This window comes from Schistocerca serialis, chromosome 3 (genome assembly GCF_023864345.2).
Source record: "Schistocerca serialis cubense isolate TAMUIC-IGC-003099 chromosome 3, iqSchSeri2.2, whole genome shotgun sequence".
Classification (NCBI taxonomy): Eukaryota; Metazoa; Arthropoda; class Insecta; order Orthoptera; family Acrididae; genus Schistocerca; species Schistocerca serialis.
Window position 1 is genome coordinate 431,572,050 of NC_064640.1, and position 1,085,112 is coordinate 432,657,161.

The window sequence follows — 1,085,112 nt, forward strand, 5'->3', positions numbered from 1 at the left end:
ATTCGTCGATTATATCAGTCATCTGTGTAAAATATAGTCGGTAATCATTTGTACTGAGAAGATAACCTCAAGCAAATTGTGTATTAGGATTGATTATAAAATTTTTCGGAAATTTAAGCCGAAGGAAGTTGAACAGTATACTGCATAGCTCTTCCTTCAAAGGACATTGAACTCTAAACGAATGGTTCATCACAAGTTTTTCATGAACACAAGTTGCTCATCACACGCAAATTTAACTCTCTTAGAGAGTCGTCGTATTCCGAGAAGTCAGACAGCTGAGTTATACACCTTGATACGAACATCAGTTGCAAATCATTAAAGTAAAAATCTGAGAAATTAGAAAGGTATGTGGAGATACATTTTCTGTATTTCGATAAGAATGAAATAACTACACGGCATATGTTGTTGTTGTTGTTGTCTTCAGTCCTGAGACTGGTTTGATGCAGCTCTCCATGCTACTCTATCCTGTGCAAGCTTCTTCTATCTCCCAGTACCTACTGCAACCTACATCCTTCTGAATTTGTTTAGTGTATTCATCTCTTGGTCTGCCTCTACGATTTTTACCCTCCACGCTGCCCTCCTATACTAAATTGGTGATCCCTTGATGCCTCAGAACATGTCCTACCAACCGATCCCTTCTTCTAGTCAAGTTGTGCCACAAACTTCTCTTCTCCCCAATCCTATTGAATACTTCCTCATTAGTTATGTGATCTACCCATCTAATCTTCAGCATTCTTCTGTAGCACCACATTTCGAAAGCTTCTATTCTCTTCTTGTCCAAACTATTTATCGTCCATGTTTCACTTCCATACATGGCTACACTCCATACAAATACTTTCAGAAATGACTTCCTGACACTTAAATCTATACTCGATGTTAACAAATTTCTCTTCTTCAGAAACGCTTTCCTTGCCATTGCCAGCCTACATTTTATATCCTCTCTACTTCGACCATCATCAGTTATTTTGCTCCCCAAATAGCAAAACTTCTTTACTACTTTAAGTGGCTCATTTCCTAATCTAATTCCCTCAGCATCACCCGACTTAATTCGACTACATTCTATTATCCTCGTTTTGCTTTTGTTGATGTTCATCTAATATCTTCCTTTCAAGACCCTATCCATTCCGTTCAACTGCTCTTCCAAGTCCTCTGCTGTCTCTGACAGAATTACAATGTCATCGGCGAACTTCAAAGTTTTTATTTATTCTCCATGGATTTTAATACCTACTCCGAATTTTTCTTTTGTTTCCTTCACTGCTTGCTCAATATGCAGATTGAATAACATCGGGGAGAGACTACAAACCTGTCTCACTCCCTTCCCAACCACTGCTTCCCTTTCATGTCCCTCGACTCTTATAACTGCCATCTGGTTTCTGTACAAATTGTAAATAGCCTTTCGCTCCCTGTATTTTACCCCTGCCACCTTCAGAATTTGAAAGAGAGTATTCCAGTCAACATTGTCTAAAGCTTTTCTAAGTCTAAAAATGCTAGAAATGTAGGTTTGCCCTTCCTTAATCTAGCTTCTAAGGTAAGTCGTAGGGTCAGTATTGCCTCACGTGTTCCAACATTTCTACGGAATCCAAACTGCTCTTCCTCGAGGTCGGCTCCTACTAATTTTTCCGTTCGTCTGTAAAGAATTCGCGTTAGTATTTTGCAGCTGTGACTTATTAAACTCATAGTTCGGTAATTTTCACATCTGTCAACACCTGCTTTCTTTGGGATTGGAATTATTATATTCTTCTTGAAGTCTGAGGGTATTTCGCCTGTTTCATACATCTTGCTCACCAGATGGTAGAGTTTTGTCAGGACTGGCTCTCCCAAGGCCGTCAGTAGTTCCAATGGAATGTTGTCTACTCCGGGGGCCTTGTTTCGACTCAGGTCTTCCAGTGCTCTGTCAAACTCTTCACGCAGTATCGTATCTCCCATTTCATCTTCATCTACATCCTCTTCCATTTCCATAATATTGTCCTCAAGTACATCGCCCTTGTATAGACCCTCTACATACTCCTTCCACCTTTCTGCTTTCCCTTCTTTGCTTAGAACTGGGTTTCCATCTGAGCTCTTGATGTTCATACAAGTGGTTCTCTTATTTCCAAAGGTCTCTTTAATTTTCCTGTAGGCAGTATCTATCTTACCCCTAGTGAGATAAGCCTCTACATCCTTACATTTGTCCTCTAGCCATCCCTGCTTAGCCATTTTGCACTTCCTGTCGATCTCATTTTTGAGACGTTTGTATTCCTTTTTGCCTGCTTCATTTACTGCATTTTTATATTTTCTCCTTTCATAAATTAAATTCCATATTTCTTGTGTTACCCAAGAATTTCTACTAGCCCTCGTCTTTTTACCTACTTGATCCTCTGCTGCCTTCACTACTTCATCCCTCAAAGCTACCCATTCTTCTTCTACTGTTTCTTTCCCCAATTCTTGTCAATTGTTCCCTTATGCTCTCCCTGAAACTCTGTACAACCTCTGGTTCTTTCAGTTTATCCAGGTGCCATCTCCTTAAATTCCCACCTTTTTGCAGTTTCTTCAGTTTTAACCAATAGATTGTGGTCAGAGTCCACATCTGCCCCTGGAAATGTCTTACAATTTAAAACCTGGTTCCTAAATCTCTGTCTTACCATAATATAATCTATCTGAAACCTGTCAGTATCTCCAGGGTTCTTCCATGTACACAACCTTCTTTCCTGATTCTTGAACCAAGTGTTAGCTATGATTAAGTTGTGCTCTGTGCAAAATTCTACCAGGCGGCTTGCTCTTTCATTTCTTAGCCCCAATCCATATTCACCTACTACGTTTCCTTCTCTTCTCCCTTTTCCTACTACCGAATTCCAGTCACCCATGACTATTAAATTTTCGTCACCCTTCACTATCTGAATAATTTCTTTTATTTCATCATACATTTCTTCAATTTCTTCGTCATCTGCAGAGCTAGTTGGCATATAAACTTGTACTACTGTAGTAGGTGTGGGCTTCGTATCTATCTTGGCCACAATAATGCGTTCACTATGCTGTTTGTAGTAGCTTACCCGCATTCCTATTTTCCTATTCATTATTAAACCTACTCCTGCATTACCCCTATTTGATTTTGTATATATAACCCTGTAGTCACCTGACCAGAAGTGTTGTTCCTCCTGCTACCGCACTTCACTAATTCCCACTATATCTAACTTTAACCTATCCATTTCCCTTTTTAAATTTTCTAACCTACCTGCCCGATTAAGGGGTCTGACATTCCACGCTCCGATCCGTAGAACACCCGTTTTCTTTCTCCTGATAACAACATCCTCTTGAGTAGTCCCCGCCCGGAGATCCGAATGGGGGACTATTTTACCTCCGGAATATTTTACCCAAGAGCCCAAGAGGATGCCATCATCATTTAATCATACAGTAAAGCTGCATGCCCTCGGGAAAAATTACGGCCGTAGTTTCCCCTTGCTTTCAGCCGTTCGCAGTACCAGCACAGCATGGCCGTTTTGGTTAGTGTTACAAGGCCAGATCAGTCAATCATTCAGACTGTTGGCCTTGCAACTACTGAAAAGGCTGCTGCCCCTCTTCAGGAACCACACGTTTGTCTGGCCTCTCAACAGATACCCCTCCGTTTTGGTTGCACCTACGGTACGGCTATCTGTATCGCTGAGGCACGCAAGCCTCCCCACCAACGGCAAGGTCCATGGTTCATGACACGGCATATAACACAGTTAAATATCAACTGCTAAGCACAGTACAGTGGCAGTCTTGTCAAAGAATCTTATTTTCATCCATGGGGTTTCCATTAATATTTGTGAAAAATTAACTATTAATACCACATATAAAAGCAAAATTAGAAAGATGGCAGCTGCTTTATGAATTCACAAAACTAGAAAAATAGTTCTGTTGCACTAACAAAACTCCACCAAGTAAACCTCAAAAACGAAATGCATTTTCTGTAATCTTTAAGACGTAAGTGATACACATTACAGTGAGCAACGATGTCCAAAACAGATGCACATGAAATATGTTAGGCCCAAAGGAGACAGTTATCGAAAGTATTTAAAAAGCACATGAGAGTAGACATGTCTGGACGACCGGAAGAAATTAATGCAGAGTTACGAAACAAAAGTTTCCCTGAGAGTCTTTCTGTTTTTGTGATACTAGTACACTAAATTAATAAACCATCGTTATCGACTATCCATGTACTAAGTTTACACACTCTTACTCAACTCTGTGTTCATCCAACATGAACACACAAGCATTATGGTCAAGTACAGCTCGTTGAATTAGGTTTATTTATGTAAATTCATAAATAAACTGCAGTCTGCCTTCAGCATACCAATAAAGCGGAACCTGTCACTTCAACTATGACAATCTAAACGATCGTGCGGTTTCGTATCACAGCAAATTTTTACTTCCAAGAATCTAAGTGAGGTGACGGATTCTAACTGAGCTAAGTTCTGCATCTGCACGTGAGAATTTAATGGATTGTAAAGTTTTAATCTTTTTTTTTCGAGAGAGTTGCGAGTTCGCACAATACTGAAATACTGTAAAAGTCCAATTGGACAGTTTTGCTGGGTCGAAAATAATACGTGTCATTCAAAAATTTTGACGTTACATCCGATATTATTTTACGTAGTTATTTGTATGCTGACGACTATCTTCCTCGTGAAAAATGTTTGCATTCTACCTGTGGAATCCCCAAACCAAGTCTACTCATACATATTGCGTGAAAGTAGTTTATTTTAATAGGTATGTGAACGGTAGTTTTCTGAATGTCAAATCAAACGCCTTTCAGTCGTCTAATTTGAAAGCTGTTATCTTATTGGGCTACAAGTTTCGGCGATGTATCAGGCCATCTTCAGGCTTCCTGACTGACGTGTAGGAAGATTTCAATCTAGATTCCGGTCAAAATAGGGGCCAGCATTCAAAGACTGATACCTGTAGATTTCTGCTTGATACAGCGATCACTTCAAACTTCTACCGACCAGAAATCTATAGATGTCAGTCTTTGAATGCTGGCCATTATTTTGAACGAAACCGAGTTTGGAATCTTCGTACATGTCGGTCAGGGGGCCTGAAGATGGAATAATATATCGTCGAAACTGGTAGTCCAATAAAATAACAGCTTTGAAACTAGACGGCTGAAAGTTGTTTGATTTGATGTTCTATACTGAACAGCCGAGTCCTGCTATAATCCCTGAAAAGATGGACATGCAGGGTAGTTTTCTGAAGTTGTTGCTGCTTCCCTTGACGCAGCAGCAGAGCAGCGCGCCATCAGTATTGCGCCCAACCATAACCCTGGAATACTGTGTGGCACCACGTCGTCTTTCCGTACCGGACCGTGTTCTGCGTACAGAATCACCGTGACCGTATCCGTGTTTCGGAGCTCTGAGGACGACGAACGTTGCCCGATTACATTCTTCATCCTTACACGGGTCTAGATTCTGACCAGGTGTAGGGATGGCAAGTGTACACACAGCGTAATCGTTCGCGTTACCGGTTTGGCAGCAGCTATTTCATGTCTGAAGTGTTGATACTGGGGACTCCATTTCGACTCCATCCCCAGAGGCGCTGGAGCCATTGTTGCTTCCAGAAGTGGCAGCTCTGTACTACCCTTCACATACCCCATACCTTTCAAAATCGGCTACAAATCTCTACATCCAACAACTGCATCTACATCCACACTTCGCAAGCCAGCTAGTGGTGTGTAGCGGAAGGTACTGTGTACCACTGTCACTTTCCCTTTCCTGTTCCAGACGCAAATCGTTCGTAAGAAGAATGATTGCCAGTAAGGTTCCGTGAGATATACTTACAAGCAAATGATAAATTTTTTGATTCTTCTAGTAAAGTATACTCGCTAAACCTTAACAGCAGACAACACCGTGAAGCAAAAAGTTTCTCTTACTGCGTCTGCCATTGGAGTTCGTTGATCGTCTCTGTGATGCTTTCGTGTTTACTAAATGAACCTGTAACGAAACGCTGCTCTTCTTAGGACCGTCTCTATTTCCTCAGTCTATCTGGTACGGATACCATACCGATGAGCAATATTAAAGAATGGTCGAACGAGTGTTTGTTGGTCTAAATTTCCTGAGGACTCTTTCAATGCATCTACCATCTGCCTTCCCGCAATTAATTTTGTGTGATCATTTCACTTCAAATCGCTCCGCATGCACACTACTAGATACGTTATGCAAGTAACTGCTTCCAGTACAATCGTGTAACACCTACATTAACGGGTCTTTATATTTATTCAGAGTACATCACACTCGTTTATTTTGGTCGATTGCCACTTCATGCACCATGCTCTGCAGTTCTTCCTGCATTTCGCTACAATTTTCTACTGTCGCGACTTCTCTGTATACAACAGCATCATCTGCGAAAAGCCTCGTAGAACTTCCGACGTTATCTACTTGGAAATTATTGCAATTTTCAAAGGTAATGATCCTATAAAGCTGCCCAGGCACACTTCCGAAGTTACTTTCGGTCTGGAGACTTTTCTCCATACAGAATTCTGCCTGCTAGAAACGCTTCGTTCCTATCACACAGGTGGTCATTCCTCCATCCTACTATTTTGGACACGAAGAGTAAGTTAATTTTACTAATTGCCATCCTTCATCGTGTTCTTTCATGCCAACAGTGTAAATAGGTCGGTTTGTGGCTAATACATATATGAAGTACCTTCCGACATGACCTGCGTTTGCACTAAAGTGTTTCGTAACTTTATACTCTCTATTTAGTGCACAATCTTCTCTGCTTGTTCAGGTACTCAGTTATAAGTAATCAGGCTATAATGAAACGAATAACTGCTCAGATAACTGAAACGAATGTGTTTCTGATAGGTCACGTACTTGTGTTACAATTTTGGTCGTCAAACTGATCACCGTTGTAATCGCGTCTTTATCATGTGTAGCTTCAAGAACGGTGTATGACAAGTGGCCGTGTTGAGAATTAAGAATTCAGTAGCAGAATTTGATCCCGTTTACAGAATATATTGATTAGATTGACAGCTGTAATAAATTCCAAGCTGTCTCTTTGGCATTAAATTTTAATTTCAAAAGCAGACTCAACTGGACGTTCTGATTGTTCATTCCTCTTGCGTGTGTATCCTGTCACAAGGCAGCGTGAAGTGCCTTCAAATAAGTTTCGGTGGATTTTCAATAGACTCTGAATTTCACAGCGGAACCGGTTTTCTTAGAATGGCTGTCATAATCGAGGAGCTCGTTAAATCGGCAAAAGGCAAAGGTTTCGAAATGACATATAGAACGGAGCAGGTAGCAAGACACCAACAGACCACAGTAATATATCAACAGTCTGTTAAGAAACACTAACCTCGCTGTTCAGGTACTCAGCTCTGTACTACCCTTCACATACCCCATACCTTTCAAAATCGGCTACAAATCTCTACATCCTACAACTGCATCTACATCCACACTTCGCAAGCCAGCTAGTGGTGTGTAGCGGAAGGTACTGTGTACCACTGTCACTTTCCCTTTCCTGTTCCAGACGCAAATCTTGAGTGAACCAGGCCCAGATATGAAACCCGATTCTAAGACACTTACCTGGCGATGTTGAATTCTCAACAGAGTTAATGCCACAAACAATACATAAATTTGTTCCCTAAAATCATTTTTCACCTTAAGCTGTTTGTAGCTCTCATGGAATATTTCATCGAACCCTATAGTTTTGAAACTAATAACCGTATGAAATGAATTTCCGCTGTTTCCTCATGATGTCCAAAACGAAAAGACTCACAAAATCTTTTTAATTATTTCCGCATTTGGAACAGCTTCAGAAAACTACAGTTCACATACCTACTAAAATAATATACTTTCACGCAATCTGTCTGGGTAGACTTGGTTTGGGGATTTCACAGGTAGAATGGAAACATTTTACGAGATCGGTGGTTGTCAGCATACAAATCACTACGTCAAATAATGTCAGAAGTAACGTCAAAATTTTAGAACGATAAGTGTTATCTTTGAGACAGTAAAACTATCCAGTTGGACGTTTACAAAATTTCAGTATTGTGTGAAGAAGCAGAACTCTCTCGGAAAAAGGGTTAAAACTTTACATTCCTGTAAACCCTCACTTACAAATGCAGAACTTAGCTCAGCTGAAATCCGTCACCTCAATCTGAATCCTGGAAGTAAAAATCACTGTGATACGAAAGCGCATGATCGTATAGTTGAAGTGAGTTACAGGTTTCGCTTCATTGGTGTGCTGAATGCAGACTGTAGTTTATTTATGAATTTTCATAAACAAACAATTCAACGAACTGTGCTTCAGCATAATGATTGTGTGTTCATGTCAGATGAACACAGTCGATTAAGAAGGTGAGAAATGAACATGTACATAGCCTGTACTGATGGTATCGGATTAATATGGTGTACTGTCACAAGAACTGCGAAAATTTCTCAGGAAAACTTCTGTTTCATAATGCTGCACTAATTTGTTCCGGTCATCCAGATATGTCTACTCCCACATATAAAAACTGGACAAAATTATTTCAACAATATATCTCCGTGATACAACACTGGAGCACTGTATATATCTAGAAGAAAGATTTAGTCGGAAAACATAATAATAAGTTCTGACACATCTTAATGTAGGATCTAGAGGAAAAGCAAACATACGTTTAAGACTTGGAAATTTTTGGTAAGGTATTATGGGACCAAACTGCTGTCATCGGTCCATAAGCTTACACACTCACGCCCGCGCGCATGAGGGAGGACTCGAACCTCCGACGAGGGGAGCAGCGCAAACCGCGGCAAGGCGCCCCAGACCGTGTGGCTACCCCGCGCAGCTAAGACTTGGATATCTAAGTTTATTTGCCTTGTTGCTTTTCTATTGTGACTGCAAGTACGTTTTTAGTCTCGTGGATGTTACTTCCAGTGGATTCCTCAGGCACAGAGGATTTCGAAACAGTAACTTCTCGAAGCATATGTACTTCTGACATTTAGTTACATGTTGCATATTCACTTTTCCGCAAAGGCGTATTCTCACAGTCTGCTACCACTTCTGCGCATCTGCAAATGTAACATATAACCAAATTTGTAACCGGTATTTCATTTTATTGTACCCGATTCCACAGAAGTTACGAGAAGACTATAACAAGAATTTTTATTCGGAGGAAGCACAATAAGAGACACTGACAGTGCTATATGACTTGGCTGTCGTATTTTCCAAAAATTCGTGCCCGTTACTGTAAGCCGACTGTATTGGCTGATGTGGTACACTGAGGTGACAAGTCATAGGACAGCAATATGCACATATACAGAAGGCGGCGGTATCGTGTACACAGAGTGTAGAAGGGCAGTGCATTGGCGGAGGTGTAATGAATGAATCCCTTAGGGCAGTGCGGCGAAATGTGGCGTTAATGGGCTACGGCAGCAGACGATCGACGCCAGCACTCTTGCTAACAGCACGACATCGCCTACAGCGCTTCTCCTGCGTTCGTCACCGTATCGGTTGGACCGTAGACAACTGGAAAACCGTGGCCTGGTCAGAGCAATCGCGGTTTCAGTTGGTAAGAGTTCATGATAGTGTTAGTATGGCGCAGACCCCACGAGGCTAATAACCCAAGCTGTCAACAATGCATCGTGCATACTGGTGGTGGCTCCATAATGATGTGGGCAGTGTTTATGTGGAAAGGACTGGTCCAACTGAACCGACTATTGATTGGAAATGGTGATGTTCGTCTACTTGGAGACCATTTGTACCCATTCATGGACATAAGGGACAGATGACCTCAGCAGTTTGGTCCCATAGGAGCTTACTACCTACCATGGACTTTATTCCCAAACCAATGGAATTTTTATGGATGACAATGACAGATGGCCCGACATGAATTCAATCGAACATTTCTAGGACACAAAACCCTGCACCGGCAAGGCTTCCGCAATTATAGGCTTCTGGAAAAGAAACATGGCTCAATATTTCTGCAGGGGACTCCCAGACTTCTTGGGTCCATGCCACGTCGAGTTGCTGCACTACGCCAGGCAAAAGGAAGACCATTATGATATTAGGAATCCCGTGACTTTTGTAATCTAACTGTAAGTGAATTTGATGACACGAACGTTTAGATGATACAACCAGAATAATCTGCACTATTTTTAAATTTAAGTGAAGGCCTCGGCTGATAATTACTATTTTGTTTTCGTGGATGTTGGGGCGCAGATAATTATGATTCGTGTACTTTTAAAAATTTTCTTAAACATTGTTCTAACATCCCTTGCGTAAGACGGTGAAATGATGTCAATTTATTGTCTTCGACGCTGTCATCGTTTGCAGGCTTTTAACAGTATAAAATATGAGCCAAAACTTTAACTACCTGCTTAATGGCATGTTGGTACAACTTTGGAACGCAATTCGGAAGCGATTATGCGTGGTACTGATTCGACTACGTCTTGGTAGGTTTAGAAAGGTATTTGGCACTAGATGACTACGCACAGGTCGTTCAACCCCTCGAACTACGGGCCGGTGGTTTGTGAGCGAAGAGCTGCCACCCGATAGCGTCCCAGAAATGTTCCAGCAGGTTCAGATCAAGCGAATTTGCAGGCCAGGACATCAACTATATTTTGCTAGCATCCTCATCAAACCACTCTAGCACTACGCTGGTCTTGTGGCACATATAGCTGTACTGCTGGAAGATGACATTGCAGTCGGGAAAAACGGCAAGCGTGAAGGGATGCACGTTATTCACAGTAATGGTAACTTAGTCTACAGTTGTCATGGAGCCTTCGATTGCTGTCCCATAGAGTCCAAGTGGATGTTCCCCATAGCATAATACTGCTTCTAGAACGTGGTGCGTGTTTCCAATAAGCTTTCGCCTGTATGACAACGTATCCAGGCACTACTATCGAGTTGGTAAGAGCTTGGGGAAAATTACCACCCCTCCTCCCCACGCGAGAAACAAAATGAAATTTTCTGAGCGGTAAAAACAAAAGGTATCAACTATGTTTCGGCCGCGAAACCTACTTTTTTTTTTTTTTTTTTTTTTTTTTTTTTTTTAAAAAGATAACTATTTCGTAAGACTGAAATGTCAATTATATAAGTTATAATTTCATTTTTATTTTAAATTATAGCAATAACACACACACACACACACACACACACACACACACACACACACACACACACACACACACACACACACACATACACATTGTATGACGCATCTGACAGTAAAATTAAGACATCTGTGTCGCAATTTTAACCATCTCATGAAAGTGCCTTCTCCGAGCTGCAGGTAATTTCTATAGTTTACCAGAAATTCGACACACGTTTCTCTTGAGGGGACATCCAAAACTTTTCACTATCATCATCAATGATAAAATCCGCTACAGTCGTGTTTTAAAACTGTAGTGTTTTATCATTGATGATGGCCGGAAACTGTCATTTATCAATTGACAACAATAAGCGAACTAATTGGCAGCACAACACAACGCTAACTATGTAACTGGTAATTACACTGGTCCATAAATTTTCACTTTTCTGTTTTTTACATAAATGAAAGTAGCCGTGCTTTGTAGATTTGGATGAGCTGAACGCGAATATCAAGGTTAAAATTTCCTCCTAGCTCAGGGTTACAAGTAAATAAGATGTATGTTTCACAGTTATGCGACATTATAATACTACATACAAAGGCATTGGTTCCTCTGCTGAGAGTGAGTGAGAGGTGGACGCTTCCAGAACAATTTTGCAACACTGTATTACACCATGGCTCATATGCGCACCATTCAATCACGTGAGAATTGTCGAATGTAGAAACCAGATGCGATATTAACTGTAGATTGTCACGGTTTCGTGCTGCCTGAGTTCACTTGTTACTGGAACGAATGTAGTGGCGGTTGACAGTGAATGTATGTGAGGTGAAGTGTTGAAATTGAAGAACTGTGTTGCTCTGAGCGTGTATTTTTACAAAAAATGCCTCACAGCTGCATTAGCAAAACTGATAACTTTTATCACATTTGCGCCGATATTATTTTTTGTTCAAGAAGGCGACCATTGACTAAAACTGCGAAACAAGCATATGTATTGTATTTCAGGTTCGAGTTGGAGATCAAGATAAATTGTGGGCTCCGTACGTGTGTTGCACCTCGTGTTCCTCTACCCTGAGTGTTTGGATGCAAATTAAAAACGTCTCCATGAAGTTTGGTGTATCTGTTGTTTGCCGTGAACCCACAAATCATGCATCAAATTGCTATTTTTGTATGGCACCTCCCTCGCGGAAAGTGGTCAATACCGAGAGGAAGAGGAATATTCGAAACTCTGACGTCCTATCTGTCATTTGCCAGTTCTTTTACTCCCAAACGGACCGCCATCGAGCAGTGGTAGCAATGATGCTGAACCGACACATGCAGCCAGAAAATGAAGTCATCTATTAGTGACAATGACCCCACATTTACATCAACATTGTCATTTGGAGAACCACACAAAATTAAACATTGCGAATTCAGTGATTTGATTAGGGGTCTATATCTTTCAAAGCGTAAAACCGAGCTCTTGGTCTCAGGACTGCGGCTGTGAAATTTCTTCGCTTACACACTATGTATGTCTATGTTTCGGAAGCTTGAGAAGAAACTTGTTATTTCAGTACTGAAGGCGACATTACATTCTGCAGTGATATTGACGGTTTGTTGGAAGACATGAACGTTAAGCAAAGTCCAGATGAGTGGAGACACTATATAGACAACTCGAAAAACACTCCTGAAGTCAACACTGTTACAGAATAGTGTTGAAAGACCATCCATCCCTCTCGCATATTCTGCCTTAGCTAAAGGAAGCTGTATGTTGAAATCCGTTGTAAACTGTATTAATTACAATAAGCATGAATGGCTGGTATTTGGAGATTTCAAAGTCGTTGCAACGCTGATGGGTTTGGAAGAGGGTTACGCTAAGTATTGCTGCTACCTGTGTGGGTGGGATACTCGTGGAAAAGAAAAATACTATCACGAGTGGAATGACCTCCACGAACAGCTCTGTTACTTAGATCAAAAAATATTTCCGAAGAACCTCTAGTAAATGCAAAAAAAAAAGTCATCCCACCATCGAACATTAAGTTAAGACTGAAGGCAGTATTTGTGGTAAGGCTGTGCAGAGGAACGAAGCAACATTTCAGTATTTGTGTAAGACGTTTCCATGTCTCGGCACACAGAAGATCACAAAGGGGATATTAGTAGGTACACAGATACGCCTTCTGTTGGGGCATGCACACTTTGAGTCCACTCTGACCCCTAATCAGCTGAATGTGTGGCAATGTTTTCGTGATGAGGCAATATTTTTCTTGGGAAACAAGAGATCCGAAAATTACATGGACCTTGTGGACGAACTCGTGCATGTTTATAAGATCACTGATGCAACATGACACTGAAGATACACTTCCTTTACTCCCTCCCCGATGTGTTCCCAGAGCACTGTGGAGCTTTAAGTGAGGACCACAGCGAGTGGTTCCACCAGGACATTTCTCTCATGGAAGAGCGGCACGCAGGACGATGGGCTACTGTAGTATTGACTGATTCTGCAAGATGCTACAGGGACATGCTCCAGACACCATCCACAAGAGATAGACAAAGAAATGGCGTGAATAAACTAGGTAAGTTCAATTAACACACACACACACACACACACACACACACACACACACACACACACACATATATATATATATATATATATATATATATATATATATATTATTGATTGTGGAAGCATTATACGTGAAATGTATAGCCCCAATTTACTTATACCCTGAGCTAGGGGAGAATTTTCATCATGATATTTGTGTTCAGCGCATTGGAATCTATGAAGAACGTCTACTTTGGTTTCTGCAAAAAGTCTGGTGTGGACTGGTGTTATTATTTATTGTTATTATTATTATTAGCAGCAGCAGTAGTCTGACAGAAAGCTTGACAGTCTGAAATATTCCAATTTCTGCCATTACAGAAGTAGTGTGACCAGCAATACAATGATTTGTAAAGAGTAAGTATACTGCATACAGTTAAATATGGTTGAATTTAAAGCAGGGTGCAGTGTGTGCGCGAAGCAAGCGCCACTAGGAAAAGCAGTGGTGCAGACAAAGCATGTTTTGTAACAAGTGTGTACCCTCGATGAGGATGGTTAGCTTTCTTTTCTGAGGAGGAGTTACAGGTAGCAGTTGTAATGCACAGAGAGTTGCTTTATCGTTCTATGAAAAAAGGTTTTTGGAAATGTGTAGTACAAATGATATTAGCTCATTAGTTCGTGGTTTAATAAAGCGCCTACAAATACTAAACATAATTTCTTTCGTCATTTTAAAAATACAAGTGTTCAAAGAAGATTTTTTTTGAGTCTAAAGTTTAGTTAGGGACTAATGTTCATGATGGTGGTGGTAGAGGAGATGAGTAGGATGGGGAGGGAGGGGGGAGGTTACTAGCTAATTTCGCATGCTGAGATAATGGTCTCGGAAAGGTTGGGAACCACTGATCTACGGTCAAATATCGATGATAGCATGGCTACTACAATCAAGACACATAAGAATTCATAAGAGTCGTCTGCTGTGGGGGCTAATGTTCAACAATTTGGGCTGAATGGTGTTTTTCTAAACACTTGCGCCTGTGTCAGCGTTGTACCCTTTCGCCAGACGTGCCACAGATCGCTACCTACCCTTTTTACAGAGGTGGCAAACTTCTGAACTCCATGTTATACGATGAAGAGTGAACATCCAACATGTATACTAACTATAGTATCACGCGAAGAGACGTTTCCCAGATGCTCGTGCCCAGTTGGAGGCAGATAACAGTGTGCCCTTTGTCAAAGACTCCCAAGCCAGTGGGTTTCCCCATCTGCGTTCCGTATCGTCGGTAGAATGATTCTCCGTTCTTTTTTTTCATTTATTGAGTTTCGATTCCCTCTAGAGGACGGGGAGGGGCGGGCTGGCAGCAGCTTAGTACGCCGCTATGAAGCCTACAGGATGTTTAAAAACATAAGAAGATAACAAACAATAAAACAGGAGATAAAAACGGCGCCTTTTTTAAATCTGTAAAATGGCGGAAAGTTGTGGAAGTTAAAACATAAAAACAAAGGGTTGGTGATGTTAATTAAGTCACACAGAAGGTAGACAAACAAGTAAAAAACATGATGACAGTCTGGTTTGTGTTTGCAAGAGATAAAAAAATCACATCTGGCGACAGTATGGTTTCTGTTCACCACAGAGGGTAGACACAAAGATGACACACCACAGCCTAAGCCAGATTGGGAGGGGGGGGGGAGGAGGAGGATCCAAACAGATGAAGGGGCAAAAGGGGGGAAGGAGAGGGAAAAGCAAAAAGTGGGGAGGACACAAAGTGGGGGCAGGGCGGATGCAAGGTGGAGTGGGGATAGGCAGAGAGGGGAATGCAGAAGGACTTTGGGTAGAGCAGGGAGTCAAAGAGAGGGTAGGCAGGGAAAAACAGAATGGAAGGGGGGGGGGAGAGGGTGCCTGGGAAAAGGACAGAGATAGTGATGGGGAGGTGAGGATCATAGTTGATAGGAGGGATAAATGGAGGGAGAGAGGGCATCATCGGGGAGGGGGAGTTGACGGAAGCCATCTTGGGGAATGAGATGGAGGGTGTAGAGGTAGAGGGTAGATGGGGCACAATGGTGAAGGTGTGGAAGTGGGTGGGGGTTGGAGAGGAGAGGAGCAATCAGGGGAGGGGGGAGGGGGGAACAAGTCTGTGGGAGGCGTAGAGGACTCAGATATGTTCGAGGAAAAGAAGCAGATGGGGGAAAGGAATCAGGTCATAGAGGATTTGGGTGGAGGACGGGAGGCATATACGGAAGGGGAGGCGAGGTGAGGCGAGGCGGAGTGCACAGTGCAAGAGATTCTTCACTCTTTTTTTTTCCTTCTTTATTGTGATTTCAGTCCCCTGCCCCATATGGGCAGAGGAGGGATATCAGCTGCATTATTCGCCGCTCTTCAGCCGTGTGACATGACAACTAATAGAAGAATAAAATGTTACATATAAGGCGATAAAAAAGTGGGACATAAAACAGTGTAAGGGGAGATAATGGAGGTTAAAATACACTGACATGGAGATGTTCATTCTCAACTCGTATCTGTTCTGCTTATATACTTTCCTTACTGCGTCACGTGCCTGTACCGCCGCCTCACAGCGTTCAGTAATGCAGTTGGCAGTGGTCATTGGTCATAATGTGTTTGGAAATTTGTGGTAAGGTCTTATGGGACCAAACTGCTGAGGTCACCGGTCACTAAGCCTACACACTACTTAATCTAACTTAAAGTAACTTACGCTATGGGCAACACAAATACCCATGCCCGAGGGAGGACTCGAATCTTCGACAGGGGGAGCCGCACAGACCGTGACAAGGCGCCTGAGACCGCGCGGCTAACGCGCGCGGCCATAATGTGTTGCCCCATCAGTATTTGTAACAGTTCTATGTTTAAAAAAATCTTACGTATGACAGAAGCAAACCATTAGACGCAGCAGAGTTTCTTAAGGGGTGGACAATGCTTTTGGAAGTATGGAAAGAAAAAGAAGTGGCGCATGTTTCGTAAACTGTTGAAGTAAACAGTTTCTGGTATTTGTAATCAAAGCCATTATTTTACATAGTTGTCAATTAAAGACGGATTTCATCTGGAATTAGCTTTATGTTCATGTTCGCCCGAAATTTACAGATACGTCTCACAGTAGAGAAGGAAGTGTTATTGGGAGTATGGGGGAGGGGCGGGGGGAAGGAGAGGTGTTCTTCTGACGCCTGTCACGTCTACATCTACATCCACATCTACATGATTACTCTGCAATTCACATTTAAGTGCTTGGCAGAGTGTTCATCGAACCACAATCATTCTCTCTCTCTACCATTCCACTCCCGAACAGCGCGCGGGAAAAACGAACACCTAAACCTTTCTGTTCGAGCTCTGATTTCTCTTATTTTATTTTGATGATCATTCCTACCTATGTAGGTTGGGCTCAACAAAATATTTTCGCATTCGGAAGAGAAAGTTGGTGACTGAAATTTCGTAAATAGATCTCGCTGCGACGAAAAACGTCTTTGCTTTAATGACTTCCATCCCAACTCGCGTATCATATCTGCCACACTCTCTCCCCTATTACGTGATAATACAAAACGAGCTGCCCTTTTTTGCACCCTTTCGATGTCCTCCGTTAATCCCACCTGGTAAGGATCCCACACCGCGCAGCAATATTCTAACAGAGGACGAACGAGTGTAGTGTAAGCTGTCTCTTTAGTGGACTTGTTGCATCTTCTAAGTGTCCTGCTAATGAAACGCAACCTTTGGTTCGCCTTCCCCACAATATTATCTATGTGGTCTTTCCAACTGAAGTTGTTCGTAATTTTAACACCCAGTTACTTAGTTGAATTGACAGCCTTGAGAATTGTACTATTTATCGAGTAATCGAATTCCAACGGATTTCTTCTGGAACTTATGTTTTACTTCCAAGAATGAATCTGTACTATGACAGTGACTTAAGAGCTTCAGTATTATAATGTTTAATAGCGATATATCAGGTAACAAGTTTAAGATATGGATAATAATTGGCCGGCCGGAGTGGCCGTGCGGTTCTAGACGCTACAGTCTGGAGCCACCAACTTCTGCTGTTTAAACATCACTGAACAATAGTGGATAGATGATTTAGTGGAGATATAGTTCAACCAGTATACTTCAAGGTTCTCAAGCAGCCGTTGGCTAATAGCTAGTCAATACAATAGTCTAAAAAAGACAGTATCCGATTTTATGAATTATCTGTCGAATTACTATCGTTTGAATAATATGCGTGCCTACACAATTGTCGGAAAACCGAGGATGCCACTATCACTATCTGACAAATCTTTTACGTTCACATAGAAAATTAGCCGTCCTATTACGATTCGGTGATCACATCAGATTTTGCTTTCGTTTCTGTTACGTATTCGCCGTCGACTATCTTCAGTCTCCATTATGAGACGACAGTGTCGTACATTCTCGAAAACTTTTTACAAAGGAAGTTAGATTGAACCTCTTCACCCATTGTCATTTCTCGAATATCGGATAGAATTAGCAGGACATGGAAGTATAAGTGCAATTATTGAAATAGCTTTAGGGGGAAAATGAATACTTTTTATCTCTAAAACATGTGAAAGGACCTCGTGCCATGTGCATAATGATGGTGAACGGTCTTTAAATGACGTTAAGCGTGAAAAGTACATCGTGTCGGAAAAAACGTGTGACATTTACAACACGAAGTTGTGCTGAACATTGTATCATCAACAGCTGAAGGTTGTAACGGAACCTATTAAAGGCTTTATTATAACGAAGTATGCGATACCCTCCTACTTCAACCACTTTAACTAGCAATTATAACAATAGAAAAGTAATTGTGTATGTTAGCAATGATTGCATAACATGTCTACACAAACAATCAACCCATTAAAATATAATTAATAACTGACCCACACAAAAGTTAGCATCACTTGAACACTGATACAGCAGATGTCATGTAAAAACACTATATTCAACTGAAATAATTAATATGAAATACGAATAATATTGGTCAACTTAACGTATTTTGGATCTCCTTAAATAAAAATTACCCAGTGAAACCTATTTATTCACTAAGACTGTTTTCACTCACTATTCACGCAAACACATCTATTTTAAACGAGAACCACTGTAAGTTTTAATAATCCACGTTATTTACTTGTGTATACAACTGAAAGAAGTCAATAGATGTACCTTTGAAAAACGGCCTTTTTACAACAAAGAATTGTTCTGACAAGTTGACAAATCTGTCTGTCATTTTAATGACCTGTTAAATTATGTCACTCGATGTAAATTAATAACTTTTTTGCACAAATTACGATAACAGATGGATGCCTGACTTACAAACCACATCTCTTCTTAGTAGTTCTTTGACGAGGTTATAAATACAAGCAGCAAGAAGCCGCGTCAGCTCAGTCTTGATAGAACTTTTGTAAAGTGTGTATGTTATTGTCTTATGTGGAAAAACAATGCGAAAATGTTGTAAAAGAAGTGTTACTCTGTACTGTGACAACGTCTTTGGGTGGTCAGCGGAGTTAAGATGGCTACCATGCCAATAAATAGTTGAAGTTCACTTATGCTGTCGTTCATTATTTATCAACAAGCACATCAACAACCCGGGACCTCATCTTTTTACCCCTTGACGAATACATGTAGAGCCAACATTAACATCAAGATACAGCAGTGAACCAGCCACCAGCAGCAACTATTACAATATAATTTAATGGCGCCAACCCAATTCTCTACATCAAGTGCTAACAAGCTTCGTATATTGGTGTGATATACTGCGAATATAGGAACATCAAAGATTGGGCGACCATTATAAGGTGTAGGTCCTCACTGAAGGAAAACGAACATGGTGATAAGACGACGTCGCGGGAAGTTGGCGCTTTCACTGTTCGAATTTCACCCTTCAGTGTAGATTGCCCCACCACATATTTTGCTTACGAACTGTAATAGATAAATACAAAATTGCAGTGGCTGTGTTGTGGAGAAGTACGATGCAATGTTCCATCGGACATGCATCACTGGCACTGCGATTTTGTATTTATCAGTCGATTCCGGGCCTGTGACTTACAAGAAAAATGTCTCCCCTTTGCGGAAATTACATTACTGGGATGTACGAGAACAGGCATAAAACATTGACGACGACATATGGCTGTTTGGGTCGGACCGCTCGCGTAAAGTGTGAAATCTGGGTTCGAGTCCCAGTCCGGCACAAATATCCATTGTCATTACACAGCTGGAGGTGGTTCATTTTCGCAACTGCGAATACATTTAATGACTATTACATATAAGGAATACGACAAGGCAGGTAGGGAAATAAATATGGGAAATAAAGACTACGATGTACTCCTAAATTGGTTGAATGTCGATAATTGGTGTAGGGTAACATTAAATTTAGTACAGACGAAGAGCTATTGACTGTAAACCAGGGACTAAAACAAGCGTATGGTCCTTACCAATCCTTTTCGATTTCTATAATCATCATAGTTCCAGAAGAATGGAATCCTAAAAATCCCAAGAAGACGGTGAATCTGGGAAGGAACAAATTTACGAATACTCTTTTATTTACAGACAGACGACCAAGTTCTCCTAGCAGACTGTGAAATCGCTTTACAAGAAAATGTGTTCAAATCGAATAACGTTCTCCAAACGTATAAAATAGTTATATCTGTAACTGAAACAAAAGTAATGCAATGGAAGGGAAATACGAGTACCAAAAACAGTGATCGTTAAAATAACATATAAATTCGTTCAATATCTCTGGACAGAAATATCAATACACAAAACTAATTCAAATGTGGTTAGAAATATACAGAAATATGCTATAAATGTTTGTGTAAGGAAGTATCTTGATAGATCTATAAGAAAAAGATAACACTGAGGTCACACACCGTGGTAGATAAGCCTATTCTCATTTATGGTAGTGAAAACTGGATTCTAAGAAAAGATTATCGAAGAACTGAAGCAGCTGACATGAGGTTTCTGACGTCACTTCTTCGACTAACGGTAAGAGACAAGTTGCGGAGTGGAGATGTAAGACAACTAGAAGTAAAAGCAACGACAGAAGACATTACACTAAAAAAATAGTATGACCACATGAGAAGGAAGCCACGTGAGCTCCTACCGTGGCAAGCATTACAGTCCAACCAAACTAAAAAAACGGGATATAGGACGGGCAGTGAAGAGATGGACAACAATTTTGCTCCTTTGGTTTGAGAAAAAGGCCAACATCCTCTCCTCGAACTGAAGTAGGCGTAGAAGAAGAAGTCATCATCGACTACGATTGCTTGGTGTGAGGACAAGACAGTGAAATTCCATACGAGAAAGCTGCAGATATAAAAAAAAAACATGCGGCGTGTTATGTAAGCCGTTCTGCTAGCTTATGCAACATTTCATGGGGTAGCTTAGGAATACCATACCAAAAGACATACAGCCGCACGTACTTTCAGCGAGAGAAGTACAATGTCCGACAATCAACTCATCTACAGACTACTGCTGATTATGGAAAAAAGAACGCATCCACTTCCTTTATCTTCTTCTGAATGGCACATTTGTAAACCTCTGGAACGGAGAGCCAGTTTTGTGAATGCACTCCCACGAAACATCCTAACTGATAATCGGTGCTAAAGAACTATTCAGACACATTTGTGTTTTTGGTTTTAAATGCACAAATATATTGTTAATGAAAAAGAATATGTACGCCCACATGCAGCTTTTTACACGCATTCTGAAACTATAGCCTGCGCATATGTATAAGAGCACAATGCTTTATTCCCCCACATATTTCAAATTGAAATATCCTGCTCTCACAAATTTCACTTTAGCTCTACAAATACAGTATATTTATGTTAATCCAGTAACTTTCACATTGACAGTCTGAGTATTTAGTAGTTTCTATTGTAATTAAAACGTATAAGGCTAGTCCAGAGAAATTCCGTGGATGAAGCACGGTTTGTCACGGGATGTGGTTTGCAGATAGCTATACTGGACACAGATTTCCCGTTTCGCAAGAAACATGAACCAGCAGTACACCGACTGACTCTGCGGAGCGACCGTAACGAATAAAAGTCCTATGAACATTTATGTGGTTTACTTGAAAACTTATGTAAGATATGACTCGGCATAACGCCTCTATCTGGCAGCTGGAATATCTTCACTTTAGTTATAAAATACCCTGAGTTTAAGTGCAGCTTGTGCGAAAACACTTTTTGGTTGCTCAGTTACGTTAAACAGCGACCAGAGCACTAACAAATAGTGATTCTAGCATAAATAAATTCCTCCTGAATCTAGAGCCAAAGTAACTGAATAGGGTATGGGACTGCAACGGTGAGGTGCTTACAGAAAAGTATAGTTCTTCCGTCTCCTAATAATAGAAATGGTTAACGCTATTGTGTTCTAATCGACAAATCATTCACGCTTTCGGAAGACGTGAGCGTGGCTCAAAAACAAAGCAATCGCTAATTACCACGTCAGATGAATCAAGGTGGTCAGTTGTTCAAGGTAGACGACAGGTGCGAAACTTTTATCGGAACTTTCGCACTGAAGGTTATCGGTAAGACTTCAAATACGGATACCTTTAGAAATCTGACAATTGGATCGTGAATCTGCAAATGGTACACTACTTATGTAAGTCAGGCTGAACCTGCTACATAGATTCAATGCATTTTTTAAAGAAAAGTCAAGGTTTCCTGAGATCTTAGTTTCCAATTGATATTCATAAATAAGGGTTTATTGTATAACTGAGATAATGCCGAGAAATAATTGCTACAGCTCCAACTCTCTTACAGTGCTACCGTACGGATTTCGAGGTCCATGAACAAGCAGAACATAGGTTTAACAAAAAATGGCTCTAAGCACTATGGGACTTAACATCTGAGGTCATCAGTCCCCTAGATTTATAACTACTTAAACCTAACTAACGTAAAGATATCACACACATCCATGCCCGAGGCAGGATTCGAACCTGCGACCGTTGCAGCAGCGCGGTTCCAGGCTGAAGTGCATTAAACAGGCACAACGCTTCCTGGGAACGCGGCAGTGAGGTGAACTGAAGCAGTCAGTTCACTGGACAACCCAACATCAGAAGATTTCAACGCAATCGAACAAGTAACGTCGTCCTGATCAACACGTACCATGTTAGGTAAGTAGCGCTCAAGAGTCGACATGGAAAAGCAGTAGAGTGGAATAAGCTACTAAAGTACTTAACCGTAGGTCGGTCTGACTCTGTCTTTTTCCCTCAAATACGACGTGGTGCTGAAAAGTAATGCGTCCGAAATTTAAAGCTCTCTAAATAAAATAAACATTATTAACATTCTACGCATTTGTTCTTCACGTCTACATATTTGCAGCCCTCTATCACTATAGGGATCCGAATTGTTGGTCGTATCATGGCAGTGTGTAACGTAACTATGTCGCTGGGTGCTGTAATCGAGTTTCGAATTCGAAGAGTTCGTCCACAAGTGGAGCACTCTCTCCTTCAGCATGATGATAAGAGACGGCTCATACACTATGTGTTCAAAATTATCCGGACACCGCCAAAAACATACGTTTTTCATGTTAGGTGAATTGTGCTGCCACCTACTGCCAGGTACTCCGTATCAGCGACCTCAGTAGTCATTAGACATCGTGAGAGAGCAGAATGGGGCGCTTCGCGGAACTCACGGATTTCGAACGTGGTCAGGTGATTGGGTGTCACTTGTGTCATGCGTCTGTACGCGAGATTCCCACACTCCTAAACGTCCCTAGGTCCACTGTTTCCGATGTGATAGTGAAGTGGAAACGTGAAGGGAAACGTGCAGCACAAAAGCGTACAGGTCGAGACCGCCGACAGTTGAAGAGGGTCGTAATGTTTAATAGGCAGACATCTATCTAGACCATCACACAGTTATTCCAAACTGCATCAGGATCCACTGCAAGTACTATGACAGGCGGGAGGTGAGGAAACTTGGGTATCATCGTCGAGCGGCTGCTTATAAGCCACACAAATCAAATGGCTCTGAGCACTATGGGACTTAACATCTGAGGTCATCAGTCCCCTAGAACTTAGAACTACTTAAACCTAACTAACCTAAGGAAATCACACACATCCAAGCCAGAGACAGGATTCGAACCTGCGACCGTAGCAGTCTCGCGGTTCCGGACTGAAGCGCCTAGAACCGCACGGCCAACGCGGCCGGCTTAAGCCACACATCACGCCGGTAAATGCCATATGACGCCTCGCTTGGTGTAAGGAGCGTAAACATTGGAAGATTGAACAGTGGAAAAACGTTGTGTGGAGTGACAAATCACGGTACACAATATGGCGATCCGATGGCAGGGTATGGGTATGGCGAATGAGCGGTGAACATCATCTGCCAGCGTGTGTAGTTCAAACAGTAAAATTCTAAGGTGGTGGTGTTATGCTGTGGTCGTGTTTTTCATGAAGGGGGCTTGCACCTCTTGTTGTTTTGCGTGGCGCTATCACAGCACAGGCCTACATTGATGTTTTAAGCACCCTCTTTCTTCCCACTGTTGAAGAGCATATTTCTGCACTATCGAGCACCTATTCATAACGCACGGCCTGTGGAGCAGTGGTTACACGACAATAACATCCCTGTACTGGACTGGCCTGCACACAGTCCTGACCTGAACCCTATGGAACACCCTTTGGGATGTTTTGGAGCGCCGACTTCGTGCCAGGCCTCACAGACTGACATCGATACCTCTCTTCAGTGCAGTACTCCGTGAGGAATGGGCTACCATTCCCCAAGGTTTCTTCCAGCACCTGAATGAACATATGCCTGCGCGAGTGGAAGCTGCATCAAGGCTAAGGGTGGGCCAACACCATATTGAATTCCAGGATTACCGATGGAGGGCGCCACGAATTTGTAGGACATTTTCAGCCAGGTGTCCGGATACTTTTGATCACATAGTGTAAATGCTGCGTCATCTGCAACAACGAGAAGCCTAGCGTTCTCTATCATCGATCATTCTCCGTACCGTCCCGAATTGGCCCGATCCGATTTTCATCTGTTCCAGACCTTAAAGAACACCTTCGAGGACTTCGCGTTGATAACGATAAAGCGGTACAAGCGGAGGTTAGATTGTGGCACGTTCAATAAAGTCAAACACTTTACAGCGACAGTATCAAAAATGGTTCAAATGGCTCTGAGCACTATGGGACTTAACATCTATGGTCATCAGTCCCCTAGAACTTAGAACTACTTAAACCTAACTAACCTAAGGACGTCACACAACACCCAGTCATCACGAGGCAGAGAAAATCCCTGACCCCGCCGGGAATCGAACCCGGGAACCCGGGCGTGGGAAGCGAGAACGCTACCGTACGACCACGAGATGCGGACAGCGACAGTATCAACAAACCTGTCTGTCGTCGGGGAAAAAGTGTTCGTCGCCAAAGTGACTATGTTGAGAAATAAATACTTGGACATGAAGAACAAAGTTGTAGAATTTTAATAAATGTTTAGGAATTTTCACAAAAAAATTCGGAGGCATTACTTTTCAGCACGCCTTCGTAAAATGTATTTATCATGAACCATTATCGACGGATCCTCGCATTTTCTGGAAAGTGTAAGAAATGAGATTAACTGTAGTTATAAATCAGTACGGTTGAATAAAGAAAGCTCTCAAAACGAAACATTTTGCCTGATGTGTCGATTCGCTGATAGCATAAAAAAAATTCCACGCTCTGATGGTTTGAGCAAGATTTAAAAATAACATACAATATGCTTTAAAATTCCTTTTAACTGTGTAATCAGATAAACTTTTGTGTCAGATTTCCGATTAACTCACTTTCAGGAGAACGCATCAAAGACGTCGAAGGTATTCGGAGACCTGCTGCTGGTATAGGCCATACCAAAGTGCAACAGAAATGCTGGATGAAGTTAAATGTGAATCCTTGGAAAAAAGACTACGTAGTTCTCACGAAACCCTGTTCAGTAAATTTTGAGAACCTGTATTCGAAAAAGACTGTGTTACTATTTAGCTGCCGCGATCTATGTCTAGCGTAGGGATCATGAGAATAAGATAAGAAAGATTAGGGCATGTACAAAAGTGTGTTAAAGAGTAATTTACTTTCGCTCAATAATCGAATGAAACAGGACAAACAATCGATAATATTGGTACGATGTATTCTCCACCGTACACTGTACATTGATTTGCAGAGTATACAGGGTTATTGTGCTAAATGGGTTCACACTGCAGCGAACGATCCCTGAGAGGATATGGAGCAAAAGAGGTCATACGGACATTTGAATGGAAATGCTTTCCAAGGGAGATACACCCACTTGAAGGTGGTGATAAAAGATCTTCGCCAGTGACCCAGGAATCAGAACCAGGCATGTGGCACGCCAGCATGATGTAAGCAAGGCCACTGAGCGAAACATTCTCTACGACTACCACTATTCGTACCGTTAGAAGGCGTGCAAGCTTTAATACGGGTTTGCTCCGCGTCGACGGTTTTATTGTCGGTTCGTTATACAAACCACCACGGTGCTGGGATTCCTGTCATCCAGACGAGGCTACCTTCACGACGGGCAGTATCACCAACCTTCACATAGCGCACTTGTGGACTACGGAGAATCACCATGGTAAGGTGACAGCGAATCATCAGCACCGGTACAGGTTCATTTTGTGGGCGAGGGTTTTTGGTGACCGCCTCGTAGCACTAGTCGTCCTTCCGCAACGCCTCACAGGCGAAGCATACCTGCATTTTCTATGGGTTAACCTGTCTCCCTTGCTGGAAGACGTTCATTTGGCGGTATGAAGCGCAATGTGGCTGCTACATGATGGTGTTTTAGCTCACTTCCCTCCTGAGTGTGGTGCTAAAACACAAGTTCAGACATTTGCTTGGTGTGTCATGTATTCCTTCGGTCAATGAAACCTACTCTGTCAAAGATCTCTTGTCTTCACCTTCAAGTGGGTGAACCTCCCTTGGAATGCATTTCTGGCTAAATGGCCATATGGACTTTTTTTGCTCCTTATCCTCTCAGGGATCGTTTAATGCAGCTCGTCCTCATTTAGCAAAATTATTCAGTACGTGCCGATATGCATTAAGTCACAAGCCGGCATTGGTGTTCTTTTCGGATTTCTAAACACGAACATAATTACAATTCGAAAGACACTGCATGGCCGAAACAACTTTGCAACATGTGGGCCCGCAAAATTTTCGCTGGGAAACCCTTACACGTCCTCCATTCTGTTCCGATCTCTCCCCAGACGATTTCCATACTTTTGAAGCCCTGAGAAACGACATTCGTGGCCGTCGATTTGCTTCGGACGAAGAGGTAGGTGCATGACTGGTTACAATCGTGGTTCTGTAACCAACTGCAAATATTTTTCCAGGACGGCAATGACCGTGTTGCCTCTCAGTGGGATAAATGTGTAAACAGTTATGTGGATTACTTTTGAAATAATAAAGAGTTTACTTACTTTTTTCCACCTGCCTTGTTTACATATGGTTGTCCGTTATGCTAACTGTATTTTGATCGTCACATCCTAGAGATGGGTAGCAGTTCTGCATAATACACATTCTACCAGAAAAATTCTCGCGCACTGTTTTCGAGAGAAACGATCGGTTCTGTACGTGTGCGACACCCCGTACACAGGGTGTTTAGGCAAAAGGGTCACATATTCCGTAGGAATATGCCGCCGTTGGATAAGCAGCTGCAGCAGCAAGTCGTATACTCCTAGCTCACTCATTTGTTACATAGTTTAATTCTTAATTTCTTTGCGTGTTTTTGGTACTTGCATTGTTTAATTCATAAATTTCGGGCGTATTATAGTATTTGAGAGTTGTAGCATCGCGTTTTAGTACCTGAATAGTGTAAATTCGCGTAGTCTCCTTCCGCCGCCGAGCAGTGTCAGCAGTGCGCAAGTAGCAGCATTACTGCATTTACTAGGAAATCTTGTATTTTAATAACCGCTTAAATTTTGTCGATTTGTTTGCGCTCTCTGTAGACTAGTTCAGACGTTCTTTGAAAAACAGTTTTTAGCATGGATAGGGACTGCAACTGCTGTGTTCGGATGCAGGCTGAGTTGGCATCCCTTCGCTCCCAGCTTCAGGCAGTGTTGGCTTCGGTCACACAGCTTGAGGCTGTTGCCAATGGGCATCACTGTGGGGGTCCGGATGGGGGTTTGTCGGGGACGGCCAGCTCGTCCCACGCATCCCCCGATCGGACTACGACTGTGGTTGCCCGGGAGACTGCCCACATTGAGGCTGATCCCTCCCTGTGATAGAGTGGGAGGTCGTCTCAAGGTGTGGCAGGGGGCGAAAGACATTCTGGAGGGCTGAACGGAAGGCCTCTCCAGTTTCTCTGACGAACCGGTTTCAGGCTCTGTCTCAGGCTGATACTGATCTTCGGCCTGACATGGCTACTTGTGCTGTTCCAGAGGTTGCCCCTCTGTCTGCAAGATCCGGGCGGTCGCAGAGGGTGGGCTTATTGGTAGTTGGGAGCTCCAACGTCAGGCGTGTAATGGGGCCCCTTAGGGAAATGGCAGCAAGAGAGGGGAAGAAAACCAATGTGCACTCCGTGTGCATACCGGGGGGAGTCATTCCAGATGTGGAAAGGGTCCTTCCGGATGCCATGAAGGGTACAGGGTGCACCCACCTGCAGGTGGTCGCTCATGTCGGCACCAATGATGTGTGTCGCTATGGATCCGAGGAAATCCTCTGTGGCTTCCGGCGGCTATCTGATTTGGTGAAGACTGCCAGTCTCGCTAGCGGGATGAAAGCAGAGCTCACCATCTGCAGCATCGTCGACAGGACTGATTGTGGACCTTTGGTATAGAGCCGAGTGGAGGGTCTGAATCAGAGGCTGAGACGGTTCTGCGACCGTGTGGGCTGCAGATTCCTCGACTTGCGCCATAGGGTGGTGGGGTTTCGGGTTCCGCTGGATAGGTCAGGAGTCCACTACACGTAACAAGCGGCTACACGGGTAGCAGGGGTTGTGTGGCGTGGGCTGGGCGGTTTTTTAGGTTAGATGGCCTCGGGCAAGTACAGAAAGGGCAACAGCCTCAACGGGTGCGGGGCAAAGTCAGGACATGCGGGGAGCAAGCAGCAATCGGTATTGTAATTGTCAACTGTCGAAGCTGCGTTGGTAAAGTACCAGAACTTCAAGCGCTGATAGAAAGCACCGAAGCTGAAATCGTTATAGGTACAGAAAGCTGGCTTAAGCCAGAGATAAATTCTGCCGAAATTTTTACAAAGGTACAGACGGTGTTTAGAAAGAATAGATTGCATGCAACCGGTGGTGGAGTGTTCGTCGCTGTTAGTAGTAGTTTATCCTGTAGTGAAGTAGAAGTGGATAGTTCCTATGAATTATTATTGTTGGAGGTTACACTCAACAACCGAGCTAGGTTAATAATTGGCTTCTTTTACCGACCTCCCGACTCAGCAGCATTAGTGGCAGAACAACTGAGAGAAAATTTGGAATACATTTCACATAAATTTTCTCAGCATGTTATAGTCTTAGGTGGAGATTTCAATTTACCAGATATAGACTGGGACACTCAGATGTTTAGGACGGGTGGTAGGGACAGAGCATCGAGTGACATTATACTGAGTGCACTATCCGAAAATTACCTCGAGCAATTAAACAGAGAACCGACTCGTGGAGATAACATCTTGGACCTACTGATAACAAACAGACCCGAACTTTTCGAATCTGTATGTACAGAACAGGGAATCAGTGATCATAAGGCCGTTGCAGCATCCCTGAATATGGAAGTTAACAGGAATATAAAAAAAGGGAGGAAGGTTTATCTGTTTAGCAAGAGTAATAGAAGGCAGATATCAGACTACCTAACAGATCAAAACGAAAATTTCTGTTCCGACACTGACAATGTTGAGTGTTTATAGAAAAAGTTCAAGGCAATCGTAAAATGCGTTTTAGACAGGTACGTGCCGAGTAAAACTGTGAGGGACGGGAAAAACCCACCGTGGTACAACAACAAAGTTAGGAAACTACTGCGAAAGCAAAGAGAGCTTCACTCCAAGTTTAAACGCAGCCAAAACCTCTCAGACAAACAGAAGCTCAACGATGTCAAAGTTAGCGTAAGGAGGGCTATGCGTGAAGCGTTCAGTGAATTCGAAAGTAAAATTCTATGTACCGACTTGACAGAAAATCCTAGGAAGTTCTGGTCTTACGTTAAATCAGTAAGTGGCTCGAAACAGCATATCCAGACACTCCGGGATGATGATGGCATTGAAACAGAGGATGACACGCGTAAAGCTGAAATACTAAACACCTTTTTCCAAAGCTGTTTCACAGAGGAAGACCGCACTGCAATTCCTTCTCTAAATCCGCGCACAAACGAAAAAATGGCTGACATCGAAATAAGTGTCCAAGGAATAGAAAAGCAACTGGAATCACTCAATAGAGGAAAGTCCATTGGACCTGACGGGATACCAATTCGATTCTACATAGAGTACGCGAAAGAACTTGCCCCCCTTCTAACAGCCGTGTACCGCAAGTCTCTAGAGGAACGGAGGGTTCCAAATGATTGGAAAAGAGCACAGGTAGTCCCAGTCTTCAAGAAGGGTCGTCGAGCAGATGCGCAAAACGATAGACCTATATCTCTGACGTCGATCTGTTGTAGAATTTTAGAACATGTTTTTTGCTCGAGTATCATGTCGTTTTTGGAAACCAAGAATCTACTATGTAGGAATCAACATGGATTCCGGAAACAGCGATCGTGTGAGACCCAACTCGCTTTATTTGTTCATGAGACCCAGAAAATATTAGATACAGGCTCCCAGGTAGATGCTATTTTTCTTGACTTCCGGAAGGCGTTCGATACAGTTCCGCACTGTCGCCTGATAAACAAAGTAAGAGCCTACGGAATATCAGACCAGCTGTGTGGCTGGATTGAAGAGTTTTTAGCAAACAGAACACAGCATGTTGTTATCAATGGAGAGACGTCTACAGACGTTAAAGTAACCTCTGGCGTGCCACAGGGGAGTGTTATGGGACCATTGCTTTTCACAATATATATAAATGACCTAGTAGATAGTGTCGGAAGTTCCATGCGGCTTTTCGCGGATGATGCTGTAGTATACAGAGAAGTTGCAGCATTAGAAAATTGTAGCGAAATGCAGGAAGATCTGCAGCGGATAGGCACTTGGTGCAGGGAGTGGCAACTGACCCTTAACATAGACAAATGTAATGTATTGCGAATACATAGAAAGAAGGATCATTTATTGTATGATTATATGATAGCGGAACAAACACTGGTAGCAGTTACTTCTGTAAAATACCTGGGAGTATGCGTGCGGAACGACTTGAAGTGGAATGATCATATAAGATTAATTGTTGGTAAGGCGGGTACCAGGTTGAGATTCCTTGGGAGAGTGCTTAGAAAATGTAGTCCATCAACAAAGGAGGTGGCTTACAAAACACTCGTTCGACCTATACTTGAGTATTGCTCATCAGTGTGGGATCCGTACCAGATCGGTTTGGCGGAGGAGATAGAGAAGATCCAAAGAAGAGCGGCGCGTTTTGTCACAGGGTTATTTGGTAACCGTGACAGCGTTACGGAGATGTTTAATAAACTCAAGTGGCAGACTCTGCAAGAGAGGCGCTCTGCATCGCGGTGTAGATTGCTCGCCAGGTTTCGAGAGGGTGCGTTTCTGGATGAGGTATCGAATATATTGCTTCCCCCTACTTATACCTCCCGAGGAGATCACGAATGTAAAATTAGAGAGATTAGAGCGCGCACGGAGGCTTTCAGACAGTCGTTCTTCCCGCGAACCATACGCGACTGGAACAGGAAAGGGAGGTAATGACAGTGGCACGTAAAGTGCCCTCCGCCACACACCGTTGGGTGGCTTGCGGAGTATAAATGTAGATGTAGATGTAGGAAGGTAATATTTGTCAATGCTAGAAGGAAAGTTCCTATAATCATACGTCCGAAAAGTAATACCTGTTGAAACATGGGCCAATCCGTCCTTTCATTCCCATCTGTCTGTTAAGTGGAAGTAGACACCATAGGCAGTGCTGCTGTATGCGCTTACTATTCATCCTTAGACGTTCTTTAGCACTCCTTCGCAGTGTATTATGCACTCTCACAGACACCTGACTCCACTGGGATGCATCACATACATTGGTCACAAGCTCCTGTAATGTCTGCACATTGTTCATTGGTTGGGCATATACTACTGCCTTTAAATGTTCTTATAGCCGGAAATGCAACGGATTTAGGTCCAGTAAACGGGCGGGTAATACTACCGAACCTCCTCGACCAGTCGATCGCGCATGAAACGTTCCGGCGAGGAATTGTCGCACGTTCCGTAGAAAATAAATATGGTGTCCCATCGTACATAAAGTCAAACTGGTTACCATGCTGTTGAGAACACTAAAGCCAACCTCATCGTCACGACGTAATTGATATTTTCTATTAAGTTTGAGATTGGAAAGTACGGATGTTGACGCTTCCTTTCTAAACACACAGCGAGAGAGAGAAAAGCTCCCAATTATAGTGAATAAACCAAAAAGCTCTCCCTGACACAGAAACTCTTTTAAGAAAGAGATATAGCCTTGACCTGTTTCAGGAAATAATATATTTCTTAAAAATGCTACGATGTATTAAAGTTTGTTCGGTCACAAATAGTAATCCTGATTATTAAAACTCTCTTGGTAAAAATTCAATATGTACAAGTAATTGAATAAGTGTATCTCTACTGAAACAGGAGGAAATGTTTTATTAACAAGCCATCTACTTTTTACATATATGTACAGTACTTTGCACGTACGTTAAATCGTTCGCGTTACAAAAATGTATTTAAGTAGAATTCCAGCTACTTGCCCTACTCAGCGACGTGAGCAACAGGCCTTGGGTAGTGACTGTTCAGTACTATTTGGTAATCTCCACCCTAACTAGTGATGATGACGTAGCATTTGATGTGAATGTAGCCTGATCGAATGCTGGTGCTGTAAAGGTTATTCATCATCGTAATTTGATTGGTAAGGCAAGAAAAGAAAGATGTATATTTACTTATGATCACATCATGCGTCAGCATCCTGAACTACATTAAAAACGTTTATGCAACTCTAGTCCGCAGCTCGTGGTCGTGCGGTAGCGTTCTCGCTTCCCGCGCCCGGGTTCCCGGGTTCGATTCCCGGCGGGGTCAGGGATTTTCTCTGCCTCGTGATGACTGGGTGTTGTGTGATGTCCTTAGGTTAGTTAGGTTTAAGTAGTTCTAAGTTCTAGGGGACTGATGACCATAGATGTTAAGTCCCATAGTGCTCAGAGCCATTTGAACCATTTTTTTTTTTTGCAACTCTATTTGGTGTAAGGTCATGAGAAGTTAGAAAGGACACAAGTGTGAAAGGCAGATTGACGCTGTCTGTATGCTTATGGTCTTGTATCAGTGTGATCAATCTCAGTTTTTAGAGGGACAGTTTTATTGTTAGCGTCTCTTCTTAGTTTCTTTTTCACAAAACTCCGACATTAGTGAGTGAATTAGAAATATTACAACTACTAACAGAGATTAAATCATTTAATCGTACATAAATTTATTTTCTAAATGCAACTGTTCTTGCACGCAGAGTAGTAGTTGCACATGCTTATCATACTAAATCAAAAGAACTTTATTTTATTTTTTTTCATTACGATGTCACTCAGTTAACAGTCTCTAAAACACAGACGTTTGTAAAATTGTAGCTTCACGAAAGATACATGTAGCTGAACATAACATTCTGCCACAGTTGAGATGATCAGATGATTTGATACAAAGAACTGGCTTGATCTCTGGCTATGACAATTCGATCCCACCATGGTGCAATGAGAACTCCTAAAATTTGTGATATTGAGCGAGTTATGGCCTGGATACGTTCTTTGGGGATAGAATATCACAAATTTGTGTGCAAGTCCACAAAAAAACGGTATTGTGGTTTTGGCACATGGGTATTGTGATTTGTGACCTGTCACGTTTCATCCCTTCATGTCAATTTTGATTCTAAAAGTTTATGAAAACACGCTGTCATTGTAGTTCAGTTAGTAAGGTAACTGATTCTTAAACAGAAGTTTATAAGGAAGAGAGTAGCCCCATCACTATCCACACCAAATGCCTAAGCTATAATGATTATGAATTTATATAATATTTTATCTGTTTAGAAAAAAAACACACAATATATTGAAAAATTATTTTACTTGTGAATTTTATCTGGAATGGATGCTGTTGAACTCTGAGACAAAACTGAGGGTGATTTATTTACGACATGACCAGTTTTGGTCTTGTGCCCATCATCAGAGGATTATACATTTATTTTATGTTTCCACATTCAATGTTGGAGTTCAATGGAGCTGGAGTATCCAGATTGTAATCACAGATTTGTCGCATTTTTTGCGAACACATTGTCGATTTTCACGCATTAACTCCATATTTGTCACCATATTAGTTATTTAAACTGCCATGTTACATCTTCAACACAGTAGTCACACTTTGGATGTTAATAACTGTAGATGAGACAAGAAATCACAAAAGCCAATGTGTTTACATTGAAATAAACATGTTAGGTGTTACGAATTCCAATGAGGTCATTCTCTCTCAGCTTTGTTTCAAACAGAAACTGAAGGATGGAGGTAAATAAAGAGGAGGAGGATATACCATTGGTTATTTCATTAATCGTTAAGAAAATACTGAGATAGATGGCACATTCAGAGTCAGAAGGGAACAACTGTATATGTTTGGAACACAACCTATATTTAAACAAGCATGCGACAGAGGCTGGGCATAGAGAATTTGAAAGAGCGTCGGGTTTAGTGAATCTAATACTCTTAAAAACTGGATACTTTGATAATTATGTAACAAAAGAGATAGAAATGTATGTTGAAATATTGTGTAACTCTAACATACATAGGAAAAACACCACTCAAAATGGGTGAAAAGAAAGCCGAAGTAGTATAAAATATAAAAATCATATTAAACCCAGATTAGCCGGTAGATGTAGCACCAGCACAGGTAGCGAACTTCAACATACAAAAATGAAACGATCTCTGCAATAAATATACTATGATGATGATCGCAATGAAATAATAGAATGGTTACAGCTGCTCACATCATCAGCAACTACTGGGAGTACAGCTAGTATGAATGAAAAATGGTTCAAATGGCTCTGAGCACTATGGGACTTACCTGCTGTGGTCATCAGTCCCCTAGAACTTAGAACTACTTAAGCCTAACTAACCTAAGGACATCACACACATCCACGCCCGAGGCAGGATTCGAACCTGCGACCGTAGCGGTAGCGCGGCTCTAGACTGTAGCGCCTAGAACCGCTCGGCCACCGCGGACGGCGAGTACTATGAATGAAATCATATCAATCATTTCAGAGTTTCGTGAAACATGCATTGCCAGTTAATTACAGAGACAGTAGTTCAAGAACTACACAAACTGACGTGCAAAACATTCCCATCTAGACGTGTTATAATATGAGATTTGGATGATTTACAGCAGGCAGATCCGGTAGATATGAAGCAGTATTCACTCTCAAATAAAAAATTCAAATATATTTTAATGGTCACAGGTGTTACTTAGAATTCACCAGGCCCATACCTGTGAAAACAAAAATGGGGAAGGAAGTTACATATGTTTATGAACAATTGCTGCAGATAGGGAGAAATCATTCTCCTGTAAGCCTTCAAACCAATCATAGTGACAAGTATAATAATACATATTTCAAGACGGTAATAAAGCTGTATGAAATATATTACTACTTAACATTCATGCACAGCAAAGCATGTATCACGAAACATTTGAACAGAATGACAAAAACCCACACATGGATGCATTTTAATCTTTGCATATATGCAGATAGATGGATGTTCCTGCACAAATAATTTGGTAGTATAATGGAACTGTACATCAAATAATGAAAATGAAACCAATTGGAGTTCGTAATAATGAGCTTCTGAATATAATGTACAATCATAATAAAATAATGTCTCCACGTAAACAGAAATCTGATGTTGGCAATTTAGTACGTATTTCAAAATACAAAACCTCTTTTAGAAAATTACACATACTGAAACAATCAGCTGAGGTATTTACAGCTTCCAAATCGCAACAAACAGACCCTAGAACTTACATCTTAGAGAATGGCATAAGTAGTGAAATAGCTGGTAGGTTTTACATGAAAGCATTTCAGATCAGTTTCTAATAGAGCATGGGGAAATAAGATCTTGGTTCACGACTTGGCTTTCCTTCAGCACACTACAGCTGTGTGGATAACAGAGGTGTGGTGTATAATAAGGCACGCAAACCCAAACCCACAAACATGCATAGCATAACATGTCCAGTTGGGTGCATACTGTACATGGCAGAATTACACATTCCTTTGTATAACTATTGTGGATCAGAAATGAAGCCAAAAAAGCAGCTAGCATGTGGTGATAAGGGAATTAATCTGTTGGATATACCTTCCAATGAACACATCATACATGCAACAAATAAAGGTTTTGCAGAACATCATGCTGGAGGTTTTAGATGATAAAGCCAAAAAATATCTGCAAGAAGGGACACTGTTATAGGGCAACTTAGTACAACATTTGCAGGTGACAAATCAGTGTGTGCCAAACTAAAGCATTTCACCATGACACCTCCAAATACAATGGATGTCGCAGTTCTGACATCCATAGCAGAGGAGTGAAAGGGTGAAATGTGGGTAAGAGGAGGCGTGACGACCTTCCAAACATGTGAAACTTCCACAATGGCGCTGGACAGATTTATGGTGAAATTTGGTGCTAATGTGACACAATTAACCCATCTTACAGCTCGCATGAATTTCTGTGCTGTGGCTTTTTTTCTTTTTTTTCGCACGTTCGACGCATTGCTGTTTGAAGTGTTGCCCAGTCTGAGGGTGACGTTGCACGAGCTATGCTTTTGCATCATTACAAAGGAAGGGTGTAGGCACCTTCGAACCAAATTTCAAATTTATGCTCCACAACGGGGACATCTACAGGGGTTCGCAAGAGTGACAACTTATTTTTGAGCAATGTATACAACACGTTCGTACCTCCAACACCCAAGCGAATAGTGTGAGTACGTCAGGGTTCTTATTTCACCCCGCAAGTGACGCGCCCGTTTTCAGTTGCGATTCAATATGCACCACATGGTTGCGTGATTGAATATTTACTTGGCGTATCATCTGCATCATCACACAGGAGTTTCAAGTAATCGTCAACCTCGACAGCCATTGAGGGCGCAGCTGCACACTCTTCATCCATCTGTGGTTGGCACCTGTCAGTGTATAGTATATGTACATTTTCGACCTAAGGCAAATAAATCCCTCGGCTGCAACACATTTGCCTTGTATTTTATTAGGCTGATAACCTTCTTGCTTGCAGGCTTTGTGACATAAGCTTTATTGGTCTCATATCCTGACGAGTTGAATGCCTCGGTGTTACACGTTATTACTTCATGTCGATCATAGCTCTTCACCCATTAGATGACGTTGCTCTTATTCATATAAAATAACTTGGAGTCTGCAGACTGAGTTTCGATAGGAGCAACATACACATCCCAACATAAACAGGTTTCACGAGCTCTACCGAGACCTTAGCCATTTTCTTCTTTGTTGAACATTGTAACACTTTTAAAGTTTAGGTTGGTGATCAGTTGTCTTTCACCACAGCTCCCTTTTCATAAATCGACTAAATACAAATCGCAATGGTTTATCACATTCTCCATTGTTTTCTGAAAACTTAATTGTTCATGAGTTTTTAAAAATCTTTTCCAAAATCACTCATTGTGCCAGCCCTCTTAGTGATGTAGATATATATATATTTCTTCAACCAGCGTGACTGGTCAAATTTAATTGTGCAAGGAGCTCTAATCAGTTCCATCCCCAAACTGACGCATTGACGAAAGTTTCTACAGCGCATCATATAACTTTTTTACTCCCAGAATTTGCAAAAGTTTGGAGAGGGAACTGTTTTACGGAAGTCAGTGCTCTGGACATGCGGCAAAACGCTGTGTGCATTACACAAACTATTAGGACATGAGAAGTCTGCATCCAAAACACATCCTACATCAGAATCCGCTGCCACATCTGAGAAATTAACTCATCTGAAGATTTCATCATAAGGCAGCCAATGAAATGCTCCAATATGCGGAGATTGTTGCATGGCATGTCTGTGTAAATTGTTTACAACCAAGTACAGGACGTAACTTGAATCGTCGGATGTTCACCCTTCACGTGTGTGTCGATGGACACACTGGCAAAATTACCCACGAATCCTATTTTAAAAACGGCAGCATGTTAACATTGGTTAATAGTATGCATGTAATGTCTGTGTGCATGTAATATCTTGCATAGCCCACCTAAATTAGGGCAGTTAAACTGCTGCCTAACACTCACCGGATGCCCACATTCCGCACTAATTATGACGTCGCCTGTAATATTACTGGAAAATGCAGATGTGTTGGGCAATGTGGTTTCTTGGCGTTTCTCCATCATATCTAGACATTTGTATGGGAACATCCCTTTCTTCGTCACGAGCTGAAACTTAGAATCACCATGATGTGCAGTTTGAGTGAGATTCATTTCCTCCTGATGCAAAGTTTCAGCAAGTTCCTGAAGTGGTGCATGAATTAGTGAGTCTAGGAAACATGGCATAACTTTCCTGGCGATTATCTTGCAAAACGACATAGGTTTTTCTGCAGTCTCAGCTAGCACAATAACACGATCTCTGAACAGAGTAAAATAGGCCAAGTGCTCAGCAAGGGAATGAACATCGTAACCGCTCAAATTACGAAAGAAAACCGTTATCTGTCACGGTAGTTTGTAATTCAGGGTGCATGCATTGCATGCTGCACTGCGGAACTTGCTAATTAGATAGCAATTATCCCTATATGGAGTTTTAGCTATATTAGCTACTGTAAGCCCACAATAAAGTTGTCACCTACATTCTTGTAGAAGCATCTATTTTCCTGAGATTTGGTTACAGGAAGGTTGCTGTGATAAATCACATCAACTTTTCTTGCAAGCTGTTCAAGCTCAGAGAGCAACCACCTTACAGGATGTTTTGACAATTCAAAATGTTCAAATGTGTGTGAATTCCTAAGGGACCAAACTGCTGAGGTCATCGGTCCCTAGTCCGCCCCAGTAGCTGAGTGGTCAGCGTGACGGATTGCCGTCCTCTGGGCCCGGGTTCGATTCCCGGCTGGGTCGGAGATTTTCTCCGCTCAGGGACTGGGTGTTGTGTTGTGTTCATCATCATTTCATCCCCATCCGGCGTGCAGGTCGCCGAATGTAATAAGACCTGCGATATGGCGGCCGGACCTGCCCCGCGAGGGGCCTCCCGGCCAATGACGCCAAACGCTCATCATCATCATCATCTAGACTTACACACTACTTAAACTAACCTAAACTAACTTATGCTAAGAACAACACCCACCCACCCATGCGCGAGGGAGGACTTGAACCTCCGGCGGGAGGGGCTGCGCAATCCGTGACATGGCGCCACAAACCGCACGGCCTTTTGACAATTTGGGGGGGGGGAGTTAGGCAGGACATTTTCTTGAGCCAACAGTTGTGTTTTCATCCCACTGAAAGACTAACAACATATCTTCATGTTTCTGGCGCTGACCAGCGAAATTGAAGTTTAATTGTCCTACAACTTAATACTCATCAGGCTTACTTCAGTGACATCCTACATGGATAATTCAGTACTAGCAGAGTTATAATACCCCCGTATATCAGACATTTCGTATTGAATCATAGGCTGCGCATTTGCCTTGTAATTTCTTTCGAAATCCAGAAGTGACTCTTTTGAGGCGTTCCGTGATATCACACCATTTTCACACCATTTTCACACCATATAAGTACAATGACTTTTTTCGACATCTCTGTGTAGTTTTGGTGGATGTGCGAGCTTGCAACAGACCTCTGAACTACACTTAGTGGCGGGATACCATATATCATTTATGGTTTCAAGTTTCTTTTCAAAAATGGACGGGCATATATTGAGGAAAAGGATTGGACCTCACTAACCAGCCATAGAGCTACTGATTCAGGCATATGATATCTTACCACTCAAACCACCTCTAATCACCGAGTACAGTAAAGCTGTGGCGCGACGTAGGTGGGTCACATCACTCATAAACAGCCCTTTTCAATCTATGCCAGGCATGTTCAATAGGGTTCATGGCGGGAGAACATGCTGGTCACTCTAGTCGAACGATGTCGTTACACTAATGGAACAGGGCAAAAAACTGCTGCTAGTCAACAGATTATTATTATAACTACCAGAGGTCGATGGTCTTGGCTGGAGTAACTGTGACAGTACTGTTGGGGTAATCATGACGTCGACGACCCCGACTGGAGTTCATGTGACATCAGTGGCCCAGCTTATGTGATCGTGATGAAGAGCCTACTCCTGATAATTCCCAAATTTCCATTAAAAAAAACGGTATATGAGTATTGGGTAGTAGGAATCATACAGAAGCGTAAATTATTTGTGCATGAACTAGTACATAATAGGAGCCAGCAGATGGACATTTTTCAAAAGCGCTTGGAAACAAAAAACAAAGACATCAGATAAACATTGTATGTGAGAATTAATTATTATTTTAGCATGTGTATATGGACTGGTACTTACAAACACAGCCATCACTGTTTAGCAGTGTTAATTCCATTGCTCCCATCGACCTTGCCCCCGCCCCCAACTACTAGAGCCTCTATCAGCTTCATTAACAAGGCTAGGATATCATCACCTGTAAGTGGGGATGGAATTGTGCATGAATCATTGTCATCTTTAAAATGAAAAAAAAGTCATTAGATCATGCCTGTACACAACCACACACGAACACACATAAATTGTTTTTGTTACTCACTTGAAATGTCAGCATCAAGATGAGAAAATTTGCTATCTTCATCACCCTCTTCGGAACTAGTGCCACTACATGAACGTTTCATGGTGAAAGATCAGATTAATACAGATGAGAATTTTGCTTTTGGAGTTGTTTCTTGTGTATAGTCGATGAGGGCAGAGTGGTGGGGGAGGGTGCTTCCAGCTGCCTGACAGATGGAGGCTTCACATCATGTGGCTATGTGCCTACCAGAAGTTCAGTAGTCAGCTAGGGTGAGAAGTCAGGATGGGGAGATGTGTGGGGGAGATAGTCAGTGTGAACGTATTTTGAGGTGGCAGGATAATTTTTAGTACCTGACATAATTTTTGTATTAAGAAACCGATTTTACTCATCATGTCGATGAATTTGATACCCACAAGCCATACTTCACATAGAATCACGTTATTTGCTTAGTACAGAGAGTAATTAGTTCATGCGTAGCTTGCATGAACTCGATACTCACAAAATCCACCTAATTTGCATGTTGATAGACACGTAGCGTTTCTGTAGCAGTGGAGTGAAGTGTTAGCGAGGCTTTCCAGCCGATCCAGGCACAACAAAAGGGAACTCAAATTAGGAAAGCCATAAACCAGTGAACTCTCACTGCAGGAGATCAATTAGGGACACAGCTAATGGACAGCACCTGACTTTTTCGTATTAGACAACTGCACAACAATGACTCACCATTGGGCGAGTCACCTGATGCAAACTTGCGCTGAAGTCGTTCTCGCTTCCCGCGCCCGGGTTCCCGGGTTCGATTCCCGGCGGGGTCAGGGATTTTCTCTGCCTCGTGATGACTTGATGTTATGTGATGTCCTTAGGTTAGTTAGATTTAAGTAGTTCTAAGTTCTAGGGGACTGATGACCATAGATGTTAAGTCCCATAGTGCTCAGAGCCATCTGAACCATTTTTTGCGCTGAAGTAAACATGTTAACGCAGCAATGGATCCATTTTGGGGTGGTTCAAATGGCTCTGAGTACTATGCGACTTAACTTCTGAGGTCATCAGTCACCTAGATGTTAAGTCCCATAGTGCTCAGAGCCATCTGAACCATTTTTTGCGCTGAAGTAAACATGTTAACGCAGCAATGGATCCATTTTGGGGTGGTTCAAATGGCTCTGAGTACTATGCGACTTAACTTCTGAGGTCATCAGTCACCTAGAACTTAGAACTAATTAAACCTAACTAACCTAAGGACATCACACACACCCATGCCCGAGGCAGGATTTGAACCTGCGACTGTAAGGTTTGGGGTGGTCTCAAAGGAGAACCCAGCAATTCCATTTATGTGGAAATGTAAGAACGTAGCTTAAAAGTAAACCAAATTCACGTGACACTTACATATGTAGGGTGCGAGACCCACATCTGTTCTGCAAAAGCTTTTTAACTTAAGAAAGCATTCAGAAACGTAGTGGGAGGCTATTTTTGAGATGGAGAAAGAAATAAAAAATTGCGAGTCGCCGGTATTTTTGGTAAACATTAGAAAATCATACGACATTGCAGTGTCTGTGTTATTGTGATTACAATGAAAAGTTCCTTTGGCACTGTGGCAACCACAGCTCTTACAGAACACATCAAATGAATTCGCGATTGAGAATCAGAACTACTATCAGCTGTAGAATGGAATGACAACAATGAAAATTTGTGTTGGACGGGGACTTCGGACTGGGACTCGAACCCGGATTTCCCGCTTACCACTCGCGCTCGCCTTACAATTTAGCTATCTGTGCACGACCCCTAGCCCGGTCCAAACTTCCATATGTCATCAACCATGTGTCTACGACCTGTATTCGTACATCCAGCATGTATATTCCCATATAGGTGAGATGTACTTGAAAGTCGGTTGCCAGGTATTGGCAGATAAATATGATACTGCAGTGTCTGTGTTATCCTGATTATGATGCAAAGTTCCTTTGTACATGCATATAATTTACATCTTTCCACTATTAATTTACAGTACATATTAACGACACATATTATTATCCTATCTTGAATATTTTTCATTGGAACATTAGCATTAAAAACTCAAAAATCATGATTTCACTAAACTGACTTTACGAACCATTTACCTTAGGTAGGACGATGGAAATGTATGAAGATGGAACTTTTTCGTTTAAACTACTTGCTAAACTGAAATATAGCCTCAACCAGTCTATATAACCTCATCCATTTTCAACTATGTTCATAATGAATCATCATCCTTAGATGATATATTAAAGCATGTCAAAAACACCAGTATCTCCATTTTTTTATATTATATCCATAAAACACACAAATCAGAAATACATAAATTACTTTAAGAAATACAAAATTTAAAATCACTCATGAATTAAAAATGCAGAAATTGACATATATGTATATATTGGACTACAATATATACAAATACACATGAGTGAGAAAAGTTTATGAGAAGGATATCTACATCTACATACCTATATATAGAACCACATAATATCAGACATGTATTAAAATACTGTATTGAAACATCTCTGTTTTTTTATGATACAGCATGACATAATATCTACATAGTGTTTTTTTTTTCCTGATACATTTGTCTCATCTTCTATCAACGTTACAGACAGCCAACCAAGTGAAGAAGACCTTGGGATAGAAGAAGAAGATAAAGTTGCAGATGATGACAAAGGAAATGCAATACTAATTAGTGACATTGGAGAATCTACGAAGGAGATGAAAAATCGAAAGGCAATGGGAATTGATGAGATTCCTGTGGAACTGTTAAAGGCATTGGAGAAAGAAGGGAAAATGGAGTTGATTTAATTGTGTACTCAAATATACATGACAGTAAAATGGCCAAAGGACTTTACAGAAAGTATATTAATACCTATTGAAAGGAAAAAGAACAGCAAAAAGTGTGAGGAACATAGAACAGTGAGGCTGATATCGCATGCAGCCAAAGTCTTGCTGAGGACGCTCGACAGAAGGCTATATGGAAAGCTGAATAGCATAATAGGAGATGAACAGTTTGGTTTCAGGCGAGGAGTGGGAACCAGAGATGCCACTGGGGTACTGAAAGTGATAGGGGAGAGGTACATGGAGAAGAAAAGGAAGGTGTATGTTGTGTTCACTGATCTTGAGAAGGCTTTTGACTATGTCAGATGGGACAAACTGATGGAAATCCTAAGGAAACATGGGATTGAAGGGATAGACAGCTAACTAGAAATTTATATTTGAACCAGAGACAAGAGAAAGAGTAGGAGGTGTGATGAAATTGAACTGGGAAGAGGTGTAAGACAAGGCTGTTGTTTATCACCAACACTTTTCAATATCTATCTGGAGGAAATTATTAATGAAAGCTTTGATGGAAACAGAGGAGTTTGTATAGGAGGTGAGATAGTGGAGTGTATTAGATTTGCTGACGACATGGTTGTGATGGCAGAGTGTGCAAGAGAGATGGAACAAATGTTAGATGATCTAAACACAAAATTAGAAGAATATGGAATGAAGATTAACAATAAGAAAACGAAAGGCATCGTAATTGGAGGAAAGGGGAGAAAATGCTGTATGAAAATAGGGGGAGAGGAAATAGAGCAAGTGAATTGCTTCAGTTACTTGGGAAGTGTAATAATGGATGATAAGTATTGCTCAACAGAAATTGGGAAAAGAATTTCAATGACAAAAGAACGATTCAAGAGGAAACAGAAATTATTTTGTGGCCCACTAAACGAAGATCTGAGAAAAAGACTTACCAAATGTTACATCTCGAGTGTTGCACTGTATGGTGCAGAGACATGGACAGTGAGGAAGAAGATGAAAGAAGATCGGGGGTACTAGAGTTGTGGATATGGAGGAGAATGGAAAAAGTGAAATGGGAAGACTGAGTAAGGAATGAAGAAGTATTAAGAAGAGCTGGAGAAGAAAGACATATGCTGAAAGTCATCACAAAAAGAAAACGGAACTGGATTGGACATTGTTTGAGGAGCGACTGTTTATTGAAGGAAGGAATATAAGGAATGTTGGAGAGAAGAAGTGGAAGAGGAAAAAGAAGATATCAAATGCTGGACAATATCAAAGGAGACAAATATTCAGAAATGAAAATACTGGCTATGGACAGATAAAAGTGGAAGAGGCTTAACCCATGACAAGTCCTGCCGTAAGGCAGAATACGATACTACTACTATCAGTATTGATGTTGCAGTCTTCTGAACTTGGTGCGTGATGCTGTGTACACAAAAGAATCAGGGAGTAAGCTCAGAGTGAGTATTACAAGAGTGTGGCATCTGAGCTCCATACACAGTCCCATGACTGTTAAATTTATTAGTAGATCAATGCCACAGAGCAGTCATGTACATTGTACATGACTCATTGATATACGGTAGTGCCAATCCATCATGTCTGCCCTCATTTCATGTCAATGTTATGTATTTTTGGACTCTGCTGCACTCATTTTCCATAGGGTAAGATGCGCTAAGGTGGGTTTGACGTCCAGCTAAGCGTTTCAGGGTGGTACATTAAACATGGTTTCCTAGTAATGGTTATAAGTAAGGATGGGTTGTGGGTAGCTATGTTCGTCCTTTTTCTAGCCCATCTTCTTTGTTCCATGTCTTCTACAACATCTCTTCTGTATTTGCCGCTTCTTCCTTTCTTCTTGCTTGTATTTTTTTTCCGGGCTTGGATATGGTAATTCGGATTCCTAGGGTTTATAACTGTTGTTTTCCAGGAATTCCTGATATTAATAGTGTGGTAAGGGATGATGTGATTAGTTTTTAACACATTCCCCTTCTATGCGTCTTCTAGCAGTACTTCTGGTACGTGCTACTGACCTTAACTACCGTGGTGTTTCTGGAGATGGAAGTCTTATAATAGCACTCCCTCATTATAGATATGCCTCTCATCGTGGTGACTTATCCTCATAGTGATGTTTTTATAGCTCCAGGCTGCCTTGTCAGGCAAGAATATTGCTGACCAACTCTTCTAAATTCCATTTTTCCGCTCCAGCGTCTGCCTGTCGCCTGGTTCTAACTTTGTAGATGAACATTTCGGATAATTTGCTCTGTACTATCTTCTAGAAATTATCTGCTATGTTGACATAGGACCACTGAACTCGAACGCCTCACCCCTCACTCTGTCCACCTTTCCCCTTCGCCGTTACTCTGCCATCTCATCTGATGCAGGATATTCACATTGACCCTTTGGATCATCGTCGACTTGTTACTTGGTGTTGCGGTACTCTATATCCACTCGTGTGCAAAAATGTTTTAACTTATGATAAACTAATTCCAATTTTTTTTCGTGACTGCCCTAAAATTTACTATGGGCCCGAAAGTTATCCCCTTATGCGACACCACAACGAAAGTTAACCTGTGGTGCTGACTATATGAAATGATTGAGAATGTACTAAAATTTACTAACAACATTTATTTTTTAAAAGAAAAAACAGACATAAATTGTAGTTACTGATTGAATACTGTAAACGAATAACGGTTGTGTCAGGAGAACAATGGAGAAGGATCCTGGGTGGCAGAAGTGAGTCGAGTACTCTGGCCCTAAACAATGTGGATAACGCAATCGGAATTGATTTGACACTGAGCAGATTTTGGTTGATAATCTATAGAAGTTTCTCAATATAGGTGCAGCTGAGAGCAAGTGGCGATTGAGATCTGTATGCTCTAACAAGGCTGGTGCAGCAGTCCATTACCCTGTTTGCTTCATGTGGTGATGTAAATTGCAGCTGGTTAGAAGTGTGCAGCGGTGGCAACATGTGGAGGCGGCACCTTTGAATGGACCGCGGCCACGAAAGAAATGCAAAAATCTCACGGTCAAGCGATCAGGCAGATGGATCGCAATTTACTCTCTACCAGACCCCTGAAATTACGGTAGATTTCAGTGTATGACACGCCCGTTTGTTGGTTATACCAAGGACCAATTTGGCTCACTTATACGACAGAGCACACAGGAGTACCAAATGTCGAGAATGGTTAACGAAAAACGAATAAGTGTGCCCTCGGCAAACGAGTAGTCCGAGACATTTGAAGTCACACTGTTGGTACAGTAAGAACTTCAGTATAACTACGTGCAAGTGGAGTCAGTCTCAGGACTGCACCAACCACACATGCCAGAGCTTCGACCAGAAGATGCTTCCAGACTGAAGTCCAGAACCCGAGTGCTTTGATCCTCTCTAGATAAAAAAATTCCGTTTTCCCGCAAAGTGCATGAACGACACCACCTTCACCCTGTCTTGAGTCAATCACAGGGCTTTAGAGACGCTAAATCTCCCCTCCTACAAGACTGCACAAACTCATGTCAAACCACCGCAAGAGTTAAGAAACCTGCATCTCTGAAAAAGAAAGAAACCGCAAATTACTGGCTTTTTTAAGTTTTTGCAGATGGAGAGGATGGTTTTCTCTAAAGTCGTGTCGCTTCCTGCGGCAACAAGCGAACAGATACACTCTTAAAGATCTCTATCTAATTCGCCTGTTCCTTGGAGAATGTTAGTCCTAGCTATGAGGTGTAATAAAGATTCTATCTCTAAGCGTTTCTCAGACACTGGAGTTTCTTATACAACAGAGGTGGCCAATGGAAGTGGGTCACAGGCCTATTTGCAGTATCGGCGAACACAAAAACTTGTGAATTTTTATTACGCGTGGCTCTGCACACAGTGTATGATTTACGACTTCACTGTGTAGACACGTCTCTTCAGTCTGTCACCCCCAGCCCAGCCTTCCACTGGCACCACGACAGATAGCTTGGCATTGTTCTGCTGGAGACCTGTCTCGACTAGGGGCTGCACTGTGTGCTCTGTACAGCTGTGGGCTGATGGGCTCGCCACCAATGGCTTTCAACTTCCAACATGCCGTTTCTGTGAGCTAAGAACCATAAAAATACCTCATGCCTTTAGCGCCCTACCAGGCTCCATCAACATCTGCTCAGTCTGTTAATTTTCTAGAGCCTCACTCAAGGTGCTTAAGGTTGTAACAAAATCTTTAATAATTTTCTGTATACGAGAAATAGGTTCTTAATCAAGTTCTATTTTACTTTACACAGATGCTATTTGTCCTTCATCTTAAGCAAGTTAAAAAAAAATAACAAAGAAAAGAAAAAAGGTTCAAATGGCTCTAAGCACTATGGGACTTAACATCTGAGGTCATCAGATCCCTATACTTAGAACTACTTAAACCTCACTAACCTAAGGACATCACACACATCCATGCCCAAGGCAGGATTCGAACCTGCGACCGTACCAGCAGCGAGGTTCTGGGCTGAAGCGTCTAGAACCGCTCGGCCACAGCGCCCAGCTTTAAGCAAGTTTCCTCAGCTTCTTAGGAAAGTAGTCAAAGTATAGAATAATAGTGATAAACGTTGAAAATGTTAGTTATTACATGCAGTTAGTTCTTATTTCTTGGATTCCAAACCTCGTTAGCTTTTTCATGCAGATAAAGGTAAAAATCGTATAAATACATGTTTTACTTTTTGTCGTCTTTCTTGTTTGCCCTATTTACTCTCTTTTCTGCTGTTGTCTCCAACAACATAAACCCTCGAACCGAAAATGTTCCCCTACTGATCAACTCATATATGTTCATCAAATTATCTCAACAATATACTACAAAATTATTTGAATACCTGTAATCTTACCATACCTGTAAGACATATTTCTGGTCTGATTTATCTTTGCTTTCTCATCACCTTTTCAGATGAAGAATTATGTCAGTATATAGCCCTTGATTTCCAATCGTCTTCCATTGATTCAAAGATTCCTTTTCTATTTGTACAACTGTAATTTGGGTTATAGGTGATCTGCAAATGATAACTCTTTTGATATATAAACTGGAACATTACTAATATGCCTCGGATCATTCAACTTTTTGACATCTGACAATCTATCCCTCATGTACTTTCAAATGGCTTACACGGTGCATCCCCTGTGACGTTCCTGTTATTTTCCTTCTATTTATGATTGATCCCATTTCTGTTATTATCATTATTGTTTCCATAAAATCGACTGTTGTATCATTTACTGTTTCGACCTGAATTCCAACTTCCTTGATATCTTCAGTTATACCGGCCTTAATTCTACCAATGACCCATTGCTAGTGTCATGGTTCCCATTTCCTGTCCTTGGCTTATCAGCGTTATTGTCTTGTTCGTTTCTTAGTTTTCGTGCATCATACTCGCTCAATATAAGGTCTAACTCAAAAAGGATTCCCTTGAAAGCCTGCACGTTATCTTCTGCTTCACCTGATAAAGACTGTTGGTCTGTTAATGGGAGTTTCATCGTACATAATTGGATTAGTTCTCCATAACTGTATTGGTTATCTAAGCACTGATTCTTCTTTACCATGTCCTCAAAGAATTTAACTGGACTCATTCCTTTCGAATTCTCATACAGTGTCTTCTGAAGCAATTCATATTTGATTCTACTTTTTATTTTAGGCGGCCAACATCGTGACAAAAATGACAATTTAAACTCTTCAGAGGATCAATAAGTTTGACCTATCCTTCTACATCTACATCTACATACATACTCCGCAATCCACCATACGGTGCGTGGCGTGGCTCGTACCACAACTAGCATCTTCTCTCCCTGTTCCACTCCCAAACAGAACGAGGGAAAAATGACTGCCTATATGCCTCTGTACGAGCCCTAATCTCTCTTATCTTATCTTTGTGGTCTTTCCACGAAATATAAGTTGGCAGCAGTAAAACTGTACTGCAGTCAGCCTCAAATGCTGGTTCTCTACATTTCCTCAGTAGCTATTCACGAAAAGAACGCCTCCTTTCCTCTAGAGACTCCCACCCGGGCTCCTGAAGCATTTCCGTAACACTCGCGTGATGATCAAACCTACCAGTAACAAATCTAGCAGCCCGCCTCTGAACTGCTTCTATGTCCTCCCTCAATCCGACCTGATAGGGACCCCAAACGCTCGAGCAGTAATCAAGAATAGGTCGTATTAGTGTCGTTTCTGCTAACGCATCATCCATGTGTGCATAAATGAAATCTAACTTGTATAATAATGGCCAATGTTCTGGTAAACCAATCTCAAAGTGATTGATAAAGCTCTTTGGATGCAAGGAATTTCCATTTTCTTTGTAATGCTGAAATTTCCGTACAGTGAGGAAGTGGTCATTGTCAAATTTGATGTTGGCACCATATGATGTTTGCTCCAAACCACCCCTCAACCTTCCAATCATACCTATATCATTCACGTCTGTGCGATGTACCGCCATTGGGTATTGCACGCTTGAGCTATCCTCTACAAGTGTATTAAACCGTTGTAACGGTACACACTTATTCGTCTCATGTTGACCCACACGTCCTATATTCTCTGTCATTGTTTCTGATGTTCGATATTGGCACATACTGTCCATGACAGGATCTATGTCCATTCTTGCCAGTGGCATCAGTCTCTGGTACGACCTGTACTGTTCCGTATATCAACTTCTTGTTACCTGATCTACTTGTTGATCTCGTGAACGATGGTCAGCGTACGTTACATTTTGCACTTGATGTATGGAATGATTTTGTTGTGCTTCACGCAATTCAATCTGTACATTGGCCATCGTCTGTCGCTGATCAATTGGTATGTTCGTTTGCAGCTTGCCAGTACCCATTGTATGCATCGGCAGAATCGCTTTTTCGCTTGTTTTGTCCCTTTGCACATTTGTGCACTCAGACACGCAGCTACATTCGCGTCTCTCCACATTTTTGCGATCTTGTTGCGTCTCGTTATCCCCTGCAGATGACTTTGTTACGAGCTTCACAGTGTCTCTACTTGAATTACAATTTATTCAGACGTCGTAATAGACACAGAAAACACGATGACGTTGTCACTTCGACGTTCTATGTTTCGCAATAATTCCGCTCTAGGTTTTTGGAATTGCTCCTTGTTCTGTGATTCGATTTTCAAAATCTGACTATCAAATCTTTTGAAAACTGTTATCGTGACCCATCTCCGAACTGTTGTCTCTTCAATGTCCTGTTGTGCCCTACGAGTCGTTTTCGTTGCAAAAATATCTACCTGTTGCTTGACCCCTTTGACGCTCTGTTGAGTCTCGTCACGCAACTTGATCGTATCTTTTTGCACCTCGTCAGTATCTGTTCGCATTTGTCTATGACCTACCATCATTGAGTGCATCATGACTCGTGATTCTTTCGCATCTTTCCCATTTTGATATAACTGACAATTGAGATCAGTCTGCCCTTGTTCTAAATTTCATATGCGTGTGTTCGCCTGGGCAGACCCTCTTTCAACACTTTGCATTTGACGTCCTTGCGTCAACAAACCCTCTTGCACACTTTTCATGGTTTTTACCAAATACTGTAACATTGCAAACATATTATCGGGTATGTTTCTATCTTTCCCGGTAGTCATTTGATGCGATATATCTCTCTTCTGTCTTTCCTGCACCGTCTCCTTAAGTTCTTAATAAAGTGCAGGTGCACTGACATTCATTATTTTGATCCTATCATGTGGCAATTTGTTCATTACAACGGCGCTCTGTTCGAGATACTCCAACCAGCTTCATCTGAAGTTATGTCTCTGTCACAGCCTGCCACTTCTCCGTTCTCACTATCAACCCCTTGATGTGAATGGCCTGAATTCGTCTCAGTTTCATGATGTGACATTGCAGTTACTAATTAGTGCTGTTCACGCAATTTTCCTTGCTGCAATACACGCTAGACCGCTTCTAGCTCGTCTATCACCTGTCTATGATCTGGCCTATGTCTTTCCATCATTTTCGATCTTTGTAGAGATCTCTGAGCTTCGCATAGTTTACGTGCCTCACTTCGCATTAACGTACCATCATATGACTTAACACGCTTTCAAAACAACATACATAGACCTGTATGAATTCTAGAATGCAACGCAAAATTTGTCTAAGTCAGATGCTGAAACGCTGTCAACGATGGTTGGAGCAGAATCCAACAGACACGAACAGCGATGTGATCATCACCTGTGCGCCAGCAAAACACAAGTAAAGGTTATTAAGTATACCAATCACTGAATTTAAAAATTTTGAATTAAAAAAAACGTTTGTTATGAAACCTAAACAAATTGAAAAGACAGTGACACATTTTTCTTTAATTTCACTTCCAGATCTACCAAAGGTGGGGATTACACTGATTTGCTGACTTCCAATAGGATAATGCACCACCTTGTAAGTACTGAAAATTCGCACTCTGTCAGTCAATTAATGATACTCTGTAACACGGAAATGTTAACAAAATTTTTCAAGTCACACTTCAACAGCGAAACACATCTGATCTACAAAACATCAACAGTATTAATTACTACTTGGCAGTCTACCTTCTAATCAGATACGCATCCTGGCAGTGTCACTTCTAACCAAAAACTGATCCTGCCAGCGTCGCCATTATCTAACGTACTCGCCCGGTTTGATATTACATGTCCTTACCACTTACCATGCACAGATAGCTATCACAAGTATAAAGTGCCTGTAAACCCAGGCCCTGCCAGGTAAGGAGATCACAGACACACTGACATTTAGACATCAAAATAATAGTTGTTATGCATGACCTAAAGTACAGCAATGAGGAAGGGGTAACCTATACTTTAGCTCAAACAAACGAACTAATAATACCTGTGTTAAATATCTTTATTTTAACAATCACCGTACACAGTGGGTTCAGATTGCGTATTGGCGATGAAACACTAGAAAAATCTTAGTGAACCTAACTTAAACAAGATAAACAAATGAAAATTTATTAAAACAATTCTTAGACTAGAGTAACCTTATGATAAACTTCAAGCACAATGAACATCAAAAATCTTACCCCAAAATATTACCCTGACAGCGTTATAAAATCGCACAATTGGTTGTACACTAACTACTCTACTGTAGCTGGAAAATATCGTCTATTTGCCGAATGCCTTCTTCGAATTTAAGCCGCAAGAACACAAACGCAATATACGGCTGATGCCTTTCTAAATCTAGCAAGCAACTCACTGCTTGCAACGGACAGGAAAATCTAGTGCTTAGACAGTGTAGTTTGCCTGCCTCTTGCAAATATCACACTAGGACAGTGAATTTTACTGTGCTGACATCAAGAGACAGTGATAACATTTTCCGTTTAGATGCCTTTGATTTGTTTGGCCTTAGCATCCACAACAATGTACTGTCAGTCTCTACATCTGCACCAAAAGACAGTGTCACTAGTGTGGTTAAGGAATTTCCTGAACTATTTTCAGAAGGCATGGGACAGGCTAATAACTTCGTAGCGCATGTTACATTGAAAGACAATGCACAACCTAAGTTTTTCCGGGCCCGCCCTGTTCCAAATGCTTTGCGAGTCAAAGTAGACAGTGAACTGAAAGAGTTGCAAGATAATGGTGTAATTGCTCCTATCAAGATAGCCAATGGGCAAGCCCTTTCGTTTTACAAAACTTTGTTGCTGAAGCCTTCTGGTCGCATTCCCATTTTTGTTGACTTCAAGTCTACAGTCAACCCACAGACAGTAGTTGATACTTATCTGTTACCTCGCCCTGAAGAACTCATGGACTGGCTTTTCTAAGATCGATTTGTGGGCTGCCTACTTGAAAATTCCATTGGATGAAGAACCACAGATAGTGCTAGTTGTAAATACACACTTAGGACTGTTCAAGTATTTGCATTTGCCCTTTGGCAGTGTTTCCACACCCACTATTTTTCAGTGTTAGTTGGAACAGCTGAGTGCAAAAGTGCCGTTTTGTTCAGACTACCTTGACGATATTAATGTCTCATGTCGTACACCAGGGGAACACATTGCCAATTTGTGTACTCTTTTCTGAGTGTTGTCTGAAGGAGCACTCAGGTGTCATCTGGAAAAGTGTGACTTTTTTCAAACTGAACTACAGTACTTAGGTCATGTGATAGACAGTCAGGGTGTGCGCACCCTCCAATGTCATTTGCTTCCAATCTGTGACCTGCCTGTTCTTCGCAGTGTGTCTGAACTGCTGTCAGTACTAAGCAAGGTGACATACTACATTCAGTTCATAGCGAATGGCGCTCAGATCGCGGTTCCATTGCATCGCTTACGTCGCAAAAATGTAACTTTTGTGTGGACTAAAGACTGTCAAGACGCAATTCAGAAACTGAAAAATGCTTTGCTTAGCGACAGATGTTTAGTGCAATTTGATCGTGCCAGGCCGACGGAATAGGCGCTCTGTTTTTGCACAGAATTGGTGCACAAGACAGGCCTATTGATTTTGCCTCAAAGTTGCTAACTCAAACTTAGTGCAATTATTCTGAAATTGAAAAATAGGCTCTTACTATTGTGTATGGTGTCACCGAATTCCATCACTATTTGTATGGTCGCAAGTTCTTTTTAGTGACAGATCACAAACCGTTGCAGTCCTTGTTTCATCCGCCAAAGCCGGTTCCTACATGCACTGCTCAAAAATTGCAATGCTGGGCTTTGTTGCTTTTGTAGTAACAGTAGGAAGGTGTGTACAGACCTACGACAAAGCATGGCAATGCTGAAGCCCTATCTCTCCTTCTGATTGGTCCAGACTCTGAATTTGATGCATCTGCCACATCTTGCTGCCAAATCGATGGGCAGGACTCTGAATTGCTGGAATCTTTTCCCATGCACTACAGAAAAATCGCACTGGCCACGGAAGCAGACCCATATCTCAAGATTTTGTTGCATTACATTCGCACATCTTGGTCTCGTTCACTGAACAGTATCCAGGCCTCAGTTGTACACCGATATTTTGCACATCAGCATAATCTTTTAGTTCAACATTGTATGATTCTAATTGAAAATAACAATAGACAATTGTATTTGCTTACTCCCAAAGTGTTGCAAAAGGATGTGTTGCGATTGCTCCACCAATATTGGGAAATTGTTCGCACTGAACAATTAGCGCGATGGCACTGTACTTGGCAGGGCATGGACACCAACATTGAACAGATGATGTCACAGTATCGCACATGCGCGAGGAACCAATTCTCAGTTTGGCCTAAAAATCAATCGTCGTGGCAACGATGGTGCATTGAATTTGCAGGACTATTTTGGAACACTCCTTGGCTCATTGTGGTAGACTTTTTTAGCAAGTTCAAATTTGCAGTGCCTAGGAACTCCACCACATCATGTAGTACCACCCAAGCATTGAAGGTTTGCCAGAAGTACCTGTGTCGGAAAACGAACTACAGTTCACTTCACTTGATTTTGAGCAGTTTTGTGAATGCAAGGGCATTCGTCTTCTAACAAGTGGTCAGTTTCACCCACAGTCCAATAGAGAAGCAGAACGCTTCGTACGCTATTTTAAGCAACAGATGGCCAAGCTTCACACCACCCACAGATGGGAACAGGCACTGCAACTCTTTCTCGCCTCCTATCGCTCCCAACCACGAGACGGACCATCACCAGCGGAACTCCTGCGTGGCTGCCGCCATCGGACGCTGCTCCACTTGCTACATCCACCACAGCGTCCAGCACCGCCAAGGGTCCACTGCATCTTACGAGTGCAGTGTGCCGCCAGCTCACGCCACAGACTCTTAACATACTCGTCAAGTACTAACGTAACTCTAAGCATACTGAACATCAAAACTTTTGCCCCAAAATATTACCCTGACAGTGTTATAAAATCACACGGTTGGCTGTACACTGACTATTCTATAGTATCTGGACAATATCGTCTATCTGCCGAATGCCTACCTCGAATTTAAGCCCCTAGAAGAGTCACACAATACGGACTGACATGGACATGAGAGAATGAGAAAAACTACGCAGATCAACTCCAATCTAAAGCAGATCTAAAGTGAACACACTTTAGTGACTCCCATACTTAGTGCCTGAGAAATGCGTCTTTACTTTGTGCAGACTTCGGCAATAAGGGTGGGCAATCTTCTTCTTTTCATGGTTTACGGAAATTGTGGTACTGGGAAAGAGGCATGATCTAGGAATGCATTGGATCTTCTATGTACTTCATTGCAGGTCCTGATGGTTTGCAGCGCCACCACCAGAATATGTCATTTGCCCCATGATTCTACTGCTTTTCTCCCCCCAGATTCACAGCCTCATGGGACGGTGCAGCCTTCACAGCCACGAATTGGTGCCACCAGGGCAGCCCAGGAACAGCAGATGGATGGGGCGCCCTCGCCCCTGCTGTCCATGCTCACCGACCCGATGGACCTGGACCTGCCATAATTGTCGCCGTCGTCGACATTGCCGCAGAACAGGCCTTCAGGCTGGGGTGTGTGCCCTGGCAGCAGTTTTCTGAAGGATGTTCCTGATGCCTCGCAAACCAGATGGCAGATTACAGTTGGGAGTATGCCCTCCTCCACAGTCATGACCCCTGGCTCATCTCTATGTCCAGCGTCCTGCCACTCTCCCTGTTGTCGTTAACAGCCTCCCTACATGACAGCGGTGCAGCATTTCAGGGTTGCAAGAACATCGATAATAGGCGCTGCATGAAGTGCGACTATCAGGTGAGAGGCCAAAGACAGACTCGCAAGCAACGTGCTGCCAACGCCCTCTCGACCACCAGTATTTAGATCACCACCACGGACCATAGCGGCAGTCTGTTGCAGTCACCCAGTCAGTCACAGACAGTCAGCCTAGTCGCAGAGAGAGTCAGTCACAAACAGAGTCACAGTCACTATTCTAATTGGCATCTGTCAGTTCTCATCGCTGGGTACTAGAGCGTGGTGTTTATAGTGGGACTTTTACTTCACCAGCAGTGTGGCTAGCGTGGACTATTATGAAAGAAATTGTACCACCACACATGGAGGCTTAAATATAAGTAGCTTCTTGTTCTTATGAATAAAGAACCCTGTTAATATATGTGTGCATTGTGTTATAGAAAGCCGGCCGAAGTGGCCGTGCGGTTAAAGGCGCTGCAGTCTGGAACCACAAGACCGCTACGGTCGCAGGTTCGAATCCTGCCTCGGGCATGGATGTTTGTTATGTCCTTAGGTTAGTTAGGTTTAACTAGTTCTAAGTTCTAGGGGACTAATGACCTCAGCAGTTGAGTCCCATAGTGCTCAGAGCCATTTGAACCATTTTTTTTTTTGTTATAGAAAGAGGATAGCAGCCACCAAACAACATCCTCTCCTTGCTTCCTATGGTGCAATACTCTACAGTGACAACGACAACACAAAATAGTCACCATGAGCGAGTCATCTGACGCATACTTACGCTGCAGTAAACATGTTAACACAGCAGTGGATCAATTTTGGGGTAGTCTCGAAGAAGAACACAGCCCTTCCATTCCTGCAGAAATGTAAGAACGCAGATAGTGCCTCATCAGCTTAAAACTAAAAAAAAATTCACGTGGCACGTACATACATAGGACGTGAGGCCCACACGTTCTCTGCGAAAGCCTTTTAACTTAAGAAAGCAATCAGGAACGCAGCGGGAGGCTATTTGTGAGATGCAGAAAGAAAGACAACATTGAAGATCACCAATATTTTTGGCAAACATTTAAAAATCATGTGATACTGGCGAGGACAATGTATGGTGTTCACGTGGACAACTACTGTTCGGGCGGAGATTATTGCTAAATGAAAGAAGGTTGAATGCTCATTGAACATGGTGAAACTAGCACACCCCACTTCGTTTATAAAACTCCACTGGGCAAAGGAACGACGAATACGACGAATGTTGCAGCAAAGCACTCACTGGCTGACGCTAGTTGTGGCAGGAGGCGAACCAACAATACGGCGGGGGAAGGCTGCAACAATATAGGCAATTACGAGTGAGTAATTAGGAGCATTCTCTTCCTAGAAGGACCATGTGCTGGACGGAGCGCATCCTGCTTTGACGTGGCTCCGGAAGACATTTTGTTGTGAACACCTGTGTATGTCTACGAGGCTCTAATATCCCGTATTACCTCAGGATTGGAGATTACGAACTACGATCTGTGCTACTTAAGTTCTGTGGAACATTTAAGGGCAACAGTGTACACATCACTCAGCCTTAGCGAGTGGACACAGCCGATTGATTTAGCCAGGAAAAGACATAGTTTTTCGCTTAGTGCAGATTACGACTGTATACCCAGTCAAAGCCAGAGTAGGACTACAGGTTCGCAAGGCGTCACGCTTCCGCCGCAGACACACGCCACAGCCGACCACGCCCGCCCTTATCGCCGCAGTCTGCACAAAGTAAAGACCGCGTTGCTCAGGCACTAAGTATGGGAGTCGCTAAAGTGTGTTCACCTTTGATCTGCTTTAGATTGAAGTTGATCTGCATAGTTTTTCTCATTCTCTCGTGTCTAGGTCAGCCCGTATTTTATAACTCTGTCAGGTTAATATTTTGGGGTTAAAGTTTCGATGTTCAGTGTGCTTGAAGTTACGTTAGTACCTGTGTTTCTCTTGAGATTACACTAGCGCAAGAACTGTTTTGGTAAATTATCATTTGTTTATCTTGCTTAAGTTAGGTTCACTGAGATTTTTCTTGTGTTTTCATCAACAAAAACACAACCTGAACCCACTGTGTTGGTGATTATTACAATAAAAATAATTAATACAGGTAGCAATTCGTTTTTTTCATCTAAAGTAGAGGTTACCCCTTCCTCATTGAGTTATTTTAGATAATGTACAACAGCTATTGTTCTGATGTCTAAACGTCACTGTGTGTGGGAACTTCTTACTCCTGGCAGGGCCTAGGTTCATAGGCACTTAAAACTTGTCCGAGCTATCCGTTCGTGGTAAGTGGTAAGGACAGCTTATACCAAACCGGACGAGTATGTTAGAGTCTGTGGCGTGAGCTGGCGGCACACTGCACTCGTAATATGCAGTGGACATATGGACCGCGATTCCTAGTGCTGGGAAAATGTTTATAATATAAATTCTGTTCCTTTTTCTCCTTGTGGTACAGTGCCACTGCATATAAACGCTGTGGTAATGAACGTTTATAAATGTTTAAGGAAATAGAGCATGCAATACGTAACTGTTTAAAACAAACTATCTTAATCTTTTAAACCTAGATTTTCATTAATTTCCCGCCGGTTTTACGTCGGAATATGTCCATTGACGTGTCGTAGTTACAGCCATATCGATGGACTTAAACGACAATCATGGAGGTAACCATCTTGGATTGTGCTGTCATTGAGACAGCCATCTTGACCTTGAGGGAACAGATAGGATCAGTGTTTGGTGGAGAGCTATGAGGAACAGTTTGCCAATCAGCCGTAGTTTGCCCATATTAAATCTGTGGCGAGTGAAGCCATATAATCCGTTGTATCAGTCGTTCTTCTAAAGCTTTTACATTTTGTGGTACGAGTGGAATTTTTTGGGGAATGAAAAATCCCTCTATGAAAATCGCCACAGAGTCCGTAAACAGAAGTCTTGCAAAACATAGCTCGTTCTGTTCGTCCATGAAGTCCAGAGTGTTGTAAACAAAGGCACTCAAGTTTATGCCCTCATCCTTGCTTTCCTGAAGGCTCTCGATACAGTTATGAATTGCCGTTTTGTGAACAAAATACGAGCTTACTCAGTATTCGAGCCGATTTGTGACTGGATTCAGGATTTTATAGCGGACAGAACTCGAGACGTGATTCTTAACGGGACGAAGTTGGCAAATGTAAGGGTATTTTGGGAGTACCCTAAGAGAGTGTTGAAGAGCCGTAACTGCTTACATTTTACATAAATTATGAACGAATACACACACGACACTGATGTAAATTATTGAGTGGATAATGTCGGAAGATCATGAGGCTGTTCGCCGACGATGCCATTGTCCTTAGAAAGGTTGCAACGCCAGAAAACAGTAGCGAAATGCAGGAGGACTTTCAGAGGATCGATGATTGTTACAGGGAGTCGTAGCTGACCTTGAACATAAATAAATGTAACGTCATGGGCGAAAATATCCATCACTGTTTGATTATGCTACTGGCGAAAAATCACTAAAAGCAGCAACAACCGCAAAATACCTAGGAGAAACAGTTCACAGTGACATAAAATGACAATACGAAACTAACTGTGGGAAAATCAGATGTCTGGCTTAGATACATTGTACGAGTGTTAACGAAATTTAATTCGTCCATGAAAGATGCTTTCAAAATTCTTGATTAATTATCATCCGTCTGAAAGTCTTTCCTGGTTAAATTAGTAGTAGAGATAGATGGAAATATTTTAGATCTTGTAGCTACAAATAGGCCGGATCTTATCGACAGTGTCGGTGCAGAAACGGGAATTAGCGGTCATAATGTCATTATAGGAACTATCGTTACGAAAATTTATAAATCAGTCAAGAAGGATAGGATAGTGGTTCTGCTAGATAGAGAAGATAAGCAGTGGTTAGCATCTCACTTAGAGCGTGAATCGAAGTCACTTAGTTCTAGTGAGACGAACGTAGAGGTATCATGGGTAAAGCTCAAGCTGACTAAATTGTGGTCTGGAGAGCTGTATGCCTAGTAAATGGATAAAGGATAGAAATAACCCACCATGGTTTAATAACGAAATTCGGATGATGCTGAGGAAGCATAGGCTGTTGCATTCTCGGTTCTAAAGAGACGAATGACGACAAGCGAAGGTTAGTAGAAATTCGTGCGTCTGTGAAAAGATCTGTGCGCGAAGCATGCTACAACTACCACCGTCATACCTTAGCAAAATATCTTGAAGAGAACCCTATGGAAAATCGCTAAGCGGGTGTAAGGCTTCTATTCAGTCACTTGTTGACCAGTCTGGTGTGGCAGTTGAAGATAGCAAAATGAAAGCCGAAGTTTGAAATTTCACGTTCAAGAAATCGTTCGCTCAGGATAATCGTATAGATATACCGTCATTTGACGAACGGACAGGCTCCAGTATGGACGACATAATAATAAGCATCCCTGGCGTAGAAAAACGAATGAAAAATTTGAAAGCAGGTAAGTCACTAGGTCGGGATGGAATTCCAGTTCGGTTTTACAAAGAGCACTCTGCAGCATTGGCTCCTTACCTAGCTTGCATTTATCTCGACTCTTCCACCCAGCACAAAGTCCTAAGCGACAGGAAGAAAGCGCAGGTGATTCCAGTGTACAATGGGAGGGGGGTTAAAAGAACGGACCAGCATCCCTAACTTTGCTGCAGAATCCTTGAACACATTCTCACTTCGAATGGAATAAATTTTCTTGAGACTGAGAAGCTTATGTCCACGAATCAGCATGGTTTTAGAAAGCATCGCTAGTGTGAAACTCAACTGGCCCTTTTCGCACATGGTATACTGGGAACTAAGGATGAAGGGCAACAGGCAGATTCCATATTTCTAGATTTCCAGAGAGCATTTGACACTGTGCCCCTTTGCAGGCTGTTATCGAATGTTCGAGCATATGGAATAAGTTCACAGATATGGGAGTGGCTCTGCGATGACTGTTCATCAGAGACAAGGGTATCGTCAGGAGTGCCCCAGGGAAGTGTGATAGGATTGCTGTTGTTCCCTATATGAATAAACGATTTGGCGGACAGTGCGGGCAGCAATCTGCTGTTATTTGCTGATGATGCTGTGGTGGACGGGTGAGGTGTCTACGCTGAGAGACTGTAGGAAAATACAAGATAACTTAGAAAAAATTCCCAGTTGGTGTGATGAATGGCAGCTAGCTCTAAATGTGGGAAAATGTAAGCTGATGCGGATGAGTAGGAAAAACAAACCTGTAATGTTCGGATATAGCTTTAGTAGCGTATTGCATGGCACAGTCACGAAATACCTGGGCGTAACGTTGCGAAGGGATATGACATGGAACGGACATGTGAGGCCTGTGGTAAGGAAGGTGAATGGTCGACTTCAGTTTATTGGGAGAATTTTAGGAAAGTGTGGTTCATTTGTAAAGGAGACCACATATAGGACGCTGGTGAGACCTGTTCTTGAATACTGTTCGAGTGTTTGGGAACCTTACCGGGTCGGATTGAAGGAGGACACAGAAGCAGTTCTGGAGGCGGGCTTCCAGATTTGCTACCCGTAGGTTCGAACAACACGTAAGTGTTACAGAGATGCTTCGAGAATTGAAATGGGAATCCCTGGAGGGAAGGCGACGTTCATTAAGATGAAAATTATTGAGAAAATTTGGAGAATCGGCATTTGAGTTGACTGAAGAATGATTCCACAGCCGCCAACATGTATTTTGCGTAAGGACCACGAAGATAAGATACGAGAAATGTGGGCTAATACGGAGGCATATAGACAATCGCCTTTCCCTCGCTCTGTTTGCGAGTGGAATAGGGAAGGTAATGACTAGTAATGATACAGAGTACCCTCCGCCAGCACCGAACCGTGGCTTACGCAGTATCTATGTAGATATAGATGTAGATAGAGAAGAGTGTCACCTGTCGTCACGCTATAGTTTACTAAGTACGAGCATGTTACGGAGATGTCAGACGCCACGAGAGAGGTGTTGTGCAAAAAAAAAAAAAAAAAAAAAAAAAAAAAAAAAAAAAAAAAAAATGGTTCAAATGGCTCTGAGCACTATGGGACTTAACATCTGAGGTCATCAGTCCCCTAGAACTTAGAACTACGTAAACCTAACTAACCTAAGGACATCACACACATCCACGCCCGAGGCAGGATTCGAACCTGCGACCGTAGCGGTCGCGCGGTTCCAGACTGAAGCGCCTAGAACCGCTCGGCCACACTGGCCGTCGAAACAGGAAGTGTTTAGCCACATGTGAAATCCGCACATCAGTAGCAGACAAATTGCGCGAGAATCGGGAATCTCAAAAACTTCAGTGTTGAGAATGCTACATCAACATCGATTGCACCCGTACCATATTTCTATGCACCAAGAATTGCATGGCGACGACTTTGAACGTCGTGTACAGTTCTGCCACTGGACACAAGAGAAATTACGGGACGATGACAGATTTTTTGCACGCGTTCTATTTAGCGACGAAGCGTCAGTCACCAACAGCGGTAACGTAAACCGGCATAAAATGCGCTATTGGGCAACGGAAAATCCACGATGGCTGCGACAATTGTAACATCAACGACCTTGGCGGGTTAATATATGGCATCATGGAAGGAAGGATAATTGGCCCCCATTTTATCGATGGCAATCTAAATGGTGCAATGTATGATGATTTCCTTCGTAATGTTCTACCGATGTTACTACAAGATGTTTCACTGCATGACAGAATGGCGATGTACTTCCAACATGATGGATGTCCGGCACATAGATCGCGTGCGGTTGAAGCGGTACTGAATAGCATACTTCATGACAGGTGGATTGGTCGTCGAAGTACCATACCATGGCCCGCATGTTCACCGGATCTGACGTCCTCGGATTTCTTTCTGTGAGGAAAGTTGAAGGATATTTGCTATCGTGACACGCCGACATCGCCTGACAACATGCGTCAGCGAATTGTCAATGCATGTGCGAACATTACGGAAGGCGAACTACTCGCTGTTGAGAGGAATGTCGTTACACGTATTGCCAAATGCATTGAGGTTGACGGACATCATTTTGAGCATGTATTGCATTAATGTGGTATTTACAGGTAATCACGCTGTAATAGCATGCGTTCTCAGAAATGATAAGTTCACAAAGGTACATGTAGCACATTGGAAAACCGAAATAAAATGTTCAAACGTAACTACGTTCTGTATTTTAATTTTAAAAACCTACTTGTTACCAACTGTTCGTCTAAAATGGTGAGCCATATGTTTGTGACTATTACAGCGCCATCGCCGGCCGCGGTGGTCTAGCGGTTCTAGGCGCGCAGTCCGGAACCGCGCGACTGCTACGGTCGCAGGTTCGAATCCTGCCTCGAGCATGGATGTGTGTGATGTCCTTAGGTTAGTTAGGTTTAAGTAGTTCTAAGTTCTAGGGGACTGATGACCACAGCTGTTGAGTCCCATAGTGCTCAGAGCCATTTGAACAGCGCCATCTATCACAAAGCGAAAGAAGTGGTCCAACTAAAACATTCATAATTCTTTACGTACTACACGAATATGTAATAAAAATGGGGGTTCCTATTTAAAAAAACGCAGTTGATATACGTTTAACCAATGGCAGCGCCATCTAGCGGGCCAACCATAGCGTCATCTGGTTTCCCCCTTCAAGCTAGACAAGTTTCGTTCTTTGTAGTTTTTTCGTTTGACGCTTACTTCGTGAGATATTTCGCCCTGTCACGATCAATGGACCACCCTGCATATTGCTTTTTATCACATGCCTTGTGAATTGACAGCGACAAGAAAACACAAGATATTGTGGACGATGCTAATGTTTATCGAGAGCCGTTCTTCCTACGTACCATTTGCGAATGGAACAGATAAGTGAGCAAAGACTGTGGAACGGAAGTACCCTGCGCCAAGCGTCGTTCAGTGGCTTGCGCGATATAGATGTAGGTGCAGACTAAATATGACTTGTGGAGTTGTCTTATAAAACTGTACTTCGGTTTCTTCTTTCAATCATCACACGGACATCGAAACGGCAGATGTGGAGGTAATCCACTGCGGACTAGATAAGCAACTACGATTGCCTTGTAGTGGAAAGGCATCAGGACCAGATGAGTTATCTGTAAGGTTCTTCAAAGATTATGCGAAAGAATTTACTCCCCTTCCAGTAGCATTTTATCGGAGATAGCAGGAGCAAGGAAGGGTACCTAACGACTGGATAAAAGCGCAGGTCATTCCCGTTTTCAAGAAGGGTTGCAGGAGGGATGCACATAATTATAGACCGATATCGTTGACGTTACACTTTTGCACTATTATAGAACGTGTTTCATGCTCAAGAAATATGACGTTTTTCGAGGACGACCATCTCCTCCATAAAAATCACCATGGATCCCGCAAACAGCGCTGTTGCAAACCTCATGGAGATCAGATTGATGCTGTTCTCCTTGATTTCTGGTAGGCATTTGACACCGTCGCGCACTGCCGTTTAGTGAAACAAATACGAAAGTACCGATTATAGGACCAGATTTGTGACTGGATTCAAGACTTCCGACATCTGCACGTCGCTCTCACACTGAGGTGACAAAAGTCAATGAGATGCACATGTACAGATGGCGATACTATCGCGTAAACACTGTATGAAAGCGTAGTGCATTGGCGGAGCTTTCATTTGTACTCAGGTGATTCACGTGAAAAGGTTTCCGACTTGATAATGGCCGCACTAGGGGAGTTAACAGACTTCGAACGCGGAATGGTAGGATGAACTAGGCGCATGGGACATTCCATTTCGGAAATCGTGAGAGAATTCAGTTTTCCGAAATCCACAGTGCCCAAAGTGTGCCGAGAATACCAAATTTCAGGCATTGCCTCTCACCACGGACAGCGAAGTGGCCGACGGCGTTCACTTAACGACCGAGAGCAGTGGCGTTTGCGTAGAGTTGTAAGTGCTAACACACAAGCAACACTACGTGAAATAGCAGTAGAAACCAATGTGTGACGCACGACGAACGTATCCGTTAGGACAGTACGGCGAAATTTAGCGTAATTGGCCTATGGAAGCAGACGATCAACACGAGTACCTCTGCTAACAGCACGACGTCGTCTGCAGCGCCTCCCCTGGGCTCGTGACCATATCGGTTGGACTCTAGACGACTGAAAAATCGTGACCTGGTCAGAAGAGACCTGATTTCAGTTGATAGAGCTGAAGGTGGGGTTCGAATGTGGCGCAGACCGCACGAAGCAATGGACCAAGTTGTGAACAAGACATTGTGCATGCCGGTGCTGGCTCCATAATGATGTGAGCTGTGCTTACATGGAACTGACTGGGTCCTTTGGTCCAACTGAACCGATAATTAACCGGATATGGTTATGTTAAGCTACTTGGAGACCATCTGCAGCCATTCATCGACTTTATGTTCCTAAACGAGTATGGAATATCTATGAATGATAATGCGCCGTGTTACTGGGCCACAGTTGTTCGCGATTGGTTTGAAGAACATTCTAGACGATTCGAGCGAATGATTAGGCCACTAACATAGGCCGACTTGAATCCCATCGAACATTTATGGAACATAATCGAGAGGTCAGTTCGTGCACCTAATCCTGCACCGGCAACACTTGCATAAGTATGGGCGGCTACAGAGGCAGCAAGGCTCAGTATTTTTTCAGGGGGTTTCCAACGACTTGTTGAGTCCATGCCATGTCGAGTTGCACATACGAAGTACAAGAAATGCACTACTGTACAACGACACTATTGATGAAAAACTGCGTAAAATATGTAGAAGTGAACTAAAGTTGAATAACCACCTAAAACAAAAATTAGGAAAAACAGATACCAGACAGATTCGATGGAAGAATGTGAAAGAAATGTAATTCATCCACGAAAGAAGTCGCTTACAAGGCCCTTGTTTGACTGATTACTGAGTATTGTTCACGTTCTGGGATCCTTACCAGGTAGGACTGATAGATGAGCTAGAGAAGATCCAACGAAGAGCGGCGCCTTTCGTCATTGGGTCGTTAAGTCGGCGTGAGAGCGTTACAGAAATGCTCAACAAACTCCAGTGGTAGACATTACATCAGAGGCGTTGTGCATCACGGAGAGATTTGCTGTGGGAATTTCGAGATAGCACTTTCCGGGAAGAGTCGGGCAACACATTACTTCCTCCCTCATACGGGAAACGACCATCACGAGAAAATTCGATATATTAGAGTTAATACAGGGGCTTACCGACAATAATTCTTCCCAGTCGCGATTTGTGTGTGGAACAGGGAAGGCTAGATTAGTTAGTGGCGCCAGGAGTACCCCCACCCACCCATCGTTAAGTGGCTTGCTGAGTATGATGTAGATCTAGACGTGTCCAAAATCCTCGAAATTTACCAGTTCTTTAACATTGCCCTCCATGCATAGACACTCAGAACCCTTGTATGGAATGGCTTTCCAAACCGTTACACATTGTGTTTTTCGCCTGTGCTGTTCACCTATGAACCGTAGGACAATTTTATACAGGACTCGCTCGAAAACACTAGAATTTCCATCTCACCTCAACAGCGACGGCGTTCACGTGTCCGTTTCAGTCTGAGGCATTCGTGCTTTGTTGTTAATGGAAATTCGCCATAGATAGTGTTGTTTCGTCAACTCAGATACGATCACACTAGGAATAGTATTCAACCATTGAAACAATACTATGGACGCATCTACCTAGACTACCATATTTATGCGGACAAGATGGTGATTATCTCGTGCAGTATGAGGCAGCAGTTTTCCGGAGGATATTGTTTCTGCCACTGACATTCACTTTGGTTCTGGCACATGTTGTCAATTTCCTGTCCAGGTAACACCCAAGTATTTGGTATGGAGTGGTATAGAGAAAGTTCTTCAACACCGTTTCTTTTCACGTGATCTGGACGCATCTACCTAGACTACCATATTCATGCGGACAAGATGGTGCTTGTTGCGGAAATGAAAGGCGCGAATGTGGATTTTTGTGAGGCTGTGCTTAATTTGGTTCTAGACATGGTCGCATAACCTCTCGACGCAGAATGCTTCTCATTCCTACCCACTGTAACCACACAGGCATCAGTATCGTAGCAGCGTGCCCTGTACGAGCCGAAATGAAACGATATGGCAAACATTTATAGCAAGACAGAGCATTTTTCCTCCTCATTTGGCAATAGAGAACGAAATGCGATCCGCTGTCTTGTTTTAAAAGTTTTGTAGCACAGCTGTCACTCTGCTTATATTCAGGTGTCTCAAGAAGCTCAGTGCCGCAATAATTACGTAACTTTACATGACTTTCACTTAATCACTTTCTACGGCCGAAATTTCTCTAAGTAGCACATCTCAGTTTGCTGTGAGAACAGTTTACTTACTTTTTTTGACTTTCAAAGAATCTGTTCAAATGCAAACTGCATTTTTTTAGGAATCCACAAGAAACCGTAGTTTTTCGGTAGCGAACGTGCTGATCTACCCTCTCCACGTCACTCGCCTCATAGACCAAACATCGGTAGAGTTTAACAGTTCTCTTGAAGGAATTGCAATGTGGCTAAAAGAACCCGCTCGTATAGATTGATGAGTAGCGTGCTGGCTTGAGAGGTAGAGAGCTGAGAAAGACCCGAACCACTCCTGAAGACCACGCGATTTCCAACTAATTTCCAGAAAATTTGTTATTCATTTCTTGCACAAAATCGCACCTAGAATGGCCTGGGGGACTATAGTGCTGCATCCGCTTAAGGCTGCTAATGTCTTGATTGACATTTTCAAGGTGAAGACCTAAACTGTCGATGATAAGCACTCTATAGGTGTCACCTGTTAGTGTACCCTGCGAAGTGGTGGGGATGGGTGATTTCATCTTTAAGGATACCACAACACGCATAAATGGAACGTCTCATTCGACGATGGACACCTCGTTTTTTTTTTTTTTTTTTGCCCAGTATTGCATACTCGACGGCTGACTACACCATAACTGTGGTGTCACCGCCAGACACCACACTTGCTAGGTGGTAGTTTTAAATCGGCCGCGGTCCATTAGTACATGTCGGACCCGTGTGTCGCCACTGTGTGATCGCAGACCGAGCGCCACCACAAGGCAGGTCTCGAGATAACGACTAGCACTCGCCCCAGTTGTACGGACGACTTTGCTGGCGACTACACGGACGAAGCATGGCTCATTAGCTGAGCCAATAGTTGGAGTGGCCTTCGGCTGGGTCAATGGCTGCGACCTGGCAGGGCGCCATTAGTAACATTGCATGTATCTAAAGAGTCTCACTTGTATCGCCACAATCTCCAGATGTACCAAAAGGATGGATTGAGGTTGGGTATTCCAGAGGCTGCGTACTTTTCTTTATGGCATTCATTGTGTGTCCTGTTTCAGACCTCACGCACCCTGCTTTGGCTTAGCGCGTGCCTTTCGGCTTCCTCTCATTGTGTCTAGGCTGTCTTGTCTAGACACAATTTTTGGCGACGAGTCAACAAAGGGTCTTGTTCTTTCTAATTGCTTACATTTACTTGTGTCATGGCTTCGCCAGATGTACTGTCCGAATTTTATCGCTTGCAGAATCAGCAGACGCAGGCGTTATTGGATGCCCTTGGACAGCTGTTCCAGGGTCAACGTGCGCTGCAAAACGATGCGGCAGCCGCCGCTCCAGCGCTACCGCAGCCACAACTCGCAGTTGCACCGCCTTTTAGGCCCTTTGACCCAGCTAAGGAAACATGGACGGAGTGATCACGCCAGTTTGGATTTCATCTCGCCGCCTACAGAATTCAAGGTAACGAGCGGCAGCCTCATTTATTGTCGTGTGTAGGGGTGCAAACGTACCGTGTGATAGTGAAATTATTTCCCCGACGCGACGTAGCAACTCTGTCCTACGAAGAAATTTGGTCGGCATTGGACGCCTATTTCAAAAAAACAGTTAATGTAGTTGCAAAAAGGTATACTTTCTTTCGTACAAAACGTACAGCCAGTCAAACTAATAGGGAGTGGGTTGCAACTTTGCAAGGCCTTACAAGGGATTGTGCTTTTGAGTGTGACTGTGGACTCCCTTATTCAGATACTATGGTACGTGATGCATTAGCACAGAACGTTTCTGATGTTCGCATACGGGAACAGATTTTGAAACTCGTCAATCCCTCCCTTCAACAAGTGATAGACATATTGGATAGACAAGACACGCTTGACTTTGCTCAGGAATCATTTGCAACTTCGCCAGCCGTGTGTAACATTCACTGGCCCGCCGGGCGCGCTGCACGGCCCGGTAAACTGCCCTCGCACACGTCCGCGCAGCTGCCGCCACGCTCTAAACCAGGTGTGCCGCGACAGCATACAAATGCAGTGAAACCATGCCCGCGGTGTGCTACTAGACCTTTGCGTCACACTTGCCTGTCACGCCAAGCTATTTGTTTTTACTGTAATAAGAAAGGACATGTTCAAAGTGTTTGCCAGAAAAAGCTCCGATCAGACAATCACAACCATTCCAGGCCCTTTGCTTCGCGCCGGAATCGAACCAAGGACACTCAGGCTCGTGAACCTTCGCCCATGGACATTCATGTAGTTAATTCCACTTCGTCCAGTGCCACTGTCTCTAACAGTGACTGTGTTCGTCCCACAAATACTGTGCGTCGACGTCGCCGGAAATCACGTCAATTAGCAAGTGATGCTGTACCTGTATCAGTTCAAATTGCACAAGACAGTCGCTCTTGTCGTCAGCAGGACAATAAACTTTTTGTAGATTTGGACTTTAATGGCAAGGTCATACCATTCCAGCTCGATACTGGAGCTGCAGTTTCATTGCTCAATCATGACACGTACAAACAGCTGGGCAAACCTCCGTTGCATGCCGCAAATGTTAAGTTAAATAGTTATTCAGCCCAGAATATCCCTGTGTTAGGACAGTGCACTCTTCTTGCAACATACAAGGGACAAACAAAACTTGTGTCATTTTACATTCTTCGTTCTTCTTCTGCAGTGAACTTGTTTGGTTTAGATTTATTTCAGTTGTTTAACATGTCTATAGTAAATCAGGTCCTATCAGTGAATCAGACTGTGCCTTCAGACAGTGTTTCTCGTCTGTGTGAAGAATTTGGAGACATTTTTGCACCGGGCTTAGGTTGCGCTCAGAACTATGAAGCACATTTGGAACTGAAAGTCAACGCGCAACCGAAATTTTTCAGAGTGTGCAATGTTCCTCACGCATTGCGTGATGAGATCGCAAGAACATTACATGATTTAGAATCACAAGGTGTAATTGAACGTGTGCAAGCTTCTCTCTGGGCCTCACCCTTAGTAATTTTGCCAAAACCTTCCGGAAAACTGCGACTTTGTGTGGACTTCAAGGCAACAGTGAATCCACAACTCGTGATTGCAACTTTTCCCTTACCCCGCCCGGAAGATCTTTTTGATAAACTGTGCCGGGTAAATACTTTTCGAAGTTGGACCTAGCAGATGCGTACTTGCAAATCCCAGTGGACGCCGAATCCCAGCGCGTCTTGGTGGTTAACACGCATCTTGGTTTGTACCGATTCAAAAGACTGCCATTCGGGTGTGCATCCGCCCCTGCATTGTTTCAGCAATGTTTACAAACTGTTTGTGCGTCGGTCCCTACTGCTGCGAACTATCTGGACGATATTGTGATCTCCGGAAAGACAGCAGACGAGCATTTAGCACACCTACGAACATTATTTCAGGTATTGCGACAAAATGGTCTTCGCTTGCGGAAGGACAAATGGTTCAAATGGCTCTGAGCACTATGGGACTTAACATCTGAGGTCATCTGTCCCCTAGAACTTAGAACTACTTAAACCTTATCAACCTAAGGACATCACACACATCCATGCCCGAGGCAGGATTCGAACCTGCGACCGTAGCGGTCGCGCGGTTCCAGACTGAAGCGTATAGAACCGCTCGGCCACACCGGCCGGCACGGAAGGACAAATGTGTGTTTTTTGCTCGTGACTTACCATACCTGGGACATGTAATCAATGCCCAAGGCATACATCCGAGTCCAGAGCACCTCCGTACCATACAAGACTTGCCTTCGCCACAGAATTTGAAGCAGCTACAGAGTGTGTTGGGTAAAATTAACTATTATCATCGCTTTATGCGCAATGCCTCTTCCATTTCAGCTCCGCTTCATAGCTTACGCCGTAAGGGTGTTCCGTTCGTCTGGACGACGGAATGCGAACGCACCTTTCGCCAGTTGCAATCGGTGTTGCTTTCCAATACTTGCCTTATGCCATTCGATCCCTGGAAGCCCCTTTTGTTGATGGTAGATGCATCGGATTTCGGGATCGGTGCTGTGCTTGCGCACAAAGATGGATCGCATGATCGCTCTATTGCCTTTGCGTCCAAATTGCTCTCGTCTGCGCAAAGAAATTATTCACAGATCGAGAAAGAAGCTTTGGCTCTCGTGTTTGGTGTTACTAAGTTCCATGATTTCTTGTATGGTCGTCACTTTACCGTCATCACAGACCACAAACCATTGACGTCGCTTTTTCATCCGAACAAGCCTGCACCTCCGCGTACAGCGGAGAAATTCATTCGCTGGTCTATTTTCCTCTCGCAGTACCGCTACGATATCTTGTATCGGTCCACTGCTAAGCACGGAAACGCCGATGCGTTGTCCCGTTTGCCTGTTGCTGAGGATAGAGCATTCGATTCTTCCGAACTTGCTTGCATGTTCATTGATTCGGAAACCGATGAAGTGGTCGAATCGTTTCCGATTGATTTTCGTCGTGTAGCTACAGCCACAGCTGCTGACCCGGTCCTTGCTACCGTTTTGCGTTTTGTTGCTACGCAATGGCCCTTGTCAAAGTCTCGGATCGAGGATCCGTTGGTTCGCCGATTTTTTGCTCACAAGGAGAGACTTTTTGTTCGACGTGGTGTTTTGTTGCTGCGTTCTGATAATGATCAGTCCAGAGTCGTGGTCCCACGTTCGTTACAGTCCTCTGTTTTACGGCTTCTTCACCAAGGACATTGGGGTATAGTGTGAACGAAACAACTTGCTCGTCAGCACTGTACTTGGTTCGGAATCGATGCTGCGATTACGAATATGTGTTCTTCTTGCATGGCGTGTGCTGAACAACAATCCGCACTGCCGCGGAAAGTCTTTGCATGGCCAAACGCCACTTCCCCTTGGCAACGCTTGCACATCGATTTTGCTGGTCCATTCTGGAATGCTCGACGGATGGTTGTGGTAGATGCCTTCACTAATTTTCCTTTTGTTGTCCGGATGTCTTCCACGACGTCATCTGCCACCATCCAAGCGTTGTCTGCTATCTTTTGCATTGAAGGTCTTCCGCAGACTATTGTTTCCGACAATGGCCCACAATTCATGTCCGCAGAATTTCAGTCATTCTGCCAGGCCAATAGTATTCAACATCTGACGTCCGCGCCGTTTTCGCCTCAGTCAAATGGTGCCGCTGAACGATTGGTCCGGACTTTCAAGTCACAGATGTTGAAGTTGAAAGAGTCGCATTCTCGGGAGGAAGCGTTGTTGCTCTTTTTGTCATCGTATCGCTCTCAGCCCCGTGATGGTCGCTCGCCGGCTGAGTTGCTCCACGGTCGTCCTCATCGAACCTTGATGTCTTTGTTGCACCCACCGCATCAGGTTCCTGTGCAGTGGCAGACTTCTGCTTTTGCTCCAGGCGACGTTGTATTCTATCGCAACTATCGAGGTTCACGGCGTTGGCTCGCAGGGCGCATTCTTCGCTGCCTCGGCTGCGCGATGTATTTGGTTTTGGGGGCCTCTGGTGAGGTGCGTCGGCATCTCAATCAGCTGCGTCTCTGTCGTCGCACGAGTTCTGCCGCTCCCCGTCTGCTTTCAGCGATGCTGCCATCCGGTCAGCGCCCTGGGGACCCATCTACTGGCTCGCCTCATCCCCAGGTGTTACCGACGATGCCTTCCATTTTGCCCCATGGCGACGCGCCTCCGCCGCCGCCGCCACCTGTCCTCCAGCCGGCGCCGCCCGCAGTGGACGCTTCGCTGCAGCCGCCAAGATCCAACCTGGGTCATGCGCCGCCGATCGCTTCCCGTGACCAGCTGTCCTCCGCCATGGAACTCTTGCCCCCTCCGGACCACATGACGTCTTCGCGCGTCGGATACCCCGACGCAATGGAGGTCGATCCTTCGGACCCTCCTGTCTCTTTACGGGCGCATACACCGCATGTTGACGTGTACCCTGCACTAGGTTTTCAGGCGTTTCCTAGCTCCCCTCGGACCGAATGGCCGGGTGCGGGTAGCACAGCCTCGCCTGTTGTTAGGCTCCCCACCTCATCGCATACGTCAACATGGGGTCCTCCCCACGGCGGGCGGAAGCCTTATAACACGACCGTTCGCCGATTTGCGGGGGAGGAATGTGGTGTCACCGCCAGACACCACACTTGCTAGGTGGTAGTTTTAAATCGACCGCGGTCCATTAGTACATGTCGGACCCGCGTGTCGCTACTGTGTGATCACAGACCGAGCGCCACCACAAGGCAGGTCACGAGATACGGACTAGCACTCGCCCCAGTTGTACGGACGACTTTGCTGGCGACTACACGGACGAAGCATAGCTCATTAACCGAGCCAATAGTTGGAGTGGCCTTCGGCTGGGTCAATGGCTGCGACCTGGCAGGGCGCCATTAGTAACATTGCATGTATCTAAAGAGTCTCACTTGTATCGCCACAATCTCCAGATGTACCAAAAGGATGGATTGAGGTTGGGTATTCCAGAGGCTGCGTACTTTTCATTATGGCATTCATTGCGTGTCCTGTTTCAGACCTCACGCACCCTGCTTTGGCTTAGCGCGTGCCTTTCGGCTTCCTCTCATTGTGTCTAGGCTGTCTTGTCTAGACACAACAATAACTATGAACGTGAATTCAACAGTTTGTAAGGCGGAAAGTTACCCTCCGATTAAAGCCATTCCCATACAGCTTCTGTGTCAGTGACAGATGGTACCGCCGAAACATGCTGCTGTTTCCTATTTGCCACACAGATGTAAGGCCGATATCAGTGAGTACAGCAACTTCTTGTAACCTGAAGATCGTGGTATATTGGAGATAAAATAAATACATTCATGACTTCATTCCTTCCTTGTCTTCGTTTACTACCGCCGCACCTTCTAAAACTATATGTTTCTCGAATTAGTTGTTCAGCACGTAAGAAGGTAAAGGCTGAAGGAGCTCTTCCAAGCGGAGGCCGCCAATTGTGAAATTCAGATTCGATTCATACTGCGCATAATAAAACCTCATGGCCAGAGGTGTAATGTGGCAAAGCACCAAGATGCACCTCTCAGCCGTTGTCGAGAAAATCGACAGTTAAAAGAAACCGTTGCGGTGAAATACTCTCTACGATTTATAATTTCCTACAGCGTCGTGGCGCAGCGGTAAGCGCTCGGGTTCGTAATCTGCAGGTCGCGGGATCGAATCTCGCGCCATGGAACTTTTTTTTAGTATTTGTTTTTTTGTAATTCATATATATATATATATATATATATATATATATATATATATATATATATATATATATATAATTCCCGGTAATCAGTTTGCAACAATTAACAATTATGCATATAATAAGTTGTTGAAAGTCGTTTGTCGTGAAAAAACTGGCGACTTCGAACATGATAATGTTTTTCGCAAACAAAGTTGTATTTCACAAATGTTATTAATTGTCTTCATAATGTTTACACGCGTACTTAAAGGAAGACGTAGAAACGATATTCCGATACCAATACGTTTAGTGTAAGTCAAACGTTCGAATTAGAATTACAAAAAACAAGTACTAAAAGAAAGTTGCATGGCGCGAGATTCGATCCGGCGACCTTCGGATTACGAACCCGAGCGCTTACCGCTGCGCCACGACGCTGTGGGGAACTGTAAATCGTAGAGAGTATTTCGCCACAACGGTTTCTTATAACTGCCGATTTTCTCGACAACGGTTGAGAAGTGCATCTTGGTGCTTTGCCACATTACACCTCTGGCCATGAGCTATTATTATGCGCAGTATGAATCGAATCTGAATTTCACAATTGGCGGCCTCCCCTTGTTAGACAGGAAGCTTCGCAGAATTAGCCATGGCTGCTTCATTTGCATCATGTCGCATTCGCCGAACACCGGCATGACAACGTAGTCGTTGGATGTTTATGTCATGTTTACTCTACTTTTGTATCCGTCGCAGACCGAACCTCGTTTGTTTGTGCATTCCAACCTGCGTTTTAAACGGCAGTCTGAGGATACATTCTACAGTGCAACCGGACATGACTTCAATCAGCCTATCGAAGAAGCTTGTCGCTCCGTAGTACTAGCAAATTTACACCGTCTCTGTAGGACATTCGGAAGGGGCATTGATTTGTGCATTCAGGGAAATGGACACTCATTTGAACAGCTCATTTAAATGAAATTTACGCCACCAGGACGTCTATCTGAACATAGCCAATTATGTACAGAAAGTTGCACCCACCCCAAAACCTTGAACTTTTCTAGCTCCATAACTAAAATTGATGGAAATTTGGTTCAAACATAATTGTACACAGCTGGTTTCAATACATCAGTTACAGGATGGATAAAAAATAGCTGCAAAGACTTTTCTTACGTTTACCTAGCTAAATAAATATACCTTTCAATTATTATTTTGTAAGATAAAGATTAAAAAAGCGTTTCTGAAACACGCTGTATCTCCGTTGTGCGGGTACTTAACGCGTGCAAGATCGCTACATGATTACATGTTTCGTGCCCAATGCAGTAGGAACATGAAATCTGTTCGATTCTAATGGCCGAGCGCAGTGGCCACGCGGTTCTAGGCGCTGCAGCCCGGAACCGCGCGACTGCTACGGTCGCAGGTTCGAATCCTGCCTCGGGCATGGATGTGTATGATGTCCTTAGGTTAGTTAGGTTTACGTAGTTCTAAGTTTTAGGGGACTGATGACCTCAGATGTTAAGTCCCATAGTGCTCAGGGCCATTTGAACCATTTTTTTGATTCTAATATAATAACACAGCTCCATTCAAGAAAGTTTTATCCTGTATAATCTTATTTATTAAATTCCGAATATTTCTTTCGTGACCAACGTGCGTCATAAAATCGTGGATGTGCTGTCGGAGAAATGGAGGTATTGGTACTCGTGTCCTCGACCTAGTCACATCTGTGTAAATAAATTAGTTCTTTGCTGCGAAACTGAGTATCACAAACGTACAGTGTGAGGAAGCTTGGACAGGCCATGCGAAATTATCTAGAAGCAGTAAATATTTCGAGATGCGGTTTTCGTTAAGTTGTACCGAATAATTTTCTGACGTACACAAGTAACCTTTTAAGTTTACAGACGCCAAACTATGACACCAGATTGTCTTCCTTACTCTGTACACTCTTTCTGTGCCGTTGGAAATAATTTTCGAAGAGGACTTCAAAAGCTTAACAGGTTTGGAACAAATACTATCAAGGAAACGGCGCCACAACCAACTGACACGCCGTCAGAGGAGAGTCTACAGGCGTTTGTCCTGCTGTACTAGATGTAAGCACATACAAAACTAGGGTACGGTTCCTGTGTTTACCTGTGCGCTTAAAGCCGGTAAAGCTGTGCTCTAATGTTGTTGCAGTCAAACAATTTGCTCGTCAAGCAATTCGGTCTTTCACACTTCATACAACAGGCTAAAAAAATTGTGGGGTGGCGCTCTGTCCTGCTGGAATTGCTCGAGTCCGTCGGAATGCACAAAGGACATTAATGGATGCAGCTGATCAGACAGGACGCTTACGTATCTAGACGTATCAGGGGTCCCATATCGCTCCAACTGCACACACCCCGCCCGCCGGAGTGGCCGTGCGGTTCTAGGCGCTACAGTCTGGAACCGCGTGACCGCTACGGTCGCAGGTTCGAATCCTGCCTCCGGCATGGATGTATGTGATGTCCTTAGGTTAGTTAGGTTTAAGTAGTTCTAAGTTCTAGGGGGCTGATGACCTCCAATGTTAAGTCCCATAGTGCTGAGAGCCATTTGAACCATTTTTGAAAAGCGTCCTTCCACGTTTACCGTTTTCTTAAGCGAAGTAAGTGGATCACACATAACTACGAAAAGTAACCCCCTACCGTAACACCAACTACACTCTACTTCGCTGCTGGCACAATGTTCTCCAGGTATTCGCCAAATCAAAATCCTTCCATCTGATTGCTACAGGGTATAGCGCGATTCAGCAGTCCAAATCAATCGTTTTCAGCAATACACTATCTAGCTGCATCTCTGTTTACACCACCTCTAGCACCGACTACAGAAATATGTGGTTTATAAGGAGATGCTCGACCATAGCGCCCCATTCTTTTATCCTCGGTTTATCTGTGGTTGTTTCTTCAAATGGTTCAAATGGCTCTGAGCACTATGCGACTTAACTTCTGAGGTCATCAGTCGCCTAGAACTCAGAACTAATTAAACCTAACTAACCTAAGGACATCACACACATCCATGCCCGAGGCAGGATTCGAACCTGTGACCGCAGCGGTCACGCGGTTCCAGACTGAAGCTCCTTTAACCGCACGGCCACACCGGCCGGCGGTTGTTTCTTCGCCTTTTCACTTAAAAGTTATATCACCAACACTCGACTTGGGCATTCTTAGAAGGCTGAGATGTCCCTGATGTATTGGTTACGCAAGTGACATTCGGTGGCGAGTCCACGATCGAAGTCGCCGAGCTCTCCTGAACGACCCATCGTGCTGTTGCTACTTCTTTACCGATACTCTCCGCCTCCTTAATTGTGGCGGATCTGCATCTCGTGAAATATAGTGCTCAATTCTGTATCACATCCGCATGTCCACCATATACTTTTGATCAGATAGTCATCTACACTGTGGCTATGGCATTTTTTCCAGTAGTGCTTGTGGCGCACGGTTAGGAGGACGACGTCTGTGAAGTCTGGAAGGCAGACGAGAGGTACTGGTGAGCGTATTACTGCGACACTGATCGTGAGTCTCGACTAAACAGCTAAATCGGCGAGACAGTTGTCTTGGAGAGCCAACGTTCCAGTTTCGAGTACCGGTCCGACAAATACTGTTAGTCCGCCAGGTAGTTACATAACAGTGCCCACCCAGCTCCTGAGTGAATGAGACTTAAGAACGTTAAAAATTATTTGCGTATGTCGAAAAATTTGCCACTTTTCCCGCTGCAACTTATAGAAAACCACACGATACATTTACCAGTTCTTGATATATCTGGTTTGACTCACCTGAGCTTCTTCGCCTTGTTTTTTTTTTTTTTTCACTGTGAAATAATGAGAAAATCCCTGTGAATGTACGTGCGGATGTGTGCGTGCGTGCGTATGTGTGTGTTTTAGTTCCCTCCTGAGGTTATGAGGCTTTGCGAATACAATGTCGTCCCTGTCAGTTGGGATAACGTCATTGCCCCCAAGTATGGTGGGCGGCTGTACACGCCTGCTGACGGTGTATTTTGGTATTTGCGCAACGGCGGTCTCGCTGGCGTGGGCGCAGAGTTGTTTACCTAAACAAGGCGCGTACCGATGATTGGTGTGTACAGCGATGGGCTGCACGTCCGGGAAGTGGCCTTCGCGCACATGCGGGCCTAGTCTCGCCAAACGTGAACTTGCGTCACGCACTGCCGCCTTCTGCAGTCTCACTCCTCCGAAGAGCACCGACGATATTATTGCCAGAGAGAATGCGTTTCACTCGTATCTGGTACGTATAACGAGCAGAATGAACGAAGTTGGAGAATAAGCTTCTAGAGGTAACAGTAGCAGAACTAATTGTAATGGTCCACTCCCTACTGAAGGTTCTAGTGTGCTTTTTGAGTTGATAGTACGTAACTAACAAGCGTATTGTCATTTTCAGCATCACTTTCACTCTCATAGCTGGTCATAAATACATCAAAAAGCGAACCCAACTCCAAATTGGATGCCTGTATCTGATCTTTCAATTCTTTACTAGTGTACTACAAATCTGAGATAGATCTTAACATTTTCCACAGCGAAACTGTGTCTGTATCTGGCATAAAATGCAAAGAGATTCTAGTTGTAAGTGAAGTAGAACAGCTGCAAAAAGCAATCAATTCGTTCACTGTGTGATTGCAGTCGTAACGTTACCAACGACAGTGCCATTAAAACTGAGTTACTGAACAAAATTTTCCGAAAGTTTTTCACCAAAGAAGCTGTGTTAACATTCCAGAACTCGAATAAGGGACATCAGGTAACATGAGTAATTGGTATGTAGATGCCTTTGGCGTGGTGAAGGAACGTAAGTCACGTAATAAAGGCAAGTCTGGGCATAACTTTCAAGTGTTTAAACTTTCTCTAACAATTGCGTAAAGCACACTTCTTGGCACTTATGATCGTTGGGGTGGTGAAAATACGGGTGAGAGCTTTAAAAGATGGGAGTTCGAAGGTGCATGATGAGGAACGAAGTGGGCGGCCATCAGCCATTACTGACGCTTTAGTACAGGAAGTCGATGAAAAAGTGAGAAAGGACAGACGCTTTACGCTTTAAATGTTGTGTGATGAATTTCCTTAAGTATCAAGAAGAGTAGTTTATGAAGTTGTAACAGGACATTTAGATTATCGAAAGTTATGTTCAAGCGGCAGATTTCTGCGAGAATGGTATTCAAAGCTGGTTGCGCGGAGCGTCAAGTGCCTTAATATTGGTGAGAATTGAGTAAAAAAGTAGATTAAAGTACAGGCTGTCGTGTAAAAATGAAATTCTTAAGAAAAGTCTCCGAGTATTATTTTTATTAAAAAAAAAGAAAACACGCCTCGTACAACAGTGAAGTAGCGGATAAGTTGGGAGCGGTCCATAATTCATCTAGGACCCCTCATAACAGAAGTTATAATATAAAAAAGAAACATGGACGTGTTACTTCAGAACTGAGCCAGATATTTCTCTACAAACTTGGTTTTATGACTCGGCCTCAAATGGAAGAAACATAAATTCTATTTTCGGATTGATAGTTTCTCGTGACACCATAATCACCTGATTTTAATTGGTGCAAACATACATTTATGGTTATCAGCAGACGGGGGATATTACACGTTGTATTTAAATGCATAAAGGTGACCTCTAAAGAGTCATTTGTTAAAAACAAATGCAATTAAAGGAAATCCCAACAGGGAAAAGGACATGCACAGGACGAAACTGAAATAAAACTGAGATCGACTGCGTCCTGGCAAGCAATAAACAAATCTTTTTTTATTTTTTATTTATTTTTTTGCAATATTCGTAACAGTTGCGATAATAGTCATCTATCTGTGGTCACTAGTTTCGGATCATCATGTCCATTTTCAAACCATAGCACTAAACATAAGTGTAATCGTAGAGTCCACCAATGTACGTATAAGTAACAAATGTTCATATTCATCGTTAGAAACCATTGTATGAATAAAAAATGTTAGACTTCATTCGAATACATAATATGGTTTCCTTCAAATACAACGCAGCGTTCACTTCGATGGAAACCACATTATTTATTCCTATGAAGCCTAACATTTTGTATTCATGTAATGATTTTCTAACGATGAATATGAACATTTGTTACTCATATGTACATTGATGTACTGTATGATTACATTTACGTTTTAGGCTATGGTTTGAAAATAGACGTGATGACCCGAAACTACTCACCAGAAAGTGATGACTATTGTCGCAACTGTGACGGATATTAGAAAAAAATAAAAATATTTCATACTCAAGTTGCTGGTCCTGTCAGCCATTATGTTGGAACTTCATAAACAAATCTTTTCTTTCTACTGGGACCTGCAGCATACATTATGTCACAGTAGGGCATTGTGAACAAATCGATTTCAAGCACGCACAGTTTAAAAAATAAATTAATAGAAAATTTATTTAGGGACAACGGATAACCAAAACTTCAGAGATTAAAAGCACGGAAATAACAGTTCCATACACACATGGCCCAAAACAACATAAATATCTTCGGGTAAACAACTAGCTTTCAAACTTGAATTTCTACGACTGTCAAAATAATAAAAAAAAACACATTGTAATACACGCGCAACATCATATCATTGAAAAACTTTACAACATTCCGAAAAAAAATATGTGCAACAACTATGGACAGCAGTATCAGTTTACTCAAAGTTGACATATGTCCATCTACAATATCAGGACGAGAGTACAATAGCCAATATAAAAACGTTTATAAATTGCATATTATGTAAAATATAAATAAATGCGAGTGTTTGCAGATATGCTGATGAAGTCCATAAAGATGAAATAAGCTTGTATACAAAAATAAAATATCAAGCAGCATACTATCGACTAATTCTCTCCATAATATACAAATTATTCAGGATATCTGAGTCTTAAACCATTTCAGGATATCTAGTGACCACAGGTTAGAAAGATGCCAAATAAAACAGAGCGTTGACTTTTAAAGAAATAAACTCCTTCAAAAACAATCCAGTTTCAGTGAGTCCAAAAAGCTAGGTTTAAAACAGGAATAGCTTCCATTAAAGTTAACCTTGTTTTATGGCTCTAGAGGGTGAATAAACTGCATAGTTAAATAGTGGGAATGATGCCTCAACAAATATTCCTCTGGAAACAGCTAGTGATGTTGCACAAGTGAAGCGGTACAAACAAAACAAAATTTCAGACGACACAAATAAGCTGATGAGTAAGAGAAAAGAAGTAAAGATAAATGATAGCAGAAGTCAGACAGAATTAACTGAACTGAACAAAACTGTTGAGAAACATTTATGAGAAGATTTCAGGAAGTATGATGAGAAGGCTATAAAGGAAACAATCGATAACAGTCGAACTACAAAGAAAACGAAACAGGATGGGTAACATATCACATCAGTCAGTCAGAATGTTAGTTGGCTCTGTTACGACGAACCGGGAAATCATGCTAAAGGTGTTTAAATAATTCTTCAAAAAACTATCTTGTGCCCATAACGGAGGGAAGGATGGGATACCAGTAGAAACAATAAAATCAGTGGGAGATGTGCAAACTGCAAAACTTTTCCAGATATTCACAGAATGAGGACGATAACTAATAGTTGGAACAATACCGTTAATTTCTATAATTATCAATAAAGGGAGCAGGGAAATGTGGTGTACTACAGTTAGTCTTTTGTCAGTGGTATACAAAGTTTTTACCAAATCCTTACAAATCATCCAGAAAAACAGTTTAGACTTTAGCCAAAAAGAAAGACCAAGCTAGCTGTAGAAGAAAATATAGCGCAATGAAACATCTACAGGTTGACAGCGAAGTTGTAATAGAATCAACGGATATCAATTGCCACTTTATATGGAGTTTACAGACTATAAGAAAGCATTTGACTCTGTGGTAATAAAATCTGCAGAACTTGAAAATCAAGGAATGTTATACACCTATATAACTTTATTGGAGAGATAGACAACAAGGCTACAGCTTCCATTCGGTTGCATGATGAGAGTGAAAACCTTAAAAATAAAAAAGGGGATAGGCAAGGGGACTCCGTTTCACCAATGCCAGCTTCTTTTACCATGGGGGAGACCTTCAAATTATTAATCTCAGAGGAAGAGAGAATATGAATAAATGAATCTTATCTGAACCATCTTCGATTTGAAGATGATGTTGCTTTATGTGTCTTGGGCTCAAAAGAAATTAAGCAAAAGATGGAGGAACCGAAGAAAGCAGATGCAACAGCAAGCTCGAAGTTTAGTTACAATGATTCCGAAACAATGTACAAACAATCTGCTCCCAGGAAAATACTAAAAATTAATATCGAATTTACAGAAACAGCTGACGGATTTAGATTCTTAGGATAACCAAAACCAACAAGCGGATAGACACAAATAAACAAACGTAGAGTAAAAATGGCTTGGAGTTCTCTGGGAAACGCTATACTGTATTCAGGAGTAAACTTCTGGCGTGCCTTAGCTGGAAAAGTCCATAAAAAGTGTTTACTGCCAATTCTGACTTATGGGACAGTTTAGAAATGGAGCGGTTGCCCAACGAGAAGTGGAAAGATTCATTTTGGGCCTAACAGGAAGGGACAGAAGACCGAACAAAAAGAGGTAAAACTGGAGATGAGGACGTGACAGTGTCTATTACGAAACTGAAATATGAAAGGGCTGTGCGTATAGCAAGACGAAAATGCGAGAGATGATCAAAGGAAATCCTTTGTTGGATTTATTGTGATAAGAAAAGACCTAGAGGACGACCTAATGAAAGACAGGCTGACAGCATTAATAAACAAGCAGAACACACTTTGAGGCGAAAAACTGAAGTTCACAATACGTGCAGAGCTGTGGAAAAGGCATATTTTCAACGGTGGATAATAAACGGTTGCTGATGCTAATAATGATGATAATTGTTTATTATCTATTTTAGCGTAGGTTTTTGCTCTTGAGATTAGTGTTTAACATGCCGTCAACAACGAGGTCATCAGAGACGGAGCACAAGCTCACATTATGGAAGGATGAGGAAGGAAATCGTCTGTGCCCTTTCAAAGGAACCATCCCAGCATTTAGCATTTGCCTGAAGCAATTTAGGGAAATCACGATAAACCTAAATCATGACGGCCGGACGTGGGTTTGAACCGTGGTCCTCTCGAATGTGATCCAGTGTGCTAACCGCTGCGTCACCTCTCTCGGTTTTTTGCTCTTTACACTTCTTCCGTATAGCCTCCCAACTTCTCAATGATACAGTTCCAACGTTTGAGAAGCTTTATTATTGTTTTTATTCTTACTGTTTTTCTATTGACGACTAGTCGTCTCTTCGCACGTAGGTTGTTTCAAATTTCTGAATACACTCAAGTCCATAAATTAATGGACCTTCGAGAACCATGAAAGGCCATGAGGCACGGTGATAATGTGCACATTAGAAGGTGGCCTAGCAAGACTGTGACACGTGGCACAGTAATACCTGTACAAGGTTACCAGAAATCTGGGAATGAGCTGTAGGGGGAATTATACTTGGAGTGCTGGCCGTCAGTGGAGTGCAGAACGTTAATATAGGGTTTGAGGCCCTCGCAACGCAATACAGGATACGCAAAGCCCCCACCCCTCACTTGGTCTTCCACCATGGCTTGAGGTCCGCTACATTTTCATGTATCCTTCGGAAGCCACTTTACAATGCGTGTCGTATGTTACTGTCACGTCGTCCCTTTACGTCTCCAGTCGCAAATTATGTTCGGAAAATAACGACTATTAGTATCTCTCCTTACAAGTTCTAATCCCCCAAATTTTGTTGTTTTGACGAGATGTATGACTAAGGACTACGTACGCTCTCAGAATTTAACCGTGTCATTGATGTCAAACGTCTTTTTTGTAACTTGTGCTATTGGAGTTCATTGAATCTCCGTGACGCTCCCGCTATCACTAAACAAACACCCGTAACATAACACGCAGTTTTCCTTTGCCGTATCTCCATCTCCACTATCAATTTTATCAGCAATAGTCCCAGACTGTGGAGCAATCCTCAAGTATAGATCTAACGAGCAATTTTTAAACTCTCTCTCCTTCCATACTGAACTACTCTTTCTGGGGATTCATCCAATCAGTTTCATTCTAGGGTTGCCTTTGCTACGGATACTTTTATGTGATCGTTCCACTATGAATCGCTCCGTATGGATAGTCCTAGGTAATGAATCTGCAAAAGCGTGCTGAAAAGTTATGCCTCCGGATCTTTATGTGAAAACTATTAAAGCTTTTTAAATAAAACAATAGTTACTAACATTCTACATCCTTACTCTTCATGTTTACATATTTTCAGTCCTCGATCACTAGAGGGCTCCGAATTGTGCAGTGTAATACGGCGGTGTGTAACGTAACTATGTCGCTGCGTGAGAAACAGCGTTCTGTAATCGAGTTTCGAACTCGAAGAGTTCGTCCACACGTGGAGCACCCTCTCCTTCAGCATAACAATGCCAGACCCCACGGGAGTGCTACGACATCTGCAACTATTCGACGCCTTGGGTTCGCTGTCATCGATCATCCTCCATACAGTCCCGACTTGTCGCCATCCAATTTTCATCTGTTGACAAAACTTAAAACATTATGTAGTGACGGTATCAACAAAATGGTCTTTAGTCGGGAGAAATTGTTCGTCACCAAGGTGACTATGTTGAGAAATAAGTATATAGACATAAAGAATAAAGATGTAAAATGTTGATAACGCTTGTTTTATTTAAAAAGGTTTAAGAGTTTCTACATCTGCATCTACATCCATACTCCGCAAGCTACCTGACGGTGTGTGGCGGAGGGTACTTTGAGTACCTCAATCGGTTCTCCCTTCTATTCCAGTCTCGTATTGTTCGTGGAAAGAAAGATTGTCGGTATGCCCTGTGTGGTCTCTAATCTCTCTGATTTTACCCTCATGGTCTCTTCGCGAGATATACGAATGAGGGAGCAATATATTGCTTGACTCCTCGGTGAAGGTATGTTCTCGAAACTTCAACAAAAGCAAGTACCGAGCTACTGAGCGTCTCTCCTGCAGAGTCTTCCACTGGAGTTTATCTATCATTTCCGTAACGCTTTCGCGATTACTAAATGATCCTGTAACGAAGCGCGGTGGTCTCCGTTGGATCTTCTCTACCTCTTCTATCAACCCTATCTGGTAAGGATCCCACACTGGTGAGCAATATTCAAGCAGTGGGCGAACAAGTGTACTGTAACCTACTTCCTTTGTTTTCGGATTGCATTTCCTTAGGATTCTTCCAATGAATCTCAGTCTGGCATCTGCTTTACCGACAATCAACTTTATATGATCATTCCATTTTAAATCACTCTTAATGCCTACTCCCAGATAATTTATGGAATTAACTGCTTCCAGTTGCTGAACTGCTGTATTGTAGCTAAATGATAAAGGATCTTTCTTTCTATGTATTCGCAGCACATTACACTTGTCTACATTGAGATTCAATTACCATTCCCTGCACCATGCGTCAATTCGTTGCAGATCCTCCTGCATTTCAGTACAATTTTCCATTGTTGCAACCTCTCTATATACCACAGCATCATCCGCAAAAAGCCTCAGTGAACTTCCAACGTTATCCACAAGGTCATTTTATGTATATTGTGAATAGCAACGGTCCTACGACACTCCCCTGCGGCACACCTGAAATCGCTCTTACTTCGGAAGACTTCTCTCCACTGAGAATGACATGCTGCGTTTGTTATCTAGGAACTCTTCAATCCAATCACACAATTGGTCTGATAGTCCATATGCTCTTACTTTGTTCGTTAGACAACTGTGGGGAACTGTATCGAACGCCTTGCGGAAGTCAAGAAACACGGCATCTACTTGGGAACCCGTGTCTATGGCCCTCTGAGTCTCGTGGACGAATAGCGCGAGCTGTGTTTCACACGATCGTCTTTTTCGAAAACCATGCTGATTCCTACAGAGTAGATTTCTAGTCTCCAGAAAAGTCATTGTACTCGAACATAATACGTGTTCCAATATTCTACAACTGACCGACGTTAGAGATATAGGTCTATAGTTCTGCACATCTGTTCGACGTCCCTTCTTGAATACGGGGATGACCTGTGCCCTTTTCCAATCCTTTGGAACGCTACGCTCTTCTAGAGACCTACGGTACACCGCAGCAAGAAGGGGGGCAAGTTCCTTCGCGAACTCTGTGTAAAATCGAACTGGTATCCCATCAGGTCCAGCGGCCTTTCCTCTTTTGAGCGATTTTAATTGTTTCTGTATCCCTCTGTCGTCTATTTCGATATCTACCATTTTCTCATATGTGCAACAGTCTAGAGAAGGAACTACAGTGCAGTCTTCCTCTGTGAAACAGCTTTGGAAAAAGACATTTAGTATTTTGGCCTTTAGTCTGTCATCCTCTGTTTCACATAAAACAAATCACAGGCATTACTTTTCAGCACGCTCTCGTGTATAACTATTTTCAGTGATAGTTTGGCAGTCGTGTAATCAAACAATAACGGATCTTGTCGTCTATCTATGAGCAGTACATTACATTTGTCTATGTTGAGGTACACCTGACAGTCCCTGCACCAAGTATCGATCCTGTGCTTGTCGCCCAGCACATGGCTACAATTTTCTAGTGCTGCAACATCTCTACACACAACGGCTTTATTGCAAGAGCAGACTCGTGGAGCTTCCTGCGTTATCCACTAGATCATTTGTAGGTACTGAGAGCGTTATTCGTAAGTACCTTACAGGGTATCAGATGGCGACTGAGCGAAAATACAAAACACACAGAAAAATTACACATATAAGTGGACACACCATCTTTCCAAGTTTAGATTCGTAATACAGGCCGTGGCGTAGTTATACTGTGAGACAGGCGTGTCAGAACATGTACACAAATCATCCACACCGTATTGTCGCATCGCATTAGAACGCGGTTACAGACAAGCAACCCAATAAGCAGATTTCTAAAGCGGGCTACGTTACACCTTCCTGCAGCAGCGACTTCAATGAAACGCACACACATATCGATGTTTGTCATATCCGCACTGAGCACATTTAATGTGAATTAAAAAGCCTAAGAGATGATCGGTCGAGTAGTTTTCGCATAATAGTCTTCCGAAACTCCAGATGTACTTACGAGCAACCCTGTACTGTGAAGAGTAACGATCCTAAAAAACACGTTTAGGGTCCCCCCGAGCTACTTGAACGAAGTGCTATATAACGGTGCTGTTTTTCACACTACTCCATTTTCTAAAGTCAAGGAACGTTCCTGTCTTGCTCTCAGGTAACTTTTTCCTCTCACTTTGCTCACGGTTTCTTCAGCAAAACATCGATTTCTTTTACTAATCTTGTCCAACTAAGAATGCGCCCTACATCTTATGTCGGCTAATACTTCAGACGTAACATAAAGATGAATGCAGTGCATCAGTATTAATCAAATGGAAAGTTTCGTATGACAGAGTACCGGTTTCACTGAATTTTTGATTTTAAATTATCTTATACCAGACATGAAGGGGAACGAGAGTAATCAGTAGAATTAGTACGAATTTATCACCTAACCGTTATTAAGATAAACTATAAGGCGTTCTGCATCAGCTTTGATGAAGGTAGAAAGAAGAATCCTGTTTCGTTACTTGAAATATACAAAGCAGTATTGAGGAGGGCATAGCAAACCAAAAGAAAGGAAACACCTATATAACATTGTTTTCAGCTCTAAATCTTCCTAAATATTTTACGTCGAGGCAACATCATCGCGACTGCAAAACGGGCCAAATTGTTCAGTGAATGCACGGGTGTTTAAAAGACAATACGTCCTACAGTTACGTGAATGCACCTACACATATGTAGAATAGCATTGCAGTGCATCAAACGTACTAATCTGAAGCAGATACGAGGGCTGTTGTCAGTCGTATGCGACAAGTATCACAGTGCGACGGTGCAATGTAAGAATTCATGTTTTGTTACAAACGGCTAAAAGGTCCTTAAGGTGTCGCTAAAGGTCTACGAGACAGAAGCTGTGACTGGAAGGAGTAACTAAGATTCTTGCAAACGTTTCCGGAACAAAAGCGAAGTTTTTTCTCGTGAGATACGTGCGGCTCGACGGTCAACTAACATAACGAGTAACGATGTTGCGTGAAAATGACATGTTTTGACAAAAAAATAGATGAAAAATTGTGAAAATTTGGGGGAAAGGGGGGGGGGGGAAGGAGTCCTTGGGACAAACTGCTCTTACCGCCTTCTGTCTCAAAAACTGGATTCAAAACGACTTGGGCAGAATTAATTTTTGATACGAGGGATGGTAGTTTGCTTTAAATGTGGATAAATGTAAGTTAACGAATATTCGTTGGGAAGATATTACCGTAATATTCGAATAAAGTGTTACGTAATTATCTGCTGCTTGACTCAGTCATGTCGATTAAATATCTGTGCATAAGACGTAGAATGTAACGAGCGTATAAGATCAGTTGTTGGGATAGTCATTGGTGAACTACAGATTATTGGGAAGATCCTGAGAAGTGTAGCACACTCATAAAGCAGATCACGTACGAGTCGCTTATGGAGACTATTCTAGAGCACTTTTCCAGTGTTTGTGATACCTACGAGTTTGGGTTGAAGGAAGACACGAAGAACTTACGAGGCTTGTTGCAAAATTTGTTGCCGATCGCGTCTACGCTTGTTATAAAAAGTAAGCTCGTATGTGGTATCAAGCGAAATTTATGACTAGATTAAGGATTTTTTTGCTAGGGATGAAGCAGCATGTTATCTGGGATAGAGAGTCATCAACAGATGTAGAACTAACTTCGGGTGTGCCCTAAGGAAGTGTGTTGGTTCAAAAATGGTGCAAATGGCTCTGAGCACTATGCGACTTAACTTCTGAGGTCATCAGTCGCCTAGAACTTAGAACTAATTAAACCTAACTAACCTAAGGACATCACATACATCCATGCCCGAGGCAGGATTCGAACCTGCGACCGTAGCGGTCGCTCGGCTCCAGACTGCAGCGCCTAGAACCGCACGGCCACTCCGACCGGCGTGTGTTCGTACCCTTGCTATTCATGTAGCATATTAATGACCTTTCAGACAATATTAATAGTAATTTCTGACTTTTCGCAGATGATGCAGTTATCTGTAATGAAGTACTGTCCGAAAAAGCTACACAAATATGTAATTAGATATTGATAAGATTTCAAAATGGTGCAAATATTCAGAAATGTAAAACTGTGCACATCACAAAACAAAAACGCATAGTATACTATGATTATAATGTCAGAGTCACAATTGGAATCGGTAAAGTCATACAAACACGTGGGTGTAACAGTTCGTAGGGACGTGAAATGGAACGATCAGATAGGCTCAGTCGTAGGTAAAGCTGGTGGAACACGCGGATCACTGGTAGAATCGTAGGGAAATACAGTCAAGTCTACAAAAGAGATTACTTAAAAATCACTTCTGCGACAGAATATTCCACAAGTGTGTGCAACTCACATCAAATAGAACAGAGGATATTGAAAGTACGGATGTATAGAGAATGGCATAACGAATGGTCCCTAGTTCGTTTGATTCGTGGCAGAGTCTCATAGAGATGCTGAAGAAACTGGCAGATACTTCAAGATAGACGCCAACTATCCAGAGAAAGTCTGCTCACAAAATTTCAAGAACCGGGTTTACGTGATGACTCCACGAATATACCATAACTCCCTATGTATAGCTCCAGTAGGAATCGTGACGACAATATTAGCTTAATGACGGTGCGGACAGAGGCACTTAAGCGGTCATTCTTCCGGCGCGCCGTGCAAGAACGGAACTAGGAAAAGTCCTAATAGCTGGTATAATTGGAAGTACTCTCTGCCACGCACTTCACATTGATTTGCACAGTATAGATTTAGAGATGAATGTAGATCGACTCGATCATTACGAAAGTGTTACCAAATGCTCCATAATCGTGGATGAGAATCCTTGGATGGAAGAAGGCTATCTTTTCGAGAAAAGCAATTGAAAGAAAAGTTTAGAGAACCAGCATTTATGACAGACTGTAGAACTGGTGTACTGCCTTCAACACTCGTCTTGCGTAAGGAAAAAATAAGATACAAAGGCATACAGGCAATCATTTTCACTCGCTCCATTTGCGAGTGGAATCGGGAAGGCGAATGACTAGCAACGGTACAAAGAACCCTCCTCTCTGCACTGTACAGTCGCTAGATGTAAATGGAAGTAAAGATGTAGACAGTTCTGGTAAATATTTTATTGATACACTGATCAAAAGTATTTGGACACCTCTATGCAATGCAGAATTGACCACTAGATTCACGAGAGACGGAGCCGCTAGTATAAGAGGAATCGTGGAGTTTCCTGCCGTCATTAGAGAAGCAGTAACAGCAAAACGAGTCGGCCAGTAGAGCTTCGAACGTGGATTAGTCATTAGACGCCACCTGAGTATCCATCAGAGGCATTTCAACCCTTCTAAAGCTGCCAAGAAGACTGATGGTGATGTGAAAAAGCCAACAGCAGCTAGACCAAGACCAGGTAACCTCATCTACTGACGGAGAGGAGCCGTCGAGTATTTGGGAGGGTGGCTGTAAAAAATTGCGTAAAATCAGTGGAAGGAATCACTAGTGAATTCCAGAGCAATTGTTGGTAGCACAGTGGCTGTACCTGGGGCGTTAAAAGAATGGGATATGATCGGTCAGTTCCCAATAAACCTCACATTTCTGTGTAATTGTCAATATCAATTACATTCTCCAACAGCCGTATAACTAAGACTTTATTTTATTTTATTTTGACCACAGCCAGTTTCGGCATTCCACTATGCCATCTTCAGGCCTCTTATGCACCTCTCAAAATAAACGATAATGCCATACAGTGCCATGTATCCCTGGATCTCGTGAATTCAAACCGTTTCACAAGCGCTTAATTTGAAGGCTTTGAAGCAACAGGTTGCTACTAAACCTTCGAATGAAGCACTTGTAAAACGGTGTGAATTCACGAAATCCAGGGATACATGGCACTGTATGGCATTATCGATTATTTTGAGAGGTGCATGTGGAGCCTGAAGATGGCATAGTGGAATGCCGAAACTGGTTGTAGTCAAAATAAAATGAAATAACATCTTAGTTACACGGCTGTTAGAGAATTTCATTGGCATTGCCAATTACTTAACCAGCTGATGTCCCCTGTCCATGATGGATCAACGGAGACACATTTCAGTAGTCAGTATTAAGATACATTAGAGGTGGTGCAAAGAGTGACGCCACTGGACAGTGGTCGACTGAAAATGAGTGATCTGGAGTGGTGACTCGCGCTATAGCCTGTGGCAATCTGATGGAAGGGTTTGGGTCTGGCGAATGCCTGGAGAACGTTACGTGACGACACGTCTAGTGCCAACATGAAGTACGGAGAAGGTAATGTTACAGTGTTGGGGTGTTTTTTTATATTATGGTATGTTCCCCTTATTTCGCTTAAAAAACGCTGAACGTTTAACGATGCGAACATATTTTACAGCTCTGTGTACTGCGTACAATAGAGGAACCGTTCGGAGATGATTTCTCTTACTTTTATCGTGATGATCATTTCTCCCTATGTAGGTGGGTGGCAATAGAATATTTTCGCAATCGGAGGAGAAAACTTGTGATTGAAATTTCATGAGAATATCCCGTCGTAAAGAAAAACGCCTTAGTTTTAATGATTGACACTCCAATTCACGTATCACCTGTCATAAAGCTGCACCTGTCAGGCAATGGTTTGCGGACAGCAACATTCCTGAAATAGGATGGCTTGCCCTGAGACCGGACTTGAAGCCAATGGAACACCTTTGGGATGAGTCAGAACGCTGACTTCGCTCCACAGCCAGCCTACATCACTACCTTCTCTGGTTTTGGCTTTTCTCCTGCATCTGTATTTCGCAAGCCACCTTGCTGTGTGTGGCCGAGGGAAGATTGAGCTGCCGTTCCTCCTCAGACATTCAGGCACTTCACTGAAACGTCCTCTATACATACATTTACAGGACTACTCTATAATTTACACTTTAAGGGCTTCACAGGTGATTCATCGAACCACCCTCAAGCTATTTCTATACCGTTCCACCCTCGAACAGCGCACAGGAAAAACGTACACTTAGATCTCCCCGTACGAGCTCTAATCGCTCGTTTTATTACAATGATCATTTTTCCCAAAGTCAACGAAAAGCGCCTTTGTTTTAATGACTGACACTCCAACTCACGTGTCATATCCGTGACACGCTTTCCCCTACTTCGGAATAACGAAAAACGAGATTCCCTACATCTACATCTACGTGGTTACTCTGCTATTCACAATAAAGTGCCTGGCAGAGGGTTCAATGAACCAACTTCAAGCTGTCTCTCTACCGTTCCACTCTCGAACGGCGCGCGAGAAAAACGAGCACTTACATTTTTCTGTGCGAGCCCAAATTTCTCTTATTTTTATCGTTATGATCATTTCTCCCTATGTAGGTGTGTGCCAATAGAATGTTTTCGCAATCGGAGGAGGAAACTGGTGATTGAAATTTCATGAGAAGATCCCGTCGCAACGAAAAACGCCTTAGTTTTAAAGATTGCCACTCAAATTCACGTATCATGTCTGTGGTACTAGCTCCCCTATTTCGCGATAGTACAAAATGAGCCAGCCGGCCGCTGTGACCGAGTGGTTCTAGGCGCTTCAGTCTGGAACCGCGCGACCACTACAGTCGCAGGTTCGAATCCTGCCTCTGGCATGGATGTGTGTGATGTCCTTAAGTTAGTTAGGTTTAAGTAGTTCCAGGTTCTAGGGGACTGATGACCTCAGATGTTAAGTCCCGTAATGCTCACAGCCGTTTGAACCATTTGCATACAAAACGAGCTGCCCTTGATTGAACTTTTTCGATGTCATCCGTCAGTCCTACCTGATGCGGATCCCACACAGCAATACTCCAGAAAAGGGCGGACAAGCCTGGTGTAAGAAGTCCCTTTAGTAGACCTGTTGCTCCTTCTAAGTGTTCTGCCAATGAATCGCAGTCTTTGGTTTGCTCTACCCACAACATTATCTATGTGATCGTTCCAGTTTAGGTTATTTGTAATTATAATCCCTAATTATTTAGTTAAATTTACAGCCTTCAGATTTGTGTGACTTCTTTGAACATTTACGATGTCCTCCGTCAATCCTATCTGATGGAGATCTCACACCGCGCAGCAATACTCCAGAAGAGGACGGACAAACGTAGTGTAGGCAGTTTTTAGCAGACCTATTATATCTTCCAAGTAGTCTGCCAATACATTGCAGTCTTTGGTTAGTTTTGCCATCAACATTGTCTGTGTGTTCGTTCCAGTTAGTCATCCGTAATTGTTTACAAAATTTCCCTCGAATTTAAAAAATGGTTCAAATGGCTCTGAGTACTATGCGACTTAACTTCTGAGGTCATCAGTCGCCTAGAACTTAGAACTATTTAAACCTAACTAACCTAAGGACATCACACACATCCATGCCCGAGGCAGGATTCGAAACTGCGACCGTAGCGGTCGCTCGGCTCCAGACTGTAGCACCTAGAACCGCACGGCCTTTCCGGTCGGCCCCTCGAATTTAGAAATTACTTTTAAAAAAGCAGTTTTAATACATCCATAACTATTAATATTCCTTATCCTCATAATCTACTGAACCAATCTCAGCCAAAGCTGGCATTATCTTTAGATCCATAGAAACAGTTATACGTAGGCAGTTTCGAACATCTTTGATAAGAAAGATTTATCCTTAAGTATTTAGGTTAAGTCTAATACTTTAGATTTGTGTGATTTGCCGCGTAACCAAAATATAGTGGATTCCTTTTAGTACTCATGAGAAGAACTTCATTCTTCTCGTCATTTAGAGTGAATTGCCACTTTTCGCATCATACGGGTATCTTGTCTAAATCATTTTGGAATTGATGACTTTAGGAGACAAGTATTTGACAGCATCATCTGGAAATTATCTCAGAGCACTACTCAGATTGTCCCCAAAATCATTTGTATAGAAGGAGATCAAACAGTTTCCGTTTGCGGGCGTTGCTGCATTGTATATGCAACCCGGCGCGACAACGGTGTGGGTATTCGAATTCTGGAACATTTACTTCGTCTTCTTTTGTGAAGGAATTTCGAAAAACCAAGTTTAATAACTGTGCTTTAGTGGCACGTCACCGGTAACATTACCATTGTTACCGTGCGGCGAAGGCATTTGTTGTGTCTTGGCCTGGAGTATTATAAATACGACCAGCATTTTTTGGATTTTCTAACAGATTTCGAGGCTGAATTTCACTGTGGAAACCTGGCGTATCTCGCACTGAAGTCCGAGCCAAGTTTCGAACTTCAGTAAAACATCATCAGTCTTGGAGATTTTGTGTTCTTTTAAATTTGGTACGCTTTCTTCGTTGCTTACCCAACAGTGTTCTGATCTGTTTTGTGTACCATTGGGGAACAGTACCACCTCTCATTAATTTATTTGGCCTATATTCCTCAATGCTGACAATACTATTTCTTTTAATTTGAGCCACATCTGATTTTCGCTTGCAAAAGCTGGTTGGAAGGAGTGGAGACTGTCACTCAGGAAAGCGTCAAGCGAATTTTTATCTGCTTTCTTAAATAGATAGATTTTGCGTTTACTTTTGGTGGATTTAGATGTTACGATATTCAGTCTTGTTACAACGACTTTGTGGTCACCAATCCCTGTATCCGTCATGATGCTCCTTTTGGCTCAGGATTATTTGTTGATAAGAGATACAGTATGTTTTCACAACCCTTTACACTTCGAATGGGCTCCTGAACAAATTGTTCAAAATAATTTTCGGAGAAAGCATTCAGTGCTATTTCGGACGACGTTTTATACCTACCAACGACTTAAAACATGCATTATCGCCAACATATGGAGAGCAGATTGACGTCACCACCAACTACAGTTGTATGAGTGGGGTTCCTATTTGAGATAAGACTCAAGTTTTCTTTGAACTGTTCAGCAACTGTATAATCTGTGTTGAGGGTTGGAAAAAGAACCAGCTATTAATTTATTTCTGTTGTCAAGAGGGGACTGATGACCTCAGATGTTAAGTCCCATAGTGCTCAGAGCCATTTGAACCGTTGTCAAGAAAAAACTTTAGCCAGATTAACTCACAAGAACTTTCTAATTCAATTTCACTACAAGTTAAACTACTTCTGACAGCAATAAACCCACTACCACTAATTGTATTTAACCTATCCTTTATGAATACGATTAGCCCTTTGTAAAAAATTTCAGCTTAAGTTATCTCATGCTTTAGCCAGCTTTCAGTAACTATAGCGACGATTTGAGCTTCAGTGCTTTCTATTAGCGCTTGGAGCTAATTTCTCTTTGGTAGTCCCGGAGGAGGATGACAAGGTATTGACAAGTTTTATAACGGAGAGAAAAATAATAAGATGCACATATATTGTTTGATAAACTTGTAACTTGAATAACAGCAAGTCTAGAGCAACATCCAATGAAAGCCCGTGAATTAGACCGATTCGAAATCAGCAGTAACATCAGATGCTGAGAGAAGAAACAGACAGGGCTGAACTGGCAGACAAACTAGATTAGAGGTCAGTGCGGCGTCCTTCAAGTCGTCTCCGTGGCAACAGCGGTTGTGCTAGCTGAGGAGGTGTCTCTCGCGCCGCCCGCAGATTGGCGGTGCAGTCACGTGAGTTTCTACCAACTTCTAAGTCAGGACAGACGCACTGTGGTATCGGAAGTCACGATACCACACCCTTTTAGACTGACGCACTTTCTATAATTTCGCATGACACTCTAACCTAAAAAACCTCTGCCTGCGTAGCCACACCCTGAGTGTAATGGCCGTTAAGTTATTAAGCAGAACCCGAAAAATCACCACCCTATAGCACAAGCCGTGGAATCTGCAGTCTACATGGTCTCAGAACCATCTAAGCCTCTGATTCACACCCTCCACTCGGCTTTGTACCAAGTGCCTTCAGTCGGTCCTGTCGAAGATGCAACAGATGATGAGTTCTGCTTTCATCTTACAAGACTGGCCGTCTTTACTACTTCAGATAATCTCCAGAAATCAGAGATAATCTCTTTTGATCCGAAGTAACACACAACATTACACCGAGGTGATGACTGGATTGGATTGTTTGGGGGAAGAGACCAAACAGCGAGGTCGTCGGTCTCATCGGATTAGGAAAGGACGGGGAAGGAATTCGGCCGTGCCCTTTCAAAGGAACCATCCCGGCATTTGCCTGGAACGATTTAGGGAAATCACGGAAAACCTAAATCACGATGGCCGGGCGCGGGATTGAACCGTCGTCCTCCCGAATGCGAGTCCAGTGTGCTAAACCGAGGTGATGAAAGGCATGGAATATATCTTAATATTGTGTCGGACCTTCTTTTGCCTCGCCCCGTGCAGCAACTCGACGTAGCATGGACTCAACAAGTCGTTGGTAGCTCCTGCAGAAATAGTGAGCCATTCTGCCTGTATAGCCGTCCATTATTGCGAAGGCCTTGTCAGTGCAGGATTTAGTACACGAACTGACCTCTCGATAATACCCCATAAATGTTCGATGTGATTCATGTCGGGCGATCTGGGTGATTCGAATAGTCCAGAATGCTCTTCAAACCAATTGCAAACAGTTGAGGCCCTGTGACATGGCGCATTGCCATCCGTAAAAATTCCATCGTTGACTGGGAACATGACGTCCATGAATGACTGCAAATGGTCTCCAGGTAGTCGAATATAACCATTTCCAGCCACTGATCGGTTCAGTTGGACCAGAGAACCCAGTTCATTCCATGTAAACACAGCCCACGCCGTTATGGCGCCACCACCAGCTAGCACAGTGCCTTGTTGACAACTTCGGTCCCTGGATTTGTGGGGTTTGCACCACACTTGAACCCTACATTCAACTCTTACCAGCTAAATTTGGACTCATTTGACCAGGCCACGGTTTTCCAGTAATCTAGGGTACAACCGAAATGGCCACGAGCCCAGGACAGACGTTGCAGGCGATGTAATGCTGTTAGCAACGGCACCCACGTCGGTCGTCTGCTGCCATAAACGAATAAGGCCAAATTTCGCCACACTGTCGTAATTGATATGTTCGTCATACGTCGCACACTGATTTCAGCTGTTATTTCACGCAGTTTTGCTTGTCTGTTAGCCGTCGGCCACTGCGATATCAATGGTGAGAGGTAATGCTTAAAATGTGACATTCTAGGCACACTCTTGACACTGCGGATCTCGTACTATTGAATTATCTAACGATTTTCGAGATGTAAAGTCCTACGTGTCGAGCTCCAATTATCATTCCGCGTTCAAAGTCTTTTAATTCCCGTCGTGCGGCCATAATCACCGCGGAAACCTTTTACATGAATCACCTGAATGCAAATGACAGCTCCACCAATGTACCTCCCTTTTATATCTTGTGTTCGCGATAACACCGCCATCTGTATATGTGCATATTACTATCTCATGACTTCTGTCACCTCAGTGTAGCACAGACGTTGGCTGCACCCTGTGTTCTTCATGGCATCCGGAAGGACCAGCTCCACACCACACCACACCACACCACACCACACCACACCACACCACACAGAATACACACTGGACTTCTTCCCCTCTTTGCCGGTTCCTTTTCCCAGTCCTCGATACAGATTATACAGTTGCTGAACAGTTCATAGAAAACTTGAGTCTTATCTCAAATAAGTACCCCACTCATACAACTGTAATTGGTGGTGACTTCCTATAAAGGCGAAGTGTGTGCACACTCCATATTAGTCTCGACAAATACGTGTCCGGATACTTTTGATCAGACAATGTATCTGCCAGCATCGCATTTCGGTCTAGCACATAGTTGTAATCTGCCAGGACATTACAGTATTTATCATTTACAGCTGCCGATACATGAGACCAACCGACTTTGTGCTTTTTATAGAACCACAGACTGGTTTCTCTGGTACGGGGAAGAGCCTTCGAAGAGACGTCAACGGCATAACATGTGTGCGCCTTAGTCAAATAGTAACAAGATAACGGCGCCCTAAATTACTGTCCCGCCGCCAGGAGAATAGGTCTCCAACATCTGCCCTACTGTACCAAATGTGAGTAGACATGTAACTCAGGTACGATCCGTGTGTTTAGTGTTGTGACTGTCATAGCCTCTCATGTGTTCCAAATGTCGCCCTTGAGCACTTGTAGAAACTATAAAGCGTTTCTGGACAGACAGTGTTGCTATATGAAGATGGTATCTGTTCTTTCGGACATGTCCGAAAGAACAGATACCATCTTCATACAGATAAGGCTTACCGGCCAATGAGCTTCTTCAGTTCGGATGCACTCACATTGCCCGAACTCTTACGGGAATTGGTAGATTGACTGCCGCGAGTAATGAGTATAGTGGGCAGAAGCACTACAAAATGTAGTGTGTGGACAGTAGGCTGGAAATGTGGGTCTCACGGGGAGCGTGTCAGAGATAAGTCCCTGCAGTCGCACAATAACTGTGTCCTCAATGGCTCAGACGGACAGAGCGTCTGCCATGTAAGCAAGAGATCCCGGGTTCGAGTCCCGGTCGGGGAACACATTCTCAACCGTCGCCGTTGATATTTATCATTGCCTGTAAGCAGCTAAAGATATGGCTTTCATTGTAATTTCATACACAGTATTACTCATTGAATTTCGTGTGGTCACAGATCCTTGTTACGCGGCATTTTATATCTTCGGGAAATGTCGGTATTATCTTTATATCTCTTGTTTTGATTTTCCCCGCAGACAAAAGCCCAGAGGTGTTAAGTCAAGTGAGTGCAGGCCATTCTGTATTTCCCAAACGATCAATCCAACAGTCTCCAATTGTTCTGTGTAGTATGTCTTTCTGCAAGAAACCATCAAGTGAGACATTCGCCTACTTCCCAAAATGACTCATATTCAGAAGTCCAGGATGAAAGGCCGAACGTAGATTCGTGCCCAAATGGAAAAATTTTATTCTCGTATTATACAGTTCAGACCTGAGATGAGATTTTCGGTGTCATTCAAAATTGTGATGGACTGGACAGAAATGTAACTGCAGGATAACGGCCATGTGCACGTACCATCACTGCTCGCATCTTCTTTGATGAGCGCCGCGCAATTACTTTCAATCAGCCACCGCACTTCTCTTCATCTGACGTCCACAGACTTCCTTTCGTTCCTTCGTCTGGAATGTATCCCGAAAGGCACATATTTTAAGACCCACACGACGTACATAGGCATAAAAAATTGATGCTTCGATCAACTACAAGGTATTTTCTGTGTATTGTATTTCTTGTTTTACGACAGCCTTTCACCCAACTTTATGAAGCACACTGTTGTACATTGCCATGCCAGGAGAGCGTCACGTGCAGCGCCAACTTTCTAACAATACATCTGTGTCTGTAATTTTGTCTATTTACTATTGCCAGTCTTCGTTTCCTGGTTTCCGCTAAAGTAATATACACTGAGTAATCCAGAATCCCTGTGGAGTAGTTCGTTTTACTCAATAACAAAGGTAGCTCTCCGATGGGGCTTTGCTGAAAAGATTACTTGCTACGAGTCAGTTGTGTACGTTACTGCTGCTACTGTATGCCCTTTATGAGCTTAAGGCAGTTTTATGATTCACCTTGCAAGAACCTTTTGTTGTATCAACTGCGTTGTTAGCTGTGATAGAAAATATGACGGTCATAACACCAGGCCCAAGAATTAACTGATGGCCCTTAAAAACTTTGATGAACTGAGCAGAACGTAGACGCATAAAATGAAACGTTCATAGGACGTCAACAGTACGGTGTCCATAGTTATTTTATTTCCATTCACCCGACATTATTCCGTATAAGGCTGAAAGTAAATGCCTATAACATCCACTGTGAAAACTGACGTGTACTAACGGTGCCGGAGCATAAAATACGTAATGTATGAAAGCTCGGTAGGATTATATTCTTACGTTGCATGCTGCATTGTCCGTTGTGTCGACTCATTACTCTCTGTTAATGAACATATTGACTAACTTCCAAGAAAAACTTAAATGTGTTCATTGGAAGCGTTTTGCAAGCTTAGTGTGTAAGGACGTTTCGTCGCTACTTACCCGGTGCCAGTTTCTTATTATTAAGCAAAAATGGAAGTTACATCTTTCGCAATCAAGAAGTTTTCCTAAAACTTGTCAGTAGGAAGTGGGCTGAAAGATAATGAAGCATAAAGTAATTCCGCTTCATTCATTTAGATCGCGAGCACAAACTGTCAAAAAAATGCCGCATCATGCAAGAAACAGCAGACCAAATGAACATTGTACAACGTGTGATAAAATGTAATACAAGTAAACCATTAAACTTTCAGAGAAATGGCTGATAATATAACTCAAAATAGCGTTTCTGACCTCACTAAACAACAATTTAGGATCGTAGACTGTTGAAGCTAATACGAGGCGTGTTTTTTATGTAAGTACCGTTTTGAAATTAAAAAAAGACGTTCTAAGATATGTCAATAATTTTATTTTTACATGAAAGATGTGATGCGACCTTTGGTCTGATTCGTCACATGCGGACGGGCATTGTCTTGCAGCAAAACGATGCCCTTGCTCAACTTCCATGGACTGTTGCTTCGATTCTGGTGTGACGTACGCCATCTATGTTTCATCGCCCGTAACAATTTGGCTTAAGAAACCATCATCGTCATTGTGGTACCGCTCAAGGAAAGTCAATGCACTGTCTAAACGTTTGGTTTTGTGCACATCCGTCAACATTTTCGGTACCCAATGTGCGCACAATTTTCGGTAATTCAAGTGATCGGTCACAATGCCATACAAAACACTACGAGAAACATTAGGAAAGTCATACCGCAAGGAGGAAATCGTAAAGCATCTGTTTTCTCTCACCTTATTGTCCACTTCCTGCACTAAACTTTCATTAACGACCGAAGGACGCCCACTCTGTTGTTCATCATGCACATTTGTGCGGCTATCTTTAAATGCTCTGACCCACTTTCTTACCATTCCATCACTCATAATGTTTTCTCCGTAAACTTAACAGATCTCAGGATAAATTTCTATCGCTTTTAGGCCTTTAGCACTAAGAAATCTTATAACAGTCCGTACTTCACAGTCGGCGAGACTCACGATTATCGGAGGCATCTTAAACACTCAGTACACAATGTAAACAAGGAAGAATGAGACGGTAATGGCGTCAGTGCGTAGATTAAGATACAGGCTTTCATATAAAAATAAAATTATGGAGATATCTTAGCACGTCTTTTTTTAATTTCAGAACGGTACTTACTTAAAAACACGCCTCGTACACTGCTGGCCACTAAAATTGCAAAGGTAACAGAATAGAAAATAACGAAATTTTACGTATCAAGCGTATGCAGTAGAGTATGAGGAAACAAGATGTAATTTGGAGGTGATTTGGGAGGTTTATATGGTGCGAACTTTACTACACAAAGCTGTTGCCTGTGGCAGCAGCTATGGCTCTTACCCAGCTAGGCATCACGTCCAGCTAAGCAGATATGGATACGTCATTCCATGCTAAATCCAGAGATCATCTTTTGCAATGACTGGCAAGTGCTGGCGTGCCAATCTTTCGGTAATCCATGACCAGTTGCTTTCAATGGGCGAGAGATCTGGAGAACGTGCTGACCAGGGCAACAGCTGAGCACCCTTGTTTCGAAGAAGACCAGGACACCAGAGGTTCGTACGGTCTTGCGATATCTTGTGGAAAGATAACGTCACCAAAACCTTGAAGATAGTGCACAGCCGAAGGCCGTTACACGTTCGAATTGTAACGAGTGCTGTCCAGACTAACTGCTTACGACAAACGTCAAGGGCTGAACCAGTATGACGATGACGGAATGTAATCCGACAACATTCGTTCTCCTCGATGCCTCTATACACGGATATGTCCGTCATGGTGCTTGACGCAGAACTGGGACACTGAAACCTCATCAATGGTTGCGGTTCTGACAGTCTGTGGTGCTTCAGACGTCGTAGCACTGTCCGCTTGGATACTTGTCTTGTTGCAAACAAGCACATTTCCGGATTCGAGGAATGTGATACGGCAGTACGGTTCTACACGGCCGAGCGAACAATAAGTGTTTCCTTTCGGGCGATAGTCGCGTGGCCCTAACGAGATCCTGCATTGCGTTGGGTGAACCCATCAATTCCATATTCACGTGGCAGTCGTAGGATCCCGACCAAAGCGAGCAGCAATATCACAGAATGATGAAATACAGCCTCGATTGCCCACGATTTTGCTGCTGTCGAATTTAGACACGTGCTGGTAGGCATTTCTCCTTTTTATGCGGGACATAACACGATTTTCTCACAAACAAGTAACATTCAAATGCTGCTTATAAATGAGAAACCTGCTGCGAAATCTTTCGTAATATACAGAATATAGATAGTTTACTCCTACCTATTCATAGCGGTTGCACTGAAATGCTAATCACATGCGTACCCAAGCTCGTACAGTAGTACTTTTCGTGATATTCTGAGGTTCGTTGAGTGCTGCCTTGATGGTGATGTAATTCTAACGGCCAGCAGTTTACTAATTTGGATACTTTCAGATGGCACTGGGTAACGTACAGAAATGGGCAACTGCTTGGCAGGTGTAGCCAGGCAGATCTGTATGGTTCGCCGAGTGAGAAATGGGCGTAGGGAACCTATTTTTGTGATCGAAGTGGTGGATTTAACTCGTGTCTATTACCACAGGCTTCTCTGCCCTCCGGGTTTATAGGCAGTGGCACTCAGGGTTGGGTCAAAGGACTCACGTGTGACCTCGGGCCGGACGATAATCTTGACAACTCGTGGCCGCAGACGTATATCTCGGCTTGTGGGTGAAAATAGCTTAATAAAAACGCAGTTGCTCCTGGAAGACATCGCTGGTTTTTCCTGATCAGTTTCCAGACTAACAATCTGTATAGAATAGCACCAGATGGACATTTAAATCAGTTTCTCACACGGAGGCTATGCCTAAATTCGTATCTGAAGTGCGACGTCACAGTGAACTACGAGATAACAGGGAGCAATGGGGAGATGCTAAGGTGTCATCTGTTAATATGAAACGCATCCCTGCTTATGTGAATTCATCGCAAACGGCATAAAGCCATTCATGAGGAATGCATGATGGATATGCAAATTAGAGGAGTCTGTGAGATTTTCTGGAGATGCTTTAATCGTTTGAAAATACGTCTTGTGGTTGAGATGACAGTTAATTTCGATCAGAATGCCTTTATCGGGCTGTTTGGCAACCACGCTTTGATATTTGCGGGTCATCTTAACGAATAACTCAGCTTTACCAGGTCTGCCAACAATTCTCGCAACATCGGATTAATTCTGTGATCGCTCGGAATGAGAGAGATTAAAAGGTAATTACACTTCGAGACTGGTCATCACAGTCCCCGGTTTCCATCAACTGTAAACTATAGAATGGCTAGTAACAACGCAGCAAACGTCATGGACGGCATCCAATAAATTTGTCTGAATTATACGAGTTGTTACAGCAAATGTTGTGATGTATAATATTTTCTATATACAGAACCTTTTCGAATCCATGACTCACGAATTTGCAGCTAATTTCAAGCTTTGTGGACATTAAACACGCACTTAACACAAAGATGACTAATTTATGGAGGATAACCTTATACGGAAAAAGCACGCGATGATTGTTCCAGGGCTGTTTGCTTCCACGCGGTTTCCAACATTCTGAACGGTTCGCGGGTGCTAACTGCTGCAGTTACTGATGCAGCAGCTAACTGTAGATGGCGTTACATCCAGGATCTGTGACACAGCAAGGGAGTCGTACAGTAGCTGTCATGGATACAAAGTAATAATTTGATTTCACTGTGTGAAGGGAATGGGGAAAGTTAACGATTATGACAAAGGATAGATTGTGGTGACTTGGCTGCTGGGAAAGAAAATCTCGGAGAGGTTGCATCTTATCAAATATTCACATGCTGCAGTCCTCATCAAGGTTCGAAAGTAGACTACTGATGCGGAGCTAAGAAGTAGATAAGTCAATGGACGTTCATCCACCACATAAGACGTTAGACGTTCATCCATTCTGTGTTAAAGGTCCTATGCTGTTGACGCATAAAAAACTTCAAAAAAATGGTTCAAATGGCTCTGGGCACTATGCGACTTAACTTCTGAGGTCATCAGTCGCCTAGAACTTAGAACTAATTAAATCTAACTAACCTAAGGACATTACACATATCCATGTCCGAGGCAGGATTCGAACCTGCGACTGTAGGGGTCGCCCGGTTCCAGACTGTAGCGCCTAGAACCGCACGGCCACTAAAAAACGTCATTTGATAGTCTAACGTACACTATCAAGTCACATTAATGTGACCATCCGTCAAAATCCTGAACAGCGATCTTTTGCAGCGTGGTTCGCTGCGAGAGGTGCAGGAAGAGTATCAGTTAGGTACTGGAGGGTGGAGCCACGCCGACCCAAGTGCCGTGACCAGCTACGCTATATTTATCAGTTGATGATCCATGGCGCGTACAGTTTCAATCAGGTGAGTTTTGTGGTCAGGGGAGTAGGGTAAACTCATCCTGCTGCTCTCCGAAGCACGCACGTATGCTGAGAGCTGTGTGTCTCGTTGCATTGTCCTGTTGGTAGATGCCACCGTTCTGGGAAAAATCAACTAGATGTAGGGATGGACATGCTCCCCAAGGGAAGATGCATACTGTGTTGATCCACTGCGCCTTCCAGAATGACGATATCACCCAAGGAAATCCATGAAAACATTTCCCAGAACATAGTGCTCCCTCCTCCGGTCTAGACACTTCCGACGATTTTTGCAAGGTGTTTGCTTTCAGACGTTACACACCGTACATACCAAAGGGTTCCTGTCTGAAGGAACATACGTGATTCATCTGAATTAGGCCCTGTCGCAAATCAGTGGGCGTCCAGTTGCGGTTGTGCTGTGCAAATTCCAGCCTTCGTTGCAGATGAAGAGCATTGGTGCATGAACCATGCCCCATCTGCGGAGGCCCGTACTCGACAACTTTAGCTGAGCGGTCGTTGAAGAGAAACTGTTGGTAGCCTCTTTGTACATCTGGGTGGTCAGTTACTCAACAGCTACACGTCTGTTCGCCCGCAACCATCCCCGCGGCCGTTGTTTACCCCTGTCATCTATGGCTCGCGGTGCACAAAAAATGTTCAAATGAGTGTGAAATCTTATGGGACTTAACTGCTAAGGTCATCAGTCCCTAAGCTTACACACTACTTAGCCTAAATTATCCTAAGGACAAACACACACACCCATGCCCGAGGGAGGACTCGAACCTCCGCCGGGACCAGCCGCACAGTCCAGGACAGCAGCACGCGAGACCGCTCGGCTAATTCCGCTAGGCACAGTGTAGTCGTTGTCATAATAAGATAACGGAACGATTTATCTCATGTGCAAAAGGGCATGATCAGTGGCTTTTGGTACAAGAGTGGAAGTATTTTCAAAATGGCTAAGTTTGTAAACTCTTCGTGTGTCGCAGTAGCTAAAGTACGCATATATAGCGCATCGTAAAATGCCACCATATAAAACGGGCGCCGACGGAACTGCGGTGCAACGCGAGAGCCGCGTGGGATTAGTCGAGCGGTCTGAGGCACTGCAGTCATGGACTGTGCGGCTAGTCCCAGCGGAGGTTCGAGTCCTCCCTCGGGCATGGGTGTGTGTGTTTGTCCTTAGGATAATTTAGGTTAAGTAGTGTGTAAGCTTAGGGACTGATGACCTTAGCAGTTAAGTCCCATAAGATTTCACACACATTTGAACATTTTTTGACTACACTGGTTCCGCGTCCCCCCGGCACGCTTTATGTACTCTTCACTGCTAATGCTACCTCCTGCCGTCTGTGAGTGGCTATTACGCGTTGACGTCGAACATAGGCGTGGTCACATTAATGTGAATGGACCGTGCGGTTAAAATAGGATCCACTGAATCGAATGCTTAATCTCAATTACTTTTTTAAAACGTAATTCAAGCCTACTGAAAAAGCTTGGGCGAAATAACATTATTTTGCCTGACTCCTGCTTTGGTCCTGGTTATTCTATCACTTGATAAAATCAAAACCAAGCTTCATTCTTATTACAGATGTTGCTTAATAAATTTTTGCATGTGGAACGGATTTCTCGTTTATCAGGTTAATTCAGTCTAAATTTTGTTGAAGCAGAATAAAAAACTGTGTAGAACTGAATAAATTCAGTACAGAGCGGCAACTTACATTCGTTACTTCCGCCTATAACCTCATTTACAACTTGCCAATGATCCATCGTGCTGGGCATATCTTTTAAACCTGCTGACTCCGCGTTTTGTTTGAAGAATAAATCTTTTTCCGGACGTAACAGTGAGAGATTTAACACGTACTATCTTTAGTCATTAGTGAAGACCAGTGGGCCTGTAGTTCTTTCTACTGTCTCTGTTCCCTTTCCTGTGTGTTAACATTGTTACGATGTTGTTATATATGTCTTACATTAACATTCTGTGAATAATCATGCAAATACGTTTGCATGATTTTCACTGTCGTTGTCCCTCCTTTGTGGCCCTTGAATATCATTTTCGTCCCTGTTCAACAAATCAGCATGAATTAGCCAATGGTAGCGTTACGATGCAATGTAATACGTTTCTTAGGTCTATTCCTCTAACAAATATTTATGAAACGAGGACACCAACATTTGTCCAGAATTTTTAAGCTTTCTTCGCAGCTCAATATATACAGCTTCTTGTCATATACTTGTTCTTTTGCCATACATATAGCTGAGTAAAGTTCTATAGGACTTACGTAATTGTTGGCTGGCCTGTCAGTGTACTGTGAAACGTCGCCTTAGAAAAATTGTACATGACTGTGCTTAAACTGACACACAATATTTTTTAGCGCAACGGAATCTGACTTTTAAAAATCCCTACAAAAGAATGGCCCAGACTAACATTAACCTATACCTTTCACAAATTACTTACATCACCAAAAATCTTCGTTACTCGAACTACTGCAATACAGCGAGCGCCACTACTGCCAGCTAAATAAAAGATTCAAACTACTGAAGGCACTAACTACTGATAGGCATAGTTAGCAAATGAAAGATTTTGATAGAGAACAAACAATGTATTTGTCTTAATAGTGTTCAAAAGTCATAAATATGTAGCAGTTCATGACATCCAGTCTTACAAATTTCAAAACTCCGCCATTTCTCTCCCCACATCCACCACTGCTGGCGGCTCACCCCCAACTGCGCAACGCTACACGCTGTTAACATCCAACTGCCCAACACTACAATAGCCAACAACAATACAAACCAGCCACAGACTGCACACAGCACAGCCAGTGATTTTCATACAGAGCGCTACGTGGCGTTACCAATATAAAAACCTAAACAGCCTACTTACATAGCCCCCATGCTCCCCACAAAAAATTTTACAAATTGTTTTGGGCAGTGGCCAATAATGATTTGATAAAATTTTTCATAATTACAATAACAAAAATATCAAATGCACGCACTTATTGATACAATGTTGGTCAAAAGCCAAAATGTTCTTACAGTCCATAAAGACAGTCCTGATCATTCATCACAGTAAAATTGCAGTTTTCTTTTCAAAGTCTGAGCAGTAAAAGAAAATGCACACGGGTGTAATGGATTTCCATGCAGTCTTGAAGAAGTAGTGTTGTTCTTCCAACAGAAAGATAATGCTGACTCTTGACATGCAGACAGGTAATGGGCCACAACAGAGCAAACCCACAGTAGAGTCATTCGAAGTTTTGAAGAATATTGGTAAGTAGGTCATCACAGAGCAGACCCAGTGTTGTCCTGGTAGAGATTACGGTATTGGTGGGCCACCAGAGGTGCAAACCCACTGCAATCCTTGTAGAAATAATGGTATTGGTGAGTCATCAAAGGTGTAGACCCACTGTAGTGCTTGTAGAGATGGCTAGCAGCCATCCGTTGCGACTGTGCAGGTGCACAATCACCATCAAAGAGTCTTGTGGACAATATAGCAAGCCCATGAACCACTACTTTGTGCCGGCCGAAGTGGCCGTGCAGTCTGGAACCGCAAGACCGCTACGGTCGCAGGTTCGAATCCTGCCTCGGGCATGGATGTTTGTGATGTCCTTAGGTTAGTTAGGCTTAACTAGTTCTAAGTTCTAGGGGACTAATGACCTCAGCAGTTGAGTCCCATAGTACTCAGAGCCATTTGACCACTACTTTGTGCATGCACAAATTTTTTTTTTGAAATGTCCTTAGAACCAGCACTGCTGTTATCCAGTCCCTTCACATATTGTCCATATACTATGACCCACAGAAACGTGTGCAGTGAAATGTAACTTACAAGTTACTTAATTTGATGAACTGGTGTCAATTACAATTTTATAACATAAGAATGCAATAACAAAGGTACAAAATATATCATTAAAGAACATAATAGTACAGATAACATTTGTAATAATACGGGCTTTACAAAAGAATAGAAATTAACATATATATCTGTGGTGTCACCGGCAGACACCACACTTGCTAGGTGGTAGCCTTTTAAATCGGCCGCGGTCCGCTAGTATACGACGGACCCGCGTGTCGCCACTATCAGTGATTGCTGACCGAGCGCCGCCACACGGCAGGTCTAGAGAGACTTACTAGCACTCGCCCCACTTGTACAGCCGACGTTGCTAGGAAAGGTTCACTGAGAATTACGCTCTCGTTTGCCGAGACGATAGTTAGCATAGCCTTCAGCTAAGTCAATTGCTACGACCTAGCAAGGCGCCATTTATCCTTTGCTATGTATCTAATGAAGCATGTACAGTAACAAGACCAATGTTCACCAATTGTGGATTAAAGTTAAGTATTCCAGCAGCTACGTACTTTTATTTATAGCATTCATTATGTATCCGGTTTCAGACCTCACACCAGCCTGCATGAGTTTAAGCACGTGCCTTTCGGTTACCCGTCACTGTGGATTGGCTGTCTTGCCAGTCCACAACATTTTTGGCGACGAGTAAAAACAGGGTCTTGTTCTTTATCCTTGCTTAGTTTACTTGTGTCATGGCTTCGCCACAATCTCCCGATGTACTGTCCGAATTTTATCGCTTGCAGAATCAGCAGACGCAGGCCTTGTTGGATGCCCTTGGATAGCTCGTCCAGGGTCGACGTGCAATGCAAAACGATGCGGCAGCCGCCGCTCCACCGCTACCGCACCCACAACATGCAGTTGCTCCACCGTTTCGACACTTCGATGCGGCGATGGAAACCTGGACGGAGTGGTCACGCCAATTTGGATTTCATCTCGCCGCCTACAGAATTCAAGGTAACGAGCGGCAGCCTCATTTATTGGCGTGTGTAGGGGTGCAGACGTACCGTGTGATAGTGAAATTATTTCCCCGACGCGACGTAGCAACTCTGTCCTACGAAGAAATTTTGTCTGCTTTAGATGCCTATTTCAAGGAATCAGCTAATGTAGTTGCAAAACAGTATACGTTCTTTCGTACAAAACGTACGGCCGCTCAAACTAATCGGGAGTGGGTTGCAACTTTGCAAGGCCTTACCAGGGATTGTGCATTTGAGTGTGAATGTGGACTCCCTTATTCAGATACTATGGTGCGTGATGCAATTGCACAGAACGTTTCTGATGTTCGTATACGGGAGCAGATTTTGAAACTGGTCAATCCCTCTCTTCCACAAGTGATAGACATCTTGGATAGGCAAGACACACTTGACTTTGCTCAGGAATCATTTGAAACTTCGCCAGCTGTGTGTCACATTAACCAGCACGCCGGGCGAGCTGCACGGAACTGTAAACAGCCCTCGCGCACGTCCGCGCAGCCACACGCAAGCACGCAAATGCAGTGAAATCATGCCCGCGGTGTGCTACTAGACATTCGCTTTAGAATTACCCATCACGCCAGGCTATTTGCTTTTTCTGTAATAAGAAAGGACATGTTCAAAGTGTTTGCCAGAAAAAGCTCAGATCAGACAATCACAACCATTCCAGGCCCTTTGCCTCGCGCCGGAATCGAACTAAGGACACTCAGGCTCGTGAACCTTCGCCCATGGACATTCATGTCGTTAATTCCACTCCGCCCAGTGCCACTTTCTCTAACAGTGACTGTGTTCGTCCCACCAATAGTGTGCGTCGACGTCGCCGGAAATCCCGTCAAGTCGCGAGTGCTTCTGTACCAGTATTAGTTCCAATTGCACGAGAAAGTCGCTCTTGTCGTCAGCAGGACAATAAACTTTTTGTAGACTTGGACTTTCATGGCCACGTGATACCATTCCAGCTCGATACCGGAGCTGCAGTTTCATTGTTCAATCACGACACGTACAAAAAACTGGGCAAACCTCCGTTGCGTGCCACAAATGTTACGTTACATAGTTATTCAGGTCAGAATATCCCTGTGTTAGGACAGTACAGCCTTCTTGCAACATACAAGGGACAAACAAAACTTGTGTCATTTTACGTTCTTCGTTCTTCTTCTGCAGTGAACTTGTTTGGTTTAGATTTATTTCAGTTATTTAACTTGTCTATAGCAAATCAGGTCCTACCAGTGAACCAGACTGTGCCTTCAGCCAGTGTTTCTCGTCTATGTGAAGAATTTGCAGACATTTTTGCACCAGGCCTTGGTTGCGCTAAGAACTATGAAGCACATTTGGAACTGAAAGTAAACGCGCAACCAAAAGTTTTCAGAGCGCGCAATGTTCCCCACGCATTGCGTGATGATTTCGCAAGAACATTACACGATTTGGAATCGCAAGGTGTAATTGAACATGTGCAGGCTTCTCTCTGGGCATCACCCTTAGTAATTTTGCCAAAACCTTCTGGAAAACTGCGACTTTGTGTGGACTTCAAGGCAACTGTGAATCCACAACTAGTGAATGCCACTTTTCCTTTACCCCGCCTGGAAGATCTTTTTGATAAACTGTGCCCGGGTAAATACTTTTCGAAATTGGACCTAGCAGATGCGTACTTGCAAATACCGGTGGACGCAGAATCCCAGCGCGTCTTGGTGGTTAACACGCATCATGGTTTGTATCGCTTCAAAAGACTGCCATTCGGGTGTGCATCCGCCCCTGCATTGTTCCAGCAATATTTACAAACTGTTTGTGCGTCGGTCCCTACTGCAGCGAACTATCTGGACGATATTGTGATCTCCGGAAAGACGGAAGAAGAACATTTAGCCAATCTTAGAACATTATTTCAGGTATTGCGACAAAATGGTCTTCGCTTGCGGAAGGACAAATGTGTGTTTTTTGCTCGTGACTTACCATATTTGGGACATGTAATCAATGCCCAAGGCATACATCCGAGTCCAGAGCACCTCCGTGCCATACAAGACTTGCCTTCGCCGCAGAATTTGAAGCAGCTACAGAGTGTGTTGGGAAAAATTAACTATTACACGCGGTATATCCCGCATGCCTCTTCCATTTCAGCACCGCTTCATCGCTTGCGCCGTAAAGGTGTTCCGTTCGTCTGAACGACGGAATGCGAACGCGCCTTTCGACAGTTGAAATCGGCGTTGCTTTCTAATACTTGCCTTACGCCATTCGATCCCCAGAAACCCCTTTTGTTGATGGTCAATGCATCAGATTTCGGGATCGGTGCTGTGCTTGCGCACAAAGATGGATCGCATGATCGCCCTATTGCCTTTGCGTCCAAATTGCTCTCGTCGGCGCAAAGAAATTGTTCACAGATCGAGAAAGAAGCTTTGGCTCTCGTCTTTGGTGTCACAAAGTTTCATGATTTCTTGTTTGGTCGTCACTTTACCATCATCACAGACCACAAACCTTTGACATCGCTTTTTCATCCGAACAAGCCTGTACCTCCACGTACAGCGCAGAAATTCATTCGCTGGTCTATTTTCCTCTCGCAGTACCGCTACGATATCTTGTATCGGTCCACTGCTAAGCATGGAAACGCTGATGCGTTATCCCGTTTGCCTGTTGCTGAGGATAGAGCATTCGATTCTTCCGAACTTGCTTGCATGTTCATTGATGCGGAAACCGATGACGTGGTCGAATCGTTTCCGATTGATTTTCGTCGTGTAGCTACAGCCACAGCTGCTGACCCTGTCCTTGCTACCGTTTTGCGTTTTGTTGCTACGCAATGGCCCTTGTCAAAGTCGCGAATCGAGGATCCGCTGGTTCGCCGATTTTTTGCTCACAAGGAGAGACTTTTTGTACGACGTGGTGCTTTGTTGTTGCGTTCTGATAATGATCAGTCCAGAGTCGTGGTCCCACGTTCGTTACAGTCCTCTGTCTTACAGCTTCTTCACCAAGGACATTGGGGTATAGTGCGAACGAAACAACTTGCTCGTCAGCACTGCACTTGGTTCGGAATTGATGCTGCGATTACGAATATGTGCTCTTCTTGCATGGCGTGTGCCGAACAACAATCCGCACCTCCGCGGAAATTCTTTGCATGGCCAAACGCCACTTCCCCTTGGCAACCCTTGCACATCGATTTTGCTGGTCCATTCTGGAATGCTCGATGGTTGGTTGTGGTAGATTCATTCAGTAATTTTCCTTTTGTTGTCCGGATGTCTTCCACGACGTCATCTGCCACCATCCAAGCGTTGTCTGCTATCTTTTGCATTAAAGGTCTTCCACAGACTATTGTTTCCGACAATGGCCCACAATTCATGTCCGCAGAAATTCAGTCTTTCTGCACGGCCAATGGTATTCAACATCTGACATCCGCGCCGTTTTCGCCTCAGTCAAACGGTGCCGCTGAACGTTTGGTCCGGACTTTCAAGTCACAGATGTTGAAGTTGAAAGAGTCGCATTCTCGGGAGGACGCGTTGTTGCTCTTTTTGTCTTCGTATCGCTCTCAGCCCCTAGATGGTCGCTCGCCGGCTGAGTTGCTCCACGGTCGTCCTCATCGAACCTTGATGTCTTTGCTGCATCCGCCGCATCAGGTTCCTGTGCAGCGGCAGACTCCTGTTTTTGCTCCAGGCGACGTTGTATTCTATCGCAACTATCGCGGTTCACGGCGTTGGCTCGCGGGGCGCATTCTTCGCTGCTTCGGCCGCGCTATGTATCTGGTTTCGGGGGCCTCTGGTGAGGTGCGTCGGCATCTCAATCAGCTGCGCCTCTGTTGTCGCACGGGTTCTGCCGCTCCTCGTCTGCTTTCAGCGACGGTGCCGTCCGGTCAGCGCCCTGGGGACCCATCTACTGGCTCGCCTCATCCCCACGTGTTACCGACGCTGCCTTCCATTTTGCCCCATGGCGTCGCGCCGCCGCCGCAGCCGCCGCCGACGCCGCCCGCAGTGGACGCTTCGCTGCAGCCGCCAAGCGCCTCCCTGGGTCACGCGCCGCCGATCGCTTCCCGTGAGCAGCTGTCCTCCGACATGGAACTCTTGCCCGCTCCGGACCAGATGTCGTCTTCGCCCGTCGGGTGTTCCGACTCGATGGAGGTCGACCCTTCGGCCCCTCCTGACTATCTACGGGCGCATAAACCGCATGTTGGCGTGCACCCTGGACTAGGTTTTCAGGCGTTTCCTAGCTCCCCTCGGACCGAATGGTCGGGTGCGGGTGGCACAGCCTCGCCTGTTGTTAGGCTCACCACCTCATCGCATACGCCAACATGGGGTCTTCCCCATGGCGGGCGGAAGCCTTATAACACGACCGTTCGCCGATTTGCGGGGGAGGAATGTGGTGTCACCGCCAGACACCACACTTGCTAGGTGGTAGCTTTAAATCGGCCGCAGTTCATTAGTACATGTCGGACCCGCGTGTCGCCACTGTCAGTGATCGCAGACCGAGCGCCACCACAAGGCAGGTCTAGAGAGACGTCCTGGCACTCGCCCCAGTTGTACAGCCGACGTTGCTAAGAAAGGTTCACTGAGAATTACGCTCTCATTTGCCGAGACGATAGTTAGCATAGCCTTCAGCTAAGTCAATTGCTACGACCTAGCAAGGCGCCATTTATCCTTTGCTATGTATCTAATGAAGCATGTACAGTAACAAGACCAATGTTCACCAATTGTGGATTAAAGTTAAGTATTCCAGAAGCTACGTACTTTTCTTTATAGCATTCATTACGTATCCTGTTTCAGACCTCACGCCATCCTGCGTGAGCTTATAGCGTGCATTTCGGCTTCCTCAAACAACACGGTGTTGGCACTTCTGCCGACACTTCAATATCAGTGTAACAAGAATTATGACATAAGCAAATACATAAAGATCAGAATGACTTTTGAAACATCAACTTCACACATGAGGATTAAAACAAAACAGAATAAATAATGTCTAAACATCTTCACAAAGTAAATAACATATTATGAGAAAAATTCTACAACGCAACTCTCATCAGATAAACACATAAAGACAGGAAGAACACAAATACCCAAGGGTACACAAACACATAGTGGGATAACACAAGGAAAGGACAGGGTTTGTTTTACTGCAGTATTTTGCAAGTTGCGTAACCGAATCGGTAGATGCAACTGAGTCAATTTTAGCCCACAAGGTCTCATGATTTTCATGAACAATGGTCTGCAGTTCTTTTATGGTTGCTTCGTGATTCTGTAATGCATTTTCATGCCGCGAAAAAACAGGTTGAAAATGCTCACAAATTTGAGTTTTTACGTCATTACAGACTTTTTGACATTTCGAGTCAATGTTATGTAACTCAGTAGTTAAATCTTCACGTGTTTGTTCAAGTGTGGTGTCTAACTTCCGAAGATTTTGTTCCATTGTGTCTAACTGTTGCTGTGTTTGTCTCTGGTGTTGTTCCATGGTGTCTAACTTTTGAAGCATTTGTCCCATTTGTTGCATTAATTGTAATAACAATGCACTGGTGTCTGAAACATGTTCCTCAGTGCTATTCGGCAATGCATTTGAACCGGCAATATTCTCATTTTGAAAAGCAGAAAATGTGTCTTGACTTATTTGAGAAAATGGCGAGGACGCAAAACCTGAATCTACAGTATTTGCAAGATTGAGCCCTGTCATTTCGGATTCCTGAGGCAAGCTGTTGCCAACCGATCGATCGATAATGCTTCCCTGTTCACTAATTGTTTCACTGCCTACACCAATATTTGCAGCCCGCTCCATTTCCCTATGCACAATTACCAAATTACTACTTTGAACATTAGTTAATTCATTACTCGGCGGCGCTAACACACTGCTTTCGTCTTCACTGTCATTTCTCAGTTTACTTTGGAGCCTAGTATTACGTTTTTCACACGCCATTATTGTCACAATATTTCACACGACAACACAGAAAAACACAATTTGAAGAGCAAAACAAGAAAACACATTAACATAACATTGAAAATAATATCTCGTTAATTGCAAGCGCAGCTGCGAAATACTTGGTGCAAATCTGCATGCATGCCACAGCTGTTTTACTGTACAAGAATGAAAAACTACAACTACAAAGGAAATTCTCTCTACAATTACACGCTAGCAATAAACAAAGATTCCACTAGTTGCACAAACTACAAGAAAAAGTCAGAAGATTCCAGTGAGGTATCCTGGCAAGGTCGCCATATGAAACGTCGCCTTAGAAAAATTGTTCATGACTGTGCTTAAACTGACACACAATATTTTTTAGCGCAACGGACTCTGACTTTTAAAAATCCCTACAAAAGAATGGCCCAGACTAACATTAACCTATACCTTTCACAAATCACTTACCTCACCAAAAATCTTCGTTACTCGAACTACTGCAATACAGCGAGCGCCACTACTGCCAGCTAAATAAAAGATTCAAACTACTGAAGGCACTAACTACTGATAGACATAGTTAGCAAATGAAAGATTTTGATAGAGAACAAACAATGTATTTACCTTAATAGTGTTCAAAAGTCATAAATATATAGCAGTTCATGACATCCAGTCTCACAAATTTCAAAACTCCGCCATTTCTTTCCCCACATCCACCACTGCTGGCGGCTCACTTCCAACTGCGCAACGCTACACACTGTTAACATCCAGCTGCCCAACACTACAATAGCCAACAACAATGCAAACCAGCCACAGACTGCACACAGCACAGCCAGTGATTTTCATGCAGAGCGCTACGTGGCGTTATCAATATAAAAACCTAAACAGCCTACTTACAACTGTAGCATGCAACACCAAAAATATTAAAATTCGCGGATAACATAGGCTGTGTCACTTACCGTAAGTTCTAGTGCCTTGAGGTGGAGTTGGTTTCCATTCTTCGTGAAGGTTAGTGAATAGCTTTTGGTTTAATTGATTTGGCACGTGGGTAGAATACTAGTTCATCCCAAAAATATTCAGTGGATTTCAGACCGGGAATTCAACCAGTGCAATTCGGTAAATTTATCTGCTATTCTTCCAAACACAGTGCAATGACCATTGCTTCTTCCACAAGAGGTCTGATTTGTGGCAACCACACTAGTATATAATACGTTTTCATAAGTTCCCGCAGTTATTTCTCGATACACAACTGCAGAGTGGAAATCAATAACCGGATATGTGCAAAAATACTGCTTTTTTTGTTTTGACAAAAATATTTTTGTGAAGAAGCATTAACAATATTTTTTATTTATTGTCTACAAAAAGAGCCACATAACTATTGCAAACCTTTTTTACATTCCCTTCGTTTTCTCAATGAAAATAAATATTTTATTCTGAAAAGCACGGAACGTACTACTCGTAAATGACACACAGGTATCGGTAAAAAAAGAGGCAAGTGCCAATGAGAGAAATCTCAAACATTTATCAGTTTTGTTATTAATAAACATTTTACAGATACATTATTCCGTGATTAAATTATGTTTATCCTCCTTTTAATATTGTAGAGCACAAAGCAATTTTAATTGATTAACTGTTAGAAATTCTTTGGAAATTTGTAGTGAGGTCTTACGGTACCAAACTGCTGAGGTCATCGGCCCTAAGCCTACTCACTAACTAAATTACGCTATGGACAACACACACACCCATGCCCGAGGGAGGACTCGAACCTCCGATGGGGGGAGCCGCACGGACCGTGACAAGGCGCCCTAGACCGCGCGGCTGTTCTAGTAGCTTCTTTCAAATACGGCAGTATCTGTTGCAGATCCTTCTTCTGTTCAGCTGGCAAATTGTTTTTACATTGCTGTGACGATAAAACAAAGTTCTTTATTATGTCAGTGGTAATCCCCTTCTTGAAAATCTTGTAGGTGCTCCAGTGTTCAAGTTTGTCTAACATTGTTCTCATCTTGACGACACCAGGTGCAAATTTTTTCATTTAAATTCAACTATATTTGGAAATATTTATTTCCGTTGCGTTCATACGTATATCGGCTGCTTTTCTAAAATACAGTGATCCTCAACCTGGAGCACTGTAATCACAAATTAATTGTTAGGTACCACATTCTCCGTAAGTTTTACTGAGTCCTTAGGTACTTGACACTCCTGCATTCTTCCAGCCTCTCACTTTTTGCAATTCGGGCAAAATTTCTGTCACACGCTGCAAACAATTACAAAGTTTTGTATCACTTAGCGCGCTTTAGCCTCACCAGTGGGTCGGCACATGTCGCTCATGCTACGTTTCGGACCTTATTTGCACTACTAGAAATGATCTTAGCGGTTAGCCCATTTTCCAGGTTGTCGGCAACGGCACTTAGCTTGGTTTTTCGGGACTAACTCAAAATAAAATTTTTGGCAATTAGCCCGTTATTGACTTCCATTCTACAAATGTTAATGCTCAGAGCTGAAAACAGAGGAAGATCTTCCGGAAAGCACATCACACAATTCCTCTGTTAACACAAATAACTTTCATACAAACGCCGTGCACCGAACATTCGTCACCTCCACACGCACCCTGCTGAGTACCACATCTTACACGGACCAGCCAGAACATTATTACCACCGACCTACTATCGATATAAACCCGTCCAGGTGATAACAGCGTCACCTGGCGAGGAATGACTGCTAGTCAGGCACATGCACGTTGCATGTAGTATTAGTGAGCGCGCTGTCCGTGCATAGAATGGGGAAGACGCGAGACCCATCTGAGTCTGACCCGAGGGCAGTCTGTGATGGCCAGGAGGCTCGGCACGAGCATTTCGGAAACTGCACGACTTACCTGGTGTGCGAGGAGTGCTGTGGTGTCTCCAACATGTGACGAAACCAAGGTGAAATCACGTCCAAACGTTGCAGGGTTGGGCGGCCACCCATCATTACAGATGCCAGACGTCGTAGGCTGGACAGACTGGTAAAACAGGACAGGCGGCGAACTGTGGCGGAACTAACATCAGACTTTAATACTGGGCAGAATACAAGTGTGTCTGAACGCACAGTGCACCGAACTTTCCTAACGATGGGCCTCCGCAGCCGACGACCCATGCATGTGTCAACACCACGACATCGGCAACTACAACTGAAATGGGCACGTGACCATCAGCATTGGACGTTGGCGCAGTGGCAGAGCATTGCATAGTATGATGAATGCCGGTACCTTCTTCATCACGCTGATAGCACTGAGCAAATTCATCGTCTTCGAGCGGAACAGTTCCTTAACACCTGTTCAAATGGTTCAAATGGCTCTGAGCACTATGGGACTTAACATCTGAGGACATCAGTCCCCTAGACTTAGAACTACTTAAACCTAACTAACCTAAGGACATCACACACATCCATGCCCGAGACAGGATTCGAACCTGCGAACGTAGCAGCAGCGGGGTTCCGGACTGAAGCGCCTAGAACCGCTCGGCCTCAACGGCCGGCTTAACACCTGTACTGCGGGACAGAGACAAGCTGGCGGCGGCTCCATTATGCTCTGGGGAACACTCAAGCGAGCATCCATGGGTCCAGTGGAGCTCGTGCAAGACAGCCTGACGGCAAAGGAGTATTGTTCACTGGTTGCAGACTACGTACACCCCTTCATGACGATCATGTTTCCCGACGGCAGTGGCATTTTTCAACAAGATAATGTGCCATGTAACAAGGCCAAGAGTGTGATGGAGTGGTTCTAGGAACACGGTGGCGAGTTCCAATTGATGTGCTGGTCTCCCAACTCATCAGATCTGAACCCGATCGAACACATGTGGGATGTAATGGAACGTGGCGTCTGAGCTCAGCGCCTCCCTCTCCGGAATTAACGGGAATTAGGTGACTTGTGTGTGCAAATGTGGCGCCAACTCCCTCCAGCGGCATACCAAGGGCTCATTGTGTCGATACCAAGATGCGTTGCCGCTGTCATCCGTGCCAAAGGTGGGCATACTGGCTATTAGGTAAGGTGTTCATAATGTTCTGGCTGATCAGTCCATACCGTTGCTGACCAAACGAGGTGGCGCAGTGGTTAGCGCACTGGACTAGTATTCAAGATGAGTGGGTTTCAAACACCCTTGCAGCCATTCTGATATAGGTTTTCCTTGTTTTCTCAACATTACTTAAGGCGGATGACGAGATGGTTCCTTTGGATAAGAAGCGACTAATTTTCTTACTCGTCCTTGTATGATCCGAGATTGTGCTCCGTCACCAATTACCTCATTATCGACGAGACGTTAACTCCCAAGCATTCTTAACTCATAGAATCATCACTCACCACACCACAACGCATTCTTCCAGTACTCTGCAGACCACTCCAAGCGCCTTCGCACTCGTGATCAGAGGCTTTCGGGCAGCAGCACAACCTTGAAAACAGAGCCTTTTCGTCTCTCGACAGATCTTTATGTAACTTCAATACTAGTCTTCTGTGGTGGTTCGCTAGGGAACCTGACGACTAAGTCACAGAGTTAACTCAATAGTGTGGCGTTGGATAGTTAGTCTTAGTGCCTTCCTCACGTGTCCAATCATTGATAACATCACTAAAAATGAAATGGTTCAAATGGCTCTGAGCACTATGGGACTTAACTTCTGAGGTCATCAGTCCCCTAGAACTTAGAACTACTTAAACCTAACTAACCTAAGGACATCACACACATCCATGCCCGAGGCAGGATTCGAACCTGCGACCGTAGCGGTCACGCGGTTCCAGACTGTAGCGCCTAGACCGCACGGCCACTCCGGCCGGCCACTAAAAATGAACTTGAGAAGATGTAACTGCTGTGGTATCTACCAGAGAGGATGCCTGAACTTGTGGGCCACTACAAACAAGCTCCACTTGCACGAGATGTATAATGAAAACAAAGGTAAAATATAATGTAAACATAAATGCCGAGATAATTTGCTTCTTGAGTCAATATTGAAGGAACATTGCACATTCTATTTTTACAACTGAGCTCATAACATTTCTTCTCAACGTCATCAACTCATAGAAACTGTACAAAATATTCTCAACTTGCTTCTACACGCGCATTTAATCACTAGGCCATGCGCGTTTTGAAAGAAAAGAGGAGGAAGATTAAGGTTAAACTACCTTTCGACGACGAAGTCATTAGAGATGGAGCACAGGGTCGGACTGGGGAAGATGAGGTAGGTGTCAATTCCGCCAGACAGACGCTACACATTTCTGTGAGAGAGTGATGGCTCCATGACATCTGCCTCAGTGCGGATACACTAATATCATCCGAATCCTTACGGGAATCAATAATTTGCTAGTATGGGGTTAATGGAATAAGGCGCTGCATTGGATATCTGGGTTGGTCAGGTACCGTGTCCGGATGGTCGAAGCAGTCGGCTTTCGGCCGTGGTCGCGTGCGGACCAGCTCTGCGTGCCGGACAGCACACCGCAGTTGTTTACTTCCGCGTCGCGGTATTTCGTGTTGTGTAGCGTCCATTACTACTGCACCTCATGGCGCACTGTTACCGCCGAGCGACACTTAAAGTAGCATTCCAAGCCGAACATAAAAACCACGCTCGTATAAAACTGAACAATTCGTTCGCGAAGAGCTACGCCTGTACCCCCAGGAAGTGATAGGTAATCACTTCTTTGTCACTGGCAGTATCGTCTATATTAAACTGACGACGGAGGAAGCATGTGCTGAGGTAGTTCGACAACATGCACACGGACTCCAGTTTAAGCATTCTGACGGGCATATTGGAGACGTAATGGTAGATCATGGTGGTTTCCGTCTTCGAACAATTAGGGTATTTGAGATCCCTTTCGAAGTGCCACAAGATGCGGTCGTCGAAGGTTTCCGACCCTACGGCAATGTTGTGATCCACATCGCGCAAAAACGGCAGATGTTCACTACGTACGAAGTGTTGAATGGTGTCCGCCAAATCAAGATCTAACTCTCCAAACATGTATCATCATATCTGCTGATAGGTGGCGTGCAAGCCATCGTTATGTACGATGGCCAGCCGCGTACGCTTTCCGGTTGCGGACAAGATGGCCATGTTCGTTCAGACTGTCTCCGTAGACGTTTGCTCCTGGTCCCGACCAGTGACTCAGCTCCCAAAGCGACGGTATCTTCTTTACCCAACTAAGTCACAGCCGTACGCAGTCCCGATGCGTCACTTCAGGAAGCGCCTGTTCTCCTCCGGCACTCCCCACTGGAAATGAAGGTCCTGCCGCGGCCTCACCGGCACCATCTCCTCCGACGGCTGCGAGGCCACCAACTCTCCAGAGCTCGATGACCAGCCCGCCCACTGCTTTTCTTCAGATAAGCGCGACCTCGGACATTGAACGTCCACATACTGACACAGAACAGCACCTCCGAAAGCAGCGGTAGCGCCGAAAACGGAAGAAGTCAAACGCCACCCGACGACACACTTCTTCATGTGGCATTACAAGCAGTGGAGCTGATACAAGACAGTGCTCTCCCTTCGAGCACCCTGACGACTGGAGTGGCCACTCCTGATGTCCCATCTGAGGAGTGATCCCACCCGACAATGATGGATGCCATGGAGGGAGATTCCCTAGATCCCACTACAGCAGCGTCACCACACCTCGTCCTCAATGAGTGCGACAGTCGCTTACCACCTGTTCCAGTCTCCTGGGCCGATGATTTCGGCGATGGAGCAGATCGAGATGGTGGCTCTCCCGTCAGGCAGTGCCCCTTGGAGGTGCGTGATCCACCTTCCACCCAGTGACTGCGGCTACAGTGACTGTGCCGGATGTTACACGTCAGCTGGACATCTCAGCTGGAACACCTATGCCAACGGTGTGAGCACGACCACAACGCTACCGCATCGTGACGATGAATCTGGCCACCACACTAACTGGCAATGTTCCGAGAGACCCTTTATGCTGCTGATGTCGACATTGCCCTCCTCCAAGAATTGATCGTAGCTGATTTCTACACCCTCACTGACTACACGGCACACATCTCCCATGCTCCTGACAATGGTAGTGGAGTCGCCATCCTCCTCCGTTCTGGACTCCCTGCTGAAGATGTAGTGTATCTTCCTAATGCTAGAAGTATGGCTCTCACGCTGTTCGGCGTCCGCATCCTCAATGTATATGCACGGTCCGGCTCCAGTCGACGTCGTTACCGACACACCTTCTTTCCTGACGAGGTAAAGCCGCTTTATGAGGGTCCCCTGGATGAAGTGGTCCACGATGGAGATTTCAACTCGACACAAGGGCCTGATGACCAACTTCCATGTCATTCCCCGTGTGCGGCCCTCTCCATCATCCTCGACAGACTTCAGCTTGTTCACATATGGGCAAAGGTTCAAGGCATCCACGCAGGTTTCACATACTATACGGTGCATTCGTCCAGTCACCTCGACCGTATATACCTCACACGTTCCTTTGCTGCCGACACTCGACATGCCGAAGTATGGGCTCTGGCTGTCTCTGACCACAACGAATACATCTGCGATGTCGTCCTCGCCCGCCAACAGGTGTGGCACAGTCGCGGCCTGTGGAAATGAAACGTTTCCCACCTGACTGTCCCTGACTGCCGACGTATCGTTGAGAATGTGTGGGCCCTCTGACGTCGATGTTGCCTCGCATACACTTCCACCTCATACTCGTGGCTATCCTGCGCGAAACCAGCTATACGCAGGGCACTGATGGGATATGACAACGAATTCAAGGCGTGGCAAGCGAGCATCATGGACTATTATTATGCGGTTCACTCATGCAACGAAGCTTGGAAGGGACCTTTGTCAGATCGTGCACCCGTGACCACATGCCTCACGAAACGTCATCGATGTACCAGCTCCTCACGGAACGCCGACGTCGTCGTCGAGCTCTCATCCAGGACCTCACCGATGCGGAAGGACGACGATACACTGCGCAACGCGCCATTGGTCACACATTCTATTCTCATTTTCGCCGGCTGCACGCTGCCGTCTCACATCCCCCGACCTTAATTGAGGAGATAGCAGCACTGACTGTCAGCACCGTGCCAGAGGATGTGGCTCAAGAACTTCAGGAGAAAGTTACCCCCAATGAAGTGCTAGATGTTATCAAGGCAGGAGCTGCGAACAAGTTCCCTAGACCTGACGGCCTCCCCCTCGAATTTTACAAGTGTTTTAGCTATCTTTTGGTACCTACTTGGTCGTCCATCTGATGTGAACTGATGTCACCCACAACGACGATTCCACCACCTCCCTTGATGGAGTCATCACCCTAGTCCCTAAGCCACATGGGCGATAACGGATCTGTGATTACCGACCCATCTCTCTTCTCAACAGTGACATGAAAATGTTTATCCGTTTGTTGGCCTCACGACTCAAGAAGGCTGCAAGATACGTCACCTCCCTTGATCAGACTTCGCTGGGAAATGACAAAAACATCCATACGGCCCTTTGCCGTTACAGGGACATGATCGAGCACGCGCGGTCGCAACATTTACCTCGCGCATTAGCATCGCTTGACTTCAGTCAGGCATTCGACCGTGTCAACCATACCTTTCTCAAATCGGTCCTCCAACACATGGGTTTTCCGGTTCGTATAGTAACAGTGGTAATGCGGCTCTTGAGCGGCGCGACTTCAAGAATACTCTGTAATGACCGCCTCACCGCGTCTCTAGCGATCGAGCGCTCTGTCCGACAGGGTTTCCCACTTTCCACAATACTGTATGCTTTGTCATTATAGCCACTACTGTAGGGGCTTCGCCAACGCCTGATGGGCCTGACATTGCATGGGCACCACTTCTGTTGTACAGCCTATGGTGACGATCTAGTTCTCTACCTCCGGAATGAAGACGATGTTTGGACGGCTCTGACTTGGGTGGCGACATATGGGGAGACATTGGGCAGTTCTCTTAACATTCCCAAATCAAAGGTTCTAGTCATTGGTGAGGGTCTACCTGAGAGATGTGTCGCTCCTCTAAGTGTGTCCACCAGCGTCCCCTGTTTGGGCATTGATTTTATGAATGACCTCCGTTGTTCAGCGGTAACAAACAGTACACGTCTCCTCCAAATGATCAGGGCTGGCCTTGTGCACCACCGGCTTAGATTCCTCAACATTGTACAGCGTGTGCAATACGTGAATTTTAACACGCATCAGCATCCACCATGTGGCACAAGTGTTCCCAGTTCCGATTACCCTCACGCGTCGTATGTTGATGGCGATGGGATCTTTTGTCTGTACCGGGATGTTATTTAAGCTTCAACACTCCTCCCTTGTCCTCCCACGGGAGCGTGGTGGAGTGGGCTTATTCCATGTGTTAAACAGAGTTACGGCTATTTTTGTTAGCTCCCAACTGAAAGTCTGGAGTCGCTGCCCGACGAGGCTGACCGGTCTGCTTTTGCATGAATATGTGCCAGTCTCCATGTTAGCCGAAGTCATGTTATCAGACATTCCAACCCCCTTTTATCACTTTAGGCACTTCTTTCTCGAATTAAGTTACATCCTCCACACCTTACCCCTTCTAGGTATACTCCAGACAAAGACTGTACACGACACATTACAAATGTGTCGAACCCCCAACCCCATCGAACACAAGTTTCCCCAGATCACATGGCACCGTGTGTAGAAAGCTATGCATGCAGGTTATCCCGACACCAGCATCCAGTCCACCTGTTATATCACCGTCAACCAGTTTCGTTTGCACCGCATCCGCCTCGCTGACACACCACTCTGTGTTCACTGTGGCGTAGATGACACAGACTCTCATCGATTCTCGTGTGGTCCGTCGTCTGACGTCTGGAGGCTCGCGCAGCGTATCTTGGCTTTCCTTATCCGACAGACACCTGCTCAGATCACTTTTGTGACGCTTTTATTCCCGGATGTGATTCATCACCCTGCAACAAAAACTACCGCTATGAATTGGATACATGGTCATACGGTCCGCAACCTTTTTGGCCCCGACGAGAAATCAGAACTAGATTATTGGACGTACCTTAACGATCGACACTGTGCACTTGTTCGCAACCCCAGATACACGCAGTTCTTTTCCAATTTTCTATGGAGCGCCTTAATGACCCGCCTTTCTGCTGGAACGTCCAGGTCATGAGATGCTGATTCTTTTTTGCCGACATGATGTTCTGAACGCACTACAAACGGAATCTCCATTAAGATTTCGAGAAGACACGTTTGGATGTACCGCCAATCGGAAGGCGGTAGGGACTCCTGGAATTCTGGTATATAAACTAATTTAATAAAAACTAAAAATAAAAATAAAATAAATAAATAAAAGAAAATACAAATATACAGAAAAGTGGTTAAGGCAACTGCTCATGAGAAGCGGCAAATCCGGATTCGAGTCCCTGTCCGGCACAAATTTTCAACTTTTGTTGCTGCATTTCCACAACGTCCTGTGCGGCTGGAAAGCACTAGTTCCTCACCCACCCTTTCCCTTTCCCTTTCCCTTCTCTTCCCATCCCTCTGTTTCAGCCGGCTGGAGTGGCCGAGCGGTTTTAGGCGATACAGTCTGGAGCTGCGCGACCGCTACGGTCGCAGGTTCGAATCCTGCTTCGGGCATGGATGTGTGTGATATCCTTAGGTTAGTTGGGTTTAAGTAGTTCTAAGTTCTAGGGGACTGATGACCTCAGAAGTTAAGTCCCATAGTGCTCAGAGCCATTTAAACCTCTATTTCATATACAACGTGTATTCAAATGGTTCAAATGGCTCTGAGCACTATGGGACTCAACTGCTGAGGTCATTAGTCCCCTAGAACTTAGAACTAGTTAGACCTAACTAACCTAAGAATATCACAAACATCCATGCCCGAGGCAGGATTCGAACCTGCGACCGTAGCGGTCTTGCGGTTCCAGACTGCAGCGCCTTTAACCGCACGGCCACTTCGGCCGGCAAAGTGTATTATTATTGCACCACTTCACTCGGTGCCTCGTTAACCACTCCTTCCCCTCCGGTAACAATGAGCAATGGCATTGTGGGCTTTTATGACGTATCGATAAAGCGTCTCTACATTTGGAAAAATCCGTTTCACAAACTAATTGTTCTGAGTATCCCTACGGATACATATTCAAAACAATGCGAAGGAGTGGAATCCAGATGAATTCATAGATAAACTAAGACTAAATATGCTGTCGACAGTGATAAAGATACAAATCATGTATAGACTTAAGTTCATCTGGCATTTCTCCTTGAGCTTGATGTAAGTATCGTATCTAAAGAGTTAATGCAATTATTTTCGATAACAAAGCTCGTAGTCTGGCTCGCGCTGCTTTTGAAGAATACATATATTATGACAGTAACACTCATGCATTGTTCTGAAATTTCAATCACTGGCTTAGCTTTTTTATTTATGTATTCATTTACTTATTTTTGAGCCATCAGTCTTCTGGCTGGTTTGAAGCGCCCCGCTACGAATTCCTCTCGTACGTCAAATTTTTCGTCTCACAGTAACCCTTGTCAATTACGTCCTCATTTATTTATTGAATGTATTCAAATCTCTGTCTTCCTCTTCAGCTTTTACCCTCTACGGCTTCCTATAGTACCATTGAAGTTATCCCCTGATGTCGTAAGAGATGTCCTATCATCCTGTCCCTTCTTCTCGTCAGTGTGTTCCATATATTCCTTTCCTCGCTGATTCTACTGAGAACCTCCTCATTCCTTACCCTATCGGTTCACGTAATTTTCAACATTCTTATGTAACACCACATCTCAAACGCTTCGGTTCTCTTCTGTTTCGGTTTCGCCACAATCCATGTTTCACTACCATTCAATGCTATGCTCCAAACGCAGATTCTCAGAAATTTCTTCTCAAACTAAGGTCTACGTCTGATACTAGTAGACTTCTGTTGGCCAGAAACATCGTGTCAAAATGAACTCTTCACTTTCTTGCTTTCTCCACATGTTGATATTAAATAATATCTCTTAATACAGATACTACTAGAAGCGATGTCTAGGAAAAGAGAAATGAATGGATCATTCGTCGAGTTTTAAATTTTGTTCCGTATATAGCTAACCAAGCAGTCAGTCAGATTCCTGGTTACCTAATACCGAATAGAACGTAATATTCCACAGATGATTAGTTTGCTTCTTTTTTTCTAGACAGTGCGTGTAGTAATATTTGTATAACGAGGTTTTAGTTAAAATCGACATGTGGGGCAAGGAGGAAAGTAAATGATTCTCTCTGACAAACTGTTTACGTTCTTCAGTAGCATGTGTGACATATGAACGACGCTAGTTGCAAAATTTTCCTCCGACTGTAGCTTAGGCGCGGCAGGAGTGTGTGGGGTTCTTACCAGAAGGGAGTTACCCAAAGCATTAAGGAGGACTAAAGAGCAACTGCGTAGGCCGCGACGCTGAATGCGTGGTTGTCACACAGACGCACAATGAAAGAGGATGGAAGGCGTCGTGCTTCAAGTGAAAAACTGCTCTTAATGCTCCGACAGACCGCCTTCAGTCTAATTGTCAGAACATACCCTTACCCCTACACAAACATCGGTCACAATAAGGAGATGTATATGCAGCCTTATTGTTTTCCCGCTCCCTCCATGAACTGATTAAAAAGCTTTCGTAATGATGTAGCGTACCCTCTTTTGTAATCTCAAAATGTACGAACATATGTAGTCTTTGAAATCTTGCATACACCTTTGAACTCTTATACGGATAGGAAAGTACATGTAAAATAAGATTTATATTTAGTAGGCCATGTGAGAAAAGGAAAAGCGGCTTCTAATCGTGGGTCCAGTAGCGAATGAAGTCCCCACGCAAGATTTTAGAACAGAACATCAGCATAAACAACGCTCAATAATGAAACAGAAATAGGGCAGAGGTACTTACTGCAAGATAGTAAGTCAGAAGTCAACACTGAAATCTTAGTCCTAGCTGCGTGACTAAGATAGTTGCAATAAATGTGTCATAGTAGTAATTAATTGTTCGACAGAAGCTGCTTGTCGCTATTATTTTATTTTACCGAACTAGTTTCGGGCGTTTCTCATCAAGATCTGTATCTGTATTACACAAAACACAAAAATTTCTTGTAATGCGTTATCTGTAATGTAATCTGACTTGCTATGCATGTAAGGTCGTCTAGCGTACGCCAATGATGTTCATTTTAACTGAACACATTGACATAGCTCGAAAACTCCATGACGGATCAAAAACGTTATAATTCCAATTTAGGTGCCTCGGAGGCGGACACCCAATGATACCACACTCGACCCGCTACCCCACGACTTGCGTGGGTGGCGGGGGACAACTTTGAAATCTTCAATGGAAACCCTCATTTTTTTTATTGCGGGTTACGAATCTTCGGAAAAATCTACATACGTTTGGTCTGTAGCATTTCCTTCGTTTTGCCACAGATGGCGCTATAATCGGAGGAGTAAAAATGGGTACACAATTGTAATTCGCGACATGCTACACAGTGGCCCTTGAATATCCAATGGCGTGTGGGACCTCACCTCCATGCTGTGAGGGTAGGACAGACGGATACTTCATAACTTATAACTGGAAACCCTATTCGCAATTATGTATTCCCCCGACATATCGAACAGTGGACTACTCGACGCGTCACTGTGACATTGGCTCGAGACGAACGCTACTCTACTTATCCAATTCGAGTAAGTGTTCAAACGCAGGACCGCCATAGTCAATACACTTAGTGATCTGCTTTTCAAATAACAGTACACAGGACAGAAGCATGTCAGTACAGGCGTTTCTGATGCGGTCGACCATGTCTTCACGGCCTGTTGGCACTTGCTGGACACCTTATCTTTTAAGTGTCCCCACAGAAAGAAATCCGACGACCTAGCGATCCAATTACTAGGGCCACCTCTGCCGATCCACCGACCAGTGTAAACACGGTCTAATACCTCCTGTGCTTAAACTGCGTGATGCGCTGGAAAACCGTCATGCTGAAACCACATACGTTTTCGAACGTCCAGCGCAACAGGCTGTGGTAGTACCGGTAGTTCCTGTTCCAAAAACGTTCGATACTTGAGTCCATTCAACGTGTCGTCGATAAAATACAGACCAGTGAGTTTGTTCCCAACGATGCCACACCATAGGCTACCCGACCAAGAACGTTGATGGTTAGGTTGCCGTAGCCAATGGTGATTGTCTACACTGCAATAACGCATGTTATCCCGGTCAACACTGTCATGGTTTGTGAATGTAGACTCAATGGAAAACAGTAAAAATGGTTCGAATGGCTCTAAGCACTATGGGACTTGAAATCTGAGGTCATCAGTCCCCTAGACTTAGAACTACTTAAACCTAACTAACCTAAGGACATCACACACAGCCATGCCCGAGGCAGGATTCGAACCTGCGACCGTAGCAGCAGCGCGGTTCCAGACTGAAGCGCCTAGAACCGCTCATCCACAGCGGCCGGCGGAAAATAGTGCCTCAGCAAAGAACAGAGGGGTCGTTTGCATTTGTTGACGTGCCCATTCACAAAACACTAATCGGTTATGGAAATCGGTGTCATGAAGTTCTTGATGCAGTGACATGTGGTATGGACGATATGTATGACGATGCAGTATTGTGGCAATACTACCTACGGACAGCCGGCCGGAGTGGCCGAGCGGTTCTAGGCGCTTCAGTCTGGCACCGCGCGACCGCTACGGTCGCAGGTTTGAATCCCGCCTCGGGCATGGATGTGTGTGATGTCCTTAGGTTAGTTAGGTTTAAGTAGTTCTAAGATCTATGGGACTGATGGCCTAGGATGTTAAGTCCCATAGTGCTCAGAGCCATTTGAAGCTACGGACATACTAGTGCCGGCCAGAGTGGCCGTGCGGTTCTAGGCGCTAAAGTCTGGAGCCGAGCGACCGCTACGGTCGCAGGTTCGAATCGTGCCTTGGGCATGGATGTGTGTGATGTCCTTAGGTTAGTTAGGTTTAATTAGTTCTAAGTTCTAGGCGACTGATGACCTCAGAAGTTAAGTCGCATAGTGCTCAGAGCCATTTGAACCATTTTTTGGACATACTAGTATCGCGGTGTAATTGCCGGGTCCTTATTCGTGGGTTGTTGTGCACTGCTACTAATACGGCTATTTCATTAACTACTCCGGTAACACGTTTGTTTCGTTTTCTTTCGACGGCCTGTTCGCTGCCATCAGACATAAAAGCGTTCATGACCTTGTGAAAGAACGAACGAGAGCGAGCTTTCTCTGGAAAACGCTCGGCATACAAGGCAACAGCAGCCTCAACATTTCTGCTACATTCTCCGTAAATAAGGATCATTTCATTTTTTTTTTCTTTCTGTGGCTGCGATATTCATCGTCAGCTTGCATGTCTGTTCTCCAAATGATAGATAGATGTGCAGGCAATAATTTAGAGCGGCTACCTGTTCTAAGTCTGCACGATACGTGAGCTCCGGTCATAGCGTACTGCCTGTTATGATACGTCGTATTTCGCTACACGGCCACGGTGGTACATCAGATAGTCACCTGTTAGATATGTCGGAGCAAGACAACATTGCGAATGGGATTTCCAAGTAGGAGGTATGAAATACTGGCCTGCCCTACCCTCGCAGAATGGAGGTGGGATCCCACGTGGCATTGGATATTCAGGGGCCATTGAGCAGCATGTCGTAAATTACCGTTGTGTACCAATTTCTATTCCTCCGACTACAGCGCCATCCACGGCGAAACGAAGAAAATGCTTCAGACAAAACGTATATTGATTTTGCCGTAGAATAGTAATCTGCAATAAAAAATGGGGGTTCCCATTGAAGATTTCAAAATTGCCTTCCGTCACCCACGCACGTGATGGGGTAACGCGTCGAGTGTGTTATAGCTGGATGGCCCCATCCGAGACAAACGAATTGGAATTATAACTTTTTTTGATCCAATGTGTAGTTGTCGAGATATATCAATCTCTTCAGTTAAAACCAACACTCTGTATAATGCTACTTCTAATTCGTATTACTTCTGTTAGCAGAATGAAGAAATGTGTTGTCTTTAAGGAATAAAACTGAAATTTTCGATGAATTTTTTTGTTTTATAGAGCGGTCTGTTCGTTTAAAATAATGTGAGGCATTTTCGTTATATATGTGAAAATATTTACAATTTCTACAAGCTGCAGAGCACCAAATTTACAAGACATAGTTACAATAACACACAACTATGCTCATAGTAGTATCATCACTTTATCGGGTTAGGTGGACATAAGGCTACATGAATTAATTCCATTTCATCGTGTAATATTCTGCATGGTTGCATTCGAAGTATTTGGACTTCAGTAACAACCCTGCATGCTAATACCAGGCATGTGGATTTTTAACATCGTGGGAATTTTAATGTGAATGTTTGCAGAGGTGGTGTCTGAACAAGCAAGTCATTATTTTACAATCTGGTGAAACGTTCTTTAAATATCAGTCATAAGTGGTCTAAGGCCTTGACCCAAGCAATGAGAAATGAAAAATCCAGTTGATGCTTCTGCTAAAACAGACTTTGGGTAGTGGTGGAAACAGCACCACTATAGTTCCTTGTGGTTCATAGTTAACGAATAATTCACCAGGTATAATAGCGAGGACCACCCTCAATGGCCGGCCGGTGTGGTCGAGCGGTCCTAGGCGCTTCAGTCCCCTAGAACTTAGAACTACTTAAACCTAACTAACCTAAGGACATCACACACATCCATGCCCGAGGCAGGATTCGAACCTGCGACAGTAGCGGTCTCGCGGTTCCAAACTGAAGCGCCTAGAACCGAACGGCCACACCGGCCGACTTTATTATAGAAATTTGTTTTTAATTTGTAATATGTCTTTATGTTATAGTATACCATAACCTCTTCTCTGTCTTCCTAAATTCCTATCGTATGTTCATCAATCTTTAATTTTAAGATTTTATTTTCTTAGTTACTTTTAAGTCTGTAAGTATTTAATGCTGCAATAATATTACTCCTTCTAAAAAATAAAATATAACAAATAAGTTACACATTCTGTACGTTTAAAATTTCGTATTGTGAAAGTGCGACCTGTATTAGTAAGAAGGTGGCATGTCATTGTAGATGGCAGAAAGTAAATAATAATATACTCCCTGGGTGAACTCGGCAATCTGTAAGGCACATTGGTTGAACTCAAGCACGCCTGTATCCTTGGGGACCATGCCCAAACCAACATGCAGTTTCTTTTTCCTCGGCACAACGCCATCTACCAGCTGGACAATGCAACGTGTCACATAGTTCGCGATGTACGTGCGTGCTTCGAAAAGCACCAGGATGAGTTTCAGGCACTCTCATGGCCACCAAACTCACCGGATTTAAACTCAATCGAGAATCTATGGAATAACATCGATGGGGCTGTTCTCGTCTTAGATCCTCAACCGATAAACATAGAAAAGATGGCCACTGAACTGGAGTCAGTATAGCTCCAAATCCCTGTCAGTATCTTCCAGATGCTCACTGACTCTCTTCTTGCACAGCTCGCAGTGGTCTGCCCTGTAAAAGGTGGATATTTTGGTTTCTGACAGGTTGTCACATTAATGTGACTGGACAGTGTAGAATGATATTCGTGAGAAATAAATTAAAGTCAATGCAAATACTCGGTAACGAACTATCGGAGACAAAGGAACACTTACACCAAAATATTCAAAAAAATATTCCTGAAAAACTTCCGAAATTATGTCATTGGAGTTCGCGTTCGTCCTGTGTAAACTGCTGGCCATTAAACTGCTACACCAGGAGAAAGTAATATCAAAATTTTACTTGTTGTGCATACACCGTGTAGCAGGAAGAGTACGTGATTATATCTGGAGGTAAAGCAAGCTCGTACGGCGTGACTGGCTGGGAGGCCGTGAAGAGAGATGCCCAGTCATCTGTTTCCAAGTTCTGTCCATTGGACGCCACGTCGGCGGCTTGCGCGCTCTTAAGCTACTCCAGGAATCCTACCTAGGAAAGGAGAACTAGAGTTTAACTTAGAATCAAGGGCCATGTTTCGTCCCTGGCATATATTCACATCACTGACAGGTGCAATCTAGCGAAAAAATAGACTGAAAATTTCCGCGGTCCGACTGGCATTTGATCCCAAGACGACTGGGTTTCCCGTCACACGCGTTTTCTCTAGACGACCATGCACAATACAGGGTGATTCAAAAGTAACTGTACACACTTCGTATGTATTACAATAAGAATAAAACGTCTTGAAGTTTTGTCTTAAATTGCTTCATTTCAGTGTTATGCAGCAGAGCAGGTATCACAAGTGCAACATAAAATTAATAAAATTCTTCTCAGAAAGCAACGACTTGAAGGGACCCGAAATTCAATTAACTACGTACTGTACGTTTACCTCAGGACATGTTCAAAATTATGTCCGTGTAGACGAAGACAATGACGCGCTCGACTTCTTACAGCCCTGGAAATTTGCAGGCTCCGTTCACCTCGTTCTGCACAGATGCACAGCTGTTATCGCTGCTGTAGTTGTGCTACATTCTCAATTGCAACACCATACACGAGATCCTTGAGACGGCACCAAAGGTAGAAGTTCAGGGGCTAAGATCTGGAGATCTGGTGGGCCAAGCAACTGGTCCTGCACACACTGTCCACTTATCGGTATAAGCAACTTTGAGATACTTATCTCCCGACTGAAGTGTGTAGGGGCACTGTCGACAAAACATCATGATGAGATATGTAGGTGAATAAGAGACGCCAAAAACCTGTACTGGCCCATCATGTAATGCCTGCTAGAACTGATTTTATGCATAACTCCGAAATAAAGCAGTTTCAGACAAAACTTCATTTAACATTTTAGTCTTATACTGATCCATAAATTACACCCACTACGAGTGTACAGTTAATTTTGAATCACCCTGTATTTGGATAGCACACAACAGCCACTTCCGGTATTTACAGTGACTCTTACCCAGGTGGGCATTGAGTGGAACTGAGCTTGGGTGACAAATATTGGTGCGTCATTCCATGCTGCTTCAACTCTGGGCCAGAGTTCATCATTCATTGTGACTGACGAGTGGTAATGTCTCAATCCCTGGGCAGTCCGTGCGTGGAAGGTCTGAAAAACGGGATGGCCATGGCAGCAATCAAACACACACCGTATCAAGATAGGTGAGCACCTGGTCTTGTGTTATCTAGTTGAAACTTAACGTTAGAGAGACCTCAGCGACAGAGCACTGTTATCAACGTAAACATGTCAGACATGTAGCGCCTGCTGTTCAAATTACCGTCTACGAGAACCAAGGTAAGCGTGTTGTGAATCCAATGGCTCCCCGCTTCATCACGCCAGGTCCTGGATCTACATGACCTTGACGAATGCGATCTGGAAACTTTCCTTGTTTTCGGTGCCTCAAAATACGTTGATCATGACGCTGTACCAAGAGTTGGCACTCATCTGAAAGAACAACGTGGTGCCAGTATGTGCCTGTTGTTGATGAGTGCACCGACATTGACGGGCCTGGGCCTCCCTCTGGTGCCGCGTCAAATGAAGCCGCAACAATGGTCGCCGTGCTGACAGTTCTTGGTGCGTCGTTACTGTTCACAATGTAAATGCTCACACGGGTAACGTCGGAATGTCTATGAGGGTGTTCACAGATTATGCTGCTGTATATAAGAAAGTTGCCTCCGAAAATTGTAGCGAAATGCGCCAAGACCTCCATAGGATCGACGCTTGGTGTAGGTGCCAACAGTTGATCCTCGGCGCAAACAAATGTAACGTATTGTGCTTCAATAGGCGGGAAGATCCATTACAGTTTCATTACGCGATTGGTGGTTAATCAATGGAACCTGTTACAATCTTGAAATGTTTAGTAATATGCGTCAAGAATGACTTCTATCGTAATGGCCGTATGGAGCTATTTGTAGGAAAGACAGCGTTGGAAGTATTCTAACGATATGTGATTCATCTGCGGATGTAGTAGCTTACAAAATGGGCATCCGACCGCTTCTTGGGTATTACTCGCCAATCTGGGACCCTTATTACGTAGGATTACTTCGAGGGCGGCCTGAAAAGTAATGCCTCCGATTTTTTTTTATGTGGGAGGTCTTTCGACTTTTTACGTAATGTAAACGTTATTAATATTCTGCATCTTTAGTATTCATGTCTACATGAATCCAAGGATTTTTCGAAGTGAGATCGAAAGGCTGGTGTCGTGTAACCAACACTGGCATAGTTGTGTTATCCAGCGTCAATCGTTCTCTGTGTGGTATTGCACATTGAGCAAAGCAATCTCAAGACAATACGACGGGACATTCAGCGTTCTGAGCGACAAGAATGGGAGAAGGAGAACAAAACTCCCAAGCAGAGCAATCAAGAGGTCATTCTTTTGCGCACAGAGTCATTCCATTCCCTTCCGTTATCATCCTGGCTCTGACTCTGATTCTGGGAAGCATGCTGTTCAGATTCTCATTCTGATACCGGAGGTCTCTCTGACTGCGTTCTGGGGCATGTCATTGTGCTTTCTACTTGGTTTTCAGACTTTGAATCTGATTCATCCAGATGACTATTGTAATTTGATGGTACTCTTAGTTTCCGTTCCACTTTATACGGTTTTCCTTTCAGTCCAATATTCGGCTTCTAGAACATTCGATTATGTTTCTGCTATCTGGCGTGCACATCCATATATAACTTGAACACCACCTCTGCAGTCTAATTACTGCAGACGAAAAGCGCTGCACGAGCATCGTGAGACAGCGAACGACCTCTGCGGCAGGACAATAGAGTGGCGCTGACTGCTGAGAGGCGTTTTTATCTGGAGACTGACTAAGGACGAAGCAGTGAACAGAGCGTGGGTTAAGCCGCCCTGAGCTTCGCCAGTGAAGCCATGGGTACACAGAAATGCAGAGATAAAAGTCGCTGCCTATCGATCAACTGATCCGCGAGACCATGCTAGCCCACCGGCAAATCAACACGTCGCGCCAGAACCACATCAGCTATCTACTCCCATCTGTGCTGTCAATACCGTCAAGTGGTGAGATAAAATGGTTAATCCTTCCCTACATGCTTAATTAGTGCGTCGTGTCTGTGTCGAGTGAAATCAGTCCTGAGAGATTTCTATTGACAATTTATATGCAAATGAATAAGTGTAATTATTTTTGCACCTTATCTCTGTTTCAGTTTAACAAACTTTTTTGTCTCCAATGTGAGGTCATTTAATTCCATCTTATTTGAACTGAGTACTTCATTTTTTCATCTATTTGACTCAAACGAATTGCGCAGTATTCAAATGGTTCAAATGGCTCTGAGCACTATGGGACTCAACTGCTGAGGTCATTAGTCCCCTAGAACTCAGAACTAGTTAAACCTAACTAACCTAAGGACATCACAAACATCCATGCCCGAGGCAGGATTCGAACCTGCGACCGTAGCGGCCTTTCGGTTCCAGACCGCAGCGCCTTTAACCGCACGGCCACTTCGGCCGGCGCGCAGTATTCACTATTCATTTTTTTACCCATTTCGTTAAACTCGGTAGGATGAACTAGTGATCACTTCTCTTTTGCTACAATTAACCAATGAAAAGAACGCTTTGAGAAATGCTGTGTGAAGTACTGATGTGGACTACGAGTTATAATCCTATCATCCAACCATTGCTTTTGTAGTTGCGATTTTGGTGTGAAGTGCTGGGCCCATGACTCACCTACAATCACAAAATGGCGCACAAAATCGGATAGATTCTTTTTAAAATGGTCCAAATATTATTGAGAAATTCGTTTTCACATTTAATTTTAGTTAAAATTCAACACATGCCACATCCGTTTTGCGTAATTCTTTCTCAAACCTTACAGTTCATGTTAAACTTGCCATATTCTTTGTTCCGATATACTTGCAGCGTTCGCGATTTCATATACTTTTTATCGTCCAGAATTATATGATGTACTCTGTCGAAGTTTTCATCTGTGACTGTACTCTGGGATATCGTTAATATCCTCGAGACAAATACGGCCACATTTAAATTCAATCATAAAATTCTTAATTACTGAAAATGAAACATCATACTCTCCGTTAGCCTTCACTATCTTTGGGTGAAGTTCCTCTGATGATAAACAACTCAGGATAAAGACTTACGACTGCGCCATTTTATCCATTCAAACGAAACACACAGCAGATAACTACTTTGGGAAATCGTATGAACAAAACTATACAGCAGATAAAGATGCCACGAGGCCCAGGGCGTATTGTCACGGTCCGTGCGGCTGCACCCGTCGGAGGTTCGAGTCTTCCCTCGGGCATGGGTGTGTGTGTTGTCCATGTTAGATTAAGTTGGATTAAGTAGTGTGTAGGCTTAGGGACCGATGACCTCAGCAGTTTGGTCCCATAAGACCTTACCAAAAATTTCTAATTTTTTTCTTTTTTTGCGTAATAAGTGCCGTTAAAAAAATGACATCAGCGCAATCTCTGTGCCAGACTGAGAACTTTTCCCTTGGACCCCATATATGGGTACCTAAAACTTCAAGGTAAACACTATACACGTAATGAAAGATCCTGAATTGAATGTCTTGTGATCAGGAAGCAATGGTTTGATAATGAATAATTTACGCAATACCGCAGTAGGAGATCTTATACAAGTAATGCGTGTGAGGTAATTATGTGTTTTTAAACAATTTAAGTTTCATTTCCAACAACCACCTACCGAACCGACGTTGGCGGCGCTGTTCTGACAAAATAAAAAACAGTTGTCTGTGATTTGCCAGTAGTGAGGTTTACCCTTTGTTAAAGGTTCATGACTGGGTGTCGAAGTAAGAGTGATATGCGTAACAAAAGCTTGTGGCCGTGCATGTAATGCTTGGTGCAGCGGGATGTACAAAGGAAAATTTCGCAACAGGTGTCATTCTGACTGGAAGTTAAGTTACAAGCATCTGGGTCGTTATAGCGAAGGTTAGCGGTAGAGTATTTTTTGTAAAACAGAATTTCAGATGGTGCTGGACCGTATTTCACATTATTAATAAGCACGCGTAACTAACCTGTGAAAAGCACGCTTCGAGAAGTGGAGAATACTGGCGTGCAGTGGGACCTATAACCCTATCATAAAAAACGTGCGCAAACAATGGGGCTAAATGATTCTAACCCCAGATTTCAGGACTATCGAGAGCATTCGAACATCCTATTTTTTGAATTTTTCTTTTAGTCTGATGGTGGTTTCAACTGCTATAATAGCCAGTTATGGACCGTATGAAATCCATATGCCACACTCGTCTCCGCTCACCACCAACGAAATGAAATGATCGTATGACATTATTGGCCGGCGACCTCGTCTGGGATTGTACTGGCTTGTGCAGACTTTTCGATTTGAGATCACTTCGGCGACTTGTGCGGCTTTGTGATGAAGATGAGATGAAATAATTAGGACAACAGGAACACTCAGTCCTCTAACGAAGAAATTCTCTGAGCCGGTCGGGAATTGCCGGCCGGAGTGGCCGAGCGGTTCTAGGCGCTACAGTCTGGAACCGAGCGATCGCTACGGTCGCAGGTTCGAATCCTGCCACGGGCATGGATGTGTGTGACGTCCTTAGGTTAGTTAGGTTTAAGAAGTTCTAAATTCTAGGGGACTGATGACTTGAGATGTTAAGTCCCATAGTGCTCAGAGCCATTTGAACCGGTCGGGAATCGAACCAGGGACACCGCGTTCGAGAGGCAATGACCCCCGTTCTAGATGCAGCGACGCTAACCACTACAGCCCGAGATGCAAACCACGATTCTCTGTCATCTTGTGGACTGAAACAGATCAAATAACAAGACTAAATTCCTTCCACTTGTTTTGACTGGTGCACGACACCTGCTGTTCATGTGATACGTGCTGCCACAGGTACTGTACACTGTAGCTGCTGTTGCGCGCTGCAGGATGTAATGTCAACAGCTCATCCAGCTTTGATATTTCTGTGTACTAACATCTGCATCTACATTTGCATGACTACTCTGCAAATCACAGTCAAATGCCTGGTAGAAGGTTCCTAGAACCACAAGCAAGCTATTTCGCTACCGTTCCACTTTAGAACAGAGCGCGGGAAAAAATGAACACTTAAATCGATCCGTGCGAGCTCTGATTTCTTTTATTTTGTTATGATGATCATTTCTCCCTATATAGGTGGGCGATAACAAAAGATTTTCGCACTCTGAGGAGAAAGTTGGTAAAGCGAATTTCATGAGAAGATCTTGCCGCAACGGAAAACGCCTTCTTTTTAATGATTGACACGCCAATTTGCATATCATATCCGTGGCACTCACTCCTACATTTCGCGATAATTCAAAACGAGCTGCCCTTCTTTGAACTTTTTTGATTTCATCCGTCAATCCTATCTGACGCGGATCCCGTACCACGCAACAGTGCTCCAGAAGAGGACGGACAAGCGTAATGTAGGCGTTTCTTTAGTAGACCTATTGCATTTGCAACGTGTTCTGCCAATAAATCGCAGTCTTTGGTTTGCTTTTCCTACAACATTATCTATGTGATCGTCCCATTTTAAGTTATTCGTAATTGTAATCTCTAAGTACTGGTGAGCCGGCCGGGGTGACCGAGCTGTTCTAGACGCTACAGTCTGGAACCGCGCGACCGCTACGGTCGCAGGTTCGAATCCTGCCTCGGGCATGGGTGTGTGTCATGTCCTTAGGTTAGTTAGGTTTAACTAGTTTTATGTTTTAGGGGACTGATGACCTCAGCAGTTAAGTCCCATAGTGCCCAGAGCCATTTGAACCATTTTTTTAAGTACTAGTAGGTGACCATCGATCTCCCTCATTATGGTGTTACGTGACGTCGTTGCTCGTTGAAAACGCAGCAAAAAATTGAAGGAAAACTGTTTCGTAGGGCATAGGGCATTTGAAAGAGAGCACCAAAATGTTATGCTCCATTGTAACGCATACTTTGAGACGAGCGCTCGTCACTTTGAACTGCTGCTATGAGCTTAAGTTGTTGCTATAAGGAGTAGAGCTATAGTGTGAGAAATGAGGAGATTCTTCGTAGAATCGGCGAGAAAACGAATATTTGGGGAACACTGACTAGAACGAAGGACAGAAGGCTTGCGCCTGTATTAAGACATTAGAGAATAATTTCAGTGGTACAAGAGAGAATCTTAGTGCGCAAAAACTGTAGGGAAAGACAGAGATTGAAATATATGCAACAAATAACTGAGAATGAGGATCCTGGGTTAAGTGATTTTCTGAGATGTCGAAACTGACTCAGGATATGAAACAGTGATAGGCTACACAAAAAGAGTCAGAAGATGGTTCAAATGGCTTTGAGCACTATAGGACTTAACTTCTGAGGTCATCAGTCCCCTAGAACTTAGAACTACTTAAACCTAACTAACGTAAGGACATCACACACACCCATGCCCGAGGCAGGGTTCCAACCTGCGACCGTAGCGGTCGCGCAGTTCCAGACTGTAGCGCCTAGAACCGCTAGGCCACCCCGGCCGGAGAGTCACAAGAAGAAAGATGAGAAAAAGTGAGTAATGGAATATTAGTTATTTACGCTAACAATAAACCAAATATTAATATCTGACCATTAGTTCCTAATTTCAAAGAACTTAAGGTATAACCATACAGCTTCTATATAGTTTTGTGCCTAAACGTTTGGAACACCCTATATAGACAGACACTCCTACGGAGAGAATTCTGGTGTGACCACCTAGCAAAAGATGCGTGTAGAGGTCGATTTGAAACGTTATCATTTTCCTTGTTTGAGTCTATTTTTTCGGTGCAGGGCGCTTAGTTTCCCGATAGGCCGAATTTACAAGTATCGGTGGCGGCAGTGGTTTGCTGCACCTGACAGCGAGGCCTGCGCTGCGCTCGCGTCGGGTTCCCTTTGCAACGACCTGTCCCAGCTGGCCGTTTAGCATGCTGGTGGGGCCTAGTCCCACATTCTGCCGACCTTCGTTGCCCCTGCCGCATATCGCTGTGCGCAAAGCATTACGAGCATCTGTTCTAGAGTAGTGGGGCTGGGGCAGTCGGTTTATGTGCGTACGTATGCTCTCTGTGGGGACAGTCTCACTTTCCTACTTGTCAGATGCAGCATTTAAGTAGTTATTAATTCCAATTTTGAAAATTGGAAGTGAATTACGGAGCGTACTGGACGTGCATGTACAAACAGCGGCCATCGGCTGTCAGTGTACCAAATATTTATTTATTTTATTTGGAATTTGACGCTCTTGTACAAACACAAGTACCGGCGCATTAACAATTAAAACTAGGAAATTATAAAATTCAGTTAAGTAAAGAAAAGGAAAAAATCAAAGATTAGTGTACGGGTTATCCAGCCACTCAGTAGCTTTAGAGAAGGGGTGCACAAACCACGGCCCGCGGGCCCCATGCGTCCTTCTATCGATCTGATGGTCGCCTGACCCTCGCCGTTCGTTCTTGTAATTTTTTTCTTTTGATACTCATCTTGCATTCCTTCCCGAAAAGAAGAGAGTGGGCCCTTTTAGAACTTATTTCTTTTGAGCTCAGTCTACTGGTAATGGGGCAGGGAGATCCCAAATTCAGAATAATAACATGTCACACGAGACGTTACTTTTTTAACTTGCGATCCTTACTTAGTCACAGTGAGGGTTTTGTGGCCCGCGGTAATAGCAAGTCTGTTCACCTCTGCTTTAGACCCACGGATTCAGCGAAAGCACGTGAAGGGCATTCATGGACGATACGTGGCACTGTTTACGCTACTTCGCTGCGGTTAGGTCTTGGAAAGTCTCACCTCCGCCAGCTGTAGAGAGTACCAGCTATTCGCTCTCTTTCACATCTCATTCGGTTCAGTTTATGGCGGGTGACACGAGGGACATTGAAGCCGGGAAGTTTGATATTTGGGGTGAAGATGACAATTTCGATTCCCAGGCAGTTACATGATTGAAAATGCTGGCTGACAGACTCTTGGCGGTTCTCCGGGCTGGTTGACAAGATTAGACTCGGATTATAGAACAATTCTGAGTGATATGTATGGGAAAATAATGATTCTTCTGTATTCTTTTCCATAACGGAGCCGACCGGGTTGGTCGAGCGGTTCTAGGCGCTACAGTCCGGAACCGCGCGACCGCTACGGTCGCAGGTTCGAATCCTGCCTCGGGCATGGATGCGTGTGATGTCCTTAGGTTAGTTAGGTTTAAGTAGTTCTAAGTTCTAGGGGACTGATGACCTCAGCAGTTAAGTCCCATAGTGCTCAGAGCCATTTGAACCATTTTTCCATTACGGAGAGAGAGGGTGCTGTCTTCTTACGTGAAGCGGAGTGATGTTCTTAGCGCTGGGAGCCACTGAGCAGGCGTAGGCATAAGCATATCAGATACTATGCTCATCACATATCGAAGCTGAAAATCCGCTATGTAGACCTGACAATCGCTGAGCTACACAACTGAACAGTAGTCAACTAAAGAATAAACTAAAACAAGTTCTGTTGTTTTCAGAGAGTTTCTGTCGGTTTCCATAGAATTATCACTTAGCTTTCACAACAAATTGTTGCGGTTCTTCACGTTTGCTGCTGTTTTTTGAAGATGGTGTCGATATGTAAGTGACTTATTAAAAGCGAAGTCCATGTAATCTGGACTGCAATTGCACTATAAGAAACTGTTTCCGAGCCTGTTGACAGTAGTTTGCACCGAAAGTTAATGAAAGTTTTAACGCTAGTGAAGTTCACAGACGCTGTCCGAACTGCCGCGCGATGAATATTGTTTTAGGGACGTTGCTGAAAATTTCCTGCACTTACATTAATGCATAACTGGGATCTACGTGGTAATAATTGTCTAACAGGCTCAAAACAATCAAGTGTTTCACGAAAAATGGCTGCAGCTTCATCCAAACGTACAATCAGCCCTTCTGGAGTGTCTGTCAGAGGCTCGCACACGAAAGGCTTCATCTACCTCCACAAAAAGAAATTCACAGGTGTGTCTCACGAAGTCGGCTATCAAGACTTTGAAAGGTGATATGATTCGGTAACGTCCCCCATGGAAATCGTTCTGCATACAGCCGCCTTGCTGTTCGAGTGTTGCATCGTGCCTGCTCATACATGAGATGCGTAACCAGCAATCAAAAAACTGTGAACATCAGTAGAAACTTTCACGTAAACAGAACATAACATAAGCAATAAAAACATAACAAGGGCGTGGTCGTTGTTAGCAGTAATGCAAACTTGTCCTTCCTACTCGTTGCAGTAAGATGTGCGTTGCAAATCAGATTTGCTGTATACGAAACAGTAAAAAAAGCTGTAAACGCTGGCCTAAGGGAAGTTTAGAGTGTATCTGTGACTTTTGTGGGATAAAAAAGTCTTTCATTTTATCTCCTCTATTCACCCTAATATTTTTTGAACATAGTTTTTTTACACCCTGTTTTTCTGGGAAGTCCTTTTTGAGACGCTTACAACAGTATTCAGCCAGCCGCGTGACGAAAACTCTGTTATTCATGTGCAATGTGATCCTCAAATAGTGATTCCTATTGATGTCTTTGGCAGAGGATAAGGCAGGCATTGGTAAACAGCTTCGCATCGTCCTTTTAACGTTTTCGCGAAGTTAGGCGACGAACACTTCTAGGTAAGTGCTGATCTGTTTCGTAAGGTATACTATTATGGTAAACGAAAATAACACGATACGCGATTGCAATCTTACAGAGACGGTGGTCACGTTATTTATGTTTTTTTTCCTTTTCTTGTTTTTAGGCATCAGCGCTCAATAAACAGACCGTCAGAAATGTTGTGATAGCTCAGTTGGACATAATGTGTAAACGATGTAGCTGTTGAACTACTGTGAAAACCACTCCATGAAACTCTGGACAACCCGCAAATTCCCATCCCCACCTGACCGCACACACTTAAAGCCAACCTGACTTATTATGACTTATTATTATAGACTTTGTGCTCTCGTCGTTAGAGGGTACCAGTAGTGCCTCTAAAAGTAACTGATTAGGGAAGTGAAAAATGTTCCTCTTAAGTACACCGCTATTGTCACATTCATTGCACCCCGTTGTTTACAAGACTGGTGTGGCACTTTGCGTCATGTGTCACAAAATACGATGTGATTGGAAGCAAGTTTTTGTAGTCAGTACATGATGAACTATGGCGTAACTGTTTGTGGGCCCCCCTGCTGCTTGCTCCCGGCCCTTAGTATGCGTTCAGCAAGTCGTTACTAGGTGTTCCCGGTGTAGTAACAGCACAGGTGAGCTGCAGTTGACAATATCTGAAAATGATCGGGCTCAGTGATCAAATAAGTTAGGTGAACTAAATTTTGTTTCTGTTAATACTAAAGAACATTCACAAACCTTCTTTGCAATGTTTTCTTTTATTTCATGTTCTACAGTTCCAGTCGACTCTTGATAAAAAGTTATGCAAATACTTATTAAAGATTGTTAGTTTTTGCGAATTTCAGTTTATGTAGATTTACTGATCAAATGTATCAGTATTAATTTTTATTACACTTCGCCACTTTCCTCACTCTTTCAATCGGTATTGTAATACGTCTTTTCCAAATTCTTAGGTCTCACATTTTCATAATAAAAATGCACTTTTTCACGAGCTCGACTTACCCGGAGGCAAAGGAGACGATGTAAAAGACTAATTTCACATAAAGAAGGACACACAACTCTCTACACGTGCTCTGTAATGCAGTGAGGCACTATTATTTGTGACTGAAAACCGTCTTTCTAAAATTCGCTTTGCATGTAATACGAATACAAATTTTAAAAAATTACTTGATGAGATCTTTCATAGCGATGAATATAGGACCACTCTTGCGTCCCACACATCGTTTCTGAAAAGTAAAAGCCGGCCGCGGTGGTCCAGCGGTTCTAGGCGCTCAGTCTGGAACCGCGCGACTGCTACGGTCGCAGGTTCGAATCCTGCCTCGGGCATGGCTGTGTGTGATGTCCTTAGGTTAGTTAGGTTTAAGTAGTTCTAAGTTCTAGGGGACTGATGACCACAGATGTTAAGTCCCATAGTGCTCAGAGCCATTTGAAAATTAAAACCTCCGAATTCTACGTGCAAACTCTTAAAGCTTGTTAAATAAGACAAACGTTATTAACATTCTAAATCTTGATTCTGCTTGTCTACACATTTATTTCTCAACATAGTCACACTGGTGACGAACACGTTTCTCTCAATGTGACACTAGTTTGTTGATACCTTCACTGCAAAATGTTTGCCTATGTTGATGGAAGCACTACCTAACCTCTGCTTACACCGCTTCATCACTATCAAAGCGAAGTCCTCGAAGGTGTTCTTTAAGTTCTGGAAAAACTTGCAAACCGGATGGGGCCAAGTCGGAACTGTATGGAGTGGTTCAAATGGCTCTGAGCACTATGGGACTTAACATCTATGGTCATCAGTCCCCTATAACTTAGAACTACTTAAACCTAACTAACCTAAGGACAGCACACAACACCCAGCCATCACGAGGCAGAGAAAATCCCTGACCCCGCCGGGAATCGAACCCGGGAACCCGGGCGTGGGAAGCGAGAACGCTACCGCACGACCACGAGATGCGGGCGAACTGTTTGGAGGATGATCGATGACAGTGGACCAAAGACGTCAGATTGTTGCAGCGGTCACAACGCTCGTTGCATATTTTTTTCATGCTGAAGGAGAGGATGATCCATGTGTGGACGGACTCCTTGAATTCGAATCTCGGTTACTCACTCTGTTCCTCACGCACCGACATACCTACGTTGCACACCACCATGTTGCACGTAACAGTTCGGAGCCATCTAGCGACAGAGGGCTACAAATATGTAAACACAAAGAATAAAGATGTAAAATGTTAATAATGTTTGTATTATTTAAGAAGCTTAAGAGTTTTCGCGTCAAGAAATCGGAGTCATTATTTTGCAGCACATCCTTGTGTTATAATAATTACACTGAAATGCAGTCGTTTACGCCACGTGTAACAATAAATTTCTGTTGTCATACAATCCAGGTTTAGAGTTACGCGACTTTTTATTTTTGTAAAAGTAAGAGTAAAAGGGTTATTACAACACTCTAGTGTGTGGGAGAGTGAAACGTCTACATGTTGTACTAACGCCACCCGCTCATGTTTGAAACATCGATACTTCGACTCCCTAGACTGCTGTAGTAACATATATGATCTTGTTATTATCTTAGGAAATGGGATCATAGGTGTAAAGAAGGTAGTGCACCAAAACAAATTTGTTGTGAAGCCAGGAGTGTATATGCATTCTTGTCAGACATTGCGGTAGAGGCACAGTTCTTGATAGATGAATGTGTATAAATTCATGAACATAGAGAGCGTCACATCTAACTTGACCACCGCATATAACTTTTTGTCCAGAAGCAACAACAAAAATTGTATAAAGGCATTGTTGCTCAGCTTCAAAAATGGTTCAATGGCTCTGAGCACTATGGGACATAACATCTGAGGTCATCAGTCCCCTAGAACTTAGAACTACTTAAACCTAACTAACCTAAGGACATCACACACATCCATGCCCGAGGCAGGATTTGAACCCGCGACCGTAGCGGTCACGCGGTTCCAGACTGAAGCGCCTAGAACCGCAAGGCCACACCGGCCGGCTGCTCAGCGTCCAGGGGTACATTAACCAGCATGACTGCCTTTCTTGTAATTTTGTTCCTTATGAAGATATAAATAGCAGTATGCCTTCTTTAAAAAGGACCCTACATTTTTCGTTCAGTAATCCACCTCCTCCCGTCCAAATCTGTTCAAAAACGTATCACAGTGTATAATTCCTGTAAAGAAGACGTTATGAAAAACGAAACACAAAATTAACTAAATATCCTGTTCCAGTACACAGTACAGTTACCTACGGTAAGGTAACTCATCCACTTGCTGGAGCTGACACTAAGTATATGGAAACACAAGGAAGATGCACATCGATCATTCAGTCAACCATCTTCAGTTGAAAAACCTGTGAAGAGAAGGTAGGATTGGTACGTATGGAGAACGTAAGACAGCAGAACTATGAAACGTCCCCTTGGAAAAATTTATCAATTACTGTACTGGTTAACCCCTTACGTTATTTGATTTTCAAACAGCTGAGCAAAACTGAACGTACTCAGACATTTCTCCCTTTACTTATTCTGATCATCACTAAACGGACACACAATATTTTTAGCACAACGCAATCTGACTTTCAATCATCCCTACAAAAGAATGGCCCTTACTAACAATAACCTATACCTTTCATGAACCACTTACTTCACAAAAATCTTCGTTACTCGAACTACTGCAATACATCGTGCGCCAATACTTCCAACTAAATAAAAGATTCTAACTACTGAAGGCACTAACTACTGATAGGCATAGTAAGCAAATGAAAGATTTTGATAGAGAACAAACAATGTATTTACCTTAACAATATTCAAAAGTCATCATATATATATATATATATATATATATATATATATATATATATATATATATCAGTTCATGATATACAGAATTACAATTTTACTCTTTCTGATGGACACACGTCCAGATCGTCCGCTCTCAAAATTCTGCCATCTCTCTCCCCACATCCACCACTGCTGGTGGCTCACCTCCAACTGCGCAACGCTACACGCTGTTCACATCCAACTGCCCAACACTACAATAGCGAATATTCCAACAATGCAAACCAGCCACAGACTCCACACAGCACAGCCAGTGATTTTCATACAGAATGCTACGTGGCGTTACCAACATAAAAACCTAAACAGCCTACTTACAACAGTAACTGCGAAAATGTTTTCCTGCTGAAGAACCACAATTTTGGGAAGAGATTGCAACAACATGCATTGAATGTTTGACTATCTGTTCTAATGGTATGCAATATTTTCTTACTAGGTATGTATTTCTTCCAGTCTTCTGTTAGTCCATCTCGTCCTTCCCCCTTTGTCCATCTCCTCCTCATCAAGCTCTACGTCCTCTCCTCCTGCCATTCTCCCTGTCCAACTGCCACTCCCACCTCTCTCCGTCCATCTGCTCCTCCCCCTCTCCCTGTCCATATCCTCCCTCTCTCTAAGTCAATCTCCTTCTCCCACCCCTCACCATCCAGCTCATCCTTTTCCCTTTCCCCGTCCCCTCTCTCTATACACCTCCCCCCCCCCCCCCAATCTGTGTCCATCTCATCCTCCTCACCTGCTCTCACCATCGCAAAGTAATCATCCCCACCATAATAGCAGGCAGGTGGTACTTATTCTGACAGTATTTCTTTCCAGATAGTAAGTAATATGCTTATCAAGTTCAGTTGAAATCGATCCATTGGTTTAGGATAAGCTTTTTACCCGTGGCTTTGCCAGAGTACACATATGTCGCATATATTTCTCATATTTTCCACACAGCTCAATCTGTATGACTTCATATCTCCTGAACTATGTGTAATACAACGATGTAATTTTTCAGGTACATTCAGTGGTATATGTAAATACTGTCTGTAAAGTGAATACAGTTAGTAGTGAAGAAGTAATAAATTAAAGCCTCATGCCTCATGCGGCAGTTTTATTGCATGAACAGCGAAAATTTAGTAAATGATAAACATTTTTAAACATTTTTCCATTCTTTTGGGGGCTGTCACAGAGAAGTTTCGTAAAGGTTTGGAAATGGAATTTTGTGGTAATGACTACGGGACCAAACTGCTGAGGTCATTGGCCTCTAGGCTTACGCAATACTTAATCTAACTTAATCTAAGTTAAACTAAGGACAACACACACACTCATGCCCGCGGGAGGACTCGAACCTCCGACGGGGGAAGCTGCGCGAACCGTGACAAGACGCCCTAGACCACACGGCTACCCCGCTCGGCGTAAAGGTTTGAAATTATGTGTAAAGTTTGTTGCAAGTCACTAAGTGCTCTTGTCAAGTACTGGATGAATAAGGTTTTGGAATTCGCACATCGTGAGCTATATTTCCTTTTCACCCCTACGCCCTCCCCATTGATAGGTAAGTGGTTCTTACTCCCTAAGCGATTCCTTCTAGACGTAAGTGATATGTGAAACAAGTTTGGTTGAAATCGATACAGTGGCTTAGGAGGAGACGAGGAACATACACTGGTATCCAAAATTAAAGCAACAAACGGAAATTTTGCAAAGTTTCGTTTATTTTGCCACAAAACAGTATAAACAAGTGATAGTAAAGTAGAAACAATGTAAAGAATACAGGACGTAAACAACTGCAACATACATAACGGTACACAAAAATGATCTTCGTTTTTTTTAACAGATTTTCACACACAGTCCGACAACTGATTAACGTACTCAGTATGCGGTGTGTTCACCTCTGACAGCAACACAGGCAACGACGGGGCATGCTGTGAATAATGTCATCAATCTCATGTGGAGGCAATAACGCCCATTCTTTTTGCAGAGCTGCTCGCAAGTCTTGAAGAGTGGTTACTGGATGCTGACGTGATGCGACTCGTCTCCCTAATGCAGCCCAGACATGTTCTACGGGACTCAAATCGGGAGAGCGAGCAGGCCACGCAATGCGTAAAATATCTTTCGTTTCCAAGAAAACATAAACCACGTACATCAATAAGCAGTCTGGGCCCACAGCACTTCACAACAGCCGCACGTGACGTCCTAGGACGATACCTGATAGCAGTTAAACCTTGCAACCCGTACAATTTCATGAAGAGGTATTCAAGTGGTCAACATAATCCCTGCCTAGACCATTCGGGATCCTACTCGGTACAGATCTCTTTCCACAATGTTTGGGTCCCGAAATCGTATTCCCTGTTTCCTCCAGATGCGAATCCGTCGCGGGACTCATATGTAAAAAGAACATTAGCTCACTGTTCGACCGTCCAGGTGGTATTTTGACGACTCCACTCTAGACGTTCCCTTCTGTGAAGACACGTCAGAGGTGCGCCTCCAGCAGGTCTCCGACAGTGGAGGCTATTCTGCTGAAGCCTTCTGTATACCGTTTGCCTCGATACAACACATGCATTCGTTGCTGCGAGGTCAGATCCCAGTTGCCGTGCAGTACAAAGGCGGTACCGTCGTGCACCGAAAGCCAGTCAAATAAAGGTACTCTGGTTCTGAGATCACACGTGGTCGACCTTTCCCTGGTCTTCGGGATACAGTTTCGGTCTCTGTAAACTATCGCCACATACGAGTAACAAGAGAACTATTCAAAGTCAGCCATCGGGCCACATCAGTTTGGGACCGTCCTGCTTCCATTTTTTCTATAGCCCTCCACCACAGAGAATCTGGTGGGTGTCTTTTCTGTGCCATGCTGCACTGTCTGTGACTGTGTACACCGCGATTGTGGATGTGGGACTATCCGGCAAACACTATCCCGTTTGATAGGTGCCCTGAAGGCATCGTAGGCGTAGTTGTCCGTTTACTGGAATGCTATGTTCCGTGCAGATCACGATCATACGGACACCTGTCGACAGTTTGATTATATCGTGAATGAGACACAGGATGGAGAAACAGAGGTTTTTGCTCTAATTTCGGACACCAGTGTACATACATGCGTGCACCTATTTTTATAATATGTGAGGGTTGTAACGTGGAACATATGTCACACGACAGTCTTCCGCTTTATCGATTTATTTTTGAATAAATACGGATATTATCTCATAAGTCTGGAACCACAGGCGAGTAAAAATACACTCCTGGAAATGGAAAAAAGAACACATTGACACCGGTGTGTCAGACCCACCATACTTGCTCCGGACACTGCGAGAGGGCTGTACAAGCAATGATCACACGCACGGCGCAGCATTTGTGCACCGCCGCCGTCAGTGTCAGCCAGTTTGCCGTGGCATACGGAGCTTCATCGCAGTCTTTAACACTGGTAGCATGCCGCGACAGCGTGGACGTGAACCGTATGTGCAGTTGACGGACTTTGAGCGAGGGCGTATAGTGGGCATGCGGGAGGCCGGGTGGACGTACCGCCGAATTGCTCAACACGTGGGGCGTGAGGTCTCCACAGTACATCGATGTTGTCGCCAGTGGTCGGCGGAAGGTGCACGTGCCCGTCGACCTGGGACCGGACCGCAGCGACGCACGGATGCACGCCAAGACCGTAGGATCCTACGCAGTGCCGTAGGGGACCGCACCGCCACTTCCCAGCAAATTAGGGACACTGTTGCTCCTGGGGTATCGGCGAGGACCATTCGCAACCGTCTCCATGAAGCTGGGCTACGGTCCCGCACACCGTTAGGCCGTCTTCCGCTCACGCCCCAACATCGTGCAGCCCGCCTCCAGTGGTGTCGCGACAGGCGTGAATGGAGGGACGAATGGAGACGTGTCGTCTTCAGCGATGAGAGTCGCTTCTGCCTTGGTGCCAATGATGGTCGTATGCGTGTTTGGCGCCGTGCAGGTGAGCGCCACAATCAGGACTGCATACGACCGAGGCACACAGGGCCAACACCCGGCATCATGGTGTGGGGAGCGATCTCCTACACTGGCCGTACACCACTGGTGATCGTCGAGGGGACACTGAATAGTGCACGGTACATCCAAACCGTCATCGAACCCATCGTTCTACCATTCCTAGACCGGCAAGGGAACTTGCTGTTCCAACAGGACAATGCACGTCCGCATGTATCCCGTGCCACCCAACGTGCTCTAGAAGGTGTAAGTCAACTACCCTGGCCAGCAGGATCTCCGGATCTGTCCCCCATTGAGCATGTTTGGGACTGGATGAAGCGTCGTCTCACGCGGTCTGCACGTCCAGCACGAACGCTGGTCCAACTGAGGCGCCAGGTGGAAATGGCATGGCAAGCCGTTCCACAGGACTACATCCAGCATCTGTACGATCGTCTCCATGGGAGAATAGCAGCCTGTATTGCTGCGAAAGGTGGATATACACTGTACTAGTGCCGACATTGTGCATGCTCTGTTGCCTGGGTCTATGTGCCTGTGGTTCTGTCAGTGTGATCATGTGATGTATCTGACCCCAGGAATGTGTCAATAAAGTTTCCCCTTCCTGGGACAATGAATTCGCGGTGTTCTTATTTCAATTTCCAGGAGTGTAGAATCATTAAAGATCCTACTGATCGTGACTGCTACTGCGTATGAAACATAGACATTTTATGAAACCTAGTGGCCAAATTTTTCTAGCAGACGTATGTAATCGCTTGTTCAATATGCAACAGGTTTTTCACAAACTTTGGCTTATAGATTCTCTCGCCAATAAAATTTAACGGAGTTGGGTCAAGGCTGATTTTAGAAGACCTCATTGATCGTCGTTTTCTGGAAACAGATCGTAAAGGTACGTCAGCACGTAGAGCGATGGGCAATGTGTTGGCAAAGAAAGCTAACATCAGCAGGCTCGCAAATGCATTCACTTGCAACTTATTCAGGTAGGCATCACTTGTTACCGTCCCACACAAAAGAAATGAAAAGGATTCAATGATTTTATCTTTACGCTTCCTGCACTACTACATGATACATTTGCTTCCCTTGTCTTGATTGAGCAAGGAAACAACAGGATATACCAGGGTTAACATCCTGTAAACGACACGCTCATTAGAGAGGGAGCAGAAGCTCATGTTGGACAAGGATCGGGTGGAAAATCGACTTGTCTTCTTCAAAAGAACCAACTCGGCATTCATGTTAAGCCATTTAGTGAAGTCATTGACAAGACTTAATTTAGATGGCTGGATAGGGATTTGACCGCGCTGCTGCCGCCTTATTAGTGTTTTATAGAGCTGAAATGAGATAAGCTCTATAGTTGTACAAATGCTGACCGAAGCTAATCATTATCAATACGTCATTCAACTTAATTATCCAAAATGGATAAAGAAATTCAAAATGGGACAATACCAATGAAGATTTTTTGTATCCACAAAATATTTTTTATAAATAATATAAATTAGCTTTAACGTATGTTTTACATAGTATTCTTTGTGCTACGTTGGTACATTATTTGAACTGGTTTTAGGTATAAATTAGAGTAATTAAACAACAGAAAAATCTGTTATCTTTAAACATACAATATAATGTTCAAATTTTTATGAGCTAAACTGTAAAATACTAAAATTAAGAGATAGAATACAATATATATTATTCTACTTGTCTTCTAAAGAGAATAGGCCAAAATTGAACAAAATAATACTCTCGCCTCCATAGCATTCATATTTTAGTATCAACACAGCCTGCGTTTTAAGTCTATTTTCTTTGCCATTTCACAAGACGATTTTCCAGTTGCCTTGTTCCACAAGGTGGTAGTGATACGGACTTGAATGAAAATTCCTCAGATTCACCTTCAGTTATCAATCTGTCTCGAAAGTCGAAACTCACACGCAGCCACAAGTGCAGTAGCGGTTCATACCTGGCTCGAAGCCGCAATGACAAAAATGCATTAAGTACCTGAATGGCAGTGCCGTTGAGAGATATGTCAAATCATCGACAAACCAAGCAAACGCAGTGTATTTAGCGTTCAGGAAAAATTTGCAATCCGGCAGTAAAACGTTGTCGACGCTTTCCAAACTTGTGACCAATTTTTATGAGAAATTTGATGACCACTGCATGTTTTGGAGTGCTTTTGGTTAAATATTGGTTGACTTGCCAAAGATTGTCGTAATTTGTCCTTTTCTACGTATAGCTCAAACGGTTCGATTAAGACAGTAGAGACTTTCTAATAATATATACTAGTTCATCTGTCTCTGTTAACCTGGCCAATTAGCCTCAGTAGCGAACAGTAAACTCGACTGCAGCATCTTATGTCATCTGAATGATATTAAAATCGTTGTTTCCTGTGATGTTCTCATAAAACTTTTGCACTGTCAAATGAAACCATTTGAGAGTAATTTCATACAACGTGTTTGCTTGTCAATCCGTCGTCTTATCGTTTTGGAAGGAAACGACATCCTGCAACCGGACAACGGAGGTCTGTGGCTTCTGACAACTGACGGGTCACAATAATCGTGTAACGCTGTGCTACCCTGCGCCTCTGCCGCTACCTCCCACCAGTGCAGCCAGAGCCATCGGACGGCCGCTTAATGTACTACTACAGGCCTAAGAGCGAGCGCCGCGCATTTGTTTGCGTTTTTTAAAGGAGTTTTGTATCATCAGCTATCGCTCTCATTTAGTTATACATTTAATTAATCTGATGATTTACTTAATCTGGTAATTTATATATATACTTAATCAGGGAAGGTGAATGCTTAATTAGCTACTCTTGAATAAACTACACCAGTTTAAAAAGTATGCATTGTTTCTCATTTGAAATCGCTCTGGCACACACCTCAATTAGTTTTAACGCTTCAATTTCCTACGATACCGGCAGGTTAACTGTAGGGCTCGGTTCAGTTCACCCAAATCGCAGAGAACTAATATTCCTGTTAAAGAATACCGAAGCAACGGTCCAAGCTTTGGTTCTGGGTGTCACACTTTCTTGTTGTTCCCCGCCCCCCTAATGTACCCATAACGTTCCGTTATCCCACTTTTAATCTGTCACAAATGCCTAACAATTTTATAAAAATAATAATAAAATACATCAAATATTTAAAATAATAGTAATAAGTTTTCACACCAGTGCTTACTTAGTACATCGCTTTAGCATAACTTGAAGTGCAATCCGGAGAAATAAAATTTGAGATGTACCGGTACCTATGACATGCAGTTTATTAAAAAATTTAACGGCAACAAACTTTCACAATTTTGACAACTCCATAAGTTATATATTCTAATACCGAGGTGTGTACCCGCGTTTCTCAGTATTTCACATGGCACTACGATTGTGAACACAGGTGTGCAGACTACAGTCCAGTCGGCAGGCACGATGAACCTTGCAAAAGGTCTGAATTTTATGAACTTCTAGTATGTTGTATGTGAGCGGTGTATAATCCAGAATCCAAATTTTCGACCTCGAGGACAGTGTGCTCACTTGGGGGAGCCGAAAATCGCGAAATTTACGTAATTATTTCAGATGTTTCTCTATAATTTTTCTGTTGCTTTCTACGATAAGAAGTACTTAGACCTTTCTTGTAGAGCGTAAAAATTTCTACAACTTGCACCGATAATGCGTATTTTTAAACTAGACAATTACGAAAACGCAGAGGTCAAAGGAACGGCAAAATTCTCAAATTATCAAACAACAGCAAAAACGACAGGTTCTAACATTATAATTTTAATTGTACTTCTAATTTGAATCGAAGATCTAACAGTCAACGTGCATCATCAAGAATTCCCGCTCCAAATCCTCTCCTCCCGCACACATACCATCAATTGCGTGCTCAGTTCTGCTAAGGCTGTACCAAAATGGCAAAAGCCGCAGGTTTTTCATGGTAAGTGCTTCTTTCTGTCAACTCTTAACAATCCCAAGAACACCCTACCTCCCTGTCTTCAATGAGACCTTTCCTTCATTCTGTACAGATATACACTACTGGCCATTAAAACTGCTACAGCAAGAAGAAATGCAGATGATAAACGGTATTCATTGGACAAATATATTATACTAGAACTGACATGTGATTGCATTTTCGTGCAATTTTGGTGCATAGATCCTAAGAAATCAAGTACCCAGAACAACCATCTCTGGCCGTAATAACGGCCTTTATACGCCTAGGCATGGAGTCAAACAGAGCTTGGATGGCGTGTACAGGTACAGCTGCCCATGCAGCTTCAACACGATATCACAGTTCATCAAAAGTTGTGACTGGCGTATTGTGACGAGCCAGTTGCTCGGCCACCATTGACCAGACATTTTCAATTGGTGAGAGATCTGGAGAATGTGTTGGCCAGGGCAGCAGTCGAACATTTTCTGTATCCAGAAAGGCACGTAGAGGACCTGCGACATGCGGTCGTGCATTATCCTGCTGAAATGTAGGGTTTCGCAGGGATCGAATGAAGGGTAAAGCCACGGGTCGTAACACATCTGAAATGTAACTTCCACTGTTCACAGTGCCGTCAATGCGAACAAGAGGTGACCGAGATGTGTAACCAATGGCACCTCATACCATCACGCCGGTTGATACGCCAGTATGGCGATGACGAATACACGCTTCCAATGTGCGTTCACCGCGATGTCGCCAAACAAGGATGCGACCATCATGATGCTGTAAACAGAACCTGGATTCATCAGAAAAAATGACGTTTTGCCATTCGTGCACCCAGGTTTGTCGTTGAGTACACCATCGCAGGCGCTCCTGTCTGTGATGCAGCGTCAAGGGTAACCGCAGCCATGGTCTCCGAGCTGATAGTCCATGCTGCTCTCATATCAGCACGTTGTAGGTGTCGCCACCAGCGTCAACCTTGTGTGAATGCTCTGAAAAGCTAATCATTTGCATATCACAGCATCTTCTTCCTGTCGGTTGAATTTCGCGTCTGTAGCACGTCATCTTCGTGGTGTAGCAATTTTAATGGCCAGTAGTGTACCTTCAGAAGTGACTTCCTAACATTTAAATTTATATTTTACGTTCAACAAAGTTTTTTATCAGAAATGTTTTTCTTTTTATTGCCAGTCTGTATTTTACGTTATTATCCCTGTTTCAGCCATCATATGTTATTTTGCTGCCCAAATAGAAAACTCATCGAATACGTTTAGTGTCTCATTTGCTAATCTAATTCTGTTAGCATCACCTGATTTTGCTTGTATACATTCCGTTACCATTCTTTTATTTTTTTAATATTTATTTTATTACCTCTTTTCAATAAGCTGTCCATTCCGTTCAACTGCTCTTCCAAGTCCTTTGCCATTTCTAACACAATTACAGTATTGTCGGCAATTTCTTCTAGGTTTCTTTTTCTTCTTCCTCACTGTAAAGATTGAATAACATCATGGATACACTAAAACCCTGTCTCATTCCCTTCTCAACAATTAATTCTCTTTCATGTCCTTCGACCCTTCTAACTGCAGTCTCATTTCTATACAAGTTGTATAATACCATTCAACTCCCTATATTTTATTCTTCCTACCTTCAGAATTTCAAGAAGTGTTTTACAGTGAACGTTCTCAAAAGCTTTTTCTGACTTTACAATAATTAGAAACGTAGGTTTGCTTTTTTTGACTTATCGTTTAAGAGAAGTTGTGGTGTTAGTACTGCCTCACGAGTTCTCACATTTTGCGGGGTACCAAACTGTTCTTCTCCAAGGTCGCCTTCTACCAGTTTTCTCATTCTTCTGTAAATAAGTCATGTCAGTGTTTTGTAATCATGACTTATGAAACTGGTAGTTCAGTAATATTCACACCCATTAGCACCTGTCTTCCCTGGAATTGGAATTATTACATTCTTCCTGAAGTCTAAGGGTATATCGCTTGTCATTTATATCTTGCACACCAGGTGAAACGGTTCTGCCATGGCTGACCCTTTCAAAAATCGTTCTAATTCTGAGGGAATGTCGTCAACTCCAGGGGCCTGATTTGAAGTTTTCTGTCTTTTAGCGCCCTCTCAAATTTTTCTCGCAACACCATGTCTTCCATTTCATTTTCATCTACTTCCACTTTCCTTTTTATAACATTCTTTAAGTTTATTTTCCTTTTGTAACCTTTCTATACAGGGTATAAGTGCAGATTTTTTTAAAAGTGATACCTTAATACGTACACGCATCAGTTTGTCGGTTGTTTTTTCTCTGCGTCAAACAATCTTTCCGCAAACACGTCACATATTTTATCACCTGATGTTTTTTTCACACGGTAGTAACTGCATCAGTAAGTGGACTATGCCTGCAGTATAGATTAACCGTTTTGCATCCAAGTGCTGACATTTCAATACCTGACCAGTAGGCCAGGGGAAAATTAGCATTTTTGGCTTGATCTTATCACATGTACTTACAGGTACTAACCAACCTAAGACATACTGCTCCTAATGGCTATAATTATTAGTCTGCAAATGAAAACAATACTGATTTAATATCGTTCAGTACACTTTTCAGTCACCAATGAAAATATATGTACTTATACCACTATACCCTTGTATATTCCTGCAACCCTTCGTTTTCCATTCCTCACCCAGTACCGGCTTACAGTCTGCGCTCTTGATATTCAAGCAGCTGGTTCTGTTTCCTTCAAAGGCCTCTTTAATTTTCCTATAGATGGCATCTATCTTTTTTCTTGTCACACATGCTTCTACAGCGTTGCATTTGGCTTCTAAACATTCCTGCTTAGATATTTCCAACTTACTGTCAATCTCATTTTTAGAAGTCTCTATTCCCTTTCGTTCCTCCATTTATGGTTTTTTTATATTTCTCTTATTGCCAGTTAAATTCAGAATCTCCTGTGTTATACAAGAATTCCCACTTTTCTTAGATTTTTTTCTCATTTGATCCTGTGCTGCTGTCACTGTTTCATCTGTCAAAACTTCCCATTCGTCTTCTGTTGTGTTCCTTTCCTCTGTTTCAGTTATTTGTTGCCTAATACGTATTTTGTATAGAGACTCCAAAATTAGTATGGAACTAACTAGGTTTTTATTTTTTATGCACATTACTGTATATTTGTTCACATTTACGGAGTGCTATCCGACAGATGATTTGTGAATAATATCCACGTCGGTCAGCATTTCCTAAGGAACTTCAAGTGACGCGATATGCTCCTGTAGACAGAAGAGTAGTCATCGATCAGTTTCACAGTCTTGCTGACTCTCTATGTTAAACTGTTTATGTGCACTCAGCATATTAATGGTTCTATGACGCTCACTTGAAGCACATTAAATTTATATTCTTTTTTTTCAGAATTCGCCATAATGAGTTATATTGGTAACAAAAAGAATTTGGACCAATAACATATTTGAATGATACTCTGCATAATAGTATCTTAGGTATCAATCGATAGTGTGACATTGAGTCAAAAGCTTTTCAGGGCCCAAAGGAGTTGGTACATACCTGTTTTATTGCATCAAATGACTCCAAAATATGGCGTGTTGAAACAGTGGGCTGCGTCTCAGAATCGGTACTGATTAATCATGAGACCCTTCATTTCCCTGAATATCATTGTTATCCTCTATGATCCTGCAACAAAGTATATTCGTCTGTAACTACATCTGTCCGTTATTTCATCTTTCTTATAAATGGGAGTGTTCGATGCTGTTTCCCAGTCATACGGGACCGTTCTCGATGTAGCATAAGTGAACTACCAAAGCTTAGTTACTTACGTACCCCGTGAGTCAGAGCACGATATATCGAAATTCGTATTTAACTAATGTGGCTGACATTTACTAATAAATTCAAGTAACAAGAAAAGTTTAATCTCAATCGTGGATGTATGGTTAGAAGCAATATTCAATGAGAAAGGAATTAAGTCGCAATGTGTTGGACTACCACGACCAGTACAAATTTCTTACCCTGGACCAACCAAATGGAACAAGCTGAATGAACTATCGTGTTATCGTCATGGTAACAAACGAGGAAGGTGGCGCAGTGGTTAGCACAGTGGAGTCGCATTCAGGAGGAAGAAGGTTCAAATTCCCGTCCGTCCATCCAGATTAGATTTTCCGCATTTTTCCTAAATCGCTCCAGGCAAACTTCGGGATGGTTCCTTCGAAACGAGCGTGATCGATTTCCTTCCCCTTCGTAATCCGAGCATGTGCTCCGCCTCTAATGACGTTAACTCTAATCTTCCTTCCCTCCTTTTACTATGATAACCTTCACGGAGCAGCGTGATGATGCTATAAGAACGCTCTCTCTGTTATGACTCTTAAGGATCTTTTCTTTCATTTATAGGAGTAACTTTGTATTCATTTATCTTTATTTATTCGTTTAACTTGAACCACTGTTGCAAACCATAATCAATACGAATGGACTAATAAACTTAACTGTACCACAATATCAAGAATTGCAGCAGTAGAGGTAATAAAAAACCGTATCATAATGAAGAACTAAGCGCAATAGGGATACTCAGATCATGAAGAGGTTATGACAAGAGTTAGAAAGAAAGAATTAAAGAAGCTATTTGTATTTGTATTTGTATTTGTATTGAATTTATCCACGACTGGATTTGAAATCGTGGCTGTAGTCAACTTGAAAACTAAAATATAGACACATCCACACACATGTGTGTATCTGAATTTACATTTTAGTTTTCTGGTGTTTACGTTGTAACAAAAAGCATTGAAATTTAGTTTACCAATCACAGGGTCGTAAACATAAACTGAGCTATATTTTTCATGATTTGGCACTTACGGTAAGTAACAGTAGAAGGGTACTGGTAGTATTCATATCAATACCAGGGACAGAAATACACTAGAGCCAGACTAAGCTGATGACGCAATCGGAGAAAAACAGATGAATATAAAAAAGAGGAGTCACCAAAGGAGAGGCTGTAGAAGAGGACAGGAGATACAAGAGCAATGTATGAACAGAAAAAAGATGTAGGGAAAAAGAGAGATATGAAAGGGAGAGTAAGGTTGAGGTTGCAACAAGCACGCTTTAAACTAGATTCTAGACTCGTGTTTGGGAGACGGCTGTTCAAATCCCCAGCCGGCCATCCGGAACTATATTTGCCGTCATTTCTCTAAACCAGAAAATTTCCAAGGCGGCTCCTTTCTTTCCCTATCCTTCCCCTACCCGAGCCTAAGCTCCGTCTCTTCAGACCTAATCCTCTACGGGACGTTAAAACCGTTCTTCACTTTTCCTTTTTGCATTTACTATCTGGATCAGGTGGAAGACATCCTGAATTTACTGAGAGTGGAACTAAACTAATGGCAACAAGACGTGCGTTGTTCCACTGTTGGTAGGGGCCATACGTACTAGTACTAGACAAACAGGATTGAAATGATGAAAGAATGGGAGGGTATTGTAATATAAAGTATATGAGCATATTACATTGTATATGTGCATTTTAAATTGTGTTTGAAAATCAAACATACACTATCTGATCAAAAGTATCCGGGCACCCCCAAAAACATACGTTTTCCGTATTAAGTGCATTGTGCTGCCACCTACTGCCAGGTACTCCATATCAGCGACCTCAGTAGTCATTAGACATGTTGAGAGAGCAGAATGGGTAACTCACGGACTTCTAACGTGATCAGGTGATTGGGTGTCACTTGTGTCAAACGTCTGTACGCGAGATTTACACACTGCTAAACATCCCTAGGTCCACTGTTTCCGATGCGATAGTGAAGTGGAAACGTGAAGGAACAAGTACATCACAAAAGCGTACAGGTCGACCTCGTCTGTTGGCTTACAGAGACCGCCGACAGTTGAAGAGGGTCGTAATGTGTAATAAGCAGACATCTATCCAGACCATCACACAGGAATTCCAAACTGCATCAGGATCCACTGCAAGTAATATGACAGTTAGGCGGGAGGTGAGAAAATTTGGATTTCATCGTAGAGCGGCTGCTCATAAACCACACATCACGCCGATAAATGCCAAACGACGCTTCGCTTGGTGTAAGGAGCGTAAACATTGGACGATTGAACAGTGGCAAAACGTTGGTCGAGTGACGAATCACGGTACACAATGTGGCGATCCGGTGGCAGCGTGTGGGTATGGCGAATGCCCAAAAAAAAAAAAAAAAAAAATCAAATGTGTGTGAAATCTTATGGGACTTAACTGCTAAGGTCATCAGTCCCTAAGCTTACACACTACTTAACCTAAATTATCCTAAGGACAAACACACACACCCATGCCCGAGGGAGGACACGAACCTCCGCCGGGACCAGCCGCACAGTCCATGACTGCAGCGCCTAAGACAGCTTTTTTTTTTTTAATCTCATTTTTTTCGGTTTCGTTCGTTGCATCTGCTCGGGGCGGACGTCGTAAGACATCCATTTAAGTTCGTTGTTGATCGATTAACTCAGTTTTTTTATTACGGAGGGCTGCTAACCCTCTGACCGAACACGCTGAGCTACCGTGCCGGCAAGACCGCTCGGCTAATCCCGCGCGGCGGCGAATGCCCAGTGAACGTCATCTGCCATCGCGTGTAGTGCCAATAGTAAAATTTGTAAAATTTGGAGGCGGTGGTGTTGTTATGGTGTGGTCGTGTTTTTCATGGAGGGGGCTTGCACCCCTTGTTGTTTTGAGTGGCACTATCACAGCACAGGCCTACATTGATGTTTTAAGCCGGCCGATGTGGCCGTGCGGTTCTAGGCGCTTCAGTCAGGAACCACGTGACCGTTACGGTCGCAGGTTCGAATCCTGCCTCGGGCATGGATGTGTGTGATTTCCTTAGGTTAGTTAGGTTTAGGTAGTTCTAAGTTCTAGGGGATTGATGACCACAGAAGTTAAGCCCCATAGTGCTCAGAGCGACTTTTTTTTATGTTTTAAGCACCGTCTTGCTTCCCACTGTTGAAGAGCAATTCGGGGATGGCGATTGTATGTTTCAACACGATCGAGCACCTGTTCATAATGGACGGCCTGTGGCGAAGTGCCTACACGGTAATAACATCCCTGTAATGGACTGGCCTACACAGAGTCCTGACCAGAATCCTATGGAACATCTTTGGGATGTTTTGGAACGCCGACTTTGTGCCAGGCCACACCGACCGACATCGATACCTCTCCTCAGTACAGCACTCCGTGAAGAATGGGCTGCCATTCCGCAAGAAACTTTCCAGCACCTGACTGAACGTATGCCTGCGACAGTGGAAGCTGTCATCAAGGCTAAAGGTGGGCCAACACCGTACTGAATTCCAGCATTACCGATGGAGGGCGCCACGAACTTTTAAGTAATTTTCAGGCAGGTGCCCGGATACGTTGGATCGCATAATGTGTATAATTCTCAGCATACCTAGGAGTATGCGTACGGAGTTTTTGAAATGGAACGATCACACAGAAGTAATCGACAGTAAGACAAATACCATCCTGCGATTGACTGGAAGGATCCTCAGGAAATGTAGTCCACCTGCAAAGAAAGCATCTTACAAAAGACTTGTTCGACCAGTTCCTGAAGATTGCTCGTCAGTATGGGATCCGTACCATGTAGGACTGATAGAGGAAATAGATAAGATCCAGAGAGGAGCAGCACATTTCGCTATAGGTTCATTTAGGAAGCGTTACGGAGATCCACAGCCAACTCCAGTGGCAGACGCTGGAAGATAGGCGTCCTGCATCACGTCATAATCTACTGTCGAAGTTCCGAGAGCATACATTCCTAGAAGAGTCAACCAAAATATTATCTCCTCCTACGCAAATCTCGCGGAAAGGCCATGAAGATAAAATTAGAGAGATTCGGGCGCATACGGAGGCTTGCCAGTAATCATTCTTCCTGCGAAACTTACGCGACTGGAACAAATGGTTCAAATGGCTCTGAGCACTATGGGACTTAACATCTGAGGTCATCAGTCCCCTAGACTTAGAATTACTTAAACCTAACTAACCTAAGGACATCACACACATCCATGTCCGAGGCAGGATTCGAACCTGAGACCGTAGCAGCAGCGCGGTTCCGGACTGATGCGCGTAGAACCGCTTGGCCACAACGGCCGGCGCGACTGGAACAGGTAAAGGGGAGTGACACTGGTAGATAAAGTATCTTCCGCCACACACCGTAAGGTGGTTTGCGGAGTATAGGTGCAGATGATGTAGAGGGTATGACACATTGCTTGAAGGCATCGACGCTTATCTGCTCCTTTAGATCGTAACAGAATTGATGAAACGACCGAGCGTCATGGCTGAATGGAATGATATGCAGTTTTCACTTTTTTCATGTTGAGCTATGACACAGTGCTCTGGTGTCCGAAAGTGAAGCACACTTATGAAGAGAATATTTTCTGAGTGGGGTGCAAGAAGAATTTGAAACATTCCCTTTGAAAAATTAATGAATTACTGTGCTGATGAACCTCTTACGTTATTTGTTTTTCAAACAGCTGAGCAGAACTGAACGTACTCAGACATTTCTCTTTTTACTTATTCTGATCAACACTAAACTGACACACAATATTTTTAGCGCAATGCAATCTGACTTTCAATAATTCCTACAAAAGAGTGGCCCTACAATAACCTATACCTTTCATGAATCACTTACTTCACAAAAATCTTCGTTACTCGAACTACTACAATACAGCGAGCGCCAATACTGCCAGCTAAATAAAAGATTCTAACTACGGAAGGCACTAACTACTGATAGGCATAGTTAGCAAATGAAAGATTTTGATAGAGAACAAACAATGTATTTACCTTAATAATGTTCAAAAGTCAACATATATATATATCAGTTCATGATATCCAATATTACAAATTTACTCTTTCTGATGGACACACGTCCGCTCTCAAAACTTTGCCATCTCTCTCCCCACATCCACCACTGCTGGCGGCTCACCTCCAACTGCGCAACGCTACGCGCTGTTCACATCCAACTGCTCAACACTACAATAGCGAATATTCGAACAATGCCAACCAGCCACAGACTGCACACAGCACAGCCAGTGATTTTCATACAGAGCGCTACGTGACGTTACCGACATAAAAACCTAAACAGCCTACTTACAGATATAGCACACGGTAAGCTATTCATAAGACACTTAACAAAATAACCAGACCAAAACTTGTAATTAGAAAAGCTATTATATCGAAAAATAAGAAAACCGGAAAAATCTTCTCTACAACAGACATCTAATAAGAGATATGATTACTTCCAGCTGCCACGAGTGTTCTATGACGACGTGGAGTGCTTTTTACAGCGTGCCGTATGTGCTCCAGTGGCAGTGAGCTGCAGAGGCAGTCCATTTCACTCCGGAGAAAGAGCTGGGCGTAGGTGTGCGAGCGCACTTTTTGATGGCTGCCACGCTGCAGTAGATCTCACCTATGGAGGTAAGAATATTCTTACCTCCATGATCTCACCAATGCGTCTCAGACAGGCTGTATGATATTCAGACGCGGAGAGCATCCTGGTGGATATTTATTCCTGCGAGAAATTCAAGCAAAAGAGCAGCTTGATGCGAACGAACATTACCGCTCACGAAAAGAAGTCTGTACCAGTTGCGACTCTGAAAATCTGTGTATCCGATTTCAGCAACTCATCTCTATACCACTTGATGTGAACAGAGTTTCATACACATGTACGGCAGAGACATAGTGGATTTAATGCACAAATCTTCGGTAACTTGCGCCTATTTGAAGTGCAGGTTGCTTCCTATAGGCTACAGATAGGAAAATTTCGATTTGTGGCGAGATCTTGACTGTCATCATTTTATAGAGATTTCTCTTTCTATTTTTCTCTTTATCTGTAAGGAACGATCAAAAAGCTTCCGTTTAAGGGCGTTACTGCAGCGTGATGTGCAACGTAGGGCGACTCCGATGCGAATATACACTCCTGGAAATGGAAAAAAGAACACATTGACACCGACGTGTCAGACCCACCATACTTGCTCCGGACACTGCGAGAGGGCTGTACAAGCAATGATCACACGCACGGCACAGCGGACACACCAGGAACCGCGGTGTTGGCCGTCGAATGGCGCTAGCTGCGCAGCATTTGTGCACCGCCGCCATCAGTGTCAGCCAGTTTGCCGTGGCATACGGAGCTCCATCGCAGTCTTTAACACTGGTAGCATGCCGCGACAGTGTCGACGTGAACCGTATGTGCAGTTGACGGACTTTGAGCGAGGGCGTATAGTGGGCATGCGGGAGGCCGGGTGGACGTACCGCCGAACTGCTCAACACGTGGGGCGTGAGGTCTCCACAGTACATCGATGTTGTCGCCAGTGGTCGGCGGAAGGTGCACGTGCCCGTCGACCTGGGACCGGACCGCAGCGACGCACGGATACACGCCAAGACCGTAGGATCCTACGCAGTGCCACTTCCCAGCAAATTAGGGACACTGTTGCTCCTGGGGTATCGGCGAGGACCATTCGCAACCGTCTCCATGAAGCTGGGCTACGGTCCCGCACACCGTTAGGCCGTCTTCCGCTCACGCCCCAACATCGTGCAGCCCGCCTCCAGTGGTGTCGCGACAGGCGTGAATGGAGGGACGAATGGAGACGTGTCGTCTTCAGCGATGAGAGTCGCTTCTGCCTTGGTGCCAATGATGGTCGTATGCGTGTTTGGCGCCGTGCAGCTGAGCGCCACAATCAGGACTGCATACGACCGAGGCACAAAGGGCCAACACCCGGCATCATGGTGTGGGGAGCGATCTCTTACACTGGCCGTACACCACTGGTGATCGTCGAGGGGACACTGAATAGTGCACGGTACATCCAAACCGTCATCGAACCCATCGTTCTACCATTCCTAGACCGGCAAGGGAACTTGCTGTTCCAACAGGACAATGCACGTCCGCATGTATCCCGTGCCACCCAATGTGCTCTAGAAGGTGTAAGTCAACTACCCTGGCCAGCAAGATCTCCGGATCTGTCCCCCATTGAGCATGTTTGGGACTGGATCAAGCGTCGTCTCACGCGGTCTGCACGTCCAGCACGAACGCTGGTCCAACTGAGGCGCCAGGTGGAAATGGCATGGCAAGCCGTTCCACAGGACTACATCCAGCATCTCTACGATCGTCTCCATGGGAGAATAGCAGCCTGCGTTGCTGCGAAAGGTGGATATACACTGTACTAGTGCCGACATTGTGCATGCTCTGTTGCCTGTGTCTATGTGCCTGTGGCTCTGTCAGTGTGATCATGTGATGTATCTGACCCCAGGAATGTGTCAATAAAGTTTCCCCTTCCTGGGACAATGAATTCACGGTGTTCTTATTTCAATTTCCAGGAGTGTATATGAACCGACATCTGAGGAAGGGGTTAGTGTAGCATTCGTATCTTTCCGGAGCTTGCGGGAAATGCGGGAACGTGGGCTATGGTGACATTATTACCAAATGCGTCCACACAGGCCCAACGTGCTGTTATTATTTTCTTGGCTTCTGAGAGACAAACACCGGTAGACACCCATCGGAGAATGAAGAATGTGCATGGAGCAGCATGCCTGTCGGAAGCCACTGTGGTGGAATGGTGCTTCTAGTTCCCTGCTGATGGCGATTGGACACAACACACCCACGTATCCCAAATGTCGTAACGCAGAAGTTACTCCAACTCAAGTTGGAGACAGTTGAGCACCGGCTCTATAGTTCCGATCATCCCCACGGTACTGTCACCCATTCGGACCCTTAAAAGATGCCCTGAAAGGTCGACGATTTCTGTCGGATGTGGATGCGCAGTTGGCAGTTACTGACTTCTTCAGCCAGCAGGACACACTGTTTAACCTAACGGGTATCTTCAACCTGGTGTGTAGGTGAGTTGATTGCCTCAATGCTCACGCCGATTTTATCTGATCAGCATACCTATTCTGGACCGTAAAGCCCTTCTATTATGCTAAACTCTGAGACACTAGTGTAGTAAAGATTCGATACAACTATTGACTCGGGTATTAAATGGCTCTGAGCACTATGGGACTTAATATCTGTGGTAATCAGTCCCCTAGAACTGCTTAAGCCTAACTAACCTAAGGACAGCACACACATCGATGCCCGAGGCAGGATTCGAACCTGCGGCCGTAGCGGTCACGCGGTTCCAGACTGAAGCTCCTAGAACGTACGGCCACACCGGCCGGCGACACGGGTATTATCTGTCTGCTTACGACGATATGTAAAAATTAACTCATTACTAAACGACATGTAATTCATTATCACAATTTATTTATTTACTTATCGATAGAAAGATCCTTCTTTCAGATGGTCCCGCAGAATGTGTTGTCGGTTGCGTAACATTTCTTAACAAAACAACTGAATGACTTTAATATCCCCGCGGAGACCCCTCGAGTTGATTCCAGGACATCAGCTCAGATTTATCTCTAATAGAAAGATCTGGAACTGAGTCCTTTTAGTCTCTTGAGGCCCAATGAGAAGCTGCTTGAGAGTAAAGGGCAGGCCATTCTCGTTATCAAGAAGAGTTGTAGACACATGCACATAATTATAGGCCTATATCGTTGACGTCAATCTGTTGGAGAATTATCTAACATGTTTTATGACTTTTAGGAGAACAAAAATCTTATCTATAAAAATCAACAGAGATTCCGCAGACAAAGATCTTGCGAAACCCAGTTCGCTCTGTTCCTCCATGAGATCCATAATGCTGTAGACAACGGCGCTCAGGCTGATGCCGCGTCCCTTGACTTCAGGAAGGCAGTTGAGACCGTCCCGCACTGCCATTTAGAGAAAAAAATACGAGTCTACCGAGTATCGGACCAGATTTGTGACTGGATGCAGGACTTCCTTGCAGATAGAACTCAACAAATCGCTCTTCACGGAACAAAATCTACAGATATAAAGGCGATTTCCAGAGCTCCCTAAGGAAGTGTGATAGAACCATTGCTGTTTTCTATGTACATAAACCATCTAGTAGAAAGCTTCTGAAGCTCTTTAAAACTGTTCGCAGATGATTCGGTTGTCTATAAGAAAGCAGCAACGCCAGAAGACAGTACAGATTTGCAGACGGCCTGCAGAGGATTGATGAATGGTGCAGGCTCTGGCAGTTGACACTGAACGTAAATAAATGTGACATTCTGTGAATACAATGGAAGAGAAATCCACTCCTGTATATGCTCCACTATTGATGACAAATTGTTGGAAATAGTAGCCGGCCAGGGTGGCCGAGCGGTTCTAGGCTCTACGGTCTGGAACCGCGTGACCGCTACGGTCGCAGGTTCGAATCCTGCCTCGAGCATGGATGTGTGTGATGTCCTTAGGTTAGTTAGGTTTAAGTAGTTCTAATTTCTAGGGGACTGATGACCGTAGAAGTTAAGTCCCATAGTGCTCAGAGCCATTTGAACCATTTTTGGAAATAGTATATACCGTAAAATACCTTGGAATACGGAGCAACCATAGACAGATTGACTATATAAACCAAAAAGCAGGAAAAGCACACGCCAGACTCTGATTCATAGGAAGAATCTTAAGGAAATATAACTCATCCACGAAAGAGGGCGCTTGTTCGACAGATTCTTGACTATTGTTCATCTATCTGAGACCCTTACCAGGTAGGACTGACAGAAGAGATAGAGAAGAACCAACGAAGAGAGACACATTTCGTCGCGGGGTCGTTTAGTTGGCGCGATAGCGTTACAGGGAAGTTCAACAAACTCCAATGGCTGACAATCCAAGAGAGGCGTTGTGCATTACGGAGAGGTTTGCTACTGAAATTTCGAGAGAGTAATTTCCGGGAAGAGTCTTCCTCCCACATACATTTCGGGAAAAGACCACAATGAAAAAATTCGAGAAATTAAAACTAATACAAAGGCTTACCGACTATCATTCTTCCCATGCGCCATTCGAGAGTGGAACACGGAAGGTGACAGTCAGTTGGTGGTAGAAGAAATACTCTCCGATACACACCGTCAGGTGGCTAGCGGAGTACTGAAGCAGAAGAAGAAGTAAATGGGCAGCGAACCTGACGCACAAGCCGCCGAAGTGGCGACAAACATTGTAGAAAGACTTGAAGCAGGCTGGTAGCCACACGGCAGGAATCAGTTGGAATTCACCTTGCGGAAGTCCGTGATACTTCGGTGTGTCGTTGCAGCCCGAAGGCACCCGTGCAAGACTAATAACAGTTTAGGACGGAGGAAAGGGTCACTCACTCACAATGGTGCTGTTCACACTTGGCTGCATCAGGTAGGGACGACAACCCATTCCTCCTTAAGTAATCCCGCTTCCGCGACAGGTGGCATTCACCTGACGCATATGTGACAGACGTCTTTCAGTACAGTTCATAATTTTCACGGTCCTATGTGCCCATTTTGGTAGTAACTACTGCAGCGAGAGCAGAAGTAATTAGAGTTCTTTTTAAGATTACAAGGTTGACAGGATAACCTCGGTTGTAAACAAAGCTAGAGTAGCAATGGAGCGTGATTTAGCCGTTAGAGTATACGAACGTTAAGAACGAATTTTAAGAAACCTTTCAGCAGATAATTTGGAGTAGGAAAAAAGATAAATTAATGAAATTGTGCAACGACTTTGTAGAATGAGAAATCTTTTCGTAATCCGTAGTGTAGAGGCCTACCCTGTGGCAAGGGTAGTCAAATCAGAATTGCGCATCAATTTAACGACAGTGTTTCTGGTACATGGACCAGCCTACGCGCTTTTTCAAGTATTTCGCCGCTCCAATCTAAACAAGTTACTCACTGAACATCAATATTCACCTCAGAAACGCAATACACAAAAACCTAAAGGGGGTAATATACGGATCAGAAATTCTAAGATTAGTAGATACAAAGCGTCTACCACCAGCTTAAGTTAAAATAACGGTATGACGACAGGACTGCTGTTTGATAAAAGAAATGACGATAATAACAATAATAAACGATCAAGAGTTCTCAAAATGAAAGTAACTTATCACTGAAGGAAATAATTAAGAATAATAGTAGGTTCTATTGAAAATGGAGAAGAAAACAGAAAATATCATGAACTGAACATTGGGCACATTCTGAAAAATTTACAGATAAAATCAGGAAGTGAAGAATTGATTTTTGTGCTCATTTTCAAAGAAGGGACCATAACAGATTCAAAATAAAATTACGTAATCATTTTACAGAATTGAGAATGACAAACTCAAGGATCAAAGAAACCGAAAAAGGCAAGGAGAGGTTCAAAATCACTCATTTAAAGAGAAATTACGAAATTGTGCAAGTCTTCGAGAAAAGACCAAAAAGAAGACTAGCACAAGCTGGACTGTACAAAGAAGAGAACAGCACGGTGAAATAATGAAGGACGTGTGGAGGAGAGGAAAAGCAAGAAACAATTGATATTTATACTGTACGTAGCGACTGATAAAATAATATAAGAATAACAACAGTAAACAAAGATGTGCGAGAACTCGCTACGTGCAGGCTGCAAAACCACGGCTGATGTCAATATAGAGACTATAGGCTATGAATTTTAAACAGTTACAGCAATTACCGGGTAAAATAAACGAGCACGTGATTTGGTAAATAATGTCGTGTGACGAGGGCCTCCCGTCGGGTAGACCGACGTGATTTGGTATCGATATTTAACAATGAAGTTGCCTGCTGATAGTACGTGAATAATCCTGCAAGTACCAATTTATTACAATTCGGTTTGTTTTCATTTTTTATTTAAATGGCATAACTCATTAATGAAAAGTATTACCTGCAATGGCGTATCACATTCTTCTTACAGTTTAGCATAAAAAAATATTTACCCCTGACTAAGACTTACATCACCCGACACGTAATTTATTTTATCTTATTTAGAGAATAGAACTGAATTCCCAGCACTTTATTATAGAATAAATATAGCGCAGTGGGGTTGTGTGTATTTTTTCACATTGCATACGTATAAGCAAATAACTATTAGAGACTACACTGAACTTCTGTTAGAAATTTTAATGCATTCACCCTGTAATAAATAAATGCAAGGAAGTAACGAAGATTAGAGTATAACATCCCGTTGACAGCGAGGTAATTAAAGGCGGAACACTAGTTTCGATTACGGAGAGATGGAGAAGGAACTCGACCGTGCCATTTTCAAAGGAAATATCACGATATTTCCCTGGAGCGATGTAGGGAAATAATGGAAAACCTAAATTTGGATGGCCGGATGGGCATTTGAACCGTCGTCTTCCCGAATGCGAGTCTAGTGTGCTGACCACTGCGTCACATCGGTCGGTATAAATAAATGACATCAATGTAGTATTTATCTGGTAGATGTACAGTAGAGCTTTGAGCTGTGTCCCAGTCTACAGAGGCACCACTTCTGTGAATAAGCGTTTCTATCGCAGCGACATTCCAGCGAGAACTGATTCTAATGTTGTGGTGGAAAAATTAACAGCAGAATTTCTTACAGAAAAAGGGGGGAGGGGGGCGGAGGAACTGGTGTACATTTCCCGATCATAAACTTTGCGCATTTGTCATTGTTTGAATCCAAAACATATCCACAGATTCTTATAGAAAACGGTCACGTAACAACGTTGATAACACGTCAGTCGGATGCGTATGTTAAGCTCAGCGAGACAACTGGTGCTAACACGTGTAAGTGAGAGGAGTAGAGTATGTGGCATCGAGAACTGTGGGCTTTACTGGTATTCATCATACTCATATACACAAGCAGGATGAAATAAAATAGAACACTCTTAACGAAGTAAAGGTGCCAATATGAGCGACGACCCCTGTCATACGATTTTATTTACTTAGTGTGGAGTCATTTCAACACAAGACTATGATACTAACGGATGTTCTGACGAGAACCAAATTAACTTTCTATTTAAGACATTAGCTTTATTTCCGCATGAAATCATAGACGAGATATATACTAAATGTCTGACAGAGATCAACATAGTCAGCTATGTCTCGACACAAAAAAATCAAATTCCAGATAAGTAAGCATTTCCAAAACTGATACCTTGAATAGCCACTGTAGTTAAAAGAGGTACACTGCTAGCAAATTCTCTAAAAGGAACACAGTACAAAATCATACCGTCCGTACAAATAGTTCCGAGAATGGTTTTATTCCTGGAATATAAGCCACGTCCACGCAATAACTACCGTGACTGCTTGAACTACTGTGAACAACAGATGTGCATTCGACCAATCAGCTGTGAGCAGGTAGTATTAAGTAATGGACGTGCTGTCTTTGTATGTCAACGTTGTTGTATCACAAGTCGTAATGGAACCACATATCTAAATCATGTGCTCAAGATATTCTCAAGAATATTTTGAAGATGAGTAATGTGTGTGTCGGTTCCCGGCCAGGTCGGAGATTTTCTCCGCTCCGGGACTCGGTGTTCTGTTGTTCTTACCTTCGTACCTTCATAACTAAAATCACCTACATAGCGTCACGTGACAAGTTTAAGCCTGTCTAATTTCGTACCAGATTGGCCCTAATGAATGCTCTGAATTCTCGAAACACACTGTCGTATCTTTCACTGTAGAGATGGCTCTATGGGCACTTCCTGGAAGCCAATTTAAACAAAAAAAGATAAAAAAGAAATACGTGTGCAACGTTTGTCCCGCACATTTTCACTCCAGACCATTAACGTGTGAGTGGCTACCACGACTTGTTTGAAATTCCAAACGAGAGCAATTCTTTTCTGAAGAAGATCAGCGCTGATGACGGAATTTTGTGTTATCAATAAGAAACTGCCACAAAACGACAAAGTGTAGAAATTCACATGAGGAGGCAACACTTTGATGATATAACCGACATTCAAGTCAGTGTTACGCACGAGCTGAACAATATCCCAAAGAAGGACTTCTATGAAAGTTCACATGACTTTATGAACGTTGTGTGCATTGTAATGAGATGGCGGAGTCCATATAGAATACCTGAAACATTAAAACCACTAATTTAACTTTTCTGTATTTTTTTTATTAATCCAGTCTCGAAACTTTTGGGATTGACGTAGTGCATGTATCTGAGGATCGTACAGCAAGCGCGAACCATTTCTAACTAACATATTTCTTTCCAACAGCCATATATACCGCACAAATTTCTAAAAAGGAACTAATTTTTTAACCTGCCTCTTTCTGAAAAATAGCCAGTCGCGGTGGCCGCGCGGTTCTAGGCGCTACAGTCCGGAACCGCGCGACCGCTACGGTCGCAGGTTCGAATCCTGCCTCGGGCATGGATGTGTGTGATGTCCTTAGGTTAGTTAGGTTTAAGTAGTTCTAAGTTCTAGGGGACTGATGACCTCAGATGTTAAGTTCCATAGTGCTCGGAGCCATCTGAACCATTTTTTTCTGAAAAATATTTTATTGCCATATAAGATGAAGTACATTTGTTTGTGAATTGAGTAATTTATTAAATTTGTAAACTTTTCGAGGGGAGGGGGGAAGAATGTAAAAACTTCCTAAAACTGCAATGAGTTAGGTACAGACCGTCAGGTGTCATCTTTCTTGCCATAGATTAATTTCATCACGTTGCAGAGTAAATAGATTTCCCAATAACGTATTTCTCAAATTCCATGATGTAATACTGCATGCATCGATGTAAAGATGTGAACTACGAGTCCTTCAATTTCCACCTCTGTTCCTGAGGTTGACTGGCTGAATGGTACAGATGTTAAAAATAATTTCGTGGAGCGGCTTGGTAGTCGCCAATGCAGGAAGTCGGCCAACAGGCCTGGCGGTCTGTAAGAGGAACGTCTTACGCCCACTGTGGTGGAGGTGGTGTTTCAAAGCATGTTTCTGCAGTCGGCAGTCAGTTGATCTTACTAATTTGCCAATTTATTTTTCAAATACGAAAAACCTGCAGGAATCCGAAAATTCATTCCCGTTCACAGGGGTGGAATTCTGATCGAGTCATTTCCAGTGTACTAGGCGAGTGTTGCTTCATCGCAAGCGTACGCATCTTCAGCAGACAAATGTCCCAAATTGTGTTGGGAAGCCAAGTAGCTAAATGGACTGTAGTGTTTACTGATTGAGATGGGCTTGATTACGTTTAATTGAAGCCAATAAATTCTATTTGTATTTGTGCACACTTGAAATGTGGTGTTTTTGTATGTTTTGATCAACTGGCTTTGACTGTATTCCTGTTTTTCTATCGAGGAGATATCGGCGGGAGGTGCAAGGAGCCTGCTGCAGGCGGTGTATGAACTGTCAGCGCTGTACTCTTTCCATTCCAGTGATCAGTTCTCAGAAGCTTTCTGAAAGTAGTGGGACTTCTCCAGGGCATTTATTAGTGCTATAGGAATAGTGACAGTTTTTACCCTGTCTCGCGGGTCAAATCGAGACTGGCGGAACTTATTTAAAGTGAATTAATAGAGTAATAATGCAGAGGAGTAATCCGAGTCTGTTAATAAACTTGTCCATGTAAATCTGCCGAGCAATAACTCTCATGAGTCGCGCGCCTCACGTCGCTAGGAAAGCACATAAACACATCAAAAAATGTTTTCCATCACCCCGGTTCCCAGAACTCCTGAAGATAAACGTTGACTGTGGGTATTGTATTGCAGACACAGTCCCTTTGACTGTTCAGAGATGTCACTAAACCTACCCAAAGATGTAAACAACCATACATGAGCTGCGCCTGTTAGACGGATGGGGTACGACAGCCGATCAGTTACAGTCATTCCACCGGGAAGGAGGTACACGGTTCGTGTTGTCCGTAGTTCAACCATGCCTAGAAGGTCAATACCGCGGTTCGATTGCGTCCGCATTGTTACTTCGTGCCAGGAAGTGCTCTAAACAAGGGAAATGTCCAGGCGTCTCTGAGTGAACCAAAGCGATATTGCTCGGACATGGAAGAGATACAGAGAGACAGGAACTGTCGATGACATGCCTCGCTCAGGCCGCCCAAGGGCTACTACTGCAGTGGATGATCGCTACCTCCGGATCATGGCTCGGAGGAACCCTGAAAGCAACGCCACCATGTTGGATAATGCTTTTCGTGCAGCCACTGGACTTCATGGTATGACTGAAACTGTGCACAATAGGCTGCATGGTGCACAACTTCACTCCTGATGTTCATGGCGAGGTCCACCTTTGCAACCACCAGACTATGCAGAGCGGTACAGATGGGCCCAACAACATGCCGAATGAACCGCTCAGGATTGGCATCACCCAAAACACATAAATACAAATCACCGTCAACATTACAGAGAAGCTACCGAAAAACAATTTCCTGGAGAAGATAAATGAATCTTCTGCTGGAGAATTACGTCGATAATGAACCCATCTCGCCCCTAACACACTCAACGGCGTTACAGGATAGCTGCATTAATACCATTAATACGATAGAATATATAGATGACATGACAATCGGTGGCTCCATCCACTACGAGGTGGCAAAGCAAGTTAAAAGACAATCACACCATTGGATAAACTTCCAAATAACATTAACGCAGAGGATACATGAGTTGGAAGATGAGCTACATATATTGTGCACAAGAAAATGTACAAACAAAACCGACATACTCCTTCGAAATTTCTCCCAACTGAAGTACATCACACCACACATACCCCGGATGAACACAAACCAGAATCATCATCACATGGAAAACCCTACAACACACGCAAATGTGAACAGTTCATCAAACCAGTCAAATTTGTCTCGGGAGGCACTCTTCACCCCGGAAAAAAGGAACAAGGAACAGACAGGCAGGTAGTCCCTGAATCAAAACACATCGAAACACTCAGGCCACAGACCAATACAAAACTCAGAACTACCGGACCCAGACTTATAAAAGTAGACGCATTAGATGAGGACAAATCTGAGGGAGAGACATGTGACATTTGCAACGATATCAACGTGCGTCTAGAAACAACCTCTACTCCAAACATAAACAAAGACAACACAACACATTCAGTCAGTCCCATACAAATCACCACCATCGCCGACACCACGCCAGCAAGCACTACCATCAGTGAAAAACATGTGAAAGCAAAAAGCATTGAAGAAGCGTGTGACAAAACGAAAAGTAACCGTGAGACATCCCAAAGAGGTCTTAAAATGTATCCCAATCAGCGGCCAACACCAAGCCACAATCCGTCCAGTACCACCTCAGAGACCGCAACAGAAACCAACACCAACAGCAAGCCAGCCATATGCAGACTACATCAGAGACCTAGTAATGTATGCCAGAGGCAAAAAATTAGTGATAAGTGCTGACATTAATTCCAGATCGATCCTCTAGAACTCAGACAGAACAGACGACAGAGGACGCATAATCACCGATCTAATACAAGAAACACAATTACATGTAATGAATACGGAAGGACCTATACCAACATATGCAGGGTTCGATGGTACGAGCAGTAATATCGACTTTACGCTAGCAAATAATGCAGCAATGGCATATGTAACAAACTGGACTGTACACGACAACATAACCAGTAGTAATCATAATGTCATAACATACACACTAACTCACACTCAGAACACAATGACTAAATCACACGCCAGACACTTGTTGTTGCACAACGCAAACTGGAACAAATTAACGGAAATTATCCAACGACACGATTTAGAAAACATCAATGGAAGTATCGATTATAGAGCACACAAGTTAACACAGGTAATACAACAAGCACAAAACACTTCAATACAGACAGCAAAGAACACAAAATGCTCACCAGTACCATGGACCAACGAACTCACGAGATTCAAACAAGATGCAAGACGCAAACGAAAATTATATCAAAGGGCGATAGCAGATAGGGACAGACGAATAAGACTTGAAGCATATAGGCATGCACAAGACTTATACAGACAGACCCTATACAACATGCGTAGACAACAATGGGAGTTATCTGTAACAACACAAACAGAGCAAAATATATGGGGGAACCATACAAAATACTGACAGAGAAGATAAAATCCCCACTAGTTCTGGGAACGCTAAGACTGGACGACGGCACGATGACGAGGGGATGGAGGAATACAGCGGAGTTTCTGCTGTATAAACTGCTCCCTGACGACGTTATCGATACAGACACACAATATCATGCAGCACTAAGAGAAAACCTACACACACCATACAACACTGCAATTGTCACCTGTCCTTTTGCGCAAGAAGAAGTTGCGCTAGCAATCTCAGAGCTCAAAAACAAGAAAGCACCTGGACTAGATGGCATCCACTCGGAAACACTGAAAAAACTAGCACCGCAGATCACCCCGTTTCTAACAACGTTACTGAACAATGGCTTACTGCTGGGCAGGGTACCCACAGTATGGAAAACCTCCAAAGCAGTCGTTATTAAGAAATCAGCGGATAGGGATCCTTCAGATCCAAAGACTTACAGGCCAATATGCCTATTAAACACCCTAGCAGAGATTCAGGAGAAGCTACTGTGTAAGCGCCTGCAAACACACAGAGCTCTCAGGGGTATGAGCCAACACCAGTTCGGCTTCAGAACTGGCAGATCTATAGATGATGCCATCAACCAGGCCCTGCACATAGTTAACACCACAAAACAGAAATATGCCATGGCAATAATGATTGACATTGCCGGAGCATTTGATAATCTCTGGTGGCCCGCACTGTTTCAGAGGCTAAGACATCTGGAGGTACCGCAGTCACTGTACAAAAGTTTTCTAGACTATTGTAAAGACGAGTAGTCGAATGGCAGATGGACAGCCGGAAAGTAATTAAAAGAATTACCGAAGGCTGTCCTCAAGGGTCGATCTGCGGTGCCAACTTCTGGGACATAACAATCGAACCCTTCCTACAACTCTTGGATGGGGATGACAGGTCAGACGGAACTGTCGCCTACGCAGATGACCTATTAGTTGTAGTCACTGCAAACAACAGAGCCCAGTTAGAAGAGAAAGCCAGTGGAATACTACAAACAATTACTCAGTGGTGTTAACAACTACAAATTCAGGATAGCCGAAAACAAAACAAAAACATACACTTTACTGAAAGGATCACTCCAAAAGAATCGTTCGGTCAAAATTGGGGATACAAACATCAAACGAGCACACGTTACGCGCTGTCTTGGGGTACACGTAGACGAAAAATTGAATTTGCACGAACACATAAGGCTAACAACAGACAAAGCAGAAAAAATAGTACACAAACTGGTGATGCTAAATTCAAAACAGCACAGACTACCTCTACCACTCATACGCACATACCACTGTGCGCTCTTCGAATCAGTACTCAGCTTCGCAGCTAGTACGTGGGCACATAGACTGAACGTGGTCACCAACGAAGTATCCGTCAGACGAGGGCAGAGAAGTGTCCTACTTAGGCTATCTGGAGCCTTCGGTACCACCTCAGCGGATGTACTGTGTGTGGTGCTCAGAATATGCCCCATAGATATCACGATCAAATACAGAGCTGCAAGGTACTGGTTAAAGGTGGGGAGACTAGATAAGGTATACACAATAACCGGTGTGCCGATAGAGACGATACGTCACCTTAAAAGTTGACGTTTGGATACATGGCAAGGTGAGTGGGAAGTAAGTGATAAGGGACGTAGACTGTACGACTTCCTCCCTGACATAAGGGAACGGTTGAGAATGAGACATATCGATCCCAGCCGCTGTAACCGGACACGGACACGGACCTTATCCCACGCACTTAAACCGCGTGAGTCTGAGGCAGACACCTACATGCACATGCGGGTAAGAAGGTTCCCCAGAACACACTGTCTTTTTCTGCGGGCAAGACGCGAACAATAGACATACACGACACATAGACTACACAGATACAGACATAGATATATACACAGCAATAAGAGACGAACAACAATGGGTACAATTAAACGCACTTACAAACAGTATTTCAAAAACAACACACGAAGCGTACATGCGGAAACGACATTACAGACATGCCTATGTGCAGCGTAACAACAATCTCCAGAGGGTGGACAGCGATACCCACAGTGACAGCGAAAATGATGACAATGAGGAGGAACAGGAGGAGTAAGCTGAGATGTGACAGTAAATAAGCATAAGGTGCTGGTGATCTAGCCAAGAAATCACCGAATGCTGTACGTGGATAGGCACCTAAAGTAGTTAATACATAGGATTAGTAATAAATAGGATAAGCAACATTATTTCTCTACTAATAACCATTTGTGCGTGTGTGTGTGTGCGTGAGTGCATGCGTGCGTGCGAGAGAGAGAGAGAGAGAGAGAGAGAGAGAGAGAGAGGGAAAGACTGGCGGTCAACGACTCGAAGAAACCATTCCGAGGTATTCACCGTCAATCACATTCGGTGATGGTACTAACAAATCTCTCCTCTATCCTATCTTCTTTTTATATTCTTCTTAAAAAAAAACAACAAAATTTTATTTATATTTCAACCTTAAATTACTCTTATTTTGAAAAGTATCATTCTTTGTAAATGTTGTAAATAATACAAAAGAAAACTGTAAAAAGATGAAAAACAAAAATTGTAAGATGTACGACCTGTTTTAAACACCAGGTAACAGGTCTATAATTTGGCAATAAATAAATAAATAAATCACGTTCTCTTCACCGATGAGTGTTTCATATGCCTTCAACCAGACAATCGTCGGAGATGTGTTTGGAGGTAACCCGATCAGGCTAAACGCCTTAGACACACTGTCCAGCGAGTGCAGCAGGGTGGAGGTTCCCTGCTGTTTTGGGGTGGCATTATGTGGGGCCGACGTATGCCGCTGGTGGTCATGGAAGGCGCCGTAACGGCTGTACGATACGTGAATGCCATCCTCCAACCGATAGTGCAACCATATCGGCAGCATATTGGCGAGGCTTTCGTCTTCAAGGACGACAATTCGGGCACCCATCGTGCACATCTTGTGAATGACTTCCTTCAAGATAACAACATCGCTCGCATGTTGTCCGGACATGAACCCTATCGATCATGCCTGGGATAGATTGAAAAGGGCTGTTTAAGGACGACATGACCCACCAACCACTCTGAGCGATCTACGCCCAATCGGCATTGAGGAGTGGGCAGTCTGGACCACCAGTACCTTGATGAACTTGTGAATAGTATGCCACGACGAATACAGGTATGCATCAATGCAAGAGGACGTGCTACTGGGAATTAGAGGTACTGGTGTGTACAGCAATCTGGACCACTACCTCTGAAGGTCTAGCTGTATGGTGGTACAACATGCAATATGTGTTTTTCATGAGCAATAAAAAGGGCGGAAATGATGTTTATGTTGATCTCTATTCCAATTTACCGTGCAGGTTCCGGAACTCTCGGAACCGAGGCGATGCAAAACGTTTCTTGATGTGTGTACATGTATTCTGAACCCAGTCGCGAGTGAGACCACACCCAGCGTCTCGTACCCTCAGAGAGCGGCGAAAGAAATGTTAAAAGTTCTCTGTCATATTTCTGTTATATGTGTGTTGGGAATTTGGGTTGGACGGGAAGCGTGCTATTGTAACTGAAGCAGTCAAGGCGCCGCTCGCGTAAAACGGGAAATAACGATTCGAGTACCGGTCCGGTATAAATTTTCACTTCTCGCCACTGAATTACTTTAGTGCCCTCATGCAGCTGACGTCTATATTTCTCTTTCATCATCTCTGCCATATGTTTTCTACCTGGAGTGTTAGTCCGGTAAGTGAAGGAGTGTGTATGTGAAGTCTGGAAAGCTGAAGGGAGTTAAGGTGGACTGAAACTGTTGGGTGAGCCACAAGACTTGCCTAGGTAGCTCTTTTGATAAGAGAATAGTCCGGTAAGTTATAGGACCGTGTTCGAGTTCCGATCAGGAACAGAACTATCACCTACCAGAAAGCAGGATGAATTTTATTCCTAACATTGAATCTCAGAATTACTTCCTAATTTTTTCTATATTTTTACTTGGATTTAATGCCATTCTCTAATTCTGCGTGTGAAGATGTCAATGTCTACTGTTGTTTCCACCGAGCGGGGTAGCGCAGTGGTTAGCACAATGGACTCGCATTCGGGAGCACGATGGTTCAAACCCGTGTCCGGCCTTCCTTATTTAGGTTTTCCATGATTTCACTAAATCGCCTTAGGCAAATGCGGGGATGGTTCCTTCTAAAGGGCACGGCCGCTTTCCTTCTCCATCCTTCCTAATCCGAGCTCGTGCTCCGTCTCTAATGACCTAGTTATTGACGGGACGTTAAACACTAATCTCCTCTTACTCGTACAATTGTTTTCTAGGAAGTTTCTTCCAAGGATGTCTGCACAAACTATGAACGAAAACCTTACGAACTTCTCCTCAGTCCTGGGATACTGGGCTATGATCTTCTGGCATGACTTTTCTTTTCGTACTTGAACACAACTATCTCCCAGTAGTGCTCTGACACTTTTTGCAGTTTACTTTATCAGCCTATAAGTCTTTCAGGGGATGCGCAGCACCGACGGAAAGCGTCGGTTTGTTTCCCGTTGCAAACAAAACTATTTTTAAAGCAGAATTTTACGAGCCTATCTGATATAGCAGTTCCAGATTCGTATAATGCGAAATTCATTTTATCGACATGTATCAACAGGGACAGTAAAGCTGGAAGAATAACCAGGACTCCAGCAGTGACGGAACTACCCTGGCCTGCACTGACTGGTTCAAATGGTTCAAATGGCTCTGAGCACTATGGGACTTAACATCTTAGGTCATCAGTCCCCCAGAACTTAGAACTACTTAAACCTAACTAACCTAAAGACATCACACACATCCATGCCCGAGGCAGGATTCGAACCTGCGACCGTAGCAGGCCCGCGGCTCCGGACTGCAGCGCCTAGAACCGCACGGCCACGGCGGCCGGCCACCGACTGGTAAGGCCAAGTATGCAGAGGTACAAAATCGTTGCCGTACTCATTTTTATTCTTCGTCATTTACTCTCCCTGTTGGTACATATCGATAAAATGAATATGGGACTAGAACAATTTGGGAGCGCTCTGTCAAATGGGCAAGCAAAACAGCGATTTAAAAATAATTTTGTTTGTAATGGGAAACAAACCGATACTTTCTGTTGACACTGGGCATCACATGAGAGACATGACAAGCAGGAATTGTTTTGGCTGACTCTGGCTTCACAATGAGAAAACTAAATGGTAAATATTTGCTGAAACTCCTTCGAAATGCGCCTGGCGACTATTAGGAGTGGCGGTCCAGTCATCCAGTATATGAAAATGAGGGTACATGGTGAGTTGCAACATACTTTACACGTAATTTCAAACCTTTAAAAAAAACCTCAAAATGGTGAAAGGAAATAAGTTTATCGATTACTACGTTTTCGTTGTTTATGCAGTAAAATTCCCCCTCGGAGCATAACGTTTTAATTTATTACTTCTTTACTACCAAATGTATTCACTATACATTTTGCAGACAGTATTCCCATATAGCACTGAATGTACGAGCAAAACTACATCATTCCACAACACATAGTTCAAGAGATATGACGTCATAAACACCGAGATACGCATTATGCAAGATGATTAAATTTGTTATTCCATTGTTACGAACTCTACTCCCGACTATTTTCGCACTCTCCATTGGACATATGCCGCTGAATGTACACACAAAAATATATCACTGTACGACACATAGTTCAGGAGCTATGGCATCAAATACTGAGATGCGTAAGACACTGCCACATCATGTTTGACATTTTAATTTATTACTTCTTAACTAGTATCTCTATTCACAACGCATTTTGCAAACAGTAGATATATATACCACTGGATGTATCTGCAAAACTGTATCACTGTACAGCATATACACTACTGGCCATTAAAATTGCTACACCAAGAAGAAATGCAGATGATAAACGGGTATTCATTGGACAAATATATTATACTAGAACTGACATGTGATTACATTTTCACGCAATTTGGGTGCATAGTTAGTTCTAAGTTCTAGGTGACTGATGACCTCAGAAGTTAAGTCGTATAGTGCTCAGAGCCATTTTTTTGTATGAGAAATCGGTTGGAAACTTTAATCATGCCAGCACGTTGTAGGTGTCGCCACCGGCCCCAGCATTGTGTGAACGCTCTGAAAAGCTAATCATTTGCATATCACAGCATCTTCTTCCCGTCGGTTAAATTTCACGTCTGTAACACGTCATCTTCGTGGTGTAGCAATTTTATGGCCAGTAGTGTAGTTCAACAGATACTACGTCATAAACATTGATTGCTTGAAAATGAAACTGCAGGGCGAAATTCGCTAGAGTGTTGGTGAAGTATGTGTACAAATACGTGCGAAGTATGTTAAGTATATGTGAAATATATTTAACGTGTGGGAACATGGGCAAAGACACAGGTAAAAAGCTCATCCTACTCGTCTGGAATGATTTCAAGCAAATTTGGTTCACATATTAGTTACGATCTGGCAAGAAACAGCCTCCTATTCGAGTGAGCGTGATAACGTGGAGAGAGAAAGGGGTAGGAGGGGATGGTCAGACAGTGAGGCGGAAGGAGGAGATGGATACAGACAGGGGGGGGGGGAGGAGATGGACAGAAAGGGGAAAAGAAGGAAATGGACAGATAAAGAAAAGAGGAGAGGATGGACAGTGGGAGGGGATAGGAGGAGATGGACAGAAGAAGGAAGAAGAGGAGATGAATAGGGAGAGGGGGTGACTGAGTTGACAAAGAGAGGGGGAAGGAGGATATGAACAAAGAAAATTGGGGACGAAATGGAATTAGAAATGGGAGTCGAAGAGTAGAACGACAAAGGGCGAAGGGGCAGAGGGACAGGGGGGAGCAGATGGAGAAATACAGTGGGAGGAGGAGATGGACAGAGAAAGGTGCAGGTAGAGATCGAAAGAGAGTGGGGGGGGGGGGGGGAGGGTGTAGAATGTTGACATAGGAGGGGCTGGAGGAAGTGGACAGAGAGGGGATGAAGGAGGAGTTGGACAGTGAGAGGAGGAAGGAGATAGATTAGTGGAAGACTGGAATAAATACAAACCTGGGCAATTATGGGTACTCAGCTAGATAAAATATAAAATAAACGTCAAGACTGAGATTTAGTGATGGAGATCAATATTTTTGTTCTATAATTATTTAGCAAACGTTTATCTTTGAGATACACGAATTTCGTCCTCTAAACAGCTATATCTGGGAACGTTGTTCATGTTTCCTTTTCCAAGATTGTTCGTAACATCATTAGTTTAAGACGGATTTCATATTTACTGTTCCGCAAAATAATTCCTTTGTGTCTTCAGTTTGAGAGCACCTGGAAATAGGCAAATTTTAAAACGTTCATATTCTCAACATGATCGCGAAGGAAAAGTCCGTGACCGCAGTCCACGTGTTTCATGCAGATTGCGGCGCTAGCAATTCCGCTCTGCGCCGTAATTACTCGGCAGTAGGTGACAGAAAAATTAATCGCTGCACTCGGATTAACTTTTTTCACTCCTGTAATTGTGTAACTGATGCTAGATAAGGTCTGTCAGTCTCGCTTAGACCCACTTAGACGTACTCCATTACTATGAGGCCTGTGGCAATCTGACTCCTACTCAGAAAACTCCTTAAATCCTACCGCTGGCTTGGAAGATAAGACACGGCGTGCTGTATCCACTGAACCACCAACGAGTGTCCCACTAAACCTCATCGGCTAGGTTTCCATAAAAATTAGTTAATATACAAAAGGGTAAAAAACTTCATATTGATTGAAACACTTTGGATTCCTCGTAACAGCTCAGCTTTATTTTAACCTTGGCAAGGGCTTTCTTCGCAATCGTTGCATCCTCCTGCTTGTTACTAAGATTATCTGCTTATACTGGCCTGTCGCTAGTAAGTCCCGTCCTAGTAAAATGAGCGGTAACGGTGTTACATACTTCTTCCGAACGCTTGGATCGTATTGTGAATGCGTGGTACCTACAGCCCATAACTATCAGTTACTAAAGCTCCAGAAACAACTATCACCTGTGCTCACCAAAGGAAAACCCACAATTTTACTATGTGGAAACCTGTGTTCGCTTCCCTCTGAACCTTTTGAACCCTACCGAATCCACGAAAATATTGAACATTTAGACTTTCAACCGACCAGCGCTGCAGATACGGTTTCCACGGCTTTTGCCACCGTCATAGGCGTTCCGATTTGATCTGTCCCCTCCTCAATAATGCCAACCTGCCGTCGGCTGCTCCCTCCTCTGAGGACCACAGGTGGTATTATCGATCTTTCCAATGCACGGAAAAGTTACAGTGATGCCATGGGGAAACAGAGCTCATTTGCTTAGGATATTCAGGTAATCTGGCAATTTCTTCAGGAAATCCAGCAGATATCCTTGCCTTATTAACGGAAAAAATCTACCACACACTGAGACTGTCTTCAGTGTCATCCTTGAATTATAATTGCTCCCACAGTTTCCTTAACCGTACCCAATGTACAAACAATCCTGTTGGCAGAATATCCGCAACTGAGCATCATAGCAGAGGTTGAAAATACAGCTTCAGTTGTAAATTACTTTATTTTCACACGACCGGTTTCGGACTGTTATAAGCCATCTTCAGGTGTCGTAGCTGTGCTGTGGTCCCCGAGCGCCGCATGTACCAGGTGCGGTGTGCTGCCTATGAGCGCAGAACAGGGAGTCCCCTTTGGCTGAAGAACAATGGACTGTGCCGCTGCCAACCCTCCCCTGCCCATATGGGGCAGGGGAATGAAATTACAATAAAGGAAAAAAAAAGCTTTCGCTCTACTGATGAAACTGTTTGTATTCATATAAAGTAACCTGCAGTCGGTGGGGTTTGGCATTGCAAAGTCTTAGTAAAAGCGGTCCATGTGGAGAGGTGCACAGCACACACTCTGGTATAGATAGGCTTCGTGAACCCCTGTGAAACTTTGGCTGTCTCCACAGCGACTAGTCCTTCATTGAAGGCATTCCGAATATAGCAACAAGTCGCTATGCCTGTAAAACAAATGTGTGGGGTATTCCACTTCTACCTCCAGGACATATCCCTCATCAGCATCCTCATCCATATCTACGATTTTTACTTCAAAGTGACTATTTCCTCCTCAGGCAGCCACAGGAACCCTCCAAATGGTAGCCACTATTACATGGTGTAGCTGTAGAAGTTGTTTACATCCAGGTAAAGGATGTAACTTAAATCATCAGATGACTTGTACTCTATTCATTCGTGGGTTGTTCACCTTGGGGTACCTGTGCATACACTGACAACGTTCCCCATGAACCCCTCATTCGAAGAAGAGCAGCATGCCAACATCGGTCAACAGTTCGATGCTGACACGCATCTTCCTTAACAATGCGTTCCACAGAAGTCCTGATTCAGCGAAATGGAAGGCAGGATCCAGACAGTACGTGCCAAGGTATACACTACGGAACTTCTTGAAGATGTCTGCGAGAAGGTGTACATCTGTGTTCATATATAATCTAGCATATTCTCCCAAATCAGGGATACCGAACTCCTGTCAAACATTCACTGTGTGCTCGTGCTTCACATCCGTTATGGCAGTATCTGTTAGTTTATTGGAGAATGCGATTATATCGGATAACATGGTTATGGATTCTCACCATCGAATCCAGGTATTCGTATGGAAAGACCCCCGTCTTCGTTACAAGCTGAAATATTGCATCATTTAGATATGCGGCCTTGCCCTGGCAAGTTTCTGAACAGACGCTTGCATGAAACAGCGTGAATCCAGGAAGCGGAGCGTTATTCTTGGTGTGATGCTCTTTGAAAACGAAAAGTACTTCTCAACGGTATCAGGGATGACACTGATCTTATCATCATAGAACCCGAAATCACTCAATATGTGGTACAAGGCGTGGTGGGTATGTGCCGTGGCAGTTGGTACATTATGTTGCACGGGTTGTGAGCTGTGCCATGGAAATTCATTCCCACTGCTATTACCCCTGTTCTTTCTTTCTTCACGCCTGGACCTTGTCAGCATTCTGTGTGCGCTACGAAGCTTCTTACTGCTGCTACTGACGACGACGATGGTGCCGCTAGTAAGCGTCCCAGATTGACCTCTGATGATAATTGTATAGGTATGTGGAAATGATTTCTGTTCACGCTGTTTTTTCTAAGTGTGCGTATTTCTTCTTTTAGCTGCAACCTGATGAATAATTTCTTCTCCTCCCTCTTCTTCTGTTGCAGATGGGAGCATACCATCAAACCTGTAGAGCGACAGCAGTCTCGAGTGTCTTGTTAAGTGGCTTGGTATTCCAGAGTATGGTGGCTGGATAAATCCCGAGTCATGTGAACTTAAGTACCCGATTCTCTCTCTCTCTCTCTCTCTCTCTCTCTCTCTCTCCCCTCCCCACCATGTGTGTGAATAATGCAGTTATCCAACGTGATGTCCTTTTTTTCAGTCTGTTGTAGAAGTCTTCAACAAAATAGCGGCCATGTGGATAGATTCGGTGCCACAGCCGACTCCTATAATTAAAAACTCAACAGCCGCAGTCGCCCATAGTGATTACCGACGATGACGCCGATGTGCAGAAGATCCGCGTATCAGAGCCAACACTGTTCTCTACAGTGAATTCTTGGGGGATGACACCAGCCGTCAAGGAGCGATAGTAGTCCTTTCTGTTCTTCTCCTTTACAATAAAATGATGTACCAAACAGAGTTGCATGCTTGCATTACTAAAGTGATGTGCTCTTGTCTTCTTGTAAGTGCCCTCGATGATGATGATGATGATGAATTCTTGGCGAATGTTCTCATGCAACCTATTCTGCTAGAGAAGCTCAAGTATTGTGGCATGAGTGGGACAGTGCACAAATGGTTTAATTCGTACCTAACTGGAAGAGTGCAGAAAGTTGAAATAAGTAGTTCTCGTAACATGCAAAGATCAGCACATTCCTCAAACTGGGGAACTATCAAGAATGGGGTTCACAAGGGTCAGTCTTGGGTCCTTTGTTGTTCTTATTATATATTAATGACTTGCCATTCTATATTCATGAAGAGGCAAAGTTAGTTCTCTTCGCTGATGATACAAGTATAGTAATCACACCTGAGAAACAAGAATTAACGGATGAAATTGTCAATACTGTCTTTCAGAAAATTACTAAGTGGTTCCTTGTAAACGGACTCTCACTGAATTTTGATAAGACACAGTACATACAGTTCTGTACAGTGAATGGTATGACGCCATTAATAAATATAGACCTTAATGAGAAGCATATAGCTAAGGTAGAATATTCCAAATTTTTAGGTATGTCCATTGATGAGAGATTAAATTGGAAGAAACACATTGATGATCTGCTGAAACGTTTGAGTTCAGCTACTTATGCAATAAGGGTCATTGCAAATTTTGGTGATAAACATGTTAGTAAATTAGCTTACTACGCCTATTTTCACTCATTGCTTTCATATGGCATCATATTTTGGGGTAATTCATCACTGAGGAATAAAGTATTTATTGCACAAAAGCGTGTAATCAGAATAATAGCTGGAGTCCACCCAAGATCATCCTGCAGACATTTATTTAAGGATCTAGGGATATTCACAGTAGCTTCTCAGTATATATACTCTCTTATGAAATTTGTTATTAACAACCAAACCCAATTCAAAAGTAATAGCAGTGTGCATAACTACAATACTAGGAGGAAGGACGATCTTCACTATTCAAGATTAAATCTAACTTTGGCACAGAAAGGGGTGAATTATACTGGCACTAAAGTCTTTGGTCACTTACCAAATAGTATCAAAAGTCTGACAGATAACCAACAAGTATTTAAGAAGAAATTAAAAGAATTTCTGAATGACAACTCCTTCTACTCCATAGAGGAATTTTTAGATATAAATTAAGAAAAAAAGAAAAAAAAACAAAAATATTAAAAAAAATTAAAAAAAATAAAAAAAAATAAAAAATAAAGAAAAACAAAGAAACACAAAAAAATAAAGTTGTTATATTAACTTAAGTATGTTGTTAAATTAACCTAATTATGTCATGTATTGGAAAATTCGACTCGTTCCACATCATTACGAAATATCGTATTCATGATCCATGGAACTAGTATTAATCTAATCTAATCTAATCTAATCTGACGCCATTCCCAAGCGTTGGTTCGTGGTAGATGACATCAGTCATCGAGTAGTAAATACGTGAGTGGTTGTTCTTTCTACTCTTCTTCCTCTACAATACTAACTCCCAACACACATTCTAGGTTCACGCGATGACGTCAGCCAGGGGAGTGTGGATTCATAGACAAATTTGGACCAAATAATGCTTGAGATAGCGGCCAACAGGATCCTGTGGACTCATTCAGCCGTGGGTAGAAAGACTATAGACGCCTAGACGTATCTGTTTATTTAATTATGCAAGTTACTTAATATTGTCCTCCTTTTTCTGTGCAGGTGGTATGGAGGATATTATGGGTGGTAGTCTTGTGCCTGCAGCAGCCGATCCGACGATGGTACACCTGCAGCTGAACATGTAGCAGCAGCTCGGCCCGTCATCTGTGATGATGTACCAGCAGCCCAGTCCATTGGTCATGATTATGCAGTCCAGTCCATTACCCTGATGCTGTACAAGCAGCCTGGTCGACCACTCGTGATGATGATTTACCCACAGACAACCATGCTGCAGCCCAGTCCATCATCATCTGTGATGATGTACACAGAACCAGAAGTGCAGGCAGCACCCTGCCCCGTCACCTGTGGTGCAGGTCAGGCCGTCGACACCACAGGCGAGTCTGGCATCATGACGGTCCATTTGCCGTGGTCTGGGCCACACTCTCCGTGGCCTGGCCCATTTCGTGGATGTCGCTACCATCAGAGATCACTGAGACACCGCGATGGGTCTAGCAGCAGCCGCAGCCTGTGTTGCTATCAATCACCAACTAAGTCCTGTAACTGCATTGGACCACTCAGTGATTGCTGGTGCTTTCCCGCACTGATAACTAAAATGTGAGCTACTGACTGCCTACCACTTTCCTTAATGCTTTTCAAGCAGTTGTGAAAAAGGGAATCACTGGATACATCAATGATCGAGAGAAACCCACCATCAAGTGCGAAGCAGTTCTGTACTGTGAACTACACACCTTCCGAAGGAAGAATGTGATTCTGATGTTGGCTGAGAAATGGAATGATATCGCGAGGCGGTCAATCGCAGAGTGGTTCGAAACCTTTACCAAGAGCGTCATACTGGGTCATTTCTTCCGAAATGCAGGAAGGAGAGTCCAGCAAGGCACTTGACAATATTCTCCATCTGGATATGGACTTGCCTGTCATTGATCCACTTATTGGGTGACCCAGTTTCATCCTTTTTCTGGAAGGTATATTGCTAAAACATGCAAGCATTAATGACCAGAATCTTAAGGATAATTATTACTTTGCATGGGCGCTTCTGGCTAGCGATAAAAATTGCCGTTAAAATGCACATGATCCGAGAACGTATAAAACACCTGATATCTGCCGGCATTACTATTTCCATAGCATCACATTCCCTGTAAAATTTCAGGACATTCCAAAATTCGAGAGGCAGAACCACGATTTTTCATTTACATGCTTTAACACGCTGGACGTCCATAAGCCAGATGACGAAGACGACCATGGGCACTCTGTACACAACAAATAAGTAAATCATAAATTAGATTGATCCTTCTACCTTTCAAAATTAGCCAGTCAGTGCCCCAGACACGTAGACCAGTTGTTAATCTCTGAGGGTAAGCAGCAACACTACGTGTGGATCAAAAACATGTCTCGCCTACTTTCCGCTCAAATGCCCAAATATAATGGAGCATGGAATTTTTACCTTAGATGACTGAACTCGCTTATCACGAGTGAGTATCGTGAAAGGCACCTCACTGACTACTCAAACCAGCAAGCAGTAGGTATGGGAATACCTACCCAGGATAAGGAATTCTTAAAGATTAAGAAGGCCGACCATCAGGAGGGATGCCACTTCGTCGTTTACTCTGACTTCGAGAGTCTCCTAGCCCCTGTGGTGCATTGTGAAGGTGACGCCTCTACCTCCCATTCTATCTTCACAGTATGCGGCAGTGTATCAAGCACTAGAGCGTCAATCCAGCCAGTCTACTCTGTAAGGAATTAATACTGGAACAGTTACTGAGAATCTCCAAAGAGAGCTTTGGTCAGTCTACTCACTAGTGGAAGGAACAGAAGTGACTTCCATCTGTGAACAGACCAGAACGACCGTTCACGCTGAAGTGCCCCTTTTGATAGGCGAAAGCCGAATATTGCAATCAATAGGAAACGAGAATGCTTATCGGTGCCGAGGCAGGTACAGGATGACAATTATTGAACTATATGAAATAAAATCGTCATAGCTTGTGAACCGTTTGTGTTAGGACGCTGAAACTGCACGGTTAGCTGCGGGACATGATGGGAGTTAGTATGCACATGCACACGTGCCTTGTTGTTGTCGGCCATCTGCACGTCAAAATGTCATGGTACAGCGTGCCTGAGCATATAGTGCTTGTGAAGGACTATTATGCGAGCAATAACAGCCCAACTGTGGCTCACAGGAAGTTTGTGACCGAGTTCAAGCCGAATACAACCGGTCCAAGTGTGCTAACAATCAAGAATTTGATACGCAAGTTTGAGAGAACGGGTAGTGTTCGTGATGACAGTGTTGGTATTGACGATCGTCCAAAAAGGATGAAAACGCCTGAAAACATCGAGAAGACACCGAAGTGTTTCAAACGAGACCCAGGAAATCGACCAGACAAGCTGCACAACGAGTGGGAATAGACCAGGAGGCACTGCGACAAATTGTTGTTGAAGACCTGCATCTCTTCCCACACAGAATTCAAACCCATCAACCATTAATCCAAGGACCATGGAACAGCGGATGTGTTTCGCCACCACTATTGTCAACAGAACTGTCGAACAGGACTTCGATGTGAATATGGTTTGGTTTAGCGACGAAGCTCACTTTCGTTTGAATTAGTTCGTCAGTAAGCATAATTGGCGCATTTGGGGGACTGAGAATACGCATTTCGCGATCGAAATGTCTCTTCACCCTCAACCTAGTGTACCCGGCAAATATTCTCCCGATGGTTGCAGAACTTTTCCCTCAATGGTAGAATCACTATCCATCTATTCACGTGCCGGAAACTGCAGACAGCCACCAGCCACTGCTATCTGAAAAGGCCTGCCCATGAGACTGCGATATTGCCAGCTACTTGTGCAGACACACCCTGCCTCTCTAGGAGGGTCGGCCCAGGCGCGAGCTCTGGCTTTGACAGTTCGTTGGTTGAATTGAGGGAGAGGACCAAACAGCAAGATCATCGGTCACAACGGATTAGGGAAGGAAGTCGGCCGTACCCTTTCAAAGGAACCATCCTGTCATTTCTCTTAAGCGATTTAGGGAAATCGCGTAAAACCTGAATCAGGATGGCCGGTCGGGGGTTGAACCGTCGGCCTCCCAATTGCGAGTCCAGCGTGCTAGCCACTGCGCCACCTCACTCTGTGGACTCTGATGCGCTGCGTTCACACGTGACAAACTCACACTGATGTCAAAGTACATGTGTACATTTTCCAGAAGAAGTTACACCTCAGTTTGCACATTAAACGACTGGCCACTTACCATGTACAGAGAGGTTCATGTGGGTCCTTAGATGCAGTCTGCTGTGGAGAGGTGGCACTTTCTGAAATGTATTCAGCAAGCTTCTACAATTTTAACTCCAGTACTCAGCGAGCCATACAGACAGCGTATAATGAATACTTATTTGAACACTGTAAGAGGAGGAGGAGGAGCAGGATGAGAAGAAATAAAAAATAGAGTTTGTTAAAAACAGACTACATCATTTATTGTTAATCCAGCTTCAATTTATTTGTAAATTTTCTGAGGAATAAAAGTAATCGCTTATGTAATCACCATCACACATTTCCCAGAGTCTCTGACTATCTGCACAGTTATAATCTTCAAAGTTCCTTACTGATGCACTTTTGAAAATGTCACAAAGCCACAAAACTTCTTAACGATCTTTGACATAGATTAGGAGCCATTTCACCATTTCTTCATACAGCAGTTCGTCTTCATCTCACCACTTTCCGTGATAATTGTGCTTTAACCAGGCTGCAGTCCGGCGCGTCTTCGCACTCTGTACAGTTCTAAATGGTTTAGGTGAAGCGACGATTGTTGAGAATGTTATCAATACAAACTCAGTGTTTTGGAATGCAAGAATGCAACATTCTGAAACACAAACTGTCCACACTCATCGTAAAACCTTTGCATGTCTGCGAGGATGTTCACACTTGAGGTACCAATGCGGAATGTCTCTGGCATGAAGCAGCACTGCCACATTTATACTAAGCCCTGCACAGTTCCTGTCAGATGTGAGTAATTAATCGTCCAACAATAACGCATCTGCCGCTGCGTTTGGAGGGAATTGTGTGATGAACCAGATTCAGTACAAATGTCTATAGCGCCTGTCTTGATATTTTCGTTTTGCTTTGAGCAATCACGACAACTGGTGCTGATTCCTTAAACTTCTGTGGGCTGAGCACACATCCAAATCCATCGCCCTCTTAGTAAGATGAGCGAAACCTTGAGTACATATTGCAGAGCTGACTGACGTCACTGTCCCAGTCAAATTGTCGATTATCTGATAGGTAATATACTGAATTTAGGAACACTTTGATATTATTTAGGTTTGCACCTGTTAAATACGCTGGAACCCTTAGTCACCTTCCCTCTCCTGTCTGTCTGCAGCCCCAGAATAATGAATAGAGGCGTTTCTAGCTGAACAGAAGTAGAGGGAAATAACCGACACGACCCCAATTTTGGGGCCAGTTGACACCTTCTTTCTTCTGCTTCTGAATCCCACCCATTTCTGAAAACGGGGACATTCAGCTCAGTTTATTAATTAAAATTTAACTGAATTATATCAATTAAAATTATTAATTTTACCCTAATACAAACAATTAAAAATCTCACACACGAAAAAAATTAAAATTTTTTTTTTTTTCATTTTTGTTATGTGTAGCCTTTTGTGCTCTTCTGAGCCTAGACCGCGACTGATATTGGAAAATTATCCAGGGCCAGACTCAAGGAGTTTAGCGATTGCTATTAAAATTAGCTTGTTTCATTTCTTTTCCTTTCGTATTTCCTGACCGATTGGTGGAGATCTGGCCCACAGCACAGCTCGTGTCTTTTCAATCAAATTCCACAAAGCTGCGTGTGGGGCAGCGAGACACGTCTGGAAATTTCGGGGAGGAATTTCCAGTAGCCGAATTTGCCATACAATTAAGGGGAACATGGAAAAGTGGGACACGAATTATACAGAATAAACAAGGGAAATCTCTAAAAGGCCTTATTCTGAACTGAGAAATGAATATATATATATATATATATATATATATATATATATATATATATATATATATATGTGTGTGTGTGTGTGTGTGTGTGTGTGTGTGTGTGTGTGTGTGTGAGAGAGAGAGAGAGAGAGAGAGAGAGAGAGAGAGAGAGAGAGAGAGAGAGCGAGAGCGAGAGAGAGAAAGAGAGAGTGCCAGTAGATGTGGTGATGGGAGGCAGAGTGCGTCCGAGAACGGCGATCTTGGCTTAATCATCTGGGCTGGGCGTTGATCAGTAGTCCATGCTTCCTGGTCACACCAACACTCCAAACGCAGCCGTTTGTGTTACGGTGTTCCCTGCAGCCTACACATGTTCCCTAGTTCTGCTGCTTGCTGGTCTCCGCCAATGGTGCGGGATAACACGCATTGTTTCTTCTCGAATTGCAAAGGCAAATTTGAAGGGGTTACATTGTGCTTGGTGGACAATATAGCTATCCGTCCTTGTGATGGTCAGACTTGGTCGCCCAGAACCTTGGTGGCGAGTATGCCAGACCTCACGTCCTCATGCAGTCCAATATCGGGCCACTGTCACATCCAAATGTCCCGCAAATATGGATATTGCACGATTCGACCAACTGTCCAAATGGAAACCAACAATGAGCCCCTTTTCAAACCCTATCAACTGCTGATAACGCTCTCTCACATGAGTATGCAGCATTTCAGTGTCCTTCACAGCACATCTGACGCTGTTCACACTCATTAATGTACTCTGGACGCCATTCTACCTTTAACAGGGAGCTGCAACTCTAATCATTTACATATCTGCCGATGGTGTGTACATATACGAAGTTACAATGACTTCCGGTCATGTCTTATGCACATTTTTCTTCTTCTTCTTCTTCTTCTTCAGGCATTCAATATTAAGAATAGAATTGGATACGGTACACTTCTCTGAGGTACTCCTATATTTATATGTTTCCTGCCCAACAATTTTTAATAAAGAATTATCAACACCTGTCATGTGAACTATCTCTATTTTCTGCACTTGTTTTCCAAGTAAGACTAGAACCACTCGTTTACTATTCTTCTTACACCTAGTGCTTCTAGTATGATTAGTACTATTTTATAGTAAACAGTCTCAAAACTCTTGGGCAAGTCTAAGTATATGCTTGTAACAGAGTCATACTTGTCAAGAGCTTCAAGTACCACTTTTGTGAACTCTCTTATAGCCGATATCGTACTTCTCCCACTTCGGAAATCAAACCGTGTTTCGGCATACAAAAAGTTTGTATTTATTCATGTAACTCATTAGTCTATCTTTCATGACTGATTCATTTATTTTTGAGGATGTAGACGTAAGTGAAACTGGTCACTAGTTGACAGTGGGTGCTTTAGGCACACAGGAAAAATGCTTGAGCTAAAGGACCCATTTATTATATTTGTTAATGGTCCCTGTGTGCTGTCTATGCAAGACTTCGGAACACCGACTGGAATCTCACCTATGCCTGCTGGCTTCTTATTTTTTTTAATTTCTGTATCGCCTTCCTGACCTCAGTGCTATTGTGGGAAACGACATCATTTGTGCTTGCTGTGTGATTGTGGGTGGTACAAGTGTTTTAGAAATATTTTGTTGCGATGTCTCTACAATTTCAGAGAAACTATCATTTGCAAAGTTTTCCAATGAAACTTTCCTGGCAGATTAAAACTGTGTGCCGGACCGAGACTCGAACTCGGGACCTTTGCCTTTCGCGGGCAACTGATCTTGGAAGGTAGGAGACGAGGTACTGGCAGAAGTAAAGCTGTGAGGAGGGGACGTGAGTCGTGCTTGGGTAGCTCAGTTGGTAGAGCACTAGCCCGCGAAAGGCAAAGGTCCCGAGTTCGAGTCTCGGTCCGGCACACAGATTTAATCTGCCAGGAAAGTTTCATATCAGCGCACACTCCGCTGCAGAGTAAAAATCTCATTCTGTAAAGTTTTCCAGTTCCTGTGGATTTTCTATTACACTTCTCACATCTTTCATTTGTATGATCTTATACATCTGCATGCCATTTCATGTTTTATGATATATCAAACTAATATAAATACGGGGAATTGCAACTAGTCACTTTTTAAAATACTTTTTTATTCCATAAACCGGCTTATGAACCCTTCCAGGCTAGTCTTCAGATGGTGCACAGGACTTTAAATGACTATTTCATAGCGCAATGTTCGGTGCTTGATTGCGAGAGCGCTCACCATTACACTGCGAAATAACATTGTAAAGTCCTCTGCACCATCTGAAGACGAGCCTGAAAAGGTTAGAAAAGCGGTTTATGGCGTAAACAAGTATTCAAAAAATGAATAATTACAGTTTTATATCTTTATATCGAATAAAGAGTCACGCATTCTTAAGCATCCATAATGGATAAGCTTAACCAAATTGTTTTGCTTTTATTTTCAGCATTGTGTATTAATTTTTCACTGAAAGTCTTTTTTTCAGTAAGCAGTAGCCTCTTCAATATTTTTGATACCTGTGATAGTAATCCTGGAACTGTGGATCAGTGTAGTGTTCTTTAAAAAACTGAAAATGTAATTGTGTGGGAGGAATTCCTAATACCCGCAATAAACCATCTATTTCCGTTATTTACTGCTGTTGTAGTAGCTACTTTCGGAAATGACTCCTCAAAAATTAATTTAAACCATGTGCAGAATTTAGAAAACTTAAAATCTACGTTGTTTTCCATGTACACCTCACCCCAGGTTTGAGTTGTCAGTGCCCTAGAAAATCCTTTTGTGGACCTGCAATTTTATGGGTTTTTACCAAGCCTGCCTTAGCTTTATTATCTGACAGCAATGCTCGGAGAGGCCAAGATCTTTCATAAATACTTTACAATTTTCCCTGCTGATATCTGCAAGTACAAGGGCGAGCTGAAAAGGAATGTGTCAGAAATTTTTATGCAAAAACTTCTAAAACTCTTTAAATAAAACAAATGTTATTAACATTCTACATATTTATTCTACATGTCTACATACGTATTTCGCAACATAGTCACCCTGGCGACTATCGCATGTCTCCCAACGAGAGACCAGTTGTTGATACCGTCAATAGAATATTTGACTTTCTTTACGGGCCACAAACTCGCCTCTACTTGCACCGCTTCATCACTATCAAAACAAAGTCATCGAAGGCGTTCTTTACGTCTTGGAAGAAGGTGAAGCTCGGATGGGGCCAAATCAGGACTATATGGAGGATGATCGATGACAGTGAACCCAAGGCGAAGGATTGTGGAAGCTGTCACAGCACTCGTGTGTGGTCTGGCATTGTTATGCCGATGGAGAGGGTGGTCCATGTGTGGACGAACTCTTCGAATTCAAAACTCGATTACAGCACGCTGTGTCCCACACACCGACATAGTTACGTTCCACACTGCCATGTTACTCGCTAAAATTCGGAGTCTTCTAGCGACAGAGGGTTGCAAATACGTAGAAATGAAGAATAAATATGTAGATATTTGCTTTATTTAAAAAGAAGTAAGAGTTTTCAAATAAAAATTCGGAGGAGCTATTTTTCAGGAGCCCCTCGTAGATAGTCTAAAGGCGCGTGTCCACTAGCAAGTAAACTTGCGCAAGTCGCTTGTAGAAGCTACTTCTGCAAGTTCTCTGCATGTGAAAACACCCGCAGCCAGTTGGCTTCCGCAAGTTTCGTCAATTTGGAGAAGTAGCTTCCGCAAGCTAGTGTAAACGGTACTCTGTAGCTTGCTGCAATTACTTGCTGGACTTGCCAGTTGCGAGAAGTTTTTTCGGAACTTGCAGAAGTGTATACAGTACGAAATGTCAGTCTTGAAGTTCGTGTGGACGTGCGAAAAAACACAATGGCTTATTCAGCGAGTGGAGTGTTTTCCCGTGTTGTGGGACACACAACACATGGACTTTAAAAATCGGTTTAAAAAACAAGACTCATTGGAAATTATTGCGTCAGAATTCGACACTACAGAACCATAAATACGGAAAAAAATCCACAATTTGCGCACGCAGTAAATCAAGAACTAAATAAATCGAAGAATATAAAAAGTGGACAAAGTTCAAACGACCTATATAAAAATAAATGGGAATTCTTTGATTCCATGAAATTTATGTTTCGTTCCTACAAACCAAAAGAAACCGAAGATAATATGGTAAGTGAATGAAATTTAATATTCTGCATATAGTATTTATTACTTTTATTACAGATGTATTTATGTTTACACACTCATCAAAAATCAATTGAAATTTAAAGACGTCTGTATTGCCAGGCTACTTCCCCTTCGGGTGAAACAAAGTAGTTTGTGAATTCATTTCTGACTTCCTTGGCCATCTGTGGTCAATTATGTATGTTTATTGATTCAAGCGGTATATTTATTTCTGTCCATATGTCTTTGCACCATTCTCCTTGCGTTTGTAAATCTTGAGAATCAAACGTGCCAGGTGGGGCATAAACGGAATTTCTACTTTCTTCTGTGAGTAAACAGCTGTGAAGAGCACAAATCGCTTTGACAATTTGCCTCGATTTCTCTGGGTTTAGAAGAATTTGCGTTCGTAATACTCGAAAACGTGTGCATATAAGCCCAAAAAAGTTTTCAGACACATTTCTTGCTCTAGAGAGCCGATAGTTAAACACACGATTTTGCTCTGGTTGGCCTCTAAAAGGGTAGGGCTTCATAATATAATTTTTTTGAGCAAATGCATCATCAGCAACAATGACGTAAGATATCTGCATAGTTCTACCAGGTAAATTTCGCGGAACTGGTACATTCAAAGAATTAGATTCAGGACATTCTGACAGTCTACAATTATTAAAAACTCCATCAGATATTCTACCATTACTGCTCACATCGAAGTATATAACTCTGTAGTCAGGTCCAATCAGTGCCAATAGCACAAAACGTTATAATTAAAGTACACACTGCCTTATTTCTTGGGAGCCTGTATGACTACATGTTTTCCATCCATAGCGCCAATACAGTTTGGAAAATCCCATCTATTCTCAAAACCAGTAGCGATTTGTAACCATTCTTCTTCTGTTGAAGGTACCTAAAATTATAGAAAACAAAATTATATCTGAAATTTATCCCTTTGAAGATAAATATTACATTACAATGTTTATTTTAGGGATCAGAAAACGTCAGGGAAGATGATGAGTGTGAGACAGATACAGTCCAGGAAAAAGCACAGGAAAGAAGACTATTGAAAAGAAAAAAATACCGAGGAAAATTCAGACACTATTCTAAACAAGGCAATAGAAGCGATGCACAAACCTGTTGATGAACATCAGGAGTTTGGAGACTATGTGGCATCGGAATTAAGGTTATTAATACAAATGTCAAGTCGAAAATTAAGGAGGATAATACAAAAGGCAATACTGGAAGTATCAGAGGAAGATGAAACTATAACTAATTCTTGGATGACAGGTGAAAGCAGTTTCATCTACACACCATAAGAGAAAGTAATTATTATTTCTGATACTGCCCAAGTTCATCATCCACAGGGTAACTTAAGCGAATTATTTGTGTGAGTTATGAAATATCAAAATACTAACTTTCAAATATTCTCTTTTCAAACATTCATATAGAGCCACACAGCAGTCCGTACTCGGAAAAGTTACTTCAGAGAGTGAAAACTATCGCCTACAAATTAAAAAAAGTAATTCAGTGAAATAAATATAAATGTACGACTATTGACGATAAATATTTATTTGACATTTACATATTTCATTCTCTTACCTGTCGCTAAAAATCGAAGAGTAATTAAAAGACGACCTCTTGCTGATATAGCTTGCCGCATATTTGTATCTTGTTTCCGAATATTTGATTCTACAATTGACAAGAGGTGACCAAAACTTGAGAAAGACATTCTCATAAAGTTTGTAATCTGAGCAAAGTCCTCTGATTTCAGTTCGTTCAGTAGTGTTTCTTGGTAACTTAAGCATGAACGCCTCTGTATCCATTTCTTTACCCAAACACTTCTCTTTTTCTTAACTTCTCGTTTTTCGTCACGCTTTTTCTTTAACAATAACAATACAACAATACTGGTGGCTGCTCTGGTTTATGCACACGACATTGTAATCTACAACTTGCCTGTCTCACAACACGAACTGTAGTGTATACACTTCCGCAAGTACTTGCAGCAAGTTCGTGAAATTAACTTGCCGAAGCGACTTGCAGAAGATAACTTGCGCCAGTTTTCGTACTAATGTAAACACCTCAGCAAGTACTTGCAGAAGTTACTTGCGGAAGTTACTAGCTAGTGGACACGCACCTTAAGACTATTGCTAAGCTTTCTGATATCCTAGTAGCAGCATTTATCATTTGTACCACGCCAAAAGTGTTCGAAATGTTTTAGAAGTTTATATCAATGTCACTCTCAACACCTGTATTAATATTCGTGTCTCCACATATTATAACGTCAGTTTTGGTGGCTGCGACTCTTTCTAGGACTTCAGTTAGTTTCTTGGAGAAAGAGTCCATATTACCACTAGGTGAACGGTACACGCTCATCTTAAGGGTGTCTAACTTTTTTAGTTCAACGGCTGCCAATTCAAAATGTTTATCAACACTAACTGTGATCATATCAATCTGCAAACATCCTCCAAGCTGTGGCTAAGCAGTATCTGCACACTATTCTTCCAGGGGTGCTAGTGTTGTAAGTTTCGCAGGAAAGCTTCTGTGAAGTTAGCAAGGTAGGAGATGAGGTACTGGCGGAAGTAGAGTTGAGAGAACGGGTCGTGAGTCGTGGTTGGGTAGCTCAGTCCGGTTTTAGCAGCCACCCGGAGAGGACGTGCCGTACTTCCGCCTGTGGGGCGTGTGCCCTCGTGATCGTTTACTTGCGACTTAGCCTACACGTGAGCTTCGCACACTGAGATCATGCAAATACGAGTAACTTCAGAAAATCGACATTACGATTCAACTGTTGTCCGGAATACGCACGACCGGAAGCCTTAGCTGTGGAACGTTTCCTCCGCGAGGAGGCGAAGATCCCGCCACCAGAACTTCTGGCTCTCGATCTCTCGATTCTCAGCGACACCGTTTTCGTTAAAATGATCCATGTTGCTGCGTTAGAGCGCGTTTTAAAAGCGACCAAACAGGGACTTCGTTTCCGTCAAGCTGACGGTAATATCGCCGTGGTCAAAGTCGAACATGAGGGATTAGGCATTAAAACTATTCGCGTGTTCGAACTGCCATTACCGGTGCCTGCAGAGGACGTCGTAGCGGCTTTCCGGCAATACGGTGCTGTACGTGATCATAAGGCAGAACGCTGGGCCCACTTCCGCTGATACCCTGTCCTTAGGAGTGCGTCAAATCACAATTGATCTGCGCAGCCATGTTCCGTCTTATCTAATCATCAGCGGGTGTCGGGTCGTAATCATGTCCGACCGACAGACGCGTACTTGTTCTGGGTGTGGAAAAGTGGGTCACACCAGGTCTGAATGTCTGCAGCGACGCATAACACAGCTACCGACTGGAGGAGTGGTACTTCCCCTGTTGTCTACGATACTTCCGATCACATATGCGACGGCACTTCAGGCGCTGCCGGTCAGCCGGCGGCTCTCGGAATCACATAAACAGCTGATGGGCAGTGTTCCGATATGTCATGGACCGGTTGTGGACAACGTGACTGACGATGTGACTTCAGCCTTGTCCTCAGTTCCTGTGGTTGCTCCGGCTGCGCCAGTGGCCGACGCCGATGTCTAACGTGACTCCTTGGTCGACTCTTTAGTTGTCGCGATGGCGGCCTTTCTGCCTGACCGGTGCGACTCCCTCCCGTCTTCGGACACGGAAGGACGACTGCGTAAACAACGCTCCCCTAAAAGACGCAAAAGCAGGCACCGTTCGATGTCGGAACGGGACACTTCTCCCTGTCCAATTGATACACTACCTGTTGAGAAAACCAACGTTCCAATGTCTGAGGCAGTGAACAACGGTGTCGTGAATGCGTCTGTGGAACGGCGGCCCTCAGTGGCTCTGGCAACGACGGAACGGAGTACTCCTGCTTCTGAAGTTCCTACCGAAGAAGGAACGACACCTGCCGCTCTGGAGTTGTCGGCGGGCGACGAAGTCACTGCTGGCGTGGAGCGAGGATTTTGAAGAAACAGCAGATCCCGTACAGGAGTCTTCGCCGCCGCGTCTTTACAGCAGCCACCCGTAGCCCTCCCCCCCCCCCCCTCCCCACCACACCTCCCCCACCCAACCCGGTGGCACACAGCTTCACGCATACCGTATCGTGACACTGAATGTCAATGGTGTCCATGTGTCAGTCAGTATCCATCTCCTGAAAGATATAATGTAGGCTTCCGAACTAGACATTGCACTGTTACAGGAGGTGCATTAGCAGCGCTACCGCGGATAGCAGGATACGACTTCTGTGCCTCTCGTAAGGTCGCCTTGGCCGTAGAGTGGCATCTTGATTGAGGACATCATGTATCTCCCGTCTTATGGCGTTTACGATTCTCTCCACGATTGTCATTAATTTTTATGCACCTTCTGGTGCCGGGCATCGGCATGAAAGTGCGCGACCTTGTGTGGAGGAGATTGCCCCACTGTTCTGATAGTGATTTCAACATCTCTTTCGAGGGGACTTTAGCTGCGTACTCAGCCGGAAAGGTCAATACCCGATTTTTATAGCGTGCCACAAGCTGAGTCTCATTGTTTGCGATCTAGCCCAGGGGATATCTGGAAGTTACGGTGCGCAGAGACCCGGGATTCGCGTTTCATACAAGCCACTCGGCAAGTCGGTTACACCGCATTTATGTCTCCCGTGGACTGTTTGATGTGGTGCTCGATGTAGAGCCCTGGCCTTTGGTGTTCTGACCACTGCACATATATCTGTACACTGCTTCTTTCCCACCAGCAGGTTTGGAGGGGTCGGCCACCATGGAAACTCACCACTCCGCATCTGGAGAACCATAATTGTTGCCAACATTATCACTGAGACGTGAACAAGGGGCGAACGGCGTCCTTGATCATAAGCGTCAGTGATTGATTGGTGGCTGGAATGTGCTAAACAGACGCTCCGTCACATGTTCCTCATTTACAGCAGGGCACAACCACACCACAGACTTCTACTCGTACGTCAACGGTCTCCACGACCTTAATGGCCAGCCACCTTCCCCGGAAGTGCAAACTGAAAGCAGCATGGTTAAGGGGAAGCTACAAACGATTGCTCACTGGAAAATGCAATGGAGCTGTGGTGCGTCCCCGCAATCCCGATGCGGTGTGGCGGGAGAATTCATCCACACATCATATTGTGCACGAGCCAGGCACTGCAGACAAAACTTAGAAACGTGCGCAACGGGTCACCTGCCAAGAGGACATAATCGATAGCTTTGTCGAACATTATTGTAGAGTGTACTGTGCCGATGATGGGGCCGTCCTGGACTTCGACCTGTCGCCGTGGACTTTCCATGCGCCCTCAGGGTTGAGGAGCGGATTACGTGACCTCCGAGGTAACTAACGCTATCTCCACGGGTGTCCTGTGCAAGTCGCAAGGCGTCGATGGTCTCTCAACTAAATTTTATCGTACGTTTTTTGTCTCATGTCTACACGATGGACGAAGATGTGTAATGATCTGCTAACGTCTGCTGCCGCGATTCCGCAAGTTTATGTTGGGGGTATTATTGTTACCGTTCATAAATCGACACCTGCAATTACGACGGCACAACATCACCATACCACCTCATTAAATATTGATTACAAGATTTTTGCACGATTACTGGCGGCATGCTGCAGATCCGTCTTATCACGAGTCCTCTCCACTGACCAAACGACACCAGGTGGCACAGTTAACGTCCAGACAGCCACTACAGATTGTCGTGACGTGATTACGCCGGTAGTGGCGTGTAGAATTCGTGCGGCGGTCGTAGCCGTAAATTTTAACAGCGTGTTTGACAGGGTGCGCCATGTGTTCCTACACTACTGGCCATTAAAATTGCTACACCACGAAGATGACGTGCTACAGACGCGAAATTTAACCGACAGGAAGAAGATGCTGTGATATGCAAATGACTAGCTTTTCAGAGCATTCACACAAGGTTGGCGCCGGTGGCGACACCTACAACGTGCTGACATGAGGAAAGTTTCCAACAGATTTCTCATACACTAACAGCCGTTGACATGCGTTGCATGGTGAAACGTTGTTGTGATGCGTCGTGTAAGGAGGAGAAATGCGGACCATCACGTTTCCAACCTTCATAAAGGACGGATTGTAGCCTATCGCGATTGCGGTTTATCGTATCGCGACATTGCTGCTCGCGTTGGTCGAGATCCAACGACTGTTAGCAGAATATGGAATCTGTGGGTTCAGGAGGGTAATACGGTACGCCGTGCTGGATCACAACGGCCTCGTATCACTAGCAGTCGAGATGACAGGCATCTTATCCGCATGGCTGTAACGGATCGTACAGCCACGTCTCGATCCCTGAGTCAACAGATGGGAACGTTTGCAAGACAACAACCATCAGCACGAACAGTTCGACGACGTTTGCAGCAGCGTGGACTATCAGCTCGAAGACCATGGCTGCGGTTACCCTTGGCGCTGCATCACAGACAGGAACGCCTGCGATGGTGTACTCAACGACGAACCTGGGTGCACAAATGGCAAAACGTCATTTTTTCGGGTGAATCCAGGTTCTGTTTACAGCATCATTATGATCGCATCCGTGTTTGGCGACATCGCGGTGAACGCACATTGGAAACGTGTATTCGTCATCGCCATACTGGCGTATCACCTGGCGTGATGGTATGGGGTTCCATTGGTTACACGTCTCTGTCACCTCTTGTTCGTATTGACGGCAATTTGAACAGTGGACGTTAAATTTCAGATGTGTTACGACCCGTGGCTCTTCCCTTCATTCGATCCCTGCGAAACCCTACATTTCAGCAGGATAATGCACGACCGCATGTTGCAGGTCCTGTACGGGCCTTTCTGGATACAGAAAATGTTCGACTGCTGCCCTGGCCAGCACATTCTCCAGATCTCTCACCAACTGAAAACGTTTGGTCAATGGTGGCCGAGAAACTGGCTCGTCACAATACGTCAGTCACTACTCTTGATGAACTGTGGTAACTTGTTGAAGCTGCATGGGCAGTTGTACCTGTACACGCCATCCAAGCTCTGTTTGTCTCAATATGCAGGCGTATCAAGGCCGTTGTTAGGGTCAGAGGTGGTTGTTCTCGGTACTGATTTCTCAGGATCTATACAGCCAAATTGCGTGAAAATGTAATCACATGTCAATTTTAGTATAATATATTTGTCCAATGAATACTCGTTTATCATCTGCATTTCTTCTTGGTGTAGCAATTTTAATGGCAAGTAGTGTACATTCTGTCTTAGAAAGCATCGGTTTCCGTGCCCGGTTCATCAGCGTCCTTCGGCGGCTCTTCAGCGGCGTGCATTAGTTGGTCCAGTTTAATGGGCGTGTGGCGGATCCGTTACCGATCCAACGGTCGGTCCACGAAGTCTGCCCCCTCTCCATGCAGCTTTATGCGGTGGCGCTGGAGCCACTCATAGGTCTGCTGACGGCCAGTTACCTGGACTCACCTTCCGCAGTTGCATCTTTCGATATCGAACATACGCAGATGGCCTCATGGTGCTGGTTCGTGCTCGGGAGGATGTCGTATATATCCTCGACAACATGTCGGCTCTTGGGAGGGTGGCTAAGAGTGTGATGAACTTACGCAAATCCAAGGTGCTGTCTGTTGGTCGCGAGCTACCCACGAAAGATCTGGCGCCCCTGCCCTGTGTCCAACGTCTCCGCTATCTATGGATCACCGTAACGTAGTCAACGTCCCACACAGCGGCGGTCAACTTCCGTCACGTTTTGGGAATTGCCCGTACGATGATCAGTCACAACTCGCTAAGCCGCTTCGATTTCTTGCAGCGTGTTGCCTACCTGAACGCCTGTATGGCATCCAGAACAGTTCATATTGCGCAGATTCTACCGATGCCGATTACGATAGGACATAGCATTCAAGCGACATTCGGATATTTTCTAACGGCTGGACCCATCTTCAAAGTCCGCTGTGGCACTTGCCCCCTCCCCCCTCCCCCCTTCCCACCCACGTGCAGGAGGGCTTGCTCTTACGAACGTACGCTATCGTGCGGCGGCACTTCATATGGCCACGATGTACAAACAATGGCGCGGTGTCGAGGCCTCCATTACGCACCATTTACTTGCTGTCCTTGTGCCAGTGTCCCTCTCCCCGCCGGTCCCGGTCGGTAGCATCCTGCCCGTGTTTGCACACACCGCGCATTCGTTGCGGAACTCAGTTATACTCGCACCGATTGCCCACGAACGCGCCGGCCGAGGGCAAAGGCTTTGTACGTCCGTTTCTTGCATAGTGTCGCCTCTAACGTCGTAGGACGCAAGTTCTAATTGTTGCGATGGACTGTGATTTGGCGGCACAGCTATCACAGTTTCTTTCCGACGCATATCAGGTCTATTTGGTATTTTGCGACTTGTGGGAGTATCCACCTGATCAGCGACTCCGTGGCATAGAACTGGCGGACTCTCTCCACTGCGCCGTCTGTCGTTCTGTCGACGGTGATCAACACCGTCTCAATTGTATAGCCGTTGCGGATGTTTGGTTATTTGGGCGACAACTGGTCGCGTGTTTTCTGCGAGTGCTGCTGCATGTTATTGACCCAGAGTCCTTTCCTGCCACAAGGTCTCGGGCAGTTCTCTAACAAAAAATAAGGCCGGACTTGGCATATCTACACTCCTGCAAATTGAAATAAGAACACCGTGAATTCATTGTCCCAGGAAGGGGAAACTTTATTGACACATTCCTGGGGTCAGATACATCACATGATCACACTGACAGAACCACAGGCACATAGACACAGGCAACAGAGCATGCACAATGTCGGCACTAGTACAGTGTATATCCACCTTTCGCAGCAATGCAGGCTGCTATTCTCCCATGGAGACGATCGTAGAGATGCTGGATGTAGTCCTGTGGAACGGCTTGCCATGCCATTTCCACCTGGCGCCTCAGTTGGACCAGCGTTCGTGCTGGACGTGCAGACCGCGTGAGACGACGCTTCATCCAGTCCCAAACATGCTCAATGGGGGACAGATCCGGAGATCCTGCTGGCCAGGGTAGTTGACTTACACCTTCTAGAGCACGTTGGGTGGCACGGGATACATGCGGACGTGCATTGTCCTGTTGGAACAGCAAGTTCCCTTGCCGGTCTAGGAATGGTAGAACGATGGGTTCGATGACGGTTTGGATGTACCGTGCACTATTCAGTGTCCCCTCGACGATCACCAGTGGTGTACGGCCAGTGTAGGAGATCGCTCCCCACACCATGATGCCGGGTGTTGGCCCTGTGTGCCTCGGTCGTATGCAGTCCTGATTGTGGCGCTCACCTGCACGGCGCCAAACACGCATACGACCATCATTGGCACCAAGGCAGAAGCGACTCTCATCGCTGAAGACGACACGTCTCCATTCGTCCCTCCATTCACGCCTGTCGCGACACCACTGGAGGCGGGCTGCACGATGTTGGGGCGTGAGCGGAAGACGGCCTAACGGTGTGCGGGACCGTAGCCCAGCTTCATGGAGACGGTTGCGAATGGTCCTCGCCGATACCCCAGGAGCAACAGTGTCCCTAATTTGCTGGGAAGTGGCGGTGCGGTCCCCTACGGCACTGCGTAGGATCCTACGGTCTTGGCGTGCATCCGTGCGTCGCTGCGGTCCGGTCCCAGGTCGACGGGCACGTGCACCTTCCGCCGACCACTGGCGACAACATCGATGTACTGCGGAGACCTCACGCCCCACGGGTTGAGCAATTCGGCGGTACGTCCACCCGGCCTCCCGCATGCCCACTATACGCCCTCGCTCAAAGTCCGTCAACTGCACATACGGTTCACGTCCACGCTGTCGCGGCATGCTACCAGTGTTAAAGACTGCGATGGAGCTCCGTATGCCACGGCAAACTGGCTGACACTGACGGCGGCGGTGCACAAATGCTGCGCAGCTAGCGCCATTCGACGGCCAACACCGCGGTTCCTGGTGTGTCCGCTGTGCCGTGCGTGTGATCATTGCTTGTACAGCCCTCTCGCAGTGTCCGGAGCAAGTATGGTGGGTCTGACACACCGGTATCAATGTGTTCTTTTTTCCATTTCCAGGAGTGTATATGGAGATGCTCACCACTCGTGCCTCGATTTTTGGTAGTTCGTGCAGACTGCTCATGCGGAGGCTGCGCGCGGTCGCCGTTATCGCTCCTGTTTTTACCAATTATCTTAACAGCTTTTTTACCACGTCCTCACTAAGCTGTCACGTCCCCGGCGTGGCAGTCGCCCGCCCGATTCGGAACGAAACATGGCACCCCTATCACTTGGACTCGGTCCACCTGTCATCCTCTATTGCGGCGTTTTCAGGGTTCTGGGTTGGTAGACTAGTTTTAATTTGTTTCTCCAATGTCGGTATGTGCAAAAAAAAAAAAAAAAAACAAAAAAAAATGCGGTATGAGGTGAGGGTGCAGCTCGGCAAATAGAGTGAGGAGGGACTGTGGTCAGGCCTCGGGATTCGACCCCTGCCCACCTTGTCTCCTCCAGCCTATAGCTGACTGTGACCTTAAGAAAATAAAATTAATTAATTATATAAAAAGATAGACGCTTTACTTGTTTCACAGCATTGAGAAATTGTAATTAGTGTGTCACTGTAAAAAAATGAAAAAGTTGTAGTTTCGAGTTCCTCTGGTGGAATTAATTTTTCTCTTTCATTTTCGTTATTTATGTTGCTTGCACTGAAAATTAAAGAAAAAAAACTCTCGCAGAAAAATGGTGGTAGAGTGGCTGCCTAGTGTGAACATCAATTCACTAAAAAAAAAAAAAAAAAAAGGGAGAGAGAGAAGAGTCGGAAGTCGGTAGAGTACTTGCCCGCGAAAGGCAAAGGTCCGGAGTTGGAGTCTCGGTTCGGCACGCGGTTTTAATTTGTCGTTAAGTTTCAGACATATCTAGCTGTAAAACGCGTGCCAACTCCGATATAAACAAATGATCTGCAACATTTTGAGATAGTCTTACAGTAGCAACCAGTATGATCACAGCAAGGGTCAAAAGATTATGGCCAGATACAATTTGTGTCAGTTGTTCTTACAGCATAGATAGTAGCGCACGAGGGTGTCCAGCGTTTGGCTCGGGTTCGATCCTTACTACCGTCCCACGTCTAATTTTTGTATCGCTCTCTTGTTCCGTTCAAGGACACCAGCAAACAACACGTTTGCCGATACCGTCTCTTGCGGGCCACTTGAATTTGCCCGCGCAACGGCCTGATTGGCTAACTTCAGTGCTGAATAGCTCGGAAACGGCGCGACATATCGAATTTTTTTTATCATCAATTACTTCTCAGCTCAAACTGCCCTGTAACACACTTGCAAGTTTTCAGACTGTTTCTGACCACCCTGTATACACTACCTGACAAAAAAAGAAAGCACTTAGAAGGGGAGAGAAAACGGTATGAGACTTCACGGGTTGAGAAGATGTATAATGTTAATGCAATGACTACAAAATCAAGTCACATTTACAAAGAAATTGGCAGTATGTGCCAACTTGATGTTGCAAACACTCTGGCCTGGATGCATCCAATGACTCGGTTGGGAAGGCCGCTGTATCCTCTCCTGAGGCAAGCTGGCCACAACTGTTTCTAGATACCGGTATCGGGAAGGAACAGGTGTCCTAGCTGGTCCCACACGTGTTCTGTCGGGATCTTGTTGACCGCGGGAGTACAACAACGCAGACAGTTAACAGAGACACGTGGCGTATGGGAACGAGCATGGTCCTGTTGAAAATGGCACCATGGTACTGTCGCATGGATGGTAACACATGAAGACGCAGATTGTCCGTGACTTGCCAGTGTGCCGTCTGAGTTCCTTCAAACACAACTAAATGTGAATGAAGTCATACACGATGGCTCCACACACAGTGACGTCAGAAGTAACACTCCGTGACTCTCAAAAGCACTGGAAGAATTGGACATCTTCTGGGTAGCCATCACAATAGCCGACGTTGGTCACCCGGGGTGGCAGAGAACCGCGGCTCATCGATGAACACAATGCGACACCATTTATCAGCCGTCCATGCTTCCCAGTCACGGCACCAGTCCGGACACAGCCGTTTGTGTTGTGTTGTTAACGGTAGCCTACGTTTGGTACGGTAATTCCGTATTCCGGCTGCTGTTAGTCTCCGACCAATGGTGCGCGATGATGCAAAATGTTGGAGGGAGGCCATTACTTGTTCTCTACTGGCAGGCGCACGTGTGAAGGGGTTACGGTGTATTTGGTGCCCAATACAGCGATTCCTCCTTGTAATGGTCAGACACGGTAGACTGGAGCCTTGGTGACGGTTATGCCTGTTCCACGTTCCCATGCAGTACAACTTCGGGCCACTGTCACATTCGAATGCCTTACAGATCTAGGTATTGCACGTTTCGATCAGCCGGCCAAATGGAGACCCACAACCAGCCACCTTTTCAAACTCTGTCAGGTACCGATAACGCTATCTCACACGAGTACGCAGCATCTTCGTGTTCTTCACAGTGATTACTCAACACTTGTTCTTCACGTCTGTGATATGCGCTACCAAGCCTGGTACCAAAACTAAAGACGAGAAACACTAATGCTCTGTGGTGGCCATTCTACTTGTCACAGAGAATTGCAACTCTAATCATTTGCATACCGCACGATGGTGTGCATGTGTACGAAGTTACATTACCACCCCGGCGACACCTTCTGGGTGCCTCACTTTTTCTTTCGGGAAGTATCGCATCAACATGGTGGGGTTCCGGCTCACTTTGTACTCGATATTAGGAAATACACTAGCATAAAGTTTTGGCAACAATGGATTGGTCGCGGTGGTTCTGTTCTATGGTCGGTTTGACATTCTTCTGGGGTCGTGTGAACAGCCTAGGACACGATATTTCGGTCGATACAGACATGGATCTGGCTGCTAGGATGTTCGCATATGCGTGAATTCTAGAGTAAGACAGTCGCTGTTAACTCTTCTGTGATCATGATGATCAACGTCTTGAATAACACCTGTAATGGACCAGTTCTTCCTTTGTTATACACTGTACCATATGCTGACAGAACACACTGTGATGAAAGTGCACGTTTCGTCTGAGGATTGTCGTATTACTCAATGTTCTGTGTTGCACGTTTCGTTGGCTATATATTGCATCCTATTTCACTGTTGTGAACGTATTTTCACAGAAATGAAGGCAACTGAGGAAACAAACTGAATGAATCATAATTACATTATTTATCTGCAGCTCACCATCGGAGATCACGGGTAGTTATACCACAATATTCACAAAATATCCCTGAACAACTTCTGAAAATTTGTCGATGGAGTTTAGATTCACAGCTGTCGTTTCCTTCTGCAGGATGTTCTAATACTATTCTTTACCCAAATAGTTGTTCATTAGCAGTGCGTTTCTATTTGCACTGATTATGGGACAAGAGATTTCAAGAAACTGATACAGGATTCTAGAAAATTACTACATTGTCATTCTCTTTGTCGGTATTGTATACTTCTTGCGAAGAGTGTACTTGGAGATTGGCTTTACATATCTACACTGCAAGATGACTCATTTATACGGTATTGTAGTACCTGTGTTGTTAAGGAGAAAGATACAATTTTCCTTCGTCCATTGCATTGCTCTTCTTAAGAACACAGGCACTGCAATATCGTATTTATCCGCCGATATCAGGTAACAATTATCAATAAAAATGTCCTCCCCTGTACGGAATTACATAATGTTTGTATGAGTAAAGATTGTAACGCGGGAACGACGATATATGAAAGTCTGGGTCTCGCTATGAGCCTTACACAGATAGCTAAAGCGTTTAAGGTGACCGTTCGCGTAAAGCGAGTCTCGATCCAGAACAAATTTTCATTACCATCATTCTCTTTTCACAGCTGGTGGTTTTTCGTATTCGCAACTGCGAATACATTTCATGACTCATTCATCTCAATATTTTTTCTTCCCTGAGATATAATTACGCATAAATTCCGTTTAGTTTTACTAATATATGTGCACTATGACCTGGCAGGACATTTCCAATTTTTCTCATATTAAGCCCCTTAACTTGAGAAAAATGTGCACAGTCCAGTCACACTGACGTCACCACCTGTCTGAAAAACCACCTTTTGCGCCTTGGACGTGCACGAAGACAGCCACTGACGTTCTGGAACCTACCGACAGGGATATGGATCCATACCGACTTCTGTGACGTGGACAGCTGCGCTGGATTTCTCGGTTACGGATTCAGGGCGTGGAAATCCCGATCAAGGTGGTGCCATATATTCTCGATTGGACTTTAATCCGTGGAATTTGGTGGCCAGGAGAGTAGTGTAAACTCATCTTGCTGCTCTTCGAACCACGTACGTACATTGCGAGCTGTGTAACACGTTGCATTGTCGTGCTGGTAGAGTGTGCCGAGGAAAAATCAAACTGTATGCAGAGGTGGAAATGTTCCCCAAAGATAGATGCACAATTTTGTTGATCCACTGTGCCTTCCAGAATGACGACAAAACCTAGGGAATGCTCCCTCCTCCAGTCGGGATCATTCGGACAACTGTTGCAGCGTCGTACAAGCCAATGTGATTCATCTGAAGAGGCCTCCTGTCGCCACGCAGTGGACGTCCAGTTCCGGTACTGGCGTGCAAATTCCAGCCTTCGTCGCCGATGAAAAGCAGTCAGCATCGGTGCGTGAACCAGGCGCCTACTGCGGAGGCCCACACGCAGCAACGTTCGCTGAACGGTCGTTGAGGAGAACCTGTAGGTATTCCCTTGATTCATCTGGACGATCAACAGTTGAACATCTATTCTCCCGTACTCATTTTCGTAGTCGTCGTTCACCTCTTCATCTATGGTCCGTGGTGCACCTGAGTGTCGGTTTTGATAGCGCCATTTTGCCAAATATGATATACACTCCTGGAAATTGAAATAAGAACACCGTGAATTCATTGTCCCAGGAAGGGGAAACTTTATTGACACATTCCTGGGGTCAGATACATCACATGATCACACTGACAGAACCACAAGCACATAGACACAGGCAACAGAGCATGCACAATGTCGGCACTAGTACAGTGTATATCCACCTTTCGCAGCAATGCAGGCTGCTATTCTCCCATGGAGACGATCGTAGAGATGCTGGATGTAGTCCTGTGGAACGGCTTGCCATGCCATTTCCACCTGGCGCCTCAGTTGGACCAGCGTTCGTGCTGGACGTGCAGACCGCGTGAGACGACGCTTCATCCAGTCCCAAACATGCTCAATGGGGGACAGATCCGGAGATCTTGCTGGCCAGGGTAGTTGACTTACACCTTCTAGAGCACGTTGGGTGGCACGGGATACATGCGGGCGTGCATTGTCCTGTTGGAACAGCAAGTTCCCTTGCCGGTCTAGGAATGGTAGAACGATGGGTTCGATGATGGTTTGGATGTACCGTGCACTATTCAGTGTCCCCTCGACGATCACCAGTGGTGTACGGCCAGTGTAGGAGATCGCTCCCCACACCATGATGCCGGGTGTTGGCCCTGTGTGCCTCGGTCGTATGCAGTCCTGATTGTGGCGCTCACCTGCACGGCGCCAAACACGCATACGACCATCATTGGCACCAAGGCAGAAGCGACTCTCATCGCTGAAGACGACATGTCTCCATTCGTCCCTCCATTCACGCCTGTCGTGACACCACTGGAGGCCGGCTGCACGATGTTGGGGCGTGAGCGGAAGACGGCCTAACGGTGTGCGGGACCGTAGCCCAGCTTCATGGAGACGGTTGCGAATGGTCCTCGCCGATACCCCAGGAGCAACAGTGTCCCTAATTTGCTGGGAAGTGGCGGTGCGGTCCCCTACGGCACTGCGTAGGATCCTACGGTCTTGGCGTGCATCCGTGCGTCGCTGCGGTCCGGTCCCAGGTCGACGGGCACGTGCACCTTCCGCCGACCACTGGCGACAACATCGATGTACTGTGGAGACCTCACGCCCCACGTGTTGAGCAATTCGGCGGTACGTCCACCCGGCCTCCCGCATGCCCACTATACGCCCTCGCTCAAAGTCCGTCAACTGCACATACGGTTCACGTCCACGCTGTCGCGGCATGCTACCAGTGTTAAAGACTGCGATGGAGCTCCGTATGCCACGGCAAACTGGCTGACACTGACGGCGGCGGTGCACAAATGCTGCGCAGCTAGCGTCATTCGACGGCCAACACCGCGGTTCCTGGTGTGTCCGCTGTGCCGTGCGTGTGATCATTGCTTGTACAGCCCTCTCGCAGTGTCCGGAGCAAGTATTGTGGGTCCGACACACCGGTGTCAATGTGTTCTTTTTTCCATTTCCAGGAGTGTATTTTAATCACAGTAGCGTGCAAACAGTTCACAAACTTATCCGTTTCGGAACAGTTTCCATTCCTGGACCGAAATCCAATGATCATGCCTTTCTAGACGTCAGATAAATCGCTCCGTTTCCGCATTACAGCAACGACTGCACTGTTTTCTGTGTCTCCCCGACACGCTTCATGGAACCCTCCCCCGCTGTTAGTGCTGCCACCTGGCGTCATTGGATGGTTATTGCAGGCTGACATCGAACATATGCGGTAGTCATATTAACGTGAGTGGACCGTGTACGAAGATCTTACTAATGTTACCCTGCGCACAACTCCTGACTCCATATCACTATATTTACCACTAGGTGATTGAGAGTGGCTGCAGTAATGAATAAGCACATCTGTGACATAAGCGACAACTTCAGTCTGGGAAAGTAATTCTTAGCGAGGAGCGTTTTGACGCTTACCGAGCTAAATGTTTACCATACCCACAGTAGTTTTACAAAGATATGGGTAGGCCTAGAGTCATACAACCAGTTGATAATCCTTCGCATTTACAGTTTAGAGCAATTTTAGAGATCGACGGCGCAGGGAGGGGAAAAAGCAGAAGAAATGAAATAAAATTTGAGTGATTTTGATAAACTAAACAGACTTTTCAAACGTGAAGGATCATTTGTTTAACAATCGTCAGTTGAATACCTATGCACCTCTTAACCCACTTTCCGCACAGACTGAAGGAAGGATCGAAATGGTGAACGTATTATTTATTTATTTATTTTGTTTATTCCAGGCCATTTGTTGGTTTCCTCTCAAGATGAGGCTAGGCTGAAAATTTCTAATTTTCAACTACTAATATTTAACAGTCGCTATAGAACACACGAATAGCTCAAGAAATACGGAAGATGAAGACTTTTGAAATGATTCATTTATGGTTACAACATTAAGCAATGCGAAAGCCCGTAATGACAATGCTGCTGATGGCCCTTCATGAGAAGAGAGTTCCTATTGCGAGTACTTACTTGTCGATCAGTTTCCGGCAGTACATCAGCGTTTGTTTCGCCAGCATTATTAGAACAGTGGATGACAGAAATCAATGATTTGTTGCAAGAAGACGTCGATTCCGCGCAGCCGTTCACTTCTGTGCTAAAGCCAAGACTGCTATTTACCTTCAGTTTGAGGAACATTGCAAATGTAGGAAAGGTATTAGCTACAGCAGAAAAGAGGCGGCATTGACACAAATGCGGCAGTAATATAATAAAAACATGAACTATTTGTATAGTAAAAAAAGAACATATTTGATTTAACGAAAAAACTAAGCACGGCCACATGAAAGTTTGTTTCCCTCGTATCTGTCGAACCATTTGTTCTTTGTACTAGTGCGTCACGTAGTAGCGAAGTCGGCTAACTACTTAATGTAGCGTGGGTCTTGTAATGTTCAATATCAGCAGCAGATGGCAGGACAGGTTGCATGCTTCGCGGCGCGACGGTAGATGGCTCTGCGCGCAGCCGAGCTCTTTCAGCGCAGCCGAGCTCATTGCCCACAAATAACAGTTATTTCATCGTAAACGTGCGGTTAGGTGCAGTCAGATGGTACATCGCCAAGCGTGAGGAACGTTAATCCGACCGCGGCGCGTGATGACGGGAGCGTCAGTCGAGCGACAGCAGTGACACTGCCCGGTACCTTTCTTCTGTAGTGCAAAAGACATTCAACTTGCCCGCAACAGCGCAGACGCTTTTCTTTCTTGCGCGCCGCATGGTCCAGCCACCAACAGCGGGCCAAAGTTTTGACAGTAGACGTCCGTGCGGTTAGAGCTGTGTCGCTGCAGAAGACGCGGAAGTCGAAGTAAATGGCAAGGTAACTTACTATTTTTTTCTAATTACGCTGCTGGACTTTGTTGCTTATTTTCGCGGAAAATTTTAGGCGCCTTCCAGTTAACAGGTGTTTCAATGATAGATCATATAAACTGACGTAACAGGTGTTTCCCGCTGCATCTGTTGTACCTTCGGGAATTTCTGTTCGTCGAAGTTTCGCCGTTACGCAGACTTTGCCGACTATGAACAACCTGTTGTCACCCGTCATAGTCAAATTTTTCGTTGTCTGTGAGTGCGCTCAGTTTTTATAACGAAAGGAGAATAATTTCCCTGAATGCTTGAGAAATCACTAAGACCATTTATGCAGGATTATTTGCTTGGGAGTGTGACATACGAAGGAAATAGTTGCTACTGTCGTCCAGTGGTCGTAGGAATTGAAGTCACTGTCGGAGCGCCCGTAGTGCCAGCGTGTGGCATTGTCAGTAGCTGTCAGAAACGCGCTTTCTCTTAATATTGTTTTTGATCCTATGAAGAAATTTATTGATCAGTACCGCATATTGAAGCCAGTTTGTTAGAACGCTGGAAATAAAATCGCTACGTGTGCTTTCAGCCAGCGCGAAATAACCCACTCGACTAAAAGGGCGCCACGTAGTTACCTCGTAGTGGTGCATTTTCTATTTAGAGTGTAATGTTATCGCAAAAAAATACGAAATCGATGTAGGTTCTGTGCATTTCGTGCCGTGCCTGTTAAGAGCTCCGAAGAAAACAGTCAAAGATTGTGTTGCTGTTACAAGCGAGTGCACGCAGCAACACTGCAACTGCTTAGCTACTACGGCAACAAAGCGCTCAAGCGAATGCATAGTTGTAATCTGCAAACGCATGCACCTTTTCCAGTTTTTTTTTGCTATATCGTGTGCAACGATAACGATAGGCCAGCGTGAGCACAAGGAATAATGAATGACAAACGTATGCGCGGGTTTAGTGACAGTTACAGAAAACAACAAAGAAGTAAAGTTGCAGCAAACATCACTTTATGGTTTAAGTTCGTCTTATAACGCGAACAGTATGTATATCTGTGTACTGGACATACTATCAGTACTAACTTCAAAAGTCTAATTATTCATATGTATAGCTAATATTACGCGGATACGTCATTTTATTGTAATTGTATACTCCGAATGAGGACTCTTAACAAATAGATATTATTGTTTTGGGAGAAACATTCCCTACATGTGATGTGTGTACACTTCCAGCATAAATAAGGAACTTTTATTGTTATCGAATTGCATTTTTCATCTGTATTATAAACAATTTTTTTTTCAAGAAAGAAAACTGAGAAAGTTTATAGACTATGACGTAATGGACTAACCTTCACACACAGGAAGCTCATTTCTGCCTTCCATTTAGGGAGCACGAACCACTTAATGCATTATTAACTAACCCACAACGAAGAAAAAACAGGACCAGTACATATTTCCACCACTTGCAGCTGGAAAGTGATGTCTTGCTTATTACTGAAGCTGTCAATTAAACGGATTGTGAACTCGAGACATTTGTTGCTTATAAAGATTTTTCTGTTTGGAATTCTGTATTTCTGGACCCAACAGAAAAATTTTTACTTATATTGGTTAAAAAGCGAACAATTCTTATTTCTTTAGTGCGTAGCATTAGTAGTTGGGAAACCAGCATGCAATCGATAGCGTCGTAAAGTCTCACAATAATGTGCTGTTAATTAGAAAAATAAAAGCTCTAGTACATTGTAAACTCTTTGCAAAAAGTCAAAATAATGTGTCAAACATGTATTCTTTGCGTCTGATGTTTCCTAGTCAACCAGCTGTACATTGGAAGTCGCCTACTACTACTATTACTGAAAAAGAACTGTTCAAGCATCAGCATTATACCTTGATTTAGTTAATGATTTTTTTTCAAGATGTTTGCGGCACTCATTTAGGATACGTAGCGTTCTGTTTTCCGTTGAAAGTATGTAGACAAAAAATGGCGTTACCTGCAAGAAAACTGCAAGGCCTTGCTGGGTAGCCTAGAGTAACGGTGCTGCCAGCCGCAGGCCGGTCTCAGGTTTTGCAGGGCTCGGCCCTGGCATTTAAGGAAACGTCCCGCGCTCTGCTGCTCCAGGGCAACAGCCCATCACAGTTTTATTATTTATTCAACAATAACTGTTCATCATTTGTGCCCATCCCACCTCCCTCTCCTATAACATGGCTTGTCTATTTTGGCTTACGTGTCCTAGTGGTTTCCGTAAAGCACTCAGGTCGAATCTAAGGAAGCTTCCTTATCTCAGTGTTACGGTCGATGATTTCTCCCACGCTGGAAAATCTATAAGTGAGCTCGTTATCGAAAGGAGAGTGGGTCATGATATAAAGGAATTTCGCAAAGGTGTGCTTCCAAAGTTATTTTTGATATTGACGAGACAATGCAGTATTCTGCATCATGTCTACACCTTCTGATCTATCATATAGATGTTTACGCATATTCTCAACGTTCGAAAAGCCTTTCTCTGTCAGGCTATGTTTAACCTCCTCCTGAAATTTCACAGTAAATTTCAGGCGGTAGCTGCCAGTCCGAGAAATGGAAATGCTGCTTCTCCGAGCAACATTTAAACATCGGTGATATTCAAAAACCAGTTATAATTTTTTAAAATGACAACATTGTCACCATTTTACTCTATGCTTTTTATTATTTCGTTATCATGATTTGGAATTTTTAGCAGTTATCAAGGACAACTGGGGAAGATCCCAATATATGTCACATGTCGATATGTCGGCGTAACGTTGTCGTCTAACATTACAATTCATATTTTTGACGATGACGTGTTAGGCAGACATGTCTGATATGTACTGGTACCTTTCCCAGTTGCCCATGATAATGGACCATAAGCCGAAATCACGTTCGTGCAAATAATAAAAACATACAGACTGCTGCGACAGTGTTACAGTGTAGAAACTTAATTATGTTTGGGGTCCCCAACAAAGGAAAAATTATCAGCTAGTTATAATTTCTCTTTGCTAAATGCACCGACGGTGCGATCATAACCTTCTAAATTAAAAGTATGTTGTAGTTGTAATGTCCAATTATATTTGCATGATATGGTACTGAGTATTCATGCAATCACACCGTGCAGTTCCCGTGCGGAATGATTCCGTGAGATATGGGCTTTGCAGAGGAATCACAACGGCATCCGCTTGAAATCACCTGAAACCTATATCTGTGTTTCTGAATGAATATTTGAACCACGTTCTTTCTGAATAGAAATCACCCGCTTTAACCGCTACGCTCAACAACACGATTCTCATGTATCAATGGTACATGTTTTAGGAAAATTTCAAATTTTCAATTGAATTTGTTAAATATACATTTCAAAAATCTGAACTAAACAAAACAAAAAACAAAGCGGAAACAGGTAGAAAACTAAAGGCTACCAGGGTAAAATTTGATAAGGTGGTCTTTCTATCAGACACTACTGCATGGAAACTTAAAGCCTCGACAGCCCTTATCATAAAGCCTACAGCTTTGATAGATTTATTCATTCTTTACGTTACTTCAGTTTCGCTGTTGAATCTACACCCACTAGTCAGTTTGGATCTTGTTTTCGTTTCTGGAATACCCTCATCTGTTAAAGTGTAATCTTAAGCTCAAAGGAGTGAATTCTGTCTGCGAATTGTGTAAACGGTATTCCGCGTATTTAAATACTTAAATTGTGTGCCCAGAATTGTTTTCAGTTGTTTGATGATGCACAGAAGAAAGTTATCTTCAACTGATTTTATTAGTGACTCTGTTTAAATGAAAAGAGATATTTAATGTAGATAACCATTTCTCCCCAATATCGATTGACGGCGACGATGATGGCCACCGGACGAAGTTTTCAGCAATAATATTTTGCCAACATCAGAAACGTGCTCGACTGTTTCAGGAAGCTTTTCGTAGGGATTATATGGATACAAGGAATTAATTTGAAGATTATTATACTGATAAGAACAATTATAATAATATTTTGTTAGTATTTTAATAAACAAACTTGGATTACACAATATTCCGTTTCAAACTCAATGATAAATCACACATTGTCACTAAAAGAAAGAGTCCCATGTTTTTGCCAAACTAAATTTGACCTGTCAGGGCCTGTTCAGTGTCCATACCTGGTGAATTTGAGCATCTTCTCAAATGGAAGCGTCTCACTTCCTAGAGAACGCGACCGCCGTAATTTTGTTGAAGTACCTCTCAGACTAGTCTGCAACATAAATTTAAGCAGCTCACTTCATCTTTAGCAAGTGTCATCAGTTTTACAGCGATGAGGCTCCACTGGTGTGGAAGGTAATTGTAATTTCATGGCAACGTCAGTTTTTCAGCGATGAGGCGCTACTGTTTTGGAAGGTCTTGTAATTTCGTGGCAATGGTTTCTCCAATAGCATCAAAATAATCTCCAGCATGATGCTTTTTTCAGATGTTATCTGGCCGTTACCAGAATTTTATTTCTCTATTTAAAATTTTCTGTCACAGTTGCGTATTTTATACTCATGACTAGTTTCGAACGTAGCTGTTTATTTTCAGACCAGTTCTGCACTGAAGTGCTTATCGACGCAAAACCTCGCGATATACTCGGATAACGTTGTTACCACAATATGTGTTGTAAGACGTGTTATATTATCAGAGTATGTCGGTGAGGTTTTGCGTCGATATGCCCTTAAGTACAGGTCTGGTTTGAAACTGAGTGGCTACGTTCGAAACTAGTCTAGAGTATAAAATACACGAACCTGTGAAAGAAATCTGAAATAAAGAATTATCAAATTTAAGTTGCTAGTCCTTTCCCAACAAAATGTTAGAACTGCGTAAAATCTCATTTGCCAGAGATGACATGCATGAATGTTTCCTTTGGATATTAGTGTCGACCTTCAGTTGTGTTAAGTCTTGTATTTCTTTTTACCTTTCGATATTATTTCCATCATTAAATTCTTTGCACATTGAAGACCAAAGACAGGACTCGCTGTCGTACATTTATATGAATGGGTCTGTGAATCCATTGGAAGTTACGACATTCAATGATTACAGATTCCTTGGCAGTAGAAAGATTTCCGGAGCTGAAGGTCGCCAGAGGCTTGGGCACACACAGCTTGTTTGAACTGCACAGCCCCGGGCTGTAGGCAGGCAGCAAAAAGCTTTCTGGTTCTGCCGTCTTCCGACGCAGAGACTTCCTTACAGACGTTGGGAAAATCCTCAAGATTTAAACTGCTTAGTCCAAACTGTGAGCACTGTCCGTATGTGTGTGACGTCTTTTATAAGCTCAGATGATTTTTTTCTGTTGACATCGTTATGCAAACTACGAAAATGCAAACAATAAAAAATGCATCTTTTCTCTCATTTTGTTCCTTAACTGTGCCTTTGCGCCTTCACGTTCATCAGATTAAAGCTCCCAACGTTGCCGTCATCGTTCGACCGCGGTGAGATCGTTAGGGTAAATTTGTTTTAAAATGAAACTTGTCACACAGGTGTCTTGTGTACTGTTAACGCTTTCCGTCCCATATCTAGCCACCACAGTATCATCTGCCAGAGCTGACTTCCCGTCGCAGATTTTGTGTTCACGTTTTTGAGGCCTTAGATAACCCCTAAATAGTTTCTTAACTGTAAAGGAAATGTCACCCTGTTGGCGTTCGTCTCTTGGAAAAATCGCTTTCTTTCGATGTATTGCATGTTTTTAGGGTCTTAGATAAAACGCGAAATACTCCCAGTAGGATGAAGAAGTCTTCCTTTGCAGCAATTCTACCGTTAACGTTGGAAAATTAGGTGCGCTTTTTTTCGTAAAGTTATTTTCATGGCCTCGGAGGTGTCATGCATCGGATGCCAATAACGAAGAACTGGTCACACTGTGTATAACCTTTACCAGATTACACACGTGCAGTCCTCTCGAAGCATGTTGAATCGCAACTTCCCGTAAAAGCTTAAAAAAATGTTGCTAAGGATGTAAACCTGTAAGCATTAGTGGTTCTTTTTTTTTTTTTTTTTTTTTTTTTTTTACACGATTGATGCACTTTGGCAGATTAATCTAGTATGGACCCCACTAGCCTACCCAGTATAAATAGAAACGTTTTATTATCGGCGTTATTTGTCGACTGCCTATAGCCTCTACGTAACGTCACATTCATGCTCTTGATTGCAGACGCCACAGGATGAAAAGATAAGAAGGTGCTTGTCTTAGATGACATAGTATATACGCTCCGAAATAACAAAATTTTTTGGTTTAACGCATGTTCTCCTGAGAGAAAACAGAGCTTTCATTACTCGTCAGTACTCTCAAATGCCGAGAGAACACCAGTATAAAAATTGGCAACAGTAATTCTTTCAATGTGCTATTGCTATTACTAAACGCAGTTGAAGAGTGTCTCCTGCTTAATTGAAGTGCGTATGCCGTCGTAGAAATGTTGGTCATGCTATACTGTATCTGTGAAACAAAACTGGCAAAACAGCTCAGCATTCACACAGGTGTGTGAAAAAGTACCTGAAATCGTCGCTTGGGATGGTCGGCACGTCGTATCCGGTCGGCTTCTAAGCGTGAATACGAACAGACGCAGAACAGCGGAGGCCAGGTCACTCTGGCGAATGCCTTGCAACGCGCATAGACCATTCAGTGTTGGGATATAGCACAGAGAAGCTACGAAACCGCACACTGGTGATAATTTCTACACTATGTGATCAAAAGTATCCGGACACCTGGCCGAAAATTACAAGTTCGTGGCGCCCCCATTGTTAATGCTAGAATTTAATACAGTGTTGGCCCACCCTTAGCCTTGATCACAGCTTCCACTCTCTCAGGCATACGTTCAATAAAGTGCTGGAAGGTTTCTTGGGGAATGGCAGCCCATTCTTCACGGAGTGCTGCATTGAGAAGAGAGATCGACGTCGGTCGGTGAGGCCTGGCAGGAAGTCGACGTTCCAAAACATCCCAAAGGTGTTCTATAGGATTCAGGTCAGGACTATGTGCAGTCCAGTCCATTACAAAAAATGGTTCAAATGGCTCTGAGCACTATGGGACTTAACTGCTGAGGCCATCAGTCCCCTAGAACTTAGAACTACTTAAACCTAACTAACCTAAGGACATCACACACATCCATGCCCGAGGCAGGATTCGAACCTACGACCGTAGCGGTCGCGCGGTTCCAGACTGAAGCGCCTAGAACCGCTCGGCCACACCGGCCGGCAGTCCATTACAGGGATATTATTGTCGCGTAACCACTCCGCCACGGGCCGTGCATTATGAACAGGTGCTCTATAGTGCAGAAAGATGCAGTCGCCATCCCCGAATTGCTCTTAAATAGTGGGAAGCAAGAAGGTGTTCAAAACATCATTATAGGCCTGTGCTGTGATAGTGCCATGCAAAGCAACAAGGGTGCAAGCCCCCTCCATGAAAAACACGACGACACCATAACACCACCACCTTCGAATTTTACTGTTGGCACTACACACGCTGACAGATGACGTCACTCCACACAACGTTTATCCACTCCCCGTCCAATGTTTACGCTTCTTACACCAAGCGAGGCGTCGTTTGGCATTTACCGGCGTGATGTTTGGCTTATGAGCAGCCTAACTTTCATAGTACTTGCAGTGGATCCTGATGCAGTTTGGAATTCCTGTGTGATGGTCTGAATAGATGTCTACCTATTATACATTACGACCCTCTTCAACTGTCGGTGGTCTCTGTCAGTCAACAGACGAGGTCGACCTGAACGCTTTTGTTCTGCACGTGTCCCTTCACGTTTCCACTTCACTATCACTTCGGAAACAGTGAACCTAGGGATGTTTCGGGGTGTGGAAATCTCTCGTACAGACGCATGACACAAGTGACACCCAATCATCTGACCACGTTCGAAGTTTGTTAGTTTCGCGGACCGCCCCATTCTTCTCTCTCACGTTGTCTAATGACTACTGAGGTCGCTGATACGGAGTACCTGGCAGTAGGTGGCAGAACAATGCACCTAATATGAAAAACATATTTTTTTGGGTGAGTACGGATACTTTTGGTCCCATAGTGTATGTGAGGTAAGAACTCAGGCTCTCGAAGAGGTTCAAAATGGTTCAAATGGCTCTGAGCACAATGGGACTTAACAGTGTGGTCATCAGTCCCCTAGAACTTAGATCTACCTAAACCTAACTAACCTAAGGACATCACACACATCCATGCCCGAGGCAAGATTCGAACCTGCGACCGTAGCAGTCGCGCGGTTTCGGACTGCGCGCCTAGAACCGCGAGACCACCGGGGCCGGCTCTCGAAGAGGCTTATGCCCGTAACGTGAGGAGTGTTATTCCTGCAGTCTAGTGAATACAATGACAAACCGCAGCGACATTAAATTTTGCCGTTAAAGTGAAACTGAAGCTATAATCTTGTTACAGAAAGTTATGCCTCCCTTTACTTAGTCAATGTCTGCCTTGACTTTGTCAAAAGACGGGAAACATTACTGTTCCAGTGAAAGATCAGAGAGAAAGAACTCAACAAAAATGAGAGAGATGTTGTAGCGTCAGAACGATATTGACGTATCGCCGTTATTGGAAAAGTTTCCGGTCACGGACAGGCATCCAGATATCAGTTTCGCTTTTGGTAAGGTTACATTTTCTCGTAGGTTGAATTAGGATCTCATTACTTTGACGTTATAGGAGGCAGCGAACGCTGGATACGACATTACCTTAGCTACAGTTACGTCAGTACGGCACGCGCTCTAATTTATTTCGTACGTGAAATTCTTGGTCCGTAACGCTCGACACCGAGAAGTGGAACCTTACTTTTTCGTAGTTCATCAGCTACTGTCGTATGACAGGAATTTATCATTTAAGAAGTAGAGGTCATCCAATAAGTTTTCTACGGACACCGGAGTGCTTTGATATGCATATAATTGTAATAACATAACATAAGAATTCAAAGACGTTATTTATTTTACAAAAAGTTGCGGGAAGTCCAATATGTAATGGTAAAACAATAGTTTAGTTTCCGGTATCAAAAAAATTGCTGATGGCAGTAACGACCTTTGATTACTTTATCTTGCTCACGGAGCGTTTCGGGAAATTTACATTTTAGGTGTGCTTCTTAATTTCATTTTGACAGTTTGAATGTGGTTTTTGCTGTGTGTACAATACTGCTGCGTGCTGAAAGCTTAACTATAATTCGAACACACAAGTATTTCTCGTTGCTGACAGTTGTTGTCCTATCGATATTGGTAAAATATGCAAACAGTTTCGTTTACGGAAATCAGAGTGTCCTCCTGTTATGTAGAAATTCACATATGACAATCATTACTTACACTGTCCACTTACGCAAGGAACACCGGAAAAATAAGCAAACTACACCCAGCATTTGGTGATGCATATCAACAACATAGGCGTTACGTTCTCATTATACGGACCATTTTTATTGAGGTGAAGGATATTACTCGTACTTGTTTATATAACAACTCCATGGCTAATTTTAATTCAAGCGTAGTTATAGTGATTCAGCTCCGTGGCTGTAGATTAAATTGCTTTAAGAAATACAGTAAGCAAGTAATTCTTATATGACTAAATAAAGTCATATAAAAAGCGGCTGAATGCTGTATGTGTTAAGGTGCTGGCTGAAAATTTCATTTGTCTGATTGTGTTAAACAAAATTACTTGCATCCAAAATACTCTAAAGAATCCCGTGAAAGAATATAAGTCCTTAGCAATTCCGCTCGAGGTTAATATATCCCTCCTGAATCTCTGTGAACAACGTGAAAATTGTAAAGTGGTGTGTATAGTTTTCTTCAATCACTAGAGACATTTCCTCGAAACATTGATCCAAAGTTCGTCCTCCAATTGTCGAACGAAGAGGTGATCGGTTAGGACACAGGACTTAAACTTGAGGGTAGCAAGACTCAAATCTCTGTCCGGCCATTCAGATGTAGTTCTTCGACGATCTTCCTATGTTGTTCAATGAGGATATCGGAATGGTTCCTTTAAAAGGACCATGGTTGATCCTTATCTAGCTGTGCCCATCCATAAAACAAAAACATCCGCCATCTCCTCTTTTGGTGCTGTCCGCCTCTGGAATAAAGTACCATGCACTCTGCGCGCAATTCAGTGCAGTGTTGCTTTTAAGAAGAAGTTTGTCACCCTCATAATGTTTCACCAAAAATTAACGTTTATGACCAGCCCCTTTGTCAAAGATAAGTACAGATGCTCCTGTTTTTTTCCCCAGTTACACTTAATCCTCTTTCCATTTCTCACTCAGTAACGTCTTTTCCTTTTACATCTACATACTCCGCAACGTACCGTACGGTACGTGGCGGAGGGTACCCTGTGCAGCTACTAGCCCTTTCCTGTTCCACTCGCGAACAGAGCGAGGGGAAAACGGCTGTCTATATGCCTTCTTGCGAGCCCCTAATTTCTCTTATCTTCGTGGTCCTCGCGTGAAACGTACGTTGGAGGCAGTAGAATCGTTCTGCAGTCAGCTTCAAATGCAAGTTCTCTAAATTTTTCAATAGTGTTCCTGGAAAAGAAAGTCGCGTGTTGTTCGAAACTACGGGTAACAAATGTAACAGCACACTTCTGAACTGTTACGATATCTTCCTTTTTCCTTTTCAGATTGACACTTTCCTAAAATTCTCCCAGTGAACCGAAGTCGGCCATTCGCCTTCTCTGCTACAACAGTCCTTACATACTCGTTCCATTTCATAACTCGTTGCAACGTTACGCCTAGATAGTTAATCGACCTGACTGTCTCAAGCCGCACACTTCCAATGCTGTATTCGAATATTGCGGGTTTGTTTTTCCTACTCATCTACATTAACTTAAATTTTTCTACATTTAGAGCTAGCTGCCATTCATCACATCATCTGGAAACTCATTTTATATCCTTCTACAGCCACTCAACGACGACACCCTGTAAACTACAGCATCAGCAGCAAACAATCGCAGATGGCTGCTCACAATATCTGTTATATCATTTATGTATACAGAAAATAATAGCACTCCAATCACTTTCCCGGAGCGCTTCTGACGGTACCCTTGTCTCTGGTGAACACTCGCCGTTGAGAACAACGTACTGGGTTCTATTACTCGAGAAGTCTTCGAACCACTCCCATATACGGGAATCTATCCCGTATGCTCATACCGTCGTTAACAGCCTGCAGTGGGGCTCCGTGTCAAATGCTTTTCGGCAATCTCTGAATATGTAATCTTCATTACTTGTATCTTGTCTTGTTGCCCCTCCTCTCGCTCTTCCAGCCTTTCCCTCATGCTTTCTGCTGCTAGACAGCGCTCGTTGTTTGAATGTACTTTCCTGTAATTTCCGTTGTTGTACTTCTTATTAACGAATATAAAGTATGTTCTTTTGTGGACTACAGTGAGCTCTATACGTTGTATTCCGTATTTGATATAATTTATTACATGCTTTTCGCAATATACGCTATATTATCAAAAGTATTCGAACACCTATCAACGGACGTTAATATGAGGTGTGTCCACCCTTCACCTTTATGACGGCTTGAACTCTGATGGGGTCATTTTCAGTGACGTCTCTGAATGTCGGTGTAGAAATGGCAGCACGTGTTTCAAGAGCCGAAACAGGAGAAGTTAACTACGTTGGACGTTGGACGCTGGGGTATGGAACTAAGTCGACGTTCTAATGGTTCAAATGGCTCCGAGCACTATGCGACTTAACTTCTGAGGTCATCAGTCGCCTAGAACTTAGAACTAATTAAACCTAACTAACTTAAGGACATCACACACATCCATGCCCGAGGCAGGATTCGAACCTGCGACCGTAGCGGTCGCTCGGTTCCAGACTGTAGCGCCTAGAACCGCACGGCCACTCCGGCCGGCGACGTTCTAACTCATCCCGAGCATGTGCCGTTGGATCCATATTGGGACTCGGGGCAGGCTCAATTTCTGAAATGTTATTGTCCACAAACTATTGTCTCATAGACGTTGATTTATGATAGGGTGCATTTTCGTGCTGATACAGTCACCGTCTCCGCTCTGCTCTGCTCCGTTCCTTTACTGTACGCAGTAAGCATGGCTTTAAAATTTATTAAGTGCAAAAAAGGGACCTCACACTAAGCACGAAAAATATACCCTTAGCATAACACCACCTGATCCTTACGTCACTGTTGGCACAACACATGAAGACAGGTAAAGTTCTCCAGTCCTTTCGCCGAACCCAAACCCTTCCATCGGATTGCCGCAGTTCTATAACGTGATTCATCACCCCAAACCACTCGTTTCCAGCCATCCACTGTACTGTGGCGCCGCTTTTTAGGCCACCTCAAACTTCGCTTAGGACTGACTACAAAAATGTGTGGCTTATGATGAGCTGTTCGAACTTGCACCCTATTACTTTAAACTTCCTGCGCACAATCGTTGTTCTAGATGGACTCATGGCAGCACTTCGGAAATGGCGCCTGATTTCATGCAATTTCTTCACAACCCACCTCCGTAACGCTCTACGGTCCCAGTCCGCCAATACATCAGATATTCCACTTCATAATCATAGTACTAACAATCGACTTGCGCAGCTTTAGAAGAGTAGAAATATTCTAAATTGATCTGTTCTCGGGTGACTTCCTGTGTGTAGTCCACGTTCGAAGTCTCTCAGATCTCCTGACCAACCGACTTCGGTGTTATTGGTTCTCTACTGGCGCGTAGTACTTCCCGCCTACTTTTATACGGTGGGTCCAACTCTCGTGACATCTAGGGGTCAGTTCCGCTTTACATATGGGTATCTATGTAATTTTGATCAGATATTGTATTCAGTGTAAAATATCTAAAATTCCTAGTTATATGTAAGAGAGGACGTGAGGAGTTTAATATTGCCAGCTTAAAGAAACCAGTAAATAAATAATTAAAATAAAAATTACCCAGTTTTAACTTATGCTGTGCCCATTCGTGAAATCGTCGTCGACAGATCGTTGAAGTATAATTTTCCTTCTCTTACCTGGGCTTAAGTTCAGTCTGTAATGAACTCAGTGTCGACGCCAAGTTCTAATTTTGCCTTCTCTGTGAGACATGTCTCACAAGCTTCTTCGCCACTTTTTTTCTGTGACAGGTGCGGTATAAATTTTAGAACTAACCGGAACGCATATGTTGTTGTTGTTGTGGTCTTCAGTCCTGAGACTGGTTTGATGCAGCTCTCCATGCTACTCTATCCTGTGCAAGCTTTTTCATCTCCCAGTACCTACTGCAACCTACATCCTTCTGAATCTGCTTAGTGTATTCATCTCTTGGTCTCCCTCTACGATTTTTACCCTCCACACTGCCCTCCAATACTAAATTGGTGATCCCTTGATGCCTCAGAACATGTCCTACCAACCGATCCCTTCTTCTGGTCAAGTTGTGCCACGAACTTCTCTTCTCCCCAATCCTATTCAATACTTCCTCATTAGTTATGTGATCTACCCATCTAATCTTCAGCATTTTTCTGTAGCACCACATTTCGAAAGCTTCTATTCTCTTCTTGTCCAAACTATTTATCGTCCATGTTTCACTTCCATACATGGCTACACTCCATACGAATACTTTCAGAAATGACTTCCTGACACTTAAATCAATACTGGATGTTAACAAATTTCTCTTCTTCAGAAACGCTTTCCTTGCCATTGCCAGCCTACATTTTATATCCTCTCTACTTCGACCATCATCAGTTATTTTGCTCCCCAAGTAGCAAAACTCCTTTACTACTTTAAGTGCCTCATTTCCTAATCTAATTCCCTCAGCATCACCCGACTTAATTAGACTACATTCCATTATCCTTGTTTTGCTTTTGTTGATGTTCATCTTATATCCTCCTTTCAAGACACTGTCCATTCCATTCAACTGCTCTTCCAAGTCCTTTGCTGTCTCTGACAGAATTACAATGTCATCGGCGAACCTCAAAGTTTTTATTTCTTCTCTATGAATTTTAATACCTACTCCGAATTTTTCTTTTGTTTCCTTTACTGCTTGCTCAATATACAGATTGAACAACATCGGGGAGAGGCTACAACCCTGTCGTACTCCCTTCCCAACCACTGCTTCCCTTTCATGCCCCTCGACTCTTATAACTGCCATCTGGTTTCTGTACAAATTGTAAATAGCCTTTCGCTCCCTGGGCTTAAGTTCAGTCTGTAATGAACTCACTGTCGACGCCAAGCATATATGGACCGTTATAAACAAGCATAGAAGCAGGTTGGGACCTTTCTGCTTGGAGCACGACACTGAAAAACGTTCATAGTAAGCTTTGCGTATGAAAAGAAATCTTTTTAGTATTACGCAATTTTTCAGTCTTTAAATATACATAAGATGTTACGGCGCTTTTGCGTTCGAGAGCCAGTGTTGTAGTGGGAATATAACAGAATTAGCATTTAACTAACGGTCTCTCGGCTTCCGTAGCGCAATCACATGCAAATATATACTCCAGTACTGTGTTGCACCATGTTCCGTCGTTTTCTTGTACACCACGGATAGAGCTTTTCCCTTATTCATACGAAAATTTGTCGATCCACTGCGTCCATAGTCTTAAGTCTTTCATAGGAACAATGGGGATTCATCGCTTCACAAATCTGTCCCATCGTAGCAGAAAATGAATTAGTTGTTTTCAAAATTCGTGTTTCCACTATCACGGAAAGCAATCTTTGTCAGCTATAGAACAGTCGTAAAAAGAATTAGGGGGAGCACTTTAAATTAAATACGTAGTTTAAATCTATTTTGCCACGCATTTCGAGAAATGTCTTGGAATCGGGAAGTAGAAGAAATTTTTATTTCTAAAATAGAGGGTTTTAAATAAGCATACAAAAATTTATCAAGTGATAATTTGAGTATAGTAAGCAAATATTCATCAAACGAAGTGCAGTAGCACTTGTTTCACTTCGGAACCATTTCCTTTGTTGTTAAGTACCTTAGAGAAAAACGGTCAATGGATCCCACATTTGAGCGTGAATTAACAATGCAGTCTTCTTAAGAATAATGCTCTCTCAGGTTGGTTGTGGATTTGTACACAGATGCTCGTACCTTGGAAATGATGCGACGTAGATAACGTATCTACGGAACCTTAGTTTCTTATTATGTGTTTGTTGTTTATTTCGACGGATTCTGGGCAGATAGCACCTCATAAAGAATTAATCGAATCTACATATGTCTATTTATTAACGTATGCAATAAGGTAAAAACTTAAATTAAATTACATAGAGTGAGTGGAACATTCAGAACTGAACAAGAAATTAGGTGATACCAGTGAGTCAAACAAAACTTTAATCGGAATGACGAAAACAAGACAAAATATTTGCGGAGATTAGCATTACCGTCTTCTGTCTGCTGAATCGACTGCTGGTGCTAACCTATTTAGAATGAGCTTGCTCTTGTTCGACCCTAGTAGGTCTCTTGATACAGGGTAGCAGAGTAGACGCCAACGTACATTTCTCACAAGGTTCCAGAAAAGAGGCGACAGTTAGGCCTACAGTTTTCAGAAGTTCTTTACAAAAATGTATCTCTAGAAGGTCACTGAGAAGGATCATATGACCCCGAAACCGATAGCGTCATGAATTGAATGGAACAATAAAGAATACAGTGAAATCACCAGAAGCTGATCTTCTCTTGTGTACAGTTTCCAAAATACAGAACACCGCACCTACTCATCAGCGATTCCGTCCAAATTTACAGGCAGAAATGAAAATGACAGAAGTGGAATTTCCAGACGTCTAATCGTGCATTTTTGTGAAGCAGTCGGGAGAGGCATGAGCCATTTATCTCTGTGTTATTTCTAGGAAGCGGTTGGCGCAGCGGAAAGAACCCAAACGGTAATCTGAGGATCGTGGGGTCGAGTCCTTATGCGGAAACTTTTTTATTTTCAACTTTTGCGGTATTTATATTACAAATAAAATGAAATAATGCTCAATATATTGTATTTATTACTATTTTCATACATATTAGAAGGAAATGCAAAGGAACATTTGAGATTACAAATAAGTTTCCAGGAAATTTTAAGGAGTATACGAGAATTTCGTACATGAAATTATTATTTTTTATTATTTTACAATTGTTTATTTACACGTGCTGCGGTGATACTCATCCTAAAAGCAAGCAAACCTATTGTTTCGTGCATCTGCCAGGGGCTGCCAGAAAGTCAAAACGAAACTGATGGATGTCCTGTACGCTTTAATCACAGTCCCTTCTTGGAAAGTTATTTGCAGTCCTTACGGATGCTGCTAGTACAATCCTTTCTTGCAAATTATTTTCAATCCCAGATTTTCTTTTGTGTCTCATTTTATGCCTTTTATGAAGATATAAATGAGCACAACATATTGAGCACTATTTCGGTTTATTTGCAATGCAAGTAACGTAAAATTTCAGAAGAAATAAAAAAGCTTCCCCCTAGAGACTCGATCCGACGACCTTCTAATTACTGGTCTGTGCTCTTTCCGCTGCATCAACCTCTTCCTACAAACTACGCTAACATAAAGGACTTATTTCTCGCACGACCCGCGCCAAAAATGCTTTCTTCTCTATTCGCTTGGCCATCTGGTGCTTCCACTTCCGTCACCTCGTTTCAGCCCAAGCCCTGCAGCCGGCCGCGGTGGTCTAGCTGTTCTAGGCGCTCAGTCCGGAGCCGTGCGAATGCTACGGTCGCAGGTTCGAATCCTGCCTCGGGCATGGATGTGTGTGATGTCCTTAGGTTAGTTAGGTTTAAGTAGTTCTAAGTTCTAGGGGACTGATGACCCCCGATGTTAAGTCCCATAGTGCTCAGAGCCATGTGAACCAAGCTCTGCATATAGCGTAAATCTGGACAAAACCGGTGAAGACGTGTAGACGTTGGCCCCATGTAAGTAGAACAATGCTGTCGTTAAGGTAGTTGACGAATTCATGCCCTTAGCTTAATTGAAAATGAAGAGCCGATGGAAATTCATCAAAATAAATGGTAAATAAACATGACTTCGACTTGAACGCTCTACTCAAACAGTGATTTCCAGCTTGCATGAAACGTAAAGTATAAAAGCAATGTCTGCTGCTAAGTCAGTCTTATGGCAGTGAGTTTAGTTCATAAATGCTTAAACCTAACAAAACTTGAGTTTTCCAACAGGAAATGGAATAGAGGCATGTTGGGAATAACGAACATGGACTGGAAGACGAACAAATTAACAAAAGTAGCAAAGAGCTGACGATGTCATAGTGACTTCTGTGCAGCAGAAAGGGAATGGTCAGGCTATCATCTAACACAGTCTCGAAAATGTCTTTATCCGCAATGTAAGGTGAGTGGTGGCTAATCAGTTCCCAGTTCATAATATTAGGGATACTGAGTTCCAAATATTCACTAATCTTGATGGCTACTTCCTTGCCTAGCATTGTTCGTGTTTATTATTCTAGATCATGGAAGATATTTGAAAGCTACTGCATGACACGTGATTGCGGACTTGGGATCGAATCCGTTTGTGGGTTTGCTGGCCGATATCGAACTGCCGAACTATCCAAGCAGATTTCGCGTCCCAATACGAAGACTCTCGAACTATCTTTTCCCTGCTACAATCCCCATATAAATACACTAATTGCCCATGCGTAAGTTACACAATACGTTGAAAATGTTCAGCATGGTGTAGCTTAGTCATGTTCGAAAGTTCATTTCTCAAAAGTACCATATTTAATGGTTAGGCGGCAGCCCCATTTTTAGTACACTACAATTCTTATTGTAAAGGTAACAGCAGTAGTTTCCTTGGATTGGTATGTGTCGCTTTCTGTCTTATGAAACGACTCTGAGCCAAGAGTGTCTCGTATAAAATACTGTTAAAACTTAAGTAATATGTTAGTGCGTAGAACAGAGTCTGCTGAACGCGCTCGATATACACAGCCTTGTGTGATGGCAGTGCAAAAAATGGTTCAAATGGCTCTGAGCACTATGGGACTCAACTGCTGAGGTCATTAGTCCCCTAGAACTTAGAACTAGTTAAACCTAACTAACCTAAGGACATCACAAACATCCATGCCCGAGGCAGGATTCGAACCTGCGACCGTAGCGGTCTTGCGGTTCCAGACTGCAGCGCCTTTAACCGCACGGCCACTTCGGCCGGCGATGGCAGTGCAATGCAAGCTAAATCCTAATTCAGACAGTTCAGAAATATAGGACGCTACCTCGCGTACACGTTGCACCTGCCAATATTAGCAAGGTATTTTGTTATTTTGTTTTAATTAGCCGTAACTCGTCAGATTAAAAGGCGGAAAAAAGCCACACATGCCAATTAAAGTGAGCATGTTGCTTGCAGCATAGGTTGCATATATTGAATAAATAACTCCAAAACTTTTTTAATAACACATCTCAGTGTACATGTAAACTTGTTAAAGGCTGACGACTTTTCCTTCCGTGTCACAATCTTCAACTGCAGTAGTGAGAGATTCATAATGGTCCGAATGTGTACGGGATCTCTCTTGCAATGCAACTACGCTACCATCAGTCATATGATGGTATAGCATTTTGAATGTACTAATTGGAATCTAGCTCACATTAGCTTGTTCAGTGGGCAGCCGAAATTTTTTTTAACATTCTAGCAACAGTTCTCTAGAACTCCATTTAATGAAGAAGCTTGGTGTTCTAGTGGTATGACCTGCAAATGTCATCTGAAAGTCGCCATTGTTTTCACCAAGTACCGAGCTATAAACTTTTATACTCCTATGGGCGCAGTAACTGAACTTCTGTCACAGCATTTGACTCGCTAGTGAAATGTATGGGCAAAGGGTTTTTAAATTACCGCTACCAGTCACAAATTTTGTTAACTATTGTATTACTTATTTATTTAGCAACATGTTTCGAGGTAATACCTCATCTTCAGGCTAAACGGCATTACAAAAACAATTTTACAATAAGGTCATACTGATGTCGCATAGTCTTTTCATAAATGCTGTCGTTATCCTGTGAAAGAAGAGGAAACTTAGAGGCGATTTCACTTTGGTAGCTGGACTGATGTTTGCATGAAAATGTTTTGTAACAAACAGTCGCTCACTTTGTTCTTCTGGCGCGGCAGTCTCTTTGTGATGAGCTGAGATGTTTCCATTTCCGTGGCTCTCTTGGTTTTCTTGATCACAGTTCACAAATTTTCGCTAACGTAACAGTAACTTGGAAACACGATCACAAGAACAAATCTGTAGTACGGTGGACAAGATGGCGGTCGAAATACAGCTGGTTTCGATTAGACTATCGATCTGTCGATCTATGTGATGTAATATGTTTACATGTCTTCTGCACGTCTTGTTATCGTATTACAGATGTAGGTTGACTAAATACATTACAAACTGAGCATCTGTTACAATATTATTGTACAAATCATGATATAAACTATGTATTTTACATATTTCTAAGCTATTACTGTGGCTAGAGTCAAACGACTGTCATGTTATGTATCTTTTATTCTAAGAGTACTGTAGTTAAACTGGAAAAGAAATGTGAATTTTTGAAGTCAGTCATTCCATTCAGGATCTCATTATTTCCTATGTGGTCATGACTGAATATTTCCATTTCTTCCAAGATGTACATTTTCCAGCTCTTTTTTAAATTATGTAGTACTTTGAGACCGTTGTCTATTGTAACACTGTGTCCTGTTTCATTTATATGTTTCTCTATAGCTGATTTATTCGGTATGCCAAGTCTTAAACAGTCAATGTGTTCTTTAAAGCAGGTTTTAAAATATCTTACCATTTGACCAATGTAATATTTGTTGCAATGACTGCATGTAATTTTATAAATTCCTGATTTGTTAAGTTTCTCTGTGGAACGTGAGATGTTACGTATCAGTTTCTTTTTTAAGTTGTTGTTGGTGGCAAAGGTGATCCTGATGTCTGGTTTTTAAACAGCTTGGCTATTTTGTCTGACATGGCACCCAAACATGGTAACGTTCTTTACTTGGGTTTTTGGATGTTGTGCAAGGAATTTATATCACATTGTTTGTTGGTATTTTTAGTTGTGCGTTGTGATAGTGTCTTTCATGTTGGTGATAGCCATTATTATGTGCAATTTATTTGATCGTTTTCATTTCTGTCTCATAGTCGGCAGCATTAAGTGGGAATATCTGTGCTCTGTTTAAGAAGGATCTGAATGCAGCTTGTTAATGTGAGTTGGGATGTGTGAAAGATTTATTCAAAAAATGTTCAAATGTGTGTGAAATCTTATGGGCCTTAACTGCTAAGGTAATCAGTCCCTAAGCTTACACACTACTTAACCCAAATTATCCTAAGGACAAACACACACACCCATGCCAGAGAGAGGATTCGAACCTCCTCCGGGACCAGCCGCACAGGCCATGACTGCAGCGCCTGAGACCGCTCGGCTAATCCCGCCCGGCGAAGATTTATTAATGACTGTGTCTGTGTATGGTAGTTTTCTATATACATTGATATTTAGGGTTTGGTCTGTGTTACTTATTGTCATGTGTAGAAAATTAATTTTGTTATTTTTCTCATGTTCTATGGTGAAATGTATGTGGATACAAACCTCCTGACAAATTAAAACTGTGTGTCAGGTCGTGACTCAAGCATTCGCTTTCGGAATCTGATATGATCTAGAAAGGTACTGTACCTACTATTGCTCAGGAGCAGATAATCGTAGCAGACCACATTATTTACTTAACCTGATCTGATTAGAGCCATCGGATCCTCTCTTACGTCGGACCACTGTTCCACACAAAAATCAAAGTTATCTAAGGAATAACAATGTTAATGTGACAATTAGTATTAAAATGATTTGAGTTTCTATAGTGACAATGCGAGTCAATAATACTGACAATGAACTAATAATTAGATTTACCGGTAAATTTTTAATTGATATTCATAAGTTTGAAACGAAATGTCGTTTATATTTATTTATTGTATTTATTTATTTTGAGAAATTCTATTCCAAATATTGGTGGCGGGATAAGTGAAATTCATCGGTTTTCCTACGGGAATCGCTGGCAGAGATAGTGCAGCGAATAACACACAGAATTAATATTCAGTGTGAAAGGAGGAGGGTTCATATAACAGTCTATGTACTATGTTTTAGGTTTGATTTTTCAACAGTTTTAAGATCTTCAGTCACAAACCAGAGAGCTTCCCTCCACTTCTCCTCCACTTCCCTCCACTTCTCCTCCACTTCCCTCCACTTCTCCTCCAACTTCGCCTCTACTGTCTGCCCAGCATTAAAAGCCTGTTACGTCACTACCACTATAAAATTGTTGTGTTAATCGCAAGTTTACAGTACATTAATGTTATTAAGCCTTGTTCGGTAGAGTTGGGAAGTATCTTTCGCAGGCAGTATGGGTGCGATAAAAGGTCAGTGTGGTTGGTACGTGTGAGGAAGGGCTGCTGACTTGCGAGAGTTATATGCGAAAATTATTACTTCTTACTTAAGGACCACGTGGGGATTTTTCAACTCTGGGTACGATTTATGAAATTAGTTTGAGAGATGAGAAAATTGCACGCGTAGGATTTTACAAAGAAGGTATCTGTGTATCGCTCGTCCGTTTCGCAAGTGCCACTTTCCGAGAATTATAAAGTATATCGTAGATCGGGAAAGAAAACCTGAGAGGTGATATTTTACCGAATTTTTTTCTAACTAATTTAGTTTCTTCATAATCGCACACAATAATTTTCTAAATTTCGGCAGATACTTGGGCGGCGCGAATCGGAAATGGTTGATAGCTTGGAGAAAGGGTGGAATGCCTCTGAGCACTATGGGACTCAACTTCTGAAGTCATTAGTCCCCTAGAACTTAGAACTAGTTACACCTAACTAACCTAAGGACATCACACACATCCATGCCCGAGGTCGGATTCGAACCTGCGACCGTAGCGGTCTCGCGGTTCCAGACTGCAGCGCCTAGAACCGCACGGCCACTTCGGCCGGCAGAAAGGCTCGACTTATCCCGAACACTGTGCCCTTTGCAGGTAAATGCTCTAAAGATGACATCGGTATCTACCAGTTGAGGAGTTTATGGAAGCTGCCAGAGTCATAATTTGTGAAAACTTAAACCGCCGAGATAGTTCATGCATGGTGTTTGTCTGTGACACAGTGCGTAGAGCTCCGTTGTTGGCAGAGAAACAGAACACAAGCAAAAGGTCCCAGATCCGTAGGTCATATTTAAGGACGTCATTTACAAGTAAAGTGCAACTAAAATTCATTACGCTGTGTAAATTCAGACGCTAGAATAGTCTGCAGACTGTGCTCCCGCAGCTAATGAACATTAATACAGAATCTTGTGGTGGGAGCGGCAACTACTGGTGAGAACAGGAAGTTCTGTTCCAGGAAATATGCATGGACTGTTGCTTCACAGTGTAAAATATAAACACCGGCAAGTCGCAACCATTGACAAGCACCGAACGATACCCATAAAAGCCTGCTTCTTGTACCCTCGTCTATCTACTTGTAATAAACTAACAAGGGGAGGCCGCCAATTGTGAAATTCAGATTCGATTCATACTGCGCATAATAAAAGTTCATGGCCAGAGGTGTAATGTGGCAAAGCACCAAGATGCACTTCTCAGCCGTTGTCGAGAAAATCGACAGTTAAAAGAAACCGTTGCCGTGAAATACTCTCTACGTTTAATATTTCTATACAGCGTCGTGGCGCAGCGGTAAGCGCTCGGGTTCGTAATCCGAAGGTCGCCGGATGGAGTCTCGCCCTATGCAACCTTTTTTTTTTTTTAGTATTTGTTTTTCATAATTCAAATATATATATATATATATATATATATATATATATATATATATATACATAGTTAACGGAAGACGTAGAAACGATATTCCGAAACGAATACGTATAGCGTAAGTCAAATAGAGACCCCACGAACACAAATTTGCTGTGGCAGGTATGAAATATAAACTCCGTTACTCGCTCGTTACACTTGAATGACAGATGTTGAATGGGCCGAAACGAGCCGCCGCATAACAGCGTAGTTGCCTGCTAACTTCGAAAGAAGGTAGATGCGGTCCCTAGCGCAACTTATAACTTTGTCGAAAATCAGTGCGGACGGGAGAGCTTTGGTACACCCTGTTAAAAAAAAAAACGGAAAAATGGAGGCGGTACAATTGGAGACCGATCCGCCTTCACCAACATGCATAAGCAATTCATTAATACTTTATATATATATATATATATATATATATATATATATATATATATATAATTTGAATTACAAAAAACTAATAATAAAAAAAATTGCATGGCGCGAGATTCGATCCGGCGACCTGCGGATTACGAACCCTTGAGCTTACCGCTGCGTCACGAGGCTGTAGAAAATTATTAATCGTCGAGAGTATTTCGCTGCAACGGTTTCTTTTAACTGTCGATTTTCTCGACAACGGCTGAGAAGTGCATCTTGGTGCTTTGCCACATTACACCTCTGGCCATGAGCTTTTATTATGCGCAGTATGAATCGAATCTGAATTTCACAATTGGCGGCCTCCCCTTGTAAGAGAAACAATTAAAACGCATTTGTGTCAGTTGATCCATATACTTAAGAATATCCTAGATTCAGCAGTGAATCTGGCAATAGCACTACTCCATATAATTTGTTAAATATTGAAAAATTCAAGTCATAACGAAAGTTAGAGTAATTGAGCCTTTGTTAGATTCCGTGTCAGGTCGGCAGTTAATCGATAATCAACCAGATACGGATCTGATCTTACTACGAGGGCGTGCTGAAAAGAAATGCCTCCGAATTTTTTATGTGAAAATGGTTAAGACTTTTTTAAATAAAACAGACGTTAACATACTAAGCCCTTACTCTTCACGTTCACATATTTGCAGCCTTCTGCCGCTAGAGGGCTCCGAATTGTAGCGTATAACATGGCGGTGTGTAACGTAAATAAGTCGGTGCGTGAGAAATCGTATGCGTAATAGAGATTCGAATTCGAAGAATTCGTCCACGAGAGGGGCACCCTCTCTTTTTGCGTGATAATGCCAGACCACTCAAGAGTGCTGCGACATCTACAACAATCCGATGCCTCGGGTTCACTGCCGTTTATCATACCTCACACAGTTCCTACTTACCCCCCATTCGATTTTCATGTAGTTCGGAAACTTAAAGAACACCTTCGGGGACTTCACTTTCATGGTGATGAAGTCTTGCAAGCAAAGGTGAGGTTGTGCCTCTGTCGCCGGCTAGTGGCAGAATCAACAAACTGGTCTCTAGTTTGGAGAAATGAGTTCATCGCCTGGGTGAATACACAGAGAAATAAATACATAAACAGAAAAAAATACAGAAGTAGAATATTAGTAAAGTTTGCTTTATTTAAAAAGTTTGAAGAGTTTTCATATAAAAAATCGGAGGCATTAATTTTCAGCTCGCCGTCATATGTCTGTTTACTTAATTATTTATACTTTGACACTTCGTGTGTTTGCGGGAACATGCTTCATATGGGAAACAGGAGTAGTGGATGAATGCCGATCCAGACCCACTTTTGGGTCCATCTACTTCACTGTAGTGTCTCTGACCCTCCCCCCCAAAGGCCACCCTCCCCTCCACCTTCGTCCTTAAGCACACCCCCTCCCCCACGATTCCCCCACCCTCTACCTTCCCTCGTTCCCTCGCCATTCCCCCTCGCCTTTCTGTGTGTGCCCACATGTTTCACTTAAAGAGTCTCTGGGTGCTGTGCACCCTATTAATTATTTATATACAATTTCTGAGAGCGCTGGAGCAGCATCCGCCCGCAAAACGTGCGGTGCGAGAGGTGGCTGTCGACTGCGGCCACGCACAGGGTGAGCAGAACTGCCTGCTGGGAGCCCTGGCTGCCTGGTTTGAACAAGCTTCATCCGCCTTGGTAGTTGCAAAGTCAGTGTGGCAGATTGCTAACCGAAGGGGCCTGGGTTTGATTCCTGGCCAGCTCAGAGTTTCTCTGCTCGGGGACTGGGTGTTGTTCTTACATTCATATTGTCATAACTGACGCGAAAGTCGCCTCCAACACGCTGTTGTATCGTCTTTCCACTATTGAGATAGCTACATGGACACGAACTGAAAGCCAATAAAATGAAACAAGAAAAACTTCCTGTGGGTTTAGATTTGTTCATTGCTACAACTACCACCATTCCTGCACTAGCTGGCTTGAACAAACTGCCAGCAAGATTCTACACATTCACCACCACCACCACCACCACCACCACCACCACCACCTGTAGTCGTTTACAGGTTGCAGCATATGCATCTGTAGGCATACAATATGATTCAGTTGCTCTATCAACGTCGTTTTATGCAACATGCAGTGTTATATGGCCTTCAGAAACCATGTGTCATCCTAAGAAATCAGTCACATATATATTTTATCCTTGTATTTACAACTACTTCCCCCCAATGAACCATGGACCTTGCCGTTGGTGGGGAGGCTTGCGTGCCTCAGCGATACAGATAGCCGTACCGTAGGTGCAACCACAACGGAGGGGTATCTGTTGAGAGGCCAGACAAACGTGTGGTTCCTGAAGAGGGGCAGCAGCCTTTTCAGTAGTTGCAAGGGCAACAGTCTGGATGATTGACTGATCTGGCCTTGTAACAATAACCAAAACGGCCTTGCTGTGCTGGTACTGCGAACGGCTGAAAGCAAGGGGAAACTACAGCCGTAATTTTTCCCGAGGGCATGCAGCTTTACTGTATGATTAAATGATGATGGCGTCCTCTTGGGTAAAATATTCCGGAGGTAAAATAGTCCCCCATTCGGATCTCCGGGCGGGGACTACTCAAGAGGATGTCGTTATCAGGAGAAAGAAAACTGGCGTTCTACGGATCGGAGCGTGGAATGTCAGATCCCTTAATCGGGCAGGTAGGTTAGAAAATTTAAAAAGGGAAATGGATAGGTTGAAGTTAGATATAGTGGGAATTAGTGAAGTTCGGTGGCAGGAGGAACAAGACTTCTGGTCAGGTGACTACAGGGTTATAAACACAAAATCAAATAGGGGTAATGCAGGAGTAGGTTTAATAATGAATAGGAAAATAGGAATGCGGGTAAGCTACTACAAACAGCATAGTGAACGCATTATTGTGGCCAAGATAGATACGAAGCCCACACCTACTACAGTAGTACAAGTTTATATGTCAACTAGCTCTGCAGATGACGAAGAAATTGAAGAAATGTATGATGAAATAAAAGAAATTATTCAGATTGTGAAGGGAGACGAAAATTTAATAGTCATGGGTGACTGGAATTCGAGTGTAGGAAAAGGGAGAGAAGGAAACATAGTAGGTGAATATGGATTGGGGGACAGAAATGAAAGAGGAAGCCGCCTTGTAGAATTTTGCACAGAGCACAACATAATCGTAGCTAACACTTGGTTTAAGAATCATGAAAGAAGGTTGTATACATGGAAGAACCCTGGAGATACTAAAAGGTATCAGATAGATTATATAATGGTAAGACAGAGATTTAGGAACCAGGTTTTAAATTGTAAGACATTTCCAGGGGCAGATGTGGACTCTGACCACAATCTATTGGTTTTGACCTGTAGATTAAAACTGAAGAAACTGCAAAAAGGTGGGAATTTAAGGAGATGGGACCTGGATAAACTAAAAGAACCAGAGGTTGTACAGAGATTGAGGGAGAGCATAAGGGAGCAATTGACAGGAATGGGGGAATTAAATACAGTAGAAGAAGAATGGGTAGCTTTGAGGGATGAAGTAGTGACAGCAGCAGAGGATCAAGTAGGTAAAAAGATGAGGGCTAGTAGAAATCGTTGGATAACAGAAGAAATATTGAATTTAATTGATGAAAGGAGAAAATATAAAAATGCAGTAAGTGAAACAGGCAAAAAGGAATACAAACGTCTCAAAAATGAGATCGACAGGAAGTGCAAAATGGCTAGGCAGGGATGGCTAGAGGACAAATGTAAGGATGTAGAGGCCTATCTCACTAGGGGTAAGATAGATACCGCCTACAGGAAAATTAAAGAGACCTTTGGAGATAAGAGAACGACTTGTATGAATATCAAGAGCTCAGATGGAAACCCAGTTCTAAGGAAAGAAGGGAAAGCAGAAAGGTGGAAGGAGTATATAGAGGGTCTATACAAGGGCGATGCACCTGAGGACAATATTATGGAAATGGAAGAGGATGTAGATGAAGATGAAATGGGAGATATGATACTGCGTGAAGAGTTTGACAGAGCACTGGAAGACCTGAGTCGAAACAAGGCCCCCGGAGTAGACAACATTCCATTGGAACTACTGACGGCCTTGGGAGAGCCAGTCCTGACAAAACTCTACCATCTGGTGAGCAAGTTGTATGAAACAGGCGAAATACCCTCAGACTTCAAGAAGAATATAATAATTCCAATCCCAAAGAAAGCAGGTGTTGACAGATGTGAAAATTACCGAACTATCAGCTTAATAAGTCACAGCTGCAAAATACTAACACGAATTCTTTACAGACGAATGGAAAAACTAGTAGAAGCCAACCTCGGGGAAGATCAGTTTGGATTCCGTAGAAACACTGGAACACGTGAGGCAATACTGACCTTACGACTTATCTTAGAAGAAAGATTAAGGAAAGGCAAACCTACGTTTCTAGCATTTGTAGACTTAGAGAAAGCTTTTGACAATGTTGACTGGAATACTCTCTTTCAAATTCTAAAGGTGGCAGGGGTAAAATACAGGGAGCGAAAGGCTATTTACAATTTGTACAGAAACCAGATGGCAGTTATAAGAGTCGAGGGGCATGAAAGGGAAGCAGTGGTTGGGAAGGGAGTAAGACAGGGTTGTAGCCTCTCCCCGATGTTGTTCAATCTGTATATTGAGCAAGCAGTAAAGGAAACAAAAGAAAAATTCGGAGTAGGTATTAAAATTCATGGAGAAGAAATAAAAACTTTGAGGTTCGCTGATGACATTGTAATTCTGTCAGAGACAGCAAAGGACTTGGAAGAGCAGTTGAATGGAATGGACAGTGTCTTGAAAGGAGGATATAAGATGAACATCAACAAAAGCAAAACAAGGATAATGGAATGTAGTCTAATTAAGTCGGGTGATGCTGATGGAATTAGATTAGGAAATGAGGCACTTAAATTAGTAAAGGAGTTTTGCTATTTGGGGAGCAAAATAACTGATGATGGTCGAAGTAGAGAGGATATAAAATGTAGACTGGCAATGGCAAGGAAGGCGTTTCTGAAGAAGAGAAATTTGTTAACATCCAGTATTGATTTAAGTGTCAGGAAGTCATTTCTGAAAGTATTCGTATGGAGTGTAGCCATGTATGGAAGTGAAACATGGACGATAAATAGTTTGGACAAGAAGAGAATAGAAGCTTTCGAAATGTGGTGCTACAGAAGAATGCTAAAGATTAGATGGGTAGATCACATAACTAATGAGGAAGTATTGAATAGGATTGGGGAGAAGAGAAGTTTGTGGCACAACTTGACCAGAAGAAGGGATCGGTTGGTAGGACATGTTCTGAGGCATCAAGGGATCACCAATTTAGTATTGGAGGGCAGCGTGGAGGGTAAAAATCGTAGAGGGAGACCAAGAGATGAATACACTAAGCAGATTCAGAAGGATGTAGGTTGCAGTAGGTACTCGGAGATGAAAAAGCTTGCACAGGATAGAGTAGCATGGAGAGCTGCATCAAACCAGTCTCAGGACTGAAGACCACAACAACAACAACATTTACAACTAAATGTTACGATCGCGGTCTCAGTTGAACGACATTCAACAATGAGTGAAGTGTTGGAAATACACCCTGTTGATGGCTGTGTCTCTGGAAATATAAATATCAGTATCGTTCTTATGACTTGACATACTCTTCCCTTTGCTGTCACAGTATTCCACGTCAAATCCATACCTTCCTTTGCACATGCCTGAACACAAACACACACTTTATAAGCCTGGTGCTCAAGGCGAACTTATCACATAACCCTACTACTAAGTATAATACTTTGTCAATAACTGATCGCTGGCAATACGAAATAATACTGACTGAAAATCAATGATGGGTCAACATGTCTCATAAGTTTTTCTTGCGAGTGTTACCACCGTGTCTTAAAAAGAGAGGTTTAACCGTCTTACAAACCACGAGATGCTAAAAAACCCAATCCCAACAACTACTGTGTTACTGTCACAAGCGGTCTTGGTTCTACATGTGCACCCAATTACCCATGTTAAAAGCTATACTGGCTTTATAACTTCACGTATGGCATTACCTACGAATCACGTGGTTTTCCAGACAAATACCGAGACAGTTATCGGTGCAGTGTACAGTATAAGACCAACACGTTGCCGACGGTGCAACCTCGTAATAAAATTACCGCATTTTGAAAGCCATTTGGCTAAGTAGTGTGATATGAAACCAGTATCTGCAATGCCCTCATGCCACTGCCGCTACATATTTCCCAGAATTTGTGAAGCATTCTGTCTTGATGCCATATCATATTTCTGGCACTCTCATATCTTGAAACGAGCCACCTTTCTTGAGCCTATCTGCTACAATAAAATACCAACATGGTTTTAGGTAGCCCCTATGTATCTTGCAACTACCTCTGACTCTGCGCTAACGCCTTTACAGCTTTGCACATGTGATTGTTCCAATGTAAGTCAGAAGTCAGAGATAGCTATATCTACCACCTTTGGAAAACCGTGTAGAAACGGGCGAAGCTGAGTTACTGTGACAGAACTGTGTTTGGACCATTCATTGGAAATGAAACCTGCTCCTGCAACACGAGGTAGTATAAAAGACGGTACAGGAAATGGGTGGAAGGACTTGGATTTTGCTACTGCGTTGTGGTGCTTCTCCAGACTACAAGCAGGTACTACAGATCAATGTCCCTCAAGGTCCATTCACGTCTATCACCCCAACATTCTATAATCGTTATTCTGTTCCATTCACCAGAGAATAATTACGAACTATAAAAGCTTCACTGACTTCATCTGATAGAGAACTCAATAAGATTTTTACTGCATCCTTCTCCTCCCATATATCAAAAGCAAATACCACATGCATGCTGGCTTTGAGCACATGTGACAATCCTATTAAATATACAGGTATTGATCCACTGCACAGACCAGTTTAAAGTTTCATCACCTATACTGTAGGAGGATGACCGTATCCCCCAGACTATGCTGTAAGTAGAAAGAGACGCTCTCTGTGACCCTGTGTCGTTTGAAACATTGTTTTTTTTCTGCTGTAGAATGGTTTGTACACTGTCAAACATTTTGTTTTTCCGCCACAACTTCGAGGTTGCATTGTCCTGATGGAATTTGAACTTCTCACCAGGGAGCATGGCAGGGGGAAGGCACTTTCCCACCAAAGAAGTTAATTAATTGATCAATTTAATTAAGTAGTCAATCAAATTGATGAGGGTGAGAGGGGGTCTATTCCAATAACTCAGACCAGAAAGTGTACCTGTAGCAGCAAGGGGGGAAGGGGATGGGGGAGGGGGTAGGGGGACAATAGGTTAAGTGCCTGTCAATCAAAAGGAAATGGGGGTGACATGGAAAGCACCTAACAGAACAATAGGTTAAGTACCTGTCAATCAAAGGAGAACAATCGGTTTGCTCCTGAGTGCATACCTGTCCCTGATGTAGGCAACCCGCACTAACAAAATGAGCTCACACTGGCCTAGCCCCATTACTGATGTTATCTTGCCACTTAATTCTGAGTCTTCCTCTTCCTCGCATTGCATCTATAGTGCTGTAGAATGCTATTTTAGGTAGTCTATTCTCCATTATTCTTGCTATATTAGATAAACTACGTGAGAACTTAAATGTGGGTTCCTGGACAGGGCTTTAAACCTGATTCCTCCCACATAAGAATCCATTGGCTTAGCCCCTTTGTAACCTCTCTCTTCTCCTCCTAACACATGTGGTGAAGCTAAGATTTGTTACATTAAAGGACCTAGACTCAAAACGTAACACATAAATTGGAAAATTTCCACCACCACTATTCCTTGAATCATCGTGCGACACAATGTTAAAGGTCTGCCTCATTGTGGTTTCCCGTGGTGAACATTAGCAGCTTACATCGCTCCCTACAAATTATGGTTCATGGGCACATGCCCCAAGGAGAATGCACCATAACTGCACTCCGTGTTTTTCAGGCAAGTGAGACGGTTGTGTCGACCTTGACAGTATACAACCATTTCCCCACAGTCAACTCGGCCTCTAGGAGTTCATTAAGAGCAACAGTATAAACCTTCCAGCACTGTGGTGTACTTAGAAGATGGCCAAGTGAATACCTGTAATGGAATCTCGATCAGTGGCGTCGGTTTCTCTTAGACGACGAATGCAAGACGCCTGATGAACTTCGTAGAAGAGGATGGAGGCGGTCACAACCAGATGCACGTCTTAGGTATGCAACTCCTTGGGTTCGGCAAGGAGCTGGGTCAGTCATGTTTAGGGCCAATACCATGTACGCATGTCGGACGCTTCTAATAGCTAACAAGGGTAATTCGAGGGCTGTGGAGCGTCAGACGTCCGCCTCCGTTGCTGAGTGGTCAGCGCAGCTGAAGACCTGGATTTGATTCCCAGTACTCCCAGGGATTTTTCCTTGGTGGCAGGACTGTAGTGGGGTGCACTCAGTTTCATGATGCCAGCTGAGAAGCTGTTTGACAGATCATGAAATCCGACAACGGCCGGGAGAGCTGTGCGCTTGATCTCACGCCCCTCCATATCGCATCCAATGGCGCCATTACAGGGGATGACACGGCGGTCGATCGTTACCGACGAGCCTGCCAGGGTTCTTGGACAGAGTTTACGTAGTATACTTTCACAGAGCATCAGACAGGATGCTCCAACGTGTTGTCCAGCCCTGCAGTCAACATTTCGGTGATACGGTGGTCACTGAAGACCAAAATGCACGAGCACGAGCATACCGCACCCAGTTCGTGAACAGCCTCCTTCGTAAGGCAGGAGTCAACCGAAAGAAGTGGCCTGTAGTATCTGATGACAGGAATCCGACTGTGGATGCTTGGGGTCGGTTGAAACTTGCAGTACCTACTAGTTGCGTGAAACTTCACACAGTTGGTGGCTTCAGGAGAGCTACCGTCCAGGAGTAGGCAGACTTGAACAGCAGCATTTGCTACAATCGTTTATTCGAATGCCAGATGGGTGCTCGGTCTCTGCCGCAAAAACATCAGACATGAACAGTCAAGCACGAAAGAAATGAGGGCAGAGTTAATTCTGTTCACGGAGTTCCGATGCCTGGAACGCATTGGACCAGAAATAGATGTACCAATCACACGACGAATAGAGGTATACCAGACACATACAATACGATGGAAACGTGATAATGCAGAAAACAAAATGATAAAGTGAATGCTTTTTATTTCCACAACTCTTAGAAGTTTGTCAGTAGGATATTGCTCACTTGTGGAGTTTAACAGCTTTGGTATTCAAATTTTGTGTAGCTGTTCTAATTTATTTTATTTCATTAGTCTCATCTGGTGTCATGATGTGTATTTTCATTCATGCATGCATACTACAGTATATCCTGTTCCTTGATAATCTATTTTACATATTCTGATCTTTGTCCGCCAGTACAGCTCTTCTCGTGTACAACTGCTTCTAGCGTAAAGTTAACTATTTCCGAATACCACAGCAATTCAAATTACAGGGCTTGATTATAGAAACAGGTGGTTAATTATTTATAAGAAAATACTCAAGACTTCTATTATGTTTATTGCTTGTTCCAACTTTTCTGCAGTATCAGTAACTTTCCATATCAAATGATAACGCTCTCTGCGACACGCTGTAACAAAAATACAAAATTAAATGCTGAGCTCAGGTAACCGAATGAATAAAACATAGGGAATGCGATCAGTCTTACAACAGCTTAGTTTTAACACCTCAGTGTTTCTATCCTTAGGTTACTGAGACCAACCCACTGATAAAGAAGGAGAGAGCATTAAGCGGATAAAATATATTTTCTTGTTGAGGAAGTTCAAAAATTACTCCTTTTGAGTTGTATTACTATTATCATAGGTGTTCCTCTTTTGCTGAGAGTGTGGTTTTTCACATGTGACCTCTTTGTTCTGCAAAATAATCTTCCAACACTGAAGTGAACTACCTGCGCTAAAGTAAAGGGTAAAAGTTTCGTAAAAGTTGAGGAGGCTTTGTCTCTCTGACGGCAGCGCTAGGACCGTAACTTCCTGAAGCACACTTCTTGGCCGCTGAGGATCAAAGTTTTTTATGGCGGCTTACCAGTTACCGAAGAAATTCCCACTTGACGCAGGTGGCAGTTTGAAACAAACTCAACTTTTCGCAGTGTGCGTATCGACATAGCTTAGATGCTATGGAAACTAGGAACTAGTTTTTTGTAGCCTTTCCCATGTCAAAAGCATTGTGAAGCATGAATCGAACGTAGAAATCTAATTCTAACGGATATATACTATAGTTTAGATGCTATTACGAAGACAGTTTTCACAGAGAGATGATTTATCTTTCAGTTTAACAATATTTAAAGCACTCCGAGTTAGCAGTGCTGAAAAAAAAAAAAAAGGAAATACAAAAGACAAGAAAGGGAAATTCAGTTAAAAAAGAGTTTCACAGATTAAATAGAACATGGATGCAACAGATATAGAACTGAAATCGTAATGAGCAATAACGTCTATTGCAGTATGGGAGAACCGCAGAAATGGTATTGTTTATGAAATACGGACGTTAACAGTAATCTCTCATTATAAAAAATATGTAAAAATACAGCGTTCCTTATGCAACACCCACTTTTAATTGGTGCTAAAATAATTTCTTAGTGAAGAAAACCAGAACACGAGCATACAGCCGCATACTGACAAACTGTGATCCTGAAGTAGTGTCAATTCGATCAGATTTCTTTGTGGGTATTTTTGTTCTTGTAGCATGCTAGGTATTAGGTTGGAAAAGTACTGACTGTAAAAGCGAGTGCTGTGGTATATCAACAGAATGAATTTCACGGCAGCTTTATGTACGTGGTAGTTCTTTTACGGCTGAACCTTTTTGACCCTGAAAGCTAAACAGTCGAGAGGCTGCAGGGAAAGGCAGTCCGTTAACGGTGAATCTGAGTGCATACTGTAGTCTTTTTACTACTTCCGGCACCAGTCTACGGTATTGGGTACCCATTACTTGCTTGTTGCAGCCATGAAAGACACCGATAACACTGTTTGGACTCTTATGTCGCGACGTTTTCCCAGAATACACAAGAGGAAAGCTAGAGTTGAAGTTTACCGAAATGGGAGAAAATAGTATGAGCAAGTGATAAATGTGAAGGCGCTGTAGAAGAAAAGGAACGGCTTGGAGGGCATTACGATTTCCGGACAATGCGACAGGAACGCAGGAATCGTTTTCTTCGCTCGACTGCGCAATATCTCTCTTATTTGAGAAATGGAATGCCGCGGTTCTGCCGTTAGGAAAGGAATGCGCCGTGGGCCTATAGTTAAGAGACCGATGGAATTGACTCACGCTTTTACCTTCTCGAGCACAACGAATAATAAATTAGAGGCAGTTGCGGCCACACCTTACACCTAAAATTTCCACTTCTTATTGGTCTGGTTTACTTATGCAGCCAGTAAATTTAATGAGCGAGACGGGAAATAAGTTTTCTTGAGGAAGGGCAGCACTTTGTCGGTTCTGAAATCGTACTACTCGAGTTCACTTGAGCGCATAGTTAGCGTTTTGCCGTCGATGTTATCTGTGCTCTTAGTAGTTGGAAGAGCAGGTTTGTGCCGCTCTCCGTTTTGCGTTTATTCTTCATGCTCTTAATGGCGAACATTCCTTCAATATTGCTTCCTTATTGTTACGAGCGAAGAAGTAGTCCTTTTACCATCCGCTCCCACGGTTCTGGATGACCAGTTCTTTAACTTCCCTCTTCTAAAGACAGTCATTTGTGAAAATGTGAAACGTTCTGCCATCGCTTTCGTTAGGCATTCTTGACGATGTAACGCCGACAACTTAAGAGACAGAGGGTGACGTAGTGCTATTTTCTCTTTAAAACATTGCTGTCCTTACAGCAAACAACCAAATATAAATAGATCACTCAACAGCAGTGAGACTATCGCTTTGTCAGTTACTTAGTAGCGAAGCTATTGGTATTTACATGTGTGAATTCGAAACAAGCGCTAATTGTGCCATAATTTCCGTAGAAAGATGTGGGAACTTTCAGAAAAAGACTAATTTATTCAACATTGTGCGCAACGCAGATAGCATTGACAATCTCCCCCGAAGGTTATGTTCATATCGTTCGTGGTAGAAGTAAACGTCGTGGATTGTGAAGACAAACGCGTGAAGAAAAATGTTAGTTGTTACCGGAATTTACAGCAGAAAAGTGCTCTTGGTAGACAGTAGCACAAAAATGTCAAGTTCAATTGTGAAACTTGAGCGCCGGTAATTCAGTGGAGAGAAACTTCTGTATATCCTGCTGTGCTGGTGCTACACTTTCCTGCAACGAGATACTGCTCCGATAACATTTCTTCAGGATTCCGAAGATCTAGAAACGCCTTACGGATGCCATTGACACTAATGTAGTTGGCGAACGCCCTTTCTCTCAAAACTATGAGAGTCAACCTTCTTAAAACATGATCTTCTCCTGGCGAGAAATCTACAAAGTGTAGTAAATGTAAACTCTGTCCATAATCCCTGACGGGCCCATCGGTTCCTACCGACCGCCATGTTATCCTATACCAATGGTATGACGGGGCGTGGGGTCGCCACACCGCACTCCCCGTCTCTGCAACTTTTTAGTGACATGGAGCTGCTACGATTAGGTGAGGTAGCTTCTCAATTGGCATCACGAGGCGGAGTGCATCCCGTTCCAAAATCTCTGGCAGTACCTGGAATCGATCCCTGATTTACAGCGTGGCAGACAGGCGCTCAGACCACTCAGCTACGAAGGTGGACTTCAGTGTAGTAAACGAAGAAATCTCGACGAGAGCTGCATAGTTTATTTACAGAGTTCTTCTTGCAAATGTGGCTTTATGAACGATTTACGTCGCTTGGTAAGTCTGCTGCATTTCGTTTAGTACAGTGCAATATTTGTCTAAATTGGTTGTGTAACGAGCTTTCGTGCCTTCCATCTTCTGGTGAGATATTAAAAAAGAAAGCTAGTGTAAAGTTAAGGTTACTTCTATATCGTATCATCATTAGAATATATCTGGTGCCTGTTTTTTCGGACATGCCGAATAAACAGACACCACATATATATAACTAGAGCGAGACAGCTGAATGATTCCTTCAGTCTGATGCACAAACACGCTCGAACTCTTAAGGCAATCACAGAATCGCTGCGAGTAAGTAGGATAATGGACAGGGAACTACCTCTGTAGTGTGTGGATAGTTCAGTCATTTGATTCGGTCAGGGGCCGTGCCCGGATGGCCGAGGCGGTCAAGGCGACAGTTGACGAGAAACGGAAAAATCCAGGTTAGTCCCGTTTCGGCACAAATTTCCAGCTGTCCCTATTGATGTATTTCAATGCGCACTGTGATCATTATTTCCTTTGGATCAGACTTAATTAGACACACATTTCTAGGTCATTTGCAGAGGGATGAGAGAAGGGATTATTTTTTCTGAACAAACCATCACATTATTCGAATGAAATGATGTTCGCGAAACAAATTTCGGCCATTCCCAATTAAGTCTTCAGTGTGTTTCAAAGCCTTCCTCCTCCGATTACGATGTTGTAATAAGCGCCTACCGCTGTGATGGAAATGAAGGAATTGTTACTTGGGTGTTGATAACTCCGTGGGTACGTTCCAATCTACAGGTATTTACTCGTAAAAACACTCTCACGAGGATCCCATCAATCATAGTGTTTTATTTCCTTGTTTGACCTAGCTGAGACCGTTCTCGTGTAGAGGAAGGTGAAGGCCTACCACGATAAGAGCCATGCCTAGTGAAGTGCCGCTGGAGTGAAACTGATAGTCTGATTTATAATTAATTAATTAATTAATTAATTTTTGACAGAGCTCAAGATTTAGCAGTGTCAGATGGGACGAAGCAACGTATGAAAAGCGTCACACTTCAAGAAATGTACATGCTGCACTGTGAGAGTTTTCCACATCCACCAACTTCATCAGGGTTTCACCAGTGGGTTACCACCGTTCTCCTGCGTTTGGGTGCTATTTTGGAAACAAAGCGAAGTTAGTCAAGCAGCTGAAAAAGTAAACTAGTTACCTTTTTTACCTTAACTGAAAATCCCGTTAATGGACTATTATTTATGTTACCAGAATAATATCGCATCGAATGTTAGCAATTGTGATCAATAAGAGCTAATTTTCGTTCAAATGGCTCTGAGCACTATGCGACTTAACTTCTGAGGTCATCAGTCGCCTAGAACTTAGAACTAATTAAACCTAACTAGCCTAAGGACATCACACACATCCATGCCCGAGGCAGGACTCGAACCTGCGACCGTAGCGGTCGCTCGGCTCCAGACTGTAGCGCCTAGAACCGTACGGCCACTCCGGCCGGCCTAATTTTCGTCTAGCTGCTGTTTAAAAATCTAGCTATGAAATTCGATATTTCAAATGATATAACATAATGCCGGTATCACTACTAAAAAGATACATAGATTCAGAGACTAAAGCGAGCCTTAGATTCTGTCGCCGGCCGGGGTGGCCGAGCGGTTCTAGGCGCTACAGTCTGGAGCCGCGCGACCGCTACGGTCGCAGGTTCGAATCCTGCCTCGGGCATGGATGTGTGTGATGTCCTTACGTTAGTTTGGTTTAAGTAGTTCTAAGTTGTAGGGGACTGATGACTTCAGAAGTTGAGTCCCATAGTGCTCAGAGCCATTTGAACCATTTTTAGATTCTGCCGGCGGTTCGATTATAGCCGCTTATTGATTCTTATAGCTTCTCATTTGGTTTCATGAGACTGAATGGGCATGAGATTTTTCCATCTCAGAGGACGCTGAGGTTCTCGCCAGGAGTCGAAACCGGGACTTCCACAACAGAATGGGAACGGGTGATAGTGACCATGTTGCCGATCTTCAATCTTATAGTAAAACACTCATAGTACACACCGGGTGGTTACAATTAAAGTGTGGCTACTCACATAGGTGCAGTGTGGGCTGTAATTATCGTATGGCAGCAAAACTTGGCAGATATTCTAATGCGTTAATGTGGAAAGGATTTACGTTAGCAAATAATTGCTTCCAATTCTGGCCACCAGGTGCAAACCCCATCTCGTCGACGTCTCCAGTGCCGATAATGAACAAATTGTGAAAGCAGTGGCTAATAATATCAACATTATTCCTTTCTCACTTGTTTGAGAATTTCTAACCGTGTCCCTTTCCTAACCTATTACATACGGGAACATTACTGCACATCTTTCCTGCATTCGGAGCGCCAGAATTGCACCTGGTGGCCAAAATTGGTACTAGCTTTTCTGGCGTAAATCGGTTCCGCTTTAGAATACCTACAAAGTTTCGGTGCTACAGGGCAGTTACTGCCCGCATTAGAATCTTAGTAGCTGAACTTCAGTTATAACCACACAGTACAAAAGCCATTCACAGGAATAAAATAACGATTATATTAAGCTTCATGAGGTGATGTATGTGTTCTTGAAATCATTACGGACGATGGTGGCGTGAGCTCCTGGTGAAGATATTTGGATGCAGCTAGGTCTGGAGAGGAGTAATATGAGAGGGTATGAGAAAGCCTTGGCAGATGGTAGAATGCGGATGATAATTTCATGTGGCTCAATGGCTGGGTGCGAGTCTTTCAACTGGCAGTCTCTTCGGTGAGTTGCGTCTCCCTAAAATCTATCGCAGTTATTCAGCCGGGTAAGGAGACCTACAGCTTAACGTGGAATCCGAACCATGTGTCGTTCGTGACGCTGAGAGGCGAAAGCTACATTAAAGTCAGGTAGGAAATTTCCGTTGTCCGAGCGGGATTCGATTCAGCGACCTCACTGTTTCCAAGCACACGATTTACCGCTACAACATCGGCAGCTGATAGGATTGCAACTATCCAGCGAATGGATAGGTTACAGCCTATTTGGTGAAATGGACAATGAAGCGTAGCTTACACTAAGGTGACAAATCATAGTATAGCGATAAGTATATATACGGATGGCGGTAGTATCGCGTACACAAGGTGCTAAAGGGCAGTCCATTGGCGGAGCTATCATTTGTACTCAGGTGATTCATGTGAAAAGGTTTCCGACGTTATTATGATCTCAAGATAGGAATTAACAGATTTTCAACACAGAGTGGCGTCCGGCCATCCTGATTTAGGTTTACCGTGATTTCCCTAAATCACTCCAGGCAAATGCTGGGATGGTTCCTTTGAAAGAGCACGACCGACTTCCTTCCCCTTCCTTCCATAATCCGATGAGACCGGTGACCTCGCTGTCTGGTCCCCTCCCCCTAAAAAGCAACCAACCAACCAACCAATCAACGCAGAGTGGTAGTTGGAGCTAAACACATGTGACATTCAGTTTCGGAAATCCTTAGGGAATTCTGTATTCCGAGATCCAGTGTGTCAAGAATGTGCCGAGAGTACCAAATGTCAGGCATTAAATCTCACTACGGACAACGCAGTGGCCGACGGCTCTCACTTAACGACTTAGAGCAGCGGTGTTTGTGTACACTTGTCAGTGCTAACAGACAAGCAACACTGCTTGAAATAACAGCTGAAATCTATGCGGGGCGTAAGACGAACGTATCCGTTAGGACAGTGCCGCAAAATTTGGCGTTAATGGGCTATGGCAGCGGCGACAGATAAGTCCTTTGCCAAGAGCGTGACATCTCTAGCACCTGTCCTGGGCCCGTGACCATATCGGTTGGACCCTAGATGGCTGGAAACTTGTAGCCTGATCAGGTGAGCAGGTGAGTCCCGATTTCAGTTGGTTAGAGCTGATGGTGGGGTTACAGTGTGGCGTAATACCCACGAAGCCATGGACTCAAGGCACTGATCAAGCCGGTGGTGGCTCCATAGTGGGTGGGCTGTATTTACATGGAATGCACTGGTTCCTCTGAATGTTCGGCTACGTAGACCATTTGCAGCCATTCATGGACGTCATGTTCCCGAACAACGATGGAATTTGTATGGATGGCAATGGGCCACGTCACTGGACCACAGTTATACGCGATTGCTTTGAAAAACATTGTGGACAATTCGAGCGAATAATTTGGCCACCCAGGTCGCCAGACGCGAACCACATGGAACATTTATGGAATATAATCGAGAGGTCAGTTCGTGCACAAAATCCTCCACCGGCAACCCTTTCGCAGTTATGGACGGCTGCAGAGGCAGCATGGTTCAACATTTTTGCAGGGGACTTCGAACGACTTGTTGAGTCCATGCCACGTCGAGTTGCCGCACTGCGCCGTGCAAAAGGTCTGACGCGATGTTAGGAGGTATCCCGTGACTTTTGTCACCTCAGTGTATAGTTGATACGATCAGAGACGTGTGCTGCATAGTAAGAAAGAAAACACTACTTCGATGCAGTGTTTCGAGCCATTGCTGCAGAATACAGCAAGTGCAGCGGCGCGTGCCCGCAGTGGCCAGCAGGCTGTTCGCTGGATATTGCGAGTGGAAGCTTTAGCGGCGGCCGGCCGCTGCCAGCTGCGCAGGTTAAGTGGATTGCCGGCCAACCTGGCGAAGCCCCACCACCGCTCGGCGCTCACGTGTCGCCCGCACATGCTCTGCTGCCAGGCCGCGTATAGCGTGCATGCTTCTCAAAAACGATGCGCCGTGAATCCGCAAGTAACCACACTGATAGCAATATACTTCGTTTCCATTGCTTACTTCAGAATAAATGACATTCTGCGTCAGTAAAACCGCTTTCAGTAAAATTTTGTTTCCGTTCTTCTGGTTCCCCAGTGTGATGAATTTCTTTATTGCGATAGGCCTTTTTTGGCTCTAATTGCCATTGTCAAGCTATCAGTGGAAAAATACATAGACTTCTTATTATTTACTTAAGGGTACTTACTGTTAAGGCTATATGTGTATATATGATACTTACGTCTATAGTCCGATTAAAATTACCTGACAGTTGACACTTCAGGCGTTGTAGCTGGTTTCCTCCAGTCGGAGCACTCATCAAACCCGAACTGTTTCCCGTTGCCAAATTGCGCTGTCGTTATTGGTGTATTTGGGTCCTTCGTATTTCATCACACATTGTAACCAGAACACACACACACACACACACACACACACAACCGCGCGCACTAGCATAATGCCTTCACCTCGATTTCTTTGCGGTCCCAAATTTTGATGTTGAGTTTATCGCTATTCTCATTTATGCGACTCCTCATTTTCGTCTTTCTGCGGTTTACTTTTAGTCCAGTGTGCTCATTAGAATGCACTTTCCATTCGACATGTCCTGTAGTGGCTCTGAGCACTATGGGACTTCGTAGCGGTCGCGCTGTTCCAGAATGAAGCGCCTAGAACGGATCGGCCACACCGGCCGGCAGTCCATTACAGGGATGTTACTTCGGAGTGCATTATGTCGGAGCTAGGTGAAGTCTAACGCGGGCAAGTTTTTGGGCCGGCCGAAATGACCGAGCGGTTCTAGGCGCTTCAGTCTGGAACCGCGAGACCGCTACGGTCGCAGATTCGAATCCTGCCTCTGGCATGGATGTGTGTGATGTCCTTAGGTTAGTTAGGTTTAAGTAGTTCTAAGTTCTAGGGGACTGATGACCTCAGATGTTAAGTGTCATAGTGCTCAGAGCCATTTGAAGCGCCTAGAACCGCTCAGCCACACCGACCGGCTGTACTGTAGTTCTTTCTTACTTTCACTGAGGATAGCAATGTCATCAGCGAACCTTATCACTTCCTCAGCCTCAGATTTAATTCCATTCCTTCACCTTCCCTTTATTTACGTTATTGCTTCTTCGACGTATACTGTGTGTCCCAGGAGCAATGGTTAACAGTCAGGGATATGACAGGAACGATCATTAGAAGCAAAAACAAGTCTAGTAAACATGGGCTCTAAAATACACACCTTAAGAACTATAAGTACTTCATCTTCGATACTGCGAAATAATGGGAAGAGATAGTGTGGACCAAAACAAGAAAAAGTTGTCTAGTAACCATGAACTCTGAAATGTGTACCTTAGATATGTGTTTCACAATTTTGAAGATGAAAAATTGCTCATATTTCTTAAGGTATGCATTTTGGAGCCCATGTTTACTTACGTTTTTTTCTTTGTAGGGTCGTGCCTTTCATATCGCTAAATATTGACCATTTCTCCTGGGGGCATCCTTAAATTGAACAGTAGCGGTGAAAGATTACATCCATGTCTTACACGCTTTCTAATCTGAACACTTCATTCTTGGTTTCGCATTCTTGTTTTTCCCCTCTTCGTTCTTATACGTAATGCATATTACACGTCTTCCCTATAGCTTTCACCCTTTTCCTGGTAATTTCGAACACCCTGCAACATTTTATTTCGGCGAACGTTTTTCCTAAGCCGACAAATTTGATGAACGTGCTTCACTTTTCTTAAGACGTGCTTTCATTATGCTTCTCTAGCGCATTTACCTTTCCTAAAGCAGAATTTATCGTCGTCTAGCGGGCCCTCAATTTCAGAACGTTGAAAGTGGCTCATGTTCAAGTCTAAGAGATTGGAGAAGTAAATTATGCCTAAAATTTTGATGCATCGCTATTACGATAAATAACATAAAACACATAGGCGACGGGAAATGTTCTCGGCTTGCCGATACAGTTGTTTATAGGTAAACAATACATTTGAAACATCGTCTCATCAATGCACTTTCTCCGACGTTTTACCGCGTAGTGGATTTAATATCTGATGCGTGATTCTGCTCCCATAAACTGTTCATTAGATCGAAAAATTTATTTCAACTTCCTTAGAAGTGCGAATTTGTGGAGCAGCAAGATCTTTTGAATAAACTGGGAAAATGTTAGATTTCGTACTTACACTACAGTTTATCAACTGCCAAAAATCCATGGTGAGGAAGTGTACTGTCCGTATAAGCGTTCTTTGCAATCCAGGCATCTGCAAAGTCACCAATTTCCAACCAAAGCTTTAGTAGAGATTCTTTCCTGTTGTGACTCAGTGGACTAAGTCTTATCCAGAATAATAATAAATTGTTGCACACCGCTGGTTGTATTGAGAACGGTCCAAACGTTGCTAAGAAACTAATTTTTCTTTGGCCAGCGCTCTTCAGAGACGGAAGTCACCTTGCACAAAGGTTGTTCAATACTTCATTCCTCAAGTATAATCTACTGCACTCTTTCTTTTTACACGTCTATGTTGACTGTTATTCCATGGTAGTTCTTCACGTTGATCTACAAAAGACTGTTACTTTGTCCGTTTCTTAACCTTTCAAGGAGTGGGCTCCTCATCAACCTTCACCACCTTAGGATGAATTTTCATTAAGGACAAAAAATTCCCAGAATATAAAATTTATGATGGTACGGGTGTTCCAATTGTTCCTTTCGACAAAAAGCACAAATACGATTAGTTAAAGTAACAGTATAAGCAAAAATAGTTCACAATTAAGCCATACATGGTTGGCAGTGCACCATCTTGTACCTTGAAACAGGTGGGTCTTTCACCATGGACCGTGTTATACTTTCTTTAATGCCTTAACCATTTTTTTCTGTTATGAAAATGGAAATTTGTTACAGTCCAGTAGTTTCTGTCTAAAAATGTATTTGCCTTGTAATTGGTTTTAAATAATATTGCTACTTAATTTGATTTCACTAACTGATTATTGGTACGCAGCAGAGTAATATTGTAAAAGATACACGATTAAATACAGTACTAACAAGACTGTTTCGCTTACAACGCATTTAAATTTCAGTGGACTTTTTCTTCCTCTGTACATTCCTATGTTGTACCTTGAAACATGTTTTCACACTTTGCAAACATTGGTGTTCCAGTGTAATTTTTGTAATTTCAGAAAAAGACTGCAACACATAAAAAGTTAATATTATCTTTTGAAAACAGAATTAGAAAATGTATTAAACATATATTACAAGGCTGACTAGAGGATAATCTGGAAACTATACCATGGTACAAAACTCTTCTCTACTCCATGTTGGTTATTGGGGATGAGTAGTCGTGAATTAGCATAACAGTGAAGCCATAATCTTTGATATGCGTGGTGAAACATAATTTTAAGTGTGAGTCAAGGACGTTTCATTGGCCCAAAACTTCAAGAAATATTACAGTTTACAAGAAAATTAGATGAACTGTAATTTCTGGTAAATACATACGAGAGCATTTCCTAATTAAAGTTACCGAAACAATATTTTTGATCAATTCAGGAGAAGCTGGTATGGTGGTTAATTGTTTAACCATTCCTCCACAATTCTCGCTGCTATTTAAAACAAGGTATATGACTGTGGGAGGTGATCTGCAGCGACAGCGCAGTTGAATATTCGGATAGTCCCTAGGAATCAAAAGATAAAGAACAAGAAAATCTTACATGTAGATCGATGAAGAAGACGACGGAGCTACGTCCGATACTGAAACTATTGGTGATCGCAAGAATGAGGATTCATGTTCAATCAGAGATGAGTCAGTGATAGCACGTACGCGGGTGTGGGCACGTACGGGATGGTACGCCTACGTCACACGGGGCAAATATCATCTCCAACGTCACGCTGGAGGTTAACGTCCAGCTGTACACGATGGCACAATTTCAACATATTCCGCAGTTCAGGCATTACATTGGCATGGTAACCATCCTGAAGAATAATATTCTATATGACTACGGCCCCTTAACGCTAAACCGCGTTTAGCTTGTGACGTTGACTTGTATTCTCGAGAGCAGGTTTTTGTCTGGCCATCGTGATTTCCATGGTTTTACCAAACCCTTTAGATGAATTTTTAATTAATTTCTTTGAAAAGAACATAACCTATTGCCTTCTCGATTCTAGTCTTTTTCGAGCTGGTGGCCCGTGTTTAGTAACTTCATAGTCTACGGTCGTTAAATAGTAGTCTCTCTTTCCGTCCCTTCCATTTTCATATGACAAGATCGTGATCAATTCCTTTCTCTTTTTCGTTCCACGTGCTTATTCGTAATGAAATGTCCATAACAGATTAAAATGGAACCTTCCTTAAAATCTGGGAGCAAAGGAAAGTAAGTTCAGATTTAACGTACCGTCGCCGTTGCTTAGCATGGATTACATATTCACGATCATCAGTCATAAAGCTTCATTAAAACTTCACTACGCATCACATTCTTAAGCCATACACATTCACGCTGCTTCTGTATATTTTATGATATTCTCTACCAACATTTCATTAGGTGCTCACCTCCATCTTCGCGTACCTCCCAAAATGCAACAGAGAATCTCGTTGGTGCTCCTACTATCAGTTCCTATGGAATGTCGGACCTATCTCCACTTCATTTTCGTGATTACATCACGCACTCACGTCTGCTCCTTGATCCAATTGCTTTTTTCCTGTATTTCCTCGTAGTTCCAACGTGTCTCTCTTCTTTGCTCACTGAGATACCATCACTTTGCAAAAATTGACATATTATCCTCGGAGATGGTTCATTACAACTTGTTGTAAAACACTTCCCCAAGGAAGTGTTATAGGCCCTCTTTTGTTCCTGGTCTATATTAACGAGATAGGAGATAATCAGAGTAGTCCTCTAAAATTATTTGCAAATGATGCTGTGATTTATCGTCTTGTAAAGTCATCAGATGACCAAAACGAATTGCAGAATGATTTAGATATCTGTATGGTGCGAAAAGTGGCAACTAACCCTGAATAAAGAAAAGTGTGGCTGGTCCCGGCGGAGGTTCGAGTCCTCCCTCGGGCATGGATGTGTGTGTTTGTCCTTAAGATAATTTAAGTAAAGTAATGTGTAAGCTTAGGGACTGATGACCTTAGCAGTTAAGTCCCAGAAGATTAAAAAAAAAAGTGTGAAGTTAATCACATGAGTACTAAAAGAAATCCGCTAAATTCCGATTACGCGATAAGTCACACAAATCTGAAGGCTGTAAATTCAACTAAGTACTTAGGGATTACAATTACAAATAACCTAAACTGGAACGATCACATAAATAATGTTGTGGGTAGAGCAAACCAAAGACTGCGAGTCATTGGCAGAACACTTAGAAAGTGAAACAGATCTACTAAAGAGACTGCTTACACTACACTTGTCCGCCGTATTATGGAGTATGCTGTGTGGTATGGGATCCGCATCAAGTGGGACTGACGGATGACATCGAAAAAGTTCAAAGAGGGGCGGCTCGTTTTGAATTTGTAAATTTGTGGTAAGACCTTATGGGATCAAACTGCTTAAGTCATCGTTCCCTAAGCTTATACACTACTTAATCTAACTTAAACTAACCTATGCTATGGACAACACACACAATCACACACACACCCATGGCCGAGGGAGGACTCGAACGTCCGAGGGGGGAGCCGCGCGGACCGTGACAAGACGCCTCAGTCCGCGCGGCTCATTTTGTATTATCGCGAAATAGGGGAGATAGCGCCACAGATATGATCAGTGAATTGGAATGGCAATCATTAAAACAAGGGTGCTTTTCGTTGCGACGGGATCTTCTCATGAAATTTCAATCACCAGTTTTCTCCTCCGACTGCGAGAACATTCTGTTGGCACCCACCTACATAGGAAGAAATGATCATCACTATAAAATAAAAGAAATCAGGGCTCGCCCAGAAAAATTTAAGTGCTCGTTTTTCCCGCGCGCCTTTCGAGAGTGGAACGGTAGAGAGACAGCTTGCAGGTGGTTCATTGAACCCCCTGCCAGGCACTTAATTGTAAATAGCAAAGTAATCACGTAGATGTAGATGAGAAAACACATTTTTTATTGTCCGTCTAGATTGCTTTAATTTTTCTAAATGATCGGATTCGATTAACATGAGCTATCCCTAGAGCTAATTGTATCTGTTAGAGGCATTTCACCGATTCCCGTAAGATTTGGAGCCTGGTGTGCCTCCTCACTGAAGAGATCATTGACCGTTCTCGTCTTAATGATATACAGGGTGAGTCACCTAACATTACCGCTGGATATATTTCGTAAACCACATCAAATACTGACGAACCGATTCCACAGACCGAACGTGAGGAGAGGGGCTAGTGTAATTGGTTAATACAAACCATAAAAAAAAAATGCACGGAAGTATGTTTTTTAACACAAACCTACGTTTTTTTTAAATAGAACCCCGTTAGTTTTGTTAGCACATCTGAACATATAAACAAATACGTAATCAGTGCCGTTTGTTGCATTGTAAGATGTTAATTACATCCGGAGATATTGTAACCTAAAGTTGACGCTTGAGTACCACTCCTCTGCTGTTCGATCGTGTGTATCGGAGAGCACCGAATTACGTAGGGATCCAAAGGGAACGGTGATGGACCTTAGGTACAGAAGAGACTGGAACAGCACATTACGTTCACATGCTAATACCTTTTATTGGTCTTTTTCACTGACGCACATGTACATTACCATGAGGTGTGAGGTACACGTACACACGTGGTTTCCGTTTTCAATTACGGAGTGGAATGGAAGGGAGTGTGTCCCGACATGTCAGGCCAATAGATGTTCAATGTGGTGGCCATCATTTGCTGCACACAATTGCAATCTCTGGCGTAATGAATGTCGTACACGCCACAGTACATCTGGTGTAATGTCGCCGCAGGCTGCCACAATACGTTGTTTCATATCCTCTGGGGTTGTAGGCACGTCACAGTACACATTCTCCTTTAACATACCCCACAGAAAGAAGTCCAGAGGTGTAAGATCAGGAGAACGGGCTGGCCAATTTATGCGTCCTCCACGTCCTATGAAACGCCCGTCGAACATCCTGTCAAGGGTCAGCCTAGTGTTAATTGCGGAATGTGCAGGTGCACCATCATGCTGATACCTCATATGTCGACGCGTTTCCAGTGGGACATTTTCGAGCAACGTTGGCAGATCATTCTGTAGAAACGCGATGTATGTTGCAGCTGTTTGGGCCCTGCAATGAAGTGAGGACCAATGAGGTGGTCGCCAATGATTCCGCACCATACATTTACAGTCCACGGTCGCTGTCGCTCTACCTGTCTGAGCCAGCGAGGATTGTCCACGGACCAGTAATGCATGTTCCGTAGATTCACTGCCCCGTGGTTTGTGAAACCCGCTTCATCGGTAAACAGGTAGAACTGCAACGCATTCTCTGTTAATGCCTATTGACAGAATTGCACTCGATGATTAAAGTCATCACCATGTAATTGCTGATGTAGCGACACATGAAACGGGTGAAAGCGGTGACGATGCAGTATGCGCATGACACTGCTTTGACTCAGTCCACCGGCTCTCTCAATGTCCCATGTACTCATGTGTGGGTTCATGGCAACAGCAGCTAACACACCAACTGCACCCGCTTCTCCTGTGACGGGCCTGTTACGGACCCGTTTGCGTGCTACGACCATACCTGTTTCATACAGTTGGCGGTAGATGTTTTGCAATGTGCGGCACGTTGGATGCTCTCTGTCCGGGTACCGTTCTGCATACACCCTGCAGGCTTCAGCTGCATTTCGTCGACACTCGCCATAGATGAGTATCATCTCCGCCTTTCCAGAGTTCAAATACACCATGGTCACAGTTCCTACAACACTACACTATCACAGACGTCTGGTAACACGGTGTACTACAGTTGGTCTGCGTGCGGAGACGAATGCAGAATAACAATAGCAGCAAGCGCTACATGCGGATACTGCGACAACTAGACCAAACCACAACAGTGCACTACAGCCACACTCGTAAACACGGTCATCGTGAACATGTCCCAGCAGATCCTGCTCGCCGACCGTGGCCCGTGTTTGTTACAACACGCAACTGAACGTCGGAGGTTTCAAGCGTCAACTTTAGGTTACAATATCTCCGGATGTAATTAACATTTTACAATGCAACAAACGGCACTGAATACGTATTTGTTTATATGTTCAGATGTGCTAACAAAACTAACGTGGTTCCATTAAAAAAAAACGTAGGTTTGTGTTAAAAAACATACTTCCGTGCATTTTTGTATGGTTTGTATTACAGTTACACTAGCCCCTCTCCTCACGTTCGGTCTGTGGAATCGGTTCGTCAGTATTTGATGTGGTTTACGAAATATATCCAGCGGTAACGTTAGGTGACTCACCCTGTATATGTGGTGTCTGTTTTCCGAAAGAACAGTGAGAGGTAAGATATAAATAACAATAAAATGACAAATTTAGGTAACGTGATTTCTGACATGGTTTTTAAATCTGACTAATGCGTCCTCCGCTGCCTTTTTAAGGTGTGTTTGCACCCTTGCACCATTAGTTTATTCAGCCACTTAATAGTTACAATACGTTCGCGAATCAAAACGTCTATGTAGTAATTACTTTGTCAATCTGATGATGTGCTAAGAAGGTTAAAAGCGTTATCAATAAATATTTCAGCAGATACTGTTTTTCATTTGGAATATGGAACCACTGTTACCGCACCAAGCCAAAGCAGAATGGTAAAACGTGTAACTAGAAGAAGAGACAAGATGAAATGGCTCTGAGCACTATGGGACTTTACATCTGAGGTCATCAGTCCCCTAGAACTTTGAACTACTTAAACCTAACTAACCTAAGGACATCACAAACATTCATGCCCCTGGCAGGATTCGAACCTGCGACCGTAGCAGTCGCGCGGTTCCGGACTGAAGCGCCTAGAACTGCTCGGCCACCGCGGCCGGCACAAGATGACAAGTCACTCATTACATCAGGGAACAACTTCCATAGTACTAAAGGAAGCCGTAGAGGGCAAAACCTGTAAGGCAAGATAGAGATTGGAATATATCCAGCAAATAATTGAGAACTGTCCGCCCCTGGTAACTGAGTGGTCAGCGCGACGGAATGTCATACCTAACGGTCCGGGTTCGATTCGCGGCTGTGTCGGAGATTTTCTCCGCTCAGCGACTGGGTGTTGTGTTGTACTTATCATAATCATTTCATCTCATCGACACGCAAGTGGCGTCAACTCTAAAGACTTGCACCAGTCGAACGGTCTACCCGACGGGAGGTCCTAGCCACACGGAATTTTATTGAGGATTGTTGAGCGTAACGATTATTCTGAGATGAAGGGGTTCGTATGGGACTAAAGGTCATGGCGTGCTGCAAAAACCAGTTACATGAAAAGAATGGATGTTGGAATATTAGTCGGATTAATTACGCATTTAATGGGGTCACGTTGTAGCACCTGGTAGTAAAATGCACACACCTGTAAGGTGCGGCATCAGACAGGCGATGTGTGCAGTTAACCTTGTAGGAGTGCCCAAACGATAAAATTCTGGACTATCAATCGAGAAACCGGTATAATGCCTGAGGTTTAATCAGATTAGTATTTATCAAGCCCGTGTTCTGTTGTGAAGAGTCAGGCTATCGACGGTTTTTCGGAACTCCTACAGTGCCAATATCATGCCTCATGGAGTCACTGTTAACTATGAAAAGCTAGTTACTGCTTCGTACCACGCTAATGCGAATTAAAATATCTTGGGCAGTTGTACATTATTTGGATAAGATGCTTTGTTCACTACCATGAGCCAGTTTCAACGTAATGGTCATTTTCAATATTGGACACAACGATTGCCCATTGTCAGTCGAGACGCACGTTTACAAGCTAACACAGTTTCGGTGTATAGTTCCTTTGGCAATAGATGTAAGGACAGTTATATTATGTTCTGCATTGATTTGTATTCTGTTTAATCGATGTTGTGTTTCCAATATGCCTCCGCATTTTCTCTGTTTTTTGACTACATGTGTGTTCTGCTAACAGTTTGTTTGATCGTTGTGAGAGTATACTTTAAATTTCCGTTACAAATTAGCCAACAGTGATGAACGAAACGCCGTGAGACTCTGTGGCTCAATAATGCGCAGTGGTGTCTATGGAAAGAAGTAGTGGAACATTGAAAATGAACTTTATTCCAATTTAAATAACGTGTCATACTCCCAAGGATATGTGATGGACGAACAGTTTTTTTCTAAAAAATATCGTGATTTGAATTGATATGCACATAATGAAGAGTTAAAAACCGTGTTGCGTGCTATTTTTGCTTACCTGCGGACAAATGCACCTTATGTCAACCTACAGTTAATTGTGGCCGTTTGCGTAATAAATCGCAAAATCTAAGAGTCTCAAAGAGAACAAATTTGTGCCTAAAATCATGTTTGGAAAAACAGAAAGTATCGCCTTCGCCATTGAATGAAGGAGAACAAAATTTTCGACATAAAAATATTAATGTATAGATCTGTGAGCTTTTCATGAGATTATAGTTGTTTCGGTTGTTAGCACGGAAGTTTAAAATAGGTGCATCGTTGAGCGACGAAATTAACTGTGAGGGTCAGCAGAACAACTAGATGTGGTTCTATGCTGTACGTAGAGCAGAATAAAACGTCATGATTATTAATAGCACAAGTACTTATACTAACTAGTCTTAACGCCGAACTTTCACCTCTCTTACGTGCAGGTGTGTTAATACTGAAAATGGCAGCTTGATTTGTCTCTTGGATTAAATGCATCCCGACTGTGGTAAAATGAAAACAATTGTATATGTTGTACTGAAGGCGAGGAACATACAGATTAATTTCAGCTTTGTTAAGTGGGCAAAATGAACGTTACTTCGAGGCAACAATTACTGAGATGCACGTCACCGGGGATGCCATATGAAGATTTGAGGAGAATTCGATGTGAACTCGCATATCGGTAATGTTTTAGCCGTGTGTAGTATAGCCTGTGATGGAGTTTTTGCTATCAGATTTATTGTATGGATATGAAATCGATAAAAATTGCGGTGTAGGTTCAAGTTGTATTATGTATACTCAAAGAAAAAGCTTGGTAAAGTATCAGACTACGGATCCGAAGGTTTCGGGTTCGACCTCGGTCCGTCGTAGGATTTTTATCTGTCACGTATCATTTCCTTCGCCTATGACAAGCCGGCCAGTGTGACCGAGCGGCTCTAGGCACTTCAGTCCGGAACCGCGCGACCGCTACGGTCGTAAGTTCGAATCCTGCCTCGGGCATGGATGTGTGTGATGTCCTTGGGTTAGTTAGGTTTAAGTAGTTCTAAGTTCTAGGGGACTGATATCGGTGTGCGGACATTTGCCACGGCGGACATTTGCCACGATTTTACCTGTTCCGAAGGTTTGGGTCCCTTGTCTCCCCCCTCCTCCTGCTCCTCCTCCTCCTCCTCCTCCTCCTCCTCCTCATTCGCCACCCGACCCGCAGTAAAAGTACTTACTGAGCCTTTCCGCTGCTTTTCTTAACATAGGACCAGAACCTCTATGGATTTTTCGCCACATTTCTAGAGAGAGTTTCGTTGTGGAAATTATTAAATGCATCTCGCATTGAAATCCGCAAAAATTTCGAGCCACAGTAAAACTTCGCCAGTCTTGGACATTTTGGCCTCGTCTAAATTATACGTGCCTTTTTCGGCGCTCCTGCAGCAGCTTTCTGTCGTGTTTTCTGTACCATGGGGGATCAGTTCCGTCTGATATTAATTTATTTGGTATGAATCTCTCGAGTGCTGTTGATACTATTTCTTTGAACTTAAGCCACATACGGTCTTCACTTACATAGTTTGGAAGGATTGGAGACTGTCTCTTAGAAAGACGTCAATCGAATTTTTAGTTGCTTTTATAAATGTATATATTTCGCATTTAGTTTTGGTGAATTTCTTTGTTACGGAATTGAGCCTCGCTACGGCTGTGTGTTCACTGATTCCTGTACCCGTCGTGATGCTCAGGATTATTTGTGGCTAAGAGTTCAAGTGTGTTTTCGTAACCATTTACAATTTGGATGGCCTCGTGAACTAATTGATAATTTTAGAAAAAGTATTTAGAACAATTGTGGAAGTTGTTTTCTATCTACAGTAGGGTCTGAAAATGTATATTGGCAACATACGGAAGGTAGATTGAAGTCACTGCCAACTATAATTGTATGAGTAGGGTACCTATTTGCGATGAGACTCGAGTTTTCTTTGAAATGTTCAGCAACTGTTTCATTTGAGACCGGGGGTCGGTAAAAGGAGCCAGTTATTAATTTATTCCAGTTGTCAAATATAACCTCTGTCCATACTAAGTCACAGGAACTACCTGCTTCAATGTCGCTTGTGAGCTGGAACACACATTACATTATTTTTCCTTAAGTTGTGCTTCTTGTTTCTGTTGTACTGGAGATCATTATAATTACGGCTTTTCCCTCCAAAACCTAGGATGCTTTTTCTGTGACCCTGTTAATACCAGAGCTAAACAATGTAGAACAACAACGTAAGTTACAAGCATAGCATTCTGTATTACTTCATTTCCTTATTTCTAACATTTTAAAATTGTACGTCGACTTTAGATGATATGTCAGTCATAAATGTTCTTATTTCTGTTTATGAACGTGCTTTCAATCATGATTTGAACATTGTCCCGCTACACTTTATTAACAAATTTTTCGCCGGAAGGGATATCGGATTTTAGAGAGTAAATTAATATGGAATATGTCGTTCTTCTTTTCAAACATTCACATACCCATTTCTTCTTTCCTTATATTCTTTTGGGCATGCAGTTGTAGTAATTAAAGTAGGCACAAGTGCAGTGATCAAAAAGAAATGATTAGCGTACATTCGCATTCTCTTTACAGCATTCCTTTCTTGTTGCTCCCATGGCGATGGATTGTTTCTATCGCAATCAGTAAGCGTGAAAGGAAGTTACTGTACAGACAGAGGGATCTATATTTATATTTGGCAGAACTAATTACATACTGACACAATCGTCGGAATTGCTTTCGTTTCCTAAAAGATATAAATATTTCGATTTCGGAAAAGAAGCTCTGTATTTCGCCAAGATGTCAAAGAAGAAGGTCCCTTACGTACTGGTTGTATCGAGTAAGATGTGGAGACGGCGGTTTGAAAGCGGACAGTAGTAGTACGAGTAATGGCGTACTTTACCTGAGGGATCGCTACCTGGCGAAGGGGCAAGTGTGGCAAATGTCCGGCGTGGCAAATGTCCGGAATTCCTGATATCCTCAGATGTTAAGTCCCATAGTGCTCAGAGCCACTAAAACCCATGACAATGTTGATATGAAAAGTGCCGAGTTGCCCCTTGGATTTCCGTATAACTGGCTGGATCAGCAATTTCAGCATAGCACCTCCAACAGGACGATGCCTAGTAAAGCACTGTTGTGTACAAACCAATCTACGGCTTGATGACGTCTTTAGCTCTCCATATGCACTACTGGCCATTAAAATTGCTACACCAAGAAGAAATGCAGGTGATAAACGGGTATTCATTGGACAAATATATTATACTAGAACTGACATGTGATTACATTTTCACGCAATTTGGGTGCATAGATCCTGAGAAATCAGTACCCAGAACAACCACCTCTGGTCGTAATAACGGCCTTGATACGCCTGGGCATTGAGTCAAACAGATCTTGGATGGCGTGTACAGGTACAGTCGCGCATGCAGCTTCAACACGATACCAAAGTTCATCAAGAGTAGTGACTGGCGTATTGTGCTCGGCCACCATTGACCACACGTTTTCAATTGGTGAGATATCTCGAGAATGTGCTGGCCAGGGCAGCAGTCGAACATTTTCTGTATCCAGAAAGGCCCGTACAGGAACTGGAACATGCGGTCGTGCATTATCCTGCTGAAATGTAGGGTTTCCCAGGGATCGAATGAAGGGTAGAGCCACGGGTCGTAACACATCTGAAATGTAACGTCCACTGTTCAAAGTGCCGTTAATACGAGCAAATGGTGACAGAGACGTGTAACCAATGGCAACCCATACCATCACGCCGGGTGATACGCCAGTATGGCGATGACGAATACACGTTTCCAATGTGCGTTCACCGCGATGTCGCCAAACATGGATGCGACCATCATGATGCTGTAAACAGAACCTGGATTCATCCGAAAAATGACGTTTTGCCATTCGTGCACCCAGGTTCGTCGTTGAGTACACCATCGCAGGCGCTCCTGTCTGTGATGCAGCGTCAAGGATAACCGCAGCCATGGTCTCCGAGCTGATAGTCCATGCTGCTGCAAACGTCGTCGAACTGTTCGTGCAGATGGTTGTTGTCTTGCAAACGTCCCCATCTGTTGACTCAGAGATCGAGACGTGGCTGCACTATCCGTTACAGCCGTGCGGATAAGATACCTGTCATCTCCACTGCTATTTAGTGAGTGATAAGAGGCCGTTGGGATCCAGTACGGCGTTCCGTATTACCCTCCTGAACCCACCGATTCCATATTCTGCTAACAGTCATTGGATCTCGACCAACGCGAGCAGCAATGTCGCGATACGATAAACCGCAATCGCGATAGGCTACAATCCGACCTTTATCAAAGGCGGAAACGTGATGGTATGCATTTTTTCCCCTTACACGAGTCATCACAACAACGTTTCACTAGGCAAAGCCGGTTAACTGCTGTTTGTGTATGAGAAGTCGGTTGGAAACTTTCCTCATGTCAGCACGTTGTAGGTGTCGCCACCGGCGCCAACCTTGTGTGAATGTTTCTGTAGCACGTCATCTTCGTGGTGTAGCAATTTTAATGGCCAGTAGTGTAATGTAAAGCGCAATCATGACTTGTTTTAATCGATGTTCGACGGCTGTGGAGCCGAACAGTGGGGAAAAGTACTTCCAGAAATTGACTGTGCACCTCGCTTCACCAACAGGCAGGATACAACGCTTCCAGCGAATCATCGTGCTAGTGGTGTTGAGAGTGCAGGCAGCACTCAGTACTGGGAATACATAATAATTTGCTTAATGCAAGCACCTCGGGGAGAAGAGGTTGGAGTGGAGAGCGGTTCCGTGCTTAGCGGAGCAGGAGAGCGTGAAGAGGAGATGGGCTAAGCGAGCAGCAGGAGGCGATGCGCTGTGCGTGTCCTTGGCCCGCTGAAGGGTTGGCCGGCGGCCGTCCGAACGTGCAGATGTGTTTACTCTGGCTGACGCGCGTGTGCCGCTGTGGCACCGGGCCCTGCGTCTTCTGCCTCACAACAGCCGCTTCCAAACAGTTGATCGTGCTATGTTCTGTCATGTGTAGCATTCACGGTTGCTTGCAATCGGCAAATAAAGTATAAAGAACACCATTCTGGTTAGTACCAGAAAACATCCGATTCTATAAAGAATCGAACTCGTGTGTATAAAACAGCTTCAAACGTCTGATTAATTTACAAATGAGTTAACTTGTGGACTATTTTACGTTAAGTAGGTAAGGGAGAAAAGTTTAGGAAAATAATTGAAAATACGCTTAAAGCTTCTTGGAAGCCGTTAAGTACTCCCATTTTCAGATACTGGTGTGCAGTCCGGGTATTTGTGCGCCCTTAGTTACGCTGTCGCAAGACAAACAAACAGTTTTCAACAGTAATACTTCCGAAACTTCCTGGCAAATTAAAACTGTGTGCCGGACCGAGACTCGATCTCGGGCCCTTGGCTTTCGCGGGCAAGTGCTCTACCAACCTTTTTTTTTTTTTTTTTTTTTTTTTAAAATATCATTTTGTTCGCTTTTGTTCGTTGCATCTGCTCGGGGTGGACGTCGTATGACATCCGTATAAGTTCGTTATTAATCGGTTAACTCAGTTTTTTTTATTATTACAGAGGACAGTTAAACCCTCTGACCGAACACGCTGAGCTACCGTGCCGGCTAAAAGTTTAGTATCATAACCACTATACCATAGTGCTACTCGCCAACTGAGCTACCCAAGCACGACTCACGCCCCTTCCTCACTGCTTTACAAGGAGCGTTTGAAAAGTCCGTGCAAAGTGCGGGAGGTGGCACCACCGGCGCGTATCGAGGTCATGTTTGGTTAGCAGCATATTTGAAAAGAACGCACACCAAGTTTCAGCCATATTGGTAGATTTCTTTGTGTCTGACAGTCGTGTGAATCAAGATAGTAGAGTGATTGTAAAAAAAAAAAAAAAAAGAAAGAAAGAAAAAGACGAAGAAGAACTTGGTGTGGTGATTAAGCATCACTTTATGAAAGGCAAAACGCATCAGGAGACTAAAGAGAAGCTTGATAAACATTACGGTGACTCTTCATCTCCGATTAGCACAGTTTATAGGTGGTTTCAAAACTTTCGGAGAGGGGCCATTGGGGCACAAGTAATGCTGAGCGTTCTGGACGCCCTGTGGAGATTAGGACTCTAGAAATCATTGATAAAATCCATGATATGGTGATGGATGACATAAGAGTTAAGGTGCGTGAGATTGCTAGTGCTGTGGGCATCTCGAATGAACGGGTACATAATATTTTGCATAAACATTTGGACATGAGAAAGCTATCCGCATGATGGGTTCCGCGATTGCTCACGCTTGACCAAAAACGGAATCGTGTGAAGTGTTGCAAGGATGGTTTGCAGCTGTTCAGGAATAATCTGCAGGACTTTAAGCGTCGTTTCGCCATTGTGGATGAAACATGGATACATTACTATACTCCTGAGACCAAACAACAGTGTAAACAATGGATTACCAAGGGAGAATCTGCACAAAAAAGGCGAAGACCAGTCCTTCGGCCGGGAAGGTCATGGCGACTGTCTTTTGGGATTCGCAAGGGATAATCCTTATCGACTCTCTGGAAAAGGGTAAAACTATTACAGGTGCATATTATTCATCGTTATTGGATCGTTTACCGAGCGAGGTGGCGCAGTGGTTAGCACACTGGACTCGCATTCGGGAGGACGACGGTTCCATCCCGTCTCCGGCCATCCTGATTTAGGTTTTCCGTGATTTCCCTAAATCGTTTCAGGCAAACGCCGGGATGGTTCCTTCCAAAGGGCACGGCCGCTTTCCTTCCCAATCCTTCCCCAACCCGAGCTTGCGCTCCGTCTTTAATGACCTCGTTGTCGACGGGACGTTAAACACTAACTACCACCACCACCTATTGGATCGTTTGAAAACCGAGCTGCAAGAAAAACGCCGGCGATTGGACCGCAAAAAGTCCTTTCCCATCACGACAGTGCACCAGCACACACCTAGCAGTTGTGGTCGCAAAATTAATGGAAATAGGATTCCAACTCGTTTATCATCCCCCCTATTCTCCAGACTTGGCTCCCTCGGACTACTGTTTGTTCCCCAATTTGAAGAAATGGCTGGCGGAACCAAGATTTTATTCAAACAAGGAGGTGATTGCAGCAACTAATAGCTATTTTACACACTTGGACAATTCCTATTATTCGGAAGTGATCAACAAAGTAGAACAGCGTTGGACGAAGTGTATAAGTCTAAAAGGAGACTATGTCGAAAAATAAAAAAGGCTTACCCCAAACACGTAAGTAGTTTTTATTTTTGCACGGACTTTTCAAACGCCCCTCGTACTTCTACCAGTACCTCGTCTCCTACCTTCCAAACTTCTCATTCTGGAAACATCCCCCCAGGCTGTGGCTAAGTCACGTCTCCGCAATATCCTTTCTTCCAGGAGTGCTAGTTCTGCAAGGTTCGCAGGAGAGCTTCTGTCAAGTTTGGAAGGTAGGAGACGAGGTACTGGCAGAAGTAAAGCTGTGAGGACGGGACGTGAGTCGTGCTTGGGTAGCTCAGTTGGTAGAGCACTTGCCCGCGAAAGGCAAAGGTCCCGATTTCGAGTCTCGGTCCAGCACATAGTTTTAATTTGCCAGGAGGTTTCATATCAGCGCACACTCCGTTGCAGAGTGGAAAATTCTCATTCAGTAATACTTACCTTTTTCTGTTAAAACTTTTAACATAAGTCGATATTGCAGCCCCTGTGTTGTTCTGATTACGATGCAAAGTTCCTTCGGAAATGCATGCATGTCCAAAGGAAGAGGCTCTGCGGCGACTACAGCCGTTATGAAATACATTAAATGTATTCGCAATTGCGAATAATGACACCCATCAGCTGTCGAATGGAATGACGACAGTGAAAATTTGTGCCGGACCGCTTATCGCGAGCGGTCGCCTTACCATTCTTGCTCGGTATTGTTCGTTGCGTTAGATTTGGGCGGACGTCACATGACATTCGTTCAAATTGATCGTTGATTCCTTTACTCTTTTTTTTTTCCTTACAGAGGGCAATCAGCCCTCTGACCGAACACACTGAGCTACCGTGCCGGAATACTATTTGACTATCCGTGCACAACTCACGGCCAGACCTAAACTTTTATATGTCGTCAACCATGTGTCTACGACCTGAACTTGTACATCCATTATGTATATTCCCGTACAGGTCAGACGTTATACTTGAAAGTCGCTTGCCCGGTATCGGCTGAGAAATACGATATGCTTTAACATAATACCACTTAATGAGTAGATTATGGCAGCATTTTAAATTTTTAAATTCAGACAGTAATTACGCAAAATATTGAACATAATTTTTTGTTGCCTCTGTTCGATAGGCAACCTGCAACTGATACCACGTTGCGGGATAGTCGCTTAGGCTGAGTTCACAGTGGCGCCGACAACGATTGTTAGACGCCATCTTCAGAGGTCGCCCGATAACATCGGCCGACAGCTTGGTCACGATGCGTCCTCTCTCTTTCGTCAGTTTTAGGCGCGGTCGAGGTGGTCAGGTTAGGTTAGGTTAGAATTTATTCTACGTATGAACTAAGTTACGTTTTAACCTCCAAGAGTGGGATGGATATCATAACACCTCTATGCCTGGAAACGGAAGCTATAATGCGGCATTTGCTATTAAAATGGTACGCAGCTCGTGGTCGTGCGGTAGCGTTCTCGCTTCTCGCGCCCGGGTCCCGGGTTCGATTCCCGGCGGGGTCAGGGATTTTCTCTGCCTCGTGATGACTGGGTGTTGTGTGATGTCCTTAGGTTAGTTAGGTTTAAGTAGTTCTAAGTTCTATGATGACCATAGATGTTAAGTCCCATAGTGCTCAGAGCCATTTGAACCATTTTTGCTATTAAAATGATGCCGAATGCATCTACATGAACAATATCTGTCTCGAAAAGAGCATGGATAGTACTGTACATTGTCTTCGGCTACTGGAATTACCAGACAAGTTTCACGAGGATATGAGATGAAGGGAGAAATGTTCTGTTACATACTCAAGATAGTTCTTGGTATCCTTGAAAAGCAAGTACAAACGCTCTGTTTTGCTGAATTTATTTGAATTTGTGGAGACATACGTCAAGTAACGTTGAGTAACTGACATTCAGCATACGTGTGGAAGATAAAGTTTAGAATAAGGTAATCTCAACACCTTAAACACTGAAAAGTGGAAACACATACAGTACATTTGCAAACCACATCATAGAACAGAATCACCAACCTACTGGCATCAAAACGCAGTAAACAGCAATAACAATTTGCAGACAGCTAACGTCCACCTGCCACAATGCAAGACGATCCACTACAGTAACTTTTAAGCATAAGATACACCATTCTTCTCATTCGAACAAATTATTTTTTTGATGTTATAATTTACGCCTAAAATTTTCGATGAAGATTTTGCCCACTTCCGGTTTCCAATAAACTGCGATTTCAGTCCATAAATTGCGAACTATATTCCGATTATGATCTTTTTCATCCTCAGGATACCACAGACTCCTTCTTTGAGTAAATGACCAGTTTCTCACTGTCCATTCTTCGTGCTGTGTTGCCCACTATGACCGAAGAAAAAGAAAAACTGATATGAATTTCACAGATTGTCGTCTGAAGTCCGTACGTTCGGGCGATGACATCGGTCGTCGTCATTATGACCGCACACACAGTGGCTTGCTGATTTGAAAAGATTGACCGTCTTTGACCGATGTCGGTCGTCAGCGGAATCCACCGATTTTGGTGCCACTGTGACCGCAGGCTTAGTAATATAGTTCACTATTCTCACTCTCACGCGCTATTTCGCAGGCAAAGATCCCGATTTCGAGTCTCGGTCCGGCAGACAGTTTTAATCTACCAGGAAGTTTTATATCAGCGCACAATTCACTGCAGAGTGGAAATCTCAATCTGGAAACATCCCCGAGGCTGTGGCTAAGCCATGTCTCCGCAATATCCTTTCTTCCAGGAGTGCTAGTTCTGCAAGGTTCGCAGGAGAGCTTCTGTAGAGTTTGGAAAGAAGGAGACGAGGTACTGGCAGAAGTAAAGCTGTGAGGACGGGGCGTGTCGTGCCGGGGTAGCTCTGATGGGCCGGCCAGTGTGGCCGAGCGGTTCTAGGCGCTTCAGTCTGGAACCGCGCGACTGCTACGGTCGCAGGTTCGAATCCTGCCTCGGGCATGGATGTGTGTGATGTCCTTAGGTTAGTTTGGTTTAAGTAGTTCTAAGTTCTAGGGGACTGATGACCTCAGATGTTAAGTCCCATAGTGCTCAGAGCCATTTGAACCAAGCTCAGATGGTAGAGCACTTTCCCGCTGAAATACAAAGCTCCCGAGTTCGAGTCTCGGTCCGGCACACAGTTTTAATCTACCAGGAAGTTTCAAGATCTCTTTTAGTCCTAAATGTTGTATTCGACGTCCTCACATGCACCTAAACTCCTTCATTCGATGTTACTTTTTCTCAAAGTTTCGAAGGCTGAGCATATTAGAGAAATGAGAGCTTGATGTAAGGGTTACAGAATGAGCCAAAAATAATCATAAGACCTTTAGTTTACTATAGTCTAAAAAACACGTGGTTAGAACAGTTTTGTAACCTTACTCATTTTTTTAAAAGTAACAAGATTGCAGTGTTGTTTCCTTTAACAGCAAAACAGTTTATTGCGGGATTGTTGCCCCCTAGCTACCACAAATGTTTGTAATCGACATAGAATTTCTAATCAACTCGCAAACGACTTACTATCAACAGTCGATTGCATTACTTAGCAAGAACTGCGCGGTGTCTGGCGGAGTCACGGTGACTCATGTAAGGTTGTTCTTGGTCTTTCCGATGCATACCGCTATTATCTATAAGATTTACATACCAAGATATCTGTAGACCTTCGTACCTCAAAGCAGCTCGACATGGGGAGGCCTGCCTCTGGGTTACGGGATCCCGGGTTCGATTCCGGCCGGGTCGGGGATTTTCTCCACCCGGGGACTGGGTCTTTGCCTTGTCCTCATAATTTAGTCATCGTTCGGGGAAGTGGAGAGACTCGACTGTGAAAAGATTGGGAATTTGTACGGGCGATGATAACCGTGCAGTTGAGTGCGTCACAAACCAAATATCATCATCGTCGTCATCGTGGGCGGAAATTATAGTCTATTAAGAGAAACTTGGGATGAACTCCGCCTATGAAGAGCTGTACATACGGTTTCAGTATCTCATCTCTCGATAAGTATTAACAGCGTTCCTCTGACCTCTAATGAAGATTTGAAGCTTCGTATGCTCATCAAAGATGGCCGCACGACTGCGATTCGTAATACACAAGTAAGGCATAAATTTTCTTCACATTCTATGAACTTCTGGTAAAATTTTACGAGCGAGCGCTGATGAAAACGAATAGTGCTGAAAATTTCGTGCTCTCAGTAGCCAAATGATGCTTTTATCGTCCACGTTTAAACTTTTAGGCGCACAGGAAGATCGATCTTGGCGTTCCCTCTTTTCAATACTAGTAATTTGTGCGTCAGCACCAAATTTCGTTCTTTACTTTTATTCGAGAGTCAGAAACAACGGGGATAAACTCAACATAACGAACATTTATCAGCCATCCACTAGATGTTGTTTTACTGCCTCATTTAAGAGGTTAGAGGAAGGTGGTGACGCCCTATTTCCACTAGGAACTTTCTCAGACCTTCTTTTCGGACTTCTCTAAACTGAACTGATGATGGGACTGACTTTGTGGTTGCAACTGGTGTTAAATGGAATTTGGTGGCTCACGGACGACAAAAAGAACCAAGAGGTACTACTGCGTGTCGTTGAAAGGCTTCGGAAAGTAAACAGTAAATTCACTCTTCATTGTCTAGAAGGGGCGCGACGAAGACTAAAAACAGACAGCAGAAGTTTCTCTTGAACGAGTAGTTAGTCTTTCTCCGTACTCTGCAGCATGGAATCCAACGTCAGGAAGGAATGCATCCCATTCTCAGAAATGTTCACAGGTCGGATGTAGTCTCCTTGCAGAAGCGGACTTCCGTGAGCAGCTGCTGGGTTGGTCTCAGGAAGCAGTTACTCAGAACGGTGTCTTTGCTTTGCGTATCAAGTGTTTGAGACCACCACTTCCTGCGGTTCTTGGGCTTCACCCAATCCCTTTGTCGCTGCACGACCTTTGTTACGGCGACGGCAGGTGGGTTGCGGGGCAGGCGGTTCAACGCCGGCTACAGCACACCGTTTAGCCAGTTCCGGGAGAAGCTGGTGATTCCTAATCTGGTACTGAATTGAGTTCCCTGTATTCTTAATCTGACCTACAGCAGTTTACTTAGAAGGGAAGGTCCGCGAACCAGTAACGTCGTGCGTGCGGTGTGTGTGTGTGTGTGTGTGTGTGTGTGTGTATGTGTATTTTTCGTTTTTTGTTTTCGGTCTGACTCTGCTCATTCTTAATTCGAATCCACGTAGAAATTTCTTAAGAATGATATATCTTTATCAGAAAATACGGATGTTACAACACTGTCTCACAATTCATGCTTGATGACAGGGTGTATTGTCAAGCTGATACAAGCATCGTCTAGCTCGCAATACAGTGAAATATGTTCATTATCTTCTGCATTCAACGTTTTCTTAAATGTAGTAAGGGGTCATACCCTAACCAGGAGAAACATTCTAACTCACCCCAAAGGTGTTTCATTGGGTTCATATTGTGACACCGAATGTCCAGTGAAACACCTTTGGGATGAGTTAGAACGTAGAGTTCGCTCCGGATCCCAGCATCCAACATCACTACCTTCTCTGGTTTTGGCTCTTCAGAAAGAATGTGCTGTCATTCTTCCACAGACATTCAGACACCTCATTCAAAGCGTCCTCAGCAAAGTTCAAGCCGACATAAAGGAGATCAATTGACACATCCTATCTTAATGTCCATTTATAGGCGTCCGGATACTTTCGTTCAGATACTGTACCTCACTAGTGTATTACACTTCATTGGAATTCCTCCACTAATTCTGACATTTGCGTGTAACTTCCCTATTGTAAGATTTATGTAGCTGCTCCACCTTAAAACTTTTTATTTCTTTTGCCTATGGTTTATCCCGTCCAGTACAGGGTCCACTTTCTTCGGGATTTGGTAATTTTTTGTTATTTAATTTTGTGGCCGGATGTCTTTCCTGACGCCACAGTCGTCTGAGTAACGTAAAGATAGGAAATCGTGCACGCGATTTATCCGCGAATCGCGTAAACTTTATTTTAACTCAATGCATAGTATTGTCTGAAGCGGATTGTGCGGACAGCCCCATCACTTGCTAAACGATCGTATGAAACAGCTTATACACCACACTCAGGTTGTCAGAAGTACCAACACACGGCCATTAATTTGGCGCGCTCCTTCTATCCGAGGCTGGCTCACCTCCATATTTCCGAACCTAGCGCATTACGCTATACGAGCACGTTAGATTTTCCACCTTAAAACACTACGGAAATATACAGGGGGTCATCTTTAACTTGACCACCTGAAATAACATTTTGTCCAAAAGCAAAATAAAAAATGCATCAAGCTAATGTTTAGTTACGAAGGGGACAAACCAGCGTCACTCTCTTCTTTGTAACTTTGTTCGTTACGTAACATGGCGTTATTAAAAAACGTAAGGCGAAATAAATATAAATGGAAAACAATGAAAACGCGCACCAGTCATTCAGCCAACCACAATAAAATAAAAGTAGTGATGGCTCTGAGCACTATGGGACTCAACTGCTGTGGTCATCAGTCCCCTAGAACTTAGAACTACTTAAACCTAACTAACCTAAGGACATCACACACATCCATGCCCGAGGCAGGATTCGAACCTGCGACCGTAGCAGTCGCACGGTTCCGGACTGCGCGCCTAGAACCGCGAGACCACCGCGGCCGGCAAAGTAGTGATGATTCAGTTCTTAATCAAGGACTGCCTTCAGTGTACACAACATATCGTTTTAAAGTGCTGGAGTACTGTATTTCCTGTACCCGTATTGTAAATAAAAACATTATTGCAGTTACTGTTCTATGCTGATAGTAAGCAAATTCGCCGCAGTTGTAAAATGCTTTTACTGACCGAAGGCTTATACATTACCACGGGTAGGGGTCTTATCCCCCTCGTCAGCTGTATTTGAAATCGAAAATAAAAAAAACTTGGAACCTACTCCTTTAAACAATTTAAAAAATTAAAAAATTCGGAAACTAAAAACTGAGACGAAATGATTAAAAAATAGCCTACCTAGCAGTTGCAAGAGGTCATGTCCATGCCCGAATAACTATAGTCTCAATAAAATTATTTGACGCTTCACGTGCTGGAGGTGCCTTCCTCCAATCAGAGTGCGCAACGTCACGCCCGAACTGACACCACAAACGGTCAGCTCGGTTGTAATGCCTTGTCTGGCTTTTTTTCTTTGTTGTGTTTGCATCCCTAATCCTGGGTCAGGCCCTTTTATTTCGCATTTCATCACACACCCAAAACAACATACACAAAACGATGGTAACGAAATAACACGCAATTCGTACACACCACTAGCCAAAGACTACTGGATTCTTTTGCACAAAACGCGATTCGGCTTCACATATTCAGTAACATCATCACACAGTTCGGCTTACGGTAGGTAAACTTCATATGAGATGGCATGAAAACAAACTTTTTGAAGGCAGAAAATGATCGTTGCAACCGGTTCTATTCACAATTGCTTGTGACAATGTAATCTGGAGGTCTTCTGTAGCGCAGTACTCAAGCTAAGGGCTGAGATGTAAACGTTTGTGGGTTCGAATGTCGTCGGTTGACATTTTTTATTTGATGATTCTCTTTACTATTAGTTAATTCGATTCGATGTATTTTTTAATTTTTAATCTTTTGTTGCATCATTATCATCATCGTTTTCAGTTTTTTATACGTTCTTATTTTTCTTTCTATTATTCTTTTTTCGTTTGGAATCTCCCAGTGTAGCCTATAACCTGCAAATGAGTTCCAACCACGACTGCTCATCGGTCTGTATCGTGTCAACTCGCAAAGCAACAGCGAGATTTTACAGTTCGCTTTTAGCACTGAAACCGAATTTTATGTCTTGTGTGTGCTCGTAAAGATTAGCTTTAATCGCCGTGAACAAAGTGATGGTCATTTTAGTTCTGCCGCAAACTAACTGCCGTTTTCTCGGATATGTTGCTCATTACTAGGTTGTGGTTAGCTTGGGATGCGAGTTCAAATTCAGGACTACAAAACGCGTCGTCTGTCATAGTTCAGTTATTGGTCACCTAAAATCAGCATTCGGCAGAGCATCTCGCTTTTCCGGTGGCCACTTCCACCGTTGCTCCGCGTTACACCTTAGCAACATTTGTGAAGCGACGCGGCGTGTGTGTCAGCTATAACCGAGCGGTAGCCGGCAGCCGATGTGGCAACACTGTAGCGCCAAGTGACAGACGTCAACTATCAAATAATTTTAATCGGACTATAATAAGCAAACATCTACAGTAAATGGACCGTCATAATACCGTCCCAAAATGTGGCTGCAAGGGATCCCAACTTTAAAGTGCGGCCTGGGAAAATGCCTCTTGTCTCAAAATTGCAACTGGGAATGCATGCAGTCTACAAAAATAATAAAGCCACCTTAGGACATCAGGTGGAAGTCACACACTGGGCCAAAATTAAAGTAAATAACTACCCTGCACTGCAAAAAGCAAATCAACTATAAACCTGACATGGCCTACCACTAGATTTGTTTACACTGAACAGTTGATATCCCACAAATAAAAACTGATGAATTACTGTTCTGCTAAATTACATTCTACATAGAACAGTACAATTTATACCTTATTTTCGTTGATGTGTATTGTACTCACGCAGACCTTCAGCTGAAGACGGTTGACAATGAGAAATTTCTATTTTCCTCGTATTTCTATTTGTTTACTATCAACTACAACAAGTGTATGAACTACATTGTCCCAGATAACTGCACTGTTTAGTACAGGTGTCATCTAATTTTGTTACATTTTTAATAACATCAGGCTTACGTGAATGGTAAACTGTGATAAGTTTTTAGTGGGTCTTGAGGAGAGGAAGTGGCTTACCAAGAAATAAAAAATATACAGGGTTCCATTTATCAAAGGCATACTGCTGTTCATATCTTTGTAACACACAAAGTTACAGGAAAAACAATCATAATATTTAAGCCTCCCTGGTAGATAAACAAAATTTACTTAATACATCTTTATTTTGCTTCTGGACTCAGGTACTTTGCGGATGTAGTAGATTCCAGTGAGGGATAGCAGACATTCATGTTGGGGTCAGGTGACAGCAATTCCACCGGGCAGCGATCGTCTGCAAAGGTTTCTAAATTTCGTAACATTTTCTCATGTGACCATCCTACATATAACTGCCTTTCCTGTGAACACTAAAAGACTACAAACGTTGTCTGCCAGATCATCTGCCTGTATAACGTGACAGGAACGATCCTATCACACTTCTGTGAGTTACGCGGGCCGCTAATAACGCTTCTGGCGATATCTCTACCCTTTAATAACGACTTACCGTGCTCTGTTTGCTGCGAGGTATTTAGTCCAACTTGCGGTAATCATGTATTTTGTTTACCGTGCGCAGCTTTCTGGATATCGTGACCGAGTAGTGTAAGCAGAGTTTCACAGTGATGGGTGCTAACTGAATCAGTGTTGATTCCTACAGATAAGTTGTTTGATCTAGAAAATGGCACTCTGCAAGCGCTGTCGCCTCTTGGTCATCATTAGGATATGTACCAGGCAGTCCACAGGAATGTCGAACGTCCAACGTGAGTTATCCTGAAATGCTGTATTACATCTACAGAGAGTTACTTGTAGGTAATTTTCGGAAAATCTATTTTGTCAGTGATTGTCCGAGCATAGACACGGTTCCAAATGTATCCACGACGAGCCGTGATGACGAAAGTGCCTTGTTTGTAGTTGGATTACTGCTGTTGTACAGGTTAATAGTGGAGGGAAGGAGTGGCACGCTTAGCTCGGAGGTTACAACTGGCGGGCACAATTACAGCGCTAGCCGTCACACTCGCAGCGTCGGAGCCACAGCCGCAACTGTTGCGCACGTAATCGTAAATTACGTTCCGCGCGCTGTTTACGAGTGCCGAAGACCTTATTACCGTTTCATGTCGCGTTAATGCACGTGCTAAGTGCTCTATCAACACGTGCGACACCGCTTAGTGCTCACACTTCTGCTGCAGCCGATTTCAGTTTCCAGCTCACGACGTCCTTCAGTTGCCACTGAGCTATGACTCAAATTCCGTTGCGTAAGATGGGCTCAATCTGTATACTGAGCGAGCAGTAAACGAAACAAAAGAAAAATTCGGAGTAGGAATTAAAATCCATGGAGAAGAAATAAAAACTTTGAGGTTCGCCGAAGACATTGTAATTCTGTCAGAGTCAGCACAGGATCTGGAAGAGGAGTTGAACGGAATGGACAGAATCTTGAAAGGAGGATATAAGATGAACATCAACAAAAGCAAAACGAGGATAATGGAATGTAGTCGAATTAAATCAGGTGATGCTGAGGGAATTAGATTAGGAAATGAGACACTTAAAGTAATAGATGAATTTTGCTATTTGGGGAGCAAAATAACTAATGATGGTCGAAGTAGAGAGAATATAAAATGTAGACTGGCGATGGCAAGGCAAGCATTTCTGAAGAAGAGAAATTTGTTAACATCGAGTATAGATTTAAATGTCAGGAAGTCGTTTGTGAAAGTATTTGTGTGGAGTGTATCCATGTATGGACGTGAAACGTGGACAATAAATAGTTTGGACAAAAAGAGAATAGAAGCTTTCGAAATGTGCTGCTACAGAAGAATGATGAAGATTAGATGGGTAGACCACATAACTAATAAGGAGGTACTGAATAGAATTGGGGAGAAAAGAAGTTCGTGGCACAACTTGACTAGAAGAAGGGATCGGTTGGTAGGACATGTTCTGAGGCATCAAGGGATCACCAGTTTAGTATTGGAGGGCAGCGTGGAGGGTAAAAATCTTAGAGGCAGACCAAGAGATGAATACATTAAGCAGATTCAGAAGGATGTAGGTTGGAGTAGGTACTGGGAGATGAAGAAGCTTGCACAAGATAGTGGCATGGAGAGCTGCATCAAACCAGTCTCTGGACTGAAGACGACAACAACAACAACAACAAGATGGGCTATCGCAGGGTGTTGCGACCGCCTTTTATAAACGCATAATTCGTTCTTCGTTGTTGTAGTGAACTCAGAACTCTGTTTAATAATCAGGACATGCTGTTTTCTTCTACACTGGCCAGTCACATTAAGGTGAACACCTGTCAAAAACCGGAAAAACCATCTTTTGCGGCGTGGACCACTGGGGGACGTGCAGGAAGAGTCAGTAGGTTCTTGAAGGTACCGACAGCGATGTGCAGCCATGGCGACTCCAGCGTTGAAGCCAACTGTACTAGGTTTCGCGGTTTAGGATCCATGTCGCGAATAGCCCGATTGTTGTGGTCCCACAGATTCTAGATTTCGTTTTGATTTGAGGAATCTGTAGGCCAGGGGAGAACGGTAAACTCATCCTGGTGCACTTTGAACCACGCAGGTGCACTGAAAACTTGTGTTGATCGATTGTGCCTCCCAGGATGACGATATCACGAAGTCAGTCTCCAGACCGTAGTTGTTGCAGAGTGTTTGCTTTCAGAGATTTCGCGCCGTACTTGCCAGCGGCCACCTGTCCAATGGAGCATAGAACGTTATTCATCTGAAAAGGCCACCCGTCACCACTCAGTCCAGTTGCAGTATTGGTGTGCAAATCCAGCCTTCGTCGCCGATGAACATCAGTCACCATGGGTCCATGAATCAGGCGCATGCTGAGGAAGTCCATAAGCAGCAACTTTTTCTGAACGATCGTTGAGGAGACATTGTTTGTAACCCCTGGATTGATCTACGGGGCCAGTTGCTGGACAGTTGCACGTCTATTCACCAGTATACATCTCCGCGACCGTCGTTGACATCTGTCATCTTTGTGCACCACAGTTGCTTCGGCTCCAGTTTTGCATAGCACCATTTTGTCCTGGGCAGTATATTTTAACCATGGCGGCACACGAATAGGTTACAAACTAGATCTTTTCCGAAATGCTTCCATTCTGGCAATAAAACCAATAATCATGCGCTTCTGGACGTCAGATAAATCGCGTCGTTTCCATATTACGGCAACGGTTGCAGTATTTGTGTCCGCGCTACAAGCTATATATCTCCTCCACTGCTAGTGCTGCCACCTGCCGTCTGTGAGTGGTTATTGCACTTTGATGTCGAACATAGGCGATGGCCACATTGTGACTGGACAATGTACCTTCCATAACACGGAGCCAAGATAGTTATTTATATGCTGAAAAGTAAGCTCACCAGAAAAAAAAAATTGTGACCCCTTGAAACGGAACACTGGTCGCCTTGGAGCGCTGTAGATGGTGTAGAACTAGTACCAGACGGTCATGTGACCCTCCATCCTGATGTGTCATCGCAGTGAAGTTGTGTGTACATGGCAGCCCGTTGTATGGAATCGCCACAGGAGAATGGATTGACGAGCAATGGGTATTTCAAGTCGGGTTTCTTGCGAATGAGCCGGCCAGAGTGGCCGTGCGGTTCTAGGCGCTACAGTCTGGAACCGCGAGACCTCTACGGTCGCAGGTTCGAATCCTGCCTCGGGCATGGATGTGTGTGATGTCCTTAGGTTAGTTAGGTTTAAGTAGTTCTAAGTTCTAGGGGACTGATGACCTCAGATGTTAAGTCCATAGTGCTCAGAGCCATTTTTCTTGCGAATGGGCATTGCCCACAGCGGCACACACAGCAAAATTTCGTCAGTGGGCGAAACAAAACGGAAACTAGACCCGTAGTTGATTGGAGGTGTGTAGTGTGGTCTAACGAATCGCAATTTAGCCTCTTTACAAATGACGCAAGGTGACGAATGCCCCTATGACGCAATGTGGCGTTTAACCGGCAGAATGTAGAAGTGGTAGTTCAGACCAGAGATGGTCTTGTGCTGTATTGGGGATGCTTTTGGATCGTTTCTTGTACCATGACTTGAGCCTACTGATTCAGGATACCAAGAATAAACAGGATGTTCATTCGTGTTGTACTTTCTTCTAAATCTTCATGCTGAATATGCTGTGAACAACCACGGTGTCCACATAAATTTATCTAATGGTGGGTAAGAGTCCAAAACTGCCATTTTTTTATATTTGTGTCTAGTCTGTAGCGTGTAGTCCAACAAACCATAGAGTTGCCATGAAATATACAAAGCTTATTGTATATTAAACGTTTGAAACTTATCCAGTCAACATTGGTTTCAATGTAAATTACTGTTATACTCTAAATTTAAAAATATTTCATTACTATATCCCAAGTAGGCATATATCATTTTATATTATTAATACGAATGTGGTTGTTGAAAACGTTCGAAAATAACCATCAAACTGACCGGTGGGCCAGCCTGTTAATAGCCTAGTACAGAACAAAAATTGGTCTCGTATCCCTCGTTTGGTACGTTATTGTGAGCTACAGTAGTGTGTTGCAGAAATCGTAAATCCATTGCGGAAAGGTGGCATTTTTCACATTCACTGTATTAATTTTGTTTTTTTACATTTAGTTTGTCTTCTAGGCCACTCTCAAGTGATCATGTTGTTCTGTACGAAAAGAATATAATATATTACCTCCAAGAATAGAATGTAACGATGCGAACGTAAACGTATTTTAAGTGCAATTTACGTTCAGTAAAAAAACTGTGCCTCACATACTGAAATTACAGCGCCCTTAAATCTGTGTTTTCTATAAACGAATAGAAAATAGTTCATAAATATTGTCGTGTTACTTTAACAGCTAGACATTTCCAAAGGCATTATATTGATAAAGAATAAAGCTAGGCATGGAATAAATGGAACAATAATTTCAGATGCTATGACTACATTTGTGTGTGTAGATGAAGAAAGTTAAAGATAGTAAGAAAGTAGTATGTAAAATAAAAATATTGAAATATATGGTGAGGTGAGATCAAATTTCAAATTTCATTTTATTGTATGGATGATCTCTGACTAGCCATTAGCAGAATCTTCCATACTGTTTTATATCTTACTGTTCTTTAATTTTCCTCAATTACAAAAAATATACAGTCACAGTATCTGAAATTATTTTTCCATTTATTCCATGCTTAGCTTTACTATTTGAGCAATGTAATATCTTTGTAAATGTCATGCCGTCAAACCAAGACAGCATTTGTGAACCAAAACGAATAGAAAAACAAATTAAAGACGCTGTCATTTCAGTATGTAACGCATAGTTTTCTGTTGCAGGTAAAAATGATTAAAATCTGTTTACACTCACATCATTACATTTCTTTTCGGGGGGGGGGGGGGGGGGGGTGTATATATATATTCTATTCTAAACAGAACTACAAAGTCACTCGAGAATACCTTAGACGGCTGAACGAATAAAATTAATAAAACTGAAGTGGAAAATGACACCTTGTTCTAATAAATTCACAGCTGTGGTACCCTCTATGTAGAAAATCTTAACTCTGACTGGATGTCGCACTAGGTTGCATCCCCATATAATTTGAGAGCCATGTAATTTGAGGTCCAAACGCATTCCGACCTTGATATTTTACCACTTTTTTCTTCTCTTCTTGAGCATAAATTCTTATTTTCTCTGCATTTGGATTCACATCTACAGAATACCTTAAACATGACATGAGCTGCTACAGTTGCTCTTTCGTGTAAAACTGAATGAAATCTCAGTAGGTCTCAACGGGTCAAATGTAAACCTGTTATTGAGATTGATGTGCAGAAAGCGAAAGAAGCTGTTCTTGTGGGAACTGAGGATCCGTGTTGGGTAGCTATGGTGCAGCCATTTTTTATTCTGTGCTAGGTGTTGGAGCTGTCCCTTTCCGTAGCTAGTTAGCGGCTGTACAAGGAATCGACTGAGAACAGATAGGGTATTCTATTTAGACAATGTTCTGCGAAGGTTTGCATCCCCAAAGATTGAAAAACCACACCGAAACCGCTGCCAGTTTCTTGTGAACAACCTGACAACAAAACAGTGTAGTATTTACTAAAGCCACAGTGTTTTCCCTCACATTCGGCAACGATAAATCTGCGACTGAGTAGAGCTAGTCATTTTTAGAAATACGTGAGAATTCTGAAATTGATAAGAAGTCTTCCCAGATTGCAGGAGGGGGCAGATACACCTCGGTTCACCAAATAAACCATCCGAATATGATTCCATCGAAAATGTCTTGCCATTACTTGATAGACAAATACATCCATCGTAGAGGCAGGCGACCATTCAGATTCGGCACAAGTTTTAAATATAGAAAAGTCTTGATTGCACAGTTCCTTATTAAGCGTTAGGGTTTCAAAATTTCAGCGTCAGACACAAGCTGTGGGATAAAAACTACAACGAAATTAACGATAGAAAATATATACATACTAACACAGATATGCATATTAGTGATGTATATAAAAAAATTTCAATTTTTACAGTTAATAATCAAATTTAAATCAAAATTTAGTATAAGGATCGCGAAAGTGAACACACCAGACTTACTATAAAGTTGGTATAATCTCATAGAGGCATATTTGACAGTGCCATTGTCCATTCGAAGAAAACCAGTGTCAAGCTGATTGCGGCGAATAAGCTATCTGAGAAGTAAACGAAGGCCGGTAGATAGCGCGAGCATTGATCATAGAAATGAAATCAGTGCTACTTTACAAAGACACCATTCTGTGGTATGTTAATATACCAGCAGCTCTCTCATTACAATGTAATATATTAAGACATCTGTTATTTATAAAAAGAAAACTATCATTTACAATGGATATTTTTTTTATACATAGCGACGAACTAGACGTCATTACATAACTTCCTAGACAACTTGACAGAGATACATTTATCCCATTTTTATAGAGAAGACTCACATGTTCACATTAGATAAAATTTACATAGCATGAAATGTGCGTCGTAAGGTAACCTCGTGAACAATGTGACACAAATAATCGTTAGTCAGTAATTATAACGGAAGACGTATTTGCAACGATTAACTGGTGTAGTGCAACCTAAACATAAAACCGATATAAATAAAAAAATAAAAAAATTGCATATGTTGTAAAAGAATAAGTTTAAAACCATCACAAGTTAAATGAAGAAATAGATTTTGGGGTACTGACACCTACTAATTGTAGGGGATGGTTTTGTGCATATATGATAGTGTGCCTTTGAATACTCGATGTTCTTTCGCCAGTACTTCAGTTCAGCGACTGATTGTAGAATCACACGAAGGAACGCGCACTAGACACCCTACAAGCAGTTTTTGCCATTTTCTACAGTTTTTGTTGCTGTTAAACATGTGTGTGCACAGGATTTGTAAATATTTCGCGATATACAAATTTAAGTGATGTGTAATACATTATAATAGGTACTTGGAATATATTGGTTGGTTATTTACTTTCACGTTTCATTATCATTTTGCACGATAAATCGTCATGATATGGAACGAGTCATTTTACATTCATATTGCGAATTAATTTGCACATCTATTTGTACTCTAAACATCACATAATTTTTTTATGTTAATTCTTCAGGTACAGACTTTTATCGAGAGCAATATTATATGTATTTTTAATACTGTTTGTATCACATGTAGACAGTTAAGCCGTACTTCGTCGGTCGTGTACCATCTTGTACCTTGAAACAGAAATATTTTACCATGGAACATGTGATACTTGCAGATGAGCTGAATTTCCTTACTCTCTTAAAAGTTTTATGTCTTAAAAATGGAAATTTGTCTTAGTTTCCAGCAGCTTCTGTTTCGAAATGTATTTAACTTGTAACTGGTTTTTTATAATGTTGCAGCTTAATTTGGTTTCACTTAGTGGTTATTGGTGTGTAGCAGAGAAATAACATACCAGATAGATAGACTATTAAATACAGTATTGACTAGATTTTCTCTGTCGCAACGCTTTTAAAATTTATGTCGAATATTTTATACCTAGGCACATAGACATGCTGTACCTCAGCCGGCCGCGGTGGTATCGCGGTTCTAGGCGCTCAGTCCGGAACCGCGCGACTGCTACGGTCGCAGGTTCGATGCTTCCTCGGGCATGGATTTGTGTGATGTCCTTAGGTTAGTTAGGTTTAAGTAGTTCTAAGTTCTAGGGGACTGACGACCACAGATTCTGTCCTTTCAGTGTCCAGATTAAATGTAGTAACTTTGCCGACTTGAGTTTTTGAAATCACTGGTGGATAATCAATGGGAAAAATATTCTAGAGATGATGTTGCCATAGAGTGCTATTTATAGGTGACAATCCTCTTAACCGTTCTGCACTTCATCCTTGGACAAGAGACTTCGGATTAATAATATCTTTTATTGACACCGCTACTTTCAGAAATTATAATGTGTACCCTGAAGAGCCTTACAGCGAGCGACTGGCGCATTGGTTGACAGGTAACATTTATTCGGGAGCGGCGCGGTTCAAATCTGCTCAGTCATCTGGATTTAGGTCTTTACTCATTCCCATAAATGGCTTACGGCGGGGACTTTGAAAAGGACACAGCATATTTGTTCCCATGCCCTTGTCTAATTTCGCTAGTGCTCTGTGTCATAACAAATTCAATAACTCCAAATAACGTCAACGTTGTCACAGAACGTCATCTTGACAAAATATACTGTCAACTAATAGTCGCTCAGAATATGTTAATGGAATTCCGCTTAACATTCATTAAGCAGAACTAGTACTTTTGCCGATGATATTAGTGTTACAACAAAACCCACAAGAGAAAAAACAACAGAAGAAATTGTTAATGATATTTTTTCAAACCATTAAGTGGTTTCCTGAAATGGATTCTTCTTTAACTTCGAGAAATCACACTATATGCAGTTCTGTACAACAAATCGTCATACCATCAATTGATACAGCATATGAACAAGAGTCAGTAGGCAGGATAGAATGGTCAAAATTTTTGAGTGTACATATTAATGAAAACTTGAAATGGAAAAATCTTATTACTGAGATGCTCAAACAGTTAAGTTCAGCTCCCCATTTCTTATAATTACTAGTTTTGGAAACAAACGAAATGAAGTTCCTAGCAAATTTTGCGTATTTACATACATTAAGAATGTCTTGTGGAATAATTTTCTTGGGTAATTCACCACTTAGAAAGAAATTATTTATTGCAAAAAGCGAGCAGCAAGAGTAATATGTGGTGTTCACACGCATTCATCTTATAGATACCTCTTAGTCCGTAGCTCGTGGTCGTGCGGTAGCGTTCTCGCTTCCCACGCCCGGGTTCCCGGGTTCGATTCCCGGCGGGGTCAGGGATTTTCTCTGCCTCGTGATGACTGGGTGTTGTGTGCTGTCCTTAGGTTAGTTAGGTTTAAGTAGTTCTAAGTTCTAGGGGACTGATGACCATAGATGTTAAGTCCCATAGTGCTCACAAGGGAACCTCCCCAACGCACCCCCCTCAGATTTAGTTATAAGTTGGCACAGTGGATATGCCTTGAAAAACTGAACACAGATCAATCGAGGAAACAGGAAGTTGTGTGGTACCATGAAAAAAATAAGCAAAATATACAAACTGAGTAGTACATGTGCAAGATAGGCAACATCAAGGATAATGTGAGCTCAGGAGCGCCGTGGTCCTGTGGTTAGCGTGAGCAGCTACGGAACGAGAGGTCCTTGGTTCAAGTCTTCCCTCGAGTGAAAAGTTTACTTTCTTCATTTTCGCAAAGTTATGATCTGTCCGTTCGTTCATTGACGTCTCTGTTCACTGTAGTAATTTTAGTGTCTTTGTTTTGCTGGATTCATATTGCCCACGGAATACATCTCACGTATTTAATGCACTCTCGTCCAAAGTAGCGAACAGCCAGGGAGCCTCGTTAGCAGGAATACACTCTCTTCCGTGCGCTTTAGTCGACTGACGTCGTGTGTTTCGATGTTTGTTTAGGTGTAGCGTCCCCATACTACGGCGCAATCACCTCGCATCGGCGGACAGATAACTGTCTGAAAATAAAAAATTAAACTTTTCAGTCGAGGGAAGACTTGAACCGAGAACCTCTCGATCCGCAGCTACTCACGCTAACCACGGGACCACGTCGTTCCTGACCTCACGCTAACCTTGATGTTGCTTATATTGAGCATGGACTATTTATTTTGTATATTTTGCTTATTTGTTTCATAGTTCCACACAACTTCTTCCTGTTTTCTCGATTCATCTGTGTTCAGTTTTTCAAGGCCTATCCACTGTGCCAACTTATAACTAAATCTGAGTGGGGTGCGATGGGGAGGTTCCCTTGTCAGAGCCATTTGAACCATTTTTGATGCCTCTTAAAGTAGCTATCCATTTTAACATCCTTACAAGAAGTGTATGTTTGCTAATTAAATTCGTCATAAACAATCCATCAGAAATAGTAATGTTCATACCCACAAACTAGAAAAAAAATGAACTCTTTTACTCATTACTAAAGCTGCCACTTGATCAGAAGGGCGTTCAATATGCATCAACAAAATTTTCGATAGTTTGCCCAATAACATAATACGTCTGACAGGCGGCAAAGCAAGTTTTAAATCTACCCTAAATTCTTTGTTTCTGGGCAACTCCTTCTATTTCATAGAAGAATTTTTGTTTAAAAACTGGTAGCCTGTGACAAAACTAGTTTTAAGTGTAGTTGAATGGATAGGAGTGAAAAAATGTTCATTGGTGTTAAAACTAATCATGTATATATTTCAATAAAAAATAATTAGTGATCTGTAGAAAGTATAACTGATGAAGAGGCAAGTAGAAAAATTTCTTTCTTAGGTAGCTTTATGTTACGTATCCTTCTCTTTTTAACCTTTCTATGATCAGACTCATTGAAATCAAAATCAGATTCTACAAACCTGTCTGTTCCTTGTTCTGGTTCTGCTTTGGAGATTACTGTCAATAAAAATCGTTCCCGGAAAGAAATGCACGTCTCTTTCCGGCGAGTTAAATATGAGTACCGGACGAGAAACTGACATGGATTTATATCTTTCTCTTTCCTCAAAGGTGCTTTACTCTTCGACCAATCAGAGCGAGCTGTCTCTGCATTACCGGCAACATCCACTATCCATTTGCGACCACAGGTGGAAGCAGCGAGGGACCTTGTTTCCGAAGATGATGTTCAAAACTTTCATGATAGTCTCTATGCGCGATTACAGGGCTGCATTGTAGCTAGAATGAAGTAGAAAAGATAATTAGTCCATAAATGTACGTTACTGTGATTATGATCGTACAGGGGTTAACTCTTGTAACATGCCAGTTCCCTCAGAATTATTGAGATCATTGGAAAAGCCAGCTATTCCAAAACTAATCCATCTAGTGCACAAGATATGAGACATGTGAAATACCCTCAGATTTCAGAAAGAATACGATAATTCCAGTTCTAAAAAAGGCAGGTGCTGACAGGTGTGGACAGCATCAAACCATCAGTTTAACAAGCCAATGTTTAAAAATAATGACACGAATTATGTGGTGATGACCTCAGGGAAGATCATTTTGCGTTCCTGAAAAATGTAGGAACGTGTTACGTAATACTAACCCTACGACGTACCTAGAAGATACATTGAAGAAAGGCACACCTACATTATAGCATTTGTACGTTTGGAAACGAAACCGGTAATTCTGTCGAACACCAGAGGGCTTGGAATAACTGTTGAGCAGAATAGAAAGTGCCTTAAAGGAGGCTATAGGATAAACATTAACAAAAGATAAAGAAGTGTCATGGAACGTAGAGAGTTAAACCAGGTGATAGTGCGGGAATTAGATGAGAAAATGACACTGAAAGTTGATCAGGAGTTTTGTTATTTGGGCAGCAAAATAAGTGATAATGGCCGAAGTAGAGAGGATATACAGTGGAAATGGCAGTGACAAGATAAAAGTCTCTGAAAAAAAAAAAGAAACTTGTTAACGTCGAATATAAATTTAAATGTTAGAAAAACTTTTCGTGAGGTATTTCTCTGGAATGTAGCCTCATAAATCGTGGACGATAACCAGTTCAAACAAGAAAGGAATATCAACTTTTGAAATGTGGTCCTACAGAAGAACGCTGAAGGTTAGATGGGTGGATCGAGAAAATAATGGAGATACTGAGCAGAAATGGGAAAATTTATGGGACAACCTTACTATAAGAATGAGTTGTTTGATAGGACACGTCCTGAGATATGGAGAAATCATGTTTGGGAATGAAGGGAAGAGTGTGTGTGTGTGTGTGTGTGTGTGTGTGTGTGTGTGTGTGTGTGTGTGTGTGTGTGTGTGTGTGTGGGAGGGGGGGGCGTAAGATGGGTAAAGGCTTGAACACAGTAAGCAGATGTAAACGGGTGCATGGTACAATACCTACGTACACAAAAAGAGGCTTGGGCAGGGTAGACTAGCATGGAAAGCTGCATCATACTTTGTCTTCGAAGTGAAAACAACAACGACGTCCCAAAGAATCTTCTCGTTGGAGTATTCCTTCGCGATATTAATTTTCCATCATTTTCCATTTTCAGCGAATATAATACACTAATTCCTCCGTTGTATTCTATTTCTTCATAGAGCGATAGAAGGAAAACTGTCTGCAGGCCTGTGTACGAAAGTGTTCTCCCAATGGCTTGTCTTGAATATCTCACATTCGCTTATCCCTACACACATGACCTTTTTCGAAACTAGGATATATTTCACTGCGTTTTTAGCAGCGTAATTATTTTTGCTATCTAACATTAACTCTGATGATACGTATTTATCCAGCGCGTATCGACTAATACATGATAAGAAAAGTAGAAATAGTGTTAATTTCTTATCTTGAATTGAGTTAAAGTACCTGACTGCGGCGTTACCTGTTGACTGAATTTTGGGAGGTCAAGAATTGTTTAAAGAACTAGCGGCAGCAGGAAATTGAACATCTGCCGGCTATTGGTCAAAGTTCTCGCATTCCATTTGAGTTTCGTTCTCAATGGGAAAATATAATCTCTTAATAGTAGTACCAACTGCTCTGTGAGATTCCATCGCTCAATCCGCTATCTGCGTCACGCAGGTTATTTACCCGCGCAGAATAACGCCGTACACGCACTGCGCAAATACTCACATTGATAAGATACAGCCGCGATCAGGTGCACGGTGCTGAATACACAGGTCTTGCGGTATTGGAATTCGATAGAATCCAATTTCGGCATGTATTGGAAATTTCAATGAAAAGTATTTGCATCGATTTCTGGAAATACATTCATCTCCATTACAGATATAAATATACAATGATGGAATTTGTTCGGTCATTCCAGAAGCTTCAGTTCGGAGATTTTTGCGAGAATTATGAAGCAATATTGGCTCGAGACAAAACAAACAGCTTAAATAAATGTAAGCTGTAGTTTAACTGGATTAAATAACAGCAGCCAACAAAGTTCCACAGCTGGTGTCATGTCTTCTTATTCTGCAATGTTCCAGAGAGATTAATAAGAAAGCTGTGATGTGCTTCCATTGGTTAAAGGCTAGTGCACCCCACATGTTCATCTGTGCGATACAGGTAGAAAAAACGAAACGAGAAAAATTATTGCTTTATCTGATGACGTGTGTCATTGGAGAAGGGTATAGTTTGCAATTATGCATAATGAAGGTTCAGCGAAAAGTGCTAACATAGGGAGGGCGCGCACCAGATAACGCTGAAACTGAGATTAAAATAAAACAGCTTTTCTTAACAGGGAAAGCAGTTCAGAAAAAATATATGTGTGGTGTGGTGTGCGTACTGTAAGACCTTCGGTACACACACCATCAGATTATTTGACTTGTCGCTCTTGCGAAGTAGGCGAGTGTCAGCAATATGCCTCGTGGTCTTATCGTGGCGTGTTTATCTTCTGCCGTTAGGTCAGACGATAGAAATGCCACTTGCATGCTTAGAGTAGCAGATTGATGGTGACCAACTTTAAACAGAACTTTATTAATTTTCACACACATTTATTAAAATAATAAAAATCATAAACCTTACTTAACTTCATTCTGGATGCTATTTACAATTGATAATCTGACGTTCCTTTGGTCTTGTTACGTTAATCTTATTCTCACATATTTCTGATACTTGACAAAGTGTCTATACATTTCTCTTCATGGCTATGTACAGGAATATGATAATCTTATTAGGTGCAGACTAATGCAGACTGATGCAGACTGACTAATCTGAGGTCTGTACACTTGTTATTATATCTCGCGCTTTCAGGTATCACTGCGCGAGTGTGATCCGCGAGGAGAAAAGGTTCTACGTTAGCAGCAATCTCATTGGCTGCGTTACATATTAATACGCGGATCGGCGGAAGCAGAATTTGGTCCGTCTCTAAGACAGCGCCATCTCGTAGTGCGGAGACGGACGAGCGCTGCGCCTGCGCTGTTGTGCTTAGCGGGGCGCGCTCTATTGGGAAAGTTGTGTACGCACTGATTATGCAGAACTATGTACACAACATGTGGTTTACTTGAAATCTGTCTGATCTATTACCTTAATAGCAATAAAAATAAAATACCAGGACACCACACACACACACACACACACACACACACACACACACACACACACACACACACACACAGAGAGAGAGAGAGAGAGAGAGAGAGAGAGAGAGAGAGAGAGAGAGAGAGCGCGACTAACTGACTTTTTGTTCACAGTGCACAACAAAGAAATTTTTGTAGAATAAAACCACTAGTCGCTTCCAGGAATTATACTGTTCCGTCACATTAATGTGACCACCTGTCAGAAGCCTGAATAACCCCCTTCTGAGGCGCATATCGCTGCGAGACGTGCAGGAAGAGAGTCGGTGAGTTTCTGGAAGGTACCAACAGGGATGTCGAACCATGACGACATTCTCGATTGGATTTAAATCCGGAAAGTTTAGTGGGCAGTGGAGAAAGAGAAACTCATCCTGGTGCTCTTCGAACCATGCACATACACTGCGAGCTGTGTGACACGTTGCATTGTCTTTCTAGTAGACTCCACCGTGCCGAGGGAAAAGAAACTGAATGTAGGGGGGGGGGGGGGGGGGTAGACAAGGTCCTCAAGGAAAGGTGAATACTGGGGTTGATCCAGTGTGTCTTCCAGAATGATGGGATCGCCTAGGGAATGCTATCAAAACACTCCACAGATCATAACGCTCCCTCCAGCTCCCAGGGAATACGCTTTCAGACATTTCACATTGTACACGCCGAAGGCCATCTGTCCAATGGACCATAAAACTTTTTTGGCCACCTGTTGCCACTCAGTGGACGTCCAGTTGCGGTACTGGCGTGCAGATTCCAGCCTTCGTCGCCAATGAACAGCAGTCTGCATGGCTGCATGAACCAGGCGCCTGCTGTGGAGGCCCATACACAGCAACGTTCGCGGAACGGTCGTTAGGAAAACAGTTGGTAGCCACTTGGTTAATCTGGGTGGCCAGTTACTCGTCTATTCGCCTGTACACATCTCTGCAGCCGTCGCTCAGCCGCGTCATCTGTGACCCGTGTTGCAACACAGTTGGCTCAGCGACGGTTTTGGATAGCGCGATTCTGCTATGCGCAGTATACCTTTACCGCGGTGCAGTTTCTGATTCGGAAATGGTTCAACACTTGGCCCAAATACCAGTGGAATACCCTTCGGGGCGTCAGGTAAATAGCTCAGTTTCCACCTTACGACAACGGCCCTCCACCTCTAGTGCTGCCACCTGTCAAACTGCCTGAGTGATTACTGCGTGTAGAACATACGCACTGCTCACGTGAATGTGACTGCACCGTGCAACTTCAAAATCATAAGAATTACTGATAAAACAAGTAAGTGTAGTATGTGGTATGCAAATTAGGTTCAAGTAACCGTACGATGTAGTGCATTGGACTAGCATTCAGGACTAGGGTCCACGTGCTTTTAAGGCTATTTAAATTGAGGTTTTCTGTATTTTGGCTAACTCTTCCACCGCAAATGACGGGGTATATCATTTTAAAAGGACAAGGTGCATTTCCTTTTCCCCTTACCACACCCTTTGTTCAATTTGAGCTGCTTTCAGTCTCTAATGACCTCGTGCTCAACGAGACGTTAAACCTTTACCTGTTTTCCTTCCCTGTTTTCCCTCAAAGTATACAAAGAAGAGCAGAGACAACGCTCACGGACTTGATAATTTCACGAGGGTGTATAACGTTAGTGCTGAAATAACTCACCTGGCTGACACTCCAAGAATATCACTTGGGATTTTAGTTTGAAAATTCCATGAGCTCTCAGTCAGGGTAGAATTTGTGAATATTCTGTATGTCCCTGCATATCGCTCCTGCAGATACTGCGGTTGTAAAATAAAACTAATAACAGCACCCTTTGATATATAAATTGTTATTCTTGTAATGCTGTGATGGGATGGAAAAAACTTTGAAACATGCTGCAATAAAGGATACTTCGTGCTAAGCTTTTTAATAGTGATTAGCAGAGTATATATCTAAATCTATAGAGTTTCATCGTCGTTCCAAATTGATGTACTCTTTCGGCAATCTATTTCCTGAACTAATCGACACATGTTTTCAGTAGCAAGCTTCAATTCTTTAGGGGGTTCTTAAGATTATATCCGTTACATAACACAACTGCCTAATGGTTGGGATAATACAGTGGTTAATGCTTTAAGATATGTAGATGGATGTACAATTTCTGCCATTGGTAGATGTACATTTAGTTTCAAGCTGACAGGGGTACAAGCTATTGATTTGATGATATATTTGTAATTGAGATCAATCCCTTGTACATTTGGGGGCCGTTAAGGTAACATAACAAAATATTTACGGTAAATATTAAGGTGTGTGCGTGTTTAGTTTTTAGTCAAAAGAAACCCAAAACGATGTTCTGAAATAGTGTTTTGTTTCTCCACTAGACAGTGCCACAAGTTGCACCAAAAAATTCTAACACAACACGCGCACGTGCGCACACGCACAATGTTATACTAACAAATGCAAACCACGTGATGATGGTGGTTTAAACCTTTGAAACGCGTCGTGGGGATAAACAGTGGCTGGTAACAGTAAACATATTGTTTCATTTAGTGTCAATAACAGTCGCGGTAAAGCCTAACCTAAAATATTCGCATTTAAAGAACCTTCAGAGTTACTGGACAAGGTAAAGACTGAAGCACTCTCGAATCGATGTCACATGTTTGAGACTGGTTAAGTGTAACGTTACGCGATAGCCTATGCTGACTTCGTATGCTGGCGACGCCTGTAAGTCCCAGGTTACGTCGGCTGCGCCGCGCGGCGACGGCTGGGTGAAAGCGGCAAGCGTTATTGTTCCCCTGGCGGAAAGGCAGAGGGCGGCCGCGCCGCGTCACGCAGTATTCACATCAGCGAGAGGCGTGGCCGTCTACTCGACTCGCTAACACGCCCTGGTTCCTTTGGCGCGTGCGCTCACTTATCTCTAACCGCACTTGTCGGGGTAACTCCGCGTTGCGAAGTGCTACAGAAAGGAGCGAAAGAGCTACAGGGAAGTTTGAAACATATTTAACCATTGCGTATCTCACAATTCAGTTTGTTTTATCTGCAGGATCGCTTAGTTCCAGCGTGTAGTCTGGCGTCATATGGTGCTCCTCTCGAAATCTTTACAAATACACCGAAAGTGAAAAAGACTAAAACAGTGTTCGCTGACTTTCGTGGTGCTATCTGGCTATACTTTAGAGATACAAATAGTTTTCTAGCAAATATGAAATCACAGCCGGCCGCTGTGGCCGAGCGGTTCTAGGCGCTTCAGCCCGGAACCACGCTGCTGCTGCGGTCGCAGGTTCGAATCCTGCCTCGGGCATGGATGTGTGTGATGTCGTTAGGTTAGTTAGGTATAAGTAGTTCTAAGTCTAGGGGACTGATGACCTCAAATGTTAAGTTCCATAGTGCTTAGAGCCAATATCAAATCACAATCAGTCATGTAGCTAAAGAGATAAGATGAATGAGAAAATTCCTTTTCCTGGCTATGTGAGAAGGCGTTTTCTAAGTCAAAAATCCACTTCCAATTCTACAGACCCCTTTTAAATTAACGTGCATTGTCTGATGGGTTCCTGCACAGTAGATCCCATCCTTGAAACGTGATTCTAGAAGGTGTGCAGTAAGCGTATCTACAGCTACTATAATCCCTTAATTCGGTGAAATAATTTTTGTACATTCAAATGACCTTAGACATGGGAAGATTTGGAAGTGAAAGGGTGGCAAATCTGGGGAAAAAGGTGTTATGTCCAACAATTATCATTTGAAACAACTCAGTTTTCCCATGACAAAAGCACTTTCCTCGACAGCTACACTGTTCTGACGAAAGACGATCTTTGTTTCTATTTTGAAGTTCAGGTCTCCTCTTAATACATTTCTAACACAGCTTACCCAGAACATTACGCTATATTCGTGAATTATTATGTCACTATTTGCAAAGTAATCAGTAAGATCGATCCCTTTTACATTTAAAAAAAATTGCCATAACTTTTTCGGTACATGGAAGTGACTACATCTTTCCGCTGCCTTCTACCGGCTACTTTGACTGTTATTTCATTTACGGAGCTGCAGTCATGGACTGTGCGGCTGGTCCCGGCGGAGGTTCGAGTCCTCCCTCGGGCATGGGTGTGTGTGTTTGTCCGTAGGATACTTTAGGTTAAGTAGTGTGTAATCTTAGGGGACTGATGACCTTAGCAGTTAAGTCCCGTAAGATTTCACACACATTTGAACATTTTTTTTCAGTTACGGTGTCCATTTAGAAAATCAATAGGATTAAAAAAGACTGTCTAAATCTGAGGTGCTCTTTTACATATTGATTTTTGATCACCATTCAGCAATGGAATACTCATCTTTCGCAAAGCTTTCTCTCGGTAAATTCTTTGCATAAGTGTATTGTACTCTTTTTTTATTGCGTGGCCATGGCGCTATGTATTACACACACGTTAACCGCCGGTAGTCCAATCCGTATGAGGCCCTACGTGTGGATCAGCCAAACATTTATTGACTGTTGAAATGAAGGAACACACTGCTGGCATAATTGACTTACGTCCTTGCACTATGTACCTACACAACAATAATCAACCTTAATTATTGTCAATGATCTCAGAGCGTGACATTTCATTCTTTCCGTAATACTTTAAATTGCTTTGGAAATTACTTTATTTGTGCGAAAGAAAAGACACTGCAAATATATCTCATTTTCTCAGGGAAGGTTTACACTACTGTACTGTTAAATAGAGGCCTGGATTAAGTGGATTATTCCAGCATTTCCTTATGTCGTCCATGTTGGACTATGAATTTGAAACTAATGTTTATGAAAAAATCAGAGCAATACAACTTGTGTGTCAGTCAATTACGTTTTTTTCCACGACGCGTTTCGAGCGCTTACACTACAATATTCAGGTTGATCAGTGTATTAGAAGAGAAATTATTTTCGGTGTTGTACTCAGCTGTCTGCGTTACACTTCATTCCTCCAAAATTAGTTACTATGTGTCACTAATCATAATATGGTAAGGAAGCAACACATTATAAACGCCGCGTGGACTGGCTGCGCGGTTAGAGGCGCCGTGTCACTGATCGCGCGGCCCCTCCCGCCAGAGGTTCGAGTCCTCCCTCGGGCATGGGTGTGTGAGTCGTTCAGTTTAAGTAGTGTGTAAGTCTAGGGACCGATGATCTCAGCCAGTTTGGTCCCTTAGGAATACACACACACACACACACACACACACACACACACACACACACACACACACACTCACACACACAATTATAAACTATAACAAAGCTTCTAACACGGTAATTGTTTTCTTTTACTTCTGTGTTTGCTACGTGATAACCGTCCGCGCCCTCCACCATTGCCCCCTTTCCCCTCACAGAAAATATCAGCTGCACTTTCTGAACGAGGAGGGACTGTTGAGTCTCAGCATACCACTTACGTATGGGAACACCCACTGGAAAAATTCACTGACTTTTCAAACACACGCTTGTGTAAACTATTCCCGGGTAAGGGCTTAAAGTTACTTCGTTACAGACTTCCGCTACTTCAGCAGAAGCGTGGGGCTGCTGTAATATCAAATTATTAAGACATAATCTTATTCTTTCATTCTTGTATGAAAGTTGTTTACTTACCGATGCACACACCTTAGGTGAGGAGTATGGTTGATCGTTTATAGTCTAGGGCCGTTTTCATTCCTCATTCTTGTCGAGTTGAACCCATGGTCAATCTCCAATAACCTCAACATTGATGGAATATTAATTCGTAACGTCGGTATGCAACCATCAGATAATGAGCGATTTCAGATAATCAACTATCGGTAAAGGTGTAGCGGTGGGAAATCATAACCACACTGGTACGATCATGGCTTCGTGTAGTTACTCATTTCCAGTACAATAAAATTGCAAGCAAAATTGTTGTGATAGGTCTTTCGTGAGTATAACAGAATATAGATGTCAAACAAAGGAGAAATTATGCATGAGTCTCTCTATTACGTTAATTATATGAAATACGTAGTTAACACGTGATTGTATCTAATAGTATTGAGTATAAGTACGAAAATAAATTTCGTGCATCCTATTCTGACAATGTAATTGAAGTTGTATTAAAAGGGACTTGCTCTGCAGGTGTAGCATTCGTTTCACTTTGTTCGCTTCCTGGAGGCGGCGTAGAGTCCCTTTTGGTGGGAGGGATGTCGCTGCTTCATAAAGTTACCGGAGTTCCAAAGAAATTTAATTACAAAGTTTTAGGGGATAGGATGATGAAAGAGGGTACGTTCAAACAGCCTGCTCTCGGGGCAGACACTAAATGTAACAAGATTTTGGTTAAGATTCCAATTGAGTAATTTTCGAAATACAATGTCATCTCTTGAAATAAGAAACAGATGGTTAGCATCCTAAATAAGATCGTGGCAGTTTTTCTGGCGCAGTTCAAATATAAAATGCGTTGTCATACTGCCGCAAGGGAACCTACTGTGTGAAATTCCTTATGAATTCCTGGTGGAGAAACTGATGACTGCCTGGAAAAGTCTTAATACAGGTAACTGGACTGCAGTACCATACTACTCTTTTCTGTCACACGATCGATGTTAACAGAAAGTGGCCCTACGTTCACAGTCAAAATGTGAAGCTTTGTCTCTGTAAATATGCACGTACACGGAAATGTTACAGTAAATTTTAGGGAAACATGTATGAGAATATTTCCTATTTGTCGATGCCAACAACATGACGAGATCGGTAATGCAGTTATTTTATAAGAATTAACGATCTACACTTAATAAAATTTGTTAAAGAAAAAATGGTTCACATAACATCCTAATGAAATTGTCAGTTTTACAGTAGCCTACTCGTGGTTGGTTGCTGTTCGTCTTCTGAACCTTTAGTATATTAACAGTTGTCGTCGTTTACATGTAATTTTCTGGACTGAACAAGAACTACGAACTGTTTTACGTTGCTGACATATTTTTGCCGTACGACAAGGCGATGGGCAATTGAAGAGACTCGTCGTACCAACAGGCGCCGATTTGCTAACAGGAGACTTCGAGCACAGAGTGTCGTTTCTGTACTTTCTAGAAGCCTTGGAGAAACACAGTCTTCTTTGTGAGCTATCTGGTGCCGGAAGGTGTGATGAGTGAACACCGTACTCTGAGTTTGGTAATACACGGTTATCACATTCAGAAACCGCAGAAAACTGGAGTATCAGATTTCGCACATCTTACGGAATTAAAGCAGTTGTTTCTTGATCAAAATGCTAGTGGTACTGCATTCTAAATGCACGTATTATTCACATATGAAGCTTACTTGAGTGTTTCGGGTTATTAACAGTTGGAGAAATTCATATCTGGAACTGCAGTAACCCGCATTTTATGTGAAGTGCTTGAAATATGTTGTCTACGACCCGTACTTCTATCAAAACGAGTAAGTCAGTTTCTCCATACCACCCTGTAGCAACTGCTAGACACATCACTGCTTTTTTGCTCAGCTACGTGTGTTTCCAACAAGATTCAGTTCCAGCTCATTTTAGTGCTGTGCGTTGTCTTTCGGAAACATAATTTAAACTGAAATATTGGTGTCATAAACAGAAGGCTGTGGCTAAGCCATGTCTCCGCAATATTCTTTCTTTCAGGAGTGCTAGTCCTGCAAGGTTCGCAGGAGAGCTTCTGTAAAGTTTGGAAGGTAGGAGACGAGGTACTGGAGGAAGTAAAGCTATCAGGACGGGGCGTGAGTCGTGCTTGGGTAGCTCAGTTTGTAGAGCACTTGCCCGCGAAAGGCAAAGGTCCCGAGTTCGAGTCTCGGTCGGGCACACAGCTTTAATCTGCCAGGAAGTTTCAGAAGATAGAAAGCTTAATTAAAAGTAATAATATAAGTGCTGAGTTACATTTACCGCAGATGGTGAAATTAAGTAAATTGGGTTTCTTATGCTGATAGTCGGCAGGCTCAGAATCTTTATTGGAGGGCAGGTAAGTCTGCCGACGGCGGACCATCTTTGTGCGTATAATGCAACAAAATAATTTGTATCGCACCAGAAAACATGAATCGGACTTCGTTAAAGAAATTTAGATTGCAAGGTTCGAATTTTTCTATATCGTGCAAATCTAGGCAAAAGGGCGCACGGATGACGCACAAATCTACAGATCACCAGACTGATCTCCTTCTAACGTAATTAACGTTGAAACTTAACAAACCTCTACATGGCATTAGTGAAAAGTAATGGTATGATTTACGATAAATATAGACTAAATCAGAATTTCTAGTTACATTTCAAGTATGCTATGAACAAATAACTATAGATGCTTACACGCTGAATGGTAGAAGAACGCTAACAGCAGATAGAAGGCTGATCATGCCTTTCTTATTATGCAATATGAACATCGAAAGTGACAGCAAAGAAGGTTGTAGAAATATGGTAGTAGCATACACAAATTTATCTTTGCAGGGTGAAGTAGTTATTTGGAACTTCGGATGCAACCATACAGGGACTTCGTCTGTAGGTACCATCATAGCTTCTTGCTCGTCACACAGCCGGGGGACACACAGCTGGGTAGAGAATCCGCCGTGAGCTTCACCGGCCCCATAACCTGTTCCCGTTGTACTGGTCTTTTGGCGGTGGCACATGTCCAGGTGAATCCACTTGGCGGGCAAGTTCCGTTTCCGCAGAGCTGCCAGACGTTTCACGCCAGTTTGGGACTACGGCCCAGATCGTGAATAACTCAAGTTTCCGGGAGAGAGCAGAGCTGTCTGTGTGCTTGGAATAAATCGCACGTCTCCCCAAAACACTATGTAGTTGCGACAGTTTTTCTACGCTTCTTGAATTTGCTTCGGATTTCGGTGAAGCTTTTTAGCTGACGTGATAATATTTCGGCAATTGCGACATTTATATTTGTTGTACTTCGATCACATTACACCCTCTGTCTCGAATTAAATGGTTCTCACGCTATGGTATTTCCCTTCTCTGTTCATGAGGTAGGACTTCTTCTGTAGGAACAGCTTATTGCCGGCCGTTGTAGCCGAGCGGTTCTAGGTGCTTCAGTCCGGAACCGCGCTGCTGCTACGGTCTCAGGTTCGAATCCTGCCTCTGGCATGGATGTGTGTGACGTCTTTAGGTTTAAGTAGTTCTAAGTCTAGGGGACTGATGACCTCAGATGTTAAGTCCCACAGTGCTTAGAGTCAACAGCTTGTTGATATTGTCGCGTTGGAGTGACAGCTGAGCCTTCTAAATTTCACTCACACTTCTTCCGTCCGGCCTTGGATAATCGTAAAGCAATTACTTATGGACATCCAAATTGAACAGCGTGTCAACTAGGGCTCCTTCTCACTTTTGCCGCAAATAAAAATAGGTAATTTTACACTTCGCTGTAAAATTTTGCGTTCGAAGTTTGAAAGCTAGCGGTTATGAGTACATTAGGTGACATTTCATTATAAACAAGTTACCAGTCAAGTTTTTAATGATTTCTATTTGCAGTTCCAATACAGATTATCTGTTCAGTTAATTCTGTTACAAAACTACGTTTATGTATGTTAACTTACTTATCAGGTCGTTACGCGTTACTGCGACCAAATGAATATTATTATACATTGCGTATTAGTGCTTCTGTAGGTACGTGTCTGAAACACCAGATTAACTTACATTTTTCAAAATGTTCAAATGTGTGTGAGATCTTATGGGACTTAACTGCTAAGGTCATCAGTCCCTAAGCTTACATACTACTTAACCTAAATTGTCCTAAGGACAAACACACACACCCATGCCCGAGGGAGGACTCGAACCTCCGCCGGGACCAGCCGCTTAAATTTTTCATGGACATAGTCTACAAATTTCAGAAGGATGTAGGTTGCAGTAGGTACTGGGAGATGAAAAAGCTTGCACAGGATAGAGTAGCATGGAGAGCTGCATCAAACCAGTCTCAGGACTGAAGACCACAACAACAGTCTACAAATAGTGTATATCGCAACCACTCTGTTTTCACCGTTTGTTCCGAGTTTCCGATTTTCTTCCCTTATAAAATTTGCAGAAACAAAGCAAGTTACATCCATCATTGACAAAATAAACGTAAGCCATCATTTCACTAAATTTCAGGTGCATCACTGTTCCTAGCCTTTTGAAATTTACTTTAGCGTTTAGTTTTGTCCGATTATACAAGCTGCCAATTAGGAAGATCGCAAAAAAAAAAAAATCTTCGTGTGCCGGCAGATACAACGAACAGATAATTAGCACCGAAGATGAAAACAAGTGGCTGTCATTTCTTTCTGCAACGTCGACTGTTACAGTGTACATGCTAATTAGTGAAACTTTTAATACTAATGTTTCTTTTTAGATAAGAAAAGGAATACTTCTGGACAAAATGTGAACCAACAGCGATCGATAAACTACATACTTACAAAACATAAAATTCAACTGATACATCAACGTTGCACTCCATCGCTTAATACTTCTCGACATTGAGATCCCTCCACGAATTCACAAAAGAAAGAAAAAAAATACAATCTTTGCTTGGGTTACTGACATCGTGAAGTTTTACGATAAGTATTCTTTTAAAAAAATATTCCCTCTGTGAAATACAGTAAAGATCTCATTTTCTGTCAGCTAAGGCTGTTAGTTACCTCTACCATTGTTAATTACTACTGTATGATAAGTTAGTAATTACATTAGTTTTAACTCCGCCATAGGCGGATTTCTCTTCCTTTGCTACCGGATGGAAAGTTGGAATGTCTCCCTAAACAGACCAGGCGGGCATTACACACATGAAGCAGCAGCCACTCGTGTGGCTAATGTAGGCCTCATCGCTGATTCTTTGTTTGACACTTATGAACAGAACTTGTGTATTTTGTTACGGAGAAGATTACGGACAAAAATGAAAAATAAAAGAAAACACATTAACAAGATGTTAACCGCAGAATCTTTCTGGGTAGTTTCCTAAATTACTCTCACATATTAATGATAGTAATATATAAGTTGCTAAGAAATACTGTGTTTGTTAATTCCTCCTGTTCATTGAGTGGAACCAGTGATTTGGATGATGATGATGATGATGATGATGATGATGATGATGATGGACAGTATCATGTTTATACCCTTGTCTGCGAGATGTAAAATATTGCTCTTTCCTTTCAAAATAAATGGCTAAATGTTTGTAGAAAGGAGCATGAAAATTGCAGACGAATTTAGTTTGCTAGGTGCACCTCTGATGCCCATTTCACCCACGTTACTCTGCATTATGAGTATTTCCCAAAACTCCAGATACATACTGAATATTTCTATTTCGCTACACACACACACACACACACACACACACACACACACACACACACACACACACACACACACAAGCGCTCCTTACCAACATCGTGGCCAGCATAGGGGCACGTTGCAGAGCATGCGTTGCCGTCCGTGGTGATCACACACCCCATCAATAACCATGTCCTGCCATTTGTAACGTCAAATGGACCATCATAAATCGCGGTGACTTCAGCGTAGTTACTGTCTTCGAATAAAAATGTCATTTCTGTTATTTTCATTGCGTACGTCTTCTGTATTAAACTATAGCAGTTCTTTTTATATATGGTCCAAGTTGCATAGAGATACACATCATGCGAACGTTTCTTTCGTCCCTAAGCTTTGCAAACCAGTGCGTTATACTACTACTAGCAGTTATCACAGGCTGCAGACGTTAACATAATTTTTGCCTGTATGGCGGGCTCCAAAAACTGGAACCACTTTATTTGCCAGTCCATCAGTATTTAAAAAACAAATGTTAATGTTTGAATAATCTAATCGTAACGAGAGTCAATAGATGTACTGAAATACCGTGCCAGTCTCCGAAAATGAACACACTTCAGTGCACTGTGTAAATCACGCCATAAAGTAGATGTAATATTTTCTGCTGAATCAAATGTTAAGTACATTGCTTCGTTCTGTAGCGGAAACGCGCTGCAACCGTAGCTTACACGTGTGGAAACTCTGTACGCGGCCGTAAACTCTGACAAGTGATGTCAGCTTACCGGTAAGTGAGCGTCCTCCGCATTAGGACTCCCTCGTGCCCACGTTTATGGCGTTGCCACGCGCACGACATGAACCGGGGAACTATAGTTACTTCCCAGCAGAGTTCTAAGTGGCACTTAGCCAAAACGCGAATATTACCTGACGACCCCCAACGTAACGGGGGTCATTTTGGTAGCACTGAAGCTACATAACCGCGTGTCAAGTGAAGTTGTAGTCTGCCAACGAGAAATAGTGTTTCCCGCAAGGTACGTTTGAGACTGTAACCTGTAAATGCTAGTGGATAGATGGAGCAGATTATCCACCAACTAAAGAGCTTTTCTTTTAATTGATGGTGATCTGTATCTTAGTGCTCGTCTAATCTATTACGCAGCCAGTTTGATTGAGACGCAGGAAATTAAACCAGAGCCAGATCTAAACCGCTAGTTTCCCCTCACCCTCCTAGGCTAATTTCTGGGGCTTCAGAAACACAGAAAAAAGTAAACGTCCTTGTTCTGGCCCAGATAGGCCAATCGGGACCAACCGCCCAGTCGTTATCTTTCTTGACCTTGGAGATGTAACTTCTCAACCGAGTAGCTTCCCAGCTGGCCTCAAGAGGCTGAGTGCACCCCTTAGCAGTCCTCCCACCAACAAAAAAAAAAAAAATCGCTAGCAATACCGGTTCCTCTGCATAGCAGCCAGACACGCTGACAACGCTATATCTTCTACATGAATGTAGATAGAAACTGAGGATGCATTTATACTCGAGCACTGAAACTAAGTTTACCTAATTTTTGTGGATGCAAACACACATCAGTGTCATGTGTAAGATTTTTCTTCAGCAGTCCGATGCTGAGTTAAAATGCTGGAACTCACATTACAGGGCTCTGCTGCGCACACTGATGTCTTATACAACTAGTGAGGTACTTATTAATAGTCCGTCTTCAGTAAACGACCCAGCCGACAAACATCGCAAGTTTCTTCAAATCTCAGGAGATACACTGACGCATTGTACATCAGAAACGGGTTTTACTCTGGGAAACCTGACAAACTGTCGATAAACAAGTAAAAACAGTTTAGTTGTTAACGGTATTAAACTGCTGATCTACAGAATTAAGCTTGTAAGTTGCTGTGTGCATGAGTATTGCACTTATTCTGGCGAGAACTAAGCGTAAACTTATTTTAAAGGAATAAAACGATCTGCGGTATGGGCAGTGTTCGATAAGAAACTGAAATTTGGTACTTGAGAATACCGTCCACAGCCCTGCGTGTAGAACATGTAGCTGCGTAATGAATCCTTAACTTGATAAAGATTTCCGATAATCATAGCCGATCCCCGGAGCATAAGTCCCCTGGTTACCGCTGCGCTCGGAATGGCCACACTACATTATATCCGCACAATATAGTTCATTAAACGGATGGGTTGCATGTCATGACAATTTCCCATGTTATTGTTCCTACGTACATCTTCCCAGGGGAATATTGGGAGACAAAATCTCTCTCCCTCGATCTGCACGTCTACTCGTTCGTCAGTTACTAGTTTCATAAGGACACTACTGTAATTTTTTATGCGGCTTTTTAAAGTAATCGGATTGCAGTTATTTAATTCGAATGGATTAACTGACACGTTGTGCAGTCGCCATTTTTTAAAAACTTTATTCATCATAGTTGAAAAATGAAACTCTTATTTTTCAGTGTTTGAATGGGTGACTAAAACCAAACGTTGCCGTATTTCTCTTGAAGGTGATCTGTAAATAAAGGTGAAAATGTCACGAAAGTGCATGACTTGATATTTGACGATCGGTGATAACTATGAGCGTAAAACAGATGAAACCTTGGAAACACCACAAAAACGAGTGCAATACATTTTACGTGACAAATTAACTGAGAAAACTCCTGAAGATAGACGATGACTGTGGATATTGTATCACAGACACAGTCCCTTTGACTGTTCGGAGACGTCACTAAACTCGACCAAAGATGTAAACAACCATGCATGAGCAGCTCCTACTAGTCGGAGGGGGACAGACAGCCGATCAGTTCCAGTCATTCCACCAGGAAGGAGGTACACGGCTCTTGTTGTCTGTAGTTCAACCATGCCTAGACGGCTAATACCGTGGTTCGATAGCCTCCGCATTTTTAATTTGTGCCAGGAAGGGCTCTCAACAAGGGTAGTGTCCAGGTGTCTCGGAGTGAACCAAAGCGATGTTGTTTGGACATGGAGGAGTTACAGAAAGACAGAAACTGTCGATGACATGCCTCGCTTAGGCCGCCCAAGGGCTACTACCGCAGTGGATGACCGCTACCTACAGATTATGGCTCGGAGGAACCCTGACAGCAACGCCACCATGTTGAACAATGATTTTCGTGCAGCCATAGTACGTTGTGTTACGACTCAGACTGTGTGCAATAGGCTGCATGGTGCGCAACGTCTCTCCCGACGTCCATGGCAAGGTCCACCTTTGCAACTACGACACCATGCAGCGCGTACAGATGGGCCCAACAACATGGACCGCTCAGGATGGCATCACATTCTCTTCGCCGATGAGTGTCGGATATGCCTTCAACCAGACAATCGTTGGAGATGTGTTTGGACGCAAACCGGTAAGGCTGAACGCCTTAGAAACTTTGCCCCGCGAGTGCAGCAGGATGGAGGGCCGGCCGCGGTGGTCTCGCGGTTCTAGGCGCGCAGTCCGGAACCGCGCGACTGCTACGGTCGCAGTTTCGAATCCTGTCTCGGGCATGGATGTGTGTGATGTCCTTAGGTTAGTTAGGTTTAAGTAGTTCTAAGCTCTAGGGGACTGATGACCGCAGCTGTTAAGTCCCATAGTGCTCAGAGCCATTTGAACCATTTTTTGATGTTTATGTTGATCTCCATGCCAATTTTCTGTACATGTTCCGGAACTCTCGAAACCGATGTGATGCGAAACTTTCTTTGATGTGTGTAATTTTCAATACTACCTTGTATTTAGAGTTGAAGCAATTTCATTCTCGTTAATAGATACCTGAACTACTGTACTTACTTTTCCCTTCGTCACTGTTTTTACTTTCTTTTACTTCGCACTGTTTTAGAAGGGTATTTATATTAAATAAATTTTTAAATATGTTGCTAATTTGGCATATGGACTCGGTAATATGTGTAAAGGAGGGTTTGGTTAACTTGATATTGTATTCACCTAATGTAATTGGTGTAAAACACATGAATCTGGCAGGAAGATAACTCTTCACCAACGAAAATAGCTGCTGTTATAAGATGGCTTGCTTGGACGCAGCAAGTATATGGTTGAAAAGGCTCTGAGCACTATAGTCTCCTAGAACGTAGAACTACTTAAACTTAACTAACCTAAGGACATCACGCACATCCATGCCCGAGGCAGGATTCGAACCTGCGACCGTAGCTGTCGCGCGGTTCCAGACGGTAGCACCTAGAGCCGCTCGTCCACCCTGGCCGGCCAGCAAATATACAGCTTCGTCATAGAGCCATACAGGATTATGCAACAGCTATGTCAAAATGCTAACATATATTAACAACAATTCACAACACTTATTAAAAGAAGCTCTACAAATACACTCCTGGAAATTGAAATAAGAACACCGTGAATTCATTGTCCCAGGAAGGGGAAACTTTATTGACACATTACTGGGGTCAGATACATCACATGATCACACTGACAGAACCACAGGCACATAGACACAGGCAACAGAGCATGCACAATGTCGGCACTAGTACAGTGTATATCCACCTTTCGCAGCAATGCAGCCTGCTATTCTCCCATGGAGACGATCGTAGAGATGCTGGATGTAGTCCTGTGGAACGGCTTGCCATGCCATTTCCACCTGGCGCCTCAGTTGGACCAGCGTTCGTGCTGGACGTGCAGACCGCGTGAGACGACGCTTCATCCAGTCCCAAACATGCTCAATGGGGGACAGATCCGGAGATCTTGCTGGCCAGGGTAGTTGACTTACACCTTCTAGAGCACGTTGGGTGGCACGGGATACATGCGGACGTGCATTGTCCTGTTGGAACAGCAAATTCCCTTGCCGGTCTAGGAATGGTAGAACGATGGGTTCGATGACGGTTTGGATGAACCGTGCACTATTCAGTGTCCCCTCGACGATCACCAGTGGTGTACGGCCAGTGTAGGAGATCGCTCCCCACACCATGATGCCGGGTGTTGGCCCTGTGTGCCTCGGTCGTATGCAGTCCTGATTGTGGCGCTCACCTGCACGGCGCCAAACACGCATACGACCATCATTGGCACCAAGGCAGAAGCGACTCTCATCGCTGAAGACGACACGTCTCCATTCGTCCCTCCATTAACGCCTGTCGCGACACCACTGGAGGCGGGCTGCACGATGTTGGGGCGTGAGCGGAAGACGGCCTAACGGTGTGCGGGACCGTAGCCCAGCTTCATGGAGACGGTTGCGAATGGTCCTCGCCGATACCCCAGGAGCAACAGTGTCCCTAATTTGCTGGGAAGTGGCGGTGCGGTCCCCTACGGCACTGCGTAGGATCCTACGGTCTTGGCGTGCATCCGTGCGTCGCTGCGGTCCGGTCCCAGGTCGACGGGCACGTGCACCTTCCGCCGACCACTGGCGACAACATCGATGTACTGTGGAGACCTCACGCCCCACGTGTTGAGCAATTCGGCAGTACGTCCACCCGGCCTCCCGCATGCCCACTATACGCCCTCGCTCAAAGTCCGTCAACTGCACATACGGTTCACGTCCACGCTGTCGCGGCATGCTACCAGTGTTAAAGACTGCGATGGAGCTCCGTATGCCACGGCAAACTGGCTGACACTGACGGCGGCGGTGCACAAATGCTGCGCAGCTAGCGCCATTCGACGGCCAACACCGCGGTTCCTGGCGTGTCCGCTGTGCCGTGCGTGTGATCATTGCTTGTACAGCCCTCTCGCAGTGTCCGGAGCAAGTATGGTGGGTCTGACACACCGGTGTCAATGTGTTCTTTTTTCCATTTCCAGGAGTGTACTTTACTGTAATATGAAGATATGTGGGAAGTATTGCTTGCTTTGATCCGACTTCAAATCTGGTCTAGTCCCGAATAAAGTGAACGGTAACTACGATTACTTGTAGAACTTCCAGTTTAGCTCCTCTTTGCGGCGAGTTTAGACACAACCCTGATGATGTCTTGCGGCACCGTTGATAATATGTTAATTATAACTCAGTGGAATTGTATATCCGAGTTTAGGGGATGGATGTCCGCTTTGGGACTATATGCATGCCGTAAGGAAGAAGCATAAAACAGATCTTGCCTTGCGCTATCTCTGTTTGAGGCTAGCCTTAACTCGGCTACACCTGAGTAGTAGGCATCTCGGCGCTTCTCTATGTAAGGGTGTGTTTCGTATCTTCTGGAGGATACAGAATTTGTTATCAAGGTTAGTCCGAGATAATTTGGTGTGCTATTGAGTGGAATGGTAAGGTGCAAAGTGCAGCACGTAGTGCGGCCCGGAAGAATTCCCGAGGTTTAGGGATGATTTACCATAATGCAAGTACAAACGTTTACGATGATGGAAAGCCACTGCCACTCCTCGAACACGTGGGTGAACATGATCTCTGGGCCACCTGCTGTCCGTTAGCCGTCCGCAGGCTATCTGCGCCCGCTAGGAGACCATCTCCGCATTGACCGCAAGGACGGAGGTGAAAGGGCGCGTGGCGAGGCCCTCGGAGCTGCCGGAAGCGCAAGACGTGCACGTGCGGCCGCGGGCACCTGTCGCGTGCGCCGCCGTATTGATTGCGCCCGCCGCAATGCAGCACGATGCGCTGCCCTAGGCAACGTGACGCCAAAGCAAACATCACTGACTCTGTCTGGCTCATCAACTCACCCCCGGCCGACTCCAGCACCCCCCCTTCCAACCCCAACCCCCACCCCTTCTCTCTCTCTCTCTCTCTCTCTCTCTCTCTCTCTCTCTCTCTCTCTCTCTCTACCAACTACTGCTATGTGTGCCTGAAAGCACACTCGTGCATTTGGGAACTGTGTAATATACTTCACACCAAGGGAAAATACAAGGGTGGACAACAACAGAAAAACACCAAAAACACAACATGCTTCCAGTCGTCTCGGAATGGATAAGTACAGGACATGTATGGTTCTCAAGGGAATCTTATACCATTCTTCCTGCAATGTAACAGCAAATGCCGGTAACGATAATGGAGGTGGATGGAGAGCACGCACCCTTCCCTCCAAAGCAGATTATAAAGTCTCAATAACACTGACATCTGGTGATCGCAGTGGCCAGGGCATATGCGAAAATTCATCCTCGCCCACACAAAACCAGTCCTGGACGTCGTGAGCTGTGTGAACAGGGGCGTTGTTGTCTTGGGACACAGCATCACCATTGGGGAATATAGTACCATGGAATGGACCTGATCAGCCAAAATGATCACATAATCCTCGGCATCAGGACCACCTTGCAGAGTAATAATGTGGTCCATGGATCACTATGATGTGGCTGCCCAAATCAACGGACCTCTGCCATGTTTCACTCTTGCGACGTAAACTCGGCCAGAAGTTGGAAGCAGTGACCAAATGACATTCTTCTATTGTTCCACAGTCCATTTTTCATGGCTTCAGGGCCACATTTTCTTGTTATGGACATTTGCATTACAGTCGGTTCTGCGTTCCACCTCACCCTGCAATTCCCCGCTTATGGAACTCCCTTAATGTTTTGGTGCTGCCGGGGTTTGCGAGTGCGATATTGAGTTAGTGACTTCCTCAGCTGTCGTCGTCTTACTTTTCGCCACAATCCTCTACAATGACCGTCCGTCACGATCACTCAACACTCTCTTTCGTCCGCGTTGTTAATTATCGGTTGTTATTTTTCCACTTTCCCTGTATGCTTCTTGATACACCAAACACTTGGTTACGTTCTTTATGGAAGGACCCACCATACAAGCACCAACAACTTGCCCACGTTGGACTTCACCTAGTTCCGACATAATTCACTCGGAAGTAAACACGACGACTGGCACTTGCAAGGCATTCAGGATATTACACAGGCGCCGTTCGTGGTACAATACAACAGTGCAACCTGCAGCTTTGGCTATAATCTGCGTTTATGTTAAAGCATATATTTTTTCCGGTACTTCCACATTTTTAACCGACACCTGTATTTTCCATACCCTACTGTATTATTCCTTCCAGCATTGGAGAAGGACACGGAATATACTGACTGAATTGGAAAATGTTTCACCATGAAACACCAGGCCGATATTTATCAAACTTTGCGAAATACTGATCGCATAAAAAGTCAGTGTAGATGCACGAATCCAGGATAAACACTCTTGGCAATTTCCTATCAGTGGTGGTTTGCCGTAGCTTTCTTCCGACCTGTTACGAAGTGTCAAGTGTATATCTGTGTCGTGTGCGTGACTGATGGTGCGTGCATATAGTTTTTAATGGAGGGGGGGGCGTTAAAAAAATGGTTCAAATGGCTCTGAGCACTATGGGACTTAACAGCTGCGGTCATCAGTCCCCTAGAGCTTAGAACTACTTAAACCTAACTAACCTAAGGACATCACACACATCCATGCCCGAGGCAGGATTCGAACCTGCGACCGTAGCAGTCGCGCGGCTCCGGACTGAGCGCCTAGAACCGCTTGACCACCGCGGGGGGGGGGGGGGGGGGGCGTTAAACCCGATGCTCGCACATAGCCTACTCCTGTCGCATAGCACCAAGGTGCCGCTCAGCTTAACCTCCCTAACCGACAGACGGGTTACCATTAACAGTGTGACAAGTCCTCACTGCACGAGACACCGCGGAGAGATTTGGAATTTAATCCAGCACATTGGTGCGAACACTGGTGATCGGGAAATTTACGTCCCCACCTCTCCTCCCTTCGCCGGCCAAATATTGGCAGTGAAGATTTTCCAGCGACAGGATTCGACTCGTCTTGCCTGAGAATAGAGCGCCACCGCAACATGGATTACTTGGTTACAGGAAAGATACCTATAGCGTTGAGCCGAAATGTAATGACCACTGCCCACAGCGAAACTGAATGTCGCCTGATAGCGTTCCGGGCACGTAACCCTCTAAAGAAAGTGTACAAGCGGACCAGAGACGAATATGGAATAATAACCACCACGGCAAAAAGAGGTCACACAAAAACACGTTAAGCTAAACAAACACCAAAATTAACGCTAGAGTAGTAGGCTGCACCGGAGGTAAAATCCTACACGACTCATCATGTAGGCTTGTAGTCGAGAGAAAAGTAGATGACGGCGTTGGGAATCAATCTAGCGACAATGCGGCCCCCAACAGGGGAAATTCTTCTGGAAGTAACGTCTACTTGGGTTTTTCAAAAATAGTTTCTAGCAACAGTAGATTTCAACGGGCATATCTATACAATTTTTCGTTTGCTTCTTGTTTTTACTTCCAGTATTTAACACAGCAAATTTGTGTTTGGATAGATTAATCGCCGACTAAAACACAAGACGAACAAATACTTAGTTCTTCTACAGTTCAAATGAAATTTCGACAACGTGCTGAATAGCAATGGCTCCGAATTAAAAAAAAAAAACCTCTTAAAACATTTGAAATAAACCAAACCATACATCATTAATATTCAATATCTTTATTCTATACATCTGCAGAAGAAACAGCGTGCTGTAACCGTCGGATTAGAAGAGCTCGTCGACATATGGAGCACGCTCTCCATCAACATGACACTGCCAGACCATACACGCACACTACGATACCTCGAGTTCACCGTCATCCATCATCCGTACAATCCCGGCTTAGACCCATCTGATTACCATCTGTTTCCAAACCTTAAGCAACACCTTCGAGGACTTCGCTTTGATAGTGGTGATGCGGTCCAAGCAGAGTTGAGGTTGTGGCTCCGTGAACAAAGTTAAACATTCTACAGTGACGGTGTCAAAAACCTCGTCTCTCGTTGGGAGAAATGTGGTGTTCATCAGGGTGGCTACGTTTTGAAATAAACATGTACACATGAAGAGTAGAGACGTAAAACGTCAATAACCTTTGTTTTTCTTAAAAACTGTGCGGCTGGTCCCGGCGGAGGTTCGAGTCCTCCCTCGGGCATGGGTGTGTGTGTTTGTCCTTAGGATACTTTAGGTTAAGTAGTGTGTAACCTTAGGGACTGATGACCTTAGCAGTTAAGTCACATAAGATTTCACACACATTTGAACATTTTTTTTCTTAAAAAGCCTTAAGAGGTCACACGTAAATTCTGAGGAATTACTTTTCAGCATTCACTCGTATTTTGACCGTATATGGTTACGTTTTCCTTAAGCTGTTACTTCAGTTTCATAGCAGTGTTAACTACTTATTAGGACACACAAACGGAGGTAGAAAAATTATATTAAATTATACGGAGCAAAATAAATGTCCAAAATTTGCAGCAGCAGGTACAAGCTTTTGTAAATATGTGTACGTTTTTAAGGTTCAAATGGCTCTGAGCACTATGGGACTTAACATCTGAGGTCATCAGTCCCCTAGAACATAGAACTACTTAAACCTAACTAACCTAAGGACATCACACACATTCATGCCCAAGGCAGGACTCGAACCTGCGACCGTAGCGGTCGTGCGGTTCCAGACTGTAGCACCTAGAACCGCTCGGCCACGTTTTTAAGGAATCAGCTTTTTAATCAATACTTCACATCAAAAGGAACAACAAAATCCATCTTTCTCGTGAAAGAAATAGGAAAATACGCCATCTGAGTTCATGAAATGTTGTTGATAGTGCTCCTTATTGACTTACCAACTTCGCCTCTCTATTGCATCAGCGTCTACGTAATGATCTGCGAGCTTTCTATTAGAAGCCTGTAGTTCACATGCCAATGATTTTGACGGGGAAACAATAATGAACTGACAAGGAACCCCCTTGAGTGCGAGGTTGCAAAATGCCAGTGATGATTATGGCATCGTTTACCACGCAACTACAATATTGGCTACTAATGGCAACAGGGGGCGGGACTGAAGATGTCCAATTACGAGCACAGCATGAGGCTACGGAGCGTAATTGAACTGCGAGTAACTCTCAACTACTTTACAGTGCTAGTCGTGATCATACAAAGTACAGCAATGGCAACGATAAACAAAGGAACATTTCATTATATCTACAACAACAGTTGACAAAGTTGACATTTCATCAGAAAGGAACCCAAGGAATTCCGCAGTAAAAGAAAGTAGTAGGTGAAATATTAGCGTTTATACAAGATGAATCAGTGAAATGTGTGGTATCGTATTCACTCGACTGTGCAGAAAATGTACATGAGTAGGACAATGATGACGATACGTGCTTAATAAGTGATAGTGATATCGAAATATGTGTGGTGTCATGTAGTTCATCATCCTTCTCGGCAAGGGAGCCATAGATTCCGTCTTCAGAGAAACATACTAAAAGACAATCGTTGTCTCAGGAGCGGGTACTAAAAGTAATTACGTACATGGTAGATCATCTGCAGCATAGTAAAAAAACAGTTATGAACAGTTTTAGAAGTAGTTCGCAGCAATATGACCGTGTAGTACATAAGAAAAACTACGGATATTAAAGAGAGCACAAGGTGCACTTTTTACAAAAATTGATGTTTGCGCGTTTCAAGTAGGCTCTATACAATTTACAGGATGTGTATTATAGTGACCTACTACGTTACGCTCATCACATTGCGCGCGACATGGATTACAGTGATTTCAAGGGAAGCAGTGGATGATTCCATAACTTTACTTGAGGATGCACAGCAAACTGCGGAATCGGCCCCAAAATTTGTAGATGAGATTAACAAACATATCCCATCGTTCAGTATAAGGAATCCGTTTCCAGCTCCGACCAATCGGAATTTGAAGAGGAAATGCATATGCAAGGAGCCATGGAAAATAGAGATACCAAGGTATCAAGATCAACGAACATCACTGTCTTAACGTATTCGTATACAATTGTGCTGACTGTTAATCTGGATGGTAAATTGGCTGGGAAGTTATTTATTGTGATGTGAGAAGTTGGAGGTCTCTGTCCCCAACGACTCTTTCTCGTGTGCGTGATCTTGCAAGGGCAGTAGGGGATAATTATGTCACAGCAAGCAAGAGTGCGGACGGGTATATGAAAGAGTGCTAATGGTGACAATTTAAATTACTTGTGTTATATTTACATTACATTGAATTTATGTATAAATTATATCCTTGGTGCTGTTTACGAGTCAGACAAGATTTAAATAAACACATCAGCATAAAGTGCTGTACGAGATACTGCTGCATAGAAAGAACAATGAACGCCATAAAAGCGTGTGTGTTTCTGTGGAAAGTTATCTTCATTACAACAGTTTTCCTGGAAAAAGTTCCATTCTGCACGTACTTTCATTTCACCGTAACTCACGTAGTAAAATTGTATTCTATCTGCCTGCCATTTCACAGCTATATTCGCCATTATGCGAAATAACAAAAGCTCGTAGCAGTAACGGTTCTCCGAAATACAAATGCTTTTATATAGACTGTAGTGTTACTTTTGACACCATATTCACTAAAGGCACTCGACAGAACGGAAATACTCAGCTGTAACATTATGTAAGTGGTGTAGTGCAAAGAACTTTTGTGGAGATTACGGTTTAATGCCGGCATTTTCCAATAAAAATGCGATGATCGAGGTTGGTCCTTATTTAACATCTCAATTACTATCAAATCTACATCGCGATGCATAATGGTATGTGGAACTGTTCCCAATGTGTATCCTCCATTGCCGTGATGTATGAGAGTAATAAGTGTGGTTATTTTAATCTATGTATAGAGTATGACTTCATTTGTTGTTAAAAAGTACTTTAACTTCCTCTACCGGTAACGTTGACTGAACGTTGTCAGATGACTATCTTAGTGTTTGGTACATACGAAAATAATTTCATCGTGTTACCGAAACCGTTTTCATGTGTGCCAAACTATTATGTGTGGTCATAGAACTTGTCATCTGAGGATGTTCAATAAGCGTATCCGGTAGTTGAAATTATAGGATTTCTTAATAATAGGTGAGGTGGTGTTTTATATATGCCTCAGAGTATTTACAGATGAGGCAGCATAATACAGAACATCCCTAAAACTATGAATGTTTCTGTGCATGCTACAATCTTTGTATGACTGATGATGGAACACTAACTATTACGCAGTTCGCTGTTAATAGATAACGTAAGGTAGAAGAAACTGTGTTATTTGATTTACAAGACTTATGTGATCATATGCGCATACAAGTAACATGCAATATGTCACTACCGAACACTTCGATGTGGCGCATTGATCAAAACATTCTGATCTGTTCATAGTAATATAAACTCAGTGTTGTTGTTGCCTTTATCTCCAATGTCACATTTTGCTTCGTTAGTCTATATACATATTTCAGTTTAGATGTAACTCGGCGTTTTCCTTCGCTATATATAGTTGGTTTGCTGCCATCATGGATTTGGAATAAAAGTAACTTTCGAAGTACTGGACACACTTTCCAGCAACCATGAAAATATGTATGAATCTCGACAACAGAAGGTGCAACAGTTTTACTTGCTATTGGTTTATAATCATAAAAGTTTCATATCTTGATAACGTTACTTCCCACAACTTCAATTTGTCAGTGACACACCCATCACGTCAATGTGTGATACCGTCAGTTCATTCCAGCTAAATGGCCTGTGTCTTCAGCTATATGGTGTTTTTACTATTCTTTGTTGACCTTTAACTTACCATTGACTGCAACCGTCCGAGATGCCGCAGTGATGAAGACATTCGATTCTCATTCGGGGAAAGCAAGTTTCATACACCGGTCCGCCCATTCTGTCTTACGTGTTCTACGTCAAGTGTTCATCTAAACCTGTTTCCTACATCCATACACCAAAAGCCACCTTATGTTGTGCAGCAGAGGGTACTTTGTATACTACTATCACTTCTTCCGCTTTCGTGTTCGTCGCAAATGGTGCGCGGGAAGAAGATCGTTGGTAAACCTTTGTGTGAACTCAGATCTTCCTTATTTTATCGTCATGATCTTTTCTCGAGAGGTTTATGGTAAGACCCTTTTCGGAACGTACTCTCTTGGAACCACACCTCTCTTGTACCCTCTGCCGCTGGTGTTCGATGAGGAAATTCGCGACACTTTCGCGCTTACAAAGCGAACGTGTGCCGAAACGCGCTGCTCTTCTTTGGATCTTCTGTGTTTACTCTGTCTTACCTCTATTAATCCTATCTGGTAACGGTTCTAGGCGTCTGAGAGAAACTAAAGTATCGGTTGGACTATAGCTTAGTAAGTTACTTCCTTCGAGGGTGTGCTACAGTTTTTCAGGATTCTTCCTAGGAATCTCAATCTGGCCTCTGTCTTTTCTACTACTAGTTTTGTCTTCGTTCCACTTGAAATCGCTTCGTACACGTATTATCAGATTTTTAATGGATGCGCTCTGCTTGCAATGACTTCAGCAATGGAGTATTTACACTATGTCTAAAAAATGGTTCAAATGGTTCTGAGCACTATGGGACTTAACATCCGAGGTCATCAGTCCCGTAGAACTTATAACTACTTAAATCTAATTAACCTAAGGACATCACACACATCCATGCGTTAGGCAGGATTCGAACCTGCGACCGTAGCGGTCGCGCGGTTCCAGACTGATGCGCCTAGAACCGCTCAGCCACAGCTGCCGGCGACCGATAGTGCAACCATATCGGCAGCATATTGGCGAGGTATGGGTTTTCATGGACGACAATTCGCGCCCCCACCGTGCACATCTAGCGAATGACTTCTTTCAAGATAACGACGTCGCTCGATTAGTGGAAAGCATGTTATCCAGACATGAACCCTATCGAACATGCCTGGGATACATTGAAAAGGGCTGTTTATGGACGACGCGACCCACCAACTACTCTGAGGGATCTACGTCGAATCGCCGTTGAGGAGTGGGAAAATCTGGACCAACTGTGCCTTGTTACTGGGTATCAGAGGTACCGGTGTGTACAGCAGTCTGGACCGGCACACTATGTCTAGTGTGCCCACTTACTTAACGTTCAATACGTTGTATTCGTTTACGTTGAGGTTTACAGCCAGTCCCTACACCAAGCCTCGATTCTCTGCACGTCTTCGTGCATTTCACTACGTTTTTCTAGCGTTGCGACTCTCCTGTATGAAACATCATCATGCGCGTTGCTTCTTCAAAGTTAGATGGCCAGATGGAGAGATGATCATTTCAACAAATCTGCGGCAAATACCTTTCCCCATCTTTGTCCAGTCTTAGATTGTACATCGTGTTGAACAGTCTCAACATCGACAGGACCATCTGTTGTCACTTTCTCTCGGTACTAACAAAGCTGGAGGAATAATCTAGGTATGGGGCCAAGTGTGCGAAGTCACAAATGTGGAATCATGTAAGGAATACGTGCAAACGACCCGCAGATGTACACCGGCAAGTACACGTCCTTAATCGACAAAGCGTTACCCCAGAATGAATCCGTATATTTGATGGAGCGAAAAAATTGCAGCATTGAAATATTAAATGAACGCCACACATTACATGTAGAATGAGGAAATGTTTTACAGTAATAATATTTTGGATGTTACTTATGTTATCCGAAACTATAACAACGAGCGCATATCCAGCATAGACGAGCATAGTTGCATTTCGCGTCCTCAGCATCCAGAGGTAGCTGATTCGAATCCTGGTGATACAAGAAATTGACAGCATTATAGCTGACAATAGCGAAGAGGCATACTTATATGGTTTCTGGTCACTACACTGTCCACGAACGTTTGGAGGTAAACTGCAGCCTGTGACCTGAAGAAGGGAGCTTAGAATTACTATTCATAGATTATGTCTCTGGCCGTTGAGCAGTTGTACGACCTCGCGCTACTCGCAGAAGCGAAGGAACACTAAGAGCAGTCATACGTGGAGCGTAGTACTAGACGCGTAGCCGCCTTCACAACTTCGTATCAACTACCTGTTATTTCATGGTGGAATACTGTTTGAAGTTTAAACACCATCGTAGAGATACGTTTCCTAGCGTCAGCGTTGCACGACTGTTAAAACAGCATTACTTGTCAAAAACAAGGACGTGCTCTCTTGAAATTTTGAATCTGTAGTAAACAGGGCTCAATTAAAACTCAGTTCCGAAGTGCTTGATAATATACAAAATATAAACTCGCGCATCTCTCTTATATTTGCATTTTCATTAAATTCTACTTTAAGGATAACGGCAAAAACTGTTAAATTGTTTTACCGTAATGAAACCAACCGTGCCACCTGTTCGATAGCGGCACGCTCGGCAGACTGGAACGGGAGATTCAATTTGCGGACTAATTTATCACGCGCTTGCAAGTGACACTGAAGCTACCAGCGTGCCAGCAACAGGCAATTTGCAGCTGCAGGAATCGCCTATCTGCCGACAGGGCTACGCAACGGCTGTTCACGGATTTAGATTAGGCCTTACGAATTCAGTTGCATGTCACGTAGAGATACCGACACTTTTAGTATCTGTTAAACCCACGTACGTACAACTCATAAAGAACAGAGTCAGTACTGTGTACCGCTACGGTCGCAGGTTCGAATCCTGCCTCGGGCATGGATGTGTGTGATGTCCTTAGGTTAGTTAGGTTTAAGTAGTTCTAAGCTCTAGGGGACTGATGACCTCAGAAGTTAAGTCCCATAGTGCTCAGAGCCATTTTGAACCAGTACTGTGTCAACTACGGTTAGCAGGACTGTACAGCCGAGGGATCATTCATTAATTGCTGCTTCTGCTTTTTTTGCCATATAATTTACCGTCACAAACGTTACGAAGCAGTTGTAACGAAACACTGGCAAGTTGAACACTGAACACTATCAAGCTGTATAGCTTCATCCTAGCTGAAGTTAGCTTCTTGCTAGTTGCCAACAGATGTTTAATAGCACCCCGGAAAAAAATAAGTCGGGTTGTGCCGGTGGCTCCTCTCATTGCGAAAGAAAGTCCATTATCACAGTTCCCCTGTGATGAGACCGCTGTCATCGACCCTTCCTCACAATGCGCATTCCTGCAGTTACGCAGTTCAATCCCTAGTCAATGTCACAGCTAGTCGCCATGAACTAAAAGATAAGTATTCTCTGATCTTTTTTTATATAACCATGAATCTTAATTGTTTTAACGTTTCATGCCAAATACTGAGTGTGTCCCTCTGTTGTGGAAATTGATAGTTTCCACATTATCGCACTAGTTTAAGAGAAGAAAACAGTTCCAAATAAGAAAGGAGCAGAGATTTCTAGTACAAGGCTTAATTGCATGAATATTTCAATATATTCTTGCCAAAACTCGGAGAAAAAGACACTGGCTCAAGTCATGTCTTGGTGCTACTTCATTTACAAGACAATGTATTCTGCGGCAGCAGTAATAGTCACATTTTCAATTTATTTTTCGTTCTAAAATTTCTTATCTATACCTTTCTTTTGTTTTCTACTATTGTAATCTATGAACGGAGATAAATCTGCTTCCGTAGGCGAGGTCGCTAACGCATGTCTGTGCGCTGACGACGCCGGCCGAAGTGGCCGAGCGGTTAAAGGCGCTGCAGTCTGGAACCGCAAGACCGCTACGGTCGCAGGTTCGAATCCTGCCTCGGGCATGGATGTTTATGATGTCCTTAGGTTAGTTAGTTCTAAGTTCTAGGGGACTAATGACCTCAGCAGTTGAGTCCCATAGTGCTCAGAGCCATTTGAACCATTTTTGCGCTGACGACCCGCTCGGAGGTAAGCCGGTTGGAATCCTCCTGGAGGATGAAATTTTCACTATCAGAATTTGGCTGACAAGGGGAAATTGCTTGTAGCAATTAAATCGTGTATGGTTTGCAACACTAACGTCGCCGCAAAGCAGGCCAGATGGACGCAATCATGAGGAAAGGCTAGCTGTCCTAACACGCGACCAGTTAGCTCAACATTGACGTGGAACTGTAAGAGTTTTGTGACGTCACAGCCTCCTATTTCATGGCGAGGAGTCATTTTGTCACACGAAACAGAAAATAAGGGTTTAGATATTTCGGCAACGTGCCACTAAAAATAGAACCAATAAGAAGTAAGAATACTTTCTACGTCATAAGCGGAACTTGCGAGACGCTATACTGTACGTGTCGTTTCCAGTTTTAGCCCATATTTGGTGTTTTTTTATTATAACTTACACCTTTTGAAATACGTTCTGCCGGCCGGAGTGGCCGAGCGGTTCTAGGCGCTACAGTCTGGAACCGCGCGGCCGCTTCGGTCGCAGGTTCGAATCCTCCTTCGGGCATGGATGTGTGTGATGTCCTTAGGTTAGTTAGGTTTAAGTAGTTCTAAGTTCTAGGGGACTGATGACCTCAGAAGTTAATTCCCATAGTTCTCAGAGCCATTTGAACCATTTTTGAGCCCATCGGCAGAATTTAATGCGACGCATACACTCCGCACCAGTTAATTTTTGGTGGAGACTGATACGGTAAGGATGATATTTATGGCGATGCAGAACACGAACAACACTACTCTGGCTCATGCCAGATTCCCTTGAGATTTGACGCGAAGTAACACAATTATCTCGAACCACAGTGACAAGAGCATCAATTTCCGTGTCCTTGTTAGTAACTTTCCTTTGCCGGATATGTTTCCGATGCGTTAAAGCTCCAGTTGTTCTCAATTTATCATTCACATATTTAAATGTACGACGTGTAAGGGGATATCTTTCAGCGTATAAGTCTTTAGCTCTCACTGAATTTCGTTGGCATTCTCCGTAAATGAGAAGCATATCGACTTGTTCTTCGAAAGAATACATTATTCACATTCGCTTGATTCGACGATACTAGTGTTGTACTGCGAAACCGTCGAATGGTGTTTAGATGTCAATGGCACGTTAGATGGGTACGCCGTATTCGGCGACTATTTACTATTTGCACGATGTAAGAGCGAGAACTGTCAGAGCATGTGCTTCGATAAGTGCCGACGTGATAAGGAATACCATTCAATCCATAAGAAGAAGATTGCAGCACTGCTTTGATACCAATGGTCATCACTTCGAACACCTTCTGTAAATGTATGTACATGCCACCTTTTTGACCTACGTTGACGTTCAACGACCTTACTGTTACGAATCATTGGATTCGTCTCGACAGCCGCTATCAGAAAATAAGTATAACACTATAGCATCCCATTTAAAAAAAGAGTTGACCACATTTCTGACGCGCCCCCACCTAGTAACAAAAAACCAACGTCATATTATGATCCCCGTTGTCCAATGCAACATTTGGCCCACAAAATTTTCAGCTACTATCATACTTTAGCTTTTCAAGGTGGCAATAGTTAGTGACTCACCCTGTATATCAGCACATTGAGATGGTCTCAAAAATGCGCCGTTATTGGTACGGTTTGTCGTGATACAATGACGGGAAACGTTATATTGGTGATTAAAAAAAATTTCGTATTTAGTTATTTTCGGGTTTTAACTCGCGTTTCATGAAAGTCCGCCATGTTAAGGTAACGACACACTGAATATTCATCAAAAACGTGTCGTTCTTGATAAGATTTGTTTTAATTAAATACCAATTAATAACATATCAGCAATTAAAGCCTTTGGAAGAGCGTAACATAAAGCTTTGTTCCTTTAAGAAGTTGAGAGTAGCGTAGTTGGTAACACTGTATCCAGATAATTTTTTTCCACTTGTTTTCGTTAAATGGTTGTGGGACATCCTTATTAAATTGATAGAAATAATATCTGTAATACTTCATTTAAAAGGAAATAGAAATGCGCTGTCTCTCAGGAGTAAGTTTGCCCTATTTCCTGAAGTTCTATACGCTGATGTCCTTACTGACTGGACATGGAACGTGTGAGCTGTGATTTTGTGGTTAGAGATAAGGAGTTAAGGAGTCAAAGGACCCAGGTTCGTGCCCTGCCATATACTAATTCATGATTTTCCTAAATGGCTCCAGAAAAATACCAGGACGATTCCTGTGAAAGGGCACGGCTGACTTGCTTCCTCATCCTTGAAACATACCGAGCTTGTTCTTCGTGCCTAGTAACATCTATGCTGACGTGTCGGTAAACTCTAATCTTCCTTCCTTGGACATGGAACTTTCTTTGTTGTCTCCTAAAGTGTTCATGGATAATGAAGTTTATTTATGTGTACTATACATAGACAGAACAACGTGACTAACATGTAGACAGAGGAGGAAATGTGCGTTTTAATAGAGCTACGTAGGAATTTTTCGCTTTTCCAATTTCGTAAGCAAACTTTGTCGTTTGCGAGCCAAATAAAATCTAAAACTGCCGCTGGAGACCGCTGAGAACGCAAATCGCGCTATCTCGTCCCGTGTGTTGAGGGTGCTCTCTCTCTTGAAAATAAATGATTCTGAGCACTATGGGACTTAACATCTGAGGTTATCAGTCCCCTAGAACTTAGAACTACTTAAACCTAACTAACCTAAGGACACCACACACATCCATGCCCGAGGCAGGATTCGAACCTGCGACCGTAGCGTTCGTGCGGTTCCAGACTGTAGCGCCTAGAATCGCTCGGCCACACCGGCCGGCCTCTCTCTCTTTATCATATGTACCGTCCGCGTCCACGTCAAGTTTAGCTGCATGACCCTCTGTGAGAACGGCTTACGCGTCGGTTGGCTCGATGAGTGGACTTCTGTTCCATGCACATAGGAGCGACATATCGATTTCCTCTTACGCAAACAAAGAATATCGGGGAACGGCTGCTACCATCATCGAATGCTTTGAGCTGTTAATGTTCATTGCCATACTCTCGACAAAAATTATGCCACAAAGCTCTGACTGAACTGCACCTCTTGTAATGAAGACTAAAAAAGCACTTTTTGTTGCTTTATTACTAACCCTGCCACCACGCACATAGGGAAATAAGTAACTGACAACTATTTTTCGTCATTATATATGGGGTCCAAAAACGCATATTTTTCCAATATTGAGGAAAGGAAGTTTTCCGACTGTCGCTTATGTATCCATACGGTAAACGTTGTTCAGTGGAAGTCCCGTTGGCGCAGCGACCAAAGTCCGTGGCTCTGGAGCGGAGAACCCGTGTCAGATTCCTAAATGCATTCTGTATTATTTTCATCTGTATTTTTATCAAATCTACGTTTGTAAGAATAGGATGGTTTATAAGTTCAATAGAAGAACAAGGAAAAATAACAAGGTAGACAAATTTCTCAAACTACTTGGACTAGAAAAGAATTAAAATTTTAAGTTTCGATGTATGAAAAAGAAATTTCAGAATAAGATCGCTACGAAATCATCACGAGGGGCTGAGTACAGACAGCAGACCACGCGACTCTTGTTTGCAGCTAGTCACGATAGAGAGCTTTATTCGGAGGTTTGAAATCTGTGATGTGCTTCTGGAAATCTAGCGAGACTTGTCCAACCACACGGGTGTAACAATGATTCATAGCATAATTCATTATCAACTGTGAGTGCCGATTTTTCAGCCAATGTATGGATGGCATCGTTTTCCCACAGAGTCTTCGGAAGAAACGATGTAACTGCGCGAATATTGCATCATTACTTGTTTTTGTTCTGCGAGTATATTTGCTTCGAATCACCACGTGACAAGTACCGTCCATGTAATTATTCGAAGGATAGAGAGGACATACATCAGAGATAGTGAAAGAGGAATTGTGAAGCATCCAGCATTAAAATTTTAATTTCCTGCCAACCCCATACGTTTCAGACATTTATTTGCCTGCTCTGTTATTATTCCTTATTGATTTACTTACCTTATTAACCCTCCTATTCCTACCAACTTCGATACAAAACGAAATACAAACGAAAAAAACTACAGAATGTATGTCGGAATGGAGCACAGGTTCTCCTCTCCTTGATCACTACGTCAGCTGCACTTTCGCCGGACAGCGACAGTAGAAACAGTTTCTTTCCTCGACATGCAGGAAAATATGCGGTTGTAGACTACATATACGGTGATGAAAAATGGTATATTTTCAGTTAACTCTCGACCTTATCAGTTTAATGTGGACTGTGTGTCATGAACTTGAGGGATTTGGACTGAATTGGGAACATCCCAAATCTGTGCCAACAGAAATTTATCATGCCTTATTGTGTGCCAGGAGTGTTTTGTAGCGTACTGCCTATGTGTATGCTGTGTTCCATTTTCATCTTGTTTACTCGTTGCAGTACACCGTGGTTGAAAAACTTGTTTCATGTCGGAATCAGTCCTTTGTTAAGCATATGCAATTTCATTCCAGCCTACGACTTATAATAATGTCTACTTCGAATTGTCAAAAAAGTGTGATCTGTAATATAACATTTCCAGTGTTGGGATGGCTACATGTGTACGTCCCAGAGGTCAATAAATACCTTAGTCTTTAATTTTAGATTGTATAAAAGCGATCTGTCAAATATGAGTGGAATCGGTTGGCCGTGTCTGAGATCTTTCGCTCGTCAGTATAAAGTAATTCACTCAGGCAATGCCCGGCCGCTGATTGCATCAGCTTCTGCAACAATAGCGCGCCGCTCTTGTGGCTGTGAAAAGGCACGTCGGTGGCAGAGCCACGAAAACACACAACAGAGCGCAAGGCCACTCTGCCTGAGTCAGCGACTCGATTCGCGGAAGTTCTAACTGGCCCACAATAACACTGCCTGCCTCCCACCTGTTGTGCGCACCACCTTCACATCTTGCTATCAGTTCCCACTTGTGGCTCACCGTGTCGCAATGCCGCACGGAAATTATAGGCCGGCTAAGCGAACTGTTTAACCGCTCCTACAGCGGAGCTAACTTGGCTACCGAGCCTAGGTAAATTAAGTTCCAGTTCAACGTACTGCGCGCTGTTTATCTTGCGTGGAGACTGATGGCTGGAAGTTTCTTCACTGACAGGCGTGACGAATTGCTGTTAGCGTCATTACATTTATTGACACTGACAGCAAAATGGGAAGAAAGTGACAGTGTCGTTGAAGAAGACGACGGAACACGCTAGCAAAATCATAAATTCGGGTAAGTCTAAAGTATGAAAATACCTGGAGGAAGGAAGCGATGGCGAGTATGTACCCAAAAACACAAACAGATGCAATCACAATAACTGTATAGATGATACGCATTGAGCTATTAGGAAGTAATCACGTGGAGGCTTCCAAAATATTGCTGAACAGACCTCGACTTCAAGATTAACAGATAAACTCTTACGGGAAATCGGATATAGGCAGTTCGGTTTTTAGAAACTATTAGATTAATTCAGATTTCAACAATAGTAGGTGCTGATCCGTCTGAATACTACACAACCACCAGTTTAATAAGCTATGGTTGCAAAATCCTGTCATAAATTATTTACAGGAGGAAGGTAAGACGTAGAAGCCGATCTCGGGGAAGATCAGTTCGGTCCGGAGAAATCTAGGAACACGCCACGCAATACTGACCCTACGACTTACCTTAGATGATGGTTTGAAGAAAGCCAAAACTAAATTTATGGCATCAGTAGATTTAGAGAAAGCTTTTGCCAATGTTTCCTGGACTACACTCTTTGACATTTTGAAGATAATAGTGATAAATGCAGGGAACGGAAGTTAATTTACAACTTCAACAGGAACTAAACAATAGTTAAGAGCTGCAGAACATGAACGCGAAATAGTCCTAGAGAAGGGAGTGAGACAGGGTTGTAGCCCATTTCCGGCGTTATTCAATCTGCACATGAAACAAGCAGTAAAGGAAACCAAGGATAAATTTAGAAAGGAGATTAAACTTCTGGGAGAAGAAATAAGAAATTATCGGTATGCAGATAACACTTTAACTCTTACAAAGGCAGCAAAGAACCTGGAAGAGCAGGTGAATGGAACGCCTAGTATGTTGCAACGAGGATATAGATTGAACATTCACAAAATTATATCAAGGGTAATGAAACGTTATCAATTTAAATTAGGTAATGCTGAGGGAATTAGATTAGGATTTGAGACGCTAATAGCAGTACTCAAGTTTCACTATTTAGGCAGTAAAATACTTGATGGCCGAAGGGGGAGAATATAAAAAGCAGACTGGCAGTACCAAGAAAAGCGTTTCTAAAAAGAGATTTGCCAATATGTAATAAATCTCTAATGTATAAATTTAAATGTTGCGAGTCTTTCCACAAGGTATTTGTGTGGAGTGTAATCTTGTACTGAAGTTAAAGGTCGACAGACAACACAAGCTTTTGAAATATGTTGCCGCAGTAGAATGCTGAAGATTAGATAGCTAGATACAATAACTGACGAGGAGGTTCTCAATCGAATTAAAGGAAAAACATTTGTTGGCACAAATCGGCTGAAAGAGAGAGGTTGTCGGGACACATTCTGAGGTATCAATAAATCATCGATTTGCTAAAGGAGGGATTTAAATGGATACAGGGTGCGGTAATCATGCAGAGATGAAGACTTGCACAGCGTTGACTACAGTCTTCGGAAGAACACTACGACGACAGCGACGACAAGATTAAACAAGTGATCACGTGTGCACGACAATAGTTTCGAAACGGCATCTAGTTTCTACACCCAAACGCCGAGTGATTTATTTAAGATCAGCGTCGATTGCCCGATACTACACGCGAACAAATGCCGATTTTTAACAATGTGTGAGCAGTATTATCGAACAAAGACGCTTATAAGCATCCGTCGCTAAACGCTTTGCGCGTGATCGCGATCTGCTTCTAATAATATAAGAGCGAATTCAATACTGTGCATAAACGCGACGTCTCTGATACTCCATCCGCGGGCTCAGATGACCTTCTAAGGAACAATTTCCAACATTACTTTCTTGTTTGAGTAAATATCTGATGGTTTACTTGGCGCGTGGTAGGATATTGCTACAAAATGTCTTAGAAGACAATAGTTACACTGGGTTCAAAATGGTTCAAATGGCTCTGAGCACTATGGGACTTACCTTCTGAGGTCATCAGTCCCCTAAAACTTAGAACTACTTAAACCTAACCAACCTAAGGACATCACACACCTCCATGCCCGAGGCAGAATTCGAACCTGCGACCGTAGCGGTCGCGCGTTTCCAGACTGTAGCGCCTAGAACCGCTCGGACACTCCGGCCGGCTCATCAAATGGCTCTAAGCACTATGCGACTTAACTTCTGAGGTCATCAGTCGCTTAGAACTTAGAACTAATTAAAGCTAACTAACCTAAGGACATCACACACATCCATGCCCGAGGCAGGATTCGAACCTGCGACCGTAGCGGTCATGCAGTTCGACTGAAGCGCCTAGAACCACACGGCCACACCGGCCGGTGCCGGCTCATCCATAGCAGTCTCATTACTTAAGGCTATATGAGACCCATGATAATTGGTTGTGACCTAATTCACACAGTCTTGTGGATTTCATGATAGAATACTTTCCATTATTAGGTGGATGTAGTCTTTTACTGTCAGCTACTTAATGAATAACATAACATAAGGAGCGAGGAGCGATCGGAAATTTTTCTTTCGGAGATCGTACAGTCCTGAACCGGTATGCCAATCAGCTAAAATCACCGTGACCACTGAGTCATCATCAAAACAACGCACCGGGTTCAATAAATCCGTTTGGTAAAACAGTGTATCCTGTTGCATGAAGAAGTTCGGAACTGCCTGCTGCAGGAATCGTCAGCCCTTCAAGGCTTTTTTTTTTAAGGGACCGAAGGCGTGATGATCAAAGAGGAGAGATCAGGACTATGCTCGAGTGTCTCCCACTTGAGTTGGTTAACGTCTGAGTTATGATATTTGCGATGTGGGTACGTGCGTTAGCATGATAAAGCAGCAGCATCTCCATCCGTGGTTTTTTTACAGACATGCTGCCCCCATACGTATTTTTCAGTCTCCGATGCATATCTACCCGTGTCTGCCCTTCGCCAGCCAAGACAATAATAGCACGTTGCTCCAGTTTAGACTTGTTTAGTAATAACGTCGCCATAGTTCGTTTCTGCCGGCCGGGATGGCCGAGCGGTTCTAGGCGCTACAGTCTGGAACCGCTAGACCACTACGGTCGCAGGTTCGAATCCTGCCTCGGGCATGGATGTGTGTGATGTCCTTAGGTTAGTTAGGTTTAAGTAGTTCTAAGTTATAGGGGACTGATCACTCAGAAGTTAAGTCCCATAGTGCTCAGACCCATTTAAACCGTTTGATATGGATGACGTATCGTCTGTTTACAACTCCAGATGAATTTACGATTTAAGTTGCGCACTACAAGCTGTAGGAGAGCAGGCTTCGAACTTTTCCTATATTTCTTGAAGCTGCCGACATTATAAAAGATACTAGGATCACGTTGAATGAGATACGGCATAATGATACTGTGTGTTGTAAATACAACTACCAACCACTAACTTAAAAATGTTTTTTTAACATATTACAATTATGATAATAAATATTTAAATCTATTTTCGGTTATTTGTACACGTGAAACTGAATTTTGATTTTATGTTGTAAATAGGTTAAATTGGCGACATCATGGAACTGGACCTTCGTTAATATAGCCTCTATGGTGCTTAGCTTTGTTCTGCGAACTGCTTTTAGACGTCACGCTGCTGCTGATGTTGATGTTCCACCATGCTACTTCATCTCTTACCCATGTGACGTTTTACGATTCCCGTCGTTGCCGTATAAAAGAGGATTATTGCTAATGGAACCTGTGTAATATTTATTTTTTGTTGGCAACGCAATGAATGTAATAGTTTTTTTTTAAAACGTCGGGACCCAACTGAAAAGGCTTTCCACGAAATCCTTCGTGCCAGAACGGTAACGAAAGCAGCTGGCTGCAGTGGTAGGTAAGGACGGTCGTGCGCGCTTTTATCGCTCGCTCGTATGCGTTCAAAAGCGCCGGACCTGAATGCCCGTCCCGGCGGAATGGCGGACCTCTATCTTTGAAGCGTATGCTGCTCGGAATCCGAGTGAGCACTGAGAGAGAGAGAGAGAGAGAGAGAGAGAGAGAGAGAGAGAGAGAGAGAGACCGTAAACCGCGCAAACCACGCACATCACGAAGCTCGGGGGATTGCTAGGGATTCCAGTGGCAGGAAACACGGGTGAGCTTAAGAGCCCTTAGAACGAGGCTCCGCATAATGCGTTGGAAGGTGAACTGGTTTATACCACCAGTCGCTATCATTCAAATTCAGTGCTAGCATAACGCTAATAAACGCGTCCCTTTATACTGAGTCTTCAGCTGTACCATTCGTTTTTTTTTGTGGTAAGCTTCTATGGGACCAAACTGCTGAGGTCATCGGTCCTTAGACATACGCACTACTTAATCTAACTTAAACTAACTTACGCTAAGGAAAACACACACACACACACACACACACACACACACACACACACACATATGCCAGAGGAATGACTCGAACCTCCAACGAGGGGATCATTCGTTTGTTTCCACATAGCTGCATAAAGAAAACAAGAGAACTCAAGCACGTAACTGAAACCTGTAGTTTATGTTTACTCTGTCATATGCGGTCACGCGATGCTAGAGGTTAACTGGGATCATGTTTGCTAAATACAAAGAGCGTGGCTGGTAACAGTTAAACGCCAATAAATATGTAAGTCACAGTACTGTTGATATGTTTGAGTAAAATGTGGCGGATTTCAAATTTACTTTTTTCTCTTTCAGTCGTGTATTCATACATATTATTTAAAGTACATCATTTGAAGACATAGACAGACAGATAGGTCTGTCCTGTATGAGGAGTCTAAGTTCCTACAGATGGGTTCTGTACCCAGTCATATTTCATTGGAGGGGGTCCATATCAGTGGTGTAATTTTAATTTACCGCTATTTTTATGCCATGAGGGTGTAACTTGTAAACTACAACTAATTACGACAGTATGGAATATACCGGGTGATCAAAAAGTCAGTATAAATTTGAAAACTGAATAAATCAGGGAATAATGTAGATCGAGAGGTACAAATTAACACACATGCTTGGAATGACATGGGGTCTTATTAAAACCAAAAAAAGTAAAAAAAATTCAAAAAGTGTCCGACACATGGGGTATCATCTGATCAGAATAGCAATAATTAGCATAACAAAGTAAGACAAAGCAAAGGTGATGTTCTTTACAGGAAATGCTCAATATGTCCACCATCATTCCTCAACAATAACTGTAGTCGAGGAATAATGCTGTGAACAGCACTGTAAAGCATGTTCCGAGTTATGGTGAGGCACTGGCGTCGGATGTTGTCTTTCAGCATCCCTAGAGATGTCGGTCGATCATGATACACTTGCGACTTCAGGTAACCCCAAAGCCAATAATCGCACGGACTGAGGTCTGGGGACCTGGGAGGCCAAGCATGACGAAAGAGGCGGCTGAGCACACACCGAGCGAGGTGGCGCAGTGGTAGGACACTGGACTCGCATTCGGAAGGACGACGGTTCAATCCCGCGTCCGGCCATCCTGATTTAGGCTTTCCGTCATTTCCCTAGGTCACTCCAGGGAAATGCTGGGATGGTTCCTTTGAAAGGGCACGGCCGACTTCCTTCCCTAATCCGTGCTTGTGCTCCGTCTCTAATGACCTCGTTGTCGACGGGACGTTAAACACCAATATCCTCCTCCTCTTGAGCACACGATCATCACCAAACGACGCACGCAAGAGATGTTTCACGCGTCTAGCAATACTTTTTTTTGTTCTGCCTCCCACCTGTTGTGCGCACCACCTTCACATCTTGCTATCAGTTCCCACTTGTGGCTCACCGTGTCGCAATGCCGCACGGAAATTATTGGCCGGCTAAGCGAACTGTTTAACCGCTCCTACAGCGGAGCTAACTTGGCTACCGAGCCTAGGTAAATTCCAAGCATGTGTGTCAATTTTTGCCCCTCTATCTACATTATTCCGTGCTTTATTAAGTTTTCAAATTTATACTGACTTTTTGATCACCCGGTATACTACGACGTACACTGATGAGACTAAACTTTATGCCCACCTGCATGATAGCTGAGTCAACGAAGAACAAAAAAGGGCCAATAGGCCAAAACACTGTGCAATCGCAAATTTCTGTATAGTGGTAGATGGAATGTCATGCACAACATACTAAAAATTACACCTGTGGGGTGTGGGCGTTGGGGTGGGAGGGTTGGGTTGGGGGCGGGGAAAATAGGTGTTTAAAGGTCAGATAAGTTTTTCTTGAATAATTCGAAAACGGCTGCCTATGGCGAAAATGTTTGCCAGTACAAAATTAAACTACGTTCAATTTCCTTAAAAAAGATCCTTTTCATTTGGTCTCTCTAGGACTCCTAGTTTCTGCATTGCAGAGGATCGAAAAATCGCAGGTTATTAAAAATAGTGTTTTAATCGTATAAAATTGTTTAATTTTCAATTAAGTGGATTAAGAAGAGACATTAGGCGTGTGTACCACGTCTAAGTGCAGTAGAGCCGCATTAAGAATAAACTGTGTTCTGAGGCTGTAACAGGGTGGAGGTGCTGGGGGTGGAGGATAGCAGCACACCGGAAGGTTGGTTGCCGGGTTGTGGTCATGCACTTCCTCCCTCCTTCGTAGATCTGCAAACTGAAGAGCGAGCAGGTCATTCTCCGCTCCATATACCGCACTACCTCACAAGCAGCAGCTACGGATGGGTTCACAAAGTTATTCAAAAAATGGTTCAAATGGCTCTGAGCACTATGGAACTTAACATCTGAGGTCATCAGTCCCCTAGAACTTAGAAATACTTAAACCTAACTAACCTAAGGACATCACACACATCCATGCCCGAGGCAGGATTCGAACCTACGACCGTAGCGGTCACGCGGTTCCAGACTGTAGCGCCTAGAATTGCTCGGCCACACCGGCCAGCCCACAAAGTTGTATCGACCCCCCGGAACGCGCCTTATGAATCAATGGTGACGCAGTGCGTAGACATGGCAAGGGCTTGTTTACTTTCCACAAAGTGTATTAACACACATGGAATAAAGATATGAGTTATTAAAAATACTAAAGCAAGAAACGCATTTGACACTCGACGTAAATCTCTGCTTAGTGTTCTACACTGGTAGAAGGGAAAATGATTTTTGCCATCACGCACGGCGGCTGTAGCGTTCTTCCAGTGAAAGCAACTTTCCCACCACTTGCGATGCTCGCTTTTCATTTTGCAGACTGACTCCACCATTTCCTGTCCAGTTCTCTTATATGAGTAGACAAAATAACTTCACTGATCTCGTGTTTATATAGTGAAGCTATTTTCATTTTATTAAATGAGTACTTATTTGCAGCTGTTAAGTCCACCGTACAACAATTTCCGACTACACTAACATTTCCCCTAATTTTCCCTCGTTGACTGTAATAGCGTGATCCGTCTTAGGAATCCAATACAGCAGCGATTTTGCGTGGTATGGATTCGACAAGTCCTTGGTAGGTCTCCGGAGGTATGTGGCACCAGATGTCTACGTACAGATCACGCAATTCCCGCAAATTATAAGCCTTAGATTCATGGACGAGGAGATTGTGCCCAATAGATTCCAGGATATGTTCCATAGAGTTACGATGAGGTGAATTTAGTGGCTCAGACTTCAAAATGAGGTCACTATCATGCTCCTGAACTACTGTATTACGATTCTGGCCTTGTGAGGTCAGCTATCCTGTTGGAAAATGCCATCACCACCGAGTAAGACGTAAAGCATGAAGACGATTCAAGTGGTCTGTGGTAATGTTACTGTAGTGCGTAGACATCATTGTGCCTTTGATTACTACCACAGGTCCAATGGAAGTCCAAATAAAGGTACCCATAACATAATGGTGTACCCAGCGGTCTGAGTCTGTGGCGTTTTTAATGGAATACGCATAGGAAACGATTCATGATCCTGTTATGTGAAAGGCTGTCTTAGCGAAGTCTATAAGGTTAAAACATGAAGGTGATTGTCTGCCACGTGTGAAAGGGAAATAAACCAATATGTCTTAAAATTCGTAAACCAGTATCTTCACAAACACTCAAAACCCAGGACGTGAAAAATCTTATCCTAGATGCTGTTATGAGAACTGGAACCGCAAATATTACTACAAAATGAGATGAGTATTAAACATGTTTTCTACCCATTGTAACAACATTCTTGAACTGATATTCTTCATTACTCTTTCCCGATTTATTCAATAACTCATTTGCATGCCAGTTTGTTGTGATGAAGAAATCCAAATATATCAACAACAACTTCATACGAAAGATTTTTTAAAAATTGATAATATTAGAGCATCCGTCCAAAATGTTAAAATAAAGTAAATCTGCCAAATCGCGAAAACAGCGAACAATATACGACGGGATAATATTGTCATAAACATTGTGCGTTTTAGTGAGGGATCACTGGGAGATGAGGACCTATTTCGGTAATAAGAACTAAATATCATTGTCCTGTAGCGCAGCCTTGTTTTGTGTTTTGAAGTTGAGGAGTATAATCTAAAGTGCCACTTCGTGAGTGGATGGTCAGTGTCAGCGAGCAGGCATTTACTCTTCAGTACCTCACGTGTGTGCTATCCTGTGCTAGACGTTTTGGTCATGCCTTATGATTATGCAGATGCAGTAATCGCAGTTGTCGTTAAATTTTGGTTCTCCAGACTATATTTTAAATGGCCAGTCATTGCCCATTTCCTTAGTTAAAAAAAAAAGGTTCAAATGGCTCTGAGCACTATGGGATTTAACATCTGAGGTCATCAGTCCCCTAGAACTTAGAACTACTTAAACCTCACTAAACTGACATCACACACATCCATGCCCGAGGCAGGATTCGAACCTGTGACCGTAGCAGCAGCGCGGTTCCGGACTGAAGCGCCTAGAACCGCTTGGCCACACCGGCCGGCTTTCCTTAGTTAAGTGACATTTCAGACGTGTTGCCTACATCTGCGACAGCGGCATCGTCAGATAAGTAATGGCACAGAGGTAGGAGCCGGTGCAGTCTGACTGCTGACAAACTGATTCTCATCCTAACAGCTCCTAACCTGGCTTCCAACCACGTATGGCCCCTCTCACATCGTGAGATATCGCGGCCAGTAAACCATGTTTACAAGGATAACATCACGTATTAAAGTTTCATAACTGTCTGATCAAGTGCCATTCCGTTCCTGATAAGCTTCAAAGCCTTAATAACGCACAACTCTTGTAATTCAGATGCTGCCAGAAGTATTCTGGTCACGTACCTAAATTGCTCAGGTGAAGATCCTTTCGTACTGAGATCAGAAGCAACACTGCGCACAGATGAATTGCCGGTTAGTGTGGGCAGGTGCTCTGATGTAAAATGTAGCGTGGAGGAGAGTGGACAGAGGCAGCGGGGGCTGTAGAGAGGAAGAGGGAAGAGGACTACTACTGGCGCGGACAGCACCTGCTGTCTGAGTGCAGCAGGTGATGCCAGCAGTGCGGAACTACCCGTGCATCTGCGTCGCCCACAATCACCACTCCAAGTTCCGCTTCTAGAGGCGTGGCAAATTTATTAACTCAACGCCAGTCCTGATCGAAGCTACTACATGTGAACTTTCGTTATTAGGAAGTTGCATAACGACGGTCTGATAGTACAGGGTGACAATTATTGAACTCTATGAAAAAAACTTAAATTTGTTACAATCTACGGCGTGCATACTCTTTCAAAAATGTTCAAATGTGTGTGGAATCTTATGGGACTTAACTGCTAAAGTCATCAATCCCTAAGCTTACACACTACTTAACCTAAATTATCCTAAGGACAAACACACACACCCATGCCCGAGGGAGGACTCGAATCTCCGCCGCGACCAGCCTCACAGTCCATGACTGACTGCAGCGCCTAAGACCGCTCGGCTAATGCCGCGCGGCTGCATAGCCTTTATTCAACATTTTAAAAAAAGGTTCAAATGGCTCTAAGCACTATGGGACTTAACATCTGAGTTCATAAGACCCCTAGACTTAGAACTATTTAAACCTAACTAACCTAAGGGCATCACACACATCCATGCCCGAGGCAGGATTCGAACCTGCGACCGTAGCAGCCGCGTGGTTCCGGACTGAAGCGCCTAGAACCGTTCGACCACCGCGGCCGGCTTATTCAACATTAAATGTCGCTACGGAGATTCTAATTTAGGTTATGACATGTTCGATATACCTGCCATGATTGGCGATGATGTGGCGCAGACGAATAGCAAAATTCTGCATGACGTGCTGTAGTGTCGGAAAATCGATGCTGTCGATGACCTGAATGGCTATTTTCAGCTCAGCGGTGGTTTTGGGGTTATTGCTGTAGACCTTGTCTTTAATATAGCCTCGTTAAAATAAGTCGCGTGTGTTCAGATCCGGAGAATATGTTGGTCAATCGAGGCCCATGTTCCCCAGAGTCAGAATGCGGTCCATAAAGTGCTCCTCCAGGACATCAAACACTCTCCTGCTTCGATGGGGCGAGCTCGGTCTTGCATGAATATCATCTCGTCGATATCGGAGTCATTTTGAATAATGGGTACAAAATCATCTTCCAAAACCTTCACGTACCGTTCGGTGGTCACCGTGCCATCAAGGAACATCGCACGATTATTCCGCGACTGTACATTGCGCACCATACAATCATCCGTTGAGGGCGAAGAGACTTCTCGATTGCGAAACGCGGATTCTCAGTCCCCCAAATGCGCCAAATTTGCTTACTGACGAAATGGGCTTCGTCGCTAAACCAAACCATACAGCGCATACTAATTCCCTTCGTACACCGCGGCTGACTGTGCGTTTCAACGTCCTAACGCAAACTGGTCAGAAGTTACGACAATTTTATTTCATATAGTTCAATAATTGTCACCCTGTACAAGTACAGCCCGTGTCGAGCAAGTCCTCGACTTATACTCCTTATGCACATTCACAAATAAGCTTCCACATTCACAAAGCTTTCATGTTTTTTGTCTCGAACATATCGTCCTGGAATTAAATTAAAAATATACTGCATAATCGGATGTCAACGTAACTTCGTGCATGGCTGTACCATCGACGGCTATATAAATGATTAGTCTCAATTCTCTGACAAAGGTAGAACGAGCACCAGAGTGCATTAGTATTGTTCGTTTATAGTGTTTTAAGCAGCCCTGGTATGGTATGTAAGAAGTGTGAACAGCGTCAGATATTGAGTGACCATTGTGGAGGACACAGGAATCCAGTATTTGTTTGAGACAGCGTTATCAGTACATAGCATATTTTGAAAGGAGCCTCATACTGGGTCTCCTTTTGGACGGCTGGTCGAATCGTGCAATATTCAAATTGGCGAGCATTCGGATGTGACAGTGGCCCGATTTTAGGCTGCATGGGAACGCGTGGCCAGGAATGCTCGTCGTGAACGTACCAATGACGACGTCTGACCACCGAAAGAGACGATCCCTGTATTATGCAGCAAGCACATCGTAACCTCTTCAAAAATGCGCTTGTCATCCAAGAACAAGTAATGGACTCCGTGCAACACTGTCTCCCGCACCATTTGTCGGAAGACTCACAGCAGCCGGACTAAGGGAATTACAGTCCCAAACGTAGGCTACCATTAACACAACAACACAACGGCTGCGTTTGGAGTGATGTCGTGGCCGCGAAGCTTGAACTGTTGATGAATGGCGTCGCATCGTGTTAAACTATGAATTGCAGTTCAGCACTACCCCGAATGACAGTCGTCGGCGAGTATGATACTGATTCTGAGGGAACTCTGACAACACAACTGTAAGTCATGGACATCTAGCGTCCACCTGTGTTACCTTTCATGTGATTGTATCGTGGTGCCATTTTCCAATAGGACAATTCTTACCCACACGTGGGAAGTGCCTCTCTGTGTCTGCGTGTTGTTGAAGTACTGCTGTGGACAACAAGATCCTCAGATCTGGTCCCGATAGAATATACGTGGGACCGGCTCAGAAGTTAACTCCGTCGCAGTGCCAGTATGTAGCATATAAAGATCCAGTTACAACAGTTCTTCTGTGTAGCCTGAGGAGAGGATAAAACGGCTTTATGGCGCACTTCCCCAACCGAATCAGAGCATGTACCCAAGGCAGGAGGGCGTAGCATCATACTGTAGGCCTAAGTGGGCTCATACTGACAAGTCAGTTGTAAATTTGACTAGATGTTGTGGTCTCTGGAATAACTTCACATACTCCCTCAACCCGTGAAGTTTCATTTCATTTTCTCCTCCCTTTCTGTGTGTGTCACTTTTTTTGTCAGTTGGTGTAGTTCCTATGCCCTGGTTCTGACCAATGGTTTCAGAAAGTTTCCCTTGTAAGGAAAATTCCGGAAATGGATGTCCCTTCCCAAATATTCTCAGTTGAGACTACCTCTGTCCCAAAACCAACTTGCCCGTATTTGATAAGTCCCTAGGTAATTACTCGAACAGCCCGCTCTAACTATAGAATGAAATATTTTATTCTGACATGTAAGATGAATACTCGCAACGGTATCACTGTTTAGACTGATCCATACAAGAAGCAGAGGGTTCAGTCTTCTTTTCATCGGTTTTACCGTAACTGTTCATGAGTTATGAAAAGGAAGGTCAGAGTTTAACAGCCAGTCGACAATGAGGTTGTTATGTTCAGGTGAGACTAGGGAGGAGGACTGTGATCCCGCTTAAGGAACCATCCCAGCATTCTACTTCTAATGACTGAGGGGAACTGCGAAAAACCTCAATTTTGAATGCCAGTACGGGGAATTCAATACACGCCCTCCGAATAAGCCCCAACCCAATCTCGTTCGATAATATTTGTCAATGACTTCGCGATGGTAGAAAGATGTGTCACGAATAGTTTTGTAACAAGATCGTTCTAGAGGGCTGAAAAGGAATCAGTACGTGGACGAAATATCCGGTGCTTGGATAAGGCAAATGTGTAAGTCAATGATATATTTTCAGAAATTGAAAAATGATTACCGATTTTGGCTACTTTTGGCTATCAACAAGTGAAGCGGCGTATTATATTCACGAAGTGATTCGTCGTAAACCTTATCACAGTTCCCACAGAACATGTAAAACGGAATCGGTAAGTACTAGAGCAGATAATACACGGCTGGCTAATAAAGTTGCTGCATCATGAAGGCGGCGTGTTAAAATCGTCAAATTGGCATGCTGAGTACTACATGTTTAGATATGCATGTTACTAGCATTTCAACGCAACCGCACAAGGTACGAATGAGGAACGCCATCTACATTCTCTAAATAAGGAAAGATTACGCCGCTGGTTTCTCATTGAGCAATCGCATTTCAGTGTTCGTTGTTTGTAAGAAGATAGTGTTATGCCTCATGTAAGAAGGAGAAACATCTACTACTATGTGTCGGAATTCGACAGCAGCAGGATCATTGCCTGTGTAGACTACTGTTTACCGTCCCACGAGATTACCGTTCGCATTTGTAGGGATCACGCAATACGGGATCGATGGGTTCAGGAGGACCATACTCAGCGCCACGCAGGATGTCTGTGGCCCCCCACCACTAGCACCGGTGAGGACACACGGCCGTGTGTGATCGTATAGCCGCGTCACGTTGTAAGGAAATGAGCTTGTTTGCAGCGAGACATGTATCCACACGGACAATGCAATGTCGTCTGGTACCCCACGGACGTACAGTAAGGTGTCCACTGTTGCGACTTTCCTGGGCGTGGCAACAGAATGAGGCGCTCTGGCAGCGGCGCTTCCCAGGACTACGTTGGACACAATAGAGGCACAAGATGAGTTCCAGTTCTGAGCAAAGCCTCTCGATGCGCATATCCGTATGTGGAGGCTCGGAGGAGAATGAACGATGCCAGCCTGCATTCGTCGTTGTCATACGGCCCTTGCACTTGACGTGAAGGTAAGGGGTGCCATTAGATGCTCAACACTATTAGCTTGGGCTCACGTAATTTTTAATTTGGACAGCAGCTATACACTGAGCAATACAATTAAAGGATCACTTCTTAGGAACCCCGTAACTGTGTCCCATTGCAACGCAGAAGTTTGAAATTAGGCTTAAGATTGCCTAAATAATTCCTGTGTAGCCGTGCAAAAGCTTGGCGCCATGCGACGTCACACTTGGGGTCGGCTACGCTTCAGACAACAAGGTGTCGACACATGTGGAAAAAAGGCCAGAGCTCAAAAGTTCGTGTAAGGTGGGTTAAGGGTGTCATTTCGGCACCAAATTTCACTAAAATTCTCCCCAACGCCACCGTGGACGTGCAACACGATGGGAAGGTCGTTACACCGCCTCTTACCCACATTCCACCTCCTATTTTCGAGTCCAGAACCCCGACACCCAGCGTTAAAAATCACGCAGATTTCTTATAAGTGGCCGAGGAAAACATTTTAGATACACCGCCGGTCAGAATAGACACGAGAAGGCCTGGGGTGGCGTAAAGTGCGTCAATGAAACCACCACTTCCCTTGGGGCGTTTTTCACACAAATCACGGTCGAAAACGACAGTCTGCTGCTCTAGCGCCTGCTTGCAGGCATGTGGAGCCCACGGGGTGTTGAGGGGGTTGCCTCCCCATAGGCGCTAGAGCATCATCGGGGTGCAACTCAGCGAAGTAGGTGTCGATGTCACTGTACAGGTGCATTTTTAAAGTGTTAAAAATGACTACGCGGCTGGATTCGGCGAGGGGAGGGGGGAAGGAGTGTGTTGAACTGGACTATCTTAGAGGGAGTACCCATTGCCGTTTTTACATTCATTGTCGAACTCCCACTCCCTCCACGTGATCACGCTACAGCAGGGTGTAAAACACGAGGGCTGAAAATGCACTAACACTCTTAACTGCTTTGGATCACGTTAAAACTACTTCTAGTGGTTTTAAACATTCCCTAGTGGTTGCACTATGTATACCAGAGCAAAAATTGTGGTTGCTTTTGTATACCAAAGAGGTCAGGTCATGTTCAATATGGTTGCAGCTCCACGAGGTCCTTAAAGAAACGTAGAATCACCCGGTGGATGTCAACAGAGTAGAACGTTGCGAAGAACATCGTTCTGTTGCTTATCGCATTGTAATACGTCGTTTTCGACCGTGAAGCGTGCGATAATCAACGCCCCAAGGGAACGAGTGGTTTCATAGACGCCCTTCATGTCACCTCCTAATCCTACTTCGTGTCAGTTCTGAGCGGCTGTGTGTCTGAAATATTTTCCTGGGCTACCTTTAAGAAAACTGTGCGATATTGACACTAAGCGTCACAGTACTGACCTCCATCGCAATAGTGACAAAAGATGGGGCGATATGTTGGTAAGGAGTGGTGAGACGACCTTTCCACCGTGTGACGCGTCCACGGTGGTGTTGGGAAGAATTGTGATGAATTTTTTTGCCAAAGTGACATTACTAACTCACTTTACACGTCACATGAACTTCTGACCTCAGCCTATTTTTTCGCCTCTGTCTACACCTTGCTGTCTGAAGCGTCACCGAGCTAGAGTGTGACGTCGCAGGGCGCCACACTTTTCCACCATTACAGAGAAAGCTTATAGGCACATTTGATGCAGATTTCAAACTTTTGCATTGCAATCAGAGAAAATTGAGGTTTCAAAAATGTGATCTTTTAATTATGTATTTCTGTCGTGCTAGGCAGGTGGTTGTGCTCTATCTTCGAGGTCTCAGTAACGTTATCTTACAAGATAACTCGAGATAGTATGTTATCTGTGGTGCCCTAACCTACCCCGATACAGTGGGTCTCTGTTGCTCTAACCAGCATATTCTCCAGATCTCTTTGCCCACTGAAAACATCTACCGCGCCAGCCACTACAATTGGTGAAATCTGATGTACAGTTAAAGCAGCGTGGAAAGGCGCACACGTACTTCATCTAAGTTCCCTTCGACTCAGTGCCCAGACGGGTTAGAGCCACTGTTTCTGCCAGAGGTGGCAGCTCTGGGAACTAAATTTCATAGCAAGCAACACACAAATTTAATCGTGTGTTTCTCCTCTTACGCCGGGTACGCACAATAAGTGAAATTTCGGTATTTGCTATCCTTTACTGGTGTTGCACAATTGTACAATGTTTGCCATCAAAACTGCAACAGTTGCAGAGCAACTGTTTCAGTACATGACCGAAATTGGCCGAGGTCTGTGACATGAAATGACCTCGTTACTATCTCTATTAAATAAATATTTCTCAATTTAAATTTTTTTGCTGTAATTCAGCTGCAGGCAGTATGTTAATAATTGTAAAATGTAGGTAGTTGAGAGACTTTCAGAAGAGTAACTTAGACCTCGATGAGACCCCACGCTCATATCAACTTCTTCCATAGCTCACTGAAGAGAATGTTGTTGCCGTACGACAATTATTTCAGATGGCACATATGCCGGAATCGTTAGACCTGTTTGCGCTTGAAATTTACAACATGAATTAAAAGTTAGTAAAAAAAGAAATAACTTGTGAATAACATCCCTAGACAGATAAGATAACTTACTGTACTTTATCATCTAAAGAAATGTTCAAAAAGTTTGAATGCGGTCTATGTTACGACGTTGTTAACATCGTTACAGAATAAATCTATCACTCTACAGCAGAAGCGCGATGGGTGAGCCAAGTGTGACCAATGCGAAGTCGACAAAGAACGGTAGATTGCCCGCCACATCCTACGACGTGAGGATTTACCCCACTGTCCATGTTGTGCCCGTCTGACTGTGGCCCACATCATACTGGACTGCCCTAATTTGGTCACTTTAGGGCGAAACTTTCAACCTGCTGACATGCTGCCTCTGGTACTAGCCGACGACGCCAAAGCGCCTGATCTATTTTTACGTTTTATCTTCGAAAGTTGTTCCCATTCCTCTCTGGGAGGTATGGCACACTGGTCTCGTCGGCCGCTTAAGGGATTTGAGGGGTGCCCCGTCGCCTGCTTCGCCCAAGGGGGCCCATGGCTGCCCTTGCTCGGTGGTCCGGCCTGGCTTCTGCCCTTCCCAACCTTTTAATTCTTCTTTATCTTTTACATCTGTCGTTGGTTTACTATCTCGTCGTCCTTGTTCCCATCCCTGAGTTTATCAACTTCTCTGCGTTGCTAGTTTTTCTCGTGGTAATGGAGGGCGAGGAAAGACTGCTGGGTTGTAGACGCTGCTCCTGCCTTTGCATAGCATGTCCCTGTGGCTTCCAGCTTCTTTCTGGGAGGAGCAACTCACCCACATTCACCCTGTTACCCCTCTCTCACTTCTACTTGCTTCTCTCTCTTGGTTTTACTGATTCTCGGTAGCATTCGGACTTCTCAGGATTTTTCTTCTGTTTCCTTCCTCTCTGAGGACTCTTCGTGGCTTCCGCATACAGGATGGAGGGACTGATGACCTCGTAGTTTGGTCCCTTTAACCCCATCAGTCCAATCCAATCTATAGCGGAATTTGCGATGCTTAGACTTTCTGACAAATTAAAACTGGATCATGTGATGGACTTGGAATCGAACCCAGAGCCTTAACTTTCGTGGTCAGTGCTTTGCGCCTGAACTATTCAGGTAGGACTCACGACCTGTCCTCACAACTTTTGTTCTGCTAGTACTTCTCTCGTGCTTCCCAAACTTCTTCCCTTGTTTAACTTGATAACCGGGCACTCCTAGATATTATTAATGAGCTAATAATACTACATCTACATCTACATTGATACTCCGCAAGCCACCCAACGGTGTGTGAAGCATTAAATGCCGTTTCACTGACTTCTATTTCATGAAATGTATGAGGCCTAGACTGTCCAAAAGTAAAATAATATCACTATCAGTCGGAAAAAGTCTGCACCTCGCACTGCAAAAAGTTAGACATCCACCATTACAGTCGGATAATTATTATTACGACATGGATTAGCACTAACGTCAGCTGTTTGCGACAAATGAAAATTTCTGCCTGAATGGCGCTCGAACCAGAATCCCCACTTACCGCGAGCAGTCGTCGTAACCACTTCGGCTATCATAGCACGCCACCAGCATTGACCCAGACTTCCATGTCACTGAGTCCACAACCCTTACGTTTGAACATTTTGTGATTCCCGCACAGGGAGACAGAAATACTTTGTCATTCTAGCCCATCGAGGCATAGGTGCGTCAGTGATGGTTACAGTGTCTGTAATATGAAGACACAGACATTGTTGAAACACAGAAATTGTAACTATCATTCACGGATGATTTTTGTGGTAGATAGAAGGATGGTCAATAAATTAGCCATTACGAACATCTTTCGAGAAGTTTCTTCAGTCAGAACCGTTGTCGCACCTCTAGACCGGAAACGTCATAAATGTCAGAATACCCGACATTGTAGGAGAAAAGAACACTATTCTCGATGCCATAGACAGCAAAATATTAACTTCGTGTGGCAACCTCCAACGAATGGATGATACGATTTCCAAAAACAATCTATGAAAGGAAACCAGCTGAAAAAAGAAAACGTGGAAGACCACCTAGAAGTGGATGCAAGATGTTAAACGTGCGAAGAATTCAAAGGGCCGTCAGGAAGAAGATTGAACACAGGGAAAATTATGGAAGTTGAGAAACGTCGTAAAATAAAAAAAAAAGTTTTCATCTAGCAACTGTGTTACAGTTAATCGGTGAATTGTATGGCTCTTACTTACGACGAGTGTTTATAGGGCACGGGTAATTCTCTTGCCAGTTCCCCTGCCATCCATCCATCATGTAAGTGTCGTCCTTCTGTAGCTAAATGTTAATATTTATAATAAGAAGAATATTGGTAACACATATATATCTTTTACTATCAGCCTCTGCACATTTTTAATTACGAGTACATAAGCGCGTATTTACTCCAGAAATTTCTTATCTAACTGACGAAAGGTGAGCTACGTAGTTGTTTCCATTATTTAACCACAAATGTAACGTAATATCAAACTCTGCGTTACATCCTAACTGGCTTGACACAGTTTGAGTCAGCGAAGATCCTAAGAAGACCCCTGAGTGCAGAAACTTGCAGTCAGATTGTTTCGATAAATACAAACCGAAACGTTCGTTTTAATATTAAAGACCGCAAATCGTACTAAATATTTATTTCAATAGGAATACGAAACTTTTTACTACTACTAAAACATACGCTGTTAGGAACCGTGACGAAAGTACAGTCTCGTGCTACAAAAAACGTATCTGCCAAGAGTAGTAATTAAAACTGCGAAGAGGCAGCACTTCTACACTACATGGGATATTACATATTCGATAACTTGACAGATCCCCCCATATCATTTCTTGTCCCATCCTCAAAATTCTTGACACAACTTTTAGAATGTCAGCTTTCCCTGTTCGTTTTTTTTATCTCCTCAATAGAAAACTTACTAGCGAAAGTATTATGTATTACAAGTCGATATATTCAGCTTTGTTAGTTGTCACTGCACATATTCTGGGCACCGTTGAAGAAATCGTTATGATAAGAGTGGGGAAGCCGGCCACCGTGGCCGAGCGGTTGCTACGGTCGCAGGTTCGAATCCTGCCTCGGGCATGGATGTGTGTGATGTCCTTAGGTTGGTTATGTTAAAGTAATTCTTAGTTCCAGGGGACTGATGCCGTCGGATGTTAAGTCCCGTAGCGCTCAGAGCCATTTGAACCAGAGTGGGAAGTAGTTCTCGAGATAAACATAATTGGCCGTGTGGAACGATCGTTGTATTTAGCTGGAAACTATTTCTCTTTTAACTAAAATAGACAAATCGTTCTACCAAGCAACAAAAACTCTGCCAGCTAAACAGTTTCAAGAAGCCTATTTCATTAAAAGTACACTCCTGGAAATGGAAAAAAGAACACATTGACACCGGTGTGTCAGACCCACCATACTTGCTCCGGACACTGCGAGAGGGCTGTACAAGCAATGATCTCACGCACGGCACAGCGGACACACCAGGAACCGCGGTGTTGGCCGTCGAATGGCGCTAGCTGCGCAGCATTTGTGCACCGCCGCCGTCAGTGTCAGCCAGTTTACCGTGGCATACGGAGCTCCATCGCAGTCTTTAACACTGGTAGCATGCCGCGACAGCGTGGACGTGAACCGTATGTGCAGTTGACGGACTTTGAGCGAGGGCGTATAGTGGGCATGCGGGAGGCCGGGTGGACGTACCGCCGAATTGCTCAACACGTGGGGCGTGAGGTCTCCACAGTACATTGATGTTGTCGCCAGTGGTCGGCGGAAGGTGCACGTGCCCGTCGACCTGGGACCGGACCGCAGCGACGCACGGATGCACGCCAAGACCGTAGGATCCTACGCAGTGCCGTAGGGGACCGCACCGCCACTTCCCAGCAAATTAGGGACACTGTTGCTCCTGGGGTATCGGCGAGAACCATTCGCAACCGTCTCCATGAAGCTGGGCTACGGTCCCGCACACCGTTAGGCTGTCTTCCGCTCACGCCCCAACATCGTGCAGCCCGCCTCCAGTGGTGTCGCGACAGGCGTGAATGGAGGGACGAATGGAGACGTGTCGTCTTCAGCGATGAGAGTCGCTTCTGCCTTGGTGCCAATGATGGTCGTATGCGTGTTTGGTGCCGTGCAGGTGAGCGCCACAATCAGGACTGCATACGACCGAGGCACACAGGGCCAACACCCGGCATCATGGTGTGGGGAGCGATCTCCTACACTGGCCGTACACCACTGGTGATCGTCGAGGGGACACTGAATAGTGCACGGTACATCCAAACCGTCATCGAACCCATCGTTCTACCATTCCTAGACCGGCAAGGGAACTTGCTGTTCCAACAGGACAATGCACGTCCGCATGTATACCGTGCCACCCAACGTGCTCTAGAAGGTGTAAGTCAACTACCCTGGCCAGCAAGATCTCCGGATCTGTCCCCCATTGAGCATGTTTGGGACTGGATGAAGCGTCGTCTCACGCGGTCTGCACGTCCAGCACGAACGCTGGTCCAACTGAGGCGCCAGGTGGAAATGGCATGGCAAGCCGTTCCACAGGACTACATCCAGCATCTCTACGATCGTCTCCATGGGAGAATAGCAGCCTGCATTGCTGCGAAAGGTGGATATACACTGTACTGGTGCCGACATTGTGCATGCTCTGTTGCCTGTGTCTATGTGCCTGTGGTTCTGTCAGTGTAATCATGTGATGTATCTGACCCCAGGAATGTGTCAATAAAGTTTCCCCTTCCTGGGACAAAGAATTCACGGTGTTCTTATTTCAATTTCCAGGAGTGTAGATTATATGATGATAATCATAAGTGAAGCTCATTAAATAGTGTGAAATTTCAAGCTCTAAGGCATTATTATGCAATGACGAGACCTAAGAGCTGTTAATTCTGCAGACGGTCACTGGGAGCGCTGGAAGTTGACACGAGTGCATCCTGTAGGATGAGGCGTCGTATTTCCACAGGTCTGAAATGGGAGAAGCCGACCGCAGACGGCAGAGCTGATTTCGCTGCCCCAACCTCGATATGTCTAGTTGCGGTCTGGACAGGAAAAAGTTGCTACGTTAACTGGGTGTCAACATGGAAAGCACGGCAGCGGCGTCCGCTACATTCAGATTATGGGGGCGTCGCGAGTGTGGCTGACGTGTGCTGCATACGTCTCACGATGTCGTATCAGAATAAAATCGGATATGTTGCTTTCCTTTGTCACCATACTGAGTGAGGAGTTACATCTTTGTCAGTTAATTCAAGCATTCATTAGTACACACATCACAAAGAAAAGATTTGTAAGGGCTTCCCTACAAGGCAAAATTTACCTAGAGGATTTGAGTAAAATAACATCAATAAATGTTGCCCACATAAGAGTCTATTCGATTTACGAACAATTGTGTACTAGGCCTGTTGAAGGAACACACGCAACACAGTCATCGAAAACGTTTAGTTCTGCAAATAAAGCATGAGAAATTCAGTTGCTCAGTCTTCGCCGCATATTTGTACTATAGGCAGAGCATACTATCCATTCCAAAACGACTTTGTAGTGGCAGCCAAATTAAGCAATACTTCCTGGGGCTGTGAGCGCGTCATAGTCCCTTTTGGATTAAGTAAAGAGGTTCGCAGATGGATTTCTTCGGACAAATTTCTTGTGATGAGCATTTTCCGTAGCAACTGTATATCTGTTGCAATAGTCTTGAAAGTTCTCTGTTCTAAAAGTCACTTGTTGATGAATGATAGAGGCAGTTAAACCTCCGAACTAGAATATTTTATCGATTGAAATTTGTCTTAGAGTGTTAAATGAAGCACTTCACCTTGTGATAGGTTGTCTAACTGCTTCTTAATTTGTTGTTGAGTGTTACGGTAACAGTACGCAGGCTTTCAATTTCAAGATTAATCTGTAAATAAGGTTATTACCAGTTGACTTTTAATTCGAGAAGTTGCTACCATCTTTCTGCTTTGACAGGCACTCGTTCGAAAATAATCCAGTAAGTAGTTACATATTAGTCATCAGTCAAGTCATATAACCTCCCGCATTATTTGAAGGTTATCCAAGTTAAGCTAATTTTACGGATGTTCGTCACGGAAGAGTTAGAATTCATTTGGCTCCCGTTAAATTTTGCACCTTGTATATACAGATTACACTTGATATACTTTGACAAACTTTGGAAACAAGTTCCTCACAACAACCAAAATCACTTAACATTTCCAGGAATGCTTAGTTTTGATTGAAAACACATTTTACGTGGAGTCACCATTTAAAATACCTGCTGATGAACTCTTACAAACTTCTATAGAATACTCCCCAGCCGATAAGAAGTATAAGAGGGTTTTTTTGACAGAGCTCTCATACGTTTTACTTGAACTGTTCGTCACAGTTACGGATGTATAGTCAGGAAAGTACCGCTTCCGTGCCCTGCAAGCTCACAAGCCCTCACTCGTTTTGATTTTGATCTGTGGGGCATCTAATGAAATTATAGTGTATGTGACAGGAATTCCAAATGGTGGGACTTTCATGAACGTGTCACGAAAATTTGAGACAGCTATTTTTGAGGTGTTTGAGAACCATTGAACGGATGCGATAGTCAATGATCCGTCGTATTCCAGCGTATACAGAGAAAGAAAGAGGCATCTTCAACATTTTCTACGACAGTCTATGCGTTGTGATGAACTCCCATCAACCAACTACTGCAAATAGGTTACTTTCCGTTACTAAAATGAAGCACTTCCTGAGATATTTTCATTCATCTTTCCCCCTTTGTTTTGATATTAGGATCCATCTCCTTAAAGTTTGTTTAAACATTTTCGCTTCACCTATATGTCGATGTGGTCCTTTGAGGATAGGTTTCTGACATGTTAGATAACATGTTGTCTTTTCATTTGATGCAATTACATTTCCATTTTACAAATCTGTAGTTTGTACGCGTGTGTAGTGAGAATGGCAGAAGAAAACTGTTGCTTAGCATTGCAGAACAGTCTGTATATTCGACGCATCTACTGACTATTTGCGCATAGGCTACCTGCAGTTCTTCCTACAATGCTGGACTGTGAAGAATTAATGCTGCGGCAGCAATGTCACTGAAACTCACTACTGCATAACAAGAGAACCACCTGAGCACAAGGAATATCCAAATTATCCATTAGTTATAGGTGGAGACTTTAATCTGGCGTCCATTCACTGGGAAAATTACACGTTTATCACAGGGGGCAGCAGCAAAGACTCGTGTGAAGTGGTTCTAGGAGCGCTCTCTACATACAACCTTGAGCAATTGGTTAGAAACCAGCTCGAGATGGGAACATATTATATATCTTGGCGGCAAACAGCCTGATCTTTTTGAGGACGTTAATCTAGAAGAAGGTATTAGCGACCATAGTGTCGTTGTGGCTTCTGTGTCAGTAGAAGTCGGAAAAAAAACGTGTAGAATTTTCTTGTTTGGCAAAGCAAATAAGTGTCATTAATGAATATCATCATAGTCAGCTCCAAACATTCACCGCGGACCCAAAGATATTTAGCATCTTTGGTCGGAATTTAAAGGTATTGTCCACCACGTGCTAGAGAAATATGTGCCTAGCAAAAATATAGAGGAGCGAAAGGATCCACCTTGGCTCAACAAAGATATTAGGAAGTTGCTGAGAAGGCAGGGAATTTTGCACAGTCATTTTAAACATAGTCCCTGCCCCGCTGACTAACAGAAATTATGCGAAATGAAAGCAACTGTCAAAAGGTCAATGAGAGATTCTTTTAACGAATTTGAAAGCAATATTTTATCTGCAGATTCAAAAAAAAAAAATTTTTGGTCGTACGTAAAATCAATGAATGCCACAAACAATTCGATACTTTCTCTTGCTGACAGTACGGGTAATGTAACGGATGATGGTAAACAGACGGCCGAAATTCTAAATCTAGCTTTCAAAAACTCGTTTACGGTAGAGGACCATTCCCCCCTTCAACTATCGAACAAACGCAAGGATGGCTGACATAGTGTTTAGTACATGTGGGATTGTAAAACAGTTAAGATCCTTAGACGGCAGGAAGGCATCGGGCCCAGACGGTAATTTTATGTTGACTATGCTACAAATATAACACCATACCTATCCATAATCTACCAGAGATCATTGGAACAAAGGAAAGTTCCACGAAACTGGAAGAAGGCCCAGGGCAAAGCAATCTACAAACAAGGTAGAAAATCGGATGCACATAATTACCGGCCAATTTCACTGACATCGATTCGTTGTTGAATCATGGAACATATTTCGTGTTCAGACATAATGACCTTTCTAGACTCTGAGAAGCTCATTTGCAGAAACTAGCACGTTTTAAGAAACGGCGGTCATGCGAGACACAGCTGGACATCTTTGTGCATGATATACAACAGGCTCTAGATACCGGCTCCCAGGTTGATGGGGAGGAGGAGGGAAATACGACTCTGGCGCTAGCCTGGTGCCTGGTGGCTAGCAGAGTCTATATGTAAATGTAGAAGGGCAATAAAACGTTTTACTATTATTCGGATCAGTACGTTAAACAGCTGTGGCTCCCACAGTCTGGAGTTCGTTAAGGAAGAAAAATTGAATTGTTAACATCTTTCATTCCCTTTATTACAATAGAATGCACTACCGTCGCTTTCTATTAAAACGTTTTTTTTTTCTCTGAGTAATGTTAATCTTCTATAAGCTCCGCAATACTCCTCGTCGTTTCATACAGGGAATTTTGTTGAGTTATTACTTCTTGTATCCTATTAAGTCGGTTGCTCCTAGGACACAATGCAAAATTACATCCAGATTTGATATTCGGACGAACTGAAGGACCCGAGTGCCTTAGGACACGTATGAGACAGTCTATGAAGATAAAACTAGTGTTGTTTCTCTTATTGTACGATAAAACATCACGGACGCAGTGCCCAGATGCAGGTATGAGTCAGGGCGTCATTACCTTCATTCTAGATGCTGACAGCAGAGGATTATTATGGGGTCTAAACGCTATCATATTCTATAACGCATTTGTGCCTGTGGCATGGCTTGCTAAAGATGGGCAATCGAATATCCGTCATTTGGTAATTACTTTTATTTTCGTTCCGTGGCTCTCTGCAATTCTTGACGCCGCAAACATCGTTTCCCCAAGAAAGTTTGTGCGCCATCTGGCTATGAATCTTGGAAACTTTCTTCAATAATACTCGAGCTGGCTGCTGTAACCTGGGGCTCGGATTGGATCTCGCCTTCTCCTCTCGCAATCCAATACATTAAACTGTACGAGCAGGTCAAGTCACGACCGTCATTTAAAGTGCTCCCTTTCTCTGCAGGGATATCTAAGATCCATTTAACTGTAATTGCCGCTAAAATGAAATCAAATCATAAATATTTAATGAATATCCAGGAGTTTTTTTGTCTCTGCCTTCCTCTTTTCGGTGTTTCACGGTTTTTCTCAAATCATGCCAGTTACTTAGTTTCTCTCGCTAAATTATGGTTGTTAAAATTCTCTCTTCTTTGCATTGATTTGAAATGAATAGCCGACCAAGTCTAGGGGACTGATGACCTCAGATGTTAAGTCCCATAGTGCTTAGAGCCATTTGAACCATTTTGAGAATCTTTCGCTTTCGCAAAATCCAGTTGCGTAAATTGTGTCGGTATTGGAGGTAAAATGGATAAATACCCAGTTGCCGTTAGCGTATATATCGCCACATATTATGAAAATAAAATAAGAGATTAAGACATGTACCGAAGGTTACAGTTAGTCAGTTCCAAGCAGTGGCTGTTTTGGTACGATGCACCGAACGTTGACTTGCAGAGTACGTGTAAAGGAGGAGGTTAGAAGCGTTAAATGTAAGAATTAACCTGCAAAAAACATTTCATAAGCTCGTACACGTTGGGAACGATGTTTACTAACACATAGCATAAGTAAATACACGGTCTAAAATGTTATGTAACTTGGAGGAGGGGGAGAAGGAAACGAAGTATTGATATCAGCTGCATCAGGACTTTCTGCGTTATCAACGGAGACGAGTGAAAATGTGTACCGGAGCGGGATTCGAATCTGGGATCTCCTGCTTATTAGGCAGTTGCATTAACCACTTTTTTATTTTTTTTTTTAATTTTTGGTGCTGGACCGGGGCTCGAACTCGGATTCCCAGCTTTCCACGAGCAGTAGCCGCAATCACTTTCTTTTTTTTCTTTTTTGCTCTACCAACTTTTTTGTTTTTTATTTTTTATTTTCTTTATATTTTTTTCCTCTGCCAACCTTTTTTTTATATAGATGGAAAAAGGCGTCTTTCAGTTACGACAAACAAAATTAGAATGTACATCCGTAGCAACAACAGAACAAGAGTTCCTTCTAAACTATGAAATAGAATTTGAAACCAATAGTGTGATGATAGATAATAAAGAGAGAAAAATGTAACCAAATCCCGTACGCCATCCCATGTGCATGGCCCATCTGCGTACAGATTCCATGTTCCAAATTGGTACAACATTTCGCGGCGTGTGGAGCCCCATGTCGGCGGTCATCCTCTGCCCGGTACTCCCCAACTGTGAGGGGGGTTATCGAAGACACTGCGCAAATAGTTCGCAAATAGTTGTCGGTATCGGGGTGTACACTCAAGTGTGCTGTGACTGTCCTGGAGAAATTGCCAGTAATCAAGCACCATCTTCTCATTATCTCGAAAGAGGTAGTATATGGACATGCCTTTAAACCATGTGAGAGCGTGAGTCTTCGCAGGTGGGAAATAAGTATCCTCTGGACAAAGGAGGAGCTGTGGCTCAATTGTGCGAGGCGCGATACGTAGGTAGCAGGCGAGGATCTTCTGCACTAGCAGCCATACCTCTAACGCCGATCCTCATGTTAAACGGTGTTCGTCAGTATCCACGAGGTGGCAACGTGGGCAAAGGGGGGAATCCGCTATCCCAATAGCGTGCAGCCTTTGTCGTGTTACAACCTTCCCGTTCACCACCTGGTACCACGCGGCTCGTACCCGCGTGGGGAGGAACGACTTCTGGACCGCTCTCCACACTGCAGGCCATAGGGTCGTAGGGCTCTTCCTCTCAATCACATTGCGAGGGATGGACCTTAGCAGCAGTCTGTAAAAGTCTCTCGCCTTGGGAGTGCGAGTGTTGGGAAGGTCTGGGTGCACGTAACTATACTCAAGAATAAATGCCGAGAGGTGCGAGAGTGAGGGTGTAATGTGCGCAATCGTGACAGGTGGCAGAAGAGACGCCGGCAGCAATTCCTCAAACAGACGACCCGTAAGGGAAGCATCTTTGTCGGTCCACAATTTCATCATTGTGCACAAGTATAATGCTGTAGCCCTCGCTCGTACATTTATAAGTCCCAGTCCGCCATCAAGCGGAGGGAGGGTGAGTGTTTCGTAGCGGACTTTGAATAGGTGTCCGGCGGTAAGGTAATATCCAAACACTGCTTGCAGTCTGTGTGCCATCGCTGTCGATATCGGTAGGACCTGGGCCATGTGGATCATCTTAGTTGCCACGTGAAGGTTGAGGTATTCCACACGCTGTAGGAGGTCCATCCGTCGAAGTAAGTTCCGGCGAACTTCTGTGCGTATTGCCTGTAGTAATCGTGCATAGTTCATGGCAGCCGTGCGGCGCACATCCTGTGTAAATGTTATGCCCAAGAACCGGATCTTGTTAACTAGTGGGAGTGGGGCTAAAGCGTCCTCCTGTAGACCTCTCCCAATGGGCATCGCTGCCGACTTGGCCACATTCATGAGGCTGCCCGCTGCCAAACCATAGCGATTGATCCATTGTATCACCGAGCGTACCTCGTCACCAGATCGGACAAGTAATAGGTCATCAGCATATATCCTGCAGTGAAAGGTGTGATCCCTCAATGACATGCCCGAGAGCCTTTTTTTCAACCCTCTGGCAAGTGGTTCGAGTGCGATCGCGTAAAGGATCATGGAGAGTGGGCATCCTTGGCGAACTGACCGTCGGATCGGAAAGGGACCCGCAATCCGTCCATTCACCAGTACACGGGATGCAGCTCCACGGAAAAGGCGCTGAAAGATGTCGAGAAAGTCAGGCGGGAAGCACATGTGGGCCATAACGGACAGAAGGAACTTGTGGCGAACTCTGTCGAAGGCGTGGTCGAAATCAATGGAGATCAGAGCAGCTCGAAGGCGACCGGATGTGGCGATGGCTATTAAATCCCTGCAGTCGCTGGTTGCCGTTTGCATGTTGGTCACTCCGCCCTGTGTCGTTTGCTCCTTGAAGAGGAGTAGGGGCAGAACCTTCTTTATGCGGCTGGCGAGTAGTCGGGCGAAGATTTTATAGTCCGCGTTGAGCATTGTAATTGGCCTGTAGTCCTCGACCGTCCGACCTCTGGGAGGCTTGTGTATCGGTATAAGGAGACCTTCCACGAATGCAGGTGGCACGTGGGAACCGGGGGTCATCAGTTCTTGGTACATGATGATCCATCGGGGCATCATGAGATCGCGGAAAGTACGATAAAACTCGAGCGGCAGTCCGTCTGGCCCAGGAGATTTGTTGAGTGCTCCCCTGTTAAGCGCGTCCTCGATGTCGTCTCATGTAATCCCACCTAACAGCGTCGCCGCTGTTGCATTGTTGAGGGTGTGCGACACGTGCTGCAGTGTGTCGTGATCGTCTGCTTCCTCGTCCTCTGTATTCACCTCGTCGTAAAACCGGCGATAGTGATCTGCGAAGGCTTCTGTGACCGCCGCCTGAGTCATTACGACCCTACCACCTGGCAATACGAGGTCCGTGATCAGCTGCTGTCGGCGTCGGCGGCTGTCGAGCACGATGTGATGCATAGACGGGTTTTCTCCTTCCACTCGGTCTTGACGTCGCGATCGCACTACGACCCCCTCCAAACGTTTCCTCGTAAGAGACAATATTTTACCTTTAATTCGGCGGCTTTCCTTTTATCGGTTTGGAGATGGTGGTTGGCTGTCGAGTTCGCGAAGCATCGTGTAATAAAAGTCCAATGTGTGACGATGCCACGTTGCGATATCTTTTCCGAACTGTGTTAGCACACGCCGAAACGCTGGTTTTGCACATTCCACCCACCGTGCTAGAGTCGAAGGGTATCGGGGAAGACGACGTTCGCAATTCAGCCATGCGTTGGCGATAATCTGACGGCATTCCGGAGCTTGAAGGTGTGCCACATTCAGCTTCCAGGGTCCTCGGCTGCGCCATATCCGCTGCTGTTGGAGAGTGAGTGTGCGTATGAAAGCGCTATGATCGGAGAAGGCAAGCGGCCAACGTTCGGCGTCCAATACTCACGGTGCTAAAGCTCGTGAGACATAAATGCGGTCTAGGGGACTGGCGGAGTGACTAGTAAGGTATGTCGGCCCGGGACGGTCACCATGCACTGTCTCCCACGTGTCGGTGAGAAGCATATCACGAACCAGGAGCCGAAGTTATTGACAAGTCGAGAAATGTGGGACTTGGTCTTTGGGGTGGAGCACACAGTTAAAATCGCCGCCGAAGATATATTGCTCGAAGCGGCTGATAAAGAGGGGGGGGGGGGGGGGCGGCGATATCCTCCGAGTCGAACAGCGAGTGTTCGCGGCGTTGGTCAGTTCCTGATGGATCGTAAATGTTAATGATGCGCGTGCCCAGTGCTGTGATCGCCAGCCCCCTTCCTGACGGAAGGTAAGTCACTTCTTCGATGGCAATTCCGTCGCGCACTAGTATGGCCGTACCGCTGCCATTCCGGTCCGCCGGTGACACATATGTCACATAACCGTAGAAAACGGGGAGGGCCGCTATATAAACTTCTTGCAACAGGGCAATGTCAACATCCGAAGAACGAAGCATCATCTCACGCAGCAACTGGATCTTCACAGCCGTTCGCATCGTGTTGAGGTTAAGCGTGGCAATACGATAAGCTTGTTGCCCAACCGCAGGTGTTAAGTTATCCATTAAGACTGGAATTACCTACGACGGTTCTGACTGTATTGACATCTCCGCATCCCCCCAAACCTTACCTGCAGTCCTTTCTAGAGAGCCGGCGCCAATGCCGTGGGCCCTGTTGGCGTAACTTGCATGGTTCCGTCGTCGTCGTGGTCATCCGCCCACGTCGGGAAACTGAAAGCAAGATCGGCCTCCTTAACTTCCTCAGGACACGGCATGGGTGCTTGCACTCCAGAAGGTGGTGGGCAGCATCTGTCCTGCATCTCGACATCCGATTTTGTCACTGTAGATATATGTGGTTTGTCCTCAGTTTCCTTCGATGGTGCCACACTGCAGCAAATGGCGGCTGCCTCTGTGGTAGCGTCGTCATTGAAGGTGGAGTCGTCATCCTCTGGAGGCTGTGTCGCATCCCGTTCGGAAGTTGCTTTACGCCTCCGCTTCCGTCTCTTCGGAGAGCGTTGCTTTCTGGTGTGTCCTTCTGTGTCAGACGACGGCAAAGATTCACGACGTTCCGGCACAAAGGCAGCCGTAGGCACAATAAGTGAGTCTACGGCCATGCTATCGTCATGTATGTTGTTATCCGTCGGCGGGGGCGGCGGCATCGGAGTAGAATCCGCAGCTGGTGGAGCGGGTGTGTCGTCATCGCCCTGTATTGTAGGATGGAGCCGCGACCCAACAGTGGATGTCGGCTGTCGTGGTGAAGTGGTAGCTGTCGTGAGGGCTGCTGCAAAGTCACAGGAAGCAGCGTCGGCTGCGATGGCGGGTCCGCTTCAGCCGGCGGCAGTTGAGTGATTCGACGTTGCATACATTCTGATCTGTGTCCCTCCTTCCCACAACCAGAGCAGGTCTTCGGTTGCCCATCGTAGATGACGATGGCACGGCAGCCACCGATATTCAGATATGAAGGTACATGTCTTTTAAGTTCTATTCGGACCTGGCGGACGCCGTTCAGCACAGGATATGTCTGGAATTGCGTCCATTTTACCGCAATATGATCATGGACCGTGCCGTAGGGGCGCAGCGCTGTCACGACGTCCTCCGCCGGTAGTTCGAAAAGTCTGATCGTGCGGAGTCCCATGCCAGAATAATCGACGTGCACAGTCCCCACATTGCCATCAGCATGGCAGAAACGGAGGCCCTGTTTCGTGTCCCGAAGGATCCGTTCACATATTGCGTCGTTGATGATCTTGACATATACGATACTACTCACAATGGACAAGTGAATGTCGGCCGCCGGGATTTTAACTTCTTCTCGTAGAAATCGTTCGTCTTGGGGTGCTTTGGGCCGTGCAAATTCGTTGCGGAACGTAAATTTGAGCGTCGATTTTTCTGTATTGGTGCGCCATAGTGATCTATATGCTGAGTACGGCACGCGCGAAACGGCCGAGTACTATGTAAACAACACGAGCGCTCGCTCCGCGGCAGGAACACAAACAGCGCGTCCTCACCGCAGCACAGCCAAAGGCCAACTGCCACTGCGCCACCCAGGCACAATGTTTATCGAAACTGCGCGAACTATCTCGGCCGGCTCAGATTACCATCTAGTGCCACCTATCCACAGTCTGTGTCTTCCACGCTCGCTACTTGCAGATTCCGGCAGGAGGTCGGACGTAATTTTGCATCTGCACTGAATTTGGTGCATTCTTTGCCCATCGAGGCGAATCAATTATATGAGTACACGATGTCTGTTTTTTCAGACATGTCCGAAAGTACAGACACCACGGATTCATGTGGTTTATTATTTCGTCAAGTAAACAATTTTTATTGTGTTAACTGGGCACGTACGTTTCAGGGTGGAAAGTCGATGAATTTCACTGTTATCTGATTTATCAGTTGTTCCTGGTCAGCAGTTTACTGTCGTATGAAACCATGACAGTGATGTACTGAGGCAGCATAAAACGTTTGATGGATCTTCAGGAGAGATGCAGGGCAAAAGATAATGTGTCAGCACAGATAATCCGTGAACTTTATTCTTTGTACTGGGTTTCAGGAGTGGTTCATGTAAATTAGGTACACATTCGCGTCTAAAAACACACACGCGCGAATCATAGCTATGCCACTACATGTACGCAATTAAACACTGTATTAGTTACGTTACGTAAATCGTTGATGGTCCTTCGTTAAATCAGTTTGTATGTCGTGTACCGATTGCAGCGTTTCAGTCGTCAGCAGATACGTTCCGGCAGCAATCCCCAGAGACTGACACACCGTCACGGGCAGACTCTCCTATACACGGTTGCAGCAGCGCAACTAACCGTTATTTCCGGGTGAGAGACTTAAGCACCATGTCTGCCTTGGCTGATGCGGGGAAAACTTTCTCTACATTAAGAGTCCTGTTGTCCAAGAGTAACATCAGGGACGATTCGAAAGTTAAAGATGCCCACCTCGTAACACGGTGTCGTACCTGGCGTCTTTAATGCGTAGGTAATAATGCTAGGGCAATTTGTTCGACCGAGCAAGTTGTGCTATAAACATTTCGCATGTAGATCACCTCTAAATCATGCTGTCGGTAAATAACATGAATAAAAAGATTTTTCCATATGAAATGCAGGTTTCGGAGAAAACTGAATCGGTCATCACAAAAGCTGGGTTGAATACTACATTTGAAGGACTTCTTTCAATAGTGGTAAAAGTCCATTTTTTTCATATTGAGATAGTCATAAAGTTAAATGAGCGCTGAAAAAATCTGCAGTTGAGGTACCAGAAATATTCATGCATATGGCTTCTTGCTAAAGATGAACCTTTCTTTCTATTTGTTTGGGTCATTAATTTCAGAAGCATTATAGACAGAAAAGTGGAGGTAATGGACTTGTACCACTAGTGCAATAAGCCCTTCATTTATGGCTTCATACAGAACTCATTAACTACAAATGTGAAAGCCACAACACCATAAAGCATGGCCTGATTGATTTTAAATTCGGAAAGTGGGTAGAAGTGAGTGATAGAAGTGAAGCGCTAAGACCACGGATAGATGTCATCCACTACTCCCTTCTCCTTCCTCTCCACCTCCCCGCCCCTGCAGACATTACCAATTTTTTTTTTAATCCTTGTCGCCTCTTAGGCTGTTTATTCGTTAGTTGAAATCAACAAGACTTAACAATCAAGCAAGGGTACAGTTTTCAATTAGTATTTTTTGAATGGTACAGTTCAAAGTGGGGCTGACACACACTTAAAAGCAACATTGTTCACAACAATATGGCGATTAGTTTTTCTTTGTTTCATTTCCGAAAATGCAAAGCTATAAAAATTGCGCTAGTGGCGTCGAATCACTGAAAACGGTAATTATCGCGAAGTATAAAAGCTGAACAATGTAGAACGATCTAAAGTATGATCACGTGAAACAAACAGTAGGTAAGGCAAATGCCAGACAGATTCGAAGAGAGAATCTTAAGGAATTTGATACATACAGAAAAGAGGTGGCTTACAAAACCCTCATCGACCGATTCTTTAGTACTTTCACCAGTCTGGGACTCTAATCAGGCAGAATTAACAAAAGAAATAGAGAAGGTACAATGCAGAGCGGCGTATTTCGTCGTGGGCTGGTTTACTCGGTGCGGGAGCCTTCGGGAGATGCTCACTCGGTACAATGAGTAGCTCCATCTAGTAGCCGAAAACAAGAAGCAGGCACGCCTTTGTGCCAGGAAAATGCAGGTCATCCGAAACTGTTGGCTAACACGATCCAGTCTGAATCCTCTCACGATTTCCTTCCATAAATCTCCACCTTCTTCCCATTGTAGTGTCCTCCAATCCTTCCCCTTCTTACCCCTCTGTCTCCATCCTTCACCATCTCTCTTCTCCTCCTTCATTTTCTTTTCGACCATCACAAAACTATGTTCACATGGCAATGACGCCGAGGGCAAGCACTCGGACTGCCGTATCATAGCTACTCCACTGTTAGGACCAGTCACTGAAGAAACTTAATAAATGGAGCAAGTACAAATAAGCCGCGTATACGACAATGGGCGCATCAGCACATGAGTAAGAACTGCGCTGAATGAAGGTTGGAATCTGGGAAGTGGATCTGTTATACGATGACATACTGTCTCTTTACAGGGAACAGTCAAGAGTGACCGGAACGAGTAGATAGATAAGGATCGGAGCACGTAATCTGAATAGCCTATAGCTCTGAGTGATTGTTGGGTTACCCATAGGTTGGTTGGTTGGTTGGTTGGTTGGTTTGGGGAAGGAGACCAGACAGCGTGGTCATCGGTCTCATCGGATTAGGGAAGGATGGGGAAGGAAGTCGGCCGTGCCCTTTCAGAGGAACCATCCCGGCATTTGCCTGGAGTGATTTAGGGAAATCACGGAAAACCTAAATCAGGATGGCCGGACGCGGGATTGAACCGTCGTCCTTCCGAATGCGAGTCCAGTGTCTAACCACTGCGCCACCTCGCTCGGTGGTTACCCATAGGGTCGTAACGACAGCACAGCAGCGTTCAGTCTCCCGGATACACGATTTGGGTAAATCTTCTTTGGGTTGGTGAACTGCGTACCACTGACGTGTAATCCGTTCTCCAGAAACCACAAACGACTCTCACTGCAATGACACGTGAACTCTGTGGTTGGCACGCAGAGTGACAACGCAGTGTTTCAAGACAAGTCTTCGCCCAACATGTGTTAAAAGTGACAGTCAGATACGTGTCAAGCGCTACCGTCTTTCCTGCATTCTAATAGCCAGTACTGCTGAATAGAGTGCGCAAGGCATTTTGAAAGGACGACGGCTGCAGCAGCTTCGCAGTCCTGGACCCTTTCTGTAATAAAAACGGCAGGAATGTTAAATAACAGCGGGTGCTGAAAAGTAATGCCTCCCAATTTTTATGTGAAAAGTCTTAAAGCTTTTTAAATAACACAAGCAACATCATTCTGCATCTACACTCCTCACATCTACATATTTGTTTCTCAGCAGTCACCCTGACGACGAACAAATTTCTCCCAACAAGAGACGAGTTTGTTCTTACCGTCACTGCAGAATGTTCGACTTCGTTGACGGAGCCACACACAACCTCACCTCTGCTTGCACGACTTCATCACTGTCAAAATGAAGTTCTCGACCGGCCGGTGTGGCCGAGCGGTTCTAGGCGCTTCAGTCTGGGACCGCGCAACCACTACGGTCGCAGGTTCGAATCCTGCCTCGGGCATGGATGTGTGTGATGTCCTTAGTTAGGTTTAAGTAGTTCTAAGTTATAGGGGACTGATGACCTCAGCAGTTAAGTCCCATAGTGCTCAGAGCTATTTGAACCATTTTTTGAAGTTCTCGAAGGCGTTTTTAAGTTTTGGAAATATATGAAAATCGGATGGTGCCAAGTCGTGACTGTTTGGAGGACTAGCGGTGACAGCGAACCCAAGGTGTCGTATTGTTGCAGATGTCGCAGTGTTCGTGTGTGGCCTTGCATTGTCATGCTGAAGGAGAGGGTGCTCCATGTATAAACGAACACTTAGAATTCGAAACTCGATTGTAGCATCCTGCTTCTCACTCATCGACATACAAGGTGATCAAAACTATCCGGAAACCTGGCTGAAAATGACTTACTAGTTCGTGGGGCCCTCCATCGGTAATGCTGGAATTCAGTATGGTGTTGGCCCACCTTTAGCCTTGACGACAGCGTCCACTCTCGCAGGCATACGTTCTATAAGGTGCTGGAAAGTTTCTTGGGGAATGGCAGCCCATTCTTCACGGAGTGCTGCACTGTGGAGAGCTATCGATGTCGGTCGTTGAGGCCTGGCACGAAGTCGGCGTTCCAAAACATCCCAAAGGTGTTCTATAGGATTCAGGTCAGGACTCTGCGTAGGCCAGTCCATTACAGGGATGTTATTGTCCTGTAACCACTCCGCCACAAGCCGTGCATTATGAACAGGTGCTCGATCGTGTTGAAAAAAGCAATTGCCATCCCCGAATTGCTCTTCAACAGTGGGAAACAAGAAGGTACTTAATACATCAATGTAGGCCTGTGCTGTGATGGTGCCACGCAAAACAACAAGGGGTGCAAGCCCCCTCCATGAAAAACACGACCACACCGTAATACCACCGCCTCCGAATTTTATTGTTGCACTACACACGCTGGCAGACGTCGTTCACCGGACATTCGCCATACCCACACCCTGCCATCGGATTGTCACATTGTGTACTGTGATTCGTCACTCCAGACAACTCTTTTCCACCGTTCAATCGTCCATTGTTTACGCTTCTTACACCAAGCGAGGCGTCGTTTGGCATTTGCCGGCGTGATGTGTGCCTTATGAGCAGCCGCTCGACCATGACTTCCAAGTTTTCTCACCTCCCGCCTTACTGTTATAGTACGTGCAGTGGATCCTGATGCAATTTGGAATTCCTGTGTGATGGTCTGGATACATGTCTGCCAATTACATATTACCATCCTCTTCAACTGTCGGCTGTCTCTGTCAGTCAATAGACGAGATCGGCTCAAATGGTTCAAATGGCTCTGAGCACTATGGGACTTAACATCTGTGGTCATAAGTCCCCTAGTACTTAGAACTACTTAATCCTAACTTACCTAAGGACATTACACACATCCATGCCCGAGGCGGGATTCGAACCTGCGACCGTAGCAGCAGCGCGGTTCCGGACTGAAGCGCAGAGAACCGCTCGGCCACTACGGCCGACACGAGATCGGCCTGTACGCTTTGGTGCTGTACGTGTCCCTTCACGTTTCCACTTCACAATCACTTCGGAAACAGTGGACCTAGGGATGTTTAGAAGTGCGGAAATCTCGCGTACAGACTTATGACACAAGTGACACCCAATCACTTGACCATGTTCGAAGTCCGTGAGTTCCGCGGAGCGCCAAATTCTGCTCCATCACGATGTCTAAGAACAACTGTGGTCGCTGATATGGATTATCTGGCAGTAGGTGACAGCACAATGCACCTAATATGAGAAACGTATGTTTTTGGGGGTGTCCGGATACTTTTGATCACATAGTGTAGTTACGTTACCCACCGCCATTCTGATATAGACAGTAGTTACAGTTATGCCTTTCTGCGTCAGTTCGTTGATAATTACAATCAATTTTTTTCCCGAAAACGTAGCGATTCTCGGCTAGGTTGGGACTCAATAGCTTAAAATGCTGTGAGTGAAACGAGCAGCAATCAGATTAAATTCATGAGATTGTGATACTAACCCACCGCCATCCTCACCCCGAAACGTAGGTCGTGATGGCATTGATCCGTAGTTTAGCCGGAGACTAGGTTAGACATGTTGTAATAATTTGGTTGGAGTTGGCAAACACAATGCATGTGAACTCCGAATAAACAGTTTTGCTAACCGATGTGTAGTGCAGCTCGAGGTCAACGTTCGTCGTTTCACTCAAATACTTGTATATCATACTTCTGAATTTGTATTTACGAAGCGTAGGAAATTACAAACGAATAACGTGACTGGCTACACCCATCCGACTCGTAATTCGTCGTGTTTCCTTCCCAGCATACATCACGCGAAGCGTAACCAACAGCAACACGCAACAGCGGACACTGTAAGAACTCTTTCACCGGAGAGTCTCTCAGTGCAATCCGTTGTGTAGTTTCACTCTTATAAATTTCTTTGTGTTGAAGCGCGGAAACGCCTTTTTTGTGGTTCAGTTTCTGATTGTTCTGATCCATCAGTTCGCGCAATTTTGCACTTCATTATCTCGTAATTTTTGAATAGCATAAATACGTGATAAAATAGAAAATAGCGCAAATCATTTGCCTCTAAAAACCAAAGAGAGGCTATGGAAGAACCCAAAAGGTGACAAAAAAATGCTCGTCCAAACATATTAAAATTAGGCACTGCAATACAGTAGTAAAACAGTCCTGTACGCCAGTGAAACCCTGACAGTCCACATAAAAGGTGACCTAGAAAAGGTATTAAAGGAAGAACGTAAAATCATCAGAAAAATACTAGGACCAAAGAAATCAGAAGAGGGCTATAGACTAAAATCTCGTCAAACAACTAAGAAATTGGAAAATTTTGGAAATTTGTGGTAAGGTCTATGGGACCAAACTGCTGATGTCATCGGTCCCTAGATTTACACACTAGTTAATCAGAAAGTTGACAGATAGGAAGTTGAGTCAGAGAACGAAGCTCCGAAGAAAGCAGAAACAAATTGTACAGAGGAAAGTAAGAGAGCCCAGGCAGAAAAAATGAGTGCAGTGCCGACAAAAATGAAAAAGAATCAAGATGATTTGCGTGATCCAACAGGGTCTAATCGCACATAATAACATAATAATAATAATAATAGAAAAGAATAATAATAGAAAAGAATAGGCCTCCGGTATGTTCTGCCAGTCGTAAAAGGCGACGAAAAGAACAAACCACTAATAGGGCTAACCCCCCTTTTAGTGTAATTAGTTGGTTCAGGACAGAACTAAAGAAGCCTCGGACAAGCGCCGTCATGGTCGGGGACGACGCTTGAATCCTATGCCCGCCCACAATGGTAACGACACTGCTAGCCAACTGGAAAATGATTTAAATCCAAATAGAGGTGTTTTGCGGGATATGCTTCCTGCAACCACCCTAGAAGGAAAACAAAGACAGAGGATGAGATGGTCAGATGAAATTAATCGACACCTCATGTTCTGTTATTACCAAGCAACAAACCTAGGAACCAACACAACTGGATACAGATCACAAGTATACACAACATTTATTACCAGATACCCAGAATTAAAATTTTTAACAGAACAACGACTAGCTGATCAGATCCGTGTAATAATAAAAAATAACAGGATACCCCAGTCAGAATTAGAAAACATCAAACAACAAGTACAACAAATACTGGAACAAAATAATGTGCAATCAGAAGAAGAAGAAAATACAGTAATGGACCCAAACATCCCAGAGCAAACAAACAAAGAACAACACGCACCAATTAAACAATCAGAGGAAAACGAAATCTTAAGACAGCCACCAGAACAAGCACAAATAGAACACGAAGTGACACAGATGTTAGATATAGAAGAAAAATTTCAGCTAACATATATAGAATACAAAGACACAAATACAGACATTAGACCATTCTTGCATAGACCACCAAATAACCCACAAGTCGAAACAACAATAAAAACTATCAACACAATCATACACAACAAAATAAATGAAAACACAAATATGGAAGAGTTACAACTACTGGTTTATATAGGAGCACTCACTACACTAAATATACACACTAGGCAGAGATCAGAACCAACCAACACACAGAAGAAACCCACAAAACCAGCATGGCAACACAGGCTACAGATCAAAATAGAAAAACTGAGAAAAGACATCGGACAGCTAATACAATTTATAAGAAATGAAATCTCGGAAAAAAAACGAAAAAGGTTAGGTAAAATCTCACAACAAGAAGCGACAGAGCAATTAGACGAAAAGAAGCATAAATTACAAGCATTAGCCAAACGACTCAGAAGATACAAAAAAAGTGACAATAGAGGGAAGCAAAACCAAACATTCAACACAAACCAAAAGAAATTTTACCGAACAATAGATAACACACACATTAAAGTAAACAATCCACCAAACATAACAGACATGGAACACTTCTGGAGCAACATATGGTCAAACCCAGTACAACATAACAGGCATGCACGGTGGATACAAGCAGAAACACACATACAAGATGATACCACAAATGCCTGAAGTGATAATTTTGCAACATGAAGTCACCCAACCAATTAATTCCACTCACAATTGGAAAGCCCCTGGAAATGATAAAATAGCAAATTTCTGGTTAAAGTAGTTCACCTCAACACATTCACATCTAACTAAATTATTTAACAGTTACATTGCAGACCCATACACATTCCCTGATACACTTACACACGGAATAACATATCTGAAACCTAAAGATCAAGCAGACACAGCGAACCCAGCTAAATATCGCCCCATAACATGCCTACCAACAATATACAAAATATTAACTTCAGTCATTAAACAGAAATTAATGACACATACAACACAGAACAAATTTATAAATGAAGAACAAAAAGACTGCTGCAAAGGAGCACGAGGATGTAAAGAGCAACTGATAATAGATGCAGAGGTGACATATCAAGCTAAAACTAAACAAAGGTCGCTACACTATGCATACATTGATTACCAAAAAGCTTTTGATAGTGTACTCCACTCATGGTTACTACAAATATTGGAAATATACAAAGTAGATCCTAAATTGATACAGTTCCTAAACATATTAATGAAAAACTGGAAAACCACACTTAATATCCAAACAAATTCTAATAATATCACATCACAGCCAATACAGATAAGGCGTGGAATATACCAAGGAGACTCATTAAGTCCTTTCTGGTTCTGCCTTGCTCTGAACCCACTATCCAACATGCTAAATAATACAAATTATGGATACAATATTACTGGAACATACCCACTTAAAATCACACATCTGCTATACATGGATGATCTAAAACTACTGGCAGCAACAAATCAACAACTCAACCAACTACTAAAGATAACAGAAGTATTCAGCGATGATATAAATATGGCTTTTGGAACAGACAAATGTAAGAAAAATAGCATAGTCAAGGGAAAACACACTAAACAAGAAGATTATATATTGAATAACCACAGTGACTCCATTGAAGCGATGGAAAAAACAGATGTCTATAAATAACTAGGATACAGACAAAAAATAGGAATAGATAATACGAATATTAAAGAAAAACTAAAAGAAAAATAAAGACAAAGACTAACAAAAATACTGAAAACAGAATTGACAGCAAGAAACAAGACAAAAGCCATAAATACTTATGCTATACCAATATTGACCTATTCATTTGGGGTAGTGAAATGGAGTAACACAGACCTAGAAGCACTCAATACACTTACACGTTCACAATGCCACAAATATAGAATACATCACATACATTCAGCAACAGAAAGTTTCACATTAAGCAGAAAGGAAGGAGGAAGGGGATTTATCGACATAAAAAATCCTACATTATGGACAGGTAGACAATTTAAGAAAATTCTTTCTAGAACGAGCAGAAACTAGCAAAATACACAAAGCAATCACTCATATAAATACATCGGCTACACCACTACAATTTCATAACCACTTCTACAACCCTTTAGATCACATAACATTAACAGACACGAAGAAAGTAAATTGGAAAACGAAAACACTACATGGCAAGCACCCGTATCATCTAACACAGCCACACATCGATCAAGACGCATCCAACACATGGCTAAGAAAAGGCAACATATACAGTGAGACGGAAGGATTCATGATTGCAATACAGGATCAAACAATAAACACCAGATATTACAGCAAGCATATTATTAAAGATCCCAATACCACAACAGATAAATGCAGACTTTGCAAACAACAAATAGAAACAGTAGAACACATCACATGCGGATGTACAATACTAGCAAATACAGAGTACCCCAGAAGACATGACAATGTAGCAAAAATAATACATCAACAGCTTGCCTTACAACATAAACTTATAAAACAACATGTTCCCACATACAAGTATGCACCACAAAATGTACTGGAGAACGATGAATACAAATTATACTGGAACAGAACCATTATAACAGATAAAACACCACCACATAACAAACCTGACATCATACTCACCAATTAAAAGAAGAAATTAACACAACTAATCGAAATATCCATACCCAATACAAAAAATATACAAAAGAAAACAGGAGAAAAAATTGAAAAATACATCCAACTGGCTGAGGAAGTCAAGAACATGTGGCATCAGGATAAAGTTGACATTATACCAATTATACTATCAACTACAGGAGTCATACCATACAATATCCACCAGTACATCAATGCAATACAGCTACATCCAAACTTATGTATACAACTACAGAAATCTGTAATTATTGACACTTGTTAAATTACCCGAAAGTTCCTAAATGCAATGTAACATATACCGTACAGTTAAAAGGAAGTCACACTTGATCAAGGTCCGCGTCACCTTCCATTTTTAACCAGACATAACGTCTGAGACAAGAAACAAATAATAATAATAATAATAATAATAATAATAATAACAAATAGTTTAATAAAGCTGCAGCACGTTGTCAGTACCCATGGTATTTTTGTTTAAAAATGGATTAAAATGTCTTGACCGCAGTAAAACATGTACTTGCAATGGTAACCGATTTTGGGCGGAATGTGACCATCTTCATACAATCATACGGGAACTGCAGTGGGGGCCAAGACACCTCCGTTCACCGCCGCCGCCTACCTTCATGGTACAATAGGTCTGAAGATATCCACGTTCTGACAGAAACCTGTTAATACTGCAATAAATATTATATTGCGATCAATACTGTTTTTAATCAATGTTAAAGCATTTTAGCTAGACCGCTGATTTTCTCCACGACATATGTTCCAAAAAATTAATGGTATTTTGCATTTGCACGGTCCGGCCGTGCACTCTCAACAGCAAGTAATCTTCATTCATAATACAAAGTTAGTCATTTCAGGAGTCAGTTATCATCTAGTGTTGCTTGTGGCTTGCGACGGAGTATTTGTAAATATGGTTCTCGGGCGAGACTTCGGGTGCTGTTGCGAATATTCAACAAAATCTCTTGTTCGCTGCACCTGAAGATGCCGGTCAGTTGCACTGACGAAATATTGTTGAATGTGCACAGCGACATCCGACGTGTCGCCCGAGATATCATTTTGTCAACATACAGATTTACTGCTTATCAACGGATCTGACAGTGCTCCAGCACCAGGCTGCAATATATTGTTTCCTCTCATCTACGTAAACACACAGAACAACGTAAACACAACTCTGTAAAAAAAAAAAATGGTTCAAATGGCTCTGAGCACTATGGGACTTAACATCTGAGGTCATCAGTCCCCTAGAACTTAGAACTACTTAAACCTAACTAACCTAAAGTCATCACACATATCCATGCCCGAGGCAGGATTCGAACCTGCGTCCGTAGCGGTCGCGCGATTCCAGACTGTAGCGCCTAGAACCGCTCGGCCACCACGGCCGGCACAACTCTGTAAGCACCCAACAGTCGCTCACAGTACAAGTTGCATATTTCGCATCTGTGTTGAAGGAAGAAGACGCCTGACCTCATTATCTTAGCATATCACACGAACACTCACGAAAATGAGTCACAACAATCAAGTTGGAACTAATCAGGGTGCACAAATTATTTACTGCAGACAGAACCTCGCCATTTCGGAGTAACAGAAAATGGTAAGAAACTAGGTTAAGTGTCTTATGCGGTATTCACTAATGTGGACTCAGTTTATCTATATTATTGATAGTTTCGGAGTACCTACAGAGAATCGAATTAGTGGACGATTGTATACCCAGCATTATCTCAGTGCGCTATTCTGTGTAGCGAAGGTGGGACTCCAGTAGTATTGTCAGTCCATACCTATCGATGACATTAGTTACTTCACTATGTGCTGCGAATTTTTTGAACCTTCGTCATTTGGTTGATGAGGAAACACTCGTTGTCAGCATCATGATGGAAATTTCCCGGTAATAGTCTGGTCCATTCATATTCAAATGTCTCCTTGGTGCTATTGAAAAGACGAATTACAGGTTTATGTCCGTGGAATGATAGGACATCAAGTAAGCAAGCCTTGAATAATCGATATGGAAGTTCTCCGTGTGCATTTAATCTGATTTTTGGTGAAAATTCCGCATCCGTAGCTGATGGCCAGCGTAGTTGGTTGCCCTACAGAGGACGCAGGTTCGATTTTCGATACTGGCAAGGATTCTTCCTTGGTGGGGGGGACTAGTACGGGGTGCACTCCTCCTCGTGATGTCAACTGCAGAGTTACTTCACCGAATAGTAGTGGCCCAGGAGTGTGGTATACTCACCACATACCCGTCCATATAGAATCCGCATAATGCCGCGAGACAGAAGATGGCATGGTGGGCGTTGACATCCGGTGCACCGTTACGCCCTGCACGAGGTCTTTTTAAGGAAAGAGGAGTAGCGCAGAGATTAAATGGAAATAGCTTTTTCCAATGTTCCTTCTGTGAATGGAGTCTCTTATAAAGTTAACAAATGTCGCAGCTAACCAAATTTAGGTGAACTAACTGCTTAGGATCTCCCTATTTTGCCGGCCGGTGTGGCCGAGCGGTTCTAGGCGCTTCGGTCTGGAACCGCGCGACCGCTACGGTCGCAGGTTCGAATCCTGCCTCGGGCATGGATGTGTGTGATGTCCTTAGGTTAGTTAGGTTTAAGTAGTTCTAAGTTCTAGGGGACTAATGAACTCAGATGTTAAGTCCCATAGTGCTCAGAGCCATTTGAACCATTTTTGAATCTCCCTATTTTGAAGTCCACAGAACTCCAGTTTTACAGAAAACTGACGCTCTGCTACCACTTGCATTGTACTCCCCTGCAGTCATGGTGCATCAATCGCTGGAGGGAAGAGTAAAGGCCCCAGTAAACGAGCAAACTTATTTGCCAAATTCGCTATTTGCTATCCACGGTTTTGTCAATTAAGCTCACAGACGTACCAACCAAGACATCAAATTTAATCTCACTCTTAAAGCAGATGTCACGTTGTCAGTATCGTATCACGAAATATTTTGACTCTAGTAGGTAATGTAAGAGGTGCAATGCAGGATAAAAACTTCAAATCTTCCATATCCGTTCCAGTTGCCAAATATATCAAAACTACAGACAGTAGTCCGGCAAAAAACTGATTATTGCTTGACATACGCATACGTAAAAGGTAAGACTTTTGTCACATCACCCGTCAGTCTAAATTTACCTCAGACTCAGACAGTGTTGGAAAAAACATCAAACAAGTAGCACACTGCCAAATAATTTGACAGACACGTGAAGTTTATTTGGTAGTCTGCGGAGACCATAACCGACCAGTTACACAGCCACGGATAGTGCTTGGCAGTGTTAAAGACGAAGATAAGCAGAAAGCAGCAACGCGAGAAGCGCAGCCGAGGAGGAAGTCGATGACTCCTAGACGTGGGAAGGCGAGGCCCAGGATGTTGCAGGTGTCGTTTCCTGTTCCACGCGTCGGCCATTATGGTTGCGAGTACGCACGCCGCCTGCTTCTCTCCTAGGACACCGTCGCCAATACTTCTTTGCCCTTTAAAATCGCGCCAGCGTGTGGTTTTATAAATAAACAGTAGCATCAAACAGCGCTTGCAAAAACTTTTGTATGGAAGACGCCCTTCTTCACTATTGGGGTCATTAAACAATGAGAAAAAATAGACACTATGTATGTTAGTTTCAACTTAAATGTGATACAAACTTTAAAGATGATTCTCACAAATTTCCACTGAGTACTCGATAACTAAACGTACAATTAACTGAAGTTAATTTCTTAGGCAGATCAAAGCTGTGTGCTGAACCTGCACTCAGACCCGGACGCCTGATCGTTTTGGCCAATACTCTTACCGAATGAGCTACATTCTTCTCTTTTAACTAAAAATTATTTAATGTGCTGAAAAACAACAAAATTCAATCTGAAAAAAAAAAATTATACATAGCTTAACCAGTATCATCACATTCTTTAAATTATTTAGATTAGCAAGGAATTAATTAATAGTAAAAGAGAAGATAAGAGTAAATACATTTCGTATATACAACAAAACTCTTAAAAAAAAAATAAATAAAACACACAGCGTAATTGATTTTAACTTCTTGCTGCAGAGTTTTTCTGTACTATTCTTCTATATTTTTTAGCTGCTTTTGTAAGTAAATTAGAGAAATTAAACTGAACTGCGGCAACTGCATCGAAAGATGTTTTTTCTTTCCTAAAACAAGTATTTCACTTGTATAACAATAAAGTGAATATACAATAAGTTCGTTAATGAAGTGAACGATTTGTTCAAATTTATTGTAGATGAAAGTGATTTGTCCAGATTTTTGTTAAATTCCATACATAATAAAATTAGACACGAAATTAAAAACACATTTTCTTCGCTTTCGCTTAAAAAAGAAACCAAGATTACACCGAATAATATTTTGTCTCTATTGCATGCTCATAACTGATCTCCAAACATTCTCGATTTAAATTCTATTTTCTTTGTAGCTTTCCATGATTTTCCCAAATATCTTGTACCGTCAGATGACTGTGTTTCTGGCTTGATTTCAATCGCTTCATCATCATTATTAATCTGTCTCGAGAATCAAACCCAGATAATTAGCGCTGACGGTCAATATATGACGCCTAGGTTTGATTTGAGGCTCCAATGTTGCAATCACTAAAAGCTGATAAATTAATATGTATCAGTACTCTTGAGTCTGGGAAGGTAAAAAGTCAAAGACCGGCAAGACAGGCAAAGATATTTGGTTTGGCGTCAGGGAAAAATGTACAATCTGGCCGCAAAACTTGGTCGACGTTTATCATGTTTGTGGCGGCTCTCGTCACGATACAAAGCGCTCTCTCTCTCTCTCTCTCTCTCTCTCTCTCTACCAATGCCAAATATTAATCGTTTCCACTTAAAGCCGAGGCGCTTAGTTTGATTTTGGCACTACTCACGGCCCGCCCTCACAGCCTTACTTCCGCCGATGCCTCTCCTACTTCCAAACGTCAGACGTTTTCAGGACTAGCACTCCTGGAAGAAACGATGTAGCAGAGAAATGGCTAAGCCACAGCCTACGGGACTGTTTCCAGAACACTTCGCTGCAGTGTGAAAGATTCATTCTCGTAACTTTAGTTATCTTTTGTTTATCATGTATTTGTATAACACCTACGTAATTAACAGAAGTATGAAAATAATATAGAAGTTGTAAAAGTAATGCGTACCCATTAGGAAAATGTATGAGGTAACAGTTTTCATCACAGGAAGTCACAAACGGGACGAATTAGTTTTCCGATACAAGATGTTGAATCTACTACTTCGACAGAAATAGTGTGTATTCGACTGATTACTACTGATGCTTAGTTTGTCACCTTCTCTTCTTTCCAGTGGCGTGCCGGAACATCTGCCAATAGATTTTTATATAAAGAGTTTCCAGTGATATGGAATTCTTCACATGTTTTCACAAACGTATCGGAACATCGAAGCAAGGTTTTCAGTAGGTGATGGCATTTTACTGCATTGTCAGTACTGGCAAATTTATTTACCGAGGTATTAAAACGCTGCGCCTTTTTCAAAACAACTGCTCAGTGACTTAAAAACGTTCAGTACGACTAGAAAGAAGAGCACGGTCGTATCACAAACATTTATGTTCGCAGTCACGCATTCACAAAATGACACCGACAATTACCATTCCACAAGGAATCACTTCCTTAACTCTTGTGCAGAAAAGGGTGCAGTATGCTGCTGCATCCATTTTCAGTATGCCACCACAAGAATTCAAAAATCTTAGCAGTAATCCACACTCTTTCAAATCTAAATCACTCATTCTATTCTGTAGAGGAGTCACTTGAAAAATTAAGCTGATTCTTGTTGTATTGTTGATTGCGTTTACTTAAACTTATGGCTTTACGTTTTTTGGGTTCATAAACATTTTATTTTATGTTATTACTTTTATGTAGTAATTTTATGTACTGACACGTTCCGAGACCTTGGAGATTTGCTCCTCAATTTGGTCCTACGGAACTAGATGTGTAAATAAATAAATAAATAAAGGTTATCTGCCTGTAGTTCGGCACGCTTCAGCTCACATATCGTAGTCCTACATCTTCCGGGCACGTCGTCATGTATGACGTCACTATACTCAGTTTTCTTATGGGCTATCAAATATCATTAAAATTACATCGTCCCATAAAAATTAAAGACAGTACCTTCAATACTCAGGCAGATAATTTGCGAGCATTAATCATACAGGCCAACACTATATTTTGTGTGTCATCCCGTGTAGGAAATCTGCGTACGTTGTTAAATTCATTTCTTGAGACACACTGTGGAAGTCTGCAGTACCCTGTTAGGAAAAATATTACCAGGTATTAATTTCCTGGGAGCTGGTCTGATTCTACGATTACCATTTCGTCTACTTCCACTGCCCAGAAATTTCAAACACCGGACTACGCGGTAACGCTGTCGCAGGCGTTCGGACTCGCAATATTTAGAGTTTACCGACGAGCTCCAGTGCAGGGTAATGATGGCATATGTGTTAGACGCTACTGTTATGACTTTCTCCTGGTAGCCTGTCTCGTTATACGGAAAAAGCCCTAAGTGTTGTGATAAAGGTGCCAACGTACATAATAGTTGAACTTGACTCTTAACGACGGAAATGAAATTGAATCAAATGAAATGATCGTGTGGCATTGATGTCCGGGAGGCCCCATCCGGGGAATTCCGGTCGCCGAGTTAGTCTTATTTCAGGTGGCGCCACAATGGGCGACTTGTGCTTCCGTGACGGTGATGGTGGTGATGGTGACGGGGAGGGGAAGGCGGAGGAGGAGGAAGACAATACAACACCCAGTCCACGAGCGTAGAAATCTCCAAGCCGGCCGGGAATCGAACACGGGCCCGCTGCATGGTTGGCAAACATGTTACCACTCTCCTAAGCAGGCGGACTCTTAACGACGGGGGAAGCTCAGAATAGTAATAGCTACGTCAGATGAATTAGAGCTCGATGAAGTGCCCCTTCTCTAGGCAATTCTACATGCCATATACCAACAGGAAAATACCCACGGACAAGTGGCAAGGAATGTGCGAGACGGGTAGAAATGCTTCATTGGTCTACACGTTCACTTCCATCGAATGTATCTGTAATGTGGTTAATTGGCAGCACTTCCGCTATGATCTTCCAGCAACCAGTTTTGATGCTTTTTGGGTTCTTATACAAATTCAGTGGAGGGAAATTCCTCGTGAATACATTCAGGACCTCATTGACTACATATCACGATGTTTACTAAATCTGATTGCAGTACATGGAGGTTTCACACGATACAGAATCCACAGTCAGAGCGTGTACAGTTTCGAAACTGTAATCGTTTGTGTATTGTCACGTATCTAGCCTCTAGAAAAGAAAATCATTTTCGTCACATGTATCGTCCACGGTGTTATAATTTCGACAAACGTGCTGTACACCACCATACCTGGGTATACGACATTTGTAGATTTGCTGCCGCACGGAGAAATGTTCAGACTGGCGCCGCCTTTCGTCCTTCCGTTATTTTATGGCAAACGCAGCCGCTGTCGAACGCGCGTAAAAGACAAGAAGTTGAGCATAGCACGTTAGTCATAGCGCCGTTGGTGATAACTTGTATCTGAGGAAAACTGGAATTCTAACTGATGATACGGTATGGAACACATGCAACATATAAGAAAAGAATTAGTGTTGTCATACGTGTCATACTTTAAATCAAAAGTGAGTAATTGCCGTCTGTCGCTCCGTAACTACCCACGCTGTCGGGCGAACGGGGCTGGAGCCGTACATCTACGAGGCAAGTTCTTGCACTGCAAGAAAGAGCAGTGGGAGGCCTCTGCTGCCGTCTTCACTACCTCCAGATACTCTATGGCCCGCAGCTGAATGACTGGGAATTATGTCGAATCACTAATACTATAGTTCAATTCTTTTATCTTGGCGGTTTGCGCATGCCCGCCCAGAAGCGGGAGATTGCTGCGTTGCCAGTTGTACGCGCCAAGAGTAGCAGCGCCACAGTATAGTGTACTTCGCAAACTTACGTTCAGGGGGGAGCGCGCAGGTTATGAAGTAAAGCCACCACGGCCGCATTAACCCTTTCGCTGCTACAGAGACGTGCTCCCCACATTCCGCGATGTGCGCGATTTTGTCATCATCGCACTGCTCGCCTCTGCAGACACGTGGTGTTTCGACTGCTTTGACACACTTTATCATTCGATTTTACAAAAACTATTTGGCCCAAAAATTTGATTTTTACACATCTTGACTGATACCTTCCCCCCATAAATGACTTAATTTTGTTTCGATGTTCAACGCAGTTATTGTGCAGCATTAGACGTAGTAAACCATTGCACGAAATTTTGAAGAGCTTGCAGAGGTAAGAGTCCATAGCGTATAGTTCCCGTATGGTCGATTTTAGTTGCCACTAGAAATTTCAAAAAATTACATTCAAACGAATAAAATTCATGAAGTAAGACACTTCGATATTGTTTTTATAATAAAGAAAATATTAACCACCAATCAAGGTTTGAACTCAGAACCTTTCACTCAGCAGCCATGCACTTTAACCATTACGCTAACGCAGTTCATCATTCAATATATTACCCGGAGACTTTAAAATATCGCGCAACAGAATATCGACAAACACTGTTGGTATGATTATGAATTACTCACGTTTCGTCGAAGTTCAATAGGAAATAAACAATTACCGCTGTTCTTTATTGCGAGAAAGCGGTTAGTGAGAATGATACAAACACCTTTTCTTGCTTTCGCCTTAATTAGGAGGCTCATTGCTTATTTGGTTTAATTAATTAATAGAATATGAAGCAATTGGTATAAAGAATGCTTTTTCCGAACTTTCTATAAAAAAAAGTCTGCTATCAAGACATTGCTTTTGTTCAATTACTTTATTTATGACTGAACATTTCTAAAACTGAAGAAACTCGTCCGTGCTCTGCACTGCAGTCGATCTCTGGCAACGTCGTTCTCTGTTCATTGGCTGACTGTGTTTTGTGACGTCAGATGCGCAGAACGAACCTAAAGTCGGCCGCCGTCATAAATGACGTGCACTTTAGTTCTCTAATTGTTACGGTACAGTAAAATGTTGAGGCCTAACACGAAAGACACTGTACGAAAGGGGTTGCGCTTGTGGAGAAAGTTAACACCAAATATAGGCGTTCCACACTTCAACGTAAGTGTCGGCTGTTTCTTCCTGTATACAGGGTGTTCCGAAATTCCTGTTACAAACTTCTAGAACTTGTAGAGGGGAGTGAGTACATAATATTTTGAATGGGAACCCTAATCCGGAAACGTACCGTTTCCATTCTACTACGGTTACAGTTCAAATGTTTAACTCATCCACTTCTGCTTGAGAAATTGAAATAGGCGTAACGTAGTACAATTACTAGGTAACAATTCGAAAGGAAACATAACGAAACACCTATTTATCACTTAAGCACACTTGTTTGTATTAACACTGGCGACTACCAACTTTGTTACAGACATTGTACCTGCGAAGCGTGTTCTGGTACACACTCACCATCCCACCTGGTGTCTCTTCAATCTCTAGTGCAGCGGCCAGAACTTGTGCCAGCAGATCTTCCTCTGTCTCTACAGGATTCTCGTAAATTAAACTTTGCATACGACCCCACAAGTAGTAATCCATAGGAGTTAAATCCGGCGATCGCGGTGGCCAAGTCGTTGGACCACGTCAGCCTATCCCTCTTTCACCATATCGCCTGCTGAGATGTCTCCCAACCGCACGTGAAAAGCGATATGGTGCACCATCATGCTGAAACCATACTTACTGAAGGACATTCAGTGGCACAGCTTTCAAGAACGGGTCCAATACGTTTTGCAGGTGGATCAAGTGTGCAGGACCAGTTAGCTTGAGTAGAAGAAAGTATGGCCAATCACATGACTGTTCAGAATACCTGCCCGCACGTAAATACCAAATCGATGCTGAAATCCCTGAAAATACGTGGCACCAGGGTTTTCGTCTACCCAGACATGACTGTTTCGCTAATTCAGAACACAGTCCGTCTATGAAATGAACTCTCTGTGGAAACAAGGGTGTGTCGTTGCAGCGATGCAGCAACCATGTGCAGTAGGCTACGCGTTGTAAAGAATCGGCTGGACTCACAGCGTATACCCCTTGTAAGTGGTAGGGATGCAATTGCTGCACACTCACAACGTCCCAGAGGCTACTGTGACTAACACCCATTGCACGCGCAGTTGTTTAAGAACTCGTTGAATGGTACTCTTCAACGCGATGCACTACATTTTCTTCAAATTCGGACGTGCGGCATTACCGTGGAGCACCACATTCCTGTCTCCTCGCGGTGAGGGTATCTGTTCCTCGGAGCCGCTGCGTAACTTCGGCAAAAAGTTTGTGCGATGGCGTGCTACGATGCGGAAAACGTTCGTGATACAGCCGAGTAGCAATTCTTCCGTTACTTCGAACCTCACCATACACAAGGAGCAGTCTGTGTGTTCCGGAAACGTGTAGCGAGTCGCGTTTGCTGTATCAGAGACGCACAGGCATTGAATAGGTCTCTCAGGAAGACAGACATTCACGTCAGGTGGCTGCATGACATAGTACACGTTATCCTATGCACCCTACTGCATAGCAGGACAAGCAACTCTGAGAATTTTCTTTCCCTCAGCAAACGGTACGTTTCCGGACATGGATTCCTATTCAAAATATTACGTACTCACTACCATCTAAAAGTCATAGAGATTTGTAACGGTGATTTCCGAACACGCCATAAACATCGGTGAAAAGTCAGTTTGAGGAAATTATGGGAAGCGGGAGGTAAAGGTAAATGTAAAGACAATGTTTTCCCTGAACTGCATCTGCGACTGGACCCGCTCGTATACCATAACACGCGGCGCGCTATTTTGCAAGACCGAGAGATGAACAAGATCCAGGTCGAATCCACGCGACTGGTCAATGATCGTTGGGCTGGTACACTGGCCATCCTTAATGTAGTTTTTAGGCGATTTTCACGCTCGTATTGGAAAATACTGAGCTAGTCACTATTCTCCGTCAGAGAAGATAACATACTCAAACAGTTAAATTGCTATAATATGCAAAGTTTGCACGATTCAGACGTTCTACGCACACGACTTCGCGCTAATAGGTTAAATGACGAGTGTGACGTCATTGTCACCCCACCACAGTTATACACACATCAAAAAAAGTTTTGCATCACCCCAGTTCCCAGAACACCTGAGGATTGAAGTTGACTGTGGATATTGTATCACAGACACAGCTCCTTTGACTGTTCAGAGATGTCACTAAACCCGCCAAAAGATGTAAACAACCATGCATGAGCAGCGCCTATTAGACGGAGGGTGTCCGACAGCCGATCAGTTCCAGTCATTCTACCAGGAAGAAGGTACACGGCTCGTGTTGTCTGTAGTTCAAACATGCCTAGATGGTCAATACCGCGGTTCGATCGCGTCCGCATTGTTACTTCGTGCCAGGAAGTACAACAAGGGGACTGTCCAGGCGTCTCCGAGTGAACCAAAGCGATGTTTTTCGGACATGGAGGAGATACAGAGAGACAGGAACTGTCGATGACATGCCTCGCTCAGGCCGCCCAAGGGCTACTACTGCAGTGAATGATCGCTACCTACGGATTATGGCTTTGAGGGACCCTGACAGCAAAGCCACCATGTTGGATAATGCTTTTCGTGCAGCCACAGAACTTTGTGGAATGACTCAAACTGTGCGCAATAGACTGCATGATGCGCAACTTTCCTCCCGACGTCCATGGCGAGGTCCATCTTTGCAACCACGACACCATGCAGCGCGGTACAGATGGGCCCAACAACATGCCGAATGGACCGCTCAGGATTGGCATCACCTTCTGTTCACCGCACAGTAACCCTGGGTTCGGTGAGGGGTGGGTGGACTGTTGTGGCCTGTTGCAGGGTTGTGAACCACCGAGGGCTACGGCGGGACGAAGCCTCTCCGTCGTTTCTAGGTCCCCGGTTTAATACACACATACATACTTGATTATAAATAAGTTAATTCGCCAGCAGTCCCGTGACGGTGTTTCACGCTTTCTTAATATCTGAAAAGTCCCATTTACAGGAAACCTCCTCATCTATTCGAAGCAGCCACAACAAACCGCGCGAACGGGGCGCTAGCGGGTAACGTAATCCCATAAACCGGTTGTTAGATGTATGAATAATTAAGGTCCTGTATAGTTCATATGAACTGTCTTAATCCAGAAACGAAGTAAGTCGATTTTCATGATCTTAAACCTCATTAATCGCTGGCTGTAGGATTAATATCGTAATGTATGTATTTAGCCTACAGTTTTCGCGAAACAGATATCTAGTACACCTCAGCGTAATGCGATCCACATAAATCTGCAAATTTTTTTTAAATGTTTATGCTCATCCGCTGCAGCGACATCTGTGCACCTTCCTCTTATGACCGGTGCCACGAAACTCTCAGTTTATTTCAATTTAAACATGTTCCTTTTAGACCATAGTGTGAGTAGGTAAGACTACATTAAGTCACAAAGTTTCCCATAATATAGTAAATAGACTGACATCTTTTTTTCTTCATTCCGTTTGCTTCGGATAGGAAGAGAACGTTACTTAGTTTCCTTTCCTTCCTTTTTATATGCTTCTGTACCGAAGTGTTTCACACTAGCTTCTAAACATAACAAACTTGTAGCAGACATAACTTGCTCAGTGAGAAATTATTTTGTCATATAACGTAAACGTAAAAAAAAAATCGATACCGACATCGGTATCGACCTACCGCCTTGTCGTCCTCCGCCAATGGTGTCATTGCATGCGGTGTCGAGAGGCATGGGGCCAGTAACACTGCTCTCCTAGCCGTTTGTTTTCGTGACCTGGAGCCGCTACTGGTCGGACATGTAGCCCCTCAATTGGCATCACGAGGCTGAGTACACCTTGTTCCAATCCTCCTCCCAAGGAAAAATTCCTGGTCGTACCGGAATCGAACCCAGGTCCTTCCCATGCCAGCCAGTTTTGCGCGCCCACTCAGCTACGGAGGCGGGCATTGCATCATTTGCAAATTGCACCCCAGCATGAAAAGTGACACAGCTTAAAATTGTAGTACTTGGGAAAACTCTCCTTAAAGGATTAATTCTATAAAACTTATAATGACGTAGTATAAGCTTCCTTAAAATTTCAAGTAAGTATTGATGACAGTAAATTACATTACATTTTTCGTGTACGTTGGGGCGCATCACACACATTTTTCATTGACATAAAGTAAAGATGCTGTTTTTAGACTTCTCACTTTACTTGCCAGGGTGAGACGTCCTAAAAACCAAAGAAATGCGTAATATGCAAAATATTCCGAACCGTTTTCTGTTGAAGTTCTATGGCCTTTCTAAAAACGTCATTCAAGAAATATTTGTTAAGTGCAGATTAAGGTGCGCAGAAAACATCAAATTATTATATATGGTTCTTCAAAAAGTAAATATAAAAATTTTTGTCAATAAGCAATTTTTTTCCTTCCTTCCAGGTGCGTAATGTGGTGACCATCATCCACAGTGGCAATGCAGGAAGGAAAAACTGTAAGTTACCTCGATTCAAATATATGTTCACAAACACTCCCGCCCCCCCCCCCCCCACACACACACACACAAAACCACTTGCGCCTCCCTCCCCCTCCGACCTCCTCTGCCTCTGCTCCTCCACGAGATTTGGAAACTCGAAGACCATCACAGAGAAAACTAGTAAAATTCTTACAGAAACATGGATTACAGAGAATATTCTACAGGAATATTCACCCTTTCCACAAAAAGGGCCCCAAGACTGACCCTAAGAACTACAGACGTATCTAGTTGTTATCAGTCACCAACAAAATTCTCTGAAAGGCATTACACAAGAGACGAGAACTGCAGACTAATACAAAAATAGGTGAATACCAAGCAGTGTTCAGAATAGAATGGTCCTGTATTCAACAGATTTGGAATCTGAGATCGCTCCTGAAGGTCAAACAAACGAGCAACACGATAGTCAAATCCGTGGACTTTAAGAAGGCCTACGACTCCGTAGAGAGGCAGACTGTCTTTGACACACTAGAAGACTATAGAATAGACAGAAAAATTAGGACACTTATACGACGAACATTCACAGACACCACATCCAGAATAAAATGTATTTCAGAAAGCTCAGACCAAATCGAGATACATACAGGGGTCAGAAAAGGAGATGCTCAGTCACCCTTTTATTCAACTTGGTCTTGGATAATATTATCAAACAATGGGAAGAAAAAGTAAAAGGGATTCAGCTAGGAAGAACATGTGCAAATAAGACGATCATAAAACACCTGGTATTTGCTGATGCCCTGGCAATAATCAGCAACAGTATACAAGAAGCACAAAAGGCACCGGAATACTCACATGAAATCTCTGCCACATCTGGTCTACAGGTGTCAAATGAGAAAACCCAATACATGGGAAGAAAGAACAACCACCACCAAGCCATGTACACTAAATACGAAAAGATTAAAAGAGTGGAAAAATTCAAGTATCTTGGGGAATATATACAAATAGGAGGATCAAATAGGCCTCTAACATAGAAAGAACACAAACTTCAGAAAGCGTGCAAACTGACTTACCACAGTAAACGAAATATTTCAAGTCAGGCTAAGGAAAGGCAATATATGCAGTGAGACGGAAGGATTCAAGATTGCAATACAGGATCAAACAATAAACACCAGATATTACAGCAAGCATATTATTAAAGATCCCAATACCACAACAGATAAATGCAGACTTTGCAAACAACAAATAGAAACAGTAGATCACATCACATGCGGATGTACAATACTAGCAAATACAGAATACCTCAGAAGACATGACAATGTAGCAAAAATAATACATCAACAGCTTGCCTTACAACATAAACTTATAAAACAACATGTTCCCACATACAAGTATGCACCACAAAATGTACTGGAGAACGATGAATACAAATTATACTGGAACAGAACCATTATAGCAGATAAAACAACACCACATAACAAACCTGACATCATACTCACCAATAAAAAGAAGAAATTAACACAACTAATCGAAATATCCATACCCAATACAAAAAATATACAAAAGAAAACAGGAGAAAAAATTGAAAAATATATCCAGCTGGCTGAGGAAGTCAAGGACATGTGGCATCAGGATAAAGTTGACATTATACCAATTATACTATCAACTACAGGAGTCATACCACACAATATCCACCAGTACATCAATGCAATACAGCTACATCCAAACTTAGCTATACAACTACGGAAATCTGTAATTATTGACACTTGTTCAATTACCCGAAAGTTCCTAAATGCAATGTAACATATCCCGTACAGTTAAAAGGAAGTCACGCTTGGTCAAGGTCCGCGTCCCTTCCCTTTTTAACCAGACATAACGTTTGAGACAAGAAAGAAATGATAATAATAAGAAATTACATTCTGAATATAAAAGGGTGATCAAAACTATCCATTTGAACTCCGCACAGTCCAGAATCGGTATGCCAATTAAGCAAAATCCCAAGGCTTTTTAAACGAAGCGTGAAAATCGCATGGGGTAGATCAGGACTATAGGGCGGGAGCTCCAGGGTCTCCCGCTGGAGATGGCTAACTTCTGCGTTACATTTGCGATATGGGGACGTGCGTTATCATCAAGCAGCAGCACCCCTTGCCACATAACGGTGGTTTTTGACCGACATGTTGCCGCGCGCACACACACACACACACACACACACACACACACACACACACACACACACTCTTCATTCTTCTGTGGATGTCTACCAGTGTTTTCCTTCGACGGCTAGGAAAAGAATAATAGCAAGTTAGCCCTGTTCGGGTGCATTTGGTAATAACGTCGCCATAGTTCACCTTTCTGCATTCATCCCACGCACGTCGGAAAGATGCGAATACCACACGAATCCCTTGCGTGCATGTCGGTGCTTCTATATCCACATCGGAGTCGTGCTACGTTGAATATACGCTACAGTAACGCTTTCGGAACATGTGAGGCAATACTGACCCTACGACTTATCTTAGAAGCTAGATTAAGGAAAGGCTAACCTACGTTTCTAGCATTTGTAGACTTAGAGAAAGCTTTTGACAATGTTGACTGCAATGCTCTCTGTCAAATTCTGAAGGTGGGAGGGGTAAAAAACAAGGAGCGAAACGCTATTTACAATTTGTACAGAAACCAGATGGCAGTTATAAGGGTCGAGGAACATGAAAGGGAAGCAGCGGTTGGGAAGGGAGTGAGACAGGGTTGTAACCTCTCCCCAGTGTTATTCAATCTGTATATTGAGCAAGCAGTGAAGGAAACAAAATTCGGAGTAGATATTAAAATCCATGGAGAAGAAATAAAAACTTTGAGGTTCGCCGATGACATTGTAATTCTGTCAGAGACAGCAAGGGACTTGGAAGAGCAATTGAACGGAATGGATAGTGTCTTGAAAGGAGGATTTAAGACGAACATCAACAAAAGCAAAACGAGGATAATGGAATGTAGTCGAACTAAATCAAGTGATGCTGAGGGAATTAGATTAGGAAATGGGACACTTAAAGTAGTAAAGAAGTTTTGCTATTTGGGGAGCAAAATAACTGATGATGGTCGAAGTAGAGAGGATATAAAATGTAAACTGGCAATGGCAAGGAAAGCGTTTCTGAAGAAGAGAAATTTGTTAACATCGAGTATAGATTTAAGTGTTAGGGAGTCGTTTCTGAAAGTATTTGTATGGAGTGTAGCCATGTATGGAAGTGAAACATGGACGATAAATAGTTTGGACAAGAAGAGAATAGAAGCTTTCGAAATGTGGTGCTACAGAAGAATGCTGAAGATTAGATGGGTAGATCACGTAACTTATGAGGAGGTATTGAATAGAATTGGGGAGAAGAGGAGTTAGTGGCAAAACTTGAATAGAAGAAGGGATCGGATGGTAGAACATGTCCTGAGGCATCAAGGGATCACCAATTTAGTACTGGAGGGCAGCGTGGAGGGTAGAAATCGTAGAGGGAGACCAAGAGATGAATACACTAAGCAGATTCAGAAGGATGTAGGTTGCAGTAGGTACTGGGAGATGAAGAAGCTTGCACAGGATAGAGTAGCATGGAGAGCTGCATCAAACCAGTCTCAGGACTGAAGACCACAACAACAACAACAACGCTTTCAGACGGAAACTTCTTGATCGCCCTCTTATATTTAATCTTCCTATTTTCTTCGGTTGAGTAAGAGAGAAAAAAAGTGATCGTGTCTTGTGTACATAAATTTTGTATTAAAAAAAGCTTTTATATTACACTGGCTCTGGGTGACGGAAACATTGGAAAGCAATTGGTCTCTGACTAGTGCACTTTACTAAACAGTTCCATCGTTTGCTGGACACAAAGCCCGATTTTCATTCTGTGTTTCCATGAAGAAAGTATGCATGAGAACCCACTGGAAGAAGTCAGATAAGCACGAGAGATTGGTTCATCGAGATGGATGATACGTGTGAGAAGGAAAGTACGGCATACATGGATGCAAAATACAAACAATTATCAAGCAGCCATGTGCATTCCTAATATCTGGCTCCCCGAGCTGCATTAAATAAACCTGAAATAGATTAAGTTACTTCGAATAAGAACCGAATACGGTACAATGATGCATGGCGTATTACCATTTAGAAGAGCGTGCTTGTGACAAAAGATAACAGATGCTTGCATTTTCGCGTTTCAAAGATGCACGTCAGAATTAAATTGTTGCTACCTGTGTGGCTACGTCTGTCATTGAATCAGCTCACTTAGTCACTACGCGGATAGGGAAAGACTTTGACCTTCTGAAGCAACGAATTTCTCGTTGAAAAGAAATTACGAAGCCATTGACAGCTTCTAATAGCTATTAATATTCTATGACAGGTACAATTTCATCTGAGGATCCAAACCATATCATTAACGTACGTCACACATGGTAGCGCCGTAACGCTGTTTTATCGTGTTTCAGTGTCAAACGGAGTCCACTGATTCATTGTGTATTCGCGACACGCAACGCTGACCACTAGCCTGTACCAACTGACACCTTGGACAGACTACCACGCTAATTTTTTCAGTTACATTGTGTTCTTCGTGCTTTTTCGAGACAGATTTGCTCCTAGTGCACTTCCGTCGATCATTGAGCTGTTAATGGAAGGAAGTGGCGTCTTAACGGCGGTACAGCTTCTGCAAACTTCTAGTTAGGGAAAACCGCTTGGCCAGTAGATTATTTTTTCGTTCAGTCGGTTTTTTCAGTCGAATGAAACAACATAATGAAACTAGATAGTCCCTGCGGTCATGTCAGCTACGTGAATCTTTTTCACACTCTCTCCGGGTTTGTGTGCTTTCACTTAATGTCAGGCAACCGACTGACCCAAGTCTGACAGTGACGTATTTTGTACGAATGCTTTCAGTCAGTCTCTGGATTTGAATCATTCCATTTAACTGTCCATCCTTTTCCTCGTCCGGGGGCGGAGGTAACTAGTTTGTCGAAAGAAATGATTGAGTAATTAAAAATGGTACAAATGGCTCTGAACACTGAGACTATGCTGCGGTCATCAGTCCCGTGGAACTTAGAACTACTTAAACCTAACTAACCTAAGGACATCACACATATCCATGCCCGAGGCAGGATTCGAACCTGCGACCTTAGCGGTCGCGCGGTTCCAGACTGTAGCGCCTAGAACCCTTCGGCCACTGAGTAATTCAACCGATACATAAAACTACTACTGATTGAAATGATTGTTCTCAGTCGGTTGCTCATTAAGACTGGTTTCGCTCAAAAGAATAAATGAACGTCAGCAGATACGTAAAACTACAGCCGAATGTGTCGATTGTTTTCCATAAACCGACTGAATCCATTTTTTCACTCGGTTGTTCCTGTCACTACAGCCGGCCGAGGTGGCCGAGCGGTTCTAGGCGCTATAGTCTGGAACCGCGCAACCGCTGCGGTCACAGGTTCGAATCCTGCGTCGGGCATGGATGTGTGCGATGTCCTTAGGTTAGTTAGGTTTAAGTTGTTCTAAGTTCTAGGGGACTGATGACCACAGCAGTTAAGTCCCATAGTGCTCAGAGCCATTTGAACCATTTTTTGTCACTACAAACTTCGACACTTTTATGTGGGGGAAGCTGTATTTAAGAATAAATCCTAAAAGTGCCATTCTGTGTTCACCGTCTGACGAATTTCGGCGAAGATATTTCACAGCATACAGACGAGTCCAACACAAACAAGTGATAACGATGTCCCTATTTACATACATTCGACACTAGCGGAACTTCGGTATTTGTAGATCGCTAGGAGAGATACATGTTGGGCATTTCTAGAAGAGGCAGGAAAACAAATGGATGAATGAAAAAAATCTAATTATGGCTACTGGAGGTATAATAGAGATGGAGAAAGCAAGTAGCCAGAAGATCAGATGGATCAAGCAAGTTTTTTGCTAGACTGTAAAAAATAGAAAAAGATATAAAAGACAAACTACTGGTAAGCCGGTATGTACAGAAGCTATTGCATATGGCATTTGATTGCTCACCATGTCTTGAGATTTTATTATTCTTACATCCCGTACTGCTTGCATAACTTTTCAGTTAGGGTTTCGCCTTCGTTTGACGTAGGAGTAACACGAAGCACACTTATACTAAAAATAATTTAACAGGACAGAATACATATTATCTGCATCTGCATCTGTATACATAAAATAGCCATATAAACTGACACATCAAAACTCTTTAAGTACTGTGCAGCTGGTATGGCAACATTGCAAGAGAAGATTATCATGACTTACAGGGGCCTACAAGGTAGTCCTTTTTCCATTTCTACTAGATGGCGCTTTTGTCGGTGAAACCGAGGGCAACTCTATTTACTTATTTTAATAGGAACCCTGCTTCATTTTCTGCAAGTTTGTCTTCTATGGAGAAAATTTATAATATTGTGTTTAAACATTTTTATGTTTGTTTACTAAAAACACGCGTTTAGAAGACCTGGAATAATTGTTCAAATCTGGGTTATTTCAGTCCACATTTAACTTCTACACATAGATTGATCCTTATTATTATGATTCATGACACCACATAAATATTTCTTCGTCTATAAGCGTTAGAAAGTCATTCAGTTATATTTTATGAGATGTTGGTGTTTCTTGCTTCAATTTTTATTTTATGAAACCCCAGAGAAAAACTGGCGAGGTAAATTATTTTGCAAGACCTGTTCCAATTCAGACACTATTGCAACAGCGCTCGGCAGGCCTGAACGGTCACTCATCCAAGTGCTACCCTAGCCCGACAGTTCTTAACTTTGGCGATCTGACTAGAACCGGCGTTATCACTGCGGCAAGGCCGTAGGTCGAGAATACGGTGCCTGCAAAAAACGTGAAGCGCCTAGAAGGGGAAGAGGAAATGAAATGACACTTCACGGGTTGAGAGGGTATGTGATGTAATTTGAGTGACTACAAAATCGAGAAAGAATCGCAAAGAGCTTGGCAGTATGAAGTTGCAGACCCTCTGGCCTGGATGCGTGCACAGATTCGGTTTGGAAGTGTGTTATAAAGCTGTTGTACCCTCTCCTGAAACAAGGTGGCCCTGGATACTGGCACTGTTACGAAGTTTACATCCTGGCTGGTACCGCATATGTACTATTCGCGACAGATTTAGTGTCCTTGCTGGCCAAGGGAATATTTCAGTATCATGCAGACAGATGCCATGTGAGGACGAGCACCATCCTGTTGAAAAAGGCAACACGATAATGCCGCAAGAGTGAGAACCCATGAGGACGCAGGATGCCCGTAACTTACAGTCGCACCTTCGGAGTTGCCTCAGTCACTACCATTTGTGAGCCGAAATCATACCCGACGGCCCCCAGACCATAACGCCAAGAGTAACATAGCCTTGCCTCTCCAAACCCACCATACTTGTCGACAACCATCTTCTGGAGAAAGTGCAGAACTAAGATTCATCGTTGGACACAGTGCGACGCAATTCCTCAGCAGTCAATTCTTTCCTGCCACAGTATCATTCCAAACACAGCCGTTCGTGTTGTGGTGTACACAGCCTACGTATGGAACGGTAATTCCCTAGTCCAGCTGATAATAGTCTGCGACCAGTGACACAGAAAGTTGTAGGGAGTCCATTACTTGTTCTCGGTTGGCAGGCGCCGATGTGGAAGGCGTTACGTTGTGCTTGGTATACAGTAGGCCGATCTTCCTTTGTGGTGGTGGACCGGAACCGTGATGGCGAGTATGACTGCCCTCACAGTCCCATGCATTCCATCATCGGATCATTTTCACATTCAAATTCCTCACAAATCTGGAAATCCCACGGTTTGACCAGCCGGTCAAATGGAGACACACAATTAGACCCCTTTAAAACTACGTCAGGTGCTAATAATGTTGTCTCAAACTATTACGCGGCGTCTCCATATTCTTCAAAGTGAGCACTCAAAATCTCACGCTGTTGACGCCCTTACGTATTCTACCAGGCATAGTAACAACACTAAAGTATAAACACTAATACTCTGTTGGCCGTTCTACCTGTCGTGGAGAATTACAACTGTGATCATTAAATGTCCGCCGAGAGTGTGTACACGTACAAAGTTACATTTACTTCCGACCATGGCTTCTGCGCCGGCCGGAGTGGCCGAGTGGTTCCAGTCTGGAACAGCGCGACCGCTACGGTCGCAGGTTCGAGTCCTGCCTCGGGCATGGATGTGTGTGATGTTCTTATTTTAGTTAGGTTTAAGTAGTTCTAAGTTCTAGGGGACTGATGACCTCAGAAGTTAAGTCCCATAGTGCTCAGAGCCATTTGAAACTTTTCTTCCTGCGTGCTTCACCCATTTTGTCAGGCACTGCATGTTGTGCTGTCGCATGTTCTTATCTGTAGAGATACACAGCACCTTCCCAGGATCTTCATACAAATTTGTCATACATTCTTTGGGTTCAAAATGGTTCAAATGGCTCTGAGCACTATGGGACTCAACTGCTGAGGTCATTAGTCCCCTAGAACTTAGAACTAGTTAAACCTAACTAACCTAAGGACATCACAAACATCCATGCCCGAGGCAGGATTCGAACCTGCGACCGTAGCGGTCTTGCGGTTCAAACGGCTCTGAGCACTATGGGACTTAACATCTATGGTCATCAGTCCCCTAGAACTTAGAACTACTTAAACCTAACTAACCTAAGGACAGCACACAACACCCAGCCATCACGAGGCAGAGAAAATCCCTGACCCCGTCGGGAATCGAACCCGGGAACCCGGGCGTGGGAAGCAAGAACGCTACCGCACGACCACGAGATGCGGGCTTTGCGGTTCCAGACTGCAGCGCCTTTAACCGCACGGCCACTTCGGCCGGCTCATACATTCTTTCCCTAACACTAATACCACGCATTCATCCCATTTCATACCACTGTTTTGTATTATCCCTGAATATTCAACCGATGTGATGGGCTCCAGAAGTTCGGTCTTGTAATAGCATGTGATAGGGTTAACTGGGGGACGAGGCGTACTGGTTAAGAAGCCGCATTCACATTAGAGAGGAAGGCGGTCCAAATCCCCGTCAAGCCATCTAGATTTATGTTTTCCTTGGTTTCCCTAAAGCGCTTAAGGCAATTTCCGGGATGTTTGCTTTGAAAATGACACGGCCGATATCGTTCCCCTTCCTTCCGCAGTCGAAGCTCGTACTCCGTCTCTAAAGAATTCGTCGACGTTGGGACGCGAAACCCTAATCTTCCTCCCTTTTTTTTTTGTTATGAACATCCTCTTGCAATACTCCACGTTTGAAGACATCTATCAAATCTTCGAATTGGAAATAGTATTAAAGTTGTTCTTTATTTTCAATGAACGTATTGTGTCGATGCTTCCCTGTGTAAAACATCAACAGCGAAGAATCTGACAATGCTGACGACGCTATGTGATGAAACATTTATGTATACAGAAAAAAAATTAACACTGCCATTACGCATCCTTTCGGCATACTTTGTGTTACTTTCTTTTCTGTTGATCATTAGTCTTCCAGCGCAACACTCTGGGTTCCATTAGTCAAGAAATAGTTGAAGCCAATTACAAATCTATGAAGATATTCCGCAGGATCGTATCTTAGATTCCAGTAGACATTTGGAACAATGCTGAGCGTCTTATAGAATTGAAGGAAAACAGAATTAAAATATTCACCTTTTGTCTTTTATTTGGAAGTTTCTGTATGTGAGTAAAGTGAATTGTTACTCACACGAAAGGTTTATCCTCAACCCTTAATAATCCTCGAGGAGAAACCCCTTTATTTTAGGAAGGCCATAATGTTAAAATATGTTCGGACAGACGTCGTGGATACGGATATTTTTCAAGTCACATTGGACTACGCACGACCCACTCGGATAGCCGAGCATGTTAAAGCGCAGCTTCCGGGATTCAGGGAGGCGAACCTGTCCCGTATTGAAACCGCCACGCGGATTAACAAAGAGGGCTGGTGAACTGTCCAACGAGGATGTGGTTTTTAGGCGGTTTCCCACATTCAGCTGCGTGAATATCGGACGGTTTCCCCACCCCCCGCCTCGCATACACGCTACGCAAACATTTAGAAACGTTAGCATATTTGACCATGAGATTTACTCTAGACGTTGACAGATGTGGTACACAATGTCTGCTTAGGGGGGAGTGGTGGCGTAAGAAAGGTCATCCGGCCACTAGCTGCCATGTACATCTATATCTACATCTGCAGGGATACTCTGCAAATCACATTTAAGTGTCTGGCAGAGGGTTCATCGAATAACATTCACAATTCTCTATTATTCCAATCTCGTATTGCGCACGGAAAGAACGAACACCTATATCTTTTCGTACGAGCTCTGATTTCCCTTATTTTATCGTTACGATCGTCTCTATCTAAATGTTTTCGCATTCGGAGGAGACAGCTGGTGATTGGAATGTCGTGAGACGATTCCTCCGCAACGAAAAACGCCTTTGTTTTAATGATGTCCATGCCAAATGCTGTATCATTTCAGTGATACTCTCTCCCCTATTTCGCAATAATACAAAACGTGCTGCCCTTCTTTGAACTTTTTCGATGAACTATGTCAATCCTATCTGGTAAGGATCCCTCTCCGCGCAGTAGCATTGTAAAAGAGGACGGACAAGCGTAGTGTAGGCAGTCTCCTTAGTAGATTTGTTACATTTTCTAAGTGACCTGCCAATAAAACGCAGTCTTTGGTTAGCCTTCCCCACAACATTTTCTATGTGTGACTTCCAATTTAAGTTGCTCGTAATTGTAATTCCTAGGTGTTTAATCGAATTTACGACCTTTAGATTTGACTGATTTATCGTGTAACCGAAGTTTAACACATTCCTTTTAGCACTCATGTGGTTGACCTCACACTTTCCGTTATTTAGGGTCAACTACCAATTTTCGCACCATACAGGTATCTTTTCTAAATCGTTTCTCAATTTGTTTTGATCTTCTGATGACTTTTAGTCGATAAATGACAGCGTCATCGGCAAACAACCAAAGGCGACTGATCAGATTGTCTCCCAAATCGTTTATATAGATAAGCAACAGCAGAGGGCCTATAACACTACCTTGGGGAACACTAGAAGTGACTTCTGATTTACTCGACAACTTTCCGTCAATTACTACGAACTGTGACCCCTCTGACAGGAAATCACGAACCCAGTCACATAACTGAGGCGGTATTCCATACACACAGTATTTCACTACAAGCCGCTTATGTGGTACAGTGTCAAAAGCCTTTCGGAAACCCATAAATACGGAATCAATTTGAGATCCCTGTCAGTAGACTTTTTTTTTTTTTTAGAAATAATTCATAATGTTCAAACACAATATAAGTTCCAAAATCCTGCAGCATATCGACGTTAATGATATGCGCCTGTAATTTAGTCGATTACGTCTACTACCGTTGACATTGCCAAAACCCGTACAACACTGCTGACCCGGTAGAGAAACGGGAACCGGCGAGGAAGTCGAAGAAGATTCGACTACTCACCGCACGAGAGATTATTGTTAAAAATTTGCTGGGAAGGTAGCACATTAAGTGTAAAATCTGATAGATTCCGTCAGAATCTGGTGCCTTCTTCGCTTTGAGAAGTTCCAGTTGTTTTTCGATAATGGAAGAACTAATTTAGTACAATATAGCACACTACCAAATTTAACCCAATGGCATTCGAATACCAGATCACATCTGTAGAAGGCACTAGGTAGACTCAATTTTTGACCTACTGTCAGCACATTAATTTATATCTCGTAGCTCTTGAATTAAACTAAAACCATGGATCTGTCTGATGGCCGTTTAGGTACGCGTATCGCCAATGCATAGGTTTTAAAACCCGGGAATATTTAATACATTACAATTACTGGTAACGTTAGGGTGTAATTATGAACCCTAATTGTGTATGCTCTTTCATTTTCGTTAAAAAAATAACTTATTTTCTCAGAGATTTAATCATTTTGCTGCAGCAAAATGTTTAGAACTCCGAGCAGGTAGGATTGGGAGGAAAGAGTGCTTTCTTTCTATGCAATCAAAATATTTTGATAGACTGCTCGTGAACACGTACTCTGATGAATAATTCAATCCCGAACAGCTAACATGTTGGTTTGTTTGTGTGTGTGTGTGTGTGTGTGTGTGTGTGTGTGTGTGTGTGTGTGAGAGTGAGAGTGAGAGTGAGAGTGAGAGAGAGAGAGAGAGAGAGAGAGAGAGAGAGAGAGAGAGAGAATCTCCATTCCCAATCTCAGCAGTTCGGCACACATGGCCGTGATATCAGACAATTCGCATTTCGTGCGAGAGACAATCGCGTACATTATGGACAGGTAAGGAGGTGGATGTCAGTACGTTCACTCCTTTGTGTAGAAGATGCATTAGGCACTCCCACTCCATCTGCGAAGCCGTGTAGTCGCTGTAAGTTCCACAGGTCACCAAGTCAAGGGTCCGCCTAAAGTACCTCTATTAGAGCGAAATCGCCGCCGCCGGGGTTAACTGCTGTGGTCAACGTCGTGTGGGCGACTCAGTTGGCCGTCAGCTACCTGTCGTTGCAATACATGAAACAAGAATCACATTGCGGCGGATCATTTGCGAATTCGAGAAATAACAACAACAACAAAGGTCATTCTTTCCAGAACTATCATATTATAATAAAGTCCATAATACACCGTCCCATGTCAATATTTCTGCTAATCGCCTATCACGAGACGTTGAATACCACGAACTTGTATCACTTTCATTGGAAGCTTAAGAAATCAGGAGGCCAAACTTCGCTTTTTATGTAATGCTAGGTGTTACAGGGAGTGGGTATGCGCCAGACAATTGAAAATGGCTCTGAGCACTATGGGACTCAACATCTAAGGTCATCAGTCACTTAGAACTACTTAAACCTAACTAACCTAAAGACATCATGACCGAGGCAGGATTCGAACCTGCGACCGTAGCGGTCGCGGGGTTCCAGACTGAAGCGCCTAGAACCGCTCGGCCACAGCGGCCGGCGAAGTGTCTATAGTTTGTGTCCTGTGCAAGAGGAAACTGAATAAAGAAAGACCTGTTCATATATACCATCAGCTGGTATATAAACACAGAAATGTGCTACTAGTATCAGCCTATATGGACCATCTTTTAGCACTGGACTAAGTCATTTTGTCATTTTGCTTTCTGATGTATTAAGCAAAGTTGACTCCTACGTATATCTCGCGAAGAGATCATGTGGATAAAATCAGAGAGATTAGAGCCCACACAGAGGCATACTGACAATCTTTCTTTCCACGAACAATACGAGACTGGAATAGAAGGGAGAACCAATAGAGGTACTCAAACTACCCTCCACCACACACCGTCAGGTGGCTTGCGGAGTATGGATGTAGATGTAGAATACTGACGCCAATAGGCAATCATCGCTATTTATGTTGCATGTCACTAACAAGCTTATGAGAACTGGATATATCTGTACTCCCGCTGAAAATGCGACTTGTACTCTTTTTGCAAGACTTATTCAAGATACTCTTATTACACTTACATCCCAACTGCTAAGAAAATTTAGTGACTGCGTGATGAAAAAATATCATATTTCACATAATAAAGTTCTCTCGGTCTTCCAGCCGCGGGCAGTGGTTTAAAATCCACGAACTTTCGACCGAGTTCTCTTCTGCCATTGCCATGTGGTGACTTTCGCGTTGTTGCCGCTGCCATCCTCAATATATTGGCGCTACTGCCTGTGGCGTCCCTGGTACCCATTCCAGAGCCATATCGTATGCTTGATACGTGCACATAGTGACCAACTTGCGGAGTAAGGAGGCCAAATGGTCAGGAAGAAATATTCTCCTGGCTGGAGAAGTGTGACTGGTGTGGTCCACGACGACAAAACGTGGAATCTTCTTCTCTTCGCGGCGGCGTCGTAGGAAGGCTCGAGCGCTCAATAAATTAGCCTTCTTAACGTCTTGCCGTACCATTTAGTTCGACGAAATCTATACCAAGTGACTGGCCAGAGTGATGCGCGAGACAATTGCAATATAAGGCGAATTGGGGATTCCTGTTAAGTAGCTACACATTTCTTTCACGTAATATTGATCTTGTAGACATTACTACTAATTTAATTCTTGTCCCTTTAACAATTCTTCCAAATATAAATATAAATTGTTACACATAAAGAATACTTTAATAGAAACGGTGTCATTCGTGGGTGTCTACAGGTATGACTTCTGAAGAAGAAATTTAATAACGTGACACCTAAATGTAGATATTGTCACCAAAAAATCTAATTACAATACGAAATGCTCCCCTTCGTCGAATTCCTAACACAAAACTATCAACAGCTCTAAAACTTAGAAGCGTGCGTAACATGATTGTTTCAAAAGTATTGTGGTGGACGTAACGCTACTACACAGCGTGCAGTCCTACGTTCTTTCGTTTCGTACTTGTTTTATGCAAACTTTGGACATTGGTGTTGATCATTTTAGGCGTCGGATCGAAGTGTCTTGGAAAATAGGCTCGATATTGCGTTTGGAGTCGAAGAGGTATTTCACCTAGTGATGATTTCCACGCTTTTCGTTGTCCGGCAGTTATACAATTTTTTAACATCACCTCTGCTATACGTATTCCATAAACAACATACGTTTTTCCTCTATTGTTTTTTTTTTTTTTGGATACTGTACATATTGACTAGAGCCATAACCGACACATAAAAAAGGTTTGGACCGACTTTCGTTCCCAAGAGTGTGACTCGTGATGTTTACGTTCGGTCCGCATTTGTTTACATGATTTTGATTCCTGAAAGTACAGTAACCCCAGCTTCCCCGGGCGTCTGTTGCTGCATCACGTCTCCTTCCCACAGAGGTACGTTGCATACGAATGCATGGTTTTGCAGCAATATATATGTCCATGAAACTTGAACTTGTCTATGAGCTATTGTGTTGCAGCTTTACTGTGCACGTTCAGTTACCACTAACTCAATTATAAACGTTCTTTTTATCTAACGCATTACAGCTGTGGAGCACTACCTTAGAAAAATGTTTCAGAATATGAGTAATCACAAGACGGAATGTGGTGCTGCGAGCTATTACGGTGGACTTTGTAGTTCAGCTGCTCATTAGTCTGCTAACTAGTGACACACAAGAAACGTCTCAGGATCATGTACAGGTGTGGAAGTGAACATAGCACTGAAACAGTGTAGAGACCATGAAAATGAGGGAAACTACAATTTCTCGTCATTATTAACTCGTCGGTGAAGTTAGTCAGTATGAATACAGTAATGACGACGTTGACGATGATACGTCAGGTTGGTAGGTCTGTTACTTCGTCTCTGCCTTGTTTATTTTTCGAAAATGCATGTCTCACAGCTGTATTTTAATCATTTAATGTTATTTCCGGTTTCGCTAATAAGCCGTCCTCTTTGTATGAAAGAATGAACAGTACTATTATGTCACACAAATTGAGATATGAAAACACATTTACTGGTATATAGTCATTACAATTGTGCACATCTATTAAAGCGAAAATCCACAAATACGAAGCTGAGCCACTTTCAGTAGCGACAGAGTTACTGCTGCTTTGTGTCACTCATTTTTCAGAATGTATTACTGCTGTTGATAGACGACTGAAAAAAATGTGTGATATTATTTATTTATTGGAATCCAACAAAGAACTTTCTATGTCCATTAAACACCCCTTCATCTGTTTACATCTGTCGCCATTACTTTTTATCATACACATAATTACGTCTCTCACTCGTTTGCTCATTAGTCCATTTGTATGTTTTCCTGACTCGCCCACTAATTACCATCACTTACCTCTCCATTGCTCGCTGAGGAACGCTAAGTGTCTTAATGTTTTTGTGTGAAACTCTCGCCTTCTCTTTAACAGTTACACTTTTAATGAGAAGCAAATATTCTCACCAATTTCACCTTGGAATTAACTGCCGGACGTAGCGTATTCGCGTGAGCTGCACCAACTTTAGCATTAGTTCATTTAGAAGTGGAAGGAAAAACGAAGATTAAACCCTAAAGTCCCGTCGACAGCGAGGTCATCATAGACCAGGTACTCGCTGGGAATGACAAAGAATAGAGCCGGTAATCGGCAGAGTCCTTCTCAAAGCAGCTATCCCGGCATTTGGCTAAAGCAATTTAGAGTAACAACGGAACTCCTAAATCTGAGTGGTCAGGAAGGGATTTGAACAGCCGTCGTATCGAACTTCTGTGTAGTGTCTGGCCAGCATGTCGCCTGCTCGGTGATTACGTTGTGTTCTTTACGATAAAGTTAAATAAAAATTGTAACACCGGCTGCAATCGGACATTCAGATGAATTCAATGGCGACAAGTGAAAATTTCTGCCGGATCGGGACTCGAAATCTGATTTCCCCGCCACGCGTGGTAGCCGCGCGGTCTTGGCGTCTTGCCACGGTTCGCGCTCCTCCCTCGGGCATGAGTGTGTGTGTTGTCCTTAGCGTAAGTTCGTTTAAGTTAGATTAAGTAGTGTATATGCCTAGGGACCGATGATCTCAGCAATTTGGTCCCATAGGACCACCAGCACCACCGGATATCCCACTTCACGCGAGCGGTCGCCGTAATCGCTTCGGCTATCCGAGCACTCTTCCCCTCCAACCCAAATCCCCAACTTTTCGCATACTACTTACGTAGCGCCCCCTGTTCACCATACTCATTGCCTGCCGCATCACCCCGATTCCCCCAAGAGTTCGGGAGATTGTGCATCAGCACGGAAATTATCTTCATGGCCGTCAAGGCATGTCTGAAAGGACACCACACAAAAATAAGAAATAGTTTCTAGATGCATGCTGTTTTCTCTTGTATATGCCACCGTTAGTTTCCACCAATTAAAATCCTTACTAATATTATTAGTAAATATGTTGCTTGTTAGATAGTGATGGTGGTATCTGGGGCGGAGGGGGGGGGGGGGGGGGACGAGGACTGAAACCGACGATAACACAGAAAGCAGATGGAGTACAATCTTATTTCTTTTATATATTCTATGAAATAAAATTTTAATCAAATACGTCGTTCGCTTTAAGTGATCGCTCCGTTTTCTTTTTACATAGTGTTTAGTTGACAATATCACATAAATTAAGGAGAAAAAAATGTTGTTCAACTATACAGGATGTAACGGGTACAAGTGCAGTTATTTCTATTGCTGACTGAGGACGATGTAATGAACAGCATTACATCAACATTTACGTCATATGCAGACTAACAATTTTAGCACCCTAATGGGTGTATATAACAATATCTGTACTTATCCCTGTTATGCTGTATGTAGTGACGCAAAATAAATTATGAAAATTTCACTGTCAGGAAGTGGCTGATGGTTTAATGCATTACAACAGCCAGTTTGCTCTTCAGGAGATTACAGAAATGAAAATTGTTTTATAGAGTCGATAAGTGTAAACAGTTTCCGTATTCTTTAGCGATATCACCAGCAACAGGAGAGAACTGGTGGGCAGCAGATTCTTAAGACGGTGATTTAGGATCCAAATAGCAGCTGTCACCTTAGGAGAAAATATTGTCAGGGAAATTTTTCATTGTTAGTCTGCTACATTTGTGTACTAATGTACTGCGACACAAACGCCTATTCTTGAAATGAAAACATAAGATTAAAAAACGTTCAACCATTTAAAACACACTGAAATAACCAACATATTGAGCAATTTCATCCAATAAACGACGGGCAACATTGCTCCAATTACAACTGATAGCATTCTGCGACGATTCCTTATCTTGAAGATCCAACAAGGGTGTACATTTAGACACAAAATGAATGAAGTGGTCAAATAGGAAACGTTTGGTGCAATATCCACATCAATTCGATGACACAGAAAAATGAAAACACGCGACATCCTTCGAGAGTGAACAGGAAAATCACGGAGATCGCTGATAGCTTAAAAGACGACAGGATGTTAGGCGATGATACACAGGTAGGTAGACTGACCAATTTTGTGGATTTACAGCCATTTTGTTCTTTCAGACTTGATTATACAATGTAGTGGCAACAACGAAAGTAAGGAAGAACGTAAGAGATTCAAGAAGACGTTGGAAGATTTCAGCAACTACCGAACGGTAATGATATCTCACATTTCTCCAAGAGGTTAGCAATCGTTAATCGTCGTATATCGTCTATAGATACATTACGTTAGAGCTGCGGGATTTTGAACAAATACGACGATTAGAACAGGCTTTCAGCGGCAATTTAGTCGCCTTCTGTAATAAACTTAGGAATGGGCTCGTTTGAACAGCAGTTAAGGTGCTGAATCCGCTTTCGGAGTGGAGTGGATTGGGTTCAGTTATCGGCTGACAGTTTGTATTTAAGTTCTCCGCGATTGATTATGTAGCACTACTAAAAGTAAATGACAGTATGGTTCTTGAAACACAGCCACGGCTGTTTTCCTGCACCTTCCTATATGAAACTAAACTTGATTTCTTTCTGTAATAACCTCGTCGTCTAGGGGACGATGAACCAAAAATCCTTTTTTATGCGTAGATCCTGAGCAGCTAGTAACGTGAGCCTTCTCAGGAATGGAGGGCAGCGCAGTTCCGCTAGCCACCAAACCCAAATTTCGCCAAGACACAATGCAAATCGAATCAGAGCATCAAGGCGTCCTGCGCACGGCACAAACCGAGGATTTAATATTGGGAAATCTTGTCATAGCTAATAGTGTCGTCGTGTTCAATACTCCCGCATGATTTCCCAAGTGTGAACCGATCACCATTGGCGACGCTACGACACGAACACCAATGGCGTAACCATTCAAACATTCCCTTTCGGGAGTAGATGCGGCATTCCACATTTCAGTAGGGCTGTCCGTAGAATGATGTGATGTCTGTTAATTATAACAGACTCAAGATGGTACCTTGGCTAGCGAACACCACATAAGTGTCAGACTTGGCTGTTCATGCTATTTCGTACTGTCGATGTGACAGTTCTCACACATAGCTGCTTCCTGGTGCACAGATTCGCCCCCCTCCCTTTTCCTCTTTTTCTATGCGAGAAATCGTGACATAAGGTTCTTTCTGGTTAGAGCCCAGAATAGTGTGTCCCGAATTTTTTCCTTCTTTGCCACATCGAAATCTGTGTTTACTTGATCAGAAATAGCCTCTGAGTTTCTATAAAAGTTCAAGCGGACATAGTTCTGAGAGTAGTACAGTTCACTTAAATGCAACTGTCAAACATACTGTACCTTCGAGTAGTCCTACGAGCATCAGAGAATGGTCTACTCAGAAACTTAGAAAATTTTGAAACGACTAAAACAGTTCAGAGAAAAAAAAACTTAGAACTACTTAAACCTAACTAACCTAAGGACATCACACACACCCATGTCCGAGGCAGGATTCGAACCTGCGACCGTAGCAGTAGCGTGGTTCCGGACTGAAGCGGCTAGAACCGCTTGGCCACCGCGGCCGGTTCATTGTCCACAGATTCTGCTGGTGATCACTTCTTAGCATTTCAGCCACCAAGAAACTCGCAGTCATAATCATTGCAAGACGTTGCGAAACTAACCACGAAGATCATTGTACTTGTCTTTCCGCAATAAATTTGGGAGCAGTGAGTTGTATTCCCCCCCCCCCTCGCCGCCCCCCCCCCCCCCTCTGCTGCCACCGTACATTTGTGCCACAATCACCGCGCTGTTTCGCTTGATGCACTAGTCGAAAAATGAAGAGCGCTTACAGTTCACGGCTACGTGTGGTGGTGTATAGTCCTCTTCAAATACCATATCCTTCTTCAGGAGGAAACTAGGTAAGCATATTAGGAAGGTCTATGATACAAAGATACCGACATTTGTGGGTCCTACATTATTTATTACTGTTGTTGTATTGTTATTACTATTACTACTACTATTCTTATTAATACTTTTATCATTACTAACATAATATCATGTTACGGTCACCCGAACAATGGGATCTCACCTCATCGTTTTGCTGTTGCGATCACTGTCCGAAACACAATTTTGTTTGAATTTTCTCAAAACATGATTCCTTCATGTTAAAAAAAAATGATTACCATGACTGACCAGACCACGCTACCTGTTCCATACTCATTAACGCGAAACATTTTCTGTTCCGTAGACCTCGTCTTTCACCGGGTACAGTCTCTCCGATATTAAAGATTTTGAGTACTACTGACAGGTAGCGTTAATTGCCTTTGGGGGAAACGTGTTCTTCCGAATTTTTGTGAAAAGTCCTGTTTCTACTTGCATCGTGATAGTTTGGAGCGGAATAGCACCAAGAACTGCCAACATTATGATAATTAGTTCCGATTTAATGTTGTTGTGGTTTGCCTATAGAAGAACTTAATGATTGTAGATGCTTTGTTCACTGATGCGCATAAGAACGAGGTAGATTGTTGGTGCAATTTTACTACATCATTTGTTATCAATGCTTCTGTTTTTGAAACCATGTTTGGTAGAAGAGACTACACAGCGTATTACTTACTTGCAGTAGAACCTAGGATAAAATTGCCATTCGAACGAAGTTCTCACTATTTTATTCATTGTCTGTATCAAAAGCAATCAAAAGGAAAGAGAATCCAGACTTGTCACAATATAAAGTGTGGGACGACACTTTGCTCATGAAGTGACTCGAGCTGTTTAATGAACCGTGTGGATCCAATGCGGGCTCTGTTATAGAAGGTCTAAGTTTGTGCATGCTTAATTATTAGGGTTCAAAGGGCAGGCGGCTTTTGACGCAGGGGAGCAAGTGGGGGCGACACGCAGCCTGCAGATGCGAAACTGGGTTGGCCTGTGGAAAAGGAGCAGCTGCAGCCTTGACCTTTGCCACAGGGCGGGCCGGCCTTGCGAACACACCGGAGCACTCACTAGCCACACCTCTTTGTTTCAAAGAACATGGTGCTGCGCTGTTTTGTTACACTTTCGTCCCATCCAGAATTAAATGGGATGACATTTCACTTCAGATTTAGAGCCTGTTAACTGGGCGTCGTTATGCCGAGGAAGCAAGCAAACAAAAGGTTCAAAAATGGTTAAAATGGCTCTGAGCACTACGGGACTTAACATCTGAGTTCATCAGTCCCCTAGAACTTAGAACTACTTAAACTTAACTAACCTAAGGACATCACACGCATCCATGGCCGAGGCAGGATTCGAACCTGCGACCGTAGCGATGCCGCGGTTCCAGACTGAAGCGCCTAGAACCGCTTTCTTTTTTTTTTTTTTAATTCATTTTGTTCGATATTGTTCGTTGCGTTTGGTCTCGGCGGACGTCACAAGACATCCGTTCAAGTTCAAATGGCTCTGAGCACCATGCGACTTAACTTCTAAGGTCATCAGTCGCCTAGAACTTAGAACTAATTAAACCTAATTAACCTAAGGACATCACACACATCCACGCCCGGGGCAGGATTCGAGCCTGCGACCGTAGCGGTCACGCGGTTCCAGACTGAAGCGCCTTTAACCGCACGGCCACACCAGCCGGCCTCCGTTCAAGTTCATCGTTGATTCTTTGACTCAGTTTTTTTATTACAGAGAGCATGCAGCCCTCTGACCGAACACGCTGAGCTACCGTGCCGGCATAGTGAATACGAAAAATACAAATCCCTCAGAAAGGTATTTATATGTAGCACTAAACTTGGTTAAACAATACCATTCGGAGACCTGAATTACGTATACACTCTGTGTAACACTGACAAGGGAACCTCCCCATCGCACCCCCCTCAGATTTAGTTACAAGTTGGCACAGTGGATAGGCCTTGAAAAACTGAACACAGATCTATCGAGAAAACAGGAGGAAGTTGTGTGGAACTATGAAAAAAATAAGCAAAATATACAAGCTGAGTAGTCCATGTGCAAGATATGCAACATCAAGGGAAGTGCGAGCTCAGGAACGCCGTGGTCCCGTGGTGAGCGTGAGTAGTTGTGGAACGAGAGGTCCCGGGTTCAAGTCTTCCCTTGAGTTTAATTTTTTATTTTCAGACAATTATTATGTCACCAGTGTCGTATAGAATATATCAGACGTGTTTTACTGTGGAGGAATCGGTTGACCTGTGACCTTGCGATCAAATGTTTTCGGTTCCCATTGGAGAGGCACGTCCTTTCGTCTACTAATTGCACCGTTTTGCAGTGCGGTCGCAAAACACAGACACTAAACTTATTACAGTGAACAGAGACGTCATTGAACGAATGGACACATCATAACTTTGCGAAAATAAAGAAAATAAATTTTTCATTCGAGGGAAGATTTGAACCAAGGACCTCTCATTTCGCATCTGCTCACGCTGACCACGGGACCACGGAGCTCCTAAGCTTACGCTCTCCTTAATGTTACCTGTATCACACATGAACTACTCACTTTGTATATTTTGCTTTTTTTTTCATAGTTCCACACAACTTCTTCCTGTTTTCTTGATTGATCTGTGTTCAGTTTTCCAAGGCCTATCGACTGTGCCAACTTATAACTAAGTCTGAGGGGGTGCGATGGGGAGGTTCCCTTGTGAGAGTAGCACATTCGACTTCACCACTCCCCAAATAACTTTTTGTCCAGAAGCAAAATGAAAAACAATGTATCAGACAAATTTTGTTTAGCTACCAGGGTTGCATTAACTAGCATGACTGCATTTCTTGTAGCTTTGTTCCATTCCAAGATATGAATAGTAATAAGTCTTTTTTAAAATAGCACTCTATATTTATTATCCAGTAATCAATTTACTTTCCTCAAGGCCTGTTTAAAAACGAATCACAGTGTACCACTCACGTAAACATGATGTTATTAAAAATGTAACACAGAAATGACACTATACTACACCACACAGTGAAGTTACCCAAGGTAACGTAACTGGCCCACTTGCTGGAGTTGACAGAAAACAAATGGAAACATGGAAAATGCATTCGGGTCATTCAGTCAACCGTTTTCAGTTGAAGTTTGTCAGTTCAATGTACACCAATGAAGAGAAGGTAGAAATGCTACTAGTCTATGGAGGTCTATGGAGAAGAGTAGTCTCTTACAATACGGGTACATATAGGACAGTACTGCAGTACTTTTAAACGATATGTTTTTTTCTCTGCCTCGTGAGACTGGGTGTTGTGTGCTGTCCTTAGGTTAGTTAGGTATAAGTAGTTCTAAGTTCTAGGGGACTGATGACCATAGATGTTAAGTCCCATAGTGCTCAGAGCCATTTGAACCATTTGAAACGATATTTTGTGTATAGTGAAGGCATTTACCATGATCAGTAAAGGTGTTTCTACCTTCTCTTCGTTGTAGTACATTGTGCTCGCGCAAACCTTCAACTGAAGATGGTTGAGTGAATGACCAGTGTGCAGTTTCTGTATGTTTCCATTGGTTTACTGTCGACACCAGCAAGTTGATGTGCTGTGTTGCCCCGGTTAGCTGCACTTTGTGGAGGTATAGGGGACTGACAAGAGAAGGGTACAACGTTGAAATAAGAGATTTACTTCAAAATTCATACACATGTAGTAGACCATCAAAACAACAAAATGTTCAAATGTGTGTGAAATCTTATAGAACTTAATTGCTAAGGTCATTAGTCCCTAAGCTTACACACTACTTAACCTAAATTATCCTAAGGACAAACACACACACACACACACACACACACACACACACCCATGCCCGAGGGAGGACTCGAACCTCCGTCGGGACCAGCCGCGCAGTCCATGACTGCAGTTCCTAAGACCGCTCGGCTAATCCCGCGCGGCTCGTAATGATGGATCCATGTTTCGTCACCAGTAATGATCCTGTCTAAGAGAATTTCCCCTTCGTTACCATAGCGATCCAAAAGTTTTTTTTTCAGATGTCCAAACGCGTTTGTTTATGCAACTGTGTGTTGATTTGAGACCCATATTGCACAAACTTTATGAAACCCAAGTCTATTGTGGATGATTTCGTAGGCAGGACCGTGACTAAGTTGCAGACGATGTGCCACTTCGTCGGTAGGTAATCGCCTGTCGAAGAGAATTATTTCACGTGAACGCTCAGTGGTTTCTTCATTTGTGGCGGTAAACGGTCGTCCGGCTTCTTCATCGTGCGTAACACTTGTGCGGCCATTTCGGAATTTTTCAGTCCATTCGTAGAGACTCCGTTGCGGCAAAACACTGTTCCCGTACTGTACCGGAAGTCTTGGATGAATTTCGGCCCCTGATACGCCTTCCGACCACAAAAAACGGATCACTGAAGGTTGCTCTTCTTTAGTGCAAATAGACAGTGGAGCAGCCACGATTAACAGCAAGGCAGCGATAACGAAATTAACCTAGCAGCTTGAAAATCGCAAAGATATAACAACAAATAAACAAAGCATGCGTCATCAACGTAACACGACAGTACTACCAAAATAAATAAAAATATAAATAATTGCGGATAATAATTGACTTACCCTCGTATACTTTTTTCATAAAGTCAAACCTCGATAGATAATGATGCGAATGGCGTTATTCAGTAACGTGGTATGTCACAATGTGCCAGACCACAAGAGTAATGAACAATTACTCGTCGGATATGCTCTCTACATCCCACGCTCCAATATAGTGTTTGTCATACAGACATGGAAAACATAAATTGAAACGGCATCTTCTACATCGTATGAATGCAGTTTTCCCGCATTTACAGGGAATGTTCAGAGCGTATAAGGGAAAAGACACCTTGTTGACATTTTGAGAAATTTGTTTTTTCCGATACTATAGATTAAAAGTTAAGTTAGAATGGGAGCCGAAAAGTCTCCTCAAACAATTTTCGTCATAAGAAGCTCGAAAGCTAACCACTTGACGGCCATGAACTCCAACGTTCAGCCCTTACTCACATATACGTAAGCCACATAACAGACGCTTAAAACTCCTCCTGCGATTTTCTCTGAATTGCCAGAGTAGTGCACCGTACTACTTGCACATTATGCTGTTTCAATCGTATGCTAAAGGTGTATAAAGTTAGAAGTAAATCTGTGATCTCAACGTCATGACCTCCCCTTGTCAACCAGTTTTGTTACGTTTTTAATAACGTCATGTTAACGTGAATGATACACCACGGTATGTTTTTACACTACTGGCAATTAAAATTTTACACCAACAAGAAATGCAGATGATAAACGGGTATTCATTGAACAAATACATTATACTAGAACTGATATGTCATTACATTTTCACGCAATTTGGGTGCATAGATCCTGAGAAATCAGTACCCAGAAGAACCACCTCTGGTCGTAATAACGGCCTTGATACGAATGGGCATTGAGTCAGAGCTTGGATGGCGTTTACAGGTACAGCTGCCCATGCAGCTTCAACACGATACCACAGTTCATCAAGAGTAGTGACTGGCGTATTGTGACGAGCTAGTTGCTCTGCCACCATTGACCAGACGTTTTCAAGTGGTGAGAGATCTGGAGAATGTGCTGGCCAGGGCAGCAGTCGAACATTTTCTGTATCCAGAAAGGCCCGTACAGGACCTGCAACATGCGGTCGTGCATTATCCTGCTGAAATGTAGGATTTCGCAGGGATCGAATGAAGGGTAGAGCCACGGGACGTAACACATCTGAAATGTAACGTCCACTGTTCAAAGTGCGGTCAATGCGAACAAGAGGTGACCGAGACGTGTAACCAATGGCACCCCATACCATCACGCTGGGTGATACGCCAGTATGTGCGATGACGAATACACGCTTCCAATGTGCGTTCACCGCGATGTCGCCAAACACGGATGCGACCATCATGATGCTGTAAACAGAACCTGGATTCTTCCGAAAAAATGACGTTTTGCCATTCGTGCACCCAGGTTCGTTGTTGAGTATACCATCGCAGGCGATCCTGTCTGTGATGCAGCGTCAAGGGTAACCGCAACCATGGTCTCAGAGCTGATAGTCCATGCTGCTGCAAACGTCGTCGAACTGTTCATGCAGATGGTTGTCTTGCAAACGTCCCCATCTGTTGACTCAGGGATCGAGACGTGGCTGCACGATCCGTTACAGCCGTGCGGATAAGATGCCTGTCATCTCGACTGCTAGTGATATGAGGCCGTTGGGATCCAGCACGGCGTTCCGTATTACCCTCCTGAACCCGCCGATTCCATATTCTGCTAACAGTCATCGGATCTCGACCAACGCGAGCAGCAATGTCGCGATACGATAAATCGCAATCGCGATGGGCTACAATCCGACGTTTATCAAAGTCGGAAACGTGATGGTACGCATTTCTCCGCCTTACACGAGGCATCACAACGATGTTTTACTAGGCAACGCCGGTCAACTGCTGTTTGTCTATGAGAAATCGGTTGGAAACTTTCCTCATGTCAGCACGTTGTAGGTGTCGCCACCGGCGTCAGCCTTGTGTGAATGCTCTGAAAAGCTAATCATTTGCATATCACAGCATCTTCTTCCTGTCGGTTAAATTTCGCGGCTGTAGAACGTCATCTTCGTGGTGTAGCAATTTTAATGGCCAGTAGTGTAATAGGTATTCAGAAGAGCAAGTGGATTACCAAATAAAAAATAAAAGTGTGGTGTCACCGCCAGACACCACACTTGCTAGGTGGTAGCCTTTAAATGGGCCGCGGTCCGGTAGTATACGTCGGACCCGCGTGTCGCCACTATCAGTGATTGCAGACCGAGCCCCGCCACACGGCAGGTCTAGAGAGACTTCCTAGCACTCGCCCCAGTTGTACAACCGACTTTGCTAGCGATGGTTCACTGACAAAATACGCTCTCATTAGCCGAGACGATAGTTAGCATAGCCTTCAGCTACGTCATTTGCTACGACCTAGCAAGGCGCCATTATCATTTGCTATTTATCTTGTGATGCTTGTACCGTCAGACCGATGTTCACCAATTACGGATTAAAGTTAAGTATTCCACCAGTTACCTCCTTTTTTCTCTAAGTTCTAATATCCTTGTCCTGTTCCAGACATCACGCCAGTCTGCGTGAGCTAAACGCGTGCCTTTCGGCTTCCTCTATTCATACGGGTTGGCTCTTCTGCCAATGCTCATCAAAAAGTAATACAAACCTGTATGTTAATGACCCCTGGTAGGTAAGCAACATTTGTTTTTGATACATATTTTATGTTTCCTCCGGGTAAAAAGTTATTTTCGGTGGCCATGATAAACAAAATACATGTAAACTGACTTACTTAAAGTATTGCGACGAAGAGTAACAAATTTCTTGGTAGATATGTACACAAACTCACGCGAATGAAATATTTTTCTCATGTTTATGTAACTGATGTAAATTAGAGACGCGGTCCAAATAGAATGACCAACAACGTGTCTCCCGCTGTGATAAATCACGCATTAATAGTAGCCACTCTTCCAAATGATTTAAGAACGGAATTTTTTTACTCGATTTTCATACTGTGATCGAATGAGGCAAAACATCTTGCACGTAACTTTTTAAGTCGATCCTAGTTTAGATACAAGACACTTTATCGTGGCAGACCTGTTATGGAGTTTCACATTGCAATGTATTAGGTCCTTGGACGCATGAAATTATAACAACTTAACCTTTTTAGATGGTCATTAATAAAACATAACGGTTGGTGTAACAAGTTAACAGTATATTTAAATGTTTTTCCCCTGCAACTGTATACGCTCTTCTGCGGTTCATCAACACAACTGCCTTCCGCAGTTGAATAAGACAGAACACCAGCTCATGTTCTTTACATTTCTTACGGCTTTCATCAGAGTTAAACTCCTGTCAGATATAAAATATCACTGGGGAAATTAACACGTGGTTTTGTCTCTAAACCATTTACTATTATGTCTCTGTGCTCGTAGTCAAATATTACGTCCAGCTTTGTGGTCCAATATGGGGTGTCTAGGAAGCCTTCGTACTCCGTTCGCTAGACAATTAAATCAAACAGGTCGTATTAATGAGTTTTATTACAAAAGGTAAATGACAATACTTAACTTTGACAATTACACAGATGTGCCGCAAGCAGAGGGTGACATATGAAATAATGAATCTTCTTCTGTATAAACAATTTAAAGTCTGTGCTACATAGGTAGTAAAAGAAAAATGACTAGTGTCGGCGCTGCTATAGAACTCGATAATCTTGAAGCTACTATTGAACTGGGCTGTCACCAGTCGGTCGCATCGCTTATGTCCTCTCATAGTCCAGGTGGTGTTGATAGGCGCCGCTGCTGTCGCGCTGTCGTCCTGGAGGGAGGTCCGGTCTTCTCACAGCCATCTCTTATCTGTCGTTCCCGACTGGCATGCCGGCTCTTAACTTTACGCCGTAACACTTGCTTCATCTTTAAAATAGTTCGTATTTGACCATGGATCAAGAAAATCAGGTACACACATTATTTCTTGACTTGCCAAAAGCATTTGAATTTGTACCAACGCTTACTAACGACAGTACGACCATGTTGTTGCTGTTGTGGTCTTCAGTCCTGAGACTGGTTTGATGCAGCTCTCCACGCTACTCTATCCTGTGCAAGCTTCTTCATCTCCCAGTACCTACTGCAACCTACATCCTTCTGAATCTGTTTAGTGTATTCATCTCTTGGTCTCCCTCTACGATTTTTACCCTCCTCGCTGCCCTCCAATACTAAATTGGTGGTCCCTTGATGCCTCGGAACATGTCCTACCAACCGATCCCTTCTTCTAGTCAAGTTGTGCCACAAAATTCTCTTCTCCCCAATCCTATTCAATACTTCCTCATTAGTTATGTGATCTACCCATCTAATCTTCAGCATTCTTCTGTAGCACCACATTTCGAAAGCTTCTATTCTCTTCTTGTCCAAACTACTTATCGCACATGTTTCACTTCCATACATGGCTACACTCCATACAAATACTTTCAGAAACGACTACCTAACACTTAAATATATACTCGATGTTAACAAATTTCTCTTCTTCAGAAATGCTTTCCTTGGCATTGCCAGTCTACATTTGATATCCTCTCTACTTCGACCATCATCAGTTATTTTGCTCCCCAAATAGCAAAACTTCTTTACTACTTTAAGTGTCCCATTTCCTAATCTAATTCCCTCAGCATCACCCGACTTAATTCGACTGCATTCCATTATCTTCGTTTTGCTTTTGTTGACGTTCGTCTTACATCCTCCTTTCAAGACACTGTCCATTCCGTTCAACAGCTCTTCCAAGTCCTTTGCTGTCTCTGACGGAATTACAATGTCATCGGCGAACCTCAAAGTTTTTATTTCTTCTCCATGGATTTTAATACCTACTGCGAATTTTTCTTTTGTTTCCTTCACTGCTTGCTCAATATACAGATTGAATAACATCGGGGAGGGCTACAACCCTGTCTCACTGCCTTCCCAACCACTGCTTCCCTGATACGATCATATGAGGTATCAAAACGAAATTTGTGACTGAATAGGGGATTGCTTGATAGACAAAACGTTGCGTATCATGTTGTGTTGAGTCATTTAAAGGTGTAAGGATAACTTAGTGTTTTCCAGGGAAGTGTATTAGGACACTTTGTGTTCATAATGACTCTGTAGACAAAATTAATGTAACAGACTTTCCGTAGATAAGCAGTCACCTATAGCAAAGCCCTGTCTGGGAAAAGCTGCACAAATATTCAGTTGGATTGGTAGCGAAGTTGTACAAAGATCGGCAACTTGCTGTAAATATCCAGAAACGTAAAACAGTGCACGCCAAAAAACGCAGAAACAATGTCTGTGAGACACTATTGGAATCCGTCAACTCGTGCAAATACCTGGGTGTTACTATTTTTGAGGATATGAAATGGAATTATATGGCTCAGTCTTAGGCAAAGCATGTGCCATCCTTACATTGAATGGTAGAAGACCGGGAAAATTCAATAGTCTTCTAATAAGATTTCTTACAAAACATGTGTGCTGCCCATCTTAGAATACAATGCGGTCCAGAAACATATCCCTTCTTGGTTGAATCAGAATATTTTCTTTCTTCACTTCCTTTACTCAATGTTTTTGCTTGAATATCGTATTTTTAGAACCCCACACAAGTCACAATCATTTGTCAAATTAATTAAAATAATATTTTTATGACTAGAACTTTGTTTCCCGTACAGATATTCGCTGAATTCAACACAATGGGAAAATGTTGACAAACTTTTTAATATTTATCAAATTCTAAATAATTTGAAGAATGACCCTGTGCCAATAATTCAGCACTACGTCCCTAGATAGCATGACAGTACTCCATTGTGCATTTTGAGCCTACTAACAGTTGCTGAAGTGTGAAAAAGTATTTTTTTCTTCGGCACTTGATATTTTTTGTGTTTACTGTTGTTGAACACCATCGTAACTATGGGTGAATCTGTGGATAAGGAAGCAACTAAGGCCGGAGTGTGAAAGCGGTTACGCCGACAGTACGAAATAGCATGAATAGCTCTTTCTGACACTTACGTGGACTTCCCTAATCAAGATAGCTTCTTCGGTCTGTTGTTGTAAACACACACCACATCATTCTAGGGACAGCCGTTACCATACTGAAATGCGAGATGGCGGATCTGGTCCCGAAAGGGAATGCTTGTTCATATCGTAGCGTTGGTTGGTTCACACTTGAAAAATCATGCGACAGACTCAACACGATGACATCCATCTTGACGACAAGATGTCCCCATATTAAACCATAGATCTGTGCCAAGTTCAGAACGTCTTGACGCTCTGGTTAATTTTAAATATTTGAACAGGTCCCTGCAGAACGTGTAACCTAAAATTTTCGTTTCAGGTTATGGCAAGAAGGCAGTATATTTCACGGAGGAAACTAGGAATAGTGTTAGTCAAAAATACATAACATTCAACTAGAGAAATTGCAAGCAAACTGTTCATTGACCACAGAACGGTGGGAAACATTTTAAAAACCAGAGACAAAGAAAAATTAGTTCGCGTCAAATTTCTTTCAAAATTGAACAAGATATTTAAGAGATTATTTCGCATCAAAAAATGCTTAGTCGACTTTGGAATGAATGTCAGGAGGAGTACTTCCAAGAAGAAACCTACGCTAACTAAGAAGCACGTAGCAGACAGGATTTATGTATGAAGAATGGACCGTGGAAGACTGGGACAGTGTAATTTTCTGTGATGTAAAGAAGTCTATGATAGTGATGTTAGGTGACAAACTCTGGATTGAGGAAGCAGAGTAAGAGAACAATGAGTGTTGTTCAAATCAAAAAAGTTCTCTGAAAATGATATGTTGTGGAGCGCCTTTTGTTCGAAAGTGGCTGGAAGGACAAAAATACAGTCAGTGGTTCGAAGTACAGTGAAATCACTGAAAAGGAATTAATAAATACAGCTAGGGACCATTTCAGCAATGCAACCTTGGAACATTTATTTTCAAGACGACAAAGCCACCGATCGACGGTTGCACAGCTATGACACATGGGAGAGGGTTACGTAGATGGTAAAAAAACTGAACTGGCAGGTGCCAACTACCCAGCGAATACTTACTTACAACGTTTCAAGAACCAGTATTAAGTGAGGGATCTATGAATGTAGTGTCGCTCCCGTATAAGCGGAAAAGACAAGACTGACTGCAACACGCGCAGTAGGAGTCAAGCCATCATCTTCCCGTTCTCCATACGCGAATGAAAAGGAAAGAAACATTATATGGTGCAATGGGAGGTAAATCTGACACGCACTTCTTAGTTCTTTGCAGAGTATAGTTGTACATTTAGATTATCGTTCTAAGAGATTTCTTTATTGCGTGTAATGGTTCCAAACTATTGCTACTCCACCAACTAATTTTGAGTAGAATCCATTGATATTTATTCAGTATTAATATAAGGTGACCGTTACGAAAATATGACTGCTGCAAATTTCGAGCGCAGTAATGTGATCAACGTAAACAGGTGTTGTAAACTGAGTTTCTGTTTGATGATTCCTAGCTACAATAGCCTAAGAATTATTATATGCACCTCAGTGTATTTTACATTTATATATTTTACAGGTTTGTTATTAACTCGTAAATGAAAATATATTTGAGAGTTTTTTGGCTTATTCCACATCCATGAGGATCATTTCATTGTACTCTCTGTGGAAAGGACGTTGGCATCTGACATTTTTCTGTAAAAATGTATTATCTGCTCTTGCTTCATGACGTCTTTCAAGTAGTTGAACTCTCGTCACTATTGATATGGAGAACACTGTGTCTAATCTACAGCTACGAGTTTCGGAAAGATAGTTGGGAGCAAGAAGTTTCCGTTCGAAGTACGTACAGTCCAGAATCAGTACGCCAGTCAGACAAAATCGCTTAAATTAACTCATGAAGTTTTCCACCATATAGTAAAGTGACTACCATCTTTCGTTCTTCATTCGGTTTGCTTCGGACAGGAATACAAAATTTTCTAGTTTCCTTTCGTTTCTTTTTCTGTATCTCTGCCGCCCATTTTACATCTTTATCAAAGTGTTTCAATTTATCTTTGTAGGAGATGCAACTTGTTTTTTGAGAAATTATTTTATCGTGTAACCTAACAGTAAAAACATACTCCGTCCACAATCCCTGGAGTGCCCATCGGTACCGACAGACCGCTGTGTCATCCGCCACCAATTGCGTCATTGGATGCGGTACGGAGAGGCGTTCGGTCAGCACACCGGTCCCTACATCTATATCTACATCTACACGATTACTCTGCAGTTCGCAATTAAGTGCCTGGCAGAGGGTTCATCGCGCCACCTTTAAACTATTTCCCCACCGTTCCACTCTCGAAAAGCGCGCGGAAATAACGAACACACAAATCTTTCCGTGCGAGTCCTGGTTTCTCTTATTTTATTATGATGATCATTTCTTCCTGTGTAGATGAACATCAACAAAATGATTTCACACTCTGAGGCGAACAGCAAATACTCTAGAAGATAGTGGGCAAGCGTAGTGTAAGCAGCCGCTTTAGTGAACTTATTTCATTTTCTTGGTGTTTTGCCAATAAATCGCAGTCATTATTTTGCTTTCCCCACAACATTAGCTGTTTGATCTTTCCAGTTTAACCCATTTCTGCCTAGCGTGGCATATGTCACGCAACATTCTACCATTGTTTTCTTTTGTTGGCAACAATGCATGTATTTGAAATGGCTATTGTTGTATGTCTCTCAGTTGACGAAGCTCTGTTGTTAACATTTAATCGGGTTTTTGCCAGTTGAAAGCAGGAAGAGGACAGTGTCTGGTCGTCCATTTACTGAAGACTTTTTCAATACAAGATTACGTTTTTGAATAAGAAGTAAGTATTATTTTGTGAAGCAATATACCACACAATTTTTAAAACCTTTTCTTAATTATAATGTTAAAGGTGCTGAAATTTATATTACAGATTGGCCACAAAATGCAGTTCATTATTATGGTTTCAAATCCAGTTGTGTGTTGCACATATGTCACACTAGGCAGAACAGTAAATATAATGGTTTCCTTCTTTCTAGAGGCCTATCTGTGTGTGAAATCCTGGATATTCTTGAGGAGGAGGAGGAGGAGGAGGAGGAGGAGGAGGAAGGTGTAAAGAATATATTTATTGAGCCTTCTGAAGTTAGAGTCGGACGTAGATTTTGGTGAAGATGGGGGTGGAAAGATAAATAATATTGGACCAAGGTAATTAAAAAAAAAAGGAGTTAGGTGATGAACCCGAGACTGGCTGCTCTCATAATGATAAATCAGGAAATGTCATTTAAGATAAAACAGAAAAGCTACAGAGCTCAAAAACTGTAATAATTGGGGAAGAGAGGATCTGCAAAGTGATAACGCCTTATTTCCTGAGAGTGATCACAGCAAATACAGAAGCTTGTCTCCAGCTCAGTGCTTTGAATTGTTTTAGAATGGTGAAATAATTAAATTTCTCAGTGCTGAATCTACAAAATACGCCTTGTTCAAGAACTTCACAGATCTAAAAATAACACATGACGAGATTAAAAGGTTTTGTAGGAGAGCACTTGCCTGCTAAAGGCAAAGGTCCCGAGTTCGAGTCTCGGTCGGGCACACAGTTTTAATCTGCCAGGAAGTCTCATATCAGCGCACACTCCGCTGCAGAGTGAAAATCTCATTCTGGAATTCTAATTCTCTCGGGCTATAATCATCTACCTAGCAGATGATGTTACTGGAATTCGGGGTTGGGCTTGAGAAGAGACACATCTGATACAATTGAGATTTATTCGCTCATGTGATAACACACAAATAAGCGATAAAATGTGGAAACTTCGTCCATTAATAGATATTTTAAGAAAAGTGTTTCCTCTCCATCACCTGAAAACATTCTAAGAAGATTACTCATATTGTCTCCTAAATCGTTTATGTAGATCAGGAACAACGCAGGGCCTATAGCACTCCCCTGGGGAACACCAGATCTTACTTCTGTTTTACTCGATGACTTTCCGTCAATTATTGCGAACTGCGACCTTCCTGAAGGGAAATCACAAATGCAATCACACAACTGAGACAACAATCCATAATCGCGCATTTTAATTAGAAGGCGCTTGTGAGGAACGGTTTCAAAAGCCTTCTGAAAATCAAAAAATATTGAATCAATTTGACATCTCCTGTCGATAGAACTCATTACATCGTGAGAATAAGGAGCTAGTTGTGTTTCACAAGAAGGATATTTTCTGAATCCGTGTTGGCTATTTGTCAATAAATCGTTTCCTTCGAGGTGGTTCATAACGTTAGAACACAGTATATGTTCCAAAAACCTACTGCAAATCGACGTTGGTGATATGGATCTGTAATTCAGCGGATTACTATTTCCTTTCTTGGGCATTGGTGTGACTTGTGCAACTTTCCAGTCTCTGGATATGGGTCTTTCCACGAGTGAGCGGTTGTATATAATTGCTAAGTATGGAGCTATTGAAACTGACGGGTATGCGATCTGGTACGGAAGCCTTGTCTTTGTTTAAAGCTGCTTCGCTAGACCAAAGATATATACATCTGAATTACTCATGTTGGCTGTTGTTCTTGATTCGAATTCTGGAATATTTACTTCGTCGTCTTGTTTGAAGGTATTTCTGCTGCGCGTTGTCAGTTTCCATAAGATGGAGTTGCTCGTACTCGGTCAAGTAGCTCCTCACTCCTCAGCTGGCATCACAAGGCTGAGTACACCCCGTTAGAGTCCACCCACCAACTAAAAATCCGTGGTAGTACCGGGAATCGAACCCGGATCAACCGCGTGGCCACTCAGTTACGGAGACGGACTTTTGTGATGCGCATATGTTAAAAAACCCAAGAACATACATAATATGCAAAATTTTCCGAACTACTTATTATTGCATCCTTGTAAAGATGATGTCACTCAAGAAAAATTTGTTAAATTCAAGTCATGGTGCGCAGAAAATGTTTAATTATTATTTACGAGTCTTCGAAAAGTAAATATGGAGAAAGTGTTTGTCAATAACTCAGTTTTTTTTCTTTATTGCAGGTATGTTATTTGACGACTGTCGTCCACAGTGGCAATACAAAAAAGAAAGAAAACCCGTAAGTAAAATTTACCTCATTTCAAACATACGTCCAACTACACACACACACACACACACACACACACACACACACACACACACACACACACACATATACATATATATATACAGGGTGTTTCAAAAATGACCGGTATATCTGAAACGGTAATAAAAACTAAACGAGCAGCGATAGAAATACACCGTTTGTTGCAATATGCTTGGGACAACAGTATATTTTCAGGCAGACAAACTTTCGAAATTACAGTAGTTACAATTTTCAACAACAGATGGCGCTGCGGTCTGGGAAACTCTATAGTACGATATTTTCCACATATCCACCATGCCTAGCAATAATATGGCGTAATCTCTGAATGAAATTACCCGAAACCTTTGACAACGTCTCTGGCGGAATGGCTTCACATGCAGATGAGATGTACTGCTTCAGCTGTTCAATTGTTTCTGGATTCTGGCGGTACACCTGGTCTTTCAAGTGTCCCCACAGAAAGAAGTCACAGGGGTTCATGTCTGGCGAATAGGGAGGCCAATCCACGCCGCCTCCTGTATGTTTCGGATAGCCCAAAGCAATCACACGATCATCGAAATATTAATTCAGGAAATTAAAGATGTCGGCCGTGCGATGTGGCCGGGCACCATCTTGCATAAACCACGAGGTGTTCGCAGTGTCGTCTAAGGCAGTTTGTACCGCCACAAATTCACGAAGAATGTCCAGATAGCGTGATGCAGTAATCGTTTCGGATCTGAAAAATGGGCCAATGATTCCTTTGGAAGAAATGGCGGCCCAGACCAGTACTTTTTGAGGATGCAGGGACGATGGGACTGCAACATGGGGCTTTTCGGTTCCCCATATGCGCCAGTTCTGTTTATTGACGAAGCCGTCCAGGTAAAAATAAGCTTCGTCAGTAAACCAAATGCTGCCCACATGCATATCGCCGTCATCAATCCTGTGCACTATATCGTTAGCGAATGTCTCTCGTGCAGCAATGGTAGCGGCTCTGAGGGGTTGCCACGTTTGAATTTTGTATGGATAGAGGTGTAAATTCTGGCGCATGAGACGATACGTGGACGTTGGCGTCATTTGGACCGCAGCTGCAACACGGCGAACGGAAACCCAAGGCCGCTGTTGGATCACCTGCTGCACTAGCTGCGCGTTGCCCTCTGTGGTTGCCGTACGCGGTCGCCCTACCTTTCCAGCACGTTCATCCGTCACGTTCCCAGCCCGTTGAAATTTTTCAAACAGATCCTTTATTGTATCGCTTTTCGGTCCTTTGGTTACATTAAACCTCCGTTGAAAACTTCGTCTTGTTGCAACAACACTGTGTTCTAGGCGTGGAATTCCAACACCAGAAAAATCCTCTGTTCTAAGGAATAAACCATGTTGTCCACAGCACACTTGCACGTTGTGAACAGCACACGCATACAGCAGAAAGACGACGTACAGAATGGCGCATCCACAGACTGCGTTGTCTTCTATATCTTTCACATCACTTGCAGCGCCATCTGTTGTTGAAAATTGTAACTACTGTAATTTCGAAAGTTTGTCCGCCTGGAAATGTACTGTTGTCCCAAGCATATTGCAACAAACGGTGTATTTCTATCGCTGCTCGTTTAGTTTTTATTGCCGTTTCAAATATACCGGTCATTTTTGAAACACCCTATATATATATAATCATCCGCGCCTCTCTGTCTCCCTCGCTCTCGCTCTCTCCCTGCCTCCCTCCCTCCCTGTCTCTCCCTTTCCTCCCGCCCCTCTCCCATCATGGCAATCATAATCTGAAATGGATGGTATTGTGATATGACGATATAATAATTTATATTATTATTTCCATTCTTAATATAAGGACGAACTTAAAGTTTGTTTGCAAACATTGTAACTTCTTTGATGATAATACTCAGTAGATGTCTGAAGATGGCCTTGTAAGCCGAAAACCGGTTAACAATAAAAGTTATATTGTAGAACGAAAGCAAACTGGTGCTTTTCATTTATTATGAAATGTCCGTTCAAAGGCCGTAAATTCCAAAATCGGTATGCCAATCAGGCAAAATCGCCGTGACCATTGAGGAAATCATCCCACCGACGCATCAGGTTGAAGATAACCTTCTAGGCTTGGTTATTTGGGGGAGGGGAAGAGAACCGTTTAGTAAAACACCGTGTCCTGTTGCGTGGAGAAGTCTGCAACCGTCTGCTGCATATCTTCGTCCTACAGGAATCGTAGACCCTTCAAGGCTGCTGTTTAAGATGCAGAAGGTGTGAATCTCATGGGGAGAGATCAGGGCTATAGGGTGAGCGCTAGTGTATCTCCAACTTAAGGTGGCGTAACTACTGCGTTACGATATGGGGACGTGCTTTAATATGAAACGGTGGCACCCCTTGTCGCACAATTCCACAACGGTGGTTTTAAACAGACATGAGGCTCCATACACATTCTTTTGTCCTTCGCCAGACATGAAAAGAATAACAGCACATTGATCCTGTTTGGACGCATTTCGTAAATATGCCTCCATAGTTACTGAGCGAGTTGGCGCACTGGACTCGCATTCTTGAGGACGACGGTTCATACCCGCTTTCGGCCATCCTGACTTAGGTTTTCTGTGATTTCCCTAAAACGCTTCAGGCAAATTCCGGGATGGTTCCTTTGAAAGGGCACAGCCGACGTCCTTCCCCATCCTTCCGTAATCCGATGGAACCGATGGCCTCGCTGTTTGGTCCCCTCCCCACACCAACCATCAACCAACAAACCGCCAAAGATCACGTTTCTTCATTTACCGCACGCACCTTGGAAAGACACGAATGCAACACTAATCCCTTGCCTACACATCAGTGCTTATATACCCGTATTAGATTCGTGTCATGTTGCATATATGCTGCAGCGACGCCCTCAAACGGAAACGTTTTAATCGTCCTTTACACATCAGATTTTTTTATCATCGTTACGAATGCATCGAATTTACCAAACTGGTTTGTCTGCGATTTGAGTATACTTCGATTTAACATTGCCTAGATCAGTGAGAGGATTATATTTGCATTATTAAGTAGTCTCTTGTATTTAACAGGTATTGCGGTCCTAACTTCCGGTAAATTATCTTGACGAACTCATTATTCTTTTCCTTGGTGGCAGAGTTTTGGTTCCAAGTGTAATATTGAACTATTGCTCAACCTTGAGGCCTACTGGACCAAGCAATGTACAACAAGGAGCATGTTCAGAGTTTTTTTAGGTTTCCTCTGTGGCCACATTACTTCCATTCCCTCAAAATGATGTCTCTTCCGCGTGACATCACCACAGTTGTTCCGGTCTTCTTGGGTTCTCCTGCCAGCCCAACTGTCCAGACGTGAATTTTCTTCCCAAATAATTTTTTTGTCTGCTATATCCAGTTGTGTTGTTCCTCCTTCCTTCTGCTCTTCTTTCATTGCACCGATCCATATTATCACTTCATCTTTACGAACACCTTTACTACGATTTCGATAGAATTCTACAACCCGTCTAGCTAATCCGGTTAATTAGATTCATTTAATATGCCCGCAGAATTTTAGCCTGTGGATTGTTTTCATATCCAAATAAATGTCGGTATACTTTCGAGTTTCCTTATTTGGTCTTGAACTTATGTTCCTTCTTCAGCACAATGTGGAGCTAAAATTTTCCTAATTGCTTTTCGTTGTCTCTTTAAGATATCTTTAATGTTTGTTCTGCTTAAAATCAGTTTCAGCCCCATAAAGAAACACTGGTTTTATGATTGTGTTTCTCAGTTTTCTGTATTACGAGATGGCTTTCCTTTTATACGACAGTGTGCTGAAAAGTAATGCATCAGATTTTTTTTATTTTGTTCTCAATATCGGCTGAGGTATTACATGCCCCATATATTAATCTGTAGACTTTCCCTCTTCGCTGACGCAAGTTGCAACCCTCTACCGCTAGAGGGCTCCGACTTGTAGCGTGTAATCTGGCGGTGTGTAAGAGAACTACGTCTGTGAGTGAGAAACAGCTGGCTAGAATAGAGTTTCGAATTCAGTGTGTTCGTCCTCTCATTGAGCACCCAATTCCTCAGGACGGCAGTGCCAGAGCATACACAAGCGCTGCGACGTTTGCAACAATGTGACGGCTTGGGGTCACTGTCATCGATCATCCTCCATACAGTCCCGTCTTGGCCCCTTCCAATTTTCGTGTTTGAAAACCTTAAACAGCACCTTCGAGGACTTCACATTGATAGTGATGAAGCTGTGCAGGTAGAAATGAGGTTTTGGCTCCGTGAACGAAGTGAAACATTCTACATTGACGATTTCAACTGATTGGTCTCTCGTTGGGAGAAATGTGTTAATCTTCAGGACGACTATGTTGACATATGAATATGTATACCTGAAGAATGTAATGTAGAACGTTAATAATGTTTGTTTTATTCAAAAAGGTTGAGGAGTTTTCATGTAAAAAAAAAAAAAAAAAAATAATCGGAGGCGTTACTTTTCAGCATGCCCTCGTAGAGGCCCGAAAGCAGTTTCCGTTTGGTGACTACGGATTTCGTAACCAATCTTTTCCTCGCCGTTTTCCTGAGTTATCATTACACTACAGGCCATTAAAATTGCTACACCACGAAGATGACGTGCTACAGACACAAGGTTGGCGCCAGTGGCGACATCTACAACGTACTGACATGAGGAAAGTTTCCAACCGATTTCTCATACACAAACAGCAGTTGACCGGCGTTGCCTGGTGAAACGTTGTTGTGATACCTCGTGTAAAGAGGAGAAATGCGTACCATCACGTTTTCTTTGATAAAGGTCGGATTGTAGCCCGTAGCGATTGCGGTTTATCGTATCGCGACATTGCTGCTCGCGTTGGTCGAGATCCAATGACTGTTAGCAGAATATGGAATCGGTGGGTTCAGGAGGGTAATACGGAACGCCGTGCTGGATCCCAACAGCCTCGTATCACTAGCAGTCGAGATGACAGGCATCTTATCCGCACGGCTGTAACGGATCGTGCAGCCACGTCTCGATCCCTGAGTCAACAGATGGGGACGTTTGCAAGACAACCATCTGCATGAACAGTTCGACGACGTTTGCAGCAGCATGGACTATCAGCTCGGAGACCATGGATGCGGTTAGCCTTGACGCTGCATCACAGACAGGACCGCCTGCGATGGTATACTCAACGACGAACCTGGGTGCACGAATGGCAAAACGTCATTTTTTCGGATGAATCCAGGTTCTGTTTACAGCATCACGATGGTCGCATCCGTGTTTGGCGACATCGCAGTGAACGCACATTGGAGACGCGTATTCGTCATCGCCATACTGGCGTATCACCCGGCGTGATGGTATGGGGTGCCATTGGTTACACGTCTCGGTCACCTCTTGTTCGCATTGACGGCACTTTGAACAGTGGACGTTACATTTCAGATGTGTTACAACCCGTGGCTCTACCCTTCATTCGATCCCTGCGAAACCCTACATTTCAGCAGGATAGTGCACGACCGCATGTTGGAGGTCTTGTACGGGCCTTTCTGCACACAGGAAGTGTTAGACTGCTGCCCTGGCCAGCACAACCTCCAGATCTCTCACCAACTGGTCAATGGTGGCCGAGCAACTAGTTCGCACAATACGCCAGTCACTACTCTTGATGAACTGTTTACTCTTGAACTGTTGTATCGTGTTGAAGCTGCATGGGCAGCTGTACCTGTACACGCCATCCAAGGTCTGTTTGACTCAATGCCCAGGCGTATAAAGGCCGTTATTACGGCCAGAGGTGGTTGTTCTGGGTACTGAATTCTCAGGATCTATGCACCCAAATTGCGTGAAAATGTAATCACATGTCAGTTCTAGTACAATATATTTGTCCAATGAATACCCGTTTATCATCTGCATTTCTTCTTGGTGTAGCAATTTTAAAGGCCAGTAGTCTATTATTATTTGCTACTCCGTGTGGAAAGGCGAAAAATACTTGTTTATAAAAGCAAAAGTTGCAGGAAATCAGCAAGGCAAGAAAATAAAGTCTCTCTCTCTCTCTCTCTCTCTCTCTCTCTCTCTTTCAATTTCATTTGTTGATGTCAGCTAGCACCTGTATACAACTGCAGTTCACAGGACAGGACATCTTGTCGCCTTCTGATACAATGAGTCTATGTAATGAAGTCCTGGAGCAGCAACGTAACAGCGCTTACCGGTCCCGCAGCTGGGCGGCCACAGGAAGCCACGCGCCTCCGCGCGCTCAAGCGGAAGACCGGTGCAACAAAAATCCGCCGCACCTGCCGCTCGCTGCCTCCGCGCAGATGGTGCCGCCGAGCTATCTATACGTATACCGGGGCAAGCCAGCCCAGTTTGTCCAACTTTTTTTTCCAGTGGGCAGTTTCCACCCATGAAGTGCAATTCTGGATTATTTATCAGACTTAGGAATAGGTCAGTGTTGAGAGAGAGAGAGAGAGAGAGAGAGAGAGAGAGAGAGAGAGAGAGAGAGAGAGAGAGGGGGGGGGGGAGACAGAGAGGGGGGATGGGCGAGAGAACAGTGTTGAAGTGTTGATGTTCTAGCATTTTTTACTACATATCGCCCAGAAGTCGTATTTCCAGAGTAGAGTTTAGGGCAACTGCATTGTCCTCGTGTTTGTTTTTTTAAGTTTTTACAATTCAGTCTCCCGACCCCCTCTCCCCCTCGCTCTCCCCCCTCCCCCGGTCACTCACATATTATTTTCATTTGCTTTGTCCTTGACTGTCAGTTCATCGTAAGTAATTGATTTTCCCAGCAATAATTCAAGAAACGATGCCCTCATTATACAGTTTTTGACACTGTTTGTGGTGTTCATTAGATAAAATAAAAAACATGATACAGTATGGATCCTCGTCCTACATAAAATCGTCCACTTGAAACTCTGTAACTACGCACAGAAGGCCATGTCATCTTCACCTGTGGATACTACTTGATGCTTCTGCCAGTGTCCGGAGATAGTTGTGGGCAGCTACATCTCGGGTACCACTGTACACGCGCAGCTCATGTTTATATTTCCAAAGATTTTGTTTGGCCAGTCTCTGGCCGTTACTTCCATGCTATACTTAAAACTACTCATCTGCATTAAAAAATATCCAAAAATCTCTCTCAGTTGTCATTTATTTTCAGCTCGAGAACGTGGGTGAATTTTATCTCGTGAATGGCTATATCCAGTTCTTTCACTAACTTGAGTTCTCTTCCTTTGAGTCAGTGGAATTAGAAGTCAGCAGTGGCCAAGCATGTGTATCAAACGGGCCACCCCTTGAACGGTGTGTACCTTCACTTCGTGGCGCACTGTAGAGGTTTGGATTTAATCCAGGGCATTAGCATAAACAATCGTGATCAGAAACTTTAAAACTTTACGCTGTCACCTCTCCTCCCCTTACCGGCCAAATACTGGCAGTGAACATTTCATCCACGACAAGGATACGAACCGGCTTACCTCCGAGTCTAGTGCCAAGGCAAAGGACTACGTTAGCGACCATTTTATTTTATTTTTTTCAAACGGAGACAGAATAATCCGTGGTCCGAGAGAGATTCGATCCCGCGCGACCTCTGGATTTGCAGGAACGCGCATTACCGCTTGTTTCGCCTTAACTACTTATTGTGTTTTAATTTTTTATTACAACCAGAACATGTTTGAAGTGTATTCCACACTTTTCACAAGGAACTACATTAAAAATTACAAAATACCACAAAAGGAAGAAAATTGTAGGACAAATAGTTACTTTTTTTACCACCTCGCTCAAAATAATCGGGTACGCACTCCCACAAGAAATGAAAATATCTGACTTTCAACATTATATCAGATAACAAGAACGTTCAAATCGCCAGCTCTCGCACAGATGAGGGGGAGTCGTCTGTCAGAATCCACAGTCCATAACGGTCAGTTCGTATATCCAATCGAAACTAACTGTGCAGTAAAACTTTTCAGGGCTGGAACACCCGAACCGTTGAGAGAATCCATTAACACTCTTTTTAAGAGATTGGCATAATGTGTTCGGCGCCATATCTTCTCATGTCGTTTGGATGATCTCGGCTACGGAGGCGGGTAAAAAGTAAGAAGTGCTCACTGAATGCAAATAATTATCACTGATAGAGTATAACAACCGCTACGTCACATCGGAAAAATGGATAATAGTAAATACATTGTTTTCCTCTTTCAACAGTAACTAATAAAAAGAATGCCTTCAGTGCTGCAGGAAAGATGGGCCGTAACCTTTCCGGCAGATGGAATCATTGGTATTAATACTATCTACGAGCCACACACAGAATTTTTCTCCCTGACATCATAGAACGAGCATAATTTTGTTTCTTCTTATCTCTAAACGTAGGTCAAGTCTAATCAAACCGTCTAAGCAAAGTAGTTTGCACTGTGTAGCAAAGTCTTAAATCATCTCGTAATTCGTTTTATGTATATCAGCTTAAATGACCAGAAAATTATTTCTGAGAATAGTTCGTCTTACATTGATTTATTATTTAAAAAAGCTCATAAATTTTTGTTTGATTCGGTGCGGATGTACATGCTCCAATGAATTAAATTATAAAAACAGTACTTAAAAATTCTAAACAAACTTGGTGAATATAGAGGGTACCACGTACCACAGTGGTGTACGTAAGGTCTAGCTGGACAAGTTGATAAAGGACACGGGATCCATCAAGCTGTGAAACAGCCTCAAATTATCCCACACGAGCCAGATAAGCTACAGCGCATTCACGCCACGCGAAATTTTGATTAAAATCGTCCTTTAATATTTAAAACTTCTAGTTCTTGCACTTACGAAAAGTAAAATTAACATTTGTGCAACTCAAGAAATTGTGTGTTTTAACATAACAAAATTAATAATTAAATCGGATTGTTCGTCTCACTTTATTAATACGGAACTACTGCACTTCCCAGAGTTAAGTTTCTATCGAACTGTAAACGTAATTAGTTTCTGTATAGTGTTTAGAAAAGTCTTTCATTGCCCTGACGGGAAAGCTGTAAATTAATAACGTTAACGAAACAGCCGACTAAGCCGGAGGCGTAAGGCAGGGAGAGGATACACGCACGACGCGAATGCACTAAAACTTATGTGACTTTCGCAGGCCAATTTGATGTTGTTTTCGAGCGTGATAGACCAGCTCAACTATTCACAGAGGTCCAGTGTCGGCTGTAATTATCGTATGACAACGAAACGTGGTAGATATTCTAATGCGTTAATGTGGAACCGGTTTAAGCTGGAAAAAAAGTGTTTCAATTTTGGTCTTCAGGCACAAATCTAGCGCTACGAATGCAAAAAACACATACATATGTTTCCATATGTAATGGATTAGAAACGGGATGTGAAAAAGATTAAGTTCATGGGAAAGGCATAATGTTGACGTTATTATTAACCGCCGCTTACACAGTTGGTTCCATACGTTTCTTTAAAATTCTTTATTCTTAATCTTTAATCGGAATTGTTCTCAGAGCGCCGGCAGCCACATCGTTTCACTTTCACGCCTGTCTGAGGGTTGTTGCATTACTCTCTATGTTTTGTGTTGTACATTTGGTGATTTTATATTACAGGCTTCTTCACTGATGCGAAGCTACTCGTGTGTTCACATAAACAATAATAACTGAGGTACCAAACGGAATAAATTATGCTTACGTCAATACTCTGTAACGAGCCACCGGAGACCACGGATCCCTCATACCAAAACACTCAGAAAATATCCGTGAACAATCTCGGAAATTTTCTTAGTGGGGTTCGTATTCACTAAGTGCATAAAAAAAGGAAAACAACGAAAGCACAACACATTACCATGTCTAATACGGCGTAGAGAAACAGTAGGCTTTCAGAACAGGTTCCACTTGTCTCGGAAAGGATAAATACGGGTCCTTTATGGTTTTCAAGGGAACCTCACTGCAAAATAGTGGCAAGCTCAGGTAGCAATGATGAAGGTGGGTTGCGATTATATACCCTTCTCTCCAAAAGCTCAATATGAGTTCTGGTGAGTGTGGTGGGCAGGGAGGAGTGACACTTCATCCTGGATTGCGAGTGCTGTGTGAGCAGGGAGCATAGCGTCGCCATTGGGGAAGAAACATTGTCCCATGGGATGAACCTGATCAGACAGAATGGTCACATAATCCTTGGCAGTAATGCGAACTTGCAGAGTATCCATGCGGCCCATGGAATTCCACAATATAGCTGCCAAAATCACCACCGAACCCTCCGTCGCGTTTCACTCACGGAAAATAAACTCGTTCAGAAGTTGTAAACACTGCGAAGTAAGACTCATTCGACCAAATGACTTTCTTACACTGCTCCATAGTCCAGGTTTTACGGCTTCGGCACAACGTTTTCGTGTTGCAGGTATTTGAATCACTGATCAGTGGTTTAGGAATTCCAGCATGCCCTGCAGTTTCCCGCTTCTGGAGCTCGCTTCGTGTTTTGCTGCTGACAGGGTTCGCGACTGCGACATTTAGTTCTGGTGTGACTTTTTCAGCTGTCGTCGTCCTATTTTTCGTCATAATGCTCTTCAATGGCGGTCTGTCACGATCAGTCAACACACACTTTCCTCCTCGTTATGACCTAGCGAATGATTATTTTCTGCTTTTCGTGCACGCGGTATAACCCTTCGATACGGTGCTTCTTGAAACACTTCGGCTACCTTGATTACAGAAGCAGCCACTATACGAGAACCAACAATTTGTCATCGTTAGAATTCAGTTAGCTCTGACACAATGCACTCATAACAGTACGAAGCACTCTTCTGGTGACGATTAACAGTTTCAACGTATTAAAGACGTTGCACATGTGTCGTTTGTGGTCTAACACAATAGCGCAATCTGCATGCTTGGTTATTATCCGCATTTATGTTCAAACATGCATTTCTCGCGGTTGTTTCTGTATTTTTGTCCAACCTCTCTACATGCAATAACCGAAGCCACAGCTAATCACAAGAAAATGAGCTGCAAACTTTGCACATCGATTAGAAGTGTAAGAAGAGGACTCTAGCTCAGACACCCACCCACTGGGCTATTAGGACTCAACCACAGATGCAATTCTTCCAGTGCCTTTCTCTTACATCTCTACTTCCGGTTGGGCACAAAGTTTCAATATCAATGTGCACTCCACTGTAGACTACAATCGACGGCACATTTTATATGAAAGCTTTAAGAACTGGCAATAAGATGCTTCTATCCAAAGGTAGTACCACATTTAGTCAATGCTCGACAAAACAGAAAAAGAAATTCTCAGCAATGTTAGGACCGTTTCAAAATGAATGCAAAGTGATTTTGAGAGCATACTTTTTATTGTGGACGAGAAGTTGGAACACCGATTCTCATTAGGAAGCAGGGTGTGGAACCTGGTTTCTTTGCACCAAAAAAGGCCAAGTCTGTACCATTTACTGGGTGGTCAATGGGCCCCAACCTGGGAATAATTAACTCCCTGATGGGTAATATGAATTTTTTTCTCAAAGATAAATGCAAACAGTGTTTGATTGTAGTTTAATTACTAAATTAACTTATTTTAATAAAAACGTCTATTATAACTGTTTCGTTACATTCCGATATTTTCTGCATAAAAATGCAATAATTACAAAAAATTTTCAAACACGAGGCATTGTCGGGCGCTCGCTGTGGTAGGAGGCACAATTTGTGAAACGAATGTATGAACCATGTTACCTGAAATTCGTGCGCAGTGAAAGACGGATAAACTTCCTGCAACTGACCACTTGGCACGGCATGTCCTGCGGCTCGATTGCATTATCGTTCCATTTATTATTCACTCATCGAACAAGGAAAGTAACAAAATGAACTTTTCAAAACAAGTATTTCTTGTTTATTTCTTTGGAGAAATAATACGTTTTACCTCGGTATGTAAGGATCTTTCTCTTCCCTTACTTTTATCCCTTCTTAGGCGTTCGCTATTTTCATGAGGCAGATTTATAGTATTTTTTCGTTTGTGGTCGGACGCCACAATTGCCATTGAACGTAATAGTGGGAAGTTGTGCGCGTCATCAGTTTGTGAACGGTATAAAATTTGTTCTGCGTGTTTTCGTATATTAACTGTTTATGCATCGCATTTTCGAAGACAGAGTGAGGATGAGCGCAGCACTTGTGTGAACGAACGTGGAAAATCACCTCAAAACCACATTGAGGCTAGTCGGTGTATCAAACCGTGGTCGTTGTAACTCCGCGTCGCGGATTCGTTCCTGTTCTGTCTGACATCCCTGTCTCGCGAGCTAGAGCGATCAGAGTTAAGCTATATGAGCCTGTCAACCAGGCGTGGATCCAAGGGGGCACATTCAGAAGCTCCCAAAACGAAAACACTGTACTAACCACCGATGTAAACAGAGTATTATGGCCATATTAAACCTTTTATTGTTATTATTATTATTGAAATTCTAGGTATCTGTGGCACGTTAGCTATGGATGTGACGGAAAGCTATACTTTGGGGGAGAGGGGGGGCGTCTAGTAGAGATAACAGCACAAGATAAGGTTGACAGCTTTTTCGGAAACTGGATCTTCCACAGCTCAAAGCTGAAGTACAGGAGATTTTGCTGTTGCTAAAATCAACAGTGATGCACGACGAAAGGAATGAAAAAGTTATTTCAAAGATGAAACACGTCAGCGCTTAAGAGTATGTGGAGAATGTGAGTTCGGGTTGAAAGTTACCGTTTCCCGAAGAGTCACAGGGCGAGAGAACATCCGTTAGGAGGGCGACTTCTTGTCAGGGTATCACTATCAGCAGAGTTGGTCTGCTGGAGAAGCCTCATGCCTACTTTCAGCCACAATAAAAGAAAAGTAATGATGACGCAGTTAGGTCAAGGACTGCCTTTATTGTGCACAACATATCGTCCAAAAGTACTACAGTGCTGGACTACATGTACTTGTAGTGAAAAAAAAAAACCACATCGGTGCAATTACTGTTCATCTAACTTAATAGATGAGTAGCATTTTTATCTTCTCTTCGGTGGTGTATGTGACACAAAGACAAACCTTCAGCCGAAAATGGTTGATTAAATGACTGGTGCGCATTTTCCTTGCTGCCATTTGTTGTTAAGTTACGGTGGGTACCACCACTGTTTGCTAGTATACGAGAGCCAGCCAATTTTGCGATACATTTTTAATAACGTCATGTTCACGCTGTGATACATTTTTGAACGTGTCTTGAGCAGAGAAAGTGGATTACCGAATAAAAAATACAGGGTACTATTTAACCCTAGAGAACTAAACCATCGTAAAATTTACGTTTGCAGTGGATATCTCTTCGCGGTTCCTGTCAGTCTGGACACATGAGCAACACAGGCTCGTGAGTACCTTCATAGCAAACATTGTTCTTAGCAACGGCCGAGTTATTTGTCTGACTCCAGCGGTTTGCTGACATAGGTGCTCTTCCCGTACATATTATAAATGCTTAGTAGTGGTGTGCCTGTTTTCTAATAGTCGTCATATTTGTTTTATCGCTAGGAATTGATCTTAATATGACATCTTAGATGAAATATCAAGCAGTCACGGTTAGAAGATCGTTACTTTATATTACATTGGCTGTTTACAGCGCTAATCCCGCCTTTTTCTATTTATTTAAGCACAATATGGATGGTGCTGAGTTAGATTTTGACACCGACATACTGGGTGATTTGCTTGAAGAAGCTGATAGCAACCGACAATAGAAAATTTAGTGAAGAGGAAGATTTCCTTGAAAATGATGTTTCGTGGACAGACGCCATTGATACAGACCACAGTTTTAAAGTAGCGATTGAGGAAAACGAGGAATCGGAAGAATAATCCCTGGGTGACTGTGGAAGGCCGAGCTAGGTCTTGGTTGGATTGTGTTAACATTGTTTAAAGCAGAAGACACTCTACCTGTTTTGTGTGGAAAATACTCTCGGAATTACAATAATTTGTAACTACTGCGTAACATAAATTATGACTTCTTTTCCGATAACATTTTGAGCAGTAAAATTGTCATTCTGTACTTATTTAATTTCTTCATTTGTGTGGCCATAGTGTCCTCAGTTGTTTTATAATTCTTGAGGGTATTTTTGGTCTGTCGTTGCAACTACAAAAATGCGAGATTTCACTAGACACGTTTCGCTTTATTGAGATAAAGCATCATCATTGGTCTGTAATTAAGTTATTTGCATTTTAATTTGCATTTTAGATCAAAAACATTTCGGTAAGAATAGGTTGATTTGTACTTACTGTGATTTTTCTGCTGATTTCTCGCTTACATCGGGAAATGAGGTCTGCTAGCACATAGCTGTTTTTCTGTTTTTGACACTGATCATTTTCGTCTAATTTTTAGATGTTCTGCAGCTTTATGCATTTCTCACACTACACTTATGCGCACACTTATGCGCACACTTATGCGCACACTTATGCGCACACTTATGCGCACACTTATGCGCACACTTATGCGCACACTTATGCGCACACTTATGCGCACACTTACGCGGTGTTATTAGACGAAAATTATCAGTCAAAAACAGAAAAACACTGATGCGGTAGCAGACCGCATTTCCCGATGTAAGCGAGAAATCAGCCGAAAAATCACAGTAAGTACAAATCAACCTATTCCTAACGAACTGTTTTTAGATTTAAAAAGCAAATCAGAATGTAAATAACTTAATTACAGACCATTGATGATGCTTTACATCAATAAAGCGAAACGCGTCTGCTGAAAAAATCATGCATTTTTGTATTTGCAACGACAGACCAAACATACCCTCAAGAATGTACTTATTTAATATGTAACATACCACTGGAGATCTAATAATTGTAATTAACAAGTGTCGAACCTATAAACTATGAATCTGTGGTACCGGAACAATTTAACATTTTACTCCTTTAGTGCTCTGTGGTTAGAAAAGGCGTACTGCTGTTCATATCTAGATTAGAGCGAAGTTACGAGGAAGGCAGTTATGCTGATTGCTGTACCCCTGGTAACTAAGCAACATTTGCTCGATACAATTCTGTTTTTCTTCTGGACAAAGTTATTTAGTGTGTCAAGATCAGAAACATCCTGACTAAAACATTTCAGAGTGCAAAACATTTAAAGCTGGATGCAGAAATTGTGGCTGCCACAGATCTTTCCGAAGTAACAGTCTATAAATTCACATATATAAATCTCCGGAAACCACAAACAAACTTAAAATGAGGTGGCTGGGCAGACCTTTGAGAATATCTATTGGAGGGCTGAAGTCATATACTTGAACAAAGGTTAGACAAAGTACCTTAACCTAAAATGACACTAGATAGTGCACTTTTCGCCCAGAAAGCTCAGTATATCACTGTCGGGATGTGAAACTTTCCCCTTGCCTGCGTTGCTCTTTCAGTGGCGAGGCAGTGCCGCATTTGGGGTGGAGTTATCGTGGAGTGCAGCTGTATGGTTGTCAGTGTCGGCCGCTGTCCGCTGTTTCCGGGCTGTGGCCTACTTTCTGGCACCGCCGCGGCCGGGCTTACACTCCAGCCGCCAGCCGCCCGCACCAATCCCGCCAGATGGATGCTGGAAAATGTAGCACCGGCTGGAAGCCACTCGCAGCCCAACAGCGGTGCTCAAGTGAGACACTCCCTGGAGAGCAACAGCAAACACATTTTTTCGTCGGGGTATAAGATGTTCCAGAGCGTAGTGGACGGGAGATAAGTTATGGTTAGAAGTCCTTACACGTTCAATAATAATGTGAAACCGTCAGTATACTGATCGTCTGAGGTGGCGTATTAATACAGTGTCAGTGCCAGAATTATTAACGAGCGCCGGCCGCGGTGGTCTAGCGGTTCTAGGCGCTCAGTCCGGAACCGCGCGACTGCTACGGTCGCAGGTTCGAATCCTGCCTCGGGCATGGATGTGTTTGATGTTCTTAGGTTAGTTAGGTTTAAGTAGTTCTAAGTTCTAGGGGACTGATGACCACAGATGTTAAGTCCCATAGTGCTCAGAGCCATTTGAACCATTTATTAACGAGCAGTGTTAATGACCCAAACATATTCAGTATTGTCAATGCGTACCGAGCGTGAGAGTCTGCCTAACTACGGTTTAACAATATTGGTCCTTTGCTTGTTGACAGGGCTTCGTGAACCGAACGATGTTGTTCTGTTTGCGTTTTTAGTTCGTCGCTGTTCCATTTACGGTCTGCAGTTAATAGTCCACTGTTCTGCTGCCTACAATGAACAAGAAAAGTATGATTGAATTTACCGAGGGGAAATATATTCCATGTACAATCGGTCTTCAAAGGAATAGGTGGACGAAAACTAAAAATTAGTCTTTTATAGGCCTATGCGAGAGTAGTTTTTGTATATATTACTTTAGGATGGCCACTTGAGGATTCGCTATGGTATTGTTTTCGTCGTTAGTTTGAAAACATATTATTACCTTGTTGAGTTACACAGAAGTGTGTAAAAATGAGTTGCCTTTCGAAAAGTACGCCATATAGATGGTGTCTCAAGAGAAATAGTGAATATGCTGGAATATGACAGGGAAGATCATTCAAAGACAAAAGCCTACTAAACATGGCCTCTAAAATGCATACCTTGAGAGCTATGAGCACTTGGTCATCTTCCATACTGTGGAACACGTCTGTTCTACTAGACAAGTACTCACAGCTCATTTTAGAGCCCATATTTACTACACTTTTTTCTTCGAATGATCATTCCTGTCATATCCCTGAATAATGACCTTCTCTCCTAGGACACCCTGTATATGCGGTGACTAGTGAGAGGTCTGCGAAATGTATATCAGTCTCAGGAAATTATCACAAAACTTAAGAGTTTAATTATCTGAATATACCCTTGCATTGAAGATAAGATTATTTCACAGCTTTCCATAACAGTTTTGCTAATTGTTTTTGCAGATGTAGCACTAAATTCAAAGCATTCGAATGACGCGTCTATCGCCAAAAATCTTATATAATGCGATTGCACCTTCATTAATGTATTTTGCTTCTCTATTTTATGTCACATCAACATAAACGTCTCAAGACTCATCCAAAAATAGTCTTGTGAATATTTCGGGTCCTTGGTTCTGAGTTATCGGTCATGTGACAATTCTCTCCTTTTTAGTACCATTCCCGGGCCTATTTCCTCTTTTTCGTTGTTTTAGTTGTTTTTTAGGTATAACAAATATAAGTGCGACACATGCATTCTTTTGGGTGTCCGACATCTTAACGTTGTAAAACCGCCTTGCCGAGTGACGATATTTCCGAGGGTGTGATAACCGTTTCAGAATAATGAAAATTTGACTAACTAGTATTGTCAATAAATATTGAAAGTGTGCAAGTCACTTTAAACGTCTTTTAGTAGTCGAATTCAATAGAGACGAGTACTAGCAGCGTTTACATCTGTAGAAAGCAAAAACTTAAGTCAAGATGGCCTACAAATGCGCTTCCAGTGTCTTAACCTCTGCGCCATCCCACACAATCTCAGTCCTTAGAGACTAAGCTTTAGGTCACGAAAATAAGTGATGGCATAGAATGGAACGATCGAATTACGCATTGGTTCGTTGTTGCACTTTTTCCCATGTTTTTAAGCTCCTGCTTCGATTCCGGGTTCGGCACGTGTTTTTCATCTGTTGGATACTTCAGCTAAAACTTTCGGGCTGAGAGGCGGTAATCCATATACACGGTGATTTAACTGCCCTTGCTGATGTTTTATGCAACCCGCAGTGCTATACCTGGCCATCAAAATCTTCATATTCTCTCGCTCGCCACAAGCAAACTACTAATCCTATATGAGATATGAACAGAATCTTGTTGCAAGAAATTAATGTAGCTACATTTTGTTCTGGTATAAATTTTCACTGGAGGCCATGGTTTTCGAATTATTCAAGAAAAACTTATAAAAGTGACCTTCAAACCCACCTCCACCCTCACACTCACCCTTCACCAGCCAGAATTTCTAGTATGTTGTTCGCGACATTCCCTCCTACCACTGTACACATAATTTCTGACTACATGAAATAGTTCCGATATTTCATCGTGGTTGGTCTCTGTTGATTGGGCTATTATGCCACCAGCGTAGTCGGCTATTTCGTAAGCATTAATGATTCAGACGTTCCCGTGAGGGTAATGGAAGAAAAATAACTCTTGTAAACGTTACGTTAAAACTAATTACGTTAACAATTCGATCCAAACTTAACCCTTACAAACACAGTAGCTTCGTATTTCGCTTACGTCAATCTGTTGTAGAATAATGGAACATGTTTTGTGTTCTCGTATTATGACGTTCTTAGATAATACAAATCTCCTTCATCATAACCAACATGGATTTCGCAAACAGAGATCATGTGAAACTCAGCTCGCCCTATTTGCCCAAGAAATTCACAGTGCCGTAGACACTGGCGAGCAGATTGATGCCGTATTCCTGGACTTCAGGAAGGCATTTGATACGGTTCCGCACTTACGTTTAGTGAAAAAAATACGAGCTTACGGAATATCGGACCAGGTTTGTGATTGGATTCAGGATTTCCTAGAAGAAAGAACACAACATGTCATTCTTAACGGTTCAAAATCTGCAGATGTAGAGGTAATTTCGGGAGTACCGCAGGGAAGCGTGATAGGACCTTTATTGTTTACAATATACATAAATGACTTAGTTGACAACATCGGTAGCTCCGTGAGGCTATTTGCAGATGACACGGTTGTCTACAAGAAAGTAGCAACATCAGAAGACTCGTACGTACTCCAGGAGGACCTGCAGAGGATTAGTGCATGGTGCGACAGCTGGCAGCTTTCCCTAAACGTAGATAAATGTAATATAATGCGCATACATAGGGGCAGAAATCCATTCCAGTACGATTATGCCATAGGTGGTAAATCATTGGAAGCGGTAACGACCGTAAAATACTTAGGAGTTACTATCCGGAGCGATCTGAAGTGGAATGATCACATAAAACAAATAGTGGGAAAAGCAGGCGCCAGGTTGAGATTCATAGGAAGAATTCTAAGAAAATGTGACTCATCGACGAAAGAAGTAGCTTACAAAACGCTTGTTCGTCCGATTCTTGAGTATTGCTCATCAGTATGGGACCCTTACCAGGTTGGATTAATAGAAGAGATAGACATGATCCAGCGAAAAGCAGCGCGATTCGTCATGGGGACATTTAGTCAGCGCGAGAGCGTTACGGAGATGCTGAACAAGCTCCAGTGGCGGACACTTCAAGAAAGGCGTTACGCAATACGGAGAGGTTTATTATCGAAATTACGAGAGAGCACATTCCGGGAAGAGATGGGCAACATATTACTACCGCCCACATATATCTCGCGTAATGATCACAACGAAAAGATCCGAGAAATTAGAGCAAATACGGAGACTTACAAGCAGTCGTTCTTTCCACGCACAATTCGTGAATGGAACAGGGAAGGGGGGATCAGATAGTGGTACAATAAGTACCCTCCGCCACACACCGTAAGGTGGCTCGCGGAGTATAGATGTAGATGTAGATGTAATCAGAATGCCTGACGAAAACAACGATGTAATTTTTATTTTATACTGCGACAATTCTCAAAACTGTTAGGTAAAATGTATACAAACGTCAATTTTACAATTTAAGTGCTCGACTATGCCGGTGGCTTAATGCCAGTCAATGAAGGCCAAAAAGGTCGAATGCGGCAAATAGTTCGTGCAGTCGCAAATTTTTGTACAGTGGTAGCAGGGACTGCCATGAACAACATACTAGAAATTCTGACCTGTGGGGGCTTAGCGTGGGAGTGGGGTGCCTTTAAGGGTCACATTTGTACATTTTAATTCGTAAACTACGGCCTCTAGCGAAAACCTATTCTAGTTAAAAACTAAACTACATTTAATTTCGTACAAAAATATCATGTTCAACTTCTTCCTGTTGGAATAATTACTTTGCACGTAGCGAGACAGAGAACATGAAAATCTCGTGCGTGGTTTTTGAAAGCCAGATTAAACACTGTGGGTTGCATCAGACATCAGTATGGGCAGCTGAATACCCTATATGAAACTATTCACGGACCTGTCATCCCCATCTGTGGCAGACTTCGACAGGGAAAAATCGACGATTGCGTCCAGAGCTTGGGCGGCCTCCGAATTTGTAGAGCTGTATAGACTGCACCACCATTCATCCCGTGATGAATGCGTGTTTATCCGTGCTTGTGACATACTTCTCCCTTAAAAGTAATCTATTGTGACATTCTTCGCACAAAATCGGTATTCATGTATCATTTAACTCCCTTTCCTTTTAAAATTATCATCGTGCTTACAGATTTCTGTTGCCTCGCTATATAAGCTTGCACGATAATGCGTTGGCTTCGTTAAAATGCTAGTCTCTCTAAATTTTATTTCATGGTCTCCATTTAGAGAAGCATGTTTACGTTACGGCCGATTTATCAGCTTGCTGAAAGCGGCAGTTCCTTTTGTGTTCGGTTAAGTGAGTGTTAATTCTCATCATGTATCCAATGCAACTTATACTTTATCACAACTAGAAGTAATTTTATACACACCAGATTTCTTTAATTGATGATGTACATCTCTTGCCGTTCTCAAGCATTGTTTTATTGTACTGGTGGGTCAAGAAAGTGATTAAACCAAAAACTTCTCCGATACGATCAGTAACCGTATTAATAAAAGGCAGGCAAGTTTTCCTTGACGGTGGCCGTTGTTTCTCATTAGTATTTGAATTCTCTCTTATCGGACGCAGTGCTCGTTCCAATTTCTTATTGGAGTTAGTGGAGTTATTAAAATATTTATTTGCGGTTGGCTGTTAATAAAAATTATTGCTCCCATAAAAAGTTGGAACGAGCGCTACTTCCCAGGAATGGGAATTCCAGAACAAGTGAGGAACAAAAGCCGCTAACATGGTAAATTTTTGTGCATTTTATTGACACGTTTAATGACGGTATTGGAAAAGTTTTGGCCAAACATGGAGTTAAAATGATTTTTAAACATCGGCCAATCCAGACTGCGAAAGTCGTCCTCTGGACTGACCTGACACAGTTGCAACATTTCTGATGCTGCCGAAAACGAATTGCCACGTGATCAGTGGGATGCGCCATTTTGTTTGGTTCCTGTAGTGGCGTGCTGCGGTACTGTGGCGCGGTGATTTCACTATGCTTTTGCATGTGTTTGTCTTCAATACTGCTCCAAACAAAAAAAATTATGTAACATTTTTCGCTTTGATAATTAAAACGTTTACTACACGCATTAGCATTTGTCAGCCATCCTACACTGATTGCATAGCGGCTACTTGCAAATACTTCCTCGGGTTTGTCAAGAAATAACCTGACAGAGTTTAATTGTTTGGTGTCGGATGAGCTCTTCTTCGGACGGAGATAATGGTTCAAATGGCTCTGAGCACTATGGGACTTAACATCTGAGGTCATCAGTCCCCTATAACTTAGAACTACTTAAACCTAACTAATCTAAGGACATCACGCACATCCATGCCCGAGGCAGGATTCGAACCTGCGTCGGTAGCGGTCGCGCGGTTCCAGACTGAAGCGCCTAGAACCGCTCGGCCACACCGGCCGGCTCTTCGGACGGAGAAATTACGGTAGTCATTAAACTTCATTACAAAAACCATTGAGAGAACGATGAGCAACATTCATTTAAACTCCCTGTTAGTGTGCGTCACCTGTATGTGTTACTGGTATCGAAACAATCAGGAATTGCCGTTAATGACACACACTGACTTTTGCTAAATTCCTTTGCAGCTACTATAGCTAAAAACCTTATGTCGGATCGAACTCTTGTCACGAGGTCTCTTCAAAATATCTCGTTTGCATACTAATCTGATACACATGATCTTATATTACGGCGTACACACCCGTGCAAAGTGGAAGTTTCGGTCCGAAAAGTATACAGACGTCTTAATAGATGGATAAATCGTATTGTTACACCTTGTGGTAGTCCACTACAAGCTCGACGAGCGAGTTTCAGATCTTTTTTTAGACAGAGGTTTTCCGTATTCGCTCGTAACACTCATCACAATTCAGAGGGTTGGTGGCTTAAACAAATTCACAATGGATTTATTCCCCTCTTACAGGTCCGTATGAGTCAGTGCTTAGGCTCTAATGACCTCATATTGACAGGGCGGTGTGCTAACCACCCCTCTTCCTTATGGTCATATATTTAAACATTGCACTAAAAGTAAAGAAGAAACCTCTTAACAGAACCGGGAAGGGCGGTGTGAAATTCATGAGAACACCCCCATGTTAAGAGCTCCGCTTTTAAAGTAAACACTTTAGTCTCCGAAGTCTCCCAAAAAAAATGCTAGAGCTCTACAGAAGGAAATTTCCTAAAGTCTGGGCTGTTGCATAACTCTAGTGGGGTTCGGAGTTAATCTAAACGTTTTGCTACTACAGTGAAAGGTACATAAGTTACAATAAACTTACCGCTAACTACTCCAGTCACATTTTCTTTTTAAGACCCCAGCAAGTGGCGCAACCGTGTACAAAGACTACAATTTGTGTTTATTGTGCGAGGAGGGGCAATGGTTAAGACAGTGGACTAGTATCCGGAATAAATGGAACTCAAATCGCGATTTGGCAAGTCTGATTGAGAGTCTTTGCGATTTCTCTAAACTTTTTGAGGCAAATGCTGGTGTGATTACATGAACAAGCGCCATCTGCTCTCCATCCTTCCACTGCTGAGTTAGCTCTCCTCTGATGATGTCGTCGTTGACAAAATAAAATCCTGCCATTCATGCTTTATGATAAAATGAATCGGACATTAAAAGCATATCTATAGCGCAAGCCGGTAACCCGACTCATGGGTGGGACGTCAGATGGTGTTCTCCACCTCAGCACCTCAGCACTAGGAGGGAAAGGATGACGAGATCATCGCCCCAGCTCCCTTTTACCCCCGGGGGAGATCCCGGTACTCACGTGATAGCGGACTGAGGGGACTTAGTGAAGTGTGATATGCATAACAACAAATGAAGGTCTAAATTCACAGAATTCGTTTCATCGCAAATATGACTTACAGGATTTGGATTATTACAGTAGAAGGAAGCCGTGTACATCCACACTTGTCTGTAGTCAAGTGAGAACCTGCAAACCATGTTTCCAGTCTCTTTAACTTCACATACATACAATTTTTAAAAAATTACTTTTAAAAGTATCCGAGGTTTAATCACGAATAAAAAAAGACGTGAAGAGTGTTTTACTAGTTGCCAGTCTTCCGGTGGCATAGATGGTCAGTTTTGAGGTTTGGGTGAGGGTAAATATCTTGCTACCATTTCGTATCGAAAACAAAACATATTGTATAAAAATCATAACTGAAGACGAAAAATTAGCTCGCGACGTCTGTTACTAACAGGTAACTACTTACGCTCTTACTCAATTATCAAAGTGATAAATTCGGGTAGACAGTATTGCTTGCTTAATAAACAATCTGTCATAAAACAGCAATGATAGGTTTAGTTGTTGTTTAAGATCTGCCACATCCAGAGTTACTTGAAAATAAAAATGAAACCGTTGTATATGGCTGATATCACGTAACAGAAAGACTTTATTTCATATTCACGCTTTGGTTTACCCGCCCGAATAGCTGTTCGTGTTAGCACGCCACTTCTGGGACTCGGGCAGGGTGTGCCGGCCAGCCTTAGATGTGTTCTTTAGGTGGTTTCCCACTCCAACTCTGTGAATACCGGGCTGGTATCCACATCACGCCTCAGTTACACAACTCGTAAACATTTAGAAAACGTTCGCGTATTTGGACATGCCTACAGGCAGACAGTTGGGGTTGGGGTCACAAATTCTGTTCCTCTCGGAGGGGGGGGGGGGGGGTGTGTGTAAAAGGGATGACGACAGAGAGGGTATCTGACTACCCTCTAACATTATCAACGCCAAATCCGACAGCAATCATGCTGACCTGTGGGCTCGGGATAAAGGCAAAAAATGAAGAAGAAAGATGATGATGATTCTAGCTTTGGTTTCTATGTGAAGGTTTCCCATGTAATGCCATTAAGAGGATGACAGAGTATAGCATGTGATAACGTATTTGTTATACGTAAACTGACATCAAAGCACAATTATCGTCGTACCACATCAAATCAGTTAGTAATCAAAGGTGTTCGAGCTGACATGAAATCGATCAGGTATCTGACATTCGGGGCGATAGTCAAAATAAGGTCTTAGACAAGGCAGAGAGCAATTATTTTCTCCGTCTTAATCTAATTAGGCCACATAATTGGTATCTAACAATGCAATTGGCGATGTGGCAACAATTCCCAGCCGGCCGCGGTGGTCTAGCGGTTCTAGGCGCTCAGTCCGGAGCCGCGCGACTGCTACGGTTGCAGGTTCGAATCCTGCCTCGGGCATGGATGTGTGTGATGTCCTCAGGTTAGTTAGGTTTAAGTAGTTCTAAGTTCTAGGGGACTGATGACCATAGATGTTAAGTCCCATAGTGCTCAGAGCCATTTGAACAAATCCCAGGAAAACTGTAAAAAATTAATATAGCACCAGTCCCTCAGTCGAGCGTGAAGTATTTACTCCAATAGGTCGTAACACATAAGATGTACGCAAGAATGTGTTATATGGCGGGAGCGGTACACATTCCAACAAATATCTTGGGTGCTAGTATATCGTAACTGCGTATAGGCACAATATATCAATTACCCTTACTTCCTTTCCATCAGTTTAAACTTGACCACAGCGCAGTTGCGTCATCACGCTGAAGCTAACAAAAGTTCTACTCTATTCAGTTGTACTTCCTGTTTTTTTAAATAAAGTGGAAGCAGATTCCTTATTCATCCCGGCGATTTCAGAGTATTCAACGCTACCCAGGTGAGTCATGGTATGAATTCTGTTTCTTTTACACATTCTGTCGTAAGGCCATAAATTAAAGGAAAACTGACGAATGAAGTGATAGGCCACACGCACAGCTTAAGAGTAGAGAGGTTTTATTTTCTTTTGTTTATTTCTTTTTTGGCAGGACGTGTGTTATTTGGAACAATTCTTCCACGAAAAACTGAATGAATTTTGTATACTGTACATTTCGTTGCCGTTGATTCTGTTAGCACCATTTTTCATTTTCGTAATTGATAGTTCGCGATTTTATTATTTCTGTGTTTATAGTCTAAAAAGTAACGAACTTTACACAACATTTCGATGACCAACTGAACCGACGCCACTTGGCTGATGTTATTGGCGTCACATCTCTAGTCCTGTATGAGAGTCAGTAGAGTACCGCTGGTAAGAATTTTTGCTGTCTGTGACATTATGCTAACAATACTTACGTAATTCGAACGACTCCGAAACAACTTCGTGCAGCGATCAATCCTGCATAGAAGCTGAAACATGTTACTTTGTTGCCAATATAGCACCTCGTGCAAATTCGGTAGAAAAATAAAATTTTGAAAAAATCTACCTGCTTGGGTATCTGTCGTCGCCAGCTGACAAATGATAAATTTGAAATTTTCTCATTTTCGTTTAAAGCTTTCGACTCAGTTGTTCCTGGACCACGTTTCTATATCTAGAAATACTGAACATAAATGCAGTACTCTCTTCTGAAGGACATAGCGTATTTACCTCAGGAATGTGTGTTTCTCTTCGCCTGCACGGAAACTTTGCGGCGTGAGCTCGTTTGCAGTGTCGCTCAAGGTCAACACCACACACAGTTCACGAGCGACCGTAATTATTTTTACATCGCACTCCTTTTTTTTTCTTTCGGTGTATCTGCTCAGTTACCGTAAGCTATTTCTAGAACATTTACGGCTCGTCAGAACGTAATTACAATGAATTTAGCGATCTAATGTAGCTACGTGTTTCGCTGTGTTACGCGGAATGAGTGAGTGAATGGCTCACTGCGGTAGTTGAACCAGAGACATGAATGTGTATTCAGTACCTTCAGAGAAGTACCTATAATGGTTGCTTAAATAAATTCACTCTTTTTCTCTCTTCTGAGGACTACTCAGATACTACAAGCCGTCTTACCTCTCTATTGAATTTGTCAGAGGGATATTAAAGAAACGCGTACACGTGAGTGCCCGGTGGTCTTCTAATTGTATAGCGAGAAAGAGTTCACGGCACTAATAAAACTAATAAAATAAAGTAAAGAAATATATGAAATATTTCAGTCGTGTACGAATTGCGTGCGGGTAAGAAAAAATTTGACCAACGGAACGTAATCGGCACTCAGAGTTCAGCCAACCAATGAAAACAAATCTGAATACGAACACTGTTGACTCTGTCATAGTTAGTTGCTTGGCGTAAGGAAAACTTGCGAGTAACTACTAACTTAACGTATTAGAGGATACCGATTCGGTACTTGCGTCTTGCGAAATAGTTTCTCTTTAACGACCACATACTATTTACAACGATCCTGTTGGTAAGGTACTGCGTGATCAGATGAAGCTTGGTACCGACTCTAATTTGTTTTTGTCAGTAAGCAAATCGTCTAGTGAGGCCAGGCCGATAAGCACAAGAGTATGCGTCTATTCGACCTAGAAACTTGACCAACAAGGAGACGAGAGGAAAAGATGTAGCATACAGTTCCTGATCACTAGACTGTGTGCCTACATCGCACGCTAAATCCCAAATCCCTCCGCAGTGTTTCGCGAATTTGAGGCGTATGACAATGCTTCTGTTGAGATGTAAAGGTCGATGGCTCCGCTAGGCGTGGTATGTGTATCGACATCGGATTCCGCCTCCTCTCTCTCTCTCTCTCTCTCTCTCTCTTTTATTCCGTACTCATCTATAACAACATAACACTAGATAGCACATGATTTCGAGACAAAAATCCACACGACACACAAGGCAACGTACATCTCTCTCACTAGAACCTTTTCCAGGACAGCAATGGGCGATTCTGTTTTGTCCCTTAATGCCACTGAGAGTATAGCACTGACTACCTCTTTCCTAGCGATTACACCGTAGCAAGAGGACCGCTGTTTCCATTATTCGGCAAAGTTTGTATTAATCAAATGAAACTGTATGGTTCCAGAGACCTTACGCAGGTCTCAAACATATATGATGTATGTGTGCAGACTGAGGAGGCGAATGAAAATTTGTGCTAATGACGGGAGTCGAACCAAGGCCTCCTGCTCACTAGGCACATACGCTAACCACTATGCCACTCTGGCATGCCGCCATGCTCAATCGAAATTCCCATTCACACCTCAGCCCACTTGGTACAAATTTTCATATGTCACTTCAGTCACATATACGTAAGTTTATTTTTTGTACCTTTGTGGCCGGATGCCATCCTTGTCGTGACAATCATCCTTTAATTTCAGGCAGGGAAGCGGTGAGCACCATCCGTCTGTAAATCATGTAAACATTGCTCTTTGTCTTATAGTATTTGAACTTTTTGTTTATCTTACTTTTCTGAGGTAGACACTGAAAAATAGCTCAGCACTTGCCTAAAGCGGGCCGGAGTGGCCGAGCGGTTCTAGGCGCTACAGACTGGAACCGCGCGACCGCTACGGTCGCAGGTTCGAATTCTGCCTCGGGCATGGATGCGTGTGATGTCCTTAGGTTAGTTAGGTTAAAGTAGTTTTAAGTTCTAGGGGACTGATGACCTCAGAAGTTAAGTCGAAAGTGCTCAGAGCCATTTTGAACTTGCCTAAACAGGCATGGAAAACAGCCTAAAAACCATAGTCGGGCTGGCCTATGTACCGTACAAATGGTCGTTAGTCTGGCAAGCTAGCACGCAGTGCGATAAGCTTTACTAACTTGTCATAGCCCTAACTGATGATGACTAAACAAAACAGTAAATTATTATATAACAAAGGCTGTAAATCTACTGCTAAATCTGAACTAAGTGTGGTGTTTACATGCTACATAAGTATCTTCATGGTGCGACAAATAGCAGTTAACCCAAAACAATAAAAAAATGTGCGACTCACCACATCAGTACTCAGAAATTTTTGTTAGACGTTAAATTACACAAATGCAAAGGTTTAGATTCAACATTATACCTAATGATTACAGTTGCGGACAACTTGAATTGAAGTCATCCCAAAGAAATGTTCTGCTGAAGTCGAACCAAAAACTGACTTTTATTGTCAGAACAAAGACAAGATTAAACAAATCTACTGAAGAGAATGCCTACACTAAGCGTGTTCGTCCTCTTATGGGATATTGCTGCGGACTGTGGGATCCTTGTCACATATGATTGAAGGAGGGCATCGGAAAAGTTCAGAGGAGGACAGCTCGTTTTACATATTGCGAAATACATGAGAGAGCGTGTTGGACTGCCAGTTATTGAAAAAAATGCGAGATCACGAAATTTCGGTCTCCAATTTCCTCCCCTAAATGCCAAAATATTTTAGTGATCCCAGCTACGTAATGAGAAATGACAATCTTATTAAAATAGGACAAAGCGGAGCTTACACGAAAATATTTACGTGGTCATTTTTCCCGTTTGCTGTTGGTGAGTGGAATGGTCTAGAAATAGTCTGGACGTGACTCCATGAACACTCTGACGAACACGAGTGAATTGCAGACTAATCGTGTAGATGAGATTTGTTCCTATCCTCTTAGTCTGAGAGAATTGAAACGTTGAAAATCACTGTTCTAAAACTTCCATTGGACGCCTATATGTCCCAGCAGTTATTACTGTATGGAAGTGACGAATATAACATCAATATCTTCTGTTCTGCCTAGCCCGCCGCGTAGAATACGTCATATGGTATTTTCTAATGAATAAAAGAAACAATACTAATTAAACTACTTTCAGCGTACCTGGAATTATTAATTTTAAAATATAGTGCCAATTATGTATTAGCGACTATTATTGAGTTCATCTGTCGTCTGGCGGGGGGCCAACGTGTCTCGTGCAAAGCAAATAGCGGTTTCTTAGCCTTCAGCCACTCTGCTGTACCGGTGACGCCGAGCTCCGGATCCATACGTCACAGCATTCCTCTGGCCCGGACAATGGACTCGATTGGTTTAAAACAGTTCCGCGACAATAAGTACGAGAGTAGTGTAGCTGTGCAGGACGGCACAGGGCACGCTGGGCTTCCGGCAGCTGCGGCGGCGGCGGCGGCGGTGGCGGCGGCGGCGAAGGCCAGGCCAGCGTTGCGTAACCTGCACGTCGCCAGCGCCGTTCTCGCCGATCTGCACTCGCCGCTCCGTAGCGCCACCGGTCTCTCATCGCAGACGCCGTTCGTTTCATTACTGCACACAAGGTGGTGGATTTATAACACAAGATTCATCCGGCAAACTCGTGCAAAGGCACAATTTTTAATCTAAATAAGCACCCCTTTTGGTGCCAAACATACTATCGACGGCATATTAGAGTACATGAAAAGAATTAGAAGTTGCGAATACGCACAACCATCAGCTGTATGATGGAATGACGACAGTGAAAATTTGGGCCAGACAGGGACTCGAACCCCGATTACCCGCTTATCGCGAGTGATTGCCTTGCTATTAGACTATCCGAGAACGCTCCACATCCAAGTTAATTAGCTTAGGAAAAGCATATGTTTTGAAAACATAAAACTAGAAGTTTAACTCTTCTATTAACTTTTCTTAAAAAATTTCACTAAATAAATGAAATAAATAAAATCTTTAAACCAACAAAGAAAATAAAAAATTCAAAGATAAAGGCAAAAAACTTTTTCAAGCTAAGTACATTAACTTATCATAACGAAAACGTGGTAATGTCCCCCGAACTCAAATAAAACCATAGGACATAACAGCAAGCTTAATAAAAAATATAAAAGAATAAAAATCTACATATCATCGACCATGTGTCGGGCTGTGGAGTGTGCACGAATAGTGTAATGGCAAGGCGACTGCTCGCTATAAGCTTGTAATCCGGGTTCGAGTCCCGATCCGACACAAATTTTCATTGTCGTCAGTCCATTACACAGCTAATGTGTGTCCATATTCGCAACTGCGAATACATTCCATGTATGGAAAGACCACATAGGTAATATTGTGGGGAAGGCGAAACAAAGATTGCGCTTTGTTGACAGAACACTTAGAACATGCGACAAACCAACTAAAGAGACAGCCTACATTACACTTGTCAGTCCTCTGCTGGAATATTGCTGCCCGTTGTGGGATTCTCACCAGGTAGGATTGACGGAGGACATCGAAAATGTGCAAAGAAGGGCAACCCGTTTCGTGTTATCGCGCAATAGGTGTGAGAGTGTCACTGATATGATACGCGAGTTGGGGTGGCAGTCACTGAAAGAAAGGCGGTTTTCTTTGCGGTGAGATCTATTTACGAAATTACAATCACCGTCTTTCTCTTCCGAATGCGAAAATATTTTGTTGACAACCACCTACGTAGGGAGAAATGATCATAATAATAAAATAAGAGAAATTAGAGCCCGAACGGAAAGATTTAGGTGTTCCTTTTTCCCACGCGCCATTCGAGAGTGGAATGGTAGAGAAGTAGTATGAAAATCGTTCGATGAACCCTCTGCCAGGCACTTACGTGTGAATTGCAGAGTAACGATGTAGATGTAGATGTAGTCGCAGCAGTGTCTGATCCTTTGGACATGCGAACATCATCCATGTCTGAATGAACAATGTATCGTAATTCTGAACAACACAGCCACTGCACTATTGTATGGGTACCAGAGTATGCAGTTTCCACGAAAACAAAAAATCTATTCTGTATCTAAAGGGACCCCTCACATGATCAACTTCACTCAAAAATCGAAGCACCACGGAATTACCCGTATGTGACGGAAATTGGTAGATATGATGTACCTATACAGACAAACAAATGATTACAATTTCAGAAAAACTGGATGATTTATTCAAGGGAAAGAGCTTCACAAACTGAGCAAGTCAGTAACGCGTTGGTCCACCTGTGGCCCTTATGCGAGCAATTTTTCAGCTTGGCATTGATTAATAGAGTGGTGGATGTCCTCCTGAGGGATGTTGTGCCCAGCGGAGGTTCGAATCCACCCTCGGGCATGGATGTGTGTGTTTGTCCTTAGGATAATTTAGGTTAAGTAGTGTGTGAGCTTAGGGACTGATGACCTTAGCAGTTAAGTCCTATAAGATTTCACACACATTTGAACATTTGATGTTGTGCCAAATTATGTCCAATTGGCGAGTTAGATCGTAAAAATCCCGAGCTGGTTGAAGTTCCCTCCCCATAATGCTCCAAACGTTATCAACTGGGGAGGGATCCGGCAACCTTGCTAGCCAAAGTAAGGTTTGCGAAGCACTAAGACAAGCAGTAGAAACCCTTTCCGCGTGCGCGCGGGCATTATCTTGCTGAAATGTAAGCCCAAGATTGCTTGCCAAAATGGACAACAAAACAGGGCGTGGTATATTGTCGACGTACCGCTGTGCTGTAACGGTGCCGCGGATGACAACCAAAGGGTCCTGCTGTGAAAAGAAATGGTACCCCAGACCACCTCTCCTTGTTATTGGGCCGTATAGCAGGCGACAGTCAGGTTGCTATTCCACCGCTGTCTGGGGCGTCACCAGACACGTGTTCCCTGGTCACAGAGGCTCAGTTAGAAGTGATAATCATCACTGAAGACAATTCTACTCCAGTAAATGGGATTCCAGGCCGAATGTGCCAGACACCACTGTCAAAGGGCTTGTTGGTGAACAGTGGTTAACGGTAGTCAGCGTAAGGGGCGCCGTGAGTTCAGCATTATTTCTGTGAGCCTACTGTTAATGGTGCTTGTGGTCACAGAAGGACCGGCTGCACGTCGTATGGGCGCTAACGATGAGTGCCTCTCCGCTCTGACAATTGCACGGTTCTCAGTTTCTGTCGTCTCCCAAGGTCGGCGGATTCCATTTTGATGCTGTGTTTGACATGGTTCACCCATTCCTGCCAACATCATCGAATAGGGATACAACTCCTGTTGAAATGTCTAGCGATTCGCCTATTACTCCAACTGGTTTGTTTGAGCACAACTACACGTCCTCTCTCAAATGCTGCTATTTGTTTACAATGTTCACGCACCTATCTACGAGGCATAGTTATTGTCCAACTGAGTACACGGAATGAAATTCGCAAAGACTTTATGCGCTGGTAAAATTTGTAAATTTGTGCCGGCCGCGCTGGCCGAGCGGTTCTAGGCACTTCAGTCCGGAACCGCGTGACTGCTACGGTCGCAGCTTCGAATCCTGCCTCGGGCATGGATGTGTGTGATGTCCTTAGGTTAGTTAGGTTTAAATTGTTCTAAGCTCTAGGCCGCTGATGACCTCAGCTGTTAAGTCCCATAGTGCGCAGAACCATTTGAACCATTTTTTGTAAATTTGTGGTAAGATCTTATGGGACTAAACTGCTTAGGTCATCGGTCCCCAAGCTTACACACTACTTAATCTAACTTAAACTAACTTACGCTATGGACAACACACACACCCATGCCCGAGGGAGGACTCGAACCTCCGACAGGGGGAGCTGCGCCGACCGTGACAAGACGCTAGCCCGCGCGGCTGTTCATAAGCATCCGGACATCAGTTACAGGAGAGAATATCGAGTGTGCCCACTCTTCTCCTTTGATGGCTCGATCTGTGCTGGAGACACTTTCAAAAAGGCGCTTGAATGTCTGTGGAGGACTGGCAGCACATTCTTCTTCAAGAGCCGAAACCGAGAAGGTAGTGATACCGGACGTCGGAGCAAAGTCGACTTTCTAACTCATCCCAAAAATGTTCCATTGGGTTCAGGTTGGAACTCTGGCAGGCTAGTCCATTTCAGGACTGTTATCATCCACAAACCATTATGTCACAGATGCTGCTTCATGACAGGCTATAGTCAGGCTGACACCGTCAGTCATCTCAGAGCTGTGCCGCTACTGCACGCAGTACAAAATGCGGTAAAATGTGTCCATATCCTTCCTCATTTAGAGTTTTCTTAAGGGCAATAAGGGAACCAGACCCTAACCGTGAAAATCATCCACATACCGTAACAACAACACCTCCTTCGTTCTTCTCTGTTGGCCCTACATATTACGGCAAGTAACGTTCTCCAGACATTCGCCAAGTCCAAACCCTTCCATCGGATTGGCACAGGGTATAGCTTGATTCATCACACCTAGTAACCAGTGTCCAGTGGCGTCGCTGTTTACATCACCCGAAGCGTCGCTTAGCAGTGACTTCAGAAATATGTGGCTTATGATGAGCTGCTCGTCCATTGTACCCTGTTCTTTTTAACTCCACGTGCACAATCATTGTGGTAGCTGCAAAGCTGGTAGCACTTAGGAACTCGCGAGTGGTTGCTTCCGCTGATTTCATGCGATTTTTTTACAACCTACCTCCGTAATGCTCTTAAGGTTTCTGTCCGTCAGTACATGACCCCTGCCTTGTCTCGATCCAGCTGTGCTTGTTCCTTCGCGTTTTCACTTCACAATGAGATCAGCAACAGTCGACTTGCACAACTTTAGAAGAATTGAAATGGAAGTTATCAATTTGTTACTCAGGTGACATTCAATGACCAGTCCCCGTTCGATGTCGCTGAGTTGTCCTGACCGATTCATTTTGTAATTACTGATTTTCTACTTCTAACACAATACTCCCTGCGTCCCTTTATACTGACATCCAGTGGTCAATTTCACATTACACAGGGGTGTCCGGATACATTTTATCCGATTGTGTACTTGAGGGGACATCCACAGCAGTGCATTTTTCTTCAAGGGAATAGAATGCATGTAATCCTCGAAAGCGACGGGAATGTATGTTGGTGTCGCAAGCGTTTCCGGTACTTGCAGTTATTCTAGTAGGTAAATGTCACAGGTAACACGTTGGTCACTTGTAAAAAATGGCACGAGTAGAGATTTAGTATCCTTCAGATCCGTCAAACGATGCAAGGCGTAGAGTGCCTCAACTATCCAATGAAGCGTTTAACTGGAAGTGCTGTGAGGGTATAGTTCTGGTTGGAGGTGGTTCTGTGATATTTTTCGTACTGTGGCCTGGGCCCTTTAATTCAGTTTACTGTCAATACGAGCCAGAACGTTTAACACTCTCGTTGAATGTTGCCCTTTTCTCGAAATCTTTATGGTGAGAGTGCTGTGGACACTCACGCCTTCCCAGATGAGAACAACTGAATACATAGGGTACCTCTACTGATCCACTAAATTGCCCGATATTAATCGCATAGAAACAGTCTGGGACTGTTTCGAACAGTAGGAGAAACGTAGCAATCAACATACGCGCAATTTGGTAGCTCTATGAGATCACTTCATCAGTGAGAATCGTCATCTTATTGTGGTGCACTTGAAAAAACATGACGTGTTTGTTGTCCCCAAATTTGGGCCTTTATCGAGACTAGAGGCAATGTTACACTGTATTAGCGTGGTGTCTCCTGGGGGTGACTAATTTTCATCCATTGTCCTTACGTATTCCGCATATAATCTTACTCGTGAATAGGCAAAACATTGTCACCCAGTGCTCACTTAACAGTGAGCGAATCCACCTGGCAACGACTGGTGTTATCGAGAGAAGACACCTTTTCAAATTCAGCAGAATAAACAAACATCTCACAAAACCCTCGAAGACATTTGTTTGGGGTATGCTGCTGTGTAGAAGTGAAACAGGGACACTCTGAAAAGCAGAAAAACATAAAACAACAGCCTTGGAGATGTGTCGCATTAGAATGCTCTATTTCCTGGGTAGATAAGGTACCAAACGAAGAGGTTCTCCACACAGTGGAGGAAGAGAAGCCTTGTCTTCTGAAGGTGATAGAACGCATAAGGGACACATGGGTCAGTCATTTTCTGGGACATTATAGCACCATTAAAAGTATCATTAAAGGGGTCGTAGAAGGAAAAAAATACAAGAGGCAGACAGAGACCAGAATATATCAACCAGATCGTGGAGCATATCAGCTGCATCACCTAACCCGTTCTCAAGAGGAAGTCGAAGACAGAAATGCATGGCGAACAGCTGCTAACCGGCCTAAGAAGAAGAAATAACCTCACCGGACGAAAAATCACCCCAGTGAGCACGCATAGATGAATCGCTAGGCCTTTACAAATGGCGGAGCGATCGAGCCACGCGCTCAACAGCACGCGCTCTGCCTCTACTTGAGCATAAGGCAGTAGCAATCAGTGAGACAATTTTATTTCAAGCGGACATTGTACATAAACATGGGTACATGTAAGGATGTGGCAGAGTGGCAGAAAGAGGCAATGTTCTTGGACTGTAACCATAGTCATACGGTATGTGAAGTTGCGGGATTTGCTGGTGCTTCGCGGCGGGCTGTTCAATGTGTCTACAGGCAGTGGTGAAACATATGTGGCCACGATACACGTTATAATTCTGGGCGGAAAAAGATCCTGATTGAGAGGTACCGGAGAAGAGTTTAACGGCTTGTGAATCAAAATCGCTACCAAACCCAACAGGAATTGCTGTAGGCGGTGAATGAATTTCCATCCCAACCGGTTAGCGAGAGATCATTGCGACGGTAACTGCATGTAATCAACATTTGGAGTGGGTCACCTCGCAAGAGCCATTGTTCTCACAGGCCCATAAAGACCAAAACAGCAAATTTCATCGAATTGGAAGAATGTGACTGGTTTCTGAACACTCCCCTACCCTATGACTTCTTATCTGGCCTGCTATATCACCTGTTTCGAACTCCATAGAAAATCTGTGGGCCATTTTGGAACAGCAGGTAAGTCGCGACATCTGCATCCTCGCAATTTGGTGGAATTGTGTGATCAGTTCCTCAGCGATTTTCTTAACCTGGATGTGTCGTACCTGCACAACCTTATAGGCTCGCTCCCGAACCGGATCCATGCTGTTATGAAGTCCAGGGGCCGAACTACACGGTATTAAATGATGCTTGTACTGACTTCTCGAGGGATGACTATTTTTTTGTCTGGTGAGCTGCCACTGCCACTATCTGGCGCTAATAAGGAGCATTTAGTGAGATAACGCAATGCTATGGGTACTATTCTCGTAGCGCAGGCATACAGGATTCGAAGCCTCAATCATGATTAGATCGCCTATGCGTTGTCTATAGCGTTTAAAGCAAATTCTAGAAAATGGTTCATATGGCTAACCTAAGAACATCACACACGTCCATGCTCGAGGCAGGATTCGAACCTGCGACCGTAGCAGCAGCGCGGTTCCGGACAGAAGCGCTTAGAACCGCTCGGTCACAGCGGCCGGCAAGGCAAATTCTCTGATAACACTTTCCGCATGCCCCGGCAGTGACCTTCCCTTCCGTTGTCCGCTCGATATTCATTGCTTCAGTGATGATCATCCTTCGTATTCTACCAAGAAAGAAAAGCTCACACGTGGCCTTTGTGCGCAGAGCTTTCACCGGTTTGTGTCTGCCTGGCGCCGGCTCCGTAGCTTCGTTGTGCCACGTCTCAGCGAGCTGCAGCTACTCGGCCTGCGCGCGCGTTTTCTATTGTCTTGTCTCCCGTGTACTGCCTCGCTTGGAAACCAGTGCAAACGCCGCAACTGTCATCTGCCGATACTTGGAAAGCAGTTAGACCAACCACTGCGGAGCATACTGTAAAATAAATTTAACGAAAATATCAACGACTAGCACCTGCGGATCAGTTAGCAGGACTCAGCATTGTGCGGGCCATTGCAGTGTTACAAATATGTGAGGACACATGACAATTTGTGCCAGACCACGTCTCGAATCTGGCTACCTTGCTTATTGCGAGCATTCACCTTTACGAATAGGCTCACTATTTAAGTTATTCCCCTACTTTTCGAACAAACAACCCTAATGTTTACGATTTCAAGATAAAACGCCAAGAGAGCGGATATCGTGGACGAAACGGACGTATTGTCAACAGTGTCCCACGGAAGTGTGACAGGACTGCTCCCGTTCTCTATGCAGGGTGGTCAGAAACAGTCTGAAAAGCCTGTAATGGAGCTGCAGCGAAGGGTGAGCTAAAGAATAACTGTTAAGAAAACAAATCGATACGTTGCGTCGTTCCAGATTTAATTAGAATTTGAAGCTAGCCAATCATGTCGGTGCGCGCACAAATTGAAGCATTTTCATGCGCTAAAATGCGGCAATGCACAGACATCTATGGGCCCATGAGATACCACTTGTTCAAGTGCTCATTACCAGTTAAAATGTTCCTTTTTCGGATTTGATAAATTTAGGCTAGGTGAGCGAAAGCTACGTCTGTTCGATTCGAGAAAACCAAACGGAGGCTCGATTGGCGACACACTCAGACAGGCTGCTTCATTTTGCTCGCGCAACGACCTAATTGTCATACTGCAATCTTGATCAAATCGGAAAGGGTGCAAAATACCGAATTTTTTTCTTAACAGTTCATTCTCAGCACAACACTACCGCGCAACACCCTTAGAAGCTTTTAGGCTGTTTCTGACCATTGGGTATACGTAAATGTTCACATCATTTACGTTCACGATGGGGTGAGCAATTACCTGCGGCTACTTGCTGATGACAATGTATTTCACGGGAAAGTGTCATCGCTGGGTGACTGCAGAAGGATGCAAAATGGCTTTGATAGAATTTGTATTTGAAGTGATAAATGTCAGCTTCCTCGAAATGTGGAAAAACGTAAGTGAATGCTGATGAGTAGGGAAAACAACCCCATGATGTTCGAATTTGGTATTAGTAGTGTGCAGCTTGACACAATTACGTTGATTAAATATTCAGCCGTAAAGTTGCAAAGCGACATCAAATGCGATGAGCTCCAAAGACCAGCTGTAAGAAAGGCGAATCGTCGACTTCTGTCTATCGGAAGAATTCTAGGAAACTGTAGCTCGGGGAAGAACTCTATGCAAGCGTAGCTTATCTACAAAGGAGATCGCGTGCGGGAACACTTGTGTGACTCATTCTTGAGAACCGCTTGAGTGTTTCGGATCCACACGAGTTCGGATTAAGGGAAAACTTGGTAGCAGGTCTGAAGTGTGCTGCTAGATTGTTATCGGTAGCGAGTGTTGGGAAAATTCTCCTTGCACTCCAGCGGGAATCTCCGGAGAGAAGACATTCTTTTCGGGAAACAGTATTAAGAAAGTTTAAAGAATGGGCATTTGCGAGCAATTCTACTGCCACCAACATATATTTCGCGTAAGGTGCGCGAAGACAAGGTAAGAGGAATCAGGGGTCATGCAGAATCTTATAGTGTGTAAAAAATTACGTATACAAAATATTAGAATGGTTAGCGTATGTAAAAATAAATAAGTTTTCATGTGACAAAAATATCACAAGTGCACCGCTTCCCCACTAGCAGTCATTCCTTGAAGCGTTCGACGCTGCACTTGCCTTAGGCCAACGTTCACATCTATCTTGACTGTTTTGTGTGCAACACAGTAAATAGGAATCTGTTTAGCAACAAAGTACATATTTCTACTAGGAAGGGTTAGTTTTGTGTGGCTGGTAATGTTCGCGACTGATTGGGTCATACCTTCTATGTTCTACTCTCAGTGAAGGACAGTACAGTACGTTTCTCCTTAAAGTGCTGCCGGAAATGTTGGAGAATGTGCACTTAACAGTCGGGTAGCGACCATGGTTCCAGCATGATGGGGTCCACCACACTTTGCCGTTGTTACAATAGACCATTTAGACAATGTTTTCTCCAGTTGTCCGTTGGGAGGAGGGGGCCAGTACGGTGGCCACCAGGTTCCCCCATCCCACTCCTACTGGTTTTTTTTTTGGGGTGGGGGGGGGGGGGGAGATGAAGCGTTTGGTGTACGACACACTGATACACCCTGATTTCCCGTTTGGCTGAAGCTGCAGCTATTATTCTTGAAACACTTGGTGGTTGTTTCGAGCGTGTTGGAAATAATTAGCAGGCAGATGCCAGTTGTGCACTAATGTGAACGTACAAAATTGTCATCAACATCTTTAAAACAATTTTCATCGCAAAGCAGTTTGAATATAATCTTTGGACATCACCTGCGTCAAAAAGTTCATGGACCTCTAGCGGGGAAACAGACCATCTGTGACTCTTTTTGCCACAGGCAAAATGTTTCTTTTTACCGCTTCCAAACACTCTAAAAAATGACACGCAATGAACAGTTGTTCTTCCCTTGTTCCATTTACGAGTGTAAGAGGAAAGGGCACGACTGGCAGTGGTACAAGGTACCCTCCGCCAGGCTACTGTGTACCGTATGGTAGCTTTCGGAGTATGTATGTAGATGTAGCCCGCGCCTTACCCTGCCATAGGGATATGTATCAACTGAATTAAATCGGTGACATGAAACGAATGGAATCATTTAGGATGAAATTACTTCCACAGGTAATTCAAAAATTACAGAAATACAGGGCTATTACAAATGATTGAAGCGATTTCATAAATTCACTGTAGCTCCATTCATTGACATATGGTCACGACACACTACAGATACGTAGAAAAACTCATAAAGTTTTGTTCGACTGAAGCCGCACTTCAGGTTTCTGCCGCCAGAGCGCTCGAGATCGCAGTGAGACAAAATGGCGACAGGAGCCGAGAAAGCGTATGGTTGGTTGGTTGGTTGTTTTGGGGAAGGAGACCAGACAGCGAGGTCATCGGTCTCATCGGATTAGGGAAGGACGGGGAAGGAAGTCGGCCGTGCCCTTTGGAAGGAACCATCCCGGCATTCGCCTGGAGCGATTTAGGGAAATCACGGAAAACCTAAATCAGGATGGCCGGACGCGGGATTGAACCGTCGTCCTCCCGAATGCGAGTCCAGTGTCTAACCACTGCGCCACCGCGCTCGGTAGAAAGCGTATGTCGTGCTTGAAATGCACTCACATCAGTCAGTCATAACAGTGCAACGACACTTCAGGACGAAGTTCAACAAAGATCCACCAACTGCTAACTCGCTTCGGCGATGGTATGCGCAGTTTAAAGCTTCTGAATGCCTCTGTAAGGGGAAATCAACGGGTCGGCCTGCAGTGAGCGAAGAAACGGTTGAACGCGTGCGGGCAAGTTCCACGCGTAGCCCGTAGAAGTCGACGAATAAAGCAAGCAGGGAGCTAAATGTACCACAGCCGACGGTTTGGAAAATCTTACGGAAATGGCTAAAGCAGAAGCCTTACCGTTTACAATTGCTACAAGCCCTGACACCCGATGACAAAGTCAAACGCTTTGAATTTTCAGTGCGGTTGCAACAGCTCATGGAAGAGGATGCGTTTAGTGCGAAACTTGTTTTCAGTGATGAAGCAACATTTTTTCTTAATGGTGAAGTGAACAGACACAATGTGCGAATCTGGGCGGTAGAGAATCCTCACGCATTCGTGCAGCAAATTCGCAATTCACCAAAAGTTAACGTGTTTTGTGCAATCTCACGGTTTAAAGTTTACGGCCCCATTTTCTTCCGCGACAAAAACGTTACAAGACACGTGTATCTGGACATGCTGGAAAATTGGCTCATGCCACAACTGGAGACCGACAGCGCCGACTTCATCTTTCAACAGGATGGTGCTCCACCGCACTTCCATCATGCTGTTTGGCATTTCTTAAACAGGAGATTGGAAAACCGATGGATCGGTCGTGGTGGCGATCATGATCAGCAATTCATGTCATGGGCTCCACGCTCTCCCGACTTAACCCCATGCGATTTCTTTCTGTGGGGTTATGTGAAAGATTCAGTGTTTAAACCTCCTCTACCAAGAAACGTGCCAGAACTGCGCCGAGTGTGGGAGGAACTTGATTATCGGCTTGATGTCTGCCGAATCACTAAAGGGGCACATATCGAACATTTGTGAATGCCTAAAAAAACTTTTTGAGTTGTTGTATGTGTGTGCAAAGCATTGTGAAAATATCTCAAATAATAATGTTATTGTAGAGCTGTGAAATCGCTTCAATCATTTGTAATAACCCTTTACTTAATGCTGACTATTTCTGTTCACTAATGGGTTAAGGAATCATCTTATGGGTATACTCAACTTACAGTGATAGTATTTTCACAACAAAGAAATGTGTTATAAGTATTGTATTTGGTGTTAATTGTACAATATTTTCTCGAAAACTCTTCGAAAAATGTGGTATTTTAAAAACTACGTTACAATGCGTACATGTATTCATCGGCACCCTATGTCACTACCAATATTTTGTTTCCTCATAGTTGAAAGCGCTATATTAAAATCACTGCCACCAGAAACATCTGCAGAGACTTCAAGGCTTAACATTACTACAGGAAAAAGTCAGATACGTGGGTTCACATATGTTCAGCAACCTGCCAGAGAACATTAAATGTCATATAGATAACTTTGTGGATTTTATAACGGAGTTACTTTATACAGGGTGTTACAAAATAGTGCGGCCAAACTTTCAGGAAACATTCCTCACACACAAATAAAGAAAAGATGTTAAGTGGACATGTGTCCGGAAACGCTTAATTTCCATGTTAGAGCTCATTTTAGTTTCGTCAGTATTTTCTTCCACCTACGCTCAATGGAGCAAGTTATCATTATTTCATACGGGATACTCTACCTGTGCTGCTAGAACATGTGCCTTTACAAGTACGACACATGTGGTTCATGCACGATGGAGCTCCTGCACATTTCAGTCGAAGTGTTCGTACGCTTCTCAACAACAGATTCGGTGACCGATGGATTGGTAGAGGTGGACCAATTCCATGGCCTCCACGCTCTCCTGAGCTCAACCCTCTTGACTTTCATTTATGGGGGCATTTGAAAGCTCTTGCCTACGCAACCCCGGTACCAAATGTAGAGACTCTTTGTGCTCGTATTGTGGATGGCTGCGATACAATACGCCATTCTCCAGGGCTGCATCAGCGCATCAGGGATTCCATGCGACGGAGGGTGAATGCATGTATCCTCGCTAACGAAGGACATTTTGAACATTTCCTGTAACAGTGTTTGAAGTCACGCTGGTACGTTCTGTTGCTGTGTATTTCCATTCCATGATTAATGTGATTTGAAGGGAAGTAATAAAATGAGCTCTAACATGGAAAGTAAGCGTTTCCGGACACATGTCCACATAACATATTTTCTTTCTTTGTGTGTGAGGAATGTTTCCTGAAAGTTTGGCCGTACCTTTTTGTAACACCCTGTATAATATAACTAAAATCTTCACTTTAATACAATAGTCTTTCGTAATTTTATGGCATTTTACTGCATTGCACTTACATTGAGTGTACCTATTTGACATTTCCACTTCTCAGAGGGGCTCACTATGGTATATATGGAGTATAATGTACTACAATGCATAATGAGCAGTCAAATGAAGAAAGAGACACATGGAAAAAGTAAGTAAACGGTGTATTATTTCAAAAGTAATCTCCATAACTATTAATACATGTATCCCACCGTGAGACAAGGCTTTCGATGACTTTACGAAATACGTTAGCGGTTTCCTACGAAATTATAACTACCCAAGCGTGCACCTCTTCGTCCGAAGCAAGTCTACGGCCACGAATCTCTCTTCAGAGCTCCAAAAATGTGGAAACGGCATGGGGAGAGAGAGGGACTGATGGAGGATATGTTAAGGTCTTCTCACCGAAACTTCTGCAGCGGGTCCGTGTGTTGCCAAGGTTGTTTAGAGCACGCTGCAAAAGTTTCTCTGGGAAGCCTTTCCACAGCCTCCATACAGTCCTGATCTCTTCCCATGCGATTTATGTATCCGTCCATTCATTTCGGACGAAGATATGCAAGCCTCGGTGCAATCATGGTTGCGTGGGCAACCAGAAACATTTTTCCATGAGGCATCAGCCGTTTTGTCTCACAAAAAGTGGTTCAAATGCCTCTGAGCACCATGGGACTTAACATCTGAGGTCATCAGTCCCCTAGACTTAGAACTACTTAAACTTAAATAACCTAAGGACATCACACATCCATGCCCGAGGCAGGATTCGAACCTGCGACCGTAGCGGTCGCGCGGTTCCAGACTGAAGCGCCTAGAACTGCTCGGCCACAGCGGCCGGCCCTTGTCTCACAGTGATATAAAATATGATTAACACTTATGGCGAATACTTCTGAAATAATAAAACAGTTTACTTACTTTTTCCCCATCTACCTCGTCTTCATTGTGACCGTTCGTTATAATGTAAAACGCAATGACATGAATTGTCATTAGTGGTGGTAAAGTAAGCCATAGTAATCCAATATAGCCATTCTTCTGATGCTACCATTTCACAAAATAGAAGGAAAAAGGTAGTGGAATTGATTTTTGGCTTATTCTTTGTGCTCACTGGTTATGGCTACTGATTCATATAATCAGGAGTCCCACTCAAGTACAAGTTTATGTTGGTCACATTTTCATTTCACTTACGATGAAACCTTTCTGACCAAGTATCGGTAATACAATTTCATGTAATTGTAATTCACTGATTTTGTTTCCATTGGTTCCATTCGTTTCAGGTTAGTGATTTTGTAATGTCAGAAGTGACGCATGTAGTGTTTCCATTTTGAAGCTTAAGAACTGTCCAGCTACAAATAGCGCCGGCTTGGCTTAAGCAGTACTTGTAACGTATTTGCATATTTTGACAATCTCCCGAAAAATTATCAGGGAAGTATTATATTCAGATATTCAATGTTCTTTTATATTATGCTTTGACATGTTCCACAACCACGAGAATAATTTCATTCTTGGGTCTATGGGACGAAAACTAATCTAATGTAAGCTAATCAGTACATTTCAGCCGGTATCACAGCTGAAGTGATCACCCATTCGTCTTTGCTTCGCTTCTACACCTTTCTTACCGCACCACGTGTCTGCTACACTAGAAAGCGGCATTCGTTCTCGAGATGAGGAGTGGTCATCATGTTTTGATTTATCTGTGTGTGTTCAAATGTGTGTGAAATGTTATGGGACTTGACTGCTAAGGTCATCAGTCCCTAAGCTTACGTACTACCTAACCTAAATTATCCTAAGGACAAATACACACACCCATGCCCGAGGGAGGACTCGAACCTTCGCCGGGACCAGCTATATCTGTATGTGAATGACGTCTTACACAGTTATACATTCTACCACGTAGTATATTGTAATAGCACGTCGTAGCTGTAGTGTAGTCACTGAAACACAGACTGAAGGGAAAGAAGTTTGTTGTTTGGAAGGACGCGTTCGCTATCAGTGTACTGACACCGCTTGCAAGGCCACACAGTATTTGCATTGACAGGAAAACTTCTAGAGGAAAGGCAACTGAAATTCTTTGTCGATCACTCTGTAATATCCTAGACAGTACAGAAACGAAGTTAAATAATTTTTATCTGATGGACCTTGAACTGTCATCTGGTTGAGGCACAACTGTTTCCTCTGAACTGCAGTAGCATAATACATAGGCATATGACGTGGTGAGCAAATACGAAACTATAAAATCAAAGGAAGTTCAATCCTCGATTGATTCTAACAGTTTTTCCTAATATTTGAAGTGACTTTCAGTACTGCCAATGTTCGTACAATAAAGCAGCACTACGGTTCGAATCCCACAGTAAATTGTAACTGAGTCTACAACTGGCTACGTAAATCTATTCAGAGGTCAGAGACAGTCAAGAGGATACCCCATCATCACTCTCAAAAGATAAGCGCGTTGGGTAGGTGTATATGGAGGTGGGTAGTCCAGGTTTTAATTTCTTGTCGACGAGGCGATTATTAGAGACGGACCACAAGTTCGAACCGAAATGGGGAAACAATTGTCTTAAAAAAGGGAAACTCTAACTTTTGATAACCGTACTGGGATCTAAACATATCTCAGGTTGATCGAGGGTCTACGTTTTGATAAGTGGGAACATAAGTTCTGCTTTAACTCTGTCCAGTTCTGTTCTTGTGCTCAGCATTGTTTGAGCACTTTCTGACCATTCAATAAAAAAAGTCATTTAAGAAGGCAACGCTGTATTTACCTGTGAAGAAATATGTATAATACCTTAATGGAAGAGCTCATGTTATGAAATTATAAAAATGTAAGTATGTTTAATGCGTAGATACAGAGGGACAGAAGTTTGTTAGAAGAGAAATAAAATGGTAGAAAACATGTATAATACGAAATTATATTATAAAATGCCTAAAAATAAAACTGATTGCTGAAGAAGACCAGAAATTTAAAAAAAAAAGTGAAGCTGTGAGAAGAAAAGTACACTCATCAGAAAAGATTACTCACCAAGTGGTCCTTAAATGACTAAAATCGATAGAAATACACGTTACATCTATATATACTTCATACCCCGCAAGCCACCTATGATGTGTGGCGGAGTGTACTTTCAGTATCACTATATGACCCCTTCAAACCTGTTCCACTCGCGAATAGTGCGTGGGAAGAATGATTGTCAGTAAGCGTCTGTATTGGCTCTAATTTCTCGAATTTTCTCCTCGTGGTCAATACGCAAGATGTATATGTGGAGCGGGGAAGTAGTATGTTGTCTGACTCCTCTTGAAAAGTGCTGTCCTGAAATTTCAATAGTAAATCTCTCCGTTATGCACAACGCCTCTCTTGTAACGTCTGCCAGTGGAATTTGTTTAGCATCTCCGTAATGCTCTCGTCAGTTAAACGAAACGCGTCGTTCTTCGTTGGATCTTCTGTATCTCCTCTATCAGTCCTACCTGATGGGGATCCCAGATAAATGAAAAACATTCAAGAATCGGACGAACAAGCGTCTTATAAGCCACTTCTTTCGTGGATGACCTACATTTCCTTAAGATTGTTCCGATGAATCAGAGTCTGGAGTCTGCTTCTACCACTGTTTCATATGGTCATTCCACTTAAGGTCGCTCTGGATAGTTACGCCTAGATATTTTACGGCAGACGCTGTCTCCAGCTGTTTGTCATCAATAGTGTAGCTGTACAGTAGTGGATTTCTTTTCCTATGTATGCGCAATATGTTACATTTATTTACGTTCAGGGTCAACTGCCAGAGTCTGCACCTTTCATCAATTCTCTGCAGGTCGTTCTGCAAATTCTTACTACCTTCTGGCAATGCTACTTTGGTAGAAATAACGGCATCATCTGCGAACAGCCTTCAAGAGCATCCAACGCTTTCTACTAAATCATTTATATATATTGTGAACAGCAACGGTCCTATCACACTTCTACATCTACATTTATACTCCGCAAGCCACCCAAAGGTGTGTGGCGGAGGGCATTTTACGTGCCACTGTCATTACCTCCCTTTCCTGTTCCAGTCGCGTATGGTTCGCGGGAAGAACGACTGTCTGAAAGCCTCCGTGCGCGCTCTAATCTCTCTAATTTTACATTCGTGATCTCCTCGGGAGGAATAAGTAGGGGGAAGCAATATATTCGATACCTCATCCAGAAACGCACCCTCTCGAAACCTGGCGAGCAATCTACACCGCGATGCAGAGCGCCTCTCTTGCAGAGTCTGCCACTTGAGTTTATTAAACATCTCCGTAACGCTATCACGGTTACCAAATAACCCTGTGACGAAACGCGCCGCTCTTCTTTGGATCTTCTCTATCTCCTCCGTCAAACCGATCTGGTACGGATCCCACACTGATGAGCAATACTCAAGTATAGGTCGAACGAGAGTTTTGTAAGCCACCTCCTTTGTTGAGGGACTACATTTTCTAAGTACTCTCCCAATGAATCTCAACCTGGTACCCGCCTTACCAACAATTAATTTTATATGATCATTCCACTTCAAATCCTTCCGCACGCATACTCCCAGATATTTTACAGAAGTAACTGCTACCAGTGTTTGTTCCGCTATCATATAATCATACAATACTCCCTGTGGTACTCCGATTATTACCCTTACATTCGTCGATCGAGTTCCGTTGAGAGCGCCGTGTTGAGTTCTATCTGCAAGGAAATCTTGAATCCAATCGCAGATCTGGTCCGATACTCCGTAAGCTCGTATTCTTTTCATTAAACGGCAATGAAGGACGGTGTCAAATGAATTACTGAAATCAAGGAACACGGCATCAACCTGAGCACCGTTGTTCACTGCGCTGTGGATCTCAGGGAAGAACAGATCTCTGTTTGCGGAATCAATGTTGATTTTTATAGAGGAGATGTTCATTTTCCAAGAACGTCATAATTCTTGAACATAAAACATGTTCCACAGTTCTACAACAGATTGACGTTAAGGATACAGGGCTAGAATTGTGTGGACCTGTCTTACGGCCTTTATTGAAAAAAAGAAATGACCTGCGCTTTTTTCCAGTCGTTAGGTATCTAAAAAAATATGGGTCAAATGGCATGAAGCACTATGGGACTTAGCATCTGAGGTAATCAGTCCCCTAGACTTAGAACTACTTCAACCTAACTAACCTAAGAACATCGCACACAACCATGCCCGAGGCAGGATTCGAACCTGCGACCGTAGCATCAGCGCCGTTCTGGACTGAAGCGCCTAGAACCGCTCAGCCACAGCGGCCGGCTCGTTAGGTATCTTTCGTTGCTCGAGCAATCTACGACAAATTTATGCTAGTGGAGAGGAAGTTCTATCGCATAATATTTATAGAATCTTACAGGTATCTCATTTGGTCCTGAAGCCTTTCCACTACTAAGCGATTGTAGCTGCTTTTCAGTTCCGCGATCGGTTATCTCAATATCTGCCACTTAGACGTTCGCAGGACGATAGAAAGGAGGGGCAGTGTTACGATCTTCCGCGCTGAAACAACTTCGGATGACCGAATTCAGTATTTCGGCCTGCTCTCTGTCATCTTCCGTTTAGGTACATGTGTGGTCGCTGAGAGAATAAATAGATGATTTTGACCCACTTACTGATTTTACATACGACCAAAATCTCTTAGGGTTTTTACTCAGGTTGGTTGACAACGTCTTACTTTCAAAATCATTGAACGCATCTCTCATTGCTCTCCTTACGCTCATTTTCGCTTCGTTCAGCTTTTGATTGTCAGCCAGGTTTTTACTTCTCTTGAATCTGAGATAAAGTGCTCTTTGTATACATAGCGCTTTTCTAACACGGCTATTAAACCATAGTGGATCTTTCTCATCCCTTAAAACCTTTTCGCAACATAGTTGTCTAGGGAATATTGAACGATGCCTTTGAATTTTTTCCATTTGTTCTCCACATCGTCGTCCTCATCACCGAATATTTGATACTGACTGCTGAGATATTCTGAAATTTGTATCCTGCTACCCTTGCTGAGCAAATATATCTTCCTACCTTTTTTAACTTTCCTTGTAGGACCCGTCGTCATAGATATTGTCACAGCCTTACGATCGCTGATGACATTCGCGGCGTCTACTGCTGATAAAATCTTCTGGGGCATTCATCTGGGTGGCAACTTCGGAATTCCGCGACGTTTCAATATTTGTCACTCATCTTCTTCGCTAGAAGAATTTCAAAGCTGTTATGTAAATTGGTGGAGGAAGCGGAAGGGAGGGAAGGGCTTATTAATGCCAACTGTATAATAAACCACACATTCAATAACTTGAAATATGCCACCCGGATGGGAGCCCAAGATGATTTCGACATGGATAGAAATGGTTATGACAAACACTTAATCGTAAATGTTTTAAATGCAGTGGAATGTCTTCATTTTCGTGCCGGAATACAATTCTGAATCCGAGCTAACGCACTGGCTACAGCAGATATCACTATTTCCAGTCAGGAATCAGTCCCTGCAGTTTGTCTGTATAACGTCGGAAACTCAATGACGCTGTACGCGGGTGATGCAGTTGTCTATAAGAAGGAAGAAACGTCGGAAGATAGTAGCCAATTGCAGGGACACCTGCAGAACACTGATGGCGCAGAACATCATTACTGAATGACTACGCTATTTGAGAAATCAATGGACCCAGCAGCTACCGCAAAATAACTATGACTAAACTTCCGGAATTACCCCGTAAAAAGAGTGGAAAAAGCAGAAACCAGGCTGAGATTGATAGGAAGAACCTTAAGTTCAGATGGTTCAAATGGCCCTGAGCACAATGGGACATAACATCTGAGGTCATCAGTCCCCTAGAACTTAGAACTACTTAAACCTAACTAATCTAAGGAGATCACATACATTCATGCCCGAGGCAGGATTCGAACCTACGACCGTATCGGTCGCGCGGTTCCAGACTGAAGCGCCTAGAACCGCTCGGCCACAACGTCTAGCAGGAGGTGTTTTGTAATACGTTTGTTCGACTAATTTTTTAGTATTGCTAAACAGTCTGGAAGCTTTACCCGGTTGGATTAACAAAAGCCACGTGGTAGTTTAGCTGGCGCGAGAGCATAACGGAGATGTTCAACAAATACCAGTGGCAGACGCTAAAAAAAGGCGATGTGCATCACAGAGAGGGTTGCTGTTGAAATTTCAAGAAAGTACGTTCCAGGAAGAGTGAGGCAACATATTATTTCCTCCCACACACGTCTCGAACAATGATCACAGTGAGAAAATTCTAGAAATAAGAGCTAAACTGAAGTTTAACAATAACCATTCTTCCCATTCGTTACCGGAACAGGGAAGAGGGAACAGATAATGGCAGCAGAACTGCCCTCCGCCATACATATGCGTTCGTTCCTCAGGAATATTGCATTTCGGAGTAACGCAATTCGAGACGCTGTTGGCTGTCGGCATGTGACGGGGCAAGTGAGACTGGGCGGGTGGGAGCGATGAATCAGCAGCTGTCGACAGGCACAATTGTCGTTCCACTGTCAACAGACTTCCAGGAAGAGTCGGCAGTCGCGATAGCCCAGAAACGTCAAGACCTGGATCAATGGAGTTCTGATGTGCTACCTCGAGGTGGCGTATTGATAAACACACTCTACTCGTATTCAAGAGGAGCATGGTTCAATTTCCCGACCATCTATCCTTATTTAGATTCATTGTGATTCCCTTAAATCACTATAGGCGAAACCTCTGGACAGGTCGTTCAAAATGTCCCCTGCCGACTGCTTGTGTCATCAGTTCAGTATACAGTGCTCTCGCTTACAACACGTTGATCTGTTTCCATTCTTCCCGATGATCTGTTGACCAAAATAAGACCAATATTTTGGATATGTATCATACTCCTCCCGCTCGGAATAAAAAAGTTCTTATTCTTGCACAGAGGAATGCTGCGTGACTAAACGTTGACATTACAGAACGTACGGCTCTTTTCTGACGTAATTCCGAAAGAAATTCGGAAACTGTCCCTTTAGTCGTGAAAGATTCGGATGTTGAGGGTACTTACTGATGTAATACATTATTCATTCTTGAAAACTAGCGAAACAATGAAATGCATCAAATGATGAATTAAGCATTAGAGATTCGCTAATAAGAATGAAATGCTTTTAGGCAGGGCAAGTAGAAAAAAGATAACTACACAGTTTGTATTATGAAACTATTTCTCATCCTCCATGGCCGCCGTACTTTAGTTATGAGTCTCGCTCTTTTCAAGGATTTGGACGGTGGTAAGTGCAGCCATTGAAAAGGAGTTTCTACAGTGGAGAAGAGCATGGAACAACTAGGAAACAGACTTGGATTTTGATTAATTGGCTTCGTAAATGACAGGACTTTCGGAAACAGTGAAATTGTACGTAGGCCTCTTGGGTATGCAGAAGCTATGCGACAGTCGATGGGCGTCAATCTGTCGTCGTCACGGCGGCTCTTTCACGGAAACAGATCTGTTACCACACAAAAATAAAAAAAAGATAAAAATGAAAAACGCTAAACAGCGCTACAGCTGCTGTACATGTTATATGAAACGTGTTAGCATACTGGTCTCGTTAGTTTTTTTTACTAAGTTAATGTCTAGCTTTATACGAGGGTGCGCTGAAAAGTAAAGCCTTCGAATGTGTGTGTGAATACTCATAGAGCTTTTTAAATAAAACAAATATTATTAACATTCTACATCCTCAGTTTTCGTGTCCACATATTTGCAGCTCTGTTGCTAGTAGCGCGTAACTTGGCGGTGTGTAACATAACTATGGCGGTGCGTGAAAAACAGCGTGCTGTAAATCGGATTTCGAATTCGATGAGTTCGTTCACAGATGGAGCACCCTCTCCGTCAGTATGACAATGTCATATCACACATGAGTCCTTGCGACATCTGCAACAATCCGACGCGTTGGGTACACTGCCATCAATCGTCCCCCATTCAGTCCCGACGGGGCCCCATCCGATTTTCATCTGTAGCCAACGACTGAAGAACCCCTTACAGGCCTTCACATTGATAATTATGTAAGCGGTGTAAACAGATGTGAGGTTGTGGCTCGGGTAACAAAGTCAAACATGTTAGTGACGGTATCAACAAATTGGTCTCTCATTGGGGGGCAATGTGTTCCTCGCCAAGTTGACTACGTTGACAAATAAATATGTAGACATGACGAATAAAGATGTAGAATATTAATAACTTTTGTTGCATTTAAAAAGCTTTGAGTTTTCCTATAAAAATTTCGGAGACATTACATTTCAGCATGCCCTCCTAAAAAACTCAGATATCTGAACAATTTCTGAAGGTTTTATTGTCCTGCCACTGAATTTGAACGAAACATTGTAATTCAGTCCTCATTACCAGCTCTGGGATGAGAAACATCAACGTTCTGTCGTCAATGTGCATTACGACTTACTAATAAAAGAACCGGCTTTCACTGGCTTACATTTACGACCTTGTTTTTTCCCTAGCAGACCGCCTGGCGACCTGATGATACCGGAAGTCAAAGCTGTGTTTAACTAGCCATAAAGAAACATCCGGAATGTACTTGCATAATACTTCACATAAATGGACACACAAGCTCCCCAACGCGAGGTATAGTGTCGCTACCTGAGTGGAATCGGTAGCACTCTATAAATTGTTACGCTGAGCTTTCTACAGTGAAAGCGTCGTCGCTTTCAATCACTTTCAGTTGAAGGACAGAATAAAATTGTTTTGACACTGCTTGTGAATGGATTAATTGATGTAAATTGAGATAAAGATGGGAATGGTTTATTATATAGCTGATCGCGTGTATATTTCATGTAGTTGACTAGCACAGCGCTGCCATCACCCGGTTTCATTCTTTTTTGAAACTATCCAGTGATGTGGCGCAGTATTTTATAAATTGGACTGAACAAGATTCAAATGTCCGTTCGTCCACGCAAATTTAGATTGAACTCTTCTCAATTAATTCGTCACATCTGATCAAAAGTATCCGGGCATTTATCAGTGGACATGAGTATGAGGTGTGTCCACCCTTCGCCTTGAACGCTGCTGGGCGAAACTTTCATTGTGGTGTCTGAATGTCCTATATTGGCAGCCCATTCTTCCTCAAGAGCCGAAACCGGAGAAGGTAGTGCGCTTGGACGCTGGGCTCGGGAGCAAAGTCGACTTTCTGACTCATCCCAAACAGCTCCACTAGGAGGTCGGGACCTTGGGCCGGCGAGAATATTTCAACAATCCTATTGTCCAGAAACCATTACCTCACACATTGTGATTTGTGACAGGCTGTATTGTTATGTTGATGCAATCAACCATGATCTCCGAACGGTTCCTCTACTGTACGCAATACAGAACGCTTCAAACTGTGTTCATATCGTTCTGTATTTAGTAATTATTTAAGCACAATGGGGGCCGGCCGAGGTGGCCGAGCGGTTCTAGGCGCTACAGTCTGGAACCGCGCGACCGCTACGGTCGCAGGTTCGAATCCTGCCTCGGGCATGGATGTGTGTGATGTCCTCAGGTTAGTTAGGTTTAAGTAGTTCTAAATTCTAGGTGACTGATGACCCCAGATGTTAAGTCCCACAGTGCTCAGATCCAGTTGAACCATTTTTTAATGTCTGATGGTGCCTATCCGTCAGTACATGAGGTCTGACTGGTATTAGTTTAGCTGTGGTTGTTCCAGGGCGTTTGACTTTCACAGTCACATCAGTGGACTTGGGCAGCTATAGAAGGGATGAAATGTCCCTGATGAGTGAACAGTCTCTGTTGCAATTATGTAATTGTTTTATTGATTCCCTGATGGATTTGTTACTCAGGTGATATCCAACGATTAGTTCACGTTCGAAGTCACTGAGCTCTCCTGCCCAATCCATTCAGCTCTTTCTGTTTCTCTGCTGACAACACAATACCCGTCCCCAACCTTCTTTTATACTGGCTGGTCCGCTTCTCGTGATATCAAGTCGTTAATTCCTCATAACACAGGAGTGTACGGATACTTTTAATCAGTTAATGTGTATGTGCATTAAAATAGGGAATGCTTTTTACAATATTTGGCACGAAGTCGTCTAACACCACACTAAGTGCGTTTGTTTTGACGTCAGGCTACATTGCCAATAGCTAATACGTGGATGTACAGTGCGCGATCTCCCCATAAATGTTCTCTTTGTCCAGAGGCGTAGTCAGTAAAGTTCTTGCGCTCGCTGTGCCACAGAAAAAACTGAGTATGCTCTAACAAAGCTAGATTATGGGGGTCAACAACCGTCATACACAATTCACGGAGATTGATTGGAGGTGTGGTCTAGACACAGCCACCTCACTCGATAGCACTGCGGATATCCTCGACAGAATTGAGTTCGGGTGACCTGGGAGGCCACATAAGCTGTCCTAGGCGCATGTTGTGGTTCTCAAACAATTCTCTCACAATATGAGAGTCATTGGTTGGTGCATTGTCTTCCTGAGGGCCAAGCATCTACAGTACTGTGTCCGCCGTCAGACACGGCATGCAGCAATATGTAAAGAGGGCGCGAAACCACCAACCTATAACAAATTTTAAGAACGAAATATATATGTCAAAATAGTAAATAAAAATAAATTTTATAATGCAAAATGGTGAAAAATAAAGAAATAAGAGTAAAAATTGAAATGGGTGAACAGAACAAACAAGATGCTCTTAAGCAGCCTGCGCTCTCCCAATCAGATAATGAGAATGAAAAGATATTAAAAAATAAAATAAAAACGCACACGGCAGAGCCAGTCAACAGCGTGGCGTCTCATAAAAAATGGTTCAAATGCCTCTGAGCACTATGGGACTTAACGTCTGAGGTCATCAGTCCCCTAGAACTTAGAGCTACTTGAACCTGACTAACCTAAGGACATCACACACATCCATGCCCGTGGCAGGATTTGAACCTGCGACCGTAGCAGTCGCGCGGTTCCAGACTGTAGCGCCTAGAACCCCTCGGCCACACCGGCCGGCGGCGTCTCATAGCTATGGTTGATCGCTACAGGGGGCGCACCTTTAACAGGGCACACATTATGCCTCTGCCATAAGTCAGACACATAGTCCAATCCATCTGTCACAGTTACGCACTGACGCTACAGAGGGCGTTGATAACAGGTAGTACATCGTGCTTCCGCCTGACGTCAGACAAATAGTTCGCAAGAGAACTTTCATCCTCCGACTGCAGATTGAAGAGGATACACAGCTTCACTCGGCCCGCTGCAGCTGCCTTCAGCTATCGTCGGACCGTTGCTGAGCATTTATCGCGTCAGCAGTTGCCACAGTCATCATACAGTGTAGCAGTGTACCTCATTAGTAGGTCTAAGACTTAGATACTGTCACTGACAGCAGTGCCAGACTGGGACTACTATTAGTCATCCATCGTTCACTGGGTTAGCTGTCGATCAGCGTTCAGAACTCCAACCACGGTGCCACGACGACTAATCAACATCGTCACACTGTGCCACATCGTAGCAGTTCGCTGTAGTCGACTGTGACCTCTGTGATGAAAAAGATGTCCACCGAAGATGACTGCGTCAACAGTACGTGAACAGGCCATCGGCTGCAGGGTGTCGGGAGACTGTGTGTCCAACGTACAGAGTACCTATGAATAAATGCGTGCGATTTGCCATCCAGCGCTTGACTGCGTGGCTTGACGACATCTCAGTCAACCGACACGTCGAAATATTCCATTCGCGTTGCAACAGGAGTAATCCCCCTGACCAGCTCTGCAGTATCCCTCGTTCGACTACTTGTACGTGCGATTTAGGAATGCAATTTAAATAAAAATCGAAATATTTTTAAACATAAAGCTTTGCGTTAATTTATCTTTTTTCTGGTTGTTGAGCTCTTAAATAAGTATAGCAACCAGGCACGTCTCATTACTATCATTATAGTCATTATTGTTATTATATACGCGTAGGCCGCTAGAGGAACACGCGAAGCGCCTGCTTCGTGTGACATTTTCATCCATTTTCTTTTTTAATTTATACCTACACGTATTACGGGCTTTCGCCCGTCTTCAGTTGGCGTAATACATATTTAAATCTACTGTTAGCACATCATCAAGAACATCGATCGCAATATGGATGCTGCAGCTGCCTTCATATTCTGCTTGTTGATGCTCCTATTTTCCGCATTTAGAACTGTGGTACAAACGCCTTGTGCGCGTGCGCGATGCACAAAAACAGTGCACATCCGCCATGTCGCTGACTGACAAATTCGCTTGTATTCATTGTCGAATGGAATCAAACAGCCGCCGCTTGAGGATTTTCCTGCCATCAGTGAAACACATGTCGTGTCACTTCTTGAAGATTGCTGACAGGTATCTATATGAAAGTAAAAGTCTTCTCATCGTACCCCAGACATGATTTATGTGTGACAAACGGAGAAGCCTGTCAAGGATCTGGGCATTTTTCAAGGCGTTTGTGGCGTGAACTGCAATGTGGAGTCTTCCGTTCTCCTGTTGGAATACGCCATACGACACCCTGACCATGAGGGATATGACAACAGGATTTACCATTTTACCACAGAATAAAGAGCATTCAGCCTACATTCCACAATTACCACCTGTGTCCTGTTGTCATATCCAAAAGCTTCTGGCACTATGATTCCAGTAGTTGGAGAGTAACGCATCTAGAGAATCGTTGCTTCCTGCGACTTAACACCAGTTCGTCTGCAGATATGTTAGCTTCAATAAGATCGCCACAAAAAGAAACGAGACTCTTCACTGAAAACCACATGATGCCACTCAGTGTCCCAGTTGGCTCTCTCTACAATATGCAAGTCCGTTTTAGTGCTATAAAGTCAGTGGTAAATGGCGAATGGGAACTCAAGACATCAACCCTGCTTCCTGTAATCCGTTCCCGACGGTTTGTGATGACAATCCTATTGATCTTCTCCTGGTGCAGTCCGTCTAGAAGGACAAACTCTTCTTGCTACATTGTTGTGATGAGACCACTCCTTCTGCACTCGTTTTACTACAGCGAAATTTCTGTGTAATCTGTTTGTATGACGCGGCCGTGTCACTCATGCAAGAAATTCGACCTTTTTCGAAGTCCGAAAGATGATGATAAGCTGCACATGCGTGTCCTGCGGGCATGCTTTGTGCAATCCCCACTTGGGAAGTTCCTGTAATGTCAGGTACACCCAAAAGGCGTCAGGCACACCATTATTCATCGGCAGGATTGGCTTCTTTCTGTACTAAAAGTAAGCTCGCACGAGGGTGACATTTTAATCACCATATTCCAGAGGAATGGAAATACTGGAGAATCAGTTCGGTGGCACTCAGCCCAGCTGTTCATGCTGTAGCATTTTCCATTTCCGTCAGTGTATATTGTACTCAACGCTTTAGTAGATGTCGTTCAATAGTACTGTTTAATTAGGAAAAACGGACAAAAACTTCATGAAAATGCAGTAACCTAAAAAAAATTTCTGTGTATTATGCCACAGGATGCTCTCGTGAAACCGCTTTTCGAACATAATGTGTAGTTTCCCTCGTATGCAGGAGCCAGTGGTTGCCCAGATAGCTTGGTCAATTATGTGGCTCTATAAGGAACTCTACAGTGAATTCTGACATAAAGGAAACAACGGCATTCCTTCATTCTACACTGCGCAACACAAAAAGATTAACTTCCTCGAAACTCGGTAATTGTCTCCCATTGCCACGTCCAAGTTTGAAATTTGGCTCAAAGCTGCCTACATTCTTCCTCTGCAATGCGGCAAAAAGTACAGAAAGGCCAGAGCTCGTAAGTTCATTTGAGGTATAAGATGGGTTAGTAATGTCACATTGGCAAAAAAATTTTCCTATAATTCTGCCCAACTCCACCGTGGACGTGTCACACGATGGGAAGGTCGCCACACCTCTTCTTACCCACATTTCACCCCTTATTTTGATGTCTCGGCGATGGACATCAGAACCGCGACTCCCAGCGTTGAAACCACGCGGTTTTCTAATGGGTAGCCGAGGAAAACATTTCACACACACCGCCGCTCCCATCCGACACCAAAAGGCCTCAGAGGCTGGCATAAAGGGCATCAATGAAACAACCCCGTTTGTTGGGGCGTTCTTTTACACACACTGCACGATCGAAAACGACAGTTCGTAGTGCGATGAGCAATAAGACGGCTTTCTTGACAACCTTCGACTCTGTTAACACCCCGACGTTTCAACCTTTCTATTAACACTGTGGGGTTGCATCCTCGCTGAACACGATCGCACCCCTTTGAAGTGCAACACTACTACAATTTTTGCTCTCGTGTACAGGTTCGAATTACTAGGGACTGTTCAAAACCATTCAATGAAATTTGAACGTAATCTGAGGCAGCAAAGGTTGCTTGGTCTTTTAAAACCTTCCTATTTCATGCGGTCCTGTGGTGTGATCACAGGGCAGTGCGACATTGACACATTCGAGAATAAAATGGCAAAGGGTCCCCCTAAGGCTCCGCAATTCGGCAACACCCTTGGTGGCACCTGCTCACCTCTATTGAGAAATTTTTAAAATATACCAGTACTCTGATACCCTGTCAAGTAGCCCTAGGTGCCTGCGGGCAGTCAACCACATTACATACCTCAGATTTCAGATGCCTACCTGCAGACACCTAGGACTACCTTACAAGTACATGAAATGTATTCGCAGTTGTGAATATGGACATCCATCAGCTGTAGAACGGAATGACGACAATGACAATTTGCTCTGTACTGGGAGTCGAATCCGAATTTCCCACTTATCGCTAGCGGTCACCTTACCATTAGCTTGCCGGCCGCGGTGTCTGAGCGGTTCTAGGCGCTTCAGTTCGGAACCGCGCTGCTGCTACGGTCGCAGGTTCGAATCCTGCGTCGGACATGGATGTGTGTGATGTCCTTAGATTAGTTAGTTTTAAGTAGTTCTAAGTCTAGGGGACTGATGACCTCAAATGTTAAGTCCCATAGTACGTAGAGCCATTTGAACCATTAGCTTACCTGAGCACGATTCACAGCCATACCTGTACATATATTATGTATATTCCAGTACAGGCGAGACATTTTACTTGGAACTCGCTTGCCCGGTGTCGGTGTAAATAAGATATTGCAGTGCCTGTCTTATTGCGAATTACGATGCAATGTTCCTTTGGAGATGCATACGTGTCCAAAGAAACATTGCATCGTAATTAGGAATAACACAGGCGATGCAGTATCGTATACTTTACAAGTTGTCTGAGTACTTGTATATTTTTAAAATTCTCACTAGAAGTGGGTGTTGCCAAACTGGTGGCGTGGGGTGGCGGAAGGGGGGGGGGCGGAAGGGAGAGGGGGGGTTGTTAGTGGGCCTCTTTGCTGTTTTTTTTTTTTCACGTATGTGTCAATGTTGCTTCGGATAACGTTCAAATTTTGTCGAATCATTTTGAACTGTTCCTAGGGTTTACCCTCTGTATACCACAGCAAAAATTGCGGTCACGTTACACCACAGGGGTGCTATCACGTTCAATGCGGATACAGCCCAACAGTGCCGTTAGAGAAGGGTTGAAACATCCGGGAGTGTCAGCAGAATCAAAGATTGTGAAGAACGTCGTTCTGTTACTCGTCACGCCATGTTGTTTGAGGCATCGTGGAGGACGAGGGTGACGTAGCAGGGTGTCATGCTTTCGCACCATTACAGAGGTAGGTCGTCGGAACCGTTGAGCCAGTTTTCAAACTTCTGCATTGTAATGGGAGACAATTACGGGGTTTCTAAAAAGTGATGCTTTGTGTTAGGCAGTGTACTTTTTTGTTATTTCTGGCTCTCGTATTGTTGTTTTGTGGCTCTGAGCACTATGGGACTTAACATCTATGGTCATCAGTCCCCAAGAACTACTTAAACCTAACTAACCTAAGGACAGCACACAACACCCAGTCATCACGAGGCAGAGAAAATCCCTGACCCCACCGGGAATCTAGCCCGGGAACCCGGGCGTGGGAAGCGAGAACGCTACCGCACGACCACGAGCTGCGGACTGTTGTTTTGTGATCCAAGTATATAGTCAGATCGTTCAAATTACTATTTTAGCTCCTAAATTTCAATTATGACTGTCCGAAGAGAAAGGAATGTTAGACTTTTGAACTCTCTAGACTCTCATCGTACATTGCGAGATAAGATGTTCTAGAGAGGCAGTGTATCTCGGAATGACACGCAGGAATTTCAAAGCTAGGTATAAAGAACATATAGTAAGATAGCAGCATGAAAATATCCATTCTGCCTTTTCTGAGCACCAGAGAAACTATGGAAATCAACCATCCAACATGGAATAGGCCATGAAAATTATTAGTGAACAATTACAAGAAAAAACTCCTGACATTGCGAAAAAACTTTCATATCCAAGGATCCCTTGCAATGAAATAGAAAGCGATTAATGACCAAATCAACATAAGCAATAACTCACTGATCACGTTAGCCACTACAAAACAAATGGACAAAGATCAACCCACACATACACAACACAAACAAAAGACGAAAGAGTAAACACCTCTCTAGATTGACACATGTGAACGAACAACACTGAAACACAACACTACAAGAAAATTTGACCTCTCGAAACTTGTGCTTCAAAAGCTGTTTCTAACCAGAAAAACAAGAGTATGTCATGAGAAAACGTAATATATTAACATACTTGTAACATTACATAATGCATTATGATTTTATATATATATATATATATATATATATATATATATATATATAACAAACAAACATGTATTACAGACCACTAAAGATGCTCCATAAGTAAAAGAAGCAAAATGTGTATGTCAATAAACAAACTTTCATTTAGTTGTAAATGCGGACCATATCTCCATGAATTCATAAGCAACTAAGGAACGACAGAAAACGAAGAGTAGTAGTTTGATTACAGGATTTGAATGACGAAAAATTGCTCTGTAATTCATCATTGTTACGTGCTGATGAATACGGTAGCGTGGACGTTTGATTGTGGTGAGGCACAATATGATCGCACATTAATACCGTATTATCTAAAATTCGGAAACCATGTTTGCTCGGTCTGAAATGAAGACTATGTAACTACATGGTCAGAAGAATAGTACTGCATGTGTATTTACAACGTACACAGTCAACGTGAAAGAAAAAGAAAGAAACGCAACGGAGTACAGGGACAGGTTTGCTAAAACTCGGAGAAGCAGTAGCATTCAGTGATCGGTGAAGTTTCACAATGGAACTTTATCTGCACGTGGAAACACACTGCCGTTGTCCTAGTCAATAGAAAGAGTGCTTGCATTGCACAATAGCCCTTGTACGTTGCCTGTGCGAGATACGTTTTCATCAGTCCAAGGTCTGTTTCAGTGAATTGCCCGGAAGCCGCATTCTCTGGCTTTGGTCGATAGCGGGCGCAGTTTTCGTGGTCTTCTTCTATTAAAGCTTATTCATTCCCATATCTTTCCCTCCGCAACGCACGGCTCTTTGACTGGTTCGTTATTATCGTACAATTTAGTAACTGTCTTGGAGTGGTTTGTCACTTCGGCTTTTAAATAATGTTACCGAGGCTTACATCAAAATATTGGAACTGGTACTGTAATTGCTGTTAATCTATGGACTTACATTACACCTTGCTTGCTTTTGCTTATCATAAAAGATGGGTAATTATGACAGTGGTCTCTCTTTAAACAGGACGGTGCCTCAGATCACCATCTGGTCATCCAAATTCCCGTTTCGCACGGTCTTTCTTAACGTAAGTGCTGGGATGGTTCCTATGAAAAGGACGGAACTGAATTCTTCCTTTGTCCATGCGCAGTCCTCAAGCAGTTAATGCTCCGTCTCCAATGGCTCCGTCTTCGACAGAACGTTAAATCCAAAGTTTCCTTCCTACCTGCTAGTTGGACTAACAGTACACGAGAGATGGACCATATGTTTGTTGAGCTAACAAATATAATATTCGCTGTAGGTGGTTTAGCGAAAAAACAGAAAAATCTAATACAGGAAGCTCCTACAAGGATGCACTGTGGCTCACAATTCACTCAGTACCTCCTTGTACCATGTATCCATTTCCACCCAGACTGACTAATTCAGTGTTTTCAGCTGTATTTTTAAGTAAATTCAGGTAGGATTATAAAAAGCTACCCTTAAGTATGCTAAAATTACTAATGTCGAGTTGTGATGTTAGTCCTCAGTTTATGGTTGTTTCACGTTCTCCTTATAGGTTTACGTTCAAAAACATATGAATCGAAGCTGAGCCGAGTTTGAAACTGAAATCAATGTGGTAATTCCAGCATTTAGCACAGATATGTAAAGCAGGTGTTAAAGCTTTTATATTTACCGCAGATGATGAACATAAGATATTTCTCCAACGTACTTTTGCTAATATAAGGAAAAACTGAAGTAAACAATACACACTGCCTCACAAAAGAAGTGAAGCACCCAGAACGCATGGTCATATGTCAAGTCAACTTCGTAGACTATGGTTTTTAGGCTGTTTTCCATGCCTGTTTAGGCAAGTTCAAAATGGCTCTGAGCACTATGGGACTCAAATTCTGAGGTCATTAGTCCCCTAGAACTTAGAACTAGTTAAACCTAACTAACCTAAGGACATCACACACATCCATGCCCGCGGCAGGATTCGAACCTGCGACCGTAGCGGTCTCGAGGTTCCAGACTGCAGCGCCTAGAACCGGACGGCCACTTCGCCGGCTCGGCGGATATGTAAATTGTCTGAGTTGTAATTATCTGTGATAGTTAAAACGGCCACCAGAGTGCACTAGTATTGTTAGTGTCCGGTGGTGGTACCAGGCTTGGTAGGGTATACAAGCTACTTGAACAGCGTCACATGTTTCGAGATGACACGAGGACACTGAGATGCCGCGTACACGTTTGAGACAGCTGTACCAGCACCTGGCAGTTTGAAAGCGTGGCTCATCGTCGGTCTCCACTTTGCGGCTGATCGAATCGTGCAATATCCACATTCGTCGGGCATTTCGATGTGACCGTGGCTCGATCTTGGGCTTCATGGGAACATGAGAGCTGACATACTCGTCGTCAAGATTTCGGTCGACCGTGTCAGACCAGTACAAGGGACGATCACCGTACTGTACACAAAGGACATCGCAACCACTTCTCATCGGCGCCTGCTATCCGAGAACAAGTAATGGACTCACTGCGCCATTCTGTGCCATTGGTTGGAGACTAGCAGCAGACGGACTGGGAATTACTGTCCCGTGCATAGGCTGCCGTTAACACAACACAAATTTCTGCGTTTGGATGGTGCCGTAATCGGGAAACACGGACCGCGAGTCTGCGAGTGACCGCCTTGAACTGGTTGTAATGACTTCTGGAGGCGGTCAGGTCGCGTACCGAACCACGGGAGCTAGCAGCTGACAACATCCTGTCTTATACGTAGCTTGTAGTTTGTTAGAATTCCTTGCCTATTTCGAGAAATATGGAAATTGATAAAAGTACAAATATTTATCCTGTTACTAAAATATTTTGAGGGGGAAGAGTAATGAGCATCCCCTCCCCCTCCACTGAAGTGGATCACAAGCACGTATCCAAGACTGAGAAATTCACTGAGTGATGATCTAAGTATTTGTAATTTTTTGAAAGTTAGCAATCTTTTTGAAAGGAGGGTTGATAACGCAAATCATACTTACCGGTTTAGTATACCGTAATATTAAAAAAAATAGCTTTTCCTGGGTTCTTATTTGTCCTCCTGCTACAAAATGGTATCGTAATTCCTACACTGTTATGTTTGTCACTAAAACAGTTTGAATGCTAGTAAAACATTGCCAAAGGCATCAGACACTGCATTAGTATCTTAGGTTCTTGATACAGCTAAGGGAAATGTGGTTATCGTCTTCCTCACTGTCACATTCATACGAAGAATATGCGATCGTGCTGAGGCGTTAGAGATGTTGCTGAAATCTCTCGTGATTTAATCGCGGTCGTCCTATTGTCACTAAAAAGTTCCTGCTGTATCTGTAGTTTTGGTACAGAGGACGTGATGCGCGATTATGTACCTCTGCGGCATAGAGTATCCTATAATTTTGTAAGACCTTCTTCTTTTGCTACTGCCTCTGTCCCGCATCGGCGCAGGGTCTGCATCGCTATTTAACTGATTTCGCATGGTTACATTAAGTAGGCCAGATGCCCTTTATGTGGCCATCCCTTTACACACAGGGACGTGATATATGTATCTCAGCTGTATGCGTGTGGGTGTTTGGTGTTACATATGCCAAAGCGAGTTTTCTAGAATTCCATTCGCGTATTTAAGTCCCTGTAAAATCTATTTAGGATCTGCAGTGAGTGTGGACGCTACTTCATGGAGCTCGAATTTGTCCCATCTATTTTAACTCTGCTATCGACGAATGCACTTGCAGCCCCGTCTTCTTGTTTCGACCCTTCTGTGTAAATTTGTCTTCAGGATGGCTAATAAAATGTCAATAAAAATTTCTCGTATCGTGTATCTTGGGTGAATGGTAGGTGCGTTTTGCAAGAGACAAGTAAATTAAGACATATTTTTCAGGGGTGTTGTGCCTCCACGGTCCAAAACACGCCACGACAAAACAATTTTTGTACTCTCATGATCGCCTCATGATGATGTATATTCCTCCAATCTTGTCTCGGAATTTACATTTAAATAAGGATCCAGCGAAGCCATAAAGCGTACTTACCCGTTTTAACGAATACCCCCGCTACAAAAACTGCTATCAGGATTTCAGATTAGCATGTATTCCATACATCATGAAGTATACAGTGACAATTAGAAATTAGATTAGATGTTGAATATTTACGTACAAACTGAATGCCGTATTGTTTGTTTCATCCCTAACGCCAAAGCTTCAGAGTTTAGCTCGCGTTCGTTCGGTGCGCATTTAATTACGAAAAAGAGAGGCGGGATTGCGTATTCCTGGTTCGTTAATATTCGGATAAATCCCGCTCCACACAGGCTGCCAGTTATCGGATACACCAAACTAATTGAACTTTTCGCGTTTCGTTCGGTGTGTCCCTAATGAACGAAGTGATCGATTAATTATCCATTGTCAGTCAGCCTGCGAGCAGCTGACAGTACGGCGCTTCACAAAGCCCGACACAGGCCAAAAGAACGGTCATCAGTGCACTTTTAGAGTGTCTACAACAGCATCTTTTGAGCGATGGCGCTAAAAGAAAATTGAGGCCTTCGCTTAAAATATCCAGTAAAGGGGAAGATGAGTGGAAGGCAAGGTGAGAGGAAGACAAAGCGCTTTTATTTCCAGGCAGCACAGAAACGGAATGAGAGCCCTTCGCAGCTGCATTAAACGGAACGCCTTTAGAATACTTAAATGAACTTAAGATGTTGCGTGCCTCGAATATTCACCTTCATTTTTTATTATTCCTACAGATAATGGCAGTTGCGCCGTGTCAGTGAAAACTAGGTTTCTGCTGTGATGCAAACCGAAATACTAGTAAGCAAATTACTGCCAAAAAAATGTTCAAATGTGGGTGAAATCTTACGGGACTTAACTGCTAAGTTCATCAGTCCCTAAGCCCACACACTACCTAACCTAAATTACCCTAAGGACAAACAAACACACACACACACACACACACACACACACACACACACACACACACACACACACACACACGCCCGAGGGAGGACTCGAACATCCGCCGGGACCAGCCGAAATTACTGCCATGTCTTTGTTAGCAGAAAACTTATTGTTAAACTGAAGTCCCTATTTGTCAATGGAAATGTAACAGTACATTTTGGAACTCACGAACGTCTAGCAGATATCCTCAAATAATTTAAAGGGCCTCTTTGGATGAAAGAGGACGTTATTATCGCAAAACCAAGTTAGAGGAAACACTGTAATTCTGGGCAGACAAAAATTATAATGCTTTCTTCTTATACCTAGCAAAGGTATCGTGTGAGTAAGATGTGATAGACTAGGCACGAATAGTGTGAAAATAGACAGTACTTTTAACCTCCCTCCGTACACGAATGGAATTTCTATAAAAACTCAATTATATGGGTGAAGTATCCTCCGCCATACACCGTCCGCCCAATAAATTCGGAGTTTGACTTTATTCCTAGCGTATAGGCTACGTCAACGCCGTAATTACGGTGGCAGCCTTGACTATTGATGTGCGTTGGAACAGTCCTTTGTGAGGGGCCGATGTCAGGCAGCGGCCGTGATGCCGTTGTGTGTCAACATCTCTAAAGTGTCAAAATATTTTCCAGAATATTTTGAAGAAGAGAAAAGTGTGTGCAAAGTTTGTTCTGCACACCGTGACTCCCGTAGCAGAAAGGAAAAAAAAGGAAGAAAAGACGCTTCGACGCCTGCCGCGACTTTATTGAAATGCAAAACGTGGGCAATGCTTTTCTGGAAAAATCATGACGGGGTACGAACTTGGTGTTGTCTGTACAAACCTATCAATAACGACAAAGAGCAGAAATACACATGAAGGGTCAACAATTTGACGACATAACCGACAAATAAAAGCCAATACGATATTGCAGTGCTTGTGTTATTCAGAATTACGAAGCAATGTACCTTTTATTCCGTCGTTCTTCGGAATAACACTGGCACTACAATATTATCTTTGTCCACCAACACCGAGCACGCGACTTTCAAGTAAAAAGTCTAGCCTATACGGGAATATACGTAATGGATGTACAAACTGTCGATATATGGAAGTTCGGGTCCGGCCGTGGGTTGTGCTCGGATAGCCTAATGGTAAGGCGACCGCTCGCGATAAGCGGCAAATCCTGATTAGAGTCTCGGTCCAGCACAAACTTTCGTTGTCATTCCATTATAGAGCTGATGGCTGCCCATATTTGCAATTGCGAAATGTGGTACGCGAGTTGCACAACATTCCAAAGGACTTTCCTGGCTGTTGCTGGTTGTATGAACATTCTGTGCGTTGTACTGCCGCGCGGACTGGCCGCGGGGTTTGAGGCGCCCTGTCACGAATTGCGCGGCCCCTCCCGCCGGAGGTTCGAGTCCTCCCTCCAGGGCGCGCGCGCGCGCGCGCATGTGTGTGTGTGTGTGTGTGTGTGTGTGTGTGTGTGTGTGTGTGTGTGTGTGTGTGTGTTTTGTCCTTAGCGTAAGTTAGTTTTAGTAGTGTGTAAGTCTATGGACCGATGACCTCAGCAGTTTGGTCCCTTAGGAATTCTCACACGCATTTTTGCGTTGTACTAAAGTATGTAGCGCACATTTAGCATTAAAATCACCATCTGAACTTTCTTCTAGTCATCTTTAATTCAGTCTCGAAACTTTCTGGACTAACGGGATGTGCAAGGTGAGTCATACGACACATATCTCGATAACTATACATGAGGTCTGTGAGTACACTTATCTGTCCCTTATTGTTTCTCCGTAGAGCAGACTGTGAAAGGTTGTATTTATGTCTACAGTTTACAGTCGCGTTAGGTATACGAATAGCACAATCCGTATCATCCCACTGCTCGACACTGAACACCGCTGCACACAATTCGCTCGCTCGAACTATTCTGGCTAAATCCGAAGTCCACCAACCGAATAGTCAGCGGCCTTGTCTCGGTGAATACATCGGTTCCTGTCAGATCACCGAAGTTGTACGATGCCGCGCGTAGCGGTATTTGGAGTGGCGATCACCCCTGGTGCGCTACGTGTTGTTGGGGATTTTCGCTTTGCCTTTATGGCAAAGGCGATGCGGTGTGGTATGGAAGTTAATGCGGATGAGCAGGAAAATCAAGCCTGTAATGTTCGGATACAGTATTACTAGTGTCCTGCTTGACACGGTCAAGTCGTTTAAATATCTGGGCATAACGTTGCAAAGCGATATGATGGAACGAGAATGTAAGACCTGTGGTAGGGAAGGCGAATGGTTGACTGCTGTTTATTGGGAGAATTTTAGGAAAGGGTGTTTCACCTGTTTGGTTCAAGTGGCTCTGAGCACTATGGGACTTAACTTCTGAGGTCATCAGTCCGCTAGACTTAGAACTACTTAAACTTAACTAACCTAAGGACGTCACACACATCCAGGCCCGAGGCAGGATTCGAACCTGCGAACGTAGCGGTCGCGCGGTTCCAGACTGTAGAGCCTAGAACCGCTCGACCACTTCGGCCGGCGTTTCACCTGTAAAGCAGGCCGCATATAGGTCGCATATAGGACGCTGGTGCGACCTGCTCTTGAGTGCTGCTCGAGTGTTTCGGATCCGTACCAGGTCGGATTGAAGGAATACATCAAAGCAATTCAGAGGCGAGCTGTTAGATCTGTTACAGGTAGGTTCGAGCAACACATAGGTCCTACAGAGATGCTTCAGGAACTCAAATGGGAATCTCTAGAGGGAAGGTGACGCTCTTTTCGAGAAACACTAATGAGAAAATTTAGAGAACTGGCATTTGAAGCTGACTGCAGAACGATTCTACTGCCGCCAACATACATTGCGCGTAAGGACCACGAAGATAAGATACTAGAAATTAGGGCTCATAGAGAGGCATATGGCCAGTCGTTTCCTCTCCCGTTCTATTTGCGATTGGAACAGGAAAGGAAATGACTAGTAGTGATGCAGAGTACCCTACGCCACGCATCGTACGGTGGCTTGCGGAGTATCGATGTGGATGTAGACACACAACTGTATAATGGTCGGAAACAATCTGGAAAGCGTATAAGGCAGTTGCAGGGGAGGTTGTGCTGAGAAATCATTGTTGAGGAAAAATATTCAATACATTGCACCGTTTCCGAGTTAATTAACATTGAAAATAGCCAATCAGGCCGTTGCGCGCGCAAATTCAAGCGGCCAGACCGAGACAGTGTTGTCAAACGAGTTCTTCATTCGGTTTCTAAAACCGAATAAGAGGGATACGCAAAAATTGGACATTGGACAGTAGTAAGGATCGAACCCGAACCAAAGGGTGAGCAGTCTCACGCGCTATCAGCTACGCTATGAGAACAACTAACACTAACTCATCTGGCGGGCCGCTTGAATCTGCGCGAGCAAAGGCTGATAGGCAACTTCAGTGCTATTTATATCGGAAAGTGCATATGGTATCGAATTTTTTCTTGCCATTTATGTCTCAGCATAGTCTATGCTGAAACATCCTTACAAGTTCTTCAGACTTTTTCAGACCACCCTGTATATAGATCAATGTCAGGTTTGTCATCCCTACCAGCTGTCCCGACAATCCAACCTTCACTCCATCCAAGCTCAACTAATCACCCCCAACGTTCAACAACTCGCACGCCATAATTATTACCTCTGAGTCGCTTTCCATCTTACAATCATCTCTTTACCCTTGCACGCTGAACGAACAACCGAACATTAATTGAGGCTCCATTTGGTTGCCGTACCTTTCCTGAAAACTGAAAACTGGCGAATAGGTGCAGAGTCTGTGCATACATTGGCCAATTCACAAGTCAAAAACACTGTCCAAATGCGGCTTAAACTATTGTCTAATCGTTGATACTTTGGATAAGGCCAAAGTACCAACGACATCCACTGCCAAATCTTCATCAATATAATGAATATTCTATTACATTTTAGTTTCAACCTTCAAGTTTTTGAACTGTAAACGTCTGTTTTGAGATTTGTAATTCTAAATAATTAGGAATGCCGAAAAATGAAGATAACTGGTACCGAATAACCATAGATGCAATGCGACACTTCAGTCCAACATGCATGTGCAATTACAGTAGACACGAGCTATAATCAATAAACTTTTTTGACTCGGCGGTGATCACTTAAACGCGACAGCAGATACCACGCGCTGTGAAACTACGTTCTGAAAACAGTCAAAGCCATCACAGATTTCACAAAATCTGTGTTTCTGTATGAGTGGGCCTCCATGCTTTACTTCACAAATAAGGAGCTTCCTTAAAGATGTTAAAGTGAAACTTCCCCGTTTTGGTAAATGGAATTGAAGGTACACAATGACAATAACTGTATTACATGCGAAGGCCTTAACCTGTAATACATTTTATCTTAGGCTGACGATATTGTTAAAACTATCGTTCTCTTACATCCCGAGAGAGAGAGAGAGAGAGAGAGAGAGAGAGAGAGAGAGAGAGAGAGAGAGAGAGAGAAGCCAAACCGTTGGTAGATTTGAGAATCATTTTCAGTACTGTCAGGCTGAAACAGTTACAAAAATATGTTAATGTTACTATGTATCTTTGATACTATCTAACTGTTGGTAGAAGAAATGTTTAATGCAGTTATTTCATTAAACTCGATATCCCGATATCCGTCTTTCCTTTCAGATTTTTAAGTCTCCATTTGCAACGAATCTAGTCATAGCGTCGTATGCAGTACCACTTGGATCTCTAAAAACTGGCATAGTTAGAAGCAATAGGCAATGACCAAGGTTCGAAAGCACCTTCTAGATGTTAGCTCTGCTTCTCTTACAACGTCTGCACTGCAGGAGAGAGCAGTATACTTCGCCACTTGTTCGATCATACTTCTGATAAAAAGTGTGTCCAATCGGTCAGGAAGTCCTATGCACGCATATAAAGTACTGTTTTCCTACATTACTCAGGGGCTAGTTCACTTATGAGATTTTTATGTCCATATACCTTGAGCTCCTAATGGCTTATTTCCATAGTTGTTGAAGTATTTTTTTTTTCATGAAGATACGAAATTTCACTCTGACGAATTCTAAAATTTTATCTTTTCTCTTTGCTTAATGATACTGAACTAGTACGTTCCAAACATACTTACCTCTATCTTTTTTTCAAAAATTCTGTTGCCGACTTGTTTCATAACATTTTATGAATTGGCGATCATTACAGTTCTGGGAATTTTAGAGAAAGAAAATAAGTGTGTGTCGATGGGTAAGCGCCAGATTACAAGTTTAAAGATACTGTCAATTATGTTCTAGGAATTTTTTCTGTCAGTCACCATTTGTTTCAGCTTTGGAAATGATTTTTAACTGTGAAAAATGCCAAGATACTCTCTGTTTTGGAGTCCACGTCAAACAGTAGGTCTCCTTTTTACTGACTGGGTAAACCCATTCAAAGGTCTTTTTACTGGCTGGATAAACCTGTTCAGAGGTCGGAGGAATTAGGGGCATACCTCCAGTACGACCATGCCTTTAAAGAAGTGTGGCGGTCAAATCAACGTTCGGATTAATCACAGTATTACCCTTTTTTACGTAATAGATGGCTTCAAGTCCGAATGATTCGGCCAAGAATATGGAACCGTCTCCTGGTAAGTCTTCTCCTGATCTTCATATTCCCATTCCTTCAAAATTCGTGGAGAGAAGAAAAGCGCACATACTGTTATCTCCTAGTCCCATTTTCATCCGTCTGTGTAGATTTGAGTATATCCTACCAATTTTTCTTTCAGATTTGCTTCAGGATAACATTATTGAAATTCTCTTTCTGATCCAGACCAGTCTTCATGTTTTGCTGGACTGCGTCCAGGACCTAACTACTTCCAGTATGACTATATAAGAAGACATTGGTGCAATAGTCAGATATGTCGACTCTGGCCGAAAATGAGATTTTAGAGCCATTGCATAGTTTGAAAATTTCTATATCGCGTGGTGGAAGAGTGAGATATGTCCATGGGGCCAACTGAGAGTAACATGGGGTGTAGGCTCGTCGACGTCAGGTGTTTGGGGGCGAGAGCCAGACATGGTCAGAGCTTGCTTTGTCATTGCACCAAACTGTAGTCAGATTCTGACACGTGAAATACATCGAAGAAGTTCACCAGATTTACTTCGACTTCTTATTCCACCTAAAAATGCTATTTCGATCTAACATTAAGAGTTTACTGTTTCAAAATACTGCACACGCGTATGTACTTCACTGAGCCCACCATTATTACAAATTGTCTACCTCGATTTCGAGACTCACAAAGCATCACTGCATTGACTTTTTCTGAGAAAAAACTTTATAAATTGCATCGATCAGTTAAATTTGAGAACTATAAAGATGCCACGAACCTTGTCAAAACGTATTTGTCAACCACAGACATGGGATTTTATAATAAGTTGGTCTGTGATAGAACTGTTATAGAAAGGAGAAGCACAATGAACTTATTAACCTTGCACACACGTGAATTTTAAGATGGTATCCTTCTTTTTTTAATAAAAAAATTCTCAGACTCATCATCATAATCAGTAATTATTGCTAATAGCTGTTGCTTATTTAGTTACTTCTTTATTTGTTGACGTCATATTTGAAAAACAAAGTTGCTTGGTACAAGAGGGAGACAAGTCCATTTTTTTTAAAATCCATTAAATGTCGTAATAAATCTTTGTTTGGTTATATAATAAGCTATTACGGTGCTTAGGTGACCTAAATAAAGGTTGTGAAAAGAGAAGACCGTTTTATGAAGTTTTCAAATTTCTAGATAGTATTTCTGTGTTTTACTCGAAAGTACGTAATCGTGAGTTATTTGGTTATTGCACAAATACGTTCTATTGTTGAAATCTGGAAATCAGAGTTGTCACGATTTGCACTTTCAACATCCGTGCCGACGCGATGCGTGGGTGTGGAGTTGGCTCAGCTTTATGAGTGAAAACCTCTGAGACTGAAACGGGCTGGCGGCCGTCTATTTTGACAGGGAAAGCTATGGCGGGTGACGGCCGAGCCTTGCAGAAGCGCCTGGCGTTGCGTCACTGCGTTTCTCCGGCGCGGGCAGCGGTTTTCCGGGGCGATCGACGACGTGCAAAGAGGCGGCAACAGCGCCGGCCGCGCACCGCGGGATCAGGTTTGGTAGCGGACACTGCCCGCTGCCCGACAGCCCTTTGTTAAGCCGGCCGCTGCCCGCTCCTCATAAGGACAGCCGCAGCAGCCACTTCGCAGTATCGCCCTTCTCCAACTTCGGAGAACGTGGCCACCTTTGTGGAAATCGCATCGCGTGAAGGCAGTTGGTCGCTCACTTCTTAACTGCAGCCGACGTCTGAGCGCTTCCTCGGGTCGCGTGGGCACGTTGAGACTTCAAAATTCTCGCCTAGGAGTTGGGGCGAAAGTGAGAAGAGAGTTGTCTTCTTTGTTGTTGTGGTTTTCAGTCCCGAGACTGGTTAATGCAGCTCTCATCGCTAGTATCCTGTACAAGCCACTTCGTGTCGGCATAGTTACTGTAACCTACATACCTTTAAAGCTTCTTACCGTAACCCAAGCCTAGGTCGCCTTCTACACGCCTTACACCCCCTCCCCTGCTCCCTAGCGCCTCCCACACTTCCCCCAAAACCACACCACTTCTCCCCAATCTTCCCTCCATTAATAAACTGATCAGTCCTTGACGCCTCGGGACGTGTCCCATCAATCAATCCCTTCTTTCAGTCGCTGGCCGGAGTGGCCGTGCTGTTCTAGGCGCTGTAGTCTGGAACCGAGCAACCGCTACGGTCGCAGGTTCGAGCCCTGCCTCGGACGTGGATGTGTGTGATGTCCTTAGGTTAGTTAGGTTTAATTAGTTCTAAGTTCTAGGCTACTGATGACCTCATAAGTTAAGTCGCATAGTGCTCAGAGCCATTTGAGCCTTCTTTCAGTCAAGTTGGGATACAAATTTCTTTACTCTTCAGTTCGATTTAGTACCTCAATAGATAAGTTATCTGATCTATCCATTGCATCTTGAAAATTCTTATGCGGCACCATATTTCAAAAGCTCTGTTCTTTTCTTTCCTGAACTATTTATCGGTCCCGTTTTACTCCCATATAAGGCTACAGTCCAGATAAATACCTTCAGAAAAGACTTCTTAACACTTAAATTTATATTAGAGTAGCGAGCCCGGTAATACTTCCCAATTGCAGACTACATAAAAGAATTATATTCACGCCCTAATTTCCTTTCCTTCTCTCTTTGTCCATTTCCTCCTCCCTCTCTTTCTCCATCTCCTCCTTCCCCCCTCTCTGTATCCGTTTCCTCCCACGCCCTCTCTTTTCTGACTGTCTCCTCTTTCTCCTCTCTCTGATCTTGGGCGTTGTTTGTTGCTATGGCCAAGGAATCCTTGATCGGAAAATGAAGTCGCTTAAAACGAATTCGGAAATCGGTTGGGATCATTGGTATACGGAGTATGAGAGACCTCTCCTGCTGCTCGATCTGTGAGGACAGTAGTTCATTGACAGTATTCCGCATAGTTTTAATCTGCAAGCGGGTACGATTACAAACTTTCGGACGATTTAGGTTTCGTAGTAGTATTCTAATCATAAGCTTAAAAGCCATAAATACAGCTTTTCTGTTTTCTGTGAAAACAAAACGGAACATAGTTCTTCATACAATTTTTGTTTGAATATATGTGTCTGTTTTATCAAGAAACCTGTACATTCTCGTTTGAAAAACTATTTATCCAAAGCCCTTCTCAATATTTATTAGAGTACCATGTAAAAATTTGAAGTAAATAGATAGAGAACTTTTCAAGGTATTTTATTACAACGTTTCTCCATCGTATATTATATAGACGTTTACATACCATACACATTAAAAATATATGGTTAATGTCCACCTGAACATTTATCATAGCATCGTGTAAATATTTGAAGTAAATCAGTCATGAACTCTTCGAGAGATTGGTAACAACGTTAAGAGACTTGCTTTTATATATATATATATATATATATGCCATAAACATTAAAAACTTACTTATGTAGCCTATGCCCGTCCAGGCGTTTATTAGAGTATCATGTAAAAATTTAAAGTAAATCAGTCAAGAAAGCTTAGAGATCTACTTTCCTCGTAAATAAAAATAATAATTGTAATAGTAATATAATAATAATAATAATAATAATAATAATAATAATAATAATAATAATAATCCAACTACAGGAGTCATACCACACAATATCCACCAGTACATCAACGCAATACAGCTACATCCAAACGTATATATATATATATATATATATATATATATATATATATATATACAACTATAGAAATCTGTAATTATTGACACGTGTTCAATTACCCGAAAGTTCGTAAAAGCAATGTAACATATACGGTACAGTTAAAAGGAAGTCACGCTTGATCAAGGTCCGCGTCACTTTCCATTTTTAACCAGACATAACGTCTGAGAAAGGAAAGAAATAATAATAATCTGTGCGGAACAGATTTTTAACTTAAAATCAATAATTCTCCACAGAATGTTAACCAGTAAACCCACAATGATTTCAAAGAAACATTTGATTATGTAGACGGAGAAACAATAGATATCATTAGAGAATTTGGTGTTAAAGCAAAATTAGTAAACCTAATTCATGAAACTCTAACAACTACGGTATCTAAAGTTAAATTTATGGAAAAAGACTCTCAGCCATTTGAAATAATGCTGGTGTTAGACATGGAGATGAATTATCACTAGTACTAGCTAAAAGTCACAAAATTGAATCAATAATTCCGGGAAGGAAAACAAATGGAATTAAAACAAACTACCGGCGTCCTACAGACTATTTTTCCATACATCCAGAAAATCTGACCGACGCAGTTATTCAAATAAACCTTCTGGAAAAAATAGCAAATACAACTGGTTTCAAAACTTCAGCTGAAAACACAAAATTCATAACAAATAAAGTACACCAAAATTCATAGAAACGCAAATAGGTAAAATTTAGCGAGTAAGTAAATTTAAATATCTTGAAGAAACAATACGAAAGAATGGACTAGCAAAATTTGCAATAGATGTAAAAGTTAACAGAGCGGTAAGAGCATGTGGTATGACATCTAATACACTCCTGGAAATTGAAATAAGAACATCGTGAATTCATTGTCCCAGGAAGGGGAAACTTTATTGACACATTCCTGGGGCCAGATACATCACATGATCACACTGACAGAACCACAGGCACATAGACACAGGCAACAGAGCATGCACAATGTCGGCACTAGTACAGTGCATATCCACCTCTCGCAGCAATGCAGGCTGCTATTCTCCCATGGAGACGATCGTAGAGATGCTGGATGTAGTCCTGTGGAACGGCTTGCCATGCCATTTCCACCTGGCGCCTCAGTTGGACCAGCGTTCGTGCTGGACGTGCAGACCGCGTGAGACGACGCTTCATCCAGTCCCAAACATGCTCAATGGGGGACAGATCCGGAGATCTTGCTGGCCAGGGTAGTTGACTTACACCTTCTAGAGCACGTTGGGTGGCACGGGATACATGCGGACGTGCATTGTCCTGTTGGAACAGCAAGTTCCCTTGCCGGTCTACGAATGGTAGAACGATGGGTTCGATGACGGTTTGGATGTACCGTGCACTATTCAGTGTCCCCTGGACGATCACCAGTGGTGTACAGCCAGTGTAGGAGATCGCTCCCCACACCATGATGCCGGGTGCTGGCCCTGTGTGCCTCGGTCGTATGCAGTCCTGATTGTGGCGCTCACCTGCACGGTGCCAAACACGCATACGACCATCATTGGCACCAAGGCAGAAGCGACTCTCATCGCTGAAGACGACACGTCTCCATTCGTCCCTCCATTCACGCCTGTCGCGACACCACTGGAGGCGGGCTGCACGATGTTGGGGCGTGAGCGGAAGACGGCCTAACGGTGTGCGGGACCGTAGCCCAGCTTCATGGAGACGGTTGCGAATGGTCCTCGCCGATACCCCAGGAGCAACAGTGTCCCTAATTTGCTGGGAAGTGGCGGTGCGGTCCCCTACGGCACTGCGTAGGATCCTACGGTCTTGGCGTGCATCCGTGCGTCGCTGCGGTCCGGTCCCAGGTCGACGGGCACGTGCACCTTCCGCCGACCACTGGCGACAACATCGATGTACTGTGGAGACCTCACGCCCCACGTGTTGAGCAATTCGGCGGTACGTCCACCCGGCCTCCCGCATGCCCACTATACGCCCTCGCTCAAAGTCCGTCAACTGCACATACGGTTCACGTCCACGCTGTCGCGGCATGCTACCAGTGTTAAAGACCGCGATGGAGCTCCGTATGCCACGGCAAACTGGCTAACATTGACGGCGGCGGTGCACAAATGCTGCGCAGCTAGCGCCATTCGACGGCCAACACCGCGGTTCCTGGTGTGTCCGCTGTGCCGTGCGTGTGATCATTGCTTGTACAGCCCTCTCGCAGTGTCCGGAGCAAGTATGGTGGGTCTGACACACCGGTGTCAATGTGTTCTTTTTTCCATTTCCAGGAGTGTATTTACAACAAGAAAATATCTAGAAAAACAAAACTAAAACACTATGCCACATATGATCAGAACGTTTATATAGATGTGAATTCCTAACGATGAACTAGAAGCTGGATGGAACACAGCAAAGTGAAAGACGAATTATTAGAAAATTAATGGGCGAGATATAAACTACAGATGGTTGGCAAATGAGAAGTAATGAGGAGATCCACGAAAATGTAAAGAAAGTATCAGAAGTAGTGGCTAAATGAAGATGAATCTTTTTTGTGTACCTCTACCCTATGAATGATGCAAATACTCCTGTATTTCTGGAATGAGAAATTGACGATAGCCTGGATAAAGAAATAAGGAGAGGAAAAGAAAGAATATCAAAGAACCAGAAATGAAAGAAAGAAAACTTTTTAAGAATAAAACACGAAGTTGGAAGGTTTTCAAAGCAGAGGAAATAAGAAATTGGGAACAACATGAAGAGAAGAAAGGAAAAGAAAACACGGAGCAAATGGAGTACGGGAAAAATAGGAAACAACCACCAAGAAACAAGAGGAATTGAAGTTGTTACGTGATCCTAGTTGGAAGTACGAAAATAATAATAGCAATAATAATAATTCAACCATGGAAAAAATGAGGACCCACAGTTTTAATATGAAATCCGAATTACGAATATTTCTGGCGAATCTTCACATCACTGACAGCTGAACGCTAAATTAATAGACTGAAAAATCCGTGGTCCGGCCGGGACTCGGTTCCGCTACCTTTTGGTCTGCAGACACCACGGCCGACATACTTTGTGGAGAAGCTTCGCTGCTCTCTGGGAATCGCGGCAGCAGTTTACTTCACCGTTTTTCTCGCCGATACTGGCTCCTCTGGAACTTACCAACACGCAGTTCACGTCATTGCCCCATAATGCCATACCTAACGCCAATTAAATATGGAACTGGTAACGATATATGTACTACATATTCATCATTACTTAGCGGTAACAAATTATATACAGAATCTTCTTCTTGAACCAGTCTATCTTTTAATGAGAGCCACCAAAATCCGTACATTAGTTCCTGAGATTAGCCTGAACATTCATATAGAAACAGCGGTGGGTAACTTGATAGTATGTATAGAATATTTGAAGGTCTAGGCAGCTGAGACAGCGAAGTTTTACTTCAATTGGCTCGCAAATATAGTGCAACCTGCGAAGATCCAGTAGCCTCGCTGTTCATGTTTAACGCATTTCCAATCTTTTGAGCGAAACTTTACACCGAAAACATGAACTGTTAAGTTATAGCAGTAAATTTTTCTGGGGCCCTCGAATATTTTTAAAAAAGAATTTTTTCATTAAAAAAAATAGTTTAGACAACACACGTCCATTTACGAAATATAATTAACTGAAGACTTATTAAAAGTATCCTGAAACTTTAATGTAATAGTGGGGATGTATATCTCATGGTACAGTCAGCAGTGTTATTACGTTGAAGAGCCAAAGAAACTGGTCCTCTGCTTAATATCGTGTAGGGCCACCGCGAGCACGCAGAAGTGCCACAGTACGACGTGGCATGGACTCGACTAACGTCTGAAGTAGTGCTAGAGGGAATTGACACCACGAATCCTGCAGGTCTGTCCAAAAATACTTAAGAGTACAAGTGGGTGGAGATCTCTTCCGAAAAGGGCGTCGGAAGGCGTCCCGGATATGCTCAATAATCTTCAAGTCTGGAGAGTTTGGTAGACAGCGGAAGTGTTTAAACTCAGAAGTGCGTTCCTGAAGCGACCCTGTAGCAATTCTGTGGGGTGTCGCATTGTCCTGTTTGAATTACACAAGTCCATCGGAAACCGTAATGGACACGAATGGATGCAGGTGATCAGACAGGATGCTAACGTACGTGTCACCTGTCAGAGTCGTATCTAGACGTATCAGGAGTCCCACATCACCCCAACTGCACACGCCCCACGCCGTTACAGAGCCTCCATCAGCTTGACATGCGGGGTCCATGGGTGCATGAGGTTGTCTCCATACCCATTCACGTCTGTTCGCTCTATACAAAACGAGACTCGCCCGATCAGATGTTTCCAGTCATCAACAGCCCAATGTCGGTGTTGAAGGCCCAGGCTAGGCGTAAAGCTTTGCGCCGTAAAGTCATCAAGGGTACAAGGGTGCTCCTTCGCCTCCGAAAGTCCATATCGATGATGTTAAATCTAATGGTTCGCATGTTGACACTTGTTGATGGCCCAGCACTGAAATCTGCAGCAATTTGCGGAAGGGTTGCACTTCTGTCACGTTGGACGATTCTCTTCAGTCGTCGATTCCGTTCTTGCAGGATCTTTTTCCGACTGCAGCGATGTCAGAGATTTGATGTTTTACCGCATTCCTGATATTCACGGTACACTCGTGAAATGGTCGTACGGGAAAATCCCCACTTCATCGCTACCTTGGAAATGCTGTGTCCCATCGCTCGTGCACCGACTATAACATCATGTTCCAACTCACTCAAATCTTGATAACCTATCATTGTAGCAGCAGTAACCGATCTAACAACTGTGCCAGATACTTGTTGCCTTATGCAGGCGTTGTCGATCACACTGCCGTATTATGCCTGTTTACATATCTCTGTATTTGAAAACGTATGCCTATACCAGTTTCTTTGGAGCTTGAGTTTCTTTTGTATGCCAGCAACAGTACTCTCTGTCACAGTATTTTTTAATGAGAAAGTGCTTTTTCTTTTTTTGTGTAGCGTATTGTAGCAAGTCTAGTTCGGTATGAGGTCGAGCAGATACTAGGTCTACAATACACACACACATTATTAGCAATTTATTATAACTCGAATATGTTAACACATAACTTAGGAAATAAGTAGTGTTCGTACAGATGACAGGTAATTTATACTGTCGTTGATAATTATAACATTTAACACTTCATTAAAAAATATTACTGTCAGACCAGAGTACAACTCTTTCACTGACATAAAACTGAGAATAACTGCTCTATTGGCACACAGTCGAATCTGTACTACGATTATACTGTCGTCGTAAGCTACAGCTACGACTACAATTACAATTGATCGCTTATTACGTAGAATGGGCTAAGAGACATTGCGCTCAGACATAAGTTTCCTTCCGGCTGTTGCAGAGTAAGGAAACACTTGGGGGCGTGTCCACGCAGCCGTCTCCGTTTCGTTGAAGTATCTTGCAGCGCTCGTCTTTATTTGTGGTGCCGTCAAGATACCAACTTTTGCATATGTTGTTCTGTGGACGATACCACAATCTGCACCCAAGAGTGATGTTACAATTACACAATACCACGAGAAGAGAATACTTTCCGCTAGCATGAACTGGAACAAAGTCGATCTGCTCTGCAGACTTTTCTTACAACGGTATTTTTGATCAAAATCAAAACTAGTTCGTAGAATTGTTTCACAATTTCAACAGTTAATTCAGCTTGTACGTTCTAAATTATACTGCAGTACTTATTGTAATATTATTGTTAAGAATCTGAATGTTTCCTTGCTAGTAAAATTATGGTGTGTCCATGAACGTTGTTCGTTGGAGAATACTGCAAATTAATTGTTCGTATATAATTGATGATTAACGCAATATATTAAAGTAACTATCCACTGCTTTTCCAAATATCACAAAATCTATCTTGCGTGTCTTGCTGGGAGAAAGAATGTGGTACGAACTGACTTAGCCGCAGATAATCGGAGATTTTTTTTTGTAATCAGTTACTGTGTGTAGCAACATGCACAGAGAGAAATTACGAATGAAGATTTCCTGATGACAGATTACGTTGCTTGTAGCTATGGTTGCGTACATTTGTTGATACACTGATTTATTTCGTTGCCTGTGGTTTGTGTTCTTATTCAGCGAATAATAGACTACACGAGAATTACTCAGTAGCTTTTAGAGATTGCTCTTCTAGACGGCAGCTGAGCTGTTTATCACTCTTATGACTTCTGATGTGACAACGATGATCTCTGTTCTGAAACCCACACTGAGGCATAAACGCAGGATTAAGAGTTATTGGGTTTAGTCACAGTAGTTTTAACACACTACTTGCCATTAAAACTGCAACATCAGGAAGGATAGCAAATAAAGAAGATTAACTTAACTGTCGTACAGGGCATACGTAGTAGAAGGCGCGAGCAAAATGTTTCCGTTTGTAGGAATACAGCCCAGAATCGGTATGCCAATAGGACAAAATCGCCGTGAGCATTGAAGCAATCATCCCAGCGAAGCATCAGGTTGACGATGCCCGTTTGGTAAGACACCGTGTCCTGCCGCGTGAAGAAGTCTGTAACTGTCTGCTGCATATGCTCTTCCGACAGGAATCTTCGACACATCAATTTTAGGGGGGGGGGGGGGGGGGGTGCTCGAGCGGCGTCTCCCACTTTCTGTTGATTTAATTTCAGCGTTACGGCACTTGCGATATAGGGACAAGCGTTATCATGAAGCAGCATCTCGAAAGGGTGTTTTTAGACAGACAAGCTGCCCTATACACACTCCTTATTCTCTGATTGATGTCTACCGGTGTTCATCCTTCGGGAGCCAAGAAAGAATAACAGCACGTTGGTCCTGTTTCGAGGCATTTAGTAATAATGTCGTCATATTTCACGTTTCCGCATTTATCGAACGCACTTCTGGAATGCTCTAATACCACATAATCCCTTGCCTACATGTTTGTGACTATACAGGTAGTATCTGTAAGAGCGTGCAAAAATATAACGGGACATAGAGGATGCTCCACCGAACAATTTGAGGGTCGGAGAAGCCAGCTTAAGGAGATAATACGAATAAAATCGCATTACTGTGTACCTTATTTACATTAGTTACAGTTAACTGCAAATACCATCACTGACACATTGAATGTACCATTTGTACCGTATCTTACAAAATGTACTGAAATTAATGGCCATCAACCTTAACGTAAGAATGGCGTCGGCGAACAAGATTCTGACACACCCTGACAAATATCCCTGGTGTGTTTCGAATCCTATCACAGGCTGCTACAATTCTGGCAACTAATTCCATCTCCGTATCCACTGGGGTCTCATACACAAGTGACTTTAGATATCCCCATAGGAAATAATAAAGGGGATTCAGGCCAGGTGACCTCACAGGCCGTGGAATAGACCTCCCTTTCAGATTCAGCGACCAGGAAATGCAGCACTGAAATGGCTACGTACATCCAAACTGAAGTGAGGCGGTGCACCGTCGTGCTGTATCCACATCCTCCCTGGAACAGCCAAGGGTACGATCTCCAACAGCTCAGGTAGAACTCTTTGCGGGAACCTCAAGTACAGGCAGCCATTCAGACAGCCAGGTAGAAGGTATGCCTCAATGCGATTGTAGCCTACAATGTCGTCCCAGATATTCACAGCAAAAGGTACTTGATGGTGTGACTATACTACAGCGTGAGGTTTTTCCTCATCCCACACGCAGTCCTCTTGCTGTGTGAAATACCATCACGATCATAAGAGGCCTCGTCAGTAAATAGGACGATTTGGAGGAAATCTTGTCGATTAATCCATTGTTGGAGCAACCACTAACACAATGCGACCCTTGGTACAAAGTCAGTCACAAGCTTTGCATAGACTCGTTGTGGGTGCTATGGGTGTAATTGTTGTTCGTGGAGTACTCGCAACACTCCAGTATGTGCAGCGCCCATTTCACGTGCAATATGACGAGTACTTGTAGTGGGGCCCGCTGCAACACGTTCCAGCACCACCTCTTCAAAATCGGGTGTGCGAGTGATCCTCATTTTACCAGGTTCCACGTTTCTTCTTTCCAGTGAACCAGCTTCCTGCATTCTTCGATAGAGAGAACAACACTCGTTGTGATGGATGATGTGTGTTAGGAAATCTTTCCCTGTACAGCCTTTCAGCAGCGAGAGCATTGCAGCGTACTTCCCTATACACAAGTTGCATGTCAGTTAGTTCTGCGAAACTGAACCGGTATTGCTCCAACATATTGCACTCTACGCCTCTGAGTAGCACTGAGTAATGACTGCGTCTGCCGTTGATTCATAGCACGTTCTGTCTTGGTACAATCTAAATACAACAGAGCCATCTTATGGGCAACTAAAGTAAACAAAACCTGCATCATGACTTCCTAGTAATCAGGCTCGTCCTCCTTGTTTCCTTGCAGGAAACAAAGAATGTGCATGTAAATAAACAGCACAGCACGTGTAAACTTGTACACGTGTTAGCTGCAGATAAGCTGGAAAACAGTAATGCTAGCCGGCCGCTGTGGCCGAGCGGTTCTAGGCGCTTCAGTCTGGAACCGCGCGACCGCTACGGTCGCAGGTTCGAATCCTGCCTCGGGCATGGACGTGTGTGATGTCCTTAGGTTAGTTAGGTTTAAGTTGTTCTAAGTTCTGTGGAACTGATGACCCTCAGCTGTTAAGTCCCATAGTGCTCAGAGCCATTTGAATTTTGAACAGTAACGCTAGACACAGCGGGAGACGAGTTTACTTCCGTATCTCCTTAAGCTGACTTCTCCGACACCAGGTTCCCTGCCTCAAATTGTTCAGTGGAGCATCCTCTGTCCTGTTACATTCTTGCACGTTCTTACAAAAACGCCCTGTGTATTCGCAACGGAGTCGCGCTACATTGCATATAAGCTGCAGCTACACTTTCACACGCAAACTTTTTGATCGCCCCCTTACAGAAAGAATTCATGATTAAATTTGTGGACATTTGGAGCTACACAGGGTACGAAATTTAGTAACAGAGCTGCCACTTCTAGCATCAAAATGGATGTTATCATCGTGTTGAAGTGATTCTGGATGAGCTTATTCCATTCTGCTTCAACTCCATGCCGGAGGCCATCAATCATAGTCGCTGGCGAATGGTGGCTTGCCAGGTGTAGCCAGAGGGTGAGAGATCTCGAGAACGTGTCGGCTAGAGAAAGTCGAAGACGCACTGCATCGAGGTAGTTCAGGGCAGTATGGGCAACAGGCCGTCTTGCGTTATCGTGCTGAAAGATAACGTCTCGATGACCTCGAATAGCGGCAACAGTTACCGGCAGAGCAAATCCGAAATGTAACGGCTGCTGCCAGAATTACCAGCTTTGCGAACTAGTAGTGATAGTCTTGTGTAGTCAGTGGCACTTGATAGAAGCACGCCAGAAGCTGGGTTCGTATGACGATGACGAATACAAACTGGCAGCGTTCGTTCTCCTCGGAACCTCGACACACGGATACGTCCATCGTGATGCTGCAGGCTGAACCGGGCCTGTGTCCAGCAGGCCGCGCCATTCGACGTGACTTTCTACTGCCACGTCAGAAAAGTGGTTGCCCTGCTGGCAGTTGGAGGTGCTCCAAACGTCGCCACGCTGTCAGCGTTGATACTTGCCTTTCTGTAAACAGGTCCATTTCCTGATTTACGTCTGTACTACCCTGCACAACCGAGAGAACAATATCTGTGCCCTCTCGAGCTCTTGTTGCTGGGATCCTGCATGGCGTTCAATATGTCCTTCATGAGCTCATTGATTCCATGTTCACACGATCGTCATCTATTCCCAACCACGGCGAGCAGCAATATTGCGGAAGGGTAAACTGCAGCCTCGGTAAACAACTCTCGTGCTGATAAAAACTAGCATAGTCTCAGGACTGATCCTCTAGTGCACGCATTACACGATGCGGTAACATGTCTTCATATAGGTCAAGTGCAGCAACGGGCCATAACCTAACCGCAAAAAACACTCCAATACCATAACAGAACAAAACACAACACTTCCTCTGAAAATTACTGGCGACACGCAACGTTCTCCAGGCACTCGCCAAACCCAAACACTTCCCTCGTATTGTCACAGGGTATAGCGTGATCTCTCTCGTTTCCTGCCGTCTACTGTCCAGTGATGTCGCTCTTTCCAGTACGTCAAGCGACGCTTAGTACTGACTACAAAAATGTGACTTTTTTACTCCAAACGCGCAGTCACTGTGGTAGCTGGATTGCTGATAGCACTGTGGAACTCACGAATAATTCCTTCCGCTGAAATTATGCGGTTTTCTACAGCCATCCTACGCAATGCCCGACGGTCCCTGTCCGTCAGTACAAGAGGTCTTCTGGTCTTGGTTTAGCTGTAGTTGTTCCTTCGAGTTTTCTTTTCACAATCACATCAGCAGTCGACATGGCCAGCTTTAGAAGGATTGAAATGTCACTGATGGATTTTTTACTGGGGCAACATCCAATGATTAATCCACGTCCGAATTCTCTGACCTATTATGACCGATCTATTCTGCCGTCATTGCTTCTCTGTTTACAACACAATTTTTTGGATGATTGTGACTAAGTCCTACCAATTTAGTGGCTGGACTTCCCTTGTGGACGGTCAAGGTGTAACGTTATCTTTATTGGAATCTTAATAAGGGCACTGGGTTTCGTAGCCTTTGGCCTTTACAGCATGTAGGTGAAAGTTGAGGTGGATGGATATTGTAAGACTTCAATAATCGCCCGGGGCACCCAAACTCGGTGCCGACACTCAGGGGCTACTGAGCCAACGTATGCTAGGTGACGTTGTGTGACGTCGGTCGTAGGGCTCCTGTTTTGTCCATGGCCTTGCGTGTGTGTTGATGATGATTTTCTGAATAGTCGATTGGTTAAGCTCTTCATGTAGGTCACGGTTTTTTCGCCCGGCTGGGCTCCACAAGAATGAGACGAAGGCATGGATTTTGTAAAGTCTGGATGGTTTTCGAATTAGAGGGGTACTTGACGTGAGTGTTCCATGAGATTAACTGGTGGTGAAGAATCAGCCTTTCTCTCAGATCCGGGCCTGGTTGGGTAAACATGACCGCTCTCCTCTTGTCTGCATTGTTAGTGGTTGTATTTTCCGCGGTGACCGCGGTGACCGCGGTGACCGCGTTGACACTTCGGCTACCGGTCAGCAAGGCGGTGTCGTCCGCGAATTAGGCAAGCACCACTCGAGGCAATAGCGAAATTTCATTGACATAGATGACAAAGAATAGTAGAGACAACACAGAATCTTGAGGGATCCCGTCTGTGAGGAGTATCAGGCTAGAGTGCTGTCCCTCGATCTTCACTATTATATATGAAGACAGTAACTGAGGAGCTGCACGGTCATCAATGGTATCTGTTCTTTCGAGGACAGTTACTGTCTTCATATATAGTTAAATGGCTACCCGGCCATTGACCTTCGTCTGTGCGAATGCGCACAGGTTGCCCTAACTCTTACGGGAATCGTCACCTTAGTGTGTGCGAGTAATGAGTGGATGGGCAAATATCTATTACGTACATTAGGTATGTAGATGGTGGACAGTTGGGAATGTGGGTCTCACGGGAGGCGTGCAAGTCTCTGCAGTCGCGCTATTCACCTGTGTCCTCGGTGGGTCAGATGGATAGATGCCATGTAAGCAGGAGATCCCGAGTTCGAGTCCCGGTCGGGGCACACATTTTCAGCTGTCACCATCGAGGCATATCAAGAACACCTGTCGGCAGCTGAGGGTTAATATTATCATTCACTATTATTTGCCTATTATCCAGAAAGCTATTGATGAAGGAAAAAAAAAACCTGCCGCTCTAGAAGACATCACAGTACCACCCGTCTCCTTTTATACTGACGTGCCCGATTTTCACGACATCCCAGTGAACAGTTGTCAATTTCGCATTCCATGAAGGTGTCCGGATACTTTTGTTCAGATGGTACAATTTGCGTATCCAAGATGCACGCCGTCTTCATGGCGCTGCAATTTTAATAGCCAGCAACGTACGATCTCACGGCATGCAATCGCTCATCTGGTCGTTTGCCCTCTAACAACCAGTTGTTCGTTACTTTCCAGTACACAGGCGTATGTGAATATCCGACTTACATCACCCCGAAATGCAAAATTTCACGTGCAACTATCTTCCAAACGGTTTTGCAGCGAAATAAATATTTGGCAAAACAGGCGAGGGAGGTCAGCAGTGCAGCAACTGCACTTCGCAAAGACATGCAGGCTGCCGCAGAGACGCCTGCTGGGAAGCAGCCCGCCTGCCCCATATCGGAGGTTACCGCATCGGCCGCTGCGAGCGCCTTGGGCTGGCAACGGAACGCCTTCCCATGTACCATCGTCGTCTCGCAGACTTGAGACCGAAGTTAATAAGGCTACGGGAGCCGACGTTCCTACCACTGTCCATTCCTCAGAAAAACTCTTATGGTTTTTCCTACTGAGTTATGCAATTATGGGCTCTCCTTGGAGCCGTGAATTGCCGTGCAGCTCAACACAAGAAATACTAAAAACTGAAACGCTTAGCAGCTTCATGTTGTTAGATCTACACGATGATCCAAAAGTTTTTGGACTATGAAATCGAAAGAGACGAATATCAGTACAATACAGTCACTTCCCTTAGTCTTCAACGTGTTTGTATTTATACGCGTTATAAGAGTTACTGAATGGCCTTACCTAACACATTTCAGTGAGCTTTTTTGTTTCACTAGTCACAGCCCATGTTTTCGGCAGTTCGTAACTGTTTCAATGTCTTTAGCGTGATTTGCAAACATTGGAAACAAGAACCAGGACGTAGTGTCTGCGATTACTCTATAAGTGAGGTGTAACAATAATAAAAATAACTGCGTGTGAATCAATGGCCGAGAGTGAGTCTTTCAATTGGACGCAACTACGGCCATTTGCGTGTCGCTAATCTACCCCACTTACCCAATCGGGGAGAGGGGACGTGCTGCTTGACGTGGAATTCGAACCACAAATCGATTCTGAATACTCATCACTTCGTTCAGAGGTGGAGGTTAGATTAAAGGAAGACTGAAAATTTCCACAGTCACACCGGAATTCTACCCCGGGACGCCTTTGCTTCAGTCAGCTTTTTTATTACAGAGAGCAGCCTGCCCGCTGACCGAACACACTGAGCTACCGTGTCGGCACCGCTGTCTCACCACTACCGACTGCGAGTGACGACATAATCATGTCTAACTCATGCAAACTTACCCCTTACTCCTATTGACGCATCGGCAAATACACAGAAACAGAATATACCAGCATAGCGCATGGAACTCTATCGTACATGAAGTTTTCGGTATTACCTTCAGTTATGTCTGGTTAAGTTTTAAGCTGTTGGATAGAGGTGAAAAAATTACCTGGACCTAAATCCGAGGACTGTTTTACGAGAATACAGGCGGGGTGATACGCAGTACTCCAGGACATCATCAATACATGTATCAAAGCATTGTAGGTAAGCATTTTCAACATTTCATATAAAAAAGAATTTCATGTGTTATACTGATACGTTTTGTTCCTCCGTGTGTCTCATGGTTAATGTATATAAAGAATTTTAGAAAATGAGTCCTTACGTGTAACTAAAGGAAAGCGGTCCCCATCATCATAAAACACATATCTGTGTGTGGAATGTGTTCTGAAAGTTTAGCCGGCCGGACCATTTTGACACACCAGATGCAAAATTGTATACTATTATTAGGTGTTAAGAGCCAGTGTATTAAGTTGTAGCAATGTGGTTTGCAACTTTTCGTATTAACATTGTAGCCATTATCGTCAGCATGAAATTTGTAAGTGAACACATTTTTCGAGTTTGTCAGAAAAAGCTTTCCTTTGTGCTACTTTGTCAAATAACTACATTATTTTAGAACCGTAGTTGTTATGTGATGTAAGATATTTACAGAGTACAGCAGCAAGCTGCCAAATTTTAGTTTTGGTTTATTGAACTGCAAAAGCAGCGTTATCAGTTCCTAACCCACAAATTTGGTACGTTGGTTTACCGACGAGTTAACTGTACGTGTGAAACATTTGTTTTCGTCTACTTTCTATAACGAAAAACATTCACTCTGTTCCCGATGTTTTCACTTACAACCGCAGTCTCACTGTTATTTGGTTTTCCGCCGATCCCGATTTGTGACAGACACATTCAGTTTCGTACAAAGACGTAGGACGTTCTTGATTTACACATATATTTGTGTGTGTGTGTGTGTGTGTGTGTGTGTGTGTGTGTGTGTGTGTGTGTGTGTGTGTGTGTGTGTGTGTTTCCTCGCATAGGTATTTACTGCTTTTTGTTCGTGATCGAAACTTCCAGACATAGTATTCTTTGCTGTAAGAATCTAAAACAGACATCAGACTTAAGACTACTGGCTTTATCCATCCGGCAAAAGATCAATATTTATTACTTCGACCATCTCTGAGAGACGTCACACCAAATAACATACAAGTTGTCTACTGTTTCGTTGTAAACCACTCACGATACCTACCATTAACATCGAGCGTCGTTATACAGGCTCTGACTCTGGTCTCTTTATTGGCAAGAGCTGAGTTCAGCTCTGTCCTGTCACCCAGATTTAGGTTTCCTGTAGTTTCCTTTACTCACCTGAAACGAATGGTCGGATATTTACTTTTAAAAATTTCATTCCTATCGCGAAATTTGACTGTCCCTCCCTCCTCCTCATTCCTAACCCAAATGAGGAGAAATATTAATTTACTTGGAACGCCTGGTCGTATCTGGTGACCAATGAGTACGACTATTTAAGAAACACGATCAAAACATACGTTATTAGACTTGTGTATCGTACATAGAGGGCCACAAAGATTTTAAAGAATAAGCCTTTAGAGATGGGTTACATTGCATTAGTTGCTGTGTACCATTGTATGTAAGTATGAAAGCATTTGTAAAATTAAATGTTTTTGGGATATCAGTTTCACACGAACCGCTGAACGGACTCGTTTCGCATGTTTTATGTGTTACGTAGCCTCGGATCTTACGGCTGAGGTTGAAGTTTTCCGGGCTATAACCACACTCAGCGCTTTATAGTGAGAGTCTATTACCACACTGCATATTACCTTGCAAACTCCGTCTCTTGTCGTAAAACTACTAAATCTTATTTGTAAATACTGCGTTCCACATTTTGACGGACATTAGATGACGGAATGTAAAGAGAAAGAATTGTATCAAAGTATCTATAGTTTCGCTCTGTGAAGCCATATTCTATTATGGATACCACTTATCGGTGTAGTAATGGTCCCGTAAATTTTTATCAACTGGAATACGATGGCGAAAATTCTGCCTCTTAAGCACTGAGCTACTTCTGCCTTTTTACTTTACTTACTTTACGTCCCAGCATAAAATTTCCATTGGTTTTGAGTCTCTTTCAAACATGTGCGTATTTCTCTCCCTGAAACGAATATTAACAAAAGTTTACGTTCTTCTGATAGTAAGATAGTAAAATCGGAATACCACTACCAATGATACAGAAAAAGTAAACTTCATGGCATTACTGTATTTCAACTGCAGTTTACAAATATAGCGTGACATACTCAAAAACACTGATCGTAATAACAGTAGCTAATCACCTACATCGTATGCTTATTCTCTGTGATTACGTAGTCGCATATTGTGTATACTAACGGTCCTTAGAGTGTTTTGTTACTCACAAACGGCTGTATGCTTTATTGCTCTTTTAGTTACTATTGGTTATTTTCACCCCATGTTTTTTTCGGTAACATATTACGCTAATAATGGTACCATAATTCAACTGGTAATAAAGAGTTGACGTTGTTAGGAATACGACATAAGGTATTATAGTAAAATTAAGACTGCACAAATCCCACAAACTGTGTAAATTATGAAATAATATTACGAAACAGTTTTGGTTATTGCGAATAAGAAAACTCTGTAGTAAAGTTCCTGACTGAACCCCAAAAAGCTAACATAGCAGTTCAACATTGCTGTAACTCACGTTAGCTTCTCTGCTCGTGATATTTTGTAACTATGCAATAAGTATTTGGTGCAAATATTGGTTATTTAAAAAGCATTCTTCCAATAACAATAAGATCTTACACGTTTAAATGTGATTTGGATTACAAATCGATTAAAGAATTTTCGCTAGCATTTTTTTTCGTACTTCTTATTTCTACCAGAGATGTTTCTAGTCCTGGTCAGACTGTCAATCCGACACATACGCATTCGATATCTCACTTAGATCGTCCATGAGAATTTCAAAACGCTCCTGATTTTTGGAGAGAGCAGAAACACTCTCTAAACATTAGCCTAGATAAGAACCTCCTACTACACTACGAAAAAGAGTCAGCATGCATTGTATAATACTGTCTCAAAAAAGCCGGTCGCAGTGGCCGTGCGGTTCTAGGCGCTTCAGTGCGGAACCACGTGACCGCTACGGTCGCAGGTTCGAATCCTGCCTCTGGCATGGATGTGTGTGATGTCCTTAGGTTAGTTAGGTTTAAGTAGTTCTAAGTTCTAGGGGACTTATGACCTCAGCAGTTGAGTCCCATAGTGCTCAGAGCCATTTGAACCATTTGTCTCAAAAAATGGAACCTTACTGTAAGAGAAAGCTCAGAAACTTCCTTGATCTGTCCAACCCATTACAGTGCATTGTTTTGTGCTGGAACCAAATGAATTTATGAGAAAATACGATGCGTAGGTTGCTTCCCCATATAATTACACGTAGTTGCGCAGAGCAGATAAATTTACTTTAGGGAGGGCGGCAGACTGTGCTTTTCGGAGCGTCATGTAGATTATATTGGAATTCCTATTGTACGTGTCTAGGTTCTACATCCCTTTCAGCTTCTATTGACACACAAAACAATGTGCAGATACGTAAAGCGATCGTGTGGTTTGCTTTTTAGGGTTCTCAGTGGATGGAAAAGTGCGTTTATAAAAACAATAAGCATTAAAAAGGAAATGAGGCCGTCGCTGAGCGCGCTCTTTGGCGCACAACAACATAACCTTGTACAGAAAATATAGAAAGACGTTTTGAAAGCATCTTAATATTTGCCTCTCATCGATAATTTCCAGGGAAATTGGCGAGGCAATAACAGAATCAGATGCCTTCATATGCTTATTACTATAGTCATTTCTTTGCGCTACAAGCAGAAAATTCATTCCTGTACAAAAAAAAGGACAATATGAAAAGAGCGCAGGTGAATAGACTTGACTTGTTCGAAACGAAAGGTAGTTTCATAATAGATGCAAACAAAACTAAAGCGTTATGTACAAAGAAAAGATGGACGTACTCAAAACGAGCTTAAAGAAGGCAGTGAAAGATGGGTTCAGTGAATTAGAAGATATTATTTTATCTAACGAACTGACAGCAAACCCAAAGATGTTACGAAAAAGCCAATCAACAGATAAACGGGCCAAAGTCACCCATCCAGTGGGCCTCACTCAAAGCACTGGTAGCGAAATGGACAATGACACAGAAAGATGAAATACTAAATCCTGCCTTTTCAAATTGTTACGCTGAAGAAACTCGTATTTCAGTCCCTCCTTCAAACTGTCGCAGGAACACTTAAATAACAGATATGGGGATAAGAGATTGCGGAATTGATAATCAGTTGTAATCGCTCAGTAGAGGAAAAGGCCATTGAATCCGTTAGAGTAGCTGGTCGACATTCTATGTATTATGTGAAATAAGTTGTTCCTCTTCTGGCGGTTGCTTATCGTAGGACGAGGGAGCAACTAAGCGCTCCGAGTGATTGGAGAAAGGCCATCGAACATGCACGTTACTACAGCCCTATAACGCTGCCATTTATCTGTTCTCGAATAATGGGACACGTTTTATGTTGGCATAGTTTGACCTTTTCTGAGATCATAAAGCTCCTGTGGAATTAACATGGATTCAGCAAGTAGCGGTCGTGTGAATGTCAACTCCTATTGTTCATCTGTGAGACGCACAAGGCTGTTATAGTCCAGTAAGAGACTCTGTATCATTTCACGCTGTCGCCTTTGTCAACATTCAACGAGCTTATCGAACATGAAATTACCTCTCAGACTTGATTGAAGGTTTCCTAAATAACAAATGTCTCCATGTTGTTCTCGATGGAGAGAAAGTCAGATGGGAAACTGTTATAGTACTATTACTGTTCACGATGTGTGTACAGGGTGTACAAGAAAATCCTATTTTCAAGTGGCAACCGCAGTCTGGAGACGTATAATTTCAGCGCTGAGGTGCTTCGAAATGTGACAACAGTAATATCAAAGTTCCTTGTGTTCTGCCTGGTATCATAACAGTTATGCAACCCATTAGTCATCAGTGTAACTTGGACGCGCGGCTTCTGCCTGCGGAACGCTTAGCGTTTTGACAAGTTTGGATAACTGATCGTTTTTTTCCAGACTAAACTCATGTCTGAAAGTTCATGGTTTGAAAAGATTCGGATATGGTGGTCGGCAGGTATTCAAAGTTTAGTCAAGGAACCAAGCAAGAGCACCACACCGCGCAGTACATAACAAAGGGGGGTTCTAAACATTAACCTCTATCTTGAGTGAAGGATAGTCATCGGCAGTGTAGACATTGATTCACATGGTGAAATAAGTGCAGCTGTACGTTACGTTCAGCATTTCAGTGGAAGCGACGATTCATACAATAAAGGGCCGCGCGGGATTAGCCGAGTGGTCTGAGGCGCTTCAGTCATGGACTGTGCGGCTGGTCCCGGCGGAGGTTCGAGTCCTCCCTCGGGCATGTGTGTGTGTGTGTGTGTGTGTGTGTGTGTGTGTGTGTGTTTGTCCTTAGGATAATTTAGGTTAAGTAGTGTGTAAGCTTAGGGACTGATGACCTTAGCAGCCAAGTCCCATGAGATTTCACACACAGTTGAACAACATACAATAAGGTCCTCGCTTGATGTTACAGGAGTAGCATGTGTTATACTCTTCATGCTATCTCACAGTCAATAGCGAAGAAGTGACCTTAATGGCCAGGAAACCCCCTCTACCAATCGATAGATTTGGATTGTAGCGTCCAGGTGGTGCTACACGTTTGCATCAAAATGAGATGGAACTCCATCGAATTGCAGACCCATTATCTGACGAACCCGAAGAGGCATCTGTTTCAGTAGAGCAAGAAGATCATCTCTGATACAAAGAAGGTAGATCGTGCCTTTTCATCTAATTGATATTACATAAGGCCGAATGATAGGGTCACAAATTATCTCAGGCCTTACGTTCACATTGAACCTACGTTGGTTAAGACTAACAATCTGCGCGCTCGGATTTTCTTCTGCACAAATATGAGTTTTGTTAAAGTTCACAGTTCCATCTGGAGTTAACGTGCATTCATCGGTAAATAGCACCATAGTCGACAATCGTGGCTTGGGAATGCTTTTCTTAAAATACCATTGCGCAAATTGTACTCGTCATAAGTAGTCCTCCTGTACTAATGCCTGGACTTTCTGCACCTGATATATATTCTTCAGTCAGTACGAGATGTGCCCTAAACTTGCACAACATCGCAAGTGCTTCTTCGAAGTATTCCAAAACGTCCTCTTCAAAGACTAATCTTCAGATAAAGCGACGACGGCCGGCATCGGTTGTTGATGCCTAGTACCATACGGAAATGCTGAATAAAGTATTCAGACGGCCTCCCATACATATAGTGAAGCTTTTTCAGTACCACACATGACTACTGTATGCACAGTTTAAAGAATAGCATCATGGAACCACTAAAAGCTGCTGTGCGCAAAGTAAAGCTCCAACTCCTGGCCCAGATGACAGACTGACGGCCGTGTCATCCTCTGCCAATGGCGTTTGGATGCGGTATGGAAGGGCGTGGGGCCAGCACACCGCTCACTCGGCCGTTGTCGGCTTCACAGACCGTGAAGCCGCTACTTCTCATTCAAGAAGGTTCTCAACAGGAGACTGAGTGCATCCGCTTCCAGTCCTCCTTCCAGGGAAAAATCCCTAGCAGTACCGGGAATAGAATCCAGATCATCGACACAGCAGCCAGACACGATTACCACTGAGCTACGCAGGTGGACAAAAACTGCTGTAATGCCTTATTGTTCACTGAGAATAAGTTTTGGTCGAGCGAACTTCAAGTCACGGATTAACCTCAGGTTAAAGGAAGGTTCCTTGGAGTCATACACATAATTATCAACAGTTTAAGTGTTACATTTTTTCCCATCAGTCACTAAGTCCACAGATCGACAGTCCGCTGCACTGTTCATCATACTGTCTCACCAAAGTTGTATTACACGATATGCTATACCTTTTCTCTCTATATAAAACATGATTTATAAATAGCCTGGTGGATAACATCGGAAGGTACCACTTAATGTATCACTTAACATGCGTCGTCAGATGTGGATGCAACTAGACTGGCTACCTGCACAATTTTCTGTGAATGTACGTGACGTACTCGATGGCACGTACCCCGGGCGCTGGATCGGAATGGGAAGTCCATTTGCATGGCTACCTCCCTCTCATGCTCTGACACCTCTTGATTTTTTTGAGAACGCACCAAATGTCTGGTTTAAGCGACACCAGTTCCCGACGAAGAAATACTTTTATCCAGGATACTCCCAGCGTCTGATGAGATTGGTCTGATAACTGGTGTACTTCACAGAGTGACCTAGAATTATTTACGAAAATATTGTATCTGTGCTGAATATCTTGGTCGCCGTTTTGAACATCTTCTGTAATGTACAACACTATTTAGTAAACAGTATACTATCTTTGCTAAACTTAAGGTGCATATCCATTGGTTATCTTCTTTGTCCCTGCCATCACAAACCTGTCCTCGCCCAAGATTACTTCCAAGAGCATAAACTACTATTCAAAAATACTTGGACACCTCTGTCACCTCCTTCATTTTGTGCGAAACATTTTGAACCACCCGTTCACAGACGCCGCAACGCCAGAAATTTCAAACAAAATGCAACAATATATGTAGAACATAGACTCCTGACCCAAGAAATGGCTGTTTACGCTCGGTATAAAAAACTTCTTTTTGTTCTGCGTGGTCAGAGAAACGCACTGTTCTTTGACTTTATCACTGTTGATCAGTCACTGGAAACAGTGACAACGGTGAAAATTTAGAAGCATGCGCCTGGCGCGAGCTATTGTGGTAGTCACAGAAAACTTATTGTAGAGAGGGCAGGTACTGTACCATGCTGATGTTCATTGGAAGTACCCTAAGAAAGGCAATTCATTTTCGAATAAGTAACTTACAGAAACCTCCTTCAGTTGGATTTTCACTGCCGCTGCGCAGTCTGGGAACTCTACAGATAGGATTAATGGCAGAGATGGAGCACGTTCAAAGAAGAGCTGCGATTTTCGTTCCGGGTTCGTTCAGACAGCGCGCGAACGTCACGGAGATGCGTATCCATGCCCAGTGTTAGACGTTCCAACAGGGGTGTAGTACACCCAGGAGAAGTATATTGTTGAAATTCTGAGAGCAAACTATTCAGCAAGAGAGAAGCAATAAATAAAATCCACCTACCGACAACTCGCGCAATTTCCGTGACGGATAAATTAGAGTAGTCAGAGCTAATAGAGAAGCTTACCATTACTCGTTCATGCCACATATCGTTTGCGAATTGAACAAAAGGGGAAAAAAATGAAATAACCATATAGCATTATTGCCCGGAAGACTCCGACTGGGGTTATCCGGCTGCCCGGTGCAAGTGTTTCTATTCGACACCACTTCGGCGACTTGAGTGTCGCTGATGATAACTGCTAATCTTGGAAGCAAAGTATCAACCTCTTGACATATTTTGCATATTTCCACTCGTATACAAGGATTTATATTAAAAATGAATAAATTTCTCCAGCTGTGTTTAAGGTGTCGATTATATTTTGGCAACTAATTTCAACGTTGTAACAACGTTATCTTCAGGCCCATACACTTGTTGACGTCAACTGAGTGCGGCTGATACTAGAAGTCAGTGGTAAGATATGGACGTGCTCCGTGCGGAAGGTGATTACTAACCACCTTCCACTCGGAGCACGTCCGTATCTTACCACTGACTTCTAGTATCAGCCGCACCCAGTTGCCGTCAACAAGTGTATTGGCCTGAAGATAACGTTGAAACTAGTTGCCAAAATAAAATCGACACATTAAATACAGCTGGAGAAATTTCTTCATTTTAACATAAATTTATACCAGCTGACGTCCCACTGTCCTCCATTTCAAGTATGGATGCACGAAGATTAAAGCGTATACGAGGAGGTCGGTTCTGCGTGGACGTCACATGACGTCTCACAATGTCTTAACCATGAGAACTTTACTTTTATTTTATTTTTATTCATTTTTTAAATAATTTTTTGGGGTAACTCATCCCTTAGTGTTGATTGCACAAAAGCGAGTAATATGTGGTGTTCACCCACTGATGTAATGTAGGTTCTACTTCAAGGAGCTAGGCATTTTAAATGCTCCGTCGCAATACATATTTTCGCTAATGAAATTGGAGATAATAATCCGTCACAGTTCGAGAAGAATAGTGATGTTGATACCTACAACACTAGAGGGGAAAATAACTTTTATTACCCATTGTTGAAGGTGTCAGTGGCTCAGAGAGGAGTGCAGTATACAGCAATAAAAATATTTGACCATTTGTCTGGTAACATAAAATGTCTGACAGTTAGGGAAGAAAGTTTTACATGTAATTTAAAATCAGGTTTTCATATATAATATCATATAAACTAACTGACTGCACGTCATTTCGATAAAAAAAAAAGTCGTGAAAATGATCTACGGAACCTGAAAATAACTACCTACCTGAAATGATTAGGACAACACAGACATGACCTGGCTGTTAATCGAACCTAGGACCCTGCGGTCCAGAGGCAGCAACGCTAACCAATTTTTTCCGTCTGTCTTCCGTCTGTCTTCCGTCTGTCTTCCGTCTGTCTTCCGTCTGTCTTCCGTCTGTCTTCCGTCTGTCTTCCGTCTGTCTTCCGTCTGTCTTCCGTCTGTCTTCCGTCTGTCTTCCGTCTTCTACATCTACATTTATACTCCGCAAGCCACCCAACGGCGTGTGGTGGAGGGTGCTTTACATGCCACTGTCATTACCTCCCTTTTCTGTTCCAGTCGCGTATGGTTCGCGGGAAGAACGACTGTCTGAAAGCCTCCGTGCGCGCTCGAATCTCTCTAATTTTACATTCGTGATCTCCTCGGGAGGTATAAGTAGGGGGAAGCAATATATTCGATACCTCATCCAGAAACGCACCCTCTCGAAACCTGACGAGCAAGCTACACCGCGATGCAGAGCGCCTCTCTTGCAGAGTCTGCCACTTGAGTTTGCTAAACATCTCCGTAACGCTATCACGGTTACCAAATAACCCTGTGACGAAACGCGCCGCTCTTCTTTGGATCTTCTCTATCTCCTCCGTCAACCCGGTCTGGTACGGATCCCACACTGATGAGCAATATTCAAGTATAGGTCGAACGAGTGTTCTGTAAGCCACCTCCTTTGTTGATGGACTAAATTTTCTAAGGACTCTCCCAATTAATCTCAACCTGGTACCCGCCTTACAAACAATTAATTTTATATGATCATTCCACTTCAAATCGTTCCGCACGCATACTCCCAGATATTTTACAGAAGTAACAGCTACCAGTGTTTGTTCCGCTATCATGTAATCATACAATAAAGGATCCTTCTTTCTATGTATCCGCAATACATTACATTTGTCTATGTTAAGAGTCAGTTGCCACTCCCTGCACCAAGTGCCTATCCGCTGCAGATCTTCCTGCATTTCGCTACAATTGCAACAATGCTGCAACTTCTCTGTATACTACAGCATCATCCGCGAAAAGCCGCATGGAACTTCCGACATTATCTACTAGGTCATTTATATATCTTGTGAAAAAGCAATGGTCCAATAACACTCCCCTGTTGCACGCCAGAGGTTACTTTGTCTGTAGACGTCTCTCCATTGATAACAACATGCTGTGTTCTGTTTGCTAAAAAATCTTCAATCCAGCCACACAGCTGGTCTGATATTCCGTAGGGTCTTACTTTGTTTATCAGGCGACAGTGCGGAACTGTATCGAACGCCTTCCTGAAGTCAAGGAAAATAGCATCTACCTGGGAGCCTGTATCTAATATTTTCTAGGTCTCATGAACAAATAAAGCGAGTTGGGTCTCACACGATCGCTGTTTCCGGAATCCATGTTCATTCCTACAGATTACATTCTGGGTTTCCAAAAACGACATGATACTCGAGCAAAAAATATGTTCTAAAATTCTACAACCGATCGACGTCAGAGATATAGGTCTATAGTCTTGCGCATCTGCTCGACGACCCTTCTTGAAGACTGGGACTACCTGTGCTCTTTTCCAATCATTTGGAACATTTCGTTCCTCTAGAGACTTGCGGTACACGGCTGTTAGAAGGGGGGCACGTTCTTTCGCGTACTCTGTGTAGAATCGAACTGGTATCCCGTCAGATCCAGTGGACTTTCCTCTGTTGAGTGATTCCAGTTGCTTTTCTATTCCTTGGACACTTATTTCGATGTCAGCCATTTTTTCGTTTGTGCGAGGATTTAGAGAAGGAACTGCAGTGCGGTCTTCCTCTGTGAAACGGCTTTGAAAAAAGGTGTTTAGTATTTCAGCTTTACGCGTGTCATCCTCTGTTTCAATGCCATCATCATCATCATCCCGGAGTGTCTGGATATGCTGTTTCGAGCCACTTATTGATTTAACGTAAGACCAGAACTTCCTAGGATTTTCTGCCAAGCCGGTACATAGAATTTTACTTTCGAATTCACTGAACGCTTCACGCATAGCCCTCCTTACGCTAACTTTGACATTGTTTAGCTTCTGTTTGTCTGAGAGGTTCTGGCTGCGTTTAAACTTGGAGTGAAGCTCTCTTTGCTTTCGCAGTAGTTTCCTAACTTTGTTGTTGAACCACGGTCTTCTTCCGTCTTCCTCACCTAAGATACAGGGGGTGGATAAAAACATAGAAACACAGCGGTAAATTTGTGCTTATATACAAATGCTGATGCTAGCCAAGACTGTAACTTGCACTGTCGTATTTTACCACTAACGGCACCTGTGCAATGTCCTCAGTACATTAAAAGTGTCACTCGTGGTGAGAACAATGTTCTGTTAGTTGTGAGTGCATTGTGTCAGAGCCCACTGCATCGATGGTGCTCATATGGCAGGTGCTTCCGCAGCCAAGATGTTTACCGTATACAAAAAAAAAGAGGAAAAACATAATCCGCTAAGTCACAACGCGGACGAAGGTGTGTGTTGAGAGCTGGTAACGGACGGTCACTGAAGAGGACTGTGACGAAGAGTAAAACGACAACAGCTGCAAAAGTCACTGCAAAGCTGATTGTCGCACTCGCGAACCCGGTCAGCACCAAAACGACGCTAAGGGAGCTCCCAGAAACAGGGAATTGCAGTACGTGTCAGAATGCCCAAACTACTCATCAGTGACGCAAATGTCCGTAAAGGAAAACGTTGTGCCGAAGCCATAAAACCCGTGCTATGGGTCAATGGAAGAAAGTCATTTGGTCGAATGAATCTTGTTACACAGTGTCTACAACTTCTGAACAAGTTTACGTCTTGCGTACGCCGTCCAGTGCCTACGATACACACTGCTTGCTGCCAAGAGCGAAACATGGCGCGGGGTATGGTGATAGGGCAGCGATATCGTGGTACTCCCTGGACCCCGTGGCTACTTTGCAAGGTCGTATTACTGCCGAGGATCATGTAGCCGGTTTGGCTGATCAGGTCTCTTCCATGGTACAATGTTTGTTCCCCAGTCGTTGCGTTGTGTTCAAAGACGACATGGCAGCAATTCACGTAGCTCGCATCGTCCAGGACTAGTTCGTTGAGCACGAGGGTGAATTGTCGTAACTCCCCTAGACACCACTGTCCCCAGATATCCATATTATTGAGCCTTGGTGGTCCACTTTGGAGAGAATGGTGCGTGATTGGCCTCCGCCGCCTTCATCGTTACCAGAACTTGTTACTACTTTACAGGAGGAATGGTATATTATTCGAGACGACTGGAAGTTGTTTTGAACACCAACGGTTTTCCTACACCGTATTAGGCTTGACAATGCTTTGTGTTTTCATACGTTGTCCACCTACTGTAGTTCGTAATATACAAACGCAGCTGTAGTTTGAATATCGTGCTGCGTCAGTCTTGAACAAAGTGCCCAAGCTTTTGTTGCTCAATGGCCTCGATTCAGAGTACAGTGTTAACTATTCTGGCAACATATATCACTGAGGACCGAAACGCCGCCTAGAGACAAACCAAACTACGTCCCGCGGTGTTGGAATATGCCTTTAGGTATGGTTTAACATGCACTTTAAACAAAACTGCAATCAGTGAGCTTAGGCAATATTAGCTTTTTTATGCTAATTGTGTCTTGAAATAAGCGACATTTTTACAGTTCTCCTGTAATAATAGACATCGTCTCAAATTAAAAATGTAAACTGATTACTTTTTTGTAAGGAAGACATTTTGAGACAGTCTGTTTTTTGGCAAATATTGAACCAAATGGTTCAAATGGTTCTGAGCACTATGCGACTTAACTTCTGAGGGCATCAGTCGCCTAGAACTTAGAACTAATTAAACCTAACTAACCTAAGGACATCGCACACATCCATGTCCGAGGCAGGATTCGAACCTGCGACCGTAGCGGTCGCCCGGCTCCAGACTCTAGCACCTAGAACCGCACGGCCAAAATATTGAACCAACAGTCATTAGGAGGCAACTTGATGTGAGAAAGCTTATATAGGTGTGTCGTAGACACGACCATTACACAGCAGCCTTCCCATACAAGCTTTAAGTCACAGAATAACACATTACAGGACTAGATAATCCCATATCCTTAGATAGGTGACCATTTCTGATAATCCACTCAGTGACATGGAGCATGGACGACGTGGAAATTACTAAACAAACTAAGATCCGAAATTTGGGAAACCAGGACAAGTCCTAATAAATAAGACTTTCCTTTGAGGGAGGCAACAAAGATGTGGCTGAAATGATGAACTGCAACACATGCCCTCCAACAATGCGTAATTGTGGATCTAAATAGGCAACACCAGCTGGTCATTGCTTTGCTAAATAGTGATCTGATATGTTGCCGCTGCTTTCTCTATATTAATGTCAGTTTACAAATTACATTTTGCATAATTTCCACACTTTCACACATGTCTGGGTAGAATACACTTCTTACTAAGTTGTGTTACGTTGTAGGTACGTAATAATACGAAAATTGTCAGCTCTGCCACGGTAAATAAATAAGCAACCATTTAAGGCAGCTCATGAAATAGGCGAAATAAAACTCATTTATGACTGCCAGTTTTACAAACGACTGCAGTACCCATGTTCGTAGCAAATACCACGCTGTATATATTGTGGCAATTCTATGTAGCATACATTTGACTATGTCTAATTACCAGCAAGTTAGAACCTATGAACTTTTACGTGGTTCTTTTTGAAGCAAGAAGGGTGTAAAAGATCATGAATCCACTTTCAGTTCGATCTTTTCATAGCTTCAGAAAAAAATCCAATTAAAAATAGCAAACCCTTGCCGAAAAAGTCTGGTCTGAGGAGGAAAAGGGGGAGAAAGAGTTTTGCCTCAAAACAGACAAATTAATTTATAAATTTATGGAGTCAGATCCTCTTTTGAATGTTAAGAGTCGTTAGAAAGTGCTGAAGTCACGCAACCACTGCTGCCTCGCGACGGTGATGGCGAAGCAGACGGTACGAATGAAAACGTTGTCTGCATCCGCTTCTCAGAGTATTTACCTCCGTCGAGAGAAAGACATCTCCGGGGCCATAAACGTCTGTAGACACAACAAAGACAACTCACTTACGTAGCTGAAAAATGCAGCGACCATAAAGTCATAACTTAGCTGACATCATTCCTAACGTTATCATAAGTGCATCCAACTTTCTGGAATGACACAGGTTAAAGGAAGAACGTGAAGTTGCAGCATAGATAATTAACCTTTAGTTTGTGATAACGATAGAAAATTGCTTTGGCTACTCACTTCACTTAGCTGTGAAATGTTTAAATGAGAATTACTTCATTTATCATGATAACATTTTAGTGTTCCCCACAAAGAGGAGAACAACTTGGATGTCCTGATCAGTTATGAGCTTAGTGTAGATGCATGGACTGAACCTCTCACCCTTCAAAAATGAACAGTTGTCCATCCTGCACTCTAGTAAATCTCTGTAGTGAGAATCATTCGAAAGTATCAACACGAACAACGAGATCGGCGAGATGTTTTCTGCTAAAAGTAAATAATTCGCAGCTGAAACATGAGGTACGTGATAGCACACCATTTGCAGGAAAGAAACCTACAGCGGAGTGATACACTGCATATAATACACACATTTAATAACCATAAAATTCAGAAAACCCGCTTTTACTTTGCACCATAAGCGCCAAATGAAAAAAAAACCTGTGTTCGCTGTTCGGGTCCACGCCGTAAATTTATCGTGAAAACGTCGGGATAAAATCAAAACAGGCTTTTATATGTCCATCTTTCTGACTGATGGTCTGCGGCACTTCGGCCGTTCACTTACGTAATGAAATGAAACACCTGCAACTGTCGTTTTGATCTCATTTTTTTAGACTGCAACCAGTTTCGATGATTCAATACACAATCTTCAGGCCTTAACTGACATTGAGGTAGTGGACTACAATCGTATACACCCATACGTGACCAACATCCATGAACTGGCTTCCGTAGAATAATGTAAAAGCGATGTTGTGTCCGTGCACCCATCAACTGGACTTTTTAGGCGTTTTCGATTCCTTCGCCACAAGCAAAACAAATTCGGCACGACAAACACGTACAAACATGATCTATCCGTTGTGGATTCAACCATTGTTTTAGAAATTACAATCTAACTGTATTTTGTCACACAAGAAAGTTCGACTGACGAGTGAATAGACTTTCTAACTTTCAAAAGGCTTACCGCGTTAATGAAAAAAAGTCTGTACCACAAACATCAAAGATAAACGCCTTCAGAATGTCAGAGTACTCAGAATGCACGGTGAGGTATCCAAAAAATGGTTCCGCTCGGCCACTCTGGCCGGCCGGTGAGGTATCCATCTTTGTACAACGGCTAAACGATGATTCTCGTAACATAGTGATAATATCCGATGAAAGAGAACTATTAGAATTGCAGCCACAACAGTGCAATAAATGTTTTTATAGCTTTTATATTTCTGCCAGAATGCTATTTATTTCTTGCAGCGAAAACAAGTTAACATGTGAATGATACTGTTGTCAATAAGGCAACAGACTCTTCGTGAATGAGAAACACGGAGGTCACAAAACTGTGTTAAACTAAAGTCCGGAGACACGCACACGATCATCGTATAAAGCACAGCAGTAACTCAAAGTATGAAAACAGTGAGCATAACGTTGACTGCAGCACTAGTAAGCAGCCAGGTAAGCAGCCGACGTTAAGACGGGAGCGGCAACGCACTTACGCCCCAGCGCTGGTCATCAGCTCACGTAACCCCCTTCCAGGTGCACGACGTCTGTCGGGTAGCGTCACCTGCGGGAAGTTTGTCTTCATACATCCTGCCGGGTTATGCATATCGTTTCTGACCCAGGGCACAACACTACCGTCCACAGCTCGTGGTCTAGTGGACACAATTGGCCTTTGGCTGTGCTGCGGTGAGGACGCGCTGTTCGTGTTCCTGCGGAGCGAGCGCTCGTGTTGTTTACATAGTACTCGGCCGTTTCGCGCGTGCCGTACTCAGCATATAGATCACTATGGCGCACCAATACAGAAAATCGACGCTCAAATTTACATTCCGCGACGAATTTGCACGGCCCAAAGCACTCGAAGTCGAACGATTTCCACGAGAAGAAGTTAAAATCCCGGCGACCGACATTCTCGGCATTCACTTGTCCATTGTGAGTAGTATCGTATATGTCAAGATCATCAACAACGCAACATCTGAACGGATCCTTCGGGACCGCTACGGTTGCAGGTTCGAATCCTGCCTCGGGCATGGATGTTTGTGATGTCCTTAGGTTAGTTAGGTTTAACTAGTTCTAAGTTCTAGGGGACTAATGACCTCAGCAGTTGAGTCCCATAGTGCTCAGAGCCATTTGAACTATTTGGATCCTTCGGGAAACGAAACAGGACCTCCGTTTCTGCCATGCTGATGGCAATGTGGGGACTGTGCATGTCGATTATTCTGGCATGGGACTCCGCACGATCAGACTTTTCGAACTACCGGCGGAGTACGTCGTGACAGCGCTGCGCCCCTACGGCACGGTGCATGATCATATTGCGGAAAAATGGACGCAATTCCAGACATATCCTGTGCTGAACGGCGTCCGCCAGGTCCGAATAGAACTTAAAAGACATGTACCTTCATATCTGAATATCGGTGGCTGCCGTGCCATCGTCATCTACGATAGGCAACCGAAGACCTGCTCTGGTTGTCGGAAGGAGGGACACCTCAGATCAGAATGTATCCAACGTCGAATCACTCAACTGCCGCCGGCTGAAGCGAACCCGCCGTCGCAGCCGATGCTGCTTCCCGTGACTTATGCAGCAGCCCTCACGACAGCTACCACTTCACCACGACAGCCGACATCCACTGTTGGGTCGCGGCTCCATGCTCCAATACATGGCGATGATGACACACCCGTTCCACAAGATACGGATTCAACTCCGATGCAGCCGCCCCCGTCGACGGATAACAACATACATGACGACAGCATGGCCGTAGACTCGCTTATTGTGCCTACGGCTGTCTTTGTGCCGGAACGTCGTGAATCTTTGCCATCGTCTGACACAGAAGGACACACCAGGAAGCAACGCTCTCCGAAGCGACGGAAGCGGAGGCGTAGAGCAACTTCCGAACGGGATGCGACACAGCCTCCAGATGACGACGATTCCACCTTCAATGACGACACTACCACAGAGGCAGCCGCCATTTGCTGCAGTGTGGCACCACCGAACGGAACTGAGGACAAACCACACATATCTACAGTGGCAAAATCGGATGCCGATACGCAGGACAGATGCTGCCCACCACCTTCTGGAGTGCAAGCACCCATGCCGTGTCCTGAGGAAGCTAGGGAAACCGATCTGGCTTTGAGTTCCCCGACGTGGGCGGATGACCACGACGACGACGGCACCATGCAAGTTACGCCGACAGAGCCCACGCCATTGGCGCCGGCTCTCTAGAAAGGACAGCAGGTGAGGTTTGGGGGGATGCGGAGGTGTCAATATAGTCAGAAGCGTCATAGGTAATTCCAGTCTTAATGGATCACTTAGCACCTGCGGTTCTGCAACAAGCTTCCGTATCGCCACGATTAACCTCAACACGATACGAACGGCAGTGAAGATCCAGTTGCTGCGTGAGATGATGCTTCGTTCTTCGGATGTTGACATTGCCCTGTTGCAAGAAGTGTATATAGCGGCCCTCCCTGTTTTCTACGGTTATGTGACATATATGTCACCTGCGGACCGAAATGGCAGCGGTACGGCAATACTAGTGCGCGACGGAATTGCCATCGAAGAAGTGACTTACCTTCCGTCAGGAAGGGGGCTGGCGAACACAGCACTGGGCACGCGCATCATGAACATATACGATCCATCAGGAACTGACCAACGCCGCGAACGCTCGCTGTTCGACTCGGAGGATATCGCCCCCCCCCCCCCCTCTTTATCAGCCGCTTCGAGCAATATATCTTCGGCGGCGATTTTAACTGTGTGCTCCACCCCAAAGACCAAGTCCCTCATTTCTCGACTTGTCAAGAACTTCGGCACCTGGTTCGTGATATGCTTCTCACCGACACGTGGGAGACAATGCACGGTGACCGTCCCGGGCCGACATATCTTACTAGTCACTCAGTCAGTCACCTAGACCGCATTTATGTCTCACGAGCTCTAGCGCCGGGAGTATTGGACGCCGAACGTTGGCCGCTTCCCTTCTCCGACCATAGCTCTTTCATATGCACACTCACTCTACAGCAGCAGCGGATATGGCGCAGCCGAGGACCCTGGAAGTTGAATGTGGCACATCTTCAAGCCCCGGAATGCCGTCAGATTATCGCCAACACATGGATGGATTGCGTACGTCGTCTTCCCCGATACCCTTCGACTCTAGCATGGTGGGTGGAATGTGCAAAACCAGCGTTTCGGCGTGTGCTAACACAGTTCGGAAGAGATATCGCAGCGTGGCATCGTCACACATTGGACTTTTATTACACGATGCTCCGCGAACTCGCCAGCTAACCACCATCTCCAAACCGACAAATTGAAAGCCGCCGAATTAAAGGTAAAATATTGTCGCTTATGAGGAATTTTTGGAGGGGCTCGTCGTGCGATCGTGACGTCAAAACCGAGCGGAAGGAGAAAACCCGTCTATGCATCACATCGTGCTCGACAGCCGCCGACTCCGACAGCAGCTGATCACGGACCTCATATTGCCAGGTGGTAGGGTCGTAATGACTAAGGCGGCGGTCACAGAAGCCTTCGCAGATCACTATCGCCGGTTTTACGACGAGGTGAATACAGAGGACGAGGAAGCAGACGATCACGACACACTGCAGCACGTGTCGCACACCCTCAACAATGCAGCAGCGGCGACGCTGTTAGGTGGACTTACACGGGACGACATCGAGGACGCGCTTAACAAGGGAGCACTCAACAAATCTCCCGGGCCAGACGGACTGCCGCTCGAGTTTTATCGTACTTTCCGCGATCTCATGATGCCCCGATGGATCATCATGTACCAAGAACTGATGACCCCCGGTTCCCACGTGCCACCTGCATTCGTGGAAGGTCTCCTTATACCGATACACAAGCCCTCCAGAGGTCGGACGGTCGAGGACTACAGGCCAATTACAATGCTCAACGCGGATTATAAAATCTTCGCCCGACTACTCGCCAGCCGCATAAAGAAGGTTCTGCCCCTACTCCTCTCCATGGAGCAAACGACATAGGGCGGAGTGACCAACATGCAAACGGCAACCAGCGAATGCAGGGATTTAATAGCCATCGCTACATCCTGTCGCCTTCGAGCTGCTCTGATCTTAATTGATTTCGACCACGCCTTCGACAGAGTTCACCACAAGTTCCTTCTGTCCGTTATGGCCCACATCTGCTTCCCGCCTGACTTTCTCGACATCTTTCAGCGCCTTTTCCGTGGAGCTGCATCCCGTGTACTGGTGAATGGACGGATTGTGGGTCCCTTTCCGATCCGACGGTCAGTTCGCCAAGGATGCCCACTCTCCATGATCCTTAACGCGATCGCACTCGAACCACTTGTCGGAGGGTTGAAAAAAAGGCTCTCGGGCATGTCATTGAGGGATCACACCTTTCACCTTTCACTGCAGGATATATGCTGATGACCTTGTGTTACTTGTCCGATCTGGTGACGAGGTACGCTCGGTGATACAATGGACCAATCGCTATGGTTTGGCGGCGGGCAGCCTCATGAATGTGGCCAAGTCGGCAGCTATGCCCATTGGGAGAGGTCTACAGGAGGACGCTTTAGCCCCACTCCCACTAGTTAACAAGATCCGGTACTTGGGCATAACATTTACACAGGATGTGCGCCGCACGGCTGCCATGAACTATGCACGATTACTACAGGCAATACGCAGAGAAGTTCGCCGGAACTTACTTCGACGGATGGACCTCCTACAGCGTGTGGAATACCTCAACCTTCACGTGGCAACTAAGATGATCCACATGGTCCAGGTCCTACCGATATCGACAGCGATGGCACACAGACTGCAAGCAGTGTTTGGATATTACCTTACCGCCGGACACCTATTCAAAGTCCGCTACGAAACACTCACCCTCCCTCCGCTTGATGGCGGACTGGGACTTATAAATGTACGAGCGAGGGCTACAGCGTTATACTTGTGCACAATGATGAAATTGTGGACCCACAAAGATGCTTCTCTTACGGGTCGTCTGTTAGAGGAATTGCTGCCGGCGTCTCTTCTGCCACCTGTCACGATTGCGCACATAACACCCTCACTCTCGCACCTCTCGGCATTTATTCTTGAGTATAGTTACGTGCACCCAGACCTTCCCAACACTCGCACCCCCAAGGCGAGAGACTTTTACAGACTGCTGCTAAGGTCCATCCCTCGCAATGTGATTGAGAGGAAAAGTCCGACCACCCTATGGTCTGCAGTGTGGAGAGCGGTCCAGAAGTCGTTCCTCCCCACGCGGGTACGAGCCGCGTGGTACCAGGTGGTGAACTGGAAGGTTGTAACACGACAAAGGCTGCACGCTATTGGGATAGCGGATTCCCCCCTCTACCCACGTTGCCACCTCGTGGATACTGACGAACACCGTTTAACATGTGGATCGGCGTTAGAGGTATGGCTGCTAGTGCAGAAGATCCTCGCCTGCTACCTACGTATCGCGCCTCGCACAATTGAGCCACGGCTCCTCCTTTGTCCAGAGGATACTTATTTCCCCACGTGCAAAGACTCACGCTCTCACATGGTTTAAAGGCATGTCCGTATACTACCTCTTTCGAGATGATGAGAAGATGGTGCTTGATTACTGGCAATTTCTCCAGGACAGTCATAGCACACTTGAGTGTACACCCCGATACCGACAACTATTTGCGAACTATTTGCGCAGTGTCTTCGATAACCCCCCTCACAGTTGGGGAGTACCGGGCAGAGGATGACCGCCGTCATGGAGCTCCACACGCTGCGAAATGTTGTACCAATTTGGAACATGGAATCTGTACGCAGATGGGCCATGCACATGGAATGGCGTGCGGGATTTGGTTACATTTTTCTTTCCTTATTATCTATCATCATACTATTAGTTTCGAATTTTATTTCATTGTTTAGAAGGAACTTTGTTCTGTTGTTGCTATGGATGTACATTCTATTTTTGTTTGTCGTAACTGAACGACGCCTTTTTCCATATAAAAAAAAAGTTGGTAGAGAAAAATTTACAATTACAACAAAAAATAAACTTCAAAAAGAAAAACAAAAAAAACAAAAACAACAATACAAAAAACAAAAAAAAGGAAACAGTGGTCAGTGTATCTGGCTAGTAAACGGGAGGTCCAGGTTTCGGATCTTGGTCCAGCACAAATTTTGAACATTCCCTATTGTGAAAAAAAAAGGTTGGTAGAGTACTTGCCCGCGAAAGGCAAAGGTCCCGAGTTTGAGTCTCGGTCGGGCACACAGTTTTAATCTGCCAGGAAGTTTCATATCAGCGCACACTCCGCTGTAAAAAAAAAAAAAACAAAAAAAAAGTGGTTAGCGTTCCTGCCTCTTGAATACGGGGGTCCGGGGTTCGATTCCCGGTCGGCTCGGAGATTTTCTCCGCCCGGGGACTGGATGTTTCTGTTGCCTTCCTGATTTCATTATCATCCTTCGGGAACAGTGGCGCGACTGGACTGCGAAAACATTGGGAATTCGTACGGGCCCTGATAATCGTGCTGTTCAGCTTCCCACAAATGAAATATCATCACACGATACCTGTAACAAAAACACACTTCCAGAATCTAACAAAATGGAATAGTGATTAAGACACTGGGCTGTAATCCATCTACACGCTACGAACTACTGTGAGGTGTAAGGCATAGACTACTTCACGTAGTACCATGTATTAAGCTTTCTTCCAGGTCTATTCGTGTTTGGATAGCGGAAAGAAAGACTTCATCATTGTCCCTGTGCGCACCGCCGTCAGTCTAATCTTGTCTTTGTGGTCTCAGTGGGAGCGGTAAGTAAGGGACTTCTTTCAGAATACTGGTTCTTGAAACTTCCTAAGTAGGCTTTCCTGAGACACTTTATGTCTACATGCATCTGCCAGATCAGTTTTCTCACAGCCTCCGTGACGTTCTCCCATGGGTGAAATAAACACGTGATCTTATTTACTGCCCATATTTTATACGATCAATATTGCCGGCCGGGATGGCCGAGCGGTTCTAGGCGCTACAGTCTGGAACCGCGCGACCGCTACGGTCGCAGGTTCGAATCCTGCCTCGGGCATGGATGTGTGTGTTGTCCTTAGGTTAGTTAGGTTTAAGTAGTTCTAAGTTCTAGGGAACTGATGACCTCAGAGGTTAAGTCGCATAGTACTCAGAGCCATTTGAACCATTTTTTTAGTCCTATTTGGAATAGGTGCTACGCAGTTCAGCTGTAGTCTAGGAAGGGTCGCACGCCTGTTTTGTAAACTATATCCTTGTGTATACTGATTGCATTTTCCCAGTATCCTACAAATCAGCCAAAGTTTGCCATCTGACTTATCTGCCGCTGAGCCAATGTGATCATTCCACCTCACTCGAGGAGTAGGGTTTCAGATCTCCGCCCAGCCATCCTGATGCAGATGTCTGATTTCCATAAACTTCAAAAGTCGTTTATCTCCACAGTCCTTGTCAGACTTAACTTGTACTCACGTCGATGAAACGTTAAAAAATCAGTAGCTCAATGTAACGAAAGACGTTGACAAGCAGCATTTATTTCGTTATTCGTGGAGGTCGGAATTTGTTATATTCTAAGATGTTACTTCTCCATTTTGAAACACTTCATTGGGGTGACGTGAAGGTTTCCACCTATGTGCGAGGTACTTATTGCGGGCTAGAATGGTAGTGGGAAGGCATCTTGAAATTATAGCCCCCCAAGTTCCGTCAAACGTTAGCACTAGCGTATGTTAAGTAACCATTGTTTGATTATATGCCTTCAGTAAACACGATATGTCTCTCGCGACCTCGAGGGCTTACTAAGTTTTTGCTAATCACTAAAGTTGGTTTATCATGCTTCCAGGTATCGTAGATGACTCTTTGAGTGTCTGAAAAAGAATTTGAAACATGCTTGGTGGAATGATGATGGCGATGTCTTAGAGGGAGACAACCTGATTGAAATATCTGGAACGCAATTAAAAGTGACAAGACCAGGAAAAAGTTTTATAGAAGCAAGGACACATACATCAAAAGGTCTCAAAAAGATCAGAGCACAACAAATAAAAGATCAACTAACATCAGTTGAATCATCTTTTAAGCAGAACCCCACAAAGAACTTCTATAAAACATCATTCAAAAATAGTTTAAAGAAGTACACGCCATCAAGTTTAAAATTTATATATGCAGAAATACAGAAGACTTATATAATAACACAGGGAACTGCTGAATACTTGTGGACTACTTCAAAGAACTACATAACTGTGATCTACCAACGAAAGAATTTCATTTTGATAACCTATCAAAAAATACAACCTGACTGAAATCAGGAAATCAAACAACTTAAAAATAACGAAGCACCAGGAGAAGACAATGTAGTTGCTGAATTGCGGAAACTGTCTAGTGACAATATTATTCTGTGTCTAACAGACATCATTTATGAAATTTAGACAACAAACAACTTACCCTCAAAATGGACATTTGCGTTAATACACCCGTTACATAATAAAGGAAAGAAAACTGATTGTAACAATTACAGAGGGATCTGCCTCCTGCCAGTGACATATCAGATCTTGTTCATGACACTTCTAAAGAGAGCTCTAGGAATACTCGATCCACAACTAGGAGAGTATCAAGCAGGATTTAGGAAGGAAAGATCTTGTGCAGAACAAATACTAAATCTAAAGAACATAATTGAAATGGGAAAAATCATAAACTTTAAATACTTGATCACTTGTGAAATATATATATATATATATATATATATATATAATCACTTTATGGAAATGCACTCATCAGCATTTTAAAGGGATTGGGGCTCGACAATAAAACAGAAATAATTAAAGGAACTTTAAGAAACACATCAAAAGTGAAATTTATGGGGGAACTGTCAAAACCTTTTGAAATAAAATCAGGAGTAACACAGGGAAATGGTTTATCGTCCCTACTTTTTAACTGCAAATTAGTGAAGCTAGAGAATGGAGAAAATCCATCAATACTAAGTATGTTCAACTGTGAAGAAACTCAAATAAAATCGCCATAGATTGTCTAGCTTTCGCAGGTGACATGGAATTACTGACTTACTAGGCTGTGCCAAAAAACGAATTACAGAACCTTAGAGACGAGCAAACAAAATAGGACTAAAAATATCATTTGAAAAACACATTCCATGGCAATTATCAATGATGTCCCTACAGATGTTAAAATTCATAAAAACACAATATCTAAAACTGCTTCGAATATCTAGGAGAATGGACAACAAGCAACACGAAAGAAAAGATAGCCACAGAAAATAGAGTACATAAAATGGAAAGGACATTCCAAATGACAAAAAAGTAAGAGAAAGACTTTGTCCTGGATCACAAAACTAAGACAATATCAAAGAGTGGTATGGCTTGAAACACTGTATGCAGCAGAAACACTAAACCAGCAATATTTGGGGATCTTGAAAAACTGGAAAAAGTTGAAAGAATTCAAAGGAAAATACTGGGATCTAGAAGTAATGGGCAGTTATGCTGAATACAGATTAAGATCAAACAGAGAGCTCCATTTAAAAATGTAAAAGCTAACTGAGAAATTGAGGGAAAGAAGACTACAGTTTTATGACAGCATATACCGAATGGAAACGCAGGAGTCAAACTGGACGTAGTAGATAGCAAATACTTTTTAGAGAAGTGACACAGAAGGCATGATTTTTGGAAGAAAGAGGTCTGCAAAAGGAAGAAAGTGGACCCAGGAAGCAAAGGAACGATACTCTCGAAGGATAAAGTAAGTCTCTGCCCAATGAAAATTAAACACAAAGAAGCAAAACGAAATGGTGCAGTCACACTAATGTACTTTTTAGGCTAATTATCTCTCACAATTATCTCTCACAATTTTCTCTTATCTTTAAATAATTTCTTTTTGTGTAATACTTAAAAATATCCTATTTCGATCTTTATATTACATAATTGTATCTGTCGAATTGAGCGTTGACAGAGATCAATTAAAAAAACAAAAACCTCGTGCTAATCTTTGGTGTTTTCTGTTGGTCCTCGACTAGGTCGATTTATACAGCCTGAAGTACTTCGGGTGAATTGCTGACGCGATAGTGGCCCATAAAAATCCCAGCGCCAGAACGACTACGAAAATTGTGCCCGATGCGTCTTCCGCCAACGATCTAGCCACTACCGAATACGCTACAATCTCATCCAGTCTTATCTCTAGCTCACACAGCTTACGCAGCCCCTCACGATGCTTTCTGAGACTACAGACGTGCTGTCCCCAATATCTTGGTAACAATAATAAAACTGTTATACGCCCATGGAAGAAAGGGAAGGAGTAGTAGCGTTTAACGTCTCGTCGACGACGATGTCAGTAGAGACGGAGCACAAGCTCGTATTGGGAAAGTATGAGGAAAGAAATCGGCCTTGTCCTTTTCAAAGGAACCCTTTCAAAATTTCCCTTTGGCGATCCTGGGAAACAACGGGAAGCCTAAATCACTATGAGCAGGTGTTTTAAAGCACCGTCCATTCAGATCCGATTCAAGTGTTTTACACTGCACCATTTCGCCTGGTCCTACCATTGAGACACAGAGTGACGACACACCGTATACGATAATCCTCCAAAATTTCAGTGGTCGTGATCATGGAGGAGCATGTCGTTAACCAGCGCTGTCCTCCCCGTTACTATCAGCTGTCGAACCAACGCCAACTTCCACTTAAGTCGCCTTGTCAGTAGTCATCATAAGGCTAAGCGTGTCATCCAGACCTCCCACCAACGTAAAATCGTTGAGAGTACCGGAAATCGCCTCCCCCCCATGAAACATGGACCTTGCTGTTGGTGGGGAGGCTTGCGTGCCTCAGTGATACAGATAGCCGTACCGAAGGTCGAAGTAGAGAGGATATCAAATGTAGACTGGCAATGCCAAGGAAAGCATTTTTGAAGAAGAGAAATTTTTTAACATCGAGTATAGATTTAAGTGCAAGGAAGTCGTTTCTGAAAGTATTTGTATGGAGTGTAGCCATGTATGGAAGTGAAACATGGACGATAAATAGTTTGGACAAGAAGAGAATAGAAGCTTTCGAAATGTGCTGCTACAGAAGAATGCTGAAGATTAGATGGGTAGATCACATAACTAATGAGGAAGTATGGAATAGGATTGGGGAGAAGAGGAGTTTGTGGCACAACTTGACTAGAAGAAGGGATCGGTTGGTAGGACATGTTCTGAGGCATCAAGGGATCACCAGTTTAGTATTGGAGGGCAGCGTGGAGGGTAAAAATCGTAGAGGGCGACCAAGAGATGAATACACTAAGCAGATTCAGAAGGATGTAGGTTGCAGTAGGTACTGGGAGATGATGAAGCTTGCAGAGGATAGAGTAGCATGGAGAGCTGCATCAAACCAGTCTCAGGACTGAAGACAACAACAACAACAACAACCGGAAATCAAACCCAAGATCTCCACGAGACAGTCTTTCAATGGTCGCTGAGACTGAGTTCCAACAAAATACCTACCACTAATCCTCTCTCTCTCTCTCTCTCTCTCTCTCTCTCTCTCTCTCTCTCTCTCTCTCTCTCTCTCTCACCATCTATCTATCTATGGTGAATAATGTTTGTTCTGTTACATTAAGAGCAATGCTGCAAATATTTTCTGGTAGCGAGATTGCAAGTAAAGCAAAACTTTGAGATTTAGTAATATGTTCATAGAATTCTGCTAAAATGCCATTATTTTTCAGGTGCGAGGATCGATCCGAGCCCTGCGTCCCGTGGGCGGAAACTTGCTTACTTCGGAACAGTCGGTGCACTAGACACTGAACTTCCGTGGTGACCACAGCATTTGAATCCCATTCCGCGTCGGAGAAGATCCTCTAGACGAATACTTCTTCAAGACGACAACAGTAAGTTACTGCTTAAGTTTTTATGACGAGAAATATGTAATTCCGAGGAAGGGTGGACTGCTAACACCAGACATCGCAACTGAGCCATTAAATTCAACTAGTGCCAAAAACGTTGCAGACAGAAAATGCAATGCGTAATGCACTACTGTCTACGTTCGTGCAGATGTGTGTGCTGCTGTTCATTGAACGCGGACTGCCAAAGCATTAGCTGGCAACTTAATACACTGCACTCTAAAGCTACGTCTCATGGCGGTGATAGTTTGAAACAGGTGTACGCCTAGAATTGCACCTCTTGTAATTTTTTCCCCTTATGCTCATGATTTCTGTTCTCTAAGTTTCGTGTTTCGTGGTATTCGACATGTCATTTGAATGTTTTCACTAATTTTTTGCCTTAGAGTTACGACCACTACCCACCGCGAGACTGAATACCGCCTGGTTTCGTTGCCGGCACGTGACGCGTTAAGGAAACTACATCGAGCCTCTGTTCCAAGAGTCGTCAGGCGACTTTTCTCTGGTGCTTCGGCAGATAGTTCCAATTTCGTTTTTGCATTGTGTAGTTGGAGTCGGCCCATACAATTCCTTCTCGTCATCTTTCTCATGCGACGCCCAGTGTCAGCAGAAAGCGCCGATTTGTTTCCCATTACATAAAAAATTATTTTTAAATCGGAATTTTACTTGTCCATTCGACAGATCGTTCCCATATTAGTTTATCCCGGTATTCGTTTTATCGATAGGTGTTAACAAGGACAGTAAAACACGAGGAATACACAGAAATCCAGGAGCGACTTAGTCGCGCTTCATGCTTGGCGGTAGCAGTAAGTGAGGGCCAGGTAGGGGCGGCTGCGGCCGCAGCAGCAGCGCGGTTCCGGCCTGAAGTGCCTAGAACCTCTCGGCCACAGCGGCCGGCCCAAAAATTTTGGCCATGCTACTACGGCCAATTGATATTTTGATTTTTTTACCCGGCTATTAGTAAAAAATAACACCTGCTATATCTGAGACCAGACAAATACCGGTTATTCAGAACTAAAAAACCGCTATCGGTTTCAACCGATTGCTCTTTGCGATCACCAGGCCCAGGGCGATGCTGTCGTTGCTGGAGTACCGGTTATTCTTAGTTTTGCCGCCCCCCCCCTTTTATAGAAATCGATAAAACAAATATCGCACTACACGAATTGGGGGATCACTGTATCGACTGGGCACGTAAAATTCCGCGCTAGAAATCATTTTGCTTGCAACTGCGAACAAGACGATACTTTCCGTCAGTAGTGGGCGTCGCATAAAAGACTAGAGGAGCACTGTTTGTTTGGGCTGATTCCAGCTACACAATACAAACAAAACAAAAAAAATGCCTGCTGAAATCTAAGAGAAAATGCGCCTGACGCCTCTTAGGAGAGAGGCCCTGTGCAGGCGGTGTAAAGACCAGCGGAGAATCCTTCTAGAGGCGATACGGGTTGCAAATGGGCAAATCTCGTGATGTAAACGACTTTCACACATTATTGTGTCCCGGCGCCTGGGAACGAGCATCTCGGAATCGGCGAAGCTGGTGGGCTGTAAGCGGTCTGTTGTCGTGGGCTTCTATGGAAAGTGGTTGAAGGACGGTGAACCACTAGCAGGCGACCAGGTTTTGACTGTCTACGCCTCGTCACAGTAAGTGGAGATCGGAGGCTTGTCCTATCTGTAAAGATCTGTGTAAGATCTGACGACAGAGTACAATGCTGACGTAGGCAAAACTGTTTTGGAGCACCATTTCGTCAGTTACGATTGTAGTCGGCATGAGATCATTGATCTTGGATCGTGGGTCAATGGGAGCATGTCGCCTTGTCGGATAAATCACTAGGTCGATGGTCGTGTACGGATAGGTCGTCATCCAGGCGAACGGTTGCACTGTGCAATGGCTGGTGGGGGCAATATTATGCTAGGGGAGGGGGGAGGAGGAGAAGGGAGGGAGAGGACATTCACCTAGGTTCCCATGGAGCCTCTCATAGTAATCGAAGGCACCACGACACCTATGTAGAATATGAATATTATAGGAACCACCTGTATCCCTTCATGCTTTGTCTTCCGCGACGGCGGTACTGGCTTCTAACAGGGTAACTGTCGAGTGGTAATCGTGCTACAGTAGTTTGAAGAGCGTGGTAGTTGATGTCTTAGCCACCAAATTAGTCTGCTGTAATCCGATGTAACACTTCTGGAACGCTATCGGGCTCCAGCTCCGCGTCCATAAAACAGTGAGCTATAATATACAAGTAAGCCCGCCCGGTTAGCCGTGCGGTCTAACTCACGGCTTTCCAGATTGGGAAGGAGCGCCTGGTCCTCAGCACGAATCAGCCCGGCGGACTGGTGTCGAGGTCCAGTGAGCCGGCCAGTCTGGGGATGGTTTTTAGGCGGTTTTCCATCTGCCTCGGCGAATGCGGGCTGGTTCCTCTTATTCTGCCTCAGCTACACTATGTCGGCGATTGCTGCGGAAACAAGTTCTCCATGTACGCGTACACCACCAATTCTCTACCACGCAAACATGGGGATTACACTCGTCTGGTGTAAGACGTTCCCTTGGGGGGGGGGGGGGGTGGTGGTCCACAGAGGGCCGAACCACACAATAACTTTGAAAGAGTTTCGGTGTGGAGCGGCGGAGGGGTGCAGTGGACTGCGGTAGTCGTCGTGGGGTTGTAGACCACTGCGGCTGCGGCAAGGACGGAGCCTCTCCGTCGTTTCTAGGCCCCAGTTAACTTACAATACAATAAAATATACAAGTATTGCTTTACCTGTATGTACATCTCTGGTGCCACAAATCTCCGGAAATCTACCAATGACTTTTCGCATCCACCCCACACAGAATCGTTGCTGTATTGCGTTCCATAGATGGAGCAATATGATAATAAACAGATGGTCATATCGATTTGGCTCATCAGCATATGTACACTCCTGGAAATGGAAAAAAGAACACATTGACACCGGTGTGTCAGACCCACCATACTTGCTCCGGACACTGCGAGAGGGCTGTACAAGCAATGATCACACGCACGGCACAGCGGACACACCAGGAACCGCGGTGTTGGCCGTCGAATGGCGCTAGCTGCGCAGCATTTGTGCACCGCCGCCGTCAGTGTCAGCCAGTTTGCCGTGGCATACGGAGCTCCATCGCAGTCTTTAACACTGGTAGCATGCCGCGACAGCGTGGACGTGAACCGTATGTGCAGTTGACGGACTTTGAGCGAGGGCGTATAGTGGGCATGCGGGAGGCCGGGTGGACGTACCGCCGAATTGCTCAACACGTGGGGCGTGAGGTCTCCACAGTACATCGATGTTGTCGCCAGTGGTCGGCGGAAGGTGCACGTGCCCGTCGACCTGGGACCGGACCGCAGCGACGCACGGATGCACGCCAAGACCGTAGGATCCTACGCAGTGCCGTAGGGGACCGCACCGCCACTTCCCAGCAAATTAGGGACACTGTTGCTCCTGGGGTATCGGCGAGGGCCATTCGCAACCGTCTCCATGAAGCTGGGCTACGGTCCCGCACACCGTTAGGCCGTCTTCTGCTCACGCCCCAACATCGTGCAGCCCGCCTCCAGTGGTGTCGCGACAGGCGTGAATGGAGGGACGAATGGAGACGTGTCGTCTTCAGCGATGAGAGTCGCTTCTGCCTTGGTGCCAATGATGGTCGTATGCGTGTTTGGCGCCGTGCAGGTGAGCGCCACAATCAGGACTGCATACGACCGAGGCACACAGGGCCAACACCCGGCATCATGGTGTGGGGAGCGATCTCCTACACTGGCCGTACACCACTGGTGATCGTCGAGGGGACACTGAATAGTGCACGGTACATCCAAACCGTCATCGAACCCATCGTTCTACCATTCCTAGACCGGCAAGGGAACTTGCTGTTCCAACAGGACAATGCACGTCCGCATGTATCCCGTGCCACCCAACGTGCTCTAGGAGGTGTAAGTCAACTACCCTGGCCAACAACATCTCTGGATCCGGATCTGTCCCCCATTGAGCATGTTTGGGACTGGATGAAGCGTCGTCTTACGCGGTCTGCACGTCCAGCACGAACGCTGGTCCAACTGAGGCGCCAGGTGGAAATGGCATGGCAAGCCGTTCCACAGGACTACATCCAGCATCTCTACGATCGTCTCCATGGGAGAATAGCAGCCTGCATTGCTGCGAAAGGTGGATATACACTGTACTAGTGCCGACATTGTGCATGCTCTGTTGCCTGTGTCTATGTGCCTGTGGTTCTGTCAGTGTGATCATGTGATGTATCTGACCCCAGGAATGTGTCAATAAAGTTTCCCCTTCCTGGGACAATGAATTCACGGTGTTCTTATTTCAATTTCCAGGAGTGTATTTATCCTTAGCTGACGTCTAATTTTAGTTAACTTAGTACTGAAATCCCCTATGATTAGGAAAAGTTTTATCTATTTCCAGCACTATAGTTTCCTTTTAGCTTATACAGGATTACATTAGGTAAGCTTAATGAGTAGTTTACATCCTACAGCATCTAGTTTTGGTGAATGAAAATATCTGAAAGCATAAGCCCTACATCTATTGATACAGAGATTTTGCTTTGTATCATATACCTCAATTCCGACGTGACATTATTCAAAACATCGATTTCAGAGTTAACTTTTATTAAAACTTTATCTATTTTTGATTAAAAAATGTATTCAACAAACTATGTTATAGTGAGACACTGGAATGAAAGATTTAATCCGTAAGTTTTAGTGAAACAATTCACTGTCGATAACGATGTTACATTCACACTGGTTGTTCGTATCTGGTGTAATCCTGTACAGCAAGATACTCAAATATTGCTGCATATTTAGAACATAGGAGAGAGGCACTGTATAAAAGATGACGGGTACACAAAATTTTGATAGTGAAGGATTAGTTCGGTGATTATGTTTTATAATATGTGCATAATGAAGTCGAACGTCAAATGGTATTACTGTTTCTTTGAGCTTAAGAATGAACACTGCACAGTTTTGAAAAGCATTCGCTAACGCAGAGCTTGTGGTCGTCAGTAAGCGAGCGAACTGTGCGAATCTGAATGTAAAAGCGTCGATCATTTCTGTAAAATAGTTGAGACGTTCCACATCACAGCGAAATGTCGCCAACATGATTGAGTTTTTGGCAAGTAAAAATGTTCACCAGGAAAAGAGAAGTGAGTGCGTACGCTGATAAGCCAAAACACTATGACGACTGCCCACCGCGACGTTGTATGCCGCCTGGTGACGTAGCAGGCACGTGATGTGGTAAAAAAGTATATAAGCGGAGCAGCCGCTTCCCCACTCTTATCATAACGATTTCTTCAACGGTGCCCAGAATATGTGCAGTGAAAACTAACGAACCGTAGCGGTCGCGCGGCTCCAGACTGTAAATTCTATGACACTCATCTGGATCGCTATCGGGCTTCATCACCCTATACGCAAATCAGTAGCCCGTTACCTACGCGAATTACATGACCTGTGCGTAGGCCTTTAATGTCGTATACTTCCACCAACATACCAACAAACTTTTGGATTACTGATTCTCTGCCTCGTGATGACTGGGTGTTGTGTGCTGTCCTTAGGTTAGTTAGGTTTAAGTAGTTCTAGGGGACTGATGACCATAGATGTTAAGTCCCATAGTGCTCAGAGCCATTTGAACCATTTGATTACTGATACGTAGAATCAGTGATGTATTTGGCTCCAAAGACGGATAAACAAGCTATTAAGTAGGTGGACATAATGTTTTGGCTCATCAGTGTACATTTCAAAGTGTCTTGTAAACGAGTACTCTCTCTAGAAACGTCTTTATGAAAATAAGGAAATACTGGATTAATGTGTAATCCGTCATTTGTGTATTAATTGGAAAACTCTGTCCTGCACCTATAAGGAACTGTGCGACAGCGCAATTCTCAGTACATTATTTCAAAAATTAACGTACCGAGCAATTATAGAGGGGGAAGAAACGTTAGCGTGGGTATGATAGCAAGCGAACTCTGAGCATTTTAATGCTACGGTTTCTCTAGGTTTATTAAGGAAAGAGGAACTAACGTTTTGGGTACAATACCAAGTAGTTCCTACTCTGATTAAATAATCTTCGTTCATTCAAGAAACTCTTGGTACCTCTGACCTACGTGCGACGGTTAACGCGGACATCTCTGCTTATTGTACCTGAACCTCTTAGTTCAGGCTGGCCCGATGTGTTCGGAGATCCGCAGGAGCAACAGCAGCAGCGATTAATGGCGCTGGGAAATCCAGTTATATTGTCTGGAATGTGAATACAGCGTCTGAAGAACCACTACGACTTTTAAATTACAGCACACTGCAACCGATGTAAGCGTGGTTTCTTAATGCAGTTTCAGTTCAAAAGGGTCGCTTTAGTTGTGGTCATTTGTAGATGCACACGTCATGCTCGCGAAAGGAACGTTGCCTGCAGACTGAGTCTGTACACAAAAGTTGGCTCGCACGGTGTGAACAACACGTGAAGGTATTACGTTGTCTCGCCACTACAATGAAAAGCTAGCGAAAGGAAAGGTATATGTCGGGTTGTTTAGAGTATTGCCACTCATCCTCTCCGGAGCATTTTGCGCGCGCTTTTTGCTATTTCCCTACTCAGATCTCGCCCATGACCTGCACACAGTGACTGTTCGCGTCCATGTCACGCATACACTACACGTCCCACGAGCACAACCATTTTGCTTATCTTCGGACGGGAAACATTTAATTGATCTAACGGGTCTATCTCCGTATTTGTTGAAAGCGTCTCATAGGAACATCTAACCACATACTTTTCGAGAAGAAAAATAAAACTTTGCTTTACATAATGCTTTCCAAGTACTTCAAATTGACATTAGTAGCGCTATTCACAATGGAACGTTTCACATAGGAACACAGTTAAGTGTAATCCTAGACTTACCTACGTCTTTTCACTTATTTTGCTCAGAGAATCATAAGTGTCCTTCGCTTTTAAGACGTATTACATCTGTCTGAACTGTGATTAAAATTCGCATATTTTAGTTTAGTGTAAAACTAGTTATTCATACTAATTGATGTAACTTTATTTTGACGTGAACCTAACTTCACACACTTATAAAACTCTTGAGGTTAAAAACCAAATTACGTCGCTTTAATGAAGGGGTGATTTTGATACAGTCATGTCGCTGGTCAGGATTGATTTGGGTTTCACGTTACATTTCTTAGGCGCTAGCGTACTTCACTTGGTGAAAACTGGTGTGTGGCTTTATGCGATACTATGTCAACTATATGAAGAACAGATACCATCTTCATATAGTTAAGGCTAACCGGCCATTGACCTCCTCCTGTGCGGATGCACACGTAATGCCCGAACTCTTACGGGACTCGGTAAGATTGTCTGCCGCGAGTAATGAGTGTAATGGGCAGGGGCACTACGAATGTAGTGTGTGGACATTAAGTTGGATATGTGGGTCTCACGGGGAGCGTGCAAGGGATAAATCCTTGCAGTCGCACTATCCTCTGTGCCCTCGGTGGCTCAGATGGATAGAGCGTCTGCTATGTAAGCAGGATATCCCGGTTTCGAGTCCCGGTCGGGGTAAACATTTTCAACAGTCCGTGTTGATGTATATCAACGCCTGTCGACAGCGTCGTATCTTGATTTGATTATCATTTCAGTAACGTTAAGCTCTATGATCGTTAGTATTTCAGAATCAGTTTAAGTAATCGGAACGTGATTTAATCCGACCTAGCAACTACTTATAGGCTTGCAACCGGAGGTAATGAAGAACATTTATTTACCCAGCAGTTTTTGCAACTACCCAATTAACTAATGAAGTATATTTTTCAGTAAAGTTAGTCACACTTTGCCACGTGCGCTTGCAAGATGTAGTTTCAGATGGTTCAAATGGCTCTGAGCACTAAGGGACTTAACATCTGAGGTCATCAGTCCCCTAGACTTCGAACTACTTAAACCTAACTAACCTAAAGACATCACACACATCCATGCCTGAGGCAGGATTCGAACCTGCGACCGTAGCAGCCGCGTGGTTCCGGACTGAAGCACCTAGAACCGCTCGTCCACCGCGGCCGGCAAGATGTGGCTTGTTGTTATTAGAAGAGATTAAGTGAAACAGTTAAATTATTTTATAGACTACATACACTGAAGCGCCAAAGAAACTGGCATAGGCATGCGTGTTCAAATACAAAGATATGAGCCGGCCGTTGTGGCCGAGCGGTTCTAGGAGCTTCGGTCTGGAACCGCGCGACCGCTACGGTCGCAGGTTCGAATCCTGCCTCAGGCATGGAAGTGTGTGGTGTCCTTAGGTTAGTTAGGTTTAAGTAGTTCTAAGTTCTAGGGGACTGATGAGCTCAGATGTTAAGTCCCATAGTGCTCAGAGCCATTTGAACCATTTGAACAAAGGTATGTAAACAGGCAGAATACGGCGCTGCGGGCGGCAACGCCTATGTGAGACAAGCGTCTGTCGCGGTTGTTAGATCGGTTATTGTTGCTATAATGGCAGGTTATCAAGATTTAAGTGCGTGTGAATGTGGTGCTATATTCGTCGCACGGGCGGTGGGACACAGCGTCTCTCAGGTAGCGATGCAGTGGGGATTTTCCCGTACGACCATTTCACGAGTGTACCATGAATATTACGAATTCGATAAAACATCAAATCTCCGACATCACTGCGTCCGGAAAAAAGATCCTGCAAGAACAGGACCAACGACGACTGAAGAGAATCGTTCAACGTTACAGAAGTGGAACCCTACCTCACATTGCTGCAGATTTCAATTCTGGGCCTTTAACAAGTGTCAGCATGCGAACCGTTCGATAACTGCACGACACAAAGCTTTACACCTCAGCTGAGCCTGTCAACACAGACATTAGGCTGTTGATAACTGAAAGGAGACTCGTCCGACCAGACAACATGTTTCCAAATTTTACCGAGCGGGTGGACGTCTACGGGTATGGAGACAACCTCATGAATCCATTGACCCTGCATGTCAGGTGGGGACTGTTCAAGCTGACGGAGGCTCTGTAATGGTGTGAGGCGTGTGCAGATGGTGTGATATGGGACCCCTGATGTGTCTAGATACGACTCTGACATATGACACGTGCGTAAGCATCCTGTCTGATCACCTGCGTCCATTCATGTCCATTGTGCATTCCAACGGACTAGGGCAATTCCACAGGACAATGCGACACCCCACACCTCCAGAATGTAGAGAATGGGTGCAGAGTGGCTTCAGGAACACTCTTCTGAGTTTAAACACCTCCGCTGGCCAACATACTCTCCAGACATGAAATTTATTGAGCATATCTGGGATGCCTTGCAACGTGTTGTTCAGAAGAGATCTCCACATCGTCTTATTCTTAGGGATTTATGGACAGCCCTGCAGGCTTCATGGTGTCAATTCTCTCCAGCACTACTTCATACATTAGCTGAGTCCATGCCACGTCGTGTTGCTGCACTTCTGCGTGCTGACGGGCGCTCTACACGATATTACGCAGGTTTACCAGTTTTTTTGGCTCTTCAGAGTAGATCTACCAGTAAGAAGAAGGGTAAAAGTAATGCTGTGTGATCCAATCCTACGAAAATTAGTCACCGCGCGGGCCAGCCGCGTGGTCTGGGCGTCTTGTTACGGTCCGCACGGCTCTCCCTGTCGGAGGTTCGAGTCCTTCCTCGGGCATGGGTGTGTGTTGTTCATGGCGTAACTTAGTTCAAGTTATATTAAGTAGTGTGTAAGCTTAGGGACTGATGACCTAAGCAGTTTGGTCTCATAAGATCTAACCACAAATTAACAATTTTACATCATTAGTCAGTTGAAGTCAGGGGGGTGGTCTTACAAGGCGTTTGATGTCTCTGGACATCTGAATGCGGAAGCACTGGCAGTCTTCTAACATTCAACTCAATTAGGTGCACACCTGTCGCACAACTCCACCTTGAATTCAGTATAGCGGACGTAGCTGTTACCACCTGTGGACAAGATAGCGATCTTCTCGTTCTGTGATCATCTCAAGTATGCATCAGTGTCTCGGCAGAACGCCCTGTATGAACTGAAATATTGCAGTATGGCAAATACTTTTTTTTCGTTCAATCTCACTCGCGTATTAATATTACGTCCTTTGTAACGAGGAGATCTACTGATATCTGTTTTTATGTTACCTCTTCTCTCAGTGCAGGGGTTGAACAAATACATGGAAACACCGCGAGAAATGCATGCTTGAACATAAATGCAGATGCTAGTCAAGCCTGCTGGCTGCAAAGGAAAAATCATCATCCGGTAAGCCACAGCGCCGACGATAGTGTGTGTTGAATGATCGTGACAGACGGTCATTGAAGAGGATTATGACGAAATATAATGGGACGACAGCTGTAACAGTCACTGCAGAACTTAACGTCGCACTCGCGAACCCTGTCAGCACCTTCTGTAAGAAGGGAATCGCAGGGCTAGCTGGAATTCCAAAACCAACCATCAGTGAGTCAAATGAAAATCATTTGGTCAGATGAGTCTTGCTTCACACTGTTTTCCAACTTTTAGCCGAGTTTCTGTCTCAAGAGTGAAACATGGCGTGGGTTCGGTGATACGGTCTGCTATATCGTGGTATTCTATGCTCCCCATGGTTACTCTGCAAGGCGAATTACTGCCAAGGATTATGAGATCATTTTGGATGATAACGTTCATCCCGGGACACAATGTTTGTTCCCAATGGTGATGCTGCATTCCAAGACGACTGGGCCCTTGTTCATTAAGCTCAGATGTGCAGGACTGGTTTTGTGAGCACGAACATTTCCGCTGTCCGCCACAGCTACCAGATCTCATTATTATAAGCCTTTGAGGTCTACTTTGGAGAGAATAGTGTGTGATCGTTATTTACCTCCGTCATCATTACCTGAACTTGCCACTGTTTTACTGGGAGAATGGTATAAGATCTGCTTGAAAACCATACAGTACCAGTATTTATCCATTTCGAGACGAGTGGAAGCTGTTTTGAATGTCAATGGGTTTCCTGCACCGTATTAGGCAAAGTAATGTGATGTGTTTCTAGTGTTTCCATATCTTTGTCCTAACCTTGTAGTTCTTTCATATCTTAGCTTGGCGTAATATTGACTTTCCACTCAAACAAGAGAGGGCCGTGCTCGACCGACGTATACAACATTCCTCTGGAATGTTAATTTTAATGCTGATACCATGTTCCCTGCATCATTAGAGTTTAGTTTCATTTGGACTGCTTTATGTGGGTGTTCCACTTTTTTGAATAAGTTGCTGTTGCAACCCGAAACATTAGTACTTCTTTGTTACTGTACTTTGAGGACCCTCTTTTCCTTAACAAACGGAGGGAAATTGCGTTATTAAAATGTTCAGAGTTCCCTTGCCGCCATATCCACGCTAACGTTTCTTCGCGTTCCCCTTTCTTATTGCTCACGAGGCTGATGTTGGAAACAGCAGTTTGAGAATCACGCTGTCGAGAGTTACTTAGAGATGCACGAAAGAGGTTTCCAGTTAATTAATACACAAATAAAGGATTACACATGATGCCAGTATTCTTTTATTTTTTTATTATTTACATAACGACCTTTCTAGAGGGATTTCTCGTTCACGAGACATATTAAAACTTCAAAGCTCAATCAGAACATTAACTACACCCCTGCCATGAGAATTAGTACGCCTATGTCACTAAATATGCCGGAGAATCGCGTCCGAGAGGTGGCTCAATTTGAAAGAGGCACTCTGATGTTCTGGGGAATTTTTTTAACTACACAGGATCCTTTATCTGAAGTGACAGGTACCTAGAATCAATACATCTACACTATGGTGCAATCAAAACAGGTATTTTCGTTTTCTCCGCCATTTTAACCAGGAATTCTTCAGCTCTTTCTTCCGATATGAAAGATCGAGGAGCAATCCAACTTACTGACAGCCTCACAACGTCCCCGGATATGGAACGCCGTGGAAATACTATTTGGAATAATGTGCCCGGCGTCGGAGAAGACATTTACGCAATTTGGTCCATCTGCATGATGTATTCTGATAGCAATGGTTAAACATTGTTGTCAGCCTTGTCTACTTCATCCCATGGTCACGCGGAGCGCCTATGAAGTCCAGAGGATGTGTTAGATGCTATTTGGACAAAAGTGACAACCCTGTGTGGTCCATCGAGTTTAATTGAATCACATTTTTTAGATGATATAATGAACAAATACATGAAACGGTACAGAATCTCAGGATTAGAGAGTAAATGGACAAGAGAAGAAATAACAAAGAAGCAGAAATGAAGTTACTGCGTGGCAGTTGGTTCGTATAAAGGAGTAGACGTTAAGGTGCCTCGGTAGGTCAGGAATTTCCACCTGAAGCATCTAACAATGGTACTGATGGAAAAATTCTAATATTAGATAAACAATGCAAAAAGTGTTCATTAATTCGTTTATTTTAAATGTTACCAGTTACAACTGACAAATTTCGTTGACTGAGTAGGTAAGATATGTAGATCCTGGTAAATGGTTTCCGTCTGGATAATAAGCAGGTAATACAGCAACAAGCTAATTTTTATATTTTACAGTTTGCTGTAAATTTTTGTTCTCGTAAAAAGTCTCCTAATGTTTCGAAAACAAAAGAGAGAAAATAAATGCGGGATTAATTTTATTTGGAAGCAAATAACAACTTTATCAGGTTCTTCGATGTTGAGCTTTCAGTCCAGTGTATTCCTCTCCTGTGAAAGTGTAATACAGACTGTCTAGTTGATAGAATCATAATAGCACTGTAACATGCATTTCGCTCGTTTGTAACAGTCTGTAACATTCGTTTTTAACCTCTTACGCAGTACGTGTTACCGAAATTAGGTTGTAGTTCGCAAACATGTACTCATTCGTTTCAACTTTGGCCCGAAAAGTAATAAACATTGTGCTGATTATTAATCTTAAGGAACAGACGAAAGGAGGTGTTACTGCAAGGGTACCCAACAGTGAAATTATAATTCCCGCGCACGCAGCCGTAGTTGAATTATGTGTAAGAGAGTTGAACACATCAGTGCTGATAGAATAGCTGCCAACTAAACAAGAGCGTCAAGTTCATGATATGAAAACCACCAGACTGTCAATGGAAAATCTAGTTTTGCGCGAAAACCATCCTCTGCAGAGATAATTATTAGTCATCTCATCTAAATGGTTCAAATGGCTCTAAGCACTATGGGAATTAACATCTGAGGTCATCAGTCCCCTAGACTCAGAACTACTTAAACGTAACTAACCTAAGGATACCATACACATCCATGCCCGAGGCAGGATTCGAACCTCCGACCGTAGTAGCAGCACGGTTCCGGACTGAAGCGCCCAGAACCGCTCGGCCACAGCGGCCGGCTCACCTCATCTAAATAAAGGGAAAAAAATCATCGGTCTACTATGGAAAGGTACAGCTATCCTTGAACAATACCCAGAATATCCTATGTGTTTTTTCTAAAAATTGCCTTTTATTATTTCATATAAACGGGAACTTCAAAGGAAGATTGACCAACGTTGCCAAAGAATGCAGGATTTTTTTTATCAATGGGTGACTAACATCGCAGACAACTTGTGACTTACTTGGCGACGCAGCTGAATTACGTCACTCCTTCTATTGTCTTTACAAGCGCCATAGGTCGCTACTCGGAAGGAACCTGTATTCCTATCTGAGTGCTATTTTTTGCAAGTGACTAAAGTGTTACCTGTCACTCTTACCAGCTACAATAACAGAAAACGCTAGAAACCTTTGTAACACCAACACACATTCGCGTCACTTTCGAGGATTACACTCACTCTGTTCCTCTGAAGCAAAATTGACTGCTGTGCATGTCTATTCAAGTACAGTATCTGATCAAAAGTATCCGGACACCCTTGTATAATGTGAAATTGACCACCGGATATCACGAGAGACGGACCTGCCAGTATAAAAAGGACGCAGGGAGTATTGGGTTGTCAGTAAAAAAAAAAAAAAAAAAAAACAAACAAAAAAAAGTAATAGCAGAAAAGGTCTGTCATGAGAGCTTAGTGACTTCGAACGTCGACTAATCAAAAATGGTTCAAATGGCTCTGAGGACTATGGGACTCAACTGCTGAGGTCATCAGTCCCCTAGACCTTAGAATTACTTAAACCTAACTATCCTAAGGACATCACACACATCCATGCCCGAGGCAGGATTCGAACCTGCGACCGTAGCGGTCGCGCGGTTCCAGACTGTAGCGCCTAGAACCGCTCGGCCACCCCGGCCGGCGTGGACTAATCATTGCATATTAACAGAGTAACTAATCCGTTAGGTTCATTTCCACCCTTTTAAAGATGTCTAAGTCGATTGTTGATGTGATTGTGAAGTGGAAAGGCGAAGGGCAACCACAACTAAACGGAGATCAGGCAGACCTCATGTACGAAATGACAGGGACCGTCGAGTATTGCGGAGGAGGTTGTAAGAAACCGCATGAAATCAGCGGAAGAAATCACTGGTCAGTTTCAGAGAGCTACCAGCAACACAGCTATCACATTGACTGTGCATAGGGGAGTTAAAAACAAGAGGTCGAGAAGCTCCACCAAGCCACATATTTCTGTAGTCAGTGCTAAGCGAGACTTGAGGTGGCGTAAACAGCGACGGCAATGGACAGTGGATGACTGGAAACGAGTGATTAGGAGTAATGAATCTCGATGTATCCTGTGGCATTCCGATGGAAGCCTTTGGGTTTGGCGAATGCCTGGAGAACGTTGCCTGCCATCAAGTGTAGCTTCAACGGTGAAATACGAAGGAGGTGGAGTTACGGTATAGGGACGTTTTTCGTGGTTGGGGTGTTGTCACCGTATTGCACCTAACATAAGTCTGAATGCAGAAAGATATGAACAGATTTTACAGCATTTTCTTCTGTGTATAGTAGAGGAACAGTTTGGAGCGGATGATTTCTTGTCTCAGCATGACAATGTACCCTGTCATAAAGCAGCATCTGTGAGTCTGTGGTCTGTAGATAATGACAGTGAACCCAGTGGAACACGTTTGGGATAAGTTGGAACGTAGACTTCGCTGCAGACCCCAGCGTGCAACGTTACTACCTTCTCTGGTTTCAGCTCTGAGGAAGAATGGACTGCCATTCCTCCACAGACACTCAGAGGTCCATTGAAAGTGTCCCCAGCAGAGTTCAAGCAGCCGTTAAGGCAAAGGGTGGAAATACTTTGTATCAATGACCGCCAATAGGCGTCCAGACACTTTCATCAGATAGCCTATAACGGGTTAATGAATGATCGCAAAACTGGTTCACACTTTAGGAGCAATGGTCAACAGTGGCACTTCTCAGTTTTATTCCTGACGATGAGGACAAAAGCAACAGAAAAATTGTTCCCTGTGCATTGTTCAGTAGGTTACTAGGAATTTCATGACTGGCTAAAACCGTCTTCAAAACTGGGTCCCTAACCAAAAGCCTTATTTTTCGCGGCGGGAAGTATTGTTACCGACTGGACTACTAAGGCGTTAGTCGAGACCCCCACCTTGACAAATTTAGTTCCTCCAGCATGTCTCAGCAACTTCCCAAACTCCACAGAGCCTTTCCTTTAAACCTGCCTGCAGTATGAATAGTAGCAAAAACGACATCGTCGAAAACAGTTTAGCCACAATCCAAGGGTTGCTTCCAGAATGTAAGTCATCCTCGAAGCTTTGAAAGAGACTTTCCAATCGTTGCGATTAGAGCACGTTTAGATCTTTATATAGCTGTTGCGAGTACAGAACTCTGGCTGCGTTTATATTTTTATTTCTGCGCAGATTGTCAATGATTTGTTGGAGACAGTTTATTCAGTTCGTCACTGATGGCGGCGTTCAGCGCTGAGCATCGTACTTCGGTGTAGTCTATTTGATGAAGGATACACTACTGTTACAGTTATCTCGCCACTCATGACAGCTCTTGTCACGCCCCGGGTCACACGCACCATCAGATTCTATCTCCAACAAAGCTGCTGTTGCACCAGAACCACTGTGTGTGTCCCGGGGCTGCAATTCTCTGCATACAATTCGATACTTTTGCGGGCTGCGAGGAATCAGATCGCTATCTGCAGGCTATTACACAAACAGAGCACGCAGAGAAATACATCACAGTCCTACAGTGCCGTAGTAATACGTTATATCATTACGTGGGAGCTCCGCTAACGCACTGTGATGGACGTTTTAGGTTTGGACTCTAACGAGAACGGCATCTACAAAAAAACTCCTTGTACATCTTTAGGTTGTGTACACACAAACGAAACTAGTCATCAATGTTTTATGTTTTCCGTCGTTCATTGGTTGTTTTTATATTCTAGGAGATCTCAGCTGTCTGTGCAACTAAATGAAAGGCTGTTTGTTTTGTGACAAATCATTTAGTTGAATAAGCGGACCACATCTCCAAAACAATTAGCTCATGATCATCATTACCACTGTGGCTGCTTCACTATCAAAAACACACACACACTCACACACTCACACACTCACACACACACATACAGAGAGAGAGAGAGAGAGAGAGACGAATATTTATTACACTATGCATTTCAGACCAAGTGAGTCCATCTACAGTTAAAATTTGCAATTGTTCTTGACTAGATGAAGCCATGAAAAAGTCCGTGCGTGAAGCGGAAGTACTGTGTTACATATTTTTAGGAAAAAATGAAAATATTTCGGTAGTTCGATCGAACTTAATAGCTTATAATGCTAGAATCTGATGCCAGTCAAAAACACTCTCATTTTTAGTAGTACTCAGTTTAATATACCAGTTAACGCTTTAGGTCTGCACATAGTGATGTGCTATATTGAAAAGCAGTGCTGTAGACTAGGTACGAGTATATCAGATAGTTTCTCCCATCTTTTTGCGCATGTTTCTCTCACTTTACTCACTTTCCTTTCCCGTATTTTTGTTCTTTGATTAGCGTTTTCCAAGTACTTCATGCAGTCCTTTCAATTTTCGAGATTTCAACTTTCTCAACTGCTAGAGAAATTGTGTGAAAAGCTAGTTATATTTCACATTGTACTCGCAGGGCTTGAAAAGCGAAGTGTAATACAGAAAAATGAACACGAACATTAGTGCTTAAGGTGCTGTGATATATTTCCTGTGTATCTAACTCTCCAGCGGTAGCGTGTTGCATTCCATGCACGTATTGACATAAACTGTTTATGGACAGAAAAGTACCGCCAGAAAAGGCGTGGGAGGGGCAGGCAGCAAGAGGAGTGTTGTCACAACGAGCAGCTGACGCCAGTATGCCGAGAAGCTGACCAGAATCGTTGGGCAGTTAAAGTAAGCCAGGTACAATGGCACGACCGGTGTAAGTTAATACAGTTAAGTCAGCAACTGGTGAATTATAGATAACGCAAACGAGGAAGGTAATCGTTTTTATAGATTTTCCGAACTAATCTCAAATCCTCTCCGCATTCCAGGTAATGTGAGTGCAGAGGAGACAGGTGACGACCCAACAAATCAACCACGTATCACATCATAGAGGTCTGTGGTTTGCAATTAAAACGTCACATATCGGTGGCTAAACCAATCTTTATGGCATCCCATGCAATAAAAATACCAAGTTACATCTACATCATTACTCTACAATTCACAATTAAATGCCTGACAGATAGGTTGATCGAACCACCTTCAAGCTATTTTTTTACCGTTCCACTCTGAAACAGAGCCTGGGGAAAAACAAACAGTTAAATCTTTCAACGCCAGCTCTGGTTTTTCTTACTTTTGTATGACCATTTTTGCCTACGTAGGTGGGCGCCAACAAAATGTTTCCACACTCTGAGGAGAAAGATGGTGATCGAAAATTCATGAGAAGGTCTTCCTGCAGCGAAAAACGCCTTGTTTTAATGGCTGCCATCATAATTCGTGTATTATATCCGTGGAACACTCTCCCCTGCTTCGCGATAATGCAAAATGAGCTGCCTTTCTTCGAACGTTTTCGATGTCCTCCCTTAATTCTATATGATACGGATCCCACTCCGTGCAGCAATACTCCAGAAGAGGATGGACAAGCGTAGTCTAGGCAGTCTCTTTAGCAGACGTGCTGCACTTTCTAAGGGTTCTGCCAATAAACCGCAGTCTTCTGCTCGTCTTCCCTTATTATTATTTATGCGTTTGTTCCAAATTTAGACGTAATTGTAATTCCTAGATATTTAATTGAACTGACAGGCTTCAGAGTAGTGTGATTTATCGTGTAACCTAAATTTGACGGATTTCTTTTAGTACACACATGGACGACCTCACACTTTTACACATTTAGAGTCAACTGCTACTTTTCGCACCGTACAGATATCGTGTCTAAGACATTTTGCAATCTCTTTTGATCTTCTGATGACTCTACTATGCGGTAAATGACAGCATCATTTGCAATAAATCTGAGAGGGCTGCTCAGATTGTCTCCTAAATCCAGTCCGGAACCGTGCGACTGCTACGGTCGCAGGTTCGAATCCTGCCTCGGGCATGGATGTGTGTGATGTCCTTAGGCTAGTTAGGTTTAAGTAGTTCTAAGTTCTAGGGGACTGATGACCACAGCAGTTGAGTCCCATAGTGCTCAGAGCCCTTTGAACCATTTTCTCCTAAATCGTTTACGTGGCGGTCGCGCGGTTCTAGACTGTAGCGCCTAGAACCGCTCGGTCACTTCGGCCGGCGGGGTACACAACAGGATCACCTCTGGTTCGCATAGCCACTAATTTGAACAGCAGCCGTTACATTTCGGACGTCTTAAGTCCGATGGCTGTCCCGTATCCTCTAAGTCTCCATGACTTCATCTTTCAGCAAGTCAACGCAAGATCGCAATTTGTCCGTGCTGTCCCGACCTACATCGATACAGGGGAGTACACAGAGTTTCGTAAAGGGACACCGGTGGCATCAGAAATAGGCTGAGGCCGGGCCCACAGTACTATTTAATAATATATCGTGATAATTATCGGAAGTTTGACGACGCAACAACAGCGAGATGAAATAATCCAAGAAGTAATCGACTCCTGCCAACATTTTGTGTCATAACGAACCACTGGTCGGAGATTAACAACAGCCAGACTAGGGAATTACCGTCCGTTGCATAGGCTGCCATTATCACAACAATACAAACGGTTGTGTTTGCAGTGGTGCTATACACAGGAAGTATGAACAACTGGGAATGGCGTCGCACTATGTTCAAAGATGAATCGCGGTTCTGCACAATCCCGGGTGACAGTCGTAGTCGTGTGTGGTGGCGACACAGAAGAGAAGTCTCATTGTTTTTCTGTTTTGAAGAGTTATAGCGATATTACTCGCGGCGTCAAGGTGTGCGTAGCCATCGGGTACGACTTCAGGTCATGGGTGATAGAGAGATATGGAACAGTAAATCACAGATACGCTGCTTCCTCGTGTATTACCACTCATGCGACAGTACTGCGGTGCCATTTTTCAGCTGGCCAATGCTCGCCCATAATAACACGTGTCTCTGTGAACTGCCTGCGTGATGAGGTACTCGCGTGACCAGGAACATCCCAGAACTGTCCCCAATAGAACATGTGTGGATCTAGCTAGGACGTTAACTCCGTACCAGAGCCCGTATCCAGTATATCAAGCACCATTTACAACAGTTGTAGGCTAGCTTCCCTCGGAGAGGATGAAACGGCTTTGACACTTTCACAACCGAATTAGTCCATGAATCCATGCCAGAGGGGGTAAAACGTCATACTGATAAGTGGACTCATACTGCCAAGTTCTTTGTAAATTTGGCTCGATTTTGCAGTCACTGAAGCAATAGGTCATACCCTCTAAACCTCTGAAGTTCCATTTTGTTTCCTCTTCCCCTTCTGGTTGTTGCACTATTTTTGTCAGGCAGTGTATTTCGGCATTCACATGTTTAGCTTCTCCTGAATCTTTCTCGCACTGACTTTCGGCAAGAGTATTCACATCCAGACGCGGTTACCGCTAATCACTTCGGATGTTCTCTCTGACCAGTGTCGCTCTTAAGACATTGAGGACCTGGTACAATAACTGGGATGCACCTGCAGCTGGTGGGAATATGGTTCACCCACACCATTCACTTCCTCGGCTATCGAAGACACGAGGACATGGTACAAGCAACGGGCTTGAGACATGCATCACGTTAGTCGTGATTGTTCTGAGTTTTAAAGATTGCGGCACAGTCACACTACTCCTCAAGCTCTACAGATACGTTTCATTGTTTTTCCACTTCTGCGACTAACACTTTTTACAAGTATGTATGTTGTACATAAGTTTCTGTAAGTATTTTGAGAGTTAACATGTTTTCTAAAAATATTGGTTTTTACGATTTCAGTCTTACTGCATTCTGTGGTAAACATTTAAGGACAAGTGCATCACGATACATTTGCACTTAGCTGACAGGGTGCAGCTAAATAACAGTACAAGAGGCAAGTTACTCTCCTAACAAGTTATGACAGTGTGTATGTGGTGGAAAGAGGCCAAAATTATAATCTGATCTCGCACAGGTGCTGTTAAACTCGAATAAAAGATATTAATGTTCCACTAAAATTTGTAACATAAGGGCCAGATAATTTTCATGGCAAACTGAAGAGGCTACAAAATTACAAAATCAAAAAGATGCCATTTCGAAATAGTGGACTCACTCTCTCTCTCTCTCTCTTTCTCTCTCTCTCTCTCTCTCTCTCTCTCTCTCTCTCTCTCTCTCTCTCTCTCTCTTCTGTGTGTGTGTGTGTGTGTGTGTGTGTGTGTGTGTGTGTGTGTGTGTGTGTGTGTGTGTGTAAGAGTGGGGGTTGGGGGGTTTGTAGGTAGTGGGGGAAGGCTACGTCTCACGATATGGCTTCTGAGGTCGATACGTATTCTGACGTCAATATTTGGAGGCAAGTGTGTCACTAAAGATTTGTTTTTAACACTCATGGCGAGCGCACTTGCAAAAACATTTTACAGTAGTCTGAGGAGATGGTTAGGTGTCGGAATTGTGGAACGGTCTTACTGTCTTTGATAACACGTTCCTGAGCTGCCTCTTCTCGCAACTGTGTTACTGTAATCAACGTAGTGAACGTGATATATTTGGGGAGGATCCGCTCATAAAAGGCACCTCTCTATACTACACTATATGATTTTCCACATCTCTTAATATCTTTTCGAGAGGGAAGGAGTAGGGCTGTGTGTTCACAAGAGTTATTCCGTTGTCCTCAACAAGAACTTGTTAACTGTAAGACTGATGAAATGCTTTAGGGACGTCTGAGAACAGAATTTCGCTCTAAAGGACCAATGAAGGGAATTCTGTCGCACGTCATTGCAGACTGATCGCCAAGCTCATAGTGGACAAGAAATTGTAAGGGAACTAACCATTCAGTGCTAGCCAACCTCTGCATAGTCTCTTATTATTGAAACCGACATATGAAAAGGACAGTTCCGGATAGCTGTTCGGGGACACACTCACGGTGAAGGACTCTCCTCGACATCAGCATCAAATGCTCTAGAAAACCCGTCGAAAACATCTATCTGGATGACCATACGATGATAGGAACACCCCTTCTACTTGACAAGACTCGAGAAGAAATCCTTCAGAGGACTAATGGTGTAACTAGTTAAGAAAATCTGCAGGCGCGTTTTTACTGTAGAGCATTTGTCTTCTTACATTCGTAATTATTGACAACTGATATTAATAAATATGTCTAATCCACAGGGTCTGTGTGCTGGCATACCGGGCAACTTAAAACTCGGAACTAGTGAGAGCTACATGGAGGAAAGACAGGCAGCCGTTGACCGCGTGCGAACTCCGAAGCTGAACCGCGTGTCACATTAGTATTCCATCCGCTTCTTTTACTGGCAGCCTCCACTCAGACGCTGTCTGGCTGCACGCCATTTGCGTTTAAAACTATTAAGACATTAAAAGTGAACACTCTCCCTTAGTGTAAAGAACCCTAGATGGATAAACTGGCAATTGAACAATGATTTATTGAAGGTACTTTACGCCATTAATTAAATCTACTTGGCACATTATTAGCTGTAAAAATATTATGTCAACCTCATTATTCCAGAATTCGGTAGTAAGTTTTAGGATGAACATCATCCGTTGTGATATAAAGCAACGAAGTACTACGTAATAACGATGAAATTTTGTCGGGTTATCAGCCTTGTGACAGCATCGTCTAGAAGCTAATAAATGGAGATGATTCCGTCTATGAAATGCGTTGAGAAAGCATGCATTCTCATACTTCATGCATAACCATTTAGAACCAGGAATATTCTGTTCAGAAGCGATATAAATATTTTATACACGTCAAGCTCTACAGCCCACGCGAAAGTCGAGAACTTAATTTTTGATAACGAAAAGTCGACATCGACTGCATAGGAGTTTTTTTTTCTTTTGATTTAGCAACACTTAAGTTCTTAATTTTCTTTTCAGTTCCGTCTGTTGGATGTAACTCAGAATGACCCTTCAGTCTTCTCTAACGGGATTAGGGGCGGACTTGTCATGTTTGCTACCACAGTGACCTATATTTCGATTTCTTGTTCGATTGCTCCGAAATGCAGTGCCTCACAAAAAAAGTGAAGCACCCAGTGTTCGTGTGTCACCTGTTTAAACAGTAAAACGTTCGGAACTTCTCAGGTGAATTCTCTCTAACGTGTTATACATGTTCTACATACCGCGCCATAGGTCGAGACAAGGTTTCTAGGAGACTTGAACTTCTTGTTAATGAAATTTATTGTACTTTGAACCCCTAATTTTTTTTAGAACCACGTAAATATTCTAGGTGAACGAGACTTTACATCAGTCTCTATCCGTCATTTGTGACTGGTTTAGAATTGTTTCAGTACCGCCATCTTTTGTCCTGAGAAGGAAAACGCCCGGAATCGCGAGAGCCAGATTCATAGAAATACTTATTCATCACTGTGTAAGTATCCCGACAATCGTGGCTGTTGTCATTGATTGTAAAATCTCCTGAGTTCTTAGCCTGCGTCATATGAGGATTTTATCTTCCATTTATCATTGTGGTTTGGCGATCCTTGACTCTTACGAAAAGGGATAGCCTTGGACAGATGATTCTTTATAGACTAGGGGTTCATGCGTGATGGTTCCACTTAAGTAAATCGTAGCGTGCGTCACTTGTGCAGCTATGTCGTATGGATAACCTTGTATATGTGTTGTAAGGGACGATTACGAAAACTGCAGTACATGTAAAGTGCGAGTAGACCAAAGGGCCCACTAAACGTCCCTGTTCATAGTGAGGACTACCACCAATAAGGTCACATACCCCCACCTCCTTAGAAACTACATATAGTTGTGGAATTCAAATCATGGAACTTGGTCTATTGAGCACGGCAGAGGGGTCTGTGAAAGAATACATAATAGTATATTGTGATGTTTCAGTAAAAGTGTGTAGGGCGTTTAACAACGCTATCTTTTTCTCGTGGGGGGATTAACATAACAGGTTTCTTCGGGTATGCAGAATGCTTACATTATCTGATGAAAAAGTATGTATGTGGAAATAGCTTCACGGTACAAATTTCCAGTAATTAGCTGACATGTACAGAGTTCACATCTGAAGGCAGGTGCACGTTTAATAAAAGTTTTTGATCATCGAATCTGCACCAGACCATAATTATTTACGTCAGTGCCTATACTCGCTGAAGATCTCAGTAAAGGACCATCTGCCATTAGTCAGGAATTCATTCATTATCTAATGACCAACGTCATAAGAAGGATTATTCTATTTGAACAGATGCCGAATATAACGCCTGAACATTGCTGCTAGACGCCATGGTATGGTGTGAGTGTAGACACGACATCTGAATAGTCTGTTGCACACTGATGTGTAGCGAACATTGCCCCACGTAGCGTGTTAACCAACTTTGAACGTGGGGTTACAATTGGTACAAGTCGCATTGGCCGCAGCATATGGATTACCCAAGAATACGGCTTGAAAGGTCAACATTGTCTAGGGCGTATATTCACTATAGCAGAGACACTGTTTCCACGCGAGTATGCCGCCACACACACACACACACACACACACACACACACACACACACACACACACGAGTGTTTAACGAACGGACGTCACGTCGCCTCCGCAGAGCCATTCGGGGCGATCGGCGGTCTACTGTGACTCATACCGCCGGCAACTTGAACTGCGCCGCCAGGAACCCATTTCTAGCACGACTGTATAGAGACAAACGCGCTGCACAGGCTTCACCAGCTGAATACCAGCTCGAGTCCTTTTGCCTCCATAACTATTCGCCACTCGGTGTAACTACTAGCTTGTCTACGTAACTGGAGGTTTCCGGATAAAGAATCCAGCCTAGTACGGGACCCTATAAACTGAAATTGAAAGCGTTTTCAAGTGGATGAAATCGGATTCAAATTCCCCTCAATCCAGTGTTAGGTTTTCCGTGCTTCTCTGACGCCCTGAGGGTGATTGCTGAGACTATTGCTGTGAACAGGCAACTATTTCGTTTCCCTCGTATAGTCACAGCCAATGCTCAGGGCCGTACCGACGACATGGCGAGTCAGGCTCCCGCTGAGGGCGCAGGCACAGACGGGACGCAAAAAATGACCGGAAAAACTCAGAAGAAACACGTTTTAAGATTTAAACGGCAGAGGTACCGCGTGTTTATAATTAAAAATGGTTCAAATGGCTCTGAGCACTATGGGACTTAACATCTGAGGTCATCAGCCCCTAGAAATTAGAACTACTTGAACCTAACTAATCTAAGGACATCACACACATCCATGCCTGAGGCAGGATTCGAACCTGCGACCGTAGCGGTCGCGCGGTTCCAGACTGAAGCGCCTAGAACCGCTCGACCACACCGGCCGGCTTATAATTAAAGTGCAGAGGTCTGGTGTGGGCTGTAATTATCGCATGGCAGCGAAACTTGGTAGTTATTCTAATACGTTAATGCGGAACCGATTTATGGTGGAAAAAATTAGTTGCAATTTTGGCCACCAGGTGAAAATGTGGTGCTGTGAATGGAAGAAAGACGTACAGAAATGCTTCCCTAAATAATGGATTAGTAATGGAACATGGGCAAAAAAGGACAAACAAATGAGAAAAGCATTATTTTAATTTTACTACGAAGCATGTTTTTAAGTAAGTACCGTTTTGAAATTAAAGACGTGCTAAGATATCTTAATTTTATTTTTACATGAAATCCTGTACCTTAATCTACGCACTGACGCCATTACAGTCTGATTCTTCCTTGTTTTCGTTGTCTACTGAGTGTTTAAGATGTCTCCAATAATCGTGAGTCCCGCCGACTGTGAAGTACGGGCTGTTACAAGATTTCTTAGTGATAAACGCCTAAAAGCGATCGATATTCATCCTGAGATCTGTGCAGTTCACGGAGAAAACATTATGAGTGGTGGAATGGTAAGAAAGTGGGTGAGAGCATTTAAAGATGGCCGCACAAATGTGCATGATCAGCAACATAGTGGGCGTCCTTCGGTCGTTAATGAAAGTTTGGTGCAGGAAGCGGACAATATCCTAATGTTTCTCGTAGTGTTTTTTGTGGCATTGTGACGGAGCACTTGTATTACCGAAAATCGTCCGCACGTTGGGTACCGAAAATGTTGACGGGTATGCACAAAACCAAACGTTTAGACTGTGCACTGACTTTCCTTGAGCGGTACCACAACGACGGTGATGATTTCTTAGCCAAATTGTTATGGGCGATGAAACATGGGTGGCCTACGTCACACCAGAATCAAAGCAACAGTCCATGGAAGTTGAGCAAGGGCATCGTTTTGCTGCAAGACAATGCCCGCCCGCATATGGCGAATTAGACCAAAGATCTCATCACATCTTTTCGATGGGAAACTCTAGATCATCCTCCGTACAGCCCCGATCTTGCGCCCAGTGACTACCGTCAGTTCCTGCACTTGAAGAAACAACTGGGCGGTCAGCGTCTTCAAGACGATGGCGAAGTCAAAAAGTGGTGATGCAGTGGTTAACAAGTCAGGCGCCAGACTTCTATGAGTAGGGTATTCAAAACCTGGTACAACGTAATGAGAAGTGCCTCAATATTAACGGAAATTATGTAGAAAAGTAGATTAAGGTACAGGCTTTCATGTAAAAATAAAATTATTGAGATATCTTAGCACGTCTTTTTTAAATTTCAAAACGGTACTTACTAAGAAAAACACTCCTTGTATTAACCACCGCTTACACAATTTCTTCAGTACTGGCACTGAAGGGGTCGACGAGATGCTGTAAAGCGCCAGATTTGCACCTGATGGCCAAAATTGGAACTTACTTTATCCAGCGTAAATCTGTTACGGATTAACACATCTACTAAGTTTCACTGTCGTACGATAATTGCGGCTCACACTTAACCTCCGTGAGTAGCTGCACTTTAATTACACTGAGGTGACAAAAGTCATCAGATACCTCCTTAAAATACCTCGTTGGAAGTCCCTGCAGAAATATTGAGCCATGCTGCCTCTATAGCCGTCCATAATTGCAAAACCATTGCCGGTGCACGATTTTGGGAACAAACTCACCTCTCGATTATATACCTTGAACATTCGATGGGATTCATGTTGGGCGGTCTAGGTGGCTAAATCATTCGCTCGAATTATGCAGAATGTTCTTGAAACCAGTCGCAAACAACTGTGGCCCGGTGATAGGGCACTGTGATCCATAAAACATTCCGTCGTTGTTTGGGCACATTAAGTCCATGAATGGCTGCAAATGGTCTCAAAGTAGCCGAACATAACCATTTCCAGTCAATGATCGGTTCAGTTGGATCAGAGGACGCAATCCACTCCATGTAAACACAACCTACATCGTTATGCAGCTACCACCAGCTTGGATAATGCCTTGTGACAATTTGGAATCGTGGCTTCGTGCGGTCTGCACCACTCTCGAACCCCACCATCAGCTCTTACCATCTGAAATCTGGACTCATCTGACCAGGCCACGATTATCCAATCGTCTAGAGTCTAACCTATAAGGTCACAAGCCCAGGAGGGGCGCTGCATGCGATGTCGTCCTGTTAGAAAAGACACCCGCGTCGGTCGTCTGCTCCCATAACCCATGAACTCCAGACGCTGTCCTAATCGATACGTTCACCGTACATCCAGCAGTGGAGTTTTTCCTGCTACTTCTCTACTGTGTTGTAGAATCTCGAAGGTTAGACAGAAGACGTTGAAGCAAGAATGCTGTTTAACAGAAGGCTTCTGATTTTTGCTGATTTCTACCAACTGTGGACTACAGTGTAACTGTTTAAGATAGGCTGCTTCGAATAATTATATAGAATAATAAGCGGATTGGGAAACGGATCTCACATATAACATACTATTTCACCTCACCTTAATTTCCTGTCAGGAGATCTTTAAATGAGAATTCTGTGTCTTATTTTTGAAACCGTCAGTAACTGTTGGTGCCAAATATACCAGAATCATCGATACAGCTGAGCAAGTTAACGAAATAGTGGCCTTCAAATTCTAGCAGAAAGAGCTGTCGAAGAGCACAGCTTCTCATTAAAATATTTTTAAGTTCCTTTGACAATTCTAGTGGCTGCAATATATTGTCAACGCAGTTTGTCAGTTAAAGATGACAAAAAAATCAGCTTAGGATGGAGTAGAGGTAAAGCAAACTGTCAGAAAATCAGCTCTCTTGTCGAAATAATACACGTCTGCCACGTTTCACTTCAGTGATGTGATCAATGAGTTTGCTTCGCTCAAAGCAAGCAAATGGGAAGTAAGATTATAAGAAAAGCACTATTCTTCGAAAGGAATGTACTCCCAACATTTAATTATAACCTTTTTTATTTCCAATGAATGATTTATGCACAATTAATAGTTTGAGGAGAAAATAAAATTTTTTCTTTATTTTCATCAAAATAAAACCAATGTATAGTAGCTGCCATAACCAGTAACACACAGGCTTTGCTTTGCTTTCAATTTTTTTAGAAAGTTTGTATTATTTGCTACTTACAAGGGAACCTCCCCATCGCACCCCCCTCAGATTTGGTTATAAGTTGGCACAGTGGATAGGCCTTGAAAAACTGAACACAGATCAGTCGAGAAAACAGGAAGAAGTTGTGTGTAACTATGAAAAAATAATCAAAATATACAAACTGAGTAGTCCATGTGCGAGATAGGCAACTTTTTGAATGATGCGAGCTCAGTAGCGCCGTGGTCCCGTGGTTAGCGTGAGCAGCTGCGGATCAAGAGGTCCTTGGTTCAAGTCTTCCATCAACTGAAAATTTTTATTTTCAGGCAATTATCAGAGTTCAGGCACTCAAACATAATCAACTTCGCTCTCCAAAATTCCAGGACATGTTCAGATTTCCTTGGACATATACAGGTCTACACACGGAAAAATTTGAAAACGTTAAAAACATATGTTTTGAGAGAGCACATAGGAAACTGTGCGACTGTGAAACTGTTGCATTCATTTGTTGCAGTTTATGTGACACACTCTTATGTTTTCATCACTTTTTTGGGAGTGATTATCACATCCACAAGAAAACCCAAATCGGGCAAGGTAGAAGAATCTTTTTACCCATTCGCCAAGTGTGCAAGTTAGGTGGGTCCACAACGTATTTCTGTCATGTGACGCGCATGCCGTCACCAGTGTCGTATGGAATATATAAGACGTGTTTTACTGGATCAAATGTTTTCGGTTCCCATTGCAGAGGCACGTCCATTCGTCTACTAATCGCACGGTTTTGCGGTGCGGTCGCAAAACACAGACACTAAACTTCTTACAGTGAACAGAGACGTCAATGAACGAACGGACAGATTATAACTTCGCAAAAATAAAGAAAGTAAAATTTTCGCTAGAGTGAAGACTAGAACCAAGGACCTCTCGCTCCGCAGCTGCTCACGCTGACCACGGGACCACGGCGACGTGCGTTTACATCGTCCTTTATATTGCCTATGTTGCCGATGGACTACTCAGTTTGTATATTTTGCTTATTTTCTCATAGTTCCACACAACTTCTTCCTGTTTTCTCGATTGATCTGTGTTCAGTTTTTCAAGGTCTATCCACTGTGCCAAATTATAACTAAATCTGAGGGGGGTGCGATGGGGAGGTTCCCTTGTTAGTTACTACAGTTACACATTACATTTGTTGCGTGCAGTATTTTTCATCTTATAGGTCATTTAAGTAACATTTTTCAATAACATTTCATTTGTATTACACCCATCTTCAAATTACAAACCTACAGAAATGTAGTTGTTTCTGGGGCCGGAGGCGCAGTTTTTGCAGCCCTACTGGGGGTAACGATCACCTCGCTAAGGTTGTCTATCACCACTACATTGTTGACCGGACGTTGACCCCTAAGTTCCCTCTTTTCTTTAAAGTGGGCGTGTCGTTAAGCAAAGTATCTTAAATTATGAATGAAAACAAACAACACTGGTATAAAATTCTGCAGTATGTACTATTTACGTCACACACCGGTTTTCGACAGTTACGCCATCGTAACATACAAAGATATGTGGTGCAGTAAAATCTTGTAGGATCAAAGATATTAAATTCGTGCATCTACAGAGTATCTTCATTTCCAGAGATGAGAAATGTTAATGTTCGATTCAAGAATAAAACTAGAAGAATTATTTCAGTGTAAATGCGATGTAAGACTGTTTGCACTGAAGTAATTCCTCTCGTTTTCTTCCTGAATCTAACGTTAACGTTTCTCATCTCTGGAAATGAAGCTACTCTGTAGATCCATTAATTAAAAACTTTCATCCTACAAGATTTTACTGCACCACATATTTACGTTTGTACGTGATGATGTCGAAAACTAGTTTGTGAAATAAATAATAAATACTGCAGAATATTACACCAGGGTTGTGTGTGTTTTAATTCAGTATGTATAAAATATTTTACCAAGAACCGACGGAAGAGTCAATAAATGCAAAGTACCATATATTTGTTGAACAGTCACAAAAATTTATCACACGAACAAAGGGAAACAATGAACCAAAGTATCACCAGTTACATTAATTACACAGACTGATATCTGTGTTATGATTTTTCTTTTGATCTTTGAAGCATGTTTGTGATACATCTGCACAGAAAATAAGCGAAATACTTCCAGAGTTTTGAAAGCTGCACGTTACGCTGTTAATCCGTGTTTTCCAAGTTTTCTGAGACCCCTGAGTGAATATTAAAACACTAGCGCCTAATTAAACTTTAGAATGGAAACAAATTTTCTTTGAACAGAGCACTTTTATTTCTAAAGTGATAAAAAATAAATAATATTAAGTTTTTGTAGCTTCACGAACTAATGTGTCACTGCGACTATCAGTACCGCTTATTTCTATGTGATCAAAAGTATACGCACACCTCCAAAACCAAACGTTTTTCATATTAGGTGCATTTTGCTGCCACCTACTGCCAGATACTCCATATCAGCGACGTCAGTACTCATTATACATGGTGAGAGAGCAGAATGGGGCGTTCCGTGGAACTCAGGGAGTTCAAACGTGGTCAGGTGATTCGGTGTCACATGCGTCAGACGTCTGTACGCGAGGTTTCCATGTTGCTAAACATCCCTAGAGCCACTGTTTCCGATGTGATAGTGAAGAAACGTGAAGGGACACGTACAGCACAAAAGCGTACAGGCCGACCTCGTCTGTTGACTGACAGAGACCGCCGAGAGTTGAATAGGGTCGTAATGTGTAATAGGCAGACATCTATCCAGACCATCACACAAGAATTCCAAAGTGTTTGTGCAGTGGGTGTGCTATATGAGGAAGATTTTCATTTTTTTCACAAGCTGTAACATCCATCAATACTGTCTCATACGTTAATCATAATATTTGAAACAGAAAGTGTTATTACTGGTCACTTCGTTAATCACTATTATAGTCCTACGAAATAGTGATCTTTTAAAAATAATTTAGTGTCGAGATCGAAACACAGTTAAACGCTTTTGTTTTTCATTCTCAGAAAATGTCATTTAACCTCCCTTATCCCAAGGAGTAATTATCCACCTTGTTGGGGAAAATTCTGGACCATTATTTAGACTGCACTGTACATGCAACTGCAGTCTATAAGAGAGTGTCACTCACTTCATTCACTACAGAAATATAAAAAAAAATACCTTTCGAGCTTAAAAAGAAACTCACGGTTACGCTAATACCATACTTGACTACTGTGACGCCATCCTCGAAGGACTTCCGTACGAAAGCTCATGCAGGCTGGAACTGGCGATGAATGCTTATGTACGATGCATTTGTGACGTACGCTTTTTCGACCATGTCATATCACCTTACGAGCAATATCATGGTTACGTGGCAAAAGGCGTAGAGACCCTCATACTCTGCTCTATCATCTTCTCAGTCATTGCACTACCTCTTATTTGTCTTCAACTCTGACACTATTATCTGAAGAGCAGAAATACTCGTTCTCAACAAAGTAAAATTCTACCATGTTTTCTAAATAATTTTCTGTATCAGGAATCCGACTTTGGAACAATCGTCCTCAAAATATCTGAAATTAGATCCCTTCCAAAAGACAGCTAATGGCCCATTTCTATCACACTCCAATACTCTACACATCTTTACTCTCGTATGCCCCCCCCCCCCTCAACTTTTCCCATATATTCTGTTCTCTCCTAACAGTCGCTGTCACTGTCGTTTCAGTCTTCTTCTCTTCCTTTATCCATTCCGCTAATCTAATCCATATCTTTGCAAATGCCCTTTACTGTTATTATTATTATTATTTCTTTCCTTTCTCAGACGTTATGTCTGGTTAAAAATGGAAAGAGACGCGAACCTTGATCAAGCGTGACTTCCTTTTAACTGTACGGTATATGTTATATTGCATTTAGGAACTTTCGGGTAATTGAACATGTATCAATAATTACGGATTTCTGTAGTTGTGTATATAAGTTTGGATGTAGCTGTATTGCATTGATGTACTGGTGGATATTGTGTGGTATGACTCCTGTAGTTGATAGTATAATTGGTATAATGTCAACTTTATCCTGATGCCACATGTCCTTGACTTCCTCAGCCAGTTGGATGTATTTTTCAATTTTTTCTCCTGTTTTCTTTTGTATATTTGTTGTATTGGGTATGGATATTTCGATTAGTTGTGTTAATTTCTTCTTTTTATTGGTGAGTATGATGTCAGGTTTGTTTTGTGGTGTTTTATCTGTTATAATGGTTCTGTTCCAGTATAATTTGTATTCATCGTTCTCCAGTACATTTTGTGGTGCATACTTGTATGTGGGAACATGTTGTTTTATAAGTTCATGTTGTAAGGCAAGCTGTTGATGTATTATTTTTGCTACATTGTCATGTCTTCTGGGGTATTCTGTATTTGCTAATATTGTACATCCGCTTGTGATGTGATCTACTGTTTCTATTTGTTGTTTGCAAAGTCTGCATTTATCTGTTGTGGTATTATTATTATTATTATTATTATTTCTGGGAAGATTTTGTAATTTTTTCGGCATGTGTTGCTCCTAGTCAGATGTAAGAGAGGGCCTCAAGCCCCTAACCTAGTCGGGCTAAATAATCAGTAAATGAATAAATAAAGGACTTTGTTTTTGTTTCATAATTTTTGTTTGATTCTCGACAAGGCGGGTACATAATAAATTTGTGCCTAAATAAAAACAACAAATTTCTACTGAGATGTGCGAAATTGAGCTCCGCGCAGCATCTTGAACACAGAGTGTGTTAACAAGTTGCTGATGAGGAACGGTGAACTTGTCTGATAGACTGCGGAGCGGCTGCGTTTGACGGGTCGCTAATTAGCGAAGTTACCTCCAGGCCGCAGCCCACATTGCTAAGTTTCCGCTTCCACACGTTGTCAGCAAATCTGTTCTTGTCTACCCCGTTCATTAATTCCCAGGCGGAGATTACGTACTGTTATGTCGAGTAGACAGGGAGTTAATCTCAATTAAAAGGCGTGGCTTTTTAGTACACCATTGTCCGCAGCTCGTGGTCGTGCGGTAGCGTTCACGCTTCCCGCGCCCGGGTTCCCGGGTTCGATTCCCGGCAGGGTCAGGGATTTTCTCTGCCTCGTGATGACTGGGTGTTGTGTGATGTCCTTAGGTTAGTTAGGTTAGTTAGGTTTAAGTAGTTATAAGTTCTAGGGGACTGATGATCATAGATGTTAAGTCCCATAGTGCTCAGAGCCATTTTTTAATACGCGTCACACATAATGTATGTAAGGCTAGTGTGATGCATCGCTGTCGGTAAACATGGAGCGCTAGTTCGTGTTGAACAGGATGAGCAAGGGGCCTTGAGGGAGTCACCACAAAATCACTGAATCACTCGAGGCAAATGGTGGGGTGATAACTTAAGATCATGGCCAAGGCTGTTATAGATGGATGGCCGGAGAGGTAATGCGCGTTAGGTGGAGTAGCCCACTGCTATTAATGACGTGTTTATACTGCATGCGCTTTTCACCAGACAGGTATTTTTTGCAAGTGGAATCACGCGCCGTGACAGACTCCATGTACATTCGTACACATATCTTACATTCTTCTTGTGTTATTCTAAAACAGTGTATAAGACGTATTGCATACACCAACGAGGAATATGTGGCTATGATTCTGGTCCTTGGTGCGTGTGATAACCGGGGTGGTGCTGCATCTAGCGAATATGCCGCTAGATATCCTAGTAGACGACATTCAGATAAAAATGTGTTCCGCCGTCTGGAGCTTCGCCTTCAGGAGACAGGTTCTTTGCTTCCACCATCGCGTGACAGAGGTCGTCCAGCTACTGAGGAAGCTATTCTGGAGGTCATACACCAAGAACCCCAGCGAAGTACACGTAGCGTAGCAAGGCAGCTGCGTGTCTCACAACCCACGGTCGTTGACGTGCTGCACGAGCATGGGATGCAATTCTACCGTTATTCTTTAACGCAACGTCTGCATGCTGCAGACTGCCGTCTGCTGATGCAATTCTGTAAATGGTTGGAGCGAGAACAGAAAGCCAACGACGACTTCATAAACACTGTAATATGGTCGGATGAAGCAGCGTTCGCTCGTGAGGGTGTCTTCAATATGAACAATGCCCACCTGATGTTTACCCAAACGTCACTACCGACCGTGAGTATCAAGTTCGCTTTGGCTTCAATATCCGGGCCAGAATACTGAGAGACATGAGTTTGGGTCCCTACCAGTTGCTTGACCTGTAGACTGCACGAAGGTAGCATGCACTCCTCTCCAACTGTGTGCCTGACGCACTGGAAAATGTTCCACTTCATGTTGGGCAGAGGTTATGGTTCCACCATGGTGCTGCACATCCACACTTCGAAATTAATGTGAGACGGCATTTAGACAGAACATTTCCAGGAAAATGGCTCGTAAGGGGAGGTCCAGATCTATGTCCTCCGCATCCCTGACCTAAATCCCCTGGATTTTTTCCTGTGGGGACACTTGAAGGACCACGTGTATTTTACTCCGCCGACACATGTGGAAAAACTGATAGTGCGTGTTTACTCTGCTCTTGTATCTTTGGATGCAGCCATGTTTCGAAGAGTCCAGAGCTGTATGATCTAGTGGGTCGCGCAACGTCTGGACAAGCAGGAGGGTCGCTTTGAACATCTGCTCCGAGGACAACGTATTCTTTTGTAAACGTCATGCGGTCATTAGTATGGAAATTATTATTGTCACTTCTTGCTAATCTGTTACATGTGAGCGGACGTACTGCGTGTCGTATAAATGACTTGTAGATGTTGAGTTAATTAAGTGTGCAATCATCTTTAGCATCTCGAAATTGATATTGTTTTTGTAATTATCCTGCCCTATGACACGTCATTCCTTTCAGCTGTCTTGTATGACCAAGTCTTTGGTTCGCCTTTACAAAACACTGTAGTATGTAGATGTCAGACACGTGTGGCTTAAAAAAACGGTGTACGCTGCAGTATTACATGGCAGAATGAAATTGACAAATAAAAACATATACACCTCGACCCAGACTCGAACCCTCAACCTCATGCATGCTATAGCAAAACGCTATCCCCAGCACCAATTGCACAGCGCTACTCCTATATGCTGATTGCCAATCTTTAATGTCCATTTGCTGCCAGAAATAGGCGCGGAAAGAAATTTTGTGACAGACATTTTTGTACTTCTAGTATGTGAGGAATCGCTCTGCGGAGTCAAAATGTGCGAATTTTTCTTCACTCTTTATGTATACAGGATGTTTCACAATTCCGGCGTCTAGGAGCTGTAGATGGGAGTTAATACAAAAAGTTTTGAAAACGGAACTTCAAAATGGTGTAACTCTCAAATCTCCCACGTACACGCACACGCACAAGAAAATGAGCCCTGAACTGTGCACTCTGCAGGAACCCATGGCATGGGCACGTTTCGAGTAATCATCGTCGGGTTCTGTTTTATATGCAGAAGGACGTCTTGCTCAAAGTCGAGAGTGTGGCGCGTCCTTGGAACACCACGTCAACCCTCCTAGTTGCGAACGCATCAGTTTCTCGTAGCGGTTGTTATAGTCTGACGAAAATGGTAATTGTTATAATTACCACAGGGGACGACGACGACGCCTCTTCTCAGTTTGTGTGAGTACCATGAAACGGAAGATTTGAAAGTGATCCGATCTTCAGACCTCCAAACGGTGCATTGCCGGACACCGGTTCTTTATCAAAACTTTGTTTACTTACTCCCCTCTAGAACCCATAGAAGTCCGTAATAGGTACTGTGAAACACCCCATATATAAATAAAAAATAAGAACTGTTCGGAAAGTAAGGCCCGATCGGTCGGTAGATGGAATCCACAATGAAAATCAAAAACGTTTTAGTTGCAACAGTTTGATGCACCTTCCAGCTACTTTTCTACATAGTCGCCGCTCCGACTTAGATATGTGTCATATCGTTGTACCCTCGTCATAAAAGGCGCCCGTCTTTTTTTCTGCCACTTCTCTCCACTGGTCTACAGCTCGTTGTCTGTGTCAAAATGTTTTCATAACCAGCGGTTCATGTGAGCAGAGATGAACATCAGAGGCAGCAAAGTCCAGGCTGTAGGGTGGGTGGTCACACTTCCCATGGAAAACACTGCACGTGCGTCCTCATTGCCCCTGCAGTGTGAGGCCGAGAATTGCCATGAAGGAAATGCGTAACAGGTGGGGGTGGCACGAAATCAGGCGAAACCTCTCAGCTGACACACTTACTTGGCGGGAGATACAATTCTGGTAGATATGTGTAAGTGCTCACTCTGCGCTCAGAACTGAAAAGAGCGACGCGTTGCGATCTAAACGCATACTACAGACACTGCCCAACACATCTGTGCAAAGTTCCATCTGATTTTCATTGTCGTTTCCGTTTTGCCACCTATCGGACCTTAGTTTCCGAATACTCCTCGTATATATTTGTGTGTGTTTTTGTTTGTTACAACCGTAATATTGTTAAATATTGTACATAGATCATTCAAAATACGTCTTTTAGGCGTCACAGAGTCATATATCAGCATGGATCTCAATAGGACCGAAGTTACATACCAAGAAAGCATTCAACGGGTTCGACACGTTGGCTTAGTGTGCTGCTTCAGATGTCACCAATGTTGCATGGATAGAATAACGAAAGCAAAGATCACATTACAAAACGCTGCAGGTTTGTGATGTCACAGTAACAATGAAACCGCACTCTCGGATTGCGACTACATACCAATACGGGCCAGCGAACAAGTGGTTGACCCAGTCCTACCTAGTTTCGGCAAAGGATCAATAAGCGTTCACTCCCTTTCGACCTCCGAACAAACTGTAAGCGTAATAGATCCACAAAAATGGATAGGACAAATAAAAATAATCATTACCCTACTATGAGGTGCACAAAAATCTCACATAAATTTCTCAGGTCTTACCTGGGGTACCGAATAATTTAATTCATTCATTTCATATAACTGTGTGCATAACGCTTTCATTAATTTAGGGCAAATATTTTCAGACGCAAAAATGAAAAATGTTCCCTAGATTCCCCCATTAAGTCTGCCCAGTTAGTTGAGAGAAAACCACTAAGTTTTCTCCAAATTGCAGAGAGAGAGGATCACTACACACTTGGCAGTCTTCAGGAAGTCTGCTGAGCTATCAGCGAAGAATTTCGGCAGGTAATAGCGTTGCACTCAGACTTAATTGTAAATACAGCCAACAAGTTGGCGTTTCCACTGTTGATGCAAGTGATACATGGACAAGAAAATAACGTCTTTGAGGGACTTTTTATTTCAGTAGAAAATATACATGCCATGAAATGAACAAAATAGCGTGGGATAAATACAGGAGTACAGAACAAGAAGCTGAAACAGGTCTTCAAAGAACACTAGCACGTAACAATCCATAGTTTTGATATAGTTTTTGCTCAGTATATTATTCCCGTAGCTATTTTCACTTCCCCGGTACACACTACTAAGGTACAAACACATGAAAGTAAGACAGTAAATTGTTAGCCCGTGACTAATTATGTACTTCCCAAATTTTGCTAACATTTTGAAAGCTAATACTTCTTCTAAACGAAGGAGCACAAAAGTAAGTCGTTACATTGGTGCTGAAGAGGAGCGAGGTCAAATACGCAGTGTGGTCAACCTGAGCTAGGTTTTCCATAGTTCTCCTGAACCACTTAAACCATATGCTGAAATGGTTTTTTTCAGTAGGGTGGATATCTTACCAAGCTGATTTAGTGTGTCTCTAGTAACCAAAATGTCCATGGAGCGTTATACTGTAACCTTACTTTTTGTGAATTCAGAGACGCGCTGCTAGGATCGTAACAGATAGGAATGTAAGTATAACAGAGATGCTCGGAGAACTTAAATGGGAATCTGTTAAAGTGAAATCTCACGATGGGCAAATTCAAAGGACGATGTCATTTACACCAGGTTATTACTTAAAATTAGAACTTTATCAGTCACGTAACATTGAAACTTAAAGTTTGCTGGCTATAATGTCGTACTTTGAATTTGCTAAGGCTACCGTGCCAACCCAGAAGTAGTAAATCTGCTGGGAAAGTTAGAACCATAGAGCTTGCGAGAATAAGATAAGAGAGTTTATATCACGTACAGACGCATATTGATAGTCATGATCAAATAGTAAAAGTAAAGTCTGTGGCATCACTGTTGATACAACCTTTCGCCGCGGCGTTGAGAGCGGGAGGGTGATGGTCCCGCCGCCTCGGCAGCCTTTGGCCCCCGGGAGAAATCCCCGATACTTATTTAATTGCAAGCTGACTGGACATCGAGCCGTCCTGTAGGAGAAAAGGGAGGGGGGTGGAGGGCTGGGGCGAGGGAAAGTCTCCACGCCTTTCCTAGATGAAAACATGCACCTCCTGGGCCAGTCTAGTGCACTACCCGCTTCATCATCACGGCAACCAGTACACGAATAGAATAGAAAAAAACGCTAATACTGTTGCAAAGTACCCTCCGCGATGCAGTTGCTTGCGAAGTACAGGGTGTCCACAAAGTCTCTCTACAGATGAAAAAAATTGTCACAGAGGCAAATGAAAATACTAATACGTGAAATTTATTACAAAATGAGACACACGTGATGACCTCGGCTGTCAACAACGGTAAGGGATACTTGGTTGTTTTGAGAAACTGCGCAGTAAAGTTTCAATAAACTCCAGTATTATATTCACAGTATGTGCAACATGATATTTTTATTTGGATAAGTCATTGTTTCCAAACATATCTACAGAAAAGACATATTTTCAAAATGGTGAATTCTATACAAAATTTTATTCTTCATTGGGTACTTAACATTGATAGTTACAAACTGAGTGCGCTTAACATGGATTAGAGTTGACTTACGACTGTTTTCTTGCTGCGTGTATTAACGAAAAGTTACTATGAAACCTCTCAAAAATACAAATTTAAAAACTCAAATTGTTTCGTTTTTGATACTAAGATTTGCATTTAAAATTTATGCCATAATAAAGCATAACAGCCCCAAAAGTTTCTCTAGGATACAGCAAAATAAAAATAAGTTACAAAAAGCACCTTACTAAAGCATGTAAACAACGGTGAGGGAGCCGGCCACGGTGGTCTAGCGGTTCTAGGCGCGCAGTTCGGAACCGCGCGACTGCTACAGTCGCAGGTTCGAATCCTGCCTCTGGCATGGATGTGTGTGATGTCCTTAGGTTAGTTAGGTTTAAGTAGTTCTAAGTTCTAGGGGACTTATGACCACAGTAGTTAAGTCACATAGTGCTCAGAGCCATTTGAACCATTTTTTGAACGGTGAGGGATACAAATTTACAATGTTTACTCGCTTGAAGAAATATTCAAAATTTACCTGATTAGTAACAACTTTAGAAGTGCCTTTGCGTTTAGGAACATATTCAGAGTCTTTATCTGACTATGCTTACGATCAGTGATGTCGCTTATTTTAGTCCGATACCTGTAGAATCCCGTAGCAGGAAGTCGAGGAGAATGATTTCTGGTGAATGAGGCAGTCAAGAAGCTGTGCCACACCTTACAAACCACCGGTCTGGAAATGCTTCAGTTAGAAACTTAAGAATTTTCAGTCCCCAATCGACAGTTCACCACCTTGGTGGAAAATTATCATTGCTCAAAAATCACGTTGTGGTGTCACGTATTCAGTAAAAAGATCCAGGACACATTTATATAGTTACTGATATCTCGTCGAGGAAAAACGGACCAATGGTGCTATTAAGCATGATCCCTCACCAACTACTTCGCTGAAGTTCCCGAGCCACGTGGGGTTCAGTTTTCGTGAAAGACGAAAGGTCATCTCATTCTGATAGAAACTAGGTGAATGTTTCATCCGCAGACATTCTTTCCAGCATGTTAATTACCAGCCCTTTTCGTCTTCGTTTATCAGTTGGTTTCGGTTCCTGAAACAAATGCACCCTGTGAACATAAAATCGCTAATTTTTGTTTAGGGCTTAGTGCACTGTTGAATGTGATAACTAAAATTGTGTGTGGCAGCACTACGGATAGAATTTCATGCAGAACGATTGAAGACTGGTCTTACATGATCGATGTTTTCCTTAGAAAATCTTAACCGTCCATTCCTTTTACGGCACACTGTTTTGATCCATGCACGAATTAATGGACATGGCGTTTACTGAAATAAATTAGTATCTGCAGATTCAGCGAAACTTCAGAGCTGTGACACATTCAGTGCCTTCTCTTCAGGAGTAGCGATTCTGTATAACATGGTATCTGAAACAAAAAATGTACTCTGTCTAAAACTTTTGAAAACTATTGCGTACATAGTACATATATGACAAATATCTCATCAATTGCATTTAAAACAAATTTTTGAAAATGTAAAGAGAGTTTATGGACTCCCTGCAATGTATGCACGTAGACAACACGTATTATATGTACTGTCAACTTAAAGCCGTGCATTCAGTATACCTAGTTCTATATGCTTCATCTAGAGCTGAAAATAGATGATTCGTGTTTAACAACGAAGAGAAATAATAAAGGATAAGAATTCGTGCAAGAAATTTCGAGAAATGGCACCACATTAACTGTCGAAGTGTCCAATGTGACAAGTATTCTGTCAAGGTTAAAATAATTCAGTTTCTGTTCAGTACCGATGTAGAACAATCTACTCTATACTTTCTCCGAGGTGTAATGGGGAATTTCTAATAGATCATGTAGCAATTTCATACCCTAACTACAAAGAAATTTTGAATGTCCAAGTTAGGAAAGGCGCTAATATTGATTCTGACCATTATTTAACGCGAATAAAAGTAAAACTTGAACCTCAAAAACACTTCAAAACAAAAAATGTTATCCCAAAATTTGACAGTGCTAAAATAACACCATCTCTAACAATTTTTACAAAAAACAATCCAACATATGGTAAAGCCTAAATGAAAAGTTCATCGAAACAGCACAGAATTTAAATCCGCTTCGGAAAAAAAATCACCTTTGGTGGAACACGGATTGTGAAACAGCAGTTAAGTCTAGGTGTGAGGCATTCAAAAATTGGAATAGTAACAAAACTAAAAATATGTACAACAGGCTAAAAGAAACTACGAAAATGCCCCACATTTAGAAATACAAAAAACTTCCAAAAGAACAATACAAGAAACTTTTATAAAACATTCAAAACAAAACTAACCGGTTACCACCCTCAATCTTTGCTTCAAAAATGAAAATGGCAGGTAGGATCTCAACAACTAGTAAAATTGTAAGGTACTTGCTGATCATTTTGAAAAACTATTAAACTGTCCAGAACCAGCGAACAAATTCCAGTTATTGCAAACTAATAACAACACCAGTCCTAACTCAAAAGAACGTGACGAAATCGAAATAACTAAACAATTTAAGAGACTTAAGAACAATAAAGCATCCGGAGAAGACGATATAATTGCAGAACTACTAAAATCACCTGTCCCTACCGCTGTAAAAGAGATCAGTCAGCTAATAGGACATATCTGATAAACTGAGAAAATACCTGAGGCCTGGAAAACTACCCTAATTCATCCATTGTATAAAAAAGGGGATAGAACCGATGTTAATAATTACCGACCCGGTCACATACAAAATTCTCTCGCAATGTGTACTTGATCGAGCCCAAGAACAGTTAGAACCTAAAATTGGTGACTTTAGACCAAACAGATCCTGGCCGGAACAAATTCTTAATTTAAAGCTAATCCTTATGCACCAAAGGATTTCTAGTAACAATATTGTATGTACATTTGTGGATTTTAAAAAGGCCTAAGACTCTGTTGATCGTGAATCCCTTTTTCCAAATTTTAAAGGAACAGGAGCTAGCTATTAAGACTCTAATACTGAATAAGGAAACGTTAACCGAAACTAGCTGTGAAGTTAAATTCATGGGAAAAATTTCTGAACTGTTTGATACAAAGACTGGTATTAGACAGGAAGACGTACTCTCCCCATTACTGTTTAACTGTGATTTGGAAAAGCTAATTACATAATGGCGAGATCAAAAGTCGAGTCAAAATATAGTTCAGTCAATCAAGTTAGGTAGAAGTAATATTAGAGTAGATTGCCTCGGCTTTGCAGATGATCTCGCAATTTAACTAGGGATATTACCACAGCTAAAAAAAAAAAAATTAAATTCGTAAAGACGTTGTGGAAAAGGTAGGACTACAAACATCATTCGAATATAATGACATTGAACAAACAAGCACCAAAGTTTTTGAACACGAAATAAGGAAAAATAAGAGGCTTCTCAATTTAAATACTTGGAGGATATCGTAGAAGAAAACGGTCTGGAAAAATCTGCAAACAAAGTTGGCTGTGAAAAAACGGCACCTGCATTCAGAATAACATAAAATATTCATAATAAAAAAATCCCTTTCTAAATTCAGTAAACCTAGGCATTACAGCATTTTAATCAAACCTGAATGTCTTTATGTAGCAGAAACTTTAATTTTAAATAGAAAGAGGGATATTGAAGAAATTCGAAAGGGAAAAAGGTTATTAGGAAAATATTAGTCCCCAAAATTATTGATGGAGAAACTTACATGCTGAGAAGTAATTATGACATGAGAAAACGAAGAGTCAAAGTTTATGGACACATTAAAAGATTGGCACTCCCTAGGTTGACTAAACAAACAGTAGAATTCTACAGAAACAGAAGTAAGGCCAAAACTGAGTCAATTAAGTGGATCGGTGCAATTAAGGATGATCTGAAAGTACTTTTATAACGCTGGCAGACGTTAGAGATCGAAAAACATTCAGACGAAAGATATTTGATTGTAAACTGCTCAGAGGGAAATTAGAAAACGGACTGGAACCCCGTGGTCTGATGAAAGAGACATTCTGAAAGAATGAAGCAAATTTGGACACACAGGAAAGCCAACCATAAAGAGCGACATTGGTTGATTGTACTTCGCGTGGTCCTATTGGGCCCTTACGTGAATAATAATAATAATAATAATAATAATAATAATAATAATAAACCCCGTGGAGGCCCGGGAAAAGAATCGGCCTCCGGTATGTTCTGCCAGTCGTAAAAGGCGACGAAAAGAACAAACCACTAATAGGGCTAACCCCCCTTTTACTGTGATTACTTGGTTCAGGACAGAACTAAAGAAGCCTCGGACAAGCGCCGTCATGGTCGGGGACGACGCTTGAACCCTATGCCCGCCCACAATGGTAACGACACTGCTAGCCAACTGGAAAATGATTTAAATCCAAATAGAGGTGTTTTGCAGGATATGCTTCCTGCAACCACCCTAGAAGGAAAACAAAGACAGAGGATGAGATGGTCAGATGAAGTTAATCGACACCTCATGTTCTGTTATTACCAAGCAACAAACCTAGGAACCAACACAACCGGATACAGATCACAAGTATACACAAAATTTATTACCAGATACCCAGAATTAAAATTTTTAACAGAACAACGACTAGCTGATCAGACCCGTGTAATAATAAAAAATAACAGGATACCCCAGTCAGAATTAGATAACATCAAACAACAAGCACAACAAATACTGGAACAAAATAATGTGCAATCAGAAGAAGAAGAAGAAAATACAGTAATGGACTCAAACATCCCAGAGCAAACAAACAAAGAACAACATGCATCAATTAAACAATCAGAGGAAAACGAAATCTTAAGACAGCCACCAGAAGAAGCACAAATAGAACACAAAGTGACACAGATGTTAGATATAGAAGAAAAATTTCAGCTAACATATATAGAATACAAAGACACAAATACAGACATTAGACCATTCTTGCGTAGACCACCAAATAACCCACAAGTCGAAACAACAATAAAAACTATCAACACAATCATACACAACAAAATAAATGAAAACACAACTATGGAAGAGTTACAACTACTGGTTTATATAGGAGCACTCACTACACTAAATATACACACTAGGCAGAGATCAGAACCAACCAACACACAGAAGAAACCCACAAAACCAGCATGGCAACACAGGCTACAGATCAAAATAGAAAAACTGAGAAAAGACATCGGACAGCTAACACAATTTATAAGAAATGAAATCTCGGAAAAAAAACGAAAAAAGTTAGGTAAAATCTCACAACAAGAAGCGACAGAGCAATTAGACGAAAAGAAGCAGAAATTACAAGCATTACCCAAACGACTCAGAAGATACAAAAAAAGTGAAAATAGAAGGAAACAAAACCAAACATTCAACACAAACCAAAAGAAATTTTACCAGACAATAGATAACACACACATTAAAATAAACAATCCACCAAACATAACAGACATGGAACACTTCTGGAGCAACATATGGTCAAACCCGGTCCAACATAACAGGCATGCACGGTGGATACAAGCAGAAACAGACACATACAAGATGATACCACAAATGCCTGAAGTGATAATTTTGCAACATGAAGTCACACAAGCAATTAATTCTACTCACAATTGGAAAGCCCCTGGAAATGATAAAATAGCAAATTTCTGGTTAAAGAAGTTCACCTCAACACATTCACATCTAACTAAATTATTTAACAGTTACATTGCAGACCCATACACATTCCCTGATACACTTACACACGGAATAACATATCTGAAACCTAAAGATCAAGCAGACACAGCGAACCCAGCTAAATATCGCCCCATAACATGCCTACCAACAATATACAAAATACACTCCTGGAAATGGAAAAAACAACACATTGACACCGGTGTGTCAGACCCACTATACTTGCTCCGGACACTACGAGAGGGCTGTACAAGCAATGATCACACGCACGGCACAGCGGACACACCAGGAATCGCGGTGTTGGCCGTCGAATGGCGCTAGCTGCACAGCATTTGTGCACCGCCGCCGTCAGTGTCAGCCAGTTTGCCGTGGCATACGGAGCTCCATCGCAGTCTTTAACACTGGTAGCATGCCGCGACAGCGTGGACGTGAACCGTATGTGCAGTTGACGGACTTTGAGCGAGGGCGTATAGTAGGCATGCGGGAGGCCGGGTGGACGTACCGCCGAATTGCTCAACACGTGGGGCGTGAGGTCTCCACAGTACACCGATGTTGTCGCCAGTGGTCGGCGGAAGGTGCACGTGCCCGTCGACCTGGGACCGGACCGCAGCGACGCACGGATGCACGCCAAGACCGTAGGATCCTACGCAGTGCCGTAGGGGACCGCACCGCCACTTCCCAGCAAATTAGGGACACTGTTGCTCCTGGGGTATCGGCGAGGACCATTCGCAACCGTCTCCATGAAGCTGGGCTACGGTCCCGCACACCGTTAGGCCGTCTTCCGCTCACGCCCCAACATCGTGCAGCCCGCCTCCAGTGGTGTCGCGACAGGCGTGAATGGAGGGACGAATGGAGACGTGTCGTCTTCAGCGATGATAGTCGCTTCTGCCTTGGTGCCAATGATGGTCGTATGCATGTTTGGCGCCGTGCAGGTGAGCGCCACAATCAGGACTGCATACGACCGAGGCACACAGGGCCAACACCCGGCATCATGGTGTGGGGAGCGATCTCCTACACTGGCCGTACACCACTGGTGATCGTCGAGGGGACACTGAATAGTGCACGGTACATCCAAACCGTCATCGAACCCATCGTTCTACCATTCCTAGACCGGCAAGGGAACTTGCTGTTCCAACAGGACAATGCACGTCCGCGTGTATCCCGTGCCACCCAACGTGCTCTAGAAGGTGTAAGTCAACTACCCTGGCCAGCAAGATCTCCGGATCTGTCCCCCATTGAGCATGTTTGGGACTGGATGAAGCGTCGTCTCACGCGGTCTGCACGTCCAGCTCGAACGCTGGTCCAACTGAGGCGCCAGGTGGAAATGGCATGGCAAGCCGTTCCACAGGACTACATCCAGCATCTCTACGATCGTCTCCATGGGAGAATAGCAGCCTGCATTGCTGCGAAAGGTGGATATACACTGTACTAGTGCCGACATTGTGCATACTCTGTTGCCTGTGTCTATGTGCCTGTGGTTCTGTCAGTGTGATCATGTGATGTATCTGACCCCAGGAATGTGTCAATAAAGTTTTCCCTTCCTGGGACAATGAATTCACGGTGTTCTTATTTCAATTTCCAGGAGTGTATTAACTTCAGTCATTAAACAGAAATTAATGACACATACAACACAGAACAAAATTATAAATGAAGAACAAAAAGGCTGTTGCAAAGGAGCACGAGGATGTAAAGAGCAACTGATAATAGATGCAGAGGTGACATATCAAGCTAAAACTAAACAAAGGTCGCTACACTACACATACATTGATTACCAAAAAGCTTTTGATAGTGTACCCCACACATGGTTACTACAAATATTGGAAATATACAAAGTAGATCCTTAATTGATACAGTTCCTAAACATAGTAATGAAAAATTGGAAAACCACACTTAATATCCAAACAAATTCAAATAATATCACATCACAGCCAATACAGATTAAGCGTGGAATATACCAAGGAGACTCATTAAGTCCTTTCTGGTTCTGTCTTGCTCTGAACCCACTATCCAACATGCTAAATAATATAAATTATGGATACAATATTGCTGGAACATACCCACACAAAATCACACATTTGCTATACATGGATGATCTAAAACTACTGGCAGCAACAAATCAACAACTCAACCAATTACTAAAGATAACAGAACGATTCAGCAATGATATAAGTATGGCTTTTGGAACAGACAAATGTAAGAAAAATAGCATAGTCAAGGGAAAACATACTAAACAAGAAGATTACATATTGGATAACCCTAGCGACTGCATAGAAGCGATGGAAAAAACGGATGTCTATAAATATCTAGGATACAGGCAAAAAATAGGAATAGATAATACAAATATCAAAGAAGAACTAAAAGAAAAATATAGACAAAGGCTAACAAAAATACTGAAAACAGAATTGACAGCAAGAAACAAGACAAAAGCTATAAATACCTATGCCATACCAATATTGACCTACTCATTTGGAGTAGTGAAATGGAGTAACACAGACCTAGAAGCACTCAATACACTTACACGATCACAATGCCACAAATATAGAATACATCACATACATTCAGCAACAGAAAGATTCACATTAAGCAGAAAGGAAGGAGGAAGGGGATTTATCGACATAAAAAACCTACATTATGGACAGGTAGACAATTTAAGAAAATTCTTTCTAGAACGAGCAGAAACTAGCAAAATACACAAGGCAATCACTCATATAAATACATCGGCTACACCACTGCAATTTCATAACCACTTCTACAACCCTTTAGATCACATAACATCAACAGACATGAAGAAAGTAAATTGGAAAAAGAAAACACTACATGGCAAGCGCCCGTATCATCTAACACAGCCACACATCGATCAAGACGCATCCAACACATGGCTAAGAAAAGGCAATATATACAGTGAGACAGAAGTATTCATGATCGCAATACAGGATCAAACAATAAACACCAGGTATTACAGCAAGCATATTATTAAAGATCCCAATACCACAACGGATAAATGCAGACTTTGTAAACAACAAATAGAAACAGTAGATCACATCACAAGCCGATGTACAATACTAGCAAATACAGAATACTCCAGAAGACATGACAATGTCGCAAAAATAATACATCAACAGCTTGCCTTACAACATAAACTTTTAAAACAACACGTTCCTACATACAAGTATACACCACAAAATGTACTGGAGAATGATGAATACAAATTATACTGGAACAGAACCATTATAACAGATAAAACAACGCCACATAACAAACCTGACATCATACTCACCAATAAAAAGAAGAAATTAACACAACTAATTGAAATATCTATACCCAATACAACAAATATACAAAAGAAAAGAGGAGAAAAAATTGAAAAATACATCCAACTGGCTGAGGAAGTCAAGGACATGTGGCATCAGGATAAAGTTGACATTATACCTATTATACTATCAACTACGGGAGTCATACCACACAATATCCACCAGTACATCAATGCAATACAGCTACATCCAAACATATATATACAGCTACAGAAATCCGTAATTATTGATACATGTTCAATTACCCGAAAGTTCCTAAATGCAATATAACACATACCGTACAGTTAAAAGGAAGTGACGCTTGATCAAGGTCCGCGTCACTCCATTTTTAACCGGACTTAACGTCTGAGAAAGTGAAGCAAATAATAATAATAATAATAATAATAATAATAATAATAATAAAGCACACGGCTTCGATTCGAATCTAGCTCACATCCCTTTGACTATACTAGCGTATCATTTCGGAGGAATAATTATTCTTGAAAAATACTATTTAAGATGATCTAGAAATGAAATAATTAATCGTTTAGGAAAGCGTATATAATGCATTATTCAAAGTGAAACTAAAACTCAACGTTAAGGTTTAAACTACATTTTCTAACCGACATCTTTCACAGATGATACAAACAATGCTGCGCCCTACCTCGTAAGAGAGTGAGTCGATAAGTAAGTCATAAAGTGGAATAAAGACATCAGAGCCTCGTGTAGTAGCTTGAAATTTATTTTCCTTTCAACATAAACTTGAGCACTTACTTCATCGCTGTACAGAGCGCTAAATACCTGTAGCATACAATTCTTGTGACAGCGTTAGCGTCTAACGATTGATTTCTCTGGGTGTAAGTAGTTTATTTCGTTCCTTAAATTCCTGCAACCCACAAAACCAGTGTGTGCTGGGGTAGCTAAATACCCCTAGACGGGGAAACAATGTAAATTTACTGGATAACCAGGGCTGCCAGGCCATTTTTTTTTCGCTTTGGTGAATTCATGTATCCAATTGAACAAAGATTTCCAAGAAGTACAGTTCTAAACACATACGGGACAAATTTCCACATCTACCCGCTGCGCACCGTCCTTCGGCTCACATAAATCGCGTTGTTCTAGTCGGGTACACGCTCATAGCACACTTCCCATTTTGCTTTCACTGCAGATTATTAATCATTGCCCATGGAACACTGTGTGCCAGCTACCTTCCACGCGATATGTGCTGCCACCGTCTAGATAAATATAGGAGAGAAATTTAAAACGATGTACCGCATTCTGACATTTGCGACTTACTTACTCACCTTCATAAATCATTCCAGTTCAAGAATCACTCTTAAGTGGCTAGGAAGTACTTGGACACCAATCACGATTCAGATTTTTCCCCAACGTAATCTCAAAGAGAGAAAAAAGAAGCCCTCTTCTTTGGAGATTGATTTTGAAGAGATGTTAAACCGTTAAACGGTTACTACAACAAGTTCCCGATTTCCTTAGCACTCTTCAGTTGGTTTCGTTTATCGCTTTTCTTGTATTAGCCTTTCTCTGTGTAGCGTTTCTCTCGCTTGAATCTCGATTCACCGGTAAGCCAGTGTTTGTAGTGAAAGGTGGCCCCGCTCCCGTATACCTAAAAAAAACCTTAGGCGCTGTCTTCCGGTTTCGCTGGAGAGTGAGGCCGAGCTAGCTCGCCATCTGAACGTAGCTGTCACGGCGCTTTGCTTTGTCCATTAAATTGCCTGCTACTGCGTTCAGCCTCGAGAACTGAAGGAAAAGTACCTAGAGGTAATTTACAAGGAGGCTTAAAGTAACAAAAGAAAAAAATGATCCGTAGTAGGCTGTAATGTAAACGTTCTTTATTTAAACTGCACGGTTATCCGATTTCGACAACTTATTTTCAAGAATCTGTAAAACCAACGTGGAAGAGCATCACGCTGTCTGCATACATCTCCATAACAGACATTGTATTTTACAATTGCTTGAAAACCAAAAGCTGTCGAAATTAGCTAATGCACAATGTAAATAGAGATCGTTTTACATTACTGCCTACTATGGCCCATGGTTCTTTTGTATAAAATATTTAGAGGTTGTGGATCCGCTCAGAAACAATTTTAAAAATGTAAGTTAAACCTTGTATTGGAAGGCCAAATAACTTTTGTTAAGTGCTGTACTACACTTTAAAGTGACAGATAGAAGGCACTATTTTCCATCATAGTCACCAAATGTCTGTAAACAATGGTCGAACTGTTCTACTAACCGTTCAGTTCCTTGACGATGGCAATCCGCTTCTTCCTCACTGGGCAATTCGAGAACATCTGTATGAACGTTCTCATCACTGGAAAATCTCATTCCCCCTCCCCAGACGTTCTTTTAGCTTGCCGAAAAGATGGAAATCGCCTGGTGCAAAATCTGGATTGTATGGTGACTCAGCCTCACAGACATCTAAGCGGCATTGGTCAAGTTGTTGGCACCGTTTCACTACAGCTGCATTAGCCCACACCAATTTCATGGGGAATGTGTGTGCAATTTAGACGTTGGGTCCACAAGAACCGCAGTCTCCGACATATTTCAACTTTGGAGCAAGTTTCCAGTTGCAGCACCATTTCACTACATCTTTGTGATGCACCTGTTAAGCGCACCGCAGCAGAGCTACACTGAAGCGCCAAAAATCTGGTATAGGCATGCGTATTCAAATACAGAGATATGTAACCGGGAAGAATACAACGCTGCGGTCGGCAACGCCTACATAAGACAAGAAGTGCCTGGCGCAATTGCTAGACTGGTTACTACTGCTACAATAGCAGGTTATCAAGACTTAAGTGAGTCTGAAAGTGGTGCTATAGTCGGCGCACGAGCGATGGGACACAGCATTTCCGAGGTAGCGATGAAGTGGGATTTTCCCGTACTACCTATTCACGAGTGTACCGTGAATATCAGGAATACGGTACAACATCAAATCTCCGAAATCGCTGCGGCCGGAGAAACATCGTGCAAGAACAGGACTAACGACGACTGATGAGAATCGCTCAACGTGACAGAAGTGCAACCCTTCTGCAAATTGCTGCAGATTTCAATGCTGGGCGATCAAAAAGTGTCAGCGTGCGAACCACTCAATGAAACATCATCGATATGGGCTTTCGGACCCGAAGGCTCACTCGTATACCCTTGATGACTGCACGACACAAAGCTTTACGCCTCGCCTCAGCCCGTAATCACCGACATTGGACTTTTGATGACTGGAAACATGTTGCGTGATCGGACGAGTCTCGTTTCAAATTGTATCGAGCGGATGAACGTGTACGGGTATGAAGACAACCTCATTAACCCATGCAACCTGCATGTCAGCAGGGGACTGTTCAAGCTGCTGAAGGCTCTGTTGTGTTGTGGGGTGTGTGGAGTTGCAGTGATATGGGACCCCTGATACGTCTAGACACGACTCTGACAGGTGACATGTACGTAAGCATCCTGTCTGATCACCTGCCTCCATTCATGTCCATTGTGCATTCCAACGGACTAGGGCAATTCCACAGGACAATGCGACACCCCACACGTCCATAATTGCTAGAGAGTGGTTCCAGAAAAACTCCTCTCAGTTTAAACACTTCTGCTGGCACCAAAATCCCCGGACATGAACATCGTTGAGCGTATCTGGGCTGCCTTGCCTCGTGGTGTTCCAGCCCCTCGAAATCTTACGGGTTTATGGCAGCGCTCCAGAATTCATGGTGTTAGTTCTCTCCAGCACTGTTTCAGACATTAGTCAAGTCCATGCCAGGTTGTTTTGCGGCACTTCTGCGTGCTCGCGGGGGCCCTACACGACATTAGGCAGGTGTACCAGTTTCATTGGCTCTTCAGTGTATATCTACAGGAAACCCTCTTTTCTGAAAAAGCACTACTCTTGTTGGGCAACGGTCTTAGCGTGAGACAGCACGTGTAACTTACTTTCTGAAGGGCTGATCCCGGCGGAGGTTCGAGTCCTCCCTCGGGAATGGTTGTGTGTGTTTGTCCGTAGGATAATTTAGGTTAAGTAGTGTGTAAGCTTAGGGACTGATGTCTTAGCAGTTAAGTCCCATAAGATTTCACACACATATGAACATTTGAAGTATCTACCGATAACTGACCAGTTAGATAACGTCGGAAACTCGGTGCAGATGTTGCTGTTGTATACAGAGGAGGAGCAACTCTGAAAAAGTTGTAGCGAAATGCAAGAAAATCTGCAGAAGATTGATGCTTAGTGCAGCGACCGGCAGCTGATCCTCGGTACAAACAAATATAACGCACAGCGCATAAGTAGTCTAAAATCGCGCTATCGTATGACTACACGATTGGCGAACAGTCGAGGAAGAAGTTGCATTCATTACATATCTGGTAGCGTATATACATACCGATCTAAAGTGGAACGAGCCACATAGAGCTAATCGTAGGTAACGCAGGCTCCACCCTGAGATTAATCGGAAGAATTCCCAGGAACCTGTAGTCCATCCACGAAGGAGGTAGCTTACAAAACCCTCGTTCGATCGTTACTTTGAATATTGCTGATCAGGTTGGGACCCTAACCAGATAGGATGGTAGACAAAGTAGAGAAGATCCAATGAAGTGCAGCGCGTTTCGTCGCAGGTTCATTTAAGTCGGGTTTTCCTTTGAGCAGGAATTTTGTGCCGCGGTAACAGCGTAGGGCGTTCTGCGTCGGCAGGAATGCAAAACTTGAATACGAGGGCGTGCGGTGCTGAAAAGTTATGCCTCCAAATTTATTATGTGAAAACCCTTCAGACATTTCAAATAAAACAAACTTCATTAGCATAAAAATATTTTTTCTTCATATCTATACATTTATTTCTGAACATATTCACCCTGGCGACGAATACATTTTTCGCAACAAGAGATGAGTTTGTTGACACCGTCACTGTAGAACGTTTGAATTCGTTATTGGAATCACAACCTCACTTCTGCTTGCACCGCTTCATCATTATCAAAGTGAAGTTCTCGAAGGTGGTGTTTATGTTTTGGAAACAGATGAAAATCGGATGGGGCCAAGGCGGGACTGTGTGCAGGATGATCGATGACAGGGAGCACGAGGCGTGGGATTGTTGCAGACGTTGCAGCGCGCAGAGCTCATGTGTGATTTGACATTGTTATATTGAAGGAGAGGGGCTTCACGTGTAGGTGAACTCCTCGAATTCGTGCTCGCTGTTTCTCGTACATCGACATAGTTGCGTTACACATTGCCATGTTTCAAACTACAATGCGGAGCCCCCTAGCGGTAGAGGGTTGCAACTTAAGTCAGCGAAGCGGGAAAGTCGATAGAGTAATATGCGTGACATGTGATGCCTTAATTGATATTGAGAACAGAATAAAAAGTTGGGAGGCATTACATTTCAGCATGCCCTCGTACGTTATCTCAGAAAATGAAACTGCAAGCACATTAACTATTCAGTCCACATATGCTGTCTGTGAAGTACATTGTGTGTAAGCAGTTCCCTTCTAGTTGATATATAAAGCTTTGGCACACTACGCATTGCGCTCCGTCGGAAAACACCTTCACTTTTTTGTGAGTGTTCAGTGGACGACGCAGTACGCCGGTCATATTACGTACTACGCGGCACAAAATATCTGCTCCTAGGAAAACCCGGCTTCAGTAAGCGTGAAAGCGTCACAAAGATGTTGATCCAACTGCAGTGGTGCACGCTACAAGAGAGGCGTTCTGCATTACGGTGTGATTTATTGCATAAAATCCGAGAGCGTATCTACCGACACATTGTTTCGTCTTATGCGTATCCCGAGAAAAGATAACGACTATTAAGTTAGAGAGAGAGAGAGAGAGAGAGAGAGAGAGAAAGAAAGAGAGAGAGAGATATTAGAGCTCACACGAAGGCCTAGCAACTATTATTTCCTTTTTCCTACGCTCCATTCGGGAGTGGAGAAGGGAAAAAAGGGGAGAAGGGGTAGGAATTGACAGTGGTATACCCTTGCCATACACCACATGGTAGACGAAGATGTGGAAGAGATCCATGGATTCAAAACACTCGATGAATGGCCGCAAAGCACTGAGTTGATCTTAAATTAAGTTTGAAATATACTCACTTCACTAAATTTTTCACATGCGAATTCAAGATAAACAGTGAAGTACGAGAGATGATACAATGGAGACTTAAAGAAGAGCCCCTCCCCCCTTCCCCCATGAACCATGGACCATGCCGCTGGTGGGGAGGCTTCCGCGCCTCAGCGATACAGATAGCCGTACTGTAGATGCAACCAGAACGGAGGGGTATCTGTTGAGAGGCTACACAACCATGTGGTTCCGGAAGAGGGGCAACAGCCTTTTCAGTAGTTGCACAGGCAACAGACTGGATGATTGACTGATCTGCCCTTGTAAAATTAACCAAAACGGCCTTGCAGTAGTGGTAATGCGAACGGTTTAAAGCAAGGGAAACTACAGCCGTAATTTTTACTGAGGGCATGCAACTTTACTGTGTGGTTAAATTATGACGGCGTCCTTTTGGGTGAAATATTCCGGAGGTAAAATAGTCCCCCATTCTGATCTCCAAAGGAAATGAAACTGGCTTTCTACGGATCGGAGCGTGGAATTCTTTACAGACGAATGGAAAAACTGATAGAAGCCGAACTTGGGGAAGATCAGTTTGGATTCTGTAGAAATGTTGGAACACGTGAGGCAATACTGACCCTACGACTTATCTTAGAAGATAGATTAAGGAAAAGCAAACCAACGTTTCTAGCATTTGTAGACTTAGAGAAAGCTTTTGACAATGTTGACTGGAATATTCTCTTTCAAATTCTGAAGGTAGCAGGAGTCAAATACAGGGAACGAAAGGCTATTTACAATTTGTATAGAAACCAAATGGCAGTTATAAGAGTTGAGGGACATCAAAGGGAAGCAGTGGTTGGGAAGGGAGTGAGACAGGTTTGTAGTCTCTCCCCGATGTTATTCAATCTGCATATTGAGCAAGCAGTGAAGGAAACAAAAGAAAAATTCGGAGTAGGTATTAAAATCCATGGAGAAGAAATAAAAACTTTGAGGTTCGCCGATGACATTCTAATTCTGTCAGAGACAGCGAAGGACTTGGAAGAGCAGTTGAACGGAATGGATAGTGTCTTGAAGGGAGGATATAAGATGAACATCAACAAAAGCGAAACGAGGATAATGGAATGTAGTCGAATTAAGTCGGGTGATGTTGAGGGTATTAGATTAGGAAATGAGACACTTAAAGTAGTAAAGGAGTTTTGCTATTTGGGGAGCAAAATAACTGATGATGGTCGAAGTAGAGAGGATATCAAATGTAGACTGGCAATGGCAAGGAAAGCGTTTCTGAAGAAGAGAAATTTGTTAACATCGAGTATAGATTAAAGTGCCAGGAACTCTCTTTTGAAAGTGTTTGTATGGAGTGAAGCCATGTATGGAAGTGAAACATGGACGATAAATACTTCAGACAAGAAGAGAAATGAGGCTTCCGAAATTTGGTGCTACAGAAGAATGATGATTAGATGGATAGATCACGTAACTAATGAGGAGGTACTGAATAGAATTGGGGAGAAGAGGAATTTGTGGCACAACTTGACTAAAAGAAGGGATCGGTTGGTAGGACATTTTCTGAGGCATCAAGAGATCACCAATTTAGTATTGGAGGGCAGCGTTGGCGGTAAAAATCGTAGAGGGAGACCAGGAAGTGAATACAATAAGCAGATTCAGAAGGATGTCGGTTGCAGTAGGTACTGGGAGATGAAGAAGCTTGCACCGGATAGGGTAGCATGGAGAGCTGCATCAAACCAGTCTCTGGACTGAAGACCACAACAACAACACAAAGAAGAGCCGATGCTTGAGCCTCTGACTCTTAGAGACAAAGCATTTGTTTAAATATTGATTTAGAGAGTTAGACCTGAGCCTCCCTGCACGTGTGGCAGGAGGAAGCGGACGGAATCCGTGAGCGGAGGCGGACAACGCAGGGGCAGCAGGGCTGGATGAAAGCGGGCCGGTTACGTGATCACTTCCTGCTCTGGCTCTGGCGACAGCCGGTTTCTGACGCCCTTCCATTCCGACACACCGCTGATCGCTTCTCTCGTAATGTACACTTTACATAAACCTGTAAACTTGTCAGCCTTGCTTATCCCGAGTCCCGGGGAGAATCTTCTCTTCGGCCGCACTCGGGGTACACTTTAAGACATGCCGAAACAGTATCTGTTTCCTGGTAAGTGAAACTCAAAAGTAATCCCATACTCGGCGAATGAGCGTAGGGGAGCAGACACAGAAATACTGCGTCGCCGTTCTTGGCAAGCTCCTAGTGGAGGTGGTTTGACAATAGCTTCATCCCACCTGTTATGAAGTGTTAAATGTGTATCTGTTTCGTGTGGATGACTAGTTGTACGCTGTAAATTGGGGTGGGGAGGGAAGGGAATGGGTTAAACGCGGTGCCGGCGCACAGCCTACTCCTCTAGAACAGCATCAAGGTGGTCACTGAGCTTAATGCCCCATTCGACGGACGGGTCACCATCAACAGTGTCACATGGCCTCACTTAATGGTTCACTGCGGACAGGTTGGTGATCAGACTCCCCCCTTGCACGCCAAAACTGACAGTGAAAATGTTCCACCATAAGGATTCGAACCGGCATACACCTCACAGTCCACCGTCTCACACAAGCTTGGAATAGCGACCTAGGCTGTGGAGGTGGTTTCCCGATAACCCTCGCGGTATTTGCTACCGTCAAATTTTTAGAAAAAAAAATTTTATACTCGACCCAACCGTGACAGAATGGCTCTGAGCACTATGGGAATTGACTTCTGAGGTCATCAGTCCCCTAGAACTTAGAACTACTTAAACCTAACTAACCTAAGGACATCACACACATCCATGCCCGAGGCAGGATTCGAACCTGCGACCGTAGGGGTCACGCGGTTCCAGACTGTAGCGCCTAGAGCCGCTCGGCCACCCCGGCCGGTCAACCGTGACAGAGTATGGTAAAGTGATGATGATAAAAACCACGTGAGTGGTGGCATAGCACTTGACGATGTGGACAGGGGAAGGAATTGGATACCGTTGCTTTTTTCTTTGCCAGCAGAAGCAGCAGTAAAGCATTTAGACCTGGTAGAGAAAATGTTGTCAGTTGAATTCTTTGAAACGTACATCAGCAATGGAGGTAGGCGCGGGGGACAAAATCGATGAAATGTAATGACATGAAATTATTTCATGAAATTTAACATGCTTAAATTATGGGTGCACGACCGCAGTGATGTGTAAAATTTCTATTTATATATGAAGTCTTCACGGGTTGTCAGCCGAGTAGCGTCGTCGTCTCGTAGCAACGTTTCGATGGAATTCGTCTCCATCATCTTCAGGCGATCATTTCGCCTGAATGTTATGGAGACACATTCCATCGAAATGTTACTACGAGACGACGACACTACTCGGCTGACAACCCGTGAAGACTTCATATATAAATTCGCCGAGAAAGCCTGCACTCACATATAAAATTTTTATTGTAGTGTCAAGATCGTTTAACTCAATAACGTAAAGGATTTCAACTGCACTTTACGGTCATATTCGGGCCCATTACACTTTTAAGACAAAAACAGGACGCACCAGAAGTAATTACCCGAATAGGACGGAAATAGGTAGAAGGTAGATGTGATACACTTGTACAGACCAAAGAATTATTCAAATTTCAGGAAGTTTGAATGATTTATTCGGCCTGGAATCATTGACTGGAGTATAATTGTCTTCAGTGATGAGTTCTGCGTCGAAATGAGCGCCGATGACCAGCCAAGATATGTTCGAAGGCGCCCCTGACAGTGGGATGCCTAACTGACTGTCGTCTGCCGTATGATCCGACCACCAGGAGTGAAGGTCTGTGGTGCCATTTCTTTTCATAGCAAGCCCAGTTTCGTTGTAATCCGCTGCATTCTTACAGCGCAGCGGTACGACGACGAGATTCCACGCCCCTTTTGTTATTCGTGGTAAGCCAACATGGGCTTACATTTCAGAGAGGTAATCCCCGCCCACACACTGCGAGTGTTTCTACTTCTTATCTTCGTGGTTGCCAAACATTACTTTGGCCAGCAAGGTTGCTGGATCTCTCAAACTGAGAACGTTTGGATCATTCTGGGCAGGGCCCTACAACCATATCAGGATTCTGAAGATCTAACCCGCCAGATGGACAGAGTCTGACACTATATCCCTCAGGAGGACATCCCACAACTGTCAGTCAATACCAAGACGAATAACTGCTTGCGTGAGGATCAGATATGGACCAACGCGTTGCTGACTTCATTTTTTGGAGCTCTTTCTCTTGAATAAACCATAAATTTTTCTGAAGTTGTGATCATTTGTTTGTATGTACTTGCACATCAAACTACCGATTTCCGCTCCATCCAGATAATTCCGTGCATCGTTCTTTTTTTTTTTGCATTAAAGTGTAATAGCAAAGAGAATTAATTTATCAGAAAAGATCAGTAGGTTAAAAATTCTACATAGAATGAAATTTACATAACATACCTTATGGTCGTAATGGTAACTTATCATAGCACTGAATCATAACTTTCTGTAATGAATGCTGTAGAAACTTAGTTTGAAATTTATTGAATATATCTGCAATTGTTGTTGCAAGCTGCGCAAACCTGCGCGCGTGGTGATACATAAATGCGCGATGTTCGTACAGCATCCATAATGCAAGATGATATTTAATGAACGGATGAGTTATTCTTTCATGAGGTGTGTCTACCATTGCATACGAATTATCATACGTACCTCAGTGTACTGAACGTCCTTGACGATCTCCTTGCTATGGATACACGGCCCAAAACCTTACGTAATCTAAACCAAATATTTCTGCGAACACCACGATCGGTATTGTTTCGTTGTTGGCAGTGATTATAATGTTTTGGCTCATAAGTGTATCTTAGAGCTGTTTAGCTGCGATACTTATTTTTTTAAGAGTAGTGTTGTACATAATGACGCACTTAAGACGAAACAACACCTTTTAATCGGTCAACGCTCAAAATTCTGAAACAACGCTTTTGACAGGTGATAGTAACCCTAGAGACACGTAATTCTGTTCCACAATTAATATCCTTGACTCTTTCATCTACCGAGATGATAAAGCAAGTTTGATTTTTGAAATGGAGAGGTATACTTTTCTTAACACAATTCGAAAGCTTTCGAAAAGACGAGCACAGTAACAGTGATATAGCGCTTGTTAACCTTGGTGTCTAAACTTCTCATGAAAGCGTCAGTAATATGTTAAAATTGAGAAGTATGGTGGCTGCAGTCCAATGTTGCGTTGTAAGTACCGCTAAGTGGGGCTCTCGTGCTTACTCTGTGTCACTATACACAAGAAGATAGGCCAATACTACGACGTTAAATCATAGTACCTGTTGGCTCCACGCGACGGATAATTTGGTAGTTCAATTTTTTGTAAAGTGGTCTTACCTAAAAGTTTTTCAGATATGTGATCGGAGTAATGTCCTGACAATTCTTACAAGTGCCTTGACCATTGGGCACTGGCGAACCGGATAAACCCTATACCTTCGCATTGCTGTTTTTTTTTTAATTTTACAGTGAATATATACAAGTAGCATACGTAAACTCTCCTTGTTGGTGTACATGTCTGCAGGCAAACAAGGGGCTACGAATGAGGTGTCAGATGATAAAACGTCTCGCTAATTCTGTTGAGCGTACAAGTAAAATATCATAAATCTCTGAAGCCTGACGTGAGGATCCCAACTGCTTTGCCTCTAAAGTGGCAGACGTTATTCAATACTTTTTCTAAATGTTTCATCGCCATCATTTATAAGCTTTTCAAAAGTTTTGGAATTTCGTTAAGAAAAGTGTACCGTTCCACTATAAAAATTGTTTGGTTTTTGTTCTCTTGGTAAATACAGGAGTAAGGTTTATCAAGTGTGTAACAAAATTACGCACCTCTCTTCGTAATATCATTTATAGAAAGCATCGTTTCGGTGTCTTGAACAGTTCACAAAATAAAATAGTTCTTACACCTTCCGCGACTGACCCTCGGTAACTCGGATATCTATGATATAATATTAGTTCGTTCGTAGTGGATTTTACTTAATTTATGTTCTAATCTACAACTAATCATAAGAATATCATTTGATAACTGCAATTCATTTTAATATTGCTCGTCAAATGTATACTCCATTAACGTACAACTTTTTTCTCAGAAGAGCTACAGATTGCGCAGCTTTTTGAAATCGCGGTAGGTTGATTCCACTCTCTGATAACTTATTTTTGTACCATATGTAACTGTTTGGTCCAAAATGACAGTAAAATTCGTCTTTCTCAGTAATGTTCTGCATCCGACTTCGGACTCAAATTACGATATATTGTACCATTGCTAGCTGTGTGCAAGTAAGAAACCTCAACGCAGTAAGTTCACAAATGAGTGGTGGATGTTTCCTCAGCATGCAAGGTTGAAATACAATAGACAAAGAAAAATAACATTGATATTCTGTTCGTTTGCTCGGTACGTTCAATGGCAGTGTGCTATCTCCTTGAAGTCCGCTTGCTTTGCATGCACTTATTAGTCGACGACAATATTGTTGCACCTGGCAGTGAGGGCGCTTCGGTCGGCTTTTATCGTAATATTTCACGAGGACACGCTGGGCCACTTGATACTATTTTACACAGCTGTCTGGAAATCGTTCGTAATGCGAACTGCTCTCCTTAGTCACCACTGTACTTCTGTACTGTGTCGTCGCTGCGTGTTCCCGATAACGCTCACGGGAGGCAAAGTGCAATAATACTGTGGCCAGGTAGTAGGCGCAGCGTGTTTTGATTTTACAGTAAGCGAGGACGTTTACAGCAATCGTAAAACTGTGCGACGTTTTGGTACGTACTTTATTGCGGCCGACACGCACCGGTTCGGCGTTCGGCGTAGTGGCGATGGTCGATCAGTTAGTTACCTTCGTGGCGTTTACTTTTCTGAAACCGCGCCACTCGGCATTTTGCATTGTTTATCATGGATTTACTTCGTAATTTTTACAAATACACTCGGGTGCTGCCAGCAGTTGCTGTTGGAGTTGCGTTTGAGGTAAGCTTCTTTGGCCCATTTCTGTTCGTTCTCGTATGCTGTCTTTGTATCCAAACTTGCATCATTGTAGCTTCATTTGCGTAATTCATTGGGAAATATGATGCCAACAGCAATCCTTTACATGATCTGCATTTTCATTAAATTTAGAATAAAGTGAAGAATCCAGGTTCGACTCCCGTTGATGTGAATGAGTTTACCTTGTTGAATTGACGGTAACGGGATGCACTCATTTTGTAAGACCGATTAAAGTTCGGAACAATGACAACGATGAGAGTAATGGGCCGATTGCAATCAATGCCGCCGTTGAGAGATGAAAATACGGCAGCTGTCAGGTCAGGATCGTGTCAACTTCAGGGCTTAATTGCGGTGTTAGTATTTTGGCTATTAAATAAGCGCTTCTTGGCGTTTCAGCTAGGATCGAAGCCCAGATGTGGACGCAATTTCCCTGCACGTACACCCTCTAAGGTCTTGCTTAACGTCGGCGCGGTATCTCGGCGTCACGCGGGAAAACTTCTGACGTAGCATTAGTATATCCGAAATGGTTCACATAGCTCTAAGCACTATGGGACCTAACCACTGAAGTCATCAGTCCCCTCGACTTAGAACTACTTAAACCTAACTAACCTAAGGATATCACACACATCTATGCCCGAGGCAGGATTCGAAACTGCGACCGTAGCAACAGCGAGAATATCCTCGATATATCGACAAGACCACTAGGCGATTTAGCATGCTTAAGCGCTGTTGAACTCACTGTCTTCCATGTCGTAGTATTCGACGTATCTATAGTCACTGATCCACTCTGCACTCGAGAAAACTGCTATTGCGTGGGGTTACTACGACGAGGCGCAAACCCATTCACTACAACAAAAACAAGTGAATTATCGCTCGCAAATGCTGGCTCTGTCCGTTCTGGGAAGTTCTCTACCGACACACCATTTCGAGATGACAGAGGAACCGCTCCAAACCGGCTGTCTCGTGCTTCCTACGATAAAACACAACTGTAGCACAATACTAGATATTGGCGCTAGACTCCGCTCCACCCATGCAACATGTCTACACATACTGCCTGCGTAAGCGATCATGTTAAAGGAGGAAGCCCGTCATGACGATAAAACGAGACCAGCGAAAGTATACCTTTGCTACAATGACGCTCACTATTTTACATCTGACACGTCGGGAGTTCATACAGTAAGTTATACATGTCGTACCACGTTGAGACCGTTACCCAATAAGATCATGTATTGTTAGAAGCATGTACATGTTCCGGGTGTCCTGTAGACACAATTCTGCTGCGGTAAGGATAACAGGCGCATCAGTGCGTGCAAGTGAAATGACGCGGAAACTGGAAACTTACTCCTTAGTTGAAATACGTGAGACGGTACGACTCTTACGGTAAAACATCTAAATTGCACACAGATTCACCATGAAATTCTGGCAGTATTTGGATCAAATACCATGTCGCGTCCACCTGAGAGATGGTGCCAAGAATTTGAAGAAAATCGCATAGTTGTGACCATACTGACCGGCTGTTCAGTCCAGCTCCTCCACCAAGCGATTTCCATCTTTTCAGCAAGGTCAAAGGACTTCTGAGCGTAAAGAGATTTTCCAACGATGAGGACGTTAACACAGCGGTTACCGAATGGCAGCGTGACAAAGGAGCAGATTTCTATCGTCTAGAAACTGAACGATTGTTGAAACCTTCCTACCATTGTTTACAGAGAATTTATGACTATACTGAGGAATACTGTCACGTACATCTGTGTCACTCTGGAGTGTCGTGCAGCACTCAAATGGCTCTAAGCACTATGGGACTTAGCATCTGAGGTCATCAGTCCCCTAGACTTAAACCTACTTAAACCTAACTAACCTAAGGATATCACACCCTTCAATGCAAGAGGCAGGATTCGAACCTGCGACCGTAGCAGCAGCGTGGTCCCGGATTGAAGCGCCTGGAACCGTTCGGCCACAACGCCCGGCGTAGTGCAGCACTCAGTAGAAGTTACTTGGCCTGTCGCGATAATGTGTAACTTACTTTTTGAGTCTCCTCATGCAGTAGATTTGAAAACAAATTTAGCAACTTGCAATTTTCTTTAACGGCGTTGCAACATAATTCTCAATAAAATCACTAATATCAGGTGGATCATCAAACCGAAATTTAGTGCTTGATATTTATCAGTCGTCAATACAGTATAAATCAACGACTTCGCTGGAAACTGAGTTAACGGCTGAGCCCTAAACGCGTGACGTCATACTCGAGCTGTAAGAACTTGTTTTCTAAATGGCGTTGATTAAAGCTACTGATATTGGACGTTGCCTTTGACCTGTGACGTATTTTTGTCACGTGACGTCATAAGTGCACAATCAGAGATAGTACAGAACTCTGAAAATATTGATTTCGTTTTATATTAGTTTTTGGAATTTAGGTTGTGGTGATCTGCGGCGTAGCCTTAGGTTAGGTTGAAATGTGACATTTTAGTTGTAACTCCGTGACGCCAAAGAACGTGATGCTCCAAAATAACTATAATTTCTGTAATATCATATTTAAGGCACACTGGATTTCACGAGTAGTTTTTCTACCATTTTGATGGCGTCATGGGTAAAAACACAGATTATATTGAGAGGTTCAATATTTCTAAGTGCACCGTACTACTACTGGTATAGCCATGGTGTCACCTATTTTGTAAACGTTTAATCTCCTAGAATCCCATTGCTCTCTTTAGTAACAGCATGGATACATACGTTTCTTAGCTGTTGAATATGGATGAGGAGACAGCTTACAAACCTTCACCAATTAGGATGAAGCTGTGTTCGCAATAAACTGCCCAGATTAGAGTTTTAGGACGGCGCGATATTACGGACTATCAAGTTGAATGAAACAAATCCAACTCGGTTACTTAAAAAAAAAAATTAAAAAAAAAAAAACTACTACTCTGGAGAGCAAATGGATACTTAACTCAGGTTATTAATAAACATGTATCCATATAACGAAAATAGTTCATTGTTAATAATGCCTCCTCTATGCGAAATAGAGAAATTTTTTGGGCCAATATGGAGTCTGTACGCGAATTCCATCGACAAAACTTTGATGATTGCTCTGAGATATACTCCTGGAAATTGCAATAAGAACACCGTGAATTCATTGTCCCAGGAAGGGGAAACTTTATTGACACATTCCTGGGGTCAGATACATCACATGATCACACTGACAGAACCACAGGCACATAGACACAGGCAACAGAGCATGCACAATGTCGGCACTAGTACAGTGTATATTCACCTTTCGCAGCAGTGCAGGCTGCTATTCTCCCATGGAGACGATCGTAGAGATGCTGGATGTAGTCCTGTGGAACGGCTTGCCATGCCATTTCCACCTGGCGCCTCAGTTGGACCAGCGTTCGTGCTGGACGTGCAGACCGCGTGAGACGACGCTTCATCCAGTCCCAAACATGCTCAATGGGGGACAGATCCGGAGATCTTGCTGGCCAGGGTAGTTGACTTACACCTTCTAGAGCACGTTGGGTGGCACGGGATACATGCGGACGTGCATTGTCCTGTTGGAACAGCAAGTTCCCTTGCCGGTCTAGGAATGGTAGAACGATGGGTTCGATGACGGTTTGGATGTACCGTGCACTATTCAGTGTCCCCTCGACGATCACCAGTGGTGTACGGCCAGTGTAGGAGATCGCTACCCACACCATGATGCCGGGTGTTGGCCCTGTGTGCCTCGGTCGTATGCAGTCCTGATTGTGGCGCTCACCTGCACGGCGCCAAACACGCATACGACCATCATTGGCACCAAGGCAGAAGCGACTCTTATCGCTGAAGACGACACGTCTCCATTCGTCCCCCCATTCACGCCTGTCGCGACACCACTGGAGGCGGGCTGCACGATGTTGGGGCGTGAGCGGAAGACGGCCTAACGGTGTGCGGGACCGTAGCCCAGCTTCATGGAGACGGTTGCGAATGGTCCTCGCCGATACCCCAGGAGCAACAGTGTCCCTAATTTGCTGGGAAGTGGCGGTGCGGTCCCCTACGGCACTGCGTAGGATCCTACGGTCTTGGCGTGCATCCGTGCGTCGCTGCGGTCCGGTCTCAGGTCGACGGGCACGTGCACCTTCCGCCGACCACTGGCGACAACATCAATGTACTGTGGAGACCTCACGCCCCACGTGTTGAGCAATTCGGCGGTACGTCCACCCGGCCTCCCGCATGCCCACTATACGCCCTCGCTCAAAGTCCGTCAACTGCACATACGGTTCACGTCCACGCTGTCGCGGCATGCTACCAGTGTTAAAGACTGCGATGGAGCTCCGTATGCCACGGCAAACTGGCTGACACTGACGGCGGCGGTGCACAAATGCTGCGCAGCTAGCGCCATTCGACGGCCAACACCGCGGTTCCTGGTGTGTCCGCTGTGCCGTGCGTGTGATCATTGCTTGTACAGCCCTCTCGCAGTGTCCGGAGCAAGTATGGTGGGTCTGACACACCGGTGTCAATGTGTTCTTTTTTCCATTTCCAGGAGTGTATTTTCTGAGTACTTTGGTGTAAGGGGTAGTTTGTCGTCAGTGGCTCGTTGCAGGGTAATAATGTAATTATGATTTATTCTGTTTATTTCCCCAATTACTTTTGTTCCACGTGGATGTCGTCGCCGCAGAAACAATTCAGCATAACGTCGTTGTTTCGCTCATCTATTGTATTTAGTGAAACCACACATGAGGTGCTTATCGGCCAACTCTTCATCAGTAAACCTATCCATGTTGCTGGGTATCGCTGTTAACATTCAACAAACACATCCCCAAAAACAACCTTGAGACAGAACTGAGCAGTACTGAATGTATGTTCGGTGGCGAAAAATAAAGTTTGCATAACTGTTGTCAACAGCAAGCACGGTGATTAAATGGAACAAGTTTGTTCCCACACAAAGCGCATACCGTCGACATTTACACTGTCCTGCAGATGTCTTCATTGCAATATAGATACAGGCATAAATAGGGACAAGAAATCATACGGAATACAATTACTCTGTTGTGAGAAACCTACGACTGAGTGTCACTAGTATCAAAATACTCAGAAAACATCTCTTAACAACCTCTGAAATTTTCTAGGTTGAATTCTAGTTCACGCTGTAGTGCTACACGTTGCCCGAACTTCAATGAGAGATACTTCTAACAGTTTCCACAATGGAACTCCGTCACGAAATCTGGAAGAAAATACATAGTTTCTGGTCGTATGTAAAGTATACCAGGGGAAAGATGCAGTCAATACTTTAAATGCTGAAAGAAATAGTAATATTACCGACGACAGCACCACTAAAGCGCAATTAATACACACTGTTTTCCGAAACGCCTGCACCAAGAAAGATACAAGTATCTGTTCCAGAACTCTAATGAGGAACAGCTGCCATGATGAGTAACACGGAAGTAGATATCTTCGGTGTAGCGAAGCAACTCGAATAACTTAATAAACGCAAGGTCATCCAGTCGGGTCCGCAGCTCGTGGTCGTCCGGTAGCGTTCTCGCTTCCCACGCCCGGGTTCCCGGGTTCGATTCCCGGCGCGGTCAGGGATTTTCTCTGCCTCGTGATGACTGGGTGTTGTGTGATGTCCTTAGGTTAGTTAGGTTTAAGTAGTTCTAAGTTCTAGGGGACTAATGACCATAGATGTTAAGTCCCATAGTGCTCAGAGCCATTTGAACCAGTTTTTTGTAGCAGAATTTTGGGACCTACACTGTGTCCCATCACCATGAAATACCTTGAAGAAAACGATCTGTCGACACACAACCAACATGGATTCAGAAAATATCGTTCTTGTGAAACACAAATAGTCTTTATTTTCACGAAATAATGATTGATATCGACAGGGGATGTCGTATTGATTCCATATTTTTAGATTTACAGAAGGCTTTGGGTACCGTTCCTCATTTCTCCACTTCTAATCAAATTGTGTGCTTATCGAGTATCGTAGCAGTTGTCTAACTCGATTCGTGATTTCCCCTAAGAAACGCAGTAACTGACGGAAAGTCGTCGAGTAAAACAGAAGTGAAACCTGGAGTTCGCCAAGGAAGTGTTGTAGACCCTCTGCGGTCACTGATCCATATAAACGATTTAGGAGATAATATGAGCAGCTCTCATAGGTTGTTTGCAGATGTTGTTGTCGTTTATCGTCCAGTAGGAGTGTGTGTTGTACCTAGATGATAGTGTACCTAGAAATACTTGACGTTTTTTGGTCGGTACTTCAGTCTACTGACTGATACAGAATCACATGGAGGGGTGCGCACTAGAGACCCCAATAGAAGTTGCTGCCATTTGCTGCAATTTCTGTTACAATTTTGTTTTTCTGAGACATGAGGTTATGTTTTGTGCAGCATTTATAAATATCTCGCGTTGTACACATCTAAATACTGTTCGTAAGGTAGTTGCAGTACATTGTTGATTATTCAGTTGCGTGAATCAGAAAAAGAACTTTTACCATGGAACTTGTCAGAGTTGCAAATGAGCGGAGTTTCTTTAATGTCTTAAGTTTTACCTGTCTTCACAATGCAAATCTGTGCCAGTTGGCAACAGCTTCTATTTAAAAGTGTATTTAACTCGTAACTGGTTTTTGATAATACTTTGCTTAATTTGATTTCACTTAGTAATTATTGGGGTGTAGTAGAGTAATAATATAACAGGAAACGATTAAAAGCAGCACCGGAAATATTTTCTTGACTGCAGCACTTTTAAATTTCAATCGAATACTTGTTCCTTACGTGTATGTCTATGATGTGCCTTAGAACATATTTTCCCATTTGCGAAGACTTTAATGTTCTGGAATTCATTTTTGTACTTTCTTAAATAGGCAGTAGCACTTAAAAAGTTAATGCCATCATTTAAAAATTGTATACGAAAATATATTAAACTTCTGTTAGAGCTGGCTAGAGACGAATGTCTGAAAACGTACCAACCCTAAACTCATCAGAGCATCAATATAAATCACAAAATTAATTACAAGAGATATAAGTGGTAAGAAAAGCGCAATTAGTCGTGAGCAATAAAAATGAGATTCTCTACATTAGTATTAGAAAAAATTCCTCTAAAATTTGGTTTCACAGCAGAACAAAACAAATTTAAAAGGTTCAAATGGTTCAAATGGCTCTAAGAACTACGGGACTTAACATCTGTGGTCGTCAGTCCCCTAGAACTTAGAAGTACTTAAACCGAACTAACCTAAGGACATCAGACACATCCATGACCGAGGCAGGATTCAAACCTGCTACCGTAGCGGTCACGCGGTTCCAGACTGAAGCAAATAGAACCGAACGGCCACACCGGCCGGCAAATTTAAAAGGGTTAGATGTAAAAAAATACTTCGAGATGACAGTTACGAACAATTTAAATTGCAATCATCGTATAGGAAGTGTAGTGGGGAAAGAGAAACAAAGACTGCATCTCATTGGCAGAATACTTCGAAGATGCGACATATCTACAAAGAGACTAAAAACACTAGGCTTGTCTTCCGGATTACTGCTGCGCGGTAAGGGGTCCTCGCTGTGTAAGACTGGTGGTTGATAAGAATAGTTCAAAGAAGTACATATCGTTTTGTATTGGCGCGAGGTAGGTGAGAGAACGTCACAGATGTTATAAGCAAGTTGAGGTGGTAGTCATTAGAACAAACGCGTTTTTCGTCACAGCGATATCTTTTCACAAATATCAATCACAAACTTTTTCCTCTGAATGAGAGATTACTTCGTCGGCCATCACAATCAATAGTAATCAAAGTTAGCTCGAAGAGCTTCTCCCACTATCACTTTTACTACGTGCAAGCCGGCCGCTGTGGCCGAGCGGTTCTAGGAGCTTCAGTCTGGAACCACGCGGCTGCTACGGTCGCAGGTTCGAATCTTGCCTCGGGCATGGATGTGTGTGATGTCCTTAAGTTAGTTAGGTTTACGTAGTTCTAAGTCTAGGGGACTGATGACCTCAGATGTTTAGTCCCATAGTGCTTAGTGCCATTTGAACCACGTGCTAACAGAGAGTTGAGCGGTCGAAATATAGCTTGAAAGTGGTTTTGCGAACCCTCTACCAAACACATAAGAGATAATTACAGAGTAATCACGTAGATGTAGGTTTATAACACTGCGCTAAATGCCAAATGAACTGCTGCGGAAGCAAAGGGAACTTCACAGCAAACATAAACATAGCCAAAGCCTTGCAGACAAACAAAAATTACGCGAAGAGAAATGTAGTGCGAGGAGGGCTATGCGAGAGGCGTTCAATGAATTCGAAAGTAAAGTTCTATGTACTGACTTGGCAGAAAATCCTAAGAAATTTTGGTATTATGTCAAAGCGGTAGGTGGATCAAAACAAAATGTCCAGACACTCTGTGACCAAAATGGTACTGAAACAGAGGATGACAGACTAAAGGCCGAAATACTAAATGTCTTTTTCATAAGCTGTTTCACAGAGGAAGACAGCACTGTAGTTCCTTCTCTAGATTGTCGCACAGATGAAAAAATGGTAGATATCGAAATAGACGACAGAGGGATAGAGAAACAATTAAAATCGCTCAAAAGAGGAAAGGCCGCTGGACCTGATGGGATACCAGTTCGATTTTACACAGAGTATGCGAAGGAACTTGCCCCCCCCCCCCCCCCCCTTCTTGCAGCGGTGTACCGTAGGTCTCTAGAAGAGCGTAGCGTTCCAAAGGATTGGAAAAGGGCACAGGTCATGCCCGTTTTCAAGAAGGGACGTCGAACAGATGTGCAGAACTATAGACCTATATCTCTAACGTTGATCAGTTGTAGAATTTTGGAACACATATTATGTTCGAGTTTAATGACTTTTCTGGAGACTAGAAATTTCCTCTGTAGGAATCAGCATGGGTTTCGAAAAAGACGGTCGTGTGAAACCCAGCTCGCGCTATGCGTCCACGACACTCAGAGGGCCATAGGCATGGGTTCCCAGGTAGATGCCGTGTTTCTTGACTTCCGCAAGGCGGTCGATACAGTTCCCCACAGTCGTTTAATGAACAAAGTAAGAGCATATGGACTATCAGACCAATTGTGTGATTGGATTGAAGAGTTCCTAGATAACAGAACGCAGCATGTCATTCTCAATGGAGAGAAGTCTTCCGAAGTAAGAGATTTCAGGTGTGCCGCAGGGGAGTGTCATAGGACCGTTGCTATTCACAATATACATAAAATGACCTTGTGGATGACATCGGAAGTTCACTGAAGCTTTTTGCGGATGATGCTGTGGTATATCGAGAGGTTGTAACAATGGAAAATTGTACCGAAATGCAAGAGGATCTGCAGCGAATTGACGTATGGTGCAGGGAATGGCAATTGAATCTCAATGTAGACAAGTGTAATGTGCTGCGAATACATAGAAAGATAGATATCCCTTATCATTTAGCTACAAAATAGCAGGTCAGCAACTGGAAGTAGTTAATTCCATAAATTATCTGGGAGTACGCATTAGGAGTGATCTAAAATAGAATGATCATATAAAGTTGATCGTCGGTAAAGCAGATGCCAGACTGAGATTCATTGGAAGAATCCTAAGGAAATGCAATCCGAAAACAAAGGAAGTAGGTTACAGTACGCTTGTTGGCCCACTGCTTGAATACTGCTCAGCAGTGTGGGATCCGTACCAGATAGGGTTGATAGAAGAGATAGAGAAGATCCAACGGAGAGCAGCGCGCTTCGTTACAGGATCATTTACTAATCGCGAAAGCGTTACGGAGATGATAGATAAACTCCAGTGGAAGACTTTGCAGGAGAGACGCTCAGTAGCTCGGTACGGGCTTTTGTTAAAGTTTCGAGAACATACCTTCACCGAAGATTCAAGCAGTATATTGCTCACTCCTACGTATATCTCGCGAAGAGATCAAGTGGATAAAATCAGAGAGATTAGAGCCCACACAGAAGCATACCGACAATCCTTCTTTCCACGAACAATACGAGACTAGAATACAAGGGAGAACCGATAGAGGTACTCAAGGTACCCTCCGCCACACACCGTCAGGTGGCTTGCGGAGTATGGATGTAGATGTAGATGTAGAAAAGTGGTTGCTCACCATTTTGTTGCGTATCTTACAAGCAGTGAGGAGACAACGAGTAGTGTTACGAAGAGTGCGGCAGCTGGTGTATTTGGATAAGCTGGTAGCAGCGCCTCGCGGTCAGAGGCGGGCTTTCCCTGGCCGGGGGCGGTAGTGAGAGCGCCGCAGAACCGCGCCGTCCTTGTCCGAGGTGTCTCCTTCCCATCCGCGGCCTCGCACCCGCGTTAAACGGAGTACCGTTTTCTCCCAGCGCAGGGAGCTCGGAAAGCAGCACAACGGAGTCACCCACGAAATGAAAGACAAACAATACAGTATTACCCTAGCCACTCCTAGATGTAAGCACGCGCGCGCGCGCGCGCCCCCACACACACACACACACACACACACACACACACACACACACACACACACACACACACTCTTCATGTACATCTCTGCTTTGTACTCCGCCGTACAGTTTGTAGCGCAGGATACCTTTGGTACAATTGTTTTCCCCCCTTTCCGTAATTTCTCGGATTTCCTCGTCGCGGCCACTGAGATAAGTGTGTGGGAAGAAGTAATATACAGGGTGTTACAAAAAGGTACGGCCAAACTTTCAGGAAACGTTCCTCACACACAAAGAAAGAAAATACACTCCTGGAAATTGAAATAAGAACACCGTGAATTCATTGTCCCAGGAAGGGGAAACTTTATTGACACATTCCTGGGGTCAGATACATCACATGATCACACTGACAGAACCACAGGCACATAGACACAGGCAACAGAGCATGCACAATGTCGGCACTAGTACAGTGTATATCAACCTTTCGCAGCAATGCAGGCTGCTATTCTCCCATGGAGACGATCGTAGAGATGCTGGATGTAGTCCTGTGGAACGGCTTGCCATACCATTTCCACCTGGCGCCTCAGTTGGACCAGCGTTCGTGCTGGACGTGCAGACCGCGTGAGACGACGCTTCATCCAGTCCCAAACATGCTCAATGGGGGACAGATCCGGAGATCTTGCTGGCCAGGGTAGTTGACTTACACCTTCTAGAGCACGTTGGGTGGCACGGGATACATGCGGACGTGCATTGTCCTGTTGGAACAGCAAGTTCCCTTGCCGGTCTAGGAATGGTAGAACGATGGGTTCGATGACGGTTTGGATGTACCGTGCACTATTCAGTGTCCCCTCGACGATCACCAGTGGTGTACGGCCAGTGTAGGAGATCGCTCCCCACACCATGATGCCGGGTGTTGGCCCTGTGTGCCTCGGTCGTATGCAGTCCTGATTGAGGCGCTCACCTGCACGGCGCCAAACACGCATACGACCATCATCGGCACCAAGGCAGAAGCGACTCTCATCGCTGAAGACGACACGTCTTCATTCGTCCCCCCATTCACGCCTGTCGCGACACCACTGGAGGCGGGCTGCACGATGTTGGGGCGTGAGCGGAAGACGGCCTAACGGTGTGCGGGACCGTAGCCCAGCTTCATGGGGACGGTTGCGAATGGTCCTCGCCGATACCCCAGGAGCAACAGTGTCCCTAATTTGCTGGGAAGTGGCGGTGCTGTCCCCTACGGCACTGCGTAGGATCCTACGGTCTTGGCGTGCATCCGTGCGTCGCTGCGGTCCGGTCCCAGGTCGACGGGCACGTGCACCTTCCGCCGACCACTGGCGACAACATCGATGTACTGTGGAAACCTCACGCCCCACGTGTTGAACAATTCGGCGGTACGTCCACCCGGCCTCCCGCATGCCCACTATACGCCCTCGCTCAAAGTCCGTCAACTGCACATACGGTTCACGTCCACGCTGTCGCGGCATGCTACCAGTGTTAAAGACTGCGATGGAGCTCCGTATGCCACGGCAAACTGGCTGACACTGACGGCGGCGGTGCATAAATGCTGCGCAGCTAGCGCCATTCGACGGCCAACACCGCGGTTCCTGGTGTGTCCGCTGTGCCGTGCGTGTGATCATTGCTTGTACAGCCCTCTCGCAGTGTCCGGAGCAAGTATGGTGGGTCTGACACACCGGTGTCAACGTGTTCTTTTTTCCATTTCCAGGAGTGTATGTTATGTGGACATGTGTCCGGAAACGCATACTTTCCATGTGAGAGCTCATTTTACTACTTTTCTTCAAATCACATTAATCATGGAATGGAAACACACAGCAACAGAACATACCAGCGTGACTTCAAACACTTTGTTACAGGAAATGTTCAAAATGTCCTCCGTTAGCGAGGATACATGCATCCACCCTCCGTCGCATGGAATCCCTGATGCGCTGATGGAGCCCTGGAGAATGGCGTATTGTATCACAGCTGTCAAAAATACGAGCACAAAGAGTCTCTACATTTGGTACCGGGGTTGTGTAGACAAGAGCTTTCAAATGCCCCGATAAATGAAAGTCAAGATGGTTGAGGTCAGGAGAGCGTGGAGGCCATGGAATTGGTCCGCCTCTACCAATCCATCGATCCCCGGATCTGTTGTTGAGAAGGATACGAACTCTTCGACTGAAATGTGCAGGAGCTCCATCGTGCATGAACCACATGTTGTGTAGTACTTGTAAAGGCACATGTTCTAGCAGCACAGGTAGAGTATCCCGTATGAAATCATGATAACGTGCTCCATTGAGCGTAGATGGTCGAAACTAAAATGAGCTCTAACATGGAAATTAAGCGTTTCCGGACACATGTCCACATATCATGTTTTCTTTGTGTGTGAGGAATGTTTCCTGAAAGTTTGGCCGTACCTTTTTGTAACACCCTGTACATTGCCCGACCCTACTTGGAACATACGTTCTCGAAATTAACACTGCAAGCCCTTAGTGTTGCATGATGCCTCCTCTGTAGCGTCTGCCACCGGAGCATGTTCAGCGTCTAAAAAGTAATGCTTCAGAGATTTATATTCTCTTCTCGGCATCGGTTGAGGTATTAGGATACATGTCATGCATTTTATCGGGCGACTTTTCCGCTTCACTAACGCAAGTTGCAACCCTTTACCGCTAGAGGCCTCTGAATTGTTGTGTGTGACGTGGCGGTGTGTAACGTAACTATGTCGGTGCGTGAGAGAGCCTCAGAAAACCGAAAGCACGAAATCGAAGAGTTCGTACGCACATGGGATTCCCTCTCCTTCAGCACCACAATGGTAGACCACACAAGAGCGCTGCGACACCTGCAACAATCCGACGCCTTGGGTTCACTGTCATCAATCGTCCTCTATATGGTCCCGAGTTGGCCCCATCCAATAATACTATAGATGTTTATGTCAGTGAAAAGAAGAACTTTCGAATTTTATTCGTATACCATGGTTCAAGTCCACGTTAAACTGTAGTTCTTAAAACTGGGTGGGTAAAGCAGTTCAAACTTCAAGGTACTAAAAGGAATCCGATAAATTTTCGGTTTACGATAAATCGCACGAATCTAAGGGCTGTCAATTCGACTAAATACCTAGGAATTACAATTACGAGCAACTTAAATAGGAAAGACCACATAGATAATATTGTGGGGAAGGTGAAACAAAGACTGCGCTTTGTTGGCAGAACACTTAGAAGATACGACCAACCCACTAAAGAGACAGCCTACATTACACTTGTCCGTCCTCTGCTGGAATATTGCTGCGCGTTGTGGGAGTCTTACCAGGTAGGATTGACGGAGGACATCGAAAAAGTGCAAAGAAGGGCAGCTCGTTTCGTGTTATCGCGCAATATGGGTGAGATTGTCACTGATATGATACGCAAGTTGCGGTGGCAGTCACTGAAACAAAGGCGATTTTCTTTGCGGCGAGATCTATTTACGAAATTTCAATCACCAGCTTTCTCTTCCGAATGCGAAAATATTTTGTTGACACGCACCTACGTAGGGATAAATGATCATCATAATAAAACAAGAGAAATCAGAGCTCGAACGGAAAGATTTAGGTGTTTCTTTTTCCTACGCGCCATTCGAGAGTGGAATGGTAGAGTAGTAGTAGTCGTAGTAGTACGAAAATGGGTAGACGAACCCTCTGCCAGACACTTAAGTGTGAATTTGCAGAGTAACCATGTAGATGTAGAGAGAAGGCAAAGGCGTAACACTTGAAATATGCCATTGTGGTGTTCGAACCGACATTCCCTTTGAGGCAGCCTTACCTTTTAGCAAGATGTTCGCCTGTTCGCGTAATAATATTTGCCAAAATTCTCGTTTAGCTTCCTTGAACCTACTGTGTAGTGTTGGGCATTTAATGACTTCATTACTGCCAGCAGCCTATGATACACTAGGCCGCTTTTGCGAGACCACGGAAAGTACTGTCTGCTCCTCGATCAACTAGGATGTTGATGATCAACTGGAAGAGATTACAGCGCGCGCGCACGTGGGCGTGGTGCTGGCCTGCCTCGGACTGCCTGGTCTTCAGATTCGTCTGTTCATTTCATCCTTCGTAGTGTCACAGCCTGCTTATGTGAGTTCTTTTCAAACTGAAAGATCGTTTTCGCGTTTATTTGGACGAAATTCCTACTCAGAGATAATGCACATTCGTAAAAACTGCATGAAACCGATACGGGTGAATTCTTGACACTCCTTTTTCGTAGAAGAACGCTCGCAGAGCCTTTGTACCCATCGTTTCTGGAATGTTTATATTTCAGTCTGACAAGGGATCATCAGACCTGTTAATCACCGATTTTGATGACTCTTGCGCATGTTGCAGAGAGACCAGTGCTGACTAGAGGCTTTTTATGCAACTGACCGTGCCGCGTGGGATTAGCCGAGCGGTCTAAGGCGCTGCAGTCATGGACTGTGTGGCTGGTCCCGGCGGAGGTTCGAGTCCTCCCTCGGGCATGGGTGTGTGTGATTGTCCTTACGATAATTTAGGTTAAGCAGTGTGTAATCTTAGGGACTGATGACCTTAGCAGTTAAGTCCCATAAGATTTCACACACATTTGAACTTTTGATAAGAATGGGATACTGGTGACGTTAATATCTACAGCTGCGTCCCTTCGTAAGGCACTGTTCTGTTAGGAAGCTAGTCAAAGTTAGTTACAAGCATTTCCTACACAGTTGCAAAGTGAATGTCATAATTAGCACCAGTGTTTTAAGCAAGTAAAAAATGAAATAAATCACTTAATTTTTCAGCATCAAACAACGAAGAGAGCCCAACATAGCGGAGGAAGTTCTTGTGTAGTAATCTTTGTGAAGTAAAATAAAAGACTGCTCCACAAGTGGAGAGCAGTTTTCAACGACGACCACTATAACTGCACTATTATTTGACATTTCAGCTGGAATTACTCCCTAAGAAAATTTTCTAAAATGTTGCACATAACGCATGTTTTCAAGCAAGATGCGGCAGTGGTAGAGCGCTAGAGTGTAGCAATCTTTTGTTTCTTTCTAACTACAGTTTTTTTTTTCTAAATTCATCACAGGCGAATAAATAATGTTCGTTAAAGATGTATTGGCCGAATGTTTCCCTACTACTACTACTACTCTAGTTAATGCTCGTTTTCCACCACCGATAAATTCGTTGTCGACAGAATACTGGAGATTGTTCACAATAAAACTATTATTTTCTTAACATTAACTAAATTTTCCGTCGGTACTTAGCAGAACATGACAATAATATTAAAGAGGAAAACAATTTCTAATGTTCTGCAAAATTTTTCAGAACATTAGGAAGTGGTTTCCTCTTCAATATTATTCATCTCAGTACCCTAGTACAGTTAGCACTTTTATATGAAGCTAGCATTCATTTCGCCTGGTTCAGCTGCACAGAACATCGCCCTATCAAATAGCAGTGCACTTAATCGCTTAATATGGTAAACATCGACCTCTGTCAGTCAGTACAATTGTTCAAAAATGGGTCAAATGGTTCTGAGCACTATGAGACTTAACCTCTAAGGTCATCAGTCCCCTAGAACTTAGAACTACTTAAACCTAACTAACCCAAGGACATCACACACATCCATGCCCGAGGCAGGATTCGAACCTGCGATCGTAGCGGTCGCGCGGTTCCAGACTGTAGCGCCTAGAACCGCTCGGCCACCCCGGCCGGCAATACAGTTGTGTGCGTGAATGTTCCATTGTATTAGAGCGAATGACGAATGTATATTGTATGCCAGAGTGGAAGTTTATTGGCTGTACGGAACGTTTCGAGAACTTGTCTAGCGCCCGAATCCCCAACTATTTATATAAAAGTAAAAAGTAAGATAAGTGTGTCGGAAATGCTCCTACGTGCATAATAAAGTATCCTTTTTCAGGCCGCCGTGAATGTGATGGTCGTCCCACATGTGTACTTTATACTCAAAGGAATTAAACTGCTTAGAATACTGCCGTGATAATGGTGTGCTTTCTGCTGTTACGCCGAATTGTTGGCTCCATTTTTATGCGCAATAATACGTCGTTGCATGTCATCGGGTGTAGTTGGTATGTCCTTGTAGACATCGTCTGTCAACTTTACACAGAAAAATGTCTGCAGGCGTCAAATCCGAAGAACCGGCAAGCCAAGGTACAGGTCTTCTGCGACCAGTGCAATGGCTTGGAAAAAAAACATTCGTGAAGACATGCTGCAGTACCTCGAGCCCTATTGGCTGGACAGCCATCATGTTCGTACCTCGAGTTCCTCCTAGTCTGCAGAGGAATTTTTTCTGGCACCCGTGGAAAATGGTCTTTGATACTTAGGCGCGTTCAGTGTTCCATCTATCAAAAACGTGCCTATGAGCTCATGGTTCAGTATCCCAGCCGGCCGCGGTGGCCGAGCGGTTGGGTTGGGTTGTTTTGTGGAAGGAAACCAGACAGCGAGGTCATCGGTCTCATTGGATTAGGGAAGGATGGGGAAGGAAGTCGGCCGTGCCCTTTCAGAGGAACCATTCCGGCATTAGCCTGGAGTGATTTAGGGAAATCACGGAAAACCTAAATCAGGATGGCCGGACGCGGGATTGAACCGTCGCCCTCCCGAATGCGAGTCCAGTGTGGCCGAGCGGTTCTAGGCGCTTCAGTCTGGAAACGCGCAACTGTTACGGTCGCAGGTTCGAATCCAACCTCGGGCATGGATGTGTGTGATGTCCTTAGGTTAGGTACGTTTAAGTTTTTTTAAGTCTAGGGGACTGATGACCTCAGAAGTTAAGTCCCATAGTGCTCAGAGCCATTTGAACCATTTTTTTCACTATCCCACACCACACGTTTACACTCGATGGGCGCTGATGTTCCACCTGATGAAGCCAACGAGGATTGTCAACAGTCTAATATTGCGTGTTTCGGCGGTTTTCCTGGCCATGATTGGTAAATGTAGCTTCACCATTAAATAAGATGCGTGATACATATGAAGAATCCTGTCTTAATGCCTATGTACGAAAGTTACCACGATTATCATAATCGTTACCATGCAGCTCATGACGGAGAGAGTTGCATGGACGGAACCTATGTCGATGGAGACTGCGTGGGACACTTCCCTGACTCTTGCGACTTCCTCGTGCGATTGCGCAGGACCTAACGTGCTTATCAGCTGCAACAACAGCAGCAACAATATTAATTACCCCCTCTTCTGCCGTCACTTCTTTCCTTCTGTTAGATTGTGTAGGTGTTACACTACTACTTTCACGTAACTTGCTGAAGAGGTTGATAAATAATTGTGGAGATGGTTGACGTCTATAGGGATATCTTTTCACAAACACTGACACCGTACAAGAATGAACTGTATTCTTCCTACATTCCCCAAGCACCATGAGCATATCGGCTTTTTCTGTGTTGGTAAATCCCATCGTCCACTGACGATCTACTGTTAGGACTGTCACACGCTGGCTGACCAGTAAGTCGCGGTGTACTCAAGGAATACACAAGCACACTGTAAGCAAACATAACAACATCGTGCCTAGGAACAACGCAGGCTAAATGGCAGTGGGTGTGGGTGTGAAAACATTTCAAAATACAATCTCGTAAACGACTCGCACTACAATACTGCAAAAAACATCGCTGACATTATAATTCACCCTACTTTTAGTTTGTTAATGTCAGTAGCCACTTTTCCATTTAAAAGCGCGTATGTTAGCACAAAAATACTTTAAGTATTACTACAATGTGTTTATTGGCTAACAGTGCGAGCCCCTGACTACCAATCCATTCTGCGAAATCCGCACATCAGTACCACTTTCCGTTTCCGCAATATTTGTGGTGCAAGTTTCCGGTGATTCACCCTGCATAGCCGGGTCCGGCGGCCGGCACCCTCCACGCCGTTTGATGCTCATCTATTTTTGAGAGTTCACGCTGTTATTCCGTGAAATGCACATTGTCAGCGTTTTCCAGTTCTGGTGGATGAGAAAGCCAGCAAGATCGTAACAAATTGAGTATCGGACGCCAAGCTTTGTGCCGGCCGTTGTGGCCGAGCGGTTCCAGGCGCTTCAGTCTGGAACCGCGCGACCGCTACGGTCGCAGGTTCGAATCTGCCTCGGGCATGGATGTATGTGATGTCCTTAGGTTAGTTAGGTTTAAGTAGTTAGTTCTAAATCTAGGGGACTGATGACCTCAGATGTTAAGTTCCATAATGCTGAGAGCCATTTTTTGAGCCAAGCCTTGTAACGGGCGCCGGGAGTGTAACTCCACGAATTCATGAGACACGCCGGAAAGACCTGCGAGGTCATTCACTACAGTGACAGCTTTATTCGTGCAGAAATTCAGAGCAATGATTTTCCTGTTACCAAACAATTTATGAATCCTCGTTATCTCATCCTTGTATGTTGAAGCAGACCCATCACTGTTCGCTCCTTACTGAATATATCAGTGTTAACACGTGCCGCTATCAGAAGAATAATTTCATTAAGGAATGTGACGATCAATATCAGAAATCAAACATCTTTCGAAGTGCAGTTTTTCTTTTTTTACCTTTTTAAGTAGCCCACAGCAAAATTGCAGTTTAAGTGCAATTAATCCTTTTAAGTTAAATTATTGATTGTTTAACAGGCTGAAGGAAGTTCTTTCAGCATTCCTTTACTATTGAGGAAGGTGTCCTCCCTCCGTTAATCCTCATTTCGTTGGCAAAATCGCATTCGCAACTCACACACACTACGTGGTTAAAAGTATCCGGACACCCCCAAAAACATAAGTTTTTTATATTAGGTACATTGTCCTGCCACCTACTGCCAGGTACTCGATATCAGCGACCTCAGTAGTCATTAGGCATTGTGAGAGAGCAGAATGGGGCGCTCCGCGGAACTCAGGGACTTCAAACGTGGTCAGGTGATTGGGTGTCACTTGTCATACGCTGTACGTGAGATTCCCACACTCCTAAACATCGCTTGGTCTATTGTTTTCGGTGTGATAGTGAAGTGAAAACGTGAAGGGACAGGTACGGCACAGAAGCATACAGGCAGAACTCGTCTGTTGACTGACAGAGACCGCCGGCAGTTAAAGAGGGTCGTAATCTGTAAAAGGCAGACATCTATCCAGACCATCACACAGGAATTACAAACTGCATCAGGATGCTTCAAGTACTATGACAGTCAGGTGGGAGGTGAGAAAACTTGGATTTCATGGTCGAGCGGCTGCTCATAAGCCACACATCACGCCGATAAATGCCAAACGACGCCTCGCTTGGTGTAAGAAGCGTAAACATTGGACGAATGAACAGTGGAAAAACGTTGTGTGGAGTGACGAATCACGGTACATAATGTGGCGATCCGATGTCAGGGTGTGGGTATGGTGAATGACCAGTGAACGCCACCTGCCAGCGTGTGTAGTGCCTACAATAAAATTCGGAGGTGGTGGTGTTATTGTGTGGTCGTGTTTTTCAAGGAGGGGGCTTGCACCCCTGGTTTTGAGTGGCTCACAGCACATGCCTACATTGATGTTTTAGGCACATTCTTGCTTCCCACTGTTGAAGAGCAATTCGGGGATGGCGATTGCATCTTTCAACAGGTTCGAGCACCTGTTCATAATGCACGGCCTGAGGCGGAGAGGTTACACGACAATGACATCCCTGTGATGGACTGGCATGCACAGGGTCCTGACGTGACTCCTATGGAACACCTTTGGGATGTTTTGGAACGCCGACTTCTTGCCACGCCTCACCGACCGACATCGATACCTCTCCTCAGTGCAGCACTCCCTGAAGAATGGGCTGCCATTCTCCAAGAAACCTTCCAGCACCTTATAGAACGTATGCCTGCGAGAGTGGTTCAAATGGTTCAAATGGCTCTGAGCACTATGGGACTTAACATCTGTGGTCATCAGTCCCCTAGAACTTGGAACTACTTAAACCTAACTAACCTAAGGACATCACACACATCCATGCCCGAGGCAGGATTCGAACCTGCGAATCCGCGCGGCTGCTGCCAGCCGCGCGGTTCCGGACTGCGCGCCTAGAACCGCTAGACCACCGCGGCCGGCGCGAGAGTGGAAGCTGTCATCAGGGTTTAGGGTGGGCCAACACCATATTGATTTCCAGCATTACCGATGGAGGGCGCCACGAACTTGTCAGTCATTTTCAGACAGGTGTTCGGATACTTTTGATCACATAGCGTACAAGCACTCAGGTAATATAAACACCTGTTAACAGTTTATGCTGCTAGAACTGATACGGTACCCGTCGTAAATGAGTTTTATTTGTTCCAAAGAATTTCATCTTTTAATGTATCTTTTGCTTCAAGCTACCGTGCCAGCTATTAACTCTGAGCGTTACCTCTTAAACACCTGTGCTTCAGGAAAACCGAATAAAGAATGAAATGTCCTAGTTAATTCGTCTGTGTTTTTTTTTTTTTTCCTACATAAGAGGAGAAAATCTTTAAACTGATTTTTGGTTCTTCTTACTTACACGTGACTGTATATTTTATTCACTTTTGCTGCAATTTTTCGATGCCCAAAAGGATATGGAAAGAAGTCTTCCGTAATTCGTGACGTATGAAGACAGCGGGTGGTGATAAAATCGCTGTTTTCATCAATTTTGCAAAGATGGCGTGGCGCCTTTCTTGATTTTACGCGAATATGCACTAAAAAGATTATTGACTCTCTTGGCGACGAACTGGCTTGAACCAAGCAGTTTTTCTGAAAAGAGCAAATAAAATCGGAGCAATATATGGAGGAATATGCAGATGGGACCAATGTTTTCAGTTTATTTACAATTGTCGATTTTCGAAATACTTGAAAGTGCTCGATCGTTTATTGCTCAGAAAACACACATAAGGCAATTAGATGCACTGTGCCATCGCGACAGTATAATTTAGTAGTCAATCGTTCCTTACCGTAATTAAGTAATTCGTCGTTTATGCAGCGTCCAGTCACATTAATCTATCCACCCGTCAAAAGCCTGAATAACCACCTTCTGCGGACCGCAGCGAAAAAAAAAAAAAAATGTTCAAATGTGTGTGAAATCTTATGGGATTTAACTTCTAAGGTCATCAGTCCCTAAGCTTACACACTACTTAACCTAAATTATTTTAAGGACAAACTCACACACCCATGCCCAGGGAGGTTTCGAACCTCCGCCGGGACCAGCCGCACAGTCCATGTCTGCAGCGCCATAGACAGCTCGGCTAATCCCACGCGTCTGGACTGCTGCGAGACGTTCAGCAAGAGTGTCAGGTTCTGGAAGATACCTACAGGAATGTGGAGCCATGCGGGTTCGAGTGTCGTGGCCAGCTGCGCTAGGTTTCTCTATTGCGGATCCATGGTGCATACAGCCCGAAAGAGGCGGTCCCACCGATCATAGGTTGAGTTTAAGTCCGGCGAGTCTGATGAGCAGGGGAGTACGGCAAACTCATCCAGGGGCTCTTCGAACCGCACACGTACATTGCCAGCTGAGAGACACGTTGCATTGTCCTGCTGGTAGACGCCATCGTGCCGAGTAAAAACAAACTGCATATAAGGGTGTCCATGGTCCCCAAGGCAAATACATACTTGAGTTGATCCCTTGTGCCTTCCAGAATAACGATATCGCCCAGGGAATGTACGGAAACATTCCACAGACAATAACGCCCCTCCTCCGGCCTGGACCCTTCCGACGATTGTTGCAAAGCCGTCCACGCCAAAAAGCATGAAACGTGATTCATCTGAAAAGGTCGTCTGTCACCACTCAGTGGGCATAAACTTACGATGCTGGCGTACAAGTTGCAACAGTCGTTGCTGAAGAACAGCGGTTTGCATGGGTGCACGAACCAGGCGCCTCTTGTGGACGCCCATACACAACAACGTTCGGTGAACGGTCGTTACGTGTACACTGCTGGTAGCCCCTCGGTTCATCTGTGTGGTCAGTTGCTCAACAGTTGCACGTCTCTTCGCCCGTACACATCTCCGCAAACGTTAATCTGAACATCAGATAAATCGCTCAGTTTCCCCGTTACAACAACGACTGTACTGTTTCACGGGTCCCCCCCTCCACTGCTAGTGCTGTCAACTGCCGTGTTCGAGTGATTTTTGGACGTTGAAGTCGAACATAGGTGGTGGTCAAATTAACGTGACTTGACAACGTAGCTCACATATCAACTCCTCGATGCTCATAAATCACTCGTAGAATCTTAACAACTTTAATCACTTGGAATTAAACGTTCTTTGTTCTACATTTACCACTAACTGATAGTTCTTGAGTCATTCAAATCCTCAAGTTAACTGTACACGATATCCAGAAAACTTCACGCCAACCCTCCTTTTCTTTGCGTCCTCCCGCTTTTCTCGAAATGTCCGTTACTGTGTTATTACAGATTTTAATCTCTTTGAACATAGCATCAGTGCAGTATAAAATGTACATTTACAACACTAACTTACATATATAAGTTTATGTATTTAAGGTAACATAGATAATATCAATGGAAAAAAATAAAAATTCAACAAAAGAAAATTCCGCCACAGACATTTGTAAGCATATTACGTTTGTTGCAGCGCTCGCGGCCAGCTGGGATCTCTAGTGAGCAGCTCTACACCGGGACCTCCCGGGCTTGTGGAGCCTATTCTCTGCTCGTCTGTCGTCATCGCCTCTCAGCAGGTCAGCTGATAACTTTTTCTTACCTTGGAGTGTCCCTAACAACAATTTTTTTGTGTAATTTCAGTTAAATTGTCTTGCCCTTCACGGACAAGGAATGATTGGCTGTTAGTGGTATGTTGTTGTTGTTGTTATTGTTATCGTTATTGTTGCTGTTGCTGCTGCTGCTGCTGCTGTTATTTCTGCTCTGTTTTTGCTAGGGGACGATGATGATGATGATGATGATGATGATGATGATGATGATGATGATAAATTACATGTGCTACTAAAGTGAAAACCCTCTTTGGTGAATAGTGATTTGGGCGACGGAATTTTCAGTGTTTTTATGACAGAATGGCGAGTGAAAATTGTGTATTGTGAGGGTATTACGGGATGGGGTTATGACATGAGAACTGGAAGCATGACCAGGTACACAGAAAAGAAAAGAAAAAGGAAGGAGTTATGTTGTGGGGAAGCGGTGGAGAATGTTGGGTTCTATCGCTAGAAGTCGGGCGTATTCGGAAATAAAACCGGTAACTTGCTACGAACCTCTGTGGATAGCCAAATAAAGTCATTTGCCAGTACAACCGTTGCAGATTAGACAGCGGTAGTATATCCCCACGAAACACTAAGAGTGATTATTGATATGACTGTGGCGATTACACAGAACGTCAAATTTAAGCACATCAGAGGGCCTGTCATAAATGTTTATCGTTGGAGGACGTCGTCAATTTAATTATAATGTTGGGATAAGTACCTAAATCATAGTTTTATATGCTAATTACATATATTTATTAATTCATCAATAACACACAAAAATATATTTTTAGACATTGACTGTATAACACCAACGAAAGAGCAACTTATTCAGAAAGGCAAACTTGGGTCGCCACCAGTGTATTGCTGGACAGTATTGTCTAAATCAAAGTTAAATTACTAGCAAGCCAGCAGTTTAATTCAACCTTGATTTCTTCAAACACAAAAAAAAGAAAAAACAAGAATGTGATCTTAGGCGCATGAGCGGCCGCCGGTTCCGTAAGTCGGTTCCTTTGACCATCCTCTCTTGCGGAGACGTGCGTCGATCAGCAGTGATGACCGTCGTGTTAACACGGTCAGGTCATTGTCCACATCTGTCATCGCCCACTAAGATCTGCTACTTGTCGCCCACGCCGCCAGGACCCAACAGTGTCGATGGGCCGAACAGACATGCTCTGGCGTTGACGTGCTGGTCCTTTACCCCCTTAAGCCTTCCCACTGGTTATATGTGTGTGGGGGGTGGGGGGTGAGGGGGTTGTGTGTGTGTGTGTGGGGGGGGGGGGTGTCGCCTTCTCGAGGCTGTACATAACTTAGAAATCCTAAATTAGGACCATGCCACAGATGGCCTACAGTACTTTCTAATTAACACGTCAGCTACTCACTCCCTACTATTTTTAATGCTAAAGTTGTAGGAATCCTTCAAACAGATATTTTCAACAAGTCATGAACTTCAGAGAGTGTTGCGCAAAATGGATCATAAAAGTATGAAGTCAGAAGCGAGTTGTCTGGCGTCCTTACGAGAAGGTAATGAACAAGTCACTGTTCATTTATGTACCAATCGAATTTTCTAAGGTAAGTTATTGGGTGAAATAAAGTCATTTAACTAATGGCAACTGTACAACAGAAAGGAAATTCTTTGTAAATAAGAATACTTAATTAACAGCCACAATAAAGCCTGAAAAGAAAAATCATAGTGATCAGCACTCAAATGGTTCAAATGGCTCTGAGCACTATGGGACTTAACATCGGGGATCATCAGTCCCCTAGAACTTAGAACTACTTAAACCTAACTAACCTAAGGACATCACACACATCCATGCCCGAGGCAGGATTCGAATCTGCGACCGTAGCAGTCGCGCGGCTCCGGACTGAAGCGCCTAGAACCGCTCGGTCACTGCGGCCGGTGATCTGTACTCATTTATTCACAGAGAGTCAGTCAGTCCTCCTCAGAATTAGTGTTGTCTGTTATCAGTATTGGTCACTAGCACGTGAGTGATAAACTGCAACTTCATATGTTTAGTCCCTAGAATACATTCCTAAATGTCGATTCCTTTAAAGTTAATAAGAATCATGTCCTAGTACACCCAGTACGAGCATAACATAATACGCTTAATACCGGCGTCCATTATTATAACCGATTTTTTTTATATCCATAGATCTCCATTCTGCAGTACCTTGGCCATATGCTACTTCATTCTTAACAACAACAAAAAAATCATGTCTGTCAGTCTACCTTCTTAACCGGCAACTTAAACAGAAAACACGCGCCAAACGGCTCTATATAATAATTACAGATAACAACTTACAAGCCATATTGAAGACTAACATAGAAAACTTGGGGGTGATAAACTGATTGCCGGCCCCCGTGGCCGAGCGGTTCTAGGCGCTTCAGTCTGGAACCGCGCTGCAGCTACGGTCGTAGGTTCGAATCCTGCCTCGGGCATGGATGTGTGTGATGTCCTTAGGTTAGTTAGGTGTAAGTAGTTCTAAGTTCTAGGGGACTGATGACCTCAGATGTTAAGTCCCATAGTGCTCAGAGCCATTAGATTAGGGATACGCTGTTGAAATGCTGAAAAGGCAAAACTATAAAGTAGCATACTACACCGCCTTTTTTTGATAGTGTAGGCGTCGTGCATTGTCGTCCTCTCTTGCAAATTACGCGAGCTCAGATATGTGAAGGACCGCTACGGCTTCTCCTCTAACACCCGAAATCTTCCGGTAAGTGGGTGGGCTGACACACTTTTGCAAATCTTTAACATAATGCAGCGCTTTAGCAACCGTGAATTGTTCAGACAATAAGATATTGAGCCTTCAGTTACAAGGTAATATTTTTTTTAGTTTACCTGAACAATTCACGGTTGCTGAAGCGCTGCGTTGTGTTAAAGATTTGTGAATTTGTACCTGCCGAGGCAAGTACAGCAGCTAACAGATATATGGACGTAGTGTATAAAGTACTCTCGGAATCTTATGAGTTCCTGTACCTCCTGGCGCTGCTGGTGCGGGAGAGGCCGTATCCAGCTAATGTCCTCATTAGACACTGCTTATGCAATTCTCTTTTCTATTTCTGTGGAAGTTCAAGCGACTACCTTCTCTGTCTCTTTTAAACGTTGATTCGTGGCTGAGCAACGCCGCTGAAACTCGTTTGTTTCCGATTGGTTGCTCTGGAACGTATCATTGCTTTGAGTTCCTGAATCGCTTTCGCATTCTGTGTAACTCATGTTATGACTGCCACTACTGTGTCATCGTATTTCTCCATTTTCTTCGAAAATTCCTCGTGGCATTTCATAAACGCCTTTTCCCTCCCTTCCTGCTTTCTATCTCATTCTCCAACTGCATCCATGAGTGATTGAAGTGTACGCAATATGTTCTCCAAGCCTAAAATTGCACCTACCGCCAGATTGAACACCTTTGCTGACTGACGCCCATGTGCTTTTACACTCGATGTGACCTGTTCATTTCATCAACCATTTCCTCCCGGCTGATGTCTACTGCGGCTAATTGCTCTGCTGCTGTACCTAATAGAGTATATTACATGGCCTATATCTCTACACCAAATGGTTCAAATGGCTCTGACCACTATGCGACTTAACTTCTGAGGTCATCAGTCGCCTAGAACTTAGAACTACTGAAACCTAACTAACCTAAGGACGTCACACACATCCACGCCCGAGGCAGGATTCGAACCTGCGACCGTAGCGGTCGCTCGGCTCCAGACTGTAGCGCCTAGAACTGTACTGCCACTCCGGCCGGCAATCTCTACACCATGAAATTGTTTACTTCCCCCTGCCTGAAGCGGAAATTTTCTCAGGAGCAGCTGTGGCAATATATCAGGATTTGGAGTGCTGTCCAGCAACAGGTCGAAATGGTAATTTCAGGAAGAGGTCGCCCAGACCACATGTAGCAGTTTAGCAACGTAAGAGGTTTTGCACCTCTCCATATTCCGAATCTTTCCGTTCTGTATTTTGTGAACAGGACGTTGAGGCCGCCCATCCAGCGGATCCCTATTGTCCTCCCGGAGCCACTGATTAGGTGGATTAGTCTGGCCAATCCGTACTCGTGTATGCTAAAAAAAAATGTTCAAATGTGTGTGAATTCCTAAGGGACCACACAGCTGAGGTCATCGGTCCCTAGACTTACACACTACCTTAAATTAACTGACACTAACTTAGGCTAAGAACAACACACACACACCCATGCCCGACGGAGGACTCGAACTTCCGACGGGAGGGGCCGCGCAGTCCGTGACATGGCGCCTCATACCGCACGGCCACTCCGCGCGGCCGTGTATGCTCCAGCTGGAACAGTGAACTGTCTTTCTGAATCGCTTTTAGCAAACCTGCTCCGTAGGAAAAGCTGTTTTTCCTCTGCACCTGTATGTTTCGGTGAGCCGAAAGCAACAGTGTACAGAAGGTCTTATAAGCTCAACTAATGACAGGCTTCCCCAGTATCAGAATTTAGCTGAAATAAAATGCATTGCTGCCCCTGACCACTCATGGAATTAAATGTGAATACAGTTTGATTACGGAAAGCAAATATCGTCTGACAAGAAAGAAAGAAAGTATTGGAAATACCGTGGGTCTAGGGCCCTCCCCTCCCCTCCCTCCCCCCCCCCCCCCCCCCCCCCCCCCACTCACCGTCGGGTAGACCATTCACCTGGTGCAAGTCCTTTAGAGTTGAGGCCACTTCGGCGACTTGCGTGTCGATGGCGATGAAATAATAAGGACAACACAACACCGTGTCCCTGAGCGGGGAAAATCTCCGGGCCAGCTGGGAATCTAACCCGGGCCGTTAGGAATGACATTTCGTCGCGCTGACCACTCAGCTACCAGGGACAGAAAGAAGGTGATAAGCAATAAACGTGAAAATCATTATTTAAATAGGAATAAAAATGTGAGAGGACGACCTGGCACAGCTCGAAAGGTTACAGTACGCGGAAGGATGGATAACTGCCAAGACGGATTTGTTGCCCTTGGAATGGGATTTGATCAGAACTGCGTTGAGACCGGATTCTGAGGATTTAGATCGATGAGGTTATTGGAAACTTAGTTTAGTCGTGCAAGTGTCCCGAATTTGGAAACGTAAGGCTGGACGGCGGGATTTTCAGGTTAACGGAAGGTGAAGGAAGATTGGACAAGTCGTAGAAACTAGATAAATCTGATGAGTTGGTAGAAGAGAGGCCTGGGGTGGTATCAATGTGAAGTGTCAGAAACGGAGACGTTCTACGATTCCTAGGAAACAGTGTAATTATGGGAAAGGAATTGAAGGCGTCATGACATATACAAAAATAAGGATGTGTCATACAAAAGTTCGATAGTTATAAAGGATGAGGGCAGGGGACAATTTCGGAATGTGACGGGTTAACAGTTATATTTCAGGGTTTCTGTCGGGTGGTTTGTACACTATGTGATCAAAAGTATCCGGACACCTGGCTGAAAACGACTTACAACTTAGTCGCGCTCTCCATCGGTAACACTGGCATTCAGTATCATGTTGGCCCACTCTTAGCCCTGATGACAGCTTCCACTCTCGCAGGAATACGTTCAATCAGGTGCTGGAATGTTTCTTCGGGAATGGCAGCCCATTCTACACGGAGTGCTGCACTGAGGAGAGGTATCGATGTCGGTCGGCGAGGCCTGGCACGAAGTCGGCGTTCCAAAACGCCCCAAAGGTGTTCTATAGGATTCAGGTCAGGACTCTGCGCAGGCCAGTTCATCACAGGGATGTTGTTGTCGTGTAACCACTCCACAATAGGACGTGCACTATGAACAGGTGCTCGGTTGTGTTGAAAGATGCAGTCGCCATCTCCGAATTGCTCTTCAACTGTGGGAAGCAAGAAGGTGCTTAAAACATCAATGTAGGCCTGTGCTGCGATAGTGCCACACAAAACAACAATGGGTGCAAGCCCCCTCCATGAGAAACACGACCACACAATAACACCACCACCTCCGAATTTTACTGTTGGCAATACACACGCTGGCAGACGTCGTTCGCCGGACATTCGCCATACCCACACCCTACCATCGGATTGCCACATTGTGTACCGTGATTCGTCACTCCCCACAACGTTTTTCCACTGTTCAGTCGTCTAATGTTTACACTCCTTACACCAAGCGAGGCGTCGTTTGGCTTTTATCGGCGTGACGTGTGGCCTATGAGCAGACGCTCGACTATGAAATCAAAGTTTTCTCATCTCCCACCTAACTGTCATAGTACCTGCAGCATCCTGATGCAGTTTGGAATTCCTGTGTGATGGTCTAGATAGATGCCTGCCTATTACAGATTGCGACCCTCTTCAACTGGCGGCGGTTTCTGTCAGTCAAACAGACGAGGTCGGCCTGTACGCTTTTGTGCCGTACGTGTCCCACCACATTTCCACTTCACTATCACATCGGAAACAATAGACCAAGGGATGTTTAGGAGTGTGAAAATCTCACGTACAGCGTATGACACAAGTGACAAGCCGGCCCGTGTGGCCGAGCGGTTCTAGGCTCTACAGTCTGGAACCGCGCGACCGCTCCGCTACAGTCGCAGTTTCGAATCCTGCCTCGGGCATGGATGTGTGTGATGTCCTTAAGTTAGTTAGGTTTAAGTAGTTCTAAGTTCTAGGGGACTGATGACCTCAGATGTTCAGTCCCATAGTGCTCAGAGCCATTTCAACCATTCTGAACACAAGTGACACCCAATCATCTGACCACGTTCGAAGTCCCTGAGTTCCTCGAAGCGCCTCATTCTGCGCTCTCACGACGTCTAATGACTACTGAGGTCGCTGATATGGAGTACCTAGCAGTAGGTGGCAGCACAATGCACCTCTAATGAAAAACGTATGTTGTTGGGGTGTCCGGATACTTTTGATCACATAGTGTGTTTGGTGGATCCTGTTTATTTGATAGTAAAAGTTCGGTAAGATTTATTTTAGTACACCAGTTAGTTACATGGTATGACTGTAATTAGTGAGGTAAAATTTATTTTGGTGAAAGTGGCTGGTTGTATGTCAAAAGTATTGTCTTGGGTTTGGGTAGGACTGTGTTAAGGTCATATTATTTCCGTTGTGTGATTTCGAGAGAGGTGATTATAGGGCAGTGTGTGTTGTGTAGTCGACATACTAGTGGCGACCAATAGGGAATATTGACTTAATCTTATTGGTCGTGTAGAGGAGACAGAATGGACCCTAAAATATCTGAACAGTATCATTCTAAATGATACTGAATATGATACTTGCTGTCGATATTGATTTTGAGGGACGTTTGTAGGGGAAGGCAATAAGGTGGATACAGGTATTTGAAAGTGTATTTGTATGCATCTGGAATAGGGAACTAGAATATAACACATTTTTGAGGTCAAGGGACACAGAACGCTGCTGTACAGCTGTAGACTTACATCGAAAAAAGTAGTGTGTATAATTGATACACTGTTAGTCTGAACAGTGGTGGGGTGGAAGGTAAACTGGTGGAGAGATAGAAGACTACTGTGGTTACAACGAACCAACAACGCTGCAAGAAGATGACTCATATTGTTAAAAAGCACGGTTCACCCGTCAAAAATGAGGAGCATTTCCAGTAGTACAAGAATATTATGTAAGATTCTTGTTTCGTCAATAGAGAAATATTATAAATTTCAGGCCAGTTGAGATTTGCACAGTGATTTTGTTCTAATTCATCTAAATGGAACTTGTGTACGTTATCGCGCATATCAGCCTTACGTACATTAGTGGGCACTTTACTTGGTCGATAGTTCGTACATCCATTTTTAATAATTATACATGTCAAAGCATACAGCACGTGATACTGTTATGGCGTAGCCGTTAAAGGAAAACATATCTGCTGAAAAGGTCACTGTTGTAAGAGAAGCAAATACCACACCATCGGGCATCTTTGAAGTAAATACCGGAAGATATTTAAGATGATAGTGTTCAGAAATGAGGGATTGTTATGATCATCGCTGCGTAACTTCTATTTTTTAATTGTCTCTTACATGTTGTTTTACTTCGCTTTCCCTGTAAGTTCTGCACCATGAGCGTATAGCCATGTGACGATTAATAGATTCAAATGACTTTTCGTCACACACAATTACGAGCTACAAGGATTGGCCTGTGTTAGTTACAGATCTAAACAATTTCTTTTCTCGTAGTCTCTCATTTCACTGAAAGTGGTTTTTCGACTTCAGAGAGTGTTATGAGCCATGTCATGGGCCTGAAGGCAATGGCGCTTATATGATAAGTATTCACTGAAGATGACGTAATTTCATTAACATACTTCTGAATAAAGAATAAATAAAGCACTATTTTGATTCAGCTGGACTCTACAATTTACCAACTTCTTCGCTTTGCTTATAATATAAGATTGGCGTTATTTTGACGCTAAGGATGACAAATCTGCAAGAATGTAGTCCAAAAGCGTGCAATTTTTGGCGAAGTGTCAAAATTCAAACTACTGTATGTGCGGATAGCGATAGCAATCCTGTTACTCTCCAAAAAGAACCTGCTTTGGATGAAATAATGAAACAGTGTCACTCAGCAATAGTTATTTATCAGCTTTGAGGGACAAGGAAATTACATTTGCTTTGATTTTCTTGGCGTTTCTCTTTTAGGAACTCGCACAACCTTGCAAGAGGCTGCAATATGAAAACCGCGCCCGCCGAACCTGCGGTTTGCCAAGAGCACATAAATATTCATGGGAAAATTATCTTGCGGCTTAACGCGCTCTGCTGTTAATCGTATGCAGAAGCCCCGCCGCCCATCATCGATGCACGAGCATTCGCGCTGCAGCTACTGCGCTGCATCTGCTCCCGCATTGTCCGTTATGAGAAGTGCGGAGAATGCGCACTTCCTGGTGCGCCGTCCAGCTGTAAACTACCTCCCGCTACGAACGTACGTGTCGCGTGACGACGGCGGGGCTGCACCAACGACGTAATCAGCTTCGCGACGTGCTTGATGGCTGAATTAGAACTGGGACTACGCAGAACGGCTATAGTCATAATGATGGAAGGGGCTGTTCAGTGGAGGAAAGCGGAAGGGAGCCACCGATACCGGTACTGTCCACAGCCAGCTCTGACGTCATCGTTGCCCACAATAGACCGGCACAGTAAAATAGCTGCACAATTCCTGCAGCTGGAAAGTAATAAAACATGAGTCTTTTTTTGTTGCAACAACGAGATAAGGATTTCATTACCCTATGTTAATGAGTACCACCTCAGAACTAAAACGTCAATTCACATGGCAAGTCTAAAATATCTCTAGCCATATGAAGAGAGTCTGCGCATATGCAAAGTACACAAGTGGCAAGATGTAATCAATACCTTCACTGCGCTATAGCAATAGTAATGTTACTGATGGCAGTGCCACTAAAGCAGAGTTACTGAACAAGGATTTCCGAAATTCCTTTACCAGAGAAGACGACGTAAATATTTCACAATTGAAGACAGGAACAGCTGCCAACTTGAGTATACGTAGATATCCTCGGGGCAGCGAAGCAGCTTAAATAATTTAACAAAGTCAAGGCCTCCTGTCCAGACTGTACGACAGTTAGGTTCCTTTCAGAGTATGCTGATACAATAACTTCATACTCAGTAATCATATACAACCGCTCGTTACTCGAAAGACCCGTACCTAAAGATTGGAAAGTTGCCCATGTCACATCAATATTCAAGACATGAAATAGGAGTAATCCACCGAATTACAGACCCATATCACTAATATCGATTTGCAGTAGGATTTTGGAACATACGCCGTGTTGGAACAATGAAGAAACAGATTAATTGACAGATAGCCAACATGGGTTCAGAAAATATCTCTATTGTGAAACACAACTAGCTCTTTATTCTGACGAAGTAATGAGTGCTACTTGTTGAAAATAATCATTTTTGCGGTAAGATGGCTGAATTTTAGGTCGCCAGGGGATGTCAAATTTATTTCATATTTTCAGATTTCCAGAAGGCTTTTGATACCGTTCGTCACAAGCGACTTCTAATAAAATGGCTTGCCTATGCATTACCGTCTCAGTTGCGAGACTGGATTCGTGATTTCCTGCCAGAAAGGTCACAGTTCGTAATAACTGACGGAAATTCATCGAGTAAATCAGAAGTAATATCTGGCGTTCCACCAAGGAAGTGTTAAGGCACTCTGCTGTTCCTAATCTATATAAATAATTTAGGGCAACCTGAACAGCCATCTTAGACTGTTTGCAGATGATGCTGCCATTTACAGTCTTGCAGAGTCATCAAAACCCATTGCAAAATGATTTTAAAAAATGGTTCAAATGGCTCTGAGCACTATGGGACTCAACTGCTGTGGTCATCAGTCCCCTAGAACTTAGAACTACTTAAACCTAACTAACCTAAGGACATCACACACACCCATGCCCGAGGCAGGATTCGAACCTGCGACCGCAGCAGCAGCGCGGCTCAGGACTGGAGTGCCTAGAACCGCACGGCCACCGCGGCCGGCTCAAAATGATTTAGACAAGGCACCTGTATGGTGCGAGAAATGGCAATTGACTCTTGTCCGCCCGCTTCTGGAGTTTTGCTGTACGATGAGGGATCCGCTTCAGTTTGGATTGACGTAGGACATGGAAAAAGTCCAAAGAAGGGTAGATCGTATTCTATTATCGCAAAGTGCCACGGATATGATCGCGAATTCGGGTGGCAATCATTAAAACAAAGGCGTATTTCGCTGCAGCAGGAACTACTAATGAAATTTCAATCACCAACTTTGTCCCTAGAGTGTGAAAATATTTTGCTGTTCCCACTTACATAGGGAGAAATGATCATGATAATAAAATAAGAGAAATAAGAGCTAGCATGCAAATACTGAAGTGGTCGTTTTTCCCGCGCGCTCTTCCGTAGTGGGACAGTAGAGAAATAGCTCGAAGGTGGTTCGCTGAACCCTCTGCCAGGCACTTAAAGCCGAATTGTAGAATAATCATACAGATGTAGATCATGTAGCCGTAAATGTCCATGGGTCAGGGTGTAGTCCATTTGCAAGTCTCGTGTTTGAGGACGGCGTTTCACAGTTCCAGACCCTCAATCGCTGTGTAGCGTATCTTCGCAACATTTTTCCGAGCAACAGAACCCAGTGTTTTTTGTCTAGATATTAGTGTGCTATGGTCAGGCGTGCTCCAGGGCAGTGTGATAAAACCGCTCTTTTTCTCTTTACATGGAGTGAACTTTCAGCGATTTTTCAGGGATATTTTCTGAGTATTTTGGTATGAAAGACACACGGTCTCCAGATACTAGTTATAATGTACTTGTTGTTTATTCGGTTTGTTATCGTAACCACCCTTGTTTCTGTGAAAATACCTTCTGGAATAGAAGGGAGAACCGATAGAGGTACTCAAGGTACCCACCGCTACACACCGTCAGGTGGCTTGCGGAGTATGGATGTAGATGTAGATGTAGAAGAACCCTGTCATATATAGTAGCCACGACACAGAATAATGCATCAATCCTCAGACCTGTACTGTAATGTGGTTGGCGTCGGTGCAGGAACAGCTGAGCATAGCGTCGTTATGCCGCTCTTCCCTTGCAAACGGTGAACCCATACATGAGGTACACATAGTAATAGTGTCGACATTGGCACAGTTATGCACTGTTTTTCAGTGCAATAGAGCTGCCACTCTAAATGAGGCAAGAGCCCGAACGAAATGTAATGAACTCCTTTACGAGCCGCCGGAGATCGTGGGTCCTTTGAACCAAAATGCTCAGAAGGTAGCCCTGAACAGCTTCTGAAAGTCCGTCGGTGAATTTCTGATTCGCAATGTACATAAACGGCCTGACCAATAGGGTGAGCAGCAGTTTGCGACAGTTTGCTGATGCAGTAGTGTACGGGTGTCTGAGTGACTGTAGCACGATTCAAGATGTCTTGGTTAGAATTTGTAAGATACTTTCAAATAAAAACGAGATATGTGGAAAAAAATTAAGTAATACGTTTATTATTTCAGAGAAAATCTGCATAACTATTAATACATTCATAACACTGTACACTCAAAGAAAAGAAAGTTGGTGCTTCCAGTGAAAAATGTTTTTGCTTGCCCAAGGAGCCGTGATCGTACCCAGGCGTGCACCTCTTCGTACTAAGCAAACCGACGGTTACGAATATCTTTGTTCACGGCTCGAAAAAATATGGAAAACGCATAGGAAGAGATCGTTGTATGCAGGACGTGTGAAGGCTTCCTAGCGAAACTTCTGGACTGTAATCGAAACGAAAAGTACGCTGCAGGAGTTCCGCATCCTCGATACAGTCCCGATCCTCCCTGTGTGGTTTCCATATTTTTGGTGCCCCGAAGAAAAACATTCGTAGCTGCCGATTTGCTACGGAAGAAATAGTGCCCGCCTGGGTACAGTCACGATTTCGTAAGCAACAGACATTTTTCCATGAAGGCCTTGATCTTCTTTTCTCTGAAAGAGATAAATGCCGAGCGGGATTAGCCGAGCGGTCTAGGGCTCTGCAGTCATGGACTGTGCGGACGATCCCGGCGGAGGTTCGGGTCCTCCCTCTGGCATGGGTGGGTGTGTTAGTCCATAGGATAATTTAGGTTAATCAAAATCAAATAGGGGTAATGCAGGAGTAGGTTCAATAATGAATAGGAAAATAGGCATGCGGGTAAGCTACTACAAACAGCATAGTGAACGCATTATTGTGGCCAAGATAGACACGAAGCCCACGCCTACTACAGTAGTACAAGTTTATATGCCAACTAGCTCTGCAGATGACGAAGAAATTGAAGAAATGTATGATGAAATAAAAGAAATTATTCAGATTGTGAAGGGAGACGAAAATTTAATAGTCATGGGTGACTGGAATTCGAGTGTAGGAAATGGGAGAGAAGGAAACATAGTAGGTGAATATGGATTGGGGGACAGAAATGAAAGAGGAAGCCGCCTGGTCGAATTTTGCACAGAGCACAACATAATCATAACTAACACTTGGTTTAAGAATCATGAAAGAAGGTTGTATACATGGAAGAACCCTGGAGATACTAAAAGGTATCAGATAGATTATATAATGGTAAGACAGAGATTTAGGAACCAGGTTTTAAATTGTAAGACATTTCCAGGGGCAGATGTGGACTCTGACCACAATCTATTGGTTATGACCTGTAGATTAAAACTGAAGAAACTGCAAAAAGGTGGGAATTTAAGGAGATGGGACCTGGATAAACTAAAAGAACCAGAGGTTGTACAGAGATTCAGGGAGAGCATAAGGGAGCAATTGACAGGGATGGAGGAAATAAATACAGTAGAAGAAGAATGGGTAGCTTTGAGGGATGAAGTAGTGAAGGCAGCAGAGGATCAAGTAGGTAAAAAGACGAGGGCTAGTAGAAATCCTTGGGTAACAGAAGAAATATTGAATTTACTTGATGAAAGGAGAAAATATAAAAATGCAGTAAGTGAAACAGGTAAAAAGGAATACAAACGTCTCAAAAATGAGATCGACAGGAAGTGCAAAATGGCTAAGCAGGGATGGCTAGAGGACAAATGTAAGGATGTAGAGGCCTATCTCACTAGGGGTAAGATAGATACCGCCTATAGGAAAATTAGAGAGACCTTTGGAGATAAGAGAACGACTTGTATGAATATCAAGAGCTCAGATGGAAACCCAGTTCTAAGCAAAGAAGGGAAAGCAGAAAGGTGGAAGGAGTATATAGAGGGTTTATACAAGGGCGATGTTCTTGTGGACAATATTATGGAAATGGAAGAGGATGTAGATGAAGATGAAATGGGAGATATGATACTGCGTGAAGAGTTTGACAGAGCACTGAAAGACCTGAGTCGAAACAAGGCCCCCGGAGTAGACAATATTCCATTGGAACTACTGACGGCCGTGGGAGAACCAGTCCTGACAAAACTCTACCATCTGGTGAGCAAGATGTATGAAACAGGCGAAATACCCTCAGACTTCAAGAAGAATATAATAATTCCAATCCCAAAGAAAGCAGGTGTTGACAGATGTGAAAATTACCGAACTATCAGCTTAATAAGTCACAGCTGCAAAATACTAACACGAATTCTTTACAGACGAATGGAAAAACTAGTAGAAGCCAACCTCGGGGAAGATCAGTTTGGATTCCGTAGAAACACTGGAACACGTGAGGCAATACTGACCTTACGACTTATCTTAGAAGAAAGATTAAGGAAAGGCAAACCTACGTTTCTAGCATTTGTAGACTTAGAGAAAGCTTTTGACAATGTTGACTGGAATACTCTCTTTAAAATTCTAAAGGTGGCAGGGGTAAAATACAGGGAGCGAAAGGCTATTTACAATTTGTACAGAAACCAGATGGCAGTTATAAGAGTCGAGGGACATGAAAGGGAAGCAGTGGTTGGGAAGGGAGTAAGACAGGGTTGTAGCCTCTCCCCGATGTTGTTCAATCTGTATATTGAGCAAGCAGTAAAGGAAACAAAAGAAAAATTCGGAGTAGGTATTAAAATTCATGGAGAAGAAATAAAAACTTTGAGGTTCGCCGATGACATTGTAATTCTGTCAGAGACAGCAAAGGACTTAGAAGAGCAGTTGAATGGAATGGACAGTGTCTTGAAAGGAGGATATAAGATGAACATCAACAAAAGCAAAACAAGGATAATGGAATGTAGTCTAATTAAGTCGGGTGATGCTGAGGGAATTAGATTAGGAAATGAGGCACTTAAAGTAGTAAAGGAGTTTTGCTATTTGGGGAGCAAAATAACTGATGATGGTCGAAGTAGAGAGGATATAAAATGTAGGCTGGCAATGGCAAGGAAAGCGTTTCTGAAGAAGAGAAATTTGTTAACATCCAGTATTGATTTAAGTGTCAGGAAGTCATTTCTGAAAGTATTCGTATGGAGTGTAGCCATGTATGGAAGTGAAACATGGACGATAAATAGTTTGGACAAGAAGAGAATAGAAGCTTTCTAAATGTGGTGCTACAGAAGAATGCTGAAGATTAGATGGGTAGATCGCATAACTAATGAGGAAGTATTGAATAGGATTGGGGAGAAGAGAAGTTTGTGGCACAACTTGACCAGAAGAAGGGATCGGTTGGTAGGACATGTTCTGAGGCATCAAGGGATCACCAATTTAGTATTGGAGGGCAGCGTGGAGGGTAAAAATCGTAGAGGGAGACCAAGAGATGAATACACTAAGCAGATTCAGAAGGATGTAGGTTGCAGTAGGTACTGGGAGATGAAAAAGCTTGCACAGGATAGAGTAGCATGGAGAGCTGCATCAAACCAGTCTCAGGACTGAAGACAACAACAACAACAGTGTGAGGGCTAAGGGACTGATGACCTTAGCAGTTAAGTCCCATAAGATTTCACACACATTTGAACATTTGAAGAGATAAATGTATTAACAGTTACTGCGATTACTTTTGAAATAATGAACAGTTCAGTTAATTTTTTTCCCAGATCAATAAGGAAAACAATCCTATAATGTTCCAATGCAGCATCAGTGTTGCGCTGTTTGATACAGTCAAGCCGATTAATTATCTATGACTAACGTTGCAAAGCGACATAAAATGGAATGAACACGTAATGTCTGTTGTAGGGAAGGCGAATGGTCGACTACGGTTTACTGAAAGAAATCAAGGGGAGTGTAATTCATTCATAAAGGGGACCGCGTACAGAACACTTCTACGACACATTATTGCGTATTGCTAAAAGTGTTCGTGCTCCGCACCAGTTTAGATTAGAGGAAGACATCAAAGTGTTTCAGAGACATGGTGCTAGATTTGTTCCCGGTTTGTTCGACCAATATATGAGTATTATGGAAATGCTCCGTGAACTGAAATCGGAATCCCTGGATGGAAGACGACGTTCCTTTCGCGAAACGCTATTGAGAAAGTTTAGATAACCGACATCTGCGGCAGACTGCAGAACGATTGTACTGCTACCATCGTACATCTTGTGTAAAGGTCACGACGACACGTTAAGAGAAATCAGGGCTCGTACGAAAACATAAGGCAGTCGCTTTTTCCTCGGTCCATTTGCGAGTGGACAGGAAAGGGAATGACTAGCAACTGAACAAGGTACCCTCAGCCATGCATCATATAGCCCAGTCAACGAAGACCAAAAAAGATCGAATAGCAGAAAAAATATTGTCGCAAATTTTTGTACAGTGGTAAGAGGAAGTGCCATGAACAACATACAAAAATTCATGACCGGTGGAGTGTGACCGTAGCGCTGTGGGGTGTTGAAAGTTCACTCTTTTTTCTTGAATAACTCGAAAACCGCGGCTTCTAGCAAAAATACTTTCCAGCACAAAATTAGTTCTTTAAGTTGCTTACAAGAAAGATCCTATTCATTTTTTCTCTGGGACTAATAGCTTCCGCGTTCCACGGGATGGAAAAATCGCAGGTTATTAAAAATAGTGTTCTAATAATATAAAATTAATGTTTCTTTTTAAATCCAGTGGGTTAAGAACAAATATAAAGTATGTATACCATATCTAGGTGTATTAGCACCGTTTTACAGGATTATGTTCTGAGGTTGTAACAACTTGGATGCGGGGGGGGGGGGGGGGGGGGCGGACGTTTCAGGGTTGACCAATGAAAGAAGGCAGGTCGCCGTATTGTGGTCATGCAGATCTATCCTTCATTTTCCATATAGTGCGTTAGCACTGCATGGAATACAGAGTTGATTCTCCTCTTCCTTTTTAATAGTTGTTAACAGATTTCGACAGAAAAGACTGCGTATAGATAAACTGAGCATTGATCGAAGTATCAGCCATGATAAATATTTTGTTAGGTAGTAGTAATATGACTTCATTGATAGTGTGGTTGACACTATGAATGTCGTTGGGTAACTAGGGAGGAACAGTTCGTTAGTAAAACGGAAAGTAACTTCAAAACTGAGCAAATCTGTCAACTTAAAATGCGTAATATGGAAATAATAGAGCTCTGTCTTATTTATAAGTATTTCTTTTCAGGTAGTACGTGGTATCTGGTCTTCTCATGTTTTAACTCCATACTAAAACGAAATATATGCAAGGAATTTTCACTCTGATATTAGAGTGTTGAAAAGTTAAGCAATGGTACATAATGTTACAGAAAGGGGGATTACCATGTACCATCTCTCGAATAATGAGGCCCTTGGCGTTCATGATATTAACATTGGAAGCAGTGCGATATACGACGGAAGTTATTTTGTAAAGCAATATTTACAACTAGTACGTCTTGAAAACCTCGAGCAACACAACACGTAACGTGACAGAAGTTGGAGTACACGCATCCATATAGAGGAGTCGTTTTGTGTAACACTTTTTATTTCATTTAGTCGGAGGTGTATACAGGATGTTTCTCCTAAGAGTCGTCAGGCACATATTCTCTGGCGTTTCAGCGGATATTTGCTATTTCGTTTTTGTGTTGTGTAGCTGGAGTCAGCACAAACAGTTACTGTTCATCATGCCTTTCATACGACGCCCACTTTCGACGAAAAGCGTCGGTTTATTTCCCGTGTCAAACAATATGGTTCTTAAAACTGAATTTAACTTGCCGATTCGACAAATCGGTCCCAGATTAGTCAGGGCCGACATTAATTTTATCGGTATGTGTTAACAGGGACAGTGAAACGCTAAGTACTCCGGCGGCGAAGCACAGCCCTCGTCCGCGCTAACTGCTACTGTCAAGCATGCTGCGCTACTGATCCGCTGTTGAATTGCTGTTTTTTCTGTTCTCCTTAATACATGTTGGTAAAACTAATATCGGACTAGAGTAACTTGGGAGCGCTCTATTGCATGGGCAGATAAAATTTCGATTTAAAAGTAATTTCGTTTGCAATGATGAGCCGGCCGTTGTGACCGAGAGGTTCTAGGCGCTTCAGTCCGGAACCGCGCTGCTGCTACGGTCGCAGGTTCGAATCCTGCCTTGGGCATGGATGTGTGTGATGTCCTTAGGTTAGTTAGGTTTAAGTAGTTCTAATTCTAAGGGTCTGATGACCTCAGATATTAAGTCCCATAGTGCATTGTGCATAGTGATTGGAAAAGAGCATAGGTAGTCCCAGTCTTCAAGAAGGGTCGTCGAGCAGATGAGCAAGACTATGGACCTATATATCTGACGTCGATCTGTTGTAGAATTTTAGAACATGTTTTTTGCTCGCGTATCATGTCGTTTCTGGAAACCCAGAATTTCCTCTGTAGGAATCAACATGTTTTCCGGAAACAGCGATAGTGTGAGACCCAACTCGCTTTATTTGTTCATGAGACCCAGAAAATATTAGATACAGGCTCCCAGGTAGATGCTATTTTCCTTGACTTCCGGAAGGCGTTCGATACAGTTCCGCATGTCGCCTGATAAACAAAGTAAGAGCCTACGGAATATCAGACCAGCTGTGTGGCTGGATTGAAGAGTTTTTAGAAAACAGAACACAGCATGTTGTTCTCAATGGAGAGACGTCTACAGACGTTAAAGTAACTTCTGGCGTGTTACAGGGGAGTGTTATGGGACCATTGCTTTTCACAATATATGTAAATGACCTAGTACACAGTGCCGGAAGTTCCATGCGGCTTTTCGCGGATGATGCTGTAGTATACAGAGAAGTTGCAGCATTAGAAAATTGTAGCGAAATGCAGGAAGATCTGCAGCGGATAGGCACTTGGTGCAGGGAGTGGCAACTGACCCTTAAAATAGACAAATGTAATGTATTGCGAATACATAGAAAGAAGGATCCTTTATTGTATGATCATATGATAGCGGAACAAACACTGGTAGCAGTTACTTCAGTAAAATACCTGGGAGTATGCGTGCGGAACGATTTGAAGTGGAATGATCATTTAAAATTAATTGTTGGTATGGCGAGTACCAGGTTGAGATTCATTGGGAGAGTCCTTACAAAATGTAGTCTATCAGCAAAGGAGGTGGCTTACAAAACACTCGTTCGACCTATACTTGAGTATTGCTCATCAGTGTGGGATCCGTACCAGACCGGGTTGACGGAGGAGATAGAGAAGATCCAAAGAAGAGCGGCGCGTTTCGTCACAGGGTTATTTGGTAAGCGTGATAGCGTTACGGAGATGTTTAGCAAACTCAAGTGGCGGACTCTGCAAGAGAGGCGCTCTGCATCGCGGTGTAGCTTGCTGTCCAGGTTTCGAGAGGGTGCGTTTCTGGATGAGGTATCGAATATATTGCTTCCCCCTACTTATACCTCCCGCGGAGATCACGAATGTAAAATTAGAGAGATCCGAGCGCGCACGGAGGCTTTCCGGTAGTCGTTCTTCTGGCGAACCATACACGACTGGAACAGGAAAGGGAGGTAATGACAGTGGCACGTAAAGTGCCCTCCGCCACACACCGTTGGGTGGCTTGCGGAGTATAAATGTAGATGTGTAGATGTAGAGCCATTTGAACCATTTTTTTTTTTTTTTTTTTGCAATGATGAACAAACCGACGTTATCCGTAGACTCAGGGCATCGCGTGAAAGACATGACGAGCAGTAATTGTTCGGGCTGACTTCATCTACACAATGCAAAAACGTAATTACAAATATATGCCAAAACACCAGAGAAATGCGCCTGACAATTCTTAGGAGACACACCCTGCATAGTCAAAGTTGTTACCCAGACATCGCTCTAGCAATAGAATGCCAACAATTACAGAGATGGCTCTAAGTACTGTGGGACTTTACATCGGGGGTCATCAGTCCCCTAGAACTTAGAACTACTTAAACCTGACTAACCTAAGGACATCACACACATCCATGCCCGAGGCAGGATTCGTACCTGCGACCGTAGCAATCGCGCGGTTCCGGACTGAAGCGCCTAGAACCGCCAACAATTACAAATTAATGTAACGTGAGACTTTGTTTCAGCCACAAGATGGTTTTCTTGTTATCATTCTTGTATTACAATCCCGAAGCGCTTCTTACTATACTCTATACCTCTTTTCATCGGACGACCAAACAAGGTGGCACACTGGTTAAGGCACTTACTTGCAGTCAGATTCCAACCTGCGCATTTTGTTTTTAAGGAAGTTGCTTACAAGAAAGATCCTACGCACTACGGCGTGGAGGCGATAAGCGGATGGAAACACATTACCACTGTTACTTCATTATTAAATAATCAGTCCTGAAAGATGAAGTTTAGCGGCCACTTATCGTACAATGCCCTACTACCACTACACTACTGGCCATTAAAATTGCTACACCAAGAAGAATTGCAGATGATAAACGGGTATTCATTGGACAAATATATTGTACTAGAACTGACATGTGATTACATTTTGACGCAATTTGGGTGCATAGATCCTGAGAATTCAGTACCCAGAACAACCACCTCTGCCAGTGATAACGGCCTTGATACGCCTGGGCATTGAGTCGGAGCTTGGATGGCGTGTACAGGTACAGCTGCCCATGCAGCTACAACACGATACCACAGTTCATCAAGAGTAGTGACTGGCGTATTGTGATGAGCCAGTTGCTCGGCCACCATTGACCAGACGTTTTCAATTGGTAAGATATCTGGAGAATGTGCTGGCCAGGGCAGCAGTCGAACATTTTGTGTATCCAGAAAGGCCGTACAAGACCTGCAACATGAGGTCGTGCATTATCCTGCTGAAATGTAGGGTTTCGCAGGGATCGAATGAAGGATAGAGCCACGGGTCGTAACACATCTGAAATGTAACGTCCACTGTTCAAAGTGCCGTCAATGCGAACAAGAGGTGACGGAGACGTGTAACCAATGGCACCCCATACCATCACGCCGGGTGATACACCAGTATGGCGATGACGAATACACGCTTCCAATGTGCGTTCACTGCGATGTCGCCAAACACGGATGCGACCATCATGATGCTGTAAACGGAACCTGGATTCATCCGAAAAAAATGACGTTTTGCCATTCGTGCACCCAGGTTCGTCGTTGAGTACACCATCGCAGACGCTCCTGTCTGTGATGCAGCGTCAAGGGTAACCGCAGCCATATCTCCGAGCTGATAGTCCATGCTGCTGCAAACGTCGTCGAACTGTTCGTGCAGATGGTTGTCTTGCAAACGTCCCCATCTGTTGACTCAGGGATCGAGACGTGGCTGCACGATCCGTTACAGCAATGCGGATAAGATGCCTTTCATCTCGACTGCTAGTGATACGAGGCCGTGGGGCTCTAGCACGGCGTTCCGTATTACCCTCCTGAAACCACCGATTCCATATTCTGCTAAAAGTTATTGGATCTCGACCAACGCGAGCGGCAATGTCGCGATGCGATAAACCGCAATCGTGATAGGCTACAGTCCGACCTTTATCAAAGTCGCAAACGTGATGGTACGCATTCCTCCTCCTTACACGAGGCATCACAACAACGTTTCACCAGGCAACGTCGGTCAACTACTGTTTGTGTGTATGAGAAATCGGTTGGAAACTTTCCTCATGTCAGCACGTTGTAGGTGTCGCCACCGGCGCCAACCTTGTGTGAATGCTCTGAAAAGCTAATCATTTGCATATCACAGCATCTTCTTCCTGTCGGTTAAATTTCGCGGCTGTAACAGTCATCTTCGTGGTGTAGCAATTTTAATGGCCAGTAGTGTACATTAACAGTATTGTTAAGTAGTGTACATTAACAGTATTGTTAAAGTAAACTGCAGTAATCACTTAAATGGTTTTTACATGTTGTTGTTGTGGTCTTCAGTCCTGAGACTGGTTTGATGCAGCTCTCCATGCTACTCTATCCTGTGCAAGCTTTTTCATCTCCCAGTACCTACTGCAACCTACATCCTTCTGAATCTGCTTAGTGTATTCATCTCTTGGTCTCCCTGTACGATTTTTACCCTCCACGCTGCCCTCCAATACTAAATTGGTGATCCCTTGATGCCTCAGAACATGTCCTACCAACCGATCCCTTCTTCTGGTCAAGTTGTGCCACAAACTTCTCTTCTCCCCAATCCTTTGGAACTTTGATTACAGCACTGACTATTACTATTCTCCGTTTTAAGCCGGGAATGCAAGCATTCTGGAATATATAAGTGGAAATGCTTTATAATAAGTAACATATTACATCAACTATTCTGGAGTCGGTCAGGAGGAGAAAAGAGTGCAAATCGACGCCGAACCCACCACTGTGAGCTAAAACGCTTCGATTAGTCGCTTGCGCCGAGTACACCACGACGACTGAGGGATACGGAAAAGAGAGAGCAGTTCTTACATTCTCTTTCATGAATTCTTGCCTGTTCGTTAACATCAGTTTTATCACATCTGCCCCCAAACCATATCTCATATGTTAATTATCCTGGCTGCCCTAAATGTTTCACTAGCAAGAAAAGATAGCATTAACACCCGGAAATGTCCAACAGTTAAGACACCACTGTTGCATGCTACCAGAGGTCGTTAGAGTGCATGCTGCCCGCGTATGTACATTCATTCACGTAACGTCAGTTTTTTAATGTCCTTGCGCAGGGTCGTCCGTCTACTACACAAGAAATGTGTCACAACCATTTCCCTGTAGAAGATTTTTTCCTTCGTAATGTTATGCCGGATTCGATAATGAAATGCAAAAGAACAGCAACTCGGCGAAACGAAACTTTTGTTTGTGGAAAGACGCTGTGCTCAGTTACATTATCGTCTGGAAGAAATGCTAATGCATTAGTTCTTCATTCTTAGCTCTTTGACGTTTTGTCCGGACGAAACACTGCAAAAGCGTTTCGACCCTTGCAGCTCTGCTAAAATTATTCTTCGTATAAAAGTCCTTAGAATTTGTTTTTTAATTTTCCCAGTGATTTACCACATATGGATGATGCAGAAGGGTCTCTTAGCATAAGCTGTATTGTTTTTATGATCCATGTTCTTCCCACAACATGCTCCCCATAGACGTGAAATAGTGAGGCTTCATTTTTATTTAACAAATCAGGCTGTTTGTGTCTTACTTATCTAAGCATTTTTACCACAAATTCGTAAAACTTCTCAATAAGAACGCCAAAGATCAGGAAACACGTTGAAGACGGGTAATGGATTATATTTTCGATGGCGTTTGTGTAATAAAATACCACCTTAAAATTCAGTTTGTACTAAGCAACATTTGAGGGATCAGTATATCAACCTAGACAGAACGTTAATCATTTCTTCTTATCTGGAAAAGTGTCATATTTTGTGTCTAGATTTCTTTTTTCTGTATTTAGAAAAATAATGGAGAAAACTGAATATTCAAAACAATCCTCAGAACATATCAGGAAGGTATACATTTTGGTGATGTTGAATCCAACAAAATTTTTTGTTTCGAATGTAGGACTTCCTGCTAATATATGTAGACTTCTTCATTTCTGTGACTAATAAAGCAGTTAAGTATTGTGGAACCGAAGCAGTCGCACGATTTGCGCTACATCTCCTCTAAATACGACACTGCTGTGGCCGAGCGGTTCTAGCCGCTTCAGTCTGGAACCGCACGACCGCTACGGTCGCAGGTTCGAATCCTGCCTCGGACATGGATGTGTGTGATGTCCTTAGGTTAGTTAGGTTTAGGTAGTTCTAAGTTCTAGAGGACTGATAACCTCAGAAGTGCCATTGTGCTCAGAGCCATTTGAACAATTTGAATGCGACACTCGGTACAATGGGGAAGGGTGGATGTAGTCGGTATGTTTGTGAAGTCTTGTTATAATGGGAAACACGACCGGCGTTACCAGAAATTTGCAGTGCGGTCATTAATACTTTTAAGTCCAAGAATGACGAACTGTACTGGAACATTTTTCGACTGAGAATAAAATACAATAGAAAAGTTCTTAAAATTTGCATCTGGTAGAAATGTTGAAAAAATTATATCTGTCGAAAACTACAGACCACTTCTGAGAACTTTACGATAAGGAAGATTTAAGAGGCTACATAAGAAAGGTTTAAGATGCTACGGCTGTAAGACATTTTTTTCCGTGGAAAGAAAACTGAACAAGCAAAAGGAAAGAAAGGTCCATTATATGCACAGTTTAATACACGAATGCTGAATTCCATTATTTTGATTTTTTATTTTATTTTTTGCTTCCGAGCAGAACTCATACAGACATGAACATGAAATTACACTAGAATCATAAAAGAAGTAGATCTGTTCTTCCAGCAGAAAGATATATAAAAGGCGATATATTCTCAAGCCTTTGAAGCAGAGCAGTATGTGGGTACGTGTCGGCAAACAGCAACCGATGGTGACCAGGCGTTGCAGGAGGTGGCTTTTGGCATGATGCTTGTTCGTGCAGCCAGAAAAGATGTGATTGACGTCCTCTTCTTCGCCACATTCGCACAATGGTGATGCTACCAGACCATTACGGTGTAGGCATTTGCAAGTGACATAACCATTCTACCGTTACCAACGTACGTTTCGCGTAAGAACCGCAAACACTAGTTACGAGAAATTAGGGTTCGTACGGAGGCATATAGAGCGTCGAGTTTCCCTTCCTCCATTTTGGAGTGGAATAAGAAAGAAAATGGACCGCAGTGGTATATGGTACCTTCCGCTATACACCGTACGGTGGCTTACAGAGTATGTATATAGATGCACATGCTTCCTGTAACAGCCGTGGTTGAATGTGAAGCGCCTTTTAGTGTTGGCTCAAATGGCTCTGAGCACTATGGGACTCGACTGCTGAGGTCATTAGTCCCCTAGAACTTAGAACTAGTTAAACCTAACTAACCTAAGGACATCACAAACATCCATGCCCGAGGCAGGATTCGAACCTGCGACCGTAGCGGTCGCTCGCCTCCAGACTGTAGCGCCTAGAACTCTTGACTAAACAGTAGGTCTGTAGCTGGTAATTCCATGTGTTCCCTCGCTCTATCGTAGAGGGCATTTTTGGCTGGCTTGTCTACTTTTTCACTGTCAGGTATGCCGCAGTACGTTTTTACCAGGTATACGGTAACTTGCTGATTCCTCTTTGTGATCTGTAACATCAGATTCAGGATGTCATCTGCTATTGGATGGCTGGGTCTTCCGCTGTGCAGACGTAGTATTAGTTTCAGTGCTAATCTGTAGCCGGCCGAAGTGGCCGTGCGGTTAAAGGCGCTGCAGTCTAGAACCGCAAGACCGCTACGGTCGCAGGTTCGAATCCTGCCTCGGGCATGGTTGTTTGTGATGTCCTTAGGTTAGGTAGGTTTACCTAGTTCTAAGTTCTAGGGGACTAATGACCTCAGCAGTTGAGTCCCATAGTGCTCAGAGCCATTTGAACCATTTTTTTGCTAATCTGTAATCAGACAGGATAATGGACTCAAAACCCCAGTGCTTCTCGACGTCTTCAACAGCATGAGGAATAACAAAAATATCGAGTGTCATATTCGTGAGTTCATTAGGGGGCATGAATCCACATCAGTATGACAGGTACCTTCTCGGTAAGCACGACTAAGGTCTTCGAAGTGTCAGTGTGGATGAATCCTGCGTTTGTTACGATTGGAGAGGTACTCCATCGAAATGCAGTTAATCGAATAACCACACCCAAGGTCGAGGTCAAAAAATGGTTCAAATGGCTCTAAGCACTATGGAACTTAACTTCTGACGTCATCAGTCCCCTAGAACTTAGAACTACTTAAACCTAGCTAACCTAAGGACGAAACTTCCTGGCAGATTAAAACTGTGTGCCCGACAGAGACTCGAACTCGGGACCTTTGCCTTTCGCGGGCAAGTGCTCTACCATCTGAGCTACCGAAGCACGACTCACGCCCGGCACTCACAGCTTTACTTCTGCCAGGTCCCGAGTTCGAGTCTCTGTCGGGCACACAGTTTTAATCTGCCAGGAAGTTTCATATCAGCGCACACTCCGCTTCAGAGTGAAAATCTCATTCTGGAAACCTCCCCCAAGCTGTGGCTAAGCCATGTCTCCGCAGTATCCTTTCTTTCAGGAGTGCTAGTTCTGCAAGGTTCACAGGAGAGCTTCTGTAAAGTTTGGAAGGTAGGAGACGAGATACTGGCAGAAGTAAAGCTGTGAGTACCGGCGTGAGTCGTGCTTCGGTAGCTCAGATGGTAGAGCACTTGCCCGCGAAAGGCAAAGGTCCCGTGTTCGAGTCTCGGTCGGGCACACAGTTTTAATCTGCCAGGAAGTTTCGTATCAACTCACATTCCGCTGCAGGGAGAAAATCTCATTCTGGTAACATAAGGACTTCACACACATCCATGACCGAGGCAGGATTCGATCCTGCGACCGTAGCGGTCGCGCGGTTCCAGACTGTAGCGCCTAGAACCGCTCGGCCATCCCGGCCGGCTGGTCGAGGTCAAATACAACGTATGGTTCCACTACTCTGCCTTGAAGCAGACTACCGTGCCAGAGTAATCGTTGTGCAGATGTGTAACGTTTGAGAAATGGACCAGTATCCATGTATACGGCGACAAGAGGAGGAAGACTTCTACTGAACCAGTAACTGGAAGTGTAGCACAACACCATTAAGGTCCTGGTGTCTTGTAAAATCTGGCCTTGTGAGAACTGCTACCGTTTGAGTAAAAATTTCCGTCTGGTATTTGTGACGTAGATGTAGGGAAGGGTCCTTTGTTTCAGCTAAAAAGTGTGTTAGTCGGCGCAGACTGCATTGCCTCCATGGTCTATCAAAATGTTTTGTACTGACATTTGTCTAATAATCTTAGTGCTTTGACCGCACAGACCCAAAACGAAGACAAGCATAATCGGTGAATGGACGTACCAAAGTATGATACAACCTTAGCCCAATGTCTGAATCCGCTCAGCAGCTCACACTCATGAGAGCTCATCATATATTATTGGGCTTTTGACAAATTAAGATAGCTTACATCCACCGAAGTTTGTGGTGGATACGGAGTCAAAGCTATTTGACTGCCTTCTTGTCTGGTAGTTCGTACGGACCAAACTACAGCGTCTCCATGAGAGGAACCCTGTGTCTGGTGAAGAACAGAACGAAAAATTTGTTAGGTGATACACCGAAACCACTCTTCGTCATATACGTTTGTAGTCTAGACATAGTTTAATCGATATTCTGCAGGCCGCCAGGAAGGGTGTCACTCGCTGTTTATACAGGGTGAAAAGTATTTAAACCGACAAATTCTGGGAGGTTGTAGGGGACATCAAAACAAATATTTTTCCCTAATGTCATTTTTTCCTATGAGGATTATTTACGTAACATGGGGACGAATCAGACGAATGTAAGAACAGTCCTTCGAGAGCAATTGTTACGTTCATTTCACTTACAACGTGTCCACAACCTGGAACCAGTTGATTATCCACCCAGAGCACAGTTTTCATAGTGGTATCTGGAACAGTGTGAAATGCATCCTACATTTCCATCCTCTGTGTTGTTGAAGCAACGTTCGGGCGTGATGGAGTCTTCAACATGCACAATTCGCATGTTTGGAGTCAGGTTAACCCACATGCCACGGTTACTAACGCTCATCAAGTGCGGTTCTTCGTTAATGTGTGGGTCGTTGTTGTTGGGGACTGTTTAATTGGGCCGTATCTGCTACCTAGGCCATTAAATGGCAGGCACTATTACAATTTTCTCGCGAGAGCATTGCCAGAATTGCTGGAAGACGTCTCGCTCCCTACAAGACAACGCATGTGGTTCCAACATGACGGAGCGCCGGCACATTTCAGTCGTCGTGTGCGTCGATTCCTGGACCGACGGTTTCCAGAAACGTGGATTGGCAGAAGTGGTCCTGTACCACGGCCTGCTCGATCCCCAGATATGTCCCCTCTGGACTTTTTCGTGTGGAGAGAGATGCGCAACCTTGTTTACGCAACCACTGTTGCATTAGAAGAGGATCTGGTTGCCCGGATAGTAGTAGCAGCAGTAGGAACAATTCAGGATACTCCTGGGGTTTTCGCCCGTGGCAGACGGAACATGATCCGACGGTGTAACTTTTGTTTACGTGTCAATGGAGGCATTTTTGAAAATCTACAGTCACTGAAGTTGTGTTGTGTTAATGTGTTGTCTCTTGGTCATAAAAAAATGGAAAAGTTTGTTGGTTCAATTAATTTGCCACCAGAGAAACCTTCCTCTATCGGTTTAAATACTCCTCATAGGAAAAAAAGACATTAGGGAAAAATATTTGTTTTGATGTCCCGTACAAACTCCCAGAGTTTGTCGGTTTAAATACTTTTCACCCTGTATGTACATGTAGATCATCAGCTTACTGTAAAACTGTGTTACTTTGGGGCAACCTGTCGTGTAGGTTCAACGTAAATATATTGAAAGGTAGAGGATAACCTTCCGCTTCTCCTCGGCCGTACGTAGCCATTTACGCTACTTACTACCAGTGATCGATGGGTAGTAAGTGGGTAAATTTGTTCATGAAGCTACCGGGAATATTCTACCTCCGATTTTTGGCAGCCAGCATCGATAAGGTGACATTACCATAGCCGTTGTTTGTTAATAAAAGTAGCTATGTCATATCCGTTGCGGTTGAGACTTATCCCGGTATTGGTTACTAATTTTGTTGGTGTTTCGTTCGTGAGCCGGCCGGAGTGGCCGTGCGGCTCTAGGCGTTACAGTCTGGAACCGAGCGACCGCTACGGTCGCAGGTCCGAATCCTGCCTCGGGCATGGAGGTGTGTGATGTCCTTAGGTTGGTTAGGTTTAATTAGTTCTAAGTTCTAGGCGACTGATGACCTCAGAAGTTAAGTCGCATAGTGCTCAGAGCCATTTGAACCATTTTTATTTTTTTCGTTCGTGATATGTCATCTCCCAAAAACAAAATTTGTTTTGGGGAAAGTATGTGGTCCCCATCCTACCACTCAAGCCTGCATTTCAAACATTCTATCCAGCTTTTTCTGTGCACAGCTCAGGAACACTATTTGCATATACAAGGTTGCTTCATTAGGTGTTTCGCCGTGTTTTCCTATCAGCACTGTTCGTGATGTCTTCCCTTCGGGAATATCGATATTTGTTCCAAATATTATTAAAAATACTACAAAGATGGTTCCTCTTTTTCTGCGTTAACGAGGAGAGCATGCGATAATGTACACTGCCAGTCTGTGAGGCATTACTTTTCCCAAATAAGTGTTCTGTTGAGTTCTGCAACAGTAAAGCATTCGTTCAGGAAATGGTCTCCTTCCTCATGTTCCTTATCAATGTGTTGTTCAAATAATCCTGGTGCCAAACGTTTTCAGGGTGTCATCCACTAATTTTTTTCGGATGCGCAATTGTACTGTTGTTGTTCCAGTCTTTGTATACCTTAATTCGTTGCCAGATGGTTAAGCTGGTCACATCTTTATTAAGGTTGTTGCAGAAGCTTATCCAAGCATATCATGGTCCAGAAACTACAGATACATTTGTCCAGTAAGACGTTGCGGAAAGATGTTAGGAGCCACTGAGATGGCAACGAATGATTTCATTCGACACGTTGAAGTCGAATCTCTGCTGATGTCTTCATGAACCATTTCATATACCCAGGCGTGGTTATTAGGATAACTCAAGATTCATTCACGTGAAAAGCCAGCTTCCTCGCTGAATAAGGTGCATGCTAATAAATGCAGAAACACAGCACACCAGGACACTGCTCTAACGTGCGTTGACAGAAAGTTATTCTTGCCAGAAAGACTGTCTCATTTAACCCTTGCACTGTTGTAAGTTTGTAAGTGATAGAGGTAAAGAAGATTTTCATGCAGAACATTCCAGATCGTCGTGTGACTAACACCTTCCCTTCTCGCAGTTCTCCTTTTACTAGTTAATGGGATTTCATACACATTACGAAGAACCAGTTAAAGCTCGGGCTTTCTTACATCCGTAATCTCCCTTCATCTACAACTCTCTTTTCATGTGAGCCTGTCTTATGCAAGCGTTTTTTGAGTCTCACTAACGTTCTTACACAAGATGCCTCCCATGGTAACGTTTAGCATAAAGGTGACGTGATGCGTCCACATTGCCATTTTCTAGGCCGTCCATGTAGTGCATATTCGTAGTAGCAGATACTGTATACATCGTTGTGGTGTGCCGATATGGAAGCTACTCTGATAAAAAGCAAACGGCAATCAGACAAAACAAAACAATGCCATGGCCAACTATAAAAAGAAAATGAGTAAAAATGCACATTTGAGGTAAATTTCACAACCAAGATTCAATACAGGGAATTCCTTTTATATCTTTCTGAAGGATTTCCAGACTCATATTCATATGAAACTTTTGCGACGTTGTGATGTAAGGAATAAAATCGCTAAAGTTTATGACACATGTTTTTATATGGGCACAGTATGTGCATAAAATTTCAAGTGAGTCCATTGCTTAATGCAGCTCATTTTTCACGTTTCACTATTAGTATATGACACCTTGTCCCGTTAACATTCACGTGATCCCGTGGCTATGCGCAGCGTCGTATTTCTTTTACGCTGGCTCCATCTAGTATACTTTGTAAACATCCATGCATGGTGAAGTCCGTATCCTGTGGTTCGATCCAGAGGGAGGGGTGGGGGGGGGAGGGGGGGGGGAAGGGGCGAGGGGAGTGGGAATCACACTTTGTTACTGTCTCCCCCACCCTTCATCACTCCTCCTCATGTTAATACTACTTGCCATCGCCCACATTTTTAACGTACCAGAGATTCGTACGGTTTTATAATAATAGCAAAAAAAAAAAAAACATGTAAACCGTTCTAATGTGATAATAGTAACAATGATAATAATAGAGTACCAAAGTTCTTAGCACATCGCTTTGGTATAACATCGAAGAAATTGCAATTTAGAGATACATAGCATCGGAAAAGCGAACTTCCGAAAATTTGAGGACAACATGTGTAATGCCATTAATTTGAGAACCTATAAAGTATCAAGCTCTCAGAACTTCTACAATGCAGTAATTTACACAATATAAGATGGAAGTGTGTACTTACCATTGTCAGTATTTCAGTTAGCATTACGATAAACATAAGTCTGCAAACTACGTTTACGCGAGCTTGTAAATGAAAGGGATGCCGTTTCTTTCTGTCGCTTCCACCTGCGCTCGGGAAGAGTCTTTCTGTTACTTTTTTTTCTCTTCACAACCAAATGGTTCAAATGGCTCTGAGCATTATGGGACTTAACATCTGAGGTCATCAATCCCCTAGACTTAGAACTACTTAAACCTAACTAACCTAAAGACATAACACACATCCATGCCCGAGGCAGGATTCGAACCTGCGACAGTAGCAGCAGCACGGTTCCAGACTGAAGCGCCTAGAACTGCTCGGCCACAACGGCCGGTCTCACACAACCAACTGAACAGTATCCTGTGTTAAGGCGTAGCATATAAATTATAGAATCCCTTGACATTTTCGAGACTCTTAGTTTTCATGCTACTTTATTCTGCGACAGTGAGCCGTGAACTGGGAAATTAATACAAGTAAAAAAAAAAAAAAAAAAACCCGCTTCTACTGAAATGTGTTTTGTGGAGGGGATCATAGCCCGCCCATATCTCGTCTCACCTTTCGATTCGCACCTGCCATGGTCTCGCGGCGGTATGACACATACAACATCTTATCAAAAGTATTGAGCACTAGATGTCGTGGCAGGCGGACTAGAGAAGCAGTAGCAGCAGTACAGTCAGCAGAGCTCAGCGACTTCGAACGTGGACTACTCATTGGACGTCACCTGAGTGACAAATCCACCAGGCAAGTTTCAACCCTTCTAAAGCTGCCCACCTTGACTTTTGGGAGATGTGATTGTGAAGTGGAAAAGTGAAGCAACAACCGAGATAAGGCCTACCTCATGAGTTGACAGGGAGGGACCGGCGAGTATCGTGAAGGGTCGGTGTAAAAAGTAGCAGGAAAGTAGCAGAAGGAGTCACTTTCTGCAGTCCAGTCAGCATGATTATTGCGGATAGGGAGTTAAAAATAATGGGGCACATTGGTCTAGAAGTTCTTCATAAGCCATAAATTTCTGTAGTCAGTACTAAGCGATGGTTGAGGTGGAGTAAAGAGCGACGGCACTGGACAGTCCACAACTAGAAACGACTGATTTGGAGAAATGAATGACGCTATATCCCGTGGCAAACCATCGGAAAGGTTTTGGTTTTGCGAATGCGTGGAGAACTTTACCTGTCGTCTGTAGCGCCAGCAGTGAAGTACAGGGGATAGTTTTCGTGGCCAGGTTGTGGTCGACTTACTGTGTGGGGTCCTGTCAACTCGTCGCTTATAGGCTGCCTAAAGGATGCTGCTTTCTCGGATAACTGTACAACAATTCAAGAAGATCACATTAATGGTTTTTTATTACAATAAAGTAAATTGTCACTACTTAACTTTGGGTTTACAATGGTGTCGCAAGCGATGGGCGACATGCAAATAATCGAAGTCCTTCGCTAATTACAATGTCAATGCAAGTTATTCACACTCGCACGTAAGTCACTGCTACCGTTAATATCACTGTTTTTGTAGCCCTCTCTGCTGGTGTCAGTCTTGTACGGTCCGGGTCTGCTAGTGCCGGTCTACTACTGTCAGGCCGAAGCTGGCATGAGCAGCGCTTGTATTTTCTTCCTGTAGTGGCCGCTCCTGTCGCAGTGACGTCCTAGTCCCTAGTCAGCATGCTATTGGCTGACGTCGTCTCTCAGCCTTCTCTGCTCTTGCATTCTTCATCTTCGTGCCGGCGCTTTCGTTACGTCGGAACATACTGTGCTTAAGAAAATGCTAAATGCGGAAAGATACGAAGACATTTTACCATAGAAGTGTACTGCGTACACTAGAGGAACAGTTCGGAAACGTGACTGTTTACGTCAGCCTGCCACTTAACCCTGCCACTAAGCAGTATCTATGAGGCAATGTTTTGTGGACAATAACATTCCTGAAATGGACTGGCCTGCCCAGAGACCCGAACAGAACCCAAAGGAAAACTTTTGGAATAAGTTAGAACGTCGACTTTGCTCCAGACCCCAGCGTCCAACATTGCCACTTTTACGTCGTCTCGTTATCTCTGTAGAGCTGTACCATAAGAAGCAAGGAGAGGATGTTGGTTGGTGGCTGGTATGCTCGTTCTATAACACAAACTGCACGCAATTAATAACTGGGTTCTTTATTCAGAAACGAAGAGCTACTTAACTTTGTTTCCATGTGCTGTGGTACAAACTCTCTTCTGTATAGTCGACGTAGCCTCGATGCTGCTGAAGTAGAAGTCCGCTGTGTTCACTCTAAGGTTGCTATGAGTTATCTCTCTCTGTGCTAGAGGCTAAGTGTGCAGCTCCGTCTCGGTGACACACTGGAACTCCACGGCGTACAGACTCTTAACTAACTGGCGTAACAGGCTCGAACTAACTGGCTAAACTTGCCCTCCAGTCCACAGCGGCGATCCTAAATACTGACGGCTGAGAGGGCGTTGGCGGCGTGTTTCCAGAGAGTCTTGCCGTTGGCCTCTATCGATGCTCTCGTAACCGCATGGGGTGCTGGCGCCAGTGTACTCTAGCACAGCTTCCATCTGTGGTTTCGGCTCTTGAGGAAGAACTAGATGCTGTTCCTCCAGATATTCAGACACTTCACTGAAAGTGTCCACAGAAGAACTCAACCGTTATAAAATAGCAGGACGGACATACCCCATATGAATGTCAGCTAATAGGTGTCCGGAAACTTTTGATAAGGTAAGGTACATAATCACTTGACGTGTCTAGAAGCGCGAGAAGACAGCATTCTGTAAATATCCAGCTTGGGTTACCCCCACGAATGTTTTATGATACAGGCAGATGTAACAGGCCACTGTTTGGAGTAGCAGCGGTGGGCCTGGCGATGCGTGACGTGTCCGCGTTGTCGGCGGTCCTGCTCCAGTGGCGGCGTGGGAGTAGGCCGGCTGGCAGACGCACCGGCAGCCCTGCCCGCGGCTAACGGGACGCGCGCGCCGCCGGCCTGCATGCAAACCGCAGCCGCAGCCGCAGCCGGCACATCTGCCTGCGCTCGCACTGCATCCCGTATTCAGTCCGCGCTCACGGATACGCGCGCTTTTTCGTCTGTATTTCGACTCGGACACCCATAAAATGTCAGAACTTCTGATTCCACAGGATATGCAGTTACTTCGGCAGTTTTCGCCATTCTTTCCCGAAATCAACTCCCTTACATTCAGCTTTGTTCCTTTTTCACCTTTCCTTGTCCGATACTGCAATATCCTAGAGGAGAAATCTTCGAAATATGATCATTGTGCCTACACTTCAGATCTAACATAAATAGGACATAATTAAGTTCATGTCATGGTTCGATGGCCCAGTGGTAAAGTGCCAGATTACGGACCCCAAGGTCTCTGGTTCGATTCCCGATAAGTCGTAGGAATTCTGTTTGTTAATATTTCTTTCATCTCTGGCAATGTTTCCTAATGCGAAAAAATTCAGCGTTTCATCGTGGTTCGAAGTACATATGAAGCTATAGGTTCCACGTAACTCTCTGAGTAAGTTCAAAGGCGGGAGGAAGGCAGTGGTATACGGCCACCAATAGAGCCAATCCCAGTAAAGCACTGTAGTGTTCAAAACAACCTTCGGGTTGGTGACAGTTTCACCTTTACTCCAATAGATAATTTCTTGAGCAATTATTAGATAGAAATAGTAGTACGGAACATTTTGCAGGGAAAAATCATAAAACACATGATCTCCTTTCAATGTCCAAGGTACAGCAGATTGAAACTGCGACGAACCGAAATGACACAGGTGACAGTTAATTAACTGAGAGTTCATTGCCATTTAGTTCTTAATTTTCCTTTGCAGCTTGTGTTTAATAACGCCTGTGGCAACTACAGCCGGCTAGAGTGGCGGAGCGGTTCTGGGCGCTACAGTCTGGAACCGCGCGACCGCTACGGTCGCAGGTACGTATCCTGCCTCGGGCATCGATGTGTGTGATGTCCTTAGGCTAGTTAGGTTTAAGTAGTTCTAAGTTCTAAAGGACTGATGACCTCGGAAGTTAAGTCCCATAGTGCTCAGAGGCATCTGAACCATTTGGCAACTATAATGTATTTTACAGCTCGTTTAACCGAAGCTGTACTACTAATCGAAATTATCGTTTACGTTCTTACATTTCGAGCAAGCAGTTTCTCCCTTATGCAGACTCTTCGCTTATAAATTTTGGTTTATAAAAAACATTACAAACTACCTAACGGAGCATGACCAGCTGACTTTGGTGGTCATATAACATTGACACGACTGATATAAGGTCCAGGACAAATTTAATCGAGGCATTTATACCGTACCATTAGCCGTAAAGACGTGCAGGGGGTTTTTCCACATTGCAAGTACATTCCTCACATATTGCTAGAGCAAAATCTTCCAAGTTCTCAATAGGTTGTCCGCTATAGAAGACACTGTGCTCCGGTAAACCGTTATCCAAAATGACTGGATCATCGAGTTGGCTATCAGTGATACCGCACTGCACATCAACTGAGAAACGAAGCTGAAAATTAGTTTATTGCAGTGCCAAGATTTTCATATGCTCGTGTATGGGTTGTCAACCTTTTGATTCAGTCTTGCGTGAACGTTGATTATGCACGAAATCGCACTTATTCAGATATCATATAATAAAATCTTATCTTGCTTCTGTACTGAAATGTATTCTGACAGTTAATATTAGTCTTCTAATTGCAAGTGGCTACAGCGTACAAATATTCCTTATTATTCAAACGGCTGTTAAAAATACAATGCTCCTTCTCCTACACTTCAGTTATTAGGCTTAATCCCGTTACGGCGCCATACTTCTTCGCCTACTGGATTATACTCACATCAAAAAAAGTTTTGCATCACCCCAGTTCCCAGAACTCCTGAAGACAGACGTTGACTGTGAATATTGTATCACAGACACAGTCCCTTTGGCTGTTCAGAGATGTCACTAAACCCGCCCAAAGATGTAAACAACCATGCCTGAGCAGCGCCTATTAGACCGAGGGAATCCGACAGCCCATCAGTTCCAGTCATTCCACCAGGAAGGAGGTACACGGCTCGTGTTGTCTGTAGTTCAACCATGCCTAGACGATCAATGCCGCGGTTCGATCTCGCGTCCGCATTGTTACTTTGTGCCAGGAAGGGCTCTCAACAAGGGAAGTGTCCAGGCGTCTCGGAGTGAACCAAAGCGATGTTGTTCGGACATGGAGGAGATACAGAGAGACAGGAACTGTCGATGACATGCCTCGCTCAGGCCGCCCAAGGGCTATTATTGCAGTGAATGACCGCTACCTACGGACTATGACCCGGAGGAACCCTGACAGCAACGCCACTATGTTGAATAATGATTTTCGTGCAACCACAGGACGTCGTGTTACGGCTCCAACTGTACGTAGTAGGCTGCATGATGCACAACTTCACTCCCGACGTCCATGGCGAGGTCCATCTTTACAACCACGACACATGCAGCGCGGTACAGATGGGCCCAACAACATGCCGAATGCACCGCTCAGGATTGGCATCACGTTCTCTTAAGCGGTGAGTGTCGCATATGCCTTCAGCCAGACAATCGTCGGAGACGTGTTTGGAGGCAATCCGGTCAGGCTGAACGGCTTAAACTCACTGTCCAGCGAGTGCAGCAAGGTGGAGGTTCCCTGCTGTTTAGGGGTGGCATTATGTGGAGCCGACGTACGCCGCCGGTGGTCATGGAAGGCGCCGTAACGGCTGTACGATACGTGAATGCCATCCTCCGACCGATAGTGCAACCATATCGGCAGCATATTGGCTAGGCATTCGTCTTCATGGACGACATTTCGCACCCCCATCGTGCACATCTTGTGAATTACCTATTAGAGGTACCGGTGAGTACAGCAATCCGGACCACCACATCTGAAGGTCTCGCTGTATAGTGGTACAACATGCAATGTCTGGTTTTCATGAGCAATAAAAAGGGCGGAAATGATGTTTATGTTGATCTCTATTCCAATTTTCTGTACAAGTTCCGGGACTCTCGGAACCGAGGCGATGCAAAACTTTTTTAGTGTGCGTATAAGGGGCTGTCAAATGAAAGCGAGGCACACGGGAAAAAGTAAGTAAACTGTTTACTGTCTGAAAAGTAATCGCCTTCACTGTTAATACATTTATTCCTCTGTGAAACAACGTGGTAAATGCTTCTATGGGAAAGTGTTTCCTTTCGCCTACGAAGCCATGATTGCACCCAGATTTGCATCTCTTCGTCTGAATAAAATCTACGTCCACTAATGTCTTTCTTCAGGGCTTGAAAAAATACGGAAACCGCATGGGGAGATTTTAGGAGTGCATGGAGGATATATAAGGGCTGTCCAGCGAAACTTCTGCAGAGTAGTCGAAGTGACCGTATATGGGCGCGAGAACTTCGACGAGCTGCGGATTATACTAACCACTTCTCTTTAAAATTCAGCCCATACCTCGTTCACTGTCAGAATACAATGACAGTGACTGCAGACGTCATTACTCAAGTTTCCGTCGCAGAAAAGAAGTGTATCTGTGTATTTCTGCGGATACTGTCGGTCCGCTACCGTGTGCTTAAACTTCTTGTCGCTTTGTCACCCTTACATATTTATATACTACCCTTATCGGCTATAATTCATCTCAAAATAGCATAATGCCAAAGGAGCTGGAAGACATTGCTTCCCCTGAACGGTAGACCGCATACGAGGCATGGAGAACCCGCCATCGCTTTACAAGCTTTATGAGCTATGTTCACAAATGTATATGCATAAAATGATGAAAGGTTTCATGTTCAAGTTTTTAATTCTTACAGCATACTTTCTAGACGCATTAATTCCACTCCTCATACTCCCACCCCACTCACTTACAGTAAACATACATGCTAAAGACACAAACCTCGCATTTCTTACTGGAGTGTGCCCAAAGAGCGCGAATGAAGAAAACGGTTAACGTGACTCTCAACCAGTAAGAATCAGCGAAACCCATTAGTGAATGAAAAACATAGTTAGGCATTGAGATCGTCTAACAATGAAGGGAATTATATTAAATCGCTCGTTCAGAAAACCCAACTTTTCATACAGTCAAAAGAATTGTTCAAATTGTTCAAATGGTTCAAATGGCTCTGTACACTATGGGACTTAACATCTGTGGTCATCAGTCCCCTAGAACTTAGAACTATTTAAACCTAACTAACCTAAGAACATCACACACATCCATGCCCGAGGCAGGATTCGAACCTGCGACCGTAGCAGCAGCGCGGTTCCGGACTGAAGCGCCTAGAACCGCTCGGCCACAACTGACAGCTAAAAGAATTGTCACGAAGAGCCAGAGAGATAGTTTGACAGAAGTTAAGCTTTTCATCGTTATTTGTTTCCTCCATCACACTACTTCAAGTGCTCTGCTATAAAACCGCAAACATGAAGCGCATATTTGTCGAACAAAATGTGAATGGATATAAGTATGTAAAATCTTAGTCAAAATATTCATTTAATGACCTAAATACAAAGTACGTCGAAATAACGTTAATTGCGATTATTCATTAGGAGGACCAACAGGATGCTATTAGACGGTGTTAACTGCCGAGCCATTTACATGTTTAACGGTACGAACCAGTTAATACGGATTACAAGTTGCTTTGAAAATGTTTTACAGGACCACCCTGGTGAACATTCTCGTCGGTCATGTTACTTTCCATTCGAAAGTGAATTCTGTCGCATGTTCTCTGTAATATTTATTGCATCTTTGTCGCTGATGATTAGAGATTTGGGGGTTCGAGTTCGACTGTGGATGTTAATTGCGCCTCTCGTATCGGACTGTGGTTGCCTAAAGAAGGTTTTTCAGGACGCTGATAGTTTTCCGAAAATCAGTCGGTCTCTGCTCAAAATGTTGCACATTCTTCAAAGAAACATACACACGAAACGGGATTAATGAGGTGCTGACAAATACATGGCAGCACTTAAAAGAGACTTGAATTTGCATTAATAGTTCATTAGTCTGGGGAATAGCGAGACACAAGGAAAAGTCAGCAGAAAGATAAAGAAATAAAAGTAAAGTGTGAGGAAAGAAAGAAAACAGAAAATGAAATATGAAGGAAGGAAGGAAGGAAGGAAGGAAGGAAGGAGGGAAAGAGAGAAAGATTAGGATTAATCTCTCGTTGACGATGAGGTCATTAGAGACAGAGAACATCAAATCTGGATGGCAGAACGGTAATCTAAACCGCCCTTCTGTCGAACTGGAACAAGTGCTTTACCAGTAAGCTCCATCGATTGCTAAAATGAAATGTTGGCTACAAAGTTACGTTAACAATGGGGCAAAGATACTGCTTCACTGTTGGCCGCGACGAAATGAACTGGTATATACTGGGAGGGAAGCTACGGCAATGAAAACAGGAAAAACTGATTTGCCCTCTTGAATGTAGAGTGGTTTTAGGACATATAAGTTAGCAGGTAGTTAGCTGGCATACTGCGAAATGATGTTTAACCGCCCTGCTTCCTTTTTCTTTTCACTGAATAAGACTGGGGTCATACGGATCCCAAATAATTTTCACCGGATACGTTGGCAGTATTTTAATGAACTAACATAAAAACATAAATTAAAGTTGTCCAATGTAACAGAAATAATTCTGTATTTATAAATATTACATATAAGAAAGGAAAGGAAATTTGGACTGGTGTCATATTGACCTCAGTGGTAATCAGTGCATAACTATGAATAAATTTTAATGTGTTGTACATATAAACAAAGTATAATTAGACACAGTCGACCCAGAGAGAGGAAGTTATACATTTAAAAAAAATAGTTTTGAAAGCAAAGGAGATAAGATTTTCCAATGCGATTATGTGATCTATTGACCACAGTGGTACTACGATGATTAATATAAAGATTTACATTTATGCATAGGTACAGACAAGATGGTGGGCGTGTCAGATCTTGTACTGCAGTTCTAGAATGATCAAGGGTATTTGATATGAGAAGAGGAATATTCGATAGACCAGTGGCTAGAGAAATGATAGTAACATAAGGGGTATGAAAATCACGTCGGTGATTTCGATGTATCCACCGAACTAAGTGTGTAAAGACTAATCCGATCCAAGAAGCGAAGTAGGTGATGAAATTAAAAAGCTCCTCAGAATCAATTTAGAAACTGTGTTTGTTCATTCCCTGACGAACCGCAGCTGCTAATCACACTACTTAAATCTTGTTAGTTCAACTGTTTATTATACTATGGCAACTATCGTGAAGACAAGTGTTCATTACATTATCGTTTGCTTCCTAGCTCGGACGTCCTCATTGTTCGTTCGAGGCGTGTAAATTGGATGGGAGCAGCTCCATACTGCGACGCCTTCGCGGGGAAGCAGTGTGAGCGTGTAAGTCGTGACTGGAGAACTGCTGGAGGCGCGCTGGGTCACTGGAGCAGCCGGCTGCTGGCGTGCGCCCGCCAGGCGCCCCGCGTCCCGCGTCCGGCTACGGGTTACAGCCGGCTTCTCAACACCGACCACACCACTAGCAAAATTTCGCACGCATCATTTTTTTCTCATTATAGCAGTTCATTACGTTCAGAAGAGGAGTCGCAAGTTGCAAAACGGTCAGAATTAATGTTTCTTTCCTTTAAATAATACAGCAGCCAGCCATATTTGTTTGTATTTTTATTTATACCAACAGTGTTAAAAATACTGCTATTTGGATGCTGCAAATTGTTGTGTATTTACAATATACAGTATTATTTGTTAGTAAGTAAATTAGAATGTGATTGCCATCTTTAAAGCAGAATAGGCATCCGTCTAAGTAAACTGAAGCAGAATCAAAAAGACAAAATTTTCACAATGGTAAAGACATTAGAGGTCGCTTTTCAGATACAGTTATAAAATGAACTTCAGAAATATTACGTTATGGAAATAAGAAATAATGAAAATAATTTCGGGATATGAAGCAAGCTATTTGGGCGAACTATTTACACCAGTCATCGGCTGACGATAATGCTTATCATTTGCTTGTGCAGATTATGCTCAGTCATGGCTCAGACCTCGGCACTGTTGCTCGCGTTAGCAGCCATCATGTCGCTCTACGGCCACAGATTTAAGGCGCCAGCCATGTGGAAAGATTCCACCGTGACCTCCCCCTTGTCACCTGAATCGACATCTTATGTTGCAGTACTGTCTCTCTGCCTAAAGGGAATTTCCTCCAAGACTCTCCATCCAGCACAGCACGGCCCTTTGTGTAGCTCTAGTAAGTTTGTATAAGTTCTGTAGTTTCTGTGCAGTTTTGCTAAGTTTTCTGTATACACTGCCGGAAAAAATGCAACACCCACTACACACAGGGACCATCCCAGGCTTCATGTGTGGCGGCCATAAGTTACAGCTTCCGGGCACATTTGGTGTTTCTGCAGAGTAAAGTAACAGTACCACGTACATCGCACAGGCTGTTATCCCCGTGATACTGGCATTTCTTCGACAGGAAGATGATGTACTTTTTCGGTAGGTTAATGCATCCTAGAATAGGAAGTTCACTAGGTCTACGCGTACCTTCTTTTTGTGAACTTGTCCTTGCGCATTTCTGTTGCCGAGTGAGGAAACAAATAGTTCGTCATTGTAGAAGTATGTGACAAATTCAGTCCAAATGAAACACATGTCACAGTAAAGAATGCCCAAAGAGTCATATCAATACAAAGTAAACAGCTCAGTTGTGGCAACGCAGGTGTGGATTCTTGCGTGCAAACGATCATAAAGGTGCCGAATGGCATCCTGCGATAGAACGTCCCAAGCATTTTACGCGTTTTGTTGCAATTCGGCAATGGTTCTTACAAGCCCTGGAGAAAGAGTAAGTTCCTACTTCATCATGTCCTATAGGTACTGATGTGGCGAGAGGTCTGGTGATGTTGCTGGCGAGGGCAGTTGTACACCACCAAGAACACGCTGCATCGCAGCAACCGTAAGTGCACGTCCATCACTCTCACACAAAAAGGACTTGCTCTTATCACTGAAGACAACAGAGCACCATTCCATTCTGCAATCAATTCTTTCACGATACCAGAGTCTCCATGCTTGGCGGTGTCGTGGTGTCCGTGGTAGGCTAGCCAGAGGCACACGTGATCGTAGCCCTGCTGCAAGCAGACGGTTCACAATGATCCCTGATGACATATCAGGCGCAAAATGTTCCCGGATTTCGTCCATGGATGCCGATCGGTCGGCCTCCGTTGCTCGCATAATGCTTCGATCTTGACTGCATCTGTACTACTTGGACGTCCAGAACCGGGTCTACAAATGTGGGAATGATCCACAGACCGCTGCCGAAAGCAGCGACACATCACTGTTACATTGTGCCCAACATGTGCAGCAATTCGTCGATACTTCCATCCAGTTTCCTGCAGACCATAATGCCATACCGTTCAAATAGCTGAAAGAATACGTATTCATCGGTGGAGCACGGTTGTAACCTAGAATTAATGTTGTAAACATTGTACAGCTACTGCCTGCAGATTCAAAACAGAGGGAGCACCGACAGACCTGCCGATTACCGTGACAAACGAATCACTAACACTACAACCTCTTAGTATGAACATACTCGTGTTATACCCTGGTGCCGGTAACACCGTCCTTCAGGGTGTTTTTCTGGCATCTTACGTATTATGTATTAATCTATGGCAATCCTTAAGTTACTGAAGGCTGCCTAGGGAGAATATTGTGAACCTATAATCTCTGAATACATTTATTTTATATGGATAATTCTAAGTTACGACGTTTCCTCCAATCTTCTTCAGTCTCCGATGTAATGAAGGACCCCATGCAAGACTGAACAGAGGCTGAAGAGATACCGTTACCATTATATTCAGAATCCCAATGTGCTGTTCATCTTTACTGCCTCTGCAGAAGGGGGAAAGTTCCTTTCATATTAGCCGCTTGCCGGCTGGTGTGGCCGGGCGGTTCTAGGCGCTTCAGTCTGGAACCGAGCGACCACTACCGTCGCAGGTTTGAATCCTGCCTCGGCATGGATGTGTGTGATGTCCTTAGGTTGGTTAGGTTTAATTAGTTCTAAGTCTAGGGGACTGATGATCTCAAATGTTAAGTCCCATAGTGCCTAGAGCCATTTGAACCATTTTTTATTAGCCGCTTGGGGTGGGAGCACTGTTAACCGCCGGCGAGGGGGACAAGCACCAGATTTTCTCAAAATGACGGTAGAAGGCAAATCCTGACTGTCCAGTTGCTGAATGCCATTTTGATTCAATATACCTGTATCTCAATCAATAGACTCTTTTTCAGCGTAACAGAAGTATCCCCAGACTACCACAGAGCCTCCTTCAGCCTGCACTTTCAATTGCGCGCTGTTGTCTGTGATGGTTCTCTGTGATTTACGACGGAGTTGACACACGGGTAGAAATTTATTTCATATGACAAGGTAACACATTTACAATACTCCGTATTCCATTGTTTGTCTCTCAATTCAGCGTAATAGCGCATCTTTGAGGGCACAGGCGTCGTTTTCGTGCACTGGTGCTCAAATTGTTCATCTGAAGAAGTTCCTTTCGAAGTGTCGAAATGGATCAGGAAAAACCAGCATTGACAACCTGCAACAGTTCTTGTGCCACAACGAAGTGATTTGTGTCCATGCACCTGGAGATGTGCAGGCAGTCCCGATCGGTCAGTATCATCTTTTGGCCGTAGATCAAATATGAATTTTTTGCAGAACTGGTCATCTGGAACTAACCTGATCCTACACTACAGTACGCAGTGATACACGAGTAAAATCGAAATAGCTTTCATAAGATGACCTTTGATTCTCAAAGAAGTCAATCATGTACTTATTTCATTCCGCCCATCAGCCTTGTACACTATGTGATAATCTTCCACTATGTGATAATCTTCCACTCCTCGACGCCAGTTGTTTCTTTTATGCTTATCTTTTTGGCTGCAGGGGTCAGTTTCGTTATTTCTATATTTTCTGTTTTTTAATAAGTATTGTAAGCGTTCCATTTCGATGCAAAGCGCCATTGTTTTCTATTGATGCCTCTACGTAATTATCGAATTTATCTTTGTCTTTGTTTCCGGAGGGTAAACTAACAAATGTATACCGTGGTACAGAGCTTTTTTCCAAATTACTACACATCAATAGTGTCAGTCATTTGACACTACAAACTACTTACGTGAGATAGCGAATATTCACGTTCTGCAAACTACGTGAGATAGCGAATACTCACAATCTTTTAAAGATGGAAACGATTATGTAGGTGTTGTTAGTGCATCTGGCCTGTGTAAGGGCAATCATAAATCAAAGTTGCTTCTTACAGTACTGAAAATTCCAAATTTAGTACCCGCGCAAGTCTTGAGATACATGTAAAAGTGAAGAATCAACAATTTTAAAGGTTTCATGATGTGTTCTGTAACTTTATATTTCGTTGGTATGAGTAGTGCAGTATGTATCGTAAATTTATCAGTTATTACACAAGTTGTTGTGGAGCAACGGTTAGAAGGTGGAACAACTAATTGAAAGGCAGCTATCCGAACGCTACGAAGAATTCCCATTTTTCAAAGCTATTTTTTCCGTCCTTCAAATTTTTTGAAAATTTTGCAACATTTAAATAAATACAGATACGACATAGAAACATAAACTGCCGTGTAAAATACAGCCATATGAGAAATTAAAGTTTAGCGAAACTATATTGTGTAGTGGTTCAAATATGAGACAATTTAATTACAGTGGCTCATATTATTTGCCGAGAGTAATTAAAACGGTTGCATGTTGTACTAGACTAGCAGATAGCTTGCGGCGTCTGCGGTCCAAATCCGAAACAATATTCATTTACCGTGAAACACATTACTTCACCACGAACGCAGTCAATTCAACTGAAATTATTTAATTGATTTGGTTCAGCATCGAACAACAGAATTAACAAGAGTTCTTAGGTACTCCTGCCCTAACAACAAACTTTGTCATTAGTTTTATTTAAACAGTTAGCAAATAAGTTGTGTATCCCTCTAACGGTAGCAAATTAACACAAAAACCAGCATTTCCGATTTCAGTGCATCTATATCTTAATGCCAACAGCAGTATTAGATCACGGCAACAGCTGTCCGCAAAAAGAGTTTCAAGATATTAACAAGGCCAGAACTCTGTTTACACATAATGATCGTTCTCACGTGATCATCAAATTTAGCTTAGTCAGGTCATTGGGACAAAGAATGTTAATTTTAAGAAAGTGATCGTCGTGCGTACTTAGGGTTGATAACAAACCAAGTTTCTTCTCCTTTACAGTACTTAATTTTAAATTATTTATGTTGATAAAGTTCAATCGAACGCTACTGCTTCCTGGGAAACCCAAAGGTAAGTGCAACCGCCTAATTATAAAGAATTCGTTCTGAGGGTTCTTCGTCAAGTATCGATTGAGAGGTGTGACTGTTATATTATAGTGTAAGTTAGTAATGTATGTGACTGCATACAGTGAGTATGGAGTGCAGAATCACTTTTACGTTGATAGTAAAAACTGAGAAAAGATTAACTGAAACCACGTGCTAACAAATCTTTCAAATTAGCGTCAAGGCCCCCTAGTTTAACAACCTTATCTGACGGACGGAAAATCACTATGAACTCTGATAAGACCTCATTCCATAAAAGTTGGGGATTTTATCTAGTCTGGTTGCCAGTAAACGTAAGCCATCACCACGCCTCCACTCTCCGGAAAAATACTGGCAACCCAAATTTCCTCGACAACCAGGAATCTAACAGTTCTCCCCAAGTAGAGTGGCGCTCCACAGCTTTCGTTATTGCCCTCGCCTAATGTTGCTGATGTTTATACTCACTGTGATACATTATGTATCCAGTCGTTAGTAAGTCATTACCAAATAGACTGTTCGTAAAGTAAAACACTGCAGTTCGTTTTTAATGTATTTGCCACTAATAGACTATCAAAATGACAGTTGATAATGAATTTATAGTCCCGTCTTGATGCAAGTATGTCATTGTATCTAATACGCACTCTGACAAATAATGAAAGGATCACTTATTTGAAACGATGTCATTTTACACACTTACGAGGCAGGAGTGTGAAATTTGACTTATAGGTGCTAAACCCTTCCTCTGTAACGGTGTAAAAGCGTGGCGCCTCGCGACGGCACTCTCAGGATAGGCGACACTTGCAATAGAAAGGTATCGACAAATGCAGAGAAAAGGCCAAATCTCAGAAGTTATGTGAGGTGTAAGGTAGGTTAATGATGTTACATTTACACCAAATTTCAACCCAGTTCTGCCCAACGCCACAGTGGATATGTCATATGATTGGAAGGTCGTCACAACCCCCTCACCCACATCTCACCCCTTCTCTTGTCGTCTCTGCGACTGAGGTCAGAACAGCGATGCCCAACTGTGATATCACACGGTTTTCTTATGGGTGACCAAGGAACACATTCCAGACACACCGCGGCTTGAAATCGACACGAAAAGGGCCCAGGAGAAGGCATAGGGGCGTCAATGAAACCAAACCTTCCCTTGGGGCGTTCATTTGCACATATTTTGTGGTCAAAAACGACAATTTGTGGTGCTATATGTAACAAATGGTTCAAATGGCTCTGAGCACTATGGGACTTAACATCTGAGGTCATCAGTCCCCTAGACTTAGAACTACTTAAACCTAACTAACCTAAGGACATCACACACATCCATGCCCGAGGCAGGATTCGAACCTGCGATCGTACCAGCAGCCCGGCTCCGGACTGAAGTGCCTAGAACCGCTCGGTCACATCGGCCGGCCTACAGAACGGGGGGGGGGGGGGGGATGGGGGAGGGGGTAATTGGAGAGGAGGGCGTGGCGTTGGGCAGAATTGTCGCGAAATCTGGTGCCAATGTGACGCATTAACTCACCTTGCACCGCACGTGGCCTTTTGAGCTCTGGCCTTTTTTTCCGCATGTGTCGGTATCTTGATTTTTGAAGCATCGCCGAGCCCGCGGGTAACGTCTCAGGGCGCTACGCTTTTGCACAGTTCAGGAGGAAGGCTGTAGGCTGCTTTTAGCTAAATTTCACAAATCTGCGTCACAATAGGCGAACATAACGGCGTTCTAAAATGTGATCGTTTCATTATTTAGCGTAGTGTAGTTTCGGGCCGGCCGGTGTGGCCGAGCGGTTCTAGGCGCTACAGTCTGGAACCGCACGATCGCTACGGTCGCAGGTTCGAATCCTGCCTCGGGCGTGGATGTGTGTGATGTCCTTAGGCTAGTTAGGTTTAAGTAGTTCTAAGTTCTAGGGGACTGATGACCTCAGATGTTGAGTCCCATAGTGCTCAGAGCTATTTTTTTGTAGTTTCAGCGGTAAGTTTGCCATTACTGTGGCTTTTACTGGGGGAAACCCCCACGAAATATGTCTAGATACACAGTGAAGCTGAATTCTTTTAAAATGTTGTTACTAACTGCATGCCAATATTTTTCCATAGTGTATTTCCGTGTTTGATCTTAAGAATTCAAAAAATGGTTCAAATGGCTCTGAGCACTATGGGACTCAACTGCTGTGGTCATAAGTCCCCTAGAACTTAGAACTACTTAAACCTAACTAACCTAAGGACATCACACACATCCATGCCCGAGGCAGGATTCGAACCTGCGACCGTAGCGGATCTTATGAATTCCGCGGCCGTTAATGATAGTTACCGAATGAGGCTACCAGCTACAAATAAGTAATTTTAAAGTATTTGCGGCTATTTACATCATTCACCAACCAGCATTTTTCTTCTTTATCTTCTCACATGGCGCAGTATCGTTATATGCTACATTTCCTTATACAAAATGTCTTCTGCAGCATGAGCTGTGTCAGTTTACTGCAGATTTCAACTACTTTTATACCTAGAAACAGTGAATCTAGGACGGTAGTGGAATTTTTGGAGGAGCCTTCAGAGAGTATGAGATGTATTAAGTGTTTGTCTCGGCGCACTTCATGATAACTTTTAAAATTACGCCACTATGTTTGTGCTACGTAAGGATCAGGGGAAGAGCAGGGCGAAACGCGGTACCAGCACATAACCTGCTCCTCTCAAGTAACGCCGAAGTGATTAACGGATGACAACAGTGTCACATGTCCTCTTTAATGAGATGCTCCGGAAAGGTTGGGAAGTTGAGTGATAATGAACTTTACACCACCACCTCTCATCCGCTTGTTGGTCGAACACCAGCGGTGAAAATTTCTTTCACCACCAGAATCCGAATCTGCTAAGGAGTGCGATAGCGACCTCGGATACGGAGCGTGTCCATAAGGGAAGCGAGCAAAGTGGCGCAGTGGTTAGCACACTGGACTCGCATTCGGGAGGACGACGGTTCAAACCCACATCCGGGCATCCTGATTTACGTTTTTCATGATTTCCCTCAATCGCTTCAGCAAATGCCGGGATGGTTCCTTTGAAAGGACACGGCCGATTTCCTTCAATATCCTTCCCTAATCCGATGACGTCGCTGTTTGATCCATCCTCCCAGATCAACCAATCCCTAAGGGAAAATAGTACGGTAGAACTCAGATACACGGAGATTGCATTAGAATACATTTCACATCTGGATAGTAATAATGTAATATTTATACAAGTCATTCGTTAAATATGAGTGTTTCCACGAAACCAATTGTTAGTTCTTATAATTTGTACGTGGCCGTGCTTAAGAGTAATGCCTCTGATTTTTTTTTTTTATTCTGTTGTAAATATTGTTTGAGGTATTTATTACATATCATGTATATTACTCGGTCGATTTGCCTTTTTCGTTGACGCATCCTGCAGTCCCCCTGCCGCTCGAGGGCTGCGAACTGTAGCATGTAATATGTCGGTGTGTAACGTAACTATGCCGGTGCGTGAGAAACAGCGTGCCACAAGGAGCACCCTCTCCCTCAGCATGACAATGCCAGACCACATACGAACGCTGAGACATTTCCAACAATCCGAAGCCCTGGGTTGACTGTCATCGATCATCCTCCATACAGTTCCGACTTACGCTATCCGATTGCCATGTTTCGAAAACTTAAAGAACACCGTCCACAACTTCACTTTGAGAGTGATGAACTGGGGCAGGCAGAGGTGAAGTTGTGGCTCCGCCAACGAACTCAAAACTCTACAGCGACGGTATCAACAAATTGGTCTCTCGTTGAGAGAAATGTTTTCGTCGCCAGCAAGACTGCTGAGAAATAAATATGTTGACATGAAGAATGAAGTATAGTATGCTAATAACGTTTTATCTTATTAAAAAAGTTTTAAGAGCTTTCAGATTAAAAATTCCGTGGCATTACTTTTCAGCACTCCTTCGTAAAAATTCAGTTCTTTATGATTCATTATCGTGATAATATTAGTATTTGTTATGAATAAACACGTCTATGAGATAGAAATCATCAAATACGGGCACCAGCACATTATGACGACTGTGGAGAAGGCAGCGGACATGGCTAATTTGAATGGATGCTCTCAACATTCGTTTAGGGAAAGAACGTAGGACAAACACTAGTAATCTTATTCAAGATTACCTGTTGTAGGTACAAACAATGTTGAAACCAATAAAAGACCTGCGTCTGCACAGAATAATAAAATTTCAGTTAACAAACATTGTTTATAAAACTAGAATCAAGAAATTGGCAATAAAATGCGTTCAAATAAAACGGATGTACGTTAACATGTACACTAATGAGCCCAAACATCACCATCTGCTTAGTACTGTGTGGACCAAAAATTAGAAAGCAATACAGCAATAATTCTTCGTAGGATGGATTCGACAAGTTATTGGTGTGTTCCCTGGTTGTATGGCATCAGATGTCTACGCACAGGGCACACAATTCGTTCAAATGGCGCTGAGCACTGTGGGACTTGACTTCTGAGGTCATCAGTCCCCTGGAACTTAGAACTACTTAAACCTAACTAACCTAAGGACATCACACACACTCCGCCTGCATGATAACACACTGTTGGTCGCCGTAGGAGCCAGCCCCTTACTGCGTCAAGAACTTCCCCATCAGCCATTTATTGCTTCCGCGAAGCACATCCTTCGTTGAGCGAAACAGATGAAGGTGCGAGATCCGGGCAGTAGGATGGATGATGAACAGTCCAGTGTGGTTTCGTGAGCTCCTCTGGAGTCCGCAGATTTGTCAGATCTTGCGTTGTCGTGGAGAAGGAACAGTTCGTTTGCACCTCTCGTGGCGACGGAAAAGCTGAAGTCGTTTCTTCAACTTCCTGAGGCTGAGTGCGGCCGGCTGGCACGTGGGAGATCGGACAGGTTTGTGCGAGCTTGTTGTGACGATGACAGGCGCCTCGCGCAATTACTCACCGTGCTTTTGTTCACTGTCAGGTCTCTGTAGTTATTCTGCAAGCGCCTATGAATAGCGATGCTCTGGCTTTCCGCCAAAAGAAATTCAGTGATTGCTCTTTGCTTGGAACGCACCACCGTTACAGACGTCATTTTGAAAGCTACGTATAGCGCCACCATCTATCGGAACATCATAAAACTGTAGGGGCTGAAGCGGGAATGTTTCACGATGTCCCACAACAAACTCTGTATTTTCTCAAGCGAAACTGGCAGAGAGGAAAAAGTTATTCATTGCTTATTGAGCGGGTGTCGTATTTCATCGGACTGGGATCAGGAGAAATTGATTGCAAAGACGTCAAAGTGAGTTCACTACCATTTTCCTCAAATAACTGTAGAACGTTTCTGGCCTTGTGATACGAATAGTTATCCTGATGGTAGATGCTATCGCTCTAGGGGAGGACACAAAGGATGAGGAGAGGTGGTCCGCAATAATGGTCGTATAGGGGCTGCAGTCGACGAAGATGACGTCCATAAAGCAGTATATCTATAGCCGTGTAATGCTACCAATCCCTAGAAAACATTGGCTGTTACTGATATATTGTGGATTGAGAAATGAACGAAGCTTTCAGTGCAACCCGGAAAGTACTTCTGTCCACTAATGAATGTTTCAAGTTACGGCGGTAACTATAAGCCTAATGTAGGTACATATGGGAAATAAGTTGTTCTTACCTCAAACAGTGCGATAGTGTGTTCCGTGACGTCAATAAGTGAATCATTTCAGCCTGCTAATTAATTTTACACCTGAATGAGATTTTCACTCTGCAGCGGAGTGTGCGCTGATATGAAACTTCCTGGCAGATTAAAACTGTGTGCCCGACCGAGACTCGAACTAGGGACCTTTGCCTTTCGCGGGCAAGTGCTCTACCATCTGAGCTACCGAAGCACGACTCACGCCCGGTACTCACAGCTTTACTTCTGCCAGTACCTCGTCTCCTACCTTCCAAACTAGAGCACTTGCCCGCGAAAGGCAAAGGTCCCGAGTTCGAGTCTCGGTCGGGCACACAGTTTTAATCTGCCAGGAAGTTTAAATTGTACACCTACAGGACGTATTTTCACTCCACAGAAGAACGTGCCCTGAGTGGAAACTTCCTCGAGATTAAAACTGTGTGCCAGGCTGGGACTTGAACCTGGGAACTATCTTTCATGGACAACTGCTCTATCACTTTTTATTTTTTTCGTTATTTTATTTTTTTATTTTTTTTAGTGAGCTCCGAGCTATCCACGCACGACTCACGCCCCGCTCTCACTGCTGTACTTCCACCAGTATTTCATCTCCTACCTGCCAAACTGCACGTAAGTTCCGCTGCATCTGCATACGTTGCGGGCCTAGCACTTTTGGAAGTGTGGCAGGAAGGAGATGGGGTATTGGCGGAAGTAAAGCTGGTGGTTGAGTCATGAGAGATGCTTGGATAGCTCAGTCGGTTGAGCACTTGTCCGCGGAAATCAAAAATGTGTGTGTGTGTGTGTGTGTGTGTGTGTGTGTGTGTGTGTGTGTGTGTGTGTCAGAGAGGGGAGGAGGTGGGCGGAGAGAGATACGTCCAGTCAACCACCGTTCGAAGTCTCATCAATAGAGCGCTCGTACTGCGAAATTCAGTGCCGTAACGATTACGTCAGCTTCCGCCATTATCGTTTATCTCTATGCACTTAGCTCCACGATGTATGAGTTCCAGCTGTTTCACAGTCTGCCGATTAAAGCGTAACGGACAGATAGCGCACACGCTTACTGCGTTATTTTCCAGTTCGAGCTGAGTAACAGGCAAGTAACTAGTAGAATCAACTTCGGACATTAATTTACAGAACAGTCCGCTTTTCATATCATTTGAACGTTAGACGATATTTCTGTGTCATATTCCAATCAATTAAGTGAACTTAGAAACATATTATGCAACCGACCAATGGAAATCGAAATAGCACATTCTTCTTTCGTGAATTTATAACAACTTCTCGCCTCGAATGTCAGTGTTTCTTTATAAATATTTTGCAGTGATGACACACTGGCAAGCAATGCACTACGTAGCAGTGAGTAAAAAAACTGAATTGATAACGACAGAAATATCGGGGAAGTTCTGGTTTACTCAGCTACTGCCTCGTTCTTATTTGACTCTGAGTAAATTTGCTCTCTTAACTACAGGTAGAAAGAAAAGAGAAAAGTACTTTAACAGTCGCTTCTAACACGTTCATTATTAATCTCCCACAGTCAATCACCACGTTTTGTTATTATTACGAATACTTTTATCATAGTGTGATAACAGTTTTTTGTCACTGATGCACTCTCTATTACTGCCGTGTCTAACACGTTAGGTAGGTGTCCATGACGTAATACGCATCCTCAGTTTTTCCAACATACTTCGATGTGAGTAAATGTGAACTTTGTCCTAGACGAAATGTAACCGGAAAAGAACTATATCCTTGAGAGATCCAGAGAGCAGTTTGGCCATGTACAATAAATGTTAACACTATCGTTGTCTGAACAGTCCATCAAAGTTGAAACTGTTAATTTAAGTACCCCCGTGCTACTAATACAGTTTTTCTAAACAGTTTTGTTGATTCGAATAAAAACTACAGTTCTAGTCTTCCTGGTAATCGTGTTGAATCACTTACGGCAACTGCTGGGATGATTCCTGTGAAAAGGATACAGTTGATTTTCTTCGCTTATACAAACTTGCGCTCCGTCTCCACGTCACCGACGGGGCATTTAGCTTTAATTTTCCTTTCCTCCTTCTGGTAAAAGCTTGATGGTCACCGCTTCTCATTCTTCTCAATTCCTTCTGAAGTTGCAATTCTGAACCTCAAGGTGCAGTTCAGTCATAGCGTTGACGTCTTGTCGATGGGAGCGCTGTAGTAGTAGTAGTAGTAGTAGTAGTAGTTTTCTGTGGGTCATAAGCGGAATCTTTCATGCCTGGATGTAGCTGCTAGTTAGGTTGACGAATGTGTGTTTTACATATTCGTGTAACGTATTTTCTATTGATAATATCCATTTTGATCCGGTTCCAAATCTCCGTTTCACTTCTCCAGGTGAATATACGCGCCAAAGCGTCCACAAGGGCCATTGACTGCGGTGTGGTGTTGGTCCTAAGCCATTCGATACAGTTTATCATCAGTAGAGACGCATCCCTTAACGATGTCGTCGCATACTGAGTTCAGTCGTGAATCAAGGACGGGATTTAGCATGTTCTTTCATATAATTATTTACTTTCTTGGTGAATGTATTCTTTCTACTGAGTTTCGGGGATTACTTTTGGAGAAAACGTCAGAGTTCGCGTAGCTCTTAGAGAGTATGGCAGTCATGTAAATAACTCATTTCAAAGTATAATTTGAATACTTATTGGAGACACGCGATTGTGTGCCCTTCTCTCGTTGGTAACTAGAATAAGTCATTTTAAAAGGCACTGGATCATGACAGTTCGGCTCCTGTTCTTTTTTACCATACTTTGACTGATAGTGAAACATTGCCGATTTTTTATTCGTTAAACGCGTTGAATGCAAAGAAGTATCACATTACTGAAATGGTACTTCGTAGTTGTTGCATCACCATACATACCAGTAAACAACTCTTAACAACTTCCAGAATCTTTTCTACGATTTAATAAAGGATAGGAAAAATTTAAATTACGCTATACGTTCTGCTATAGATGTAAATATTGATAACCAAGGATTTCAGCAAGCGTGTTGAACGATCGTTTGTGCTTGCGCTTTGCGAATATGCCGTTGCTTTTGTTTTCTCGATGTTTTTTGAGCATTACGACTGTATTTACTGTAATGATCATCGATAACTGTGTTGTTGTTTAGGTGGGATAAAGCTAGTCTAGATGGATACAGTCAGCACGAGGCCCAAGTAGGATGATTTGTAATTTGAGCTCAGTGCGCCCTGCGCCGCCAGCGTTAGCTTAAGCTAAAATTTTCAGCGCAGGTGTGACACACTGCACATTGTCTGATATTCGTAAGCCGTGAAACGTAGAAGGAACATACAGAATTTATTTCTCCTATTTATGCTGTAACATCCTTATGTAGGACACTTATGCCTACTCAGGGTGTCTCAGGAGAGATGGTCAATATTCAGGGATATGACAGGAAGAGCGTTCGAAGCAAAAGCGTCCAGTAAATATGGGCTTTAAAATGCATACCTTAAGAGCTATGAGCACTTGCTCATACTCACTACTGTGAAACATACGTCTTTTACTGAACAAGTGATCGTAGCCCTTAAGGTATGAATTTTTAGAGCCCATGTTTATTAGATGTTTTTGCTTCGAATCAACTTCCTGTCATATCTCTGAATATTGATTTTTCTTCTTGAGACATCCTGTGTCTGCTACATACAAATACTCTGTAAAAACATTAAATATAATGTCTAGAGTTGCTACCGCGTACTCGCGAGTTGCTACCGCGTACTCGCGAGTTGCTACCGCGTACTCGCGAGTTGCTACCGCGTACTCGCGAGTTGCTACCGCGTACTCGCGAGTTGCTACCGCGTACTCGCGAGTTGCTACCGCGTACTCGCGAGTTGCTACCGCGTACTCGCGAGTTGTGCTACCGCGTACTCGCGAGTTGTGCTACCGCGTACTCGCGAGTTGTGCTACCGCGTACTCGCGAGTTGTGCTACCGCGTACTCGCGAGTTGCTACCGCGTACTCGCGAGTTGCTACCGCGTACTCGCGAGTTGCTACCGCGTACTCGCGAGTTGCTACCGCGTACTCGCGAGTTGCTACCGCGTACTCGCGAGTTGCTACGGCGTACTCGCGAGTTGCTACGGCGTACTCGCGAGTTGCTACGGCGTACTCGCGAGTTGCTACGGCGTACTCGCGAGTTGCTACCGCGTACTCGCGAGTTGCTACCGCGTACTCGCGAGTTGCTACCGCGTACTCGCGAGTTGCTACCGCGTACTCGCGAGTTGCTACCGCGTACTCGCGAGTTGCTACCGCGTACTCGCGAGTTGCTACCGCGTACTCGCGAGTTGCTACCGCGTACTCGCGAGTTGCTACCGCGTACTCGCGAGTTGCTACCGCGTACTCGCGAGTTGCTACCGCGTACTCGCGAGTTGCTACCGCGTACTCGCGAGTTGATTCTGGGTATACTTTGTCGATGAGATTTATCTACCACATTATCTACATCTACATGGCTAATTCGCAAATTACACTTAAGTGCCTGGCAGAGGGTTCACAATAATTCTCTCTTATTCCTATCACGAACCGTGCGCCAAAACAAAACAAAAAAACACCTATTTCTTCCCGTGCGAGCTCTGATTTCCGTTATTTTATTATGATGATCGGTTCTCCCTAAGTATGTCAGCGTCAACAAAATATTTTCACATTCGGAAGAGAAAGTTGGTGATGAAGATTTCCTGACGACCTCGCGGCAACGAGAAACGCCTTAGTTTTATGATGTCCACCCCATATGTTGTATCATGATCGTGACACTCTCTCCCCCTATTTCTCGATAATACAAAACGAGTTGCTCTTCTTCTAACTTTATCGGTGCACTCCGTAAATCCTATCTGGTAAAGATCCCACACCGCGCCGCAGTACACCAAAATCGGACCGGCGAGCGTAGTGTAGGCAGCCTCTATAGCCGATCTTTTGCATCTAATAAGTGTTCTGCCAAAAAAATACAGTCTTTGGCTCGCCTTCCCCACAACATCTTCTGTGTGTTCTATCCAGTTTCAGTTGTCCGTAATTGTAACTCGTAGGTGTTTAGTTGAATTTACGGCCTTTGGTTTTGATTGATTTATCGTGTAATACAGGTTTAACCAATTCCTTTTAGCACTCATGTGGATAACACCAAACTTTTCATTATTTAGAGTCAATTGTCAATTTTCGCACCATACAGGATCTTATCTAAATCGTTTTGCAACTGGTTCTGATCTTCTGATGAGATTACGAGACTGTAAACGACGGCACCACCTGCAAACAACCTAAGACGGCTGCTCACATTGCCTCCTAAATCATTTATATAAATCAGGAACAGCAGAGGACCTGTAACACTACTTTTCGACAAATTGATGGTCGACAGTTTCATTGGGCTTAACTTCCTATTTTGCAGGATTACTCTCCAAATAGTCACCTCGCGTTGTTTGATTTGTCTGTTCAGTTTCATACAATGTAGTTTCATCTGCGGCATCTTTTCTTCGTATTGTTCTTGCACGTTGGAGACTTTTCTCCCACTTAAATATTTCCTCTTCACATTGTTTTAGTACCAACCTTTTGGTTTTCGCGTGCTTTTGTTTGTGGACTTTTTTCGTTTTTATATTTTGCTGAATGAGATACACTTTTCAGTTTAAGGTCAATCTGTAGATAAATGTCACACTGGTTCAGAAGACTAGTCATTTGGACTACTGTTTGGAATCGTATCGAAATCAACTCGCTTTTGGCGCCGTTGCGTTGATCCCTGCTGCAGTGTCTCGGTTTGTTGCTGTACGTTTTTCTGGAAGGTATGCTCGTGAGTCTCAGTGTTCGCTACCTCGTTTGAAGTATAGTATTTCTTTCCTCGATGTGGTTAACGGACACCTATTAGTGGACATGAATATGGGGTGCAGTCATCCTTCGCCTTTATGACGGCTTTAATTCTCCTGGTGACACTTTCAGTGACGTGTCTGAATGTCTGTGGAGGAATGGCTGCCCATTCTCCTTCAAGACGCGAGAACGGATTGTGTAGTGATGTTGGACGCTGGCGGCTTCGAGCGAAATCGACGTTCTAATTCACCCCAGGGGCGTTCCATTGGTTTCAGATCCGGAAAATTGGAGATTTGTCGTAAGGTCTTATGGGACCACACTGCTGAGGTCATCGGTCCCTAATCCTACACACTACGTAATCTAACTGAAACTAACTTACACTATGGACAACACACACACCCATGCCCGAGGGAGGACTCGAATCTCCGACGGGGGAAGCCGCACGGACCGTGAAAAGGCGCCCTAGACCGCGCGGCTACCCCGTGCGACCTCAGATACCGACTCTGTCCAAGTCAGTCCATTTCAGGAATGTTACTGGCCACAAACCATTCCCTCACAGATCATGACAGAGGGCACTGTCATGATCATACAACCAACCATCGTCTTCCAACTATTTCTCTACCGTACATACTACAAAATGCTGTAAAATACGCTAATATCCTTCCGCATTTAGTGTTTTCTTAAGCGTAATATGGAGACCACAACCAAACCACAAAAAACACTCCCATACTGCACACCACCTCCTCCGTACTTCACTGTAGGCACGACACACAATGGCGGGTAGAGTTCTCTACGCATTCGACAAATGACAGTTCCTTCCATCGGAATATCACAGAGTAGAGCGTGACTCACCACTCCAAATCATTCGTATCCAGTCATCTACTGTCTACTAGTGTTGCTGTTTATACCACCTCAAATGTCAACTACCCTGGACTGCAGAAATTTGTTCCTTATAAGGAACTGCTGGAACATTGTACCTCATCCTGGTAGCATTCTGAAACTCAAGGGTGATTCCTTCCGCAACTTTTTTAAACAACCATCTTCCGAAATGCTCGACTGTCTGTGTCCGTGTATGAGGTCTGCCTGGTCTTGGTTTAGCTGCTGTTGTTACTTCGCGTTTCCAGTTCTCAATCACATGACCAATGACCGATTTGGGCAGCTCCAGAATAGTTGGAATGTCTTTGATGATTCTATTATTCGAGTGGAACCCAATGCCTATTCAAATTCACTGAGCTCACGTCACCGACCCATTCTGCTATTACTGCTTCTCTACTTACTCACATTCATTCACTACAGACAGGCCACATTGGACCTGATGTCTTCTGATGTTGATTTTGGTCATGAGCTGAGAATGCCATCCAGCGTGGTGAATCATCAGATTCCGCAGCACTGTTCACGCCTGCAGCAAGTCCGACCGTCACGACATCCCAAAGATGAAACTGATGTCCCAAATGTCAGATAAGAATGTTATCAGACTCCTGTGCCTTCTCAGTGTCGTCATTAAACTGGCGGGTGGAGTAGTCTTGCAGGAGGTGTAGGGCGATGTGCATGGCAGATTATACACTGTCTGGAGGTGCTGGATGTGGGTCAGGGCAGTGTTGCCCCCACACGACGACAGCATATTCCAACACTGGGCGAGTGAGAACAGGTGCAGGATGACAGCACAGTGCAGAAGAAGCATTAACGCTGGGCTGAGATACAATGTTGGGAGGTGCCTCAGATGTGGGGTCAACAGGTTAAATGTTGGCCTAACTACACCCCCAGGTACTTGCTCACCATGGACCATGGAGTGGGGCCTCCCGATATGGTGACAGGTGACAAGGCGGGAGCAGAGCCAGTTGGGTGAATACCAGCACCAAGCTCTTCACGGCATTGAATTTGAAGCGCCATTTTCTCCACCAAGCACCATTGGTGGAAGGCCTGGTTCTTCTCCTTGATGGCCTTGAGGAGTTGAGGTGGCAGCTGTCACATAAAGTCTGGTGGCCACGACAGACACCTGGGAGAGGCCACATCCACCACCTTCAACGCACAATGGGTGAAGTGGTCCAGTGCTGCATCAGTGCCAACAGTGTCAAGATCTGGCATATTCTTGGGTGGTAGTGCTGTGCTGCTACCAGCAGGATTTTCATGAAGTGGGGTGGGGGTGGCTGCTGGACAAGGAGGACCAGCTGCTGGTCAGCCTGCTCAGAGGCCTGCCAGGCGACCCCATTCATGGGGAGCAGCAGAGGTATCGAGATGGCCTGGTTGCAATGGAAGATCGTCAATACTGGACAGGCCAGGCAGGTGGAGGGGCCCTGCTGGACGTCGTTAGGTGCAGGGTGGGTGGTGCAGCCGGCGACTTCTTTCTCCGCATGGCGCCAGTGAAGCTCACTCCAGGCAGCACACGCTAAGAAGGTGTCCTCTTGTCCCTCTTCTTGCTGCCGGTTCGCTAGAAGGCTGGGCAGGCACATTAATTGGCAATGTGCTGTTTGCTGTAGTTGAAGCACTTTGTCACCTCGTCAGGCTTGGTCCAGTCCCTGCTGTGGGGAGGGACAGCACACTTAATGCGATGGTAGGGCATCAAAAAGTAGTGGACCACGTGTACTTAATGCGATGGTAGAGCATCAAGCAGTAGTGGGCCACGTGAACTGTGCTCTGGCGCAAACATTACGGCAAATGACGTCTGTTGATTAGGAGTTGTTCTACTGCAATCTAGTTGTGGTTCACAGACACCATCTGGAAGAGTTTTCTGTTCTCCGCGTTATGTATGAGGACACTGAGGAAGAGTGGCATATCCCTGTGAGTGTATGGGGACTTCATGCGAGATGTGTGTACACTGAAGCCCAACTCTTAAAGTTCTTCCTTCATATGGTATGGGAACACCTTGAAGGGAAGATGTCAAAACACCGCCTTCAGATGCTTCATAGGCTCTGAAGAATATGTGTAACAATGGAGGAGCTCCTTACTGACGAGCTTTAGCACCTTGTGGTATTCGTCAGCAGAGTACCTGGCGAGGTGGCTAGAATGCGGCGTGGTTGCCCCCTTGACCTTCAATTTAAAAGATTCAAAGTGCTTCATCCAGTTCGGGAGGATCCTTCTCTGTCTGTGGGGCAGCATCACAGTAGCAGACTGGGTCAGAGATATCAGTGAAGTGGTTGGTTATCTGCAGGGGTGGAGTCTAATTCAGCACCAGCAGCCCTGGCGGTAAGCTTGCGCTTGGGAACGATACAGCACAGGGCGGCCCAGACGGCTAAAGTGCCTTGGCATAGGAGGAGAGGGAGGAGGATAAGAAGAAGAAGAAGAACAAGCGGTGGCAGACGGAGGCGAGGAGGAGGAGTCCTCTTCAGAAGCGGCATGCATTTGCGGGCGGCCTTCACAATTTGGTCTTCTGGATGCTCCCTCAGGCTGAACTCACATCAGGAACACGAGATTTGCTTCTGGTGTGTTGCTCGTGGCAGCCTGTAACAGCCTGTTCGTCCACGGCTGGCGCTGCGACAGTAGACGACGACGTAACGGGGCCGCCGGCAGTAGGTGCATGAGGAGGCTCTTGCAACGGCACGCGCGTGACGGTAATCTCAGCCGTATCGCGGCGGCGAGGCGATGAGCAGCCTCATACAGTGCTGCCCGCCGGTCGCGCAGTCGTGGATTCGCGTCCAGATAGTTCTCCGAATCCTCCAACCACCCACGAATGCGAGACTTCTTAAGTGGAGGGCCGGATGGAGCCGCCGGCGAAGCAAGCTCTGGCGAACGGCGATCCGCCACCCTTCACTTCATCTTCGCTCCGATCCACACTCTTCCGCATCGTAACAGTGCACTGACAGCACAGTATCCTCGCCTCCTTTTATACCGGTGAGCCGTCCTCGCGTGACAGCTAACGGTCAATTGTGCATTACATAGGGGCGTCCTGGTGCTTTTGATTGGATAGCGTGTACTAGGATCTTCGTGCGGTGCTGTCCTGAGTGCGAAATAGGGCCTGCTCTACAACGAGCTACTTCGGCCGCTCAGTATCGTCGGTGCATGGACTAGAGCGGCTACGTTGTGGGAGCGTTTGATGCACGTTCATGTTCGAAGTCTGCTGCATTGTGTACATTTTCTCGCGAACGACAAGTGGCTTTAAGATGGTTACTAGCTTTACAGTTCGCGCAATCACGTAGGCTTCCGCGGCCGGTGTCATGATGCTTAAAAATCTTCTGGTTGTTATACCGCGTCATTGTATACAGTACTTTTATTATAAACTTAAAACAACGTTTCAACCATATTACAACGGCCTTCCTCGGGGTAAGGCACAAGTCTCGCCCTGAGGAAGGCCGTTGTAATACGGTCGAAACGTTGTTTTAAGTTTATAATGAAAGTATTTTATAAAATTGCGCGATACAACACCCATTTTAATCATCATCGCAAGAGGTATGTAACCTTATAAGACTGAGCGTGCTTGTTTACATCTACTTTAAAATTTATGACGCTGTTTTGAATGTTGAAATGTTTGTTTCTGGCTCATTGTTAGTATACAGTGATTGGAACTTTTTAGTGGCAACTATTTTTTTACAACTTACACAAAATAGATACATGTTTCAAACTTTTACTGTCGTCGCCAGCATTGTGTATAACCCGTTTCCAGTAATGTGGAAGTCGTAGGATACCCTTAGCAGCGCCAGTTGTGTTGATAGTTAAATTGGCTTAGCCTGTTTTTTGTCACAGTTCCACCGGCCTACAAATACTGCTTATATAGCTTTTTAGCTTCTTACGTAAGTGGCTTCACCACAGTACTAAATAGGTGTACAAAACAAGATTAATTCTTTATAAAACTGTCCAAATGTGGTTGAAAACATCGTTTCGCATTTGCTTCCGGTTACCATTTAAAAACTGCATCTGTCTTGTACAAATATTCCTGAATTTGTTTTATTTTAAAACGAACTGTACTATGTCTTTCGGTTTTCTGTGTGTCAGCTATTTCATACATGTTTAATCGTCAATGATACACTGCTCTATACAACATTTTCTTAACGTTTACGTATGTAGTCACAGTTTTGGGACATCGTTGGTGAGGATAACCTTCCAGAGAAGTACGACTAAGGTTGAATTCATCTACGAATTTCTTAACTGCTGAGAAGAATTATCGAATGATTATCAACGTCGTCAGCAGCGGCAGCAACAATTTGATATGCACTTATCCAGGCCTCCTCCAGAAATATCCATGTATTACTAATATTCATCCAAGAGGCTTCATAACGCTCCTGCGTGTATTCTAACGCCGTTTGGTCACCTAAGCTTACATCCTCGTCTCGGTCTTCCCTATCTCCGGGGATTCAGCAAAGTACTTTCTCGGTCCCTCGATTATCTATTCGTCTAGTTTTATGTTCCTACCATTTCCATTTCATTTTCTTTACATTCACAATAAAGCCTTCTATTGCAATGTGATCCTTGTTTTTCCGTTCCTTCAAGCAATTGCCAACATGACTGTCCATTGTTCGCTGAGTAGCTCTCAGGTTTTTATAGTTTTCATATTAAAATCATTGCCTCATTGTCTTATGTCAAAATTGGTATTACACAGTGACTGAAAACTTTCGTCTCAGACACATCGGTAGCTTAATTTTGAAAACCCGTAACAGAAGCAATTCCAGGTGTTTTTACTTTCCCGACTTTATTGTTTTGCAGTCCATCCAGTCGTTGTCTTCAACCTCCCTAAATATAAAAACGGGTTATTAGTTCTATAACTTCGTTGCTAACTTTCATGAATTCTGCACTGGTGTACAAGACTTAAGGATGAAAATGAATTCCGCCAGATGTGCCGCTGCCAAGTAACATAGCTCGATGAAATTTTGACCATACATGGAAAGAACTGCTACAGTATACAATAGATAACTGAAAAATACGAAACGAGACGAACAGAAAGTAGACATTTATTCAAAGTCAATAATCACACTGCACTCGCCGCTATTAACGATGGTTCAAAAAATGGCTCTGAGCACTATGGGACTCAACTGCTGTGGTCATAAGTCCCCTAGAACTTAGAAGTACTTAAACCTAACTAACCTAAGGACATCACACACATCCATGCCCGAGGCAGGATTCGAACCTGCGACCGTAGCAGTCGCACGGTTCCGGACTGCGCGCCTAGAACCGCGAGACCACCGCGGCCGGCAACGATGGTTCCCTGGACATTACAAAAGAAGGGACATGATTCTTACAAGGGAACCTCCCCATCGCACCCCCCTCAGATTTAGTTAAAAGTTGGCACAATGGATAGGCCCTGAAAAACTGAACACAGATCAATCGAGAAAACAGGAAGAAGTTGTGTGGAACTACGAAAAAAATAAGCAAAACATACAAACTGAGCAGTCCATGCGCAAGATATGCAACATCAAGGATAGTGTTAGCTAAGGAGTGCCGTGGTCCCGTGGTTAGCGTGAGCAGCTCCGGAACGAGAGGTCCTTGGTTCAAGTCTTCCCTGGCGTGAAAAGTGTAATTTTTTATTTTCATACAATTATCAAAGTTCAGGCACTCACACATAATCAACTTCGCTCTCCAAAATTCCAGGACATGTTCAGATTTGCTTGGACATGTGCAGGATTTGACGGTCTACACACGGAAAAATTTGAAAACGTTAAAAAACATATGTTTTGACAGAGTACAGGGAAAACTGTGCGACTGTGAAACTGTTGCATTCATTTGTTGCAGTTTATGTGACAAACTCTATGCTTTCATCACTTTTTTGGGAGTGATTATCACATCCACAAGCAAATCTAAATCGGGCAAGGTAGAAGAATCTTTTTACCCATTCGCCAAGTGTACAAGTTAGGTGGGTCAACAACATATTCCTGTCATGTGACGCACATGCCGTCACCAGTGTCGTATAGAATATATCAGACGTGTTTTACTGTGGAGGAGTCGGTTGACCTATGACCTTGCGATCAAATGTTTTCGGTTCCCATTGGAGAGGCACGTCCTTTCGTCTACTAATCGCACGGTTTTGCGGCGCGGTCGCAAAACACATACACTAAACTTATTACAGTGAACAGAGACGTCAATGAACGAACGGACAGATCATAACTTTGCGAAAATAAAGAAAGTAAACTTTTCACTCGAGGAAAGACTTGAACCAAGGACCTCTCGTTCCGGAGCTGCCCACGCTAACGACGGGACCACGGCGCTCCTGAGCTTTACTATCCTCGATGTTGCCTATCTTGCACATGGACTACTCAGTTTGTATATTTTGATTATTTTTTTCATAGTTCCACACAACTTCTTCCTGTTTTCTCGATTGATCTGTGTTCAGTTTTTCAAGGCCTATCCACTGTGCCAACTTATAAGTAAATCTGAGGGGGGTGCGATGGGGAGGTTCCCTTGTTAATAGGGTGTGTGATCACTACGGGCAGCAGTGTATGCTCTGCAATGTGCTCGCATGCTGGCCACGAGGTTGGTAAGGTGTCCTTGTGGTAGGGAATTCTACTCCTCCACCCGTGCGGTTAACAACTGCGGTATGGTCGGTGGTGCATGTGGACGTGCTATAATACGTCTCCCCGAAGCGTCCCACCCGTGCTCTATAAGTTGTAAGTCGGGGGCCAGTCCTTTCTTCGAATATCCTTTCGTTCCAAGAACTCCACCACCTGCGCTGTTAGATGCGGTCGTGCATTGTCATCCATGAAAACGAAGTCGTGGCCGAATGCACTACTGAAAAGCGGCCACAACGCATGGAAATCTGTCGACGGCAGGGAGAGTGTTGTGCCGGCCTCATCCCCATGCCTCTTCATACCGCATCCGAATGATGCCATAACATAGATGATGACACGGCGACCGGGCAGCATCATGCGGTCCTCTGGTAATGTAAATTTGGATGCGTCAAACGGTGTCGAAGGCTGTGTCAAATCCTACGAATCTCAGGCATAGTGGTGAATTATACTCATTGCTCCGTTCTACAATTCTTTTCATGCCTTGCAAGCATATCCACCTATAAAGCAAGCTCGATCCATTGCCTTATGAAGACTGGCGTATTAGAGGTCATTCAGTTGAATGAAGTACACAAACTATAGAAAAAGGTGTACAAACAAAAGTACTCCGCAATTCAAGTTGATATTTTGGTTCCGTTATTACACAACATTTAGGACCACAACAACAAAAAATATTCATATTTACGCCATCTCTTTACCGACCATAGAACTTATCTTCTTTCGTTCGTATTTTGATTTTATTATTATTTTACACCAGTGCTTGCTTCACTTCTTCGTCTCCACTAATGCTGCCTGTCAAGTCCTTTCCACTGTCTCGTTGTATTTATACCCCCCATACCAGCGATTTCATTATAGACGGAACACTAATCAGCTTAAAAAATGGGTAGGTGGAGTAAATAGTCATGTCATGTCATTTTTTAGGATTCATACAGGCATTCGCCAACTGTGATTTTGGAGAGCCCTGTAAAAACTTACATTAGGATGATGAAACCTGATTTGAAGTAGCCTAATTCTCATTCTAAATCCAAATCATTGTCACTGTGTATATATACCTGATCTTTTCACTCTGCTTGTGGCGGATACACTAAGCCCATCATTAGATGTTCCGTCTATGCCGATAACACCAAGTATATACAAGGCGTTTTAAAACTTCGATTATAAACGTATCATTCGTGTAGAGACTACAAAGGAGAGGATAATTTGAATTTGAATATGAATCTGTGAACAGAAATATGGTCTTTCCTATACTACAGAAACAATCACAAAATATTTAATTTAAAGGGTCTCTGATAATTATTACATTTTTAACGTTCTAACCAAGAAGTAACAGTGTTCTGTGCTACCCACTGGAACAAGAAGTGGACGATTAGTGGATGAAGCGACACAGTGTGTAACGTGATACTCAACAGCTGTATACTTCATGTACCTTACCTCTAGGCATTGTTACTATATTAGTTTTGCAACTGAAATTTAATAATTATCACTCACAGCAAATTACTCTCGCTCCTTTACCCAACAGAATACTTTGTTTTACACGTTTGCTCATTTAGCTTGGAAACGATTCTTATCTCGACATGGGTTACTATTCAAATAAACCTTCCCAGCATATTAAGTAAGTCCTATGGATTTGTAAGAAGTGTTTAAAAATACTTTGTCCGCCTCCTTAGCTGAGTGGTCGGCGCATCTGCCTGCCATCCGCGAGCCCGGGTTCGATTCCCGGTCGAGTCGGAGATTCTCTCCGCACGGGGTCCTCATAAGCATTTCACCATCACCGACACGCAAGTCGCCCAATGTGGCGTCATCTGAAAAGTCTTGCCATTCAGCGGCCGATGTTCCCCAGGTGGGGACTCCCGGCCATCAATACCATACAATCATTTCATCTCAAGAAGCCCTTTGTACAGGGTAAACCACTTCAATATTAATTCGAGCTACTGCAGAGCTTGACTTCACGATCAAGTTGACGTTAAATTCCAGTCTTCCTTAAATCTCTTCCGAAGCAGTAAACCTCAAAAATTTGTGGAACCGCGAAAGATTTTGTTGTTGTATGAGCATGTAGATGGCGTAAAAATACGTCCTCACCAAACGATGGCTAGTTTCTTATCGTATTAATTCCAGAGATATGATTTACTTTTTTCGTATATACCCAATCAAACTAGGCAACAGACGTCAATTTGTTAAATGAAAATGACACATTTGCACCAGGGCTGATTTTTTAATTTTATTCACCTGTAAACCACAAACGCTGTAACAGTTGATCGTGTAACTGTCATTATACATGATTTTTTGACGCCTATATTGTAACCTCAGTATGCTGACACTTAAAAGTTGTACGCATATGACGTAAACAACAAGAGGTCCAATTAAAATTACAGACCAGGTATAGAATGTCACCTTCATTAACTTATAAGAAGTTTTGCTGGCAGTATCATCGATCTGCATGTTTTGCAAGTTTAAGCGACCCAGCTGAGCACAACAATTCTGCACGAAAAATTCAGATTTATAACTAATGCAATTTATCCGTACGTATTTCTTTGAGAGGATATGACGTTGAATTCTTCTTTCACATCGACGATGACAGCAGCTGAAATGTCTAAATATCCATATTTTAGTAATGTTGAGATCGGTATTGCTTCAAGTAAGATCGCTATGACAAGAAACTAAAAGTTACTTAGTGAGTGTTATTTTAAAATTCATCTTGGTGAAACCAGCATAATGACATGTTAATCAGTACCAAAAATATTCCATCTTGACAACTTCAAGGTCTCACCCGGCATGCGTGCTACATTTGGGACATCCAGTTCCTTCCGATCTATAAGCAATCGCTGCAGGAAATGAGCTCTCACCCGCCGTGCCGCTATGCTCGCGGAATGAATTAGAAATGCTCATCAGCTCCGATAGTCCAGTGGCGGGCGGGTGAAATCGTAGCGCTTGCCTGCATACTGCTTTCACTAGAGGCTCCTCTGCTAAACCTGTCGCAGCTCACACTTCGAAATCTCTCGCTACTATTTCGGTATTTAATATTTGGAAAAATAAGTTATCGAAGATTAGTCAAAAAGGACTTAACAACTTAAGAATGATAAAGAAATTTATTGAAATAACTTGCAGAATCGGCAGCTGTGTCATTTTACAGAAAACAACCTCAGGTTTCACGTAAAAGTGTCAAGTGTCATTTTGGTTCGATATGAGTACCAAACTGTGACGCGGCAAACATTCCATCGGTAGTCAACTTCTTCCCACACTCGTTGCAGCAAATCGGGCGTAACTTGTGCAACGTAGCGTAGATTCGATGTTTCAAGTCGACCAAATTGTTTGATAGGGGAGGAATATGGAATGCCAGTCTCGCGAAACGGACGTCGCGTTGATTTTTGTGGACGGCGGGCGAAGCTCTCCCTAATCTGTTCGACATAATCATCAACACTTGGGAGACCTGGTGATACATCATGTCGCAGTGAACAACCCATTTCAACAAAGCTCTCCAGTCGAGAGTAAATTGTGTGCCTGCTTGGAGCTTCTTTGGCGTATTTGGTGCGAAATTTACGCCGAACAGTTGTAGCAGAGTCTGTTTCATGAAACCAAAACACACAGCGAACACTCTCCGCACCAGTGAAAGTGGCCACTTCAATTCTGTACTACGCTGGCCCTCCTGATGGCGGAATTGGTTACTGATGCGGAGCGTGAATCAAACTTGAGGTTGTTTGCTACAAAATGACACGTCTACCGGTTCTGTAAGTTATCTCATTAAAGGTCATTGTAAGTAAGGTTCCAGTATCACTGCTTAAAACATTTATTGCTTATTACGACAGCTGTTTCGGAAGATTTCCGTTTTCAAGTATGTCCACGTTGTCCTGACGTATGTGACATCTGGTGTTGCAATCTGGTAAATGTTCTTGTTATCTCTCGCGCGAAATTCTAAAATCTCGATTTCTCGTCGATTTTGTGCTGTTTTATATCCTGTGGCGTAATATTTTGGTGTAATAAATGTGTAGTTGTGAACTGTCAAAAAAATTAAAGGAAATATCTACAATATTATACCAAAATGTGGCGTAATATTTTGGTATAATAAATGTGTGGGTGTGAACTGTCAAAAAAATTACAGGAAATATCTACAGTGTCATACCAAAATATAACGCCACACGGTATAAAACAGCACAAAATCGAAGCAATAATATTGTAGATGTTTCCTGTAGTTTCCCTTCTCTATGTTCTCCCTCAGCCTTTGAAAAAGAATACGGTCGATTTATTTTGCCGTCCTTGTACAGTCCGAGCTTGAATCTAGTCCCTAATAACACACACGTCGAGGGGATGGTAACTCAAATCTTGCTTTCTTTTATTCGACACCACATTTTAGCGTTTTCATTGCTAAAATACCGCGGCAGTTCGGAAATATTTGGTTACTAAGTAAACGCTAATACACGAAATACCTCTTTATTGTACACACATGAAATTTACATAAGCTAAAGTTACTACTTAATTATGAATAGACCCTGTTTTAAGTGACGTTATTGATCTCATACGATAGTCACTTCTTTGTTTCGAAGAATGAGTGATAACGGCGGGGAATCAATCAGTGCTCTACGGAGGACGTCGAAACATCTCCCATTTGAAACTTGTCCAGAATTCTCAAATCTTCGTGTCAGTATGTGGACCAGTGTAATGTAGGGAATCAACGCTGGGACTCAGTACATCTCGTAATTTATTTTGAATTGCTCTGGCAGGTTTTTAACATTTTCCGGTAGGGTATTGAGTCCTATTATGTATCTCGTTCCATAAAATGAAACAGCAGGGCATTTTTTCAGCCCTTCAATACAGCGACCATGATCTTCTAAGAAGAAAATATTTCAGACGTTTCCGTGATGAACTGGCATAAGCTCACTCCACGAACTCTTGTTTCGTCTCGATGTTCAAATTTGGCACTCATGAATAGTTGGAAAATCACCTGTAACAGTGTCTTTTACACCGTCTTTCGTCTGCGTACCGATGCAGGAACTTTAAAGCTGTGTTATTCCTATGCGTCTTACGGGAGTCAGTAATAAATTTGGGAACATGAAACAGATAAAACGCGCTGTAGCTCAACCTGTTAGTTAACAAGTCGTGGGAAAACTTCTCATGTTGCATGAAGAAAACGGTCCCATAATTTTGTAACCGTCAGTCTACGATTTTCAATAAATATTCCATCCAGTTTTCTCACTAGTTCATAGTCGACTACCGCCAGTCGTCCTCTCCTTGGATAATCGTTCGCCTCACTTCGCCCCTCCCGAAACATCATCCCTCACAACATTCTCACTCATAACGTTTGTCTCAATAATCTTCTCAAATTCTGCAGTGAATATCGGCTTGATTTCACTTTCTTCATACACACGAAATTAATTACTGCGCGCCCTTTGTAATCGTCAAGATTGACGGTAGTAGCAGCCGTTCCACGCTTTTTTCGCACAATTCACAACGTGAAAAGGGTATTCCCTCTCAGATTAACGAATGCGAACTGCCCGAATCTACATATTGGCATGCAATATGAAAATGAGTTACTTTCGATATTGCTCTCGTAAGAGTGCGAGGCAATCCATGACGCGTAGAGACTCAGTTAATACCGCTGTTTGATCAGACTTCGTAATCCGAAGCCATACAGGCAATGGGATTAGGTCACTTTTCAAGTGCGAATGTAAACTCGCCATGAATACTCCTTCGCAACCGTATATTTGTTATCCTCTAAAACAACTGACGATAGCTAAAGAGCTAGTTTAAAAGTAATGCGCTTGTTAAAGAAAGAAGAAAAAAATGGTTCAAATGGTTCTGAGCACTATGGTACTTAACATCTATGGTCATCAGTCCCCTAGAACCTAGAACTACTTAAACCTAACTAACCTAAGGACATCACACACATCCATGCCCGAGGCAGGATTCGAACCTGCGACCGTAGCGGTCACGCGGTTCCAGACTGAAGCGCCTAGAACGCACGGCCACACCGGCCGGCAAAAGAAAGAAGAAAGGAAGGATAGAAGGACGGATAGAAAAAAAAGTTAAAAAGGAAGTATATTGTTTCACACCTCAGCGAGAACGACGTCATTATAGGTGAAGCATAGACTCTAGTGGACTAGAATGGGAGAGGGAATTCGTTTCTGATGGAGCCATCCGGACATAAGCCTCAAATACTCTAAGCAGAGCACGAAAATTTTAACCAGCTTCGGAACATAGGCGGAAGGACATCTGAGCCCCATTCATCTTGAGTAAGTCCTTTGTTTCCACTACTATAACAAAGCACTTGGTCTGATAAACTCCCATTACACACATAAAGGTAGCAAAGCATATGTAGAGATTATCTAAATATTTCCTTAATAATAAGGAGAGCCATAACTTCCGTTAGTCGTAAGTAAATATCAAAAAAATAATTTTTTGCCCACAAAAATTGTACACGAGATGAATTTTGGACCGAATTTACTATTTTTATGAATCAGACTGCCTATTACTAAGAAATGTATTCTAGTTCCATTGTGCTCAAATGTTCAAATGTGTGTGAAATCTTATGGGACTTAACTGCTAAGGTCATCAGTCCCTAAGCTTCCACACTACTTACCCTAAATTATCCTAAGGACACACACACACACACACACACACACACACACACACACACACACACACACACACACACACACACACACACACACACACACCCATGCCCGAGGGAGGAGCCTCCGCCGGGACCAGCCGAACAGTCCATGACTGCAGCGCCACAGATCGCTCGGCTAATCCCGCGCGGCTCTAGTTCCATTATTTTACCTCAGTTTCTAGAAGTACTGCACGAGCTATGACAACTCCCGCTTAGTAAAAGAATTAAAAAATGTTACTTCAAGTTTCTAACTGTAATTTTATGGAAATACATTAATAAGCTGAAACATTGTGACCAACTGCTTAATAGGGTTGGCCCCACCTTTGGAACACATTGTAGCAGCGATTGTGTGTGGCATGGATTTGACAAGTCCTCGTTAGGTTGCCGGAGGTACATCATACGTCAACACAAAGGCCTCGCAATTCCCGTAAATTACGGACCGGTGGTTTGTGGGCGTGGAACTGGCGTCCGATGGCATCCCAAATTTGTTCCATCTAGTTCAGATCAGGAGAATTTGCTGGCCAAGATATCAATGTGAGTTCAGTCTCAGGCTCCACAAACTACTGTAGCACGATCCTGGCCTTGTGGCAACAACAGTTATCCTGCTGCAACACGTCGTCGCCATCAGAGAAGACACCAAGCATAAAGTGATACAGGTCGTCCGCGGTAATGTTCATGTAGTCCACAATTGTCACTGCGATTTCAATTACTACCACAGCTCCCATGGAAGGCCAAGTGAAAGTCCCCCCACAGTGAAAGACTACCCCCAACGGCCTGCGTAGTGATCTGTACGTTTCGCCTGCATGGCGGCGTATTGGGCGCGACCGTCAGCCTCGTCTAACAAAAAACGTGACATATTCGACCAGGCGACACGTTTCCACTGATACGCTGTCCCATCTCGTCGTTCCCCTGCACGCTGTTATCGTAAATGACGAAGCCGCTGGGATAACGTGAGGGACGCGTAGCGGTCGTCTACTGCAGAGCCCCCATGTTCAGCAATGTGCTCCGCACGCTGTGCGCTGTAACACTTGTGCGTGCGCCAGCATTGTAGTCTGTCGTCCTATCTGACACACATCGCAGCCTTCCTGCTTTACAGAGAGGACAAGCCTCCGAGTCCCACGTTCTGTGATCAGGCGTGGACTTGCAACACCTCGACACATGCCTGCTTGTGGTTTCACCGTCCTTAAATCGTGCTCCTTAGACGCTCACCACAGCAGGACGCGAGACCAGTCAACCAGGTTCGTCTTTTCCCGAGATGATCTTTCCCAGACGCTTGACCATAACAATTGACTCTCTGTCAAGGTCTCTAGCGTTGGGCGATTTCTCCATTTGCAACCCGTATCGTCGCTAGTATGAATCCCTATTCTCCTCTGGTCCGCTTGTATACTTTCCTCACTCATCACGTGCCCGTAACGCCATCGTGCCACACGTAACTGCTGGTGGACAGTGTCATAATGTCCTGGCTCATCACTGTGTGTAGGAGTGAAAGTTCAACGACGGGTACTTCCGCGGAAGGGAACATTTCCAACGAAACTGTTTTTCATCATTGCCACTTTCGTAGATGTCGATGTTGCGGAACAAAGACGCTCAGAAATTGGTCTCAGTGGCGTGCAGTTTTCACCATAGAGTTGGTGCAGATTCTTCGAAAAAATTTAGTCGAGCAATGAAAAGTCTTACTGAATGTTTCGGTGAATTTCGAGAATTCTGAGAAACTTTTCGTAGCGACATGGGCTCTGCCTTGTCGCAAAGCTCAAAACCTTCAGTTCAGGTGTCACATTTACACCCATGCTCATAAATTAAGGATAATTGCAGAATGTGGTGCCACACAACGTGGCACTACATAAAACTGGCACTAATAGCATAGGCACGTAAGGAACACACACGACACAGATCTGTAAGTCCACAGTATTGGTGATGAGTTGAGAAAACCGTCCCGAAACACATGTGCTACAAAACGCCACTGTTTCCTGCGCATGTACCCCGACATCAATATGGGATATGATTACTATGCACACGTACACAGGCCGCACAACGGGTTGGAATACACTGGATCAGGCAGTCGAGCAGCTGTTGGGGTATAGCCTCCCATTCTTGTACCACTGTCTGTCGGAGCTCCTGAAGTGTCCTAGGGGTTTGAAGACGTGCAGCGAAACGTCGGCCGAGTGCGTCCCAGACATGCTCGATGGGGTTTAGGTCTGGAGAAGAGGCAGGCCACAGCATTCGCCTGATACCTTCTGTTTCAAGGTACTCCTCCACGATGGCAGCTCGGTGGGGCCGTCCGTTATCATCCATCAGGAGGAAGGTGGGACCCACTGCACCCCTGAAAAGGCGGAAATACTGGTGCAAAATGACGTCACGATACACCTGATCTGTTACAATTCCTCTGTCAGAGAAGTGCAGGGGTGTACGTGCACCAATCATAATCCCATCTCACACAATCAAACCACGACCTCCATACAGGTCCCTTTCAAGGACATTAAGTGGTTGGTATCTGGTTCCTGGTTCACGCCAGATGAAAACCCGGCGAGAATCACTGTCCAGGCTATACCTGGACTCGTCCATGAACATAACCTGGGACCCCTGTTCCAATGACCATGTATTGTGTTCTCGACACCTGGTTTTACGGGCTCTCCTGTGACCAGGGATCAGTGGAATGCACCTTGCAGGTCTCCGGGCGAATAAACCATATCTATTCAGTCGTCTGTAGACTGTGTGTCTGGAGACAACTGCTCCCGTGGCTGCGGTAAGGTTGCGAAAAAAATGGTTCAAATGGCTCTGAGCACTATGGGACTCAACTGCTGAGGTCATTAGTCCCCTAGAACTTAGAACTAGTTAAACCTAACTAACCTAAGGACATCACAAACATCCATGCCCGAGGCAGGATTCGAACCTGCGACCGTAGCGGTCTTGCGGTTCCAGACTGCAGCGCCTTTAACCGCACGGCCACTTCGGCCGGCTAAGGTTCCGAGCAAAGCTACCTGCAGTACTCCGTGGCCTTCTGCGATCACTGATGGTGAGATATCAGTCGTCTTGTGGTGTTGTACACTGTGGATGTTCCGTACTGTAGCGTCTGGACACGTTTTCTGTCTGCTGGAATCGTTGCCATAGTCTTGAGATCACACTTTGTGGCACACGGAGGGCCCGTGCTACCACCTGCTATGTTTGACCAGCCTCCAGTCGCCCTAGTATTCTACCCCTGCGTATGTGACAGCTACCAGCGCCACCGTGCGACGACCGCAGGTCAGATGCATCGCATGGTCATACCCCGAGGTGCTTTAAACCCGAAAACCGCCCACCAGAGCGTTGTTTCACCATGTATCAGCATTATCCTTAATTTATGAGCATGAGTGTGGATCACGTTCACTCGATTCGTGCATCGTAACTGTAACAGGATAGTAAATACTTCCACACAGACTTCTAGCAACGCCATCGGTTGTTCACATAGTACATGGGAACAATAATGCAGGTTCTTGGTTATTTTCGGAATGGAATTGTGTATAGCCATATACGGTAGTTTGACTGTCGCTACACACCATTAGTGGTGATAGCTGGTAATCGCCTTTTGTTGTATTTCTAGATAGTTTTCAAGCGTCATATCGCTGGATTAGGACATTTGAACCTCAGCTACATCGTTGTGTCATCCCTAAATTGAGTACAGCACGTGGAATAGTCTGTGACGGTTCTTTTACCTTGTTAGTTCAGAAGAGAGGAAAGGCTCCGAAGTAATAATCTAACGATTAAAACTGATTTACTGGCATTCGCACAAGAGTGTGTCCCGTTACAGGGAGGAATACAAGGAATACAAGGTCGTTAGGTCGTTATGTTCAAGGGCAAGCTGAGAATAGTGCGCTCTTGCTGTAGCTCGCTCGGCAAAGAAACAGTGACAGCAATCTGTGAACTGCACTTCTTCACATCCATTTCACACCAGCGTTGGGAAATCGTCACAAAATTACTAGTTTTAAGGACCCTTCACCACAGTGACATGTAAATAACTATTCCATTCAAAATAATTTCGTTGTTGCTACTGTTGTGAAAAAAGTACCACGGAATTTTTAAAAACACAATTCCAAGAAAAAATAATGAATTTGTGATTTATGAAATATCGTCTTCATACTTAAAATTCAGTATAAAGTATTTGCCCGTCAAATTACAGCAGAAGATTCCTCATGATTTCCAGCAAATTTTGAGATCTACAATCAATCATCAGTTTCTTTACCGAACTGCGTAGCAGTGAAATTTGCATCTAAGGTGTATTAAATACAATTTTTGTGTACGTGTGCCAGATCGTTAGTACTGATGACTGATTTATATGAGATATCCCATTATTTGTAATTAAAAATGTACTGTAGGGCAAGAAAGCTTGAAAATGCATGTAAACAACTGGAGGGATAGAAAGGCTAATCATACGGTGCGGTCGTCTTGGTCCGCGTGTCATATCTGAATTGATTATTCTGGATTAGACGTGGGACAGTCACCTTTCACAGGCGCAGGAGAATGTTGCGACAGAAGCTGTAAACGGAACGTTATGAGTGAGAAAATGCAGTAACACATTGTTTTATCTTCTGAGATGGGTCTGAAAGGCATAATGAAGAAAACGCACACACTTGTGCTTCAAAGAGACAAGGGCGCAACACTCTTAACCAGCTGTGAAACATCAACATACCACGGTGATATGATGTTGAAGGTACTATACTGCAACACAAACAAAATGCATAGCGTTTAGCATATGCAATAAAAGACTGTACCTAGTTAGATTTTCTGTACCTGCTACACAGTGTGGCAATTAATCCCTATATTACGCCTCCCCCCCCCCCCCCCCACACACACACACAGAGAGAGAGAGAAACTGGGATCAAAGCACTGCTTGAGTATGACGGTAAGAAACGCAACTCTGAAATAATATATAGCAAATCGGCTGATTAAAGCTAAAGAGCCGGCCAGTGTGGCCGAGTGGTTCTAGGCGCTTCAGTCTGGAACTGGGGACCGCTACGGTCCCAGGTTCGAATCCTGCCTCGGGCATGTATGTGTGTGATGTCCTTAGGTTAGTTAAGTTTAAGTAGTTCTAGGTTATAGGGGACTGATGACCTCATATGTTAAGTCCCACAGTGCTCAGAGCCATTTGAACCATTTTTGAAAGCTAAAGAGACTGAAATGAACAAACAGGAAGAATGAAAATGTATGGATTACTAGAAATACCACGCGTCTCAGGCCCTAAGGAGAGTGGATCACTAAACGACCATAAAACAAATCAAAAAGGTCTATTGGGCCGAACAAAACAAGTCAGATACTGGCCTTGATGATGGTAGTACATTACAATTACGTAACGGTCCAGTAAAAATTGGTTTAAAATAACCAAGTCTTAGGCTTAGTAATTTCTGTCAATAGAACAATCTTTAAAACAAGCAAATATTCTGCACTTACTGTTGTTCTAGTTAAACCTCTGACGAAATTGTTGCAGTATAGGGTGGGCTGTGTTAAAACTAACGTTAATCTAATTTTATGAACAGCACGATACCCAGTGTTAGAGATAATTCATCTTTAAATATCAGTAGGTGCTCATAATTCCAAGGTTTCTACTGAACGCTGCATTGCTTTTCTACGGTTTTTTTATTGGAGGTAACATATACCTTATCTAACTCATCTTAACCATCTAGTCACCGGAGAAAATACAATTTAACGATGATTGTGAAAGTTTAATTTTATTGTGATCGATCTGTGGGAAAAATTAAGATTTTATGAAAATAGTACGGACATCCTTAAATACTGATTTTACTTTTACAGAATGATTTTTGTCAAACTGTAGATTACCATTACGGTAGTTATTGAGGTACATATTGAGATAGCCGACGCAGGCTCTTTAAAACACCAAATGTCTACAAACGAAGACACTCTGGCTCAATGATGTTAAATCTGTAACTAACAACATATACAAATTTCTTTTCCAGCATAATTTTCGGTGAGTGTTAGCGTCTACTTTATTGTGATTATTATCACTCGAAAACGGAATCCAGATCGTGGATTTCAGCTGGCTAGCCCAGAAAATTGATTCTATTTTATTCTTCTTCGAACCTCCATGTGACGATCCTTGCATTGAGGGCGGGAGCATTAAATCCAAACAGTTGCGACAATGTAGGATATATGCTATTGCCTAAAATATTTTCATAAACATATGTGTTCATTTTACCATCGGCGGAATGTTAACTTCTGTGCCTAAGTTAAGAAACAGAACCCCAAGACTTTAATAACAAAGAACTTAAGTGTCGACATACCACAAGCAGGTAAATAAAATTCAAAGGCATTCACGAGATAATGTATCGTGATTATAGCAACTCCGCAAAAGTCGCTTCCACTGCTCCGCCGAGCAATGGCGTTGTTTGTACCACTGTAAGACGCGTCACGCATTCGTTCTTGTGAACAATGGCAGCTGGGCAGCAACACGACCATGAGGGAAGAGACCACTCACCTCTCGATGGCCGTTTCCTCACTGCCCTCTGTACACCAGCTGCAGTGGATGTGTTCTGTAGTAGGGATTTCTGCTGCATACAGCACGTCTTACAGAATGTTGATGCTCCTGTATTACGCTAGTGATTGGATTGTACGCACATACATAGATGGTGGTAGTATCGTGTACGCAGGGTGCATTGGAGAAGCCGTCATTTGTACTCAGGTGATTCATGTGAAAATGTTTCCGACGTGATTATGGCAGGACGACGGGGAGTTAAGACTTTGAACGTGGAATGGTAGTTGGAGCTAGACGTTAGGGAGATCCACAGTGCCAAAAACGTGCCGAGAATACCAAATTTCAGGCAATACGTCTCACCACAGACAATTTAATGACCGAGAGCAGTGACCTAGCAAGGTGGCGCAGTGGTTAGACACTGGACTCGCATTCGGGAGGACGACGGTTCAATCCCGCGTCCGGACATCCTGATTTAGGTTTTCCGTGATTTCCCTAAATCGCTCCAGGCAAATGCCGGGATGGTTCCTTTCAAAGGGCACGGCCGAAGCCCTTCCCCGTCCTTCCCTAATCCGATGAGACCGATGACCTCGCTGTCTGGTCTCCTTCCCAAAACAACCCAACCCGAGAGCAGTGGCGTTTTCGTAATGTTGTAATTACTAACAGACAAACAACACCACGTGAAATAACCACAGAAATTAATGTGGAACGTATGACGAACGTATCCGTTTGGACAGTGAGGCGAAACATGGCGTTAATAGACTTTGGCAGCAGACGACCGACGCGAGTGCCCTTGCTAACAACACGACATCGCCTGCAGCACCTCGCCTGCGTTCGTGACCATATCGGTTGGACCCTAGACGACTGGAATATCGTGGCCTGGTTAGCTGAGTTCAGAATTCAGTTGGTAAGATCTGATGGTAGCGTTCGACGAAGGCATGGACCCACGTTGACAACAAGGCACTGTGCAAGCTGGTGGTGGCTCCATAAAGGTGTAGTCTGTGTTTACATGGAATGGACTCGGTTCTATGGTCGAACTGAATCGATCACTGACTGGAAATGGTTATTTGCAACTATTCATGGACTTCATTTTTATGGATGACAGTGCGCCATGTCACCGAACCGCAGTTGTTCGCAACTGGTTAGAAAAACATTCTGGACAACTCGGGCGAATGATTTGACCACCCAGATCACCCGACATGAATTCCATCGAACATTTATGGAACATAATCAAGAGGTCAGTTCGTCCATCAAATCCTACACCGACAACACTTTGGCATTTATAGCCGGCTCACAGAGGCGATATGGCTCAATATTTGTGCAGAGAACTTCCAACGACTTGTTGAGCCCATGCCACGTCGAGTTGCTGCACTACGCTCAGCTTAAGGTGGTCTGACACGATATTAGGAGATATCCGATGATTTTTGTCACCACAGTATACGTTACGATGTCCTCATCAATCAGTAACACAGCTTGCACACAGTGTGTCCCAGGAGGAATGGTCAATAATCAGGAATATGTCAGGGACCATCATCTGAAGGACAAGAGTCTAGTAAACATGAGCTCTAAAATGCATACCGTAAGAGCCATGAGCACTTATTCATCGTTGCTGCTGAGAAACACATTACTTTTACTGAGAAAAGTGCTCATAGTTCTTGAGATAAGTCTTTCAGAACACACGTTTACTAGGCCTTTTTGCTTCGAATGAGCGTTCTTGTTATATCCCCGAATATTGACTATTCCTCCTAAAATACATACTTCCCACATGGCGCTCTCTCTCTCTCTCTCTCTCTCTCTCTCTCTCTCTCTCTCTCTCTCTCATATTCTCGATACGTAATACGTGCCATGGCGTAGTTGCACTATGGAGCAGCTTGTCGGAACATGTGGACAAATAACCCACACCCTATTGTTGTATCGAATTAGTTCGCGCCTGCAGACAGGCAATCCAGTGAATACGTTTCCAAAGCGGGCTGCCGTCGCGCCGTTCCGGGAAATTTGTGTGGGCGGTTTCAGTGAATTTCATGCGCGTACTGACGTTTGCCGCATCGCTAATAGTGCCCATGTTGAGCGCTTGTAATTTGAATTAAAAATTGGGAGAGACACACACTATCTACTGATGAGTCTGATTTCTGTCTTGTTTTCACACAGTCGTCTTCCGAAATTCTAGAGGTACTTATTCATAGCCTTCTATATGGTGTCGATGATGCGAATAATCGATGTGACACAAAATTCAAGGCTGGCTGTTAAAAATAATTCCAATAGAGTCCCAGTACTCTTTTTAAATTACATTTAATTTACAATATGTCTGTCTTTTTACTAGTTGACAAAGTATTAATGTATTGGTCGTCGCAAACATCCCGGAGCCACTGGCTGCTACAGAGCTCTTTCAAAAGTCGTCTATAATTGTAATACAACTTAGAAAATTGCTTGTCTGCAATGTGTCTTCGTAGCATTCCTATTCTAAATCATGGACGAAAACGTGTGTGTGAAATCTTATGCGACTTAACTGCTAAGGTCATAAGTCCCTAAGCTTACACACTACTTAGCCTAAATTATCCTAAGGACAAACACACACACACCCATACCCGAGGGAGGACTGGAACCTCCGCCATGATCAGCTGCACAGTACATGACTGCAGCGCCTTAGACCGAATCATGGACGCACAAGGTGGTTTGCAAAATGAGTCTTTCGACTCTGCAAAGGCGTGTTCTTGAACTACTAGTAGATTAAAACTGTGTTCAGGGCTGCGACTCGAACCCAGAACCTTGACTATTCACCTAGCCATGGTTCCGTGTTTAGAGTCTCAGCCTGGCAGACAGTTTCCAACTACCGGAATGATACAAAACAGGGTTCACAGTTCCATGTAGGTAGTTGTAATTTTCAGGTAACCCGAATATACCTCGTTAACTTTGAAAAAAAAAATATTCCAAAGCAAAAACCCAATACTTACATCATTCTGTGCTGACCAATATGCGTGTACCATAGTCCCTCAGCGGCACAACAATGTACTCATGTTCTAGACGGCTGGGTTTCAGATCGCACTCCAACAATTACTTTTGGGTTTCAGTGGCATCACTGATTCACTACAGGTAGATATCAGGGTTATTCCTTTCTCATCATTACAAAACTGAGTGCTACATCTCCGATAACTTCAGTGTTGAGGAAAGTTCAAACTTCATAAGAAAGAGGAAAAATTCGCAGGTCTTAGTTGTTTAAAGATTTTTGACGCCTTGTTGGTGCTACACGTCAGTTGTATCACCAAGGAAATGAAAATAGACCTGTAAGTATCCTTTGTTTTATAATCCGTGAGAAAGAGTGTGAGCTACTTTACACAACGATTTCTAACTTTTTCTCTTACCAACAACACACCTGTGGCATGTCCAAGTACTGGTACATTATACCAACCTGTTGAAAAATATACGGACTCCTGTTAATGGAGCCCACAGCTCGTGATATAGTGGCTAGCTTGCTGCCTCTGGATAATGGGGTCCCGGGTTCGATTCGCGGCCGGTTCGGTTTGTGTTGTCCTCATAGTTTCATCATGATTCGGGAAAGTAGCGAGACAGGACAGTGTAAAGATTGGGACTTTGTACGGGCGCTGATAACCACGCAGTTGAGCGTCCCACAATCATAATCAATCATCATCATCATCCTGTTAATGGATATTAATATGATGTGTGCCACCTTTCACCTTTATGGCAGATTGAACTCTGTTTGGGACACTTTTAGTAAAGTGTAAAAAATTCGTGGAAGAATGGTAGCCCATTCATCCCCAAGAATCGAAACCAAAGAAGGTAGTGATGATGATCGCTGGGATCTGGAGCATAGTCGACGTTCTAATTCATCCCAAAGGTGTTCCATTGGGTTCAGGTTGAGACTATGGGCGGTACAGTCCATTGCACGAATATTACTGTCCACAGACCATTGCCTCACATATGCTGCTTTATAAGAGAGTGCATTTTCACCCTGACACAATCAATCGTCGCCTCTGAAGTGATTCTTTACTGTACGCAGTACACAATGCTGTAAAATGTGTTCATATCATTTCACATTTAGAGCTGAAGCGCAATAAGTGGACCACACCCTCATACCATAGAACAGCCTCCCACATACTTCACTGTTGGCACTAAACATGATGGAAGATAATATTCTCCAGGAATTCGCCAAGCATAAAGCCTTCCACTGGATTGCCACAGGACATGGCATGATTCATCACACGAAATCACTCATTTCCAGCCATTCACTGACTTATTAGTAGCTGTTCGACAATTGTACTCCATTCTCCTAACTGACTGAGCACAGCCATTGTGCTAGCTGTACTGCTGGTATCACTTTGGAACTCAAGCGATACCATCCACCAATTGCAGGCGATTTTTTATACCCACCCTCCCCAATCCTCGATGGTCCCTATCCGTCAGTACATGAGGTCTGCCTTGTCTTGGTTTAGCTGTGGGTGTTAATTCGCGCTTCCAATTCAGTCACATCACCAGCAGTCGACTTAGGCAGCTTTAGAAGGGTTGAAATGTCCCTGATGAATCGGTTACTCAGCTGGCATCCAATGACCAGTTCACTTTCGCAGTCGCAGAGCTCCCCTGACCTCCCCTTTCTGTGTCACTGCTACTATAGTTATATCGTAAGTCCTCGCCTCCTTTTATACTGGCTGGTCCGTCTCTCGTGACATCTAGTGATAAATTTCGCATTACATAGAGGTGTTCGAGTATTTTTGATCAGATAGTGTATAACCCACTACGACGACAGATTTAGCGAAAACCATTCACCTGATGATAGGACAATGTCGAAAAGTGTTTCAACAGGCGGAAATACACAACTTCCGACACCTCTAATATCCTTACGTGACAGTAATTTAGTTGCTACTGCTCACATTATACTGTCTGGAGCGGCAAATCACAACAGTAGTCGTTCGTAATAGCTCTGAGATGAGCCACAAACGCCCGTGGCTGAAACACTACAGGTGAGGCATCATGTCGCTGTGGAAGCTGCCATAAACTCCGAAATCCTGTCACTGTGTTCCCGTACTCGAGAGCCGGCCGGAGTGGCCGTGCGGTTCTAGGCGCTACAGTCTGGAACCGCGAGACCGCTACGGTCGCAGGTTCGAATCCTGCCTCGGGCATGGATGTGTGTGTTGTCCTTAGGTTAGTTAGGTTTAAGTAGTTCTAAGTTCTAGGGGACTGATGACCTCAGAAGTTGAGTCCCATAGTTCTCAGAGCCATTTGAACCACTTTTTTCCCGTACTCGAGAGGCCTTTTGTCTCGCAGTTTGAGAGCTTCGGCTCACTGACAGTAGCAGGTTACTGGATGTAAAGGAGTGATAGATGCTCTAAAGTAAACCGGCAAAAGACAGTGTCATCATGGGAACTGTTCCGAGACGCACTGCATTAGTGGGAGTAGGAACTGCTTTGTTGCAAATTTCAAAGTTTTAAGTGGTTTATTATTAATATGCTACAGTGCCGTAAACAAATCTGTGTTTATATGCATTAAAGACAGTTGCCTGGAAGCGACTCCGAGAGACTAAGAAAGGAGTACAGAAGTTTGAGAGGAAGAGCCTGCGGCCGTGAAATGTAGCATTAGATGAATTTACGTCTCACTTGAGATCAAGGAAGGAAGCATGTGAAAAGTTTTAAAACTCTTAATCGTAAAGAAGAAAAGAAATCTGGCTATCTATAGACACAGTGAAAGAATGAAAACAGATAAGGTTGATAATGAAATGATCGTATGGCATTGTTGGTCGGGATGTCCCTTGCGGGTTCGGCCGCCAAATACAAGTCTTATTTCAGTCGGCGCCACATTGGGCAATTTGCGGCCGATGATGAGGATGAAACGATGATAACACCCAGTCCACGAGTGGAGAAAAATCTTCAACCCGGCCTAGAATCGAACCCGGAACGAATGCATGGGAGGCAAGCACGTTACCACCTTTTATTTATTTATTTATTTATTTTTTTTTTCCTCGTTGCGTTTGGTCTGGGCCGACTTCACAAGACATCCGTTCAAGTTGATTGTTGATTCCTTGACTCAGTTTTTTTTATTACAGAGAGCACGCAGCCCTCTGACCGAACACGCTGAGATACCGTGCAGGCGCCCACCCAGCTAAGCAGACGGACAGAGACAATGTTGCAATTAGATATTAACTTATCACGAGAACAGAAACATAAAAATTCCATGGGTAAATGTTGTATATTAGCAAAAGAGAAATGTGAAATCAGTAAAAAAAAATATACGAAACGAGGAGGTTTAGAGTAGAAATAGCGGGACTAGTAGATCTGAGCAACGAGAAAGCAAAGAAGACACGAAGTAGTTAGAAGAAAGGAGGAGCTAGAGTGAGGCATCAAGGAGAATGAGAAAGAGAAGTAAAGGCAATTTTGATACCATGCCTGTAGTGGTTACGATTCAGAAGGGCGGCCAAATAAATCCACGTCCGGCCATCCAAATTTAGGTTTTCTGTGATGTCTCCAGACAGGTTAAGGTGTATGGCGGGATCGTTCCATTGAAAGGACAGGGACGGTTTCCTTCCCCGATCCCAGCTTGCGGTCCGCCTCCAACAATCATACGAGGGCGTGCTTAAAAGTAATGTGAAAACTTCTAAAGTTTTTTTTAAATAAAACAAACGTTGTTAACACTCTACATCTTTATTCTTCGTGTCTATATATGTATATGCAGCCCTCTGCCGCTGGAGAGCTCCGAATTGTAGCGTGTAACATGGCGGTGCGTAAATACATTCGCTGGTATGTGAGAAAACAGCGCACTGTGATAGAGTTTCGAATTAGAAACGTTCATCGACACATGGAAGACCCTCTCCTTCAATATAACAGTGCCAGACAACACATGAACGTTGCGCCATCTGCAACAATCCGACGCCTTGAGTCATCCAACATCCTCCATACAGTCCCGACGTCGCTCTTTCCAATTTTCATCTGTTTCCAAAACTTACACCTTCGAGGACTGACAGTGATTAAGCGGTGCAAGCAGAGATTAAGTTTTGCCTCCGTCAACAAAGTCACGCAAATACAGCTTAGGTATCAACAAACTGGTCTCTCGGTGGGAGAGAAATGTTCGTCGCCAGGGAGACCATGGTGCTAAGTAAGTATGTAGACATGAGGAATAGAGATGTAGTACGTTAATTATTAGAAAAGCATGAAGAGTTTTCACGTTAAAAATCGGGTGGCATTACTTTCCAACACACCCTCGTCTAGTTAATGGCACGTTAAACCTCAGCCGGCCGTAGTGCCCGACCGGTTCTAGGAGCTTCAGTCCGGAGCCGCGCTGCTGCTACGGTCGCAGGTTCGAATCCTGCCTCGGGCATGGATGTGTGTTGTGTCCTTAGGTTAGTTAGGTTTAAGTAGTTCTAAGTCTAGGGGACTGATGACCTCAGATGTTAAGTCCCGTAGTGCTTAGAGCCATTTGAACCACTTTTGTTAAACCCTAATATTTCCTCTTCCTTTCAGTGATTAAATGTTTACTGTAATTTCAGTTGCACGTCTCCGTTAATGAAATATAAAATGTACAGGGAACCGGTCTGACTGCCACACCGAGGATCTCGGTTTGACTTCTGATACAGTTATTATTTCTTTTTCTCGTTATAAGAGAAACTACTTGCAGGAGGAGAGTACTTTCAAAAATTTCGCAAGTTCATTTTACAGTCTTCAATAGCTGCGTGCTGGCCAAACGCCTTTCTAATAATGCTGTGTAATGTAATCTTAAGCCGAATTCCGTGGGTACGGAGGTATCGGGTTGGTCGTTTCTCAAGTACAGTCGCATTTCTTTTCTGTTTAAATGTACCGTTACCACATGGTGGTGATTCTTCGTATTGGAATTGGATCCAGAATGGTAGAAATGAGTGTGTATGTGTGTGTCATTGCGTGCAAGTGGCCAACCGAACTAGCAGTTTTCGAAATATTTTTAACTGACTGATTGGCTACGTAGAGGGAAGCCAAACACAAAAGTGTTGGCCGGGTGGACGGTCGGCATTGCGCGGTCTCGTCGTCCAGATCACGGAAGTCAGATACTCGATCCTGACCGGCGGCACTGTTTTCTCCTACCGACGTACTCTGGCAGCCGTTGACACGCTTGCCCTGGAAAACTGCAGTGTCTGCACGACTCCGAAGCTGAAGTACTCCATTGGCCTCGCTCTGCTGATCTGACCGCGATCAAATTCACTGCCCATCCTGTTTGCCACTGTCTCTCACAGGCACTGTCTCCAATGACTTCGAAGCCAAGTACAAGTTCTGACAAATTCACGTTCAAATTCCATGTCAAACTGTTCAATCTGTTGCGGCTGGTATTTCTGCTTCCTTTAATTCAGAGTCTTTCGTTTAGGCTAATCAGGGTGCCACCAGTTCCACTAGCTGTCACGAATTAAATTCGGCAAAATGAAATTAATTAATTTGTGGGGATGAAATCGATGTAGATGCGATGACATGCGATGTAAGTGTAAACCGTTCAGATACGATGGATGTGCAGTGAATGAATATGTAGTGATAGTAGAAAATTCTATGCATATCGGGGTCGTGACCCGAAATTACTGCTTATTGCGAGCTGTCGCATTAACTTTCACGATCAATTCTTGCTACATGTTCAATGTTCGGTATCTTGCACTGTGACCATGGTCACACTGTCTAAGTTAGCCAACACCACACCAAGTGCGCTCTGTGTGTCCTCAGGTTGCATATCGGTGACTTTAATAGGATGTAATTAAATTATTTTACTAATTAGGAAGATAAGTAGAGGATACTGGATGTATATCTTTTGAACAATAAACCATTTTCGGAGACGAACTGTTTACACACTGTAGAAACAAACGTGTGAACAAAATCGTTAACTGTTCAGCATCTGTTCGGTGAAAGAGCGATCATACTGTGGGTATTCGAACAGCCCACGTTCACGTTTGTTGCACCATTTTGTTTGGGCTCCTATAGCGGTGTGCCGTAGTACTGTGATGGGGGAATTTCACTGTCACACACACACACACACACACACACACACACACACACACACACACACACAGCGAAAACAGCCACCACACCTTTCGTGTATTAACATGGTGATGGTTCTTTCCACAAACAATGGATGAGTACATCGTGGTTTGAAGAAAATTTAGGTGATGTGGTGCTGTCGCTCGCTCAAAGCTCCAACTTGAACTTCATCGAACATATTCGGGGCGAAGTATAGCGACCTTTTCATGACACCTTTTAGTGCAAGACTTTGACTACTATTCACCATGTTACTGGAACAACGGCAACAAATCTTCCGATAAATGTAACTGGAAGCCCTCTCCGAAGATTAAACATTGTATTACTATCCAAAGGAGGGCCATCTTCCTATTAGACGACTGGTTTCTTTGAAACGTACTGCGGCAGGTGTCCGAGGTTTGTTGGCCACACTGTGTAGCTTCGTGTACGGTCATCATAAAAAAGGTCACAGGAAATGTTGCGGGTGAAGAGTGCACCGCTAAACTTAGCTGAGAACAAAATTAGATCGAAGAGTTCCGCTTTCTTCTTTTACAAATTTGAGTTTCTACCGCCTATGAATTATTTACTACTATACTGTACGTAACGATAGAAATATGAAAATATGTGACTGATCCTATGTGCACATTTCAATATATCTCTAACAATTCCAAAGTTGGTAGACCTTCCACTGACGATTAAGTAATGAAATAATAATGACGCTTAGGAGCTAATAACGAGCATCAAAACGGATACAGGGGTTAGTGGAGATGGGGTTGTCGTAGCGAGACTGAACGTTGTAACTCACAAATCCTCCAAAAATAAACGAGTAATACTGTTATTCAAAAAAGTAGATAAAAATTCACTTGACACCTTCCTGAGAGACAATCGCCACTCTTCCCAAATTAACGATGTACCGGTAAGTGTAGACCAGATGTGGCTTGAATACAAAGAAATAGTATCGACAGCAATTGAGAGATTTACACCAAATAAATTCACAACCGACGGAACTGATCCCCCTTGGTACACAAAACGGCTCAGAACATTGTTGCACGAAAAAAAATTTAAACGAACGCAAACTCTCAAAGGTTGACAATCTTTTACAGAACCTCGAAATTTACCGCAGACTTCAATGTCAGATGCTTATAACAGTTTCCACAACGAAACTTTGCCTCGAAACCTGACAGTCAAAGAGATTCTGAACGTATGTAAAGTATGCTAGCGGCAAGACACAATCAATGGCGCCTCTGCGCGATAGCAATGTAAATACTCTTGGTGACAGTGCTGCTAGAGCAGAATTACTAAATACAGCCTTCCGAAATGCCTTCACAAAAGAAGACGAAGTAAATATTCCAGAATTCGAATCAAGAACAGCTGCCAACGTAAGTAAAAAAAATGGTTCAAATGGCTCTGAGCACTATGGGACTTAACTTCAGAGGTCATTAGTCTCCCAGAACTTAGAACTACTTAAACCTAACTAACCTAAGGACATCACACACATCCATGCCCGAGGCAGGATTCGAACCTGCTACCGCAGCGGTCGTGCGGTTCCAGACTGTAGTGCCTAGAACCCCTCTGCCACCCTGGCCGGCCAACGTAAGTAACGTAGAAGTAAATATCCTCGGAGTAGTAATGTCGTGTGACCAGGGCCTCCCGTCGGGTAGACTGTTCGCCGGGTGCAAGTCTTTCGATTTGTCGCCACTTCGGCGACTTGCGCGTCGATGGGGATGAAATGATGATGATTAGGACAATACAACACTCAGTCCCTGAGCGGAGAAAAATCTCCGACCCAGCCGGGAATCGAACCCGGGCCCTTAGTATTGACATTTTGTTGCGCTGACCACTCAGCTCCCGGGGGCGGACCTAAGTATTGAAGCAACTTAAATCACTTAATAAAAGCAAGTCTTCTGATCAGACTGTTTACCAATTAGGGTTCTTTCAGAGTATGCTGATGCAATAGCTCCATTCTAAACAATCGTATACAACCGCTCACTCGACGAAAGATCTGTACCCAAAACTGGAAAGTTGCACAGGTCACACCAATATTCAAGAAAGGCAGTAGGAGTAATCCACTAAATTACAGTTCCATATCAGTAACGTCGATTTGCAACAGCATTTTGGAACATACGTTATGTTGGAGCATAATGAATTACTTAGAATGGAACGATCTATTGACACACAGTCAACACGGATTTAGGAAACATCGTTCTTGCGAAACACAACTACCTCTTTACTCACAGGACCCAGCCCTGTAGCCGAACGGTTCTAGGCGCTTCAGTCTGGAACCGCGCGACCGCTACGGTCGCAGGTTCGAATCCTGCTTCGGGCATGGATGTGTGTGACGTCCTTAGGTTAGTTAGGCTTAAGTAGTTCTATGTTTTAGGGGATTGATGACCTCCGATGTTAAGTCCCATAGTGCTCAGAGCCATTTGAACAATTTTTTACTCAGAGGTGGTGTTTAGTACTATTGACAAGGGATTTAAAATCGATTCCGTGTTTCAGGATTTCCAGAAGGCTTTTGACACTGTCCTCACAAACGGCTTGTAATCAAATTGCGTGCTTATGAAATATCGTCTAATTACGTCACTACATTCGTGATTTCCTGCGAGTGAGGTCACAGTTCGTAGTAATTGACGGGAAGTCATAGAATAAAACAGAAGTGATTTCTGGCATTGCCCAAGATAGTGTTAGAGGCTCACTGCTGTTCCTTGTCTAAATAAACGATTTAGAAGACAACCTCAACAGCCGTCTTAGGTTGTTTGTCGATGGTCCTGTCGTTTATCGTCTAGTAAAGTCATCAGAAGATCAAAAATAATTGTAAAACGATTTAGATAAGATACCAATATGATGCGAAGATTCACAGCTGACCCTAAAGAATGAAAAGTGTGAGGTCATCCACGTGAGTGCTAAAAGGAATCCGTTAAACTTCGGTTACACCATAAATCGGTGAAATTGATGGCTATAAATTCAACTGAATACCTAGAAACTATAATTACGAAGAACTTAAATTGGAAAGAACACACAGAAAATGTTGTGGCGGAAGGCGAACCAAAGATTGCCTTTTATTTGCAAAAAGATGCAATAGATCTGTTAGAGAGACTTCCTGCACTAAGCCCGTCCGTCCGCTTTCGGGGTACTGCTGCGCGGTGTGGAATCCTAACCAGATAGGATTAACGGAGTACATCGAGAAAGGTCAAAGAAGAGCAGCACGTTTTGTATTAACGAGAAATAGGGGAGTGACTGTCACTGACATGACACAGGATTTGGGGTGGACATCATTAAATAAAGGCAGCTGCTCACACTTTTTCGTTGCGGCGGAATCTTCTCACGAAATTTCAATCACCAACTTTCTCCTCCGAATGCAATAATATTTTGTTGACGCCGACCTACGTAGGGTGAAAGATCGTTATATTAAAATAAGGGAAATGGAGCTCGCACGGCGCACGGAAAGGCTCTTAAGTGTGATTGGCAGAGTATCAATATGGATGTGAATGACGCCATAACTGGGCTGGAAAATAATTAGGCTATGTAAGATTTTTTTGTTTTCTAATTTGAGCTTAATGTCCTTTCCTCAGATTCCATCTGCATTCAAAATGTTTCTTTTAACATTATTCTCTCCATTCTGAATATGGTCCGGTAGGTCTCTCAGAAAATTTGTGTTCATGAATCAGAAATCAAAATTGCATTCTATCTTGAATAATTTCTTAATGGGAACCAATTTCTTGCAGGTCTTCATCAACTTCTGTTAATTAGTTACGATTTTTTGTCGATATCGCTAAGTTTAGAATTTTCTTTGTGAGCCCAATATTGTCCATTCTATGTAAGTGACAGCAAAAATGTAATCACTGATTTCGGATGCTATCTGTTATTTTTACTGTAAACGTGATAGGTCTCCTGTGATTTCTTTTTCATTCGAATTCCATTTTCACATTTTAGTGCTAAGAGTTTTCTGAGATTTTTCCTTTCTCTTTTTCAATGGTTTTTTTAATACAAAATCTGCCACCAGTTGTCATAGTAACAATTATAATGCTGGTGATGAGAATGACGATTTTTATTACTGTTATTCTTATCATTATATAGTGCTAATGTACGATGCATATTGTGGCGCTGACTCACAAATTGTGTCTGGTTAGACGTACGAGAGTGCCTGGAAGCCTTAATCTTGCAACGTCAAATGCGCTGATGAGCCAAAACATTATGAACAGCTGCTTGACAGCGTGTTGGTCAACATTAGGAATACGTCAGCTATTCTGCCTGACATGGCCGGCCGCTGTGGCCGAGCGCTTTAGTCTGGAACCGCACGACCGCTACGGTCGCAGGTTCGAATCCTGCCTCGGGCATGGATGTGTGTGATGTCCTTAGGTTAGTTAGGCTTAAAGTTCTAGGGGACTGATGACCTCAGATGTTAAGTCCCATAGTGCTCAGAGCCATTTGAACCATTTTTTGCCTGACATGGATTCGACAAGTCGTTGGTGCGTTTCTGAAAGTCCAGATGTGTACGCACATGTCATGCACTTTCTGTAAATTACAGGACGGTGGTTTTTTGATGTGGATCTGGTGCCCGATAGCGTCTCAGATGTTTTCCATTGGGTTCAGATCAGGAGAATTTGGTGGCCAAGACATCAACGTAAGTTCACTACTATGCTCCTCAAACTACTGCAGTACGATTCTGGCCTTGTGACATGGGCAGCTATCCTGCTAGAAGATGGCGTCGTCATAGGATAAGGCATCAATGCATGAAGGGATACAAGTGGTCAGCAACAGTGTTCACGTAGTCCACTGTTGTCATAGTGATTTCGATTATCACCGGAGGTTCCACAGATGCACAAATAGATACCCTCTGCAGCATAATACTGTCCTCAACGGCCCGCGTCCGTGGCGCGTTGCACGTTTCGAGCAGCCGTTCCCTTGGACGACGGCGTATGCCGTTATGACCACCGGCCTGGTGTAACAAGAAATGTTATTCATCCCAGCAGGCGACATGTTTCCATGCGTCCACTGTCTTTTCTCTATTAACCCATGCCCAATGCAATAGTAATTGACGTTGCCGTTGAGTCAATATGAGAACACTTAGGAGTCGCCTACTGCATATCTCTATTTTCAGCAATGCGCGTTAAACGTTGCCTCCAAAACACTTGTGCCTGTGACACCGCCGTACTCTGTTGGAAGATATGCCACAGATCGCCACCTGTTCTGCTTTACATAGCAGGCAAGCCTCCCATCTCTACCTTATGCGATGAAACGTCGACTTCTAACACCTTGTAGCCTACTAGTAATTTCATCTCTTTCTAAATATATGCGTACGACAGTAGCACCCCAACAGCCGATCAGATTCACCATTTCCGACTTGCTCGTTTCCAGGAGCCAGGTCAAAACTACATGCATTTTGTAGAAGTCCAATTTCTTTAGTGGGTTTCCCCATTTGCAGCCCGTATCATCGCTGAAATGATTCCCCATTCGTCTCTGCTCCGCTTATATACACTACTAGCCATTAAAATTGCTACGCCAAGAAGAAATGCAGATGATAAACGAGTATTCATTGGACAAATATATTATACTAGAACTGACATGTGATTACATTTTCACGCAGTTTGGGTGCATAGATCCTGAGAAATCAGTACCCAGAACAACCACCTCTGGCCGTAATAACGGCCTTGATACGCCTGGGCATTGAGTGAAACAGAGCTTAGATGGCGTGTACAGGTACAGCTGCCCATGCAGCTTCAACACGATATCACAGTTCATCAAGAGTAGTAACTGGCGTATTGTGACGAGCCAGTTGCTCGGCCACCATTGACCAGACGTTTTCAATTGTTGCGAGATCTGGAGAATGTGCTGGCCAGGACAGCAGTCGAACATTTTCTGTATCCAGAAAGGCCGTACAGGACCTGCAACATGCGGTCGTGCATTATCCTGCTGAAATGTACGGTTTCGCAGGGATCGAATGAAGGGTAGAGCCACGGGTCGTAACACATCTGAAATGTAACGGACACTGTTCAAAGTGCCGTCGATGCGAACAAGAGGTGACAGAGACGTGTAACCAATGGCACCTCATACCATCACGCCGGGTGATACGCCAGTATGGCGATGGCGAATACACACATCCAATGAGAGTTCACCGCGATGTCGACAATCACGGATGCGACCATCATGATCCTGTAAACAGACTCTGGATTAATCCGAAAAAATTACGTTTTGCCATTCGTGCACCTAGGTTCGTCGTTGAATACACCATCGCAGGCGCTCCTGTCTGTGATGCAACGTCGAGGGTAACCGCAGCCATGGTCTCCGAGCTGATAGTCCATGCTGCTGCAAACGTCGTCGAACTGTTCGTGCAGATTGTTGTTGTCTTGCAAACGTCCCCATCTGTTGACTCAGGGATCGAGACGTGGCTGCACGATCCGTGTTAGCCTCCCGAACCCACCGATTACATATTCTGCTAACAGTCATTGGATCTCGACCAACGCGAGCAGCAATGTCGCTATACGATAAACCGCAATCGCGATAGGCTACAACCGACCTTTATCAAAGTCGGAAACGTGACGGCACGCATTTCTCCTCCTTACACGAGGCATAACAACAACGTTTCACCAGACAACACCAGTCAACTGCTATTTGTGTATGAGAAATCTGTTGGAAACTTTCCTCATGTCAGTACGTTGTAGATGTCGCCACCGGCGCCAACCTTGTTTGAATGCTCTGAAAAGCTAATCATTTGTATATCACTGCATCTTCTTCCTGTCGGTTAAATTTCGCGTCTATAGCACGTCATCTTCGAGGTGTAGCACTTTTAATGGCCAGTAGCGTACTTTCCCTACCGCATCACGTGCCCGAAACGCCACCGTGCTGCATTCAGTCTCGCAAAGGGCTGTTGACGTAACGTTTTGGCTCGTCGGTATAAATGCAAAAATAATTAAGAGAATAAATAAAGATATTGTTTGATAATGCGATGTCGTTGTTGATTGATGTTTTCGTGTTGATGTTGCAGGCCATGGAGGAACGGCCGGTGGAGAGCGTGGAAGAGGCGCGGCTGGTGATCCGCGAGCTGCGCGACCGCTACCGCGCGCAGGCGCACCAGCTGCTAGCCTGGCGCCGCAGGGTCAAGCAGCAGGTAAGGCTCACGCCGCGTTATAGCGGGCCAAATAAAACTCCCCTTCAAGCTGAAGCAGGCAGTAGCTTCGAGATGCGCAAATGGAGGCAGCTGTTGGGCAACTGTAGACTGTAGATTTCCTTGTGATCACATAGCTGGCTTATGTCATACCTTAAGCACTATTACCAATGAACATGAGGGACTGCTTTAACTGTCATGACATACAACACCGCCACAGAACCACACCATGTTTCATTTACCAATGACTTCTGTATTTATGACGCTACTGTGAATTTTTTTAAACACCACACAATTCTATGAATGCGAGAGAGCACGTCTATCATTGACACAGAAGAAATTTTAACAAAACAACGGTGCATTTTATCCAACGATAACGTTTTTCTTGTTTTTCTTGTTTTTTTTATTTTTTTTTATTTTTTTATTTTATTTTATTTTATTTTTTTTTTTTTTTATTAAGAAGTACGGTGCAATTTGTATTTTTCCGTCAGTAGCAGGTCCTCGACACTCAATGTTTCCTGGATGGGAATATACATAACGTACGAGAACAGGTTGTGACACAAGGACGGTGACATACGGAAGACTTTTGGGTCTGGCCGTGATTGGTGCACAGATAGCCGAAGCGGTTAAGGTGACTGCTCGCGTAAAGCGGGAAATTCGGACTGAGTCCCGTACTGCCACAAATTTTCACTCTCGTCAGTCTAATATATAGCCGAGGGTGGTTCATATTCGCAATTGCGAATACATTTACTATTAAAATATTATTTATTCCGATTTCAATTTCGACACATGGTCGTTGTCGAGCATTATGGGATAGTGGGACCCACTCAAGAACATAAAGCTGTGAGAGGCTCGTTAACGTAGTTGCCAATAGTGGTGGTACAAACCCACCTGCTGTTCCATACACTATGTGAGCAAACATGAAAAAGCTGATATAATAACGGCTCATGGCTAATATGATGAAAACAACATCCACTATGAACACTAAAGTCAAAATGTCGTGTATATTTTGAATTTAATGTTTTTAGTGGCTGTTGTTGTAGTACTATATTAGCTGTGTGCTGCTTTTATTTTGTCAGCTTTTCGCAATAAATAATATTTTAACAGCCTAAAGCGGAATTACTTCATTCAAAAATTTCACTGAGGCTGTCGTCTGTCCGCATCAAAATTCTGAATAACGAATATAGTGGACTGTATCAGTGACGTTAATGTAAACAATTTTAAGTCACACTATGTAATGTTTTGTTTCTTAGGATAATGGCAGGGTATGTAAATACTTCGACCAAAGAGCTGTAGCGCTCTCTCTCTCTCTCTCTCTCTCTTTCTTTCTTTCTTTCTTTCTTTCCTGATACATATTGGCTCTTTGTTTTATTCTTTGGGCATTTTCTGTTCCCACGTTTTCATTTCGACTGTTTATTCGTTTGTGGGAGCGAAAGTACACGTTGTGCTGTTAAATACTTTGAGGGCTTGTAGACCATTTGTCAACAGCATTTCAATTATGATGTGCTTCACTATTCTTTCCTGTACGTCGTATGTGAAGTTTTCGACAAGCGTGCGGATTTGTGTGTGTGTGTGTGTGTGTGTGTGTGTGTGTGTGTGTGTGTGTGTGTGAATAGTTCTATTCCCGTGTAGCGCTAAACACTTTTCACCACCTTTTTACTCGTTTAGGTCACTTTCTTCCCTTTGTGTTTTGGAATTGAGTTTGAACTAACTTCCCGACAAACAAATTTTAAACAAAACTCAGAACTTGATGGCAGTGCAACATTAACTCAATTTACTGGCAGTGGTACACAAAGTAGTCTCATCCATACACAAGATATATCCCACTTTTCCTGTTCCAGTTGCAAATGCTTCTCGGGATGAAAGATTGCTGGAAAGCTTCCATGAGAGCTAGAATCTCTTTAATTTCTACCTTAGAGTTAGAATCTCTGTAGTTTTTACCTTCATGGTCTTTTCACGAGTTATACACAGGACGAAGCAACATATTGGTTGTGTCAGGGGAAGAGAAACTGAAATAAATGTGAAATTTAACACATGTCTCTGTTGTAATCTCATAAAACTGTTGGAAATCGATTAAAAAATTTGACACATGCAAGTGTAAAAAGCAGATAGTAACTACTTAAATAAAAATGAATTTTTAATATATAACGTATTTAAATCGGACTAAGACGAATAAAGTAACTTCTTCTAGCCATATGCAGATTCACAACCCTATACAGATAGTCTTGAAAATTTGTGACTGAATTTTTAATAGCGATGAAAATACGTGTAAGATTTAAAAGAACAAACGTGAGTCGCATGGAATACGTAATTCATGCATTAATACTGTAGTTCACCTCTGTACTGTTACGCTACTTACTAATTGATACATGAAAAGTTCACCTCCTTAATATCATCTTTTGCATCGACCCATCGTTTTCCATTTTAAATGTTACAAGTATTTTCATAACTATCAAAGTTCACAGTCACAAATTTTCAGGACCATCTCTGTGGGTTTAGGAATCTGTATGAGGGAGGAGAAATTACTTTATAGTCCTATTAAAAAACGTGGTGTATTAAAATTTTGTTTTGTGTTAAATTATCATTTACGTCTGCTCTTACCTCATTTAGGTACTTTCGTGATAATCTTGAAATGGTATTATTGAAAGACAGTATGCGGGGCCAGAGAGATAAAAATTACACAATCTTAGTGATTCGTGTTGTTTCTAACAATCCAGTCTTTTATCTACATTTCTTTAGTTAGAACAAACGTTCACTGTAAGCTAAGCACGCTTAGCGTATAATTAATTTGAATTTTCGGGTAAATTTTAATTCCAAAGGCAGAACAATACTTAAGTGTTCATTGTGCCACCTGTCCCACGCACTTTAGCTCTCCGCTTCCGAGATTCTGGCTGGCGCGCCGGCCCCGGATATAATTTGCTCGGCTGTTTAAAGACGAGTGCTACTGTGCCGGCCGGCGTTGACGCGGTTTCCCACATCCCACCAGGTGAATACTGGGCTGTTACCCAAGGCCTGCCTCAAAATGGTTCAAATGGCTCTGAACACTATGGGACTTAACATCTGAGGTCATCAGTCCCCTAGAACTTAGAACTACTTAAACCTAACTAACCTAAGGAAATCACACACGCCAGCCGGAGTGGCCGTGCGGTTCTGGACGCTGCAGTCCGGAACCGCGCGACTGCTACGGTCGCAGGCTCGAATCCTGCCTCGGGCATGGATGTGTGTGGTGTCCTTGGGTTAGTTAGGTTTAATTAGTTCTAAGTTCTAGGCGACTGATGACCTCAGAAGTTAAGTCGCATAGTGCTCAGAGCCATTTGAACCATTTTTTTGAAATCACACACATCCATGCCCGAGGCAGATTTCGAATCTGCGACCGTACCGATCGCGCGGTTCCAGACTGAAGCGCCTAGAACCGCTCGGCCACAGCGGCCGGTGGCCTGCCTCAGTTACGAGATTCATCAACACTTACAGAACGTTCACATACTCTCACATGAGCTAACACTAGTATCCAAATTCTGCCACGTGGTGAAAGGGGGAGGGGGGGGGAGGGAAGGGGTAGTGTGGCTCGTCATCCAGCCGCCTTCTACCACCAACATTACCAAATCCAGATTAACGTGCCGACGCTGTGAAGACACGGGATATAGCTAGGAAAACAAAGACAATGAAAGTTTCTCATGACATACCCTAATGGCACAGTGGTTAAAACAGTGGAGTCGCCTTATGAGGTAGCGCAAAGTCACCCGCAAGAAACACCGATAGTTCCAGCCTGTTAGGCGACGTGGGTGGAAGACTGATCACAAAATATGGTCGCCAATTATACCGGCCCGCGTATTTCGGTTGCACCGATGCTGATGATTCGCTGTCATCGTACCATAAGGATTCTGCGTACTATCCCACAACCACAGATGACTGTTACGAAAGTTGAAAATACCACTTCACGTAAAGGTTGCCTCATCTGTAAATAGGGTGGATGATACAAAATGGTTCAAATGGCCCTAAGCACTATGGGACTTAACAGCTGAGATCATCAGTCCCCTAGAACTTAGAACTACTTAAACCTCAGTAACCTAAGGACAGCACACACGCCCATGCCCGAGGCACGATTCGAACCTGCGACCGTAGCGGTCGCGCGGTGCCAGACTGAAGCGCCTAGAACCGCTCGTTCACTCCGGCCGGCTGGATGACACAAATCCCGTAATCGTGGTTGCCTGGTGAAGAAACCAGTGACTAAACTGCGCCCGATATGGAAAGTCTGTCGCTGCTGTAAGTGATAAGGCTAGTAGCAACTGTCATGAAGAATGTTTCACATCGTCGTCTCGCTTATCCTGCACTGGCGGGCCAACTGCATTGTACTGACACGGCGGTCGCCTTCCACAGTGTCAGTCACATTTTCCTCCAAGTCTGGTGTCCAGACATATCGGGTACGTCCTTCCTGATTTCCTGCTTCCTGTAACTACCCTGTCTCCGACAAACGGGGGAACACTTTTGCAGACATTAAACGCTGTGATTGTTGTCGGCGGGGCTAGGTCTCCTGATGTAACCTTGCTGCCCGTGGCCATTTACCTTTCCGTAAGTAAACACCATGTCGGCAAGCTCTCGATTCGAATACGGAACCATTGCGTACAACGCTGTATCACATCCACTACAAGGTGAGTCAGCAAGAGAAGTGAATCGGGCACAACGTTACCAATTACTATGGCAGAAGAGGTCGCTAGGTCATGACGTATGAACACTTCCACCCTCCAGGAGGAAACCATGCATACTGTAACTGTGGCTGCATGGTACAGCGCGTATTAGACTGCAGTCTCTGTAACAAAGCGTGATTGAATAAATGGTCTCTAGCATGGAAGCCACGCATCTCCAGACATAACTTGATTAGACCTTGTTTTGTCCGGTAGCCGGCCGCTGGTGGCCGAGCGGCTCTAGGCGCTTCAGTCTGGAACCGCGCGACCACTAGGGTCGCAGGTTTGAGGATGTCCTTAGGTTAGTTAGGTTTCAGTAGTTCTAAGTTCTAGGGGACTGATGACCTGAGATGTTAAGTCCCATAGTGCTCAGAGCCATTTGAACCTTCCTTTTTTTTTTCCTTCGGTATCCTCTCATCGATCAATCCGTAGAGTTTATACACTATGGAAAAAATTACCTTGTATATCTCGTGTGTGGACTGGTAAGTGGTTAGAAGCAGTTATCTGATAACGAGGCGAATATACACTGCCTGACAGAAAAGTGAAGCACCCAGAAGGGAAAGAGGGAACGAAATAAAACTTCAGGTTTTCAGACGCCATGTGGTCTTATTTCAGTGATCACAAAATAATCAAATGTACAAAAAACTTGTCAATATGAGCCCACTTACCAGCATATCTCACACCCTCTAGCATGAATGCACGCACTTTATCTGTTGGGAAAGGTGTCATGAAGCCGTGGCACTTCTCCCGAGGAAAGTTGGCCCACAGCTGTGGTAGCTGTTGTTTGATATGCTGGATACTGCCACTGGAATATATTTTACGTCTGATCTAGTTCCACACATTATCTGTCGGGGACATATCTGGCGCTCTTGCTGGCCACAACAGTACCTCAGCATCATCACGCAGGCCGTTCATAGAGCACGTGCCGTATGTGGAAAAACGACTCCTCGATGCTGTAGCATGAGAAGTAACACATGACAGCGCAGGATTTCTGTGACGTGCCGTTGAGCTGTCTGAGTTCCCTCAGTCACCACCAGCAGTGAGATGAAGTCATCCTCGACAGCTCTCCACTCCAACGCTAGGAGTAACACGGCTATGCCTCTCCAAAACATTTGAAGAGTGGGACTTCTTCGCTTCAGGTCGATGGCCATCTGGGATACTGCACGCCGCGCGGAGTGGCCACGCGGTTGGAGGGGCCATGTCACGGATTGCGCGGCCGGAGTTTAAAGTCCTCCCTCGGGCATGGGTGTGTGTTTTGTTCTTAGCATAAGTTTAAGTAGTGTGTCAGTGAAGAGACCGATGACCTCAGCAGTTTGGTCCCTTAGGAATGGTTACTTGTCCCCGGACGACAGGCCCAGATGTGAAGGGGATTACGACGTGCTTGGTGCACAAGACGGTGGTCCTCCCTTATGGAGATCAGACGTGGTCGACTGCAACCTTGACGACGAGTATGCCTGCACTCGCGTGCTCATGCGGTGCAACAAAAGGCCACTGTCACATCTGAATGCCGCTTAAATCTGGATATTTCACGAGTCGACCAATCGGCCAAATGGAGACTTGCCGGCTCTGTCATGTGACGATAACGCTGTCTCTAACGAGTACACGATATCTGATGCAGTTCACGCCCCGTATACACCCTACCATGCCTTGTAAGAACATTGAACACGAACAACACTAATGCACTGTGGTGGCCGTTCTACCTGTCACAGAGAATTGTACCTCTAACGAGTGAAGTACCCGCCAATGTTTTGCATGTGCACGAAGTGGCATTGACATCTGACCATGTCTTGTGGGTGCTTCACTTTTATGTCGGGCAGCGTAACTTTCCAAGATTGTCTTATCACCGGTGAGGCACATTGTTTTCCTTGTCGATACTGAGCACGTCAAAATGAGCCACGGCTACTACTGTATATTCGGAGCATTCACTTGCTTAGAGTGCCATTGAATGATACACTGATATGCCTCAATCTAGCGGCCGGTAGAGACACCCGATTTTTAATCTAAGACCACCGCTATATGGAACTTTTCCGTAGGCTGAAATAGAATTGAAGTAGAATAACAGCGAAAAAGTTGATACTGACTGTTGTGTAGAAAAATTTGATTTGATACCAGTATTGTCAGTGACATTCTAAAGAAGAACAAATAAAATAAAGGCGCTTTATTCATTTTGAAAAAAAAATTGTCCACTGAAAAAAGGAATCAAAATGAAAACATGAACTTTGGCAAACAAAAAGAATGCATTCATGATAAAGGAAGGAATTTCAGGGTTTAACGTCTCAACGACGACGAGGCCATTAAAGATCGACCAAAAGTTTGGATTTGGAAAGGAAGTGATTCGTGGTGGTTGTCGTAATAGTTTTACAACTCCTCATTAATGCAGGAATGACTTTTTCCATTTTCATAACAAGCTGTGTTTCGGTAGTATTTTATCATCGGTAGCAGCCGTTTTACATCCTCTGCTGTTAAAAGCCTCCTCCAGACTTTTGCACCGCGCTTTTCAGCTACGCGCTTCCGTGTTGGCCGTGCATATTTTATAATGCCATCCATCCACCCACCCATCTTCCGTTAGGTCGGCGTCTCCGTCTTCACAGTTTCTTGGAACCCAGGCAAGAACTTCAATATTTTTTCGGCCGTTTATTCGCCGTGCTGCAAGCCACTATCCCTCCATTTCAGTTTCATTAAAATCACAGTTACGTCTTTCATTATGTATTTTCGCCTGATCTATATATTTATTTTACTCCCCCCCCCCTAATAATTACCATAATGCATCTCTTCGTAACTGTCTCAGCAGTCCACAGAGTTTTGAATTGTTATTGCGTTAAAAGTATGTATTTCATTCTGTAAGCCATTACAGGAAATACACACTGATTGTAAATGTCCGATCTCAGACACATTTACTTGTTCTATTAAATTTCCTCTACAACTTAAGAAAATAGTTTGTCAGTTTGAATCTCCTCACCTGACTTCTCTTCCTCTTCTGAGTTTGTTACTAAGTTTATTATTATTCTGATAACGTATAATGGGACGGGGTCAGGGATTTTCTCTGCCTCGTGATGGCTGGGTGTTGTGTGCTGTCCTTAGGTTAGTTAGGTTTAAGTAGTTCTAAGTTCTAGGGGACTGATGACCATAGATGTTAAGTCCCATAGTGCTCAGAGCCATTTGAACCATTATAATGGGAGTTGTAGGGGTGATGTATATAGAGTGATTCACCTGCCGCTACCAATGAGTTTTATGCAACCAGGGATGCCTTCAAAATCCACGCGTATGACTTTCATATTCTCGATCACTGCACAGTCTATTAGTCCTACATAAAAAATAAACAGGACTTTTTTGTGCGAAATTTAATCTAGCTGGGCTAAGTTTTCGCTGAAGGCCATAGTTTTAGATTGAGTGCGTTTTTCTTGAAGAGTTCGGAAATTACAGTCTCTAGCGAAAATGTATCCCAGTTCACAATTTAGCTAAATTAAGTTTCTTACAAAAAGTTCCTATTCATTTCCTTCTGTAGGACTAATAGTTTGGGTGTAGCAATCGAGAGGATACGAAAATCTTGCACGTGGTATTTGAAGGCCTTGCAACTTGCATAAAACCCAGCAGTAGAGGGAACTCTGTCATCCTGTATATTCGTCAGCGCACTAAGGAATGAGCATGAATTACCACTATGAGAACCAAAGATTTTGAAAAAGCCGTTCAATCCAATTCAACGAAACCTATACTTACAGCACTTTCGAAACAGATCATTGATTCAATAAAGATAATTTGAAAAGAGGAAGGAAAATTAGGGTTTACAGTTCTGTCGATGACAGTCGTTAGTCAAAACACCAATTCTGATTGGAGCGGGGGCGAGAGAATCAGCCGTGCCCTTTGCAAGAAACCACACTGACATTTGCTTTAGTCGATTCATCGAAATCACAGAAAATCTAAATCTGGATTACCAGATACGGATTTGAACCGTCGTCTTCCCAAACACGAGCCCGGTGTCTTCAGGTAGCCTGAATCAGTGCTTGTCTCTCAAGAGCTGATAGCATAGATTTTATTGAAACTGAATTAAGAGCAGTCTCAGAATCTTCGAGTCTCAGACAGTGTTAACTCATGGTGATTGCCCTATTTTATACACTGCCTGCTTAAATAAGTTAAGCACCCAGAAAACCTGGTCGGATGTCCATGACACGTACCCATCATACGTGAGTATGTAAATTATTAGAGATGCAGTTCTCTGTCGCAAGTAGAACTTCAACCCGATTACGTCAGTTTTGTTCGTGTTTAATGCTGTTATCAGACCTGGTAGGGAATATAAAGGGCGTGAACAGCGTTAGATGTTGAATGATGACTGAAAGACACGGATATGCCACATACTCGTGCGAGGCAGTGTTGTCAGCATGTGGCAGCTTCAAAGAGGCCTTATTGTGTGTCTCCATATGGCCAACTGGTCAAATCGTGCAATATTAGGCCGCGGCCCGACGTTGGACAGCATGGGAAAGTGATGTCAGAAATACTCGTCGTCACGGTTCAAAAAAATGGTTCAAATGGCTCTGAGCACTATGGGACTCAACTGCTGTGGTCATAAGTCCCCTAGAACTTAGAACTACTTAAACCTAACTAACCTAAGGACATCACACACATCCATGCCCGAGGCAGGATTCGAACCTGCGACCGTAGCAGTCGCACGGTTCCGGACTGCGCGCCTAGAACCGCGAGACCACCGCGGCCGGCTCGTTACGGTTCAGATGGACCACGTCTGACCTCCTTAAGGGAGGATCGCCGTATTGTGTACCAAGCACCTCGTAACCTCTTCGTATCTGCGCCTGTCATCCGAGGTCAAGTAATGGACTCCCGCCACATTTAGTCACCCCACACTATTGGTCTGAGATAAGTCGCTAGAGGAATAGAGATTTACCGTCTCACGCATAGGCTGCTGTTAATAGCATCAAACAAACGGCTGAATTTGCTGTTGTGACATGACTGGAATGCATGTACTGCTGATGAATGGTACCGTGTTCTGTTCAGCGATTGATACCATTTCTGCAGTACCCCAAATGGCCATCGTTAACGAGTATGGCAGCAACCTAGAGAGAGAGACCCCATTCTTAAAATGCTTTGGAGAGGCTCTGCGGTGTTACTCCTGGCGTCCTGGAGTGGAGAGCCGTCAGGGATGACTTCATCTCACGGCCGGTGGTGAGTGAGGGAACTCTGAAAAAAAAATGGCTCTGAGCACTATGGGACTTAACATCTGAGGTCATCAGTCCCCTAGAACTTAGAACTACTTAAACCTAACCAACCTAAGGACACCACACACATCCATGCCCGAGGCAGGATTCGAACCTGCGACCGTAGCGGTCGCGCGGTTCCAGACTGTAGCGCCTAGAACCGCTTGGCCACCACGGCCGGCAGGGAACTCTGACAACTCAACGTTACGTCACAGACATCCTGCGCTGTCGCATGTTAGTTTTAATGTGGCAGCTGCCTGGCGCTATTCTTAAACAGGATAATGCTCACCCACGCATGGTACGTGCTCTGTGAAATGTGTTTGAGATACCCTCGTGGCCTGGAGGCTCCTTCGATCTGTTCCCAACAGAAAACACATGGGACCAGCAAAGACGTAAAATCCGTCACAAGACATCCGTTGAAGTTGATAGTTGATTCCTTGACTCCGTTTTTTTTATTAGAGAGAGCACGCAGCCCTCTGACCGAACACGCCGAGCTACCGTGCTGACAACCAACTGAGCTACCTGAGCACGACTCACCACCCGTCCTCACATCCGTGCTTCCGCCAGTGCTCCATTTGAGAAGATACTTGCAGAAGTAAAGCTTTGAGATGAGGTCGTGAGTCGTGCTTGTTGCCATTTCACTTACCCGCGAAAGACAAAGGTCCCAGGTGCAAGACCCTCTTCGGCACTAAGTTTAAATATGTCAGGAAGTTTCAAATCAGCAGGCACTCTGCTGCAGAGTGAAAATTAATTCTGGAAATTTGCAAGGGACTTCCGTGTTGCTCTGTCTCCAAATTTAACCATTTCTGCCGAAAGACCAATTTCTCCCTGCGTTTTCTCTTTCATCATACCTCAGATTTTGTCAGATACCTCCCCTGGCAATACGTCAGTAACGTCATTAAATCTGTTGCTGGCTACCTGTCTGTCTCATTAGAGTTTTGAACTATAAAAATATTTCAAGAAATCCTTGAACACTTGGAAAATTTTCTCTCCGTTTTTAGCTACGTTGGCATCCGTGAAAAATAATACCTACTAAAGATAAACTTATCTTATTAAATTTTGGTTATAGCTGGTTACAATCTGTGGTGGAAATATATGAATAAGTTCGTATAGTTCAGTGTAGTGTGTCATATCACTGTTATCATTTGCTTGAAACTTTTATCTTCTGCTTACCAGACGCTGCATTCTATTTGCAATTTCCTTTTCCATCCCTCTCTTTGTCACCACCATCGTTTGATGATTGCATACGTACCTTTTATAAATAATTACCACCTTTCCTTCAGGTATACACAACTTCATATTCGAAGATGCTGTTTCTTCCCAGCTTTCTTTGTAACTGTTTTTACGCTATATAGGAATAATCTATGATAGCATCCCGTTCAGTTCCTGTACAAGCTAATCGGTGTGTGGTTTTGTTATTGGATATCATAATGTACGCATGGTTAGGTACACGTTTCACGGTATTAATGGTAGATTGGAGCATTCTGTATAGTTTTCTTTGTATACTACTGTTTTCCTACTTTCATATAAAAATTATTTGTTTCTAGTCAACAATAGTTGTCACCGTTACAATTTGAACCCTAACCAACCGAAACGAAAAGCATTTCGAAATTGTTTGAGCATTGAAACTTCATGGCAGATTAAAACTGTGTGCCGGATCGAGATTCGAACTCGGGACCTTTGCCTTTCGCGGGCAGGTGCTATACCAACTTTTTTCTCTTTTCTTTTTTTTAATCTCATTTTGTTCGTTTTTGTTCGTTGCATCTGCTCGGGGCGGACGTCGTAAGACATCCGTTTGAGTTCGTTGTTGATCGATTAACTCAGTTTTTTTTATTACAGAGGGAAGCCAGCCCTCTGACCGAACACGCTGAGCTACCGTGCCGGCGGCCAACTGAGCTACCAAAGCACGACTCACGCCCAGTCCTCACAGTTTTACTTCTGCCAGTACCTCGTCTCCTACCTTCTAAACTAAACAGATCTCCTACGAAGCCGGTCGGAGTGGCCGTGCGGTTCTAGGCGCTACAGTCTGGAGCCGAGCGACCGCTACGGTCGCAGGTTCGAATCCTGCCTCGGGCGTGGATGTGTGTGATGTCCTTAGGTTAGTTAGGTTTAATTAGTTCTAAGTTCTAGGCGACTGATGACCTCAGAAGTTAAGTCGCACAGTGCTCAGAGCCATTTGAACCATTTTTTTCACCTGCGAACGCGGTGGTAGAGCACTTACCCGTGAAAGGCAAAGGTCCCGAGTTCGAGTCTCAGTCCGGCACACAGTTTTAATCTGCCAGGAAGTTTCATATCAGCGCACACTCCGCTGCAGACTGAAAATCTCATTCTGCACATCTTTGAGCATTCATTGAGTTATCATGTTTCGACCTTTTAGGTTTATTTTTTATTTTCGTTGTTTAAGATACGTTGGAAGCAATTATTTTATTTCCTGAGAGAGATTTTAGTGTACTCCAAACTGAAGGCTAGAACTAAAAGCTTTCTTGGGAGACATGCAGAGCTAATGTTAAGGTAGTTACGGCTATTAACCTCGGATTTCACACTCTCATACTATAGTTCAATTCTTTTATCTTGGCGGCTCGCGCATGCCCGCCCAGACGCGGGAGATTGCTGCGTTGCCGGTTGCACACGACGCACGCGCCAATAGAAGCAGCGCCATAGTATAGCATGGTTCGCAAGCTTACGTTTAGGGGGGAGCGCGCAGTTCATGAAGTAAAGCCACCACGGCCGAATTAACCCTTTCGCTGCTACAAAGACGTGCTCCCTGCATTCCGCGCTGTGCGAGATTTTGTCACTGCACTGCTCGCCTGTGCAGACACATCGTGTTCCGACTGCTTTAACACTCTTATCATTCGATTTCACAAAAACTATTTGGCCTAAAAATTAGATTTCTACACATCTTCTTGACTGATACCTTCCCCCCATAAATGACTTAATTTTGTTTCGATGTTCAACGTAGTTATTATGCAGCATTAAATATAGTAAACCATTGCACGAAATTTTGAAGACTTTGCAGAGGTAAAAGTCCATAGAGTATACTTTCCGTATGGTCGATTTTAGTTGCCACAACGTTGAGAATGAAATGTGGACAAGATACCTAAATTTCATATAAAATTTACTGTATAACAATATCTCATTTAAGTACCACATAGGTGTCGTATGTAATATTGAGAAATATTCCGTCTTTCGCGACTGTAACAAAAGTTTCATTTACACTGAGCACGTTTGGATTTATTTTAAAGCACTTCAATCAATCAAAAGGAAGTATACAAAATACATTAAACAAAACTGTGTACTTACAAAAACATTAGGACTTGAATATACCGTCTATCAGTGAAGTGCTCTGAGTTATGTCAAATATAATTTTTGTGTATGGCACACACAAACATCATTTATTTGCTAAAACACTGATCAGCCAACACAAACGTTGAATATTGTGTTACCGCAGCACAAAACTACGAAAGGTGACTTGGCAATGGAGGAGACAAAATACTGTCCACTGAAGATGCTTCAAAAGAGAGAAATGCGTCTGGTCTAAATAAGTCGCTTATTACAGTTGCAGAACCATTGATAAAACTGCGACTGTGGAACAAAAACAAGAAAGAGAACATAAGTACCATTGTGTATGTGCCATACCTTTCATTAATTGAAGTGCTTTAAAATAAAGCCAAACGCGTCCAGTGTAAATAAAACTTTTATTACAGTCGCGAAAGACGGAATATTTCTCAATATTACATACGACACCTATGTGGTACTTAAATGAGATATTGTTACACAGTAAATTTTATATGAAATTTAGGTATCTTGTCCACATTTCATTCTCAACATTGTAGCAACTAAAATCGACCATACGGAAAGTATACGCTATGGACTTCTACCTCTGCAAACACTTCAAAATTTCGTGCAATGGTTTACTACATTAAAATGCTGCATAATAACTGCATTGAACATCGAAACAAAATTAAGTCATTTATGGGGGAAGGTATCAGTCAAGAAGACGTGTAAAAATCAAATTTTTGGGCCAAATAGTTTTTGTGAAATCGAATGATAAGTGTGTCAAAGCAGTGGGAACAGCATGTGTCTGCACAGGCGAGCAGTGCAGTGATGACAAAATCGTGCACAGCGCGGAATGCGGGGAGCACGTGTCTGCAGTAGCGAAAGGGTTAATGAAGAGACAAAGCACTATAAATTTCAAAAAATTGCATTCAAACGAATATAATTCGTGAAGTAAGACACTTCGATATTGTTTTTAAATAATGAAAATATTAAGCACCGCACAAGGTTTGAGCTCAGAACCTTTCACGTAGAAGCCCAACACCTTAACCATTACACTAACGCAGCTCGTCTGCCTACAGAACGCCATCAGGTCTCTAACACGTCCCGCAAAATACTGACAAACACTGTTGGTATGACTATGAATTACTCACGCTTCGTCGACGTACAATAGGAAATAAACAATTACCGCCGTTCTTTATTGCGAAAAAGCGGTTTGTGAGATTGATACAAACACCTTTCCTTGCTATCGCCTGAATTAGGAGTCTTATTACTTGTTTGGTTTAATTAATTAATAGAATATGAAGCAATTGGTATAAAGAATGCTTTTTCCAAACTTTCTATAAAAGAAAGTCTGCTGTCAAGACATTGCTTTTGTTCTATTACTTTATTTATGACTGAACGTCTCTAAAATTGAAGACACTCGTCCATGCTCTGCGCTGCAGTCGAGGTCTGGCAACGTCGTTCTCTGTTCATTGGCTGACTGTGTTTTGTGACGTCAGATGCGCAGAACGAACCTAAACTCGGCCGCCAACATAAATGACGCGCACTTTAACAGTGGCAGCGTATTAAAACACTAAAATACACCGTCCCGTCACATTAACGTGACCAAGGTCGCAGTGCGGACCGGTGCTAGACGGAGGTTCTGGAAGATACCGACAGGGATGTGGAGCCATGCCGACTCCATTGCCGTGGCCAGCTGCACCAGCTTTCGCGGTTGAGGATCGATGGCGCGAACAACCCGATCGAGGCGGTCCCACAGATTCTCGATTTAGTTTAACTCCAGGGAGTTTGGTGGTCAGGGGAGTACGGTAGACTCAATCTGGTGCAGTTCGAACGACGCATGTACACTGCGAGCTGTGTGACAAAGTTGCATTGTCTGCTGGTAGATGCCGTCGTTTACAGGAGCAACAAAATGCATGCAGTGGTAGACATGGTCCCCAAGGATAGATGCATACTTGCGTTGATCCATTTGGCCTCACAAACTGACGAGTTTATCCAGAGAATGCCACGAAAACATTCATCAGATAATAACGCTCACTCCTCCGACCTGGATCTTTGCAACAGTCATCTGTATTATGGAGCATAAAACTTGATTCGTCTGTAAAGGCAACCTGTCGCCACTCACTGGACGTCCAGTTGCGATACTGGCGTGTAAATTACCGAGCGAGGTGGCGCAGTGGTTAGCACACTGGACTAGCATTCGGGAGGACGACGGTTCAATCCCGTGTCCGGCCATCCCGATTTAGGTTTTCCGTGATTTCCCTAAATCGCTCCAGGCAAATGCCGGGATGGTTCCTTTGAAAGGGCACAGCCGGCTTCCTTCCCCGTCCTTCCCTAATCCGATGAGACCGATGACCTCGCAGTTTGGTCTCTTCCCCCAAACAACCCCGACCCCTTAACTACAAAAAGAAGACAAGACTTCGGCGTGTAAATTCCAACCTTCGTCGCCGATGAACAGCAGTTATCATGGGTGCATGAACCAGGTGCCTGCTGTGGGGGCCCATATGCAGCAACGTTCACTGAACGGTCGTTGAGGAGATTCTGTTCGTAAGCCCTTGGTTCATCTGGGCTGTCAGCTGCTCAACATTTGCACGTCTATTCACCCGTACACATCTCCGCAGCCGTCGCTTCTTTCACCCTTGTCATCTATGGCCCGTGGTGCACCAGTGTCCTCGGTGCTGGTTTTGGAAAGCGCCATTTTGTCTTGCACGATATACCGGGTGATCAAAAAGTCAGTATAAATTTGAAAACTCAATAAACCATGGAATAATGTAGATAGAGAGGTAAAAATTGACACACATGTTTGAAATGACATGGGGTTTTTTAGAACTGAAAAAAAACAAAGTATTGCTAGACGCTTAAAAGATCTCTTGCGCGCGTCGTTTGGTGATGATCGTGTGCTCAGCCGCCACTTTCGTCATGCTTGGCCTCCCAGGTCCCCAGACCTCAGTCCGTGCGATTATTGGCTTTAGGGTTACGTGAAGTCGCAAGTGTATCGTGATCGACTGACATCTCTAGGGATGCTGGAAGACAACATCCGACGCCAATGCTTCACCATAACTCCGGACATGCTTTACAGTGCTGTTCACAACATTATTCCTCGACTACAGCTATTGTTGAGGAATGATGGTGGACATACTGAGCATTTCCTGTAAAGAACATCATCTTTGCTTTGTCTTACTTTGTTATGCTAATTATTGCTATCCTGATCAGATGAAGCGCCATCTGTCGGACATTTTGTGAACTTTTGTATTTTGTTGGTTCTAATAAAACCCATGTCATTCCAAGCATGTGTGTCAATTTGTACCTCTCTATCTAAATTATTCCGTGATTTATTCAGTTTTCAAATTTATAATAACTTTCTGATCACCCGGCACTTCAAGCACTGCAACACGCGAACAGCTTACAAACTTAACTGTTTCCGAAATACTTCCGCCTTCGGTCCAGAAGCCAATGATCATGCCATTTTGGGCGTCAGATAAACCGCTCTGTTTCCGCACTACGACGACGACGACGACTGCCCTGTTTCCGACGCCCCCCCCCCCTCGCCCTCGCCCTCACCCCCACCCCCACCCCCCCGCCCCCAGCACTCTTTATATACCCTCCACTGCTAGTGTTGCCACCTGCCGTTTGAGAGTGATCATTGCTCTTTTACGTCGAACATAAGAGGTGGTCGCGTTAATGTTACTGGACCGAGTATAAGCAAGTCTGCAGACGTCTGTACATTGACTCTCTGTGAATGAGAGTACGATTTCAGTTTACAAAAACCGAATGTGAACCGTGCCGAATGACACCGGGATACAGAAGCACTCGGATTCTGTTGGTGCTCAGAAGATTTTAATTAGTGCTCTGCCGTTTTCAGGAGGAGCTGTTCGTGCGAATGGCGCGAGAACGCGCTGAGCAGCTGAAGACGCTGTCTGCGCAGCTGATACTGTTCGAGTCGCGACTCTGTCGCAAGCAGAAGGACCTGGGCAATCTCCTAGCCCAGAGGGACACCATCATCGCCAGGCAGCAACGAACCATACAGGTAAGACTGCAAACGCTGTGCTGCTCGCTGCTTATGTTCTTGTAGGCCCAGAAGTCTTCTTGTACGGTATTGAATGTAAACATGTTTATAGGGTGGTGCAAAAGGGAGAAAAGATTCATTGGAATGGGTAGTAATTGGGAATTGAGAGGCTGATGATGCGCTCCCCACCGCCAGGTGTGTGATTTTGTAGTCGTGGTGTAAAGTGAAGTGAAACATAGCTGTTTTGCCGTCGGCCATTTCTACCCAACCAACGACGCCATTTTTAATGTGCAACAGCTTTTCTGTTTCCAGTTCAGTAATGCGCACAGTGGAGCTAACGTTATTGGTTGGTATCATTTCACACAGCTAGATCAGTTATGAAGAGAAATTAATCTGGCCGCACGACCAGCGCTCTATAGCTGGCTGCAGAGTATTCTGTGCGAGTCAAGGTCCCATCTGTACATAATCTTAATTGACTGGAAACACAGCCTTGCTTAAAAGCAAATGGACGACCCTCCATAGTGTGACGTGTCCACACTTCATTACATAATGTGGAGAGGTTCGGGAGAATTTAAAAAATGACACATAGTGTGATCAACACGCACAACCGCCTTCTCTCCCCTCACCAATCAAATGCAAGTGATTAAAATGACTTCCACCGCCACGATGTCAGCTAGCTAACTAAGTCGTTCGCGCTCGCACTAACGTAGCAACCTGGACAAAAAGAGTTTTGAGAGAGGGAGGACGGGAGGTGGGGTGGTGTTGGATAATCCAGCTTCTGTATTTCATTATAACCCACAAAAACTCATTTAACAGCACGAACACTCATGGACATTAGTCATACCATTCTGGTTCGACGAAGTGACGAGTCACGTGCACACTGCAATAAAGAAACACGGCAGGCTGCAGCTGGTTCAAATGGCTCTAAGCACTGTGGGACTTAACATCTGAGGTCATCAGTCCCCTAGACTTAGAACTACTTAAACCTAACTGACCTAATGACATCACACACATCCATGCCCGAGGCAGGATTCGAACCTGCGACCGTAGCAGCAGCGTGGTTCCGCGCTGAAGCGCCTAGAACCGCTCGGCCACAGCGGCCGCGGCTGCAGCTGAGGAAGGCAGCAAACACCTGCCTCATCCGAGGCCTACGAGAAAGACAGACCGCGGCGCGTACGTCACGAAGGTAGGCCTGCGCTCGTCGCTCGCTCAACTCGACAAACAAACTGCGTTTCTACACCTGTTAACTCGTAACTAGATGTGTAAGTAAACCGAGAATTGCATCTTCTACTGGAATCCGCTATTATGGAATCTTGCTGTTATTAGTTGGTTGGTTGGTTGGTTTGGGGAAGGAGACCAGACAGCGAGGTCATCGGTTTCATCGAATTAGGGAAGGACGGGGAAGGAAGTCGGCCGTGCCCTTTCAAAGGAACCATCCCGGCATTTGCCTGAAGCGATTTAGGGAAATCACGGAAAACCTAAATCAGGATGGCCGGAATGCGGGATTGAACCGTCGTCCTCCCGAATGCGAGTCCAGTGTCTAACCACTGCGCCACCTCGCTCGGTTTACTGATATTAGTCTTACAATAATAGGAAGTTCATAGGCCTACTAATAATTTGTTACAGTTGTACTGGGGTATAATAAAATTAAAATCATGCCAAAATAATTATCAGTGGCATAAGGCACCACTTCTTGTATGAAATGAGGACTGTTAAGCAGAGGAGACTAAATGCTATAAACAAGCCGTTACACCATTTATATCGAGTACTGATCTTAAATTTTGTTGTAGTACTGTTAATTAGTAAGACTTCATAACAGTAGATATCAGCAGAAGATGCAATTCTCGTTAGTACGTACACGCCCAACGGCGAGTTAACAGGTTTCGAAATGCATTTTGTCTTCTGTGCTGAGCGAGAGAGGAAGTTCAGACCTACCTTCGTGACGTAGGCGCTGCGGCCTGTCTTTCTCCTGGGCCTCGTGTCTCATCGTAGTGACGTCAGGTGATTTGTGCTTCCATAGTGTACTCGCGTTACTCTCAACCCTTTTAGTCCCAGCGATAAATAAAATTAATTTTAAAATTTTTTGCAAAATTGATCTTTATCATCATAGTAAGCAACAAATACAAGAAGACATTAAGGTTTATAATTTATATAAAAAACAGCTAAACCTTAAGTACAACAGCCACGTTTCTCAACATGTCGACTTTCGACAAAGTAGCGGCAAGAAGACATTGGCAAAGAGTAAACAATCAATTAAAGTTGTTGTCTCACTTTGGAACCACTGGGACATACAGTTTTCAGCCACCCATCGTTTTATGAGTTGTATTTGAAAGCAATTTAGCAATGTTGCTACACACAATCCCACATTTCGAAACTTCCAGAGCTCATAAAACAAAAAATTATAGTTGTAGATAACAAGCAAAAATGGGCCTAAAATTTAAGAAATTCATCTCCAAACTACATATTGCTCTAGTCGTTTCATTTCTAAACTACTCACAACAGCAGTAGTACAAACTCAAATTTACGTTACAATAACTTTAGATATACTTACTTTCAGGATCAGTTATGTTCTCAATATGATCACTATATTAAAAAAACACGCATGCCACAATCTCTTACAGTCGCGTAGCACTATTTCGCGCCGACTGCTGTTCTAAACGCTGTACGTGATTGCTATAATGCCCTACATTCGTAGACTTACCTCAGTGTACCAATAAACTTCCCTGTCTTGCAATAGCATCGGTAGTTTCATGCGAAAGGCCCTAACACTTAAAACAAAAACGTAACAAAATGGTGGTTTCAGGCAGGAATCACTGGTACTCGAAGGGTTAAGGCGCATTTAGAAAGATGTGAGGCGTTTGTGACAATGTATGTTTATTCATTTAATCTATGTAGATTACACCGCAGGCATTCTCACTAACGACGTCTTTGTACAGGAGATTTGGAACGAGCACGATTTCTTGTCCGCCATCTTTCATGCGGTTTCTGCTTTTAACAAGCTGTAGCAGAAATCTAGACTAGGGGTATCTGTGGGGACTTAAAACAGAAATAGGTAAGTAGAAATTGAGCACTCACTACCGATGGCACGTCAAACACTAAAGGAATGTTTTTACAAAAGAATATTCAGGCGTATTCTCCAAGACTGTTTATTCTAGCTGAAATAGCTGTAAAATCTGCGTGGATGATATTAATAAAGTCAAAGAATAGCAAGAAGTACTTCTTTCCTTCATATCTCGCGTGTTCTTGCAGCTTGTGCAATAAAATCGGGCGACGATTATTAAACGAGCGTCTACACTTCGTAATGGAAAGACGTACTACCTTGCATTATTCCACCCCATCACAACCGCCGCCTCCACCTTCCATACGCCCCCACCCCCAACCTACACCCAACTCACGGTGGCAACCTCATCCGTATGACGACTTGTCACATCATGAAATCTGAGTTATTTAAGTACCTCTTACACCGCTCCGTCACAGTGAAAGCTAAACGCTCGCTGTTATTCTGCCCTTATTGCTTGAATGGTAGGAAAGAACACTGAGTATTAACCAAGTTTCTTTCATTAAAAGAGCTACACGCATATGTTCTTTCGGATCATTATGACCTGACTAATATTTAAGGGGTTAACGTAAATTACTAAAAGTTATTATGATTTAAAATATGTTCCATTTGCTCATTTGCGGTTGAATTTATGCCAAGAGTATATAGATTCGAAAGTATTTCCACCAACTTTTCCCACGGTACTCTTATAGGTGCTAACGTGTTGTTTGCTATATGCGCTCTTCGAGCAGAATTTTAATGGTGGCCTAACGCACGTGAGATGCACCAGAATTGTTTCTGTGGCATAACGGTAGGAAAAATGACTGACCTGTTTCTGGATTCCATAGACTCTTCGTTGTTTCACCATATTATTTATACACACAAGTACGCAATGAAAAATCAATATAGGCTTCGCTTGTGATTTGATCTATTTCTTATCATCTGCCACCATAAACCTTTTGATCGTCAATATCAGCCATTTTCACCACAATACTCTCTCAGTATTATCGTCGATAAGAGCTTGAGAAGAGAATTTTATATCACTTACTCCGGATATTGCATACCTTGTTCGACCAGGGATCAGTTTTATAACGTTTGCAATTCTAGTTTGTGGAAAATGTTCTAAGTTCTACAAGATACTTTTGTCTCTTGACTGAACCTTTCACGCCGGTTGCACGTTTCCACGTGAACCATCAGTACCTGAGGTGTGTTCTGATTCAGATATAGGATGAATTCTGCCGTCATTGGTTTGATTTTCTTCTTTAGAAATAGTCTTCTCACTGTGAGATGCATTTACTGCGTCCAACTGCTCGTCAGAAAGCAAAATTTTCGTTATGATAACCACACAGAAGATACTAAATTAGATACATAAACTGCGTGCGCACCAAATAGATAATGAAACATTACTGGTAGCGATAATGTCTTGGTAATTTGAGCGTAAGAAACGACATGCAGTGTTCTGAAACTCCACACATTTCAATAGAGGCCTGCGTTAGTATAGAGAAACCATTATGGATGTATCACAGACACACAGAAATAAAACATTACTGCTGATATTTGTACATACTGTGAATTTTGAAACACCTGTCTCATATAGATCCAAGGGACAGAACTGTAACAAATTAAGTTACAATGAAGGGGAGAAAACTATTTTTTTCATCTGAGCCTCAATACACGTAGAATGTACAGAAAAACAGTCATTAAATTTCGAACGCTGGGGTTTAAATATAAAAACTTAACGGAAGATGTAGGTCCCATCTGGGTCATATTCACCCCCCGAAGATAACAGCAACGTTAACTCAGAAATTTTTTCGAGGCAGATACTGACAGGCTTCAGATAGATTATATAATGGTAAGACAGAGATTTAGGAGCCAGATTTTAAATTGTAAGACATTTCCAGGAGCAGATGTGGACTCTGACCACAATCTATTGGTTCAAAATGGCTCTGAGCACTATGGGACTTAACATCTGTGGTCATCAGTCCCCTAGAACTTAGAACTACTTAAACCTAACTAACATAAGGACATCACACACATCCATGCCCGAGGCAGGATTCGAACCTGCGACCGTAGCAGTCGCGCGGTTCCGGACTGAGCGCCTAGAACCGCTAGACCACCGCGGCCGGCCACAATCTATTGGTTGTGAACTGTAGAACAAAACTAAAGAAATTGCAAAAAGGTGGGAATTTAAGGAGATGGGACCTGGATAAACTGACAGAACCAGAGGTTGTATAGAGCTTCAGGGAGAGCATTAGGGAACGATTGACAAGAATGGGGGAAAGAAATACAGTAGAAGAAGGATGGGTAGCTTTGAGAGATGAAATAGTGAAGGCAGCAGAGGATAAAGTAGGTAAAAAGACGAGGGCTAATAGAATCCTTGGGTAACGGAAGAGATACTGAATTTAATTGATGAAAGGAGAAAATACAAAAATGCAGTAAATGAAGCAGGCAAAAAGGAATACAAACTTCTCAAAAATGAGATCGACAGAAAGTGCAAAATGGCTAAGCAGGGATGGCTAGAGGACAAACGTAAGGATGTAGAGGCGTATATCATTAGGGGTAGGATAGATGCTGCCTACCGGAAAATTAGAGAGACCTCTGCAGAAAAGAGAATCACTTGCATGAATACCAAGAGCTCAGATGGAAACCCAGTTGTAAGCAAAGAAGGGAAAGCAGAAAGGTGGAAGGAGTATATAGAGGGTCTATACAAGGGAGACGTTCTTGAGGACAATATTACGGAAACGGAAGAGGATGTAGATGAAGATGAAATGGGAGATATGATACTGCGTGAAGACAGAGTACTGAAAGACCTAAGTCGAAACAAGGCCCCGGGAGTAGACAAAATTCCATTAGAAGTACTGATAGCCTTGGGAGAGCCGGCCCTGCTAAAACTCTACCATCTGGTGAGCAAGATGTATGAGACAGGTGAAATACCCTCAGACTTCAAGAAGAATATAATAATTACAATCCCAAAGAAAGCAGGGGTTGACAGATGTGAAAATTACCGAACTATCAGTTTAATAAGCTACGGCTGCAAAAATACTAACACGAATTGTTTACAGACGAATGGAAAAACTGGTAGAAGCCAACCTCGGGGAAGATCAGTTTAGATAGAAATGTTGGGATACGTGAGGCAATACTGACCCTACGACTTATCTTAGAAAATAGATTAAGGAAAGGCAAACCTACGTTTCTAGCATTTGTACACTTACGAAAGCTTTTGACAATGTTGACTGGAATACTCTCTTTCAAATTCTGAAGGTGGCAGGGGTAAAATACAAGGAGCGAAAGGCTATTTACAATTTGTACAGAAACCAGATGGCAGTTATAAGAATCGAGGGACATGAAAGGGAAGCAGTGGTTGGGAAGGGAGTAAGACAGGGTTGTAGCCTCTCCCCGATGTTACTCAATCTGTATATTGAGCAAGCAGTAAAGGAAACAAAAGAAAAATTCGGAGTTGGTATTAAAATTCATGGAGAAGAAGTAAAAACTTTGAGGTTCGCCGATGACATTGTAATTCTGTCGGAGGCAGCAAAGGACTTGGAAGAGCAGTTGAACGGAATGGACAGTGTCTTGAAAGGATGATAGAAGATGAACATCAACAAAAGCAAAACGAGGATAATGGAATGTAGTCGAATTAAATAGAGTGATGCTGTGGGAATTAGATTAGGAAATGAGACGCTTAAAGTAGTAAAGGAGTTTTGCTATTTGGGGAGAAAAATAACTGATGACGGTCGAAGTAAAGAGGAAATAAAATGTAGACTGGCAATGACAAGGAAACCGTTTCTGAAGAAGAGAAATTTGTTAACATCGAGTATAGATTTAAGTGTCAGGCAGTCTTTTCTGAAAGTATTTGTATGGAGTGTAGCCATGTATGGAAGTGAAACGTGGACAATAAATAGTTTAGACAGAAAGAGAATAAAAGCTTTCGAAATGTGGTGCTACAGAAGAATGCTGAAGATTAGGTGGGTAGATCACATAACTAATGAGGAGGTATTGAACAGAATTGGAGAGAAGAGAAATTTGTGGCACAAGTTGACTAGAAGAAGGGATCGGTTGGTAGGGCATATTCTGAGGCATTTACGGATTACCAATTTAGTACAAGAGGGCAGCGTGGAGGGTAAAAATCGTAGAGGGAGACCAAGAGATGAATACACTAAACAGATTCAGAAGGATGTAGGTTGCAGTAGGTACTGGAAGATGAAGAAGCTTGTACATGATAGAGTAGCATGAAGAGCTGCATCAAACCAGTCTCAGGATTGAAGACCACAACAACAACGTCCTAATCTCGCGAACGCCGGGAATTTATGCCGTTCATTTACGTTCAACTACTGCACAGAGTACCACACCAGAATATTAGTTGTCTTGTAGCTAAAATGGGTGTGGGTGATAAGCAACGCGGTCGGTCGATATTCTATATTAGTAACGCCTGGAAGGTGTTAACGCTTACAGTGCTGGAGTACAGTAGCTATTTTTAGCACCCGCCTACGAGAAACCAGGGATGTAGAGAACCGGCGGCAAGCTTTTGCACGCGGGCGTACACACACACACACACACACACACACACACACACAGTAAGGCCAGCAAGATCAGCTCAAGGTCCACCTTTCACTGCTGGCACGCGACGACCGAAGTGCAGCCAGAGGGGACGCGCTGAACTTGGTCCTGAGACGGAGGAAGGTAGCATGCTGCACTTCCAAGCGGCACCTTGACGCGCAACCCATTGTGCTACACGCAATGCTTTTTTACGGTCGTACAGCGTGCGGAGAGCAGTTGTCAAATAGGGACGCGTTCGAAGAGAGCGGTTTTGTCACAAGTATCAACAGCCGCTGGCATTCCGTCATTTAGGCCATGAGCGTAGGGGACAATTCGGGAAAACTATATTGCTGTTCTTAGCAGGCTCCTAGAGCACACAGTATTGCCTTATTCCCTCCTGTTATGAAACGTGTCTTCTTAGTGCCCACCACAGCTATTGCCAATGTAGTAACTGAATGCTACTATTAATTCAGCCCACACATCCACTACAGCTGTAAAGTGTTTCCCTCCCATAGTTCACAAAGATGGCTGATTGCAAGCTTGATAATTAAACAATTGTATGATAGAGCGGTACTATAATGGAATGTGGCAACTCGATAAGAGATAAATAACATTTATTAAGCGTTGCAAATTGGTACCAAACTTTTGTACAGTTTGTTGCATGGCACTCGTCGTCGTATACCTAATAGTACACCTAATAGCGGGTGGTTATAGTAGACTGACAGACGTCCACTGAGAGCTGAAATTATCGTACGGCAGCAAAACTTAGTGGACATCCTAATGTGTTAATGCAGAACCGATTAACTGCGGAAAAAAATTTGTGCCAATTTTGGCCATCAGGTGCAAATATGGTACTATGAATGCAAGAAAGAGACTATAGAAACGTTGCCGTATGTAATGGATTAGGAATGGGACGTGGACAGAAAAGATCAATCATGTGAGAAAGGCATGTTAATGATATTATTAACTGCTGCTTACACAGTTTGCTCAATAAGAGCACCAGTAACGTCGACGAGATGCTGCATCCGTAAAACGACTTGATCAACTGTTGATCGCAGCAGTTCCGGGGGAATCTGTGTAACGTGTCCCTGTATATTGACCTTCAGATCAGGAAAAGACCCAACGAGTCTCTGGTAAACGCGTTCTTTTAGATATCAAATGGTTCAAATGGCTCTAAGCACTATGGAACTTAACATCGGAGGTCATCAGTCCCCTAGACTTAAAACTACTTAAACCTAACTAACCTAAGGACATCACACACATCCAAGCCCGAGGCAGGATTCGAACCTGCGACCGTAGCAGCAGCGCGGTTCCGGACTGAAGCGCCTAGAACCGCTCGGCCACAACGGCCGGCTTTTAGATATCCCCAGAGCCAAAACTAATATGGATTCAGATCACGTGATCTTTCAGGCCATGCATCTGAAAAACCTCTGTTTTGAAGGTTACATTAAACAGATCTTTCACTAGTCGAACAACATAAGGTGTTGCCCCGTCTTGCACGAAAACAGTGGTTCCCCCACAGCTGCGCTCTTACAAAGCAGGAATCACATATTGTGTAAGGACGTCTCGATAACGTGCAGACGTCACGGTAAGCCGCGCGGTCTAGAGCGTCTTGTCACGGTTCGCGCAGCCCCCCCCCCCTCCCCCCCAGCGGAGGTTCAAGTCCTCCTGTGATGGCTGGGTGTTGTGTGCTGTCGTTAGGTTAGTTAGGGTTAAGTAGTTCTAAGTTCTAGGGGACTGATGACCATAGATGTTAAGTCCCATAGTGCTCAGAGCCATTTGAACCTCGAGTCCTCCCTCGGGCATGGGTGTGCGTGTGTTGTCCTTAGCTTAAGTTAGTTTAATTAGAGTGTAATCCTATGGACCGATGGCCTCAGCAGTTTGGTCCCATAGTCCTTACCACAAATTTCCAAATACGTCACGGTAAACCTGACAGGGCCTCTGAGTGTATTCTCTTCAAAGAAGAACGGATAGAGAATAAAGATGCCTGTGAATCCACACCACACAGTCACGTATTGGTACAGCGAGTGCAGTGTCTCTTCGTACATAACAGGCGGTTTAACACTACCCGAAATTCGGCATTTCTGTGTCTTCACTGCACCCTGCAGTGTAAAATGTGCCTCGCAGCTTTATAGAATATTGCCCGATCACATGTTATCGACTTCGGCCTGTGCCACAAACCAAAGAGCAAATTCAGAACGTTGCTTTGGATCATGAGCTTTCAGTTGCTGAACAATGTGGATCTTGTACGGGTACCAGTGTAAAATAGATGGCAAAACTTTCCATACTGTTGACCAAGCATCAACAATTGTCGTGAAACTGCAAAAGCATTAGCACTACCCCGGACACGTGGTGCGTGGTCAGTAACAGCAACAGCGGCCTCGTCAATAACTTCCCCCAGGATAGGCCGCCTTTCTTTTCCAGGTGCCACAACAAGCTCACTGGTGTTCTCGAATTTCAGCATTATCTTCTTTTAACCATTTTATGACATTGCACCTCTCCTCAGTCCTTCCAGTAGGCGATATTCTCTCAATGCAGCACAGTAATTGCTGCAGTTGGCATAACAGTTTCACTAGCAGTGCACGGTCTCTCTTCTAGACAGTCATACTGTCTTTACGGTTTGTCAAATGGCACCGTGGATGTCCTTCATTGTATAGCGCCAGATTTGCACCTAGTGGCCAGAATTGGAATTAACTTTTTCCAGTGTAAATCGGTTCAGGAGGAGGAGGAGATTACTGTTTAACGTCCCGTCGACAGCGAGGTCATTAGAGACGGAGCACAAGCTCGGATTAGGGAAGGATGGGGAAGGAAATCGGCCGTGCCCTTTCTAAGGAACCATCCCGGCATTTGCCTGAAGCGATTTAGGGAAATCACGGAAAACCTAACGGACGCGGGATTGAACCGTCGTCCTCCCGAATGTAAATCGGTTCAGCATTAACGCATTACCATCTACCAAGTTTCGTTGCCATACTATAACTATAGTCCACTCTGCATCTCTGTGAGCAGCTGTATTTTAATTATAACCAACCAGCACAATGAAATCTAAATAACTTGGCTGTCTCTCGGCAGTATAAATAATATCGCTATAACTAACAGTAATGACTGCAGACGCTCAGTTAATGGTTCTACTTCTCAGTAAATAGCAACTGTTAAGTTGGAAAGTAGTTTTCAGAATACTTTACTGTAACGCACTGTGCTGACCTGACTGCAGGCACTGAAATAAATTAATGGCTGGGTTGTAGTTTTGTATGTGTCCACGCTGCATTGTGTTTTGTACCTGTTGGCGAAAAAAATTCCATGTCCAGCAGTACAAGGCGGAAGCAACGTAGTCCACGGTTGAAGGTGCTGTCTTTGGCAGCGGACGAATACGACGCACAAATAAGTGTCGCGCGGAAGCAGAATATAGTCCGAATTTGTGAGCGTCATCTGGTGGCTGCTGCTATGAACTTAGAGGTGTCTGGCGAGTGGTTATGCCTGTGTCGTTGCGGCCTCTTACGTTATTTGTTGTATACTCTTAAGCGTGGTACACACCAACCATAAATTTATTAAAGGCGGCATTTTTCCACGTATGTGTGTTTATTTAGACTTCTTCCTTCAACTGGTTTCAGCTTTCAAACCATTTATGAGTGCTAAATCAGAACAAGGTGCCATACACATGAAAATGACAGTGTATTCGCAAGCTGTGCTTTCCTGCCTTTTGGTTTACAAACTGTACTGTTCTAGATGGTTTGAGAATCGATACCAACTTGACATTTTGTCCAAGTATAGGCAGATATTTGTTGTCACTGTTGCGTCGTCTTCAGTACAGAAACTAGTGCGATACACCTGTCTACGCTAGTGTATCCTGTACAAGTCTGTTCATCTCAGCATAACTACTACTATCTAAATCCTTTTAAAACAGCTTATTGTATTCGAGGCTTGGTCTCTCTCCATTGTTTTTTACCTCCCCTCCCCACTTCCCTCCATCACCAAACTGACGGCTCCTTGATACTTCTGGAAGCGTCCTATCATGCAACCTCTTCTGACAATCAGGTTGTGCCATAATCATTTTCCCCCAATTCGATTCAGTACTCCCCCTTGGGTTGTCTCCATAGCACACTTAAAGCAAATATTCTACTACCCGTGTTGTTGCCCTTCGTGTCAAGCCGTCCTTATCTTAATTTCAGCAACGTAAGGCCATCACGCAGACTGGGAGAGTTTCTACAGCTTGCTTTGCTTTGGGCAGCAAGGTCGCAGGATTTCTCCACAAGTGAGAATGTTTGGAGCGCCAAGGGCAGGGCCTTTCAACCATATCAGGATTCTGACGAGCTAACGCTCCAGTTGGATAGAGTCTGACAAGAAGTCCCTCAGGCCGGCCGTAGTGGCCAAGCGGTTCTAGGTGCTACAGTCTGGAACCGTGCGACCGCTACGGTCGCAGGTTCGAATCCTGCCTCGGGCATGGATGTGTGCGATGTCCTTAAGATAGTTAGGTTTAAGTAGTTCTTAGTTCTAGGGGATTGAGGACCTCTGCAGTTGAGTCCCATAGTGCTCAGAGCCATTTGAACCATTTTGTCCCTCAGCATGATATACAATAAAACCTATCAATCAATGCCAAGAAGAGTAACTGCTCGCATATGGACCAAAGGTGGACCAGCGTGTTATTGACTTGCACAATTGGTGAAGCTCTTTCGCGTGAACGAACCATCCAATTTTTCTGAACTTTTCGACATTTTTTTGTCGGTACATGTAAATCACATCTACAGACTTCCGCCTCATTCGGATAATTTCTTTTTTTTTTTCCTTTTTTCTTAGATAGTGTTTCGAGTAGAGCGCGGTAGGTACTATCTCCACGAATCGATGCCTTGATGTCAGAGGAGCCTTACTGCAGCTCGAGGTGGTCTCACAAGATATGTGTTTTTGGCAACCCTATATTCGTAGTAATCTAAAACCCAATGGTGTATTTTTATCCCTATTAACAATTTGTGGCACCAACTGCATATTTCCGGTGACTCCTTCCTTTGTGCAGCAAATATTTTTTTGTCCAGCGATGTATATATAGAAAACCTGCTACTGGAGGTATATTAATTGTTTTTAAATACCTAATCTGGTTATCCTGGTTTCGGTATCCAACAGTTCTCCAAATCAGGCCTAGTGATTGTTAGCGTAGCCACCTGACTCAGATCATGAACGTTTATTGCATACACCAGCTACATATGTATCTATATACACAGTTACAAGCCACCATATGATGCATAGTGGTGGCTCCTCTGTGCCACTGCTAATCATTCCATTTCCTGTTCGACTCGACAATAGAGCGAGGGAAAAACGATTGTATGTATCCATCCGTACAAACGCTAATTCTGTTACCTCATCTTCGTGGTCCTTACGTGAAATGTAGAATTGTTCTGAAGTCAGCTTCAAATGCCGGTTCTCTAAATTATCTCAGCTGTGACTATCGAAAAGAACGTCGCCTTTCTTCCAGGGATTCCCATTTGAGCATCTCCGTAAGACTTGCGTGTTGTTAGAAACTACTGTTAAAACATCTAGTAGCCCATCTCTAAATTGCTAGGATGTCTACCGTTAATCCGAACTAGTGCGTTTCTCAAAAGTTCTGGCAACACTCAAGAACGGATTGCACTAATGCCCTACACACGGTCTCCTTAACAGACAAATAATACTTTCCTAAAATTATCCCACTAAACAGAAGTCGACCATTCGCCTTCCCTATTACAATCCTTAAATGTTCATTCCATTTCAAATCGCTTTGCATCTTTACGCCTAGATACATAATCGACGTAGCTGTGTCAAGCCACCCACAAACGTGGGAACCTATTCAGTATGCTCGTACCTTCGTTAATAGTCTGCAATGGGATACCGTGCCAAATGCTTTCCGGAAATCCGGAAATCTAGAAATATAGACTCTGACTGTTGCCCTTCATCCACAGTTCGCACTAGATCCTGCTAAAAAAAGTCAAGCTGAGATTCGCACGAACGATGCTTTCTAAATTCGCCCTGATTCGTGGACAGGAGCTTTCATGTCAGAAGGAAATTTACGTATTATATTAGATTTTCGAATATGTTCAAGAATTCTGCAGCAGACCGATTTTAGGGATATTGACCTGTAATTTTGCGGGTCCGTTCATTTTCGCTTCTTATATAAAGGAGGCAACTAATTTTTTTCCCCCCAGTCTCTTGGTACTTTGCGCTATGCGAGAGATTCGTGATAAATGCAACCTACGTAAGTGGCCAATGCCACAGAGTAACGGTTTTACCGTTGGGCCTTCATGGCCTGTTCGGGCGGAGTTTACCTTTTAGTTTTTTTACAAAGGCAGCATGTCTCAGTATTTCTGCAGAGGACTTCCAACGACTTTTTGAGTCCACGCCACGTAGAATTGCTGCACTATGCCGCGCCAAAAGAGGTCCGACACGATGTTAGGAAGTATCATATGATTTTTGTCATTCCAGTGTATATGGAGAACAAGAACGGTGTTATCACACTTCCGTTGGTCACTCCTGACGTCAGCTTTGTCTATAAAGTTTAGTTATCCTGAAAAGAATTCGACAGGCAAAATGGTCCTCTGGTTAGGACACTATACTCGTATTCAGAGGGATCGGATGGTTAACCCAATCAGACTGTCCAGAGACAGGTCAGATGAATGCCAAGGCAGCTCCTCCGAGGTCACAGTCCATCCCTCCTTCTCCCCCCCCCCCTCACCCACTATGTTCTTTGTAATGAACTATTGCTTTGTCTCTGATAATCTCACTGTTGACGAAACAACTTTTAACTCTAGCCTTCATTCCTTCTTGCTCCTATTGGACGCAATGTTTTGTAGTACCGGTACTTAAAGCTGCAATAAATAGAACAGTCTGAAAGACTGGTCAGTCAAACCAACACCACTTTGACTTGGTATCTAGAAGCCTTCGGTCTGTCCCACTTGCTGTCAAGGATTGGCCGGTTCCTTCTGCCGACCCATCGACCGCTCTCGTAAACTCAGCTGGTGTGTAGCGGGCGCAGGACGAGTCATATGACAGTCGCAATCCCTATCCTTCCAATCGGTCAGTCTGTGACCAGGCGCAGTAGTAAAGGAAGAAGAAAATTGGTTCAAATGGTTCGGAGCACTATGGGACTCAACATATGAGGTCATCAGTCCCCTAGAACTTTGAACTACTTAAATCTAACTAATCTAAGGGCATCACACACATCCATGCCCGAGGCAGGATTCGAACCTGCGACCGTAGCGGTCGCGCGGTTCCAGGCTGAAGCGACTTAACCTAAATTATCTTAAGGACCAGCCGCACAGACCATGACTGCAGCGCCTGAGACCCCTCGGCTAATCCAGCGCGGCCAGGAAGAAGGAGCTTACACTAGTACAGTGTTCCTGAATTCCCTTTAAAAGTTCCAAGAGCACATGGAGGTTGCTGGGTAGAGACAGGGGTTGGGAAAAATTATGGAAACACTGCGAGGTATGCATACTTGAACGTAAATGCAGATGCTAGCCGAGCCTGCATGTTGCGCTGTGTTATTTGGCAACGAACGACACCTGTGAAATGTCCCCAATACGTTGCAACTGTCAGTCGTGGTCAGAACAGCGTTGTGTGTACTTGAATTATGTCGGAGTTAAGTGAAATCAAACGGTGGTGAATTGTTGGTTCTCGTATGGTGGGTGCTTCCGTAACCAAACTAGCCAAAGTGTTTGCTGTTTCAAGGGGCGCCGTATCGAAGATTTATACCGCATACAGGGAAAACGGGAAACATCGTCCGCTAAGTTACAATGCGGCAGAAAGTGTGTGTTGAGTGATCGTAACGGGCGGTCATTGAAGGGGATTGTAACGAAAAATAAGATGGTATCTGCGAAAGTCACTGTAAAACTGAATGTTACGCTCACAAACCCTGTCTAGGGATCTCAATAAGCAGACAATTTCAGGGCGAGCTAGAATTCCAAAACCACGCATAAGTGATGCAAACTCCCGTAACAGGAAAACGTTGTGCAGAAGCCATAAAACCTGGACTGCGGCGCAATGGAAAGAAGTTGTTCCATTGGGTAAGACTTGCATGTTACTGTTTTCAACTTCAGGCCCAGGAGTGAAACATGGCAGGGGTTTGATGGTGCTTTGGCCAGCCATATCGTGCTGTTTCATGGACCCCAAAGTTACTCTGCAAGGTCTCATTACTGCCAAGGATAATGTCGCCATTTTGGCTGATAAAGTCCATCCCATGGTACCATGTTCGTTCCCCAATGTTGATACTGTATTCAAAGTCGACAGGGCGCCTGTTCACACAGCTCACTTCGTCCAGGACTGGTTTTGCGTGCACGAAGATGAATTTTCGCGTCTTCTCTGGTCACCACAATCACCAGATCTCAATGTTATTCAGCCTTTGTGGTCTATTTTGGACAGAAGGTTGAGTGATCGGTATGCACCATCATCATCGTTAGCTGTATTTGCCACTATTTTGCAGGAGGAACGACATAATATTCTCTTAAAAAGCATATAGTACGTGTATACATCGATTTCGAGAAAATGAGATGCTTTTTTGAATGCTAATGGTATTCCTTCGCCGTATTAGACATGATAATGTGTGGTATTTCCATATTTGTGTCCAACTTCTGCATACACGTGAAGTGGAACCCACGTCCAGAATCGTGGCTTTCCAGTGCTTCAAGCAGAAACATGCACAACAACGTGTTCTACTCTTCCGTGTCTTGCGCACTTTCCACGATGCTCTGTTTCTTCAGTTGGTCTATGGATCTTCTGACGCCTGTTCGAAACCTAGACTGGTAGAAATCACTCATCTGTTTGCGTAGTGACAGGGGGAAGTCTCTCTGAGAGGTATACACGATGCAGATGGCTGAGTCACACATGTTACATGGTGTTTTAGGGCGTAGAAAAACTATTTCTGGCTTTCAAACTACACGGACGTCGGGGCGGTTGGGAAACAGTGTCTCTGAACCAGACTTGAGGTTGAGGTACATCTGCTAGCCTGCGTCCCGAGGATAGTTTCAAAAAAATCTGTGATTAATCTGCACTTAGGTCAACGTCAGCCTTCGTGGTTTGAGCGGATTTGTACCAACCGGCGTAATTTCCAGCCGAGTACTAGAGATTGTTATTACTGAGCGTAAATGTTCACCCCAGTCCATCCCTATCAATTTTCGAAGCAGGTAGCTGCAGGAGAAGCTTTTAATTAGGCATTCAAAATTACGCACTAATACACTGACAGAAAAAGAATCGCAACACCAAAAAATAATAAATGTAGAGTGATGAAATTTCGGGAATACATTTAAGTGATTGACATTACAAGATCGCAGGTTAATGTAAGCGCGAGACAGATCACTGGAAAATCATGGGAAATGCTGGTACATTAATAACCGGTGTAACCGCCAGAATGTTAAATGCAAGCACGCAAACGTGACTATATTGTGCTGTACAGGTGCCGGACGTCAGTTTGTGGGATGAAGTTCCCTGCCTGTTGCACTTGGTCAGTCAGTACACGGGCGGTTAATGCTATTTGTGGATGGCAATGGAGTTGTCTGTTGTCGATGTGCCATATGTGCTCGACGGAGGCAGATCTGGCGAGCCGGCCGGTTTGGCCGAGCGGTTCTAGGCGCTTCAGACTGGAACCGCTCGACCGCTCCGGTCGCAGGTTCGAATCCTGCCTCGGGCATGGATGTGTGCGATGCCCTTAGGTTAGTTAGGTTTAAGTAGTTCTAAGTTCTAGGGGACTGATGACATATGTTAAGTCCCATAGTGCTCAGAGCCATTTGAACCATTTGATTTAGATCTGGCGATCGAGCAGGCCAAGGCAACATGTCGACCTTGTAGAGCACGTTGGTTTACAGCAGCGGTATGTGGACATGCGTTATTCTGTTGGAAGACACCCCGTAGAATGCTGTTCATGAACGGCAGCACAGCAGGTGTCGAATCACAAGACTGATGCACAAATTTGCACTGAGAGTGTGTATGATAACCACGAGAGTTCTCCTGCTGTCATACGAAATAACACCCCAGATCATAACACCAGATGCAAGTCCAGCGTGTGTAGCACGCAGACAGTTTGGTTGCAGGCCCTCGACTGGCCTTCTCCTAACCAACACATGGCCGTCACTAGCACCGAGGCAGAACCAGTTTTCATCAAGCATCACAACAGGCCTCCACCCTGCCATCCAATGAGCTGTCGCTTGACTCTAGTGCAGTCTTAAATGGCGGAGTTTGTGGAATGCACGCTACAGGGCGTCTGTATCGTAACTGTCCTTGAAGTAACCTATTTATAACAGTTCGTTATGTCACTGTGGTGCCAACTGATTGTCAAATTGCTGCTGCAGTTGCAGTACGATGCGCCAGAGCCATACGCCGAGCGTAATAGTTTCCCCTCTCGGTTGTGCCACGTGGCCGTCCGGAGCCGAGTCTTCTTGCAGTCGCACATTCACGTGGACACCGTTGCCAGCAATCACGTGCAGTGACAACATTAGTGCCAGGTTTTTCTTCAGTATCGCAGAAGGAACATCCAACTTCTCGTAACCCTATTACGAGACCTCGTTCAAATTCAGTGAGATGTTGATGATGCCGTCTTTGTCGCCTTAAAAGCATTCTTGACTAATATAAACTCATCAGGTCCAACCTCAAAGGTAACTAAAGCTCACGACCATTACAACGTCCATTTAAGTCAAACCTTATTTACATCCTAATAGTGGCGCTGCTAGCGTCATTCTTATAGGACTGGCGCGAGATCTGAATATACGTCGTCTTTCAGATGTACGAGGGTGAGTGAAATGAAAACCTTAAATATTTTTAAAATATTATTTATTGTGCAGAAGTGGTACAAAGCTGTATCACTTTTCAACATAACCTCCTCCACGCTCAATGCAAGCCCTCGAGCGCTTACAAAGTGCATAAATTCCTTTAGAAAAAAAATTCTTTTGGTAGTCTGCGCAACCACTCATGCACTGCGTGGCGTACCTCTTCATCAGAAATGAACTTCTTTCCTCCCATTGCGTCTTTGAGTGGTCCAAACATACGGAAATCACTTGCGGCAAAGTCTGGTGAGTATGGTTTCCGGTTGGTGGAAGTGAACCCAGGTTTCGTCCCCAGTAACGATTCTTGCAAGAAAGCCATCACCTTCTCGTTCAAAGCGCCGAAGAAGTTCTTCATAAGCATCAACACGTCGTTCTCTCATTTCAGGAGTCAGCTGCCGTGGCACCCATCTTGCAGACACTTTATGAAACTGGAGCACATCATGCACAATGTGGTGTGCTGACCCATGAATCAAATGGTTCAAATAGCTCTGAGCACTATGGGACTTGACATCTTAGGTCATCAGTCCCCTAGAACTTAGAACAGCTGAAACCTAACTAACCTAAGGACATCACACACACCCATGCCCGAGGCAGGACTCGAACCTGCGACCGTAGCGGTCGTGCGGTTCCAGACTGTTGCGCCTTTAACCGCTCGGCCACTCCGGCCGGCCACTATGGCTTCAACTGCTGCAATGTTCTGTGGAGTCACAACTCGTTGTGCCTGACCTGGACGAGGAGCATCTTCCACTGAAGTCACACTGTTTGCGAAATTCTTACTCCATTCGTAGACTTGCTGCTGTGACAAACATGCATCACCGTACTGAACCTTCATTCGTAGCTGAATTTCAGTAGGTTTCACACCTTCACTACGCAAAAACCGAATAACAGAACGCTGTTCTTCCTTGGTGCAAGTCGCATCTCTGTACTGATACTGCGACGGTATGTGTCCATCTGCACTATGCTGCCACCTACAGGCCATTCTACACGCTATTTGTAGCATGCTTACCGACTTACAGGATAAGGGCGCGAAATTTCGATTTGTTATTACAAATTTAAGGTTTTCATTTGACTCACCCTCGTAGAAACGCGCCTGCCAACTTCGGTTTGCCGCACAACTCGCTATTGGTGTTGACATTTTTTCCGTCAGTGTACTTAGGTGAGTCTAGCTACAGATACTATGGGGTGATTCATTGTAGTTACGAATGAAAAGCTTCTATTTTAGTCATCAATGGATTTATTTCGAAGAAGTTACACTAATACTAACAAAGAGTGCATCCAAAGAAGTCTACTGTTGTAAAGTTTTCAATCAGTTGCAAGAACTAGATTATCTTTGTAAGGGCTACATTAATATACCAACTAATCCTTCTACTCCAGCAGGGCGACATATATCTGGAGACTACTGCGCAAAATATCTTTCCTTCGCGTAATTAGAAAATGTTTCACTAATTCGAACCCATTTCGTAAGACGTACAATACAGTTACTGCAAATGAAAAAAAAGTTATACTGAAAGAGCGATGGTGGGAAAGCCATCTTGTCGGAATGATCCAATTAGCGCCAGTTTCTACCATTGTGCTAAGCTTCCAAAGGAGCAATCGGCGAGTTCCGTTCCCACCCATTTGTCAGCGCACAGCTAATTAGACAACCTGAAACTCCCAGTGCAGCACCGCCTTGCAGCGTAGAAAACTCTCCACTCCTTCCCCCTCCCAACCTCGCTCAGTTAAAAGGAAACTACTTAAAGAGCCTAGAGTTATGGCTCGTATTTTATCTTCCACCTCACTGCGATTTATGCACACAGGCTATGGTCTTCCTTAAAGTCTGAGAAACGTTTTACCTCAAATGAGTTTGCGAGAACAACTTTTCAACGATTTTAAGGTGTTTAGAAGGTGCAGGTGGCAATGCTTTACAATTCCTTACCAGACAGGCTGCACTTTTACTGTGGTAGACTAGAAAATAATTTCTGAAAATTCGAAATCTTACGTTATTGCAGTGTTCATCCGGAATCTCAAAAATATAAGGAGCGATCGTAAAGCTTTCGTTCGAAGTCCATTCAATCCAGAATCGGTATGACAATCTGGCAAAATCGCCGTGAGAGCATTGAGGCTATCATCCCACCGACGCACGACGTTGAAAATAACCCGTCCGGTGAAACACCATGTTCTGCTCCGTGAAGAAGTCCGTAACTGCCCGCATTCTTGTTCGACGGGAATCATCGATCCTTCAAGCACTATTTTAAGGCCGAAAACGTGATAAGCGCATGGGGATCAGGACTATAGCGCGAGTGCTCGAGTGTTTCCCACTTGAGTTGGCGTAACTTCAGCATTACGACATTGGCAATATGAGGAAGTCTTTTGTGTCGATCGCGACCAGCACCATTCCACAACAGTGGTTCTCGATAGACATGCTGCGCCACACGCATTCTCATTCTTTGATGAATGTCTACCGGTGTTTGTCCTTTAGCAGCCGAGAAAAGAATAACAGAACATTGGTCCTGTTCGGGTGCACTTGCTAATAACGTCGCCATAGCTCACGTTCCCGCATTTCCTGTGAACACGTCGGAAAAACGAAGTGTCACACTAATGCTTTGCCTACGTGTCGATAGTTACGTTATGTGATCAAAAATATTTGGACCCCTGGCTGAAAATGACTTAAAAGTTAGTGACGCCCTCCATCGGTGATGATGGAATTGAATATGCTGTTGGCCCACTCTTAGTCTTGATGACAGCTTCCACCCTCCCAGGCATACGTTCAGTCAGGTGCTGGAAGGTTTCTTGGGGAATGGCAGCCCATTCTACACGGAGTGTTGCATTGAGGAGAGGTATCGATGTCGGTCGGTGAGGCCTGGCACGAGGTCGGCGTTCCAAAACATCCCAGCTGTGTCCTATAGAATTCAGGTCAGAACTCTGTGCAGGCCACTCCATTACAAAGATGTTATTGTCGTGTAGTCACTCCGCCACAAAAATGGCTCTGAGCACAATGGGACTTAACTTCTGAGGTCATCGGTCCCCTAGAACTTAGAACTACTTAAACCTAACCAACCTAAGGACATCACACACATCCATGCCCGAGGCAGGATTCGAACCTGAGACCGGAGCGGTCGCGCGGTTCCAGACTGTAGCGCCTAGAACCGCTCGGCCACTCAGGCCGGCACTCAGCCACAGGACGTGCATTATGAATAGGTGCTCGATAGTGCAAAAAGATGCTTTTCAACAGTGGGAAGCAAGAAGGTTCTTAAAACATCAATGTAGGCCTGTGCTGTGAGAGTGCCACGCGAAACAACAAGGGGTGCAAGTCCCCCTCCATGAAAAACGCGACCACACCGTAACACCACCGCCTCAGAATTTTACTGTTGGCACTACACACGCTGGCAGATGACGTTCACCGGGCATTCACCATACCCACACCCTGTCATTGGATCGCCACATTGTGTACCGTGATTCGTCACTCCACACAATTCTTTTCCACCGTTCGATCGTCCAATTTTTACGCTCCTTACACCAAGCGAGGCGTCGTTTGGCATTTATCGGAGTGATGTGTGGCTTATGAGCAGCTGCTCGACCATGACATCCAAGTTTTCTCACCTCTGTCCTAACCATCGTAGTACTTAGAGTGGATCCTGATGCAGTTTGGAATTCCTGAGTGATGGTATGGATAGATGTCCGCCTATTGCACATTACGACCCTCAACTGTCAGTGGTCTCTGTCAGTCAACAGACGAGGTCGGCCTGTACGCTTTTGTGCTGTACGTGTCCCTTCACGTTTCCGTTTCACTATCACATCGGAATCAGTGGACCTAGGGATGTTTAGGAGCGTGGAAATCTCGCGTACAGACGTATGACACGAGTGACACCCAGTCACCTGGCCACGTTTGAATTCCGTGAGTTCAGTGGAGCGCCCCATTCTGCTCTCGTACAATGTCTAATGGCTACTGAGGTAACTGATATGGAGTACGTAGCAGTAGGTGGCAGCACAATGCACAAAATATGAAAAAACATGTTTTTAAGGGTGTCCGGATACTTTTGATCACATAGTGTATATACTCGTATCGAGGTCGCGGTAGGTGTTGCATATACTCTGCAGCAATGACCTCAGACGGAAACTTGTTGACCGCCCGTTATAGAAATATTAAGTGATTGACTTAGCCCTAATGACTCGAAGAAGCGCAGCATGTGTACGACTTTTCATTTCGTTGGCCTTTCCTCTAAAATCTTGCAGAACGTGGTTCTTATGTTGGGTAGTCGTATCAACCTCACTACAATTAAAAGCTTTAGATATCGCAGGTTTGAAATGGCGGTATAGTGATGCACGCACATAATGCATTTAACAGGGCATCGTCGAGTAAGTTCCTCATACTGCATACCATTACGCGAAAATTGGCACGAAAGTGCGAATTGGAGTTACTGAGCTATTACCTGTACATAATAATCTCGTGACAAATACAAGCCGCTCGTGACACCACGCAGCTTACCTATGGAGAATGTCCATATTCCACTGCTATGTTTTTCTGCCGTTTTTACCTTTGACACTTCTTAAAGTATTGCTTGAGCCGTCCTGTGCTCGATGATTATTGTCGGTTTCTCATAAATTAACGATAAATTCACGAAAATTAATTCATATTCATAGTGCCCCCCAGGGGGCTCGCCACTCTTTGGCGGGTTCCTGCTTGGCTACCACGGGGCCCCAGCCTTTGCAGCATCTTTTGCCTTCCGTGCTGAATGTGTATCCTCATGCTGTTCTTTCTCCTCTCCCTTGGGGAACCTGTCTGGGGTGTTACTGGGACTGTTCTGCGTTGTCTGTCGGTGACATAAGAACAGTCTCACAACTGTTTTTCGTTCCCTTTTCCTTTCTTTGTTTCCTTTCTTTGTTTCCTTTCTTTGTTTCCTTTCTTTGTTTCCTTTCTTTGTTTCCCTTCTCCCATCGTTCCCCGACTTCGGCGTTTGAGGTTCCTCTTTTTCTACTTCCTCCCTGTGCGCTCCTCACCACCAGCCAATGCGTCTGACACACAGCAGGTGACTGGGTAACGTGTAACTCCCAGCCTCGGGCCGACAGGTAGGGTTAGCACGTACCCCCTGGTACGGGCCAGGCCCGAGGAGGGGTGATTGCCTGAGCTGCAACCTTCCCAAATTGCTGATTGGTCCCTCCCTCACGTGTTCAGATGGTGTGACCCGAGGTATGAACAATCACCTAAGGCGGGAGCGCCCCCTTGTGAAGGGGGCCGCCAGTTGGAAGGAAGGAGCGCTCCATGGGAGACGCTGGCAGTCATTGGGAATTTTCTCGAGACGAGCAAATCATCTTCCCAATCAATGTCTACGAAAAGTAAACGTAATGAGGATAACGATTCTAAGTCCCTTCCTGCTGCACCACAGTTCCCCGTGGTCTCACCACGGTAAATCCGTTTATCATTCAGAAAGGTGTAGATGCAATTGCCGGTCCTCTGAAATTCCGCTCTCGTTTACGGAATGGCACTTTACTTTTAGAGACTACTTCTGATTCTCAAGCACAACTACTGCTTGCTGCCTCGCTTCTCCATGGCTACCCTGTTTCTGTCGAGGCTCATAGAATTTTGAATTCTTCCCATGGTGTTATTTACACTAGGCTGCTCGACGGTCTAACCGAGGCCGAAATACAATCTTACCTCTCTGATCAGGGTGTCATTGTCGTCCGTCGGGTGGTGAAAAAGGTAAATTCCTCCTTAGTGCCCACTCTTTTTCTCACCTTTGATAGAGTAGTGCTTCCATCCAAGATCAAAGCAGGCTATGAAATTATCACAGTCCGACCGTACATTCCGAGCCCTATATGCTGCTACCAGTGTCATCGTTTCAACCAAGGTTTCTGCCTTGTCGGACACCTTCATCTATGGAAACGGTAGCCGGCCGAAGTGGCCGCGCGGTTCTGGCGCTGCAGTCTGGAACCGCGAGACCGCTACGGTCGCAGGTTCGAATCCTGCCTCGGGCATGGATGTGTGTGATGTCCTTAGGTTAGTTAGGTTTAACTCAGCAGTTGAGTCCCATAGTGCTCAGAGCCATTTGAACCATTTTTATGGAAACGGTGTGCCTCAGGGTTCCGTCCTAAGCGTCGTTCTCTTTGCTATCGCCTTTAACCCTATAATGGCATGTCTCCCGCCGGGCATCTCCGGCCTTTTTTTTTACGATTCTGCCATCTAGTCCGCAGCTCGTGGTCGTACGGTAGCGTTCTCGCTTCCCACGCCCGGGTTCCCGGGTTCGATTCCCGGCGGGGTCAGGGATTTTCTCTGCCTCGTGATGACTGGGTGTTGTGTGATGTCCTTAGGTTAGTTAGGTTTAAGTAGTTCTAAGTTCGAGGGGACTGATGACCATAGATGTTAAGTCCCATAGTGCTCAGAGCCATTTCTGCCATCTATTGCATTTCTCCACGGACCTGTCTCGCTGAGCGGCGTCTTCAGCGATGTCTTGATCATCTTTGCTCCTGGAGCACCGACAATGGCTTTTGCTTTTCCTCTGACAATACTGTCTGTATGAATTTCTGGCTGCGCAATTGGTTTCTCCCGCCATCTTTACATCTTGGGTCTGTTGCCCTTCCATTCATTGAAACCTCGAAATTCCTGGGGCTCATGCTCGATAGGAAACACTCTTGGTCCTCTCATGTGTCTTACCTGACAGCCCACTGTACGCAGTTCCTCAATGTCCTACATGTCCTCAATGGTACTTCCTGAGTTGGGGATCGAACCACCCTCCTCCGTTAGTACCGGTCCCTTGTCCGTTCAAAACTAGACTATGGGTACTTTGTTTATGAGTCTGCACGTCCGTCCCTTTTATGCCGTCTCAACACTATCCATCATCGTGGCATCCGTTTGGCCACTGGCGCCTTTTACACTAGACCGGTTGAAAGTCTGTATGCCGAAGCTGCTGAACTACCACTGTCCTACCGCAGTGACTTTTTCCTCAGCAGGTATGCATGCCGATTATCTGCGATGCGTGGCCACCCATCCTATGCATCCTTCTTCTATGATACCCTTGATCGCCAGTATGGGGCGTGTCCCTCTTCTCTGTTACGTCCTGGAGTCCTCTTTCGGCACTTGCTACGGCGGCTTAACACTACCTGCAACTTTCCCGGTGACTGTGAACCCTTCAGCACCTTGGCTTCGTGAAGCGGCCCTTGTTAACCTTGGTCTTCATTCGCTTCCTAAGGACACTATTCCAACCTAGGTCTATCGCATGCAGTTTCATGACCTTCGCATGGAACTTCGCGATAGTACCTTTGTATACACTGATGGCTCTGACTGACCGTGCGGTCGGGTGTGTCTTCGTCATTGGCACCCGTGTCTTTCGATGTTGGCTTCCGGCACACTGCTCAGTACTTACAGCCGAGCTCTTCGCCCTGTATCAGGCCACAGAGTACATCCGGCGACACAGACTTTTCAATTGTGTCCTTTGCTCAGACTCAATCAGCGCCCTTCAAAGTGTATGTGCGCTGTACACCACCCATCGCTTAGTGCAGCGGGTCCAGGAAAACTGTCAATTGCTCACTCTTGGTGGATCCAGTGGGATGTTTCTGTGGGTTCCTGGTCACGTCGATCTGCCAGGAAACGAGCCTGCTGACGCTGCTGCCAAGGCTGCAGTCCTCGCACCTCAGCCCGCTAGTTCCTATATTCCCTCTGATGATTTCTGTATTACCGTCTGTCAGGAGGTGCTGTCCCTTTGGCATGGCCAGTGCTTCTCCTTTCACGGGAATAATCTCCGGCTTATTAAGCCTCTCCCAGCGGCTTGGCCGACCTCCTCTCGGCCCTCCCGCCGGGAGACCATTTTAACTCGGCTGCGTATTGGCCACTGCCTTCTTAGCCATCGTCATTTGATAAGTGGCGCTACCCCACCACTTTGTACACATTGCGCCAAAGTTTTAACTGTCCGCCACTCCCTGACCGAATGCCCATTTTTTTAACCGTTTTCGTCCCCGCTTGGCTTTGCCGTCTGAGTTATCGGCCGTTTTAGCAAATGATGCGTGAGTTGTCAACCGCGTTTAACTTTTTATCCACCAAAGCACTATGGCGAAGGCCATTTAATTTTTAGTTTGGACTTCCGTTTCTGTATAGTATCATTTTAGCCCTTTCTCCAAGTGCTTGTTTTTAGCTGTCTTCTGTTATGTAAATTGGGACTGACATATAGTCGTTTTTTAACTCGTCTCTGTCTTCGTGTTCTATAGTTTTGACTTGGGCGCGTAAAACCCCAGTTGTTTTTTGCGCCCTAAAGCAGAACAAAACCAAAACCAATTAGGCATAGTGATTGTTCAAAAACTTACAAACCTGTTCCCAGAGCTGCAATTTGTAGAGAGGGCGGACTGTTTTAATGCACCAGTACTAGCGTAAGAAACAAATGTTGGTGGTAGATCCCAAGACTAAAACCAGCAGGAAATACGTAAAGTGGCCTCGAAAGCCTCAACAATATTTTGAGAGAGTGTAGTATATGAATGTTACATACCTGAAAGCAAAATAGTTGTACAAATCTCACACAAACTACACTCTCTCAAAATATTGTTGAGGCTTTCGAGGCCACTTTACGTATTTCCTGCTGGTTTTAGTCTTGGGATCTACCACCAACATTTGTTTCTTACGCTAGTACTGGTGCATTAAAACAGTCCGCACTCTCTACAAATTGCAGCTCTAGGAGCAGGTTTGTAAGTTTTTGAACAATCACTATGCCTAATTGGTTTTGGTTTTGTTCTGCTTTAGGGCGCAAAAAACAACTGAATATATATGAATGTTACATAGATATACACTAATATTTTCTATAATCACATTTTAGTAGTTCTGGACATTGGCATTGGCTAATAACAAGAGGAAAAACATCGTCAACTGATGGCATCTTTCAATCACAGTTGCAATGACAGGAGCAGCGACCGGTGAAACAGTGATGAGATTTCGCAACGATGAGGTCTGGGTACACTTGCAACTAGTCAGTATCCGTTAGATGTTTGGGCGTTCTACATACTGACACTGAGTTAACTCGTCAGTGTCAGAAGGTAGGATGCAGGTTCGATTCACGAAGATCATAAATTTTACCTCAGGGGTGGTGGTGGTGGTAGTAGTAGTAGTAGTAGTAGTAGTAGTAGTAGTAGTAGTAGTTCTAGGAGTTGTGGCGATGCCTATTCTTAGAGTGGATTAATAAGTCTGATGCCACGTTCAGTATAGTACCAGTATTCCACATAGGCATTTTATAGATTTCTATCGGTGTAATGTGAGGTATCTGATGGCTGCCGTTGATTTCTGGTCTCTCGTCATGGAGTTCACTTCTGCCGTCATATTTTATATGTGTGAGCTATATTGATAAATGCAACCTGACTTCATAATTCAGCCTTTATTTTCCGAACAACTGGTCCAAAGCTTCAAAAGATTGTTATCCGACATGTTTATGCACTGTTACCAACATACAATTGGTTGGACTTCACTGTAGGTCTACCTAACCTACCACAAGATTAACTCACTATGAAGTGACTCGTGGCGTTTGAATAAAATGTATTTAAAGACATCACTCTCTCCACCAGTTTAAGGGATGTGATGTCAAAAAACGAAGTCTAACAATATATGTAATAATAGAAATACGCAGCTGTTTGAAATGAAACGAAATGAAATGATCGTATGGCATTGAGAGCCAGGAGTCCCCCACTTGAGAAGTCGCCCGCTGAGTTGCAGGTCTTTTTTGTTGACGCCACATAGGGCAGCTTGCGTGTCAGTGATGATGAAATGATGATGAGGACAACACAACACCCAGTCCCCGACCGGAGAAAAACTACGATCCGGCCAGGAATTGAACCCAGGCCTCCTGTACGGCAGTCAAATACTGACCTCTCAGCTAAGGGGGCGGACTACGCAGTAATTTTATGTTTTACGTTAGAATTAACTTACAAGATTTTTTCAGTTGCATAAAAAATCTCTTTGAAAGTGTATTACTGTGCTAACAACCATACTTGACTCCACTATTATATCTTAGGACCTGGCTACCATCTTAGCAAAATACAATTCTGTAAATAATTTTTTTATGTAATTGAAAATATTGAGAGTTTATGTATTAAGCGTCTCATCTTACAGGAGTTTTTGTATTGATCTAACACTGCTCTTGGATTTTTGCGAGTCCATTTTTCTTTTCTTTGAATTTATGGAGAACTTAACATTGCAGTTTATAATTTAGTAATATTAATTCCGCTGATGGGTTTGGATTACAGCTGTGTGTGTAAAATCACGATTGTTTGGCCTCTGGCATCTGTTGAATAAATGTTACTTTTCAGTACAGTCATTCAATTGAATGTGAATATTACACATTAGGTTATGTGATACAATGCTGGGATCAGCCAGATGACTTGGTTTTCATGAAACCTGTCACACTGCAGTAGCGGTCATTCCTCGGGTCAGGATTTTTAGTGGACATGAGGCAGAACAGGAGAGGTGGTGACGCAGCTGGTGCAGGAGGCCAAGCTTGGGAGCTGGTGTGGATGGCTGTCATATGCCCTAAGTTCTCAGTGAAACATCGTTGTTCGGAAACATATTTGTTACTTATGGTTTTACAGTACAGTCTGTCTTCCCTCTAAGGCGGAAGGCTTGCTGATTTGCACACTGTAGTGTGACAGACTGCGGACTTGCCTCAGCTGAGGCCCTCGTGCAGGTCAGGACCCAGCAGCGATGTCGTGCGGGTAGCTAGAAAGGAGTCTGTAGTCGCGAACCTATTTTGGTTCACGGACAGCTAGAACTCTCCAAGAGGATGTGTGCTTAAGCAGGTGCCAACACCATACCACGGTTGGTGGGTGTCGCGAAAGTGGAAGTCCAGAACATAAATCAACAACATAGCATATATCCAAGGAGGTGGTACTATGTACACGCATGGAGGTGGCACTCACGTATCTTGCCCAATAGGTTGTAGGCAGTAGGTGGCAGTCAGTTGGTATGGCCCTTCACCGGGGGAAGGCCCAGGCTCAACGTCGTCTTCAAGTTCGGTGGTGACCAAACAGCAGTGTCAGCTTGCAGCAGTTAAGGTCCACTACATCCGGCTGGGTTTGGTCTCTTAGTAGTAGGAAACACAACAAGATTCGCCAACCAAGTTATCCTGTAACTGCAAAGCTGTCATTCTGTCGGAATCAGAGGTGCAGATAAGATGACCACACACTGAGACTCCTGAAAAGTTTGTATTTAGGCTGGGCATAAAGTCATCGCAGCCAGTGATGCGGTCAATTGGCCTCATTATCTGGAGATGTCAGCGAACTTTTCCCCACAGTGGTGCCTCATTTATTCATTTATTATCCGTTCCCCTTGCCACCGCGTTTTCCGTCAGTGCTGGGACATCGTGGAGTAGCTGAGCTCGGAGGTTACGTGTTATGGCTCTGTAATGCAAGGCCCGCAGAATCATGGATTAGATTACGTCATACAACACTGCCTGGACTAATTGATTACGGTTCGGTGTGGAATTGTATTATAAGCGGCGCTCTGCCTTCTGCAATGTTGCACTCTCTGTGTGCCCCCAAATATCGGATGTGTGACACGGTATGAGCCGGATCTGATTTCCTGCCGTCTGTGCTAAGCAATAACTTTAATAATTTATATACACACCTCTAGGAGCTTGACCTTCTGTGCAACACTACTGTGGTCTTTATTAACTGTATATCCTCAATTCATGCTAGCAAAAGATAAGGTTCTGATAGGAATTCAAAACACAACTGCCAAAGGACTGTATTGTATCAATGGAATCAACAAGCTTGTACTGTTGCGACAAACATGTCTGAAGAATAAAAAAAAAAAAATGGAATTTGCATGATACACACTGAGATGACAAGTCATGGGATAGCGATATGCGCATATGCAGACAGCGGTAGTATCGGGTACATAAGGTATAAAAGGGCTGTGCACTGGAGGAGCTATCATTTGTACTCACGTAATTGATGTGCACAGGTTCCCAACGTGATTATGGGCGCACGACGGGAATAAACAGACTCTGAACACTGAATAGTAGTTAGACCTAGACGCATGGGACATTTCATATTGGAAACCGTTAGGGAATTCAATATTCCACGATCTACAGTGTAAAGAGTGTCCCGAGAATACCACATTTCATTCAACACGTCTCATCACGGACAATGCAGTGGCCAACGGCCTTCACTTAACGATCGAGAGCAACGGCGTTTGTGTAGAGTTGTCAATGCTAAGAGACAAGCAACATTGCTTGAAATAACCGTAGAAATCAATGTGGGACGTACGACAGACGCCGCTAGGACAATACAGTGAAATTTAGTGTTAATGGGCTATGGTAGCAGAGGACAGACACGAGTGTCTTTGCTAACAGCACGACATCGCCTGCAGCGCCTCTCCTGGGCTCGTGTCCAAATCGGTTGGACCCTAGACGTCTGGAAAACAGTGGCCTGGTCAAATGAGTCCCGATTTCAGTTGGTAAGAGCTGACGGTAGGGTTCGAGTGTGGCGCAGACCCCACGAAACCATGGATCCATGTTGTCAAAAAGCCACGGTGAAACATGCTGGTGCCTCCATAATGGTGTGAGCTGTGTTTACATGGAATGGAGTGGGTCCTCTGGTCCAACTGAACCGTTCATTGATTGGAAAAGATTGTTTGGCCATTCATGGACTCCATGTTCTCAAGCAACGATGGAATTTTTATCTCTGACAATCCGCCATGTTACCAGGCCACAATTGTTCTCGATTGGCTTGAAGAACATTCTGGACAATGAGAGCGAATGATTTTGACACCCAGATCCCCCAACATAAATGCCATAGGACATCTATGAGACATACTGGAGAGGTCGGTTCGTGTACAAAATTCTGCACCGGCAACACTTTCTCAATTATGGACGCCTATAGAGGCTCAATATTTCTGCTGGAGATTGTTAACGAATTGTTGAATCCATGCCACGTCGAGTTGCTGCACTACGCCGGGAAGAAGAAGGTACGACACGATACTAAGTATTATCACATGGTTTTTGTCACCTCTTTGTATTGTATCAATGGAATCAGCAAGACTGCACTGTTCTTACGGGTATGCCTAGGGGGATAAAAAACAGAGTTCGCGCGATATAAAATATTTGGTCAGGATCGAAGAGTTTGTTGTAAGGTGACTAAGGTGACATAATAGACTTTATTCGATAATCGGTTATGAAATTATATCACACAGGGCAGGTGCACCTCGCTAAGTACACCATTGGGGCCATACATTTATCTCTTCTTTGATTTTAACATTTGCAGGCAATTTTCCTCAGTTACTGCTTCAATAACACCATATCATATAGATATGAAAAAACTTTTTTGCAGCTGAATGTTTTATTTGTGCGTAGAAAACACGTGTCGCCTATTTACACCATATATCTTCGGTGGTCTCCAATATAAACAAAATTATTTAATTATACATATATTGTTCGAAGATCTGTAGTGATTCTTAACAGCTCATTTAAATTACCTAACTATTTACAAATATGTGGAGGCGTTTGTACACTCATATTCATTATGTCCTTTCCGCGTTCTTTGTATGTACTAGACGTACATAGCAGAGGCTTCTTCCAATTTGTAGACCAGAGTTAAACATTTCACTGCAGAGAACCTGCAGGCTGAGGCTTTTAAAACTGTTTGTCGGAATATTTGGTGAAATATAAATCGGATTAAAAAAAGTGGCAATAAACGTTGTTCACCTCGAAAAAGGGACATCTATTAACAAAACGCTCGAGCCCCATGCACAACCCCCGGGGGGGAGAGAGGGGGGGGGGTGACTTTGAAATCTTAAATAAGAACCCCTATTTTTATTGCAGAATTGGATTCTCCGTGAAAAAATATGTAGCTTTTGTATGCGACATTTCTTTCGTTTCATGATAGATGGCGCTGTAATCGGCAGACATGGAAATGAGGTGATGATTGTTGCAAAACGGTACTATCTCAAACAAATACACATCCGATTAAGACGAAGTACTTTTTTCATATTTTTGATAATGCTATCATGTGACACCTTCCACAATCGAATGAAGCACAGACCGTGATTACACGCTCAGTCCGCGGTCAGACTGTGCATGTTACTTAAATGATTCGGACTGTACACATGTCGCCGCAATTGTTCCACGATGTTAACGACTGCAGAGAGGGTCGATATCATTGCCGCGTACTTCGAGGCTCATACAAATGTTGACGAAGCCCGTCAAAGGTATGCTACTCTGTTCCTTGATAGGAATCTTCCATCTGCAACGATGTTTGGCAGTACTATCCACCTGTTTACTGAAACAGGAAGTGTTAAACATAGAGAAACGAAAATGCCACAATGAATGTTTTAGCTACATTTGCTGCAGATCCTCACATCATTTCTTGGCAAATTGTGCGAGGTTCAGGAATTTCGCAAAGAAGTGTTCTACGTATACTGCATGCACACAAATGGCATCCATTTCATTTATCACTGCATCAAGAACTGCATTGTGACGATTTTCACAATCTTCTGAATTTGTGCAACTGGATACAGGAATCAGAATGAGATTTTCACTCTGCAGCGGAGTGTGCGCTGATATGAAACTTCCAGGCAGATTAAAACTGTGTGCCCGACCGAGACTCGAACTCGGGACCTTTGCCTTTCGCGGGCAAGTGCTCTACCATCTGAGCTACCGAAGCACGACTCACGCCCGGTACTCACAGCTTTACTTCTGCCAGTATCTCGTCTCCTACCTTCCAAACTTTACAGAAGCTCTCCTGTGAACCTTGCAGAACTAGCACTCCTGAAAGAAAGGATACAGGAATAATTGGCAGTCAATGATAATTTCATTTCACAGATAATCTTCTCCACTGAATCAAATTTTACGAATCAGGGTCAAGTGAATCGACATAGTATCCATTATTGGTCAGTGGAGAATCCCCATTGGGTAAGGCAAGTTGGACATCAACGTTTGGCGCGGTATTTTAGGTATGCAGGTAATTGGCTCATACTTCATAGAAGATAATCTGACTGGTCAAATGTACAGCGACATTGTGGGTAATGTTTTACCCACACTAATGGACGATGTAACACTTTAAACGAGACTGGATATGTGGTTGCAACACGATGGATGCCCAACGTAATATTTACGACTTTCTCGAGAAGTTTTTAATCGAAACTATCCAGGTCGATGGATTGGATGAGGATGTCCTCAGACGTGGCCCGCACGTTCACCCGATTTGACTTCTGCCGACTTTTTCCTGAGGGGATGGCTAAAAGAGTGTTTATATGGATGTACCAACAAAACGCAGAGATAAGCGGCAGCGAATTCGCAATGAATGTGCAAGCATTTGTGCAAACATACTAATACATGTCGGATTGTCGTTCACGTGCTGGGTTGCAATGTGCGTTAGAAACAACGAACAACATTTCGAACATTTGCTGCACTGAAACAGTTGCGACAGACAATGGGACGCAGAGTAATCAAGCACCCCGAGACAGTGGGAGGCAAGGGGACTCACCAAAATCAAGCACCCCGAAGGGAACACATCATTGCTACGTCCACGTCGTTGTCCCTGGGTAACGCTAAATGTAGTATAAGAATGCATTGCGGGAGGGTAGACAGTGCCACATGATAGCATTTCCCCAAATATCAAATAATGTACTTTGCTTTTCGTAATCGGATGTGTATTTTTGTGAGATATTACCGCTTTGCATACAACTGTGACCCCATATTCATGTGTACTGATTACAGCGACATCTGTCAATAAATGAAACGAAAGTTACACATTGCCGGCCGTTGTGACCGAGCGGTTGTAGGCGCTTCAGTCCGGATCCGCGCTGCTGCTACGGTCGCAGGTTCGAATCCTGCCTCGGGCATAGATGTGTGTGCTGTCCTTAGGTTAGTTAGGTTTAAGTACACTTCTGGGATCAAAATTGCTACACCACGAAGAGGACGTGCTACAGACGCGAAATTTAACCGACAAGAAGACGATGTTGTGATATACAAATGATTAGCTTTTCAGAGCATTCACACAAGGTTGGCGCCGGTGGCGACACCAACAACGTACTGACATGAGGAAAGTTTCCAACCGATTTCTCATACACAAACAGCAGTTGACCGGCGTTGCCTGGTGAAACGTTGTTGTAATGCCTCGTGTAAGGAGGAGAAACGCGTACCATCACGTTTCCGACTTCGATAAAGGTCGGATTGTAAACTATCGCGATTGCGGTTTATCGTATCGCGACATTGCTGCTCGCGTTGATCGAGATCCAATGACTGTTAGCAGAATATGGAATCGGTGGGTTCAGGAGGGTAATACGGAACGCCGTGCTGGATCCCAACGGCCTCGTATCACTAGCAGTGGAGATGACAGGCATCTTATCCGCACGGCTGTAACGGATAGTGCAGGCACGTCTCGATCCCTTAGTCAACAGATGGCGACGTTTGCAAGACAACAACCATATGCACGAACAGTTCGACGACGTTTGCAGCAGCATGGACTATCAGCTCGGAGACCATGGCTCCGGTTACCCTTGACGCTGCATCACAGACAGGAGTGCCTGCGATGGTCTACTCAACGACGAACCTGGGTGCACGAATGGAAAAACGTCATTTTTTCGGATGAATCCAGGTTCTGTTTACAGCACCATGATGGTCGCATCCGTGTTTGGCAACATCGAGGAGAACGCACATTGGAAGCGTGTATTCGTCATCGCCATACTGGCGTATCACCCGGCGTGATGGTATGGGGTGCCATTGGTTACACGTCTCGGTCACATCTTGTTCGCATTGATGGCACTTTGAACAGTGAACGTTACATTTCAGATGTGTTACGATCCGTGGCTCTACCCTTAATTCGATCCCTGCGAAACCCTACATTTCAGCAGGATAATGCACGACCACATGTTGCAGGCCCTTTGCGGGCCTTTCTGGATACAGAAAATGTTCGACTGCTGTCCTGGCCAGCACATTCTCCAGATCTCTCACCAACTGAAAATGTCTGGCCAATGCTGGCCGAGCAACTGGCTCGTCACAATACGCGAGTCACTACTCTTCATGAACTGTGGTATCGTGTTGAAGCTGCATGGGCAGCTGTACCTGTACACGCTATCCAAGCTCTGTCTGACTCAATGCCCAGGCTTATCAAGGCCGTTATTACGGCCAGAGGTGGTTGTTCTGGGTACTGATTTCTCAGGATGTATGCACCCAAATTGCGTGAAAATGTAATCACATGTCAGTTCTAGTATAATGTATTTGTCCGATGAATACCCGTTTACCATTTGCATTTCTTCTTGGTGTAACAATTTTAATGGCCAGATGACTGATGATCTCACATAGTGCTCGGAGCCATTTGAACTGTTTGAAAGTTACATATTTTTTGACGGAGAAACCAAGTCTGCAATAAAAAATAGGAGTTCCTGTTTAACATTCCAAAGTCACCCCCACTCCCACCCCTGGAGGTGGTGCATAGGGCCGAGCGTTATAAATGGTTCAAATGGCTCTGAGCACTATGGGACTCAACTGCTGTGGTCATAAGTCCCCTAGAACTTAGAACTACTTAAACCTAACTTACCTAAGGACAGCACACAACACCCAGCCATCACGAGGCAGAGAAAATCCCTGACCCCGCCGGGAATCGAACCCGGGAACCCGGGCGTGGGAAGCGAGAACGCTACCGCACGACCACGAGATGCGGGCCGAGCGTTATATTAATTGATGACCCTCTTCGAGGTGAACAACGTTTATTACCACTTTTTTTAGTCCGATGTGTATTTCGCCTCACTCTGTATATTGTAGCACACTGCACGTGTTCTTGCTCACATGCCTTAGGGCTGACTACGAGGGATCATGGCAGCTGTAGGTGGTGTGCATTGAGTAGGACGCTGGGGTGATGATGGAGGGAGGGTGTGTGTTGGTGCACTGTGTGTGTGTGTGTGTGTGTGTGTGTGTGTGTGTGTGAGAGAGAGAGAGAGAGAGAGAGAGAGAGAGAGAGAGAGAGAGAGAGAGAGAGTGGTGTGTTTGAATACTTCCTAATGGTAAACCGTGAATTAGTTGGAACAGTGAGATGCAAAGCGCAGTCTGGTATGTTGCAGGTGCTGCGCTCCCGACTGGCAGACGCCGGGCTGGACTGCTGCGAGTCACCCCCGCCAGGGGAGGCTTCGACGAACCTGGATTCGCTCAACGACAGCGACAGCGCCGTCATCATGGAGGAGGGCGACGGCGAGACGAGCTCCGCGCACGGCCACGGCCACGGCCACGGGCCGTCTGCGCACGCGCACGGCCACGGCCACGGGCAGGTCGGCGCCGGCCACGCGTGGCACCACGGCCGCTACGCCGGCCGCAGCGGCGGCGCCGTCGCCGTCGTGCGCAGCGTCTCCGACGCCCTCGAGCAGCCCAAGTACCCGTCGCTGCGCCGCTCCAACGGCTTCCTGCGCCGCCCGGAGATCCTCGAGACTGTGAGTGCCTTCTGCGCAGCTAATAAAATAGCCTCGTCGTCTATATTACTAAGCCGATATCCCGGAACACTCTAACAGCTGCAGGTTGCCTATCTAACGGCTTCCAGAGTGAAAAAACTTTGATTTTCCATATTTCGTGAAACTGTTGGCGGATTTTAAAAATTTAATGTCATGCAATAATTCAAGGTGTACCAATAAGAATCATTCGTTTTTGCACGTCTCTGTTTCTCAAACTAACAAACGTATACAACGAATTTTATTTTTTGATGAAGGGGAAACTCAAAGATTTTTTTCATACCTTTTCATAGGTGTTCAACATGTCCCCCTCGAGATGCACGGCATATGTTAATGCGGTATTCAAATTGCTCCCACACTGCAGCGAGCATGTCTTGAGCTACAGCTTCCACAGCTGCTGTTATGCGATATCTCGGGTCTTTCATTGTTGTTGGTAACGGAGGCACATAAACAGAGGCTTTGATACCCCCGCCCCCCCCCCCCCCACACACACACACACACACACAAGAAATAATCACATTCAGTCCGGTCCGGTGACCTTGGAGGCCAGTAATGTAAGGCTGAGTCATTTGGTCCAGTGCGACCGATCCGTCGTTTAGTAATCCTTTGATTTAAAAATTCCCGCACTTCCTGACGCCAGTGTGGCGGTGCCCCATCCTGCTGGTAAACGAAGTCGTTCGAATCAGTCTCCAACTGTGAGAAAAGAAAGTTCTCAAGCATATCGAGATATGTGCTTCCTGTAACAGTGTTCTCGGCCAAGAAAATTGGACCATACACCTTTTCCCGTGAAACTGCGCAAAACACATTACATTTTGGAGAGTCCCTCTCATGTTGTACAACTTAATGTGATTGTTCCGTGCCCCATATTCTCACATTATATCGGTCCACCTTTCCATTTAAATGGAATGTTGCCTCGTCACTAAATACTTAGAGTGGAAGGAAACTTTCATCCTCCACCTTAACAAGAACGAATTATAGAACCCCACACGTTGTTTGTCACCTTCACGAAGAGCTTGCAGTAGCTGAATTTTGAATGGTTTCACACGTAAACGTCAACACAATACACGCCAGACGGACATCGGGGGCATGTTGAGCAGTCTAGCTCCACGCAAACGGATTTCTGCGGACTCCTCGTGAAACTATGGCTGATGCGTTCGACATCTGCGTCAGACACTCGGGGACGGTCCGGCGGTTTGCCTTTACAGAAATAACCTGTCTCTCGGAATTGTTCATGCCATCGTCTAATGCTCTGTGCTGCAGGAAGATTCACGCCATACCTAGTAAGAAAGCCAGGCTGAACAGTTATTACTGTGCAAAACGTAGAACACAAAACGCTTTCTGTTGTCCCGACACCATTTTTACTAGAACGGAAGTGGGCGCACACTGCTGCTACCTAGCAGGAACCATGTAAAACTCGAAAGTTTGCTTTTTCCAAAAGTACATTGTTCAAGCACATATCTCACATAACAAAATAGTTATGACATTTTTAAATCGAATAATTCTTTTTGATACACCCTGTATACTCAGGAAGAAACATAATCTTATTTTACAACTTTAACGCAATACGACAAGTATTGCAATTAGAAACAGTTTGTCTAGAGGCAGCGCAACTAATGGCGTGCAAATACCAGGACTTTATTCATACAGTATTCGGGAATGAGACCACTTCACGACTTCCATCAAACGTTACACACAATTCTAAACATTTATGAAACTTTTTCTCGCTCATACCCCCCACATAGCCTCCAGCGCCTCTCCTGGGCTCGTGGTCATGTCGGTTCAACCCTATACGACTGGAAAACAGTGGCCTTACCAGAGGAGTCCCGATTTCAGTTGGTAAGAGCTGATGGTAGGGTTGGAGTGTGGCGCAGACCGCACGGAGCCATGGACCCAAGTTGTCAACAAGGCGTGGCGTAAGCTGGTTATGGCTCCATAACGTTGTGTGTTGTGTTTACTTGGAACCAACTGGGTCTTCTGACCAACTGAACCGATCATTGACCGGAAATAGATATGTTCGGCTACTTGGAGACCATTTGGAGCCATTCATGTACTTCTTGTTCTGCAAACAACGATGTAATGTCACTTGACCACAATTGTTTGCAATTGGTCTGAAGAACATCCTGGACAATTCGAGCCAATGATTTGGCCACGTAGATCGCCCGATGTGAATCCCATAGAAGGCAGTGCGTGGACAAAACCTGCACCTGCAACACTTTCGCAATTATGGACGGCTATAGGGGCAGCATGGCTCAATATTTCAGCAGGGGACTTCCAGCGACATATTGACTCCATGCCGTGTCGAGCTGCTGTACTACACTAGACAAAAGGAGCTCCGTATTAGGAGGTATCCATGACTTTTGTCACCTAAGTGTATGTAAATATCACTGGATGTACCTGCAAAATTGTATTGTTTTACGACACATAGTTCATGAGATATTATGCCATGAACATTGAGATGCGTGAAAACTTAGCTGCTTTTTTATGCAGCACGAATTAGCCAGACTAGATTCATCCAGTGTCTTACAATGAGAGCACTTAACGACCTCCAACGAACTTTACGCAACATTGTAAATATTTAACACATTGACTCATTTGTAATCAGACAGTTCAATCCTTCTTATACATGGGATTTCGATTCTTTAAGGAATCAGGTGTTTACTGGTTTACCACCATTTGGCGACAGGCCCGGAATGCGCGCGCGTTATCTCGCCGCTTCCAGGATTCAGGGAGGCGCGAAGGGCCCGAATCGAACCCGCCCGGTGGATTCACGACGAGGGCGGGTGTGCCGGCCAGCCTGGATGTGGTTTGTAGGCGGTTTCCCACATACGACTAGGTTAATTCCATGCTGATACCCAAGTTCCGCCTAAGTTACGCGATTCAAAAAAATTTCGAAAATTTTCTCAAACATTGACATGGGCTAACACGAGACGCAGACAGATAAGGTTTACAAATTCCTTCCCGGAAGGGGAAGGGGGGATGGAGGGGGAAGGTCCTTCGGTCACCCTCTGCCACTAACATAGCCAAATCGAGAATAACTAACCAGAATGACAGGCCAGGAGAAAGATGATTTATCGCTACAGCACGCGAGGTGCTTGAATACCGGGCGGTGCTCAATTCGCTGACACGTGTCGCCAGGATCAAACAAGGGACTGAATCTACGTATGTACTTACGTACGGGGGTCAGTCTAAGAGTAAAGATCGTTTTGCTATGACAAGCCACGCAATTATCCTCCCACCCCTGCCTCTGTGTCATTGACCTTTCTAATCGTTGGCGCCACTATGAAGCGAACAGCAACAGTCAGTCACTGTTTATTTGTGCGATTTTAAAAGTGTAAAAAACTAGCGATCCAGCCAAATGTGAAGTTAGTACTTTAACACGGTTTCTGAATGCGAAAAAAGCGTGCCCTTTCGAAATTTACAGAGAGATGGCTCAAATGGCTCTGAGCACTACGGGACTTAACATTTCAGGTCATCAGTCCCCTATAACTTAGAACTACTTAAACCTAACTAAGCTAAAGCCATCACACACACCAATGCCTGATGCAGGATTCGAACCTGCAACCGTAGCGGTCGCGCGGTTCCAGACTGTACCGCCTAGAACCGCTCGGCCACTCAGGCTGACTTTACAGAGAGATATCGGAAGTTTATGGACGTGTCGAACGAAGCTTCAGATCGAAAATGGTACATCAGTTTTAATGGCGCAAGAACGAATATTCATGATGAATGAAATTTCATGATCAGTTCTTTACCAAATTATTACTGGTTGTTCAGGCTGTAGGCAGCTGCACAAATATTCCTCACACAGGATTACAAGAATGGTGAAGAGTCTTTGAACCAAATCTTTACTGGTGACGAAACCTGGGATTCGTATGAAAGTCCATAAACAAAATGCCAGTCAGAGAACTGGCATCTTTCACTAACCGCAACAAAATAAAAAAAATGCAAATTCTGAACGCTGAAAAGATTAGGCCACAGTGGTTTGGTATCGACCTGATGCCTAGAGGAGAGACTATACATGCACTGGCCCACTGTCACACCATTTCCGTTTTCTCTTTATTTTCTTGGAGCATATAGACAACAGAATGTTCAGCAACACTGGTACTGAAACAGAGGATGACAGACTAAAGGCCGAAATACTAAATGTCTTTCTCCAAAGCTGTTTCACAGAGGAAGACTGCACTGTAGTTCCTTCTCTAGATTGTCGTATAGATGACAAAATGGTAGATATCGAAATAGACGACAGAAGGATAGAGAAACAATTAAAATCGCTCAAAAGAGGAAAAGCCGCTGGACCTGATGGGATACCAGTTCGATTTTACACAGAGTACGTGAAGGAACTTGCCCCTTCTTGCAGCGGTGTACCGTAGGTCTCTAGAAGAGCGTAGCGTTCCAAAGGATTGGAAAAGGGCACAGGTCATCCCCGCTTTCAAGAAGGGACGTCGAACAGATGTGCAGAACTATAGACCTATATCTCTAACGTCGATCAGTTGTAGAATTCTGGAACACGTATTATGTTCGAGTATAATGACTTTTCTGGAGACTAGAAATCTACTCTGTAGGAATCAGCATGGGTTTCGAAAAAAACGCTCGTGTGAAACCCAGCTCGCGCTATTCGTCCACGAGACTCAGAGGGCCATAGGCACGGGTTGCCAGGTAGATGCCGTGTTTCTTGACTTCCGCAAGGCGGTCGATACAGTTCCCCAAAGTCGTTTAATGGACAAAGTAAGAGCATATGGACTATCAGACCAATTGTGTGATTGAAGAGTTCCTAGATAACAGAACGCATCATGTCATTCTCAATGGAGAGAAGTCTTCCGAAGTAAGAGTGATTTCAGGTGTGCCGCAGGGGAGTGTCATAGGACCGTTGTTATTCACAATATACATAAATGACCTTGTGGATGACATAGGAAGTTCACTGAGGCTTTCTGCAGATGATGCTGTGGTGTATCGAGAGGTTGTAACAATGGAAAATTGTACCGAAATGCAGGAGGATCTGCAGCGAATTGACGCATGGTGCAGGGAATGGCAATTGAATCTCAATGTAGACAAGTGTAATGTGCTGCGAATACATAGAAAGATAGATCCCTTATCATTTAGCTACAAAATAGCAGATCAGCAACTGGAAGCAGTTAATTCTATAAATTATCTGGGAGTACGCTTTAGGAGTGGTTTAAAATGGAATGATCATATAAAGTTGATCGTCGGTAAAGCAGATGCCAGACTGAGATTCATTGGAATAATCCTAAGGAAATGCAGTCCGAAAACAAAGGAAGTAGGTTACAGTACGCTTGTTCGCCCACTACTTGAATACTGCTCAGCAGTGTGGGATCCGTACCAGATCGGGTTGATAGAAGAGAGAGAGAAGATCCAACGGAGAGCAGCGCACTTCGTTACAGGATCATTTACTAACCGCGAAAGCGTTACGGAGATGATAGATAAACTCCAGTGGAAGACTCTGCAGGAGAGACGCTCAGTAGCTCGGTACGGGCTTTTGTTAAAGTTTCGAGAACATACCTTCACCGAAGAGTCAAGCAGTATATTGCTCACTCCTACGTATATCTCGCGAAGAGACCATGTGGATAAAATCAGAGAGATTAGAGCCCACACAGAAGCATACCGACAATCCTTCTTTCCACGAACAATACGAGACTGGAATAGAAGGGAGAACCGATAGAGGTACTCAGGGTACCCTCCGCCACACACCGTCAGGTGGCTTGCGGATATGGATGTAGATGTAGAACACTGTGAAACAAGAAGAGTAAAAAATAGTATACTGGTAGTGATATGTGGATGACAAAATTTCTCTAATAGATGAAACACAAAGGAGAAGAACTACATAATAACATCAGCGCAGTACACTACAAACGCACTTCACAATGGAAACTGAATAAAACAAGAAATAAAATTTCCTGGACCTCACAATAACACGACACAACAACCAAACCGGATTTTCTCTCTACAGAAAACACACAACCACCAGCACTGTTATCCATAACACATCCAATCACCCAAAAACATACAAACATACCAGTTTTAGACACATGCTCCATATGGTAAACAGAACAAGTCTCAAAACTACACATGAAAACTAAAAATAATCACATAAATTGTTATTGATAATGAACACAAAACAGACACCATAAGCAAGCACAGCGAAAAAATAAAAGTGAAAGATAGTCAAAGTGGCCACTGACGCAGTGCACAACTAACTGAGAAAACAGAGGCGGAGCACACACACAACACAACATAGCATACTACACCTGAAAAGCAAACAGTACACACTAACACGATATAATAGTACAGAACTGGAAACATAATGAAGGGGCAAGGGATTCCAACAGCATACAGAACAAAAAAACACAAAAAAGAAGCTAAGAGCAGAAAATAGTACTCCAAACAAATTAAGCAATGCAGGAATATACCAACTCACGTGCAACTCCTGTCAAACTCAATATACAGGCGAAACAAGCTGTAATTTACGATTAAGTTATATAAAATTCCTGAGAGCTCCAAAGAGTGACAGCTCGCATGCCACTTCGAAGCTATCTCTATGTTGTGAAACAGGGGTAGCATACACGGTGAATTAACGTTAACAACACATTCTTCACTGCTTTAAGAAAACTTACCCACACGCATGCACACATTCGCACGCTCTACCTCCCACATTCCCCAGCGTATAATGACGTAGAACTCACCAGAATTTCCGATGCAGCATTCAAAATTCACGCGATACATCACGACAAAGAAACATGGCGTAATATCTGAATTGCTGTCAAAGTGAAAGTTACGCTTGTTCCGTTCTCTTAGGAGCAACGTTGATCAGATAACGCCTATAAATGACATAAAACGTTATCGTGTCAAAATTTTCTCAACACAGTCGCAGACTTAATTTTCATAACACACACGATTTCAAGTTCGTTATTTTATATTTGTTAATGATAGCTCCTCATGTCTTTTGCAGAAGACACGCTGTATGTCTAAAAACTACAACAAACACAGAAATATGAAATGATTATAAAAGTAAAAAGGTACTGTAAGAACATTCGCACACATATCTGGAAGCTAACAGTGCGACATATAAAAATGATTTTCGTTATGTAATGTAACGATGTTAATTTTCACGTTTTAGAATAAAGGAACCCCCTGAAGATAGTGGCATTTTGCCGAGATTAGTTTGGATAATTAAAACAAATAGTGTTTTCATCAAGGTGGATCCACAGTCCCATAATGTTTTACCCGGACACGGACCATCAAAAGAAGAGTTCAAGTTGCGGTGAATAGTTAGGAAGTGTTATCCATTTACTAATAGGTTTCCCCTAGTATTCACTGAACAAGTGTGTAGTTTATATGAATGAGCCAATAATCCATTAAGGAATATATGTATAGAGATGGCAGAGTTGGAATTCCGAGACACCTGCACAGATTTCGCGAACAGCAGATCAGCGTTACCGCCCTTTCTTGAGCTAAGAATATTCTTGGCGAGTGCTTAGAGTTGCCGCAAAATATAACACCATGGGGGATAATAGAGAGGAAGCAAGCAAAGTAAACTAACTTTTGTGTTTCATTGTTATAAACAGGAATCATTCTTATATCGAAGAAAATAGCATTCAGTTTCTGTACAAGATCTTGAACTTTATATTTCAAGAAATACTTCCATCTACCCTCAGTCCTGAGAATTTAGAATGATCAGTTACACTGACTGACTAACGACCATGTGACAATAAAGTTTCGCTTTTCCAAGAGTTCGTTGTTAGTAACTTTGTACGTTGAGATACATTGCGCGTCCGTATAGCATATACACTATCAGATTGCAAGTATCGGGACATCGTATGTAATGCGGAATTGGTCAATAGATGTCACGAGAGGCGGACCCACCAATATATAAAGAGGCGGGGAGTGCTGCATTAATAATAGAGGAGCGTCCGTGGCTCGTGGTCTTGCGGTAGCGTTCTCGCTTCCCGTGCACGGGGTCTCGGGTTCGATTCCCGGCGGGATCAGGGATTTTCTCTGCCTCGAGATGACTGGCTGTTGTGTGTCCTTCATCATCATTTCATCCTCATTCACTCGGAAGTCACCGTACTGGCGTTAAAAAACTTGTGGAGCGGCGGCTGAACCGCCCCGCGAGGGTCTCCCGGCCACCAATGCCATACGCTCATTATTATTATTATTATTATTATTAATAGAGAAGCAGTAACTGCCCAATGGGTCGATCGGGAGATCAGTGTGCTCGGACTACTCATTGCATGTCACCTGAGTAACATATCCAGCAAGGATATTTCAACCCTTCTGCAGTTACCCAAGTTGGTGATTGTGATTCTGAAATGGAAACACCAGTCAACAACGACAGGTAAACCAAGATCCGGCAAACCTCATGTACTGACAGACAGGGATCATCGAGGCAATGCGGAGTGTCGTAAAAAAAAAACCACATGAAATCAGCGGAAGGAATAACTCTTGAGTTCCAAAGTTCTACCAGCGTAGGGCGTTAAAAATGTCTGGTGTGCAATCGTCGATCAGCTCCTTGTGAACCACACATTTCTGTGGTGAGTACTAAGTGACACTTGAAACTGATGTAGACATTAAACGACAGGAAACTAGTGATGCGGAATGATGAATCACGCTATATCCTGTCGCAATCCGATGGAATTGTTTGCGTTTTTGCGAATGCCGGAAAAACATTACCTATCATGTGTTGCGCCAACAGTGAAGAACGGAGGAGGAGGAGGAGGAGGAGGAGGAGGGAGGTGGGGTTACGGTATGAGAGTGTTCTTCTCGCTCAGGTTCTTGTCCCTTGTTTGTATCGGCAGGGTAGTGCAACTTCTCATAAGACAGCACCTGCGAGGAAATAGTTTGTGGACAATAACTTTCATGAAATTGCCTGGCCTACCCAGAGTCCCGAGCTGAACCAAATGGAACAACATTGGGACAAGAAAGAGCGTCGGTTTCGCTCCAGAGTATAGCGTCCAACTTCACTACATTCTCTGCTTACCGCTGTTGAGGAGAAATTGGATGATGTTCCTCCACAGAGATTGACATATCATTGAATGTGGACCTCAACCCCCCGCCCCCTCCAGGAGGGTCCAAACTTTCATAAAGGGAAGTCTGCACACACCCCATATTACCGTCCACTAATAGGTGTCTGGATACTTTTGAACATTTGATATACGAGGGTTGGAACTTAAATAGTGGCAACTATTTATTCACAATCGATACAAAAGAGTTACATGTTTGCACCTGTTACAGTCCTTCAAGGCCGGCCGCTATGGCCGAGCGGTTCTAGGCGCTTCAGTCTGGAACCGCGCTGCTGCTACGGTCGCAGGTTTTAATCCTGCCTCTGGCATGGATGTGTGTGATGTCCTTAGGTTGTGTTGTTGTGGTCTTCAGTCCTGAGACTGGTTTGATGCAGCTCTCCATGCTACTCTATCCTGTGCAAGCTTCTTCATCTCCCAGTACCTACTGCAGCCTACATCCTTCTGAATCTGCTTAGTGTATTCATCTCTTGGTCTCCCTGTACGATTTTTACCCTCCACGCTGCTCTCCAGTACTAAATTGGTGATCCCTCCATGTCTCAGGACATGTCCTACCAACCGATCCCTTTTTCTTGTCAAGTTGTGCCACTAACTCCTGTTCTCCCCAATTCTATTCAGTACCTCCTCATTAGTTATGTGATCTACCCATCTAATCTTCAGCATTCTTCTGCAGCACCACATTTCGAAAGCTTCTATTCTCTTCTTGTCTAAGCTATTTATCGTCCACGTTTCACTTCCATACATGGCTACACTCCATACAAATACTTTCAGAAATGACTTCCTGACAGTTAAATCTATACTCGATGTTAACAAATTTCTTCTGAAACGCTTTCCAAGGCTGTCAGTAGTTCTAATGGAATGTTGTCTACTCCGGGGGCCTTGTTTCGACTCAGGTCTTTCAGTGCTCTGTTAAACTCATCACGCAGTATCATATCTCCCATTTCACGTTCATCTACATCCTCTTCCATTTCCATAATATTGTCCTCAAGTACATCACCCTTGTATATACCCTCTATATACTCCTTCCATCTTCCTGCTTTCCGTTCTTTGCTTAGAACTGGGTTTCCATCCGAGCTCTTGATGTTCATACAAGTGGTTCTCTTTTCTCCAAAGGTCTCTTTAATTTTCCTGTAGGCAGTATCTACCTTACCCCTAGTGAGATAAGCCTCTACATCCTTACATTTGTCCTCTAGCCATCCCTGCTTAGCCATTTTGCACTTCCTGTCGATCTCATTTTTGAGATGTTTGTATTCCTTTTTGCCTGCTTCATTTACTGCATTTTTATATTTTCTCCTTTCATCAATTAAATTCAATATTTCTTCTGTTACTCAAGGATTTCTACTAGCCCTCGTCTTTTTACCTGCTTGATCCTCTGCTGCCTTCACTACTTCATCCCTCAAAGCTACCCATTCTTCTTGTAATGTATTTCTTTCCCCAATTCTTGTCAATTGTTCCCTTATGCTCTCCCTGAAACTCTGTACAACCTCTGGTTCTTTCAGTTTATCCAGGTCCCATCTCCTTAAATTCCCACCTTTCTGCAGTTTCTTCAGTTTTAATCTACCGGTCATAACCAATAGATTGTGGTCAGAGTCCACATCTGCCCCTGGAAATGTCTTACAATTTAAAACCTGGTTCCTAAATCTCTGTCTGATACCTACTAGTATCTCCAGGGTTCTTCCAAGTATACAACCTTCTTTCATGATTCTTAAACCAAGTGTTAGCTATGATTAAGTTATGCTCTGCACAAAATTCTACCAGGCGGCTTCCTCTTTCATTTCTTAGCCCCAAGCCATATTCACCTACTATGTTTCCTTCTCTCCCTATTCCTAATCTTGAATTCCAGTCACCCATGACTATTAAATTTTCGTCTCCCTTCACTACCTGAATAATTTCTTTTATCTCATCATAAATGTTTTCATTTCTTCAATTTCTTTATTATCTGCAGAGTTAGTTGGCATATAAACTTGTACTACTGTGGTAGGCATGGGCTTCGTATCGTAGCCACAATAATGCGTTCACTATGCTGTTTGTAGTAGCTAACCCGTACTGCTATTTTTTATTCATTATTAAACCTACTCCTGAATTACCCCTATTTGATTTTGTATTTATAACCCTGTATTCACCTGACCAAAAGTCATGTTCCTCCTGCCACCGAAATTCACTAATTCCCACTATATCTAACTTTAACCTAACCATTTCACTTTTTAAATTTTCTAACCTACCTGCCCGATTAAGGAATCTGACATTCCACGCTCCGATCCGTAGAACGCCAGTTTTCTTTCTTCTGATAACAAATTCCTCTTGAGTAGTCCCGGCCCGGAGATCCGAATGGGGGACTATTTTACCTCAGGAATAGCCGGCCGAAGTGGCCGTGCGGTTAAAGGCGCTGCAGTCTGGAACCGCAAGACCGCTACGGTCGCAGGTTCGAATCCTGCCTCGGGCATGGATGTTTGTGATGTCCTTAGGTTAGTTAGGTTTAACTAGTTCTAAGTTCTAGGGGACTAATGACCTCAGCAGTTGAGTCCCACAGTGCTCAGAGCCATTTGAACCATTTGAACCTCAGGAATATTTTACCCAAGAGGACGTCATCATCATTTAATCATACAGTAAAGCTGCATGCCCTCGGGAAAAATTACGGCCGTAGTTTCCCCTTGCTTTCAGCCGTTCGCAGTACCAGCACAGTAAGGCCATTTGTGTTAGTGTTACAAGGCCAGATCAGTCAATCATCCAGACTGTTGCCCCTGCAACTACTGAAAAGGCTGCTGCCCCTCTTCTAAGCCTAGGGGACTGATGACCTCAGATATTAAGTCCCATGGTGCTTAGAGCCATTTGTACCATTTTTTGTCCTTCAAGGAAGTCACCAGTGTTGTGTAGGACCCGTTGCCAGAGATTCGGAAGGCGTAGTATACCGTTAGCAGACTTGTTCTGTTGATGTTGCGAATGGAGCGGCCTACTGCCTGTCGAATCTCTGGAAAAGTTCTGAAGCGAATGTCACGAAGTGGTTCCTTCATCATCGGAATCAAATGAAAGTCATAAGGACTTATGTCCAGGGAGTATGGTGGATGTACAGTACTTCCCAGTCCCATCGACTGAACAGAGCATCCACAGATTCCGCTGTATCCGCCCGCACATTGTCGTGCAAAATAATGGGTGGCTTGCGCAGAAAGTGTCGCCGCTTCTTTCGTAAAGCTTGTCGCAGGTGATGCTCCAAAAACGAACAGTAATACTGTGCATTGACGGTCTGCCGCGGAGGAACGTAATGCGTTAGGATAACACCATCACAGTCGTATACGAGAATCACCGAAACTTTACACCGCTCCATTCGAACCATCAACAGAACAGGCTCTGCTAACGGTATACTACGCCTTCCACATCGGTGGCAAAGTGTTCTACACAACGCTGATGACTACTTTGAAGGACAAAATGGCTCTGAGCACTATGGGACTTAACTGTTGAGGTCATCGGTCCCCTAGAACTTAGAACTACTTAAACCTAACTAACCTAAGGACATGACACACATCCATGCCCGAGGTAGGATTCGAACTTGCGACCGTAGCGGTCGTGCGGTTCCAGACTGTAGCGCCTAGAACCGCTCGGCCACTCCGGCCGGCCTTTGAAGGACAGTAACAGGTGCAAACATCTAACTCTTTTGTATCGGTTCTGAATAAATAGTTGCCACTATTTAAGTTCCACCCTCGTATATACATAGGCACTCAATAGTGTCTCTTACTGAGTGATTAAACATTGCTACGCAACCTACTCTAAAATACTTGACAGATTTTTAGATGCACTTTTACAATTGCAGGTATACAGCGTTGAAGAAGATGGAGAGGGAGAGCAGACGAACTCACCATCAGCATCAGCATCGGCCTCGGCCTCAGTAACAGGGGTACAGGCTGCTGACAGCAGCTCCTCAGCTGACAATGCTGCGTCAGGGCCTGAAGATGCTCCAGATGAAGACGCGTGCAGCGGCAGGCTGCAAGCACTCTACGGCAGCTTCGAGCGGCTGCACGAAAGCCCTCCGACGCCGCAGTCTCCACACCACCGAGTCATGACAACTTATAATCGTGTTATGAGCAACCACAGATCAGTAACAAAGCCCAAGGATGTCAAGTACAAACGAATAAATAAAGCAAAGTCAAAATCTCTGGAGGAACTTCGCGGTCGTCTGCGAAACTGGGTTGATAAAGGCAACAAGCTGGCAGTGTCATTAGACCAATCGTATGCGTGATGGCGGGGGAAACTGTAGGTGATTATAAATTGCCTGAAGTTACAAGAAAAAAAGTCTGCAGCATGCTTCATTTGTGAATTTGGCACATTTGGAGCTGCATTGTCAGTATATGCTTTAGCGAGCTGTGAGACTGTAATATGGATGATGTTGTTTGTTGAGGAATTGCTGCAATATTTTACCTATTCCTCCCTCATATAAGTGACTTTGTGAATGTTACAGTTCAAAGAACTGAAGTTCTGCAATTGCACTTTAAATGAAGTAGAGGCACGTATTTGAAAATTTGGGGTTTTCGACACTGATACAGACTGGATTCGATAACAGAATGGTGAAACGTCTATGAAAATAGCTATATCAAAAATGTGCCAGCTATTTTGATGCAGTCATCTGTTTTTCATCTGTTATTTGATTGGTGATGACACCCTTACTTGGACTCTATTGCTTGCTTGTGTCTGCCTCAGTACCTCAGAAACTATTCAACCAGGAGTAATACCTCCAAAAACATTATTGGTAAGATGGATGGTTTCTGTTTCCTTTTCAGGAGGGGGAGTTGTAGGAATTAAGATGTCTGGAATTTAATGATGTTTGTGTGTATTAAATACTTATAGACTCGAGTAGATTGTACTTTTGTTAACATTTTTGTACATAATAGTTTAATTTAAAGCAGGAATGTGTAAAATTCCTCCTTCCTTTATTATCATTGTTTGTAATTACTGTAATAACCTTACACTTGGAGCTATTGTCTACCTGTTCATATCAAGGATGAATCTGAACATTTTTCCCCAGTGATAACATTATTCTCGGAACTACTGTGTTATCTTTTTCGTGTCTACTGACTGATAATCGTGTAGGTCTTCCTTCTCCAAAAAAAAAAAAAAGAATCTTTAAAATTTCGATACTAAAATAGCCAAAAATAAATTCGTGTTTCTTGATGTAGTATTGTAGCAATAATATTTAAAATCAAAGATTTATGGTTCCAGACAGTTGTCAACCAATTATGTGACTGCTGTATCAAACTATTCGAGCAATGGGTGCACTGAGAAACCTTTTGCATTAGATGTAACAGCTTACAGTTATTATCGAAAGTGATTCTTAGTCATCTACATAAATAAGATGGTGGAATCATTTTGCATTAGTCAAAACTATTATTATATAATTGTGCACCTATATATTAACTAATACTGTTAATTTGAGTGTATTGTGAGCCTATAAGTGAAGTGCATATAAATGTAGTTAATACTTCCTGCTAGTTCTGCTTTTAGACAGATATGATGCCATAGAAAAAGCAAAGGACCATATAACCAGTGATAGGATCTTTACCAGTACAGTGACACTGCAAGATAGAAGAGCACCTGTTTTGCAAAATACTGTGCTTCCATATCTGGAAGCATTAGAAGACTTGCTGTTGGTGCATATCTATAATATTATGTATGTTTCTTCGCTAAAGTGATGTAAAGCAGTTTCCATGAAGTTCTCATTTTCGTCCAGTGCAGTGTTCAGCATGAGTTCCTGATAAAATCCTGCTTATAAAATAGCATAGCATCCTCATGATTATAGTTAGGACTACAGTGACATTGATTTGGTCATTTTATGTGATTTTGGAGGGATCATCACTCAGCCATTACTGATATTTTTTCTACTGTGCATGTCTTCTCTCAATGATAATATTCCTTGAAATTTTCTAGACAATATTCATATTTTGCATTTTTTATGACAAAGATGATATGTTTCACAGTTTCTGTTGCAATTCAAATGAAACTATCATGTGCCACTTTTTATACCTGTTTTCATCTATTACTGCTCCATGTACACGATAGTATCTGGTTCAAAGAAGGGCTACACATTGCTAGTCTAAATCTACAAACTAATCGTCTTCTGAAACACTTCCTTTTATTCTAAAATAAAATGTTACTACCTGTATGTAGAGGTAATGTGATAACTAACCAAATTTCTGTGTTGTTTTTAGCATAGCAAATGCACCTTTCATGTAAGCTGTGAATGGTATTGTACTCATCATCACCAATATTACCATGAGCACTGCCAGATTTGTATAATCACAGATTAGCGATTCACTGAACATATTTTCTGCCTGTCACCACCTTATAAATTTTATTTGTTGCAATTAAATGCATGTTGTAATAATAAAAATTTCAGGAATTACTCATTTTGAGAATTATGTACTAATATATTTCTCAATGAACTACTTGTCTACAATATGGGCATTGAGACTTCACCAATTCTGATATTACCTATGTTCATCTCAAATAGTAACTGCTCCAAAAATTCTCACAGATTTGTCACAATGTAAACACAAGTGATACGTGCAAGTGACTACCGTAGTATGTCAGATGAATGTTGATGTGATGCCTGGTGAAGAACATTAGTTCTGCCTGAAAGGCAAAAGACAGCAATAGTCCTTAAAACTCCACAGTTTCTCTTTCAAAAAAGCTATTTACAACACTGGATACCAAACTGCTTACAATGTTGGTCACCATCCACTTCCAGCTCCCTCCCTACAATTTTCTACAATGCTTGAGACAAGTCAAATCAGTATTCCCAGGAGACAGTGCAGACTGTATGATTGCTAAATCTTTCCTCTGCATTTATAAAATGCTGTAAGCTAACAAAATTAGGTTTTTAAATTATTGTAAGTGAAACTGAACATTCACCACTCAAAAAATAAATAATTCTTCAATTTTTTTTACAGAAGATGACTGTCAAATACCATGCAGGCAAGGTCAACAAAATCTTTTTTAACAAAATACTTAAGGGAAGTTTGGTGCAACCTCATTTTGCTATCCTTTCCATTTGTGTAAGCATCTGAACGTCTGAGAACCATTTCTAAAGCAAGGAATGTTTAATTTACAATTAACAGTTTCACATTTCAGATCATTTTGAGTATGTAAAAATATAACAAAATGATATGACAATATGTTCACTGGATGTCTAAAACCATTGACTTTTACAAATATCACTAGGCAGATGCTCCTATTACATCATGACCAGCATTTAACAGCACAAAAATTTTATTTTACAACTGTAGTTCCAATGCTACTGTAAGTACAGGTGATGCTGTTCTGCCATTATGCAAATACTTTGAGTAAGAGATACTTATTTGTGAAATGGATAGAATAAAACTGTACTGATTGTTCACAACAACACGTGCTTCGCATTTTTTATCATTTACTTTTAAAATTGAGTTTCTCACTAAATACATACCGAAATTAACATGCTGCTCTTAATATTTTCAAATATGTCCTTGAGTTTATTTGGTTTGAATACCTGTAAATAGGTTAATATCTGCTAACTTTTTTGAGAGCCTCATCTCAATCATTTTTGTTATACATATGGTTGTAAAATTGAGGAACACTATTGCTGAGCTTTGAACATGAAATTTAATAAAGACAAAATTAACATTTGCAGTAAGAGATCTTTCTGGCTTGAGATGTATTATACAGAAGAACTATGAAGGTTTATATCAGGAGGGGACATGTAGTTTGCACAGCAATTGTCAACTGAATAATAGATTTTGTTTCAGGAAAGTCATAGCACTGAATACAATTGAAAAATAAAATTTCAGTTAGTAACACTGTGCTGGAATGAAGACTGGATATCTTAATCCAGTAGATAATTTGTCCAGCTTAATGGCCTATGTATGCTGCCAAAGAACAGCTTCAACAGAAGTATTTCAAATATGTATGAGGTATTATCCAGAGCCTTAATCCCCCCCATTCCCATCACCAGTATTTAACAGTATTGGCCTCATCCATTATTTTAATAAGTGTATTTAAGATTGAAATATTTTAAAATCCAATCATGTAATCATTTGTAAGTGGGTAAAGAGAAATGTGATAAAATGTGGCTGACACTTACAGCTTGCTACTTTATTAAGAGTGTCAAAGTGTGCAACTGCAGTACTTGTTATCTCCCTAGTCTCCAGAAAACAACTAATGTGGCAGATGAATTGATGCATGGCATTTTAAAAAGCACATATGTTGTGCACAAAATTTACTATATCAATTTAATAATTATAAATGCATATACTAGATCAGACTGAATTAAAATGATAAATATATTTCTTTCTGAAATTATACATTATATAACCAATAAATGGTTGTTTCCTAATGTAGCTTGCCCAGAATATCAACAAAAGTAAATATTCATGAAATGTTTTAATATTTTTGAATTGATTAAGTGTACTTCCTTTGTGATTCAAATTATTTGAAATACCCTGTTTTTGTACAAAAGTTAAAAATTAATCCTTTGTTATGATTAGTCAATTTTTAAATATATCTGTTGTTGTTAAAAGGCACTTGTGCCAGCTGAATGCAGCCACAGACACTTATTTTGTTTGTCACTTCTGATTACAAAACTGATATCTACAAAGCAGTTAGGTTTTAAACTCAAAGTGACAGTTGTTGTTCCTTCTGTAGCTGTAGCCAATTACTGAGAATATGGTTTACTGATTATTAGAAAATTATTTCATTAATATATTTAAGATCAGTACCATTTGCTGTATAACTTAGTCAGTTTGAATGGGATTCACTGAAAATTCATTATAAAGAATATGTGATTGTGCAGGTTTTCTTCACTGTAATGTGTATGAGATATATAATAAAATCTCTCAAATCTCCTTAATGAATTAAAGAAATGATGTTCATTTAAGAAAGTTCTTAAATGTGAAACCCATGTGGTTTTTTCTAACTGTTTCACTCCTTCTAATTCACACCATACCTTGTTCCACTTTGACACTGTTTTCACTAATATGATATGGTGGGCTATTTCTCTCCACTGAAAAACTGTTCACAGAAGGCAAGAAGTGTTATTGCTGTTGTAGAATTATGTGTTTGAGCATCCAATCTATTAGAGTAAAATTTAAACCTGACAGGAAGAGAAGGAATTTATAGTGCCTCAAGAAGATTAGTCAGTGTAATGAAACATTTTCAGCAGTTACATGAAAGGTACTGTGCCTGGTCTTCCATAGATGGACTACTTGTCAAAAAAAGTTGTACCAACAAATGGTTTGAGTAGAGAAGACTGTTGAAGTGGGAAACTGATAGTAAGTCTCATAATTGAGGTATAAATGGAGGTAGTTGAGCAAAACAGTAAGAGATATATTGCTGTGGCAATAGTTACTTGCTCATGCTTTTGTTTTAATTCAGTATAAATCTATGTTAGTGAAGTTGTCTACTGAACTGGTTTAATTAACAATAATGAGATGAATAATTAATTCCCAAATACACTATTTAGCCTTTTCCCGCTGTCTGAGAGAACCACATCATGATAAGGTTTCAATGTGCAAAGTAACATTTATCTGCAACAGGTATATGTTGGTATAATTTTATCACCTATTAAATTATCATTTCTAGAAATAATTGTCTGAGATTCTACCATACAGGAGGTTCAGCCTATTGTGGCATTGTCTATAGAACAAATTGATGAAATGATAAGATACTGAACTCATGTTTGGAAAGGCAGTAGTTCAAATCCTTATCTGTCCATCCAAGTTCCCATTTTCCATCATTTCCCTAAATCATTTGATGCAAATTCAGGGATGGTTCCTTAAAAAGGACATTGCCACATTCTTTTCCTATCCTTCTCTAACATGATCGTATACTCCATCCCTGATGACCTCATCATCGACCATATATTAGACCTTAATCTTCCCTCTTCTTTGTATTTTTATTCTGGCTACATTGCTGAACATGATCAGAAATACAGTGACTTAATGAATTGCTACATTATTCAGGTTTGTTTGGTTGATGTCTTGGTCATGGTGTATACCTGTTACATCTCATGTACTAGGATTGACCGAATGATTTGGAAAAAAGTACTAGCTAACACCCATTGACCCAAATCTGTCATAAGATCCCTAGACATCCCTCTCTCTCCCCATCAGCACAATATAAACATGGCTGCAGAATACCTTCACCAGTACTCAAAACAGCCTTCTCTGCACCATAATAGTAGACCTCTTATCTGTGTACTGCCTAGAGTTGCTCTTTCCTGCTGAGACTATGAGAGTCATTCAGTAAGTAATGCAATGCACTTTTCCTCAGAGCAGGATGATCTTAATAAAGATTTAAATACATCATATTTTTCCCAAAGTGTTTGGACATAAAACCCTATTTTTCTGTGTAAACTGTTCTAATAGCCTTAAACTACATCAACATGGGAACCTGTATGCTGTACCTGACTCATACGATTATAGTTGGTGGTGAATTTAATTTACCCTCGATATGTTGGGGAAAATACGTGCTTAATTCTGGAGGTACGCATAAAACATCATCCGAAATTGTGCTAAGCGCATTTTCTGAAAATTGTTTCGAGTAGTTAGTTCATGAGCCCACGCAAATAGTAAATGGCTGTGAAAACACACTTGACCGATTAGCAACAAATAATACTGAGTTAATAACGAGCATCAAACCGTTTGAAACTGAAGCCCCTTCTGCAGTTTGCCGATACCTTTAACGTAAGAAACCTCCCAGTCCCCTCCTCACTGCCACCGCTACCTGTGCTTGATGGCCCCATCACCATTTAACGGAACCTGCAAACCCACCAGCCTGCTGCGCAAATCGAGGAATCTGCAGCGTACGCAGTCACAGAACCGCCTGAGCCTCTGATTCAGGCCCCCCACTCGGCTCTGTACCAAAAGACCACAGTCAGTTTTGTCGCCAATGTTACAGATGGTAACTGCCACCTTCATCTCGCAGGCAAGACTGACAGTCTTTACTACTTCCGCTAACAACCTGAAACCAGGGAGAATCTCTTTGAATCCAAAGCGACATACATTGTTAGTATTCTGTGCTCTTCATGGCATCCAGAAGCATTTGTTCCACATCTGGAGCGATTCCTCCCGGTATTCACACAGAGTGCACACTGGTCCTCCTTCGCAACTGTATCCCTGAGGGGCGTTATTACATGCCTAATGTTGGATCTCCCAGCTACCATTAAGCCCACCCTCTGTGATTGCCCAGACCTCGTGGGCCGAGAGGCTTCCTCTGGGACAGGGCGAGAGACTTCATCTGGCTCAGGCATTTCGTCAGTCGCAGGTACCATACGAAATCTGTTTGCTAGACTAATCAGGGAAGGCGTCCTGCTGGGCCCCCGGAAAGTCTTTTGGTGCCAGCCACAACTTGAAACGATCTCCAACTCGACCACAAGTGACGGGTCAGCCTCAGTGCAGGAAGTATGCAGGGCGGCCACATTAGTGGACCGATTGGGGAATTCGTGGGACGTGCTGGCTGTGCTTCAGACTGTGCTGTCTGGATCCCCATAGTGATCTCAGTTGACAATAGCCTCAAACTGAATGACTGAAGCCAACACTGTCTGGAGCGGTGAGACAAGGGTCAACGACTCAGCTAGCATCTATATTCAGCAGTGTCATTTCCTATCTATACTAAAGACGGCCGGATAAATACACAAACATGTATGAAATATTGGAGCTGTAGTCAAGAGTATTGACGAAATTTAAAATAATTCGCTTCTTAGGAGAAGCAATGTCAACTCACAGTATTCTGATGTACTGCTGCCGTTACGAAAGCTACCACTTGCCGAGGGATCTAACTACTACACATGAAAAATAATTACGTTGAAAGCTATACGACACATAAAATTCCTGTGAAATAAACTCCATGTCGTTCTTCGAGACGTCACTTCCAACAGCGACGTAGTGCTTGCTTATACGTGGATCTTCTTTGACAACCTACAGAATGTGCTCTTTGGTCAGACATACTAGAAAATCTTGGTGTGCCCACATTCACAATTTGTAGTGCTACAGATCCTTCCTCAGCAACGTGACGACGAACAGCAGCATAGGTTGGATGACTTTGCTGTGTTTTATGTTAACACGTTTGGATATTGTCATGCATCCTCGGGTCCGTTATCATCCTTGTGGTCATCTATAAAAAGCTATATCTACGTGTTCACGAAATGACTATTCTGTCATAGATAAATGGCATACTTATCAGGTAAGTTATTTCAGCTACATGTGTCAAAATTTCAATACAATCTAATTTCAAATACACGCAAGTATCAAATATGATCGTGCCACCATAGCAACAAACCGATATTGATCATACAACGGACACACACACAGACTAATTGGTTTCGATGTTATTGCAGAGTTGTCTTAATAGTTAAAAAGTATTATAAAAATTTATACTCTGAATATAATGATAACATCATGTGTACCTTCTGGGACCTAATGGGAACATTGAGTCAATAACTAAAACTTCTTTTTAACATAAGAAATTTCATGCATCTCCTGTAAAATTATGTTCTCAGGGATGACGCCTCCGAACTCGCTAACACTTTCGTATTAAAAAAAAATAGAATTCTTACTCCATCGTGGGATAAATTGCTGTGGACGCCCACGAAAAAGGCATGGCGAAAGTTACATTTCTAATTTTCCATTGTAAATACAAAGTTTAATACATGATAGGATATTTCTATGCACAATTTCAGTTCACTCTCAGTGGTTAACTTTGTTATCGTTGTAAACACTGTTTCAGCAGACACATCACTCATCAATCATCGCCACAGTTTACAGTAAGGCCTTCTGGGTTTTAATACATGCACTATCAAAATTTAGCTTCATTTTCAGAAGTGAAGGTAGTAGTATGTTTTAATGTTTTGTCCTTCCAATATCCAGATTGTGTGATTGGTCTTGTTTGCACTGCACTGGTGGTGGTGGTGGTGGTGGTGGTGGTGGTGGTGATAGTTCTTAAAACATTTCATGCAGAGGAATTCTTCTAGTTAACATTTGGTAACAAGTTATTTATAAAAGAAATTGGACAAAAAATGTAACACACCACAGCTTCCTTACATACACATATACCTTAAACAGTTTGGTGTTGAATGGCTAATATACAGTGACAAGCTTCAAAATCAAATTAAGGCACACAAATTAGAAACTGAAATGTCTCGAAATTTTATGCGAACTTTAATACTGTATCTACATAGCATATTTGTATTAAAGTACTTGGTTTATGCTAAAAGCACGTAGATCATCGTACCTTTCAATTAAAACCCGAGCTAAAACAAAATCAAATTACCTTTCATTATGAATCGAGTAAATATACTATTGTTTTATTGTTATCACATGCAAACACTGTATACCACTTTAATATAAGGAGGTCTTAAACTAGGGTAAACAATGTTTATTACTTACGTGGGTTACTTATTTCTCAGTCTCAGTACTGGGTAGGAAGTTTCGTCATGGAGAGTTTTTAAAAAATCTGTTTTATTATATTTTACAGAAGAATGTATGACATTAAGCAGTTTGATATTTTCAAATAGAGTATTATAAATCGCATGTTGTACCCTGAAAATCAGTCTTTGTTATAATTATTTCCTTAACAGTTTCCACACTAACCATATTCTAATCATCAGTCCATAAAGCATTTGCCATAGAGAACACTCTTTCTGCAGTAGCATTAGTGCCAGGCAGAGCTAAGCACAAACACAGATATCAGATGCAAAGCTTTGCAGCAGATATCTTGAAATGCAAGAAAGTTGAAAATGACAGACCGTTTTTCACCAACACACTTACCAGTTCTTAATTTGTGTTTTTTCAGAACACACATATTTTTACATGGTTCACTACTTCAAAAAGTTCATCTTCACATAGGCTATTTCCTTCAAAATATTTTCATCAAACTCTGCTAAAGTTTTAAGACTTCAGTCAATAAAAACACATTTTCATTTTGGTCTTTCTGTCAAAAGTTTTCAATATATCACATCAAGTAACGTAATCTACGCCTCGAACGGTCTAGAACCAAACTTTTAAAGGCGGCGACCTGGAACAATAGCCAATGCACAACGAAAGCGAAAGTGACAAACTGCTCTCCTTGTGAAAGTAAGCCGGCCGCTGTGGCCGTGCGGTTCTAGGCGCTTCAGTCTGGAACCGCGTGACCGCTACGGTCGCTGGTTCGAATCCTGCCTCGGGCATGGATGTGTGTGATGTCCTTTGGTTAGTTAGGTTTAAGTAGTTCTAAGTTTTAGGGGACTGATGACCACAGATGTTAAGTTTCATAGTGCTCAGAGCCATTTGAACCATTTTGTGAAAGTAACTGCATAAAACCGACAAAAAGAATTCAAATCTCGTGGCTCGTTTAATCAAAGCGTGTATGTTCTCTGTTATATATAACAACGTTTTCCTCTATTTGGTTGCGCTACACATTACTGAAAAAAAACGCGCTATTTGAAAATAGACTGTTAATGAAAATGAAAATGTGGACGATTTACGTCCCATACGTATTCTGTCAGACCAACAGGTCACTGGAGTTAAATAAGGGACTATCCCGTAGAACACGTGGCATCTAGTTCCCAGACTCATGGTATGCCACTTCGTTAAATTGGGTCACATACATGCATCAATTGGTATAAAAGTGCCTCGCTGAAATGTGGCACAGTCTACCAAACCAAATATAAAAATCAAACTTATCAGCCTTTAGATAAAACGTATTCATAATCCAACGCAAGACTATTGGTACTTTTCCTTTTCTTTTTTTTTAATGATTTATTTTAAATTTTTAGAGATGTAATTTCCATTAGTCAGGGCAAAAGTCAATTTAATATATACTTGTTCATAGAAAAAGCGCGCAAGTGCAAAAGAAAACGATTTTTATCAATTGTTGGATAAACTATTCTTTAGTTTCCAGTCTCTCCATTAGTATTTTTATCTATTGCATCCATTTTTATTCCTTTTTTCAAAACTGCTACAGTGCTTTTACAGTAAAAAGACATTTCAGGCACTCTGTTGGGGGTGTCCAGTTGCGGTAATGAAGTCATGGAATGGTATTAAAAAATATCACCCAACAATCACGAAAGGCAAATTTAAGAGTCCTTGCAATTTTTTGTTTTAATCACTTGTTTGAGAAAAAAAGAGCAAGAATTGTTACAAGAATAAAAGAAAATGTTTAGTGTACTTACGGGAAAGTATCTATTAAGAAGAAACTGCAATTATCATTTCACAAATGTGACACTGACTTTACTTATGGTAAAGTCAGTATCGAACAGTATTTAGAAACATCGCAATATTTCAATTCTATGTATTGGAGGAAAAACAGAGCGTTAGGCTTTGTCATCCAAGCAACATCGAGGCCATTAGGCAGAACGGATGCTCGACCTGGCGTTTGTCTGAAATTCTTTAGAGGGAAACAGTTAAACTGTAAAAACTGGTCTGAGAACTAAAAGCCACTCATAATTAAATCAAGTCTAGTGTCTCAGACAAGCATCACCATACTGAAAAAAAACGAGTAAATATAAGAAAAAGTTTTCCTAATTATTTGAGATAGTGTAAGCCCAAATAATATTTGGGCAGAGGTAGATTTCTTGATACCTCTTTCTCTAATAAAGTATTTTATTTCATGTAATATCTAACTGATTTAGATATACTCCTACAAGGACGAATATAACAGTGATGAAATCATGTCGCAAAATCCATAGGACCTTGTGGAATGCAGCAAAAAGTACTGATAGAAGGAATGCACATTGAGATCTCGAAGTTGTAAGAAGTTCTCTTGGGCGTAATAGAGGAACTGTAACCGCTATATATATATGTATATCTCAAGAGATCAGATGGAAACCCAGTTCTAAGCAAAGAAGGGAAAGCAGAAAGGTGGAAGGAGTATATAGAGGTCTATACAAGGGCAATGTACTTGAGGACAATATTATGGAAGTGGAAGAGGATGTAGATGAACATGAAATGGGAGATACGATACTGCGTGATGAGTTTGACAGAGCACTGAAAGACCTGAGTCGAAACAAGACCCCGGGAGTAGACAAAATTCCATTAGAACTACTGACAGCCTTGGGAGAGCCAGTCCTGACAAAACTCTACCATCTGGTGAGCAAGATGTATGAGACAGGCGAAATACCCTCAGACTTCAAGAAGAATATAATAATTCCAATCCCAAAGAAAGCAGGTGTTGACAGATGTGAAAATTACCGAACAATCAGTTTAATAAGTCACGGCTGCAAAATACTAACGCGAATTCTTTACAGACGAATGGAAAAACTAGTAGAAGCCGACCTCGGGGAAGATCAGTTTGGATTCCGTAGAAATCTCGGAACACGTGAGGCAATACTGATCCTACGACTTATCTTAGAAGCTAGATTAAAGAAAGGCAAACCTACGTTTCTAGCATTTGTAGACTTAGAGAAAGCTTTTGACAATGTCGACTGGAATACTCTCTTTCAAATTCTGAAGGTGGCAGGGGTAAAGTACAGGGAGCGAAAAGCTATTTACAATTTGTACAGAAAACAGATGGCAGTTATAAAAGTCGAGGGACATCAAAGGGAAGCGGTGGTTGGGAAGGGAGTGAGACAGGGTTGTAGCGTCTCCCCTACGTTATTCAATCTCTATATTGAGCAAGCAGTGAAGGAAACAAAAGAAAAATTCGGAGTAGGTGTTAAAATCCATGGAGAAGAAATAAAAACTTAGAGGTTCGCCGATGACACTGTAATTCTGTCAGAGACAGCAAAGGACTTGGAAGAGCAGTTGAACGGAATGGACAGTGTCTTGAAAGGAGGATATAAGATGAACATCAACAAAAGCAAAACGAGGGTAATGGAATGTAGTCGAATTAAATCGGGTTATGCCGAGGGAATTAGATTAGGAAATGAGACACTTAAAGTAGTAAAGGAGTTTTGCTATTTGGGGAGCAAAATAACTGATGATGGTCGAAGTAGAGAGGATGTAAAATGTAGAGTGGCAATGGCAAGGAAAGCATTTCTGAAGAAGAGAATTTGTTAACATCGAGTATAGATTTAAACGCCAGGAAGTCTTTTCTGAAAGTATTTGTATGGAGTGTAGCCATGTATTGAAGTGAAACATGGACGATAAATAGTGTGGACAAGAAGAGAATAGAAGCTTTCGAAATGTGGTGCTACAGAAGAATTCTGAAGATTAGATAGGTAGATCACATAACTAATGAGGAAGTATTGAATAGTATTGCGGAGAAGAGAAGTTTGTGGTACAACTTGACCTGAAGAAGGGATCGATTGGTGGGACATGTTCTGAGGCCTGGAGGGATCACCAATTTAGTTCTGGAGGGCAGCGTGGAGGGTAAAAATCGTAGAGGGAGACCAAGAGATGAATAAACTAAGCAGATTCAGAAGGATGTAGGTTGCAGTAGGTACTGGAAGATGAAGTAGCTTGCACAGGATAGAGTAGCATGGAGAGCTGCATCAAACCAGTCTCAGGACTGAAGACTACAACAACAACAACAACAACCGCTCTACATTTCAAAGGTACAATGAGAAATACCTTCATGATAAACTGTATGAATGGCATAGAAAAATATTCGGTACATTAGTTGTTAAATTTGGTCTCCATATTTCAAGGAATTGCAGCGCTAATTGCTGATTGCTTGTTAAGGGTACAATGTTAAACGATAAACCAAGGCGTGTTTCAAATGGGTAAGGGAAGTTAGTGTACTATGAACTGTATATTTTTCGGCAGAGAAGGAAACCAAAAGCTCGAATAATTTCACGCAATAATAAGAAGATGAGCTATAAATTAGAGAATGAAGAGAAATTAGCAGAAATGGGGCACAACATCAAGGACTAAACTCAAGGAACATTAATGAGTAAAACTGCAAATGACGAATGTGGAGATGTTGGCACCTGGAAGGGGACGAAAAATGGCTGATAACGAAACCGCCGTTAGAAATGAAGGGCTTATTTCAATAGTGGTACAAGTCCATTATTGTTCATTCTGCGATACAGAGTCCTAAAGTTAAATGAGCGCTGAAAAATCTGCGGTTGAGATATGAGAAATATTCTAGTATATGGCTTCTTGCTAGAGATGAACCTTTCTTTCCGGCAAAGGAAGGCAAAGGTCCCGAGTTCGAGTCTCGGTCGGGCACACAGTTTTAATCTGCCAGGAAGTTTCAGTGAGTGAGCTGTTTTTTTTTTTTTGTTTTTTTTTGTTTTTTTGATGGTTGGCAACACTGGGTGGTAAAGAGTGATTTATTTTTTGGGGGGCACCCCTGACCTGAACGAACATCTCAGGAACACAGCATTATGTAAACTCACGGTAAAGTGTTCAGCTGCGTGAATGATGTCGGTAAGAAATCCCGCCAAGTGCGAGCCATGTGCTGTGATCCGCTTCCTACGCGCGGAACAAATAACACTTACCGAAATTTCTCGCAAATCAGAACGGTTTACGGCGAAGATGTTACGAACAGAACAAGTGTGTTTACATGTAAATATACAGTTCGCAATTAAGTACGTGTCAGAGCGTTCATCGAACCACCTTCAAGCTATTTCTCGAAGGTTCCACTATCTAACAAGTCTGATTTCTGATTTCTCATATTTTATCATGATGATCATTTCTCGCTATGCAGGTGGGAGCCAACAGAATATTTTCGCATTCGGAGTAGAAAGTTGATGATCGAAATTTCACGAGAAGATTCTGCCACAACGAAAAACACCTTTGTGTTAATGACTGCCACACTAATTCAAGCGTCATGTCCGTTGCCCTCTCTCCCCTATTTCACGATAATACAAAACGAGCTGGTGGTCTTGTCTGAACTTTTTCGCTGTCCTCTGTCAGTCCCGTCTGATGCGTACCCCACACTGCACAGCAATACTCCAGAAGAGGGCGGCCAGGCATGGTGTACGCAGTCTCTTCAGTCGATCTATTGTATTTTCTAAGTGTTCTACCAATAAATTACAGTCTTTGATTTGCACTACCCACAGCATTATCTATATGATCGTTTCAACTGAAGTCATTCGTAATTGTAATCCCTTTTAGTACTCACGTGGACAACTTCACACTTTATATTATTTAGAGTCAAAAAATGGCTCTGAGCACTATGGGACTTAACAGCTGTGGTCATCAGTCCCCTAGATCTTAGAACTACTTAAACCTAACTAATCTAAGGACATCACACACATCCATGCCCGAGGCAGGATTCGAACCTGCGACCGTAGCAGTCGCGCGGTTCCGGACTGCGCGCCTAGAACCGCGAGACCACCGCGGCCGGCATTTAGAGTCAATTGCCACTTTTTGCGCCATACAGATACATTGTCTAAATCATTTTGCAGTTAGTTTTGATCAAATGGTTCAAATGGCTCTGAGCACTATGGGACTCAACTGCTGAGGTCATTAGTCCCCTAGAACTGAGAACTAGTTAAACCTAACTAACCTAAGGACATCACAAACACCCATGCCCGAGGCAGGATTCGAACCTGCGACCGTAGCAGTCGCGCGGTTCCGGACTGCGCGCCTAGAACCGCGAGACCACCGCGGCCGGCATTTAGAGTCAATTGCCACTTTTTGCGCCATACAGATACATTGTCTAAATCATTTTGCAGTAAGTTTTGATCATTTGATGACTTTACAAGACGGTAAATGACAGTATCATCTGCAAACACTCTAAGAGAGTCGCTCAGATTGTGTCCTATGTCGTTTATGTAGGTCAGGATCAGCAGAGGGCCTATAACACTTCCTTGTATTGTATCGTGTATTTAAACTGGGGACCTAGAAACGACGGTTAATCTGCCGGGCGGGTTCGTGCCGGGGACCGGCACGTCTTCTCGCACGGGAAACAGCGAGTTCGACCGCGCGGCTAGCCGGGCGAGCACTGAGACGATGCTCCATATGTACTCGGTTTGATTAGAAGACGCTTGTGAGGAACGGTGTCAAAAGCCTACTGGAAATCTAAAAATACTCAATCAGTTAGACGAGTCCTGTCGACAGCACTAATTACTTCAAGAGAGTAGAGAGCTAGTTCCGTTTAAGAAGAACGATTCTTTCTGAATCTATGCTGACTATTAGCGAATAAATCGTTATCTTCGAGATAGTTCATTATTTTCGAACAAATATTATGTTCCAAAACCATACTGCAAATCAATATTAGTGATATGGGTCTGTAATTCAGGGGATTACGCCTGCTTCCTTCCTTGGGTATTGGTGTAACTTGCGCAACTTTACAGTCTTTAGTTACAGACCTTTCGATGAGTGTGTAAGTGGCGTAAGTAGTTTAATGGAGGCAGAACACATGTTCATTACGAATAGGGGAGCAGAAGACATTCCGTTTTGACTAATGGTCTGGTGTAAAGAAACGAGGAAACTGTTCATGAAGACTTGCGAGGTGCCGGGGCAAGCAGTGTATTTAACACTAAATTCTTCTAGAATCTACATATGTAAATAATGCCCTAAGACCCCCCTATTCTAACTCCGACTTTTGCTGTTGCACATGGATTAAAAAATATACGCGAACTGACTGTAATCAACCCTGCAAGTGGAGTAGAAAAGAGTTTGGCACTTGCAATAATTTAATTTGATAAATAAGTTAAATAAAGGAAGGTTTCATTAACGTAGTGAGAAATAATGGGTTGCTCTACCGATTAACAGAATGAAAGTTCTGTCCAAAATAACAATATGATTTATTAAGACTAAACACAAAATAATAAACAAAAACTCATGAAACACTTATAATACATCAAATTGGCTCAAATTGGAGACTCAAACAAACGCTGTGAAGGTGAAGTTGTCCCTAAACTAGATTGTGAGGTTTATGACGAAGTGGTGTGTGGAGCCAATTCCTTGCCACTCAAATCTTAAGAGAGACACACAGCTAACCCAACATTAATTGCTGCTACTCAAGACAGAACAAAGTTAGAAAAAGACGAACAGGCGCGCTCTGCTGAGCTCTGATTATCACCTAGGAAAATCCCTATCTGCCGGTGCTGCGGACATACATTACCAAACTGTCTTCTTAACTGCCAGAACACGATCTGGCGTACCGGAGGCGATGGCTGGTTGCTTCGACGTCCTCGACCGAAAGGCGAGAGCCGACTACCCCCGAGCACCCGTACAGGCCGAACACAGAACATTCCCACCCCCACGACAGTGGCCGTGGTTAAACGTTCCAATCAGCAACTCGAAAACCGGCGGAAAATTCCACTCCATTGCCGGAGCACTACCATTCCACCAATGGAGATTCTTGGCGCCAATTTCTGCGCTGATTTTGCTACGTCACGGAGATATGCCCTGAGCAAGCCAATCACAGTTACTATTTTGCAGAAAGCGCGGGAATTTTCCCGCCACAACTGCCTGGGTACACAAGTCATTCCCACGCCTCGCTGGTAGCCCGCCAGAAAGTGTTTTCGCTAAGTTTCTGCGAAGTAACGGAACCTCTAGCCCAGCCGCTACTTCAGGCCCCTCCGGGCGTGTCTTTTGACAATGTCGGCGTCTGGAAAGCATTCACTCGACTCCCTCACACTCGTCGGCTTAACCTTCTCGAGATCCGCAGAGCCCGCCTGTCACCGGACCACCTGGGTGACGAGAGACGCTGCGTGGGAAGTCCGCGTGTGCAGGAATAGCAACTTTTCACCGCATGAAATTAGAGACGAAAATCGTAAGATAGAAATATGAGAGGGGGCTCATGCCACCTCTCAGACTGTCGTTTGACGGTGGATGAAATTTCTGCGATGTTTCCACAACTTTGCGAACTCTCTTATACAAGACACCCATGGAAAAGCTGGGATACCAGAAACTGTGCCCGAGATTGGTCCCAAAACAGCTGATAGAGCAGCACAAGAAAAATCGGTTCAATGACACCTGCGAGTTTCTTGGGCGACTTGAATTGGAAGATGAGGATTTTCTGGGCTCTTTTGTGACTGAACATGTAACGTGTGCGGCAGGGGCTGGGTCGGTCGTCCGCATTTTCTCTTTCACCTACCTCGATGTGCTTCTTTCCGACGTCCCTTCACTCTGTAGTAGCAGATACGTTCTAGGCACTGTACCTAATACCTACCACACACAGGCCAAGTAACTCAAGTTGAAAGTCAGTTCCTGAAAGTTAATTTTTAAAAAATCGGACGTTCTGAGGATGCAGTCTACTTGCAGAAAGCATTTAAAATTAGATTGACTCTGCTTTTTGTTCATATGGAAACACATGAAATGGCTATCAAGTCCGTATTTAATATGGTAATGCTCTGTCATTCAAAGTTCACTGTCTGTACAACATAGTTTCACTCGAAGAGCAGCCAGAATCCTTGCAAGTCTGACCCGACTAATTTTCACGTTCTACCAGGTACCGACCTACAACTATTCGCGAGTTAAACATTCGGTTGTTTCAGTGGTCTTCTTCGAAAGAGCACTCCGTCATCAGGCCACGGGACCACGCGACCGCCGTGTCATCCTCACAGAGGATGCGGATAGGAGGGGCGTGTGGTCAGCACACCGCTCTCCCGGTCGTTACGATGGCTTTCTGTGACCGGAGTCACTACTATTCGGTCGAGTAGCTCCTCAATTGGCGTCACCCGAAAAATGGCAACAGCGCTTGGCAGCCCGGATGGTCACCCATCCAAGTGCCGACCACGCCCGACAGCTCTTAACTTCCGTGATCTGACGGGAACTGGTGTATCCACTGCAGCAAGGCCGTTGTCTTCTTCGAAAGAAGTGCTTGCCAAAGTATTCCGTACAGAGCACGAAACATGCCACGTGGAATTGTTGGCCGCTACGATCGCAGGTTCGAATCCTGCCTCGGGCATGGATGTGTGTGATGTCCTTAGGTTAGTTAGGTTTAAGTAGTTCTAAGTTCTAGGGGACTGATGACCTTAGAAGTTAAGTCCCATAGTGCTCAGAGCCATTTGAACCATTTGGAATTGTTACTACGACCAGAAATTTCACATGCTCAAACTCTCAAACTATTTTATTTAGAAACCACCAAACTTTCATTAAAATGCTCGTAACTCCAGTCGCTTCAGTCACGAGGTATTCGAACCGAAATTAACTCACTATTTCTTCACTTTTCAGAGTATTTTTACGGAGCTATCTAAGATGATGTTAGCCGTAGGCCGGTTAGCAAGCGACTATCTCGAACTATTCTACTCACTGCCCGCTCCACTATATTCGCGCGAGAACAGCTTAACTCTGATTGGCTGTTGATCTAAACGACCAAACAGAATGTTCCTTCCAGATCATTCTCGCGGCAAAACTTTTCTTATCCAATCAATAATCTGGTAGTAATTAACGTCACTAAAACTTCAATTTCTAGTATATTGTTTTATCAGAATAAGAGAAGTACGAATTATTCTCCAAATTGATAGATAAACTTATTCCTCCTGTAACTTTCATTCTGGCTGCTTTTATACAAAAGTAAGCCCACACCGCCATACGTCATCTGAATCATGGTTGCACCATAACTTTCCCACGGTCTATTTGTACAAGGTTTTATGAAAAGTGAACTATTAAGTTTTAACGTATGTCCCACATACACTCTCTCAGTCATTCTCACGCACTCACACAACAAAATATAATCAAATAATAATTTTGACCGATTTTTGTATTACGTAATGCACAGTGACTAAATTGTTAAAAAAGAACATTCTAATTAATTGGTTTTTATGCACTGGTAACTTTGTAATGGCTTCAAATCATAATTTTCTTTGTCTCCGGCACTATAATAAACAAAAATCTGAAATTTTGACAGCATCATTCTATTGATAACATAAGGCTGTGTACCAAATTTAAACAAAATCGGATAATAACAAATATGGATTATTTAGATTCGTAGAGGGTACGAATCTTCGTATTGACTGTTACGCTATGCAGTTCTCATCGCAGGAAGCGTTAGCTGCGCTGTGAGCAAAAAAACATCGCAGGAAGCGTTAGCTGCGCTGTGAGCAAAAAAAAAAAAAAAAATCCATCCTGCAGCGTACCAAACGGCTGCGTGCCTTACTGCAACGAATGTTATCTCGTAATAACTTGCTACTTTACACGTGGGAGGCTAATTAGACGCCTAACACAAAGAGACAGTCGTCACAGTCACGTCACCTAAATTCGCCATCTGTTAAAATAGTCCGAAGCACAATTTCTGGCATAAAAATCATGGCCCCTGTGTTTTGGGACCGAAGAGGTATCATTTTGGTAGAATTAATGACTCAGCGAGAGACCATCAGTGCATAACGATATTGTGAGACCCTAAAAAACTCAAAGGGAGCATTCAAAACAAAAGACGGGCAATGCTGACGAGAGGAGAGTGCTTGTTGCATGGCAACGCCCGTTCTCACATAGCCACGAAGGCGTTCTTGCACTAGTTCGGTTGGGATGTTTTGAACCATTCCCATGTTTCTCTCACTTGGTGCCCTCCGATTATCATCCTTTCATTTCCATGAAGGCAGAGACGAGTAGAATTAGATTTTCAATCGACGAGCAGGTCTAGAAAGAAGTTCTGAATGGGGGAGGAAATTGGCGGGAGAATTCTTCGAGGTGGTTATGAAGAAGCTTGTGCCGCAGGTCACAGGTTGAACGGGATGTCAATTATGTGGAAAAACAGTCAACAGCAGTGTCAACAATGTACTGTAATTTTTTTTGAAACACACTTTTCCTAAAAAAAATATAAAAATTTAGTGCACTTACTTTCTGAACATGTCTCGTACACTGAGAGGCCAAAAGAACATTACCATTGCTCATCACGTGATTGAAAATGGCCTCTTGGCGTTGCATGTCCGTGGCGCGATAAGAAAAGTAAATAAGCGGAATGCAAACGAATGGGCAACTTTTATAGTGACGAAACGGTCCTCAAATGGGGGAATCCATCGATATAAGCGACTTTGACTAAGGGCAGATTGTTGTAGCCTCGCGGCTGATGACTGTCATCACGAAAACGCCGAAACTGGTCGCCTGTTGGTGTGCCACTGTCGTGATCGTCTACAGAAAGTGGCTGAAGGACGATTAAACCACGAGTAAGCGACAAGGTGCTAAACGTCAACGCCTTATCGGGAAATGTGGAGGTCGGAGATTTCACTTACGTGAAATAGGACGGGCAGAGATTTGTGGCAGATCTGACCACAGAGTAGAATACTGGTGCTTGCAGTCACCAGTAACTCGGAAAACACATTTCAGCACACATTGTTGAATATGGTGCTCTGCAGCAGACGGTCGCTATATGTCCTCATGTCTCTCATGTCGACCCAACGAAGTCACGAGTTACAATGGCAGTGGATGCAGGATAATCGAGTTTGGACCGTGGATCAATGGAAACGTGTCGTCTGGTAGGATGAATCACGTTTCGTGTTATAAAAGGTCGATGATCGTGTCACGATACGCCGTCATCCAGGCGATCGGCTGCTTGAAACACTTGCACCACCCCACAGACACAGACCGGTGGGATTGGGAAGGGGGGCAGTATTACTCTAGGGGGACATTCACTTGGGCTTCTACGGGCTTCTGGTGGTAATCGAAGGCACTATGACTGCTCTAGACTACGTAAACATTACTGCAAACCGCCTGAATCCCTTCATGCTTGATGTGTTCCCCAACGGCGATGGCATTTTCCAGCAAGATAACTGTTCAAGTCAAAAGGCCAGAAACGCACAGTGATTTGATGAGCATGATAGTGAACTCACACTGATGTCTTGCCCACCAAATTAGCCTGAGTTGAACGCGACGGAACAATCTGGGACGCTATCGGTGACCAGCACCGCGCCCACAAACCACCAGCCCCTAATTTACGGGAAATATGTGACTTGTGTTTAGACATCTGGAGCCACATACCTTCGAAAACCTACCATGTCGAATGCATGCTACGTAGAACCGCTGCTGTATTGAGTTCTAAAAGTGGACCAGCATACTATTAAGAAGATGATCATAATGTTTTGGCTCATCTGTGTAACGGTCGAAGCAGGATCCCCGCGGACTTCTGGCTATAAATCTTCTATAAATGAGATACCTTGACTGACAGTTCAAACAAAAATCTGTTGCTACCAGTTGTTTATTGTAAGTAAAACCCTTAGGGTCTTAAGGATCACTCGACAAAACGAACCCTATATCCGGTACAGGGGAAATACGATGCCTTACAAAAAAAAAAAAATGTGAAGCACCCGCAAAGGAACGATGAAACGAAATGGAACTTCATGGGCTGACTTGGTATTTAACCTTATTTCAATGATTACAACATCGAGTGAAATTTGCATATAACTTGACAGTTAGAGCACACTTACTAGTATTACAGAGCACACTGTCTGACTTGGATGCAGGTGCCGATTCTGTTGGGAAGCGTGTCATAAAGTCGTTGTATCGTCTCCTGAGGCAAGCTGGCCGATAACTGTTGTAACTGGTCCTTGATGCAGTGCATACTAGCGTTGGGATTGAGGTGATGTCCGAGCTGGTCTCACGCAAGAAGAGAAATATCTGAGGATCTTGCTGACGATTGGAGTACTTCAACATCACACATACAGTTCATAGCGACAGGTGCTATGTGTGACCGAACATTATCCTCTTGAGAAATGGCACCACGATACTGTCCTATAAGAGGACATGAGGTTGTAGGACGTACGTGAGGTACTGTTTTTTCTCAGAGTTCCCTAAGTCACTACCAGCTATGACCTGAAGTCGTACCCAACGGATTCACACACCATGCCGCCACAAATAACGCCACTGCACCTCTCCGAAGCATTGCAAAAATGGAATCTCTCCCCAGGTCTCCATCCTAATCGATGACAAAGGTCATACAGGATAGCATGGAACCGAGATTGATTGTTGATCACAGTGTGAGCCATTCAGCAGCAGTTTATGCTTCCCAGTGATGGCGCCACTCCAGACTCAACCGTTTGTGTTGTGGTGTTAACGGCAGCCTATGCATGGGACGGTAATTCCTTAGTCCGGTTGCTGCTAGTCCCCAACAAATGGTGCAGAATGACGCACAACGTTGCAGGGAGTCTATCACTTGTTCTCGGCTGCCAGGCACAGATTTAAATGGGTTACAATGGACATGGTGCACGATACAGCGATCTTCCTTGTGTTGGTCAGCAGTTTATGCTTCCCAGTGATGGCGCCACTCCAGACTCAACCGTTTGTGTTGTGGTGTTAACGGCAGCCTATGCATGGGACGGTAATTCCTTAGTCCGGTTGCTGCTAGTCCCCAACCAATGGTGCAGAATGACGCACAACGTTGCAGGGAGTCTATCACTTGTTCTCGGCTGCCAGGCACAGATTTAAATGGGTTACAATGGACATGGTGCACGATACAGCGATCTTCCTTGTGTTGGTCAGACTTTGTCGACTGGAACCTTGACGACGAGTATACCTGCCCTTCTATTGTATTGTATTGTATTGTATTGTATTGTATGGTAACCGGGGGCCTAGAAACGACGGAGAAGCTCCGTCCTCGCTGCAGCCGCAGTGGTCCACAACCCCACTACGGCTACCGCAGTCCACTTCACCCCTCCGCCGCCCCACACCGAACCAGTCTTTTAGGGTTATTGTGCGGTTCGGCCCCCGGTGGAGCCCCCCCCCCCCCCCCCCCCCACACCCATCCATCCAGGGAACGTTTCACACCAGACGAGTGTAATCTCTATGTTTGCGTGGTACAGTATGTGGAGTGGAGAACTTGTGTGCGCAGCAATCGGCGACATAGTGTAGCTGAGGCGGAATAAGGACAACCAGCCCGCATTCTCCGAGTCAGATGGAAAACCGCCTAAAAACCATCCACAGACTGGCCGGCTCACCGGACCTCGACACAAGTCCGCCGGGCGGATTCGTGCCGGAACCATGCGCTCCTTCCCATGCCTGCCCTTATGTTACCGTACAGTCCAACGTCGCCCTATCGTCACATCCGAATGCCCCAAAAATATGTATATTGTGGGATTTGACAAACTGGCCAAATTGAGACGCACGGTGTGACCCCTTCCAGGCTGCCAGGTTCTGATAACGCTCTCTTACACGAGTATGCGGCATCTCCGCGTCCGTCACAATGAACACTCGACATCCGACGCTGATCACGTCCCTTATATACACTACCACGCCTTGCGACAACACAAACACGAACAACACTATTGTTCTCTGGTGGCCGTTCTACCTGTCACAGAGAATAGCAACTCTAATGATTTACTTAACCCCCGATGTTGCGTTCGTGCACGAAACTACATTGACACCCGACTATGTCTTCTGGGTGCTACACTATTTTGTTTGGTGGTGTAGCTTGCTCACGTGACAGTGAACAGCCATCTTTCAGTTCACAGTAGTACGCATTCTGACCTATCAGAGAAAGCACGAAAAGTGATCGCGGAAGATGCCTTAAACTGGCTGGTGAGGCGGCTTGCTATTGAGTTCATTACATTTACTGACGATGAGAAGGAGAAAGGCATGACAGTGCTGCTGGAAAAGTGGTGGAACGTACAACCAAAATGTTTAAGTTAAATAAGTCTATGGTGCGCAAATTACTGACGGAAAGACACGATGCCGAAGGAGTGGAATTCAGTTATCTACCCTAAAGAAGAAGAAGCAAAGTGCACACAATGAATGTCCCATAGACGCTATGGATATATTCTGTGATATTATGAAGAATGCAAAGAAACCGCAATTTTGCGAAATTCTGACAGGTTTTATCGCAGAGAACCGGACTTCAAGCGTACTGCAAAAACTCTTAGAAAAATTGCTCTGGCAGTGGAATTTTATTTTAATAAGTGTTAGAATAAACAAGTATGTATTAAAAAAGATGAAAGCCATTCTTTAAATGTCGCCTTCCAAGTAAGTTATTCATTTTTATGCGATTTGTGAGTCTCTACATTATTACAAGGACGTCCGGCCCCGGTAGCTGAGTGGTCAGCGCGACAGAATGCCAATCCTAAGTGCCCGGGTTCGATTCCCGGCTGGGTCGCAGATTTCCTCTGCTCAGGGACTGGGTGTTGTGTTGCCCTAATCATCATCATTTCATCCCCATCGACGGGCAAGTCGCCGAAGTGGCGTCAAATCGAGAGACTTGCACCCGGCGAACGGTCTACCCGACGGGAGGCCCTAGTCACACAACATTGCAAGAACATTCTGTAATAGGGCTCTCGACTGTTAAGCACACTACAGTGAAAGTGCAAGGAGTCACAGAAGAAATAGTCGATGTTCGGGGACACGACAGGAACAATAATTCGAAAAAAAAGTCAAGTAAACAATTGCTCTAGGACGCATACCTAAAGACCTATGAGCACTCCTTCCTCTTCGATATTGTGAAACAAATCTCTTCTACTGCACGTCCTTTGCTTTCCATACTGTGGGAGGAGGTAGTATGGACGAAAACAAAATAAAAGATGTCTGGTACACATAGGTTCTAAAATGCATACCTTAAGAGCTATGACCTATTGTTCAGTAGAAGAGACGTGTTTCACAGTATTCTATCAGATGAGATTTGTTATACAGTATCGAAGATGAAGATGTGCTCATAGTTCTTAAGGTATGCATTTCACAGCCCATGTTTAATAGACTTTTTTGCTTCGAATGATTGTTCCTCTCATATCCCTGAATACTGACCATTCCTGCTGGGACACTCTGTAAATCTGTAGTCAATGGCTGGCTGAACAACCAGGTGCCGGCGCGGCAGAGTTCAATCGAAGCGTGTCCCGTTGAATGCTAGACAAAGGTATTTTCCTTTCGGCATTTTGTTTCATGCTTTCAGCGCTCTCTGCTCTTTTTCCTTTTGTTAGTCGTACTGGATCTCCACGCTTGACGAGACTGACTTGCGAACGCCTTGTGAGTACTGAGGTGAACTCACATTCCGATGACCATTCCCATGCTGTAAAATACAAGGATTGTGAAAAGGTGGTGGCAGTACTAGCGCAGCTTGGCGTAAGAGTTTGTTTGCATCGCCTTCAGGGCTATAGATGTACTTCAGTAGTGTTTATTTTCGTTGTTCAAAGAGAGAGAGAGAGAGAGAGAGAGAGAGAGACGTCTTATTCCTCGAGGAACAGTATAGGTATTTCAATTGTCCATCTGTGAGATTAGAGTATGGCACTAGTTACATTCCCACTGTTTTAATATTGCTCCATGTATTCTAGAGTGTATGAAGTTTTCTCTTGTTCTCATTGTCATGCCTTGTGAACTTGTACACGATGTGGTCAATTATAGGACAAATGTAGCTCTGTTGTTGCCACAGCTTATTGAGTTACTTATTAATAATCAGGAATTTCGCTAAATCATTGTTTATTTATTTTCTTCCCAAGGTCTTGCACTGTTCACACGTGCTCTCATATTTCTACTTGGGACAGTATTTGGTTTGGGAACGCTTTATTACGTATATTCTTCTCCCAGCGGAATTGTTAGTCAAAAAGAACTGCCATCAACAGAAATATTTTTAATTCTTTGCCTGCTTTTACAATCAGTTATATTAAGTCAGTGTTCCTGAGACTTCGAGACTCCGCGCTGTTCCAGGCTGTGTTCTACATCAGAGTTCCGCAACCGGTGTGCCACGGCGTACTGATGTGCCGCCACAAATTGAAGGGTATGACGCGAAAATTTACATGTTATTGTAATAAATTAAGGTATTTTTCGATTTTAGACATGATGCTAAAATTTATGTTTTTAAAGAAGTTAATTGTAATTTATTTCTTTCAATTTTAAGCAAGAAGGTGCTTTTTAGACTGTAATTGTGTAATACATACTGATAACTGTCACTGTTTATTTATTCAATATTGATATTATTCTTTTCTTGCCTTATGTAAATTGTATTCTCGCCTTTACTGCCGCTAGAACGATATTACTTTGTAACACCTTATCTTTTGTGTACATGCTCTTCCCCAAAATTCCGGGAATTAGCAAAAATATCCCTCTCTCCTTATTTTTATTGGATTGTTTTGATACTTTTCCAGTTTGTAGCTGCATCTTAAAATTTATTACACTTTTCGTTCGCCGTCAGAAGACCCACACATAGTCAGACAACGACACAGTATTTCAGTTCAACAGTATTGTTGTTATTCTATCCTGGAGCACTGTTCGAGCATTTCAGTTCCCTTTTATCACAGCTGAGCTCCGCAGTTGGAGAATATTGTGAGTGCAACATCAGTATTTTCCGTTACAGTATTACTAAATTTTTTTTTCGATACGAATAACTTCATTGCATGGAGTGGACTGTCCTCGAGTGATGGTAGTGAAACCATTGATCCCGAAAAAAGGAAACAGAAAGTATATATTTCAAAGGCAACATAGTGATAATTATTTATCTTGCTGCTTTTTTGTGGTGACAAAATATGCCCAATGTCCGACTGTGCTGTGTATGGTGAAACTCAGTAATGCTCCTATTGTTCCCACTGAACTGAGACGACATTTGTCAACAAAACATTCCTCTCTGTTAAGTAATGATGTGAATTATTTTCGTCGGATGCTGGAACAAAATAAAAAAAAAGACAGTGAAGCTTATGACTACGTCGGGTGCAGCTAACGAGAAGGTAGCCGAACTTATCATAAATACCAGTAAACCACACACAGTGTTTCTAAAGAAATATGAAAAACAGTCCCTGGTTCAGAAACTGCTACCGAAATTTCAAAGTTCCTCTCCTTGCTGACACAATCAGGTGACGAGTTAGTGACATGTGCAGTAACATCAAAGACATTTCGAAGGAGAAAATAAAGAGCTCTTGCGGGTTTTCACTTCAGATCGATGAGTCTGCTGATATCTGCGCTCACGCATAACATTTTTCGTACATAAAGTATGTTGATGTAGATGTAATTGCAAGTAATTTCCCCTTTCTTTGCAAAGAACTGCCCTAACGAGCAACCAGTGAATCACGAATATTTGGACCGTAATGAATTAACGTGGGAGTTTTGCTTTAGTGTTTGTACAGACGGAGCCGCTTATGTGGAAGGCTGTGTGAAAGGATTTGTGGGTGAAGTACTCTAAGTAAATTCTAACTCACGAACCGGCCATTGTCTCAATCACCGCAGAGCCGTTGTTGCTATGTGTTTGGCAGCTCCTCCGAAAATTGTGATGCACGAAGTAGTAAAAGCCGTGAGTTTCATCAAAAACGCGGCCCTTAATATATGGCTTTTTAACTTTCTGTGTCGAGAAATGGGAACACAGCACACTACACTTCTGCTACATACAGAAGTACAATTGTTATCTCAAGGTAAAGTGTTAATGCGAGTGTTTCAACTTAGAGATGAGGTACTTGCATTTTTTTTTTTTTATTATTGAGGGGCATGAGTGTGCGGATTTATCTGCAGATGATTCATGGGTACTTAAGTTGGCATATCTTTCCGCCATTTTCGTACACTTAAATGAACTAAACAGAAAAATGCAAAGTAAAAACGAAAATATTCTGACTAGTATGGAGAGTAGTAAAGGCTTTATTAATAAGCTAAATTTGTGGCTACAGGCACTTGAAAATGGATCGTGTGAGATGTTCTCAACTGTATGGCACATTATTGACGGTAATAAGGTGTTAATAGACTTAATTAAAGAAAATGTAGTGCTTTTTCAAAAAAAATATTTAGGAAAGAGTGCTGAAGAGTTTGACTCAGTTCGTGATGCATTCATGGATTCGGAACATATTCCGAATAATTCTGATTTAGTCTTAGAAGAGCAACTGGTAGATCTGAAAGCAGACAGGATGTTGAAATCAAAAGTTTTCGAAGTGATTTTGGATACATTTTGGTTTCCAATAAGCAGTAAATAACCGGATATCTTCGAGATGGCATTTAATGTGTTATTGCCATTTTCAACTACATATTTCTCCGAAGAGAGCTTTTTGACGTTGCGGATGTATATTATCTCGCTTAAATGTAATGGCTTTCCATGAACGGCAGTAAATCAGGGTATAAAAAATGCTCAACGTACCGCTGTGCTGTAAGTGTGCCGCGGATGACAAACAAAGGGGTCCTGCTATGAACAGAAACGGCACCCCAGACCATCAATCATGGTTGTCGGTCCGTATGTCGGTTGGTATCGCACCGCTGTCCGGAGCATCTCCAGCACGTCTTCGCTGATCAACGGGACTCAGTTCGAAGCGGGACTCATCAAATTCTACTTCAGTACGTGGGTAACTGTGTTGGCTGAGTAAGGATGTTTGTCGCAAAAGCTTTCGGATATGGAGCGGATCTCTTCTGAGACAGTTTTAATTTTTAAATCATTGTCGATTGTGGAGTTTCTGACGAACCGTGGAGCATGTAATATTATTCGCAGTGTCTTATTTTGGACGACCTAAAGTTTGTTAACATGCGTAGACGCAGCATGTCCCTACATGGGTCAGGCATACAACATTACTGTTATTACTGTTTTTATTATCGACTTGTGTAGTAGGAGTCTGTTTCTCCTGTTTAGAGACGACCTTCCGTTTATTAAAGGATATAAAGGCAGCTAACATCCTGCTTTATTTGATACGTCTGTCATATGACCTAGTCATATATTGTCAGGTAGAATCCGCAATCAATTATGAGTTGCGAGCTCAGGTTCTTCAAGAAGAACTAACATGTGACACTGAAAGTACGATTATTGCGCGCACATGAAAGTATAGACGGAGATGAACAGTCGAGCTTCAATACAACAAAAGAACATTAGTATTTAATCTTCGTACATCCATAGTGGAAATGGAGGACAGTGGGACGTCAGCTGGTATAAATTTATATTAAAAATGAAGAAATTCCTCCAGCTGTATTTAAGGTGTCGATTTTATTTTGGCAACTAGTTTCAACGTTGTAATAACGTCATCTTCAGGTCCATACACTTGTTGATGTCAACTGCGTGCGGCTGATACTAGAAGTCAGTGCTCCCAAGCACGTCCATACCTCACCACTGTCTTCTAGTATCAGCCGCACGCAGTTCACGTCAACAAGTGTATGGGCCTGAAGATGACGTTGTTACAACGTTGAAACTAGCTGCCAAAATAAAATCGACACCTTAAATACAGCTGGAGGAATTTCTTCATTTTTAATATAAATTAGCATTTAACGTCCCGTCGACATTGCGGTCAATAGAGAGGGAGCATAAGCTCAGTGTGTTTTAAGAATGGAGTAAGGAGCTGCTTTATTCGGTACATCTGTTATATGACGTAGCAATTTTTTGTCAAGTAGAATCAGGAATCAATTATCAGTCGCGAGCACAAAGTCGTCAGGAAGAACTAACACTTCGCAAATAAAGTAAGATTACTGCGTGCACATGAAACTATAGACAGCTGAACTGCCTGTCTCAGCAAAAGGAAGGAAGGAAGATTAAGGTTTAACGTCCCGTCGACATCGTGATCAATAGAAACGGAGCACAAGCTCAGAATTTTTCAAGGATGCAGGTTCCTTTCATAGGAACCATTACGGCATATTTCTGGAGCTATTTAGGGAAATCACGAAAAACCTTAATCTGGATGGCCGGACGCGGAGTCCAGTGTGCCCCCCAGAAAAGAGTATATTTCTACATACATTGAATTTGCTAACAACTTAAATCTTCCATAAATAAATAAGTCCCAGAAATCGCAAGTTTTAAATGATATATCATTCCTGCAGATAGGAGTCGAACTAGTATCCTGCACATCAGAGACCAGCGACTGTAACGGCTACACAATGGCGGTCGACGCGCAGTGCGTTACAGTGTATTTAAACCTCGTGTCGGGCAAGAACTCTAGAATAGCCCAAATTTTGGTACATTATTTGCGTTCTTTTTTAGTAATGTCACTGGAGCAAGCTCGAGCAATGAACGAGGGCTAGTGAAATTTACATAGATAAAGGTACGTATGGTGATGCGCACGACTGTAATTGTGGAGCTGAAGCTATAAGAAGGACATCGACCTCCAGCTGTGCCTTCTGTGTAGCTGTGTGTCAACTCGGTTGCGTGGCACGTGGGTGGGACCAGTTCGCGGACTGCCAGTACTTTCCCATTGCACGCCGGAGAAAATTCGCCACACCAGCAGAATGAACTTCTATTTGAGATCATGCGAAGGGCTAGCTGTTACTGCAGTTTTCCCCACAGTAAATGTGGCTATATTGTCGGCTTGTATGATGATTATTATCTTTCATTAAACTGTGTAATGTGACGTTCCCACTACTTAACTGCTTCCTCTGTGTAATCACAGCTCTTGAATACATTGTTTCAGAAACTGTCTTTCTTTTGCCACACACACAGAATAGTGACGAAGATTAGACCTTAAAGTACCTTAAACAGCGAAGTCAGTAGAATTTGATGGATCTGACAATGATAGGTATTCCTACGTTCAATGTAAACGATTTAGGCAAGGAGTGAAAAACTTGAACCAATATGACCTATGACCACGGTAGCATTTGATCCTCGCTCATGCCGAATACCCATATAAAACAGTAGTACAGCAGTCAAAGCAACTGCCATCCATGCAGTAAAATAAAACTGCAACTCGACTGCCCGCAACATGCCTCTGCTCTCTCTCTCTCTCTCTCTCTCTCTCTCTCTCTCTCTCTCTCTCTCTCTCCCCCCCCCCTTCCTCCCACTCCACTCCGCCGACGCGTCTGCTGTCTGCTCCCTCAAGTTCCATGTCTAGCAGAATAGCTGATATCAAATGTGGTTCACCTTACATGCTACGCAACTTAAAATTACAAACTTTAGTAATATTGAAACTTCCTGGTAGATTAAAACTGTGTGCCGGACCGGGGCTCGAAACTTGAAAGTAGGCCACCGATGTCTTTTTTTTCTCTCCTTTTTCTTCGTCGTTTCTCTTCAGCAGCTCTGTGCGGATGTCGCATCACATCTCTCTAATTCCATCGACGAAAACTTCATTCAGCTTTTTAGGTCAGAGGTTTGCCATCCCCTGACCGAACATCCGGAGCTATCGTGGCGACACCGAGTAAACTCTCCAAGTACGAGTCATTGCCCGCCATCACAGCTTTACTTCCGCCAGTACCTCTCCTACTTCAGCAGCAGTCATGATCTTGAGGAACGACGACACGAACAACCCGGTAGTTTATAAAATTATCCAGCAAGTCAGCAGACTACAAATTCAGTATGAAGAAGGCACATTAATCTAGTCAAAGGCCCCAACGACATCAGCAGCAACGAACAGGGCGACCAACTGGCTAAACAAGGCGGAGCTTCAGGAATGCCATGTCACCCAAACGTCCACACACAGACTTCATACAAAGACTTAAAAGGACAATGCAAGTGCGATGAGACAACGAAAGGAGAAGAAGAACCAACGACAACTCATTGATATATGAAAAAAGACTGTGTCAAACGTTTTATACAACCACTGCGAGAATGAAATTGGATGTCCCGAAATGATACACAGCACAGTTTGGACACTAAAGCAGTGAGTGCTATGGGGCACAAAGGCCTCCACTGAATTACCACTCTTTTGAGAACAACAGACATTAGGGCGTATAAGCTCGTATTCACAGCTTTCAAGGAATTAGGAGTGTTCAGATAATAACCCAACGCAAAAATCTAGATCCTTCGAGTACGGCAAGAGTGATCCTTATTTCTCCCTCAGAGAAGACCGGCAACATGAGACAATATGTGGGAGTGGCCACTTCAAGGGAGCAGAGCCGAAACAAAGAATCGCATTACCTGAAGGACAGATCCCCATTACCCCATACGTCAGAACACAAATCGGTAACATAAAGTGTAATGTATCTGTATAAGTGTTTTAATTGAAAATAATACTCATTTTCTTGTAACTGAGTTTAATTTAAATTTATACATAGGTAAGCGTATCATATACATGAAAATTTTATAAAAATTATACCTCTCTTGCTATAAAAGTATTTAAATGTTGTGCAAAGATAATATTTAAAACTGACGGTTGTAGCTAATATGTATCATTTATGGTTGGCTGTATGGTCATGAAACCAAAAGACAAAAAATAAAAGTAAAAAATGTCTCTTCTCCTACATTCCAAACGTCACAGAAGTTCTCCTGCATACTTTGAGGAACTTGCGCTCCTGGAAGACAGGATACTGCTGTGAAAAGGATTGTTTCCAGAATAAACTGACACTCTGCAGCGGAGTGTACGCTGATTTGAAATTTCTCGGCAAATTGAAACTTTGTGTGGGACTGGGACTCGAACCTGGGACCCTTGCCTTTTGCGGGCAAGTAATATTGTTATTTACACAAATCAATTATTATTTTATTTTCCAGACAGCATATCAAGTGATAAAGATTTTCAAATAAATAGCTTTACTGTAAAACATTATAAGGCTAAAATCTCCTAAAAATAAATTCCACCAACTGAAAATTGCGCGCCACATTTCCGAGCAGTAGACATAAAATATCCATAAAATTGTTTCAACAGGACACATTTTGGTATCAAGATGTTCCTAATTTTAGTAACATCATTGTTACTGAAGAGCAATCTGCAGCTAATCAGTTTTTCTTCCCTGATTTGTTACGAGAACCCTGTTTTGATTGAGGAGTCGATCTTCTGTGACCGAGAGTGCACGAGCGTGTAGTTTTGGTGTAAATTGTGCTGTAATGATAAGCCGGCCGAAGTGGCCATGCGGTTAAAGGCGCTGCAGTCTGGAACCGCAAGACCGCTACGGTCGCAGGTTCGAATCCTGCCTCGGGCATGGATGTTTGTGATGTCCTTAGGTTAGTTATGTTTAACTAGTTCTAAGTTCTAGGGGACTAATGACCTCAGCAGTTGAGTCCCATAGTGCTCAGAGCCATTTGAACCATTTTGTAATGATAAATTAACGGATGAGCGTAACTTGCGAAAGACCAGGAAAGTTAAAAAGTACTTCGACGAAGATGTGTGAGTTCGTTTTGTGAGATGCTAATAATTACAGTATTTCAGAAGCAGCACCAATACGGCGCAGATAATCTATTCCGTGTCTTCCACACTTTATTTACAATGGATACCCCCACTGACTCCGTTCATTTCACTGCAGCGATTTAATTTCAATTACAGCTTTCATTCTTGCCATAATAGTACAAAAACACGCCACTGCGGATCGCTGGAATACGCTTCGGGCACTTGTTACGGCATGATAAATTGAATTTTGAGGCATTTAATATGGGTGTCTCGGCAAAAACCGCACAGGTTTGAACATACCGAAAAAGGAAATGTAATTGTTTGCGGATCTCCTTCACTGTTAACTGCAAAAATGATCTCCATGAAAAAACAGCATTATTATTTTCAAAAGTACAGAAACGATGGCTTGCGGAATATTAACACAATTATAGACCTGCATCGTTGACGCCAATCTGTTGTAGACTTATGTAACACGTATTAAGCTCAAGAATTACGACGTTTTTGGAGGACGAAAATCTCCTATCTAAAAGTCAACATGTATTCCGCAAACAGAGATTTCCTTGCAGACAGATGTCAACACTTCGCTCTTAACGAAACAAAACCGACAGACGTTAAGGTAATTCCGGAGTACCCTGAGGGTGTGTGATAGGACCGTTTCTGTTTACGAAATATACAAATGATGTAATAGAAGGTATCTAAAGCTCTTCAACACTGTCCGCAGATGATCCAGTTGTCTATAAGAAAGTAGCAACGCCAGAAGACAGTACTGATTTTCAGAAGGCCTGCAGAGGACTGATGAATGGTGCAGGCTCTGGCAGTTGACCCTGAACGTATATAAATGTAGCATATTGCACATACATACTAAGAGAAATTCACTACTGCACAAATACACTATTGATGACAAACTCCTGGAAACAGTATACCCGTAATATACCTAGGAGTAATTATCTAGAGTGACCTTAAGTGGAATGACCACGTAGAAAAAGCAGACGCCAGACCAACACTCTTAGGAAGAGTCCTAAGGAAATGTAACTCAACCGCGAAGGTAGTAGCTTACAAGACGCTTGTTCGACCGATTCTTGAGTATTTTTCATCAATATGGGATACTTATCACGTAGGACTGATAGAAAAGATAGAGAAGATCCACGAAGAGCTACGCGTTTCATCACGGGATCGTTTGTCGGCGCGGGAGTGTTGGAGAGATGCTCAACGTGGAAGGAGTATATAGAGGGTCTATACAAGGGCAATATAATTGAGGGCAATATTATGGAAATTGAAGAGGACGTAGATGAAGATGAAATGGGACATATGATACTGCGTGGAGAATTTGAGAGGGCGCTGAAAGACCGAAGTCGAAAAAAGGCCCCGGGAGTAGACAGCATTCCATTAAAACTACTGATAGCCTTGGGAGAGCCAGCCATGACAAAACTCTATCATCTAGTGAGCAAGATGTATGAGACAGGTGAAATACCCTCAGACTTCAAGAAGAATATAATAATTCCAATCTCAAAGATAGCAGGTGTTGACAGGTGTGAAAATTGATGAACTATCAGTTTAATAAATCACGGCTGCAAAATACTAACATGAATTCTTTACAGACGAATGGGAAAACTGGCAGAAGCCGACCTCGGGGATGATTAGTTTGGATTCCATAGAAATGTTGGGACAAGCGAGGCAATACTAACACTACGACCTATCTTAGAAGATAGATTGAGGAAAGGCAAATCTACGTTTCTAGCATTTGTAGACTTAGAGAAAGCTTTTGACAATTCTGAAGGTAGCAGGGGTAAAATACAGGGAGTGAAAGGCTATTTACAATTTGTACAGAAACCAGATGGCAGTTGTAAGAGTCGAGGGGCATGAAAGGGAAGTAGTAGTTGGGAAGGGAGTGAGTCAGGGTTGTAGCCTATCCCCGACGTTATTCAGTCTGTATATTGAGCAAGCAGTAAAGCAAACAGAAGCAAAATTTGGAGTAGGAATTAAAATCCATGGAGAAGAAATAAAAACTTTGAGGTTTGCCGATGACATTGTAATTCTGTCAGAGACAGCAAAGGATTTGGAAGAGCAGTGGAACGGAATATACACTGTTTTGAAAGGAGGATCTAAGATGAACATCAACAAAAATAAAACGAGGATAATGGAATGTAGTCGAATTAAATCAGGTGAAGCTGAGGGAATTAGATTAGGAAATGAGACACTTAAAGTAGTAGATGAGTTTTGCTATTTGGAGAGCAAAATAACTGATGATGGTCAAAGTAGAGAGGATATAAAATGTAGACTGACTATGGCAAGCAAAGCGTTTCTGAAGAAGAGAAATTTGTTCAAAAATGGTTCAAATGGCTCTGAGCACTATGGGACTCAACTGCTGAGGTCATTAGTCCCCTAGAACTTAGAACTAGTTAAACCTAACTAACCTAAGGACATCACAAACATCCATGCCCGAGGCAGGATTCGAACCTGCGACCGTAGCGGTCTTGCGGTTCCAGGCTGCAGCGCCCTTAACCGCACGGCCACTTCGGCCGGCAGAAATTTGTTAGCATCGAATATACAGGGTGAGTCACCTAACGTTACCGCTGGATATATTTCGTAAACCACATCAAATACTGACGAACCGATTCCACAGACCGAACGTGAGGAGAGGGGCTAGTGTAATTGTTTAATACAAACCATACAAAATGCACGGAAGTATGTTTTTTAACACATACCTACGTTTTTTTAAATGGAACCACGTTAGTTTTGTTAGCACATCTGAACATATAAACAAATACGTAATCAGTGCCGTGTGTTACATTGTAAAATGTTAATTACATTCGGAGATATTGTAACTTAAAGTTGACGCTTGAAACCTCCGACGTTCAGTTGCGTGTTGTAACAAACACGGGCCACGGTCGGCGAGCAGCATCTGCAGGGACATGTTTACGATGACGACCGTGTTTACGAGTGTGGCTGTAGTGCACTGTTGTGGTTTGGTCTAGTTGTCACAGTGTCCGCATGTAGCGCTTGCTGCTATTGTTATTCTGCATTCGTCTCCGCACGCAGACCAACTATAGTACACCGTGTTACCAGACGTCTGTGATAGTGTAGTGTTGTAGGAACTGTGACCATGGTATATTCGAACTCTGAAAAGACGGAGCTGATACTCATCTATGGCGAGTGTCGACGAAATGCAGCTGAAGCCTGCAGGGTGTATGCAGAACGGTACCCGGACAGAGAGCATCCAACGTGCCGCACATTACAAAACATCTACCGCCAACTGTATGCAACAGGTATGGTCGTAGCACGCAAACGGGTCCGTAACAGGCCCGTCACAGGAGAAGCGGGTGCAGTTGGTGTGTTAGCTGCTGTTGCCATGAACCCACACATGAGTACATGGGACATTGCGAGAGCCGGTGGACTGAGTCAAAGTAGTGTCATGCGCATACTGCATCGTCACCGCTTTCACCCGTTTCATGTGTCGCTACATCAGCAATTACATGGTGATGACTTTAATCATCGAGTGCAATTCTGTCAATGGGCATTAACAGAGAATGCGCTGCAGTTCCACCTGTTTACCGATGAAGCGGGTTTCACAAACCACGGGGCAGTGAATCTACGGAACATGCATTACTGGTCCGTGGACAATCCTCGCTGGCTCAGACAGGTAGTGCGACAGTGACCGTGGACTGTAAATGTATGGTGCGGAATCATTGGCGACCACCTCATTGGTCCTCACTTCACTGCAGGGGCCCAAACAGCTGCAACATACATCGCGTTTCTACAGAATGATCTGCCAACGTTGCTCGAAAATGTCCCACTGGAAACGCATCGACATATGTGGTATCAGCATGATGGTGCACCTGCACATTCCGCAATTAACACTAGGCTGACCTTTGACAGGATGTTAGACGGGCGTTTCATAGGACGTGGAGAACGCATAAATTGGCCAGCCCGTTCTCCTGATCTTACACCTCTGGACTTCTTTCTGTGGGGTACGTTAAAGGAGAATGTGTACCGTGATGTGCCTACAACCCCAGAGGATATGAAACAACGTATTGTGGCAGCTTGCGGCGACATTACACCAGATGTACTGCGGCGGGTACGACATTCATTACGCCAGAGATTGCAATCGTGTGCAGCAGGTGATGGCCACCACATTGAACATCTATTGGCCTGACATGTCGGGACACACTCTATTCCACTCCGTAATTGAAAACGGAAACCACGTGTGTGCGTGTACCTCACCCCTCATGGTAATGTACATGTGCATCAGTGAAAAAGACCAATAAAAAGGTGTTAGCATGTGGACGTAATATGCTGTTCCAGTCTCTTCTGTACCTAAGGTCCATCACCGTTCCCTTTGGATCCCTACGTATATTGGTGCTCTCTATACACACGATCGAACAGCGGAGGAGTGGTACTCAAGCGTCAACTTTAGGTTACAATATCTCCGGATGTAGTTAACATTTTACAATGCAAAAAATGGTTCAAATGGCTGTGAGCACTATGGGACTCAACTGCTGAGGTCATTAGTCCCCTAGAACTTATAACTAGTTAAACCTAACTAACCTAAGGACATCACAAACATCCATGTCCGAGGCAGGATTCGAACCTGCGACCGTAGCGGTCTTGCGGTTCCAGACTGCAGCGCCTTTAACCGCACGGCCACTTCGGCCAGCTTTTTACAGTGCAACAAACGGCACTGATTACGTATTTGTTTATATGTTCAGGGGTTTCCATTTTAAAAAAAGTTAGGTTTGTGTTAAGAAACATACTTCCGTGCATTTTTTATGGTTTGTATTAACCAATTACACTAACCCCTCTCCTCACATTCGGTCTGTGGAATCGATTCGTCAGTATTTGATGTGGTTTACGAAATATATCCAGCGGTAATGTTAGGTGACTCACCCTGTATATTTAAGTGTCAGGAAGTCTTTTCTGAAAGTATTTGTATGGAGTGTAGCCATGTATGGAAGCGAAACATGGACGATAAATAGTTTGGACAAGAAGATGGTTCAAATGGCTCTGAGCACTATGGGACTCAACTGCTGTGGTCATAAGTTCCCTAGAACTTAGAACTACTTAAACCTAACTAACCTAAGGACAGCACACAACACCCAGCCATCACGAGGCAGAGAAAATCCCTGACCCCGCCGGGAATCGAACCCGAGAACCCGGGCGGGACAAGAAGAGAATAGAATCTTTTGAAATGTGGTGCTACAGGATACTGCTGAAGATTAGGTTGATTGATCATGTAACTAATGAGGCGGTACTGAACAGAATTGGGGAGAAGAGGAATTTGTGGCACAACTTGACTAGAAGAAGGAATCGGTTAGGAGGACACGTTCTGAAGCATCAACGAATCACCAATTTAGTACTGAAAGGAAGCGTGGAGGGTAAAAATCGTACATGAAGAGCAAGAGATGAATACACTAAGCAGATTCAGAAGGACGTAGGTTGCAGTAGGTACTGGGAGACGAAGAAGCTTGCACAAGATAGAGTACCATGGAGAGTTGCATCAAACCAGTCTCTGGACTGAATACCACAAGAAAAACAACAATTAGTTACAGGCACAATAATCGCAGTCGTGAAATTGATATGTATAATGAAAAAAAGTGATCTTTATGTGGGTTTTGTCACTGTGCCAGCGTACAACACATTATAGTACTTTAGAAAACTACATGGTGCAAAAACCGTTAAAGGACGCAAAATAGGAGGGCTCTAAAAGCATAAACAACCTTTGCTGCTTCGGATCACGTTCACATTATGTCTAATGGTTAATAACTGTCCCTAGTCGTTTCATTCTGTATACCAGAGTAAAAATTGCAGCCGGCCGGAGTGGCCGAGCGGTTCTAGGCGCTATAGTTTGGAACCGCGCGACCGCTACTGTCGCAGGTTCGAATCCTGCCTCGGGCATGGATGTTTATGATGTCTGTAGGTTAGTTAGGTTTAAGTAGTTCTAAGTTCTAGGGGACTGATGACCTCAGAAGTTAAGTCCCATAGTGCTCAGAGCCATTTTTGAAAAAATTGCAGTTGTGCTACACTCCAAAGAGTTGCTATGACGTTCAGTGGGGTTGCAGCCCCACGATGTCCTTAGAGAAGGGGTGAATCGTCGGGGTGGTGTCAGCAGTGTGAAAGATCGTCAAGAACGTTGTTGTGTTGCACATCGCACGACAAACTGTCGTTTTCGATGGCGAAATGTGTGTGAATGAACGTCCCTTCTGAGGGGCAGTGTGTCTGAAATGTTTTCCTCTGCGAACCGAAGCAAAATCCTTAAAACGACGATGTGTCGAAAAGACAACTGCCAACCTAGGAAAATTATTTCCCTCAGGTAACTTACAGCAGCTTTGGACTTGAACATATAGATGACTAATGAAACATGCGATCACTCGTACTTACCTTCTTTGTATAGACTATGTCAAGTACCCCCGTTACACGTATTTAGTTGGGTTCCATACACCTGCGTAGTGTTAGAGGTTGAGTCGCATGAGTGTTTTATAAGCAGTCTGTTCTGTAGTGTGGCGGCATTTTCCAATATCCTAGCAATGAACCTGCCACGTGCTTTACCTTAAACTGAACTCCTGTGATTATCCCATTTCATATTCCCATAAATTTTTACAATCACATATTTGTATGAGTTGACTGATTTCAATTTTACATCATTGACATTGTACTCATCTCGACATGCTTGCCATTTACTAACATGTGCCCTACCTTTAATGACCTCATCGTCGACGAGAACTTCTTCCAGCACAACATGACACTATATTTTTCATGTATTTAGTACGTCTGACTAGCCGAGCACGGAAGCCACAGAAACGGCGTCCAGTAGAAAGCCTTGCACCTGGCAATGGGCCACACGGCATCGTTTTCTGCTGCGGAGCTCGGCTGCCATCGATTCTTCTACTACCGCTCCGTTGCGTCGGTTGACAGCTTTCCTCGTCTTTGCCAGTGGATGGTGGAGCTGGCATATTGAATTAATACTGCTGTGTTATTTAATTTTTGACAATGTAGGCAGCTTAATTACCTGTTTGAGTGGGGCAGCTCCTTTGTCTCTTTGACAATTGATAGTAATTGCTCATTAAAACTGTGTGCTGGACTAGGATTCGAACCCGGAACCTTTGCCTTCCGCGGGCAAATGCTCTGCCGATTGAGCTGTCCAGCCATGACTCACCACCCGGGGGTCAATTGACTATTTTCCAGTGTTGTTTGGCCGACTGAAGACGTGCTGTTTTATGTGTTGCTTTAAGCAACGGCCTCTTGCGACGTACCGAATGGTTACAGTTAAAGTGCAGCTGACCACAGAGGTCTAGTCTGGGCTGTAATTATCATAAGGCAGCGAAAGTTGGTAGATATGCTAATGCGTTAATGCGGATCTGATTTACGCAAAAAAACTTCGTTCCAATTCTGACCACCAGGTGCAAATCTCAACCTGTGAATGCAAGAAGGACGTCTATAAATATTGCCATATACAATGGATTAGAAACAGGACGTGTGCAGAAAAGGTCAAACAAGTGAAAAATGCATAATGCTGATTTTGTTATTAACCATCATGGCTTGTCAAATGGCAGCGTGGATGTCATACTGTCATACAGACAGTGCACATCGCCGAATTTGCACTTGGTGGTCAAAACTGGAACCACTTTATTTCAGCGTAAATCAGTTCCACGTTAACGTGTTAGCATATCTACAAAGTTTCACTGGTAGACGACAATCACGGTTCGTACTGGACCTCCGTGAGAAGCTGCGCTTTAATTAAAACCACCCGGTACCACACTCCAGAATCCCACTGCATGCAAATTCGACAGCAAAGCTCGCTCGCAAATTCATTGAGATAGGTCTGCATTAACTGACCGCAGCAATTCCTGTCGGGCTTGAAATGGATTTTCATTGACGTGGCGTGGCACTCGTCTCTACTTCCTGTCGTTTAGAATCTTTCTATGAACATTGTTTGCAAGTCGCCTTACATGGCTGCGAGTGGTACACCATTCCCCGTGGACACGTTGGGCAGTCCGCTTTGATACAGCAACAAATCGGGCAACTTCATTCACAGTGTGGTTATGAACACTTCCGAACGGAATACTTTATTTCTACCAGTCTGTCATGTGCCAGACTGGTAGCATCTACAGTACACCAAAGCTACTAGTGTACTCTTTTAAGGGGTGACTGTCATTTTGAAGTGAGGGCTTACTCTAACGTGGTCTACGAACCATAACATGGCGTGGCGTTTTTAGACATACACATCACTGTCAGAGGTAAAAGAAGTGATATGTGGAATAAAAATCCTAGGACTGACCGAGATCTGAACCCAACACTGTCACATTTGTGGTCTAAAATGTACTTCACCGCCGAGTCTTACGGCAGAAACAAATCAAATGGCTCTGAGCACTATGGGATTTAACTGCTGAGGTCATCAGTCCTCTAGAACTTAGAACTACTTAAACCTAACTAACCTAAGGACATCACACACATCCATGCCCGAGGCAGGATTCGAGCCTGCGACCGTAGAGCTCACGCGGTTCCAGACTGGAGCGCCCAGAACCGCTTGGCCACACCGGCCGGGACGGTAGAAACATTCGTATATGTTGTGATCTTTCCATGTGGCTATACATTTTTAAACCTGAATATTGTACTTCCTTTATGGTTCAATTGAAGATGATTGTATATTAAGGGTGGCTGCAGCAAACATGCTGTAGAGCTGTAATCCATAATGTGAATTCTAAATCATTTTATATCCTTCTGATTATTCTAACTACAAGAGATAAATACGACTCGCAGAGTAATCGATATATTATGACCTAATCCCATTACATAATGCAACCTTGTAACGGATCACGATTTTTTGGGCTGTTTTGCGAGGCGTTTGTCCCCGCCTGTAGTGGTTGATTTTGGGTAACGTGGGCCCTGCATGACGAACAGATATTGCCGGCCTGTGTGGCCGAGCGGTTCCAGGCGCTACAGTTTGGAACCGCGCGACCGCTACGGTCGCAGGTTCGAATCCTGCCTCGGGCATGGATGTGTGTGATGTCCTTAGGTTAGTTAGGTTTAAGTAGTTCTAAGTTCTAGGGGACTGATGACCACAGCAGTTAAGTCCCATAGTGCTCAGAGCCATTTGAACGAACAGATATTGTGTCTGTAATTGACGTTTCAAGTTATGAGAACGAATGTCCGAAAAACTAAGCTACAATAAAGAGAACTTTTATTGAAAATGTTAAAAATAGAGCACAAAATTAAAGCACCAAACTGCCATGACAGTGAACGTTTTCACACCGTTTTTTATTTGCAATCTTAGCTTCCTGCTGATAATAAAGTGAATAGCTGTGTTATTCAGTAGACCAGAATATAGCAGGTACCGAGAAACGCTCGAACAGTTAACCAGCGGCGCACTTAATTGCTGTCAGCAGTGGAGATATTCTAAACCAGTAATTCAAATTTCACTGTCTGCCTCCTGTGGGCCCTGAAGGCAGAGCGGCTGCGGCCTGACTATACCTGCTGCTACTATTTCCTTACAACCTGTTTACGCCCTATCTGTCGTTGGCTCAAATGGCTCTGAGCACTATGGGACTTAACATCTGTGGTCATCAGTCCCCTAGAACTTAGAACTACTTGAACCTAACTAACCTAAGGACATCACACACATCCATGCCCGAGGCAGGATTCGAACCTGCGACCGTAGCGGTCACGCGGTTCCAGACTGAAGCACCTAGAACCGCACGGCCACACCGGCCGGCTATCTGTCGTTGGTATACACTACAACTAATTGAAATACGAGTAGATTATAATGTCTATATTCCACAAAGCATTTCATTCCTGCCTGGTTTGTATGCGCATCCTTCCGCACAGTGGGCCATCTTCACCTAGACATAATAGAAAACTGGATATAAAATAATATAAAACTGCGTTAGACTTTTGGAGTCGCTGATTACGAATACGATGTCGGAGCTACAGAATTCAAAATGGTTATCCCATTTGGCGGATCAAAAATTATAAATTATAAATATAAAACTTCAGAAAATGTTTTGAGGTCTCGAATTAGAAGTCTAAACTGCGGTATTGAAATGTTTTATTCAATGTTTTACATTTTACAGTCTAAATCGTTGTCACATTCGTCGCTTGCGTCATTGTCGCTATCAAAAGGGCCACTGTCGGCTTGTCAATAGGGAAATGGTTCGAAAAGCAGATCTCTTACCTCAGGTGGCATCTGTTTATCTTTTTCAGTTGTCATTTTCTGGAATATCGAAATGAGTGGATCCGAAGATGCCAGAAGATGATGAAATACTTCATGCATCGTTTTCCCAGGAAATATTTGCGTGTAAAATCTTCTCGGTAACGCCGGATATCCTTATTCTGAGTTTTCTGAAGATCTTCAGATGACCGAACAATCGGCAGCGGAGCAGTTTCGATTACGGCATATCCGTGAGTCGAAAACTTTGTGGACTGATTTCGGTATCGTATATTATTGCAGAATATTTAGCATTACTGCACAATAACTGTCAACTGTGTGGCACTGCCGCGCGGTACAAAAATGACCGTCCACTAAAAACGCGCAAATATGTGCACGCAAATACATTTGAATTCGTTAAATATACTATTACGGTATTTACAAAAGTGTAGCCACGTAGAGGAAAATTTGTAGCCAATGATTTCGGATAAAACCGGCAATAGTTTTGCTTTGAGTCGGTAGACGTCATTACACTGGTTAAAAACGTCATAAACGTACGTTCTGCGGCGGCACTCGTCTTATTTTATCCAGAAAACCGGACTGAATCGCTGTCATGCTTTGAACAGGATACACAAACAATATCTGAAAAAAGTGTGTCGTTTTCCGATTCACGGTTTACCAGTAACTATCGCGGCACACATATTGACTTGTGACTGAAATACCATAGCAACATTGGACTAGTATCCACCCGCGCAATATACATAAGATTTCACTGGACTAAAGTCAGGACGCGCACTTTCATCCGCGTCTACTCTGTCCAGGTTTGAAGTGAGTTGGGCCCCTTTCAGCCGCTTCGAAGCGCGCTGATGAGCTCGTTGTCGTGGAATCTGTCTCTTCCTCTGTCTGCCGGCTTCCCGTTCGCAAAGAACGGGCATCCAGTTCATAGGAGCATCATTGTTGCTGGTGAGGAACGCAGTTACCTGCTGGCCCACGTCACTCCTGTTCTAGTTCCTTAGGTGGCGCTTCACGCCACACGGCTACGCTCCCACACCGGAGTCACGATTGCCGTGCTTGCGCTGTTGGCTGCCCGTCTGCCACAAATGTTGACCTTGTAAGTAGGTTGCTTAGGTTTTTATGTTGGTAACGCCACGTAGCTCTCTCTCTATGAAAATCACTGGCTGTGCTGTGTGAAGTCTGTGGCTGGTTTGCATTGTTGGAATTTGCTATTGTAGTGTTGGGCAGTTGGATGTGAACAGCGCGTAGCGTTGCGCAGTTGGAGGTGAGCCGCCAGCAGTGGTGGATGTGGGGAGAGAGATGGCGGAGTTTTGAGAGCGGATGATCTGGACGTGTGTCCATCAGAGACAGTAAATTTGTAAGACTGGATGTCATGAACTGATATATATATATTATGAGTTTTGAACACTATTAAGGTAAATACATTGTTTGTTCTCTATTAAAATCTTTCATTTGCTAACTAAGCCTATCAGTAGTTAGTGCCTTCAGTAGTTAGAATCTTTTATTTAGCTGGCAGTATTGGCGCTCGCTGTATTGCAGTAGTTCGAGTAACGAAGATTTTTGTGAGGTAAGTGATTCATGAAAGGTATGGGTTATTGTAAGTCAAGGCCATTCTTTTGTAGAGATTATTGAAAGTCAGATTGCGTTGCGCTAAAAATATTGTGTGTCAGTTTAGTGTTGATCAGAATAAGTAAAGAGAGAAATGTCTGAGTACGTTCAGTTCTGCTCAGCTGTTTGAAGATCAAATAATGTAAGAGGTTTATGAGCACAGTAATTCATAAATTTTTCTAAGGGGACGTTTCAACCTCAGCTGTCTCCGCTGCGGTGCTCCTCGACCTTCCGTCGCACCATCCCGTGGAACAGCGGATGGGGTTTGTCCGATAAGGCGATGTGTAACCAAGCCTTTACATCTACGTCTACATCTAAACAGACAGTCCGCAGGTCACCGTACGGTGCGTGGCGGAGGGTAGCTTGCACCACTACAAGTCATTTCCTTTCCTGAGCCACGCAAATAGAGCGAGAGAAAAACCGCTATCTATATGCGTCCATATGAGCCCTAATTTCTCATATCTTATCGTCGTGGTCCTTACGCGCGACTTATGTTGTCGCCAGTAGAATCGTTTGGCAGTCAGCTTCGAGTGTCGGTTCTCTAAATTTTCTCAATAGTGGTTCTCAAAAAGAACTTCGCCTTCCCTCCAGGGATTCCCATTTGAGTTCCCGAAACATCTCCGTAAAACGTACCGGTTGTTCGAACCTACCGGTAACAAATCTAGCAGCCTGCCTCTGGATTACTTCGATATCTACCTTCAATCCGACTTGATACAGATCCCAAACACTCGTGCAGTACTCAAGAATAGGTCGCACCAGCATCCTATATGCAGTCTTCTTTAGAGGAAAACCACTCTTTCCTAAAATTCTCCCAGCAAACCAAAGTCGACTAATCCGAGCTTGCGCTCTGTTTCTAATGACATCGACGTCGACGAGTCGTTAAACTCAATCTTCCTTCCTTTTTTCCTTAGGATCTTCTTCCTCTCCATATTCACAGTAGAGGGAATCCGTTGCCCGAGTCGTTCTAGATGTTTTTCGTAGCGTCCGTGACTAAATTTCAAACATGTAACAGTCCCAAAGAAGCTCTAAAACACAGATAAGTAATACAGATGATAAACCTTCCTCTTGTGTTACACCAGATTTTAGTATTTGTAGGGGTTTCAAGAATGATATTTGCTAATTTTGCTTTAACGCTAAATTCTTTTATGGTTAAAGGCTTTTATTTTATTTTATTTTTTGAAGATTTCCCCTTTTCCAATTTTGAGCTTATTGCTGCAGTGTTTCTTCACATTTCTCGTTACACAATTCTTAGTCAGTCTTAAAGTTTACTCTTCCAATAATTTGCTCATTGTGCTTGGGCCAATCACCTTTTAGGGCGGTTTCAATTTTTTCTCTATATTTTCCTATATTTTCGTTCGTAATATTGGCTCTACTGGTGTTGTATATAGTTACTTTCTGGGTTTTATTTCTTATGTTCTATGAGATAAATCTAATTTCAACCTAAGAGAAATACTGGTTTGAATCAAATTAACGATTTCTGATCGCTTTATAATTCATAACGTTACTGATATTCCTTTCGGATATGACTATGTGGCCCAGCTGAAATTCTCCTAGATCTAAATTTGGAGATATCCAAGCTTAGTTTTCTTCGTTGTTTACGAATATGTGTGGATATTTTAACCGAAACATCTTAAACATTCTGATTAGTTTACACTACTCGTGTTTGTTGATAAGTGTGATGGGCATTCTCCGACAATATTCTTAAATTTGTTTTCCTTCCATCTTGTAAACTGAAGTCGCGGAGAAGTATTTGAGCATTATTGTGAAGTATGCTTGAGATTTCAGATTCTTAAAGATCCCGAAATCGATTTTCCTTTCATTATTATTACTATGCTGTAACAGTAAACCCAACAAATGAGATCACTATGAGGACACTTCCCAAGAGTCTAGGCCTGCTTGAAGTATAGGGAGACAATTCGTACAGATCCCAGTAAAGTGGCTTTTTGTAGCTTTCAGATGAATACTTTTTTAATACCAATGGTTTTCAAGCGCACACTGAGATCTTTTGGCACTGTTCCAATTGTACAGAGAACAACTGGGATCACTTTCACTGGTTTAGGCCAGAGTCGCTGTAGTTCGATTTTCAAGTCCTTGTTTCTGTTTAGTTTTCGCAGTTGTTTCTTGTCGATTCTGCAATAATGTAAGATGTCAATTCCAAATGTCCAATATCCTCCTTTTATTACAATTAATAATAATAATAATAATAATAATAATAATAATAATAATAATAAAGGTAATAATAATAACTTATTCTTAATTAATTTCCTGTCCTTCATATTTTCTAAGAAACATTCATGTTTAGTCTGGAGAAATGGAAGCATGGAAGTTTCACCATGCATGATATCCGAACTTAACGCGACTGTTCCCCTTATATCCGCAACATCAGAAACCCAAACGGCATCGCTTATGACAGAAAGCTGAAAATGCAGACACAAATCAGCAACAATTTTCTTATTTACTGCCAGGGTAACAAATACGCAGCACAATACTTTACTCAATTATAAGACGAGTAAAGTATACTCTGCACTGCTTACAGATAACCATCAATGGCAGGAGTTGATTATCGTGCGATAATTTACTGTTGTCTCAGATGATGGCTCCATGTTGTTGTCTTCAGTCCGAAGACTGGTTTGATGCAGCTCTCCGTGCTACTCTATGCTGTGCAACCTTCTTCATCCCTGCATAACTACTGTAACCTACATCTATTTCAATCTGCTTGTTGTATTTTAGCCTTGGCCTCACTCTTCAATTTTTATCCCCCCCTCCCCACGTTCCCTTTCCTTACCAAAATAACAGTTCCTTGATGCTTAAGGATGTGTTCTAACCGATCCCTTCTTTTAATCGACTTGTGAAATGCTTGTCATTTTGAGCATTTATTGCATTAATGTGGTATTTACAGGTAATCACGCTGTAACAGCATGCGTTCTCAGACATAATAAGTTCACAAAGTTACATGTATCACATTGGAGCAACCGAAATAAAATGTTCAAACGTACCTACGTTCTGCACTTTAATTTACCTGTTACCAACTATTCGTCTAAAATTGTGAGCCATATGTTTGTGACTATTACAGCGTCATCTATCACAAAGCGAAGAAAATGGTCCAACTAAAACATTCATATTTATTTACGTACTACACGAATATGTAATAAAAATGGGGGTCCCTATTTTAAAAAACGTAGTTGATATCCGTTTGACCTATGGCAGCGCCATCTAGTGGGCCAAACATAGCGCCATTTGGTTTCCCCCTTCAAGCTAGACGAGTTTCGTTCTTTGCAGTTTTTTCGTTTGATGCTTATTTCGTGAGATATTTGGCCAGGTCACTATCAGTGGACTACCCTGTATATACAACAAATTTATATGTCAGATCGCAAGCCCAAGAATGAACTAAATTTTTGGTAACCATCTTACCAATTTTATAAAATGCCCTGATACTTATCTACCAGAAATTTTTACATCGTTCTCCGCTAAAGAGCATGGTATTGTCAGAATAGAAGCTACAATTTACAGCAATAGAGTGGACGATGTGTTTGACCCTATGGAAGACTGTTTAAGTGTATTAAATGCCAACAAACAGTATTTACAATATGCTTCAATGCACCCTGGGTCAATCAGTTTTATGTGGTATAAATTATCAGATATCTTACGAAACAGCTGCTGTGTTGTATTTAACAGCGTTCTGCAATTTTTCTACTGGGGCAACAAGAACACACAAAAGTTGACTGGTGTACAACGTAAACTTCCGGACAACCAAGAACGAGTAAAGATTAAAACGTTTTGGGAAAGTTGCTATAAATGAGTGTTATATTAAAATTTGGAGAAACACATTTCTCTCAATCTATGACATTAGTCTCCATAACACTCAAATGTAGACATTTCCAAATTAGGATTCTTTACCAAAAACAACATTATTCACGGGTCTTAACAAAAAGAACTAACGTGTGGAAGAGAGTTAAACTTACCTGTCAAAGAAATTACTCCTTTAAATACAGTTAATGTGTTATGTACCAAGAAGGAAACTAGAAATGGAAGAGAACGGAGTCAGAAAGCTAGAACTGGAATATCTCAAAAACAGTTGCCACAATGGAAGAATATAAACTGCTAATGGCAAAAGAGCAGTCCATTGCAGATACACAAGGAAGGCCTACAAAATACTGTATATCAAACACAGCGCAAGGACAAATCTGGACACAACAGAGTACACAAGATATTTTCATTTGCTGTAAAAAAATCGATGAAAAACGGCCATAAGTTGGAGTTTCCTCTCCGAATAGAAATTTGGATGTGTAGAGTAACACTATGCGTACAAAGAAACAAATGCATGTTTCCTGTCACCAACGAAAAAATTCCATCTTGCATCCAAAAATAAGAGCTGTGTTTATTATTTATAAATGAGATTTCGAGTATAAAGCACACATGTAGCACTACAGTTTTAATTTACTTGTTCTATAGCAGTAAAAAATACATTTGGTTCATATATTGACAGTACTGGTACAACTTGCAGGTTAAGTATCTCTTGTCAAGAAGCTTCAGTTGATCTTTGTGCCACACATTGCTGCTAATATTAAATACAGCTGTTCCCATGCTCAAATCAGAACACTTTTTTATGCATGTCTCACACTGTAATAATAATGTGCATGCACGCAGCCGGTTGCAAGGCTCTGTGAGCAGCCTGCTCGAATTGTGGTGCGGTGGCTGTTACAGATAAATAAACTAAATTGTGATATCTTATTCCATACATCGCTACGTTACAACAAAACACCTGTAACAAACTACTCTGCAGTTCACATTAACGTGCTTGACATGGGATTTGCAGATTATTTCTCAACTATTCCACTCTTGGGTAGCATATAGGAGACAATGAACAAAGCGTATATTAAACAACTAAATCTTTCTGTACCAGCTCTGATTTCTCTTATTCTATTATGATGATCATTTCTTCCTATATGGGGTAGAGTCACCAAAATGTTTGGGAATTGTTTTTACTGGTTGTCACTCTATCCCCCTGTATGTGCAGATGTTATTTATACATGAACTTATTGTAAGACATAAATATGATTACAGATTTCTGATCGCCAACGAAAAATTCATTTGATCATTGTACTGAAGTAACTAATGTTATTTCCATATCGAAATAATCTGTATTATTTTGTCGAAAACTCATCGCAGTTTTGCTAAAACCTGTATCAGTGTCATCCCTACATGATAGTGACTCTCCCATGCTAGGATAACTTCCGACATTAACAGTTAGGTGGCATTAATTGCTTTTTAGTACAGTTGTTTTTTAGCGTTGCCTGGTGGAACCCAATGTTCACTGGGAAGTGGTATCTCACATTCAAAAGACACCATGCCTGATGTTTCAGTGAATATACACCAATAAATTTTCTCTCTAGGTAAAGGTGCAGAAAAAAACCATGCACACACACAAAAAACACGTGCATGTTGCTTGCCATAATGCATGTGTATGATTACAGATATCTGATCAAGAATCGAAATCATAGGTATCATTAGGGAACACGTTTAGGGGACTGATGAAATGGCTCTCAGCACTATCGGACTTAACTTCTGAGGTCATCAGTCCCCTAGAACTTAGAACTACTTAAACCTAACTAACCTAAGGACATCACACACATCCATGCTCGAGGCAGGATTCGAACCTGCGACCGTAGCGGTCGCGCAGCTCCAGACTGTAACGCCTAGAACCGATCGGCCACTGCAGCCGGCAGGGGACTGATGATCTCAGATGTTAAGTCCCATAGTGCCCAGAGCCATTTGAACACGTTTATATTCAGCACACTATAGGTGGGCCTCGCACAATGCTATAAGAAGTAGAATAGCTCAAGATTATTTCAGGAAGAGCCGAGTGGAGTATCGCAGAAGCCGAACGCGTCAGTAGAAAGTTTTGTCGACAGAATAAGAAAAATTAATGCACATGCATATGAGTTGATGGAGACTAATAAAGTAAAATTATTCTCCAGGTTTCTGGAGCATAGTGGATTGAATGCTTTTCTAAGTAGAGAGCTAGCTGATGTGTGGATGTAGGTATAGGCATGAAACCATGAAGGACCTTTAGCTAACCTGCCATCAGGTTAGGTACAGAGCTTGAGTAGAGAAGCGTACTAACAACACACCAGGAGCTGGGTTGCAGGAATGTAAAATGAAATGGGCGGGGCGGAATAAGTAAGTGTTAAATACGGAAGGGAACTGTAGATCCGCCGCTGGGCGTTCTCAGCAAGTTTCAGTGTTGCGAAAACGTATGCAGATGCAGAGTGTTGCTTAATAGACATTAGATATGGTAAAAAATACAAATATTTATTGGATTCCGGGGTGCATGTGTCAGTGGCATGTCTGGACCTCATGGATGAAAATCAGTTGAACCCCCCATGTTATAGTTAACATCGGGTGAATATCAGTGATGTGGAGACACTAGGTTCAGCATTATCGAGTTTTCATGTTGGGGCTGAACAGCTCCAGGAGAATGTACAAGCTGTGTCCAGTGTATGGGGAGGCTGCTGCTCAATCCTAGGGTTGGATTTTCTGTTTAATCACCATGCTAAAATTGACCTTCAGTGACACGCTTTAGAACTCGTGGAAGTTTGTTCAAGTTGGGGGAAACTGTCGCCAGTAATGTACTGTCGCAAGCTTCGTCTGTCATGATGGACAAACCAATTAAACTGCAGGCAAAATTACAAAGGTTCGATTCACATTGCAAATTGAGGTGGCACCTCTGTGAATGGTAGGGTGGCTGCAAGAAACCCTGACATTTAAGAGAAAGCTATCCAGTTTTAATTGTGTCTATTACATTGTTAATTATGAAGGGTGAATGTATAAATAAACCACGAGCCTGGGTGAGGTCAGCCCGCAACTGGGCCACCGTAGTCGTGTATCGTCAGTATGGGGGCATAAACAAGAAAGTCATCTGCAGGGAATGAGGCAGTGAAAGCGACCGAATAGTTCAGGCGACGGCAGCTGGGGCTGAGCTGACGCTTGTCAGGGCCCGGGAGAAGTGTACATAGTGCAGTGAGGCACTGAAGCGGTCGTTACAGTGTCCTGGTTGCCGGCCAGCTACGGGGATGTGCCCCACCGGCCGCAGGAGGTCACCAACCGAGATCACTTCAGATTATTTGCGTCTCCTTCACATCCACTGGGATGACTCAGCTGGTCATTTCATGATGAACCAGCCCCCAACTACCTGTGTGATTGAAGTGTGTAAACAGTGCCCTTTAGAGAGGGTGATATTAAAGCCCTTAGTCAGTATCTACGCAAAAACGCTGGTGGTGGCATAGTGAGACAGTGGACCACGAAAAGTCTCCAGGTAAAAAAAAAAAAAAAAAATGGTTGAAATGGCTCTGAGCACTATAGGACTTAACTTCTGAAGTCATCAGTCCCCTAGAACTTAGAACTACTTAAACCTAACTAACCTAAGGACATCACACACATCCACGCCCGAGGCAGGATTCGAACCTGCGACCGTAGCGATTGCGCGGTTCCAGACTGTAGCGCCTAGAACCGCTCGGCCACCCTGGCCGGCTCTCTAGGTAACAAGTTCCTTTTTCCACAAGTGATAGAGCCAGTGTAACATTTGAATTCAGAGTAGGAAGGATCCGTCTTGGGACAGTCTGTCCTTAACAAACATAAATACAAAAGGTGAGTTCATTAGATTCCCATGAGTTCAGAAAACTATCATCAAAAAGTAATTGTGTAATGCCGGCCGCTGGTGGCCGAGCGTTTCTAGGCGCTACAGTCTGGAACCGCGCGACCGCTACGGTCGCAGGTTCGAATCCTGCCTCGGGCATGGATGTGTGTGTTGTCCTTAGGTTATTTAGGTTTAAGTAGTTCTAAGTTCTAGGGGACTTATGACCTCAGCAGTTGAGTCCCGTAGTGCTCAGAGCCATTTGAACCAAGTAATTGTGTAAGATAAATCATGATTGTAAGATAACAGTTTGTGGAGTGGCACAGACCACCAAGCATTGCAACTGATTTAAAATTTGTTGTAAAGTGTTATTTGTATTGAGGCGGTCCTTGAGAGAACATCGCATTTTGATTGTGTAAATACGGTTCCATTTATATTTTGTGTATGTGTTATTTTTCATTCATTGGTGTATGTATTTGGTATTCCTTTTATGTTGCTTATGGGTGTTTCTTAGCAAGGGATTCTGGTTCCCACAAAGACAGTTGTTCCCCAAATTGGAACTCTGAAGGGGACATAGACTTTTAGTGAGCATACACCGCATGTGGCAATGCCACAATGGCTGGCCCTCCCATTTCCGAACAAAAAGAGAGATGGCAAATTAAAATTAATTCTTTAACTTCAGTGACATAAAGGTGTTGCTTACTAAATTTAGAGCTGATTGGTACTAAGCACGGACCTCTCAGTTAATCAGTTAAAATGCTGTCAAATTAATTTAATCATTTCATGTACCGAGTTGTTATAATTAAACTGACAGTGTTGCAAGTGTTTCAGCGTGAGCTCTGTACATAACAGGACGCTGAAGGATCATAGGTATGTTCATTAATGAGTTCACTCAAAGAGAATGTTGAAAATACTAATAGTTCCACTTTCTGTCACCAGGTGGAAATATAGCGCTCTAATCAGTCATAATGTGAAATGTTTCCCCTTTTAACGTCGGTATGCTGTCTGTCACTTGATGACACATATTAATTACTTTTGTGGAAAGACTTGCTGTAAAGGATTACGAAAGCAGAAGTTTTCCGTACGAAACGCAATGGCTTTGCTGGTAAAGTTGTTTTATCAGAAGGTCAGCAATAGAACCGCTATCTTAAGGGAATATCGTCCAATGAAACAATTGCAAAGAGGCCCCATGTCAATAAATTTTAAGAAACAGATGAATTAGGTGGAGCAGCAGGGAGAGGGAGGCGGCCCATTCCTATGGCAGTTGTTGATGAAGTTGCTGTAGCTATAGCCGACCGTGCAATACAAGCCTCAAATTATGCAGCCAGTGCTCGAGCTGCGTCACGGGAATTCTCTCTCCCCCGGCCAACAGTTCAAAAGATTTTGCGAAGCATTTTACTCTGGTATCCCTGCAATATTCAGAAACTAAACCACAATATAGGCTACAACGCCCTGACTTTGTCCTTCGTTTTACGGAACGCATGGAAATGGATGACATGTGACTGGGGAATATTCCTTGGACGTACGAGGCACATTTTATACATGAAATGTATTCACAGTTGCGAATATGGACAACCATCAGCTATATAGTGGAATGATGGCAGTGACAATTTGTACCGAACAGAGACTTGAACTCCGATTTCCCGTTAATCGCGAGCGGTTGCCTTACCATTAGGTTATCCCAGCACAACACACTGCCAGACCCAAACATCCATCCGTCGTCAATTATGTGTCTACAACCTGTACTCGTACACCGATTGTATATATTCTCTTACAAGAGAGACATTTCGGAGGCACATTTTATTCTGCAAGGTGCCGTGAATGGACAGAACTATCGCCTATGGGGTTCTACTCCGCAACATGTTGTGCAGAAACATCCACTCCACTCAGATTGTGTGACTGTGTGGTGTGGTTTCACAAGCTCCTTCATTCTCGGTCCGTTTTCTTCGAGGAGATGACTTATCATTTGCCTGTTAGGTGTACAGTAACATCTGCACGTTATAAGGACCTCCTGGTACAACACAGGATTCCAGCTTTGCAAGAACGCTTCAGTGTCCACGCCACTATTTTCATGCAGGATGTGGTGATGTGGCGGCACCTCATGTCGTTTGCCAGGTAATAGACTTACTTCGAGAGATCTTCGGCAACCATCGCATTATCTCGAGGCAATTTCAAGACGTGTGGCCTTCCTGATCCCCCGACCTAAATCTATATGACTTCTGATTGTGAGGATATGTGAAAGATCGTCTCTCTCAGGGATGTATCCGGACTCTTCCTGATCTCAAGGTTTTTTTTTTTTTCTTTATTGTTATTTTCAAACCCGTACAAACAGGCCGGCTGTCAGCAGCATGGTACGCCGCTCTTCAGCCGTAGAGGAGATAAAGAAAGAACAGAAAGAATACACAAATGTGACACAACGGTGGGTAATAAAACAGTAGACACATAAAGACAAACACGGAGCCGTTTACACTCGACGATAATTCACTACAAAACGTTGTCACGACGCACTAACACTGAAGATGGCGATGGCACAGGTGAACGATGGAGTATGACGGGAACACTGAACACGAAACACGACGGCACGCACGAGACACTGATGGCGATGATCTCCGGCGCGCGAATGTCCACTCAGCGTGTACGAGTCCGGGGACCTGCCAAGAGAGGAGGTGGAGGAGGAGGAAGGGGAAATGGGAGAGGGGAGAGCAGAGATGCCATGGGCAAAGGAGAGAGGGGGAGGGAGGAAGGGGGAGGGAAGCCCGGAGGAGAGGGTAGGAGGGAGGGGGGAAAGGAAAGAGAAGGGAAGGGAAAGGGGGGGAGGGAGGGTGCCTGAAGGAAAGGACATAGGAGGTGGGGGGGGAGGATCAAAGTTGATAGGAGGGGTAGATGCAGGGGAGGAGGACAGCATCAGGGAGGGGGAGCTGGCAGAAGCCACCTTGGGAGAGGGTAAGGAGGGTGGAGAGATGGAGACCGGGTGGGACGTGGGAATACAGGCGCGGCAGCGGGCGGGGGTGGGAGAGGATCGGGGACACGAGCAGGTGAGGAGGATCAAGTTTACGGGAGGTGTACAGGATCCGTATCCTTTCAAGGAAAAGGAGGAGGTGGGGGAAGGGGATGAGATCATACAGGATCCGCGTGGGGGAGGGGAGACGGATGCGATAGGCGAGGCGGAGAGCATGGCGTTCAAGGATTTGGAGGGATTTATAGAAGGTAGGGGGGGCGGAGATCCATGCAGGATGGGCATAACAAAGGATAGGGCGGATGAGGGATTTATAGGTATGGAGGATGGTGGAGGGGTCCAGACCCCACGTACGGCCGGAAAGGAGCTTGAGGAGACGGAGTCGGGAACGTGCCTTGGCTTGGATCGTCTGGAGATGGGGAGTCCAGGAGAGGCGACGGTCGAGTGTGACGCCAAGGTACTTAAGGGTGGGAGGATCTCAAGGAAAACGTACGACTACATATCGCTCGGATTGCACCAGATAGTCTGCGAACAACTATCGACGATGCCATGTTACGAGTGCAGCATGTTCCTGAGTTGGGAGACCATATTCAACACTTGTTGTAACTTGTGCCTATATGCTAATAAACGTATCAGAAGCACCGTTATCACGTGTTTGATCGTTCCTCCCGTTTTTCTGCACCCACACCACATTCTGACTGCTTACAGCGCTATATTTTCATCTGCCGGCAGGAAGGGAAACTGTGGTGTGCGTACTGTAAGACCTTCGGTACACACACCATCAGATTATTTGACTTGTCGCTCTAATGCGAGTGTCAGCAATATGTCTCGTGGTCTTATCGTGGCGCGTTTATCTTCTGCCGTTAGGTCAGACGATAGAAATGCCACTTGCACGCTTAGAGTAGCAGATTGACGGTGACCAACTTTAAACAGAACTTGATTAATTTTCACACACATTTACTAAAATAATAAAAAGCGTACAGATTACGTAACTTGATTCTGGATGCTGTTTACAATTGACAATCTGAAGTTCCTTTGGTCTTGGTACGTTAATCTTACTTTCACATATCTCTGATTCTTGACAAAGTGTCTATACATTTCTTTTCATGGCTATGTAGAGGAATATGATAATCTTATTAGGTGCAGACTGAAACTTGACTATAGACTGGTACAGACAAATGGAGACTAATGCCGACTGATGCAGACTGACTAATCGGAGGTCTGTACACTCGTTATAATACCTCACGCGTTCAGGTATCACTGCGCAAGTGTGATCCGCGAGGAGAAAAGGTTCAACGTTAGCAGCAATCTCATTGGCTGCGTTACACATTAATACGCGGATCGGCGGAAGCAGAATTTGGTCCGTCTTTATGGCAGCGCCATCTCGTAGTGCGGAGACGGACGAGCGCTGCGCCTGCGCTGTTGTGCTTAGCGGGGAGCGCTCTAGTGGGAAAGTTGTGTACGCGCTGACTGCGCGGAACTATGTACACAACAGAAACTATTTTTTCAGCATACTCCTCGAATGCACGATTTAATTAACATACCTATGATGTTTCAGCGTCCTGCAATGTATACTTCCCACATTGCAGCATTCGGAACACCGTCAGTTTAATTATAACCACCCAGCAGCAAGAGTAATTTTTTCCAGCCAACCGATCCACCAGTGCCTTACCTGCATAGAGGACTATCAGTTGGAAGGGATACAATTATTTACCATCCTTAAATTAATTAATCTAATTAACATGCAAAATGGAGGAAATATTTAAATTCTAGAGCGGTTACATTCGAATATAAGCAACGGCCACACCGAAGTGTAGGAAGACTAATTGCTCCACATTCAGAGAACTGTCGCCATAGCATGGCTCCGAACTTGAATTTCAAATGTCCGGGCTGCCCTGCTGTCTGGGGTCACAACAAACGTTACCTTCTCCAAGCACAGTTATATTGGCTATGGGAGCTGAAGCACATTAAGGAGTGGCGCTACGTTTGAGAACACCATGGAGACATAACCTCCGGGCCCCCATTTGAGAGCAGTCGGTTGCAGATGGTAGACGTACCTATTCACGGACAGAGAATCGCAAAAGTTACCACCATCTTAGAATCCTTGTGCTGCTTTCTATACTCGGGAACTGCTCCGCCTGAAGACCGGCTAGTATAGCACAACACGGTTCATGACAGGAAGCTAGCTGAAACTGCAATGGTTGCAACCTCGCAGTCACGCCAATTGTACCGTATGCGTTCGGTACCGCGACTACATAGGCAGTGATGTGATAATCATCTACGTGCCGGCGCGGGGTAGTTGCGCGGTTTGAGGCGCCTTGCCACGGTTCGCGCGGCTCCTCCCGTCGGAGGTTCGAGTCCTCCCTCTGGCATGGGTGTGTGTTTGTCCTTAGCGTAAGTTAGTTTAAGTTACATTAAGTAGTGTGTTAGCCTAGGGTCCGATGACCTGTATCTAGCTAGAAACTTTAGGACAATAGATTTGAACTTTTCGTGTATGTACTATGCCAGACAGCGCTATGAAGCTTCAGCAACTAGCAGACAAGCAGAAGTTACTGGAGGTACAGCTAGAAGGAAAAACGATAGGTTTAGCATCTCGCCGATGTTGAGTTCATTAGAGATGCAGCACAACCCCGAATTTGAGAAGGAAATCTGTTGTGTCCTTTGAAACCAACGGTCCCGGCATCCGCCTTAAGCGATTTAGGGAAATTATGGAAAACCCAAGTCTGGACAGTTGGATGGGAATATGTACCGCTGTCCTCCTGAAAACAAATCTAGATCTAAATTCTGTGACATCGACCTCTGTGGGAGAGTAAAACCTGCTACGTAAACAGTTTCTAGAGCCCCCGGTGGCAGCAACCTTGTAGCAGTTTCAGCATGTCAACGAGGACTCGCTCTGCCAGCATTTCATACCACTAAAACAAAGAAGACAGGACATCCTATAGTCGCAGATTGTCTCCATATTTGACTGCTTGGTTCCATGCATTTTTAATAATATGTGCTGTGCCAAGTTGAAAACGCACGTTTTTTTGATGAAAAGTTCTCGAGTTTTCAGCCGGGTGACAGTATTATAAAGCAGAGACGTTTCGAAGAGTGACATCTTTGCCAGAGGACGATGAGTATGTCACTCGTCGAAACATCGTGGTTTTACAATACTGTCACCAGGCTGGAAACCCGAGAACTTTCCCTCAACTGTATGTGCCGGGAAATTCTAGATTTTCACTTTTTTTTTAGTGCTGCTTTTACTTATTGAAATTTGCTTCCGGAAATAAGTTACTATCCAAGGAAATGTACAAAACAATGTTTTTAAAAGTTTTCTAAATGTGTTTTGCAACCGTGTTGTAGATTTCATAATGTCGAGTACGCGCATGTTCGGGAGTTTCTGCTGCGCACTACAGCCTCTCATCCCGCAGTACAGCCAGCCGTCGTAGCTGGCCGCTGGGAGTACAGCCGGCGGCCTTAAACAACAATATTTACACTACTGGCCATTAAAATTGCTACACCAAGAAAAAATGAAGATGATAAACGTGTATTCATCGGACAAATATATTATACTAGAAGTGACATGTGATTACATTTTCACGCAGTTTGGGTGCATAGATCCTGAGAAATCAGTACCCGGAACAACCACCTCTGGCCATAATAACGGCCTAGATACGCCTGGGCATTGAGTCCAACAGAGCTTGGATGGCGTATACAGGTACAGCTGCCCATGCAGCTTCAACACGATACCACAGTTCATCAAGAGTAGTGACTGGCGTATTGTGACGAGCCAGTCGCTCGGCCACCATTGACCAGATGTTTCCAACTGGTGAGAGATCTGGAGAATGTGCTGGCGAGGGCAGCAGTCGAACATTTACTGTATCCAGAAAGGTCCGTACAGGACCCGCAACATGCGGTCGTGCATTATCCTGCTGAAATGTAGGACTTCGCAGGGATCGAATGAAGGGTGGAGCCACGGGTCGTAACACACCTGAAATGTAATGTCCACTGTTCAAAGTGCCGTCAATGCGAACAAGAGGTGACCGAGAAGTGTAACCAATGGCACCCCATACCATCACGCTGGGTGATACGCGAGTATGGCGATGACGAATACACGCTTGCAATGTGCGTTCACCGCGATGTCGCCAAACATAGATGCGACCACTATGATGATGTAAACAGAACCTGGATTCATCCGAAAATATGACGTCTTGCCTTTCGTGCACCCAGGTTCGTCGTTGAGTACGCCATCGCATGCGCTCCTGTCTGTGATGCAGCGTCAACGGTAACCGCAGCCATGGTCTCCGAGCTGATAGTCCATGCTGCTGCAAACGTCGTCGAACTGTTCATGCAGATGGTCGTTGTCTTGAAAACGACCCCATCTGTTAACTCAGGGATAGAGACGTGGCTGCACCATCCGTTATAGCCATGCGGATGAGATGCCTGTCATCTCGACTGCTAGTGATACGAGGCCGTTGGGATCCAGCATGGCGTTCCGTATTACCCTCCTGAACCCACCGATTCCATATTCTGCTAACAGTCATTCGATCTCGACCAACGCGAGCAGCAATGTCGCGATACGATAAACCGCAATCGCGGTAGGCTACAATCCGACCTTTATCAACGTCGCAAACATGATAGTACGCATTTCTCCTCCATACACGAGGCATCACAATAACGTTTCACCAGGCAACGCCGGTCAACTGCTGTTTGTATATGAGAAAACGGTTGGAAACTTGGAAACTTTCCTCATGTCAGCACGTTGTAGGTGTCACCACCGGCGCCAACCTTGTGTGAATGCTATGAAAAGCTAATCAGTTGCATATCACAGCATCTTCTTTCTGTCGGTTAAATTTCGCGTCTGTAGCACGTCATCTTCATTGTGTAGCAATTTTAATGGCCAGTAGTGTAAATTCTCAAAAGGAATAGTGGCGCTGTACATATTTTAAATTTAGTGGTTCCTGTCCTTTTTCATATGGTCGAGAAAGACAGTATCGTTTCAACCGAACGAGAAGTCGATTCAAGTCGTGATGGGATAGTACTGGGTGCGCTAGTTGTCGGGAGTGAGCAATTGCGTGCGTGGAAGAGACTGCCGACAATACATGCTGCTTCGAGTATCCTGCCAAGGTAAATTTGGGAGCACCTGTTTTACTAGTTTCGTGGATGATCAGTCAGGTTTCGCCTACCAGTTTATGTAACGCAGGGAGCTTTTTGGTCGCGAGTTAGAGTTTCTCGGGCTTGCGTGATTATTTATTGGTATTGATGTATATTAAGGGGCTATAAGGAAAAGGAGTTAATGACTGGGTCTGTGAGATTTGATGGACTATAGCGGTCTGATATCAGTACACTTACATGGTGTGAAGCTACAGGTTCGGGAAGCCCCCTCAACGGAAATTGAGTTGCGGCTATTTTATTGTTGTGTGGCACACTCTTAAGGGATAGAGCTGTGGCTCTTTAATAGTTGTGTACTGGTAGCTTTGGGCCTTGAGCAAAGTAATGGCTCAAGAGAGTTTTGTTTAAGGTGACAGAATGTAGCATTTGGATTCGGACTATTATCTTGTTCGTAGAATAGACGATCTGCACGTGAGTTCGTGAATATCTACCCTTAAACAGTGAAAGAGAGCCACCACTTTCAAAGGAGTCCTTGTAAATGACATGTGTACTGCAAAGTTGTTACTTATGATTAACAGAGTCGAGTGAATATTTCAACTAAGGATTTTTAGAGGGGCTCGTGTTCTCAAGACCTGAAGAGGCTTTAATTTTGATCTGATTATTTAATCGTATGAACTAAAGTGATGGTGACACCTAGGTTCCGGTTTGTACTTTTTGTTAGTGATTTCTGTCCGTCAAAGGGGTTTTGTGTTTTGCTGGCGCTGGTACACTTACGACTAACTGGCTGTACTGAATTTTGAAATAAAACAGACAGAATAAAGCCACTGTACTGAAAAGAAAATTTTGTTCCCGACTTATGATTGAAAATAAATTACCGTTCAACGACTTGTTTTGCGTAACCAGGATTAAAATTATTGAGAAATAATAACTTGCAAATGTCTTTCAAGAATCAAAGACATTCAATAAAAGCTAGGTAGTCGTAAATGCCGTAAAGCTGACGTAAAGATTTATAATATTTTACCACTATCTAATTTGAAAAAGAAAGTTTTTTTATCAATAGATATTTACTTGACAATCAAAGATTTATAGATTATATTTAATTCATTAACATTTTAAACTGATTACAGATAGAAAGGATAAACGAAATCGGATTGTTAGCTTAAAAGCAAAATAAAAGAAAGCCGATGTAGGTCGTAAATTATATCGCTGATTGGCTTGCCACTTGATCTCTAATATTGTGATAAATTAACGGAACAAAAGAGCGTAATTTTCGCTGGATGGAATTTCCATTAATTAAAGGTTTATGTAAATAATTTTTTTGCTGCTACTACTGACGTCATATCGATAAGTGAAGGGCTTTATTTTTAATGTCCATTCCTACATTAATTGTGAATTGAATTAGTTTGAGTAGATTCGCTGTAATACATTGGAACAAGTTTGCGATACATAATTCGTGCAGTGCGAAAAGCGTTGAAACCATATAATTTTCTTACCACAGTGAAATAAACTCCAGTAGGCTTGAGACATTATTGTTAAGCAGAAAATTTCGCTTGACCGAATTTACGTAAGCATACAGCTAATTGTGATTACTTTCGAGTACTACGCTGAAACGCCAAAGAAACTGATATAGGCACGCGTATTCAAATACAGAACTACGTAAAAAGCAGAATACGGAACTGGTGTCGGCAACGCCTGAATAAGAGAAGTGTCTGGCGCAGTTGTTAGAGCGGTTACTGCTGCTAGAATGGCAGGTTATCAAGATTTAAGTGAGTTCTAACATGGTGTAACAGTCGGCGCACGAGCGATGGGACACAGCATCTCCGAGGTAGCGACGATGTGGCGATTTTCCCGTACGACCATTTCACGATTGCACCGTGATTGTCAGGAATACGATAAAACATCAAATTACCGACATCACTGCTGCCGGAAAAAGGTCCTGCAAAAACCAGACCGACGACGACTGAAAAAAATCGTTCAACATGACAGAAGTGCAACCCCTCCGCAAATTGCTGGAGATTTCAGTAAGTGTCAGCGTGCGAACCATTCTTCGAAACATCATCGATATGCGCTTTCGGAGCCGACGGCCCACTCGCTTACCCTTGGTGTCTGCACGACACAAAGCTTTACGCCTCGCCTAGGCCTGTCAACACCAACGTGGGACTGTTGGTGACTGGAAACATGTTGTCTGGTCAGACGAGTCTCGTTTCAAATTGTGATCGAGCGGATGGACATGTACGGGTATGGAGACAACCTCATGAATCCATGAACCCTGCATGTCAGCAGCGGACTGTTCAAGCTGATGGAGGCTCTGTAATTGTGTGGGGCGTGTGCAGTTGGAGCGATATGGGACCCATGATACGTCTAGAAACGACTCTGACAGGTGACACGTACGTAAGCATCCTGTCTGATCTCCTGCATGCATCCATGTCCATCGTGCATTCCGACGGACCTGGGCAATTCCAGCAGGACAATGCGACGCGCCACACGTCCAGAATTGTTACAGAGTGGCTCCAGCAACACTCCTCTGAGTTTAAACAGAACCACTGGCCACCAAACTCCCCAGACATTAATATTATTGAGCATATCTGGGATGCCTTGAAACGTGCTGTTCAGAAGAGATCTGCACCCCCTCGTACTCTTACGGATCTATGGACACCTCTGCAGGATTGATGGTGTCAATTGCCTCCAGCACTACTTCAGACCTTAGTCGAGTCCATGCCACGATGTGTTGTGGCACTCCTACGTGCTCGCGGGAGCCCTACGCGATATTAGGTAGGTGTACCCGTTTCTTTGGCTCTTCAGTGTATTATCTCTTCTCTTGAAATTCATGAGTATGTAAAGGCATTCCATTAAGAACTTGGGAATCTTTGTGATAAAATAGTATCTGAGATGCGGTAAAATTAAACAATGCTTATACGTACAACACGTTTTTCGTACTATGGAACTTACGTGCAGGTACGTGCAGCAAACAGGGACCTTTCAAACTACAGAGTAGCAATAACAGATACAGCAAACGTCTACCATATGGCTACAGTCCAACTGATAGCACTTGTTTGAACAGTATTATTTAAATCAAATTATAAATCGTACTTGGTTACCAAAGCGACGTAGTGCAAATAGAACCTAGTGTCCAACTGAAACGAAAGAGTCGTGCATGTTTTCTGTCCCTTCCCGAGGGGTGCAACAGTCGACAATTGAAATGCACAGGTAGCAATAACAAACGTTTGTTTATTAACTAAGAAAGAGAACTCAACACAGAGTCTGGGGACAAGTGTCCACATCACTTGCTCACAGACTGAAATGTCAGTCTCTGGCGACGCAGAGAAGGTGCTCACAATGACAAACTCCATGAAATCCGTAGTGGATGATGATCAGAAGAGTGCTGAGGACGATTAGCGATCGGGTCCCGCGAGGTTGTGGATGACTGAAACGCAGTTCCAGCGAAGCGTTGGACTCAGGACAGATGTCTAGTGGGAGTTGAACGGCTGGTGCTCACGGCGAGGACAAGAGAGCTCCGTCTGATGGACAGCAAAAGCGGTCCCTTTGACCCCGCCGAATGAACCAGTTACGACATAAGTCCCAGTCAGCAGACGGATACTGGTGCGCCGTTACGTGGGCAGGTGGTTTTGGACAGGCGAGCTGTGTCTACCACTGCAGCGCTGTTTGTACGACACGCGCGCCGAATATTTGCACGGCTGGCGCCATGATGCTGTGGCGGCTGCTTGAGGCTTGGAGGAAAACAGCCTAACGAGTTGTGTTGACGTCCGCTGTTTCCAAGTGATCTCCCGGAGTAAAGTTACTACAGCTAGAGTCATAAACGATGGTGGTTGAGTATAGGTTTGTTCTGCGCATTCTCCGACAACCAATGAGCGTTCAGTAGTGTTCCCAGTGTTATGCTGTGAATGTCGTTACTAACACGAGCATTAAACATGGTCGAATATAGTTATTTACTGAATTTGTATTCCATTTGTTGCGAGTTGTCACTGCTGATGGTGGTGCTAAGCGACAAATTCTGTACCAGCCAGCAAGGGACGTAATTAGCAATATACACGCTTTCTGCAAACGCAAGGCTTACCGCAAACGTTGCTTGGAACCGGCAACAATGCAATCCCCGTCCGTGCCTCGAGCTGCGCGAACCGTCGTCGTTCGTGGATCGGATTACAGCGGCAGATCTCGCGGTACTCATCTGCAAGTATGACGACCGCGTTGCAGGGGCGCAGCCCGGTGTATCCTATAGCACGTGGGCCAATGAAGTGCAATAGGACCTCTAACGTTCTCAATACGCATAAAGGATTATCAGATAGGGCTAACAGCACCAAAATATTCGCTTACAGTTTTGTTGCTCCTGGGAAAGCATCGTCATGGGACGATCGCTACGAAATACAGAAATTCTTGAACAAAATTTCCACTTAGGGTAATGACTAACAATTCTCATCAAATTTTAGTAAATATGAAATAATACCCATAATTTTAAATGAAAAAAAACATGACGTAATGCAGGTGAGTAGGAAAAATAATCATGCAATGTTCGCATACAGTATTAGTGGTGCGCTGCTTGGCAGTCATGTTGATTAAATATCTAGATATAATGTTGCAAAGCGATATGATATGGAACTAGCACGTAAGGTCGGTGGCAGGGCAGGGAAATGTTCGACTTCGATTTATTGAAAGAATTCTACCAAAGTCTAGCTCATCTTTAGAGGGGACTGCGTATAGAACACTAGTGCGACCCATTCTTGAGTAGTGCTCGAATGTTTGTGATCTCCACCGGGTCAGATTAAAGAAATCAATTCAGAGGTGTGCTTCTAGATTTGTTACCAGTAGTTTCGCTCAATACGCGAGTATTCGGAGATTCTTCGTAGAGGGTAGACGCCTTTTTTTTGCGAAACTCTATTGAGAAAATTTAGAGAACAGGCGTTAGAATTTTGCTGCAGAAGGACTCTACTGCTGTCAGCGTACATTGCGCGTGGAAAACAGAAGCTGTTGTAAGGTGCGCGATAATCAGAATGAAAACAAAGCATCTCCATCTCATACCCACTCCCGCTAATTCATCGAAACCAACCACACCATCTCTGTGGCGGACTAAACTGATTGCATCGGTGCCCTTACTTCTTAACAATAGCTGCTACCTCTCCTACCATGCCCGACTGAGTTAGATGGCACAGTGAAACTACTCTGGACTCACATTCGGAAGGGTCGCATTTCAAATCTCCTTTCAGCTGTCCAGATTTCGGTTGTAATGCGTTCCCTATATCACTTAGGAGAAATGCTGGGATGGTTGCTTTGCCGCGGACATGGTCGATTTCTTACTCCATCCTCTCCTAGTCTGGCCATGTGTTCCATCTCTAATGACCTCGTCATGGATGTCGACAAGTTAACCCCCGATCTTCCTCCTTTCCTTCGACGTGCAGCCACTCCTCGCCTCCCCTCCGGCAGTGCACTGATCAGCGCGTCCTCCACGGGCGCCATCAATATCACCGCTTACGTCCTGGACACCAAAGCACAATATTTCATCCGTGGCCGACGAGGCTGCACCGGCAGTGCAGTCCCACATAGGGGTACTTCATGTAAAACATTGGCCAAAATCAGTGTTTGGTATTTTCTGTACTGTGAGAACCTAGGTAACATATTTGTAGGATAATAATGTATTTACAGACTTTATAACATGAAAGAAATCAAAATTATACACTCCTGGAAATGGAAAAAAGAACACATTGACACCGGTGTGTCAGACCCACCATACTTGCTCCGGACACTGCGAGAGGGCTGTACAAGCAATGATCACACGCACGGCACAGCGGACACACCAGGAACCGCGGTGTTGGCCGTCGAATGGCGCTAGCTGCGCAGTATTTGTGCACCGCCGCCGTCAGTGTCAGCCAGTTTGCCGTGGCATACGGAGCTCCATCGCAGTCTTTAACACTGGTAGCATGCCGCGACAGCGTGGACGTGAACCGTATGTGCAGTTGACGGACTTTGAGCGAGGGCGTATAGTGGGCATGCGGGAGGCCGGGTGGACGTACCGCCGAATTGCTCAACACGTGGGGCGTGAGGTCTCCACAGTACATCGATGTTGTCGCCAGTGGTCGGCGGAAGGTGCACGTGCCCGTCGACCTGAGACCGGACCGCAGCGACGCACGGATGCATGCCAAGACCGTAGGATCCTACGCAGTGCCGTAGGGGACCGCACCGCCACTTCCCAGCAAATTAGGGACACTGTTGCTCCTGGGGTATCGGCGAGGACCATTCGCAACCGTCTCCATGAAGCTGGGCTACGGTCCCGCACACTGTTAGGCCGTCTTCCGCTCACGCCCCAACATCGTGCAGCCCGCCTCCAGTGGTGTCGCGACAGGCGTGAATGGAGGGACGAATGGAGACGTGTCGTCTTCAGCGATGAGAGTCGCTTCTGCCTTGGTGCCAATGATGGTCGTATGCGTGTTTGGCGCCGTGCAGGTGAGCGCCACTATCAGGACTGCATACGACGGAGGCACACAGGGCCAACACCCGGCATCATGGTGTGGGGAGCGATCTCCTACACTGGCCGTACACCACTGGTGATCGTCGAGGGGACACTGAATAGTGCACGGTACATCCAAACCGTCATCGAACCCATCGTTCTACCATTCCTAGACCGGCAAGGGAACTTGCTGTTCCAACAGGACAATGCACGTCCGCATGTATCCCGTGCCACCCAACGTGCTCTAGAAGGTGTAAGTCAACTACCCTGGCCAGCAAGATCTCCGGATCTGTCCCCCATTGAGCATGTTTGGGACTGGATGAAGCGTCGTCTCAGGCGGTCTGCACGTCCAGCACGAACGCTGGTCCAACTGAGGCGCCAGGTGGAAATGGCATGGCAAGCCGTTCCACAGGACTACATCCAGCATCTCTACGATCGTCTCCATGGGAGAATAGCAGCCTGCATTGCTGCGAAAGGTGGATATACACTGTACTAGTGCCGACATTGTGCATGCTCTGTTGCCTGTGTCTATGTGCCTGTGGTTCTGTCAGTGTGATGATGTGATGTATCTGACCCCAGGAATGTGTCAATAAAGTTTCCCCTTCCTGGGACAATGAATTCACGGTGTTCTTATTTCAATTTCCAGGAGTGTAGTATTTTTATTAGATTCTTTATTTATTAGATACAATATTATCTATTATACAGATGATGCCCACCAGTCTTGTTCATCTGAGCAGTTTGTTTCTATTGGGGACTCCTCTTTACCATTTTCAACCTGAGGAATCTGCCTAATCCATCCTTCGCTTGAGAGCGGTAAATGTAATGCCTATTGGCTTCTGTCTCGGGTTCTTCAGCCGACGTTCATCTAATGATTTTTCTGACGTTTTGCCAGCACGAGAGGCTGGCATTGTCAAAGCTTCACCCTCCATTGCCGGTGGTGAACTGGAGCCGAGCTCGCGGCCGCAGACTGTATGTACCTGGCTCGGGTGGTGGTTTGACAGAGAAGAGGCATGATTAGTACGCTCGTAACGAGAACAGGACGAATATGTGAGCCGCAACTCCTCAGACGAGAAATGCAACACCTGGAAACTGTTCTGAGGAGCAATGGATACTCCACAAATTATATTGGAAGTGTAACAGAGCCAAACACTCGGCGAAGTAAGGAACCAGAAAAGGAAATGTTGGGTACGGCGTTTCTGCCATACATTCCCAGAGTGACGGACAGAATCGGCCTATATTGCGCAAACGTGGCGTAAAGACGATTTTCAAACCGACAAGGAAGATCAAAGAGTGTCTTAGATCGGCGAAGGAGAAAAGAGACCCGCTTGCAATGTCGGGAATATACCATGCACATGCGGAAAAGTTTATGTCGGAATGACTGGACGTTCAATTAACACCAGGATCAAAGAGCATAAGCGACATTGCAGGTTGGGGCAGGTGGAGAAATCGGCCGTGGCAGAGCACGCACTGAATGAGACCGACCACGTAATAAAATTCGCCGACACGGAAGTTCTGGCTGTAGAGAAGCACTATCACACGCGCTTGTTCAGAGAAGCTGTAGAAATACAAAAACAGGCGAACAGTTTCAACAAGAAAGAGGAAAGCCTTAAGGTAAACGGATCCTGGCTTCCCGTACTGCAGCGAACGACCGTCGCAGGTAGCAAGAGAAGAACCGCACCGGAAATGACCGCGGAGAAGCCCTCGGACGTTGGCGCGCCAGGTACATATAGTCTGCGGTAGAGGTGGGCCAAACGGTTATTCTGGAGTAACCGTTATCACAGTTCCAGTTATTCTCTGATAACCGTTATTGTTAACGGTTATTAATAACTGCCAAGTTGTTTTTCGCTAGCGAATACCGAATACTCCGAGAGTTAAATAACGACATAGTTGGAATCCATCAGTTTAGTTATCAGTATAACTGGGAGTAGTGTGAAATGGCAGGAATGTCGTATGAATCGTGTCATAACCTTAGCTTATTAACTCCGGGTACATTTTAGTTGATCTTAGAACGATTATTAGTGTTTCATATTATATGTTTGTAGGTTATCGGTCGCTATTAGAAATATTATCTTCGCAGCTGCATCAGAAATTACGCGGAACTTCGCCACAGCACTGTTTAAGTAAAATGTTAACAACGTGCGTTTTTAAGTATGATGTAATATGTAAACTGAGTACTGTAGGTTAAATTCGAAGCTTAATTTCTTGTGCTGCTCACATAATAGAATAAAGTGTACAGCCTTGTAATACAACAAAAAATCTACGTAATGTGACAGATTCGTTTACTCCTGTGCTGTAAAAGATAGTCCTGTTGGGGAAAGTGTGAGTATGCTAATCCAAGTTTTATGTGAGATTTGGAAACTGCTCGATTTCTCCAGCTACAGCATGTTTATAACATATGAAGACATGCAGATCGAAAAGGTTGACAGTGTTACATTTCTGGGACTACAACTCGATAATAAATTCAGTTGGGAAGGGCATACCACATTTTTTCACTCTATTATTTCATAAGGGAGCATATTCTATGGTAACGCATCAAACGTAGCAAAAGTTTTTTTTGCATGTAAAAGCGTGTAATAAAAATCGTTTGTGGTATAAATTCAAAAACATGATGTAGGAACCTGTTCAAGGAACTTTGTATTCTAACCACTGCTTCCTAGTATATTTATTCCTTAATGAAATTTGTTACAAGTATGTCCAACCAATAGCTCAATACATAATATCAGTACCGTACTAGAAATAGGAACAGCAATCTACATCTTGGTCCAAAAGGGGTCCAATATTCAGGAACATGCATTTTCAATAAATTGCCAGCAAGTCAGCAACCATTAAAAACTTGGTTGCAGATAAAGCACGGCTTACAGTGTGTTTTAAAGACTTTTTGATACAGAAGTGTCTGATTCCACCCATCATCAATATGCCGGAAATGGCTATTTTAAGTGTGTCCATGACGTCCTACACACACACACACACACACACACACACACACACACACGGCAACAAACACGAAGATACATATAAATAATACAATAATATCAACCACCAAAAATACAATCAAACCAGCGGGACAACTGCGGGAAGTTGGGGGTTTTAGGGTGAGGACAAGCTAGTAAAAAAAACACACCATGATCCCAAAACACAAAATGAAGAACAAAAAGAAAAAAAAATACAGCATTCTGCTACACCAACAAAAATCTGCAGGAATCGGACACTTCCCTTGAACACTATAAATCAACCATAAGTGACCATACCAAAACACCAATACCCACAAACTAAAAGCACGAAAATTGGAATCGGACATTTCCCTTGACCTACATAGGTAAACCTCAGATGACGATAGCAAAACATCAACACGTACAACTATGAAAATGGGAATTGGTCATTTCCGGTGACCTATATAGGTCCACCACAGCTACTGATGCCAAAAAACCAACACCTAGAACTGCGAAAAATAAAACCACAATCCCAAAAGTCCACAAATCAATCATCCCTACATAAATTAAATCACATTCAATACTCCATAAACACACAAAACATCACAGCTAGAAAAACAAAACAAAAAAATAATTAATTACCACCAGCAAATTCCGGCACTGCAAACTTGATCGGCCAGCCGCCCCCCTCCCCCCCCCCCCCCCACACACACACACACAAACACATAAAAACCAACTCATAAACACCGTGCCGTAATGACATTCACACACAACAACACTTTTTTACGTCGAAGCAGACGGGTGGAATCGGACGCTTCCATTGACCCCTCCTTCTACTCTGTAGATGAATATCGTAACAGACACTGATAGACCAGCTTAGGTAAAAATTCTGCTATATTTCAGTTTTGACAGCACTAGGTTGCAACAGTCAAGATCGGGTATTCTGTGTATGATAAATTTATTAAAAATGCGTAACTGTGTTTTATTCTGACAGTGTATCAATTCTGTATATATTAGCAGTTACTGTAATATATTCACATATTTTGACAATCTCCTGACAAATGATGAGGATAACAATTATTATATTCAACCGTATTATGTTATTCTTCCTGACATGTTATTTGTCATTCGCGATGGCCAGCGGCTATTTCCGAAGAAGTACGTAAATATTTGTTCGCTCCAGTAACTATCGTCTCTGAAATATCACCGGGGTCTAAGACTGGAGTCACTGTATCAGCAACACACACACAGTTATTCCGTTACCAACTTCCAGGTTACCTGTAGTAGTAGCCCGATAACGGCCAGAGAGCGAGAACTGTGAGCCAATAACGATAACTGCCAGAGGAATATACGGATCTCTGATAGTTATTTCCATAGTCGCTCGAATTCCTTATGGTACCTCTCTTTATACTACCCGTCCAAGCTAAATTGACAAATGAGGCGGTGGCTTAAGGGAACGACCGTACTTGTTAATGCCTGTACTGCAGCTCCTATCAGCCACCGCTCGGACATTAACTTTATTTAATTGTTTGTGCTAAAAGTAATAAAGACGCACCATATAGTACACAGTTCTTATCAACAGATGGCGCGCAGTCTCACAGTTATTCCCATGGCCTATAGAACGGTTAACAAATGGTCTACCCTCTCCCTAGTTTCTAGCCACATCTCCGATGAGTTGACGGGAAAGCGTAGTACGATCTTCGGTCAACAGATGGCGCGAGGCACTGTTGACATTAGACAGTTACTGAAATAACTGCCTGTATCAGAGGAACGGTTATCGCAGTAACCGTTACTTCTCAGTAACTGGTTATTTCTATCAGTTACGTTATTTTTTGCCACCTCTATAGTTAAAAATATGGGTTCCCGGCCTTTGACCTTCTTGTGCGAACGCACACGCTATGCCAGAACTCGTACGGGACTTGGTAGATTAATCTGCCACGAGTAATGAGTATGATGGGCAAACATCTATTAGGCGCACTACGAATGTAGTGTTCTGGACATTTTGGGAATGTGGATCTCACGGGGAGCGTGCAAGGGATAAGTCCCTGCAGACGCACTATCCTCTGTGCCCGCGGTGGCTCAGATGGATAGAGCGTCTGCCACGTAAGCAGGAGATCCCGGGCTCGAGTCCCGGTCGGGGTACACATTTTCAACATGTCCCCAATAAAGTGTATCAACGCCTGCTTGCAGGTAGGGTGTCTATTTAATTATCATTTCATTTCTAGCAAAGCTGCATGGTCATCCACGGTAACAGTTCTTTCGGGAACAGACACTACCGTCGTATATAATTAGATCTTTATTCCTCCGACTAATAACTGGAGATGTACTGAAGATGAGTGAAATACGTTGGCATCAGAATCATGGGTGTCTTAAAATTTTTATTTAAGCTCAATTGAACCGTCACAACCCAATTTATAGATAAATTCCAATGCATTTTTGTCACCATTTGCAAGATGATTTAAAGCCTCTTCCAAATATAATATTAATTGCTTACATGTGTGATTAAGCAAGGTTGAATTTGAATCTCCGATTATGTGGCATTCACCTGGCAGGGTTCAGTCGCAGGGTAGCACTGCTTTTGAAGGATACTATAAAAGGGATACACCTTATCAGCTGTTAGGATTATTTCATATTTTTTCCTTATCAGCGAAGCTTCCACAAAGATTGACAAGGCTTGGATATGTGAAAGTCGTTTTTTTTACTTGTAAGTCTCCTCTTCGTGTAGGAGATGAAGTAATATCTTTAACTACTTTGCAGTCCTCAAAATTTCCAGATTCTCGGAGCTTCGATTGACTGGCATACGTTATTTCTGTGGTTCCAAAACTATTTCTCAAAAGCAGTGACATTTACTGTATCTAAGTATTTGGTTGCACATCCTAACTACACATAACTGGTGCCTGACTAGAAATACACTCCTGGAAATTGAAATAAGAACACCGTGAATTCATTGTCCCAGGAAGGGGAAACTTTATTGACACATTCCTGGGGTCAGATACATCACATCATCACACTGACAGAACCACAGGCACATAGACACAGGCAACAGAGCATGCACAATGTCGGCACTAGTACAGTGTATATCCACTTTTCGCAGCAATGCAGGCTGCTATTCTCCCATGGAGACGATCGTAGAGATGCTGGATGTAGTCCTGTGGAACGGCTTGCCATGCCATTTCCACCTGGCGCCTCAGTTGGACCAGCGTTCGTGCTGGACGTGCAGACCGCCTGAGACGACGCTTCATCCAGTCCCAAACATGCTCAATGGGGGACAGATCCGGAGATCTTGCTGGCCAGGGTAGTTGACTTACACCTTCTAGAGCACGTTGGGTGGCACGGGATACATGCGGACGTGCATTGTCCTGTTGGAACAGCAAGTTCCCTTGCCGGTCTAGGAATGGTAGAACGATGGGTTCGATGACGGTTTGGATGTACCGTGCACTATTCAGTGTCCCCTCGACGATCACCAGTGGTGTACGGCCAGTGTAGGAGATCGCTCCCCACACCATGATGCCGGGTGTTGGCCCTGTGTGCCTCGGTCGTATGCAGTCCTGATTGTGGCGCTCACCTGCACGGCGCCAAACACGCATACGACCATCATTGGCACCAAGGCAGAAGCGACTCTCATCGCTGAAGACGACACGTCTCCATTCGTCCCTCCATTCACGCCTGTCGCGACACCACTGGAGGCGGGCTGCACGATGTTGGGGCGTGAGCGGAAGACGGCCTAACGGTGTGCGGGACCGTAGCCCAGCTTCATGGAGACGGTTGCGAATGGTCCTCGCCGATACCCCAGGAGCAACAGTGTCCCTAATTTGCTGGGAAGTGGCGGTGCGGTCCCCTACGGCACTGCGTAGGATCCTACGGTCTTGGCGTGCATCCGTGCGTCGTTGCGGTCCGGTCTCAGGTCGACGGGCACGTGCACCTTCCGCCGACCACTGGCGACAACATCGATGTACTGTGGAGACCTCACGCCCCACGTGTTGAGCAATTCGGCGGTACGTCCACCCGGCCTCCCGCATGCCCACTATACGCCCTCGCTCAAAGGTTCACGTCCACGCTGTCGCGGCATGCTACCAGTGTTAAAGACTGCGATGGAGCTCCGTATGCCACGGCAAACTGGCTGACACTGACGGCGGCGGTAAACAAATGCTGCGCAGCTAGCGCCATTCGACGGCCAACACCGCGGTTCCTGGCGTGTCCGCTGTGCCGTGCGTGTGATCATTGCTTGTACAGCCCTCTCGCAGTGTCCGGAGCAAGTATGGTGGGTCTGACACACCGGTGTCAATGTGTTCTTTTTTCCATTTCCAGGAGTGTATTTAAGTAAGAATTACGTGTGAATGTAATAGAGCACAATATAACTATAGCAAGAAGAAACACAGAAAACGGGGGTAGGAGACAATGATATCATCATCTCCTTTGCATTCATGCCATAAAAATGTCTCAGTGAGTTTCGCATTACGATTCTACGCATGCACTATTCTGGACATAGGTTTAACCAGTGCACGAGGTTGTGCGATAATTATTCAACATACTAACTGCATCTGCTGCTTGCAGACGGCCGAACTAGAGCATGTGGTGCATTCCGAATCAAACTGTTGTGCTGCTTTGTAGAAAACGCACGAAAGAACAGATATTCTTGCTGAAATTATAGCTCATTATACAAGCAAACTGTTAAAATAAAGCCTATTGCGGTGCCGTGGTGGACCAGAAGGGCCATTGATTACCAAACACGTGGCACAAAATCGACACACAAAGACAACAGCAACTGCCACAAAATATAAGATTAAAGATCATTAAAAATCATACTCGCTTCGACACAGCATTACACCCACGTACGGTTGAAGTGATCCTAACCAGCTTTACCTAATCAGATTTACCGTTTGAAATTCTACTTCATCGTTGTTCAAAATGAACAAAGTAACTTCCACACTTTTAACTCAAACACCCAAAAATCGCCTATTTAAAGCAATATAATTATGGCACATTCGGAAAAATAACTCGCTTCACACGCTTCAGTTAAGCTGAAGTTCTTAAGTATTTCAAAAGTTAAACATAACAAAGTCCTAACTCAACCTGCTTCCTGTCACCTGAAACCTCCCTTAAGAGCTACGATCCGTACTCACCAAGCGTTCACCGAAGAGTGCCCCTTTCTTTTTCGAGATTACCTAGCTCCCCGTGCTTCCCGTGCAGTTTGTTGACGACCACGGGTAGCATCTTCATACACTTCTCTTTGGAATCCCAATGCGGAACGTAGGTGGTACGCCATCCTGCAATGTCCAAAACATAAAATAGCCTAGATAGCCACTGCCAACGGTAATGCAAACATAGTTCATACTTGCACGTACATTGCCACCTAGGTTTATCGGTAGCCAACTTGTGTACAAGCCTATATTTTTGTTTACCCTGGCTAGGAGACCTCACTGGACGTGAGGCCATTTTATAGGATGGCCTACGGCTGTGTGTCTGAGAAGGACTCTGAGAAAACTACTGAGGCTCTAATAAGTGTACCACAGAGGCCTGTATCTACCCTGGCGAAAATCAAAATAGCGTTGAGCACATCTTATACCATTAGGCATAAATGCAAACTCCCTGTACGCTTCTCTAAACTGATTAATTAATTGTTGCAGATTTGGCTTGTAAAACCACAATTCCTCAAGAACAATGACAGCGGCTGAATAATTAATTTTGTTCCCATAAAACGTTAAAGCAAGATCGTCGATACGTTGCTGCGTAGTTGGTACGAGGAAGGCGAACGTACCGAATATATTGACTATACGGACCCATTTCTTGTGAATAATTGGTCTCGTGTTCGTTTTATAGAGAAATATTTTGAATCGTTTCAGAACAAGAAGTGTGTTGCATGGTGCTTAACCGAGTGCCATCTCACGTATAATGGCTGGCGGGCCGCGTGGTCCGCTGGTATAATGAGGCCTTTCGGTCCAAAATGGTACGTAAGAAATAATTGTACCTATATGGAGACACAAATATAGGCAAATCCACTCTCGTTGAAAAAGTTATTTCGCGCAGGCAACATGTCTATATGCCGTTCTGTTACGAATTCGGCTTTGGCAGTTTTGATGCACGAATTCATCATGTTATATTGTTGGAAGAATTTGAGTGGCTTCGTTGGCGTCCCTATGCATCAACGTTGAAACGAATTGTTGAGGGTCGCCCTGTGACTGTTAATGTAAAGAACAAGCCAGGGATGACTATTAAACATAGAGGACTTGTCATATTTGTGTCTAATGAATTTAGTATCGGAGATGAAGCTCTTATATCACGTTTGCACGTGGTCCATGCAGATTGCCACATTATGCATTGTTTAAATGTTAAGGAGGAGATGGCGTCGGACTCGTCGGACGTGGAAGCCGAAGCGGAGACTATATGCATATCGTCGGATGAGGATGACGAACCGGTTTCGCCGTGCACGTCCCAGGCGATGGATTCGCCGACGGAACAGTTTGACTAGGCCGTATTTTGGTCGAATGTGTAAATGGCGGACAGAGTATACACAGACGGATGCTGTTAGGTTCGAATATGGAAAAATGGGAGCCATTGAAAAATATGATGAAAATGCACATAATTTTAGTACACTTAAACATTATGATATAACAGATGAATTTAAGTTCTTTTCTAACAAATATGATGGTGTAATTATTAACAAAGTTGTCACATACGTGTATAGAATTAATGTAAGGGTTGAGCGACTGACATTGGATGACAGGGCAAATAAAAAGATATTTGAAGATCAAGGAGCATTATGATATAACAGATGAATTTAAGTTCTTTTCTAACAAATATGATGGTGTAATTATTAACAAAGTTGTCACATACGTGTATAGAATTAATGTAAGGGTTGAGCGACTGACATTGGATGACAGGGCAAATAAAAAGATATTTGAATGGTTCAAATGGCTCTGAGCACTATGCGACCTAATTTCTGAGGTCATCAGTCGCCTAGAACTTAGAACTAATTAAACCTAACTAACCTAAGGACATCACACACATCCATGCCCGAGGCAGGATTCGCACCTGCGACCGTAGCGGTCACGCGGTTCCAGACTGAAGCGCCTTTAACCGCACGGCCACACCGGCCGGCAGATATTTGAAGATCAAGGAGCATTGGAGAAAGTTAGAATAGCATGTACTAATAAATTAGGTCCATTTAGTCTTAAACCGGACAAATCGTCTGGTGTTCCATGGAGAAAATATAGTAGGCGTAATGCATTTAAGTTTGTAACATATAGTAAACCTGAAAGTAGTGCTGAAATTGGTAAAGTCAAATCATGGGTAGATTTAGAAACCCAGTGTAAATATAAAAATAAGCTCTTTCAAGGTATTAATCCTTTTTATATTGGTGTTGAAATAGCAGGGGACGAACCTGCAAAAAATGATGTTGTTCAAAGTGAGGTGAAGTATGTAACGTTTATTGTACGAAATAGAGTCTATATGACATTTTGTAAAAGAAAAGGAACGGTCACGTTTTGAATAAAGATTATTGTTACAGCTCATGTCTGCGTTGGAATTTTTTTATTCCAATTGGGAGCACATCCGAAACTATCCTGATGACCTGCGCCTCGCCTTCCTCGTACCAACTACGCAGCAACGTATCGACGATCTTGCTTTAACGTTTTATGGGAACAAAATTAATTATTCAGCCGCTGTCATTGTTCTTGAGGAATTGTGGTTTTACAAGCCAAATCTGCAACAATTAATTAATCAGTTTAGAGAAGCGTACAGGGAGTTTGCATTTATGCCTAATGGTATAAGATGTGCTCAACGCAATTTTGATTTTCGTCAGGGTAGATACAGACCTCTGTGGTACACATATTAGAGCCTCAGTAGTTTTCCCAGAGTCCTTCTCAGACACACAGCCGTAGGCCATCCTATAAAATGGCCTCACGTCCAGTGAGGTATCCTAGCCAGGGTAAACAAAAATATAGGCTTGTACACAAGTTGGCTACCGATAAACCTAGGTGGCAATGTACGTGCAAGTATGAACTATGTTTACATTACCGTTGGCAGCGGCTATCTAGGCTATTTTATGTTTTGGACATTGCAGGATGGCGTACCACCTACGTTCCGCATTGGGATTCCAAAGAGAAGTGTATGAAGATGCTACCCGTAGTCGTCAACAAACCCAAACCAATGAACATTACACAAGTACTAATACAGAGGGAAACAGGGCAGAAGAAGAATCTACACAAGATGGATTTAACGACGGATGGGAGGTGCCGTTGTCGCGCCTGCGAGCCACAATTCCTCAAGAACAATGACAGCGGCTGAATAATTAATTTTGTTCCCATAAAACGTTAAAGCAAGATCTTCGATACGTTGCTGCGTAGTTGGTACGAGGAAGGCGAGGCGCAGGTCATCAGGATAGTTTCGGATGTGCTCCCAATTGGAATAAAAAAATTCCAACGCAGACATGAGCTGTAACAATAATCTTTATTCAAACCAACCTAACACACAAAACAGCCTTTGACACAGCCTTCGACTAAGATGGGTAAAGCCGGCCGCGGTGGTCTAGCGGTTCTAGGCGCTCAGTCCGGGGCCGCGCGACTGCTACGGTCGCAGGTTCGAATCCTGCCTCGGGCATGGATTTTTGTGATGTCCTTAGGTTAGTTAGGTTTAAGTCGTTCTAAGTTCTAGGGACTGATGACCATAGATTTTAAGTCCCATAGTGCTCAGAGCCATTTGAACCGTTTTAAGATGGGTAAACCTCTCTGTTGAGGTATGACCAGCTCTGCGTTTCCCACAAAACAAAACCGAAACCCCCACATTAAAACACACATCTCAGTCTTTCTGGAAAACTTCATGAATTGAGCTAAAATCAGGTAGTAAACCGAATAAGTCGTACCGAATTCGACAAGCGTCTTATGAAACGATATCACAGAGACGTTTCAAGGCCTATTGCTGTCACAATTTTACCTTTAGAACCTAGGATAAAAACAAAGTGTTTGCAAACTTCATTTCGGAGACGAAATTTTTTGTAGCTGACAACGCATTAACGTAAAACTATCGGACAAAATCAAACAACGGTACTCAGTGACTACTTTCCAGTAGAGAAATGATTTTTCTATCATACTGTATTAACAAATACTTAGGGAAGCACCCTGAGCTATAAAAACTAATGATTACTAATAAAAGTAGTAAGTAATATGAATGAAAATAATTATAAATATCGTTACATTCCCGGATCATCTGGATCCATATTGCTTTTCACCACACTTGAAGTAAAAACACACTTTGACACACTCACAAACTCAGTTTGATTTCAAGCCAGGTAGACAAGCTTTTGATGCACTGCAAGAGTGACGATCTATTAGACTATCTCAGGAAGTTATGCATTCCAGAAATTATCCGCATTTGAAAAGTGGACTTTTGGTAAGCTGCTGGGTCATAATACCTATGTGTGCGCCGGCGACAGACATAGCCTTACCCTCAGTCGTCTCCACCATCACCCCAGCCGCCTCCATCTTAAGGGACCTGCGTACGTTCAGTATTTATAGACAGCACTAGTTTGTGAAACCCTCCGTATATTGAAGCAGCCTTCAACAATGTAATGCATGAGGGAGCTAGATAAGATTTCGTTACTGAAGTATTCTGGACCAGGTGTCATGTTCACTTTAACACACGTTTGTTTTCGTATTACGCGATACTATTGATCACAAAAGTGTGGTAATTACATTCGGTGTTGATTATAACTAATAGAAGTATTCCGATCGTTTTTTGTCAAGTTAAATATGTAAGTGTATCATAATCCACAAAAGGTTCGTCATCTCATCGTTTGTTTGAAACAGAGGAAGTTTTTAAAAATAAAAATAAAGTTTTATGTAACTGTTTCACACTCCAGTTTCGTATTATGTAACCTGTTAAGTGTACAACGTGTAGTATAACTTTTTAAATTGTCAAAGTTTACTTAAAATATTAAAGAATAAAATTTATTACTCAGTACTTAGTTATCATTTGCTGACTATAACTACGTAACTAGCTTCATTTTATTCAGATGAATAATATTAAAAATTGAAGTGTAAACAAAAGTAATACATAAAACTTCCATACAACCAAAAATTATTTGAATTAACATACCCTGTTTCAAAGTTTTCATTATCTTCTTTTAAATGAACATTTTATTTTGTCAGAAAACATTAGTTTAAAAACTATTAGTGTTCAGAATTTTCATATCTTAAAGAATTTTCATAATTTCAAGGTTAATTCTTTCTTAAAATCCATTATTACAGACTAATTGTCTTGATTTTTCTGTTTATGAAAGTGTACTATTTTGATAAAATTCATGTTTTGATTAAGACTTATTTCAGTTGAAAAACTATAATGTTAGAGAAAATTCTGGCACCAAACACTCAACTATAAGTAGAAGAGAAGTACACCAAAAGTTCAGTCCAGTTTAGCTTCTGTCATGATGCAAGTGCTTGTGGTCAGTCTGTCTTTTGAATGTAATACATTCTGTTTACATTTAGACATTGCTTTGTGGAAATGAGTTTGTAAATAATGTGGAATATTATGAATAGAAATGTGGAAGAGAACAAACGCCAATGAGAAATGTGTAAAGGGATATGTCGGGCTTAAATGTAGTTTACATGCCATGTAATATAATCCACCGCATCAAGTAAAGTAGGATGTCATTTCGTATAACGTGACACATGCTATCATGTCGTCCAACATGACATTTGCCATGTCGTGCAATATGTCACAACGTATCATTAAAGTTTAGGACCCATGCATCCTCACACAGGGGTACTTCCTATTATAGATGCACCCCACTCTCGGATACTTCCTATTGTAGATGCATCCCACTCTCCAGAAGCACATAAATTTGTGTCTGTTTGTTCTTACAAACCTCACCATACACGCAACAGGGCGTGGATCTAAGAGCTCACTGCACTGGGGAAGTACGGTTAACTCTTAAAAAAGAGCGAGTATGTGAAGATGATTTACAATTCTCATTCTGGTTCCTAACTTTTACTCTACCATAATTTTGACATTAGAAAGCCATAGCTTGGCAACCGATGTAAATTTTTGCTGACTCTGGCGACGAGTGATCGGGTATAGGTTTTTTAATTGTCTTTCGAACTATATTGCTTATATCAAAGCAACGGACAAATTTTTCAGAAAACAACAGGACGACCAGTAATTATATGTACTTGTCTAGCTTCTTACAAAATTTGAACCGATTCGCACAAGTTTGAAACATAGAAGTGGCGTGCGTAAAAAAGTTCGCAAAAAAAGCGTTTTTTCCACGTAAAATCCGAATGAACCTAGATTTTTTAATCGAGTTTTCATTTTTATGGTAAAAATTGATTTTTTACTTGTTTGCTTCGCTTTAAACCGTTTTTGCGCACTCAGTTCACGTAAGGACCAATTTTATGTGGTACATTTAGCTGGACTTTAAACTATCGCATCACAACAACGGATAACGATTATTAGATGACAGAGATTTCGTTTTGACGTTATGCTTTTATCTACCTTCATGCAAAATTTGACCCGATTCGGTCAACTTTAAAGTATAGAAGTGATGCGCTTCCAAGCCCTCCTAGAGAAACGTGTTTTTTCCACGTAAAATCCAAACGAAGTAAGATTCCTTCAATCCATTAAAACCTACCTTAGACAAAGACCCGATACAACACGAGCCAAATTTGAACCATCAGCCTTGCTCCTATCCGGAGTCAGTTAAGGCTGACTGATTTTGCAGCTAAAATCCGAAAGAGGGTTACTGCTCTTGCACGTAAAATCTGTACGGCGCACAAACGAATGGTGCCATTAGCTGAGCATTACTTTCAGCCAATTTAAAATCTTTTGAGAACGAAATTGGTCATTTCTCACAATTTTCCAGGGCGGCAGCTCCGGTTGGTCGTTCAGAGCTTGCTTAATATACTGTAAGAAATATACTACAGCAAGAAAGATTTCGAATGGCTTTACAAGTGTCCACTGGTCCGGGATAAACCAAGAGCATTTTACTCCATGTTCCTAGTTCAAATACACTACTGGCCATTAAAATTGCTACACCACGAAGATGTGCTATAGACGCGAAATTTAACCAACAGAAAGACGATACTGTGATATGTAAATGTTTAGCTTTTCAGAGCATTCACACAAGGTTGGCGCCGGTGGCGACACCTACAACGTGCTGACAAGAGGAAAGTTTCCAACCGATTTGTCATACACAAACAGCAGTTGACCGGCGTTGCCTGGTGAAACGCTGTTGTGATGCCTCGTGTAAGGAGGAGAAATGCGTACCATCACGTTTCCGACTTTGATAAAGGTCGGATTGTAGCCCATCGCGATTGCGGTTTATCGTATCGGGACACTCAACAATGAACCTGGGTGCACGAATGGCAAAACGTCATTTTTTCGGATGAATCCAGGTTGTGTTTACAGCATCATGATTGTAGCATCCATGTTTGGCGACATCGCGGTGAATGCACATTGGAAGCGTGTATTCGTCATCGCCATACTGGCGTATCACCCGGCTTGATGGTATGGGGTGCCATTGGTTACACGTCTTGGTCTCCTCTTGTTCGCACTGACGGCGCTTTGAACAGTGGACGTTACATTTCAGATGTGTTACGACCCGTGGCTCTACCCTTCATTCGATCCCTGCGAAACCCTACATTTCAGCAGGATAATGCACGACCGCATGTTGCAGGTCTTGTACGGGCTTTTCTGCATACAGAAAATGTTCGACTGCTGCCCTGGCCAGCACATTCTCCAGATCTCTCACCAATTGAGAACGTCTGGTCAATGGTGACCGAGCAACTGGCTCGTCACTACTCTTGATGAACTGTAGTATCGTGTTGAAGCTGCATGGGCAGCTGTACCTATACACGCCATCCAAGCTCTGTTTGACTCAATGCCCAGGCGTATCAAGGTCGTTATTACGGCCGGAGGTGGTTGTTCTGGGTACTGATTTCTCAAGATCTATGCACCCAAACTGCGTGAAAACGTAATCACATGTCAGTTCTAGTATAATATATTTGTTCAATGAATACCCGTTTATCATCTGCATTTCATCTTGGTGTAGCAATTTTAATGGCCAGTAGTATAGGAACCAAGCACTAAGACCCCCCCCCCCCCCAACCCAAACAGAGATTATGCTCGCAGCCGTTCCAGACATAGACATGTTTGTTACAGCGCTTCCGCTTTGTAATGATTTTCAAAATTATCTCATTATTTTTAGCAGTAATGTGACAAGCATAATTCCATTGGCATCAGGATATTTTCTCAATTTTTTTGTGTATAGACATGTTAAGTACAAAAAGAGATACATTGTTTTTTCATTCTCCTAAGAAACGTGGGATTTGGCACTCAGAACGTCTGACATTTCCACTCTCCAAATGTTAGCAGTAGTGGATGATACTGGACAGCCAGGCCCTTCCCAGCGCCTCCCGCCCGCCAACGGACCTTGAGCGAGCGCCACCCACTGACGGACTGCACGACTCTCGCTGGTGCCGACATATCTACTCGGCGACCAGGCATGTCGCTCACTCTGCAGCGTCCGTTCGCCCGAGCGGCACCTGCAGCAGTAGAGGCAGGTGCCAACTGCTCTTCGCTGCCCTCACGACGGGCCGTCACCGGTGGTGACAGCACAGATACGCCTGCCATCACCTCCGTCTCCGGAAATAGCAGCGCCGAGTCGCACAGCAGTGGCCGAAGCTGCCAGCTAGGCTAATTCCCCAACGGCCGAACGCCCTCTAGCCGTTGCCACTGTCTCAACTTCAACAAGGATACATTCTCCTATTGGAGTGAACGCACATTGAAAGGGTACAGTACCGCCCAACATTGAAAATAGGTACGAAATTCTTGTCAGAACAACACATTTTTTGTGTAAAAGTAACTCAATTTCAATTAATACAGCGAAGCCGGATACCAGTGTGGGAAAGAATGACAATTTATTTATTTAATTGCTCACATGTGCACTCCCTCAAAATAAATCCCTACATCCAGTTTGGTGAGATCTGTGAAAGGAATGAATGTATGGTCGTCTGCTAACCACAGATAGTGAATCGGAATATATGATCATCTTTGAGTCGATCCTTTGGCTACCTTTGGTGAGACCAAAGAGATGGAAGTTACCAGAGCTTTGAGCGTCTGAAATGTGGCTGACCAATAAGGTAGCAGGGTGCTTCTCCCACTTCGAGAGAGGTGCGAGAGAATCGGAATACGGCCATGTTTCAGGTACTCTGCCGCTGAACCTTCTGCTGTAAAGACCTGTTTTTTTGTTGTGCTCCGGAATGAAAGAGTGGAAGCTGAGATCGAAAGCATGCTACAACAAGGGATTATCGAACCAGCATCCAGTCCGTACAACAGTCCTTTAGTTTGTGTTGAAAAAAAGGATGGGTCAGTTAGATTAGTTTTGGACGCAAGAAGGATTAATAAGATAATAGAGCCAGAGACAGATCGGCCGCTGACACTTGACGAATTGCTACAAAAGTTCCACGGGATCAGAGTTCTCAGCTCAGTTGATTTGAGAATGAGTTTCTGGCAGGTGGAGTTAGACAGGGGGTGTAGAAAATACACTGCTTTCTTGTGCTACGGGAAATCGTATCAGTTCCGGAAACTACCATTTGGGTTAAATGTATCATCCGCGGCATTTATCAGAGCGCTAAATACTGTCATTCCTAATGAAATAAAAGATAAGGTAACACAGTACGTGGATGATGTCCTGATAGCCGAAAGAAACTGGGAAGACCACAATAGAACGTTAGGCATATTGCTCGGTGCACTGGAGAGACATGGGGTGACCGTGAATTTGGGAAAGTCAGAATTTGGACGAAAAGAAATCGAGTTTCTAGGTCACATTGTGACACCAGAGGGAATAAGACCAAATCCAGACAAACTCGAAGCAATCAGAGATTTTCCGGTGCCAAGAACAAAACGTCAGCTACGGGGTTATTTAGGATTAATCAATTTTTACAGGAGGTTCATTAAGATTGGGGGTGCAGCGACACCCAGACTATGTCAGCTGACTGGAAAGAAAACGGTATGGAATTGGGACCCTGTTGCGCAGGAAGAGTATGAGGCGTTAAAGAAGGCACTGCTATCGGCACCTCTTCTCGGGCATCCAGACCTAGGGAAAGAGTTTTGTATGGCCACGGACAGTTCCCGTAGTGGACTTGGGGTAACATTGTTCCAAGAGCAAGAGCAAGGAGGAGAAGTAATACAACAACCTATTGCATTTGCGAGCCGAGTGCTTAGCAAAGCTGAGAGAAATTACACGGTAACTGAGCTTGAAGCTTTGGCGATAGTATGGGGTTTTAGTAAGTTTAGATACTATTTGTATGGAAGGCATACTAAAATCTATACTGACCACAAGTCACTACAGTTTCTGATGTCGGCCAAACTTAACCATAGACGACTCGCTAGGTGGGCACTCTATTTACAGGAGTTTCAGTTTTCGGTCATGTATATTCCTGGGCCACAGAATATAGTGGCAGATGCGTTGTCAAGGAACCCAGAAGGTCATGGTCAATGGTTTGATGAGGAGGTAAACGAGAACAGATATGATATATTGTATATGCAGGGCGTGCCGTTCGAAAAATACATAGGGGCGGTACTCACAAATATCGCGAAAGAGCAGGATAAAGACGCGTCATGGAGAATGGTGAAGGACAGAGTTAGAGCGAACTTAGATGCCAATATAGCGCGCTTTTATACAATTCAGAACGGGGTCCTTTTCTACCGTAGAAATCCGAACACACAGGACTGGGTGTTGTGTATACCAAATGAAAAAGTCAACAAGCTGATCTGGTACACTCACCTAAGTTACGGGCATTACGGGGCAAGGAAATGCTGTAAGAAGTTAAGGGAATCAGTTTATTTCATTAGTATGGAGAGGAGGATCAAGAACGTGCTTGGTAGTTGCAAATTGTGCCAGAAGGCAAAATCGTTAACTATCTCATGCAAAGCACCGCTTTTTCCGATAGTGCCAGGTAGATTGAGGGAATTCGGAGCAACAGATTTGTTTGGCCCGCTACCTAAGTCAGTGCAGGGATATAGATATGTTTTAGTAGCAGTGGAATTGGTGTCAAAGTATGTGACTTTTACCGCCTTGAAACGTGCGACGGGAAGGACAGTGGCAGCAGCGATCGTTAAAAACTTTTTGCGAGAAGTAGGAACTGTAGAAAAGTTCATAGCTGACAATGGACCGCAATATAGATCCAGACAATGGCTAACCACACTGAAGAGAAGAAGGATAAAACCGGTGTTCATATCCCGATACCATGCTGCAAGTAACCCCAGTGAAAGAGTGGTAAAAGAACTGGGAAAATTGTGTAAGATCTATTGCCATAGGCAACACAGAAGTTGGAGTATTTTTCTCAAAGATTTTCAGGACATCCTCAATGAGCTACCACATGGAGCAACTGGATTATCACCAATTACGGTACTAAAGAATGAACCACCACCAGATCGAGTCAGGGAGCTGGTAGATTTTCCGCGATCAGGAAAGCAGAGGCACACAGAAATTGTCAAGGTTGCGATAGAGCGTATTAAGAAAGCAGCTAAGGATAGGCAGGAGAAGCAGAAAGGAAAGATCCGTAAGATCGAATTGGCAGTAGGAGACAAGGTTCTAATTAAAACTCATCGATTATCAAAGAAGCACAGATTCCTAACTAGCAAATTCTTTACTGTGTATAGTGGACCATTCAGAGTGAGGCGGATTGTCCATGAAAATGCTGTACTGATTGAGACGATCAAGGGAAAACAGTCTCGTGGGCTTCATCACATTTCTAACATCAAATTATGGAAAAGTTAAGGATAGATCTAAAGTAGGCAATTTATGGTAGATAGTCAGTGTATTTATTTGTGGTGTGTAACGTTGTGCAGGGTCAAATCGAACATAAGAATTTTCAGGCGGGATGTCAGGAAGTATGACGGAATAGACTGGTCAAATGAGTCATGAACAGGAGTCGACAGAGTGGTGTATGTACGTATTTTTTGTCGTATGAATAAGGATCAAGCAGAAACGACGTGATGATTTATGAGGGAATAAAGATGGTAGATAGAGAAGCGACGTGATAAATAGTAGTGGATAAAGGTGATAGCTAAGGGAAGAAGCGACGTGAAGCAGTGTGATTAATAAATAGAGATTCGACGTGATGAAACAGTGGTAAATAAAGGTGAGTAGAACTGAATAATGTGGAGATGTCTTAGATGTATGTTACAGAGAGACCTGTGTATGCTGCAATAGAGATTGATGCGAATGGCGAAGGAAAACCAGGAAATGATGGAGTAATGGACGGACGGAGAGCCGAAATACGAATGAAGAGATGAGGACAACTGCACAATGTGAAAGGACATAAAGGGAGTATGAGATCCAGATGGTGAACGTTGTGGAACACTGACGTAAGATGTAATATAAGTGTAAGATCTAATTCTTAGCATAACATTTGCGATTGGGCAAAAAAAAAAAAAAAAAATAATATTTTTTGTTGTTGTTGAAGCCTGGTACCAGTATAACCAATCAAAACGGTACCAAGAATGTGTACAGTTATTTTTCAGGTTGATTAATTTGTGTATTTTTTGTTCTTAGATGAAATGTCGCAATTCTAAGTTGGTGTTTAGCAGAATGATTAATGGGTAAAGCGAATGCGGAGGTAAGCCGATGGAGAGAGGTGCCAGAGTGAAAGGACGAATTCGGAGACTGGAATGCTATCTCTGAAACAGCTTCATGTGTTATGTGGTTGGGTATAAGGGAGCTAAGGTATGGTATGTTGTCGTGAGTGTGGTGGTGTTAAGGTTAGCCGACTTCTAGACCTATTCTGTTAGTGTATCTATGGATTGAATGAGAGGGAAAATGTGATGTCTGGTGAGTGAGAGTCGTAGAGTAGTGTGATCAATGCGCACACTCCTGTAAAGGGGATGCTACCGTTCTGTAACTACAACATTATTATGTATTGTTTGATTGGGATGAACCTCGATGGCAGGTCAGGATCTGACATCATGTGGATGGTTCATACATGTCCTAGAAATGTTGTTATATATAATAAAAAAGGTAAAATATATAGAGAGATACTAATTTCAGTCTGTCACAAACACAAAGGTGCATTGTATGTTGTAGATTTAGAGTCACCAGTTTCTAAAATGTTTATTGTGTTAGGATGTTAAAGTAGTTTAATATTTAATAACCTGTGGTAGGTAATTGTGAGCTGTATAGATTATTTCTTTTTTTTTTTTTTTTTTTGTTAGAACACTTTCAAGTGGTATTAATTTCAATCTGTCACAAGCACAAAGGTGCATTGTATGTTGTAGATTTAGAGTCACCAGTTTCTAAAATGTTTATTATGTTAGGAGGTTAAAGTAGTTTAATATTTAATAACCTGTGGTAGGTAATTGTGAGCTGTGTAGATTATTTCTTATTTTTTTGTTAGAACACTTTCAAGGGGTATTAATTTCAGTCTGTCACGAGCACAAAAGTTCATTGTATATTGTAGTTTTAGGATAAAGTTTCTAATACTTTCACTGTGATAGGATGTTAGAGTAGCCTACTATTTGCTATTGTAATTATGAGCTGTATAGATTGTTTATTATTCCTTTTGTTTTTTTTTTACACTTTCATGTTTTGTATGAGGGACGACAGGTACAATGAATAGCACGAGTATGGGCTGTCTATAGAAAAGAGATAAATGTTGATGTTGTATGTGTAGAAAACTAGGGTGTATAATTTTAATGTAAGAATTTCCTTTTGTCTGTAATGTTGCGAGATGCACGGAAGGCTAACTGATTGGGTGTCGTAACGCCCATACCGCTAGCGGGCCGAGCTGACGATGCCATGGCGACAGGCGACAGAGCCGCGGCACTCCCCACTCCACTGTCGGACGGGGTACACTCCACGCGCCCGCTACAGCAGGTCAACGGCCTGGGGCGACACGCACGTACCACTGGCCATTCATGAGTTCCGCCACCCTTACGACTGGGGAAGGTATCCCGCGGAGGCAACAGCGGGTGGTTTCTTCTGCTCAACGGCGCGCGCAGCGGCGCTACTGCAGAATGGACGAGGCGCGGCAGAGCCCGGCGAGCAGTTTTTTTACCAGCAGCTAATAACTAGTACTGGACTGTGGAGCCGTGAAACAAGATGACTGCGACTTTCCATAATGTGGAAAGTGAAGGACTGGTGATTCCACGTTGTGAGTGGTGGAAAAGATTTTGTCTTTAGCAGACAGGACGATCGTTTTGTTTTGTCTTGACCACTGAATGGTGGGATCCATAAACTTTTGGCAGTGACTTGTTAAGTGTGCTTTGTGAATTGCATGTGGGACACTTGGTATACTTAGAGGACAGTTGTCGTTTGGTGAACAATTATTGTATGAAGGCAAGAAACTAGAGTGGGACATTGACATTTGCGTCTGTAGTAGGAGACATTTCTTGAACTGGTGCGGGAATAAGTGCTGTTTGTTGAAACTTACGACTTTTAATTACACCATGAACTGAAAGGACAGAACCGTGGGTAATAGTAGTTGTAGGGCCATTTTTTTGGACGAACAGATTCGTGTGGATGGTACTCTGACAGTGACTATGACATTTGTGTTTAATGTGGGATACAGTTTACTGTTCAGTGCGTGTTCAAAATGCCGATTTGAGTGACTCAAAGACTTTCGTCCGGGTAACCATGGGAGAGCTTTGACACCGAGACAGTGGTTCTAGGAAAACTATCAGCAACTTTTTGACCACAAGAAGATCACAGAATGAAAGGTTTCCGTGTGACTCGCAAGATAGGGAATAATGTATTTGTAATTGTGTAAATGTTTTTTTTATGTGTTTCATTCCTGAAGGGACAGCAAGTGTAATTGTATTTCATCAACATTTGTGTTTAGAATAGTTAGTGTTTGTTTTTTGTCTGTTCTGGGTTATCAAGTTCACGTAGCATGTTTATTAGAATATTTGGTACAATGATGCTCTAATTATAAGCCAGTGGCGTAATACTAACGTAGCGGTTCATGTAGCATTGATCAGTAAGATTGTCACAGGGGACAAGGGTTTGCATTGCACAACAAATATCGGAATTAACTGATGTATTTTGATGTCGTCCATAGTAATAATCTTGTTGGTGTTTTGACTGAAGCCACTTATTTTTATTATCACAGTGGTGACATTTCACATTAAAGTGTAACGAAGGCTAGTCGAAATGCAAGTTCTTGCCGCCTATATGTGTGACAACAAAGTATTTTTTATTTGTTTTAGAATTATTGAAATTTGGATTACTCATAAAAATAACGAAGATCCCATTAACTAAAGCAAAATTTTATCTCAAGATTATTTTTTCATTTCTATGATGTGATGTTTTATTTGTCATGTAGATTGTTGTAAATTAGTATGTGTACGTTACTCCGGATTGTGGAGAGTACAATAATGCAACAACTGCCAATTTGGTAAAGTAACAACATTTAGTCGTCAATTTGAGGTCACCAGGGGCTAAGGTCTCCTCCTGGTTATTTGGATGAATTGCTACGTTTGTTTTAATACAATTTTCTTAAAAAAAAAAAAATGTTCGGAACTACCCTCGCATTGCAAGGATAGTACCGTGCCATTTTTTTCTGCATGGGTAGCCGGTGGTGAAAGGGTACAGTACCGCCCAACATTGAAAATAGGTACGAAATTCTTGTCAGAACAACACATTTTTTGTGTAAAAGTAACTCAATTTCAATTAATACAGCGAAGCCGGATACCAGTGTGGGAAAGAATGACAATTTATTTATTTAATTGATCACATGTGCACTCCCTCAAAATAAATCCCTACATCCAGTTTGGTGAGATCTGTGAAAGGAATGAATGTATGGTCGTCTGCTAACCACAGATAGTGAATCGGAATATATGATCATCTTTGAGTCGATCCTTTGGCTACCTTTGGTGAGACCAAAGAGATGGAAGTTACCAGAGCTTTGAGCGTCTGAAATGTGGCTGACCAATAAGGTAGCAGGGTGCTTCTCCCACTTCGAGAGAGGTGCGAGAGAATCGGAATACGGCCATGTTTCAGGTACTCTGCCGCTGAACCTTCTGCTGTAAAGACCTGTTTTTTTTGTTGTGCTCCGTGATGAAAGAGTGGAGGCATGGTATGGATGTGGAATATTTAAGAGTAGTTAGAATTAATAATTTCTCTTTCACAGGACCTTTTGTGGGGAAAATTACAAAGTGAGGCAGGTAATTTTAAGGGGATTGTAGTAAACCAACGGTCACAAAGAGCCCACGTGTAGTTATAAGTTGAGATACTTCCGTGAGCTTAAGCTGAAATATTTAAGAATTAATAGCGTGTGTACATTAAGCTGAAATATTTAAGAATTAATAGCGTGTGTACAATAAGCTGAAATATTTAAGAAATAGCGTGTGTATCATAAGTTGAAGTATTTAAGAAATATCATTCCGTGTGACGCTGAAGTTAAACTCTGAGAGAGAATCAAGGTGAGTCGGCCGTTTTTCCAGCAACGCCACTTGGCTTGCATTGCACAGGAAGACGTGCGTTTATCTCCAGAGTTCACAGTAGGAAAGTAGAATTACAAAGTGGGGCAGTGTCGTGTGAAACTGGGATAAATATTGATTGAAGTGGGAAAGCGGAAAAGTGATGAAGTTGTAACCGTTCTTTGTGTAATATTTCATATTGTTGTGTTGTGTATGTCTTGTAATTTGGGTATGTGTGTTTTGCATGGGAGTAGCAACGTAGTTTCGAAAGATTTGTGGGTATGCCTGTTCCTTCTGTATCGCTCGATCTGGAGGAAAGTTTCGTGAGGATTATTGTGAGAGGCGAAGTGTGAGGTATAATAAAAGATCCACCATCCGATCCAGGGAGTGCACTGTTGCGGTAAATAGATTACGAGACCATAGTATAGAGATTCACTAACGTAAAGCCATGCCCACTGGGCGGAATTTCTCATGTGATTTTGTTGTAGGTTGTAGAATTTGTGTGTTTAGGAATAAATCAAATAGTGAAAAGAAAGAGATTGGTGGCCTTTTTCATTAAATTGTATGTTGTCGTAATGTCCCGAATTTATATAAAAGCCGTTAAATCAAAGACAAAAGGTAAATGTGGTATTGCCAGTGCGTAGTGTACAGTCAGAGTTCTATAAATCACTGATAGTCAGATGCGTGTTTCCGTTGCGTATTATTCATACAGGAGGATAATTTGTAACTAAATAGTAAGATACGAGAATTCATGTTGCTCGATAAATTAAGGAAGATTCCACTCGCTTGGCAAACCACTCATCTTGCAGGCCTGACTGCTTGATGCCACAGTATGAGAAAGGCAAGTGGGTGCCTCTCAACATTACAAGCCGGCGCCTTCGCCTGTTTCCTTAAAGTTAACATCTACTCGAACTCTATCTGGTGCGTGACTGGACTCCGACTAGGATTCTCGTTTTAGGAGTAGTTCATATCCGCCAGCGACGAATTTGTATGCTACTCTTGGAATTGGCTTCAAATGACTCTGAGCACTATGGGACTTAACTGCTGAGGTCATCAGTCCCCTAGAACTTAGAACTACTTAAACCTAACTAACCTAAGGACATCACACACATCCATGCCCGAGGCAGGATTCGAACCTGCGACCGTAGCGGTCGCGCGGTTCCAGACTGTAGCGCCTTGAACCGCTCGGCCACTCTCTTGGAATTTTTAGTGGGTTATTTATAACCTCCCGTCCCGTGTTTCATGTTAGATTCGTGACTGAATTTCGCTCGTTACTTTGTAGTCCATTTGCATTAATGAAGTCTGACGTAAAAGATAGAGAATGTAGTCTGTTTCGAGGTGACGTTTTGGGCTAACTCGGTTTACAGTCACTTCTGTTTTAATACACACATCAAAAAACGTTTTGCATCACCCTGGTTCCCAGAAATCCTGAAGACAGACGTTGACTGTGGATATTGAATCATAGATACAGTCCCTTTGATTGATCAGAGATGTCACTAAACCCGCCAAAAGATGTAAAGAACCCTGCATGAACAGCGCCTGTCAGACGGAGGGGGTCCGACAGCCTATCAGTTCCAGTCATTCCACCAGGAAGGAGGTACACGGCTCGTGTTGTCTGCAGATCAACCAGGCCTAGACGGTCAATACCGCGGTTCGATCACGTCTGCATTGTTACTTTGTGCCAGGAAGGGCTCTCAACAAGGGAAGTATCCAGGCGTCTCGGAGTGAACCAAAGCGATGTTGTTCAGACGTGGAGGAGACACAGAGAGACAGGAACTGTCGACGAAATGTCTCGCTCAGGCCGCCCAAGGGCTACTACTGCTGTGGGTGACCGCTACCTACGGATTATGGCTCAGAGGGATCCTGACAGCAACGCCACCATGTTGAATAATGCTTTTCGTGCAGCCACAGGACGTCGTGTTACGACTCAAACTGTGAGCAACAGACTGAAGATGCGCAACTTCACCCCCGACGTCCATGGTGAGGTCCATCTTTGCATCCACGATACGATGCAGCGCGGTACAGATGAACCCAACAACATGCCGGATGGACCGCTCAGGATTGGCATCACGTTCTCTCCACAGATGAGAGTCGCATATGCCTTCAACCAGACAATCGTCGGAGATGTGTTTGGAGGCAACCCGGTCAGGCTGAACGCCTTAGACACACTGCCCAGCGAGTGCAGCAAGATGGAGGTTCCCTGCTGTTTTGGGATGGCATTATGTGGGGCCGACGTGCGCCGCTGGTGATCATGGAAGGCGCCGTAACGGCTGTACGATACGTGAATATAATCCTCCGACCGATAGTGCAACCACATCGGCAACATATTGGCGAGGCATTCGTCTTCATGGACGACAATTCGCGCCCCCATCGTGGACATCTTGTGAATGACTTCCTTCAGGATAACGACATCGCTCGACTAGAGTGGCCAGCATGTTCTCCAGACATGAACCCTATCGAACATGCCTGGGAAAAATTGAAAAGGGCTGTTTATGGACGACGTGATCCATCAACCACTCTGAGGGATCAACGCCGAATAGCAGTTGAGGAGTGGGACAATCTGGACCAACAGTGCCTTGATGAACTTGTGGGTAGTATGCCATGACGAATACAGGCATTCATCAATGCAAGAGGACATGTTACTGGGTAGTAGAGGTACCAGTGGGTACAGCAATCTGGACCATCACCTCTGAAGGTCTCGCTGTACGCTGGTACAGCATGCAGTGTGTGGTTTTCATGAGCAATAACAAAGGCGGAAATGATGTTTATGTTGATCTCTATTCCAATTTTTTTACACAGGTTCCGGAACTCTCGGAACCGAGGTGATGCAAAACCTTCTTTGATGTGTGTATTTTATATAAATTAAGTTTATTCTGTATAAATTAAATTCCGTCTAGACCTCCACAATGAATAACCTTGAAGAAATCGGTCTATTGACACACAGTCAACACGGATTTACAAAACATCGTTCTTGTGAAACACAACTAGCTCTTTACTCACACGAAGTGTTGAGTGCTATTGACAAGGGATTTCAAACTGATTTCGTATTTCTAGATTTCCAGAAGGTTTTTGACACTGTACCACACAAGCGGTATGTAGTGAAACTGCGTGCTTATAGAGTATCATCTCAATTTTGTGATTGGATTCGTGATTTTCTGGCAGAGAGGTCATAGTTCTTAGGAACTCAGGGAAAGTCATCGAGTAAAACAGTAGTGATTTCTAGCGTTCCCTATGGTAGTTTTGTAGGCTTTCTGCTGTTCCTTATTCATATAAACGATTTACCAGACAATCTGGCCAGCCCTCTTTAGACTGTTTGCAGATGATGCTGCTGTTTACGTCTAGTAAAATCATCAGAAGGTCAAAACAAATTGCAAAACGATTTAGAAAAGATATCTGAATGATGCGAAATTGGGCAATTGACCATAAATAACGTAAAGTGTGAAGTCATCCACATGAGTGCTAAAAGGAATCCGGTAAACTCCGGTTACACGATAAATCAGTCAAATGTAAAGGCTGTAAATTCAACTAAATACCTAGGAATTACAATTACTAACAACTTAAATTGGAAATAACACATAGAAAACGTTGTGGGGAACGCTATTATTGGAAGGACACTTACAAAATGTAACAGATCTACTAAGGAGACTGCCTGCACTACACTTGTCCGTCCTCTTTTTAGAATACTGCTGCGCGGTGTGGGATCCTCACCAGATAGGATTGACGGAGAACATCGAGAAAGTTCAAAGCAGGGCAGCACGTTTTGTATTATAGAGAAATAGGGGAGAGAATGTCACTGAAATGATACAGGATTTGGGGTGGACATCTAATGGTGTTTTTCGTTGCAGACACCAACTTTCTCCTTCAAATGCGAAAATATTTTGTTGACGCCGACCTACATAGGGAGAAACGATCATCATCATAAAATGATGGAAATCAGAGATCGCACGGAAAGATATACGCATTCGTTTTTTCCGCGCGCTGTACGAGATTGGAATAATAGAGAATCACTGTGCAGGTGATTCGATGAACCCTCTGACAGGCACTCAAATGTGATTTGCAGAATATCCATGTAGATGTAGACTTACTTGTAGAATTGATTATGTTGCTTACTAGTTCCTCACTGTTCACCAGATCTTCATATACAACATTCCCGCGAATACAGTACGTTACTATGGAGGATGGACAAAAATATGGAAACACCAAAAACACATCAAGTCGTTATGGTTAATACCGCGTAGAAAAACCGTTGGCATTCAAAACAGGCCGGCCGTAGGGGCCGACCGGCTCTAGGCGCAGATTCGAATCCTGCCTCGGGCATGGATGTGTGTGATGTCCTTAGGTTAGTTAGGTTTAAGTAGTTCTAAGTTCTAGGGGACTAATGACCTCAGAAGTTAATTCCCATAGTGCTCAGAGCCAGAGCCATTCAAAACAGCTTCCATTAGTTTTCGAACTGAGAAGTACGGCTCCTGCTTGGTTGTCAAGGGAATCATATACCAGACTTCCTCCAAAATAGTGACAAGTTCAGGTACCGCTGATGGAGATGAACAGTGGTCACACAACATTCTCCCCAAAGGAGACCACAAAGGCTCAATATTATCGAGATCTGGTGACTGTGATGGCCACGGCAGAAGTGACAATTGATCTTCATCCTCACAAAAAAAGTAAAAAAATTAAAAAAATAAAAGAAATCCTGGTCATGCGAGCTATGTGAACAAGGGCCTGGTCGCCTCGGAACACAGTATCACTATTGCGGAACAAACAGTAAATCAGAGGATTGACCTTGTCAGCCAAATGGTCACATAATTCTTGGCAGTAATTTGACCTTTCAGATTAACCATGGAGCCAATGGAATACCATGATATGGCTGCGTAAATCATCACCATACCCCATCGTGTTTCACTCTTGGGATGTAAACTCGACCAGAAATTGGAAACAGTGTGCAAAAAGACTCATCCGGCCAAATGACTTCCCTCCATTGCTCCATAGTTCAGGTTTTATGGCTTCGGCACTACGTTTTCCTGTTAAGGTTCAAATGGTACAAATGGCTCTGAGCACTATGGGACTTAACTGCTGTGGTCATCAGTCCCCTAGAACTTAGAACTACTTAAACCTAACTAACCTAAGGACATCACAAACACCCATGCCCGAGGCAGGATTCGAACCTGCGGCTGCAGCGGTCGCGCGGTTCCAGACTGTAGCGCCTAGAACCGCTCGGCCACGCCGGCCGGCCTCCTGTTAAGGGTATTTGCATCACTGGTGAGTGGTTTTGGAATTGCAGTTCGCCCTGCTGTTCTCTGCTTATTGAGCTACCTTCGTGTTGTTTTGGTGCTAACAGGGTTCGCTTCAGAGACCTTTGCAGCTGTCGCCCTCTTATTTTTGACACAATCCTCTTCAGCGGCCGTCTGTCACGGACACTCTATCGGTTCTCCCTTCTATTCCATTCTCGTATTGTTCGTGGAAAGAAGGATTGTCGGTATGCCTCTGTGTGGGCTCTAATCTCTCTGATTTTATCCTCATGGTCTCTTCGCGAGATATACGTAGGAGGGAGCAATATATTGCTTGACTCTTCGGTGAAGGTATGTTCTCGAAACTTTGACAAAAGCCCGTACCGAGCTACTGAGCGTCTCTCCTGCAGAGTCTTCCACTGGAGTTTATCTATCATCTCCGTAACGCTTTCGCGATTACTAAATGATCCTGTAACGAAGCGTGCTGCTCTCCGTTGGATCGTCTCTATATCTTCCATCAACCCTACCTGGTACGGATCCCACACTGCTGAGCAGTATTCAAGCAGTGGGCTAACAAGCGTACTGTAACCTACTTCCTTTGTTTTCGGATTGCATTTCCTTAGGATTCTTCCAATGAATCTCAGTCTGGCATCTGCTTTACCGACGATCAACATTATATGATCATTCCATTTTAAATCACTCCTAATGCGTACTCCCAGATAATTTATGGTATTAACTGCTTCCAGTTGCTGACCTGCTATTTTGTAGCTAAATTATAAAGGATCTATCTTTCTGTGTATTCGCAGCACATTACACTTGTCTACATTGAGATTCAATTGCCATTCCCTGCACCATGCGTCAATTCGCTGCAGATCCTCCTGCATTTCAGTACAATTTTCCATTGTTACAACCTCTCGATACACCACAGCATCATCCGCAAAAAGCCTCAGTGAACTTCCGATATCATCCACAAGGTCATTTATGTATATTGTGAATAGCAACGGTCCTATGACACTCCCCTGCGGCACACCTGAAATCACTCTTACTTCGGAAGACTTCTCTCCATTGAGAATGACATGCTGCGTCCTGTTATCTAGGAACTCCTCAATCCAATCACACAATTGGTCTTATAGTCCATATGCTCTTACTTTGTTCATTAAACGACTGTGGGGAACTGTATCGAACGCCTTGCGGAAGTCAAGAAACACGGCATCTACCTGTGAACCCGTATCTATGGCCCTCTGAGTCTCTGAGTCCTGTATGTTGGGTGTGTTGCTTAAAAAAAAAATGGCTCTGAGCACTATGGGACTTAATAGCGATGGTCATCAGTCCCCTAGAACTTAGAACTACTTAAACCTAACTAACCTAAGGACATCACACAACACCCAGTCATCACGAGGCGGAGAAATGTGTTGCTTACATATCGGACTTTACCTCATAAACATCGCTTTCTTCAAGTATGCGATCAGTGTCTTACCGGATTCCCCTGAAAAAAAAACCTTCTAGAAATTGAGTGAGGATACATAAAAGACGGGGTAACCCACGGAACATTTTTGTTCTACATATTTATTCTCCTGTCTGTTACTTACGAATTAACAGTACTTATTGCAAAACTGAAACGATCAGTGTTTAATTCAGATTTTATTAAAAAATTGTTGATTTGTAACGTGAAACAGAGGGATGTTGTGGTAAAAATACAGATTTCTAACATAGAGGTAGAAAACGCAATTTCCTCAACAACAAAATTAAATAATAAAACCGCTACCCAAAAAGGTATCAAAGATTGCTTCAACACACTTCGTTGAACTTATATGAGACATGTTTATGTTATTCATAAACAACTTTCGGATATATCATTAACAACAGCAAAGTCTTGTTTTTGGTCGTTATTAAGAAGGTTCCATTGAGTACAAAATAACGACGATAATTATGTATTTTTTTATGTTTGTACATGTAGATTGTACTTGAAGTAATTGCTTTAGCTACATAAAAGCGAAGAAGTTACGCGATCAAATAATTTTTAATGCAATTTATTTTCTTTAAGGATATATAATGCACAAAGGACTTAACACTTAATGATGTGCGGTTTTAATTATGCCAAAAACAAACAACCAAACCAACAAAAAAAGAGAAAGAAGTCGTCGGATCCCCTTTTCTCTCTTGCACAGTCATTTATGTTTCATTCCCTAGCAGCTATAGCAACACCACCGGTAACCCTATCATTTATGTAGCGTACCAAAACTACCGAACCGTAGTTTTCGGAGAGCCCTACTCTACTGAATACACACTTTCGTCCACGTTGTGACTTAGCGGATGATATTTTTCCGCTTTCACCGTATGCGCTATAAATCTTCTATACAGTGCCTCTTGAAACACCAAACACTTATGCCGCGCGGGATTAGCCGAGCGGTCTAGGGCGCTACAGTCATGGACTGTGTGGCTGGTCCCGGCAGAGGTTCGAGTCCTCCCTCGGACATGGGTGTATGTGTTTGTCCTTTGGATAATTTAGGTTAAGTAGTGTGTAAGCTTAGGGACTGATGATTTTAGCAGTTAAGTCCCATAAGATTTCACACACATTTGAACATTTGAACCAAACACTTAGGTTACTTGATTACGGAAGCATCCACCATACGAGAACCAACAATTTGCCCACGTTCGACTTCACTTAGTTCCGAAATATGCACTTACAAGTACACAGAACACTGTTGTGACTACCTCTGACATTTACAGCGTATTGAGGACATTGGGTAGGTGCCATTCGTGATAAAATATAACACCGCAATGTACAGGCGTGGCTAAATTCTGCTTTTATGTTCAAGAACGCATTTCCCTCGGTGTTTCCATATTTTTGTCCAACCCCTGTGCTGTGGTTTAAAATGGCATGACTGAATGCTTACACTTTATACAAAACTGTCCTCACAGGGACTGGATCTAAAGATGATCTCCAGCACAGAACGAAACTAGTAACCGACATTGTCAACTGTAATTTCTCAGAGATAAATACATTTAAATTACAAAAGTTATATAGTTTTTGTAATTCTTCTTTTGTTAAAATAAATATTCATCATAAGCTAATCGCGGGGAGTGTGTCTCGTAATTCTTTTGAATGTCAGCTAAATTTTAATCGTAATTATACATTTCTTACATAACACTGTATTACTAACGTTGGCAAATTTTACACCCCGTCAAGAAAATTTTATGACACTTACGGTAGTAAGCGCATTGGCAGACACTTCATGGTAGGCGTCAGTTACACCGTGAAACCCATCTTACAAAGTTTCAAGAACTAGTATTAAGTGAAAAATCTAGGATTAAACTACGGTCCCCTACATACAGCTCACGTTGAGACTGCGAAGACAAGGTTAGACTAATTACAGCGCTCACAGCGGCATTTACACAGTCATCCCATCCGCACTCCGTACGCGAATGTACGGGGAAGAAACCCTACTATGTTCTACAATAGGAAGAACCCTCTGCTTACACTTTGCAGCGGTTTAACATTAGACAACTAGAACATCTCGACATGCACTGATCAAGCGACAGACAACTTCTGCTACGCACAGGCGCTGTCTGTAGTATGGTCATGTAGCGCAGATTAGATTCTTAGTAGTTTTCAGCCTCACTGTGTAAGGGGCAGTCAGATGAGAACGAGACACATAGGAAAAGTCAGTAAGCTATTTATTACTTCGAAAGTAATCACCGTAGTTGTTAATATATTTAAATCGCATGGAAATCGCCTGCGGAGAGATCGGGACTGTATAGTGGATGTGTAAGGACTTTCCAGCGAAAGTTCTGCAGCGTTGTCGAAGCAACCTGCAGACAAAATGCCCGACCACATGGCTGTTTCTAGTACGGTGCAGAAGTTTCGCGGGGAAGCCTTGACATATCCTCCATACAGTCCCTATTTCTCCCAATGGTATTTCCATATTTTTGGAGGCCTGAAGAAAGGCATTCGTGGCCGTCGCTTTGCTTCGAACGAAGTACCAAGAGCGAACATAAAATTACAATAGTATCCTTCTACTGAACACCAGACTCATCTCCTGTTGTACCCAAAAGAAAACCTCACTTCGCTTTTACCTAAGCTCCCTCATAATACTGTAATCATTGACAGAAGATAATCACCCAACAATTAACTGAGATAATTATAATTTTGATAGCTGTGGGAGTGACTAGACGTAATATGAAACATTAATAAGACACACCTTTCCTGAAAATTACCTAGAACAGATAACTCGGAGCCCCACTCATTATGGAAATGTCTTAGATCTAATGTAAACAATCAGACTTAACATCTTTGAGGATTTCGACATCGAATTTGGTCTCAGTGACCATGAGGCAACAACGCATACCAAAATACAAAGGGAAATTAAAACAAGTAGAAAGATTCATATGTTCAGAAAACTAGGCAAAGAAGCAGTAGTGTCACATCTCAATAAGGAACTCGAGTGTTTTTTCTTTTTTTTAAATAGAAAACCTAATATTTGATTTCAGATTTGAAAAGGGCGGCAAAGTCTACGGATAAAATGATACATTATTCAAGGTCACGTCAGGTTCAATGGAGGTCATATAAGCAAAAATGTATTTAGTTGTAGTAGATGGTTCAAATGGCTCTAAGCACTATGCGACTTAACATCTGAGGTCATCAGTCCCCTAGACTTAGAAACTACTTAAACCTAACTAACCTAAGGACATCACAAACATCCATACCCGAGGCAGGATCCGAACCTGCGACCGTAACAGCAGCGCGGTTCCGGACTGAAGCGCCTTGAACCGCTCGGCCACACCGGCCAGCATTTGTAGTAGAGATTAACTAGGAATAGAGGAGGGGTACAGCAAAATACACTGTTAGATACGAATGGGAAGGGGCATAAGGAGTCACTTATCTTTACCGATAACCATTATCTTAAAGGTCATGGAAGGTCATTCTAAGGTTGAGTTTTGTTTCACGGAAACTCCTATTTGTGACGTTGGATTTGGAAAGAGCCAAGAGATATTTGAACTTTAAGTTTTAATTAACGTGTTTATTGGCAAGAATAAATACATCACTACATATGAATGTTATTTTGACATTTGCAAGGCACAACTAACATAAATAAAACGTTCCTCGAGCTCCCCTTCCATTTTGTATCTAACAGTTTACTTCTCTGTATCCCTCCTCTATTCCGAGTTAATCTCTACTAGAACTAAAAATATATTTGCTTATTTGGCCTTCACTGACCTCGCCATAACCTTGAATAATGTATCATTTCACGCCTGGAATCTCCCACTCTTTTCAAACCATAAATCAAATAATAGGGACTCCATTTTTTAAAAAAATCACTTTAACTTCCAAATCACGTTGAAAATCACGTTCAAGGTCACGGCCGTTAGCAATGCGTGACCCTGTTTGCCACTTACAATTTTTATCAAAAACATTTTGCATTATGGCTCTGGAGCATCGTGCTGCACCTGCAGCAGCAATTGGAGCAGCAGTTGAGACTACAGCGACACAACTATTTTTTGCAAATCAGTTGCTTCAAGGACAGTTCTGAGCTAGAAGCCCTGTACCCTGCATTCCATTGTCCCCAAACCACCGCCATTTACAACTGTAGCGATGTCAAGTGAGAGTTCATTGAAGGGCAGAGTGAAGATCTATTGTGTTTTCTGACGAAAGCTGGTTCTGTCTCGGTGCCAGTGATCGGCGCGAGTTCGTTAGGAGGCCATTTGAGTGCCTGCAACCGACCTGTCTGCGTGCTAGACATACTGAACCGACATCTAGAGTTATGATCTGGGGTTCGATTTCGTATGACAGCAGGAACACTCTCGTGGTTATTCCACTCACCCTGACTGCAAATTTGTATGTCAGTTTGGGGATTCGACATGTTATGCTGCCATTCATGAACAACATTCTAGGGTGTGGCTTCCAACAGAATAACGCCTGCCCTCATACCGCTGTTGTAACCCAACATGCTATACAGTGTGTCGACACGTTGCCTTGGCCTGCTCTATCACCAGAGCTGTGTCCAATAGAGCACATATGGGGCATCATTGGACGACAACTCCAGCGTCATCCACAAACAGCATTAACAGTCCTTGTACTGACCGATCAAGGGCAACAGACGTGGAACTCCATCCCACAAACTGACATATAGCACCTGTGCAACACAATGCAGACACGTTTGCATGCTTCCATTCAACATTCTGACGGTTACGCCGTTTATTAATGTTGCAGCATTTCACATTTGTAATGGCTTGTCTGGCGTTTACATTAATCTGTGATCTTGCAGTGTTAATAACTTAGATATGTTACCAAGAAAAATGTATTCCCGAAATTTCATTACTCTACATTAATTATTTTTTGGTGCTGCGATTTCTTTCCGTCCGTGTAGATATTAGTGCCAGTGACGTTGAGAAACAGCTGAAGTCGTTAAAAATGAACAAAGACCCAGGGCTCGACGGAATTCCCATCAGACTCTATGTCCAGTTTTCACCTGAGTTAGCCCCACTCGTAACTATAATCCATCGCAGGTCTCTCGAACAAAAAACTGTGCCCAGTAGCTGGCAGAAAATACAGGTGACACCTGTCTACAAGAAGGGTAGCTGAAGTGATCCACGAAACTACTGTCCAAAATCCTTGCCATCCATTTATTGTAGGAACTTAGAATATATTTTTAGCTCAAACACAATAACATATCTTGAACAGAGCGACCTCTTCTATGCCAACAAGCAAGTATTTCGAAAACATGACTCATGCGAAATCCAACTCGCACTTTTGTCATATGACATCCTAAAAGCCATAGATCAATGCAGTTAGGTAGATCCAGTATTTCTCAATTCCCGAAAAGCATTTGATTCGGTACCATAGCTACGCTTATTATCAAAAGTACGATCGTATGGGGTATCAGGCGAAAGTTGTGACTGTATTGAGTAGCCAGCCACTGTGGCCGAGCGGTTCTGTCCGGAACCGCACTGCTGCTACGGTCGCAGGTTCGAATCCTGTCTCGGGCATGGGTGTGTGTGATGTCCTTATGTTTGTTAGGTTTAAGTAGATCTAAGTCTATGGGACTGATGGCCTCAGATGTTAAGTCCCATAGTGCTTGGAGCTATTTGAAATTTGTATTGAGTACTTCTTGGTAGGGAGGACGCAGCACGTTATCTTGGATGCAGAGTTGTCGACAGATGTAGAATTAACTTGGGGTTTGCCCCAGAGGAGTGTGTTGGATCCCTTGGTGTTCATGTAGTATACTAATGACCTTGCGAACAATATTAATAGTAACCTCAGACTTTTCGCTGATGATGCAATTATCGACAATGATGTACAGTCTGAGTGAAGCTGCAAAAATATTCAGTCAGATCTTGATAAGATTTCGAAGTGGTGCAAAGTTTGGCAACTTGCTTTAAATGTTCGGAAATATGTATATGTGTACTTTACAAAACGAAAAAAAAACATAGTTTCCTACGCATATAATATCGGTGAGTCACAGTCGGAATCGGCAAACTCATGCAAATACCTAGGTGTAACACTTTGTAGGAACATGAAACGGAACATTTCATAGCGTCAGTCGTGGGTAAAGCAGGTACCATACCTGGGTTTATTGGTAGAATACCAGGGAAATGCAAAAAGTCTACAAAGGAGATTTGTTACAAATAATTCACTCGTGCAACACACCCTAGAATACTGCCCAAGTATGTGGAACCCGTACCAAGTAGGTCTTGCGGGAAATGTTGAACACAAACAGGGAAGGGCAACACGAATGTTCACATGTTTGTTTGATCCGTGGGAGAGCATAACAGGAATGTTGAAAGAACTGAACCGACAGACTCTTGAAGACAGACAGAAACTACCCCGAGAAAGTCTACTAACGAAGTTTCAAGAACCGGCTTTAAATGATGACTCTTGGAATGTTCAACATCCTTCACATCGCTCCCATAGGGATCGTGAGGACAAGATTAGATTAAATACAGCACGCACAGAGGCATTTAAACAGTCATTCTTCCCGCGATCCATGCTTGAATGGAACAGGGAGAACCCCTAATAACTGGTAGAGTGGGATGTACACTCTGCCATGCACTTCACACCGCGAAGTCTAGATGTAGATTTAGACGTAGATGTAGAGGTGTACGCAGGTACAATCATGGTTCCATAACTAACTGCAAACATTTTTCCATGAAGGCATTGACCGTCTTGTCTCACAGTGGAATAAATGCATTAACAGTAATGGGGATTACTTTTGAAATAACAAACAGTTTACTTACTCTTCTTCCATTTGTCTAGTTTTTATTTTGACTCCCTCTCACACCCGAGCTATTAGCTCGAACATAGCTGCTGTGCTAGCTTGCCCGACTATCAGTTCTTCCTCCGAACCTCGCTTTTTCCCCTAACGTTGTGTCTGAGGTAAAGTCCTTTGTATTTTGGTATGTATACTGTTACACGAAGTGTAAACGTGACAAAAAGTGTTACATTTCCTGTTGTTTTGAGGTCTTCAGTTCGACGACGACTGGCCGACGACTGGTTTGATGCAGTTCTCTACGCTTCTCTATCTTGTGCAAGACTTCATCTTCGATAACTTCTCCATCATACATCCAGTGGAACGTGCTTACTTTATTCCTTCTACAATTTTTACCCCCCCCCCCCCCCCCAACCAACTTCCCTCTGTTACCAAAATGACGATTCCTTGATACCTCTGAATGTGTATTATCAATCGATCCCTTCTTTTAGTCAAGTTGAAACGTTCCCTTGGAAAAATTATAAATAACTATGCTTATAAACATTTTTTGTTACTTGATTTTCAAACAGCTGAGCAAAACTGAACGTACTCAGACATTCACTAAAGTGACACACAATATTTTTAGCGCAACGCAGTCTAACTTTTAATAATCCCTACAAAAGAATGGCCCTTACTAACAATAACCTATACCTTCCATGAATCACTTACCTCACAAAAATCTTCGTTACTCGACCTACTGGAATACAGCGAGCGCCAATACTGACAGCTAAATAAATATAAGATTCTAACTACTGAAGGCACTAACTACTGATAGACATACTTAGCAAATGAAAGATTTTGATAGAGAACAAACAATGTATTTACCTTAATAGTGTTCAAAAGTCATAATATATATACATATCAGTTCATGACATCCAGTCTTACAAATTTACTGTCTCTGTCCAGATCATCCGCTCTCAAAACTCCGCCATCTCACTCCCCACATCCACCACTGCTGGCGGCTCACCTCCAACTGCGCAACGCTACGCGCTGTTAACATCCAGCTGCCCAACACTACAATAGCAAACAACAATGCAAACCAGCCACAGACTGCACACAGCACAGCCAGTGATTTTCATACAGAGCGCTACGTGGCGTTACCAATAAAAAAACCTAAACAGCCTACTTACAAAGTAATCCGTACATTTCTTCTTTCTTCCATTAGATTCAGTATCACCTCATTAGTTAGTCTATCCACCTATCTAATCTTCAGTATTCTGCTCTCGCACCACATGTCAATGGAAACACTATCGATGACAGTGCTGCCAAAGCAGAGTTACTAAACACAGCCTTCCGAAATTCCTTCACCAAACAAATCGATGTAAAATTCCACAATTTGAATCAAGAACAGCTGCCAACGTGAGTAAGTTAGAAGTAGATATCACTTAATAAAAGCAAGTCTTCCGGTCCTGATATGATCAATGATCGGATCAATTGGACGAGAGGATCCAGACCATTCCATGAAAATATAGCCCACACCGTTATGGATCCACCACCAGCTCCGTCTGCCCCACACTCTAACCCCACCATCAGCTCTTACCAACTGGAATCGGGACTCATCTGACGAGACCACGGTTTTCCAGTCGTCTAGGAGTCAACATGACCACTAGCCCAGGAGAGGCGCTGCAGGCGATGTCGTGCTATTAGCAAAGGCACTCGCGTCGGCCGTCTGCTGACATAGTCCATTAAAGCCAGTTTTTGCCGCGCTGTTCTAACGGATACGTTCTTCGTACGTCCCACATTGATTTCTGCTGTTATATCACGCAGTTTTGCTTGTCTGTCAGCACTGGCAAGGCTACGAAAACGCCGCTGCTCTCGGTCGTTAAGGGAAGGCCACCGTCCACTGCGTTGTCCGTGGTGAGAGGTAATGCCTGAAATTTGGTATTCTCGGCACACTCTTGAAATTGTGGATCTCGGAATACTGAATTCCCTAACGATTTCTGAAATGGAAAGTCCCTTGCGTCTAGGTCCAACTACCATTCAGCGGTCAAAGCCTGTTAATTCCCGTCGTGCGGCCATAATCACGTCATAAACCCTTACACGTGAATCATCTGAGTACAAATGACAGCTTCTTCAATGCACTGCCGTTTTATAGCTTGTGTACACGATACTACCTCCATCTTTATATCTGAGTATCGCTATCGAATGACTTTTATCACCTCAGTGTAATCTATTAAGTTTAGTGCCTCATTTCCTAATCTGATTTCTTCGGCATGAATCGGTAATTTGACATTTCATAACCCATGTTTTAATTTTGTTGATGCTCATCTTATAATCTCTTCTCAAGACACTATTAACTCAACTGCTCTTTCATGTTCTTTGCCCTCTGTGATTAAACTCCAATGTCATCGGCAAACCACAAAGATTTTCAGAATGAGATTTTCACTCTGCAGCGGAGTGTGCGCTGATATGAAACTTTCTGGCAGATTAAAACTGTGTGCCGGACCGAGACTCGAACTCGGGACCTTTGCCTTTCGCGGGCAAGTTTGGAAGGTAGGAGGCGAGGTCTGGCGGAAGTAAAGCTGTGAGGACGGGGCGTAAGTCGTGCTTGGGTAGCTCAGTTGGTAGAGCACTTGCCCGCGAAAGGCAAAGGTCCCGACTTCGAGTCTCGGTCCGGCACACAGTTTTAATCTGCCAGGAAGTTTCACAAAGCTTTTATTTATTCTCACTCAACTATAATTACTTTTGTAAATTTCTCCTTGGTTTCCTTTACAGCTTGTTCAATTTACAGATTGTATAACATCGGAGATAAGCTGCAACCCTGTCTCACCCCCTTCTCAACAACTGCTTCCCTTTCATGTCGCGGCCGGGTGGCCGAGCGGTTCTAGGCGCTACAGTCTGGAACCGCGCGACCGCTACGGTCGCAGGTTCAAATCCTGCCTCGGGCATGGATGTGTGTAATGTCCTTAGGTTAGTTAGGTTTAAGTAGTTCTAAGTTCTACGGGACTGATGAGCTCAGCAGTTAAGTCCCATAGTGCTCAGAGCCATTTGAACCATTTGAACCTTTCATGTCCTCTGACTCTTCTGTTCAAGCTGTGTATATCATTTCGTTCCCATTATTTTATCCATGCTTCCTTCAGAATTTCTAGGAGTGTATTCCAACCAACATTGTCAAAACTTTCTCTAAGTCTACAAGTGCTGTAAACGTACGTTTGCCTATCTTGAACCTATCTACTAAGAGAAGTCAAGTCATAGGGTCTGTGTTCCCATATTTCTTCGGAATACAAACTTATTTTCCTCGAGGTCGGGTTCTGTTAGTTTTTCCATTCTTCTGTAAGTCGTTTGCTGCATTATTTTACAAGTGCAGCTTATTAAACTGATAGGTCGATAATATTCACACCTCTCAGCACCTGCCTTCTTTGAGATTGGAATTATTAGATTCTTCTTGAAGTCTGAAGATATTTCGCTTGTCTTGTATCGCTTACATTCCAAGTGGAAGAATCTCAGTAATCCCGAGGGAATGTCGTCTACTCCAGTGGCCTTGTTTATGTTATTCAGTGCTCTGTCAAATTCTTCTCACTGTATCGTATTTCCCATCTCATCCTCATTTACTTAATCTTCCCTTTTTATAAAATTATCTACAGTTAATTTCCCTTTGGTTAGCCCTTCTATATATTCCTTCCACCTTTCAGCTTTACCATCTTTGTTTAGTACTGGCTTGCAGTCCGAGCTCTTCATGGTAATAGAGATGCTTCTCTTTTCTCCACAGGTCTATCTATTTTTCCTGTAGGCTGTATCTATTATTTTTCTGTTCGGTGCTAAAGTGTAAACTACAATAAGGTAAAGGTAGGTAGGTAGATGAAGTTCCGCTTTCTGCCTCTAGACGGGCCAATCAGACCTGAGCGACCGCTGTGTCAACCTCTGCCAATGGCGTCTTTGAATATGGTATGGTATGGAGGGGCGTGGGGTCAGTACACAGCTCGCTAGCCGTTGACAGTTTTCGTGACCTGGAGCCTCTCCTACTCGGTCAAGCAGCTCCCTAGTTGGCACAACGAGGCGAAGAGAACCCGTACCAGTTCTCCCTCCGAGGGAAAAACGTGGCAGTCATCCGCGTTGACCATCAGTTATGAGGTGGATTGTAAACTATAATGTGTTTATAAAAACGATTACACATACAAGAAGCCGTATGCTGTGACACATATCAGGATCACAAATGACAGCAATAAAGTTAGATAAAGGTTTGACGTCAGATGGTAATGCGATGTTCAGATGACAATATGTCACAAGACATTCATTAGATAGTTTCCGATTATTTTCCTGCGCCACAGTGCATCATTCCTCCTGAAAGCTCACACAAATTGTCGACTTACTGTGCCCGTTCCTAATAGGAAGCGGACGTCAACTTAGTGCATTTAAAAAACGTAAGAAGGCAAAAATGCCGTCGGTTTTGTGGGTGAAAAAATATTGTTCGTACCTCGTAAGAAACCTTGTATATCTTGAGCTGTATGAACACTTGCAACGTCGGCTGCACAGTAGCTTTGGGCACGTCACGTAGACCTGTCAGCGAGTGGCTACCGAACTCTCCGATATACCATTGTTTATTCACCGTACTTGTCGCAAGAAATACTAGAGGCCCCTGGGAGTAATAGTCTCCTACCCCGACCACGAAGAAATCCTCACCCATGGTGTCTGCCATGTGTGACGTTCGCGCATCAGTGCTCCCTGCGTCCAATTTCGACGTTCCATTCTCCACTCGCGTCGTTCCGCACGATGCTGAGGGGTCAGAGATAAACAGTGCGGGGAACTACACACATTGATGCCAGACTCGTGCTAACGCGGCAGCAAATGGTGCTAATGGAGACAAGAAAAAGCGCTGATGAACGCTCAGAGTACAGTTCTCTTTCCTCAGTCGTTTTCCATTTTATTGATCATTTCAGTTCCCCTGATGAGAGGGGGGGCTGTTAGTAATCACATTGAAGCCCTTCTATTTATATTCCTTTAAAGTTGAAGTGCTCAATAAATCTGAGTGAAACATCATCACTAGCCATTTGGTATACACTCCCGAATAAGTGTCTCCTCCAGGGCTTCTTCTTGAATTTCATTCTTCAGCTACACATATTGACATTTCTCTCGCATGTTTTCTAAAGTTATCTACCTTTACAATTAGGTCGCTCTGTCTTTCTTTTGTTATCTTCTGGAATTCAGCAACCACCCATGTGACCGAGCGGTTCTAGGCGCTTCAGTCTGCAACCGAGCGACGGCTACGGTCGCAGGTTCGAATCCTGCCTCGGGCATGGATGTGTGTGATGTCCTAAGGTTAGTTAGGTTTAAGTAGTTCTAAGTTCTAAGGGACTGAGACCTCCGATGTTAAGTCCCATATTGCTCAGAGCCATTTGAACCATTTTTTGGAATCCAGCAATGTACTTCTTTGGCCCAGTTATCATGCTAAGTGACCACCTATCTCCATTTTTCATTGCAATCATCATTGTCTTTCACTCCAGTCTCTTCCCCGATCCATTTCATTGTTATCCAGCCATTCTTCATAATTACGAATACATTTGCCTCCATTGTTCACTGATAACTTCTGAATGGTTTCAGCATAACGTAAATCGATACTTCTCTACTATAAGTAAAACTGAATTCACTAAAAGGACTATGTGTTATTTTTAGTGTTTCTTTTGCTGTAGATCAAGCGTGGCCTTAAACTGCTCTAAATATGACAGCTAATAAATTGGTTCCATGACTGTTGTTAATTTGTATTATTTTCACATATATGGGCCATACGTGATTATAGTCTTATTGTAGTTGATTTCCCATCCTAATTGCAAAATTGCTCTGTTGGATTGGTATATTCGCTTTTGAAGTTTGTCACCGCTAGCGACAAGGAGCAGAACACCATCAACAAAACGACTGTGCTTCAGATATGTTCCAATGTCATGTATTCCTTTATCCTTTTCGCAACAACTGGAAAAGAGCAGACAAATAAGAAGAATACTTCACAGCTCCAAAGCCGTTCCAAGTTATCTTAGCGGAAGTTTACAGGCAACCGAATCGTTTATAGGTCTGGAAACTTACTCTTCATGCAGACGTTCTTGAGCATACACTATTTGGTCAAAAGTATTCGAGTACCTATTAGTGGACTTTAATATTGGATGTGTGTTCTCCCTTCAGCTTTATAATGACTTGAACTCTGCTGGGGACACATTGAGCGAGGTGTCTGAATGTCTGTGGAGGAATGGTAGCCCATTCTCCCTCAGAAGACGAATCCAAAAAAGGTAACGATGTTGGGCTCGGACGTCTGGAGCGAAGTCGATGTTGTACCTCATCCCAGATGTGTTCCATTGGATTTAGCTCGGGACTCTGGGCAGGACAGTCCATTTCACAAATGTTATTGTCCACAAACCATAGCCTTACAGACGCAGTTTTATGAGGGGTACATTGTCATGCTGATACAGTCTTCGTCTCTGAACTGTTCCTCTACAATACGCAGTACATAATCCTGTAAAATTTGTTCATACTCGTATCATTCAGCATTAAGCGTTTTCTGAAGTGCAATAAGGGGAATACACCCTAACCACTAAAAACAGCACCAATATTGTAACACCTCCCTTGTGCTTCACTGCTGGCACTACACACGATGGCAGGTGACGTTCTCCAGGCATCTTCCAAACCAAAACCCATCCATCGGATTGCTGCACCCTGTAGCGAGACTCATCACTCTAAATCACTCGTTTCCAGTCATCCACCGTCCAGTGGCATCGCTCTTTACACCACCTGAAGCATCGGTTAACACTTATTACAGAAATTTATGGCTTTTGAGGAGCTGCTCGACCACTGTACCCCATTCTTTTTAGCTCCCTACGCATAGCCATTTTACTAGCTGGACTCGAGGTAGCACTTTGGAACTCAAGAGTGATTCCCTCCGCTGAATTCATGCAATTTTTTACAGCCACCCTCCGTAATGCTCGACGGCCCCTGTCCGGCAGCACGCGAGGTCTGTATGGACGGGGTTTAGTCGTTATTTTTATTTCGCATTTCCATTTCACAGTCACATTACGAGCAATCGACTTGGGCAGCTTTAGAAAGATTGAAATGCTCCTAATGGATCTGTTACTCAGGTGAAAATAAATGCGTAGTCCTCATTCGAAGCCACTGAGCTCACCTGCCCGACACATTGTGCCGTTACTGGTTCCCTACTGACATCACTCAACTCTCTACTTCCTTTTATACTGACATTTGGATTTGGTGACCATTCCCGCATTATACATAGGAGGTATCCGGATACTTTTGATAACATAGAGTATCCTGAATGAGTTCCTTGCTCTTCAAGGGTTTTCAGTATCGATTTTGTTGTAAATGAGCCACAAGCTTTCTCAGAATCCATGAACCCTAGGGAGAGCTGCAATATATACTCTTTGCTTCGTTCTGCAGTTTCATTCAAGGCTTTCAAATGGTCCACTGTGGATCCATTTCTGAAGACAGCTTGTCTTTTCGCTTGAAAAACGAATTACTGAATACGATAGCCGCCTTTTAAATTTTACAGAAAACAATGAAATAAAATAACGAAAATATCGCCTTATCGCCTCTCAACATATTTTCTTTGAAAATTTACATGCTTCTACGTATTTTCGTAGCAATTCCGGAAAATTTTTTTTACAGTATGATTTTGGTATCTCAAAAACATCGTTCTGGAAATATTCAAAAGCTTCTTGTAGTGATTAAAGTTACTGTTCACTACGAAGCTTCACGTGCTGTGCGGCAGCTGACATTGCCCTGACGAAGATGATGAAATGTTTTCGGTTTTTTCCTGATATCATCGATGATTTTGTGCAAACTGCTGTACACCATTCAGCATTTACTGTTCTTCTATATACAATCATTACTAAATTAAAGTCCCCTGCCGTGTTTCTGTGTCTGTATGTGAAGTTTAATCTTATGAACTACACTAGGGATTATGACTGGGTTTTCACTAACAGATAAAATGATTCAAATGGTTCAAATGGCTTTAAGCATTATGGGACTAACATCTGAGGTCATCAGTCCCCTAGACTTAGAACTATTTAAACCTAACTAACCTAAGGACACCACACACATCCACGCCCGAGGCAGGATTCGAACCAGCGACCGTAGCAGCAGCGCCGCTCCGGACTGAAGCGCCTAGAACTGCTCGGCCACAGCGGCCGGCTAAAATGATTCACGAGGAGGTTTGCGTACGTAATTTATTATCACTACGCTGGACAAATCGCCCGACCGAAGACAGTTAGTGCTGCCTGCGCGAAGTCAGAACAGGTCGCTAGTTGATATCTAAGGAAATGATCGCGACTCGTCCAGTGTAATCAAAGTAACTAGTAATCGTTTACTTGAAGATGTTTCACTAAAGGACCACTGTTGTTGGTTTCGGTTTATGTTGTGAAACATCCAAACAGTTGATTGCTCCTTACATTCTGCCTCATATGAATAGGCGGGGGCTGGACAAAAATATGGAAACACCGCGAGTAATCCATGTTTGAACGTAAATGAAGATGGTAGCCAAGGCTATGGCTTATTCTGTTGTATATGACCACCAACGTCATCTATACAATGTCCTCAATAAGTTGCAAGAACCAATCGTCGTCAGAAGAGGGTTCTATATTGTTGTGGGTGCATTATGTTGGAGCTAAGTGAATTCAAGCGTCGGTAAATTGTTGGTGCTGATATGGCGGGTGCCTTCGTAACCAAGCAACCTGTAGTGTTTGGTGTTTCAAGAGGCACCGTACCCAAGTTTTATATCACATTCGGTGACAGTGGAAAACCATCATCCGCCAAGTCACAACTCGGACAAAAGTGTGTGTTGAGTGACCGTGACAGACGGCCATTGAAGAGGACTGTGACGAATAATAAGAGGACGACAGCTGCAATCATCACTGCAGGACTGAATGTCGTACTCGGGAAACCTATCAGCAATAAAACGATATGAAGGGAACTCCATAAGCTGGCTAGTGAAGGGCGAGCTGGAATTCCAAAATCACACTTCACAGGAAAACGTGGTGCCGAAGCCATAAAACCTGGACTACTGAGCAATGGAAGCAAGTCATTTCGTCGGATGAGCCTTTTTGTAGCTGTTTCCAACTTCTGGCAGAGTTTACTTCCCAAGAGAAAAAAGTAGCGGCGGTTCAGTGATGACTTAGGCAGCCATATCGTGGTATTCCATGGGCCCCATTGTTAATCAGCAAAGGCACATTACTGCCAAAGATTATCAAACCATTTTGGCTGATCATATACAGGGTGTTACAAAAAGGTACGGCCAAACTTTCAGGAAACATTCCTCACACACAAAGAAAGAAAATATGTTATGTGGACATGTGCCCGGAAACGCTTACTTTCTATGTTAGAGCTCATTTTATTACTTCTCTTCAAATCACATTAATCATGGAATGGAAACACACAGCAACAGAACGTACCAGCGTGACTTCAAACACTTTGTTACAGGAAATGTTCAAAATGTCCTCCGTTAGCGAGGATACATGCATCCACCCTCCGTCGCATGGAATCACTGATGCGCTGATGCAGCCCTGGAGAATGGCGTATTGTATCACAGCCGTCCACAATACGAGCACGAAGAGTCTCTACATTTGGTACCGGGGTTGCGTAGACAAGAGCTTTCAAATGCCCCCATAACTGAAAGTCAAGAGGGTTGAGGTCAGGAGAGCGTGGAGGCTATGGAATTGGTCCGCCTCTACCAATCCATCGGTCACCGAATCTGTTGTTGAGAAGTGTACGAGCACTTCGACTGAAATGTGCAGGAGCTCCATCGTGCATGAACCACATGTTGTGTCGTACTTGTAAAGGCACATGTTCTAGCAGCACAGGTAGAGTATCCCGTATGAAATCATGATAACGTGCTCCATTGAGCGTAGGGGGAAGAACATGGGGCCCAATCAAGATATCACCAACAATGCCTACCCTAACGTTCACAGAAAATCTGTGTTGATGACGTGATTGCACAATTGCGTGCGGATTCTCGTCAGCCCACACATGTTGATTGTGGAAATTTACAATTTGATCACGTTGGAATGAAGCCTCATCCGTAAAGAGAACATTTGCACTGAAATAAGGATTGACACATTGTTGGATGAACCATTCGCAGAAGTGTACCCGTGGAGGCCAATCAGCTGCTGATAGTGCCTGCACACGCTGTACATGGTACTGAAACAACTGGTTCTCCCGTAGCACTCTCCATACAGTGACGTGGTCAACGTTACCTTGTACAGCAGCAACTTCTCTGACGCTGACATTAGGGTTATCGTCAACTGTAAGGAAGAATTGCCTCGTCCATTGCAGGTGTCCTCGTCGTTCTAGGTCTTCCCCAGTCGCGAGTCATAGGCTGGAATGCTCCGTGCTCCCTAAGACGCCGATCAATTGCTTCGAACGTCTTCCTGTCGGGACACCTCCGTTCTGGAAATCTGTCTCGATACAAACGTACCGCGCCACGGCTATTGCCCCGTGCTAATCCATACATCAAATGGGCATCTGCCAACTCCGCATTTGTAAACATTGCACTGACTGCAAAACCACGTTCGTGATGAACACTAACCTGTTGATGCTACGTACTGATGTGCTTGATGCTAGTACTGTAGAGCAATGAGTCGCATGTCAACACAAGCATCGAAGTCAACATTACCTTCCTTCAATTGACCCAACTGGCGGTGAATCGAGGAAGTACAGTACGTACTGACGAAACTAAAATGAGCTCTAACATGGAAATTAACCGTTTCCGGACACATGTCCACATAACATATTTTCTTTATTTGTGTGTGAGGAATGTTTCCTGAAAGTTTGACCGTACCTTTTTGTAACACCCTGTATATCCCATGGTACAAAGTTTTTTCCTCAGTGATGATACGTTCCAAGAAGAAAGGGCCCATGTTCACACAGCTCCCACCGCCCAGGACTGGTTTTGCGAGGACGAGGATGAATTGCCGCATGTCCCCTGGTCACTGCAATCACCTGATCGCAGTATATTTGAGCCTTTGTGGTCTACTTTGGAGAGATGGATGCGTGATCACTATCCACGTCTATCATCATTACCTGAAGCAGCCACTGTTTTGGAGGAAGAATACTAAAAGGTTTCACTGAAAAACATACAGGATCTGTATGTATCCATTCCGAGACGACTGGAAGCTGTTTTGAATGCCAACGGTTTTCCTACAAGGTATTAGCCATGGTAATGTGTTATGTTTTTGGTGTTTCCATATTTTAGTCCACTCGCTGTATTCAAGATGCATTTCCTGCTTCTAACAACCCTACCATCACAAAGGTCAAAAATTAATTATGATTGTAGCGTTGCTCACGCTGCTAAATATTGCATTTTCGGGTAACAACAAAGTTATATTATGTGGCAGGTGTTATTAGAGCACAGTTAATAAAGTCATCTCATGAAATAACGGATAAACTAGGCACTCATCTTTTAGTGTTTCCCACGCTGGTCTCGTTGTGAATTCATGGCTCAATCGTCGAAAATCTAGGTGGTGATGATTCCAAGCCCGGATCAAAGAGGCCTAGGAGTTATTCTGCGATATTCAAAAGTTTTATAAATGCGTTTCACAAACCATTCTTGAAGATTAAACTTTTGCAAGTTAGGACAATGGTGATGTAAAATAGTAATCAGCACTCCGAATTTAAGTTACACTTCCTTTTTATTACTTTTGTTGCATTATCACGTAACTCACAAAACATCGCTTCACAATATAAAACATACTTGAAAATATCTTCCTCACTGTTAAAGTTCACATTTCATAAACTGACCACAATTTGTGTCTTTTCAACATGACGACCAAGACTTGACTCTCTAATAACCGCTTACGCGCCCAAAAATCAGAGTTACAAGTACGACAAGATCATAGTGACAAAAGAAAGAATATACATAAGAATAATATCACTGCAATATAAACATATCGATGTATCGAAGTACCTCTACATTAATGAAATCAGATCTGAATGTTGTCACAGAAATGTGTTAACTATTCTACAGAAACACGGTAGAATATTGCTGGTATCGAGAGGTTGAGGTGAGGTGCCGTAATGGTTACGTAATTCAAGTAACATTACATTCTGCGAAACAGAATAGCTCTGTTTCTCCTGTACACATTTGTTTCTGATGAAGGCAGTGCTTCAGGTATCCATGAAACCTCAAAACTTCACAGTCCAATCACATTAATGTGGCTACCACCTATGTTCAACGTCGATGGGCAATAACTGTTCACAGACGGCAGGTGGCAGCGCTAGGAATAGAGAGTATATAAAGCATGCCGCGCGGACCCGGGAAACAGTGCAGTCGATGCCGTAATACGGACACCCCAGAGGACATAGGCATTGGATTCCGGGATAAGGCTGGAAGCGTTTCCGAAACGGCTAACTTAGTAAACTGTTCGCATGCCGCCGTGGTCAAAGTACACTGTGCATGGAAAAATGGCGCTATTCAAAGTCGGCGCCGAGTCAACCGTGGTATACCACGAGTCATAGATGACTGGTGTGAACGACAGCTGCGGTGATGTGTACAGGCGAATAGACATACAATTAATTGTTGAGCAGGTGACCGCCCAGATGAACCTACGGGCTACCAACAGAGTCTCCACAACAACGGTTCAGCGAACGTTGATGCGTATGTGCTTCCGCTGAAGGTTTCTGTTTCATGCACCCATGCTGACTGCTGTTCATCGGCGACGAAAGATGGAATCTGGTCGCCAGCACCACAACTGGACGTCCACTGAGTGGCGACATTGGCGTTTTCAGATGACAGCTGACCGTTGGCTTATACGGCGTGGAACGTCTGAAAGCAAACATCCTACAACGATCGTCGGAAGTGTCCAGGCCGGAGGAAGGGACGTTATGGTCTGGGGAACGTTTTAATGGCGTTCTCTGGGTGATCACGTCATTCCGAAAGGCGGAATGGATCAACACAAGTATGCATCTTTCCAATTCCACCACTACACGCAGCTTGTTATCCTCAGCAAAATGGCGTCTACCAGTAGGACAATGCAACATCTCACACAGCTCGTAGTTTACGTGCATGGTTTAAAGAGAACCAGGGTGAGTTTGCCGTACTGCCCTGGCCACCAAACTCTTCGGGTTTAAACACAACTGAGAATCTGTGGGACCACTTCAATTCGGCTGTTCATGTCATGGATCCACAGCCGAAAAACCGAGCGTATCTGGCCACTGCACTAGAGTTGGCATGGCTCAACATCCACATCAGTATCTTCCGGATATGGTTCAAATGGTTCAAATGGCTCTGAGCACTATGGGACTCAACTTCTGAGGTCATCAGTCCCCTAGAACTTAGAACTACTTAAACCTAACTAACCTAAGGACATCACACACATCCATGCCCGAGGCAGGATTCGAACCTGCGACCGTAGCGGTCTCGCGGTGCCGGACTGTAGCGCCTAGAACCGCACGGCCACTCCGGCCGGCTATCTTCCGCAACATCACTGACTCTCTTCCTGCACTTCTCACAGCGCTCCGCGCTACAATAGGTTGGTTATTTCGGCTTGTGACAGGTGGTCACATTAACGTGACTGGACAGTGTATTTATGCCGATTGCACACTGTCAAATGTAAATTCCGAAAGTCGTGTGATGCATATCCATGTCTCCCACACAACATCGTAACAGACTGCAAAAGTGTAATGAACACCGTGATTGACATCAAACGGCTAAAGTCAGGGCAATGTTATCGAATAAACTTCTGTTTAGTGTTATGCGCATATCTAGAACTAGCCGATCTGAAAAGCATGAAGACGCTAATGGATCGAATAATAGTAATGGACATTGGTAGTTATGGTGCGTTCGGATTCAATTTATGGGTGGCTATTAACTGATGTGAAAGAAGACCACTGTATATTTTCTCAGCACCATTTATCTCAGCATAGTGGCCTGCATGTTCACCAGACCCGATTCTCAGTAACCACTGACCAATGATCAGATGTTTTCAGTCGATGAGAGGTATGGAGACTGTGTGGCCAGGACAACAGTCGAACACGCTCTGTATCGAGGTAGGTAAGGAGAGCAGGGACAAAAAAAAAATGGTTCAAATGGCTCTGAGCACTATGGGACTTAACATCTGAGGTCATCAGTCCCCTAGAACTTAGAACTACTTAAACCTAACTAACCTAAGGACATCACACACATCCATGCCCGAGGGGGGATTCGAACCTACAACCGCAGCGGTCGCGCGGTTCCAAACTGAAGCGCCTAGAACCGCTCGGCCACATCGGCCGGCCGAGCAGGGACAACAAGCGGTCTTGAGTTACCTTATTTAAGGATAACATCACAGAGACCTTGAAGTTAGGGCACACCCACCGGCCTTAACACGTCAGAAATTTAACCCCTGCTGTCCAAATTAGTGACTATGCGAACCAGAAGTGATCGTATCTCGTACCCAATGGCACCCCAAACCACACCCCAGATGCTGGGTTAGTATGACGATGATGAAAGCAATCTGGCAGTCGTTCTCCTCAGAGATATCGTACAGAGATACGTTTACCGTCATGCAGTACGCAGAACCGGGACTCGTGTGAAAAGACGGCGCAGTGCCACAGCTGTTTCAAGTGTTGTCGTGCGCGCCCCTCTCGGCCCGTCTCTCCCAGTCAAGGAAAGCTGCAACAATGGTTGTTCTACTTACAGGCAGTGATGATCTGCTCATTTTCACACTGTCCTTGTGGATACTTGTCTTGCTGCAAACAAGTCCATTTCCTGACTCAATGTTAGGGTAGTGATTGTACGATCCTACACGGCCGAGTGATCATTGTGTCTATCCTTTCGGCCACTGGTATCCCGCATGGTGTTGAGTAATGCCCAGACGGAACCATGGATGCCATATTCGCATGAAAGTCGTGGGATCCCCACCAATGTGAGTGGCAATACCACCGAACGATAAACTACAGTGTCCAGAGGACAAGCACAAACATTAGGCCCCCAGATACAGGCACATCGGTCTAATGGACAGCTTAAATCCAATGACATTTTGAACGCTATAAGGTATTGTAGTGCCGTGCCGGCTCGTGCATGCGAGTCCGAAGGAACATGGCATCGTTCTTCTTAACAACACAGGCACTACAATATCGTATTTATCCGCCGATACCAGGCAGCGACTTTCATACTAGGCTGCCATTTTCAATTAAAATGTCCTCCCCTGTATGGGATTTACATAATGCGTGTAAGACTACAGGTTGTGACGCAGGGAAGACGACATATGGAAGACTGGGTGTGGCCGTGAGTCGTGCACGGATAGCCAACGTGGTTAAGGCGACCGCTCGCGTAAAGTGGGAAATCCAGGTTCGAGTCCCAGTCCCTTATACAGCTGATGCCTGTTCGCATTTGCAACTGACAATACCTTTCATGCATTCCATAATGCCTGTAGTAGCCCGTCCGAAGAAAAATTGCATCGTTCTTCTTAACAACACAGGCACTACAGTATCGTATAATTCTGGTTTCGATTTTTCGTGGTTCCTTTAAACCACAGAATGCGAATGACAGGATCTTTCCTTCCACAAGTCTGCGATCGATTTCTTCCTCACCTTCCTGTTCGTCTTCAACTACTTCGATGTTGACATAACGTTTTAGCCAAACCATTCCTTCACTTTTAAACCAAACTCGCTTGACGGGATTTTTTTTTTTTTTTTTTTTCATGCAGCGAGAGAATGGCCGTACACAGTGATGTCACTACAATAGTTTCACGCTAATCTCCTAAAGGCTCCTGGCGCGCAACACCAGGCGTAAGTATTGTCTTTCAGTGCACATACAGTGCGTTTGCATCGATAAATGTCTTTTATATTAACGGCTGCTACCTTGTTGAACACGATTTAGACAGAGGAGGAGGTAAATCAAGCGAATAAGAAGAATGTCGGAGAACCCGCGGGTGAGTTCATGCAGTCTAGCTCTTGTCTGCGTTGACATGTACGGGCGAGAGTTGTGCAACAGGCCACTGTCTCGACCCACTTGATCTACCTCCGCTGCTGGATTCAGCAACGCAGAGATTGTATGACGTCACGGAATGACTCACTATTCACTCTCTCGCTTCGAGGAAGTTAGTCACCCAACAGGCTACTTCATGTGTCCAAAAAACGGAACATTAGTTGTTTCCCACATTTCAGCGTAAGTAAAGATTTTAGGCTCAAAGTCTCGCAGAATGTCACCTGTCTACAGGCTGCTGTTTCTTCATTGGTAAGATATAGATGAATCATGAACCACCGGACGAGGGCAATACTCTAACGAACTAGTGTATCACTATATAAGTAGCTACCTCCAGCAGTGTTCTTCTGGACCAGCTTTCGCTGCTGTATGGTCCACTGTGCACATACGCTGGTTTTCGCGCCATCTCACAAAGCGAGGTGGCGCAGTTGTAAGACACTGGACTCGCATTCACGAGGACGGTAGTTCAATTCCTCACCCGGTCATCCTAATTTAGGTTTTCTCTAGTTTCCTTCAAAATGACACCCAATTTCCTTCCCTATCGTTCCCAAATCCGAACACGTGTTCCGTCTCCAATGACTTCGTAGTTGGCTCCCTCCTTCTAACGTCTCCCTTACACAAAAACCATACTGTTCAACTCTGTCCTCGGTACCACCTCCCGTTTTAGTTGTGGTTAGGACACAACTGCTTACCATTTGGCCCCGATTGCAGCTACTGCAAGGCATTCTGTTCTAATAGATGTACTCTACAAGTAAATTAGTCCATCTCTCTTTTTAGAAATGTTCTAATTTTTCTTGCAGAGGAATTGCATTCACAAATAACGTTCAAAATAAAATATTTCAAATCTTTAGAGGGCTACCCAGTTTCGATTGTAGAAGGAAGGTGTGGTTTAAACGATTACTTACAGTAGTTCCACATGTTTTATGACGGTTCCGCTTAAAGCATCCTTCACATTTATAACAAATTCTAATATTTGAAAGCAATTATAGGACGGAAGTCTTATAGCATGTGTTCATTTCTGTTGCAAAACATAGCCCTCTTAGTTTGTGAATGTGAGAGTTGCTTTGTGGCAAGCTTAAAGCTTCTGTGCTCGAAAATTATAAAAGAAAAGAAGATTAAGGTTTTAACGTCTCGTCGACGTGGAGGCAGCGGCGGATACATATGGGGGGCGCCCGGGATGCGCCCCCACACCGCCTCCCCACCATGCGGGGCCGCCCGCATTGCCACCCGCGCCGCCCCCGCCAGTCAGTCCGCACGCTATTCGTTCGTTTCTTTCGTCAGTCGACTCGACTGAATCGAGTAGTTGTACTTTCCTATGTAGCACGCGTGTCCGTGTCATCGTATTTTATACGTTTCTATCTGGCACATAGATAGCTAACACATACCAACGAAAAAAGTCGCGGCCATTCTAGTGATCTCGATGCTATTCTGTCTGGCATTTGTTCTAGAAAAGTCGCAAATATTCTACTGTTTTCTTGTACAGAGAACTTTCTATACGTAGCGTTATAAATACGGGCTACTGGCCGAATAGCTAGTTTACATTCAGAAGCAGAAATGTTAAAACTGAAGAATGAATAAGTAAACAATCTTAGTTGTAGCAAGTGCAAGTGTGAAGATTAGTCAAGAATGAGAGTGACCAGTTGACTGTGAATTATTAATAATACTAATCCGTAGTAATTTCTCAATGAAAATATTGTTACGAGACTCGATTATTGACTTGATTATTTTTTATTACGGTAAAAGTTAAGGTAGCTCAAGATGTCTTTAGCGCCCCAGATGTCTCTGCTTCTTCCACTAGACGTTACGCGATCCCATCTCAGACAAGCATTGAAATGCGATTTCTGAATGAGAAACCCTGTGCATAATCTTGTCATATACAGGTTGATCGGAAACAATCTGAAAAGCTAGTAAGGGTGATGCAAAGTGGGCTGTGTTGAGAAATAATTGTTAAGAAAAATTCGATACGTTGCGCCGTTTCCGAGTTAATTAGCATTGAAGCTAGCCCATCAGGCCGTAGCACGTGGAAATTCAAGAAGCCCGCCATATACAATTAATGTCAATTGCTCTCATAGCGTAGATGATAGTGCACGAGACTGCTCAGCCATTGGCTTCAGTTCGATCCTTACTAACGTCCCATTTCCGATTTTTGTACCGCTCTCTTTTTCGATTTTAAGAAAGAACACATTCGGTGACACCGTCTCTTGCGGGCAGCTTGGATTATAGCGCGTAGCGGCCTGACAGGCTAACTTCAGTGCCAATTAACTCGGAAACGGCGCAACGTATCGAATTTTTTTCTGAACATAAATTTCTCAGCGCAACCTACCCTGCAACATCCTTGCAAGTTTTTCAGTCTTTGCCGCGCAGGATTAGCCGAGCGGTCTAAAGCGTTGCAGTCATGGACTGTGCGGTTGGTCTCGGCGGAGGTTCGAGTCCTCCCTCGGGCATGGGTATGTGTGTTTGTCCTTAGGATAATTTAGGTTAAGTAGTGTGTAAGTTTAGGGACTGATGACCTTAGCAGTTAAGTCCCATAAGATTGCACACACATATGAACATTTTTTTTTCCAGTTTCTGACTATCCTGTATACAGAAAGCGGATGGCGTTACTCCCACCTACCTCTTGCGGTTGAGCTGAAATGCTCATCATTTACATAACCGAGCATGTACAACGTCTCTTGCCGATTTGACACGTATTGCATGCCGCATTCATAGTGTTGAAATTATAATGGCCAGCAGTGTAGCTGAAAATACAGGGTGTCCAATGAAGGAGTCCTTGTTTTCAAAATTAAATATCTCGGGAACTAATATCGACAGACGAGTGCAACAAATGTATTTTTATTGTGAAAGCTGTATGAATTTTATACAGAAATTATACAGACGGTCCTAAATACTTCGAAGAGCTGCTATCAGATGGCGCTGTAATCGCAATAAGTAATGCCTATAAACAGTGCACCGCAGATCCGAGCGATCAGTTCCACCACTGAAATGCGAAAAGGGGTTATTGTACCGAAGGAAGAGGTTGAAATCACGTATTCCACTGAACAACGCGTTTTTCTAGTATTATAATACCACAGTCTAGAACACAGTCCTATGGCAACAAGGCACAGTTGGCAAACGCGATTTAATGTTCCAAAAGGACACGATGCAAAAACCATTCGCAAGATCTTCGCTAAATTCCAACGGACGGGCAGAGTGGCTGACGATCTAGTGGGAAATGTTGGTCCCAGGCAAGCTAAAGTTACACCTGAAAATGTCGCCACGGTTTCTAGAATTATTCAGCAAAATCCAAGGAAATCCGTCCGAAGATTTGCAGCAGAGACTGGTTTGAGGCGTTAAAGCATGCAGAAGATACTGAGATAAAGCCTACACTTATTTCCATTTTAAAACTAAAGCCGGCAGGCCATAACTGTACGAGCTGCGTGACAAAGAGTTGACATTCCGAACCAAGTTCTCACAATGGTAATGAAGGATTTGATTTTGGCTGCATCTTGGTAGTAGATGAAGCGCACTTCAACCCGAATGAAGTGGTGAATAAACAAAACTAGCGATTTCGGGGTTCCGAAAATCCCCGTTTGTGTGAAGCTGAACTACTGTATTCTCCCAAAGTTACCGTTTGCGCTGCTGTATACAGCAGAGGCATTATTGGCTCTTTTTTCGTACGAGAAACCGTCACTACTGAACGTTAATGCAATTTTTGAACAAGTTTTTGTCACACAACTAGCGTTGGAGAATCGATCAGGCACCGAGTGGTTCATGCAAGTTGGGCCAGACCGAACAGGGGTTTCGCTTTCTTGATTAATACTTTGGGAATAGAGTCACTGCGTTGAATTATTGCAAGTTTACCGGTGCAGGGATGCGTTGGCCTCCATAGTCTCCTGATCTGATTCCAATTGTGACTGCCTTTTGTGGGGAACATTGAAAGACAGTGTCTGCCGGAACCGTCACAGAACGCTGGATGAGTTTAAATTGGCGATCTGTGTGACATCTGAATCTAGTTCCGTTGAGACCCTACAGGATGTGATGGCAAATTTCATTCGTTACGCCACCTCCGTACTTCGAGTGGTGGACCTTTCCGAAAGATTGTGACGTGACTGCAAAGGCTACTTGCAGAGGACGAGTTTAATTGTGCACGCTGATATTGTACGAGTTGCACAGCGTGCAGCGCCATCTGTTAGCAGCTTTACGAACTGTTTCTAAATTTCTGGATAGCTTCTGTAGAACATTCCTACAGTTTCACAATGAACATAACTATTGTTGCACCCGTCTATGGATCTTAGTTTTTGAGATATTCCATTCTGAAGTCGAGGACTCCTTCCTGAATACCCTGTTCGAGGCTCCTATCGTAATTTTTTCATGCGAAACAGCTGGAAATTACGTCGCGCGTTCAGCGACTTACTACATGCACATTGACTTTCTCTCGAAAAGTGGGAATCGTTCTGTTTTACACTGTATTATCTACAAATACTAGGATCTGCTGGACATTAATTCTTTGGTAAGTTCTGAGTACTGCCTCCTAAAATACTCAAGCCAACAAACGACAAATTCGAGCTGACTTTTCGATTATTTACTTAATTCTTGATACAAAATGGACGAAATATACCGTCTCCTGACTCACTTTGAGCTCGAGAGACAAGCCACCACATCCGCGAATGATTACGCAAAGCGAGAAAAAAATCTTTCACAATGCCGTGTACAGGTGACCAAACTGACTCTTAACGTCCCGTTGACAAGCCATTAAATTCTGGAGCAAATCGTCCACGTTATCTGCCAACATAATCGCAAACTCGGATCGGAAAATTAATCATAGAACACTCCAAAATCCTTTATAATACATCAGGTACTGTGAAAAAGTATCAAAATCATTAAATGGAATGCCATTGGCCTTCTTGAATGGAAAATAACGCTTCAAGATTCTCTAACCAGGAATTCTATTGAGGTGGCGCTCCATGCAGGATAGTATCCGAAGTTCCACGACCAGTCTCTCAGCACAGCTAACACCGTTCGTTGATTCCAACACTTTCCACATCCAAGAGGAGTGGTTTCTGCGGAGATCAGGAAGTGCTTGCGCTCATACAACCTACCGTCAGCGTAGGAGTGTAAAAATTAAGCTGAAGCAAAAGACAAGGAAAAAAATTTTGGTTGAACAACCATCATGTATCAACGTTTGGAGCACGACCTTCTGACGATGATGGATACCGGCTGCAATATAATTACAGAGAGAACCTAAACTCCACGCATGTCGCCGGCGTCTCTTCCGCAGAGAATGTAAGGGGATTGGATTGATTGACTGGATTCACTGGAGTGTCATGCGCTCAGGTGACCTGCAGCCATTAGATGGTCCGTGCGCGCGCTTTACTATCGTTGTGAAAAATGTTGAACTCTTGGTATCTTCACTAAAAAGATCTAGATTTCTGAAGCAGCAGCCGCAATGCATAGTAAAAGCATCTCTGATCAAAATTTTTTAATGGTCAAAGGGAGGTGGGGAAGTAGGGGAGGTAGTGGGAGGTTTTTGACTTAAGTGCCCCTTCAACACTCCAAGTCACTAACTGCCGAGGATTGCAAGACGAATGGAGAAAATAAGTACAATAAAAAAAGCGAATAAAGCTGGTTTTCGTGTGGCGTTAGAGTAAAAGACGACGCCGACAAATAGAGGGAAAGAAATAACGTGGAATGAAGACTGACAGTGGGTTCAACAGAATAACAGCGGGTGTTTGTTGGTCTAAGTACGTGCTTCGTAAAAATTAACTGCAATAAATGGGGAACACGTGATAAGGTCAGTCACTATGGCTTCAAGACCTTACAATCCAAAGAGGCCAAGTTTCATTGAACAGGACTGAACAAAGGAATTTACAGTGAGTTTGTTCAAGAAACCATCACATCTGCTGAATATCATGTTTTGCCGACGTTAATGGTAGGTGAGGCCCTCTCGGGCTACTCACTATTTTCTACGTCTTCTTGATACGCACGCCATGAAGCACCTGATTACGGCAACAGGTTATTTGGTTCAAATGGCTCCGAGCACTATGGGACTTAACTTCTGAGGCCATCAGTCCCCTAGAACTTAGAACTACTTAAACCTAACTAACCTAAGGACATCACACACATCCATTCCCAGGATTCGAACCTGCGACCGTAGTGGTCGCGCGGTTCCAGACTGTAGCGCCTAGAACCGCTCGGCCACTCCGGCCGGCTAACGGGTTATTTTATCGAAAGCTTGTACCAATAAGACACGTGGAAACAATATTACGCTCACAAGAACATCTTGAGCCACCGTATTTGCCTAAAGTAATGAACCGAACCCACAGAAAACAGAAATCAATCCAGTTCTACAAGCCTCTGAAGCTTATATCCGAGACCACCCTTTCAACCATGCTCGACAGTCCTGTGCCGTGCACCTTTCACAAGTAAAACGTGTTAGAACAGAGGTTGTCAGACCTTTTCACTTAAAAGTCAATATTGACTATGTAGAGCGACTCCTCGGGTCCCATAGGAAAGGAGGGGGAGGGGGAGGCTAGTCACTGAAAGATAAATTAAATTTTCACTAAACCATGGTTGTTGATAGCTTTTTACTTATACGTTTTGAATGCACATGTTATAAGGTATCACATCAAAAATTTTAAAGTGCAAAAGAAAATAAAACTTCGGAACCACATGCATTCTTCTGAAGGCTTACTTAGTGCCCAATTTTCCATACTTAAGGGGGTACTACGGCCCGCGCCATCACAGCAGGATCCAATGTCTGTTTCTCTGAATCCCGAGAATATTTCCTAGGCTTCTTCACGCCCCAGTATCTGAAAGAATAACAACCGACTGAAAAAGACTGTTTTCATTCGGGATTTTGTATTAGGAAAAAGACGGGCGCACGAAAACCCGCCCCTGAGTACTAGACTGCTCATTGGCGTGCGCCAGTTACCATATGTATTTTCGAAGCTATTGCTTGAATTAGCTTATTTGTTGTTTCTTTATTATCCATTTATTATTTGTTGCTGTATCTGCTTGTGGCGGGCAACGGGATGTGCATTCGCGAATCCATGTTACTTCCGTTTGACGTTTGTACCATAGCAGTTGATCGGTGCTAGGTGCGCACGCTCTTGAGTTGTGAGCATTGGAAGACAAACAACATAACATTCACCCTCTCACTTCTATAAAACTCGCAGTCGCCGCGCCACACATCACTCTGGCCCTGACGTAAGCGGCAAACTTTACTTAGTTCACAGCCGAACTGACCAACGCCAATTAAAATTAAGCACACCTTAAAATATTACTGTTTTTGTTTGTTGCTGAGCAAAAAAATACGCTCTTGAAGAGCTCTTAACGCTCGTTGACGCTTTTGGTTTCGGCTGTTAGTTGCTTGATGCATACTGTTATAAAATCGGCTGAGCACCGCGGGCCACACGAATACCTGATTTGGGCCGCATGCGGCCGCGATTCGACGACCGCTGTGTTAGAGAATGTGGACAGCAGGAGCCAAAGACGTTTATAAACTGCGAGAGGTCACAACTAAAATTTAGTCAGTAGCATGTTACTGGTGTGTCATGACAATACCGATCACTGTGGCAACAACTGGAAACTTAGTATTAATCCTGAAAAATAAACAAAAAAATTGTTCACGATCAAATTAAATCCTTCCTGATGCCAACACCATTAGCAGCAACAATCAAGCTTGGCGTGTTTTGTAAAACAAAGACACTCTAAAGTTCGTATGAAAGTTAAGTTAAAAACACAAGTTATTAACGGTACAAAGGAGAGCTATATACTCGTGTACTGACTTCGTGTTGAATCAAGCAAGGAGAGTCAACTTCAATGATGCAGAGCTGAGGGAAAAAAAAAAGAACATAATGGTAGGAATATACAGAATCACTGTATAAGAAAGAAAATTTGATAAAAAATTTTAATCCTATAAACTATGACCATGAGCCTCCACTGATTAAATGCCGAAATAGGTATGAATATATCACCAAAGATTAATGCGTCGGTTACCAGTGGTATCTAGACTGAAATATGTCGAAATTTGATAAATCTGTAGAGTTATTGATAAGATTCTGTCAGGAAATTAGTAGTATGACGTAGCGATGGGCCAACTCGGGTTTACGCCAAACCGAGTTGAAAGATTGCGTAAACCGAGTTGTGGCGAAACATTTGAGATAACATTCAACACCGTTCTCTCTCTCGCATCTGCGCAGATTACGATTCAGCTCAGTTAACCAAACCGAGATTTCCAAAGTATATACAGTATTGTCATTACCGTGATGGATACTACACAGGGCGCAATTTTTGGTCTCTCGGCTGGAAATTTTGAAACTAGACTAGTGAGAAACCTGAAACCAGTTGTATAGACTTCGACGCTATCGGGCGATCGTAGGACAGCCAAATGGGTGTTCATAATTATGACTGCATACCGCACTTTAGGCCGCAATATTGGATCACTTGCTTTGAAACTTTGGAAACAGATCTGTGAAACATCCAGCATTCACAGTATAGATTTTGATCGTGAGGTAGCCAAATGGCTGTTCATGAACATGAGTGCATACCGCACTAAAGGCAACAATTTGGGTCTGTTGTTTTAAAATCCTGAAAATAGACTTGTGAACCACCCGATACTTGGTGTATAGAGTTTAACAGCCATCGGACGATCATCAGATATCCGAATGGAGCGTCACGAGCATCGTGCTATGTATAGGCTGCAATAATTTTTTATTTCTTTTATTATGAGAGACTCGTGAAACACTCGGATTTTACTGCATCCTCGTCATGAAGATGAATGGATTACATTTTTCGGTCAGTCATTGCTTCTCACATTTATTTTCCCACTCAAAATCTCAAACTTTACATTTATGAATCACCGTGAGATGTCTGGTCTGTATTAAGCAATTGATAAATTTCAAAGCAAAAGACCCAAAATTGCGGCCTGTAGCTGGATATAAATGAAATTTTGGTTTCTGCATTAGTTGCACAATTGCCTCTTCCATATCTGTTGATTTCCAGACTTCTATGAAAACAAACAGCAACAGATGCTTATCTTTGCGAATTTAAAATTCATTATTTATCACCAACTTCGAGTTGTACTTGCATGTCGTATAATCACAGTTGTTGCTGTGGTCTTCAGAGACTGGCTTGATGCAGCTCTCCTTGCTACTATATCCTACTATATCCTGTGCAAGCTTCTTCATCTCCCAGTACCTACTGCAACCCACATCTTTCTGAATCTGCTCAGTGTATTCATCTCTTGGTCTGTGCAAGCTTCTTCATCTCCCAGTACCTACCGCAACCCACATCTTTCTGAATCTGCTCAATGTATTCATCTCTTGGTCTCCCTCTACGATTTTTACCCTCCACGCTGCCCTCTAATATTAAATTGGTGATCCCTTGATGTCTCAGAACATGTCTTAACAACCAATACCTTCTTCTAGTGAAGTTGTGCCAGAAATTTCTCTTCTCCCCAATTTTGTTCAGTACCTCCTCATTAGTTATGTGATCCACCCATCTAATCTTCAGCATTCTTCTGTAGCACCACATTTCTAAAGCTTCTATTCTCTTCTTGTCTAAACTATTTATCGTCCATGTTTCACTTCCACACATGGCTACACTCCATACAAATACTTTCAGAAACGACCTCCTCACACTAAAATCTATACTCGATGTTAACATATTTCTCTTCTTCAGAAACGCTTTCCTTGCATTGCCAGTTTACATTTTATATCCTCTCTACTTCGACCATCATCAGTTATTTTGCTCCCCAAATAGCAAAAATCATTTACTACTTTACGTGTCTCATTTTCTAATCTAATTCCCTCAGCATCGCCCGATTTAGTTCGACTACATTCCATTATCATGGTCTTGCTTTTGTTGATGTTCATCTTACATCCTCCTTTCAAGACACTGTCCATTCCGTTCCACTGCTCTTCTAGGTCCTTTGCTGTCTCTGACAGAATTACAATGTTATCGGCAAACCTAAAAGTTTTTATTTCTTCTCCATGGATTTTAATTCCTACTACAATTTTTTCTTTTGTTTCCTTTACTACTTGCTCAATACACAGATTGAATAACATCGGGGATAGGCTACAACACTGTCTCACTCCCTTCACAACAACTGCTTTCCTTTGATGCCCCCCGACTCTTATAACTGCCATCTGGTTTCTGTACAAATCGTAAATAGCCTTTCGCTCCATGTATTTGACCCCTGCAACCTTCAGAATTTGAAAGAGAGTATTCCACACAACATTGTCAAAAGCTTTCATAAGTCTACAAATGCTAGAAACGTAGGTTTGCCTTTCCTTAATCTATCTTCTAAGATAAGTCGTAGGGTCAGTATTGCCTCACGTGTTCCAACATTTCTACGGAATCCAAACTGATCTTCCCCGAGGTCGGCTTCTATCAGTTTTTTCATTCGTCTGTAAAGAATTCGCGTTAGTATTTTGCAGCCGTGACTTATTAAACTGATAGTTCGGTAATTTTAACATCTATCAACACCTGCTTTATTTGGGATTGGAATTATTATATTCTTCTTGAAGTCTGATGGTATTTCGCCTATCTGATACTTCTTGCTCACCAGATGGTAAAGTTTTGTCAGGGCTGGCTGTCCCAAGGTTATCAGTAGTTCTAATGGAATGTTGTCTACTCCCAGGGCCTTGTTTCGACTTAGGTCTTTCAGTGCTCTGTCAAACTCTTCACACAGTATCATATCTCCCATTTCATCTTCATCTACGTCCTCTTCCATTTCCATAATATTGTCCTCAAGCATATTGCCCTTGTATAGACCCTCTGTATACTCCTTCCACCTTTCTGCTTTCCCTTCTTTGCTTAGAACTGGATTTCCATCTGAGCTCTTGATACCCATACAAGTGGTTCTCTTTTCTCCAAAGGTCTCTTTAATTTTCCTGTAGGCAGTATCTGTCGTAGCCTTAGTGATATATGCCTCTACATCCTTACATTTGTCCTCTAGCCATCCCTGCTTAGCCATTTTGCACTTCCTGTCGATCTCATTTTTGAAATGTTTGTATTCCTTTTTGCCTGCTTCATTTACTGCATTTTTGTGTTTTCCCCTTTCATCAATTAAATTCAATATTTCTTCTTTTAACCAAGGATTTCTACTAGCCCTCGTCTTTTTACCTACTTGATGCCCTTCTGCCTTCACTATTTCATCTCTTCTTCTACTGTATTTCTTTCCCCTGTTCTTGTCAATCGTTTCCTAATGCTCTCTCTGAAACTCTCTACCACCTCTGTTCTTTCAGGTTATCCAGGTCCCATCTCCTTAAATCCCCACCTTTTTGCAGTTTCTTCAGTTTTAATCTACAGTTCATAACCAATAGATTGTGGCCAGAGTCCACATCTGCCCCTGGAAATGTCTTACAATTTAAAACCTGGTTCCTGAATCTCTGTCTTACCATTATATAATCTATCTGAAACCTTCCAGTGCCTCCAGGCTTCTTCCATGTGTACAGCCTTCTTTCATGATTCTTGAACTAAGTGTTAGCTATGATTAAGGTATGCCCTGTGCAAAATTCTACCAGGCGGCTCCCTCTTTCATTCCTTATCCCCATTCCATATTCACCTACTACTTTTCCTTCTCTTCCTTTTCCTACTATCGAATTCCAGTCACCCATGACTATTAAATTTTCGTCTCCCTTCACTATCTGAATAATTTCTTTTCTCTCATCATATATTTCATCAATCTCTTCGTCATCTGCAGAGCTAGTTGGCATATAAACTTGTACCACTGCTGTAGGCGTGGGCTTCGTGTCTATCTTGGCCACAATAATGCGTTCACTATGCTGTTTATAGTAGCTTAACCGTACTCTTATTTCTTATTCATTATTAAACCTATTTCTGCGTTACCCCTATTTGATTTTGTATTTATAACCCTGTATTCACCTAACTAGAAGTCTTGTTCCTCCTGCCACCGAACTTCACTAATTCCCACTATATCTAACTTTACACTATCCATAGCCCTTTTTAAATTTTCTAACCTGGCTGCCCGATTAAGGGATCTGATAGTCCACACTCCGATCCGTAGAACGCCAGTTTTCTTTCTCCTGATAACAACGTCCTACTGAGCAGTCGCCGTCCGGAGATACGAATGGGGGACTATTTTACCTCAGGAATATTTTACCCAAGAGGACGCCATCATCATTTAACCATACAGTAAAGCTGCATGCCCTCGGGAAAAATTACGGCCGTAGTTTCCCCTTGCTTTCAGCCGTTCGCAGTGCCAGCACAGCATGGCCGTTTTGGTTAGTGTTACAAGGCCAGATCAGTCAATCATCCAGACTGTTGCCCCTGCAACTACTGAAAAGGCTGCTGCCCCTTTTCAGGATCCACACGTTTGTCTGGCCTCTCAACAGATACCCCTCCGTTGTGGTTGCACCTACGGTGGCAGCTATCTGTATCGCTGAGGCACGCAAGCCTCCCCACCAACAGCGAGGTCCAGGGTTCATTTGGTGGAGGGCGGGGGGGGGGGGGGGGGGGGGGGGGGGGGAATAATCACAGATACATGTAAAAGTAAGACAAATGCTCATATAACTGTTTATATGAATACGGAAGTTTTTATGAGGTATGAATGGCATGAGTCTTGCTCAATTTTAATTGTAAGCAGTGTTAAGTGAAGATGTACTTTTACAGCTCCAAGCCGGTTTTAAACGCTTAAAGAAAAGCAGATGATGCTGTTTATTTTCTTAAAAATATATATTTATAAACTACAGACAGACAAACCAACAAATGTAATTAGAGTCGCGTACCTTGTGTACGCAACACGAGTTAGTACCAATCTATTTCGGGTTAGCTCGAAATCCCTTCAACCCGAATTAACCCGATTTAGTAACTCGAATTGACCCATCTCTAGTATGACATTTTGGCAGACTTGCTTGAAGGACATGTGGTTGACAATATTAAATACGGAAATCGTTCATTATCGTGGAAATTGTTTTACAATGTCTTTGAAACCACTCGTATCTTGTGATATTATTCAGTGGCGTCTGAAACTGCATTTATTATGGGAACTTCCAGAAGTTCTGACAGATTTCAACAAATGAAGAAGAACCAAAGATACAACTGCAGATAATGTGTAGTATCAAGACGAGATTGCACTAGAAAAGAAGTATATTCGTGTTCTATATGTTACAAGAAATTCAATTATGTAAGTTATGTATAAATTCTGGCTTGACTGGTAACTACGGGAATTCCAGAATACCACATACTTGATACGCTACGTATATGTTGATGATAATGGACAAGAGTGTACAGAATGATTTAAAACTGGAGGAAAGCAATCTTGTAGGACTATATCAGGGTACATAAAAAAAGGAGGACATATGGCGAAATACATTCTGGGAAAGGTAGTGGAGGATTAAAAGTAAAGAAGACCTCCAGTGATTGTCTAGACAACATGGTGCTACAACCAACCCGGAAGTATCCATGGAGTCAGTAGACACGTAACGTCATTTAACAACACAGCAAGTACGGATGGGACTCTATGGTTCATAACTGCTGGGGTACGTCACAAATGAGTGAACATCATAGAGATAATCCTGAGAACCGTCGCCAACGCTGACATGTATGAAGTGCTCAGCGGTCACCCGGTAAAAGCTGAGGGCAACACTGCAAATTACAAGTGCATGGAAGAAAATATGTAAATATTCTATGAAGATTAAATGAATTCTCACACGATCTATCTTACTCATCAAGCATCGTAGCTCCTGCTGAAACCAGAAGTTACCATCACACGACTAGAAAAAACAATTTCAGGCAAGTACGAAATTTCAAGAGAAACTGGTGTATCATTTATCTGTGGCGCTGTTCGAAATCAAGTCCAATGACGCTAACATAAATTTGTAAAACAGAAGCAGTGCATGCAACTTGATAGGATGGATTGTATGGAGACGTCTTTCAGCTATTTACTGATTGTAGTTAATTTTCTTGGAGAGATGTTACGTGCTGACGAATGTGTTAACTGCGCTTTCGCATGGCATACAGTTCTGGATTTCGTATTCGACACAGTAGGGCCTACTTGGATTTGGAGCCCTAGTGTCCGGTTGGTTGGTATATACCACCATATTCCTAATTTGAGAAATACACGATTGTACGTAGCAGATCTAAACAGCAGTTATGCAAAGGATATGGCAAAGGATTGCAGTTATTATTGGGAACTGGATGGGACAAAATGGTGGCAGTTGCTTTGGAAAAGTAGACCTACTTTTTTTTAGCATGTTTAACTCAAACTATGCTTATTTCTTTGGTCATTTGGTCAAACATCGCATTCAGGTAATCTGTTGAATTATTAAGACGAAAGTCTGTGTTGATAGGTTTAGCTTCTGGAATTTAATATCTGTTTATATATTTGTATGTGCATTAATTTTTTTAATTGTAGCTGGTACGAGAAAAATATTTCAGTGGTAATAAAACGATAACATTTCTGAGGACCCAATAAATATCTAGCCAGAAGTATGCAGATTGGAGAGACTTCGGAAATATCCTCACTATGAAACATGTAGATCAAGAACTTTGTTTTATTTATTCATTTGCTCCTCTGTGGCATGGGCGAAAGTATGCATCTTTGCTAAATGACTTTTTGAAACCCATGTAGTACGCAACATCAGTTAAACCAATTGCATGCCTCAGTGGCGTAGTTGAAGGGGCATCAGAACTTGTTAGTAATGATTTCAGATGGGACGATGTAGTTATTAACCCTGCAGGAACAAATAACATTCGTAAGAAAAACAACCTTATTCCAGACTTAGAAAAGTGGACTGCAAGCCTTGATCATACGAAACTTTTGCTATGTACCGTTCGTTACTGTTATGACAAGCCAGAAGTTAACAAAACAGCGTACAGATGTACTGAATATATAATGAACTTCTCATCTAAGTTTGCTAATATGAAAGTAATTTATGTTACTGTATTCTTGCAAAGGAATGATTAGCCTACCCTAATCATGGTCTACACCTGAACAAACCAAGAAAACTCGGGCTGTGCCGGACCATTGCTTCATCAGTATCAAACCCATGGAAACAGTGCAGAGTAGTAAAAACACTTACAACCAGCTCTGCAAGAAAAGTCAGATGTTGTGCTATAGAAGCCAAGGTATCCAGGGAACCCATGTGAATGGAAGGAGCAGATGTATAACTGTATCTCGTCCTGACACTGACAAATCTAAAGAAAATACTGTATTATCTAGATACAAGATTGATCTTTCTTCTAAATCTCATCACGAACACCTTCCCGAGATAAATCAATGCCATATGGTAAATTTCCACCCAAAGAACCTCAAGGACTGGGAAGTAATTCAGATGCAGTATCTTCAAGGAAAAAGGGTGTTCCATGATTTTGTACAAGAGAAAGAAGACTGCCAAAGACAGTGACTTTTTTATGGCCAGCACCCACATCACCTCGCCAACGACAATTAGTGAACAAACCTCCAGCTGCGACATAGATCAAAATTTGCCCAACGCAGTCTTGAGTGCAACAGGGAAAAATGGTGTGAATGGACAAACAGACCTACATAAGGACAGTGAAGGTAGCTGTAATAATCTTATTATTTTTCATCAAAATAATAGAAGTCTCAAAAGTAACTTAGATTTTTTATCTGTAAGTCTAGGGGATATGAACACTGTTAACCGTCCTCATGTTTTATGTCTTACTGAGCATCACATGACAATTGGAGTTGGTGGGCTGCAGTTTGATTGGTATGATCTAGCTACTCATTATTGCATAACAAGTAAAGAGAAAGGCAGTGCTGTAATTTATATAGACAGTAAAATCAATTACAAACCTTTGGATTTAAGTAAGTATTGTGTAGATCAACATTTTCAAGTTGTGGGACTGAAATTACTGTAGAGGACATGTTACTTACTTTGCTTGCAATCTACAGAGCTCCTCCATCAGGGAAGTTTTGTATCTTTATGAATAAGTTAGAATCTCTTTTGGCCAAACTGTTCTCCCAAACCAGAAATTCAATAGTTGCAGGTGACTTTAATATCAACTTCTTAATTGATAACCACCCTAGGACTGAGCTGGACCATTTGATGAATTCTTACACCTTGGTTGCTATGGTTAACTGGCCCACTAGAGTTGCACAAAATTGCAAGAGCCTTTTAGATAATATTTTCATTGACAAGAGTAGAGTCAACAGTGCTAGTGCAAGCAAAGTTATTTATGGCCTGTCCGACCATGATGGACAACTTCTTAAAGTTAATAACATTACTTTGTGCAACAAAGTCTCCCACACCTATAGGTCCTATAGACTTATAAACACTGAAACTATGTCTGCCTTTAATTACCATTTGGCACAGATAGATTGGGATCCAGTGTATAGTACACCAGATGTTAATGTTAAATTTAATCTTTTTTAAATGAATTTACTTCTATATTTAAAATGGCCTTTAAAAAAAGGCCAGAAAGAACAATAGAACAATGAGGCTTCTTTCAGTAAACCTTGGATTTTTGAAGGTATTAAAATTTCTTGTAGGACTAAGAGGGAGCTACATGCCTCACTAAGAGTATCAAATGATCCCCATGAAAGGCCACATTATAAACTATATTGTAAAATTTTTAAAAGGGTGATAAACAAATCCAGGAGCTTGTATATTGAGTTTGAAATTGATAAATCCAAGAACAAAATAAAAACAGTTTGGAATGTTATAAAGAGAGTATGTGGCAAGTGTAACAAGAATGTTAATACCATAGACATAAGCTGTACTGATGGGGTAATTCATAATCCTGTAACAGTATCCAACATATTCAACAATCACTTCTTAACTGCAGCAGAACATGTAGGTTGTAGGGGTTCCTTAAATGCTGCTATGTGTTTATTACAAAGTGCTAATCCCAACACATATGACCCAATTTGTATTGCCCCTGTCACTATTACTGAAGTTAAAAATACCATCACGGCCTTAATAAGAATTCCACAGGTTTTGACAACATTTCACCAAAAATTCTAAAGCATTGTAGTGACTACATATGTCAATTCCCGTGTCACAGTTTTAATGAGTCTATGCTGCAAGGTGCTGTCCCAGAGAGATTAAAGCTTGCCGTTGTGCAACCACTCTTCAAAAAGGGTGACTAAAACAATTTATCTAAGTACCGTCCAGTATCATTGCTAAGTAGTTTTTCGAAAGTATTGGAGAAACTAATGTGTAAAAGAATTGTAGAACATCTTAACAACCACAACATACTCATCAAAAATCAGTTTGGTTTCCAAAAATGTAGATCAACTGAGCAGGCTATTTTTTCTCTCACAAATGAAATTTTAGAGTCAATAAATAATGAAATGTCACCTATTGGAATCTTCTGTGATTTGTAAAAGGCCTTTGTCTGTGTAGACCACAACATTCTCTTACAGAAGACTAATTCTTATAGCTTGAGAGGTAGCATTGGTAGGTGGATTGAATCATATGTGCAAAACAGAAAACAGAAGGTGATAATTAATGGTACTGATGCTAGTCCTGTCTCATCTGGTTGGGGCACATTAAAATGTGGAGTGCTTCAAGGGTCCATTGTGGAACCTTTGCTTTTTCTTATCTTCAACAATGATCACCCACTTTCTACAGACACCGAGTGTAAATTTACTCTTTTTTCTGATAATACCACTGATACCACTAATGCTTGAAAGTCGAACTAACAATGATGCAGAAAATAAATATAATGCAGTACTTGTTGACATCTGACACTAGTTTAAGTGTGAAGGACTAACTCTAAATATTAAAAAACTCAGTTTATACAATTTCATACATCTCAGCAAGAAAATGAAGTATGCCACTTAAACTGTGGTAAACTAAATGTAGTACACTGTGAACCATCTAAGTTCTTGGGCATTCTAATTGAGGGCTAGTTGACCTGGTCTGTGCATATCCTAGACCTACATAGAAGGCTCAGTGTGGCAACTTATGCCCTATGTGTAATCACCCCCATTGGTGATGTGGATGCTTTCAAATCTGGCTACTTTGGTTATTTTCATTCTATCGGTCCATATGGCATAATATTTTGGGGTAACCAGCCTTTAGCCAAAAAAATATTTACTGCACGGAAGAGAGCTGTGAGAATCATGAGCAGTGTTCATCCAAGATATTTTGTAGAAATCTGTTCTGTAAGTTTCAAATATTAACAGTCACCTCTCAATACATATTTTCTTAGATGATTTTTGTTTCTAATAACCAATCTCTTTTTAAAGCTAATATTGAATGTCATGATCATGATACTAGGTTAAAACATGATGTACATAGGGATCTGAAACATTTGAGTCTTGTGCAAAAAGGTGTTCATTATTCTGCCACAAAATTTTCAACTTTCTTCCTTCAGATATTAAAGTTCACATTAATGTCTTACCTACTTTTAAACATAAAATAAGAGAATACCTAATGGGAAATTCCTTCTACTCTCTTGATGAGTACATGCAAATAAAGCGATGTTTGTTTCTTTGTAAATTGTATTACCATTGGTATTTATATTCTTAAAACTTTGTTTTAATGTGTTTTGCTACAACACATCTTAACTCTGTAAGTTGGACAATGTACAATATTGTCTTTATCCGTAACTGTTTTCTGTTACTTGACTATACCTTTGATTTGATTTTAACCGTCAAGCTTACTCATCATTTTATGGTGCATTTTTGTCATTTTATATACATGTACTATATCTGTGTTATGTAATCATGACTTGTTCTGCATCCTTGTTATTTATCACAATATGGATTAATGGAATGTGTTGTTGTTGTTGTTGTTGTGGTCTTCAGTCCTGAGACTGGTTTGATGCAGCTCTCCATGCTACTCTATCCTGTTCAAGCTACTTCATCGCCCAGTACGTACTGCAGCCTACATCCTTCTGAATCTGCTTAGTGTATTCATCTCTTGGTCTCCCTCTACGATTTTTACCCTCCACGCTGCCCTCCAATACTAAATCAGTGATCCCTTGATGCCTCAGAACATGTCCTACCAACCGATCCCTTCTTCTAGTCAAGTTGTGCCACAAACTCCTCAACTCCCCAATTCTATTCAATACCTCCTCATTAGTTATGTGATCTACTCATCTAATCTTCAGCATTCTTCTGTAGCACCACATTTCGAAAGCTTCTATTCTCTTCTTGTCCAAACTATTTATCGTTCATGTTTCACTTCCATACATGCCTACACTCCATACAAACACTTTCAGAAATGACTTCCTGACACTATAATGGAATATATAATAAATAAAATAAATAAGTAAATGTAGAAAACCCTAATTTTGTGGACGTAGTCACTGATGACACAAGTAATAAATAATCTTTACAGTATTTAAAACATCAGAAATTTCCTTATTCCTATATGAATACTGACCTCTAAAGTAATGCATAAAAAAAATTAAAAAAAAAAACAGAGTTCTGCACAAGGAACAGTACTATTGTTCCAATGACATTTGTAAAGAGTGGGGGAACGGGGTGTGAAGGAGGGGGTGGGAGATAAAGAAGAGGGACACAGCACATAACCTAAACCAGATAAATAAATTGTTCTTAATTTATACTGCAGTCCTCTGACAATTTAAAGTTTATAGTGTGGTATTTGTTAGGTTGCCTGATCATGTATGTAAGAGAAGTCAAGTATTCAGTGACATTTTGCCATAAGATTACAGTATTCATTTTAATTGTGTGGTGAACCCTATTTGTTGCCCCATTTGATGATTAGTAAAGCCATACCTGAAGTTAGATTGGCTGTGTCAATTTTTACTTCTTTTTTTTATTTACATTTTTCATAAGTAAATCTGCGACACATCATTGTATGTAGCAGTAAGTAAGAATGTTTTTGTAATGTTAAATTCCTAAATATTAGCAGAAGCAGAGAATATGTATTGTAACTTAGCTCCAAGTGATTCCCTTAACCCCCCGCATGTGGTTAACCGAACAATTGTCATTTACTGATTTACATTTAGAAACATAATTCATTTCATAGAAGTCAATGACTGCACTGCACTCTATGGAATGTAGTGCATTGATATACAAAGAGCAATTATAGAATCATGATGACCTACAAACGGCTAATAAATATGTAGCTAACACTAGCTGAAATCCCTGAGATCATAATGGAAAATAGAAAAACATATGTCCATATCAAGTTGATCTTAACTTGAGCTGGGGGTAGACTAGGTGATTTCCATTCAAACAACTCACTGGTATAAACCTCCTTTCATTTGAATAAATTTCATTGTTTCAGTCATAATGTGTGTCTCTGGAATGACAATTGATCTCCATTGTTAAAGATGCACAAAACGTTACCAACATAATGTTTGAAAGTTGTAGACTCTTTCCCATAGCCCTTAACAATCACTAAATGCTCTGAAGAATGCATCATACTTTCTTGCTTTCAAGGAAGTCTGATTGCTGAAGATTATACATCACAGATAGAAACTCTTCACACTCTTCAGATTCATAGAAATCTAATAGCTAACTTGTTAACTTCTTGTTCTTTTCTAGATTTTTCTTGAATTAGGTTTCTTGTTTTCCTTTTCTTTTGTTAATCCAGCTTCTTCTTTAAGGCTATTTTTGATGGGAGTTGCTCAGACTTATTGATTTAGTTTTCTTAGTTTGTTTTTCTTTTTAAAAAGATGCCTTGGGATAAAGCCACATGTCCTCTGGAGATACTGGTTTAGTTTTCCCCCCCTCTTCACTGGCATTAACTTCCTCAATGGACTGAGGAATGTTCAGATCTGCAGTTATTATATTCTCAGAAACTAAAATGAAAGTAAGAGGCAAATCAATTCCTTGGTTCAATTCATTTGGCAAAGGTTGATCAGTCAAAGAAGCTGGCAATTAGCTTTCAGGTCCAAATTTGTTTCTACTCACTTGTTCAATACCAGATCCCCTAAAACCACAGCATATCTTTTGGTTAGTGAAGGTGAGGAATAACACTTTGCCTCCCAACCCAGAAATATCATAGACTGTGTTTGATCTCTCTATTCTTACCATAAGATCACAACATATTGTATCATAGAATTTCTTTAAAGAAGCAAAAACATGTAATCAAGAGGTTATAGCGTATGGTTCGTGTGAGGTGGTAGAACAAGCAAAATAGTAACACTATGTTTTGCACAGCATACTATAGCTGTGCTTGTGTTGCTATTGTGATTGTTCAGCATTATGGATTTAGTATATCGTTGTGGGCTTTTTGTGTTTGACAAGGTGCTGTAGAAATAGTAAGAAAACCCAGTGTTCATCCAAATAGACTGTGGTCCCCCTCCCCCCCCCCCCCCACTCCCTGAACCAGATGAAGCGTTGGGAAGCATGTAATCTCTAAAGCACACCCTGGGAAACTCGAGGAATGGCAACCAAGCTGTTACTTAAATTACTTAAGTTACTTAATTATTCCAATCAATGTCACAATTGTTCCTGTTTCATCAGAGATATCATGTTTAACAGCTCTGCAGCAAGTGTGAAATTAAACTTTCAGTAACTTCTGCACATTGGTCCAGATAGTTATTCATTGCAGTTACAGTTGTATTTTTCTTTAGGGAAAACCAGATTGTCAAAGAACACTTCTATATTTGTCTCTGTGCAGCTAGTGGCCCTTGATATACTTGTATTTTCTAGTATACAGATTGAAAGTCAGTTTGTTTCATGAAAGCTGTGAGGCATTCCAGTCCTATCTGCTATCATGTGTTTATGCTTTGTCATACTAGGAGGAAAGACAAGTGGGGAGCTAACATGGAAGAGCAGAAGCAACAACAAATGCAGACAATACTCTGGACTGTAACATTGCAGTCCCTGAATGGCAAGATCATATATGATCACTATGAGTGATCATAACATGATCACACAGGAATTTAAAAAATCTACAGTGCCACAATGATGTGATAACTGTCAAGTGGGTGTCCAACTACAAAAGAGCCAACTGCGAGGTTCTGAGAAATGAAATTAGACTACAAGATTCAGTGACAGATTCCAATATTGATATTGCAGCATGGGGCTTAGAATAGGCCATACACCAAGCAGAGAATATGGCAATTCCAAAATTTGACTTAGATCTCATAAAACTACACTATGCAATGAAGAATTGACATCTTTTAAGTGCAGTCCAAGGATTAAAAGGAAGACTTATCAATGAGGGAAATGGAAGGGCAAGGTGATTGTTATTTTAAGGGAAAGCCAAGAAGGGGTACAAGGATACAATTCAAAGCACACAGATAAAAAAAAAAGGGAAATGTTTGCCATGAAAACTTGGAAGAAAATCTCTGGCGATCCCCCCTCAAAATAGCAACAGGAAAAAAATCAGTTGCCACTGATAATGTCAGTGATTGAAAAAGACAGATTGTACAATGACACAAAGGTCTAAGGACTGTTGAGCATCTACTAAGTTTTCTACTATTGTTGGATGATGCTGAAAGGGACTATGAGCAACAGTGGCGAGTTACAAGGCTAATGAACAAGTTGTACAATGTGTCACCAATAGTAGTACCATTTGCACAGGAGAAAGTTTGAGATGCAGTTCAGTGTTTAAAGAGAGACAAAGCTCTTGGCCCAGATGAGATCAGTGCAGAGGTGCTGTGACAAGCAGAGAGTCAACTAGTACCAAATATGACAGCAATTTTGAACGAGTGCCTGTTGCAGGGATAAGTGCCTAACAGATGAAAGACCACAAATGCAGTAATACTGAAAAAAGAGAAGGACAAACACTCAAATTTGGCAAAATCATGCCAACCAATATGCTTTATGTGTACTCTGAGACAAGTTCAGAAAAGGCTTCTCGGCATGCAATCACTTACCCATAGAGAACTGACTGGATTGAACCATAATCAGTAGAGCTTCCACTAGGAAACATCTATTGAAGATCCAGTAAATTGGGTACTACAACTTCTGTCGAGTGTGATCTCTTTCTACATCATAGAAGTAATAGACATCTAAGGAGTTTTCAGTCATTTGTGGTGGCCCTCGATTTTTGCCAAGCTAGGGGAGTATAGAATTCTGAGATAACTTTATTTGAGTCTACTGCAAGGGGCAGTCACATGAAAACCTAACACCTGACACAGTGGGCCCACACATGTTAAGACATTTAACCCATTGGGAGACGAGACGATCAATTTCCGTTTTGTAGAATGTGGTCGGCTGCTGATAGAGCAAGAGCCGTACTCACTCATACACATATGACTGCAACCGACATCCTTGCATGTCTTACTGTAATTTGTGTTCACAGCTTTGGATTTCTTTGCCAGAGGAGATGTGAGATTCATTATTGGCTTTGCCGTTTGCCCTTGGGCTCAAAATGGAGGCACCACATCAGGTCATGATGACCTTTATTGATTGCAGGGGTGCTCTGCTTGTCAAGTTCCTTGAACATAGAACCAAAATAAATGTGCAATGCTCTGAAGACACTTTGCAGAAACTGCAATGTGCCATAAAGTCATAACACCCAGGAATGCTATTGGACAGAATCATCCTGTTGCACGATAACATCAACCCCCATACTGCCAATTGGATGATGGTTATGCTTCAGCAATTTGGCTGGGAAACACTGCAACATGCTTCATACAGCCTGAATTGTTCACTGTATGATTTTCACACCTTTGGTGATCTGAAGAAAGACATTCATTGATGACAGTTCTAGTCAGACTAGGAAGTACAAGAGTGGATGCAGTTGTGGATCCATCAGCGCCAACTGCATTCTGAGAAATAGGAATTGATCATCTCGTCTCCCCAAGGGATAAATGTCTTAAGGCATGTAGTGCTTACTTTTGAATGGAACCATTCCATGATCCCCTTGTGGCAGGTGTTTGGTTTTCATTTGACTGTTCCTTATATATTACTGCAAAAATTGGAAAGTAGGTTGAACCATCCAGGCAGTAGTATGAAGAAACAGCACAAAGGGATGGCAACAGTGATCCATCTATGGGCCTGTCTTTTGGTAGATAGTGATGCATCCCATTCATGAACTACTGAAAGCAAGTCAAAGAGTTACTGAAGTTGTAGCATATGCAGATAACATCCTGGTTATTGTTTCAGGGGATTCCAGAACACAGATGGAAAAGAGATGTAATGAAGCTTATTCCCTGGTGCAGAGATAGTGATTGCACAACAGGCTGCAAGCAGCAGTAAATAAAACATCTTACATACTTCTGAAACATAGGTTATCTAGTGCACAGAATCTCACCATCAGACTAAACAATGTGTCAGTCAAAATGCAGCAAAATACTATCAATAGGGTGCATTCACTTCTGCCACAAAAACAGCAGATTAGACTGAAGTTCATAGTTCACATGAAAGGTCTGGTGCACTTCATCTCTGGGCATGGACACTACCTCTTGAGTCTACACAGGCTTAAGTTTAAGGCAGATGACAGCTGCATGTGTGAGAATATGTTGGCTGAGCAGTGCCCTTGCACAGAATGATGCAATCCAGAGAGGTGTTCACTCACAGAAGGAACTGCAGGCATACATCACTGCAAGATGCTCAATGTGATATTCTGAAGACAATGATATGTGATGGCAGCAGGAAGTTTTAATGCTTGCCACTGCAAGAATGCGACACAGCCAGTGCAGGTAGTGAGTATGAGTATCTCACATACCAGTAAGTAGAGCTATAATACATAAAGGGAAATGTGCACTATCTGAGCCATCTCAGAAAATTACCCATGATCGTCATGGATATCTGGCAAAGGATTCTGTCCCAGAAGCCTCAGGAGATGGAGACAGTGGCCACATAGGAAGGTAGCTTGGGCAAGCTGACAATGAATAGGAGTGCTGCCAAGATAGAAGGTGTGGATGGAGATTCCTGATTCTATGCCCCAGATGCACGTATCCTCTTTTGATCAGCTCATGGTTCATTGCAACAGTACAATTGGCACTGGCTACATTAGTTAAAGATGACTGTGTGTCACCCAGTTAGTGGCTGAGGGAAAGGTGCAGTAGCATCTGTACACCTTTTTATGCCCCTCATGTGCAGGAGTCATGGTTGCATAAACATACTACAACAGTACTAGAAAATAAAGGGTAAATAATCTTTGTAATATCATGTACATATGTAACTGAGCATAGACAATTTTATTGTATGAACATAGGTTTTACTTTTATTGTATTTCTAACATAGCTATAATGGACTAAAACAGTAACATAATACCATAAGAATTGTACGTGAACTTTATTAATACATTACCATAATATAGCTGGATAATATCCTCATTTTCTATATTGAATTTTGGAGCTGCTGCCTAGGTACTATAGCAGGTCATCTTATATATACAGGGTGAGTCAGGAGGAAAGGTACATGCTTCTGATAGTATTAGTGATTCTGAACAAAAAACTTCACATGGACATATGTCCTATTGCAAATGGGTTCCGAGACAGAACTTGTTTAATATCACTTTTGTTCATTTTTCTTTAATAACTCGAAAACTACACACTCCAACGAAAACGTGTCTCAGTACACAATTAAAGTAAATTAAATTTGCAACAAAAAAAGGTCCTATTTATTTTCTGTTTAGGATGAACAATTTGCACGAAGAGATCATGAGAATATTGGGAACCTCACGCGACACATATATGCTGTAGTTTAAATACTTTTTGTACGCCAGTTTGAGGTAGTTTTCCGACTTGCTAGACCACAAGCATCCTATACCAAAATTTTCGTCTCAACTTCCTCTATACTACTATGGTACATTGTAAACAATGACAATGAATAATACAGAAAATAAATAGAAATGTACATTAAAAGTATTCTATGTCGGGAACCATTTGGAATAGGGCATATGTCCACAGCAAATTTTTTGTTCAGAATCACTAATGCTATCACTTGTCAAAACACATACCTTTCCCCTGACTCACCCTGTATTATCACAAATTTTTAACTGATTGTACATGTGTTCTACTCAAAAGAGTGGGGATATTATCTAGATATGTCGTGTTAATGTGTTAAGTACAACTACATTTCGTATAGTATTGTTAGTGTGTTAGTATATTATAATAGTGGCGCAAAGTCTGGTGACCGGAAAACTTGCACCACCAGCTCTCCTTCACTTGTTGTCTGAACACTGGCCCTGCACTTGGGTGCTGCCTGTAAGAATCCTAGCAATGATAATATTTTAATATCAGTATTTAGCCAACAAGCTGAAGAGAGATGGTGGTACTAGGTTCCTGGTCATCAGATTCGCTGCCAGTGTATTGGATAATGTTGCAAACCATTCTGCAGCAGCTCATGACTTAGAGGATCTATTACTATTCATTGTGATCTATCTGAGGATGTTAAGCTGAGCAGCCTTATTGGTGCTATTGAATAAAAGTAGTCTGTGTTATGGTCTGGGGTTTCACCCTCTTTGTCATCTTTGATCAACAACACAAGTTTCTGCACTCCACATGAACTAAACACAAGCACCAACAGTAAAGCAACTATAAGTCCGCTCTCATGCTTCACAGAGGAAAGTTGACCAATGGCTGCAAATAAAGAAAGCCTTGTGATTTGTGCAGATGAATTCCTAGCCACGACAACATTGGCACATGACAAATTGTTTACCAATTCTCACTTTGATTCTTATTCTGCATTCTACCATTAGTTTTTTTTTTTTTTTTTTTGGAAAGCTTGAAGTTTACAATAAGGCAAGGACATAGCCTCTGTAAAGCATATATTTTTTCTTTACACACACACACACACACACACACACAGAGAGAGAGAGAGAGAGAGAGAGAGAGAGAGAGAGAGAGATTCTCTCTCCCTTTTGCTTTGGAAAACTCACTCCCAGAAGAACCCATTGCCAGTGAGAGGACCATTCCATACTCATTTATGTCCCTTTTTCTTGGACAGGTCATTATCTCTATCTGACAACAGTGTGTTACACTTTCTGGGAGTATATTATTATCTGAAATTTACTCCCAGTTGTTTCCATTGCTTTTCTTTTTTTTTTTGGGGGGGGGGGGAGCAGCTAATACATCCCACTGCCCTTTTGATAACCCTAAATACCATTTCTATAAATCCAGCTTGTACACTAACTCAGAGGTGAATTTAATACAGTAGGGAGCAAATATTAGTCCATAAAACATTGAGATTAAAATTCAGGATGAAAGGATATCAATGACAAAATTTGTTGATGACATTGGTATCCTGAATGAGAGAGAAGAGGAATTACAGAATCTGTTAAATGGAATGAACAATCTAATGAGTACAGAATATGGATTAAGAGTAAATTGAAGAAAGACAAAAGTAATGAGAAGTAGCAGAAATGAGAAAAGTGGGACACTTGACATCAGAATCGGGGATCATGAAGTAGATGAAGTTAAGGAATTTTGCTACCTAGGCAGCAAAATAACACATGTTGGACAGTGCAAGGAGGACATACAAAGCAGGCTAGATTTGATTTGACTGATTTTATTTTATTTCATGTTCCATAGGTCTGACTGTGTTGGGTATACAAGGATATGGAACGAGTCAGTTTTTTACAAATACGATAATATGATAATCTTATAGCATATACAGACATTTGAGTATGTAATTATATAAAAATTTATACAGTAATTTCTTTGAATAGCAGTACAGTAAAAGAAGATACATATTTCCTTAGAATCATTAAAGCACTACAGAAAAACATACAGAGCACAAAAGCATACAGAGCTCAAGTTAAATGATATTCTTAGTGACATTATGTCATCTTGTATTACATAATATTAAAATCTTACAATTTATTTATTTAAAAATTCATCTAGACTGTAAAAAGCTTTCTCTAGCAGAAATACTTTTAAAGCTTTCTTAAAGCTACTCTTGTTATGAATCCCTGTCATTATTTCAGGAGGAAGAGTTTTGTTCCAGTGTAGTGGACACCCTTAGCACCAAACTCAGATTTCTATGCTCGCAGTGTATGTCATTCTCCCTCTTTGTGTTATGCTCATGGTAATTACTCTTTGGTTGAAATATCTCTATATTTTTATAGACAAAACACATGAGAGAAAAAATATATAGGCATGTAGTTGTGAATATTTTAAGTTTCCGAAAGCTATTTTTACTTGAGTCTCTTGGATGCAGTCGACATATAACTCAAAACGCTTACTTCTGAGAAATGAACACTTTCCTTGCTAATGGCTGGTTGCCCCAAAAAATAATGCTGTATTCAATGAATGAGTGAAAATAGCCATAGTATGCTACTTTTGCTGTTTTAGGTTCAACACATGCAGTATTGTATTGTATTTTATTGATCCAGGCAATCATAGTATTGTACAGTTGTACATATGGTACTGGACAGACCAAGAGAGCATATTTACAAGTAATTTTTACAAATTGATTTTTACATTATTTTGTAACAAGGAAATTATCTATCTTAAACAAAACAGTCAATACAAATCATAGAATTGTATGGCTGTACATATGATATTGGACAGGTCAATAGAACATATTTGCAAGTAATTTATAATAAATTGATTTTACATTATTTTGTAATGAAGAAATTATCTATCTTTAACAAAAGAGTAAATACAAATGTTGTATAGTAAAATACAAACAGCCAATACAAATGTAATAGTAAAATAATCCAGTATATTTCATAGACATGCACAGTATGTAATTTTCAGACCCAACTGAACATTTATTATACAATTGTTTACAATTTTAACCGTTTTCAAAAAATGATCAGCGGCATAAAAGCATTGGTCCAAGAGATATTTTTTTAACTTTTGTGTGAAGGCTCTTGGGTTCTTTGTTGCTTTGATTTCATTTGGTGAATTATTAAACATTTGTATCCGTACATTTAAAACACTTTTTTTGGTAGCATGTAGTTCTAGACTGAATCATATGTAGGTCAGATTGCTGCCTTGTTGCATAGTTATGAATATCTCCATTGAATTTTAATGTGCAGTCATTGTTTAACAGGTATGACTTGACAAATGAGATGATATTATAAATGTAAGCAGAGGGCAGTGTCATAATGCCATTTGTTTTGAAATGTTGTCTGCATGATTTGTTATGTCTTAGGTTACATATTATGCATATTGCCTTTTTTTTTTTTTTTTTTTTTTTTTTTTTTTTTTTTTTTTTTTTTTTTTTTTTTTTTGCATTTTGAATATAAGCCCGGACGGCTTTCCGGGCGGGAAGGAGCGCCGATCCCCGGCACGAATCCGCCCGGCGGATGGTTTTTAGGCGGTTTCCTATCTGCCTCGGTGGCTGTGGGCTGGTTCCCCTTATTCCGCCTCAGCTACACTATGTCGGTGACTGCTGCGCAAACAAGTTCTCCACATACACATACACCACCATTACTCTACCACGCAAACATAGGGGTTACACTTGTCTGGTGTGAGACGTTCCCTGAGAGGTCCACCGGGGGCCGAGCCACACAATAACCCTGGGTTCGGTGTGGGGTGGCGGAGGGGTGAAGTGGACTGCGATAGTCGTCGTGGGGTTGAGGACCACTGTGGCTGCGGCGTGGACGGAGCCTCTCCGTCTTTTCTAGGTCCCCGGTTAACATAACATAACATAACAAGCATAATATACATGTATGAGAGCAGATTTTGTGACTGATTTTTTGAGTATCCTTAAAATGTAACACACAGTTGATAGCTTTTTTGGAATACAATTTGTGTGAGTCTCCCACTTAAGATTTTCTTCAAGCCATATGCCAAGAAACTTGACAGAGTCCACACACGTAAGCTTTGCCAAATGTGGGCATTTCTTGTTTTTGGGATGAGAGTCTGAAGTTGATGTACATTGTTTTCTGTATATTTATAATCAGTTGGTTCTGATTGAACCATTTGCTGAGTGACGACATAAGCAGTTAAATTTTTTGGTTGTGGTCCCCTGTATCAGTACCTGTTATTAGTATACTTGTGTCATCGGCAAATAGTGTGGTACATCCTGTAGCAAGCTATGTTCATATGTCATCATCAATGTATAGCAGAAACAGTATGGGTCTCAGGATTGAGCCTTGTGGCACACCGTATCTAATAGGCATTGTGTCAGAGGAGTGGACAGTACACTGATGGGTGGTTGTATTCTTTTTTTCAAAATTAATTTCAACTTTTTGTAATCTGTTTGAAAGATAAGATTCTAACCATTTGTTTGTAGTTCCTCTTATACCTTTATTTGCTAGCATCTTAAGGAGTATGGTATGGCCAATTACATCAAAGGATTTGGATAAATCTAAAAAGATACCAGTAGAGATTTGCTTATTATCCAGTGCTTATAAGGTTTTGTTGAGATACTCATAAATAGCTGTGGTAGTCATCTTTTGTTTTCTAAAAGGATAAGGATAGTTTATTAGTAAATTCTTCCAATCTGGTGTAAAATAATTTTTCAAATATTTTTGAGAATGAGCTGAGCTGTGCTATGGGTCTGTAATTGGCTACATCATTTTTAGGGCCCTTTTTGTGAAGTGGGGTAATTTTAGAAGTCTTTAGTAGGTCAGGGAAAACTCCATTTGTAAAGGATGCATTTATTATGTGGGTTAGAGATTCTACAATGGATTCTCGACATATCTTTACAGTTAAATCAGGAATGTTGTCACTGCCACTGGAATACTTATTCTTTAGTCCTTTTATAGCTGTAAGTACTTTAGTATTGGAGGCTTTGTGAAGAAACACTGATGCCTGTACTGGTATAGTTTCCATTAGTGTTTGGTGTTGAGTATTTGGTCTGTGGCAGTTTTTCTTTATCAGGTTTTCTGCTATTTTGCTAAAATAGTCATTAAAACCATTTACTATTTTGTGGGGATCTGGTGTGACTTCATCATTTAGGTTTAGTTTTAATGTTTTGTTTATAACATGCTGCTTACTGCTTGTTTCATTTTTTACAACTGTCCACAAGCCTTTCATTTTATTGTAAGATTCATTTATAAATTTATCATTGTATAATTTTTTTGCTTGTTGGATTTCTTTTCTGTAGATTGCAAAATAGGTCTTACAATATGACCTAAACTGATCATCGACTTCATGGTGTTTCATGTGATTTTTTAAGTCACACTTTTTTTGGCTGGAAATCCTTATCCCTTTTGTTACCCATGAGTTTGTGTGTTTGTTTCCAATTTTCCTGGATACTGATAGTTTACTGTTTACAGAGTAATTTATTACTACATCAAGTCTTTGCGTTTATGAAAAGCTGATCTAGAGCTGTTTTTGAATTTTTTGTGATCTTGGTTGGTGTGTTTATAGTTGGGGATAGGTTGAATGAATTTGTAATATTCAACAATTCATCTTTGTTTTTTCCAGGTGTGAGGAAGTCAATATTAAAATCTCCACTTATTAAGAGGTTTTTGTTTAGTGAGTGAATTTTTGTGAGTAGTGCTTCGAGGGAGTGATTGAAGGTTTGGATGTTCCCATCAGAGGCTCTATATACATTCAGTATCAATAGGTTATAGTCTGTTAAGATAATTAAGGAGAATTCAAAGTCTGTTTCTATTTACATATTATTGTACTTTGTGAGGCTTTTGTAGCTTAAATTATTTTTGACATAGATTGCTGTACCACCTCCCTTACTTTTGTTCTGACAAGAATAACCAGCTAGAGTAAATTCGCGACGTTGCATTTTTTAAAATTTTGTCTTCTGTTAACCAGAGTTCAGTAATACAGAGAACATCTAAGTGTGACTTTGTTTTTTGGAAGAGATCTATTTCTAGTAACTTATTAAACATTGACTGCACATTATGGTGTAATATTGTAAAGTATAATAATGACTGTTTTCCAATGGAATGATTTTTGACACCACTCACTGGGTTTTCTTGTAGTTTTGGTTCATGAAGATTTTGCTCTGCATCTGTTTTCCTTTGGTTTGCTGCTAGCAGGGAGCTACTGGTGTTCTTGCCCATAAAAAATCCTGGCTGTAGGCTGGAGGTCTGCATTTTCATGTTGAAGATCTTGTCACAGTTTCCAGTGGTACTGATTTGGAGTGTGGCTGCACATTTTTTGCTGTTTATGCTTGGATGTCGTGGGCTGACTGATTTGTGGCACTTGACAAGATTTTTGCACAGGATGTTGGTGGTGACTTGGTGCTGACTGTGGATACCTTCTTCTTTTCTAACACTGTTTCTGATGTTTTCCTTGATGATCCTGACTGCATATTCACTTTTGTTGTTGTTACTGATGGCTCATCAGCTCCTGGTGTTGTTGTTGGTTCAGCTGCAGTATTGCTCATTCTTCTGAGATTGTCCACCAGATTAGTTTCATTGGACCACAAATATGTTTGATGTCCTGGTGTAACACGTTTTATGGCACTACTTGTTACCAGTGGACTTTTGATGGCATTCAGCAGATTAACACACAGTTTATTTTTCCCATTTTTACGTAAGTGAAGCCCATGCCTAGTGAAGTCTTTCCATTGTAGAGTTTTAGATGGAAACATCTAAAACTCTGATGTGTTCACTGTAAGATGCCTTCTGCGTCAAGTAACTGTTCATTTCATAGATTTTGCGGTTTTCATTTGGCATGTCATATATATATATGGTATTTTGTATAGAATTAGTTTGTGTGCCTAGTTTTTGCAATGGTTTCATCTAGTGTCATAAAACCATGTTTTGATCGATTAATATCATTTGCACCAGCTAAGATGACAACGTATTCATTTTGTCCTAGACTAGATGTTTCGTTTTGTATATTGCATGTTGCTTCTTTGAATATAGCATTTGGCTTTATCAAAGATGTAAATTTATAACTGGTTGTTGAAATTTTGTTCAGTACTTCTGCACAGTTCCTACCGTGACTATCTGAAAGTAACAGTACCTGTTTTTTATTATTTGTAAGCTGACTCAGGTTCGTGTTTGTTTTCAACTTACTGCAGTCATTTTTCTTAACCATTTTTAAATTACATGAGAAGTGTTCAGAAGCACTTTGTAGGTTACCTTTGTTTACTGTTTCACATTTTTCATGTTCACTCTTCTTCAATGGAGCGTCATTTCTTTTGTTAGTACAAATATTTAACACAACATCACTGTACAAATTTCGAACTTTTTCCTTATGTGGCGGGTCAGAAAGGTTTTTGATCATGCTTTCCAGTAGCAGAGCATGTTCTCTTGTGGCTTGGAGTTCTTTCTGCAGTGTTTCTAATACATTGGTTTCACAATTTTCACGATACATTCCAGTCGCAGCTAGATAACCGTTGCACTTTGTTCCACAAGCACACTATATGTTTTCAAGACTTACTTTCGCAAAGCAGTTTGGATGATACCACATATGCATCACTGGGCATGTTCTAATACCGCTTTTTACTATTTTATCACATGATATGCACTTTGTAGACGCTAAATACTGATAGTTTACAGAGTAATTTATTACTACATCAACAAGCTCTGCCATCTTAAACTACGGGACCACCCGTAAAGCATTTGTAGCAGAGCTAAGCCTCTTACAGAGATCTATTATATGCGAAGATCAGTTCATTTTCTTGTCAGTGTGTACGCCAAGAAATTTTGTTGTGTCCATTCTGTCTATTGGCTGATTACCATATGTCACATTCAATTCTCTCTCTTTGTCTGTTTTTATACAGGACTGAGTAAAACTGGTCTCACTATAATTTAATGAGAGACCATTCATCTTGAACTAGTTAACCACATCTGAGAGTATGTGATTAATGGATTCCTCCAGATTACTCTCTGTTCTACTTATCATAAAAATTGTGGTACCATCAGCAAATAAAGTCAATTTACATGACAGGCTTGTACATGATGGTAGGTCATTTATAAAAATCAAGAATAATAGTGGCCCAAGAATTGAACCCTGAGTCAAGAATTGAGCCCTGAGTTACTCCACATGCAATGGAACTCCATTCAGAATGTGCAGAAACATCACATACTCCACCTGAGCTATTCTAGACAACTTTTTGTTTTTTGTCTTGGAGATATGACTGTAGCCAATTACCTGCAACTCCACTTATTCCTACCAATTTTTCTTTTTGCAAGAGAATCTGGTGGTCAACACAGTCAAATGCATTAGACGAATCACAGAAGACAGCAATCATCAGCATTTTCTCATTAAGTCTCTATGACTTCTTTGCAAGTGCATAGATTGTGTCTTCTGTTGAACAGTCCTTCAGAAAGCCAAATTGGCTCTTACTGAGAACTCCATTCTTCATAAGATGACCAGTAATTCTTACATGTATTAGCTTTTCTAGAATTTCAAAGAAAGCTGTCAGCAAAGAGATAGATCAATAGTTAGTTAATCCAGTTTTATCACCCATTTTGTATAGGGATTTCACAATGGCATACTTAAGCCTACTGGGAACAACACCTTTTTGAAGGGAAACATTGAAAATATGATAGAGCATGTCTCTTATCCACACACAAGAATATTTCAATAAATTATTAGAAATATCATCAACCCCAGCAGAATTCTTACTTTTTAGAGACATGATGATTTTTTGAATTTCATCTACAGTGACAAGACAGGCACATTTCTGGAATTGTGTTTGAATATACAGCTTGACAAAGAGTTATGGCTTCATCAACATCTGGCTTGCAACCAGTCTGTTGAGTTATTGATAAGAAGGGTTTATTAAAAATCTCAGTGGCACTTTTTTGGATTATCTACTAGGGTTCCTTCATATCTGATTTTATTTACATATTCTCTGCTTGTTATATCTCTTCCTGTTTCTTTTTTTACAATACTTCAAATTGTTTTTATTTTATTATTAGAATTATCTATTTTCTTCACATAATAAAGGGCTTTTGATTTCTGTATTAGTTTCTTTAAAATTTTACAGTATAATCTATAGTGTTCCCATTCTTCTACATCTTTAGGTAATCTTATTGCAACATACGTTTCCCTTTTGGTTTAACACGACTGTTTTATACCTTTTGTAATCAAAGGCTTACTTACAGAATTGGAAGCACTGTTTCTGACCCATTTGTTTGGAAATATTTCTTCAGAAAAAGCACAGAATTAATTTAGAAAAACAGTTAAATTTAGTATCAATATTATTAAGGCTACATACCAATCGATTTGCTGCAACCTATGGTTGAAAGTTTCTTTTGCTTCTTTGTTCATTACTCTTATGAACTCCCATTGAGGAAATTGTTTTTTAAACAGATTAACATCTTAAAGAGTGTGAATTTGTCCATCATGATCTGAAAGTGCATTTATAACCTGCCTGACAGTAAAATTCTGATGTCTACTTACATCATAAAAAAATGTTATCTATCATAGTTTGGATCTCAGATGTAATTCATCTTGGAAAGTTTATGACCTATATCAGATTATATAAGGTCATCACAATCTCAAAGTCAATTTTATTCTTCCATTATATGTAGAAAAGTTTTTATGTAACCTGGAGGTGCCGTGTACACAACCAGCACTATTATTGTGTAGAAATTAGTTATTATTTCAGTTTCTCATGCCTCAAGTTGTTATTCTGCACAATATTTCTTGACATATGTAGCCTTGATGCTACACTGCCCTTAACATAAATTGCTACTTCACTTTTGTCTTTACTTTTCCAACAGTAGTGTGTTACTAAACTATAACTTACTATAGATGGCAAGGCACATTTATTAGTAACATGGTGCTCAGTTAAGAACAAAATCTGAGCATTATTTATGCAGGGTGGCGCAGATGGATCGGGTGGTTTTGAAGTGGACTGTACGTCTGGAGGGGGGGAGCCAGGTGTTCGGCGACTTCGTCCTGTGGTGGGGGGGGACGGGAAGTTTCAGTTGCAGGCTGGCAGTCAGTCGCGATGGCTACGTGGTCCGTTGAGCATCGTGTTTTCGCAGTGGAAGAGTTCATACGCAATAACGAGTCAATTGTTGCTGTGACGCGTGCCTTTCGCCGGCGTTTCAACATCCCACCTCGCGGTAGTGTTCCTAAGCGAGATACGATATTGAGTCGGGTGCATAATTTCCGCACTACTGGTTCATGTGCTCCAAAATGGACGCCTAGACCACCAGCAATAACAACGCCTGAGAACGTGGAGCGTGTGAGACGCGATGTCACTGCGAGCCCACGTCGATCAACGAGACGTCGTGCTCAAGCTCTTGGAATGTCACGTCGGAGCCTTCAAAGGATTCTTAACGAAGAACTGAAATTCCACCCCTATAAAATCCTGTTGGTACAGAAGATTCTCCCAACAGACCATCTTCAAAGGCTTCAGTTTAGCCAACAGATGTTGGAGTTATTGGAAGATGTAAACCTGATTATCATGATGTCTGACGAGGCTCACTTTCACATTAACGGATACGTAAACAAGCAAAATTGCCGTTACTGGGCCGACACTAACCCAAGAGATCTACACCAATGGCCTCTCCATAGTGACAAAGTGACGGTTTGGTGTGGGGTTTCTAAGGTAGGGATAATTGGTCCTTACTTTTTTGAAAATGAAAGGGAGCAGGCGGTTACTGTTAATTCGCAGCGTTATGTGAACATGATTGAAGATTTTCTTCTCCCACAACTTGAAGAGAACAATTACGACATGGGCAATATGTGGTTCCAACAAGACGTTGCAACTGCACATACCGCTAGGATATCAATGCAAGCTGTACGCGCTCTGTTCCCTGGCCGTTTGATTTCCCGTAATGGAGATGTCCATTGGCCCCCTCGCTCGCCAGACCTCACGGTATGTGACTTTTTCTTATGGGGCTATTTAAAAGCAAGGGTCTACATGAACAAACCCCAGACCATTCAGGAGTTGAAGGCAGCAATTCACACCGAAATCACATCAATTCCTGGTGATGTGCTTGAGCGGGCAATGCGGAACGTTAAGGACCGACTCCAAGAATGCGTCGCTCGAGAAGGAGGGCATTTGATGGATGTAATTTTTAAAAACTAACATTACTATTTTTTTGTTAATAAACTTCCATTGTAACTACACGTTTTGCACTTTATTTCAATCCAATACCTTTACAATTGACAGTTTGACAAGTATTTTAAAACCACCCGATCCATCTGCGCCACCCTGTACAATGCTTTTCATTAATTTTAATAAGTAGTTGATCTGTTTTGTTTAAGAGGCCTCTTATATTTTGATGAAAGAAAGAGATGCCTTCCTCTTGCTTTTTATTCTATTAGTGCTGTTGTTACCTGACAGAGAATCCAGTGGAATTTGCCTTGAGACAGGAGGGAGGAGACACTTGACACTGCCTACTGTTGTCCCTTCTTTTTCTTCAGGCTCACACACAAAAAATCATTGAGATGTGAAGCACTGGAAACCAGGGAATTCCTGGCCTAGAGGAGTCTACTAGTATCGGATATATGCCTTAATTTGAGGAACAAATTTCTGAGACTGTACATTTGGAGAACAGCATTATAGGTTTGCGAAAAATGGACTTTGGAGAAACCGGAACAGGAGAGAATTCAAGCATTTGGGATATGGTGTTACAGAAGAATGTGAAATTTAGGTGACTAATATGGTTAGGAATGAGGAACTTCTCCACAGAATCTGTGAGGAAAGGAATATATGGAAAACACTAACAAGAAGAAGGGACAGGCTGACAAGACATTTGTTAAGACATCGGGGAATAACTTTCATTGTACTAGAGGAAGTTGTAGAGGGTAAAAACTGTAGAGGATGAGAGAGACTGGAATATGTCCAGCATATAGTTGAGGATGTAGGTTGCAAGCGTTACTCTGAGATGAAAAAGTTGGCACAGGAGAGGAATTCGTTACAGTCCACATCAAACCAGTCAGGAGACCACAACATTGTCCTGAGAATTTTTCGTCATCAAACTTTGCTGTTTTTCATATTAGGAAAAGCTGTGAATTTATTTTCTTGTATATGGTGTTTATGTGGATTCTCATACATTACTCCAACGAAATTAGGTATTCTTTATTCATTTAATAGCATAATTATTTATACATTCACATCATACATTTCTCAGTGTATTCGTTTAACAGTTGTGCACAGAGTTTCAGATTTACTTATAACAAGATTAGTGTCTTTTTTTAATGTTTACTTGCATTGTCCACCACAAGCCTACAACATACATCCTTTAGTGTATTAATATTTAGAACACCTGCTACAATTATATAAGGGAATTCCATACTAGCCTTATCTAAAAGGACTTCTAACTCTTTTTAGAAATCAATTTATCTGACTGTTTGGTGATCTGTAGAGCCCTTTTATCACTCACTTTTCCCCATTATATGTTTCTGTATTGCTGCAGCTTCAAACAGCATTTTTGGCAGTTTTCTACTGGCCATGGAATGCCCCCCCACCCCCACCCGCTGTTGTTCAGATCTGCAGAAATTAGTAACTTTTTGATATTCCTGCACGTTGTAAACATTAATTTCATTTCCTTTTAATCCATGTTGTGACATAATAAATATATCTGGTAACTTTGCAGCTACTAGTACTTCTGTCTATTCTAATTTACTGGCTGCATAAAGTACTTTCTGCTCCCAGATCCTTGTATTAGAAATATTTGTGTTAATGTTTTGATCTTCTGTGGCACCTTTTTTTTCCTGTTGGTACAAAAAATCCTGCTCCTTGAGATGTTTTTGCTTTTCTGTTCTTTCTCCTCTCCCGTACCTTGCCTGCAGGATCTCTGCCACAGCTTCTTCTGCTTGTGATGACACTGCTTCTTCTTCTGCTGATGATGACACTGCTCCTCCTTCCTTTGCAGGGCAGAGTGGTTACCTCTTCTGTTCTTTCATCTTGTGGCTGTTTTGCGTCTGTTACTGAATACAGTACTCTATCTTCTATTTCTTCCTTCATTAACAGTGGTGTAGGTCTATGTACCTGTTCTTGTGCACTGCTAATTTTTTTCTAATATTCCTTTGCACAGAATTTTTTTTTTTTTTTTTACCATAGTTGTTTCTGTGGAGGCCGTGAGTTGTGAAATGTTCTCTCACTGAACTTGTTCCTTCAATAAATATAACATTAGGAAAAAAATGCTACATTTGAACATTACAGAAGGTGAACTACTCACTGTTGAGAGGAATGTCGTTACACATATTGCCAAATGCATTGAAGTTGACGGACATCATTTTGAGCATTTATTGCATTAATTTGGTATTTACAGGTAATCACGCTGTAACAGCATGCATTCTCAGAAATGATAAGTTCACAAAGGTACATGTACCACAATCGAACAACTGAAATAAAATGTTCAAACGTACCTACATTCTGTATTTTAATTTAAAAAACCTACCTATTACCAACTGTTCATCTAAAATTGTGAGCCATATGTGTGACTATTGCAGCGCCATCTATCACAAAGCAAAAAAAGTGGTTCAACTGAAACATTCATATTTCTTTACATACTACACGAATATGTAATAAAAAATTGGGTATCCTATTTTAAAAAAACGCTATTGATATCCGTTTGATCTATGGCAGCACCATCTAGCAGGCCAACCATAGCGCCATCTGGTTTCCCCCTTCAAGCCAGATGAGTTTCGTTCTTTGTAGTTTTTCGTTTGATGCTTATTTCGTGAGATATTTGGCCCGGTTACTATCAATGGACCACCCTGTATATTATATATGTGTGCGTGTGTGTGGGCATGTGTGTGTGTGTGTGTGTGTGTGTGTGTGTGTGAGAGAGAGAGAGAGAGAGAGAGAGAGAGAGAGAGATATTGTCCTCTGTGTGTATTTGTACTCTAGTTCAAAAAGGGTTTAATCTGGAAGCTAGCAAGTTTGCTTTCTTTATATGTGTGCCTGCCAATGACTCAAAGTTTCTGCCTTTCAGAGAGTGGTCTCCTTTAATCCAAAAAGTATTTACATTTATCAGAGTTTTCCTATAAAATTGAAACCTGAATCTATTTGAACCTGCTTACTGTACTTATTAGGCCTTAGTCTCCATCTACAAATTTCAAACTCACACTTTCTTCCATTACCAAATTGACTATTCTTTGATGCCTAAGGGTGTGTCCCATCAACTGATCACTACTTTTAATCAAGCTGTGCTACTAATTTCTTTCTTCCTCACTTTGAGTCGATGCCTTTCCATTATTTGTTCAATTCATCCGTCTAATTATTAAAATTATTCTGTAGGACCACATTTCAAAAGCTTCTGTTCTCTCTTAGACCCCACTGTTTATCATCCACAGTTCACTTCTGTACAAGGATACACTCCATTCAAATACCTTCAGAAAATACTTCCTAATGATTAAATTTATAATCAGTGCTAAAAACTACTATTTTCCACACTTTTATTACTATTGCCAGACTGAATTATGCACCCTCTCTACTTCAGACAGCTTCAATTATTTTGCCACCCGAATAGCAAAATTCCGCTACTACTTCTAATGCCTTGTTTCCTAACCTAATTCTATATCCATTAGCTAATTTAATTTGACTACATTCCATTGCCTCATTTTATCTTTGTTGATTTTCATATTATAACCTATTTTAAGGCATTATCTATTTCATCCCATTGACTTTTCCAGTAATTTTCTGTCTCTGTCAGAATTAAAATGTCATCAGCAGAAGCAAAAGCAAAGTTTTTATTCTTCTCCTGGCACCTTAATTCCTTTTCCAAATTTTTCCTGATTTACGTTACTGCTTGCTCAGTGTACAGATTAAGTGATACCAGGGAGAGGCTACAACTGTCTTACTCCCTTCTTCTGCAGATGTTATTAATTCTAGGTATTATTTTGGTACCATAACTTACTGAACTGATAGTTTTGTGATATTTATACCTGTCAGCACTGGTGTTCTTTGGATTTGTGTTGTTACATTCTTCTTGAAGTATGAGGGTATTTAGCCTTTCTCATATATATTTCACACCAGGTGGCGTAGTTCTGTTGTAGCTGGTTCACCCAAAAATCTCAATAATTCTGAGGCAGTGTTTTGTACTCCAAGGACCTTGTTTTGACTTATGTCTTTCAGTGCTCTCTAAAACTATTCTCAGATTGTCTTAGCTCCCACCTCATCCTCATATACTTCCTCTTCTCTTTCTATGACAATCTTTTCAAATTTGTTTCCCTTGCACACAGATTGTCTACACATTCCTTCCACCTTTCGACCTTCTCTTCTTTGCTTTGATGGCGTTGTAATCTGAGTTCTTGATATTCATATAGGCGCTTCTCTTCTCTCCAATGGTATCTTTAATTTTCCTTATTCATGCATGCAGCTACAGTGTTGCATTTGCCCTCTAGCCATTCCAGCTCAGCCATTTTGAACTTTCTGCCAATCTCATTTTGTAGATGTCTGTGTTTTCTTTCATTTGCTACAATTGTTGCACTTTTATATTTTCTCATTTCGTGAGTTAAATTCAGTATCTCCCATGTTATTGAAGGACTTCTACCTTACATTTTTACTTATTAGAGCCTCTGCTGCCTTCACTATTTCATCTCTCCAAGCTACCGATTTGTCTTCTTTGTATGCCTTTTCTCTGTTACAGTCAATCTTTTACTTAACTTGTGTAGCAGCAAGTCTACTGGGTATTTCAATGCGAGTCCTTGAGATAGGCCAGTTCGATATCCACAACAACTTTCAACATTTTGACTAGACAGATAGAATTGAACTAACAGAATGACTAGACTCCAGGCAGCATCCTTTTGTCAACTCCATGACAGTGCTGTGAACTGAAGAGGTTGTGTCTTGGAGCCAGCTGTTGATTGGTTGTACAGTGACATGGGTTACTACTTACACTTCTATACATGGACTTACGTGGCATGGTATCAGTAGCACACAATACCACATTCGTCTTCCACAAAACTCCTTGCCACTGTTGTGCACTGGTGCTGCTGAAAACAATGGGGTGAGATGGAGGTCTGGGGTTGAAACCATTGAGGAGGCAGGAGCTGGAACTCCAGAACTTCAGTCAATGACAAGCTCCTGCCCACACCCCAACATTCATCTCACAAATGTCTGGAAACATTGGTCAAAAAACTAGCAACAGGGTATGCATCCACTCCCTGGGTCAGAGCATCTTTTTCTGTTGGTGGAGGCATGAGGGTCTTCAGTGGCCCACCAGAAGTTTGTAGGATAAAGAAGGCCCACTTCCCATGGCTGAGGCTGCGGAGACAGTGATGCTGCTGTGTTGATGTCCATTGGCTCCCTGTCTGGCAGCACAGGACCTGAGAGATGCAATGACTGCTGAGGCTCCAGGACCCTCCACGCCACCAAATCTGTGAATGGAGAACAAGTGGCAGGATCATGCAGTCCAGACAAACATAGCAGATTGTGATGCTGCTCCTACAGCTGGTGGGTTACTGTACAACATAAAGGAGTGGCCCAAGACGTTGGTGATAACACCACATTCCCAGCTCCTGTGTCTGTTGAAAACTTTGAAAAACAAAATCAAATCATGTACATTAAACTTACAGCACTGTAGAAGATGGGCTGACCACTGTGTAGGTTTCAGCAGCTGAAGCAGTGTCCTATATCCGTGCAAGAGCTCTGCTTGCAATTTGCCATTGTGTGGCTGGGATGGCAGGGCAAGGAGAAGAACACTAAATTTTGCTCCTACATATGGGAGGTGTGTATCGTGTTCATCTGTTGAGGAAGCATTCCAGTTCACCATTGGATTGAGGGTGGAATGAAATGGGCATCACATGCATAATGCGGAAGGCATCACAAAACTGCTGAAATTCTGCCAATGTGGACTGGGGTCCAGTGTTCAAAACCAACACTTCAAGTAAACCTTCAATGCAAAAAATTTATATCAGAGTCTTCATAGTGCCAAGTGTTGTGGTGGATTGCATGGGCACCACAAATGGAAACTTGCTAAAGGTATCTACCACAATAAGGCAATGGGAATTCCAGTAGGGACCTGTAAAGTCAAGGTGTGCTGGGATTGGGCCAACCAAAAGCTTTTTGTGGCAGAGCAGCCTGGTATTCACGAATCTTCTTTATGATATGTGGCCAACTGGTGCAGAGGCACTGCAACAGAATCTTGAGCTTGGTGTCTGCAGTCAACGCCTGAACAGTCCGTCAGTGGTCAATGGGAAATCCATCAAGTGTCTCATTGTCCTGGACATCAATAATAACAAGTGCTTCTTCTGAGGAGTCAGTGCTGACTGGTAGGTGAGAAAGAGTGTTTGCATGGGAGGGGTGCAGGGACCAGCATTGCAATTTTTGTGCCATGCATGGAGGGACAGGCCACGAAGGGGTGAACAATGAGGTGAGAGGCTTGTGGTTCATCACCAAGTAGAATTTTCTGCCATATAAGTATTGGTGGAATTTGGTCACTCCATGTATGGCAGCAAGAGCTTCTTCCTCAATCTGGAAGTAGTTGAACTGTGCTTTTTTGAGGAGCTTGGACGCAAAAGCAATTGACCTGTTCCATGATCCAGCTCTGTGCAAGAGAACAGTGCCAATCCTGTGAGAGGATGCATCAACAGCCAGCACGATCGGGCTAGTGGGATCAAATTGCATCATGCAGTGATTGCTTAGGAAAGCATCTTTCAACTTATGAAATGTAACTTGACACTTCCCAACTCACTCTAATGTAACTTTCTTTTACCAAAGACAATGCAGAGGGGCTGCAATCTGTGCAGAATTTGGAATGAATCAAATGTAATAAGTTAGTTTACCCAACACAGCTTGGAGTTCACTGACTTTCCTAGGAGCTGGGAGGTCATGGATGGTGATTAAGTGTGACTGCAAAGGGTAGATACCCTGACTGTTGATAATGTGTCACAAATATTCAATCTCAGTGTGCTGAGAGCACGTGAAACAATTTCCTGAGATTGAAAGTACATTCGTAGGGAGTACTGCCCGCTACTCACACACATTTGACTACAGTCTCTGGCTGCTGGAGCCAGACTGCTAGCAGCAGGGCATTATGGGAGAGGCACCTGGGTGGGGATAAGGAGGAGGCTGGGACAAGGAGGGGGAGGGATAACAGGGTATGAGTGAGGGACAGTAAAGCGCTACTAGGAGCGTGTAGGGATGAGGTGGTGAGTGGGGTAGCTAGGTGCAGTCATCATGTTAGATGGAGGGTGGGGGAGAGAGAAAGGGGGTTAGCAGAAATAGAGAGAAGTAAAAGGACTGGTTACATTGGTGGAATAGAGGGCTGTGTAATGCTGGAATGGGAACAGGGAAGGGCTACATGGGCAATGATAATAACTAACGAAGGTTGAGGCCAGGAGGGTTATGGTAACATAGGATATATTGCAGGGAGAATTCCCAGCTGTGCAATTCAGAAAAGCTGGTGTTGGTGGGCAGGGTCTAGATGGCACAGGCTATGAAGCAGTCATTGAAATGAAGGATGTCGTGTTGGGCAGCATGCTCAGCAACAGGGTGGTCCAGATGCTTCTTGGGCACAGTTTGTTGGTGGCCATTAATGCGGACAGACAGCTTGTTGGTTATTATGCCGATGTACAATTCAGCACAGTGGTTACAGCTTAGCTTGTAGATCACATGTCTGGTTTCACAGGTAGCCCTGCCTTTGACAGGATAGGTGATGTTTTTGACAGGACTGGAGTAGGTGATGGTAGGAGGGTGTAAGGGGCACATGTTGCATCTAGGTCTATTACAGGAATATGAGCCATGAGGCAAGGGATTGGGAGCAGGAGTTGTGTAGGGTTGGATGAGTATATTGTGTAGGTTCAGTGGGCAATGGAATACCACTGCGGGAGAAGTGGTAAGGATAGCGGGTAGGACATTTCTCATTTCAGGACACGACAAGAGGTTGTCGAAACCCTGGTAGAGAATATAATTCAGTTACTCCAGTTCTGTGTGGTATTGAGACATGAGGGGAATGCTACTCTGTGGCTGGACAGTGGGGCTTTGGGAGGTGTTGTGTGACTGGAAAGATAAGGCATGTGAGATCTGTTTTTGTACAAGTTTGGTAGGGTAATTACAATCTGTAAAGACCTCAGTGAGACCCTCAGTATATTTTTAGAAGGACTGCTCATCTTTACAGATACCGTAGCAGTCAATTGTGACAAGTAACACCGAAAAATTGCAGGGGTGGGTGAGCGGCCAAATGGCAATCATGAAAACTGAAATAACCCCAGGTGGGTGTTGATTACAAAAACTTGTTATTGCTGTTCTTCCAAGGGACGCCGCAAATCATAAAGATCAGTCTTGGAAAATAAGCAATCTGCATCAAGCTTGTCCAGGAGTTCCTCAGGTTGTGGCGAGGGAAAAGAGTCCATCATAGTCTCTGGATTTACCACTACCTTGAAACCTGCACATAATTGTTACTTGCCTGAAATCCTCTTCGTAGTCACCAAAGGGGATGCCAGCTGACTGGGGAAATAAAGCCATTGCCCTACCAAGATAAGAGTTCCTGTGCCACTTCGTCTCTGATAGCATAAGGGAGGGGCTGTGCCCGACATAACCATGACTGTGTATTGTCTTTTATGGTAATGTGAGCCTTGAAATTATTAGCTTAGCTTAAGCCATCTCAAAAAAGTCATTAAATCTCATGTGCTATATCAATTGTTGTGATGATTATTTGTTATACAGAACTGAATAAAAGCACTCTGTTTTCAGTCCACAAGTGGCCCCTTGGGACCATCCGACCGCCATGTCGTCCTCAGCTGAGGATGCAGATAGGAGCGGTTTGTGGTCAGCACACCGCTCTCCCAGCCGTTATGATAGTTTTCTTTGACCGGAACCGCTACTGTTCAGTCGTGTAGCTCCTCAATTGCCATCTCAAGGCTGAGTGTACACCGAAAAATGGCAACAGCACATGGTGGCCCAGATGGTCACCCATCCAAGTGCCAGCCACACCCAACTGCGCTTAACTTTGGTGATCTGATGGGAACCAGTGTATCCACTGTGGTAAGGCCGTTACCACAGAACTGAATGCAGTGTGCTTTTTCAGATTCTAGGGAGAGTCCATTTTCAGAGAACTACTGTATAATTCTTCAGAAAACATCATTTACTGACTTCTGTTGCTTTCTCTGTAATAGGATTTGTAACAACACTAGTATCATCTGCAGAAAGTTCCAATTTTGCTTGTTGAATATTAAGTTGAAGGTCATTGACATGTACAAGAAATAGGCGGGCACTAAAATTTAACCGTGTGGGATTTCCCACTTAATAAAATTTTCTACCTTTTCAACATTGCCTGAACTATTCAGCACCATCTTTTGCATTCTTTTTGTCAAGTATTATTCAAACAAGCTGTGTGAAAAGCCACCATTTCCATAAAACTTGAGTTTTCCTAAGAGAGTTCATGGTCTACACAGTTGAAGGCCTTGGTGAGATCACAAAAAATACCGACTGGCATCTATATTATCTAAGGCTTGTACTATTTGATGAATGAATGTATAAATAGCATTCTCAGTCGAGCAACCTTTCTGGAATATCGAACTATGATACACTATGGAAATTGTTTCCACTTAAGTGCATGACTGCTCTTGAGTACATTACTTTTTCAAATATTTTAGAAAAAGACATCAGTAAGGAAACTGTATGATAGTTGTTTAGATTGTCTTGTCATCTTTCTTATTAAGCAGTTTAATAAGTGCATATTTTTACCTGTATGGAAAAATTACCTGTGCTATTGATGCACTGCATATACACTATGAACATTACTTATTGAGTTGGAAAAACTTTTCAGAATTCTGTTTGAAATTCCATCAACCCCAGAAGAGATTTTGCTTCTTTAGAATTTTTATAACTTTACTAATTTCAGTGAAGAACATTGGTGCTACTTCTAGTTGCTTAAAGTTTTGTGGAATAATGTTTTTAATACATTCTGTTTCTTCTTCAACTGAACCATTTAACACTATTTGTGCTGCTAAATTTAGAAAGTGATCGTTGAAAGTACTTGCACCATGTGAATTATTAATCACAACATTGCCATTTAGTCAAACTGTTATGGTATCTTCTACATTGACTGGCTGTTCTGTCTTCCATTTGACAATATGCCCTATAGTTTTAATCTTATTGTATGCTTTATTATTTTCTGTCGTGATGTACACACTTCTTGACATTTTAATGACTTTCCTTTAAAAATTACAGTATTTTTAGCACTATGCAAGTAAATTTGCGTCTTTACTTATTCTGACCTTTATATAGATTTCCCTCTTCCTCTTAGATGAGATTTTAACTTGCTTAGCTATCCATGCTTACTTGTTTTTTTAATGGATCTTCTGAATAACATTTTCGGAAAGCTACTTTCAAATATTGACACAAATTTGCTATGGAATAACTTGAATTTCACATTAGCATCTATTTCTATATATACTTCATCCCCTACCACCTCTTTTCAATTTTCTGTTCTCATTAAGAGGCTGAATTGCTTTACATGAGCCTACCTCAGGGCTATAAGATGCCATATTGTTTATTTCCATCTGTTTTGCATCATGATGAGATAGTCCAATAATCCACTAATAATTGGGTACGCATTAACTGTTTCAGACTGAGCACTGTCTATAAAAATGTTATCATTGTCCTACTATTTTGCTGTATATGGTGTAGAAAACTGGCAACTGAAATTAGATTGAAACACCAAAATAATGATTCTAGTTGATTTTCCCTGTCTGTATCTTTTAAGAAATCTACATTGAAAATTCCACGGACTACTAACTGTTTCTTCTTGTCTGACGGGTAGCTCAGTAGTTTGTCTAGATTTCTCATAAATAGCTGAAAGTTACCTAGAGGGGATCTGTAGACTGTTACAATTAGCAGAGAAGTATTCTGCCATAACAACTAACGAACACATGCTTCTAGTTTTTTTTTCAACACAAAAACTATTTGTTTCAGTTCCCTGTTAACTCTACATGAAAGTGATGCTAGTCTGTCATTACCAATATTTAACTTCTCCAGCATTGTGGGTACGTGGTGTTCAGAATTTTCAACATCTTCTAGGCATGCAAGAATCTCACATATCTTGTTTTTCAACTCCCTAATGTTCTGATGAAACAAATTAATTTTATCTTTTGATATATTTTATGATCATGTTCTGCTCTAATTTCTTTCAGTACTGTCTGTCTGTAACCTGATTCTAACCTAAAAAATGTGCCCCTTTGACTCCAGTAATCACAGAGATTTTGTCTTTATGCTTGTGGCCCCCTTAGACTTTCTGGGAAATGCTCAGCTAATCTTTTTCTTTCTCCTCCTATTCAGGTGCAGACCATGATATTGGTATCCTGATCTCCCAATTGCAGCATAAGGCATGCCACAGGCATGAGACATTGTTTCAGCTGAAAGTAATCTGGTCAGCTCTTTGTTAACATGGCTAACCACCGTGTTAACCTAGGAATGATCATGACAATGTCTGACTTCCAAAAAACCCCACACAAGTGTGTGCTGTTGCCACTCCTAGTTCTTCGAGGTCAGCTTTAATGCTATATTCTAAGTTGCTAGTCAGGCTGTTCCCCGCTCCTCTTTCTGTAAGTACCCAATCTTTTTCCATCAAAATATCTGCACATGCCCCCTATGTTCTCTGTCACCTGTCTGAGCGTAGAACTAGGTTTCACGAACTGGCCATGTCTTGCTGTGCTGGTACTGTGAACGACTGAAAGGAAGGAGAAACTACAGCTGCAATTTTTCCAGATGGTATGCAGCTTTTCTCTATGGTTAAATGATGCCATCCTCATGGATAAAATATTCTGGAGGTAAAATAGTCCCCCATTCAAACTTTTGAATACAGCTACGCAGGAAGACATTGTCACCAGGAAAAACAAAACTGGGGTACTATGGGCCAAAGTGTGGAGTGTTAGATGCCTTAACTGGGTAGGGAGGTTAGAGAGTTAAAAGAGGGAAATGGATAGGTTGAAGTTAGACATAGTGGGGATTAGTGAAGTGCAGTGGCAAGAAAAACAGGAGTTCTGGCCAGGTTTGTAAAATCAAATACTGGTAATGCAGGTGTAGGCCTAATAATGAATAAGAAAATTGATTGCAGATGAGCTGCTGTGAATAGCATAATGAATGCATTATTATAGCCAAGGTAGACATGAAACCAACACCCACCATGATAGTATAAGTTTATATGCCAACTAGCTCCACACATGATGAAGAGAGTGGAAGAATATGTAATGAGATAAAAGAAATTATTTAATTAATTAACAGAGAGGAATATTTAATTGTGATGGGGGACTGGAATTCAATAGTAAGAAAATGAAGAGAAGGAAAAATTATGGGAGAATATGGACTGGGGGAAAGGAATGAAAGAGGAACCCCTCTGGTCAAATTTTGCATGGCATTGACATAGGGATGCCGGAAGGTTTCAGGCTGAGTACATAATGGTAAGACAGAGATTTTGAAACCATATTTTAAACTGTGAGGCATTTGCAGGGGTATATGTGGACTGTCACCATAATTTATTGTTTATGAATTGCAGTTTAAAACTGAATAAACTGGAAAAAGGTAGAAAATGAAGGAGGCAGGACCTGGATAAATTGAAAGAACCAGAATTTATTGAGATTTTGAGAGAGAACAGGGGCTAGGAATACAATAGAAGATGAATGGGCAGCTTTGAGATATGCAATAATGAAGGCAGCATTGGCTCAAATAGGCGAAAGGAAAAGGTCTACTAGAAATCTTTGGATAACACAGGAGATATTGAACCTAATTGATGAAAGGAGAAAATATAAAAATGCAGAAAATATAGTAGACAAAACAGAATACAGACAACTAAAAGATGAGATTGCCAGGAACTGTAAAATGGCTAAGCAGGAATTGCTAGAGGATAAATGCACAGCTGTGTATGCTTGTACGAGGGTGTGCTGAAAAGTAATGGCTCCAAATTTTTTATGTGAAAACTCTTAAAGCTTTTTAAATAAAACAAACTTTACTAACATTCTACGTCTTCATTCTTGATGTCTAGATATTTATTTCTCAATGTAGTCACCCTAGTGACAAACACATTTCACCTAACAAGAGATCAGTTATTGATATCATCACTATAGAATGTTTGAATTTGTTGACAGAGCCACAACTTCACCTCTGCTTGCACCATTTCTTCACTATCAAAGTAAAGTCCTCAAAGGTGTTCTTCAAGTTTTGGAACCAGATTAAAATTGGATGACGTCAAGTCAGGACTGTATGAAGGATGATAGATGACACTTAATCCAAGTTGTCAGATTGTTGTAGATGTCACAGTGCTTGTGTGTTGTGTGGCTTTATCATGCTGAAGGAGAAGGTGCTCCATATGTGGACCAACTCTTTGAATTCATACTTTCAGTTTTCTGGGGACCTTGCAGTAACTTTCAGAGTGTATGGCAGTGACTCTAGGCATGAATTCTAAATGCCCCGCAGCTTGAACATCCCAGAACATTGTGAGCGTGATTTCCCTGCTGATGGTATGGTCTTACACTTGGTAATCCTTTGTGGCAGAGCTCCAGTGATGCTCTCTAGTTTCCAGCATTGTTAATGAACCCATCATCCTCATGCACAAAACACAAAAGAAATTGTTGACAAATGTTCAGTCTACTCTGTTTCATGTCATGAGTGAACATTCAAGGCACCCACCTGTCACACAGTTTTCTGTACCACTGTTCTCATTATATGCCACACTTACCTGAGAGCTGTGCCTTTGTTATCTGACAATTTTCTCATGTCAGTTCAGCAATCTGATTCTGATAAGTGTTGTTGGTGCTGTATGTGGTCGTCCACTTCAAGCTCTATCACAACACTGAGGTTAGCAACACTTTTTCCTTCATTATAAGCATGAACAATCCAATGTTGCACATTACTAATGCTGATACGATCATCACCATACACAGCTTTCGTTCTTTCATGGATTTCAGGTGGAGCCACATTTTCTGCTGTTAGAAAGTCGATTACAGCATGCTGTTTCTCATGCACGAAGATAGTTATGTTACACTCTGCCATGTTACACACTACAATTTGGAGCCCTTTACAGGCAGAGGGTTGCAGCTTGTGTCAGCAAAGTGGGAAAGACGACTTGAGTGATATGCATGGCATGTAATACCTCATCCGATTACTTTTCAGCACACCCTTGTATAAGGGGAAAGATATAAAATTCTTATAGGAAAATTAAAGAGGCCTTTGGAGAAAAGAGAAACAACTGTATGATTATCAAGAGCTCAGATGGCAAACCAATAGTAAGCAAAGAAGGGAAAGCTGCAAGGTGGAACAAATATATACAGGGTCTGTACAAGGGAAAAGAACTCTAAGACAATATTATAAGAAGTATACAGGAAGTAGATGGAGCTGAGATGGGAGATATAATACTGCAAGATAAGTTTGACAGAGTACTGAAAGACTTAAGTAGATGATATTCCCTCAGATTTATTGAGATCCGTGGGAGAGTTGACCATGACAAAACTATTCCACTTGATGTGCAATATATGTGGGACAGGCAAAATACCCTCAGGATTCAAGAAGATTAGAGATTAGATTATATTAGATTAATACTGGTTCCATGGATCATGAATAAGATATTTCGTAATGATGTGGAACGAGTCAAATTTTCCAATACATGACATACTTAATTTAATTTAACAACATAATTAAGTTAATATAACAACTTTTTTATTTTTTTTGCTTTTTTTAAATTTTTTTTAATAATTTTTTGTTTGGTTTTTTGTTTTTTTCGTAATTTATATCTAAAAATTCCTCTATGGAGTAGAAGGAGTTGTCATTCAGAAATTCTTTTAATTTCTTCTTAAATACTTGTTGGTTATCTGTCAGACTTTTGATACTATTTGGTAAGTGACCAAAGACTTTAGTGGCAGTATAATTCACCCCTTTCTGTGCCAAAGTTAGATTTAATCTTGAATAGTGAAGATCATCCTTTCTCCTAGTACTGTAGTTATGCACACTGCTATTACTTTTGAATTGAGTTTGGTTGTTAATAACAAATTTCATAAGAGAGTATATACACTGAGAAGCTACTGTGAATATCCCTAGATCCTTAAATTAATGTCTGCAGGATGATCTTGGGTGGACTCCAGCTATTATTCTGATTACATGCTTTTGTGCAATAAATACTTTATTCCTCAGTGATGAATTACCCCAAAATATGATGCCATATGCAAGCAATGAGTGAAAATAGGTGTAGTAAGCTAATTTACTAAGATGTTTATCACCAAAATTTGCAATGACCCTTATTGCATAAGTAGCTGAACTCAAACGTTCCAGCAGGTCATCAGTGTGTTTCTTCCAATTTAATCTCTCATCAGTGTACACACCTAAAAAATTATGAATATTCTACTTTAGCTATATGCTTCTGATTAAGGTCTATATTTATTAATGGCGTCATACCATTTACTGTACGGAACTGTATGTACTGTGTCTTATCAAAATTCAGTGAGAGTCCGTTTACAAGGAACCACTTAGCAATTTTCTGAAAGACATTATTGACAATTTCATCAGTTAATTCTTGTTTGTCAAGTGTGATTACTATACTTGTATCATCAGCAAAGAGAACTAACTTTGCCTCTTCATGAATATAGAATGGCAAGTCATTAATATATATTAAGAACAACAAAGGGCCCAAGACTAACCCTTGTGGAACCCCATTCTTGATAGTTCCCCAGTTTGAGGAATGTGATGATCTTTGCATATTATGAGAACTGCTTATTTCAACTTTCTACACTCTTCCAGTTAGGTACAAATTAAACCATTGGTGCACTGTCCCACTCATGCCACAATACTTGAGCTTGTCTAGCAGAATTTCATGATTTACACAGTCAAAAGCCTTTGAGAGATCACAAAAAATCCCAATGGGTGGTGTTCGGTTATTCAGATCATTCAAAATTTGATTGGTGAAAGCATATATGGCAGTTTCTGTTGAAAAACCTTCCTGGAAACCAAACTGACATTTTGTTAGTATTTCATTTTTACAGATATGTGAAGCTACTCGAATACATTACTTTCTCAAAAATTTTGGATATAGCTGTTAGAAGGGAGATTGGATGGTAATTGTTGACATCAGATCTATCCCCTTCTTTATGCAAAGGTATAACAATAGCATATTTCAGTCTATCAGGGAAAATGCCCTGTTCAAGAGAGCTATTACACAGGTGGCTGAGACTCTTACTTATCTGTTGAGAACAAGCTTTTAGTATTTCACTGGAAATGCCATCAATTCCATGTGAGTTTTTGCTTTTAAGCAAGTTTATTATTTTCTTAATTTCAGAGGGAGAAGTGGGTGAGATTTCAATTGTATCAGATTGCATAGGTATGGCCTCTTCCATTAACAGCCTAGCATCTTCTAATGAACACCTGGATCCTACTATATCCACAACATTTAGAAAATGATTATTAAAAATATTTTCAACTTCTGACTTTTTGTTCGTAAAGTTTTCATCCAATTTGATGGTAATATTGTCTTCCTGCGCTCTTGGTTGACCTGTTTCTCTTTTAATAATATTCCAAATTGTTTTAATTTTATTATCAGAGTTGCTGATTTCAGGCATGATACACATACTTCTGGATTTTTTAATAACTTTTCTTAATATAGCACAGTAGTTTTTATAATGTTTGATAGTTTCTGGGTCACTACTCTTTCTTGCTGTCAGATACATTTCCCTTTTCCGGTTACAAGATATTTTTATACCCTTAGTAAGCCATGGTTTGTTACATGGTTTCTTACGAGTATATTTAACTATTTTCTTGGGGGAGCAGTTTTCAAATGCATTTACAAAAGTGTCATGAAATAAATTATATTTTAAATTGGCATCAGGTTCATGGTACACCTCATCCCAGTCTAACTACTGTAGGCTTTCCCTGAAATTTGCAATTGTTAAATCGTTGACTGAATGTACTACTTTGGAGGACTGTTTAGTACTGCTGAATGGAGCTATGTCATATATTGTAATTAGCTGTGCACCATGATCAGAAAGACCATTCTCAACAGGCTGAGTATTTATCTGGTCAAACTTATCTTGGTCTATAAAGAAGTTATCTATTAGTGAGCTGCTATCCTTTACCACCCGAGTAGGAAAATCAATAACGGGTGTCAAATTGAAAGAACCGAGTAACACTTCAAGGTCATTTTTCCTATTACCCTCTTTCAGAGAATCTACATTGAAGTCCCCACAAATAATAATTTGCTTCCCCCTGTCTGACAGATAGCACGACAAGGAGTCCAAATTTTTCAGAAATAGATGAAAATTTCCCGATGGGGACCTATATATAGTTACAATTATAAATGTGCCTTTATTTAATTTAAGCTCACAGGCACATGCTTCTATATGTTTCTCCACACAAAATTTTTTTGTTTCTATACTTTTTGCACAATGATAACTTTTGACATAGATGGCAACTCCTCCTTTCTCCATATTTTCTCTCATTACATGTGCAGAGAGCTTATGTCCACTTACATTTACCTTATCCGTATCACTAACAATGTGATGCTCAGACAGGCATAGTATATCTATTTCATCCTCAGCTTCTAAATCTTCTAAACAAACCAAAAGCTCATCTATTTTATTCTTTAAACTCCCAATATTTTGATGAAATATACTTACATTATTTTTAATTATACTTTTATGAGAACCTTTCCTTATTCTAACATTTGCAGTACCCACCTGTCTGAGTTTCTCATTGTGCTTAGGCCTAGTTCCTATACCAGTGGTCACATGGTGTTCAGAGAGGCAGATTATGTCAACTGGGTTGGGTGACTTTAATTCATCAGTGCAATTACCTAGGACTGAGATACAACTTATTGGAGACAAAATTTCTGGTGATTGGTGAAAATTTATAATTGACAGCTGTGATTGGTGATCCAATGTGCTAGAATTGTGCTGTTTAATTTCTTTCCTAAACTGAAGATTTGTTTCAATCCTGACCTCTCGTATAACTTGACACCTTTCTGTCTTACCTATCCTAAAAAAGGTGCTGCTCCAACACCTGTAACCACTGGTATTTTACCATTCATGGCAGTGCCTCCCCCCCTTAAATTTCCTGCTATAACCCCAGCCAGTTTACCCTTCCCTTTCCTGCTGAGATGTAGGCCGTGCCTGGTATAGTCCCACCTACTGAGAGAATCAACAGGAACCACACCAATATGAGCCCCCGCACCCGACCCAAGCAGCCGTTCCAACTCCAAATTAACTCTCCCAACAGAAGAGTTCAAATGAGGCCAGTCATGGCGTCTCAGGACAGATACAAATTCAACATTGGTGTGTCTCGATGCCGACGCAATCTTTACCAGGTCACTCTCTATACTGTACCCAGGATCTCTGTCGATACTGTTCCCTGGCCCTCCCACAATAACCAAGGTGTCTTCCCTGGTAAATCCTTTACAGAGTGAACCTAAATCCTCTGTCATCTGATCCAGACTAGCACTTGGTTTGAAAAAATGCAGTAATTCCAGTTCAAAAAGCTCAGGTGCTGACAGGTACAAACTAGCAGTTTAATAAGTCATGGTTGCAAAATACTGAGGAATTATTTACAGAAGAATGGAGGAACTAGTAGAAACTGACCATGTGGAAGATAAGTTCAGGTTCTGCAGAAATGTAGCAACATGCAAGGCAATATTGATCCTATAACTTATCTTAGAAGATAAGTTAAGGACTGACAAACCTATGTTAATGGCACTTGTAGACTTAGAGAAAGTTTTTGACAATGTTGACTGGAAAATATTCCTTGAAATTCTGAAGATAGCAGAGATAAAGTACAATGAACAACAAGTTATTTAGTGTTTGTACAGAAACCAGACCATAGCTATAAAAGTTGAAACAGATGAAAGGGAAACAGTAGATGAGAAGAGAGTGAGAGAGGTCTGTAGCCTATCTCTGATGTTATTCTGTCTGTGCAATAAGCAAGCAGTAAAGGAACAAAAGAAATGTTTGGAGAAGGAATTAAAGTTCAGGGAAAATAAATAAAAACTTTGTGGTTTGCCAATGACATTATAGGTGTGCTAAGACTCAGTAAAGGACTTGGAAGACAGTTAAACAGAATGGACAGTGTTTTGAAATGTTGTTATAATATGAACATTAACAGAAGTAGAACAACGGTACTGGAATGTAGTAAAATTAAATCAGTTGATACTGGGAGTGTTGATTAGGAAGTGAGACACTAAAATTAATGGATGGGTTTTGCTATTTAGGCAGCAAAATAACTGATGAGGACTGCAGTAGAGAGGCCATAAAATGTAGATTGGCAACAGCAGGAAAAGAATTTATGCAAAAGATGAATTTGTCAACATTCATACGGACTAATTTCAACAAAACTTGGTACACATATCACTTACTGTTAGGAAAGAATTTCTGTAGATTTGAGAGTGAAAAAGAAGTGTGTCATAAAACGCACAAATACCCATTATTTATTCATGTAGTATTTGAGAATGGGAGCACTTACTGAAGTGCAACAAGTGTTACAATAATTTCAAACCTTTTGAAAATGTTTTCTCACTGACAATCTCCACAAAATTATGAATGAAAAAAAGTTTGTTGTTTACTACATTTTTGCTGTTCCTGCAGTAAAACTGCCCCGTGAGGCATGATGTTTTAATTTATTGCTACTTTAATACTAATTGTATTTATGACTCATTTTGCTGACAGCATTCACATATACTACTACATGGCTGGTCTTAGGCATGTGCACACAGTGCAACCACACAGGCCTGCTCTTCTAGCAGCTCTATGCAAAGAATTAAAAGGTATTTTAAACCTATGATGTGAAATGTTGGTATTACAGATTAACTGAAAAAGATAAAGTAATTTTAATATGAATGTAATGTAACTGAAGTATATACCCATGGTGACATGACTACATGTCTACACATGTATTGCACAGAAAACATTCACTGCATCGGAGTTGAAGGAACCAAGGACTACGATATGCACAATAATAATATCTGTTGTTAACAAATGGCTATTGCTTATCCATAAATTAAGAGATACATAATTCATTGCCCCTGCATCCCTCCATGACCTTGCAACTCATTTTTGAGCTAACAATCGAGCACAACATTCATCAGTCTGTGGGTGTTGCTTACAGAATAATTTTTTCATTGCCATGAGTCTAAATGTATGATTCCTGTTTGCACCATTTCATGCACTTGGTGCGCATTCTGTGTTAATCTCTAGTGTTTTTTGTGTGCTATGAAGTTTAAAGAGCTGACAAGGCAGTGTCTTGTGAGAGGGACAGATTTAATAAATAGAATTCAGGTGCTCAAAACAATGAGAAAAAGCTACATTATGAACAATTTTTGAGCTCACAGAGTGGTGCTTTCAAAAAGTTTCTTTGACCAACATCTCGACAAATTCAGAATAAAACTGAAGTATGCTTAAATGGTGATGGCATTAACATTATTCTCTCATCATGTGGTGTTTTAGATAAAAATGAAAATGAAGTATTGGAATGCGAATCTCCTGCTATCCAAACATTCGGGTAGGCCTACTAGTAGTGATCATGAAATAATGATATTTCTGATGCATTGCACTTGGCCTAATGTGTTACTATCCTCCATGACAGATGAATGAAATTGTATAGAAAGGCCCTGCTAAAATTGTACGTTTTGATTATCCTTTGAATAAGAACAGAAGAAAATTTTCAACTCATTTTCACATAAGAACTTTACCCATTGGAAAAAAAAAGGGATTGAAAATTATTTATATATTTGAAATCTACTGATAATTCATTTTATTATTGTTGTAAACTTTTTAGATCTCCTTCAAACAAGCTGTCAAGTAATGGACTCTGTGATTGGGTTCATTTAAAAAATTGGCTCCAAGAACATGAAGAATCATTTAACCATGTAGAACATAAAAAAGGATAGAATGCAAGATACGGTTGAAACAAAGTTGTATTGATTGAATTGACCTTGAACCATTAGAAAAAGAGAAGGAACATTGGCGTCATGTTCTAAAGAGAATTATGCTTGACATAAGGTGCTACCTGGCTCAGCATAATATGGCCTTCAGAGGTACCAGCAACAAGCCCTATCAAGATAATAATGGTAATTTTCTTGGTTTGACTGAAATGATAACAGAATTTGACCCTGTTTTGCAGGAATGTTTAAGATCTTGAGGGGAAAAAAAAAAATTCCAAACCGAACTCATAAATTTTCTTGCCAACAAAATACAAAACAGCATTGTTAAGTTTAGAACAAAGTAAATATTTTTCAGTCATCTTCAGTTGTACTCCTCACACAAGGCATGATGAACAGATATTGGATTTTAGATTTTTAAACTTATCAGATGGCACAGCGACTTTAGGGGAACACTTTCTCAACTATCTGAACATTGCTTCAACAACAGGAGGAAGTTGGACTGAAATCCTTTTGTCAAAACTAGAGCAGCTGGATATTAATATTCATGAGTGCAGAGGCTAGAGTTACAATAGTAATGCAAATATGAAAGGTGTTCAAGTATAATAAATAACAGATGCAGAAGAGCCCCACAAAGTTGTTTTTTGCATGACAGCTAAGGCTTGCTCTGTACCACTGAATGTACCAGCAAAATTAAAAATTATATCAGTGTACGACACATAGTTCAGGAGATATGATGTCATAAACACTGAGATGCACAGAAAACTGCTGCATCATGCATGATGTTTATTTTTATTACTTCTTTGCTACTATCTCTAACCAGAACACATTTCGCACACAATATCCACGTATGCGGCTGAATGTACCTACAAAAATATATCATTTTACGAGCCACAGGAGGTATGACATCATACACATTGAGATGCGTGAAACACTGCCTTATCATGGATGACTTTTAACTTATTACTTATTTACTACTAGCTATATTCGCAACGCGTTTCACAGACAATATTCACATTTACCACTGGATGTACCTGCATGATTATATCATTTTACGACACACAATTCAGGAGGTATGAAACCACAAACATGGAGCTATGTGAAAATAAAAATTCAGGGCAAAATTCAATAAATATACAGGTGTAATACGTCTATAAATATCAGTGAAATACGTTAAATATATGTGATGTATGCGTGTAGACAAACAATGGGTAAGAAGTTCATACTAAACCTCTGGATTGATTTCTACCAAATTGGGTACACATATTACCTTACTATACGGAAATAAATACAGTGGGGGTAAGAACTAGCAACCTCCTACTAGGGTGGGAGTGAAAATGTGGAGAGAGAGAGAAGGGAGCAGATGGACAGATAGAGAGGGGGAAGGAGCAGATGGATACAGTGGGGGGTGGGGGAGAGGGGTTACAGAGAAAGGAAAGGGGAGGAGATGGAGATGAATTGGGAAAGGAGAGATGAAGAGAGAAAGGAAAGAGGAGGAGATGAACAGAGTAACGAAAGAGGAGGAGATGGACAGAGAGAGGAGGGAGGAGGAGATGGGCAGAGAAAGGAAAGAGGAGGGAGGAGGAGAGGCATGGAGAGAGGGGAGGAGGAAATGAACAGAGAGAGGTGCGAGGAGAAGGTGGGGAGAGGAGAAGATGGACAGAGAGAAGGGAGAAGAGGAGGTGGACAGAGTGAGGAGGAGGAGGAAGAATTGGATAGAAAGAGGAGGGGAGGGGAGGAGATGGACAGAGAGAGGGGCAAAGAAGAGGAGATGGACAGAGGAAAGAGGGAATGAACAGTGAGAAGGGGAGGAGGAGGTGGATGGAGAGAGGGACGAGGAGGAGATGGACTGATAGAAGAGTGGAATAAATACATATCCTAGCAGTGGCGGGTACTTAGCTATGTAATATAAACTTAAGTGTTACGAAGTCTTTCCTGAAGGTATTTGTCTGGAGCATATCCTTGTGTGAAAACAAAGGAGGATATCGTATGAAAACAAAATGTGGACAATAAGCAGTTCAGACAAGAAGAGAATACGAGATGTGGTGATATAGAAGACTGTTGAAGATCACATTGGTAGATTGCACAGCTAATGAGGAGGTACTGAACTGAACAATTTATGGTACAACTTGACTGTAAGAAGGGATCAGTTGAGGGAACCCATTCTGAGGCTAAAGGGATTAAGGAATTGTCAATTTGGTATTCTTATTCTTGGGAAGTGTGGGGAAAAAGTGGATGGGGGGCGGGGGGGGGGGATTGTAGAGGAAGACCAAGGTATGAATACAGCAAGCAGGTAAGCAGGTTCAAATAGATGTAGGTTGCAGTAGTTACTCAGAGACTGATAAGTGTTGTATGCACAGGCCATGTGTAACGCAACGTGAAACATGTAATAAACATTTATTAAAATAATCCATACAGAATACTCAGCTTTGAGTGCTAAAAGGTGCATTGTACCAGAGTCCAATCCTACATACTAACCAACCTAACACAGTTAAAGCTTCTACCTAATCTGTAGAGTTCTGTTTTGACTGCTATCTACAGCAGCTATCAAATTCAGTTTTGTATTCTGAATTTCATTAGGCACTCGGCACACACTATCTGATGGTCACTTGTAAACAGCAGTTTGCTATTATAGCAGCAACAGCTGATCTGCTTTGATGGATGGTTACTCTACACTGCTGGGCAAACTGCGACAGGAACTGGCTGAGTGTAGCTGCATGTGTCCATATATCCATGGTGGGCAGAATATTTTTGCATCTGTGATACTGCTGGCGAAAGCAGAAAGTAGTTTCTGGTGTTAGCACCCTCTGTGCCAATTGCCATCACCATCGGTGTATGGATGTGACTCTTCAAAGGACTTTTAGCGAAAGCATAAATTAGTTTCAGTATGTAAGCACATTCTAGGTGGCGACAGCTCAGAAATGCTTGATGGTGCCCTCTCTTGCTATTGCTGTTTCCCATGTGGCTATGTACACAGTAAGAAGTTGCACAGGATAGACTAGCATGGCAAGCTGCATCAAACCTGTCTTCAGGCTGAAGACTGCAACAACAAACAAACCTAATCAAGTAAGAGTTTGACATTCCACACTTGGGTCCATAGAATTGCAGTTTTGTTTCTTCAGATAACAACATTCCCCTTGAGTAATTCCCATCCAGAGATCTGAATGGGGATATAAATGTTATATCCAAGAGGACGTCATCATTAAACCATACAGCAGAGCTGCATGTGTTTGGGAAATGTAATGGCTATAGTTTTCCCTTCTTTTCACCAAGGCCATGTTGACTGATACGAGGTCAAATTATTCAATCGTTCAGACTGTTTCCTTTTGCAACTATTGAAAAGACTGCTGACATCTTCAGGAACTATATTTGTGTGCCCTCTCAAAGAATTCCCCTCAAATGTGGTTGCACTTGTGATGTAAAATTAAAAATATGATAAAAAGAACTTATTGGATGTTTACTTTATTAATCAAAGCTTCCTCACAGTTGCTGTCAACAGCCATGCTCAAGACTGTGAGAAAAATTAGTGTTATATTAGGAATATTATCAGAGCAAGTGCAGTCATTCCATTTTGCATGAGACACTCTATCTTGAAACATAACATTGTACACCCCTGGTTTTGTGCAAATTTTAATACACTCTTTTCCTGTTTCTAAAATATGATTAGATTTCATATATCCATATGCTCCTATAATTTTACTGACCTCAATCACTGCTAATGCAGTGTCCCCACACCCTCTCTCTCTCCTTCCTATGTCCTGCCACTCCCTCCCAGTCCACCCACTCCTCTGCGTCATCTTCATGTGCTGCACTTCACTGGCTCTGATACCCATGTATCACATGCCTATCCTGTGCACCTGCCATTGCTCCCTCCTGCATTTCTAGCCGGCATACATGCTGCCTCCCTCTGAGCTGCAAGCTGCTCATCCCCAACCTCTCTTCCAGTTTCCTGCCTCCTGCCTCTTTCTCCATCTATCCACCCCATCCAACATTACTCACACCCTGCCTTAGTCATCCTGCTGAACTGCAAACCTGCCATTGTGTGTCTAGCCTACATAATACACTGAAGAGCCACGGAAACTGGTGCACTTGTGTAATATCGTGTAGGGCCCCCACGAGCATGCAGAAGTGATGCAGCACAATGTGGCATGGACTCAACTAACATTTGAAGCAGTGTTGAAGGGAATTGTCACCATGAATCCTGCAGGGTTGTCCATAAATCTACAAGTGTACGAGGGGGTGGAGGTCTCTTCTGGGTAGCATGTTGCAAGGCATCCCAGACATGCTCAATAATGTTCATGTCTGGGAATTTGGTAGCCAGCAGAAGTGTTTAAACACAGAAATGTGTTCCTGGAGTCACTCTGTAACAATCCTGAACATGTGGGGTGTTGCATTGTCCTGCTGGAATTGCCTAAGTCCGTTGGAATGCACAATGGACATGAATGGATGCAGGTGATTAGACAGGATGCTTATGTACGTGTCACCCGTCAGAGTCATATCTAGATGTATCAGGGGTCCCATACCACTGCAACTCCCTCCAATTGCACACGCCCCACACCATTACAGAGCCTCCACCAGCTTGAACAGTCCCCTGCTGACATGCAGGGTCCATGTATTCATGAGGTTGTCCCCATACCCGTACATGTCCATCTGCTCAATACAATTTGAAATGAGATGTGTCCGACCAGGCAACATGTTTCCAGTCATCAACAGTCAAATGTCAGTGTTTATGGGCCCAGGCGAGGCATAAAGCTTTGTGTTGTGCAGTCATCAAGGGTACACGAGTGCACCTTTGGCTCCAAAAGCCCATATCAATGATGTTTCGTTGAATGGTTCATATGCTGACACTTATTGATGGCCCAGCATTGAAATCTGCAGCAATTTGCAGAAAGGTTGCACTTCTGTCACGCTGAGCGATTCTCTTAAGTCGGCATTGGTCCTGTTCTTGCAGGATCTTTTTCCAACCACAACAATGTTGAAGATTTATTGTTTTACTAGATTCCTGATATTCATGGTACACTCATGAAATGGTCGTATTGGAAAATCCCCACTTCATCGCTGCCTCGGAGGTGCTGTGTTCCATCGCTCGTGTGCCAGCTATAAAACCACGTTCAAACTCACCTAAATCTTGATAACCCTGACATTGTAGCAGCAGTAACCGAGCTAACTACTGTGCCAGACACTTACTGTCTCATATGGGCATTGCCGACCACAGTGCCATATTCTGCCTATTTAAGTATCTCTGTATTTGAATATGCATGCCTTTACCAGTTTCTAAGGGGCTTCAGTGTATGTGTATGTGTATGTGTGTGTGTATGTGAGTGTTAAGAAAAGTAGTGCTTAAGTTTTCTTTACTGGATTGATGGGAGGCAACAACAGAAAAATGCAAATTAACACATCCTTAGGCTTATGTTCATGTTTAAGGTTTCTTGCCATCCTGATACCAACATATTTTTCACGCATAGAAGGGTGGTGTCATATAAAATAACTGTCATAAATAAAAGAGTACTTTAATGTATGTTATGCGTATACATCTTGTGAAACTACATCGGTGTTCTGTCATATAACGTGTTTCATAGTTTCTTGTTACATATTCCCAGAAAAAGATAGCATACAATGCTTAAACTGTAAGTTAAAATAATTGTCAAGAGTGATATAATTTTTTATACTACATTTGTAAAACCTTGACTTCGTACTATCATTTGAAAGTGCTAATAGAATCACAGTAACAACAAACAGAGTATGTTATATTTATAAATCAAAACATTAAATAAAAGTAGCTTACTATCATAATTCAGATATTGCTAGTTAGCACACTACAAGTAGTTAAAGATATTAAAATGAACTGTTTTGTTTATGTAGAAAATCAGTCATCATATGATTTGTTAATCTAAAGTTAGATGAAAAAAGGGTTCAACTATGTTGAACTAATATGTGACATTTAGTACAGAGCTGCATCTCAATCTTTTGTTAATAATGTTCTTTATTCTAGGCTATGGATAAAAAGGAAAAGTGGAAGAAGTATAAGCAGACTATAAGGACCTGTTGTAATCAGAGAGTGGAGTTCCATGGTCACTGTTCATAAGCTGTTGGAGAGATGACATCCAATTAGTGGGAGAAACTAAAGAAGAATGTCCACAGAGTTCAAAGGATCCAATGACCTTCGTGGTGAAAACACCATTTCAGTCACACTTTGCAACAGGTAGGTTATGTTTCCAAAATAAAACAAAAGAAAAATGGCTATCTATAATTTGAACAAAAACTGTGAAAAAAATTTGGGAGACTGTTTGAAGATATTTTCAAAATGTTTAGGTATAAGGGACTCTTGCTTTTTGAAGGTTCATTGCAGAGTAATAATGTAATTATAATTTATTCAGTTTGTTACCCCAGTGTTTCTGTGAAAATACCTTCATAACAATGAAGAATCCTGTAATATGCAATAACAAAAATGCACAGCACACAACACAAAGTAATGCAACAATCTTCAGACAGATGCAGAAGTACTCTGGTACGGTCACCACCATCACTGCAGGAACAGCTCAGAATGGTGTCATCATGCCAGTGTTGAATTTCATTCAGTGAATTCATACATACATTATGCATACTGATCAAATGTTCACCAGTGAACCTATACATACTGTGTTACATTGTTTCTTTTAATTTTTTTAATTTCCTTAAAAAAACAGTATAGGTAAAAAAAATAAAAAAAGACAAAACTGACCACTACTGAATGAAAGCTTGAGGGCATAGATTAAAGTGGACCTTACGATTGTCAACAGTGTAGAGGGTGTGAATGTGATCTGGTGGAGGATGGTAGGTTGGGGTGAGTCAGAAGCTGCTCACAAGTAGCAGAATCCCTTTAACGGATAAACTAGCAGCGGAGCGTTGTTGTAGGCCACCAGACCCTGATATGTTCAGCATGGCACAGGTGTGGCACTACCTTGACCTGTAGGCAGTCCAGGTCAGTGGCTGAGCTGCATCAGGTCTGATGTGGGATGCTGACACAGCCCACTGAGTGAGAGACAGCTGAGACCCACCCACCGAGGTGAGTGCTGGGTGAAGGCATCCAGGGAGCAAACTGTAGAATGGCAGCTGGCTGGAAGTGACTGGTGCTGGTAAGTGCCCCAGTGGCTTGGTGGCTAGGAGAGCCTCAGTTCAGTCCTCAACCCATTAGGCAGTGACCAGGTCCCCAGTAGGTCGTTCAATCAGGATGGCAGTGGCCTCACAGTGGAGTTCGACACTATGTTAGTTGTCATGATGAATCATTGTGTTGCTGGATGACCAGCTTGGCTGGGCAGACAATATTTATATGTGCCGAAGCAGGTTTGTTGTGGTATATCTACATCTAAATATATACTTCACAAGCCACTGTGTGGTTCATTGCGGTGGGTACCTTGTACTACTACTGGTAATTTCCTTTCCTGTTCCACATGCAGACGAGGAAAAAGAAAAATTACTGTATATATGCTTCCATATGAGCCCTAATTTTCCTTTTCTTGCCTTGACACTTTTTATGCAAAATATATGTTGGCAGCAGGATAATCATTCTGCAGTCAGCTGCAAGTACCAGTTCTCTAAATTTTCTCAATAGTTTTTCATGAGCAGAACATCATTTTACCTTGAGGAATTTCCATTTTAGTTCACAAAGCATCTTCATAATACTCACATGTTTAACGAGCCTACTGGTAACAAGTTGAGCAGTTTGCCTCTCAATTACTTCAATGTCTTTCTTAAATCTGATCTGGTGGGGATCCCAAACAAATGAGCCATACTCAAGAATGGGTCAGACTAGTGCTCTATACGGGGCTTCCTTATTAGATGAGCTTCACTTTCCTAAAATTCTCCCAATAAATTAAAGCTGACCATTCATCTTCCACAGCACTGTCCTTACAAGCACCTTCCTTTTCATATCGCTTTTCAGTGTTGCACTTGGATATTTAATCAACAGACTGTCAAGAAACACACTGCTAACACTGTTTTTGAATATTGGAGGATTGTGTTTCCTACTCATCTATATTAATTTACATATTTTTACATTTAGAGCAAGCTGTCATTCATCACACCAAATAGAAATTATTGCTAAGTCATCCAGTATCATTCTACAGTCCCTCAACAATGATACTCTCCTGTATAATACAGTATCATCAGCAAATAGTTGCAGATTGCTGCTCAATCTATCAGACAGATCATTTATATATAGAGAAAACAAGCAGCCCTATCACACTCCCCTGGGCACTCCTGATGATACCCTTGTGTCTGATGAACACTTGCTGTTGAGAACAAGTTACTGAGTTCTATTACTTAAAAACTCTTTGAGCCAGATACATATCTGTGAAGCTATTCTGTATGCTCAGATGTTCGTTAAGTCTGAAATGGGGCATCATGTTTGCTGCTGCAAATGTCAAATCTGCTATGTGCCCCAGAGTCCATAGTGAAAGTGATCAGCTGGGTGTTGACTAGCAGGTGGACAGATGCTCAGCAAATGCCGTGGTGTAATACTGTTCCAACTTATTGTTGCAAGTTAACTCTTCTCCAACTATCTGCCATCATTACCGGAGTCACATCATTAAGCATGACATATTCCTTTCTCTACCCACCCAACTTCCTGACTAAAATTTTCCCTAGAGAAGATCTAGCCTACCTGAACACTACCCTCAACTCAAATGTTATTGCCACTGTAGAACAAATGCTAGCCATCCAGAATGGTTGAATTTCAACAGAGAAACTGTTTGGGCATATATTAACAGCACTTAATATGTGCAAACTCATTGTCTGTGGAACCTCCAAATCAGTCACACTCATGATTTTACTGGTGAGAGGCACTGTCTACTACTATCTCAAGTGTAGAGTCACACAGATCCCTCCCTTATGGAACTTCCATCTGCAGGCTTATAATAATAGTGTTGGCAGCTGTGAGGGGGAGAGCTGTTGTGACCCAAAGAATAACTGAATGTGTCCAAAATGAACTATAAAGAATTAACAAGTTCCAAATACTTTGAAGAAGGGAGAGTGTAATGACACAGGTCTAGGCAGTAGGGCAATAGGCAGCAACACCACATCATCCAGGCACTGACAGTTGGTGACACCTGTGTCAGGGCACAATGCTGTGCCAGCATATTAGATTAAATTAGTACTTGTTCCATAGCTCATGAATACGACACTTCGTAATGATGTGGAATGTGTAAGGTTAATAAAAGGTGTCTATACAAGATATTACATTACACAAAATAATACATGACACTTTTTTGGGGGGAGAGGAGGGGGGGGGGGGGGGGGGGGGAATTATCCAAATCGCCATTCAGAAATTCTTTTAATTTCCTTTTAAATGCTATATGGCTATCTGTCAGACTTTTGATTCTATTAGGTAAGTGAGCAAAAACTTTTATGGCAGCATAAAATATCACCTTCTGAGCCAAAGTTAGATTTAACCTTGAGTAGTGAAGATCATCCTTTCTCCTAGTGTTGTAGCCATGTACACTGCTATTACTTTTGAGTTCATTCGGATTGTTAATAACAAATTTCATAAGTGAATATATATATTGTGAGGCTACAGTGAAGATCCCTAGCTCTTTAAATAAGTGTCTGCAGGATGATCTTGGATGAGCTCCAGTAATTATTCTGATTACACACTTTTGTGCAATGAACACTCTTTTACTCAATATTACATGACACTTTTTTGGGGGGAGGGGAGGGGGGGGGGAATTACCCGAATTGCCATTCAGAAATTCTTTTAATTTCCTTTTAAATGCTATATGGCTATCTGTCAGACTTTTGATTCTATTAGGTAAGTGAGCAAAAACTTTTATGGCAGCATAAAATATCACCTTCTGAGCCAAAGTTAGATTTAACCTTGAGTAGTGAAGATCATCCTTTCTCCTAGTGTTGTAGCCATGTACACTGCTATTACTTTTGAGTTCATTCGGATTGTTAATAACAAATTTCATAAGTGAATATATATATTGTGAGGCTACAGTGAAGATCCCTAGCTCTTTAAATAAGTGTCTGCAGGATGATCTTGGATGAGCTCCAGTAATTATTCTGATTACACGCTTTTGTGCAATGAACACTCTTTTACTCAATGATGAGTTGCCCCTGAATATGATGGCATAAGAAAGCAGATAATGAAAATAGGCGTGGTAAGCTAATTTACTGAGATGTGTATTGCCAAAATTTGCAATGACCTTAATAGCGTAAGTAGCTGAACTCAAATGTTTCAGCAGATCTTCAGCGTGTTTTTTCCAGTTCAACCCCTCATCAATGCATACACCTAGAAATTTTGAATATTCTACCTTAGCTACCGATTTCTGATCGAAGTCTATATTTGCTGCAACTGGTCCACTTTGTAGCATCGAGCTCTCTTGGCCATGTCATTACAGCGTCAAGTACCATGAGAGAATGGAACAAGTTTGTTTTCAAACTGAGAATGGAATAAGTTTGTTTTCAAATTAGATACATGGTGCACACCATCAATATTTGCACTGTTGTGCAGGTATTTTCAGTGCAATATAAATACAAAGATAACTGGGGTAAGAAATGAAATTCCTTTGTATCAAGCCACTAGATACCACAGATCCCTTATACCAAAGTATTTAGAAAATATTCCTGAACAGTCTCTGAAATACTTTACCATATTTACTGAAAATATCATGAACAGAGACTTTTGTGACATGGCATAATAGCAGTCACCAGTCACCATAACAGTGAGACCATATTATTAAAAAAGAAAGGAAAAAAGGTACACAACTCGCTACACTTTACTCCAAAATATCACTTTAGGGCTGGTGAAGTTTTTGGGAGTATTGTCTAATCAGTAACTGAAACCAGTTGTTTGTCGACTGCATCTGATTGATGAAAACTAGGTTTGTCTGAAAAAAGTAACACATGGGTGAGAAACAGTCTGAACAGTCTGAAGATTAGTGACACAACATTTAAATACTTCATAGCCCATATAACCCCACACCTAGCCTTGATAATGGCCTCCGTTTGGTGAGGCAGAGAGTCCGCAACTTTTTTAGGTATGTCATATCCAGTTGAACACCTCATTGATGATTGATCCTGTAGAGTTACTAAATTGCATTGATATTGACTATAACATTTAACTCACTGTTCCAAATAGCCCCAAATGATTCCTATGAGACTAAAATTGGTGGGTCAGTGAAAATGCAGTAAGGTGCCTGAGTGTTCATCAAACCAGCAATGTATGCTGTTATCATCTTCAGAAACATAGTTTTTCTGTTATCTCCCCTGATTTGGAAATGTGGAGTTGAAAGAAGTACAGAAGATTGGGGATTAGTGTCTTGTTGATCATGAGTTCATTCAATGGGCTGGCCACTATTAGGAACATAACATGTTCTCACTCTGTGGAATGCGTGGAAAAGTATGGGTTTATACTGAGTACAATGGTGTACAGTCCAATGACCAGGAACTACACCTTATGACTTCTCATAACCTTTCTGCACAAATATTGATGATTAAAATTCCTTTCAATACCAGGAGCTGAACTGGTAACAACATTTGTTTACAAATTTTCAAGATTGATAGTGGTGTTACAAAGGTATGATCTGTGACAATAACCTCAGAGACATATGGCTGAGAGATAAGTGTGTGTGTCAGTCTCTTACACCACTTCATATCCCCACAGAAAAAGAAATCCAAACATATGGAAGTGACCAAAGCAAAAGCTCACCAATGTGAATCCAACTATTCTTATTAAAATGTGAAGAGCCATATCACATTAGTACTGTACTTTTTTGTCACCTATCTATAAGATATGAAGGGGTTGGCGGAAGAAAGTGCTCATCCTTAATTTAGTGTGAACTACTCTGATCATGCTATCTGTCATGGTTTCAACTGCACCACATGTTGGCAACACATGTTTCCATTTGAACTGCTAGCATGTGTCAGCTATATATATGTTAGGGCAAAACCATGTTTATGTTCTTGACTTGGATGAAAACAGTGCCACACCACCGTGTCAACATCTTGCCCTGTAATCGAGTGAAGATATCAATGTTTGGTGGAGAATTTTATGATGATAACCATCCATTTTTTGATGACAGTGATGGAGATACCGATTACAAACCAGGAAATTCATTAGATATTGAAAATATCATTAAGAGTGGCTTAGCATTATGTTGCTACCAGTCAGCCTCAGGAACTTCAGATATAGCATTTGTTAAAATTTTTGGGAATTCTTTTTAATGCAATATATATCAATGAGTGCCTATGATATTGTTACAGTCACTGGTTCACTTTACCTTGTAACAATATAAAAACCTTCAATAAACTTGTTTGAAGGGTAGAATTATTTTGGCCCTAATATTAAATATTAGCATTATTTGTATCCTGTTTTATTTTTCACAAACATTGGTGAGTACTGTATTTATTTTTATGGAGGAACACAATCCAGATCCTCTGAAAGAGAAGTAGGAAGCAGGTGACAGTGTCAGTGAAAGTCAAACATAAAGTGAAAGCAGACTTTTTCAATGTTTCAGTACAAAAACTGAGGTACAGAGGCATTTCCTCCCACCTTAGTTAGAGTTGACAAGGCAGTGTGCTGGCCCACATCCTATCATCATAAAAAATTGCTATATACCTCCTATAAATCACAACTATTTTGAAAACCTTTAAGTGAATAATGAAAAAAGAACGCCGAGAATTGTTTTATTGCATGGTGTATACGACCCGGGACAGCAGGGAGGTCCGGGAAAAACCCGGGAATTTTTTCATCCCGTAGAAACCTGGGAATTTTTTAGAATTGCGGAAATTTTTCGTTGTTTTAGTTTTCAGTTAAATTTTTGTAATTTTGACTGGCAAGAAACGACTCTCTAACAAAGGATGTTACTGTATCCCGCTACTGCAAAATAATACTGCAGCATTAAAACATGAACGAGAGACAAAAACGAAAATAAAACTTAAATTGCAAAGGAAATGCGCCTTATAAAATAACACGGTGCACGTACAAGCGTCTGCCAACAGCAAGATGTGTCAAAGGCTTTAGGAAGACTATGCAATGCTTCATAACATCAAAGTGCATCCGATGAGCGTGAAGTCACAACTTTTAACATTAGATTCATTTAAGCAGTTACGAGCGGACTCTTGCAGACGCGCAGTTGAGTCGCGTATGAGTAATACCTTCTCCCGCTTCTGGCTACAGAAAGGTGGCTGTTGGTTGTGTAAAGCAGCAGTAGCAGCAACCAGCCACATGGGGTTCCAGGAAAAATTTTACTGGCGCGCCCAAGCTGCTGCCAGATTCGCGCGTGCGCAGCAGGCGCGGATCTAGTGGAGGGGGGTGGCAAACCGCGGTGTGTGAACCGGCCGACAATTTCGGGGGGAGGTGGCAAATTCATATTCTTGAGGAAAAAAACCTTCTTTTACAAAGCACCTAGCATCCCGCGCACGTCGGTCTATCGATTATTAACATGATTTTGAAACGCGCCCGTGCTGGACATTTTTGAACACATTTTAAGTTGATTTCCAAATGAATTATAAGTTGATTTTTGAATGCGTGCATAGTGTACGTGATGTCTCTGACAGGGGAATCATCGTCGCATCTAGACATGAACTTTCCTGCACACAAAGCGGGACGGGGCTACTCGTGCTGAGCGGAATAAAGCCGAACAGGTGAATTCCAACTGCTGCTTGTTTATGTGGTTGATTCGGTTTGCAAATGTTCAGCGTTGCTATAATTACTAGCGAAATCCATAGATTCAGACTACCAGAGTGGAAATAAACGACTAACTGAAATAACAAATGAGAAAGATTATGTATTATCTTCTCGGTGTATCCAAGAAAGTGAATTCTGACAGAAAATTTTTGGCCAGATCGCTACATTAGACAGGGCCAGTTGTAGTCCCCTGGCCAACGGCCGCTTAAGTTCCATTCTGGGAGTAGCGCGGAAAACGCATTGTACGAACACGTAATAGCGCCTAACCGGAGAATAATCGTTGGATAACTAAACTGGTGATTGTGGCAGGGTTAGTAAAGTTAACCGGAGTATGAGTTTTGACAGTAGTAGGAATAGTTACAGAATTAGTGATGACAAGATTGTTTCTTGGAACGAAGCAGGAGAAGAAACGGGGACATCACACAAATTATGGAAGAATATGACGATTCCAAATTTATACAGAAATTTCTTTCTACTAATTTTCGGTCTTGTGCATGAGAAACTGGAGCACATGAATGAAATGTGAAACTACTTCCTAACATAAAGCTTTTTGATTGTAGTAGGCCAAATAGGTATTTCGTATTGGTACTTCGTGGATTATTTTGCCGTACTATAAAAATGATCATTATTGCCGAAACAGTGTCGCTTATTTGGTGTGTATTACAATTGCTACAATATTAGAAAGGCCTATTTTGTTTTATCCAGGACACAGTGACAAAATAGACGTAGTCAGATCGAGAAACCTCACCAGTCTTGAGTACTATTTGTGTTTAAGATATATAAGATATATGTTTTATGTATCAGACTCTTCAGAAAGATGTGCGCTACGCAATGAACTTATTTTTGAAAAGTCTTTTTTTTTTTTAATTTTTGACGTTTTGATGCGCAGAGCAGTCTGAGTTATAGTGGAGGGGGTTAGTATCCACGTGAGCCCTGTTTAATTTAGTGATTTTTCTGTTTCCTCTTCATTTATTGCTCTCACGTCAAATGAAAACAAGACAGATATCTGTGGCTGGTAGCTATCAAGTGAATTAAAATACATTCACATCATTACAGAAGGCTAAAATGTCACTAGTTTCAGATTTTATTTTATTTCCACCTTTATGACAGTCAAGCATTAATCACCTTGCAGAACAATTAAGTTATTTTTGTCGGTTTGCTAACGAAATCTGGCTTTTATTAAGCTTTCCTGCTGAGGCAGTAAATTTATTTGAAACGAAGTGTTTAATTCAACTCTATTGGCTAGTTTCAACTGTTCGCTTCATTTCAAATGTACGTTTTCATCTTCTAGCACGTATGGAATTATGCCGTAATAAAGAACCAAACATGAGATAATACAGTACTGGTACTCAAAGAAAATGTACGTCCCGAAAACCACACTGAAAAGCTTACTATCAGGCCGAGGCCTACGTCATTGGGAAGCTGGGCATACGAATGTGCGCTTTAAGGAGAACTATGCATTTTAGTATGGTTCACGAAATTCCGACGCTCTTGGAGTATCCTCTGATGTCTTGTTTCTTTTATGAGATAATGCAAGTAAGATCTTTTAATGTTTTACACGTACGAACATACGGGCTTCTGACGTCACCGTAGCTGCGGAAGCGCGGTGACGCCTCTTATTGGGCCGGCCGGAGTGGCCGTGCGGTTCTAGGCGCTACAGTCTGGAGCCGAGCGACCGCTACGGTCTCAGGCTCGAATCCTGCCTCGGGCATGGATGTGTGTGATGTCCTTAGGTTAGTTAGGTTTAATTAGTTCTAAGTTCTAGGCGACTGATGACCTCAGAAATTAAGTTGATTGTAGGGTGCTCAGAGCCATTTGAACCTCTTATTGGGCGCTCTCTGGCAACTGCTGAAATGAACCTATTTCTAACAGGTTGCGGGAAAATATTGCGAATTGTGGTTCGAAAAGCGTTATTTTCAAAGTAAATTTCCTTTTAGGCAAGATGAACTATGTGCGAGAATGTACGATGAATTTCTTAAATCATTGAGCATTTGCTCTAATTTCAAAATCAGCTCTTTCATGACGAGCCGTTTAGAAGAATTTCGAGCCCAGAATATCAAAGATTCATGTCGGTATTAAAAATTTTACTGGCGTATTTGTGTGATGTATCTTAAAGTGAAACATGCGCTAAACAGATCAACATTATATGTGAAAGCTTAGCTTTCCTTGTAGCTTATTAATCTTAGAGACAAATATTACACTCCTGGAAATTGAAATAAGAACACCGTGAATTCATTGTCCCAGGAAGGGGAAACTTTATTGACACATTCCTGGGGTCAGATACATCACATGATCACACTGACAGAACCACAGGCACATAGACACAGGCAACAGAGCATGCACAATGTCGGCACTAGTACAGTGTATATCCACCTTTTGCAGCAATGCAGGCTGCTATTCTCCCATGGAGACGATCGTAGAGATGCTGGATGTAGTCCTGTGGAACGACTTGCCATGCCATTTCCACCTGGCGCCTCAGTTGGACCAGCGTTCGTGCTGGACGTGCAGACCGCGTGAGACGACGCTTCATCCAGTCCCAAACATGCTCAATGGGGGACAGATCCGGAGATCTTGCTGGCCAGGGTAGTTGACTTACACCTTCTAGAGCACGTTGGGTGGCACGGGATACATGCGGACGTGCATTGTCCTGTTGGAACAGCAAGGAATGGTAGAACGATCGGTTCGATGACGGTTTGGATGTACCGTGCACTATTCAGTGTCCCCTCGACGATCACCAGTGGTGTACGGCCAGTGTAGGAGATCGCTCCCCACACCATGATGCCGGGTGTTGGCCCTGTGTGCCTCAGTCGTATGCAGTCCTGATTGTGGCGCTCACCTGCACGGCGCGAAACACGCATACGACCATCATTGGCACCAAGGCAGAAGCGACTCTCATCGCTGAAGACGACACGTCTCCATTCGTCCCTCCATTCACGCCTGTCGCGACACCACTGGAGGCGGGCTGCACGATGTTGGGGCGTGAGCGGAAGACGGCCTAACGGTGTGCGGGATCGTAGCCCAGCTTCATGGAGACGGTTGCGAATGGTCCTCGCCGATACCCCAGGAGCAACAGTGTCCCTAATTTGCTGGGAAGTGACGGTGCGGTCCCCTACGGCACTGCGTAGGATCCTACGGTCTTGGCGTGCATCCGTGCGTCGCTGCGGTCCGGTCCCAGGTCGACGGGCACGTGCACCTTCCGCCGACCACTGGCGACAACATCGATGTACTGTGGAGACCTCACGCCCCACGTGTTGAGCAATTCGGCGGTACGTCCACCCGGCCTCCCGCATGCCCACTATGCGCCCTCGCTCAAAGTCCGTCAACTGCACATACGGTTCACGTCCACGCTGTCGCGGCATGCTACCAGTGTTAAAGACTGCGATGGAGCTCCGTATGCCACGGCAAACTGGCTGACACTGACGGCGGCGGTGCACAAATGCTGCGCAGCTAGCGCCATTCGACGGCCAACACCGCGGTTCCTGGTGTGTCCGCTGTGCCGTGCGTGTGATCATTGCTTGTACAGCCCTCTCGCAGTGTACGGAGCAAGTATGGTGAGTCTGACACACCGGTGTCAATGTGTTCGTTTTTCCATTTCCAGGAGTGTATATGCGAAAGCTTTGGTTTTCTTGTAGCAACACTACGTGCATTAACTTAAACAATCAACTTTTCCTGTTGGTGGAATTCGAATTTATGCTTTCGTAATACACAGCGTACATGTTGCTGCACATCGAAGATCTTTCCAAAACGTATTTTTCCCCCCTGAGTTTCGTTTTCTAAAGTGCCGAGAAATTCTACGCTGCTATATAAAACCATATCCGTTACAAGGATTGATAAGTTTTACAGATCCGACGGAAAGTATACTGTCACCTAACAGGGAAAAAGTGTATTTTCACCCGGGAGAAAATGTATTTTTAACCGGGAGATCCGGGATTTTTATTTTTTTTTTCCTTGTCCGCGTATACACCCTGTATTAGTGTTGTGACTACACGTAACAGACGCTCATAGTATCTTCCTGACTGTTTCATATATATTGAATTGTAGTTTATTTATGTGAGAAGTTTTGATTCGCCAGTATTCTGTTTTACAATGCAAAAAAAAATGAACACAAAAGTTTGAGAACACTTAGTGAAGTTAGAAAACAGTTACAAAACCTGACAGTGTTACTTTCTGAATACTAAAGTAAAAGTTTTTTTCTCTCCTGTGTTTAGTGAGGTCACAAAAGCCATGGGATAGTGACATGCACATATACAGATGTTGGTAGTGTCATATACACAGGATATAAATGGGTGGTCTATTAGCGGAGCTGTCATTTGTACTCAGGTGATTCATGTGAAAATGTTTCCGAAGTGATTATGTCCACATGATGGGAATCAACAGACTTTGTATGCAGAGTGGTAGTTGGTTCTAGATGCATGGGGCATTCTATTTTGGAAATCATCAGGGAATTCAATATTCTGAAATCCACAGTGTCAAGGGTGCGCCAAGAATACGAAATTTCAGGCATTGCCTTTCACCACGGACAGTGGTTGACAGCCTTCGCATAATGACTGAGAGCAGTGGAGTTTGCGTAGCGTTGTCAGTGCTGACATACAAGCAACACAGTATGAAATAACCACAGAAACCAATGTGGGACATTCAATTAACGTATCTATTAGGACAGTGTGGTGAAATTTGGAGTTAATGGGCTATGGAAAAAGGTGACTACGCGAGTGCCTTTACTAACAGCTCAAAATTGCCTGCAGCACCTCTCCTGGTCTTGTGACGATATCAGTTGCATCCTAGACAACTCGAAAACTGTGACCTGATAGGTTAGCCCTGATTTCTGTTGGTAGCAGCTGATGGTAGGGTTTGAATGTGGCGCAGGCCTCACAAAGGCATGGACTTAGGTTGTCAACAAGTCTTGTGCAAGTTGGTGATGGCTCCGTAATGGTGCCGGTCCTCTGATCCAACTGAACTGATCATTGACTGGAAATTGTTATGTTCAGCTACTTGGAGACAATTTGCAGCCATTCATGGGCTTCATGTTCCCAAACAATGATGGAATTTTTATGGATGATAATGCACTATGTCAGAATATTCTGGACAACTCGAGTGAATGATTTGGCCATCCACATCACTCAACATAAATCCCTTTGAATAATTATGGGACACAAATAAGAGGTCAATTCATGCACAACATCGTGCACCAGCTTCATTTTGACAAATATGGATGGCTATAGAGGCAGAATGGCTCCATATTTTCGCAGGGAACTTCCAACAACTTGTTGAATCCATACCACATCAAGTTACTGCACTATGCTGGGTATAAGAAGGTCTGACATGCTATTAGTAGGTATTCCATGACTTTGTCACCTCAGTGTATCTAGTATACTAGTCTCCAATGTAAGATAGTAAAGGTCACATATTTGCTCTTGAAATTTCTCCAGGTACTTTCTGGTGAAGCAGTGCTATCCCATAATAGTAGTGACAATAATAGAAGTGCACAATTTTGTATGACATATTAACAATTTTTTTCCCCATGTGATAGGTTACATATCTAAAAAATAGTGTAACAAATCATGGAAAAAGTTATAAGTAAGTCTACTGTGATTCACAATCTACAGATTTATCCAAACATCTAACACACAATAACTCAACTTGTGAGGTATCACTTTCTTCCGCCAACCCCATCACATTTTCCAAAAATCCTGGTAACATTTTTCATAGAAATACCAGATAATTTTCTCAAAATAAAATGTTTAAAAGGTACTGTAACTGCCTATATACATACATTAATTGCAAATGAGTTTGATGGTTTCTGGTGGTTTTGTATGTCACAAACATTAGAAAGTCAGGCGTCTGGGGGATGCTTTGAAGGTCCCATATATGGCTGTTGTTATACGGTACTGAAAAAATCCTCCCTTAAGAAAGAAGCCTTGCTAGTAAACAAAACATACATTATGAAGCCAGATATGATAAGAAGCTGAGACAGTGGCCATTGCAAGAAGTACACGTACCAGGAAAAGTTGTCACCTAATAGGTTTTGATCTTTTGCAAACTTGGATAAGTGCATCTCCATCTCCCACCAGTCTTTCAACACATTATTATTCTTAGATTATAGATTTTGTTGGTGTCATATGTCTTTCCAATGCTTGTGACATGGCTACTTCGAAGAGAACACTGAGGTTTATGAAATCCATACTACAATGGCCTCAAATAATAATTTCATCATTGCTATCTGGTCTTTGTACAGACGTCTTGCTTCTTAGCTACTGTCTCTTACTGTACCACAAATGATCTGGTTGTCAAGATGCCTTTCAGCTGTGTTTTATACTTCAAGCTATTCTGAGGGTGAAGAATTGTCCACAAATATAATAATGGAAAGTCGTGGTAGAATGTAAATAATTCGAGAGTAAAAGTAACAGCTCATTGAATAGTAGAAGCATTCAACACCTCTGCTATTCAGCAAGTAGCTACCTTTACTCCTATATTATGTATGTCTACCCATAAAAGTTATTTAGGATAAATTCATCCTAATTACATTCTTTTGCACTAATGCTGATTATCTCCCGGGAGGAAAGATGCTTAGCTGCCAATTTCTAACAGATAGGCTTTACCCATAAGATCTGCATGCATCAGTCATTTCTATATGCTTCTTAATTAATAGATTTTTTTATCTGAAGTCATACCAAAGTAACTGTAAAAATTTTTTTCTCATTAGTAGAACTTCAAGACCCCAGCACGACCATTAATAAAGAAGACCTTGCAAAATTTTGTTTCAGTTTCAGTAATTTGTCAGCATCTTAGCATGAATAGTAGGAGAGTACACTGATTTTAGTTCTGTGACAAATATTTCTTTGTTCAGATTACTTTTCATTATTTTACAGAATAATCGTGACCACAAACTCAAGATACTATGATTCAGCAGGCTGCCAGTTGTGACCCTTGCTTATATCTATTTCTGCCACGTAGAGTCTCAAGAGCCAGGAGAAAAAAATGGTGAGTCAACTGACTTTAAAAGAAAATTTAGTGTTACTATTAAAACAATAAAAAATTAAAATAGGTGTAATGGTGTCAGAGAGGAGTGGATGAGTGGTTCTCTGCTGTAGGTGGGTCGAAGTGTAGACAATGAAGGCAACCATACATTGTGAGATTTATTTATCGCTAACCACAATCAGATGTAGTACAGTGTACCAGCGTAAGTGAATGACTGAGGATGCGCATTGAACCCTGCACCCACTGGCGCCACTGTGGATGCACCACTGTAAGCTCTTCTCAAAGAGCCAGCCCAGTAGTGAATGGCCATGGCTATCAGCACATTCCAAGCAGCTGGCTGTTGCTGAGTCTATTTGGCATCACAGTCTCCCAGCTAGTGTGGTCAGAGTGAGTCAGGCTGGTGGCCAGCCTATCAGGAGAAAGCAATGATGTTGCAACCTTGAAAAAAAAAATATAATAATGAAGGTGAATGGCGACGGTGAATTATTATTGTAATGTTTGCGTACCTATCCTTTCCACGGTAGGTTTCATAAATTGCCCCAGTCATCTTGCAGAAGTGACAGGTTCTATCAACATTAGAGTTTGGTGTTTCTTTCCACTTTCCTTGTGTCACTGACTTTGTGTTGCTTACCTCCCGTCTTCTAAAATTGTCTCATAGATCTCACCCCGACTGGCTTCTTCTACATATAAATGCAGGAGTCAATACACAAACAACAAACTGTGCTGAATGGAGGTGGCAGTGTGGGAGAAAATCTAGTGCTGTGAAATAAAGTTATCAGAAAATAAGATACCCACTTGATTTTATTTTGTTAATGTTTAGTAGTAACAAAAACCACAAGTAAGAGCCTGATTATTAAATCAAATTCCACAGAAGTTAACTATGTTCAGAGTACTGCAACAAAATGCAATCTAATGATTCACAGTATTACAAGATATTCAAAGCTATGGATGACCATTCAACAGGACTCTGTTCAACACAACAAATGATTTTTTTGGTAACACATTACACTATACCATCCAAAATGTGTGTTGCATTCATTCATACTGATATAAAACCCCTAGCGAGTTGTTATACACAAATATTTTTTTCTTCTGAGGCACTGTTAATGGCGATGAATAATTATTGGCACCGTATTCCACTTGACTGAGTTTCAGCAATAGTTTGGCACATGCTGACTCAATGCACGCTTCTTATTGGCCATCATCTTCCACCGGTAACAACTAAGTTAAAATGTTCTTCTCACTTATGTTTTGCTTTAGTTAATGATTTTATGAAACTATTATTAACTTTCTATTAGTGCAACTAATGTGACTATAGGCTTTCCGGCATAAATTATTGATCAAGGTTTATCAGGTCTCCAGCCGGGTGGTAGCATTGATATCTCGCAACGTTTCGGGAAGTGTCATACTACCCATCTTCTGGCGAAGTGTCAAGATTTGCAGAGATCGGGCTATTTATACACGCGGTCACCCCCCTCCTGCGGGCTATTTATACACGCGGTCACCCCCTTCCACTAGCCTCGGGTGGCTGCAGTGGTGGGGATGGCAGTTGCCCCCGGTGGCCGCGTTTGATTCTCGGTGTAAGCATTCTGTCTGCGTCCGCGGTGGAGGACGTTGACGGGCACGCTCTCAACGGATTGCTGCTATCGTAGGGTTCCATACTGCGCTGAGTTGGTATCCCTCATCTCTGTTGACCAGATTGTCGTAGATCATTATTTCTATGGATTCTTTGATAGCGCTTTCCCAGAAGCCAGATGCTTCACACAGTACCTTCGTGTTTTTGAAGTTGAAGGTGTGTTCTTCATTTATGCTGTGTTCTGCTATGGCTGATTTTTCTGTGTGACCTAGTTGCACACATCTGATATGTTCTTCGCAGCGCTTAGATATACAGTGCTGTGTTGGCCCAATGTATTGTTTTCCGCATTCGCATGGTATGCCGTATACTTCTGGTATGTTGAGGCTCAGCGCATCTTTGGCAGAACCTAGGAGCTCCCTCATCTTCGGTGGTGGTCGGAGAACGGTTTTGATATTGTATTTGTCCAGAAGTTGCACGATTTTGGCTGAGAGTTGACCCACGTCCGGAAGGAATGCGAGTCATTTGTCTTCTTCTTCTTCATCATCTTCTTCTGGTGTTCTCACTGCTTCCTTCTTCCTTTTAAGCACCTGTTGATCTGCTTTTCACTGTAGCCATTTTGTTGGAAGACTTCCCTCAGTTGTTGCAGCTCGGATGGTAGGCTGTCTTTGTCGCAGGGTGGTCAGTACTGTTTGTCTTTGTACTGGATGGTGGCAGCGTGTTGCATGAAGGTATAGGTCTGTGTGTGTCTTCTTCCTATGTACTCCATGGCCTAGTGAACCATCTGCCTTCCTCTTAATTAAGATATCAAGGAAGGGTAGGCATCCATTTCCATTGTAAATTTGATGTTCGGATGGAAGCAGTTGAGGTGTTCCAGAAACTCATCTAGCGCCTGTTTGCCATGTCCCCACACGACAAAAATGTCGTCAACATAGCGGAAGAAGTGCTTTGGTTTCCGTCTGACAGTTTGAAGGGCCACCTCCTCGAAATGTTCCATATAGAGGTTTGCAACCACAGGAGCCAATGGGGAGCCCATGGCCACACCGTCGATCTGCTCAAAGAATTCCCCATTGCACTGAAAGTAAGTGGTTATTAGTGCGTGTTTGAAGAGGCTGACTGTTTGTGGTTCAAAGTGCTGGACTAAAAGTGCCAAGGAGTCTTGAAGGGGCACTTTTGTGAAAAGCGACGTCACGTCGAAGCTCATGAGTAGGTCCTCCCTTTGTAGTCGCATGTCCCCGAGTATTTTTATGAATTCGACTGAGTTTCTCACGTGGTGGCTGCAGTGTCCCACAAGGGGTTTGAGCAGTGTTGCTAAGTATTTAGTGAGTCCGTAACTGTGAGAGTTGATGGAGTCACAATCAGTCTCAGAGGTACCCCTTCCTTATGGATCTTGGGTAGTCCATAGAGGCGTGGTATCGCTGGCACTCTGGGGTACAGCCACTTCTTCATTGGCTCAGGTAAGTCAGATTTCTTCAACAGAGCTATCGTCTTTCTACTCATCATCGGGGTTGGATCCTTCTTCAGCCTCTTGTAGGCCTCATCTTGTAGCAGCAGGTTTATTTTCTGGCAGTACTCAGCAGTACTTAATAGCACTGTAGCATTCCCTTTGTCCACTGGTGGGGTTGTTACGTCAGGGTCATCTCTAAGGGACCGGAAAGCTGCTCATTCTTCCGCAGATATGTTATTTTTAGGTAATCAAGATCTGTCGATTATTCTGCAAGTTTCCCGTCTGACTTCCTCTGCTTCCTCCTTTGGAAGCCCTTGTACTGCTTCTTCCACACTGCTGTTAATGTCTCGTTTTGGGATCGTTCTGGGGACTGGGGTGCAATTTAGAACTTTACTGAGGACTGCGATTGTGGCAGCATCCAGTTCTTTTCCAGTCAAACTGACCACGGCTCTGGTGTCATTCATCTCCTTTGTTGTTGTCTGAGTCCTGGTTAATCGGCCGAATTTGCCGAGTTGTTTAGATGTAGAGCCCTGTTTTTGTACCTCACTGTTGGAGTACATGCTGCTGTCAGCCCATTCCCACAGACAGGCTGGTAATGTCCTTGCCAGTCGCAGGTGACATGTGAAGAGGGCGCACGCAGTCCTATGAAGCTCCTTCCAAGTGAAATGAATGCGCTCCCTAATTAAGGCCATGCCTGCTCGCAGGGTTCCATGCTACGCCGAGCATCTGGGTTCTGGGAAAGCGTTGTAAAAGAATCCATAGAAACAAGGATTCACTACAACCTGGTCAACAGAGATGAGGGATACCAACTCAGCGCAGCATGGAACCCTGCGATAGCGGCAATCCGTCAAGAGCATGCCCATCAATGTCCTCTGACGCGGGCACAGGCAGAATGCTTACACTGAGAACCGAACGTGGCCGCCTGGGGAGACCACCATCCCCACCACCGCGTGCACGCCACTGGTCCACCGCAGCCACCTGAGGTCTAGTGGAGGGGGGTGACCACACGTATAAATTACAAAAATGTTTGAGACCTATGGCATTGTAGACACCTTTTCGCACATTTGGTACAGGAGTCACTAGTTGCATCACATTAGGATGAGCTACACAAACAATTTTATATGGGCCCTCATATATTTCATAAAATTTCTTTATCTCATTATTAATTTTTAAATCTTTGTCCTTGCCTTGACCAACACATCATCTCCTTCCCTAAAGACTTTGGCATTCTTCCTTTACTATACCATTCCTGTCTCTTTTCTGCTTTTTCTTTTAACCTATTTAGTGCTACTGTCTGATCTCAACCAATGACATTTGTGTCTTTGGTGGAATTGTAATGGTTTCTTCAAACATGTTTGATGGCCTTTCACCAAACATGACATCATGAGGTGACAGTTCAGTAGTGAAATGTGGCATTTCATTCATTATTTGCTCAAAATTGTACACATATTTTTGCCAGCTTGAGTGTTTCTTAGCCCAATAGGCTCTGAATAAGCAACCTATGTCATTCATCAGTCTCTGAGCTGTATTTGAAGATATGATATTTTGCAATATACACTGCTAGGGGGAAAAAAATTAGTACACACGGAAAGACATCAGTTTCGATATGACGATGGTATATGCCACTTGGTTGTAGTAGATGTGCCGATAATGGTTTCAACATCATCCGCCAACAGATTGTATAGTGGCATAGCTACCAGAGCAGCATCTGTGCCTACTCTTTAATAGGGAATGCTCACAGCCAGAAGGCTAAGTGTAGTACAAATATATGGGGCAAGCAAGCAACCACACCAGGGGGACATGCTTGTGCTTCATGCAGCAACACAGTGAGTTTGAAAGGGGTCAAATGGAAGCCTTCCGAGTGGTGGAATGGTACTTTCAAAGAATTGTCACACAAGTTGGATGTGCTCCATCAGTTCTACAACAATGCTGAGATCAGTGGTCACATGAACATTCTCACACTCATAGATGAAGACCTGGATAACTACACACCACAGATGCCCGCCAAGATCATCATATTGTAATGGCAGTAGTGGCGGATCATACGGGTACCACAGCACAGATAAGATAGCTTGTGAGCCCAGAAGTGTCAACGTGAACAGTTGAAAACGGGTTGTTAACAGTGGGACTATGGGTACACACACACACCTCTAGCTCATCTTCCACTCACACCACAGCATTGATGTGCATTGCTCGACTTGTGCCATCAGAGGTTCATTTTAAAGATGGAATGGCGTGCTGTGCTGTAGAGTGATGCAAGCAGATTCTGGCTGCACACAAGTGGTGTTCATGGCATAGACCTGGTGAGTGCTGTCATGTAGAGTGCATTCGTCCAAACAACACTGGCCCCACCCCAGGTGTTATGGTCTGGGATGTTGCAGGCTACAACACTTATTCAACCTTCGTGTTTATGGAGGGAGTGCTAACCAGCACTCGATACGTGCAGAATGTTGTTAGACCCGTTCCCTTAATGTTGTTAGACCCGTTCCTTTGCCATTCTTGCAACAAGAAGGTGATGTGTTTTTCCAATAGGATAACGCTCACCCACACACTCTCCATGAAACTCAACATTCTCTGCAAGATGTGCAGCAACTTTCCTGGCCAGCACACTCTTTGAATACTCTACCATCGAGTATGTGTGGGATATGATGGGACAAGAAGTGACTCGTGCAACTCCTCAACCAACAATTCCTACAGAACTACCTAAACATTTTGAGCAGGCATGGCATAATGTTTCCCAGGACAGTATTCGCCATCTGTACGATCGACTAGACGCCAGAGTCAGCACCTGCATTACACCAGTGGAGGCTACACCATGTACCAATATGGGTGTCTCAGCATGGGTCAATACCTGGTACCTCAGAACTGCTTGTGTTATTGATCTGTAAATGTAATCACTTTATGTGCTCTATATGCACTGTTGCAACTATAAATCTTCAGTGAATTGGAAACCTCTAAAAGGGTGTATTATTTTTTCTGGCACCGTGTATAGGTTTTATCCATTCTTCCTTTAACATATACTGCCACACTTATGATACAAATTAAGGCCCATTAACACTAATGATCTTTTTTGGATTTTCAACATTTTTGAAGTAATCCTTTCTCAGAACACTTGCTACAGCTTTTCCTGTACTCTTTCTCAAAGGATATACACTTAGATGCAACATCAAATGCTATTAACACATAATTATATCCTCCCATAGTTATCGCAAGACATCCATACGAGTCCATGGCAACTATTTGTTATACAGAGCTTACAATAACACTATACATAAGCGCTGCCATCTTTTGATTTGAATCTTTATTTTTTAGGCACAATTCGCATTCCTTCAATACTTTCCTCACCCTCTTTTCCATTTATTAAATATATATGTTTCCTTAAGTTTGTTTCTATAGTTTTCGCCATATACAAGCTGAGTGTATTGTATAAAATTATCAGTGACTTTATATGGCAGATGTATTTTCCAGTCATTTGTTTCTGAATTGACCCTACGGAACACCACCTCATCCTTTATTATGTAATACTTGTGCAACTTATCCTCATTTCTCATTCTGCATGTAGTCTTAACCATTCATAGAATCTCATCATCTTTCTATTCTCTCCTTATATCTTTTAAAACACTTTTCAGATATCTCTCAATGAAAACATTGCTAACACCAAACCCCTGTTATCGTTAAAATCAACCTTATCTACACCAATTGGTAAATGAGATAATGCGTCTGCCACAAGATTTTCCTTTCCAGGTTGGTATCTAATTTCAAAATTATACTCTTGTGCCAGTACAGCCCACCTAGTAAGTCAACCATGAGTCAACCTACATTATTGTAAAAATGACAAAGCCCTATGATATGTGTAAACTATAACCCTTCTGCCCAGAAAATAGTTTCTAAATTTACCATTTCATTTATTCAGTATTCTACTTATGAAAGTAATTGCCTTTCATTCACATCCACCAGAGGTCTTTATTAATTGGAACATTTCAGCAGTAATTCCATATTCTGAACTGTCTGTAGCAATACACCTGTCTATAGAGAAATCTGGATGAACTAGCTTTAACGTTTTACACAAAGTTTCCCTTATTGTCAAAAATTCCTGTTTGAATTTCTCTGTCCAAACACAAGGGGTATTTTTTCTAGTTAATTCCAATAATGTCTGTGCATTCTTGGCCTGATTATTTGCAAATTTTTGATAAACATTACATTATCTGAGGAAAGCTTTAATCTGTTTTTTATTTCTGGGTTCTGGTGCCTCCTTTATTGCCTGTATATTTTAGGATCCAACCTAATACCGTCTGCTGGAATGATATGTCCCAAAAATTCAATTTCTCTCTTTCCAAATTCCAGTTTTCAATGTTAACTTTGATATTATTATCAGAAAAAGTACTCAATACTGATCCAAAACTTTATGTCCTTTCCAACTATTTTCCATAATCAGCACATCATCCATGTCACATTTTGCCTTCAATAGTAATTTCTTTCTTGTTATACCATGTAACATTCTGATGAATGTGGATACACAAATATTTAGCCCAAAGGATACCACATTAAAATTGTAACACTGACCCATGTAAACAAAAGCTGTATATTTTCTACATCTGCCAGAGACTGGTCGTCAGATCAATACTAGTCATAATTTGAATATTATTAAACTTTTCAACCAGCTCTTCTAATATTTCTGGTCTATCCATTTGTGGAACAATAATTTTGTTTATTGTTCTTGCATGTAAGGTTATTCTTACATATCCATATTTCTTTAAGACCAATACTAATGGACTACAATATTGACTTTATGATCTGTCAGTAAAGTTCCAATCCAACATACATTTAATTTATTTGTCTACTGCTTCCAGTTCTGCTACAAGGATAATATATCACCTCAATTTAAATGAATTATCCTCTTTTATTTTGAATCTGAAGACATAGTTTCTCCTTGGACCAGGTCTATCTGAAAATACTTTTATATGTTTCCTCAACAATCTCCTTAATGACTGTCTTTCAGTATATCCTATACTTTACACTTGCCATATTTTATCAGTAATTATATCATCAATATTTTCTCGAGATGCCATTGTAGTAACACTGTTCACGTTTACGTAGCACTTCACTTAGCATAGACCGGGACTGTGTCCTAGGCATGCCCGATGTTAACTGACTGGGCACGGCCCGTGCTGCCTGAGTTGTTGTTGTTGTTACGCCGGCAGAGGTTGCGTCCGAATTCTTGCGTGCCATCTGGTAGACGGGACTCTACTTGCAGCAACTACAGTCTGTGACGCACCGTGACGATGTGCACCTCCCGCGATCTTTCTGGTGGCTACTGCACTCCTCCTCCTTCGGGGGGTGAAGCCACTGTGATCCACTGCGTCAGAACGTGGAGCGTCGGGCAGGAGCAATGACCTCCGCATCCATTGGAAGGCCAGAGTCGAGGGGATCTGCCAACCCTTGAGCTGGAACCTTTGAATACAGCTGGAAGTGACCCACACGAAGAGGCCCCCGTCGTCCCACCACCGGAGCCCGGGACAGAACGGGTGACAAGCTGTTGAACTCCGGATCCTGTTCCACCTCGGGAGGGGCAAGACCCAGTGGCAGGGACGGTAGGGAAGGGACGACCACGGGTGAACCAGCCTCCTGAGAAACCGGGCCTGCGAGGGTGGCCGGCTCTCGCTGGGGCATCTCAAGCGATGGCGATGCCGGTGCCGGAGCTGCTGGAGGCTGCCAAGGCTGAGAACCATTGCAGTGTGGCAGAGTCACAGTGGGGAGAGGCGGTAACGTCCCCTAAGAAACCAACACGGGTGCCGGCAATGGGGAAGTCGGCATCCGAGAGGTCGGAGGGTGGGTACCCAAACGTGGACGTAGCTGATTTTGGTGACGACGTACCACCCGGTCCCCCGCCTGCAAGGTATAGAGCCAGTGGCCATTTCGACGCAGGAATACCGCCGGTATCCAACGTGGATTGCTACCAAACCCATGGGCCCAGACCGACATACCCAGTGGAAAGCCAGGTACTCCATTTTGCGAAGACTGGCGAGGACCAGGCTGGAGGAGGTGCAGCAGAGTTCTAGGTTGGCGCCCATGGAGGAGCTCTGCGGGGCTGCGTTCTCCCATTGGTGTGGTCCGGTATGCCGTCAGGAAAAACGCCAATGCTTCCTATGCAGGAAATTCGTGCACATACTTTTTCATCTGAATCTTACATGTGCACACCATGCGCTCGGCTTCCCCATTCGATTGTGGATGGAAGGGGGGAGAGCAAACCTGCCGAATACTGAAGCGCCTACAAAAATCCTGGAAGGTCTGTGAAATAAACTGCGGTCCACTGTCCGAGACCAGGGTGATTGGCAGACCTTCCACAGAAAAGATTTTTGCTAGTGCCTGGATTTCAACTTCTGAAGTGGTTGAGGAGCAGCGAACCACATATGGGAATCGGGAATAAGCATCAATGACAATGAGCCAAAAGCCATTGAGAAACGGGCCCACAAAATCGATGTGAACATGTTCCCATGCTTGGGTTGCCAGCGGCCATGAAGAGAACGCTGCCCTGGGAGATGCCTGTTGGCTCGCACACTGGAAACAGGCGGCCACCAAGTGCTCAATTTCTCTGTCAATACTGGGCCAGTACACATGTCTACGAGCCAAGGTTTTAGTACGGGAAACACCCCAGTGCCCCACATGTAATAACGTGAGGACCTCCCTTCATAAACTTGCAGGAACAACCACGCGAGGAGCTGTATCATCGGTAGCCAGAAGGAGAACTCATTCTAAGACCGAGAGGCGGTCTCGTAGAATAAAATAATTACGAAGAGGGTCCGAGACCCGGCCTGGAGGGCGGGATGACCACCCCTGCTGAATGAGGTGAACTACTTGCCGGACAACTGGGTCAGCTGCCGTTTCCCTGGCGACTCGAGAACTAGTGATCGGGAAGCCATCAACCGCTTGGCGGGACGCCACATCCAAATGAAAACACATAATCTCCTGTCGATCGAACGTAGGATCTGGGCCCACCGGAAGACGGGAAAGAGCGTTGGCATGCTGTCTGGTAGGGCGAAAATGAATGTCATAATGGTACTTAGAGAGGAACAAGGCCCAGCGCTGTAGTCTGTGGGCCGCCCTATCCGGAATCTGAGAGGCGGGGCCAAATAACAATATTAACGGCTTTGGTCAGTGAGTAACTGAAACTTCGTGCCATACAAGAAAGGGTGAAACTTGGTAACAGCGTAGACAATGGCCAAAGCCTCTTTTTCCACCTGGGAGTAATGGGCCTGCGCGGGACTAAGAGTTTTAGATGCAAACGCCAGTGGTTGCTCGGAACCATCTGCATTGCAATGGGCCAGGACCGCCCCCACCCCATACTGCGAAGCATCTGTAGCCAGGACCAACGGCTTATGGGGGTCAAAAGTAGCCAAACAAGGCGCTGACGTGAGGAGGCCCTTCAACTAGGTGAACGCTCGCTCGCATGCAGGCGACCGATCAAAAGGAACACCCTTGCGCAGAAGGCAGTACAGGGGGTGGGCTATGGTGGAAGCCCTGGGAATGAACCGGTGGTAATATGCTATCTTGCCTAAAAAAGCTTGTAACTCTTTCAGCGAAGCGGGCTGAGGAAGGTCGACGATACCGTGGACCAAACTTCCTAGTGGCTGGATGCCGTGACGAGAGATGGTGTAGCCCACATACTCAATGGACGGTTGGAAGAAGTTTGACTTATGCAGGTTGCAACGCAAGCCCACAGACCTGAATTTGAGAAAGAAGGTGCGAAGGTTGTGCAAGTGTTCCTTCGTGTTGCGGCCTGTGACAATTATGTCATCCAGGTAATTAATACAATGAGGGATTGTTGACGTGACATGCTCAGATAACGCTGGAATATCGCTGGGGCACTGGATATTCCGAAGGCCAACCGCTGGTATTGGTAAAGGCCAAACGGGGTGTTGAAGACCGCCAGCCATTTGGAGTCCTCATCAGGTGGTATCTGATGATAAGCCTCCGAAAGATCGATTTTCGAAAAATATTGGCCTCCCGCCACGGCGGAGAACAATTCATCAGCACGAGGCAAAGGATAGCTGTCCACGACCAATTGGGAATTAATGGTGGCCTCGAAATCGCCACAAAGACGTCATTTTCCCGAGGGCTTCCTTACAATAACGAGGGGCGAAGCCCACTCACTAGAAGAAATGGGAAGAACGACCCCTAGGACTGTCAGCCGGTCTAGCTCTTCCTTTACCTGAGGGCGGAGAGCCTAGGGGATCTGCCTCGCACGTAGAAAACGCGGGCGAGCTGACGCCTTCAACGTTAAGTGAGCTACAAAATCTGAAACACGCCCCAGGCCCTCCTCAAAGATATCTGGAAAATCTGAGATCAAAGATTCCAATGATCGATAGGGAACGTCTTCGGAGACCAACTGTATGGTGTCAGCGATAGAAAAACCGAAAGCTTGAAAGGCATCCAGGCCAAAAAGGTTAGCGGAGCTCGCATCACTGACAACAATAAAAGTAATAGGCTGAGTGACTGATTTGTAAGTCACGTCGGTAGTGAATTGACCCAGTAGAGGAATGAACTGTTTACCATAACCGCGTAGACGCTGGTAAACTGGCGCCAACGGGGGCGATCCAAGGTCGGAATAAGTTTGTGCATTCAACAACGAAACTGCTGCGCCCATATCTACTTTCAGTTGTAACCGGCGCGACCGAACCGACATCTCGATAAAGAGTTTGCGTGGCCCGATGAAACTTCCTGAATGTCAACGTCCATGTCCTCTGTACCTGCTTCCTTCGATTCTTTTGCGGCTGAGCGGCAAACTTTAGCAATGTGACCTTTTTTATTACATTTGCGACAAACAGCCCAACGCTGGGGGCACTCTGACCGATCATGATGTATATAGCACGACGCACAGGACGGCAACAGGGGCCGGCGGCCGGAATTCTGTTTACGCGTCGTGCGGGAGCGGCCGTGACGGCCGGATTGTACTGCTCGCACGTCGTCCACCCCGGACACAGTGGACGCGCCCCCCAGGGGGTCCACAACTCTTTTGTGGATAGGTGCGTAGCGAGCACGGGACCCCGAGCTAATGTGGCCCTCCTTCCTTTCCGGGCTGCATACCTTCCTTTTCCGCATCCTTCCCTATCCCCCGTCTTTGCCCCCCCCCTCCCCCACCTCTGGCTCTTTCCTTCCGTTTCTCCCCCTCTGGGAGTATGGTTTGTGCCTACGTCCGGAGACGGACGCTTGTAAATGTAACGCATTCTTCGCCTTCTCTCCTTGTATGTCTTCATCTTTCCTTTGTCCTTCTCTTTTCCTTACCTCTTCTCTTTACCCTTTTCTCCGCTGCGGCGTTTGAGACCTCTCTTCTTTCCTCCCTTTCTTTGTTTTTCCCTTTCTCTTTCTTCCTTCCTGTGCGTGTCTGAAGGCCGACCCACGCATTTTCGTGCATAGCCGGTGACGGGGTAACGCGTAATTCCCCGCCCCGGGTAGACAGGTAGGACACGTACGTACCCCCTGGTAACGGCCAGGCCCAGGGAGGGGTGATTACCCGAGCTGATACCTTCCGAAAGTGCCGATTGGTCCCTCTGTCCGTTTGTCGGGAGGTGTGACCTGAGGTTTGAACAATCACCTAAGGCGGGAGTGCCCTCAGAGAGGGCTCCCACAAGGGAGGAGTGCGCCATCAGAGACGCCGGTAATCATGGGGGATTCTTCCGCAATGGTTTCCTCACCTTCCACTATGTCTGCTCACAAGCGTAAGTTCACTGAGTCTCAGCCACAGACAGTTCTTCCATCGTTGCCACAGTTCCTTGTTGTTTCTCGGTCTGATGAAGGTCACGACTTCTCCACGGTCAACCCTTTCATTATTCAGAAAGGTGTCGACGCAATTGCAGGTCCTGTAAAGTCTTGTTCCAGATTACGGAATGGCACCTTGTTGTTAGAAACAGTCAGTGCCCTCCAGGCACAAAAATTGCTGCATACTTCACTTCTCCACACCTTCCCTGTCCGGGTAGAACCGCACCGTACTTTAAATTCCTCGCGTGGAGTCGTTTATACACGCTCCCTCGATGGATTATCTGACGACGTAATTCAGCACTAACTGTCTGACCAGAGCGTAACGGCTGTTCATAGAGTTATGAAAAGGGTTGACACGAACATCATTCCAACCCGCACTGTCTTCTTGACATTTGACAAAGTTCAACTCCCATCCAAAATCAAAGCAGGCTATGAGATAATTTCCGTTCGCCCTTACATCCCAAACCCTACGTGTTGCTATCGGTGTCAGCGGTTCAATCACACCAGCCAGTCCTGTTCCAATCCGGCCAAATGTGTTACGTGTGGCAAGGATGCCCATGAGGGTGCTTGTCCACCTCCATCCCCTCGCTGCATCAACTGTATGGGTGACCACGCTGCTTCCTCTCGAGATTGCCCCATTTTTAAAGACGAAAAGCTCATCCAGGAAATCAGAGTGAAGGAAAAGGTGTCGACCTTTGCTTCTCGAAAATTATTCGCCAGTCGACAGCCCACTTTGCCTCAGACAGGAAAATACAGCACTGTCCTTGCTTCTCCTCAGCCAACAAAGGAGGCGGCCACGCAGACTTGCGACCTCACCTTTAGTGCCACGGTCATCAGATCGGCCAGCGCAAAGATCGCCCATTCAACCTCACCACTTTCGCCTGCCCACTCTACAGCTTACCCTTCATCGGGTTCTGCTAAATCTCGAGCCAAAAGTCAGACACCAAGACTTCGAAAAAAGAGCATACTCGTGAAGATTTTTTACGTACCCCAACTTCACAACCATCGGTACCTCCTTCATCTAAACATCATATTTCCAAGAAGGCTAATAAGAAACCCAGTTGATCTCCTTCTCCGCCAAGGCGTGTCTCATCTACAGAACCACCTGACGGAAATCGCCCTCGGCCGTCTTCTGTGTCGCCGAGGCGCACTGCTGGCGGCCGATCAACTGGCCGATCGCTGGTGGCAGGAGCTGCTCCTGAACAACCTATGGATCAGGATCTTCTGCCTTCGGCTGAATGCCATTCCATGCTGTCGGTCGCAAGCTCTGAGCAGTCGTTGAGTTGATGGCAACCTTGGTCACATTCCTCCATTTTCTGTTCACCCTATGTCCATTATCCACTGGAATATCCGCGGCATTCGAGCCAATCGGGATGAATTGTTGATCCTCTTACGATCCTACTCGCCGGTCATCTTCTGTCTTCAGGAAACAAAGCTGCATCCCTATGACCGCTTTGTTCTCCCCCATTTTCAGTCCGTCCGATTTGATCTCCCCTCTGTTGAAGGCACTCCAGCCCATGGAGGACTGTTATTCTTCTCCATTATACTCTCCATTATCACCCAATACACTTAAGCCCTTCCTTCCAAGCTGCCGCTTTCTGGATATACCTTTTCTCTTTGTACTGTATACATTCCATCGTCCACACCAATGGCACGAGCTGATCTCCTTCATCTTCTTGGTCAGCTTCCACCCCCCTATTTGCTGGTTGGGGACTTCAATGCCCACCACCCGCTTTGGGGATCACCACATCCTTGTCCACGTGGCTCACTATTGCTAGACGTCTTCCACCAAGCGGATCTAGTTTGCCTCAGCACTGGGGTCCCTACATTTTTGTCTGCCTCTACGACAAATTTCTCTCATTTGGACCTTTCGGTCGGTACTGTTCCGCTAGCTCGGCGCTTCGAATGGTTCGCCCTTGATGATACACACTCGAGTGATCACTTTCCATGTGTGCTTAGACTGCAGCCTCAACTGCCCTATATGCGCCCGCGACGCTGGAAGTTTGCCCAAGCCGATTGGACACTTTTTTCGTCTCTAGCGACATTCGATGACCGTCACTTTCCTAGCGTCGACGATGAGGTCACACATATTACCGACGTTATTCTTACAGCTGCAGAACGTTCAATACCACGCACCTCCGAATTGCCCCGGCGCCCCCCAGTTCCTTGGTGGAACGAGGCATGCCATGACGCAATACGTAAGCGGCGACGTGCTCTTCGCGTTTTCCGCCACCATCCTATTTTGGCCAACTGATCCGCTATAAGCAGTTCCGTGCGCGATGCCGTCGCGTCTTCCGCGATAGCAAGAAAGCAAGCTGGAAATTCTTTATTAGCTCATTTAACACTTTCACTCCCCCCTCGGAAGTTTGGAGTCGGATTCGACGGTTATCAGGCGCGCCTAGTTTCTCCCCGGTCTCTGGGCTCACTGTCGCGCATGATACATTAGTGGACCCCGTCGCAATTTCTAACTCATTGGGTAAACACTTTGCTGAGATTTGGAGCTCTTCAAATTACCCGCCAGCGTTTCTCCCGAAGAAACGTGCAGCGGAAGTGCGACCTCTTGCTTTCTCCTCTCAAAATCGCGAAAGCTACAATACTGTTTTCTCCATGCACTCTCTTCTTCTCGCTCCTCCGCCCCAAGACCGGATGGTATCCACATCCAAATGTTGCTGCATTTATCAACCCATAGTCTGCGTTACCTCCTTCGCATTTATAATCGAATTTGGACCGACAATACTTTTCCTAGACGATGGCGGGAAGCTATCGTCGTTCCTGTTCCGAAACCTGGAAAGGACAAACATCTCCCCTCTAGCTATCGCCCCATTTCTCTCACGAGTAGTGTATGTAAGGTTTTGGAGCGTATGGTGAATTGCCGTTTAGCTTGGTGGCTAGAGTCCCGCAGTCTTTTAACACCTTCCCAATGCGGTTTCCGAAAGCATCGTCCTGCAGTTGACCATCTTGTTTCTCTCTCCACTTATATCATGAACAATTTTTTCCGGAAACGCCAAACAGTAGCAATATTTTTTGATCTGGAGAGAGCATACGATACCTGTTGGAGGACAGGCATCCTCTGCACACTGTTCTCTTGGGGCTTTCGAGGTCGGCTGCCCCTTTTTCTTCGCGAATTTATGGCAGAGCGCACATTTAGAGTGCGGGTGAACACTACTCTCTCCCGTACTTTCTCCCAAGAAAACGGGGTACCCCAGGACTCCGTGCTAAGTGTTGTACTGTTTGCTATTTCCATAAATCCAATTATGGATTGTCTCCTTCCTGATGTCTCGGGCTCACTCTTTGTGGACGATTTTGCGATCTACTACAGCTCTCAACGGACCAGCCTTCTTGAACGACGTCTTCAAGGATGTCTCGATCGCCTCTACTCTTGGAGCACCGAAACCGGCTTCCGTTTTTCTCCTAGTAAGACCGTTTGTGTTAATTTTTGGCGACGTAAGGAGTTTCTTCCACCCTCCTTACAGCTAGGACCTGTCAACCTTCCGTTTTCGGACGTCGCTAAATTCTTGGGTCTTATGTTCGACAGAAAACTGTGCTCGTCCTCCCAAGTTTCCTATCTTTCGGCTCGCTGTCTGCGATCGCTCAACACCCTCCGTGTCCTGAATGGTACCTCCTGGGGAGCGGACCGAGTGGTCCTTCTCCGCCTCTATCGCGCCTTAGTGCGCTCGAAATTGGACTATGGAAGCATAGTTTACTCCTCTGCTCGGTCGTCTATTCTTCGTCGTCTCGACTCTATCCACCACCGTGGATTAGTGTCTGGAGCTTTTACACCAGCCCTGTGGAAAGCCTTTATGCTGAGACTGCTGAACCTCCACTGTCCAATCGGCGAGCAGTCCTTCTGAGTCGTTATGCTAGCCATCTGTCTTCCATGCCTGCTAATCCAGCCCATGACATTTTTTTCGACGCCTCCTTTGATGTAGGGTATGCAGGCCGCCCCTCATCCCTACTACCACCGGGAGTCCGCTTCCGTCAACTGCTCCATTCTCTTTCCTTCCGCTTTCCTAAAACCTTCTTGACAACTTGGGGTACAGCACCGCCTTGGCTCCGTCCCCGGATCTGCCTGCTACGTGACCTTTGTCAGTTTCCCCAGGATGGTACCCCTTCACTTGTTTATCGTCGGGCATTTGCTGCTCTATGTGCACAAATGAAGGAAGCCACATTTATTTACACTGATGGCTCGAAAACATCGTTAGGTGTAGGGAGTGCCTATATTGTTGGCGACACCCCAAATCAATTTCGGCTTCCCGGCCAGTGTTCGGTTTATACTGCGGAGCTTTACGCTGCTCTCCAGGCTGTCCACTACATCCGCCGCCATCAGCGGATACAGTATGTTATCTGCTCAGATTCTCTCAGCTCTCTCCTCAGTCTCCAAGCTCTTTACCTTGTGCACCCTCTGGTCCACCGGATTCAGGACTGTCTGCGCTTGCTCCACCTGGGGGGCGTCTCGGTGGCGTTCCTCTGGTTCCCGGGACACATTGGTATCTGTGGAAATGAGGCGGCTGATATTGCGGCCAAGGCTGCAGTCTCTCTTCTTCGGCCAGCTATTCAATCGATTCCCTTCGCCGATCTACGGAGCGTTTTATGTCGTCGTGTCGTTCTTTTATGGCACGCACATTGGTCGACACTTCCCCATAATAAATTGCGGGACGTGAAAGCTCTTCCTTGTGCTTGGACCTCTTCCTCCCGAACGCGTCGTCGGGAGGAGGTAATTTTAACTAGACTCCGGATAGGGCACTGTCTTTTTAGCCATCGACATCTTTTAAGCGGCAATCCTCCCCCACTCTGTCCCCACTGCTCTCAGCTGTGGACGGTAAGACACCTTTTAATTGAGTGCCCCTATTTTACTCCGTTACGCGCCCGTCTACAGGTGTCGCCTGATATATCGTCAATTTTAGCAGATGACACGCGCTCGGCCGATCGCGTTCTCGAGTTTATTAGTGCCAGTGAAATGACGTCAGTCATTTGAAGCTTTTTTTTGGGGACAACCAACCCCTTTCTGTAGTGGATTTTTAAGCCTTCCTTCTGCTTTTAGTTTCTCCAATTTTTTGAGTTTCGTTCCCATTGCTGCTGGTTTCCATTTTCGGTTTTTACTGTTTCCTAAGTCACTGACCGGGCTCTAATGACCATAGCAGTTTTGCGCCCTAAAACCATAAAAAAAACAGTGGACGGGGACGCGCCGCCCTGAACCGCCGCGACGTCGCACCACGCTTCCAGCTGTTGACCGGCGGCGTGAGAGACTTCATACGATTGAGCAATGGACAGGACTTCCTCAAGGGAAGGGTCTTCTAACTGCAGGGCCCGTTGCCGGACCTCCCTATCAGGGGCCGAACGAACAATGACGTCGCGTACCATAACGTGGGCACATGACTCTCGCGACTGCTCCGTGACAAAATGACGCTTGCGACGAAGACCGTGCAGGGTAGCGGCCCACGCCCGGTAAGACTGATGGGGCTGTTTCTTGCATTGATAGAACTCGACCCTAGCCACCACAACATGCGTGCGGGGGCGATAATATGAAGACAGCAATGAACACAATGCGTCAAAAGACAAGGACGAGAGTTCCTGCAACGGCGCTAGCCGCCGCAAAACTTGATACAGCGAGGGAGATATTCAAGACAAGAAGAGAGCACGACATACCTCCGCATCGGCAACATGAAACGCCTGGAAATGCTGCCGAAGGGGGATGTTTTTATGCGTCCCAATCCTCCGCCGTCTCGTCATACGGGGGAAAGGGAAGAGGGAACGGCGCTGGAGCAGAGTGCGTGGAGAGCAACGCCGGAAGCACTTGTTTCATGGTGGCCATGAGCTCCGTCTGCTGCTCAACCAAAACCCGCACTAAATCCTCCATGCCGTGGAGAAGCTGCGAAACCGGAACAACGACGCAACACGCGAAAGAACGACCCTACTCGTCGCCAATTGTGTAGTAACACTGTTCACGTTTACGTAGCACTTCACTTAGCAGAGACCGGGACTGTGTCCTAGGCATGCCCGATGTTAACCGACTGGGCACGGCCCGTGCTTGTTGTTGTTACGCCGGCAGAGGTCGCGTCCGAATTCTCGCGTGCCCTCTGGTGGACGGGACTCTACTTGCGGCAACTACAATCTGTGACGCGACGTGCCGATGTGCACCTCCCGCGATCTTGATGGTGGCTACTGCAGACATTGAGTTTAACATCAACCTACAAATTTTATGTTCACTATTCCCATCTACAGTATTTTGTAACAGCTCTTTTTCACTAAACGTGGTAAGAGTCATTGCCTCCCCATCTTTGCCACCTACATCTTCCATTACTCCATTTCCAATTTCCTCTGGGTATTCATTAACTTTATCCTTTAGTACTTTACCATAATCCTCACTCTATTTATCCCTCAAGATCACACATACTTCTAATTAACAACTCATCTTCCTCTCTACCTATACTTATCTTAATAACTCTTCTTGCAAAATCTACCACAGAACAAGTTTCTATTAGCCCATTCATCCGCAAAATTAATTCGATGCATAATCCAGGAATTATCATTACATTCACATTAAATCTCCTATCTTTAATCTCAATTAGCAGCATCGCTTGATTCTTTACTAACTTTTAGCACCAATGCCTCCAATAATTCTCACCACTTGTACTGGAGATTCTGAAATATCATTTCCTATCTTTAACTTTAATTCATCCTGTTGCATTTGTAAAACACTTTGAGAATGCATTACCTAAAGCATGGGGTGATAGAAAGAAAATTACAACTCCTCATTTATCACACAAACAACCCTCCCTGAATCTAGAATAGCTAATACTACTGTACCATATAATTGTTCCTTCAATGTGGGCAGCTAACTTTCACTGACTCCTTCACCTCTTCAACTTTAAATTTTCCTTAACGTCATCCCTCTCATTATATCCCAAATAATTAACAATGGCTCACCCTTGTTCAAAATCAGTTCTCAACCAGACCTCATCAGAACTCTTAATTAGTTTTCCTGCCTCAGTCTGTTCATTTCCCTCCTATCACCTGAATTTTCTAGCCTCATACTTTTGATGTCATGTCTCACCTCTCTTTGACACTGTCCATTATTACTGTGGAAACTTCCATGGTTCAATCCATCTCTATCTCTAGCAGGTAGCTCCCTATAATTTCCCCTATGATTGTCTCTTTGGCTATTATCTTGATTATTATGTCTCCACTCATTACCTCTCCATCCCTCACTATGCTGAGCTTGCAGCATAGCATCAGCACTATCATTCGGAATTCCTAATAATTTTTCTTGAACATCTGCAAGTAATTTGACCAATACAATGGAAATGAAATCCCTTTCCTTCAAAGGATCATTTACATTTCTCTCCCAATAATTTTGAAAGAATTATTTATAGCTTTGACACCCACTGTCATCAAAATTTCTTCCCTTAAAAATGTCACCGGATTCGCTATTTTGCACTGTGTTTTACCAATATTGTTTAAGGAAAGCACTTATAAATTCAACACATGTTCCATAAGAAGAACCCATTTTCATTCCCCATGGCAATTCTTCGCCTTCCAACCTGCTAATTACACATACAGTTTTCTTTCTATCATTCCATGAGTTAGGTATTGCATTTGAAAATTGTTTTACAAATGCAAAAAATGAATTATATCCCTTGTTGAAAACTGATGGAACTTGCATACCCACAAAGAACTGTCATCAATTGCATCACAGCTTCCTATCCCAACCTGATTCCTTTACTGCAAATACCAAGCCTCTAAACATTCTCTAATGCTGTTTTCAACTTGAGCATCATATTGATTTAATTCCTACTTATTAACATCATTATTTTTAGTTACAGATTATTTGGTTTCTTTTATCATTTCTATAACTTTACCTCCTCAATTATGACACTGAAATTTGACGTTACTTGTTTCATAGGTGTTGTCATTTACTTTTTTACTTATTTGCATAATTACTACATTGAAGTGTGTTATGCTGTTATGACAATAATGAGCAGTATTATCTGATTTTTTCCTTACTTGGTCAACAATAGCTGTTAGTTCACTAATTTGATCCTTTCTGACAATTCCTCTTCTGTTTCGTGCAATGAACTGTTCAGCTGATCAATTCTGGATATTGTTTTGATTTTCTGTGCTAAAAATTTCCTTTGTGCCTCTAATTTCGGCCTCAGACTTCGACAGTTCAACTAGAACTTCCTTATTTAATTTCTCAAACTGTTAACTTGCTCTTCAGTTTCCTTTGATAGATCCTTTCTAGTTCATCTCAACTCAGTATTAGTTTGTCTAATTTCTTTGTTGAAACTTTATTTGACTCATCAATTTTAGTAATTCTCATTGTCAATCTCATATTATTCCTATGTTTTGCTTTTGACATCTCTTTTAGTGTATACATAATATTCTGAAGACTAACTGTTCTGACATTCCAACACTAACCTCATCATCACTGCTTGATAATTCTGTTATTTCAGCGTTACTTACACCATCATCAAATTTTTGTTCCTCATTTACTGTAACAGTATCTTGGAAGACTAAATCATGAGATTTACTTACCAGTATGAATAAGGTCCTGCATAGTGATCTCATTGCCCATATTAACATTAACTAATTCATTATAATTCTCTCCATTATGACCAACATTAAAATTGAGTGATTGCTTCATTATCCATGTTACAGTAACCAAAGTCGTGTTGCTCTATTACTGGCTCACAAAGTAAAACAATTTTAAATTATAAAATCCCTTCATTAACAGTTCTTATAATAAAAACCCCTTTCTCTGATAATAATGTAAGCACAACTAACATTAACAACTGCAAAGTCACGTAGTTGAGTCAGCATGAATTGAACGCCACATTCCTTGGAGCGATCGCTGCCATACACCACTAACTGTTGCCACTGATGTTCTCACATACTGTCTCAGCTGCCACTCTGCATGCCATTGAAGCTGATATGACAATGGTACCACCATCAATCTGTGTTGTCAGCGACCATCAATCTGTGTTGTCAGCGATTGTTATCATGTCTCTGTCATTGCTGTACTCCAACATGAACAAGCCATCTGATGTCCATGTCTTCTCTCTTCCAGTTCCTTTTGTAGTGGCAAGTGCCCCAGCATAACAGTTCTAACATGCCATATTATTAATTCCAATTGAGTTCATCAAACAGCCTCTGAACTATTTGTCCACTTATTTGTCATCAAAAAACTAAGTTCGAAATAACTACTAATCATTACTGTTCATATAACAACTGTACAAAAAATGTTTCCTGCTACTGTTCAAAGTTTTACTATCACTAAAAATTCACTATTATTCAAAATTTTGTCATCAAAACTCACTGTACTTTTTATTCACTGATTAAAGTTTTTCCCACTTTAAACACTGTCTAATTACTGTTTTGCAAAGTTCACAGGGTATTTTAAATTTTGCAATGTCTACTGTTCATTAATACTTCCTACCACTCCAATTAAGGTCAGTCCACTGATCATCTTCCCAGTTAGGAAGCCAAGTGTAATGTTTAAAAAAATAGGGATGAATGGTGACAGTGTATTATTATTATTATTATTATTATTATTATTATTATTATGTTCATCTTCCTATCTTATACACAATGGGTTTCATAAAATTCTGTAGTCACCTTGCAGGAGTGCCAGGTTCTTCCAATACTAACAGTTTATGGGCTTTGTCTTTTCACTTTCCTAGCATCACTGACTTTGGGTTGCTTACCTTCTGCCTTCTAAAACTGTCTCTTATATCTAGACCCAATTGTCTTCCTCCCCATATATGTCTAGGACTCGATGTGAAGAAAAAAAATTGTGGTAAATTGAAGTTATGGTATGGGAAAAGTTCTAGTGCTACATGATAAAGTTATCAAAACGTAGCATGGCACTTGATTTTCATTCATTAACGCTTAGCAGTGATCAGGAGCCACAAGTGAGAGCCTGATTACGTTCATTCATTAAATCAGATTCTGTGGAAGCTAATAACTACGTTCCACTCTACATGTGTAGGACATGAGAGATGGATTAAAAAAAAGCTACACACAGGCAGTCATAGTATAAATAAATATATGTACAGGAAAGCTTTGGTAGTATGTGAAATGTTAATAACATTTCATTCTGAAATTATTCTCAAGAATGAGAGAAATGTGTAATAAAAAATAAGCATTAGAAAGGTTTAAGACAGCATACATAAAATGCGCTCTGCTAGCTGCTCTGACAAGATGCAACCTGCTAGTGTTATCACGGCTGCTTCCTGTTGGCAGATTCTATCTACTATCTGTGGGCTTTTCTTCTATGCATCTACATTGTTAACTGGGCATGAACGTACAGTGGAAAATTTAGCCAGAACAACATAGTGATCGGTGATTCCTCTTCCATCGGGGTGTGCAGGATGCTTAGCCATCTCATATGCAACTGTCGTTGGCTTGTGATCACTGTCGATTGGGTCATGTCACTCACTTGTGGCAACTATCTGTGGCTGGGTATTGTCGTACAGAAGCAAGCTTAGCAGATCTGCATACGACTCTGTACATATTTCTTACAGCCTTTTATTTAAATGTGTCTCTGGAATACCGGGAAAAAAGTTGATCAAATTAATGTGAAAAACAATGGGAGGGGTTTGCATACTGAATTTTTTATGCCACTGTTTTTAACAAACTATATCATGACACATTAGTAATGCAGGGATATGTTTCACTGTAGCAAATTTTTTAACACTGCACTGAGTTAGTTGTCCACCCTCATTTTTATATGAGTCTTTGGAATGCTATGCAAAAAAATGGACAAAATAACATAGCTAGTGGTGTGTTGTGAGTGAACATAGATTTTTCATTGTTTATTGATAATTATACTAGGGGCAGCCTTATAGCAATGCCACACTAATAATGTGTGTAAAATGTAGACTTAGTACTTAATGAGAACTTATTTGTTGTCAAATAATGCACTGAGGAATCTGTTAAAAATTCAGATGCCTCACATGTATGTATGTGTTTTGGAATACTTTAATTCTGCCAATAGGACAACACACCTGTTGTTAACACATACTGTGATGTCACATACACTAATAATATAGGGGTGACATATTTGGTATGTAGCAAGAGTTTATTTGTTTAAATATCATTTTGTGGTAGGTTAATTGTACTTACATGCATACTTACTCTTTTTATTCTGCCTGGGGGTGCTGGCTGATTCCAATTGCTGGCACTTCATGGTGATCCTCCTGGTATGGTGAACAGAATGACATGGCCCACACATTTGCCACATTAATATGAGTGGAAGGGAAGAGAGGGAGCTGGATTTTTATTGATGTAGAGAGAAAGGGGGCAGGGAGCAAAGGGTTCTTGTGGCCACTAGGGACCTGGCTGTGTGTTCAGATTGCAGCAGCTTCTCCCCTCAACTATAAAAGATACCAGTAAATAGTAATGGAGGGATGTGATCATCCATCATTTTGTTTGCAGAAGGTACAAACAAGAATGGATGGACTAACACTGTCCACCACTTTGCAGAATTTGAAATGCAAAACATCTAATAACTTGGAAGAAACAAATTTAGAAACAGTGTCATGCTTTGTAATGAATATCTTTGAGTCTTCCACCTTACTGAAAAGTTTTTCAAAATTTTTCTCCATATTGAAAACTGTTCAATTATGTCATAAAATTATAGAAACCAAGTCACACACTTAAATGTCAAAGTATCTTACATCATTAATTACATTAATACTAACCCCCATTTTGGAGAATATGTCATTGTGTCATTAATTTACACTAATCCAGCCACACTCCATAAAACTGATGTGTCTTATCTCTTAAGTTACTTTAACATTAACAGCCATTTTGCAGAATGTACCATGATGTTATTAATTTATATAAACTAACCAACCAAACAAAACTAACTAATTGACCAACCAACCAAACCCAACCAACTGTAACTAACTATGACTATAACTCTCCTGAACTGTAACTCACAATAACTAAGCATAACTGCAATTAAGTGTAACCATAACTGTAAGTAACTCTAACTCCATACAAACAGGCCTCGGAATGCCCAAAAGTACTGACTGACCACTGTGTCATCCTCAGCCAATAGGTGTCACCGAATGCAGATAAGGAGAGATACTTGGTCAGCACACCATTCTTGCAGCTTTCATGACTGAGCTACTACTTGTCAATCAAGTAGCTCCTCAACTGGCCTTACAATAGTTGAGTACATCCTGCATCTCAACACTGCTCTGTAGAACTGGACAGTCACCTATCCAAGTGTTGGCCAAGCCCAACAGTGCTTAACTTCAGTGATCTTATGGGAACAAGTATTACCACTGTGGTAAGGCCATTGGCTATATGCGTGCTGTAATGTCAAAGTATGTTACCCCACAAATTATAATAATATTCATTTCCAATTTTTTAGTAGGCTAACTGATGCTGGCGCTCCTCTAACCACAGTGTACAGACAATTTTGAACATGGCCGATAATGCAGCAACCGTAGACGAAATTTATAATATTACTTGAAAATACAGCTCTTCGGTTGCACAGGAAAAAAATTTTTTACCTGTGCAACCGAAGAGCTGTATTTTCAAGTAATATTATAAATTTCATCTACGGTTGCTGCATTATCAGCCATGTTCAAAATTGTCTGTACACTGTGGTTAGAGGAGCGCCAGCATCAGTTAGCCTACTATAAAACAGTGTACAGACCTTGAATGGTGATACGTAACTCAAATAATAACAGATTTAGTTATTATTATTATTGTTGTGATTATTTACAACCAATAGCCATACCCTGATCCAAAACAAACATGTTGTTCTCATTATGGTGAACAGACCTCGAACAATAATGATCATGCAATTTAACTAGAGAAAAGAGTGGAGAAGGGGTTTCCCTGCATTTTAATGTGTTCCTATTGGCTCAAAGAGAAAGGGAGGAGGTGGATGGTGACCTTCATTTTTCTGCCAGTTTTATGTTGCACAAGAACCCAAGATGCATGGGTGGGTATTGGATTACATCCTTACGTCAAATGTAATACACATGAGGCCCGAAATTTGCAGGCGACCATGTGATCAGTATTAGGTTACATCCTGACTTTGAATGCACAACATACAGTTGCTTCAGGTGGATGTCTATGGCGGGGGACCCTGGGGGAGGTGGGTGACTTTGAAAATAACTATCATAATTGCCTCATATGTAACATTATACCCCAGTAGTCTTATTTTATCAATGACCTTGAGATAAGAAACTGAATACAACTGGCTTTTGGGTTGAACTACCCCCTACTGACTGCACCCTTTGCCCTTCTTTTGAAGCCTGCATTTATCTGTTTCCAGCACTACTGAGTGCAATGGATGGTCAACACTTGTTCATGCTACTTTGTCGTCACATGGCTGTGCGCTCGTGACCCTCTAGCAGCAAGTTTGGGGCTTCAGCACTCTTATGGGGACAACAATTTCTTCCGTATTCAATGTCATTACAATCTCCTCAGTGGGTTTCATTTTATAGCCTCTGGTACATTTATTTTTGAATGACCCTAACACTGATGCATTAGAAACTACTTTTGTACACTCTCAACTAGATCTGACTTCTGTGCGAATATATACACACATTGGAACACTTCACAGCACTACATCCTAATGAGGAACAAATGAAATTTTCTTTCTTTATCCTAACAAGAAATCCACATTTCTACGTACGCTGATAGACCTTTCAGGTGTGGTGGAGGTTGGCATAAAAATGTATGGTCACCTGTGTGTTGATAAACAGCAATGTGATGACAGGGATGACATCCAGCCATTGAAAATTATAATTGCCAAATGCTGGCTGGCCAGGTGCCCACATGCTGATACTATAAATAGGGAAACATCAGGAAAGAGAGATTTGCTAGTAGTATTCATCTTAACTCCATAAACATCTTTATTCAACACATTTTTTTCCCTCTACCTCAATTACAATTTTTCATGTCTAAGGATGGACGTTCTTTCTTCATTCAACTGCAGGCGTATGCAATAGTGTAACTTGCATGCGAAGAACACCCACATCTATGGCACTGGGCTCTTTGTATTTTGATAATTATGGATAAAACAACCTTCAAGCAGTAATTTACACCTACAAATCATACCTGTGAGATTACTCTCTTGGTTCAGCCCCGACGTACCACTTTGATTGGTTTACTATCTTCCAAAAGCCCAGCATTAAAATTTTCCCTTCCGCCCAAAATTGCTTATGCGTAAATATCATATTCTACCAGTAGGAACTTAATTTTTGGCAAAAGAATGATGGCTGCAACTAATTCTGTCATCAGCAGTCACTATGTGGTATCTTGCCCCACAAATCATTTAAGTCTACCGTTTTTGACTGATTTAATAACTTCAAGCTACCTTATACTGTACTGTAGATCTGACCTGTCAGCTTTAATGTCTTAAGTAGTTTCCAGATTGCTTAGTGGTGAGATACTGGTATTGAGATAAGGGCAACTCAGACAATGAGACAAACTGTCTAATTTCCACCTTTCCCCATAGCCCATAACGACAAATGCTAGGTTGATGTCTACAATGATGTCACAGCTGCTTCTTTTGGCCACTCGTTGCAAATGGAGGTAGCTGCTGTCTCTAATGATGCCGTCCTTGATGGTATGTCAGTGACATAGGACAGGCTATTGTCATGGGTATACCTCATTACTAATGTTATCGCAAAAGAGAGACAGTACCCACCGCTGTGAAAAGTAAATGCAGGCAATGAAATCAAGGCTATGTAGAAAACAGGGAATAAAACTGTCAGCATGAGTTCCTATAGTAATCTAATTACAGAAAAATCATATGAGGATATTCCATGACATGAAACAAAAAATAATAGATGATAAGAATCTATAACGCATAAAATGAAAACAATGTTGTATGGAACTCCATCAAACAGGAAAAAGACACACAAAAATATAACAACATACAGATTAGAGAGAGAAAGAGAGAGAGAGAGAGAGAGAGAGAGAGAGGTACAGCCAGGGAAACTGAGGCATGTACCTGGAGATGAAAGCAGCACTGAGTGATGATGTGCTTTAGAGCATAACTGTCATTCTTGTAATATGAACAAATTAAAAAATGTATTAAGTATTATCACTTACAATCCAAACTATTCTCTTCAGAAAAGTATATTAAAGGATTGATTTCAGTGTTGGCTTGAACATTCCACATCTAAACTAGTTCCAAAATGCACATTCGACTTCCAGGCAGATACTTTGGTCAATCAGTAAGTTAGTACTCAGTAAATTGCTAATTTTATAACTCACTGCTTTTCAACTAATACAACAAAATTGCAACAAAACTTTTCATGAACAGAGTCACTACTTATCAGTTCATGACGTAAATATTATCTTTGTTACCACAGAATATAATGTGAAATCGGTACATCATAAACTTAAATATACGCTGCTGACCATTAAAACTGCAACACTATGAAGACCGCATGCAGCATACATAAAATATACTTTAAGTATAGTACATGCTTGCATACGAAAATGGTTAATATTTCAGCACAACCCCACAAATTAGGTAGCAGTAATGTTGTTTACATTTCATGTAAAAGGAATTATTTCTGTCGGTTTCTCATCGAGAAATCACATTTCATTGTTGTTTGTGAAAAGATCACGTTATGCATTGTTTAATATGGGGAAATGTCTACCAGCACATGTCAGAACTAGACACTGGAAGGATCATGTCCCATGGAGACTGATGTTTATAGTTCCATGATAATATTGCTCGTATTGGTCAGAATCCCATAGCTGTCATGCAAATATGATATCGATGGACTGAAGAGAACAATTTTCAATGCTTTGCAGAATCTTAGCGACCCTTTGCAACTAGCGCCTGAGAGGATAGATGTACTGATTGCTTGGCCGAGCATGATTTTAAAGTCATATCACATATAATGAGTCAGGAAATGGAATTGTGTGCAGCAAGACAATTATCCCAAGGAGAGTGTAAAGACATATTTAGGGCCACGGACTGTCAGCGTGAAGACCATTGTTGTGGCTTCCCTCGACATGGCAGAGGAGAAAGATGTGCCGACAGTGGTGTGCCCAACAACATTGGTTGCAGAAGGGGCACCATGTCATCATTTCAGATGGGTCCCAGTTCTATGTACAGAATCACAACTGTCTGACTGTGGAGCCCTCAACGAGAATGAACATTGCCAGATTAGATTTGTTGTTGTCATCATATAGGCCCAGCACCTGATATTATGGTATGGGGTCCCATGAGTACACAACATACCTCTGTTTCGCGTAGGTGGTAATATGGTTCGCAGCTGTTAAATTTCTGACATGTTAAGGATGGTGATTGTGTCCTGTCTTAGAGGTCATAAGATTCCGCCGCCCTTTCCCCCTTGTTTTACTAAACCTCCAGAAGTGTCTCTGTCAGTTACAGAGTCCATAGAATATTGTATAAGAGGTGTACAGTATGACTGGCCATACTTTTCCATTCAAGACATACAGAGATTAAGACAATCCATCCATGAATTATCTTAGTGAATCGTCATGTTGGATTTCTTAGCACCTGTTTTTCTGCAGAGCTGCCATAGTTAATGCCCCTCACAGAATTAGTATCAGCGACATTGGATTTCCTGTAAAGTGCAGTTCTGCATCCTGTAATTTATAAGTGATGAAAGTGGGAAGTTAAATTAGTTGAAATAATGTTCTTACTGCCCTTATGATGTGTTTATTTATGAAAACACCATTACCTGGCAGTAATGAAACAATCCATGATCTTAACTAAAAACTAGTTGTTTCCCGAGAGCACAGTCTTACAACAGAACTAGATCAAAAGCAAACCTATTGGCAACTTACAGCTAAAATTTCCTTAATTGATGTTGAAAACGTGTTATGGTGCCACTCCTATGTCCAGTGTTGTTGGGCACACCATTGCTGGTGGGACTTTCTGTTGCCATGTCATGGTAAGCTACAACAATGTTTTCCATCCTGACTGATAGTCCCTGATGCTCCAGACCATGTTGCACTGCCCGAGTGGATACTTGTCTTGCTACAAACAAGCCCATTTCCCAGCTCAAGGCATGTGACGTAGCTGTACGATCTCACATGGTTGAGCTCATCATCCTCAGGCACATCCGGACAAATACGAGTAGCAATTTTGTAGAACGACAAACCACAGTCTCAACAGGCCACGATTCTGCTACTATAGAATTCTCACCTGTGCCGGTAGATTTTTCTCCTTGCACAAGGCATAACACAATCTTCTCACAAGCAACCAATGCTCAAACACAATTGACAAGGTCTTATTATGTACTGACTCGAAGAGTACCCTACATTCTTTTATGAGTGTAGCGAAAAGAAAAACAGTCGTTTAACACATGATATACAGTGAAGTCTCAATTGAGCAAAGGAGCTGAATCAAAGGATTGATCTACAGTGGATCCAGAACATTTTGGAATTAGAGGCAATGACTGTACAGATGAACTGCTGAAAATGGTGCAGCATCTACTTCCCATCAACATATCCTTATCATACAGTGATTATCGTAGTAGACCCACCAATCAAGCAAAGATGGAATGGACAAAATTAGTGCACATGTTCATGTCATCAAAGTGACATGGCAGTAGGTGATTCAGCAACAGATCCCACCACACTTGGTGGTCACAAGAAGAGAAATTAAGAGTAACAGACCCCTAGCATACCAATAAAACGAGATAATTATTGAAAGTAATTCCCTCCATAAGCTGTGGTTCCTGCCTCATTGATAAGGACATTGTACTTATATAGGAGACTGTGATAAATACCATCATCCAAGAACAATAATTACACCGTACTTCGAGTACCTCTTAGTTCCATCAATAAGTCTGTTGCCAGATGTATTAGCCATTTCATTTGTATTTGGAGATGGGAATTTTAAAGTTTGAGGATGTGACCAATGTTCCATTATGTATGTTATATAATTGGATTTATGTAAAAAATTTCTTGGTTTTTGTTTTAATGGTGCAGTCAGGGTAGTGCATGTTTTTGACTCCTTATCTTGTTTTGAAATAAAATCAGACCAATGTCCTGCTTGTATTATCATGTGCAGTAGCTGTATGTGATGAAATGGGCTCTGTCTGAAACCACACAAATTAAAAGAAAAACGTGATTTCTGAACTCGCTGTGAAATGTTTATTTGTTGTCATTTCCAAGCATCTGGCACTTCATGCCAGTTTGACAGTTGCTTCATGCCGCCTTCATGTTGTTGCTATTTTAATTGCCAGCAATGTACTTACTTCACAAGCCTCATCGAAATAGTTGTTCATTCAATTTTGTGACTCAGTTATTAACCAAATCAAGAAGTCATGCAGATGGCAGTGTTGGAATCACCAGTGCAGTGAATAGCGTAGCAGCTAACTTGCTCCATAGTTGTGGTCGCAGTTCTGTTAACTGTATAGATTGGCTGGGGCCAGGAGTGCAGCAGGGTAAAGAGAGCATCAGCATGTGTTGCCTACATCAGGTGCAAGCGTACATTCAGGCACAAACCTATTTTCCTCTTTTGGTTGACAGGTTGTTAACCTATTGTTCTACTAAGTGGATTATGATTGCCTGGGGGTAATCTGTCCTTCCGAGAAATCCCCTAACCTTTCCCTCCTCAACTCCTCCATCTCCCTCTCCCTCACCCCTCTGGGAACTCCCCTAGCTGATACTACCAAGCTTTTGATATCAGATTAATTGACTAATTAAGTAAATCAATCTATTAACTAACCTCTCCCCCTCTGGGAACTCCCAGTCCTCCCCACCCCTCTCCCACCTGTAAATTGCTGGGAAAAAGACTCAGTTGATTGGCTGTTAGGTGGGAAGTCAATTGCTATGTATGGAATATTGTTTAAGCAGCTTCTGGTAGACGAGGCAATGTGTTGAATATTGTTTATTTAAACAATTTATTGGATACAAGGTGGTGTATCGAATATAGTTTATTTATTTAAAGAAATTGGTGGGAAATCGATTGCAGTGTATGGAATACTGTTTATTTAAACATTTTGAGGGTTACAAGGCAGTATGCAATATTTAATTTATTGGGTGGTTTTTTTTCATCACGGTTGTGTAAGGAATACCATCAACACAACTCACTGCACTTTATTACAGTGATAAAAAATCTTTTGCACTGACTGCAGGGCATTGCATGCACGTGCCCCCAACCACTTCACTGGGTCAACCACTTTGTGTATTCCTGCACGAGCAGGCTGCACTATGTCCACATGGACCCCACAACTGGCTGACCGAATGTCCCGTTAATCCATGAACAAAAGCGTCAGGTAGTGGCAACCCTTTGATATTGACACCTGAGAAATTTCTGTTGAAACAGATGTTCTTTCTCTCTCTCAAGTGGCCACATCCTGTTGCATTCCCTTGCTTCCTATTGGTGAATACAAGGATTCCAACTATCACTATCACTGTCTTTTGGTGGGATTCGATCCTGCAATCACCCGCTTTCCAAACCCTACTGGATTTTATTTTTCTTCACCTCCTGTCAGTGGATGCTGGCACAGTTAGGTCATTTGCTAGGAAGTCCATTACATTGGAGGTAGCTGAAAATTTCAAATTTCAGCTTAAACAATCTGCAGAGGGTTTGGACTGGTGTGAGTGCCTGCAGTACCACTATCAGAAACAATAAATTGACCAATCGGGGATCTGACAACGTGATTTGGTTTTTAAAGCCCTATAGAATTCCTAAAAGGGTTCCTCCACTTGGGAAGAGCTCACGCCTCCACCTCCATCCCTGCTTCCCATAGCATAATAACTGTAATCACCAAGGAATGTAATCCCCCCAGGTGGCTCGCCACTGTTTGGCATGTTCGTTCTTGGTTACTATGGGGCCCCAGCCCTTGCAGAATCTTTTCCCTTCTGTGCTGCATGTCTATCCTCTTGCTATCCTTTTTCCCCTCCCTTGGGGTACGTGTCTGGGGTGTTATTGGGAATGTTCCGCATTTCTGTCGCTGACACAAGAACAGTCTCACCACTGTTTTTCGTTCCCTTTTCCTTTCTTTGTTTCATTTCTCCTCTTGTTGCTCCGCTTCGGCGTTTGAGGTTCCTCTTTTTCTTCTTCCTCCCTGTGTGCTGCTGAAGGCTGGCCCATGCGTCTGATGCGTAACAGGTCACTGGGTAACACGTAATTCCCAGCCTTGGGTCGATAAGTAAGGTTCGCACATACCCACTGGTACAGGTCCGGCCTAGGGATGGGTGATTGCTTGAGCTGCAACCTCCCCAAATTGCCGATTGCTCCCTCCGTCAGGTGTTTGGTAGGTGTGACCAATGGTGTGAACAATCACCTAATGTGGGTCCTCCCCCTTGTGAAGGGGGTCACCAGTTGGAAGGAGCGCGCCGTCGGAGACACTGGCAATCGTGGGGGATTTTCTCGCAATGAGCCAATCAACTTCACAATCAACGTTTACGAAACGTAAACAGAATGAAGCTAACATTTCAAAGACCCTTCCAGTTGCACCACAGTTCCTCGTGGTCTCACGTACTGAAGACAGTCAGTCCTTCGCGACGGTAAATCCGTTTATTATTCAGAAAGGTGTTGATGCAATTGCTGGCCCTGGAAATCCTGCTCTCATTTACGGAATGGCACTTTGCTTTTGGAGACTACTTCTGACTCTCAAGCACAACTACTACTTGCTACCTCACTTCTCCATGGCTACCCTGTTCGTGTCAAGGCCCATAGAACTCTTGAATTCTTCCTGGGTGTTATTTACACTAGGCTGCTCGATGGTCTGACTGAGGCCAAAATCTAATCTTACGTATCTGAACAGGATGTCATTGCCGTCCATCGGGTGATGAAAAAGGTAGATTCCTTCTCAGTGCGCACTTGCACTCTTTTTCTCACCTTTGATAGAGTGGCGCTTCCATCCGAGATCAAAGCAACCTATGAAATTATCACAGTCCGACCATACATTCTGAAGCCAATGTGCTGCTACGAGTGTCATCGTTTCAACCACACTAAAATGTCATGTTGACACCCAGCCAAAAATATAACCTGTGGTAGGGATGCGCACGAGGGCGATTCTCCGCCTCCTCCCCCCCCCCCCCCCCCCCCCACTGTATCAACTGCAATGGCGGCCATTCCGCCTCCTGTGGGGATTGTCCCATGTATCTTGATGGACAGGCTGTCAAAGAGATCTGGGTAAAGGAAAAAGTGCCTTACCCAGTCGCTTGCAAGTTATTCGCTAGTCACAAATCCTGCATTCTCCCGTCTGGCACTTACAGTTCTGTTCTTGTTACCCCTCGCTCCATGAAGGACATGGCCATGCAGACATGCTACCTCATATTCAGCTCTGAGGTTTTGAAATCGCCTAGTGTCAAGGTAGCATCGCCATCTCCCCATCCAGCTGTGCAACAAGCCATCAAACTTTTGCCTCAAGGGGCGAAGCCACCAGCTACACAACTGGTAGGCAGGAAAGGACAGAAGGAGTACTCCGATGAAGACTTCCTATGTCCCTCCAGCCAAACAACACCCCAGTTTTCCTCTGCTAACTGGAAAGGCTCGAAGAAGTCCACCAAAGGCAAACGGTCTTCTCCTTCCCCAATTCAGAGATCCTCTCTGACAGTCTTGCCATGTGATACCTTAGCCCGGCCAGCCTCCGTGTCGCCGGTGCGCACCACCAACTGTTTTTCTGCATTGGACTCAACAGACTGACAGCACAAGCAAGCCTATGCTTCTGTGGACACCATGGAGCAAGATACTCCTGCTTCTGTGCCCTGTAGCAGCATCTCTTCACAGACTGTCACTCGGCAGCCACCGAGGTGACACCCCTTCATCTCTTCCTCATCATGACCCTCCTCCAATGGAACGTTCACAGCCTTTGGTCTCACAAAGAGAATTTACGATGCTTTTAGCATCGCAGTGTCCCCTTGTACTCTGCCTTCAAGAAACAAAATTGTGTCCTCACGACCACTTTGAGCTTTCACATTTCTTCCCAGTCGTTTTGACCTTCCCTCTGAGGTCAGCATTCCATCTCATGGGGGCGTCATGCTGCTCATACGGGGTGACGCTCATAGTCAACCCATCTTTCTGACTACCCATCTTCAAGCTGTTGCAGTTCGCCTTTTCCTTCCTCACTTGACTTTTTCCCTCCGTACCATTTATGTCCTTCCGTCATTTGATGTCACCAGGGCAGATTTCCTTCATCTTATTGGGCAGCTATCTCCACCATTTCTGCTACTCGGTGACTTTAATGCGCATCATCTCCTTTGGGGTTCTCCCATAACCTGTCAGAGAGGTGCCCTCTTGGCTGATCTTCTTAATCAACTTCTGCCTTAACACTGGAGCACCCACATTCCTTTCTGACTCCTCGCACACATATTCTCATTTGGATCTATCCTGCACTGCCCAGTTTGCCCATCGTCTTGAGTGGTCCATTCGTTCTGACACCTACTCGAGCGACTATTTCGTGTGTGCTATCCGTTTGCAGACTCCTACCACACCTGCGTGCACACCCAAATGGCAGCTTACTAAGGCTGACTGGCAACTTTACTCCTTTCTGGCAACCTTCAAAGAAAAAGATTTCCCCAGATGTGACGACCAGGTAGAATATCTCACAAACGTTATCCTTACTGCTGCAGAACGTTCCATTCCTCACACTTCCTCTTTACCGCACCGCGTCCCAGTCCCTTGGTGGACTGAGGCATGCCAAGACGCAATTCGCGCACGGAGACGTGCTCTCCGCGTTTTTAACCGTCATCCTACGATGGCAAACTGCATTCATTATAAACAGATGCGTGCAAAGTGTCATCGCGTTCTTCAGGAAAGCAAAAAAGCTAGCTGGATTTCATTCACTAGTTCTTTTAAGAGTTCCACCCCTTCCTCTGTCGTGTGGGACAACTTCCGACGGTTCTCTTGGACCAAGATCCACTCGCCAATTTCCGGCCTGAAGGTAGCAGACGATGTTATGTGGACCCTATTGCTATCTCCGACACCTTGGGCCGCCATTTTGCGGACATTTCGAGCTCTTCCCACTATCACCCTGCCTTCCTCCATCGGAAACGAGCGGAGGAGGCTCGGGCGATACCCTTCTCTTCTCAGACTCTTTGAGTGCTGCAGTGCCGCCTTTACTATGAGGGAGCTAGACCATGCTCTCAGTTCATCCCATTCCTCCATCCCAGAGCCAGACGCTGCCCCCATTCAGATGTTGCAGCACCTCTCTCTTGCAGATTAGCACTTTCTGCTTAACATGTACAACCGCATCTGGGCAGAGTGCACATTTCCCGGATGTTGGCGTGAAGCCACTGTCATACCCATACCTAAGCCCAGTAAGGACAAAAACCTTCCTTCTAGCTACCACCTCATATCTCTCACCAGCTGCATTTGCAAGGTGATGGAACGTAAGATTCATGCCCGGCTTGTGCGGTGGCTCGAGTCTCGCAATTTACTAACGACTACACTGTGTGGATTTCGAGAACGGCGTTCTGCAGTTGACCACCTCGTTACTTTGTCCACTCATGTCATAAAGGGTTATCTGCGGAAATCCCAGACTGTGGCCGTGTTTTGTTATTTGGAGAATGCCTACGACACCTGCTGGAGGACTGGTATTCCCCATACTCTTTACACGTGGGGTTTCCATGGCCACCTGCCCTGTTTCCTTCAGGAATTTTTAAAAGACCGAGTTTTCAATGTGCGTGTGGGTTCTGCCTTGTCGGACACCTTTATCCAGGAAAACGGTGTGCTTCAGGCTTCCGTCCTGAGCGTCGTCCACATTGCTGTTGCCATTAGCCCTATAATAGCCTGTCTCCAGCCAGATGTCTCCAGCTCCCTCTTTGTTGACGATTTTGCCATCTTTTGCAGTTCTCCACGGACCTGTCTCACCGAGTGGCGTCTTCACCGATGTCTTGATCGTCTTTACTCGTGCAGCATCGACAATGGCTTTCGTTTTTCCCCTGACAAAACAGTCTAAATGAATTTCTGACGGTGCAAATGGTTTCTCCCACCATCTTTACATCTTGGGCCCGTTGCCCTTCCATTCGTTGAAACTTCGAAATTCCTCAGGCTCATGTTCGATAGGAAACGCTCTTGGTCCTCCCATGTGTTTTACCTGGCAGCTCGCTGTATGTGGTCCCTCAGTGTCTTGCGTGTCCTCAGTGGTACTTCCCAGGGTGCAGATACAACAACCCTCCTCTGTTTGTACCGGTCCCTTGTCCGTTCAAAACTAGACTATGGGTGCTTTGTTTATGAGTCTGCACATCCGCCCCTCTTATGCCGTCTCAACACTGTTCACCATTGTGGCATCCGTTTGGCCACTGGCGCCTTTTACAGTAGCCCAGTTGAGAGTCTGTATGCTGAAGCTGCTGAACTGCCACTGTCCTACCGCCGTGACTTTCTCCGCAGCGGGTATGCATGCTGTTTGTCTGCCATGCGTGGCCACCCATCGTATGCTGTCTTCTTCGATCATTCCTTTGTGGGGTATAGTCCTCCTAACGTATGAATGACAATCACTGGCTATCTGCTACAGTGGCCCAATACCTGTATACTGAATAGGATCGCCACGTAAACTTGATGTTGGCATGCATACGGTATTTGTTTTCAATATATCGGCAGACAGGGGCACATAGAAGAAGGTGTAATGAGATTAATGACGAACACTAACTTCACTCAACGAAGGTTTATTTAGCACTTACACACACAAGAGCGCGGAGCGAACTGCCTCCGGCCAGAACACATACAGTATATATACAGCTAGAGAACATTCCAGTTCAATGATGCTTAACATTTGTGGATACTTCTAGAATGTAGTCGAACCGAATATAGAAATTAAAATGGTACAGTCCAAGTGAGTTTTGAGCTCACTACCCACCATTCAACACTTTAGTATCATAACCACTACACCACGTGTCAAACGAAGGTGTGTGGCCAAACCCAGAAAAGATGAGATCTATAACGGAGATGTGAGAAGCTTCCTCGAATTATGTTCTTATTACCGTCGTTTAATCAAAGACGTTTGTATCAAATCCAGGCCACTCCAAGAGTTGTTAAAAGCTGATGCTAGATTTATCTAGGGTGGTGCTAAACAAGATTCTTTCCATGTGCTGCGAAAAGCTCTGACGACTGACCCTGTATTTGGTCTGTATGATGAGAGAGAACCTACGGAACTACACACAAATGCCAGTGGGTATGGGATTGGTGCCGTTCTGGTGCAAATTTCGGATGGAAAAGTGAAGGTTGTAACCTATGCTTCTAGGACACTTACAAAAGTCGAGAGAAACGACTCAACTACAGAAAGAGAATGTCTTGCTGTGATCCGGGCCATGTGCAAATTTTGACAGTATCTCTATGGAAGGCCATTCACAGTTGTTATAGACCATCATTCACTTTGTTGCTTGACGGGTCTTAAGGATACAACAGAACGACTCACCAGGTGGGCACTACAGCTTCAAAAGTATGACATTACCATAGTGTACAAAAGTGGAAGAAAACACCAAGATGTTTACTGCCTGTCAAGAAACACTGTGCAAGACCATCAAGACTTTGATGAAGATAGTGACTGTCTCGCTGCACTCCAGGATCTCTCTCCTAAGCAGAAGAAGGGCGCCAAGATATCTCAACTTATGCTTGCCTTAAATCGGTCAGAGGATGTGAAAGGACAATTTAAGGTAATTAAATGATTACTTTGCAAGAAAAACTTTGATCCGTTTGGAAATAGGTGGCTACCAGTAATTCCTAAACACATGCGCTTAGATGTTCTACAGAAATTCCATGACACACCTCAGGCCGGACATTTAGGATTTATTAAGACCTACGATAGAATCGGCACGAGACTTTTCTGGCCAGGTTTATTTTGGAGTGTCCGTCACTATGTGTCGCGCTGTAGAGAGTGCCAGAGGAGAAAGGCAGTTCCTCAGAAACCACCTGGCCGACTCATACCAGTTCTACCAGCCGAAACGCCTTTCCAGCGTGTTGGGATTAACCTCCTCGGACGATTTCCAACGTCTGCTAGTGGCAACATATGGATTGTTGTTTGCACTGATTATCTGACACGCTATGCCATTACAAAAGCCGTGAAAACAGCCGAAGCATCCGAGGTAGCCAAATTCCGTGAAAGACATTGTATTAAAACACGGTGCCCAAGGTCGTTAATTACGGATCGAGGGAAAGTTTTTCAATCGAATCTTGTGACATTCCTCATCACATGACGACTGCCTCCATCCGCGAACAGGCTTACTGAACGCCTTAATTAACCTTGGCGGACATGCTATCAACGTTCGTCAATGTTGAGCAGAGCAACTGGGATGAAGTGCGCCAGCCAGGGTGGCCGAGCGGTTCTAGGCGCTACAGTCTGGAACCGCGCGACGACTACGGTCGCAGGTTCGAATCCTGCCACCGGCATGGATGTTTGTGATGTCTTTAGGTTGGTTAGGTTTAAGTAGTTCTAAGTTCTAGGGGACTGATGACCTCAGAAGTTAAGTCTCATAGTGCTCAGAGCCATTTGAACGATTTTTTTTTTTTTTATGAAGTGCTACCTTTCGTCACGTTTACCTGCAACACCGCCAAACAAGACACCACAGGATTTACGCCATTCTTCCTGGCGCATGGGCGTGAGGCGACTACGACGATGGACACTGTGTTTCCGTTACATCCTGATGACGTGGACGACGACTACATCGGCCAGGTGTTAACCAGAGCTGAAGAAGCTCGGCAGTTAGCTCGACTCCGCACGCTGCAGGCTGAAGAAAACGATCGCCGAAGGTATGATCGAGCCACCGCCCTGTTGTCTACCAGCCTGATGACCTCGTTTTGCTCCAAAGAGACACTTTCTTGGATTAAGTTTCAGTCAGCCTTGTTGGAGACACTTAAGAACGGCCCTCAGTCTTTTTATATGTTCATCAAATGTCTCTGAGAACACTATAATGTCATCTAAATAACAAAGACATATCATCCACTTCAGGTGACGTAGAAGATTATCCATCATCCGTTAAAAAGTTGCTGGTGCATTACACAAACCGTACGGCATTACCTTAAACTCATACAGTCCCTCAGGGGTGATGAATGCAGTTTCCTCACCATCAGCCTCATCTACTTCGATTTGCCAGTATCCCGAGTAAATGTCCATAGTCGAGAAAAACTTAGCCCCCTTCAGACAATCTAGTGTATCGTCAATTCGTAGAAGAGGGTAAACGTCCTTTTTAGTTACCTTTTTAAGCTTCCTGTAATCAACACAAAAGCGCCAACTGCAATCCTTCTTCCTGACAAGGACCACTGGTGATGAGCATGGGCTCTGTCCGCCCCCGATAGCTGAGGGGTCAGCGCGACGGAATGTCAACCCTAAGGGTCCTGGTTCGATTCCCGGCTGGGTCGGAGATTTTCTCCGCTCAGGGACTGGGTGTTGTGTTGTCCTAATCATCATCATTTCATCCTCATCGACGCGCAAGTCGCCGAAATGGCGTCAAATCAAAAGACTTGCACCCGGCAAACGGTCTACCCGATGGGAGGCCCTAGTCACACGACAAAAAAAAAAAAAAAAAAAAAAAAAAAAAAAAAAAAAAAAAAAAAAAAAAGGTGGGCTCTGCGAAGGCTGAATGATGTCATTATTCTTCATTTTCTCTACCTCGACGCGAATTATTCGACGTTCCGTTGCTGACACACGGTATGCTCTGTGGCTCATTGGTTGATGGTCTCCAGTGCTAATCCGGTGCTTCATCGTCGGTTTGTCTAATTTGCTCTTCACCTGTGGACTGAAGCATTCAGAGAACTCTTGAATAATGGCAAGTAGCTTCTCCTGTTGTTCCTTACTGAGATCTGGTGATAGTCGAGATAGAAGATCTTGTGTCGTAGTGGTAGTGCTAATTTTGCCCACAGACTCGGCACGGGAGGTTTCTATGACGCTCAGCTGTTCTTCAATTAACGGCTCAGCGTTTGCTACGCACATGCGTCTTGGACGGATCTACGGTTCTTGGCGACAGTTAACTGTCCACAATTCACTGAATCCGTTCTTAAACGAGACGACAGAGGCTGGGATGACCAAGTTATTCTTCAGTGGTATGTTTCTCTTACGTTCCACTACAAGATCCATGGGTTGATGCATGGCATGACACATGACAGTTACCTTTCTAGCGCTGACTGCAGGAATGATCACTTCATCCAGCACAATAGTCTCCACACGCTCGGATGCGCATCTTCCTGTCAACAGTATCTCATCTCGTCTAGCATAATCTTCGAGCGACCACAATCTATAATTGCCTGAGATGCTTTCAAAAAGTCCCATCTGAGAATGTCTTGACTACACTCTTGTAAGACAATGAATTCTAAGGGTTGTGTATGGCCACTTATACCCACACGAATGGTACATCTTCTTGTAGGTTCTACATTCTTCCCATTAGCCACCTTCAGCAGAGATGTTTTGCTGTCGACTAGTACGGTTTTCTGCAACTGGCGACAGTACATCCCCGAAATGACAGTCCACAAGTGATTGGGCTGGTCGGCCATCCATGAGGATATCGACGTAGTTTCCTATCAGTTTTGTAGTGATCGACGGCGGAGGATTTTTCTCTTCAACGGCCTCATCTCCATGGAAGGTCGCATCCTTTCGTTTTCCAGGTTGTGGCGGCTAGGTGATCGGCTGGAGCTTCTATACGGCGATGGAAACCTTGATCGGCGTATTGGGGAGCGTCCTCTCCGGCGGCTGGCTTCAGCGATGGTGACCTACGTCGTCCTGCACTCACATCTTCTCGCTCACCGTCGTCGTCCCGGAGTTGGCGTCGGCTATAAGATCGGCCTGCTGTCTTCTGGCGCGGGCGTCATCAAATATCCGCCGCCTTTCTCGACAATAGCGCACCACAGCAGCACCACATGTCCCGGTCATCCGCAGTGGAAACATACTGGTTGGTTATCCTGGGTCCTCCAGACCTCAGTCTTCCTTGGTGCCAAACAGGTTCCTCATGCGGCAATGTGGGAACATAACTCCGCCTGGGTCTCGACTTTTTCTCAGTTTTAAAGGGAAATGAAGGACGCGGGATTGGGTTCAATGTCTCTTCCACTTCCTCTCTCATGACCTCTTGAAGTGCCTCGGATTCTGCTCACCGTGCAATCCAAGTACCTTCTGAACTTCCTCTCTAAATATCTGACGAAGAACACTTGTAAAATCAGTTGCTTCCTCCATCACAGACATCAATACGACGTTTGCAAACCGTTCAAACTACTTGCGTTTAATTCTTTTTTGATGCATTGTCTTGATATAGTGGCACCATTTTATGAAGTCGTCTGCTGTCGAACCTCCTTCAAGAGTAGGGATTGATACATGTCCTAGGCAACACCCTTCATGAGATGTGCGACATTATCTTCCTCCTTCATTCTAGGATCCACTATTTTACACAGATCCAAGACGTCTTAAAAATGCTGTAGTTTCTTCTGGACGCTGTGCCCTGCACTTTAATTTATGTTCAGCCATGTACTTCTGTCGTTGTGCGTCGCCGAAATACCTGCGCAATTCCGCCTGGGATGCTTCCCATCTTGTGAACTTCTCCTCGTTGTTCTCATACTATTGCTTGGCAGTGCTCTGCAAGTAGAAAAGTACGTTACCCAAACACACGGTTTCATCCCATTTACTAAATTTGGGTGTACGCTCATATACCTTCAGCCATTTATTTGGATCTTGGCTATCCTCATCAGAGAACCCGGAAGGAGGTCTCATGTGGTGGCACACAGTTGCTGTTATCGTAACGCCCGCTTCTTCTTCTGTCTCCGATAGAGTGCGATCTGTTGAATATGGTTCGAACTCGGGTTTCTCGCCACGTAAACGGCGGCTGTGTCGTGGCCTGATGGGAGCCACTGTGTCGTCGGTAATGGGCATTATCACAAGGTCCAATAAACAGCGTCTCCACCAGATTAATGTCACGTAGAAGAAGGTGTAAGTAGATGAATGACGAACGCTAACTTCACTCAGCGAAGGTTTATTCAGCACTTGCACTTACAAGAGCGCGGAACGAACTGCATCCGGCCAGAACAAATACAGTATATAAACAGCTACAGAACATTCCAGTACAATGATGCCTAACATTTGTGGATACTTCTAGAATGTAGTCGAACCGAATATAGAAATTAAAATGGGACAGTCCAAGTGAGTTTTGAGCTCACTAACCCCCATTCAACACGTTAGTATCATAACCACTACAACACGGTACTATTCAGCGTCTTCTGCGACTAAATCTTATTGAAAAATGGTTCAAATGGCTCTAAGCACTATGGGACTTAACATCTGAGGTCATCAGCCCCTATCCTATGGAGTTCTCTATTCGGTGATATTAGTGGAGTTTTTGTAGTTCGAGTTTTTCTCCGTTGGATGGTAAAAAATAACGAGGATAGAGCGAATGTTTGGTTGACAGATATGAATGCACCCTGAGGGACACGTATCTCCTTTGGGCTGCAGTACCTGTATGTAGTTTGGGAATGCACTACAATGCAGTAGCAAAATCCTCATCCTTCCTTCACTTTTCATATGATGTGCAGTGTTCCTAATGTACCCAATAAGAAACACCACTGTAACTGCTCGTATTGTCTTTTCTACTATCTCATTTTTCACGAGAGAGCTTCATTTGGCACTGGCCTTACACATTGGACAAGATTGTCGGAATTATGACGACATGTTCTCGAATACCGCCGAGAGATCTAAACACTGTGCTGTCGCATTAACTCAGCTCGCCTTGTTTCACCACAGGATGCAGAAGGTCTTAGATACAACGCTCTCCGACTTCCACTCAGTTCCAGCTTAAACTGGAACGTTCACATGGACAAAGCTGCAGGGAATGTGAGGTACATCAGAGATTGAGGTACAGTTAAAAGAAACAAAGGGACCTTATTTTTTCACCGCTGCTACCCTTCGTATCAACCCACCATCTTTGTACATAAGGCAGGTCCTTTCTAACCTGGCAATCCGAAAACAAAGGAAGTAGGTTACAGTACGCTTGTTCGCCCACTGCTTGAATACTGCTCAGCAGTGTGGGATCCGTACCAGATAGGGTTGATAGAAGATATAGAGAAGATCCAACAGAGAGCAGCGCGCTTCGTTACAGGATCATTTAGTAATCGCGAAAGCGTTACGGAGATGATAGATAAACTCCAGTGGAAGACACTGCAGGAGAGACGCTCAGTAGCTCGGTACGGGCTTTTGTCAAAGTTTCGAGAACATACCTTCACCGAAGAGTCAAGCAGTATATTGCTCCCTCCTACGTATATCTCGCGAAGAGACCATGAGGATAAAATCAGAGAGATTAGAGCCCACACAGAGGCATACCGACAATCCTTCTTTCCACGAACAATACGAGAATGGAATAGAAGGGAGAACCGATAGAGGTACTCAAGGTACCCTCCGCCACACACCGTCAGGTGGCTTGCGGAGTATGGATGTAGATGTAGATGTAGAACCTTATGGGCTGGTCGCTTAGCCAACACACAGAGCCATATGATCATGCTCTGCATGTCGTTGCTCGTGTCTCACCAACGTGGAGGTGGACCACTTTGCCCTCTTTCTGAGTATTACACTACTGGTCATTAAAACTGCTACACGAAGAAGAAATGCAGATGATAAACGGGTATTCATTGGACAAATATATTATACTAGAACTGACACGTGATTACATTTTCACGCAATTTGGGTGCATAGATCCTGAGAAATCAGTACCCAGGAAAACCACCTCTGGCCGTAATAACGGCCTTGATACGCATGGGCATTGAGTCAAACAGAGCTTTGATGGCGTGTACAGGTACAGCTGTCCATGCAGCTTCAAGACGATACCACAGTTCATCAAGAGTAGTGACTGGCGTATTGTGACGAGCCAGTTGCTTGGCCACCAGTGACCAGACGTTTTCAATTGGTGAGAGATCTGGAGAATGTGCTGGCCAGGACAGCAGTCGGACATTTTCTGTATCCAGAAAGGCCCGTACAGGACCTGCAACATGCGGTCGTGCATTATCCTGCTGAAATGTAGGGTTTCGCAGGGATCGAATGAAGGGTAGATCCACGGGTCGTAACACATCTCAAATGTAGCGTCCACTGTTCAAAGTGCCGTCAATGCGAACAAGAGGTGACCGAGACGTGTAACCAATGGCACTCCATACCATCACGCCGGGTGATACGCCAGTATGGCGATGATGAATACACGCTTCCAATGTGCGTTCTCCGCGATGTCGCCAAACACGGATGCGACCATCATGATTCTATAAACAGAACCTGGATTCATCCGAAAAAATGACGTTTTGCCATTCGTGCACCCAGGTTCGTCGTTGAGTACGCCATCGCAGGCGCTCCTGTCTGTGATGCAGCGTCAAGGGTAACCGTAGCCATGATCTCCGAGCTGATAGTCCATGCTCCTGCAAACGTCGTCGAACTGTTCGTGCAGATGGTTGTTGTCTTGCAAACGTCCCCATCTGTTGAGTCAGGGATCGAGACGTGGCTGCACGATCCATTACAGCCACGCGGATAAGATGCCTGTCATCTCGACTGCTAGTGATACGAGGCCGTTGGGATCCAGCACGGCGTTCCGTATTACCCTCCTGAACCCGTCGATACCATATTCTGCTAAGAGTCGTTGGATCTCGACCAACACGAGCAGCGTTGTGGCGATACGATAAATCACAATCGCGATAGGCTACAATCCGACCTTTATCAAAGTCGGAAACGTGATGGTACGCACTTCTCCTCCTTACACGAGGCATCACAACGTTTCACCAGGCAACGCCGGTCAACTGCTGATTGTGTATGAGAAATCGGTTGGAAACTTTCCTCATGTCAGCACGTTGTAGGTGTCGCCACCGGCGCTAACCTTGTGTGAATGCTCTGAAAAGCTAATCATTTGCAATCACAGCATCTTCTTCCTGTCGGTTAAATTTCGCATCTGTAGCACGTCATCTTCATGGTGTAGCAATTTTATTGGCCAGTAGTGTAATTTGCAGCCATACGTACTTATTGAAAATGAATGCACAAAATGTGACAAATAAATTATAGTTATAGAGTTAAAAAATTAATTTTAAATTTGGTGAAATAATTGATAAAGTTAATTAATAATTTTGGTATTCATGTCTTAAGTATGCAAGGGTTTAACGATAAAATTTTCGTTTCTTTTTAGTATTGCTTGCATTATACAGTTCATTTATCAGGAGTCTGGACTTTTAAGTGAAATAGACTTATGTCGTACTTCTATTAAGTTGTTACTTCCACTATATCCATTGAAACTTTACCAATCTGCGGCGTTATGGGTATAAAACTTAACATTAAGAGATATCATATGCAAATGGTTGTTCAGTCAGTTGTTACTACCACTGTATACAATGAAACCTTATCAATCTAGGACGTTATAGCATAAAACTTAACATTGACAGACACCATACATATGTGGTTCTTCACTCAGGAACTTAAAATCTTTCATATTCAAGTTTAAAAGCTTTACGTACTACACTTGTCTGATCTTGTCCACGTCATTAGTGATTAGTGTGCTGGGTGAGCAGCTACAGAAACCGATGTGTGTGTTGCGTGGGAAGATTCAATATGACGGGTGTTTACACTGGTTGATTATATCCCCACGTAAATTGATGGGTTCACTGCTTGGTGACAGTCGCTCCAACCTCTGAACCTTCAGTAAAGCAGACGTGTGGATGCCAGGGGATGGGCTTGGTCAGTGTGGGCGTGGGTGCAGGTCTCTCTGGCCGGCGTTGACCGGGCTACTCTGCAACCAGCAGATGGCGCACGTATCACGATTGCGCGTTTGTATTATCGGCAGAATTTTTTTCACCAGATATGTGTAGTGGAATCATTGTGGTGGACTGGGGTATTTGTGCTCTCAATAATCGATGCATACAAGACCTCGGATATATTTACTGCTACAATCTATTTGTGGCGCAGATTTGATTTGTGTAATGTATGCGTGTGATACTCAAATGTTGAAAATATGTTTTATTACGAAAAAGGATCAGCATTTGGTGGAGGTAAGTGTTTTAAGTGGTCTATTTGACTCCTGTAAATTGTTAAACAATTAATTTTATAGGGTAGTGCAAATAGAATATTTCACTTTATTTTTTATATCGAAGCTGCGTCAGCTGCCCCTTTCTCTCCAGCATAAGCCAATAGGAACTCAGTATTCTGAGGATAGATGTTTGGAGACATTGGTTCACACAGACAAACAGGGAGTGGCCTCTTGAGAGACAGAGACAGACAGAAAGCGAGTCTGGAATTTTCTGATCAACAGAATGCCGCAATTTGGGGGCCGCGAGATCAAAAGAGGCCAATATCTGGTCTGTTTCCAGTGGTATATAGTAACGTGATCTGTAATTAGGAGATTGAGCAGTTTTGATATTCGCAGAAGCGCCCTGATGGTAGACACACATCTGGGAGACCCCAAACGGAGGCTACTATACAGCACCCCATTCCATTCCTCAGTGAATCCAGTTATTACGTCATAGGAAGCGGAGGTGAGGTGATCAGGCGTGAACTCTATCCAAGTGGGGGAGTCATTTTAGAAATTCTGTAGCGCTTTGAAAACCAAGCTGCAACGTCAAATTCCCAGTTGTTCAATGTATTGTTTCCAATAGTGGTATTGTGAGCAAACACACCAGTCCACGCCCTCTGCAGGTTGTTTAAGGACACTGCATGCAACTGAGTCAGCTACCTCCAATGTAATGGACTTCCTAGCAAATGTCGTAACTGTGCCAGTATCCACCGATAAGAGGCAATGGAAATAAAATCCAACAGGATTTGGAAACCAGGTGGTTGCAGGATCGAATCCTGCCAGGTATTCCAATCCCAATATCCACCAGTAGGAAGCGAGGAAATGCAATAGAATTAGGATGTAGCCACTTGAGAGAGAGAGAGAGAGAGAGAGAGAGAGAGAGAGCATGTGTTTCGACAGGAATTTCTCAGGTATCAATATCAAAGGGTTGCGACCACCTGACGCTTTTGTTCGGGGATTAGCCGAATATTCGGTCTGCCAGTCGCAGGGCTCGAGCGGGTGTAGTGCGCCCTGTGTGTGTGTGTGTGGGGGGGGGGGGGGGGGGAGGGAGGGGGGGATAAGCAAAGCAGTCGACCGAGCAAAGCGGTCGGGAGTATGTACGTGCAATACCCTGCAGTAGGTGCAAAAGATTTTTAACAATGTGTGGTGAGTTATGCTGATGACATTCGTTGTGCAATCGGGATAAAAAAGCGCTCATTTTTTAAATATCCCATACTGCTTTATCACTCTTCAAATGTTTAAGTAAACAGTATTCAATAGACTGTAGTCAATTTACTGACACATTCCTTTAATAAATAAATAAACTATGAGGGTTGCCCAGAAAGTAATGCACAGCATTTTTTTCAGCGACAATTCTTTATTGAACATAATGAGAATTACACACACGAAAGAATGGTGTTTTACCTATTTTTCATCCTAATATCCACACTGTTCTATGGAATTCCTCCAGCATGAAACAATGGCATGTATGCCCTGTCGGTACCAATCTTTGTGCTGGTGGTGGAGCCAGTGCTTCACTGTATGAATCACCTCCTCATCTTCCTCAAAATGTCTTCCACGAATGTCATCCTTAAATGGCCCAAACAAGTGGAAGTCCGAGGAGGGTAAGTGAGGACTGTCAGGTGTGACAGTTGTGGATGGTCTCCTCGACCGCTGAATATCGTTTAGTTCTGCCGAACCGCCTTCTGATGACCTCACCCTCTGTGCCCAGCGACTAACTGTACTTTTTTCGACAGCAGATGCTCCATAGATTTTGCACAAGCGTTTGTGAATATTCCCCACATTGTCTTTCCCTGCAGTGAGAAATTCAATGACGGTACATTGCTTGTAACGTACATCTACTACAGACGCCATTTTGAAACTGTTCTGCAGCTATGCTATGTGTCAGACGTGATGGAAACTTTGCACACTCACTCAGGAGACTTCAAATAATACATTCATAACGTTTTGCATATGTAGCATTGTTTTCGGCTGAGAAAAAAAAATGCAGTGCAGTACTTTCAGGATAACCCTCGTATATACCAAACACTGCCTTGTAGCCCTTTAATTGATTAAATAAACTATATTCCACACAATATCTTGTCTACCAGAAATTGCTTAAATAATATTCCGTACACTGCAATCGATTCCCCCTCAAATAGCTGATCAACTGTGTCTTTTTCCCGTCAGTTTCCTGGTGGGGGAGGAGAGGGGCAGGGCTGGAAGTTTTCCCAGAGGGGGATGGATTAATTAATTAATTGTTCGATTTAATTAATTATTCAATTAGTTCGATATAAAAAACGTACTTGTTCGGCAAGGGGAGTTCCCGGAGGTATGGGGGAGGAGGAGGAGAAGGGGGAGGAGGGGAGATTTGGGGTGGTTTCTCGGAATGACGGATAATCCCCGGGGGGAGGGGGGGTTCATAATCATCTTAGCAGGACAACAGGTTAAAGATCTGACAGTCAAACCAGAACAACAGGTTTGCCCCTGGGTGTATCCTTGCCCCTGAGGTAGGTAAGCCACACTAACAAAATGTGCTGACACTCTCTTTACCCTATTAATGAGGAGTTCCAGGACAGGTTTTGTTGAGACCAGTTGAAACTGCTTGAAAACTAGCAATGTCTTTGATGTTAATGTCACTGCGACTGCAACCACATCCAATCATAAGATCTGATTCAGATGGCATCTTCTATAGCTTGTTCACCTTGGATAAGCTCACGCTTTGTAACATTTTCTTTATTTACTCACGTTTATTTGTCTGGTCTTCATCCCATCTTCAGCATAGGTAATCTTTCCAAAGAGCTTTTTGGACACTTCAGATTCCTTCAGTTGTTAATCACTATATGTTTTTCAGTTACTTGCTGGTTTAACACCTTTCATAGCTCAATTATTCTTATTAAAGTGTACCACACAACACTCATCATTCGATTTGAGCTAACACTTTTCAGCTGTAATAGTGATTCTGTCTATTTAGTTTAATCAAAAATATTAACAGACAAAAGAACTCTGTCGTTGGGTATTTAAGAATTTACATCAGTAGCACAAAGGTACCATTTATAGCTCACATTGCTCAGTCCTGCCTCACGCCAGGACCGACGCAAGTTGCCCATGACTGGTACTTTTATCCTACTACACTCACTATTTTAGGTCACAATTCACAAGCTTTCATTTAAAAAGTGTCTGTTTTATATTAAATCACTTATACAATTAATAAAAATGAATATTTTTTTATTCTCACTTTCATTTATTAAAAATTATTTTTCTCTCGCAAAATGTGAATATAAGAAAAAGTTTAATATTTTTTTAATAAAATCTGAGCGTAAGAAAATAAGTCAAATGAATCATGGTGAATGAAAAAAGTAAATAAATGAATAAGTTCATTGTCAAAAAGTCCAAAAACCTTCAGCGCCAAATGTGGGAAACCACTGGAAGGAATTTTTCAATTTCTCTATTTTTCTCGTCTTCTCGTCCTCTGGTTTTTTTTTTCAGCGTCTTCCTAACAGCTAATCTTCTGTGTCTTTAACTGAGGACGCAGAGCTTCTTCAGCAGCATCTTGACGTCCGATGATTCCCATTGCGTGCCTGGCCAGCCCACTCCCGGTCTGGGGCATTCTGGGAGCAAATGTTTTCAATCACAGATTGTGTATATAGTTGTCATTTGAGTGACAAAGTACATTCTAATAATGCTATTCTCATTAGTCTATTTTGGATGTAAATAAATTTTCTTCACATTTTCGCAGTTTATTTGAAGTGATGAAATGTAAAAAATTGTAATGTTCCTTTGCAACACATAAAATAAGAATTAAAAAGAAAATTACATTTTAAAGTGGAAGTACATTCCCATGTTGTTTTAAAGGGCGATTTCTTTAGTGCCATCTCTGAATGAAGTTACGAAGTGCATAGTTAACAGTGCAAAAGAATGTGTATGGGAGGCAAAGCAGGTCAGTCAGTATGCTGCCTTATCTCTGATGCCAGCACTGATGGAAGCCTTGTGCTAGATCAGTAGTACTTTATCTAGAGGCCACACACTGCCGAATAAATAAAAGCTGTACACTCTGATCTGTCAGTTGCCTGAGAAGGCTTACACAGGCAAGACGTATGTTGTTCTGTATGGCTGTATGGGGGAACAAGCATTGATCTCATGCAAATATTAACCGATTTTTGAAAATTCAAAATGCTAACATATTTTAATTGACATACTGAAATTTTTCAGTTTTAATATCCTCTGTCTTTCTGAAAATGCTTCAAGGTGAAGTGCAAACATGAAGTTAAGATTTCTATAACTGTTTCTAATTTTTTATCCATTTATATAGTTAAAAATTTTCAGTACATATTCCGTGCTGTGCATAGTAAGTTAATTTTTTCTTACCATGCATTGTTATACTATAATATAGTTTAATAGTGGTTTTCTGTGAAGTTACAACATTCTTCCTGTGATCATGTGAATCACCTAGATTGGATGATTTGAAATTAAATTAAATAGGGTTATGTCAGTGTCTAATTTGAGTAGTGTGACTCGTTTAAAAGCGAGAAATGCATTGCATACTTCGAGAAAATTATTTGGGGTTTTAATATTCCACATCTCCTGTGGGGAAAATTTCGTTTCTTGCTTTCTTAAAGTACATATTCTGTAGATTAACGTGGTTGAATAATGAAGAGTCAAGTAACCGATTATTTTTAAGATTCGTCAGAAATGTAACAAATACGAAATGTGGCATATCAAATTCTGCATTATAGTACTCCATGATATCTAGACTGACAATTATCTTACCACTCGATCCTACCGTTTATAGTTCATAAAAAGATATCAGAACTTTTGGATTTTAAAGACTATTTTCTCGTTTTTGAACTTGTAATGTGGTTTATTATTATTATTTTGTCATTCGGCCATAATAGCAATAGACAACGACATATAAAATTAAAATACAATTAATAGTTTGAAAGAAACAACACATTTGTTGTTAACATTATAGTATTATATTACAGTTGATAAATTCTCTCATATCATAGAATGGGCGAAGGACTAGCCATTATGAATTGATTATTTGAATAATTGTTCAGGTAATTCTTGAACACATTGAGGAAGATTATTAAATAATTTGTACCCCATGATTTCATAGCTGTTGAGTGACTTGGACAATCTGTGGTAAGGAATATAGAGGCACCTATTCCTTTTTGTATTGTGGCTATGTAAATTTTCTCTGGTTTTTGTTTCTGGTAATTTCTTCTTCATATAAATTAGAACATAGTATATGTACAAGTTTATAACAGTCATGATTTTTTGTTCACAGAACAATGATTTACAGTGTGCCTTATAAGCAGAACCAGTAATTATCCTAACTGCTTTTTTTGCAGTGTTAATATGTCATGTACACAGCTAGAGTTTCCCCACAAAATAATTCCATATGTTGTTATACTTTGAAAGAATGAAAAAATAGGATGTTCTAATACATTTTTCAGGAACACAATCCATAAGTCACCTTAATAGGTAATTAACTCTGGACAACTTACCACTAATACATTGTACATGTTTACACCAAGATAATTTATCATCTATGTATACCCCCAAAAATTTGACATAACTTGCATCATCTGACAGAAAATTTACTGCCTGGAATTCCATACAGAAAATAAAAAATGAAATTAATAATCAATATAATCTTCTTCCATTTATTTAAAATATATAGAAAACATAAACTCAGATTTCCATGTAGAGATTTATTATATCATTAATCAGTTGTCCTTGAGTGTAATCATTAAAACTTTAAAGTAACTCTGTCGACATACCACTTTTTCATTTGTTGAGATAAATTTGCTGAATTCGGATTATAATTAAGTCTTAAGATTTCTTCACAATTAGGATGTCTATCTTGAATTCTATACAACTACTTTTGTAAAATTCTTGTTTGCGTTCTAGTAACATAGTAATCATATTCACAGTCATCATCGAACAATTTTAAAGGAACAAAAGTTGGTCACAAATATTCATTAACTGTTTGAGGAGCAGATTGAGCTAACAGTGTACTTATTTCTTCGGTTCTTTCGTTTATTATTTTTGAAGCAATAATAACTGGTTCAAATTTATATTCATTTCTCCTCTTATTTAATGACTTCTTCATTTTTTGTATTTATTTTTTCTTGTTGTTCTATACAATAATTTTTTAATTATCTGTTCTTTATAAAAATTTGTTACTTCTTTTCTAATTTTATGTTCTCCATGTCTTCTAATTGTTGGTAAAATTTTTACATAAATGCAGTCTTGAAAATTTTCTGTTAATCTCAGGTTTGATTTCATGGTTAATGTGTCTAATCAAGCGTCAGTAATAAATTTTGTTTCAGGATTAAACAGGAACAAATCAATTCCCTTTAAATTTTTATAATTAATATGATTTTTTCTCTAATATGATCTATAATTAACTTTCTTGTGTTTGTAAATTCTAGAAGTTTAGTAACATTTTTGCCTTAAACCATGGATTATTTTTTCATCAATAATCGTAAACACTTGCTTATTATCATCTCTAAGCTTGGTGTTGAAAAGATCTGTAATACCTGTATTCAGCTCCTTTTAAGAGAGAAATTTTTTATTATATTTTTTGTTTTCCTAATAAACTTCAATTGATTTCAACAACAAGCAGAGCAGTCCTGTGTCAAATCCAAATTTTGTAGATGTTATAAAAACGAGAATTCATTTGATAACGTTACTGCACAGAAATATACAAAAGACAGATATAGAACGATGTGTAGACAATATGTAAATGAATATCGTGTAAAAAAAATACATCAGTAAACAAATTGCTTCTGTATATGGAAAAATATTTTTTAATATTATAATGAAAATCATTTACAAAGCATTCCGTGTGACGAACGTTCGAAAATATTGTTGTCGATGAATAACGATGAAAAGCAAGTACAAGATAAATCTACAAAAGATGTAAAAGTTGTCAAGAAATTAAAAAATTGGGTTGTTTCTATGTTAATCAATCACATAAAGATAAACATAATAATAAATATAAAAAGTGTAATTTAGAAGATAGGAAAATAATATCTATTAATCTCAGGAGTCTTAAAATTGAGATTCTATTCTTTACAAACCGAACAAATTTTATTCTATGTAAATAGCTGAGCCAAAATGGAGCAATTCAACTTTGTGATTATTGTAAAAGAAATGATTTATGTGGATATAGTAAATTAAATAAAGCTGATCTAATTAGATTTGTTAATGGACATAAGTCACAAATTTAAATCTGCAAGGAACAAGTCTTTGTAAACAATTAAAGTAATCATAAAATTAAAATCATGATGATGTTTTAAAAAATAATGACAATAAGGCTTTGAAAAAATTTCCATTTTCTAACAACATATAAAAAACTTCAACTAATGATGAAATATTATTTCCTTTTCATACTAATTTGAGCTACAAAGATAGACAAATACAGTTAGAAATTATGTAGTTGATACTACATTTGCAAACAGATTCAAACTAGAAATTTTAAAAATAAAGTAAACTCAATTGAACCTAAACATTTCTTGAGTAGTTGAACAGAAAATTATGAAAATTGTAAAACAAATTTAAGAATAAATCACTGATTAAAAATAAATTTAAGACTTTTTTGTCAGTACCAAAAGCAGACAAATAGAAATAGTATGGAATTCAGTTCCATGTACAGACCAATAGGATCACAAATGACAGAGAGAGAATAAAAAATTTTAAGTTTGGCAAACCAAATATTATATCAAGATTGTGTAATTTTGAAGCATGTGGATCAGGGTGGTGATTGAATAGAGTTATTGGAATTCTGATTTAATACATACATTCCATTGAGAATAGATACATTCCATTACGAGGATCATCTTACATTGAATTACTAGATCAAATAAAAAAGGATGTATTAATGTAATGAAATGAAGTTCAAAACTGTTTTCTGTTTGCTATAAAACGTGGATTATGTCCTGTAGATACAATTCAGAAAGAGTTACAAAATACAAAAATGTTTATCTTGATCAGAAATTTAAAAGTTTTGAATTTCCTGTAGTGGTTGATAATATTCAAAAAATTGAGAGTAGAATTAATGTATCTATTAATGTTTATTCATATGATGAAAAATGTCAAGTGTATTCATTATAAATTATGTAATGTAAGAGAGAGAAACATGTAAATCTCCTTTACAAGGATTGAACTAATTCACATTATTGTTATGTAAGAAATTTAAGTTTGTTTCGAGTCAAATCGTTAAAGACGAAGAAGCACATTATATTTCTCAATTATGTTCACTCCATTTCACAAGTAAAGAAATATTAGATCGGCACACATCACGCTGTTTAGTTAACAAACCATTAAAAGTAGAAATGTCAAAGGAAGATTCACATATCCATTTAAAAATTTATCAACATATACAAAAAGTTCCATTTATTATTACACTGGTTTTCAATTCTTGTTATTAAATATCGACAATTGTCACTGCAATCCAGAAGATTCATATAATATGAAATATCAAAAATGTGAAACATGGATTCTGTTATAATAATTAATATATAAGTGGCCATTATAAAGATCGTGTTGTTTATAGAAGACCAAATTGTCATACGATATTTCTTGAATATATTAAAAAAGAGGCTGAAGTAATTGGAAGAATTTATTCTGAAATTGAACAAATGAGACCATTAACTCCTGAAGAACAATCAAGATATGCAAGTTAGAAGAAATGTACATTGTGTGTATGTCATTATTCACAGAAATATAAAAAAGTACATCATCATGCTAATTAACTGGAAGATTTTAGATCTATTATATGATAATCTTAATTTACAATTGAAACATCCTAGTTTTCAACCAATTTATTTACATAATTTATCAGGATATGATTTGCCTCTGTTTGTGAAAGAAGTTAGTTATGATAGAAAAGACAAAGATTTAGTACCAAATAATGAAAGCAGATATATTAGTTCAGTAAGACTACAAGATGTTTGAAAATGAGGTTTACTGATACATTTAAATATATGAATTTATCACATGACAAACTTTCGATAAATTTGGAATAGAGTCAAATGAAAAATATTAAAAAGTTTTTCTCAAAAGGGTTACTCAGTCTATCAATCCAGTCATCGGAAAAGGAGCATATCCATATGATTACATTGATTCTAGGAAAAAAATTGTAAAGAGACAATTACCAGCAAAATAAGAACTTTATAATAAACAGAAAGACTGTGAAATAAGTGATGAAGGTTATAAACATTCAAAAAAGTATGGAAAAAGTTTAATATAAAAAATTTTACTGAATATCATAATGTCTGTCTTAAAACTGATGTATTGTTCTTGGCTGATGTCCTTGAAAATTTTAGAAAAATGTGTAGACCATCCCGTTATTTTATAGCATCAGGTTTAGCTTCTGAGACAGTGCTGAAAATAATTAAAAACCACTTGATTTATTACGTGATTATGATATGATTTTATTGTTTGAAAAGGAAATAAGAGGAGGAATATCACAGTGTTGTAAAAGATACGTTAAAGCGAACAATAAATATATGAAGGATTTTAATAGTAAAAAAATATCCAATTATCTAGAACATTTGGATGTGAATAATTTATATGGTTATGCAATGAGTCAATATTTACTATATGGTGAATTTGAATGGGGTAAACCAAATAATTTTGATTGCACATAAATAAGTGAAATATCAGATACTAGTATAATTGGAGATAATTTTTAATTAGATTTAGATTATCCAAAAGAATTACATGAGTTACCTAAAGATTTACCATTAGCTCCTGAAAACAAAATTGTACCAGGAACTAAAGTAAGCAGGTTGTTGACTAATCTGAATGATGAAAATAAATATGTAGTTCATTAGAGAAATCTTAAACAGCATTTACTATGAGAAGTGAAAATAACAAAAATAGTGTTTTAAAATTTCAACAATCACATTGGTTGAAGAATCATATAGATTTTAATGCAGAATTGAGAACTAAAGCTAAAAATGATTTTGAAGAGGATTTCTATAAATTGATGAATAATTCAGTGTTTGGAAAAATGATGGAGAACATAAGCAACAGAGTGGATATAAAGTTAGTGTCAGGTGGAGATAAATATGGTAAACTGATAGCTAAACAAAACTTTAAAGGAAGAACTATATTTAATGAAACTCTTACTGCTATTCAAATGAATAAAACAGGAACCATGTTTAAGAAACCCATCTATGTTGGTATGATTGTACTGGATTTATCTAAAGCACTGATGTACGATTTTCACTATAGAATACTGAAACCAAAATATGGAGAAACTATTGAGTTGTGTTATGAAGATTCAGTTATGAGAGATACACCAGTAACACTGAAAAATGAAATGAGTGGTAATGTAGAGATAAAACCTATTGAACAATTGGCTATTCATTGGGAGGAAAGACATGATGGAAAAGAAATAGCTTTTATTGGCTAATACTTGATCTGGAATCATGGAGGTTGGTCAGATATAACAAGGTAATAGGACATAAAACGATACAAATAACCCTGTTGTTGATGTTTACAGCAGATCATTAACTTGTAGATAAGAATCTAAACAAACTGAAGCCTCAACATGTGAGAACAGGAGATGAACTCTACCATTCATGTTGTGTAAATGCAAGATCAAATACTGAAGAAAACTTTGCCAAAGAATTCACTTAAAGTATTTTTAACATAAAAAACGAGAATAGAAAGATTAAGAAATAATTTTATATGGCTTTTTCTTAGGAGATGGAAGTTGTGGAACATATCCAAATGTGAGGGGAAAAATATTCTGGGACACTCATTAATCAACATAGATAAACATTTTTTTGTTAGATCTATTGAGTGGCATGTATGAATTTCATTTTAAGATTCTTGATACACTTGGATCGAGTGGTGCATATAAAATTGTTCTTGTTGGAAGTGTAAGAAGCATGCAACAGAATATGCTAAATTTCATGACAGCAATTGGTGTAAAATTATTCCTGTAGAAATTTTAAATGCAGTTAAAGAAAAAATGTGATGGTTCTGCTCTGGCTATGATCTGTAAGTGTTACAAATGAAAGTATGAAATTGTAACATTTTGCACAAAGGGAAAAATTACTTATTCACGATTGTGTCATTTATTCAAGAGATTGGGGTATGTATTTTCTATACATACCAGGCCAGAAAACCAAATACTTTTAGAGCAACAATCAGCCAGAGTGGAAAGAGTTACAAAATGAACAAAGTAAAGAAGATATATACACTTTCTCATCAAGACAATTATGTATATGATAGCGAAAGTAATGGAACATTTAACACAGATTTTCCATTAATAGTTCACAACACAGGTAGCTTCATCTACAATATAATAACTGAAGATTTTTATGAAGATATGAAATCCATTATCGATTGCTTTGATACTAATGATTATCCTGAAAATAATATTTATGGTATTCCTTCAAATAAAGAAGACCGTTTTAGGAAAAATTAAAGATGAATGCAATGGAAAAGTAATGGAAAATTTTGTGGTTTTACAGAAGAAATGTATGTTTATAAAGTTGGTGATAAAATACAGAAAAAAATCTCAGTGAGTTACGAAATGTATTGTTAAAAATAGAATAAGAGTAGAAGATTATAAAGATTGTTTGTTTAGCAATGCAGAACACTACAGAAAAATTTATATTTTTCAAAGTGAAAAACATGAAATACTGTTGAAATAAACAAGAAAACGTTGAGTGCCCATGATGACAAAAGCTATGTTTTGGCAAATAAAATAGAGGCATTGCAATTTATAAAAAAAAACTAATAAAAATTTTTGTGTGTGAATGGAGAGAAGCTCCAAAACGCAAATTTCTCGAAAGAGATTAAAAAACTAAGTGAGTTAAAGATAAATGTTTTATATAATATTACTGGGTGTGAATATTTGAATACAAGATATGGAGAAAAATTTGTATGGAGCTTAATAATCAGTTTAAGATTATTTTACCAGATAGATATTGTAATTTAATTACTAATTGGTATTTATAGTTAATTGAAAAAGACCAGATGAATCTGAAATTTAAAGGAATGAAGAAACTTAATAACAGAAATGATGAATTTTATGATCTGGTATTCACTGAAAATTTTACACTTTTTGATATTGAATTTATTTATTTATTTACTTTCTTACTTTCACCATAAATCATTTTATTTACTTTCTTATATTCACCTTTCATTAAAAATATTAAATTTATTTTCTGACATTCACCTTTTGTGAAAAAAACTTTATAATAAGTGAATGTGATGATAAAAAATATTAATTTTTATAATTTTTTCTAAGTCATTTAATATAAAATAGACGTTTTTTACATGAAAATACTTGAATTTTGATCTCGAATTGGGAGAATAGCAGGATAAAATTCCTGGTCCTGAGTTACTTGGGATGGGTCTGGTGGAGCCAGGACTGAGCCAAATGAGCTAGGACCGATGCTTTCAACCTACTTATGTCCTAGGTCAATGCCATTGTAATCGACTAAGGCACACCCCTTGTCATTTCTATAAAACACTAATTTTTTTCTCGCACTTACCGTTCGATAGAATCAGTTAACCAAAACAGTTATGTAATATATTACAGAACATCATGAGAATTAAGGAGATTTATGGGGAAAATCTAATCACTCTAATGCAGATCTCTGACCTGTACTAATAATTCTAAAACGGAATTTACTTGTTGAGATTAATTCAAATCCTTAACGAATTGTGTCCCTAAAGAGTGGTATCTGATGACAAAAAAAGCACAATTTAGGTGACTAAACTACTACATATAGGTCCTCTCGTTGCCATTGTAGGAGTCTTGGTGGAATACAAATACGACGTTCATCGTTTTCCATACTCTCTTTAGGCAAATGCCTATTTTTCTTTCAGTGCAATTCTTCAGATTAGCTCGTGCTGCTTCTCTGACGCCTCCGAGGTTGATGCTTGCCCTGTATTCTTGACAGAAGAGAGATTTGTAGAGCGCTTGCACCTGACATCTCGCAGCAAAACAAATTCCCAGGCACTTGCAATCCGTATAATGATCGGTGCAACCACACACAAATTGGTTAGCCAATTCGTTTCACAGCTAGTTAGTAGCCTTACCCGCGTAAAGTGCCTTGCCTGTGAATCTCCTGAAGGTCTTACTGAAGCCGGAAACTGCGTATTTACGTCATTAAAAAATTCTCAGGCTGCAGCTGTCGTTTGCTCATCACTTCCTTTATTTCGTCTTGCGGAAATATGATATTATGCCTAAATTTCCTGTGCACCAGTTTCAACCTTTGTACTCACCCATAATTTTTCTGCAATCCTGTAATCTACGAAATACACTATTTGTGCTTAAGTATGTCTTATTCACGGACATCTTTCAGAGTATTAGTAACGTCGTAGTTCTGTTATGTGGACTTCATGGTCACAATGCGATTGTTTAATACGAGAACTGTTCATGACTTTGTTTGCTGTGGTCGGAGTGTTGCTGCATGAACGATTATCCTGTACATCGCTTCATCGATGATGAACTGCGATCTTTGACCTCTTTCCCATGTCGCTTACACTTCTGCAGATTTGATCGTTGTCAGTGGACTCTGCTAGTACAATTTCATCACAGTTTAGATTATAAGACACATAACGTTCCTCTAGCTCAATCTGCAAGCATGTCAGTCTGTGTCTTTCACTTCTTTCTCTACGCTTGAAATTTCTTATTTCAGTTGCAAACTTGTTAACTGCTGTTGTAGGGATGCACTACTGGTACTGCATTTGTTAGACATCTTATACTTGTATCCTACACAGCCTTGACGTTCTAATACACTACATCAACTCGTGTGCTATTCAACTTTACCATGCATCCATCTCACCCTTTGTTTCTTTTATCAACCAATATTGTGTAAGTGAGATATTCTGATTTGAAATTTTGATTCTCTTAAATAGTGGCTGGATTGGTTTGGTTGGGACTGAACATTGAGGTCATAAGGCCTCTTGGTCAAGAGGTAGTTCATCCTGAGGTAGACATGCCCACCACAAATTTGAATGGATTATGAAAGTATGTAGGGGTGGTAAAATCGAAGCATTGAAAGCAATATTGATGCCAAATCTGCTAAATAATTTAAGGAAAAGTAGAAGTATGTGTGTCAGGAGGTATGTAGGTCAGAGCAGGTGGGAGGTCTCCAAGGCCCCATCTGTGGCGAGAGAAACCCCACTCTCAACCAAACCCTCACCATCCTGATTAAGGGCAAAGACAGGTACAGAGTAAGAATGCTTTTTCGTTGGGAGATTCGTAGTAAAAGTTAGAAGGCTAAACAAGTAATGGACATCAGGTGGACTGTCAGTAGCAAAAGAAGGCGAGAAAAATGATCAGGTCGATAAGTGGTAGGGGCCAGCTGAGTGTCCCTGCAACAATCGTCCTGCCCTTGATTCATTATAGTTAAAACGTTAAGAGTGGAACAGTACCCCTTATTCATCGAAGTGCTGCCCCTAAAACGCAAAATAGGGTGCAGCAGAAAAAGGGGCTTATTGTATCCAAGAACAACTACAATGAAGAAAAAGAGGAATGACTGAAGAGCTGGCAAAGGAGATAGGATCAAGGATTCCGTAGACCCAGCTTGCAGCAGAAGATGCCGCAACGCTATCTACCCCATCCTCACCCGGAAAGTAGTTTAAAAAGTTGCATCTGAGAATAAAAACCAGTTTCATGGAGAAAAGTGTGATACAGTTCAACTGTCCATGGACTGTTTGCCAGTATTAGAGGCAAAGTATTAGGAAGAGCACGGTTAGCATGGAGAGCCAGGAGGAGGAGGAGGAGGAGGCATCTCCCAAGGACGTGAGATACTGTGTGTAAGACTCCGCAACAACATTGGGGTGGTTCGTTACATAAAATAAAACTATGGGTTAATATGGTATGACCAATGTGGATGCAGCATAGAATGGTGGATTCCTTCTGTAAGAAATGAAAGGTGGAGCATAATGCAGCTGTAGTCTCCTGGAAAGTACAGAATTTATTAGAGGGGCACTAGCCCTCCAGATGTTTTTCCATCTCTGAAAGATATTATTTGTTCCCAAGAGTAACATTGATCAAAGGCTTGGAGACTGATCATTAACTCACGATGATTGCATCGAAGTAGTCTTCCATAACCTCGTCAGTGCAGTCTGACAGACAGGGGGCAAAGGTGTTGACAAAAGTACACAACTGCCTGTTGGCTCTTTGAAGAGCTCAACATGGTAAGTGATCTGTTAGGCACTGGCAAGGAAGTGACAAGATCACAGCAAAGTGGTCACTGTCACAAAGATCGTCATGCAGTTACCATTGTGGGGAACCCAAGAGAGTGGGGGAAGAGATTGCAAGGTCAATAGACAAAACAAGCGATAGGGGGCACAACAGTGGAGACGCAGATCAAGACTAAAAACAAATTGGTCGATCAGAAGACACCTACCAGATTTAATGATACTTTCCCAGATTAAGTGGTGTGCATTGAAATCCCCAAATAGGAGAAAAAGGAGGGAGAATTATTGGATTAAGGTGGTTATCTCAACATAACCAAATGCCCTGCCTGGAGGTACATCAGTGTTTCTGATTGCGATCACTGGGTTCATTTGCAACTGCAGTGCTATTGCTTCCAACGTAGTATGAAGGAGAATCCAACGACTGATGACACCAGCATGAACAACATAGAGGCTTCTCTAGATGCTCTCCAGGACCAATGCAGTTCTGACATAATGCACAGTAATCTCGAAGAGTTGGAGAATGGTCATCATTGAAGCGTGTTTCTTGGAGGACAACACGTACGGCAGAACAAGAAGAAATTAGTAGGCCAGTGACAGTAACATCTGCTGCAGTTCCATTGTGGCAACACCTCAAGGGTGTCTTTGCCAGGCGCAAAGAGACCAAGTGAGGTAACGCTGTAGGATCACTGTCACTGGTGTAGATGGAACAACATCAACAAACTTTGATTCAGGGTCTGATGGCTTGAGGAGATCTGACGCCCCTGGAGTCATTAGAGTTGCCTTCCCCTGAGATCGGTAATTTTTGTCTTTTATACCTTTTGGCAATCAAGAGTCTTATGGGGCCTTTCCACTGTCAACATAGGAGTGGAAGAAGTGGGGGTTGCTCTGAGACCCAAAGTCCATCACTCCCTCACTGGTCACTGGTGTGAGGTGCTGATTAGTGTATTTTTGAGGACAGGGTTCCAGAAAGGGAGCCCTGCCACCGGTAGGGTAGACGCTGGAGGAGGATGCTGCTTGTACAGCCATGTTCAGGGAGCAGTTTCTGAAGACGGTGGTGCAGGAACCATAAGAGAGTAGGGCCTATTGACCCCAAACTCAAGTTTATTTGTGTGACTACCAGATACTGCTGACAGCCTGTCCATAGCAGTGGCAAAGGTCGATATCATTGAGACTGGATAGAAACAATCGTATTTTTCCTAGTTTCAGAATATGAGAGGCAGTCTGTGACATCACTTCATTCATTTTACATTCGTTGATGAGGGTAGTGCACTTCAGAAATCAATTAGGGTGGTCACTCCCGCAGTGCACACAGGGAGGTAGTAACATGAAAGGTCTAATTTCTTGCATTTGCAGGCCAGTCACCACAAATCAGGTCATGTGTACACCATGGAAGACATACGTCCAAAGTGCTGGAATTTAAAGCATTGCATCAGGGTGGAAAATACAGCTTTCCATGTTAGCGGTAAATAATCGTTCTGATCTTCTCTAGAAGCGAATTGCTCTCAAAAGCGAGGATGAGCGCGCCAGTGTCAACATTGCTATCAGGTATGCCTTGACATACTGGACGTATGAATTGGATCCCTCGCCTCTCCAAATGTTTGCGTGGTTCTTCATCTATCTGCAGTTTTAGGTTCTGGCGAAAAATTAACCCATGTACCACACTGAGATTCTTATGGTATGTGATTCTAATAGATATACCACCAGATTGTTTAAAAGAAGAGACGTGCAGCTGTCGTGCACCTGACCACGCAAATGAACCAAGGGGCTACCAACAGTGTCTGCTCAACGTTCATTCAGCGAACATTGGTGCGTCTGGGCCTCCTCAGCAGGCGCCCAGTTCGTGCACTCACACTGACTGCCATTCATCGGTGATGAGGGCTGCATGCCAATATCGTAACTTGACGTCCACTGAGTGGCATCAGGTGGCCTTTCTCAGATGAATCACATTTTATGCTGCATCGGATAGGTGGCCATTGGCATGTATAGCCTGCAACAATCATTGGTAGGGTTCCGGCCTGAGGAGGGAGCGTTATGGTCTAGGTAATGTTTTCATAGCATTCCCTGCGTGCGCTTGTCGATCTGGACGGCATAATAGACCAACACAAGTGTGCATCTATCCATGGGGACTACACTATCTGCAGTTAGTTTTTTCCTTGGCTCAATGGTATCTACCAACAGACCAATGCAACGTGTCACATAGCTTATAGTGTAGATCCATGGTTCACAGAGCACCAGGATAAGTTTGCTGTACTCCCGTGGCCACCAAACTCCCCAGATTGAAACTCAATTGAGAATCTGTGGGACCACCCGAATCTGGCTGTTTGTGCCACGGATCCTCAACCATGGTACTGGAGTCGGCTTGGCTCCACATCCCTGTCGGAACCTCCCAGCACCTCACTGACACTCTTCGTGCATGTCCACACTGCAAAAGATGGCTATTCAGGCTTTTGACAAGTGATAACGGTAATGTGACTGGACCCCATAAGTTAGAATTACTTCGTAATTTGCTAAGGGAAGAGAGTTCGCCAAATACGTTTTCAACATTCTCCACAAAATATATTGATTTCATAGAGAGAAAGAACCTCAATTGGTTCGGGTCAGTCGAGAAATTAATGGGAATAACTGTTTACAAGACACTTGGTTTAGTTTTCCTCCCATGGTGTGGTCAAGGATGGAAAGTACCTTGGGTCGTAACGATCTGCACTGACCTGTCTGAAGAGACTGCTAGAGCCTCGCGGCCATCGGCTGATAACTTTGGTCTTTTGATGACGCCTAATATCCACCATGATCTCCGAACGAGTGCTCTTCCCTCAGGCACCACCCAGCCAGAGAAAAGGCCACCTGGAATGACGGCCAGTGCCCGGAGTTCCCGTTACCCCTAAAAGGACAGGCACCTCCTCCTCAGTATGCGCGCGAAGATCACTACATACGTAACTGTGCCATCCCTGCTTTGACAAAGGCTACCACCCAACAGGTACCTGATGACTCCCCACATGGACTGGCTACTCTGCTGGGTATTGGGTGACCACACCTGCACGGCTCGCACATCCTGTAAAGAAATTTGGAAAGGTGGAGGTCAAGTTAACCGAAATATGTGGTATAAAATACAGGGAACCAAGTGGGAAAATCGACGTCGTTTGAGCAAGCTAGGTTGTCTTACAGAATAAGACTGAAAAAAGATAGTAAGGTAGGAAAATTGTGGCACAGGAAAGAAAGAAGTAATTTGAGGGCTTCGGACCCCACCTTGGCCAAGCACGAACTGACAATAGAGTTGTGAGACCCCTTGGGCGAGGTCAGCTCGTGTTTAAGACATTTAACTCGTCTCCATCAGCAGCGGAATCCAAATCTCTCTGATTTTGGTATTCTGTTGTTTTCTTAAATCAGTTCTGCCTAATGATGGGTTACTTCTAATAATGCCACGGCTAATTTCTCCATCATGCTTGTCCATATGAGCTAATATTGCGATTCTAATGACTACAGTGTGACACATTACTTTCGACCTTAGCTTACTTTCTTAAGTAGCGCTTCCAGACCAAGGAAAGTGCTGGTATTAAACTGGATATATTTCTGCCTTGTATTGAGGATATGTTGCTCAGGGCATTATTCTTAAAAGCTTTTACGTACTCAGCAAAGCAATTACAATTGTCTGTAGAATGATTCCATTTAAGAAAAGGACAACCTTAAATGGTTATTATCTTAGTTCCTATGTTCTCAAGTCTTACTGCGCTGCATTTTGCTGTTCTGTGAAAAAGTGGAAGATAAATTAAGTTGATTGATAGTACACTATTTTTGTTCTGCTTTTATCAGGTTTTATCATCTGGTCGTAAGAAATTAAAATGCTGAACAACTGAGCTAAGTATGTTGTCATGTGCAAGCTTCAAGAAATATTTACCCCCTATCGTGCTCCTGTTATTACAGTTGAAACGGAGGCTATGTAGAATTGCTTATGCTCGACGAGTCAGTCGCACGAGGCTGTAATAGGTAGCCCTATTCTCCGTGTCACAGGACTGGGAATGTGGAAGGCGCATCTTCGTGCGCGGCAAATGCAGCAAGTTATTATGTCAAGCCCGTAGCGGAAACTTTTCTAGAGTCTCCGTAAAAGGGCACTAACGATCACAATCAAGTAATTAAACCATGAAATTGGCGTATCATGCGGCACCGGTCGTCGCCTTTGACCCGTGACCTAACTGAGTTGTGCTATGTGATGTGATATGATGTCATGGTTGCGCTGCGTATTTGAAAAGGATCGTGTTTGAGGAGGGCGTTTTCCAGTACTTTGTGGTGCTCTCTGATGTTGAATGTTTTTGATTTCACATTGTTTGTGAGTGATGTTAATGAGTCGTTGGATTAGTGGAGTGCCATTTGGTAGGATTCGTACTGGAATTATGAACTGGATGATTTACTACTGAGTTTCTTTTCACATCGGTAATTATTGGGTCCAGATTTGCTCTTAGCCTTGGGAATTATTAGTTCGGTATGATGTTTATTGTTGATGATTTTATTTTGATTTTCGTTTGTTGTGGATACGACTACGATGTTTACCTGCAGGTCGTTGTGCACATGCCGCAGTGGGCGATGATATGGCAACAAGTTATTTGGTTTGATTACTGAATCTGTGAACTGCCACGTTTGTGGCGAAGTTTTGAAATTATTCAAAGTTGACGTATCTCGGATCGGGACGAATATATGGGGCGTGGTTGACATACCAAAATTTGGTGTTTCATTCGAAGAGGTTTCTTGGTCGATTTAGGCTCGCCATTCGAGATATTGTGTTGTTAAGGTACTATTTTTGCTGTCATTCGTCTATTGGGTTTCGTGTTCATGAGACAGACTTATTTTGTTAGGATTCTGTTTCCTTTTCTTTTATTTCGAAAACATGAATGATGTGATTTTTGCTAATCACGTGTTTATTTGGGTTTTATGGAGGGGATTGGTGTTTGTTGGTGGATGGGTAGTGGTGTGCCAACCTAAATTTGTGTGGCAGCTGATTTTGGTTGGCAATAGGGACGGGAAAATCCGAGCAGTTTAAACCGATTCCAGTATTTTAGTTCTAAATAACCGGTATTTTTCGGAATTTGTTTGGTCTCGGTTATAACAGGAATTTTTGTTTTTTGAGTAACAACTGAGTAAAAAACCAAAATATCAATTAGTCATTTCAGCAGTGCTAATATTTTTCGTCTTTAAATAAAAGTTTTTTATAAAAACTGGAGTAATTTTTTTTTTGTAAAATTTGCATTGGTTTGAAATATTCCGATACTATAGAAAATGGGAAAAGTGATCAGTGTTATTTTAATAACACTGCCGACAGAAACTGGCAACAATCATATGGCACTAGAATTGGTACACCATTGTAGAGTCAGTAATGTTCATGCTGGCGTGTCGTGGCTTAAGTTTCGCGTGTACATGCAGTGTGCAATGTGCAAGACTTACCCCACCTGTCCTTTATGGTAGTTTCTTGATGTCGTCGCCGGACATCCGTTGTATTGCAGAATGGCAGCAACCCTAGCCATAGTTTTAAAGAATTACGTAGCAGTGAAGTACACTGCTTCATTTGCTTCGAAAGATTAAAGATTTGTCTGCCATTTCTATGAAATAATTAAAAAGACATTCATTCATAGTATAAAATATAAATAGAAGTAGCTGATCTGCTGCCTGTGTCTCCATAAGACGCCTTTATCTGCTTGTAGCCCTTGAAAATAGGCAAATTAACACGAAAACAGAGTACTGGTGAATTTTTGTAGTAGTTAACGACTTACCTTACTTCGAGAAAAACAGCGAATGGTGGACGGACTACGTTTTGTTTTATTTGCCTATTTAATTTAATATTTTGATTGTATCTATACTGAAACAGAGAGACTCGAAATTTTGAAGTTGTTTAATCTTTGTTGGACTTCTGCGTTTGTTGCAGGAAATAATGTGAATTAAAAACCGAAAGTCAGCTATTTCAGAAACCGGTTATTTTGAGCAGTTTTGAAAGGCAGGCTAAACTGAAGTGGAAACAAACGATATAACCGAAAACAGGCTGTTTCAGCGCTAAACACCATCCCCAATTGGTAAGTACGTTTTTGTTTTAACTGCTCGGTGTTGTATGTATTGTATGAGAGTTTAAGTGCATAATTGTGCGTAGTTCTACATCGAACTTTATGTTAATGATTTTAATGAAATTTTGGGGTATGTTGTTAGTCGAAGGTAATAATGGTTTATAGGACTGTCGAGTATTTTGGAGTTTTTTCTGGTTTATTTGGTCAAGTTAGGTTTTCAATAATAGCTACATGGACGAGTTTTGGTTTCTTCTACGGACATTTGTAGCTATTGGTGGTTTTCGAATATACTGGACTTCGTTTGAGCTATATAGTTAAAGTGAAACTTCCAACACTGGCTTTTGAAACGATTTGTGGATTTGTAGTATCGCAGACTTGGAATTATGTGGGTCAAGTGAGAGAGTTCACATTCTCTATTTACATTTATTGAGGTTTTGTGGATTTTCGAGGATTTTGCTTGTTGGACTTCTGCCTTGGTATGTATTTTATATTAGGAACATGGTATATTTTGTTTGTCCCATTAGTTTCATGTTCCTTTACTATTAAATATATTTCGTATTATTTTTGTCTTTTCAGTACATTAATGTGTGACTTCATGGTCGCTAAATTCTATAAGGATGAAATGAAATGTCTGCCATCTTGATGTCATGGGCTTGTGCTGTTAGGCAGTATCCAGTTTTTCAGTAGTTCCAAACAGTTGATCCACAATAGTTACTGAAGCTGCACGGTTTCTCACAAGTGCAGTGAGTGACGTGAGGCAATTCCGCATAATCTGAAGTGCAGTTCGAGCACTGCCATGATTTTTATCACGGTATGTCGGCCTAGATATGAGTTGTCTTTTAATTAAATTCGACGTTTGTGGCCAAGTGTATCTGGTTGCCCCAGCCACAAATAAGAAACCATGAAAGTTTGAAACATTGTCTGAAGCGATGCTATCTACCCTGACGTAAGTCGTTGTACCAATATGTAAACCAAGTGTCTCAGATTACACAGGGTCGGCTCAAATTCGAGTGCTCTGATGGATCTCAAGGCACTTCTAACTGAGATAGTCGGCTGTTATCCTGCATACCAAAGATGTAACCTCCTCATATAGCGAAGATCATCCTCCGCAACTGGCAGATCTAAATCATGTATTGCTCCTCTGTTCCCACTGCATTAGCGAACGGGCCAAACTCTGTAAGGCCATAGTCGAACTAGGAAGCCCGTACCCACAGGTGTCACGAATCTTGAGCAGTAGCCAAAAATGAGAGTCCCCATGGCAAGATATTTTCAAGAGACGGACGTTCCTCTCTTAATTCCAAGATGTGAAGACGCCGAGCCACAATAACCAGATTACTTGATTGACTCCACTGGTGTACACACCAGCTAATTGATGTCAGAAGATGAAACCTCCTACGTTCTTTGATAACTTGTTATTTCTGCGCTGTGTCAATCCCTAGACCAGTAAGTTATTTATTTCCAAAGATGAAACATATGAAACTAAGGGAAATACGATTTAATTCTTAACATCCTCAGCATAATAAAGGTAAAGTAAGAATAAGAAAGTTTGTTTGTAACTAAGAAAGTGATGGTTACCGAAACTCCACTTTAAGGATAACAAATGAATATGTAATTAGTAACCCTATTAGATAACAGTATGTGTCTAAATAGGTCGGTAGCCAGAGGCCAAATAAATAAAAACTCAGTAGTAGTAGTAGTAGTAGTAGTAGCAGCAGCAGTAGTTGTAGTAGTAGTGGCAGCAGCTGTTGTAGTTTTAGTAATAGTAGTTTTACAATGTTATTGGACATGCCATGGTATTACAATTTAAGAACAGCAAAAATGACATAATTCATATTACAGGGATTTAAATACTGACGTGTATAGCCAGTCACTGATGGGAAAAGTAGTCGGCCATGACCATAAAGTAGGAACCATCCCGGTATTTGCCTGAAGTAGTTTAGGGAAACCATGCAAAACATAAATCAGGATGGTCAGTTGAAGATTGCAGCCTCCACTGTACGGAATACAAGGCCAGTCTGTTTTTAACAGTGCTGCCACTTTCGTTTTATCCGTAGTGTATAATTAATTTTGCAAAATAAGTGATTTAATAATGTAAAGGCTAGTCCGGCATGGTTTATTCATTCCTCGCTCCCAGTGACTGCCCACGCTACACACACACACGCACACACACACACACACACACACACACACACAACACTGTCAGCTGACGATGCCTGGTTTCCATTTTGTGTATCTGCGATACACAGAAAAACCGAATCAGCATTCGTCCATAATGAGTGAGATGTTGAGCTCAGAAGAAGGATAAGGTGTTAATAAGCAACATGAGATGGTATTACGAACTCTTCAGAGTTAACACAACAGATTAAATCAGTATTAATAAGAGTATACGGTACTGAAAACTATAATTACTATATAATGATAACAACACTAGACCAAAAATTAAACTTAGCATTGCAAGTTAGAACTAAAAATCTGTTCTTTAATTACGATTGCTTGAGGTACGATTAATTTCTTGGCTGTTCTGCTGCTGCGTTGTGGAAAGAACCGTCCTGATAATCACCTAATATTTTGGAGAACGACGGAAAATGACAATAATAGAACAGGAATCTTAACTTTGCTCCTGGGTGAAATTATCTCAATAACTTAGCCAGTGCGACAGCTTTCTCAGTACATACTGTGTATGACCTCTTAGTTGTTATTTATGTGTGTTTTATTTGTTTTATGTTTCCTTGAAACCACGTACCACGAGAATTAATCTCTAGGGAGTAGTTACTGAAACTTAATATTCTTTACCCATTTTTCTTTTTAGACTTCTCCAACTTGGTGTTACTTTTTACATCGCAGTACATCTCATCAACACTGCAGCGGTTCATTTCATAATAAATATTGGAGAACGAATTGAAAAATGTGGTCTGCTGAAAACTTCTGTGTTAACAATTGGCAGGGTTCTTATGTGCGGACTTAATCTGCTGAGATACGTAAATAATCGTTGGTCTTTATGTATTGTATGTGTGCACGACTTTATGTATTCGGCGGTCCAGGCGAATACTAGCCTGGATGGGCTGTGCATTTTAAATACCACTGGAAACAGTGCCACAACGAGTGGAGGATGCCAGGAAGTTATCAGGTGACACAGTAACTAAGAAATATACTCATGTCCATTATAATTATCCGGGCTGTTATGCCGTGGTCGGTTGATGAATTCTGTGGTGATTACCAACGTTTCGTCTTCGACTGCGGGAGACATTTTCAAGGGGGTCCGTAGCTCGATGGAAGGTCCAACACACCCACTGGCTCGCTACTGACTGCCGCTAAATTCCGCGTCCGCGCGCTCCCGCGCCGCGGCGGGACGTCACGTGTTTTGAAAACGTCAGTGCAATTGGCCGCTGTCCGTCGCCGTCGAGCGCCGTTGCCATCACCCAGTAGTGGGCGGGTGGTACACATCTTCTTTAACACCGGCATCCATATACCGTTTAATTTCACGCCCTCCTCCTTTCTGTTGAAATTATTTGGGTGTTTAGCGATTTCGATTGCCTCCGTCTAGAGCCTTTCGTAATTTGCGTCTCCTCGAAACGAATATTGTGGTTCCCTGGCTGGAAAGCATGCTCCGCAACAGCTGATCGTTCCGTTTCTCCTCTTCTACAATTTCCCTTGTGCTCTTCCAAACGTTTAGAAACAGTTCTTTTAGTGGTACCCACATAAACATCACCACAGCTGCATGGGATCCTATACACTCCAGCTTTTTCCAATGGTTTGCGAGCGTCCTTGGCAGGCTTAAGGTATTCCTGTATCTTCCTGGTGGGCTTGTAAATTACGGTAATATTCCGCTTCGTCAAGATCCTCCCTATTCTTTCCGTTACATTTTTAACAAACGGCAGGAAAACCTTAGATTTTGCAGTAGCCTGTACGTCAGTATGATTTCTGCGTGGCTGCCTCAACGCACGTTTTATTTCGGCGGACGAATATCCGTTCTTCATTTCGTTCTTCATTTCAATTGCACTGACGTTTTCAAAACACGTGACGTCACGCCGCGGCGCGGGAGCGCGCGGACACGGAATTTAGCGACAGTCAGTAGCGAGCCAGTGGGTGTGTTGGACCTTCCATCGAGCTACGGACCCCTTGAAGATGTCTCCCGCAGTCGGAGACGAAACGTTGGGAATCACCACAGAACTCATCAACCGACCACGGCATAACAGCCCGGATAATTATAATGGACATGATATTTCCGGCCGTGAAAGTCTACATTTTAGTATAAGAAATATACTACCCTGGTGCAAAATACTCTGATCCGATTATGCTAATTTTTAAGAATAATTCGGCTCAACAACGTTTATAATGTTGATCACATGAAAATCTGATCACATTGGAATCGACGCGTTTCGGAAGAAAAAGTTTAATTCGTCAGACTTATACCATTACAAAAATCAGACCATCAAGTAAAAGCACGAATCAGCTCTCAAAACAATCGTAAAATTATTCAAACTACGTTTTCTTCGCTCATATCCCTTGTCTTCTCGGGCACTATCTCCATTGTGACCATGCAGTATGTTGAACTATGCAACGTACTAGGGCAAAAACTATTGTCACAGCTTCCAACAGCTGGTTTTCCTCAATCGTCCGACATACTGGAATTAAAGTCGGGTTTCCCAAGAGCAGGACTTTTGCGCCGCGCGAACGACGCAAGGCGTTTTGCGTAGCTAGGGACGCAGAACTCAAAGGGTGACAGTTATTGAACAACACGAAAAAAATGAAAATTATTTACAAACTACGGCGTTCATACCCTTTTATTCAACATGTAAACGTCACTACAGACATTCAGATTTGGGTTATGAAATGTTCGGTATGCCTGTCATCATTGGTGATGATGTGGCGTTGACGAATAGCGCAATTCTGCATGAAACGTGGAAGTGTCGGAACATCAGTGCTATCGATGACCTCCTGAATGGCTGTTTTCAGCTCAGCAATGGTTTTGGGGTTATTGCTGTACACCTTGTGTGAATGTAGCCCCACACATGTGTTCAGATCCGGAGAATATGGCGGCCAATCGATGCCCATGCCAGTGGCCTCTGAGCACCCCAGAGGCAGATTGCGGTCCCCAAAGTACTCCTCCGGGACATCAGACACTCTCCTGCTTCGATGGGGTCGAGCTCTGTCGTGCATGAACCACATATTGTCGAAATCAAGGTCACTTTGGATAATGGGGATGAAATCATCTTCCAAAACCGTCTCGTACCGTTCGGTAGTCACCGTGCAATCAAATGGTTCAAATGGCTCTGAGCACTATGGGACTCAACTGCTGTGGTCATAAGTCCCCTAGAACTTAGAACTACTTAAACCTAACTAACCTAAGGACAGCACACAACACCCAGCCATCACGAGGCAGAGAAAATCCCTGACCCCGCCGGGAATCGAACCCGGGAACCCGGGCGTGGGAAGCGAGAACGCTACCGCACGACCACGAGATGCGGGCACACCGTGCAATCGAGAAATATCGCACCGAATATTCCGTGACTGGACATTGCACACCATATAGTCACCTGTTGAGGGTGAAGAGACTTCTCGATAGCGAAATGCGGATTTTCAGTCCTCCAAATGCTCCAATTCTCCTTATTGACGAATCCATCCAAATGAGAATGGGATTCGTCGCTAAACCAAACCATACATGCGCATACTAATTCCCATCGTGCCCGACGGCGAACCGTGCAGTTTGAACTGCCTAACGCAAACTGTTCAGAAGTTATGACGATTTTATTTCATATAGTTCAATAATTGTCACCCTGTAAATACGTCGTGCATTTGTGTTTTCGCAGAAAATAAAAACGTAAGTGCATTAATTATTCAATCCACACAGGCCATCTGGGAAGAGTGTTCAAACAAAGTGTTGTTACTTTAACCAAACTGACAATATACTGCACAGTATTGATGTAAATGTGGCATTTATATAAAAGCTAAGTATAGATATCAATTTTGTTTTTGATTCACTGCCACAGGAGAGTCGTACCTGTCATTGGCATTTGTTTATCGCATCTCTCCACCAGCAGTATTCACATTTGTGTTACAAGTACTGAGTGCTCTTCGAATAAAGTCTGTGTCGGTATTTCTACCTCAGCCTGATAAAATATAAGGGGTGATCAAAAAGTTTTCGTTCGAAGGCCATACATTGCAGAATCGGTATGTCAATAAGGCAAAACCGCTGTTGGTCTTGAGGTAATCATCCGACCGACGCACCGGGTTGAAGATACCTATTTAGTAAAACAGTGTTTCTTGCTGCGTGAAGAAGTCCGTTACTGCCCGCTGCACATCCTCGTCCGTCAGGAATTGTCGACCCTTCAAGGTCTCTTAAGTGACCAAAGGCGTGATTATCGCATGGAGAGAAATCGGGACTAAAAGGTGGGTGCTCGAGAGTGTCCCAGTTGGGTCGGTGTAACATCTGCGTTACGGCATTTGCGATATGGGATGTGTGTCATCATGAAGCAGCAGCACCCCTTGTCGCACAACAGCGGTTTTCGACAGACATGCTCCTCCATACTCATTCTTCATTCTCCGATGGATGTCTAATGGTGTTTGTCCTTAGGCAACCAAGAAAAGAGTAACAGCACGTTGGTCTTGTTTGAACGCATTTGGTGATAAAGTCGCCGCAGTTCATGTTTCCGCATTTACGGCACGCACGTTTGGAAGACGTGAATGCCACACTAATCTCCTGCGTGCATGTTGGTGCTTATATACCCGCATCGTAGTCGCGCTGCGTTACATATACGCTGCAGCAACGGGAATTTTTGATCGCCCCCTTACAGATTGGGAAGGAAAAGTTATGAAGTTTTGGACTCGTTGGGGTTTTCCTAATTGTGTTGCAGCCATTGATGAGATTTATAGCACCAGCAAATATTAGAGGTTTGTTCGTCCACTACGAAGGACATAATCTGATTGCGCTTCTTGCTATGGTTGATGCCAATTGCCAGTTTTTGGTTTTTGACGTGGGTTCGAATGGTAGAGAAGATGGTCCTGGAATATTTGTAAAGTCGAGTACGGGACTTTTGTTACAAAATGAAACCACATTTCCTTTCCCACAACATCTCCCAGGTTCAAGCAAGTTGTTACTTCATGTGATGGAGCGTTTAGGCTGAGTGAACGTGTCATGCAACCATACTATAAAAAGCAATTGTTAGAAGACGCAAGAAAACGAACATTTAATTACCATCTGAGCAAAGCGAGGAGAGATTCAGAAAACGCTCCTAGAGTACGTGCCACTTACAGGATTTTCTCTACTCCCATAAAAACAGGAACTGCGCATTTGATAACTGTTGTGTGTTGTTCTTTACACAGTATGCCAAGAGAGGAATATTTGTCTGTTAACCCAAATGGTACTGATGAGCTGCAAACCACCAAGGAGTTTCCAATGGAAAACTCGAATCCTCTAGCAGATGGAGACGGTTTTGCTCCATCCCACGGATTTCGAGTGAGAAGCCGATTTACGTATTATTCTTCGCCTTCTGAAAAATGAATGAAACGTACTTCAGTTATCAATATTACTACAGTTTTGTTCTTCCCAACACATATCTATTTCTAATGTGCTTGTGTTCGTCGTTTTTAGTAATGATAGTAATAATAATGTAACAACTTACTTAGATACTGATAATAACGCCATATTTTTAATTTGATGATAATACTGCGTTATAACGTATACTGACGGGAAAAAATCGCAACACCAAAAAATGATTAATGTAGAGTAATGAAATTTAGGAAATACATTTGTTAGGTAACATTTAAGTGATTAATATTGCACGTCAACGGGTTAGTGTAGCGCGAGATTAGCCATTGCAAATGTGAAATGCTGGTACATTAATAACCGGTGTAACCGCCAGAATGTTGAACGCAAGCATGCAAACGTGCATGCGTTGTGTTGTACAGGTGGTAGATGCCAATTTGTGGGATGGAGTTCCGTGCCCGTTGCACTTGTTAGTCAAAACAGGGACGGTAAACGCTGTTTGTGGATGACGCGGTAGTTGGCGTCCGATGATGTCCCATATGTACTCGATTAGAGACAGATTTGGTAATCGAGCAGGCCGAGCCACACGTCAACACCCTGTAGAGCATGTTGGTTTACAACAGCAGTATGTGGGCGAGCGTCATCCTGTTGGCAAACACCCCCTGGAATGCTGTTCAAAAATGGTTCAAATGGGTCTGAGCATTATGGGACTTAACATCTGAGGTCATCAGTCCCCTAGAATTCAGAACTACTAGCCTAATGACATCACACATATCCATGCTCGCGGCAGGATTCGAACCTGCGACCGTAGCAGTCGCGCGGTTTCGGACTGAAGCGCCTAGAACCCCTCGGCCACCGAGGCCGGCGGAATGCTGTTCATGAGTGGCAACGCAACAGATCAAATCACCAGATTGATGTACTAATTGGCAGCCAAGGTGCGTGGGATAACCCCGAGAGAGCTCCTGCTGTCATTCGAAAGCGCACCCCAGACCATAACGTCAAATGTAGGTCCAGTGTGTCTAGCACGCAGAGAGATGGGTTGCAGGCCCTCAGACGGCCACGTCATAACAAACACAGGCAATCACTGGCACCGAGGCAGAACCAGCTTGCATTAGAAAACACAGTAGACCTCCTCCCTGCTCTCCAATAAGCTCTCGCTTTACACCACTCAAGGCGCAAATAGTGTTGGCTTGGGTTCAGTGGAATGCACGCTATGGGGCATCTGGCTTGGAGCTGTCCTTGAAGTAACTGATTTGTAACATTTCGTTGTGTCACTGTGGTGCCAACTGCTGCTCAGATTACTGCAGCAGATGCAGTGTGATGCGCCAGAACTATACGCCGAACACGATGGTCTTCTTTCTCAGTAGAGCCACTTGGCCATCCGGAGCCCGGTCTGCTTGCGACCGTACATTCTCCTGACCACCGTTGCGAGCAGTCATGCGCAGTGACTACATTCCACCCAAGTATCGCAGAAGGATCATCCAGCTTCTCATAGCCCAATTACGTGACCCCATTCAAATTCAGTGGGGTATCGATAATGGTGTCTTCGTAGCCTAAAAGGCATTCTTGACTAACATCAACTCACCACATCCAATCCCAAAGGTAACTAACGTTCACGACCGTTACGGCGTGTATTCAAAACAAACCTTATTTGCATCCTCATAGTGCTGCTCTTATGCGGTTGGCGTGAAAGTTGAAGACATCTGTCAGATGTAGAAACATGCCTATCAACTTCCGTTTGTAGCACAAATACTTCTTGGTGTTGCGATTTTTTTCCGTCAATGTATCAGGATAATGCTTTATTAAAATGTATAGTTGAAAATATTACCAGCACAAATGATAACTAATGCTACTAAAACAATTAATAATTAATAAACAATTGAAGGGCAAAATATGGTATTTTGACCCAACAAAGCTTTGAAAGGAATGACTTGTTTCGCTTGTAACCTGCTCGCTCAAAATGTTCGTACTGTGCACTAAAACTTCCAGTTCTTCAAGTACATGCTTTTTTCACTTTACTTAGCGTATGTTGCACTTTAAGACCAATAGTTCTAGAAGTGGATGTCATTTTGTGCTTATGTGCATGGCGTCTTCCGGTTTTTCAAAGCTGCTTAACCTGAATGCGTCTTTATGCTGATTGTACTATGGTTGAAAAGTTTTCTCGTTCTATCCTATTTACACAGTGTCATACTCTATGACCTGTATTTGATGAAACACCTGATTTGTCGTATCTGTTAGTTTCTCTTTGCAGGTCATCTCATAGCTTGTCGTATCTGTTAGTTTGTCTTTGCAGGTCATCTCATAGCTGCATGTTAGCCGTTTTCAAGGCTACTTTAACAGCGTTATGTGGTTTGAGAATATTTGCCGTTTTTCTTAAATGCTACTTCAGTGTGTAATCGAACTATTTTGAGATTCTCTTTGAGTTTCGTAGTCGGCTTCCTTCGTTATTGCATCGACTTATCAAGTAGGATCGCTTGATAGCCGTTCGATCCAGCAAACTGCTTAATTATTTTGAACTTTTTGTGCCTGTCCTGCAACGAGACCGATGACCTCGCAGCTTGGTCTCTTCCCCCAAACAACCCAACCCCAACCCTGTCCTGCACACTCAAACGTTCGGGCCGCAAGATTTGCTGTTTCTATTTCTTAGAGTGCCCGTCGTTCTTAGGTTTTTGCGAACATGAAACGCATGTACATCACCTCGTGTTTTAACATTGAGTCACCATTGCCATAATTACTTTCCTATTCTACTGCAAATTCAATTTCTTGGCACACACTACGGCATGTTATTTACGTTTTTGTCATTCCCACTCGATAATAGGAGCGTGTCAGCCACGTTTATAATATAGGAGCTTATCCATCGTTTACTTAGCACTTTTTATAAGTTCATCGTGAAATTATTAATGAAAAAAGCTAATAACTTTCCAAAAATACCGGAGCCAATAGCCAGCCCACTTTCTTCCATATACAATTTACTCTGTCCAGTCATATTTATTTATTTATTTATTTACACGTCAAATTGCGTAGGACGAAATTGAGGAGCAAATCTCCAAGGTCATGGAACGTGTCAGTACATGAAATTAGAAGATAAAAGTAGTAACAGATAAAAATAAACGTTCATGAACACAAAAAAAGTCAACCCATAAGTTTGAGTAAACGCAATCAACAATGTAACGTAAGAATCAGCTTAATTTTTCAAGGAACTCTTCAACAGAATAGAAGCAAGTTTTGATTTGAAAGCGCGTGGATTACTGCTAACATTTTTTAATTCTTGTGGTAGCTTATTGAAAATGGATGCAGCCGTATAATGCACATTTTTCTGCACAAGAGCGAAGGAAGTCCGATGCAAATGCAGGTTAGATTTCTGTCGGGTATTAACTGAGTGAGAGCTGCTTATTCTTAGGAATAAGCTGATATTTATACAAGAAATGACAGTAAGGAATATATATATTGAGAGGCCAGTGTCAAAATACCCGGACTAGTGAACAGGGGTCGACAAGAGGTTTTTGAACTTACACCACTTATTGCCCGAACCGCCCGTTTCAGAGCCAAAAATATCCTTTTAGAATGGGAAGAGTTACCTCAAAATATTATACCACACGACATAAGTGAATGAAATAAGCAAAGTAGACTTATTTTCATGATGAACGATCACTTACGTCAGATACTGTTCGAATAGTAAAAATGGCAGCATTAAGCCTTTGAACAAGATCCTGAACGTGGACTTTCCACGGCAATTTACTATCTACCTGAACACCTAGAAATTTGAACTGTTCGGTTTCACTAATCATATGCCCATTCTTTGAAATTAAAACGTCGAGTTTTATTTAATTGTGTGCTACTAACTGTAAAAACTAAGTCTTATTGGGATTTAGCGTTAGTTTATTTTCTACAAGCCATGAACTTATGTAATGAACTGCACTATATGAAACCGAGCTAATGTTGCAGACAACATCCTTTACTACCAAGCTAGTGTCATCAGCAAACAGAAATATTTTAGAGTTCCCTGTAATACTAGAAGGCATATCACTTATACAGGATGATTCATGAAGATGTGCATTCTCTGCCTCGTGATGACTGGGTGTTGTGTGATGTCCTTAGGTTAGTTAGGTTTAAGTAGTTCTAAGTTCTAGGGGACTGATGACCATAGATGTTAAGTCCCATAGTGCTCAGAGCCATTTTTTGAAGATATGCAAATATTATAATATGTTATTCCTCAAGTAAAACTAAAGAAAAAAAGATCATATAAACATAGGTCCGCAAATGTTTAGTTACGACTATTAGAGGTTTTTGCCTGAAACTTAGCAAACGGTTCAAATGGCCCTAAGCACTATGGGACTTAACATCAGAGGTCATCAGCCCCCTAGACTTATAACTACTTAAACCTAACTTAACCTAAGGACATCACACACATCCATGCCCGAGGCAGGATTCGAACCTGCGACCCTAGCAGCAGCGCGGTTCCGGACTGAAGCGCCTAGAACCGCTCGGTCACAGCGGCCGACGAAATTTAGCAACTTTGCTAATATGAAGCCGTCGCAAAACTGTACGAGGTTAAAGCAAAGCACGAGTCCCATTTATTTTGTTGTTACTGATCTGGTGAATCTAATAAAACGTGTCCCAGACGTGTCCCATTTCACCAACGCCGTTACTAAACATTTAAATGAACATTTTCCCCAGAAATGGATTGGTCTTGGTGTTACACGTCTGTGGCCACCCAGGGGATAAAGTCAATACACGTGAGGCATTACTTGTTCGCATTATGAATGCAATAGACGAAATTAAAAACAACCCTGTAAAACTAAAACGAGCAACAACATCTGTTCATACATGTGCAGCTAAATGCATTGAACTCGGTGGAGACGTTTTTGAACATTAATTGTGTAACTGTATGTACGCTGTACAACTTCCTTAACACTGAGCTTTGTTTTTTTCCTGTTTAATTTCCAGTTTAACATGAATTCTCGTCTGCTATGATAGTAATAAATTAATTAATTATCTGACCCATTCACACAGTTTCAGTTAGCGTTATTACCATCATTTTTCCAAAATTAAATTCTGTACAACTTCTATTGAAAACTTTGTGCAATTGTCTGAAATTTAAAAAACAAATTTGGCCAAGTAGTTAATAAATTAAAAATTTTACGAAATTACTTTTCTGATTCTCTGGATGTTCTGGAAAACTACCGCAGATACACGTCTGGGACATCATTTATTAGATTCACCAGATCAATAACAACAAAATAAATGGAAATTATGCTTTACTTTAACATCATACAGATTTTCGAATGCTACATGTTAGCGTAGTTGCTAAATTTCAGGGAAAATCTTTAATTAGTTGTAACACCGTAAATAAACATTTGCGGACGTATGTTTATATGAACTTTTTTCTTTAGTTTTACTTGTAGAGTAACATATTAAAATATTTGCGTATCTTAGTGACTCACTCTGTATAAATAAGGAACAGGATGGCCCCAACACTGATCCCTGGTGGTACCCCCCTCCCCCCTAAATAAGGAACAGGATGGCCCCAACACTAATCCCTGTGGTACCCCCCCCCCTCTCCCCCCCCCCCCCCCATTTGACAGTACCCCACTCAGACCTCACATCACAGCCATTCTCAACACTGAAAATAATAACCTTTCGCTGTCTGTTCTTAAAGTAAGAGGTGAACCAGTTGTGAGCTACTTCCCATATTCTGGAGCAATATTTTGTGATCAACACAATCAAATGCCTTAGTTAAATCAAAAAATGTGCCTAGCACTCGAAACCTTTTGTTTAACCCATCCAGTACCTCACAGAGAAACGAGAATATAGCATTTTCAGTTGTTAAAACTTCTAAAGCCGAACTGTACACTTGATAGCAAATTGTGTGATATAAAATGATCAATTATCCTTACATGCACAGACTTTTCAACAACTTTAGGAAATACTGATGGCACAGAAATAGGTCTAAAATTGTCTACATCATCCCTTTCTGCCTTTTTATAAAGCAGCTTCAATACTGAGTACTTTAATCGTTAAGGAAACTGACCATTCCTAAAGCAAAAATTACAAATATGGCTAACAAGGACAGGACGCCTACTCGGCATTGCCGAATTCGTCCAGATTTATGGTACATGTAGGGCGTGGTGAGACAAGATAGTGCCCCAACTGGAAACTTCAGCTGACCAAGTGTGTAGGAAATAAAAGGAATTCTGATACGGATCTATCAGCATGTGCACATTATCAAATGTTCCTGTGAGAGTGCGTTTGGGAAGCGGTGTTTGGCTCAGCGGGCAGTCTGCCTTTGACAGGGCAACAGAGCAGACGCATGCGTGTTCACCACGTGCGGAGCGCGAGCTCGCCTTGTTTACATTCTGACGGCCGTTGCTTAAGTGCCGGCTTACCGTATACGATCCATAGCGAACCGATACCGTAAATCTACACTCCGATTTACTTTCTGCAACGATTATGCCCGAGCCAAAGCACTCGAGGGGGAGCGTTTTCTGCGAGAGGAAGTGAAGATCCCGGCGACCGATATTATCAGCATACATTTGTCGATCGTGAGGTCTATGTTAAAATCATTAACGACGCATGTGACCAAACAGGGGCTACGCTTCTGTCGTGCTGATGGCAATTTGGGGGCGGTAATCGTCGACCACTCAGGCTTAGGTATGCGTACGATACGCATTTTCGAACTGCCATTCGAACCTCCTGCTGAGGAAGTCGTCGCGGCACTCCGACCATACGGCACACTCCATGGCCACACTGCAGAGAATTGCACATAGGTCACCATTGATCTCGTAAGCCACGTCCCGTCCTACTTACAGATCGGCGGATGCCGTGCAATAATTATATGCGACGGCCAGCCTCGAATCTGTTCCGGGTGTGGCAAAGAAGGCCACCTTAGATCCGAATGCCTACAACGGCGTATTACGCAACTTCCAGCTGCCGAAGGACGACCCTCGTCGCAACTTACGGTGCTATCGGTGACCTACGCCGCTGCTTTAGCTTCTCCTACCGCTTTTCAACGCCGCCCGGGCGCCACCAACGACGCCACCAACAAGCCCGACCAGACACCGACGGAGAGCGTCTCAGACGGCCCGTCGCTCAGACGATACCGACTCAACCGGACGCTGTCCCTATCCTCGGCAACACGATGCAGATCGACTCGCGGATCCCTACGGCGGCCTTCCTGCAAGAGCGACGCGACTCCTTTCCGTCGTCGGACATGGAAGGTCGCACAAGGAAACAACGTTCTCCGAAACGTCGCAAGCGAAGGCGCACCGTTTCCGGCCAAGAGGAGGCGTTGCAAGTCGAGGATGACGCAACCGTCGACCAGCACGACGCCCCAGAACCCGCTACTGCTGACAAAGACGTTATGAGCGCAGAGACATCCACCGGTGTGCCTGCGCCCGTCTCCCCGACGCCCCATGCGGACGCTGAACTAATTCATGGACATATCACAGGCGACACTACACCACGCACCATTACCTCATATTCTGCAGACAAAATGGACGGTACACCGGGCCTGCTTCCACAGTGTGGCAAGGCGAAGAGGTTGAGGAGCAGGACCCGTTACAGGACCTTGCGCCATTGGGGCCAAACCATTAATCATACTCTTCCCAGAATCCCCTGTGGGCGAGCAGGATAACGTTCCACTGCAACGCCCACGCCCTTGCGCGGATGGTGGAGTGGACCAGCCTCCAGCAGTCCGCCACCAGGCCTACCGGATACCAACCATCAACACCAACAACATCCGTTCCAGGGTAAAAATCCTCCTTATGCAGGAGATGTTCTGGGCTTCTGATATTGATTTCACCCTTCTGCAGGAAGTTCACTTGGCCAGTCTCCCGGATATCAAATGGCTATACCGCCCACGCCACCGCGAGCGATCCTATGGGCCGCGAAGTGGCCATCTACGTCCGCCACGGGATTTCTGTGACCGACGTCGTCTTCCTTCCATCAGCTCAGGGCATGGCATCCCTGCCACGGGGACACACATCATTAATGTCTACACTCCCTCAGGCACCGTCCGACGGCATGAAAGGGCCCAGTTCCATTCTGAGGAAATTGCCCCGTGCGTTATGACCGCTGCCTACTAGGAGGTGATTTTAACTGCGTTCTGCACCCCAAAGATCAGATTCCACACTATACTACATCCCAGGAACTACATATAGTGGTGCGGAACCTCCTGCTTCACGATACCTGGGAAGTTCAACACGGCGACCATTCTGGCCATACCTTTCTTACCAGTCATTCCGCAAACCGACTAAACAGGATATATACCTCACAAACTCTTAGATCTGCGATACGGGGCGCCGAACACTGGCCACTGGCCTTTTGCGACAATTGCGCTTACATCTGTACGGTCCTTCTTCCACCACAATCTGTTTGGCACAGCCGTGCGCCATGGAAACTAAATACTTCTCATCTGCATGACCTGGCATGTTGCCAACAACTCACTGAGACGTGGACAGCTTGCGAACAACGGCTTCCCTGCTACCGCTCGGCATTGACAAACCAGCGATCCGGAGGACACTCATGAGATACGGGAAGGACATGGCCGACTGGCATCGCAACACTGTTGACTTCTATTATGCGATTCTCCGAGATCTGGACACTCAGCCGCCAACCCAGACAACCAGTTGGAACGGCAAAGAACTAAGGCGAAGATAATTGCTCTGGTACGCCGAAAATTGCAGGGGGTGGTGACACGGAAGCGGCGCCACGATCATGCGGGTTTAGAAATTCCATCCATGCATCATACAGTGTCCGACGAACGACGGCGTCGTCGGCAGATTATGAGCATTCTGACCACGCCTCATGGCACGTAGGTGGCCAATCAGAATGACATCGTCCACGCATTCGTCGAACACTACCGTCGTACTGATAGTGAAGAAGATGCTGAAACTGCAGCAGGCGATTCCATTTTGCATTACGCCACGCGCACCCTCCCCCACACGGAGGCGGATGCTTTGGCAATGGTGGTCATGCGAGACGAACTTGACAACGCAATTGACAAGGGTGCAGTCAACAGACCACCCGGCATTGACAGCTTGCCGATTGAGTTTTACCGTACCTCCCAGGACCTCATGGCACCACGGTGGACGGCTATGTATCACGAACTGATGACATCTGACCAAGCAATCCCAACCGCCTTTGCTGAGGGCATCATCATTCCGGTCCACAAACCAGCCCGTGGTTCGATGGTCACGAGTTACAGACCGTTCACCCTACTCAATGCTGATTACAAGACTTTCGCTCGCTTACTGGCATTGCGGCTCTGAACAATACTCCCACATATCCTCTCCCAAGAGCAAACAATGCCTGGGGGGTAGGTTAACATACAGACTGCCACGGGGAAATGCAGCGACTTAATTGCGATGGCGGTGGCCTGCAGACTCCGTGCAGCGGTCGTCGCTATCGACTTCGACAGCGCCTTCGATAAAGTGCGCCATCGTTTCCTGTTTTCGGTGGCGGCCCGACGGGCATCCCCCCTCCGTTCCTCGACGTCCTCCGACGTCTTTACAACAGTGCCAGTTGACGTGTCCAAGTCAGGGCCGGTACCCATCTGCCGTTCCATACGGCAAGGGTGCCCCCTCTCTACCACTACCCTTGAGCCCCTCATTGGGGGCTTGATAACCAAGCTCTCTGGTCTCACCCTACACCAACACACTTTTCGCTGTCGGGCATATGCTGATGACATCCTCCTCCTCATTCACTCCAGCTCTGAGATTCGAGCAGTCCTCGAATTGATTACCCGTTCCGGGGCTGCCGCTGGCAGTGCCATGAATGTCGCCAAATCTTCTGCAATGCACATTGGACGAGACCTCCAGGAAGGTGAAGTGGCACCCCTGCCGCTCTTGCGGACTTTCCGGTACCTGGGCATTACCTTTACCCCACAGCCTCACGCACAGCAGCAACGAATTTCCGTCGCCTGTTACACGTCATCCGCAACGACGTCTGCCAGAACATCTTGCGCAGCCAGGATACACTTCAACGCACTGAGTTTCTTAATCTTTATGTGGTATCAAAATTGGTCCACATCGCGCAAGTTCTCCCTCTGGTCTGGCGTGAGGTCGGTCGCTTGACGGCGCGGGCCCGCCCGTTGCCGGCGCGCCGTAAGGCAGGGAGGCTCGCACTGGGGCGTATCGCTTCCAGTCGGGTGTGCCGCGGCAGTCCTCACAGGGGAAGTGACGCGTCTCTTATAGCCTCTCTTTCCCAAGTGGCTCTTTCCGCCTTCCCGTGATGCCAGATGTTAAGCTTGGCATTCTGCCTTGCGACAAAAGGGAGAGCTGCGACCCAACCCGATGCGAAAGCAAACGGTGCGTGGCACAGGCGGAGCTGTGTCGAGGGACCGAACACCAGTCCCTTTCTGTTCGCAGGGCACAGACCAGCAGGTGCTCTGCATGCCGGCGACTTCGTTTGTCGGCGTGGGATCACGGCGCGAGTCGGCAAGGGTGCTTCGCCGCGCCCTGGGTAACCGGGGCATGTTCTGCCAAACCCAGGAGGTGGTGACATCGCCTGGGCTAGGTTAGATGGGCCCAGACCGCCGAACGACTGGGGGACCGACCCACCACCTGAGTAGGAGTGGGTCCTTGGCCTTCAGGTGGAAACTCGGGCAAGTAGGCGGCAAAGGGCAAGGGGTGCATCCGCCTCCCCGGAGTGCGGGGTGCAGTTGCCGAGGAGCATCGTGTGAAATCGTTGACGACGAGGCCATCGATGGGGACCAGTGCGCTGGCGACGGCGCTCTGAACCTGGCAGCTCTGGAGTGCCCTTGACCTAGGGGCGAGGTCGGTGGGCGAGCTGCAGAAGTCCCCCCCCCCCCCCCCCCCCCTCCATGCCAGAGGAGCCGGTCCAGGGCAAGAGACGGGCTCCCACCCCCTTTATTATCACTCGTTCAATATGGAGATATGAGAGACGAGTGATTCGAGTGTGCTATAGCGAGCTTCCTTGATGCTTGTACCTGCTCCTCAGGACGAGTCGGGACAGGCAAACGAAGAAAATGTGTTGCAAAGACACTCAAGGATCACGTTGCTTCTTGAGCAAAATATCAAAAATGGCAAAATCAGTCAGGCGGCACTGACAATAATCAAAAATGAGTTGGCGGCGTGGGCCATCGCCAACACCAAGCTCGAGGGCCGCGTAGAAGAGTTGGAGAAGGAAAATGAAAGACTGAGAGAACAACCTGCTAAGACCTGGGCGGGAGTGGTCACACAAGCGCCACCAAAACCACAAACAACAAGGGACACCATTGCAAAAGTTACTAAAAGAGCAGACACAACGGTCTTTCTAAGGACCTTGCCCAGTCAGGACACTAGTGTGAGGAAAATACAAGAGCTGCTCACCACTACAATAAACCCGGTAAAAGACAAGATTAGAATTAACAAGGTTAAACCAAGTAAGAATTCAGTGATTGTAGAAGTTGCCTCCGAAGAGGGCAAAGTAAAACTATTAAACAATGCTAAATTAAACTTGGTGGTCAAATGCGAGCCACCGAGGAAAAGAAACCCGTTTGTCATCTTATATGATGTACCAACAATCATGACAAGCGAGGAAATACATATAACTATAAAGGCACAAAATTTCAAGGAAATGTCAGAAGACAAATTTAAAGAAAATTTTAAACTCAGATTTAAAACGGGGCCTCGGGACCGTGATGTGGTTCACCACGTCGCTGAGGTGTCCGCTCAAATGTGGAGGAAAATAACTGCAATGGGCAAACTGTACATCGGCTTTCATGCCATAAATACACGTGATTATCTTGTGGTACTGCGTTGCCACAACTGTGGAGATCTCGACCACGTTCTGAGACACTGTACCAGGGGGTCGGCCTGCTCAAAATGTGGTGAGGATGGACATGTACGAAAAGACTGTAGGGCTGCAGCAGTCTGCATCCCTTGTAAGAGAAGGGGCAAAAAACCTTGTGGCGCCACTGGGCGAAACTGCCCCACCTACAGACTCCTGGAGCAGAGATTAATTTCGAGGATAGACTATGGCTGAACAAGCCAAAGCGAACAGGATGCCCAAAAGAAAATCCCCGAGCAAAAGGAGGAGGGATGCCATGAGGGCAAGTGCCTATAAGTTATTTTTGAGGTCGCTCACTGACGCCACAATCAATACCAATGATGCGAGTACTCAAACGGACTCTACCACAACTGACAGAGGAACTCAAACTGAGCCTCTTACAGTCAAGTCTCCCTCCTCCCAAAGCCGGGAGACAAGGCCGACTAAAGATCAACGGCAATGGCATCCTGTAACAGAGACTGTGGCAATCTCAACGAAGGAGAACAGAAATATAAACGAACCAGTTCAGGAAAACAAAATATCTAGCTCTAGTGAACTAGCCACAATAGATCCTGTCGTGAGATTGCCACCCATCGACCAAGTCAGAGTCTATCTAAACCTCGAATTTACAATGCAACTGACAAGATTAGAGCAGCCGACTACCCTGACCACTGCCTTAAGACACGTGGTCCGGGTGGGACATGAATATGGTAGGAGAGTCACCTTCTCGGTAATGGAGGCCGTAGACAGAATCCAACTCAAGTCAGTGAATCTCCCCACTGACTTCGGAGCCCTGCGGGACTTACTCAAGAAAGTCTTTGAAAGACGTGGCGAAAAATTCGACCTGGACAATATCTACGAACAAGCAGTTTTGGCAAATGGATGCATCACATTTGACTGCAACAAGACTTGGCCTAAAGACAGAATTCACACATATTTTCCATAAAAACTAAATGACGAAAATCACCATTGGCCAACTTAATGCCCATAACAGCAGACCTGTGATGCAGGATCTACGTAAAGAAGTGGAGGAGAGGATACTGGATCTGGTCTGTCTGCAAGAGCCGTACTCCCTAAATGGAAAATTAGTTTTCACAGCTGTGACCTGGCAAGTTATAAGCAGAGGGGAGGACCCAAGATCGGCAATAATTATAACCAACAAACTCCTAAGAGCCATAGTTCTAACACAGTTCACAACCAGCCACTGCAACGTTGTGGAGCTGCAGTCTCCATCTGGAACCATTATCTTTATCAACATGTACTTTCAGTATGGTGATGACATTGAGACACACCTGGCACACCTTACCACAGTCATCACGGCGTTGCGGGGGCGAAAAGTAATTATAACTGCAGACATAAACGCTAAATCCCCCCTATGGTACAGCGGCACCAGGGACCCAAATGGACAGAGGGCAGAAGAGGCCATCATGGCCTTGCAGCAGGTGATGGCAAACAAGCCTGGCAACCCTCCGACCTACGTGGCGGGAGGTGGCCAAAGCACAAACATTGATGTGACCTTGGCTATGCCTAATGCTGCGCACCTAATCCAGCAGTGGGAAGTTGTAGAGAACGCCACCACTAGTGTCCATAATCTCATTACTTTCAGTGTGGGAGACAAGGAGAGCCGCTGGGCCATGGGGTGGGAGGTGCAATATAATTACAAAAGAGCCGATTGGGAGAAACTTGCTAGGGAGTGCGACATTCCCGTACTGCCAGAAGGTGACGGACACCTAGACATTGACGTTGACAACAGAGCTGAGGAACTGATGACAGCAATAACTCGAGCGGTGAAGGCTGCTGTACCTACTAGGAGGAAGGCCATGGCAGCCTCTCCGTCACCATGCTCAGCTGAACTAGAGGAGATGCGCCGGTCTGTTAGAAGGCTCAGGAGGCACTACCAGCGCAGTGTCGTCTGGCTAGAAAGACAACGATGGCTGCAGCTATACCGGGAAGCGAAAGATAACTTCCACAAACATTTACGTGAAGTAAGATCTAAAAGCTGGAAACACTTTGTTCTAAACCAACTTGCTCTAGATCCTTGGGGAGTTCCTTATAAGCTTGTCCGGGAAAAAATCCGCTCCCTGATGGAGCTCTCAACCGTCAGGCATGGGGATGGGATGACGGAGTCCTGGCAGGAAACTGCTGAGGTCCTTCTCCAGTCCCTGCTGCCTGATGATACAGCGGATGGAAAGACAAACGAACAACAGCAGCTGCGAGAGAACTACAGCAGCAATGTATATGGAAATGATATGGCAGTCTACCCATTCTCTGAAGAGGAGGTAGCTGCCCATATAAAATCTCTGAAGATAGGGAAAGCTCCCGGGCCAGATGGCATTGTGGCGGAGGTGGTGCAATTTCTGGCCCCCCAGATAGTCGCCCCTCTGACTCACCTATACAACGAATGTCTCAGGCAGCAAAAGTTCCCTCGAATTTGGAAGAGGGCAAATGTTGTGATCATTAAGAAAGAGCTGACAAAGACCCAGCAGAAACAAAATCCTACCGACCAATCTGCCTGCTTGATCTGCTTGGGAAAGTTCTGGAGCGACTGCCGGCTGACAGACTGGCTGCGCACTGAGTGCTGTGCGGGATGAGCGGCAGGCAGTTCGGCTTTAGGCCTGGGCGATCGGCATCTGATGCAATCGCCCTGGCGGCCGAGGTCTGTGGCTCTACCCCGTACATGTACGTTGTCGGCATCATGGTGGACATTAGTGGCGCCTTCGACCACCTATGGTGGCCTTCGCTCTTCTCCTGTTTACGGGAGAAGGAGTTTCCAGGGCCGCTATATGGGTGTCTGAGGAGCTATTGCAAGGATCGGGAGGTCTGGCTATCATCCCCTGGCACAAGGGTAAGAAAAACAATCACTAAGGGATGTCCCCAGGGCTCCGTACTAGGTACCCTGTTTTGGGACATTCACATGGAACCCTTACTAGACAAATTACAGCAAAGTGACGTAGTGCTAGAGGTGATAGCCTACGCCGATGACCTCCTCCTACTGGTTGGCGGTCGAAGCCGAGAAGAGAGAGAGCCAAAGATAGAACGAGCAATAGAAACACTACAACTTTGGTGCCAGAACAGTAAGATGGCGATCTCACCAGCTAAGTCCACATACCTCCTTCTAAAGGGGCAACTAGTTCGAAACCCAACAGTCAGGATAGAGGGCTCACCAGTTCTCAGGCGATGTGAGACTCGATACTTCGGCATCATCATTGAAGAAAGGTGGTCATTTGGCAGGCACATTGAAACCGTAACTCAAAAAGCTTTACAAGTACTCAACAACCTCATCTCCATTGGACACAAACGCTTCCATCTCCCACCACATCTCATCAAACTATATCACAATAGCATACTCACCTCCATAGTGGGTTACGGTTTGGGAATCTGGGCACACAGGCTCACGAGGGTAGTGCCCACCATGACAGTGAGAAGAGTGCAGAGAAACATGATTATGAGATCAGTGGGGCATACAGGGCCACACCGGGAGGAGCCCTGTTAGTCATAATGGGACTCTGCCCCTTAGATATCAAAATTCGGGAGCAGGCCGCTTGGTACTGGGCAAAAAAGGGGAACTTAGAGAAAATAGAGGAAATTGTAGGAAGCAGGATTGAAAACAAAGTTGAGATTAGGCTAAGAGGGGATCAGTTGTGGCAACATTCATGGGAAGGCGAAGAAACAGGGCGCAGAACTTTTGACTTATTACCAGATGTCAGGGAAAGAATGGGAATGTCATATTTTGAACCAACCAGGGGACTGATTCACTTTCTCACTGGACATGGACCCTATTCGACATACTTATGTTGATTCGGGAAAAAGGCGACACCCGCGTGTGACTGTGGTGTTCCTGAGGGTACTCCTGACCATGTAGTCTACGACTGCCCCCTTTTCAATGATGTGGCCTCAGTGTTACGTGACCAACTACCTCATAATGACACGTATAGACTGCTGAGACATCAAGACACCTTTCAGACTATTAACAAACTGGCTAACGCGGTATCACAGAAAGTATTAAGGGACTACCTGAGAGAACAAATTTGCACCTATTAGAGACCTACTCAAATACCGATAAAGTCTAGTACCCTATTCCCAAACCGCCTGGGCACGGAAAGGCCGACTTCTTCAGTCTAGAATCCGCTGTGCCTCGGGATTAGGGGGAGTGGGGTGTAACTTCACCGATCCAGACAACGCACCTAATTTGACCTTAGGATAAGTTTAGTTGTAGGACATAGTTTATAGATACTATTCTTAGGAACCTGCAGCGACCAACTCCATGGCCTGCCCAGTGTCAGGGGCACGCTCATTGGGGTTAGCTCAATGAGCAAGGCCTTATAGTAGGTTTATACTTTCAGCTGACACATATGTAACGCTGCAGGCTTTAGTGACTAGTTTATAGTTAGTTAGGTTACCACATAGTACTCAATTAACATACTAATTTGCCCATTGTAGTATCCATAGCTTGCCTACTAACTAGTTACTAAATCACACTTAGAATAGCTGCAACTTGTATAAATGTATAAGTATCTTCGGCCCACTAATCCCATAAGGCAGTGGGCTAGATTGTAAAATTAATAAGCTTTTCGGAAAAAAAAGAAAAAAAAAGAAAAGTTCTCCCTCTGCCATCTGCAAATGGGCGCAACCTTCAGGCGGCTTTAGGCTATTACCTCATGGCTGGTTCCATGTTTAAAGTCCGTTATGAGACACTTATCCTGCCCCCACGGGTTGGTGGCCTCGGCCTCGTCAATGTCCGTATGCGAGCTGCAGCCTTTTATATGAGTACCATGAGAAAACAGTGGACTGGCCGGGGCACATCTCTAACAAACAGCTTGCTTCAGGTCCTCCTGCCTGCTTCCACCCCACCACCAGTGCCTGTCGGCCATATTGTGCCTCATTTGTCTCATATTTCGACCTATTTCGTCGACTACAATTACATACATAGCAGTCTCCCAGATACCCACCCACCCAGGACTAAGGATTTTTACAGCCTGCTACTGCGCTGTGTTTCCCGGAATGTGATGGAAACCAAACATCCGTCCATCCTGTGGTCCATCGCGTGGACTACCATCCACCAGCCCTTCCTCCCTACGAACGTCCGGGCATTGTGGTATCACGTAGTCGACAGGAAATTTTCCACGAAACAGGGACTGCACATCATTAGCATGTCAGATTCCCCTTTTTGTCTCCTTTGCCAGCAAATGGACACTGATGACTACCGTCTGATGTGCGCCTCTTGGTAAGATGTATGGCGCTTCGTGCAGCAAATCATAGTCTTCTATCTCCGACTGCCACCAGACACAATCGAACCTCGAATGTTTCTGTGCCTGGAGGACAAACATTTTCCCGCCGCCGAATGTCATGCTATTACGTGGGTCAAAGGGTGGGCGGTCGCTTATCTCTTTCATGAGGGACCCAAATCTCGCCTCGACTTCTGGACCTATTTACTAACAGCCCATGCAGCTCTCGAAAAAACGCCACGTTACCGAACGGTTTTTTTTCTTCTGTTTTTTAAAAAAAATTCTTTATTTCCAAATACTTATTAATTATACACTTTTATCCCACTACCTTATATGATTAGTGGGCCGAAAAAGTGATACAATAGTTACAATTGCAGCTAATCTAAGTTACGTTTGAGTAACTAGTTAGTATGTAAGCTACAGGATAAGTGCAATGGGCAAATTAGTTAAGTTAGTTAATTATATATGAAAACAGGTAACCTAACTATTGACTAGTTACTAATGCCTACAGCGTTACATGTGTGTCAGCTGAAAGTATAAACCTATTTATAGAGCCTTGCTCATTGAGCTAAACCCAATGAGCGTGCCCCTGACACTGGGCAGGCCAAGATGTTGATCGCTGCAGGTTCCTAGAAATAGTACCTAAAAACTAAGTCCTACAACTAAACTTATTCTAAGGTCAAATTCGGTGCATTGTCCAGATCGGTGAAGTTGCACCCCACTCCCCCTCAAGTCCCGAAGCGCTGCGGATTCCAGACTGAGGAAGTTGGCCTTTCCGCGCCCAGGCGGTATGGGAATAGGGTACCAGGCTCTACAGGTGTTTAAGTAAATCTCTCATTCTTGCTGGCTCAAGTCTCTTAGATAATCCTTTAAGACTTTTGCGATACCACTTTAGCCAGTTTGTTAATGGTCTGAAAGGTGTCGTGTTGTCTAAGTAATCTGTATGTGTCATGGTAGCGTAACATTGAAGCTACATCATTGAAAAGGGGGCACTCGTAGACGACATGGTCAGGAGTACCCTCTGCAGCACCACAGTCACACGCGGGTGTTGCCTTTTTCCCGAATCGACATAAGTATGTTGGGTAGGGTCCATGTCCATTGAGAAAGTGAAATAGTCCCCGGGTTGGCTCGAAATATGTCATTCCCATCCGTTCCCTAATATCTGGAAGAAAATCAAAATTCTGCGTCCCGTTTCTTCAACTTCCCACGATTCTTGCCATAACTGGTCCCCCCTTAACCTAATCTCAGCCCTGTTCCCGGCCCTGCTGCCTAAAATCTCCTCTGTTTTCTCTATATTCCCCTTCTTTGCCCAATACCAAGTGGCCTGTTCCCGAATTTTGATGTCCATGGGGCAGAGCGCCATTATGACTAACAGGGCTCCTCCCGGCGTAGTCCTGTATGCCCCCACTGATCTCACTATCATATTTCTCTGGACTCTTCTCACTGTCATGGCAGGCACCACCCTCGTGAGTCTGTGTGCCCAGACTCCCGAGCCGTAACCCTCTATTGAGGTGAGTATACTATTGTGGTATAGTTTGATGAGATGTGGTGGGAGATGAAATCTTTTGTGTCCAACGGCAATGAGGTTATTGAGTACTTGAAGGGCTCTTTGAGTTACGGTGTCAATGTGCCTTCCGAAGGACCACCTTTCATCAGTGATGATTCCAAGGTATCGAGTCTCTCGTCGCCGGAGAACTGGTGAGCTCTCAATCCTGACTGTTGGATTACGAATTAGCTGTCCTTTCAGAAGAAGGTATGTGGACTTGCCAGGTGAGATCTTCATCTTTGTGTTTTGGCACCAAAGTTGTAGTGTTCCTATTGCACTTTCTACCTTGGACTCTATATCTTCCCGGCTACGGCCGCCGACCAGCAGGATGAGGTCGTCTGCATAGGCTATCACCTCTAGCACTACATCACTTTGCTGTAATTTGTCTAGTAAGGGTTCCATATGGATGTCCCAGAACAGGGGTCCTAGTACAGAGCCCTGAGGACATCATTTTGTGAAAGTTTTTCTCACTCTTGTGCTAGGGGATGATAGCCATACCTCCCGATCATCGCAATAGCTCCTCAGACACCCTAGTAGCGGCCCTGGACACTCCTTCTCCCGTAAACAGGAGAAGAGCGAAGGCCACCACAGGTTGTCGAAGGCGCCTCTTATGTCTACCATGATGCCGACAACGTACTTGTACGGAGTAGAGCCACAGACCTCGGCCGCCAGGGCGATTGCATCAGATGCCGATCGCCCAGGAGTAAAGCCAAACTGTCTGTTGCTCATCCCGCACAGCACTCGGTGTGCAACCAGTCTGTCAGCCAGTAGTCTTTCTAGAACCTTCCCAAGCAGATCGAGCAGGCAGATTGGTCTATAAGATTTTATTTCTGCTGGGTCTTTATCGTGTCCTTTCTTGATTATTACTACATTTGCCCTCTTCCAAATTCGAGGGAACTTTTTCTGCCAGGAATTGCACCACCTCTGCCACAATGCTGTCCGGCCTGGGAGCTTTCCCTCTCTTCAGGGCTTTTATATGGGCAGCCACCTCCTCTTCAGAAAAGGGGTAGACTGCCGTTACATTTTCATATTCCCTGTTGTTTTCATCACGCAGCTGTCGTTGTTCAACTGTCTCTCCATCCGCAGTGTCGTCAGGCAACAGGGACTGGAGAAGGACCTCAGCAGTCTCCTGCCAAGACTCTGTCATCCCGCCCCCATACCTGACGGTCGACAGCTCTATAGGAGAGCGGATTTTCTCATGGACAAGCTTGTAGGAGACTCCCCATGGGTCTAAGGCTAGTTGATTCAGGAGAAAGTGTTCCCAGCTTTTTGATCTTACTTCACACAGTTCTTTTTGAAAGCTGTCTTTGGCTTCCCGGTATAACTGCAACCATCTTTGTCTTTCCAACCAGACGACACTGCGCTGGTAGTGTCTCCTGAGCCTTCTGACAGACCGGCGCATCTCCTCCAGTTCGGCTGACCATGGTGACGAAGAGGCCGCCATGGCCTTCCTCCTAGTAGGTACAGCAGCTTTCACTGCTCGAGTTATTATGTTCACCAGTTCCTCGGCTCTGTTGTCCACGTCAATGTCCAGGTGTCTGTCACCTTCTGGCAGTGCAGGAATGTCGCACTCCCTTGCAAGTCGTTCCCAATCGGCTCTTTTATACTTATATTGCACCTCCCACCCCATGGCCCAGCGGCTCTCCTTGTCTCCTATAGTAAAGGTGATGAGATTATGATCGCTAGTGGTGGCGTTCACTTCTACTTTCCATTGCTGAATAAGATTTGCTGCATTGGGTGTGACCAGGGCCACATCGATATTTGTTCCTTGGCCACCTCCCGCCACGTAGGTCAGAGAGTTGCCTGGCTTGTTAGCCACCACTAGTTGCAAGGCCATGATGACCTCTTCTGCCTTCTCTTCATTTGGGTCCCTGGTGCCGCTGTACCATAGGGGGGATTTAGCATTTATGTCAGCAGTTATAATCACTTTCCATCCCCACAACGCTGTGATCACTGTGGTACGGTGTGCCAGGTGTCTCTCAATATCGTCTCCATACTGAAAGTACATGTTAATGATGACGATTGCTCCCATTGGAGACTGCAGCTCTACAACGTTGCAGTGGCCGGTTGTAAATTGTGATAGTACTGTAGCCGTTAGGAGTCTGTTGGTTATTATAATTGCCGATCTTGGGTCCTCTCCTCTGCTAAGGATTTGCCAGGTCACAGCCGTGAAAGCTCCCAGTTTGGGAGTACAGCTCCTGCAGACAGAGCACATCTAGTCTCTTCTTCTCCACTTCCTTGCGTAGCTCCTGCATCACTAGTCTGCTGTTGTGGGTGTTGAGTTGGCCAATGGTAATTTTCATCATATAGTCATTTATGGAAAATACATATGGATTCTGTCATTTGGCCATGTCTTGCTCCAGTCGAATGAAATGCGTCCATTTGCCAGAACTGCTTGTTCATAAATGTCATCAAGGTCGAATTTTTCCCCTCATCTTTCAAAGACTTCCTTAAGTAAGTCCCGCAGGGCCCCAAAGTCGGTGGGGAGATTCACTGACTTGAGCTGTATCCTGTCCACAGCTTCCATTACCGAGAAGGTGACATTCCTACCATTTTCATGTCCCACCTGGACCACGTGTCTCAAGGCAGTGGTCAGGGTAGTCGGCTGCTCTAGTCTCGCTAGTTGCATGGTAAATTCGATGTTGGGATAGACTCTGACTGGGTCAACTGGTGGCAATCTGCCAACAGGATCCGATGTGGTAGGTGTTTTGCTAGACCTGTTTATTATATTTTCCTAAACGGGTTTCTTCGGAGATCTGTTTTCTTCTGTGTTTGAGATTGCCACAGCCTCTGTTACAGGATGCCGTTGCCATTGATCTTTAGTTGGCCTCGTCTCCAGGCTTGTGGAGGAGGGAGTCGTAGCTGTAAGAGGGAGCTCCGTTTGAGTCCCTCTGTCCATTGTGGGAAAGTCGGTTTGAGTGCTGGTGTTGGTAGTTTCCATAGTGGCGCCCGTAAACGACCTCAAAAATAGCTTGAATGCACTTGCCCTCATGGCATCCCTCGTCCTTTTGCTCGGGGATTTTCTCTTGGGCATCCTGTTGGCCTTAGCACACTCAGCCATAATCTATCCTTGAGATTATTCTCTGTGCTAGTAATCTGTAAGTGGGGTAGTTGCGTCCGGTGGCTCCACAAGGTTTTTTCCCCCGTCTGTTACAAGGGATGCAGACTGCTGCAGCCCTGCAATCTTTCCTAACGTGACCATCTTCACCACATTTTGAGCAGGCCGACCCCCTGGTACAGTGCCTCAGAACGTGGTCGAGATCTCCACAATTGTGGCAACGTGGTACCACAAGATAATCTCTAGTATTGACCACGTGGAAGCTTTCTTTGAATTCCTCATCTTTTAAATCCTCGAAATTCTGAGCCTTAATGGTATTGTATAGTTCCTCGTTAGTCATGACCGTTGGCACGTCATATAAGATGACTAGAGGGTTTCTTTTTCTTGGTGGCTCGCATCTGACCACCGAGTTTAGTTTGACGTTGTTTAGCAGTTTTTCTTTGTCCTCTTCTGAGGCAACCTCAACAATTACTGAGTTTTTGCTAGGTTTTACGTTATTAATTTTGATTTTGTCTTTGACAGGATTAATGGTAGTTGTAAGCAATTCCTGTATCTTTTTAACACTGGTAACTTGGCCAGCATGGTCCTTAAAAAGACCGTTGTGTCTGACCGTTTAGCGACTCGAGCAATGGTATCTTTTGTTGTTTGCAGTTTGGGTGGTGCGCGACCAATCCCGCCCAGGTCTTGATCGGTTGCTTTCTGAGTCTCTCATTTTCCTTTTCAAGTTCTTCTACATGGCCCTCAAGCTTGGCATTGGCGATGGCCTATGCCGCCAGCTCATTCTTGATTGTTGTTAAAGCCGCCTGACTTATCTTGCCATTTTTGATACTTTGCTCCAGGAGCAACGTGATTCATGTGTGTCTTTGCAGAACGTTTTCATCAGTTGCCTGTCCCAGCTCGTCCTGAAGAGCGAGTTCAGGCATCGAAGAAGCCTGCGAAGGCGCACTCGTATCACTCGTTTCTGGTGTCGCCATTTTGTACGAGTGATATAAAAAGGTGGGAGCCCGTCTCTTGCCCCGGACCGGCTCCTCTGGCGGGGGGGGGGACTTCTGCAGCTCGCCCACCGACCTCGCCCTAGGTCAAGGGCACTCTCGAGCTGCTGGGTTCAGCGCTCCGTTTCCAGCACACTGGTCCCCCTCGGTGACTCCGTCGTCGGCGATTTCACGCGACGCACCCCGGCAACTGCGCCCCGCACTCCGGAGAGGCAGATGCACCCCTCGCCCTTCGCCGCCTACTTGCCCGAGTTTCCACCTGAAGGCCAAGGACCCACTCCCACTCAGGTGGCGGGCCGGTCCCCCAGACGTTCGGCGGTCTGGGCCCATCTAACCTGGCCCAGGCGATGTCACCACCTCCTGGGTTTGGCAGAACACGCCCCGATTACCCAGGGGCGCGGCGAAGCACCCTTGCCGACTAGCGCCGCGATCCCACGCCGACAAACGAGATCGCCGGCATGCAGAGCACCTGCTGGTCTGTGCCCTGCGAACGGAACGGAAAGGGACTGGTGTTCGATCCCACGACACAGCTCCCCCTGTGCCACGCACCCTTCGCTTTCGCATCGGATTGGGTCGCAGCTCTCCCTTTTGTCTCAAGGCAGAATGCCGAGCTCAACGTCTGGCACCACGGGGAGGCGGAAAGAGCCACTTGGGAAGGAGAGGCTATAAGAGACGCGTCACTTCCCCTTGTGAGAACTGCCGCGGCACGCCCGACTAGAAGCGATACGCCCCAGTGCGAGCCTCCGTGCCTTACGGCGCGCCGGCAACGGGCAGGGCCGCGCCGTCAAGCGACCGACCTCACGCCAGACTACCGAACATTATTTGCTAACTGTCTTCGAGGGGCCTTTGTTAGATCCCCCGGCGGTGTCTGAGTTTAAGCTGCCTATGATCGATTCTACCTCTGACCTCCGAGAATGGGAGAGCGCGTCGCAGATTGCGCGGATTTTATTTCTTTTTTCTTTTCCTTTTCCTTTTTTTTTTTACCCGGCATTTATATTTTTTCTCTGTCGCCCTTGTGTTCCACATAATTTCATGATAATAGTGAATATTACAAAAACAAAATTCAAATAAATTAACAACAACAACGCCTTGCACTTCTGTTGATTCCTGTGTCTCCCACTTCCCTGTGCCCCACAGGTTCGATGGTAGTGAGGGGGACACTGTGACCAGGCCTCGGGTTTCGATCCCTGCCCGCTTTGCCCGCCGAGCCACCACCGGTCCACTATCCCGATTTAAAAAAAAAAAAAAAAAGAAAAAGCGGTAAGAGATCGGATTCACATAAAAAGGTCCGCAGTTTCGACTCCGCCTGCTGGTAAATATTTTTGTGCTCCTTGGAAATGTGTACACTACTGACATTACAATTAACTGCAACATCATATTGGTTATTTTATTAATTTAAATAAGCACAAAAAGTATAGGCATAGGATGAAATGGGCGACTGCAAACATTTAAAAAGGGATTGTAGTTAACGCGTACACGAGAACGTCGTGTATGTAAACCAAAGCTTCCATTCTTTTGCAATTGGTCAGTTACATGTACTGGGATGATCTTCATCAAAGAAATAGGGGAAGCAATAATTTTGACCGCATCCTGTGCACGTTATAAACGCCGCCTTTTTGCAGTCGCATGGTTTTTTTAATGTCTTCATAGAAAAACAAATTTGATTGAAATTCTAAAAACAGCTTGTTTCCTCGCACAGTCCAGCAGTGAACCACGCGTAACGCAGTATGTTGCTGAATACGTGCGAGGATAGCTGGTTATGCTGGTCACATCGCAGGGTTGCACTAGTAGCGAAGATTTGGGGGGAATTACTTTGATACTGCACGCTGGCAATCCGTCTTCATGTTGGAACAGTTCGTCGTATATTTGCCAAGGAGCACAAAAATATTTGCAGCTGGATGGAGTCGAACCCGCTACCCTTTCAATACGAATCCGTTCTCTTACCGCTTTTTCTTCATGTTGTCAGTTGTATTTGGTCGTAGCGGACGTCACATGACATCCGTTGAAGTTCGTTGTTGATCCTTTCACCAGGTTTTTTAGTACAGAGGCTAGCTAGTCAGCTCTCTGACCGAACGCGCTGAGCTACCGTGCTGGCTAAACTGAAAGTCTGCTAGCCAGTATGCCACTAGTTGGGCAATTGACAATTGATAAGGTGCACATGGTGATAGATCCGTATCAAAATTCCTTTTATTTCCTAAACGCTTGGCCATCTGAAATTCCCATTTGGGGCACTTTCATGTCTCACCACGCCCTATATATACCATGAATTTGGACGAATTCGGCGATGACGAGTAGGCGTCCTCTCCTTGTAAGTACAGGGCTAACATATGCTGCACAGTACTTTCATATTCTGCTAGACACTCCATCATATCCGTGAGAGTCCTTAGTCTTCAATGGTTTAATTAATGACTCAATCTCCGCCTTGTCTGTATCACAGAGGAGTATTTCAGACATCAATCTCGGCAAGGCATTTGCCAAGAGATTTATATGATTCGCTGTAGAAACTAAATTTTTATTTAATTCACCAGCAATGCTCAGAAAATGAGTGTTCAGTACTGTACATATATCTAATTTATCAGTAACAGAAATATTTTTGCTACGAACTGACTTTATATCGTCGACCTTGTGCTACTGACCAGACACTTCCTTCACAACTGACCATATGGTTTTAATTTTATCCTGCGAATTAGCTATTCTATTTGCGTACCACATACTCTTGGACTTCCTAATAACATTTTAAGCACCTTACAATACTGTTTGTAATGGGCTATTGTAGCTTGACTGTGACTACTAATATTTTGATATAATTCTTTGTTCTACATGATATACTTATTCCACTAGTCAGCCACCGATGCTGCCTTTTTTAGAACGTTCTAATGGAAAAAAACTCTCAAAGAGCATGAGAAATGTGTTAAGGAAAGCATTATATTTGTCATCTATGTTATCGGCACTATACACATCCTGACACTCTTGTTCCTTGAGGAGGTTTAAAACACTCTCTATTGCCATTGGATTGACTTTCCTACATAGTTTGAGTACAAAATACTTTTAGTGTTGAAATTTGTGCATCATGGACTGAAAGGTCATACACCCTTTTACTAACAGAATGCCCACCTACAAACGAAGAATGAATAAAAAATTGTCTATGACTGTGCTACTGCTCCCCTGCACCCTAGTTGGAAAATCACAGTCTGCATCAGATCATATGACTTTAGGAGATCTACCAAAGTTCTTTTTCTTCCACAATTATATACAAAATTAATATTGAAGTCACCACTTATAACTAATTTCTGGTAGTTTCTATAAAGTGAATCAAGAACACACTGTAGCTTGAGCAGAAATACTCTGTAGTCAGAGTTAGGAGACCTATAAACAACAATTACAAACATTAATGTGGCCACCTGTCAAAAGCCTAAATAACCATCTTTTGCAGCGCGGTCCGCTCCGAGAGTCTGTGAGGTTAAAGAAGGCACCACCAGAGATGTTGAGACATGCCGACTCCACTGCTGAGGTTTCTCAGTTGAGGATCTAAGGCGCGTACTGCTCGGTCGAGATGGCCCCACAGATTCTCGACTGGGTTTAAATCCGGGGAGACTGGTGGCCTTTCGAACCACACACGCACAGTGTGAGCTGTGTGACACGTAGCATTGTCCCGCTGGCATATGCCATCGTGCCGAGGAAGAAGGAACTGCATGTAGGGGGTGCACATGATCTTCAACGATAGATACATACTCGTGTTGATCAATTGTGCCTTCCAGAATGACGAGATCACCCAGGGAATGCCTCGAAAGCATTCCCCAGACCACAACTCTCCCACCTTCGGCGTGGACCCTTCCGACGATTGTTGCAGAGTATTTGCTTTCAGACGTTTCGCGCCGTGCCCGTCAACAGACATCTGCCCAACAGAGTATAATACGTGATTCATCTGGAAAGGCCACCTGTCGCCACTCAGTGGACGTCCCTTTGCTGTATTGACGTGCGAATTCCAGCCTTCGTCGCCGATGAACAACAGTCAGCATGGGTGCATGAATCAGACGCCTGCTGCATATGCACATATGCAGCAACGCTTTCTGAAAGGTCATTGAGGGGACACTGTTTTTAGCCTCTTGGTTTATCTGGGTCATCAGTAACTCAACAGCTGCACGTCTATTCGCCCGCACACATCTTCGCAAACGTCGTTCAACCCTGTAATCTATGGCCCACGGTGCACCACAGATGCCTCGGCGCCGGTTTTGGGTATCGCCATTTTGCCCTGCATGGTATACTTTAACCACAGCGACACTTGAACAGTTTACAGACTTAGCCAGTTTGGAAATGCTTCCACACTTCGCCCGAATGCCAATGATTATGCCCTTTTGGACGTCAGATAAATCACTCACTTTCCCCATTACGACGACCGTTGCACTGTTTTCGAATGCCTCCGACACGCTTTGTATACCTTCCGCTGCTAGTGCTGCCACCTGCCGTGTGTGAGTGGTTACTACAGGTTGATGTCGAACATAGGCGGTGATCACGTTAATGTCGATGGACCATATATTATTGACCAAGAAATAGTTGTACTTCAGAATAAACTGTAGCAGCTTACAAGGTAACCTCCCCATCGCACCCCACTCAGATTTAGTTATAAGTTGGCACAGTGGATAGGCCTTGAAAAACTGAACACAGATCAATCGAAAAAACAGGAAGAAGTGTGGAACTATGAAAAAATAAGCAAAATATACAAACTGAGTAGTCTATGCGCAAGATAGGTAACATCAAGGATAGTGTTAGCTCCGGAGCGCCGTGGTCCCGTGGTAGCGTGAGTAGCTGTGGAATGAGAGGTCTTTAGTTCAAGTCTTCCCTCGAGTGAAAAGTTTACTATCTTTATTTTAGCAAAGTTATGATCTGTCCGTTCGTTCATTGATGTCTCTGTTCACCGTAACAAGTTTAGTGTCTGTGTTTTGCGACAGCACCGCAAAACCGTGCGATTAGCAGACGAAAGGACGTGCCTCTCCAATGGGAACCGAAAACATTTGATCTCAAGGTCATAGGTCAACCGATTCCTCCAAAGGAAAGCACGTCTGATATATTCTATACGACACTGGTGACGGCATGTGCGTCACATGAAAGGAATATGTTGTCGACCCACCTAACTTGCACACTTGGCGAATGGGTAAAAAGATTCTTCTACCTTGCCCGATTTAGGTTTTCTCGTGGATGTGATAATCACTCCCAAAAAAGTGATGAAAACATAAGAGTTCGCCACATAAACTGAAAATAAAAAATGAAGCTTCTCACTCGAGGGAAGATTTGAACCAAGGACTTCTTGTTCCGCAGCTGCTCACGCTAACCACGGGACCACGGCCCGCGGGAGCTTACATTATCCTTGATGTTGCCTATCTTGCGCATGGACTACTCAGTTTGTATATTTTGCTTATTTTTTCATAGTTCCACACAACTTCTTCCTGTTTTCTCGATTGATCTGTGTTCAGTTTTTCAAGGCCTATCCACTGTGCCAACTTATAACTAAATCTGAGTGGGGTGCGATCGGGAGGTTCCCTTGTTAGTAAACTCAGCAGTTTCCTGCAGTGATGGTTTTGTGCTTTAGCAAAATTGTTCGAATTACCTTATCAGTTTAGTCGACTGCTAGGTTCATGTATAGCTTCTTAATGTCAAGGGATGCCAAGCGCATGTATCTGTAATGGGGTTCTCATTTATTTCATCCATTAACGCTTTATTAATATGAACCGAATAGTTGTCAGTTAAAACGTATGAGCCGGCCGCTGTGGCTGAGCGGTTCTAGGCGCGTCAATCCGGAACCGCGCTGCTGCTACGGTCGCAGGCTCGAATCCGGCCTCGGGCATGGATGTGTGTGATGTCCATAGGTTAGTTAACTTTAAGTAGTTCTAAGTCTAGGGGAATGATGAGCTCAGATGTCAAGTCCCATAATGCTTAGAGCCATTTGAACGATTTTTAAAGCGTATGCTTTCTTCAGAAGCTAAGTATGCTGGTACTCTTATAAGCCTACATCAGGTTGTATACTGTAGTGACAGAGTACTTAAGTCATTCGTGTCGGCACTATAGTGGGTTAGACTAGATTTACTGCTCGAGGAGGTCGAGCAGATAAGACAACACACACAAAATATTAGATCATTTCTACGTATCACTCCGGTAGGGACCGCAAAGGAAAGGTTACAGTAATTACAACATGCATAGAGCCATTTAAGCAATCATTCTTACCGCACTCATTGAACAATCTGAAATACTGAAAGAAAGTGTATACATTTGTTTCTGTCGCTGAACACTAACTTATCACTTGGTACAGAACAGAATAATAATCACCTCTCAGTGCACGATTGACTGTAAACTTCCATACAGTTCTGACTTCTATTACAGCTTACACTGCTGGATCTGAAGTAAGAAGATGTTACCGTCTGGAGACTAGAGCTGAGCGCCACTGCGCTGTGACGTTGCTTCTCTTCCAGCAGCAGCTGTGTATGGAACCTGTTCAGGGCGTGTCTACGCGGACTTTTCTCATTCGTTACTACACTACTGGCCATTAAAATTGCTACACCAAGATGAAATGCAGATGATAAACGGGTATTCATTGGACAAATATATTATACTAGAACTGACATGTGATTACATTTTCACGCAATTTTGGTGCATAGATCCTGTGAAATCAGTACCCAGAACAACCACCTCTCGCCGTAATAACGGCCTTGATACGCCTGGGCATTGAGTCAAACAGAGCTTGGATGGCGTGTACAGGTACAGCTGACCATGCAGCTTCAACACGATACCACAGTTCATCAAGATTAGTGACTAGCGTATTGTGACGAGCCAGTTGCTCGTCCACCATTGACCAGACGTTTTCAGTTGGTGAGAGATCTGTAGAATGTGCTGGCCAGGGCAGCAATCGAATATTTTCTGAATCCAGAAAGGCCCGTACAGGACCCGCAACATGCGGTCGTGCATTATTCTGCTGAAATATAGGGTTTAGCAGGGATCAAATGAAGGGTTGAGCCACGGGTCGTACACATTTGAAATGTAACGTCCACTGTTCAAAGTGCCGTCAATGCGAACAAGAGGTGACCGAGACGTGTAACCAATAGCACTCCATACCATCACGCCGGGTGATACGCCAGTATGGCGATGACGAATACACACTTCCAATGTGCGTTCACCGCGATGTCGCCAAACACGGATGCGACCATCATGATGCTGTAAACAGAACCTGGATTCATCCGAAAAAATGACGTTTTGCCATTCGTGCACCCAGGTTCGTCGTTGAGTACACCATCGCAGGCGCTCCTGTCTGTGATGCAGCGTCCTGGGTAACCGCAGCCATGGTCTCCGAGCTGCTAGTCCATGCTGCTGCAAACGTCGTCGAACTGTTCGTGCAGATGGTTGTTGTCTTGCGAACGTCCCCATCTGTTGACTCAGGTATCGAGACGTGGCTGCACGATCCTTTCCAGCCGAGCAGATAAGATGCCTGTCATCTCGACTGCTAGTGATACGAGGCCGTTGGGATTCAGCACGGCGTTCCATATTACCCTCCTGAAACCACCGATTCTTTATTCTGCCAACAGTCATTGGATCTCGACCAATGCGAGCAGCATTGTCGCGATACGATAAACCGCAATCGCGATAGGCTACAATCCGACCTTTATCAAAGTCGGAAACGTGATGGTACGCACTTCTCCTCCTTACAGAGGCATCACAACAACGTTTCACCAGGCAACCCCGGTCAACTGCTGTTTGTTTATGAGAAATCGGTTGGAAACTTCCTTATGTCAACACGTTGTAGGTGTCGCCACCGGCGCCGACCTTGTATGAATGCTCTGAAAAGCTAATCATTTGCATATCACAACATCTTATTCCTGTCGGTCAAATTTCGCGTCTGTAGCACGTCATCTTCGTGGTGTAGCAATTTTAATGGCCAGTAGTGTACGTCAGGTAACGACTTGCTTCCATCGTAAGGTACCAACTTTGACATGGGACCTCGTTCTTCAGACGACATCACACTGCAAACCAACTTCAGTGCATGGCAGATGGTACTTCCCTATGTACCACGAATTAAGGTTTCTCCCTGTTCCATCGCGTAAGGAGCGCGGGAAGAATGATTGCTTAAATGCCTCTTTGCACACTGTAATTCATCTTTACTACAAGTAGGAGGC

The 1,085,112-nt window shown here is 43.1% G+C and overlaps 1 protein-coding gene and 1 pseudogene across 2 annotated transcripts; one reads left to right on the plus strand and one right to left on the minus strand.

The window, feature by feature from the left end:
* The first annotated feature begins 216,216 nt into the window (after positions 1 to 216,216).
* On the plus strand, positions 216,217 to 784,547 carry LOC126470317 (homeotic protein female sterile). Of its 2 annotated transcripts, XM_050098094.1 has the most exons (9): positions 216,217 to 216,476; positions 386,749 to 386,800; positions 422,022 to 422,077; positions 536,112 to 536,273; positions 619,711 to 619,813; positions 712,681 to 712,803; positions 729,825 to 729,989; positions 766,312 to 766,674; positions 779,524 to 784,547. In XM_050098094.1, the coding sequence occupies exons 6-9, from the start codon at positions 712,684 to 712,686 to the stop codon at positions 779,947 to 779,949; spliced, it is 1,074 nt and encodes a 357-aa protein (XP_049954051.1). In that variant the 5' UTR covers positions 216,217 to 216,476; positions 386,749 to 386,800; positions 422,022 to 422,077; positions 536,112 to 536,273; positions 619,711 to 619,813; positions 712,681 to 712,683; the 3' UTR covers positions 779,950 to 784,547. The 2 variants fall into 2 exon arrangements, with proteins under 2 accessions (XP_049954051.1, XP_049954050.1); XM_050098093.1 differs by lacking the exons at positions 386,749 to 386,800; positions 422,022 to 422,077.
* A 161,828-nt stretch (positions 784,548 to 946,375) lies between these two features.
* Positions 946,376 to 946,493, minus strand: LOC126472126 (5S ribosomal RNA; annotated as a pseudogene).
* Between the last annotated feature and the right edge of the window lie 138,619 nt (positions 946,494 to 1,085,112).

What these genes read in the sequence shown, in the direction of transcription:
- LOC126470317 (XM_050098094.1), top strand. Translation starts at nt 712,684, where the DNA reads ATGGAGGAACGGCCGGTGGAGAGCGTGGAAGAGGCGCGGCTGGTGATC. An exon ending in GGCAGCAACGAACCATACAG is followed by an intron (nt 729,990 to 766,311) that starts GTAAGACTGCAA and finishes GGTATGTTGCAG; the next exon opens with GTGCTGCGCTCCCGACTGGC. An exon ending in GCCCGGAGATCCTCGAGACT is followed by an intron (nt 766,675 to 779,523) that starts GTGAGTGCCTTC and finishes TTACAATTGCAG; the next exon opens with GTATACAGCGTTGAAGAAGA.